Here is a 1,140,424-nt window from a genome sequence, read left to right on the forward strand (position 1 = left end):
TCACTGTGTATTGAGGATTCCCAAATGTATGTTTATAATTTGATCTTTATCCTGATTTGCAATATCTTTTTTTCTTTAAATGAGCAAATGACTAATTTACCTTTGATTGGCCAAAGCTGCTGCACATCTGAATGCACAGATTTTTAAAAATATTTTATTTATTCATGAGAGACACAGAGAGAAGCCAGAGAGAGACACAGGCAGAGGGAGAAGAAGGCTCCTCACAAGGAGCCCGATGTTGGACTCGATCCCAGAACTCCAGGATCACACCCTGAGTGGAAGGCTCAACTACTGAGCCACCCAGGCATCCCCTACACTGAGTTTTAATTTTATATTCCCAGCTTTTATCAAAGTTATTATAACAAATAGTCATATAATATTTGATATTGTTTTGTAGTAAGCAAAACTATGTCATTTCATTGTTCAATGAAGTCATTTTATTGCTCTTCATGTCTCTTGTCAGATATTGCTATTAGAATTTAAAATCTGGAAGAATGATGTATCTTGAGAAATAAGTATGCTTCTTTTTATCTGAAAGTTATGAGATCTGACTTAGTTTGATCCTGTTTTGGTTTGGTACTGGCTGCCAGGAAGTTAAAAAGCAAACCAAATGATCAATCACACTAAGTCCATTACCATTATGATCACTTTTTACCTTCTTTCATGATTGATTCTCTATTTCTATTTTATTGTATATAAACAGATGATAGATAGATAACAGATAGATCTCCCTTAGGATAAGCCACATAAAATCTGTTAAGGAAAGATTTTCTTTTCTTCTACTGTCTCATAAATTTTTTTAAAAGATTATTTATTTATTAATGAGAAAGACAGAGAGAGAGGCAGAGACACAGGCAGAGGGAGAAGCAGGCTCCATGCAGGGAGCCCGATGTGGGACTCGATCCCAGGACCCCAGGATCACGCCCTGGGCTGAAGGCAGAGCTAAACCACTGAGCCACCCGGGGGGGAAAAAAACATTTAATGTTAATGGAAATTTATCATTTCAGAGAGTCATTATAAATACATAAGAAATATTGGAATGAGGATTAAAGATTCAAGAAATTTAGTAAGATACTTAAAATTATGCTCTTAGAATTTGAATTTGCAATAACAAATATTTAAATGTATTCTAAATTTCAATTTAATAATTGTTTTAAATGATCAATGAATAGATTTAAATTGATTTGCAATTTAAATTGCATTTAAAATTAAATGATCCTGATTTGCATTACTAATTCACAAAGCATGAATTCTATTGAATAGGGTAGATTAGAATGGTTTTGCATATCGAAGACTTAGCAAAAACACAAATCTCTAAAGAGTATGAACTACTTTGTTTAAATTGCAAGATCTCTTCAGTATAGTTTTCTTCTCCCATGCTGCTTTATATTTTTCTTAGGAAATGCAATGCAAAAAAGTTCAAACTGCCATAAAAATTTCATGGACTTACAAAGCTAAAAAGTATTTTTTTTAAAGAGTGATTTCTTTAAAAATTTCTTAAATTAATTAGATTTACATTTTAAAGCAGTTTTTGGATTTACAGAAAAATTGAGCAAAAAGTAGAGCTCCTATATACTCCCTCTTCTCTCACCCACAGCAAAATTTCATTTTTAGAAAGAAGAGTTAAGGGCAGCCCAGGTGGCTCAACAGTTTGTCGCCGCCTTCAGCGCGGGATGTGTGATCCCGGAGATCTGGGATCGAGTCCCATGTTAGTCTCCCTGCATCGAGGCTGCTTCTCCCTCTGCCTGTGCCTCTGTGTGTGTGTGTGTGTGTGTGTGTGTGTCATGAATAAATAAATAAAATCTTAAAAAAAAGAAGAAGAGTTAAAAACAATTTAACCCAAGATTACTTTATTTCACCCTTAAATGTTCCCTCCAGGATCATGTACATTCAGTATTGGCCAAATAAATTAGATAAATTCAGCCAAGAGTTTCCTCAACATTATCAATATTATTTCCTTCTGGAGAGTTCTCTTTTCTAAGATTTTATTTTTAAGTAATCTCTATACCCAACATGGGCTGGAACTCACAACCCCGAGATCAAGAATCCCACAATCTACTAACTGAGCCAGCCAGGTGTACCTGTAGTTCTTTTCCTTGATGAATTGTTGCCCAAGGGCAATCTGGAGACTATCTGCCATTATATTATCTCTTCTTTATTCTTCTTCAGAGGATTTTATTTTTCCCAACTATTTTTTTCTACCATTATAACCATGTCTAAGTGTACAATTCAGTGGTACTAAGTACATTCACTTTGTTGTACAACCATTACTACTACCCTTCACCGTAACTCTTTTCATCTTGTAAAACTGAAAGTCTATATCCATTAAACCCTAACTCCCCATTCCCCCTCTCCCAGCTCCTGGCAACCACCACTATACTTTCTGTCTTTACAGTTTAACTATTCTAACCACTTCATTTAAATAGAACCACACTGTGTTTGTCTTCTTTTTAAAACAAAGATTTTAAAAAGATTTTATTTGGGATCCCTGGGTGGCGCAGTGGTTTAGCGCCTGCCTTTGGCCCAGGGCGCGATCCTGGAGACCCGGGATCGAATCCCACATCGGGCTCCCAGTGCACGGAGCCTGCTTCTCCCTCTGCCTGTGTCTCTGCCTCTCTCTCTCTCTCTGTGACTATCATAAATTAAAAAAAAAAAAAAAAAAAGATTTTATTTATGTGGGAGAGAGCAAGTGAGAGAGAGCCCGAGTAGGGTGAAGGGCAGGGGGAAAGTAGATTCTCCACCAAGCAGGGAGCCAGATGCAAAGGCTCCATCCAAGGACCCCAGGATCATGACCTAAGCCAAGGGCAGATGCTTAACCAATTGAGCTACCCAGGCGCTGCAAGTACCTGTCGTCTTATGACTGGCCTATTTTACTTTAGCATAATGTCCTCAAGTTTAATCTATATTATAGTATATGTTAGCATTTCCTCCCTTATTAAGGTCAAATTATATTCCTTTTTTTTTTTTCAAATTATATTCCATTGTATGTATGTACCACATTTTGCTTATCCATTCATCCATCAATGGACAGGGTTGCTTTCATGTTTTAGCTATTGTGAATAATGGTGCTATGAACATGAGTGTACTCCAAGTGTTTTTGAAAGAATGCTTATCAGGTGTCAGAGACAAACCCAGAATAATTCCTGCCTGAATTCTGACACTAATGACCACATGTGGTCTCCTGGCTTCCAATCTCAGGACCTAACATTGTGCCTGGGGAAGTCTGTGATCTTTGTCCATTTATATATAATGTGTGAGATTAACAATATGATGGACATCAGAGCTTGGGATTTATGAGGAATTACTTTGGAGTAATTGTGGACTCAGAAATTCCTGTGGGAAATCTCTAATTATTGGTATCTGCAAACGACTTTTTCTTTTTAAGCTGATCATTTATCCTAAAAAGAGAATAAACCAACTTCTTGGAGTTAGGGGAAAGATTCAGGGACAGGGAGTGAAATCTTGGCTGCCAGCTTTCTCAGAATCAAAGGAGGAAAGAAAGATGCGATTTCACTATTAGATACACAGACTTTCACTTAATAATTTTCCTAGTTTCAGTCCTGAGTCTCCTGCATTATGTAAAAAATAACAGAAAGAGCAGTTTTTAAAAGGACCTTTTTATTTTATTTTTATTTTTATTTTTATTTTTATTTTTTTAAGGACCTTTTTAAAACCAAAAGTTGAGGTGCCTGGGTGGCTCAGTCAGTTAAGTGTCTGCCTTTGGTTTCAGGTCATGATCCTGGAGTCATGAGATTGAGCCCCACTTTGGGCACTCTGCTAGAAGGAATCTGCTTCTCCCTCTGCCCCTCTCCTGCCTCCTTACCCTGCTCCTACTCTTTATCTCAAATAAATAAATTAATAAAATATTTTCTAAAAGTTCTGAAATTCTGCATATGAAAAACCAAATTCTGAGGGGTGCCTGGGTGCCTCAGTCAGTTAAGTAAACTGACTCGATTGCAGCTCAGGTCATGATCTCAGAGACATGAGATCAGTCTCTGTGCTCAGGGAGTCTGCTGGAGGTTCTCTCTCCCTCTTCCTCTGCCCTCTGCCCACCCCCATGTCTCTTGTTCTGTCTCTAAAATAAATAAATAAATCTTAAAAAATAAAACCAAGCAAAACACCCCCACAAATTCAGGCCATCCTACCCAAATCTTCTCATAGTTTGCCCATTTTGATAAATGGCGATGTTATCCTCCTGGTTGCTCAGAGTAAACTTGAGTGTCATCACTCACTCATCTTTTTTTTTTTTTCCTTTTCCCTCATATTTACATTTACCAATCAGTAAGTCCTCCGGGCTTTGCCCTCAAAATATATCCCCTTCTCATGGCCTGATGAAATGTGATGCAAGCCACCACAATCTCTAATCTACTACAGATTGTTTTACTAGCACTTATTTCTGGTCTATTGCCAACAAGAATGTATATTATCTTCTCAGACTAATAAGCCCCACTTGCCTTTGTCTTTTCCTGCCATAGCTTTCCGCTCCAGATGTGACCCCTGATACTCTGATTTATGGCACCTGTGAGACTCCTTCCAGTCTAATACATTAGGCCTACCCTACACCAAACCTAGGGAAGGAGGGCACTGAGGTAAGGAAAAAAGCAAAAGCAATGAACTATCTGCCTTGTAATTCCATCTCAGGCCATGCAAGCAATTCCTCAGAAAATAGCTGTGACTGTCACTGTGCTGGTCATTTGTCTATTTGTCCTCATATTTTTTCCCCTGCCCTTCCTCCATGCCACTTTGTATTGCTGGGTCTCCTGGCAAACTGCCTTTCCCAGGCTCTTGGTCAACTGGATTTGAGTTAAGATGAACCACTGAGAAGACAGTGATGGGAGATTGGAGGGTGGTAAATTGGAAAACCAGGGCATTTCTCCTTTCTCTGTCTGTTCTGTGTAGTATCTCAGGCAGGGCTCCATCTCCAGCGGGTTCCATCTTTCTCCAGGCTCCCTAAGCCCTGGTTCTACCTCCTTCTCCCTTTGTCACTCTAGTGGTGGAGGGAATAGCAAGTTTCCTGCCATCGGTAAACTCCCAATGTGTTGCCTCACTGACCTCTGATTGCCTTCTCAGCTCTCCCATCACTTTTGTGACTAGTTCCCCACATTAAATTTTCTCTGTTAAGATACCTTGGCTCTGTTTCTCTGCCTGGACCCTGATTAATATTGCCACCTTTCAATTCTTGCCATTTTCTGCTAATACCTGCTCTAGTTTTATGTTTATAAACAGACTTTCCCCCCTAATGCATTGTTAACATTTGTTTGCTTTCATACCTACTCTGAAGGTTTAAAATAAAATTGTCCACCTTCTATAAAAGGGAAATATGGGGGCACCTGAGTGGCTCAGTGGTTGAACATTTGTCTTTGGTTCAGGGTATGATCCTGGGGTCCTGGTATTGAGTCCTCATCAGGCTCCCGCATGAGCCTGCTTCTCCCTCTGCCTGTGTCTCTGCTTCTCTCTCTGTAGCTTTCATGAATAAATAAATAAATAAATAAATAAATAAATAAATAAATAAATAAATAAAATCTTAAAAAAAAAAACAAAAAACGAGGAAAGTATGTTTAGAATCATAGTCTAAGTGTTAGTTCTCAAGACCAGGGGCAGCAGCTTCCATTTTGGTGAATCCCTATCACATGTTGGATACTGAGCTAGTGACTTTGCAAATATTTTCTCAAATCTCCACAATCACCTGCCAGGTAGTTACTACTCCCTGTTTATCAAAGGAGAAAAATGAGGCACAGAAAAGTGAAGTTAACTTGACTTAACTTGATCAAGATTAGGTAGCTCATACGTGGTGAAGGTTGGCTTCGCACATCTCTCCCTAATAGAAGCACTTTCTACTACCCCGCTCTGCTTTTCTAACATGTTCCATGCCCACCTTCACATCAATCAGTGTTTGTTCATCCTTGTGATTTTAATAAGCACAAATAGAGACGTCTGGGTGGCTCAGTGGTTGAGCATCTATCTGCCTTTGGCTCAGGGCGTGATCCTGGAGTCTCAGGATCGAGTCCCACGTCGGGCTCCCTGCATGGAGCCTGCTTCTGTCTCTGCCTCTCTCTCTCTGTGTCTCTCAGGAATAAATAAATAAAATCTTAAAAATACTAACAAACACAAATAGGTTTTATTATATACTTACATAGTAATTTTAGGGTCACATGAAAGACATGAATTTAAGAAATATAAAGTACAAGTATAGGAAACTGTATTGATTAGGTAAAAAATTGTACATGGCTTCAAACATCATTCCAGTTACTATTCTTTACTCGAACCATGGAAACAATATCTAATCAATGAGTTAATTCTATCATATAAAACTAATGTATTTCAAGATCCATTGAGCTCCATAATGAAGTTAGCCCAGAACAGGCGCTTTCATTTATTTTACAAAAAATGGGGAAACAAAACTAAAACTGTTTTACCAGCTGTTTTAGCTAATTACTGAACCCCTGTTTTGAATGGAGGAAGCTACTTCCTAAGAGAAGCTGCCACATTTAACAAAGAAACAGAGGGTATAAGGAGCTCTTAAGCACTGCAAGATTTAAATCCAAAAAGCATAGGGCGGGGGGTGGGGGTGACTGGGTGGCGGGCACTGAGGGGGGCACTTGATGGGATGAGCACTGGGTGTTATTCTGTATGTTGGCAAATTGAACACCAATAAAAAATAAATTTATTATTAAAAAAAAAGCATCCTATTACTTCATTTGCTCACAAACTTGAGGGCGTGCACACATAAAGTTTTACCATATTTTTCAAGCATCATGTTCAATGAAACAAGAAAGGAGAGTATGATACAAAGAAGTGCCGAGGCCAGGATTTCAAATGAGAATTAAGAACAAATGAGGAAAGAATAGATTTTTCTACTTTTGAAATAGAATATGAGGGACGCCTGGGTGGCTCAGTTGGTTAAATGTCTGCCTTTGACTCAGGTCATGCTCCTGGGGTCCTGGGACCGAGACTGCATCAGGCCACTCACTCTGTGGGGAGTCTGCTGCTTCCTTGCCCTCTGCCCCTCCTCCCAGCCCTCCATCCCTCCAGCTCATGCTCGCTCTCTCTCACTTCCGCTCTCACTCTCAAATAAATAAAATCTTAAAAAAAAGAAAGAAATAGAAACTGAAACACAATCCTACCTTTCCTCTTTTTGCTGTTAAATCTTAAATCTCTGAGCCCTGACATTCACCTTCAGTAATTAGAAATCCTCAGAATTTGGCCTAATTTCACAGATAACACTTGGCTATAATCTGCATGTAGAATTGTACTTTGCGGGATTTTCTGTGACAAATTAACATCGCATACTGGATTCTTGGGGCTGCCTGGCACTATTGCCAATTCCTTTCAGCCCTGGCTGTTGTATATTAAAAAGTGACAAATGAATTATAATATACAGTTGAGTAAAACACAAGCGCCCTATGATTCTGTGCCCCTGGGGGGAAGAAAACACCTCAGAGTCCACAGTCTTACCATATATTTCTAAGACAAAGAGCAAAGATTTCTTGGACGATCTCCTCTTCTAAAAATGCTTGTGCCCCTAATCCCTTATATTAGCACAGGAGGTTAGAAGTTAATTCTATACCACTGTTTATCCCAATGCAAAACAAACGTACATGAAGTTTAGTTCTTACTAACGCATCAAAAATGTGATAAAAATAAAGGATCCTTTAAAAAAAAGAGGATTCTTAATTTGATTTTTTTTTAAGATTTTATTTATTTATTCATGAGAGACACAGAGAGAAAGAGAGAGAGAGGGAGAAGCAGGCTCCATGCAGGGAGCCCGACATGGGACTCGATCCCAGGTCTCCAGGATCACGCCCTGGGCTGAAGGCAGATGCCCAACTGCTGAGCCACCCAGGGATCCCCTTCATTTGATATTTATTTAACAACCCATAACACATTTTTACTTTCAAAGAAAATCTGATTTCTACCATTTAATGGAAGACACTCTGTTCACCGTTTTAGGCTATGCTTATAAAGTTTCTAATACTTTCATGTGGAACTTATCATGAGTTATTTTCTAGATTTCCACTGGCCTGTAACATATATTCGTTACAAAATAGATGGATTTATTTTATATCTTATTTTTAGAGACTTCTAGGGAAGACTTTTCCATAACTTCTTATGATTGAATATTGCCTCTAAGAGAGTAGCTAATCCTGTTTTATTTAACTCTAGGTCCTTTTTTGCTGAGATTTACTTTCTTTTCAACAGGCCATAGTGTTGAGGCATTTAGCATTCCAGGCAAGAGTTAACAATGCATCTTTTAAAGATCTAGCATTTGGTCAGGAGTCAGTAGACATGAGTTTAAGATCTGGCTCCACCACTAATTAAGCCATGTCACCTTGGGGAAGTGTTTTAACTTCTCTGAGGGTAAGATTCCACATCTGTACAATGGGATAATGATTACAGCTACATGTCATTCACAGGCTTCACGTGGAATAATGAAGTGTATGTTAGAGTACTCAGGGAATCTGCCCATTCTCTCTCTAATGCTTGAGAGTCTTACGCATGACCAACATGGTGCCAGCAAAGCAGGAAATACTCACCTAAGCCCTCAGCCCCAAATTTATTTTATTTTTTTAAGAGTTATTTATTTGAGAGAGAGAAAGAGTCGGCACATGAGTGGAGGTGGGGAGGGGCAGAGGGAGAGAGAGAATCTCAAGCAGACCCCCCCACAGTGAGTGTGGAGCCTGACTTGGGGCTTGATTTCATGACCCTGAGATCACGACCTAAGCCAAAATCAAGAGTTGGATGTTTAACCAGCTGAGCCGGCCAGGCGCCCCAGTTAGTTTCTAAGTGATGTTATCTAGCCTAGTTGCTCTAATGAAGAAGCACTTCTCATAGGCAATGCACACATTTATCATCAACAGGATCTGACACCCCAGGATTATATCACACAACTTGTATCAAATGAGAATGCTGAATAATATGGAATGCTGAATATGGAATGCTATGGAATCGTTGAATCACTACGTTGTACATTTGACCTAATATAACACTGTGTGTTCACTATACTGGAATTAAAAGTTTTTTTAAAAAATTAATAAATAAAAGTTTTTTAAAAAGTTGTGTCAGCGGCGCCTGGGTGGCTCAGTCAGTGAAGTGTCTGCCTTCAGGCTGGATCATGATGGAGCCCCAGCGCCCTCACTCCCTGAGGGCCCCCATCCCCTCCAGGCTCCCTGCTCCACAGGGAGCCTGCTTCTCCCTCTCCCTCTGCCATTCCCCCTGCTTGTTCTTTCTTTCTCTTTCTTTCAAATAAATAAAGTCTTTAAAAATAAAAAAAAAGTGGTGTCAGGGTGGATGGTCAGCCACCCACCATCCCTGGGTGGCTCAGCGGTTTACTGCCTGCCTTTGACCCGGGTGTGATCCTCAAGACCCAGGATCGAGTCCCACATCAGGGTCCCTGCTTGGAACCTGCTTCTCTCTCTGCCTCTCTCTCTGCCTCTCTCCTTGTGGTTTTCATGAATAAATAAATAAAATATTAAAAAAAAAGGTTTGTGAAATGAAATAATGTGAAATGCCAGATTTTAAAAATAAAAGCGGAAATACTAAAAGGCATGTTATTGGGGATCCCTGGGTGGCTCAGTGGTTTAGCAACTGCTTTCTACCCAGGGCATGATCCTGGGGTCCTGGGATGGAGTCCCACTTCTGGCTCCCTGCATGGGCCTGCTTCTCCCTCTGCTCGTGTCTCTGCCTCTCTCTCTCTCTCTGTCTCTCTCTCTCTGTGTCTCTCATGAGTAAATAAATAAAATCTCAAAAAAAAAAAAAAAGGCAAGTTATTGGGGCACATGGGTGGCTCAGTTGGTTGGATGTATGACTCTTGATTTCAGCTCAGGTCATGATCTTGGGGTCATGGGATGAAGCCCTGCTTCAGGCTTCACATCCAGCCCAGAGTCTGTTTGGAATTCTCTGCCCTGTCCCACTGCTCACTAGTGCTCTCTCTTTTTTTTTCTCTCTCTCTCTCTCTCTCTCTCAAAAAAAAAGGCAAGTTGTTAGAGAATTTCAGGATAATGGGAAACAAATAACTACAGGGATTCCTGAAACCAAGTATTTAATTCTTTTTTTTAAATATTAAAAGACATTTTATTATTATTTTGCTTTATAACATATTAGTGAAAATACTCAATTGCGTTTCTCAAATGGCAAATGAGACAAGATAACATCTTTCTGATTCCTGAAAACCTCAGTATCATCTGTCTTTTGGAGGATCCAGTTTCCTACAACGTCTGTGATCCTGTGCACGAGGACACCAACGGTGCTTCGTAGTGAAGAACATTTTGCTAAGTTGTTCTATCATGAGTCCTTGCTCAAAGTGTTCATTTTTTTTCCTTCTAGTCTGGTTTTCAGCACTTGGTCATGTGTTTCTTCATTATTATGCAGAGGATCTGGCCGAGGGGTAGGTTTTGTGTGCTCATAGGCAATGTCCACGGAAGGGTGGTAGCAGGGCAGCCCGGTGGCCCCGCGGTTTAGCGCTGCCTGCAGCCCAGGGCCTGATCCTGGAGACCCGGGATCGAGTCCCAGGTCGGGCTCCCTGCATGGACCTGCTTCTCCCTCTGCCTGTGTCTTTGCCTCTCTCTGTCTCTGTCTCTCTCTCTCTGTCTCTCATGAATAAATAAATAAAATCTTGAAAAGAAGAAGGGTGGTAGCATACAATCGTCCTCCCATCAGATGCTCCGCTTTGCAATCTGTCATCCGGTGGGGGAGATACCTGGACTGATGGCAAACACAATATAAAACTCCGCTTTGAATTGGAAATAAAGGTTTCCAGACAGCTGTTTGGTACTGCCCGTCTCGCTGCTGCCAGCGCCGCGGTGAATCAAGATGCTTCCTGGGGCTGCGAAAGGTGACTTGGAGAGAAGCGATTTTAGCTGCTGCCCCCGCGCCCGACCATAGTCATCCCCGCGCACCTTCCGCCGCTTTCCGCGCGGCCTGGGTGGCGCGAAAACCGCTCTCCTGACCCCGAACCAAGGAACCAAATATCCAGGGGGGCATTCGGTCCCCTCAATCCCGGGCACCACGCCCCGCTGAAAGACTCACTGCAGGGAGAGAAATTCAGACGGGAAATACCTCGGCCCAGAAATCAACCCCAAAGCAAAAGCTTCGGGGAACCTCGAAGGATCTGCGGGTTCAGCAGCGGCTGCACGAGCGTCGGCCCGAGCCCGAGCGCGGGAACCAAGAGCAGGGCTGGAGGGGTCCGCAGCCAGGGCGGCGCGGGCGGCACCGGGAGGGCAGGGGGAGGGCAGGGGGAGGGCAGGGGGAGGGCAGGGGGAGGGCACGGAGAGGGGGGACGGGAGGGCAGGGGAGGGCAGGGCAGGGGAGGGCAGGGGAGGGGACAGGAGGGCAGGGCAGGAGACAGGAGGGCAGGGGAGGGCCCGACAGGAGGGCAGGGGAGGGCCCGGGAAGGCCCGGGGAGGGGACGGAAGGCAGGGGAGGGGACGGGAGGGCAGGGCAGGAGACAGGAGGGCAGGGGAGGGCCCGGGAGGGGACGAGGAGGGACGCGGGGTGGGGGCGGCCGGGAGGGGACGGGAGGGCCCGGGAGGGCAGGGCAGGGCCGCAGCCAGCTCTCCCGCACTACGGACAGGGACTGGGGACACCAGGGGCTTTACCTTGCCGCCAACGGCAGGAGACACATAGAGACCTCCACATAAAGCTTCTGGACCTGCCAGCTTCTAGAAACTCCTTGGCCGGAGGAGGAGAGGGCGGCAGTTACCTGTTCTCTGTAGTTAAGAGTCTCTTATGGTTCGCCTCCCCCTCCGTTCTTACCTTATTTTTCCTTCCCTTCCCCTATGTTCATCTGTTTCTTAAATTCCACATGAATGAAATCATATGATAATTGTCTTTCCCTGACTTATTTTGCTCAGCGTGATAAGCTCTAGCTCCATCCACATCATTGCAAATGGCAAGATTTCCTTCTTTTTGATGGCTCAGTAATATTCCATTGTGCATGTATACCACATCTTCCTTTCCCATGCAGCAGGCAATGGACATTTGGGCATTTTCCATAACTTAGCTATTGTTGATAATGCTGCTATCAACGTGGGGGTGCACGTGCCCCAAAAGTAGGGAAATTCTAACAAATGCTACACTCCGGATATTATGTTTGAGGATATTATGCTAAGTGAAATAAGCCAGTCACAATAAGACAAATACTGTAGGATTCCAATTATTTGAGTTATCTAGAGTAGTCAAATTCGTACATACTGAAAATAGAAAGTTGTTGACAGGGGCTGGTGGGAGAATAAAATGAAAAGTTTGGTTAATATGTATAGTGTTACAGTTCTGCAAGATGAGAAAACTTCTGGAAATTCGTTGTATAGCATTAGGAATATACATAACAGTTCTAAACTATACACTTAAAAATGGCTAAGATGGTAAGTTTTATGTTAAATGTATTTCACTGGAATTTTTTAAAAATCTGAACTCCTTCAAATGTGTTATGTAGAACATCTGGAGATCATCAACAAATTCATACTTGTGCTGCCAGATAATTCACTTTTGTACAAACTTCAGAATAAAAGCTTCTTCTACTATTTGTTTAATTTAAGAGTATTTAGGAAGTCAAGCTATTGAACACCTGTCAGAACATGGGTGAATCAGAATGTTCTCCACATTTTATAGCCAAACAAATATAAATATAAATTACATGCTAGGGATGCCTGGCTGGCTCTGTGGGTGGAGCATGTGACTCTTGATCTCATGGTTGTGAGTTCCAGACTCATGTTGGGGATAGAGTTTACTTTAAAAAAAAATTAGGGACACCCGGGTGGCTGAGTGGTTGAGTGTCTGCCTTTGGCTTAGGTCATGATCCCAGAGTCTTAGGCTCAAGTCCTGCATCGAACTCCCTGTGAGGAGCCTACTTCTCCCTCTGCCTATGTCTCTGCCTTTCTCTCTGTCTCTCATGAATAAATAAATAAAATCATTAAAAGTTTTTTTAAAAATAAAAGAATAAATAAATAAAAATTAAATTATATGCTAATGCCATCTACAAACCCTGATTTCATATGTGGGCCAATTAAAACAGGCCCCTTGTTCTTGCTTATTGATTTGCTAAAAATAAATTCTATAATTTGACATTATAAATTAAATTCACACTGTAAAACAGCTCATCATAACATTTTGTTAGGGAAAAAGCAAACAATTCTGTGACTAAAGTATATGAAAAATGCCCCTCTTAGATGAATCATAGAAACATGTTTAGGATAACAAAAAAGGGAAGTCTATTCTATTGGAAGAGATTATTCATTGAGAAACAAAGGCATGAAAATGAATACTACCAGGAACATATGAATTGGTAGCATTGACAAAAATAAGAATTTTTTTAAAAGATTTTATTTATTTGTCCATGAGAGACACAGAGAGAGAGGCAGAGACATAGGCAAAGGGAGAAGCAGGCTCTGTGCAGGGAGCCCAGTGTGGGACTCGATCCCGGGACTCAGGGATCACGCCCTGGACTGAAGGCAGGTGCTCAACCACTGAGCCACCCAGGTGTCCCAAAAATAAGAATTTAATAAATATTACAGTTACATCATGGAAGAGAAATGTCTACAGGTCTCTCTATCATCTATCTATCTATCTATCTGATAGATCTACAAATAAAAAAACATGGAATGCTAACATTCAAATATGTCATATATGGGGTTCAAGACTTCTCTGTTCTTAAATCTATTCTGTTCAAATTTTATTCTTCACTGCAAGACGTTTATTTACTATAGGGTGAAAATATAGCCTTATGTGAAATAACTATTGATAACCTAATCTGACAACTGAGGGAAAAATTTTTATAACCAGACTGAAATGATTTGGAGTAAGAAAAAAATCATACTTTCTAATACACGCTTTTCTATCACAGTAGAGACAGAAAATATGAAACATCTCTTGAAGCCTTAAGAATCACAGTTGTCATGTCTATAATACCAAATTAAAGTTTGGTTTAGTAATAAATCTTGCAGAATTGAACCAAGAAAATGCAACAGGATATGCCTGGCATTCACTTTTACAATATTTTAAAAAAATCTATTGACTAGGCAAATGATTTCCCCAACAGCATGAAAAAATTTAAAGTTTAAGATTATTTTTTTTCGTATTTGCGGTCATCACAAAGTATTAAGTGGTTTAGAGATAGGGATTGTTCTTAAGACTAGCAAGCAGAGGGGGCAGGGAAATGAACCAGAATTCTGGGGACATGAAACAGCTTTACGATGTGGTTTTAGCACAGTAAGACTTGCCTGCTCAAACACTCATAAAGGGAGTAGATAGCTCTAAATATGAATTATAGCTTCGTATGCTTAACTACAGAAAGGGGTCTTGAGACTGATTTGGGCACCAAGCCTTATGCTTTGAAGTAAAACATAAGATACACAGCCATCAAAGTCAGCACACTATAACTTTCCACCCATAAATGTAAAATTATCATGTTCTTTGAGGAGAATTCTACAACGGATTAGAAGCAAGTCATACACTATTAAACTTTGCATATCCTTTCAGTCACAAGTCACTAGATATATATGATAAGCTCAGAAGCCAGGGATCATACTAAATTGAAAATTGCCTAGAAGAAAGGCATACACAACAGGATATTAATTAACACTAAAGAAGAGATTTTAGAGAAAAATAGTATTTAAAGCTTAGTTGCTTTTTTTTTTTTAAAGCTTAGTTGCTTTGAACAAGATTAAAACTCTGCTTTAAAATCTTTGCTCAAAAAAAATAAAATAAAATCTTTGCTCAGAATTATATATCCTACTATGAAAGATATCTAAGGGGCCCCAGGGTGGCTCAGTCAGTTAAGCATCTGCCTTCAGCTCAGGTCATGATCCTGGGGTCCTGGGATTGAGCCCCACGTTGGGCTCCCTGCTCAGTGGCAATCCTGCTTCTGCCTCTGCCTCTCAATTAATTTCTTTTTTTTCCCACTCAATTAATTTCTGAAGATTTTGCCATTAAATGAAAAGATTTTTTTTTCATTTTAACGGAGAAAAATGATGACATGATCTATCCCATCTCAAGACACCCAAATAATTTTCACAAATAGAAAGACATATCAATAGATGACATAAGTAATAAAAGTGCTTGAAAGTAAGTAAATACAATTTGCAAGTAATGCCTAGAAAATGAAAGTGTATTACAATCATCAAAGGAGAGCAGCCCTGGTGGCCCATTGCTTTAGCGCCGCCTTCAGCCTGGGGTGTGATCCTGGAGACCCGGGATCAAGTCCCACGTCGGAACTCGACGTGGAGCCTGCATGGAGCCTGCTTCTCCCTCTGCCTGTGCCTCTGCCTCTCTCTCTGTGTCTCTCATGAATAAATAAATAAAGTTGTTGACAATAAGTAAATAAAGTCATGAAAACTATCTTTGTACATTAGAGATGCATGACTAAGCAATTAAAGAATAAAACACAGTAAGCTAATAAATATTTTTAATAAAGAGATTACTATAGGATTATCACCTTTGTGGGCCTAGTTTCAAGTCGGACTAACATAAAATACCAGCACACTTAATTTCTAATCTGTCATAGCTGTAGAATTCATGATTATATAAATAAAAATAAATAATATTAAAATTCCGGTCAGATTTTTTCAAAGAAAAAAAGGGTGGGAAGGTACCCCTCAGTTTTTAAGACCACCACATCAGTTGGTCTGAATGATGAGAAAATACACCATTGGGGAAAGGGGTATTGCAGAAATGTGAAAGATGATCAAATGCAACAACTCTTGGGGATGAGAGTTGGGAATAAGAGGGAGAGCATTTAGAAAAGGTAGGGGCACTTGGCTAGCTCAGTCAGAACTGTATAACTCATGATCTCAGAGTCATGACTTTGAGCCCCAGGTTGGGTATAGAGATTTCTTGGATAAATAAACTTAAAAAAAAGAAAAAAGCAAGTTAGGAGGCTCCTGTTAGAAGGGGAGGGGCAAACAGAGTTGGCAGGTGCACTATTCTCAAAATGAACAGTGACTACCATATAAGGCAGTTACCATATAAGGAAGGTTTTATGAATTAATTCATTTCACATGCTTACCATAGTAGGCACTCAGTAAGAATTAACTATTATTACTATTGATGGTTATATTTCTTATTGTGAATTACCATTAGCACTCCTGCAGATACATTAGTCTCTTGTAATTCTGGTTAAGTGTGCATTGGTGCCCTCTAGCCCAATCTCATCTGTATGTTCTAATATACTGAATTTCTGAGGCTATAATACTAAGGACAGGATACTGGGCCATATTGATGTTCCATTCGATTGCTACAGTATGCAAATCAGAATTTTATAAAATAAGAAACAAAAACTTAGCAAATACAAAATTTATACTCATTGATTCTTTTGTTTGTTTGTTTTAAGAGAGGGAGAGAGGAGGAGAGCTCAGGAGGGCAGAGGGACAGAGAATCCCAAGGAGGCTCTAGGCCCAGTGCAGAGCCAGACATAAGGCTTGATCTCATGATCCTGAAATCATGGCCTGAGCCTAAATCAAGAGTTGGATGCTTAACTGACTGAGCCACGCAGGCACCCCACTCCTGATTCTTTTTTTTTTTTTTTCTGATTCTTAAATTTAGTGCCAAATATCTCAATGATAAGGATTTAATTCTGAAGTTGACAAAAAAAAAAAAAAACCTGCAGTAGTTTAGTAGACCTTTAGAAGTGTAATGATATCTGTTTCATATTTTGAGTAGGAGTTATAATAGAATTTCATTAAATATGTATAATAATGGGGAACAAATCTTTGAAATCAATGATTATTACTTTTGCCACCTAATGGCATAAGAGTTGAGAAAGAAACAAACAGCCCTTTACATCTGGGAGCTGGCTTGTACTCACAGTTACATCATGGTATTGTTCTCTTCTTCAACATAAACAATTTCACAGAATATCAACATCATATATTTTAAGGACATTCTGTGACTATGATGGATCTAGACAAAAACTAGACCTTTCCTTAATCATGTCTGAACATAAACAAAACATGAAATTGTCCAAACTTCAAAATGCCAAACATCTCCTATCCTGGTTAATATGAGTGACTGCTGCTTCTTTATCAATAAAAGCTTTGGCGTGGGTCTCATGTTCCCTTCTCCTAGACAAGAGTTGTTAAGATACCTAATCATTGAATTACACCCACTTCCTAACAGTCCCCAATTCAGAATAAATTCTCACTTGCTCCTCCCCCAACCCCCAAATCACCAAACACAGTCCAGATCCTATAAGTTTTTTCTAATATCCCTGCCCTGTGACATCCCTTAGTCTCCTGTCATATCTCTATTTTCATATTAGTCTCTCTTTTGCTGTAGCAATGAGCAATAAATCCAACTACAAATATATTCCTGGTGGTTTTTGGCTGAAAGTCATCGACATTGTAATATTTAAAATACACTTACTAATTTCTAATGTGCATTTCACTTTGGCTTTGACAAAACAATTAGAAAAAGGTACATTCAGGAACTCAGATTTTGACTTTTAGTCCTTTCATAGAAACAAAATGATAATCCTATGACAATCAAATAGGCCTTTCTTCCAAATTAGTTCACATAAAGTTTAACTATAAACTATAAATTTCTGAGAACAGCAATGTTCCAAAATAGAGCTACAGCAATTCCTACCTGTTGGTTACAGTCATCAGCTGCTTCTTCTTCTTTTTTTTTTTTTTAAGATTTTATTTATTTATGCATGAGAGACACACACACACAACAGAGGCAGAGACACAGGCAGAGGGAGAAGTAGGCTCCATGCAGGGAGCCTGATGTGGGACTCGATCCCAGGTCTCCAGGATCATACCTTGGATGGAAGGCAGGGGTTAATCCACTGAGCCACCCAGGGATCCCCAGTCATCAGCTTCATATGCAAAATTGCTCATACCAAGAGCCAATTCATCGCACTTCTTCCTGACTATGAAGAATCTGTCTTTAGCTATAACCCAAACTTACGTATCACTAATTTTTCATAGTGTTAAGATAGTTGTTGGTTAGGTAGGAAAGTAGTCACACAAGAATGCATAGCTGAGAGCCTACTGTCCTCTTATACCAAACACTATTATTTAGTATTGGTTCTTGTAAAAGCCTTTTCAGTGCTCTGAGGATAGTCACATTTGTAATGTCCACAATACAATCACTGAAGATCCTTAGGAAGAGTGATAAAGCCCTAGTACATGCAACATTCCAAAGATTCAAAAGGCAAATAACCAGGGGTTAGAGGCAATAAATAAGATGATATAAGATAAGCTTATGAGACTGAGTAAAGTTAATCAACAAGTTCTTGTGGTTATCAGAGCCATGGCTATTTTCCCTGTAGCTCTGTTCTAACCAATAGAACTGGCTCTAGACTAGATAATTTGTAGCAAGGGTGCTTTCTTCTAAGAAAATTATTTTAGCTGTTTTTCTTGAAATATAGTTGTTTTAAAAGATACATGTGCTACTTACAGAAAAATACTATTGAATCCTATGGTCAGCTGCAAATCTAAGAATTACAGATTATGTTATTTTTTTAGGCATTGAATTCCTTGTTTAAAATGTTTATTATAGGGGCTTCTGGCTGGCTCAGTCAGTAGAGCATGCAACTCTTGATCTTGGGGTGGTGAGTTCAAGGCCCACATTAAGCAGAGGGATCACTTTTTAAAAAGTGTTTATTATAGTAAAATCAATTAAGAAACACTGAACAGAGGGGATCCCTGGGTGGCTCAGCAGTTAAGCGCCTGCCTGCGGCCCAGGGAGTGATCCTGAAGACTGGGGATTGAGTCCCACGTTGGGCTCCCCGCATGGAGCCTGCTTCTCCCTCTGCCTGTATCTCTGCCTTTCTCTCTCTCTCTCTCTGTCTCTTATGAATAAATAAATAAAATCTTAAAAAAAAAGACACTGAACAGGGGCACTCATATGGCTTGGCCTGTAAGAGCTCGTGCTTCTTGATCTAGAGGTTATGAGTTCGAGCCCCACATTGAGTGTAGAGATTACCTAAAATCTTTAAAAGAAAGAAAGAATAAACATTGAGAAGAAAACTACAAATACTTCACGGTTACATGCTTCTGGTATTTTCTCCATGCAAGTTACGTATAAATGAAAAATAGTTTGTTCACAAATAATGTGGTGTTCAGTGTAAAATATTTGGAAATATGGAACAAACATGCCACTCTGTAATTTAAACTTCTTAAAATCCCAAGATTTGATTACCATCCAAAATAATGAAGCTGTAGGGACGCCTGGGTGGCTCAGTGGTTGAGCGTCTCCCTTTGGCTCAGAGTCCCGGGATCGAGTCCCACATCGGGCTCCCTGTGGGGAGCCTGCTTCCTGTCTCTGCCTCTCTCTCTGTCTCTCATGAGTAGATAAATAGAATCTTAAAAAAAAAATAATGAAGCTGTTGATGATTAAAGTGGTGACTAGTTTTGAAAGCGACCAATAAATTGGTCAAATACATTAGAACTAGAAGAAATTCCTTAAGTGCTCCAAACTTTCAGTTAGAAACATATGAGATTCTTCCTGGAATGATTTTTAGCAGTTATATCTCAAATTACACCAAAGATTACAAATATTAATGATTACACAATCATTAATATTCGATTTAGTATTATATCCAATGTACAAATTTCATTTAAATTACCACATAAAATAATAGAAATTTACATCTCTTCCAAAGAAAGATTCTTCCAAATATCTTCCAAAGAACCTGAAGTCATTTCTGAAGTCAGCCTATGCATGTTGGTCAGAAAAATAATCATTAATTCCAAACAATTGTCACAACATGATAATTCACTGAATCCTCTGTTCTTTCAGGGCAAAAATATCTATTGATTATCTTTCTGATTTTCACTGACTCAACCACAGTGCTTTTTACATAGCAGGTACTCACGAAGTGGTGAAGTAATAAATGAATAAAGAGTAATTTCACTTGTTTTGTGACGGGCATTTAAATTCTGGGTAGCCTAGTTACTTTCCTTATATTAACCCTATTTCTAGGCAAATATTAATTAATGTTAGACGTTAAGACCATGGCTTGTTATAAAAGAAAAGCTAAACTGTGATAAAGAATTTTTCTGTAGACAATCCATAAATTATACGTATTATACACAGGTAACCAAAAGTTGAATATACAGCACGATTACACCATGTAAAATAAAATCAACAGACAAAAAGCCTGGGAAAAATACACTCAATTTTTAATTATAGTTGCCTTGAATGATGGATATGTTGCTGAGCTTATGTTTACAGACTCTGGAATGAGGGATAGCTATATTTCTAGCATTTTTATAGTAGATATTACTTCAATATCATTATGTAAGCTCTGTGAGTCACCCATAACGTATTTCAAGAGACATGATGAAATAACATTTTTCTTCATTATCTTTCTCTAAAGCAGATTTTCCTTCTCAAGTAAATTAAATTATTCCTTTTTAAAGAGATTTTATTTATTTATTTCTTTGAGAGCAAGATAGCGCAAGTGGGGAAGGTCAGAGGAGGAGGGAGAAAGAATCTGAAGCAGACTCTGTGTTGAGTGCAGAGCCTGACTCGGGGCTCCATCCCATGACCCCTGAGATCATGACCGAGCAGAAACCAAGAGTTGGACACTTAATTGACTGAGCCACCGGGTACTTCTAAATTAAGTTATTCTGTTACAGTTTTTCTTTTTTCTTTTTTTTTTAAATTTTTTATTTATTTATGATAGTCACAGAGAGAGAGAGAGAGAGAGAGAGAGAGGCAGAGACACAGGCAGAGAGAGAAGCAGGCTCCATGCACCGGGAGCCCGATGTGGGACTCGATCCCGGGTCTCCAGGATCGCGCCCTGGGCCAAAGGCAGGTGCTAAACCGCTGCGCCACCCAGGGATCCCCTACAGTTTTTCACATAGTGTATTTTATGTAAATTTCTCCCCACTTGTATCATTTTTTAGGGTCACCCTGAATTCTAACTCAGTTCTCCGTGGTATCAGGTATCTGAGCTAATTTTGCTCCTTTAGTATGTCTAAGTATTTTCACAAGTTTTGGTCCAAATGTCTATTGTCTATAATAATTACAAGGAGTATCCATTGCCATGATCCCAGTTCAAAGTTGTGGTCACCATAAGTAAATAATGAAGTCAATAAAGTTCAAATATCAGTAGGATGTAGTTATAAATCTGTCAGGTTTCTATTTTTTTCCATTCACTAAGTGCTCAATACAAAAACTTTTTCAAAAATGTAAGTTTGTAAGGTACCTGGCTGGCTCAGTCAAGAGGAGCTGTGACTCTTGATCTCAGGGCTGTGAGTTCAAGCTCCACATTTGATATAGAGGTTACTGAAAACAAACAAACAAACAAATAAACAAACTAACTTTTAAAAATATAAGTTTGAAAAAATAAAAATATAAGTTTGTTTTCACATAAAAGATGGAATGCAATACAGATACGCCATCAAATCTCTCTCTATATAACCTTCCGTGTATAAATACATACACTAGATGTATATACTATACTTAACATACTTACAAAAAATACACTATCAAGCAAATATGTATTATTTTATGGAGTGCCTGAACTGAATGCTTGAAAGCTGAGTTCCAAGAAACTCTCATGAGGGCTCAAAAGGCCACAGATTCTAGCCGACTTAGAACAATAAATCTATGTAGAGCACCACCAACTGTTGGTGAACTAATTCTCCTGCCAGTCATCACTTACAATGGAACCAGAAAGAGAAGTGAAATTCAAAACAGTTATTCCGGGCAGCCCTGTGGCTCAGCGGTTTAGCCCCACCTTCAGCCCAGGGCCTGATCCTGGAGACCTGGGGTCGAGTACCACGTCAGGCTCCGCCTGCTTCTCCCTCTGCCTGTGTCTCTGCCTCTCTCTCTCTGTGTCTCTTATGAATAAATAAATAAAACCTTTAAAAAAACAAAAACAGTTATTCCCTCCTGCCCCTCCCCTCCCCTTCCTTCCCCCCACTAAGCTCTACACCCAACATGGGGCTTGAAGAGTACTACCCAAGATCAAGAACTGCATGCTCTTCTGACTGAGTCAGTCAGGTACCCCTCAGTTATCATTTCCTTGAAAAGATATTTTGTGAGAGAAAATGCTGATACAAAGAACTAAATTCTGAGTTATACAAATTATACTGGATAGGTTATTTTAAAAAATCAACTGGATGGAGATGTGGCTGTCTCAGCTGGTAAAGCATGTGGCTCTTAATCTCAGGGTCATGAGTTCAAGTCCCTTACTTGATATACAGCTCACTAAATGAAAAAAAGAAAGAAAGAAAAGAAAAATTCAAATGAAGTTAGCCTATTGTTTGCTCATCCTCACCACTGTAGAGACCAATCAAGTTTCTCAAAACTTTGAGAGCTTTTTAGAGTGCCTAGGTGGCTCAGTTGTTAAGTGTCTGCCTTTGGCTGAGGTCAAGATCCCAGGGTCCTAGATGGAGCCCTCAATTGGGCTCCCTGCTCAGCAGGGAGTTTGCTTCTGCCTCTCCCTCTCTCCCTAGCTTCTCCCTCCCCCCACCCCTTCCTCTCTCTCTCTCTCTTTCCCTCTGTTTCTGTCTCAAATAAATAAAATCTTAAAAGAAAAAAAGAGAGTCTCTCCCTTTCCCTTTGCCCCTCTTCGACCTCAGGCTCTTTCTCTTAAACAAACAAAAAACTGACTTAAAAATATGTATAGTATTTTACCGTTGAAGGAAATATAAAAAAAGAAAAACAATGAAAAATGATAAATAGTAATATTATAAAAATAATTATGTAAATATTATGTCCATTTATTTTTATTTTTTAAAGGTTTTATTTATTTATTTGAGAGTAAGAGTGAGAAAGAGTGTGTGCATGAGCAAGGGGAGGGGTAGAGGGAGAGGGAGAATCAGGCTCCCCACTGAGCAGGCAGTCCTGCACGGGGCTTGATCCCAGTACTCTGGGAATACAACCTTAGCTGAAGGCAGATGCTTAACCTGCTGAACCACTCAGGTGTCCCATTACTATATTCATTTAAAATACATAAGGCTTTAGGTGGTTAGTTTTGTTAAATTTCTGAATTTAAAGATCTTAGATTAGGGGTGCCTGGGTGGCTCAGTGGTTGAACATCTTTGGCTCGGGTTATGATCTTGGAGTCCTGGGATCGAGTCCCGCATTGGGCTCCTGGAATGAGCCTGCATCTCTCTCTGCCTATGTCTCTGCCTCTCTCTGTGTGTCTCTCATGAATAAATAAGTAAAATCTTAAAAAAAAATAAAGATCTTAGACTAGTAGGAAAATATACTTTTTTGATTAGGTATCATAATTGACATCAGTCAAAAGTTCTAACTAAAGATTTCAAAAGCCATCTCCCCATGCTCATACATATGCATTTAGTTCATTGTAATTTCTACATTATTACTTTTCATATACATATAGCCCAGTTTAGCCATTTTTTACTGATAGACATTAGGGCTTGTTTCCCACAGAATAGTAATATTACAAAGATTATTACTATATAGGTCTACTTCTCCTTGTGTACAAGAGTTTATAAGAAGTAAAATTCCCAGGGTCACCTGGGTGGCTCAGTTGGTTAGGTGCCCAACTTTTGGTTTCAGCTTAGGTCATGATCTCACACGTTGTGGGATTGAGCCTCAAGTCAGAGGGGAGGCTACTTGAAGATTCTTTTCTGCAGCCCCTCCCCCAATGTGTGCTTAAGCCCTCTCTCTCAAATAAATAAATAAATAAATAAATAAATAAATAAATAAATCTCTTTAAAAAAAAACAAAAAACAAAAAACCGGTAAAATTCCCAACTGTAGGTAAGTGTATTTTCTTTTATTTCTTAAAGATTTTTCCTATGAATATGTCAAACACACAAGGGATACCATATGATGCCTACATATCATGTAAAGAATAATACTTAACGTTATATCAGTGTGTCTACTTCTCTACTTAATAATGTTTGGGCTATAAAGAAAATAATTTTTTAAATTTTAAAATCATATTTTAAAATATTATTTGAACAATTAATTTTTAAAATTTAAAATATTTTTTAAATTTAGAATTAATAATAGTGAAATATTTACGATCCATATCCAAAGCAATATATGTTGGGACGGTTACAGGTTTTTTTGTTTTGTTTTGTTTCAGTTACAGGTTTTTTTTTTTTTTTTTTTTTTATTTATGATACTCACAGAGAGAGAGAGAGGCATAGACACAGGCGGAGGGAGAAGCAGGCTCCATGCACCGGGAGCCCGACGTGGGATTCGATCCCGTGTCTCCAGGATCGCGCCCCGGGCCAAAGGCAGGCGCCAAACCACTGCGCCACCCAGGGTTCCCAGTTACAGGTTTTTAATACATTTTTGAGGAAACAAGAAAAGTAGAAAACAGTAAGTGTTCAAGTCAAGAAATGGAAAAAGCACAACAAAACAACTGAAAAAAAAAGAAAATCAAAATAAGGACAAAAATCACTGAAATGGAATTCTAAAAATAATAAAGAATATTAACAAACTCAAATCCAGTTTTTAGAAAAGATTATTGCTTTTCTTTCACCAAGAAAAAAAGAAAAGATACAACTAAAAAAAAATATTTCCCCAGAACAGTCTAAGGAACACTAAACAGTACTTTTCTCTTAAAACTTAAAAAAATCTCTAAGGGGCACCTGGTTGGCTCAGTCAGTACAGCGTTAAGACTCTTGATATCGGGATTGTGAGTTCAAGCCCCTGCTGGGTGTAGAACTTACTCTAAAAAAAAAATCTTTAAGATCAAAACAGAATGCAAACATCAACACTAAGTTCCTTATAAAATGAAGTTTAAAAAAAAATAAGTTTCATAACAGATCAGTGCCTGTCAAAATGATGTACACTTCCCTGTGAGAGAAGATTTAATTAAGTATGGATTAGTGGTTAGTGGTTTCCTTTAGAAAACTGTGTAACTGGGGATCCCTGGGTGGCGCAGCGGTTTAGCGCCTGCCTTTGGCCCAGGGCGCGATCCTGGAGACCCAGGATCGAATCCCACGTCGGCCTCCCGGTGCATGGAGCCTGCTTCTCCCTCTGCCTGTGTCTCTGCCTCTCTCTCTCTCTCTCTGTGACTATCATAAATAAATAAAAATTAAAAAAAAAAAAAAAGAAAACTGTGTAACTGTTAGAAAACAGAACAAAATGAAACACTCAAGTGACCCTGACACTCCGATGATGGATGTTTGAGGCCTTTATTTATGGTAAGAAATATTTAAAAAATAATTTTGTTGGGGTGCCTCGCTGGCTCAGTCTATTGAGCATGAAACTCTTCATCTCAGGGTGGTGAGTTCAAGCCCAATGTTGGGTGAGGAGTCTATTTAAAACAAAATAATAATAATAATAATAATAATAGTAATTTTCTACATCAATCAATTTTGCGGAAGAACAAGATAATGATGATAATGTGATAATGATAGACCCACTTTTTTACTTCATTTTGATCTGGTAACTTTCACCTTTGTGTAACATCTTTCTTTTACTTTGAAAAATATCAGTGACCTTGTTGAATCACTATATTGTACAACTGAAACTAATATGTATGTTGACCATATTGGAGTTAAAATAGGGTAAAAAATATCAATGACCTCAACTTGTTATATTTCAAAAAATTTAAAAGATTTATTTATTTATTTTAGGGAGAGATAGCACAAGAGGGAAAGTAAGAGCTTGGAGGGGCAGAGGAAGAGGGAGAGAAAGTTTAGCAGACTGCACACAGCACAAAGCCCAAGGTGGGACTTGATCTCATTACCTTAGCTGAAACCACAAGTTGGTGGCTTAACTGACTATGCAGAAAGTTATAATTTATTTCAGCAACAATTTCTTTCTTGGCAATATGAACCACATATCTGGTAAAGTATGGAAAGGAACTGCATGTTTTATTAGTCAAGATGGCTGGAAAATAGAATAGTTTAGATAATAGTTTCCATTCAAAGGAAAGTCAAAGAACTATGATTCTTTTAGTACCTACTGTTCAACTGTAAATTTTTGAGTAGGAAGCAGTATTCCAATTTGTATATTCAGTACTTCCAACATATGAAAAATTTGTATGCCTTATACTTCATTCATAATAGAATATATGGTGGAGATTGTGATTGTCTTTGTGTGTTCTTCATATTCATTTTTATTTTATCCTGAATATACACATGAGATTTTTGGTTTGTTTTTTTTAAAGACTTTATTTATTTATTCATAGAGACACACACACAGAGGCAGAGAGGCAGGCAGAGGGAGAAGCAGGCACCATGCAGAGAGCCTGACATGGGACTCGATCCAGTGTCTCCAGGATCATGCCCTGGGCTGCAGGCGGCGCTAAACCGCTGCGCCACCCCACCGGGGCTGCCCCACATGAGATTTTTTTGGATCAGAGACAGATGATTATTACTTACCTAATAATAATTGTGCTGGTTCCCCTCCCTTCAATTCTTACCCCTGAAGAGATGCAATGAGAACCAGATGTCACCCTACATGCAAAGGGTCTGTACTGTAAGTGAGGAAATGAGTCTAGGTTTGTTTGTTTGTTTGTTTGTTTGTTTGTTTGTTTTTGAGTGTAGGTATTTTTGTAGGAAAGAAAGGCAGCTGTCCTCCTCTTCTTCTAAAAATAGGGAGAAAAAAATTCTTTGCTCCTCAAAGACAAGATAGAAAGAATCCTTATTTTCTCTCTTTTCTAATGTAAATAAATCTCTCCAGGGGCCAGAGTAGCCCAAGTCTCCAGCTTTATAACTCAGAGATATCTCCAGAGACCCAAGCTTCACCCTAACTTGAAGTGAAAATAGACATCTCAAAGTAGGTATATTTTTTGAGTTCTTTTTTTCTTTTTAAAGATTTTATTTATTTATTCATGAGAGACACAGAGACAGAGGCAGAGATCCAGGCAGAGGGAGAAGCAGGTTCCATGCAGCGAGCCCAAAGTGGGACTCGATCCTGGGTCTCCAGGATCAGGCCCTGGGCCAAAGGCCAAGCTAAACCACTGAGCCACCTGGGCTGCCCTCTTTTGAGTTCTAATTATCTATGCGGTTCTAAATTATCTCTATAGCTTGCTTTTAGTCCAAGATTTCAAGGTTCCATAAAACTTGCTCAGAAATCCCTAATGGTGTAGAAACTCAAAAATATTTTCTCAACACCTCACAGGGCTCCAAGATTAATTCTTCCTTCTGCCTGGGCAACGTGGCTGCCCAGATAAAAATCTCATTTCCCAATTGCTTTCAGATAGATGTGGCCTTGTAACAGATTCTTTCAGTTATCCTCGAGCTGAGAAGGTATTGATTTCACCTTCATTCCTAAAGGATATTTTCACTGGGTGAATAATTCTAGGTTTACCTTTCTTTCAGTTCTTGAAAAATGGTCATTTCCTTCTGGCCTCCATGGTTTCTGATAAGAAATTTGCTGTCATTTGGATAATTATTCCTTTATGCCAAATGAATTTTTTTTGAACTGCTTTCAAGATTTTTACTTTGTCTTTAGGTTTCAGAAATCTTATTTCAGTGCCTTGATCTTTGAGTTTATACAGTGAACTCCAATTTCTTGAATCTGTAGCTTTATGCCTTTCACTAAATTTGGGGAATTTTCAGTTATGTATTCATTGAATACTTTATCAGGCCACATGCTACCCCTTTTCGAGGATGACTCTGATGACACCAATGTTTGATCTTTTTTTACTGTTCCACAGATTCTTGAGACTGTTTTTTTCCCCCAGTCTATTTTCTTAATTATTCAAAGTGGGTAATTGTCTTATCCTCAATTTCACGGAATTTTTCCTCTGACATCAACATTCTATTTTTGAGCACACTCAGTGAGTTTTACAACTATTTCCATTTGTGTCTTCTTTATATTTTCTATTTATTTGCTGAGACTTTCTATTTTTTTCATTTGTTTCAAATGTGTTTGTAATTGCTCAGTGATGCATTTTTATAATGACAACTTTGAAATCCTTATCTGATAATTCATTTTTAAAAATATTTTATTTATTTTAATTATTTATTCATGAGAGACACACAGAGAGAGAGGCAGAGGGAGAAGCAGACTCAAGGCAGGGAGCCTGATGTGGGAATCGATCCTTGGACCCCAGGATCACACTCCGGGCTAAAGGCAGGTGCTAAACCGCTCAGCCACCCAGGGATCCTCTTATCTGATAATTCTAATATCTGGGTCATCCCATTGTTGGCATCTGTCATTGTTTCTCATTCAAGGTGAGATTTTAATGGTTCTTGGTAGGATGTATGATTTTTCTACATGGGTATTTTAGCATTATGTTATGAGGCCCTGGATCTTATTAAACTTTCTGTTTTAGCAGGCCTCCCCTGATGCTGTGCTAGCAAGAGAAAGGTATAAAAATCTAGGTCACCCATTAGGCCTCCATGACATTCCAATCTACTGGAGGAGGGGGTCAGGAAGGACCACCCTGTTACCCTCAAGTGGGGGTGGGACTTCAGAGTCCCCACTCTGCTTCTTCTGTAACATCCCAGAAGAAAAGGGGACGGAGTGCCTCATTACCACTAGGCAGAGGTGAAAGTCTAGGCTCACCACTCAGTGTTTGTTGGTGGGAGTGAGGGTGGAGGCATGGCATTTTTCATGCATGGCTAGAGTTGTCCCCTTCCTGTCCTTTACCTGTCTCTTTCCTCATCCTTTGCCAAGGGAGAGCAAGAGAAGGGGATTTTTTTTTTTTTTTTTTTTTGGTCTAAGTGCATTGGCATTTCTGGCATTTCTGGGTTGTGGACTCTTCCAACACTCTATCCAGGATATACAAGACAAAAAGAAAGCCCAGGGAACTTAACAGCATGCTGTTCCTGAAGTCTCAAGGTCTCTGGATAGTCCATCACATTCTCTCCATCTTTCAGGGTCTCCAGTTCATTTTATACATAACATCCAGGGTCTTTACCATACTTAATGGGAGGAATAGCAAGAAATGCATCTGCTGTGCTTTTTTCTGGAATCAGAAGTCTAGCTCCTTTTTTTTTTTTTTAAGATTTTATTTATTTATTCATGAGAAACACAGAGAGAGGCAGAGACACAGGCAGAGGGAGAAGCAGGCTCCCTGCGTAGAGCCAAACGTGGGACTCGATCCTGGGACCCCGGGATCATGCCCTGAGCTGAAGGCAGCCGGTCAACCACTGAGGCACCCAGGCATCCCAGAAGCCCAGCTCCCTTAATAGAAAATACTGCTTTTTCCCTTGGGTAACTCTACTATCCCCACTTGGAGGAATGGGAGGAATTTTGCCAACACAGAACAAAATCTAGATATACATCTATTCTTCTAAACCAACTGAAATATCCTTCCCCAAGGGCCTCTGCTGCTTGGTATGCCCTCTGTTCACTAGTGGAGGAGCAGGAGAGGAATATTATGAAAAATAGTACTTAGGGAATGGGAACACTTATGAGAAAAGAAAAACTGCTCTGGGTTGGTTTATCAGCATTTTTTTCTTCTTTACCTCACTACTTCCCACACTTCAGTAGATAACAGGAAAAGGAAACATGCATTTCAAACATGAGCTTTAAAGGTTCACAATAAAAGGATCATATACTTTTTCCTCCCAGAATTCCCCTTACCCAGTAAATGATTAAAGAAAACAAACTTTTCATTCTTATTCTAGTTTTTATTTAGATCTTTATTAATTGGACCTGTAACTTCTCCCTCTTGGTTACAGTGTCATAGGATAGGATAAATACAAAAAACAAGCAAATTGTACGACAGGTTATGAACTTGATACTGGCACTAATGGTCATGAAACACCAAACTTACATAACTACTGAGGTAATGAATAATCTAAGTGTTAATCTTCTTGTTCTATGGCTTACTCTTGTCAAACCAGCAGATCTATCCTAGGTTTGATGATTGATTATGCCTGGAGTTGATGTATTACAGTTTTTGAAGAATTGCCTTTTCTTCTACTTTTGGTATTTTCTAAGTTAGGCTGCTGGATGATTTTTCCACAGGAGCTCCTCTTGCAATATGAGTATTGAAGTGGTTATTAAGTGCTTTCTTGCTACCAGCATCCAGGCCTCTGTAGAATTTGTCTTTTTTCTGAAATGTACCCTCTTTTTCTTGCATTTTTGGCTTATGCTCTGCTGATAGCTTCTGTTTTTTCTTGTCCTTTTCACCGTTTTTCTGAATTGGCTTCTCTTGCAGAGTTCCCTCTTTTTGATGATGGAGTTCCTTGAGAAGCTCTATTCTCTGCTGTAAGATCTGACATTCATTTTCCAGCAAAGCTGAAATCAAATGCAATGAATATGTGTCATGTTCCAGTTTTTTCGCTTGTTCCTCCAGTTCATGCTGAGCTGACACCTTCTCATTTGATTGAGTTTGGAAATGTGCTCCATTATTTTTAAGAGTTTCTTGTATATCTTTCTGAGATTTCTGATATGTTCTTATTAATTCACTGAGCTCAGCATGTTGCACATTCCAGTGTTCTGCTTCCTGTAGCAACTGCTCCATGTTGTTCCTAAGTTTGATATTTTCTTCTTGAACATGAGGGAGTCTATATTTTGCTTTTTCCTTACTTAACTGAGTTTCATTAAGGTCTCTGTTTTCTTCTGAACAATTTACCAAATCGCTTCTAAAGACTTGTACCGTGTCCTTACAGTTCTGGTTTTCCACTATCATCTGTTTTTTTGCATTCTCTTCTTTCTCTAGGTCTGAGCAACCAAGCAGGTTGTTCAATAACACTTCATTTATCTTATCAAGTTCTCTGATTTTTTCTTTAAGTTCTGACACATCCTCAGAAATACTGATTTCCTCAGAAGAATCTTTGACTTCTGTGATCTTCTCTTCATTACTTGTCACATTTTTAATGATATCTTTAATATCTTTTAAGAGATTTTCAAACTTCTGTGCAGTCTGTTGTTCAGCTGCTTGATGGTCACTATTGTTTGGGGAAGGGAGAAAACACCAGGAGACAGGAGGTAGTGATCCAATTTCAAATAAGGCAATGATAATCCTAGGGCCCAAAGACTCTTGATTGAGACCAGGAGTTGGCTTAAGAGTTTTGGAGAGGGTGGACACTTCCATTTCAGCTGAGTTAGGAGGGGCTGGTGATTAGAGCATGTGGCAAGCAGAAAAGCCTTAGAGGCTCCAGGAAGAGAAGGTGGTAGTCCTCTGTGCAAAAGGGTAGAGAATGTGGAACTAAGCAGAAGTCGAGAGACCAGAGTTAAGGTCTGAAACCAAGGAGATGATGATTAGGTGAAAGGTGACATTTCAGATGACCTAGGGGGGAAGGAGGGTGAGAAAGGGGACCAGGAGCTAGGGCTCCATCTGTCCTTCTCCAAGCTTCTGGTGTCTATTCTCTGACCCTAGCAACCAGGTCTTTATTTTGTCACTGTACTATCATAGCCTATCTCCAGCTTCTGTTTCTTTTTGTCACAATAGAATCCCCTTAAACCCCTGCCCAGTGACTCATGAATCAAAGCCAACCTTGAACTATTCCTAGTCTTCTGCCCAGAAAGATCTTTATGCCTGTCCTTTCCCTCCCTACTTTTCTAGGTTTTTATTCAACTTGTTCTAACTGTATTCCGTGACCTCCCTATGTCATTTCCACTACTTACAAACCCAAACTCAACTGAAGTATGTTTTGTTTTGTTTTGTTTTACCACCGAAGTGCATGGTGTGAGAAATCTTCCCTGGACTTTCATAGCACCTGGAGCTTATTGGTCGCATTCTAGGAGAGATGTTACCATAAAAGAAAGCAGAACCCAAAAGTATTGCATGTTTTTGTGAGCTTAGAGAAATAATTTAAAAAATCACTCCATTTGAAAATATTTTATTGCAGGGGGATCCCTGCGTGGCTCAGCTGTTTGGCGCCTGCCTTTGGCCCAGGGCGCAATCCTGGAGTCCTGGGATCGAGTCCCGCATCGGGCTCCCTGCATGGAGCCTGCTTCTCCCTCTGCCTGTGTCTCTGCCTCTCTCTCTCTCTATGTCTATCATGAATAAATAAATAAATAAATCTTAAAAAAAAAAAAAGAAAATATTTTACTGCAGTAAAAAGAGAATATCTGAATGGTTTCTTAATGCAATCACAAACTGGGACTTTTCTTGGCTTCAAATACAAGCATCCTTTAAGACAGGTTAAGTAAAAGCTTGCTCCTGATTCATTTATAGGTGATATAAAATTGTAATCATTTAATCAATTTAATCAATTAAATCCTGTAGTGGGCTATGTCTTTTAGCCTAAGAGTCAGGACCTTGAGAATATTGAATTCAAAGAAAACATTCCTTAAGTGGGCCTTTTTCTTGGTCTTCAAAATCTTGTCAGCAAGTACTTTACTAACTACAATTTTGCTTCCAATATTAAGAGGAAACTCACACTCTAGTAGGTTTTGTGGATTTTTTTTTATTTGCCTTAGAGAAAACAAGCTTATGCTTTTTTCTTTCATAGCTACCAACTCACTCTGCCTTTAATTTCCCTGAGCCTCGTGCTCATCTTCCAGCCGGCTGGGCTCAGAGCTGTTGCCTCTTGGCTGTCTGCAGATAATAGCCATCTTTCTTTTCTACTTGAAGAAGGATCACCTTTTCTAATTCATAGAAGCTAGTAATTGCCCTTTTGCTTTCATTCTATGTCCTAAGTTCCAAATTTTGTTGCTATTTCACCTTTGGCTCAAACCATCATTTAAGATAATGTTTTAATCTTCACAATAAGGGAAGTTTTCTCCCTGATGTGGTAATTAATTTCTGCCTTTTGCATTGTAATCAGAAAATAAAATATTTCTACCTTTTGAAATTGATATTTTCTCTTAGATTAATTATCAGTGTTCATTTATGTTTCATGGGTACTTGAAAAATGTATTTTTTATTATTATGCTTGTGGCTTTTCATGCTTTTGGACATAAATCTGATATTACCTTTGTTTTAAATTTTTTTGGAAACTGGTTTTAAGGTGGCTTGCTCAAGATACTGAGATAATATTTTTTCAGCAAAGGAATATTTAAATATTTCCTTCCTCCTTACAGGTATAATGAATTTCAAATAATATTTCTGTTAATTTTGCTGAAATTTGAGTTCACTATAGATGCTGAAAGATATCTGGAGTGGTGTCTTTTTTTTATTGACCCATATTCTCGGTGGGTAACTATGAAAATTAAACAGATTTAGACTGTCTTACAATTGCTGACCACTAAGTTTCCAATAGCTTAATGACTTATAAAAAAGAAATGCTGAAATGAGTCAGAGAAAGACAAATACCACATGATTTCACTTATATGTGGAGTTTAAGAAACAAAACAAATGAGCAAGGGGAAAAAATGAGAGAGAGACAAACCAAGAAACAAACTCTCAACTGTAGAGGACAAACTGATAGTTACCAGAGGGAGGTGGGTGAGAACATGGGTGAAACAGGAGATGGGGTTTGCTTGCTGTGATGAGCGCTGGATGCTGTATGAAAATGTTGGATCCCTATATCATATACCTGAAACTAAAATTACAAATATGTTAACTCTACTGGAATTAAAATAAAATAAAAACTTTAAAAAAACGCAGAAAGCTGTTTTTAAAATGTTAGAAAAAAACTTGAATGGGATTTTCTCTCTTTAAAATCAGTTTGCCTTAACAAAAACATAAATCGTATCAATGTGTACATGATGTCAGAGGTCTTACTGCTGGTGATGTTAACCTTGGTCACTTTACTAAATGATATCTGCTGGATCTAACACTATAAAGTCACTCTTTCCCTTTGTAATTTTCAAACATCTTGGGAGAGATATTTTGACACTATGAAAGTATTCTGTTTCTCCTCAAACTTTTGCCCATGTGGCATAATTTTAGTGTATGGAGATGGGTTTTTCCTGCAACAATCATTACAGTGGTGATCTAATGGTGATTTTCTATTTCTTTTTTTTTTTTTTAAGATTTTATTTACTTATTTATTCATGAGAGACACAGAGAGAGAGAGAGGCAGAGGCACAGGCAGAGGGAGAAGCAGGCTCCATGCAGGGAGCCGGACGTGGGACTCGATTCTGGGTCTCCAGGATCAGACCCTGGGCTGAAGGCGGCGCTAAACCGCTGGGCCACTCAGGCGTCCCAAGATTTTCTATTTCTGTCATTCCTTTTATATTTGTTGATTGTAATTATTTTGTAAAGAAGAACTATCTTGGGACACCTGGGTGGCGCAGCGGTTTAGCGCCGCCTGCAGCCCAGGGCGTGATCCTGGAGGCCCTGGATCGAGTCCCACGTCCGGCTCCCTGCGTGGAGCCTGCTTCTCCCTCTGCCTGTGTCTCTATGAATAAATAAATAATATCTTTAAAAATAAATAAATAAATAAATAAATAAAATCTTAAAAAAAAAAGAGAGAGAAAGCTATCTCTTTTCAGTATTTACTTATTCCTTCATTTGAGCATGTGTTTATAGATACATGGATTCATGGATATTTATTTTATTTGGGGGGTTATAATTGAATACTATAATTCATTTTCTTGATCAGATATATAAGAATAATTTTAATTTGATGAAAATTTTTGTGTATAATTAAGTATATTTTCGTTTCGTGTAATTGTTCTAATTCTTCAGTAATTTCATTTTGTTTTGAATCCAAAGCAATAGCTGATTATGACTATTTAAAGATCTTTATAGTCACAAAGGAGTCTATGCCAGGTGTGATTTTAAACATAACGACTTGTATCATTGCTTTTATATGTAGTAATGTACTTGTGTGTAGCCAGTTAGAGGTAAAATTGCCTGAAAATGTGAAATTTTTATTTAAACAAGCAAAATACAGATAAAACTGGACACATTGATTAGCCAGTGTTCCTCTGCATGACCTCTTTTCTTGGACCACCAGGTGGTGCTGTTGGCTTTCAACATTATAGAAGTTGCTGAGGGGTTTTTGTTTGGTTTTTAAATATTCAATTCAGAATTAGTGATATATCACAGAGATAGTCTTGTCTAGAGCCATTTTTTCCCCCAGAGTTTGAGCTAAGTGACTTGCCCAGAGTCACTTAGCCCAGCTAGTTATGATGAGAGCACAGATTAGAGTTAAACTTGCAGGGGAGGCAGGTTCTGCAGATGAGGAGGCTGTGGAAGAATTTTTTAATATCTGTTAAGTGTTACATGAAAAAGGGGTTATGTGGAAAAGCAGGTTTTCAAAACTGATGAGACTGGCTTGTTTTACAAGATGTTGGCAAACAAACCTATATAACACAAACGGTATTTCTATGGGCAAAAATGTGACCAGAGACTCACAAGAATTTAACCTTGTATTTCCCTTGAAGCGATTATTTAGTATTTGCAAATTCAAAGTTGGCAGCAACTTTATAGAACATAACTGCAAAGAACAAGATTTGACTGTATATAGAAGTAACAACAAAAAGTGCAAACTTACATTCTGAAAACTACAAAGTATCATTGAAAGAAATTAAAGAAGATCTAAATAAATAGAAAAACATCTCATGTTCATGGATTTGAAGACTTGATATTGTTAAGATAGCAATATTTCCCAAATTGATCTACAGAGTCAATAAAATTTCTATCAAAATCCCAGTTCTCCAGGTTTGGCAGAACTGACAAGCTGATCCTAAAATTCATATGGAAAGTCAAGAGATCCAGAAATAGCCAAAACAATCATGAAAAAGAAAATAGTGGGATCCCTGGGTGGCTCAGCGGTTTAAGCGCCTGCCTTAGGCCCAGGGCCTGATCCTGGAGACAGGCTCCCTGCATGGAGCCTGCTTCTCCCTCTGCCTGTGTCTCTGCCTCTCTCTCTCTCTCTCTCTCTATCATGAATGGATGAATAAAATCTTTAAAAAACCAAAAACAGTGATGCACCATTGTTGGTTTCTCAGTTATAGCAAATGTATAAGATGTTAACAGTGGAGGAAACTGGATGAAGGATATACAGGAACTGAACTCTCCAAGCTATCTTTATAACTTGTCTTTTTCTTTCTTTCTTTCTTTCTTTCTTTCTTTCTTTCTTTCTTTCTTTCTTTCTTCCTTCCTTCCTTCCTTCCTTTCTTTCTTTCTTTCTTTCTTTCTTTCTTTCTTATTTCTTTCTTTCTTTCTTTCTTTCTTTCAGAGAAAGAGAGGAGGTGAGGAGGGGCAGAGGTAGAGGGAGAGAGAAAAAATCTTAAGCAGGGTCCACATCCAGGAGAGCTCAACATGGGGCTCAATTTCACAATCCCAAGATCATGACCCCTCAGGTCATGAGCTGAAATCGAGTCAGATGCTTAACTGACTGAGCCACCCATGTACCCTATAACTCTTCCATAAATCTAAAATTTCATTCAAAAATAAAAAAGGTTATTTTTTAAAAATTAGTTAAATTCCTTACTTGGCAACACTGAGATATATGGTAGAGTGTGATTTCAATTAGTTATGACAGTGAAGTTTTTGTGTTGCTTAAGATATTTATGTCTTCATCTCAGCCCTATATAATTGAAAGGTGTGGAGTAGATGTAGAAAGAACATAGAGCTTCCTTGAAGGAGTTAGCATTGTCAAATATGGGATGTTGAACATCAACATAAATAATGATATTAACAGAAATGACCGATAGACTAAAATGAGAATCCATGAGTCCATACAAATAAAAATAAATAGATGATAAGCGGTATAGGTAAGTGAAAGTGAAAAACAAACTCTCCCTTATGATAGAATGGCAACTGTAAATGCAAAAGTAATGATGGGATTGGAAAATCACCTTTTAGCAATCACCATAATAACAGTTGTTTCAACCAAAGATTGTCAATGCATGATTGAAACTAATGGGTGAGGGATCCCTGGGTGGTGCAGTGGTTTAGCGCCTGCCTTTGGACCAGGGGGTGATCCTGGAGTCCCGGGATTGGGTCCCATGTCGGGCTCCCTGCATGGAGCCTGCTTCTCCCTCTGCCTGTGTCTCTGCCTCTCTCTCTCTGTGTGTCTCTCGTGAATAAATGGATAAAATCTTAAAAAAAAAAAAAACTAACTAATGGGTGAAAATTTGATGAGAAACCCAACATTTACGTAATCTCTAAGCATCTTCCAAAGATAGTTAATTATCTTTCCAAAGATAGTTATTTTCAATATAGCAAAAGGACAAAGAATAACTTTACAGTGGAGAAACCAGGCAGTGACCACCTTAACCAAGTGATTCAAGTTAGCATCACCAGTAATGGGACAAATAAAATTTTCCAACCCCCTGAGTCACCTGGGTGGCTCAGTCACTTAAGTGTCTGCTTTCGGCTCAGGTCATGATCCCAGAATCCCAGGATCGAGTCCCACATGGGGCTCTCTGCTCACTGGGGAGCCTGCTTCTCCCTCTCCCACTCTCTTCTCCCTCATGCTCTCTCTCAAATAAATAAACCTTAAAAAAAATTACTGCCCCTCCAGAATGGACAGAGAAAGATACAATATTACTTCTGTGTAGTATTCATAGCCAAAAATGCATCATCTGAACCTAAACATGAGAGAACACCAGGAAAACAAAAATCGTGGGACATTCTATAAAATAACTGGACTTACTCTTCAGAAATTTAAGATCATAAAAGCAAAGACAGACTGAGGACCTCATCAAAAAAGTATGACAACTACGTACAATGTGTGATCCTTAATTTAAAAAAAAATACCTTTGAAAGACATGATTGGGACAATTAAATTTATTTTTTTTGAAGATTTTATTTATTTATTCATGAGACACACACACACACACACACACACACACACACACACACAGAGCGAGGCAGAGACACAGGCAGAGGGAGAAGCAGGCTCCATGCAGGGAGCCTGACATGGGACTCGTTCCCAGGACCCCAGGATCACGCCCTGAGCTGGAGGGCAGATGCCCAACCGCTGAGCCACCCAGGGATCCCCGGGACAATTAAATTTAAATACAGGCTATAGATTATGGATTAGAATCCAGACATCAGTACTTTTTAAAGCTCCCTAGTAGATTTCCATATGCAGCCAAATCTGAGAACCAGTAGTGTCCTTCTTCTGTTTTTTCTTTTCTTTTAAATGAATAGGCTTATTTTTCATTTATTTATATATTTTTAAATTAAAAAACTGTTTATATTTAAGGCATACAACAGAATTTTACATATATATATAAAATTTTATATATATATATACCTAATGAAATTATTACTAGTCAAGCCAATTAAAATATGTCCTCACATAGTTAGCATTTTGTGTGCAAGATTAGTTCAGCTGAAATGTATTCTCCTAGCATATTTTCAGGGCTCCATACAGTATTATTAAGTGTAGTCATCAAGCCTGTACAGTGAGTCTCTAGATTTCTTCATCCTGGCTTTTAGTTAGAACTCATTGCTTCCTCAGTAAGACCAAGCAGTTCCAATGCCTGCATAGTGTCTGAGGATCCCTAGAATGTTCTAAAGACAGATGGATTGTCAAGAAGACAAGCTATTAACCTAACATCGGCATGGTAATTAATAAGACTAATGATGATGTCACTGCATTAAAAGAATTGCAGAGCACTTGAATGATATAAGTAATTAATCTTCCTTCACTATCGTGTTTTTGGGGCATCAATCCTGCCTTGTTTCTTAATTTCTGAAGACAAGCTTCTATCTCTAAAATAAAAAGGGTAAGCGATGAACTCCATTGGAGAATAAGGTTAAGAAGAACTTAAGTAGCTTGTCTCTAGGAGTCAAATTTCAGTTCTCTTACCTAACAGGCCTAGCATCCTCACTGTCCTTTCTTCCCTATCTGCTCCGGGTCTTGGATGCCAGGACTTTTACCTCCTGAAAGACCAGGATTTTTACTGGCTACATTGTACTATGTACATATACTGAAATCTCTAAAAAATAAAAAAGAACATTGCTTCCTTACCCATCTTACAGCAAAAGCCCTCTCTTCTCTTTCCAAGCAAACAGCTGAAAACTACATCCATTTCCTTACTCCTGCTCACTCTTCAAACCACTAGAATCTGTCTGCCTTCTTGCCCCAGAACTTCAAGAAGTTCTGCAAAGACCTCCTTATGGAGAAATCTGAAAGACAAGTTTACATCTTTACTGACTAGTCCCCTCAGCAGCATTTTACACTCTTAGCCATTCTAGACATCCAGACCCAGAACAAACTTTGAAGTCAAACATCTGAGTTCAAAGGCAGGTTTAGCTACCTTCTAGTCCTGCAACCTTGGCTAGTTACCTAATCTCATAAAGCCCCAGTTTCCTCAACTGCTTCCGGGGGATTATGATTATATGGGCCCATGAGACAGGATATTGTAAGCCCTGAACACAGCATCTGGCTGGCACTCAATAAGCATTCAATGCATTGTGACTTTATTTTCCTTTTTGTTCTTCCATGGCCCCAACTTTCCTGAATTTCTGCTTCATTCTTGTCAGTTACTCAGACCTTCTATGTGCATGGCTTTCTAGATTCCCAGGATTATGCTTTACCTTTTCAAAGTCTCCTTTGAATATTTCATTCCCCAGTTTCTCCATTTAAATTTTTCGGTCAGCTTCTCATTAGCTTCAGCTGGTATAGCCAACTTAGGCAGCTGCAATATCAAACATTTGCTGCTGATAGTTTTATGGTAAGTGCTTTGAGGATAGGGCTGTTCTCACACTGTGAACTTTTAGGTGAAGCAGAGACAAGTATAGAGAAGGGAGCATTTCAGAAACTTCTAGATAAATCAAATAGTGATGATTCTTTTTTGGGAGCTATAAACCTATTTTGCCCCCTGTGGTGGCTGCTAGATTGCTGATTTTCACAGCTACTCAAGCTGTGAGGCTACTCCAGAGCAGGGGAGAGGAGGACAGGAGTTGGGCAACTTAACACATCATGAATCTCAATGTTCTTACTTAGATTCATTTGTTTTTCTCTTTTCTTTCCTTTTCTTTTCTTCTCTTTCTTTTCCTTTCTCCTTTTTTCATTTTAAAGATATTATTTGTTTATTTGAGAGAGAGAGAGAGAGAGAAAGAGAGAGCAGAAGAGAGGGACAGACTCTGCTGAGCACAGAACTTGGCATGGAGCTTGCTCCCACAACCCTGAGATCATGACCTGATCTTTAGACGAAGCTGAAATCAAGTGTCGGATAATTAACCGACAGAGCCACCCAGGTACCCCCAGTTGTTTTTCTTGAAAACACAGAAATACACCCACAACTATATGGTCAATTAATCTTTGACAAAGCTGGAAAGAATACCCAATGGGAAAAAGAATGTTTTTTTCGACAAATGGTGTTGAAATCTGGACAGCAACACGCAAAAGAAAGAAATTGGATTCCTTACTTTGTTTTGTTTTGTTTTTAAAGTAACCTCTATGTCCAATGTGAGGCTCAATTTTGCAATCCAGAGATAAAGAATCCCATGGTTCACTGACTGAACCAGCCAGGCTACTTTCTTACACCACACACAAAAATAAATTCAAAATTGTTTATGGCCTAAATACATGACCTGACACCATAGGAACCCTAGAAGAGAACACAGGCAGTAACTTTTTTGACATCAGCCATAGCAACTTCTTTCCAGATATGTCTCCTGAGGCAAGGAAAACAAAAACAAAAATAAACTGTAGGGTATACATAAGAATGTGCTTCTGTACAGCAAAGGAAATAATCAACAAAACTAAAAGGCAGCCTACAAAATGAGAGAAGATATTTACAAATGACATATCTGTTAAAGGGTTAATAACCAAAATCAATAAAGAACTTATAAAACTCAACATCCAGGGGTGCCCGGGTGGCTCTGTCTGTTAAGCATCTGCCTTTGGCTCAGGGCATGATCCTGGAGTCCTGGGCTTGAGCCCCACGTTGGGCTCCCTGCTCAGTAGGAAATCTGCCTCTCCCTCTGCTCCTCACCCTGCTCATGCTCTCTCTCAAATAAATAAATAAAACCTCTTGAAATACTAAGCCTCCTAAAAAAACCAACAACAGAAAGCTCAACACCTGCAAAGCAAATAATCCAATTAAAAACTGGGCAGAAGACATGAATAGACATTTCTCCAAGGAAGACAGACAGATGGCCAACAGACACATGAAAAGATGTTCTACATCACTAATTATCAGGGAAATGCAAATCGAAACTATAATGAGATATCACCTCATACATGTCAGAATGGCTAAAATCAATAACACAAGAAACAACAGGTGTTGGTGAGGATGTGAACTGGAACACTCCTTCACTGCTGGTGGGAACAAAAACTGGTGCTGCCACTGTGGAAAACAGTATGGAGGTTCCTCAGAAAGTTAAAAATAGAATTACCCTGTGATCCAATGATTGTACTTCTGGGTATTTACCCAAGGAATAAGAAAACACTAATTCAAAGGGATACACACACCTCTATGTTTATAGCAGCATTATTTACGATAGCCAAGATGTGGAGGCAGCCCAAGTGTCCACTGATAGATGAATGGATAAAGCAGGTATGGTATGTAAATATGGTACCCACAGAACCTCATGAACCAGCAATCTGGAAGTAATCTTTCACTCCTCTCTTCCTCCATTTCACTCTCTCTTTTGGGATTTCATCAAATACCAAATCCCAACCATTCCACTTCCTACATATCTCTCAATCTCCCGTCTTTTTCTTGTCAATCGCCCTCTCATTTACCAAGTTCCCACTACCATCCTCTCTCCCTTTAACTCCTGTCTCTAATGGGTTTCCTTCCCCTCTGTATCCTCCATTACACTCAGTCATAGGGAATCATTAAAAAATGCAGAATAGTGGAGGATAAGAGTTCAGGCTTGAGACTCAAGTTGACAGGGGGTCCTATGTCAACTTTGCTATATACCAGCTCTGGGTCCTTGGTTAAATTACTAATTCACTCTGTGACTCAAATTTCTCATCTATAAAACTGAAATTAGTTCATAGGATATTCATGAGGATCAAGTTAGAAAAGTTAAAAGTTTTTATTACATTGTTTGACAGGTAGTAAGGATTCAACATATGATATCAATATAATATTAGACTAAAGTCCCAACTCTTTAGCATGAGTTATAATGCACAATAGCATCCACTGGGGGTTTAACCCTCCAATAGCTTCTCCCAATCTTGGAGCCATTAGAATTTTCATTTCCTCATCTATATGAGAATATAGTATGTTCATTTTCAGTTCTCAGCTCTCAGCCTTCAAACATATTGTTCTCTGCCTGAAACATCTGCAGTTTCTGCAATATACCAGACATGATTCTGGCTCAGGGCCTTTGCACTGGCTATTTTCTCTGCCTCGGAGGATCTTTCTTAGATCATCACTCCCTTTCTCCTCTCATGTCTCTCTGCCCAAATACTATCTCCCTTAGTGCAGCCTTCTTTGATCACCATATGTAAAGTGGTGCTCCCATGATTACCCCTTTACATTGTTTAGTTGTCCTTTGTAATTCTTACCCCTGCCTGGTATTAAATGATCACTTTCTTTATTACTCGCCTGTTTTCTTTGTTAGAATATAAGGTGGGCAAAGGCAAGAATTTTGTCTTGTTCCTTGTTGTAACACTTGAAAATTCCTGGCTCATGAAAGACACAAATGTTTGTGGAATGTATGAATAAATGAGTGAGATCTTGGTGAGTTTGCCCGGTAAGATTTTTTTTTAAGACTTATTTATCTATTCATGAGAGACACAGACATAGGCAGAGGGAGAAGCAGGTGCCTGGCAGGGAGCCCGATGTCGGACTCGATCCCAGATTCTGGATTCACACCCTGAGCTGAAGGCAGACACTCAACCACTGAGCCACCCAGGTGTCCCACCTGGTAAGATATTTTGATGAAGCTATACCGAGATGCAGGTAAGAAATAGATATTATCTTATACACTTGAAAGGACCTCCTAGGACCAAATATAGGACCACTGACAGACCCACGTTCACTTTAACACGTCTACTCCATTAAGACAAGAGTAAGAGATTCCAGGTGGAATCAGTATCAGTAACAGTAGAGGCTTTCACTAGTTTCAAAGGATGGACCAAAAGACCTAATTAGAAAAAAAAAAAAACCTAATTAGAATTAATAAATCTCTCTTTGAAGGTTTCTATTATTATGGCCTTCCTGGCGTTGGTTGGACATTCTATGGCTATTGAAAAATTATTACCTTTTGATCCACACACATTAATATGTGTCTGGCCCTAGGCACTTGCATCTTCTCCTAAGAGCTCATTCTGCAGTACGTGCAGGTCGACTCTCATGACCTTTGTTATCATGAAGAGAAATCTGGGTTTCATAAGATCTTTGTTTTTTTTGTGTTTTATCCTCCATCTCCTGAATTTCCTGTTTGTAGAATTTTACTTACTGTATAGCTGATATTTCTGTTTCCTCTCTTCCCATTCTTAATCTTCCTGAAAAAGGCTTCTTTGGAAAAATGCTGCCTTTCTGCTCAAGAGTTTATTAAGTATATCAGCTTTCTAATGCAAAGTTTAGTATTCATTTTCCAGTAGAGTTTTGGCTTAAATCAGTGAATAAGATTTGTGTTCCAATTCCTCTGTTTTCCAGCCCTTGCTGAGCTTGCAATTCAGCACTCAGCTTGGATTGGAAATGGTCTTTATCTTTTTCAACTATCGTTAACAAAAGTTCCTTTTGTGAGCCATCTATCATCTGGTTTTTAACTTCTCAGTCTGGTCACCTGCCAGCTATTTCAGCTGCACAATGCCATTACTCAAAACTTGAATTTCATTTTCTTTGTGAGCAAGGGCACTTGCTATGTCTTTTGGAAGTTTCTGACAGTGTTTGATGAGATCACTGAGCTCATTTCAGCCCTTCTGCTGCTAGCTGCAAGTGTCCAAGTCTCTGAAGTTCAATGTGTTCTTTTTAACCCTTTGGAATTCAGGTTTTGTCCCTTTACTTAGACTAATTTCATTAAAGGCTCTTTTCATCTCTGAAAGTTTGCAAAAGCCCTTGTGAAAACTCATAATATTTTCACTGAGATTTCGCACTGTAATATTTTATCCTAGTTCTTAACATTCCTGTTTTGGGGCAACCTAAAATAACAAGTGGATTTCCCACTAGCATTTGATTTGTTCCATCAAGACTTTGATTGCGTCTTTAAACACACTTCCTTCAAGTGATTCTGATTTGTATCTTGGGTTCCTTCAAAAACTTCTTGGTCGCTTTCATGATCTATTGATAATCTGACAACTCTCTGGGATTTCTTTTTTCCCCCAAGATATTTTTAAATTTCTGCACAATGTGCTTCAGTCATTTCATATCTTTTTCTCACTAAGGACAGAAACATTCCTCCTAAAGAAAATGCCAAAGTGATTACTTCCTATTTGGTAGTGATAGATTTCCAAGGCATTTATTGAAAATTAGGTCATAGAGGGGCACTTGACTGGTTCAGTTGGTTGAATAAGCAAATCTTTTTTTTTTTTAAAGATTCTATTTATTTATTCATGAGAGACACACAGAGAGCGAGAGCAAGAGCGAGAGCGAGAGAGAGAGAGAGAGAGAGAGGCAGAGACACAGGCAGAGGGAGAAGCAGGCTCCATGCAGGGAGCCCGATGTGGGACTCAATCCCGGGTCTCCAAGATTAAGTGCTGTGCTGAAGGCGGCACTAAACTGCCAAGCCACTGGGCTGCCCAAGTATGCAACTCTTGATCTCAGGATCATGAGTTTGAGCCCCACATTGAAGGTAGAGTTTACTTAAAAAAAAAAAAAAAAAGGAAAGAAAGGAAGAAAGAAAGAAAGAAAAGAAAGAAAGGGAAAGGGAAAGAAAGAAAGAAAATTAGGCTATGGAGACTGCAGTGTGGGACAGTGGCGTGGCAGGGAGGACAGAAGGCACCAGAGCAAGGAGCCTGGGCCTGGGAACAGGGAGCGGGTATACTTGTTGAAGCCAATTCCTGCCAGAGCCTGGTGAGAAGAAAAGTACAGGAGAAGGAAGAGCTCACTATCCATTGGTCTACCAGAGCTTCCTGTAGTACCGCCTCTGGGCGTGCTCCCCAGCTTTTAATTACAGAGTTGGCCAGGGCTGGCCCCTCCCCAGATCTTATTCTAGCCCTGCTACAGTCAGACCCTCTCCTCACCAGGGCACCGAACTCAGTGGCACCTCTGTGGGACTTAGAAGCAGGCGCTCCTAGGGCTCCTGGCTGGCTCAGTTGCTAGAGCATATGACTCTTGATCTTGGGGTTGTGAGTTCAAGCCCCACACTGGGTATAGAGCTTACTTAAAAATAAGTAAAAAATTTCAAAAAGACACAGTCACTCCTTCCATGATGCTTTATAATATGTGTACAAATCTGGTGAGTATGATGTGACCTGGTGCCTCCTAAAGATATGCCATTTACAACTTATACATCAGATAATTCCTGCCCCCTGCAGTATGAACTCCCTACCCTAGAATGATCCTAAAAATAGATATTGACTTCCTTCTGAGAAAGTTTTCATTTTATCTAATCTCATTGGCCTTCCCCTCCCAACAGTCCCTTCCATACTATTATTCAAGATAGAAGGCAAATCCCCATCAGCATGAATAACCAGAAATTCCATATACGTATACATATATATGTTATATATATATACATAATATGTTATATATATATAATATATATAATATATGTTATATATAATATATATAATATATGTTATATATATAATATATATGATATATGTTATATATATATAATATTATATATATATATAACTGAACCCTGAGATCAAGTGACACATGCTCTGCAACAGAGCCACCCAGGCAACCCTAGAAGCCCAAAATATTTTAAAAAGATGGTTAAGGTCCATGAGAAGTTGAGAAGGATTTATTTTTGCTCATGAGAGGAAAGTGTGAAGAGAATGGGACTGGGTGTCAGGCCTGGTCCCAATTCCATTAGCTGAGCAAGCTGATCTCTTGCATTTTACTTTGCACATCCTGAGCTCCAGAGATGTCACTGTAAGAGAAGTAGACGGAGCTAGATGATCATGAGGGCTGCTTCTACATTTGGCATTCCATGGGTATCCAGCAATCAGGGGTTAGTGGCCAGACTGAAGGAACAGTGAGAAACCCAAAAGTAGGTTCACTGCTTTTCTGGGATGATGTGACTTGGGAGAAATTGCTCACTTGGGAGGAATGAATCATGCCATACTGCCTGGACCTGGACAAGCAACCTGACACTTTCCTGGTTTTTCTTTCATGTCAAAGTCAGAGCTGTAGGAGCCACTTTTTGGCAAACAAACTTGAGTAATAGAATATGGAGAAGGCCCATAGCAGCCCCCTGGTTGAGTACAGACAGGCCCATCAGGTGACCCCATCTCAAAACATCCACAGGCTCTAACCGACCAATGGACTACTTAAAACTAGGCACAGTTACCAAAAAGGGGAGAATTCCATACGTCCTCGTACCTCCTCATCTCCCCCCTCTAAAAACAGCCCTCACCCACTACCTCCTTGCTGAAGGTCTCTCATCTGCTGCCTTCTCTGCAGCAGCCTCATGGTGCATTCAATGAACTTCTATTTCCTCTTTTCTGCCTCAGGGTAATTCTTCCATCTCCTAAGCCACTGGCTTCCACTTGAGACTCACCCCACACTTGGGGGCCCCCCTCCAATCAGGATACACACCACGAGAACGACTTCTAGCTTCTCTATGCCGATTTTGCTCACAGTAGGAATGTGCGTTGGAAGTCTTAGGTAGAGTCCATTTGTTGGTTAAGGAAGTTTTCTTCTATTTCTAGGCTGTCAGGAACGAGTGTTGGCTTTTATCAAATGTGTTTTCTGCATCAGTAGAAAGGATCATATGATTTTCTCCTTAAATTTGCTACTCTGGCGAATTACATGGATAGATTTTCTCATATTAAAGCCTCCTCGAATTATTTTGAAATCATAGGGTTTTTTTTAAAGTACACTGTTGAATTGGACTTGCTTGTATTTTATTCAAGACTTTTTCATCTATGTTTATAAACAATGTTTTCTTTTTTTCTCTTTCTTTCTTTCTAGATTTTATTTATTTATTCATGAGACACACAGACTGAGAGAGAGGCAGAGACACAGGCAGAGGGAGAAGCAGGCTCCATGCAGGGAGCCCAACGGGGGACTTGATCCCGGGACCCCAGGATCACGCCCCAGGCTGAAGGCAGCATTAGACCGCTGGGCCACCAGGGCTGCCCAAAAATAAAATCCTTAAAAAAAAAAAAATTAAAGAAATAAATAAGCCATCCCTCGGTGGCTCAGCAGTTTAGTGCCTGCCTTTGGCCCCAGGGCATGATCCTGGAGTCCCAGGACCGAGCCCCACATCAGGTTCCCTGCATGGAGCCTGCTTCTCCCTCTGCCTCCCTCTCTCTCTCTCTCTCTCTCTCTCTCTCTGTGCCTCTCATGAATAAATAAATAAAATCTTAAAAAAATTATTTTTAATCTCTATGCCCAAATAGAGCTTGAACCCACAACCGTGAAATCAAGAGTTACAGGCTCTACTGACTACTGACTCAAGTCAGGTGCCCCTGTAAGCAATGTTTTAAGCATAAAAGAGAGTTTATTGGCTCATTTGACTGCAAATTCAGGGACAATTCTATTTATGCTTATACATGACAGTGATTTCTAATTTTCTTTTTTTATGTTGACCTTGCCTGGCTTGGGTGTCAGGATTACACAAGTCTTAAAAATGAGTTGTATAACTTTCCTTTTTTTCTGTTCTTTGAAATAGTTTGTATAAGATGAAGATTAGCCATCCTCTGAAGTTTTATTAAACAGACTTCTAAAAATATCAGAGTGATCTTCCACTTGGCCAGGATGGTGTCCAGAGACCCTGCACAAACTTCCCAGTAAAATAACTAGGCATGCCGGAGTAAACATTTAAAAAATTATGTAACTGTGTGGCTGAGCTGGCAAAAAAAAAAAAAAAATTCACAAGAGAAAGGAAAGGGGTGCCTGGGTGGCTTGGTCAACAGAGCATGTGATGCTTGCTCTTGGGGTTGTAAGTCTGAGCCCTATTTTGGGTGTAGAGATTACTTAAAAATAAAATATTTTGCAAACGAGAGAAAAAGGAAAGTGGACATTCAGAGGAAGCAAGAAGCCAGAGTTTTTCCCCTCAGAGCATCTCCAAATCTTGGTAAATTTGAATTCCAGTTTTGATGGTTAGGTATAATATAAGAGAATAGGGGACAAAACTCTCTCAGACTGTAATAGAAGATTGCTCTTAAAATCCAGGTCTGCAAATGGTAAGCTATTCATATAAGGGCAAACTAGAAATAATGCACATCACAGAAGGACACAGTAAGGAAACTTGTTTATCTAGACCTTGTGCTAGGGGAAGGGGAAATGAGTTCCTTGGGAATTTGAAATCACTTTTTATCTAGACACAGGCTGCCTGGAGTAAAGATTGTAATTTCCAGTCTTCTCTGCATCTAGGTGTGATCATGTGTTCTGGCCAATGGAATGTAAATGGAAGTGATGCTTACATATCATTTTTTTTTTATGCTTACATATCATTAAGGAATTTTCTTTTTTTAAATATTTTTTAAATATATTTTTAAAATTCATTCATGAGCAACACAGAGAGAGAAAGAGAGAGGCAGAGACACAGGCAGAGGGAGAAGCAGGCTCCATGCAGGGAGCCCGACATGGGACTCGATCCTGGGTCTCCAGGATCACACCCTGGGCTGCAGGTAGCGCTAAACCGCTGCGCCACTGGGGCTGCCCAAGGAATTTTCTATGTATGTTCATAAATGAGATAGAATTTTACTTTATTTATTTTTTGAAAGATTTTATTCATTCGTCTGAGAGAGAGAGAGAGAGACAGACCATGAGCATGAGTGGGGGTGGGGAGAAGGAGAGGGAGAAGCAGACTCCAGGCTGAGCAGAGAGCCTGATGTGGGGCTCCATCCCAGGACCCTGAGATCATGAGCTGAGCCAAAGGCAGATGCTTACCCAACTGAGTCACTCAGGTGCCCCAATGAGATAGAATTTTAAAGTTATTTTCTTGTGTTGGTTTTTGTCTGATTTGAGAGCTCTTAGGAAGGATGAAAGGTACTGGGATAGATGACTAGCAGTCCCTGCCACATTGGTGCAAGAAGTGAACGAGACCTGGAAAGAGGTGTCACAGAAACAGAAGGTTCACACTGACAGGGGGGATATTTTTTCTTTCTTTACTTTTTAAGATTTTATTTTTAAGTAATCTCTACATTAAACGTGGAACTCAAACTCACCATCTCAAGACTGGGAGTTATATTCTCTATGGACTGAGCCAGCCAGGAGCCTCAAGAGGGATTCTTATTCTTTAAAGAAGATCCCAGCCCTAGGATCTTCTAAGTTTCAGCCAAGATAACTGCCTTGAAAAAGAAGCCATAATTAATGATCAAACGTGGAGAAACATGAAGTGAATTATTTTTGTGTTCATTCCAAAGTAATCTGGAGCATTCTGTGGGCTGAAAGTGGGGAGGGTTTTGGGTTGAATTACTCAGAAAGGGAAAAAAAATCATATATTTGTGTATATGTTTATGAGAGAGGTCCAATGCAATTTAAAATATTTCTTGAATTATCTCTTTTCCTGTGTGTGCTTGTCAGAGCTCTTATTTCAAATAGGCCTCAATTCAACCTCAATCCAGCCTTCTGCATTCCTCAATCCCTCTTCCCTTTTGTCCTAAAAGGAGTCTCCTATTACCTGTGAGTCAGGGCCTTGCCCTGGAGCAGGCTGGCCTCTCCTACTCACAATCACTCTGGGCTGAAGGACTGCACTGGTCTGAGCCCGAGTTGGAGTGGTTAACAGAGTTTCTTTATCTGAGAGGTAACTGCTGACTTTAGGACTCTATTCCAGTTCCAGTAAAAAGTAAAAGATGAAATATTCTTGGAGCCCTTCCAAATCCATGAACTCTGCAATTTGAGATATACGCCCCTTTTTCCTAGCACTGGGTGGAATCCTACAAACATTTACATGCTTCTCTGTGTTCCAGATTAGCAGGCTTCAAATCTTTTTGCTAGTGTACTCTACAGAAAAGTTTCTGAAAAGTATGTCCTTCTTCGCGCATTTCTACTTTGACAAACTTTCTCAGCTAATTTCTTTTTTTTTTTAAGATTTTATTTATTTATTCATGAGAGACACACAGAGAGAGGCAGAGACACAGGCAGAGGGAGAAGCAGGCTCCATGCAGGGAGCCCGACATGGGACTTAATCCCTGGTCTCCAAGATCACATCCTGGGCTGAAGATGGCACTAAACCGCTGGGCCACCGGGGCTGCCCCTATTTTATGTTTTTAAAAACCTTTTAATGTTTGCTTAATAGATGTCAGCTAGACTCTTGTATCTTACCCGTTTCTGCTTTCAATATGTTGTGAAATACTGTTTCGGTTGAAGGATAGGAAGAAAATTTAGACTCCATGGATATGTACTTGGAAAAGGGAGGATTTCCTAGAGGGACTCCCAGGGTCCCTCAGACCACATTTTAGAACTATTGAACTAGAAAAATATTTGTACACGTGCACCAGAAAATACATACACACTTTATGAGCATGAATTTTTATAGCAGCATTGGTTCTATTTTTAAATTTTTTTTTAAAGATTTCATTTAATTATTTGACAGAGATTGAGAGAGAGAGAAAGAGAAAGAGAGAGAGAGCAAAAGCAGGGGGAGCAGGAGAGGGAGAAGCAGATTCCCTGTTGAGCAGGGACCCTGATATGGGGCTTGATCCCAGGACCCTGGGATCATGACCTGAGCTAAAGTCAGATGCTGAACCAACTAAGCCTTCCTGGTGCCCCTTGCAGCATTGTTTTAAATAACAAAAAGCTGGAAGCAAGACTTACAGGATTGATACTGAAATCATGCCCCATGGGGTTAACGAGGTTAAAACTGTCACCAGCAAGACCTCCACCGACCACCTCCCTCTCCTTTCCTTTACAGGAATGTTAACCTTATCTTTTAGAGGCAGACAATAGGAAGAGCTGCAGTTTGAGCTGGACCACTGACTCACACCTGCACAGATGGATCTTCAACCTCCACCTCATTATAATGTTAAAATCCTTGCCCAAGGAGGAGTACAAACCTCATTAATGCAACATAGCTTACATATATAGGCATATTTTCTAGGTAAGCCTGCACATCTGTCTTTATAAGCGGTGATAAATCTCCCCATTCTGAATATTCATCCTGACTCTAAATAAAAGAAATCCACTAACCCCCACTCAGGGAATGGGAATCGGGGAATTGCAGCTTTGGAAGTTGTTCCTCATGGTCTCCTTATTTGCTGCAAATAAAGTTTTCTTTGTCTGATAGCCACCTGGTGTGATCTCTCTCTATGTAACTCACCAAGGAGTGGACTTAGTTCAGTTACAATGTAAGTAGGATAGATAAGCAATCATAGTATAGTCATATAATGTAATACACATTGATGAAAATGAATGAAAATAGCCAGTTGTATTAAAATGGATGAATCTTACAAAATGGCAATGAATAAGAGAAGTCTATAACACATATAGTATGATGCCATTTATACAAGGTTCAAAAATAGGCTAAACTAAATTAGTTGGAGATACAAACAGTGGTAGTAAAGTTATACAGAACGATAGGAAATGTAATTATCTAGAGGGTGGAGGAAGAAGGATGTGATGGAGGACACAGGGGAGGCTTTTATAGTATTAACAAGGTTGTATTTTTTTCATCCAGATGGTGTTTACATGAGTGATGGCTTTACAATTATTCTTTAAACTGTACATATATGTTCATATACTCATTTTAGCTATTTTGTATTTCACAATTATTTTTTAAAAATATTTTATTTATTTATTCATGAGAGACACATAGAGATTGGCAGAGACATATGTAGAGGGAGAAGCAGGCTCCCTGCAGGGAGCCTGATATGGGACTCCATCCTGGGTTGAGGGCCCCAGGATCATGACCTGAGCCAAAGGCAGATGCTCAACCACTGAGCGACCCAGGTGTCCCTGTATTTCACAATTAAAAATAAAAATATATTGCTTGCAATAATAGTAAAAAATAAAGGAACCCAAGAATATGTTCAACAAAAACTGTGCAAAACCTGTGTGGAACAAATGATATATTTTAATGGAAGTTTGGGGTACCTGGGTGGCTCAGTGGTTGAGCATCTGCCTTTGGCTCAGGTCGTGGTCCCAGAGTCCTAGGATTGAGTTCCACATCGATCTTGCCGTGGGGAGTCTGCTTCTCCCTCTTCCTGTGTCTCTGCCTCTCTCTGTGTGTCTCTCATGAATAAATAAATAAAATCTTAAAAAAAAATTTAATGAAAGTTAGTAAGAGAGACTCAAATAGAGAAATATACATGGTGTCCTTGGATAGGAAAAGTCATTCTTACAAAGATGTCAATTCTTCACAATCTGTAGAGTCAATGAAATTCCAGTAAAAATTCCAACAGGCATTTTGTGAAGCTTTACAAAACGACTCTCAAATTTACATGGAAGAGCAAAAGACCATGAATAGTGAAGATACTCCTAAAGAATGTAGTAGGAGTTAATCTACCATATATCAAGACATTCAAATTTATGCTATAAAAGTTAAGAGTATATATAGTGCAGGGATAGACAATTAGATAAATGGAATGTAACAAAGAGCCCAGGAAACAGATCCAGGCATGTACAGACACTTGGTTCATGACTCGGTATTGCAGATGAGTAAGGAAAAAATATTACCTAACAACAAAATATCTCAAAAATAAATAAAGAGACCAGCCGCATTCACAAAAGCATCAGAAACAACAACATACTTAGGAGTAAATTTAACAAAGGAGGTAAAAGATTTGTACACTGAAAGCTATAAAACTTTGATGAAATAAAATTGAAGAAGACACTAATAAATGGAAAGATAATCTATGTTCAAGGACTGGAATAATTAATATTATTAAAATGTCCATATTACTGAAAGCCATTTATAGATTTGGTGTGAACCCTATCAAAATTCTAATGGTGGGTGCCTGAGTGGTTCCACGGTTAAGCTTCTGCCTTCGGCTCAGGGTGTGATCCTGGGTCCTGGGATTGAGTCCCCATGGGGAGCCTGCTTCTCCCTCTGCTTGTGTCTCTGCCTCTCTCTGTGTATCTCTCATGAATAAATGAATAAAATCTTTTTTTAAAAAAATTCTAATGGCATTTTTCCACAAAAATAGAAAAAAACAATCCTAAATTTCATATGGAACTATGAAAGACCTTAAAGAGTCAAAGCAATTCTTTTTTTTTTGTTGTTCTTTTTTTTTTTTTTTGAGTCAAAGCAATTCTGAGAAAGAAAAACAAGCCAAAAGGCATTGTACTTCCTCATTTCAAACTATATTGTAAGTCTACAGTAATTAAAACAGTATGGTACTGGCATAGATATAGACACACAGACCAATGGAACAACATCAAGAGCCCAGTAATAAACGGTCACATATGTAGTTGACTAATAGTTGACAAGCGAGCCAGAGATTCACTGGTGGAAAGATAGTCTCTTTAATAAATGGTGGTGAGAAAACTGGATAATCACATGCAGAAAAATGAAACTGGACCCCTCTCCTATACTGCCCACAAAAATTAACTCCAAATAGGTTAAAGACTTAAACATAATACCTGAAGCTATAAAACTCCTAGAAGAAAATAGGGAAAAATTCTCCCTGACATTGGTTTTATTATTTTATTAATTTATTTATTTTTATTTTTAAAGATTTTATTTATTTATTCATGAGAGACTCTAGAGACCCCTATGTGGGACTCGATCCTGGATCTCCAGAATCACGCCCTGGGCTAAAGGTGGCGCTAAACCGCTGAGCCACCCCGGCTGCCCTTGACATTGGTTTTAGTAATGATTTTTAGGATGTGACACCAAAAGCATAAGCAACAGAAGCAAAAATGAACAAGTGGAACCACATCAAACTAAAAAGTTCTGTATAGCAAAAGAAATGACTGACATAATGAAAAGGCAACCTATGAAATGGGAAAAAATACTTGCAAACCACATAGCTAGTGGTTAGTATCCAAAACTTACAGGGAACTCATAAACTCAAGAGGTAGAAATCAAGTTATCCAATAAAAAAAAAATGGACAAAGGACACGAATAGACATTTTTCCAAAGAAGATATTCAAGGGGCACCTGGGCGGCTCAGTCCGTTAAGTGGCTGCTTTGGGCTCAGGTCATGATCCCAGGGTCCTGGGCTCAGCAGGGAGCCTGTTTCTCTCTCTACTCCTTCCTCTCCTCATGCTCTCTCTTTCTCAAATAAATGAATTTTTTTTAAAAAAGAAGATACTCGATCAGCCCCGGTGGCTCAGCAGTTTAGCTGAGTTACCACCCTGAGTTACCACCTCACGCCTGTCAGTACGGCTATCATCAAGAAGACAAGAAAGAACAAGTGCTGGCAAGGATGTGAAGAATAGAATGCCCTTGCACACTTTTGGTAGAAATGTAAATTGGTGCAGCCAAAATGGAAAACAATATGGAAATTCCTCAGTATGGAGAAATCACCACCTGGAAGAGATGCTTGCACCCCCATTTCTACTGCACCATTACTTGCAATAGCCAAGACATGGAAACAGCTTAAGTATCTATCAGTGGAAGAATAAAGAAGGTGTAGTATATATAAAAAATGGAATATTATTCAGCCACAAAAAGAAGGAAAGCCTGCCATTTGTGACAATGTGTCTGGATCTTGAAGTCATTATGCTGAGTGGTATAAGTCAGGCAGAGAAACACAAATACTGGATGATCTCACTTACATATGAAATCAAATAAAACTGAACTTACAGAAAAAAGATAGATATTGAGAAAGAGAGGAGATGAATGTAATCATTGTCTGCCACTTTGAGCCCCAAATCTCCTCTGCCTTGTTTTAAAATTATTTCACCAGAATGAAAACACAAGGCAACCTTCACGGGGTGAACCATTCCCATTCTGAGGTACTCCTGCGATCCTTTGTTCTGCTTTGGGATTCAGACTGAAATAAGATAACATATAGAAATTTGGAAATTGGTGGGGCACAATGTGGTTGGTTCCCTTGCTCCAGCTTCCTGTCATCCAAAAGGTAGTAGTTTTTGACTAAGGCTTTTCCCTAAAATCTAGTGTTTCCAATATCTACTATGGTAAAATAGAGGGTACAGGGGTTCGCATCCTAAAATTTTGATCTTATGTGAACTAATCGATGTCCAAAGACCTGTTTGCCTGCAAGCACTCCCTGTTTGTGAAAGATCCCCAGAGTTAGAGAACTCTGATTAGATGAAGGTATTGTTTCCTTTTAGGGATTCCCAGGGAGCAAAGCTTGAAGGAAGACAGGCAAAGAGGGCCCAGGCTGACCTCTATGTGCATCTGGCTGCAGTGGGCGTATGGTTAGAGTCACCATTTGACTTAAAACATAAAAGCTAGAAGGTTTTACAGCTATTGGTACTTCTTCCTTCCACCCAAGCACTAGACCTTACATATTCCTATGGTGGAAGCTAAGCCATTCTGCTTGGTTTCCTACTTTTCCAAAAGCCTCTGTGTTCCAAAGGATTTAAAAAATTAGCGGCACAAGGAAAACTTCTATTTCTAAAAGAGAAACCTCCCAAAGTCATCTCGTTGATGAAGTCATCACCATTAGCCTTACCAGAGCAAGCTGATAAATCTGCAGGTTGACAACAGCAAGAACCTTTCACAATTTGATATCTAAGGTTTTCCTTGGGGGGGGGGGGGGGCTTGTTCAGTTCAGCCTTTCCTCCACTAAATAGCCAATCTTTTGCTTCCCTCCTATTCTCTTGTCTCTCCCCTCCACCCTCAAGTCTATAACATTGCTTTAACTCTGTGTTTTCTACTAATTGGTCCTAGGTCCCAGCCAAAAAGAAAAAATTGGTGTCTGTGTCCTACCTCAGTTTACTGTGGTTCAGATCACACATCCTCATTTCAGATTTCATACTTCGGCTGGTGGGCCAGAAATGAATATGCCTTTGCTTCTTCAGAAAATGTGGACGGGTTATGGAAGAGAACCCCACTGCTTTAAAAAATAAAACAAAATTTAAGAATGTGTAATTTTTCTTTCAACTTGTAGGAATGTCATAGGGAAAAATACAAAAAGAAAATATTCAAAGTGATTGATGTCAGTTCAGTAAATGCATACCTTTAAAAGTAAATGCATACTTGAAAAAATCTTAAAGCAGTCGCTTCTAAATTTTTTGAGAGTTTCAGGGTCATTAATTTTCCTATTTGGGTATTTTCCTCTTTTACATTAAAGAGGGAAACAAAAAGAAATAATTTTTAAATATTTTCTTACCATCTTTTCTTATGCATTTAAAATTCTATTTTCGAATCTTAAACATTCTTCTCTGAGATGTGATCACAAATAAATAAGCTGCATTGTCTTTCTGTGAAGCCTCAGGAAGATCCTTCCACTTTTCCATCCTTCACAGAACAATGTAAACATCTTTCAAGTGAAACCTCAATGAAAGCCTTTTCTTGATTTTCAAGAAACTAGCTAGTTTCACAGGCAGTTAGCACTCTGTGGCTCTTTTAAAACCAATCACCTCCTAAGAGGCTAACTTCAAAGGAAGCATCATATGGAGGGGATTTAAGAGAAACCAATAGGAAGAATCTCTTTAAATACGTATTAAAAAGATAATACAACACGAGGTGCTTTTTAAAATTATTATTTTATTTTTAAGTAATGTCTACACCCAACATGGGGCTCACATGTCACAAAATTTACAACTTTGAGATCAAGAATAGTATGCTCCACTGGCTGAGCAGGCCAGAAGCCCCCAGAGTGCTCTCGTGTGAAGAAGTGGGCTCACCTCTTGTTTCTTCCCCTCAGGAGATTAATTAGAATGGATTAACCAGGAAACCTGAAAAGGTTGCCTTGCTCTCTCTTTTGTCTCCCTCTGCCTTCTCCCTCTCCTCCACTTCAAGCCTCTGTTTACTTGAAATCAGGATATGGAAAGTTTTTGGATTGAGTTTTAAAACCAAAGAAGTCAGAATAATTTTCCTTGGTATGCAGAAGAACAGAAATGAACTGTTTTCAGCCATTTTTTTTTTAAAGTTCATAATAAAGTTGAATAGTGACTGCAATGTTGATTTGCCTGGTTTACACAAATTTTTATTTCTAAGAGAAGAAAATGGAGACTTGAAAAAATTTCCTCTGCCCTTCAAGGTCCTTTTAGCCGGACTAAGAATCAAATTGACATGAGACAGATTAACAGGAAAAAATCGAATTTAGTTTCTTATGTACTATGTAGTTTCCTAACCGGGAATCCACAAGAGACAGGACATTCCCTACTGGTGGAGTGTGAGGCTAATCCTGAGCTAAGGAGAGGGTGAGGGCCCTGGGGACGGGAAGGGGAGGAAGATTACTAGCCAGAAGGTGAGAGGAGATTTTTGGAAAACAAGGGTTGCCCTGTTATGGAGAGTGTTCCTTTGATAAAGAGATCTCTGTTAACAGCTCTCTTCCTGGTACAAGCTCTCTTTTCCAATGTAAATTAGGCAGTGGAAGGGGAGGTGAAGAGCTTTTCCTGAGTCTGGAGGGTTTTGATTGCTTTTAATGGAAAAAAAAAAAATCTTCAGGCCAAATGGTCCATCTTGGGGCAGTGTCCTTGGCCCCTACACATGGTATGTCAGAGGTGGGTGTAGAAATATGCAAACATATATAATATATATATTAATAATATATATATTACATATGTTTTCTCTCCACTGATATTAAGTGTATTGCCCTGAGGACTTAGAAAAATTTAATTTGTTCCCAGAAGGGTTGAGCAACGCTGAAAGACCCATTGAACAATCCTCTGCGCTCTTCATTAATTTGGAATTTGGGTTCCTTCTTGGGATGCTAAAGGGAGTACTTCCCTTTGTATTATCTATACTCAAAGGACTCATCAAGCAAATTAATAATGTAAAATGGGTTACTGGGAGAAGCTTTAAAATACTGAGGCAAATACCATTTGGTGAAGAATCATTAGCTTTCCATACTGACAAAATAACTGATGACAAATACAAAAGATTTCTTCAGTTCTCTAAAGCACCTAACCAAAGAATCCTGACCAGACAACGTATCTTTAAATTATTTAGTCATTACTTGAATTTGGAAAAACAAGAATATATTTTTTAAAAAAATCCTTTCAGGGGCACCTGGGTGGTTCAATTGGTTAAGCGGCTGCTCAGGTCCTGATCTCAGGGTTTTGGGGTCAAGCCCTGCTCAGCGGGAGTCTGTTTTTCCCTCTCCCCCACCCCCTCATGCTCTCTTTGTTGCTCTTGTTCACTCTCTCTTTCAAACAAACAAACAAATAAAGTCTTAAAAAAAAAGAAGATATGAAGGTAAATAGACGAAAACTGCTAACCTAATTGAAAGTGGTTGCCTCTGGAGAGGGGGGCTGAAAGATAGGGTGTAGCGAAGGGAGATGCTATTTTTCATTTGATGTTTTGTCATATTTCTGACATTTAAAAAAACATTGTGCATATGTTAATTTAGCAGGGGTTAAGGAGCCTGGAATTTCCAGGAGTAGGGTGAGGGTACCACAGGGCTCTGATTCGTTTTTGCTTGGGGTACTGAATTTGTAGCTCTTTGTTTCTAAATGAATACTTTGTTGTTTATTGTAATTGAAATTAATACAACTTCCACTGCTACTTTGAGGTCCCTAGAGAGTTTATAAAGTGAAGATTAGAGAAATTTCTTCTTTTATATTCAAAAACTAACTGAATGTACCACTAGTGGTTTTTTTTTGTTTTGTTTTTTTGTTTTTTTTCAAAGTTGAAAAAGCTTTAGGGAATCAGAACAATGGATTTTATTTGCTTTTAAACCATTATTGAAGTGGACATTAAATGTATAATGAAATTTTGTGGGTGTCTATGACTAGTGTTTTTCTTTAATAATATGTGTATACCACTGTTGTTTTCAGTTCAGGAATGGTGTTTTAAAAACTCAACATTGACTTCTACTTTCTAAAAAAGGAAAGACCCCAAAAAAGCACTTCAAATTCAGGAGGAGTAAAAAGCAAACTATAAACTGGTTATTTATGTCATATATACATATATAATTATATTGCATAAAAGGAGCTAGTTAATTTAGGAAAATTTTTGTGGGAGAAATATTTCACATGGTCCACCAAGAGCCAGTCTCATTAAGGCAGGGCTATTACTGCTTGTTCCCGAAAAATCCAAATCAAAAGAGACGGACTGTAAATGTATCTACATGTTAGGAACACCATGTACAACTGTCTTCCTTGAAAAGGTCTTCAGAGCACTTAAAATGAAGGTCCCACTGTTTTCTGTGATGTGTACTGACATCACCCTTATTCTTGTTACCTGACCACAGATGCAAAGGATGCTACCAACCAGACCTTAAATAGCGACTGCACAACCTCAGAACAAGGAAGGTGGTATGCTCTACACAAGGCCACATTCTTGTGAGTCTCCCAGTAGGGAGTTGGGGGAACCAACTTGCATAGATCATTTCTTAATATTCTTTAAGCTCCTTCATTAATACCAGCCAGGGCTGCTACTTGGTCAGGACTTAAGAAGGCCAGGCCCTGTTCGGCATGGTCTGTCGGGGTGAGTTTATCTAATCCTTGGAAAGTGAGTCCTGTTTTGCAGATGATGACACTGAGACCAAGAGGCGGTCCAGCCAGCTCTTGGTAGAGTTAAAACTTTCAACTTCCTGGCTCTGGAAGCTCAGACTTCCACTCTGCTTTTCCATACCTTGGGGCAGTGCTGACAAATCCCTGGGTTATTAATTCTTGCCTTAACTCTCTGGGAGGCTGGCATTGATTTAGTCACCGAACCCTCCCATGCTGGCATCCATTTGGCAAAATGAGCACAGTATTTAGAGTCAGGAGGCCTGATCCTTTTATGGTTGACTCTATCCCCTGGTCCCCTGGTGAGAATTCTCTGCCTTCTTGAGCCTCAGTTTCTCTAACTGTGTAGGAGGCCTGGATCCCAGACAGCTCAGACATATGTAACTGTCACACCTTCCCTTTCCCAGGAGCTGGTTGGCTCTTCCCAGCTGGACAGAAACTCTAGGTGTCCAACTAATCTCCCCAGGTGAGAAATGGGACCAAAGTGACCTCGGCTTTGGATGAGTCACAGGCCATCAAGGAGCAGGGTGCTGCCCTGGTCTGCTGTGTATGCTGTTGCAAAACTTTTTTGTTTTACTATTATGTCCAGATTTCAGTCAATTCTCATTACATTCCACGGCTCTGAGTAGGGCCTGCGCCATGACTTTTCTTCCTATAAACTCTGGCATTTGAGATACTAGGAGATCCTGCGCAGCTCATAAAACACTCAGGACCAGTTCCCATTCGACTGCCTTCCCCCCTCCAGCTTCTCGTCTGCGCAGCAACACCGTTCGCGGCCAAAGGCTGTGTCTTGGAGGCGAGTTCAGCTTGGGGCAAGCCTGGCATCAAGTGCAAGGGGGTCAGACAGGGGACTGCCAGTTCCAGGATTGCTTCTGCAGTTTTGCTGCGAAGCTTTGGGCAAGTTGTTGAGCGTGTCTGGGCTTCCGTGGCCTCACTTCTAAAATGGGTACTTTAAAGTTCTAATTTAAAGGGCTTGGCGCCAAGTTCTTACTAACAAACGCCCTGAAGTGGCCGCGAGGAGAGCAGATGTGGGTAGGGAGAACTAGGGGCGCTACCCTCTGCACGTCCTCTAGCGATTTTGGGGCCCCCTTTAAAGTGAGGTCGGGGGAACCCTGGGTGGCGCAGCGGTTTGGCGCCTGCCTTTGGCCCAGGGCACGATCCTGGAGACCCGGGATCGAATCCCACGTCGGGCTCCTGGTGCATGGGGCCTGCTTCTCCCTCTGCCTATGTCTCTGCTTCTCTCTCTCTCTCTCTGTGACTATCAGAAATAAATAAATAAATAAATAAATAAGTAAGTAAGTAAGTAAGTGAGGTCGGGGTGGAAGGCAGCAGGGCCGCGCCCGGAAGACAGATCAGCTTCCAGGGAAGCGCTGCAAGGGCGCTCGCGGGGCCCCCCGAGAGCAGAGGGAAGCAGGGCGGAACAGCCCGGTGCCCCGGGTCCCAGGGAGCCGAGGAGGGAGGTGAAGCGCCCGGTGCAGGTCGCCGAGCCCCCGCCCCGTACGGCTCTAGGCTCCCTGCAGCAGGCAGCCAGCCCGTGCATCCGGCCGCGGACAGGCGCGGCAGCACGGGAACGCGGGGCCCGCCCCCCGGTAAGAGAGCGCAGCCGCCGCGCCGCCTGACGCCAGCGGAAGGCCGGGCCCCGCGCGAGCCTGCTCGGCCGCCGGCGCCCGGGAGGAGGCGGGGCCTGCGGCGCGAGGGGCGGGGCCTGCGGCGCGAGGGGGCGGGGCTCGAGAGGGCGGGCGGGGCTCGAGGGGGCGGGCGGGGCCCGCGGCGGCGGGGCGGGGCTTGGCGGGGGTTGTTTGCTCCCAGGCGGCGGTGCCTGGCTTTCCGACCCGGCTGCTCGGCGTGGAGGAGCGGGCTGCTCCAGAAAGGGGAGATCGCGGCTGGAGGTGGCGCGAGGGCCGGAGGGCAGCGGGCAGCAGGCAGCGGGCGAGGACGCCGGTGGTCGTCGGCCGCCGCGATGTCAGCGCGGTGCTGCGCGGGCCAGGTGAGCGCGGGGCCGGGCGCCCAGCACCGCCGGCTCCCCCGCGTGCGCACCCCGCATCCTTGGCTCCGAGGGGCCGGGCGTGGGTGCCGCGGCTGCCGCTGCGCCGTCTGCGTGGCTGCCTCGGGCCGGAGCGCGGCGCGCAGCCGTCGGGGGAGCCCGGTGCCCTGGCTGGGAGGGACGGGCGGCTGGAAAGCGCCGAGGAGACCCCGGGGTCCTCGGTCCGGTCCTCGGGGTTCGCCCAGGGCGGGGCAGGCGGGGCTCGGGCTCGGGCTCCCCAGGCTGCCGGGGGGGTCTCGCCGGGGCGCTGAGCTCCGTGGTCCACCCGGCTCTGCCTCCCCGACGAGCCCGGAAAAGGACGTGCGTGCGGGCCGCGTCTCCTCTGTCGTGCGGTGGACGACACTCGGCTCCTCTGGCGCAGGCAGCTGCGCTGGGCGTCGTGCAGCCCCGAGTGTCGGCGCTGGGCCTGCGGGAGCGCCTGGAAACCCGGGTCGCGCGCCACGGGGGCGCCGGCGGGCGGGGGAGCCAGCCCCGCTTCCTGCGCTCGCGCTCGGAGCGTTGCGTCCCTCCGCGTCGGCTCCGCGGGCCGGGGCCGGCGAACACCTTGAACCGCGTCTGTCTCCTTGGGATGGGCGCCTCCTACTGGCGAGTAGCGCATCCGGGCGGAATTACTGGGCTTTAACTCTTTAGTGCTGATTGAACAGAGTAAGAAGCGACGAAAGGTAAAGCCTTCCCGACGTGGAGCCCCCTCCTCCCTATCCTCCCCACGCTGCACAGCGTCTCTTTTCTCTTTCTCTTTTTGTGTTTGCTTTTTTTTTTTCTTTTTGAAGATTTTATTTATTTGAGAGCGAGCACGGCGGGGTTAGGGGCAGAGAGGGGAAGAGGGCGTGCAGGCTCCCGGTTGGCGAGCCGCGGGGCTGCACCCGGGACTCTAAGTTCATGACCTGAGCCGACGCGGAGCGCGGACGCTTAAGGCACTGAGGCACCCAGTGCCCCTCTGCACAGCATTTCTGTACATAATTTTAATGGTGTGTTTTTTTTTTTTTCCCAGTAACTCTCCCTCGGGAGCAGTCAGGTACTGGGATGTCCCTGCTTTCTAATGCGTTCAGTCTTGCGGCAATCGAGGCCGGTCCCTGCGTGATGCGGAGGGTTAAACTCTGAGAGTCTCTAACTTGCCGATTGTGTTGGCAGATAATCCGCCCCCCCTGCAGCGGCTGTGTGAAGTTCTCCTGGTGTTTGAGGTCTAATACTGTACTTGGCTTGCGTTCACGTTGACCTTTTCATACACGAGGAAATTGAAGTTTTTGTGAGTTTTTTTTTTTTTTTAATTCGCAAGTGGTCTCCATGTCCAACCTGAAGTTCAAACTCACTACCCCGTGACCGAGAGTCGCGTGCTCCACGGACTGAGCCAGCCCCTGAAAATTGAGGTTTTTAACTTGAGGTGTAATGACCTGCATTAAGTCAGGCAAGGAGGGAGAGAGGATGCTTACCACTTTACCAGGGCTTTGGGTACTAAGATGGACTAGAAAGGCTGTTTTCCGAATGTTCCCGATCTCAAAGCTTTGCAGATCTTTCATTGTTGTTTGAGATGCTTTCCAATTTGGTGCAGCACTTCCCATTATTTAGTAATTATAGATATTTAGGGGCATCTGCCCTCCCCTAGTCCCTTGAGGCCTTCTGTGACTCCAAGCAGCTAATTTAGGGCTTTGAAAATGATTACCGGTACTCAAGTGGTCTTGTAAAAGAATTATTGGTATGGTTGATATTTTGGCAGGATTTAATGACTTGTTTCTAAAATCCCCCTCTCAGGACTTTGGAAAGAACCAAATCTGGCCATTCATCACAGGAAAGTTAACTTCTCCTTTCTCTGGGCTGCTTGAGGGAACACTGTGGTGGGTCTCAATGCAGTGAGGGGGTGATGACACTATGACGTCTTTCGGATGGGGCTACTAAGAAGTGTGTGTTAAAAACAACTCATAGCACCATCAGAAGCTAAGTCTGACAGTCCCTTTATTTAAACAATTTTAAAAAATTGGTAAGTAATTTTTCTATTCAACCAATCCTTTTTGTTTAATTTGAGCACCCATGAACTGTTTTATTCCCAGCATTTCTGAAATCAAATGTGTGGGTCCCCCCGCCCCCACACCAACCAATTTCCCCGAGACACTAACTGGATTTACAATTCAATTCAATTATGACGCCACCTGGATTTACTGTCCCATAGGTTAAGGGCTTAGTTGGATAAAACTGCCTCTCGCCACACACTTGAGATGCCAGTCACAAGTCTCATGGGCTTCCCATACTGAAGGAAAACCAAATCTCTATTTCTGGTATCATGATATCACAACCCCTACTATGTGCCAGGAGCTAGAGATAGGGCAATGAGCCAGACAGACATCATCTCTTTCCTCAGTGGTCCGTCCAATTGTGCTTGTGTTCACAAGCATGTAAACAGTGAACTAGTACTGTAACAAGACCTGGTAGCAGAGTGGCTTTGGGTGGGTTGCCGCGGAAGCCTGTCTGAGAAGATGCTCCTGGAATCGAGACTGGAAATGATCAGGAAGGAGAGGCATGTCAAGGCATGTCCATGTCAAGGTCTGGGTAAGGAGCCTTGCGGGGTTTTTGAGGAACAGAAGGGGGTCCAGGGTAGCCAGAGTGTCATCAGTGGAACAAATGAGGCAGAGAGGCAGGCAGGTCCAGATGTGGCCAGAGACGGACTGACAGCCACGGTTGGAGTTGGGGCTTTGTGTGGGTTCCAGGGCAAGCTGTGGTTTGCTCCACACTTAGATCACTTTGGGAGCTGTGAAGACTCCACCGTCTCCAGGACTACCGGAGGTAGGGAGAGCAGTCAGAGCTGTTCAGTCAGTGGAATATTTTTTAACTGCCTCCTGTATGTGCAAGCAGGCTGTAGCAGTCAACAAAGATGCCCCCTGATGGAGCTTAACGCTTGGCCATCCGCTGTTGCTGTAGTGTGAGGAGGAGAGCATGTTTTACCTTAATGTAGGCTATAGTGGTGTTCACAGTGGGAGGTTGTTGGCTTCTGGGGTAATTTTAGAGGTGAATTGGACTTTTGTGTGGATCGGAAGTGGGGTGTGGGAATGAGAGCTATGCCGGATTTGTCCCCAGCAACTGGATTGCTGATGGTGCCATTTACTAGGTGAGATGGGAGGCTTGAAGGGAGGAGGACATTTGGGAAATTAGTTTTCTTTAGGCTTTGTTACATTTGAGATGCCTATTATAAATTACATGCGTATGGAAAGTCACCAGTTGGATGTTTAAATGGGGAGAAACTAGGGGTGCCTGGCTGGCTCAGTTGGTAGGGCATGCGATTTTTGATCTCAGGATTGAGTTCCAACCCCACGTTGAATGTAGAGATTACTTAGAAATAAACTCTGAAGAGAGTTGGGAGAAGTTTTAGGTTGGAGATAGAACTTTTTGGGACTTGAAGGACCATCAGGAGCAATGTATAACCTAGAAAATAGCTCTGGACTCAGGTCTGGGTTTGAATTGGTAAATCTGGACGAGGGCTGGTGTGAATGTGCACATGTTACCTACCCTCTGTTAACCTCAGTTTTCCTTGACTGTAGAATGGGTGTGATAATACCTCCTGGGATTATTGTAAGGGTTATATGTGATCTAGACACACAGTCTCTAAGTACATAGTTTAGCACAGAGTAAGGAACCCCAAACTCTTAGTTTGTTACTAGCCAATACCCACCTGCACCTGGATAGTTCCCAGGTCATCTTATTTTTGCACTGACTCTGAAACACACTTAGATTTCACTTATGCTGTTGCTAATAGATGCTAATGGAAGGAGAGATAATAGGGGAGAGTGGTCACTCCACACTGTCTGTGCTGGGGCAGGTCCCTGAGGACTGGATGATGAGCAGAGCTGCCTTGCTCTCCTGGGAACTTACGACTTATTTAGGGGGGCAGTGTGGGGAAAGCTAGCTACAGAAAATGATAATACATAAAAAAGACGCTCCAGAGTTGTAGGAAATACATACACATCTCAAAGTGAAATTTCAGAAGTGAAATAAGATGTGTAATTGAAAAATCTAGACAGTGCTCACAGGGCAATTTGAGAATAAAGCTCGGCAGGGGTCACTCCAGGCAAGTATAGGCATTAATGATGGTAGTAACGATAGCTGAGGTGTATCTCATGCCCACGATGGGCTGCCTGTTTCTACCTGCATTAGAGCATACATTTTTCCACAACAACCTTAAGGGGTGATTAATGTTCTAATTGGCTTCCTTTTGCAGGGCAGACAACTGAGTACAGAGAAATAAATTAACTTGACTGATACTCCATGGTGGTGGAGCCAGGCCTCGATGCTGGTCCACCTGACTCAGGTTGGGCTTTTAACTACCAGGCTGCCATTCCTTATTATTCTTATTATGTAGAAGTAATGAATACCTGTTGCTCATTATTGTTGCGTATGATGGGCCTCAGGCAGTTTTGAATACACAGCTGTTTTGATAGATACTAGTAGTTGCCAGTGGTTGTGGGTGGATAAGGTTTAGCCTTTTCCAGACCAAATTCTGCCGCACATGCTGACATTTATTGGCCAGGCGGGTACATAGCAGTCAGGCAGCCTGATCTGGGGCTTCTCGATGTTCCGGCTCTTTGCTCTTCTTGGTGCACTGAGATGGAGCTTGCATGCTCACCCGAGGCAGAGGCAGCAGTGATCTAGTATGCGGGACCCTCACCCAGGCGGCCAAACCAGCGAGACCACATGGGTGGATCACAGCCACGGGGGCCATTCCTGGGATGCAGATTCACTATCCAGTGGTGGTTGGGCCAGTTCGTTTAAGAGCAAGAGTGCCCCGGCCAAGGTATTTCCAGCCAGTTCATAATAATTACTGTTTCCCCCAATGAAAGCCCATTTGTAATGTCTGTCCTGTTAACAAAGTCATGAACACCATCCGGAACTAGCTGTGGTCAGAGACATACAGCTAGATGTTTTTTTTTTTTTTTTTTTTTTATGATAGTCACACAGAGATTGAGAGGGAGAGAGGCAGAGACACAGGCAGAGGGAGAAGCAGGCTCCATGCACTGGGAGCCCGATGTGGGACTTGATCCCGGGTCTCCAGGATCGCGCCCTGGGCCAAAGGCAGACGCTAAACCACTGCGCCACTCAGGGATCCCCACAGCTAGATGTTGAAGCAGTGAAAACATTTTATTTTCTGTAACCACTGATACTAGGGGAAGAGCTGAGCTCTGTTCTCTTTTGCAGGTAGGTTTTTTTTTTTTTTAATATTTTATTTATTTATTCATGAGAGATGCAGAGGGAGAAGCAGGCTCCGTGCAGGAAGCCCGACGCGGGACTCGATCCAGGGACTCCAGGATCACACCCTGGGCAGAAGGCCTCCTCGCTTAACTGCTGAGCTACCCAGGGGTCCCTGCAGGGAGTTTTAAAGGGGGAATGAGGGAGTAGGGAGGAGTGAGCGGGGCCCAGTCGAGTTAGGAAAGGGAAAGTTACGGGAGGTGGTTAGTAGACTTGGGATTAGGCCCCTGTGTCTGCTAGTTGGCAAGTTAGGATTATCCTTCCACTGACCTGGGAAGACAGGCCCTGTCCTTCCTGTTAATTACATTTCCAAGGAATGGCTTTCGGGTCCTTGAGAAAGACACTATGGAGTTGTAGGAAATACACACACATCTCAAAGGGACAGGAAGGATTCACAATTGTAAGCTCTCTTTGTTAAGAAAGGAAGGCCAGGGCCTATCTCAGGTGTTGGCTAGGACAGTTAATTTCTTCTGACTGCCCAGAGCTTTTCTAGATGAGAACTGAAGGGCAAAAGGCAGCTGGGCCATCCTTGGGATGCAGCCTTAGGTTGCCAGAAGCCCGGTTAGAGCTTGCTCAGATCTGTCCTGTAGGAGTTTGTGCAGAGTTGCTTTGTGTTGAGATTTCTTGGAGTTTTCACCATTATTTAAGCTGGTTAACAAAATCTGGGTTCATTGGAGTTAGAGGTGACCAAAGTCCATACAGGAGACCTAGAGTGTGGCCTCTGAGGAAGTGTTAGCTGGAATGGGTGTTCCTCATCAGGGCATCTGAAGTCCATGAAGACTTCTACAAAAAGTAAATAAGCTCAAGAAGCATTTCCTTGGTAATGATCTTCCCCTTGCTTTGAGAGTTCTTTCCAAACGTGCACTTAGACCTGCCTAACCCCTAGTACTTGGTCATCTGATGGACAGGAATGGTTTCCTGGTTACTGTGTGTATGGGCTTCCTCTCTCCCCCTAGACAGAGCGAATACTATTACCTCGCTGAACCCCCTATTGAGTGCTTTTGGTTACAAAACTCTCTCTCCCTACAGCTCATTGTTTATAGTGATTGGAAATGTTAGGTCCTCATTGTATCACGTGTTGCTTCCACCCTTGGAAGGGATCCAGGCACAAAAGTTCATTTTATCCATGACTGGTGTGTGTTTTTTTTAACTTATTGGGTATATTTGTGAAACACAGGGGGGAAAAACATCACACCAGAGAACCATATTTTGATATTTTAACGTCCAGTCACCCATACTTAGTATATATGATTTTACTTTGTAAAATTCGATTATACTATAGTGCTGTGGAATTATTGGGTGATCAAGGGAGGTTTTTTTTTTTTTTTTAAGTAATCTCTACTCCCAAAGTGGGGCTCAAATTTACAACCCTGAGGTCAAGAATTGCAGGTTCTACCGACTGAGCCAGCCAGGTGCCCCCTTGGTCAGGGAAGTTGTGTTTTTTGTTTTAAGATTTTTAAAAATTTATTTATTCATGAAAGACACAGAGAGAGGCAGAGGAAGAAGCAGCTCCCTGCAGAGAGCCCGATGTGGGACTCCATCTCCAGGCCAGGATCACACCCTGAGCCGAAGACAGACGCTCAACCACCCAGGCGTCCTGGTCAGGGAAGTTTTTAACAGACACAAATCACTCATTTGTAGCCATTAATATTTTCTGGGTTAACATTCAGGTGTAAGTATTCTTTTGCTTTCAAACATGATGAATTCTCCAGAGGTATTAAATAAAGTTAAATGAGTGAAAGTTAGTTAATAAGCATGTGTGTTAATAGGCTTGTGTTTCTATTTCTAAAAGACCAAAAATAGCAAAGAAAATCTGAATTATGCCCCCTTTTAATGCCGTCATTGACAGTATATTTCAGTCATTTCCAACATTTTCTTTGAGCTTTTTCTTTGCCTTTATTTCTACAGATACTACCTCTCTCGATGGTGTTTGAGTCTTTTTCCCTGCTGTATGGAGGTGCCCATCTCTGTTTCAGTTACATTAAGTGTGACTCCTGTCTTCTCACTAGGGTCAGCACTTTTATTTTTCTGTTCATTTTTGTAAAATGCAGGCAGAATGCGGTAAAGTGCCACCTGGTTGGCGTCCCACACTGACAGGGTGCTGACTGCCTAAGGTCGAACCGGTAGCTTATATCTTCACTGCTGATCTCATACAGAAAGAGTGTTCGGAGATGTGCAGTTAGGCAAGCTTAGGTTGTTGGGGAGGGGTTGGGGGGTGGCCTGTTACCTGTCTTAAAGCAGGGAAGAGGGTTGCCCGGGAGCTCAGCAGTTGAGCGTCTGCCTTTGGCCCAGGGCATGATCCTGGGGTCCTGGGATCGAGTCCCATGTCTGGCTCCCTGCATGGGGCCTGCTTCTCCCTCTGCCTCTCTCTCTGTCTCTCTCTGTCTCTCTCTGTCTCTCATGAATAAATAAATAAAATGTTAAAAAAAAAATAAAAGAAACAGTAAAGAGGGTGAAGGTGGCCATGTTGGTTGGAGAGTTAGGGTGAGGGGTGTTCACTCAGCCTTGTTTTCTTGGGCTGCTTTATAACTGATGTGGGGGAGCTGACAAGTAGCTTCGGGCTATGTGGGATGCCTTGGCTGGGAGAGCCAGAGGGCCGACCTGTGGGGAGTGGAAGCAGTCTCACTGTCTCCACTAGAGAGACAATCTCTTCCCAGTGCTTGATTCGGACCGGTTTTCTGTATAAATAACACCTCTAGGTTTCCCACAGCTTATTCAAGATCTGGGACTGAGGCAAGTATGAGACTTGGCAGCTTATCTTCCAGTGTCCCAGGTGTTTTCATGTGAGCTGCAAGGGTAGAGCAGGGAGGATGGCATTGTCCACTTACATTTCAGTTCACCTATGGTAATTCGACATCAGAAAGGAGGACTTGGGTGCCTGGTGGCTCTGTCGGTTAAGCATCCAACTCTTTTTTTTTTTTTTTTAAGATTTTATTCATTTATTCATGAGAGACACACACAGAGGCAGAGACACAGGCAGAGGGAGAAGCAGGCTCCCTATGGGGAGCCTGATGTGGGACTTGATCCCCTTACCCGGGATCAAGCCTTGAGCCCAAGGCAGATGCTCACCGCTGAGCCACCCAGGTGCCCCTAAGCATCCAACTCTTGATCTCAGCTCAGGTCTTGATCTCAGGGTTGTGAATGTGAATTCCACACCGGGTGTGGAGCCTACCAAAAAAAGTCATCATATAAGGTGGCATGTCTGCAGCATTAACCACTGGACACAGTTCCATTTTAGCTTTTGAATTGTTCTCAATACCTGTAATTATAGCTATAACAATTGTTAAAAAAATTCAACTAAATTCTCAAGATCTAATTGGCTTTATTAATTGATTCATGAATCCAGCAGCATCCCGTCTAGCACGCAGAGGAATGGTTTTTAAAGGTAAGGAGGGGTGGTGGGAAAGGAATGGTTTTTAACGGTAGAGAAGGATGGGAAAAAATTACTAGCAAAGAATTCATTGTTTTAGGCAAGGTCACCCTCTTAAGGGGAGGAGGATGGATGTATCAGTAAATTTCCTAGTGCTGATCAGGATAGTCCCGGGTCAATTGGTTAAAGGTTACATTTTTGGAGGGTTGAAATTGCAGTTAAGTTAGGTATTAGGTCTTTGTTTACAAATTTGGGATCTTCACCTAAGTGACACCATTTGCATCTTGTGGTTTTCTTTTTAACACTGCTAATAAGACCTTGTGTTCTGTGTGAATCAAGCAGCTTTGTCAGTGAAGTTTCATTACATTTTGTGGTTGGGGTTGAGATTGGAGCCTGACAACATTGGTCAAGTTACTAATCTGAACCGCTCTGATTATCTTTGATAATCTTTGTTGATCAGGTTTTCCAAGTAGTCTAAAGTGAACCTTTGCAAGATTTCTGAACATAACATGGAAGTCAGCATAGCGTGTATAAGGAAATTCAAATAGTGGATTGATTTGATTACATAAAACATCTGTTTGAATTTTAAAGGAAACAGGGTTTTACTTTGGCTTTTCTTCTGTAGTTTGCCTTCTGAGATTAAAATTGAGCTGATGTTTAAGGAAAGCAGCTGTTATGGAAAAAGAGTGGGTTTTTATCACAGAATAAGTTTTGAAACAACTTGCAGGTTTGAAGTAGGGTTGCAGTTTACAGTGATTTAAACAGCATTTCCCTCCTCATGAAAACTGTCTAGTCAAAACAAAAGTAGGAAAAACACATGCATACAACCCTTAAATCTTTTATGCAGCGATAACTAGGAGAGCTGGAAAATCAGACTTCTGTTTAAGTATCATTTTTATAAACTGGCCAACTACACTTTGAAACAAAGCCCACAAGGTTTTCATAGGATTTATTTTCCAGTTTTTTGTCCTTGCATTATATCTCAGTAATTTCACAGAGGACTGAGTCCCCTAATGCTCTAATCCTTAGTGTGTGTGGTTCACCAAAAAAAAGGGAAGAATTCAGTCTTTTGTTGTTGACTCCATGCTCATTGAACTCCTCCAGTGGTGTTCTCAGAAACAATGGCAGTATTTTGTAACCATAGTAATGAAAATGTTCTCTGTAATAGGATTCTTTATCAGTATGAATTTTCTTCGGCTTTGGTAGCATTATTCCTGTTAAATAACAAAAGATTTAACCAAGTAAATTTTAAAGACCTAATTGGCTTTACTAATCGATTCATGAATTGGGCAGCATTCCAACTAGTAAGTAGAAGGGAGCTTCAAAGTTCTACAGAAAAGGAAGGGTTTTCTTTTCCCTTTTTTTTTTCTTGATGTTTATTTATTTGAGAGAGAGAGAGAAAACGCAGGGGGTAGGAGCAGAGAGAGAGTCTCAAGGAGACTCCACTTTGAGTGTGGAGCCCCATGTGGGGCTCAATCTCATGTCCCTGAGACCAGGACCTGAGTGGAAACCAAAGTCAGACCCCAACAAAATGCACCACCCAGACTCCCCCAAAAAGGAAGGGTTTTCAGAAGAGGGAGAGGAGGAAAAGGAAATTATTGGCACAGAATCCATTGTTTTAGGCAAGGTTGCCTTCCTAAGGGGAACAGAAGGGAGAGGAGTCTATCATAGTGTGGACCAGGAAATTCCATGTTGAATGGCTGAAAGTTCCATTTTCAGGGGTTGAAACTGCAGTTTGGTTAACCTAAGTGACACCATTTTGGGCCTGTGGTTTTCTTTTTAAAATTCCTAGGAATACTGGTGGCAACTTTGCTGTTTGAAAAAAAAAAAAAAAAAAAAAAAAAAAAAAAAAAAAAAGCTTACAACCCCCAAAGCAATATGTCAATTGATAAATACTCAAATACTCACTGGGTATCGAGCATATTATTAGTCCAAGGCGATAACTAGGTTTACTTTCATGCTTGGGAGCAACTAGTGAATTGATGCTGGATATTCTTAGGATAACATCTCTCCTGGGGCAGAACTTCCACAAAGACCTGAACTGAGGTTTTGTATCTCAGCTTTGGACCTTTTATGCCTGTGAAAGGGGAGGAAACATCAAGTTCACCAGGGGCAACACTTCCCTAGGAGTAAATGAACCAACCCAGAGGTGCACCCGGGGTACTAGGTCCTCAGAAATGGACTCTTGTGGTTTCTGTGCAGCCCTGCGGTCACACAGTTTTTCCTAGGACAGAATTCTTACCATTTTTCAGCTTCTCAGAGGAATTTTAAGACCTCAAAAAGTCCCAGTGCAGAATGATAATGGAAAGACCAACAATGGAGACAGCTCTATTTAAAAGGCAGACATTCCGGGTGGAGGTAAGGGGGACTCCCAGCTGGCTCAGTCTCCTCATGAAGAGCCTCCGACTCTTCATCTCTGGGTTGTAAATTCAAGCCCCAAGTAGGGTGTAGAGTTACTTAAAATCTCTAAAACCAAACCGAAAACATTAAAAGGCAGACACATTCCTGTAGCAAACCTAGAAAGAAAATGCAGTGATGGAGGGCACAGCCTTCTAATGGAGAGGGAAGAGTGTGGGGGTTTGGGGTGGGAGAGGTTTTGGCTTTGTCAGATGACACCCTACAGCCTAGAAGTTCGTAAGGGGGAATCCCAAGATTCCTGGGGGTGGGGGGCGGTTGACAGCCTTGGTTTGCAGGGAGCAGAAGCTATGGTGCTGTGGGTTAGAGAGTGTTGGGGAGCTAAGGAACTGAAGCCAGAGAGGGGAGGTCGGTGACTAGTGGGAGATGTGGGGTTTCAGCGGTGAAACCAATGTGGTTTGGGGGTAGTGAAAAACAAAATTCAGCTGAATAAAATTAAAGATCTAATTAGCCTTATTAAACGATTCACAAATACGGGGCACCTGGCTGGCTCTGGCGGCAGAGCATTTGACTCCATTTCAGATTGTGGGTCCAAGCCCCACTTTGGATGTAGAGATTATTTAAAAATAAACATTTTGAAAGCCCCCAATTCATGAATCGAGCAGCATCTCATCTAGCAAGTTGAAAGGAGCTTCAAGAAGTTTTAGGAAATGGGAGGTTTTTAAATGGAAGGAGAGTGGGGCAAGGAAGTTATTAGCCAAAAAAGGGGGGGGGGGCACCTGGGTGGCTCAGTGGTTGAGCTCTGCCTTTGGCTCAGGTTGTGATCCTGGGTCCTAGGATCTAGCCCTGTATTGGGCTCCTTGTGGGAAGCCTGCTTCTCCCTCTGCCTGTGTTTCTGCCTGTCTCTCTCTCTCTCTCTCATCTCTCATGAATAAATAAATAAATCTTAAAGAAAAAAAAAGGGATTGTTTCAGGCAAGGTCTCTTTCCCTTAGTGGGAAGAACAAGGAGTCTTTTTTTTTTTTTTTCAAGGAGTCTTAACATAGGTTTCTTCATCTTCCTTTGCAGGGGGTGGAGAGGGCCCATGTGACACATGACCTCAGTGGTGCTGACTGCAAAGTTCTTGACTGGTTAAGACTATGTTTCTTGAGGGAGATGGAGGGTGAGGAGAACTACATTTCAGGGAGAAAGCAGAGCTGCAATTAAGTCAGGCATTAAGTCCTGGGTTGCTTGCTTGGCCTGGCATCCATGACTCCCTTGTGGGCCTGTGGTTGATTTTAGAGAGGGATTTGAACAGGTTGCCCTTGTGAAGGAGGAGTAGGTTCCAACCTGAACCAACCTGGGGCTGGCCCTTGGTATGCATGGTGAAGAGGCTTGGACACCTTCTGTGTCCAGATTGCAGGATGCTGAAGTTCATTTACTCTACATTCTGTAAGCTGCCGAAATTTAGTCTCGCGGTTGCTTCCGTCCCCTTGATTTTTCTCTTCCTCCTCCTTTAACCCCTTTCCCCCATATTTTTCTGTTTATATTTGTTCGATCCTTTGGGATTTTATTCTTTGGAAAATCCTGGAGTCTGGCTCTGGAAAGATCAGATTTTTGCCTTTGTGGTGATTTTTGAGGTAGATCGTGGAATCAGAGAAACTTTTGCAAGAGACTTCAAAAGGCCTCCCTTTTAATTCTGCATGTGAAGCTTAGCTGTCTTTTTTTAAATGTCCCCTCTCAGTATACATCTGAACCCTTCTGGTGTTGGAGACTCACAACCATTACCAATTCTTAAATTTTCTGAGCCTTTGTTTCTTCATCAAATGAAGGAATTTCTGTCTTGCTTCCCTTATATAATTGTTGAAAAAGACCATATGAGAAGACAGCCTTGACTCTTTGTAAAGTGGTGATGCAGGGGTGTCATTTATAATGCAAAAAACTAAGACCCCTCGTGGTATTTTAAGCAAAAGGGGATTTAAGGTGGGGAAATTAGTTGTTTAAAAAATAAAACTAGAGGAGCAAGAATCAGGGACCATCCTTTGAACTCTTAGATTTGAGAACATAGTACCATAGCTGTAATCCAGAAGTCTGGAAGCTGAAGCTGTTGTTGTTACCAGCATGACTGCTTCTTGACACCCCGAAGCTGATGGCTTTAACACAGGACCTCCAAGTCTAGCTGATGCAACCCCCTGCCCTGTCCCAGGACCTTGCTTGGCAGCAGACATCACAGCAGGAGGGCGGCCCCCATTTTGTTTTCCTTCCAATTATGCGTGTTGCCAGTTGTCAGGCTCCTAAGAGCAAAGGAGTCTGAGTAATGTGGCTTTCCTTTCTAGGTTCTTCAGTACTGGAAGACCCGTAAAAGAAGGTAGGAATGGAGGCTGAGTGAGGCTGTTCATGTGGAGTACATGGCATGAGGAACTAGTATGATAAACTCTAGTCTTGTGAGCACGGTACTTCCCACTCATTGTGGTTTGACCAAAAAGCAAACGGCAACCTTGGAAGTAAGACCAGAATGTTGAGGGGGCTGACTTAGAGGTGGGAGGGTGGAAATGTGTGTTGTATAAACTGGTTTTTCTCCTCTACTCCCTTCATTGCATGACCATTTCTTTCATACCACCAGAAGGTTGATCCTTCTACTATAGTATAGTTTAATCTTGTCATCCCATGCTTAATTTTTCCAATCCATTGGGGTTAGTGCAGTGGGTTTTCTAATAGCAAATCCTTTGTAGAAATCTGTTACTTAGAATATATAATCTTCATATGACTAACAGTTAATACATGTTGTCTTAATCATTGCTGATACAGTGCTGATACAATACAATACAATCACTTTGTATTCTTTTTTTAATGACTTCGCCTAGGAGTTTAAACTTGTGAAAGAGGCTTACCTGAGCAGCTCAGTTGGTTAAGCATCCCACTCTTGATTTTGGCTCAGGTCTTGAACTCAGAGTTGTGAGATCCAGTCCTGTGTTAGGCTCTACGCTGGGCATCAAGCCTGCTTGAGGTTCTCTCTCTGTCTCCCTCTCTAAAAAACAAAAACAAAAACCAACCAAACAAAAAAACACCTTGTGAAACAGATAATTTTGTTCATTGTCAGTTGTTTTTTATTTTATTGATTTCTGCTTTTTATCTTTGTCTTAATAGTTACCTTGAGTTTAATCTGCTGTTTCATTGATTTTTTTAAAAAAAGATTTTATTTATTTATTCATGAGAGACACAGAAAGAGAGAGAGGCAGAGACACAGGCAGAGGGAGGAGCAGGCTCCATGCAGGGAGCCCGATAGGGGGCTTGATCCTGGGACTCCAGGATCACACCCTGGGCTGAAGGCTGGCGCTAAACCACTGAGCCACCCAGGCTGCCCCTGATTATTTTTTAAGGTAGAAGCTTAGACCATTATTTTAAGGATCTCATTTTTCATGAAAATAAATATTTAAAGCCATAATTTACATCCCACATATTTTGATGTTGTATTTTTGTTATTTTGTTTAAAGTATTTTTTTAATGAATTTTAATGATACATTTCTTTTCTTTTTTTTTTTTTAAGATTTAATTTATTTATTCATGAGAGACACACAGAGAGAAGCAGAGACACAGGCAGAGGGAGAAGCAGGCTCCATGCCGGGAATCTGATGTGGGACTTGATCCCAGGACTCCAGGATCACGCCCTGGGCTGAAGGCAGGCGCTAAACTGCTGAGCCACTCAGGGATCCCTGTTTAAAGTATTTTCTAACGTCTCTTATGACTTATTCTTTGGCCTATGAGTTATTTAGAAGTGTGTTGTTATTTTCCAAATATTTGAGGATACTTCAGGGTATTTTTGCTATTGATTTCAAATTTACTCTTGTGTGATCGAAGAACATATTCTGTACATCTTAATTCCTTTTAAAGGTATTGTTTTATGGCCAAGAATGTGATATATCTTGGTGACTATTCTATGTGCCCTTGAAAAGAACACATATTCTACAGTTATTGGGTATAGTGTTCAAGTTAATTGCTAGTGTTGGTCAAATCTCCTTTATTTTTTAGTGGCAGCGGTGGTGGTTGTAGTAATCCTCTAATTTTATTAGTCACGAGGAGAAGGGTAGTTTCCAATATGATTATGTTTTTGTCTCTCCCATTAGTTTTGTAATTTTTTGGTTTAATACATTTTGAAGCTATATTAGGTGCAAAAAAATTTGGGTTGTTATGTTTCTTTAATGAATTGCTCCTTTATTTTTAAAAAATTTATTTAATTATTTTAGAGAGAGAGTGCACATGTGCATGTGAGGGGAGAGGCAGGGGGAGAGAAAACATCTCAAGCAGACTCCTCACTCATCGAGATGCTGGACACGGGCTCAATCCCAGGATCCTGAGAGCATGACCTGACCAGAAATCAAGAGTCAGATGCTTAACTGACTGAGCCACCTAGGGCCCCTGAATGGATCCTTTAATAAATGATCTCTTGTATCTCTGGTAATGCTCTGTATCTTTAAGTCTTTGTCTGATGGCCATTCCACCCTTCTAACTTACAGTGTGTGTGTGTGTGTGTGTGTGTGTGTGTGTGTGTGTGTTAAAGTAAGCTCTGTGATCAATATGGGGCTTGAATTCATGACCCAGAGATCAAGAGTTGCATGCTCTACTGACTTAAGTCAGCCAAATTTCCCATCAACCCATTTGTGTTTTATATTTAAGAGTGTGTCTCTTATAAACTATATGTAGTTGGGACTTGCTTTTTGATCAGCCTGACAATCTTTGCCTTTTAATTGGATGTTTAGATCATTTACGTTTAATGTAATTATTCATGTTTGATATTAAGGCTAAGTAAGGCCATTTTCATTTCTCCTTTTTTTTTTATCTTTTTTTGAGGGGGGGATATTAGTTGAATATTTCAAGCATTCTATCCTCTTCTGAATTGCCTTTTTATTTCTTATAATGTTGTTGTAAGGATTCCAGTATTGTAGCATCTTGAAGAAGGGATATGAGTCAGAATTTCCCCATTAGTGATGGAAACTCTTATAACTGGGTCAATTTACTAGATGCTTACTGATTATTTATAGCAAATTAATTGAGTAACATTCATGAAATTTTAAAACTATATTTTCTGCTTTATAAAAATAACACAGTTACAGAAAATCTGGGAAATACAGGAAAGTTTAAAGAAGAAAGTGAATAATGTTTATAATCCCAGAGAGAACAACCTTGTTAGTGGTTTGTTTTATTTAATATTAAAATACAATAAATTTGACTGTACTTTATGTACTCTTTTATATCCTAACTTATCACATGATACTGTGAACATTTTTACATATCATAGGAATTCTTTTTGCATATTGTAGGAATTCTTAAATATTGTAATCACTGTATCACATTTAATTGATCATATCAACATATATTTCATTATTTTCCTTTTATTAGAACATTTAGTCTTTTCTTTCTTTCTAAGGTTTTATCTTTTTAAGTGATCTCTACACCCAGTATGGAGTTTAAATTTAGAACCCTGAGATCAAGAGTCACATGCTGTACAAACTTAGCCAGCCAGTTCCCCCTAGTGTATTATTTAAAAACAACAACAACAAAAGAACCCCAAACTAGTATAAATAATAGTTTTTCTCTATGCTCATTCCTCTTTAGGTTAGATACTGGAACACAATGTGAATATACATTCCTGAAAACCACACTATGTGAAATTGCACAATAAAAATCACAGGTCTTAAGGGAAAAATGAGGTTGGGGCATAGCATTTAAAACTTTGTCAGTGACACACTTAAAAAGAAAAAAGAAAAAGGAAACTAGTTAAAGTTGATACTACAATTTTACAAATGTTTAATGGTTAAGAAACACATAAATACTGTGAAAAGTTTGGCACTTGATTTGAAAAAGATTGAAATTTGCTTGTGGAAATGGGTATTGGAAGAGTTGCAGCTTATGAGTAACTGTGAAGTCACGGAAGGAAGGTTCTCTGAAATTGGATGGAAAGGTGTAATACCATGTATGTTTTAGAAGCTCATAAGTGCTGGTTCAGTTAGAGTGTGTGCATTCATGTATTCCTATGCAGCTCGGTAGAGCTGATTTTAGTTGTCGGCCTTCAGTGGGTGTCTCTCACAGACAAAATTACACATCCTGCGATGTTCAGATTGTTCCCTACTGTGCCAGGGGAGAAAAAAGTTTTCTTTGACCGTCCTAGCATCTCTGGTTGACACAGACAGGTTAACAGGAGAAAACCATACACATTTATTTAATATAAATTATATGTGACTTGGGAGCCCTCATCATGAAATGAAGATGTAAAGAAATGGTGAAACATATTGGCTTTTTTTTTCTTTTTTAAGGATTTTATTTATTCATTCATGAGTGACACAAAGACAGAGGTAGAGACACAGGCAGAGGGAGAAGCAGGCTCCATGCAGGGAACCTGACGTGGGACTTGATCCCTGGTCTCCAGGATCATGCCCTGGGCCAAAGGCGGTGCTAAACTGCTGAGCCACCTGGGCTGCCTGGAGGGCACCTTTCCTAAGGGAATTTATCTCTTTTTTTCAGGAAGAGAAAGTAAGGCCAGAGTGCCCTTCTTGCACCTGTTGTTTCTCAAGTGCCTTTAACTCAAAATGCTCAATATGCCAAAGTGTCATATATTAGGGTGACATGCTCTAAACTCTTTATTTTTAAAAGATTTTATTTATTCATAAGAGACACACACAGAGAGAGGCAGAGACATAGGTAGAGGGAGAAGCAGGCCCCCTGCAGGTCAAGAAAAAGAGGTCAAGAAAAAGTTATGGAGTTGTTAAGTGAGCTGAAGCATTTGGAAGGATTGGTGTGAGCAAGTGTGGCCTAAGCCTGATGTGGGACTCCATCCCAGGAGCCCGGGATCACGACCCGAACCAAAGGCAGACACTCAACCACTGAGCCACCCAGGTGTCCCTGAACTCTTTTAATATCAACGGTCAGTTGGTTGAGCGTCGGATCTTGGTTTCAGCTGAGGTCATGATCTCAGGGTTGTGGGGTCAAGTCCTGTGTCAGGTTCTGCGCTTAGTGCGGAATCTGCTTCAGATTATTTCTCTCTCTCCCTGCTCAGTCTCATGCTCTCTGTCTCTCTCTCAAGTAAATAAATCTTTGAAAAAATAATACCAATCCTGTTGGAACAAATTTATGTTTTTCTTTTTTAAAGATATATTTATTTCTTTGAGGAAGAGAAAGAGAAAGCGAGGGAGAGTGCAAGAGCAGGCACTGGGAGAAGCAGACTCTGGGCTTGATCCTGGGATGCAGAGATCATGACCTCAGCTGAAGGCAGATGCTTAACCTACTGAGCCACCCAGGTGCCCCAAGTTAGTGTTTTCAAAGCAAGTATAGCAGAACTGACTATAGGATGAATAGCTCAGAAGCCCTGGATGTTGGAGACCTTCTTTGTTAAGGCTGCCCAACCATTTCACACTCCTGTTAGCTGTGTGAGGGAGGAGCTGGCTCCCCTGCCTCCTTTTGGACCAACTCCCAAAAAGTTGGTGCTGGAAGTGGCTGCGAGGGTCTTCTGCTTCTCCAAGTACTCAGTTTTCTTGTACTATAATAAGCAAAGAACTCCAGAGACTTCCTCTCTTTGAAAGCAGCTCTCCTTAATTTTTGGGAGCTCTGGTTTAGTTCTTCCTGTGGGCCTCCCAAAGCTGAAATGACCTGCCATGCAAGGAGCCTGATGTGGGACTCAATTGCCGGACTCTAGGATCACGCCCTGAGCCAAAGGCAGACGCTCAACTGCTGAGCCACCCAGGTGTCCCGGCAATTGGTTTTTGTAGTAGTCAGAAGAGACAGGCAGTGTGGAAGGTGGACATGGACTATGGCTGCTGGGCCAGAAGAGGACCACAGTTGGGTTGATCCTGCTGGTTATGGGAATCCCCAATATTCACCCAAACCATAAACTGCAAATTGGGACATTCTGACAAAGGGGAATTGGGCCTTTGGGTATGAGAAATTTCAGTTGGAAGCCAAAATATTTGGAACTTCTAGGACACTCAGTTTTTAAGGATAATGGTCAGGCAGTTTGAAATGAGAACCATCTTGGGAAGTCCTTGATTGGCGGCAAGCCACCTAAAGTCTTACTCTTGGTCCTGGGTTACTATTTTCGGATAGCTTATGGCCTATGAGAATCTGGGAAGTCATAGGTGACCTCTGGAGATAGCAGGATCCCTAAGGGAGCGACATGCCCACCCTCTCTTGTTATTGAAGAGGAGGTAGGCCTCCAGAGCTCAGGGCCTTCCAAGACAAACACCAAATCGGCACGGGTGCTGCCACCTTGCTCCCAGGCCTTTGCCGTGCTCAGTGCCCAGTACACAGTTCACACTTAAATGACAAGAGAGGGGATAGGTGGGTTTTTTCTTTTCTTTTTTTTTTTTTTTTTTTGAGACATCTGGTGTCTTTGCAGAGCAACAAAGAGCTCATGGCTATAGATTTTAAGCATCTTATGGTGGGTGCCCCATATTGGTTTTTTTGTACCATGTTTTGCTGTAATAAAACTAGTGTACACCTTTGTCCTCTCTTTTCTTAAACCCCCAAACAATTGTTTAACATTTTCCCCTGGAAAGGTTTGCCCTGTGGGTTACAGGATTTAACAGCAGTTTTTTTTTTTTTTTAATAATAAATTTATTTTTTATTGGTGTTCAATTTGCCAACATACAGAATAACACCCAGTGCTCATCCCGTCAAGTGCCCCCCTCAGTGCCTGCCACCCAGTCACCCCCAACCCCCGCCCTCCTCCCCTTCCACCATCCCTAGTTTGTTTCCCAGAGTTAGGAGTCTTCCATGTTCTGTCTCCCTTTCTTAACAGCAGTTTTTAAGACTGTGCTTTCCTACCGAATGATGTCATTTGTGAAAGTTGCAGGTTGGTATTAGGCCATTTAGAGAGAGCTGGTTAACCGATGAGCTCCTCTGTGCAAAATATGATGCCTAGCAGTAGCTTCTGGTTGCAGGCTTTGGAAAGCATGAAGCAGTAAATTATTTCCTTATGATGGGGGGAGGAGAGAGCCATGAGGGTTGTCACGGGATTGCATTTTCTTGGAAGCAAGAGGTCCAGCAGAGCTGAGTCTCTGCTTTCTTTTTACTGTTGTGGTGTGGCAGAAAGAAAGCAGGGCTTGGAGTGCTGGAGAAGAAGGCTAATTAATGCTCATTCCATTTGCCCTCAATATGGAGAGTCTGAGAGTGTTCCCAGATTATTTGGGGGATGCGCCTTCCTCTCTCCCAGTCGGTAATAATTCTTCCATTCCCTCTTCCTAATGTTTGTAAGACTTTGAGAATTAAAAAATTAGTACTGTATATAAAGCCCAGAGCTCCTGATCACAAAATAGATATATAGAATATGTATAGATATGTAGAATGATCTATTCTATAAGGCTTTTATTAGAAGAGGTCAAGGAAAAGCTATGGACTTGTTAAGTGAGCTGAAGCACTTGGAAGGATTGGTGTGAGCAAGTGTGGCCTTAAGCAGTGCTGTTGGTGTTCTGGGTGCCACGACTCTTTCTCTTGGGAACTGTTGCACAGAGCTGGTGTAAAGCATGCTTGATAAACCCCAGATGTTAGTAGCACTCACCAGCCTTTGTGAAAACACTGCCTCCACCTTCATGACCTGTGAGCCGCAAAGCCCCAGGGAGATGGGATGCTGCCCACAAAAGAACCACACTGAGTGCTTTGGGCTTGAGAATTTTTTTTTTTTTTAAGATTTTGTTTATTCATGAGAGACACACAGAGAGGCAGAGTGTACACAGGCAGAGGGAGAAGCAGGCTCCATGCAGGGAGCCTGATGTGGGAGTCGATTCTGGGAACCCAGGATCACGCCCTGAACCAAAGGCAGGTGCTCAGCCGCTGAGCCACCCAGGGATCCCGGGCTTCAGAATTTTTTAGTACAGTTTAGAGTTCTTAGAAAACAGACTGAATCCTACTTCCAGTGTGGCACAGCTATAGAGATGAAAAAGGACACAAGCAAGTGGATGATTCTACTACAGTACCACCTCGAAGTACATGAGATACAATAAAGACTGGACATAATGATGCAGGCTGTACTTTGGATGTGGTTTACGCTAAATGTTGCTCAGATATATTAAGATATAGTGCTTTAGGCAAACCAGTTAAATGAACTTATGTTTGATAGGAAAAGGAAAAGCATACTTTATAGTGAGAGAATTCATTTAGATCTATTTCTGGTGTGCATTTGAGGCTGTTTTGTTGATAGTCCAGAGGTGGTATAACTTGATAGGTAAGAGCCAATTCTGATGATGGACAGCTTGAATTTAGATGTAGTCTCTGCCCCTTACCAGTGGTGTACTTTTCCTCTGCCCTTTAATTTACTTACCTGTAATATGGGGTAATCACTAGTAACTTTGTAAGATTTTCACTTCGAACAGTAGCTGGCTAAAAATCTGAGTTCATAAATGTTCCCTGTTATGGGGTGGACTGGCACTCTTTGTTGGAATAAGAGTACTGAAATTTTAAGTTGTAAATAAGCTTCAGAATAAATAATGTGTGACTCTAGTATTTAACTGTATTAAATGGGTTAAAAGAGGTCCATAAAAATATTAAGAGGAAATATTAGTGAACCTTTAAAATGATAATCTTGGAATGGCTATGGTTTTTCTGTTTGTGATGAAAGATACTTAAAAGAAATTGATGAATTTGACTGTAATAAAAATGAGGAACTTGTCCAGAGCAAAATATAAACAAAGTCAGACACAATTGATACACAGTGATTCATAGGATAAAGATCCATTTTCCCTAGTGTACCAAAAGTTTTTTTTCCCCCCTAAAGATTTTATTCATGAGAGACACACACACACACACACACACACACACACACACACACACAAGGAGAGAGAGAGAGAGAGAGGCAGAGACACAGGCAGAGGGAGAAGCAGGCTGCATGCAGGGAGCCTGATGCAGGACTCGATCCCAGGACTCCAGGATCACCCTGGGCTGAAGGCAGATGCTCAACCGCTGAACCACCCAGTGTCCCCCAAAAGAGTTTTTTTTTTTTAAGATTTTATTTATTTATTCATGGGAGACACACAGAGAGAGAGGCAGAGACACAGGCAGAGGGAGAAGCAGGCTCCATGCAGGGAGCCCGATGTGGGACTCGACCCCGGGACTCCAGGATCACGCCCTGGGCCAAAGGCAGGTGCCAAACCGCTGAGCCACCCAGGGATCCCCCCCAAAAGAGTTTTTATAAATCAATGAAAAAGACACACAATAGAAAAATGGACAAAGGTTAGAGATAGATACTTTGGGGAAAAACACACAATTTGCCAGTAAATATGTGAGAAGATGCTCAGTCTTACTCATATTTTAAAAATACAGTTAAAAACGGAGATTTTTTTTTTTTTCCACTAATCAGATTGGCAGTTAAGAAGTATAATACCCAGGGGCGCCTGGGTGGCTCAGGTGGTTAAGTATCTGCCTTCGGCTCAGGTCAAATCTCAGGCTTCTGGGATTGAGCTCTGTATAGGACTCCCTGCTAAGGGGGAGTCTGCTCCTCCCTTTCCCTCTGCCCCTCCTCCCTGCTCATGCTCTCTCTTTCTCTCTTTCCTCTCTCTCTCAGAAAAAAAAAAAAAAAAGGGATAATACCCAGAGTTGACAAGGTGATAGAAAAACCAACCTTTGTGGGTTCATGTTTATTCACTTCTGAAGGAATAAATTCTTCTGTTTTTTTTGTGTTGGAAGTAGGTGTGAAACATCTTAATTCATCATTGGTAGTGAAAACTAACTTAAAAGTTTATTAGTCTTCCATACAATGGAATATTAGGTTGCGACTAAAAAAAAAATGTGACAAATTTGTGCAGAGAGGGAGAGATGTCCAAGATGTGCTGTTAAATAGGGATTAAAGGAAAGTATGTATATGATGAAACCAATGTATATGGTTTTTACAAGGAATAGGCACATGAGTATGTATGTCAGGGCCTGTAAATGCATACAGATTTCTGACAGTTTTTGAGATGTATTGTCATATATAGAAACTGTCATATCTAGAAGACTATATACTGTAGAGGATATATATGGAAACTGTCAACAGTGATTACTGCGTTGGAGTAAGAATAGGAGGTTAGGAGGTAGGGGATAATGTAGGGAGCATTTGTTTCTCATTTGACATCTTGCTGTGTTGTTTGAATTTATCATGGACATGTGTTGGTTACTTTAAAAATTTTCAATCTTAGGTTTTAGCAAACCTAAATGTGTGAATTTCAACATGTATAATTGCATTTTCTGGCATTATTTTCGTTCTTGACACTACTCCTGCTGCTCAAGTAGATGATGGTGGTGGCGGTATGTGTGTTATATATTTAGGATATAGGTTTAGACATAATAAACTTAACCCATTTTTGCATGAAGACAGGAAACTGATGATTAATTTGACTGCACAACTGGTACTGGTATGTGGTGTATCTGTATTATTTGTAATTTATGTATGTAAATATCGATTTTTCATAACTGAAGTGTACTGAGGTGAACAGAACTGGGAAAAAAAAAAAGAATATGCCACCCATATTCTTTTTTGGAGGGTGCCAAGATTATAGTTAAACTGTCAAATCAGTTTTTGTAAGCGTCTCCAGCTGGCTGTGGATTATTAGGAGACATGTGAAAGGGTTGCTTTGGCCTAAGTAAGACAAGAAAATTGTGGAGAAATGGGAGCTCTGGTACCAAGATTCAACCGTTGCCAGTGTGCAGTCTCTTAAGAAAACCAAATGTGGAAAGATCCATGAAACGTTTTATGTAAACTTTACAAAGCTTTTTATAGCTGACCAATAACTTAGACACATGAAGCAATTTCAGCTTCTAAGTGCTAGAAATTTGTCCTTGGGGACACTTGATTCCTGTTCAAATTAACAGGTGTTCAAAAAACCTAGTAATTTTCTTTTCGTTCTTAAAGTGGAGTTGGAGAAATGCCTAAGCTTTTACTTTTGTTGAGGAGGAATAGCCAGCTTTAAAAAAAAAAAAAAATCATGATTTGAAGTTTTTCCTTTTTTTTTTTTACACTTCCCCATTTCTTTAAAAAAGTTTTAATTAAAGAAATTCTTTATAAAAATTAAAAGCGTTTTATTAAGATACAGTTCACATACCATACAGCTTACCCATTTAAACTGTATGATTCAGGGGATCCCTGGGTGGCTCAGTGGTTTAGCGCCACCTCTGGCCCAGGGTGTGATCCTGGGGTTCCAGGATCGAGTCCCATGTCAGGCTCCCTGCATGGAGCCTGCTTCTCCCTCTGCCTGGGTCTCTGCCTCTCTCTCTCTCTCTCTCTCTCTGTGTGTCTCTCATGAATAAATAAATAAAATCTTTAAAAAAAAAAAAGAAAAAAAATAAACTGTATGATTCAGTGGTTTTCAGTATATTCCCAGAGTTGTGCAGCCATGACTACTAAGTTTAGGACATTTTGTCACCTTCCATGGGTGTGAGGAGCCGTTCCCACTTTCTCCCCAAACTGCTTCAGAGCCCTGGCAACTGCTCACTCACTTGCTGGCCCTGGATTTACCTCTTCTCCATGTTTCATATGAATAGAACCACACAGTATGTGGTCTTCTGACGGGCTTCTCTCACTGAGCATATGTTCAGGGTTCATCCACGTTATAGTGTGTACCAGTATTTCGTTTTTTAAATGGAATATCCTGCATCTTATCTATGTGTTGATGGTTGTTTGGGGTTGGTTCTACATTTTGCCTTTTAATAATGCTTTTATCACCATCTGTGTACAAGTTTTTATGTGCCCATGTTTTCATTTCTCTTCAGTACATGTCTCGGAGTGGAACTACTGGATCAATCATATGGTAACTGTGTTTAACATTTTGAGGAACTGCCAAATCTTTTTCCAAAGAGCCTGCTACATCTTAACTGTTCCACCAGCACTGTATGAGGGCTCTAGATTTCTTCACATCCTCACTGACTCTCATTTTCTTCCTCCTCCTCCTCCTCCTCCTCCTCTTCTTCTTCTAATTCTTCTTCTTCTTCTTCTTCTTCTTCTTCTTCTTCTTCTTCTTCTTCTCCTTCTTCCTTCTTCTTTCTTCTTCTTCCTTCTTCTTCTTCCTTCTTCTTCCTTCTTATTCCTTCTTCCTTCTTCTTTCTTCTTCTTCTTCTTCAAGATTTTACTTATTTATTCATGAGAGACACAGAGAGGCTGAGACACAGGCCAAGGGAGAAGCAGGCCCCATGTAGGACCCGGGAATCACACCCTGAGCTGAACGTGGATGTTCAACCGTTGAGCCACCCAGGCGTCCCCTCACCAACTCTCATTGTTTTTTTGTTTTTTTTTAATAGCCATCCTACTGGATGTGAAGTGGCATCTCATTTTGGTTTTGATTTATATTTTCCTTTTTTTTTCTTTATTTATTTATGATAGAGAGAGAGAGAGAGAGAGGCAGAGACACAGGCAGAGGGAGAAGCAGGCTCCATGCACCAGGAGCCCGATGTGGGACTCGATCCTGGGTCTTCAGGATCGCGCCCTGGGCCAAAGGCAGGCGCCAAACCGCTGTGCCACCCAGGGATCCCTTGATTTATATTTTCCTAATGGCTGATGATGTTGAACATCTTTTCAAGTGCTTATTAACCATTTCTGTATCTTCTCTGGAGACTGTTCAGATCCTTTGTCCATTTCTTAGATTTCATTTATTTGAGAGAGAGAGCAAGAGCAAGCTTAAATGAGCAGGGGGAAGGAGAGGGGGAGAGAGGGGAGAGAGGGAGAGAATCTTAAGCAGACTCCCCTCTAAGTGCAGAGCACAACGCAGGACTCTTATCTCATGACCCTGAGACCTGAGCCCAAATCAAGAGTCAGTGCTTAACCAGCTGTGCCATCCAGGTGCCCCTATTACTGCATTTCATATATTCTGGATATTACCTCCTTATAAGATAGGTGATTTGCAGATATTTTCTCTTATTCTGTGAGTTATCTTTTCACTTTCTTGATGGTATCATTTGAAACATAAAAGCTTTTTTTAAAAAAATTTTTTTTTATTATTTATTTATGATAGTCATACAGAGAGAGAGGCAGAGACATAGGCAGAGGGAGAAGCAGGCTCCATGCACCGGGAGCCTGACATGGGATTCGATCCCGGGTCTCCAGGATCGCGCCCTGGGCCAAAGGCAGGCGCCAAACCGCTGCGCCACCCAGGGATCCCATGAAACATAAAAGCTTTTAATCTTGATGTAGTTCACTTGATTTTTTCTTTTGTTGGCTTGTGCTTTTGGTTTTGTAGTTAAGAAATTTTTGCCTAATCCAAGATGATGAAGATTTAGTGCTATGTTTTCTTCTAACAGTTTCATAGTTTTTGCTTATACATTTAGCTCTTTGATCCATCTTGAATTAATTTTTGTGTATGGCATAAAAAAGGGGTCCAACTTCATTCTTTTGCATTTGGATATCCAATTCCAACACCATTTTTTGAAAATGCCGTTCTTTCTCCATTGAATTATCTTGGCCCACTTCTCAAAAATTAATTGGACCATAAATACTAGGGTGTATTTCTGGGCTCTTGTTCTTAATTTCTAAAAATTGACTGTGTATTGGTTGAATTATTCATTAGAGATATAGACACAATGGGACAGACATTCAGTGAGCTGGAAATTGCAGCTTGATGACTGGTCACTAGTCATTCTTAGGCGGTTGACACATCTCTGTGTGATCATGAGATTAAATATTACAGTGGTTTAATTATAAGTAGCCCAGGGCTGTGGTAGATGTTAGAGGCATGAGAAATGATTTTGTTTGTATGGATCACAAAATATAAATGCTGTAGCAGTGGGAAGTGGAGCCATCCATATATCAGAGTTAAACTGCTCCTTGGTAGTGGAATTGTCAGGACTAACGTACACTTACTTGCCATATGGAGTAGTAGCCAGTTCTTTATTTAATATTTTCATTTATCAGGTAATAAGGTAATTGGAAAACGAATTTTGATTCAGTTTTCCGAAGTTATTTTTTTTTTAAATGCTATTTCCTTTTTCCTTTTCATCTTTTTTTTTTTTTTTTTTTTTTAAATAATCTCTACACCCAATGTGAGATTCAAAGTCATGACTCAGATCAAGAATTGCAGGCTCCACTGACTGAGCCAGCCAGGCATCCCCCCTTCCCTGCCCCCCCCCCCCCTTTTAAATCTTTTCTGTATTGGCTTGGTGGGGTGGTTAATAGGGCTGACTTTTTTTTTTTTAGTTGAGGAATGCTGCCTTTGAAGTCACACCTGGGTTTAGCTCTTATCCTTGCCCCTGATGAGTTGTGACCTTGGGTGACTTATTTTCTTGAGCCCAAGTGTATCATTGCTACTGTAGAGAGAATAATAAAAGTAACTGCCTCACGGGTTGGCAGAAATTGCCCATATGTACTGGAGCCCATCATGGCGCTTGCAGGTAGTGCTGCACAAATGGTTGTGGTTGCCTTTGTTGTTGTACTTTTTTTTTTTTTTTTTTTTTTTTAAGATTTACGTATTTGTAGAGAAAGCAAGAGGGACCAAGGGGGAGGGACAGAAGGAGAGGAGACAATCCCAAGCAGATTTCCCTGCAGGGCTCGATCCCATGACCCTGAGATCATGACCTAAGCTGAAACCAAGAATTGGATACTTAACCAGCTGTGCCATCCAGGCGCCCCTGTTGTTATAATTTTTTTGGATAGTTATAACCCACCACTGGGTTATATATATGTAACTGGGTTAGGTATGTATATACCCCCTCCCATCCTCCCCTCCCCACCCCCACCTCCACCTCCAAGCCCTCTTTGGGAAAATTTGGCAAACAAATACAAAGGGGAATAGCTTTTTGGTCAGATGTGAGGTTCAAGTGATGGGACTAAGAGGGTATAAGCTGCAAGTTCCTGGAGTCAATTAAACTGCCAGGAGGAAGGGAGCCCTTGGGAGTTTCCTTGAGTTTCCCCCAATGGAAGCAAGCTGGCAACCAGATGAAGTCTCCCAGGCATCACCTTTCAGGTGGAGTTTGAGGAAATGAAGTGATAACTGCTTTGGAGTAACTAGGTTCACATCGTGGTCCCTGTGAGTCTCCAAGCTTCTTCCTTTTTTTTTTTTTTTTTTTTAAAGATTTTATTTATTCATGAGAGACACACAGAGAGAGAGAGAGAGAGAGAGAGAGGCAGGGACACAGGCAGGGGGAGAAGCAGGCTCCATGCAAGGAGCCTGATGTGGGACTTGATCCTGGGTCCCCAGGATCACACCCTGGGCCGAAGGCGGCACTTAACCGCTGCGCCACTGGGACTGCCCCAAGCTTCTTCCTTTTGAGGGCACTAAGAATAGTACTGGTCACTAATGCTGTAAGTGCTTTCAGTACCTTTTCCATCCTGATAATCCCATGATGTGGGAACTACTAATATCTCATAAATGAGCAACCAAGGCACAGAGTAGGAAGTAACCTCGTATTGAATAGAATGGGCATTTAACACAAGCTACTGTAGGACACTGATTTATATGCCAGGCCCGTGCTAATAAACCAGCACTGTACATGGCTGATCTCTTGTAATCCTTACAGATGTTCATCATCATGACTTTGATAGGGGAACTGTGTTGCTTCCCTGGCTGCGATCCCTATTTACATTAAGGAGCAAGTTTCTGTTACTTGTTTGCTTTCACTCTTTTATAGTGTTGACCTAAATTATGCATGTTTAATGTAGGGGAGTTCAAATTCTTGTTCCTCTTAATAATTTTCAATTATTTGATAGCTTCGAAATTGGTCACAAAACCATTTTCTTATATACAGCCTGAAAAGGGATGATTCTAAGATGTTATATAGCAAAAATTTGCTTATATGTATGTAAAGTATTCAGGTGGCAAATATCTATATATGTATGGCATCTATGATCTTGGAAGATGGTATTTTAAGGGATAGAGAATTTTGTGAAGAACTTACCACTAAATGTGCTGTATAATTTTTGTTTTCTGTCTTTTGCGTTTGTATCTTCTTGTAATAATAGTTAACTTTGAAGAATTTGGAATGATTTTTTTATGTATCTTAGAAAGCGTGGGAGGAATTCTAATATTAGCAGTGGGAAAAATGAACCAAGGGACATTTTGGAAATGGATATTTTGTGCAGAATCATAATGAAAATGAACAACTTTAAAATTTTTTACTTAATATAATGGTAGACAGAAGGTAGCTAATGGTACAAGGAGATTTGGGTTATGGGTAGGATTTTAGATTTGCTACAGGAACCAAACTTTATTTTATGCTTAGTGTCTACATTAACTGGAGCCCCAAATAATTGCTAAAAACTTCTAAACATTCTCTCTCTCTCTCTGTAGACAGTAATATTATCATGTGTGTATATTACTAGCTCTTGACACTTGCCCCATTTTAGAGATGTTACTGTAGAAGTCTGGGTCAGTTTTAGGCTCAAGCTGACTGAGTTCACATCTCAGGACCCCAGGAAAGTTACTTCCCTTTTATCCACCTCATCTTTCTCATGTGTGAAAAAATGGAAGTGATCTCCTTTTTCTCTATGTCTTGTGTTAAATAATGAAAATTAAACCAAGTAAGTTTTGGAGATTTGGCTTTATTCGATTCATGAATCTGGCAGCGTCATGCACATCGAACAAGGAGGGCAGCTCCATAGGGCTATAGAAAAGGAAAGGTTTTGAAAGGTGGGCAGGGGAGCAGGAAATTACTAGCAGAGAATCCATTGTTTTAGGCAAGGTCGCACTCCTAAGGGGAGTGGAAGGGGCCTATCAGTAAGCTTTCTAGTGCTGATTAGGAAATTCCTTGTTGACTGGTTAAAGGATACATTTTTGGGGAGTTGACACAGTAGTTAGTTTAGGTATTAAGTCTTGGTTTACTGACTTGGGCTGTTAACCTAAGTGATGCCATTTTGGGCCTGTGATTTTCTTTTTAACACTTCTTATTTTGTCTTTCCAGCACTTTTTCAGAGTCAGTATAGCTTATGCAATTTTTTTCTGATTATAAAAATAGTACATTTTCATACCAAAAAATTCAATAACACTTTCTCATTTGTGAAAGAATGGCAAAAACACCAATGAAAAAATGGTATAATGAGTATTTACCTCGCAGAGTTGTGAGAAGGCAATGACTCTATGCCAAGAATTTAGGACCCTGCCTGGCACCTAGAAAATACACAATGTAGTTTTTTGTTACTCAAAAAGTTAAGTGTTACTACCACTGCCAGAACTTAATAGAATGAACAATGCCCTTCAGAAAGACTCTGGGCTGCCCAAGACTGTAGCTGTGTTCTCCCAGCAAGCCTTTGGAATGGTGCTGTCAGCGGGAGCGGGGTGAGGCAGTCGCAGGACCAGTGGCTCCTCAGACTTCCTCGAGCTGGGCCTGTACCTCCTTTACAGGGTCTTGATTTTATGTATCTCTGTGGGGGCAGGTGGAGGAAGCTTCAAAACTGTGTTATCAGAAACAGTTTTGGGAATCCTGATGGTCTTTGCAATCAGAAGGTCAAGTTTCCTCATATGTAAAATGGGGATTGCATTACTTATATCACATGGCTCTTTTGAAGATGAAATGAAAAGAATGTCACAGATACAGAGGAAGTTAAGAAATGGTAGGTGACTATTATTTATAATGAGTACTGGGTAGAAGGATCCTCCTGGTTGCCTAAGACACTCTCATCTTTAATTATCAGTGTTTTGATAGCAGCACAGCATATAATTCTCTGCCTTCTTAAATTGTGCTTCTTAAACTTGCTGCAAAGTTTGGCACTTGGAAGTAGTGCTGGGGTGCTGGGGCTTTGTCCTCGGATTCACACACACACACGTGCATGAGCACGCTGGTACATGTGATGGCATGGTACACCTGCACATAGAATAACCCTGCACTCTCAAGGCAGGATTGAAATATCAAGGTTACCTCAACTGTCTTTTCTAGTGTGAGCAGTCTCCACTCTCTACCCTTATCCGTGCATGGTACCATGTTAGAAAGATCAAGAATGAGTCCGAAAGTAATGTGACTTATCCAGGCTTTACATTTAATTCCATAGTGGGAATAATGCTGTTCTTGCTGTCCATCAGGAGTGGTCGCCAGGATAGAATAGGAAGTTGGTGAAGGCACAATCCAAGTGTTACTGATGGAAATGTGAGAATAGAAGAGTGTGGCCTCATGGGGGGATTACAAGCCTCAGCAAAGGGTTCAGCCCTTGTGAGTGAATGAAGTTAGGGTACAGGCCCCTGGAAGATAGGACTCACACAGTTCTGATGCGTGATGGCCCTGCCATTATAATCTTTACAATGGAAAGACCAGCCAGCAGCTGGCTGGCTCAGCTGGTGGAGCACGTGACTCTTGATCTCAAGGCTGTGAGTGCATGCCCCACGTCGGGCACAGAGCTTACTTTAAAAAATAAGTAAAAACAAAAACAAAAACAAAAAACGACCAAATAAATAAATAGTAAATAAAATGGAAGGAGAAAAATTTAAGAAGAAAGTGCCCCCTTTTAGATGGTTTCTCTATTTTAGATGGAAATATTTTTACATTTGACTTTAGTCCATGCCAGATATTTGGCGCTGATAAAAAATAAACAGGCAAAATGAAGCACAGCCTCTCCTGTGAGTGCCCCTGGATGACCTCAGCTAGAAGTGACATCTCCCTCTTGGGGGTGGCACCGTTTCTTTTAGCTCTCTGCCTGCCAGTTGGGTAAGAGTGCTATATCTCCTTGTAGATAGTGAGCTTTCAAAATATTCAACAGATATTTATGGAGCACCTGCTTTGTTGCAGGCATCAGGCTAGGCACTGGAGAGGTAGCTTAGAACAAGATGGGGAGTCTTTGCTTTAATGGAATACAGACGCTAGTGCAAGGGACAGATTTTAAATATATCATTCCCGAGAGACCTAATTCCAGTGAGATGAGTTTTATGAGGTTAAGACAGTTATAAAAACAACTTAATCCAGGCAGTAGTATTAAGCAGGTCAGGAAGCAGTTTGGGGGAAACAGTTAGCAGTGGGGCTGCCATATAAGGTTGCACAGTTTGTGTACTGCACAAAGGTAACCAACTGAGAGCGAAGGTGAGAGCTGGGATGCTGTCCCTGCTGGCTTGCTCATGCTGTGCCTTTTTCTAATTTGCAGAAAGGCATTGTGTAGACTACCAAGGAACAGTGTTTAGTTCCTCATACCCCTCTCCCCCGCCCCAAAGTATTACACTGATAATTAAACATTATAAAATGGTGGAAAGAAATGGACTTAGAAGGCATCCACCTGAGACAGAAATCCTAGTTCTTTCATTTACTAGGTGTGTCTTCATTTGATCAACTTTCTCACCTGTAATAGAGATGGAGAACAACATAGGGTCATGATGAACATTAAATTCTATAATGTATGTAAAGAATCGAGTAACGTATATGATGCACATAGTAGTTACTCAATATATTATGTTTGTACAAACTTGTCAGTCAGGCAAACTATGTTTGCCTATTTTGGCCTGTTTTATCTATATTTTCCCAATTTCTTCCTTGTCTTCTTTGGGAAGACTGGATATTGCCTAGAATATCTGTGCACCAAGTCGTCGTCGTCGTCTTCTTTTTTTTGCACCAAGCTTTCTTACTTTCTGGTTGGTGAATGGGAAGTTATATCATCAAAAGTTAAGTCTTCAGGTTTCCATTTATGCCTGACAATTACTTTTTGTTTTGTTTTTCTTGCTTTGAAATGCTTTATTTCAAGACATTTTTGGATGCTTAAGGGTAACCAGGAAAATTTAGTCTGTCAAATGATTTTTATTTATTCATGAGAGACACAGAGAGAGACAGAGACATAGGCAGAGGACTAAGCAGGCTCCTCACAGGGAGTACAATGCGGGACTTGATCTTGGACTAGGGATCACGACCTGAACTGAAGGCAGACGCTCCACTGCTGGGCCGCCTAGGCATCCCAATGTCAAATGAGTTTTAATTCAATTAGAACACTGACTCTCAAACTTGTTCTTGGAGTGGGATATCCTTTGTAAAGCATGGTGTTCCTTACTGACTACCATGAGAAAGCGATATGACCTAGATACGTTTTGACAGCAGAATGTGATTATTATAAATGTCTTATAAAATTCCAATGTGTTGGTTCATGAAAAAGCAAATATCACCTTTTGATTCCTGGTTTTCCATTAGTATTTGTGATGTCTTCTCTCTGTTTACCACCTGCCTACATAAGTGGGGGTAGGTGACATTTCCCTAGGGCTTCCCTTCTCACTGTCACCAACAAGTCCAAGTCCAGAAGGATTTCTCGGCTGCTTGCTACCTCGTTGCCGTCTTCCCCACCCCAGCCTCCTCCATGCTGTCTGATTCTTCTGTCTTCACCGAGGGTGGGTGTGCCCACTTCAGAGGCACCATTCACCAGCCGTGCCCAACCCCAACCTGTCCTGCCTTGTGGGGCTCCCTGAACACCAGGGCTTTGGATTGCCCTGGGGAAGGAAGGAGGGGTGAGACTGATCCAGAAATTTTCCAAAGAGCCCTGTCTTTGGTCCGTCATCCACTCTGCCCAGCAGACTCGAGAAATTCTAGGTTTGATTGAATAAATAACAGTAATTAAGGTCCATTTCCTGAACTACCCATCCCTAGAGCCTGTTTACCTTGCAGCCCAATAACCGTTCATCTGATGTGTGTGTTAGCGTAGTCCATTTGTTTGATTTTGATGCTGGGATATGGTTCTTCATCATCTAGGACTGATAGAAGAGCTCTGTCTTTATAGTTTTAAAAAAGCCAGGGAGCACCACTCCCAAGATGAGTAACTTATTTCATTAAGAGAATGCCCCAGGGGAAACCTCCCTTTTAGACTCCTTTCTCCCCACCTCCCTCTTGCTCACAAAACCAGTGCCCTGATGAGTAGAAAATAAAGTAAAGGTTGGGGTCCCCTATGTAAGAATGTTTACATTTCTGTTGGTCTTTGATAGAAAAAATATGATTCATAGGTTCCTTCATTTGGCCCTGGTTCCTTCTGAAAATGTATTTTAAGAACATCAGGAGGAAGTTTCTCAAGTTGTTGGTTGGCTGCGGGTTGGGGAGGGGGGAGTTGCCTGCGATGACCATTGCCTGCTAGTGGGTACCATCAAGGCAGCCGTACTTGAATAAGAGCATCCTCGTAAATGCTGTCCAGGCCTTGGTGCGGCTGGCTTTGTCACGAGGACCAGGTTCAGAGGAGTGTGGAGGGTGATGATGATGAGGTCCTCTGGGGGAAGCACACCTGTCCGTTCCTTCCTCTTGAAGCTGCAAGTGGGAGAAGGAGATAAATTTCGAAGAAGAAAGGAGAGCAGAGCTGATATGGCTTCCTGAAGTTTTAATGGCCCGACGGATGGAGAAATGAAGAGTGAGAAAGTTCTTTCAGCCTTGGATACTTGGATCTGAAGGAAAGAGTGCGGCTGTCCCTTCAGCTCCTCAGAAGAGTTGTTAAGCCAGGACCTCTCATGGGGCCACCAGGCTCTCCTCCTGAGGGTGGACTCAGCCAGCTACGCTGATCTGTGGGAGGGACGGGAGTTTTCCAGTGAGAAGTGAGGCGTCCAAGCCCATGGGGGCCTTTGCCCTGCTCCCCTTCCCGCTCAGGCCGAGGGCGACAGCCGTCCAGGTAGGCCCGAGTCTTCCAGACCCCAAGCCCCGCACCTCACGTTTCTTTCTCCGGTGTATGTGTTCCTGTATTTCGTGAAAAGAGGTTCAAGAAGTCACCCTGTATGGGGCTATTAGTGAATCCCAAAGAATAGGATCCAGCGAAATCCTGCCTGCTGGCAAACCCAGGGTAGGGGGTATGTGCAAGCTTTTCCTTGCCCAGCGCTGGTGGAGCAAGACTTAGCTGGACTGACCCTCGGGGGAGCATCTGGCCCACGCAGATACCTGCGTCACCTGGGTGATGGCTCCTCTGGGCGGCCTGCGGAGGGAGACTGGCCAGCACCTGGCCTGCACGCGGATTGTGTGTGGGATTAGGGGTGCTGGGGAGGGCTTGCCTGCTCTGCTTCTCAGACCTGGGGCGGTCGGGGTAGGGAGGTACAGCGGGGACTGCCTGCCGCTGTCCCACAGCATTCAGTTTTGTGACCATCATGGGCCAGCCTCTCATTTTTTTAAAAATGAATATTTATTTTTATTTTTAAAGATTTTATTCATGAGAGACACACACACACAGAGAAAGAGAGAGAGAGAGGCAGAGACACAGGCAGAAGGAGAAGCAGGCTCCATGCAGGGAGCCCGATGTGGGACTCGATCTCGGGTCTCCAGGCTCACACCCTGGGCTGAAGGCGGTGCTAAACCCCGCTGAGCCACCTGGGCTACCTCCAGCCTTTCATTTTAACGCTGTTGTGATGGAAACCTTTCAAAAATGTACAAGATGCTTAGAACACAGCCCGCTTACTGTGGGCAGTGGTGGCATTTAGATTTATTTATGGAGACTTCATTTAGCTGCTTTGAGTATTTGTTAGTCTTTGGGGCATCTGTTAGTTTTTTGTTTTTTTTGTTTTTTTTTAGATTTTATTTATTTATTCATGAGAGACACACAGAGAGAGGCAGAGACACAGGCAGAGGGAGAAGCAGACTTCCTGTGGGGAGCCTGGTGTGGGACTCGATCCCGCAACCCCGGGATCATGACCGGAGCCGAAGGCAGCTGCTCAACCACTGAGCCCCCCCGGTGTCCCTGGGTATCTGTTAGTCTGTTACTATAGGTACAGAGGTGTGGAACCCAGAGGGTGACTTACCTACCCTGTCCCTGCTCCAGATTTGCCTAGTTGTGTCACGCCGTGGGTCTTCCTGGTCCACTGATGCTTGTCACTGAAATTGTCCGTGAGCCACATCATCTAACATTTTTTTAAAAGATTTTATTTATTCATGAGAGGCAGAGACAGAGAGAGAGAGAGAGGCAGAGGCAGAGACATGGGCAGAGGGAGAAGCAGGCTCCATTCAGGGAGCCCGACATGGGACTCGATCTTGGGTCCCCAGGATCACACCCTGGGCCGAAGGTGGCACTAAACCACTGAGCCACCCGGGCTGCCCCTCACCTAACGTTTCTGGGCCGCAGATTGCATGGCAGGAGCACGAGAGGACTGGCTTCTCCAGGGGCTTCCCAGCTCAGTGCAGGTTGGACTTTCGGGGATGCTGAGTTCGATGTGAGCCCCTGGAGTGCAGGCTCCAGGGGGGCAGCAGCTCCTCGCTCAGCTCAGGTCGCCAGCAGGCATTCGGTTAGTTTGTTGTGTGAACCTGGAAGCACTTTGGTCGTATTACGGTGCGTCCGTGTGTCTTCTATGTTGGGGTTGCCCGTAGGCTTTGTCCGACGGGGAGAGAAGCGTGCTGGCCGCCCCCCACCCCTGGGCCGGTGGGCCCACCCGAGCTCTGAAGTGGTCACCACTGCAGCGAGCTCTCTGTGTCCTCTGTCCTGGGGCTGACCGGCCTGGCAGAGAGCACCCCTTGCAGGGGCTTTGGCAGGCTTTTCCATGGCAGCGTGACGTCCGTGAGACAATTGGGCAAATTCTGGGCTTTAGGCTCCATGAACTGCTTGTTGATAAGTAGAACATGCAGGATTTCTCCCCTGTTATTTTGATGAGAAGGTTTAAAACTTCTAAAAATGAGCACTTTTCTTCCCACCCTACGCCTTTCCATTTCAAACTTCAAGATTTCATTTTCCTCCACCCTGCCCCCCCAACTCTTCTCTCTTAGCCGGGTTTGCCAGTGCAGGTCCTGGTGGCTTCCGCCTCCTTGTGTGTTCCTTAATGGAAACAAAGTACAAAGATAGCCTTTGGCAGGTGGAAAGTGCTTGTGCATACAGGGAGGAACTTTTTCCCCAGGTTGCCAGAATGCTCTCCTGGGTTCAGATCTCAGGAGTTTTATTTCTAAAAACATTTTCCGTCAACAGATGAATTTATCAGCCATGTTAAAGTAGGAAATGAAAACATTGCTATGAATGAGGTTTTAATCATTTTGTCCCATTGCCTCCCATCCTTACCTCTTTCCATATGACCTGAAGGACCAAGGACAGTGGGCATCTAGGGAGGCCGGAGAGGACTGGTGATGTGTAGATGATGGGAACAGCTGGTTTCTTTCTTTCTTTCTTTCTTTCTTTCTTTCTTTCTTTCTTTCTTTCTTTCTTTTCTTTGTTTTCTTTCTTCCCTTTCTTTCTTCTTTCCTTTCCTTTCCTTAGCACCCTGTGCCAGCTTCCATGTGAAGAACTTTATCTGAATTGTTTCATTTAATCCTCATAAGGGTCCTGTGAAGTAGATGTTTTTATTCCTATTTTAAGAATGAGGACATTAATACCTAAAGAGGTAAAGAATTGGTCCAAGTCCACATCCAGGCAGTGTTCAAGCTTGGGTGTGAGCCCAAGTGGCCTGACCCCCTTGCTCTCTCTCTTACCCCCTCACGCAGGCAACAGAAGGGGGGAGGGGCAGGAAGGGTGCTCCTGACATCTGGAGGGTAGAGGCCCAGGATGCTGCTAACCATCCTCCAGTGCACAGGTCAGCACCCCTCCCAGCAGAGACTTCCACACTGAAGGTTCTAGTGCTGAGTTTGACGAACTGCTCTACGTTACCTACCTCCTGGGAATGTTTGTTTCCTGTTGAACGGCCGCAGAGTTAACCTTCTAATCTTAAACCCAATAGACTCTCTCCACCGACCTACTAAAATATATCAGGTGGTATTTTTTAGTTTTACTTAAAAATTTTTTTTAAAGGTTTTAATTTGAGTTAGAGATCGAGAGAGAGAGAGAGAGAGAGAGAACAAGAACACAAGCTGGGAGGGGGGCACAGGGAGAGGGAGAAGCAGGCTGTCCATGAGCAGGGAGCCCAATGCAGGGCTTGATCCCAGGACCTCAGGATCATGACCTGGGTTGAAGGCAGATGCTTAACCAGCTGAGCCACCCAGGCACCCCGATGAGGCCAAGATTGACACTTGCACCTGCCTCTCCATGTGGGTGTACATATGCACATCTTATAGGACTGCAGGAGTACTGAGGAGGGCCCCACTGCCTGCGAGCTGCAGCAGGCCGTGCCCGCGAGTGTGGTATTTTTTAAAAGAGACAGAAGTGGGGGTGCTCGGGTCGTGATCCCTGGGTCCTGGAATGGAGCCCTGCATTGACTGGGCTTCCTGCCCCGCGGGGAGCCTGCTTTTTCCTCTCCCTGTGCCAGCTGCTTCTCCTGCTTGTGCTCTTTCTCTCTGTCAAACAAATAAATAAAATCTTAAAACAAAAAATCTAGAAGTGGAGGCTGGTGTGATGGAATGAGTCAAAGACTTCAACTGCTAAGGATAGAGAACTCAATCGACTTTTTTGTGGCGGGGAGGGGTATTGCTGAAAGCAACCCTAACCTGGTAAGAAAGAGTCTGAGCAAGGAGAAGAGTTCGGGCCGGGCCCGTGGTAACCCAGCAGCTGGCGCTGGCTGCCTGTGTGTGTCACAGCCCGCCTGTTTCACATTTGGTCCCGAAAAGTCCCTGGGTGCCCAGGGCCACTTACGGAAGGACAGTGACCCCTGACAGTGCTTGGAAGCACCGTTGAGGGCGGAAGCCAGCATATTCTAGCGTGTTGAAACCTGCGTGAGAAACTACCTGTCAGAAACGCCTTCCTGGCAAATGCCCAGAATCTGGTTGCCACGGTTGTGGGAACGGTTGTGAGAACCTTGGAGCTCTAAGGGAGTCTCTGAACTTGCAAGGAAACCTTAAGAATTTTAGATGAAGGAAATACAAGAGCTCATTTCTGGGTTAGGCAAATGCATAGCTTCTTGTTCAGTACCTTGAACCTTTAGGTAGCTCTTTAATTTTTCCTCATTTTTTCTTTTTCTCTTTTCTTTTCTTTTCTCTTTTCTTTTCTTTTCTTTTCTTTTCTTTTCTTTTCTTTTCTTTTCTTTCTTTCCTCTTTTGCTTCAAATTCTACCAAGTAGAGGTTTGTTTATACCCCTTGAACACTAAAAAATATTACAAGGGTTAAGGAATTTTCTTTCTCTCTCTCTCTCTTTTTTTTTTTTTTTTACTGTGGTTAAAAAAAATAGAAATTTACCATCTTAACCAATTTTAAAGATGCAGTCCTATGGGAATTTCCTGTGTTTTTTGTTTTTGTTTTTTAAGATTTTATTTATTCATGAGAGAGACAGAGAGAGAGAGGCAGAGTCATAGGCAGAGGGAGAAGCAGGCTCCTGGGAGCCCCGATGTGGGACTCAATCCTGGGTCTCCAGGATCACGCCCTGGGCCGAAGGCAGATGCTCACCTGCTGAGCCACCCATGCATCCCGAATTTTCTGTTTTTATTCCTCCGTTTCAGAGATAGTTCACTCTGGCTGTTTTCTCCCAGTCATATCACTAGAGTAGGTTTCTTTTTTTTTTTAATTTTTTTTTTTATTCATGATAGTCACACAGAGAGAGAGAGAGGCAGAGACATAGGCAGAGGGAGAAGCAGGCTCCATGCACCGGGAGCCTGACGTGGGATTCGATCCCGGGTCTCCAGGATCGTGCCCTGGGCCAAAGGCAGGCGCTAAACCACTGGGCCACCCAGGGATCCCCAGATTTCATTTTTTAAAAAAAGATTTTATTTATTCATGATAGACATAGAGAGAGAGGCAGAGACACAGGCAGAGGGAGAAGCCGGCTCCATGCAGGGAACCCGACGTGGGACTCGATCCCGGGTCTCCAGGATCACACCCCCGGCCAAAGGCAGGCACTAAACCACTGAGCCACCCAGGGATCCCACTAGAGTAGATTTAATTTACTCACTGGTTGATTCAATTAACAAATATTTGAATGCTTACCACCTTTGAGATAAAACAGAAATATTGTTTTGTTTTCTTCCAAAATGGAAAGTTGTTGTCATGTTTTTCTAATTAGAAGCTATGTGCTTATTGCCAAGAGTTTAGAAAATATAAAAGCATAGTTATTCCTAACCCTGCAAGTTTATTAATTACCGTTGTCAAGTTGCTGTATCCTTCAGATTGTTTTTTATTATTCTTATTGCTGTTCTATGTCTTATTACATTGTTGTTACCTCAAATGCTGTTCTCCTCTATACTGTTGTGTTAACTATTTTCAGCAGTAAAGTTTTCTGTATCATCTGTATAATCAATGGGGGGGGGGTGCATTGTATTCAATGATGTGAGCGTACCATAATTTTCAGTGGTTAGTACTCTTTCATTGATTATCCAGGTTTCCTTTCTCCTAAAAAGCATGTGGATGGTCATTCTTTTTATTTTTTTTATTTTTTTTAAATTTACGATAGTCACACAGAGAGAGAGAGGGGCAGAGACACAGGCAGAGGGAGAAGCAGGCTCCATGCACCGGGAGCCCGACGTGGGATTCAATCCCGGGTCTCCAGGATCGCGCCCTGGGCCAAAGGCAGGCGCCAAACCGCTGCGCCACCCAAGGATCCCTGGATGGTCATTCTTGTGCATATCTTTGTATTCTTGCTTAGGTAGAAAAAGATGTCTTGTTTTTATTGCTACATTACTAGGAATTAACACCGTGCATAGTAGGTTTGTAGTATAATAAATACTAGTTGAATGAATGAATGGCCTGGTAATTTTCATAGGACTAGGAACAGGGCTGTTAATGCAGAATAGGACTTGGTGGTGATGTAGGGTCTTGGCGATTGGGGTGGTTGGGCTGCTTGGGATAGGGCTGTGGTTAGAAGAGGTCATCGAGATCGCTGAGGCCAGGCACTGGCTGGGAGAGAGAAAAGGGCGTGGAGAAGGAGATGCCTCCTTCAGATACTTGTTGAGTACTTACTGTACACCCAAGGTCAGGCAGGAAAATGTGCTTCCTTTCTTGCTTCCTCCTTCGCACACAGCCCATTTCCCTTTTGCAGGCAACCAAGGTTTTAGGCCCGTGTCGTCTGTCTTGCTCACCCCCTCTAGGCCAGCAGTGAGCAGGAGAGAAGGGCCAAGAGCCAACCAGATTGAAATTCTGGCTCTACCACTCATCAGGCTTCTGACTCTTAAGTTCCCGAATGTCTCTGAGCCTCTGTCTCAGCTCTGTTAACTTTGGGGTGATAAAGTAGCTAATCCTGATAGTTGTGCCTTGCAGAGACTGAGAGATTAATAAGCGGTAGCTATTGTTAGCTAGTATTGTGGATTAGATAGGCTTTAATAAGTTGCCCTTTATTCTTTTGCATGAGAGAAATCCACCATATGCCCCAATCAGTTTACTAACACGTGTGACTATGTGTTGAGTTTCCCACCACACGATCATTTTGTGTGTTAGGGACTACCTGCCACCTATATGTGTTGTTTGTGAAATAGGCCTTTATTGAGCAGAGGGAGTTGTGTTCTTGTCCTGCTTGCTTTCAGGTCTCCTCGTCCCCTTGCACAGCTCCCAGTCAAGGACAGCATGAGGCACTGTGATGGCGAGGGTTGCTATTTACCCTCACCTCTGCCTCCTGGTAGTAAAAAAAGGTCTGTACAAACTTGATGGGAGGCCATTTATGAGCTTGGAGCCAGAATGAGCTGCAAAATGTAGGTTGTGAGCTTCAGAGTTTAAATAAATACTGCTTGTCAAAGTAGAATCCATTGTTCATTACCTCTCTGCTGACCCCCAGTAATTCATAAGTAATCCTAAAACCTCAAAGGAGGGGGAAACAAAGTGGGCTGTGACATTCATGCGTAGTATTGTATGTCACTGAAAGATGTGGAAGTCTAAATATAGTTAAAGGTTAGAGAACTATTTACTTGGATAAAAAAATTTTGAACCCAGTTTTATGCTTTAACGTTTTGCTTCTATTTCTTTGATAATAGAAACCCTGCAGCATGCCCAGGAACCTGGGCTCTGCTTTTAACAGCTTCAACAACTTCAGTATTTGAGGAGCTTCCCTATTGCTGTCCCTTCTCCCCTCCCTTTATTAAAATAGGGACAATATTGGGACGCCTGGGTGGCTCAGTGGTTGAGCATCTGCCTTTGGCTCAGGTCGTGATCCTGGGGTCCTGGGATCAAGTCCCACATCGGGCTCCCCACATGGACAGCCTACTTCTCCCTCTGCCTATGTCTCTGTGTCTCTCATGAATAAATAAATAAATAAAATCTTAAAAACAGGGACAATATTACAACTTTTGTAGTTAATAGAAGTCTGTTATGTCTTCCCTCAGTTCTGCTAGGGCTCCTCTGTTTCCAAGGTGGGAAAAACAACTGAATGAAGGGTGGTGTCAGATTTGATAATTTCCTTCCTTCTGCAATTTGGACTTAACTTATACACATTAAAGCCAACTTGGCTATCCAGAACTCTTGAGGAATAAATCTTTTTGAATGAATGTTTTCTGCATTGCTGAGGGATTTGCATGCCCCAAACTAAAGCACTGAAAGTAAAAATAGTGGCTGTCTTTGGGATGGTTCTTGTGGCAGAAGTGTCCTTGTTTGCCTTCCTAAGTGGAACGAAGGGAATGTGATGGATAAGTTATCACCATGCCGCGTGTGAGCTAGACCACGAGAGCAGAGGCCAGAAGCAAGTGATGCTCACCTTACTTGTGGAGTGCTTGAACAGGGCTTTGAGTTGCTCCACTTTTTAGTTCTTGCTTCTCTTTATGACTGGTTTTTCTCTTTCTTTGAGGTTAACTCCGTGTGCTTGCCTCTTGCGGTTCATTTTTCAACATCTAAGTATTTATGGATGGTTGGGGACAACCTCTTGTAGGGATGACAAGAATGTAGCACAAGTGGCACTGTGCCTTTGGCAGGTGGTACTCATTTTTTCTGAGGAGACATTCAGCCTTAGGACGCACCTCATATAGCATTCCAGGCCAACACTGCTGATGGATTGTGTGATGTGAGATGAAACCTATTTCCTATTGTCTGTTGTCTCCAAGTCTCCTTCGATTTTCAAGTGAGGAAAACCAAGACCCAGAGAGGAAAAATGACTTAGGCAAAGTCACACAGAGTTAGATTCCAGGTCTTCTGGTTCTTGGGCCAGAGAACCTTCAGCAGTTTTTCCCTCCTAGCAGCTCTGGGCTTAGGCAAGCCCCTTGTAACTGTGATAATAAGACTTGAGGGAGGGCAGGGCAGCTGGGTGGCTCAGTGGTTGACTGTCTGCCTTTGGCTCAGGTCGTGATCCCAGAATCCTGGAATCCTGGGATCGAATCCCACATCAGGCTTCCCCTCAGGGAGCCTGCTTCTCTGTCTGCCTGTGTCTCTGCCTCTCTCTGTGTCTCTCATGAATAAATAAAAATAAAATCTTAAAAAAAAAATACTTGAGGAGGGAGAGAGGGACTGTCATAAGCAAGATACATGTTATTTGTGCGTGTGCCAGTTCTATGACATCTATTTGGCTTTCTTCCTGATTCTTTGCTTTCTAATTGATGGTGTTGCCAGCTGGGAATTCCAAGTAATAAAGGAACTGTGCTTTTTAATTTGACAGACGGAAGTTAAAACCAGCCCTAGCTCATGTCCTCACATGCTTAAGGTCAGTCCTTGGAAGAACTATCAATGCCCAAAGCCAGGGTGGGGGAGGGGAGACAGATATTTGTTTATTTGTTGCTGTGTGTGTGTGTCCTTAGATAGAAGAAAAGCTGAGCAGGCTCAGCTCCCGGTAGCAGCAAGTAGCTGGCTTATCCTTCCATTTTGACTCTGCCTAGCAAGGACAAAGTCCCTTCTATTTTGAAAAGCCTTTGCTATTCATACTGTTCCCTTTTTCTTTTCTTTTTTTTTTTTTTTTTAAGATTTTATTTTTAAGCAATCTTTACACCCAACATGGGGCTCAAACTCACACCCCAAGATCTAGAGTCGCACTCTCCAACCACTGAATCTGCCACGTGTTCCCATACAATTGCTATTTGAATGAAGTTAGATAAAGGGTATAAAGGGCTCTTTGAAGACTTTTCTCTTTGGCTATGTTTGGGGGAGGAAAGGTTCTTCAGAAAGGAAAAAAAAATCACAGAATTCAATACCACATTTGCACTTGCTCCTGTATCAATATCTTCAAACTTAGTTTTCTTAAGCAATTTTCTTTTCTTTCTTTAATCGTGATAGTGATATGAGAATAGGATAAGAACCCAAGCAGCGGAGTGCAGTGAGAGCTCCACTTGCCCTCCCATACCTAGACCCACTCTACAGATGGCGTCAGTGGTCACTTTGGGCACATGCACATTAGTGCCGTCACCCCTCATGGCCTGCCATGGCTATAATAAATACCAGGGCATGCCAGCTGTGTTTGCTGGCGCTGTCATCAAAAGGTACCACAGCCAGAGGGGCTTAAACAACAGAGATTTCAGTTCTCACAGTGCTGGAGTCTGGAATTCTGAGGTCAAGGAGTTGGCAGGTTGGTCTCTTTGGAGGCCTCTCTCTTTGGCTTCAGAATGGTGGTCTTCTCCACTATCTTCACATGGTCTTCTTTCTGTGCCTTTGTCCTGACCTCCTCTTCTTACAAGGACACTAGTCAAGTTGGATTAGTGCCCACTCCAATGACCTTATTTAACTTTAATTACCTCTTTAAGAACCCTATTTCCAATTACGGCCACATTCTGAGGTAGTGGGGGTAAAAAGTTGAACGTATGATTTTTGAGGCATAGGGAAGGGAGAAGAGAGCACAATTCAGTCTACAACACCGACTTACTCTTTTTAACTATACCGTTTTGTCTAGCTAGCCGGTTAGTCATTTTTCCAGTCCCCATGTAGCTGGAGAAAAAGACTGTTTTCATGCTTATAATGAACAGCCTTAAACTAAATCTCTGTACCCTTTTGCAAGTATATTAGCAGAATGAATTTATAGAAGAATTGTTGGCATTATCCTCCAAAGAGATTTCTTGGGTCTCTCTTGAGTGTATAATCATCTCTTGTGGAAAAGGAGAGTATGCAGATTCTACAAAATAAAGCTCTTTAAAAAAAATTTTTTTTTGTTTATTAATTTGAGAGAAAGAGATAGATCATGAGCGAGGGGCAGGGAAAGAGAGCCAGGAGGCTCTCCACTGAGCAGCGAGCCTGGCACAGGGCTCCATCACAGGACCATGGCATCAGGACTTGAGCCAAAGGCTGAACCGACTGAGCCACCCAGGTGCCCCCAAATTAAAGCTCCTAATGTTTTTCATAATGTAATGTTGATATGAGAGATTCAGAGTGTATCGTATGAAAGAAAGGATCAGTATGAGTGACATGCTCAAATAAACCTGTAAGTGGCAGGGGCTGGGTATGAGTGCATTTTATTCCAAATTAAGCTCTTCCTGAAAGAAGTGGTAAGTCAGTAGGGGCTATGAGATTTTCTAGATGATAGCATAACACTGCTTTTAAAAGTGCTATTTTGAATATATACTTGGTATATATGTCAATGTCTAGGTTAAGACAGTGCACTTGTATTGTTGGTTATTGGCATAGTTTGAGTTGACAAGTAACTCTTTGGCTAGTAGAGAATGGCTGTTGGTTTCTAATATTAGGTGTGGATATATATGCACACACACCTGTATATATGCACACACAGATACACACACTTAAACATGTGCATGTATATTTTTAAAATACCACAGTACAATATAGGGTGAAGGTGAAAAGTAAGGGAAGGTTGAAAAGTTAAATCCATACAATGATACATGACTTTAATGATAAGCTTATTCTGAGAAGCCCTATGATTTTCTTCTCACATTTTCCGTAATCACACTCCTTCTGTTACTATTTGCCTTTAAATAATAACAAATAATAATAAATAACATAATTTATATAAATATATAATAAAAATAAAAAATATAAAACCTGTTTATTTTTCCCCTCTGTGCAGATAGTTTAAATGTTGATTGTGCTATGGGAACGTTCTATCTTGGGAAACATTTACTGTTTAAAAATATTTCTTTTCCCAAATAGAATAAATCTTTTATTGGATTTGAGTTGCAATACAGTAAGACTGGTTATTTAAAGCCATAGAACTAAAAAAATTAGCAGCCAGCAAAGGAGAACGTTGGGCAAGAATTTGGGAGGTGAGGAGGAGGAAGGCAAGGGTCCAGAGAAGAGATCGCTGTGTGAGTGGAAGGAGAGAGTGTGTGTGTGGGGGGGGATTTGGATCTATGGGTGGAAAGGGGTCAGTCAAGTTGGGGATTGAGATTGTGTGAGTGGGTTATAAAGGAAGGTGACCTCTCAGAGCCACACACACCAGCAGTGGTAGGTTCTCACTTGTGTCATCTGTTAACCCAGCCCAAACAGACTGGCTTATCTTACAAAGAACCAGTCTAACCTTATGAGGCCAGAAGAGTCTTTTGAGGAAGACAGTTTGAAACCTGAACATAAGATGGAAAGAGTGCATTAGCAAACCTGTGAGGTGATGAAATAGTACACAAAGTGCTCAAACAATGATGTTATGGGATACGGGACAGAGAACCAGTTCTTTTTTTTTTTTTTTTTTTTTTAAACAGAGAACCAGTTCTGAACTCAAGCTCGGCTGCTTTAAAAATCAATACTTGGGAGACAAGTGATGGTCAGAAAGGAAAGGTTGCTTTATTCAGGAAGCTGGCAGCCTGGGACTATGGTGGACTAACGTCCCAAAGACCATCTTCCCTGTCCAGACAAAGCCAGAAGGTTTTATTTATTATTATTATTTTTTAAAAATTTTATTTATTTATTCATGAGAGACACACAGAGAGGCAGAGACACAGGCAGAGGGAGAAGCAGGCTCCATGCAGGGAGCCCGAGGTGGGACCCCAGGATCATGCCCTGGGCTGAAGGTGGCATTAAACCGCTGTGCCACCCGGGCTCCCCAACTCTGTTCTTTTTAAAGATTGACTGATTGATTGATTGATTTGAGACAGAGAGAGAGAGAGGGTAGAGAAGCAGGGAGAGAGAGAATCTCAAGTGGACACTGAACTAAGTGTGGAGCCTGATCCAGGGCTGGATCTCATGACTGGGAGACCATGACCTGAGTCAAAACCAAGAGGCTTAACCCACTGAGCCACTGAGTTGCCCCTTGAGCCTGAACTTTTAATAACACTGCCCCCATTGCCCTATGCTTTCCTGAAGATTGAGGTTGTTTTTGGGGCAGTGAAAATACTCTGTATGATATTATGGTGATGGATATATATCATATATATATTTGTTCAAACCCATTGAATATACAACACCGAGAGCGAACCCTTAGGTAACCTGTAGACTTTGGGTGATGATGATGTGCCATCATCGCCCTTGGTAAAAAACGTACCATTTTTGTGAGTGGTATTGCTAATGGGGAGACTATGCATGTGTGGCAGTAGGGGTATATGGCAAATCTCTTTGTCTTCCTCTCAATTTTATTGTAAACCTAAGCGTGGTCTAAAAAACATAGCCTTTACAAAGACAAAAAATTAGCAGAGTCTCACCCTTGAAAACTTAATCCCTATTTTATATAATATTCCCAAATTATGTCTAGTTGCATTGACCAGTGAATCTCAGTCAAAGATGGGAGGAAAAAAGATCTCATTTCCCCAAAGGAAAGGTGTGTGTGTTGCTACTGGTACAGCAGGATCTCTCAGCTCCTCGGTGCCCAGGCCTGCTCATGAGCCTAAAAGCTTACCCTTAGGGGCACGAAGCTCTGGTACACAATGCCTGGGTAAGAGGCACCTATTCCTTCGGAGCTTCACATTACACACTCGCATTCCTGCCTGCAAAGGGAGATGCATACCAGCACACCTCACCCTCCCCATCCAGCACGTCCCTAGGTGTTTATACAGTTCATTCTCTGCCTCATGGACTTTTGGCAAGGCCCTTTCTTGGGCCTAGCTTGTTTTCTCACATTCTTCCCACCTCACTTCATCCTTTTTCTGGTTCTTGGCTGCTTCTCCTACTCCCTAGCTGATCTCAGAAACCTTTGATCTCAGAGTAATGATTACAGTCCTGCGGGCGAGCCTTACACAGAAATGGTTGGGCATCTCCCCAGCCACATGCCTGCCTTTTACCGAAGACAATGTCAGAGCGATTCTGGTGACCACTCTGTGCACCCCCGCCACCATTCCTGCACCTTCTGTGGGCAGGTGGCTCGGAAAACCACAGCCCAGAGCGGGGGGGGGGGGGGGGGGGGGGGCTGCAGAGGTCTGGTGTTCATGGGTCTGTAAACGAGGGGCTCTAACAGGATGTTTGTGCTCCTTCCCTAGCTGGCCTGCTGCTGTGGTTCCGCTGGCTGCTCCCTCTGCTGCGGCTGCTGCCCCAAGATCCGACAGTCCCGGAGCACCCGCTTCATGTATGCGCTCTACTTCATCCTCGTCGTTCTTATCTGCTGCGTCATGATGTCAAAGACCGTGGCTAATGAGATGAAAGAGCGTGTAAGTCTGCCTCTTTCCAGCTCTTCCCATTTCCCACAGTTGATGGGGAGGTGGTGTGGGAAACCTTCAGTTAAGGGGATGGAGCCCAGCTGCCCTGGTGTGGTTTGGGGTATCCTTGTTTTCTCTGAACCTTCCTGAAGCCTCCTTGGTGCTTTGCTGCCAAGCAGGGGAGCCATTTAAGGCCTGGAACTTTAGTACAGATACAGTCCAGTGCTTTTGGTGTACTGTGTGTTTTGTCATAGCCTTGTTTTTAGCTGTTCCTCCTTGGATGTACAGTCTTGCCTTGTAGACTTCTGGACTTCCCCCTGTTGTAGCTGCCACGGTCTCAAGTAGCAGTTGTTGTAAACTCAGTTTGGTGACATGTCATTTGTAGGTTGGGTGTCTCCAAGGGTGAGTGATGAATTTCTAGCCACGTCTTAGGCAGCGCCTACAGAGATGGGCCTGGTTATGTGATGCTGAGGAATACACGTAGGACCTTATCCTGGACTTTCCCCATAGAAGGCCTTTTCATCAGCCAGGTGATGGGGGACATTTGGGGATTTTGAGGGAGCCCCCCAAAAAACATTTCCCCTCCTAGGTTCTAAACAAATTGACAAAAAAGACTATGGAGTCAGCAGATAGATGCCAGACGTCCTCTTTACGCTTCATAAAGCTGATGTGAGACAGTGTGGCTTGGATCTGCAGAGAAATGGGCTTCCCACTATCAGACCCCAAAACGAGTTAGACTTTTCCCCTGGGAGACCCCACTCAAGCACCAGTCTCACTGGGCTGGGCCAGACTTCCCCTACAGAGGTAGGCAGTTTACCAGGAAGAACAGCAGGCATGTTACAGCTCTTGTCCAAGGAAAGAGGGACAGGAAAGGCTAGCTGTCCAAACCCAGTTTTCCTGGGGCCCAGCAAAATGAGGATGGGAAGGAGGCCAGGAGCAGAGCTCTAATGGAGCCCCTCCACAGTGGAGGTGGCACCAGTAGGAACAGTTTCCGAGCAAGTGTCTGTTCTTCCAACCTTACGCTGATTCTACAGACTCTCTTAAGTACACTCTCAAGTGCTTCAAAACAACCAGTTCCTTAAAAGCACTTGATATATTCTTATCTGTTAGGCTCTTTGAAGTTTCCTGTTCGGTAATGCTTTTATAATTGTGGATGTATGGTCTGGAATATAGTGGGGCTACTGTCAAAGCTTTTAAAATTGTGATTCTTGGGCAGCCTGGGTGGCTGTGTGGTTTAACGCTGCCTTCAGCCCAGGGCGTAATCCTGGAGACCTGGGATCGAGTCCCACGTCAGGTTCCCTGCATGGAGCCTGCTTCTCCCTCTGCCTGTGTCTCTGCCTCTCTCTCTCTCTCTCTCTCTCTCTCTGTGTGTGTGTGTGTGTGTGTGTGTGTGTCTCACGAATAAATTAATAAAATTTAAAATAAAATAAAATTGTGATTTTCCTCTGACTGCTTTAAACATTGGCTTTCCTCAGTAAGACACTGCTGTGGGAGCTCCGGGGCAATCAAACTTGTGAAAGATGGGGCTTACCATGCAGAAGACAGGGTGCAGTCTTCTGAGGTATAAAACAAGGTAGAAATTACTAAGTGCCAAATGAGCAGATGCATGAAGTGCTTTGGAAATTTGGAGGCAGGGAGACCCAGAGCTAAGGCTGCCACACCAGGCTTCACTCCATGGTGGTGGTAATTAGTACCAGTTCTCTTCATTATACCATGGTTTGATCTTGTATGTTTGTAGCAGGAAGTTTGAGAGGAGGAATACTGAGAGGGCATTTAATCTCCCATTTAGTATCTTTGTTTTTCAGGTAACCTCATGTTCTCTTTCTAAATGCAGCAAGCATTGGTTTGAGTATCCACCGTGGTTGTGGCCGGAACTCTGAGTATGTATCAGATGTCTCTGGTGCAATTCCAGCCCGTAAGAGGTTTTCAGGGTAGGTAGAATTAAGCCTAGATCCAAGAAACAAAACCCAAGACTACAAATATGTAGTGGTGAACCCATCAGAAACATTGTTACTCAGGGGAGGGTTCATTTGGGAGCCCTAGGTAAACCTTTTAGGATATGACTTTAATAGTAGTAATTCCAACATTCAGTTGCCATCCAGATAACCTGCCCCTTGAAACAGTCCTTGACAAGTTCAGCCAGTGTCTGTGATTTCTGTCTTCATAGAACATTTAAGAAACAGAAGATGTTGAGTGGTGTCACTAAGGGTCACTTCATGGAAGTGACTTGTGTAATGATGATGACTATTTTAATTGCTAATATTTATTGGGTGAAACCATGTGCCAGGTTTTATTCTGAGCATCTTACCTGAATCCTCTCAGTTCATCACTGCTGCACTCAGCCGAGCAGTAGGTGCTGTCATTATTCCTGCCTTACAGATGAGGAGGCTGAGGCACTGAAGCATTGAAGCACCTTGAGTTGTCTCCAGCTCTAAGTGGTCCAGTTGGGATTTGCACCCAGGCTGACTGTGTTCTTAGTGCCTGGGCTGTGTACTGCGTAGGTCGACAGGAGGGAAAAAAAAACAAGGACCAGGCGCGTGTAGAAGGACAGAGATGAGATATACGTAGGTAAAAAGACTTTGCAGGAGTTCTGGTGCTAATGCTAGGCGTTTGGCTGTGGTCTGATGGCAAGTTGGCAGCCATGCCATCATCAATTCTTGAGCAAGAGTGTGTCCTTATAGAAACAGGTGTTTAGGGAGGTGAGCCCAGCAGTGGTGTGTGTGTACAGTGTGATTTGAGGTCGGAGCAGGGGGTGGGGGATTGAGCAGGGAGGGGAGAGGGGCAACTCTGACTCCTCACATTGGCTCTTGTACGTGTTTCTATGCCTGTCTTTTGAATGTACGCATTTAAAAATGGTTTGGCTGGACTTTCTGCATAAAGAATGAGGTCCCTATGGGCGAAACCAATCCTTTTCCATTTTTTTTTTTTTTTTAAGAATTTAGTTGCGTGTCATTATTTTTTTTATTTATTTTATTTATTTATGGTAGTCACAGAGAGAGAGAGAGAGAGAGAGGCAGAGACACAGGCATAGGGAGAAGCAGGCTCCACGCACCGGGAGCCCTATGTGGGATTCGATCCCGGGTCTCCGGGATCGCGCCCTGGGCCAAAGACAGGCGCCAAACCGTTGCGCCACCCAGGGATCCCTCCTTTTCCATTTTTAAGGCCTCATAGGGTGCAGGCCAGCTGGTCACAAAGTCATCTTGTTTGCAGCCTATAGAATGGAGGCTGACCTCATGCTCAGGCGATGCTCGAGGGTGGTGTTGAAAGATCCCCTTGTGGGGACACACTCTGGGCTTCTGCTGCAGTCCTCGCCCCCACTTTGTTGGACGTGGAAATGTCTGAGGCTGTGATGGGAAGAGGAGAAAGTGGGTGTGCTGGTAACTGCCCCGATGGGAGCATCTAATTGCCTCCCACCCAGCATTCTCACATTTGTATTCAGAGGATGGGGCTCCGTCCAGCGCCACATGGGTCTTTGGTGCGTGGGTTAAGAACACAAGGGCAGCCCTTTTTTCAGTTACTTTCAGTTTTTGCCTTGTTTTCAAAACGTGGCCTATGTTTAAATGTGAGCAGGAGGAAACTGCAGGGATCTGCAGAGCCAAACTTCATTCCGCCTCCTTTCTCTAGGGAAACTCCTTATTCCCATGAGAACTTTGGCTCAGAGCAAACTGTGCCAGTGCTGGTGGTGTGGGGTGGGATGCCTGTCTGCTCCTGGAGCACGGTTCTCATCCTGAAATGTAGAAGCCATTTTATGGCAGGTCATTCATGTCATTAAGCATGTAATTCATGCAGGTGTAGTCTTTTTTTTTTTTTTCTTTTTCTTTTTTAAGATTTATTTATGTATTTGAGAGAGAGAGAAAAAAAAGTCCCCAGGAGAATTCCCTCCACTACTGAGTGTGGGGGCTTGATCTCATGACCCCAAGATCATGACCTGAGCCAAAGTCAAGAGTTGGAGGCTGATGAACCACATAGGCACCCTAAGCAGGTATAGTCTTGATGTGGTTTTGGAATGTTGGTGAGATCCGGAGCCGACGGCCAAGAAAGAATTCTTCAGACCTCTTTGGTGCAAAAAGGTGGTTTTATTAAAGCCCAGGGACAGAAGCCCTGGGTAGGAAGAGCTGCTACAGCAAGATTGTGGGGAGTAGCTGATTACATACTTGGGAAGTGGGGGAGGTAAGGACCAAAGGAGGTGACCAAAAGGACTTTCGTATGGTAAAGAAGACTCTCAGGATGCTGGAGGCGTGGCTATTGTCAAGGTTATTTTTCCTTGTAGTAAGGCATTTTAAAAAAATTTAAAAATAAAAATAAAAATAAACACATTAAAAAAAGATTTTATTTATTTATTCATGAGATAGAGAGGCAGAGACACAGGCAGAGGGAGAAGCAGGCTCTATACAGGGAGCCTGATGCGAAACTTGATCCAGGGACCGGGGATCAGATTGGAGCCAAAAGCAGACGCTCAACCACTGAGCCACCCAGGTGTCCCTGGTAAGGCTTTTTTTTTTTTTTTTTTTTTAAAGGATTTTATTTATTTGAGAGAGAATAAGAGAGAGAGAGGGAGCTTGAGTGTACAAACTGGGGGAGGGGCAGAGGGAGAAGCAGGATCAGCAGACTCCTTGCTGAGCAGGGAGCCCAACCTGGGGCTCTGTCCCAGGACCTTGGGATCATGACCTGAGCCGAAGACAGACACCCAACTGACTGAGGCATCCAGGCGCCCTCTGGGAGGCCTTAAGACTGCTGGAGTTTCTGCAGGAATGCTGTATCCCGCCTGCCTCAGGTATTTGTCGGTGGGCTGCAGGTTATAAGGAATTTTTATTTATTTACATTCCCTTCTACCTTTGTTTCCCACATCAGTGTAGAAGGCAGGGTGATGTTAGGGCTCCAGGAAATGGAGTCTACCAGCTTCTGAAGGTTAGGCTTTTGGTTAAGAATGCTTTTTGCCTTGTAAATCACTAAGACATTGTAAACTGCTAGAGACTCAGGTCCTGCCAGACTTTGATCTGTATCACTTACCTGTTTGTTTGCCTTCCTCTTAGCTTGGAGCCCCGAGGAATGCCACACGTAGCCCACCTGGGGAGGGGCGCGGGGTGGGGGGTGGTGGGGATGGGGGGGTGGTGTCAGCTTGTGCTTTGTCCTCAACTTACCTTCTGCTCCCTCATCAGTCTTGAGATATCTGATGCCTAGGGGACTAAAAATTCATTTCAGAAGGTAGGATGGCCAGAAAGACTCCCCAAACCCCAGAGTGAGCTCAGGGTGTCAGGCCACCGTAGGAAGAGCCTAAACTGTCCCTGACCTGAAACGTCTTGGATCCATTTACTTCCCTCCCATCCCACGCTGTTCCCTGCTGCTCTGATTCATTGAGGTGGGTGGTAGGTTAGTGCCTGACCTGGCTAAATCTTTGCATTTTATTTTCCTCAGAACCCAGACACATGCTCCACGTCGTGGAAGACTGGTTTTTGTATGGTTACATGTTTTAAGTTTAAATTTTGAAGAATTATTTCTTGTATTGAGAGGAGTGGCTATAAAGGTCTTTGTTTTTGACCACAGCCTTTTTTTTTTGTTCCTTCATTTGTCTTATTTATTTAATGAATTTTTTAATGTTTTAATTAATTTAATTGATTAAAGTAAACTCTATACCCAACACGGGGCTCAAACTCAGGACCCCAAGATCAGGAGTCGCGTGTCTTCCGGCTGAGTCAGCCAGGCGTGTCCCTTCATTTGCTCTAGAAGACATTTGTTTCTTCTTACCTGGTCTCTTTGGCAAATATGTTTTACTTTATACAGTATTTTCTCCTCCTGGGTTTAGGTCTGTTTTCCTGTGGGTAAGTGAGAATGCAGAAACTGTGGTCCTGGGATTGGCTGTTCTTGTCCTGGATGCAGAGAGCTTGGTGGTTATTTTCAGCCCCTGCTGGTAATGCTGCAGGCAGAGCAGGCTTTAAAGGAATCGTGAACAAGGTCTGTAAGATGTGGACACGAGCAGGACTAGGCTGCAGTGCTTGCAGTGTGTTAAACGCAGTTCTTAAATTCCCTTCTCTCCCAGGACTTGCTCAGCCAGCCTAATGTTAGAATCCCGGCCCCAGCGGCAGCCAGTGCTGCACCCAGAGGTTGCAGGGGGAGCCCAGGACATGTGCATTGTCCTACAGGCTCTTGTTTGGCCACTGGTTTTTATTATTACTAAAGTTTAAACTTGGCGCCTCTAGGAGGGGCGAGCATGCTGTAGCTCCTCATGAGTCCCATCGCAGGATGTTTACCGACACCCTGTCTCACACATTTACCTTTACTTCTTGCCCCCTGAAGAAAGGCATTTGGATTTGCCACTCCTGAAATAGCTTAAACTCTCCGAGTTCACAAATTTCTGACAAAACTATACATTTGAAAATGGACACCAGGCTTCTCTCACCCCACCTGTTACAGTGAGCAACAGGGAGGTTGCTGAGTGGCATGTGCCAGAGTGGTCTGTGCAAATCTATGCATGTAGTCCCAGGATCCAAGAAGCCCTTCTCTACTAGTCTACCACTTGCTCACTGGAATCAGGCATTTTTATCCAAGTAACTATTTAGAAATTGTCTTGGTCGCTTTGCTTCACTCCACTCAGTTTCAGAACTAATGTGGGGTGGAGGTAGGACATTGAACCAGGTCTCGCCTTCTCCAAGTAACATTCATCACCCCACCTCTACCCCCACTTTTATTTATGTATTTTTAAAAGATTTATGAGAGAGAGAGAGAGAGAGAGAGGTGGGGAGGGCCAGAGGGAATGCAAGAGAGAGAGTTTTTAGTAGACTCCCTGCTGAACTCCAGCCAAGTGGTGGTGGTGGTGGGGTCATGTCCTGAGCTGAAATCAAGAGTTGGGACACTCAAGTGACTGAGCCACCCAGGTGCCCCCCACCCCTTCACTTTTAAAATTGTAAGTATGTACCGTAATCACAATTTCTACATTTCTTGTGAAGTCCAAAATTCACCAGGGGACGGGAAAGGAGACCAGTATTAAGGCTGCTAACTGTGGATTTCGACCCTTTGAACAAAGGTACAAGATAGGCTTAAAGAATTTTTCTCTATCTATTCGGAAAAATCTGGCCTCTCACAACACATTCCCTAGAGGTGTGATATATAAATTTTTGGATATGTATTTCTCAGTAATTTTCACTGTTCATTATTGTCTTCATCAGGAGGAGAAAGGAGAAGTTGTGGTAGTGGGAAATTCATGTGTATTACAGCATCAGTACAAGATTATGTGGACATAGATGAAAGGGAAATAGTTGACTTGTAGCCAGTCTGGTGCCAAGGCCACACCCAAATCTTGTAGTATCCTCAGCACCCGGAACAAAGTGATCATCTCCGCCTTGCCTGAGCCTGAACCGCTGCCTCCTGCCCTTCTCATTCGCTTCCCTTCTCCTTTCTCCTGGACAGCTCATTCGCTTCCAGCTTTGCTTATTTCCATAGGTCCATCTGCTCGTCAGGGCATGCTTTTCTCTGGACACTGCTCCGTCCGTACCCTGGCGATGCCTTTCCTCTCTTTTTTCTAGATTCGGTGCTGACCACATACTTTCCCCAGACACATCATAAAAGTATTGATTCCACTGTGCATCCCAGTCGGTTCTGATTTACCCCCACCAGGCTCCTTGATGTCACATTCCAGTTGTGTTCTTTGGATTTGAATTGTTCCTGAATGTCCCCAGCTTTACATGTTCCCTTCCCTTTGACTTCTCTTTCTCCAGATAAGCAAATCCCATGGGTGACTGCTTGCTACATGTATTTTTCCCAGATGATACCCCGTTTCCAAATTCTGGGGTCACTGCAGTGTATAGAGATGAACACAGGACCTACTTAGCAACACCTTAAGATTTCAAAAGGCTCTTCATAAGTACACCGTTTAGTCAGTTTGTTGACATTTAACACTTTGGTGGTTCCTAGTGTTGACAGCTTTGATCCAGCAAGTTTGAGGCTCTGAAGCTTGGTGGATGGGCTACCTTACTTTTGTAGTAATACGAGGAACGGAAAGGCATCAGAGTCTGTGTTATTTGTGGGAAAGCCCTCCCTGTGCTAGTCACAGGGGATTAAAAAAAAGAAGTAAAACAAAGTTTCTAGTTATAGGATCTAGTTAAACAGGTAAGAAATGGGGCAGCCCTGGTGGCGCAATGGTTTAGTGTCGCCTGCAGCCTGGGGTGTGATCCTCGGAGACTCGGGATCGAGTCCCACATCGGGCTCCCTGCAAGGAGCCTGCTTCTGCCTCTCTCTCTCTCTGTGTGTGTCTCTATGAATAAATAAATAAAATCTAAAAAAAAAAAAAACAGATACGAAATGGAAAAAAGATGCAGTTTACATTTATGATGTGTTCTGCCCTTTGAGGAGACAGCAAATACCTTATGGTGTGAAGGACTTTGCACAATTTTTTGCCTTATTTCCAAAAGAAATAATGATCTCTTTTAGAGAGTATGATTTAAATAGAAGGTTAGAAGGGTTTTGGGAATTTTTTTTCCAAAGATTTTATTTTTTAAAGATTTCATTTATTTATTAGTGTGTGTGCATGGGAGAGAGCAAGCCTGGGGGCAGGCAGCGAGGGAGCAGCAGAGGGAGACAAGCAGACTCTGTGCTGAGCTCAGAGCCCGATGGGCTAGATCCCACAAACCTGAGACCCAGGCACTCTCCAGGATGGTATTATTCAGTGATCTCTGTGTCCAGTGTGGGGCTCGAACCTACAACTCCAAGATCAAGGTCAAGGGGTCCAAGCCAGCTAGATGCCCGAAAGGTTAGAAGTTTTAATAGTGGGAGTACCTTAAGTCAGAATCCTAACTAAACTTAGCCTCATTTGACAGGTGAGAGGGTGGGGCCCTGGGAAGTGGCTGAGATTAGAACCCCAGGAGTGCTGGCCTCCTGGCTGCCTGGCCAGTGCCTTTCCTGCCTGCACCACTGGCTTTGGTGTCCCTTGGATATTTAAAGAAGTATAACAGGGAAGTTCAGCCTTAGCAAACTTATCCTTCCTCCTGAATGCTAATCTTTCTTCTGGAGCCAGTGGTGAAGGAGAAGTATTCGTTCTGGAAACAGCACCATCTCTGCCTGTAGCAGCTTTCTTAGTTTGTCTTCCCCACCTGCTGCTTCCCTGTGGTGAGGACCAGGAGCTGGGCTTGAAGGATGACTTTTGGTCTGAAGTAGAAAATAGGAACATCCACACATCTAGTCTTTGTTTGATGGCTTTTTTTTGCATGTAAAATAGAAACTGCCTTCAAGTTGTGTTTGGTGTAATTATATTTTAAAAGTAAACAAGTGTCAGCAATGAAGAAGATATTCCACCTTGATCCACAACATGGAGTAGTCTGTCCCAGCGCAGAATGGCAGGCCTTCACGCTGAAGCTGGAAAGTCCGGCTCTTGTTTTGATTTTGATGTTTACCAGTTGAATGTTAAGAAAACTGTGTATCTGAAACCTGGTGTCAGGTGTTCTTATGGAGCATTGAAGCTCTGTAAAGCGGAACTCCCCATTCTTAGCTGGCATTTTGCGTTTTTGTGTTAGAACAAGTGTCAGATTAGCAAAAATAAATAAGTAAATAAAATAAAGTAAGTAAATAGATAAATACATAAAATTGCTGACCTGACTAGTTCTTTGATTCTGGAGTATTTGTTGTATCCAGCAGGGCTACATGTTGTATCCGTGTTTTCCAGAAGTTCTCTTTCTAAACTGTTGTGCTTGTATGTGTCCAGTGTATCAGTGAGTATGTTTCTGAGGTTAAAGGTGGGTTTGGGCCATCGAATCTCAAGTCCTTTATAGGACTGTGGGGAGCTGGTGGTGAGGTTCCACCTCATAGTGCTCTGGGTCCCCTCCCTTCCAAGTGGGAGTGACTTTGAGGGAATATGTTTTCACACAGTTTTATCTTTAGTCTAAATTCCATCCAGACCTAACACCATGTGAGAGAAAACAGAGAGTCCCTGCAACCCTCCCGGCCCTCGCTCTTCCCCTTGCTCAGGCCTCTCTCTCCTGCACACAAGTGAATTCCAGGGGAAAATGATGGTGGGAAATAGTTCTGTGCTACAAGCAGCGATTTGAACTAATGGATACCCTGCTGAGAGTCTTTTTTTTGAATCTGAACCAAGGGCAGAGAAGTTTGATCCTTGTCCAGTAATAATGAGCTTGCCGGGAGCCAGAGAACAAGAAACAATAGTTATTGTCTTTGGACGGGAGGATCCATTACCCTAGAAACTTTTGGGGAGCATCAGGTGTTAAAGAGGATCTCTGTTTCAGGATGGATCTGGCTGTGGGAAGGGGAGAGTGATAGGTTGTGAGAACTGAAGTTTCCTAATCCCCTTTTCTGTCATCTTGCGAAAGCATCTCTTCATCCACTGTCTGCCGACAAGACCCTGGAGCTCTCTGCAGATAAATAGAACAGACAAGAGCTTCCAGTTGGAAATGAACAGCTCTGTCATTATAAAAATGGGCCCAAGGGAGCAGACAAATACCACAACACCAAACTCAGGAGTTGGTAGCCTCAAAACACCGGGAGCAGGAAACATAAATATTGTGAAAAGTTGAGTCTCTCGATGCTCTTCAGCATTTAAAGGGGTGATTGTCTGACTTGATTAAACTGTAACCTGAGTTTGTGCTTGAAAAAGTCTTTAAGGTCAAATGATTCCTTCCTTCCTCCTGTCTTTCCTTCTTTGTTGTGGGAGAGCCAAGCACTGTTCCAGACACAGGGGACGTAAGTGTGAGCAGAACAGTTGTTGTCCTTACAGAACCAGACCCCCGGGGGGTGGGGGGGGGGGAAGAGAGAAGGGTTTGGTAATCAAGTGCGGGAGGAGCCCCTTGATGTTAGGCTGCGTGTATGTATGGTCGGGGGCAGGTTTGAAAGCTAAGTACGTGCACTCCATTAGTGACTTGGAGACAGTGCTGTCAGCTTAGCCATCGTTTCTGTTGACCTTCGGGGTCACGTTAGCGCTGAGGAATGTTTTCCCTGTGTCCTTGTCTGGAGACAGGGTTGCTGAGGTGAGGTAGGAGGATTGAAAGGGAATGGAGTGTGTGGCCCTCTAAAGCAGTCTTGAGCTTAATCACTAGGGGGTCAGGCATTTTGGGGGTGTGGTTTTTAAATTTCAGTGAGACTGTTTCAACAGTCTTAAAAATAAGTCTCAAATTATCTTTTGAAATGCCAGCTTTCATCAGAGTGGGTTTTATTTTTGGTTGCACAGGGTGTGTTTGCGTAACAGATGTGAGGACTTTTTTCTGTGAGAGCTATTGAGGGCTTCTGGCCTGCAGAAAGGAGCACTGTGACTCCCAGGCATGTCCTCCTCCATGTCCTCCACCCTACAGAGAAATTAAAATGCTTAATTTGCTGCTCTAAAAATGACATATGGGAGATGTACAATTGGATTCATGTAAAGCACAAGTTCCATTTTGGGACAGCAGTGCCTTAGAGGAGGGCAGAGAGCCTCCGTGGAGGTGAGAAGGCAGGATAGAGTTCTGGGACACTCAGAAGGCACTGCAGATGGAACTCTGCTTCTCCTTTGGCTTTTGGTCTGGAGACCTCAAGTCCTCACCATTTGTCATCTGCCTTTGAGATGTTAATTTATATTCAGCAGTTGTCCTTCCTGGTAGTCTAGGCTGGTGAACTTTTCCTGTAGAGAGCCAGCTAGAAAACATTCTCTGGTCTGGGGGCTGGGTGGTGTCTAGCAACTACTCCAGCCCTGCCATTGTAGGGAAAAAGCAACCAAAATAATGTGCCAACAAATGGATGTGGCCGTGTTCCAATAAAACTTTATTTTCATGAATTGAAGCTTGCTGGTTTTGACCCACAGGCTGTGAGTGTTTGATTATTGTGTTAGATCGCCAGTGGCCCTATACATATCATATGCAGCTAATCTCTCCTCCCCCTGGGGGAGAACTTCAGTGGCTTCAACATTGCATTGAGGGCACCAGAGTCCTTGCTTACGTTGTAGATCATGGGGATGTGTCAACCACATGCTAGGTCGACCAGATAAGAATAGTGTAGCAATAAATTTAGTGTGACACATTTAACACTGTATCTGTCTTATTCTGCATGGCCTTTTGAAATGAATGGTAAATTATTCACAAATAAAAGTAATTTGTATTCTTTTCATGTAGCCAAACCCAAGCATCTTGGGGATCAGGAAAAAGTGTGGATGGAGAAAGTGAGTGTGAGGATACTTTGGTTCCCCTGCTGCTAAGGACTCCCCATTCCTTCCCATTCCAAGTCCAATAGATGGTAAAATGGGAAAGATACTGGGCCAGAAACCTAAATGTCTTCCCTGTCCTGGTCCTCAGCACAAGGACTGGGGACTAGGGCCTCCCAGGAACTTGAAGTTATACGTGTGGTAGAGTCTAGTCTTCTGGGGGATATTAGATTCTCATGTCCCACCTGAGGCAAAAATCACAAAGAGTCAAAATTAACCATGAAAATGTTTGGAATATCCACAAAGTAGAGCACACATGGTTCTGTGTATAAAGCATCTTGCTGGAACGTTAGCTTCTTGTCAGCTTGGATTTTTTTAAGACCATTTTATTCACTGCTTGTATCTCCATATTCTAGAACAATACTTGGACATAGTGGATGTGAATGAGTGAGTGAATGACTAACTCTGTACCATAATGTATATTTAATCATATAATGTAACGTGTAGTATGGAAAAAAGATTTCACATGCAAACTCTAGTTTTACTGGGTTTAAAAAGTTATAGAAGACAGTCATGCACACAGTTGAATTTGTGTATAATACAGCATCACTGTATTCCAAGTCTATTCACAAAGCGGATTTGGGACTCACTTAGGCCATAAACATGTCTTCCGTCTGGTAAGTGATCTGAATAGAAAGTTTTGCCTGTTGAGATGTTTAGTCCTCTTGTTATAGAAACCCCAGCACCTCTGTGTTCATGAATGATTCTTCACTGGCCTTGTTTCTCTCTGGGCATTACAGAGTCCTCCATCAGACCCTGTGTTCGGTGGGAGGGGTGGGGGGATAGTAAGCCAGCTAAAACAAAGTGTAGCCCTCCGTAGTGAGGCTACCCAGTGTCTCTGAGGTTAGGTGTAGATTTTTTTCTTGGACTCAGAGGGTCCCATTCCTACCCTACACCCTTTGCAGTGCTTGTGGGCAAAGAACCTCAAGAAAGAGCATTGAGATGCTGACCCTGAGGGGGCCAGTGGAGGATTTTCTGGCTCCGATGCATGTGTTTGGTAGCTCTCCTGACACTTTTCCTTCCTTTCTTCTACTCTCCCTCTTACTCCAACCCTGGAATTCTCAAAAATCATCCTTGGGGAGAGTTTGGCAATATTATTAAAATTTAAAACATTCTAACTTTATGATCCAAAATTACCTCCTTGGTATCTGTCCTTGATGTTTTTCATGTGTACACAGAGAGATGCACAATAGGGAAAATATCCATTATGCATTATTTATGAAATAATTATGAAAAATCAGAAACAATCTAAATGTCTACCATTTGGGTAGCAGAAGCTAAATTATGGCTGGTACGGACATGAAACAGTCTGCAAGACACAGTGAGTGTAGAGTGGTGCAGCAAAATGTCTAGAAGGGTATGCACGCAGCTGTGACTACGGGAAGCAGTCAAGTTAAAGTTGGGTAATAATGGTCAAGAGGATTGTATTTTCTCTATATCTTATATTTATTTAGTTATGTTGAAAGAGAGAATGTGCACATGCTTGAACGTGTGGAGGGTGGGGCAGCAGAAGGAGAAGGAATCTGGAGCAGGCTCACGCCCAGCGTGGAACCCAATGTGGGACTCGATCTCACAATCCTGACACCGTGACCTGAGCTGAAATCAAGATCAGCTGCTTAACTGACTGAGCCACCCAGGTGCCCCTTGTATTTTCTCTATCTTTATGGTAGTTTACATTTTCCTTGGCAACAAGAATATGATTATGTATTGCTGCGTAATCACAAATCTGTAAAATTTAGAAACAATCCTCATACTCCTGCGTTTGCCATTAAGTTTCTTGAAAACATGGGCAAAGGACCCACTGGGTTCACTTCCCTGGCCAGCTCCTCAGCCATCTGCATTCTGGCTTCTGCTTCCACTGGCTTTAGAGAATATTCTGATTCAGCGTCCCAGATGACTGTCGCTGCCAAACTCAGGGTGACTGACTGCTCAGCCCTCACCACATTGGCACTCTTTGACACTACTGACCATGCTCTGCTTCTTGAAAGGCCTCTCCTTCCAATTCTCTTCAGCTCTGCACCCTTTCAGTTTCTTTCTTGAGTGTTTTCCTTCTTCCCGGCCCCTGAATATGTGTACTCTCCAGGGTTCTGGGCTGTGTCCACCTGCAGCCCCCTCTGCTCCTTCACCCATTCCTCTCCAGGGGAATTTACTTACTGCCTTTGAATGCCTCCTTTGCCATTCCTGCTGGCCTACTAAACCTTTATCTCTAGTCAGCTGTCTTCTAGAGTACCACACCATTGCTTAGACACCTGCTCACACTTGCCCTTGATACAGGCACCTCCAGTGCAATTTGTTTTTAAGTGAAGTGTTGCCCACTTTGAAACTGCTCTTTTCTCTGATTCCTGTTCCCCGCTGGTCTGCCATTGGATCAGCTAAACCTGGGTTCCTATACCTGTGTTCCTCTGCCTTAATTCATAGACTTACACCAAATCACCACGTAGGACCTACCCATTCCATGGCTCCTGTTCCCCAAATGTTATTGTCTCATTGAAGAGTGTTTTAAGTTTTCACTGGGATTAAATTTTTTCTTATTCAAGACTGGTTACTGGTATGGTTTAGTTGGTACATCCCACAATGTACCATCATTTCACAATGATGTTACACCTAATTCTCTTACAGAGGTTGACATTAGTTTGATATTAGTTGATCTTTGTTCCCCTCCCCCCACTTTTAAAAGAGTTTATTTATTCATGAGAGACAGACAGAGAGAGGGAGAAGCAGGCTCCAGGCGGGGAGCCCGATGTGGGACTCGATCCCGGGACTCCAGGATCGCACCCTGGGCCGAAGGCAGACACTCAACCACTGAGCCACCTGGGTGCCCCCTTTGTTCCCGTCCTGTGGAAGATCTGTTCATTCCATCATAATTAGTCCTCTGGAAGTTGTCTTGTTTGGGTTGAAATCTTTGTGTTTACAGTTTGATCACAGTTCTTTTTTTTTTTTTTTTGTCTAATCAAATTTGTGGCTGTTTGATCCTGATGAAATGCTTGTGGTGAAGGAGCTGTGAGCAATAAGACTAGTCTCTGTCTCATGCTTCTGATATTTTGCAGTTACCCTTTGGGGTCATTGAGTTCCTGATTTCAGAGATGGCAGGATCAGATAAAGCTAGACTGTGTAAGTTTAGTTCCTCTTGTGGCTTTTTAATAATGACAAATGTAGATTTGCCTCTTAAAAATATTTAGAGATTCACACAAAAGAGAAGCGGTTGTTGGCCCTGACTTTAATTTGCCTCCCCCATCTCCCAAAGGCCCTCAAAGATAACCACGGGTCAAGGAACAAGCCTAGAGGTGATCCTCCCAGCCTAGAGGGGGCCCTCCCAGCCTAGAGGGGGTCCCTGGGAAGATGGAAGCTGATTGCAGCATTCCCTGTTTCACAGCGCCTGTCCGTTGGTCGGTAGCAGACAACATCACTGGTATGGACCTGGAATTATTCCACAGAGAAAAACAAATAGACTCAGAAAGTTTGAAGGTTAGTGGAATACCAGAAAGAGGAGAGGCAGACAGAAAGAGGCTCTGGTTCTGATATTCCTTTTCAAATAAGGGATATTAAATAGAACTTGCAGATCCAGTTCTTCTGGTTCTCATGCTGTTACTCATGCCAGCTTGCCCAAAGCTTTCATGGCACTTTGGATTCCGGCAGCGTTCTGATATAATGGAAGAATCCTTAGCTTTGCTAATATACCATTTTCTCATCTCTTCCAGACAACACTTTCATACTGGAGGGACCCCACTCTCATCTTTCTCCTGTTTCTGTAAGAACCCTTCCAAAGTCTGTACTCCCAGGTTGGCAACATCTGGGCCCCCTGCCAACCAGACCTGTATGTGGGCCTTTCTGTGGCTCTTACGTGGTTTCTTTATGTTTATTCATCCAAGGTAGTTGTTGTTGTCTCGGGGCGGGGGGAGGGGGAGGCAATAGCTAGCATCTCTCCCATGGAGGAAAAATTATGTGGATTTTCTTCTAATTTCCATCTCTTAGAGCTTAGTACTTACTTAGTACTTGTGTTGATGTTTTTGAAAATATCTTCCCTGATTTGGGAGTTCAGATTTCTTTTGAGTGTCTTTCTTTGAAAGACAGATGAATAAATGCTGTTTTTTGGAGCTCAGTTCTTATGTAAATATGCCAGGGATGGAGGCACCTTGTTAGAAGTTACCTTGTGTCTTGCTCTATGAGTCCTTGGTAAAATGAATAGAGCACCTATGGGATTCTAAGATGCTTATTTCCCCACTTTTAAATCAGAATGCAGGAACCCACAGTCGTTCCTGTAATGTGCAGATTCCCTCCCCCAAAAGTTCTTTTTGTAAAATAGTACCTTAGAATTTAGGGAAATTCACTGTGGGGTTTTGTTTTGTTTTGTTAAGTAGGCTTCATGCTCCGTGCAGTGTGAGGGCTTGAACTCTGAGATTGCGATGCGAATCACATGCCCTATGGACTGAGCCAGGCTGTCACCCCTGGAAGTTTACTTAATGGCTATCACAGATTAGGGACTATGGCAAGCACTTTACAAGGATTGACTGAATTAATTCTTGGGACATTGTGGTAAGGTGGATGGCAATATTATTTTTTTGTACAGATCGGGAAATTGAGGCTCAGAGAGAGTGTGGACTTGGCTCAAGTGAGTAGTGCAGTTAGGGTTGGAAGTCCACTGAGTCCTCGTTTATTCTTACTGATAATTTTATGGCTTTGAGTGGGGCTGCCTTGAAGGTTGAAAGGAAACCTCTTGCACGGGTCCCTACAGAACCAACGTAGACGTACTGTCCTTGGATGCCCAGAGCCAGCCTTAAAAGAGGCAACACTCTGAGCAGGCCTGTCGCCTTCACCCCACAGTGTGGAGTCTGTGTGTAATGTGTGTTTTCTTTTTCTAAAACTGGGATGGAGCTCGGGGCAGCAAATATTTAACCAGAGCAAATTTTCCTTGGTAAATTCTGTTGGTTTTTTCAATATAGAGACTCTTTGCCTAAAAATACTCACCACTTACTGAGGACTAAATGACTAAGTCACCCACAGAGCATAAGGCAGGTCTTAGTACATGGAGCACTGGGGGTTGTTTGGCTACTTTTTTTTTGGATGAAATAGTCAATGCCACATACTCACCCTTCGATGAGCCTAAGAACCTCTGGGAGTAAACATGGGAGGGTTTTTTTTCGGGGGAGGGGATGATAGAATGGGAGTTTAGGTCCTTCTGGCATTGGCATTCTCCTTGAGATGGAGCTGAATAGGTTGCATTTAAAGGGGTGATTTAAAGGGGGGAGAAGAGACTGCTGGTAAAAGATGGGCTGGTGGAGATGAAAGGAGTACTGACATGCATGTATTAAACTGAGGGGAGGGGGATGTCAGGAATTAGTTTCACTGAGTAGATGAGAGAAAGGAAGGAAGAAAAGAGTTCAATGAATATATTTATTTAAATTTTATTTATTTATTCAGGAGAGACAGAGAGAGAGGCAGAGACACAGGCAAAGGGAGAAGCAGGCTCCCCATGGGGAGCCCAATGTGGGCTCGATCTCAGGACCCCAGGATCACGACCCCAGGATCACGCCCTGAGCCAAAGGCAGATGCTCAACCACTGAGCCACCCAGGTACCCCTAGTTCAATGAATATTGTAGAGCAATAAATCCCATATAAATAAAACAGCCTAATAAGTGAGTTGTTATCCCACCTCCATGGATATAGCTTTTACAGATTTTTTTTTTAAGATTTTGTTTTTATTTATTAGAGCACAAGCAGGGGGAGTGGCAGGCAGAAGGAGAGGGCAAAGCAGGCTCCCCACCCAGAAGGACCTTAGGACCACCAGGGGCGGAAGGCAGACACTTAACCAACTGAACCACCCAGGGGTCCCGCTTTTACAGGTTTAAAGCAATATTACCTATTTGTTATAGTTCTACATAATATGGATATAGCTTTTGTTTCTTACTAGAGGCTCTGAAACATTCACTTTGTGTAGGATCTCCCATTATGTTGATATTTGAAGAATTTATTATTTATTTTTTAAAAGATTTATTTATTTGAGTGCATGGGCAGGCAGGGGGAGGGGCAGAAGGAGAGGGAGACAAGCAGACTCCCTGCTGAGTGGAGAGCCTGAGATCATGACCTAAGCTGAAACCAAGAGTCAGATGCTTAACTGACTGAGCGACCCAGGCACCTCTATCATTTATTTGTGAAAAAAAAAAATTAATTTTTTATTTTAATTCCAGTTAGTTAAGATACAGCATTACATTAGTTTCAGGAATACAATATAGTGACTCAACAGTTCCAGACATCACCCAGCACTCATTTCATGACAGGTGCACTCTTTAACCCCATCACCTGTTTAACCCAATGTTCACCCCTTTCCCTGCTGGTAGCCATCATTTTGTTCTTATAGTTAAGAGTCTGTTTCTCAGTTTATCTCTCTCTCCATTTTTTTCCCCTTTGCTTATTTGTTTTGTTTTTTAAAATCCACATATGGGTGAAGTCCTGTGGTATTTGTCTTTCTCTGACTGAGTTATTTCACTTAGCATTACACTCTATAGCTCCCTCCATGTTCTTGCAAATGGCAGGATTTCTTTCTTTTTTATGGAAAAATAATATTCCATTATATGTATGTGTATGTATATACCTATGTGTGTGTATACACATATATAGCATATCTATGTTTATATGTATTTACACCACCTCTTCTTTATCCATTCATCTATTGATGGACACTTGGGCTGCCTCCGTAATTTGGCTGTAGTAAACAATGCTGTGATAAACATAGAGGTGCATGTATCCCTTTGAATTAGTGTTTTTGTATTCTTTGGGTAAACACCCAGTAGTGTGATTACAAGATCATAGGGTAGCTCTTATTTTTAACTTTATGAAGAACCTGCATACTGTTTTCCAGAGTGGCTGCTTGAATTCCCACCATCAGTGTACAAAGGTTCCCCCTTCTCCACATCCTCACCAATGTGTTGTTTCTTGTGATTTTAGCCATTCTGAGAGGTGTGAGGTGATATCTCATTATAGCTTCCATATAGTCCTATGACCTCCACCTACAGAATTTCTGGCCTCCTTGCCATTGCTTTACATTCTTCATCCATTACGACTATTAAACCAGCGGCCTTTCAACTTACCCTCCTACCTGAAACTGGTCACCTTTCCAGTATGTCCTCTACTTTGTAGGTTAAAATGTTTTCTCTCACCTATAGGGTGGGGGCCAGACTTCATAGCATTAGAGTACATCTGGCCCTTCCCAAAGAGACCCTGACTTTTTTTGAGTCTTATCTTGTGCCAGATAATGCTTTTTTTTAAGCATAAGTATGTCTCATGCAATATTTTGTATAAGTATCTCCCAAATATTGTACAGGGTGTTGTTAGAAGGTAGAGGAGGAACAGTAAAGTATCCCCCAAACTAAGAAAGCAATTCTGAGAGTAGAAAATGAAGCAGGTGACTCCATACAATTTACAGTTTTATTCAAGGTACCCTACTGACTGTGGGGATGAGGCAGGAATGGGAGGGCACATCTGGCAGAGGATGATCCACAGCAGCTGCACAGTTATTCTCTGCAGAGTCCAGGCTTTAGTCCAGATTTTACAGAATGAGGGGACACACAGAAGGGCACTGTAGTGAGATCAGAAAGTTTGCATAGACCTAATTGACAGCTAACCTTTAATTAGATCTTATGGCACCACTTGTGCCTCAGGAAGATGAAAAACCATGTTGTATTTAACAGATTCATGGGAGGCCAAAACAAGCCTCCCCACCCCTCCCCCCATCCTAGGCTTGGCAGACATTTATAAAGTATGTATATTAATCTCCAGGGGATCCCAAGACAAATCACCCAGTGAACACAAACTAAATGGAGGGCCAGAGATGGCACCCTCTGCAGACATACTAAACAATTAGTCATTGTTAACTCAAAATTTAAATTTAACTACATAGTTTGTAGTTTATCTGGCAGTCCTACATGTCTGCTACTTTGTTTTGTAGCCTGTTAAAAATACAGTAGTGTCTCTGTGTATTTACATCTTGATGGGATCTAAAAAAATTTGCAGTTCTAAAAACTTTCTGACTACAAAATGTTTGACATTTCTTTATGAAATCTTTAGTATCTATCTGTTCACAGACAAGGAGCTGTACTAATTGGGTCTCAACAACAATGCATTTTTGCCTGAGGCACTAACTTGAATGTTTCCATGTTGTTTTGGAAAAACATGTTTCAGATTCTGGTGTAGTAATGACTGTGGACCTTTTCTGAGTGGTAGGAATCCTCATTCAGGAAAATGAACTCCAGTTAAATTTCGTCGTCTTTTTGCTTATGGAAATCTGAATAGCCTCAGTTATTATTGTTTCTTTAGGATCTTTTCTGGAGATAAAACTAAATTGCCATGCTTCAATTTTACTTCCGGCTTTGTGTCATTTTTTTCCCTCAACAATGTTTTTTGTCTTGTGAATAACAGTTACAGTGTAATTTTTCAACTTCTGTTTTGTTCTGAATAATGTTCAACTTTAGTGTTGATAAGAAGCAAGGTTTTTTTTTTTTTTTTTAAGATTATTTATTTATTCATGAGAGACAGAGGCAGAGACACACAGGCAGAGGGAGAAGCAGGCTCCATGCAGGAAGCCTGATGTGGGACTCGATCCTAGGTCTCCAGAATCAGGCCCCGGGCAGAAGGATCATGCCTCAGGCAGAAGGCAGGCGCCAAACCGCTGAGCCACCCAGGGATCCCCAGGTTTATTTTTTTTAAACCACTGACTAAGTCTTTATTTTCCAACAGTAGTAAAAATATCCTGCTTGTTCTCATGATGTAAAATTTTAATTATTCTGATAATATTGTAGGTTTTACATTGAAACCTTCTATTCCAGTTTAACTAGAATAAATGATTGTCAACCTTTATCAGAAGATTAAGACTCTTAAAGAATGCCAGTGAATAAAAAGAAAGCCCAGTTAATATCCAATTCACAGAGAAAAATATAGATAGCCATACATTTAATAGAAGATGTGAACCTGACTCATAATGAGGAAGATGGACATTGAAACAGGATAGTGTTTTTTATTGTTGGGAAGGAAAATTTTTCCTCTACCCTTCAAGAATCTTCTGGCTAGTCTAAAAATTAAATTGACAGGAGACAAATTAATCAGGGAAAGTCAAACTTGATTTCTTGCTTTCATGGAATCCGATACATGATCTCATAAGCATGAGATCCTGAAGATAGGCAAAATAAGGTATAAATGTCATCCTGAACTAAGGAGAAGGGGGCAGGGGCCTGAGACTTCAATAAGAAGGAAAACAATTCCCAGGAAGATGAAGAGGAGTGTGTGTTTGGTAAACAAATGTTTACTGGGCCACTACTGAAACCTCTCTCTGGGACAGAGAGAGGAATTTTCAAACAGTTTACTCAGTTCTTCCTATCTACCACACTGAGTTCATAGTATGCTGGACTTCTCTGTGGCGGTAGCTTTTTTCCTGGAGCTGGTCCTCTATTAAATTCATTCTGGCCCCCTCTCCCCCCCTTTCCCCCTGCATCTAAATTTTGTTGAGGCAATTAACAGGGAAGGTCAAAGTTTTTTTGAGTCTTCTGGAACTCAGTTGTTTTCAGTTCAAAATAATTCACATGCCAAAGTGGCACATCTTGGGGCCATTTGTTCTGAACCTTTACGTTAACTTTAAGTGAGATGCTTAGGTTGGGAATGTGAGCAGTCCCAGATATTACTGATGAGGTATAAATTGTTGCAGTCTTTGAAAGCGTGGTTTGACTTTACCTCTTGAAACTTTAAAATTTGATTCCATTTTTAAGTCAGGAGTCTATCCTATATATTTAATGACATGTTTACAATGAGGCATGCGTAACAGAGTTTACTGAGTCGGTGTTTGTAATAGCAAAAACAAATAACAGGAAACAAAAAATCAATTCTGGTCTACTAAAAAATATAAATAATGGTTAAAAAGTGGGCCAGGATTTTATGTATGATTAATAGGGAAAGATCTCCACAACTTATTGTTAATCGGGAAAGCACATATTGTAGAACAGTACATATAATCTTTTATTTAATAAAGTTGGTTTTATACATACTATATATGTGATGCCATACCAGTGTATGTATGTATGTAAGTTGGTATGCTGTGGATAAGTATGGGATGGGGACATACACATGTAAATTAATAAAACTACCCACCAAATTCTTATTTATTTATTTATTTTAAAGATTTATTGGGGGATCCCTGGGTGGCCCAGCGGTTTGGCGTCTGCCTTTGGCCCAGGGTGCGATCCTGGAATCCTGGGGTCGAGTCCCACGTTGGGCTCCCGGCATGGAGCCTGCTTCTCTCTCTGCCTGCGTCTCTGCCTCTCTCTCTCTCTCTCTCTCTCTCTCTCTCTCATGAATAAATAAATAAAATCTTTTAAAAAATAAAGATTTATTTATTTATTCATGAGAATCAGAGAGACAGAGAAAAAGGGGGAGTGGCAGAGACACAGGCAGAGGCAGAAGCAGGCTCCTTGCAGGAGCCCAATATAGGACTCAATCTTGGATCCCAGGATCATGTCCTGAGCTAAAGACAGATGCTCAACCGCTGAGCCACCCAGGCATCCCTACCCACCAAATTCTTAACTTTCGAGGGAGAGGATTTGATATTTTGGGGTGGGAGTGAAGGAAATCTTTCACCTTTTATTCTATATATGCATTTCAGGAAAAATATATCCATGTATTACAAGTACAATTTTTTAAAATTCTGATGCTAGATTGCAGAATTCATTTAGGATAAGTAAAGGTGACCTGAGGGGTTACAGCACTGTATCTTTAAAAAATGGTTTAGAGAAAATTAAGAAAAAGTCTTTGGAAGAAGGACTTTTATCTCAGTCTGTTTCTCTTTGCACAAGGTGCATTTTCACCTTGGATTTTGACCTGTAGGCCGAAGGAACACTTCATGACAGCCCTTCTTTACTCGGCTTTATGTTTCTTTTTTAGAAGTTTATTTATTTTTAAAGTAATCTCTACACCCAACCTGGGGCTTGAACCCACAGCGCCCAAATCAAAAATCACAAGCTCTTCTGACTGAGCCAGCCAGGCTCCTCTCTCTTGACCCAGTTTTAACAGATGACTTTTTTTCTCTCTTTGCTCAGATTCCTTTTTACGAGGATATTTGTAAAGGCATTAAAGCTGGTGACACGTGTGAGAAGCTGGTGGGATATTCTGCTGTGTATAGAGTCTGTTTCGGAATGGCCTGTTTCTTCTTCATCTTCTGCCTCCTGACCTTGAATATCAGCAGCAGCAAAGGTTGTAGAGCCCATATTCACAATGGGTAGGTCTTGGGTCTTCCGGGGTGAGGGGGTGGGGGGTAATTGGCTGTTTCCTGGTGTGTAGAACACTGTTCCTCAGCTTCCTGGACCCATCCGACCGTCCAACTGTTCAACTGCTCTTCCCCTAGTTGAGATTGTTGATGCCAATTTTAGGGGAGGTGGGACCTGTCACCCTCAGTGGCCTAAGAACCAGAATCTAAGTGTTTGTGACACTTAGTACCACAGTGAGAGCTGCAGCGGAGATGAGAGTTTTTATTTCTTGCACTGAGACCTGTCCCTACATCATCCCCACCTCGGCAACCAAGTGGTGTTTTGCACAGAGGCCACGCTGAGTTGGTCTAATTATGGGAAAAGGCAGTCTCCAGTCACTTAATTACTTCCCCTCGATTTGGAAGGAACAGTACCAACGGCAGAAACATGGACTGCCTGCCGTGCTTACCTTCTAAGAGGTCTTTTGTCCTGCCATGAATATCATTTAAATACATCCCCCCCCCCCCCCTCTCTTTTTTCTTTTTTCTAGCTTTTGGTTCTTTAAACTTCTGCTGCTGGGGGCCATGTGCTCAGGAGCTTTCTTCATTCCAGACCAGGAGACCTTTCTGAATGGTACAAATGGGGTATTTGGGGTACCTGTTTATTTTGTTCTTACCCATTTTGGAAAATCGTTCCAAACTGTAGTCCAGGATGCCTTTGATATTTTGAATTAGTGGTTTTCTTGTGTGTGTGTGTTTTTAAATTGTCACCTTACCTGCCCATCCACGTCATCCACCCTCTCCTCTCCCTCTCGCAGCCCCCCCCCCCCCAAGTCCTTCTCCCCCTCTCTCTGGCTGGGTGTTACTCTGCAGCCTGGAGAGCTCAAATGATAATTTTCAGGTTATTGACCTGCAGGGAAAATGGGGCACTTAAAATTTGTTTGAAAACCAGTTTAGCATGTCAGCATGACACCATCAGCCACATTTGAATAGGCCCATAGAGGCCTTGTTCTGTCTGACTGAGCACTGCCCAGGAAGCCTGCCTCTGCCCAGCACCCGGCTCCTTAGCGACTTCAAATCTCTTGCAGCTACAGCAGGATGGGAGAGGCTTCCTCTAGCCTTATTTCTAAACTTACCTTACTTACAGTTTCAACTGTATAGCATTGAATTGTTTCTTACAGAATTTACCAAAATTGATTTAATTTGAAGCCTTGACCCATACCTGAAACAGGGGCCTTTCTTCATAAGAACCCGGGAGGAAGAAAAAAACCTAAATTTCAATGGTTCAAAACCTTGTTTAACCCAAACGAATTCATTTTTCTAATTGACATTCACACTGTGCTGGTCCATAAGGAACAGCCCACAGTCCTTCAAATGGTGACTAGAGGGAAGCCTGGGTGGCTCAGTGGTTAAGCATCTGCCTTAGGTTCAGGGTATGATCCCGGAGTCCCAGGATTGAGTCCTGCATCGGGCTCCCTGCAGGGACCTGCTTCTCCCTCTGCCTGTGTCTCTGCCTCTCTCTGTGTCTCTCATGAATAAATAAATAAAATCTTAAAAAGTTTTAGGGTCATGCTAGGTTTTGTTTTCTTTTTTAAAAAATATTTTTATTTACTTGAGAGAGAGAGAGAGCACATGCACAAGAGTGGGATGGAGAGGGGCAGAGGGAGAGGGAGAAGCAGACTCCCTGCCAGGGGCTCGATCCCAGGACCCTGAGCTGAAGGCAGAGGCTTAACCGACAGAGCTACTCAGGTGCCCCTAGGGCCATACTAGTTTTATGTACTCCTTAAGGAAGTTATATCTAAGTCTTGTTTTTTCCTAAAATGCTGTTACTAGTTTTCTGTTCCCCACGGATATATTTTTATGTATTAAAATGATAGATTTAGAATGGGAAGGGGCCTAGCAGTCCTCTAGTAGAGCGTCGTCATTTTTATAGACAGGCTGTAACCCAGAGGAGTGACATGGCTCAGTCGAGGTTAGGGCTTCCTCATCGCAGAGAAATGGACCTGAGTCCTCAGCCCCTAATCTGAACCGCATCTCCCCACTAGCCTCTGGTGGCTCCCTAGGCAATAAAATTTGAACCCTTTTTTCCTCAGAATATGTGTTTTTACTTTTAAATTGTGGGTCATTGTTGATTTTATGGATGGCTGCATCTGTTAGGATATCTGGCAGTTGCAGTCTGGAGGTTAAGCCTAGGCGTTCCAGAGCCACATTACTTGTGCTCACACCCCAGCTGCACCCTTTGCTGGCTGCAGGACTTTGTCGATTTACATAGACTCTGAAGTTTTCTCATCTGTAAAGTGGGTATAATAGTAGCACCCACCTTATGGGATTGCCTGGAAATTAAATGTGTTGCAGGTATAGTAAGAACAGAATAAAGATGAACCGTAGTCATTATTCTCCTTTGAGCTCAACATGGGAACAATCCCCTCATCTCCTTTTGGGTGGTCTTATTTTATAGCCTGGCGCTACGTGGGAGCCATCGGAGGCTTCATCTTTATAGGCATCCAACTCATCCTGCTCGTGGAGTTTGCACATAAGTGGAATAAGAACTGGTATGTACATTTTTGGAAAGTTTCCAAGTGAACTCACCTGTTGCTCAGAGAAACTACCTGTGGTACAGTGTTGCTAGAGGCTCTGCTCCGAGATGTGGCAGCAAGGATCAAGCAGCCTGCTCCTGCCTGAGACAGTTTGCCAGCACTTTCCCTTCACTCCTGCTCTTCGAACCTTCCCATTCACTTCTTTCCTATGCTGTTTTTCTCTCCTTTCTACTTTTCCTTCTTCTTTTTTGTTTTTGGTTTTTTCACTTTTTGACTTTTTCCCATGCTCTCTCATTTGAGTTCTGAGTCAGCTGCTGTTGTGATTTAGTCAGAATCTGATCCATTGCTGGCACTTTCTGAGCCCTGGCTCCCTGGTTGTGATGGTTGGTGCCTGAAAACTTGGGCAGGCTTTATTGTAGGCTTCTATCCTTAGAAGATTAAAAAAAAAAAAAAGGTACTTTGGAGCTGAAAATACACTTTCTGCAAAAAATATGTGTTGGAATAGTTAAATTTTTTGGTTCCTTCTCAACTTGCCTAAAAGCTTAAGGACCCCTTCAATAGGAAGATCTGTTGTGCTACCTTAGAGAGCCACCCTGAATTTAAAAATGGAGTCTTTTATAAGTGCCTTGAACATGGAATTCACATCCTAGGATAAATGGGAAATGCCAAACGATTAATAGCTAATTTTATTTCTTGCTGAGCCACATCAAGGAAAGGGCAGCTAGATGAAGGTCAGCCCCTTGGGTATTAAGGCCAGGTGGCTTTGTGACTCCAGGCAAGGCACTTTGCTGCTTGCTGTCTTTATTTATAAAATATGAATGAAGGAGGGTGCCTGGGTGGCTCAGTCAGTTAAGCATCTGACTTTGGCTCAGGTCATGATCTCGGGCTCCTGGGATCGAGTGCTTGCACATCAGGTTCCCTGCTCAATGGGGAGTCTGCTGCTGCTTCTCCCCCTGCCCTGCAACCCACATGCCCTCCCCCCTAGTTCATGCTCTCCCTCTCTCTCTCTCTCTCAAGTAAAATCTTTAAAAAAAATATGAATGAAAATACCCATTGCACCTCATAAAACTTTTGTTATTTTGTAGACTTTATATGTACGTGTTATTTTATTCTGTTTTGGAAAAAATCAGAAAGTGGAGTATGAATTTGAAATTTATTTTTTATCTTGGACAAAACGAAATGTATGGTCCAAATTCTTTGAAAATACTTTTCATTTTGATTATATCCCTCAGCTTGGTAGTTGTAGTAGTTTCATTTTGGTTTTGGTTCTCTGGAGAACAAATTAAGAGGTGAAAGGCTAGTGTTTCATAATTTGGTAAATATCAAAGTAAGTACCCAAATATTTAAAGTCAGTATTTAAAATGTTTGCAGTACATTGACTGGTCACATAAGTAGCTCTACAGAAATTTGTCTAATAAAAAAATCATCCTATATTTTTCCTAAAATTTTTGCATATCTACTTGGAAATAGGGAACTTTTAAAATAACAACATTTTCGACACTGAGTGCCTGATTGGCCCATTAAGTACTATGTTCTCTTGAGAATACTTGTGCTTCTCCAACTCTGACTTGACTGTTTTGATTGATTCTGAAGCCATTTTCTGGGACTAATTATTGATGCCAAGTTTTAACAGGCATTTTGGAAGAATTTGGCTGCTGTAAAAACCTTCCAGAAACCACTCAGTAAGAATGGCTTAAGAGCTTTGCAACAAATGATGTTGCTGTTGTGTCAGCATTGAGGCTAATATCCCAACAAAATCCATTTTGTCAACATAATTCATAGTTGATTTGTCTGCCTAAATTTAGGATTAAGCTAGGAAGCTCACTAATAATGTATTTTAAGGTAAATTAATCTAATTTACTTTTTTTTTTTTTGTATATGTTTTAATGGAACAAGTCTAGAAAATATAATACATCACTGTTAATGGAACAACCAAAGTGTTTTTTCTTTTTTCTTTCTTTCTTTCTTTTTTTTTTTTTTAAGATTTTATTGTGCAAAAGCACAAGCAGGGGGAGAGACAGAGGGAGAAACAAACAGGCTCCCTGCAGGGAACCCAATGTGGGACTCGATCCCAGGACCCAGGATCATGACCTGAACTGAAGGCAGCTGCTTAACTACTGAGCCATCCAGGCACCCCTGTTTTGTCTTTTCTTTTTTTGTTTTGTCTTTTAAATGAACATCCTGAGAAGAAGATCCCAGAGGCCATGGGAAAGAGGCCATGAACCCAGAAACCAGGAGACTCTGGATGTTTATACCCTTGCCCCTTTAATTCACTGTTTCTCTTTAGGTGTATTACTTGGCCTCTCTGGCCTCAGTTTTCACACCTGCAAATGTTTTACGGTTGCATTATATGTTTAATTATATGTTTGTTTCCTTCTACCTCCAAATATTGTGATTTGAAGTGAATACTCTTTATCAAAATGAAATAGCAAAGAGTAGAAGGTACATTCAAGTGCTTCTAACAAAGACCCATCTTGTAAATGTGCTAGATTTGTAATTTCCATCGTGGTTGGGTTTTACTTCAGAGTCCAGGAAGCCAGCTGACTCTCCCAACCTGGTCCCAGCTTGCTACTCTGTGGGTGCACCTGCCCCCTTGTCTGATCCTTTTCTGATGTCCTTCTAAGTGCTTCTTCCCATTTAGCATTTATTCACAATTTCTGAAAGTCTTAACTGTGTGCCAATGTGGTAGGCACTGAGAGTATAAAGATACATAAGTCGTGGCACTTAATTTGGGATGTGTGCAAAAACAAGTTGTCATCAAGGAGAATGTCACAAATCTGGAGCAACAAGAATAGCAGCCATGCTGCTACCATTGCTGCACAAAGTTGTGTTTTAACAGTTGACAGTCTTCGTAGCAGTATTCATTAAGCACATATTATTTGCCAGGCATTTAACAATAGGAGAAGAGTGGTGAACACAGTGATGTCCTGCCCTGTGGAGCTTACCTTCTGTTGGGGACAGTGGGGGGCATAGATGGATAATCAGTTTATGATCAAGCAAATAAGTAACAGGTTCAATGGTGAAAAGAAATGAAGGAAAAGAAAGCAGGGTGTGGGCTGTGGGGAGAGCAGGGCAGGGAATGGCTTCATGATCATGTACGAAGTAGACAACCACGACCAGAAGGAAGAGGGAGAGCCTAAGGCAGGACTTCACTGGCCCCATGCCGGGCTTCTTCAGCGGCACATGGGCCTCCATGTGCTACACCCCACTGGTGAGGAATGGGCACCAGAGGTGAGATGGGAGATGGCGCTGGATCAGATCACGTTGGGCTTCTGGGGCCCTAGTGGGAGATGGAAGGCCATCAGCGGAGTTTGAAAGAAGAAGAACATGATACAATTTATATTTTAATTCCAGAAAAGATTAGAGGGGATCAGAGTTGAGTTACAGGTAAGGAGGCTTGTGGGAGAAAATCCAGGTGAGAGATGACTGTAGCTTGGACGATGGTAGCAGCAGTTAGGTTCTGGTATATTCCAAAGTTGGAACTTGTTGACTTTGCTGATGGTGATGAGGATATGGTGGGGAAGGAGGGAGCCAGGAGAGAGAGATTGCAGTTAGGAGTTGTTTTTTGTAAAAAAAATTCCCTTTCTTGGGGTGTCTGGGTGGCTCAGTTGGTTAAGCATCTGACTTGTGGTTTCAGCCACGAGTCCTGAGTTCGTGAGTCACGAACTTAAGGTCGTGAGTTTGGGCTGGATGCAGAGCATGGAGTCTGCTTCGAATTCACTCTCCCTCTTCTCCTCCCCCTGCTTGCTCGCGAGCTCTCTTTCTCTAAAATTAAAATTTTTTTTCCCTCCTCCTCCACAAAAGGGAAGAATAGAACTGCCATCTTCTGAGCTTGGGAAGATGAAGAAAAGCAGGAGTAGAGGGTGGATATGCAGATATTGGGAAGTCATTGTGCTCCCTCCTGTCAAACAGTTGGATAATAGGAGTCTGGAATGGAAGGGAGAGGTTAGGGTTAGAACTTTGACTTTGGGAGTACAGGCATACATTAACTGTAAGAAAATCCTCCAGGTTATGATCTCAGGGTCGTGGGATTGAGCCCCACCTTGGGCTCTGCGCTCTCCCCACCCCCACCCCCCAGAGTCTTGTCCCTTTCCCTCTGCTCCTCCCCTGCTCAACCTGTCCAGTGTTCTTTCTCTCTGTCTCTCAAAAACAAATAAATAGAATCTTAAACATACAAACAAAAGAAAGCCCTTCATATGCTAACAACAGCCCAAAAGACCATTGGAGAAACCATCCCCCCCCACCCACACAGTGGTCAGCTGTGTTCACCTTATCCAGAGCGCATTCTGTTTCTCTGTCATCGATTACCATTTGGCTTTCAGATTTCTCCCCCCTTTCTCAAGTCTCCTTTTCTGTCATTTCCTTTGTGTGGCTTTTATGTTAGACTAATTCCGTGGTCATTGAGCGCCTGGCTTGGTTTCAGGAATACGATGGTCATTATCATTGCTGTCTTTCCTCCCTGTTTGTCTCTGGCTGCAGTAACTTTTTCATAATTAAAATATTTTAGCTGAGTTGCCTGAATACTTTCCAGTTTTGGGAAAACATTAAGCAAGTTGTGAAGACTTGTTAGAATGTGGTTACAATGGGGCAGTTTCATCATAAGGCAGGTGACAGTGATTCACTTTGTGCTCCCTGTTGTTTTGTCCTCTTTGTTCGGTGGTTTTGAGCACTCTTTTTGTTGTTGTTGCTCTGAACAATTTCTATAGATTATTAGGCCACCACTTACTTCTCCCATCCCTTTATTAATATTTAAGCTAGAAAGCAAATTAGTCTCTTCTTTAAATTTCTTACTGTAAATCCCATTACAATTTTTACTCATTTCCCAGCTGGTTGTGTTCCTTCCAGCCCTCCCTTAATCCTACGTCATCCGTGGCACTGTTTGGAGGAGCAGTACACCGTAGACCCTCCTTGCAGCAGAGGGGTGAAGGGGCTGAGGTCAGCCAGGCTTCCTGTGCATGCAGTTCGTTTGCCCCTTCTCTCCCTGAGCAGCAGCTCTGGCATTGGCACCGGTAGCAGGAGGTGGTGGCACGTCCAGGCTCTGTGTTGAGAGGGAAAACGTGACGAGAACTCCATCTAAGAGCCACTTTTTTTTTCTTTTAAGATTTTATGTATTTATTCACGAGAGACAGAGACAGGGACACAGACAGAGGGAGAGGCTGTCAGGAGCCCCATGTGGGACTCGATCCCCAGACTTGGGATCATGACCTGAGCCGAAGGCAGACGCTCAACCACTGAGCCACCTGGGCGCCTCTAAGAGCCACTTTTTTTTTTTAAGACTTGCCAAAACCTACCAAGTCTTGGCACAACCTTGCCAAGTCTGTGGATGTGCATTTTAGTTGATGAAGAAACATTTAAAAATAGAATGTTTTAGGGACATCTGGGTGGCTCAGCAGTTGAGCATCTGCCTTTGGCTCAGGGTGTGATCTTGGGTTCCTGGGGCCCCAGGATCGAGTCCCACATCGGGCTCCCCCCAGGGAGCCTGCTTCTCCCTCTGCCTGTGTCTCTGCCTCTCTCTGTCTCTCTCATGAATAAATAAAGAAAATCTTAAAAAAATATATATAGAATTTTTTTAGTGTTTAATAAACATTCTAACCCTGAACCAAAGTTGTTTTGCATTTTTACATGTACCTTCTAGCTTTGATAGAGCCTGAGGGTGGTAAAAGGATAGATCTTCTGGACCCCTGGGTTTATAAGGGCTTTGGGCCTGAGAGCACTGCAAAGCCTGAGGGATGATGAATGTCGTCAGAGGGTGCAGGCTTCGTTGACCTGTCTTCTGTCTCCCTCTTATCCACCTCTGGAGAAACAGGACTGCAGGCACGGCTAGCAACAAGCTGTGGTACGCGGCGCTGGCCCTGGTAACACTCATCATGTACTCCATTGCCACTGGAGGCTTGATTTTGATGGCGGTGTTTTACACACAGAAGGATGGCTGCCTGGAAAACAAAATTCTCCTGGGGCTGAACGGAGGCCTGTGTCTGCTCATTTCAGTGGTAGCCATCTCGCCCTGCGTCCAAAATCGTAAGCACAGTGTTTTTCCAGTCCTCCTTATTTATACATTTTTTTGGTGTTAAATTGCACAAACCTAGTGTTTTTAGTTTTGTTTTTAAATTACAGTTATTCCTTAATTTACCATGGATGGGTCAGCCATAGGAAAGGCGGGACTACAGCCTCCTCCTCGTATCCCACACTTGGGCTGAATGTCAATAAATAGGAAGATAGATGCTACCATTATTACATAGTGAACTACAAGGAGCCTTTACATGGAAGATGCCCTGAGTGTGTATTAAGTTCTTCCCTATGATCTCTATGAATGAGAAGGCTCCAGAAGGAGCTCTTTCTGGGCTCATCTTTCACTCAAGGCCTTGAGTCAGAAATTAGGGACTGTGTGGTCTAGGAGTCAAGAAGCAGGAAATGTGACAACAACTGGTCCCACGTGCTAACCTTCCTCAGATCCAAGGCCCTTCTCAGCAAAGCCGACAGAAATCTATAAACCTTCCTGACTCAAGGTTGTTTCAAAGGCAAATGGAAGAGGGGCGCCTGGCTGACTCAGTCAGTAGACCGTAAAACTCTTGATCTCAGGGTCATGAGTAGAGCCCCATGTTGGGCACAGAGCTTACTTAAAAACCCGAAAAACCCACAAAGGCAAAGGGAAGAGATCATGGGATTTGGAAGTACTTTAGAAAGTACAGGCCTGAGTTGTCGTCTTCTTTTTTTTTTTTAAACATTTTATTTTATTTATTCATGAGAGACACACAGAGAGGAGAGAGAGAGAGAGGCAGAGACACAGGCAGAGGGAGAAGCAGGCTCCATGCAGGGAGTCTGATGTGGAACTCGATCCCGGGTCTCCAGGATCAGGCCCTGGACTGAAGGCTGCGCTAAACCGCTGAGCCACTGGGGCTGCCCCCTGAGTTGTCTTCTATAAACAACTCCTGATGTCTTAAGCCAGAATGCCATCTTTGGTTATAGAAAGAAATGTCTGTGATCTAATTTTCTTGAAGGTATCTTACTCTACAGGTGATGAAATGCAAATGATATTCAGGTTTCTAATAGGAAAAGGAAAAGGTGGCCAATAATTTGTAGTCCCTCAAATCATTTCTAAAATGGTGATTTAAAAAGTGAACTAGTCTTGGGGCACCTGACTGGCTCCATCCTGACTGGAAAAGCATGTGACTCTCAATCTCGAGGTCATGAGTTCAAGTCTCACATTGGGTATAGAGATTATTAAATTAAATTAATAAACTTAAAAAAAAAGTGACATAGTATTGAATAATTTAAAGGTTTTCTGGTCCTAAAAATTTCAAATACCTTATTGAAATTGAGAGTTCTAATCTCCCAGTCTCTTTAACTGATCAGTTAAGAATTTCCTAAAACATACTAGTGTTCAGATTAAAATACCATTTGGGTTAAATCCTACTTTTTTTTTTTAATTTTTATTTATTTATGATAGTCACACAGAGATAGAGGCAGAGACATAGGCAGAGGGAGAAGCAGGCTCCATGCACTGGGAGCCCGACGTGGGATTCGATCCCGGGTCTCCAGGATCGTGCCCTGGGCTAAAGGCACGTGCCAAACCACTGTGCCACCCAGGGATCCCTAAATCCTACTTTTTAAAATAGTTTTAATATTTTGAAATATTTGGCTTAATGCCATTAGTTGCTAAGGTGAATCTTATTCCCATGCCAAAGAGCAACATTATAAAAGACTCTATTTCTCTATTTTTATGGGTTCGTACAATTTAATAATTAGAACTTGAAACAAATTTAATCAGAGGGAAGTGATTAAATCCTTTCATGTATGTGGATAGTTGAAAATTCCACTAAAAAATGATAAATCCGGGATCCCTGGGTGGCGCAGCGGTTTGGCGCCTGCCTTTGGCCCAGGGCACGACCCTGGAGACCCGGGATCGAGTCCCACATCGGGCTCCCGGTGCATGGAGCCTGCTTCTCCCTCTGCCTGTGTCTCTGCCTCTCTCTCTCTCTGTGTGACTATCATAAATAAATAAAAATTTAAAAAAATGATAAATCCTTTTTGTCATATCCTGGTTACTCTCAATTATTAGTTTAATTTAAATATTATAACATACTGAAGCCCTTCTCTCAATGAACGCTGAGCCTCAGTTGCCTTCCTCGTCGACCTGAATTGGTATTCCCAAAGGTTTTTTGTTGTTATTGTTGTTTGTGTTTTTGTTGTTGTTTTGTTTTGTCTATTGACAGGTCAAACTTTTTTCCATTGTCGTGGACTTTGTCTGATGGCCTTGTAGAATCTGGAATCCATGCCCTATGAAGTCTCACTCACTTATCACATAAGCTGTGTGGTCTCACAAATAATGATGGTGAATTTTCTTCTGAGGTCTTAAGATTTAAAAGCTAGTGTTATGAACCTCAGGAGGACTAGGCAATATGTTTAAATACAGTTGTTATTAAAATACTGTGGTGGAGAACTCAGCAGAACACGGCATCTCTAAAATAACAAGTGTATCAGTTTTGTCCCCTTCACTGTCTTTTTAGTGTTTTTTTGGAAGACACATATTGACTTCTTGTTTCCTTTAAAGATAGGAGTCCAAGTTTGAGGAATGTCATTTGGGGATGGGGACCTTTTTTTTTTTTTTTTAGGCTTTCTTATTTTTGAAACTTAAAGCATTATGTTAAAACCTGTCACTTTCATTTTCCAGGACAGCCACATTCCGGGTTACTACAGTCAGGGCTCATCAGCTGCTATGTGACCTATCTCACTTTCTCGGCTCTGTCCAGCAAGCCTGTAGAAGTAGGTAAGCCAGCTTCTTAGGAGAAGTGTGCTTGTGGTATGAATATTTTCATTGTGGAGGAAGGGCTATGACTCTACTGTGCTGCTGTTGAGAATGTCAAAGATGTGATAAATTGAAATAGATGATCTAGATTTTTCGCTAAATAAAGTCCTTAATGTGGGATACCAAAATGAAAATTTCTTCTGAGTCTTCCCACTATGTAACAAAAACAGGAGCAATCATGGGCTGTTGAGTTTGCTTTGGGGCCTAATCTGCATTTTCCTGCTCTGCATTTTCAAGAAACATTACTGTTTTGCTTATTTTATGTTGTCTTTTTTGTTGGTTATTAATTTACATTTCTTCAGGTGGTCATCTCTTTGTAAGACAGAGTGGGAAGAGCGTGGGAGTGGGAAGCAGGAGACAGGATTTGAACCCAGCTCTTATCATTTGTTGACTGTGTGACCTTGAATTACTCATCTTAAATAATCTTTATGTATAGAGACAACAGAACATGCATGAGCTTGGGAGTTAGATCGCTGGGGTTTATAGCCTGGTTCTACCACTTTAGTAACTAAAAGTAGAAGGTTATTTACCTCTCTCTGCCTAGATACCTTGTCTTTAAAATAAAATGTGCTATCTTTTCTCTAGAATGAAAAATTGAAGTTAGTTTTCCTTTTTTTACTTTATTTTATTTTGTTTTTATTTTTATTTTTTATTTTTTTAAGATTTTATTTATCCATGAGAGATACAGAGACAGAGGCAGAGGGAGAAGCAGTCTCCATGCAGGGAGCCTGATGTGGGACTCAATCCTGGGACCCCAGGATCATGCCCTGGGCCAAAGGTGACACTAAACCACTGAGCCACCGGGGCTGCCCTGTTTTCCTTTTTTTAAATGTAGAAAGTAAATGCAAAGATAATTTTGAAAGTTTTATATACATGTACTGTGTACGAGTCTTGTCTTTAGAGCTATTTATAGTGCAAAAGTGATACAGTTGTAGGTCTTAAGTACAGTCTATCCTGGATTTAATTTTTTTTAATAGTTCTATCTTGAGTAAGTTTATTTAAGTCTAGTTTCTTTAAGACTTTCATTTATGACTTAATTTTTGGTTTTAACATGAGGTTTTTGGTTAGAGTATTTTTCTCTTAAATGGCAGGTATCACTTAAAAACAGAAAACTTACTTTTAATTTCAGGTGGTACTACTTAAATAGAAAAGTTCATATTTTGGTCAGTTAAAAAAAACTTTTCGTTGGCCTAAGAATAAAGATTCCTTACACCACCACACACACAGTTATTTTTGATGTCACAAATGTGAGTCTAGCTGCTAATACATAGAGTGTGTATGTTTGTAAAATGGTTTGTTTGTTTATTTAGAGAGGGGGAAAAGGGGAGAGGGAGAAAGAGAAGGAGAAGGAGAGGAAGAGAGAGTATCCCAAGCAGGCTCCTGCCCTGTGTGGAGCTCGGTATAGGGCTTGATCTCACAATCTGAAGATGATGACCTGAGGTGAAAATCAAGAGTTGGGTGTTTAACCAACTGAGCCACCCAGATACCTTGACTCTCAAAATTTTTAAGAAATCCAGGAAACATTAGAATATTCCCAGGTCACACGCTATTTTTAAAATTTTTTTTTAAAGATTTTATTTATTTATACATGAGAGACACAGAGAGAGAGGCAGAGGCACAGGCAGAGGGAGAAGTAGGCTCCATGCAGGGAGCCTGATGTGAGACTCGATCTCGGGTCTCCAGGATCACACCCTGGGCTGCAGGCGGCGCTAAACCGCTGAGCCACCGTGGCTGCCCTAAACCTTTTTTTTTTTTTTAAGAGATTTTATTTTTAAGTAATCTCTACCCAACATGGAGCTTGAACTCGTAACACTGAGATCAAGAGTTGCACGCTCCTCTGAGTCAGTCAGGTGCCCCAGGATGTGTTTGTGTTTAGAACTTGTTTTTATTTTTATTTTTTCTTAAAGTAGGCTCCACGCCCAACGTGGGGCTTGAACTCATGATCCTGAGATCAAGAGTCACATGTTCTACTGACTGAGCCAGCCAGGTGACCCACATACACTATTTTTTACCCCACCTTTGCACAGATAATTTTATTCTCTCCTGTGGGTGTCAGCAGTGTTCATAGACTATAATTTGAAACACTGAGAAAGCACATACGTGAGTGAATATTGTCACATTTCTTTACATCATGATTGAGTAACTATTAACCAGTTATGTCTATTAAATACAGTGAGCAAAAAATGACGTTTATACTGTTCCCTTGTAAACAAGGCTCTTGCGTACAATAGTAACAAATGGAATTAATGCATACCACGGTATTCTTGAGGGAAGAACTTCTCTTTAAATAAACTCTTGTTTATTTTTTTTAAAGCACTGTAGATTTAGCACATTTACAAACCTGATCAATAAAAAGAAACAAGATGTGTGTGTGTGTGTGTGTGTGTGTGTGTATTTATATTTAAAGAAAATGTAGAGGGGCGCCTGGCTGGCTCAGTTGGTAGAGCATGCAACTCTTGATCTCAGGGTTGTGAATTTAAGCCCTGTGCTGGGTACAGAGATTACTTAAAAATGAAATCTTAAAAAAGAGAAAAAAGAAAGAAAATGTAGAGAAGGGGACCATGATGGGAGACCTTTCCTGGAAAAGGAGGTAAGAAGTAAGCAAAGGATGATAGAATCATGACCATCCTATTACTGACTTCGTGTGGCTTTTGACGAGGTGGCTGTTGCACAGCTAATACATATTTGGTTCTGAATAGCTTCTACAGGCTTCCAGAGAGGATCAACATGGTGGGAACTCAAGAATGTCTACATGCTACTTCTGTTCAGAGTTTGCTAAGTCAACTGAAAAATGGATCTAGTTTTACTTCTTACTGTTTGAATAGTACTGAAAAGAGCAAGACTGTCACTACATCAGGACACAGAGGAACCCTTTGGCGCTCAGCTGGAATCTGAGGGTCTTGTTCTAGGAGGCTGCCTAGGTGGGAGGGGGGGCTTTGAAATCGCAACACTCTAATCTGAGTCGAACGAGACTGTGGAGTAGAAGTTTCCAGCAATAAGCCTTCGCTCTTCTAAGCTGCCCACATTTTCCCAGAGTGAATGTGTCTGTGAACTACACAGGCTTTTCTAATTAACTTTGATTACTTTGTTTTTTCCTTGCAAGCTCTGGATGAGCATGGGAAGAATGTTACAATCTGTGTGCCAGACTTTGGTCAGGACCTGTACAGAGATGAAAACTTGGTTACTGGACTGGGTACCACTCTCTTGTTCGTGTGCATCTTGTATTCATGGTAAGTCTTACACACTTGAGGCCATCTTTGCAAACTCTAAAAGCATGGAGAAGAATTTAAGTGAGCTTTAGCAACTGCGAGGCCGCAAAACAAATCCCATCTGAGGATGAGGGAAAATAGCTTGAAGTAAAAAGTTTGCATTACAGTGTGGAACCTCAGTGTTTGGGCTTCATTTTCCTTACTTCTATTTATATGGGTAAATATAATAGATATAGAGTACGTTGCAACCCTTGAGAAAACGGTTGAATATTAGTTGTTAAAGTATTATTGGAGGGCCAGGGAGTACAAAGTAGGGAAGAAATGGTATGTGCCAGAAGGTTTTGGCAGCTTTCTAATCCAAGGGAAATACCATTTGTTCTGCTGATGGAAAGAGTACAAAGCTCTACATACATGGTCATTTTGTGCTTGGCCCAAGAAAGACAGGAAACGTCTCTTTTCTTTTATGCTGAAACCCACAGTGCCATTAAAGCAGGCGGTGTTTCACATGCTCGTGGTGGGTTTGTGCCACCTTGATGTAGAATGTTCAAAAGATGGCCCCGGGGAGGAACGTAACCCATAGAAACAGCTTAGTTCCTGATGCTGAGTACATAATTCACTGATAATTAGGCTTCCCTTTGGCAGTGATCTTCTCAGGTGTGGGGTTTACTTCTGTGTTTTATGTTTTGTTACGTTTCAACATATAAAAATTTCATCCTGTCGAAGATGCACTGTCATCTTCCTCTGGCTGAAACTGAGGAATCCTGGTGGTGCTACCTTATATAAGTAAAATGTCTTTGTGTACACACGTGGGTGTTTTCTCTTACAGCTCTAAAACTCCCTACTGTTAGAAAGGAACCTGAAGGCAGACATTTTGGAGACACAGGAACTGAATTTTTAGAATACTTGTTCAGTCACGTGGTAGGCCATGAAACGCTTGCTCGTGTTGCAGGTGGCTGTTCCAGTGAAGATTCTATCACACTGATTCTCCTCCTGTCCCTGGCGTAGCCACAGATTCTGCTTGTAGCAGAAAGGCCCACGGTGACCATGTCTGGCCTTTCATTTTTATTGATTCCATAGTTGTTTGCTGTGTACCTGCTGTATCCAAAGCGGTGGTGGATGGGATTCGGGCCCGAGTCAGTGAATGCTGACGTAAAGCCACCCAAATTTCGAATGCTGATTCTCACCTCTTTTTCTGAGTAAGCTTTTTCTTCCTGAGTCTGTTTTTATTGGGCTTTGGGGGAGAAATGGCAGCAGCACGGCTAATTTCATCATTTATCCCTCAGGTTTTTTTCTGTATTGGCATGTCATAAATATTGGCAAATTATGTGAGGAGAAAGTAGATGACTAAATTGTAACGATATTTAAAAATAAAATATAGGGGTGCCTGGGTAGTTCAGTTGATAAAGCATCTGCCTTCGGCTCCGATCGTGGTGATCTCGGGGTCCCCCTCTGCCCCTCCCCATGCTCATGCTCATATTCTCTCTCTCTCTAATAAATAAATAAAATCTTTAAAAAACATGACAAAAATAAAATATAGTTGTGTTTACATATATAGAAAAAAAATCACCATACCTGTAATAGTGATGTTTATAGGGATAACTTTATTCTGTTGTGTTTGCTTATAGTAAGGTCGCATTTCTCCTGTTTTTGTATTACTAAAAAAAAAAACAAAAACAAAAAACTATAAAGATATTTGACAGAATAAAATTGTGTGTTTTTGCAGATTGCTGAATGCCTAATCACACATGTGTTTGCTGCTTAGGTAAAATAGGGCTTAGATTTGCTATAAATCCGTTAATGGAAAGATGACAACAATTCTACTTAGTGTTGATAGAACTGCCACATGGTATTATTTTGCAGGGTGGGATTTTTCACCCTGTAAAGATTTTCCCTGCTACTCTGGAGTGAGAGTTAATAAATAAAACCTCACCTCTTTTGGAATTTAGAGGCTCCCCAGTGGAGGCTGATATAACTGGTTTGATATTTGCAAAAGATAATTTTCAGAGCTGACCGCAGCTATTTAAAATCTGTGTAAATGCCAAAGCAAACATTACTGAATATTAGTAATTAAACTGCAATACAGTGGTGCCTGATGGAAGGAGGAGGCGGAAAGCAGCATCCACGCAAGGGGGGGGGCGCTGGAGTAACCAGGTGGCCTTGGGAGCTTGCGTGATACAGGACATCAGTGAAGCGCCAGGCTGGAGGGCTGGGAGATAAGTGCTGTAATGATGTGCTGCAGCGCCAGGAGGAGTCAGCTTTCAGGACCTGGTAACCAAACGTCTTGGAGCTCCCAGAGAAGGGAGTTCAGGCCCAGTAGGGCCTGGAGATAAGGGATGCTACTGGGAGGGGGAGGCATCTCAGGTTTTCAAACCTTGACTTCCTAGGGGTGGTGTTTCTTGCCAGACTCAAGATTGAAAGGCGGGAAGATGTCATAAAAAGAGGCTACATTGAGTGGAAACTGTCATTTAAAAATGACTACAGGGCTATCTAGAATCCCTTTTTTAAAAAAGATTTTATTTATCCCCGAGAGACACAGAGAGAGAAGCAGAGACACAGGCAAGGGGAGAAGCAGGCTCCATGCAGGAAGCCCGATGCGGGACTTGATCCCAGGACCCCAGGATCACCACCTGAGCTGAAGGCAGCTGCTCAATCACTGAGCCACCCAGGTGTCCCCCTCCCCCTGTTTGAGGTTCAATTAAAGTGAGCATGAGTGGGGGGAGGGCGGCAGCAGAGGGAGAGGGAGAAGCAGTCTCCCTGATGAGCAGGGAGTCCAACGCAATGTGGTCCCATACCAGGCCCCTGGGATCATGACTTGACCTATAGGTAGATGCTTATTAATCCACTGAGCCGTCTGGGCACCCGTCCTTTTTTTTTTTTTTTTTTTTTTTAAGATTTTATTTATTCATGAGAGAGAGAGGCAGAGAGGCAGAGACCCAGGCAGAGGGAGAAGCAGGTTCCATGTAGGGAGCCCGACGTGGGACTCGATCCCAGGTCTCCAGGATCAAACCCCGGGCTGAAGGCGGTGCTAAACCGCTGAGTCACCCACGCATCTCCCCCACCCCCCATCCTTTTTTTTAAAAGGTTTTATTTTTAAGTAATATCTACACCCAGTATGGGGCTCAAACTCACGTCCCCCAGATAAAGAGTTGCATGCTCTCCTGACTGATCAGCTGAGTGCCCCAGGAATATCTAGAGTCCTTGGTAAGGATTGTAGGAAGCCTCAAGATGCACAGTATGAGCTTCACACATTTTCACTATAAGTCCCAAGATTGCTTGGGATTGGGGTTAATTTTTTGGTAAGGTACTAGAAGGCTGATTGCACTACCTCCTCACCTAACCAGGAGCCAGCTGGCCCTACCCTCCCTGCCCCAACACATACTTGTTTAGGGTGCCCTCATGCTGGCCTCTACACTCAGTTTCTTGTTCTCTGTCCCAGGTCCTACATCTGGGGCACTCACTCTGAGTATGTTTTGTTTTTGCTGTCGTAGTTTGAAGGAAGGGCTCAAACATAACCTTTCCAACTGAGGCTCCTCTTTCTCCAGACGCCCCTTCTGTTGTACTCAGGCATTATTGCTGTGAAGAAGTGTCACAGCTTGGACCCCATGCATAGGTTCCCCACTGGCTCTTTGTATAGGTCCATCCCTATCCCTCCTGAGACTCCCTAAAGCCTGGTCTTTGGATAGGCCCACCATCTGACACCCCTTTAGCCGCAGCCTCCACAAACTATTCCTTAATTCCCTCCTTGATCTCTAGATTTTGGCTGAAATTGTTATTTTGTTGGCTTCAAGTCCAAACTGTCTAGTGAGGCAGGATCCTGGAGTTAATCAGCTTAAGTTCCCTTGTCATACATAAAAGGGAAACTGAGAGGCAGAGAGCCTGTTTTTGTGATTCCCCCTGCCCCCAATCTCAAGAACCCTCTCCTTGGGCTTTCGTTGCTAGAGTACTGGGAGAGGCAGGTTCATAATCATTTTTCCCCCTGGGATTGTTGAGAGTAAGGTCCTTCGGTGAGGTACAAGGATAAGCTGGATGACTTGCCTCATTATTAGGAAGTATTTGTGCTATAAAATGGTCCTGGCTATTTTGGTTTTAACTGTGCTTATGAGGAAAATATTATTTAAATGATTAGGAACTTGGGTATAAAATTGGAAAACCCAAGAATCTTTATTAAATGTCAAATAACTTGCTAATTTGAAATGAAATATTCATGGAATAGGGCAGACCGTGTGGAAATAAGTACAAGGCTGGTAGCCAGAAAACTTTTAAACTGGGAGTTGGGAGTTGGCAAATCAAGGTATCTGGGGGTTTTTTGTGTCTTCTTTGTCTGCTACCTTTATTTGAGAAAGGAGGACAAGTTAAAGTAAATGGAGGAGTATACAAGCTTTGGGAGTCTGGCCAATCTGTCACCTATCAGCTAGAAGTTTACATGGCTCTGCTTTGGAGGGTGTGTCAAGGCCTCCCCCCAGTTCATACGACTGTGGTCTCCTTTGGGAGCTATGAGTCACAAGTTACACTGTGCTTGGGAGCATAATTGAACTTCACACAAAGGGTGGGAATAGTCATGAGATCTCCCAAGGGCCCTGGGAGGGAGCAGAATCAGTCTCCAACAGGAATGTCTGTGCGTGTTCCCTAGAGATTTTCTTTGATCTAGGGGAGTTTGGCCAGTTCCCAAAGCAGCTGAAGCAGGTGTGGAGGGCCACCTGCATTTTGAATCATTCTGCCAATATGGAAGAGGCCCTGGGCATGGCAGTGATGGAGGGGAAGCATTTTTTTGTTTGTCACAGTAACAACCAGCCACTGCCGGCTTCTTTGGAGCGGGGAGTAGAGATAGTAAACAGGCTATGACTTGTCTATATGGTGACACCCCCAACCAAATGCCATCAGTCTTCCTTCCATGCCCTACAAGAAGCAGTGGGTGAAAGTTGCTTGCACTTTAGCTCTGGAAAGCACTCTAGTTCTGCGTAATCCAGGAATTGTTGAGCAACATGTCTTGCACTCACCAAACAGATGGGTCTGAGTAATAGAATGTGGACAAGAAGAATTTCCTAGGCTTTTAAGGAGTCTGGAAAAACAATGTTTCCTTGGTAATTCGAAGAAGAGTATTTTGTGGGCAAAGGCCATGACCGAATTATAACCATATTTGATAGTAGCATGTACTTCTAGAAGCCCTCTTTCATTAATGATGAACTGAATACAAAAATATATGTATTTTTTAATTAAATCCAATTAATTAACATATAGTGTATTATTAGTCTTAGAGGTAGAGTTCAGTGATTCATCAGCTGCATGTAACACCCAGTGCTCATTACATCCTGTGCCCCCCTCAATGTCCATCTCCCAACCCCCTCCCCCTCCATCAATCATCAGTTTCCTGTGATTAAGAGTCTTTTATGGTTTGTCTCCCTTTCTGATTTCGTCGCGTTTTATTTTTCCCTCCCTTTCCCTATGATCCTGTCTTGTTTGTTAAATTCCACAAATGAGTGAGATCATATAATTATCTTTTTCTGATTGACTTACTTTGCTTAGCATATTACCCTCTAGCTCCGCCCTCATAGTTGCAAATGGCAAGATCCCATTCTTTTTGATGGCTGAGTAATTGAATACAGGTGTTTAGAAATAAGAACAAAAGCTTCCCCATTTCATGCTCTGGTGATGGAAGTGAAGTGGCAGTGGCCAGAATCAAAAGCTTTTTTCTTGAAAACATTTTATTCCAAAGAATTTAGAAAAGTGCAGTATTTATTCTAACTCTTTTAAATAAGGAATATCATCTTTCAGGTAAAAATTGCAGATGATTGATCTCTAAAAGTTACACTTTCCTCCACAGATACGATACAGCATATTTTTATTTTATTTTAAAGATTTTATTTATTCATGAGAGACACACAGGCAGAGACACAGGCAGAGGGAGAAGCAGGCTCCCTGCAGGGAGCCCGATGTGGGACCCCATCCCAGGATCCCGCCCCGAGCCCTCCAGGCATCCCAGTACAGCATATTAAATCATAATTCACATGCAGAAAATACAGCATGTGCTTACATGGAGGAGCAAAGTGTATGTGTTTGGGAAGTAGCTCTAAAATTCCTCTGATGGGGCTCCAAGTCAGGAAGCGAGGGTGCTTGGGTCTCAGTCAGCATCCATCTGTTCAGAGCAGAAATGAAAGTGACGCTATTGGCTTGGAGTGGCCCACAAAAGAAGCAGTGCACTTGGATCCCAGAGGACCTTTTTGTGAGGAAGGCTTTTTATTGTTTATTTGCATTTTATTGATCTCTCCTCCTCCAGAAAGAGGATGAGAATAAGTGGAGAAGGCTGGGTCGCCTCATGGGGTTTTTTTGGTTGAAATGAGTCTGTTAATTCCTGCTTCTCCTGTGGCCACACCCCCGCCTCCAGGCTGGCACTTAGGATGCTAGAGGCTGGGGATTGTCCTCTTTTTCAGAGTGCTCCAGGGCTTAGAACAGGGCCTTGACACATGGCAGGCCTTCAGTAAATATTTGCTAAATGAATTTATAGGGTTAGCTGGAACCCTGAGTATTGTATATATTTGTTTGCTTAAAATGTCCCCCTTTTTCCCCCTAGAGGAAATACCTTTTTTACCCCCCTGTAAGCCAGATTTTATAATATTTTACCTCTCTGGGTATAAGGAGAATGGTGGGAAGAATTTTTTTTTTTCTGATCACACTGACAGCTACTCTTGAATTTCCAAACAGAAAACTTTGTTCTGCCAAAAGCCGATAACCATAGTAAATAATTGTGACCTTTGTTTTTCATGTCCTTCCTTTTTTTTTTTTTTTTTTTTTTTTTAAAGCTGTCTCTGGGTTCTTCTGTTGGTTTTGATTCCTTCCTTCTAAGTGAGACTCCTCAAAAGTTGGGGAAAGATAAAAGGGAAATCAGAAAATCCTTTCGGCCTGGTGTTTGAGGGAGGAGAGGTAAAAACCAAGATAATAGGACCAAACATATCTTACTTCTTTATCAACAAACTTCTCTTTGCTTAAAATGATCTAATGCAATCCACAGAAAAAGACATCAACTATAGAATTGGTCAATTTTGGAATTAAGTGGGATATTGACAGACTACTTTTAAGGAGCCAGAACTGGAGTGAGCCTCCCATTAGAGCACTGGCTAAGCTCCCAGCCTTTCCTTTGATAGGATGTAACGTGTGTGTTTATTCCTTAGCTTGACATCGACGACAAGGTCAAGTTCTGATGCTCTGCAAGGGCGATACGCAGCTCCTGAACTGGAAGTAAGTTCATTTCCTTCTCTTACCCTGCTTCATCTCTGAAGACCTATTTATATTTCAGGAAGGCTCTTTATGTGTGTTGCATCTTTATGGAGCTGCATTCCATGATCCCGTTTTTCTCCTCAGGAAAAGAATACAATTTTTGTGCAGAAAAAAACAATGTCCCAAGTATCTACAAGATACGATGGGATTAAAATGAATCTTTGCTTTTCCTCCAACAACATTAGCCTCTCGTGTGGCATTGCTGCCCATCTTCCACCAGAGACCTGGGTAGCTTTGTCAGGCTGCTGACTGCTCTTTTCTTCTGTCATAATGGAATGTGTGTGTGTGTGGGGGGGGGTTAACTTCTAGTCCATTCTTCTGTGTCCTTCATATATAGCATGACCATGAGATTATGTGTAATCGCTGTGCTGCAGAAGGAAAAGGGTGGACAAGGGAAGGAACAAGCATCTGCTCCGTGCCACACCACTGAGCATTGTCTATATATTAGCTTGCTTGCTTGCTTATTTAGAAATTATTTATTTATTTGAGAGAGAGCAGAGTGAGGGAGAGAGCATGAGCACGGGTAAGTGGCAGAGGGAGAAGCAGACTCCCCGCTAAGCAGGGACTCCCGGACATGGGACTCGATCCCAGGACACTGTGATCATGACCTGAGCTGGAGGCAGATGCTTAACCAACTAAGCCACCCAGGCGTCCTACACATTAGCTTATCTAAGTGCATCAGTACCGTCAGGTGGGCACTTCACTGGGTGAAGAATTGGGAACAGGAGGTGTTCAGAGAATCAGAGTGGTAAGCAGATGCCTATCGGTCAGCAGGATGTCTGTGATTTCCTTACTTGTGCAAGTCTTCTGCTGGGGCCCTCCGTGGGACATCCACCGAGGTCAGGCAAGGTCTAGTCACATAGAGGCAGCCAGGAAAAGACTGAGCCCTGACCCCAAGAACGGAAGGAACAGGAGATTCCAGTGATGACTGAGACTTAGAGCACTTGCCACATGCCAGGCACTGTTCAAAGCACTATTTTTGTGATTTCATTGCATCCTCATAAAAACCCAGTAAGGGTTTTATCTCTGTTTTACAGAGGAGGGAGACAGAAAAGTTAGTGATGCTTCTGATTTGCTGGCATGTGGACTGTGCACTCTGGCTCCAGAGTCCATGTGGCCCCAGTGCTGCTGCCTGAGAGCTGAGCTGCTGGCTCCTGGCCCTGCTGCGCACCCGGCCTGGCCCCCGGCCCCAGGCCGCATCCTCCAGCTCTCCCTGTGTCTGTCCAGATATGGGCACCCTTCTCTGCAGCTGGGTCTCTGGGCATGGCCTTTCTTGCACCTGAGCTGGAGATGGTGACGGCTATGAAGGGTTGTCAGTCTGCCAGCAGCATTCAACAACTCTTTCTGTCACTTAAAAAAGGAGAAAGCTCTGCTGAGGCTGAATAGGTTTACTGCCTCGCACACAGAAGAGGGGCTCTAGAAGGCAGGCGTTTGTTCTCCCCACGGCGGGTAGCCACCTGCTGAGGCCGTGTGCCATGGCTTCAATATCCCTATTGTGTCGAGTGCAGGCTCAAAGAACAGCAAGTCTCTAAGTTAGATTTGAGAGGATGTTTTCCTTCTCATTCTAAGGAAAATGTCCCAGTGTTTCCTTCTGAACTGGAGAGCATGTAAAACGGAAGTTGGTTTGCTCTCCTCGCATCAGGTTTCACAGGCTATACCTTTGAAAGAGTTAGTAGTTTTTATGCTAAGTTAGGCTTTAGGGGAACGAGGACCCCAGGATACGGTGTCTTGAGCCCACTGAATGGTTAGTGAGTCTTGGACTGTGTCACTTGGTCCAAGATCTGTCAAGGCCATTCCCTGTGTTACCAGTTTCCCTGATGTAGTAGGCAGACGGGCGTGGCCATGAGGTGTGCAAGTGGGATGAAGGCTTGAGCTCCTCTATCCTTGTCTCCAGTTCTGTGTACTTTCTGTGTACTTTCTGTCAGCCAGAAAGTGCCAAGGACCCAGTACTCCGCAGCTGGTCTTGCTACGTGTAATGTTTCTTACTCTGTTGACCAGAGCCCTTCTGGAGTCATGTATTAATTTTTCATAATCCAATTTTTATTAGTTGTTTTTTTAAAAAAGATTTATTTATTTATTTATTCATTCATTCATTCATTCATTCATTCATTCATGAGAGGCACACACAGAGAGGCAGAGACACAGGCAGAGGGAGAAGCAGGCTCCCTGCGGGGAGTCTGATGTGGGACTCGATCCCAGGACCTTGGAGTCATGACCTGATCCAAAGGCAGATGCTCAACCGCTGAGCCACCCAGGCGTCCCTAGTTAATTGTTTTGAGTAGATCAGAAACATGGTACAGAATTAAAAACTGCCAAAGACTCTTCAGAGGAAAGGATCCCATCCATCTATCCCAGACCCCGCCACCCCTGCCTCCATAGAGGCAGACAGTTCGGCAGCCTGATGTTATAGGAAATGTAGGTGGGCCGCCTGCTTCCAGAGCCCTTAGCTTTACCGTTTCTGATTCTGCTAGCTCCACTGTCTCCTAGACATCACGTGCTACCTGTTGCTGCTTGTGAATCATGGACCTTGGAGTTCCCATCCTGCATGTTTTTTAAAAGGTTTTATTTATTTGACAGAGAGAGAGAGAGGGAGCACAGCAGGGGGAGCGGCAGGAAGAGGGAGAAGGAGGCTCCCTGTGGAGCAGGGAGCCTGATGCAGAACTCGATCCCCGGACCCTGGGATCATGCCCTGAGCCCAAGGCAGATGCCTAACCCACTGAGCCACCCAGGCGTCCCCTCCTCCCCCAACTCCTGTATTTATGTTCCAGCTCTGTCACTAAACTAGTTTTGCACTTCAGGCCAGTTATTTATCCTGCCTGCCCTCAGCTTTCTCAATTGCAAAGAGGATGATAATCCAGCAAGTAGAGCAAGTCATCATCCAGAATGAGCTCATGAGAGTGAGGACCCGTCTCATTCCCCTTTTGTAATCAGGTTGTGTTTTCCAGAAGCAGCTGCCAAGGCAGAGTTGACTTGTGTGGTATCTATTAGGGAGAACACAGGTGGAGGGGAAGGAGGCAACTCTGGCCTGAGAGTGAAGTTGAAGGGTAACATAGGCTGGACAAAGCCTCTGTGGGTCCTTTTGGTGCTCCAGAGCAGTATGACCCATCAGAGCTGTCGCCAAGGGTCAGAGGCTGCACCTTCATCCCCCTGCCGTGAGCAGTCCTTCAGCGTGGGTGGCCCAGGAAGGCTTGCTGTCTGGCAGGGTGCAGTGTGTGGGAGGGAAAGGCTGGGGGCCGCTCCCCGCACTCCCAAGTAGCACCTTGAAGGGGATCTCGGCGGCCCACGTCCCTGTCGCAGCAGAGCACTTGGAAGGACAGATGCTTAGCGAAATCCTTTGGACCGGATAAGATGAGCGCAGTTCAGAGCCTGCCTACAGTCACACGGCAAGGCTTGGCACATCACCTGGGTGGCCACTGGGGCTTAACTGACGTGGAGGTAGAAAAGCCACCTGACGTTGTTGGGTTTGCTCTTCCAGGTAGCCCGGTGTTGTTTTTGCTTCGGCCCGGATGGAGAGGGTAAGTAGAGAACTTGAATGGTAAGAGGAAATTTTTATTCCAAAGGTGGTTTATTGTTGACCTCCTTTTCACGCTCTTCCTGAATGATTGCTGGGTTTTATCTGTTCGTGTTGGCTCTCTGTCTGGCAAGAATCAGTTTCTGTTTTGGCCTATATGTAAGTCGATTTATACAGTAAGATTTAGAGAAGGACAAAGTACAGTTTTCAAAAGAATGAAAATTTAGAAAATTTCTTGCAACTTTCTTTTCTTGGATTGGAGCGTCCCAGGGGCTTGAGAACTTTTGCCATGCTCGCTCACTTCCCTCTGAGCTTACCCTAGGTTTTCTGTGTATAAGGGCTCTCTTCTGCTCTGTTCAAAGGAATGTGATGTTACATAATTCATCCTGTTGAGGACATTTCTGTGGTTGGGTGGGGGTTTTATGCTGAGAGTGTAGATGAAGTTGTCCGAGAGTACAACTTTTCTACTCAACAGCTCCTGGGATGTAATGAGTGAGTGTGGCTTTGCTAAAGTGGCAGGCGTGCATATGTTCACTCACAGGGCTTATGTTCACTTTGTGCTTCACAGACACTGAGGAGCAGCAGAATGTGAAGGAAGGACCACGGGTCATTTATGATGAGAAGAGAGGCACCGTCTATAGCTATTCCTATTTCCACTTTGTGTTCTTTTTGGCTTCCCTCTATGTGATGATGACCGTCACCAGCTGGTTCAAGTGAGTGGCTCATTGTCTTAGACATTTTAGAGGGGACAGTCTTAAGAAAATCAAATTAAGTCCTATTCTTTAAGTGCTGAGACCCACTGGGTCGTAGATCCCATCTCCTGGAGTCAGTGAAACTCTTCTCCAAGTCCTGCTATGCTCACCTACACAGAAACAGTCCTGGGGTCTCAACAGTCTGTGGGCATGCTTTTAACCCTGGGACTTGGTAGTGCTCACTTGCTTAATGCAACTTTAATAAAATGAAAGGTTGGAAGTGGGGGGTGGGGTGCTGGCTGGCTCAGTCAGTGGGGTATATGACCCTTGACCTTAGGGTTAATTTGAACTCCTCGTTGGGTGTAAAGATTACTTAAAAATAAAGTCTTCTGGGAAACAAACAAAGGGTTGAGGAAGGGGAGGAGGGTGGTGGGTTGGGGTAACTGGGTGATGGGCACTGAGGAGGGCACTTGATGGGATGAGCACTGGGTGTTCTATTTGTTGGCAAATTGAATTTAAATAAAACATTTTTTAAATAAAATCTTGGAAAATAAAAGGTTAACTGCTTATGGGCGGTCTTGAGGAACATAGTATAAGTAATGGAGGGAGAACGTGGAATTCTTAAGCAGTCATCTGCTTTTAAGAGAAAATACCTTTTTTTCTATTTTGCATTTTGTTTGCCTTTTTATTTTACACTTTTATTACAAAAGCTTATTTTACACTTTTATTACAAAAGTTTAAGGTTTTGTTTATTTGAGAAAGAGAGAGAGAATACGAGCTGGTGGGGAGGGGCAGAAGGAGAAGCAGACTCCCTGCTGAGCAGGGAGCCCGATACAGGGCTCATTCCCAGGACCCAGGGATCCCGGGATCATGACCCGAGCTGAAGACAAATGCTTAAATGGCTGAGCCACGCAGGCACCCCTGAAACATCTTTTTAAACATTAAAATACTAATGTGGTAATAAGGGGTAAGTAGCCCCCCGCCCCCACCCCAAGCCCCGCAGCCGGTGCTAATGTGGTATGTAAAACTCCAAATACACACAGGATAGACATTTAGGCTCACTGTGCTTTGTTTTATCCATTCATGCAGCAACTATCTGAGGGGCTGCTGTGTGCCTCACTGCTGTAAATGGCAGGCTTATAATCTAATGGAGGAGACAGACCATGATCCAAATAAAATACCCTGTGGCAGATTGCACTATTGGGGAGAAAGATGAGGAAGAGGAATGCGGAGTACCAGGTGGGGTTTGGAGATGGTGGAGATAGCAGAAGGCTTCACTGGGGAGATTTTTCCAGAATATGATTTTTCCCTTCTTCTAAGGGAGAAGAGAGGAGGGAGCTTCTAATGTATCCGTAGTGGTTCTAATGCTTTGATGATTCCTGGAAAGTTTTGGTGTGGAAAACTTATAGGATGGAGGGAGCCATAATTAATAAGGCAGAAAATAACAGATGCTGTCGAGAATGTGGGAAAAATTAGAATCCTTGACAAAACCTCCTGCTAGGATTGTAAAATGGTGCAACCACTTTGGAAAAACATTTTGGCAATTCCTCAAAATGTTAAGCCACAGTTGTAGTATGATGTGGCTGTTCTAATCCTGGGTAAATACCCAACAGGGGCAAAAGTATGTCCACACACAAGCTTCTACACACATTCATAGCAGCATCACTTACAACAGCCAAAAAGTAGAAACCACCCAAATGTCTATTAGCTGATGAATGGATAAACAAAATATGCTGTCTCCACGCAATGGAATATTACTCAGCAATAAAAAGGAATCAAGTATTGAGCCATGCAACAACATGGCCTTAAAAACCTAAATAAACCTTAAAAACCAGTCATACGAGGCCACATGATTCCATTCCTATGGAATGCCTAGAATAGGCAAATCCACAGAGATAGAAAGTAGATTAGTGGATGCCAGGCTCTGGGAGGAAGTGGGCAAATGGCGTGAGCTGTATCTGAATCGAGCTGTTGGGAAAAAACAAAACCAAGAGAGGCTGGAGGGGACGGGAGCCAGGGAGACGCCTGCTGGAGGGGACCTTCTCCCCGCCTGTTCTCTTCTTGCTCTGACCACAGTTGGCTCTCGTTTCCACAGCTATGAAAGTGCCAACATTGAAACCTTCTTCAGTGGAAGCTGGTCCATCTTCTGGGTCAAGATGGCATCCTGCTGGATGTGTGTGCTGTTGTACCTGGGGACCCTGGTTGCTCCCCTCTGCTGTCCCTCTCGGCAGTTCTCCGTGTGATGGGGATCCAAGCAGGCCTGCAGCCTGGAAGTGATGTCATTTGAGCAAGTGTCCCAGGGGTCTGAGCAGGGACTGGTGCTTTGTGAAAAGCTGTCATCCTCTGGCTGGTTTGAGTGGGTCTGAAAAAGGCTTTCAGGGGGGGAAAAATGACCTGATTAGCTTTTGAATTTGGAAAATCAAAAAGAAATAACCATGTTAACCCAAAAGAATTGAGATTTTTCAACCAAGCGGATCCTGAATGATGATATAGTTTGTGTTGTTGTATCTTAGCCCTAAAAACTGGAATAGAAATTAGCTAGTATTTTCCTCCTGTATGTTTTCACCAAAACAGAGTTTGAGGCATGACAGGGATCAATCTTACCTTGTCATTCTTATCCTTCAAATAGAAAAACTTGCCAAAATCTTGAGCCCTCAGCCCGGGGCAGAATGCAGACCCCTCTCACACACCTCAGCCAGGAGCCTCATCCCCAGCGGGCTCTGCAGATGGCACTTGTCCTGCAGGCTCCTTGCTCATTTGGTATATTTATAGGGTACAAGAGGAAGCACCTGCTTTTAACTCCACCCTTGTGCTGTTTCCTCCTGGCCCCCACATATTTCCCTTTGGAGCTGTGATGCTGGGAATCATAGCTTCACTCTTCTGTCCTGGCCCTTCCCAGAGGTTCCCCTCATCCTTCCCAGGCTTGAACATCTTTGCTATAATGTGAAAAAGCACAATTTACCATCACTACCATGTGGTCCCCCATTGTATTATTACTGCCCGATCCGAGTTACTGCAATAATTGTGACTCCTTTTGTAGTGTTATTCATGTGATTATAGAACAGTATTCATGTTGTCTTTGCCTGAGCGACGGAGGGCTATAGTTCTTCCTTGTTTGTGCTATTAATATTAATAACACTCTAGGACCTTACCCAAAAGGCTTCTTCACGGAAGTCTACTGCACCCTTCTTTTAGTTATAAAAGTCAGCCGGCGTCTCTACCACCTTGAGGCCTTTGAAATTGTAAAAGCAAAAGGGCTCTTGTTTCCCGGATCTGGAGTGTGGCCACAGTGTTCATATCCACGGTGGTGTGCTGGAGTGGATCGGCCGGGGGAGGAGCCCAGGCAGCACTTCACCCTGGCTGACCAGATAAGGCCTATCGTACAAGTTGTAGAAGTGGCCAGATATACTCAGAAGAAACGGTGGGGGGGGGGGGGGAGGGTATTTAATTAAGCCATAAACAGCATCCATGGAGATTTCCAAAAGTATGTACTTGTAATAGGCATAAGAGATTTGTCTTGAGGCGGCTGCCCAAGAGATGACTGTGTTCAGTGGTGACGTGTCCTCGGTCAGTGAAGAGTTTTCTCGGTGGAAAGTCTGTTAGAGACCCCAGTTGAGACCCGCTGGGGATGCTCCTTTGAGTGTCTCCTGCAGGGTAGAAAGGGTCCTCTGGAGCTCGCTGGCACAGGGGTCTGTGTGTGCCCTACTGAGCTGGGCAGCACTGGCTTCCCATGTGCCAAAATGCTGGTGTAGGGAATTAGTCAAATTCTTCATTTCTACTCCTTTGCCCCCCTCCCGGGAAAATAAGCAGGGAAATAAATTCCGGGAACATATTACTCTAGAATCTTGCCTTATTTATAATGTTTGAGCTTCTGTTTTTAAAGGCACTCGTGTATAGGCGAGAGCCTTATTTTGTAACCTTTATTCAATTTCTTTTTTGAGGCCAAGAAGCTCTGAGCTTGGTGGTTGAAAGGTCCTCTGGTGTCACACAATGGATAGCCACCACGCGTGGCCCCCGTTAAGCCAGTGGGACTGGGAACTCTGTGGGTTGGGGACAGAAGCTGCCTCAGTGGCTGTGCAGTGACGCAGGGCTCCGGGTAAGCTGGGATGGGCTTCAGGAAAGACCATGAGAAGAGTAGATCGAGAGCTGGGCTGCTGGCTTCCTAGTGTTTTCTTCCTGCTAGGCTCTGGCTGGTCTGGGCAGCCAGCTCTGTGACTTTAGAAGTGGCCCCCAGGGCAGGTCACACAGGCCAGCTGACGAGGCTCCTGTTCCTTGGCTGGCCTCTGTTGGCAGGCTTCCCCTGCAGAAAGCAGCTCAGGGAAATGGAAAGGAAAGGACGTTCATTGCCAGTGACAGGGCCCTCAGAGCTTCTCTTCGGCTGGCCCAGCCGGCAGCTTAAAATTTGGTTTGTGTCCCAAAGTTCTTCTTGAAGTTTAGTCTGACTCAAGAGGAAGAGATGCGGTCACTCTGATTTTTATTCTCAACTGAGAATTTAAGAAAGTATCTGAATGAGGAGGGAGAGGTGGATATACTCTAACAGCTGAGGGCATAGAAATAAGTTGACTCTAATGATTATTAATTGTAATGAACAATTCTCAGGTGATGAGTCCATGTTTGTGGGTTTAAAGAACCTACATTCTTGTGCTATTGTGATTTAAGAAACTGGAAAAATTGTGCCAATTGCTTTGAGTTGCTGTAATGATGGTGTTCATTTGATAAATTCACTGATCTCTTTTTAAAATAATTTTGCTTCCTACAACTTTTTGTACATGATTTTGAAAAAGTACATTCCCAGTAGCTGCTGGTCAGACTCCTTTAGCAACGCAAGTGCAAGAAGTTTTTAAAGAACTCTATGTGTATGTTTCTTCTGTGCTATTCCTTCAGTGTGGAAATGTTTTCCCTTCTTGTTTTCATGAATAAAAACACTAAGTGGGGGAAGGGATTCTTCTGGGAATGTTGCTGTAGACCTAGATATGTCATCTGACTAGAGATTTGTCTGTCAAAAACTTTGGAAACCCGAATTTGTCCTTACTGGGTTGAGTTTTTGTGATACTGGTTGGTTGGGTTTGCTTTTGTCCTCTTGGCTTCTTGGGAAATGGCTTGAAAGAATTGTTCCCCAGAGGTGTTGGGGGTTCTTTCGTGGAGTAGATGGACTGTGTGCATGTGGGCTGTTGGAAGGTGGAGTTACTAGAGATTTGGGGTTCTGGTGCCTATCAGGAATAGCCAATGGTTGGGTCCCTACACCTCATTTTCTATTTCCAGTTCCTCAGAGGATCCTTCATTCCGGATGACCTTTGTGTAGTGCTAATCCATACCCCCACCCCATATCATCCCCCTCTGCCTATTTAAGATTGTATACTTATTTAATTTTAGCCAGAAGTTTATCATCATTGGTGCTTCATGTTACCCTGCAAAGGGAATTCCAGAGCCTGTGTTTAAGTCACCTTGGCTTTATTCTCCTTTGACTGCCTTTCTAAGTAGCATTTCATTTTGGTGTACATTTGTGTTCTATTCCTCTTGGAAATGAGAGCAGTTTTAACCTGTAACTAAGAAGGATGTGACCTTGGGCTAAGACCCTGCCTGTCTGGAGAGATCCCTGGGTCCTCCTCAATCAGGGACAGTGCAGTAGTCACTCAGCTCGTGGAATTCTTTGTAGGATACTCTCCTAATCGAAGTAATAACTCCCTCTGCTTTGTTCTTAAGGCCACCGTGTTTCCCGCCGTCTTTAAGATGCGTGTAAAGCCTTACACACTCAGCCAGTGCTGCATTTCTGGCCGAGCTGGGCTCTCTCATGCTGGACCTGCCTTCCAGAGCTAGGGAGCCACTTATACACATCCTTCAAACTAATGCTGGTCGCTCTAAGGATCTTTATCTTTTTAAGATTTTCTTCCTCAGTAAATCACTTACAGAGGCATTCATTTTGAAAGGGGGAAATATTTGGCTTTTACCAAAGGTATTTTGTTTCTGTTTAAGCAAAATGCCTTCGGAAGAACTTAATTGGGTAAGGTAGATAAAAAATGCGTATGTCCACATCCACTTCTGTAGGAGTTTAATCATAGTTATGTGAGTAAAATGATGAACAACTCTTTAAGGTAATCCTCTGGGTGAAGGATCCTGGGAAATTCTCTCAGGTAAAGAAAGTTTGCAACAGATGTATAATATATGTCTTGAGAGTTATTTATGAGAAATTTAAGAGGATTGTTTTGCTTTTCTATATTAAAGATTTAAGGTTTTTTTTTTTTTACTTTGCAAAAACAAATTCTACAAAAGTTTTATAATTGTAACATTGTTAATTCTTAGAACTTTTTCGAAACAATTACCTGTAGCCAAATTATGTGGTTATGTTTTGCTCTGCTAGGATTTGAAATGTAATATGTGTGGTAAATTTACTGTTTGAAATTTATAATAGTCTTGGATATGGTTAGAGTTTTGGTAACTTTTTAAAAAATTGTTCCTTCTTCTAGTCACAAAGGCAACTGTGGGTTTATATTTGTTTTTTGAATGCTAATTTTTCTATGAAGCGTCTGAAGTTGACCAGTCTTTTCCTATGTAGAAAACTCAAAACTTGTTAACTCTGTACTTTAATAAAATTTAAAATGGAAAACTCCGTTGCTGCTGCTGTTGTTGTTGCTGCTGCTGTTTTCATTTTTTGTTTTTTTTGTTTTGTTTTGTTTTGTTTTGTAATTTAAAGTCCTCCTGGTAGTGTTTTCCGAAGATTGGTTGCCTTCAGATGTTAATCATTTTTCTCTCAAGCTCGTAAAATCTTTTCTGATACTTGAGAATGAAAATATAAACATGAAAACTCAACTCTTGTTTCCTTCACCTCTGAAAGCTTCTGTGAACTGCTTCCTTTTTCTGATTCTTCAGCTAGTGTTACACTATCTTAAATATGAGAAATAGAGTAGGTCTCTAAGGAAAGTAGTAGAAGTCTTCCAAAGATTTGGCTTTCCTAGACCTTTTGTATTTTCCCTGAAAATGTAGGTTTGAGTGGGATGGCATTGTGTCATTAGACCAATTTGGGAAGAATGGACATTATAACATTAAGTCCTCTGATCTAGGGTTATTTTTCATTCATGTCGGTTTTTAAAATTTTCTTTAGTAGCCTGGTATAGTATTTCTACTTTTATTAAAATATCTTTGTGTGAAATTTAATCTTGATTCTTCTAGTCCTTTTATTATTAAACATCCAGTTTCCTGAATGTTTAAATTATGCATATCACATAATGTAAAATTGACATCTTAGCCATTTCAAAGAGTACGGTCAGTGGTGTTAAGGAAACTCCTGCTGTTGTGCAACCAAGCTGCAGAGCTCTACTCATCTTGCAAAGCTGAAGCACTGTACTCATTAGACCGCAACTTCCCACCAGCCTCGGAACACCACTATTCTACTTTCTGTCTCTGTGAATTTATCATTTGCTTCATTTTGACCCTTTTGCTTCTTCCCACATAGATGCTGATCCTGTTCAGGTCTTCTGGCTCACTTGTACTTTGGGGTTCACAACCCACTTTTTGTTGCAATGTTGTCCATGCGGTTTTGGTTGTGCTAATTATTCTGCTTTTATGGGGGGAATTCAGGAATATCTAAAATCTCTGCTTCTGTCATTGCCATCATTTCTTCCATTCACTCTTGAATTGAACCCATTGCACCGTGGCTTTACACACACCTTTTCCCTGAAACTGCTTTTTCAAGTCATTGATAACCTCCGCGTTGCAGAATCTGTTCTCATCTTACTTGGTTTATCAGAAGCACTTGAAAGTATTAACTAAATTACCTTCTTCACATTTCACTGGTATTTATACACATCCCATGTTTTGAAAGGAATTGTCTGGTATTGTTTTCTTGTCCCTGTTCCCATTGTACTTAAGATCAGAAAAGGCAGATAACTTCTCAGTTCCCAAGTCTCTGCACTCACAGATCCACACCCAAGGAACCACCCCCGGGAGCATTGTCTACAAGTGGACGTGACTCCATTCTTAACTCAGCACCACTTTCTGGATCATCCTTTCATCTTCCATAAGGCCTGATTTGCAGCTAAATAGTTTGCTGCTTCTAGTCCATAATGACTGGGAGTCAGTGACTTTAGTTTGAATGAAACTGTCTGAATGTAAACTGGTGGTGCTTTTACTGAGTTCTTTTAAAAACATTGTATTCTGTGTGACTCTTAATGGGATTCACTAGGTCAGATAAAAACTATCTCCATTAATCTTTTCCAGATATACCTTCTCTACTTTCAGCTGCAGGTCCGAGTGCTGTGTGAAAATACTCCTATTCCTGCAGAAGCCTTTTGTGTAGCCAGGAGGATGTAAGAATCACTCCCTTAAATCTTTCTGAGGTTTTAGCAGAGAGGGCTTTACCTTGACCCCACATTTTACTAGTTGCATCTGAGAAATGATAAGTAGCTAGCTAATAAAATAGTGCTGTTGAAAATATTTCATTGAATGTGTTCAGATGTGTTGTTAAATGAAAAATAATTTAGAGAACTGTTGCAGTGCAACGCAAGTCCTGTGTGTATCTGAACTGTTAAAGAAGAAAATTATCCTGACACTCGTTAAAACAGCAAGGAAGATTTTATTCGGGACTTTAGCCATTAGAGTTTTACAGCAGGACAGAGATCAGGCTGTTAAAAATGACTGTAGGCCTAGAATGGAGTTGTTCACGCTAGGCTCCACGTCACCAAACAGACACATAATTTTGGTTCTCTCTCCCAGAAATCCTACACCAGTTAATCAGGAATCATGAGCCAGTTCATCAGGAGTCCCCTTATGAGCAATAATTAGGTAATCTGCCTCACTGATGCCCGCCATCCCTGAAGGAAAATAATCTTACAATAACCAATCCATGTCTTTGCCTAGTATAACTTCCTTGTGCCCCCTCCCTTCTGTCTCTTTCCGATTTCCAATTTTGTACGGCTCCTTGGAGCTCCTTTCTGTCTGCTAGATTGGATACTGCTTGATTTGAATCCATTTTTTAAAAAAACTCTCAAATTTTTAAATATGCCTCAGTTTATCTTTTATAGACTGAACTCTGAATACACCAAGGACAAGTGGGGTTGTAGAGGCAAAAAGCAGAGGGAGGGGGTCAGTGGATGGACATTGTAAGAGGAGAGATCAAGGGTAGGAGATTCTTGCTAAACTGACCTAACCAGATTCTTGCTACAGGCAGCTGGGGATTTATACATCAAAGGTGAATGATGACGAATATGAACAGATACCAAGGGTGGGAGGATTCTTGCTAAGACTGGGCTCTGCGGGCCTGGCAAGGACAGGATGGACACAGACAGTCCAGGCCTACTCAAGAAGAGAGCCCAAAAGAGCCAGACTACAGTTTGGTCAGAGAGGAGAGAGACCTTGTCAGAACCTTGTGCACAAGCCTGCACATCCAGAAAATGTACCCATTGCTCATCTCCACATAGCATCACCCTTCTGGAAATTTGGGCTTGGAACTGTAGATACAGCTGTAGAGTGGCTGCTGTCTTAAACCAAGGAGGTGAGAAACTTTTTTTACAGATTTATTTATTTTGAGAGAGAGAGTTGGTGGGGTTGAGAGGGAGAGAGAATGTCAAGCAGACTCCTCGATGATTGCAGACCTGCTTGACCTCACTACTGTAAGATCATGACTTGAGCCAAAACCAAGAGGCAGACACCTAACTGACTGAGTCACTCAGGCATCCCAAGGGGGTAGGAAACTTAAAAGATATTTTTAGTGACTTTGTAGGTATTATGGACACCGGGAAGAAGCCAGCTTGCAGGAGAGCTACAGGATTGAAGCAGACCTGCAGAGGAGCTGTTGTGAAAGAGAAGGGGGAGGCAGAGAGAGAGAGAGAGAGAGACAATGGGCTTCTGCATGTCCTATGGTGTCCAGTCCCCGGCTCTAATCCATTCTGGAATTCCAGTTTAATACGATAATGGTAGTTCATGTTTCTGGAGCCCTTGATGTGTGCCTGGTGTAATCATCACAAAGATCCCATGGCCCTTTTCTTTCTTTCTTTTTTTAAATATGTACTATTTATTTATTATTTTTTTAAAGACTTTATTTATTCATGAGAGAGAGAGAGAGAGGCAGACACAGGCAGAGGGAGAAGCAGGCTCCATGCAGGGAGCCCGATATGGGACTCGATCCCGGGACTCCAGGCTCATGCCCTGGGCTGAAGGCGGTGCTAAACCACTGAGCCACCTGGGCTGCCCCCAATTTACCTTTTCAGGTCAATTTTTTCTCTTCATATGTAGAGCTTTCTCTTGGTGAGGATTTGCATATGAGTAATCCACTGGGCCTCAGTGTCTTAAACAACTGAGTTTTTGGTTCAGTTTCTCAAGGACTTTACACCACAGGCCACTGTGAATTTCTGGCTCTTCCTTTGTGGCCCTCAGAGGCTACTTTGTAGATCCATCTTCTATATATTCTAGGCAGAAGACCAGGATAGGGCTCAGGGCTCCCTGGAGAGAAGCACATTGCATAGTTTAGGGCAAGAAACATGAGGGTCTAGAATATTCTGTTACTGCCAATAAACAATACTTGCAAAGACTCTGATGACAAAGTAAGTTATATCTAGTAATGAATTTTATCTAGAAATAAGTTCTGTAATCATAATAGTATGTAATGTATTTTTCTTCTTTTTAGGGTGAAAAGGTGAATAAGGAGACTAATTTGACTTATAATAAGTCTAATAATAATTACATAATAACTAACAATCATAATTATATATAATTAATAATTATGATTAATTATATTAATATAATTAATAAGTCAATTCATAAGAAGATATAGATAATTAAGTTTGAAGTCACTGTTTAAATGTTTAAGTTACAATTTATTAAATTTATATGGTTAAACTTTTTAGATTTAGTGTGTTTTAAATGTTTAGAAAGAGTCCATAGAAATGTGAACCTATGTTTTTGGGATTTTGAAGGACTTGAAAAAATGAAATATATTAGATGATTTGAATTTTCTAAAACTTAATTTTAAAAATTTGATAAATATTTGGGTATACTTTATATCAAATTTATAAGCCTAATCAGTCAGGCTTATACATTTATTAATCTAAACGAAATAAAATTAGATAATAAAATATGAACACAAAGCCCATCAATTTGTAAACAAAATTACATGAGTTTAAAGGCTTAGAAATTCAGTTTTAAAATACATTATTTAAATATATAAAATGTAAGTTGAAACTCAACTTACTTATTTCAGTGCCTGAAAATTCTCTTTCAGACATAAAAACTCAGATGACACTTTGGGTGTATCAGTCAGTGTAGGGCTAAGTTCTCCCGTGGTAACAAACAACTCCAAAAGTCTCTCTCAGTGGTTTGCAGTGACTACAGTTCTGTTCTCCTTTTTTTTTTTTTTTTTTTTTTTACAGTTCTGTTCTCATTCATGTTTCATGTCAGCCATGGGCTGTCTGTAGTTCCGTTTAGTTCTGGTTGCTCTGGGAGCCAGGATGAGGCAGCAGCCTCTATTTGGGACTTTGCTGATGAAGGGTAGCAGAACATGTCACACCTAGATATGCCAGTTTGCATAAGGATTATTTTGAACTAAAGGTAATTGAGAAGAAACAGAAGAAAAGCTCTGCTTTCTCCCTATTTGCCTGAAAGCGGGGCATAAATACACAGCTATCACCCATCTTCTCTGTACAAGAAAGGAGAAATGTTAATCCCTGGAGACAACTTTGGACCCTTAGCAATAGAGGAGGCACTGACTTAAATCTGTATAAAAACGCTTACTCTTGTTTTTCATGCTCTTTCTGGTTACCTGTGGGAATAGGTCTCCCCTACACACACCCCCATCCACTTTTCTTTCTTGTATCTTTAGATGAAGATGTTATTTAAGCCTGAGATGTAACCCGTTTCTGAGAGTTACTTATTTTATCCTGGGCGTCTTCCATGTATACACAAGGTATATAGAATGATGAGTAGCAGACGTGTCACTTGGACATATTGATTTTTTTGAGCTGTAGGTACTTAAAAAAAAAAAGCAAAGCAGGGAGAAGCTTTCTCTGAACTCCCTTTGTCTGCCTAAAGACAGACCCCCTCCAAAGGGAACTTGGTTATTATAAATCCCCTCCCTGGGATTTTCACCAACTAGAGAGGATTGATTTTTATCACAGAAGAGACTAGAAGAGGAACTCTCCCAAACCATCATACCTCCCATCCATTCTCCTAAGGGCCCATTCAAGTTTCCTAAAAATCATTTACTTTCCCCTAAGAAGCCTACATCCCACCCCGCACACATCTTTTCCTATTAAGATGGTATTTAAGCCTGAATTCTAAGCTGCCTCAGGGAGTTACTCATTTTCCCCTGTGTATCTCCCATGTGTACGTGAGATACACATATTGATAAACTTTTGTTTGTTTTTCTCTTGCTAATCTATCATTAATACAGGAGTCTAAGACAAGAACTCAAGGGTAGAGTGAAAATTCTTTTTCCTTTCCTATGACACATCAACAAACTTCTGTTTGTTCCGTTTTTCTTTTTAATCTCTTTGCTATAGGGACTCCAGTCTAGAACCTGGAAGGGTAGAGGGAAATTATTTTTTCTCCCCTACACTGGTCTCATGGAAGAAAGAGAGAAGATGGCATAACCACATGGTGATTCCTAAGTCTTCTGTTTGGAGGTGGTGCACATTTTTGTTACCACCACATTGCTCAAAGCAAGTCCTAAGGTCACTCTTGAGGTCAACAGTGTGGGGATATATAATCCTCTCACACTGGGAGCCACACAAGTCACACACCCAGAGTTGATGCAATGAGTGTTACTTGTCCCAAGGGTGGGGTAGCAAATATTTAGAATAATAATACAATATATTATAATAGAGGAATAAGGAGATTTTTTAAAGTTTCTTAAAATTTCCTTTTTTTCCTGTCACTTATGTTGTCAGTATGTCCTAACGTATAGAATTGATTGCCTCTGAGTGTTAGAATTATATGACTTTAACATTTCTTCTTTGGAAATTTCTACAATGAACATAGCCAAATAATGTGGCCAGATTAAACATTTTAAATTAAAGTTTTTAATTAAAATTTTATTTAGTAGCTAGATTAAAATGTATGAATTTTATTTGGACAGAAAGGCAGTGGATAATTTGTTGTTTTTAATACAGAAAGGGTGGTATGTGTACAACTGTTTTAGAAATATGTGTCACAACATTGAAGGAAAAAATGTACATTGGAGAGCTTATGTTTTAGGTACATCTCTATTCAACCTGTCAGCATAATAAGAACATGACTATGAAATGGAATGTGTTTGTTAAATAAACAAATCAGTAAATGATGAATGTTGGTTAGCTAGTGGGGAGAGCATAGTCTCATGATGGCTTATAGACATCTTGTATTACAAGATACATTCTTTTGTGGTTATCTGGCTGATGTCATGAAAATCTGACTTTTGCCACCAGGGAAGATTATATTTCTCCTTGGCAGGAAATTTCATATTTAATACAGTTTGGATTTTACTGCATAACATCACAGCAGAACTTTTGTGCTTAATTGACTCTTCATTTGCTTCTGATTTTATAGCCAGTACTGATTTTACTGATGAGCTAGCTTTTTATAATCCAAATTGGATCTCTGCCTAGTTGGTCATTTTTGTTCCAGTTTTACTTGAGTTCAGAAATCAAATTTTCAGTTCTCCTCCCACCCCCACCAATTCGACTCTGCATTATATTTTACTGAATTTTCACAACAATGACCTTGAAGTGTTCTCTTCCTCTTTGTCCCGTGGAGTCAAGAAAATCCAGAAGACCATGTCGACAGGTAACCCATAAGCTCCTCCTTGCTCAAGTAGTCTCTGAACTGAACCAACTTTAGACTAGGTTTGCAGGAATGATCATGACCCAGCCTTGTGAGTCTGCTGAATGAATGCTGATAGAATCAATCTCTCCTTTTTCCCCTCTATTTCAAGTAATAGCTTTTTATGTGTCCTTCTCTCCCCACCCCACCTACTGTGTGGCCTTTTCTTGACCCATCCAATGACATCTCTGGAACCACTTTGCTCTTCTCCATCTCTAACGCTGCTGTCTTAGTTCACCTTGGCCACCCCAAGATTATTACAACTGCCCACCTCCGTCTTTCCATCTTTGGATATTCCCAATGCATTAGAAGCCATGGTGACATGTCAAGAAGGTAACTCAAGTTACCTAGGTCATCCCTGTGTAGGAAGCCCATTGCCATCATCATTGCTTATCGTTTCCAGGTCCTTTCAGATCTAATCTCTGTCCCCCATTCTAGTCTATCTCCCAGTACTCTCACCCCAATACCTCATGTTAACCTTTCTCTACTACTTTTTGGTTTCCCCAGATGCTCTTCCTTGGCGACGAAAGTTGCTGCTGCCTGGAACACTCTTCCCTTATTTCTACCAATCTCATTAATTTTCAAGATTCCTTTCAGGTATCATGTTCTTTAGGAAGCATTTCTTGACAACCTCCTCAGCCCCACCCTTGATCTGATTTGAGTTTTAAAGTAAGTATATAAAAAAAAAAGGTAAGTATAATATTTTTTACAGTATTATAATTTTCCATTTATGTGGTGGTATTGCCCTCTCCAAGAGGACAGAGATGATGATTTTTTCATCATTGTGTACCAAGTACCTAGCATAATGCTGGGAAGTGCAGTTGCTGTTTGCTAAGTGAATGGATGGGTGAATGGCTTCACAAGGAAATATGACTCTACCACGTTGGTCAGTGATCCTGAGGTAGTGGGAGACACAGAGTCTAGCACCGTATAACTGCTATCTCACCAGGCTATTAGAATTGGGGTGAACCCTTTTGCCTTGTCTGCTGCTCTACATTTTCTCTAGGAATTTTGCCCTCCCCAACCCTTCCTTCCAAAGGTCCCTTCCTTCCAATGGTTGCCACCTTCACAAATATGACTGCCCGCAGCCACTCACCACTTGAGTTAGGGGGCTGGGAACTCTGTTGGTGAGTTATTCTAGAATGGCACTTGACCTAAGGTAGTCCAGTTTGTGTCTCTTCCCCTGGAATTTGGAAGCAGGATAGGGGAGTGGCAAGGAGGGAGAATTGTCTCTCTGCCAATGGCCAGATAATTACCATTAAACACAGGCCATGTCCACGGTCACATTTTTTTTTTGTCATGTGGACTAGAGAGTAAGCCTATTTTCTGTAAGACAAGATAAAGATATCTGAGGCAAGATACAAGATAGGAAGAGAGCTCTGGTCACTTTCCCAGATTCTGGTTCTAGGATCTTCCTGTGGCCACATGCTTTCCTGTCCTTGAGGTTCCACAAAACACTTCTGTAGCCTCCTTTTTTTTTTTTTTTTTTAAATTTTATTTATGATAGTCACAGACAGATAGAGAGAGAGGCAGAGACACAGGCAGAGGGAGAAGCAGGCTCCATGCACCGGGAGCCCGACGTGGGATTCGATCCCGGGTCTCCAGGATCGCGCCCTGGGCCAAAGGCAGGAGCCAAACCGCTGTGCCACCCAGGGATCCCTTTCTGTAGCCTCCTTATGTAAAATTTCCCTTTTATTATTGGAATTAGTATGAATAATTTACATCACTAAAAACACCTAATATGTTGTTACTTTATCTCAGAGCCCTAAATCTATTTGAAAAATAATTGTGGTGGAAATAGATGAAGACCATCTAGGTGAGAACAGGCAAAGGCTATCCAGAGCTTGCTACATAGCAGGGAACTCAGGTACCATCAGGTGAGGACACTGGGCTTTGAAATCACTTTGCCCAACTTTATTTTTCTTTCCTGACAGCAATGCCACATCTAAGTTTTGTATCCAGGGGCTGGTGAAGCGGGGAGTGGATTGTCTCCACTCATAAAGCTGCAACTAACATCCAGACTCTGCTCTCATCAGATTACAAGTACCATAGGGCAAGAAGCTCCTGAGTATACAACCAAGCACTAGGAACTGCGCAAGTGAAAAGCTAAAAGGGTACTTGGATATCAACTATCTAGCTCCTTCTCTGCATTTAGAGAGTGTATTCTTTTTCTTTTGCTGCTATAACAAATTACCACAAATTTAGCAGCTTAAAACAACACAAATTAGTTCTGAAGGTCAGAAGTCTAAGTGGGCTTGGCTAAATTCTATGCCCAGGGTATCACAAAGTTGGGAATTGGATGTTGTCTAGACAGAGCTCTTATCTTCAGCTCTGCAAAGAATCTTCTTTCAAGTAATTGGTAGAATCCAATTCTTTGGGGCTATAGACCTGAAGGACTGTTTCCTTACTGGCTGCCAGCCACCAGCTGCCCCAGGCCCTTCTCACATGGCCCTCCACCTTCAAAGCAGCAAAGGCACCTGGATCCTTCTCACAGTTGAATCTCTCTGCCTTCCCCTTCTTCTTTTTTTTAATTTCTTTTTTAAAGATTTATTTTACTTTTTTTTTTTTTTTAGAGATTTTATTTGTTTATTCATGAGAGACACAGAAACAGAGGCAAAGGCAGAGGGAGAAGCAGGCTCCCTGCTGGGAGCCCTATGCAGGACTCGATCCCAGAACCCCAGGATCATGCCCTGAGCTGAAGGCAGATGCTCAACCACTGAGCCACCCAGGTGCCCCTAAAGATTTATTTTAGAAAGCACAGGGGAAGGGAGAAGGGCAGAGGGAGAGAGTCTCAAGCAGACTCTGTGTTGAGTGAGAGCCTGGCATGGGGCTCTATCTCATGACCCTGAGATCATGACCTGAGCCAAACCCGAAAGTCGACACTTAACTGACATCAACTGACATCGCCATCCAGGCATCCTCTTTGTTTTTTAAAGATTTGTTTATTTTAGAGATAGACCAGGGGGAAGGGGCAAAGGTAGAGAGAGAAACTTAAGCAGACTCTGCACTGAGCAGTGAGCCTGAGGCAGAGCTTGATCTCAAGACCCTGAGATCATGACCCTGAGATCAGGATTTGAGCAGAGTCCTAACCAATTGCACCACCCAGGTGCCCCTCCCTTTCTATCTTTTAAAGGAATTATGTGATTGAATCAGTTGCATTGAAATAATCTCATCTTGAGATCACTTGTCTTGGCCCTTTAATTACATCTGAAGAATTCCTTCACAAAGGTACTTTGTGTTTGGTTGATTGAATAACCAGTGGACAGGAATCTCCCGAGGGGCCATCTTCAGAGTTCAGGCTACCACAGAGAGATCATGCTCTATCCTCTAAAGGTATTTTGAGTAGAATAAAACTCTTGCACCAGTTCTAGGTTATGTGTAGCTATTATTTGGAGGTGCAGAAAGAAGATGAACATTTCCTGGGCACTTGGTTTCGGCTCAGGTCGTGATCTCAGGGCCATGAAATCAAGCCCCACATCACTCTCTGCGCTCAGTGTGGAGCCTCTTTGAGAGTCTTTCTCTCCCTCTTCCTCTGCCCCTTCCTCTCTGTTCGTGCACTGGCTCTCTCTCTCTCTGTCTCATAAATAAATAAATCCTTAAAAAGAAAAATAGATTCCAAAAGTATACAGGCTTAGTCCTCATTTGCAAAAAAAATTATGTGGCAGGTTTTCTTGTTTTGTTGGCTTTCCTCTGTCAGGTAGATCAGAGACCCAGGCTCCTTCCCTAACTCTAGCTCCCATCTTCCCTAGGGCCTGTCATCTACATCCAGTTGGTACAAGATGGAAAGAAACATGAAGGAGGTACGTCTCTTCCTTAAGCCTTTGTCTAGCACAAGCACATAACATCACCATTTCCTTGGTGAACACAGGTCACGTGGTCATACGAGACTATCAGGGGGGTTTGGAAATATAGTCTAGCTGTGTATCAGTGAAGAAGGGGGAAGGAATTGGTGAACCGTGGCAGTCTCTGCCTCAACCTATTGCTGGCATTCTATGTAATCATTTAAATAACACTGCACCCCTGGGAGGTATATAATTTCCACTTTACAGAACTGGAAGCTGAGATGCAGAGAAGTCAAGTAATTTGCCCAAGATCCACAGCTATTATGTGAAGGCCCTCAGTTTGGATCTCAATACTGTTTGACTCCCAACTTCTTACTCTTTCTAGTCTAACATACGGGGTCTTAGAAAGTTTGGAGACTGAGCCCATATCTATGGATGGGTTGGTTGGATTATAATTTCATTATCATGGCTGGTTTCCTCCAAGTGAATCAGAATTACCTAAGGCACTTGTGTGAAATGGTTAATTTTTATCTCTACTCTACAAATGCTTCATGCAGCCAGTCTAGGGGGTGCGGGCAGGAACCTGTATTAGCAAGCTCCCTGGGTCATTTGGATATGTCGTAATGTTTATAAAATATGCCGGTGCAGCTGGCCGTTTTGGAATGGGGGAAATGATTAGGTGAATTCCCATTTGAGGTCTGGAAAAGTGCCACCCTGGGAAATGAGGCTCATGAATTCCAAGGCTTCTCCAGAGTAGCTTCCCCTAGTCCACTCCAAGGAATGAGGTCATTAGGGAGGGATTCCAGAGGACGGTAAAGGGGCCAACTGAGTACAGTTTTGCCTGCCCTAGTGGCCCTATTCTCTGCCCAGAGCTCCTCTGCTGGGCCCTCTAGCATCTTCTTTCAGATCTCTGGAGAACTTGAACCCAACTTCCCTGTCACCTGCAGAATCTCATGGACTTGGGGAGGCTTGCTGTCTGCCCTGAGCATGGAATGCTTGCAGAGTTGTGTTACAGAGACCAGTGAAGGAAACAAGCAGGGCTGGCAGCATAGTAGGATCAACCTACCATTTAGGCCAGCTGGCGTTTAGGGAGATCTTCTTACGGTTGGCTTATTCAATTCTCACAAACGACCTTGAGCAATTGGCATTGTTGGCTCTTTTCCAAGAACTGAGGCTCAAAGATGTAAAGTCATTTCTTCAAAGTGATCTCATTAATTAGTGGTGGTGAAGTTGGTATTTGAGTCCTGCTCAGTGCGATTCTGAAGTCCATGTTCTTAGTTACCCTGAGTAGTGGGTAGAAAGGTGGCTCCCCTCAGATATGTCCACACTCTGATCCCCAGAAACTGTGCGTGTTACCTTTGCAGATGTGATGAAGTTAGGGAACTGGAGATGAGATGATCGTGGAGTATCCACATGAGTGATGAGGGTCCTAATAGGAGACACCCAGAGCAGAAAACACAGAAAGGGGCAGCCCAGGTGGCTCAGTGGTTTGGTGCCGCCTTCAGCCCAGGATGTAATCCTGGAGACCTGGGATCGAGTCCCGCCTTGGGCTCCCTGAATGGAGCCTGCTTCTCCCTCCGCCTGTGTCTCTGCCTCTCTCTCTCTTTCTCTCTCTCTCTCTCTCTGTGTCTCTCATGAATAAATAAAATCTTAAAAAAAAAAAAAAACACAGAAAGGAAGGTGGTGTGCCCCCTGGGCAGAGATTAGAGTGATGCAGCTACAAGCCAAGGAACGCCGAGCAATGCCAACAGTCACCACAAGCTGGAAGAGGCAAGGGGGGGATGCCCTAGAGCATGGAGCGAGTGTGACATCTTGATTTCAGACTTCTGGCTTCCAGAACTGTGAGAGAATAATTTTTGTGTTACGAGATACCAGTTTGTGGTAATGTTTCCCAGCGACCACAGGAAACTAATACAGCCTGTTGGCTTTAAGCAAAAACAATAGTGAACACTCAGGGCTGAGGGAATGTCCTGTGCTGACGGATTGGAAAAAAAAAAAAGCCCTGAAAATCAGAGAAAGGGATTGCTGAAACCGGGGAGTCGGGGTGCCCAGTGTAATACTGAGTCAGCATCTGCCCCTTCCTCCTGATTGTGTCACACTTAAGGCATCATCGTCATCACACTCCGCATTTCTAATGTTGGTGAGTGCTTAATACATGCTAGGCCCCAGGCACAGTGCTATCCTGGCACGCCTCAGTTAACCCTCCCCAGCCCCCCGAAATGGTTCCCAGGGAGGTACTAGTATTAGCCTAGTGTACAAATGAGGAAACTGAGTCAGTTCCCAGCACCATTTTCCCTGGGAGTTATTTTTCTGGCACGTGTGTAGTCACTGCTGTTCTGGGCTCCACGCCAGAGCCAGGGGGGCTGGGGGTGGGGGCAGACGAAGCCTGGTCTCTGTGAGCCGGTGTCCTCCAGTGTGTCCTCGAGGCCAGGGCAGGTCTGACTCTGCGAAGGGCTGCTAATGAGTGAATGGGTTGGGTGGGCTGGGATGCCAGCTGGGCTCAGGCTGCTTCAGGGCCCCTGGAGGAGTGTGGGACACCCTCCTGGAGGTAAGCCAGCAGACTTCTGAGCTGCTGCCCACAGTGGGGGAGAAAGCGGGGGAGGACTCCTGCCACAGCCCACCTCAGCCACAGGGCGTGGACATAGGCCATGCAGGTCCCAGAGAAGGAAATGGGGAACATGCACTGAAGTTCTCTGTATGGTTCGTAGTGACCTGGACTGACTCGGCCGGTCCCACCCCGTTCAGTGAGAGGAGGGACACAAGGCTAGATTTTCATTTCTATTTCTTTCCCAGAAACTATCAATGTTCTAGGACTTAAGGCCCAGGTAAAATCGTCCCCAGTGCAAGAGGCGGTGGAAAGTCTCTGGCCCTGACTATAACAGGAAAGCCTGGTTTTGGCATTTGTAAAAGAGATTGAATTTAGCTTGCTTGTCCAGGGAGGGGAGAGACAAGGTGGTGTGCCAGAGGGGCCAAGGGGAAGGGGCCTGACTGTACTGCTGCAGCCGGCAGGAGGCTTTCCACTCTGCCCCACACTGCCCTTAGCCCCAGGCTTCCCCAGCATGGGTTTTCCAGATGAGACCCGACTGTTGATTTCTTTTACATTTGTTGCTAATGATGCCTTCTAGCCATGTGACCAATCAAAGATTTCCTTCCTTTCTAGAATTTTCCCCATTGGTCAGCAGAGGCGGGAGTCTCACTGAAGGTTCATTAAAGAGCCATAGCAGAGTTCTAGGTGGCCTTGCTTGCAGAGGGTAATTGCCTTCGACCTCTGTTTATAGTTTTTGTCATACTCTTACTTAGCGTTCAGAGGTTCAAATGGAATTGAAATTAGCAAAAATGTATCCTCTTTTATGTGGTAAACAGTAAATTCAGGAAATTCTCATTTATTTCCCCAAATTTGGTTGAGTACCTACGGTTTGTCAAATTCTAGGAATATGAAAAGAACAGTCCTGGCCTCAGGTGGTTCAGAGTCTGGGGAAACTATTGGGGGGGGGGGGGCATTGAAAATCATGCTTTTGGGCATGGGGAGAAAAAAAAAGAAAAAGAAAAAATCGTGCTTTCATCGACCCGGGGCAGCCGAGCGGGGATCCGGATACGGCTACGCTTAAACCTCCAAGAGCGGAAGGACGTTTTTCAAAATGTTAAAACAGATTGTTTTCGAGTTGAAAAATTACAGGATTATTTCCTTCCTTATACTTTTCCACATTTTCTGCCTTTGCTGAAGTGAGTTGCACGATTTCGAGAATTAGGGGGTCGAAGGTGCCATTGGGGGGCGACGGGCCCAGAGGAGCTGTCTTCAGGGGACTTCAGGGCCCTCGTTTAAGGACTAACTGCGGGGCCGATGGATGGAGAGCCGGCTCAGCGCCCCCCGGCCCGTGCGCCCCGCTGCGCCCCCGGGAGGGCCGCGCACCCTCCCCCAGACAGCCGGGGGGGCTGCACCCCTCTGCGCCCCCGGGAGGGCCGCGCACCCTCCCCCAGACAGCCGGGGGGGCTGCACCCCTCTGCGCCCCCGGGAGGGCCGCGCACCCTCCCCCAGACAGCCGGGGGGGCTGCACCCCTCTGCGCCCCCGGGAGGGCCGCGCACCCTCCCCCAGACAGCCGGGGGGGCTGCACCCCTCTGCGCCCCCGGGAGGGCCGCGCACCCTCCCCCAGACAGCCGGGGGGGCTGCACCCCTCTGCGCCCCCGGGAGGGCCGCGCACCCTCCCCCAGACAGCCGGGGGGGCTGCACCCCTCTGCGCCCCCGGGAGGGCCGCGCATCCTCCTCCAGACAGGTGGGGGGGGCGCACCCTCCCCAGGCAGCCGGCTGGCCCCAGGGTCCGCAGAAAGCCCTGGAGACTCCGGGTCCCCTGCGCCCGTCGGGCTCTGGCCCACCCTGACCGCAGCGCGAGCGTCCCCAGGCCACTGCAGGGCTCGGGGCTGCGCCCTCCCGCCGGGGACCGGGCCGGCCCTCCCTGCAGGGGCTGGGTGCACCCCAGGGTGCCGCTGGGGGCGGAGGTTGCAGGCCGCCCGGTCCCGGCAAGCTTCACCGGCAACGTGGGGGCCTAGGGCTGACCCCTCCCCGCCCCTCACTCCGCCCCCGGAGCCGGGAAGGGAGCAGAAAGTATTCTTTTCATTTTCCAGACGGTTCTGGGGGTTGGCGGAGGGGGGCTGGCAGTTGCCCGCCCACCGAGGCCCTGGGTCCCGGGCCGGCTGCTCGGGGCCGCATGTGCAGGCTGTGTCCGGGCACCGTCGTCCCGACGTGCGGAGCGCGGCCTGCGGGCTGCTGGACCCTGTCGTCTCAGCAGAGACACTGCCCTGGGGCTACTCCGAGGTAGAGACCCGAGCCACTGTGAGATTTGAGGGGTAGCAGTGGTTTCCGACCTGCCAGGGCGCCTGGGTGGCTCAGTCGGTTAGGTGTCCAGCTCTGACCTCAGCTCAGGTCTTGGCCTCAGGGTTGTCAGTTCAGGCCCCGTGTTGGGCCTCTGGCTAGGAGTGGGATGGACCTAAGGACCCCAAAAATCTCAGAATAGATGAAAATGTGACCATCTTTTAATATTTACATTTAAAAATTAGTGTTGAGGGGATCCCTGGGTGGCTCAGCAGTTTAGCGCCTGCCTTTGGCCCGGGGCCTGATCCTGGAGTTCTGGGATGGAGTCCCGCATCGGGCTCCTGGCATGGAGCCTGCTTCTCCCTCCTCCTGTGTCTCTGCCTCTCCCTCTCTCTATCATGAATAAATAAATAAATAAATCTTAAAAAAAAAGATAAATAAAAATTAGTGTTGAAAGACACACAAAGTGTGAATTTGGTTTAACATCATATTAGTTCACTAGAACTACATCAACAAAGTACCACGGATTTGGTAGCATAAACAACAGAAATCGTCTCCCAGATCTGGAGGCTGGAAGTGTGACTCAAGCTTCCTGCTGGGTTGGCTTCTTTTCTCCTTGGCTCATAGATTTCTGTGTGTTCCCCATGTCATCCCATGGTCTTCTCTGTGTGTCTTTGTCCACTATAAAGACACCGATCCTGTTGGATCAGGGCTTACCCTAATAACCTCATTTTAACTTAATTACTCCTTTAAAAACCCTATCTTCAAGTACAGTTGCATTCTGAAGTCCTGGGGGTTAGGAAATTCAATACTTGAATTTTTGGAAGACACAGCTTGGCTCATTAACAAACACATTTGGAAATAACATCAAAAGTAAAACAAAGCCATTTCATGAATGTAAGGTTCAGGCTCAGTGGCTCTCTTTCCTCTACCTCTATGTCCTGGACCCAAACAGGATGTGGGGGGTTTCGTGTGTGTGTGTGTGTGTGTGTGTGTGTGTGTGTGTGTGTGTGTCTTTGTGTGTATGTGTTGGAGATAGGAAAAGGGTCCTCCTGCCCCATAGCCTACTCTGGCTGCTTGCTGCCTTCTGAACCAGTCGTCACTAGGGTCCTCATGTGGATCTCAGCAGATTTCCTCTTTGGTGGGAAAACCTGGGGACTTGGCTTTAGCCAATGTCTATGACTGGACACTGTCCTCAGGGGCCAGGATTCTGTTGTCCCCATGTGTGGGACATGCATAGAGAAGGCCTATGCAATGTGGTATCTTTTGGCTCTGAAGATGTTCCTATAGTTCCAAATCCTAGAATTTATTCAGTAATCACAAAGTGCAAGACCACCCAGTGCCTGCCTATCTGTGCCTAGAAACCTGCCCCTTCAAATGGGGAAATTGCAAGTCTTTGATGTCATCCTTCCTCCCTGAAGCCACCCATTATGAATTGAATCATGTACCCTAAGAAAGATAAGTTGGAGCCCTAACCTCTAGCACATCAGAATATGACCCTATTGGGAATAGGGTTTTTAACAGAGGTCACCAAGTTAAAGCAAGGTCATTGGGCCAGGTCCTGATCCAGTATGACTGGTATTTTGGTAGAAACAGGACATTTGGACACAGATGGGCACAGAGGGACAGCGATGTGAAGAGCCACAGGGAGAAGATAGCCATCAACAAGCCAAGGAGCGGGGCCTGGACAGATCCTTCCCTCCTGCCCCTCAGAAGGAACCTTGATTTCCAAGACCAATTCTCCGGAACGTCAAGACGGTAAATATCAGGCAGCCCCGGTGGCCCAGCGGTTTAGCGCTGCCTTCAGCCTGGGGTGTGATCCTGGAAACCCGGGATCAAGTCCCACATCGGGCTCCCTGTGTGGAGCCTGCTTCTCCTTCCTACATGTCCTGTGCCCATGGAAACTTCTAGTCGCAGATGCTCTTGGTATAGTTGCTCTCATGCTGGTAAAGCACTGGAGGCCTTGTCTGTTACTGCTCAGGAAGCAGGGCCAGCTATCTGGGGGCTCTCAAGACCACCCAAGTTTCTGCTTTGTCTGGCTTCCCAGCCAGGGAAGAGTAGAGGTGGCTGTTCCATAGTCTGAGCAAACCCCCCAGTATCCCCTGAGTGAGATGTGGGAAGAGGAAGGCTGGTGGTTGCCAGAGTTAGGGGGTGGGCAAAATCAGTGGGGGGGGGGGTCAAAAGATACATAATTCCAGTTATAAAATAAGTCCTGGGGACATTATGTGCACCATTGTGACTATAGTTAATAATATGTGTTATGTATTTGAAAGTTGCTAAGAGAGTCAATCTTAAAAATTCTCATCACAAGAAAACATTTCAAACTGGTAATATATGGTAACTGACTTAGTATGGTGATCATTTTGCAACATACACAAATATCAAATCATTATGTTGTACACTTGAAAATAATGTTACATGTCAGTTTTAAAAAGTGACAGAGAAGGTCTGTTGGCCCTCCTTGGGTGACAGAGAATCCTTGGGTCTCCCTGAGCTAAGGTGCTGAGCCATATGCTCCTGGTGCATGGCTGTACTGAGTTGTCATGGCTGCTTAATGACCCACCTGCAATCCCCTTTGGGGTCCTGAGTGTGGTGGGACATCTGGGTCTCAGCACTGGATAGAGTCCCACGTGTGGGTAAAGGGGGCTTGCCCCATGGTCAGATGAACTTGGTCCAGATCCTGGCTTTTCTCATTAGTTGGGTAGACTTGCTTTTTAATTTTTTTTCCTTTTTAATTTAATAAAAAAAATTTTTTTTTTAATTTAAAAAATTTAAAAGTAAGCTCCAGGCTCAACATGGGGCTTGAACTCATGACCCTCAGATCAAGAGTCTCATGGTCTACCGACTGAGCCAGCCAGATGCCCTGATGGTACTTTCTTCTTAACTTTTCTGGGCAGTAGTTCCCTCATCTGTAAAATGGGGATGTTAAGAATATATATATATACAAATAGCTGCTTTGTTGTAAGGCCTTCATGAGGGAGCCCAGGTGAAGCAACTGGCAGGTAGGACATACATGTGAAATCTTACCTATCTATGATGATACACAAAAGGTCTGTGGAGAGGGCGGGGGGGAGGGGAGGGCAGATTTCACATTTGATAGGATTCCAGGATCCTATTTAAGGTGTTCTATCAGTAGTTAGAGAAGAATGTTTGCCTACTAGGAGTCAGCGTATGTCCCTGAGCGGTGTGGCATTTGTAGTTTCTGGCCGTCCATCATTCCCCCTCATTTACAACAGCACCTGGTACTTTCCTGCCAGGGACCCTACTCCTGTGCATAGTCATCCTTGAGGCAGCACCCTTGTCCTCTAGAACCCAAAGAGGCCAGATCCTCGCCTCCCTACACAGCTGTGGGTGGAGCACTTGCCTTTGGCTTGGCCAGTGAAACTTTCTGTCCTGGAAGCTGTCTCTGATCTTTTCTGCAGGACCCCTGTTAGGTAGACACTGAGCCTTCTAGATTGGTCATCTTTTTCTCTTCCATTTTCTACCTCTTTATTTTGTTGCCTTGCCTGGATAGGTTTCCTTTTTACCCTTCACAGTTTCTGTTGATTTTGTTATTTTAGCTATTGTAATTCTCACTTGCAAGAGCTCTTTTCTGTTTTCTGATTATTCCTTTTCTTCCCTAGATGTAGCATTCTGTTCTTGTTTCATGGATGCATATTGACCTGGTCCTTTCAGGCAGCATAACAAAACACCATAGACTGGGAAGCTTTTGAAATACAGAATTAAAAAAAAAAAAAAAAAAAAAAAAAAAAAAAAAAAAAAGAAATACAGAATTATCCCAGCACCATTTATAGGAGAGACTGTCTTTGCTCCATTGAGTGTTCTTGGCTCCCTTGTCAAATATTAGTTGACCGTATATGCTTAGGCTTATATTTTTGGCACTAGATTTTGTCCCTTGGTCTATGTGTCTGTTTTTATGCCAATACCACATTGTTTTGACATATATAACTGTATAGTACAGCTTGAAATCAGGAAGTGTGCTTCCTCCTGCTTTGTTCTTCTTTTTCAGGATTTCTTTGGCTATTTGGGGTCTTCTTTGGTTTTATGTAAATTTTAGGAGTGTTGTTTTCTGCTTCTGTAAAACAATGCCATTGGAATCTTGATAGGGATTTGGCAGAAATTTTTAACCTGGGTGTTATGGGATGGGGTGGATTGACTCCTTGAAAATATATGCAAAATTTTGTGTCCATATGCACATTACCAAGGAGAGGGTCCTTGGCTTGCATCACAATCTCACAGGGATCTGGGCCTAAAAAGGCTAGGTTATATGGTGAAAGATTTCTGCCCCCAACGAGAAAAAGGCAATACAAGAAGACTCTGGAGTGAGTCCTTGGTTTGAAATCTCATTCTGCCACTTAGCCACTCTGTCATCTTAAGCAAGCTCTTACCTTCTCTGTGCTGTGATATGGGATGATAAATAGCAGCTATTTCATGGTATGGTTGTGATGAAGTAAGTTCACACATAAAGCACTTTTAATAGTGCCTGGCACATAGTAAATGTCTATTATTAAAAACTGTTAGGATCCCTGGGTGGCTCAGTGGTTTAGTGCCTGCCTTCAGCCCGGGGTGTGATTCTGGAGCCCCAGGATCAAGTCCCAGATTGGGCTCCCTGCATGGAGCCTGCTTCTTCCTCTGCCTGTGTCTCTGCCTCTCTCTCTCTCTCTCTCTCTCTCTCTCTGTGTTTCTCATGAATAAATTAAAAAAAGAGAGAAAAACTTAATAATTAGAATCCTCCAACCACAGATAGGCGATGGCATATAGTAGTGGGTTCCCTGTTATTTGAAGTATTCATGAAATAGTTAGATGACAGCTGTTGAGGAGGCTTTTGAGAGGATCTTTTGATTGGAAGGGAAGTTAAATTAGGCACTCTTAAGTTTCTGTGAATTAATTTTCCCTTTGGGCAGGTGGCAAGGGCGAGACCAGCAGGCCTCAGTAAGCCAGCGGGCCTCCAGCAGGAGTGACAGCTGGGCTTGCTAAAATGGAAATGTATTTGTGAATAAGCAGGCTGTTTGAATAGCATATTTCTGGCACGTTCTCCCGAGGATGCAGAAGAATAGTTTGAAAGACCAAGTGCTTCTGCACCATTATTTGCAGAGAGTGTAGGGGTGGGGAAATCCTCCTTAGTGCCCAGAAAGATAATATAGTGGAGGATTAGGAATGGAGCTTTGTGGAGCAGAGGCTGCCCACTTCTGTTGCTTGTCTGATTAACAGATGTTTTATGAGCGCTTACTCAGGTCTGTAAGCTGGGAGTCATGTGGATGGTGTGGTGTGGATGGATGGTGGGTAGGGTTAAAAAGACAAAGAGATCCAGTACCGTTATTCCTTCATTGTTCTAGTTTTCATTTCACTTACTGGTCTTCCGGGCTATTCATGGAGGGGCAGGAAGGCCCAGCCAAGTGGCTGAGGAATATGGATCTCTTTGGGATGGTTGGTTCAGAGAGAAGTTCTCCGTATGTATGTGTGTGTTTGTGCTCATGAGCACAGGGTGTCCACGCAAGCCTCCCCGACCTGGATTATGTATAATCTGAGTGGGCTAGTGCTGAGGGACATTTACTTCTCTTTGGTTTACCCAGAAGCCGACCCTGAGATAAGGATTCGAGTACAACTTGTTTATTTGGAGGTCAGGAAACCCTAGATGGGGAGGAGAGACAGAGGCAGGGGAATTAAGAGGCAATTACCACTTAATTCCCCTGCTCTTCTAGCCTGCTGCTTGGAGAAGGAAAAAAAAAGCCTGAGTTCCAGAGAATGCTCTGAAACAACTACAGGTGCTGGCAGTTAGACATCCGTGGGTGACCAGGGGTAAGAGAGATGGACAGGCCAGCAGACACGTCTGTCTGCCACAGTGTTTTTCGGGAGGAACACTGATGTGAGCAAGGCCTAGCGCGCTTTGAGAAGTAGGTTGAATCTCTATGAGCTCTTTCTCAAGCCCGACGTGGACCAGGGCCCCTGTATCGAGTTGCTGGGGCTGCGTGCTTCCTACAGGCAGCTGGCCATGAGGCTCGGGCGAGGCTGAAACAGCCCGGGCCCTGCTCTGCTTTGAACTCTGCGGGAAGATGAAGGCATGACATCAGGTAAGGGAAGGAAGGTGGGGAGAAGGGAAGTAAGGGCCTCTGAAGTCCCAGGATGTGCCTGTCTTCCACTGTTGGGTCTTCGCCAAGACAGGAAGTGGGGATGGCCTCCCCGGAGACCCTTGGACTTTTGTTACATATGCTCTATTAGCCCTTCAGGACACTCAAACATGAGTGTCCTGAAGGGAAACCACCTTTCATACCTGACCGCTAACCTGGCCCCTCTAAGGCAACTCCCAGAGTAGGAAGGAGCATGACTCTGCAAGTCCCCAAACCTAGAACCCAGTCCCAGCTCTGTTCCTAACTAGCCATGTGACCCTGGCAAACCAGAGGTGACCAGGCCTCAGTTTCTCCAACTGTAAAGTGAGGACGTTGGAAAAAAAATAGTCCCTAATGACCATTCAGATATAAAACCTGGTGATTCTATCATGTTGGATACCCTGACTATAAACAGCTGCTTATCTCGAATCTCTTCTTTTTAGGGATAATTAAATTCAACTGGGAGTAACAGAAAAGCTCCAAGTTCACAGATAAAAATGTCTCTCTCATTTAAAAAAAAAAGTCCAGGGCAGCCTGGGTGGCTCAGCAGTTTAGCACCGCTTTCAGCCCAGGGTGTGATCCTGGAGACCCAGGATCAAGTCCCATGTGGGGCTCCCTGCATGGAGCCTGCTTCTCCCTCTGCCTGTGTCTCTGCCTCTCTGTCTCTCAGGAATAAATAAAAATCTTAAAAATAAAGTCCAGATGTCAAAATTTTACTCCATAATGTCATGTCTGTCTTGTTCTCTCCTGTGACATTTCCATTCCCAAAGTTTCTCTTCAACCCAAGATCGTTTCTGGAGCCTGTATTCAGTTTAGGAGGAGGGAAAAGAGGAGGAAACATCAGCTATCTTTATTTTATTTATTTATTTATTTATTTTAAAGATTTTATTTATTCATTCATGTCAGAGAGAGAGAGAGAGAGAAAGGCAGAGACACAGGCAGAGGGAGAAGCAGGCTCCACGCAGCGAGCCCAACATGGGACTAGATCCCGGGACCTGAGGACCAACATCAGCTATCTTTAAAGGAAGATACTATGGTTTTTGTTTGTTTGTTTGTTTGTTTGTTTGTTTGTTTATTTATTTATTTATTTATTTATTTATTTATTTATTTATTTTAAAGACTTTATTTATTCATGAGAGACACAGAGAACCAGAGATACAGGCAGAGGGAGAAGCAGGCTCCATACAGGGAACCCGATGTGGGACTCGATCCTGGGACTTCAGGATCATGCCCTGAGCCTAAGGCAGACACTCAACCACTGAGCCACTCAGGCATCCCTGTTTGTTTGTTTGTTTAAATGCGCTTGACCAGAACTTAGTCATATGTCCACACTCAACTACAAGGAAATCTGGAAGATGTAGTCTTACTCTGGCCTCGGTGTTCTAGATGAAATTGTGGGCTCTGTGATGATGAAAGAAGGGTAGAGCAGAATTGAGAGGCAGTGCCCCTACCTTAAATTTCTCCCAGTGCAGGACTAGCCAAATAAGCCACTCATGGGCTCCTTGTTGGCTACGTGTGTCCATTCTCATGGTCTACATTTGGAGCCTGCTCCCTGGCTCTACAGGCAATTAGCCATTATTAGCCTCAGCGTTTGGGTCCTTATGTCCCTTTATGTCCTAATTAGTGATGCAGAACTAGCACTTTGTTTAGTCTTTGCACTTTATAGGCTCTGAGGCCTCTTTCAGTTGCTGGATAGAGGTGATGATGTTCCAGGGGTGCCCACAACCACACTCAGGTTCAGTGACTTGCTAGGAATCAGCCTACAGCTGAGCTCACGGTAGTGATTTATTACAGCAAAGGATACAAAGCAGAATCAGCAAAGGAAAAAGGTACATGGGGCAGAGTCTTGAGGAAACCAGGTGCGAGCTTCTATGATGGCTCTCCCAGAGGTTGGGTTTCACTCCCAGCACCCCCTCTCCCCTTGTCAAAGAGTTGCAACAATGTGTGCAGAAGGTCTACCAGGGAAGAACCTAGGGACTCCACACCCAGATTTTCACTGGGGCCTGGACGCGTACACACGCTCTGCCTAGTGTATACCAAAGTTCCAGACTCCCCGAAGGAGAGCAGGTGCTCAGGGTAAACCACAGTGTACAGCTCAGGCCCAGTGCGTCATATTTCAGTTTGGCGAATGCCAAGGGCCCTCCTGAAATTCAAGTTCTCTGATGCCAGCTGAAGGCTGACTTTGCAAGTAGGCTTTTTACAAATCTCAAGCCTGCTTTTGTTAACTCTTTCCTGCACAACTGATGAATGTTTTAGGTTTTGGAGCTAGTGACACCAAGTTTGAATCCTGCCCCTGCCATCTATAAAGTAGGTGTTCTTTGCCAAGTCCTTACCATCCTGTACCCCAATTTCTTTGGTTATAGACAGAAATTCCTTCCTTCTGCCCCTTTGTAGGGTTGTCAGGATTGGAGGTGATGTGTGCAAAGTGTCTGGAATGCTAAGCCAAGCTATTCCTGTTAATTTTTTCTCCTCCGTGTCTGTTGACAATCTGATGTTTTGGCCTGATGCTTGGGGCAGAGGACAGTGTTCCGGGGGCTAAATTAAGGTGGGGTAGGAGTATGGTCTTGGTAGGAGTTGAGGTCTTGTCTTTGTCCTGGAGAAAAAGTGGGGCCCACTCCCTACCTGCTTCTACCCTGGTTTCCATCTTAAGGGGCTGCCATGAACTTTGGCATCCATGGACCCCCTTGCACACCTGAGTGCTGAGTTTGAATAATTGGGGAGAGGGAGAATATTGGGGTTGGGCTACTTATTTCCTTCTCCCTCGAGTTCTGCAGGATTGCTGCACCCCTCTATCCCAGGCCATAGCTCTTGTCCACCAACCGTTATTGCACTCCTACCCTCTCTAGGAATGATAACTGTTCTTTCCACTTGCTCTGGGAAGGCTGGTGGGGAGGGGTGAGAGCAGCTCCCCACTCTTGCTTGGTGGGTGGAGGTGGAGGGGAACGTGGGAAGAGATACAGCACTCTCTCCTTCGGTTTCCTGAGACCTTCTCCAACTTTCATAAATGGTCCCTTTATTAAAATCTTCTTAATTACCCAATTTGAATGTGCCATCTGTTTCTACTGGAGCCCTGCTGGGACTAGGAGTTAGGACTCCTGGATTAGAGCCCAGGCCTTGCCATTCAGTGGCTGTGGGAATAGGGATAGGTCATCTAACAGGTGTCCTACATGGAAACACGCTCATGTTTTCCCTTTCTATAGAATTTTTAAATTTATTTCAAGGTAACTGTAATAAAAATTCAAAGCTCTGGCCACACTATCTACATTCCTGTTCAAGAATCTTAGGGCTGTCTCCTCCACACACCCTCTTCCTTCAATCCTCTTCACTCATCAAGCTCTTACCTGGTCCCTAGAGGTGACACTCAGAGACCCTCGACTTAGAATGTCCAAGGCACTTTGAGAGGCCAGTAGGGGGTACAGAGAAGGGTTAGACTCCGTCCTTCTGACACCTGTATCGTTGAATGTGGTTTGCTCATATATGTATATTTTTTTAGGGAGAGAGAGAGCATATGTGCATGGCATGGGGGAGGGGAGGGGATGGGCCAAGGGAGAGGGAGAGAATCCCAAGCAGGCTTGGTGCCCAGTGTGGTCACCGTCACAGGGCTCAATTTTATGACTCAAAGATCATGACCTGAGCCGAAATCAAGAGTTGGGTGTCCAACCAGCTGAGCCACCCAAGCATCCCTCGTTTGCTAATACTTTGCCGAGGATTCTTATATCTATGTTTATCAGGAATATTGGCCTGTGGTTTTCTTTTTTTGTAGTGTGTCGTCTGTCTAGTTTTGGTACCAGTAGTGCTGGCCTCATAGAATGTTTTTGGAAGCTTTCCTACCTCTTCAATTTTTTGAAACAGTTTGAGGAGAATAAATATTAACTCTTCTTTAAATATTTGGTATAATTTGCCACTTAGTTAATCCATCTGGTCCTGGACTTTTGTTCATTTGGCGGTTTTTGATTACCAATTCATTTTTGTTACTAGTAATCAGTCTGTTCAGATTTTCTATTTTTTCCTGATTCAGTTTTGGAAGATTATATGTTTCTAGGAATTTATTCATTTTTTTTCTAGATTGTCCAGTTTGTTGGTGTATAATTTTTGGTAGTAATCTCTTGTAATTCTTTGTACTTTCTAAAAAGATTTATTTATTTACTTGTGAGAGAGTATGAGCAGGGGGAGGGGCAGCAAGAGAAAGAGAGAGAGGATCCTCAAGCTGCCTGCCTGCTGAGTGTGGAGCCTGATGTGGGATTTAGTCCCAGGACTGTGAGATTGTGACCTGAGCTGAAATCAAGAGTTGCACGTTCTACTGACTGAGCCACCCAGACACCCTAAATCCCCTCTATTTTTGTGGTGTCTGTTACCTCTCTTTCATTTCTGACTTTATTTGTGTCATTTCTCTTTTTCTTGGTGAGTCTGGCTGAAGATTATCAATTCTGTTTATCTTTTCAAAGAACCAGCTTTTCATTTCATTCAGCTTACCTTTCTTTTCTTTTCTTTCTTTTCTTTTCTTTTCTTTTCTTTCCTTTCCTTTCCTTTCCTTTCCTTTCCTTTCCTTTCCTTTTCTCTTTTCTTTTCTTTCCTTTTCTTTTCTCTTTTCTTTCTTTCTTTCTTTCTTTCTTTCTTTCTATTTCATTTATTTCTGCTCTGATCTTTATTATTTTCTTCATTCTACTAATTTTGTGCTTTGTTCTTTTTCTAGTTCCTCTAGATGTAAGATCAGGTTGTTTGAGATTTTTCTTGTTTCTTGAGGTAGGCCTGTATCACTATAAATCTCCCCCTCAGAACTGCTTCTACTGCATCCCAAAGACTTTGAATTGTTGTGTATTATTTTTCACTTGTCTCCACATATATTTGGATTTCCTCTTTGATTTCCTCACTGACCCATTGGTTATTTAGTAGCATGTTGTTTAGTCTTTATGTGTTTGTGTTCTTTACAGTTTTTAAAAAAATAATTTCTAGTTTCATACTATTGTGGTCAGAAAAGATGCATGGTATGATTTCAATCTTCTTAAAATTATTGAGACCTGTTGTGTGGCCTAACATTGTGTTTTTTCTGTTTTTTTTTTTTTCTTGTGATTTCTGGTTTCATACTGTTATGGTTGGAAAAGATGTTTGATGTGATTTCCTTCTAAAATTAATGAGACTTGTTTTGTGGCCTAATGTGTGATCTATGCTGGGGACTGTTCCATGTGCACTGGAAAGAAACTGTGCAGTTGATTTTGGATGGAATATTCTGTACATATCTCTTAAACCCATCTGGTCTAATGTGTCATTCAAAAACATTGTTGGTGGGAGAGGGGAGGAAGAAAAAATCCCCACTGTTTCCTTATTGATTTTCTGCTTGGATGATCTATCCACTGATGAAGTGGGGTGTTAAGTACTAGTATTGTACTACTACTAGTATGGTACTACTCTCAACTTCTCCCTTCATGTCGGTTAGTATTTGCTTTATATATTCAGGTACTCAATGTTGGGTACATAGATATTAAAATTGTTATATCCTCTTGTTGGACTGATCCCATTGTCATTATGCAATGCCCTTCTTTGCTTCTTGTTACAGCCTTTGTTTGAGGGTCTATTTTGTCTGATACAGGTATTGCTACCCTGGTTCCCCTCCTCCCATTTGTGTGGGATCACTTTTCCATACCTTCACTTTTAGTTTGCATGTGTCTTTAGTCCTGAAGTCCATCTCTTGTAGGCAGCATATAGATGGGCCTCAGGTTTTTTTTTTTTTATCCATCTCATTATGTCTTTTGATTGGAGCATTTAGACTATTTACAAATTAAAGGAATTATTGATAAGTACTTATTGCCATTTTATTACTTGTTTTTTTGGTTACTTTTGTAGTTCTTCTGTTCCTCTCTTTCCTTATGGTTGATGACTTTTTTTTTTTTTGAGGCTTTCTTTCTCTTTATTTTCTGTGTATCTATTACAGGGTTTTGGTTTGTGGTTACCATGAGGTTTGTACATAACATCCTATGTATATAGCATTCTATGTATAACTTGAGTTTGAACACATTCTAAAAGAACTTCACTGTCATTCATCTACATTTTATGTATTTGTTTTAATATTTTACATCTTTTTGTTTTTTAAGTCCTCTTAACTAATTTTTAAAAGACTATTTGAGAGAGCAAAAGAGTGAGTGGGAAAGAGAGGGAGAGAGAATCTAAAGCAGACTCCACGCTGAGTGCAGAGCCCAACATGGGGCTCGATCCCATGACCCTGAGATCATGACCTGAGCTGAAACCAAGAGTCTGATGCTTAACTGACTGAGCCATCCAGGCACCCCAATTTTTAGTTAATTGTGTAGATATTATTGATTTTACTACTTTTGTCTTTTAACCTTCATACTAGTTTTATAAATGGTTGCTGTACTACCTTTACTGTATGTTTGATTTTACTCATGAAATTATTTCCTTTTTTTTTTTTTTAAGATTTTATTTTTAAGAAAGCTCTACACCCAGTGTGGGGCTTAAACTCATAACCCTGAGATCAAGAGTTGCACACTCTATTGACTGAGCCTGCCAGGTGCCCCCAAAGTTTTTCCTTTTTAAATTTTTTTCTAAGTATGGCCTTTTCTGTTCCATTTAAAGAAGGCTAGATTAGTGGTGATGAACTCTGATTTTGTTTGGGAATATTATTTTATACCTGAATAATATTCCTGTGGAAACTATTTATGCCATCCTCAATTCTGAATGCTTTTCTTGCTAAATAGAGTGTTCTTGGTTGTAAGTTGTTTTTTTCCTTTCAACATTTTGAATATATCATGTCACTCCATTTTGGCCTGTAAAATTTCTGCTGAAAAATCACCTGATAGCCTTTTGGGGTTTTCTTTGTGTATGACTAGTTGCTTCTCTCTTGCTGCTTTTAGAATTCTCTCTTTCATCTTTGACATTTTCATTATTATGTATCATAATGTGGACCTCCTTGGGTTCATGATGTGGGACTCTCTGTCTTTCTTGAACCTGGATGTCTGTTTCCTTCCCCAGGTTAGGGATTTTTTTCAGCTATTACTTTTCAAATAAGCTTTCTGCCCCCTTTTTTTCCTCTTCTCCTTCTGGGACCCTATAGTGCAAATGTGTGTTTGCTTGATGTTATTTATCTAAGAGATCCTGTACTCTATCCTCATTTTATTTTATTTTTGTTTGTTGTTGTTTTTAAGATTTTACTTATTTATTTATTTAGAGTGCATGTGAATGGCAGGAGGAGCCAAGGAAGAGGGAGAGAGAAAATCTCAAGCAGACTCCACACTGAGTGTGGGGCTCAACACGAGGCTGGATCTCACAACTGAGATCATGACCTGACCTGAAATCAAGAGTCAGATGCTTAACCAACTGAGCCACCTAGGTGCTTCTTGTTTATTAAGTTTTAATTGTAATTCTATTATAGTTAGTATACAATGTTATATTAGTTTCAGGTGTACAATATAAAAATTCAACAATTCCATATATCACCAGCATTCATGATGACAAGTACTCTTCTTAGTCCCCATCACCTATTTATCCCATCCTTTTACCCACCTCCCCTCTGGTAACCATCAGTTTGTTTTTTGTAGTAAAGAGTCTGTTTGTTGGTTTGTCTTTTTTTTTCCTTTGACCATTTGTTCTGTTTCTTAAATTCCACATACGTGTGAAATCATATGGTATTTGTTTGTGATTGACTTATTTCACTTAGCATTAGACTCTCTAGCTCTATCCATGTCATTGCAAATGATAAGATTTCATTCTTTTTTATACCTGAATAATATTCCTGTGTGCATGCATGTGTGTATGTGTGTGCATGTGTGCACATGCATGCATGAGTGTATCCCTTTGAATTACTGTTTTTGTATTTTTGGGAGCAAATACCCTGTATTCCCATTGCTCGATTATAGAGTAGTTCTATTTTTTAATTTTTGAGGAAACTCCATACTCTTTTCCACAGTGGCTGTATCAGTTTGCATTCCTGCCAATAGTGCAGGAAGGTTCCTTTTTCTCCACATCCTTGCCAATACCTGTTGTATCTTGTGTTTTTGATTTTAGCCATTCTGACAGGTATGAGGTGATAACTCATTGTAGTACTGATTTGCGTTTTGTGATACTAATTGAGGTTGAGCATCTTTTCATGTGTTTTTTGGCCATCTATGTGTCATCTTTGGAGAAATGTCTGTTTATGTATTCTGCTCATTTTCAGATTGGATTATTTGGGTTTTGGGTGTTGAGTTTTATAAGTTCTTTATATATTTTGGATACCAACCCTTTATCAGATATATCATTTGCAAACATCTTTTCCTCACTCAGGAGGCTGCCTTTCGGTTTTGTTAATTGTTTCCTTCACTGGACAGAAGCTTTTTATTTTAATGTAGTCCCAAAAGTTTATTTTTGCTTTTGTTTCCCTTGCCCTATGGGGCCTATCTAGAAAAACATTGCTATGGGTGATGTCAGAGAAATTACCGTCTATGCTCTTTTCTAAGATTTTTATGGTTTCAGGTCTCACAGTTAAATCTTTAATCCATTTTTAGTTTATTTTTGTGTATAGTGAAAATGGTTTAATTTCATTCTTTTGGGGATCCCTGGGTGGCGCAGTGGTTTGGCGCCTGTCTTTGGCCCAGGGTGCGATCCTGGAGACCCGGGATCGAGTCCCACGTCGGGCTCCCGGTGTATGGAGCCTGCTTCTCCCTCTGCCTGTGTCTCTGCCTCTCTCTCTCTGTGTGACTATCATAAATAAATAAAAAATTAATTTCATTCTTTTGTATGTAGCTATCCAGTTTTCCCAGCACCATTTGTTGGAAAGACTGCCTTTTTCCAATTGTATATTCATTTCTTCTTTGTTGAGGATAAATTAACCATATAACTGCAGGTTTATCTCTGGATTTTTTATTCTGTTCCATTGATCTGTTTTTCTGCCTGTACCATACTACAGTTTTGTAATATAACTTGAAGCCTGGAATTGTGATACCTCCAGTTTTGTTTGTCACTTTCAAGATTGTTTGGACTATTTGGAGTCTTTAGTTGTTTCATAGAAATTTTAGGATCGTTTGTTCTAGTTGTGTGAAAAATGCTATTAGCATTTATTTAAAAGATTTTATTTGTTTATTTTAGAGACAGAGAAAGCACAAATGTGGGGAGGAGCAGAAGGAGAAATACAAGCAGACTCCGCACTGAGCACTGACCCCTTTGGGAAGCTCAACCCAGGGCTCTATCCCATGACTCTTTTGAGACCATGACCTGAGCTCAGGTCAGGTCTGATTAAGACCTGATTAAGTCAGATGAAATCAAGAGTCAGATGCTCCAATGACTGACCCACCCAGGTGCCCCAATGTTGTTGGAATCTTGATAGGGATTGGACTAAATATGTAGATTGCTTTGGGTAGTGTAGACATTTTTATCAATATTTTATATCATGAGCATGGAACATCTTTCCATTTCTGTGTCTTGTCTTCAGTTTTTTTCATCAATGTATTGTAGTTTTCAGAGTATAAATCTTTCACCTCTTTGGTTAAGTTTATTCCTGGAAATTTTATTATTTTTGGTGCAATTATAAATGAAATTGGTTCCTTAATTTTTCTTTCTTCTAATTCATTATTAGTGTATAGAAATGCAATAGATTTCTGAACATTGATTTTGTAACTTGCAACTTTACTGAGTTCATTTATCAGTTCTAAAGTTTTTTGGTGGAGTCTTTAGGTTTTCTATAAATAGTATCATGTCATCTATAACTAGTAATGAAAGTTTTACTTATTCCTTAGCAATTTGGATGCCTTTTATTTATTTATGTTGCTATTTACTATGACTAGGGCTTCTAGTACCATGCAGAATAAAAGTAATGAGAGTGGATGTCCTTTTCATGTTCCTGATTTTAGGGGGAAAGCTCTCAGTTTCTTCCCATTGAGTATGATGTTCACTGTGGTTTTTCAAATATGGCCTTCTTTACATTGAGATATGTTTCCTTGACTTATTTTGTTGAGGGATTTTATCACAAATGGTCATTGTACTTTGTCAAATGCTTCTTCTGCATCTTTTGAAATGATCATATAGTTTTAAATCTTACTCTTATTCATATGATGTATCATGTTGATTGTTTTGTGAATACCGAATCACCCTGACATCCTGGGAATAAATTCCACTTGGTCATGATATATAATTTTTTAAATGTATTGTTAGATTCACTTTGCTAGTATTTTGTTGAGGATTTTTGCATTTATATTCATTGCATTCTGTAGTTTTGTTTGTTTTGGTGGTATCTTTATCTGGTTTTCTTATCAGGGTGACACTGGCCTCATAGAATGACTTTGGACATTTTCCTTACTCTCCAATTTTTGGAATAGTTTAAGATGGGTATTAACTCTTCAAATGTTTGGTAAAATTCACCTTTGAAGCCATCTGGTCGTGGGCTTTTGTTTGTCGGGAGTCTTTTGATTACTCATTCAGTTTCATTATTGGTACTCAATCTGTTCAAATTTTCTATTTCTTCCTGCTTCAATTTTGGTAGGTCATATATATCTGGGAATTTATCCATTTCTTCTAGGTTGTCCAATTTATTTGTATGTAGGTTTTCATAATATTCTCTTACAATTGTTTATATTTCTGTAGTGTTGATTGTTATTTCTCTTCCTTCATTTGTGATTTTGTTTATTTGGGTTCACTCTCTCAATCTGTTTTTTGTTTGTTTTTATGACTCCAGTCAGAAATAAATCAGCTTTGTTGATCTTTTCAAAGAATCACCTGCTGGTTTCATTGATCTGTTCTATTGTTTTTAGTTTCTGTATTATTTATTTCTGCTCTAATCTTTATTATTTCCTTCCTTCTGCTGGGTTTTGTTTTTTTCTATTATTTCTAGCTCCTTTAGGTGTTAGATTAAGTTGTTTGAGACTTTTCTTCTTTAGGTAGGCCTGTATTGATAGAAACTTACCTCTCAGAAGCACTTCCGCTGTATCCCTAATATTTTGGATCATTGTATTTTCATTTTCATTTATTTCCATGTACATTATGATTTATTTGATTTCTTGGTTGATCTATTCATTGTTTAGTAGCATGTTACTTAACTTTCATGTATTTAGCTCTTTCCAGATTTTTTCTTGTGGTTGATTTCTATTTTCATATTGTTGTGGTCAGAAAAGATGCATGGAATGACTTCAGTCTTTTTGGATTTCTTGAGGTCTGTGGCCTAATATGTGATCTGTTCTGGAAAATGTTCCATGTGTACTTGGAAAGAATGTGTATTCTGCTGTTTTAGAATGGAATGTACTGAATATATCTGTTAAATCCATCTGGTCCAGTGTGTCATTCAAAGCTACTATTTCCTTGATGATTTTCTGTTTGAATGATGTGTTCATCGATCTAAATGGGATGTTAAAGTCCCCTTCTATTATCGTGTTACTGTCCAATATTTACAATTGTTATGTCCTCTTGTTGGAATGTTCCCTTTATTAGTATATGGTATCTCTCTCTCTTTTTTAAAAGATTTTATTTGTTTATTCATGAGAGACACAGAGAGAGAGAAAGAGAGAATGAGAGAGAGAGAGAGAGAGAGAGAGAGAGAGAGGCAGAGACATAGGCAGAGGGAGAAGCAGGCTCCAGGCTGGAAGTCCGGTGTGGGACTCGATCTTGGGACTCCAGGATCATGCCCTGAGCCTAAGGCAGGCACATAACTGCTAAGCCACCCAGGCGTCCCCTCCTTTTGTCTCTTATTATAGTCTTTGTTTTAAAATCTATATTGCTCAATATAAGTTTTGCTACCCTGGCTATCTTTATGTTTCCATTTGCGCAATAAATGTTTCTCTATTCCCTCATTCTCAGTCTACACATGTCTTTAATCTGAAATGAGTGTTTTGTGGGCAGCATGTAGATGGGTCTTTTTTTTTTTTCCAACTCCATCACTCTATGCCTTTTGATTGTAGTATTGAGTCCATTTACATTCAAAGTTATTACTGATAGATACATATTTATTGCCATTTTTTACTTGTTTTGTGGTTCTTATATTTTTTCTCTGATCTTCTCTTGCTCTTTCATGGTTTGTTGGCTTTCGTTAGTGATATACTTGGGTTGCTTTCTGTTTATTCTTTGCATATCTATTACTGGTTTTTGATTTGTGGTTACCATTAGGTTTGTGTGTAATATCTTCTGTTTATAGCAGTCTATTTCAAGTTGATAGTTGCTTAAATTTGAACCCATTCTTTATTCCTCTCCCCCCACATTTTAGTTCTATGGTGTCCCATTTTACATACTTTTATTTTGTGAATCCCTTGTCTAATTTTTACAGAAATACTTATTTTTACTGCTTTTGTGTTTTTTACTTTTCATACTCTCACTTATGTTCTTTCCTTTCCACTCAGAGACTACCTTATAATAATTTTTGAAGTGGTGGTTTAGTGGTCATGCACTCCTTCATTTTTTGTTAGTATGAGAAACTCTTTATCTCTTCTTCTATTCTGAATGATAGCCTTGCTAGATAGAGAATTCTTGGCTGTAGATTTTTCTCTTTCAGCAATTTGAATATATCATACCATTTTATTCTGGCCTATAAGTTTCTGCTGAAAAATCTGCTGATGGCATTATTGTGTTTCTCCTTTTCTGTGTCCTTTTCTCTTGCTGTTTAAAATTTTTTCTCAATCACTACTTTATGCCATTTTAATTAGTATGTGTCTTGGTGCAGACCTCCTTGGATTGATTTTTCTGGGGGGATCTCCTTTTTGTTCCCAAACTGTGTCTTTGTCCTTTCTGTCTTCGTTGATGTAGACCCTTCCTAATCTTTGGTTGTGGAGTTTATTCTGACAGTCTTTGGATTATTTCTTGGGTTGTTTATGCTGGATGTGTTACTTAGTTGTATCCACGGGATGAGGCAAGCTTAGGGGCCATTTACTCTGCCATCTTCTCAGTCTCTCCCACCCTCATTTTAAAATATTGTTTTTCTTTTTGCTGTCCAGCTTGGGTGCTTTCTCTTATCCTGTCATCTATTTCATTTATTGTACTCTTCAAATCTGATTGATTCTCTTTTATATTTTCCATCTCTTTGTTGAAATTCTGAGTTTATCCACTCTTCTTTTCAGTCCTGTTAGCATCTTTATGACCATTACTTTAAACTCTTTATCAGGTAGATTGGTTATCTCTGTTTCACTTAGTTCTTTTTCTGAGGTTTTTGTTTTATTCTTTTGTTTGAAGCATATTTCTCTGTCTCCTCATTTTGCTTGACTTTCTGTGTTTGTATCTATGAATTTAGACGGAACATCTTCTAACCTTGAAGGAATGGTCTTGTGTGTATGGTCATCCCTTGTGAAGACTACTCATTCCTAGTGACTTTGGTTGATTGATTGAAGCTGTTGCTGTCATGGGGACACTCTGTGCTGGAATGCCCTATTGGGATGGCTAGAACTGAAGCAGGCATGGGCTAGGGTGGTCCTGGGATGCTCTCTGCAGAGGGTGCCTTGGCAGGATACCTAAATCTGAAGTGAGTACAAGGCCCAGGGTGTTTCAGGTTGTTTTGTGCAGGGAGCATCTGGGCATTATGACTGAAAGTGAGGTGGTCACAGGCCAGAAGATTCTAGGGTCTTTAGTATAGGTGGTACCTGGCTAGGGTGGCTGGAGCCAAGATCAGTGTGTCTCAGGGGGTCCTGAATTGCATTGTGTTTGGCATATCTTGGGAAGTCATCTGGAGCCAAAGTAATGTGGGTCTGGAGTGTTCTAGGGTGCTTCACACCTGTGTCAGCTTAGTAAAATGGCTGGAGCTATAGTGAATACTGACCAGGGGCATTTCAGTGTGCACCATCCTGAGGCTGCCTTCATGGGATGGCTGGGGATGGTATGGGCTGGGGGCCTGGGGCTCACTGTGGTGGCAGGCCAGCTGTGCCGGTGCCGACCCTGTTCCTGTCCACACTATCAAGGTAGAGGGGGTACATAAACTCTGATGTTTACCAATCCCTCTAACCTTGAGAGCATTCCAGCAGCTCCCACACAGTCTGGCAGAGTTCTGGGGCTCCTTTATATTCTAGTTGCCCTTTTTTATTTTTTAATAGAAAGCAAGCAGGTGGGTAGGGGCAGAGGGGAGATGAAGAGAGAGAATCTCAAGTCAGCTCCATATTCCGTGTGGAGCCTGATGCAGGCTCGATCTCACAATGCTGAGGTCGTGAGCTGAGCCAAAATCAAGAGTCAGACACTTAACCTACTGAGCCACCCAGGCACCCCTCTAATTGCCCTTTTAAGCTATAGCATTTTTTTTCTGTGCCTCAGGGCAGATAAATTTGCCCAGTGTCTGGGTACCATCCCTCTCCAGTGTGGTTAACGGCATCAGGGATGGGGGTTCCTCTTGTTACTGTGTCTCCATCTCTTGACATTCTCCGGGGGAGGGGGGTGTCTCTATCATTTGCAGAAGCTTCTCAGACAGCCCTCATTCCTTCTTCAGGGGGAATTGCTCTATAAATGGGGTAGATTTGATATGTCTGTGGAGGAGGGGAGTTCAGGGTCTTTTTACATTGCCACCTTGGACTATAAGTCCAACTTCTTCCAAGTTTTAAATGTTTGCATAAGTTAACCACCCAAACAAAAAACCCCAAGAACAATGAAAATACTATGCAGGCCAAATAGTTTTTGACTAAATCAGCTTTGGTCAAGCCACCCATCCCTGCCTGGAAAGCTGCCCTGTTCCCTGGAAAGCCACTCTTCCCGGTGGGATATTTAGGACGAGGCTCCTTTTGGCTGAGCTAAAAACTCTTAAGATTAAATAGCAGAGGTTCTTCCAGTAGACAGGTGCTTTACAAATAGAGTCAGAGAGCAAGGGAATCAAGAAAATTGCTTTAAGTTTCATCTAGCCCCAAATTATTCTTTTGCACTTATTGGTGTTAGAGAGAAGATGATTTTCACTCCTATCGAGACCTGGACTACAGCCAGGTAGTCCAAACTGGATTTGCCTACTTTTTTGTGTCCCGCACAGTGCCTGGCGCACAGCAGTTGCTCAGTAGGTATTTGGTAAGTGGGTGAGTGGTGAATGGAAAGGTGAAGGGCTCTTTGCTCCACTCACAGAGAAGATTGTCATGCGAATTTCGGCTGAGGGACAGGAAGGTCTTCTCTAGGCAGTTCTGGCAAGTAAAGACAATGAGGCTTCTGTGTTAATTCAGAGTGTAATTTGCAATATTTCACCTTTATTTGTTGCATGTGTGGTTGTCGTTTTTTAATTCAGTTGAATGTTTTGAACAGAGTTCTTAGGTATTGGACTATTAACAGTGCTGAGGCTAGGAGTAAAGTAAGTATTTAATAAATTGTAATTGTTGCTGTATTTTTAATGAACTTCAGGATTTTTTTTTTTTTTTTTTAGCTAGAACACAGCAGCTTGCTCAGAATAGGCCAATTTTTGGAGGATTGCTGCCCCCTCGTGGAGTCTATGGAGAAAGACAAGAATTTGAAGCCTGCTGTTGGGCTTGATGAGCCAACTGCCTTTTCCAACTCAACAAATACTTTATTGAGGGGCTGAGGGTAGGGTACAGAGATAAATATTGCACAGTGCTCACCCTCCAGCAGCTCACAGAAACTGCAGGGCTGGAAGGGACATTACTTCTCAACCTTTAATCCTCAGAAGTCTGGTGGAAGAAGAGTGGGAGCGAGATGGGCCCTTGTGAGGATAACGCATAAAAAAATAAACTAACGGAGAACATCTTGAATGAAAATTTTCCTTCCATAATTTTTTCTTAGACATTAGGTGTCTGCTACTGTTTTTTTTCTAGTGGGTGCTATAAAAGAAAAGCAATTAATGAACAGCTACTTAAAAGAAAACCCTCCAAACTGGTAAGAGATGTTCACACTTAGTTGGACAACTCTTTTTCATAGAGACATACGTTCCCGGCAGTGATTTCCTATTGTGTTTTATAATGTATGAATTTGATATTACTTAGCAAGGTGAACTTAGTGAAGGGGAAGCTTGTGTGCTAGACCATAGCTTGGGTAAGGCTTGAAGGGACTCCTTTCTTCAGGGTACTTTGTTGTTGTTTTTAAAAGATTTTATTTATTCAAGAGAGAGAGAGAGAGAGGCAGAGACCCAGGCAGAGGGAGAAGCGGGCTCCATGCAGGGAGCCTGACGTGGGACTGGATCCCGGGTCTCCAGGATCACGCCCTGGGCCGAAGGCAGATGCTCAACCTCTCAGCCACCCACGCACCCCTCTTCAGGGTACTTTGAACTGAAGCTGTGACTTCCGAGAGCTGCCTTTCGAGGGTGGGATCGACCCCCACCCACATGGAACAATCAGCTCAGGGGCTGTTTGTGAGATTTCTAGGTGGAGGAGGTGGCCTGGTCTAAACACAAGCATCTTTTAATTTTAGGAACAAATCCAAATAGTAGGAGCTGAATAATCCGGATCATTTTGTAGCCACTCAAGAAATTGAGTTGAGAGGTAAAGCCAAGGCTGTTTGATTTCCATTTTATGTTTTCTCATTCATATCATTTATTTATTTATTTTAAGAAGATTTTATTTATTCATGAGAGACACACAGAGAGAGAGGCAGAGACACAGGCAGAGGAGAAGCAGGCTCCATGCAGGGAGCCTGAGGTGGGACTCGATTCTGGGTCTCCAAGATCACGCCCTGGGCGGAAGGCAGGTGCTAAACCACTGAGCCACCCGGGCCGCCCTAGTCATATCATTTAACTCCCCCACTTCTCTTAGCCAATATCCTGCTGAATCACGTTAAACTTTTCAGTGGTTTCTCTGATACTTTCTAAACTTTAATTCGATTCCATTTCTTCTTAAAGAAACCACACACAGGCAGGAGTTTTAGAATCGTGACTATGCTTGGCAGCCTCCTGATTCCGCAGGGGGGTACGAGGCTGCGTGCCTTGGCCTCTGGTGACGGTGTCACCAGAAACCCCTTCTGGAGTTGGGAGTGTGGGGCCTGGAGGTGGGCCTGGCGCTGCCTGTGGACCCCTTCCTTCTCCTGGGCGCAGGTCTCTTTGGCCCTGGCCCTTGGGTCCTCCCTTTGTCACCTCTTCTTTTAGCTCCCGTGGGTCGGGGTGAGCAGAGCCCAGGCCCCGCTCTCGCTCCCCCGCATCTGCCCACCCCCCCCAGCCGGCCGGCATCGTCAGCTTCCTGGGGCTCCTTCCTCAACCCCATCTCCCAGGTTCCCTGGGCTTAGGCGGGGAAGGGGAGGGGGCGCTTTTCCTCGGGATGGCAAATGGGTGTTCCTCGTGATGGGCCTGCCTGCCATTGCGGGGTGCATCTGGAGGGGGCTCCCGGTGTGGGCTGAGCGTGCGGTCCACGGTCTCTCTCTCTCTTTCTTTTTCTTTCTTCTTTCTTTCTTTCTTTCTTTCTTTCTTTCTTTCTTTCTTTCTTTCTCTTTCCTTCCTTCCTTCCTTCCTTCCTTCCTTCCTTCCTTCCTTCCTTCCTTCCTTCCTTCCTTCCTTCCTTCCTTTCTTCCTTCCTTCCTTCCTTTCTTTCATCTGAGGTCGTTCCAAATGTGCTGGGGTAGCTCCCTGGGGCCCTGACCCCATCTCCCTTTCTCTTCTTCTTCTTCTTTTTTTTTTTTTTTTTAATTTTTAAGGGTTTTATTTATTTATTCATGAAAGACAGAGAGAGAGGCGATAGACATGCAGAGACATGCAGAGACACAGGCAGAGGGAGAAGCAGGCTCCATGCAGGGAGCCTGACGTGGGACTCGATCCCGGGTCTCCAGGATCAGGCCCTGGGCTGAAGGCAGGTGCTAAGCCGCTGAGCCACCGGGGCTGCCCCCCACGTCCCTTTCATAGTCCCCTTTCCCCGATTGTCCAGGCAGAGGGGGGCTCGGAGCCTGTGACGGCACCAGGGACGGCCTGCGGGCTGGGACGGGCAACATTCCTTGCCGAGACCTCCTGGCACCCGGCTGGCTGGTGGCTGCGTGTCTGCCTTGGCTCAGGGCGTGACCCCGGGGTCCCAGGATCGAGTCCCATGTCAGGCTCCCTGCGTGGAGCCTGCTTCTCCCTCTGCCTGTGTCTCTGCCTCTCTCTGTGTCTTATGAATAAATAAATAAAATCTGTAAAAAACAAACCAAAAAAAAAGAAACAAAAGCAAGGGGGAAGATGAGGCTTTCCGCCTTAGTCTCAGGATAGATCCCCTCATGCCAGGCGGAGGCCTGGAGGGGAGGCCTGGGGGGCTCCGTGGGCCCCACGTGGGGGTGGGGGAGGGAAGGGCCCGCGGGCCCAGGGGCTCAGCCTGGGGGGGTGGGCAGAGACCCAGGCCGGCGAGCAGCAGGCTGCACGCGGGGAGCCCGACGCGGGCCTCGATCCTGGGACCCCGGGGTCACGCGCTGCGCCGCTGAGCCCCCCGGGGACCCCGCCCGGGCCTTTGGGGGATGCGGCGGCCTGGCGGCACCCCTGGAACTACGGGGGCTGCACCAAGGTTCTTCTCCCCTCTGTGCAGTGACAGTCCCCTTTGGAGAAAAGGCGTGTGCTCTAGAACAGTCGTCACTACTAATCTGGGGTTGAGGATGTGTTTGCCCACACTAGCACTGGGCTGGTTTTTTTGTTGGTTTTGTTTTTTGCTTAGGAGGGCAGCTTCTGTACACAGAAAACACAATTTATGGCTACTTTGGTTTTGAAAATTAGTGTTTGATTAAAGATACAAATTGCAAAACCTTAAAGGTTATAAGCTCAACTTATTTTTATTACTCTTCTATACTCTATAAATATACAAATATATTTATACACGATAGCAAATTTTATCATCACTTTTAAGCTTTGTTTAGTCTCATTTGCAAACTTAAATTTCCAGAGACATTTTCAATTTCATTTATAAATTGAATATATTAATTTATAGCATCTAAAATGCTATATTAATTTGTAATAGATTATAAACGTAGTATGTTTAGATTTCATTTATAAATTTAACTTTTTTTTGACATTTGACAAAGCCTACATAGGTACTCAAGTAACTCTGATAACAAACTTATACATATTATGGATTTAAATTATCTTAACTATTTCTTATTTATATAGTCAATCAAATTCTTTCATACCTTTTAACCTAAAATCAGAAGTCTAAAGTCAAATAAACAATTATGCATTTTTTGATTGAATCACACGTTCAATTTATTAGATTCTCTAATATGCCGAATTCTTTAAAATATTTCAAATACTTTACTTGTATTTTCTTTTTATTTTTAAAAAGATTTTATTTATTTATCCATGAGAGACACAGACAGAGAGAGGCAGAGACACAGGCAGAGGGAATAGCAGCCTCCATGCAGGGAGCCTGATGTGGGACTTGATCCCAGGACCCTGGGATCATGCCCTGAGCCAAAGGCAGATGCTTAACTGCTGAACCACCCAGGTGTCCCTCTTTATTTTTATTTTTTAAAAAAGTTAACTTATTTAAGTAATCTCTGTACTCAGTGTGGGGTTTAAACTCAGAATCCCAAGATCAAGAGTAGCATACTGTTCCAACTGAGCCAGGCAGGCGCCCCTCAGGTACTTTGAATATCACATATTAAGGGACACCTGGGTGGCTCAGTCAATTAAGTGTCAGACTCTTGGGTTCATCTCAGTTTGTAACTTTATGGGTCATGAGATGGAGCTGCCCCTCTCCACATGCTCAGCAGTCTGTTGAGATTCTTGCCCTCTCCCCTTCCCCCAACACGTACTCACTGGCTCTAGCACTCTCTAGAATAATCTAAAAATCAATATCATATATACAAAGATAATTTTTAAACACTATACAAAAATATTAGGAAGGTGGGTTTAATATCTCTGTACTTAATTTTAAGTTTTCTCAGGAATAAAAAACCCTCAAGAAATTTAGGGTAAACTTCTCAGTGGATTGAGGTTATTTATTACCAAAGATTTGGGCAAAGATGTAAGATTTGGAGCTGTGGACAGTGCAGGGGATTTTTTCTCATAACTCTGGAAGAAAGGCTGAGTGCTCATAAACCCAATGATAAATGATATTAAGGAGCCCAAGTGTAGGCCCTCAAACAAGGGTACCTCATGCATCATTCCCATTGCTTCGTATCATTAATGACCTAGTTCTCATTTCTTCCAGACCAGATTCTTTTTTGTTGTATCACTATACTCCTAGTTATTTCCTAGTCTGGGCCATAAGAAATGCTTATAGGTACTTAAATAATGAGTAACTGGATTCTGTATCTTTCTCATTCTCTTTGACTCTGTAGCCCCACATTAAAATTAAGTGAAGGACAGTCCCCTGTAATAATTCTCAGATATAGGAATAATAACCTGGGAGAAGAGGAAGAAGAGCTTCCTTTTTGTTGGATGGAGGCAAAATGTGCTCTACTTCCCTCTTTGCCCCCTGCTTCCATCTCCCTGGGCCTTCTACCCATGGCCCCGAAGCCCTCCTCTGCCCCCAGGAACTCTCCTCACATCCTGTGGGAATACCCCGGTATGGTCTTTTTCCCCAGGGACGTCTCTCTTCCTTTTCCCAGTCACCTCAGGACCCTTGAGCTCAATGAACAGTCAGGAGGAAGATGGGCACTAGATGAATTCATCCTAGTTGGAGAGTGAGTGTTCCCACCCCTACAGGTGTTGATAAGATTCAAATGAAGACCTCACTAACATGACTAGGACTCTCGCAGAAACGTGAGTTTCTGCACTAGGGTTGAGTATAAACATTCGGAAATCCCAGGTTTCTGTTTGGGGCAGAGGGCACCACACCAGTTAGTCCAGCCCCATAGTGTGTTGCTACTCTCTGGCTAGACTGTCTCAAGTGTTTCCTGATTCTCACAACTCTTTCTACTTCTCCCTCTTTTTAAAATTGAATATATTTGACATGTAATGTGTAAATTTAAGCATTACAACTTGTTAATTTGATACATTTATATATTATAATATGATTGCCATCATAGTGATATTTAGCACCTCTATCATGTATAATTATTCTTTTAGCAGTTACGATAATTTTTAGTCTGTTAGTGGTTTGATGATTGTGGCACAATATTGTCTATATTCATTCTACTGAACCTCAGATCTCTGTGACTTATTTACTACTTGTGGCAAGTTTGTGCCCTTAAACACCATCAATCTTATCCCGCCCACCCCCATCCTCTGGTAACCACCATGTCACTCTGTTTTTTAAGGAATTTGACTTTTTTAGGTTCCACATATAAGTGATATCACACAGGAATGCTTATTGTTCTCTATCTGACTTATCTCACTTAGAATTATTATGCTCAGGGTCCATCATGTCATCACAAATGGCAGGATATTCTCTTTTCTTTCTCATGCTTGGACAATATTCCATTGTGTATATTTACCACCTCTTTTTTATCCTTTCATCCACGATGGGCACTCAGGTTGTTTGCATATCTTGGCTTTTGTGAATAATGCTACCATACACATAGGGGTGCAGATAACTGGTTGAGCTCCTGTTTTCCTTTCCTTTGGGTATATGCCCAGAAGTGGACTGGCTGGATGGAATGGTAGATCTATTTTTAATTTTTTGAGGAAAATCCATATTGGTTTTCATAGTGATTGGACCAATTTACTTTCTCACCGACAGTGCAAAAGGGTTCCCTTTTCACCAGATCCTCACTAGCACTTGTCCCTTGTCTTGCTGATAAGACAAGCCATTCTAACAGGTGGAAGGTGATAGCTCATTATGGCTTTGATTTACATTTTTGGTGATGTTGCATATCTTTCCATGTGTCTATTGGCCATTTTGACGTCCTTTTTGGAAAAATGTCTATTTAGTTCTATCCATTAAAAAAATGATTTTTTAAAATTTTATTTATTTTTATTTTATTATTATTTTTTAATTTATGATAGTCACACACACAGAGAGAGAGAGAGAGAGGCAGAGACAGAGGCAGAAGGAGAAGTAGGCTCCATGCACTGGGAGCCCGACGTGGGATTCGATCCCAGGTCTCCAGGATCGCACCCTGGGCCAAAGGCAGGCGCCAAACCGCTGCGCCACCCAGGGATCCCCAGATTTTTTTTTTAGTTACTGACTTGTGTGAATTCTTTATATATACCCCTTATCTAATGTATAGTTTGCAAAATTTTTCTCCCATTCTGTAGGTTATCTTTTCAATTAGTTTCTTTTCCTGTGCAGAAGTTTCTGAGACCGATGTAGTTCCGTTGCTGACTTTTGCTTTTGCTGTTTGTGCTTTTGGCATCATATAAAAAAAAAATCATTGCCAAGACCGATGTCAAGAAGCTTTTTCTCTACATTTTTTCCCAGTACTTCTCCATTTATTATTTACTATTTATTATTTATTTTAAAGAATTTCTTTTAAAGAGAGTGAGAGTACATGTGGGGCAAGGGACAGAGGCAGAGGAAGAGGAAGCAGACTCCCCACTGAGATCGGAGCCTGTGGCGGGGCTGGATTCTTAGGACCCTGAGATCACCATCTGAGCTGAAATCAAGAGTTGGCCACTTAACCAACTGAGCGCCTCAGGTACCCCAGTAATTCTCCATTTAAACAAGAAGTTTTCTGAAAGTTTCAAGTTTTCTACCCCAGTTCTCAAGATATTGAGGAAGGATGACTAGAAGTAAGACAAAATAGTGTACCCACTCAGTTGTGTGTCACTAAATGTCTGATTGGTTCTCCGGTGCCCTGCTTTGTAGTGTTTGCCGATTTCTATAGTGTAAATATTTCACCATGGTTGATTTCTAACTGTCAACATCTTGACAACTGTCTCTCAAAATTCCTCAAAATTTAATTGTTGGCTCTTCTGAGCTGGTACGTGCAGGCTTCAACACATCACTGGATCTATTTGCTCTCTGTATTTGATGACTTTTGTCTTCCCAGCAATATAATAAGTTCCCTAAGGGATGCAGTTATATTCCTGATCTCCAGTAAGCTGATGGTACGAGCATGGTTACACATGCAAAAGTATCGATTAAAGGAAATTTCCTGTGGATACGTTGCTTTCTTAACACAACGGCACAGCTAGTAGCAGGGAGACTTGGGGGTGGGGAGGGCACTGGAAGGCCGCCTCTCCTTTCCACCAGTCTCAAGAAGACTCCTGTGGGAGCCATAGGATGGTTTTGCTAAGGAAACCAGGCTCCCTGAAAGTCAGATCAAGATACGGTAAGAATTCATCTTAGAGTCACATCCAGATCTGATCAACACATTGGGAGATGAGTGTATTTCCTGTCCAGGATCTGGTATGTATTTCGACGATGAGAATGAAATCTCCCAAGATTTCACCACAGACTGCTTAGGAAAGTGCCAAAGACTTAGCAAAAAGGTCATTAAAATAGCTATAAAGGTATAACCTAAGGGCACTGTTGATACAGTGAGTGAAAGAGCTCCTAGAGTTCCTAAGGGATCAGGAAATAATCATCTTTCCGTGAGATATAGAAAGTTAGGAAAAGGAGTAAGATTGAAAGAGGACAATCTCTAACCAAATGAATTTGTCCTTCTGAGGGTTTTTTTTTTTTTTTGGAATTAGGGAAGACTTACAGATGTGGAACCACAAATCGGAAGAAGCCCATGACAGCACAATGGCCCAGAAATCCTTGGAAGGATCCTGGAAGAGAATCCCCCCGGGGGAACTCACAGTCCAGCAGAGGGAGTTGGTAGACTGGCCTGAGTTCTGGCCACTGAGCGAAGACCTGGATGCAGGAGATCAGATGTTGTGTTATGATGCAACATCTGTCTCTACACCTCACGTGTGCAGGCAGCTACCTTGAAGTCCTGTCCCGTGCTGGTCATGCCTAGGCCATGGGATTTTCCGAATACTGAAATCATGCTCAAACCGTGGTGACTGTGTTTATGCTTCACTTAGGATTTAAGATTCCTCTAGGAATTCTGGAACAGAATAGTTTACTACCCAGCAATATTCTTTAAAACAGAATTCTTTTTTTAAAAAAACAAAAAACAAAAAACAAAAACCAGAATTCTTAAGGAGTTTGTAAAAACTCGCCTGGATCTTTGCCTCACAGATGCAGTGGTCAAAAGGCTAGTGTAGCGGTGAGGCACCTCCCTGCCCCGCCCCAGGGTGATGTCACGGATACCATCGTCGTTGGAGAGTATGTCGTGAGGAGCCGTTTGAGTTGTAGGAGGGCCTGTATGATCCGTCTACACTACTGTCCATTCAGCCAGCCAGCAAACACATCCTGGGTATTTGGGTATTTACTATATTCCAGGTACTGTGTTGGGCGTGGGGGACATGGATTATAGGAAGAGGGAGGGGGCCTTTAGCTCGCTGAGCTGACATTCCACTAGGGGGAGCCAACGCTACAAACAAGCCTGTCGATGGGGCGGTTGGTGCTGGTCTGGAGGGTGGGTCTTGGGGGGGCGGGGGCAGAAAGCACTGCACACATCTGCTCCAGGCTTGGTCAGGAACCAAGGGGAAGGTTCTTCCGAGCATGTGCTTTTTTTTGTTTTTTTTTGAGTTTCCTTACCCAGAAGAGGGAGGCTGCTGAGGCGAGCACGGCACCGAGAGGCTTTGCTGTGAAGCTCAGCTAGAGTAACCAGAGATGGGAGCTCTGGCCTGAGCCTTCTGACTCACGCACTTGCCCAATCTCACTGACTCCCTGAGCAAGGAATACACAATACACAATACACAGACCTCAAGAACAATAGACTCACCCCCAAAGCCTGAGCCACACGTAAGCAATGTTTGAGCAACACGGTGTTTAGAAATTATCTCTTCTTTATTGTCACGTTCATATAAAAAGTCTGATATGGTTGGGTTGGTAAAAGGAAGCCACCGTGTATATAAAAAAAGTTGTAGAAGTTAAAAAATATATGGCTTTAGTGTTTGGAAAAGCAGTTACGGATTGCTCCCTTGGCTTAGCTATCCAGGCGATCGAAATTCTGCGTTTGAAACTCTTGGAAGTCCTCTGGGATGGTGTCTGCGGACAAGAACAGGCCCAGGGGTTAGTAAGGCTCCTGCCACCTGGAAGCCTGGCCCGGCTCGCGCCGTGCATGCATCCAGTAGGGGTCACTGTCAGCCCGAGCAACAGGCCCCAGAAGGCTCCACAGCCATTTTCTACCTCAGGCTGCTTTGCAAACTGTTGGCTTAAAGCCCAGGAGTGCTCATTCACGGGCCTAAAGGACATTAGCAGGCAGGAGGGATGGAGTCTGTGATTATGCTTGAGCCATAAGAAAATAAAGGCTGCCTGTAAATGAAATCTGACCGAATTTCTCACTGAACCCCCAAATCCTAAGTCAAGCAGTTAAGTTCTATGCATCTCAATTTCCTCATCCATCAAATAGGAAAAATGAGATCTACCATTTACTTTAGTTACGCAGGGACTGTTGCATTTTAATGAATACGTGGCATGAGCTTGGGGCTTCTGGGAGGAAAATGTGCTATAAGAATAAGGTAGTAGGATTTGATTAATTCTAGTAATATTGTATAATAACAAGAATAGTACGTTACCATTGCAGCGATACTTCAGGTTGGACCAAATGATGTTTTCTTGGGAGAAGCAGAACACACCAAGCCGGCCTCCACGCATGGTGGTGTCTATGGTGACCCCAGAGTCAGCCACCAACTCGGAGCCTTCATAAAATCGCACTCTGCAGACAACACAGCCCAGGCTGGTCACCATGAAGCTCAAACTGGAGTCAAGGTCAGACCCACCTCTTTGCTGTTTCATACTCCACTTCTCACAGCCCTGGCCTGGGTCCTCACTGTCCCCCCTTCCCTACTAGATTGGAAGCTCCATGTGGTCAGGGACTGGAGGTTCATGCCCTCCCCTATGCTGTCTCTCCAAAGGCCCAACACGATGTTGGGCACAGAGTCAAACCTGATGGGTACCAGCTGAGGAGTTCAAGAGAAATCACAAAACCCACTGCTTTTCCTGAGGTCCGACAGCATCTGGTCGAATCGCAGAATAGTGATCCCCGCTGGGGGCAACAGCATCCCTAAAGTGGGGACATTTCTGGCTGGTTGTTTGGCATTTTGTGACTGAAGCCAGGGATGCTGAACGGTTCACCTGGCCCTGGAGAGAAAGATCAAAACCTGTCCTGCATCCTCTACACTCTGGACTTGTCTCCGGACACTTGCGTAGGTGGAAAGGCCATTTGCAATTGACCTGGGACCAAACTTCCTTTTCCTTGTCGACAGTGAGTAGTTTTTGCACCGTTTGAATATATACTGAATTTTCTGTGGGTCAGCTGAGGAGCGATCGAGTACTTTCTTCGGCTTAACAAGAGCTGTTCTCCATTTTAGAAATGAAGTCAGCAGGAGAACAACCTGCATTAAAATGTCACTGCCACTATGTCATTTTGTGTTGTGGTGTAGTTGTGTCTAAGCATTTACGTGATTTTGTTATAAATTACTCTTCTTTCTCTATTAAAGTGTTAGGGATCAGATTGTTTTCCCAATTGTCTGCAGGCAGACTGTCTCTTCCATGATTTCATTTTGGGACGGAAAAGGAGGCATCAGGCTTCCTCGGGCTGAGAACGTGATCATCTTACTGTGTGACAAACAGTACACTGGACTTAATGTCCTCGGGAGAACAAAGCATGAATTAGCCCTCATGATTTTCTTTCTTCCAGCAGGCTGCTTGCCTGCCCCAGTCAGGAGATGGCAATTTGTACTCCTTTCTCAGTGAGCTACATAAACTGGCGTCAGTGTTGATCTGCAAGCTTGAGGAGTGAGAAAGGAAGTACCTGGTCTAAATTTCAAAGGTGCAGCCTAAGCCACTGTAGCTTCTGTGGACAGTTGTTTGCATCTGTTTTTCAAACAGTCTTCTAGGGAAATGAGGCAGCTTGCACTGGCTGTGTGAAGGTCAGTTCCTGCCACGTGTGGTACACACTGAGCAGCAAGGAGGCCAACATAAAATGAGATACGGGCACTGCCTCCATGGAGTTCACCATCCAGCCGGGAAGAGATGGTAAGGGACTCATTGCAGTGCAGTTTGGAATGTTCATGAAGGAGCCAGCACCCAGGCTGAGCCACATCTCCCTTCCCTTCACACTGGTGAGTGTGGCAGGCGCCCATCACCAGTCAAGCACCCCCCTCCTCCAATGCGGAGGCCTCCATGCAAAGAGTCCCTCTACCCCCCAGTTTGGTTAGTCTGAGCTGGGGGTCTTCCTCCCACTTCCTTCCTAGGAGCCAGAGCCTGATGTCTCGGAAGTCCTGGCATGCCCTGGGAGGGCCATGGTAGGCTGGGGCTGCTCAGGGCAGCAGAGGCTCTGTGAGGCTGAACGAGGGTGGGCCTAGCTTCAAGAGCAAGGTGAGGAGCTATGTCCTCCACATACCTGATGTAGCCCACCTGGGGCCGGTGCTGCAGGAACCAGCGGTAGGACACCTTGTCCTTCCAGCCCACGTTCCTGGAGTCCTTCCACAGCAGCCGGACCTGGTCACTGGTGTCCCCGGTATGCCACAGGGAGTTGCGGAGATGCTCTCCAGGACCTGTCTTAGACTTAACAGCCTGGAAGGGACATAAGCGAGGTTTTATTTTTTTATTTTTTTAAAGATTTTATTTATTTATTCATGAGAGAGGGAGAGAGACAGGCAGAGGGAGAAGCAGGCTCCATGCAGGGAGCCCGATGCAGGACTCGATCCCGGGTCTCCAGGATCGATCCCGGGTTTCCAGGATCATGCCCTGGGCCGAAGGCGGCACTAAACCACTGAGCCACCCAGGCTGCCCAATAAGCGAGGTTTTAGACCAGAATGCACAGGCCACCCTTCCTGCTTCCTGGGTCCCTGGGGTGGTGACTTCATGGTTATAATCTGGCTGCCTTTGGATATGCCCTTTCTATGGAGGTGACCCTCAGCCCTCAAATAATCAGCATTGGCCGATACCCCGCTGACCTCGCCCATTGCTTTCCTGCTGTAACTCCACCGCACCCCACACCTGTCCTCTGAGGACTCGGAAGTCTGCCTTTTCTCCCAGCAGAGAGCGAGTGCCCACTAGAGCGGGCCCCACTGAGGACACAGGTTAGCCCGTTTCTGGCACAGTGCACCTGCTGACGTGCCCCCAGGGCTCCCCCAACTCTTGATTCCCCACCTGAGCTGACCTGATGGGGAGGACATGAGTCACCCGAGGTCAGGAGGGAGCTTGTCCACAGGAACGTCCATATGTGAACTAAGTGCCGTAGGCGAGAACAGGCCTGAGAAGGAGGGTGAAGGGCCCGGAGGGGAGGTGAGTGACTTAGAACGGTCGCTACCTTGAGCTGGATGCCAGGCTCGGCGACAGCACGGAACGGCGTGGCCTGCCAGTACGTCTGCTCCGTCTGCTTCCACATGACCACGTAGAAGCTGGAGCTGTCTTGGTAGCCAAAGATGAAGCCGGCGTAGTCATCGTCCGTCTGGGTGTTTACGTGGAAGGTCCCTTCAAAGTCAACTCCGTTAAACGCCGTGTACCCTGCAGGGACCACAAGAAGATCAGAAAAGCTGACTGGCCCCGGGAGGAGCTGCGGAGAGCGGGTTCCATGCACGTGCTGTGGAAGCCCTGGACATACCCACTGCCAGGCCGGGGTCGCTGTTCATGGTCTGGACAATCTCCATGCCCTGCAGAGAAAGTTGAAGGAGTTAAGGGCAATCTGAGAGGGTGGAGAAGCTCAAGGAAGCCCCGAGCCTCCGTGGTGGGGAGCGCTCACGAGGCCTGGCCTCCACACAGCCTGCTTTATCTGAGGAACTGCTCTACCTCGCTGGGTGCTCGAACAAAGCACAGCCCTGGGAGGGGGAGAAAAGCTGAACAGAAATGATTTTGCTAAAATGGGAATTAAGGGTTCCTTGAATCAGCTTAATTCTGAGAGAGCATCACTTCTAACGCATGCGACTTGCCGGGTGAGGCTAAAGGCTCGAAGCCTCTCTGTGCCTGCTTTCCGTAGTTTCACAACGAGGGGGCAGGTGGGAGGCAGTCTGCTGGAGAGCTGGGGGGCATGGCTTTCGGGCCAGACTGCTTCTGCCTGGGTCTCCATTCCAGCCTCTCCCTGCGGAGCTCCCGTGAGCCACCACTGCAGACTGAGGGGGCTCCATCTCCTGTGTAGAACGGGCTCGCGGAAGCACTGGGCCAGAGGCCAAGGGCAGCGCGCCCTCTCCTGTGTGGAGAGCTGCCCACCACCGGGCACCTACTTGGTTCAGCACCACCCAGTTGGGATCGATCTGCGCGTCCCCTTCAGGGTCCAGGACCACCGTCTGGTAGGCTCTGAAGTCAGTCAGGGTGACCTCTGCATTCTCCGGGCAGACGTCGATCCGATCGATGACCTGGTCCTGGTCAAAGTCGGTCTCACAGATGTCTCCCACGCCGTCCCCTGAGTGGGGTGGGGTGGGGAGGAGGAGAGGATCTGGCTCCCGTCCACACTGCCTGCACCACCGCTCCTTCACAGAGACAGGGCTGGGCAAGGAGCCGAAGGGAGCCCCCCTCTTCAAGGCAACCATCTTCAGCCCATGCGGCCCCAGGCCCCACCCTGGAATCTTCAGGGTGGGTTGGTGAACCCCACTGTATGTGACCAAAAGAATTTCCTGGGGACAGACTGGAAGGCAGCTGTTCAAAATTGGTCTTATAAGAAACCCTGAATGCTCTCTGAGGACACTGGGGTTCACCAAGTGGTGGGGCTGAAGGCTGACCTTACAGAAGCAACATCCATAGTGCTTTTGCTGTAACATATGAAAAACCGGGAAATTGTCATCAGAGTGTCTCTAAGACCGTACTTTCTGGTGATCCGTAGGCTGAATCCGGCTCATGGTATGTTTTGTTCCGTTGATATGTTATTAAAGTATTTCAGCTAAATGCTACCTAGCTGTGGACGGCTGTGCCCTCACCGGCCCTCCATGGTCCTCATGGTTCTGTCTCCTTTCTGGCTGGTGCGCACTCTCCCTGTGGGCCTGGCCCCCGGCGGCCACTGAGGTGGTGAGCCCACTGAAGCCGTTCGTGGCTCTGCCCTTCCCTCTATCCTGCTCCTTTCCTGTGGCCCCTGGTGAAAGCCCCTTGGGCAGGAGCATGTAGCTGCTCCCTTGTTGCATGTGACCTCATCCGGGGCTGCTGAGAAGCTGCAAAGCAGCTCTTCTGTGACAGAGTTAGGGGGTTGTGTCTGCCAGCTGTCCACTGTCCACACAAGCTGTGGCTGCTCAGGGAAGTCCTGGGAGAAGCATCCCACTCCCACCCCAGGCGCCTGGTAGAAGGGAGCCTGGGAGCCGCACGCAGCCTGACGCTGAGCCCACTTACTGTTGCTGTCCTCCTGGGCTGGGTTTGGGACCAGCCGGCAGTTGTCTGGCCCAGGGGGCACCAGGTCTGGGATGCCATCATTGTCATCATCATCATCACACTCGTCACCAATCCCATCCTTATCAGTGTCCAGCTGGGCACTGTTAATGACAGTGGGACAGTTGTCTGTGCTGTCCTGATGCCCATCTCCGTCACTGCGGGAGAAAGAACAGGTGGTTTGTGGCACAGATAAGCAGAGAACAGGATAGGAATGAGAGCTGGGATTTGGGGGTTGGGCCAGAGAACATTTTCCCACTCCTGCGTCTTGTTGAAACAAGTAGATCATATCCTACACTCCAGAGGATAAAGGCTGATTCCCGATTTTGTGACCAGATGCTCCCAATCAGTCCTTGGGGACTATGATCACTCGCCCCCCCCCAACCCCCCACGCAACTGAGAACCTACAAAGGGAGCCAAGTGTAAGGGGCAGTGGAGCCAGGCCGCTTAGTGTGGATCCTGGCTCAGCACTCACCAGCAGCTGGCCCCTCTGCGGCTCAGTGTCCTCATCTGTAAAATGGGAATAACGGAGCCTACCTCATGGGGTTGTTATAAAGATTAAATGTTCACACGACTAGAATTTGGCACATTACATTTTAGTATGTGGTAAAGCACTTCTACATGCTGGCTCCTGGGAAGCCCTATAATGTTTCCTCTTCCTCTTCGCGTTCCCTGGCCCGCAGACCCAAGAAGGAAGAGAGGTGAATGCCCCGGGGAAAGTGGCAGAGAGGGCAGGGCCGCCTCTTCCCGAGAGCTGCGCATGGAGTCTGGGCTCAGTCCCGCTCTAAAGCATTCTCAGAACCCTCATTCTCTGCCCACGTGACAATTCTTTTTTCCAGGCCTAACGGCCACCAAGGATGAGACTGCCCTGTCCCCAGAGGCTTCCCTGAGCTGATGCAGGCCACCCACTTGGAGTCAGAACAGATGCTCCTTCCACCTCATCCACCCATGGCCTGTCCCAGGCTGGGATAGGACAGGGGAGGGGTCGGAGACCTGTCGACGCCCTTCAGGCCCCGCTTCCCAGAGGGGTCCCAGGGAAAATGAGGCCAACCCGGACAAGCAGAAGGGGACAGTGGAATGGCTGTGCCTGCAGCAGGGCTGGTGTTTAAATCCTAGGATCTTGGTATTCTGTTCTGTGCAGCCTTGAACATTCTTATGCAAAAACAAGCAGTTCCTGTCCTCCTCCCCAGGGTTCAAGTTTGTGGGAATTAAAATGTAGCAGGATGAGTCATTTATTTTAGGCAAATATCTAGAGGCTGACAGGATAGGATATTTCAGAGATTCCCGGGATGGCTGGCAGCGCAAGAGGATCCCAAACGGGGAACAGTCTCGATGTCCACCACTTAGGGAGGGTTCAGGGTGCCGGTCCCACCTTCCACGCAGAAATGGCGACCTCTCCTCAGCTGTGGCAACGGTAACGCAGGCCGCCATTGCTGGCGTCACCTGAGGGCCGGCATTCTGCCCCGAGCTCTGCCTAATTTCTCTTTCATTATTACCGGAACCTGCAAGGTACGTTTAATTCCCTCTACTTTGCAGAGAAAGACATCGAGAGTGCAGCCGCTAAGGGACATTGAGAGTGCAGCCCCTAAGGGTGTTTACGTTCACTTGGCCACAGGCACACAGAGGACCGAGCTGGGGCTTCCTAGGAGCTGTCCTTGCACAAAGTTTGGCTCCAGAGCCACTGTGTGCAGGGCGGCCTCGGAGAGGAGGTCGGGAAGGAGAGCCCTGTTTGCCCCTGCTCTGCCCTCCCAAGTCTCTTGATGCAGAGGAAAGGGGCCAGGGCCTGGACAGCAGGAGTCTCCCGGGCAGAGGTGATGCTGTCTATGTCCTGGGTGACGCTCCACAGCATCCCATCCAGGCCTGCGTCTTGTCTTTTCTGTTTTTAAAAGATTTTATTTATTTATTCATGAGAGAGAGAGAGAAGGGGGGGGGGGGGGAGAAGCAGGCCCCATGCAGGGAGCCCGACGTGGGACCCGATCCCAGGTCTCCAGGATTAGGCCCTGGGCCGAAGGTAGGTGCTAAACTGCTGAGCCACTGGGGCTGCCCTAGGCCTGCATCTTACTATAGGACTACCTCCATGTGGGGCTGGTGGGGGTGGGGGGAGGGGGAGAGGAGGTGACAAAACTCATTTGCCCAGAATAATCGACCAAAAATAAGGGACGCAGAATGAAAAAAATTCCAAGGACAATAAAACGACAGTGATCTCTCAAACTGACAGCTTTCTATTTTGGGATCGTGGTGAAGCTTTCCTGAGTTGAACGAACATAATGAAAGCGCTAAGGCCATCGAGCGCCTCTAGGTAAAGGCAGCTGTAACGTGCACTCTTCATAAATTAACTCAGTCTTCACAACAGACCTATGAGCTACATGGCACCGTCATCCCCATTTTTCAGATGAGAGACAACTGAATAACAGAGACTGGTGACTTGCCTAAGGTTAGGTATTTTGAAGTGAGGGGGCTGGGATGTGTAGCTGGCTGGGCATCCAGAGGCCAACTCTGAAGCACGATGCTCCGCTGCTTTTCCTGTAATAGAATCTCACTCACTAGAATGCTCGGTGGCCCCTGCTGACCCAATCACCTGAATATAGGGGGCTTTCGAGGAGGTGTGGTGACCCTGACCAGAGGCGGCCTACTGTCCCACCAGTAGCTCAATCTCTCTCCATCCATTCAGAGAGATCCTGAAGTAAGGTAGCGGCAGATTGCTCTCAAAGCTAAAATTCTCCCCAAATTTTTCATCTGGCCCTCACGCAGCTGGGAAAGGTGCCATACCTGTCCTGATTGGTGTCACAGGAGTCCCCAACCAGATCGTTATCCACATCAGACTGCAAAGAGAACAGAACAGGTTATTATTTATGCCTGGGCCTTCATGCACAGAATGTTCCAGAGAAGGCAGACCTGGCCCATCATCACTGCATCTCAGGAATTATTTCTCTGGAATTGGGTTGGTGCAGAACTGCAAAAGGACAACACCATATTGGTGTAGGCACAATGCTGAATTGTCAAAAAAGCCTTCCAAAATATCAAGCCACATGGCTGGGCTGCCTACACACCAGATGAGCTGATTGGAAAGGGCGCCGGGGCAGGAGGGTGGCAGGTGGAGACGTGCAACTCTGGCACGGGCCGGAGGGGAGGCAGCCAAAGGCCTGGGGACTAGGCAAACCGATTTTGCTTTCCCTCCGCATGTTGGAATTGAGCCAGAATGGGAGTGAGTCACAGAGGGCAACAGTGACGCCCCTCTCTTGGGGCTTTAAAAATACATGACACAATCTATCCAATTATCCAGACAGGAAGGAGGAGTGAGAAGGGAAACAACACGTCGCTGACTGAAGTGCATCTGAAATGTCCATACATAGGCTGTGTAGGGGTTTGGAGACTAAAAGGACACAAGGCGCCCAATGGTTAGATGCCATGTTACATTTTCCTTTCAGGAAAACATCATTGTTGTTTTGGGCATCACTAACTCCTGCCACTAATCTTACAGCAGTCTGCAGCCTCTGGGACCCACCCAGAGGGCCTCAGACTTCCTGTAGCAGTCCTCCTAGCACCCCCAGGCCTGGAGTGTGCAACCCCATCAGCTCCGCTCCAGGAGGCTGTGGCAATGACAAGGAGCTGGGCCAGTGCGCTCAGCTGGTTTTCTAGACAGTGTTCTTAAAGAATCTGCACAGGGCAGCTCGGCCTAGAGTCTGAATCCCCCGGATGGTACTCACCTGGTTAGGGTTGCTGACATCAGGACAACTGTCACAGGCATCCCCCACACCATCACCATCCTTATCCCGTTGGTCACGATTGGGAACTCTTGGGCAGTTGTCCAGAATGTTTTTTATTCCTACAAGAAAGGAACACTTGCCTGAGTCAAGTGAACATCTCAGATGGGTTAACAGACTTCTAGGCGATAAGAGATCAGGCCTAGATGCAGGCATGTAGTGAGTGACTTCTGCTAGGGCCATCCTCCCAGAGCCGCTACCTTTTGTCAGCAATTATCTGCAAGTGACATCAAAGCATGGATTCTGGGAGACTTAAAAATGAATGATGACCTGAGGCATTTCTCCATGGAGTTTTAAGTTGTCCAAGACATCTAGGGCAACCACTGCAACTAGATGAGAAGGTCACGAGGGTGAGATGGCCTGACCCTGGAGGAGGGCCTGGTGAACAAAGACTGGGACCTGAGGGTTGAGGCAGTGGTGTGCTGGAGCCAGGCCCACTGTGCCCCTCGTTTCTCAGCTTTTGTCTCATCAGGTCCTCTTATACCAACTGCTTGAAATCAGTCATGGTGGGAATGGGATTTATCCCACGGAAACTGGCCAACGCTACAACTTGGGGCTTTTTGGTTTTCTTGAGCTGGTTTACCAGCATACCACTGGCTCTGGTCGTCCATCAGGCTTGCAGAAGATGAGGTCATGCTTTAGGGAGGTGTAGATATTCTGGAGTGGGGTGTGTGTGGGGGGTGGGTGGTAGGATGGGGGGGAGGGGGTACACATCTGGGAAGGTTTTCCTTCAAGGCCCTTGTGATGTGAAATGTTTTTAGAAACTATCGGATCCAGTCTATACTTCGATGACAGTCATCTCTATGTCATGGAAGCTATACAGAAACAAATGTCCTTCAGCAGGGCCTGGGTGGCTCAGTCAGTTAAGCAGCTGACTCTTGATTTCAGCTCCAGTCATGATTTCAGGGTCGAGAGATCAAGCACCATGTGGAGCTCAGTAGGGAGTCTGCTTGAGATTCTCTCTCCCCCTTTCCTTCTGTTCTTCCCCGTCCCCTGCACTTTCTCTTTCTTTCAAATAAATAAATTTAAAAAAAAAAAAAAGGCCCCAAACATGTCCTTCTTCACATCGGGAGAGGCTCCAGAGCTCAAGCTGTGCTCTAGGGGGTGCCATTCACACAGCCCACACTAGAAGGCCCCTTCAGTGGAGCTAGGAGCTGGGCAACGTGGATCTCCTGCCTCCAGGCTCTTCCCAGAATAGGCAGGGCATGGACACGTTTCCCAGGAGACGTCTGATCCTCTGCTGGAAGAGCCTGACCCAGGTGTAGCCGGTGACCCTGCTCTTTTGAGGCCCCTCATTCAATTCTCTGCTTCCAGGACTCTTATGCGTGCAGAAGGATGGTGGTGGGGGTGGTGGGGAAAGACACACTTTTTCTAGGAAGACAGATGCCCTACAAAGACAAAGCCCTGACAAGACACAGCTTGAAATAATTCCTACAAAATTTCTGGCAATGATGTAGAATTCCAGAAACACTCGGGGTATTAAATAGCAGAGTAGGTTAGGGAGAAACAGGTGGGCCAGAGGCACCCAGATGGCTCATCCAGACTTGTGATTTCAGCTCAGGTCATGATCCCAGGCTTGTGAGATCAAGTCCCAAGTCGGGCTCTGCACTGGGTGTGGAGCCTGCTTAAGATGATATCTTTCCCTCTCCCTCTCTCCCTTGCCCCTCTGCACCTCTCCTTCTCTCTTAAAAAAAAAAAAAAAAAGAAAAGAAAAGAAAAGAAACAGATGGGCCAGACACCGGCCACAGGTAACCACGCAGTGTGGGAGCCCTTCTGAGTCAGCAGTTCTATTTGTGCTCCTAACAGAGAACGAGGGCAAAAGGACAAATGAGTCCCAAATGAACGACAAAATGAGACAAGCCCACCATCTCCATCCATGTCGTCGTCACAGGCATCTCCTTTCCCATCCCCATCGGTGTCTTTCTGGTCATTATTTAGGATATTCCGGCAGTTATCACAAGCGTCCCCAAAGATGTCTTTGTCACTGTTCCTTTGGTCCACGTTGTGAGTCAGGACACAATTATCCTAAAGGATTAGAAGGCCAAGCGCTTACTCAGGCTCATTGCTGGTCCTATAGTGGATGCCAGCCAGCCTCCACAACGCCCCAACCTCCCCCAAAATCCCCACCCCCAACCGGTCACATGCAGTCAGAAGTCAGGATAGAAGTCACAATGCCACAGGATCGCAGGCATAGAAACTAGTATTTGGGATGAGTAATAGAAACAGGTGACTTCGTGGGCTTCCTCCCACGATCCCTGGAATGGGGCACTTCACAGGTCCTCCTGGCAGGGCAAGTACCTGCTCATTCAGGATCCCGTCTCCATCAGCATCCTCATCACAAGCATCCCCAACGCCATCTCCGTCTGCATCTTCTTGGCCAGAATTTGGCACATACCTGCAGTTGTCCTAGGGAGAAGAAACAGCTCAGAGAGATGTCTCTGACCTTTTTTCAATTTTATTGATGCATAATTGACAAAACTGTAATATACTTGAGGTGTACAGTGTGATTATTTACCATGCACGTATATATGAAAGGGTTCCCATCATGGAGTCAGCACATCCAGCACCTTGCATACTGACCATTTTTTTTTTTCTGAGAACATCTAAGTTCTGGCCTTTTAGCAAATTTCAATTAGACAATACAGTATTATCAACAAAACTCACCATGTTTTACATGAAATCCTCAGACATTATCCATCTTATCACTGTAAGTCTGTGTCCTTCTATCCACTTCTCCCTGTTTCTCCACCTTTGTCTACATCTGTCTTAAGTCAGAAATGATTTCTAACCTCAAGACTGACGGCAGCCGCCTGACTTTATTGCTGATGGCTGTTTTGCTACGTTTGAGATGCAGCTACGTGAGAAATGCCATGGAGCCCATAGAGTCTCCCCGCCATGGGAGGTGCGGCTCTAGAAAGCCACAGCCTGTGTAGTTTCTTTCCTGTGTGTCGCCCTTACCTTCTTGCAGTTCCTGGCAGAGCAAGGCAGTTCTTCGTCAGGGTAACTGTCAATGTCCACGTCCTTCCCACAGATGTAGCCATCACCAGCCCAGCCGACGCCACACTGTGAAGGCAAAGCCCAGCAGGGGCTTGGGGAGCTGAGCCCCGTGGGAGGTGGGGGGAGGACAAGGGCCTCTGCGCTGTACCTGTGAATCCCTGCTCCCCTGTGCGCATTCCCAGAGGCAGTGCCCACAGCCACACAGCATTGTTGGGTAGGATTTTAAAACTATTACTTTTTTGAATAGTCTAGAGAATCAAAAGGTTAAAAGGGACACAGAATAAAAACTCCTTCCCATTCCTGTTCCCTTGATTTGGGCAATGCATTCTTCTGTCTTTCTCCCTCACTCCTTCGCTCCCTCCTTTCCTTCTTTCCTTCCTCCCTTTCTTTCATTTGACAGAGAGAGCATAAGCAGGGGGAGTTGCAGCCAGAGGGAGAGGGAGAAGCAGGCTCCCTGCCAAGCAGATAGATGGATGCAGGGCTTGAACCCAGGACCCTGGGATCATGACCTGAGCTGAAGGCAGACACTTAACCCACGGAGCCACCCAGGTGCCCCCATTCCTCCGTATACTTTAATTAAGAGATATGCCATGCACAGATAAGCAAACACACATTCTTTTTCTACCTCGTCTTCTGACACAACTGAGAGCACACATACCCACAGTTCTGCACTTTATTTAAAAAATTGATATCATACCTTGGAACTCTTTCCATATCACTGCATGTAGATTCATGTCATTCTTTTTAATGGTCACAGATCTATCATACATAAAGTGGTGTGTGTGCGCCTCCATGAATTTCAACCAGTCCTCTACTTGTGGGTGGCTGGTTTTTAAAACATTTTTTTTTCTCTTGCAAATAATGCTACAACAAGTAATTCTAGTATATTTGTCATTCTGCACCTGTACTGGTTTCTTAGTGTGAATTCCTGGTTCAAAGGTTATTTGTAATTTTGAGTTGCTGTGGAAATGTTCCCCATATGATTGTCTCATTTCTTCTCCCAGCAGAAACGAGTGCATGTGGCTTTAGTGGTACTTCCCTTATCGTTCTTGAACTACAGTCATATATTTGACTTTTACAGTCTTCTAGATCAATTTCCACCAAAAGAAAAGTGCTTTACCTCTACCTCTTCCAACATGCTTTACTCCTACTCATGCCCTTTTAACAGGAAAAGATTCCCACAGGTGCAGAGCTGGGCCTGCGTGGTCTCTTTGTCCCTGGAAAAGTCTACCCAAGTATCTTGCCACCATCAGCCACTGACTTCATTATCAGCAGAATAGGCATTAAGAGTTACCCTACATTGGAATGTATAACCATCATCTCCAATCCTTACAATGACACCGCAAGGTCATTGCTACCCACTGTACCAGAGACAACTGGGCTCCTGAGCCAGGATCAATGGCAAATCAGAGAGAAAAGAAATTAATTCCCTAAGTGGTGCCCGGGGCAGAAGGTGGGACCGGAGAGCTCAGTCCAGGAATGGGATAGGCACCTGCAAAGGGGGCAGACAGGAGAGCAGGAACACAGAGAAGGGGACCAGGGGAACCAGAAAGGCAGGCAGGGGGCAGAACGTCTGAGGAACAGAAGCAGGGCCAAGGGAAAGAAACTTTCCATGAACCAATGTTAAATTTCCTGGCCTTGCTAATCAAAATAAGGTGATTGAAGACCAATGACTTCCTAAGCGGCAGCCTGCCTGTTCTCAATCGTCCAGGCTCTCCTTCTGTAACCAGAGATTTAGAAGGCAGGAGGCCAACGACACCCCTCCCCTTAAGTGCCTCTATTTCCGCTCAATTGCTTCAGCGGGACTTCAGAAGGCCTGGAAAGCTCAGCCATGGGGTACGGTCCTTGACTCATTTTAATGAAGAAAAAATTTCCTCTAGGAACAAATACATTTTTAATGAGCCATTTGCTGGCAGATTAAATTATTTTAGTAGTCACACCAAGTATATTAATCCTTTACCATCTGTCGTTGTGCCTTATTACAAATTCAAAAACATATTAAGAGCCCCATCACCCACTATCCCAGGGAAGTCATTAATTTGTTCACAGAAAATTAGGATTTAAACATAGATCTACCCTCGCCTCTCAGTGGTAATAAACACGTCCAGCAACGGGAATTAGGAACATTGGGGGTGTTTCCCCTCTGACCCAACTTGCTCCTTTGTCAGGACCTCGTTATGGACTACCTGTGCTGCCAGAGAGGACGGATGTTATTACATTTCTTTCTCAAACTTAGTTCTCATTCTTCTTGTTTCTCCTATTTGAAAAGCGATAGGCTCACCGTAGAAAATTTTGCGAGCATGACGTTAGAGAGAAGTCTAAGTTTGGGGTATCAGGAGGAGAGGAAAGCCTGTCCTGCCACTCAGAGGTGATCCCCACGAACCCACAAATCCCACCATCTGCAGGGGCACCTGCCAAGGGCCTGGCCTGCTGGGAGGGAAGGAGGGGACAGCAGCTCAACGGCTGACTTCTCAGAGCCTAGAAGCCCTGAAGACTCTGGAGCCTGGGACTTGGGAGGGGGTGGCAGGGTCTCCTTCACCCACCTGGGAACCTGCCTGGCACCGTAGCCATGGCCGCCTGGGAACCCGCTCTCCTGCCGGCTACCTCCCCCTGATCGGCTCCAGGGTTGGGAAGTGCCCAGGCAGAGGAGGTGGCCATCCCTGCAGCTCTCCCTGAGCCCGGTGGGGATGGGCACAGAATCATGCCATGCCCCCTCCTGCTCACTGGCAGACACAGGGCCTCCCTGAGAGTTTACAGCTGCTTGCACTTCGCTGCCACCTGCTTCCTGGGATGCCAGGCCCCACTGAGCACAGCCACAGAGGACGGCAGGATGCCAGCCAGGTGCACAAACAGGGCGTGGATGCAAGGGAGGGGAGGAGCCTCCTTCTTGGCCCTTCACAGAGAGGGCTGGGTGCGGGGGCCCCACTGCTGACCACCCGAGGCGTAGAGGGGGAGCAGAGGTTAACTGGGCTTCGGAGTGCTCTCCAGGAACTCCACTCACCCTGCTGCTATTACATTCTGTGCTCTCTCAGGGGGAAGGTTTCCACTTGTGAGGACTTTTTACTGGGAAGCAAGGAGTACCCGAGGAGGGGTGGCATTTAAAATGGAAGAGGGTCGAGCAAGTGACAAACAACTCACCACACAGGTCACATCCCCCTGCCTCTCTTCGATGCACTGTGCATTCACACTGCAAGGATTCAGCTCGGGATTTCTGCAGCTTCTCTCAGTTCTGCATCCCCTTGTCTGATCGCCGGTGTACCCTGGCTTGCAAGGCCCACAGCGGTAAGATCCCTGCAAAGAGCCAAGATCAGAGGATGGGCCAGGGGCTCAGGACTGTGAGCAAAGCTATTGCAATCAGGTGTATTTTTATATGTACTCAATGATGCCTAGGGTTGTTTTTTTATTTTTTTATTATTTTTTAAAGATTTTACTTATTTATCAGAGAGAGCACATGTGGGGCTTGATCCCAGCACTCCGGGATCATGACCTGAGCCAAAGGCAGACACTTAACTGACTGGGCCACCCAGGCACCCTGACGATGCCAAAATTGAGTGAGACTCGTGCCTGCCTCTCTGCACCCATACATATCTTATAAGATTACGGGAATACCCAGGGAGACACCAGCAGCCTGGAGCCATGCTGACATGAGGGAAGAGCACCGAAGGCAGAAGAAGGCCAGAGTGAACCCCCATCACTGTGATCTGCCGGCTGCACTGTGGATGACACAAGGGAAAGGGCTGGTGGTGTCAGTGAAGCCCTGGGAGGTGGAGTGAGAATTTATTCTGGGGACAAGGGAGATGGTTTGATGGAGAAGCAGGTTAGGGTGAAAAAATGTTTTTTTAACCGTTCCATTGGCTTTTTAACAATTGAGTGACAGAGAACAGGTGTACAGGGAAGTGTCAGTGGCCTTGCCCCGAGAATTCTTGATGAGATGGCTGCTACGGAAGCAACCTGGCAAATGAGCCGTCAGCTCCACGGCAACAGCACTTCCAGGGCCAGCCATGACTTTTTTTTCAAACAGCTTTACCGAGTTAAAATTTACATTTCATGAAAGACACCCATGTAGAGTATACAGTTCAATGATTCTAGTCTCACAATCCCCTACTTGCCAAATCCAAAGGATGCTCTTCAGTGATTTTTATTTTTATTTTTATTTTTTTAAATTTCCTTGATCTATCAGCCTTACTGGACTGCTCCATTTGGCTGGCTCTCTTCTTTACTCCTGCTCTTTTTTTTCTCTGCCCATTTCTGAGGTTCCCTGGAGATCTACTTTCTAGGTCGTTTCAAGGTCTAGTTTCCTTCCCCCAGGGTGGCTTTAGGTATTCCCTTTATGCCAGCATCTCCCAAATCTGTATCTGCAGACTAGGTGAGCTAGCCCTGGTGAAAAGCAAAGAAATTAACAATTCCCCATTAGCTCCCCATCAGGCAGCAGAGTGTGTAGATAGGAACACAGGCTCTGTAGCCGGACCAGAAGCCTTAGGAGACCATGACTTGGCCTTGGCCCAATGGCCTTTTCCATAGCTCAATGTCTTCAACTGTAAAATGGCAATTAATAGTGCCTAGTGACAAACTTATTGGGAGGATTAAAATAAGTGACTTGTTATCTATAAAATGTTTTTACATACAAGGAAACTAGGAACCTAGAGATGGATTAACTTTCCCAGGGATGTGAAGCTGGAAGCCGTCATTCCATCATGTTGGTGGTTTTCTGAGTCACATCTCTATCTTGGAATCAGTGGACAAGAACTTTCAGAAATTAAACCATACCTAAAATATATACATTTTAGACACCCCGAGGGGTAAGCATTTTAATACAAATGACTTTTGAAAAGATTTATAAAAATAATGAACACTATTTGGGGATTGTGTCATCACCAATAAAATGCATATTCTCAACTATATAAACTCAGAAGCCCTTCACATTTTTAAAATATAAGAACAATGTTTTATTCAACAAATATTTTTCTGAAAGCCCAACATGGCAACTCTGGTTAAAGTCTGGCACTTATAAAGTTTTTCTTATATAAATATTACTTATTAAATTAGTCTTACATGAAAAACTATTTTTCAACGTAAACTTTTATCTTCATTTGCCAATCAAATATATTGTACCCATCTGTTTTATGTGTGTTTTGGGGGTTACGACTTATAAACATACATTTGTTTTAATAATTGGTCTGCTTTGATAACATCGTCCATGAAAAATACTTACCAAGGTGTTAATACAGATAGAATTGAGAACACATGCTCCATTGCGACACTCATCAATGTCAGTGCAGACCTAGTGCAGAAAAGTTTAAAGAGATAACTCTGTTTAAGCAGAAATGCAAATCAATTTTGCTTTGCTTTGATGCCTTTGTGTGAAGGTATGGAATTTCAGGTAAAATGATAATAGGAGCATCACTCTAGCCGCCTCCTTGTGTTTGTACCAGTCTATAGTTAACCTAATTTCAAGTGATAGTTGCTGACTTGGTATTTCAAGTTGTTCAGAAACACAACTTGTATGGTTACTCTGTTCTACAGCCTTTCTACTCGGGAAGGTTTGTTTGGTACTCCTGTTTGGTACTCCACGTACTTCTACCTGAGGATTCCTAGCTTTCTTCAATTCTGGAGGATTCTCAGCTTCGCTCTGCTCCTATTCTTTCAACTCTTTCTTTGGAACTACAATTAGACAAATATTAGACTTTCTCATTAATCTCTTCTTTTGCTGCTTAACTTCTTGTTCCTATTATCCATCTCTATTTCTTTGTGCTGCATTCTTTTTTAAAAAAGATTTTATCCATTTGAGACACAGAGAGAGAGCACAAGTGGGGAGGGGGGCAGAGGGAGACAGAGAAGCAGGCTCCCCATTGAGCAAGGAGCCTGAAGTGAGGCTCAATCCCAGGACCCTGTGATCATGACTTGAGCCAAAGGAAGATGCTTAACCAACTGAGCCACCTGGCTCCCCTCTGTGCTGCATTCTGCATGGTTTCCTTAAATCCACCTTCCCTTCTATACATTCTCTGATAGCTGTCTTGTCCATCTATTAAGTTTTGTGGGGTTCTTGTTTGTTTGCTTGCTTGTCTTAAATAGGTTCCATGTGCAGCTTGGAGCCCAACACCGAACTTGAACTAATGACCTTGAGATCAAGATCTGAGTTGAGATCAAAAGTCAGACACTGATCCCACTGAGCCACTGAGACGCCCCCCCCATCTATTGAGTTTTTAATGTCAATGATTACATTTTTCATTGAATAAATTTAACTTGACAATTTTTCAAAGTTTCTTTTATTTCCCACACTACGCTATTTTTAAATTATGGTATATTTTCCTTCCTTTTTCTCTTTATCCATTTGAATTGTTTTACATTGATCATATTTCCTCATGGTAGCTTCTTCAGGTAAATCCCCACTTTTGTTTATGAACATATGTTTAGTGGCCCCGTTTTCCCATGTTCTACTGGCACCTGAGTTTCAGAGTCTCTTTACCAGTGGTATGGCCTTGACATTAGCCAATCTCCTGGGGATTTTACTGCTCCAGAGCTGATTTTTATGTTAATTTTATGGCTTGTAGTCCCACATTATATGTGTAACATAGATTTGAAGCTCATAGCAGTATGCACTATAAACTTGGAACTTTGATTTGTGGTGGCCAATTTTCTTTTTTGTCAACCGTTCCCAGAGATGACATCAAGCTTCCTTGTTGCTTTTGGGAGCTAGTGGTTTTCTCACCATCTTGTAATGGGTAGGGTAGCTCTTGGAGGCTGTGTCTTTATGAAGGGGTATTAGGTCTTCCTAAAGGTCCACATAGGTGCTCAAACCTCAGATCCCGACTCCTAGGACCAACTCCCAGCTCCCATGAGTATTAATTTGCTAAGCTGTAGAAAGGTGGCTCTTTCTACTTCAGTTCAGTCTACCATATTACTGGAACTCTTACTAGCTCACATAAAGCACCCACTATTTCATTTTGTCTATTTTCCTTGGTTTAGTCTTGGAGATACTGTCTTCAGAGGAGAGGAAGCAAAACTTTGGGTCATTACTCTCATGGTTTCTTGTCACTCCTATATGTCCAGCTTGCCTCCTTTTTCTCATCTTAAAAAAAAAAAAAAAGATGCCCTCTAGAATCTTTTGATACGCAGCTAGAAAATAATGAACCCCTGCCCTTCTTCAAACCTGATAATTTCCTTAAGGTAGTAAAAGATATTTATAGACTAACCATTTTTAAGGGCTGAAAACATCAAAAAGAATTTCACAGTCAGTCAGTTAAATAATGGCCAGGATATAGTAGAACATTTGGAAATAAATGGAGACTGTCACAAAGTGCTCAAGTGCTTTATGACAATTTATAGCTTATATAAGAAGAAGGGGTTTTCCTCAGGGGATTATTTCGACTCCTGAAATCCTCTCATCTCTGAAACAGCTTCTTATCAGCAACAATGACTCTATAAAAGTGACCTAATTTTTCAAAGCTTTTATTTGTTTTCCGTATTCTCAAGTTATTCTGCAGGACAAAACGTTGAATGGCTAACAGAATAGGCCTGAAATCATGCCACACATTTAGTATTATCCCACTGATTGTTTTCCTAGTGATACTCTATTATCCTGATTTAACAGCTTCCTCCCTACTAGACGTTATGAACATATATGCTCAGAAATGAGTCGGAAAACTTCCTTTTTTTTGCCCACTATTATTCACCAAGACATTCCACACGACATTGGCTGTTCAAGGAGGTTATAATGAAGGGAGTGGGAACAAACCAAGATTTTTCTGTTGGTAATTAGGATAAAAAATGAATAGAAAGACCATAACTTCAGCCCACCTGCTTGTTTGACTTGGCAAAACTGATCCCGACACCCTGCACCACGGGCCCAGTGAAGCCCACGGGGCAGGCCTCACATCTGAAGCCAGGAGCCAAGTTCACACAGCGCACACCTGGGTAGCAGGGGTGATATTTGCACTGGAAAGGAAAAAAAAAAAAAACCCGAAGTCTTTAGCCACACAGGGAAAACAAACTTTCATTCATCTATTTATATATACTTATCTACTTAACTATTCATTTTTTGAAGACCAAGATGGTAAAAGGAAGTATTTTTTTGTATATTTTTTATTGGAGTTCGATTTGCCAACACATAGTATAACACCCAGTGCTCATCCCATCAAGTGCCCCCCTCAGTGCCCGTCACCCAGCCGCCCCATCTCCCCGCCCGCCTCCCCTTCCACTACCCCCTGTTTGTTTCCCAGAGTTAGGAGTCTCTCATGGTTTGTTTCCCTCTCTGATATTTCCCACTCATTTTCTCTCCTTTCCCCTATAATCCCTTTCACTATTTTTTATATTCCCCGTACTAGTGAAATGGGTAAAAGGAAATCAAAGCCTCTAATTTCGCAGTTGCCCACAGAATCCCAGACACACACAGTATGGCGTTGCCTTGTAGTGGGCTTTGCTCTATTACAGGATAACGGCACAACCAAGTGAAAAGGTCCTTAAGGATCATCAGTCTACCTCCCAATGTAAATTTCCTGATATTACACCTTGTAATTTAAAAATCACCATGAAAGGACAGTGCTCCCGGGCCACCTGTCAGCTGACTGTTAGATGAATCCAAGCGTATTACCAAAGCAACTTCTCAAAGAAGAGATCCAGAGGAGACAAAGCCAGGGCACTTGTGTTTTCAGTAAGCTGCGGTCTATTGCGGTCTGCATCTGCCTTCATGCCCTATCAACTCCACGGCTCTTCCAAAACTTAGAACCTAGGAGACTGCTTCTAACTTTTTTTTTTAAACCACCTGAACTAATGTAAAAAACATGACCACTTCCTGCCCTTTCAAAAGGAGGGAAATTCCAGCTCACAGATCAAAACCAGATGCAGTTCTGTGAAACACACATGATGGTTCTCCAACTGAGGAATTACTATAGACCATCTCAATTGCTTACCACCTGAGGAAGTAGTTAGTTGGGTGCTACCATGAGCCTGCAGGAGCTGTGTGTGTGTGTGTGTGTGTGTGTGTGTGTATGCATGCACACCTAAACTCCTAGTATGCAGCTTGCCACCTCCTTTCTCCCTCTAGCCCATCTCTGACCCCATGGGAAGGGAATGGCATATTTTAATGGCAGCCTTGCTACATACTGTGAACATTGCTTTGGGACTGGATTAATGACTGGCTAATCCCGCCCTTGAATCAGTCTCCTTCAAAGGCTTTGCAAGCTGGCCAAACAGCCTGCATTTGCTGTATGTGTCTTTCTGGCTCCATCCTCCAGCACTCTGGGTTACTCACGGTTTGGTTTATGGGACCTCCTCAACGGGTCTTGTTGGTTTGAGATTCCCCTCTGCACTTGCAATTTAGGAAGGCTGAAGAAATTGGTTGCAAGCCCTAAAATATACCCCTACACAGATCATCCCCCGCCCACATATGATGAAGTGCAGAAAAATCAAAGCTGTATTGCTGACTGCATATGAGAAGTAATCAATGGTGGAGTACAAATGTCGGCATTGTAGTAGCATGAGCCCTGCAGAGCAGCTGGAGACAGGAGACATTACAGACGCAGCCACAACAGTGTGTCAGGCCTTCTTCGTCCCCCTGCTCACGGTGGCTTGTGGTCTATAAGGATCCATGAGGGAGTAGTTTTTATGTCACTTGGACACCCCAAGTCATCCTTTAGTCATCCACCTAGCTTCCTTTTCCCTAAGCTGTAGGGTATCCAAGATACTTAGGAAGCTCTCACCCCACAGAGTTGAATTTTTACCTCATCAATGTCAGAACAGGTGATCCCATTTCCTGTGTAGCCCTCGGGGCAGGGCCCACACTGAAAGCCATCTCTGGTGTCCGTACACCGGACGCCGCGGAAACATGAGCTGGAATCACAGCGGCGCACTGGGGGTGTCGGGGATGTTGCGGGTGCTGGGGGCGCTGGAGGCACCAGTGTGTTTGGGGTAGGAGACTGAAAGCTGAGAGGACCTAGACAAAAACAATAATCCACACACCTACTAACCACCAGAAAAACATAGCTGATACAAAATGAAGTTTGGGTTCCCAACGAGCATCCCTTCCCTCCAACTCTGTGCCAAATGTCCAGAAACCACAGTCAATGTAGCCGACCCCAGGCCCCTCATCCCTCCTCATCTGCCCATCCAACTCAGAACGAAGCAGTTATTCGAGCAGCGCTTACCACAAGCCTGGCACTCAGCTATAGTGTTTCGCAAAAATGATGTTTCCTTGACCTTTAGAAATGGGAAGGGAAAAACAGGATGGAAAAGGAAGATCTGATATATAATCCAGGAGGGAAAGAATTCACGTGAAGCAATCCAGTAAACACTGCTTAAGGGAGTGCTCATGTAGCTCTTGATGGCTCCCTCTCTGCTTGGAACTATGGTGCGTTCATCACACACCTGCCCCCCATTTCCAGAGCCCTTTTAACAGACCTCCAGGGTGGTGGGCATGTGGGGCCACCTGAGGTCTGTCTCCAGGTCCGCCTCCCTGCCTCCACGGCCTCTGCAGCTCCACTAGCTTGTACAATAAGCTTCTCTGATGGGACTAGGGTTTTCCGATGCTGTGTCCTCATCGTTACCTGCTGTCTCAGAAGATCCTTCACCTCTCCCAGTAGCTGGTTTAGTTGTGTCATTTGCCCCAAGAACTGCCGATTAAAATCTCCTGTAGCAATAGCAAAAGGCAAGGAGCATTCAGCCAGTGACTGACATTCCTACAATGGCTCAAAAACGATTTCCCAGAGAACCATCGTGACAAATCCCTAGGGTACAGGAATTTAACTTGGGGTAATTCATCTAATACACCTAAAAAATGATAATGATGCCACTGGCTATTAGCCCAAATTCATGAGTTATACAAACACAAGTACAACGGAAATATTTCTTGGCCTGAACTTTGGCACTAGTGCCTGATTTCTGTAGACACATCCTATAGGGGTGCTCTGCTGAAGTCCACCTTTCAGTGAGGAGACCCAGTGCTCTTGGCGGCTGAGGGTATTTAACTGTATTGATGAAGGTGTGCAAACTGCCCAAGAGCCCACACCTGTGCTTGTGGTGGCCAGTGGCTCACTCTGCTGCAGGAAGCAGTCTTGCAGGCTGGCCACCTGGAACAGCGAGCCTCTCACCACCAGCTTCAGCTCTTCCAAGAAGTCCTGGAAGAAATCACATTCATACCACACATTGCTGACACTGCTCAAAAGCCCATGTGCTTGCATACTCACACAGTTTTTATAATATACTAAGTAGCCCTGTAGGCTTGGATTCTGACATCTTACATAATTTTGTGGGTTTGGTTTTCCCTAAAACCTGCCAGCCCTATCCTTTTGACTGGAGCAAATATGGAAGCAGCCAATAGGCTAGGAAAATGCTGGCATCCAACTTGGCCTGAGGGTTCATCAAGGTGGATCTGAGGAAAGGCTTTTGGTTTCATGGTAAACAAGTCATTTTGTGGCAGGAGCTTATTAAAAATTGTCTGGAATTTATTTACAGTGTTTGGATGGTAATAAATAAGATAATGATCTCAATTTTAAACACTATTGTTTTTATGATATCTTAGCTCCAGGTTTTTAGCAAAGTCCCTCATTGTCTGGGATAGGAGAATGAATAAACGGTATATTCTATGATTATTAGGTAGTTGGAATCGGATTTTTACATTATTGGTTGATATCAATCATTCATTTTTAGTCACAAGGTCAATTTCCTCGCCCCTTTATTTTTAAGTTTTAATTGTACCCGTTATTATATATTCACGACAAAAAGTTTATGTTAATTGCCAATGTAATGCCATCATCCTTATTTTAAAAATGAGGATGCTAAGGATTTTCAGATGAATTCTACTTCCTAATTTAGCTAAGTTAAGATGTACATAGCACCTATTATAAAGCAGATATTGTTTTGGACATCAGGCTATGAGATCAATAGGACAGGGCTATGACTATTTTGCCCACCATGCTTTCCCTGATGCCTAGAATTTGTTAATTAACTGAATAAATGAGATGACTATGAAGATAGACCATTGCCATCTCTGATAGTCTAAGGATTTAGAACTTTTGAAAAAATTCCACTAAGTATAGTTTCTTATGACCTTGCTGTGGCTGACACCTGGCTTTTAGAAACTGACTTATTTGGTGGTAGACACTAATTTCTGAAATGGTAGTGACACAATTTCTGTCATTCTAATTATCTGGGCTGCTTCGGGGATTCAGAAATAAAGTTCTACATATCTCTCTATTAACTATTTTTTTTCCTTTGTAAATCTATACTAAGTATATAAACATCTTTCTCCATTAACTATTTTTTCCTTTGTAAATCCATACTAAGTATATAAACATCTTTCTCTCTTTTTCTGTAAAAACAAAACAAAATCCTGGAATTTTAGCTTTCTTGCAATTTCTGCTTGAAAATACTTCCTATTTTCCAAGCACAAATTCTAATATCAGTTCATAGTTTTTATATTATTATATAAAACTTTTCAGCATGCCAGTGTTGTAATGGAAATTGTTACTTACACCCAGCCTCTTTGTACAAAGGGCTCAGAGCAGCTTGTAACTAAAGTACATAGAATAAAATAATAAAAAGGAAATGGAAAGTGACAATTGAGACACAGAAGATAACATTATGGGCCATAACAGATGAACACAGTTACTGATTTTGGCATTGACTTCCACATCAGATAAAATTCAGCAACTATGACCAGTTCTAGTTATAATTAATGGAAAGTACAAAGAATGCTAGTTCTTTATAGGAAACAAAATATTTTCCAACACAAAAGATTTTTTTAAACTATATGTGGCAATTTCTATGGTAGGTACCATGATATAATAAAAAATACCATCAACATGGCATAAAATAGATAATAGAAGTGATGGAACTTTTAAGCCTTGTGGAACTAAGTTGGCAATAGGGTCCTTTTTGTTAGGGATGCTCTAATAAGACCTATGAAAAATGTTGTTCCTAAGTGGATGGCAATTTCCAATCATTTTTTTTTTATCACTTTCATTACAAATAGTAAATAGTATCATCATAGAAAGATTAAAATAGATCATCCTATTGCCCTAAGATTTTATGTTTTTTTTTTTTGTTTGTTTTAAGTAATCTCCATGCCCAATGTGGGGCTTGAACTCATGACCCCATTATCAAGAGTTGTATGTTCTACCAACTGAGCCAGCCAGGTACCCCCCGTAAGACTGCTTTTTAGATTTTTGCTATTTCTTTCCAACCTCACAATTACATCCAGAAAGTCTTCATTTATCATCTAAAGCAGAAGCTCTCACTTAGCTTCCCATTAGAACCAGTATTTTAAAAAAATACCTGTTCCTAGGCACCACTTCTATAGGTTCTGATTCAATTTGTCCTGAGGGTGGGCCCTCTAGTTTTTTAAGTTCCACAGGTGCTTCTAATTACACAGCCTGAATTAGACCCACTCATGACCTTGACATATTACTCTGCATTCCCTGAGCCTGGGCAGTCCATCCTTCCACTTTGGGGAACAATTCCTACCTGTGCCTTCCTCTGGAAGGTTCTCAATTCAATGGAGTCAGGACTCTGGGAGGAGCCGGAAAAGGCTCTGGGAAGGTTGTGCACAGAATCCACTTGGGTGCAGTCCAGATAGAGCTCTACAGAGCCAGCCCCTCGCTGCAAGTTGGTCAGTCTCAGGAGGACCCTGTGCCGCCTGCCATCAGCCAGCTGCAAGTTGTTGAAAACCACCAAATGAATCTTCCCATCATTCTTCAGGTAACGGAGAATGGCTGGAACCAAGCACATATCAGTGAATGGGGAGTATGGGGAGGGGCAGGGCTCTGCTGAACAGCCTCCAGGTCACAAGGCTGGGTTACCAGAAAGAATCCAAGTGAGTTGGAACCATAAATATTCAACATCTTAAGTGCTGGGCATTGTTCTAGGCACTGGTAACCCACTCGGTTGCTGCAGATGCTTTGTGCTCATGGAAAGATAGACAATAAACAGCAAATCAGAAAACAAACAATTTCAGACAGTGTAAATACAATGAGCAAGGAGAACCCATAAAAGTCAACTGTAATCCAAGTAAGCTCCTCAATGCATTCATTCCTTGAACGAACATGTTCATGATGCAACGTTCATTAATTTACCAAACACTTACTGAGCACAACACTGTGGGCTGGATGCTGCCTGGAGTTGCTTTCAACGTTTAATTTCTACTTGTTGCAATATGAGCAAACTGGAGTAACTCCAGATGACAGAAGCAAAGCTCAGGTAAGTGAAGGAATTTACTCAAGCAAATCATAAGTGGCAGGACTAGAATTTGAAACTGAGTGTGGTTTATTCCATGACTAAAAGAATGTGACATACGGATAGGCCTTTGTAAGCACCTTTGTAAGCACCTACTGAATGGAGTATAATCTGTCATACTGTCCCTCGGCAACCTATCTTCAATTTAGCAATGTTCAGTTAGAGAACCAAAGATATCCATGGTTGCAAAAGAAGGACAAGCACAAAGTGGACTACCATCCACTATCCCATGTTCTGTTTGTTCTGTTTGCTTTTTTCTTTTTCTATGCAGGTAGCTATCTACTCACATATCTTTTTAAGCTCAAGCATTTTCACTTTTTGTTAAATAAAAAATCATACAAATTTTAGGATTCTGGTTTTCCATCTTGTTTTACTCCTTTATTGCCTTGAATTTACTGAGCCCTGATCTAAAATCTGTTCCTGGATGCTGAGCTTCTGGGAGTAAAGCCCAATGGTGACGTTTGCTGTAAAGACCAAGGTGATTTGCTTCCAAGGACTTAATGAGTCTACCAAGAACAACTCCAGATCCATTCATAGGTACCATTGCCAAACCCAAGTTCATTTTCAGAAATAATAATTTCATATAAGAAACATCTGCATCACATGTATGTATAAAAAGAAGGGGCCGGCTGGCTACATAAATTATGATGTAACCATGAAATGGAATACTATGGAATAGATGCATATTAAAAACACAAAAGCATTCCCAGTATTTTTTTGAGTGAAAAAAAAAGTTGAGTCACAGTGTAATTTCATACAGAAAAAAATATACAGAAAATCAGAAGGAAATATGTCAACATTAATAGGGTCATTGCTGGGTGCTTGGATGATGTGTTTTTCCTCTTGCTCATCTTCATTGTCTAATTTTTGCACAAGTGTATATTCCTTATATAATAAAAAAAGGGAAATGTGTAAAAGGGTATTTCACACAAATAACCAGACTGTGCTTCTGTCAAGTTGTACAATTTGTAGCGAGTAACTTGGACTATCTCTCCTCAGGTACCTTTTCAGTAGAGCGTAAATGCCAACTTGGTGCTGCCCCATGGAGTAACCAGCCTATTTATGTTGTAGCACTGCCAGAGAAAATAATCACTACTGTGAAACTTTAGGGTTTATTTGAAGACTTTCTCCAAATATATTACACTTTCTAGGCTGATATTCCCATGGCTTCTAAAATCTGACTAGGTCTGCTTTTTCTTTTGACCATGGTTGGAGAGGGCCAGATGGCTTTAGGTTCTGTGATAAGAGAGATTCCAGGAGGAGTAAGGAGATCTTTAATACCAACGTGGTCACCGCCACTTGTTTACCAAGAGAAAAGAATTGCGAAGACCTGGCAAGACAGACTGGCTACAAGGCCCTTCTAGGACTACAGTACAATACTATATTTCCTGAAATAAAGTACTGGTAAGACTTAAGTAGGTGTGATATGAAAAGAAAGAATGGGAAGGAAGAAAAGAGACATGAATTTAAGAGGTATCTTAAATATGGGATACCACAGAATTTTTACCCTTTTACTTAATATCGTTGAGAATATAAATAGTAACCACATAGCTGGAAATTGGAGGCATATATGGTACCCAAAAGGTGGAAAATTGACCAAAACTATGCACTAATTCAACTTTTTAAAAGATTTTATTTATTTATTTTGGTGGGGGTGGCCAGAGGGGGACAGATAAGCAGACATGGGGCTTGATCCCATCACCCTTGATACCCTGAAACCATGACCTGAGCTGAAACCAAGAGTCGGACATTTAACTGAGCCATCTAGGTGCCCCACCAATTCAACTCTTAAAAATTCTTATTTCTTCATTGTTTTAAACGGTTTTAAAAAATATCTGGAGTTTTTACAGGCCCAAGAAAATACCACTGGGATCACCGAGCTTCAGTTAGGTCATAGACACGTATGGTCAACATCTCCTTATTCTCTTTACAGCCGCAACCTGGGCTCCTCATATTAACAGCTGAGGAGATATACATAGTGGTTGAAAACAAATAGGCATGGTTTTCTTTCCCAAACAGAGATTTCTGTGGAATTCAAAGGAAACATACTTTCATGGGCATCCTGCTTGCTTTTTGACAGTCAGTCCTTCCAGAGTATGTGGGTCATGATTTATTTTCAGATCTGAAATCACCAAGTTTAATTTTATAAATAGTACCCAGTGGAGTACTTTACACGTAACAGGTACACATTAAATGTTGTGCACATGAACTTTCGATGAACAATAAAATGATCGCATTGAAACCATTTCACATATAAATTTAAAAGCCTAGAGAGTGGCAATTCAACATCTACTGCAGGTAGCAAAGCCTCCTTTGTGCTCATGCTGTCATTTAAGGGGTTTCTATACCTCTGCCTTGCTTCATGTTGCAATGCAACACTGAAATGACAAATTCCTCAGGCTCCCAGACCTTGTGACAATAGCAAGAGGAAAAAAAGGAAAAGAAGAATTATGGAAACTTCCATCTTCACAATCTCTGTTAGCAGAAAAATTATCAAGTGCTTTGACATTTACCATTCTTCATATTTGATTTGGTAATTCTCGTTTCTCTTATGGCTTTCATTTTTCTTTTTTATTGCAAACTCCTTACCTCAGTGCCTCAATACTTATTTTATCTTCAGAGCACTAAGACTACCCCAGAGGGCAGACAGGCACCTGCTCAGGAAACTCAATGTTTTCGCATCAGTCACAATGAGTCCAGAAACAGTCTAAAGCTCTGGCTCCAGGAGCCTACAGCCTGCTGGGTGGAAGTTTCTCTGACATTCTCCAGAGATAGTACCACTGGAGCAGGAGAGAACAGACATGTTTGCTTTCTTCTCTCTCTCCCTTTCTCAGTGCTCACTTAGCCCTCTCTCGGCCCAATGCATGCACACATGTGCGTGAACACACACACAGCAGAGAGACCAGAGGGGAAGTAGCACAGAGCTAGTAACACATCGTTCCCTCCTCCAGCAAGAGTGGGAGCCCTGAAGCTGGAGGGAGTGGTCTTCTGGGTCAACCACCCTCTGCCCATCACCACCTCCAGGAGTACGGCACTTGGAAACTTTTTGGTCACTGGGTACAACTTTCTTCAGCTGCCGCACGCTGAGTTCTCCTAGTCCGTCTTTACTCAGCCCTAGCTGACACCTGCTAGGTGCTGTCAGCCTGCTTCTTCCCGGCCTGTACAAAGACCTGGGCACACATGTGATTACATGGAAGGCTGCGGGTCTCCACGTGGCCTCTGGGCCTCTACTCCATTCTACCACTGAGTGTGGCCCCCAATTCCTGACTCACCTTCCTACTGAAGCTTTCTTGCTGCAGTTTTTCTGGACCGACAGCTTGAGCTCCTTACAGGACTCTTCTGACCAAGTTATTGCCTTCGCAAAGCCACACACAAGCAACTGAAATCTTTTAATAGCTCCCCAGTGGTCCCTAAGAACTGAACTCCTCATCCCAGGACTAGCTGCAACCTTCCCCCTCTGCATTCCCTCCATGCTGCCATGCCAGCCAAGCTGAACAGTTTGTCTTACTTTTTCACCTCTCTCTAGCTTTCTCTGGCTTCCCTCCTCCTTCCCTCTGTGTGGAACGTTCTCTTTTCCATCACTCTCTTTCGCGATCCATCACTGCTACATGTCTGAAGCCAAGACCCAGCTCAAATGTACCCTAATACTCCCCAAAGTCTTTCTTCTTCCCAATGGCTGGCAATTGTTCTCATTCCTGTTCCCATAACACTTTTCCAGGATGCAGAGTCCAGTTGTGGCTCAGACACCTAATAACTATGTGACCCTGGGCCTGTTATTTTTGCGAAATGTCCATTGCTTAAACTATTAAATGGAGCTAGTAAGATTTGCACCTTCTGTCCCATTTTGTTTTCAGTGGTAGTCAAACAAGAAAATGCAAAAACTATAAACTGCTTTACAACAGTAGGTATATCTATTTGTGTTTATTTCTTATCTTTCCTATTAGAACACAGCTCTTGGGACCAGCATTCTATTCTTATTTTCTCATATACCACAGCATCTGACAACACCAAATACAACTATTTATTGAATGAAAAACAGATAAAAGAGAATATTCAGGTATCCACTCTGATTTTTTTTTTTTTACCCACAATCTCTTAAATAATATGTGTGTGTGTGTGTGTGGGGGTTTCTATTGGCTTATTTTTACAAAGTTTTAGTCTTCTAAACTTCACATCTTTGTACATTGGACAATTTGGGGTCTGATTTTATACTTTTATTTCCATGCCCGGATACCAGCCTGACACCAGAACCACAGAGCCTAGCTTGATTAAAGACTGTCTCTATGACTGGCAGGAGATGAAAGAGCAAACCCAAGCAAGGAAGATTTGAAATATTGCTTTCTTGGAAAAGAATTTTCAAAGGTACTGTTTAAAAAGTGGACTTGGTAGTCAAAAATATTATGATGTACTGAATGTCAAAGCAATGAAGCAGGGTGCCAGCTTTCAAGGACTGGAAATGATAATATTTTGTCTGCTCGGGCAAAAGAGTTCAGAGTGACCTGGCCTGCAGGCAGCAAATGTGTGAAGGTAGTCCGTGGCTTTCTGCTTTGCTTGGCAAATGGCTTTGCTCTTTGGCACTTTTAAATATATGATGAAAGCCATTGCTGTCAACCTTTCCTCTTCTTTTAAATAATTGTACATTTAAAAAAAAAGCCTTCTTGCCATTAATGTCTCTGGTGATGGATATTCTTGTTTGCCTTTGCTTATTTATCTTTATGCCCTATACACTGGGTATTTGTTACTTTGTAACTCAGTGCTTTGGAAAGATATATAAAAGGTAAATCATCAAATTGCTTTTCCTGGAAGTACTCTGGTGACTCCCAGGTGTGATGGATGCAGTCTGGAGGTGAAACCTTCTTCTAGCAGTTTGAACAAATGTACAGTATAGAGAGTATATGTACGTACACCCACCCTCTCACCCCCGCCCTGCAAAGAAACCATCCAGTGAAAGGAAACACAGCAATTATATCAAACATCTGCAGAGGACTTTATACGTGAAGTTTTGAGATGCATGGTATACTCGACTATCTGGTGGACAACAAAGCTGGGAGGGTGCACAAAATCCCAAGGTCATGTTGTAGGAGAGAGTTGCAAAGCAATTCCTTAAGCGCCCATGGAACCTTCTGGCCGTTAGCAGAGCCACAGAACATGAGCCCTGTAAGTCATCTAGCGCAGTATCTCACTTCACAAATCCCTTCAATAAAAGTGCAGCCTCTACCAGCACATTTCCAGGAATAAGGAACTAATTATTTTTGACAAGTAGGAAGATGATAGATTTTTAAAAATATTTTATTTAAATTCAATTTTCTAATATATAGTATAACAACCAGTGCTCATCTCATCTTGTATTCTCCTTAATGCCCATCGGAACTAATTAAAGAGAAACTCATTTCACTTTTGGATTGCTCTCCAAGATTTTCCAAATACAGAGCCAGTATCTGCTCTCCCTGACTTCTACCAATGGGTCCTAACGATACTGTTCAGAGCTATAGACAGTAAATTTAGTCTTACCCTAATCTAAAGGCTATTCAAATATTTTAAGGCAACTTTCATCTATTATGTCTTCTATCCGGTTCCTTTATTTCTCCAAGTCCTTTAACATTGGTGATTTGTGATGTCATTAAAAATAGGCTGTTTTGGTGAGTCTCCTCAAGGTAATCTTGGACTTGAGAGTGTCCCTTTGAAATGTGTTCAGGATGAGACATAACATTCTACATGTGGCCTGGATGGTTACGAGTAAGGTAGGACTTATTAGCTCCCTTAATTTGGCCACATGAATGCATTAATAAAGCCTAAAACTTAAGATTTAAAAAACTGCTATATCACTGTATCTTTTCTTTCATTCATTCAGCAAACATTTCTAAATAGCTACTAAATGTTAGGCTCTGTGCCCAACACTACTTGGTTCTGAATGCTGTTGCCTAGAACTCTTAGGATATGTGTTCCATATCCTGTAGTCGCGCAATTTACTTTTCACTCCTAGATGATGAATTTACATTTCTTCTCGTTAAATTTCATCTGGCTGATTGTGGCATATATGTCAGACAGGTAGGACCTTGTTAATCTTCATGATGGCATCCAGTACGTTCAACTGTCTTTTCCAGCTATGTGCCATTTGCAAACATGATAAAATACTATTTATGTCTTCACCTAAGTCACTGATTTGTTGAATAGGTCAATGCCCAAGATAGAGCCTTGTCAAAAACCACTAGATACTTTGCTATAAAACAACTTATTAACCCCTAACAGTACTATTTATCTAGTTCATTCTTTTCTACAGTAACCAGAAAGGTATAATGAGCGACTTCATAAAATTCTTTTCTGATGTCAAGATACATTACGCTCACAGTATCTTTTTAATCTATCAGCTTAGAATCTTTACTTTAAAAAAGTTCAGCATGACTTCTTTTTAGTGAACCTATTTGCCTTCAAATAATCCCAGCTTCCTTTCCTAAGTAATCCCCAAATACAAGGATAATGATATAACCCTCCAGGAGTCTGTCCTAAAGTTCACTAAAATTCTTTCCATTTTCTGTATATGATCACTTTAAATGTGAGCCAATTCAAGGGCACCTCACAAGAATACTGTGAAGATTAAAAAAAGAAAATGAGTGTTGAGCCTTCAGTATAGTCCTGGTACATTATAAGAGCTCCATAAATTCACCTCACTTTCCCCCTTCAGTACTGGGTTCATAATTCTAATTTTGAAACTCTTCTAGCTCCCTCATGCTGGGTTTCTCTTTAGCCCACAGGCTTCTCTGTGGATCCTTACTCTGCACATTCTTATCCTTAGGCTAAGGGGCTGGATTATCTACAGTCATTACTGCAAATTTTGGGGTTCCCTTTGTTTCCACAGCACCAAGTTGATTTTCAGTGGCATTCAAATTAAGACTAAAGGAGTTCTTTTTTGCTTTTTCTAAAGGTGAAGGCCTCATCAAAGCAAGCCAAGAGTTCACCAAATCATCTTCAGAAGACAGTTCCTGAAAAGTAGAGATCTTTATCTCCCCTTCTTCGTTCTTTCTACCTACCCATCTTATAGAAGCTTATGGAAGAACCTCAAATTTTTATTGAGCTTCACGATCTAAAAAAATCATACTTTATATAATTCAGTTCTTGCAATCAACCTGTGAAGTAGTTATTATCACCCCCCCACTGTAGAGACAGTAAACCAAGGCTAAGCAATTTAGAGACATATTCATGGGGACACAGCTGTCAGGATTTTTACTGTGACTCAAACTCAAAATACTAACTGGAAAGTTGCCCTATGCTAGATACAAGAAAAGTATCAACCACATCTTCTGTCCAGCCAGGTGATTTCTGTAGAGTGCTCATTTCTAGCAAGATTGTACCACCTGTATTACTAACAATCTGATAGATCATTTATATCAGAAATACGACTGAATTTCCTTCATGACCTCATCCAAATGGTGTTCAAAATTCATTAATTCATGAATGAATTTGAATCAGACCTACTATGTGCCAGACATTGTGTACTTCCAGAATTTTCACAATAGTATATATCTTTTTCAAGAAACAAGGCTACTCTTCCCAGCCACCATTCAATTTGCTCATGAGCTACTTCCTTGTACGAGGCACTGTGCTAGGTGCTGCAGCAGCCACAACCATGAGTAAAGGGAGGCTCAGTGCCTGCTTTGAGGGAGCTTACAACCTACTGGAGAGGAGACCTAGAGTTAATTCATGTACAAGGCAAACTAAGAAACTAAGATTAGTACCTTCTAAGGAAGGACGAAGTCCTATAATGAAAGATGTCAGAAGGACCGCGACATGGGTCTTGCATCTGTATGATTTGGCATCTGTAGATGGTGCAGTAAACATACCAGTGGGGAGCAGAGGGCAACAGTAAAAGGACAGAGAAACACAGACAGCATGGGCACCCCAGGGAATGTAACTAGTCCATCAACTGAAGGGTAAGCTACAGAGAGGGCTGGAAGGAGGGATACATTGGAAAGGCTGGTTAGGGATCATGTAGCAGAAAGTCCTGACTGCCCAGCAGGGACATTTGTACCTATTCAGTCTGGAATGGGAAGACAGTAACTATCTGCTATCGGTGTAACTCATTTCAGGTTATGCTTGTGAACAGTAATGACTGGAAGGATGTCTTGGGAGCAAGACAGTAGAAGCAGAGAGCTCAGTGGCAAACTTGTGCATTGCAGTCTTCCTGGAATCCACTTCAGTTGATTATAGGAGCTCGTCTAGGGCCCTAGATAATGACTGGGGCTCACCTTCCAGGAAGAGGTTCTCCCCCACAAATTATGTCAGGCCTGCACGGCTACACCAAATACCTCAACGGGGAGTCACAACCACATGCCCATCTTTTCCAGGGAGCTAATGGACCCAGTGACTTCTCCTTGTTTGCATCACCATGGGCTGCTGCTGCTTAGAACCTCGAGATCCACCAATGTTGGCAAATTTCTGTGCTTTTTCCTATTGCTCCAGTGAAACGTCTCTTTGTCAAATTCTTTAACTCTCCAAACTCTGGTATAAATTGCTTTGTTTTCTGAGAATTTTCATTTCTGGAGTTTGTTAGAAAATATTCATAAAAAGAATCCTAAGAGCTATTTATCTTCTCTAATAGATTGGAGGGTGGAGAGGTGTTCAGCAACATGGAGATTAGCTGGTGTTTACATGACTGGTGGCTTTCCAAAGTAAATACATTTACAAATACCATTACTTCTCCACCGTCCTATCCAGCAGTACCTCTGCTCATATAGAGCAAACAGAAAGAATCAGTTCCCGGAAGTTGTGGCCTTATGTTTCCAGGCAACACAGATTTTCCACAATGGGCTCACACATACTGGCCAATTTTGAAATAGATGGGGAGATTCAGTGAGGAAGGACTGCTAGACACAGAGTTTTTCACTCCATAGAGGGCCCTCTAGCTACTAAGCTTAGTGAGCTAATCCAGAATCTTCCAATGCATCTAAAATACACAGTTCTGTGAGAAGCTCTGATCTCTGGATGAAGAAGGGTGGTTTTTATAGATCACAAACTAAAGCCTGGGTTATTAGAGCATGAGCAGTTCCTTCAGAGATGGGAGGCATATGGGGCTATATGATTCAAGGCAGAGAGATAGGTGAAGTTGTCTCCCATGAGGGCTACGGATGGGGCAAAGGGGGCAGGAATGGTTAGACCATCTGCTGAGCCATGTCCTCAGTCTCCCTTCACTCTCTGAGACCTCACCACAGTATCTGAGACAACTGGCTACAGACAGAGAGGGCACAAGTGAGTGGGGAGGGAAGTGGGAAGGTGGATGTTGGAACTTGACATAAAAGGAATTAAAATCCCATTCCCTCTTGCTTTTAATTCTGTTGTCTTATGAAAGCTAAGATTAGGAATTTCTTTTAGCTCCTAATATCTGAAAATTTCAGTGTTCAATCACAATTGGAATCTGATAGAGTCTTGAAGCAGTGCAACAAAAATAAATATAAAATCTAGCCAGAAGGACCAGTCCTCCTTTTTTTTTTAAACTATTATTATTAAAAGCATGCAGCAGCAAGAACATGTATCTGTCACATTCCTCAATAAGCAGGAACAGGTGTTGTCCTCAGGGCCCGGGTGGAAGGGAAAGAGATGAAAAAAATAGTGACCTTTTTCTTTGCAAGCCATTTCTTAGCATTTGTAGTAACTCATTCTGACAGTGAAACATTTGACAGCAAAGCAACCAAACAGATGTCAGACCTGTGTAAACTGGCACAAAACAGGCGAAAAAGAGAGCCATTCAGTTAGTTCTACTGACTGAGGCATATTCTCTTCATCAAGTCCAGGAAAGTGCTTGCAGAGCTGGGAGTTAGGTGTGTTAAGCCACATGCTTCCAAGGGAACATAAGAATGGTGCGGGTATCTGTCCCTCTCTCCCCGCAAATTCATATGTTGAGGCTCTAACCTCCCATGTGGTGGTAGTAGGAAGTGGGTCTTTAGGAAGCAATTAGGTTTAAATTAGGTCATAAAGGTAGGACCCTCATGATGGCTGAGGAAAGGTCCTGTGAGGACAGAGCAAGAAGGCAGTAGCACACAGGCTTTCTCCAGGAACAGAATCTGCTGGCACCTTGACCTTGGACTTCTCAGCCTCTAGTACCATGAGAAATAACTGTCTGCTGTTTGAAGCACCTGGTCTACAGTACTTGGTATAACAGCCCGAACTAAGACGGTGGCCTAATGGCCCTGGGTCCTGTTCCTTTCCAAACTGGACCCAGAATAACATGAGGTTGGGCCTTTTCGCCACAAGCAATTCTTTGTTCTCCTCCATATATCAACTCATCCTCCCCGTATAGGTCAATGTACAAGAAGAAGAGTTGGTCTTGAAAACAGAAATGAATGGTGGATGAGAATAGAATTGTAGGAGGGAACCATCTAAGTGGACCCCAAAAGCTGGGAGAGGGAAAGAAAATTCTTAAGAAAATGATTTCTGCAAATGTGCTTACCTTTGTTTAAGCGTCCCATCACAGTGAATTCAAAATATTTGCTGTTGTCGGTTGAAGAGTAAAGGCCAAAGATGGTGGCTGAGCTTTTAGTGTGCAGCTTGAAGGTGGAGATCACATAGACCTCATTCAGGGTGGGATCTGTCAGGATTGGCTTCAGAACAGCTGGGTTCAGTCTCTGGCTGGAGGATGGGAGAAGGTCAAAGACTGGGAATAACAGGGAGAAAAGGATCATCAGTGAAAAAAGTCTGAGACAACTAGATTTTTTGAGGGGCACAATTTGTTAGTAAGAACAAGGAATGTCAACTAACACTGTTATCACTTTCCACATTGCTAAAATCACCAGTTCATTCACTTTCTTTTTTCTTTCTTTCTTTCTTTCTTTCTTTCTTTCTTTCTTTCTTTCTTTCTTTCTTTCTTTGTTAGTTCACCAGTTCTTTCTTGTCACTCTTATAGTGGCTGGACATTTGAGCCAGAAAAAAAATACAGTACAATTTTCATCGCTGGATCATGGCCCCCAAGAGAAGGCTAAATTTGCAAACCCTAAATTGTATTTGGTCAAAGAAGTGGCTCTGAAAATGCCCACTAGGTAAAGTACTAATAGTTTAGAGTACAAAGGGAACATGTGAGAACACTCAAGTCACTGTTTCTCCTATGGGCCCAAGCAGTGAATTTCTGCCTTCAGCCTCTAAAACTTTAGATACAATGATCTGGTTATAAAAGGGTAATAGTACCCATAATTTATAAAGACCTCTTACATATCAATAAAATAAGCAATAGAAAAACGGCACAAAACATGAATGAAAAAGCAATTTACAGAAAAAGAGTTACAATGGCAAATAAGTGTGTGTGTGTGTGTGTGTGTGTGTGTGTATACATACACATATAAAAGTTCATGTTTAACTAAAGATTAAGGAATTGCTAAGTTGAAAAATAAGGTATTATTTTACACCATCTCATTGAAAATACAATAAATACGATAACACCCAAAGGCATTAATTACCAGTGGTAATTCTGTAATTTCTATTTAGGAAGGAATTATGAGAAAATCTGACTGGAAGAGGTGAAAAAACAAACCCCTGTTGGGATAACACTGTTATTAAAACATAAACTGTCCTTAGTAGAGAGAGAAGGCCTTGACAGAGATCAAGGGGATATTAGCTATCCCAAGCCCTCCTGTGCACCACAACTGTTCAACAAATTGTTTATAATATCAAGCCACTTGATGCAACTTAAGTGTCCTATATTAAAACCCTGGATAAATGAATTTTGGTCCTTCCAAAAAGTAGAATATTAGCTAACTAAAAGGGTAATACAGCTGACTACTTAGAGGTATATGAACTGGAAAAAAAATCATAAAACTTTGTATAACATAATCCCATTTGAAATAAATATTTGCACATGAAAGCTTTGAAAGATAACACAATGCTAACATGAATAACAGATATCTCCTGGTTGTATAATTATATATATATTTCCTTTTCTTTTGCTTATCCAGTTTTTTATTTTTATTTTTACAATGAACAGGTGTTGCTTTTGCAGTAGGAAAAAGTAAATAAAAGTTATAAAACCAACAGGCAAAACCTAGTTACTCAAGAATGTCTACTCTTTAAAAGACAATCTGCCTTAATACTGGTTTTGTATTGTTTCTTTCCCATGTGCTTAGGGCCTTACAAAATAATGAATTTGATACTAGAATTATTGGAAAGCAGAACATCTACTATGTTCCTTCTAGCACTCCACATTCCCCCAAAACATGAAGCTTGCTGCCTACCGTACTTCAAAAGGGAAATATAATTTTTTAATTTCCAGAGAATTGGAAGCTTTACATGTCCACCGGTAAGAGCAAAAGGTCTAGAAGTTCCATTCAGGACAGGGTATCTGCAGATGTGAGTTTAAGGTATGGGAATTGCATTCAAAATTAAACTCTTCCTGATTATTGCTCTAGGATTACGTTCATAATTTAACTTAAGCTAAATTTACTCTATTTCAATCTGCAAGGCTCATCTAATCCATTGGCTTCTCTCTCAAGGGGCAGAGTTGGGATTAGTTAGTAATGAGTTTGGAGTGTGTTTTGAAAAGGAAATGAGACACAATTTTCTATTACATTTTAGTAATAGTGCCAGGATCTAAGTACAACCTTCTAGTGTTAGAGGTGAAATTACTACCCATCAGCCCAACCACCATGGTATGAAAATTGAATACATACTAAGAAGACTAGCAAGGCAGCCCAGAGGAGAAAGGATATAAAAGCAAATTATTCAGTTGAGCTGATGATTAAAAGACTAATTAACTCACTAAAAGAATCTACCAGAAACTTGACTTAATCTGATAATCTACAGCAACTAAATTAACCAGGTAATTTAGGTAGTTCAGGCTGATTTCAAGTCCCATAAAACAGGCAGCTCTAAGAAGCAAAATTCAGACATGCAGCACATCATGAAGTTGTGTGTTCCACTGTCAAGAATTTATAAAACACAAAATATTAAACCCATAAATTTAAAACTGCCAAATAATGTCTGCAATCAGTAAACCTTTGAGTTGTGTTATAAAGCTTCCTTTCTAACATCAAAAAACAAAGGCAACAAAAGCAAAAATACACAAGTGAGACTACATCAACTCAAAAAACTTCTGCACAGCAAAAGAAACCATCAATAAAATGAAAAGACAACTTACAGGATGAGAGAAAGTATTTACAGATTATACGTGATAAGGGATTAATACCCAAAATATATAAAGAACTCATACAATTCAACAGCAAAAAAGAAGCAATCTGATTTTTAAGTGGGCAGAAGATCAAGTGGACATTTGTCCAAAGAAGACATACAGGGGGCAACTGGCACGCGAGAAGATGTTCAACATCAGCAATCACCAGGGAGATGCAAAGTAAAACCACAATGAGTTATCACCTGACACTTGTTAGAATGGTTATCATCAAAGAGAAATAGCAAGTGTCGGTGAGGATGTGGGGGTGGAGAAGGGACTCTTGTGCACTGTTGGTAGGAATTTAAATCGGCTCATTCACTATGGAAAACAGTATGGAGGATACTAAAAAAACTAAAAAATAGAACTATATATGATCCAGCAATTCCACTTCTGGATATTTATCCAAAAAAAAAAAAAAAAAAACCCAAAAACACTAATTCAGAAAGATACATGCACGTTCCCATTCACTGCAACATTATTTACAATAGCCAAGAGATGGAAATAACCCAAGTGTCCATTAATAATGAATGGATAAAGAAGATGTGGGGGATATATAGATGTATATAATAGAATATTAGCCATAAAAAAGGAAGAAATCTGGCCATTTGTGACAAAATGGATGCCTCTTGAGAGCATTATGGTAAGTGAAGTAAGTCAGACACAGAAAGACAAATACTGCACGATCTCCTTTTATATGTGAGCACCGGTGGCGCAGCGGTTTTGCGCCGCCTGCAGCTGGAGTGTGATCCTGGAGACCCTGGATCGAGTCCCACGTCAGGTTCCCTGCATGGAGCCTGCTTCTCCCTCTGCCTGTGTCTCTGCCTCTCTCTCTCTGTGTGTCTCAATAAATAAATAAAATCTTAAAAAAATAAAACAACAACGACCCGAGCTCCTAGACAGGCAGCAGATGAGGTGGGCAATGGGTGAAAAGTGACAAAAGGTACAAACTTCCATCTATAAAATAAGTCATGGGGATTTAAAGCACAGCACCCGACTGTAGTTAATAATAGGGTATTGCATATTTGAAAGTCGCTAAGAGGGAAGACCTCAAAAGTTCTCATCATAAGAAAGTAGTTTTTTGTAATGCTGCATGGTGGCGGGTGTTTAGACTTACTGTGGTGTCCGTTTCACAATGTGTATACTTAGGGAATCGAGGTTGTCACTTTCCTTTCAAATATTTCAAGGAAAACTAAATGCAGTACATTACCCCCTGAACCCGCTAGTTTGGTTGCCTGGTCAGAAATCCAAGGGAGTTAGCTGGTGAAAGGCAGAGTTCAAGTGGGGGATCCCTGCCCTGGGCGGGGAGGGAAGGGGAGAAGTCCCTGCCTGCGCCCCAGCCAGGGAGGACAGCCTGTACTGCAGCCTGTGGGCTCCTGCAGCTCTACTGCACCAGTCGGCCGCAGGGCAGCAGGTGAAGGTCATCCCTGGAGGCCAGAGAGCCCGAGGATCTTTCCTGGCTTAAATAATTTCCTCTTTTTGGGCTTCAAAAAAAAAAAAAAAAAAAAAATCAAAACAAAACCCACAAAAACCCAGTTGAAGTTTAAGTGCCTTCTGGCCAACGCTGTTGGCGCCCTGTGTACCCGGGGGTTTGGGGGGGCCACAGGGCCTTGGTGCTTCTAGGAGAGAAGCGCCCCCTCCTCCGTCCGTCCTGCTCCGCTGATCTCAGGAATCCGGGGGCTGGCGTCGGGGAATCTGCTCGTGTCAAGGAATCAAGCCGGCTCGCAAGGGAGGTTTTGGGGTCCCAACCAAGGGCAGAGCAGGGGAACGCCGTGCGCTTCTGGGGGGGCCGGGGAGGGTCGGGAGCGGAGGGCGGGGGGGGCCGGGGGCGCGGGGTCAGCAGCCGTCAGGCCGGGAGCCCCGCTGTGTGCACCGGCTGCAAAGCCGTCTGGCATCCCCGGGGCGGCTGTCGGGGAGCTGGTGTCCCCGCCGAATAAGGGCTTCGGGCAACGCGCTCCCCTGACCGCCCCCCCCTGCAGTCGCAGGCGCCGTGGCTCGGGCGCGGAGGGCCGGCGGGGCGCGAGCGCACTTACCCTGGGGGGGGCCCTGGGCGCCGGCGCGCAGCCACGGCTGCAGGACCAGGTGCAGCAGGACCAGGGCGGCGCCGCGCGGGCCCGGCATGTCGGCGGCGGGCGGAGGGGGCGCGCTCGCAGCTGGCCGCGCGGCCGCCGCCCGGCCCTTTATGGCCCGGCCCGGGGGCGGGGGGGGGGGGGGGGGGGCGGGGGGAGGGCCGAGTGCGGGCGCCCGGACGGGGCGGTGCAGGCGGAGAAGGGGCGGCGGGAGGGGGACAGCGACCCGGTCCCGCCGGCGTCGGCACCCCCAGCCCGCTCACCCCCCCACCCGGCTCACCCCGCGCACCCTCCCACCCCCCCACCCTGCTCACCCCGCTCACTCCCCCACCCGCTCACCCCCCCACCCCCACCCCCACCCCCCGCACCGCCCCAGAACAGCGCTTGCGGAGGCTCCCGAACCCCCGTCGCAGGCCCCCGGCCGAGGAGCCCTGAAGGCTCCCCAGGAACGCCTGCCCCCCAAAGCGGCCCCGGGAGTCCTCGGTTTCTGTCCTTTCTCCAAGCTTTTCTTGAATATTCCAAATGTTGAGTACTTTTCCCATCGACTTTTGAGACCTGAACAGCGAACGTTTGAAAACGTTGAGTTTTTAATGGAAATAAAACACATCCCGAGGAACCCATCGGCCCAGGACGGGGCTGCCTCGCGGGCAGGGTCTCTGCCTTGGGCTTCCAGGCCTCGGCCAGCCCACCCCCACCCCCACCCCCACCTCCGTCCTCCCGTTCAAAGGTCCGGAAGGAACCCAAGGAAGTTGTCTTTCTCCCAGGCGAAGCCCCCGGGAAATAAGGTGGTGTAACTACAAGAAAAACTATCTCGGAGCAATGGCAAAACGTTTGCCTGTTGAAAAAACTCGAGAACTGGAGAAAGTGCCCCAAAGCATTTCTGTCCCTGTCTTCATGTCCCAAAGAATTGCCTTTCGAAATTTAATCTGCCACAAGCTGGAAGATTGACTCATCATCTTATTTTCGAACTGTGCTGGGATAACCCCTCACCAATTATGATTCTGGCCGTAGCTAGTGACCTGGAGATTGGCCGGCTACCTTGAGGCCTCTCTTCTCTTTGAGGTCTACCTTAGCTCTAGGCTTCATTTGGTGTCCCCTCACACAGATGCCACTCTGTGGGATGGGTCATCGTTGATCTGTATATGACAGTGTACTGTAGCAATGTGACTGTAAGCTAATGGGATGGCTGAGTAATCTTCAAATCGACTGTGTCCCCAACAGTGACCTGAGTTAGAGGGAGCTCCAGGTTTCCAACTTCTGCTTTAAGCAGAAGAGCTTCGCTTACATATATCTTGTACGATGGACGTGAGGGTCATCAGGACTAAATTCTAAGTTCTTTTAGAATAACTAAAGGTGGATATTATTTTTTACTCATCTTTGCTAGGTAACGCCAATTCCTAGAAAATTCCCAGCAAAATAGCTTGCACAGGTAACGTTGGTTGACACTGGATGACTGCTAAGTGTAGCAGATCAACAGGAGAACCAAGCGACTTAGCCTAGCATACTTACAATCTCGTTTTGCTTCCAAAGAGTCTGGATTTTTATGAAACCATTCATTGGAGAATCTCGTCAGCTTTTTCTTTATGCCTTCAGAACCAAGAGGAAATTCGATTACAATAAAATCCATTACATTGGCTATGAAATCTATGATAACGGAGATGAAAATGTGTCTTTCCTGTGACACCTCATTAAAATATCTGTTGTTGCACTTATTATAGTGAATTTTAATTTATTTTAATAATGTATTATTTGATTTTTCCCCAATATCCGACTCTGACCTCCTTAGCACTATCTCTCATTTATTTTTGTAGACCCAAATCCTGGTGCCCAGCATATAGTAGTGAGTAGCTCATTGAATTGACTTTCCCTCTACCAGCAGCACTGTACGATAAGAGGTCGTGATATGTTAGTAATCCATTAGTGCAGTAGGTTGCAAAAATTGTCCTAATGCTTTGCTCTGCAGTCTACGCATCTGTTGCTTTCCCACTATGATTCTAGGCTTGGCCATGTAACTTCCTTGCACAATAGAGTTTAGAAAAAAAATGCCACATTCAGAAGCTTAAGAAGTATTTGTGTCATTGGACTTGCTTACTCTTTCACTTCTGCCTTTGCCATGATAGCATGGCTGTGCTAGCTTGTTGGAGGATGAGCGACATGGAGCGGAGCTGGGTCACCACGGTCCTCCTGGGCATAGCCACCTAAGATCAGCCGGCAGTTGATTCAGACAGGTGAGTGAGTTCAGGCAAGATCAGCAGAGCTGTCTAGCCAACTCCAGACATGGGAACAATAAAAGTTTATTTTGTATGTCATTACGATTTTAGGATTATTATGTAGTATTATTGTAGCAATAGATAACTGGTATACTAGGTGTCCTTCCACTTGTAACTATTTTGTACAGAGTATAACTCCATTTTTTCATGTTTGCTTACAGCTCTTGAGCTCTGGCATTCCCCTTCCCATTGACCCTACATCTCAGCGAGCCGATAAGAAAGCCTGGGTGTTCCTTCCTTTGGTGCTGGCAGGAAGTTCCAACTGTGCAAGCCCCACATCATACCCAGGAATCATCACCCTGGCGTCACCCTCTAACCACCATGAAAACCCCCAAACGACCTCCTTTCCCTACTCTTTCAAGCCATCTTCACATCAGCTTGGGAGCCCATCCTACTCTTGCCAGAAAGCCTCATTATGTGGGTGATAAACATTTTTGAACCCTTTTGCGCATGGGTGGCACTGTCATCACTCTTAACATCCAGACCACATTTTGTGTATGGGAATACCCTTCCCGCTCCTGCTCCTTCCGTTACTCAGAAGTGGGAGAAGTTACTCATATTATATACTGTTATTTGGCACAGCTAAGTAGCTTTACACATATTTGTTAATTGATATTTGAATAAGGTTATCATTAGTTATGTTAAGTTTTCCACTTGAATTCTTGAAGGGAGTGGAAATGGAAAATAATTATTAACATTTAAAGATGGCTTTAAGGGAATATGGTTTATACTCTAATGTGTGATAACATTTATGCCACAGCACTGGAAAATGTAGACTTTGGGCTACTATGTAATTTAATGAGAATAGCAAAGGAAGGCACTTGATTAACTGACAGGAAAATAGCTTCTCTAGAAACTAGTTAGCACAAATAAGGGCCTGGTAAATTAAGGAGAGGGCTTTTGATTAGTGTGCAGTTAAAAGTAAAAAGTTTTTTTTGGTGTTTTGTTTTTTTTTTTTTTTTTCCCAGAACTTAAAAGACAGCAGTTTAGGCACTGAAGATTAGTGAAGCAAAACACAAATGTATAAAATCACTCATTTTTCAATTTCACTAAGGGTCTAAGTAGACTATTTAAAAAAGCTTTCATTAAGCTTCTTTAACATACTTTACTAAATACTGCATAAAAATTCCTTAGAAAAATGCAGTTGTGAGGACCTTTACTACAAATAACAATGTCTACCCAACTTGAAGTCCAGAGTTTTGACAACTAGCATTTTGTTTTTCTTTTTTAAGATTTATTTATTTATTTAAGAGAGAAAGTATACACATGGGGGGAAAGGGAGAGAGTCTCAAGCAAACTCTGTGCTCAGCATGGAGCCTGACATGGGGCTAGATCTCATGACCCTAACATCATGACCTGAGCTAAAACCAAGAGTAGGATACTTAACCAATTGTGCCACCAAGCACCCTGCAACTAGCATTTCTTAAAGTAACTTCTCTACTTCATTAAACAATACATTAATCCACCCAGATGGTAGTTCCTGCAATATCAAGTGATAACAATGATTACTGTGCCAGGACAATACCAAATTTATATCAGATGTCTAAATATATTTGCTAAGAAAACACAATACAAAGTGTAATAAAATAATATGATATAAAGCAAACTTGCAAAAAATGCTATAATTCTATTCATTCGGATGTAAGGATTTTAGGGGTGAGGATAATTTGCTTTGAATTGAAGTTTTTCTGTGGAAAAAAAGTTTTGTAAGCAGGCAAATAGAATCACTTGGGTTCCTGGGTACATGTTTGACCTAACTAAGAGAATGAACATATCAAAGATCTTTGTTTACTATCAAGGGGAAAACTCATACTGCTAATTGAATGAGACTTAAATGAGTTCATAAAGGAGTAGCACTAGATATATACAACTTTTCCAACTCCAAATTCTAAAATTATATGGGTGTTGCTGAGTGAGAAAAGTGTTGAGTTAGAATATTTGCTTATTGGGTACAGAATCTTAGAGTTTCTTCTCATTCATGTGATCAGGTAAGCAACAAATAATTACTCTGTATCCATTATTTAATTCACTCAAAAAATATTTACTGAGAGTCTCCTAGAATGTTCCCAGCACTGTGTTAGATGATAGGCATACAAAGTCAAATAAGATAGTTCTTATTCTCCAGCTCATTGTCTATTCAGAAAAGATATAAAAAATATGTTCAGCAAATTATTTTAAGATTTGTGTGGAATCAGAAAAGACCCCGAATAGCCAGGGGAATTTTAAAAAAGAAAACCATAGCTGGGGGCATCACAATGCCAGATTTCAGGTTGTACTACAAAGCTGTGGTCATCAAGACAGTGTGGTACTGGCACAAAAACAGACACATAGATCAATGGGACAGAATAGAGAACCCAGAAGTGGACCCTGAAATGTATGGTCATCTAATATTCGATAAAGGAGGAAAGACTATCCATTGGAAGAAAGACAGTCTCTTCAATAAATGGTGCTGGGAAAATTGGACATCCACATGCAGAAGAATGAAACTGGACCACTCTCTTTCACCATATACAAAGATAAACTCAAAATGGATGAGAGATCTAAATGTGAGACAAGAGTCCATCAAAATCATAGAGGAGAACACAGGCAACACCCTTTTTGAACTTGGCCACAGTAACTTCTTGCAAGATACATCCACAAAGGCAAAAGAAACAAAAGCAAAAATGAACTATTGGGACTTCATCAAGATAAGAAGCTTTTGCACAGCAAAGGATACAGTCAACAAAACTAAAAGAAAACCTACAGAATGGGAGAAGATATTTGCAAATGACATATCAGATAAAGGGCTAGTTTCCAAAATCTATAAAGAACTTATTAAACTCAACACCAAAGAAACAAACAATCCAATCATGAAATGGGCAAAAGACATGAAGAGAAATCTCACAGAGGAAGACATGGACATGGCCAACATGCACATGAGAAAATGCTCTGCATCACTTGCCATCAGGGAAATACAAATCAAAACCACAATGAGATACCACCTCACACCAGTGAGAATGGGGAAAATTAACAAGGCAGGAAACCACAAATGTTGGAGAGGATGCGGAGAAAAGGGAACCCTCTTACACTGTTGGTGGGAATGTGAACTGGTGCAGCCACTCTGGAAAACTGTGTGGAGGTTCCTCAAAGAGTTAAAAATAGACCTGCCCTATGACCCAGCAATTGCACTGTTGGGGATTTACCCCAAAGATTCAGATGCAATGAAACGTCGGGACACCTGCACCCCGATGTTTCTATCAGCAATGGCCGCAATAGCCAAACTGTGGAAGGAGCCTCGGTGTCCATCAAAAGATGAATGGATAAAGAAGATGTGGTTTATGTATACAATGGAATATTACTCAGCAATTAGAAACGACAAATACCCACCATTTGCTTCAACGTGGATGGAACTGGAGGGTATTATGCTGAGTGAAATAAGTCAATCGGAGAAGGACAAACAGTGTATGTTCTCATTCATTTGGGGAATATGAATAATAGTGAAAGGGAATATAAAGGAAGGGAAAAGAAATGTTGGGAAATATCAGGAAGGGAGACAGAACATAAAGACTCCTAACTCTGGGAGACGAACTAGGGGTGGTGGAAGGGGAGGAGGGCGGGTGTTGGAGGGGAATGGGTGACGGGCACTGAGGTGGACACTTGACAGGATGAGCACTGGGTGTTTTTCTGTATGTTGGTAAATTGAACACCAATAAAAATTAATTAAAAAAATATGTTCAGGCTTATAATAGACATGTATCCTAAGAAATAAGGAAGTACTTAAGGGAAAATAACTTGTAGTTAGAATTTGAAAGGGCTTCCCAGAAGAGCTGGCTTTTCATTTGGGTCATAAAGGATAAGAAGGCATTTTCCATGTGACAGAAAGATTTTGGATTTTCCTCATGTTGCAGGATGCTGCTATAGCTCCAAATCTTATATGACATCATCCAAAGGTAGGTAGCAAGGAGATGAGGCTTCTGCTCTTGTCTCTCTCTCACACTTTGGCCGTCACTCTCTCTTTCTCTCTTTTTCTAGTGGAAAAAAGCTTTCTCAGGGGCACCCAAAGAGACTTCTCAGGTTTAATTGTCTCAGTGTGGCTCACAGACATACCCATGTCTTGTCTACCAGGAGGGGTGGGAAAGTGATGACTAGTGTTCAGCCTCTTTTGTGGGAGTAGAATGTACTAGGAAGGACGAGAAAGAGGATAATGGATAACTGACTGTGTCAACGTGGTTAGCCACAGACTCTGTGTCTTCCATCTTATTAGTGCTCTCTCCAATGCTGGGTGCTTTCAAGGGGGCCTTTGGCAAATTCTCTGAGGTTCATAGTACAAAATAGCAAATCAGAGTAGGAAGGAGGCTATGGGGAAAAATAACTGATGTAGGTAAAAGTGGAAGGGGAATAAAAGACAGAGTAACTTCTATTTTGACGAGTCTAATGGGAAGAATACTCTTAATATTTAAAAAGTTCTAGACCAGGAATTGGCAAACTGGCCTACAGTGGCCCCTTGTCTCTTTTTGTAGACTCAGCAAGCTAAGAAGAGTTTTTATATTTTTAAATGGATACGAAAAAACTGGAAGAGTATTATTTCTGACATGTGAAAATTAGGTACAATTTAAGCTATAAGTAAAGTTTTATTGGAACACAGCCATGTTCACTCATCTGAGTCTGCTTTTATTGCACAACTGCAAAGTTGAGCAGTTGCAACAGAATTCCTATGGAATGTAAAGGCCTCAAGTCTTTATTCCCTGACCCTCTACAGAAATGTTACCAAGCTCTGTTTCAGACCATAATTTTTCTGAAAATCCTATCCAGTAAGTTAGGCTTAATTACTAAGCAGAGAGGAAAAAAGGGTAGGAAGGAAGAAGCAAATATTAGTGGACTCCTCTTGCTGATACTCCATTCCTTACTCTACTATCTTCTGCTCAAACCTAGGTTTTGAGGGGCATGGGCATGAGTTACATCTTGCTGTCTAGCACCACAAACTAATATTAAATCCACTGTTTCTCTCCTTCCTCTTTCGAGGTACAGTTTTTTCCCAGTGGTATTCAAATGGACCAGCTTTCTATCCGTTTCAGGAGATGAAGAGTTGGTCACTGGACCTGAAAAATGTCTAATGAAAATGTGATTCCTTTTATGGGAAATGGGAACTGCAAACACATTTTAGCATTCTGTTGGAACAATGGCTTTCACTGGTATATAGCATGTGTTCCATCATACATGTCAGTTAAAAATGAAATTCTGACTTACGTAATTCTCAGAGATTTCCTTATGGGGTCTGGCGTGTTCCTTTCACAGAAGTAATCTGAGTATAGATCTAATTGCTAGTGATGATTATTCTGGCTGCTGCATTTAAAAATTGAACAGCAGGAAAGGAAAATAGATCTGGCCAATTCAGTCGCGTAAAAGTTGTGCCCAAAAAACCAGAACTGAGCAAAAGTAGAAGAGGAACTAGGGAATAAGAAAAAGTCTGGAGAGCAGGGGAAGGAGAGATGAGAAGGCAGCAAAGCATCCCTTAAGGACAAGCTTATTGTGTCCAGGGCTGTTAAATGCTGATTCTTTGTAAACTCCCTTCAGTGAGTCCCATGCCCCTTGTAATACCTTCCTGTTTCATCATCCCACATCCCTCCCTCTCTCACACCCCTGGCTTGAGAGCTCATTTCTGGTGCCCTCTGGGGGAACTAGGGTGTTCCATGGCAGCTCCCTGGAGTCCCCAGTGGAGGCAAAGCTTCATTCCAGTCCTTTGAGGACTATTATTCCTCTTGGTCACAGCAGCAATCTTTCAACACTCTTTGCATATCCCATAGTTAGCAGCTAAAATGAGGCCTGCAGGCTTGTCTTAGCACACTGTATCAGGGCTTTTCCTGTCATATTATGACTAATTTTTTTTTCACCTTCATCTGTACAACACAGCTTACTTGTACATCGTACGTGCATACGTGTTCATGCATGCATATCTGTGTGTGTGTGTGTGTATATTCGTAAGCACATACATACACCTCATCTTTTTCTTTTTTCTGTGGGGGAGTCGTAGTACCCCACACCATAATAGTAATCAACTTTAAATATCTCATTAATATCTCATTCAGTAGCTCATATATTTCATCTCAATCTTCACAACAAGATGTGATGGATAGGATGATTATAATTCCTACTATACAGACTAGAAAACTAAAAGTCTGGGAGGTTGAACAACCTTCCCAAGGAAATGACGGAGCTTGGACTCACATTCAGGTCTCTGATCCCAGGCCCAGCACCCCTTTGTTCTGCTGTAAAACAAAGGGGTGCCTCGGGAGAGTGAAAATCTGATCAATGCATAAAACCTTGCTTCCTAGGCAGATGAAGTGAAGTGAAGCCATAAGAATGACTTTCTTATTGTTAATTTTATATGAAAATGATATGTGAGGAACATCTGGGTGGCTCAGTGGTTGAGTGTCTGCCTTTGGCTCAGGTCATGATCTGCGGCTCCTGGGATTGAGTCCTGCATCAGGCTTCCTTCAGGGAGCCTGCTTCTCCGTTTGCCTATGTCTCTGACACTCTGTGTCTCTCATGAAAAAATAAATAAAATCTTTTTAAAAAATGGTATGTGAAACAAAAACTCAGTTTTCCAGTATTTATTTTTTTATATATATACCTTTTAAAGACCATTGCCAAAATGGCATGATCATTAACACAGTATATTACGACCTAGCCCTGACCTGTGAAGGAAATGCTATGACTAATCCAGGAAGTAGCATGGAGGAGCCACACCAGGCTCAGGCATTTATTAGGTGTCTGGCTTTGGGAATACCCTTAGGCTTTTGCTGTGGGAGGGATGGTATCTCCATTTCTTCAGCAGGAAGTGCAAATGACACCAACCTTGTGAGTTGTAGAAAGGCAGCTCTAGGATGGTACCTGACATATTGTGGCTTTCAATTAGTAGTGGTTGTTTATTCCTAGGTTGGGGCTCTGACTCCGGAGACCTGAAGCTGACATCCCAGATGTATGAATTCAAAACAATTCTGAGCAGATGGTGAAAACAAGCAGGAGTAGTGTCCTGGTTAGGACTGCAGGAGGCTCTGTGGCCATAATGCCTGGTTTTGTTCCTGACTCTGTTTCCATGTATCCTTAGGCAGCCATTAAATAGCTCTGTCTTGGAGACTGGAGTGTCACTCTAGGATAAAGATGCTCATGGTACCTGCTGTAAGGTGAATGGAGATGCTAGTAAAATATTTAAGATCAATTTGACCTAATTGCCTAGCACACAGTTGTTGATCATTATATTTTTTCTTTCTTCTTTCTTTCTTTCTTTCTTTCTTTCTTTCTTTCTTTCTTTCTTTTCTTTTCTTTCTTTTCTTTTCTTTCTTCTCCTTCTCCCTCTCCCTCTCCTCCTCCTCCTCCTCCTCCTCCTCCTCCTTCTTCTTCTTCTTCTTCTTCTTCTTCTTCTTCTTCTTCTTCATTCCTCTTCTTCTTCTTTGATGAGGTTCAGGTATTGTCATATGTCATTCAGTTAGTTAATCTATTATTATCCAGAGCCTAAATGAAAGGAAATGGAGAAGCAGTATCTTGCCTTGACAATCTTTAAACAAGTAGAGCATATTCTTTTTTTTTTTTTTTTTTAAAGATTTTATTTATTCATGAGAGACACAGAGAGAGAGAGAGAGAGAGAGGCAGAGACACAGGCAGAGGGAGAAGCAGGCTCCCCACAGGGAGCCCAATGCAAGACTCAATCCCCAGACCCGGGATCATGCCCTGAGCTAAAGGCAGATGCTCAACCACTGAGCCACCCAGGCGTCCCAAGTAGAGCATATTCTTGTAGGGAAAGGGTACCCACCCTCTTGTAAAAAGAAGAAAAGGACAGCAGGATTTAGAGGAAGTTTTAATTATCCTGACTACAAGCAAAAATTGATGCTTTTGACTGCTTTGGTAACCAAGGGCAAAAATTGAGCTCCCAAATCAAGGGGGGAGGTTATACTACTATAGACAGAAGCAGAATAATCTCACTCCTGAGTAACTATGTGTGTACAGGGACACCTAGATATGTTGGCCAACATACAGATCAGAAAAATAGAGTTTGAGTCTGGTTCAGGCCAAGGAAGGTCCTAGAGTGAAAATATCCTCCATCCACAACCCATAACTGACATTGGAGAACAATTATTCTACTGTAATCAGGGACTATGGAACATCATGGAAAATTATGATTCTGAAATTTGCTTGTTGCAGAATATATAATGATTCTTTTCTTTTTCCTTATTTTCTGTTCACCAATTGAGGCTGGTATTCACACAACTGAGGGAACTGATGATAGCCTACTCAGCTACTTGGGGGAAAGGCTCACCCTGGTTCTTAGCTGGAGGCTTGTGTTAAGGGAAGTGTGACATCCTAGGGAGTACCTTGATCCAGAGCATCCCAAGTCCACTACAATAAAAAAGAAGATGTGAGAGATAGTGGCTTTAGTAGTCTGCTCCTCACAGAGCCAAATAAATCAAGCATAAAAAAAGGGATGTTTTGCTCTTTTCAACAGCGCTGTTTTTACTGTTGTTATGAAAGGTGTTTATGACTTACTGAGAAGGTGTTCTTTCATGATCTAGGCTCTCATATATATATTTTTTGGGCACAGAATGTAGAATTGTGACTTTATAATAAATTTAATAAATGAGCTTCTTAATTAGGGGAAAAGATCGACTTAATGGAGTAATTTTTTTGTGTTGAGACAACTATATTTTCAATTGGATAGTTGAAAGGTAAATACACTGGATTTATGTATTAAGGCCAAGGGTTTATAATAATGATACGATAAGGAATGTTTTTCAAAATGTGCCTGTGGCTTTACCCGCTATTTAAATCTCTGCAGGAATCGGAAGAAAAACAATACCTTTCATTTAAAATGTTGTTGCATGAAGACTTCTGTTTCCACTAGTATAATAGGGCAAGATGCCCTAAATGATTCTCCTAGTAAAAACAATTAAAATTTTGGGGTGGAAAATATTTTACAAATTAGATGAATTGCTGAGCTGTAAGAAAGCAAGAAATCCATAGAAGTCAAATATAGAGCGTGAATCCTGGGAGGTAGATGAGCAGGAAAATCAGCTTTTACCCTGAAATTATCTGATAAACCCTGGGATATTGAACTTTTGTTTTACCAGTTTCCTAGGTTGAAGGGATTTTTAAAAAGCCTAAGGCTCTTCTAAGGTGAAGAGTCTAATACAGGACCTCCTCTTTCATATAAGGCTGAGACCTCAAGGGTTACATACTCAGTGTAAGAGAAGATTAGAAATAAACTTCTGTTCAGAAGGGGGAGAATGAGGAGACTTGCTTGTCTTCATCTTGGCTCTCCTGGAGGGGAGAAAGTCTTCCTCCTGAAAATTTGTAGCTACAGCTATCCCTCATGTGGTTTATTTCTTTGTCTTTGCCTTTTCCCACAAAATTTAAAAGTTTAAATGTTTAAAAACCTACAAAAAAAAGTCAAGAGAAAATAAAAATGAATAGTTTTCCTAGAATCACCAATTTCTCTACCTATACCTATACTTGTGTGTGTGTGTGTGTGTAAATAACCATCTGGGTTTTTTTTTTAAGATTTTATTTGTTTGTTCATGAGAGACAGAAAGAGAGAGAGAGAGAGAGGCAGAGACACAGGCAGAGGAAGAAGCAGGCTCCATGCAGGAAGCCCGACGTAGGACTCCTTCCCAGGACCCTGGGCTCACTCCCTGAGCCGGAAGGCAGATGCTCAACTGCTGAGCCACCCAAGGGCTCATTTTTGTTGTCCCTAGGGGATTTTTGTTTGAACCAGCTGAAATGAAGTTACAAGCACAGGACACAAACACAGCACCCTTAAATACTTGAATAGGCATCTCCTAGAACATATCTTACTTCAGAAAAGTAAGAATTCCAAAATACCATTTCGTATATGTTCAATATTTTAATATTCTTGTCTCCCAAATATGTTTAATGACTTTAAAAAGGGAAAACAAGCTGATTAAAGTGCATTGTATTGGATTGTTCTGTTTCTTTAGGTTTTTTTGTTGTTTTGTTTTTTAATTAAGAGTATCTTGCCCTTTCTTTTTGCCTATGTGACAATGACTTTTTTTTTTTTTTTAAGCATTCAGGCCAGTAGTCACGTAAAATGTCCTATATTCTGGGTTTGATCAATTTTTTTCTCATGACTAGATTCGGGTGAAATATTTTCATCAAGAATGCTTCATAGCTGATGTTGCTCCTTGTTGTTCTGTAGTCTCAAATTCATGCTCAAATATGGTGTGAAAAACCCAAATAGAGAACTGATAGTGACTCCAGGCAACTAAAGTCACAGAAAATCCTCTCTGGGGGCCAGGAACATTAGCCCAGTTCTCAAAAAATTCCTACAGATAATGTTCCAAAGAATATAGGCCCATAATGAAAAGAAAATTACAAAACACTCAAGGAAACACGGATCATAAGTGAGAACCAACAAAAATACAGAGAACAGAATTATATTTTCACAAACTTTCAAACTATACAATTAGTACATTTAATATGCCTCAAGAAATAAAAGAAAAGCCTGAAAGCAAGAACAAGAAACACACAAACAAGAAGTATTAAATAAAAAACCAAGTGTATTTGAAATAGATCTTTTAGAAATAAAAAATAGAATTGAAATTAAAAATAATGTATAAATTAAATAACAGATTGGACAAAATTAAGAGATAATTAGTGAAGCAGATGATAAAGCTAAAGAAATTATACAGAAGGTAGCACAGAAAAGCAGGTTAAAAAGAATATGAGTAATTACAAGTAAAGGAGGATAGAATGAGGAAGTCCATGTCTTACTGAAGTTCTAGATGGAGACAGTAGAAAGAATGAAAAAGTGACAGTATTTAAAGAGATAGTGGCTGAGAATTTTTCAGAATTGTTGAAAGACTGCAAACCACAGAATCCCTACAAATCCCAAACAAGATAAATAAGCAGAAAATCACTCCTAGACACATTGTAGCAAACGTTCAGAATACCAAGCTCAAAGAGAGGATCTTAAAAGCAGCCAAAGTCACCTGAAGTGAATAAAAATTAGAATTACAGCATTGTTTTCAGTAGCATTGTGGAAGTTGGAACATAAGGAATTACCTTTAATGTTCTGAGAGAAGATAATTATCAATCCCAAACTCTACAATTAGTGAAAATTTCTTTTAAGAATGAGAGGAAAATAAAGACATTTTAAGACAAATCAAACTGAGTATAAATCCTCACAAAATCAAATTCTAAAGGATTTACTTCAGACTCAGAAAGTGAACGCAAATTGAAAGTCTGGAATGCAACAAAAAATGGTGAGTAAAGCCATTCATAAATATAAATAAATTTAAACATTGGCCATATAAAATAACAACAATGTTTAATTTGTAGAATTATAAAGCAAGAAAAAAACCAAAGTACTATAAACTTATAGTAAGCTTATAAAGTTGGGAGGGAAAAAGAAAAAAAAATAAAGTTGGGAGGGAAGAAATTTGATACAATCTTAACATGTCCTTGTACTTCTCAGGAGCAGGTAAAAATATTGATTAAACTTAGATGTTATTAAAAATTAATATATTTATACTAACATTTGGAAGAATAGACAAAGGATGTATTGCTCCAGTAAAAGGAAGAAAATGAACAAGGAAAAAAAAAATCCCTCAAAATACACAGAATTCTTTTGGTTTGTAAGTTGCTAAACTATATTGTGGATGGCATCCATATTACTAAGTTTTTCTTATATAAAGAGGTAATACATCCATGAAGGCAAGAGAAACAAAAGCAAAAATGAATTATTGGGACTTCATCAAGATAAAAAGCTTCTGCACAGCAAAAGAAACCGTCAACAAAACTAAAAGACAACCTACAGAATGGGAGAAGATGCATGCAAATGACCTATCAGATAAAGGGCTAGTATCCAAGATCTATAAAGAACTTATTAAACTCGGGGATCCCTGGGTGGCTCAGCAGTTCAGTGCCTGCCTTTGGCCCAGGGCATGATCCTGGAGTCCTGGGATCGAGTCCCAAGTCAGGGTCCCTGCATGAAGCCTGCTTCTCCCTCTGCCTGTGTCTGCCTCTCTTTCGCTCTCTCTCTCTCTCTCTCTCTCTCTGTCTCTCTCTCTGTCTCTGTCTCTCTCTCTCTCTCTCTCTATATATATATATAATGAATAATGAATAAATAAAATCTAAAAAAAAAGAACTTATGAAACTCAACAGCAAAGAAACAAACAATCCAATCATGAAATGGAAAAAAGATATGAACAGAAATCTCACAGAGGAAGACACAGACATGGCCAACATGCACATGAGAAAATGCTCCGCCTCACTTGCCATCAGGGAAATACAAATCCAAACCACAATGAGATCCCACCTCATACCAGTGAGAATGGGGAAAATTAACAAGACAACTCTTGGAGAGGATGTGGAGAAAGTGGAACCCTCTTGCACTGTTGGTGGGAATGTGAACTGGTGCAGCCACTCTGGAAAACTGCGTGGAGTTTCCTCAAAGACTTAAAAATAGATCTTCCCTAGGACCCAGCAATTGCACTGCTGGGGATTTACCCCAAAGATACAGATGCAATGAAACGCCGGGACACCTGCACCCCGATGTTTCTAGCAGCAATGTCCACAATAGCCGAACTGTGGAAGGAGCCTCGGTGTCCATCGACAGATGATGGATAGAGAAGATGTGGTCTATGTATACAATGGAATATTACTCAGCCTGAAACGACAAATACCCACCATTTGCTTCGACATGGATGGAACTGGAGGGTATTATGCTGAGTGAAGTAAGTCAGTCAGAGAAGGACAAACATTATATGGTCTCATTCATTTGGAGAATATAAGAATTAGTGAAAGGGAATAAAGGGAAAGGAGAGAAAATCAGTGAAAATATCAGTGAGGGTGACAAAACATGAGAGACACCTAACTCTGGGAAATGAACAAAGGGTGGTGGAAGGGGAGGTGGGCGGGGGGGGGGGTTGGGGTGACTGGGTGACGGGCATTGAGGGGGGCACTTGGTGGGATGAGCAATGGGTGTTATGCTATATGTTGGCAAATTGAACTCCAATAAAAAAAATTTAAAAAAAAGAGGCAATAAGAAATTTCTTTCAGCTTCAATGCCAAAAAAAAAAAAAAAAAAGCTTTGTTTATTTGGAGGTTTTCTTTAGGGGTAGTAGGTAATTTCGTATCCATTATATTTTCATTTTTCCTTTTGCCGCCAGGAAGCCCAGCCCAAACACTGACCTCCACTTTAATAATCATGCAGGAACTACTATTATCCTATGTATCTTGTAACTCTTCCCTCTCACTTTATCTAACACTGATTTTTATTTTTTCTTTTTTTTTCTTTTTTTTAATTTTTTTTTTATTTATTTATGATAGGCACACAGTGAGAGAGAGAGAGAGAGAGAGAGAGAGAGAGGCAGAGACACAGGCAGAGGGAGAAGCAGGCTCCATGCACCGGGAGCCTGACGTGGGATTCGATCCCGGGCCTCCAGGATCGCGCCCTGGGCCAAAGGCAGGCGCTAAACCACTGCGCCACCCAGGGATCCCTGATTTTTATTTTTTCTGATCCTAAGTTTCATCTTGCGTTCTTGTCATCTGTCTTACGTGCTTTGTGGAACAAATCAGGTAAGAATAGATATACAATTGAGTGAATCAATAAATAAAAATAAAATGATTAAAGCAAACAGAAGATTGAAATCTAGAAAGCAGCAACTATGTCGCCTGCTCTGTAGAGTTCTTTGTTATTGGGAGTGAGGTATGCATTAATCTACCATGTTTGAATCTGCTCATCTAAGGTTGGAATCACAAGCAGTTTGTCTAGGCTTGGGGTTTTTAGGAGCTGCTAGTGTTTGCAAAACACCAACAAGACAAAGTCTTATGAAAAAGAGAAATAAAAACTGATTACCTCACATTGCCAGTAAGACCAACTTTCAGAGCCAACCGTAATTCTAAATGTGTTGATACATGTATACTCATTTCACTATTTTTTAAAAAGATTTTATTTATTTGTTTGAGGGAGAGAGCACAAGCAGTGGGAGCTACAGAAGGAGAGGGAGAAGCAGACTCCTCACTGATCAGGGAAGCCCGACACGGGGCTTGATCCCAAGACCCTGGCCAGGATCATGACCCGAGCTGAAGGCAGAGGCCCAACTCTCTGAGCCAAGCAGGTTCCATCATTTCACTGTTTATGAACATAGTTTTATCTCTCAAAGAGAAATTGTAACAGGGAAAGAACCTGCCCTCCCTTGATATAATGAAGTTGATTGTGGCAGTTGAATTTGTTGTAAGATTTCATCTCACTTGATTCAATTTATGCCAAAAATAATATCCTTTCTCAGAGTAATCCCACTCAAGAAAATCAGTAGAGACATTTAAAAGAACACAAAAAAATTAAATGAAATAAAACAAAATGACATTTTAAGACCATAGTGTAGGTGTTATATGGCAGGAGGGCAATAATGGGGTGACTCCAAGAATTAGGCTATGAAAGGAAATAGCCTTTTGCCAGCTGAGTATGTGTAATAGGTAAACCTAGTGTGCAGCCATACCTTAGAGTGTGACCTCTCCTGATGAAAGATTTTAACACATTTAAGGAAAGACTGTGTCAGTCAGAAAGGGAATTAGTCAGACACTGAAGTTTGGAAATGGGTGGCACGGGGAAGAGTCAGTGAGGCAAAAGTTGGCAGTGGACATAGGAGTACCCTTCATGGAAGGGTTGTCCTGGCCCCAAAGGCAGCCTTCCTGGTCCAGGAAGCAGGCAGGCCCCTGGTGGAAATGGATGCATCAGGTAATTGCAGACTGACCCCATTCAACAGCCGCTTTGCTGCTTGCCAGGCAACTTTCTGTTAAATTGGCTTCCTTGCAGTTTGCCAAAGAATGTACTTACCAGGCTGATGTGAATGTCAACCTCATAAAAGACACCTTGACTTTTAATGACAATACTGGCAGTCTGTGCATTAATCTCCAACCTCCCTCACACACTGACAAGAGAAGAGTTCCCCCGTATGCCTAAGACTGAATCCCAGAGCCTGGGCTCTGGCACTTTCCCCTTGGGAGCCTGTCTTCCAGTCTTCCCTGTGACACTTGGCCTCCCCAGGGATCTTCTCCATGAACCTCCACCATCAGCCATCATTTTATTAATGATGAGGATGGTGTTGTTCCAATGAAACACATGATTATCAGAGGGAGGTATGTGCCAGAAGGCATAAGGATGAGCTCCAGAACATGAATTCCCCTCTCCTATTACATCTCATAGACCTACTTGTTGTCTACCCTCCAGCCCCCAGGTGAGGCCAGCTTTAGCCCTTTAGAATGTGCCTTCCTATCTCCTCCAGAGACTCGTAGACCTCTATAGAAGTTCTCTTACTTTGGCCAAACATGCAAGCTCCAAGAGGACATCATTTGCCCTGGCTGCAAGGAAGCAGCCTAGATACCTGGATCATCTCAGGAAAATCCGTCTCTATTTAGCTTTTGCTGCCACCAACTTGGTTCTAAAGAAACTAAAACTTTCCCCACGCCTTAATTGAGTATTTGAACGTCCAAAAGAAAAAGTACGATAGGGTAACAACTTTTTCTTTGCTTCATCTTTTCTCATTTAAACTTGGATAATGTTCTAAGGTTGAGTACTGAGTGCTAGTTATTTTAAAGAATGTACTACTTCCATGAAAAGATTCCTTACCGGAATGGTAACATTTCCAAATTCTTGAGAGTTACACATTTCAACTGGAAAACACAGTTTGAGAGACCTCAGCTTTATCTGAACCTGCTGGTGATGAAATAAAACCATTACAGAAAGGGTCTCAGTTATCAAGACTCCTTTCCCTCCTTCCTGTACATGGATGAGCATGGAGGTTCAAAGAGGTGGGGCGCTTCTCCACAGAGAGTCAGCGGCAGGCTAGGATGAAAACCTAGTGCCCTGGGCTCCCGGCGCAGCGCTCACTCCACTTCCTCACTGAAATATGGTGCCTGAATGAAGCTCTTCATTTGACTCTTACAGGGATCCCAGGTAATAGAAGCATGCGCCATACCTCCTTGCCTATGTTCTTCACTACAGCTCACCTCAGAGTCTCTTTTCCACTTCCCTCCTACCCACATTTCTCTACCTGGGGCTATCCCTGCACATGTTCCTGAGTTAATACTAGCAGCTGCTCCCTGGTGTCAGCCATTTTCTTCCTCCCTCCCCACCCACCACTGGCCGATACCAGTCTTGGGGCCCAGGTCTCAACCAGCCTCATACTGTTGAGACTTCCAAGAGTCCTGCTGCATCCACGGAGCACCACTATGCTTCTTTCAGAGATACCACCATGTCTGCTAGGGACCATTGTCACGTCTGCTGGGCACTGCAATCATGTCTGCTGGAGATCATTGTTATGTCTGTTGGGAGCCATACTGATGCCTACTGGATACTGTCGTCCCATCAGTCTAGGGAATACAGTCATGTCTGCTGGAAAAATCGGTCACATTTGCTGGGGATCACCTCTGATGCTTCAGATCCTGTGAGATTCCAAAGCTGTGCAGCACGTTGCAGGTAAGTTTGGGGGATTACCTCTCCCCTTGCCCCCGCTCCCCAGTCAGGTGGAATATATATATATTTATGTGTATCTCGTAGGAGTTTGTGGTGGTGCCAAAGACACGCTGCCTTGTACCTCAAAGCCTTAATGAGTTTTTAATGAAACAGCTCTTTTCATAATTTACTTATAATCCTACCTCCACGTGGAATTTGATGATGAATTGCTGGGAAGGTGGGCCAGGAAACAGAGCTAAGAGCAGGACACACCAAACTGTATTCAGATTCACTCCTTTTGAGTGTTTTGGTTTTTTTTTTAACTGGGTCAAGTTGACTTTCTTCTTACTTTAAAGTAAATTTATGTCAAGGAATATTATTTATGGGATAGCTACTATTACAGCTGTCATTTTGGGGGTGCTCACTACATTCTAGGCCCTGTGCCAAGAGCTAATTTTACCCCACTTAATTCTTACAGGGGCCCTGTGAAGCAGATACTATCCTTACATCCTTATTTTGCAAACAAGGAAATGGAAGCTTAAACAGGATACATGACTTTTTCAAGGCCACATAGCAAATATGTGGCAAAAGTGAAGTTTAAACCCAGATCTGGGGCAGCCCGGGTGGCTCAGCGGTTTAGTGCTACCTTTAGCCCAGGGCCTATCCTGGAGACCCCGGATCGAGCCCCACATCAGGCTCACTGCATGGAGCCTGCTTCTCCCTCTGCCTGTGTCTCTGTCTCTGTCTCTGTCTGTCTGTCTCTCTCTCAAGAATAAATAAATAAAATATTAAAAAAAATAAACCCAGATCTGCAGAATTCTAGAGACTGCTTTCTTAATCTTTATCCTATACAGCCTGGTACAAATACACGTAGAGGAAGCCATCACTACCTCCTACCACATGTACTTGGCTAAGGCTAAATCCCAGAGGTGGACATAGATGGGGCTCAAAGTTGTGCCCTTTATGGCAATTATCACTTTATTCTTAAACTATTGGTATGCAGAATCCTGGCAACACCCCTCTGGATTTAAGAAATGAAAATTTTTTTGGTGGGGGCGAGCAGAAACTTGGCTCATTTTGAGGATTGCCATAGACCTGCCTGCATGCAGCTAAGAAGTGCCCTGAATTCCAGCCCTGGGTCTGTGGGAGAGGATGGGAATCAGGGCAGAGGGGAGAGGAGAGAGGAATACTTCCAGAAGTCATCAGCCATTTTGAAGTCAGACTTCGGGTCCCTCATACTCACTCTGTTTTGGTCTCCATAGTTGACTCCATGACTTTCCTGTTACTGCATACCGGCTCCTCCTTTGTCTTATTCCAACTGCACAAGGGGATCAGTCGGTTGTTTAGTCCCCTGCTATCTAATGCAGCTCTGTTACTGTGAGACTTTATTACTAGGCTTCTTTAGAGGTTGCTCATATCCTTATGTGCAGCCTATGGTGGCAGCTTTAATTTTGGATTCCAATCCTTGGTCCAATTAGTCACAGTAACCGGTCTGGCTACTTTGTTCAGAAAGGGCAGAAGGGGCGGACACTTGAGCTTTTCGTGGTCTCCTTCTTTTCCACACCATTATTATGTTAAAAATCCAAGTACCCTAGCAGAAAGTGGTACATTTATATTAGTACTATCTGATTTTTGCCTGATTTGGATCATGACAATTGCTAGATTCTTTGTAGAATCAGCACCGTATTTCAGAGTACTTTATCCTCTACATTAAGTGAGGTGTGTAGCAGGTCTTAGAAAAGGATCTAATCCCATAGGTGGCTCTATGTAGAGCCCAAAGTAGGGCCCTTCATGAAGATACTGCTTTATTTGGTTTTCCCTGGGGTTTGGGGAAATAGACCTGTGCCTCCAGGAATCTCTTCCTGCAGAGCTCTGGGGAATCTCTGGCTCATTCCAAAATCTAGCTAAGTTTGGTGTAGTCCTCACTATTTAAAGAACATCACTGGGTATAAGCAACCTCTGTTGTTCTTGCCCCATTTTTAGTTCTCTTTCTGCCTCTGTGCTTTGCAGGTAACTTCCTCCACGAAATAGTTTTTGATCTAAAATAGTCAATAAGCAGAACAAAACTCAAGCAGTGATTTCCTTTCCTCTTGTGATTGTTCTCCAATATCCATTCTTCCATTCTTCCTTTTAGTCATAACTAGGCACATGGCCTCTTAGCTAAAGGCTATATTTCCCAGCCTCTTTTGTAATTCTGGTGGCCCTTCTAGATAAAAGCTGCAAGTAGAAGGGATTTGTGCAACTCCTAGATCACACTATGTCCTGATGACTGCCCTGCCCTGCCATGGCTGTTGGCTGACAGGGCTCTTTAGGAATTGCCTCGACTTAAAAGAGCCATCTCATCCAAGGTCATGTCCTCTGCTTAAAGCAGCTCACAGCTGATAACTGGTCAAGCATACAAAGGCTCAAGTTTCCATTCCACCTCTGAAGGGCTGTCTCAGCTTCAGGACTCTCTAGAAGGTCAATTGAAACCTTGTTATGACTGTCCTGCAGCCTGATTTCTCTCTTGCTCAATTCTGCTTCCTTCCTCTCCTCCTACAGCTGTCCATCTCAGGAGTATTCCCTAACCAACCTCTTGCATGCTGATCTCCATCTCAGAATCTGTTTCCTAGGAAACCCACCTGCGACACATCTTTAAAAGAAAGCTTTTTACCTGACACTCTGCCCATCTTTCTATGGCTGAGAAGAAAGCATTCTCTTTCTACAGAGAGAGTGCTGGTGAGTGAGCTTTGGCCATGTGGGTGAGGAGAATGCCTTATAAGGTGGAGGAGCAACAAGATAAAGAATACCTGGTCACTGGATCACCTCATGGATCAAGATCCCCACGAACCTTGGGCCACTGAACACCTGTATGATTCTAATCCATTATGTGAGAGAATAATTAAATTTGATCTTATTTGAGCCACTCTACTTTGGGATCTCTATGTTAGAGCAGTTTAGCCTATACCCTAGGAGTTGGAGAAAGTGTGATCAACTCCAGTCCGATAATTTACGACCTTATAGACTGCAGGAAGGATTCAAGACTTCATCTTAAGGGCAATGGGTCTTTGCTGCACCTTCAGGCAATGTGTATATTGTTTATCTAAAGAAAGATCTGTAGACCAGAATTGAGGTGCTTCATACTTAGAGCAGAACTGCCTTGACCTAACTTTTTTAAAAAAAGAACATTATAGGGGGATATTTGTCCCCTAAATTTAGTTTGAATGACTCAATCAAAAGACACTTTTTGCACTATCCTCACAAAATATGAAACTGAAAATTTCAAATTAATAAAAGAATAAGAAGTTCATGTATTCTCTTTGGAATTTTGTTTGAACCACTGTGCTCTTGAGTCTCTCTTCACTGGAAGTTGATTTGATTTTTCACTCCAATCTGGCAATCCTGTAGAACTTGAGTGGAAAATAGGATTATGCTGAAAATTCTTTGGAGGAAGGAATGATTAGTGAATCTCTATGTACACCAAAGAACAGTAATTAGAGCCACAAAAGCTTGAAAGGTTAATTCTTTCAAAAATTCTCTATAATATGTGTAACCACATTACTTTCTTGGTTTAGCCAGCAAACTAAATTCATATGTTTTCTTGGGGGAAAACAGAAGCAACACCATAGCAAAATTCCCTCTCAAAATGTTTTCTGAAGATCAAACAGTAAATAGATTTCCCCACTTTGTTTCTCAACACATCTCTCGGTAATTTGATTTTTTTGGACACACACATAATTCAGCTAGGTGGTCTAGGTTGGAATTTCAATTATTGCTATCCAAATACAACACTCCTTTTCCAGAAATCAGCAGACTCAGTACTAACTGTTCTTTCAGAGCCTGGATGAAGGCTACATTGGGAAACTGAGCCCTCTCAGAAGTCCTTTCTGCTGCCTTTTTCTCTCAAAGAGGAAACAAGCTTCTCTCACAGAGCCTCAGATTGCAAAAAAATCCCACGTCTTACCAGCTCTTCAATTCCTCAACCACTTTCCATCAGTTCTCCATTAGTGTCTCTCCCCGGATGCTTTAGAATGAAAACTATATAAAATATGGCTTTTCTTTTCTTTCTTCAAGACCAGGACAGGCTAGTTCTCTACTAAAAAATACATGCGCCATACTTACTCATAAATAAGCTTCTTCCCTCAGAACAGTGGTCCTCTGCCAGAGACAATTTTGGGTCCCAGGGGACATTTAGCAATGTCTGGAAACATTTCTGGTTGTTACAGCTAGGGGATGTTATTGGCACCCAGGGGATAGAGGGCACAGATGCTGCTAAACATCCTACAATGCCAGGACAGCCCCTACTACAAAGAATTACCCAGCCTCAAATGTCAGTCGCGCCAATGTTGAGAAACCTTGCCTTCAGGAAGATTTGAAATTGTATTTAATTATTTTCCAAATTAATTTGCCATTGTATCCTTTGGTTTTATGCAGGAGAAATTTGCCCCTCAGATTATGGTTTCCATATTTATCAAATAAAAATACAGGAAGTGGAGTTAAATTTAAGGATTTTACTAATATAAACATTATTTGTTATTCACATGAAATTCAACTTTAACTGGGCGTCTAGTATTTTGCCTGACAACCCTACCTTCGATGGAGACATTTGCCTTAGTTTTTCACTGGGAGAACACTTTTATGTCTTAACTTAAATCACTGATTTTAGTTAGAAGATGCTCACTGGTCTGTAAGAATTGTTTTTAATATAATACATAAACAAGCTAATTATTGTTCACAAAGACTATATTACTCTGAACACAACTTGCATGTATCTTTAGTTTCTTCTCTGAAAATTATGGCAGTCTGATTTTTGTTGGCATATCTGTGATATGATAATCAATGCTTTAATGCTCTTAAACTCTGCTGCCACATGTACTCTGGACCTGGGTTCAGTTTGTAATGAGATCTTTCCTTAAATACACAAATCAGGGTCTTAGATTTTCTTTTCTTGCAAGTGCATCTATGGCCTTCTTCACTCTCAAAATAAAGCTAAGTAGCTATGAATTGAGAATATGAATAATTGATACTGTCAATCTCAGACAAAACTCAACATACCATCCACATCACCAGAAGAAAAATGACAGTAAGACCCAAAACAATAATATTTGTCTTCCATAACATATGTGAATATGTGATATGTGTATGGGCCCAGGGCTGGTATCAGAAGATCTGCATGCTGGATGAAGTTCTGCTATTGCCTTACTCTGAGCCTCTAATCAATTCTTGGGTTTCGATTTGATTCACAGACAAGTTGGGCCCCTGAAAGAAATGGACCCCAAGAGCTGTGTCAATTGACAGGATTCTAGTCTCGAGATAGAATCTGACTGAGGATCAGCATCTGGGTAACAGGTGTGTCCTACAGATAGGGCACACATAACAGACAGAGGAGGGATGCCTGCCTCGGGGCGGGGAGGGGGCTGACTTTGAACACTAGCCATCTGGCTTCATGGTACAAACTAATTTCAGGAGGCACAGGATGCCCCTGCACTCAGCTCTGGTTTTGCTGACTCAGAGCAGCATGAATGCTGATCTTTCAAGGTCCACAAAGCTACTATTGGGCATGGTTGGGACAAGTAAGACCTGACAGTAAATACCAGAAAGTTTGAAAAAGTTACTAGCATTAAATTAATTTAGTCCTTTTTAACCATGTCATTTTATATGCCTGGTAAATTCATAAGAAAGAATAAGCTTAATTACTCCCTGCTAGTATCCAATCACACATCCAGATCAAGTCTGGATCTGTGTATGTTTATGGGCTATGAAGTTATGAAAGAGGATGAACACCTCCTGTTGTTCACTGGGCATCACCCACTCACCCTCCTATCTGATCCTTCCAGGATTTTGATGTCTTGGGCCACATATTCAGGAATAGAAGCAGCACAGAAGAAGGAATTTTTGCCTCTTTTATTTATTTATGCACCTCAAGCACCCTGAAGAGTGCCCAGCACATAGCTGGTACCCACTAAATATTTGCTGAATGAATGATTGGCATGCCTCTTTTATTCTTAGGCAGCTCTTGTGACAATAGTGAGACTCCTTCCTTGGCCATTCCCACTTCAGACATTTGCCAGCAGATCCAGTGAGGGGAGCAGTGTCCAATCTGACCATGAGTGGACACAGAGAATCTGAGGAACAGGTCTCATTCCAAAAAGAATTGGAACAGAGGGAACCGACCAACTTGTGGAAGTGAAACCTCTTGATATTCTATAGCTATGAGAAAAAAAAAAGTTTCCCCAATTCCTTTTCTGAAACCAACACTTTTCAGGAAAACCAAAATGTATACATAACCCTTTACTTCAAGAACAATGCTACAAACAAAACATATACTTGTGCACAGTGTTCCAGGTCATAAACATCTCTACCATGCACTAGCCCTCTGGAGTCTTACAACGCTCTACCGGCCAGGTAGAGGAGCCATCAGTGCCTCCTCTACACAAATCAGGACCCTAGAACGCAGAGAAGTAAAGTCAACTGCTCAGGCCGACATGTGGCCAGCTCCAACTCGCTAGAATTCACAGCTAGTGTTCATCCGTCTAGGCCAGGCTCTTTCTTTCCTTCTTTTTTTTTTTTTTTTTTTAAGATTTTACCTGTTTATTCATCAGAGACACACAGAGAGGTGGAGACACAGGCAGAGGGAGAAGCAGGCTCCCTGCCGGACTCGATCCTGATACTCAGGATCATGCCCTGAGCCGAAGGCAGACGCTCCACCACTAAGCCACCCCGGCGTCCCAAGGCTCTTTCTATAATAAAGTTTAAGGTATTTAGTGGTTTAAAAGTACATTAAAATATATTATGAATGACTTAATTTAACCACAAAATTGTCATGTCTGGTAATTACATTTTAAAGGACAGTTAATTCAGATAACTGCAAATTCACTAATTAAATTAACCTCTAATGTTACTTATTTTTATTACACATGGAATTATATAAGCTGCTAAACTTTGAGAAATCCATAATCCATGACTTTTGCCAATAGTGGGAAAGCTAGAGAATATTACAGTAAAAGTGAAGACATTTACAGTACTTTCTGGATTTCCTAAAATAAATGTACACAAAAGGACCTAAGGAAATGAACAAGGAAAACCGGGATCCTGGGTGGCTCAGTGGTTTAGCACCTGCCTTCGGCTCAGGGCCTGATCCTGGAGACCCGGGATCGGGTCCCATGTCGGGCTCCCTGCATGGAGCCTGCTTCTCCCTCTGCCTGTGTCTCTGCCCCTCTCTCTCTCTCTTTCTCTCTCTGTGTGTGTTTCTCATGAATAAATAAATAAAATCTTTAACAACAACAACAACAACAAAAATAAGGAAAACCTACCTTACTCCAAAATATATCAAGTGCAACTTACCGAGATGAACTTTGTCTGGTTACTGTCATTTCTGTCCTCTAACCATTATTCTAATTTTAAATTGGTTTTTATTTTTTCACTTATCACACTTGCAAAATGCTAAGAGCTGAAGCTTTGCTTATGTGGGCAAACGCTTCTTTAAACTTTCATCTATTTGTTTATATCTAGATTTTTCTCAATTTCTAAATCAAATCTACAGGCTACAGAGAAGAGAAGACTCTCATAGATGAGAAGGAAGAAGGGTCCAACCCAATGTCCTGCAAAGATCTAGCCTGCATGATGCGCCTGGCAGGATCTCAGATCTGCACCTGGAGAGGGAACACCAAGAGAGTTTCCATTATCAACATTTGAAAGCACCTGCCCAGAAGGCAGAGTCCTGACTCTTAGGCCAGTCCAGTGCAGTGCCGATCCCATTTACTGAACTTGAACAATATCATTTACACATCTTAGTTATGGCTTTAAAATGGATCATCTAATAAAACCTTTCCATATTCTCCATTTGGGGAAAAAAATAAAACCTTACGGCAACCCTGAATGACCCTTCAGAAAACCTGGATTCCACTTTTAGCTGAGCCACTGTGGCTAGTGTTCCTTGTGAAAGCTCCCTGCCATATGTCGAAAATCAGGGAGCTGAACTGGAAGATTTTCAAAGTCCTTCTAGCTATAAAATTTAGTCCTCTTTATCTTCACCTCTCTACAAGGGTGTCCCCTACTTCCTATTACACATTGCCCTGTGCTCAGCTGCAGTTTTAACAATTAAGGGGATAGACTTATAGAGAAATGTTTAAAACCCACAATAGATGAAGAGCTTCTCCAGAATCTCCCCTGAATCTGTTTCTGATGATAAATACCAGATGCTACAGTGGAAGATTAACTATGCAGACAACTTGCACGTAAATTACACAGCAAAGGCAAGAAAAGGGTCTGGAGGGATATGGGATTTCATTTTGAACTTGGCTGAGGCATCTGTCTCTGTCCCCAAAGGGGTAAAGTGGCTTTAGGTTCGTTTACACACATGTGTTCATTGTTTTTTCTTTTCTTCTCGAAGGAGCTACATCTGCTGTCCTTTCCTTTCCTTTTTTCTTTCCCCCTTTCTTTTTCTTTTCTCTTTTTGCCTTTGGAAGAACTGCTTTTGTGCCTTGGTTGTAGAAATCAGGATGCCATGGGCAGGCACTGGAGCTCCTGTGGTGAGAATTGGTCAGAGACTTATTCCCTGAGGGCAGTAGTCAATAGGGCAAACCACCAGCAAACCGCACGGAGGCGAAGAGCTCTTGTAGGTTCAAATCCATCTCTTCAAGTCTCTTTTTTTATCTTTCCCTTACTTCTTCTCTTTGTCTCATCCTCTGCCCTTCTGATCCCTTTCTTGCTCCCTCTCTCCTCTCCCTAAATATTGCCTGAAGCTCTAGTCCACTTTTTAAATGTATATAAAATGCTCAGGCACAGACAGAGAAATAAAGAATAATACAACAAACATTTGGTCCCACTGCTCAGCTAAGTTGATTATTGCTAATTACTGAAGCCCCTTCCATATCCCTCTCCTGGTAATATCCACCCTGGGTTCTCTATCCCAGGAGTTAAACCCAATGCTTAACGTGCATTCGTATGGAAGTTTAAAACAACAAACATTCTTATTCTTACTGAAAAAAATTACATTCTCTGTTCTTATAATAAAAATTGAGACATTTAATAAAAAATTTTAAAGAGGAAAATGAAATAAACTGTTTGACATGAACTTTCATTGCACTAAATAGTCCCTCCACCCACCCCCTGTGGTAGGGGTATGTACTGGTTCAGCTTTCCAGCACCATCAATGCAATGCATCAGTGCAACTCCTTTGTTCAGGAGTCTTTCTAAATCTGTAAAGTCTTAATGTTCTTTCATGCAGTTCTTGAGCTTTCTTTTCTCTCCTGGAGTTTCCTCGACCGTCTGATGTTTTTCTCTCCTGTCTCGTTACAGGACTCACCCGAATGACATTTATTGCTTGGACAATTTATTCTTGAATATAAAATGTGCTCTCTGCTCTGCACTGAGCGATTATAGTTGACTTTCTCTGCACCCTCTATATTTAAGTGACTTGGCAAAAAAGGATAAAGACCATTCATATTAGGACAGAACATGAGGTCATCTAGAAGAGTTCTTCTCAGCCCTCCTGAGGCAGTACTACTGCTAAATATGACAGAGGGCATGGTTCTTGGGGCTCTGTTCCTCTTTGGGAAATGCTAATGGTTTAGGGGCAGCAGGGTCATCCTTAGCAACCGGGTTTCCCCTGACCTCCACCGAGGGGATGTCAGTCTGCTATGGCAGAATTGGGAAAGAACTCTGCTCCCACCAGTCCCAGCAGATTTACCTTGGTAGAAATGCCCTTGATGTGAAGGTCTGGTCTCAGAACCATACTATGTCAGGTAGTTACTGAAGCCAGTGGCTGGATGCTCAAAAAGTAGAGTGCCTGTTTTGGAGTACCCACCAGATGTAAGCCCAGTATCAAATATTGGTCAGTTTGCTATTTTAATATTAATGACAGTTAACAAAACCAAAATAGAGTGCATGGTATGGTACAAAATAGCAGAGTGTAAGATGTCTAATTAATAGACTCAAAGTTCATGGAATATATATTTTTAAAGATTTTATTAAAAAAAAAAAGATTTTATTCATATGAAAGAGAGCATGAGCAAGGGTAGGGGTGGGGGTAGGCAGAGGGAGAAGCAGACTCCTTGCTCAGCAGAGAGCCCAATGTCAGGCTTGATCCTAGGACCCTGGGATTATGACCTGAGCCAAAGGCAGACACTTAACCATCTGAGCCACCCAGGTGCCCCCCAAAATATTGAAAGTAGGATTATAACATGCACTTTTCAAATAATGTTATTCAAGTATTTCCCAAATTAATGTTATTTTTTCCTACTTATAATTTATTTTTATCTTTGGTAAACAGTTAACTTTAAGAATGTCTGTGGAGGGGATCCCTGGGTGGCTCAGCGGTTGAGTGCCTGCCTTCTGCCTGGGGCGTGATCCTGGAGACCTGGGATCAAGTCCCACATTGGGCTCCCTGCATGGAGCCTGCTTCTTCCTCTGCCTGTGTCTCTCCCTCTCTCTCTCTGTATCTCTCATGAATAAATAAATAAAATATTAAAAAAAAGAATGTGGAGTAAATATATAATATGTAAATAGGTAATAGTGTAAAAAACACAGGCCTTGGAGACAGACGGAACTGAGTAAAAGTCCTCATGTAATCACTTTTCAGGACAAGATATTTAACCCTTGGTGCTTCCAAGTCCAAATTCCTTAGTGTGGCTACATAGGCTTCTGACTATATCTGTAGTCTTATTTCTCATCATTATTCCACTGCTCAATTTACCCTCCTGAAAAGTTGAGTTATACATAAGTCTCAGGCCTCAACATAGTATTTCCCTATTCTTTCCCTATTCTTATTTTATTTTATTTTTAAGATTTTAATCCCAGCATAGATAGCATACAGCACTGTATTCATTTCAAAGATAGTGATTCAACAATTCCTTATATAATTCAGAGCTCATCATGATAAGTGTACTCTTCATCCCCTTCACCTCTTTCATCCATCCCTTCTTACCTCCTCTCTGGTAACCCTCTGTTTATTCTCTATAGTTAAGAGTCAGTTTAGGGGGTTGTTTCTTTCTTTTTTTTCTTTCTTTCTTTATCTTGTTTCTTAAATTCTACAAATGAATGAGATCACACGGTATTTGTCTTTCTCTGACTTATTTCCCTTACTTAGCTTTATACTCTCTAGCTCCGAACATGTTGTTGCAATTTGCAAGATTTCATTCTTTTTTATGGCTGAGTAATATTCTATTGTAATTTTGTGTGCGTGTGTATATATATATATATATATATATATATATATATATACAGTTTGCATTCCTACCAACAGTGCATGAGGGTTCCTATTTCTCCACATCCTTTCCAACATTTACTTCTTGTGTTTTTGATTTTAGCCATTCTGACAGGTGTGAAGTGATATCTCATTGTAGTTTTGATTTGCATTTTCCTGATGATGAGGGATGTTAAGCAACTTTTCATGTGTCTGTTTGCCATGTCTCTGTCTTCTTTGGAGAAATGTCTGTTCATGTCTTCTGTCTACTCTTAATTGAATTATTTGTTTTTTAGATGTTGAGTTGTATAAGTTCTTTATATTTTTGATACTAACTCTTTATCAAATATTTTATTTGCAAATATCTTCTCTTATTCAGTAGGTTCTAGTTCATGTCTTTACTGGAGCTGTTATCTCTGCTGGGAACTCCTTCCTGGCCAGCTGCCTCCAATGGGTGCTTGACTGACACTTCTTCATCTGCAAGACCTCTGCAGATGGGTGAATTATCCTTTCCCTATAGTCTCATAAATATCCTGAATTTATGAATTTGTGCTCCCAATAAGCACAAACTGCACAGAATGTATGTCATATGCTTACCTTCTCTGATGTAAGCCATTCAGTAGTAAAAATGACATCTTATTTATCTTGGTATTACCTGTGCCAGCATTTACTAGACTCTAAATGTTTGCTGGATTGAAAGGGATATAACTATAAAATGAGTATAATACTATGCCTAAAGTTATTGTGAGGAGAAATTCAAGAATGCTAATGCTAATTCTGTTACCCAACTTTCTCTTCAGGTATTTCTAAGATATAGAAACAAATACATAGCAATTGCAAGGAAAATATGTATTGACGGGCACCTCTAAGATGTTGTTTTTGTTCTCATAACATTTCCCATGAAAAAATATGTTCAACAGAATTGCAACTATATTTGCCAATTTGAAAACACCATTTGGTTTATGAAATCCAAATAGAGGGAAGATACTTATGGATCAGATAAACAGTCAACTGGTTTCTTTTAATTTTTGAAAACTGTTGGCCATATCTGCAAGTACAAATTATTTTAAAGATGAATGTATTTAAAATACACTATTTTAAAAACAAGTCCATATACATAATGAATACATCTACATGTAAAAAGATCAAAGAGAAGAGAATTTTTTTCTTCAAAGTGGAGACCCTCTGAGAATATTTTCTTTGCCTGAGGAAGCTTCTACCACAATTCCTGCCTTGTAACCCTTCTTCCACCCACCACTGCACACACATACATTTCTTGGAAGCACCACCCTGGATATTCATACTGAGTCACTGTTCCACACTGGAAATATGCCCAAGAGAATCCTCTCTAGACTTGCCTTGCTCACTTTCCTCTAACCTGTTAGTCTTCAGTATTTAGTTAGTTTTGCATGAGAGTTCAAAGTCAATTAATTATTTACTCCAACAAAGAAGGGGAAAGACACATAAACCACATTTATTCACATAACAGTCTTGCTCCCTCATTCTTATGATGGAATCAGAGGGGCAGAATGGAAGGCTGTGATGGCATTAATAGAAGGCATGAAGTACTGGGAAGCTGGCAGTGGGATATGCCTTGTAGAGACTGAGGCCAACAAAAGGAAAAGAGTTCCAGAAGTGGAGAGAAGACGCAGTGGAAAGACAGAACATCAGAAGAAACCACTACAAGAAGAGCTGGACATGGGAGCACCTGGGTGGTGCAGTTGGTTAAGCACCTGGCTTTTGGTTTCTGCTCAGGTCACGATTTCAGGGTTGTGAGATTGAGACCTGTACTGAGTTCCAAACCGGCCTCCACACTCAGTGTGAAGCCTGCTTAGGACTCTCTCTCCCTCTCCCACTACCTCCTTCCAAAATAAATAAATAAATCTTTAAAAAAAATAAAAACCAAGAAGGAGTGGACATTGTAATGAGATGCAGTGAATGAGTTTGAGACACTGGAAACTGAAGAAGAAATTTTTGCTCTTTCAAAGGTTGCTTCTTTTAATAGTCAAACATGTTTTGTGTTCTTCTCTCCCCTTTTGGGGAACTCCATCAACTATGAGTATCTATGATATGCTTCTTGGCTGTGGGGGATGTAAGACTTAGCCCCTGGATTTGAGGTAGAAGACCAGTTCAACTTTATGTCTGGGCAACCATATGGTGTGAGCAGATACAATAATACAAAGTTAATAAGAATTCACAATTATTTACATTAGAGACATTTTGTCAAGTAGTCAACATATATTCCGTTCTTCCATATACCTACTCAATATTACCTTTTAGTTTGGTTGTAATGTTGTTGCCTCAGCCCCCTGATGAATATGGGGAACAAAAATTTCAAGAGCTGTGGACAATACACACATGTAAAATTGTCCTGTGACACCATTTCAAATTCATTGTACTCTGTCCTTTCTTCTTCCTAATTCACTTCCATTACTCAGAATACACAGTAATTCCTTCTAGCCTGCAAATATAACATTTAAAACATTGATGTAAGTAACAGTTATTTCAAGAGGAGATTCCATGAAGTAGGGCATCAGACCAGGTATGTGTCATTTTATACAACTGATAGTGTTTATAGATAGAATTTATATACATGTACTATTTTTAAATGCTAGTGGGTTTGCTGTTTAAAACAACTTATGTCTAAAGAAAAGAATACTTCAAATGAACCCCTACTTATCCAGATGGCACCATTTTATAAGGTAAATTTATTTGTCCTTCACTGTGAAGGGTAGCCTATTAATCTGGAAAAGTTAATGCAGCTCCCTAAAGACTTCACAACATCATGAATGACTTAAGTTCTGGAAGTAACTAAGATTATTTTATGTATCATTTAAGACACTCATGAAGATGGTACTTTATAACTTTTAATTACTACTATAAAAAATGATGCATGTGAATTTAATGTGTTTTTTTTTTTTTTACCCCTAGTAAATTGGGCTAATTCAACGGAGGAAACAAAAAGGAGTTCGTATGCATATAAAAATTACACATATGGTTATATGTAATATAATTACAGGAAATATGTAATTATATTAAATGTAATTTTATTATTATAACAGTTATATTTAATATAATTATGTGTAACAATATAATGTATGTATACTTATATGTGCATATATAAATTTATATACATATATAAATTACTTTATATTTCCTCCATTGGATGGACTATGTCCAATTTTATATGTTGCTTTTTTTTTTAAAAAAAAAAAAGCTCTAAAATATATCTTTAGCCAAAATAGAGGCTGCTGGATTATTTGTATGTCATATAGAAGTTCCAATGATTACCAAAGTTGACTCAATCCCAGTGCTATAGGGGAGTTCATCTCGTGCTGAGATTGTGTCCTGCAAGGCTCCTTGTCCATCCTTATTCATCATTATCGATCATGGAGAGCCATGTGGTCAGCTGAACATAGCTCAACACCACTTCTGGGAAAACATTTAAAAGGCATCGCCCTGTTGATGAAAAGATGTCCTAAATATAAAGGTCCATGAAGGCAGATGGTCCACAGTTTTAGCTGCCATTTGGTTGAGGGTTCTGGATATTTTTTGTTCTAATTTTTTGCATCACACACCATTACATCATAAATCCTTAAAAAAACTTTTTATTTTCAGGTAAGTAAAGACTCATACAAAGTTGTGAAACAAATGTACAGGGAGCCTCTGTATACTCTTTACACTATTTTCCCTAAAGCTAACATCTTGCTTAACTACAATACAATATAAAACCCAGGAAATTAACATTGGTACAATCCATGAAGCCTTTCAGATTTCACTAGTTTTATATGCGCTCATTTGCACGTACCTGTTTGTATATAGTTCTATGTAATTTTATCACATGCAGATTTGAGGAACCACCACCACAATCAAAATACAAAGTCACTTCATCACTACAAGGTACTTGAGCTCTTTGTGGCCACACCCACCCCATAACCTGCAACCCTAACCTTTGGTAACCACTAATCTGTTTTTCATCTCTTGTTATTTCAAGAATATTATAGAAATGGGATCATACACTATTTGGCCTTTTGAAATTTTTTTTCCACTCAGCATAATTGCCTCTAGATTCACCCAATTTATGTATATCAATAGTTCATTTCTTTTTGTTGTTGAGTAAGGATGAGCCAGTTTGTTTACCTATTGAAGGATATTTGTTTTTTTTCTAATTTTTGGCAATAATGAGTAAAGTTGCTATGAACGTTTGTGCACAGTTTTTTTTTGCCTTAACATTTCTTAGAATTCTATTTAGGTTTATTTAGTGTTTTTGAGTATATCTCTTTGTATACTTTTCTTAGTAGTTGCTCTAGGTATTACAATATGCATATAATATCACAGTCTACTGGTATATGATGCTTTATCACTTTGAGTGAAGTATAAAAGTCTTATTTCCTTTTCAGACTCTTTACTATCTTCACTTTTAAAATGGAATTTTCCTGTTTGATTGCTATGTTGGATGACAGTACTACTATTGTTTCATTTAATTCTTCTTCATACAAAATAGACATCGGGTTCACTATGCTGGAAGAACAAAATGAATCCTTTTTAATATATACCACTGCCTGATACCCTCGATACCAAATGAATAAATTAAGCTGGACTCGATTTAAACTTCCGGGCAACAAAGACCATTGGAGGAAGCCACACAACTGTACTAACTTAATTAGACTTAAAGATGGGTAAGCCCCACTGCAGAAGCTATTGGTTCCATCTTTTTTCAATTTGTAGGATCCTCTTCTTCTTTTCTGTTATCCTCAGGACCAAACTTTAAGTGGTACCAGAACCCAGGTCTCCACATAGGACTTCAAGCAGAAGCAACTGGTAAAATTTAAACTGATCCTGTTATGCTCTCTGGCTAACTTCATTTCAATTAAAAAAAAAAAAGTTGAATATTTAAAGAATAATTGAAAGGACACCTAATTATTAGCCTGTCTATGGCTCTCACTTGATTTGTCTCATTCACACTAATTTATTTTTTTTCCTTCATACTAATTTAAATATGACCTTTGTCACTGTCAGCAACGCTTCCATTTTTTTAAAGTTTATTTATTTATTTATTTATTTATTTATTTATTTATTTATTTATGAGAGACAGAGTGTGTGTACACACAAGTGGGGGAAGGGGACAGGGAAGGATGGATAGAGGGGGAGGGCGAGAAGAGGGAAAGAATCCCAGGCAAACTCTGAGCTGAGTACAGAGGCTGATGCTGGGCTCTATCTCAAGACCCTGAGATCATGACCTGAGCCAAAACCAAGAGTTGGTCACTTAACCGACTGAGCCATCCAAGTGTCCCTCCATTCATTTATTATTAACTTCTCAGTACATGCTCTAAACTTTTCTCTTTCTTTTTGAAACCCCAATCTCTCTCTCAGGCTATTTGTTTTCTAATGTAACAGAGAAATTTGAAAGTAACTGGTTTAGGCTAACTTAGTGTTCCACACTCTCCTTGAATCTTCCTTTGGTGTCAGAGAGAAAGCCTCTCTCATTTTCAATGCCAGCTCCACTGCTCATGCACCTGATCGCAGCCTTTCAACTCCTTAGGGTAATTCTGAGAACCCTAGGAATAGGATACTAGACATTTTTCTTTCTGACATCTTCAGACTTTTGCTCAGTAGTGGCCAATTTTGTCTTCATATGTATGTAGATTCACTTTGTCATCTCCTTCAAAACATTGATCTTAAGTTTTCTGCTCCTGTTCCATTCCTTTCCTTCCTTTATCTGCCATATGCCTGAGGATCTTATAATTGTCCTTTTTCCAAATACCATGTCCTTCAGCAATGTCTTGCAATTTGATTTCTCACATGCTCAGTACAAGGGTGCCAGGTGATTTTCTTCTAATAATATTCACCAGCCACTGCTTGGCAAAGGCCTAATGGAAGAGGTGGGACTTTAGCTGACTTTGCAGGAAAGATGGGTGCATTGGATTTAGATTGGCACAGGGAAGGGATTCCACATGGGTTATGCTACATTAGTCAAGTCATAGAGATGAGAATGACTATGGCAAAGAATCTTAAATAAATGGATGATGAATTTGATAATAAGCTGGAAACTTATCAGGTAGAGTGTTGATTGACTCACTTGGGAATCAGAATTGGTGATATTGGATGGCATAGTGGTTAACCACATAGTGGTTAAGAGTATGAGCCCAGATGGCCTAGGTTTGAATCCTGCTTTTACCATCTACTGGCTAGGTGAGCTTGGGAAGGTTAATTAACATCTTTGTACCTTAATTTCTCTCTCTGAAAACAGTTGAACATAACAGTACGTACCTAATGGAGCATTATGAAGATAAAATGAATTTTGTCAGATACGTAAAATAATTTCTGGCATGTAGAAATTGCTCCATGAATGTTAACTATTATTAAATGCTTATTATATGACATAGCATAACAGTACCTCAGAGGTAAAAGAACTCTCTCTTCATGAGTGAATGAGTTGAGGAATAAATGTAAAATGGTTACCTCAAGGTCTTATGGTTAATTAGAGGCAAAATCAGAAACTAACTCTTCTGATTTCTGTTGAGTATTTGCTTTTCCTCTGAAAGGATTTTACATCTGAATGTGGAACTAAATTACCGAAGTTTAGAGTTGAAAGGGACCTTCAAGCATCTTTAATCCAACTTTCTCACAAATAATCTTACTAAGTGATCACTCACCATAAGGCTTTTATCTTTGTTGACAGCACCATTTCACAGATTCTTAATCACCCAGACAAAAAGATCCTACTAGAACTTGCACCATGGCTTTCAAGTTAGGAAATACATGAGGGATAGAAATTGATGCCTAAGTCAGGCCCCCTGAGTTCACATGACTGTCACTAGATGAGGCCATTTTTAGTGTCCATCTTTTAAAAAATAAAATTTCTTTTTCAGGGAAAACATTGTCTGGAATACTCATTAAAAAGCTGTGATTCAAGTCATCCCACACATGTGTGAATGTTTTGCAGATAATATGCTTCCTGGTAGGAATCTGAAATTATGATTTTGATGAACTCTGAACAACACACTTTAGCAGCCAGAAAAAGGCACAGGGGCCAACTACCCATACCAGGCATAATTCCTGAAGGTTTCAACTTTCTGTGTGGTTCTCTGGAACAACATTCAGCCTGGTTGTGCAATCAGCAGCACTGGGATTTTAAAATTCAATCTAGCAAATACAGACTCTCGGGAGGAACTGCAAAAATAAAAGATTGCTATTAAATAGACACAAATAAACCTGTGTGTAAGGATTCTCTCATCAGATGCAGTGGCATGCTATTTTCTGTCTCAATTCAGAAATGTTAGGAGGAGAGATTTAATTTCTCTTTAATGCAAATGAAATTGTCATATGTAACAGCAGCAATAAGGGAAAAGGCTGAACTAACTACATTACGTGTCCACAAAAAATGTTCATCCATTACCTACTCCTCCCCACCCTGCAAATAAGACTCAGGTAATCCATATTCTCTGTGTATGATTATTTTAAATATTTTATTTATTTGCATATGCACGAGAGAGCACGTGGGGCGAAGGAGGGAGAAGGACAAGCAGACTCTGCACTAAGTGCAGAGCCCCATGTGGGGGCTCTCGATATGGGACTTGATCTCATGGCCCTGAGATCATGACCTGAGTCAAAACCAAGAGTTAGATGCTTTACTGACTGAGCCACACATGTGCCCCAAGCTGTATATGATTATTTTAAATGCCTGATTGCAGTATACAGACTCCAAGCTTTATGGCTTAGGATTTTATTTAATTTATTTATTTATTTTAAGATTATTTATTTATTTATTCATGAGAGACACACACAGAGAGAGACAGAGAGAGAGAGGCATAGACACAGGCAGAGGGAGAAGCAGGCCCCATGCAGGGAGCCTGACATGGGACTCGATCCCTGGTCTCCAGGATCACGCCCTGGGCTGAAGGCAGGCGCCAAACCGCTGAGCCACCAGGGATCCCCTATGGCTTAGGATTTTAACCCTCAAAACAGGGAGGTCTGATTTTTTTTACCTGAAAGTTGAATTACTTTTACATTGAAGACTGAACAGAGAGCTTCTACTGCTCCCAGACAGGATGCATCATTCCTGGTTTGTGCTTCCAAAATATTTTATTTGCACCTCTAACTTTATTCAGGATAATCTGACTTCTAAACTCCGGAGCATAGAGTTTATGTCTTACTTATCTCTGTCCTCTCAGAGCCTTACAGTGTTTTGGATACAGTAGCTGCTCAATGAAGGTCTTAACATTTGGTTTCAATGGTACATATATTAATTTCCCATTTATAAAGTATTATTAACACATTCCCTTGGAGCCTTTGATATACTTTATCCTTCCCATTTCTGAGAACTCTTGCCTTTGAAACATGGAAAAAAAAAAAAAGACTTTAGCGTATGGATGCTATAATTTACCTAGAGAGTGCCTAGCAAGTATTTGTTGAATTGTAATTTTATGAAAATTTGCAGAGGAGGTTTCTTTCGAGCTTACTGTTGTTTAAGGGGTCCAACTACCCCTTAAAGGAAAGGAAAGAACTCAGAGAAATGACTGGGAGGCTGTCCTAGAAAGACTGCTGCACCTTGTAGAGGAAGGACCCAGCAACCAAGTCCTAGTTCCAGCATCCTGTAAGCACAATGGGATCGTGGCATTCTGAAGGCCTGTTTTTCCTCCTCGACAGTTTCTCTGAGAAACTGTCAGTGTGATGTTCAAAAAAACCCATTTGGTTCTTGCCCACAGATTCAGCTTGGCTATATGATCTGCAGAACCCAGCAGAAAATGAAATGGGGGCGCCTGGTGGCTCAGCCTTGAGCATCTGCCTTTGGCTCAGATCGCGATCCCGGGGTCTTGGGATCAAGTCTCACATCAGGTTCCCCTGCAGGGAGCCTGCTTCTCCCTCTGCCTGTCTCTGTGTGTCTCATGAATAAATAAAATTTATAAAGAAAGAAAATGAAAATGGAAGGCCCCTTGTTTGAAAGTTAAGAATTTCGAGACAATGGCCCCAGAACATTCAGGCAATTCTGGGTCCTTGTAAGGCAACTCATCTCCCTCTTTGTCATGATTTTAAACACTACGATCTGGGGTATTCTGCAAAAGGGTTTTGCAAATTTGCAAACGGGATTTTGCAAATCAAGCCCCAGGCAGTGATGCTCGGAGGCTCTGGGGCACGTCGGGCATCCACTAAAACACCTGAGGACTGCCCGGCGGGTCCAGCTCAAGGGCCGGGGCTCGTAAGCACAGGGCCCAGCCGGTCCCAAGCCGGCCCCTAACCTCCGCCCCTCCGCGGCGCAAAGGTGCTCGTCCCGCCCTCGCTCCGCCCCGTGGTTCAACGTGCCGGAAATTGAGCCGCTAAGTGCTTCCGGTGGTGCAAAGGTCGGTCCCGGCAAGATGGCGGCCCCCTTGGAGCTCAGTTGCTGGGGAGGTGGCTGGGGGCTCCCATCGGTGCACAGCGAGTCCCTGGTGGTGATGGTGAGGCCTCCCGGCGGGCCAGGGCGCAGGAAGGAGGGGCGGGGCCCGAGGCGCGAGGCCGGCCGGGCGGCGGTCCCCTGCGGCGCTGCAGGGCCGAGCCCGGCCGGGGCACCTCTCGCCGCGCTCTGCGGGCTCCTTCCCATGGAGCCCCAGCCTGGCCTGTGAGCCCGCCGACGCCCGGCGGGAGAGCCCGAGCTTCCCCGCTTGGCCCCGAGTCTCCTCGGCCATGCACAGCTCTTGGGGCGGTGCGCGCGCGCTCTGCACCCCCAGAGCTTTGGGGGGCCAGGTGCCCGAAGGCTGCGTGGCGGGCGCGCGTCCTCGGCAGGACCTGTGGAGGGTCCCAGCCCGCGGGTCCGGCCTCTCGGCTGTGGGGCCGCCGGGCTGTAAAATAAAGCTGCTCTGCGCGTTGGCACCGCGCGCTCACTCTAAATGTTCTATTGCAAACTTTGTTTCAGGCCTACGCCAAATTTTCTGGCGCACCCTTGAAAGTCAGTGTCGTAGATAACACCTGGAGAGGTTCGAGAGGTACAGTGTGAACATTTCATACACCTTGGGCTCTGTTAAATGACCCCCCGCCCCCGCCCCCGCCCTTGGAGCCAGGAGGCACGTGGCCGTGCAGTGCAGTACCTTGGGCTTTTCGTTTCTTCTTACCACGGCCCTGGCTGTGTGTTGCTTATGGTTTGCCCATTCGGGGTAATACTTTACAGGCCCGATCAATGGGAATTATGAGAAATGCCAGTGTTCTCCAGAGCTGCTCTGTGAAATTGCAAAAAAAACTAGGATGAGCTTGCTCATTCTTACCCCCTCCAAGTGTGCAACTGATACAGTTTTCTAGGGGATCAGAATCTCTTCGGAGGAAATAGAAACATTTCCTTGTATGTAAACTTTTTGATTTATAGGGGATGTACCAATTTTGACGACTGAAGACAACATTGTTTCTCAGCCTGCAAAAATATTAAACTTTTTAAGGAAACAGGTGGGTGGTTCCTTTTTAACATGTTCCTTGCATGTTACTTAAAAAAAAAAAAAACCCAAATATTCTAAAGTTTGGGTTTTTTTTCTTTAATTCTTTTTTTTACCAACTCAGTAGATAATTGGAGATACCTCGGGTTTCATATAAAAATAGACTTGAGAATTATTGCTCTGAATCATGAGTTATATTATGATTTGAAAGTCCTATAATGAGGTATACTCAATTTATATTTTCATGTACTTTTTTGGATTTTATTGAAATCGAGACATATGCAGATTCAATGAAGCCATCTTCACCATTCATTGATGTGATTGTCAATTTAGTCACAAAGCTGCTGTGCACCTTCTGCTACATATGCCATCTGAGTTCCACCAACTAGCAGCTATTTTATTTTTAAAGAACTCTCAAAGGGAGAGTTGCAATCAGATATTTCATTAAGTAATGTATTTAAATTGCATGAGTATGTAAAGATTTGTATGATGTATCCATAATATTTAAACATGTAAAGACTTTTATAAATACCAAAGTTATGGGTTTTTGTTAATACTTTCTTAAAAAAATAAATCCTATGTCAGCAAATTTTAGAATTTTTCTAAATTGGAAGGTTTTTTTTTTCTTTCTTTTTCCATGGGAAGAAATGCAAACAACTAGAACTTTTTGCTTATTGTTAAAAATAATAGCTTGTGTTTATTAATTTTGTAGTTTTTGCCATGCAATAAACTAAACTAGGTCATAATCACTGAATTATAGCAGTTAACCAAAGCGTAATACTTACTGACCTTTGTGTGTGAAGTTGTGCTAAGAACTGTATTTGCATTAAGCAGCATTTGTCACTGAGTTTGTATTTATTGTTCTGCCTTTTAATGTCATTTTTCCGTTTTTGAGGAAGAATAAGAATCTTGTTTTTCGGTTTTATATTTTTTAATAGAAATATAATGCTGATTATGAACTCTCAGCAAAGCAGGGGGCAGATACACTGGCTTATATTGCTCTCCTCGAAGAGAAGCTTCTTCCTGCAGTGGTGAGTATTGGTATTGGAGTGACCTACTAAAAATACACCTAGTTCTATTTAGAAGCAATGTAATGAAAAAGGTTCAAGAGCGGAAATTGCATTTATGTATTAACCTTGATTCGTTTATGTTACTGTGAAACTGGATTCTCTTAGTCATTCAACTAAGACATGAAACAATGAATGCATTTTGGAAATAAAAATTATTTGTGGAAGATGGAGTTGTTTGTTCCCGTGTATAACTATCATTCATTCATTCAGCAATTAATTATTGAGTGCATATGTGCCAGGCCTTGTCTGGGTGCCTGGGATATAGCAATCAACAAATCCATGTGTTTAAAATCTTGTTTTGTTCTTGAGTCATTCTAATTGGGAAAGTTGTATGAAGCCACTTTAGAAAAAAACTTTTACACTGGATGACTTCTTGAAATAAAAGAACATGCTTATAGTGGTGGTGGGTTTGTTTGTTTGTTTCTTGGTTTGTAGTTGTTTTGTTTGCTTTGCAGCTTCACACATTCTGGGTTGAGAGTGACAATTACTTTACTGTGACAAAGCCATGGTTTGCTTCACGAATTCCTTTTCCCTTGAGTTTGATCCTGCCTGGAAGGATGTCTAAGGGAGCACTGAATAGAATTATCCTGACCAGAGGAGAGCCTCCCCTCTACCACCTCCGAGAAGTGGAAGCTCAGGTATGGTTGGGATTACTTTCAAAACAAGGGGCATCCGGAGGAGGGACAAGAGAGACAACAGATATGAACATACCTAAATGCCTGCCTAACAGGAGTTCTAGAGTATCCTTCCTACTTTTGAGTTGTCATTTCATCCTTATTAGATATACAGAGATGCCAAGGAGTGCCTAAATCTTCTATCAAACAGATTGGGAACATCTCAGTTTTTCTTTGGAGATTCGTGAGTGCATGCCCTTAAAAACCATTTTGATGTTTTTGTATGCATATAATCCATGAGCAGTTATTTAAAGTAAGTCCTCTTGTCCCCCACCCCCCTTTATGAGTTTTTTACTTAAAAGATTTAATAGATTACTATAGTAAATTTTTTCTGTGCATGCTAATCAGGTAGTGACTCAGGATGCTATATATGTGAATTTAAAATATCTTAAGGCTATTCCCACCCTGTTTCCTACCTCTGTGCAACAATTGTGAGTAAAAATGAATCTTTAATTTATAACGTTTCTTCAAATAAAAGAAATGGTTAGGGTATCTTAAAAACTAATCAATAAAGCCCTCATTGCATCATTTTCATAAGCTAAAACATGTAGTAAATCTTTTAAAAGGCTGTATTATATAGTCCAGAATTGCCAAATGTATGAGAAAAAATATTTTTAAGTTAATATTTTCTTTGTGTTTTAAGAAAATCCTTAATTTATTTTTAGGCCATCTACCTTGGATGCCTATGTGTTTGGTTTCCTTGCACCTCTTTATAAAGTACGCTTTCCTAAAGTTCAGTTACAAGAACATTTGAAACAGCTGTCCAACCTGTGCCGTTTTTGTGACGACATCCTAAACAGTTATTTTAGGCTTAGTGTTGGAGGTAAGGTGGCTTCTCTTCAGCTAATCTGTGTTTGCATAGAATATCTGCATATTCTCAGGATGTATAAGCATAATTCATGACTTATTGAAGAAGCTTGTATATTGTCTTTAAATGTTGAATTATAACACTTGAAAAAGTTGCGTTTTTCCAATTTATTCCCGTGTGTTAGTTCCATGTTAAACAGAGAAATAGATACTTACCTTTTGTCTGTTCTTCAAAATTTTATACATTTCTTGCCTCTTGTTCTTTAAATATTGCCCCTTTGAAGTGGATCATTTTCTTTTAAAGTTAACCACAGGTATTTATTGAGTACCTGTTGAAAGGTAGCATTTATCCTAATGCAAATGGGCAGTTATTTTAAATGTTGCTTCTAGCATTTTCCTGCATGAACAGAAATCAGCAGCAGACTGATTTGGGTGAGGTACACTCTCATGATTCCACTACTTGAAAACTGATTGCATCAGACTGGAGGTATTGTAAATAGAGGGTACCTGTCACTTAGGATGTGATTCCTTGGGAGTGTGGGGCCTTGTGCTTAAGTGATTGGGATACAAAATTTGTATTGGGAGAATTGGCAGAAATTGTCCTTTTAAGAAAAACAGTCACAAGGATAACTGGCTTAGGGACAGTTTATTTTTCATTGTGGGTGATGTGTTTTATATAGAGGTAGGGGTTAGCAATTTGAGAGTCATGAAACTAACTTCCAACCTTGTTACTCTGGAGTAGTGATTAGCAAACGTGGCTAGAGGACAAACATGGACTCCTGGGTCCTATGCCAGATTTACTGAATTAGAATCTCATTGGGATAGAGCCCAGGAATCTGTATTTTTTGAGTCCCTCCAAATACTGTGGGTGCCTGGTTGATAGCTGTTTGGGAGTCGCTGCCTTAGAAAGCTATCCCAATCAGTTATGACTAAAGGCCTATTTGGTATGGGTGGGGAAAAGGTACAACTCAGATTCGAGAAGAAAATGAGAACTGCTGTGCTCTTTTACTAATTACTTTGGCTAGCTGCATAACACTTGGCTTCTACTTCTACTGAATAGACAAATTTAATCCTTTTGTTTAGTGTTTGGTTTTGGAGCATTACTATCCCTCTTAACTTTGCCTTCGAACCCAGAATGGTTTTTCTCTTTGCCTAATTTTATTTGTTTTTGGAGGGCGGCCTACTTGGGAGGGTACTTTCAGTCTGAATAGCTTTAAAGACTTTCAAAATTTTCTGTCTCTCTGATTTCTGTCCTGGCTTCTTAGGCATCTCTCCTGCTGGACAAGAAATGGTAGACGCAAATCTGCAGAAACTCACACAACTTGTAAATAAGGAATCCAACTTGATTGAAAAGGTCAAGTTTATTTCAATCATTTTTTTTCTAGTAGTTTAGTATTTTCCTTTCTAAAATTAATATCATAGCTTTAACTTTACCCTCTTAGTTTTTTTTTACCCTCTTAGTTTAAAAGTTTATTTTTTCATAAATCTGCTCAAATATACTTTTACTGCAGTTGTACATAGTATAGTGTTTTGAAGCCAGTAGTAGCCTGATTACTTTCTCTTTTTTTAAAAGATTTTATTTATTAATTTTGAGAGAGAGAGAGAGAGAGAGAGAAGCAGACTCCCCGCTGAGCAGGGAGCCTGATGCGTGGCTCCATATAGGGACTCTGGGATCATGACCCAAGCCAAAGGCAGATGCTTAACCAACTGAGGCACCCAGGCTGGGATCAGGCAAGGCCTGATTGCTTTGATAATGGTATCGGGTTTACTTTTACCACATAATTAGTATTTTTCAAATTAAGAGACCCAAGAGCCTGACCTAAAAAAAAAAACCAAAAAAACACTCTTTGCTTTTCTGTTTCTGTCTGTCTCTGAAGGTTAATGTTTCTTGAGATTGTAAGCACCTGTGCTTGTCCTTTCTTTTTTTTTTTTTTTGTCCTTTCTTATTAATGGCACTTGTGATGTCTTTTTCTTTCTTCTACATAAACTTTTATTTTTTTCCTCCTTCTGTTCCTTCTCTAAATGTTGCCTACAGTTTTTCATCATTGTGGATATTTTGCCACTTTAGGGTTGTTCATTTGGTAAGAGAGAGGGATATTGAAGAAGTGGGTAGGGGAGACGGCCAGTAATGGAAATTTCAAAAGTGAGTCTAATTGGAAAAATACAAGAGAGTTACACATTTTTCCCCCAAGTGTCTGATAAACTTTTTTTTTTCTTATACCAGTGAATGATACTTCATTTTTTCACTAACCAATGAGGCAAAGTGGCCTAATAACACTAGCTCGCAGTTTCTGAGGTCTGAGTAACCAGCAGTGTGTTGTATGAGCTTTATGATTTGTCTCGTTGAATCCTCACAGCAGGTCTACATACTGCAGCTACTCTATCAGCCCTATTTTACAGATGAGGATACTAAAGCTTCGAGAGTAGTGTATGTCACCTCCCCAAGGTCATTCAGCTGGCTAGCAGCAGAGAGGGAATTTGAACCCTGGAAATTGGATTCCAGCGTGGGCTTTGCAGTTAGCTGCAAATGAATGAAATACGTGAGATTCTGTATCCAGTACTGGTAGCACTACTAGCCAGGATACCTCTGCCACTCTCTGGAATGGCCATTCTCTTTCTTGTTATAGTATTTCATGTGTTGTTAGAACGTGAGAAGTGAGTACGGCTGAGCATAAAACTAAAAGACCAGTACTAAAGTTGATATGGGCTGGCTGAACACCAAGTGTGTCTTTTTAGCCCAACTCAGTCAGTCCCACGAGAGGAAATATATTGTGTTTTTTTGTTTTTTGTTTTTTTTTTTTAGATTTTATTTATTCATGAGACACACACACACACACACACAGAGAGAGAGAGAGAGAAAGAGAGAGAGGCAGAGACACAGGCAGAGGGAGAAGCAGGCTCCATGCAGGGAGCCCAAGGTGGGACTTGATCCCGGGTCTCCAGGATCACGCCCCGGGCCAAAGGTGGGTGCTAAACCTCTGAGCCACCCAGGGATCCCCTATATTGAGTATTAAATGTGGGTAGTAGAAGATAATACATATTGTGTTAGACACTTAACTGCTAGATGAAGGCCATGCAGTAGAATTTTCATTTTCTACATGTGGCAAATTCATGACAGACATGTAAAGGGAGCCAGGAAATACCTACTGGTGCAGAAAGGGAACCTAAGAGGCCCTGTCACCACTTTGTACACTTCATTCTTACATCATCATCAATATATGAAAGTTTCCTAACTCTGTCAGGTACTCCTTCCCACCCCTGTTTCATATCTGCTCTTCAGTATGGTTCAGTGTTAGCTATAAGACGTTAGAGCAACAAGTCCTATCGGCTACTATAGTTAACCATTTGGACAGAAGATCTAGAGCTTAAAAAAAGAGTAATGTTGGAGGAACTTAGTTCTTGCAAGAAAAAAACATGACAGCACTATTCAGGTAGTTCACTGGGAATACCTTTTTCCATTGGAAAATTAAGTTAATTTTTTATTCCCTTTGCTTTCCTATAAGTTCCATGTACCTCTGCTGAGACATTTCTTCTGTGCTTTATAAGAGCATCTGGAGAAGATAAGGGAGAGTTTTGCTCTGCACATGCTCATAACACTAGAAAAGCCTGCTTATCAAGTGGGTAATCAGATGCTGTCTGCTGTCAGGTTTGGGATCCTTGGTGGAAGCTGCTTTCCAGTCTTCTGAAGTTGAGCTGATAATGAGCTCAACACTAGGCCTTGAACTTTCACTCTATTTTGGGGCCCCTGCTTAAAGGTAGCTTTCTAAGCTCTGACTCAGTTCTAAATAATCCCACTCCTAGTGTTTCCAGGGATGCTGATGTCCTGCTAAGGGCAAGTCTGAAACTCTTGGACATTTTCTCAATATGCTCTATGGTAATTTGTTTCTCTAGAAGAGAGACTTAGTTTAGAAGAGAGACTTAGCTCTGTTTCTCTAGAGCAGACTTAGAACTGATGCGGTTGTTGTAGTATCTCTGGATTGGGTCTAAACAATTTATCCTTTAGTATATCTCTTCTCCTGGCTTCCCATGGTCTAAATACTTGCAACCTGAAAGAGCTGGTTTTTTTTGAGGGGAGTACAGGTCTTTTTCACTGAGACACTGAGGTATAGTTGAAAGAACAATAGTATTGGAATAAGAAGACTTGGGCTCTAATTTCAATTCATGATACTAGCTTTGCAACCTAATGCAAATTTCTTAACCTTTCTGAGCTTCGTTTTGCTAATATGTAAAATAGGGAATGATACCTTCCATTTTTTTTCTTCACAGTTGTGTTGGGAAGATCAAGGGAGATATTGGATATGAACATAATTTGTAAACTGGGAAGCTCAGTGTCAGAAGTATTGCTTTTTCACTTATTATTGGAAGACCTCTTAAGTTATGACATGGTTGGGTTCAATAGAATATTCATTTTATGGAGTTGTTATAATTTATGATGGCATCAAAGATGAGCAGTATTACTTTTATACATATACTGAGTTAGCTGGTATTTGAGGTACCACATCTTGAGTTCCTGAGAGATTGTAAGGAAAAGGTTCTCAAGCAGTCCTGGAACCCTATGGTTCTTTACTCTTCTAGGCTATAGTTTGGATGGGGAGACCACAGTCCACATAAGCGGTGCCACAGCCATCAGTCAGATTACCTTTTGTACTTTCCACAGATGGATGACAATCTTCGCCAAAGCCCTCAGCTTCCTCCTCGGAAACTGCCGACACTTAAATTGACTCCAGCAGAAGAAGAAAGTAATTCCTTACAACGACTATCACCGTGACAGTCATCATGCTTTGTGTCCACAGTCCTTTGATTGTTGCTGTAATGTCTTACACTACATGTGTGAGAGCAAAAAGAAAATACCACTAGTAGGTATACGGAAGGCTCTAAAAAGAAATTTTCTATGACATCTAGTTTCTCTTAATTAGGAAGCTTGTATTTTAGCTTGGCAATGCACTTTAGATAACATCAAAGTGAATACTAAATGAACTTGGGGAAAAAAGAAAACACACTGTACTGTACATTTAAAAAAAACAAAAACCCTGCCTTAATCTTGGCAGATTTTTGCCTTTAGTTCACGCTGCTGACCAAAAGCTACAATTCTGTTCTGAATGTGCACTCCTATTTATTCCAATTAATTTATTTAGTTTTCATAGAACAGTTTGAATGTCTAATATGTGGCTGTTTGAGGCTTTTTTCTTCTGTTTAGAAATTTGATGCCTATTTTAGACGTTAGGAAAAATGTAATATTCTCATATTCTATTTACTTCAGTAGAAAAGCCTGTATTTAAAAAGCAATGTTGGAATGTGCTTTTTAATTATGCTCTCAGAAGTGTAATCTTTTGGGTGATTAGTACTATATATATATATATGTATATATATATATATATATATATATATATATATATGGTATTATCCTATGGTGTGTGTGTGTATATATATATATATATGGTATTATCCTATGGTGTATATATATATATATATATATATATGTCTGAGATATATATATTTCAAAGGTGGTCACATATAATATTCATCTGACTATATGCACTTCTGTGTAACATTTGTATTTGCACATGTATTCATTATAAGGTTAGCAGGGACTCTTTAGTTTATTGGACCAATGGCAGCTTTAGACCTATATATTTATAGTCCATTTTTAACTCTAGTCCTCTCTTTCTTGGATTAATTTCAGGAGAATTGAGTGTGTTGGTCATCATTATTACGCCAGGCTGTGAAGTCTTACTGAAGCTTGCCCAGTTGTCAGTCACTTCTTGGTTAGAGTAATGGAATTACCTATTGTGTGCTTAGTCTGAGTTCACCATGCTTGGACCAGTGTTCAGACCAGGGTTCTTTCCTGAGGAGCCTGTCATGTAGTCAGAAGCTTTTATGGCAACTTATCTTTTCCCATATAGTTTAACTACAGTTGAAGGGTCTAATGGAATATTCAGAAATAGCAGTAGTTTTTAAAGAATATTTTCTCTCTATTCGTTGCTGAACTGTTAAAGGATTTGCTATGCAGGTTATTTTGCTTATAACAGAATTTCACTTATTTTAGTGGCTGGGGTGCTTCTGTTGTCCTGAAACCACTTCTGGGGTTTTTTAAATATAGAATCATGTTTTTGATTAGTGTCTCAAAAGATTACTATGGTGCTCAGCAAATCTTACCACGTCGTGCAGAAACCCCCATGTTAAGAAAACAGCTTTGTAGTCAAGAGACTCACCTAATTTGAGCTAAGTGGAGCTCAGCTGTGTTTGACCTAAATCCTCCCAATTTGTTCTGTATTTAGGTAGCTGTGTATACAGGAGTCTTTAAGTCATTGTAAATATTTCTTCTTGAAAGTCTTTATTAAATGAGAAACAAGGTAGTCTTCAAAATCTTGTTCATCTGTTTGGATGCATTTAGGGAAAGTAGCTAATGAGTTTCACATTACTTCTGCAACGGGTTTGTATGTTTTGTATTAATTTTCTACTAGATTCCAGCAATCCAAAATCCCTGTGAATATTCCATATTGAAAATCATGACCATAGGACTTTATCGTTCTCTAGATTGATACATATTGGAGAAGGGTGGTTAACACATTAATCAGGCATCTGTTTATGCTTTAGTTAGGGTTGGTCATTTTCAATTATGATTTATAGTAAGCCTTCCAGGAAGCACTTGAAGTGGCTTAAAATTGTCACAGTCATAAAACAGGACAATTAAAATTAGTTTGGGAAAAATTAAAAATAGGGAGAAAGAACTATACCAACCCTAACAGATTCTAAAATCAAACAGTAAGTTTAACTCCCAAGTTTCTCCATGGGCACAAATACTGGCTTATGTAAAGTTTTCTGTCAATGAAACTACTAATATCCATGCTAAGAAAAATGTGTTTAAAGTTCTATAAGAATGTAGAGATTGTGTTCTTATGACACAGCATTCAGCCAATAAGCATACTGTAATCTTTCATGTATTGAAAGTTTAATCAAAAGATAGCATTTTAGAATAACAAGTATTTGTCATTTTTTAGTAGAAAAGAAAACTGTAACTATGATTTATTTTCTTTTGGTCATTCCTGCTTTGAATTGCCTCTAGCCTTGCACTACATAGGCTAGGATGTTTCCAGACTACCTTTCTTAAGATGCAAAATATGATTTAGATAGTGAGAATTTATATGTTGGGCTACTTAGTTGAGCATTTTTGGGATAAGCCAACAAGATACTAGGAAGCTATAACTGAGCATAAACCACTCCAGGGATAAGCCATACATATAGGTAGTATAGGAAGCTTTTAGAAAGGAACAACTTTCCAGATTGGGCAGCGAGCTTGTGATCAGTCTATGAGGATATGCTTTGGATAAGTGTGATTTTGCTGAGATAAATGGTCCACAGTGTTAAACAAAAATACTGGGATCTACTGTCTTTAGGACGTGATGGTGGAATATGACCAAAGGGACTATATTTGTGTTTATATTTGTTGGTAGTATAGTATTAGAAAATCAGATAATTCCCATAAGGTAAAGATCCTCCATCAACAGACTACCATCACTTATGCATAAGGCTGGCCTCTTTTTTTTTAAACACTGAAGACGCTGAAGAGCACTGAGGATAGTCATCCCTTCACAGTATTTTTTTTTTCCCCTGCAAAGGTCAGCACTGAGAAATTTCAACTTAGGTATGTTTGTATTATTTGGGGGGGGGGGGGGCACTAGAGAATTCAAGATTTTTATAATCCAAAGCATCTTGATTCCCATTTGTAATTCCTATTCATTTAACATTGCTAGATATATTAACATGAAGGAATAAGGAAGCTTATTTCAATCACAGCTAAGGTACAACTTTCAGAAGTCTACAAAAATGGAAAAAAACTAGACATCAAAAGAGACAGAAATTGGTAACAGTGATAGAATCTCAGAAAAGCAATTTTTTAAGGTGCCTTCATGTGATAAAAGTGATATTTGAAGTCAGTGGTATGTTTTCGGGGGCCTCTTCCAAGAATATACATTCACCAGACCTATTAGATTTTTTGAGTTTTCTATAAACTATCAAAAATGTTAACACTTTAAAACCAAAACATAAATACTTAAAGACAAGAAGCTGAGGGATGGATACATAGTCTGTGTACTATTTTTGCAACTTCTTGTGAGTCTATAATTATTTCAAAATAAAACGGTTTTAAACTATATGTTTAATAATGCAAACATAGTAATTAGTATTCAGTTCCAGACAAAAACATAATATAAATTAAATATAATTTATTTCCCTCTTAAGTTTAAAGAAAGAAACACCTCAGGTTTGTAACGAATGATTATCTAAAGATCTGTGTTGCCTTATCAGAAAAGAAAAAACTACAACCTAAAACCTTTTCTGGTAAAATATTATATGATTTTGTATTTGTAATAGAATCTTCTTTCTCTGGTACCTGGGTTTACTTTTTAGGATAAACTATGTTGAAAAAAATTCTTCTGTGTCTTCATGTGGTGGTAGTTCTTCACTTCGCTGTGCTCTAATTACACAATGTGACAAGATGTACACTAGGATTATGTGTTAAAGAAGAAAGTGCAGCATGTGTTTTTTGTTCTAAGCTCATAGGGATTTAGTAATTGACTTTGTCTTGGTTTGGTTATTTATATAATTGAAATCCTGAGCAGAGCCACTAAGTATAATTTGGGTTATTTTTTTTAAGATTTTTTTTTTAAGATTTTATTTATTCATAGAGACAGAGAAGGAGGGGCGGGGACACAGGCAGAGGGAGAAGCAGGCTCCATATAGGAAGCCAGATGTGGGACTCGATCCCGGGTCTCCAGGATCACACCCTAGGCTGCAGGCGGCGCTAAACCGCTGCGCCACCGGGGCTGCCCTATAATTTTGGTTATGGTCTTTTATATATGTTGTTGGCATTAAGAATTATCTCTTGCCTTTCTTTCTTGTTCAGCTTTGTGGAATTTACATTTGCTTTTCAATGTTTTTGTAGTTTTTAAATAGATTATTAAGAAATTTGTTGTTAATTACATGAACTAAAGGTTTATAATCCTGTTACCCTCAAAGGTTTAACAGAAGTGTCATTAGATCTTCAGAATCCACATTTTCGCAGAGAGTAAAGATGAGGTTTTGGGTTTTTTTAAGGGCTTGCAAAATATTTTAGCCCCTGTTGGGATGTAGTTAGTGTTTGCTAGGAAGAGCCCAAAATCCTGTTGGGAGGTTATATTGGCTGGGAGCCCAGGTTACCAGCCCTTAAGTTAAAACCACTGTGATTGAGGTGGAGAGGTATTCTCAGAATCAAAAAGCATACAGAAATTATTTGTTCCAGATGAGAGGCCAGTGGTTACTGATGAGAGTTAACATTCTTGAATAATGATATAAGGAAGAGTAACTTCGAGCTGGACATTTGTAGAGAGGGGAGTGTTGTGATAGAAGCATATTCTAGCAAAACAAAGTAGATTCCTTTAAAAAAAATTACAGGAGAACAAGTCTTTTTGTATCCTGATTATTATTAATTTGAAATTATACTGTCAGATTTTTTTTTAAACCATCTTTTAGTTCCTTGGAGAAGAAGATGTGTTTTGGCAGCTTATATTATTATGTGAATAGAGGGTTCTGTGGCCAAATAAGCTTGGGGAATGCTTGGTTAGACAACGTTAAGTTACTCTAGGCTTTTCTGAACCTTTGTGTGGTTTCAGTCTCTGAGAAGGTACTGTATTGTATACACTATTTCCCTGATTTATTGTATATGGTTTTTTTGTTTTGTTTTTGTTGTATTTTTTATTTTGTTTTTTTAAAGTAGGTATCTTCTGGGATTTGTATTCTGAGACATATACTTAGGGAAATGCTGCCGTGGAATGTTTTTGCTTGTTTGTGCTAATTGCAAAGGTTTCCTGTTGTTAGGTGCCCCTCTAATGAGTGGTGCTAAAAAATGGGAAGATAGGTTAGGGTTCCCTTGGACCGTGCAGTTGAGAGAGGTGGCTGTGGGTTAAAACAAATTGGTTATTTAGGCCCCTGTGAGGCCCCTGGCCAGGCAGTCCCATTTCCCTAGAATCCCAGTTGGCTTGGAACAGCTCTACAGGAATATGACCTGGTGGCTCCAGAGAACTAAGCAGTCCTTAGGCATCTATGAGGCAGAGGGAACCAACTTGGAATTCTAGAATAATTTTCCAAATCATTTTTGGCTGTGCTTTAAAAGTGCCAAAAAGGTGATGAAATCAATAGCATTAGAGTTCACATACAAGCTGCTTATTTTATACATATATAAATATACATACATATGTGTGTATATATACACAGTGCTATAGAAAGTTTACAGTTGCTTTTGTGACAAAGCAAAAGAAATTTAATATTTTCAAGTTCTATTCTAGTACTGAAGACATGTTCTAAACAAGGATTGTATGTTCGTGTGTAAATTTTCTAGGATGAGGGTGTACAGTTTTCACTAAATTCTAGTGGTTACTATATCCTAGAAAATTTAAACATCACTAGCCCTCCAAATTTCAGAGGATTAAGTATATTTGATTTCATTTCAAAGTATAAAACAGGATCACTATTCAGGCATAAGGGTGCTCTTTGTTTCTTCTCTACATTGTGTACGGTTGTGTATTTGGAACTTTGCACTTTGGGTATATATTTGATAGAAAGCTTGCCTTTGGTTTTTGAGTTGTATAATATCTAGCCACAAGAAAAGCAGTTGGATCTTTATTCTGATTCTTTAGTTTTCCTTGTGCAAATTCAGAGAAATGCCTTTTAATCATTTACTCTATGTATCCCAGATTCTTGGAAATCAAGAAAAATGACTAGAGTTTGCATCAGTCCTTGGCAAGTCATGCACCATAGAGACAGTTGTGCTGGTCACTTGTTCTTTGGGCTGTTGGCTACTTCTCTTGCAATCCTGTGTGTGTTTCTTGGAGAAGGAAGGCTATACCCAGGCTTTTATGTTAAATGCATAAAGATGAGCTTTATTCCTCTTCTGACTCGATGTTTTATTTTGTATAATAAGAAATAACATGTTTCCATTTTTCTATTCATCTTGAAATGGAAATTTGAGGTGTTTGTAATTAACTGTAGCTTTCTAGAAGATTGACAGCAAAGATTAAAAAAATCTATGTGTACACGTATTGGTTTTGTTCTACCAAACCTATCTTTGGTAAATATTTTAAATATCTGTACCAGTGTACAAATACTATAGTTTTATTGTAAAGTAAACATCTTAAAGCAATGTTGGTCATAATTTAAATATTCTAATCATGCCTAGTGTGAATATATTTTACTCAGAGACTATATATAAATACCCAGAAGTGATAATGATGATCAATGTTGTAAAGAATTTATTCTGATAAGTGAGAAACTGGATATAATGTCAAAATAGCTATTTTCACAATAAAATCTCAAATTGCCTGAATGTTTATTAATTTCTAATTTGATGTTATTTATTCCTTGAGATAAATATTTGCATTGGGAAGAATTTTTGAGCGGTGAAAATGGTTATTCAGTGCTGGGCCTGAACTCAATAGGAGGCTGTTCTTTATAAAATGTTTATTCTTTCTATGAGTTAAGATCACCTGTGCTCTTTTTACCACATGCTGAGGCAGGTTAGAGGCCTGCTCCCTCAGCCTCTGGTATGCCAGTGACTCAGCTCACACAGTTTTTCAGGGCTACAGTTAACTCATCATCCCTTTGGCCCTATAAGTTTCTTTTAAATTTTTCCTCTTGCCCACCTAGACAGTCCAGTGATGTTTCATTGAACATTGAATGGAAGACATACGCTGAAAAATGCAGTTTTAGTGAGGGGCTGGGATGTGTTTGAGGGGGAAGATATTAATGTTTTTTTTTTTTTTGCTGCTCCCCCACCCCTTTTAAAAATGGGGTAGGATATATGGGCATAGAGAATCCTTTTAGAACTTTAGTCAAGTAAGGACAGCTTCCTTGAGGGGGTAAGCATCTTTGCTAGTAGAATCAATTTTTTTTTAACTGAGTCTAACTTACATCTGGAAAAATGCATTGATCTTCCACATAGAGCTATCAGGTATGTGTTTCTCTCATGTGACAAGCTGGCCACATCACTGTTGATACTTCTATCCCCAAAGAACACACATCTTAACTGCATATGAACTTTAGGTTCTAGGTGAAAGGTTCCTGGGTAGATTGGTGGTTAGTAACAATCACCTGCTTTCTGTAAGAGAGCAGGAAAGAAGAGTCGCTACTGTGGACTAATGGAATTCTTCTGAGGAAAGACAACTATTTGGAGTTATAAAGCTGAGAACCACACAGCAAAGAACTCCAGAAATTTTGCTTCCTAATTGCTCAGCTCAGAGGTTTGACTTTGGTCTGGAGTGGTTTCAGGTGCTCAAAAACTCCTGGATGACCATTCGGCATGATGCTCTTCAGTGGATGATAGGCTATGACATAAACCCTGCTCTCTTTTTCCTTTGCCATGAATAGCAGCTACTGGTAGGAAACTTTTACGTTTTGCCATATTGGGATCATGTCCTAAGTGAATCTCCACGGGAGAAACACTGAGATAAAGGGGAACCAGGAAGATCACTGAGTGTGGCAAAATATGATTGAGATGAGCATATATGCCAACAAGAAGGAAAGTGCTGCAGAGGAATAGGAGGATTTGTCTTAAAGCAAAAGCAAATTGTAATTAAGTTCCTAGGTGTAGAGCAGGGAAAAATTAGTCCCTTCTTGGTCCAACAAGAGCTTTGGGAGAAAGAATGAGAAACCAGGCTTCATTTCTCCAGGTACATTAGTCAGCCTCCTGGAATGCATGAGACATCTGTGATGAAGACATGGAGACAGCTGCGCATCATCAAAGACATTTCTAATTTCAAACGCAGCCAACTTGAGCCTCCAAAAGTTGTATTTTTCCAAATGAGACAGAGGCTATTCTATTTATCTTATTTTTTGAGTAAGCAAGTGAAAACAGTAGGAAGAATTTAACATTTATAAATACAATGAAGGATGGGTTCCTCAGATCCTACTTTGGGAAAGGTGGTTCTTTTAAGAATTCACGTTTTGAAAAAAATGAAATCTTTTGGTATAGAAGCAAGTATGGCATTGTCTAAAAATCACAATTAAGACCAGATTTCAGTTTTATGTTAAATGCACGATGCTAACTGACTTATCTGAAGACCCTCTGTTCCCATTATGTGGCCCAGTTTTCTCCAGGAGAAAACTTTTCATTTAGTGACCATGATTGTACAGTGTTTGTATTCCCTGTAACAGCCAATTCACAGGGGGACTACTGCTGAAACAGGTCAATAGGTTTAGTCAATAGGTTTAGAAAAAGGTGTGAAGGGATATAGTAGATGTAGAAATTAGGAGGGAAAAGAACCCAAGAGAAAGGAACTCTACATATGATATCCCAGGGGCTCTGGGGATGAAGCTGGATGGAATGTAGGAAGACAATGGATGTTAGCTTTAGAAAGCCCAGCTTACAAATTCGAACTCCAATAAAAAAATTAAAAATAAAAAAAAATAATAAAAAGCCCAGCATAACACAGTACACCACTTGGTGATGTTGAGCAAGTTTTTCGATTCTGAGTCTGCACTGCAATGCAGGGGAATAACTGGATCTGAGTCTATGAACAGTTTTATGTGTTTGATTTTTTCAAAAACTATTGAAATTTAAAAGCTACCCGAAAAAGCCCCCACCTCTTAGGAATAGCCTCTGTTAACATATTGATATATGTTTTTCCAGTCTTCTGTTTTCTATACACACATATATACAATCCTGAATATCTTGGAATCCCATAGTATGGACTGTTCTGTAATATGCTTTCTCATTTAATATTTAGAAAATCTTGTACATTACATATTCCACATGATTTTTAAAGGCTATGTGCAATTTCATTGTATGGATGTAGCACTGTTTGTCTCATTCCATCGCAATGGACATTAAGGTAAATTCCTCTTTAGTAGTCCTTGTTATATATTATCAAATTGTTTCTCAGGAAGACTGCAAGCTTCATCTATGCAGCCCTGTGTAGGGGAGCCTGCATTACTGCATGATTCTCTCAGCTTTCACCACGTGAGAGGTAAAAAAAAAAAAAAAAAAACACGTGAGAGGTAAAAAAAAAAAAAAAAAAGCCTGTTTATTTACTTAGTATGTATTCCTTTGTAACTAGTAAGGTTGAGTATTTCCCCATGTGTCCATAGTCCATTTGTACTTCTCCTGGAAGTAGTCTATTCATCCTCTGCATAAAAGGCAAATTATTTAACTTCTCAGAAGCCCTGTTTTCTTAGCTGTAAGATGGGGTTTCCATGTGGTCTAAATGGGATAACACGTTGCACATCCAGAATATGGCAGTTGCTCAACAGTATTATTTCCTTTCATGCTCTTTCCTGGATTAAGAGCTCCTGGAGGATGGAGACTCTTTTCTTTATTGTATCTTAGCACAGTGCTTGGAGCATAGAAGGAGCTCAGAAAGTTTTTGAGGAAGGAAGAATAGAATTTGAAACATTCTGAGTATATCAGGAAAAGGAGTGAGAGAAGTTGAAGCCAAGATCCAGTGAATCAGCAGTGAGAAAACTGGTGGGTTCCTCAGAAGCTTACTATTAAAATGGAAGAATTTAAATTTTATTCTTAAATCTCTACTAAGAATCAATTCCTTGTAGACTGACATGGCTAAACGACACTAAATACCTATATCCAAGGGCATAAGTAGCCTTGAAAAGTTGACTGATTTTTTTTTTTCCTTGTAAGCAAAAAGATTTTAAGTAGGCTAGGAAAGATGACTAAAGGAATTAATAATTTTATATACAGTGAATAGTGAATTTTAAAAAGGATTAATCCTAATTTTCACATACTAGATTCGCCTAGACTAGGAGTAAATGCAGTAATAATGTAATCATATTTTAGACTGGTTATAAGTAAAAGTAACTCAGAGTGGTGGTGCCTCAAATGGAAGGAAGAGATTGGTGTTAGGTCCTGTTTTATTCAACATGTCCTGTGACTGTGGGGGGAGAAGGAGTCAGTGGTTTGCTAATGAGATTTGCAGATGGCTTTAAATTGAGAGGTATTGTAAACAGCAGGAATGACAGAGAAATGATACAAAAGGAGCTGGAAAGGTTAGGAACATAGACAGGAAATCAAATGATTCAGGCTGTAGTAATGCAAGCCAATCTGACATGTGGGGCCAAATAAGAGGAAATACAGATATGCTGTGAGAGAGACAAACATGGAAAATAGTCATCTCAAAGGAGGTTGGGAGGTGGTACTGGAGGAGAACAAGAGAGGTAGGCAGCAGGAACCAATGGCTATTGAATGCCCTATTATGTGCCCTATGATTTGGTATTTTCTGTGTTGACTCCTTCCTTACACCCACCCGCCTTCCCTCCCTTCCTATTCTGTTACCCCATGCTCATGCACACCGGAAGTGTACTCTTCATCGCCTTTATCTGTGTCACCCATCCCCCACCCACCACCCCTCTGGCAATCACCCGCTGTTCTCTGAATTTATGAGTCTGTTTTTTGGTTTGTCTCTCTTTTTCTTTGTTTATTCATTTGTTTTGTTTCCTAAATTCCACATGAGTGAAATCACATGGTATTTGTCTTTCTCTGTCTTAGTTCACTTAGCATTATACCCTCTAGGTCTATCCATGTTGCAAAAGGCAAGATCTCATTTTTTTTCAATGGCTGAGTAATATTTTGTTATATATATATATATATATATATATATATATATATATATATTCTTTATCCATTCATTTTTGGATGGGCACTTGGGTTGTTTCCATAATTTGACTATTGTAAATACTGCTGCAATAAACATAGGGGAGCATGTATCTTCAAATTAGTGCTTTTGTTTCCTTTGGAAATGCTAATTGGTATAGCCACTAGCATTTCTCAAAAAATTGTGGAAAAAATATGGAAGTTCCTCAAAAAATTAAAAAAATAGAATTACTATGTGATCCAGTAATTCCACTACTGGGTACCCCAAGAAAATGAAAACATGAATGTGTTGATTTCTTTTTGACCAAGGTTAAGCAATTCGGTGTTTGCATGAGAAAAAGAGTTTTTGAGGATTACTTATGCACAAAAGCTCAGTACTTAAACAAAAACTCAGCCTAACTTGGTTGATCCCAATGATTGTTAGAGTGTTACCAGTATTGGAGAGCACTGTGGAAATGGCCTGGAATCTCCAAAAAAGCTCTAGTAGGAAAGGTCAGTATCGAGATTCCTACCCCAGGCATTTCTTATTCAGTGGGTATTTCTGAGAATTCTTGGCAGTTTTCTCCAGGCTATCCTAGTTGCCAGCAGCATGATGGAGGTACCACAAAAATCTTTGGTGAGTTAGCACAGGAGTCTAGCTTGGGCAAAAATAAGATGTGTGTCTCACAGTGGCTACCCCATGAGGTAGTCTGTTCCTATCGGCCATGCCCCTCTGCATCTCTCTCCCAGTACTCTATTAACATATAGCTCTCAGCTCAGCCCTTTGCTTGGATCTCCTGTTATTCTTTATCCTTCTCTCTTTTTGTAAAAATCTAGGAACTATTTATATTTCTTCTAGGTGTCAATAAACCAAAACAGATTTATTGGTGGTATTGGCTTAATTTAAGAATCTCCCCCTCCACCCACCCTTTTTTTTTTTTTTTTAATGGAGCTGCTACTTCTCATTTTTTTTCAGTTACAAGGGCTTGAGGAATTGGGTCACAGTGAGGATCCCATGGAGATGAGGAGAAAGAGAACCAAAATATTCCAGGGAAGACAAACCTTAATAACCCTTCAATGTATTCATCTACATCCTGAGGACAAGACCAGAACACAGCGCAAAGTATATGTTGAAGGTGTGAGCTGGAAAGGAAAGATGTCCAGGACATATTCATTTTTTTAGTCAACAAGTATTTACTGAGTGCCTCCTTTGTTCCAGACACTCTTCTTGGTACTGATGATATACCAGTGAATGCAACACTGCCCTTGTGTTACCTACATTCTAGCAGAGGAGACAATTAACAAGGAACTTAATGAATAAGCAGATTACGTAATATAATAGAGAGTGACATGTGCTACGGAAAATGAAAAAAAGTAAAGCAAGACAAAGAGGCTAGGAGTGTTGGGCTTGGGGGCACATGACAGTATTAAATATGTCAGGGTAGGCTTCATTTTGAAGATATCTGAATAAAGACTTGAAAGAAGTGTTAGGTTCGCCTTCCAGATATCTGACAGAAAGCATTTTAGATGTAAGGTACAGGTAGAGCAACAGTCCTAAGGTAGGGCTTATCTAGTGTGTCTGAGAAACAGCAAAGAGGCCAGGGTCTCTGGAGCAGAGTAAACAATGGGAAAATAAAAGAGCTGAGGTCAGGGAACTATGGGGTGGGAGCAGACCATGTAAGAGCTTGTAGGCATTTGCAAGCTTTTGGCTTTTACTCTGAGCCATTTCAAGATTTTGAGTAAAGAAGTGATGTCACTGATTATTTTTCAAAAGGATTATTTGAGCTATGGTACTGAAGATGGACAAGTGTGTAAACAGGAAGACAAGTTGGGAGTATGTTATAGTAACCTAGGCAAGAGGTGGTAGTGTCTCAGATGGATTAGGATGGTAACAGTGGAAATAGTAAGAAGAGATTGGAGTCTGGATTTAATCTGTGGGTCCTACCAACAAAGTTCCTTGGCTGATTAGATGTGGGTCGTAAGAGGAAGAGAGAAGTCAAGGGCAACTTTAAGATATTTGGCATGAACGCTGGATGGATTGAGTTGCCATCAACTGAATGGGGAAGGCTATGAGTAGAACAGCTTTTGAGGGGAGTTTAGGAGTTCTGTTTTTGACATGTCGAGTTTGTGATGTCTATTAAACACCCAGTGGAGACTTTGAGTAAGCACAAGTCTGGAGTTCAGAAGCTACAAAATGAAGCATCATAAAGACGATAGAGATGTTATTTAAAACCTTATAACTGAATGAAATCATCATAGGTTTAAGTTAGAGAAAAGGACTAAGAACAGAACCCAGGAACATTCTGAACACTATGAGATCATGGAGAGAAACAGCAAGGAAGCAACAAGAAGAAAATCCAAAGAATGTGGCATCCTTGAAGCCAAATGAAAAATGTGTGTGTGTAAAGGAAGAGGGAGTCATTGCAGTGAATATGTCTGATGGGCCATAGAAAATGGGGACTGAGAAGACCTGACCATTGAATTCAGCAAAATGAGGGCATGGGTGATCTTGAGGAGCAGTTTGGGTGAAGTGGTGAATGGGAGTAGGATCAAGAGAGACTAGGAGGAAAAGTACTGGGAAGAGTGAGAAGAAGCCAATGATGAATAGGATCATTGTAAAAGTGTGACAAGGCTGGGAAAGATCTCTAGAGGTCCGTGCGTTCCATCAAGGAGGCAGCCACCTATTTATTTATGTATATTTATGTATAGCTGCAAATCAAGTCAGCATGTAGCCGGCAGTGTTGAGCTAGGTCATTAAGAAATCTTCCCCATTAACAGAGATCCAAATGGGGTTACAGAGTTTGTCAAAGGACTTAACGATTACAAAAATATTGCTATTTGAAACATGGGCTCTTTCTCACAATGATGAGTTACATTATTTTCTTTTGTAAATAAAGTCTAGCGTCTTAATACATAAAGTATTAGTTAAGCCAGATAATATGGATAACCAAGTCAGTCACTGGAGTATTTTCTTTGGAGGCTTTCAGCTTCTGTGGTTTAGGTAATAGAATTTGTTTCTTCTGCCTAGGCCTGGAGCCCAGAGAACTGAGCCCAAATGAAGTAAATCTGCATCTCTATTTTCCATGTGAGCTACTTAATGACCGTGTGTATTCATCAGGGGACAGGAGGAAAATATAGTCGAAAATTAAAGGGTTATTGCTATAGAAAGCACCGAGAATGCTTTGTGAAGTATAAGTACATATTAGGAAAAATGTAATGTTTTAAAGGCACAGATGTGTCTGAAAACATCCCAGAAGCCTGGGTGTCATTTTCTCTCTTGCCTGCTCTATATAGCCAAGCACCTACTCCTCTCTATTCCTCCCTGTGATCATCACTCCAGTCTGAGTGGTTCTGCTCCCCCATGGCCGTCTCTGTTCTGGGTCACTGCTGCAGATACACCATGGGTCTCTGGGCTTCTGGGTTTGCTCCCTACCAAACTATTCTCCATATTGTTCAAGAGTGATCTTTCTAAAATGCAAAATAATCACACATCATTTTTGCTTGACACCTTTTATTGGCTCCTCCTCATTATCCAGCCTAAGCTTCTTAACTTCTAAGACATTGAATCATCTGGTTCAAGTTCAGCTGTGCCCTGCTCTCTGTCCTCACCTTGCTGAAGATCCAGCAACCAAAACCAGAGAAATCTTCCAAATTTATCCCATCCCCATACTTTCTTTTCAGTTTTTGGATGAGGAAGCTCCAATGAAGAATAGAAGAAGGCACAAAATCAATTGAACAAGACTAAGCAGAGAATTAGATCTTCAGGCTCCATTAAAATAGAAATGGAAGGGAAGTCCTTTGTTTCAGTATTCGTTACATTCAGATTACACTAGATGTTTCTATTTCCGCTAGTCTAAAGCGCATGTGTAACAGCACTGAACATAAATCATTTATTGGTTTCTTTTCTACTCGGCTTTGAGAACTCTTGTGGCTTAGTCCTTGGCCCTGTTTTTACACTTTACTCACTTACTTTACACATCCACTTTACACACTTTTCCTTGTTTGTCTTTTCCATTCCCCAGTCTATAAATACCGCCTATATTTTGAAGTTTCACAGATTGACATCTCTGGTCCAGGCCTTTCTTCTGAGATCTTCCTTTCTTTCTTTCTTTCTTTCTTTCTTTCTTTCTTTCTTTCTTTCTTTCTTTCTTTCATTTCTTTCTTCTTCTTTTTTTTTTAAAGATTTATTTATTTATGATAGACATAGAGGGGGGGTGCGGGGCAGGGACACAGGAGGAGGGAGAAACAGGCTCCATGCCGGGAGCCCGACGTGGGACTTGATCCCGGGACTCCAGAATCGCACCCTGGGCCAAAGATAGGTGCTAAACCGCTGAGCCACCCAGGGATCCCCTGAGATCAGATTTCTATCCAAAAGATGCCCAAAGGGTCTGCATCAATCTCAAGATTTTATCTAAAGCTGAACTCTGATCTTCACCCTGCCAAGATCTCTTCCTCTGCTAGTTTTCCCTAACTCATTGTCACCTAAATTACTCCACCACTGAGGTCAGAGACCTGGAAATTTACCTCCTTTTTGTTAGTAAGAAAACCTAGTAATATGCCAGACATTGTCTGGAATGTTTATATATAGTAACCTGTTTAATCCTTTTAACAAAACTGTCAGGTAGCTAGTGTTCTTGTCATCCACTTTGTAGATGAGGAAACCAAGGCACAGAAAGGTGAAGTAATTTGCCCAAGGTTACACAGTGGTAATGGTGGAATCGGGATTTAAACTCAGACGATCTGCCTTCACAGTCCTTGTGCTTAACCTCTGCACCAACTGTTATCCTTGGCGCCTCCCTCTGATTCACCCCTACACCCAGTTTATCAGAAGTACAATAAGTTTCACCTCCAAAAATATCCTGAATCCATCTACTTCTTTCCGTGACAGGTGCCTCCACCCTAGACTTTGGCAGAGACTGTCATAATGATTCCTTGGAGATCTCCAATTCTACTCCCTCCCTTTGCCTCACTTGGCCACCCTGTCATTCTTCCCCATGAAGCCAGGTCTTAAATTACATGTTGTTTTTTTCCGAGAAGGCTTCCTTGACCTCCATACTAGAATCACATCCCACCAATAATTCTTTCTCAAATCACCCTTTTCTATTATAGTACATTTCACAATTGATAATTATACATTTGTGTCTATATTTTTTTTAAAAAAAGTAAGCACTGTGAAAATAAGCACTTATTTTTCACTGTCTACCTAGTACCAACACAGAGCTTAGCCCTCAGTAGGTGGTTAGTAATATTTGTGAACGGGTGGATAAGTGAGTGACTGGCTAATATTGAATAAGAAGTGATTATATTATTCTTATTTTATGTGTTATAATGAAAGTACAGTTTTACTTCTTTATAATGGGCTAGTGGGAGGAGGCCTTATGAATTAGTGAAGAATGATTTTTAAAATAAAATGTACTTTTATTGTTTCAATGAAGGACACTATCATTCTAGTAAGCATGCTATCGATTCCCTTTACTCCTACACTCCTTTCAAAGAGATTCCATCCCTACCCTCATACCCTTTCCTCAGCTCATTGGACCAGGGGTAAAAACTAGCCCAAGCTACCCCCCTGTTCAGAATTTAGAATCAGGAAACTGAGAAACAGAGCTTTAAGGCAGGACAACATTCATTCATTCTTGAAATATTTATTGAGTGTCTGGAATGAACTGATCCTTGGGGATACAATGAACAAGACACATCTCTCCCTGAAAGCATTGATAGTTCATTGGAAAAAACTGATGAGTAAACCTGCCACCATAATTTAGCATGTTAAGTGCTGTGACTTGGAAATTACCAGAGAATACACAGCAGCACATAGGAGAGGTACCTTATGCACTCTTGGCAAGGTAGAGAAAGCTTCTTAGCAGAAATGATGTCTTGGCCAAAGGAGAGTTTAACAGATGGAGGAGAGTATAGGGATGAGGGGAAAGGATATTTTAAGCACAGGGAACAGAAAATGCAAACGTAGTACATTTCATCTTTGTGAATGGGGAGGGGAGATTATGCTGAGAGGTGAATGTGATCTCCATCATGAAAGCCCTTGTCAGCCTACAGAGTTGGATTAAAGGATTTTAACTGAGGGGATGAAATGTTCAAATTTGTACTTTAGCAAGGTCCCAGTGGCCTCAGTAGGGAGAATATACTGGAAGCAGAAGTCCCAGCTAATAGATTGTTCTAGAATCGATTTTTAGAATGGATTGCCGACAGCAGGGATAAGTTGGCAACTGTGGGAAGAAAGAGAGTGGATGTTGAAGGTGATATTTAGGATTGTGATGGATGAGGGAGAGAAGAATGAAGGATGTGTGTGGGTTTAAGGCACAGGCTAGCATTAGATTTGTGAGGTCATTTGCTGAGACAGGAGGCCCATGAGGGAGCTCAAGGAAGAAGTCGGGGCTGAAGACACACATATAATAAGCATTACCTCCCTAGAATTAGGAAACATTTTTGGGGTTATTACCCACTCAGTTTATGGAGAGTGAGAAAAAAAGAGGTCCATGGGTAGAATCCTAAGTAACTCCACCATTTAAATAGATGGGTGAGGAAGAGCCAACAGAAAGAATTTAAAATGTGTCCTGACAGCCAGTTGGAAATCCAAGGAAGGATGATGTCCGGGACACCAGTGGATGAGACCTTTTTCAGAAGGGTCTAATGACTGTCAGTGCTCTAACAAAGAGACCCAAACAAGGAGAACTTCAGAAAAACTCACTGCTTGGAATATCCAAGATACCGCGAAAATGTCTCTTAATTGTAAACATTATTCTTAATTATCTTATTTGTTGTATTCATCTGTCTGTCATTACGAATGCGGAAGTAAGCTTCCTTGTCATCTCCTAGCCTAAAACCTTAGAAATGCTCTAAGAGTGGAGTCTGGATTCATGAGGGTTTTCTGAATTTGGTTTTCAAATGCTATTACACATCAGCTCGTGAAGTGCACTTGAATGTCAGAGTTGAGAATGTGGAAAAAAGGAGACATAAGGAAAATTTATTTTAAAAATGTTTTTCAACTTTAAGAAAAGCATCTAACAACTCACTAAGTTTAGCATTTCATGTGTGTTTATGACCTGTCAAAAACTGCCAGAAATTTACTTGTGAGCAAGAAGAAAAAGATGTTGCCTGTTTGTCATCTCTCAGAGCATCCAACTTCTGAAGGCCACTTTGCAACCAAAAAAGAACTTTCCTTCATCAGTAGATGTATGTTGAAGAAGAGAAACATTAGTAATAGGATCCGGGCCATGTAATGTTCATTAAACAATTAGATGCTGGTGCCAGCGGGTAATCGCTTTTTTCCATTTTATTTTCAACAGCTTGAGTGTTCCTAAGAGACTTGCACGGGGCTAGATCTGGTATTTTAATCAGAATTTTAGTGTATTTTCAGTATTGGTAACATCTCCCTCCCTCCTACTTTTACTAAGCAATACACTCTCCAGAGTCTGATTTGTGCTCCTTCTTCTGAATGTTTAGTCAATTTAATATACGCACTGGACATATTCGGGGCGGGGGAGGAATGCTAGGCTCCTCAGTAGAGTCATTTTAAAGATTAGGTGTTGTTTAAAAACAAAGGCATACCATTCGTCACAATTACGAGGCAGGAAATATAGTGCTCTGCTCTGTAGAATTAGAACTTTTCTTGAAGGACTCTTGTTATTCGACCTTGCAAGCACCCAGCTTCTCTGCAGATGATTTTGTGACATCCCTCAGAAGTTCCAGGTCCTGGAAAAACTCAGCACAGTTTACTGAATGCTTTCCATTTAAAACTGTTTCACAGCATGATTATGGGAATGGAAAAGAAAGCACCGTATGAAGTCAGTTGTGGTCGGGGCTACCAGTTCTGGGGGGCAGGACAGAAGGTCTGAGTCTTGTCAGATGCCCCCGCCAGAGCACCAGCCCAGCCTTCTCCCACCTGGGGGAACACAAAGGGGCAGCGATGGGCGACGTGGCATGGGTCCCAGGCTGCCAGCTCAAGGTTTAGGAATAACTGCCTTCTCTTTGTGTAATAAGTTATTTTCCAATGCCAGGGTCTCATTTCTCCTGCTAACAGAAAACATGACAAAGAACGCACAGCCCAGGCCTTCCTGGGATGCCCTCCCTATGGCTGCGTATGCCAGTGTTTCTGGAGCTTATGCAGGGCCAAGGCCTCTGCAGTGGGACCCACCTGGTCCTCCCTCCCTGTCTACACAGGAGGTCCCGGACAGCCTCGCCCTGGCCTGGCCTGGCCTGCATGGCCCCCTCAGGCCCAAGCCCTCTCCCTCCCCACCGCCCCACCCCCACTCCCAAGCATCGCTGCCAGGGCACCTCTGTACCACGCTGACGTCACTCCAGAGAACGCGGGGCTTGCAAATCCTCTCACCTCCACGTTCACCTTCTAGCTGAACAGAATATCTTCCCGGTTTGGAAAAAATCACTTCTTTCCTCCCCAGTTTCTCCAGGACAATCTGTTTCTCTCTGTCTTTCTGTCTCTGCCTCTCTCTCTCTAATTGAATCCTGATCTGCTAAGGGCTTAGGCTTTGGTTTCCAAACCCTGGATGCCAAGTCTTTGCCTTGTGCTCAGTCGCAGTGAGGCAGGAGCACAGAGTCAGCTATTATCTGCTTGAATGCAGATAAGAAAGAAGGGAAAGGGGGGAAATGAATAAAAATCCTAATAGATAGATAGCTCAAAATCTTATCCAGCCTGAACACACACCTCTCCTGACTTGCTCTCCGGAGATTTGCACCCCCAGTGTTTGTTAGGAAATACTCCCTCACTCCCTCCAGCCACATTTACTGATTTTCGGGGACCTACAAGCCTATGTCTTCACCTACAGACATGCATACGAGGTACAGGGTAGGACCAGGGCCCTGGGAGAGAAACTGTCCTTTAACTGAGGAAGGAGCCCTGACCCACTCAGCTGAGCACAACACCCATAGGTGAACCATTCTGATGCAGCCAGGGTTCTTACAGGCCCTGGATGGGATGACCGTACGGAGAAACAGAACTGTAACCCCAGCGTGGGCCCAGGGGAGGCTGCTAGTGGCCTGCCTCTTCCCACCCCTTCCATAAACATGCAAAATGAAGTGCACAAAAGAGGGGACACAGAAGGTAGAGTCTTTCCCGCTCTGCTAGAGAGAGGCCCCAGGATCACGGAGACAAAGGGCCCCAGAACCACCTGGCCCAAGGTGGTTCGTGGATAGAGGAACGTGGGTAGATGGCCCAAAGTCTTCAGAGGTCACAGGAGCTTTGGCAGGTCATAGGAAATTATGGTCTGCATCACATGGCTGATTAAGAGGCCAGCAGGGAGGAATGAGACAGGAGCAAGCAGCGGCTGGGTTCTGTGGGCTGTAGCCTCCTGCGCGCCACTTGTGTATTCCCAGTGACAAGAGCAAAGGCTTTGTCATTATGCAGGCAGGAACAGGCTGGGGAGGTGGCTGCTGTTTTAGCAGAGTTAAGGACAAGCCTTTAAAGAACCTTAACCAGGATCTGTAAGCTAGAAGGAACCCAGGCAGTTACAGATACCCACACTCAGGCCTTTGGGTCACCATTTTAATGCACGCGCCACAGTAGAATTCGAACCTTCCTCCTAGGTGGACCTGGGTTTAAATTCCAGGTTATGTCTTAGCTATCACGTTCTTTGCAAACTACGTCTCTTTCCTCTCATCTGTAACTGGACATTACAGTTTTTGAAAGTACCTGGCATATCACTTGCCATGCAACAAGGAGCAAATCAATGGGAGTTGCTGTTTGATTACTAGCACTATTATCACCCAATCCCTTCGTTTCACTAGTGAAAAACCAGGGCTGAAACCTAGAAGGTTCTCGACTCTCTTTGGGTTTTTGCATGTCCGAGCCTGCAGTGGGCCGGCGAAGAGAAGAGAGAACATGATCAAATGTCCAATGGGAGAATTCTGTGAGAGCCTGGACGTGTGGTCACTCTTTGTTCACTCATCAAAGCCATACACTTGGGTTGTCATAACTTCTCTGGAGGTATTGGGACTGAATCAGCAAAAAATGATGCTATTTGCTGAACCCAAGCCGTGAACAGCTGTGCTGGGTTAGAAATAGCTTTTCAAACAATGACTTTCTTTGCCAAGTCAAAGGCACAGCTCGCAGTGGGCTTGGAACCACAGAAACATATAAGAGAAAAGCTGTCTTTTTCAGGGGGGCACTGAGCAATCTTTTACCTTCAAAATAGGGAAATGACCAAGGTCTAGAGCACATTCTTTGGCCTGTTTTGGAACAAAGACACAAGGAAAGATTCAAGGGAAAGAGGAGCCTCGGCAACGTATTAAGATGAAGCAGGTTCATCAAGTCAAAATCCCAGCAGGAACTGTCAGTTATAAAACTTCAAAACTTCTGGCTCCCACATCCTCTGTTGCCTGTTGTCAAGAGCACTTGTGGACATAATAGCCAAGTCTATGTCCCCAAAACCCAGGCCAATGAAAGAAAGCAATGCATTAGGTGGAAAAGTCATAAAAATAAAGACATCCTAATAAAGCGGTTGGACTATTCTCACAGTATTCTGACCAGAGAGAAAGGAGCTATGGAAAGATTCTTTCACCATCTATGATCCACTTGCCATAAAAGCATAAATCATAGGATGTTGGCAATGGAAGGACTGCAAAGGTACGCAGCACAGTCCCTCAGCCTTGCCCAAAGGCTTCAAGCTGACGTGAGACATCTTCAGTACTAGGACCCAGGCTTTTGCTCCCAGCTGGAGTCCTTTCCACCATCCCGGCAGATGTCCCAGAGGTGCCAAGAGCACACATTTCCAGAAAGCACTCTAAGCACATTAATCCAGAGGTGCCATCTAAGTACCAATCAGGACTAGCATCTGAGGACCAGGGATAAAAATAGCACTGCATGTTGAATTCGAAAGGACCAGGAGACAAACAAGAATAGAGGCTGCCTCCAGCTTTGATCAGACGTGCTTCAAGTTCACTTCCAAGTCCTTAGTTTGGAAACTATATATGCTTCCAGGTAGAAAAAATAGAACAACTGGTTAAAGTCCCAGGTCCATCTAGACAAGCTTATGTAATACACAACTTTACCTGAAGTCCTGGACAATTCCTGATATTCCAACTGTTACGAGACACCATTTATAAGTCTGTGTCATTCATAGAAAAAAAAAAATTCCAGACTCCAGCTCAGGAGGCAGCAACACACCTTCCTCTTCTTCTCATGGTAGTGGTTTCCTTTCCGGTTGCCTGGGACCCCGGGTCTTGGGGTCGGGGGAAGAGGCAGGAACTGTCCCCCAAACTCTAGGAAGTTGCTAACTGCTGGCTTTCACATCTGGCCCTTGGAAGGTGCTTGTCACTGGCAAAGGTCTCACTGGTTTAAGGTGAAATACAGCATGTAGACCCAGTACAGAAAGTCTCCGATGAAGCAAAGTATATTCAATTTAAAGAAGCACCCTTTACTCTTGAGATGACTTTCCTGGCCTTTTGGTGCTAAATTGTCTTTTTGGAAATGACTGTAGTCCATGGTACATGTTTTCTTAATCTTTTTTGAAAAAGTAACATATTGGCAGTCTTATGTTGTCAGTCCCCAGAACTGCATTCTTTGGTTTTGGGAACTCCAGTTCTGAGAGCCCCTGCTCAACACCTCCCCATTTCTCTGGTGAGTAGGGAAGGTTTTTTGCTATAGTGTTCATTCTTCAATGCTTCGCAAGGGGTGAATCAAAGGTGAAATATAAGACCAAGTGGGGACTGCGGGCCCCTAGGTTTTTTTTTTTTTTTTTTTTTTTTTTTTTTTTTTTGCCATTGGTGCCTAGGAGCCTGTGGCTCACTTATGAATTAAATATTACAAAGGAGTATTTACTTAATGGTTTATAAGAAAAATTCTGGGTGAGCCAAGGATACCTCAAATTGTATTAATTAGCACTAATTAGAAATGCATGATATTCCAGGTAGAGACTAATCATTCAGTTTGAAGCTACTGCCTCATGAGGTGTGGGGTGGAGGGAGCTGGAAGGGGAGGTGACTAAGCAAACCAAACACAATTCCAGAATTCCAGAGGAAGGTTTGATCTACCTAGGAATATGATCTTTCAAATGATATTAAAATATTAATTTTCATTAAAAACACAAATATTTTGGAGATAGATTTGGCTAGACCTTGTTTGGCATTCTGTTGTTTGTGTTATTCTGTTCTTGAAAGCAAAACAAGACAAAAACCAAAACCATATTCATATCCTGTCGGTTACCAGCTCCTTCCTGTGCTCTTAGAAATCTCTCTCAAATGGTCTTCTATTCCTCGTCTCCCATGGATGCTGCCTTAGGCAGGCCCTCACTGCCTCCTGCCTGAAGCATGGTTTTCAAGCTTTAAAAAAAAATCAGAAAAATATCTTCAAGCAAAATCTATATGGAAATCCCATTTATAAACAAAGCAGAGCAGAAGTAGGGGTAGGGGCTGAATCCCTGCTACCTCACCCTGGGCCTCCATCATTCATTCATTCAATGCTCATTGAAAACCACTGGCTTACTGTGTCAATGTAATTTCTTGACTGGGCCTCCTGGTTCCAGTCACCTGTCTCTACCATCTACTGTCCATCCTGGAAGCAGAACTAATTTTCTAAGACTCAGATCTGATCTTCTCACTACGCTCTTCAGAAACTTTCAATTGTCTCCTCATTGTCTGCTGATTGACATTCAACCTCCTTAGGCCCTTCAAAGTTGGCTTCATCATATTTTTCCCTCCTTCTCTTCTGTGTGCTGCGATCCATCTCCTGAGTCATTCCCCAACACACTGCGGACATTCGTGCCCACTTGTCTTTGATGGTGCTGCTCTGTCAGCTTGGACCGCCCTACTCCATCCTTCTCGCTCTGATGTCTTACTGTTTTTTATGGGAATATCACCTCCTCGGTTCAGCCTGCCCTAATTACCACAGCCCTCTTCCCTCAAAGTCTGTATTGATAGTTAGATGCCATGTGTCTGGCTACCCAGCTGTTGCTCAAAGGCAAGCATCTTATCTTTATTTATGTTGATATCTGCAGGATCAACTGTTGCCAAGGTGCAGCTGATTAGAAATAGCAAATTGGTTTTATTCCATAGGCCAATTCCTATTGATTGGTGATGATTTCCTGGAATGCAATTTTGAGAAAGATACTGCTTCATCTACAGTCTGTGGCAAAGTACTTAGTTGACTAGCAATGTCTGCCATGGGCTAGGGTGCAGGGTGTCAAGGCATGCTTGCTATATGCCTGGCCCCTCCGCAGTAAGTGCACAATGTTTGCTGGTAAATAGATGCATTAAAAGATTTCTTTAGGATTGTGACATTTAGGCTTTTTTAATAGTTCAAAGTTTCCCTTTAGTCCACTAAGCTTTTTTTTTAAAAAAAGATTTATGTATTTTATTTTAGAAAGAGAGAGTGGGGGGTGGGGAGCAGAGGAGAGGGAGAAGGGGAGAGAGAATTCTAAGCAGACAGGCCTCTGAGGGTGGAGCCCAGCACAGGGCTCAATCCCACGACCCTGAGATGGTGACCTGAGCCACAACCAAGAGTCAAACGCTCAACCACCTGAGCCACCCAGGCGCTCCACGGAGCCCTTGCTGTCTCATTCCCTGAGTGAGGAGGGCCTTCAGCCTTGGACTCAAGCTGATGTTCTGGTCTAGCTGGGTCCGGCTTGGAGCCTGCGTGGTGTCATTTCACCTGAGGCGGTTTGCGGGAAGGGCCTCTGCTGTTGGCCCCAGGGCGGGTTGGAGAGCCTTGGAGGATGAGGGGAGGGAGGGGATGGGACGGTGGGGGCTCGACCCCACGACCCCGCGGCATCTGCAGCCGCTGAGCTTTCGCGGAGACCAAGGCTGGAGCCAGGAGCTGGAGGAGCGGCCTTTACTAGGGGCCCGGCAGGACGCGGGGCGCGACGGCAGGAGGCGGGGGGCAGATTCGGAGGAGGGGCCGCCGGCCGTGCTGGAAGCCGTGGGCCCCCTCGGTGCTGGGCAAGCCCAGGCGGACGCATCCGGGCCCCGGGGCATCGCCGCAGATCCCGGGGGGCACTGCCTGGGTGCCGGGGGGCGCGAGCGGGGGCCGTCCGGGGGTGGGGGCGCCGGCGGCCCGGGGGAGGGGAGCAGGGCAGGGTGGGCGCGAGCCGGTGCCTTGGAGCCCCGCACCCCTACACTCTGAGGGGGTCGGAGGCACATCACGGGTCACAGAGGCTTCCAGAAGCCGTTTCCGGGGAGACCCAGCTCTGGATTTCAGGGCTGCAATCCCCCGTGGCTGTCCCCGCCTCAGACCTGCGCCGCGGGCGCGGACCATCCCTGCGCTCGGGACATCCCCGCGGGGCCGCGCACGGGGCCGCCGCCCGAGCCCCGCCACCCCCGCCCCAGCCTCGGCGGCCTGGGCTTTGCAGGCCCGCTGCGCCCCACGTGGTTTGCAGGGGTGGGGGGTGCGGACCAGAGGACGGTTCTTCGTGGGAGACGCCGGGAGCGGGATATGCTGTGGGGATCCCTGGGGACAGAGGGGCGGCCCGCGTCCCTATCTAGGCACCTGCGTCGCCTGTGGCCACAGCACCTGCCACATCATCCAGCCGAGAGCCGTCTGACATAAGGAAGGTTCACGGCATCCTGATGGGTTAGAGCAGGGCTACCGTCGCTTCACCTGTGAGATGGGCCTGTGTCTCACAGCCCTGTTCCCTGGGATCCCTCCCTGACGTTAGGGCCATCATATTAGGGTCCCCGCAGCCGTGCTGGGCCGGGGGTGGGGGGCGGAGAACAGTTTCCTCCATTAATGTGTCAGGGGCAGGAATTCTGCTCCTCACAGGTCTGCTCCTTAAACCTTGATCTTGAACCATCTGTTCCCAGGTTTGTCCCACCTTGCAAAGGAATCCAGGGAACATGGAGAGTTTTGCACACTCTGCACCTATTAGTCTCCCTGCTGATCACACTTCAGGGCGCTGGGACGTTTTTCTAATGGCAAACTCCCGTTAAGCTTGAGTCGCTTAAATTGTATGGTATCAGCAATGTTCAGGGGAAACATTACAGCTGACCAAGCAGAAAGGCCTCTGGAAACCTCTTCGCCTCTGCTGTTATCCCATTGTCCAATTCTCGTTTCACACAAAAAAAGAATTTACCCTTCAGGAAGGATGCTCTGGAAATTTCCTCTCTCTCATCAGTGATTTCACTAGATGCAGTTCTTGCCTCCCCCCTACTTGCTGGGCAGCAGGAGGTACATATTTTACATGCATCTGAGGTTGCCAAGGAGGGTCCTGGATACCGTGACTGCATGAAAAGGACAGGGCCTACCCCTCATTCCGGTGGGTGGGGAGGGGGGAGCTGTCTTAGGATGCTCTCATCACTGGTTTCATTTGCAGGCAGCAGCAGGCCACCTCCTGCTGTCCTAGAAGTACCTGAAGGCTTTCTGGGGCTGTGTCAGGGATAGAATTTGATCACAAACTTTCTGGTGACTTGAGATGGAGCTGTTTGTGTATTTGTTGGCCATTTGCACATTATTTTCTGTATATTGCCTGTTCAGACCTTGCCTATCTTTCTACTGCTTATGTCTGTCAGAGAGTGTCTTTGGGACAAGGGGCAGAGAGCTACAGCCTACTGGCTGGCTGCCTAATTTTGTAAATAATGTTTAATTGGAACATGCACATTAGCTTATGGGTGAATGTCTGGCTGCTTTCTATGCCACAGGGGCAGGGTTAAGCATGCAATAAAGGATGAATTGTCTAAAATATTTACTAGCTGGCCTTTTACATAGAAAGTTTATAGATGCCTGACTCAGTAGTTGAACTCCATCTAGCAACAAGACAATACAAATTGTAACAAGGAGATAGCACTTCATACTCCCATCCAACCGTCCTCATAAAGTACAAAGTGAGAAAAAAAACACACACATAGAAACAAAGATACACATATAAGTACGTTCACTGCAGCAATGTTTGTCAAAATTTTAAATTTGGGTACTTTTTCATGAGGAAAAAGAAGATACACATTTTGCCAAATGCATACTTTTTTGAGATTTAATATGGTTATAAACCTTCAAAACCTAAGGCTGAGCAAAAAAGAAAGGCAATTTGCAGAATGATACAAATAATAATAGCACATTATTTCTATAGTATTTGAAAATATGTAAACTTAATCTCCAATTGTGGATGAAAGATAAGGAACTAGACCAATTTCCAAAGGCTCATGGGGGCTGGTGGGTGGAAAGTGAGGCTGGGATGACCCCCATGGTGGTTTACTCTCAAGGTTGTGTGAAGGTGAGAGGGGAGCCCTCTCCACAGCCCTCAGAGAGTGAAGAAACCTCTGGATACTCTGCCTTTTATACCCTTTTAATCTGGGGGTCAGCATATCATCATTGGAGATTTCTTGCTCCCGCCCCCACCCCACCCCTTACAGATGCCCACATTATATTTATTTGCTGACGCATCAGGTCTCTTCAAGGTTCCAGTCCAATGATCTGACCACGTACAGGATAAATGCATGTAAAGCACATAAATACCAACTTCAGGAAGGTGGTCATGTTTGGTAGGGGTGGGGGGAGACAGAAGAGAAGGGTGTCCAGAAGACATCCTATGCTAACTAAACTCACTGTGGTCATCATTTCATAATACACACGAGCCAAACCAGCATGCTGTACACCTTCAAACTGGGCAGTGATGTATACCAATTATTTCTCAATAAAACTGGGGGGGGGGGGTTGAAGACATCCTAGGAGATGTAATGTCTGTAATGTCTTTCTTTCTGGCATAGAAAACAAGTGTGACAAAATGTTATCATTTGATTCAGCTGGGAGAGGGCAATGTGTAAATCCATAGGGTGGAAGGAAGTTGGGGGATAGAGGAGAACCAGAGCTTCTTGGTAGAAAATGAGAAAAATCTATTTTGAGGCAGAAGAGGCTGGTCAGAACTGGCATCCAATCAAGGCTGATATGCCTCCGGTTCTATATTCAGTGAATATTTTTTGAATGAACAAATCCAACACACTCTTATTGAGCAGTATGTGTTAGGCGCTGGGGTGAGATACTTAGTTCCTGCCTTGGAGGCACTTAGAATCCAGGGAGCGAGTTGATGCTGATGACTGATGTTCCTGCGAAGCAGACTGGGACCTGCACAACATACGCAGTAGCAAATTGCTGCAGGGAGCCGTAGGGGAGAGACACCTGTCTGGGGAGAAGAGGATGGGGGCAGGGAGTTCTTTAAGCAAGAAGTGTGAGCATTAAAGAATTTCTAAAGGACCAGTTGAGGGGAGGCTGAGAAGCACAGCTCAGGGAAGAGTGAGTGAGTGAGTGAGTATCTGGCCTCATCAAGTGGAAACTCATGTCATATATAAGGGGTTGGGGAGGCTCTGGCTGCAATTCTAAACTTTCTGTACTTCCATAGGTGTGGGAAGCTACTAACGGTTGGTAAGGGCAGTGTAACCTGATATATCCTTACAGTTATCTCCCAAAATGGATAGAGGGGGACAGGGAGGCCTGGTAGAAGGCTGTTGACACGTGTCCAGGTGAGAAACGACACGAGCATGACTCAGAGAGTGGCTTTGGGGTCAGAGAGGCAGGGACAAGTGAGGATCCTGTAGAGGTGAGGGGGAAAGGATGTCACAATCACCCTGAAAGTTTCACTTCCCGAGGTACCAGCCATCATGGCAGCCGGACTCCCACAGAGCATACTCCTGGACACAGGTTGAGGCCCAAGAGTTGGTCCTATGTCTCTGGGTATCGGGATAGCATTTTCCTCTGCCCTGTAACCCTCTCATTGCCCCCAGACTCTGGTGTAGAGCTATTTTCTTAGTAGATACTCAGCCACTCAGGCCCAAAGAACAAAAAGAAGACAATGGATTATATCAGAGACACTAAAGATTCTTCTTGGCTTTTAGCACCTGAGGTGCAGAGAAGATAAATTTCCAGAGCTGTGGGGCCAGCATCACCCAGTAACAGAGGGGCAGAGCTCCTGTGCCCTGCATGCTGCCTAAGTTCCCAAAGACACACAGTCAGCCTGTGGAGTCCGGAGAGCCCAGAGAGGAACCAAGGGGACCTGAGCTCTCTGTCTAGCTCTGTTCCCTTCTGCTGTGGGACTTCAGGTAAGATTTGCTCTGGTCCTCACTTTCTTCGTGAAATAAAGGGGTGGAATCACATAAATCCTTTGTTAAGATGCTTTGGTTGCAAACAACAAAAACGGACTTTAGCGAACAAAAGAAAAGAAAGAGAAGAAAGAAAAGAAAAGGAAGGAAGGGAAAGAAAGAAAAGAAAAAAAGAAAGAAAGAAAGAAAGAAAGAAAGAAAGAAAGAAAGAAAGAAAGAAAGAAAAAGAAAGAAAGAAAGAAAGAAAAAGAAAGGAAAAGAAAATATATTATGGGGATATCTAATAGCTTATAGAGTTGAAGGAAAACTGGAGACTCAGGTTTGAAAAATGAGAGGAACCAGGACAGCTCTGGAGGCTAACTCAGTGGCCTTGTCAGGCAGAGATGGTGGGGAGCATCTCCCCCATCCTTATTTCACTTGTCAATATTCACAGTATAAGTGGTTTCACTGAGTTCACTGCCCACCCCTAGGGGAAGGCAGATGAGGGCATACTGACATTTTTTCCACACCACACACTGTGGGAGAAACATAGTTTCATAAAGAAAATTGATTCTTACCAAGAAGGTAAGAAGGATGCCAACTGGCCAGAAGTGACTTTCAAGTTTAGTATTTCCAAGGAGATGCAAAATTCAATAACCTATAGCATGCAGCGCGGCATGGCTCATGAATAGAACCTCAGCAACAAGGGGCCATAGACCTTTCCCCTCTCCAATGGGGTAGAGGGGTGGTGAATGGTGAGGGTAGGTAGGAGTGTGGAGAGGGGCTACAAGAGGAATGGCCATAGTGTGGGAGGCTCTAAGGGCCCTTCTCTGCCTCTCCCGAAGGCACCTTTCTTTAATCAAGGCCATAGCCTCCCTGGCAGCACTGTGAAATTGCTTGCTGGATCCCTCTTCTGAGATCTGAGGATTAGAGGTAATTCCAAAAAGTTTCCAGGAAGTCCATGCATCTGACAGCCTAAACTAGGGCTTTATGGGGGAAAGGGGGCCAAGGAGCTAATGTTTTCAGAGGACTCTGGTAGAGATTCCCCCAGAAAAGAATTTCAAAATCTGGAAAAAAGTATTTAAAAAATAATGAAAATTAGAGCCTATGACACATCAAGAAATGGAAGCTGAGTTCTTGTGAGGACAACCATGAAATCGGGAACTATTCATTGTGAAAAGGAAGAGCCTTTGTAAAAGGTTTCCAAAGGAGCTCCAAGTCCAGGACTGAAATGCAGGTTGTGGTGCCAGGCGCAGCTGGGGACATGGAGAGGGTCATTTTAATCACCACAGGTCACTAGATCCAGGGCTACTGCTCCAAGGCTATGAGGCAGGGCAGTACCATAACCTGTGTCCCATCAAACTCTGTTTCTGAGGGGGTTCTGAAGGATGTAGACAGTCCAGGGCTACTCAAAACTAAAAGCAGACTCAAGCAAAGGCATGAATTGGGAAATATGGGAGAAGAGGCATCTAGGAGGTGGTGACCAAGGTAGCTAGGAAGGAGGGTGGGCAGGATGGGACTGAGGCGTTTTAGTGCATCTAAAACGTTGACCACCCCTACTCAGCAGGAGCAACAGGGGGAGCTGCCATGTGAGGTTAGCGTGGGGGAAAAGTTCTTTTCACCAGGCAAGAGGGAGATCTTCTCTACTCTCAACTGATAATCCTTACCCATCCCTTTATCTGACTTGGTCTAGAGGCACTTTAATTTGACCTACCACCCAGGGATGGCCCTAGGATGAAGAGAAAGTGTACAACGGGGGGGGGGGGGGGGGGGGGAGGGGGGGCTTGAAACCTGATCCAGAGGAGGGAAGTGGAGGTTAGGTTAATGTTGTGGAACGGCGAATACACCCTGGATGTGTAATAGCTTGGCGGGCCGAGAGCAGGAGCCCCATACTGCCAGCGGTACTCCTAGGTTAACCCTACCAGGGATGTTGATGTGAAAGCATGTTACAAAGTGGCAGGCTCACTATAAGCCTCTCTTCTTTCTTTTTTTCTACTGGTATTTAGTTATAATTTACTTGAGTCATTCCCCCTGTATTAGTGTCTGGGCCACTAGATTAATAAGGTCCTTGAGGCCAAGGATGGTGTCTCCTTCATTTTGGCATCCTAGACTTGGCACGGTCCTTCACGTATCATCAGACCTCAGTTGTCATGGTTGTGTTTAATGGAAAGCAGTATAGACGTGGGGGCTACTTCCAGAAGACATTGTGTTGTCCACCTGTGCCGACTGAGATCTAAGAAAGCCACAATAACCACTGAGGTTAACTATCAGCAATTCCTTACCCGATCCCCCGAGACACAGGTCATCAGAAATGTGTCTGTGTCTGAACACACTGGCTGGTTTCCATGACCATCCGGTGGCTGTCTATCTCCTGCAGAGGGAGGAGAGCCACTCGGCCCAACCACAGGCTAAACAGGCAATTCCAGTGTTGGCCTCAGTTCTGCCGCAATAATTGCCCATCCTCCCATCCTCCTTCTATGCTAACAAACACATTTATCTCTTGTTGACAAGCATCTGGCAAAAATAAAAAATAAAATAAAAATAAAAAGGCTTAGGAGTTATCAATGGGAATAAAGAAAAGCACTTTCCCATCCAAGTGTTTCAAATTCACTTGCCCTTGTTCTGTTGGCCAAGTACTTTGGAGAGAACTTTGTGAATAAAGCTGGAGGTCCAGGCTGGGCTCTTGTCCCGGTTAGTGATGCTGCCAGGAGACTCTTCAGGTGCCCTTTTGCTGATTGGAAATACAAACTTTAACAGGTCTTACCAAAGACCTCTTCTGTTATCTTGGTTTGATAAGGATAAGGCACCAGAAGGAAATTGAATAAGTGCTCCCTCTCCAGGATGAGATGGCAGGTGGAGAGGGACCCCATCATGCCATAAGTGCAAAATTGTGTTTCTCTAAAGCCTGTATGACTCAGAGCATGAGTTTGGGATGGATTTGTGGTTATCAGGATACAGATATCTGTGTGGAAACCTCCAGCTAGTCATTTGAACTGTGTCTTTAAACATGTCTCAATACTATTTTGAGCTCTCACATCTGAAGATAAAGCCATTTATGTTTTCAGCATGAATTCATTGAGCCTTGGAATTCCAATGGGGTCATCAACACAGCCAGACATCTTGTCATGGCTCAGCTACCTACCAGATGAGGGACTACATTTATTTTTACCTTTGCCTCTATTTGGATTTCCTACCACTTACTTCTCTTGTTTCCAAAGGCTTTCAAAATGTTCCTAGAAAAGAGATAAAAAGGTTTAAAAAAAAAGAGATAAACTTTCTTTGAGCATCAGTGTTCTAGCAGGATCTAGATAGACACTGTTAATATCTAACAATAGATATTTTGGGGTATGGCCATGTGCAGGGATACTTAATAGTGGTTATAGATACTAGATCTATATATACTGGTGTAGGCAAGGTTAATTAAAAAGAAAAACCATTCAAAAGAACATGTATCGTAGGAGTCCATTTTGTAGGAAAAAGCAACCCCCCTGAGTTAGTGTGTGTGTGTGTGTCATATACACATGCACGAGCAAATATGAATAAAAACCACCTCTGAGGATAAATACCAAACTGTAGCAATGTTGTTGTTGGGATTTTCAGGGTGGAGAGAGGAGTGGATCATGGGGGATATTTTACTTCTTGTTGGATACATTTCTGTATTATCTGGATTTTTAATAATAAGAATGTGCTTTTCCATAATGAGGAAAAATAAAGATTATTTAAAAATATTTTCGGCCGCTTTGAACTGTCACTATTTTTGGCACTCCCTAGGATCCAGAAATAGTAACTCACTCCTTGGCATACTCCTGCCTCATCTCGGACCTGGCTATTCTTGTACTTTCCATAGTTTCAAAGGATAGGAGTAAAAGAACTTATTATGAGACGTTAAATTAATATTATGTCATGTTTTTTAGCCCATAAAGAGGTTTTTTGTTGTTGTTGTTGTTTGTTTTTTTAAGGAGCACACGGAAATAGGCAATTTTCATGACTTCATGTTACAGATAGGGCTGCAGGCTGCCTGAGGCTAATCCTTGGCCAGTGTTAGAGTACACGTGGGATCTCGGTCCTGCTAACAGTGCCCCGGCCTTCTGGGAAGCTCACTGGGGCCACAGCAGCGTAGTTTGCCCCATGCTCCTGCCTTCTGGAGCAGGAGTTATCGCCCAGCCCAGGCTAAGCCAACCAGGTGTCATTGCCCAGGAAACTGAATTTGGGACTGTTAGTCACAGGCCACCCGTGGCTGGACATACAATGTGTAAACCCAGGAGCCGTGAGGCAGCCACCTCCTGCCTGCCTCGTGGGCACGAGCTGGTGAAGCAGGCCCGGAAAGAGGCAGGGAGGAAGAGCAAAGAGTGAACCTGTTCTTTGTTGTCAGCTTCTGATGAGTTTCCTTCCCGAGGCTCAGCTGCTGTCCCATCTTGGATCCCATGAGACACCCTGTACCTTAATCTTGCTTGAGCTTGGCTTCACCTACTTGAAATCAGGGAGTTTCTAGACCCTGAGCCAGGAAATGTCGGAACCAGAGATCAAACTCGAATCCCCATTGCCTGAGTCACTCACTCTCCATTCGGCCTTGTCCCCTCTGTGTTGTTCCCTCCACCACTGAAGTGACACGTCCATTTACAAACGCTGTCACCAAGCCTCAAGGCACTCAACTTCTCCTGAGGGTGGCTTGGAAGCACAAGAGGACTGCATTGCTACGTTGGCACAGCTGCATAATGTTCTGACCACAGATGTGCCGCTTGAATTGGATTAATCTGTCTGTAAACACTTCACAGGTTTTGGAGTGGGAAGCACACCTTCGTTCGTACAAACAGCAACACTAGGCTGCATCACCTCTCCATATCCGGAGGGATTCCCGAGAGGTACCTGTTGCTATTTATTAATAATTATCCACAAACACGCCCATCACCTTACGCAAGGTTCATGGGTCTGCCTGTTGAGGAACACTGTGTGGGAATGAAAGAAAGAAAAATGATGTTGTTTTGTTTTTAAGGTTTATTTATTTGAGAGAGAGAGAGAGTGAGGATGAGAGGGAGGGGCAGAGGGAGAGAGATTGCACTGAGCATGTGCCCGACATGGGCTCCACTTGGGGCTTGATCTCATGACCCTCAGATCACGACCTGGGCTGAAGCCAAGAGGCAGAGGCTTAACCAACTGTGCCACCCAGGCACCCAAAGAAAAGTGGTGTTTTGAAGACATATCCACCATCCCTTCTCTCTTTTCTCCAACTTCAGATTTGCTGTAAATAGAAACCTGACAACTGTAGGGCGGTAGACTCACTGCTTTCAGAGTCCCAATTTGCCCCCTGTCCTGTATCCACACCCTTTGGTAGGTGACTTTGCAGCTCCCCTCCCTCTGATTCCAGGCCAGGTTATGTGGCTTGCGTTAGCTAATGGAATGATGATAAATGTGAGGTCAGATGATAAATGTTCAAGCGTTTGTGCCTTTCCACTTACCCCTTGCTCCTCTGCAATTGCTATGAAAACATGCCAAAACTAGCCTAGGGTGACGTAGGGGCAGTGGAGCTGAGTGACCCCAGTCAAAGCCATCCTAGATCAGCCAACAGCCAGCTGAGCCCCAGACAAGTGAGTAAGCTCAGCCGAGACCAGAACTGCTCATCTCAGGGCAGTCTAGAGCAGCGACCTGCAGACTCTGAGCTAAATCAATACTTACTGTTGTGTGCGCCCTTGCGCACTGAACTTTCGTGATTGGTTGTTAGGCAGCATTACTGGGGCAAGAGATAACAGATTCCTATGACAGAAGCTGTATCTGCAAAGGCCAGTGTGGTAATCATCTGGTTGACCTGTACAACACTAGGTAAAAAAGCAAGTCCCTGATACACCTCATACCCTTATTCACCATCATTGCTCAAGAAAGGGAAATTGGCTGAATCTTCACTTTTCTCTGGTGTCATGTGCAGCAGGAATGGTCAGCTGTGGCTTTGTGGCTGAGAGCTGTCCATTTCCCTAGAGCTCAGCTACCCTTTGCATAAACTCCGATTGTGAAGAATGCCAAATGGCTGCCCTCCTCTGAAACAAAGGCAGAGATTTCATGGCCTTCTGATGAGTGAGTTTACACTTATGCACTGAACACTGAATGTACATTTTAGGTCAGTAAAGGGCTCTCTTGAGGCATGATCATTAAGAGAGTCCTTCTTGTTCAGCTTCTGGGTGGTCACTGGTCACTCATTCACTGGACCGACAGTAGCCTGGCTCTGTGCAGAGTGCACAATGTAGCTTCCTCGGGGTGGGGGGGGCAGCTCTCTATGGAGAGCAAGGAGGAGGTGCGGACAACAGGGGAGGGGGCTGGAAGAGCAGCTCTCCCAATATGCATCCTCTGCCAGGTCCCCAGGGTTAGGGATTTCTAACCTAGACTAGACATTGTGTCAGTCCTCAAGAGAGAGACCTGGGAGGTGGAAATTTCCCATGCCCAGAAGGGATCTCCTTGACTTTTTAATACTGTCTCTAGCTTGGAAGGAGACCGTGACAGAGTTGGAGAGGACCCCAAAGAAGAGGTTCACATGGAGCTGGCAAAGAGAGTAAGGGACACTAGACAAGATCCCACACCAACTGAGTCTTGGCTTTGAACTCAATGGGCTGAGTTCAAAGGCAGTGGGAGGCATGCCCTCCAAGCAAGCTGAGAGGGTGTCTGGGTGCTCACACCCATGGCAGGATGCAACGCTGGGCTTGGAGCTCAGGCCCAGTGGTTTCTCAGAACTGTAGTTTCCCAAATTGGTAAAGCCTTTTAAAAGAAGTAGGAGAGTAGGAGGCCTACATAGGCTGGTCAACTTTTCAGTTTGCCAAATGACAGATTAACCAAAACTAAACACAAAAGCCCTAGCATCTTCTTGACATACCTTTCTCATAATAGGACTTTTTGACTGCAGATGAGTGATAAAGGCATAATCTCAGTATAATGAATAGTCTTTCCCCAAAAATGAGTTCGTAATCTTATAGCATCACATATATATGATTATAATTATATATATATGTATATAATTATCCTTGTTTTTCTCATATCACTTCAGACTTGTGAAAACTTGATCACGAATGAGTCACTACTCCCGCCTTCCCTCTTTCCTAGGTGCCTCCCCCTGTAGGACTGGTGTTGAAAGGTCTATGACTTCATGAGCTCCCGGCAAGTCAGAAGACAGAGCACCCCCACCCCAAGGGAAGTCTAAAACCTCCCTAGAGTGGTGGGTGTGGTGGTGAGGGGTGTGGGCAAGAGGGAAGAGCTGTCAACTCCGCTCTCTGTGATGAAAAACCAGGGTGGTTTGAAAGGCACCCCATCCCAGGCACTTGCCTGAAACAGTCTGGAACAGCCCACGCATTCCTCTTTCTCTCCCACCTACTCCCCAGTTTCCTCTTATCCATCCCTCCTTTCTTCCTGCTCCTACCAGCACAATGATTCATGGAGCAGCACTTACACGAAATACGTTAAGTCATTAAAAAATTCTCCACCATCTTGGTCCTGGCTTTTAAAATTCAGATATTAGAGAATGTATAACCTGTTTGGAGACAAGGATAAGCCCAAATTCTTTTCTGTGGTTGTAAAGCCCGCAGCTTCTATTCATCATCTTGATGCGTCTGTTGTGTCAATGGAGTGTAGCCCTAATCCCGGAATGCTGCATACACAAAATAACTTGCTATCTGAAGGGATTACCTCAACCCTCAGCTCTGTTCTTATTAGCAGATGGGGGAAGCTGAAAATGCTAATGATGAGATAATTGGAATAGATTGGGACTCTCTGAGGTATTTGTAGGTGTTGAAACGTTCTTTAAATGGAAGGAACCCACTAAATAACATCTCTCCCCAGTTTCTGAGCTCCCGTGGATCAAGCTGAGGAAAGTTGTTGGAAGGTTGAATGGGTAAGTCTCTGGCTCTGGTGGCTGCAGGAGGCAATGGAGAGCACCTGGGCCTGGTAGCCAGGCCGTGGCTTGGAGTCCAGTGCAGATCAGGAGAAGGCCTCCCACTTGAGCAGCTCTGAGGGCTTGATTAAACACAACTCCTTGTTGAAATCAGAGTCGGAAAGCATCTCATTTCTTTCTCTCTCCCCTCCAACCACCTCCTCCCCTTTTTAGGTCAGAATTAACATCAAAGTTTCACTTTGTTTAAAAGTGGAAATAGTTCAAGCCTTAAATGCGAGCAACCTTGAATTAAGAGACGGTAATTGGCGGTCTTCCCACTCCCACTCAAACCTAGTTTGTCTTATTTTAAAACCTTAATTCGCTTCTTTGGAGACCAGGAGGCATGCAATGCAATGACTTGGTGCTGTTCCCTGTCTATCCCAAGGTGCCTCGTTAAAGGCAGATGACTGCAGGCTCACTTAGAGCCTGGAGTGGGAGAGACAGAGGAGCCACCAGTGGGGCCGCTGCTGGTGAGAGGGGGCGCACAGTGCAGATGAGGGGCTGTTTGAGGTGACATTTGGGTTAGGGGCTTGGCAACAGTTCATAGAAAATACCAAACATTCCTGGAAATGGAACAGGACAGAAAAAATTATATTTACCAGAACTCTTTCCGGGAAGAGAATCGGAAGGAATCACTTCATGAGCTGCTTAAGGATAAGTGTGGGAGACTATGGGGCCTGTTCAAGTAAGCCGTGCAGGGCTTCTGTTTACCTGAACAGAGCATGCAAGTTGGGGCCGGAGCTGAATTGCTTAGACCAATAGCAAAGAGGCAAGCTGCTGCCACCAAGAAGCCTCTGTATTAACCCTTCTGCCACATAAAGCTGCTAACTAACTAACTAACTAACAAATAAATAAATAAATAAATAAATAAATAAATAAATAAAGCTGCTAACTCTGCCTCTTCTCTAAATAGCTGTTGAGTATACCTTTCACCAGTTAGAGGTGATTTCACACTGCTTGGGACACCACAGGCCTAGGTGGCTGGCCTGGGCTCTGGGTTGTGGGGTGACAGCAGAGCCTGCTGAATCCCTGGAATGGCTACTAATCCATGGCAGGATCTGTAGGGAGGGGATTTGACTGCATCCCGTCAAGATGAGCCACAGAAGATGCTGTTCCAGGGGACAGACTAGTAGAATCAAAGTCACACGCCAGTGGCCAGGCCACGTGGGCATGAAAACTTTGCCCTCTTTCTATATTCCAAGCTCTTTAACTTGTGAATGGGCACCCCAGCAGCTTCTCCAAGGTTGTGCTGTTTGCGTTTGCTCACGCAGACTGTGATCATATTAGTTATTAGTCAGGGTTCTCCAGAGAAATAGGACCAACAGCAGATTAGAGAGATATAGATGAGATTTATCAGAGGAATTGGCTCGTGCAATTATGGAGTTGGAGAAGCCCCATAATCTGCCATCTTTGCACTGGAGAACCAGGAAAGCTCTAGGTATAATTCAGTCTGAGTCCAAAGGCCTGAGAATCAGGGGCACCAGTGTCCAAGGGCAGGGGAAGAAGGATGCCTCAGCTCCAGCAGAGAGAGCAACTTTGCCCTTACCTGCTTTTTGTTCTAGTAAGGCCCTCAGTGGGTTGGATGATGCCTGCTCACCCTGGTGCAGGTTACCTTCCTTACTCTGTCTACTGATTTAAATGCTACTCTTCTCCAGAAACACCCTTACAGATGCACCAGCTGTCTGGGCCTCCCTTCTCCCAAACTGCCACATAAAATTAACCATCACCATGATGACATTGAGCTGGAAACTCTGTTATTCCTCCAATGTGCTGGTCTGGATTCTCAGGGGTCGCTGCCAGGTAAAGGGAGTCCACATCCCATGAGGCGTTTTCCACAGACGATGAGACCTAAGGAGTAAGGGCTGTGACCCAGTCTGCTTGTTCAGCACAAACTCTGTGCGCCAGGGCTTGGCCAGGCACTAGGAAGGCAATGGTGGAGAGGACAGACTTGGTCACTGACTGAATTCACGGCTGGGCGACAAGGCAGACGGACTTCAGGACAATAGAGCCTGGTAGGCATGGTGGGACGGGGGAGAGAACACTCGGCCTATAGTCAGGGGCTCCTCCCCCCTCTCCTTCACCCTCACCAGGGATCAGGGGCAGGGTTTCAGAACCTTTTCAACAATTTGATAGAATAAATAGTCAAAGGACTTCATTTGTATTTACAAGTGGTTGTTATGGAGGGTGTGGCCCGGCTCCATTGGCAGGAACATGTTGGGGGGAGCGGAGAGGGAAAGTTTTTGGGGAAAGAGGAGAGGGCCAGAGTGTGGCGGGTCTTAAATGCCTGGCCTGAAGAACTAGTCTTTAACCTACACAGGAACCGTTACCGGCCAACCGTTGAGGGCAAAAAAGCTGTGTCCATTCTGTATCCCTTTTTACCCAGCCTGACATGGACAAGGCTGTCAGTCGTCCTCCGACACCCACTCTCTCCCACTCTCCAGGTGTCAGACGCCTGTGGAGACGACCTTTCCTGGCCTCCGTGACAGCTGCGTGTGGCTGTGTGACTAAGCTCCGGCTGCCTGTAAGATAAAATGGTATGTCTCACTTCCAGACCACATCCTGAAAGGGAAGCTTTCCTTCCTCTCTGTGGCCAGCACACACGGCGGACTCCGTCCATTTGCTTTCTGTGCCCCCCAAGGACAGTAGAGCACCAAGGAAAGGGGAATCTGGGCCCCTGAGCGGCCCGAGGGGCAGTTACCCACCAGGCCTTGCCCACGGCCTGCTGCAGCCAGGTACGTGGGAGAGAAAGGGATCTCTGTCATACTTAGGTCCTGACAGTACCACAGTGTTTTGGGGGCTGTGACAGCAGGTTACTTGGTACCGGCGCTGTTACACGAGGGCCCAGCATGGTTGTCCAAAAGTCCTAGCAGGTTATTTTTTGGAAATTCATAAATGGCTGCAGAAATAACCCAAGATCAAGCAGATGGAAGCAGCAAAGGCTGTTTTCCCCGAGCTTGCTAGAGCCGGGGAGTGAGCCACTGTCCCTCGCGTTTTGGCCGAGGCCCAAGGGCAGGCGGAGGGGTGGGAACGCGTCAGCGTTTTAAAACGATCCCCCTGGCTCGGAAAAGTGCGAGGGGAGAGGAGGTTCCCATGTGCCAGCGGCTACAGCCTGCAGGGGAGGCGCACGCGAGGACCAGGAGCTCCGTGACCCCGGCTGACCCGGGACAGGAGTGCTGTGGCGCCCGCAGCCAGAGGGCCTCAGGGCTTGGGCGACCGACACCTGCTTTAAAACACCTGCTGGGTGGGCTCACTGCTCTCCCGGCCACCCCCTCCCCCCCAGACCCCAGAAGCCCAGTGAGCCCCGGAGCACGCTTTGTGGATTACACCGGCTGGTGGTCACCGAAGAAATGTGCTTTTCTTAGCCCAAAGCCCTGCGCGAGCAGGCCGGGCCTCCGAGGAGGCCTGTGATTGCCTGCAGATGTCTGAACAGCGCCCAGCTGGCAGGCCCGCGCTCGCCTTCAGATCTGGTTTCCATTCCTGTGGCGTGTGGGACGAGGGGACCCTTCTCCGGGGATTCGTGGGCAGCAGGCCAAGAGTTCAGTGTGAGCGGCTTGCGGCCTGGGGAACACCTCTCCTCCTGTCACCGGCTGCAGACATTCGGGCTCCTGCGCCTTGGTGTCCAAGAACACGGAGGGTCGGTCACTGCCGGAGACACGCGCTGTTTTATGCCTTGTTCTCTCTGCGGTCACTCAGCCCCAGCACGGTGGGCCTCTTCTTCCCCAGGTTCCCTTGGGGGACCCCAAGAGTTTCAGGCAATCCCAGCAGAGTCTGGGCAAGGACTGCTGCTGGCTGTCCCCAGGTAGGCTCTTGGGGTTTCCAAAAGGGAACTGCGCAATTCCTCAAGGGAACTCGGGTCTCCTAAAATCCGGCTCACCTCCCTTGGTCTCCCTCATTCCTGTAACCATCCACTCAGTGGGTCAAGTTCCAGGCCTCAGAGCCACCCTTGGTTCTTCCCTTTCCCTCACCTGCTCATCATTCAGTCCTACCATGGCTCTTTTCAAAGTCTATTGGGAAGACATTTGCTTTTCTCCATCTCCACAGTCATCATGTCTTACGACGACCTCTACCGGCCCCTCCTACCCACACACTTGCTCTCCTGTAATCCATCCGTTCCACTGTTCCACCGGTGCCAAGAACGATTCTCTCCAAGTGTGTACTGTTCTGCGACAAACATCTAAGGTTCTGCTTGGACTGCCCTGCACCCCCTGACTCAGCCTCTGCACCCTCCCCACTGGTTCTCTCTCCTCCCTCAACATAGCCACCTCTTCCCCCTTTCAGTATCTTCCTTAAATATTCCTGCCTTTCTCACACCTAGGTTCTACTTATTTTTTTCAGGTCATCTTAAATCTCCTCTTCTCAGAAAAGTCTCCAGTCATTCCATCTAACCAAGGCCCCACTGCCCTTCTCTCTCTCTCTTTATTTACTCACAGCTGAAATTATGGTTGTTTCTTGTCCATTGCCTATCTCCCTGCTTGACTAGAAGATCTTGTCTGATACTCTGCCTCTAGTGCCTGGCATGGATTGGTGTTCTCTAAATGTTGACTGGATGGATGGATGGATGCATGGACTGGTAGATGGATGGTCTTTGGGGGCTTCATAAAGGTCACCTGGGTCTAAATCCCAGAGCTCAGCCAAACTGAGCCTTGCCTTAGTCTGTAAACTCAAGCACATGTCAATTCAATTCAGTTCAATTCAATTCAATAAATATTTATGAAATGCCTACAGTGTGCTAGTCCCTGGAGACATGAACAAGACAGACATAGAACTTATGGGGAAGAAGGGTAGGAAAAAATTAAATATGCCATTGTAATATAGAACAGTGCAATCTATAATTATAGGAGAAGTGGAGGCTGCTGTCAGAGCACATAAAGGAAGCATCTGAACGTAGTCTGAGGAGTTCAGGGAAAGGACGGACAGGCCGCCTGAGTGCTGTGATGCCACCTTTTCTACTCTTGACTGTTTGCAAAGGTGGAATAGTGCAAATCTGATTCTGATGGGGCTTACACTTTGAGCTCCTACTATTCACCAAGCATCACTCTAAGCACCTTAATGTCTCTTCTCCCTACTATAGTCTTGCCACATAGGTATAATTATTGCCACGTTACAAATGTGGAAACTGTAAAAGCAAGCACTATGCCCACAGTTGCTGTTTTAGGACAGATTCCCTGGGAAACTGAGCAAGAGATTTGCACATAGGGCATGAAACACTACTTGAAAGGGCGTGAAGACAACGGGGTTAGGCAGAGGGAGCAGAGCAGCAGAGCAGGTGCAACAATGACCTTGACTGACCCCACCAGCACTCCCCCCAGAGTTCTTTTCAGTTGAGATAAGGGGTTGGGCTTTTAACCTCTAAACTGGCCAGTCACCCGCCCCAGGTTTAACCTTGGGTGTAGTAGCCTCCTCCATCTAATGGTGATGCCGGGTGGGGCAGGGTGGGTGGGTTGGGGTGCATGGAGATGAGCTGTTAACTGCCAGCAGCTGGGGGAATGAGTGCCTTGGTCCGACCCTGGAGCTCCTGCAGCCACCTAGCTCCTCCACAGTAGCTTGTACTTTATTTATTTTTTTAAAGATTTATTTACTTATCTATTTGAGAGAGAGCATACGCGAGCAGGGGGAGAGGCAGAGCAAGACAATCTCAAGCAGACTCCCTACTAAGCACAGAGTCTGACATAGGGCTCCACCTCAGGACCCTGAGATCTTGACCGGAGCCGAAATTGAGACTCGGACACTCGACCGACTGAGGCACCCAGGGGCCCCAAGCTTACACTTTTAATGTCAGTGTGTCCCAGGGCTCAGTCCCAGAACGTCTTCTCTTTCCTGTCGACCATCACTCTTTGGTGATATCACTGATTCCCACAATTTTAAATACCACTTCTATGATCCCAAACTTATATCCTTAGTTGAGGTCTGTCTCATGTGCTTCAGACTCCTCTGCCACTGTTTATTCATCATCTTCACCCGACATTTCCAAAGTGAACTCCTGATTCTGCCCCTTGCTGAAATCAGCTCCTCCCACACCCTCCCCATCTCAGTTAATGGTGCCTCCACTCTTCCAGTTGCTCAAAAACCTTGACTCACTTTTGACTATTTTTTTTTTCACGGAGACTTCATTCAATCCATCAGGAAAGCCTTCAAAATATACCCCCAGCTCCTCCCCACTTTGCCAGGTAAGTGCTCACAATGGCCTCATCACCCCTGATGCCTCAGCAACTTATTTCCTCTGCTCCTATCCTACCCCATCCCATCCAGACAGGCTGGCCTCAGGCGTCCTCAAACATTCCAGGCGTGCTCTGACCTCAGGGCCTTCCCATGGGACCCCACTCCCTGCACACCTTTACAGCCCTCTCCTTCACCCCCTTCAAGTCTTTGCTCAGATGTCCCTGCTCAGCGGAGCTTCCCTAAACACACTAGATTGCACTCCCCTCCCCCATCCTACTTAACCTTCTCCTCAGCACCCATCACCTTCTACATACTGTGTCACTTAATTATTTATTGCCAGTCTCACCACTGCTCCCACTGCAATGTAGACTCTTCAAAAGCAAGGACTTTTCTGTTTTGTTCACCATTGTCTCCTTGGGGCCTAGAATAGTGCCTGCCACAGAGTAGGCACTCAGAGCATGTTTGTTGGCTGAAAAATGCAGCACTGGAGAGGGCATTCAGAAGCGGCTCTATCTTGTTCCAAAAGCATGTTCTTGCCGCCACACCACACTGCACCTTTCTTGCATAATCCAACTCATTTAAGACAGAAGTAATGCCATGGGGAGACCAAAAGCAAAGCTCGGCCCTGCACAAGGTCACACAGAGTAGTCAGCCAGGGTCTGTATGTCAGAAGTAGTTTCAGCCAGTGTTTGGTGACTGGGCCAAATTTCTCAGGATGCTTTGGAGGCAAAAATCTGGCCTCCAGCCACCTCGTGACAGGGAAATGACAGTGTCAGGGTTTCTGGAGCCCCTCTCTGGGTGAGGCAGGTGAGAAAGTCCGACTTGCTCAGTGATTTACAAGGCTTTCTGTGATTGTTTAGTTCACTGCTGAGGTGGAGAAACCAGAGCTGCCCAGTTGTCAGCGGTCTTCACATCTTCTCCTACAATAGGCTCAGCCCTGCTTGTCTGCTCAGGCTTTGACCAACTTATCAATGTATCGATACATTTAGATGCTATTTAGATTTTTTTTTTAAGATTTTATTTATTTATTCTTGAGAGACACAGAAAGAGAGAGAGAAGGAAAGACCCAGGCAGAGGGAAAAGCAGGCTCCATGGAGGGAGCCCAATAATACCGGGTATCCAGGATCAAGTCATGAGCCGAAGGCAGGCGCTCAACTGCTGAGCCACCCAGGGATCCTTAGAATTTGTTGTTAAAGGAAATCTGGGAACAAAAAAATTGGCCACATTTAATTTAGTGAGAACAACATGTAAGTGGGTCCTTCTCCATTTTAAAAGGGTATTTTAAGAGCCAGAGCCAAAACAGGGCAGGGGAAGAACCTGTAGTATTGGAATTAGAAATCTGAGGCCAGGAGTACCTGGCTGGCTCAGTCAGTAGAACATGTGTCTATTTGTCTCAGGGTCCTGAGCTCAAGCCCTACGTTGGGCATAGAGCCTATGGAAAAAAAAAAAAAAAAAAACCTGAAGCCCAGTGAGTGTTGACCAAGTAGTTACATGGCCTTGAGCAAATTCTCATTCTGTCTAAATTTCATTTCCCACTACAAAATTAAAAGTACTAATTAGCTCTGGTAAGCTGGTATGCTTTGGGTTGAATTCAGTCTATTCATGGTTTGTTTTGGACCTCAGTAGTTTTTACTTATTTTATTTTCTAGTTTTTGGACCTCAATGGTTGTTTATCTTTTTAATTTAAATTCAATTTGCCAACATATATTATAAAACCCAGGGATCATCCCATCACGTGGCCCTCAGTAGTTTTTAAAATGGAATCTGAATACATCTAGATGGAGCTTGAGGTCTTCCTTTTATTCCAGCCCGCATCCCCTGCTGGTGGCTTATTCCTGGTCAGAGTCAAGTATCTGTGTGAACTTCCTGGCCTTGAAGGCAGCAGAGTTCCCCTTCTGGTGACAAAAATCGAATGATTCTAAGTAGAATTCTTCTTGTAAATAAAGGGCGATGGTGGGATTGGTGGCCCCAATGGGCGATGGTGGGAGAGGAGATCAATGGCTTTTGAATTTGAGAATGAAAAAACCGGGTTTATAGGATCTGTATGATCCATATAAACTCATTCTGCTATACTTTAAGCAATATTAATTTTATTGTGTTCAGTCCTTAAAAAATCAGACATGACTCTTACAGGGCCTCTGAACTTAATACTTTCCCATGATACAGAGGAGATCCAGGGAACTTCCTGCAATAAGGACCTGAGCTGATGTAGATAGGACCCCTCCCATAACACGTTCAAGTGCCATTCCCTTCTAGGGTGCCAGAAATAGGAAAAAAAAAAAAAAACACAGTGCCATGCACATGGGCTAATGTGGAGGCAGCCCAAGGGAGTTTTGGACACAGACATAGATTGAGATGTAGGACACAAGGCTGGGGGTCTGTGCAAGGAAGGGTGCTAGATGGAACCTTCTGTTCCATCTTAAAGGGCCTCAAAGAGGAGCCCTTCTGTTTAAAAGCTTAAGGTAATGCAAGGAGAAATAGAAGCCATTAAAAAAAAAAAAGAACAGTATGTTTGAAACAGGCATGTTTGAAAAAGAACAGAGCTTTGCTTGCCTTAAACAACCTCCTCTACTACACGAATACTCACACTTCCCTGAGCCAGTACAAGAAGAGAAGAGTCTATTTTTATAGCCAATAGAGTACATTTTGATCATTCCAATCTTGAGATTTCAGGTCTCCACATTTATTGACCACCTACTTCGTGGTACGCACTAATAGTCCCTGTCCTCCGGCTCTTGCATGACCACCTGGCCTTGGGAAGTAACGTGGCCACGCTGGCCCCTCCGTGTGGTCCCTAATACTAGCCAGATGCCCAAAACGGTGCAACCAGGACTGGGCCATGAGAATCTCCCTCATTGTGACAAAGACGGACAACCCTTTCCACTTCCAGCCTAGCATGCCTGTGGCAAAGTCCAGATGGAAACATTATTGTCTTATTTAGTGGAAGAATTTTTTAAAAAGAGATTCTCTTTTTGTTTTTAAAGATTTTATGTATTTATTCATGAGAGACAGAGAGAAAGAGAGGCAGAGACATAGGCAGAGGGAGAAGCAGGCTCCATGCAGGGAGCCCGACACACAACTCCAACCTAGGACCCCGAGATCATGACCTAAGTCAAAGGCAGATGCTCAACCACGGAGTCACCCAGGTGCCCTTTTAAAGAGATTTGTAGTATCAAAAACTATTTTACTGGTGCCAGAAGAAGGGATTTTGGGAAGGCATTCTTAGCGTAATGGTTCTCAATGAATTTAAATTAAATTGTAACTCAGTGTTTGCGCTACCCTATCTCTGCTGTGTTATACCAAGATATTCTGACATTTGGGGTAAGAAGAGGTTTGGCAGGAACCAAGGTATTTATAATGGGAAAAACAGAACATTTTCTGTTCATGAAGGATAAAACTTCATCACATATTCTCCAAATCAGATTTTCTGACATGTGCCCTTTAACTGGATTCTAGTTCTTTTTTAAACCACGGCAAGGTTAAGGATGAGGGTGGATATACCTTTTAGTTCTAAGCAAAGATGATGGTCCCCTTGGAATTGACAACCTTTGTGCTTCAAACACGTATAAGACTATTGTCCCTCACAAGAATAGCACGTTTAATAATATGATCTTGGAAGTTCATCTCTCCAAGGGTTTCTGCTTTTTGAGTGGAGACCTGATATTTCCGGCACCCCCCTGAATTCCTCTGTTCTCCTGGAGAAAAGTAAGGGGAACAGGGTGGTTCCTACAGCCAGGAAAGTTCAGAATCTTCTGGGAAAGCATTGCACAGGTATCCAGGAATCTAGGATAAAGCTGTTTTATTCGTTTTAACTGCCTGTGTCACCACTGCCAACTGTCCCAGTCTACAGGATCTGTGTGGGGAGGTTAGGGGCCTGGAAGGCATGGGTTAGAGGGTCGAAGTTCGTCCCTTTGGCTGGCCCCGGTTTTCTTTTTCAGGGAACAGAGTGATCTTAACCTTGAGAACCACTCATGATCACTTTGATTTTTTGATGTGTACAAGTTACACATATTATTATGTATGAGTTCCTCAAGTTGATGTTATTTTTCTGACCCAGTTAAGACAACTGGACTTCACATCAATCACTCTTAGCATTTAACACGTGGAAAACACATCATCACTATCTTTTACGAAGCAAATGAGCTTCATTCCCCAATCTCCATTCCCCAACCCAGGACTCTGCCCCCACTTTGTTCTCTCACTCAGTTTAACTTTGTCCTGTCACTGTTTGGAATGGTAGTTAGGCTTGGGGAAATGCATTCCTCTCTCCAACTCACAAAGCATTAAAATAGAAGTTTCCTTTGCTCTTTGGGCCATTCTCAAAGGGAAACTTTTTAAATAGTCCTTCTACAGAAGTCACCAAAAAAATAGAAAACAGGAAATTAAATGAATTACCAAGAAAGTTTGCATATGATTCTAATTTTGTGCTTCCAATTAATGAAGATAATATACCCTGAATATAACAACACTATAAAACAATGAAGTAACAGCCATGGGTCACATTTCTGCCTGTAATTTAGTATCAGGATTTATATTGTAAATATTCTTTTTTTCTCTCAACACTTGAGGTAAAAGTGACACTTTTTTCCCTCATAAAGTAACTAGAAATTTGTATTTTGTTTCTTTCACTGGAATGAGCTTTTGAAAACTTCCTTGTAACTTTGTTGAATGGATTATAAGCGTCTTCGATTTTCAGAATAAAATGTGCAAAATACCAAAAACAAACAGAAATCCGTTTTGACCAAATCATATTTATTCAAATGCTGCTGTTTGATCAAAACAACTGTGCTTTTCAAAGCACACGCACACACACACACACACACACACAAATACCCACACGCTAGTAACGAAATCCCCAAATCCCACACAGATCTCAACTGCAAGGTTTTTGATTTGTGGTAAAAGAAAGTCCCCCCCCCCCCCCCCCATAAAATAAGCAATGATTCAAACCAGTATCTCAGGGAAAGGTAGTTCATCAATTCTGAGACTTCTGTTCCCAAGTGCAATGCAGGGGCTGTGGAGGACACTTCAGTCTCCACCATGGGATTGGGGCCCTTTAGACACTGGCATTTCTGTCCATATTAGGAATCCTTCCTTCAACTGTGGAGGCCCACAACAGTCTTTCCCATGCCTTTTCAAGCAGGCCCACTTATTACTTCCTGTTTATAGGCTGAGAGAGGCCCAGCACCAGCCTGGAGTCAGCAGACACGCACCTGCCTCCTGGTCATCGGCTGTGCGTGAACACCGAGTTAGGGGTGCACAGACAGCTAGGTTTGCTAATACTTAAGACACACACTAGGGAGGCTCCCTGAATGCACTGTTTTCCATTCCAAAAGTTCACCCTGTAAGGAGTCAAATCAGTGTTGCCCTAGTATGGCCAGCTGGAATTAAACATAACCGGCTTCATTAACGAGTTTCTAAAAGAGAAGCTAACTTGATTTTGCCAAGTATAGTCACTGGATCCTTGACTACAGCTGTGTGTGGGAGTCTACTCAGTGAAGATTTTTTTCCAATAAGGAGATGTTTTTTGAACTCAGGACTTAACACCAAAAATATTGACACTGAGTTGGCCTACTGATCGAAAGAAGAAATGTTCAGAGTTTTTCTAAACCATTAAAATAGCTCATGTGGTGGAATGCTATATAGTAAGGAAGAATCATATTTTAGAAGAGTTATTTGTTGACCTATAAAGATGTTTATGCTATATTATTGAATATAATATACAACAGAAGTACGGAATGATGCACTGTATAAAAAGTAAATTACTTACATTCCATAGCTCAGACCTCTTCTTAGCACCTTCCAGTTTCTAAGCTATCTGGCTCCCCTGACTCTTCTCTCTTCCAGCCTGGAGAACTTTCATTTAATCTGGGGAGGAAGGTCAGGAAACGCAACCTATTATTACTGAGCATTAGTCTTCCAGATATTTCATTTATGGTGTTAAAGAACAATTCTCAAACTGTTAAAAAAAAACACACACACACATCAAAAACAAAAAACTATAGTTCCCATAGAGCGCAAGTTCATGCCAAAATTTTGTTAAGTCACTAACAAAGGGACTAGCAGCAAGACAAAAGCTGGTGTGAAGAAAATTTGAGAAACGGAGATTACATAGTAAGAAAGGAACTCTGAAATAGGATTATTAAATAGATATTTAAAAAGCTAGTGCTCTATAGGAAGTGTTGTGTTTATTCTCTATCTTCCAGCCCTCCCCCCATCCACCTTAAACATATCATCACACCTTATCATTTTTCTACAAGTTAATCTTTAGCTTACCAGAGTTGTACAATGTCTGGGCCACAACCAAAGGGACATTCCCTGAGTGAGTCAGATAGCCCTTCACAGACTTTTTAGAAAGGTCACACAGTCATCATTTTTGTCTTATTTCCAAGTTTGAGTTTTTCCTACATGATGACATCAGCTAGGTCCCTTGGGGTTTAGACTTTAGAAATGTCAAAACTAATTTGATTCTTGTTCTCAGCTTTTCTGCCATAATAACCCTTCCTTCCTAGACCTAGGAAAGAATAATCTTAAACTAGTGCTGAAGAGAGCTAAGAACCAAACCTAATGTCTCAGGAACAAGCAGTACTAGCTTCTTCTGGAACTGGGGCTATTAATGGGTTGACAGACACAGTGAATACCTAAAACAGAGGGATTAAGTGTCTGTTATTTGCTGAATACTGAATGTAGACACGTCCAGCTCTTCCCTCCCTCTGTCCCATAGTATGACACTCAGTCCTTTGGCTCTTGGGAGAAAATAGGAAAAAAACTCTACTTTATCTGCTGGTCCAAAGTGGGGGTCTTTCCCAACAAATGGCCTACTCACACCACCCTACAGTAGAGCTTAGAACTGTCAAGCCCAACCTACACATTCAGAGCTTTCAAACAGACTTATAGCCCCCAACTCTGAATCATGAACATTCCAAGAATACCAGACATCTAAGGCAAGTCTCTACTTTGGAAGAGAAAGATGCAAACAAAGAGAAAGCAACTTGGGGGAAAGAGGAAGAATACTTAAATACTATATAAATATATAGTATATATATATATATATTTAAAGAAACCCATCACAAGTGCTTTATCAGACAGCTAAGATACTGTGTCCATGAAAAAAGAATGGAGCGTCATGTGCTCTTTCCTCTTTCATCCACAATTCTGTTCAGTGAACAAAAGGCCTCCTGGAATTAAGATTGTGATGGCAAAGTGAAGAAGAGATGGAAGATGTAGTTGAACTCTGGCCTTAGACAGTAAAGCAAGAATACAAAGGAAATAGAAAATTAAGAGGATTTGTCTAAGAGATAAATAACAAAAATTCAAATAACAGGCCCAAATGCCAAATAACAGAAATTCCAGAAAGAGAAAACAGAGAAAATGGAAGGAGGAAATTGCTCATGAAATAATTCAAGAAAACCTCCCAGACCAAAGCACAAGATTTTCCAGATTGGAAGGGCCTGCCATGTGCCAGCACTAGAAGCCAGAAGGTAATAAGCAACACCTTTAAAACTCTGAACCTGGAATTTTCAATCTATCCACACTATCATCAAATGTGGGCAAAGACTAATGGCATTTTTAAACTGTCAAGGTCTCAAAAAATTTACCTTCCATGCATCTTTTTTTCCAGAATCTACTGCAGAACAGGCTATACCAAAAAGAAGAGATTCAAATCAGAAAGGGGAAGACTAAAGAAAGATCAGAGAGACAAAAGAAATCAGAGATCCAACATGGAGAGAAACAGCGGATCTCCAGGATGACTGGGAAGCAAGATCCCCTGGGGACATCTCTGTGTCACAGGCCAAGTACCACCAGCCCAGAGTGCAGCAGTGTGGCTCAGCGGCCAGCCCATCACATCCTCTGAGCAAGGGACTACCGCAGGCAAGAAGATAAGACACTGGGGAAGTGGGAAACAGGATCACAAGAACAGCAAAAGGAATTCCCAGGATGGTAGCAGAGCAAAAGTTCAGGATGACAGCTAGGCAGGGGCCTCAAGAGAACTGGTTGACATTTAATATGGTTTTATTTTCATAAAAACAAACTTTTTAAAAATTGGAAGGTTGTAAAATATTTTTATTTTACAATTTTATTTTTAATAAAAATTTAAAATATATTTATTTTCAAATAAAAACGTTAACAGTGCCTATCTCTCAGTGGCAATATAACTAACTTCTTTGCTTTTTTATTTTTTCTGGATTTTGGGCTAGAGGGGGGGAATATAAGGTATTTATGTAATAAAAAAAGACATAAAAAGTATTTTCTTACTCAGTAAAACTTAAAAAAAAATTTAAGTGTTAAATCCAGCAAGTTTTAGTACATTTACAGGGTTGGACAACTATCATCACTGTCTAATTCCAGGACATTTATATCTCTCCAGAAAGAAACCCTTATCCCTTGGTAGTCACTCCTGACTCCTCCCCCCAACTACCAATCCTCTTTTTATCCCTTTAGATTTAGCTATTCTGGATAGTTCCTATCAATGAAATGATACAATGTATGGATTTTTGTATCTGGTTTCTTTCACTTAGCCTAATATTTTCAGGATTTCATCCACTTTCATCCATCCAGCAAGCACTGGCACTTTCCTTTATTAATGAAAATATCCCATTGTATGGATAGATCTTATTTTATCGAATCATCAGTTGATGGATATTTGGGTTGTTTATGTTTGGCTATGATGAATAATGCTGTTATCAACATTTGTGTCAAAGTTTTTATATGGGCAAACGTATTTCAATTCTCTAAGGTAAATACCTAGGAAATTTGCTAGACCATATGGATCTCTATGTTGCACTTTTTAAAAGATTTTATTTATTTATTTGAAAGAGAGAGTGAGAAAGGGAGCATGAGCAGGGGGAAAGGGCAGAGGGAGAAGGAGAAGCAGGCTCCCCACTGAGCAGGGAACCCAGTTCGGAACTCGATTCCAGGACCCTGGGATCATGACCTGAGCCAAAGGCAGATGCTTAGCTGACAGCCACCCACATGCACCACCATGTTTCACTTTTAAAGGAACTGCCAAACTGTTTTCCAAAGTAGGTGCAGTATTTCTCGTTCCTACCAGCAATGTTTGAGGGTTCCGTTTTCTCCACACTCTTCTTTACATTTATTATTATTATTGCCCGTCTTTTTAATTATAGCCACACTAGTGGATGAGAAGTAATATCCACTGAACAGCAATTTACTAAATTGGCTTCTGAACAGAAATTTACTAAAAACTAATGATGTTGAGCATCTTCTCATGTGCTTCTTGGTCATACGTAAATATTCCTGGACAAGTGTCTATTCAAATTATATTCCATTTTTAAATCGGGTTATTTGGTTTTAACAGGACAGTGTGATTTTGAGGTTAAATAAAACTCTTAGCTATGTGTTTAAGGAAATAGGAACTATTCTTATTTAGGCTTTTGCTATTCTGTATCATTCACTGATGCTTTTGGCTGTCTTTCTGTTTTTGGTTTTTGTGTGTGTGTGCCATATTAAATGGGATTGAAATGACAGTTTTTAAAATATCAATCTTTAAGAATAATTATGGAGAACTGTCTCTTATCCGTCTGAAATCTCTAAAAGTTTTCACTTTAAAAAAATTCCAAAATGAAATTAGCTATTGTTTCTGATTATGAACTAAGTCTGTTTCATAGTTTAAAAAAATTCAAGAACTTCTGATTTCCATATCTGCATGCAAGAAGCATGGAAGTCACCACTCTGTCCTAACAACAAACTGAAAAATCAGTAGCTCTTCTCGGATCTATAAGGGAAGAGAAGACACATGGCACACTGCTGCTCCTAAGATCGGAGAGATGGGAAAACAGGGAGTTATATCTTACTCAAGCAGAATCTCATAAATAGAAACCACTGAGGAAATTGGTGCCAGGATAAGAAAACTTGAACGATTATTGACAAGTTGCTGGAAGCTCAGTTTGAACAACTCTGAGAATTAAAAACTCCAGGGGTATCCAGTCATGGGGGGGCCTCCAAAACTTTGTGAGATTTACCTCTGGGTGCTTGACCAGATTCTCACAGTAAATATTGGAGAAAAATCTCCTTGTGCTTCTAGCAAGAGGAGGAGAAAAGAACTATTTGGAAATAGGCAAAGTTCTTTTCATAAGATCTGCCCTCGGGAGAAACTAACCAATGCCTAAACTGCTGGGATATAATCAGAGGCTGACTGACCTGGGGGAAGGGAAATACCTAACTCCAGCCCACACTAGCCATACTGTCCCACATAAGGAGAAAGAACCCTAAGAAACACATATAAAGTTCCCAGTCCAGAGGCAAAGACTCACTAAAAGTCTGGGACCTAATGCTAGGACTAATGCTTCCCCTACCCATACTTCACCCCATTACAAAAGCCTATTTGGAGCACTTCCACCTAGTACATCAATCCCAGTTATCAAGAAACAATTACAAGGCATATTAAAAAGCAAAAAGTACAATTTGAAGTGACAAAACAACTCTCAGAACCAGACATGGCAGAGAAGTTGGAATTATGAGATCAGGAATTTAAAATGACTACAATTTAATATGCTATAAGGTCTTCAATGATTAGAGAACATAAAAGAACAGACATGCAATGTAAACAGAGAGAGAAATCCTAAGAAAGAACCAAAAGGAATGTTAGAGGTAAAACAAACAAACACTAACAGAAATGAAGAATGCTTCTGGTAGGCTTATTAGAATAGTAAATGGACAAGCCTGAAGAAAGAATTTTTGAGCTTGGGGATATCTCCATAGTTTTGGAAAACTCCAAAACTAGAAAGTGAAGGGAACCCAAACTGAACAAAATAGAACAGGATATCCAAGAACAACTAGAAAAAAAGTATAACATATGCAAAATGGGAATAAGAAAGAAGGAAGAGGAAGAAGAAAGAGAGAAAAGAACAGAAAAAAAATCTGAAACAATAATTGAGAATTTCCTCAAATTAATGTTAGATACCAAGTCACAGATAGTGGAAGCTCAGAAAACACCAAGCAGCATTAATACAATAAACCAAAATCAGAAAAAAACAAAGCAAAACAAAACTATACGTAACCATGTCATTTTCAAACTGCAGAAAATCAAAGATAAAGAAAAAATCATCAAAGAAGCTAGAGGGGAAAATCAACATCTTATAGAGGATTTCATGCAAATAAGAAGAAAGTGGAGCAAAGTATTTAAAATATTGAGAGAGGGGCACCTGGGTGGCTCAGTTGGTAAAGTGTCCAACTCTTGATTTCAGCTCAGGTCATTCTCAGGGTCATGAGATCAAGCCCTGCATCAGGCTACAAGCTCAGCATGGAGTCCACTTGATATTCTCTCCCTCTGCCTCCCACTCCCCAACTCCCACTTAAGCTCATTCTCTCTTTCTCTAAAAGTAAATAAATAAAATAAAATAAAATAAAATAAAATATTGAGAGAAAATCCCCCCACCAACCTAGAATTTTGTATCTTGCAAAATTATCCTTCAAAAATGAAGGAGAAATAAAAACTTTTTCAGACAAAAATTGACAGAATCATTTGCCAGTAAACCTGCCTTGCAGGAAATGTTTTTCAGAGAAAAGAAACGAGGTAAGTCAAAACTGAGATCTACATAAAGAAAGGAAGAGCGCTGAAGACGGAACAAGTGAAGGTAAACTTTTACTTTCTTATTCTTAAATGATCTAATAGATAACAGTTTATTCAAAGTAAGAGCAACATATTCAATTATGTGTGCTTATGTAGATGTCTTAGGTACATGCATATAAAGGTGAAATGAATAATACCAATAATATAAGGGATGGAAGGGAGAAATTAGGATTATTTTGTCACTCTAAGGTGTTTATACTGCCCACAAAGCAGTGAAGTGTTATTTACAAGTGAACTTGGGTTAGTTGTAAATGTATATTGCAAACTCTAGAACAGCCACTTAAAAAGTAAGGGAAAAAAAGTTTGTAACTGATATGCTAAGAAAGGAAAGAAAATGGAATCATATAACATGCTCAATTAAAACCACAAAAGGGAGAAAAGGAGTGGAAGACAAAAATACTAACAGAGAACATGGAAAATGGTACTGCATATGGTAGATGCCAGCCCAACTATAACAGTATCACTTTGAATGTCGGTGGTCTAAATGCACCAATGAAAAGACAGAGACTGTCAGAGTGTATCAAAGAACAAGACCCAATTATATATTGTGTACAAGAAACCCCCTTTAAATATAACAACACGTATGAATAAAAACCAAATGGATGGAGGAAAATATACCATACTAACACTTCAAAATTTTAGAAGGTAGGAGCTAGCTGTATCAGTTTCAGAAAAAGATGACTTCAAAGCAAGCAAAATTCTTGGGGATAAAGAAGGGTGTTACATAATGATACAGGAGTAAATTCTTTAAGAACACTTAATAATCTTTAACATGTATGCATATAATAAGAAAGCAAGAGGCAAAACCTGATAGAACTGCAAAGAGAAACAGATGAATCCACTATCATAACTGAAGACATCAACACTCCTGTCCTCCACTCCTGTGAAGCAGGCAGAGAATTGGTAAGAACGTATTGAAATCAGTGACACCATCAATCAACTGGCTATAACTGACGTAGACTACTTCATCCAACAACAGCAGAAAACACACTCTTCTCAGGCTCACATGGAACATCTACCAAAATAGATTACATTATGGGGCCATCAAACATACTTTAACAAATTTCAAAAAAGGGAAATGATACAATGTCTGCTTTCAGACCACAATGGAATGAAATTAGAAATCAATGACAGAAAAAAAAGAAAGAAAGAAAGAAAGAAAGAAAGAAAGAAAGAAAGAAAGAAAGAAGAAAGAAAGAAGAAGAAAGAAAGAAGAAAGAAAGAAAGAAAGAAAGAAAGAAAGAAAGAAAGAAAGAAAGAAAAAAGAAATCAATGACAGAAAGATAACTGGAAAATCTCCTGAGTAGACAGTAAGCAACACACTTGTTTATGGGACAGAGAAGAAATTTCAAGAGAAATTTTAAAATATTTTGAACTAAAAGAAAATGAAAAGAACTCATCAAATTTTGTAGGATGCAACAAATGCAGTGCTTAAAGAGAAATGTATAGCACTGACTGTATCTATTTAAAAAAGGAGGGGCAGCCCCGGTGGCGCAGTGGTTTAGCGCCTGCCTTCCGCCCAGGGTGTGATCCTGGAGACCCCAGATCAAGTCCCACGTCGGGCTCCCTGCATGGAGCCTGCTTCTCCCTCTGCCTGTGCCTCTGCCTCTCTCTCTCTCTCTCTCTCTCTAATAAATAATACATAAATATTTAATATTTAATATAATAAAATCTAATAAAATATTTTTAAAAAGAAAAATGTAAATCAATAATCAAACTTTACACTTTCGAAAATTAAAAAGGAGGAGAAAATTATATCCAAAGTAAGTTGAAGGAAAAAAAATTAAAATTAGAGCAGAAACCAGTAAACTCAAAAATAGGAAATCAATGGAGAATCAACAAAACCCAAAATAGTTCTTGGCGGAAAAAAATCACTAAAATTGGTAAGCTCTAGCCAGACTAAGAAAAAAAGAGAGAGGACATTGGGCAGCCTGGGTGACTGCGGCTTAGCGCCACCTTCAACCCTGGGCATGATCCTGGAGACCCCAGATAGAGTCCCATATTGGGCTCCCTGCATGGAGCCTGCTTCTCCCTCTGCCTGTGTCTCTGCCTCTCCCTTTCTGTGTGTCTTTCATGAATAAATAAATAAAATCTTAAAAAGAGAGAGAGAGGACACAAACTATGAATATCAGAAATGAAAGAGGGGAGATTACTACAAATCCTGCAGATGTTTAAAAGACAATAAAATAGTACCTGAACAACTCTATGCCTTCAAATTTGAAGCCTAGATCAAATGGACTAATTCCTTGAGAGACACAATCTTCTAAAACTCACACACACAAAAAGAGACAATCTAAACTCTAAACAGGCTGGTATCTATTAAGTCTTGCCATTTGCAACAACATAGATATATCTAGAGGATCTAATGCTAAGTGAAATAAGTCAGAAAAAGACATATACCATATCATTGGGCTCATTTGTGGAATTTACAGAACAAAACAAATGAGCAAAGAAAAAAAGAGGCAAACAAAAAACCAAACTGACAGTCTCCAGAGGAGAGGCGGGTGAGCTGACAGGTGAAATTGGTGAAGGGGATCAAGGCTACACTTATTATTATAAGCACTGAGTAATATATAGAATTGTTGAATCACTGTATTTTATACCTGAAACTAAAATAACACTGTATGTTAGTTATACTGGAATTAAAATAAAAAATAATAATAAGCATTCACTGAAAGACATATCTCTTCTTTGCCTAAAATACTGGCAAAAAATAAAAAGACTGACAATGTCTAGTGTTGGGAAAGTGAACGAATACTCTTATTAACGGTGTTAGATGTATAAATTGGTATAACCTTTCTGGTGGGAAATTTGTCACTATGCATCAAAATGGTGCATGAACATTGCCTTTCACCCATTAATCTCATTTCTAGAAATTTATAATGTAATTAGACAAGTACACATATGCATACACATGCACACATACACATACATGGATGCAGTGTATCTATTTGTAGATGGTGAAAACAGATTATGGTACATTCCCCACATTTGGAGTCATATACGACAGTTTATTTTATTTTATTTTTTTTATATATATTTTTTTTATACGACAGTTTAAAATGAAGACATAGATCCATATTTGTGGCTACAAAGCTTTTTGAATAAAAAAGCAAGTATTGAAAAAGCATGCATAGCATATTCCCATTTTGATTGTGTGTGTGTGTGTGTGTGTTTATATGTGTACACATATATACACAGAAAAGCGGTCTGGGTAGTTTTCTGGCAAATGTTAGCAATTGTTCTCTTCGTGAGGTGGAATTACAGGTGATTTTCATTTATATGTTGTTTGAATTTTTAAAGACTATTTTTTTTTTTACTGTAGTTATAAGTTCATAGCAGAAGGAAAAGGAAAGTGTAGAGATTTCCCATATATCCCCGGCCCCCACACTGCCTCACCTTTCTATTATCACCATCCCACACAAAACTAGAACATCTGTTACAACTAATAAACCTACAGTGACACACTGTAATTTTGGATTGTCAAATACTTTTTATGCACCTATTGATAGGATCACATTATTTTTCTCCTTTAGCCTATTGACATGCTGGAGTATTTGATTTTTGACTATGGAACCAGTCTTACATACCTGGGATGAAGCCCACTTGGTTATGAGGTATAATTCTTTTTATACATTGTTGAATTTGATTTGCTAATACTTTGCTGAGGGCTTTTGTGTCTATGTTCATGAGAGATACTGGTCTGTAGTTCTCTTTTATTATAATGTGTTTGTCTGGTTTTGATATTAGGGCAGTGCTGACTTTGCTGACTGAGTGAGGAAATATTCCCTCTGCTTCTATCCTCTAAATGAGGTTGTAGAGAATGAGTATATTTTCTTCCTTAACTGTTTAGTTGAATTCTCTAGTGAACCTTCTGGTTTGGTACTTTCTGGTTCAGTAGGTGATTAATTATTATTCAACATCCTTAATCTCAATAGTTAAGAGTCTCTTATGGTTTGTTTTCCTCTCGCTCTTTTTTCCCTTCCTTTATGTTCATCTGTTTTGTCTCTTAAATTCCACTTATGAGTGAAATCATATGGTATGTCTTTCTCTGGCAGATTTATTTCACATGATGTAATACACTCTAGCTCCATTCATGTCGTTATAAATGTCAAGATTTCATTCTTTTTGATGGCTAAGTAATGTTCTATAGTATGTATGTATATATATGTGTATATGTATGTATATGTGATATACATCTTTATCCATTCACCTATTGATGGATATCTCAGCTCTTTCCATAATTTGGCTATTGTGGACATTGCTGCTATAAACATCGGGGGTGTAGGTGCCCCTCTGAATCACTATGTTTGTAACCTTTGGATAAATACCTAGTATTTATCCAATTACTCATTGCTGGGTCATTGGGTAGCTCTATTTTTAACTTTTTGAGGAACCTCCACACTGTTTTCCAGGGTGGCTGCACCAGTTTGCATTCCCATCAACAGTGTAAGAGAGGATTCCCCTCTCTCCACATTCTCCCCAACATTTGTTGTTTCTTGTGCTGTGAATTTTAACCATTCTGACAGGCGTGAGGTGGGATCTCACTGTGGTTTTGATTTCTATTTCCGTAATGATAAGTGATGTTTAGCAACTTTTCATGTGCCTATTAGCCATCTGGCTGTCTTCTTTGGAAAAATATCTGTTAATGTCTTCTTCCCATTTCTTAACTGGATTATTTGTTTTTTTGGGTGTTCAGTTTGAGAAGTTCTTTATAGATTTTGGATACTAAACCTTTATCAGATACGCCCTCGCAAATATCTTCACCCATTCCGTAGGCTGCTTTCAGTTTTGTTGATTATTTCCTTTGCTGTACAGAAGTTTTTATCTTGATGTAGTCCCAATAGTTCATTTTTGCTTTTGTTTCCCTTACCTCTGGCAACGTGTCTAGTAAGAAGTTGCTTGACTAAGGTCAAAGAGGTTGCTGCCTGTGTTCTCTAGGATTTCGATGGTTTCCTGCTTCACATTTATGTATTTCATCTGTTATGAATTTATTTTTGTGTACAGTGTGAGAAAGTGGTACACTTTCATTCTTTTGCTTCTTGTGGTCCAGTTCCCCAAAACCATTTGTTGAAGAGACATTCTTTTCCCCCTTGAATATTCTTTTCCGCTTTGTTGAAGATTAATTGACCATGTTGTTGTGGGATTATTACTGGATTTTCTATTCTGTGCTAGTGACCTGTATGTCTATTTTTGTGCCCATAACATACTATTTTGATTACTACAGCTTTGTAATATAACTTGAAGTTTGGAATTGTGATGCCTCTAGGTTTTTCTATTTCTAGGTTGTTTTGGCTATTCTATTTTGATTCCATACAAATTTTAGAATTGTTTGTTCTAGCTCTGTGAAAAATGCTGGTGTTATTTTGGTAAAGATTACATTAAATGTGTAGATTTTTTTTCTGGGTAGTATGGACTTTTTAACAATGTTGGTCTTTCCAATCCATGAGCATGGAATGTGTTTACATTTCTTTGTGTCACCTTCATTTTTTTCCATCAGTATAGGGCTTTCACATCTTTGGTTGGCTTTATTCCTAAGTATCTTATTATTCTCAGTACAATTGAAAACGGGATTCTTAATTTCTCTTTCTGCTGCTTCATTATTGGTGTATAGAAATGCAACAGGTTTCTGTACATTATTTTGTATGCTGTGGCTTTATGAATTCACTTATCAGTGCTAATAGTTTCTCAGTGGAGCCCTTAGGGCTTCTGTATATAGTATCATGTCATCTGCAAATAGGGAATGTTTGCTTATTTTTTTGCCAATTTGGATGCCTTTTCTTTCTTTTTGTTGTCTTATGGCTGTGGCTAGGACTTCCAGTACCATGTGGAATAAAAGGGGTGAGAGCGGATGTTCCTATCTTTTTCCTGACCATAAAAGAAAAGCTTTGTTTATTCCCATTGCAGATGATATTGATTTGGGGGGGGTCTTTTTTTAATTTAAATTCAATTAGCCAATATATAGTACATCTTAGTTTCAGATGTAGAGCTCAGTAATTCAACAGTTACATGTAACACCCAGTACTCATCACAGTACATGCCCTCCTCAATGCCCATCACCCAGTTACCCCATCCTCCCACTCAACTGTGGGTTTACCCATAGACGGCCTTTATTATGGTGAAGTTTGTTCCCTCTAACCCTACATTGTTGAGTGTTTTTATCGTGAATGGATGTTGTGCTTTGTCAAATGCTTTTCCTGCATTTATTGAAAGAATATGGTTCTTATTCTTTCTTACATTAATGTGACACATTGATTGATTTGTGAATACTGAACCACCCTTGCAACCCAGGAATAAATCCCACTTGATTGTGGAGAATGATTCTTTTATTGTACTGTTGGAGTCAGCTTGCTAGTATTTTGAGAAATTTTGCATCTATGTTTATCAGGGATTCTGACCAGTAGTTCTCTCTTTCAGTAATGTTTTTAATCTGGTTTTGGTATCAGCGTAATACTGGCCTCATGAACTTGGAAGTTTTTCTTCCTTTTCTATTTTTTGGAATAGTTTGAGAAGAATGGGCATTAACTCTTCTTTAAATGTTTGGTAGAATTTGCCTGTGGTCTGGTCCTGGACTTTGGTTTGTTGGAATTTTCTTGATTACTGATTCAACTTCATTGCTGGTTATTGGTCTGTTCAAGTTTTCTATTTCTTCCTGTTTCTATTTTGGTAATTCATACATTTCTAGGAATTTATTTATTTCTTTTAGGTTGTCCAATTTGCTGGCATATAATTTTTCATAATATTCTCTTATAGTTGTTTGTATTTCTGTGGTATTGGTTGTTATTTCTCCTCTCTTGTTTGTCATTTTATTAATTTGGGCCCCTTCTTTTTGGTAAGTCTGCCTATAGGTTTATCAATTTTATTAATTTTTTCAAAGAACCAGCTTCTTCTGGTTTCATTTATCTATTCTATTGTTTTTTTAAGTTTCTGTGCCATTTATTCCTGCTCTTATCCTTAGTATTTCCTTCCTTCTGCTGGCTTTGGGCTTTGTTTGTTCTATTTTAGTTTCTTTAGGGGTAAGGTTAGGTTGTTTTGTGAGATACTTCTTGCTTCTTGTAGTAGGCCTGTATTGGTATATATTTCCCTCTTAGGATCACTTTTGCTGCATCCCAAATGTTTTGACTGTTGTGTTTTCATTTTTATTTGTTTCCATGCATTTTTTTAAATGTAGGCTCCATACCCTGCATGGAGCCCAATATGGAGCTCAAGTTTATGACCCTGAGATCAAGACCTAAGCTGAGATCAAGACCTAAGCTGAGATCAAGAGTCAGATGCTTAATCAACTGAGCCACGCAGGTACCCCTCTGTGTATTTTTAAAATTCCTTCTTTGATTTCCTGGTTGACCCATTCGTTGTTTAGTAGCATGTTGTTTAACCTCTATGTATTTGTGGTCTTTCCAGATTTTTTCTTGTGGTTGACTTCTAGTTCATTATATTGTGGTCACAAAATTGCATGGTATGACTTCAATCACTTTGTATTTGTTGAGGTCTGTTTTGTGGCCTAATATGTGATCTATTCCAGAGAATGTTCCATGTGCACTTGAAAGAATGTGTATTCTGCTGTTTTTGAATGGAATGTTCTGAATATATCTGTTAAGTCCATCTGGTGCAGTGTGTCATTCAAAGCCATTGTTTCCTTTTTTATTTTCTGTTTAGATGATCTGTCCATTGATGTAAGTAGGGGGTTAAAGTCGCCTACCAATATCATATTATCAGTTAGTTCCTTTATGTTACTATTTTATATATTTTGGGTCATATTTACAATTGTCATATCTTCTTGTTGGATTGTCCACTTTATTATCATATTTATTATCATATAGGGCCGTCTTTGTCTCCTGTTACAGTCTTTGTTTTAAAGTCCAGTTTGTCTGGGTGCCTGGGTGGCTCAGTCAGTTGGGAGGGTGATCTTGATTTCAGCTCAGGTCATGATCTCATGGCCCTGTGTTGGGCTCCATGCTCAGTGGGGAGTCTGCTCAAGAATTCTTTCCTTCCTCTCTCTATGGCACCCCATCAAATAAATAAATCTTAAAAAAATAAAGTCTAGTTTGTCTAAGTATTGCTACTCTGGCTTTCTTTTGCCGTCCATTTGAATGACCAATATTTCTCCAACCCCTCACTTTCAATCTGCAGGTGTCTTTAGGCCTAAAATGAGTCTCTTGTAAGCAGCATATAGAGGAGTCTTTTTCTTTTTTCATCTACCCTGTTATCCTATGTATTTTGATTGGAGCACTGAGCCCATTTACATTCAAAGTAATTATTGATAGATATATATTTATTGATATTTTATTACTCATTTTGTGGCTGTTTCTGGACATTTTCTCTTTTGCTTTCTTGTCTATCTTTTTAAAAAGATTTTATTTATTTATTCATGAGAGACACACAGAGAGAGGCAGAGACACAGACAGAGGGAGCAACAGGCTTCTCACAGGGACCCCAATGTGGCACCCGATCTCAGGACCCCAGGATCACACCCTGAGCCGAAGGCAGACGCTCAACCATCCAGGTGTCCCGTGTCTTTCTCTTTCATGTTTTGCTGATTTTTTTTAATGCATATTTGGATTTCTCCGTATTCTTTGCATGTTTATTAGTGACTTTTGATATATTAGGTTTGTATATACTCTCTTCTGCAAATAACAGTCTATATGAAGTTGATGGTCATTCAAGTTTAAACTCATTCTTTTCTCCTCTCCTCCCCGTGTTTTAGGTAGTTACTATATTTTTATATCCTTTTTATGTGTGAATTCCTTTACTGAATTTTACGGGAATATTCATCTTTACTGCCTTTGTGTTTTTTGCCTTTATACTTCTTTCCACACAAAGAGTGCCCTTTAATATTTCTTGCAGGGCTGGTTTAGTGGTCATGAACTCCTTTAGTTTTTCTTTGTCTGGGAAACTCTACCTCTCCTTCTATTCTGAATGTCAGCTTTACTGGATAGAATATTCTTGCCTGCAGATTTTTCCCATTCAGCACTTTGAATATATCATGCCACTCCCTTCTGGCTTGCCAAGATTTTGTTGAAAAATCTCCAGCTAGCCTCATGGGTTTTCTCTTGTAAGTTAATGACTTCTTTTGTCTTGCTGCTTTTAAGATTTTTTAAAAATCAGTATATTTTGCAAATTTAATTACAATATGTCTTGGTGTGGCTTGCTTTTATTGATTTTTATGGGAGTTCTCTCTGCCTCCTGGATTTGGATGTCTGTTTCCTTTCCCATATTAGGGAAGTTTTCAGCTACTATTTCTTCAAGTAAATTTTCTTCCCTTTTTTCTCTGGGCCTCCTATGATATGGATGATATTATGTTTGATGGAGTCACAGAGTTCCCTGAGTCTATCTTCCTGTTGCATAATTCTTCTTTCTGTCTTTTGTTTGGCTTCATTGCTTTCCATTACTTTGTCTTCTAAGTCATTAATTCATTCCTCTGCTTCTAGCTTGCTGTTCATTGAATCAGGTATGTATCTAATCTCATTTAATGCACTCTATCTCTGATTCTTTTTCAATTCTTATCTCTGTGGTAAGGGTCTCACTATGTCTTCTATTGTTTTCTCAAGCACAGTGAGTATCTTTACAATTGTTTATTTAAATTCTCCATCAGACATATTACTTATATCTGTTTTGCTGAGATCTGTGGTTGTGGCCTTACCTTATTCTTTCATTTGGGATAAATTACAATACCTTTGTATTTTGTCTAAGTCTCTGCTTTCTTTTCTGTGTTAGAAAAGCCAGTTATGTTTCCTGGTCCTGAAAGAAATGGCCTTCTGAAGAAAAGGTCATAGAAGAGGTCATATAGTGTCCAGGGCCTGGTACTTCAGTGAGTGTCTCCAGTATGTGCTGTGTGTTCTGGATGTTCCATCCTTAGTGCCAGTTATCTGCAGAGGCTCTCTTTGCCTGCTGTGGGAAATGTTTGTTCCCTGGTATGAATGTAGCAGATTTTAGCTAGGTGCGCTCCTGTCTGCTTGCAAAATGACACCTATCACTACCTCCACCAACTGCGGCCCTGTAAGACAGGAGATGTGGTATGGGCAGGGGTCCTCTGCACTGGGACTGAAGTAAGCATGATTAAGAAGGGAAGTTCCACTGGGGCAGAGAGGCTTCGAGTAAGCAAGTTAGGAAGCCAATGTCACTTCCATGCTGCTTCCTGCAGGTGGCTTTGTGTTTATGCTGAGGGGTGGAGGAGGGAAACAACGCAGGCCAGCTTCTTTGTTCCTGAAGAGGTGTCTCCATGAGTGCTGCTTTCAGGGACGTGTCCTAGAAGAGGGAATATCTCCCCACTGTGTGCCCCAAGCACTATTCAGATTACTGTTGTCAGGCTGTCCTCCCCCAGGTTGTTTGCCAGGCTTCTTTTCAGGAGCAGGGCAGTAGACTCAGAGGTCTATCCCAGCCAAGCCTGCTGACCTTTACAACTCCATGCTTTAAGCCCCATTGGTTACAAGAACTCACAAAATTTAGTGCCTCTCTTTTCCCAAGCCAATGGCTTTGGAGAAACACTCTCCTTTCTGTGTTCCCATGTGCTCCCCTCGTCTCTCTCTCTCTCTCTCTCTCTTCACAACCATGGTTCCCTCCGCAGCAGTCATGATCTGTTTCTCTCCTAAACTATGTCTCTGGACTTTATACCTTCTTCCATGTGGCCTCTTCTCTCCCTTTAGTTGTAAAATTTGTTCTGTCAGTCTTCAAGTAGATTTCTAGTATTTAGGATGATTTTATAGTTATCTAGTGTTTGTGGGACAAAGTGAGCTTAGGGTACTCCTACTCTCCTGCCATTTTCCTGCTTTCTCTATGTTACCAATTTTTAAATTTGTCTATATTCCCCGCTTTGCCATTTTTTTCTAAGGAATCTTAACCTTTTCTTTTTGATTAGAATTTTTTGTATATTAGGAATATTGATTCTTTGTCTTACATAATGGAAAATGATCTCATTTAAATATAGTTTTCATCAAGTTGGCCTATAACTTTAATTTTTCTCTTCCTAGATTTGTGTGTGCATTCTGGCACATTCAATGCAGGCCTGTAAAATGCCTGTTGCTTTTCACCCTATACATATTTTCTTTATGTGTATAGTGTTGTGTTCTACATCCATAAGTTTGTTTACATCCTGAGATGCTCCTCAATGATAAGAAGGAATTTATGGATTTTGACTTTTTGGTGAAAAGAGAACAACTTCCATTTTTTTTAACTATCTGAAAAAATTTTCTATTCCCCACCTGTGCTCAAAGCCCTTATCTCTAATCAAATGATTAGACTTTGTGACACAGCCAGCCTCCACCCTGAGTCATCTTGTTAGTGCAAATTCAGTTATGGTCTGAGGGGCCCACCATGAATAATAAAGACACTTCTATCCTTGGAGAAATTCCAAGGATTTAGAGGTTACCTCTCACTAACTAGGGAGGTAACCTTTAAAAATATATGTATATATTTGTATATACATATATACATACATATATATGTACTTGTATATACATATATTTGTATATATACATATATATTTAAAGGTATATATTTATATATAATTAGGTATAGGTATAATAGATATAGGTATAATTATATACCTATAATATATTATATATATATATATACCTTTAAATATATATGTATATACATACACACACACACACACAACAATGGTGATGATGATGATGACAGTAACATAGTTTTTAGTGTACTCTTCTCCCACTTTAAAACCAAACTGCCTTAACTCAGTCAAACACTTATCTTTTAATAGAATGCTTAAGAAGTAAATCTCATGGGGAAATCTGAGTGAGGGTCTGTACTTTAAATTGAGTTTTGGTACAGATTCCTGGTTTCAGCTTCATGTATGAAACTTCCTGCTGGTTGATCCTCCCCAGCACACACTCTGAAATCTCATCAACCCATTAATTTCCTTCCTGTGAACCCCTCTCTCGTTAACCAGTCCTTGGGCATTTTCCAATGGAAAATGGAGTTGTTGGCTTTCCTGGCTCTTGTTTATAGTCCAGTGAATTGGAAGATGAATCAAGTAATTACCATATTCCATACTGATAGAACACAGGTGGAGGACTAAAAGCAGGAGAATGTCAAGTAGTCCATTCCGGTCCACCGAGACCAGTGGAGGGAAAGAAACCTGCAAAGGAGAAAGTTGCAGAGACCAAAACAACAGAAGACATAACATTAAATAGAAGCTGTCTTAATGAGAATGTGTCACCTCAGAGCCAACACGATGTCAGCAGATGGGATGCACCTGTCCCTAGAGAGGCTCACAAAGCAAAATCAAGCACCAGGGCCCAAAATGAAAACAGAAAAACCAAATCAGACTTCTTAGCTATTCTTCAGCAAATAAAGTCTTGGCTCCTCAAACAATGGGTGTTGCTCAGATGGGGGTGTACCTAACATTCCTTCACACCTCTACATTCTGAGGGAAGAACCTCAGAAGAATTTAGAGCCTCAGAGAATTTGAGAGTCTGGCCATTCTTGAAGTGATCAACTTTCACCATCAACCCTCACTCAATTGTTTAAATTAACTCAGATAACTTTGGCCATAAAGAACAGCTGGAGGGGCAGTCCAGGTGGCTCAGTGGTTTAGCGTCGCCTTCAGCCCAGGTTGTGATCCTGGAGACCCAGGAACCAGTCCCATGTCGGGCTCCCTGCATGGAGCCTGCTTCTCCCTCTGCCTGTGTCTCTGCCTCTCTCTCTCTCTCTCTCTCTGTGTGTGTGTGTGTCTCATGAATAAATAAATAAATAAATAAATAAATAAATAAATAAATAAATAAATAAAATTTAAAAAATAAAAGAACAGCTGGAGTTAGGATGGCCCAAGTATCTGGGGTCCACTTTGCAAGAGGATAATTTTAACTCAGGAGATGAATTCACTAGGATTTTGGAGGATGAGGAGAGGAAACATGGAAGAGTCTTTTTCCTAGGTGTTCTTAAAGTCAGAGCTCTTACTAGAGCTCTTAGAACAAAGCAGTTATGAGATGGGTTGGCTGATTTTTCATGTTAGCCATGTTAATCCAACTGAACCCTCAGTACATTGTGCAAATGTTTAGCGAACTTTTGCTATCTGGGGAAGGAAGCTAGAGGAAAGAAGCTGGTGAAGAGGTTTCAACTTGAGCCTATTAAACTGACCATTCAGAACTCCCCCTACCTGCCAAATATGTTTGTATTGATAATCTACTTGCACCAAGGAAGAATCTTTTGGAGGATTTCATGATATGGGTAATGGCCTCACTCTCAATTCCCCTCTTGTAGACCTGCTGCTCCCAGGACTGTACAAGACACATGGGGAAAAGTTATACTAGAAATATTCCATTTCTGCTTCTAAAGAAAGACATTCCAGGGACAGGTTTATGCTCTCTGAATTGCTGCTCCTCAAGACAAAAGCCAACAATGACTTAAGGAGAGAAGCAGTTAAAGTATAATAAGCCAAATGGCCAAAATCAGAGCGGAAGGTGGGGCAGTCTTCCCACCCAGGTTTTTAATTCCTTTCACTCCAACTGGGCTGAGAGGCTTTGGTAATATCTCTTAGCGGCAACAAAAGCTTTTCTTTCACTACCATTCCCCCATGTCCACACTCCCCACCCTGCAAATATGTGGCATCTCTTATAACCTCTGGGATCTTGATAGTCCCCTGAGAGGTTTCAGAATACTGTTGGAACAGGCATGCTGTTCCTTGGCTTTTCAAGTTGCTAAGTTATGAAGATCAATGCTGTGAAGAAATGAAAAAAAAAAATACGTGGAGGTGGTAGGCTGGACTTTAGACTATGTTGGTATTCCCAGGGGTTCCCAGAAGCACATTTCAAAGCAAGTAATGGAAAGGATGAGAGGGACTTTTGGTATACTTATGAGCACCCTCGGTGGAGGGATTCAGGCTTCTAAGCCAAATCAACCCCAGGAAAAGATGAGAAGGAAGCAGCCTGACCTTTGTGGCTCCCACTTTCCTCCATACTTGTTCCTCCTTTTCCCCAAATATTATTCCATCAGGGAATTGTGTGACTGATGGTGGTTGCTATACTACCTCTCCGGCAGAACTTGGAGGCAATCCTTTAATTAAAAAAAAAAAAAGGTACTTTAGCCTTTGCATTTTCAGTTTTATTAGGTGATGGGGATATATTTGAAACAGGCTATGGGGAACAAGGATAGTCATACATTTGTTCATTCAACAAATACTTACTGAGTACCTATTATACTCTGGACTTTGATGGGGACAGGATGGAGGGTCCTTCATGCCATTTTGATCTTTTAACATCAATGCTATGGCTGATTTCCTCCTAGATAACTTAAAGGCAATATTTACTGCTCCAAATGTAACTTTCTAGATCTCTTTCCTGAGTTCCATACACATTCCTCCGCTTGCTTGTTAATCAGTTCTATTCAGATGTTCTACAAGCATCTCAAATATTCAGAGTCAAACTCACTGTCTTCCTTGAAAACTTGCTCCTCCTCCTGTGTCCCATGCTACACCGAACAGCTTTTCCACCTACTTACGCAAGCCAGCAGCCTGAGCATCATTCCAGAAGATTCTTCCTTGCTTAATCTTTCAAATTAAACACCAAGTCCTGACCATTTTACCACCTACAGAAAAACAAGATTTGTCATGTATGTGTGTGGGTCAAAATTGGCAAGGTATGTTTTGATTGCAAGCACTCTGCAGGGAGAAAACTAGACTAAGCAATGAGGTACCTTCCATCTAATATAGTACATCAAATGGTGGATTAATTAATATAATTACTGAGTTCACTTACAACTTAAGCAGGTAAATTCACTTCCATAACAAACACATTTATGACTTAAGTAAACAATCTTTTAAAAGAATGTCTTTTCTATCCTCTGAGGTTATCAAAAGCCTTTGAATGTCATATTTCTGAAAGAATAAAAGCTTTACAAAAATTTTTATTATCTTTTTAAAAAGACTTATTTGATAGAGATAAAGAGTGTGCACTCTCATGCAAGTGGCGGGGGGTGGGGAAGGAGTAGAGGGAGAGAGAGAATCTCAAGTATACTCCTTGCTGAGCATGGAGCCTGAAGTGGGGCCTCATCTCATGACCCTGAAATCAGGGACCTGAGCTGAAATTAAGAGTCCGATGCTTAACTGACTGAGCCACCCAGGCATCCCAATAATTGTATTATCTTCATAAAATCTTTTCCTCTTTTCACTGAAAATCTCAACCATGGAAAGGAAAGGGCATCATGAGTCAAGATGCAAAGTATGTATACTTGAATCTTATTTGAGACCTTTATCCTACCTGGATTACTTTTTTATCTTACTCCTGTTGTTGCTAGACTATAATTATGGAATATTCAATAAGCTTTTCTTTCTTATTTTGATAAGGGCAATAAATAGCACCACACTTAATTTCTTAAAGTACTTATTAGTATGAATTTTTCTTGTCTTAGTCCATTCTGGGTGCCATAACAAACTACCATAGAGTTGGTGGCTCAAACAACAACCATTTCTTTCTCATGGTTTTGGGAAATCCAATATCAAGACACTGGCAGATCCAGTGTCTGGTGAGCCCCCACTCCCTGGTTCATAGACAGTCATATTTTTGTTGTGTTCTCACATGGTGAAAGGGATAAGGGAGCTCTCTAGGGTCTCTTTTGTAAAGGTACTAATCCCATTAATGAGGGCTCCACCCTCATGACATAATCACTTCCCAAAGTCACCATTTCCAAATGCATCTCCTTGGAGATTAGGTTTTCAACACGTGAATTTTGGGAATACACAAATGTTCAGTCTATTGCACTTCTCTTTATAGGACTTCCCACTGATGACCTCAATTCTTTAATTTTAACTGAAGTCAATCAGTTAAAATTTTTCTTAAAATTCTCTTGTATTTATCCTTTCCTTTCATCTCTACTGTCACTGCCCAAGTTTAGATCTCCTCATAATTTGCCCAGAGGACTGACCAACAAACTGTAATGGGTAAACCCTGTCCAGCCTGCTATATTCCCAACCATTCCCTGGATTGAATGATGTTTTTCAGATGTACAAATATGCTTTTGTAATTCTTCTTTTTTAAAAAATTTATTTATTTATGATAGAGAGAGAGAGAGAGAGAGAGGCAGAAACACAGGAGGAGGGAGAAGCAGGCTCCATGCTGGGAGCCTGACGGGATTCTCGATCCCGGGACTCCAGGATCGCGCCCTGGACCAAAGGCAGACCCAAACCGCTGAGCCACCCAGGAATTCCCATGTAATTCTTCTTTTTAAAACTAGTTATTGGTTTCCTTTTGCTCACAGATGAAACAAACTCTAGAGTGGCACAAGAAGCCTGTAAAGAAATGAAGTGCAGTGAAGACCTGTGATATTGTGACTTATAATAAGAAATACATATTTGCTTTGCCCCCATTTCTGGCACAAAGCTACTAAAACTCTTGGAATTTTGTAAGTGATAAAAGAGTTGTCTTTTTTTTTTTTTAAGATTTTTTGTATGTATTTGAGAGAAAGTGAGAGAGAGCACAAGCAGGATGAAGGGCAGAGGAAAAGGGAGAAGTAGACTCCCCACTGAGCAGGGAGCCTGATGCTAGATTCGATCCCAAGACCCCAAGATCATTACCCAAGCTGAAGGCAGACACTCAATGGACTGAGCTACCCAGGCGCCCCCCAAAGAGTTGTTTTGATACCAGAAACAAAACCTTTCAACCATCCCTGAGTTTAGGTTAATGAAGTGACTTTTGGAAAGCATAGAGGATGTGGGTTTGCTACCATAAGAACTAATCAAGTGACTGGATGGTTGGAACTTTGAGTCCCACCCCCCACCCCCAACCTCCCAGGAAGGGTGAGAGGCTAAAGGTTAAATCAATCACCAATTGCCAGTGATTTAACCAATTGTGCCTATGTAATAAAGACTCTATAAAAACCCAAAAGGATGAAATTGGGAGAGCCTCCAGGTTCACAAACATGTGAAAGTGTTAGGTCCAATGGATGGTGCACCTGGAGAAGGTATGGAAACCCCTGCTATTTTCCCATACCTTTCCCTATGCATCTCTTCCATTTGGCAATTCCTAATATCCACCCCGCACACTTTTTTTTTTTTAAGAGAGGGAGAGAGATAGAGACAGAGAGGGGCAGAGGGGAAGGGAGAAAGAGAATCTGAAGCAGGCTCCAAGCCCAGCATTGAGCCAACATGGGGCTCAATCTCACAACACTGAAATCATCATGTGAGCCAAAGTCAAGGGTTGGACACTCAACTGACTGAACCACCCAGGTGCCCCCAATATCTTTTTATAATAAATGGGTAAACTTAAGTAAATATTTCTCAGAGTTCAGTGAGCTACCCTAATGGGTTACTCAAACCTGAGGAGGGAGTGGTAGAAGTCTCTAACCTATAGCTTATCAGTCAGAGGCCCAGGTGACAACCTGGATTTGCCATTGCCATCCAAAGTTGGGGGACAGTCTTATAGGACTGAGCCCCTTACCTGTAGAATTTAACACTATGTCTGGTCAGATAGAGTCAGAATTGAGTTATTTGCTTGATGGTGTGGGAAAAGACACACATGCTGGATCCTTCTGTGAAGTATTTTTTTCATATCAGTCAGAATTCAAAAAGAGATTGTAGATATTTTAAGCAGAAGGGGATTTAATATAGAAATCAGGTGTTTATTAAAGTTGGAAGGGCTGGAGATGTAGCTATATCTCTAAGAATGACATCACAACTGGCCTGCCAGGGAAGATTGTGCCTTTGCCAAAGTTAGGAAGTTGGGGAATTAGAACACACTATTATGGCTACAAATTAAGTGTTAGGAAGCTGCTACTACCACCATAACAACTGAAGAGGCATGAAGCTAGCAACTAGATGAGGAATGTTATTGCAAAAAGGCTCCACAACTTCAATGGGAATTAGCCAAAAGTATCAGCCTTTGCCTCAGTTTCACCTTCTAAATCTTGAGTGGTATATGTAATTGGTAGAACCTAATTTGTGTCCAGACCGGCTGAAGACTACTTTTCCGAGATGCAAGTGAATCTCAAAATTAGCCTTCAGCCCTATAGGAAGATAAATAGAACAGAAGGGAGGAATGGATGCTAACTGCTCATCTACTATACTCAACATATCTTTCTCTTGCCTTCTATTATTGTACAATATTTTGCTTTTCTCTCTAACCTTGTGATACCTCACTCTCTATCTGTTCCTTACATTTGTTTTGTTTTGTTTTTTACTCAAGATTCACACCTATCTTTTTCTCACTCATTATTCTCTTTCAGGGCAATTTCATGCACTCAATGTATAAAAATTCCCAAATCATCATCTCCTGCCAGGCTTCTTTCACACCCAATACCCACATATCCGATTACCTACTGGATCTCTGTGTAAATGTGTAACAGGCACCTCAAGCTTAACATATCCCAAACCAAACTGGTCACATCCTCTCCTCAAAGCTGCTCTGTCTTCTGATTTCCCTGTCTTAATAAATGGTGATATAATCTCTTATTTTCCAAGCAAGGAAACTAGAAGTCATTCTGGAAACCTCCTTCTTCTTATCTCCCATGTCTAGTTTATCACCAAGTCTTGGGAACTGTACATATTAAATATCTCTCATATCCACCCATTCCTACTCTTATCTCGAACCTGAACCCTTGCAAGAACATCTCAACTGGTTTCTGTGTCTCCTATCTTTTTCCTTCAATATGTGCTAACCGTACTCAGCAAGCTTTGGTCAAAAACATACATCAGATCTCTTAAAACTTTTGTAGCTCTCCATACCCTTAGGATGGATTCCAGAGCCATTAATATGGTTTCCAAGGTCCCAAGATCAATATTCAACTTACGTTTACCTATACACCTAGTTATATTGGTTGTTTAAATATTGAAATTCTCCCATAGTTTGGAAATATCTTCCCTACCTCTATGAACTAAAGAGTTAATGCTGAATCTGGTCTTAGCAGTTGATGCTTATGCCAGTCTTCTCAAAAGTGTGTACTAGTGGACACTGCCATTGGCTTCTACTATGGTTGGCTCAGGCTTGTATATTGGTGCTCCCTTACCCCCAAGCCCAGGTGGGTGTTGCTTGGAAGTCATTCTGGTATTCTTCAGCACACCAGTCTAGTATGCTTCCCAAGTTCCAGTCCTTGTGCTGGTCAAGTCCCCTAACCAGAGCATTCTCCAACTCTGTGGTAGGGGGTGATATTGGCCCTGGTAGACATTTTGGGACTGTGGGGTCCTCTTAGGCTGTGGCCAACTATCACCACCCAGTGCTTTCTCGGGGTTCCCCCATCACCTAGCCACATGTAGAACTCCAATTTCCATTGGGCTTGGGTTCCCAGATAATGGGGTGAAAAGTAGGAGAGCAAATGGGTGGATGGTAAAAAGTGCCTACAGGTTGTGGCCAGGTTCCAGGTAGCATTTCCCCAGGAATTCTGGTCACTTCAAAGATAGATGGGCCCCCATAAGAATGGTTTGTGTGAAATTCATCCCTGTTGAATTGCTCCTTCATTTATTGAAGGCCTTGGTTAAAATCCACCTGATGCCCACCTGTATTGAGCAATTTTTTAAAAGATGTTATTTATTTATTCATGAGATACACACACACACACACACACACAGAGAGAGAGAGAGAGGGAGAGAGAGAGAGAGGCAGAGACATAGGCAGAGGGAGAAGCAGGCTCCATGCAGGGAGCCCGATGCGGAACTCGATCCCGGGTCTCCAGGATCACACCCTGGGCTGAAGGCGGCGCTAAACCGCTGAGCCACCCGAGCTGCCCTGTCTTGAGCATTTTTGAGCTCAAGACTTGAACAGTATCAATTTTATTACTTAAAGTGAGTGCTAATACTAAATGTATGTTAGCTCAGTTGAGGACTATAGATATCATAATTTCCATTTTATGAACAAGAAAATGTAAGTTAGGAGAGGTTATCTAACACCCAAGTGGCTGAGCCAGGATTCTAAATTCATTGCTCAGCATGTAACTGCCAATTAGGGCCTCTCATCTAGCCTAGAGGATTAGGTTAGATTGAAGTGTGTTATTCCAGTATACAATTTTCATTAGTTAGTCAATACAGGAATATTGAATAGATAAAATCCTAAGACAGTATTATAGAGGCTAAGAAATTTTGTTAACCTAATTGCTGTGCAGCAAATGCTGAGACAAAATTCAGCATCTTGAAAAATGTCATTGAAGTGAATTAATCCTCTTATGGAGTCTCCATGTTACTTAATGTCCTACAATTTAATGGGCCAAACCTTTGGAAAAGTTTTATCATGACTCTGGTGCATCATTTATCCAGTGGTAGGTATGGCAAACAAACAAACAAAAAATCACACACACACACCAAAATTTGTACTATTATTTAAATCTCTTAGCAAGCATAAGGTTGAATAATCTCTACAATTGAGCCTATTGAGAGAATGAAATGAAATGAAATGAAATGCTCCTTGGATGTGATTACTAACTTGCATTCCCATCTTGTTAAATATGTTCAAGTCACTCCTGCACAAGCCTGCACAGCCCTGCCCCCCACCCCCTTCTCTCAGGCCTCCAGCAATCCCAGAAACTTCAGCTCCTCAGAGTTCTCTGTTCTTGAAACATTCTTCTTACAGCCCCAATTCTGAACAACAGCTTAAGAATCACTTCCTCTGGGAGATCTTCCCAGCCCTCAGGGATAGAGCAAATCCTCTAATTAATTACCCATTAACAGAACTCCCTCAACTTCCCCCCAGGAAACCTCAGCAGCCATTACTGCTATTACTTATCCTGGCATGTCCTTCTTGCCAGGCGATAAACTCAGAGTGGTCAAACAACCTCAGCCCTGCTTGCTGCTACATCTCTTAGAGTCCAGCAAACAGCCCTGAACTTAATAGTTGCTCAGCAGCTATCTGTTGGGTGCACATCTGTATGTGGTCCCTCAAAGCACCCTGCATTTACCTTTATGTTAGACTGTGTAGATGTTTATTTTTAAATTGACTACTGAAATTTTGGAGAAGTTAAATTCAAATGGGTTTTGTAGGGGGTCAAAATTGGGATTGGAACCCCAGGTTCTTGCTAGTAGTCTTGCCAAGAGCCTTTCTCTAGGCCCGACTGTTAAATTGACAGAGGAGAACCCCTCATTATTCTTAGATTTTCTTTCATTGTCCAAGGCTGCTGCTCTCTTCCCTCTGTCCACAACTCACCATTTTCAGAGTCTCCATCTCTGAGTCTGGGCAGGTCCTCTTGTGTTGCTTTGACCTTGGCAGCATTTTGATCACCAGACCTTTGGCTTACTGTTTTGTCTTTTTTAAACATCCCAATGTTGTATCTGGTTGATCTTTGGCTAAACATTTTTTGAGAGTTAAAGACCTCAACTTCTTAGTGATCTCATAAAGTTTCCACAGACTGTGTGTCATTCACAACCTAAGGATATGGAAGGAAACCCAACTTTAAAATGCAGTTCCCAGTGATTTCAGCCTGAAAGGTGATATGTCTGTTTTTCTAACATCTCAAAGTCACTGGAATGTGCATTGGCAATATTTCTAGACCAGATTTCTGGGGAACTGGCTCACTTGTCTAAGAGACACAGTTAGGGTAAAGACACTAAAATCTCAACAAGCCTCTTGGCTACTCCACTGCAATTACACAGATGGCTTCTTTGGGGACTAGCATATACATTAGCTGAGATAAACAGGCATATGTCCTGGGAGAAGAGTATTGTCCAACCAATATTAGAAGCAAAACTTCTAAGAATATCATTAAGAATATCACAAATGCTGTTAAGTGCTCAAACCATTGGTTTATATAACTCAACATTCAGTCATTCATTCATTCAACACATTTCCTGCCTAGGGCCTGTGAGCCAGGTTCTGTGCTAAGCCCACAAGAATCAGACACAATCTCTGACCAGTTGGGCTGACAAACCATTACAGTGCTTTGGGGGAAGGGTTCCACTAGGGAAAAGAGTGATTAGCCTTGCCCTAGAGGAATCGTGGAGGGTGTATATCCTAGAAGAGGCTCCATTTAAACTGGGTCCTGAAGAATCCATGGTAGTTTACCAGCCTTAGGTAAAGGCATAGCTTTGAGAAAGAGCGCTTCCTCATTCCACCAGAACCTAAGTGCCTCCAGAGGGGACCTTTCTGTGGGCACATGACTTGGTTGTCACAGGTTGACCTTGACAACCATTACATTTAATATCCATGAATGTATCTGGCCTTTTCTTGGAATCATTCTTTTTTTTTTTTTTTTCATCTTGAATGCCTTAAGGGGTAATGAGTTCCACTTACATGCTACAGGCTGTGTAAAGATGTACTTCCTTTTATTTGTCCTAAAATACTTCCTTAAATGATCACCAGCAGGGTCATTTTTTCCTCTTGATAATTATAGCATTTTGGTACTCCTACCTAATCCCCAGGCATCACACAGATAAAGAATTAATTTGAAAGGCACCATTGAAATCCTGGCTGGAATAACTATGCCCACCTAAAAGCCAAAATCCACCCTCCCTTACACCCACAGGCTGCATGTTGCTTTTTTGTAACTCTTTCCCTCTCTCATGACCTCCCTTGATGTTAATGTTATTCTTTTGTTTTAAAAAAAAATCAGAAAATCAATTTATTAATATTCTAGGAGAAGTAGATCTGCTAAGTGACTCATGGTAGCCAGAACAAGACATTCTCCCCCAGGTAGCCAAGAAGCATCTGAGCCTGAGCTGCTGGTTAGAAGGATCTAGATGTTGAATAGTCCCAGGTGCTGAGAGCCTGGAGTGTCCATCTCCATAATAACGACACACCTGGCACCTGAACTAGACTGGCCATGTCTGAGGCCTACCTGGGACTCCCCCTAATAAGGCTTGGGATGGACCTTACCAAGGTGAGACTCTGGCGAGTCACCTGCTTCTGATTCCATAAAGATAAAGATGTTACAGGAAGAGAAAGTCCTTACAGGTGGAATAAAAGATGGCTTTCAGAACAATTCCAATCCTGCCCCAGAACCCTTCTGGACTCTGTCCTGAAACATGGTGCTTTTAGCCAGAGCCATTCTGGAATTTTCAAAGGAAGGGACAGAAGTCTAATCTTGAACATGCCTGGAGTAAATGGTCAGCACCTCATGTTTGACTTTTCCTCCTCCTGCTGAGAGAACAAAACCCGTGTGGCTCTGCCCTGGGCCCTTTCCTCTGTTTCTCCTTTCTTCTTGGCTCACCTCAACCTCAGCCAGCCTACCCTCCCTGGGCAATGTCACCCACTCTGCCTGGCAGGCTGCAGAATTGGGAGGCTAGACAGCGATCAGAGAGGCAAGTCCGACCCCAAGTGAAGGAGAGAGAGACGGAAGGTGGGTGGACACAACTAAGATCACCCAGCAATCTAAGGGTGCTTGATAGGCTGTAGGGCTATTCTTAAGCCAAGCTGTCATCAGAGGAGTCCTGGCCTCCAGTGAACAGGCTGCTATACTCAGTCGCTGGCTGGGAGTGCCTATGGGAAGCACTGGCCTCAACACCTGGGGATGGATTTCAGAGAGCAGAAACTGGGCCTGGGGCAATTAAATTCCCTGAACTTAGAGGCCTCTAAGGCCCATGCTTGTGGCTGCCATACCTGGAGTCCTCCTCGCCTCATCCCTACCTGGCCAGCTTCTACTCATTCTTCAAGTTTGAAGGTCACATCCTCAAAGTAGCTGTCCCAAACCTTGGGATTGACCCAGCTTTCCCGTTGTCATAACACAAGTTCTAGATCATCATCTGACTCCTTGAATGCACTCTGAACTCCAGGAGGGCTATGACTGTGCCTATATTGTCACCCACCAAATTCATACTACTTGGCAGTCCTAGTGCCTAGAAGACACTCAGTAAGCATTAGCTGAGTGAATAGAAGACTAGTCATCGGTGCAGGTGAGACAGCTCAAAGTGTGTGACAGTCTTGGTTTCAGAAAATATGCTTCTTCTGAGATGGATTGTTCTAGATATAGGCTTTATCTTTAGGAGGTATTTTTAATTTTCAGGCTGAGTTTTCAGAACAACTGAAGAAATGCTTTGAGGGAAACATATTGAGTCAGAGCAGTGTTCCTGAGTCACAGCGGCCATCTCTCTCTGACTGCACCATGGAATATAGTCTGGAGCGAGAGAGATGGAGACAAAAGGATCCAGTGGAAACGTAAGCCCGGGTTTTGCTTTGATCACTCATGGTCTTACACTTCTTCCCTGAAAACCTGTATTTGTACTACTTTTCCTTGTTCGGTTGAAAAGAGCCCTAATACATAATAGAAAAGCACGTGATGTGATGAGCACTGGATGTTATATACAAGCCATAAACCATTGAATACTACATCGGAAACTCAGTATGTACCTTATTTTAGCTAATTGAACTTAAAAAAAAAAAAAAAGGAAAAAGAAACCTAAAATATGTACTAGACATGGGAATGTGTTGGCTAGTTCTAGGACAGCCCCAAACCTGGACTGTACTGTGTTGCCATTGTTTGTGGACTACATGTTTCAGGGCTAGGAGCATATGCGGACAAGTGAAGGGAAGAGGTTCACTGGGACATTAAGACACCCCAAGATGTTTTGAGGGGAGGTTGTGCCTTAGAAAATAGCACAGGAGTTCCTAAAAGGAGACTAGAACTGTCCAACTAGTAAGGAGGGGTGTATAAGCCATAGAGGCCCACTCACATGATTCTGCATCAGGTGTAAAAAAGGACCCCAAGGTTGCCAGACTCTAAAATGATCACTTATTTCCAACTAATACTCTTCACTGGGAAAAATGGGGGCAGTTCTTTGGTCTGAAGCAGCACTTCCTGACACAAGTCAGTCTATCCATTTAAGATGCTCAGAACTGTGTCCCTCAAGACGTCTACAATGGCTCAGCCACGTTGGCCATGGTCCCAGGAAACATTGCATGTTGCTGAGAGCCATGTGTGCTGGCGGCAGCTGCCCCCCTGCTCTGTGCACAGACCCATTCAACCTCCGCCCACCGGAGCTGACCCTCTGGGACCCTTCTCTGCTCCTAGAGCACACCCTGGGAGCCCCTCGGGACGCGAGCACCTTCCTGGGTCCTTGAAATTGCATGGCGTGCTAGGAATGAGAGAACGCAGACAGAGCTGGCCTCGAGCCTTGACTTCCCAAGCCAGCCCTGTGACCTAGGGCTATTTCCTTAATGACCACTTGTTCATCTGCAAGGGGAGCTGCAGCCTCCTCACAGATCTGCTATGAGGATTCCAGATAATGTGTGTCATGTCTCTGGCGCACAGCAAAGGTCTAATGGATGAGAACCATTATTATTATTTACCTCCATGGGGAGAGGAAAGCAGACCTGGAATGGGACCCTAGTGCCGCCACTCACTAGCTATCTGAGGCTCATTTTCCTTCTTTGTAAATTGGGGGAAATCCTACTCAACCTTCAGTGGTGTTGCAAGAATTACTTCAGGAAAGGTGCTTCCTCGGGCTCCTGGCACACAGTGGCATGCAATAAAAGCTATCTTTGCTATAAAAGCTATCTGTTAGGATTCATTGTTGATCAAAAAAAGAATGAAAATTCTTGATGTTGGTTTGTACAGATCAAGTATGTGTAAGCATAACAAGCCAACTTGAATTGTTCTGTGAGAAATAAATCATCTTCTAAAACAGGTGGCCTTACTTCCCCAGGTTTGGCCAGCTGGGGCCCTGCTCGGGCCCTGGAAGGGTTGGCCCCTCCTCCGCACTCTTCCCCTCTACGGGGTCCTCCTCATCTGTCCATTAGCCAGGAGACATTTGCTCCTCCAGCTTCAGGTCCCCTGAGGAGAGCTGGAGCAATAGGTCACCATTATTTTAACTACCACAGAATTTTCAGACCATGAGACTCCCGTCTCTCTCCAGTCTGGGCTGGCCCATCCCCAAGAGGGAAGGAAGCCAGGAAGTGGAGGAGGTTATAAAACTGTTTTATATCCATCCTGTTTTTAATTGATTTCCCAGCAGGGGAAGAAAACTCGGAATCCTTTCTACATAACCTTTCAGTGTGGGAGTCCTCCTGCGGTCAGGACCCCGTGCGGACAGAGGTGCAGTAGGGCTGCGTGTCCTGTTTTCCTCCCCAGTCTTAGAGGCCTGGCAGGACGTGCCCTCAGGGCTGCTTCTGTGTACCCCAATTTCATGTTCACTCAAAAGAGGGGTAGCCCCATCTCTGCCCTGCTCCTCAAATGGGACCGATTCATCCCCGTCAGGTGTAAGCCTGTATGTCAGTGAGGGCCTCTAGTCCTTCAGACTGGGCCCATACCCTGTGGGAGCCAAGTCCTCCTGGGAGGTTTGTGGATTCCTGGGCGCGGTTAGGGGTGGCTAACATTATATGGTTATATTTGGTCTCTCCAGTTTTCTGCATCTTGTTTCAAAAGCATGGCCCCCAAGATAGTGTGTGAAATACTCTTTGTCAGGATTTGGTGGTTGTGAAGAGTGGCCACATAACGCTACAGAGGAAAGCAAGTCAACATGCATGTTTGAGACTTCCATTCTTAGAAGATGGTTCCGCCATCCAGCCATGGGTGTGTGTGTGTATGTGCGGGGGCGGGGGTGTCCTCTGTGTTTATTAAATATTTTAAAATCTAAGCTCTGCCTCTAGAACTAAGAGGCAGAAAGACTTTGTGTAGGTTTTTATCCTTTTGAATTTTATACCATTTACACGTATAATATACGTGCCCATCAGGCACCCATGGGCGTACACACATACCGTATACTCCACATACGTGTGTGTGTGTTTGTCTCCATATCCTACCCCTCATGCAATCTCTCTACTCCATTGTCCATTTGACAGTCCCTCAAAGGCTGATTTCAACAAGTCTTCTTTTCCCAAAGAATCAAGCCCTCGGCAGGCCCGTCCACCTGCACTAACCCCCACAGGATTTCACGTCAGTCTTAACTACGGTTGGGACCTGCTCACAAACCACCTCCGCGTAAACTCCTGGCATAACTGCCCGTCTCCCGAGAGTAGGCCTTGTCTCTCACCAGGTCCTTAAGGGTAGAGATTGGCAATCAATTTGTTTCTTTGGATGGCTCCCAGCACCTACCTGAATGAGAGAGCCAGAGACAAAGGCACAGCTAGGCCAGACTGAAGAACAAAGGCATGGCTAAGACAAAATGCCCTCTGGAACCTCGGGCAAGTACCCGGTTCAAGTTCTTGCCAATCCCAGAACCCGGGGTAGCAGCGAGAAGCTGCTTGTCAATGGACCATTACTTGCCTCTCTCTGTTGAAACATCAGTTGGGTCTTTTCCAGGGGATGCATTTTAGACAAACATCCTGATATAGGCACACATAACCCTATGGACAATTGTGGACTAGGTGTCTGAGGGTAAAACTTTGACAACTTTTTTTTCCCTTTAAATTTAAAAATGACTAAACAGAAAATATCTTGCGAAGTAAATGGTTTTAACCAAACCTTTCTTCTAAATAAGGACAAAGACAGCAAGTGAGAGGAGATGACCAAGGTGGTGAGGAGGCAGGTGAGAAGAGCCCAAGCGCAAAAGCCCTTCATTAAAAAGGCGTCTTTCCTGACCTCGTACAGGGAAACTACTCTTCTCTTTTGAAGATGGAACCAAACTGGGAAAAACCCTCCACCTATGGCTGACCTTTCCAGCAGGCACTAGGAGAGGTGGGGAGGCCCCACCCCCCAAAGACCCAGAGGCTCCCAGGATGCTCCCTCCGCTCACCTGTTTGGCTCCCTCAGCTTGTAATGCTACCACAGGGAACTCCAGCCCCAAGCCTAGGCCTGTGGGCCCTGCCCTAGTTCCAGGCCCACAAGGCCAATAAATGGCTGCATCCTCTTTGCCTCAGGCCTCCTCAAAATGCATCTTCCAGGGACAGAGATTCCACTTGGCTCCACAACTAAACATGTGAGAATCAGTGAGACCCCTGCTCCTCCATCAGCTCCTCTAGTCCCTCCATCTCTGAATCCTGAAATCCAGAGGTCTGCTTCAGGAGCCCCAAATCAAACCTCGGCCTCTTTTCATGTTCCAACCCACATCTGCCTGGGATTAGTGGAACAGCTGGTCTGCCCCTCCGGGGTCTCCCTCCTCCACTCCTGGGAACCCCCGAAAATGCAGTCAGGGTGAGTGTGTGTCACTGCTGCAGTCTGAGCTCCTGCTTCACTTCGTGCCCGTCCCATGCCTCGGCTAAGCAGGGGTGCTGTTCTCAGGGACTCGCTGCAAGTGGGAACGTGGCACCTCCTCCGCCCACAGCCATCACTAACTCCTCACAAATTAATTCCCAGTCCAGGATGGATGGCAGTGCTTCCTCAGTGTTTGGGGGATAAGAGACTGCGTCCCTGGGGCCCACAGGCTCTCAAATCCCAGCCTCAAGGCCATGGCTAGCTCTCCCATTTCAACAAGATTGTTTGGAATAAATCAGGCCAACACTGGATGGAGGCCCTCCCTCAACCCCTCTACCCGGAGAACAGGGAGCACCTGTCCCCTTCCTTCTCCTGCCCTGAGGCCTTCTCATGTTGCCCCAGCACAGCGGCCCCAAGAAATCCATTTCCTTCCAGAGAAGCCCCCTCTCAGGTTCCCCAGGACTCAGATAAGGCAAATGCACTACTCAGCTTCGTACCTCCTGCACGGTACTAATTTTATCATTGTGAGGGTGCGGTAGGCGGAATAATGCAAACCCCACCCCCACCCCAACAAGATACACGCATCTCAATCTCAGAACCTGTGAATGCATTAGGTTCCATGGCAAAGAAGAATTCAGGTTTCAGATGGAACGGAGTTTGCTCATCAGCTGACCTTGAGACAGGGAGATTACCTGGATTATCCACAGGGCTGGCTTTGAAGATGAAGGAAGGGGCCCTGCGCCAAGGAATGCCGGTGCCTCTGAAGTAGAGAAAAGAGCCTTACAGCCTCGAGGAAGGAACGCAGCCCTGCCAACTCCCTGATTTCAGCCCTGTGAGAACCATGTCAGACTCCAGACCTGCAGATGGGATACTAAATTTGTGCTGTTTTAAGCCACTAAGTGGTGACTTGTAATAGCAGCAAATGGGAAACCAATACATGGGGGATACAAATAACTTAGTCTAAGCCCTTACTTCAGGAAAGTTTTTCTCTGATTTCTTACCACTTAGTATCTCACTCTACAACTGCCACACTCAGATTTATGATGCCTTTATCATTTGTTCCAAGAACAACCTGCTTTGCTTTGGTGTGAATAAAGATTGCATCCTGGTGGTTTCCTGGAAAACAAGAGAATCTGCTCCAAAATTAATTAAAGTGCCCATCTCCAGAAACCCTTACTACAATAACACACACTTTAAGTCCCTCTTCTCCTGGCACCTGGATACAGAAATCACAGGCCACTCTCTAACCATCTTCCTGCTATCCCACTGCCACTAGTAGGGTTCAAGCCAGCTCTGTCTCCTGCCCAGGAAACTGAGACAACCTTGCTCGGCCTCCACTCCTTTTCCCAACATTACAGCTGCGAGAGCCTTTCTAGAGTTTGATCATCCTTCTATTGATAAGCATTCAGTGGCCCCCATGCTCACAGGATAAAGCACTGGGCTCTCCATGGTCTCTCAGGGCTCCGCATGCCCGGCCCTGCCCACGTGTCTGGCCTCATTTCCAGCACACACAGACCTAGCGCCAGAGTAGTTCTAGCAGATGTGTGGTTGCGGAGCTGTGCAAAGCGGGGCCCTCCACTTCTGTGGAATCAAGTCTGTAGGACACAGCTGTGGCTGTGACAAGTTGAGTTGTGTCCCCCAAAGTCGTATGTGGAAACAGTCACCTCTGGTACCCCAGAGTGCGACTTTCTGGAAATAGGGTTGTCGCAGATGTAATTAGCTAAGATGAGGCCATTTGAAGGAGGGTGGACCTCTAATCCAACGTGACTGGTATTCTTATAACAAGGGGAAATTTGGACGTTGATACGCACACAGGGAGCACGCTGCAGGAAGACTGGAGTCCTGCTGCCACAAACCAGGGAACCCCAGAAGCTAGGGGAGAGGCCTGGGACGCATCCTTCCCCAGTGCCTTCAGAGGAAGTGTCCCCCTGCTGACACCTCGCTTGTGGTTTTCTAACCTCTAGAACTCTGAGGTGATACACCTCCATTGTTCTAGCCCCCTCATCCCCACCCTTAGTGGCATTTTACCATGGCAGCCCTGGGAAACTCCTCAAGGGCCCTCCCAGTCATCATGCACTCGCCACTGGAACGCATGGCTCCACACGTGGCAAGGTGTACCCTGAAGAGGGACAGGTGAGTGGAGAGAAGCTTGCATTTTCCGAGGCCCACAAAATTTGTTGAAAGCGAAAATGCCCTCTACGCTCCCTCATGCTTTTTCTCCACTGCATGGAAACCAGTTGCTAAGAAGAATTCATTAAAGGAGACGGATTAGTCGGTTTGCCCTCAGCGACTTGGTTTTGTTGCCCCCTCCTTAGAGATAATGAGGAAGGCTCAGTAGCAGCTCCATCTTCTCAAACCATCACATGTTCCAGGGAGAACAAAGCGCGGCTTTCATCTCTTCCTTTGCCCCGGTGGCTTGCTTCCGCATGGTTTGCCCCAATCCTTGTGTTCTCTTAATTAAAACCAAAATTGACTTGACTCTTCAGCCCCAGTTAATAAGAGGTGAAGCCAGCTTGGCATGTCTGTGTTCTGAAAACTGCCCTGAGCAAAAAGTGCGTGCGAGGAAAGACTCTGTGCGGGAGGAACGGTAAACAGGAGCCGCCCTCCCAGGCTGGGTGGCTCTCTCCCGCGGGGCCCTCCGGACCACTGGGAGGGCTCACCCCAGGCCATTGCCACCCTCCCCTAGGAGGCAAAGAGGAGCTGGGCCCAGACCCTGTTGCTCTGGGGGGGTGAGGCTGGGGCCTGGAAGTGGGCCAGGGACCCATCAGACTTGACCTGGGCTGCACCCTGGGGATGATCTAGGTGGAGAAATACCTAGTGGTGAGGCTGATGAAGTGGAGGCCCTGCTTGCTGTGGAGGAGGAGAAATGGCTAAATGGAAGGAGGGAGAGGCTGATGGGAAGCAGAGTTAGGGCTGATGAGGGAAAGAGCCCTCCGCTGCCTGGTCCAGTGTCCCGTGGGCTGGCCTTGGACACCATCGTGGGATCCTCAGTCTAGCCCTTGTCCATTTGCCCAGCCAGAGACAGGCTTGCGCTCCAGACAAGGCTGGAGGAACAGGCAATACCGTGCAAAGGCTTTGGTAGCGGCCGACTTGTCCCCCAGACGTCTTCCCCACAAGCCTGATGTGTGACTCAACTTTGCCTTCTGTCCCTAGAGATTCCATCTTTGTCTTGGAGAAAATAATGAAAGCTAAGATTTCTTGAACGTTTACATATTCCAGGTGCAGTTCTAAATGTTGTTCATGGGTTGATTTAATCTGTACAATGGCTTTGTGAGGAAGGTGCCATTATCATCGTCATCCTCTCCATAGTCCCAATGAGGAAACTGAGGCATAGTGATGAAGGAACCCATCTGGTGCCATCAAACAGAGCCTGAACCCAGCCTGGCAGGCTCCAGAGTCCACATTTTTCCTTTTGAGTGATACTAATTCCCAAAATGAAAACCAGTACATCAGGAAATTTACCACCATGGCTTCCAAAGCCATGTGTTACTCCCTAATTGGGGCTTTTTTTAGGATGAGAGGTTGTTTTGAAGATAATTAATGAGAAACATTTGGAACCTTGGCCTCTGAGCACCTCCTTGGAGTCCTCCAATTGGGTTCACTAACAGTTACCGCTCGCACTCTCATGCCTGCCCACACACACCCCCCTGAGATGTGGCTGAAGGGCAAGAAGGCAGACTCCCAAATCCTGAGACTGAGTCTTGTTCCTTTGTAACACAGTATGTAAAGGCAGGTCCTATGACTGGCAAAGCTGTTACAGCAAGCACCAGCACTTAATTTTTTAGAAGGCAAATTGAAACACAGGCTGATAGAAAAACTAGTCTGCTCGTCATTTGAGGTTATTGGCACTTTTCTCAGGAAAAATACTATCTAAGCTACTAAAATCAGTGAGATTACATAATAGTATCATTACCAAAAACAAGGATGACCATCACAAACAGTCTTCTTGGGCAACTATTATGTGTTAACTGGAAATTACTTGCTTCATTTCGTAGTTGGGGGCACAGAGAAAACAAGGGTTAAAATGACTCACCCGAGGTTACATAATTAGGCCAATGTTCAGTCTTAATCATACATTAAATCACATAAGCTTCTAAATAAGCAGATATTTCAGACCCATTCCACCCTGCCAGTGAGGACCTCAGGTGGGTGGCTTCTGAAGGGCAGCTGGGCTTGAGAGCCCCTGGCTGGTTCGTTAATGACAAGTACCCGTAGCCAAGTGTCCGGATCCTTACAAGTACCCCCCTTCTCTCCTCCACCTCCTATTGCCTACTTTCCCACTGTTATATCTTTCCCAGATGGAAAAGAAAAAACCAGATAAATGATCCATCTCTGTTTTTAACTCATCCATAAAACCTTTAAGCAACATTTCGTGGCCAATGCACTGTCCCTATACCTCTATTTTAGTACTTACCATAGTGCATTAAAAGTACCCCTGACCCATGCCATTGAGTGATGCCTTATAAGGAGGTGACCTCACTTTATTAAGTTTTATATGCCAGATAACCAGCTCAGTTCCTGCACAAAATAGATGTTCAACAAATGTTTGTATATAAAATAGAGGGTGTGGGAGTAATTGCCGACTGCACAAATGAATAGGAACAATTGGAATCTTTTACTTCCAGGGGCCCAAGATATTCTGAGGATAAGTATTCCTCTCTGTAGCAGAAAGGGACATGTGTCAGAATTACTTAAAGGACCATGAGGAAATCCTGGTCAACAGCACAGATCGAACTAATGTAGGAAGTTTCTCATTATGCTCCAAGCCCATATAAATTCTAGATACAATATAATGACAGCACCAGCAACAACATTTGTTGTTGTTACTGTCATCACTATCATCATCATCATCATCATCCTTTCATAGCCAAACTTAAAACTAAGCAAAGAAAATTCCCAGGTCCCAGAAAAGAAGTAGGAATTCAAACCCAAAAAGTTGAGCAGGTGCTAAGAGCAAATGGTCTACAGGGATACCAGAAATAGGTGTTGGCATAGAAGATGAGTTTTAAGACCCAAAGAAGAGACAATTAGGCCTCAGGCTGGTTGGTGGTTAGAAGCAGAAACTGACCTCTTTGAATAAAGCTAAAAGCCAGATAAGGCTGTTTAATGTTCCATGAAATAAGGACTAGAAAGCTCAGCCCACTGGTCTAAGGATGCAGCAGGAAGCTGACCATCTGCCTAACGTTGTGGGTGGTAAAAAAGTAGACCTCTAGAAATCAAACTTCCAAAATTGTACCATGTGCGGGTGTTAGTCAAAATTTCTCCAAATCATAACTAAAGGAAGTTACAGTCAAAAAATAAAGATAAAAAGTATCCAAGAATGAACCCTGCAAAGGGACAATGAACCAAGTAACACAGATGCCTCTATAATATGGGTTCATCAGGCTCTACAGGAAATGCTCCTTACTGAAGATGAGCTCATGGTAGACATGTCTAATTACAGGAAGAAAGGAACTATCTTGAAATACAGTCAGAAGATGAATAGGGAAAAATTTATATCCCATAAACTACAGAAAACAGAACAATATAAAAGGGTTTTAAATCAATATATTCAAAATATTCAAAAAGTGAGGAAAACTAAAAGACACAAAGCACTATAAGGACATTATAAAAAAGGAATATACAAATGCAACAAAGCAGCACGTTCTGATACTAAATACACCTGGAAATGTAGGCATATGAGTAAGATGCAATAACGGAACACGTAAGGTGACTGGGACAGGATTAATATACGGAAATCTGTGGTCTTCCTATATAAAAGCAATAACCACCTAGAACCTATAATAACAGAGACCTCATTTGTAATAGACACTACAACAAAAAGATGAATGCCTAGAAAAAATATAATAAGAAATATTTAAGATTTCTATGAAGACAACCCTAACACACTACTTAGAGATACCAAAGAAGACCTGAAAAAATGCAAAGACAAACCCTACTCATGCACAGGAAGATGTGACATCAAAAAAAGGGGGGGAGTTAATTATCTCTAAGTTAACCTATTCTTGCTTATTTTTCAGAAATAGAATTTGTAAAAATGGCCAAAATTTTTCCAAACTTGATGAAAACTACATACCCACAGATCCAAGAAGTTCATCAAAACCCGAGCAACATAAAGACAAACCTCACAAAAATACATCAGAATAAAATTGCTGGAAATGAGTAACAAAGATAAAAAATCTTAAAGGCAGCCAGAACAAAACAAACACATTACACACAGAACAAAGATAAAAAAAATTCTACTGACCTCTCAATAGTAGTAACAGAAGACAAAAGAAAGTGAAACAACATTTTCAAAGTGCTGAAAGGGGAAAAAAAAAGCTATTAATCTAGAATCTATGTCCAGTAAAAATATTCTTCAAAAGTAAAGACAAAAATAAAAAACATGTTTTATTTCCGGGACACAAAAACTAGTTGAATTCATTGCCAGCAGACCCACACTAAAAGAAATGAAAGAAGTTATTTTTCAATCTGAAAGAAATAACACCAGATAGAAATCTAGATCTATACAAAAAAAGAAAACTAAAGGCGATAAATATTTAATTTATGGCTAAATAAATTACATGACTAAGTGGCTAAATATAATATAGTTATTTCTCATTTTTAAACTTATTTAATAGCACATTTGATTATTTTTTTAATATTTATTTATTTATTTATTTATTCATGAGAGACACAGAGAGAGAGAGGCAGAGACACAGGCAGAGGGAGAAGTAGGCTCCATGCAGGGAGCCCGACGTGGGACTCGATTCCTGGTCCCCAGGATCACACCCCAGGCTGAAGGCGGCGCTAAACCACTGGACCACCGGGGCTCCCCCATTTGATTGTTTGAAGCAAAATTAATAGCAGTGTATTGTGAGATTTATAGCAGATACAGAGGTAAAGTGTAGGACAATGATAATACAGAGGCTAGAAGGGAGAAGTAGAAATCTACAGGTGCAAAGTCGTATAACGTTTGAAGATAGGTTGTGCTGAGTTTAAGATGGATAGTGTTAACTTTTGAACAGGAAGTCAGTAAAAGAGCTATAGTCGATAAGCCAATAGAAGAGATACAATGGAATATGAAAAATCTTCAATAAAGGGCAGTCCCGGTGGCTCAGTGGTTTAGCGCCGCCTTCAGCCCAGGGCATGATCCTGGAGACTGGGGATTGAGTCCCACGTTGGGCTTCCTGCATGGAGCCTGCTTCTCCCTCTGCCTGTGTCTCTGCCTCTCTGCCTCTCTCTCTCTCTCTCTCTCTCTCTCTCTCTGTCTCTAATGAATAAATAAATAAAATCTTTTAAAAAATCTTCAATAAGTCCAAAAGAGAGTAAGAAAAGAGAAGAATGTTCATTCTTCCCAGAGATCAGTTGGGACAAATAGAAAACAAAGAGTAAAATAGTATATTTAAACCCAACTACATCAACAATTACATTAAATACACTTGTCAAATACTCAAAATCAAAGATTGTCAACTAGACAAACCCAACAAGTGTTATCTACAAGAAAACCCACTTTAAAAACAAAAACTCAGAAGTTAAAGGCGGAGATGGGAAAAGATCTACTAGGAAGATAATCATGAGAACTGGAATGGCTATATTTACAGCAGAGGAAATGGACTTCAAGGCAATGATTATTGTCAAAGACAGGAGACGTTTTGCAATAAAGTGGTCAATTCATCAAGAAGACATAATCCTACGTGTACATACATCCAGAAACAGAGCTTCAAAAATGTTTAAAGCAAAAACGAGCAAAACTGAAAGAATTACAAAATTTCAACATTTTGTCAGTAATTGATAGAACAGAAAATCAGGAGAGAGATAAGAGATCTAAACCACACTTGACCTAACATTTAGAAATCATCACACCCCAAAATAGAATAGTGCCTTTAAAAATATATTTTTTATTTATTTAGTCATGAAATAAATGAGAGAGAGACAGAGACACAGGCAGAGGGAGAAGCAGGTTCCCTGCGAGGAGCCCGATATAGGACTTGATCCCAAGACCTGGGGATCATGACCTGAGCCAAAGGCAGATGCTCAACCACTGAGCCACCCAGGTGCCCAGTCTTCTTTCCAAATACACATAAATATTCAATTTATGGACAATGACACGAGGCCACAAGACAAATCTCAATGCATTTAATTGAAATTATACTTACTATGTTCTGTGACCACATCAGAATTAAATTAGAAATAACAAAAAAGATACATGGAGAGCCTCTAAATATTTAGAAATTATACAATGCACTTCTATTTAGCCTATGGGCCAAAGAAGAAATCACAATGAAAAAGAGAAAATATTTTGAACTAACAGATCATCAAGATCAAACATACTAAAATTTGTGGGATACAGCCAATGCAATGTTTAGAGGGAAATTTATATCTTTAAATACCTTTTTTACATTAGAAAAAAAGTCTCCATGATCTAAGCTTTCATCTTAAGAAGGTAGAAAAAGGTAAGAATGCAACTAAACACAGGAGAACACAGACTTGAGCCAAGACAGATTAAGCCCCTCCAAATGATTGTGTGGATTATAACTAAAATACCGGACAGATTTAAAAGCAGCTACCTGGGGACTTTGAAAAAGAAAGAAAAACTGGCAGATTGAGAAGGGATGTCCAAATTTGAAGAAGCAACATTCATGGGTTTGAGTTTCCAGGATTTGCCCCCCTCTTTTTTCTCTAGTGCTTTCTACCAAGGGTAGGCACTAGTCATGGCCCATGGGGTCTGGAGACTTGAAGGAAAACCTCAAGTTCATTGCCAGCAGACTCGCTCTGAAACAAATGCCAGAGGAAGTTCTTCACGCTGAAGGGAGATGATATCAGAATAGAACCTGAAACTCAGGGAATGAAGAAGAGCAGCAGGAGAGGATAAATATCTGGGTTAACAAAAACTATTTCTCTCGGGCACCTGGGTGGCTCAGTCTGTTAAGCAGCTGACTCCTGATTTCGGCTCAGGTTATGATCTCAGGGTCCTGGGATGGAGCCCAGAGTCGGGCTCCATGCTCACTGGGGGAGTCTGCTTGAGGATTCTCTTTCTCTTCCTCTCCCCACCGCCCACGGGCTCTTTCTTTCGCTCAAATAAATCTTAAACAACTATTTCTCTCTCCTTCAGTTACTTATAGGTCTGAGCATTGAAAGCAAAAATCCTAAGAATGTATGGCTCACATTTCTATTATGTAGATGTACTGCATTTGGCAACCAGGACATGAAGATGGGAAAGTGAAACCAACATGGCTGTAAGGGTTCTACATTTTTCTTTAAGTGGTAAAATACTAACATTAAGTAGACTGTGAAAGTTCAGGTATATATTTCAAGCATTAGAGATGCTAAAAGTGTGTGTATGTATGTGTTTGTGTGGCCAAAAAGCCAGTAGATAAAATGAAGTGGAACACAAACAATTCAAATATAAATTAGTCAAATACACACTACAGTGGCTATATTTTTGGCAGACAAAGTGGATTTTGAGTAAGGAATATTTCAGAAATAAAGAGGGACACTTCATAACAACAAAGGGCTCAGTTCACCAAGAAGATAGCCGAATCTTAAATGTGTGTGCACCTACAAGCAGAAGTTCAAACTACATGAAGCAAGGAGAATTAGACAAATCCACAATTACAGTTGGAGATTTCCACGTTCTTCTCTCACCGATCAATAGAACACTTGGAAAGAAAATTGGCCAGGATGCAGAAGATGTGAACGACACTACCAATAAACTTGACCTGAAGAGTGTTTACACAGAACAGAATACATATTCTTTTTGTGTGCACAACAAACATTCACAAGACAGACCACATTCTGTGCCACAAACAAGGCTTAAGCGAATGTAAAATAGCTGAAAGCAAACTCTGGTCTCCAAACAGAATGGAATTAATCTAGAAGTCACTAAAGAAAGATATTTGGAACATGCTAAGATTTTTAATTCAGTTGTTGAGGCTTTATGTTTATATAATACTTTTCAATTGTGTATATTAAAAAAATTTCATGATAAAAATTAAAAGCTTGAACTAGCACAGAATGAAAGCTTGGTGAGAATTCACATAGTGATAGCCCCTCCTATGACCAGGTTGTTATTGGGGACTCTGATAAAACCCCATAAAATAGTGTGGGGTAGATGGGGGATGTGAAGAATCCTCATAAACTCTCAGAAGGGAAATCTGTAACAATTAAGAACATGATAGAATCGCCAAAGGTAAATAGAATCTGCAAAATAAATTGGTCAATTGTGCAATGTGCCCAAGGTTGACATGTTCTCCGGCGTTTGGTAAAGACAGAAGACAAGGACAAATGTTGAAAACCTTGCTGTCTCTCCACCAGCCTCCCTGCCACTCCTCCCTTTGTTGCCTGCCTTCTGTTTCACTGCCCTCCTTCTCCAATTCTAGAATTCCTGGCAGAGATTGGACAGAGTCACCAGGCCGCTGCTGAATGAGCAATGTTGACTCAGGCCATGGGTAGCGTCACCTGCTTCTGCTCTGGCGACCCCTCTCCCCTCACCAGAAAATATCTTGGTCAAGCTCCACCTACGCTGAGCAGCTGCCACTATTTCAAGGATCTGGCAATGAGAATACACTGAGCCCCAGCTTTGAAAATTTGGGCAAACGACCTGACAGCTTAGCCTTGGTGCTCTTATCTGGGAAATAAAGGAAGTTAGCCCACCTTGCAGGAGCTGGGAGGATTAAATGAGAAAACAAGTGTAAAAATGCTTTGTTGGTGGGAGTGGTGCCTCTCAAACAACTTCTTGCTAAAGACCCCAGTCTCAGGTCTCTCTGGTATTCACTGGGGTCCTGGTCACTCTCCTCCACCCTCCTTGAAAAGGTGCAGGTGCCCTGAGCCAGTGAGCCATGCCATCGTCCTCGCAGGAGGTCCAGGTGGCCAGCTGACCATGCAAATCCCTGCTCCCCTCCCCATGGGGTAGTGCTGGTGCTGTCAAGTGGCCGATTAGCCAGAGACCCCATTTCTTGGCCCCCTTGGCATCTGATGGCCAACAGTCTAGCTCTTGCCATCAGAATGTGAGCCACAGCTCTCAAGAAACGATGCTTTCTCTGCTCTTTTCTCATGCCTGCCTAGCCACGTATGAAAATGAGCAGACCCAGTTCATGGGAAGCCGCAAGCCAGAAGGTCTGACTCCCTGATCAGGGCCTGGGGAAAGGATGCCCCCACTCACAGCAAACCCCTGAATGTCACCAGCGCATGAGCACAAGACTAATATTGCTGATGTTCGAGCAAACTGTACATCTAAAAATATAAATGTGATGAAGCGGTTGACCGCATAATGGTTCTACATATAATTCCTAGCTCAGTCTGGGTTTTGCGACCTTGGCTAGGGTACCTATGGTCTATACCCCGGTTACCTCACCAGTAGAGTGTCCACGATAGCAGTTCCTGCCTCACTGGGCTGTTGTGAAAGCTAATTGCTGTAATGCGCACAAGCTGCCAATGACGCTCAATGAATGTTGGCCATTATTATTAACAGCACCGAATGACAAAACCTTTTTCAAAGTTCATGAATTCAGCCCTGGAAAAATTTCTACCTGGGTAGCTTATTTCTAGGCGACTGTGGCCATTAAGTGCCCAACAAAATATTTTCCAAAGAAATTTTTTCAGGTCCACAGTAGTTTTTCCTGGACAGTTTGTGTGGTTTGGGTTTTCTTTTTTATAGCTCAAGCTAACTGGAAGGTTTCCAAGTCTCAAGTGCCAGGCGCAGCTTTTACCTGAGAGTCATACGTGTGGACTGAGTGATGTTCTTTTTAATTTTTTTGTATATATTTTTATATTGGAGTTCTATTTGCCAACACATAGCATAACACCCAGTGCTCATCCCGTCCAGTGCCCCCCTCAGTGCCCTCACCCAGTCTCCGCATTCCCCCAAACACCTCCCCTTCCACTACCCCTTCTTCATTTCCCAGAGTTAGGAGTCTCTCATGTGCTGTCACCCTCACTGATATTTCCTACTCATTTTCTCTCCTTTCCCTTTATTCCCTTTCACTATTTCTTATACACCCCCCCACCCCCCCCCCCCCACCCCCGCCATGAATGAGACCATACAATCAATGTGTGTCCCTCTCCGATTGACTCGCTTGACTCGCTTCACTCAGCATAACACCTTCCAGGTCCCTCCACATGGAGGCAGATGGTGGGTGCTCGTCCTTTCTGAGGGCTGAGGAAGTCCCCCTGTGTACGTAGGCCACAGCTTCCCTACCCCCTCACGGGTGATGTTCTTGACTGGACTCGGGCTGCTCACCTGAGCCCCCCGAGGGGAGCCCCCCCCCGTCCCCACCCTCTCCGGTCACTTGACACCCAGCCGGGTTTGGCCCCCCATCCCATGCCATCTTCTCCTGCATCACAACAAATTCCAGGGCTCGGGCCTCCGTACCCCCGGGGTTCCCAGCCGTGTGTGGGGGTGCATTTCAGGGTGTCCCGCACGAGGTGTCCGGAAGCAGCCGCTGGGGTGCTGGGTGCTCAGAGAAGCCCCGGGGGAACGGGACCTGGGGGGCACCCGCACCCCAGGGTGGAGGGAGGCCCAGGGGAGCCACGCGCGCCCCGACAGGTGGCCTCGCTCTCTCTGGAGCGCACAGGTTAGAGCCCTGCAGCTGCTCCCTCCGCCCCCGGGGACGCCAAGGCTTCGGACCCACGTGCTCCCGTGGAGCCCGCGCGCCCCTGCCTCTGGGGGGTCCCCCGCGCCCTCCATCCCCGCCGCCCCCTGGCCTCTCCCTCTGCAGGGCCCATCCTCCTCCCCCAGCTCCCTCACCATCACGGTCTTCAAAGCTTGCGCTTTCTCCTCCGCACCCAAGAAGCACCCAGTTTTAGGAGCTCTCCCGGCCCTGGGTGATCATTTCACCCCGTCCCCTCTTCTGCGCCCCCGTCTTTGTACTGGACTTTGCCCCTCCTTCCCACTGCCACCAGCCCCTCCTCCGAGCTGGCGTGTCCGGCTCCCTGCGGCCCCCTCTCCAGAGGGAGATTCTGACTCCGAAGGGATTCTTGTAGTGGGTTGACCCGGCTGGGCGGCCCAGCACCCCCCGGGAAGCCTGCACCCCTCCACACCCACACCGGCTCTCCTCCCGCCCCGCTCTGTACCTCTCACTCCCACATTATGCAGCCCCTTGAGCCTCTTGGGGCACACTTGCCTTTGCCCAGCACCCCTTTCCCCATTTTGCTTCTTTTTTATTTTTAATTTATTTATTCATGATAGACAGAGAGAGAGAGAGAGGCAGAGACACAGGCAGAGGGAGAAGCAGGCTCCCTGCAGGGACCCGGACCCGGGTCTCCAGGATCGCGCCCTGGGCTGAAGGCGGTGCTCAACCGCTGAGCCACCCAGGGATCCCCCTCATTTTGCTTCTTAAAGCAAACTCCCATTCATCCCACAAAACCCGGTTCAGGCACCACCTCCCGGAGAAGCCCCCCCTCTAGTCTTGGCTAGGCTCCGTCCTCCTCCCCGTGGGGTAGCTCCCAGCTACCATCAGCTCCCCCCCCACACCCCTCCCCCGGGCTGCCTGCCACTCTGCAACCCTGGGGACATTGCATCTTCCTTCCGGCACCTGACTGGCCTTCTCTCTTGCTTTCCAAGCGCTGAGCACCTTGAGGACACAGGCGAGGAGTTACTCATCTCAGCCCTCCCAGCGCCCAGCACAGGGCCTCACCCCGCGATCGTGGGAATTGGGTTAGAGCTAGTGTCTCTGCTGCCTTCGGAGCCTTCTTTAAAATATCAAATCCCTGCCTTTACAGTGTTTCCACTCCCACTCCCTCCCTCACCCACGGAAGTCTGTTTTCCTCCCATGCTTCTGATCTTTCAAAGAAATGAAATGACTCAGCCACATGGCTGCAGTGCACTAGGGCCTCACTGCGCGCGTGCTCCCGCCTCTGGGTCATCTGACACCGCTGGCGCTCACCCTCCTTGACTTTCTTCTCTTGGTTTCTGTAGTGGACAGTCGAGCTTCGTGGTATCCATTCCACCTTCTTCTGGGAGCGGCTGCTCACTTGTCCTCTTCCCTAGAGGAAGGGAAGCATCCCTTCCTTATTCTCAGCCCTTGTGCTTTGGATGCCTCCATCACGTCTCCAGAGATGGGGGTTGATTTAATTCTAAACATCAGAGCATAAGAAGCCTTTGGCCCCAGATATGAGCTTAGCAATGGGCACAGAGTGGCAGCGATGCCAACCAATCAGTGAGATGATTTTGAAACCTTTATTGGGACTGTTTGGGGGAGAACTGCTCTGGAAACATAGAACTCCTGGCTTTTTTTTTTTTTTTTTTTTTTTTTTTTGTCACCATAAGACAAAGGTTCCTGAGCCAACATAAGGAAGCAGAATAAGGTGAAAGGATTAAGAGTAAGTCCTAAAGTCTTAGAGCCCTTGAATGCATTTTAGTCTAGACTACCTTGCACTTACCTGTTATGTGAGCCAAAATTCTCCTTTTTGTATTAAGCCAATTTGAGTCGAGTTTCTTATGACTTGCAAAAAATAATAATAATAAAGAATCCTGATTAATTATGGTTATTATGATCCACAGCATCTCAGGCCCTCTTCTAGAATCTCTTTCTTTTTCTCCGGCTTCTTGTTTTCCTCCTTTTTCATATATGTAATACTGATGCTACTATTAAAAATTTCCACTTGAAGAATGCTTTATGGCTCACAAGCCACCTGTCCAGAGCCTCCACCCACTCGCTTTTAAACGCTTTTCCGTGTTGAATACAACCAGTTTTGTAGCTCTAATTCTCATTTCTATAGAATAACCCGAATTTTCTCCCCTAATTTCAAGTTCTCCAGAAACTCCCACCCTAACTTTTCTTTTTTCAATTTTTATTTTTTTTAAAGATTTTATTTATTCATTCATGAGAGACACACACACAGAGAGAGAGGCAGAGACACAGGCAGAGGGAGAAGCAGGTTCCATGCAGGGAGCCCGACGTGGGACTCCATCCCGGTCTCCAGGATCAGTTCCTGGGCTGGAGGCGGTGCTAAACCGCTGAGTCACCTGGGCTGCCCTCAATTTTTATTTTTTGATTCAAGTATAATCAACATACTGTTATATTAGTTTCAGGTGTACGATATAATGACTCAACAATTCTGTACATTACTCAGGGCTCATCACGATAAATGCACTCTTAATCCCCATCACCTATTTCACCCATTCTCCCACGTACCTCCCCTCTGAAATCACCAGTTGGTTCTATGTATTTAAGAGTCTGGTGTTTTGTCTCTTCTTTTCTTTGTTTTGTTTCTTAAGTTCCACATAGGAGTGAAATCATATGGCATTTGTCTTTCTCTGTCTGGCTTAGTTCGCTTAGCATAATGCCCTCTAGCTCCATCCATGTTGTTGCAAATGGCAAGATTTCATTCTTTTTTATGGCTGAGTAATATTATACACACACATATATATATATATGTATATAAATGTTCCATGACTGGATCTCATGGTAATTCTATTTTCAACTTTTTGAGGAACCTCCACACTGTTTTCCAGAGTGGCTGCACCAAGTTTGCATTCCCACCAACAGTGCAAGAGGGTTTCTTTTTTCCTCCACATCCTCACCAACACCTATTGTTTCTTGCATTTTTTATTTTAGCCATTCTGACAGGTGTGAGGTGATACCTCATTGTGGTTTTGATTTGCATCTCCCTGATGGTGAGTGATGTTGAGCATCTTTTCATGTGTCTGTTGGCCATCTGGGTGTTTTCTTTGGGAAAACGTCTCTTTGGGTCTTCTGCCCATTTTAATTATATTATATTATTATAATAATTATATATATTATAATAATATAATTATATTATTTGTGGATTTTTTGGTATTGAGTTGCATAAGTTCTTTAGATCTTTTGGATATTAACCCCTTATTGGATATATCATTTGCAAACGTCTTCTCCCACTCAGCCCCACTGCCGCTTTTCTGACCACTTGCCATTCTTCATTAGAATCCCACCAATACTTTTGGTTTATCCAAAACCAAATTCTCCCTTTCCAATTTCTCTTCAAATCCAGTGCTCTTTTTAACTGCCTTAATTTTGGTCAAGGTATTAACATTCCAGTTTTCCCTAGCCGGAAACCCTGGAGTTTTCCTTAATTATTCCTTCTCAGTTCAGGGATTGGCCCTTACTCAACCTGGACCATCAAGAGTTTCCCAAGACTGGTAGTAAAGAGACGCTTTCTTCTTCCGGGGTTGCTAAGCTGATAGGAGCTTTGAGGTGCTGGTAACCATCTTGCCTGCTTGACAATGAAGCCAAGTCAGACAGAAGCAGAGCTGAGGAGAGAGCAGAAGACACCCCCTGGAGCCCTACATCCAGCCTTGCCTGAAGTCAGACCTCTATCCTGAATATTAGTTACGTGAGTTACTAACTTTCCTTTTTTGCTGCCACCAGGTTGTCAATTTTCTATTATAATCAAGGGAGTTGTGATTGATAATGGCTGACTTTGTTACTTGACTTAAGGATGCCAGAGGTGTCTGCCAATGGAAGAGCGCAAATATTTAAGGTCCTACAACCACTGATTGGTTAGGAATCCCATGAGGGACCCTGGATGGGATGGCCTTAGCTATCGTTTCAGACTCTGAGAACAAGAGTTCATTTGGGGATTCATTACTGAATGGGAACAGTTCTGTGGGGAACATGGCCCCTCCTTTCCCAAACTCCTTCCCTTGGGCATGTCTTCCATTCCACTCTTCATCAGAGCTGTTGTTGCATTCCCTATCTTCCCTATTAAATCCTGATCTCTTTGAGTGAATGTGAAGATTGTGAGCTTTTATTCTTAGCTCAATTAGTATTTATGGGAAAGAAAGAAGGGAGAGAGAAAGAAACAAATGGAAGGGAAAGGAAGGCAAGAAATCTACTCTTCATGGTATATAAAGCATTTAATTGTGAAGCTCCATCTAGTCTCTTAATCAATCCATAATCCCTTCTTGTTGTGTTTGCTACTCTTGAAAATCCAAAATGGTCTTCTATGCTTCTAGATTGATTTTTAAAATAGAACCTGTAGGGATCCCTGGGTGGCGCAGTGGTTTGGCGCCTGCCTTTGGCCCAGGGCGCGATCCTGGAGACCCAGGATCGAATCCCACGTCGGGCTCCCTGCGTGGAGCCTGCTTCTCCCTCTGCCTGTGTCTCTGCCTCTCTCTCTCTCTCTCTCTGTGACTATCATAAATAAATAAAAAAATTAAAAAAAAATAAAATAAAATAGAACCTGTAGACGGTAGTGTTATGTAGCAAAGGTGGCTGGTATGGGGGATGCCCATTCTAAAGTCTAGTCCTGCCCTCTCTTGACTTGTCTTCTTGTTTACCTCTCTGTTTTCTCATTTTCTCAGTTTCCTTCTTTATTAGAATGAAGTGCTCAGACGTACAGGACTTGAATCATAATAGTATATCAGGGGATGACTACAGAAGCTCCTTCCAATATATTTAGACAAGGGACACTACTGTCTTGTCTAACTTTTCTAAGGATAACTTGATAATGAAATAATTGTTTCCAGCAAGTTACAGAAACAATCTGGTTAAGATAAGGGAAACAGAGACAACTTACAAGATACTTGACCCCCAGACACCAGAGGAAAAAAAAAAGAGAGAGAGAGAGAGAGAACACTCTAAACACCTTCTACTTTTCATTGTCTGGGAGGTTTTTCTGTCTAGACATTTCCGAAGCAGTTGTAATGGTGCTGAGTGTAATTGTGGCAGGTCCCGCTGGGCCAGACTTCCCTAAAAGGGCTTCTACGTTAGAGCAGGTTTAAAATAGTAGCCACTGCCTCAAGAGGATGAGCTTTCTCAGGGAATGATGTTCGTCCATGTATCTAAGAATTCCTGTTTGAATACCTAGCTCAATTAGTATTGAGCTAGGTATTCAAACCCAGTGCGTACCACACGCTATTAAACTGTGAGGGAGAAGATGCCAAAACAGTGGTGTCTTCACTCTCCAGAAGCTTATAATCTAATCAGAGAGACAGGATACAGACACCCACCTACAAATTTCCTTTCAGCTGACAACCTGAAATTGGTTTCTCAACTCTGGCCACACATTAATATCACCTGAAGACCTTTAGGAACACTATCGATGCCTGAGTCTCATCTCACACAACTGAGTGAGAAATAGCTGAGCTGTGCCTAGGCATTAATAATTTCTAACCCTGCCATCCCTCTTGTCCCCTCCCATGCAGGTCTAAGGTGCAATCAGACTCCAGAAACTCTGGCCTAAATGTTACCTCTTCCTGAACACAGAGATCGGTGTGCCCTCCCTGATTCCCCCAACCAGAAGCAATGTATATTGATTAATTCTCAAAGGTTCCAAGTGTTTCCATCAAAGAAACACCCAGGAAACCTCAGATAATGTCTTGTTTTCCAGAAGACACAAGGACGAGGAGACGATGGCAGGAGAGTCAACACACTGCAGCCCTGGCCCTCATCTGGAAGGTTTCTTTACTCCGGTTCTACAAAAGGCAAGGTCCAATCAGCCGGGCCTAGGGGTTGATAGAGAAGTTAGAGGCCACGGTCAATGCAAATGCAGTCCAAGTCTTGGACTGAACATATATATTTCTTGGCAGCCACTTAACTGGCCTGAAAGTGCCTACCTTCATAAACTTGGGGTCCAGTAGTTATCTGGACCAACGGGAAGTACATTTCAAGTCACAAAACTGGAATCTTTGGGAAGCAACAGAAGTTGACCTAGATTTTTTCCTCCTAGGCTTCCATCTTTTGACTGTATTCCCGACTGGTGCAGGTGCAGAGTCCCATCTAGCAGACGCCAGCCAGGCCTTAGTGTCCCAGAACATTCTTAGGCACTGACGATGGCTGACTGGCTGGGAGATTTGGGTTAGTCTTGATTACAGTAGTCTTTTATTTCCCTTTGTCCAAGGAAGCCCATTCAGCCAACCCTAATCCATTTGTCCAACGGACTCCAACCTAATCACCAGGACTCACGGCCGCAACCTATCTCTGTAATTTCCCTGACCAATATATCTGCATCTCCTCACTGAAAGTTCAGGCCGGGCTGAGCTCCAGGCTCTACCTCAAAATGTGATTAATCCACATCAGAGCACGGGAGATGCACACTGGAAACTTTTAATATGCTGCAGGCAAAACAGGGAGACTGACCATAAACTTCCATGTAGTTATTTCCTAAGACTATATACAAGATGCTTTTGTTCAGAAGGTGGCAAGTTTTCCAAGGCTTCAGAGGAGTTCCAAGAGCTTACTCAGGACCTACTGATTTGGAGGAAACAGGAGCTTTTTCACCAATAGAAAAATCCAGCTCTCAAGCCCACTTGGACATCCAGTTTCAGAGTGACTCTGGCCTTCCAGAAAGGACCACAGCATCATAAACACTCACTTTATCACAGGCTGCGTTTTCTGGGAAGCACTGACACCTGGTGCTATGGTCCCTCAACTGCTCGAGGCTCTACCCTGAGGGGTGAGAACAGACCATTTCACTACCTCCTGCCCTCGACATTCCTGCTTCCTGGCAGTCTCAAGTGTCACAATCCAAAATGTCACTTCCAGGACATCTCTAATCCATTCTCTTCCCTGCCCGCATTCTGAATGAGGTTGGAAGTCCCTTGGACCTGTGTCCCCCAGGGAGCACCCCCATTTGCCTCTTAGCACCAGGACAGGGCACCTGCATTTCTGGGGGATGCATTTATGTTAGGCCATGGTGTTTCCCCTCCAACACTAGCCATATTCTGGTTGGTTTCTCCATCAAAATTCGCTCCGTTTCTATTACAGGCTGGGCACTGTACCCTTCCAAGGCTGCAGAGTCACATAAGAAGTAGCCCCTCGGGGAGTTTCTACTCCAACCAAGAGTGGGGAGGGTAATGACGCTAAGGGCTGCTGAGATGGGGTCGCCAGAGCAGTCTCTTCACTCCATTCAGATCATTTACAGAAGAAGAAAGTCCTCATCTGACTCCATCTCAGAAGGACTTTGAAAGCTGACTTTTGTTTTCTTTCTCCTTCTCATCACGTGTTCGCAGAGCCCCTCACCGACACACCACTGCCAACTTCCTGCTGCCTTCCCCTGCCACCCCCTCCACCCCCTCCACCGGTGAGGTGAGGTGGCTCTTCTTGTATGGCTGCTCTGTCCACGCCCGAACGTCCGCCTCTTTGGAGGAGGGCAGCCTTGGGAGTTGAACAGAGGAGCGAGTGTTCCCTCCGGTGAGAATTCCTCCCACACTGCTGCTGTGCGAGGCCCAGAACCAAACGAACCAGAGGATTTAGCACCCTTCTCCCAGCCCTCAAAGTGTTGCATTGGAATAAAGGTTAATTAAGGCAAAAGGAGAAAGATGTTCTTACACTAAACTTTCCAGTGAAGTCCCTGGGTGTCTGCCCTTGGGGGTTCAATCAGAGAGTGCGTCTTCAGCTGCCACTGCCACGGCCACCACCCTGTGTTCTGACCTCCTGAGTCACTTCTATCTGTCTTCTCCCTCTCTCTTCCAGAAGAAGGTTTTGCGAGGCCCTCTCCCAATCACATTTCAGTTATTCTGATATATTTTCCTCTGCTAAGTCAGCCTTTTGGGGGCAGATCCCTTGAACCAGGGTCCTCAACCTTGGCCACACCTACCTGCCACCCAGGACCCAGACCCAGCGGTCGGGATTGGTTTGGGCCGGGGGCCGGGCAGCACAGGGTTACAGCTTTCCAAGTGGTTCTAAAGTGCTATATGTTGGCAAATTGAACTCCAATAAAAAATAAATTAATTAAAAAAAAAAGCCACCACTCAGTTTCTCTCCTGCCCTGCTCTCTTGTTCTTTGTGCTCGTGGGTCATCATTGCTCATTATCATGAAGAAGGAGCCAAAGCAGGGCAATACCTTAGTTCTGGAAGGTAAACACTACCCCACGGAAGGAAATCGTCTCCCTCATTCTCAGCCACAGCTAAGAGCACTCTCATTCCTGGCCCAGATTTTATCCTCAACGTCACCAGTTCCCAGGAGAAGTATTGCCCATGTTTCTGCTTATCATTGTGAAAACATAACCACCCTTTTGTGTTCTAAAAAGTGACACTATGGAGCTGTTACTCCGTGTGAGTTGTGGGCATGTATAGCACTCTGAGTGTGCCTTTTTCTATTTCGTTTGGCCTCTACTTCCCCCTGCCCATCAGTTTTTCTACCTTAAGAAAATCTTTGAATATGTTATAAGCTATAACTCAAATATATTTTTTCATGTTCATTTGAGACTATTTTTGGTCCTCATTCTTATTTTTTTTTAAAGATACATTTTTGTCTGAAAGAAAACAGATTGCTACTTAGGTGGCCTACGTCCAGTTCATAGAGGCAGAGTGACACAGAAGAACACTGTCTAGGAGCAAGAAGAGGACTTGTGTCCTACAGCAATCATTTGCTACTCATGTGCCCTGAGATGCAAACCACTGACATTTTCTCTCTCCTCTCCAAACTGCAAAATGGAGAATAATGTTTTCATGGCCCGTATCCACAGCCCACGTTCATGGTTATAATGAGAATCAAATAAGCCAGTATTTGTGAACATATTTTGATTTAAAAAAAAAAAAAGGAAAAAGACTCCTTTTCATGGGCATACAGTGAGTTTGAATCTTTCTGTAAAGAAATTTTCCATGCTCATTCTCTAAACTCTCCTTTCAATTTCTTTGGAAACCTTGCTTGCATTTGTGTGATCAGAGCTCTTCTGGTCTAGAGGAGGCTTTTCTTTTTCTGGGAAGGCTGTTCTGCAGTCTGTCTGCCGCTCTCTGGAAGTTCCATTTCAGAAGGCAGCCCTGGGTAAGTTCCATCCCGACATCTGCAAATCACATCCACGGGGAAAATGTGACTCACTCAAGTTACTGTGTTAACTTTTCATGGATATTGTTCAGGGAGTAGGTGTTGTCTTTGGGCCAAATCACTTTAAATCATCATGACATCAGGCCTGTCACTGAAAAACTTACTCTGCCCCCACAGGAAGCAAGAAGGGTGGGTGCTGGGACACAGGGTTACTACGAGAAAGGCCACTTTAGTAGCCCTCCTGAAGTATTAGAGATAAGGCGGTCAAAGAACAGAGGAGAGTGCCTAGGACATAGTGGGAGGATAGTAAAGGGTGACCAACAACTTATGGCACGCTCGTAAATAACCCAGTACAAAATAAAACAAGTAAGGTGTCTCAACTCCTGTGGAATGAGTAGAGATGCAAATAAGCCATAGGTAACACTGCACGGATGGTGAGTATATGAAATTCTTGCTCCTCATTCCCTCTTTCAGTTATATCTGACATCACTAATTGGTCATCACGTTATCTGCTGATGATCCTGAATATAAACCCCAAATCCGATCCCACTCAGTTAAACCAGTGGCTATTGATTGGTAAATCAATCTAAGATGCCAATGGCTATGAAACTATTAGACATTCCCAGTATGAAGGTTTCAGTAACCAAATCAATTCATTCATGGCACTCGACCCAATACCCAGATCACATCATTACATTAGCATCTTCCTCCTCCTCATCATCTTCATCATTAATGTCATCATTGTACTTGTCATCATAATGCTACTTTGAGCTATTTTCATTGAAAGGCACTCTAGTCTTGATGTGGCACCTTACCAGGATGGGGGGGGGGGCTTTCTTTCTATCCTTTTATGCTTTAGTCATGATGGCCATACTCTCCTTCCTGTCCACCACTTCCAGTCATAGCTGAATATATTTCAAAAAGAGAAGGAAGCTATGTCCACTGTCTCTTTGGGCATAGGGTTTTCTCTCCCTTATAGTAGTAAGATGATACCATGAATCTAGATCTGAATAGTAATGACTTGTTGAATCCGTGAGAACAGACTATTGACATTGAAGTAGACTCTAGGAGAAACATGTGGTAGGAAGAAGTTCTACAATAAATTGCAGAGGAATTTAGCCAAAGAGCAGAGAAAAATTGAAGGGAGGCTCCTGTAGGGAAAGCAACATCCTCTACCAAAGGAGGAACATATTCGATGTAGGAGTTCATTATCTCTTGGTTTATATTTGGCCATTTGCACAGTTGCTTAGAAAGAAGCACTTACCAAGGTTCAAAGCCTGCCCACCCTCTCCCCACCCCCCACCCCACCCCGGTTTAGTGGCTTCAGTCCTGGGAAGCTGGGCTGCTCCAGAAGTTATCATCTAGGTGTACAGAGGAGAAGAAGAGGCTCCTAAGTGGCTTTCAGGATTTCTGGGCCTACAAAAACAGTGGACATAGTTCCCACCTTCTCTAGTGCAGGTTCTCCTAAGGCAGCTTAGAAGGTCCTAGACAACACAGCTGTCGAAGTTCATGGGACCAAGACATGGCCACTTGCCCTCCTGAAGAAGATTCTTGGGAATCCATCTGCCTCCATGGCAGCCAGATGAGGACTTCCTACCCAAGGTTCATAGCAAAGCTTCTCCAGTACATAAGTCAGAAGAGAATATGTTGTTAAGGTACAAGTGGGGAGTAGATGTAGGACAAGGTGAAATTTTTTTTAATTACTTTGTAAGTGAATGGAATAAGATCCTAAATCGATTCCAATTACCCCCTGAACTCAGTGCTAGAGAGAAATAATGGACCCAGTCAAATTAGAGAAGTCCAAGAGGCCTTGATCCATTAGTAAATACAGACTCCTATATGAAAATAGGAGCACTACCATAGTAGTGCACTACTGAGCACTCCAGCCACTCGACTGGACAGTGAAGTGAACATGGGCTGAACTACCAGGAATGTAGGATGTGCCATCGGTGTGTGTCCCACGGTGAGCAGCCCAGGGCAACGCAAACCTGGAGAAACAGTACAAGGCTCCGGTTCAGAGGCATCTGTCATCTCCTGGTCTCAGCCATCACTGTGGACAGCAGAGAGTCCCAGGGCAGTGAGTCACTAAAGCCAGAAAAACCAGAGAGACCAGAAGGTATCCAATTTCAAGAGTAGCATGAGAAGACCAACCCAAAGCAGGCTGTGAGTAGCCTCCCATCAAATACCTAAGACCCTTTCCCCAGTTTTGGAAAGATAGATGGTAAGGAGGCATTGGAAACCCTATGCTTGCTCAAGAGCTGCCCAAAAGGAGTTTGGAAATGCAGTCTCTGAAATCCTAGGCCAAAAGGCACTATGACCTCCAACTCCAGCTTCATCAGGCTCCGTGTTCCAGATGTAGTAGAAATCAAAGCTTGGGGTTCCAAAGAAAGGAATGGAAACAATCACCTGTCTTGCAATCGGGACAAGATCCTCACTTATATTTATGTTTTGGGTAAGGAGGAGAGGGAGGTCAGCTACAGAAGGGAGGGAGGACGCTGATGGTAAGGGGGTGGGGATGTGATAACAGTCTCACTCGGGAGCAAAGGGAATTTGGCTCTATAATTAGCTCTACTGCCTTGAGTAAAACCAGTAGACACATTCCGACACAGCGTGGGCCTGTGCTTCCCCAGCGTAATGGTGCTGCACCACGTCTGACACTGCCACCCTCTGTTCATCTCCTCCAATTCTGCAGGAACACTGTCGCACTGGGGTGGCTGGACACTCCCAACTTTTTTTTTTTTTTGTATGTTTTTTATTGGAATTCAATTTGCCAACATATAGCATAACACCCAAAGCTCATCCCAAGTGCCCCCCTCAGTGCCCATCACCCAGTCACCCCAACCCCCCGCCCACCTCCCCTTCTACTATCCCTTGTTCGTCTCCCAGAGTAAGGAGTCTCTCAGGCTCTGTTGCTGTCACTGATATTTCCCACTCATTTTATCTTCTTTCCCCTTTATTCCCTTTACTATTTTTTATATTCCCCAAATGAATGAGATGATATAATGTTTGTCCTTCTCGGATTGACTTACTTCACTCAGCATAATACCGTCCAGTTCCATCCACATCGAAGCAAATGGTGGGTATTTGTCATTTCTAATGGCTGAGGAATATTCTGTTGTATACATAGACCACAGCTTCTTTATCCATTCATCTTTCGATGGACACTGAGGCTCCTTCCACAGTTTGGCTATTGTGGACTTTGCTGCTAGAAACATCGGGGTGCAGGTGTCCCAGAGTTTCACTGCATCTGTATCTTCGGGGTAAATCCCCAGCAGCGCAATTGCTGGGTCGTAGGGCAGGTCTATTTTTAACTCTTTGAGGAACCTCCACACAGTTTTCCAGAGTGGCTGCACCAGTTCACATTCCCACCAACAGTGTAAGAGGGTTCCCTTTTCTCCGCATCCTCTCCAACATTTGTTATATCCTGTCTTGTTAATTTTCACCATTCTCACTGGTGTGAGGTGGGATCTCATTGTGGTTTTTATTTGTATTTCCCTGATGGCAAGTGTTGCAGAGCATTTTCTCATGTGCTTGTTGGCCATGTCTGTGTCTTCTTTGGTCAAATTTCTGTTCATGTCTTATGCCCATTTCATGGATTGTTTGTTTCTTTGCTGTTGAGTTTAATAAGTTCTTTATAGATCTTGGAAACTAGCCCTTTATCTGATATGTCATTTGCAAATATCTTCCCCCATTCTGTAGGTTGTCTTTTAGTTTTGTTGACTGTTTCTTTTGCTGTGCATTTTATCTTGATTAGGTCCCAATAGTTCATTTTTGCTTTTGTTTCCCTTGCCTTCCTAGATGTATCTTGCAAGAAGTTGCTGTGGCCAAGTTCAAAATGGGTGTTGCCTGTGTTCTCCTCTAGGATTTTGATGGATTATTGTCTCACATTTAGATCTCTCATCCATTTTATCTTTGTGTATGGTGAAAGAGAATGGTCTAGTTTCATTATTCTGCACATGGCTGTCCAATTTTCCCAGTGCCATTTATTGAAGAGACTAGACAGTTCTCCTGGGTCTTGAGGTCCAGGCCCAACTCCTTACGCTGGGGGCCAACAAATCCCTATCGCGGGCGTGGGATGCTAACAGTTTAGGGGGTTCCCTCTCCAAGGGGTGTTGGCAGTTTCCAAGGAGACTCTGGGAACCTTCAATGCCTCCAGGACCTAAAGGGCTGGAAGCGTAATGGTGCAACCTGAGGCACTGTTTAGGCTGTAGGGAAGGCAATGTGGGAGTACGAGATCAGCTCGAACCCTATCAGATAATACTCGGTTTGGTCCCTCCCCCATTCCCATGGGCTCTGCGGGGGCCCACAAGCCCCTCAGCTCGGGCTGGAAGAAGGGGGTCCCCCAAGGCAGAGGGCTGACCGCGTGGGGGACCCCTGGGACCGTGCCCAGCCCTCCCCCGACACTCCGAACTTGTAAGGACACTCAGTCTCCCTGACCAGGACTAGGTGCCTCTAAGCAATCATATTTTCTGATGCTTTTTGATGTCACATCCTGAAGGAAGCTTTCCCTAAGTTCACCTTATTCTTCCTCTCACCCTCCAGCCACTCTGCCTCTGCTTAGTACTTTATAACTTCTTGCCCATGTGTCTCCATCCCATTAGACGCTGAGATTGCTGAGGGCAGAAGCTTTGTCTTGTTCTTGATGTCCACAGGGTCTAGTTCAGGTCCATGCCCAAACTATGATTCATCGTATGTTTCTGGAAGGGAAAAGGAGAATGGAACGACCACCTGCCCAGATTTGCTGGGACTTGCCTGGTTTTAGCTTGAGAGAGGCCTCAGACTTGGGCAAGCTGAGATAGTTGGTCACCCTGCCAGAAAGGAAAGAGGAAGATAAGTAGAAAGAAAGGCAAGAAAGAGAGCGGAGTCCTGTGTGCTCTACTTGTCTGCCTAAGGGGCGGACTGCCTTGCTGCTGAGGTAGTGGCAGCTGAGTAGCAGGTTAGCTACTAGGGACTGCGGGGACATTCAGTGAACTCATCCCAATACAGAAGCAAAGAGATGAGGGGTCGGACTTGATCCGGTCATAACTGAATCCTGAAAATAGAATTATTATATTCACTCAGGGAGCATCTGTTGAGCACCTACACTTTGTCAGGTTCTGTGCCAAATACTGAGAGTACAGAAGTGAAAACAGGCCCTACCTACCAGGAGTCCAGAGAAAGCAGGGGATAAACTGAGGAAACGTCCCTCAGGCTTCCTGTTTCATCACGCAGGTACAGCTCTGAACACACAGTTGATGCGCATAAACAGAAGGAGCAGTTTGTCTGCCAGGTTGGCCTACACGCTGTTGGGCACCTCGGGGATCCTAGAGGACACAACCTCTATCATAGGACGTCACCACATCCTCTTTTGCCTGTAAAACCGATAGTGCAGGAGGGCTGTTGGTTGGTTGGTTTGTAAGCAATATGCGGGCCTTCTCAGAGGCGTGCTGAAGGGAGCACCAGGCCCACGGCTTAAATTAGACTTGAATCATGACCAGGCAGGTGTGAGGCTGGCAGGGCTTGCTGGGGGCTAGGCACGCACCAAGGGGATGTCCTGGGCAGACAGGGGGCCGGGTTTCCGCTGAGCTCAGGGCAGGCTTGAGCTCTCCCCCAGCTACCAGCCCCGCCGGCTCCTTCCGTGGCCCTCCAGTGCCAGCAGCCCAGGGACCAGGGGCCGGGCTGCTGCTTCCTAGGCCGGAGCGGTGGTACGTCCAGAGCTGTGCAACTGGATGCCAGGACGGTGCCCTGCCTTCTTTTTGCCTTACTCCCTATTTTCTATTCCCAACAACTGGTCGTGGCCCAACAAATACTGTTTTGGTGAGTTTTATCATGGCCCACAGAAGAGAGACACAACAAATGTTGAGTGGCATTGACTGTCTAGTCTTGGTTGGTCTCCAACCTGCCCTCAGATTCAGCTTCCATGGATCTGCCACTGTGTGTATTTGGCTCTTGCTAACTGCTGACTGATTCTCTTCCCTAAACTCCCACCCCACTCCTACCCCCTATGGCACATTTAGAGAATGGTTTCGTTAATAGAAAGAGAACTATCATTCTCCTGAGTTGTTTCAGAACTCAGAAACCTTGTAGGAGGCACTCTGTTTTACAGATCAGAGGGAAACAGACAAGGAATAGGTCTCAGAATTAAGATTAAGTCACCACGACTGTAAATGGTTTCTCTCGCCCCTCTCTTATCTGTTTATAGGATTTCTTCTCCCTTTTTCACCTCTCTTTCCCTCCCTTGTTTCTGGCCATGAGCTGGGGGGTATAACAGGGAACAAGCAGGACTTGTTTTTGCTTTTGTTTTACCTTCTGAGACTGCACAGGTAGTTGGAGTTTATTACTATCATAAGGCAAAGATTGAGAGTTCAGCTCCTTTACAAGCCAGGTCATAGATGAAGGCCTCCCTTCATCACTTGCCCACTGGGTCCTCTGTTTACAAAGTACTTAAACACGGTATGCTTAGCAAAGAGGGAAATGATGGGGGTGGGGGGCAGACAGGAAAGCAGGAATGATCAGAAAGGCTTCACAGAGGAGGCGATACTCAAATTGAGATTTGAAGAATAAATAGAAGTGTCCTATGTAGTTTTTTTTCAATTCATTTAATTTCAACAATCTGTCAAAAAATGCTAATAAACAAATATTGAATTACATTTTGTTGGGTTTTTCAAACCCTCCAACTGCAGACTATAAAAATATCTTGTGCGTCTCTCACTCTGACCACCCTGTTACTTTTCCATATACCACAGGCCACCCATAGTTACAAAGCCAGGGGCCAAAGCTGGTCTGGTCTACTTGGAGCCAGTAGACAGGAGGGCGATGAGGCCTGATGAAGTACTTATGGACAAAATATAGTTCACTGTTGGGTTGAAGTTCTTCAATATAAAGAAGGAGGCAACAATGACCAAGACCAGGAATAGGGTGTTGTTCTAGAAGATGGAAAATGTTGCAGCTTCATAATCAGCAACTTCATTCTTCTTCCACAAAATTCTTTCATCTTTTTCCTTTCGAGACATCTTTCTGTTATCAGCTTCAGAGAGTTTTGAGTCACTTCTTTGGAAACAGCATTCTCCCTCTTCTGTGCTACTTTGGGGCAAGATCCTATGTAGTTAAGATTTAAGAAAAATTCTCAGGAATTCATGATTAAGATAAACTAAAAACTTGAAAAAGCAAGTTTATACCAGAGATTTAGTGTTCAGGTTAAGCAGAGGGGTTCTGTATACATTCCGTCCAGGATGGGACCCTTCCTCCGCAGGTGCTCCCCCTCACACGGGGTATGCCCATCGTGACTGCTGCCCTGGAGCTGCCCTAAGATCCCAGGGGCCCCATCAGTAGTGGGCCTTAAGGAAGCGAACTAACATCATGTAAAAAGATTTTCTGGGGATCCCTGGGTGGCTCAGCAGTTTAGCACTGCCTTTGGCCCATGTTGTGATCCTGGAGACCCAGGATCGAGTTCCACGTCGGACTCCCTGCATGGAGCCTGCTTCTCCCTCTGCCTGTGTCTCTGCCTCTCTCTCTCTCTCTCTCTCTCTCTCATGAAAAAATAAATAAAAATAAAAATAAATTTTCTGAGCTAAATGTTAAGACAAAGGATTTGAGGTCCATTCACAGTTAACTAGAAACTTCCACTAACTGAGATGCCCATTCCCCAAGCCGGCTGGCTCATTGGGGTTTTGCTGCATCTGGCTCTTTGTTTTGCTCTCTTCCTTCTGTTTGCTCTGAGCCCCTTCCTTTTACTCTGGATTCTGTGCTCCTGTCTCTGCAGCTGCATTTTCTTCTCGTGCTCCCCTCTCTCCGCCCTCTCAGTTGTCAGTGCTTGACTCAGCCCGAGCTGTGTGGGAACGGGTGGGGAATGAATCCGTGAGGCCAGGCTCTGGACTCGTGTCTAGCTCCTCTTCCCTTGCCTGGATACACCTAGGTCCTCCCCGGCTGACCACTCTCACTGAAGCTGTGTTTGAGGGTGAGGCCATAACCCCATTACTCCAGACTGAGTGTTAAAAGCAATGCACATGGGGTGACGGTCAGAGAGATTTAAGGCTCTGAAGGAGGAGACTGGAACTTGGACAAGACACAGCTGGCTGGTGGTGTGAGCTGAAAGATTCAGCCCGGGGTGAGGAAGAAGGGGAGGGGGGGCCTTTAAATAGCAGGTGGCTTCACTGTTTCTATAAATGAAAATGGTATGTTTTCACCGAACACTGATTATGCAAATGGTCTTTTCTTAGACAGCAGCGTCCACCCATGGGGCCGCCCTCAAGGCTCTAGCTGGGCCTCGGCCTGCGGGTCATAGACCTGGTTGACTGCACCTCGCCACACAGTGCCAGGAGCACTTTCTGCTCAGGGACTGTGCACAGGCCAGGAAGGAGGGACCCGTGGAGAGGGAAGGACAGTCACAGGCCAGGAAGGAGGGACCCGTGGAGAGGGAAGGACAGTCACAGGCCAGGGCTTTATTTCGTGCACCACCAGATTTAATCATCCTTGCCATTTGTGTATTTATCTGAGAGTCATTCATTTTTCTCTTGAGGAGCTTGAAAAAGAGACACATGCGTTCTGCCTCGGGGGATGAGGGAGGGTAGGGAGGAGCATGCTGGGATGAGGCAAGCCTTTGAAAGATATCAGCAAGTCTTCTCTTTATAAGACAGAGCTGAATGGAATTGGTCTTTCTTCTCTTTAATTAACTCAAAAATCCCTTCTGGAATGGCAGAGTGAAATGGTGGGAGACGGAGGAGCATTTAACCTCTGAGTAAATCACCTCCTTCCAGCCTCCTTGCTCTTAGGAAGCCTAACCAAGCGTTTCACGGCAGGTTAGATGGTCCACTCCACTTGCCAACATCCCCAGGGAACCATGACAGCCAGAGCGCCTGAGACACCACCGTCAAGGGTGAATCAAAACCTCACTGGCAATAGCCAAACTGTGGAAGGAGTCTCGGTGCCCATCAAAAGATGAATGGATAAAGAAGATGTGGTCTATGTATACGATGGAATATGACTCAGCCATCAGAAATGACAAATACCCACCATTTGCTTCAACGTGGATGGACCTGGAGGGTATGATGCTGAGTGAAATCAGCCAATCAGAAAAGGACAAATGCTATATGGTCTCATTCATTTGGGGAATATAAAAATTAGTGAAAGGGAATAAAGGGAAAGGAGAGAAAATGAATGAAAATTTCAGTGAGGGTGACAAAACATGAGAGACACCTACTCTGGTAGTAGAAGGGGAGGTGGGTGGGGGGTTGGGGTGACTGGGTGATGGGCAATGAGGGGGGCACTGGATGGGATGAGCACTGGGTGTTATGCTATATGTTGGCAAACTGAACTCCAAAAAGAAAAATAATTTAAAATTTTAAAAAATAATAATTTAAAATTTAAATAAAAATTTAAAATAAAAATTTCTTAAATAAAATAATAAAATTTAAATTAAAAAAATAAAGAATCAAAAAAAAAAAAACCACCTCACTGGCTCAATCTCCACACTAAGCCAGGGGATCCACTATCACTTCCCAAGAAAGGGTGAATAATAATAGCTAATATTTATTGAGCACATACTCCTTGTCAGGCAGGGTGCTAAATGTTCTGTATCCATTAACTCATTTGATTCTAGCAACTCCATGAAGTAAGTGCTGTTCTCAGAGCCACCAAGAAGACAACCCGGACTTTGCTCACAGAGGCATGGCGGGGAAGGGGCACAGCCGGGATTCAAACCCAGGCTGCTCAAAGCCTGCTGCTCCGACCGCCACCCTGTGCCATCTCCCGGCACACTGCGTGTGAAAGGTTCGGAACACGCCACCTGAGGATCCTGCTCTACCATATTGACTCTTTTGAAGTAAAGGCATTTGAACAATAACAAATACAAGAAACAATCTAACTTTCTTTCTTTTCTGTAGAAACAGATGAGATTCTTTTTTTATGATTTTATTTATTTATTCATCAGAGATGCACACACACACAGAGGCAGAGACATAGGCAGAGGGAGAAGTAGGCTCCATGCAGGAAGACTGATGCAGGACTCCATCCTGGATCCCAGGATCACACCCTGGGCTGAAGGCGGGCGCTAAACCACTGAGCCACCCAGGGATCCCAGCAGATGAGATTCTCATAGGAAAGCTGTCTCCCCTGTGCTGGAAGCAAAGGAACATTCTTCTCATCACAGATAAGCTGGGATGGAGAGACTCCTACACAGACAGACCTTGTTAAAATAATTCTTATCTTCCTCTAGTCTCCCTATGCAGTTTCCACAACTGCCTCTCTTGGTTCAAACCGAAAATAAAAGCCAGTAGGTTTTGCCATTTCTTTGGCTCTCTATTCCTTGTGAAGGCTCTCGGGTTGCATAAAACTTGCATTAAATAAATGTGCATATTTTTTCCTGTTGGTCTGTGTCAGTTTAATTCTCAGGCCCCACCAAAAAGAACCCTAAGACGGTAAAGGTAAAAGTCTGTCTCTCCACAACTGCTCTCTTCCAAATTTACCCTGTTATCCCACCCAAATTTTATCTCCCCATCTGTCTTTTCAGACTTTCCTACAGACATGTGGCACTGCAGTGCTGCCTCTCGCTGCAAATGTCAGATTTGCTTGGTCAGATTTGCTCAGCACGGGACTTTCTGCTAAGATACATCAGGGATATTATTACTTTGAGAAAAATGCAAGCGGAAGTTGTCTGTGATCCATCTGCTAGGCAATGAGATACTCAAAGGCTACCTGGTACAATGGCCTTCTTTAGAAACCGGGGTGGTGGGATGGTGGACAAGGAGGCCATAAAAGGAGTCAAGACCCATCTAATCCAAGCCCCTCCAAGACAGAGCATGTGTCAAGAAAGCACGTCATTCAAGAAGTAGGCTATAGAATATAGCCTTCTCTCAAACGTAAGTTTTATAAAACCATTTCAGCCAAGTGAGGAAAATTGATTTCTCAACATGAAAAGATAGTTTTGACAGCAACCCTGGAAAAAACACTGGGCCTTGGACGCTCAGTCAAATAAATCAACCTGGAGGCTCAGCTGGATTTCCCAAGCAAAGAGTTTGCAGCTTCAAAACCTTCCTTCCCACCCCCACTCCCAGGGACAGTAGGCGGACAGACACCCAAGGGTTCTTCTGGGAGCAGGGCTTGCAGGCACCTCGCCATGTGTCCATTCCCCACTGGGAGCAGAGGCAGCCATACACTTCCCAGATGGTGGGTTTTGGAATACAGGGCCTGGCTGCCCCCCAAGCCCTTTCCTGATCACCTGGCTTTGGCTGGGGGACTGGGGTGGAGGCCACTGCTCTGAGAAATGCATTTGCCCTTTGGTTGCAAAACATCTCCAAATGATTGATGAACCAGTCCCAGCGAAGAAGAAATGTCACCGGCACCTGAAATACAGCCTCCTCTAGAAAATATTTCATCCTTTCAGGAAGCCCCATGCCACATGGACATTAATTACAACAGGAATAAGAGAGGATCAGATTCAGTTGTAGTCATAGACACTCGAGACTGGCTAACAAAGGAGTCATGGTTCCATGTAACAAGATGAGAAATTTACTCACCATAAACCATGACCTTTGTTTTCCCCTTTGGCTAAATGTCCTTAGTACCCAATCCAGCCCTCAGCAGGGGCCATAACTCCTTCTCAGCAGATGGTGTCCGCCAGCCTTAGGAAGTCTGGAAAGGTCACAGACCGGGTTGGCCCAGTGCACACTGCTGGCTGGGTGCAGAGCCAAGTTCAGAGCCAGCCTCTTGGGGAAGCTACTAGCCTCGTTCAGGCCAGATCCAACTCTGTGCCCTTATCTTGTGACCTTGTCACCTCTCTAGGCCTTTGCTTCTTCTTGTATAAAAGGGAGGGATCAGTCCAGCTATGTGTTTTCACACCTTTGTTAGCAGTGGAATCCATTTTATAATCTACATACTAGAAGGTGCCCAATAAGACCTAAGTCTAATGCAAGTGGAGCTTCTTCAAGGTTAGTATAGCGTGATGGGCAGGAGTTTCACTATTCAAATTCCAGCTCAGCCACTTACTAGTTGTGTGACCTTGGACAAGCAACGTATTTGCCCAGCCATAGCGGTCTCCTTATAGTAGGTCACCAATGCCTACTTCCTAGAGTGACAGTAAGGGTTAGTGAGAGAACACACACACGGGTCTTAGGGCAGGAGGGTTTTGCTCCTATTACTCACCATTATCAGACTGTAGAGCCGTAGGAGGCCTCAAGTTTTACAAATTCAGTCCTTCCCCGTCATTCTCACGGCATCCTTCTTGCAGCACTAAAGAAGCCTTGAGAGATGCCCAGGCTCTGTGGGGTCCGGCCTGAGAACCACTGGATAGGTGAGGGCTCCCCCGACTTTCTGATATCAAGATACCTAGGCAACCAAGGTGCTTATCAGATACCTAGGCAACCAAGGTGCTTATCAGATACCTAGGCAACCAAGACTCAGGACGCAGGGTTCAGGTCTGGGGCTCTGTGCTCAGCAAGTACCCAAAGCACTACTCACCTGCAGGCTCTCTGGGGGCGACTCTGCAAGAGGCTCCCGAAAGTCCCGGCAGCCCTATTGAGCCAGAATTCCGTCTCTTTCATGCCTCAATCAGAGCTTTGTGGGTCCGAGGCTGCTGGGGACACTCCAGGCGCCTGCAGGAGGAGCCAGTAGGGGCTCACCCCTCCCCGGGCCCCTGCACCCTGCAGCCCGGCCTCGTCCTCCACCCGGGGGCCCTTGCCTGCCCTCTCAGCCTCAGCTGACTTTCTCGACCCTCACGTGGGCCCTGCAGAGCTCAGGTCTCAGGTCCCTGGCTGGCCCTGCTCTGCTGCTGCCAGCATCCTGGTGGGACAAGGTCACGAGTGGGGTCAGCATGCATTCAAGTGAGAAATTTACGGAGACGCTATTTTCTGCCCAATCTGTTCTCTCCCCATGGGTCAGTTTGGCTGCACTTTTATTTTGAAATAAAAGGACCTAGAAACAAATGAGCAAACACCTTATCATTAAGAACCATCTGCAGAAATTCCCACGGAGCAGCTCCAAGGTCAAAGCTCATCTGTTCTGCTTCACACAGAGCAGCCAGCAGGCAAGCGGGATGGGAGATCACGGGATCAGAAGAAATTGAGGTAGAAGTGAGCACTTCTTTTCCATCAAATGCAAAAGTCAAAGATTCTCTCTGCAAGCCCAAGTCTTAAAACTAAGCACATTTGTGTATTTTGCAGAGACAACAATGACGGTGCTGAGTTGGCTGCGGTGGTCAGAAAAAATCAACAGCAGCCCTGGGACTCATGCTTGGCTCTTTCCTTCTCTTCGATCCCAGATTTTCATTTTTCAAAAAGCGCCATCTGTTCTTTTGGTGACTTTCATGGGGAAAAAGAATAATTTTAATTCTTGCAATGGTGTATTTTCTCTCCTTCCTTCCCCCAGCCTGAACCCCCCTCTCTGTGGAGGTAGAGGGGAGGGAGGGGGTCAAAACTGAGTTTCTGCCAATACTGCGTGGGCCTAACTCCCACCATGAGACGATGAGCCCTGTGATGCCAGGCTACTGAGCAGTGTGAGTATACCTGCTGGGGTTGGCTTTAGGGAGCCTGCCGCCCTGCCTGTCATGGTGGAGATGTTCTATATCTGCACTGCCCAGTGGAGGAGCCACTGGCCACATGCTTAGTGAGTCATCGAAATGTGGCCGGTGCAACTAAGGAACTGAATTTTTAAGTATATCTATTTAAATTAATTTAAACCTAAGTCTAAAGCTAAATAATTCAATATATGACCCAGTTTAGGGGATTAATCGTGTGTGGGTTGGGGTACGGTGCCAGGGAAGTGGGCAGTGCTAGCATCCTACGGCAGCAAGCTTTGACCCCCTCCTTCCTCTCTTGGTCTCCTCTTGGTCCGTGGTCCTCCCACATTCCACCAACAACTGCCCAAATGGCTCATGAAGCAGTTTCCTTCAACATATGGCCCTTTAGCTTTTTTTTTTTTTTTTAATTATTGTAGCTTCAAGCTACTGTTGTCATTATGTGGGCTATCCTGGTCTAACTATACTCTTTAAGATTTCTAGCATAAAAAATTAAAATTAAAATCAAAATTTTTCAAAGCGCTCCATCAAAAAAAATGTGAGGCCAACTTCCAGCCCAGATAGAGAAGGTGCCACCGTCCTTTGGAAACGTCTGCTGTGGCTACAGGCGCAGGAGAAGTGGTGGTTCTGCTTCTTGGGTTTGCCAGTCTCACAATTAGTCCCTGTTGTGGCCTTGCTTCACAAACCAGTGAGCCGATTAACTTGCACATACCCAGTGTATTCCATATGGGCGCTATAGGGGCTATATGGTTTGATTTATTTTATGAGGGAAGCCTCTTATTTTCTTCTTTTCCCCCTAGTGCTTGCCTACCTGTTCAACCCACCGTCATACACCCAACCTCAAGATCTGCGACATTTTAAGGTCTCTTGGCAAAACACTAGTAAAATATATAAATAATTCATATAAAGTTAATCTGTTATTTTAAAAGACTAAACTAGGCCAGACAGATTGAATTAGGGAAAGAAAACCAACCTTTCCTACAAGTCTGCCATTCTGGTCTTAAAGAAAACAAAGCAATGGACTCCTGGTGGTCTCCGACTCAGTATCATTATAGGGCTTTTAAAAAGTGCTCAGCGTTCAATGATGGCCTCGGATACTCACGGCCGACAGGAAAGGGGCAGGTCACATTTTACAGATGAAGAAATGAAGGTCCAGGGCAGATGCCTTGCCGATGGTCCTGGGTTACTTTGGTGCTTAGAGCATGTGGAGAATTCAGGAGCCCGTCTGGTTGAGGGGTAGGAGGGCCTTCTCGGAATTGACCTGCACCAGGGGCATTTTTACCGAGAAGACAGAGGAGAGCCCACATCCCTCTCAGAGAACATGATGTCTCTGTCACATTTTAGCCCCGGAGTCCACTTTCTCTCTACATCCGTTGGGGCCCTCTGGAGAGGGCATATAGACCACTGATGTGGGACCCAGTGGTAATGGCGCCGAGGCACAGTCCCCAGTGGATCCACAAGCAGGCAGCAAAGAAGGGCCCAGGGGAGAACTAAGGCCTCTAGTGGGATCACATGAGCCACCACAGTTGCTCCCCAAAATACAGAGGACCAGGAGGTGCATTTATTCAGTTAGAACTGGGCTACGATGTTTCATGGGACTTGTCTCTTACTGTTGGGCCAGTGAGGCTGAGGGGAACCAGACCACACAGTAACAAGCAGACACATGAAGCTCACCTGTAGATGTGGTGCAGGTCCCCAGGGGAGGGTCCTGTGTGCCCTGCTCCACGGCCGTCAGGCTCCCCGCACACCTGGTGCAGGGCAGGCTCAGTTGGGGAAGCGTGGGAAGGCCGCACTCCGTCGCAGCCCACTGATGGGAATGACGTGTTTTTCAAGAGAAGACCACATCTGGGTGTCTTACTAATGGGCCCAGAAAGACCCTGGAAGAGCAAGCGTGCCCCCAATACATTCCTTTTGGCTACCAGACTGATGAGAAGAAGGTCATGGCAATGAAACCAGCCCGGCCTGGGCCCCGTGCCCTTCCGGTGGGCAGTGAGGCCTGGAAGGCTGTCCCCGTCCTGCCAGGGAGGCTGAGAGGCCTCCCAGCTCAGGATACTCGACAAATACTTGTTAGCTGATTACCTAATTTTAAACTCTCACGCAGTTACATTTTTCAAGGAAATTTGGCAAAGGAAACCAAGTAACTATTTTTGGCTTCTCTTTAGGTTACACTTTATTCCACACAATTTTGAGCCAATACAGTACGAATATATAATTACATATGGGGTAGTTTTAGCAACTCCGCAGAAGATAAACTTCCTGCCACTGGTATTTATGTTCTGATGCAAAAGACATCGAAAGGAGGTATTAGTGAACGATTTACAGTTCTAGACGTTTTACCCTCAATCTATATTTGATTTTCTCTTTACCTCTTTTCATGTGTTCTCCTTTTCCTGTGAAAAGCAGGGGGGGGGCGGGGGAGGTGTGAGTGGCACAGCAGGATCTAGGGATGTTTCTTCTGCCCCAGGGCTGCAGTGGCTCTGGAAAATTCTTTCCTCGGGGCCCCTCATACAGCTACAGTGAATTAAGGAGCATGGAGAAATGCCATCAGGGTCAGAGGGAGCCAGGAGTCTATAGGGGCGGTGTCTAGGACAAGGGGTAAGGGGAGCTCTGGACCTTCAGACACCTGGCTCTTCACCCCCCAAGAATAAATGGCAGCCCTTGAGGTGGGAGCCACTGCCCAGGAGAAGCAGGTGCAGCCCCTGGAACCTGTGTCCATAGAAATTTATTGTCTGCTCTGTTTCCTCCCCATCTCCTTTGTCTTACACCTGACTCCAAACATAAAAACTTTGCATTTTCATGTTGTCCTACACATTCTTCCCTTTAATTTGATAGTTTACAAATACTATGTCATTGTTAGCTTCATTTACTAACAGGTTTTTAGCTTCTCACCTCATGGCTCTTGGGTTTTATTTTGATCATGTATAACTTCGTCTTTTATGGTTTTAATCTCTCACTGGAGTTCAGCCATTTCTCTGATTTTAAATCTCATCTAGCTGTAGCTTCTCTTAAAAAAAAAAAAAAAACCTCTTAATATTCTTTTACTGGAATTGTAATTTTTCTCCCTACTTCTCAGACACAAAATTTCTTGAATTTTATTTTAAATTGTATTTTTAAACCTAGTTTACTTTAGTTATTTTTTTTCCTCCTTTATTTTTATTGAAATTTCAAACAAAGTTGCTCATTTTAAGCTTACTTTGAAATGCCTTTCATGTTTAAGATGGCTGGTTTTTAAGCCCATCTTAATCTTCTCAACCTTTTTTATTATTGAAATGAAATCTTCTTTATTACCTTTCTGTTCTTCTTCTGTATTTTTTATTTTCCATGATTTGTTTTTCTTTTTTTTTTTTTTTTAATTTTTATTTATTTATGATAGGCACACAGTGAGAGAGAGAGAGAGAGAGGCAGAGACACAGGCAGAGGGAGAAGCAGGCTCCATGCACCGGGAGCCCGACGTGGGACTCGATCCCAGGTCTCCAGGATCGCGCCCTGGGCCAAAGGCAGGCGCCAAACCGCTGCGCCACCCAGGGATCCCCCATGATTTGTTTTTCAAATGGTCAGCAGAAGGTGTAGCCCCAGGAGTATTCATAGTGGAGAGCACCTCCCACCTCCCCACCCCCCACCTCAACACCTTCCCCATGGACAGGTTGGATGGAGGTCCCCTTCCCTCCTGCTGACCCTATGGGCTCCTCCCTATTCTCTTGATGAGACACAACCCAGTTGAAAGGTCATTTGAAAAGACCCTCTCCTCTATGGACAGGACAGATGCAAGAGTTAATCCCCATCCTGCCTCCAGGCAGTAAATCTCTTTGCACAGGTGGAACCTCAGACAAAATGACTGTGTGGGGCTGCATCTCTGCCCTCTCATGCTCCAAGGATCTTTGAGATCTAGCTGAGAGCTGTGCATCGAAGCTTCTCCAAGCTTCCCCTTTCTTTTCTGCTCTGCCAGGGGAACAGGATGCCATTCTGAGATCAGAGTGCCCAAGACTCCTGGATCAAACCTCAGAGCCCTACTGGCCTGATGAGAAGCCAACAGTACCCATTTTGCCTTCAAATCTCCTTCAAGTCCCTTTGGAACACCAGAGGGCACTGTCTTCCCCAAGATGGGTGTGTCCCACTATTACATAATCCAGCACTCCGCACTCCCACCTGTTTTGGGAAAGGGTATCTTTGTTACCAGTGAGCTCTACCCCAGTGCAGCTGACCTGGCTCAGAAATCCTAAGAGCCCGGTTAATTCTAGAAACTATTTAAACATAAACCGTTGTAGCTTAGAGGCACTTGGCACACCAGATCTGGTGAGTCATCTTATCAGGAAAAGCCCAACCAAGTTCTGCCCTACAAGCTTCACCCAAAGCCCCCAGTTAGTTTTGAGTAGGAAATAAGAGAATCTGCACCTCAGTGGAGTAACAGGCAAAGAATACAGTGTGGTTGGGGCATATTTAGGCCCTAGAATTCTCTCCTTAACCTGGGTAGACATCATCTCGCTGAGGAAGGTCCATAGAATCCACTTTGTTTTGGTACATTATTCTCCAGGGAACCAAGAACTTTTTCTTCCCAGTAAACATGCCATGTTTGCACTTGCCACAGTCCAATCTGCTTCTGTCTGTGGTTCTGAGGAGTGAGCACATGCTGTTCCTTTCCAGAAAACTCTCCTGCCTATACCCAAGGAGCAAGCAGATGGATTAGAGTGGGGTGGGGATCCATGGAACTGGTGCCATAAAAAGCTCTTGACAGAAATAAAACCTTGTCTTTCCTACAGCACTTAATACTGCCTTTCACACGGCAGATGCTGATTAAAATGTGTTGCATGGCATTGAACCCAGGCCAAAGCCTTCCCTTGCTGCCTCTGGGATGGCTATATGGAGATCAAGGTGAAGCATGGCATCCCCACCAGTGACACTTCCTGGCCTCCAGAGGAAGCTCAACGTTCTTTCAATCCTGAGCACTGGGATAGAGAGAGACGAGAAGGAGGTACCAGGAGGAACCTCAACCAGCAGTCTCTAGGCATCAAGACAAATGCTCAGCCGGCCAGCTTCCTGGGCACCGCTTTGCCATCGTGCCACCTCGCCACTGGGAGTTGAGTGTGGGCAGAGGGGAAAGGAGCCATGGATGGTCCCAGCCTACTGGGGCTCTAGGCCATTTAGGGGCACCTCTCTCCTCCATCAGTGAGCCTTACCAGTCAGGGCACTACATTGGGTTTGGCAGCAAAGGTCTGTAACAACGTTGAGCCTTGCCCTCTATACTTGTTCTCCAAGGAGAATGGACTGGACAAAGAGTGGCAGGAGAGGCGTAAAGGACAGATAATCCTCAAATTCAGAAGGTACCTTACCTTGTAATTCAGTTTTGGGCCTGTGCCGGGATGGGCACCCTCAGGTGTTCTTCGTGGTTCACTCCATTGAATTACTTTTTTTAGGAACAATATGGTCACATGACACTGACACTTTTAAAAAGTTAAAATCCTGGATTCAAAGGCCAGTTCTTAAAGGGGTGGAAATCATATGTGGAGCAAAGACTTAGGTACCAAGGAAGTACCTTGGTACTTAAGTACTTAAATATCACCACATTATCTATGATACTAAAAATCAAAACAAACGAAGAAACAGAAATGCCAAGAGCTAGAGATGAGTTAAATGCATTCTCCTTCACTTGGATGATGGACTATTTTGCAGTCCTTGTACATCAGGTTTTCACTACCTATTGATTTGAAAACATGTTCTAGAAGAATCCTTACTTTGTGAAACAATTGAAATTCACCACATTTCCTCATTTCTAAGATGCTGGCAACTGAGAGAGGCACCAGGGGCCTAACAAAAATCTTTTAGGAAAAAATAATATCACATTAAACACATATAAATTGTAAAATACATCCCAATTTGAATGAGAAACATTAAAGGGTGAGAATTATGTGCCTTAGAATAAAAACTATATATAGAGTATCTCTGGGATTGCTGATGATTTGCATGTTATTCTTTATGCATTTTCTGTATTTTTTCAGTCTTTAATAGCAATCATAATTGAGTTGGGGGACCTGGACATGTGTCTGCTGTCTCCTGCCATGTGAAGGTGAGTGCCACTGTGGTTTCGCTCTGTCCCTGACTCCCTCTGCACAGGGAGTCACCCGACTGGTGGGTTTAGAGAGACACTAGACTTGCTAGCCCCTGACATTCCCCTTTGCTACAGAGAGCCCACCATCTGGTCCGGAGCACAATTTCTAGATTGCCTCAACTAGTGGGCAGAAGATGGGAGGGCTGTCACTTGGAGGGGTTCGGTTTGGTTCTAGGATTCAGCATTAGGAAATGCTGTAGTTTGCAGATACAAGTCCCATCCTCCAATATCAACAGTATCCATGATATTTACCAAATGCCTACTTTTTGCCTTCACTTCTCAGTTCAAAACCCAGGCATGGAAGAGAGGTGCCATATTGGATCCTCCCAAAACAAACCTCCAACAAAGTCACTCTGAGGCTGAATTTTATAGTAAAAATAGTTGCAGAAAGAAGAAATCTAGCCCAGCAGGACCCCACCCCCTGGGGAATGACGCTCCCCGCTTGCAGGGAGCTCTGTGTGGGCTCTGGGGAGGGGAGAGGGGCTAGGGCACTCAGGACAGGATTTTCTGAGGACCATAGAACAGGTGAGAAGCCTAGGTCAGGTCTGCCCTCTGCTCTCCTCTTCTGTAGCAGCATCTCAGTTACAAGATGCCCCTGAGAGAAGAATCTGCTTTTCCTCCCCTGGCAGCATCTCTTGGTTGCTAAGCAGATCCCTTGGGTAACTATGTGGGCATAAAACCTTTGCAGAACTGCCAGGAATCTGCTTCACCCAATTGTCAAAGTGAAAAATGAAATCATTCCTCTCACCTGTCACTACTTTGCACAAAGCTTCCATTATTGAATGGTGATGGCCCAGAATGTGATTCTCACCTACTTGCGGGAATATAAATGAGTTTTGCATATTTTACCCCCAGGAGAGTGGGAAGGGAGAGAGTGTGGGGATCTCTCCAGCTGATACTCTTGTGAGTCAGTGATCAGGGAGTAGCAGGTATGACACACCAGCCATGTCTTCTGCCCTTGGAAAAATGGTGCTATAAGCAGGTGAAGACCTACCTGATTTAGAGGAGGCTCTCCTTGGGCCCAGAGATGTCCAGGAACTCCTCTGATGCGAGACCTACTGAATCAGAATCAGAAACAGGATCTCGAGGGGTGAGGCCAAGACATTTCTGCCTTTTAAAGAAAGTCCTTGGATGGTTCTTATGTGCATTCTGTGCTTTGAAGTCTGAAAACCGCTGATTTCTCTTGCTTATACAAATGAGTGCAATAAAATGTTATAGGCATTAGGATAAATGTACTCCCAGGACGGAATGAGCCACTAGTAGAGGGATGGTCACTTATAACTGAGAGTGCAAGGAAAGTGTTGCTTTGAGCCTTGAGGGATGAGTAGACAGATAGTAGGTAGAGGAGGAAGGGGAGAAGGACATCCTGGGCAGACGAGAACTGCTAGCAAAGATATAGCATCTGAAGCTGGTCTGATGAGTAACACAGGATCACTAAAGCTTGAGTGTACAGCGTTAGGAGGGGAACCATAAATGAGGGGGAAAAGCCAGGGAGGACCTAGAGGTTAAGGAGTTTAGAATCTAACCTGTGGTCATTGAGTTGCTACCAAGAGTATTTATCAAGAAAGTGGTATGATTGGATTTGCATTTTAGGAAAGTCACTCTGAGGGCTGGTGCAGAAAATGGTTTGGAAAAGGGCAAGAGAGAAGACTAGAAGCCCCCTGAAAGGCTGTTCTGGTAGCCAAACCTAGGCCCTGGGAAAGTATGAGGTAGTGGGAATGAAGACCATTGTCTTCCTTGGCCTCAACCAGCTTGGTCACCAGGTATACAGTGCTGAACTCCATACAGCAACCCTGTTCAAATGGCATACCTACTTATTAAAAGAATCAAAATGTACAAAACTATTGATTAAGCACCAAACATGTTGATGGTTTTTCTTTCCAAATACTTAAAAACAAAACTGAAAATAATCCCATGAACTCTATGGCTCTTAGGCAAATCAATTAATATGGTGTTTCTCAAAAGGGCTATGATGATGCTAAGCATGATGAAAAGCCACAAGAGAAAAAGAGTGTATATTCTAAGAGTACATGATTTCTTTGATACTGAAGGACATTATTTTTTATCAGTTCAAATTCAAACATATTATATTGTGGTGGACCAACTTGGACTCTGATGGCTCATTCTTCTAAACTCTTGGTCTATCTGTAAAATGCAAGGATTGGTTTCCATGACCTCTAAGGTCTTTTCATACTCCGATATGTGATGATTTTCTTTTTCCTAACTAGTTAACATCCTCATCTTTTCCTTCTAGATTTCAGAGAGAGGTCATTTTTTCTATTTCTGTAAGGTCACCTTCCTTAATTCATATTCTGGCTGCTGGCAGCTTTTCACCCCCTTCTCAGATCCTTTTAAGCACAAAATGGGCCCCTCCCCCTCCGCCCCTGCAGTTCCTGCTCAGCCAGCAGTTTCCTCTGCTCTCCCTCCACCTATGTTCTCTAGAGTTTGTCACCTTCCTCATCCCAAATTTAAAAAAGGAAAAGTGGAGGAGGCAACAAAGACAGAGTAGCCCTTTCTTCTGAGAAAGGAGACTCCCATCCTCCATTTGACTTTTCTCTCAATTACTGCTGGTTTGACATTTTTTTCCCTTCATTGTGAGAAGTCCCTCCTGAACTCTCTTCTCATTTGGAGTTTGAGTTATTTTGCATTCAATGACTTTTCAGCTTTTGATTTTAACATTTAACAACTTTGCCTGTCATCCTCCCTCCCTTTTCCTCCAAAATGCTGTAGGAGAGCCAAAAGGAGTTTCCTCTACTTAAAGTCATATCATCACTTAAAGTGGAATTTGCTGAAACTTGAACAGCAATCTGACTGGTTTTATCAAGCAAGAGAAGCAGGGATGTAAGCCTGATATTGCTGAGTTTATCATCAGAATTTTCTCGAACTTTTGAGCACTCTTAAAAATTGTATTTTTAGGAATTGGGTTGGGGTTGGAAAATTTATCAGGAATAGAACACTGGTTGGTATAAGATAGAAAACAAAAGATAGGCATAAGACAATTCACCTCCCTGGGTGGGAGGATGGAATACCTGGGTGATGGGCATTAAGGAGGGCACATGATGTGTTGAGCACTGGGTGTTGTACTATATGTTGGCAAAATTGAATTTAAATTAAAAAGAATTTTTTAAATAAAAGAAAAAAAAAGAACATTCATCTCTCAATGGAGAAGAAACCACAATGGACTTTCTAGGGATCACTGGAAGACAATTCTTATTTAAATTTTAAAAATTAAATGTAGACAAAAATACTCATGAAAACTCCAGTTTTCAGAAGGCTTTTCAGGCTATTAAGTGGTAATCTGATCAGGGCACAGCACAGAATAGTCTCTCAAAGACAAGTGAATGTGCAAGATCCTGAGAAAAAGATCAGTGTAAAAAAGTACTCAGTTATGTATTTAGGGAGAGAGAATTTAAATTATATTTATAAGTTAATAATATCTGCATTTTCTATTATGTTTCAGGAAGTGTACAGTCATAGGAAAAGGCAAATTAAAATCACAATGAGATACCTCAATACATTCACTAAAATAGCCAATATTGAACCACAGTGTCATGTAGGTTTATTAAAGAAATTAACCTGATTCAGTTCTTGGGCCCAAAACTAGAGTGACTGGTTTTATATATGTAGGAAGAATGTTGGAAACCAAAGTGTGTGTGCAATAATGATGACAAAAATAGCAGCAATACTGGTAATAACAGTAGGGAAAAAGCAGCTACTCCTTATGGTACCTACTCATGTGCCAAGCATGTGTGTCTGTGTGTGTGTGTGTGTGTACCCAAAGTAAGCACATTAGGAATGGAAGCAATGGGATAAAGAAAACTCACTAAAATAATTGTTATTGAGTTTCTGGATAGAGAAGAAAAAGAAAAAAATCAAGACTTCTCAGTTTAGAGAGACAAAGGCTATATGGGGATTTGATTAGTTTGTACAACTCTAAAAGATTTTGGTTGGCTTTAAATAAAATAATAATAATTAAAAGAACTAACTATAAAACATTACAAAGTAACTAAAAGAGAAATACATATAAAGTAAAAGTAATTATGATGGTGTGATATTGGCATAAAGGCAGACATGGATCAATAGAACAGAATAGAAAATTCACACATATATGATTCACTGATTTTTAACAGATACCCAGGCATCTCAATGTGGAAAGGATAACTGTTTTTTAACAAATGGTGCCAAAACAACTGGTTAGCTCTACGTAAAAAAAAATAAATCTTGACCCTTACCTCACACCATATACATAAATTAACTCAGAATGAATCATAAACTTAAATACAAAGGATAAAACTCCAAAATTTATAGAAGAAAGCATAAAAAATCTTAGTAACTTGGGTAGTTAAATGAAACACAAATAGGAACTATTAAAGAAAAAAATAATAAACTGGACTTCATCAAAATAAAATGTTTGCTTTTCAAAAGATACTGTTACGAAATGAAAAGGCCAAGCTACAGATTGGAAAACATATGTTGGATAAAATACTTGTTTGGAATATATTTTATTTTATTTTATTTTTGGAATATATTTTAAAAACCTGTTACAACTCAACAATGAAAAGTCAAACAATTCAAATTAAAAATGGACACTTCATTAAAAAATTTGTATATATATCTACATATTATAAAATTTTGTATATATATATATATACCAATAGCAAATTGCACATGAAAAAATAATATCATTAATCAACAAGGAAATGCAAATCAAAACCACAGTGAGATTCCCCTAGAATGCCTAAAATGAGAAAGACGGGCCAGGCTAAATATGGACTAGAAAGTGGAAGAATTAGAACTCTCATATGCCACTGGTAGGAATCTTAAATAGTTCAACGACTTTAGAAATTTTGACAGTTCCTTTAAAACTTTCAACTTACATCTATCACATGACCGAAACATTTTACTCCTAGGTATATGCCCAAGAGAAACGAAAGCATCTGCGTGTGCATAAATTTGTACGTGAATGTTGATAGTAGCTGTATTTGTAATAGTCCCAAACTAGAAACAACAACTAAATTTCCATCAACAGATAAATATATAGAATATATCCATACAATGAATGAAAGAAACAGGACCATTGATACATACAACAACATGGATGAATCTCAATACTGAGGCTGAGTGAATGAGTCAGACTGAAAAAAAAAAGTGTATTTTATGTGATTCCACTTATATGAAATTCTAGAAAATGCAAACCAACCTGTAGTGATAGAGGGCAGATCAGTGGTTGCTTGGGGATAGGGTCATGTAGGGAGTGGGATTGGATTACCGAGGGGTATAAGAAACTTCTAGGGTAATGGATATGGTCGCTATATTAAGTGAGGTGATGGTTTTATGCCTGTGAATATATGTCAAAACTCATCACCCTATACACTTTGAATATGTGCAGTTTATTGTATGTCAATTATACTGCAAAAAAAAAAAAATAAATGGGAACTTTAGAAGCTTCTACTGGATGGTCCTTTGGAAAAATTAAAGGATTACTCTATTTTACATAGTTGTTAGTAAACTAAGAAAATGCTTTACATCCCAGCAAAAACTGTAAAATCCTTCAGGGATGTGAATTAATGCATTCTTAATTATTAACGGGAGCTTAGGTATGTCACTTCTCCCACCCCAACCCCTCAATCGGACTAATGCCTGAAGGAAGAGATCCTCTGTGACAGTGCCTGCCACCAAAGACAGAGAATATTGAATGAAACAAAGATCTGCACACAAGAGGCATTTATTGTAGTTCTGTGGATTTTTTAGTTCATCAGGGCAGATGATATCTCTTGCATAAGGTTCATAGGCTAAAGACTTATTCTATGAATTATAACCCAAAGATGTTACAAATCAAAAAATATGCCACACTTGTCATATTGAATTGCTCCTGATCTCCCAGCAATTTGCTGTGTACTCTCAAAAGGCCATTTCCCTAAATCTTGTTCTAGACACAAGGATCAATGGTGTTAATGCAATCACTCCTGTTTGTGGGGTCAGCGTTTTCCAGGTCTACTCAGTTAAGGCAGCGGCAGCACAAGAGCAGGACACTCAGAGGAAGTGAGGAAATCCAGTTTCCAGGCCCAGCTGAACCCCCTTGACTTACTGAATCAGAAACTCTGGGCTTGGGATGCCTGAATGGCTCAGTGGTTGGGCATCTGCCTTTGGCTTGAGGCGTGATCCCGGGATTCTGGGATCGAGTCCTGCCTCGGGCTCCCCACAGGGAGCCTGCTTCTCCCTCTGCCTGTGTCTCTGCCTCTCTCTGTGTCTCTCATGAATAAATAAACAAAATATTGAAAGAAAGAAAGAGAAAGAAAGGAAGAAAGAAAGTAAGAAAGCAAGTAAGCAGGCTCTGGGCTTTAAGAAGCCCTTCATGTATTTCTGAGTTAATTCTGATACATTCAAGTATGAGAATCACTGATCTCCAGGGTCTTCAGTTTAGCGAATAGTCTCTTTTCTCAGCTCTTAGGGATACACAGCTTGCTCAAATGCATACGACTAAGTATCTTCTGCAGCAGAGACCCCAGGAACCATCTGTCTACACAATCAGCAAATGGCTCATTGTGCAAGTTCTATCTCCTGAGCCTAGCTCAGATTTCGAAGCACCTCGTAGGACCCTTATCCATGGATGTCTCCCTGAGATCTCAGACTCAGTGTTTCTCCTCCCCCAGCTATCAGCAACTCCTGAATACATGAGTGGTATTACTATTCCCCAGGCGAGGAACCTTGGGACTCTCTTTAAATCCTCCCATATCTTCATTTTTCACATCTAATCACCAAATCCTATTGATTCTAAATCTCTAATGTCCCTGCGTTTCTGCACATAAGGGCTTTCTAGGTGTACTGGGTTTTGCTAAACCCTCCATATAGGTTACTTCATTTAGTTTCCACAGCAAACAATGGAAGATGATGCTATTATCATCTCCTTCTTACATGGAGGAAACTGAGATTTGGAGGGCAGAGGAACGTGCTCAGTAGCATGTGGCTGTGGTATTTCAAAGGCAGATCTGGAACTTAAATTCTGGATTTTAACCACCCTCATCTTCTTTTTCCCAAATGAGCTCTAAAATCAGGCCTTCATCATTACTCTCCTAGTGACAGTTTCTAACTGGTGCTCGGCCTTCAATTCATCGTTTTATAATGCCCTCAGGGATCTTGGCAGGAAGAGTGTACATCCCAACACTCTGAAGTCTTCCATGAAACTTAACTGTCTAAAGAATAATTCTAAACCCTTATTGCCTAAGGCCCCCCCCCACACTGAAGCTCCCCTCTCTCCTCCAATCTTGACTTCCACTCCATTGCTCCAACCTAAGTTGGATTCAAACTACACTTTGAATCTGTTATTGCTCAGCAGCTCAGGCAACCTGAAGAATCCAATCACCAGAACATCGGTGTTATCACTCAGGTTCTCTCACTGTTTATAAGTTGGCAAATAAAAAGCCAATCAGCATGTGTCAGTTAAGGCAATTTTACAATGAAATTGAGGAATATCTCCCGTAGTAACCAAGTGTGGAAGAGGGTATTATTTTTTCACAAATATTCCATGCTGCTCTCAGAGGGAGGATTATCCCTTCCCTTACTCACTGACAGCACACTTGGTCATATGACTGACTTTGGCCAATGGAATTGGAGAAGAGTCTTATGTCACTTCCAAGTAGAAGTTTTAAGGGCTGAAGGGTGGGTTACCAATGAGCTCTCTGCCAAGAGATAAAGAGCAATGTTCCAGTTGGGGTCCACTCCTTCATCAGCCTGGCACCCAGAATAGAGATAAGATGGGACAGAGCCACAGCCAACCCACAATGGACATACGATGAAAGCAAGAAGTAAACTTTGGATCTATGGACCATTCCAGGGTTTTGGTGTTAAAACACTATCCAGATTAATAGGGATTGTTTCTACTTTAAATGGAACCAGCCAGCCCTAGGCTGCATCCTTGACATCAACAGCAATAGAGCTGGGCCAATAGGGTGGGTGTATTCTCTGTAATGAGAAGAAGCTTTCCATGATTAGTCTTGGCCCCTCCGTGGGGCAAGTTACTCGATGGGACCTCAGTCTAGCCAGGTCACAACCTAGTTGGGTAATCTCTATCCCCCTCACCAGAGCCACCGCCAGGAGATGAACACCATCTACGAAAATGTCCTACTAGTGGGGGAAGATAGAAGAGAGGAGTGCTCTGTCTGTGGTCCTTACTTCCCACAGATTCCTGTTTGAGGAGCCTCTGGGTCAAGAACTCAGTGCAATTGGCTCAGCTGGCTCAAGCAGTTGGGAAGAAGTTGGTATGTGCTGCTTCTTCGACCTGAGTAGGTACCCCCCAGAAAAGTCAGATTCAGAATGCTGACCAAGACTATAGCCAGGGGACTGAGAGGAACCTCCCCTCAACCCCTGCTCCCCCACCCCCACACACCTGTCCTGGTTTATGAGGCTCTATAACACAGACTGGGATTAACCTCAGAAAAGGCTGGAAGACTCCTGGCTTTGGGGCAGCTTACCTGCTGGCCTCCTCAGGGATGCCCGCACATGCTTTCGCCTCTGATCCTGATCTCCTCTGCACTTTCTGTAAGAACTTACCCAACAGGGCCCGCAGTAACCCTGGATCCTGAAGGTCGGCTCTAATGACACTTACTCCACAAAGCCTTTCTTCATCCAACTGTCAACTCTCTCCTCATTCTGGAGAGCGGAGGGTGCCGTGCCAGATTGATTGAAATATTCATCACAGCAATAGCCTTGAGTAGCCACAACATTTATCATCATGGAGTGAGAACATCCCACACTTTCTCTCTTCTTTTTTAAACCTAGCATTGATTGACCAAAGCCAATTTAACATACAATATCAAATGAAGCATGACATTAGCTTTCAGCTTAGTTGCTAAAAGATGACCTCATTATAATTTCAAAATCCAGAACCTCATATTAACCAGCTTGACTCATTGTAAACTTTGTTCCCTTAAGAGAGAGAATCAATCATCACTGAGACTCAGGCTTGTACTCAGTGTTTAAGAAGTGAAGAGTAAGAATAATTGTATGACAAACACTTTTCAAAATATAGTATTTTCCAATTCTAAAAAACTGTTCAGGTCCCACGATGATGTGAATATGTTTAACATTACTAAACCATACACTTAAAAATGGTAAAGGTGGTAAAATTTATGTTATGTGGGTTTTATTTTTTTTTACCACATTAAAAAAAAATTTAGGTCCAGCTAGTTCTATGTAATATGACTTGCAAGGCCTTCATGTCTCTGAATCCTCATAGATGGCCTGAGTAAGTGAAGCTATGAGGGAGCCACTCTGCAGCTAAGTGCAGCTCTCTTTGCTCCATCCGCATATCTGCTCAGATCTCCAGCTAGGACACTCACACCAGGGGGCTCTGAGTCCCACATCCTGTCAGGAATGCCCTGAGCTGCTGGAGCAGAGTCCCTGGGTGACGAAAAACAACAGAGATTTATTCTCTTACAGTTCTGGAGGCAGAGGTCCAAAATCAAGGTGTCAGCAGGGCTGCACTTCCTCCTAGGGGTGTATCCCTCCCTGCCTCTCCTGAGGCTGCCAGCAATCCTTGGCCTTCCTTGACTTACAGATGCCTCACTCCAAGCTCTGCCTGCACCTTCACCTTAGCTTCGTTCCCATGAGCGTATCCGTGTCTTCAAATCTCTCTCCCTCTAGGAGGATCCATTGATCCCCTCATTGGATTTAGGACCCATCCTAATCCGGTTGGTAACATCTGTGAAGACCCTATTCCCAAATAAGGTCATGTTCATACGTACCAGGCTTGACGACTTCACTGTGTCTTCTCATGAGACATAATTCAACCTGCAATAGTCTGAAGCATTTTTTTCTTCCGAATTCTTTCAGCTGAGACAAGTATCAGAGATATTCAATAGGAATCCTGGGAAGAAAGCAGACCGACAACAAGAGCAAGTACAAAACCATGAAAGCGGCGATGTTTATTTAAAGATGGCTGAAGTCTGGCCACAATTTGACTGACTGGACATCCAGAATTCATAAAGTTCCCGTGGGGAGCTTGTCCCCAAAGCATCCTTCTCTTCTGGTCTTCCCAGGGTTCCAGGTGCCTTCCTAGACACTCAGCAGCGGTGGAGGAGCCACCCAGGAAAGGGACACCAACCTCCATGGTCCAGGAGCTCTCTGTCTACCCTGTCTCCTTCCTCTCTCACCTAAGAAAACAATTTCCTCCCCTGTGCTTATAATTACTGCCCAAGTACTGAAGTTTTAGTGCAAACCACCTTGCTTTGGGCAGGGGCAGATTTCCCTGGGCCTGCCTGGGAGGCGGTGGCCAACCTGCGTGTGTTAGCCACCAGACTGTCACTGTGGCTGAGGTGCCATCCAGCCCTTCCAGGCACTTCAGATCTACTCACAAAGGCCCTTCTTCTACATTTTATGGGGTATAGTTTTGACTTTGCTCTGAAGAGTAAATCCCACCTTCATGAAGGTAAACCAGAGTCCTCCATGAAGCCCTGCATGGCCATAGCAACTGAGGGCCCCCATCTCTATCGCAGAAGGGTCTCTCTCCCCAAACTCTGCGGAGGAGCCCAGGTGGCAGCTCTGGCTCAGGCTACTCTGGCTTGGGAGAGGCAGCTCCGGTTGCTCTGCAGTCTTTCAGAGTAAAATCTTTAAGCTCTTTAGAGTGAAAATCCTACCTCCCCAATCCTGCTTCTAATTTTTCTCAATCTGTTTCTTCCTTCATTGGCTCTGCAAAAAACCATGAAGAATTGGAGGGTAGGTATTTAGGAGCAGTTCCCTACTTGCATCACCCCCTTCCACTCCCTCATCAATCAAGCCCTACCTTCCTCCAAAACATATTATTTTCACTTCATTCTTGGGTCCTCTATAGCTCACAAAAGAACAAATGGCAACAGCAAAATAAAGGAAAAAAAAGAATCCATGAACTAAAAGAGAAAGCAGAAATCATGTGTTGAATATAAGAAGTACCTGTCCCCACTGCTTGCATTCTTGGTTTGAAGTACAAGAAATAAATAGGCAGGCTTTTATGTTGAAATTTTTAAATGTCTCCCCAGATAGCCAATCTCACATTCATGTCAGATAAGTTCCAATCTGCTGAATTCTATTGTCCTTAGGAAAGTAAATGTTTTTTTCAAAAATCAACGAAATTTATTAGAAAAAAAGTTAAGTAAGTATATTTTATTTTAAAAGTCCTATTATTGGCTTCTCAACTGCAGAATTACAGTACTCTAAAAGACCCCCCCCCCAGTGTTTTTACAGGCTATGTTCAAAGCCTTTAAAAAATGTATACATTTTTACTCATAATTCTATTTCTAGGAGCTCACTTAAAGAAAATAATGAGGGCAGCCCCCGTGGCGCAACGGTTTGGCACCACCTGCAGCCCAGGGCGTGATCCTGGAGACCCTGGATCGAGTCCCACGTCAGGCTCTCTGTATGATGCCTGCTTCTCCTTCTGCCTGTGTCTCTGCCTCTCTCTGTCTCTATGAATAAAAAAAAATAAAAAATAAAAAAAATCTTTAAAAAAAGAAAATAATGAAATATCTGTGCAAATATTTATGGACAAAGATATTCATTTTAGAATCATTCATAATAACCAAAAGTTGGAAACAAATGTCCAGCCTCAGAGTATTGTACATCATGGTACAATCATGAAAACAGGGGCACCTGGGTGGCCCAGAGTCCTGGCATCAAGTCCTAAATCGGGGTCCCCACAGGGAACCTGCTTCTCTCTCTGCCTATGTCTCTGTCTCTCTCTCTGTGTTTCTCGTGAATAAATAAAATATTTGAAAAAAAATCATGAACATGGACTATTTAGCACATATTAAGAACTATATTTTTAATAGACATTTAAGGATATGAAGGAAAATTCATACACATACACAGTCATACACGTACACACACAGCAGATGTGATTCTGTGGTTGCTAGTAACAAAAAAAATTTTTTTGAGATGGCTTAAGCATTGTGACAAAGGTGACATTACAGTGCATTGGGGAAGCGGTGATCTTTTTTGTTTGAGAGAGAGAGAGAGAGAGCACATGATTGGGAGAGGCAGAGGGAGAGTGAGAGAGAATGTGAAGCAGACCCCGTGCTGAGCATAGAGCCCCATCTTAGGGCTCCATCTCATGACCCTGAGATCATGACCTGAGCCAAACCAAGACTCAGAGGCTCAACCGACTGCACCATCCAGGTGCCCTGGTGTGATCTTTAATAATTGGGGTTGAATTCATTTTTTTCCCATGAGGAAAAAAACTGCATTTTGAACCCTATACAAAAAAATCAATTAAATATATTTTATATATACCAATTATATGTCTGTGTATCTACACACACATACATATAAAACCTAACTATGAAAAGCCAAAATAAAACATTAAAACTTTTTAAAAGAACCATGAAGGGCAGCCCCGGTGGCGCAGTGGTTTAGCACCGCCTGCAGTCCGGGGTGTGATCCTGGAGACCGAGGATCGAGTCCCACATCGGGCTCCTTGCATGGAACCTGCTTTTCCCTCTGCCTGTGTCTCTGCCTCTCTCTCTCTCTCTCTCTCTCTCTCTCTCTCTGTGTGTGTATGTGTGTGTCTCATGAATAAATAAATAAAATCTTAAAATAAATAAATAAATAAATGAACCATGAAAGTATCTTCTTTAAATTGAACATAAAAACTAACCATAAAGAAAAAATGAGGAGCACCTGGATGGCTCAGTAGTTGAGTGTCTGCCTTTGGCTCAGGTCATGATCCCAGGGTCCCCACAGGGAGCCTGCTTCTCCCTCTGCCTATGTCTCTGCTTCTCTCTGTGTGTGTCTCTCATGAATGAGTAAATAAATAAATAATATGAATTCTACTAAAACAAAGAACTTATCAAAAAATAACATTGAGTGAAAATTAAGCTACAGAATGGGGAGAGGATGCTTGCAAAATATTATCCAACAAAGACCTCATATTCAGAATATATCTAGAAATCCTACAGAAAGAAAAAAGAAAAAAACAGAACACAGTAGAAGCATATGCAAAAGATGAGATCAGAAACTTAAAAAAAAAAAAAAAAAGATATCCAAGTGGCCAAAAAATATTCACGAAAGTGTTCAACTTTTAAAATTATCAGGGAAATACAAATGTAAGCCACAGTGTGGTACAGTGGTACCATTATGCACCCATTGGAATGGTTAAAATGAAATAGTACCAAGTGGCAGGAAGGATATGAAGCAACTGAATCTCTCATAGAGTGCTGGTGGGAGTATAAATTGGAACTTTTTACTTTGGAATTGACTTTATACCTTGGGAACACTTCGGCAATATCCACTGAAGCTGAACATACACACATCGAGGCTAGCAGTTCTCTTCCTAGGTATTTTCCCAACAGAAACTGTGTACATATTCGTTAAAAGATATGGACAAGAACACTCAGAGCAGCACCAAATTAGAAGCAACTCAAATGTCCATCAGTAGCGGAATGAATAAACAAATTACGATATATTCATAAATTATACCACTAGATAGCGAAGAGAATGAACCTACGACAGCATGGATAAATCTCACAAATATAATGTTGAGCAGAAGAAGCCAGAAAGAAAAAGAAGAAAGAAAAAAAATACTGTGTGAATCCACGTATATAAATTTCAAGACCAGGAAAAATTAATCTATGGTTACTTTCAGATACGGTTTACTTACAGAAGTGGGAGTAACTGAGAGTCGCTTATTATAATGTCCTTCTTCTTGATACACATATATTACATGTCTAGCCATATATCCACTCTGAAAAAAAATTCATCTTGCTATAAACTTGTGATGTACTTTCCTGAATGTGTGTTATACTTCAAAAGAAAGCTATTTTAATGATTTAAAAGGATAGAGGCTTATTTAACTCAAGCAACAAAAGGTTCAGAGGTAAGCAGTTAGAGACCCAGGATGGTGTCTCATCAATGGCGTTGAGAAGGAATCCAGGCTTCTGTCTTCATACTCCTTCATGCTTAGAATGTGAATTTCATCCTGAAGGTTGCAAGTTGCCTGTGACACTTCTATGCATTATACCTGCATTAGGGGAAAGCAGAAGGCAAGAGGCCCAAAGCCAAAGAACATACCAATGGGAGTCTAAGTCTGCAGAAATGCAGATACTTTTTTTTTTCTGTCATCATAATTTTCTACAGTTTCCAAAAGTTCCATAATCATATATATTAATGTTATTTTTAAAAGAAAGCTTGGCAAATTGGATGGGAAGAAAAGTAAAACCATGTTCTGATTTTGACTTCAAGCCCTCTAAAGGTAATTCACAGGGTTTCCCTGTTGGGCTGAATAATTCCAGAATCCCTTCTACGCCCATGGGGCAGAAAAGTAGCCCTGCACTTATTCTTGGGAGGGGGCGGAACAATGTATTTGCTCCTTGATTGTCATATTATACAGAGCATACAAAGACCTTGTGTGGGGGCCCCTAAAAGCTATTCTTTGGGAGCAGAGGTGTTTCTGACCTGAAATGACTTGAAGAAAATGGCAGCGTCCCACACAGCCAGGGTTTGGTGTGTAGGTGTCTGCCGCTGCTGTTCAACACTCTGATGCATATTTTATCCATTTTCTGGAGCTCTGCAGGGTAGAACTTAGCTCAGAATAATTAAGGAGAAATGCAAATTGAGAAAGAAGCTTGGTTATAGTTTAATTCACTGAAAGAAGACAAAAGTAAAAAGCAGCATAAATTATCATTTCAAGAGTTGATTTCCTGAAAGATACTATTGATCACCAGTTTTTCTTAAGAAAACCACCTTCAAATGGCATGGGTTGGAGGGTGTCAAGTTTATTCAACCTCTCTGAACGATAATCCTTGTCCTGGAGGCCCCAGTACCTCCCTCACCTTCAGTCATTGCTACCTGAGAAAGCTTGCTTACCAACAACTGCCACTGGAGCTTCTGCTCGAAGGATGCAAATGTTTTCCTCCCTCTGCCTTACAATCCAAGAACCATTTGGAGACAGCCCTCAAATTTTCCAGTGAAGTGAAGTGGGAAGTTGATGCGTGGTGGGGAAGGGGAATTCTGGTAAGGAACCAAAAACGTATATGACTTTCAGACTTTATTTTCAACAATATTTACTTGCTGCCCACTTTGTATGAGGCCTTAAACTAAAACCTGGGGTATTCAGAGAAGATCCCTCCCACTACAAGAACCTTCCACAGCTCCCCTCTTGCCTCCCACACAACTATATTGATCTTTGAATCCCTTTAAAGCATCGGGCTATTTCTTATCTCCTCACCTTTAAGCTACACCAGGAATACACTTCTCTTCCCTCCTTCTGCCCCAGAACCCACTCCCCTCAATCTGGCCAACTTCTACTCAATCATCGGGTCTTAGTTTGCACATTTCTGCTAAGAAAGCCCACCTAAATCCTCCAAAGGTCCTCTGCCTAAAATCACATTTAGAACCTCCTTCTACTGAGTGAACTCAAAAGGGCACAAGAAGACAAAAATAACATGTCGGTTATGACCCTGTCTCAGGAGTCTTGCTTGTTCAACACACGAGTGACATAAAGCTGACATTTATTATTACTTGGTCACAGCAAACAGATATGTTCTCTCCCTATCCTGTGATCCCATGACTCTTCCAACCTATGTGCTGATTACCGATTCCTGAGTTCCTTTCCTGGCGTCCTTGAGAGCAGGGACGGCATCCTACTCGTCTTGGTTCCCAGCAGGAATCAGCATGGTGTCCTGGCACGGCAGATGTTTAAAAATACATCTAAATTGAATATAGTTAAATGTAATTGCTTGCATTGACTCTAAATTAAACTGGGCACCAAGATTGCCCCATGAAGGAGTTTCTATTCAGTCTTCCCAGCTGGGTTTATGAACGGTGATTAGAGTTCATGGTGAATATGGAAATAACGCAGTTTCCCATGACACATCCATGGGAAACTCTAGCCCAAATAGTGAAATCGGTGCCTTTAAAACCAAACCATTTTTACAGAAAGGAAAATCTGGAAGTCAACTGAGTAACTATAACAAACTAGCTTAAGACTCATCTTTCCATTGGACTATAGTTGGGCATTAAAATAATGATGTGAATCTGTTTGTTGATGTCAGAAGACATTCATGACACAGCTTTAAGGGTTATGAAACAGTGATTTTATTTGCATTTAAAAAATATGTGTGTGTGTCCAAAGAAAACGAGACAAGCCTAGGAGGATACATACCAAATGTTAAATTGCTTCTGAGGATAATTTATCTTTTGTTCCAAATACTTTTTTTCTGAGTGTTTGTAATGAGTAAAAACCAGAAAATATTAAACTTTCACTGGAGATACAATGGTCACAGATAGCATAAGTACATGCCACATTGTGTGTGAGGACATGGTGCTATTCTGAGGGGTACAGTTACTTCTTTCCCGTGACGAGTCCCTGCATTACAGCAGAATTAGTAACAGCTCAAGTTTTTGCTATGGTTATATGCCAGGCATTTTAAGAGCTTTATATAGATCCTGTCATTTACTTGTTACAACAAGCCTTCCCTGCCTTCATTTTTTTTTACAGCCCTTATCACTTTCTGATACTAAACAGTTAATTTATTTATCTCCTTTATTGTGTGTCGTTCCTCTCACTAGAATGCAAGCTTCCAGAAGGCAGTGATGTTCGTTTTAATCACTGCTGGGCCCCTGGCACCTACAGCAGTGCCTGGCACCTTAGTACTTGAACGACTGACTGAGCAACCTCATGACATAATAACAGTACTATTCCTGTCTTACAACGAGGACTCTGAATGAGGCTCAACAATTTGCCCAATTTGCTATGAGGGAGCAGAGCCACGTCTCAAGCCAGATCTCCGTGATTCCACTGAGTTCCATAGTGTTCTGAACCACTCTCTCTTATCAATGGCAACAAATCCTTGAATGAATGTCCTCCTCCTCCCACATGCAGTCAATCCACGGGAGAGATAGTGAGATATCACCTAAGAATTTGCAAGTGTTGTTTCCTTCCAATTATTAAATTAGTAAGATCTTTATGTAGTAATGTTCTATCATCTGCATAAGTCATCCTAACAGGCGTGATATTTTTCGGATCAAAAACAGGAGGAACAGGGCCTAAAAATCAAATCGAGTATTTACTAAATTAAGAGAAAAAACTATAGACTGGGAAGTGATCTTATGGCAACTTTTTCTCCCTTAATGCTAATGTAAGCAGTTGGACTGAATAACCCTAGAAGGACAAGGATTTCTTAGGGAAGCCCAGAGCTGATGCAGAAGGAACGAACTTAGAGCAACAAACTCAAATGTTTGTTCGGGCCCATGGCAGTTTAACAATGCTAGTCATTAAGATCATCTACATAATTTTCCTTGAATACCAAACAATCTTTTGACTGTCACAGGGATTCCCAGGTGAAAATATGTTAATTCTCCTCAGGGACCTAGGGAGAGAATCCGCTGACCAACAGAATTGTGTTCTTTAGCCCCTTTGATAATTTGATTTCTCACTATAAATTAAGCAATTGGTGTTCTAAATTATTAATAAATCTTTGTGGACGAGATTAACGTGAGTCCCTGTAGACCTAACAACCCTTGGGAGCTCTGACAAATGCAGCTTCTAGATCTTTCATGGGAAAGCAAGCCCTGAATTGTAACAACACTTCTAGCCACACACCCACCCACCCACGCCAGCACACACACAGGCACACAGATGCGTATACACATATATACACCATCGCACGTATGAAATATGTACAACATACAGATGCACACACAAACACACTCACACACACACATACATACACACTTACGAGGCCCTGTTTAGCCAGGCAGTCTCCCTACATCACATCACTATCTCATCTTCCCTGAAACTGAAAAATCATGCCGTTGAAAAGATATGAAACATTTCCTTCAAATGTGCTTGTATTTCTCCATCTTTGGTGGTTGCCAACTTTTCATCAATGGCAAGCAGACTCTGCTTGGCCTAAGGTCAGCCCGGGCACAACAGCAATTTCCCCCCACGTCTCCGTACTAGGTGGTCCTAATGCAACCAGTCCGCAGGGGCTGCTCCCCTGAGGCAGGGAGTGAGCGGGGCCACAGGTTTCCCAGACCTGGAAGGAGACAAAAAACACCCTTTCTTCTCTCCCACCTACACCAAGGCCTCCTCCACATGAGCTGAGGCTGGCAAACATCAGCTCAGGGGGCCTTCATTAAATATTGTTTAATGATGAAAAATAAAATACCCAAGCATGTGAAGAGCCAGTTCTGTGAGATTGCCATTGTGTCTACTCTCCGTACCTGTTCCTTCTTGTAAACTCACCCAGAATAAAACCTGAAGTCCTTACTTTGCTGTTAAGGCCATTAGGGACCTGCTCCCCGGCACCTCTCTGTCTGCACTCACGGCACCCTCTCCTCTTGCTTATTCCACTCCATCTTCCTGGCCTCATGGTCCTCTAACGCCCTCATGCTGTTGCCTCAGGACCTTTACACTTGCTGTGCCTCTCCATGGAATACTCTCCCCTGAGGATATCCACATGGCTCACCCCCTCACTTCCTTTAGGTCTTTACTCAGATATTACCTTATCAGAGATAGTCTCATCATCCCTAAAATGTATAGTCCCTACCCCCTATTACTCTTTATTCTCTCTGATTTTTTTCCTCCTAGTTCTTATTCTCCACTGACATACTATGTATCTGTTTTTTGTGTCTTCTTCTACTAGAACATAAGCTTCTTGAAGCAGGGATTTAGTCTGATTTGATGGCTGTCATTTCCGTAGGGCCTAGAATAGTGCCCAGCCCATAGTAAGTGCTCAATAAGTATGTGTTGAATGAATTAATGAGTTGTGCTTCTCCTCCCCCATTTTCCTTTGTCCTAATTATTTTGCCCACTGCCTCTGAAGTTATAAAATCCTCAAAAGATATGCTGACTCTAGAAGGATGTCATTCGTCCTGAAGTGCCCAGCATGCAGTAACGTCCTCCACCGTGTCAGGGCAGTCCAACACAAGTCTGGGAGCTCCAGTTAGGGTGAGAAGGAACTTTCAGTCATTACCTAGTTCTACAGAAATCCAATAAAGGGAAGATACTTAGGGGATTCTAAAACCTTTCTATGGAGTAATGGCCAAATTCATCCTTGGGAGAGGAGTGTTCTTTGGTTTAGAGAATTGCTTTAATGGACCTTTTAGTCTGCCATGAAAGGCCTAGAATCTGGGCAGGATGGAAGAGGCTGAGACAGGAAGGTAGAATTTTGCTCTCATTCTATTATAAAAGACATCTGTATCAGTAAGAGAGGTTTTTGTATTTTGAAATTTTCTAGTTCTGCTAGCTGATCTGAAAAAAGAAAAGTTTGAGCAGAAGCTAGAAACTTGAAGAATATAGTAGAACAGAGAGGTTAATCTCTTCAATATGGCTGGAGTCTGAACTGAGAAGAGATCAGAAAGGGCTCCTAGCACTGTTGGATGCTTCACATTCAGCTTTATTTTGTTCCATGATCTCGAAAGAAATTTCCCTCACTAAACCCAACTCCTGAGCAAAAGCTGTATTAGCTACTACCAGTGTCAGACTGCTGTTAGCACTGCCTTCAGGAGTTGATGGAGGACTGTCCCAATGATTTGGAATGGTGATGACCAAATTGGACTAAGGAAGCATGAAAAAGAACAGTGAGGTGACTAGAGGTCATGGAGGAGAATTCAGAAGCATGTCAGAGATGTCAACCAGGAGAGTGCAATCATCTACAGATATTCTTGGAAATTTGGGGCAGGAAGCAGAATTTCTTACAGTCCACAGTACTGGATAGTGAAGGAAAAGGCACTCAAAGACTGGAAGGTTCGAGGGGATGGGGTGACTGGGTGACAGGCACTGAGGGGGGGTACTTGATGGGATGAGCACTGGCTGTTATACTGTATGTTGGCAAATCGAACTCCAATAAAAAATACATATATACAAAAAAAAATACTGGCAAAAAAAAAAAGACTGGAAGATTTAGGGACTTTTCGGTCACCCTGCATCACAGAATTCAGACTTGAGTCTGAATGGTTATCTGCTTTCAAACCTTACTTAATCATAAGAATCTTGTCATCAAAATAATTATTACATGGAACACAATGTGTAAAACAGATCAAAATTGAGCTGCTGGGATCAAATAGGATAGGGGTCAGAAGTTACACCCACTTGGCTTTCCCGTTGGATCCCACAGTGGCCATCAGACATCTCTGTGGAATCCCAGCATGTCAGGAACAGTTTTAAAACTGTGCATCTAGAACTCAAAGCAAGAATGTTCTCTTTAGTATCCCTGGCAGTCGACTCTGAGTGCTCATTACTGAGCCTCCGTATTCAGCTTGACTCTGAGTGCTCATTACTGCTAAGCAGGCATGTTCCTGGGCCAGCCATCACTGGTGGGTGTTCTTGCTTCTCTTGAAATGATATCTCAACCTTGGCACTGCCCACCAGTCCTGGGTATAAAAACTAAAGTAAGTCTAATTCCTTCCACAGAATGACTCTTTCCTATCTTTGAAGACCTCTTACCTCCTTCCCTAATTATCTTTGCTCCGAGTTAAACATTCTTAACCCCCCCCCCCCCCCCGGCCCATCTATTCCCACGCCATTCTCATAGCTCACATACTGTTGGGGGACCTGAAATTATCAATATTGATTGCAAAAAGCAGACTTAACATAGAAAGGGAGTTACCAAAAGAGAGGCACAAAGAGGGGCACCACCACCTACACTTTGAGGATAGTAAAGTTAAATGAGAGATGTTGAGCTCCTCGGGGAAAAAAAGCCCAAAAAATGTGCCTCTTCCTGCATTGGGAAGGGAGCTGGAGATCAGTGTCGGCTTCATTCAACTCAGAGATATGTGTGGGATCAGTCTCTAGCAGTCATCCTATCAGGGACATGAGGGGATGGCAGAGGCACTCAGCTCTTAATATTTTTACTCTTGAAATACTCCCCAGCAGTTGAGCTCAGAAACACAGGGCAGTAAGTGCCTAGCACAGGCTCATTTCTGCCGGTCTTAATTGATCACATGCATATCCACAGAGCTACTGACTCTTGGACAATGTCACAGAATCTATTAACTAAACATAAGTGACATTCTGTAACCATGGGTCCACCAGTTGTTTTGGTGCAGAACTACCAGTCTGTCGGGATCATTTAGTAATAATCATTGGATTTATGACTTGCATTGGTTTCGGTGGAACTTGTAGGAGTCAAAGAAGCGAGTTTCAAAGGTTAGGGCTAGTTGTACAGCTAGAAAGTGCACATGGCACCAGTTTACTACCCCAACACCCCCAGAAACAGAACCCGGGCTTCTGGTATCACCATGTCTCACACGCACACTGCTGGGGGTTTGAGGCCTGGAGATGACCTACATACTTTGCAACCCAACAGTGGGAGCACGAACAAAGCTGTACTTGAGATACCAGGACCCTCTCAATGCCTAACCTTCCCCTGTGCGGCTCTACTATAGCCTTTGCCTGTGATGAAGCCCTTCTGTGAATATAAAGTGTTGGAGTCCTGTGAGTTCTTTCAGCAACTGAACACTTGAGATCACTGGTGGGTACTTAACACGAGAAAGATGAGGAGTGGCTTCCAATACAGGCCACTCTGGAACTGAAGAAGGATGCTTCTGATGGGAGAGTGTTAGTGTTTGGTACTTAACACACACAATGTTGTAAGTGGATGTGATGCAGTACGATACTTCAGCTCTGTTGCATTTTATGGAAGCACCTCCAGAAAACCAGCAGGAATGCATTCTGGTTTGCTTCAGTAGAAAAATGCTTATACCTTTGAAAAAGACTGTTATCTGTCCAGGGTGGCCAGGTGTGTATGCAAACAGAGGACCATTGTATTAATCCTCATTTCTTCTTCTTTTTCCCACAAATTCCTTTATTTTGACCCTATATCGCATAGAGGAAGCACTGTGGTTTAATGTAGTAAAGTCTTTTCTTCACAAACAAAATGTTATTGACTTTCTCGAATCCTAATTAAGGTCACCGGTACTGAAGAAAGAATCAAAGGTAGACACAAGAGGGCATCGGCAACAAAACATGTTTGGGAAGGAAGTCAGTTCAGAAGGGAAGAAAAGAAGTATGTGTGAATGTATGTGTGCATATGTATGTGTGGGGGGGAGTGTGTACGTATACACACACACATGTAATTTTCACACATCACGAGCATAGGAAAAAAAAACAATCTGTGATACAAAATGAAGCATCATTTTATTCTCCTGGCTGAGGATTTGAACTGTATCTAAATCCACACTCTGCCACCTGCCGGCGTGAGTGTGAACTAGTTATTTAACTGCTCTGAGTCTAGTGGTTTCCTCATCTACAAAATGGCAACAATTTTTACTGTGCAAGGGTCTGATGCAGATTAAAGGAGGTCGCACACGTGCTACAGATGTTATTAAACTAATAAGCACCACTGACAGATTTCCAGAGGAGCAATTTTGACAAAATTTGCTGACTTCCTTTCCTCCCTCTGAGAGTTTGTGTTACGTGAGGCGGAAGAGCAAGAAGGAGGAAAAATAGACTCAGGAGAAGAGCCAAGGAGGAAGGAATTGCTTGAGGATGTAAGGAAAAAGCATGAGCTTCACTTCGCTTGTCTCCACTGGAATAATTCTCTAGAGACCAACCAGGAACTCCATCAGTCAATGGATAAAGGCCACTGAAACATGATCTCCTGACCCCAGAGTCCTATCTTCCACCATCTACTTGCCACGTACTCAGGGATAGGAGGACCATTCACTGGCTTGGCCTCAGAGGGTCTCTGGAGCCCCTTGCCTGGTGTTTTATAAATTACAAAATGCTGTGACATTTCACATGCTTATAAGTAACCTGATCTTTACAACTGTCCTGAGAGAAAGGCACAACTAAAAAATCTGAGTTGCCCAAAGTTATCACCTACAAAGAGCTGAATCCAGATTCAAACTTAGCTCTTCCCATTATTGTGCCTTTCCCCGTAACACCAGAGCTGCTTCCATTTGATGGCAGATGCTGCTGGTGCCCTGTCCCATTCACCCCCAACTCAGCCCTGGCTCACCTGAGTGCACCAGCTGTCCACTGACAACTCCGTGTCAGGTGCTTTTCTTTCTCATTTCCTTTGTCTCAGGGCTTTCTGAGGACCACAGGTGTTTGCAAGGGACACAGCCTGGAAAAGTAGGGGATGGGAACTTAATGCCCCCTCGGGCAACCCTCAACCAACAAGGGTTGGACAGCCACTGGCACGTTCTGAGTGGTTTCCAGGGTGCCCCCTGTACAAGTGAACCCCAGTTGCTCGCAGTAGCAATAACCCACTCATAAAACATGTCCTTTATTGGCTCTTCCCCCTTCCTGTCTTATTTCCCCCACTTCCCCCAGTATGCCTCCCAGAATCACTTCCTGTGTAAACAGCCAGCACCAAACCTTTATATCCAGGTCTACTTTTAGAGAAACCCAAACTGGCACAAATTCTAAAATTCATGAGGTTGCCACTACTGTTCCTGCTTTTAATTGCATGACATTCTCACCGAAAAAGTAATAGTGACCATGGGTTGCTGATGACTCAGAACCTGATGGTAACACTTTTAAGCCTTGACAAAAGTAAAGATAACGTTCTCAACAGAGCAGTAAATTGCTCCTCCTATTTCACTAAGTAGCTACCTTGCCAGTAGCTGCTCTCATTTTAAAGCAGAGTTATGATAGCTTTGAAGGGGCTCTACTAGGGTGATAGGCCCAATTTGTATTTTCCACCTGTTAGTCAATAGAAGTTAGAATAGATCTGAAAAGTAGGATACTATTTCTTGATTCGGGAAGAGAAATAAATGAATCCGTAGTGTTAAAAAAGTCTATAAATAAGATCAAAATATTTACATTATAGAAAATAAGAGCAATCATCTCAAAATGCCTTCTAGATGTATCAACTTTGCACACATATTTTAGGAAGATTCTGAGAGATTTCAATATAGTATCTAAAAATGACCAACCATTTCATTTTGGCAAAAAGAGATTCCCAGCTTCCTGTAGTTGACTGTAACTATGGGATTAAAGTGTTTGGATTTTTAAAAGATATATGTAAAATTCTTAGGTGAAAATTAGCCATAGCAGAAGCCCCTCAAGTAGGATGGTCATTTACTCTGCAGTGTGCCCCAATCCACAGATGCCCGGTTCGTAAGTTACAGAGAAGAAGTTCATACAACATGGTTTGTTTTATGGGATCTAAGCATTTATTTAACAAAATGGAAATTTCTAATGCCTAGCACTTGTCTACATCTAAAATTTCAGGGAAAAGAGACTCATGTCCTACGGTACATATTATTACAAAAGAGTTTGTTATCAACTTAGAACAATTAAAACACCTTCTCTAATGATTCGAAAACATGATACTTTAGTGGAGTGAGGTGACATCTCTCTTCTGCTAAAAGCACATGTTTCTCATCAGAGAGGGATGATGAACACAACCTTCCCTTTGCTCAGACCTGTCCCTCCGAGGATTTCTTTTGCCAATAAAACAGGTGGACGACTCCTTCTCTGTTGTGGTTCCCAACTCGGGAATAAATCCTTTTACTTTAGGGAAGAACTCAAACTTATAGGAAGCAAAGGGTGAAGGTTGTTTTTCCATCCTCTTGACTCACAAGCTACCTAGAAAGTCAAGGCTTCCTTGGTGGTTTTGTTCACGTGCTGATTGCTGCGCGTGTAGCTATCATTAGCGCGAATGTGTGGGAGACGTTTTGAATAATACATAGCACCCAAGGGAAAGAACAATAGACCCCCAAAGTGTGAATTATTGCCCTTGCGAACTCTGAAAGCCAGTGATCACTTGTGCCTTGCAGAATCTGGGGGCTCCATCCCCAGGTGCAAAGTACATTTGCCAGGTTTCTCCAGGGCAAAGGCAGGGTGAACACCCTCATTAAACCTGTGCCTGATGATGAAGAGCAGCTGCCCACTCTCAGCATTAATGAAGAGAAGCCTCTGGTTGTTGTAGTCCAGCAGAATGCCCACCCTGGTGGGACGCTCAGTCACGTGAACATCGCTCACGATGCCGCTGTAGAAGAACGTGTATCTGGAATGAAACAGAACAGGGAATTAAACTCTGGACATCTTGACGAAAATCACTTGGAGATAACCAATGTTTCAGTTATTAATTTCACTTCACAATAGTGAGTTGCAATAATGTTGTCCCAGATCCTTTAACCAGATCCCTCCTAGATGCCAAAATGCAGAGCTCATCCCAACAGACAAGCATTTTTAATAATTTTGCTCCTTCTACATTAGGAGGCGGTCCCAGAATAACCAGCATATGCCTCCCTTGTGATTTTTCTCAACATTCTAATTCTTTCCCAGCTGCCCACATGTTTTAACTACCGCATTCATGGTGTGTCATTCTTTTGAATAAAACTCCTCTGAGGCTGCCATGTATTTTAAAAAGTGCTGCAGGCTTGCCTTCCATAAAATGTATTAATTTTACAGCTTAAAAATTTATAAGTAACTTACATAAAGGCCTTTAAGAAGTTTAAGAAAAAAATTTCATTATTTTTGCCCAACTTCTTCCTTCGTATAGGCTCCCCCTACCCCAAACCTACTTTCCTTTTCATCTCCTGAATGTTTTCTGTGGCCTTGAAGCCCAGGGTGGGGGGTGGGGGTGGGGGGCTGCCTGTCATTTCTCTCTTCAATTCAAATAAATTTAACACAACAAGTATTCATTGGGCGTATCTGTGAGTCCAGCACTTTCCTTGGCCTCTGGGGGGATCTGAAGGGCCACAGAACGCTCTCCTTGTCCTTTGGGGACCCAGGCCCTCCCAACCAGCAAGGAAAACACTGTTGATCACTTAAACGTGAGCCAGCTGGGGCTCCATCGTAGGGCACTGACTGGGAAAGTGTTTATAAACACACTCAGAGGACCCATGTGGCTGTGAAAGGAAAGGTTCCAGACCAGGCTGGGAAGGGGGTATTGCCAAACAAAAGAAGCTAAATTGCTCGGTGCAAAAAGTAGCATTAAGTTTGGTGTTTCCTCTTGGCAGTCTCAGAAGCAGAGCTGGGGTCCTGAAAGCAGGGAGGGGAAGAAATGAAAAACGGAAGAGATGAGGGAAAGGTCTGTGAGGATGGTAAGTGTGAGGGGTGGAAGCACTGGGGCTGGCTGGGCCTCCAGCCTCGGGCGGGGCAAGTGAGTGACTCTGGTGTGCCAGAGAGCCAAGGACCTCTAAGGCCTATGGTGTCAGTCTCCAAGGCCCAGAAGCTTCAGCACAGGTGTGTTTAGGGAATGGCAAGTTGGCAACTTTGCTGTAGACTAAAAGCTCATGTGACAGGGCAGCGGTTCTGGGAGACGGGAAAGCAAGCAGGGCTCACACAACGCTAAAGGACCTTCGATGCCTTGCGCGGGGGAGGGGGGGGGGTAGCTGATGCACATCTGGAAGCTCTGGGGGCTACAGAGAACACAAGGTTGCAGGCGGCAGCGCCAGGGGGCAGCGGTGCAGGCGGGGGTGCTTTCAGAGGGCTGTGGGAGCACATGGGTCTGAACTGGCTGGTGGGAAAGAGGGAGGGCGAGATGTGCCAGCAGGGGCAGCAGGAGCAATGGCCAGGCGGCAAAATGAGCAAGCCCCTATGTCAGGGGCGATGTCACTAACTGCCTGACGGGCTTGGAGAGGACATGGGAGTGACTCTGAGGACGTGACCTGAATAGGTAAGTCAGCGGCCAGGATCTACACCTGCCTGTTCATCACAATTGCCACTGGCCACATGTGGCCACTTAAATTAAAATTAATCACAATTAAATAAAATTCACTGTCCAGTTCTTCAGTCCTACTGGCCACATTTCAAGTGTTCAACAGCCATCTGTGACACCATTTATCTACCTTCACAGAATGTTTGATTGCACAGCACTGTTCTAGAGGGTTCTGAATGCCCAAAAGAACCATTTCCTCAGCCTGTTTAGAAGGCTCTCAGTGCTCACAGGCCCAGCCCCAGTCAGTCCCTGAATCAATCCCCCCCACAGAGGCCAAAGAAGGAGAGACATCTCTTGAAGACCTGGCTCCACTACGAATGTGCCCTGCCCTTCTTCTGCCTCCATTTCCTATCCAGCACATCAGTTCTTCTCCAAACCCGCAGTCAGGCCTGAAACCAAGGCTGGCTGCCTGAGGCCAGTTTCCCTGCCCAGCTTTTACTGCCCCCTCTTGGACTGCCAGTGTCTGCTCAAAGATCATCTAGAAGCCTGACTCTAAACACCTGTGTGACCCTGAACTGCTGTACTGGGGTCCCCATGCTCAGGTGATCCAGTCCCATGAATCCCACTATTGGCCCAGACTGAGTCCAGATCCCTTTGAGCCCTGGTGGCTACTCCTCTGAGGGCTCCGCAGCCCCCTTTCTGGTCACCTTAGTCCTGGATTCCTCTCTTTACTGTGATCCCAGCTGAGTGCTGGCATCATTCTAGAGGTTTGTAGATTTGGGGGCAAAAAAAAGCAAGGGATATGATGAAAATGATGTTCTAGAAAAATCTGCCAGTTGTGACACGTAGGAGAGCATGAGGTGCAGGCCGCCCCCTGAAGGTACAGGCATGGTGGCTGGGGTGGAATAACAGAGGAGGTAAGGAGGCTGTGAACGAGGGGGGAATGGACAGAAAGAAGTCCAACTGATTCTGTGTCTTCAGACTCTTCCCATTTCTCCTTTCCCGTTGTGACATCTTAAAGCTTGGATTCTATGCAAACAGAATCAAGAGTCATACAATTTAGTTTAAAATCATGAAACCAGAAATGTGGAACACAGAGGCGGTGGTCTGCCACAGTGGCTCCCACGGTGCCTAAACCAGGGGTGCTGTATATGAAACATGCAGTAAAAGTACTTGAGGCCTGACGTCTCTGTGCCGTGACCACACCAGTGGGAACACTCTTCCTCTCTGAATCCACAGAGCCTACCCTGGGCCCGAAGGAGCCGAAGACCAAGCTTGTCGAACCTGTTGACAGGATATAATTCTGTTCTCCAGTGTATAGGAATTTGTTTCTGGAGGCTAGTCTTTGGTTTGGAGGTTTTAAAGGTTCAAGTGTCTAAGGAAATTTTCATAAAATCTATATCTGGTTCCAGCTCTAAATCTGCTCATTATAAATTCTGGAGTTGAGAGATTTTACACTCTGGGCAGGGGTTAGGTCCTTAAGCATTGTGCAGCAATGAACATCAATTATAATAATTGCTCTGACTTGATGAAATGTGACTTTGAATAGCTTCTGGATATAGTGTCCTTATGAACCATGTCAGAAAATCAAACTGTGTCAAGTAGGATGCAGGGAGAAATGTGCAGCCAGAGATATGCAAAATCCCAATCTGTGGGCCTTTTTCTGGGAACTGGTGAGCACCGGAGGCTTCCTTTTTAAAGCATTACATTTGAATAATGCCTCACATTTTTATGATACTTTACAATTTCAAGGCTCTTCCTTGTACCTGACTTCATGTGATCCTTAGCACCCAAAAATGTAGCAGATCAGGTGTCATTCTCCCCTGGCAAGATCGATGAGGCCTATGGGATATGTTCAAAAGCTTCATGAATTGTGGTGAGTAGCCACAAGGAGGCTAGTAGAGCACGAGGCCAGGACTAAAGTCACATTTCTAATGAAGACCACCCTGTGAGCATATTCAGATCATCCTGTCCTTGCCTTATTTCTCTGAGACTAACACAGGTTGGGGCTTCATCACATTAACCAACTACACAAAACTACTAGTACGGTTTAGCAAACTTTTTCTGTAAAAGGGCAGATAGTAAATATTTTTAGCCTTTGGGGGTCACTTGGTCTCCAATACAACTGGTCAGTTCTGCCATTGTACTGCAAAAGCAGTCATAGACAATACGTAAACAAATGAGTATAACTGTATTTCAATAAAACTATTAATAAAATTGTATAAAACCAGGAAGCAGTCGTGTATGGCCTGTGGGCTCCTATTGGCCAATTCCTGATATAGACCAGTAAGGGGAAGGTATTGGGGACTCACTTCTTTCCTCATTTTTGTTGACTCCTCTGTGGAGGGGGCTTTTTAGTATGACCCTCATCCCTTCCCCCCACGCTGGGGTGAGTCCAGAAGGAAAACTTGGCCATGCATGGCCTGGAGGTCCCTGTCTCTGGACTATGAGCTTCCCAATGAGACATACATCCTTCTTTGTTTCTTCAGGGACCAACTCTGTCCTGCAGGGCGCAGAAGCTGGCTTGGGTGCATACAAGTCTGTTAACAGAGTGCTCTGGGTGCGTACAAGTCTGTTAACAGCTCTGGGTGTATAGAAGTCTGTTAACAGCTCTGGGTGCGTACAAGTCTGTTAAGAGGGTTCAGTATAAGAAATGTCCTTGCCCCTGCATATGAACCACATTCACTAAAATGGGCTTCCTCAGTAATCAGAGCAATAGTTTGGTCTTCATATATTTGAGTCTTCTGTTTTCTTTCTTTGTTGGCTCAGACTTGGGCAGGGAACTAGGATGCTATTGTTAGTTGCCCCAGAGACCCCTGCCTACACATCGACTTGTGACCCTTTGACCAACAAGGGAGGACAGGGCTCCAGCGTACCTCTGTGGCTCAGAGCAGTGCATGTACCACGAAGTCTCCCCTTGTCCCAGGGTAGCAGCCTGCACAGCCGAGTGGGAGCAGATGCCAAGTCGGTAAGCCGGGCAGTCTGTGACTGTGGTTTCCCAGTAATGCTGGCCACAGGCAGGCAGCTCCTCGCCCAACACTGATGGGATTCTGCAGACGAAGCGGATCCAGTTAAGCCAGCACAGGATCACCAGCTTTCATCTCATAAACATCATCATTCACAAAGCCACGCACAGTTTAGGCAGGACTCTATCCTTGGAAACTGCTAGAATTTGACTAAAGACACCCGTTGTTCATTGCGCCCCCAAATTTGATCCGATAGCCACAGAACTCCAGAGACTCACAATGTGCATTTGACATACTCCCATTGCCACAGACAACATGTATGTAGAGTACACACTGCATCTCCTGAGGGAGCTAAGTACCAGGAAATAACCAGAATAGTGGTGGGACAAGAAGAAACGGCACATCTCTGCTTTCAAGTATTGTGTGGAAAGACGAGGGAGGCACTGGGGAGTTCCAAGAGAACATAACTTGCAACATTTTTCTTTAAAACTTGAAGATAAAGGGCAGCCCGGGTGGCTCAGCGGTTTAGCGCCACCTTCAGCCCAGGGTGTGATCCTGGAGACGCGGGATCGAGTCCCACATTGGGCTCCCTGCATGGAGCCTGCTTTTCCCTCTGCCTGTGTCCCTGCCTCTCTCTCTCTCTCTCTCTCTCTCTCTCTCTGTGTGTGTGTCTCATGAATGAATAAATAAAATCTTAAAAAAAAAAAAAAAACCTTGAAGGTAGGGAGGGGGTAGGGTGAGGAAGGAGTCTTCGAAATCTTCTTTACCAGTGAGCTCCCGTGTTTGCTGACCTTGCTGGGCACAGAGAGCAGCTCTTAGGAGGCAAGGCAGCCGGTGAGGTAGAGCTGACCAGGTGTGATGAGTATGCTTTGTACAAGTGGTGGTCAACAGTCTTTGGGACCTGGCCTCCTTGGATTGTAGCACCTGAGAGGTCGTTGAAAGGTCTTCTTTTGTCTCACCTTAGCTATTTTTAAAACAGGCACCATGAACCCAAGCACTTTCAACTGCTGATGGGCGACCTTGTCTGCATGAGTTGCTCAATTCTGCTTTGAAACGGCTGAGACAGCAAGGAAGCATTTTTAATTTAAACAGTGTTAATACTCAGTCAGCACCCTCTTCTTTCTAACAGATGAGAAAATGATTAATGCAAAGGAATGTATTTCACTTTCTCACGTCTTTATCCAACAACCTCCTTCCAAAGAGGTGGATAGCCACAGGCCCTTGCTCCCTGAGCACTGCCTGGCTGCCTAATATTTATGAGTGAATTTTGGGGTTACTAATAAATAAAATACTATGAAACACATTATTGTTATCATCAGTTATTATCTATGAATTCTTACCAACTTCCAGTCTATTTTTCTTTTTGATTTTTTGAAAAATCAAAAAAAGACAGAAAAGCCCAATATACTTCTTAAATCTTTTTCCCCCCTGAATTCACTTATTTGTATATTTTTTTGGCACCTACAATGTTCCAGGCCCCATGAGATTCAAAGACGCAGAAGACAGGGCTGCTGCTTGAGGATTATTCAAGAGGGGGATGGCTGACAAATGACTCTGCTTGTGCTCAGACTTTTTCACAGAAAAGATAAAAGGGGGCCAGGGCCTGGAGAAGACTTCCAGGAGCAGCTGGCACCTGAGCTGGGCCACACACAGGTGAATGGTAACCCAAGACCAGAACCATGCAACTCAGCGTGGTGTGGAGTGCTTGCTTGCTGGCAGCCACACCAGGACACCATCAGCACCCACTCCAGCCTGTACTCCCCCACATGTGTTACACTCTTCCAAAGCATTTCATGTGCTTTCTCCCCTGTGACCATTTTGATCCTTAAAATGGCCATGAGAGATTGCTTGACAAATCGTGAAACAGTCTTCCCATGATACCCTCAGCTTTTAGCTCATTAATAATCCTTTTCATGGCAGCTACTGGCTGGGAAGGGACAAAAAAGCCTGAAAATATGAAAGTCCTGCATGTGGCCAGAACCAGAAACTCAACAGAATGTCATTCTCCTCTATTCCTTTTAAAGTGGCCAGACATAAAACCTGGTTTGCTATTGAAGATAAAAGCAGAATTAGCCTGGACTTTTTTTTTTTTTCATTAAACAAGAGATGGTACCTGAAAACAGCCTATGTTTTAAACAAAACCATCTGTGCTTGTGTTTGCGATACGAATACTAACACTTGCTCCAACTTATGAACTACTGTCGCTTTTTTCCTAGTGGTGAACTGTAATTAACCGTATGGGAGTGCTCATGTGGATATTCCATACCGTACCTCCAGGCATGTCCCTGAAACCAAGAAATACGCTCAGCTGAGGCCACACTAGAGGGCAGCTCAGAAGACTCTACTGCTGAGGCCATCAGGGGCCTCCTCCTACTTACTCTGTCAGCCTTCTCCTCTCAGTGAAGCTGATCACTGTCCCATTTGACGAAATCTGCAGGGCAGGATGAGCCGTTTCTCTCAACAGAAGAAATCGGGTTCCTGTTGCAGTTAAGAAAAGAGGATTAGAGTGTTACCACGACAGTAAGTGCTGTCCCTGGGTCAAGCACCACATTTCAGACCTTACTCTCCCCTGGCATCAGTGTTTTCAGATCCACAAGCTGAAGATCTCATCCACGGTAAGGCATGCGTGAATGCCAGTGGCTACTTACCTCTTCCTGGCGCTGCTGGTGTGCCTTCTGGACAAGAGCTCCCTCTGCTATGCAAAGTGAGCTCCTTGGACCAGCAGTGTCTACATCATCTGGAAACTAGGTAGAAATGCAGAATCTCCAGCCCCATCCCAGACCTACTGAACCAGAATCTGCACTTTCACAAGCTCCTTCAGAGATTCATATGCACCTTCTAGTCTGAAGATGCACTGGGGTAAGCTAAAGGAGTGGTTCTAACAGGGGAAGGTGCAGGTGCCATATTGGGACTGGGGAAACATGTCTGGGCAGGTAGCCCTCATGTCTTCTTCTCTTATAAACATCAGGTGGGCCCTCACCACATCACAAACAAGGTATGTGCACAAGTTTTTACTGGCTAAGCAAGTCACTTAATGTACCACCCTCAATCTTCTCCCATCTTCGGGTTTAGGGTAAGATAATGATCACCTTTCCATTTCTCACTTCTTTTCACAATAATTGAGAACAGCCAGGCATTTTTCCTTGGCATCATTTGGCTATTTTCTCCAAAATGTCATTGAACAGCTTTATCACTTCCTTAAGTTATCCATTCATTTATTCAACAAACATTAATTGGCACAACCTATGTGCTAAGCACCAAAAATAAACAGTAGAATAATACTGGAAGCTTGTTCATGGAGTTTACAATGTAATAAAAGAATATTCCCATCTCACTGTCCGCAAAATACACTCAAAACATACCCACTAATTATAGCATATTGGCATTAGCCAAACAAGAATCAGTTGGGGGCATAAAAACCACTTCCAGATCAATTAGATCAGGGTCTCCAGGAGTGGGGCCTGGGTATCAGTATTTAAGTCTCCTGGCTGATTGCTAATGAATAGCCAAAGTTGAGAACCACTTGCACCAGAAAAAAAAAGAAAAGAAAAGAAAGAAACATCTTGGTCTTTGACTCATCTTGGATCCTCATGCCAAAAACCCAGCACTGCCAAGAGGTTGGAGCTTTAAGAAGAGGCTTCTAGTGTGTCTTCTCTAAGTGGTAAAAGAGAAGGAATGGAAAGGCTTGGAAATAGGTGTGTGTGTGTGTAAAGGAGAAAGTACCTCTGGTGGAAATGAGGGCCGCTTCACTCTGCTCGCTCGCCCCAAATGCATTGATGGCTTTCACGTAGAAAAAGTAATTGTCATTGGGTTGGAGGTTAACTTTCAGCTGAAGTCCTTTAATTCCAGAGAAGGATCTAAATACAAAAAATATAATTTTAAATATAAGATTATGGGGCCCCTGGGTGGCTCAGTGGTTGAGTGTCTGCCTTTGGCTCAGGTCATGATCCTGGGGTCCTGGGATCGAGTCCCACATCAGGCTCCCTGCAGGGAGCCTGCTTCTCCCTCTGCCTCTCTCTCTGCATCTCTCATGAATAAATAAATAAAATCTAAAAAATAAATATAAGACCACATGCGAAACAACTCATCATATTTCATCCTGTAGCAAATGATCTTTTATTATCAACAAATAACTTATTTTTCCCTTTTGGTGACCACTGAGTTAGCAAGGTAGGTTTACAAAATGATCATGGTCCACTAAGATTACTTTATCAAATTACTTCTATCTTTGTCAACTTTTCTCCAATATATGCCTTCCAGATTGCTCTTTGAAATAGATTAATTTTGTGGTTAGTGAGTCTCTAAGAATATATTATTTTCTTTATCAACTTTTGCCTAACAGGGCACATAAGGATTAAGATGATGTTAAACCAATCTATAGTACAAAGGATGCTAATTATCTAATTGGCAGATCGAGAAGAGCAGAAAACTTAAGGTGAGTGATGATTTTGGACATGGCCATCCTACAAAAGCCACTAAAGTTATAGAAACAGAAGACCCCTAAAAAAGACAGCATCTTTTGAGGCAAGCTTAATCCCAGCAAGTAAAGAGAATTCTAATTGCCAAATAAAGTTTCCAAAGTTGCTATTTCTAAATCTCCCGTGTATATTAAAATAAAAGTGCTTGTAGTAGTGTCTAAGTGCCAGTGGGTAACAGCCCAACCGTTTAACCACATCTAGACTTGCTGGATTTGAAGATGGAGCTCTCTCAACTTGCTGGGGAACTGAAGTAATTTTGTGCCTCTTTTCTATTCTCTTTAATCTGCTTGATATCATGGCCTAGAGCATTTACACGGGTAAATAACACAACCACTTATTTTTCCAGCCTCCATTTGGAGAGGCTTTGGGGATAGTTACAAGTTAGCCTCCTTACTAATGAAAGAATTCCTAATCTGAGTGCTAGTGCCAGGGCCCTGTTCTCAGGAGATGTGCACTGGATTATGGTCTGTGAGAACAATAGTACAGTACCCTTCCTGTTCATTCTCAGAAGGATAGGGGTTTTTTAATCCATTTATTTGCTTGTTTGTCTTCATTTTTCTTTGTGTTTGTTATTAACAAACGTACTGCAAAAGGGTTAGAATCAAAGATTTTCTTCAGGGCACTTCTACTTCTGGTGACTATTTCACTTCTCAATACCTGCCTTAGACAACATTATGGAGAATCAGAAAAAAGAAAAAACATCATTGATTCAGAAAACCAAGCAATTGAACAGTTGTTAAAAGCAGAAAATACATACAAAGTCACAGTGCCCTCCCCCATTATGTCTAAAAGTGAAAAACACCCAATGTGTTCCTCAGAAAGAAGAGGGCAGGGGCAGGGAGCAGATGGGGTCTATTTGCGCACATGCTATTTAATAGTGTCCTGGTGGAAGAGGCCTCTGGAAACTTGTCAAGCCTTACTGGTTGTTATTTTAGGACCTGCCACCTGACCAGGGCCCTCTGCAAGTACTATCTTTAGCCCCACCAGAATCATTAAGCCACATATTCACTGACAACTAATTATGCTTCAGTTAGTTAATGAAAAACCATGTCCCATGATTGAGAAAGTAATTCCCAACTGGTATCTAGAATATTATTCTGGGGTGGGTGTATATGCTTATCTTATTTGACTTGATGGCTGAATTGATGGTTTAGATGTACATTCATTATAACAAGCAGTAAAGTTATTGTCTCTGTAAGCATACTTGCACCTGAACTGAATTTACTTCATTCATCCATTAAACAAATGTCTATCAATCACTTATCATGTGCCCAGACCCTGTTACCCTGAAGCCTGAGTGGGGAGTGGCAAGTCTAGGTAAGAAAATTTCAGTTCCAAGAAGGAATAAAACATACTGGCTTCATTTTGTAATGATGAGGTTGTTAAATACCAAAAATACTGGTTTGAGGGTGTTTGCTTTTCAGTTTTATGAAGTTGGTCAAGGAAAGAATTCCACATATATAGTCAACTGCATCCTATGTCTTATCACTCATTTAAAGAGTAAAGGTTTCCATGGCACTGAGGTCAGAATATAGGATCAGATTCTGCTTTTAATATGTGAGCAGATCATGTAGACTTGAGAGATCTGCACAATGCCCTCAGTGAATCTGTGAAATAAAAGCACCAGGAATGAGAATCAAAGTAATATGAAATGTAGAGTTTTATTGTTGACAAGTTGCCATCGTTGCTCAGCATCAAGAACAAAGCAAAAAAGCTCACCTACGTATGTTTTTTTCTATGTCTTTTCATTGTCTGACCTCACTTTAATGTCATAGAAGTCCTCATATTAGCCACAGGAAAACCTTAAAAATTTTGGAATTTGAAACCTGAAGACTTGCACCCTTCCACAGATTATAATTTTAATCTCAAAAACAAAAATGTCAGAACTGTAACTGAATCCATATACATTATTCAAAGCATAGTTGGTAGTAGGACTAAGATTCAAAGAATATCCAAACTGAGGTAAGTGATTACGCCACAGATAGGACCACAACCAGTTGTTGGTGCTTAGATAAGAAGGGATTTTAGCCTCCTCAGTAATTTAACTGATCTGACCATGTTAGAAGGCTTAAGCTAATAGCAAAATTCAAAAGACAGTAAGAAATGTGACTCAAATGGTCTCACTTTGGGTCATTGGTATGGGAATTCTCCCTACAAGTGCTACAGTGCAGTGGAAAAGGATAGCTCTGTTTTCAGGAACATGAGGGCAAGGAAGCATCTAGAAACCCTAACACAACAGCAATTAGCTGATTGCCAGTGGAGGATAAGCGTACCAGGGAGTACAATCCCAGTGTTCTGTGCCCAACAGGTTTTTGAAAGACTCTCAACCTGCTCGTCTCTCTGTTGGTAAAACAAACAATGCTGGTGTTTGTTTGTTGGTAATGTTGGTAAACTCTAATGCTGTAAAGCAGAGAGAAACTATTTCAGGGAGACCCACTGTCTCCTCAGAAATCTGAAAGGCTATCATAAATGAGACATTCCCCCTTTTCTGTTGTTTCAAAAGGCTAATGAGTAGAAGCCACCAGGAGGCAATGTGTGCCCAATGTTATGAAGGCCTTTGTAGCTTGAGACCATTCATTCTTTAGTTTTTTCAAGGCACAACTGAAAAGTTTGACACAACTAGCCATGAACAGTGGGACAAGAATCATTTCACTTGGGAATTGAAAAGGGTCTTTATAAAGTAAAAAGCCATTAGGACCTAATGTTTAGTGGGAAAACACTAAAAGCATTTCCATAAGTTGAAGTCACAGACACAAGGTTAAAAATAAAAAGTCATAGGGGCACCTGGGTGGCCCAGTTGTTGAGCATCTCATCTTGGTTTCAGCTCAGGTCATGATCTTGTGATTGTGGGATGGAGCTCCATCTCGGGCTCCGTGCTTAGCGCAAAGTCTGCTTCACATCCTTTCTCCCTCTCCCTCTGCCCCTCCCCACTTGTGCTCTCTCTCTCAAGTATATACATATATATAAAGTCATGCAGTGGCAACTTCACCTACCAAGAATTCTAAATTATAAAGCTATGATAATGAAAGACTGCATGGCAGTGGGGCATAAATAGATGGATCTATAGAACAGATTATACATTCTAAAGATCAGAAATAGAGCAAAACACAGGCTCTTCGGTGTATAATAATGGAATTATTTCAAATCAGAAGGGAAAATGATGGGTTTTCTTACTGGGACAGCTGGATAGCCATACCAAAAAAATAAAATTGGATTACTAATTTCACACTTTCTACTGAAATAAATTTCAGATGATAAAAGATCGAGTTTTTAAAAATGGAATCACTGGATACTACAAAAAAACGGGAGAGAGGATTTTTAAATATAAGACAAAAAATAAAGCTATTTTTAAGAGATTGATAAATTCAACTAAATTAACATTTAAAAATATCCATAACATATGCAGCGTCACTTACCAGCAGCGAGATGTCAATCAAAACCATAGTGATCTATCACCTCCTACCTCTTAGAATCAGTATAATCAAAAGATAAGTAATAACAAGTGTTGGTGAGGATGTGTAGAAAGGGGACCCCTCTGACACTGTTGATGGGAAGGCAAAATGGTACAGTCACTATGGAAAACAGTATGGAGTTTCCTCAAAAAATTAAAAATAGAGCAACTGTACAATCCAGCAATTTCACTTCTGGGTATTTATCCAAAGAAAAATGAAAATGCTAACTTGAAAAGATATCTGCACCCCCATGTTCACTGCAACATTATTTACAATAGCTAGGATATAGAAACAACCTAAGTGTCCATCAAAGGATTAAAGATGTGAGATATATCTCTACACAGACCTAGACCTAGATATAGATGTACCTCACACTGGAATAGTACCCAGCCATAAAAAAGGAATGAGATCGTGCCATTTGTGACAACCTGGATAGAGCTAGAGGGTATAATGATAAGTGAAATAAGTCAGACAGAGAAAGACAAATACCACTATCTCACTGATATATGGAATCTGAAAAAAAAAAGAGCAAACAAAGAAAAACAGAAACATACTCATAAATACAGAGAACAATCTGGTGGTTGCCAGAGAAGGGGAGGTGGGGGAGAGGATGGGTGAGGTATGGGAAGGGGATGAAAAAGCATAAACTTCTACTTATAAAATAAGTAAGACATGAGGATACAATGTACAATATAGGGAATGTAGCTAATAGTATGTAATAACTTTGTATGCTAACAGATGATAGATTTACTGTGATCAATTCATGAGGCATGTAAATGTTGAATCACTATTTTATATACCTGAACCTAATATAATATTGTATGGCAACTACATATGAAAAAAAAGATGCATGGCTAAAAATTTTCAAAACAAATTTGCAACTCATGTTGTAGATGAGGGCTAATGTTCTTTCAAAAAAAAAAAAAAAAAAAGAGCTTCTACAAAGCAATAAGAAAAATACAGCCCAACAAGAAAAAAATGGGTAAAGGAAATGAACAGTTCACAGAAAAGGAAGTACATGGTTCTGAAACATATGAAATGATGTTCAACCCAATAATAGTAATGCACACTGGAACTATAATAAGATTCCATCTTCTAGCTATAAGTTGTCAAAGATCAAAAGTTTTATCATATCCTGTATAGCCAAGGGTATGAAGAACCAGACAGTCTTGTATGCTACTAGCCTGTGTAAAACAACTACAGCCTCAATGGAAACAGTTTGGTAATATCTATCAAAATCCAAAATGTACATGCTGTTATCCATTCTATTTCTAGGACTTTATCCTGCATACATCCTGGTACATGTGTGAAATGATATACAAAGTTTTTTCTGAAGCATGGTTTGTGTTAACAAGAAAATGGAAACAAGTACCTTTCAATTGGTCAAATAAATCAAATTATATCCTTAAAACACACTATAACAGAATTGTTTTTAAAATTGAGGCAGTTCTATATGCATTGGTATAGGATACTCACCAAGAAATATTTTTAAACAAGAAAAGCAAGGTGGTGGAAATACCTATAGCCTGCCACCATTTGTTGAAAAAACATAGATGTTTGTATATGCAGAGACTACCTGAAAGGATAAATGTGAATCAGGTAAGAGTAATTGTCTCTAGAGAGAAGAACCGAGTGGGTGACAGACGAATGGAAAGGAGTCTTAATTTTCACTGTATCCCTTTGGTATCTTTGAATCAGTGCCATATGTACATATTACCCAAAATCAATTAAATAATTTACCTTTAAGCTCAGGAGTTGGTTGAATGTGTTTGCAGGACACACATTAATTTGAATTTTGTAAAGTAGCTTCTCTAGGAATTCGATAAATCAACAATTTGTGTAGGATGGGAGGAAGGATGTACATGTGCTTAAGGTCACCTGAGGGGCTGGTAACCCTGAGGAGTGACCGCCTCTGCACTGGCATGTCTAGCGCCTAGACTGAAGCATGTTTTCTCTGCAGAGGAGGGGGGGGGCGGTGTGTGTACAAACAATATGGAGGAATCCAGTGCCATCACTCCTGGAAGCAGCCTACGGATGGTGCTGTCGCTGCAGTGCATGACAGATGGCTAAATACGAATTGTTTGTTAAAAACACAGTGGGTTCTTGCGAGCATTCCTGTTGGCCGCACCCACATTCAGCCAGTCAGTCAACGCTGTTTAACGTGAGCCGTGAACAGAGTAGAGTGCGGGCCCCTGGGCCCAGCCAGTGAAGTAGCATTTCCCAAGCCTGCGTGGACACCCTAGACCTTCTGCATCGGAAGCTCCAAAGGGGACCCGTGAATCTAAGCTTTTACAAGCAGCCCAGTTGACTTTTATGATCAGTTTTAGGCTTGGGAAACATACTCATAAATAGAGTGGGGTGAGAAGAGGTAGGAGGGAGAAAGTGGAGAAAGAAGAAAAATCCATGAGAACGTAAGCAACATCAAATGCAAGAACTAATTGTTGCTCATCATTACAAAATGAAGCCAGTATGTTGGGAGCCATTTAAAAAAACTTTAACTACCTGTAAACATGGAACCTTTTGGTTTAAGGTGAAACATTTTGGTTAAATCAGGATTAAGAAGGTAATTCTTTATATATTGATTTTTGGTTTTGAAACTTGGTAAATAAAAATTTTTGAATAAGACTTTTTCTTCTGATAAGTGAGGATACTATGGGATTCAGCGTTAACCAAACATCACTATTAGTTCGTGATAGCGTAGAAACACGAGGGCTGAATGCTGCCAACCATGGGACCTGGGCTTTCCTGTAATTAGACCTCTCACAAAATCCAAGTGAGCCAAAGGATTCCAGTAGAAGGATCCTGGATTTTTGTTTTCTCTGTAGTTCCCCCTCCAAAGCCTGAATGATACCATTTCTATTTCAGGCAGAGGATTCCAGGAGCCTAGTAACCATTCCTCTGGATTCTAAGCTTTCCTATACCACTCGGAGGCCACCTGTGTGGACAATTACTTGAGGTCCCCATACAACTGCCTGCCCAGAATGGTGATTTAACACGACACTTTCAGATCCAGTTTAAAAATGATTACATCAGGAATGTTTTTGCATCTTTTATAAAACTGCTCTTAAAGACAATCACTATTATCTTGTTCAATAGCCCTTATATAAAGATCTACATGAAAAATTCATCTTAGAGCTGAATGTCAAGAAATATAATTGTCTCTTAGTGAAATGTTATGCTTCCTTTTTATAAAAAGATGAGTTATGTAATCTCTTTCTTTCTCCCTCTTGCTGTCTCCCCCTCTCTCCCATTTTCACCTCAGCTACCAGGAAGTTCAGATTTAAATTTTATGTTCCATTGAGCTACTGTTCTTAACCTGTACTTTCTGATACAATCTCTTCACCCCAGCATGATCTGGCTCTTGTTTTCACAGGATTGTTTCCAGTGGTTCTATTATGTCTGGATTTTTTAATGTGAACAACTTGAATACTTTTGGAAATTGACAGAACATAAGTTAGAAGTGAAGGAACAGCCTAGGTTTCCATTGACTGAAGTTTTACTATACAACCAGAAGGTGTTTAAGATTGTAAATGATCACGGTCAAATCAGATTCATTTGGGAAGAAAGATTTCATTTAGGAAAAGTCGAATGTCAAGAATACCAGGGTGGGGTGGAGGGGTGGAAATCACCCCACAGTTCACTCGCCCAAGGGCTCCCTCCTGAGGAAGATTACCTGGGTCAGGAAAACAATACCATAAAAAGACTGCCTATTAGCTCTTAAATAATCCTGAATTTTTGCCCATTCACGTCAGTGATCCTCTTGTCACCCTGTGAAGCAAGCACGGGGCAGGAATAACTGCCTCCTTTGTCCCCAGGTTGTGAAGGTCAAATCATTTGCCCTTGACCATTGGTCATCACCTATCCAGCTGAAAACCTGGTACAAAGCTTTTTTTAAAAAGAAAGAAATACTGGGATTCTTCATCTCCTGTTTAGGTACAGAGTTCATTAGAAAACTTGCCCTTATCTGTCCTTATTATACAGACACAGCAGTGGGTGTCCCCAGCTAGAAAACCCAATTGTGACAGATATTTCTGTTCCTGCCCCACCACATGTGGCCCGGAATGCTGGAGGCAGGAAGAACATGAGCTGACAGGCCCAGCACCCAGAGCCCAGCCCACCCTGAGGATGTTTCGGGGAGGGGGGCCTAGAGAAGGTCTCTGTACCCCTACGGCCTCAGCCAGGGAGGGGAGCAGGAAGTTCACTACCAACTACTTTTGTGGTGTATTGAGTCTCACAGATTTGTCATTCAGTACACAGCTTCTCTCTGCACAGCCCACACAGCTAATCCCTGTACTATATTTCTCTCAGTTTTCCCTCCTCCACCCACAGTTCTGCTGACTTCTCTCCACACAGGAGAGACAGAACAGCTGAGGAAACAGCCGAGCGGTGGAAAATTTTTGAAAGTGTTTTGAGCCCACCCAACCTGAGGAGAGCATTCAAAGAAAAACAGGAAAGGGTGAGTAGGAGCTCCCTCAGCCCCCACACACAAGCCGTGGATTGTCACTCCCGCCTACCCCCAATCCCAACAGGGGCTGACTGCTGGGACCCAGCCATGGGGCCCACACACAAAAATATGCAAATGTGTTTTCTGTGAGGATTATGGAATGGAGGCAATTGCTTGGCTATTTCAGATACCACGTCATGGGACTTGGGGCTCAGGAGGCTCATTCCATTCAAACACTCACCACAAGAGTCCAACCAGTACCTTTGATCTTAAATCAGAATATTTAGAGGCCATCATACTGGGAGAATGAATGCAGGTCTGAAGATGAATGTATTTCTGTTCTGGCAACCAAAATCAGATTCCCCAGTCTAAAGGCTAATCAATGCCCTTCGTGTGTGTGTGTGTGTGTGTGTTCCTATTACTCATCCTTTTCTCCATTCTTTTCATTTCCTTTAAATTTCTCTCCCTACTTCAGACTAGAGTCTTTAAGGCTGTCTGTCTTTTCAGGGATTGGGGGTGAAAAAGAGTTGTGAACTCATCTGAGGATTACCTCAGCTCTCTTTTACCAGAGATTTCAGCCAGTTAGATAACTTGAGGGTGATAGGGCAAAGAGGAATTTGGCTACTCCTCTCATTTGTCCACTTATTCATTCATTAAACAGAACTTTATTGAATATCTACACAGGCACAGTCCCCATCCTCACCCAATTAACCTAGCCATATTTAAAAGAACTAATCTTTGATCACCCCTTACTCCCCAGTAGTGACCTCTGGATCAATTTTTAGATCTGGTTTAGCAAAGGAATTTTTTTAAAAGAACCCTGAACCAATAAAAGGGTTATGCAATCAATGGCTAAGAAGACTGTGGGTGCTGTTTTCTATTAGTGATCCATTAACCAGTTTCCAGCCCACAGACTAGGCTGGTCCTATCTCCTACCTAAGCATCCAAGCTCTAAAATTAACTCATTCACCATTCTTTCCTACTTTGTCAGCACAGGTTATTTTGTTCCCATTTTAAATAAGAGACCATCCTTAAATCCAGCCTACCTTTTCTTGTTGGTATCAGTGTTATGTGCTCAGTGCTAACTGAACACATATTTATTGAGTAGCTACAATATGCCAGGTACTGTCCAAGCCACCAGGACTACAAATTTTCATCATGATCCCTTCATGAAGTCAACAAGTGAGTGGGATCAGACAACTCTTGGCTTACTGTTTTTTTTTTAAAACGATTTTATTTACTTATTCATGAAAGACACACAGAGAGAAAGGCAGAGACGTAGGCAGAGGGAGAAGCAGGCTCCATGCAGGGAGCCTGATGTGGGTCTCGATTCTGAGACCGCAGATCACGCCCTGAGTCAGGGGCAGGTGCTCAACCACTGGGCCACCCAGGCGTCCCAACTTACTATTCTTTACAAGATACAAAACAACTCTAATTATGGACTGCTGTGCCAAAAAACCAAGGTGAAGAATGTGGTTCTAATACAATGGAATAGTAGGGATTGTTTGTACTTGTTGACTACAGGTGATAAACTTTTAAGTTTCTTTGTTTATCAATTCTATCTGTGTACAGTTGTTATGTTAGTGATAGAGCAATATAGATGATGGTTAAATAGTTAATAATGTTTTATAGAGTTTTGAACCATCCAATCCTGTAAGAAATGCTTTCAAGTTGGTTTTAAGAACCAGATAGTTGAAAGACTAAATAAAGCACGTGGCCACTCCCATAGAGCAGACTTTTCCTTCCTTCTGGAACTCTTAAATTAGAGAACCAAAAGAGATACAAATGAGTTTTGCAGCTCTGGGCCTCTGAGATAAAAGATGAATTATTCCAGTCTCTTGACATTAACCTGCAGTATGAGACACTGAGGCTACTTGTATTGATGAGGGATGGCTCCAGTGTGGTACATCAGCAATAGACTTAGCATATGAACAGAGTAGTGATTTGTGGCCAACATATTTGTGCTTGCTTCAAGAAATTATTTTTTTGTCAGACTTGGCAGGGATCCAGAGGCTGGAGAGTCATCCCTGGGTTGTGGATTGGACATACCATTCCACCTCCTGGAACTGAGGAGTCTTTTAGCACCTAATTGGAAAACAGCTCCATCTCCAACACAACTCCAAACTATCAACAAGGCTCTGCATGTGAATCTCCCTTCACTTTAAACTTGCTGGACTATATTCATTCAATAACAAAGGATCCTTACATTGTTCTATAACTACTAGGAACTTCGGCTTATCCAGCCTTTCAGATGCTCTCCTTTTACAAGAAAAAATAAAATGAACTGGCTTAAAGTCTCATATAAAATAATGACAAGCCTTATGTTTTAATTAGCTCACCTTTTGTCTTAATAAAATTAGTGGGTGGCCATTTTTTTTCTTACAAATGGAACTGTCATTGGTTTCTTTGGCTTTAATAGAAGGATTTGTTTGGAATATATTATTCATTGGTGAAACTAAAAGAACATTTTGTTTGTTTGTTTTGTTTTGAGGGCCCCAGGGTGATCAGGAAAAGGAAAAACATTGATTAAAGAGGTTTTGAATAATAGTACTGCATTCTCCCTTTATAATTTTCATGTGACAAAAGAACTATAACACATAATAACTCCGTGTTGTCAGGCTATTGAGGTATGCTAACTCAGTCTATGTTATAAAACAAGATTTAGAACTGATGGAGAGGGATGGCTGGGTGGCTCAGTGGTTGAGCGTCTGCCTTTGGCTCAGGTCATGGGATCGAGTCCTGCTTTGGGCTCCCCACAGGAAGCCTGCTTCTCCCTCTGCCTGTGTCTCCGCCTCTCTCTGTGTGTCTCTCATGAATAAATAAATAAAATCTAAAAAAATAAAAATAAAAAAAAAACTGGATGGAGAAAATAAGACCGATCTGAGTTTAAATCCTGACTCCAATTTCTCACTCCATCATTTAATACCTTGACCAAATTGTTTAACTTCCTTGAATCTCATTTAATGGAGATCATCACCTCACCTCCCTCCTAGGATTGCTGAGAGGGTTGAATGTGAGACTCAGCCCAGTTCCTGGCATGGTGAAGACCCTCAATGGATGACATTTCCTCATTCATCCCTCCTTTCCCTTCTCCCTGTAGCCACATTTATGAGAAGACATCACAGTTCCCCTAGTGAGAGGGCTACTAGGTCTCAGGGTTTCCAGATCTCTGCTGATTTAAGAATCCAATTGTGCTGATATTATTTATGCAAATGTCAGCCAGGGACCGATGCCATACCAAGAATGAGTCATTTCAGAGCTCTCCTTTAACAGTCTAATTTTGCCTCAGAAAAGAACTGGGTTTTCCTCACTGATGGTGGAGAACAGTGGGAGAGATTCCCAAGGACGCAGGCACTGCTGATACAGAGTTCTCATGACACTGAGGGCTTTTGTGGAGAAGGTCCAGAACTCCTCTAAGTGACAAGAAACAGGAATTAGCAGCTTGGGCTTTGAAATCTGACAAGATAGGGTTTGGATCCTGATTGTTACTCACTAGCTGAGTCCCCCTCTTTAAAGTGTCTGTTTTCTCTCAAGAGTTCTTATAAGAATTAAGGAAGGCAGGTGCATGAAGCATTTAGGACAGTGACCGGCACATAGTAAATGCTCAATAGAAGTCAGTTATACTCTCTTCTATCTCTATCTCCTTCTCTCTCTCCTTTCCACCTTCTCTCTCTTCTTCTCCCACCCTGTCCTGGTCAGACTTTACCTCTGCTCTGTTTGCTAATTATTGAAGGCTGCCTGCCATCCAGCAGTTGGCACATTAACGGAGATGTTGTTTTTTACACATTTACTATGTTCTCACTTCTGCTGAAATACTTACCTCCCACCCATACACACCCAGTCAACATTAATTCATTCTTTGATCATTATTTTATGAAGCTTGTCTTCACATACTTAAAAGAAACTATAATTATTGCTCAGTCATATGAAACTGCACATAACTAAGTAAATAGTTGTTGATTGATCCTGTAGATAATCAAGAGCTTAAATAATACTTTATTAAAAAGCTGTCTAATTTCACACCATTATTTCTAAGTTTCATATTCTACCAAAATAGTTTATCTCAGTAAACTGCTTTTTTAAAAAGCTACATATGTCTCTATTAAAATATGAGCATTAATAATAATGATCTGAATATGCTTCATGGAAAGTGAAGTTGCTCTATTGTCATGGATTGGAGGCTAAGAAATCACCACCTTGGTAAATAAGTTAATATTTACCAAATGCCCTCAGGATGCACAGCCCTTTATTGATAACTTTAAAGATTTATAAGTTTAGTGAGAGAGATTCCCATTTCTTTTTTTCCTGGAAAAATTCTTTATGCTTTCAGAGACACAGGTAGATTATAGATTATAGATTATGTATGTATGTATAGATTATAGATTACGTCTCTATAATCATATATATATACATATACATATAATTAGCTTCTTTATATTGGCTTTATATCACCAATACAACAAAGAGACATAGATTTACATTATATACAAGCTTACTATTATTTTCCCAAGTTAGGTGTATCTATTCTGATATAACCACTAAAAAGTGCATGAAATATGCATAAATCCTGTCTAACGACTCAAGTTAAATATACCTCAAAGAATGTTCTATCTTATTAAAATTTGCATACATTTTTCTTACAAGGGAGTCATTATTCTACATTGTAGCATGTGTTTTATTACAAACTTGGAGTTCATTGATGAATAGTGATGGAACTGCAAATCAAGTCAATAGCTTAATTAGCTCAGCAGGATTTTAGGAAGCTCTTCCTCTGTGAGCAGTTAGGTTAGGACCTTCAGCTGAGTTCCAGGCACCCTGTTCTCTCCCCATGGAGAGGTGAGGTCTCCTAAGGAGCAGATCCTTACCTGAGGCCCTCGCCCTCTGGAGAGTTCTGTCTGCAGTACTCCAGAGTGTAGGTTTCAGTGGCCTCTGGGTTGGCAGGGCGCCATCGGATGGTGGCCGTGTTCCAACACACTGTACAGTCCTCTGCGTGGATTACAGGGGTGGAAGGTGCTGCCAGAGAGAACCAAATCAATTATGGAACGGTCAACATCAGCTCTGCTTCCCTGGTACCGTGGGAAGAGTGCTTGGGCATTGTTTTAATTTTTTTTATTAAAAAAAAACATTATTGGCAGATCCCTGGGTGGCTCAGCAGTTTCATGCCTACCTTTGGCCCAGGGCACTATCCTGGAGTCCCAGGATCGAGTCCCGTGTCAAGCTCCCGGCATGGAGCCTGCTTCTCCCTCTGCCTGTGTCTCTGCCTCTCTCTCTCTCTATCATAAATAAATAAAAATAAATCTCTAAAAAAATAAAAAATACATTCTTGGGGTGCCTGGATGGCTCAGATAGTTAAGCATCTGCCTTTGGCTCAAGTCATGATCCCAGAGTCCTGGGATCAAGCCCTGCCTCCTTGCTTAGTGGGGAGTCTGCTTCTCCCTCTCCCTCTGTTCTTCCCTCAACTCATGCTCTCTCCCTCTATAGTGAGTAAAATATTTAAAAAATAAAATTAAATAAATAAAAAATACATTACTGGTTGAAAGCCCAAAAGATATGAAAATTTATATAATGAAAAGTCACCCTCCCACCTCTACCTTCCAAACTGCAGTTCCCACTCATCCCCAGAGAGCCTCTAATATTAGCTTCCTATAAATCCTACCAGTTTCTTTATACCTAAACAAGCAAATAAAAATAAAGAATCTTGTCTACCTCCCTTCACAGAAAAGTTAGCCATGATCTTGTCTTCAGTAGGTACGCAACAAATACTTGTTTTGGAAGGCAAGAAGAAAGGATAAAATGGTAGGAATGAGTCACTTCTTCCTCTGAGATAGTTAAAATTATCTTCAAGGCAACCTTGAAGGCAAAATGATCTTATGCCACACCTACTTCAGCCCCTGTGGAAAGGTTCCATGTGGAAATGTATTCCCAGTTGACTATCATTGCTGAAAAATATTCTGGGGCTCCTAGCACCCATGTAATGAAGCCTGGGCTTCTTACTTTGGCAAACATACCCCCTGCCCACCCACTAGCCTTTCTTACCTCATCTCATTCTTCTCCTTGTTTTTAAGTCAAAAGAAGTAATACCAAGTTTCTTATAGTGCCCTGCATACTCCATACTGTTTCTTACCTTGATGCCTCTGCTCATATGTTTTCTTCAAATGGAATACACTCCTTTAACGGATCCTTTAATGGCTTCCATTCAGGAATCAATTCTAAGAAGCCATTCCAGGTCCTCTCCCTCCCCAGGCTTTCTTAGAGAGAGGACACCCCTGTGAAGTGTTCTCGTAATAACTTGTAAATCATTAGATCATGGCTCTTGTCACAATTTTTTTATGATCTTCTGCTTTTGATCTCTCCCACTTGACTACAAGCTTCTTGAGAACAGGAACTCAGTTTTATTCATCACCATACACTCAGCATTCTACAACACCCAGCATACAACAGGTACTTAATACATGCACCTTAGTTGACCTTAGTAGTCTGCAAAGAAGTGAATATTGCCTCCCAACACCATTTTAACATCTCTTTACCTGTTCTAAAAATTGCCCTTTCGCTGGGAAGGCTACATCCGGTGAAGTTCACAGCCATTACCCACACTTGATAGCATCGGTCAGGTTCCAGATCTTCAAAAATGCAGTAGCTTTCTTTCACTGTCAATCTGTATTCTTCCACCAAGTCTAGCATCAAACACAATTATAAACTCTAGAGTGTCTTCCGAAGTTAATTGAAAACTATAGCTATTGGAGGTTGCTCTATTATTTTCAGTGGAAAATTCAAAGCGATAAATTTACAGATAACATTCATTCTGTGATAGCTAGCACTTTAGAATATATAAGAAAGCAATGGCATGGGAAAAAGAGATACTGAGAGTGATGCATTCTTACCTGTAAACACTTATCAGAAAATAATAGCATATTAGTAAGATTCTGAGCTTCAGCGACCACAATTAAAATAACTTATTTTAACAGCAAATACTAAAATCGCATAGAGTTTATGTTAGCTTAAATCTCAGTAATATAGTCTCAGAAAATTCTTAAGAAGCAATGCCAGTATTTCAGGAGAGAGTATGTAACAAAATATGGATAACCCCGTTTTTTCTAAATATATGATGCTATAAAGCACTTTCCCAAATTAGTAAACAATATTAGTATTCAGTACGATTTTCCAAGTTTCAGATCCTGGTTCCTTTTCATGAATTCCAGAATCTTTTCAACTACAGTGTTCCACAATTTATAGAAATACTTATATAATTTTGATAAGTCATAAACTATTCTATAAAGTAGTATAGTATAGTATAAAGTAACTTGTTCAATCAAGATATTTCCTAAAATGTCTTATTTTACTTTCAATATTGCAGTGGCATTATTACTCGCTACCATGATGAACAAATCTGATCACTCTTACTGAAATTTTTTCTCCTTTACAAAGAATTATTTTCATTTTTAAATTAGCCCATGGTCATTTTAGTTATCCTCCCTTATGTCTCTCAAAAGTCACATCTTCAAAACTCCAATTAAGAAGCCCAGATCATTTTCTTTTAAAGGGAATTTAGGAGCTCTTCAATATAGTTTCATTAATTGCATCTTTCCAGCCCAATGAAGCTCTATACTTTCTGGATGGAAAGTTTGGTTTAAAGAGTCTCATAAGAACTTATACACCGAAAAACATTTCCCATACATCCTCGAAACTATGGCTATAGTGGAATCATCCTCAGTGGAATCATCTTCTTCACCTGAGTCCTGTCACTCCAGCGCTTGTTACAACAGTGCACATAGAATGTGCTGGGGGGACCGTATACACAGCGTGGTATCACAGTATAGATCACCGGATTAGCTAACTGGCATCAGCAGATTTCAAGTTGTTGAATGAATGAGACACAGTACACATAAGTGTTTTGGGGGGCTGGGGTTGGAAGGAGGTGAAGCATTAAAAAAAAAAAAAAAAGCACTCCAGGCAATAAATTGGTGCTAAGAGGAGTTTTGGAGAGCCACAAAATTCCATGATATATACAGCTAGATAGAGAGGAAGAAGAAGCGTGGTATAAGAAAACGAACCCTGAAACAAGCAAACAAAAACATAAGCTTTGGAGTCTCAAAGGACTGTGGTTGAATCCTACCCCTGTCACGTAAAAGTTGTGTGGCCTTGGGCAAATTATTTAACGTCACATCAGTTTTCTTATTTGCAAATGGAGATAATAACACTTACCTTGTTGTGTTGTGACAGGTATATGGTCATAGATAGCCAGTAAAATAAGCAGTCCTTAATAGATAACTTAGCCAACGTTACACTATGCCTATGGTTGCTTTTTTGTTTTCTTTTTCCTAATTTAAATAAGTATGATATTTCAAAAAACTTAAATCTTGGTAACAGCGAAATATATAATAATTCGTTCCTTGTCACAAATTGGGCTTCTGAGTTTTGTAATAGCATGTCCATCCTGTCACATGCTCATCTGGTTTCCAAAATATGTGGATCTGTCTTCGACAAGCAATATACAATTGCCAGCACGCCAGCTCTGATTCATCAGGAAGTACAAACTCAAAGTATCTGGCTTCTAGGTCTTATTAGAAGTCCTACTGAGCAGAGAGACATTTACAGAGACTCAACTAAATATGTGTCATACATTTACTTTCACCTCTACATGCATATTAATTGGAGACACGAAGAGACTACACATATTGAGGCCTATGCCTTGAGAATTGTGAATCTTAAATTAACCTTAATGATTTGTTTGCAGCTTTTATCAAGGTGGATCTGAGAAACCACTAACCATGACATCTAATACTGCATTTGCATTAAAATTATTATTATGTCCTATATACAGCTCACTTCTCCTCTGCACATTGGTATGTGGTTTCTTTCTTTCTTTCTTTCTTTCTTTCTTTCTTTCTTTCTTTCTTTCTTTTTTTTTTTTTTTTTTTTTGTATCCTGTCTTTTAAACTCAAGTACTAATTGAAATTTGTTCTCCCAGAAGTGCTGGTCAGTCTGTTGCCTCCTTTCTGAAAATGAAAACTTTTACTTGCTCCTGTTATCCTGAGAACTCAAAGCCAAATTTGAATCTCAATTACAATATTCACCATTATGATATTTATCAATTTTCTTTTCCTTAATTCTGATTTCCAATTTTTGCCTATATGTTTTGTTTGCTTTATATGGTTGTTGGTTTGATGTTGCTTTTGTATGTGGCTATAAATGCTTTGTGGAATGAGTCCTAATACGGATATCTTTAAATTAAGCTGCAGAAATGTACATACACATGCATCTGTATTTGTGTTAGGAACCCTACCGTTTACTTCTTGGTCGTCTTGTGGCTCCTCCATGCAGTAAACCTGGAAGGAGTCAATGATATCTTCCTTGTTCATGCTCCAATAAACTGCAATTGTTGTACTAGTGGCAGAATTTGGTTCCTGAGGTTCTAATCTAGGAGGCTGTGGAACTGGAATATAATAAGTAAGATTTATTATCACTAATGCTGTTTTTCACTCCTTGATTGTTTTTCTTTTTGCAAAAGTCACTTATACTTGTTGAAAAAAATTCAAAGAATACAGAACAGAGAGCAAAAGTGGAAGGGCTCCCTTGTTCTCAGCAACACCCACCCAAGGATATTCATTGGAGGCAACAACTGTGACATTTGAATGTGTATCCTTCCAAAAGGTTTTTATGCATTTGTGTGTGCATCTGTATATACACAGAGAAATAAAAACAGACCCCAAAATATGATCACTTGATAATACTCTTCTGTAGTTTTATATTCTGAGTAATAAACTTATACAGGGTAGAGGATGCATCAAATGATTTGGTTTTCCTTTAAAATGAAAACTTGAGTTGCTTTGCCACATAACCACTGTTGTATTCCTTCTACATAGAGACTGTATTCACAACAGAGACAAATAAACCCCTTTCAGATCCAGTTGCCACATCACCAAAGCTGGAAAAAGACATATATGAATAAAATATAAAAATACACTTTCTGAAATTACTACCCCATTTTCTCTAATGTGGCTATATCTACAAATTTTTTAAAAAATTAAACAAAATATAAAAACTACATAGGAGAAAAAGTGCCGATTAATTGATTCAAAAATAAGGTTTAGATATCTAATATATCTCTATTATTCTGAATTGTAAATTCAGATAATATTCTCAAGTGTTTTCATAGAAATGTTTAAAGTTTACAGTATGCATATTGAATGTGAATGGTATGCGCAACACCATAAATCAAGCTCCTAGGCAACTCTCTTCTAAAATTTTTGAGATACAAAGGCATTGAACATATTTTACAAATTAAGGGTAAATGTTATGCCTATAGTTGAAAAGATGTCATGCTTTTAAATTTGTTTGTGGTTATTTTTTTTTTCAGTCAATACTTCCTGAGAGATAAGCTTACTGAAATACCGGGCCAGACTTTATGAGATTACTTTGTGAAAAGTCAACACCAAAGGAAAAGAAAACAAAGGTTAGTTCAACAAGATGGTAAAAAAATAATAATAATAATAAATAGGTCTAAAGAATGGAACAAAAAGAGGCAAATTGGAAAGATTCAATAAAGAGATAAAGAGCTGAGGAAATCCAAAGTTATGAAAAATGAGAAGCAGGAAAAGAGCATGGTCAAATTCATGGGCTTCTGAGCAGAGACACCAGCCTGAGGTTAAACACCAGATTCCCCCACTCACTAGCTGTGTTAGCTTAGCCTCAGCTTCCCCATCTTTGAAATGGGAAAACAACAATAATATAATAATAATATAGTAATACCACTTCCTCCCAGGTTTGCTGTAAGCAGCATATGTACATTAAGTGCTTAGCAGATTGTCTGACACATAACCAGTGCTAAAGTTTCACAAGACAAAATGGCTTTGGCAGGAGCACAAAAAATGGAAGGAAGAAGGTATAGGAAGCGGGTGAAGATGGGAGTTGATCTAGCGATCTGGCAAATCACAGAGGGAGTACAGAGGTAAGACATGCTGAGCCCGCTGCGAGATAAACTCAGAAGCCTGCCTGTCAAGCACCACCCCAACAAATGATAATGGTTCAGATCCCCTCACACAGTGTTTGACTTTCCTGTTTGTCTTCCCAGCAGGAAATCAGTGTCACATTCCAAAGGCGTCCATCCAGATAAGTGTAGTTCCATAAATTTTCATGCTGCCCAGGTTTACAGCAGAGCTAAGCAGATGCTTCAACTCTTGTCAATTGTCTTTGAAACAGCATAAAACTCCTTGAGGCATGAATCATGAAAATCTCCCTTTCTTTTTTCTTATGAATTTTACATTGAGCCATATCTGCTTTTAAAAATGGCAACATGTTTCAAAAATCTCTCTCTTCTCTCTCAGGTAGCTTAACAAACTTAAAAGTGTTATTTACTCACCCCTAAATCAACAAATTTTAAGAAAGAAGTAGTTGTAGCAAAGCATGTGGGCTAGGAATGATTTTGTATCTCATGTGCTCCTTCCCCCAAAATTATTACAGTGAAAACATCTTTTTTTTTTTCAAAAATAAGAAATGCTTTTACTTTTCAAAGTATTCTAAAATTAAAAAGAGATAAGAATATTCTATAGATGCCATCCAACGATAATGGCTAGATTAACAATTCCTGTGCAGCAGAATATCAGAGACTCAGATTTATGTGTTAGCAGCTTTGTTTACACTTCTATAGGAATAAACTTGCATGGGAGTAATGCCAAAAAAAATACAAAATCGGATTTGAAGGCTTCTTTATAGGAGACTAAGGAACTGGGCTGAGAAATCACACCACAGAGTCCCTCTACCTGGTGGAGTACGCCCATAAAGAGCTGTCACACTCCTTTAAGCATCAGATCAACTTGGACGTCAGGACTTGAGTGTCCAGATAGACTCCCACTCCAGCTATCTGTCCCTAGGAGAGCAGCATTATTCACAATAGCCCAAATGTGGAAGCAACCCAAGTAGACATCAATGTGTGAACAGATAAGCAAAATGCAGTACAGACATGCAATAAGATATTAATTTAGTCTTGAAAAGGAAGGGGGAGAAAAAGAAAAGAAAAGGTAGGACATTCTGACACATGCCACAACACGGATGAACCTAGGACATGACGCTAAGTGAAATGAGTCAGTCACAAAGAGACAAATACCGCATGACCCCACTTACACAAGGGACCAACAGTAGTTAAATTCATTGAGACAGGAAGTGGAGTGGTGGACACCAGAGGCTGGGGAACTGGAGGAATGGGGAGATGTTGTTCAACAGGTAGAGTCTTAAGTTGGCGAAATGAAAAGAATTTGGGAGACGGATACTGATAATGGTTGTACAAGGATGTGTAAATATTTAATATTTAATACAATATATTGTACACCTCCAAGTGGTTAAGACGGTAAATTTTATGTTATGTGTATTTTACCACAGTTTAAAACAAAACCAAAACCAAAAACCAAGTCCATAGGAGCCAAAGTCAAGGAAGCACTGGATATTATTAATCTCTGGTTACCCCTCCTCTCACGGCAATGCACTCCACTTTGTGTTGTGGAGCAGACTCCCTGGAGCCCAACTGCTCCCTACCACACAGGTAGCTGTGTACCTAGGACAATACTGGGAACATTTTTCTGTTGCCTGTATCCTCACCTGTCAAGTGGGATTAGTAACAAAACCTATCTCCTAGGGTTGTTGGGAATTTGTCTAAAAGGATTTACTGCAGTCTCCCCAGTGCTCAGCGCCATGTAAGTGTGGAATAGATGTGAGGGGCTGGTCCATTTTTCAGTAGAAGAGTCACATCCGGTCCTTGGAATTTCTGATTAGTTTTGGCAATGATCAGATTAACTTTTCAGATACCAGGTGAGGTTTTTATATCTGAGAGGCGTCACTGGCCAAAAATGAACCAAAACTATTTATCAGCAAGTCAACGCCCTGGGCTCCAATTCCATGAAGCAGACACAACCCTCTGTGGCATCTGCCTCACAGAATCAGTCTCCCTGTAAACAGCTCGGAACTCCTGGGAGTCCCAGGTACCCTGTTTCTGAATGAATCATTTAGACTTTGTGACAATTTAACCCCGTGGCCTCTTAAATAAATAAAATGTCCTCTCATTGCCTGTCAGATATTCAAAAGAATCCCATTCTAAATAAATCCTTTAAAAGCAAACAGCCTAGTCTGTTAATCAGAATTTCTTAGTTTCCAATTGCCTCTCTATTTAAATGCCTCTTAAAGACAGTACAAAAAAACACCCTTTGATTTTGACACATTGATAGAGAAAATCTCTAAGGATAAATGGCTGAATATTTTTACTTTGTAGAAGGCTGGTGGGTTTGAGGGGCCTAAAAAGACCCACAAAAAGCCTTTTACTAAACTAAAATTCTTCCTACAGGATTGAAGATTAATTGTCAATATAAAAATAGCAGCTGTCTTGAAGGTGGTTTGGAAAGAATATAGCATCTTTTAAGGAAGATATCTGAGTACATTTTACAGTAAGTGAAACTTGATAACTTCACTGAAACACAGCAGCTTTGAGAAATCTAAATAAGTATCATTGTCTTGTTTGTTAAAATAGCACATTAAAAAATATTTTGAAGAGACGGCAGGATGCTTCTGACAGCTGAGTAGGAGGCTCCCGGCCACAGAGCATGATGCTGAGCTGTTAGTTCTCTAAGCTAATCTGTTTAGTATGAAAAAAGGAGGGGGGCGGGGGGGAACTTAGTTGAAGAGGGAAAAACCACTCATAAGGAAAAATCTGTTCAACACATATGAAAATATTTGATTTATTTTTCCTTCTATATCTGACTGCTGGTGTGAAGCAAATAATCTCTAGAAGACAGAGAAAGAAATCCTAGTTTACAAAGAGAAAAAAAAAGACAAGACCCTTTGGTTTCACTGCTACTTCCTCCTATCTCCTTGATATCCCAGGACAGTTATAGAGCTTCAAATGAAAATACAGATTATAACTGAAATGGTATGCTAGTCTTATGCTGTGATTCAGAATCAAGCTTTAAATTTTTACAACTATGAGGTGTTTTTCCCAGTTATATCTCCTTATATACAAAAACTTTACAAGGGAAACAAAAGCAAAAATAAACTACTGGGATCATACCAAAATAAAAAGCCTTTGCCTGGTAAGGGAAACAAGCAACAAAACAAAACAACCATCTACAGAATGGGAGAAGATATTTGCAAATGATGTATCTAAGGGGTTATATAAAGAACTTACACAATTCAACACCAAAAAATACAGATCATTCCATTAAAAAAATGAGCAGAGGACATGAATAGTTTTTCCAAAGAAAACATCCAGATGGCCAACAGGCACATGAAAAGATGCTCAACATCACTCATCATCAGGGAAATGCAAATCAAACCAGAATGAGATATCACTTCACACCTGTCAGAATGGCTAAAATCAAAAACTCAAGAAACAACAAGTGTTGGCGAGGATGTAGAGAAAAAGGAACACTTCCCACTGCTGGTGGGAATGCAAACTGATGTAGCCACTGTGGAAGACAGTAGGGAGGTTCCTCAAAAAATTAAAAACAGAAATACCATACAATCCAGGAATGCCACCACTGGGTACTCAGCCATAAAAAAAGAATGAAATCTTTCTACTCACAAGCAACATGGATGGACCTAGGAGGTATTACGCTAAGTGAAATAAGTCAGAGAAAGACCAATACCAAATGATTTCACTTATGTGTGGAATCAAAAAAAACAGAACAAACAAGAAAACAAAAACAGAAACAGAATCATTAATACAGAGAACAAACTGGTGGTTGCAAGAGGGGGCTTGCGGATGGAGTATGTATAGGGGATTAAGAGGTACAGACTTCCAGTTATAAAATAAATAAGTCACAGAGGTAAGAAATACAGCATAGGGAATTTAGTAAATAATACTGTAATAACACTGTATGGTGACGGATGGTGACTACACTTCTCCTGGTGAGCAAAGTTTCATGTACAGAATTTTTGATTCATCATGTTATACACTTGAAACCTACATATTGTCAACTATACTTTAATTTAAAAACTTTCAAGACAAACAAGGAAAGCTGCCAAATTTCATTGAGGTAATTAATATATTAAAATTCCTACCAGCCACTTGCTTTAACATCTGGTCACTTCTTGCTGAGCTGTCATCATAATGTTCAAAAAGTGAAAACGCAGCAGGCATTTTCTCTAAAGAAGCAGTGCTCTCCATTGCAGAAAGCAACCTATCAGAGGGAAGACATTTCCAAGTAAGTCAAGAAATTATCAACATACAGAATGAAAACTAAAATGATTTGTTGGTGGTGGTGGTGGGTTTTGTGAGGCACTGTATCCAAATAGGAGATAAACTGTTTTGATGTGTAGAAAGATATGTCTAAAATTTATTTATTCTTAGGATCCTTTGGGGTAACTGGTTAATATTAGAAATTCCATGCCTATATTCTCAAATCTGAATAGACTCCATCGAATTACACAGTCTCAATATTACATCTGTAATCCTAAAAATTATTGTATTCTAATGATTATCTTTTCCTTATTTTCTGAAGAATATAAAGGTTGCAAGCCCATCTGGAAATTCATACACTGTATGATGCCCTTGCTGGTCTTCACCCTCCCAATTATGCTTCTAGTTATTTAGTCTTTCAAAAACTGTGTTCACCTCCTGTGTGCCAGGCACTGTTCTGGGTATTGGGGATACAGCAGTGATGGAGGATAATGTCTAAATTCTTAAAAGACTAAACAAACCGCAGTTTATAAGCCAACAGCATTTATATACTCAAGACCCTCCTGGGAGGGATGTTAAGTCTTTGTATCCAGGTGTAAACTGGGCTTTAAAACAAACGAACAAAACAAAACAAACAAACAAAAACAGGTTGATTCTGAAGAGGGAAAAAGGTAAGGAGAGATTGTAAAAGCATTTCACTTTAGCATGAGGGGCCTAAAATTTGGTTAGGAGCTCTCCTTTCTGCATCTCGCTCATAGGAGACGAGAATTATATTCCAGCAGTTAAGCCAGTTTTGGGGGAACTCCATCAGCTTCATTAACTGCACCTTTTATGGACTTCTTGGTTTGCACCTCTAAGCCTTTGCTCTTGCTGTTGGAACTTTCTTCTCCTACATACTGTATGGCTCTTTCTTCACTTAACCTAGATCTCTGTTCAAATGTCAGCTCCTCAGAGAGGCCAGCCCTGAGTATGCCACTAACACAGCACTAAGTGTCCCTGATATTCTTTATTCTATTAAATTTTACTTCCTCAACCCATTTCTTTCTTTCTACTTCACCAGAATATCATCTACGTGCAGAAAAAGACTCTTTTTTGTTCACTGCCACATTGCACTGTGTTACTTGGCACACAGTAGGTGTTTAACAAATTTTGAATGAGTAGAGGACACTTTCACTTAGGTAAGAATATCAGGATCTCAGGTCTGGTAAAACGTTTTCATCAGTGTGAGGGGAGAAGATTATAAAATATAACTGAAATATTTAAAGAGTGTCCACTATGCTCATTAGGAGTTAGGGGCCACAGGCCACCTTGATTGCTGGGGAATGGAGACAGAGAACAAACAGGAGGTTTGTGGCTTGACTGTGAAGAGCCTTTTGCGTCCACCAAGAGTTTCCATTTTATCTTGTAAGGCAAGGAGAGTCACAGAAATGTTTTCACAAGGGAAGAATTTCCTGGCATAAGTCTGAGAAAGGATCAAAGCAAACAGAGCAGAGGCGCAGTGAGGTCGGTTGGGAGAAGCCCACAATGCTCTGGGTGAGGGAAAACATCATGAGCCTAAAAGGAGGGCTTTGGGGGCGCAGAGGCCACATGGAGATGACAGATTCCAAATTAACAAACAAGGTTGACGAGTACATATACTAAGCCTAGTCAACACACATCACTGACTAGATGGGAGACTTCCTGAAACACAAAAGTTTGACTGTAGATACCACAAGTAAAATGTCTGCGTTTTCCCTTATGCCCTGACCTGTTCAATTTTAACATCCATATGTGAAAGGGTAAGTGAACATCTTTTTAAAAGCAGGTCCTACAGCGGTTGAGACTCTCCTTCTTTTTCATTATTATAACATAAAAAAGTAAACTGGAGAGGGGGAAAAATGCATCTTCTTAACAGGCCAGCATTTTCTAAGCAAATGTGTTTTTCAAAATATGCAAATATTGAGTCTAAATATGTTTGACAGCATTCCTTAATTTAAGCAGTTTTAGTGTTGAGAACAATCATTTAATAGACAAGCACTGCCTTTAGAGATATAATATGAAGGGAAGGAAAAGAAACAAAGTAAAACAAAAAAGTAGATAATAAGCACTTCTCATGGAAAGGAACACTAATAACATTGAGACTGTGAGGCAGAAATTGTCTTGAGCACATTAAAGCCTTCTTTTTAGTGAAACGATTAAGCTTTACCACTTTTACGCATGTGTGTCTATGTGTGTGTACATATGTGCATGTCTAATGAGGCTTTCATTAATTGCTCACATTTCATCACCAAATCTCAAATTTGCCTGTCTTTTTTCTTCACAGAAAAATAATGATTATCCCAAATCTACTCTCCTTTAGGGGGCATGGCATGCAGCTTTAGCAGAGATCATTCATTGTCAACTGGACAATGAAATAAAAATTAATTAAAAAGACACACAGATGAATAACGTCAAGCACAAAACCAAAGAAATGGTATTTAGAATTAAACGAATGACAATTCATATTAGCAAGTTAATATTCTAATGTTTAGAAAAATAAAAATGTACTATAGCATTTTTAAAAGTAAAAGCATTTGCAATTTTTTATTCACCAAGTTTTCTTGTCAATCAATATGTTCCATGGGTAGATGAAATGTTAAGTAAGCATATAATGCATCCAATATATATGAAATGACACTATGAATCTGTGTATTTTTAGATAAAAATAAAAATCAGTAATACTTAGAGAAATGTATCATTTTTTTAACCATAAAGAAAACTGGGAGCAAAGCCTGGGTCTGAGTTCCTAGACCTGCCTGATGTGCCTCAGACTCCTGTGTGATAACTGGTAAACATGCAGAGCTCTCGTCCCACCCTGGATTCTCCTCTCGTGGATCTGGGATGGGGCTCCAGGGGCTCTAGCTTAAGAAACTGCATTGGTAATTCAGGCACAGCCAGTTTGAGGAACTACTGGGCCATCACAGACCCATATAGACTGTTATAAACCAGAGGTTCTCAACCCTGTCTGCCCATTAAAATCACCTCAGAAGCTTTAAGAATGCCTAGCCCATACCCCCAGACCAATTAAACTGGAATCTCAAGAGGTAAGACTCAAGTGTCAGCACTTTTGAAAGCTCCCTGGGTAATTTAAGAGAGCCATTATAATAAAACCCTTATTGATTAATGCCAATATTAATATGCAAGTTATTTTCTTAAAAGTTATTAGCAATATTCTACTGAATAGATTGTTTTTAAAGGTAAACAGGATTTATCTGTGCAGTTTTCATTATCTAAAAAAAATCAGTTTTCTATATTTGAACATATCACAAATACAATTTTTTTTATTTTGCTGTATGCTCTCTCATGGTTTATCACTGAGTAAACTCACAATTTTACAATTTTTAAAATTTACATTAAAGGAGTAAAAATGATAAGAACATTAGGCTCAGCTAGTAGAAAGGGCCTTAGGTCTTGCTCTGGGGCAAAAGGGAAAATGTGTCAGATCACTACAAGCAGTTCAATATCAGATCCTCCAAAACGTAAATATAGATCTGATGGTATCTGTTTTTATAGACATTTCCTAGTTTCTTGTTGAGTGTTTTGCCTCTTAAAAGTAATGACAAATTTCCCTTAGATTGAGTGTTAACAACAGCCACAAAGACAAAACATAATCAAAAGAGGAAGATTCATTTAGATTAGCTGAGCAGAAAGATAAGTGCATGCCTATCTTTTGAAGAGAAAATGAGAACATTCCATTAAGATTACATAAATCATAAAACTACTCAAAGCAAAAATGAATGATTCTTTCAAATGCTCATATTTAACCAATAAGTCTAAGTATCTACACAATGTTCTATATGCAATGACAAGAAAGATGGTCCAGATTAGGCTGAAAACATAGAACACATCTCAAGGAAGCAGTTAAAAATCTACATTATGATAATTGTTATTTAACTAAAGCACATGCAATTTTCTTTCAAAGCTGTCGTTTAGCTTTTAAAAGCATAGTGTCTAAAAGTGAAACTTCAGTAGCTCAGTAAATGTATGTATTTTTTAATTGGCAGCTCATTTTCTAGAAAGCATCAAAATATTAAAAATAAAGCATACAGTCATGCTATTCTCAGTTGCCACTACATTGTGCCATGTTTTATATACCTTTCATTGATTTCCTCAAACGACTTATGAGGGAATGAGAACAGGAGAGAAAGAAAGAGAGAGAGAAAGAGAGAGAAACTAATTAACGATAAAAGGAAAAGCCAACCAAGAGCATTAAGATTATGCATGTTCTATAACTTTTTAGCTTTCCTGAGGTTATTTCTTTTGGGTGGCTACAGCTCCAACAGGAAGGAAATCAGTGCCCAGAAGGGGTGGCGGGATCTGGGCAGGGACAGAGGGCGCTTTAGTTTCCAGTTCTGCTCTACTCTCTGTGCTAAGGAAGGCCAGCAGTGAATTCAGCAGCAAGGCTGCTCCTCTCTACTCATTAACAAATGGCTTGGCTTCTAGAATAGAATTCTCCAAAGAAAAAGGACTTCCATTTGTTCAATGTGGGGTATATACCTAAAATGTAACCAGTAGTTATCTCTGAGTGACACCTTCTTCTGCTTTTCTGTATTTCCCAAATTTTCTAAAATGGATACATATCACTTCCATAAACAGGAAAAAAAATGCTTTCTTTTTTACAATTTGTTCTAGAGAAAAAATATTCTTATCAAACAAAGGTAAAGTTCTTAGGGACAGAAAGAACTTCATTAATGTTATACTTCACAAGAGGTGCCTAATTTTAAAAGATTAAAGCTTAGCTTGAAACATAAAGAAAACTGAATGATTTTCAGTCTCTCTTGAAGATGCCATGTCCACCTCACTCAAATTTGTCCTGGCTGGAAGTATCCCCAAGTCAAAAGCCTATCTCCAGACTTTACTAGAGAGCTGGGATGACTGGGGAACTTTGAAAGGGAGGTGCCTACCATCAGAAGATGGTGCTTTCTCCCAGTTTGACAGTTAGGTGCAGGACTGGCCTATACTACTCCTGGTTAATCCCAGTTCCGTGGAGAACCAGTACGTTACTGAATATTCTAGGGAATTCAGAAAGCAAAGAACTGCCTCTGCAGTGAAGTTTCAGGATCCCCCAGGGGAATTCCAGTCCACAGGATATTTGTTTGAATTAAGGAATCTGTTCCCCAGGAAGACCCTTGTAAAAACATCTACATGTTACATGAGAGAGGTATCACATTATGTCATCCTTTCTCTTGCTGCAAGTATACTGAAACGCTGCAAGTATACTCAGCCACTTGGTGAAGCCTGGAGGGAATGGTCCCTATGAGACATCTCTTCAGATTAGGGAGTAGGGGTGGAGGATGGGCCCAGAGGCCAGTATGAGGATGCCAGGCACTGGGAGGTCAGACCGGCACCCAAAGTGAAAGCACAGCATGAGGAAAGTTGTCAGGCTGTTTTCCTTCCCTCTTAGAAAGTGACCAATCCATGTAAAAGAATGAATGGATGATGCTGGGACCTGACTTCCATGTGTCCTTCAGCTGGATCTGGGTGTCAAGACTGTAAGGATTTTCTGGGCCTTTTCAATAGGTATCAGGCATGCCCTAATAATTTTTAAGCGTCAGAATTATATAAACCCCACACTTGGGGTTTATATAAAAATATAACTTGGGGATATATAAATAATCTTGGGGAACACTGAAAGATGAATTCTAAAAACTAGTCTTGCGTGAGTAGAGCAGATACAGGGTGTCTGGGCCTGTTTTAACGGGTGCTTACCGTCAGGAAAACAGTCTCATCAAGCTCCTCTGCTTCTCTCACAATGCTCTCCAACGTGTCCTTGGCCGTGTCCATGCTCTGTAGAAAGTGGACCATCTGGTCATGTAAGAACTCCATCTTCTTTTTCTTCACTTCCTCAAAGCTCTGGGCCTTCTCATCATACTGTGCTAAAACCTTCTTCATCATCTCCTCATTCTGTTCTTCTAGCCTTTTCTCATTTTTACTACAGTTCTCCTAAAATATAAACAAACAAAACCACTTCGGAATGAAATCAGAAGTCTTATTTTCATGTCTTAATCTTTTCTTTTGAGAGAAACACTGGCCTTTCAAATAATTGACCTCTTATGTCTTGTTAAGAGAATCACAGATTATGAGCACAGTCTAAGTTTCCAACCCACCAACCCCCTTTGCCATAGTTAGCTTTGCAATAAAGCTAATTGTAAGAGTATCATCAAGAAGGATTTAGTTAACCAAACACACAAAAAAGATACTTGTGTGACTTGCCCACTTGCATCTCCACAGGATAAAACATGAAAATGGCATCACAGTGAATGAAGATCCCTGGCCTTCAGGTAATAGAAAGGGCTTAGTGCCATTTTCACCACTCCATTGAAATCACAGAGTGAGGAAGTGAGCAGCAGGATATTGGACAGGGAGCTACATCCACAAATGCTCTCCAGGGGCCATGGGTGGGGGTCCAGTTTCCACCACAGTAAGAGAAACTTCATTGCCTATCTGGACAAATCCAGATGCCTAACTGTTCTCACTATAGGGCTAGTGATAAGATGATCATATAATTTATAGTCTAAAACAGACATTTGGTAGGGGGCACTAGAAATAATTAGCAGGTGTTAACTGATCTACAACAGGAATTAAGCAGACCCCTCTCAAGCAAACTAAGATGCATAGTTGGCCTAATGATAAGGAAACTATGCACCAGCCTTCTGCAGGGACCCTCCGCCTCTTCTGATTGACCAGGGAGGATGCCTGGGCCATCTCTGCATATGGATGGAGCATTGCCCCTTCTTCACTGTGGAGGGAGCAGGGGCCAACAGCTAGGAGGGCATGAACTCATCAAAGGCAATGGTACCATGAGCAACACTCATTTGTCCCGGGCATGGACATTGGGCAGTGGCTTTGAGCATTTCTGCAGAGCTAGTTGGTAAAGGAAAAGATGGTGGAACACATAAGAACTCAGACCAATTCAAATTTTGGCTCTCAAGTTACTATCAATTTACTATGACCTTGGATAACATACTTAACTCTTAATTTCTTATCTATAAAATGGGAACAATATTAATAACCCTTGTATAGTTATTATAAGGATTAAATTGGATAAAGCATGCAATGATTTGTCCTATCATAGTAAGCACCCAATAAATGTGTATACGTTTTTAAGGGCAAGTCATTTATTAGAAAGGAAATGGTTTCACTGATTACACACAGATGGAAGACTTTAAAAAATTTCACTATTAATGGAACAAAACCAACAACAGCAAACCATATATGCACACACAATCCCTAATTCAGATTGTTCTGGTTCAGAAGCATTTCCTTATGATGACATGAACAAACCAGGTCAAAGTAAAAGGGATATGGTAACTTACCTCAATGGTGTTAAAAAAAGATTCTATCTGACTAACAAAGGCTTCAATCCTCAATGACTTTTCTTGTAAATTGTCAAGAAACTCTGCTAATTGGACCTGAAGAAAAAAATTAAGATCTGCTTAGTATATGACATTTGAGAAAAGAACTGCAAGCAGTGAGTTCTAATTTCCTTACAAGTTTAGTATGTTTGGTAAAGATTTACCATATCATGTTCACTAACAAATAAATCTTTAAATTTTCTTTGCTGCTTCATCTAAATTGAGTGTAGATAATTCTGTATGATAAACAATTAGGAAGTTTGTGAGTACAAGCAATAGAAAGTTTATTTTCTTACACAAGAGGAAGGACTTCTTGTTGAGTAGGTAAGTTCAAAGCATACTTGTTTTAGTAAACTAGGGATTTGAATTCTTTCTCCTTAGTAAAGCCTCAATTTTTATATATTCTCTTCTTCTCAGATTGTAGACTTTTTGCTGAACTGGCCCAACATACCCAAGTAGTCTTCTCACATTTGTGCCAATGGCCTCAGATGTGCCTGGATCACCTGACTCTGAGAAGGTGATCAGAATGTCACCAGGCCAGAAGTTTAGCATAGCAAATGATGAAAATTGTCTACCACAGAGACCTAAAGGTTTTAGTAATCCTCAAAGAGTTAAAATACTCAAGGAATGACAGCCAAGTAGAAAAGGTATAGGTGATGGAGAAAGATGGTAGCTATCTTAGCCGTAGTTATAAACCCAGCTATACTACATCCTGCCTAACTTAACAAGGAACAACACAGAGGCACCTGGGTGGCTCAGTGGTTGAGTGTCTGTCTTTGGCTCAGGTCGTGATCCCGGGGTCCTGGGATCAAGTCCTGCATCAGGCTCCCTGCGAGGAGCCTACTTCTCCTTCTGCCTGTGTCTCTGCCTCTCTCTCTCTCTCTGTTGTCTCTCATGAATAAATAAACTATTAAAAAAAAAAAAAGAAACAACATAAGTAACAGAACTTCAGCTGCCTCATCCACTGTCCACAGAAAGATGGAGAAATTACACAGATGGAAGCCTCCTCAGGATCTGGTGTCTGCTCCCCTCTGTAGCCCTTGCCTGTTCTCCACAAGCCTCATCTTTCCTTGAACTCTTCTCACCTATGTGCTTTTTCATGTGGTATTCCCTATCTCTAGAATGTCCTCCTGATTGCTGGAAAAACTCTATCCTACTGATGGCTCACCCAAGCTTCACCTTCCCTAACTCTTCCAGTCCCACTGCACCATTCCACTCACTCTCAAAAGATTCCTTTCTCAGAACATTGTACTCCCACAATGCTGTACTGATTTTGGGGGGCCATAAGTCCGTCTTCTTTTATTTTTGTTTTCATTCTCAATGATTAGCACAGCTCCTGCCATGGAATGGGGGGTCAATAAATACTGAGAAAGAGAGAGAGAGTGAAGGAAGAAAATAAAAAATAAGTGACAAAAAATAAGCCACCACAGTGGGGATGGCAGAGGAGGTGAAGTAAGGACCTGGATGATCTGTAAATGCAGCCACCAGTTCCTGAATAATCACAAATGGCCTACTAGATGCTAGAGAATTCTCAAGTTTTAACCTTTTAAATTGACTTCTACTTTTTAAAAGTTGCCAACCTGCTCTTAATCTTCACAGTTGATTTAATGAAACAAAGCAGGTCTCTTTGGCTTTAGAGAACTAGTTTTCTACCTTTTTTTAGTCATACTGTGTAGAGAAGTTTAGGGGTAAAAACTTCAAAATGGTTTCAAAGCAGGAGATATATCTCCTTGCTTTTGAAATTTGTTTTAAATGGACAATATTTAGACAGAATTATTTTTTAATTTCTTAAACTCAGAGATGAATAAACCATAATTAAGAACGCTGAAAAACATCTAGCCTTCTTTCTGCTGACAGTGCCTGGTAGTTGTCAGTTAACAAAACCAAGTGTCATCACAGAATTGGGCACATTTCATTGCTAAAGCATCCAGAAGCCTGAGACTTCATTAAAAAAATTGCCACATCCTCTACCCCCAAACTTTATCTAGGTAAAGTTTCAACAAAATTTCACCTTGAAGAAACAGAACCAATGTTAGAGAATTGAGAAGTTTAAATTGGGGGGGTGGGGGGGAGATGCCAAGATTCTAACATGTCCTTTTTGAAATCAAAATGAGCCTAACAATCATTTAACAGTGACCTAATTGAATAATCATATTGAAAATTGCTATCATTAGCGAGGCACTGGGCCAAGCAATATGGATATACAGTCAAGAATATGAGGTCTGGCATCAGACAGACCTGGGTACCAATCCTAGTCTGTCTTCCATGACCTTGGGCAAATCATTGAAACTATCTGCACCCATTTCATTACCTGCAAATTGGTGATGATAACAGGGTTGTTATGAGGAGTAAAAGATACCTTGTGTATAAAAAACTTAACACAGTGCCTGGCACATAGTGAGTGCTCAATTCTTTTGATTACTTGCATTTTAAGATCATTCTGGCTAATGTAGGAGAGGACGGCTTGAAGAGAGAAGGGTGGGAATTCCCGGTAGAAGGATACTGAAAGTATGTAAGCATCTCAAAGACTAACTGCTTGATTTCCACTAATATCTCGGGAGAAACAGAGTATTTATAATCACATGCATAAGGATATGTATTGTGACAAACTTTTTAACATTGGGAGTCTATAGACACAGAAAGAATGCAAAAGCTCTCCATTTTTTATATTAACCTTATACCCAAAAAGGAAATACAGGGAAAACCAAAATTTAAAACTGTATTGAATATTTTATAAAACTTGCAATAAAATTGCTCAATGTAATATAAATCTGTATTTTTAAATAATGATAGTGTAGATAACAGAAAATGAATTGTATTTTATGCTTGAAAGTATATTTTTTCAATTTAAAATTATTTGGCTTTTTCAGATAATGTTAAGGGCTACCACCATAAGTCCCTCAGAGAGTGTGACCCTGTGTTATTTACACTGGTATTGCCAGAATCTAGAAAAATGACTGACACATGGTGTATGTCCAACAAACATAAGTCAAACTAATCTTAACTAGATGCCTAGGAAAAACTTCTTAGCTTTCTTTCAGACTATTTTGCCTAAATATGAATATATCAAATATTGGTCATTCTTTAAGTTGAGAAAATATGAAAAAAATTAAATGTAAATGTATTATTATGTACTTATATACTTTAAAATCTTTTTACCTTTACAGCACTTATAGCTGTATCAAGTGTTGCAACCTCATGGTCTTTGTGCATGCCAAACATCTGGTCAACCGCAGAAATTGGGCTTTTGCAAGTGTAACAGTATGTGTCAATCTGGGACTTTTTCAGTTCCTTTTGTTCCTTCTCAGTTGCTAACTCTGAGGATAATTGTTCTTGTTCTGTCTTCTCTCTGCCCAACTCCTTCTGTTCAGCAGACATACTTTGTTCCACCTCACTCACAAATTCATTTTCGCTGACGTGTTCAAAGGATTCCTTTCCTTGAGATAACACATCTTCAGGCGTGGGTTCTGAATACAGTTCCTCTGATAAAGTGTCTTGTGCAACCATTTCATAATTCGGGGATTCGGCAAATTCATACTCATCCTGAACAGGGCTGCTGTGAAGTCTGTCTTCACTTGGCTCCGGTGGGACCATTATTTTAGGTTCTTCTTGCAGTGTTTCTTGAACACAAGTTATGCCAGATGCAAATTCTTCCTCTGGGAAGGACACTTGCACTGGGACATTCAGATTGACTTCTGGACTTGCACTTGCTGCTTCATTATTCTGACTACTTGTTTCATCTGCTCTCTCCAGGACATGATGGGTGTCTTCAAATGGAACTGCATAGCTTACCATCTGGGTAACCACTGTGACTTCCTCAGTGATGGGAGTTTTCCCTTGCAGAGCTTCATTGTCAAGGGTCTCCACAAGGCCTACTGATTCTCCTTCCCCATAAGTAGCTTTCTGTTTCTCTTCCAGATTCTTCTCCCCCGAAATAGTTCCAGACCTCCCCCAAATGTCCCCTTCTACAGCTATTGATTGGTATGAATCATCCTTACCAAATGTTTTTTCTTCCAGACCTTGGCCTTGGTCCTTTTGAGTTACAGATGTGTCATGGAGAATGTCATCTTTGAGTATGTACTTCTCAAAATATATTCCTGTTCCATCATCAGTGTCAGAATTCCTGCTTGGAAATGATGCCTCAGATTTCACACTGTCACCTTCAGAAGCTGTCTCCTCTTCCTTGTTTTTCTCTCCAACTGCTTGTTCATATAGGTCCTTGTAAAAAAATGCAAGTGCAGGTGGCTCCTCCAGAAGTTCTGGATTAATGGCTTTAGGGGTGGTAGGAAATATCTGGGTTCGTGACAAAACTCCTTCTTCTGCACCAAATAAAGGCATTCCAGGTGACTTTAAGTCCACATCTCTATTTATGCTCTTTGCAGCATCTTTGTCAGCTGATTGCCGGGTATCCAAAGGCTTCTGGGTCTCTGGGTGAGATAACTTGCTGTAGTCCTTTTCCATCCCATAGAAGCTTTCATCTAATTTCACCAAGTCATATTCATGTTCCAGGGCACTTTCCTCTGAACTTTCTGGGAAAGAGACAGTCTCTTCCGTAACTGCCTTTGGGAGTTCCACTTCAACATTTGATTTCCATGGAGCTTTTTGTTTTTCTGGGTCTGGGGAGATGTTATAATCAATCAATGTGTATTTTTCAAAATAATCTTCTTCACTGGGAACTGTGGGCTGATTAAGGGTGAAATCATCAGTTTCTGAATCTGTGGGTATCTCCCCTTTCAGGGTAAGAGATTCCTTTTGTTTATCTTCTTGCAGTGATGTAACTTGATCAGAATCTTCTAACGTAGTCTTTAATGATTTATGGCAAGAAACTGCTTCACTACGGTCACGAAGGGATACAGTTTTAAAGGAAGCCTTCTCTTCCAAATATTCTAACTTATCTTGCATTTGTTCACTTTCTTCCTGATCAACTGAAGAAATAAATGCAGAGGCATGAATATTCAATATCTCGCAGCCTTCAGAAATAATACTGAAAGCACTCTTTTGATCTTCTGAAAGTCCTGCTGGCTTACTAGTCACTGCAAAGTCTTCATCTTTTGCATACGTGTCTCCAGGCTTCTCGGATATTTCTCTAGGAGGAGCCGTTCTACCAGCATTGATTGCTGATGCATTCTTTATAAACTGAGCATAGTTGCTGCTCGCTGAAGAGCCTGGTTCACTTACATGGGCGTTTTCCTCAGCCTCCATGTGGTGCTTTGAAACAAGAACCGATTGTTTAAACATTTCAGATGTTAGATCTTTAGATGTTTGAAGAGTATGGACTGTATGCCTATCTGGAGTCAATTCTGACAGTGACATTTCTTGTTTCTTCACTGTACTAATTTCTGGGGAAGTTCCTGAAACAAGTGTTTGTGATTTCACAGATGACAACAAATATGGTGGGGTTTCTAAGCTCTTTGTTTCATCAAAAGGATGATCTAAAATCCTTTCACACTCTTTAGATGGAGATCCTTGTTTCATACTTTCTTTTGTAATATCTATTGAACTACCTTCTGATGGCTCTGCCACTGTGACCTGGCCCTTTTCTTCATTGTGACTTGCCGTATCCCTGCTTGACTTTTCCAGTGTCAGATTTCCTTCCTGAGGTAAAGAGTGGCTATCTCTTTCATCATGATAAGGAAGATCCACTGGAAGGAAAGTCGTAGTTTTCTCCACCAAAACTTTACTTTCTTCTCTTGAATGTGGTTGAGTTCCTACTGCCTTTGTTTCCCTGATCTCCGGGTGAGCCTCTAAGAGCACTGTTTCTGATTTTTCAGTAACTGATACAGTTTTAACTAATGAAAATGGCTGAGTTTCATCCAAAGAAGGACATAAGGAGATATCGGATTCTTCAGGCACAGACCTAACTACATTCACAGAATAAGGCTGAATTTCCTGCTGCTGCTTTCCTTCTGAAAATACTTGTGACAGCTTTTGTTTTCCTTCTTTCTCCTGCTTCATTATTGTGGATCTTTCTTTGTGGTCTTCATTCTGAGAGACTTGCTGCAGCACGGCTGCAGCTTTTGATTCGTCCAATTTAATAGGGCTGGACCCATGTGCAATCTGTGCCTTCCCTATTTTATTGTCTCTAAATTCTAATGGGACCACAGTTTCTTGCTTTTCTGCCAGTACCTTCCTTTCTGCCAAGGAATATGATCTGGTTTCCAAGTCACCTTTCTCCTCAGTTGGGCTAACAGACCTGAGTTTTGTTTCCTCTTCAGAAATTTTCAAGGAAGTAGGTTTTAGCATTTCTTTCTGCAGCCTGTCTTCACCCAGATCAATTAAACTGCATTTAGATTCTTCTACTGGCAAAATTATTGTCTCTGGCTTCTCTGATTCCTTCGTGATATTTTTACTTGTGAAGCTAGATGAGGCTGATTTTGGCTGTTGTGGCACCTTATCTACTGTATCAAATGAAAAGAGTAATTTTTCTTTTTGATCACTTCTTGGCTCTTCCCTAAGAATAGAAATATTCCATTTAGATGGAGCAGAAATTTCTGGCTTCTGAGCTTTTTTACTATCAGTAATGTGAAGAGGAACAGCATTTTGCACTTCGTCCACATTGGATTTCTCACCCATGGGAGAGTAAGATTGAATTTCATGATGTTCCTCACCATCACCAGAAGCAGCTACCAAGTTTAGGTCCATTTCCTCTGAATAGTCTCGGATTTCTTTTTTCCCATAATCTTCACTAGACACCTCAAAGATGGATTTTGGCTGTTGTAAAACTTCCACATTTGATAAAAATGTGGGTTTTTCTTCAGAGTCTTGGCCTTCACCAGATTTAACTAAAGTACCTCTGGATTTTTCAGCAGGTTTAAGTTTTGCCTCTGGTAACAGATGATCAGCTGGTTTCTTGGTTGCATTAAAGTCAGCTGGAGCTGCTCCTTCAGACTCTGCCATAGGCACTGCTTTTTCTACAGATGGACTTGGCTGAGTTTCTAAATCTTTTTCAGCAACTTTCTTATCTGAAGTGCTTGATCCAAAGAACAAACTGGACATCCATGATGTGAAAGATAAAATTCCTTTCTTTCCCTTCTCCTCGGAAAGGACTGGCTCAACTGCCTTTGGCTGCTCAGGCAACTTTTGTGTCACCTCAGGTGGCTCTGTGGGCTGAGGTTCTTCACTGTCTTGGATTGAGGAGAGGGGTTTTATTGGTGTGGGTATTTTCACTTCAGATGCTGGCTTCCCACTTTCATTAACATTATCTACAGCCTTTGACTGAATCATTTTTGCTTCTTCTAATGGCTTCTCTCCAGGTAAAGGAGATATACTTCTGTGTGCTTCTTTTTCATTGCCTGAAGCAAGTTCTGCATCTTCTGCTAGGAAATGGGCTGCTTTGGCGGGAGAAGGAATAGTTTCTGATTTGATTTCTTCCATTGATGGGCCGGATGCTGGCTTCTGGAAGATTCTTTCAAAAGGCAGTTTGATTTCTTCCTGGCTGACTTCTTTGCAAGGCCTGGAAGATTCTGTGTTTACTTTCTCCAGTATCATACTTTCACTTCTGATAAAAGAGAAAATCTGCTTTCCCTCTGCTTCATTTATCTCTACATTTCCAATTGGAACTAAAGATTTTGGTTTGGGGGCCAACTTTATTTCTTCAGAAGAGTACATTTTAGTTGATAAGGCCTCCATGTCACCACTAGAGGTACTGAGTGTAGATACTGGCTCTTGTAATGATAAAGGAATTTCTTCAGAATGTGGCAGAGGCTGCTTTCCAGTCTCACATGTATGGTCTTTATCCAGCAGAGCAGCCTCGAGCTGTTTAACACCTAGATCTTGTTTATCTGCAAAAGACATGCTTACATCAGGTAATTTAACAGCTTGATCTGAATGAAGTGCTTTTCCGGGCTTCTGTTGTTCCTCAAGGAGGTCAGAAGAAACTACCTCTGATGGTTCTATTATACTCTGGGGCACACGGAATGAATTTGGTTGGTCTCTTTCTTCACTTAGTTTCATTTCAGTGTCTCCTATCACTTGTGTCTTTGGAATTCCTGTTGACAGTAATGGGCTTATTTCTTGCTTTTCTCCACTTTTAATGTCAGCCAAATGGATCAACTTCTCTGATAATCCTTTTAAAGAAAAAGTGTGTGGCTGAAGTTCTTTGAAGCTGTCTCCTTCAACTAGAGGGGTCAATGCTTCTTTTGACCCCAGGCTGACTACCTTGGGGGAGAAATATTTAACTTCTTGAATCTGAGGCTCCTCCTCTAGGCATGATAAAACCTCTGAAATTTTAGGGTTGACTATAGCTGGCACATGATGTTCCCTGTTTTCTTCTTTTCCTTCTCCTCTGCCCCCAAACTCAGCGAAGCCCTTTTCTAAGACAGAATCCTCTGTTTCAGTTATGGGAGATTTTATTTGTTTTGTATCTATGGATCCATCTTGCCCACCTAAACTACGAGTGAATTCTGACTCAGCGCTTGGTAATTCTGATACTTGGTGTGGCCTGTCTTTCTTTTCAAGTTCCAAAGAAAGCTCTGCCAGAGAAAGATCTTGTTTTTCTGACAGGAAATCTCCCTGAGCTGTGGAAGATGGCTCCACTGCCTGTCTGTTCTTATCATCTCTGGGGGTTGAAGTTAAGTCTGCTGACACTAAATTTTCCAGCTCAGGAGAAGAACTTTCCATTTCCTCATTTTTGTCTTTTGGAACTGTATGTTTGGGTACAGGTGACATGTTTTGTGAGGAAGGAAGTTCAATTTCTTTTTTCTTCACCTCACCACCTTCGTTGAGCAAAAGCACATGTTCAGGACCTGACACCTCTGAAGCAGACACAGAATTCTTTTTCTGTGATAAAACCAGTTGCTCAGAGTTGAGGACTGTAGCAAATGAAAGACCTTGTTCATTTTCTACCCTCTCATCCTTTGATACATCTGAACGCTGAGAAGACAATGCTTTGGTTATTGGCAACCCAGGTTTAACTTCCTCAGTTTCTACGTTGGACAAAGAATGCTCTGGTAGAGAGGATATTCTTGTAGGTGAATCAAATTTAATTTCTTTCTCTGCTTCTGACCAAGCTGGACGTTCGGATGCAGCAGTTTCAGTGGGAGAAGTAGTTTTCCTTGCTACCTTCTTTTCTTTAAAAAGTGAATCCTCATCTATAGATGTCACCAGTGGTGGCAAACCACTTCCTAATTCACTCTTTTCTACTTCTGTTACGACTGGATGTTCTATAGGCGTGGTAAAAGATAAATCTGTTGGGGTTTCTTCTCTTGCTAACTTGGTTAAGCTTGAATCATGCTGAGTTACAGAGGTTGTAGTTATTGAACAACTGGGTTCAATTTCTTCCTTTCTTTCTTCTGAAAATTCTGCTGCAGGCCGTCCAGGTTCCGCTTCCTCTTGCACTCTTGGTGGAGTTGAATGCAATGCTCTAGATGTATCAGCTATTTTAGGGTCGTGTTTCACTTGCATTTTTACAGCTGATAAAATCTCAGGTCCAGACAAAGACGTGTCCTTTAGACGTGAATATGGTTTTATTACTTCAGGCTCATTCTCTGACAACATCCTCGGTTCTAGTTCAGATGTCACATTTGGAGCTAAATTGGGTTTTACATCCTTCTTTGGCTCATCTACCGAGTCAGGCAGAACTGAATATTTCATTCCAGACCCTAGAACATTTGGAGGCTGAGGCTCCATTTCTTGATCCCGTGATATATGTGCTGTAGCTTCTTGAGAATCAGGCACAATTTCTTCCTTACTTTTAACTTTTAACAAAGCCATCTGTTCATTTGCAGCTTTCGGAGTGAGCGATGCTTTGGCTTCTTGTTCCTTAGGAAGTGCATGAACTGAATCAGGTGAAACTGAATATTGAGCAGAATGCAAAATAGGTTTGGTGTCTTCCTTTACTGGTAATGATTGTGCAGGTAAAGAAACAGGTGTTGCAACTACTGACGAGCTGGTCTGAATTTCTCCCTTCTCCGTTTCACTGGTTAAATATGGTGAAATCGAGTCTTCAGACTCAGATTCTGAGAATGCTCGCGTCACCTGCTGCTGTGTCCAAATGAGATATTCAGATACAGATGTTGAGGTTGTTTGAGCAACTGGCTGAACTCCCGTGATCTCCCTTTTATTTGTGGAAGGTCTCAAGTCTTCAGGTGCAGACATTGAAGGGGAAGGTTTGTCTTGTTGCTTCTGTGATGAACTCAGGGGCTCAGGCACGGGTGTGGCAGCCGTCGGCACAATGTCTTCCTCAGTTATTGCAGATATCGCAGTTACCAGAGAATCATGCTCAGATTCATTTTTCTTTGTTTCTGGGATCCTATATGGTGGGATTGAAACTTGTGATGCTGAGTCTGGTGAAAAAAGTTCAATTTCCTCAGTGTCTTCATCTGATAAAATAGTGTGCTCAGATGGTGATGTTAAACATATTGGAGAATCACACTCAAATTCTCTTTTCTCTGCTTCCTGAGTTGCATAGGGTGAAAATGAGAATTCTGACACAAATGCCGAGTCTGGAGAAAAAGGTCCAATGTCTTCTTGCTCTTCTTCTGAGAAATTCGTGGGTGAAGAGGCACCTTTTAGATTTAAAGGGGATCTGTGGACAATTTCTTCTTCCTGTGATTCCGGTGTTACATATGGTGGTACTGAAAATTCAGAAGTCGAGGTGGAAGAGGGTGTGTACTCCATTTCTACTGTCTCTTCTGATAGGACCACATGTTCAGATGAAGTGGCTGTAAATGGCAGGGCCTGGCATTCAGAAGTCTGCTTAGTTGTGGATGGTGGGAGGGAGTGTTCAGAGACAGAGGCCACATCTGGGGAATATAATCCAGTGTCTTCCTTCTTTTCTTCTGACAAAATCATGTGCTCAGAAATACCTTTTGATTTTAATGGGGACACATCATCAATTATTTTCTTAGAGGGTTCCTGTACTACACTTGGTGGAACTGCATTTTGGAAAGTCGATGTTGAATCTGGTATGAAGTGCTCACTTCCTAGGTCCTCTACTTCTGACAGGACCCCCTGTTCTAATGTAGCAGTTGAAAATAGTGGGGCCTGGCATTCAGAAGTCTGCTTAGTTGTGGATGGTGGGAGGGAGTGTTCAGAGACAGAGGCCACATCTGGGGAATATAATCCAGTGTCTTCCTTCTTTTCTTCTGACAAAATCATGTGCTCTGAAACACCTTTTGATTTTAATGGTGACACATCATCAATTATTTTCTTAGAGGGTTCCTGTACTGCACTTGGTGGAACTGCATTTTGGGAAGTCGATGTTGAGTCTGGTATGAAATGCTCACTTCCTAGGTCCTCTACTTCTGACAGGACCCCCTGTTCTAATGTACCAGTTGAAAATAGTGGGGCCTGGCATTCAAAGGTCTGCTCAGTTGTGGATGGTGAGAGAGAGCGTTCAGACACAGAGGCTAAAGTCTCAAATTCCTCATTCTCCTCTTCTGAAAAAATTGCATGTTCTGATACACCTTTTACAGTGGATGGAGAAACTGACTCTACTTCTTGCCTCTCCAGCTCATGGTTCAAATCCTGTGGGACTGAATATTCTGATACAAAAGCAGAATCAGTAGAAACAGACTCATTTTCCTCTCTTTCTTCCTCAGATGAAGCAACATGTTCAGGTATTGATGTTTTCAGTGATGGTAAAAAGATCTTCTCTTCTTTCTGCTCCACTTCAGGGGCCAAATATGGTGGGAAGGGCTTCTCAGAAATAGATGGACTCTCTGGGTATTCAAGTTCTATGATCTCCTCTTCCACTAAATTAGAATCTTCAGGTTCAGGGGTAGCAGCTATTGGTAGAGAAGTTTCTACTTCTTCTTTCCTTGGTTCCTCTAATACTGGAGGTTCAGAAAGAGAAATGGGTGGCTCAGGAATGTTTTCTTTCTGCATTCCTTTGACATCCAGATGAGGAGGGGTTTGTTGTTTAGAGACTGCTTCTGCCCTTTCTGGTGAAGTCAGGTCTTCTGTCTCTATGCCAAAATCTTCCTGGATGGATGCTGCCAAACCTAGTGCACCTGTTTCCAGAGAATCCTTTTCTGCTTCCAGTGAAATAGAATGGTCAGCAGAATACACATCTTCCTTCTTTACCTCATCCACTAAAGGTGGTAAGACTGAAAAGTCATGCTCTGAAGTCACAATTTCTTGTAAATCAGGCTCAAATTCTTCCTTTGCTGTTTCCAGGAACCCAGTTGTAGATGTATCAGGTATAGGAGAGGAAGGCTCCATTTCAAGGAGTTTTGCTTCATTGCCTGGCTGTTGTGGCACTGACTGAGGAGGGCTGAGCTGTACTTCTTGTTCTGCTGTGTCATTACTTGCATGAGAAGAAACTGTGTGCTTGGAGACAGATGTGGCCTTTAGGGGAGAATCAACGTAAATTTTCTTTTTATCTTCATGACTGAATATGGAGGTCAAGGACTCTGATCCTTTAGAGAGTGCAGCTTTCCAGGGTGAAGCAAGCTCTTTTACTTTTTCATCTTCTATGCTTTGGGCTACTAATTTGCCTGTTTGGGAAACTATATTAGAATCATGATTGCTCATATCTGGCTCTAGACTAATTGATGCATCTTTCCCCTTCCTATAATGAATTTCTTTAATTACATAACCCTTTGGCAATGTTCCATAAAATTGTAGAGGAATTAATTCTTCTTTAACTGAGTTAAACATCTTAATTTTATATTGTACTGTTCCTATGTAGACTGGCCTTAACACTAAGGGCTTGTGTTCTTTGTATATTGCCCCGGTAATAGGAGGTGTACTTGAGGTGGTCTTCTTTTTTCTCATTTTATCATAAATGCCAGTAGATGACTTCTCTTTCTGGGTCTTTAGTACCTGGATTTCTGAAATTAAAGAATTATCTTTTGTGTTTGCTGGAACATCTTGAGATTCAAGAGAATTTCTTTTTTTGTTGCCTTTCCGACGCAGTGATGGTGAGCCACGCTTTGACTTGGGTGCTCTTTTCCGAACCTTTTTAACTTCATCCACTATAAAGGAAACATTTCCTGGAGGGGAATTCAGAGTTGACCCCTCCAGACTACACACACCCGAAGTTTGACTCTCTTCTGAGGCCCAAGGAGTAGAAGACCTGCTTGAATTGGTCTCCCACGTTATTCCACTATCTTCCCGTTGAACCGTCACCATGGAAAACGAGGGGTCAGATATGATACACTTCTGCTTGGTCTTGCCCTCTTCATCTTGGTCTGATAAACTAAAGTAAGCATTAATATTATTAAAAATCATATATATTAGTAATAAAATAACAGCATATTAATTATACATGGAAACAAGTCAATATCCTATTTTTACTAGGTAATGGATTAATGTGAAATTTACAGTATACAAATATTGACATCCATATCAAAAATGGGTAAGTATGCAAACTAAAGTTTAAAACTTGAAGTCAGGACATGAAATATAATAACACATCCCAGCTGGAATGATTCAGTTCACTTCCTACCTTAATTGGGACTGTTCCCCAGACCTCCCGTGGCTCACCCAATCACTTAGGCTCACTCTGTGGTCACCAGAACCTTCATCACAGGCCTTCATCATCTGTGCCCTCTCTGTTACTACTACCACACCCTGACCTAGCTTTTTTATCATATCATTTCTAGTTTATTTCATTAGCTTCCTAATGTTTACCTCCTACCCTCTCCATCCTTAACCTACCCTACTCCTCCTTCCAGACCAACTTTACTAAAATTTTTCATCATCCCATTCCTTGCTTTTAAAATATCAGTAAATTCCTCATACTTGTAGAAACAAAAAGTTCAAAATACTTAACTTTATGATCCCTAGTTGACCTTATTTCCAAGACCCACTTTCACCCTATTCCTACCTTGTACATTTCTATTTTAACTATATAATTCACTGCCCAGTAAATATATCATGTGGACTCTGGATCAGAGCCATACAGGAAAAACATAGAGACATCCCCAAACAGCCTTCGGGCTGCGCATTTCCTCATTTGTAAGTCAGGGATCATAATAGAACCTACCTCTCCAGGTTGCTGTGAGGATTAAATTAGTTAATACACATGAAGCACCCAGGAAAAGGGCCTGGCATATAATTAGTGTTCACTGAACACTATCTGTAATCAGTTTTCCACACATCATTAGGAGTCTGGATATACCCATTTTCAACTGCTACAGGTGAAAAGATGGTTTCCTTGGGCTGCTCTCATATGCTCTCAAGAGACAGCTGGCTTTAATTAAAAAAAAAAAAAAAAAAGAGACATCTGGCTTTGGCTGCCCCTTCAATTGCCAAGGGGCCTCTGTCTCAGACTCTGCAGCACTCTTCTCTGAAATTTTCTTATACCTCTTCCTCCCAGGTGCTCATTTACAATATTACAGATTCTTCCAATTACAATATTTTTAGGATTTTATTTATTTACTTGAGAGAGACTGAGGGGTGGGAGCAGAGGGAGAAGCAGGAAGCCTGACAGTGGGGCTTGATCCCAAAACTCTGAGAACATGACATGAGCCGAAGCTGACACTTAACCGACTGAGCCACCCAGGCGCTCCCCTCCATTTATAATTCTTATCCCTCATCTCACTCCACCTTTTCTGCATATCTAAATTCTATCTCCTCTTCAAGGCTTAGTTTAAAAACCTCCAGTGTTACTATTCCTGATCAGTTCAGCAATCATGTTTGCCTTTACTTCATAAGCATTAAGTTGCAGATTAAAACTCCAAGGGCTATAGGCTTCTAAGAATATGGCTATAATTTATAATAAACAAACTACTTTTATTTATTTATTTATTTATTTATTTATTTATTTATTTATTTATTTTTACAAACTACTTTTAATAATAAAAAAAATACTGACTGGCATATACTTTTCTACAACAATAACAACAAAAACAAACAAAAAAAACTTTTCTATGCTAAAATACCACTAGGTGTAAGTATTAAATTAAGTATTAATTTTGATAATTATTAATATATAAGTATATATATATTTATACACACACATGTATATACTAATTACTAACTTTCTGAAATATACACAGTTAGAACTTAGGTTCCTTACTAATAATTTTTAATCATCAATCACTACTTATGTCAGTGGTTCTTAATTCTGGACATATTTTAGAATCAACAGTAGGAAACTTTTTAAAAATAATGATGCTATCCCATACCCCTCCCCACAAAGACTCTGATTTAACTACACTAGGGTAGGATCTCAGCTTCGCTGTGTTTTTATGTTTTAAAGTGACTCCAAGTGACTCCAATCTAAAGCAGAATAGAAAATCACTGGCCTAAACAATCCTAACTATGAAATTTAAGTACTATACACCTTTTCTCACTTACTTCAAACACTTCCTAGTTAGATTAGGCTGAGGGCCGAGGTCATAAATCCCTATAGTTACATTCTACTCCCCTTTCTTAAACCTCAGAGTTTCCCAACAGTCTGCTGAAAGAGCTTATGGACCACTGAAATCCTGATTTCCTTAACTTTCACCACAGCCAGGCAGAGCCCAGAGCAGCCAAAACCCCTGCCCAGCTGTCTTCAACAGCAAGCAGCCTCATCCATTTATCCCAGGGCACGATAAGTAATTTCACTTCCTACACATGCCATGAGTGCAAAGGGCTGGAAAGCAGTGGGAAGTAGTTTCTCCATTTCCTTGGCAACATTGCTCTCACTTATTTGCTTTGGTATTAAACCACTGAACTTAATTAGGAATTAATACTCTATCTTGATTCTGGACTGAATCTTATTTTAAAATTTTTTTCAGGTTATTTACATACCTAATTAAAGTTATTCCTCAGAATTTTCAATTCCTTCTATTCTTCTCCCTTTTGTTTAGTTTAAGAGAAGCAGGATGAAATTAAAAATTAAGGTTATGACATGCATCTGGGAAGTCAGCGTTTTGAAAGCCCATGATTGTAGTAGTATTATAAAAGCAATTATAAATTCAATTTAGAATTAATTATTGATTGTAAATTTAATGTACTCAACCAGAGAAGTTTTCATTACTAGCTAGAATGAGTTCATGAGTGCTTAGTAGAATACCCAAATGGTGATCCTAAGATAGAGGTGGGTTTATTCAATTGTTTGTTTATTCATCCACTAATTCATTTCTTCATTTAATAAACTTTTATTGGGCTCAAATACTAGGAATACAAATATAAAGACATAGAACTTTCTCTCAAGAAATTAAAAATATAATAGAACTAAATATTTTAACACAGTATGATTAGTACTATTTTAGAAGACAAGCAAGATACAGTAACAATGTAAAGAAGAAAGGACTTCACAGAGGAAAGATACTTGAGTTGGATTTTGAAGAATAAATAGGAGTTTGCCAAATAGATGAGGAGTGGAGGTGGAGTGAGGATGGAGAGGTTATTCCAGGAAAATGTCACAGAATATGCAAAATGTACATATGAATAAATCAGCCTGGCTCACTGAAAAACCCAAAGTATTTTAGGATGTCTGGATTTTTGGAGAGAAGCAAAGGAATAGAAGAATGACAGAGCCAACAGGAATCAGAGAATGACTATATTAGCATGTGTAAAACCACAGCCCAAGTATTCACATTACACTCATTACACTCAGTCTAAAAAAATAATTCCCTTAATAGAAGAGAAATAGTCTGCATAGAGTTCAGAAATACATTTCTTATTCAGGAACACAAGTGTTCTCATCTCTATAAAAATGTATACATCAGCTTCTCATAGTTAATGGATAATGGTTATGAACATCATCTCATTCACTCTCCTCTGATTCTCATAGAAAACTTCTCATTATTATTCGGCTTCCCATGTAGAAGATGATGCATCTTGATGACCTGTGTATGTAGCTCACTTTCAGAGTTGAGCAAGGAAAGGCTTAGCGGGTGTTACACCGAAAAAAATAGACTGATACCAGAGCTGATACTAGAGCTTCTTTTTGAGGATAACTTTCATCTGATTAAGGAAGTTAACTTCTATTCCTATCTACTAAGAGTTTTTAAAATACTGAATGTTAAATTTTATTAAACAATTTTTATACAACTATGGAGATGACCATATCCTTTAGTCTGTTAATGTGGTAAATTACAATGATTGATTTCCAGATGTCAAACCAACCTTGAATTCCTGAAACAAACTTGTATGGTTGTGATGTATTATACATTATATATAATGTTGGATTTTGATTACTAATACTTTGTTTAGGAATTTTGCTCCTGTGTTCATGAATAATTGGCTTACAATCTCTTTTCTTGCAATGTGCTCATCAGGTTTCATCATTTGCTGCCTCAAACAACAAATTGAGAAATGTTCTCTCCCTATTCTCTGGAAGAATTTATGGAAGATGGTATTGTTTCTCTCTTAAGTGTTTGGTGGACTTTATTGGTGAAGTCATCAAGACCTGGAGTCTTCTTTGGGGTAAGGTATTTAATTAGTAAGTTAATTTATTTAATAGTTATGCGTCTACCTGGAATTTCTATTTATTTTTGTGTCTGATTTGATATGTTGTATTTTTGCAAGAATTGGCCTATATAAACTAAATTTTAAAAAGTCATTGGATTGAGGCATTTGAGTGGCTCAGTCAATTAAGTGTCTGACTCTTATTTCAGCTCAGGTGATTATCTCAGGGTTGTGAAATTAAGCCCCACAGCGAGTTCTGTATTGGCTGTGGAGTCTGCTTAGGATTCTCTCTTTCCCTCTCCCTGTGCCCCACACTCCTGTCTCTCCCTCTCAAAAATAAAAAAAAGTAATTGAATTAAGATTATTCGTAATATCCTTTTAGGATCTTTTAAATTTTTGTTAGATCTAAAATGTTATCCATTTTTTCATTATTGATATTGGTTATTTGTATTTTCTTTTTTATAAGAACAGCTGAGGTTTATCATTTGGTAATCTTTTCAAACAAAGTTTGGCTTTATTGATGTTTCCTATCTCATAAATGTCTGCTTTTTATTATTTCCTTTCTTTAGGTGTCTTTGAGTTTAACTTGCAATTATTTTTTACCTTCCTGAGATAGATTCTCATATCATTAATTTCCACTTTCCTCTTTTCTAATGTATTGTTAATTTAAGGCCATGCATTTCTTCTTCAGAAAAGGTTTTGATGTATCACATAAAAGTTTGTATATATAATATGTTCATTATAATCAATCTCAAAATATTTTTGAATTTTCCACTGTGACCCAGAAATTATTTAAAAATGTATTTCTCACTTTGAAAATACAAGGGGATTTCCTAGATGTTTTCTTGTAGTGCTTTTTAATTTAATTACATTGTGGCCAAATAATTTATTTTATATTGTTAGACTTTGAAATTTGTTGAGATCTATTTTATGGTTATTTGACCAAATTTGGGAGGTTTTGGGGTTTTTAATATTTATGTGTTCTTGTAAAACACGTGTCCTGCAATCCTTCAGAAGCATTCTATATATGCCAAGTAAATCTGACTTAGTATTTTATTCAAATTTTTGTTTATCTTTACTAACATGATTTGTCTGGTTTTTTTTCTATCACCTGCTGAGAAAGATCTCTTTAAATATGATAATTATGAATTTGTCTCTCTTTATAGTCTGTTAATACCTGACATACATATTTTGAAGCTATGTGATTAGGTACAAGTAAATTTAGAATGACTATATCTTCCTGAAAATATTAACTTTTAAACATAGTGAAATGTACCTCTTATCTGTGAATAATAATTTTTGCCTAGATATGCTTTGATACTAATAAAATTGTTCTTTCTTATTCATAAAATTATACCAGCTTGGTTTTGATTAATGTTTGCATGCTATATCTTTCTACATTTTTACTTTTTAGCCTTTCTGTATCTTTATACTTATATTTTAGATTTTTTGAATCTAAAAATTTAAAAGTTTTTAAATCAACTTGATAATTAAGTGATGCACTTAGTTCATTTAAACTTAATAAAGGAGGAGGGGCAAGGTGGCGGAAGAGTAGGGTCCCCAAGTCACCTGTCCCCACCAAATTACCTAGATAACCTTCAAATCATCCTGAAAATCTACGAATTCAGCCTGAGATTTAAAGAGAGAACAGCTGGAATCCTACAGTGAGAAGAGTTTGCGCTTCTATCAAGGTAGGAAGGTGGGGAAAAATTAATAAAGAAACAAAAGGCCTCCAAGGGGGAGGCGCCCCGCGAGGAGCCGGGCTAAGGCCGGGGCGAGTGTCCCCAGGACAGGAGAGCCCCGTCCCGGAGAAGCAGGAGCTGCACCAACCTTCCCGGGCAGAAAGGGGCTCGCAGGGACTTAGAGCAGGACCCAGGAGGGCGGGGATGCCCTCGGGCTCCCGGGGACACTAACAGGCACCTGTGCCCCGGGGAGAGTGCGCCGAGCTCCCTGAGGGCTGAAGCCCGCACAGTGGGACCCCGGAGGGGCTCGGAGGGGCTCAGGCGGTGGCTCCGCGGAGGGGGCTGCGCGGCTGGGAGCAGCTCGGAGGGGCTCGGGCAGAGGAAGAGACTCCGTGCAGAGGGGGCTGCGCGGCTCTGGAAGCAGCTTGGAGGGGCTCAGGCGGTGGCTCCACGGAGGCGGCAGCAAAGCCGGGAGCGAATCCAACAGCGCAGGCTCCGGAGCACAGGGCGCTGGGACACAGCCCAGTATCCGGCCTCCCCCCGGGACAGGCAGAGGCCGGGAGGGCCCAGGACAGCGAGGACGCTCCTGCCCCGAGCTGAGCAGATCAGCAGCCCACCCTGGAGCCTCCAGGCCCTGCAGACGGAGAGCCCCGGAGTTACTGCAGGAGCTGACTCCAGGGCTCCAGACCTACCGCTGCCGCTGCGGTTGTTCCTCCTGGGGCCTCACGGGGTCAACAACCCCCACTGAGCACTGCACCAGGAAGAGGGCAGAGCAGCTCCCCCAAGTGCTAACACCTGAAAATCAGCACAACAGGCCCCTCCCCCAGAAGACCAGCTAGAAGGACAAGTTCCAGGGGAAGTCAGGGACTTAAAGTATACAGAATCAGAAGATACTCCCCCGTGTTTTTTTTTTTTTCTTTTTGATTTCTGATTGCTTCCCCCACCCCCTTTTTTCCCTTTCTTTTTCTTTCTCTTTTTCTTCTCTTTTTTCTTTTTCTTCCTTTTTTCTTTTTTCTTTTTCTCATTTCTTTCCTTCTTTCTCTCCTCTCTTTTTCTCCTTTTCCCAATACAACTTGTTTTTGGCCACTCTGCACTGAGCAAAATGACTAGAAGGAAAACCTCACCTCAAAAGAAAGAATCAGAAACAGTCCTCTCTCCCACAGAGTTACAAAATCTGGATTACAATTCAATGTCAGAAAGCCAATTCAGAAGCACTATTATACAGCTACTGGTGGCTCTAGAAAAAAGCATAAAGGACTCAAGAGACTTCATGACTGCAGAATTTAGATCCAATCAGGCAGAAATTAAAAATCAATTGAATGAGATGCAATCCAAACTAGAAGTCCTAACGACGAGGGTTAACGAGGTGGAAGAACGAGTGAGTGACATAGAAGACAAGTTGATGGCAAAGAGGGAAACTGAGGAAAAAAGAGACAAACAATTAAAAGACCATGAAGACAGATTAAGGGAAATAAACGACAGCCTGAGGAAGAAAAACTTACGTTTAATTGGGGTTCCCAAGGGCGCCGAAAGGTACAGAGGGCCAGAATATGTATTTGAACAAATCCTAGCTGAAAACTTTCCTAATCTGGGAAGGGAAACAGGCATTCAGATCCAGGAAATAGAGAGATCCCCCCCTAAAATCAATAAAAACCGTTCAACACCTCGACATTTAATAGTGAAGCTTGCAAATTCCAAAGATAAAGAAGATCCTTAAAGCAACATGAGACAAGAAATCCCTGACTTTTATGGGGAGGAATATTAGGGTAACAGCAGACCTCTCCACAGAGACCTGAAGGCCAGAAAGGGCTGGCAGGATATATTCAGGGTCCTAAATGAGAAGAACACGCAACCAAGAATACTTTATCCAGCAAGGCTCTCATTCATACTGGAAGGAGAGATAAAGAGCTTCCAAGACAGGCAGGAACTGAAAGAATATGTGACCTCCAAACCAGCTCTGCAAGAAATTTTAAGGGGGACTCTTAAAATTCCCCTTTAAGAAGAAGTTCAGTGGAATAATCCACAAAAACAAGGACTGAATAGATATCATGATGACACTAAACTCATATCTGTCAATAGTAACTCTTAACATGAACGGGCTTAATGACCCCATCAAATGGCGCAGGGTGTCAGACTGGATCAAAAAGCAGGACCCATCTATTTGCTGTCTACAAGAGACTCATTTTAGACAGAAGGACACCTACAACCTGAAAATAAAAGGTTGGAGAACCATTTACCATCCAAATGGTCCTCAAAAGAAAGCAGGGGTAGCCATCCTCATATCAGATAAACTAAAATTTACCCCGAAGACTGTAGTGAGAGATGAAGAGGGACACTATATCATACTTAAAGGATCTATCCAACAAGAGGACTTAACAATCCTCAATATATATGCCCCGAATGTGGGAGCTGCCAAATATTTAAACCAATTAATAACCAAACTGAAGAAATACTTAGATAATAATACACTTATACTTGGTGACTTCAATCTAGCTCTTTCTACCCTCGATAGGTCTTCTAAGCACAACATCTCCAAAGAAACGAGAGCTTTAAATGATACACTGGACCAGATGGATTTCACAGATATCTACAGAACTTTACATCCAAACTCAACTGAATACACATTCTTCTCAAGTGCACATGGAACTTTCTCCAGAATAGACCACATACTGGGTCACAAATCGGGTCTGAACCGATACCAAAAGATTGGGATCGTCCCCTGTATATTCTCAGACCATAATGCCTTGAAATTAGAACTAAATCACAACAAGAAGTTTGGAAGGACCTCAAACACATGGAGGTTAAGGATCATCCTGCTAAAAGATGAAAGGGTCTACCAGGAAATTAAGGAAGCATTAAAAAGATTCATGGAAACTAATGAGAATGAAGATACAACCGTTCAAAATCTTTGGGATGCAGCAAAAACAGTCCTAAGGGGGAAATACATCGCAATACAAGCATCCATTCAAAAACTGGAAAGAACCCAAATACAAAAGCTAACCTTACACATAAAGGAGCTAGAGAAAAAAACAGCAGATAGATCCTACACCCAGCAGAAGAAGAGAGTTAATTAAAATTCGAGCAGAACTCAACGAAATCGAGACCAGAAGAACTGTGGAACAGATCAACAGAACCAGGAGTTGGTTCTTTGAAAGAATTAATAAGATAGATAAACCATTAGCCAACCTTATTAAAAAGAAGAGAGAGAAGACTCAAATTAATAAAATCATGAATGAGAAAGGAGAGATCACTACCAACACCAAGGAAATACAAACGATTTTAAAAACATATTATGAACAGCTATACGCCAATAAATTAGGCAATCTAGAAGAAATGGACGCATTCCTGGAAAGCCACAAACTACCAAAACTGGTACAGGAAGAAACAGAAAACCTGAACAGGCCAATAACCAGGGAGGAAATTGAAGCAGTCAACAAAAACCTCCCAAGACACAAGAGTCCAGGGCCAGATGGCTTCCCAGGGGAATTCTAGCAAACGTTTAAAGAAGAAATCATACCTATTCTACTAAAGCTGTTTGGAAAGATAGAAAGAGATGGAGTACTTCCAAATTCGTTCTATGAGGCCAGCATCACCTTAATTCCAAAACCAGACTAAGACCCCACCAAAAAGGAGAATTACAGACCAATATCCCTGATGAACATGGATGCAAAAATTCTCAACAAGATACTAGCCAATAGGATCCAACAGTACATTAAGAAGATTATTCACCATGACCAAGTAGGATTTATCCCCAGGACACAAGGATGGTTCAACACTCGTAAAACAATCAATGTGATTCATCATATCAGCAAGAGAAAAACCAAGCACCATATGATCCTCTCATGAGATGCAGAGAAAGCATTTGACAAAATACAGCATCCATTCCTGATCAAATCTCTTCAGAGTGTAGGGATAGAGGGAACATTCCTCGACATCTTAAAAGCCATCTATGAAAAGCCCACAGCAAATATCATTCTCAATGGGGAAGCACTGGGAGCCTTTCCCCTAAGATCAGGAATAAGACAGGGATGTCCACTCTCACCACTGCTATTCAACATAGTACTGGAAGTCCTAGCCTCAGCAATCAGACAACAAAAAGACATTAAAGGCATTCGAACTGGCAAAGAAGAAGTCAAACTCTCCCTCTTTGCCATGATACTCTACATAGAACACCCAAAAGACTCCACCCCAAGATTGCTAGAACTCATACAGCAATTTGGTAGCGTGGCAGGATACAAAATCAATGCCCAGAAATCAATGGCATTTCTATACACTAACAATGAGACTGAAGAAAGAGAAATTAAGGAGTCAATCCCATTTACAATTGCACCCAAAAGCATAAGATACCTAGGAATAAACCTAACCAAAGAGGTAAAGGATCTATACCCTAAAAACTACAGACCACTTCTGAAAGAAATTGAGGAAGACACAAAGAGATGGAAAAATATACCATGCTCATGGATTGGCAGAATATTGTGAAAATGTCAATGTTACCCAGGGCAATTTGCACGTTTAATGCAATCCCTATCAAAATACCATGGACTTTCTTCAGAGAGTTAGAACAAATTATTTTAAGATTTGTGTGGAATCAGAAAAGACCCCGAATAGTCAGGGGAATTTTAAAAAAGAAAACCATATCTGGGGGCATCACAATGCCAGATTTCAGGTTGTACTACAAAGCTGTGGTCATCAAGACAGTGTGGTACTGGCACAAAAACAGACACATAGATCAATGGAACAGAATAGAGAACCCAGAAGTGGACCCTGAAATGTATGGTCATCTAATATTCGATAAAGGAGGAAAGACTATCCATTGGAAGAAAGACAGTCTCTTCAATAAATGGTGCTGGGAAAATTGGACATCCACATGCAGAAGAATGAAACTGGACCACTCTCTTTCACCATACACAAAGATAAACTCAAAATGGATGAGAGATCTAAATGTGAGACAAGAGTCCATCAAAATCCTAGAGGAGAACACAGGCAACACCCTTTTTGAACTTGGCCACAGTAACTTCTTGCAAGATACATCCACGAAGGCAAAAGAAACAAAAGCAAAAATGAACTATTAGGACTTCATCAAGATAAGAAGCTTTTGCACAGCAAAGGATACAGTCAACAGAACTAAAAGACAACTTACAGAATGGGAGAAGACATTTGCAAATGATGTATCAGATAAAGGGCTAGTATCCAAGATCTATAAAGAACTTCTTAAACTCAATACCAAAGAAACAAAAAATCCAATCATGAAATGGGCAAAAGACATGAAGAGAAATCTCACAGAGGAAGACATAGACATGGCCAACATGCACATGAGAAAATGCTCTGCATCACTTGCAATCAGGGAAATACAAATCAAAACCACAATGAGATATCATCTCATACCAGTGAGAATGGGGAAAATTAACAAGGCAGGAAACAACAAAAGTTGGAGAGGGTGTGGAGAAAAGGGAACCCTCTTACACTTGGTGGGAATGTGAACTGGTGCAGCCACTCTGGAAAACTGTGTGGAGGTTCCTCAAAGAGTTAAAAATAGACCTTCCCTACGACCCAGCAATTGCACTGTTGGAGATTTACCCCAAAGATTCATACGCCGGGACACCTGCACCCTGATGTTTCTAGTAGTAATGTCCACAATAGCCAAACTGTGGAAGGAGACTCGGTGTCCATCAAAAGATGAATGGATAAAGAAGATGTGGTTTATGTATACAATGGAATATTCCTCAGCCATTAGAAATGACAAATACCCACCATTTGCTTCAACGTGGATGGAACTGGAGGGTATTATGCTGAGTGAAGTAAGTCAATCGGAGAAGGACAAACAGTTAATGTTCTCATTCGTTGGGGGAATATAAATAATAGTGCAAGGGAATATAAGGAAAGGGAGAAGAAATGTGTGGGAAATATCAGAAAGGGAGACAGAACATAAAGACTCCTAACTCTGGGAAACGAACCAGGGGTGGTGGAAGGGGAGAAGGGCAGGGGGTGGGGGTGAATGGGTGATGGGCACTGAGGGGGGCACTTGACAGGATGAGCACTGAGTGTTATTCTGTATGTTGGTAAATTGAACACCAATAAAAAATTAATTTATTAAAAAAAATAAAATAAACTTAATATAATTACTAATATAGTCATATATTTGGGGTTAAGTCTTCCATCTTTGCTTTCTTTTTGTACTACCTATTCTATGTTTCTATATTCCTTTTTCTCTCCTTTCTTTCCTTATTTCTGATTGGATATTTCTTATTACCCTATTTTCCCTATCAGCTCGGTAGTTACATTTTACTATTCTTTAGTAATTACCCTAGAGATTACAACATGCATCTGTGGACTCATTAATGTCTAACACAAATTGTTATTTTTATTTTTTCAAAGACAACACAAAGACCCTAACCCACTTTAATTTCAATTTACATGCTTCTGTAATTATATTTTTAATTCTATAAGTTTTTAAATCCCATGGACATAACTTTATTAGTATTTTAAACTGTCATTATTCATTTAGATTTATCCAGATACTGAATCTTTTTATTGTGTTTCATTTCTTCCTACGTCTCCAACATTCCATGTGCAATCATTTTCCTCCTCCCTGAAGAATTCCATTTAGTATTTCCTTTAGTGTGAATCTAATGGTGATAAACTCTACTTTTTTTTTTAAGTCTTTTAACACTTCCATTCTTTAAAAGTATTTTTTCAGGGTATGAAATTCTAGATTGGCCAATATTTTCTCTCAATTCTTTAAAAATATCATTCCATTATTTTCTATTTTCCATTGTTTCATTGATAAATCAACTGTTAGTGTAATGTTGCTTCTCTGACTCTATTTTTAGAATTTTATTGTCTTTAGTTTTCAGAAGCTTTACTATCATGTGCTTAGAAACCTTACCCTCCTTGGAGTTTGTATGGTTTCCTGAATCTGTACATTGATGTCTTTCATCATCTTTGACAAATTCTCAGCCATGTTCTGTTCAAATATTGTTTCTGTCCCTTGTCCCTCTTCTCTTTTTATGAGGTTCCAACTTTTCATAAATTTGAATTTCTTACTGTGTCTTATCTGTGCTTCATTTGAATGTTACTTTCGATATATCATTCAGTACATTTATTCTATCTCCAGGTGTGTCTAAACTGCTGCTACAATCATCAAGTGTATCACTGTTATTGTGTTTTTCAGTTCTAGTATTTCTAGTATTATTTTAATTATTTCCAGTCCTCTGACAAAGTTTTCTTTTTTTTTTTCTGACAAAGTTTTCAAACTTCTTTTTTATGTCCATGTCCCCCTCTCCCTATAAGTTCAGCACTACATAAGCATCACTTTCCTCCAGGTGCCCTTCTCTTTACATAGCAATCCAGCTATGCCCTGAATAAGTAAGCTTTGTGGGATGAGAGCTTGAAGGATTCATGTGCTCTTCTACTTCTCCATTTCTACATTTCCCCCAATAAACCCTAATTTATATTTTTACCGTGTGACCTACAGACCCCTTTTTATAGTAAGAAGGGGATATGATAACCCCTGAATTGTGTTTTGATATGCTTGCTGATAATATTCTTATATCCCACTGTTAAGTTGACATATTTTCTAAATTTATATTTTGTGTTAGAGTTGTATTAGTATAAATCAGTTCTCAAGAGATGAATTCTATTAAATGTTCTAGAAAAGTCTAACTTCTTTAGTTCCAAAGTGACCATATCACAAAAATTCTTGTGTTTGCAATTTAGCAGTTATCAGCCTCATTAGACATAGCCTCTTTACATTTTGTTTTAGCTGAAACAGAAACTAGTAACTTGCTGAAAATTAAATTATTGGTCATGAATGGAAAGCCTTGTGCTTTTATAATATTTTTCATTTTACAAGCAAGAAAACCAAAGAAAGGGAATACTCATATATCCAAACTGAAATTTTTAAAGAGGAAACAGCTAGCCATTGAAGTAATGCTACCAAAATAATGATTTCCCTTATCCCATCATCATCTTTGTTTTAATTTCTTACTTAAAGAAAAAAGAATTATACTTCTAAAGAAGCAAAACAGGTCCTCGAATTTTGAGGCTAAGATAATTATTATATTTTGTTTCTATTGGGCTCAAGATTAATATTCTAGAAATGAGCAGTCCCTTCTGACCGACAGTTAAAGTGACATTCCTTATGGGACTATCATTATAAGCAATACCTTAGGTTTTCATGATGACGTATTCTACTCTCAAGTAATCACAGTGCACTAATAGTGTATCAAATGAAACAAAAGTAATAGATAGTATTTTTTCCTACTGTATCTGTTAAAATGCATTAAGTATCAACTGTTACAACACAGTAATAAAGTCACATTTGATCTTGCTTATTTGAAAACTTTGTTTTTAAACTATATTTTTAAAAACTTAGTTTTTAAACTATAAAATATCAAGCAAATTTGTAATCTTATATTACAAATTGTTAGTATTTTATGTAGGCCTTAAAAAAAAGAACGAAGAGTTCTTAAAAACATAATCACTAATCCTACAATTAATATTTTCACCAAAAATTAATTGAATATTCATTTCCTTAGCAGAAAACTAATCATACGCATTGCTGAACAAAAGTAATATAAAATAGCTTAGGCTAAGAAGAGTTTATAAGCTATTAGGCAGTTAAGGAAAAAATGCATGAAACCATGAATGAAAAAATTATTGTACAGTTTTATCATGCCCCAATATAAAGACCTCATTTTGTAGGTATACTATAGACCACTTGAGTTTATTGTGGATGAGAAAAATAAGTACCCTATTTTCACAATGACCAGACATTTCAGAGGCATGGAATTTAGGGCTCTTTATTATTTGAAAACCCATTTATCTTCCTACTATCATCTTCTACTCTTCTTCTTTATGAACCCTGTGCTCCAGCCAAACATCAGTTTTACCCCTCATGGCTTTGCTTACATCCTTCTTTTCACTTGGAATGAATCATCTCTGTACATTCTAATTTTATACTTTTCAGAGACCAACTCATATATCAACTTCTCCATGTACCTGTCAATGATTCTCGAAGCCAAAAGTAATTTTCCCCCTCTGAACTTCTGGAATCTTCATGTAATCTTCTATGGCATTTACCATCCTATATTAGAGCTGTTTTTACAACTGTAGCTACTCTACATGGCTATAAACTACCTATGAGCAGGAATCATGTCTTCAGTGGTTCCTTTGAGCTCTCCTCTTGTGAAGTCTTTCCAAAACACTCACCTTTGTTTTCAGAAGAATAACTCTTCTACTTTCTCACTCAGTTCATCAGCATCAGTAATATTTCATTAAATCATGTAATAACAAGTACAACTAGTATAAAAAGGGTTGGGGGACACCTTGGTGGCTCAGTCAGTTAGCAAACAACTCTTGATTTCAGCTCAGTTCTTGATCTCAGGGTTATCGTTCGAACCCCACACTGTGCTCCACACTGGGCATGGGGCCTACTTAAAAATCAATCAATCAATCAATTAATTGAAATAAAATAGGTTTGGGAATAATCACAAATGACCTTTAATAAAAATGCTACTCAAAAATGATGGGTAGCATCATTATTAGACAGTAGCCTGCTACAAGGAATGGTTAGCTTGCTGTGGGCATCAGCCTGTTTTAAGGAAAAAATGGGGATCTTTGTTACTCTAGTCAATTAGGTTTAGTAGAAAGTAATTAAAAGAGCTTATATTATTTTTTTCTTTCTTTCTTTCTTTTTCAGATTTTATTTATTCATGAGAGACACACACAGAGAGAGAGACATAAGCAGAGGGAGAAATAGGCTCCCTGCAGGAGATGCAGGGACTCAATTCCAGGACCCTGGGATCAAGACCTGAGCCAAAGGCAGATGGCCAACCACTGAGCCACCCAGGGGTCCCTTTTCTGTATACTTCTAATTTCCATGTATACCCACAGAATTTGTTTCAGATGAATTTCAAAACTATAAAATTTCTTCAATCATCATTGACTTTGAGCTGATTTCAAACTGAAGCCCAAAGTCCAGACTCACTCATTCAACAAGTATTTACTGAGCTCCAATTATGTAGTAGGCACTATGTTAGGCATGATTTTTCTTATAGTAAAATCACCATTTGGTGCAAATTTTCTTTTAAAAAATATTTTTTTTATTTATTTATTTATGAGAGACACAGAGAGAGAGGCAGAGACATAGAGGGAGAAAGAGGCTCCCCATGGGGAGCCCAATGCAGGACTCGATTCCAGGACCCCTTCTTGGGGATCACGCCCTGAGAAGCAGATGCTCAACCAATGAGCCGCTCAGGTGTCCCTGGTGCAAATTTTCTAAAAGATCATTATGGTTCACTTCAAATTAACCAATTTGGTCTGAGCTATGGTAGAGCTATAAATTAATTTTTCCTTATTTTATTCTTCTAAGATCTTTAGAAGGCATTTAATCAACTGAACCATCAAGGTACCCTAAATCTGTCTATTTCTGAGATTTGGTGTCAGAAATACATTGTTATCCTACACCTAAGCCACATCCTTTGATATCATTAGCTTTATTAGGAATAAAGTTGACATTTTGATCTCTATTTGCCATTCCTTTATTTATCAGTCATTTCAGAATTTAGGCAGGGAAAAGAGGGTGTTGTGTAATAATCTACTTGTCAAAGCCCAATATACACATATGACCACAAGTACAGCAGTTGGCAAAGCCTAAAGGACATCATCACTTGACAGCAAGAAGAGATATGATAACTAACCTACGTGCTTGTGAGTATCCACCATAAACTGATATGTGGACTAATCAGACCAAGAGAAATGTCAGTTAGAATTCAGTGATGCCCTGTTCTCATGTGAGTTTCTTTCACAAGTACATAGACCTGTGAACAACTTTATATGCACTGATTTTCATAACTCCAGAACTATAATCATTGACATGATACATTATAAGCAACATAGACCAACATTAACAGTGCATTACCCATGGTCAGTGATAAATAATATTATATCCATGGCAAAAATGTTCATGAGCTGGAAAGAATAAGGGTTGACAATTTGAGTCAGGTTGTACAGATAAAAATTGGTATTCTTGAAAGGCCCAGGCTACTTTAGTCTCAGGGCATGCCAACTCAGGCTGGTCCTACAGTGATCTGCTGACAGGAAGAAGGAAGCCTGGATTCTACTGCTTGCTCTGACACTCACCCAGTGTCTGTTTTTTGTTGTTGTTGTTGTTGTTGTTGTTGTTGTTGTTGTTGTTGTTTGTGGGGTTTTGGGTTTTTTTTTTAAAGATTTTATTTTTATTTATGAGAGAGAGAGAGAGAGAGAGAGAGAGAGAGAGCAGGGGAAGGAGCAGAAGGAAACGCAACAAGCAGACTCCAAACTGAGCTGAGAGCCTAACGTGGGGCTTGATCTAACGACACTGAGATCATGAACTGAGCAGAAATCAAGAGTTGGACACTTAATCAATTGAACCACCCAGGTGCCCCAGTATCTGTATTTTTTTCATGTAAACAAGACAAAGTTCCTGTTCTCATGTTGCTTAAATTCTAGTAGAGAGGAAGACAGAGGAAAAACAAAGCAAACGTACAAATGTTTGGTAGCATTTAGTGCTATGAATAAAATAAAACAGAATAAGTGGGATTAAGGGCAATGGTTTGGGGTGCTATACTGTACAGGGTGATCAATGAAGACCTCTAAGTTTTAAAGAGACATTTGAGCAGAGATTTGGAAAGAGTGAGGGACTAAGCATACAAATACTAGCAGAAAGAGCAGAGCAAACAATAGTAACATCACTCAGATGTTGGCACACGCAGCAAAGATATGAGTATGATGGAACAGGGCTAGATAGGAGAAAACAGGAGGTAAGGCCAGAGGGTAGCTGAGACCCAGTTCACCTGGGCATTGAAGCCATGGGAAATACTTAGACTTCACTCTGAATGGGACAGTAAGCCACTGCCATCTTCAGCCACTCAAAGATGGGTAGGTACTCAGGCTAAGCTTGCTGGCCCATTTCCACTCTGCCCTTCCCCAATCAGGAATTTGAATCTTAAGAAGCATCACTGGGAGTCTGAAAATCCACGGCACCCAGGCCAGACAACCAGATTTTCTTGTTCCCTGAACTCCACCTACTACTCCCCTGGTTCTTGCTCAGTTCCTCAGTCTACCATTTGTTCTGTGAGCTTTTCAAAGTTCTTCTAATAGATTCCATTTTCTATTTTGCATATAGAGAGTTGTTTCTTTGCTCACTATTAGAGATAGTTAGCTTATCACCAAGCTTGTTTCTCTTCTCTCCGGGCTTACAGATAGTCTATATTTCCTAGCCTCCCTTGAGTTGGGTGTGGCCAGACAGCAGCCAAGTAACAGAGTTCTAGCCAATGGAAAGTGAACACTAGTTACATTTGCCATTCCTAGGTAGGGATCATTAAAACCTCCAATATGTGACCCTCTGTATTTTTTCTCATGCACAGTTTGAAGGATGTCATCTTTAAATGCCGCATAATGAAAAGGGCAAAGCTGCAACAGGTAAGATGCCTCAGTCCCTGAGTCACTACTTGGAGGAGAGTTTAAGCAAGCTCAATAGAAACTTTTATTATGATAAGTCATTGAGATTTGCTTTGTTCTCTTCTCTAATACCAAACCTAACTATATCTCAGGCGTGAAATATCTCACTCCAACATTAAATATCTATACAACTTGGCCTAGAAAATACTTCTTTTGTGTTAAATATATGTATATAATTTTAATTTTGACTATGCAAGTAAAGGAAAACATTTTCATAAAACATTAATCTAATGTTGAAAATCTTCCCTTAACTACCACAAGCCCCATTTCAGTCCCATAATTAGAGCTAACCAAGTCACGTGATAATATTTTGCAAAGAAAAAAACAAAACAAAACAAAACTGGGCCTGGCAAAATAAATAATAGGAATTCTGTTTTTAAATTCTAACAAGTGGGGCTCCTGGCTGGCTCAGTCTGTTAAGCATCTGTCTTCAGCTCAGGTCATGATTCCTGGGTCCTGGGATCCAGCCCCACATTGGGTTCCCCTCTGCCGCTCACCATGCTTGTGCTCTCTGGCTCACCCCCTCTGTCAAATACATAAAATCTTTAAAAATAATTAATTAATTAATTAATTCTAACAAGTACTCATAATGCGGGAAGTAATGGGAATACTATGAGAAAAACACAGTGCCTTCTAGGAACATGAACTCTAGCATGTTGATATATCGACAAAGAGATCATTAAAATACAGTTGATACAGGTGATAACAGAAAGAGTATGCAAAAGGTATCAGATGTGGATGTACAGAGAAGGAAATTTTTTAACTTTGGAGTAGACTGAGGCAGGCTGTGCAAATATAAGTGTGACTAGGGGCCTGGGATATAATCAGAGAATATAAAAGGTTGATGATACAAGGCTTTGCAAAATAAAAATGAATTTCCCAGGAGGACCAGGTTAGGGATGGTTGAGGACAATTCAAGAAAAAGCAACAAGTACAAAAGGAGGGAAGTGTGAAACCATATGGTCTGTCTGAGTGTGCAAAACTCTAATTTTGAAAATTGAAAGACTCAGTGGCATATATGTTAGTATTATTTAGATGCTTTAAAATGCCACTGCAACCTCCAAGCAGATTAGAAAATATCCATCATTCAGGGCTTTAGACAGTCCTGATAATTAGTTAGTGATGAGCTACACATTGAGGTAACGTAGGTCACTGAGTACCTGAGACATGTGCTTGACCTTTCAACCAGGAGTTGATGAAGAAGTGATTCATCTGCAAGTACAATGTTTCAAAATAGTGACCATCTTTCTTCTTGCTGACTCCCACCCCTCTCCAACCAAAATATTACATGGGTCACATGCATAAACTTCTCCACTTATTTCAAGTAGGAAATGTCTACCTAGGCAGTGGGTAAAGGTGTTATATGACCCATCAGGACTCTGGAATTATAGGAGCCATTTATCTCCCCAGAGTTAAAAAGAGTAGTTTGGGTTTTGAAATGAGCAATCAATTTATAAATATTTAAGGAGGAGGAGATGCCTGGGTAGCTCAGTTGATTAGTCTCCGACTCTTGATTTCAGCTAATGTGGTAATCTTGGAGTCATGGAATTGAGCCCTATATACAGTCTCTCTCACACACACACATCATCATCATCACCATCATCATCATCATCATCATAAAAAATACTTAGGGGGTATCTTAGCTATTCAGGCCCTGGCCTAGAGTTGAGGGCTGAGATTCAATTAAGTAAACTGTAGAAAAATGTCTGAATCCACCAGATTCAGACTACTATAAAAACTCATCCACCAAATTCTTCACTATTAGAGGAAATTAAGGGCAGAAAGGTGTCAAGTCTAGAGAATCAAAATAAATGAACTATGGTGTGACAGGGTTGGTCCACAGTTTAGTGACTGCTTCAGAGGAAAACCTGGAGAAATCAATTATTTGTGACCTTGGGAGTTCCTCAACGGTGGCACTATTGACATTTGGGGCTACATAAATTCTCTGCTATGGTGGTGAGGGGCTGTCTTGTGTGCTAAGAATGTTAGTAGTCCCCCTGGCCTCTTTCCACCAGATGCTAACAGGACTTGGACCATAAAGCAAAAGTATCTTCAGAATTACCTGGTAGAGAGATACCACTAATATAGGCACACCCAAGAATGAGGGTAAAAAACAATCAACCAGAGGCAACATTAACCTTGGCTGAGCATGTAAATGAAAAACTGTGGAGGATAAGAACATTTGTGTTCTGGGATTCCCGGCTGAGGAGTTAAACACGGCCTTAGCTCTTTAGCACTGGAATTCTTCAACAGCTACTGAGTATTAGTGCAGAACAGAAACTGTGCCCCACCAGCCACTGCTGTCAAATTCCTATGCAGGTTGAGGGGTGGTTACCAAGAGACAGAGCACTTCATCTGAAGAGAATGTGTCAGGCTGGGATCTTTTTAAAATAAAACAGTGAGTCAGGATAGACTTCTCCCTTGCTGTTCCACTGATTTTTTTTTTTCTACAATTATAACTCCATAAAAGCATGGAGGATGAGGACTAATTGTTCTAAAAAGTAGGAAAAATTTAATTGGTTTTCCTCATTTCTTTAGTGACCCTCTAGTAATTTTTCTTAGGTTTACAACAAAGAAAAGAGCCCTTATGTTGTGGCCTTGAAAATAACAAAAATACATTGAAAGAGAAAACCCAGCTCCTCTATTAGCTCCCATTCTCCCCTATGAAATGAGGATTTGTCCATATGCCATTTGTCCATATGGCAACATTTTTCTTCTCTGTCATTTTTTTAAAGGAAAAAAAAAAAAACATCAAGACCTCACTCCAACAGGTGCTTCTGAGCTGAACAGGGATGGGTGAGAAACTTCCTGGCCAGGAGGATTCCAGATAGAGGACTTTCTACCTGTATCAGCAAAGAGGCTTAGGGGACAGGGGATTGGCTCTCCTGGGCCTGTCTGGATGAACTTCACAGAAATACCACTGGCTGCACGCACAATGAGGCCACCCTCTACCTAGCTAATGGTCCCCTCATCAGGTCTAAACACCATTGCAAGAAAGAAAACATTTTATCTACAACATAATGCAGACAGTAAAAGCAACATTATAAAAGGAAGTCTCTTGAATTCCAGAGAGAAAAAGAAACAAAGAGATTAAATAAAATTCCCATTAATACACTAGGAATAATTTGACAGTAGCTTGCTCTAGTCTTTTTGTTTCTGACTATAAAATCTCAAAATTGGAAGACAGCAAAAATAGATTCAATAGTTCAATTTGCCTTTATGGGGGACCATGTTGGTATAAATAGGATTAATGTAAAACTATGTATCCCCCAAATCATTTTTATAAGACTTTAAAGCACTTAGACATCTTTAGCAGTTCTAAAAATTAAGGTGAAGTTCACCTAACATTCTCTTATTCATCACCCAGAAGGGAAAAAGAAAAATCCAGGAAAAAAATTTATAAGATCTAGTATGATGCTTTAAAAAGCATAATAAAAGCAACACTTGCTAATACTTTTCTCCTATTCTTCATTTGAATTCAGGTGAAAAGTCAAGATTTTTTTTTAAAAAACTTATTTATCTGAATGAGAGAGAAGCAGGGGAAGGACAGAGTGAGAGGCAGCAGATTCCCCACTGAGACATGGGACCCAATCCCAGGACCCTGAGATCATGACCTAAGCTGAAATCAAGAGTTGGCCACTTAACGGATGAAGCCACTCAGGCACCCCAAAAATCAATATTTTGATGTTCTGTCTTTAAAAGGAAGAATTCTTCCTAATTGCTGGTTACGAATTTTACTGTGGAAAATATGGGGAAACAGAAAAGCACAGAAGAAAATTAATCAGTAATCCCAGTACTCAAAGATGACTACTTTTAATATACTGGTGTATTTCTTTCATTCTTGTTCTATCCTGACATTTGCTTTTTAAAACCTTTTTTTTACACAAATGGTATGTTTTGGAGTGCACTTTTTAAATTTAAAAATAATTCTGAACAGGGGCTCCTGGGTGGCTCAGTTAGGTGTCTGCCTTCAGCTCAGGTCATGATCCTAGAGTCCTGGTGTAGGGCCCCACATTGGGCTCCCAGCTCAGCTGGGAGTCTGCTTCTCCTGCTCCCTCTGTCCCTCTCCTCTCCCCTCATGCTTACTCTCTCTCTCCCTCAAATAAATAAAATCTTAAAAAAATAAAAAACTAGAAAAGCTTAACGTTTATATGCTTTTTGGAGTGCCTGGGTGGCTTGGTCAGTTAAGTGGCCGACTCTTGATTTTGGCTAAGTACACAAGGTTTATCAGTGTGCGTTCCTATCAGTCGCCTGTGCAAGAACCTTCCACCCTTACCCACACTTTTATCAACCCTGGGTACCATGTGAGCCCTGTCTTGAGAGTTGTTTTTAGAAAATCAAAATGTGACTAGGCTAGTTGTTAATGAGCTCCCTCTCTCAGATGAAATACAGTACTTGAGATTTACTGGGATTCTCTGCTCACTGAGTGTTTCCCTGATAATTTCACCACAGTCTTTATTTACTGCTATTTTGCATTATTACAATTAGTACTTACCATGTGTCTTCTATCTGACCTTAGGTTTCTTCCAACAGAAACCATTGTCTCCTCACCTTAGTATATACCACAGCACTGAGCCTATGGGGTAGAGACAGATGGGGTAATGGTGGAAATAAATTTTTTTTTACCTCAGAGAAATCTGCATTTAAATCCTGGCTTCACCACTGACTGGCCATGTGAGCTTGACCAAATTACTTCCCCTGCCTTTCCTGAGCTTGAAGGTCATCATCCATTAACAGGGAGACTAGTGTGTACTTCCTAAGGCAGCTGTGTTGCGATGATACGTGTAAGATACTGCGTACAATCCTTGGCAAAGTAAGTGTTCCAGATGTTTGTTCTCCGCCTTTTCCTTTCCAATGATGAATTAACCTCGTAAAGCCCAGACCTGAGGATCTACAAATCCACTTTGATTTACTCATAACCATAATTAATTACGACAGAAGGCATCTCTCTAACAATAATCACCTCTGGAATGTGTAGCCAAGTAAAATTGGTGAGTTTTCTGGTTATTGTTCTCTGTATCGCTCAATCGTTACTCATTCTCCCAGTCAACATCTAGGAGTATGTACTGTGTGTTCCAACAAATTACACACAGTCCCTAAACAAAAGAGAAAGAATGAAATCCTTTTTAGTGCCAGAATGCCACAATCATGTTGAAATCCGAATTCAGAGAAAAGCCCTTCACCAAACTGTGCTGAGAGCTATTCTACTGTACATCACAGGTACAGCATCCCTGACTCTGTTCCGGCTCAAAGCTCACGGTTAGGGTCGTGGAGCTTTAGGACTAGTGTATTTTAACGTGACCCTGAGATGTATTAAATACATTTCTAACAAAAAAGGTTTGACCTTTTCTGACCACTCAATCGAGGAAATGAGAGGAAGACACTAGTGAGATTGGTACAGTCCAGACTGACGTTCACTCCCAGTTTTAACTCAAAAGTAAAACAAAGCACCAATCAAGAAGAGTTATTTGTGCATCTGAGAGTACACTCCAATGCAGGTGTGGGTGAGTGGTCGGGGGAGAGCAGCATTGTTAGCTGGCAGCAAGGGTCCATAACACTGCTCAAGTCAGGAGGTCCTGACAGATGATACTGAAGGAAGGGGAGGGGAACTGACACCTATTCACACTCCCCTCTGTTCCAGGAGCACGTGATATCCTGGTGCGTTCATAGTTTCATCTACTCCCACAGACACCCACATCTTTCAGAGTCTGAGGCTCAAAGAGGTCATGCAGCTATCACCAGTATATTCTGGTGAACTCGAGTGCTAAGGCTTTAACAACTCCAGGAGAGATTCCAAGCAAGCCTGGAATCTTGAGGTCAAACCGAGATTGATCACAAATTTTGCTAGCAGTACCTGGATGGTATCTGCTAAAGTTGGTGTTAGGTCATTATAAACCTCTCTTAAGGTCCATAACTCTAAATTCAATAGAGTTTAAAATATTTCCAAAAGGGAGGCATGTGGATGGGAAGGATGAGTTGCTCCAGATCTGAAGCAGGCTTTTAAAATTTTGCTGGTAGTAAGTTGCGGTGATGAAGGTTGAGTGGCAGCTTTGGGTTTCAACACTGTAGCTACTGATGTCCAAAAGGTTCCTGATTGGGGGAGAAAAGTATTTTGGGAAATGTGGGACATGACTCCACCTTAAGGGAGTTCTTTTGGCTAGCCCTGAGGAAGGGCACATGTGTAGCCAAGGTCTATATGAGAAAAAAATGGCTGATAGAAATGATTAAAGCACTCAGTGCTAAGAACGAATGCCCTCAAGCTAGCTTAAATAGGGACGAGAGGGGGACTTATCTTAAGGGATAGAGATTTCTCATGGAATCCAAGGGCAGACGTATCTAGGCCTCACAGGGAAGAGGAAACAGTAAAACCATCAGGAATCTTCTGTCTCTGTCTCTCCTTTAGCATAGCTTCCTCAGTTTCTCTTGCACATGGCTCAACAGGTCTGCCACCAGATGACACCTTCAGTCCCAAAGTCTACACAATTGCTTGTAGTCTTTTTCTTTGAAACAAAGAATTATTTCCCAGGGAGATTAAGAGACAAATAAAAAACAAAACCAGAATCCTGGCTTTCTGGAAACGTATTGCTTCTCCCTGTTTCAACCTCTTTTAACCAGAGAACAAAGAGAAAGGAGTGGGAAAAGCAATACAACCTCACCTCTGGGGGTTTGGCATGAGCTGCATTGATGAAGGACAGGCACCTTCCCGAGTTACAGGATAGATCCAAATGGCTTTCACTCTCTTACCCTGTGTAGACAATAATACATGCTTGAAGGATTCTGGGACAGAGGCATTCCTTGTATGTGCTCTATTTTGGGTGGATTGTTTTACGGTTTTAGAAACTCACTTGAGTGATCCTACATTCCAAGTTTTATCCTTCCCATCTATATGGAATCTCCTCTCCACCCATCTTCTATATTCTGGGCTCCCTGCCTTGACAGATAGGCTTTATTTAGCTTTAAATAGCATTTTTTTTCTGGGTGCTAACTGAGAGATCAAGTTATATTCAGCAATTTTAGCTAATGTTCTTCTTGGACAGTTTACATAAGTAAATTTAGAATTTTTTTTTACTAATATAAAAATTAACTAATAATTTTTTAAAGAAAATAAAAACCAAAAAAAAAAAGAAAGAAAGAAAAACCAGTATTTGATCCAAAACATCATTGAAAAGATCAAAACAAAGAGGAATAGATCTCCAAAAAGTTGAGACCTGTCCCCAAAACCTTTTGTTTCTAAAACTATCTAAATATAATGTGTGTCTCCAAGTTACCAGAAAAGGCAATCTGATACTACTTGAGTCTCACTTCACCTCTTGACCAGGGTCATAGTAGCCCACTTGTGAGTTGGAGCATAAATCTCCAAAGGAGCACTGACCTATGTATATAGGACTATAAGAATTAAAAGGCAATTAACTTTCTAATAATGGCAAACAGATGGTTAAGAGATTTCAGAAGAGCTCTGAAACCTCAAAGCAGAGATACCAAAATGTGCAAGACAGGGCACGTTGAGGCCTAAATTAAAGACTTGTTTGTTTTTATTATAAAATGGAAAGTCAAAGCTAGAATAAACAGTGATAGTTAAGTTCAGGTGATATTTAATGGGAAAAGGTACTTCCACTTCATATGGCTGTATTTGGTCATTGCTCTGTATTTCCAATTAAATTCTTTATGGAAATATTAACTAGTTGATTTGTTCCACTGTTTAAATAAAGTGCTATATATCCATAGAAAAAGCAAAATCTACTGCACCATGTATTGAACATCTTGAGGATCAGGTAACAAACCTGAGGAAAGCCTAGTGCAGTGCCTCCTGCTGTTCCAGTAGACGTGTGACCTCTCTTCCCATTTGGTGAATCCTCCATCCTGTGGGGCCTAGAGGAGGCAATGCTAGCTATTCTCGCTGTGATGATCTTCACAGCCATTCCAGAGTGACTTGAGAGCCACTGATGAAGGAACTAGACGGGAGAGATCGTCATTCTGAGGGTAGCAGAGGCTGCAGTTGCAATCCTGACTTGCTGGTATGGGAGTGGCAACAGTACAGATAGTGACACTAGTGCCCAGTAGCAGTGGCAGCCATTTCCTTACCCAAGAACTTTTTCTAAAACACAGTTTTATTGAGATATAATTCACAAACCATACAACTCATCTACTTAAAAGTGTACAATTCATTAGTATATTCACAGAGTTGAGCAACCATCACCATAGTCAATTTTAGAACATTCTCATCATCCCCAAAATGTACCCTACGCTCCTTAAGCATCATTCTCCAATTCTCTCTTCATCTACCTTGCAGTTCTAGGCAACCACTAACCAACTTTCCATCTCTCAAATTTGCCTCTTCTGGACATTTCAAAAATGTGGAAACATACAACATACAAAATGTTGATCTTCTTTCTCTAAGTATATTCTCTTCAGGGTTCATCCGTGATACAGCATGAATCATTACTTCACTTCTTTTTATGGCCAAATAATATCCCATGTATGAATATATCATATTTTCTTTATCCATTCATTAGTTGGTGGACATTTCAGTCATTTCCACTTTTTGGCTATAATGAATACACTACTATGAACACTTGTGAACAAGCATTTATGTGGACAGATCTGTTCACTTCTCTTGGGTATATACCTAGGAGTGGAACTGCTGAGTCATATGGTAACTCTATGTTTAACTGCTATAGAAACTACCAGATTGTTTTCCAAAGCAGTTGTAACTGTTTTACATTCCTACCAGTGGTGTATGAGGGTTCTGATTTTTCTCCATCTTCACCGAAACTTACTATTGTCTTTTTTGGTTAGAGTCACCTTAGTAGCTGTGAAATGGTAACTTGTGGGTTTGATTTGCATTTCCCCGGTGGCTAATGATATTGAACAATTTTTTCATGTGCTCACTGGACATTTGTCTCTTTGACAAACTGTCTATTCAGATCCTTTGCTTTTTAATATTGGCTTGTCTTTTTATAATTGAGTTGTACAGTTCACCAGACCAGTTTTGAGGCAAGGTTTTAATGGTTGTTACTGGCTACCTAAACCCTCTTTTCCACACTTCTCATGATTCTTGGAACTACCAATATCTTGGGAATAGTCATTTTGTGTGTAAATTGATCACAGTTAGCTGCTATTACAACTCAAAACCTGACAGATGCAGATTCTGGAACCCAAGGCAGCTCCCTTCACCCAGAAAAAAATCACTTACATAAGACTTCACTGGCAAATGGGAAGCTGTTCAGAGGCAGTGTTGTTACTAAAGCCTGGGTTTCTGAATTTGTGATTCTCGACTCTTAAGCTATGCAAACTCAGTTCAATGGAACTTGTGGGATTGATAGGTGGAAACTCTGGGAGTTGGAGCAGCAGGAAAGAACTGGAGCAGAGAGAAATGGAAAGAAAAACTCGAGAGATGGTTGCCATTTCTTGTCATTCTACTCTGTGATTAAGTAGGCCTTTGATTCTTGAAAGTTATTCAGATGCTAAGGCCCTGATTTTCTGCCGTTGGCCATCCTCTCTCTACCTTGGTCCTACAGCTACAGAGGCTGTGTGACCCTGCATCTCCTGTCAACCTGGGTTGGTATCCAGGGATTTTCCTGCAAAGGGTGGAGTTCATAAATGGAGTAGGAGTCCTAATTCTACCCACTGATTTAACTACACATTTCGTTACCAGGCAATCTTAGTTCAAATCTCAACACTGCCAACTTTATATATGCTTTCTCCTCACCCTTCCTTTGTATCCTGGATTCTCTGAGTAAATAAGAATATCCTTCCCTCCCAGAGTTATGAGTGATATGAGGCCGAGAGCTCAGAGAAAGCTGTTTTCTGCAGCGTTCAAGGTAATATCCTTTGCTCACTCCTCTGAGCAGAACAGAGGAGGAACAGCTGAGCTCCAGTGGGCTGTTGGTATCCTCTCACTCCTAAGCACCTACTCCCCCCTTTCTGATGCCCCTTTCTCCCAGGAGAGTATCTTAGGTCCTATGTTTGAAGGGATTTTGTTCAAAAGGGAATCCAATCTAAAACAGATGCTGATAGGTTTCAATTTTTAACCCTCTCAAAGGCGTTAGCATTTCTGTCCTTAATTTCTCCCTTTGGCCTGCATTTTGCCAAATTCAAAGACCACTCGTGACCTCTCCTTCTCTGTGCTCTTGTCTTGGCACCCAAGAACAAAATAATTTTTTATTTAAGACTATGACAGTATGAGTGTTGATCTGAGGCCCTGGGATGACATGTTTTGGGGTGAGTGCCAACCACTTGTTCATTCGACAACCATTCTGAAGTACCTACTGTGTGCCAGCCCCTGTGTTGTAGCCACTAGAGATGCAGCACAGAATCGAAGCAAGGCCCCCGCCTTCAGGGAGTTTCCACTCTAGTGGTGGTAATAAACCATGAATAAACAAATAAACCCCCCCCCCCATCCATTTCAGACACTGATAAGTGCTCTGAAGAGCAATCTGAAATACTGAATAATGTGAGTGAAAGAAGAGAGCCTGAAGGGCAGAGTGGTTGAGGAAAGTCTCTTTAAGAAGTGACATTTGTACTGACACCTGCAGAGTAGGTGGGGAAGAAGCACCAGGGAGAGAAAACAGCAAGCCAAGGACATGGATGCAGGAACAGGCTGAGCATGATGCAGGTTCTGAAAGAAGCCAGCAGGGCCGGAATGTAGTGAACATAGCAGAATGGCGTGAGATGAGCTGCAAGGTGCAAGCAGGCCAGGTAGGGCCTGGAAACCCTATGCAGCACTTAGCACACAGGGGTTAAGTGTCTTGCACCAAGTCACAAGGCAGGTAAATGGCAGAGTTCAGGATGATAATCCAGGTCTTTCCAATCCTATCAGGTGTTTTTGCATTATAAACCTGGTTTAAGCCCAAAATGGTGCTGGATGAGGAGAGGATTTATTAAAGCTTTTCTTGTAGATCCAAAAACTCTAAGAGGAGACAAAGACCACAATGGTCTCACTCTTCTCCTCATTCTTTCTTGAAAACAAACAAACACTAGATATGAAAATTCCAAAGTGTACCATGCTAAATCCAATACAAATTCTTTTAAACAAAGGATCTGAATTTTATAGATATTATAGTAAATACCTATTGAACATTTATCATATGATCCCACAGAGCACGCAGAGAAGTTATTTTGGTGTTGCTGTGTTTGACCTTATGAAAACGCAATCACACAAGATTGCCTAACATCTATTTTTAAATGTAAGATCTACTCTCCTTATTACACACAAGGAAACCCAATATGCTAAGGTGCTGGTCAGGATTAGCTACTACGTAGATTCTCTGGGTCTTCTCTGCTTTGCTTTTAAAATTAGAAGCAAAGTGAAATAATTATTTTTTAAAGTACTTTCACACTCAAGAAAGAAAAATTGGCTAATAAAGACCAGATGTGTGTATACTGTTGAGGTGAGCACTGAACTCATGAGAGTTCTAGCACTGGCTGTTATTAGACTAGGGTTAGAAGCCCAGTGCACTTTCCAGCTGTCTGACATTAGATAAATTACTCAGTATTGCTAAGCCTCTCTTTTCTCTTCCATAAAACAGAGATGAAAACAATGCCTATATCACAGAGTTATTGTGAAAAATAACTCAAAATAACAAGTGACAGTGTAAGGAATAGGCTCGCTATTCTTTGAGTAAATATTGGTTTCTCTTCCTTTCTCTGGATCTCTGTTCACTCATCAGAAACAGAAGTCAGGGGAATGATGCTAAGGCCGCTTCCAGGATAAGTGCCATCAGCAGCCAGGCTTTCCTGCCAGACTTGGACCGCAGGACAGCGAAACCTTTTTCTGCAGGCAGAGAAAGGCTAATCAGATAGACCCAGAAAATGAGACAAAACTCACAGGGAAATGAGCAAGGAAGCTTCAGGGACTGACATTTGATGGGCTGGGGTCCTACTAGACTCCCCACCTCAGTCCCCCAGGCCCAATTCATTTTACCAATGAATTCACTTCAACTAATTACAGGTGAGATTGTTTACTTTCTGCCCTCCCCAGAAACTAAACTCTAAAGATTAGGAATTCTGTTTTGTTCACTCACTCTGTGTGGGTCCCCAATATATATGTGTTGAATGAGTGAGCCTCTTTTGTTATAGTAGATACATCTCTGAAGTTGAAGGTGTCATGAGCTTCTCCTAAGGCATTGCTGCCTCGGCATCCCTTTTGCTTGGCTAAGTGACCTGCAGGAGCCTTACACTGACACCAGTCTCCCTCATGCTAGCACATGCCCTGGGTAACAGTCTGAAGAGTCACATGCCATTAGAAGTTCCTGACATAACTTCCCTAACAGTTCTTGTGGTCAATCATCTCCCCCGCCCTCAATGCCTCTCCGTTGTGTCTTAGATAAGACCCCCATGGAGCTTACCAAAACTTCACTCACTCCACTCACTTTAGTTTGAATTGATTATCTAGCTTTAGCCCAGGAACCCCCAAAGTCCTCCACTCATGGACCCTAATAAAGGCTTGTGTCCCAGGTCTTGATGTCCTCTCTGTTCGCACTCTGCTTTGACCTCCCGGTGTGGCCCCCAGTGGCATGTCCTGTACTTCCTCTAGGACTTGTGAGTAATAAAGTGCTCTATGGTGGTTTCTCTTGTGGTCTTTTGTCAACCTATGGATCACTATCTGGCACCCTATGCTCCACTTAGCAAATGTTAATTTAACAAAGTTAAAGCAGAAGGAAATTAATTTTATTTTAAAAATCAACAATTTTAAGTGCCCTAGTGAAATCAGCCATTAAGAAGAAATTTGTGGTGAATGTAAATTTGTTTAGCATGTGAATTTTTTTAAAAGGAAGCATAATCAAAACAAACAAACAAACAAACAAAAAAACCCCGACATATTAATGGCTCCAAAAGAAGGTTTTGAGCATTCGGTTTGGTAGATGACCGTAGCATCAATTAATCTTCCTGCATATCTTGGACTTTATTAGATTAGGATGTGGAATTTTGGAACTGAATATACATTCCAGTTGCCTTAATAGAGGACTTTTCCCTGGACAAAAAAGCAAAGCCTATTCTGATCCTCCCATCTATGATCTGGCTCAAGGGTCAGTCTAGAGGAGGCTTTCCAACAAGTCACAGAAGGTGGGAATGATGACCGCAGACATCCTAATTGAACAATCCCTCAGTACTTATCACTGTCCCCTCCGAACTACTGTGTTTCCAGAGTCACTGGCCATTGTCAATTCCTGGTAAATGAATAGCACCCCAAATCTCCCTAATCTAACAGGCTCAACATCCCAACTAAATTTGCTTCTCACAGGAGTCTGGATGATTTGACATTCACTTGCTTATTCATTTATTCAGTTATTCATGCCATTCACTTATTCATTGGACAAATATTCTCAGTCCTGGCAATCTTGAGTGCTTCTAGAGGAGAAAAAGACAGCTTAGACAGACCGGCAATTAGCAGCACAAGAGCTGGAACAAGGAGCTAACTACATACTGTGCCTGAAATATCTTTCTGCCCAGCTGCTGTATTACCTCCGTAAAACCTTTCTAGATCTAAGTTTAAGAAGAATTTATGTCTTGGGCACCTGGGTGGCTCAGTCAGCTAAGTGTGTGCTTTGGCTCAGGTCATGATCCCGGGGTCCTGGGACTGAGCACCACACCAGGCTCCCTGCTCAGCGGGGAGTCTGCTTCTCCCTCTGCCTCCCCACCACTCATGCTTGCTCTCTCTCAAATGAGTAAGTAAAATCTTTTTTAAAAAGAAGAATTTATATCTTTACTCCTTTGTTAAAATCCTTGGTGTAGTGCTTATGACATTATGTTGAAACTAACTGCTTCCCTGTGCCAGACTGAGCTCCTTGGGAGAAGCAACTGTGTCACCCAGTCACCTTTATGCTCCTGGAGCCTAGCACATGGCCTGGCATAAACAACTTCGGGAGCAGTTCTATGGATTCCAGTGAAGCTAATGGATGACTAGGTATTTTCAGGCTTGCATTGTCTAATAATACAGTAGCCACTAGCCACATGTGGCTTTTGAAATGTATCTGCAACGGAGGAATCAAGACACACTGAACAGTAAAATACCCATCAAATTTCAAAGACTTAGCATAAAAACATTTTAAAAAATCCCATTAATATTTTTATGTTGATTACATATTGAAATGATAATACTTTGGGTTAAAGAAAATAAAATATTAAAATTAATTTCACCTGTATCTTTTTATTTCTTTTAATGTGGCTATTAGGAAATTTTAAATTACATATGTGGCTCACATTATTACATTTCTATTGGATAATGCTGGACTAAGCCAAAAATTACTCTTTCAGGTACAAACCACATCCAGTCTCTTATACCTGGTTCTCTAAGTTTTCTTGGTAGAAGAGGAGTTTGGTTAAATTGTCTGAATTGAGTCTTCATTAAACCTAGGTTCAGAATATACAGGAAATACAAGACACATTTCTTTTTGCAAAATTCTGTAGTCAATATATCCCACACATTAATAGGTACGTTGTTTAAAAAAAAAAATCCAACTCTTGCTGTATTACCTATATCAGTCAAACTCTATCCAAGGGCATGTAATACCCATGCAGCCAACATTTAAATAGCTCTTCAGTTTCTGGCTCTCCCTCAGTCTCTGGCATCCTGAGCAGTCACCCCTCCCATCTCAGCTCTTTCCAGTGACCTCAAAAGAGGGCTGGCTCAAATAACACACTTGTCAAAACACCTGGGTAAGCACAGCAGTGAGAGACAGCATATAAATAGATATATGGAAACAGAGTGCTCTGTACTAATAACAAAAACCCCTTACCAACTCCCTTCACCTTCCAGAAGTTTTGTTTCTTACAATGATTAGTTAAATGCACATGTCGCTAACCATTTCAATCCTATCAGCTTGGACAGACCTATTTTATACAGGCACTGGCGAACTGCAATTTAAGATGATTTTTAAGTCGTGGGTACTGCTGTGGCAAAAACCCTCTGTGCTTAAACAGAGAAATTAAAATTGAACAACAGAAAATGTTCCAAAGCAAAAATACTGAAAAATTGTCTAAGTGATCTGTCAGAAAGACTTAAAAGAGTCAGGCTTCACTGGTCTCCAGTCAGAAAAATGCAAAAATAATGAGCGCCTATTTACATATTTCCCTCCGCATAGACCATACCTTTGGAACATTTAGCACCGTGGTTGGCACCAGTCTGTGTTCAATAAATATGACTAATGAATGTATAGGCCCTTACTATTTAGTGAAATAGTGCAATCACCATGTTTTTCTTGTTTGTTTTAAACCTTGAGTGATATGTGGACCAAATACCACTTCCTGTTTTAATCAGAATAAAATGTGAAGTCTTTACAATGGCCTATAAAGCCCTACCCAATCTGCAACCCACCTACCTTCTAGATTCATCTCCCAACGCTCTCCCCCTTATCTACTCTGTACCAGCAAGCTGATCTTGTGTCCTCAAACAAGCCACACATATTCCTGCCTCCCTTCTCCTAGAACATTCACTCCTTCATTCTCTGCTCATATGTCACCTTATCAGAGAGGCCTTCTTCATCAACTTCTCCAAAACAGCATAACCCTGATCCTGCTGTATTTGTCCTCATATCACTTATTGTCATCTGGCATATTATATATTTATTTGTCTCCCCAAACTGGGAAGTCACTCCCAGGAAGGTAGAAACTTTGTCCTTTTGTTCACTGCTATATCCTATGTGCCTAGAAAGTGTCTGGCACACAGTAGTTCAATACATATCTGTTGAATGAATAAACTAATGAACATTAGATTGGAGCTCAGGCACCTGGGTTCCTAATTCCACCACTAAAAATTTGTGTGACTTTGAACAAATGTCCCCTGACATTCAGTTTCTGAATCTGCAAGAAAACTAGCTGGGAAAAGAGGTTTCTGAAGTTTCCCCCCAGCTCTGAAATCCTGTGGATTTTATAGAGCTGCTTTCTACATCTAACTTTTGTATGAAGTTTTAGCAACACAAAAATACTTTTCTGATATCCACTAATTATTTGCTCTCTAGGCACTTCATTACGATTGAATACCCTGCTCCAGAGACCCCTGATGAAATCTTCCCTAGTCCTTCCAGGCAGGATGGATCCCAGGACTTTATTCCTACTTTGAGGTACTTCACACAGACCTTTTTTTACTTTAATCTCTTATAACAGTTCATGACATAATTATATTTTTCTGTTTCTCCAATGAGAATGTGAACACCTTGGGACAGGAATCGATTCTTAGTAATTTTTGTATCCCTGGCACCTTGCATGGTCCATGGAAATTAGTAGGCATTCCATGAATATATAGGGAATGAATGAATATAGGAATGCGCAAGTGAAATAGGATCATTACTCGCATTAAAAACTGAGACAATCATTCTTACCTCATTGATGAAGGTAGGCAGAAGGTAAAGCTTGGCTGCCAATGATGGTTCATTCGAAGGGAGGTAAGAAACAAAAACCTATTGGGAATTTACTAAAGGGAAGTACTCTTACACATATTCACATAAGTTTATTTAATCCTGTGACAACCTTTTAAATTAGGAATTATTACTACCATCTAACAGATGGCAAAATTGAGGCTCAGAGGGGAATTTGCCTATGATAGAAAGGCTAATAGGATTCAAACTCAGCTTCTTCATGCCATGTATCATACTCATATCACTAAATGATATTATCGGAAAGATAGTTCTCTGATTCAGTATAAGCACTGGCATGTGTAATGGAAAGCTTTTCTGTACTAGAAAAGCATTTTTATAATTAAAGGGAATTTTTTCCGTGATTCAGAAAGGTGGCTATAGATAATTCCATATACTATCCCTGAAAGTGTAAAGAAAAGGTTTACAAGCAGATTACAGTTGTGTCTTTTGAATTTTTAAGTTTATTTTTCTTTTTTTATATAAAGATTTTATTTTATTCATGAAAGACACAGAGAGAGAGGCAGAGACATAGGCAGAGGGAGAAGCAGGCTCCATGCAGGGAGCCCAATGAGGAACTTGATCCCAGGACCCCGGGATCATGACCTGAGCCAAAGGCAGACACTCAACCACTGAGCCACTCATGTGCCCCAGTTTATTTTTTCTGACAATAAAATGCACTATCCACTATAGAAAAAACAAAAAATACATATAAATATTTTTTTAAATTTTAGTCATTCATTACCCCATCACTTAGAGACAACCACTATTAACCTTTTTTAACTGTAAGGTTAATAAAGGTTACCATACCTTTATTATATTCTTTATTATGTTAACCTTTATTAACCTTTTATGAAACTTTATTAACCTTTTAAGCCTTTTTCCAATATATATTTTATTTTACAGTGAGATTATTCTAAAGTATACAATGAACATTTTTTCATATTAATATACATAATTCCCATATTGTTAGAAATCTTAATTAGCATTTTAATAATGGCTTAGTAATATCATGTAAAGGAGATGCAATAATCAATCATCCTGTTACTATTAGGCCATATCCACTTATTTACTATTATGTGCCTCTTAGTTTAAAAAAAAATCAGTTTTGGGATGCCTTGGTGGCTCAGCGGTTGAGCATCTGCCTTCGGCTCAGGGCATGAACCCAGGTCTAGGGATCAAGTCCCACATCGGGCTCCCTGTGAGGAGCCTGCTTCTCCTTTTATGTCTCTGCCTCTCTCTCTGTGTGTCTCTCATGAATTTTTTTTTAATTCTAAAAAAAATTTTTTTAATCTATTTGTAATTTAACTTCTGAGAATGGTTCCAACCTCCAAGAAAATGCAAACAACTTTTCCATTAAAAATAGGGTAAAACTCCCAATATGATGCAAAGAGATGACGCTTAATAATTTTTTCAAGGTAGAAGCTAGTTGGGAGTTGCACCGCTTTCACCTACAGTTAGGATGTCTCCTGCAAAGTTAGGGAGGTGCTCAAAGTCCAGCAGTGGCTTGGAGGAAGCAGACCCAGGCTCACCTCCAGGTTCTTAACAATGACTTGCCTTATACCCTCAGTAAATTAAATAAAGCCTGTTTCCCCATCTATAACATAACCGTCATCACATAGTGTTCCTTGGAAGGTTTAAAATGAGAAACCATACATAAACACTCAGCACTAAGACTAGCAGAGAGTGAGTGGGCTCTCTTACAATTGTAAAACTTTGGTGGAAGAGCCAAGAGGAAGGGGCAAAGAATGATGAGACAGGATTCTTACCTCCCATCTTTTAGAGAAGATTCCAAGTTCTCATCTCTAGCCTCAGAAGAAAAAAGGAACTTTAGGCCATATTTGTAAACTTACAACAAAATGGTTTGATCTCTGACAACACCTTGGGGTAGCAAAAAAGTGGAGGACTCCCAGTTCCCCTAGGAGGTCCTGCCCACTGACATGGCTCTACTTCTAGCTATGGTTCCCACCTCCTTTCCCCTGGCCCTCACCATGGTCCGATCCCTAGACATCTTTCTCTTTGCTACTGTCTCTCTGATCTGAGTCCTCCCAAAACCAACTTTCCAATCTGTTGTCAGTAATCCTTCGATAACTCCAGTCTGTTTTCCTAAATCTTTCTCACAAGCTTACTGATTTATTTATTACCCATATCATCAAATCCAAATTTCAAAAGTGTGATAGTCTGTCCTACCCCATTCTCTCATTTCCCTCACTCTACTAATTCTGACTCTTGCTCTGATGTCTACTTACCATCTGTACTCAGGGCAGGCTGATATTTACTGCAGACAAATCCTATCTTTACCTGAAGATCTTGACCTCGTCAAGAGGCAATGCAACCCTGATGTGGTGCTTTGAATCACTGTCAGCTGCTCACATTTTAGAGTAAATGAGTTTTCAAATTCTCTAGGTGGTAAATTTTGGTCGGGCAAAGATACAAGGATCCTAAACACCACGAAGGGGGAAAGGTTTTATAACCTTTATAGGCTGGGATTGACAGATTCCCGTTCTCAGCATTGCCCAGGAATCACAGGTCACTACTCTCTGTTCCATTTCCCGGAGGTAGCTTCTCTCTTGCTTTTCCTTTCTGCATCTCCGACCTGCTCCTTAAAGCTGAGGTCATGCCCACTTGTCAAGGCTGTCACAGATCTACGGTCTCCTCCAAGCTTCCACAGTATGCGAGGCCTGGCCTCCCTGCCCCTCTCATTTATTTAGCACACCGACTCATACTCCCCGGATTGCTCTCTGACTTCTTCCATAAAGTCCTTGAGGGCAGGTGCTGTGCCTACTACTCCCCACTTGGCAGTTACTAGGTGAGTATGTGAGCAACGTTCCAGACTTCTAAACTGAGCGACCGCTCACCTTCATCAGTGCCACCCTAGGGGCTACTTCACCTTCAGCCCCCCTGGCTTTGGCTGGAGGCAGCTGTAGCTTCGAGCAAGGGGGGGGGGGGTCACTCTGAAATAGTGCACGGCCGCCGCCCACAGGGCCCGTCTACTGGTATTAATAGGTTGAGGGAAGGACATCACTGACAAAACAAAACAAAAAACCACCCCATATGCAAGGAGAATGTGTGAGAGTGGAAGCCGGCCCAGGCAGGAGGGGCCTCCTACTGTCGCTGTAGGGCCTGCAGGCGGGCAGGCAGGACGCGGAGGGCGGAGAGCCCAGTTTTTATACAGTATTACCTGATGGAATCACATTCCTTGAGGTGCTGGCATCTGGGGCCATGGGGGGAAAGGGAGGGTCTCTAAGGACAGGGGTTATGGAAACTGCTGCTCTTCCCCAGTAAGTGGAGCTGCAGCCGCGAACCGCAGCCCTCCTACAGCTACCGGCCCCGGGGCCGAGCGAGGTCCGCCGTCGGGGGCCCGAGTTGCCCGGGGCGCGCGGGGCGGGGGGCGCGCGGGGCTCCCCAGGCCCTGGGGCTGGGGCTGGGGCCGGGGCCCCGGGGAGGCGCGCGCACCTGGCGTCCGGCTCCTCCTCCTCCGACTCCTCCTCCGACTCGTCGCCCTCCGACCCCTCGAGGCTCGCGGGCCCGCGGGGGGCCTCCTCGTCGCGGTCCGCGCCGTCCGCGCCGTCCGCGCCGCCGCCGCTCGCCATCGCGCTCCGCCGGGCCGGGGCCGGGGCCGCGGCCGCCCGCGCCTGCTGTTGCCCTCCCCTCCGCCTGCGTCTGGGCCGCCGGGCGCGCGGGCAGCTCGGGTTCCCGCCGGGGGCGGGCGCGCCCGGGCCTTAAATGGACGGCGTCCAGGTGCGGCCGCGCGGCTCCCCTCGCCCGGCCTGCCCCGGGGGGGGTGCTCCAGCCGCCCCGGGGGAGAACGCGGCCGGCACCCCGCCCCTCCCCCCCCCAGGGCCCTGCCGGCTGCACGCCCGGTGCCAGGCTGCCTGGCGGACCCCCGCCCCGCCGCTGTGCACGCGCTCCGCCAGGGCTGTGGCTTTCATCACCCTCCCAGCCCTGCGGCGGCCCGCCGAAGTGCAAGGCCGACCTTCTAGATCGGAAACGGAGGCCCAGGAAAGCCTGGGACGCTGGCTGGCTCAAGGTCCCTGCCAAAACCAGATCTGCCACTTTCAAGGGCCCAGTTTTCAACCATTGCTCGTTCCCTACTGGCTTTTATGTTTGCAAATCAATTAACAGTGTATTCTCTTAATCAGTGGCCTGCTGACGGTTCAGCCAGGACATTTTTATCTCCCCTAAAAACCTTCAAAAGAAATAATTTCCCTCACGTTGGCCAAAGTCTAAGTTCTGTCTGAAATTCAGACCTTTGGTTGGATCATAGTATTGCCCCTGCTTAAAAACCCCTCAATGGCTTCTCTACGCTCAAGGATGCACACTGGAGAACAGCCTACATTTGTCTGGTTTCTTCTTTAGAAGTCAGAATTCCCAACATTCAAGTCACACCACTGTGCCTTAATTTACACAGTTCCTTCTGCCTGAAAGGTTTTTCCGACGTTTATCGACCTGATAACTCTCCATTCAAGATCACCACCTTTCTCTGAAATGCCTAGGTTAAGTTACTTACCCTCTTTCAAGTTCCATTATCCTATATTCAAATTATGTTTGTGTCTTTTTCCCTCAGTACACGTTGTAAATTTGTTACTCATCTTTTTCTCCACCATCCCCATCTCTTACAAGCCCAGAAGCAAAAAAAAAAAAAAAAAAAAAAACAAGCCCAGAAGCAAGCAAAGTACTTAGCGCATTAAGTATATTCTTTTCATGAGGATGATTTTTTGGCTAGAATAGCCAACATTTATTTTTAATTACAGCAAATTCTATTCATGGAGTTGTTAAATATGATGAACATAGGTAGTATTCACCAGTTATAGTAGCTTGGATGTGTTGAGTCTGTAAGCAAAGAACTGCAGATAGTTCAGATACAGTACAGAAGTATCAGGTGGTGTGTATGAGAAGGAGAGAGGGGCCCAGTTTTCCAGGGTTCATTAAACTAGGTTCACCAAGTTAATATCTTAACATGAGCTAGGCTTATCCAACTAGTAATCCCAAATGACTGCTCACCTAGGACAAGAATTCAATCACAGTTATGGGAATCTGTTAAACACTAACCAAAACTACAGGCAGCCACTGTATATTCCTTCCATTTAACTCAACATTTCTTGGGAACACTAATTTAAAGTCAACAAGATTTATTTGCAAAGATCCTAGTTCAGACTAATCCAAAATTTAGAACTGCAGTACAGATTACACATCTTTAGCTTTCTAACACTTTAACAATGCATGCAAATATATAGAAATGGCCAGATTAATAATAGAAAATAATTTATTATTCACCACACAAGCAATTCAAACTGAAAATAATTTTAAAGTCTAAAAAGTTCTCCATATATTAACAGCCCACTTATCTGACATACTTGGCTATCACAAGATAGGCTTCAGTGATTTAGAAATGGGTATATGTTTATTAAATTCTTAATCTATGTGTCAGAGCAAGATAGCTAAAAAGTAACCACAGTAAAATGGGGGGAAGGTGGCATGGCACTGAGCGCTGAGAAGACAGTGACAGAAGAGTCCATACCACGGTCCATGAATGCTAGAGCTTTCTTAGGAAATGTCCCAATACTGCAGAAGCACCTATACATCCCTGAGAGCTACCACAGTATTACCACAGAGCAGTAGTAGGACTATGTTTTGTTGTTTTTAATGATTGGCAGAGTCCTCACTAGAATATTACTTATACTCAATACGTTCTGATTAAAAAAAAAAAAAAGAGTTGCACAGTGTATATACCTTAGAAAAATTTCCAAGAACTGATGTGTGAGTTTAATTGCTTCAAAAGTGTTAAACATCAATAATCTAAAAAAAAATTTACCTATGTGGAAAGCTTCATTCCTAATAATACCAGAGAAATACAGTGTTGATGTGGTTAGCTGCCTCAACCAAGAATGAACTCAATTCTGTATAATCTGTATAGTCTGTATAATCTAAATTATCAAGCACAAAAGTTATATTCAGTTCAGCTCTAGCTGGGAACTACAGCCTCGATCTCATCTCAAAAGTAAAGACTAGCCGAGAAAAAAAACAAAACACATCAACAATTTCCATATATAAACTTTATTCCTTTTGACATCATACAAAAATTTAAACTTAGAGAAGAAAATGAAAATATGCACCTTTACAAGTCAAAGAAAGCAAAAGTCTTAGCATTTGAATTGGTCTGCAAAAAACCCGAAGACATTAGAGGTACAAACTGCTACAGCAGGTCTAAAAGAAATTGTACAGTCCTTCTGAAAAAGTTAAAATCGTTTTCAAGATTACTTTTCATATTTCAATGTACAGGCACTGACCAATTTACAAATATTTACATGAACCAAAACAACCTTTAATAAACACTGTAGCTTTTTTTTTTAGCAGCCACCACTACTTTTTCATATGGAAAAAAATACTAAAAAAGTTAGCTTTACAAACATTAAGCTTTTTATAATCATCTTATGTCTTACCTAAAACATTTTATAGTGGCTTACTGCCTAAAAATTCCAGTTTAGATTACAATCCTATAATTGTATACAGAAAAAAATCTGATACTAATCAATAGAATATAATCTCAACTTTGATCTTTCCATTTTGGTTGTTTCATGTCACAGGGAAAATAAAAGAAAACATGAAATAAAGTAAAAGTGCACAATGCACTAAACTATCATAAAGCACAGGAAACTTATAATCTTCTCAAAATGTCTACAATGAACTAATTCTTTAAAACAATTTACTAACTGCTGAACAATACAGTTAGTGCTCATATTACTACAGTGCAAAAATGTACTGTTTTCAACAAAAAATTTAAAGCTACCTCAAAAGTACATCAAAAGCATGTGAAGTACTAATGAAAAGCTAATTTAGACACACTCAAAGCCTCAGTCTATCCTGGTGAGTCAAGTGAAGACTTAAGGCAATTGTCCAGTATTTCATGCCTCTGCAGCAAGATTTCAGTGAAATAACAGATTTCATTTTGCTTCAAGTAACTGAATAACTGGCTTGAATCTTCACTTTACTAGAACAGACAGGCAATGAACTATTTACTGTACGTTCTACATTAAGTATGTATGGATCAGTCCCTTCCCCAAATTCCACACATCTCTTCAGTATTAGTATGTAGTATAATTGAAGTTATATCAAAAACCTTTTATTTGTTCAGATAATTCCCCAAAAAATATTTTATCTGATCTCCTGAAAATTCATGCCATAATATTACTAATCAATGTAAACATTTTCAAAAATACATCTTTAAATCAAAGGGTTTTATTAGGAAATGTCATAATAAAATATGTAATCTTTATATAAGTATGTTCTCTTAAAAATAAAACATGAAAACAAGAACAATTAAAAAGAAACCATGATGGAGGTAAACAAAAGCATTATGATGTTACTATTGTTCTTTATTTCTCAGAAGAATTTATTAAGAAATAGAGGCCAGTTATCTTTTCAGGATAGCAGCTCTTAAAGGTAGTATACTGTTCAAATCTCTTTTGTTTTTCAATCTGTGCCATGACTGGGAGAGAAAGAAAAATCATTCTTAAAACATAAAATATAAGTGCACTTTTTATCTCCCAAATTTTTAATATAGTAAAAGTATTGTTTCTGCCCTCAGAAAGAATTATTTTAAAACCCCATACCTACATGATTCCAATTCCTTAAAAAAGAAATGGACACAGAGGTGGTACAAAAAGATACAACTGACAACATTAACATTTATTCACAGATTTGAACAATTTCATCTAGGACAGCAAGGTAATTAAGACAAAACCTTTGAGTTTGAGAAGGTGTGAGAAGATTACTTCAATTACTTAGCTGAATAGTTTGCATCTAGTAAGCTTTTTCAATCAAAAATAGTATAGTATAATGAAGGAGAGAGTAAAATTTCTAATGAACCAGTTTATATGTACTTCCGAAAAAGAAGAGTAAATATAACTTGTAAAAAAGGGGGGGGGGGGGACTAAAATTCTTATTCACCGGCTAAAAATCTGGCTCACTACTTGGTAACTGCACATCTTTGTAGTTTATTCTCATGTCAGTTGTTTAACTGACAGAAAGTATTGGTTTTATAGCTAATCAATCCTAACTGAAAAGCTCATGTATCAACAATGTAGCAACCCTATTTTTGAGTTCTCAATTTAACGTGATAGACAAAAACAGTCCCTCTCGGATATTGGTTTTGCCCTGCAGAATTCCATTAATTTTAAATTTCTATTCTGGCTGACAAACTGAGAGGGCCTAATGTGAAGGACAGCTTGTAGTATGACACACTTGCATTTTAATTATCATCAAATAAAGTCCATTCTAATGAAAAAATATTCCTCTGAAATGACCTTCATAGTTCACGGATCTTTTTCATCAATGAAGCATTCTCTCCTAAATGTCTCATAGTTTATATTTCCATCAAAGTGTTTCTACACTGTACTGTGGAACTCCCTGAAGAAAGAGACCACACCTAACAAAATCACTGATGAATAAATTCATACTGTGGACTAAAGAACTAAATAATAAATGAGTTTATTATATATATTACATACCTATGTTTACATATGTATTTATATGTATGGCTGAAGTTTACATATACAAAATGTGTGTTTATACAAAGATACACACTGATTTTTTTTTTTAATTTCTCAAAATATAAGCAAAGATAAAAAGGCACTCTACAACGGGGTATGCAGAAGAAAAATCATGGAACTCAGCTTTCTTCTAAAGCTACACGAAGTTACTTGAAATTTTAAGGAGAGAAATGAGTCCATTAGGTTTTATTCATTTTGAGAGTTTAATTGGCTCACGAAGGAAATGCTTACTTCCATCAAAGTGAAAGCCATGTGAATGAAAAGTCAGACTTCTCAGAAGGAAAAGTGTATCTATCAAGTAATAAATTCCCTATTGTGCTGTATTCATGTCTTCATAACATAGGAACCAGGGCAATTCTGTCCCTATTATAAATATGTGTTTTCATTTTCAAAGCATACTATTTCACTAATGCTTCTAGAGTTAATCCAATGCATTGTTTACCTTTAAAAACTGATCCTTGATCATGTCAAATTTCTGCTTCTCATGCACAGCTCTGGCTGTATTTGTTCCATCAAAAGGTTCTGTAACATTAAATGTACATATAAACAAGAAATTACTAAAATTAGAACTTCAATTTTTATATTAGGTTGAACTATATGAAACTGCCAATATTTATGAGTTTTTAACCTATAAAATAGCAACTGCATATTGTGAAGCCTAATTTCTTATTTGATATATACATATAAAATATTTTATATAGCTGTGAACTCTTTAATAAGGTCGAATTCAAGTGAGAGGATAACTGAAAACAGTCATCAGCATACGTACATTAAATCTAAATCACAACAGTAAGATTTCTGAAAAATGACAGAGGGTCAAGGACCCATCCTTACCATAGGGAAATTTTTTAAAAAGTTAAAGAACAAAGAATTATTAAAAAAAAAAAAAAAACCTCACTATAAAGAAAAAAGGTGATCAATATCAAATATCACACAAAGGTCATTTTAAATTTAATTTAAACTTAAAAGACTACTGATTTATCCAGCAGGAGAAAAGTCACTACCTTTGAAAGTACAGGTTTAATACTCGTGAGTTAAGATGTGAGTAGATGGTTTAGAAAAAGATACAGAGAGTACAGTTACTGGTAGGAGAAATTTGGTAGTGAAAGGAGAAAGAGAAACAGGATAGCAAGTACAGAACACGGGGATTAAAAAAAAGGAAAAGTGTTCATGTGTGTGAGTCTCCAACACCACTTTCCACATATTCACCCCCACCCCACTAACCCTTCACCCACAAACCGAGAGAGGAGTCCATATAAGGAAATTGTCTATATGAGAGGACAAGGAAAGTGAAGATGCTAGTGAGAAAAACAAGATAACTAAAGGCATTAAAAATGAGATGAGATAGCTGAAATAAAGGCAAGCCTATGTAAAAATTACTAGACTTTAAGAATTTTGGCACTGGGGGTGCCTGGGTAGCTCAGTTAAGCATCTTACTCAATCTCAGCTCAGGTCTTGATCTCAGGGTCATAAGTACAAGCCCCGAGTTGGGCTCCACATTGGGCATGGAGCCTACTTAAAAAAAAAAAAATTTTGTCACTATAAAAGAGGGAAAAAAAAGGTACTTACAAGAGCCAGTAGAATCTAAGCAGGCATTTTATTTATTTTATAAGATTTCATTTATTCATGAGAGTTTACCGTCATATACTGGCGAACCTTGGTTTGCTGAGCTTCACTTCATTGCACTTCAGAGATATTGTGGGTTTACTTTTAACAAATTGAAGGTCTATGGCTAGTCTGTGTTGAGCAAGTCTACTGGTGCCATTTTTCCATCACCACTTGTTCACTTTGTTGTCTCCATCACATTTTGGTAATTCTCATAATATATGAGTTATAGTGACTTGTGATCAGTGCTCTTTGATGTTATTGTTACAATTATTCATGGGCACCACACCCACACAGTGGCTTAAGAAACTTAAGAAATGTGTGTGTTCTGACCACTCCACCCAGTGGCTGTTGCCTCATCTCTCTCCATCCCCTCGGGCCTCTCTTTTCCCTGAGATACATCAATATTGAAATTAGGCCAATTAATAACCCCACAATGGCCTTGAAGTATCCAAGTGAAGTGAAAGGAAGAGTTGCACATCTTTTACTTTCCATCAGAAGCTAGAAATGACTCAGCTTGGTGGAGGAGGCATGGTGAAGGCCAAGAGAGTCCAAAAGCTAGGCCTCTTGGACCAGTTGGCCAAGTTGTGAATGTAAAGGAAAAGTTCTTCCTAGAAATGAAAAGAGCATGGAGTTCACTCCAGTGAACACATGAATACGAAAGTGAAACAGTCTTATTGTTTCTATGGAGAAAGTTCCAGTGATCTGGACAGAAGACCAAGTAACCACCACATTCCCTTAAGCCAAAACCTAATTAGAACAAGGCCCTAACTCTCTTTAATTCTATGAAGGCTGAGAGAAGTGAAGGAGCTGCAGAAGAGAAGTCTGAAGCTAGCAGAGGTTGGTTCATGAGGCTTATGGAGAGTAGCCATCTCCATAACACAAAGTGAAGTAGCAAGTGCCGACGTAGAAACTCCAGAAATTTATTAAGATCTAGCTAAGATAACATTAAACAACAGATTCTCCATGTAAATGAAACAGCCTTATACTAGAAGAAGATGCCACCTAGGATTTTGAGAACTCTCTAGTTGCCCTGGCTTCAAAGTTTCAAAAGGCAAGATGACTCTCAGCTAATGACTTTAAGCTCAGGCCAATGTTCATTTACCATTCTAAAAATCCTAGGGCCCTTAAGAATTATGCTGTATTTACTATGCTTGTGCTCTACAAATGGAACAACAAAGCCTGGATGTCAGCCCATCTGTTTACAACATATTTTAAGTCCACTTTTAAGACCTACTATTCAGAAAAAAATTCCTTTCAAGATAGGACTGCTCATTGACAATGTACTTGGTCAACTCAAGAGCTCTGATGGAGATGTACAATGAGATTGTCATTTTCATGCCTGCTAACACAATATCCATTTTGTAGCCTGTGGATTAAGGAGTAATTTAGACTTTCAAGTCTCATTGCTTAAGGAATATATTTTGTAAGGCTGTAACTGCCATAATAGTGATTCCTCTACGGATCTGGGCATAAGCCATTGAAAACCTACCAGAAAGGATTCATCATTCTAGATGCCATTAAGGACATTTGTGATTCATAGGAAGAAGTCAAAATATCAGTAATAACAAAGTTAGGAAGAAGCTGAGTCCAACCCTAATGGATGACTTTGAGGAGTTCACAACTTTAGTAAAAAAGTAACTGCAGATGCGGTGAAAATAGCAAGAGAACTAGAATTAGAAGTGGAACTTGAAGATGTGGCTAAATTGCTATTATTTCATGATAAAACTTAAGCGGATAGCTCTTGTTTCTTATAAATGAGAAAAAAAAGTAGTTTCTTGAGATATAATCTACTGGTGACAATACTGAAAAGACACCAAAGGATTAAGAATATTACATAAACTTAGTTGATAAAGCAGGGGCATGGTTTGAGAGGATTGACACCAATTTTGAAAAAGTTCTACTATGTATAAAAATGCTCTCACATGCTACTGACATTATCTGTGAAAGGAAGAGTCAACTGATATAGCAAATTTCACTGCTGTCTCGTTTTAAGAAATCGCCATAGCTACCTCAACCTTCAGCAACCATCATCCCAATCAGACAGCAGCCATCAACATTGAGGCAAGACTCTCCATCACCCAAAAGATTATGACTTATTGAAAATTCAGATAATGGGTAGCATTTTTAAATAAGAGTCTTATTAAATTAAGGTATGTACATGATTCTTTTAGACATAATGCTACTGTACACTTAATAGACTACATTATAGGGTAAACATAATTTTCATATGCACTGGGAAACCAAGAAACTCACTTGACTTGTTTTATTGTGATATTTGCTTTATTGTGATGGTCTGGAACTGAACCCACAATATATCCAAGGTATGCCTGTGTTTTTTTAGTAGATGAATGCCATATGCCAAGCTATTGGATCACATCACACACAACACTTTACAAGTGGTTAATATTCAAAAGAACACAAGTAACTAAAATAATACACACCCACTGTGCAATTTAACAAACCAACCACCAAAGCAGGAAATTTAATTTCATATTCACAAAGTTTTAAGATGTTGCATATAATCCAAGATTAAAATATTCTAAACTTGATGTTTTCCTACAAACGCGGAACTTAACACTTTCTTTTTTACCTCAAGGTTTACAAAAGTCTTCAACTTAGCATCTGTGAGAATAATTTTGCTTCTTGAAGGCAATTTACCACCAACTCCAAGAAATATTTAACTACGTATAAATTAATCTTAGAGAACAGATTATCTTCAGAGACTTTAATTTTTAAAGTAAAATACATTTCTATTCATAAAAATCTAGCTTGCATTAAGTATCAATATTTTAATTTTAAAAGAACTCATTTTATCTCAAATGTAAGAATCATCACATGAAGATAGTATTTTCTTCCACCTTCAAGTCATGAAATTAAGCTTCAATCAATTACAAGCAGGACGGATGCATAAAGATTTCTCAAATATTATGAACTAGAAGATTAAATGCCTAAATTCATATTTATTATTTTTTTATAACTGAAGAATTAAATTACTTTTCCAAATTAAAATACTCAGCCATAAAAAAAGAATGAAATCTTGCCATTTGTAACAATGTGGATGGAACTAGGGAGTATTATGCTAAGTAGAATTAGGGAAAGACAACTACTATATGATTTTATTCATATGTAGAATTTAAGAAAACAAACGAACACAGAGGGGAGGAAAAAGAGAGAGGCCAACCATGAAACAGACTCCGAACTATAGAGAACAAATTGATGGTTACCAGCAAGGGGTGGAGGGATGGGTGAAACAGTGATGGGGATTAAGGAGGGTGCTTGTGATGAGCAGCACGTGTGGAAACACTGAATCACTAACTTCTACGCCTGAAACTGATATTACACTATATCTTAAGTGGAATTTAAATAAAAAATTGGAAGAAAAAAAAGGAAGGAAAATTTTTATCACTAAATGACTTGCAACAAAAATGAATGAATGAATGAATGAACGAATGACTTGCAAGCCAGAATGTAAATTTGTTACTTTTAACTGAAATACAAACTGGATTTAAGTAATTCTCAGTACCACAGTGATAACTGGATGGCAAATAAGTAGTTGTGGGAAATATACCTTCTACACAGATGTATTTATTTCTCCACTCAATACCATCAGGCCTGGGAATGGCTTTGGCTTCACGAACTGAAATCATTTGACTGTTCCAGCTACAAAAAGAAAACCATAATTGTGTTAACTCTTTTCTTAATTTTTCCTAGCCCCTCTAATTTTCTCACAAAATACTGAAACTTGCCTTGACTTTCAGTCCCACAATCCCCATTTCCCCTTCTCCTTTTTTCTCCAAAGCACGTCTTCTAATCATTTGCTTACTTAGTATGTTATTGTTTATTGTGTGTCTTCCTCAAGCAGAATTGAAGCTCCAAGATACTGGTGATTTATGTATTTTTTTCACTGTTCAAATAGTTGCTTAGTACAAAGTGGGCATTCAATATGTATTTACTGAATAAATGAAGTAATATGAAAAATAAGAAAGCGTAAGGCAAAAAATGTAAAAATTTTGTTCATTGTTAGCACCTCAGTAAGGACTTCTTATTTGTTAAGAGAAATGTAAATTGTGTTGCTTTCTGATATCATTAAATAATTTTTGTTTACTGTATATCCATTTGTGTGATTTGGGAGAAAATTTTATAATTATCCAAGAGAAGCCAGTAGATACTGTTTTAGGAAAAATTAATACTCTACAAAATAATGCTGTTATTGCTGTATGTCAAATGTAGCTATTAACAGTACATTTGTATTCAAGTAAAATAATTTTCTATCAGCATGTCTAAAGGTAAATTGTCCAGTCTTTAGTATGTACTAACCTTACATGCTGTTTTTTAAAAATTTCTTTACAATTATAATAATTCTGCACAAGTACAGTTTTCTTTTTCTCAAGGAACATTCTAAAACATATGACTATTCAGGTTGTATACAAGAGATAAATGAGTTTGGAAAATAGTTGATATCTTTTTTTTCCAAGCCATATTTAGCTTTGTCCACCATTTCAGTTACAATAGAAAAGACCAAGGTTTGGGACCTTCCAACTCTAGCACTATCCTATCCTTCTTCTATTTATCAGATAAAAACAATTCCTAAGAATATAAATGGGGGTCCAATATGGCATTTGTTGCTGGAAAACTGATTAATCTCTATGTTAAATATGCAAAAAAAATTGCATCTTGTGAAGTTTGATAACTGAAAGTATGACTTTCTATTTTTTTTCTTATGAGCACAATTTAGAAATACTTTGCAAAGACAGCTTTAAGTTCTTTAAGAATACATATCAGAATTTAAGCTTTTAAAAAACTAAGTGGGTTATCAAAGAGAAAAGGTATTAACTACAGTAACATGTTTTAGATATTTCATGTATAGCAGCTCCATTAGTATAAACTCCAAACAGAAAAGTAGTACAGTGTTCTGTTGGTCCAAATGTTTCCAAAATTTTTAAAAAATAACAATGTAGGGGCACCTGGCTAGCTGAGTGGATATGTAGAATATGCAACTCCTGACCTCAGAATCATGAGTTTAGGCCTCACCCTGGGGGGGAGAGATTACTTAAATTAATTAATAAATAAATAATAACAATAAAATAGCAATGTAAAGGGGAGAATTATATAACCACAAGCCTGAACCAAACATGATTACCGTAGAATTATACTTTATACCATATAAGATCTATTTCACTAATAAAATGAACTTTTTTCCTGAGACTACATGTTTCTCATTGAACTTACAGAACAGTTGAATCTGTAATAAAATTAAAATTAGAAACATTATGTTAAAAAAAGGACAGACTGAGGGGCTCCTGGGTGGTTCAGTCTGTTAAGCATCTACCTTTGACTTGGGTCATGATCCCAGGATCCTGGGATCAAGCCCCACATCGAGCTCCTGGCTCAGGCAGAGAGCCTGCTTCTCCCTTTCCCCACTAACTCATGCTCTCTCAAACAAATCTTTTTTTTAAAAAAAGATTTTACTTATTTATTCATGAGAGACGGAGAGGGAGAGAGAGAGACAGAGAGACAGAGAGAGAGAGAGAGGCAGAGACACAGGCAGAGGGAGAAGCAGGCTCCATGCAAGGAGCCTGACATGGGACTTGATCCTGGATCTTCAGGATCAAGCCCTGGGCTGAAGGCGGTGCTAAACCTCTGAGCCACCCACCCAGGCTGCCCACAAATCTTTAAAAAAAAAGGGGGGGGGGGATAGACTGGTTTTTTTTTTTACTTTCAGACAAGTCAAGAATATTGAAATACTGTATCCTGCTGTTAAATTACAATTTGTACTTTCTTAAATCAAAGGAACTCTCCTCACCAGCATACTTGTATGAAATCCAACCCTGAATTTACATCACATGCCAATACCTGGTTCTGAATTGGGTCAGAGAAACATATGTAATATACCAATATTCATTTTAACCAACCCAAATAATGCAGTTATTTAAGTGGCTGTATCATCTGAAGTACTCCATAAAGAAAAAAATATTTTAAATCACTATTATCTAGACTGATTCAATCTATTGCATTTTCAAAGCACTTTTAAATACTTAACTATTAAATATTTGAAATCATAAAACCTGATATATAACTTATATACTGTTTTTACTCTTAGAGGTGAATTTATTTTTTTTTTAGATTTATTTATTTATTTGTTTATGAAAGAGAGAGAGAGAGGCAGAGACACAGGTAGAGGAAGGAGCAGGCTCCATGTTTTGGAGCCCGATGCGGGACTTGATCCCGGGACTCCAGGATCACACCCTGGGCAGAAGGAAGGCACTAAACCACTGAGCCACCCAGGGATCCCCCTTAGAGGTGAATTTAAATGTAGAATTCAAATGGCAATTTAGAAACATTTTCCCTAAATCTTTCTTTAAAACAGACTCTAAATTAAGCCTTTTATCATACCTATTTTTCCTTTTTTTCTTTTAAAGATTTTATTTATTTATTCATGAGAAACACAGAGAGAGAGCAGAGACACAGACGGAGGGAGAAGCAAGTTCCCTCTGGGGAGCCTGATGCAGGACTCCATCCCAGGACCCTGGGATCACGCCTTGAGCCAAAGGCAAAACGCTCAACCACTGAGCCACCCAGGCTTCCCCATACCTATTTTTCTACCATAAATCAGTTGCCATGTAAAAATCTATCATTGTTGCTCAGTAATTGAAATGTAAAATAAGATACAGTCTAGGGACGCTTGGGTGGCTCAGTGGTTGATTGAGCCTTTGGCTCAGGTTTTGATCCCAGGGTCCTGAGATCGAGTTCTACAGCAGGCTCCCTGCCTGTTTCTCCCTCTGCCTGTGTCTCTGCCTATCTCTCATGAATAAATAAATCAAATCTTTAAAAATAAAAAAAGACACAGTCGATAGAAAAGGAATGTATCAGAAAAGTACAGAATAGCGGATACAGGGTTTAATTTAATCTAAAATAGATTTGATAATATATGATAATCTCTCGAATATAAAACTGAGTTTACCAACTCTACATTGGTAAGATGCTTGCTTCTTTTTGTCAGTAATGATAATGAACTACTGATCTATTAACTCTCTTCTAGCCATTCTTTCCGTGACAAAGTATTTTTTTCAAAATACTTCGCTTACTTTGGAACATTACAAACAAAAATTCACGTCCAACAAATAAAGTCAAAACTACAGGTCTGAATGGTGTGGCTATACAGATAGATACTGAGCAAGACTAGTAAAATTAAGTGAACAAATATATATAATTTTATTTTATTATTAAGGGCTGGGAAGCAAAAAGAAAATTTTGTTAGGGATTTCAAACCTTGTAAGCAAACAGAAAATTCTGCTTTAATTCCAGAGTTTTGTTTTGCTTTGTTTTTCTTCTGCCTGACCCGTTCTTCTCCCTAACCCCTTAAATACTAGCATTCATCAGGACCTTGCCTCTTCCGATCCTCTTCTAATGCTACATCAACCCTCCGAAACTCTTAACAATCTGCAGTTTCTTTCCCAATCCTTTTCTCCAGCTCTGACCTTGTTACTAAGCTCTAGGACAATTGTTGCAACAATTAGAAACTGCCACTTAGGGCAGCCCCGGTGGCCCAGCGGTTTGGCGCCACCTTGAGCCCAGGGCCTGATCCTGGAGACCTGGGATTGAGTCCCATGTCAGGCTCCCTGCATGGAGCCTGCTTTTCCCTCTGCCTGTGTCTCTGCCTCTCTCCCTCTGTCTCTCATGAATGAATGAATGAATGAATGAATGAATGAATGAATGAATAAATAAATAAATAAATAAATAAATCTAAAAAAGAAACTGCCACCTGGATGTCCTACATGCATCCCTGTGCCCACATTTTCAAGACTGAATTTAAGATATTCTGTCCATGGCCAGTTATTAATATCATTTGCTTACATATCTCCCTCTCCTCAACTCTCTTACCCTTCTTGGTGCACTGAACTTAGTTGGTTGAAATACATTCATAATTAAATTTTTGTCTACTTCAATCCTTTCCCCTCCAGCTCAACGTGGCATGGAGAAAAAGTAAGCAACCATGCTGACCTTTAAATTCACAATCTTACTAGTGTCTATGCACTACCCTATCTGTATTTAATTCTTCCCTGTCTGCTTCGGGGCCCACACCAATGATGCTTTTTATCCCTATTTTTTCACAGAAACTAGCTGGGTCCTGGACCCCGTGTGGGGTCCAGGGCCTCCATCCATGTGGACCAAAGTTCCAATGGTCAGCTTTCAGTTCTCATATTGTACTTGATCTATCAAAAAATGTGACATAGATAATCACTCCATCCCCTTTGAGACATTTTTCCCCCCTTTGGATTATAAGACAACACATTCTATTGGCTTTCCCTCTATCTCGATGATCCTTCCTTTTTGACATAAATTAGTTCCTTCTTACCCCTACCTCATTTTTATTTCATTTTTGTATTATGAAAAATTTTTTTAAAGATTTTATTTATTTATCTATGAGAAAGACAGATAGACAGGCAGAGACACAGGCAGAGAGAGAAGCAGGCTCCTTGTGAGGAGCCCGATGCAGAACTCGATCCCAGGACCAAGGGATAACGACCAGAGACGAGGGCAGACGCTCAACTGTTGAGCCACCCAGGCATCCCTGTATTATGAAATTTTTCAAAGAGAAAAACTGAAATGCATAAAACTCAAGAACAAATGAAGAGTTGTTAACATTTCACACATTTGCTTGTGTACATGTGCATGTTTTGAACCGAACTATTTGTTAAGCTGTGGATATCAGGAAACTTCATTTCTTTATTCTTTGGCATGTATCTCCTAAGAATAAGGCCATTTCCTTTATAACACCAACAGCATCTAGAAATTAACAGTAACTCAAATGCCTTTCATAATTCCTCCACCCTAATCAGATTACAATCAAGGTTCTTGTATTTGATTGTTTCAGCTCTTTAACCTGGAAAAGTACTCACACTTATTATTTTTTTTTTAATGGCATTGACGTTTTAAGAGAGTAGGATCATTTTTCAAAGAATATCTACATTTTGAATTTGTCTATCTCTCTTTACTGTGTCATTTAACATATTCCTGTATCTTCTGTATTTCCTATAATCCCTTAACATTGGGCCTTTTTCCTATCTACATTTCCTTGGTTTTCTCAAACAGTATCATAGCTTTAAACACCATTTACCTGTTGACAACTCCCAAATATATAACACTAACCATGCCTCTCTCCTGAACTCTAGATTTGTATATCCAACTATCTACTCAATACCTCCACCTAAATATTTTGTCAATCGTACAAAATCTTAAAATCAAGAACACCCCTCCTTTGCTCTCCCCATCACACCCAATGGCATCTCCATTGTTTCAGTTGCTTGGGCCAAAAACTTAGAAGTCATTTTTGACTCTCAGCTACATCTAATCTGTTGCAAATCAATATACAAGTGGAATCTGGCCACTTCTTATCCACTTCCACTGTAACCATCTTTATCCAAGCTACATCCTTTCTCTTAGATTATTGTAATATCCTGAGTAATCTCTTTCCTTCTGCTCTTGGCTCCCTTTAGTCTATTCTTACCTGTGATAAATCAAAGCAGATTACATCATTTCTCTACCAAAACCTCTCCAGGGTATCCCACGTCACCCAGAGGAAAAGCCAGTCACCCAAATTAACCAGATTAGATTAGATGGCCTACATGACATGGACTTTCTTAATTCTCTTTGACAGCATTTTCTTCCATTCTCTTCCAGTCACACTGGCCTCTGCTGTTCCTTGAAGATGTTAGGCAAACCCCCACATTAGGGTCTTTGTCTTTGCACCTCCTTTTCCCTTTGTTTAAAAAGTTCTTCTCCATAAATACATAACTCACACATTCCTCTCATACAGGTCTTTATTAAAAGGTCACCTTTCCAGGGGACTTTTCTCTCACCATGCTAAGTATTAAATTGCAATGCAGGTATTCTAATTGCAAAAACTGCATATATCAAAAAAAAAAAAAAAAACTGCATATATCAGAACCTTTTTTGCTTTTATTTTTCTCCACTTAATACTATCTAACATACTATACATTTTATTTGTTTATTGTCTATCTCTCCATACTACAATACATACTACAACGTAAGCTCCATGAAGACAAAGATTTGTGCCTATTTTGCTAACTGCCATATGCCCGGTGCACAGAGAAACAGCTTGATATGTAGTAGGAACTCACAGATCTATAAATTAAATGAGAGGAAAAAATGAGAGTAAGAAAGGAGACAGAAAATTTGGGCCTTTGTAATTTCCTTCTTAAAAAAATGTATTCAAAAAAATGTATTCAAGTATGTAGGTATGCATTTTTAACTCAAGAGATAAGACTAGTAGTAATGGATGTGATTAAATAAATATCCAGGGAATAAACAGGATTACAAAATAGGTAAACTTACAAGGTTCCCAGAATCTCTAGCACTTAGAGTCTGTAAGATATTTTAGTTTTATTTTGTTAAAATACAAAATTATTACATTCTGACTTTATTTTTTCCTAGATTCTCTGAGCAACCTGATCCTACTTTTTGGTCAGTTCCCTGTCCCAGGTACAGTTCTAGCAGCCTAGCTTCATTTTAAGAATTTTCAGCAGCGGGCAGCTCTGGTGGTGCAGCGGTTTAGCGCCACCTGCAGCCTGGGGTGTGATCTTGGAGACCCGGGATCGAGTCCCATGCCAGGCTCCCTGCATGGAGCCTGCTTCTCCCTCTGCCTGTATTCCTGCCTCTCTCTCTATGAATAAATAAAATATTTTTTAAAAAAATTTTCAGCAGCAAGGTTTAAGAGAAAGCTGTGAGTGAAGTAGATAAGAAAATCTTAGTAATTTTTAAATGGCCATACAAAATTTCTGCAACATTTATTCCACATACTCAAGCATCCCTCGATAGGCACTTAATTCTGTCTTCAGGTAAAGAGAATTTTTAATTGCATATCTCAAAGTTTAGAAGAAATCCTTACAAACATTTCTAACAGCTGCCAGAATTACTTTGCACAGCACCTAGTTCATTGCCATGACTACATTCCTGGCAGTGTTCCCTACAGTCAAATTTATGAAGATATCTGGTATGAAATAACAATACATTTGACAAATGCACTATATCATGAAAGATTTATGTCTCCTAAATCATGCATCATCGTGATAACAAATGTATCCAAAAGTTCAAAACCTCTTTCAAAGTCTCAGCATCCTAGCCAGTATCATTTGGCACAACCAGCTAGTTTCTGTTAACACGAAACTAACACAAAACTGTTCATCTACCATCTTGTTTCAGTCCAGCAAAACAGCTGACTTTCATCATTGGTATCTCGATGCTCTAATCCTAAACTATACATGGCAGAAAAATACCTTTTTTCTATGAATCATTTTCCCTCTCTGCAAACTTCACTAAATTTATGATTAAAAAAAAAAAAAAAAAGACGATGCCAATATATTCTAACAATTAAGAATGTGGTTTTCAAATCAGACCTGAGACTGTACTGCCATGGGGGGGAAGTTTCAAGGACACAAATTCCCTAGGCCTCACAAGGGGTTACTATGAGGATTAAATGAGGTAATACATAGGAATCACTCACAATAACTAAGTAAATACTTACTAAACAGCAGCTATTGTTATTGCAACATTTTATAAATCTTAACTCTAGAATAACCTTTATAGTCTGTTATGTTCCGTATCTCATATAGTCTTAAATCTTTTTTCATCTTATGAATGAAGGCTCCTTCCTTTTCATCCTTGTTCCCTGGACTTACACTCTGGTCCTAGTCATCTTTAATGCTGATTATTATAACTTCATTCTTATTGAACTACTTTGCACCAGCACTTTTCCTACTCCTTTTCTTAACTTGATTCAGTAATTTTTAAGTCATCTTAAGGATCTTTGCAACATGTCTATAATTTTACCCTCTGCTTCAAAATTATTTATAGCAGGAATTTTTCAAGTACCTACTCTCAGCACTAGGCTAGGTACTGGAGACCCAACTGTAAACAAAACAGACACAATCTGGTAAAAGCTTTGCTTTGAGGAATTACTTCTTTCATGCCCTATGTTTCAAAACATCTGAGTCAGGTTTCTTTAGAGCTACTCCATCATAGCAAGTAAGGCAATACCAACAGTGCAGTAAGGTATTATAGTTAAGAGTATGAATTTTGCAGCTGTGTGATCTTAGGGCAAGTTTCTTCACTTCTATATATGCTTCACTGGTAAAACGCACTTGATATAATACCATATCATACGGCTATTATGTAAATAAGATGACACATATAATCTCTTTGGAAGTTTTTCCCACCTAGTAATATTTATTTATCATAAATACTATTATTATTCCCCCTCCCCAAATCTTTTCAAAATGGTTACTGTACCCTCCTCCTCTAACTTTGTAAAACTCCTACGTCCTTTCTCTTCTCCCCCCATCCCCTTCAAGCTTTTCAAAATTGATCAGAAGACCAGCAATCCCTAACCTCACTCAATCTGGACTAAAAATTCTCTTAAACATTCAGTTAAGTCCAGCCTGATTATACACTTTAGTGTTCCTTGTTTATATAACACCCTCAGAAGAAAAAAGGAAAGGAGTTTTCCTTGGTTTTTGTATACAAACACAACTATTTAGGTATCAAGTAGATCTTCTTCAAGTTAATCTTAGCTGTAGTTTTTACTATAAATCTTAACTTCCTAAAAACAGATGTTTCAAACTATATAGCACCTACACAAGGCTCACACATTTATTCCAGTCCTAATATGGAAACAGGGAGCTAAACATAAAATGGGATCACTATTGAAATCAACTAAAACTGGGCTCACTGAACTATAATTTTTCATTAGATAGGAATATAAAATCTATTTAGTTTCTAATAATTAATTAGATACTAAGTTTTATAAACTACACATTTCTGCACAAGATCATAGCACTGAAATGAACAAATATAGCTTCTGACCCAAAGTGCAGCATTTACATATGTAAATGAATAAACACAATTTGAAGTTCACTTACTCAAATTCCGTAGCATAATATTTAAGAAAGCCCAGTAAGAGGTCCCCAAGATTTGATTCATTCTTCGAGAGGTAAGGAGGAACATTACATGGAGCTTGATGTACAAGGTGCAGCTGTATAGCCGGACTAAAAGATTCCTGTCAAAAAGAAAAAGGAGGAAATATAAAACACACACTAAAAACTTTACAAATCCTGATCTAATGCTCTCTTAAGAAGAGAGAAGAAATCTTTATGTTGGCAGTTTGGAAATTAGAAGATTTTCTTCCACTTAACATTTCACCAGTGTATGGAGTATGCCAGAAAGTATCCTAAAAACTACTGACATTCTAAACCACAGCTGAGGCATATCGCTCAATTTAATCAAGTGGATCCCTGCAGCACCAAAAAGATTTTCTAACTCATAAATAAATCCTTACTGTACATACCAAGATTTCATCACATAACATACAGATTTCTTTATAAATGTACCTCCTTCTTAATTGCTTCTACAAAAAGCAGTTGTACTTTATAAGGGCTGTATTAAGATCAAGGTAAGAGCATTTTCTACCTGCCACGTAAATTTCTCTTATAGGCCATAAAAGAGACTAATACATGAATAGTACTTAAACCAATTTTAAGATTATTAAAATTTTATTTCATTCTTGTATTTTGTATCTTAATGGGAAGAGAAGACAGACATTCAACATGAATTGAACTTGAAAAGACAAAGAGGGCAGGGGAAAGAAGAAAGATAGGAAACAAACCAGCAAGCGATATGCAGCAAACTTTTATCACAATATTCATAAAGGAGGGTTAACATTTGCTTGTAATCCACACCCAAACAACACACTTATTAGAAAGAATACTATTGGGTACTTAACTCTTTTTGCCTACACTATGCCATCCATCTTCGCATCTGATCCTTCCTCTATTAGCAGCAAGTTCTGGCTCTAAAACATACTAAATGAACTACAGAGATTCTCAGGTAATACATATTCAAATGTTAGAAAACATTCTCTTTAAGGTAATTTGCACAGTTGCCCTTATGACGTGTTTTCTACATTCCCCTTTGCCACCAGAGTAATAATAGATTTTTTTTTTTTTTTTAAAGCAACTAGGTAGGGCAGCCTGCGTGGCTCAGCAGTTTAGCGCCGCCTTCAGCCCAGGGTGTGACTGGAGTCAAAGAATCGAGTCCCACGTCGGGCTCCCTGCATGGAGCCTACTTCTCCCTCTGCCTGTGTCTCTGCCTCTCTCTCTCTGTGTCTCTCATGAATAAATAAATTTAAAAATAAATAAATAAAGCAACTAGGTAAGGCATGACAGTTCTTCTTAAGGTTCCCAAATACCTAACAAATTAACCTCGCATTTATGGATACCAATTCAATTAGTAATCCAACTTTAAAAAACAGAGGCTCCGGGAACCCTGGGTGGCGCAGCGGTTTAGCGCCTGCCTTTGGCCCAGGGCACGATCCTGGAGACCTGGGATCGAATCCCACGTCGGGCTCCCAGTGCATGGAGCCTGCTTCTCTCTCTGCCTATGTCTCTGCCTCTCTCTCTCTCTCTCTGTGACTATCATAAATAAAAATAAAAATAAAATAAAACAAAATAAAATAAAAAATAAAAAACAGAGGCTCCCCAAATAACTAAGTTGTAATACAGAGAAGCATAGTAGTGCATCTATTTAAAGGTAATCCTCAAAAATCATTAGTAAAAATAAAGGAGCAAGAAAATAAAAAATGCTCTCCCTTGTCCTATTACCTACAATTCTATCCATAATTTTTTTTTAAGATTTTATTTATTTATTCATGAGAGACACAGAGAGAGAGAGGCAGAGATGCAGGCAGAGGGAGAAACAGGCTTCATGCAGGGAGCCCAATGTGGGACTCGATTCCAGATCCTGGAATCATGCCCCGAGCCAAAGAGGCAGACGTTCAACCGCTGAGCCACCCAGGCATCCCTATCCATAATTTTTAACTACCAAGAAGTGATTACTTTTCTCTCAGAAGACAATTCTATTCCAACCACAGTTTGTAAAGCTGGCACTCCTAAACTTGGGTCTTTCCCTTATACTTCTAGCAGATTTAGTATTACTTTAGGAGACTCAAGTAGAAATCTAAATTGTCTCTAAGACTAGGGGGAGTTAGGAAAGAAGTCTCAATTTATAATAAAGACTGAAGGCAGACGGAAGAGCAAAGGTACTGCCTCTACTACCCTTTGTCTTTTACTTGCTAAGTGTAAAACTGGACTTAGGACAGTATTTTAAATAGTAGAATTTCAATCTTATTTTCTGGCTAAACAAAAATGTAGAACCTAAATTCAAATGAAAAGGAAAAGAAAAATGGGTCACTGTTGAATAGATTCCGCTCTGAAAGCTTACTAATTTTGTCGTCTATGACACAACACAGTAAGCATTCAGTTTATGAACTGATGCTGAAATAAAAGTCATCTTCTTACCTTAAGTTTAAAACTGAAACTTTAAAAATTTTTATTTTGTTCAATAATTAAAAGAAACAATTAGCAACTGTAGATTAACACTGAAGAGTTTTGATACCTACTCTACTAAAATAGTGAATTGTTTTTGGACCAACAATTTGACCAGTCTCCTCTTAGCTCCGCTATTCTTTTTTATAGTCATACAAAAAGGGCCATGTCATACATACTAGGGGAAAACTGAATGAGAAATCTAAACTAAAAAAAAAAAAAAAAAAAAAAAAAATTTAGGGTTCAAAAGACACTACAAATAAAAATTGCATTTAACCATCAAAAATCCCCATTTTTTATAATCATTAACATTACAGAAAACTCCTCTGCTTAAGAAAAATTTCATAGAATTTTTTTTTTAAAGGGAGTTCTCCCATGCATACATATTTAAGAATAATCTGTGTTACTTAGGACAGGATATGGGTGGGAAGAATTTAAGCTAACATATTAGAAAACACATAAAGACCAATCCAAAAGTCAAAGAAATTACAACCTAAATCCATGGAAAACCAATTTAACTGATACAATGTAACATCTAATTTTCAAAGCATTTGGGGAAGGTATTATCAATACTAACCGCTACTTGTTTTTAATATGAAGAAGACATCTTTATTACTTTTAAAGGTTGTATCTTATTTGGAGCCTCTAATAACCAAATCTGTAATGACATAATTCCTAAAAACATTTTCCAATTGATATTTGAATGCTAACATTTTTGAAGCTACACATCTTCCTTCAATCAATGCCAAGTTAAGAAAAATTTAATGGGCAACCCCTCAATAAACGTCTGTAAAGCTTTACTTTTTTGTTTGTGTAATTGCCTATCTAAGGACACCTGGGTGGCTTAGAGGTTGGGCATCTGCCTTCGGCTCAGGGTATATGATACCAGGGTCCTGGGATCGACTCCTGCATCAGGCTCCCCACAGGGGAGCTTCTCCCTTTGCCTATATCTCTGCCTCTCTGTCTCTCATGAATGAATAAATAACATCTTAAAAAATAATAATTGCCTACCAAAAATGGCAAAAACATCTTGTGCCAAATTCCATTATTTTCTGAGACTGTGCCATAATATCTTACCTTCAAAGTTTGGACAATTAAGCATTTTCTGGAATAAATTGGGCTGGCTAAACCTTTACTTGGTAACTGTTCTTTTAAAAAGATACAAGCCTTAGAGGTACCTGGGTAGCTCAATCTGTTGGATGCTGACTCTTGATTTTGGCTCAGGTCATGATCTCAGGGTCTGTGCTCAGCATAGAGTCTACTTGAGATTTTCTCCCTCCCTCTCCCTCCACCCCTCCCCCTGCTTGCACACACATGTGCTCCCTATCTCTTTCAATAAATTTATTCCCTAATCTATTTTTTTAAAGATTTTATTTTATTTCCTTTATAAATAGGGAGTGGGTGAGCAGCATGAGAGGTGGAGGGAGAGAGAGAGGGGAAGCAGACTCCTGGCATCAGGTTCCACACTCAGCTCAGAGTCTACTTGAGATTCTCTCTCTCCCTCTCCATCTGCCTCTCTCCCCATGTGTGCATGCATGGATGCATGCTCTCTCTCTCTAAACAAATAAAAAATATACTTTTAAAAAAGATACATGACTTAAATGAAGGATGACTGTTTTCTACCTCCAGGCAAACAAAGAAATTTAAGTTATATACTATTCTAACAATATGAATTATTAGAGCCTGGATATAAACACTGAGTAAGGTCTCAAAGAAAAAGATAACTGATATAGAGTACTTAAGCAGAGTTCTGCCTGAAGAGAGAAAGAACTAAATGATATTGAAGTTCTACCAAGCTTTTTCCTAGTTGTATGTAGATTACCACTAATTGGTGATAACATGTTAAAGACACGATCATTAAATTTCCTTTAAATTATATCTGCTTTTAGTAAAAAGTTTAAAGTTTTGAAATCAACATAAGTATCATAAAGAAATACTATGATGAAGTGGTTAAGAGCATGAGCTTGGGAGTCAGATCTAACTTTGAAACTATTAGCCATATGAATTTAATCAAAGTACTTAGCTTTCCAAAGGTTCAGCTTCTTCATCTACAATGTAAGAAAAATAACAGTACTCATAGAACAGTAACATGGATTAAATGATACAATGTATGTAAAGCACAGCAGCAAAAGAATTCCCTATATATTATTTAGTATATGCCAGGCATCATTATCGTTAGAACTACAATTCATACAATGCAGTATGGTTACCTACTAAAATAATGTATTATTTCAAAATTAACTTCCTTATAACTTTTAAAATTTTAGTAGTATCAACTTTAAGAAAATGTTTCTTATCATCAAAACAGACTTCACCAAAATTTTTAAATTTCTCTTTTTAAAGGAATTCATTTATAGCCTGTTTTACATAACTAAAATCCTTCATATTATATGCATTTTAAAATTGAAAAAAGTTGCTATATGTGTATACATATGCATATATGTAAAATTTAATATATTTTCAATATACAACTGCACAGAGGAATTCTACATTCTCAGAATTCCTAATCTCATAACTATAAAAGATGGCATTCTGGAATATGAAGATACCGTTAGAGAAAGAAACAAATATAAGTTGTCTTCTAAATGTAGGTAATCTCATAATGTGCATTAAAATAAAGATCCCCTCCAAAGCTTACCCTGAGTTTCTATATGTGAATTTTCTCAATTTCCTTGCTTTAACTCCATACTAAATATTCTGTCCTCTATGACTCATGTTGCCTTTTTAAATCAATAAGAATTAAGTAGTAATAAAACTATACTATATTAAGATACAGCTTTAAAAACAGAGACACGGTTATATATAGTCTTTCATCCTTTTCTTGCCTAATTTAGTATCCTAACTGAATTAAAACGCCAAATCCATTTTTAAAATAAATATATTACCATAAGTTTGAGAAAATATGAAAATAACTTTAAAAAAGCATAATACATTTAACATGTTATTCTATTCCAAAGTTTTTATCCTACTTTTAAAATTCTGTTTAACTATATTAGAGAAGCTCAAAATTTAAAAGAACCTTGTTCCTTTGCAAAATAACAAAGTTTGTTTTTGTTACTATAAAGTTTTAAGTCATTCTCAAACTTATTTATACAAGCTGAAATTGTCATACATGTTTTTCATAAAGAACGGTTTATCTGTATAGAAACAATCAGATATACACAAATGATATATTACTGAATACTACTATCATTTTGTCTTAGCACAGAAAAAGAGAAAAAATATCAGTTTCTGGATCCATAATTTGTGACTGTACAGCTTAAATGAGTAATATAACATTCCTAAGACTTAGTTTCTTCATCTGTGAATCAAGGATAATAATACTATAGAAGTTTACTTGTTTAGGATTAAGGATACTGTATATAAAATTTATAGAGTGCAGACATAAAATAGATACTAAATAAGCTGATTTGTTTGTTCCATTTGATGGACCACTGAGAAAAGCACTCTACTGATAAATCACCTTACAGATTTCAGATAAAATTTAAAATCTTGTTAGAGTTGACAGTAAGTCCTTAACCATGTAAGCATCAACCTTAAAGATAATGTACTTTAAATATTTATGATATGTGTGGGAAATATCAGGAAGGGAGACAGAACATAAAGACTCCTAACTCTGGGAAATGAACTAGGGGTGGTGGAAGGGGAGGAGGGCGGGGGGTGGGGCGAATGAGTGACGGGCACTGAGGGGGACACTTGACGGGATGAGCACTGGGTGTTATTCTGTATGTTGGTAAATTGAACACCAATAAAAATTAATTTATTAAAAAAAAAAATTTATGATAATGTAACCACACCTGAAAGCAAATTAAGACATTCTTAAATCTAGCAGGTCTTGCTATTTGTATTTTTAAGGACTTGGAGCTGAACTCCAAGTATTAATCTAGCTCCTTATTACAGGTACAGAAATAAGATTATTACCAAAACGGGTGGAGAGTGTAGGGTGAAGATGGTGTATGTGAAGAGAAGTCAAAACTCTGTCATGGGGGAAAGCCAGTAATTAGAAACATGAAAGAGAAGTAAAAAATGAGGCTCTTTAAACTAAGATATACCAGTTTAAACTAAGTATATTAAACTAAGTATAAGTATATTATTAAACTAAGATATACTAAGAACCTGGGTATCCAATAATAAAAACAGTAGGTCTATTCTGTTCTCCAGCATAGTGCATTAAACTGAGATTTCATTAGTGTTTTATATTAGTAAAAAAGAGCTCATGTAGCACAGGGTTTTAACTGAGATTTCTGTAGAAGAATCTGTTCCATACCAAATAAGAGACTAAAGGATAAGTTTAACCAGTAGATGCTTTGTATGTGAAAAATATACACAGCTCTTTCTATACTGAAACCTAGGTCTTAAAGAACAAAAAAATGAAACAGTAAACACCCAGTCATCATCTTTGACCTTTCAGTATAAGCTAAAGAGTCAATACTTTATTGGAGGGAGAAAACCATGCAAGGTTAAGGACAAAAGTTCAAGTTACTTTTATTTCTATACCTTCTGATGCTTTCATTTTCATAATGTTTATATGAAAGCATAAATACTGATCCCTAGCAATAACTGAAATTCATTACAATAGTTCTTCATCACAGTAGAAATTAGTTTTTAAAATGAGAAACACAGGATATCCAGATTCCAGAAGATTCTTATAGATGGTGTCTTTACCACATGACCCACCACAAACTGGTGGGTCCTCATTACAAGAAAACTCTATTACAATGAATCTTTTATTACCCAGCATTTTGCATGTGTGCATTACAATAACAACCCATGTTCAAAAACAGAACATCAGTTCTTCTCAATTATCAAAAATTAAGCTATATTTAATTTAGACTCCAGTCAAGTAGATTCACATTTTGTATGATACATACAGAGTAAGTATGTCCTTTGAAAATTGATCACTCAAACCAGATACTGTGTTTTGCAACTATTTAGTAAGTTTAGAAAACAGTTCTTTTTTTTTTAAGTTTATAAATCTGGTAGAAATTATATGGTTTCAGAAGGTTAAACAATCTAAACAGATAGTTACATATTTCCAAATAACCAGGAATAAGGAGGACTATGAAGGAAAACAGAAACAGTAGGACTATAAAACAAGAAAACAGAATTCTGGAAAAAAGAACACAAAAAACTGGAAAATAAATAATAGTAAATAGTATATAGATTGCGAGTATGTACATGACCTAGGTTTCTCTAAACTCAAAGGGAGTACATACCAAACTTTTCCTACTAAGCACACTTCACTTCTTTAATGTTTCCAATCAACATCAGGAGTCTTAATATTATGCACCCAAGGAGCATACTGATGTTACTTCTTTTGGGTATGACTTGGTGAAATCAAATGAAAGATAAAATGATTATCCAGTTGTTCAACTTTTTAATTTTTTCCCCTGCTTTCAAAGTATACATACATTGGGATGAAAAACTTCTGAGTTACTAACTAGAAAAATGCTATAAAACTATAATTGAAAATAGCATGAAGAAAACTAGAATGAGTTTAACTGGGCCTTGACCAATTGAGCATATTTAATTCCTATTTGGGAAAATCATGAGCATCATGCAAAAAATTCTACCACTAACATAAATGACCAGACTGTCTGACAATAACCAAATAAAATATCACAGTCTTCCAAAAAAGTACGTGAAATATTTTTAATGTGCTGGTGGCCAATGCCTCAGCCTGTATAGAAAATGTTATCATATAGTTAGAAGGTAACTATTACACCTTTTATATTCACATTAATACTGCATATAATAGTTCCACATATACTTGTCATAATATGTATTATAATAATTTATAAGAAACACTTACTGGGTAAATTTTTTGGATGGATGGAAGGATGGGTTCAGGTAGGGCTATAAAAAAAAAAGTTTAAAGCTTCCGTGATTCACATAATTCATTTTACAAAACAATAATTTGTAAGCTACACCCCAAGTATAAGACTATAAGGGTTTCTGCTTAAATTCAACAGTTTCTGTATATTTTGTGAATTAATTCTGATCCCTAAAAATTTAAATTTCAAATATATCTAAGTTGATAACTTAAGGTTTGTTAATAAACTATGTATGCTTCTATATAAACCAATGTTCTTTACATGGTTTTAGAAAAATAGGCCATAAATGGACACACATCATTTGGTCCAACATCAGACACAAACACGAAGTAAGCAAGACAAGGATTGTTCTACAGATATTGAATGGACACTGTTAAGATGGATGTAGCTACTAAAAAGAAAATTTTTAAATACAGTCCAATGATCTTGTATCATGAAAGAACAACATCTGTATCATAACTGCCCCCTTTATTTTTAATTTCTCAGTTTTAGGAAATTGATCTACTGGGGAAAAAAACTGAAAAACAATCTTCATCTTCACAAATTTTTATAAAGAAGGCCTCAACAAGTTTAGAAATATAAATCAGGATATTTATATACCACAATTGGCTATAAAAAAATAAAAATTTCATATAAAGGAATCATTATCTTCATAGATTACTTTTTTAATTGTCATTCTTCATTCTTCAATAGCTTTACCAAAATCCAACGTCATTAAATGCATTAACAGTAATTTCACATTATAGGATAAAGGGAATAACATGAAAGGCAAAATGCTTAATATTCACAATAAAAAAAATACAATATCTTGAGTACGGTAGGATACAAGTAATGTATTTTTCAAGATTTAAGATTAAAGACCAAATATAATACTGTATGATAAACTACGTATTTAAGAATTAGAGATACATTATATATAATTAAGTAAACTCAGTAACCATTATCTTTAATTTGCAACGTAGCAAAAACCTTTTTAAATGACTTCTAGAATACATTAGGTACACAAAACCAACCATTATTACCAACTTATCTCCAACTGTGATTATAAATGTATACATTTCTATCCCATAGTATTTATATCTCTCTTCTGTATCATGCTTCATATCCAAGTTGAAATTGGAATAAAATAAAATTCCATGATACTCTTGAATGTTCAGTGTGTGACTGAGGGAAAAACTCCTTACTTACCGGAACCACTCTTAGGAAGTAAAAATATTTTTCCCAGAGTCATTCAAATGCTCAAAAGTCTAGAAGATCCTACAAATAAACTCAAGCCCCAGTTACTTTAATCCTAAAAGTCTTTATATTCATATAATATTTTTAATGACTAATAATTTTTGCTATAATACAGAAGTCAAACTGGAAAATCTTATGAGAAGTGAGTTTACTTATTTAAAAACCTGAATTCCTTTCTCACTGAAAACTCCTAATAAAGTAAAAGTATAATTTAAAAACTGAAGAAAAGGTTATAGAGAATTAGAAAAAAAATTTTCTCACTCTAGAATAGTAACTAGAATGCTAGAAGAGAGAAACAAATACCAACCATTGCATTAGGGTCTTTCAATAGACAAAGAGCCTTTAGAACTAAGCAATTTGAGGGGCATCTGGGTGGCTGAGTCGGTTGATTTCAGCTCAGGTCATGATCTCAAGGTTGTGGGATCAAGCACCACATGAAGCGCCATGCTGAGTATGGAGCCTGCTTAAGATTCTCCTGATCTGGGATCCCTGGGTGGCTCAGCTGTTTAGCACCTGCCTTCTGCCCAGGGCGTGATCCTGGAGACCCGGAATCGAGTCCCACGTCAGGCTCCCTACATGGAGCCTGCTTCTCCTCTGCCTGTGTCTCTGCCTCTCTCTCTCTCCCTCATGAATAAATAAATAAAATTTTATTTATTTTTATAAATAAAATTTTAAAGAAAAAAAAAGCAACTGGTATACTATGGCAGTTATTTATTAACACTATCCTCATAGTAACCTCAAAGCCTTCAGTAGTTTTGCAAATGTTTATTTTACCCAAAGCAACATACATTCAGGAAGAATCTGGCTGTAACATCTATTTTTTCTTCAAAATTCGGGACTTAAAACTTCTAAATTTCTCAAAAGCAAAATAAAACTTAGATTGCAGCATCTGATCAATTGATAACGCCTTCAGAATAACTACTCTCTAAGATTTTACTTTGCTTACATTTCAGATGAGAGCTCTCTGGTCAAGCCCCCATAAATTTACACATAAAAACATTCCATTCTGATCAAAATTCAACTAAAAATAGATCTTCAACAGCACTAAGCAACAATTCTGAGAATTCAAGAGTAATTTTAAAATGCCTGAGATAGTTCCAGGTCTGGTAACATGGTAAATAGTCTATGAATATTTCATCTGTATTATTATTTCTAACCAGTTGATACTTTTGCCTTTTTATTATTAACCTTAGATTGCCATTAAAATTTCTTGTCATTGAGTTTCTGCCCGTCATACTTTCCTCAGTCACTTTCAAGCAAATGTAGTCTATTACTGACTGTGAAATTCATCATAGGAAATGTTTTCATCTTTTTCAACCTTTCTGCATACAAAAGTCTGTTTCCTTTCTCTATTCATGGCAAAAAAGATATTAAAAACATTTAAGAAATTAAATGAAACTTAAAGGTCCACCTAATCCAACTATTCCTGTTATAAGTAAGAATATTAAGATCAGAAAGATAGAACAGCTTTGCCAAAATCACAAATACTACTTCACTGTGGCGTGACTGGAACTGCCCAATACACCTTGCAGACTCTTGCATGATGAAAAAAATACAGCTACTTATTTCAACCTAATTTCTTCTAGTGAGGGGTAGCTTCTTAAAATTTGCCAAATAATTCAGTTATTCTTTAGTTCTGCATAGTTGAGGTCCTTTAACAAAGACCTAGAAACGGTGATTAGAGTGCCATTAATTACAAACTATCTCAGTAAATGGGACTGCTTTGTCAAAAATAAAAAACCTTTAACAAAATCTAAACAAAATTTTAACATGATTTCTTAACACTGGTAAAATACTAATGTCTGAACTTTCAACTTGCTTGCCAAACCACCTTGAGGGACCTGTAATTAAAGTATATTTTTTCCCCCAAGATTTATTTATTTGAGAGGAGAGGGGCAAGGACAAGAGGGAGAAGGCAAAAATCTCAAGCAGACTCCCTGCCAAGCAGAGAGCCTGACTTGGGGCTAAACTGCAGGACCCAGAGATCATGACCTGATCTGAAATCAAGAGTCTGATGATGCTTAACAGACTGAGCCACCCAGGCACCCCTAAAGTACACTTTCTCTAAAGATGACAATCAAATGTAATCCATAAAAATGGAAGGAAAGAGCATATATTATGGACGTTCATATATGTTAAATGCTGTAGTCAAATCTAATTTTTAAATCACAGTGTCTATTCATTTTTTAGTTTCAGTTGTGACTTATAAAGTACATTTGACTAAATCTAAATAATTGATAAATTTTTGACATAACTTTTCAATATCTGTATACATATGAATATATACAAACTCTAATAGATACTATTCTTAAAATTGGTATCACATATATTAGAGTATATCACGGGTATTTTCTTACATCATTAAATATTAGGGCATCATTTTTAGTGGCTAACATTATAATTATTTCAATTATTCCCCCATTCTTATAAATTTAGATTTCTAATCTTCTATTATTTCAACAAACACCATGAAAATCAGCCTTATATAAATCCGTGTATGCATCCCTGATTACCTTGGGATAAATTCCTAGAAATGGAATCACCAAATCACACTGAGCCAAAGGGTATGAACATAAATATCACTATGTTATATTTGCTTCCTAAACTATGGACGTAACATTAACCCAGAACAGATCAGACCCTAGACATCCTGATAAAGGGTCTATTATATTAACATGAAGTCTTCTGCCCATTCTCCATGCCTGCTCACAAGGAATAAAAACTTCTTTGACCAAAAAGAAAATCCTGCCTCAAGTGAAAAATTAAAAAAACATGATGAATGGTGCTTGAGCTTATTTTTATAGACCTTCTGAACATGCATGTGCCTCAACATAATGGGTCCACAATACAGCAGTAAAGTTCTTTGAATTCAAAAGTTAATACTGAAAAACTGTCATAAAATAAAAAACACAGTGAAACTTCCTTATGTTTTCCAGAAAATAACATTTCTTCTTTTGGAGGTGGCAGGGAGTTTACAGTCAGACGGAGAGAGAAAAATCTTAAGCAGGCACTATGCCCAGCCCAGCACAGAGCCCAGTACAGGCGCTTGATCCCATGATCCTGAGAGCATGATCTGAGCCAAAATCAAGAGTTGGATGCTTAATGGATTGAGCCACCCAGGTGCCCCCAGGGAGTAATATTTCTAAAACATTTGTTCAGAGCAATGAATTAAGAAATATGGTTTTATAGGCCTTAGAAAGAACTTTTTAAAACAATAACTGTTTGAAGATAGTCAAGAGAGAAGACATCATAATGAAGTTTAACTGTGTTTTCACTTTAAAAATTGGGAAAAACCCAAAATACTTACTTTGTAAATAGTGCAAAACCATCAATACAAGACTATAGCTGCTTAAAGTACCACGACTGGCATCATTTATTTCATGGTGACTCGCCCACTTCTTAATCACCAGTACTAACGGACGAACTCGATTTTCAACTGAAAGTAAAATTGAAACTTAAAAATGATAAGAAATTATGATTTCTTTGAAAGTTTATATCATTTCCCAACTCCAACAAAGAGTATTGCCTCCCTGTTTATTAAATACTGTGTTCACCATAAATATGCCTTACTTTTAAAAGGCATCTTAATCACCTTTAAAAATTATCAATTATTAAAATTTGTTTTATTAACCTATAACTCTGGTAGTATATAATTTTAGTGTAGCAATATATTATACATATAATAAAATGAGATACTATACATAAACATAATTAAACAGATGTCAATATTTATTACAAACACCTTTAAAAAAGAATAAAGAATGAAAGATATAGAGAAGATGACAATTATTTGGAAATAAACAACTTACGGTATGCATAAGTTCTGAGAAGGAATGTGTTTCTTATTCCAACAATATTGTTTACATTCAAGTCGAATTCCACACAACTGTGAAAAAGAGAGAAAAACACTTTAGCTCAAGTGTTTAAACAAACTCACTCCCTAAAATAATATCCACTACCCAATGATGTAAAAATATCATGAGCCCAAAGGCCCAATACTTTAAAATGAGGCATAAAGAAATAAGAATAAATATACTCAGTATATCAACTTTAATATGATTTGGTATATATTAAAAATATAAAACACAATTATAGTTGTAAGATCTACAATGTACTACTAACGCTCCAATTATTCTCAATAAAAGAAAATTTTTAAATTTTGCAGTCCTTTCTAGATAAAATTATGTGACCAAAACCATTCCTAACCAAGTTACACATCCTTAACTAATTTGGAACTAAAGCATCATTTGCTTTAAAAAAAAAATAGGAATAAATGCCAAATAAAATATAGGTTTAAAAAAAGAGAGTCTATACATCATATTCCCTCTAAAAAGGATAAGACATAAATAAGATACAAATTATAAAATTATGCCGAATTTAGCTACTGATATCTGAGAAGAACAAACACATAACAGAAGGGTTACTTCTTTGAAAGCAAAGATATCGTGCAATTCACAATTTAGAAAATAGGGCAATAATGATGAGATCTACAAAGAATACTTAAATCCAAAATGAAAGGAAAGATTATAAATATAAATATATTTATATTTATAAATAAATATATTATCAAGCCCAATTTCTGAAGAGTTTTTCTATGAAAAGACTGCCTAAAATAAAATTTAATAAAATTTCCTTCTATAAACTTTTAATTATAAAATTTGACATTTACCAATCCAGATTTTCTTGTTTTGTGAAATGAAATCCTATAATCTTTCCATTAACCATGCATATTACTAAAAGTGGATAGTAGTGTTAACACTTCAGATTGCCTTTGGGAAACTTAAAGCAACAAAGGAGTTATTAGATTCTTTAATTGCATCTGTGCAAAGGCTAATACCAAAACCAATTTGCACTTCCTTTATGTAACTCAATAAAGAGGAAAAAACAGAAGGAAACCAGTTTGCAATTAAAAACTTTTCCAAAAATATGATTTCAGAGCTTTATAAATATCCACAGTACTTGCTTCAAATTCTACTTCTGGAAATACTAAAGTAATCCTATAAATGGAAAAAAAAATTTTATTTACAAAATGCTTATTCTAACAGAGGAATAAGTAAATTAATCAAAATATATTCATTCAATGAAATACTAATGTAAAGCCATTAAAAACGAAACCAGGGCAACACAGGTGACTCAGCAGTTTAGCACCACCTTCAGCCCAGGACCTGATCCTGAAGAGGCAGGATCCAGTCCCATGTCAGGCTCCCTCCATGGAGCCTGCTTCTCTCTCTGCTTGTGTCTCTGCCTCTCTCTCTCTCTCTGTCTCTCATGAGTAAATAAATCTTTAAAAAAAAAAAAAAAACAGAAAAATATTCAATGATATAACCAAATACCCATGATAAATAAAAAATTATAATCTCAATCTTAATTCTAAAAACTCTTATGCACTCATATATATTCATAGAAGGACTGTAATTTTACACCAAAATGTTAACATCACTTATCTTTGGGTGTTAGAATAGACTTTTTTTTTTTTTTGTAATGGTCAGTATAGAGAAGAAATATAAACGGGTATTTATAAAGAACACTTAACAATGAAAAAAGTTTGCATAATTATCTTAAATACAAAAAGAAATACACCCAACACAGGAGCATCCAAATATTTTAAGCAGTTAATAACAAACATAAAGGAAATAATCAACAGTAATACAGTAACAGTGGGGGACTTTAACACCCCACTTAAATCCAAATAGAAAATCAACAAGGATACAGTGGCTATTGTATCCTTGACAATAGACACACTGGACTAGATGGATTTAACAGATATATTCAGAACATTCCAGGGGATGCCTGGGTGGCTCATTGGTTGGGCATCTGCCTTGGCCCAGGGCATGATCCTGGTGTCCCGGGATGGAGTCCCACATCGGGCTCCCTGCATGGATCCTGCTTCTCCCTCTGCTCGTGTCTCTGCCTCTCTCTCTCTCTGCATCTTTCATAAAAAAAAAAAAAAAAAAAAAAAAAAGAACATTCCATCCCTACACAGAATACACGTTCTTCTCAAGTGCACAACAACAGGGCATTCTCCAGAACAGATCGCATATTAGGCAACAAAACAAGTCTTAATAGAATTCAAAAAAATCGAAGTCATTCCATGCATCTTTTCTTGACAAGACTATGACGCTAGAAATCAACCCCAAGAAAAAAAACTGGAAAGAACACAAATACAGGGAGATTTAACATGCTACCAAACAATGAATGGGTCAACCCAAAAATCAAAAAGAAAATTTAAAAATATACGGAGACAAAAATACAATGACCAAAAATCTTGGGAAAGCAGCAAAAGTGGTTCTGAGGGGAAGTTTACAGCAAAATACAACTACCTCAAGAAGTAATAAAAATCTCAAATACACAACCTAAACTTACACCTAAATGAGCTAGAAAAAGAACAAAAGGGACGCCTGGATGGCTCAGCAGTAAGCACGCCTGCCTTTGGCTTAGGGCATGATCCGGGATAGAGTCCCACATCAGGCTCCCTGCATGGAGCCTGCTTCTCCCTCTGAGTATGTCTCTACCCCTCTCTTTCTCCGTCTTTCATGAATAAATAAATAAAATCTTTAAAAATAAAAAAAAGAGCAAAAACCCAAAACCAGTAGAAGGAAGGAATAGAGATTAGAGCAGAAATAAATGAAATAAAAACTAAAAATAACAATATAACACACCAGTAAAACGAGCAGCTGGTTCTTTAGATTGATAAACCTAAAAAAAAATAAAAAAATAAAAAATAAATTGATAAACCTTTAGTCAGACTCATCAAAAAAAAAAAAAAAGAGAGAGAGAGAATGAGAGAGAGGACTAAAACAAAATCACAAATGAAAGAGGAGAAATAACAACCAATATCACAGAAATACATGGGATATAAAAGGATATTATGAAAAATTATATGCCAACAAATTGGACAACCTAAAAGAAATGGGTAAATTCTCGGAAATATATAACCTCCCAAAACTGAAGCAGAAAGAAACAGAATATATGAACAGACTGAATACTAGCAATGAAATTAAATTAGTTTTCAAAAAACTTCCAGCAAATAAAAAAGTCCAGGACCAGAAGTCTTCACAGGTGAATTATACCAAATATTCAATGACGAATTAATACGCATTCTCCTCAAACTATTCAAAAAAATAGAAGAAAAGGAAAATTTCCAAATTATTCTATGAGTCTTGCACTACCCTGATAACAAAACCAGATAAAGATACACAAAAAAGAGAACTACAGGCCAGTATCTCTGATGAATACAGATGTAAAAATCCTCAACAAAATATTATCAAGCCAAATCCAATCCAACAACACATTACAAAAATCATGACAATCAAGTGGGATTTATTCCTGGGATGCAAGGGTGGGGTTCAATATTTGCAAATCAATCAACGTGACACATTACATCCATTAGAAAATGAATAAAAACCATATGATCATTTCAATAGATGCAGCAAAAGCACATGACAAAGTACAACATCTATTCACAATAGAAACCCTCAACAAAGTAGGGTTTAGAAGGAACTATCTCACCATAATAAAGGCTAAATATCGAAAAGCCCACAGCTAACATCATACTCAACAGTGAAAAACTGAGTGCTTTCCCCCTAAGAGCAAGACAAGGATGCCCACTCTCCCCATTTTTATTCAACAAGTACTGGAAGTCATAGCCTCAGCAATCAGACAAGAAAAAGGAATAAAAGGCAACCAAATCAGTAAAAAGAAATAAAACTTTTACTATTTGCAGATGACATGATACTACATACAGAAAACCCAAAGACTCCATCAAAAACTACCAGAACTGATAAATGAATTCAGTAAAGTTGCAGGATACAAAATCAATATACAGAAATCCATTACATTTCTTTTTTTTTTTTTTTAATTCATGAGAGAGAGGGAGGGAGAGAAGCAGGCTCCATGCAGGGAGCTCAACATAGGACTGGATCCCAGGCCTCCAGGATCATGCTGAGGGTGGCGCTAAACCCCTGAGCCACTGGGGCTGCCCCCATTAGTGTATCTAAGAGCAAAGGAAAAAAAAAGAAAAACCAGTAAACAGATTCTTATCTACAGAGAACTGATGGTTACCAGAAGGGAGATGGGTAGCAAATAGGTGAAATAGGTGATGGAGATTAAAGAGTACACTTATTGTGACGAGCACTGAGTAATGCACAGAATTGTTCAATCACTATATTCTACACTTCAAATAGAACTGTACGTTAACAATGTTATTAAAATATAAAACTAAAAAAAGAAAAGAGACAAGACGAGACGAGACAAAAAGAAAAGAAAGAAAAGAAAAGAAAAAAGAAAGAAAAGAAAAGAAAAGAAAGAAAAGAAAAGAAAAGAAAAGAAAAGAAAAGAAAAGAAAAGAAAAGAAAAGAAAAGAAAAGAAAAGAAAAGAGGTACACCTAGGTGGCTCAGCTCAGCTCATTAAACATCTGACTCTTGTTCTCAGCTCAGGTCTTGCTCTGAGGGTTGTGAGTTCAAACCCCACCCAGTGTGGAGTCTACTCAAAAAAAAAAAAATTTTTTTATGATTTTATTCATCTATTTATGAGAGAGAGAGAGAGAGAGAGAGACAGAGAGAGAGACAGAGAAAGAGGGAGGCAGAGATACAGGCAGAGGGAGAAGCAGGCTCCATGCAGAGAGCCCAATGTGGGACTTGATCCCAGAACCCTGGGATCACGCCCTGGGCCGAAGGCAGGTGCTAAAGCCGCTGAGCCACCCAGGGATCCCAAAAAAAACTTTTTGTTTTTTAATTTTTATTTATTTATGATAGTCACACAGAGAGAGAGAGAGAGGCAGAGACACAGGCAGAGGGAGAAGCAGGCTCCATGCACCGGGAGCCCGACGTGGGATTCGATCCCGGGTCTCCAGGATCGCGCCCTGGGCCAAAGGCAGGCGCCAAACCGCTGCGCCACCCAGGGATCCCAAAAACTTTTTTTAATTAAAAAAATTTTTAAACTACACAAAAAGGAATAAAATTTTTATATAATTACAACTACAACCATGTATTTTTAAATGATTATAATAAGCTAATAGTTTTATTTATATTTATCTTTCCTATAAAGTGCTTTAGAAGACTCTACCATTATTTTTTTGATGATAATTCAATAAATCATTATAGATTAGATGGATATTTGGATGAACGGAAGGGAAAGTGTGAGCCAGGCATATATCTAAGAATTTGCTTAAAATATATATTCAGTCAATTCTAATTATTTGCAGTAGTTATGCTTTATAAAGTCACTATAAACATTGAATTAGAGAATATAAAACCACTGCTCCTAAAGGAAACAAAGGATTAGGTTTCTACAAGATTTTAGTCAAAACATTTTCATCAATCCATCAAAACGTTACTTTTTTTTAATGTGTTTCCATTTAAAGACACCTTGTTCACTGACAATGAACTCATGGCCAGGAGTACTGTAACTCATGCCTGAACAAAGCATATCTAATACATGTATTTCCTCCATAAGGCACATCACAGCTTTGTACACAGAAACAATAGACAATAACTTAGTACTATGCTCTGGGGCCATTTTAAACAGCAAAGCTGTTCATAAAAAGGACCAAAATGTAAAAAACACAGCACTAACTGGACAGTGAAAAGAATAACTATTTACAGTATGAGAGGTGAAATAAGACAGAAGTGTCACATTGTTTAACATCAGCTAGAAACCTATGCATTGAGTGACTGAGAATTTTCTCCACTCTGCACATGTCTACAAATAACCATGAAAGTGCTGCTATATTAATTTGGGGGGTTACAAAATAAATTTCATCAAGTAGACAAATTCATAAGGAATCCATGAATAATGAGGATCAACTATTTATGTAAACAATTTCAGTATAACTTTTATAAAACTGAACATGAAAACCTAATTTTTCACAATCCCATCTATTCTTTAGAGAACAGTAAGTATTGTTTAACCATGAAACAGCCAATAATTATTTACATTTTATATTCAAAGATTATATAAAAGATTCCAATCTCAATGCCCATAAGAATTTCAGAACCCAGGCTGGTAGAGTGTACTGATAGATGTAATTACATTTATAATAACACCCTTGATATAAAGACACATCAAATTTCATCAAGATATATTCTGAAGAGTGATTACATTTCCAAAAGGCAAGAGATCACTTAAAAATGTGAAATGTAAATAAAATACATTCTTTAAAATGGATAGTTTCAAACACTTGAAATGTCAAGCAGAATAACTAAGTATAGTTAAGCGTAAAAAATTGCTCAGACTATTCCAACAAATCATCTCAAAGACCAAACCAAGCAGTTCTAAGAACTGATGAAAATAAGCTATTATGTTGTAGCATATATATTTCTTAATTATCTACCAAAAGAATATCTAAAAATGATCTAAAGCAACTGAAAAAGGGAAATTCAACAATGACTTACCTGACTTTATCCCTGAACTTCACAATTGGCACTTTTGCTCGAATCAGCTGAGGTCTCTCAATGTAGCCAGCTGAAGGATAAAAGATAATGTGAATATTCTCAAATTCATACTGTCCTAATGCACATTTTTAAAAAACAGTATTTTACTAAACTAAAATAATTTAAGAAAACAGTCTTTGATAAGAGAGCAAAGACATTATCAAAGTCTAAGACTCAAACTTCCAATACTATTTAGAGGGATTTATATTAAAATTCAGAAATGTGGTCTAATATCTAACAATATTCATAAAGAAATTCATCACAGGGGATCCCTGGCGCCTGCCTTTGGTCCAGGGTATGATCCTGGAGTCCTGGGATCAAGTCCCACACTGGGCTCCATGCATGGAGCCTGCTTCTCCCTCTGCCTGTGTCTCTGCCTCTCTCTCTCTCTCTCTCTCTCTCTCAGTCTGTGTCTCTCATGAATAAATAAATATTAAAAAAAAAAAAAGAAAGAAATTCATCACAGCATTATAAGCGTGAAAAATACCTAGGTTAGCATCAGTGGGACAGCTCAATTCTGGTACAGCACAAAGCAAAATATTATGGTAGCCATAAAAATGATATTTACAAAGAGTCTTAAATGTGGAAAGGCCTACAACATGATATATAGGGCAATGATATATATTTAAAGAAGTATGATCTCTAAATGAAAGAATACATGTATACATGTCTTTCATTCATTCCATCAAACTTTTAAAAAAAACTTTGAAAATAATACATGTTCATTATAGATAATTAGGAAAATACAGAAATATATAAAAAAAGAACTGCAAATTTTTTCCAAAGGAACAATTTCCTAATGTTGCAACTAAAGAAAAACTAATACCAGCCTTAAAAGTAAGAAATTTTCCTGTTAAAATGCTTTTACCACCCAAGTCATAATAGGATATGTCAAGCTTCAAATAGAATTTGTGTGCAGAAATTCAACGAGGTTCAATGAAAAATAAGATTAAAAGCTTCAAGTGCCAGATGCAGGTTCTGACAGCAACAAACTATACTCTTCAGGCAAATTACTAAACCCACTGATCATCATTCTCCTTAACTATGAAAAATAACAACCAGGATACCTTTGAATTAGACAATTTCTAACATCCCTTTCATTTTTAATATTTGATTATTCTAATAAATAGCTGTGGAAAATCCATTTAAGGTATGAATTAGTCTTTTGTTTTACAAATATGAAAACTTAAGTCCACTTAAATAAATCACTCATTTCTAACAAAAAATATAACTTATTCAAGGACAATTTGTCACTTGACTTTGTATTTTCCAGGTTAAAGCCTGACACATAAGGAGTATCTGTTGAATAAATAGGCATAGCTCTTTTCAACGTCATGTAGGTAGTGTGACTTCAACTGTCCACAATATTCTGTGGAAATTTAAAATAAATTATTTGAGATGGCTTAACAAATGGATTAAAATCCACTTAGCTTGCTTATTCAAAGAATAAAATCTTATAATAGCCTACGTCAATAATTTTGCTTTTGTTGGGAGTAATTCATTCATGGGCTTCATGTTCAGCGATATTTTTAAAATGTGATGTCATAAACTGCATGTCACTGCGAAACAGATGAAATTCTCATTTCCTCACATGAATCTGTATCACTCTTTCATCTTTCCCAAGATACTCTGTGCTACAGCTATTCATATTCAGGCTTTCCCTTCCCTAACAGCCCATTTAGAAAAAGAACTGAAGTTTATATATATTTAAATTCTGCAGTGCATGCAGTGGGATTATTTTACAAGTAAACTCAATAAAGAACTATTATCTTCCTAATCAAGAGTTAAAAAAGAATTCATTTGGAAAAAAATACATATTATACCTATCCTGACCAGAAAATTAACAATTCTTACCAGAAAATAAAGTGAGAGATATATTAAATAGTTACGTTGGATGTCATATGAACTTGAAGCAAATGAGACTTACAAAGTCTAGTACAGAAGTGTTTATGGACTAAGGTGAGGATATGCCGTGCTTCAGTCTTCTGATTTACCTGAAAAAAACACTGAAAAGTTAAAAATAGTTTTTTCATTATCTTTCTAAATTTAGTGTTTTATTCTCTTAATGTTTCTCAACAAAGAGAAACCATACAAAGTAAACTTTTCTTTGGAGTTATTTTTCAATATGCATTAAATTATATTATAGAAAACATTAACTTTTATGCTGTCTTTCCTATCAACATTCCTAAATCAATTCCTAATTAACGCTAAATTTTAAAATATTGGAACAGTTTTATATGCCATTTTTTTACTTTAGTATAAGTGTACATAAAGTGATCTTCTAGGGATCCCTGGGTGGCGCAGCAGTTTGGCGCCTGCCTTTGGCCCAGGGCGCGATCCTGGAGACCCGGGATCGAATCCCACGTCGGGCTCCCGGTGCATGGAGCCTGCTTCTCCCTCTGCCTGTGTCTCTGCCTCTCTCTCTCTCTCTCTGTGACTATCGTAAATAAATAATTAAAAAAAAAAATTTAAAAAAAAAAGTGATCTTCTAGAAAAACAAACAGAATTTTAACTTTCTGTAACATGTTATATTTCCCTATCCAGATTGTGAGCTTCTTAAGGATAAGGGTCAAATCTATGGTGTCTCAGTGTAAGTTCTGACAACATGATTCAAACATATGAACAAGAGAGAATTAGTGGAATGTGGCTAAGTAGACTCAAACTGTATGAGAGAAAGATTAAATTAAAACTAATATTCTTCGCTATTATTATTTCTGAGGCTTTTTTTTTTTTTTAAGTTTTCCTTTATGGGGATCCTTGGGTGGCGCAGCGGTTCGGCGCCTGCCTTTGGCCCAGGGCACGATCCTGGAGACCCAGGATCGAGTCCCACGTCGGGCTCCCTGCATGGAGCCTGCTTCTCCTTCTGCCTGTGTCTCTGTCTCTCTCTCTCTCTCTGTGACTATTATAAATAAATAAAAAATAAAAATAAAAAAATAAAAAGTTTTCCTTTATGTGATTTCAAAGCCTAGAATAATGGCAGAGTTTCTTTCCTGGAATAAATCTCTGATTTGCAGTAACTAGAAGCCAATTTTGTTAATGAAGTAATAAAAATAATAAAAATATATACTACCATTCAGTAGATTTTTTTGCATTTTTAAAGAGGTGGAATGTAATAAAGCATATTAAAATTATAGTAAATTTAATCTTTGGTAATTCAGAAGAGACCTCAGCATATTAAAGAGAATGCTTCAAGTCAACTTAATGAACACCCATTACTATGGTATTAAGGAAACACAAGAGTATCAGTTATCAGGAAATTCAAACAAACATAAATCTAAATAATTAAATTTGGTTGCGAAATAAAAAGAAACAAAGCCAAAAGATTACAAAAAATATATTCAATCACAATAGTCTTATTTTAAAAGTCAGTGCAATCTGTTTTTATATTCCCAAAATAAGAACTCCAAACCCCATAGCATTTTCAAGGGGAAAGATTAAAAAAACAGAATCACTGATAATTCAAATGGAAAGGAAATATATATCAAGATAATACTGACACATACTCTTCTTGTTGCATCCTGGCAATATTCCAATCCAATGATATTTCAAAATAGAGGCCAAACACAGTGAAGCCATCTTAATTTAACAACTCAAAAATAAATTAATGCTGTTATACATATGTGTGCATGTGCACATGCCGTAAAAGCAAAAGCAGCAGCATTTCCTGGCTTTCCTTGAATTACTATGAACAGAGAGTCCAAAGAATTAATTAAAACAAAACAAGTTTTTTTTCCAATGATTTTTTTTTTTAAGTAGGCTCCACACCCAGCATGGAGACCACGCAGGGCTTGAATTCAGGACCCAGCTTAAGCCAGGCATTCCTCTTCAATGATTTTTACATAAAATTTCTCTTGAAAGACTTAACATGAGAAGAACACTTGCAACAAATGTTTCATTACTTACTGGTTCTTCTTTTACAACTAGGCATAAATCACCATCACTGCTCCGGGTACCAAATCCATTTAAAGAGGACCCAACCAAAAAAAGTCTGCTTTCTAGAGAAACAGAACGAAATTATAAGGCATTATTTAAATTTTAAGGCAGGAATGCATATACAAAGGGCATCCAAAATACGGAAACATACGTGGAAATAACAGCTGAATTTCTCTCTGCAGCTGTGTTCGACACAATTCTTTCTTCTTTAAATCACTTACTTGCTGCTGACATGCTTCAAATAACTCCAGTATCTGCTGACTCAACTTGAATCCACCGCAAAAAAAAGTAAAAATTTTGTTCAGAAATGTAAAATTATTATACCAAGAAATGTAAAGTAACACTATCAACAGTATTTTAAATATATTATCTCCTTAACACTTTGCCAAAACTACTATCACTCAATAGTACTTAATAACTGAAATAGTTACTAATTTTTCCAAAGTAAAGTATCATTGATAAGTCACAATAAAGTACAGATGGTTACAGAAAATTCTTAATGAGTATAATCCATAGTATAGCAAACTACAATCTTCAGTTGCTGCCTGTTTTTGGAAGGCACATGAGCTAAGAACGGTTTTTACATTTTTAAAGGGTCATAAAAACAAATAAGATATGCAACAGAAACATACGAGGGGCCAAGTCTAAAATATTTACTACCTGTCTTTTTAACAAAGAAGTTAGCCAAATCCAATATTCATATCACCAATAACAAATATTAACAAACTTTGGAAGAAAAGCCCCTGGTTGTCTTTGCTTACACAAACCACTCTCTTTCCCCATTTTTACAACACTGGCCTGAATCCTGTCTTCTTGTTGCCATCTATAGACAGATCTCCTTGTTTATTGACCTATCTGGTTCACATTTTCCCCTCCAACTCAACTCTTAACCATCATCACAGGTAATTACCTCATCTGCAATGGGCTATCACAACATATGCCACCATTTCTGAACTCTTCTTACTCTAGTATTTTTCATCAGCATTACACTCCCACAGCCACAACGCGGTCTTTACGATAGAACAGAACTCTAGCTCTGAAATTTTAAATTCCAATATATTACCTTGGCTTCAATCTCCTGTCCAATTCTTACTTTCTTATTACTCCCTTCATATCTGCCTCAGAACCACACAGACCCAGAGTTCACTAAATTCTCCCTTTCCTGCCAGCTTATTAGCACCTGAATGGTATGACTTCCTTCCCTACCCAGTCTATACCACTAAGTGCATCCCTTGAACCACTCACTCTATTTTATCATGCCTTAAACATTATCCCCTTATCATGCTCAATCTAAAACCTGTCCTGCAAAACCCTAATCTTAGGTCTATACAACCATCTTCTAAGCTCTTTCATCAGAACATGAAACTGAAAAAAATTTTTAAATCACAAAACTAGCATTTTTCAACTTATTTTATTCACTCAGACTCCCATGCCTCTGGCTGATTTTGCTAACATTTTTCACCATCACCACTCTAAAATCTTTACTACTTTCCTCAAGTTCCCTATACTTACCTCATTTTCTTTAGCAAATAACTTTTTACAAAGTTTACTAAAAAAAAAAAAAACCCTGAAAATAGCAGATGTAACACTCCTCCCAGTTTCCTAACTATAAACTTGCAAACTAACATATCTGAATGAAATCTCATCTTTTTATCTCTTCTGTCAGATAAACTGTTCTCTTCCCCTGCTCAAGGTTAATCCCTCTACCAATACTTCTGTATTCCAGCCTTCTGATCACCTCCAGTTCACAAAATACTTCCATCAGTTTTTCCATCTCTCTCTTGCATTTCAACCTCTCCCTCTCTAAGCCTTCCCAGGGTCCATACCAGACATAAGTCTCACCCACATTTAAAATGTTTTCTTAAAACAGAAAAAACAAAAAAAGAAAAGCTCATAATACATACAGAGAAAAAACTAGCGGTTGTCAAAAGGAGAGGATGGAGGAATAGTGGAAATACATGAAGGGGATTAAGAGGCACAAACTTTGTTACGAAATAACTATGTTACAGGATTGAAAGGTTGGGCATAGGGAACATAGTCAATATGATAGTAACTTTATACCATGACAAAGTAAGTACACGTAATGTAATGAGTAATGTAATGAGCATTTCCTAACATACATAATTGTCAAATCACTGTTGTACACCTAAAACTAATATATAATTACATGTCAACTGTACTTCATTAGAAATAAATTTTTTATTTAAAAAAAGAAAAAATTTTAATAGACTGGCAAAAAGTAAACAAAATATTTTCCTTTGTCATGTTTAGAATACACATTTTAAGAAGGCAGAGGTAGTCTGGGCAAGTTGACAATGAAAGAGACATCATTTTTTAATATATCTTTGATAACAATATTAATATACTTAACATTAATATTTTAATAGTTTTTTAAAAACCCTCTCTCCAAAAAGGACCAACTAGAAGAATAAAACAAATATATAAAACCAAACCAAAATAAAACAAAACAGGGTCAACAAGTACAAAACAAATGACTAGGTCTTACTCATGAACCCCAAAATATGAGCAATTGGGACCAAATACCAATAGAATCAAGACCCACATGGTACTAGAAACATTAAGAAGGAAACAAAGAAAAAAATTTTGGAGAGTCCTGAAGCCAGACCATCCAGAAATCAAATTGCCTAAGGGGTACTACACTTCCTGACCCCTTCCTCAAATTGAGGAATCCAATTCAGAGTGGAACAGCAATCAAAACTGGGGGAGAGTTTCAAAGGCTACAGATGAGAGTTCACAGGTAAATGCATGGGTAAATGCCAAGTTCACAGGATCACAGAAAGATCAAAAATTTCAAAACCATGTAAAAGCTCCCTTCTAAAGCAACACAGCAGCAAATACTGCCAGAAGGAGAAATCTAACCTAAACAGTAGAGTCATAAGGGTCAAAGAAAACAGAGTCTAGAATAATTCTGACTCCCAGGTGACAGCTGACAATGCCTGGCAACATCCTAGTTTCATAACCAGGGGAAAGAGAGATGCCGTAGGGGTGGTCACTGGCATCTAGTAGGCCAGGATGCCACTAAACATTCTACACAATGAATAGGATGATCCCTCACAGCAAAGATTATCTGGCCCCAAAATGCTGATATTGCAGAGGGTGAAAAATCCTAGTCTAGATAAAAGAAAAAGGAGAGAAAAGATCTCGAAAGTATATTTCTGAATACTACATAATTAGAGAATAAGATTCCTAAAACCATAAACCCTAGGAAAGGTATAGTCTACCAACCATTCTAATTTAATAGTAGTACAGGAAAAGGCACCTCACTTTTATTTGTATTTATAAAATATGAAATGCAAATTTCTGGAATCTCAGAGAGATGAGAATTGGAGGACAGAAAAAATTTGAAGAAATAATGCCTTAAAAGGACTCTGGTCAACTCCCATACAAAGTTGTTTTTTTTTTTTTTTTTTAAGTTTTATTTATTTATTTATTTTATGATAGACATAGAGAGAGAGAGAGAGAGAATGAGAGAGAGAGAGAGAGAGAGAGAGAGAGGCAGAGACACAGGAGGAGGGAGAAGCAGGCTCCATGCCGGGAGCATGGATCGCGCCCTGGGCCAAAGGCAGGCACTAAACCGCTGAGCCACCCAGGGATCCCCACCATACAAAGTTTTTATAAGAAAACTAAGAATAGAGTAACACTGCTATAGATAATCAAACACACACCAGAAAAACATGTTCACAAAACTAATGGAAATTTTAACATACTATATCAAGCCAAGGCTTCTTCTCTTGTGTTTTCATTTTCTAAAAGGATAAGTGACTATCAAGTATATATACTAGTACTAACAAAAAACAATTGGAAATCTACATTTTAAAAACTTGTCAATATCAGTAAAAAATAAATATTTAGAAGTATATTTACCACAAAGTATATAGAACTTATATACTTAAGATTACAAGATAGTGATGTGAGAAATTAAAAACCTAAATAAATGGAGGGCTACACCATGTTCATGGATCAAGTAACTACTGTTAAGATGTTAATGCTCCTAAAATTAATCCATAGAGTCAATGCAATCAAAACAAAATAAGATACCCAGCAAGTTTGTTTCTAGAAATTGAGAAAATAACCTTAAATCTTATTTGAAAGGCAAAAGACCAAGATAAGCTGAAAAAAGGGATGGAAAAGTTGGAGAATTTACCTTGCCAGACTTCAAGACTGACTTACTGTAACAGTTATAGTAATCAAGAAAGCATGGCATAGGCAAAAGGATAGATTTAAAAGATAAAAATACTGAAGTATTTGTGAATATAATGATACACCTTTCATGTGCTTCAAACTAATGAGGGAGAGAGGTACAGATAAAATAAAATTGGCAGTACGCTGGTGGTTTTTAAATACAGCTCAGTGATACGAAGATTTATGATACTATATTCTATTTATATATTTGATATTTTCCATAATAAAGCTTTTTAAAAAGCATCCAAGTTAATAAAAGGTTTGAAAGAAGTTGCTGGTAAAGTGGTTAACATAAAATTTTAAATGACACTTGAACAATTAAGTTTTATTCATTTGCAGGATTGGCAAACTATGGCCTATAAGCCAAATACTGCCCCTAAACTGTTTTGCAGAGTCAGTAAAATAGAATAATTTTTACATTTTTTAAGCATTGTTTCAAAAAGAGAGAAAAGAAAAAATATTTAACAAAGGCCCCACATAGCCCACATATCTAAAATACTTACTAATTGGCCCTTATAGAAAAATTTTGCCAACCCCCTGATCTAGAGATTCAGGTAGATCAACACAATCCTAGAACTAATAATAAGTAGCATCCTACATATAACTATCTTTCTTGAGTAACAAAAAAGAAACTTCTTTATAACAATGCTCAAATGAAATTTTTTTCATATTTATAAAGTTCTTTCATCTGAAAAATCATATTCATATAGAAACATTCCTATACAAAAAAATTACGATTATGTGAAAAATATAAAATTATATATACTTGCTCCTTTCTCTTTTTTACATTCACGGAAACATTTCTTCTTTTTCAAGTACTGCTATAATGGAGAACTAATAGGTTTCTATACAAAAGAATTCTCCTCACTATCTAGCTATTTACTTAGGGATTCACATTATCAAATTATGTTCTCGAATTCTAGAACAGACACCATACAGAATATAGAGTACAAATAAAGCAAAACTCAAAACAAATGTACCAACATGCTAAAATAAGACTTCTACTTAAATTTAGAGAAATATTTCAGAAGATGGCTCAATGTTCTATAATTCTGGTGTGGGGCATGAAATGTATGATATGAATTCTCTTTGGCTGACGAATATCAGGCATTAAATATTCAAATCATATATGTAATACCAAGGTGACTATAAATAGCACTTCAGGAATTTTCTTTAATTGCTTTTATTTCACTCAGAAGCATATTTTTCTTCATCATTAGTTTAAAAACATTATTCCAACATAGTACCCATATAATAGATTATTCTTAAAGTTGTTTCAATCTCTACAATACTATCCGTTTAGGCTGCCCTCCCAAGATCTATTATTTTAATTAAAAGTAACTGTAGAAGATATTTATTTCTCACTATAAGTAAAACTTGTATCTGTTCAAAACTGTACAAAAGATTTACCTACATATAACATAAAATACTAAAAATAACGTTTCTTCCAAATATAAATGCTCATTTTTCCTAAAAAGTATTATAACCTGTCTTCAAAGTCAGTCCCAAACAAATTACCAATGAAGTTGTCTTAGGTCAACACAAGCCATCAAGTAAGATTGAGATTCAGAAAAGTTTTTAAATGTGTCGATAAATAAAGCTTAAGGTCTAACTTTCACGTGTCATTCTCAGCAGCTTCTTTTTTTTTTTTTTTTTATTCTCAGCAGCTTCTACATCTGTCCCCATTACCTGGGTCCCCATGTAAATAAAAATAAAAATAAAAATTGAGCTGGCATTACCAAGACATGATCATACGAAAATGGTAACAGGTTTTTTACTAAATATAAGTGCCATTTGAAAAAATAAACACAAGTTAGTAGAGAGCTTTCAAAGACAAGGGAAATAAAATTAAATATAGTACAGAAAACATTAGTTATTAAGTCATAAGCATTTCAACAAACATTGGCAATTCCTCAGGCTGTCTCTTGCTCTCTCCCCTTAGGCAACAAAAATTGCCATAATCCTTGTTACATCTGTAACTACAGAAAAGCTGGTACTAATTACTGAGTAAGATAAAGCTAGATATATAATAATGGTTTAAATTCATTATTGATGCTGAATTCTCTTTCTCTTAAACTAAACTAAACTAAAATAAAATCAGGAAAATCTCATGCCAAAAACGACATGTTCCTTGCTGGTGTGTTAAATTATGATGTTTCTATTAGGAGTAGAGTCTTCTTAATTTATAAGCTGGCACACTGATTAGGCAGTTTGAATTGCTGATTTCTTTCTCAAGTTTGACTGCTTCTAGGTATATATTACTGAACTTAACCAAGAAGTAAAAGGAGAATGGAAAAACAAAACAAGCTTTCACTTGAGGACTTTTTGTGCAGAGTCCTAGCCTTGATTTTCTACATAAAAATACATTTCAGTAGCTTTCAAAACTTTTCTGACACATACATTAGAAAGATAGAGCTCTAGGAATAAATTTAATAACCAAGGAGGTGGAAGATCTCTACAATGAAAACTATAAAATATTGACAAAAGAAACTGAAGACAACAAATAAATGGAAAGATATCCCGCATTCATGGATTGGAAGAATTAAAATTATTAAAAAAGTCCATAGTACCCAAATCAATCTATAGATTTAATGCAATCCCTACAAAACTCCAATGGCATTTTTCACAGAAATAAAAAAAAAAAGCACTGCTAAAAAGTCCTATGGAACCACAAATAACCCAGAATAGCTATAGCAATCTTGAGTAAGAACAAAGATGGAAGCATCACAATCCTAATTTCAAATTATATTACAAAGCTATAGTAATCAAAATAGTATAATACTGGCATAAAAACAGACACAGAGACCACTAGAGAGCCCAGAAATAAATCTTTACGTATACAGTTAACTCATCTTTGACAAAGGTGCCAAGAATACACAATGGAAAAAGGACAGTCTTCAACAATGTCAGGGAAACTGGACATCTATATGCAAAAGAATGAATTTAGACCCATATCTTACACCATGCACAAAAATCAATGCAAAGTGGATTAAAGTTTAAATATAAGACCTGAAACTGTAAAACTCTTTAGAAAACATAGGGTAAAAACTCCTTGAGAATGGTCTTGTAATGATTTTTTTGACCCGACACTAAAAGCACAGGCAACAAAAGCTAAAATCAACAAGTAGGACTACATCAAACTAAAAAGTTTCTGCACAGCTCAAGAAACAGCCAACAAAATGAAAAAGCCACTTACAGAATGGGAAAATATTTGCAAATGATATACTCAATAAGGGGTTAATATCCAAAATCTACAAGATACCCATATGATTCAATAGCAATCAATCAATCACCCAATTTAAAAACGGGTAAAGGACCTGAACAAACATTTTTCCAAAGAAGACACACAAAAGCCAACAGGTACCTGTAAAGATGCTCAACATTACTAATCATCAGGGAAATGCAAATCAAATCCACAATGAGATATCATCTCACACTGGTTAAAGGGCTACTATCAAAAAGTTCAAGGTAACAAGTATTGGCAAGGATGTAGAGAAAAGGAAATCCTTATACACTGTTGGTGAGAATGTAAATTGGTACAACCACACTGGAAAACAATATGGAGGCTCCTCAAAAATTAAAAATAGAATGACCATATCATCCAGCAATTCCACTTCTGGATATTCAAAAGAAATAAAATCACTATCTCAAAAAGATATCTGCACTTCCATGTTCACTGCAGCATTAAACATAGTAGCCAAGATATGGAAAGAACCTAAAAGTCTGTCAATGGATGAATGAATAAAGAAACATGATATACAGGCAGCCCAGGTGGCGCAGCGGTTTAGTGCCGCCTGTAGCCTGGGGTGTGATCTTGGAGACCCGGGATCGAGTCCCATATCGGGCTCCCTGCATGGAGCCTGCTTCTCCCTCTCTGCCTGTGTCTCTGCCTCTCTCTTCGCTCTCTCTGAATGAATAAATAAATAAATCTTAAAAAAAATAATAAAGCTCTAAAAAAAAGAAACCTGGTATACATACACATATACATACATAGCCACAACATATACACACACAATGGAATATTATTTGGCCTTACAAAGAAGGAAATTATGCCATTTGCAACATGGACAAACCTGGAGACATTATGCTAAATGAAATAAGCTAGACATAAAAAGAAAATATTGCATCTCACTTACATATGAAATCTAAAAAAGTCAAATTAATAAGCAGAGTAGAAAGGTGATTATCAGGAGCTGGAAGGTATGGGGAGAATGGGATGTTGGTCAAAGCATACAACTTGCAGCTATAAGATAGCTCTGGAAATATAAGGTACAATATAGTGACTTTAATTAATAATAATGCATTATATATTTGAAATTCGCTAAGAAAATAGATCTCAGTTGAGATCCCTGGGAGGCTCAGCATTTGAGCATCTGCCTTCAGCCCAGGGCGTGATCCTGGAGTCCTGGGATCGAGTTCCACCTCAGGCTCCCTGCATGGAGCCTGCTTCTCCCTCTGCCTATGTCTCTGCCTCTCTCTCTCTCTCTCTCTCTCTATCTCTGTGGCTCTCATGAATAAATAAATTAAATTAAAAAAAAAAAAGAATAGATCTCAGTTGTTCTCACCACAAAAAAATGCAGTTAACTGTGAGGTGAAGGACATTAGCTTGATTATGGTAATCATTTAACAATGTATAGACATTATAGTGTACACCTTAAATACATACAATTTTTGTCACTCATATATCAATAAAGCTAGAAAAAAGGAGGTAGGTAGGAGATGTGGGCATACACACATTTCAACTACAGCTGACCCTTGAATAACACAGGTTTGAACCACACAGGTCCACCTAGACTTTTTTCGATAAACGCAGTATAGTAATATAATCATATTTTCTCTTCCATATGATTTTAACATTTGTTCTCCAGTTTATTTAAGAACGCATTATATAATACATGTAACATACAGTAGGCCACCAGCAGAGAAGTTTTTTGGGTATCAAAAGTTATACAGGGATTTTCAACTACATAGGAGACTGGCACCCCTGTGATGTTCAAGGACCAACTATATTCAGTAAGCTAATGCTTTACAAACATTAACCTTTTTTAATTTGTTTATAAACAAAGGACAATAATGAAATTTTTAAAAATTTTTTAAAGATAGAGTCTCTAAGAGATCTGTAACTGTCCTGAAACTATTCCTCTAAGGGTACCAAGGGGATCCATAAAATTTTCTCCTTTCCAAAATTAAACATTATACAAGGTATCTTGAGTAATTCATTCATAATCATCTTTTTATTTTATAATCAATACCAAGAAAACCTCAGCCTAACCTCACCTCAACTAAAAATTCAAAATCAATTACTTCAATTCACATAATATCTTCAAACTAACCAGAATTTCCAAAGAAGAGTTATAATAGATAGAATTCAGGAGCTTGATTAACTCTCGATTCCTCTACAGCCTCTTTTTTGTCCAAGCAACCATATATTCACATAAAAGCTAGAGTGAAATAAAAGTTAACTCAAGAAAGGTAATTCAGATATTTTACTTAAAGAGTTGTTTGTTAATACAGCAACTTGAAAAACAGACAAAAGATTTTAAAAGAGTGAAAGAAGTAAACTCAGAGTATTCATTCTCAAAAACTTAAATCTTTAGGTTTCAAAATACAGAATATGAACTTTCAAAGTAATTAAAACTTCTAACAAAATCTTTCCTTGGAGGGGAATCCCTGGGTGGCTCAGCGGTTTAGCGCCTGGCTTCGGTCCAGGGTGTGATCCTGGTGACCTGGGATCGAGTCCCGCATCAGCGTCCCTGCATAGAGCCTGCTTCTCCCTCTGCCTGAGAGGCTCTCTGCCTCTCTCTCTCTCTGCGTCTCTCATGAATAAATAAATAAAATCTTTTAAAAAAAAAAATATTTCCTTGGAGCTGGCTGAAGCAGCTGACTGATTTATTATTAATTCCAATAAATTCATTTTTACCAATCCAAGGTGAGTCCCCTAAACTATTCAGCAAGGACTGTTTCAAGTCTTCTTCATTCTATTTCTCTGTCACAGCTTGATTTCCTGGACTCAATCAATACTATTTTAAACCTTCTCCACTATTCTCAAACCTTGGACATCCACATTCCACTTCATTCTCCTTACTCATAACAGATGACCTTGCATAATAACTCAGAAAGAAAACAGGAAGAAGCCACTCAACTATGGGAACTCCACATTAACTTCTCCATATCGTATCTACAACTTCCTGGTTATCTATACCTATTCCCCTCCTCCTATCATCCATTTCCAAAATTTTCTCTTATAAAGCCAGACACTCCACCTATATAAGGATCCATGCTCCTTCTACCTTCTGAGGAACCTTATTCATGATTGTTCTTTTCTTTGCAGAGTAGGTAGTCAATCTCCTCTCTCTCCACTAAATCTTTCCCATAAACATTTATAGTGGTTAAAGTTTCTCCAATCTTACAAATTAAAAAATAATAATAAAAATAAATTTAAAAACCACCTTTGTTCCAACTTCAAATCTTTAGCTCCTCACCTTCACAGGCAATTTTCCTAAAAACAGTTGCATATACTTTTAGTTTCCATTTCTCTTTTCTCATTCTCCCTACCAACTATTTCAGTCTTGAATCCAGGCTCTCTTCTCTCCCTGAACAATCATATCCACAGTTTTGGCTTCAATTACCATCTACAAAAATGATTACCAAATGTACATTTCTGGTCAATATCTTTCCTCTGAATTCCAGATCTATAATGTTAAACTATCATCTCTAATATCTAATTTGATGTTTCAAATGTCCGATAAAGACAACACGTCCACAGACTTCATGAGCCCCCTGCTTATCCTCCAATTCCTATCAAACACACACACACACACACCCAGGGAATTGCTCCTCTTCCATTTTGTTCCATCTCAGTGAATGGTCCTATCATGAATCCATCTAGAAAGCTGAAACTTGGAAAGTAAGCCTCAGTATCTTCATCTCTATATAATCCAGTGGTTCTCAACAAGCAACAGTTCTGCTCCCCACCCTCACCCCAAGGGGCATTTGGCAATGTCTGGAGACTTTTGTTTCTCGTAACAGGATTGGTGGCATCCGGGGAGCTGAAGCCAGGAATGGAGCTGGACATGCTAAGATGCACAAACCAGCATTAAAGAAAGTTAGTCTAAAATGTCAAGAATCCAGAGGCTTGTGACCTAATCTAATCACCAAATCCTAGCAATTCCAATTCCCAAATACAGCTTAAATCCATCAACTTCTCTTCATCTTAACTACCAACACTTCATAATTCAAGGCATCATTATTTCTCACCTTGAATAGAATACTACAATGACTTCCTACATCTACCCTTGTTCAAATTCATACACTGCAGTCAGAATAATTTTAACTGACCTTTCTTCACGGCCTAAGAAAACCCTGCCTGGTTTACCACTGTTCTTAGGCTGAACACCAAAATGACACTAGTCTTTGGCCCTCTCCCTACTTCTAGCCACTCTCCCCTAATCAACCAAACTCTAGCCAAGTTGGCCTTTCAGTTCCTTGCATATTCCATGCTCCTTTCTACAGAAGGACCTTCAAAGATGTTGTTCCTTCTTCCCACAGCATTGTCTCCAACCCCACCATTCTTTCAATAGTTCACCCCCAACTCATCTTTTAGATCTCAGCTCAAATATTATCTCCCCTAGACCATCCCTGACCTCAAAAAACATTCCCTCAGCACTGTAACTTCCTTTCATTGCACTTATAAATATATAAATAAAACTGTAATTTAAATGGTTGTTCTTTAATAGTTCTCCCTTTTACTATACTGTTACGTATGTACACGGTAAAGAGACCTAAAGAGACCGTGACCATGTATATTTAGCACAACACTGTGGTACAACATTGTAGCACACAAATAACAGCACTCACAAATATCTGTTTAATACTAAATAATTACAGAATCTAGTCTACTCCAAGAGTTTCAATTGTTACTTTTAATTGCAGGTGACTTCAGGATTCATATCTCTGGCCCTGTCTTGATTCTGAAATACATACTGCCAATTTAACTACAACGTATTTTTCTACAATACCAATGAACTTATAGACAGCTGATAAGTAGGTAAATGGTATCAATTCAATGTGTTAATTTATTTGCACACGGAGCTGAAATTATGCATCATAACCTTCCTGAGAAAGAAAAAGAATCTCTCAGTTTGACTGCCACACAGGTAGGAGTCCTTATAGATCTAACACAACTAAAAATAAGTCCCACCTATCTGGGTTCCCACTATATTGAGGGTTTCCACTCAATGAAGCATCCCCCCAGCCTCAAACAGCTCTCTGCTGATATATTTCCTTCTGTGTCTACTAACAACAGCCTCACGGACTCAGAGCTCCATTTTAAACTGCCTTGTCTCAATGCCCACAAGGCAATATCTCAACTCTATTTTGTATATTTTTAACATCCCCTGCAGCAGCATTAGCCATACTAAGCTGCCTACCTGGTCTGACCAAGTTATTTCCCAAGGTATTGATTATTACTCTTGATAGTGTTCTGGTTACAAAATTGTTTGGATTTTGAGTAACCTACTCCAGCCCTATTTTCCCATAGCCCTATATTCTTAGTGTGCAATTTGCAGAATACGAGCTTTCACAAGAGCACAAAAATTACAAATCTTCCCAGTTCCAAAAAGATCTTGACTAGTTGCTCAATTAATTTATACACCCCAAATCTATGTTCCTTATCTCTGTTAAGTAGTCCAAAATCAGGGATCCCTGGGTGGTGCAACAGTTTGGCGCCTGCCTTTGGCCCAGGGCGCGATCCTGGAGACCCGGGATCGAATCCCACATCAGGCTCCCGGTGCATGGAGCCTGCTTCTTCCTCAGCCTGTGTCTCTGCCTCTCTCTCTCTCTCTCTGTGACTATAATTAATAAATAAATAAATAAATAAATAATAAATAAATAAATAAATAAATGTAGTCCAAAATCAAATCACTAGAGTCACAAATGCCCCTTTCTTCCTCTCTTCCCTATATTCAATGATTCCACACATTCTACCAATTTTCTTTATGCATGGTCTCTCACATCTTTCCCACCACATGCCATAAATGGAAGTTTCAGCACCTTTCATCTGAATTAATTTAACAGCTTCCAAGGTTCTAATCATCCATGTTCTAGGCCCTCCTTATTCCAAGCTAAACTCTACTATACCACAAGAACTATCTTCCCCAAAATGCCAATCTGGTTGTGCTATTCCTCTACTCAAAAACCTTCATTGGCAGATTACCTGGTGTTATAGTTAGTTCTAAGACTGTCATCTCCCTATCCTTAATTTTAAGCATCTTAAGTTACTCCTCTTTGTATTATCAGAGACAAGGGTCAAATCTTGGTTGTGTCACTTACTAGCTGTGACCTTGAGCAAGTTATTTAGCTTTCTGAGCCTCAGTAAAATTAGGATAATATCCATGTCATGGGGTTGTTGAAAAGACTAAATGACATAACATATGTAGAATGCCTAGAAGAGAAAAGACAGCAATAAATGTTAGTTTTCTTTAAAAGTGTTCGCTTAAAAGAATGAACACAGAACTAACTGCTTGCCTTTTTTCTCCTACAACTAGGCAGGTAGAAAGTAGCACTCAAAGAAATTGGCTCAGGGATCCCTGGGTGGCTCAGCGGTTTGGCGCCTGCCTTTGGCCCAGGGCGCGATCCTGGAGACCCTGGATCGAGTCCCACATCGGGCTCCCGGAATGGAGCCTGCTTCTCCCTCTGCCTGTGTCTCTGCCTCTCTCTCTCTCTATCATAAATAAATAAATCTTTAAAAAAAAAAAAAAGAAATTGGCTCAACAACAAAATATATCTTTATCTTTCTGAAATAAATGCTTCTCTGAGAAACATGAGGTTTGAGAGAATCTTTTCCTATGCTATTAAGCAAAGAAAAAGTTACTCATACTTTACTGGATGGTATATACTGATTAATATAAATTATTATATTTACTGAGACTCAACATATGCCTAGTCTATATGCAGAACCAGCAGTTATTTAGTTAGTTCTAACAGTTAACTATTATAGACATAAAGATACATGCAAAAATATAGAAAAATTCAATACTTATAAATTCCACTAAAAATGAGCCTGCATATATACATTAAAAACCAAAAAATAGTAAAAGATCCTTATATATTCAAAGAGTTGGTCAGATTTGATTCATACCACAGGCTTTCACACTATAGCATTACAAGAGTTTCTTTAAAATGAGAAAGCAAAGAAAGGAGAATGAATGGGGCGGTGGGGAATGGGGGGAGGAGACGGTATGGAAACACTACCAAAACTTCTCAAGTCAGTCTTTTCCCATTTTACTTCATCTCTTCCTCCCTCCTGCTGGTTTTCCCTAACAGCTTTCCTACTTAATAATAACAAAAGAATGACAGAATCATTTTAATAGTGCTAGGACTACTGGACTAACAGTATAAGAATGAGGTTGGACCCTATTTCATATCATACAAAAATTAACTCAAAACAGACCAAAGACCTAAATCTAAAAGCTTAAACTATAAAACTCTTAGAATAACATAGACATTAATTTTTGTGATCTTGGATCAGGCAATGATTTCTTATATATATATCATCAAAAGCTCCAGCAACCAAAGAAAAACAGATATATTGGACTTCATTAAAATGAAAAGCTTTTGCGTTTCAAAGGACACCAACAAGAAAGGAAAAAGACAGACCACAGAATGGGAGAATATATTTGCAAATCATATATCTGACAGAAGTCTAATATTCAGAACATATAACGAACTCTTACAACTCAACAATAAAAAATAAATAACCCAATTAAAAAATGGGCAAAAGATCTGAATAGACAGTTATCCAAAGAAGATACACAATGGCCAACATGCAAATGAAAAGATGACCAACATCATTAGTCACTAGTGAAATGGAAATCAAAATCACAATAAGATACCATTTCATACCCACTAGGATGGCTATAATCAAAAACAAGACAATAACAAGTGTTGACAAGGATGTAGAGAAATTAGAACACTCATACACTGTTGGTGAGAATGTAAAATGGCATAGCCACTTTAGAAAACACGTTGGCAGTTCCTCAAAAACTTATAGTTACCACATTACGAATAATTTCACTAGGTATATACCCAAGAGAAATGAAAATACGTCCACACAAAAACTTGTACACAGATTTTCATAGTAGCATTACTGAAAATACTCAAAGAACAGAAACAGCCCCAGAGTTGATCAACTGATGAATGTACAAACAAAATAAGATAGATCTATAAAATGGAATATTATTTAGCTATAAAAAGACAAAAAACTGACACATGCCACATTCATGGATGAACCTTGAAAATATGCTAAATGAAAAAAGCAAGACAATATAATGTATGATTCCATTTATATGAAATGTCCAGAAAGTAAATCCTTGGGAGATAAAAAATCAATTGGTGGTTGCCAAAGGCAGGGGGAGCAGGTTGGGAAGGTCAGATATGGGAAGGGACTGCTACTGGATATAAGGTTTCTTCTGAGGATGACGCAAATATAATAGAATTAGATAGTGGTGATGATTGCAGCACTTTGCAAATACACTAAAAACCACTGAATCATATACTTAAAAGAGTGGGTTTTATGACAGTTATATCTTAAACACAGAAAGAATGATAAAGGAATAAAAAGCAGCACAACTGAAGAATGAAGCAAGCGTTCCTTTTTTGACCCAACACTTTCTGCAAACTTACTATGTTCCAGACCTATGCTGGTTTCTAGGAACCCAAAGATCAATAAAACAGTCACTATACTCTTCAGGATCATTCTCCTTAGCCTACAAATGTCATATTTCTTGAAAGTGGAGGAGCTTTGAAAATGCAAAAACAGGGCAGCCTGGGTGGCTCAGCAGTTTAGCGCCTCCTTCAGCCCGGGGCGTGATCCTAGAGACCTGGGATCGAGTCCCACATCAGGCTCCATGCATGGAGCCTGGTTCTCCCTCTACCTGTGTCTCTGCCTCTCTCTCTCTCTCTGTCTCTCATGAATAAATAAATAAAATCTTAAAAAAAAAAAAAAAAGAAAATGCAAAAACAGCAAATATTAGCTATAGACAAGCCAAGAGAACACAGATATTTACATTACAAACTCTTCTAAATAACCTAGAATTGGGGGGTGGGGAGTATTAATGTTATTAATTTAACATTAATTACTGTTATTAATTTAACATTAATATTAATGTTAAATAACTCATTGTTCCCTAAGCCTGATAATGTCATTTTCCAAAAATTTTTAAACAGCTTCATTTATTTGAAATGTTTTTCACAAATAATGTTTCTGATAAATCTTTCTTCATCATATCACTCTAAATATATTAGTCTTTCAGTGACACCTGGATTCTCTATTTTTGACATTCAAAAACCTCATGACAAACACAAAAATCCCAAAAGAAAATGCTTTTTGGCACTTTATTACAATAACCATATGAAAATGTGTTTCTCTATAATAAAAATAATAACAGAGTTTTCTAAACTAAGAAATCAAATGTTCTGAGCTCTAATCTAGATTTTTATAAATCAGAGAAAATATAATTTCCTGATATGAAAGCTACACTTCCATAAAAGAACAGCTAACAAAAATTTAAAAATCAAATTTAGACAGAAAACTGCTGAATAGTTTAAACAGAGCAAAAAAAAGGCATATTCTACTTAATCCAAAACATTAGGTATGTCCAGTGTTTTCAGTACATTATATTAATTTCCCAAAAGTTAAAACTAAAATCTACATTATTATTACCTTATCTTTGGCCTCAGGCAGTGTGATTTCTCTAGGTTCTAAAAATGGTATTTCTCGAAAAGGTGGAACACATCTGACTATATCTGGTACATAGTGTGTATGAAACAATGGCGGCATTGAGTATCTTCTTTCACCTGATAAAGGCACGATGTGGTTAACTATAGTTGGTTCTTGGTGGGGTGAATGGAAACGTTGCCGTTTACCGTCAAGAGGAAGGTTTTTTTCATCGCTTAATCTCCTGAAAACAAGCAATATACCTTAGTGATTAAAGATATAACTTTCTAATAACAAACAGAAAAAATTAAAAATATATAAGTAACAAATACCAATACTGACTCTTTCAGCAAGGCCACATTATTAGCTCTATAGGAATCTTAAAATATTCACTGTGAACATAAGAGATGCCTTAGAAAAAATACCCTAGGAAAAATGAGTAGTAATGTTTATTTTAAAAAACTACATATGTACATCAGGGTTAGTCTCCTACATTTGAACTACCCCAATGTTTTTATCTTCATAGAAACACTAATAATAAAGGTTCTTTAAGGGGCACCTGGCCGGTTCAGCTGTAGAGCGTGAGACTTAATCTTGGGGTTGTGAGTTCAAACCCACATTAGATGTAGAGATTACTTAAAAATAAAACTTAAAAAATAATAAGTAAATAAACAAATAGGCTCTTTAAATCCACCTGATGAGTTCTGGCTCATCAGTTGAAAAGATTATATTAAAAAGCTTAAAGACAATGAACTACTAATGAAATATGAAAATTAATTGCATTTCAGATAATGGTAATGTATTAATGTTAAATTCCTTGGCATGACAAAGTGTATTTTGGTTATTAGGAGAATATCCTTGTTCTTAGGAGGAACATACTAATGTGCTCTGGGATAAAATGAAGTGATATCTGCAACTTTTTCACATGATTTAGGAAAAAAGTAGGGGTAGAGAGAACAAGAGGCAAAAAAAAAAAAATGTAGCAAAACTTTCATGAATCTAGGTAAACTGCATACAGGGGATTATTGTACTGCTCTTTAAAGTTTTCTGGAGGTATAAAATTTTCAAAATAAAAAAACAAAAGGAAATAATTAAAAATTATACTTCAGACCACGGGAAATGGTCTGATCTCTTTTAAGCTATAAAATTCTATGGGTCATAGCTACCTGACGTTTTTATTATAAAACTCCTTTAGGATTACACTGATTCTTCCCTCCTTGACCCGTAAAATATGTGGAACTCTCACTTACAGGTAAAAATGTACAATGCCAAAAACATGAGAGCGTATTTACTACCTTTTAACATAAAAGTGATTTAATTTTAAATACCTTCTACTGAGAATCCCAATTTTAGTTTTTAAAATATGTCTAACTATGAGCCAATGGAATTTATTTTCATTTGTGATTCACAAGTTAGCTATCCACACGATCTCAAAAAAGTTAAAATCTGAATAAAGTCAATACTTTCAGCATCACTAGATAGTTTTCCACAACAACTTCGAAGAACTCACAGTGCGTCTAAGCAGAGAATGTAGAGCCAGACTGCCTACATCCGAGTTGTGCTTCCACCTGAATTAACTAGTTGCTTAACCTCTGTGTGCTTCATCTTTCTCAACAGAAGAGGGATAACATCTCAGTGTTGAGAAATTTAATCATTTGTAAAGTCCTAAGAACAACGCTGACTACATGAGTGATCAGTAATTCTCAGTGTTATTTTTAATTGGACATAGTTATGGAATGTTTATACAGGTTTAAACAGCAGTATTTTACAAGTACTGCCAAATTTTATTTTAATAATCATCTCTAAAGTTCTATTATAATTACTTTGTAATATATCCATTTCTTTTAATTGATTAAAACTAATTGGCTCTGACTTCTCTATAGAAAGCTTCAAGTTATGCAAGAATTTTTACTAAAATATTATGGAACCTCACCCATGTAAGATTTAGATAAATCATATAGCAAACTTTACTAGAAAGAAGGTATTATGTGCTGAACTGTATACCCTCAAAATTTTTATGGTTAAGCCCTAATACCCAGTACCTCAAAAATGTGGTTTTGGGCATTTGGCCTTTAAAGAAGTTATACTGGTGTCATTAAAGCAGGCCCTGGGGAATCCCTGGGTGGCTCAGCAATTTAGCACCTGCCTTCCGCCCAGGGCGTGATCCTGGAGTCCCGGGATCAAGTCCAGCGTCGGGCTCCCTGCATGGAGCCTGCTTCTCCCTCTGCCTGTGTCTCTGCCTCTCTCTCTTTCTCTCTCTGTGTCTTTCATGATTATATATATATATATATATATATATATATATATATTTTTTTTTTTTTTTAAAAGCAGGCCCTAATCCCATATGACTAGTATCCCTACAAGAGGCGATCAGGACACAGAAAACACAAAGGCATGACCATGTAGGAGACAGAGAAGGCAGCCATCTACAAGCCAAAGAGGGAAGCCTCAGAAGACACCAAACCTGCCAACACCTTGATCTTAGACTTCTGGCCTCCAGAATTATGAGAAAATAAAGTTCTGTTCTTTAAGTCACCCAGTGTGTTATACTTTGTTATAGTAGCCCTAGTAAACTAATACAGAAAACCATCTACTTTAGTTACTATCTCAATTAAAAGTAGTATTCTGAAAAAATAGAACTTCATTCCATCTAAAATTTGCAATGGCAGGAATAAATCAACAAAAATATCCCTAAAATTTTTTAAATATTTAAAATAATTAAGTAAGAAATACTTACTTCCTTCCTCGAAATAATGGAGAAGTTGAGGTCTGTATTGGACTGACATTTCCATATGTCAATTGCTGTAAAGACACAGCTCTTGACAAGCTACCAAAAACACATAAAGAACAGTAGTAATAAACATTTTTTCCTTAAAAACATAAAAAACAATTTCATAAAAACTAAATATTTCACCGATCAAAAGAAAACAAGACAATGACATTTTAACTTCAAATATTTCATATAAAAAGGGTTTTTGCCAAGTAGAAAAAAAAATTAAAATGATATGGACCAAAATATCACCACACTTACTCTGTATTCTGAAAATTGAACTGTGCATCTATAAGCTGCTGGTGTGAATAAAGAGTTGGCGACAGGGCAAAGAAGTTATTATGCTGTTGATGGTTTGGGGTGAAAGGCGGGCGACCCAAAATTGAGTTTGGGAACATGCTCTTGTTCACTAAAAGTGAACATGTATTCTTCTACCTAGAATAGATTTTAAAAACGAATTATTATATGTTAAAAATATTGAACTGCTTATTAACTACTGAACTCTTTATTAACAAGTAACTACTATTTAAAGCAATTAGTTATCAGTTATGAATTTTGTTTGCAGTTATTTCAAAAATTTAAACACATCGCTAAGTCCCACTATAGGTAACAAAGAACTTGCTAATAATGAGTTTTAAATCTAGATTAAGAATATTATTCAAAAAAAAGAATATTATTATTCAAATGATAGTAAAATACATACAAGTTTCTTATTTAGAGTAATGAATTTACTCTAATATCAACAGATCTTTTAGAAATCAAGTTATTACCACATACTGTGATAATACAAAAGAAACCACCCAATACAGACATTTTAAAAAGCCATACAGATTCTTATGTTTATACCCAATCTAATTTATTTAAAGGTAAAAGCCATAAAATGACAACCTGATTCCTAGGATATAGATCTTACAGATTTTCTTAAAGATATGCTCAAACCAGGGAAGGAATCTGTATTGCCTAACCCTAAAAATCTGAGATTCTCTTCAAAGTATGAAAAACTTATATAAAACACATATAATAAAAGAGACCTTGTTCCAGAGCAATGGGGAAATTTATACATAACAGTCCCCCGTTATCCACGATTTCATTTTATGTGGTTTCAGCTATCTGCAGTCAGCCACAGCCCAGAAGTAGATAATCCTCCTGACATATCCTTAAGTCAATAGTAGCCTAACACTATGTCACAATATACATATCATTCACCTCACTTCATCTCATCTACATCATCACATAAAGGATGAATATAGTAGAAGATATTCTGAGAGACAACATTCATAAAATTTTAATTGCAGCATATTGTTATAATTGTTCTACTTTATTATTAGTTGTTGCTAATCTTTTCTTATTAGTTGTTATGCGTAACTCACAAATTAAAATTTATTAAAGGTACATATGTATATGGAAAAACATTATATATAAGGCTAGGTAGTATCCACAGTTTTAGGCATCCCCTGGGGATCTTGGACTATCTCCCCTGTGGATAAGGGGGAGCTACTGTACAAAGCAATCAGAACTGTTCAATGACCAGGCAAGAGATAAGATATTTATACTTTGCAATGACTGATTCCAAAAGGCTATAAACTTACAAAGAATAGGTTAAGGTAACAAACTGAAAGCAAGAATTAAGTAAATTCAACAAAAGTGAAAACAGGATCCTTCCCAACACAGGCAATTAGAAAATCCATCTATGGAATAACTGAGAAAGAAACCACATAATACAGTAACCGAAGAACCTATAATATAGTAACAGTTTTCCACCAAGGAAAAGTTAAGCCCGCTAACAACCTACAGTGAAGCCTACTACTGAACTGCCCACTCATGCACACAGAATTTTCAATTAGATTTCTAGTACCTCTCACTTAATATAAACATCCATGATCACTATTAGAAAAAAAGATCAAGGAATAAACAAAAACAATGCCAAAAACAAATTAAAACCAAAAAAATTCACAATTAATTTAAAAAACACTGCATTCATATAACAAGAATATGCTATTTCAGGGTGCCTGGGTGGCTCAGTCAGTTGAGCATCCAAAAGACTCTTGATTTCAGCTCAGGTTGTGATCTCAGGGTCATAAACTAGTTGCCCATACTGGCCTCCACACTCAGCACAGAATCTGGAATCCCTCCCTCAGCCCCTCCCCCTGCTCACACATTTTCTCTCTCTCTCTCTCTCTCTCTCTCTCTCTAATAAATAAATCTTTAAAAGAAAAACAGGAATATATTATTTAAAAACCAGAAAAGCCTCTTGGAAATTACAAAATTGAAAGCAGAAGTACTGAATAAAAAAATAGAATATAGGGGATCCCTGGGTGGCACAGTGGTTTGGCGCTTGCCTTTGGCCCAGGGCGCGATCCTGGAGACCCGGGATTGAATCCCACATCAGGCTCCCGGTGCATGGAGCCTGTTTCTCCCTCTGCCTATGTCTCTGCCTCTCTCTCTGTCTCTCTGTGACTATCATAAATAAATAAAAATTTAAAAAAAAATTTTAAAAAAAAATAGAATATAACACTGAGGAAATCTCTTAGAAAAAAAAAAGGAAAAACAGGTGGAGGGCAGAAAGAAGGCAGGACAGTAAGATAATAAACATAAGAGAATCAAACTATATGGTCCAATATCCAACATAATGGGAGTTCCTGTAGAAGAGAGAAAGCAAAGAAAAGGAAACCAAAGAAAGCCAATCCTGAGAATTAAAGGACCTTATGAGCACAAAGTACATTAAAAAATATATATATATATATGTATGTGTGTGTGTGTGTATATACCAAGATACATACATACATACATATATATATATATATATATGTGTGTGTGTGTGTGTGTATACCAAGATATATTATGGTGAAATTTCAGAACGTTAGGAAAAAGAAGCTTATGAAACATTACAGAAAAGTAAAATGTTATAAATAAAAAGCTGACAATCAAAATGTCTTTAAACTCCTTATTAGCAACAGCAGAAACTGTAACCATAAGACAATGAAGTCTGTGCTTTCAAGTCTCTGAAGGAAATGCTCTCAAGCTCTAATTCCATACCCAACTATAATATCAAGGCAAGGGAGAAAAACAAACAAACAAACATGTTCAGACATGTAGGGTATCAAAAAAACAAAACAAAACCTGGGATCCACGAAAAGGGAGATGTGCTCTGTACAGCAGAGACAAAGTAAATTCCCCAGAATGATGGTGAAGGGAAGCTACCAGCTTAAGTTAGAGCCAATAGGATAAAGGGTTTCAAGAAGATAGCCAAGGGAAAAAAAACACTTAAAAACTTTACTGGCAGATTACTTGATGTATCTGACCACAAAGTTCTGCTAACAGAGCAGAAATACTCATAGGAACAGAAAAGTGGCAAGTTAAAAGGAAATGACTAAACAAACAAGAGCAACAAAAAACTCTCAAAAAGTCACATAAAAAAGGAAATATAATCATTACCTATCTGGTTCTCACAACAACTCATACTAGTTTTAAAAAAATGTTATATGTTCATTATATATCATTTATTACATATATTTAAGGATTATACATCCTATATATTACATGTATTTACATATTCATGTACATCACTTTTTTTTTTAAAGATTTTATTTATTTATTCATGAGAGACACAGAGAGAGGCAGAGACACAGGCAGAGGAGAAGCAGGCTCCATGCAGGGAGCCTGATGTGGGACTTGATCCCGGGTCTCCATGGCCTGGGCTGAAGGAGGTGCTAAACCGCTGAGCCACCAGAGCTGCCCTGTACATCACAATTTAATGATAAAAGAGGGCATATAAAGATGCTAATTCCTCATTTTTGGTAGATGTCAATTTTAAAAACAAGTAATAGAAGGTTTAAGTTTTTTTGTTTGTTTGGGGTTTTTTTAAGGACAAAAGAAGAAAATAACACTTAAGCAGCTAAAAGAAATGGTAGCTACCTCTAGGTATTGAGACCAGTTGGGTGGAAAAATTGAAGCAGGAGAAAACAAGAAAGAAGACAAAGATCTGGGAAGAAACTAATAAATCACTCATACAAATTTTGTTCTTCTTTCAATTTTTTAAGATTAAAATTCCTGAGGCTGGCCACAGATAATGAGATTCACCAGTCAAGGGTTCATAATGGATTGTGAACAAGAGTCTTGGGACACCATGAGATCTCATCCAAAGTGCCCAACTCCCTAATCTGAACAAGAGACAAGGTGTTACCTCCAGAAAAGAATTTATCAACTCTTTTCAACAACAGGTCTGTACTTCCTATTGCAGAGTTTAAAAAAAAAAAAAAAATCAATCCTATCATAATTGCTAAGCTGTACTCACTGATTTTCACTGCTCAGAGGAAACAAATTATCTTGAACCATGCAGGATTCCAGACAACCCCTTATTAAAAACTCAATCACAGAAAGCAAGATTCAAGACATGCAATCAAAGACTTGTTCTACCCTTGCCCAGGTTCACGCTCTTTTCTTTCCTGGCCTTCTTTTATTCTGCTTCCCTGACCCAAACTCTCATAAAACATAAACCTTATCATAAGATTCATGAGAAAATGACATTAAATATAATTCATTAAAATGAATTTTGCTTGATATTTCATTTTGTTGGAATATAAATACTATAGATCTCATCAAACAAGGGAAGGAATTTATATTCAGAAAAGCTAAAATTAAAATGTTCTACTTTCAGATTTATTTAAATCAGTTCACAGTTAAAATTCTAGACACTTTGTTTACATCTACAGATTATATGCTTGTGTTTTTCCTCTGGGCCCATATAAAGTCCTATCCACATATACTGAGACTTTTAGACCCAAAATGACATGTCAGCCCAGACTCCACCTTATTTCTTATTCCATGACATATTAAGATCCAAACTAAGTCAAAAGATGTATTGTGGCCCAGTAGTACTCTACAAAGCTAATGACCAAATTATCCAAGGCTTAAAAGCTTACAATGATTACACGGCCAAAAGTTTACCTTAAGACAGATATCTAGTTCAGCCTATCCCAAATTTCTAGATAAGCAATGAAGCTTTTGCAGTCCCTCCACAACCACGTATCTGTCAGGTTCTCCTCATTATGAATCTTGGCCCTCAAGTCTGGCTCTTAACTAGGCCAGCTTTCACAGTAGGATCATGCCTACGGAAATTAACCAACAGAATTCAATGCTCCACAGCCTAGGCATCCTGCATGACCATCCAGAGATAAGGAAGTAAGCTCAAAGTCCAGTAATTTCGACTCCTCCTTCTAATATTTTTTCTAATACCTTTCAACACTGATTTTGATGAATAATCTAAAATAACCCAAAAATAATAACCTGTCATACATTATAAGGGATCACTTCTAAACAGACTCTAGTTTTAGAGTATAAAATCCAGCAAACCTATTACCACAGCAGAATTAAGGAGACCTCCACAAAATCTTAATTTTTTTTCTTTATTCTGAATGAAAGGCTTCTTCACTAAGTCTCCATAATAATCTACATAAAACGCTAGTCCGTGTTAACTGTGGTAAATAGCAGATATAACTTCATGATAAATAAAATCCAGATATTGGTGGTATCCTGTTCTTCTTAGCTCAAGAGTTATCAGTTTCTCAATATGTATAGGACTATAAAATAGTATAATCTAAGAACTTCTGAAGTGTTTTAAAAACTGTTGGATTTGGTTCTTGTCTTAAGGAAAGAACCTTAAAAGTTGCTTCTTGACTAAGGCTGACCCAATGGGAAATTACACAGGTTTACTTGTAAATAATCATACATGAGAGCCACGGGCTGTTTAAGAGTAGTTTACAAAGTAATTCCTACTGACACAGTATTTGCTCCTGTAACTCACAACCTGGAATTTCTCTCCGAAACCTGACCTCTCCTCCACAATCAGAGAACTTTCAAGGTTACATAAATCCTTCATCCTAGGATTTCCCGGAAAGCAGAATCTCCTAGGATAAAAGTCAAAAGCCAGAACTGTGGCATCTAAACCAAGTCATCTGCCCACTGTGTCCAAACGCCTACGCCTCTGATCTCCTAAAGTCACTTTTCTCCACAATCCAAAAAGTCCCAATTCCTAAATCCTGCTCACCCGTTGCCAAAACTATCTGAAGGCTTTCAAAAGGACATTCCTTTTTATCAAGAATTAGAGCCGAACACCAAAAAATAAATTTATATATATATAAAAAAAAAAAGAATTAGATCCATCCAAGAGCTAAACATTAGTCTTGTCATGTGGTTTAAAACAGACACTTCTTAAATGACTGGTAAATGGCCTGTTTCATATAAAGCCAATATTATGGGGGCATTTCCGGACTAGACATCATTGGGGCTAACACATCAACAAAATTATGTCACTATTATTGGCCACTATGAGCCTCTTGGCTGTACAAATTAAGAGCGTGTAGGAGGGGGATCCCTGGGTGGCTCAGAGGTTTGGCGCCTGCCCTCGGCCCAGGGCGTGATCCCAGAGTCCCGGGATCGAGTCCCGCGTCGGGCTCCCTGAGTGGAGCCTGCTTCTCCCTCCTCCTGTGTCTCTGTCTCTGTCTCTCTCTCTCTCTCATAAATAAATAAATCTTTAAAAAAAAAAAAAAAAAGAGCGTGTAGGAGGGCATCTGGGGGCTGCCTTGGGCTCAGGTCACGATCCCGCATCGGGCTCCCTGCTCAGGGGGGAGTCCGCTTCTCCCTCTGCCTCTCTGCTCTCAAAAAAATAATAAAATCAAAAAAAAAATCAAAAAAAAAAAAAACAAACAAACACAACCTTGTAGCAAAACAGCATACAAGACACTATTCACAGAAATACTACGTTACCAGTAATACACACACAGATGTCGTGTTCAGTTATGATCTTCCCTCCCCAAAATCACTATCGCCGGTTAACAAGTTCCGATCCAGCCTAAGTTTTACAGCGCGTTTCCTTTCCGTTCACCCTACTGGCAAGAAGTGCCACTTTAGACAAAGGGCTGGACGGCGGAGAACCAGAGCGGGCCCTGGGCCGACGCACACGGGCCCCCGGGCTCGGCCCCCCGCCCCCCCTCGCTCGCCCCCCCCCCCCCCCCGGCGCGGGCCCCGGCTCGCCTCCGGACAGGGCGTCAACGCGAGGGGCGGCACGACGCCGAGAGCCCCCTCGCACCTACCGCCAGACCAAGAACCGAGGCCCCGCCGAACACACGTCTCAGATTTCGAGTCCTCGACGCAGACACTCACCTCGGCAGCTCAGCGCCCTCTGAAACACCGCGCAGGGGTCCCGGACACTCTTCCTCCCGAGGTCCTAGACCGAGAGCGGGGCGCGCGGAAGGGCAGCGAGCCGGCCGAGGCGGCGGCCCGCCTCTCCCTCGGAGCGCAGCAGCCCGGCGGCCGCGCGAGTCCGAGCCGTCCCGGGAGCCGCGCCGCGCGGCTGCAGGAGGAGCCCCCGCCCCGCCCCGCCCGGCCTCCCCGACTGCGTCCCGTTCCGAAGGCCGCTAACTCACAGGGGAGCCGGGGGAGGGCTGCCGGGCCGACCGGCGCTGCCCGCCCAGGGCCCACGGCCCACGGCCCACGGCCCGAGCAGCGAGGGCTCGGCGCGCGCGGCGGGCGCCCCCCACCAGCCGCAGCAGGCCCGGCCCGCGAGCTAAACCCCGCGCTCGGCGGCCGGGGAGGAGCGACTTCGGAGGAACTCAGGGCCGGCCAGCGTGTGGCGAGTGCGGGGCGGGAGCAAGAAGCGGAAGACCCGAAAGTCGCCGAGAAATCGGCGTAGGAAGCCCTGTCAGGAGCCCCCGGAAGGCCGCCACGACCCCGGATGCGAACCGCGCGCGGGGAGCCAGGAGTCACACTTCCGGCGGCCGCCTCGCCCCCTCCCGCGGCGCGGCTGCAGTGCGCAGGCGCCTGGCTGGGCAGCCCGCGGCGAAGGCGGGGGAGGCTCGGCGGCGGTGGGCGCCGGACGTGGGGCCGACGCCCGGGGCGGCGGGGTTGCGGAGGGCTCGGGCGCCGCCGCGATGCGCGCGTCTCCTCCTCCGACCGTCTGCGCCTGGGCGGCCCCGGCGGCCCCGCGATTTAGCGCCGCCTGCGGCCCAGGGCGTGACCCCCGGGTCGCAGGATCAAGACCCGCGTCGGGCTACCCGCGTGCAGCCTGCTGCTCCCTCGGCCTTTCTCTCCCTCTCTCTGGGTCTCTCATGGTTAAATAAATAAAATCTAAAAAAAAAAAAAAAAGTCTTTCCCTGACCCATTTTTCCGTGGCGTGTGAGCGCCGAGCTGTTAGGCTTTTCCACCGCGGCCGGGGGTGGGGGAGGGGAGGGGCCTGGGCTCGGCGCCCTGCTGGTAATAATAGCTGATACTCCTTCATTCAACAAATACCTAGTATTTGCTCTGGAAGGAGCTTTAAAAGTCGTGAAAATGACTTGTCGGGATTAGTCGATGTCAACCTTCTAACCATATTCCTTTATTTCCCTTGGACACCTACAGAAGAATTTCTCGTTTTTCTGAAACGGGTGATTGGTGTCATCTTTTCTCCTGATCGCCCTTATCAACTTGCCTGATCTCGCATCCCCACGTTGTCTTTCGCTTTCCTATTTTTTCCTTATTTTTGTGCCCTGTTTTCATTTCTGCTCCTAGGTTTATTTCCTTTCTTCTACTTTCTTTTATTTTTAAGGTGTATTTTCTTTATCTGCTGGTTTTTTAACTCGGAAACTGAGATCACTGATGGTAGATGTTTTCTTCTTTTGTGATATAAGCATTTGGTGGGATGTGTCCCCACAGTATCGCTTTAACTACATCTCACGCATTTTTTTTTTAATTTTTATTTATTTATGATAGTCACTCAGAGAGAGAGGCAGAGACACAGGCAGAGGGAGAAGCAGGCCCCATGCACCGGGAGCCCGACGTGGGATTCGATCCGGGGTCTCCAGGATCGCGCCCCGGGTCAAAGGCAGGCGCTAAACCGCTGCGCCACCCAGGGATCCCTATCTCACGCATTTTAATATGTTCTCCTTTTCCTTCATTTCAAAATACTTCCTAATTTCCCTGTATATTTCTTTCTTTGACCCATGGATTATTAGTGTGTTATGCAGTCTCCAAAAATTGAGAAATTTTTCGGACATCTTTCTGTTGCTGATTTCTAATTTAGTTCCATTCTAATCTGATAACATACTTTGCATAATTTGAATCATTTTCAATTTATTGAGACTTATTCTGTGACCCAGAATATGGTCTGTCTTGATAAATATTCAGTGTGCATTTAAGGTGAATGTGTATTCCACAGTTGCCGGGTGAAATGTCCTACAAATGTCAATCACATCAAGTTTGTTGATACCGTTCAAATCTTTTAAATCCTGGGGGATTTAAAATATACGGATTTTCTGTCTATTTATCCTATTAATTATTGAGAGGAGTATTGAACTCTATAATTATGGCTTCTTCTAATTCTGCGTGTTCTGTGAGTTTTGCTCCATGTATTTTAAATTCTGCTGTTAGTTGCCTAAGCTTTTTTGCATTTATAATTGTTCTGTTATCTAGATGAATTTATCCATAATGAAGCTGACCAAAAAGTATTTTATGAAATGATCCATTTTATAAGAATGGTCCACTTTATAAAACCTCTTTACTCCTAGTAATATTTTTTGCTCTAAAGTGTACTTTGATGTAAATATAGCCACTCAGCCTTTTCGTAGTTTTGACATATATATATCTTGATAAAAGAGGTAAAAGATAAAAGATATAAAATATACGTGTATTTTAAGACGTATTTATTTTAGAGAGAGAGAGAGGGAGGGAGAGGGCTTGTGCATACACAAGCAGGGGGAGGGGCGGAGGAAGAGGAAGAGAATTCCAAGCAGACTCCACACTGATCATGGAGCCAAGCAAGGCTCAATCTGACCACCCAGAGATCATGACCTGAGCCAAAACCAAGAGTCCCATGCTTAACTGACTAAACCATCCAGGCGCCCCACATGTTTGTGTCTTCCTAAATTTCTCTCAGCATATTTTGTATTTTCAGTGTACAGATATTCCAATGAATGTCTTTTATCAAATTTACCCTGATGTATTTCATATTTTTGATGCTATTTTAAATGGTATTTTAAATTTCAATTTCAGATTGCACAGTATTAATAGAAGACAAATACAGTTGGCTTCGTATATTGATTTTTATATCCTGCAGTCTTGATGAAGTTAGTGAGTCCTCCTCCACACTCAGCTGGGGAGTCGGCTTGAGGGTTCTCTCCCTCTGCCCCTCTTCCCACTCATGAATGTATGCACACTCTCACCCTAAAATAAATAAATCTTTTTGTTTGTTTGTTTGTTTGTTTAAATATTTTATTTATTCATGAGAGACACATAGAGAGGCAGAGACACAGGCAGAGGAAGAAGCAGGCTCCATTCAGGGAGCCCGATGTGGGACTCCATCCTGGGACCCCGAGGTCACGCCCTGAGCGGATGAAGGCAGACCCTCAACCACTGAGCCACCCAGACATCCCTAAATAAATCTTTTTTTAAGAAAAGACCACACAAACAGCAAGATATACCATGTTCATGGTTCAGAAGACTCAAAACTGTAAAAATGTCAGTTCTCCCACAAATTTGTAGATTCACACAATCTCAATCAAAATCCCAGCACGCTTTTTTGTTTTGTTTTGTTTTTGTTTTGTTTTGTTTTTAATTTTTATTTATTTATGATAGTCACAGAGAGAGAGAGAGAGGCAGAGACATAGGCAGAGGGGGAAGCAGGCTCCATGCACCGGAAGCCTGATGTGGGATTCGATCCTGGGTCTCCAGGATCACGCCCTGGGCCAAAGGCAGGTGCCAAACCGCTGCGCCACCCAGGGATCCCTTTTTTTTTTTTTTTTTGTAATTGACAAAAGAATTCTAAAATTTATATGGAGATGCAAAGGACCTAGAACAACCAAAACAACTTTGAGAGTGAAGAACAAACTTGGAGAACTTACACTACACTATCTGATCTCGATATTTACTATAAAGCTACATTAAGCCAGATTATATTGGTGTAAAGAAAAAAAGATTGACAAAACTGAATAGAGTTTTTTATAAAGTGCCAAAATTATTCATTTCAACAAAGGCACTCAGTGGGAAAAAAGAAAGATTTTTCACTAATACTCAAACATGTGAGTATTCATAGGCATAAGTGAGTGAATGAATGAATGAATAAAATAACACATGAAAACACAAAATGGATCATAGGTCTAAACATAAAATTTACAACTTCTAGAGGAAAAGTATCTGTGACCTTAGGCTAGACAGAGATTTCTTGGGTATGATACCTAAAGCACTCTTCTTAAATGACAAAGTAATGAACTGAACTTCATCAAAATTAAGCATTTATTTTCAGGACACTAAGTAAATGAAAAGACTAGCCAAAACTGAAAAAAGTATTTGCAAATCATATATCTAGTAAAGAGCTTGCACCCTGAATGTATATTTTTTAAATCTCTTGTACCTCAAAAAAGCACAGAAAAAAAAAAAAAACGAAAAACTCTCCTACCTCAATAAGAAGAAATTAAGTAACCCAATAAACAAATGGTCATAAAGTTTGAATAGACACTTCACCAAAGAAGTTATATGAATGAGAAATAAGCACATGAAAAGATATCCAATATTATGAGGCATTAGAGAAAATAAAACCACAATGAAATAGTACTACCTACCTACTTAATGGTAAAATTAAAAAGACCAGCCACACCAACTGTTGTTTAGAATGTGGAGTGATTGGAACTCTCATAACCACTAATGGGAATGTACAACCTCTTTGGAAAAGAGGCAATTTCTTAAAAAGTTAAATGTATATTTACATTTTCCAGACATTATACTCCTAGGTATTTATCCAAAAGAAACAAAAACATATGTTTACCCAAAGACTTGTGCACAAACGTTCATAGCAATTATGTTCATAATAGGCAAAAACTGGAAACAACACAAATGTTTGTCAGCAGATAAGTGAATGAACAATCACAATATCCATACAATGGAATATTACCGAGAATAAAAAGAAATTAACTATTGATATGTAAAGCAACGTGGATTAATCTCAATTATATCAGTGACAGAAATTGGGGAAAAAATAGTGCATACTGTATGATCTCCTTTATATGAAATTCTAGAACATGAAAACCAATCTTTAGGGAGAAAAAAGAAGTCCATGGTAGTCTGAAAAATGAGAGCTGGGGGCAGAGGGCTGAGAAGGCCAGAAGGGAGAGATTGCAAAGGAGTACAAGGAAACAGTTGAGAGTTCTACTCATGTTAACTATCTTGATTGTTGTAATAGTTTCATGTGTGTATGCATGTGTAAAAATGTGCAGCTGATTATGAGTCAATTATATCTTAAACAGGCTATTAAAAAATTTTTAAACAGAAAAATCTTTTGGTCCATGTTGCACTTTAAGTGAATCTTTTAAACTATGCACAATTTTAAAATCCCACAGGGGTCAATTGGAAATATCGGTTCATTGAGTTATGCAGATCTTCAAAATGTTGACATGTTTCATCCTACGCTATCAAAATATCCCATTTGTTAATATCACTTCCAATCTCATCAGAAGAATCTAAGTATTTGGAAGCTGTCAAGATCACAGTGATGAGGCAACTTTCACAGTTTATTTTCTTGAAAGCTCAATTATATCAATGACAACAAATATCGTTTGTTTTCCCTGAACTGATGGTTCCATTTCATTTATTTTTGAGAAAATATTTGTCAAATACCCAAGTCTAAATAACCAGTTTGTCTGTCAATAGATATTTTAATAAAAATGGCGTTCCATAATATTAAAAGAAGTTACTTCAGCTTGCAACTCAATCCCACAGTTTCTCTCCAAGAGACAATTATAGTTCTTTAGTTTGTAACAAAAGTAACTTATGAATACTTCTTATTTTTTTTAAGCAGAATATTTTTAAAATGTGAATTCAAGGGTCAGTAGCCATTAGAATTAATAATTTTTACAGCTTCATTAAGAACATTCTTAATTAAAGTTGTAATTTTTTTAAAAACAGCAAGAGAATGACAGTAAAGAATACAAGGACTATTGATTTGTGCAAAGGTGTTCAACTGAAGGTGATTTTGCCCCCAGAGGCTATTTAGCAATGTACAGAAACATCTTGGGTTGTCATAACTTGGGACTGGAGGTGGTTGCTACTGACATCTAATGACCAGAAGCCAGGGATGCTGCTCAACATTCTGTTGAGCATCTGCCTTTGGCTCAGGGTGTGATCCTGGAGTCCAGGGATCGAGTCCCACATCGGGCTCCCTGCATGGAGCCCGCTTCTCCCTCTGCCTAAGTCTCTGCTTCTCTACCTCTCTGTGTCTCTCATGAATAAATAAATAAAATATTTTTTTTAAAAGTATTAACCAGCACAATATTCCATTGTGTGGATATACCACATTTTGTTTATCCATTCATCAGATGATGGACATTTGATTGTTTCCACTTTTTGGCTATCATGAATAATGGTGCTATGAACATTCATGTTTTTGTTTAAACATACATCTTCAATCATCTTAGGTATATACTTAGAAGTGAAATTGCTAGGTCATATGGTAACTCTTGTGTTTAATTTTTTGAGGAACTGCCAACTCTTTTCCAAAGTGACTTCATCATTATATCCCCATCAGCAGTGTATGAGTATTCCAATCTTTCCACATACTTCCCAACATTTGTTATTTCCTATCTTTTTTATTATAGCCACCATAATGGGTGTGAATAGTATGTTGTGGTCTACAGCGATTTGCTTTTGAACTACCAAAGCAAATGATAAAACAATGAAAAAGAGAAATAAATCCTTACTGTTATTATAAAAATAATTTTGACCTCCTGGCTCCTCAAACTGTCTATGGTCACATTTGGAAAATGTCTGGAGCAGAGTAAGGCGGAAGTCCAGAGAATTGATAGTAGAGATTTATTGGGAGCTTGCTATAGGCCAGACACCTTGCTAAGCACTTTACAAAAATGATCCCTTATAATCTGATTAACAGGCCTCTAAGATTACTACTTTCATTATCTTCACTTTAGAGGTGAAAAAACTAAGTCTCAGTGAAATCAAGCAACTTGCTCAATGTCCCACAAATAATGCCAAAGATAAGCCCTGAGTCTAGATAGCCCGCTCCAGCATCCTAGGCCTCCTCCCCCCTGCCCCCTCCCCAACTCAACCGCCAGTTTTGGGAAGGAGTCAGGAACACCTTCCCAAGGTGTCTGGAACTCCTTCCCAAGGTCTGAGGGACTCAGGACTTTTTGATAGTGTGGTTCTGTACTTGTTAATTTGATATGATGGGTATCTTGAACTCTTCCGTGATGTGTGGTCAACTACAACTTCTAGGTTCCTTCATCTTTTGTATTACCTTACATCCCCATTCTTATCTCCCTAACACATTCTGCTAAATTTGATGAAAATTTTGCTTTCTGAAAAGGAGATAGGGGTGAGGAAGTAGGTCATTTTAGAGATAAGCTGACAATCACCAGTCTCCACAGATAGCTTTCTGGGCCCAGAAGAAAGATCTTCAGATTCCACCCCCTAAGGAAGTGAAGAGAATTTACAACTGGAAACTAAATGCTCCAATTTCCTTATGCGTGAATATACTTTAGTACATTCAAAAATCCATCTTCAACACCTCACCACTTTTGATTGCACTTCAATGTATGTTAAAAGTAAAAGTGGAACCTCTCCCCAAGACAAAATGAAATAAAGATGCTCCAAAGAAAACAACATTAAACTGAAATCTGCAATTTATATTGCAGTAGGAGACTGCAGTGCTTTGATTTGGATGTGGCTGTTGTGCAGAACAGAAGAGAGTGGGTAACAATAATGACTACTGTTGTACTTTGTAGCTGTTCTCTGCCATTACAACTGGTACCTCTCGGGATCCCTGGGTGGCGCAGCGGTTTGGCGCCTGCCTTTGGCCCAGGGCGCGATCCTGGAGACCCCGGATCGAATCCCACATCAGGCTCCCGGTGCATGGAGCCTGCTTCTTCCTCCGCCTGTGTCTCTGCCTCTCTCGCTCTCTCTCTCTGTGACTATCATAAATAAAAAAAAAAACAAAAACTGGTACCTCTTGTGCATCTGGGGGAAGCAATGGTAAGCAAGATTGATGCAGTCCCTACCCTCAAATAGCTGACAGTTCAGAGACAGTAACCTTCACAGACTTAGAAAACAAAATTTGATGTGTATGGTAGTAACAGAGAAAAGGAAAATACATGCTTCTGTAACAGCAACTGACTGGGGTTCCAACCCATATGGAAGTATGAGGGCTACTGACATGCACTCCTGAGATCTCCTGTGTGAGGAGCGTAGTTGACTGACAACTCCAACGACTGCCTCTCCAGATCCAGCACACCTGAAGCTGAACCTATGCCTCTCGTGAACCTCAACCAGCCAATAACTGAGCACAGCAGAGATGCTAGTGCCAGCCCATTCCTGCAGGACACAGGACTCCTCTAATGGGCAATTCTGGCTCAGAAACTCCCTGATGGCCAAACTAAAACTTTCTTAGACAGTACTGCAATCTTTTTCTACCCAATTCTCCTTCCTTCTCCCTCTCCTTCAACAGATGTCAGACTTGCATTGGAATCTGAGTCTCTCCCTGCTTCTTTCTTCCTTCTCTTTTTCTTTCACAGAAATCTCCTCTAATAAATCTCTTGCATGTCTAATCCTGTCTTGGCATTAGCTTCTTGGAGGATCTGAACTAACACAGAAGTTTTTTTTTGGTTTTTTTTTTTAATTTTTATTTATTTATGATAGTCACAGAGAGAAAGAGAGAGAGAGAGGCAGAGACATTGGCAGAGGGAGAAGCAGGCTCCATGCACCGGGAGCCCGATGTGGGATTCGATCCTGGGTCTCCAGGATCGCGCCCTGGGCCAAAGGCAGGCGCCAAACCGCTGCGCCACCCAGGGATCCCCAACACAGAAGTTTTTTATGAGAAAGTGCAATTTAAACTGAGACCCTTGTGTCTCTCGTGAATAAATAAATAAAGTCTTAAAAAAAATAAACTGAGACCTGATGGAATGGAAGTTAGATAAAAATTTGAGGGAAGAAAAAGAACAGTCCTGAGTTGGACAGGAGCTTGGCGGAGTGCCTGGCACATTTCTAGTGCTCAATAAGTATTGCTTGACTAAATGGAATGCAAAGCGCTTTGTATATGGCATGTAATTATTCCTCATAAACAATTATACGAAACGAGTTCTATTATTATCTCTGTTTTACTAATGACAAAGCTGAGGATCAGAGTTGGAAAGTAACTTGTCCAAGGGCAGGCAGAAGTTGAAAGTACAGCTGGGAGGCAAACAGGTTTGTTTGTTTCCAAGCCTGTTGTTTTTAACCACTTAACTACCAAGTTTCACTGACTCCCTTCAGCAGAATTGAAAATGGACTTGGACAAAAAAAAAAAAAAAAAAAAAGAAAAAGAAAAAAAGAAAATGGACTTGGAAAAGAAAATTCCTGTTACATATTTTTTTCTTAATTCATAATCGGTCCAAAGGCCACTACCTCTTCTAAAAACAGAGCAGAAACATCCTGAGTTCCCCTAGCGATGTGTATGAAAGTCATGAGGTAGCTGGATGGAATTTCATTAATGGAGACTAGGTTATAAACATGTTCTATAGTTAGAGAAATAAAAGATTGAACGAAATTCTAGAAAGTTCCTCTTCATTAGGTAATGTCACATGGAGATACACAGATGTCTTTTTAATTAGGAAGGAGTGACTGACACCAGAGATATAGGATAGAGTTAGATGAATATTATAGAATTAAACCCTTCAAACTTGTCTTTTCCTAAAGTTTTATTTATTTATTCATGAGAGATGCAGAGAGAGAGGCAGAGACACAGGCAGAGGGAGAAGCAGGCTCCCTGCAAGGAGCCCAATGCAGGCCCCGATCCCGGATCCTGGGATCACTCCCTGAGCTGAAAGCAGATGCTCAACCGCTGAGCCACCCAGGTGTCCCTCTACAAACTTATCAACTTCTCCCTATCCAGTGTGATTCCTTACAGGTCATGGGTATACTTTCAACGTGCATTCTTTTGTATACAATTTGAGAACATATCCTGGCTCAAATGATGAACAGTGTCCTTGGAATTCAGGATACAATACTCCATAATTCTACCTCTAATGAATTTATTGTAGAACAACCTTAGTGAAAGATTAGAGAGTATCAGAACTAAAACAAAGCTTAAGAATTATTTCTGATCCTTGTTTTACATGTAAGAAAACAATGGATATAATAAAGAAAAGGATATAAACTCATATGTTCTAAATCATTGTAAGTATATCGGCATACAATTTCAACTTGGATATTGAGAACAGACAGTACAATCAAAGAAGGCAATTGCAAATTCTCCATGGATACACTGTGAATGTAGTTCCCTATTCATTCTCTTGGAGAGAGCCCTTAGACATTTCAAGATGAAATTAGCGTTATAGTAATTCTCATGCCTTCAGAAATTACTACAAAAATGAACGCCTGGGTGGCTCAGTGGTTAAGCATCTGCCTCCAGCTGAGGGCGTGATCCCAGAGTTCCTGGATCAAGTCCCACATTTGGGGAGCAATCCGTGGAGATTGCTTCTCCCTCCGCCTATGTCTCTGCCTCTCTCTCTCTGTGTCTCTCGTGAATAAACAAATAAAATCTTTAAAAATAAAAAAAGAAATTTCTACAAAAAATATAAATTTGAGCAGCAATTTGTTCAGTGATAAATGGCTGATTTGGAGGGAGGGGGTGCTAATAGAATCTATTGCTTTCTATGATTAATAAAGATAATGAAGGTTTATTGGAGAAATTTTGGAAAATACAGGAATGTATTAAGAGGAAAATAAAAAATATCAATTCAAAGGATATGATAACAGCTAAAGTCTGTGAACCTGAAAATTACCTTTTGAAAGTTTAATTTTATGAAGACAAAAATAAGAATTGCAATAAATGCCAATCAGTATCTCAAATTTTGTTATCATGAATGTTTTTTAAACAGGTATGATTTAATATGAGAAAATATTCTAAAAGATTCAAAGTAAAAGACATATTCTGTGAATGAGAGTAATTTACTAGGCAATGAAGATCTAACACATGTTAGTGGAAGATTCCAAATCACTGGACAGAAAAACTGCAATTAAATGAATCAATTAGACCAAAAAAAAAAAAAACTAATCTTTTAAATTGATCCAAAAGTCATTTTTAGAATATCATTTGATTTTTCTAAGCTGAGCCCTAAAGTTACACGGATATGTGGACTTCTTAAGGTTAACAAATGCTAGGGAAATGTAAAAAGAATAAAGTCAATATCACCTACACTTCTTTACAAAGTTCATCAGTAATGATTCGTTTCAAGTGTACTCTCTTTGATCTTGTTTCTTTCCTTCCTGGAAAGGTCTTCACTCACTAATTCATTTGTTCATTCATGTAAGCAGTCATTCAGCTAGCCAACAAATATTTACTGAGCACCTATTATTTGCCAGATTCTCCTCTAGTTAAAGGGTAACAACAAAAATGTCCCTATTGGGGAGGTGAAGGATGGTGGTAATAAAAACCTATAGAAGAGACAGCTAATAGGAAAAGAGCCCACAGCTCAAAATCAAACAAGCAGTATGTGAACAAGATTAAACCTCAGCAAGAGCTAGAAAAGTGTTCTCAAGAAACAGAGTTTCATTCAAAAAAAAAAATCTTTCCTCAAAAGGAAAAGTGAAGAAAAGAGCTGGAAGAAAAGTGAATTTATGGTAGGGAAAGATAGTTCTCATAAGTATCAGAATGCAGGGCTTCAGTCTCTAGATGTTTCTATTTGTGTTCTGCCTGGCTTTCTACCACACTCTCCTCCTATAATTTCTTCTTAGGAAGCTCCACTCAGAGAAGAATTTTTCAGGGTAATGTTAACCAGATGGCTTTTTCAAATCTTCCCCAGAAAAAAAAAATGCAAAGTAGGGTTCGAAAGTAACACTACCACCTACAAATAAGTACTTTGAAAAAAAGTGACTGAAATTCCAATCATCTGGCTAGATGTCCAAGCTGCCAGAAATCTAAGAATAAGACTTTGGAGTGTGGCTTTTTACAGAAAATAGAAATGTGATTAAAATAAGAAAAGAAAAATAACTTCAAACTCTTGGCATCCTTCAAAAACAAAAAGTCTATTTGCCTATGTATTTTGTCTCTGTATTAGCTACATCTTTGCAGTTATACGAGATCCTTGGCCAAGTTGATTTAACATCTCTGCATCTCGGTTTCCTTACCTGCATAGGGATATTATGATAGCAGCTACTTCTTTGGTATGAGGATTAAACTCTGAGTATTTATTAAGAACAGTTAAACTTCAGTTTCGTCGTTGTCCGAGTATTCTCATGTTTCACCTTCACCATTACTAACAGCTTTGACTCCCTCCCTCCCGCCACTACCTGCCCCCAAACAAAGTTACCAATACCTTTGTTGTTTAGGTGAAAATGGAATATGCATTCCGTTCCAGGATAACGGAGTCAGAAGTATTCTCCGATTCACCCCGCAATGTGTGACCACCTTAGTTGCCACCATAAGGAAACATCTCTAAGTGGAACTTGAGCATTAATCATAATAAAGTAGATCTATAAGAAATACTGCATTGAGTTTTTAGATTTTAATTTTAGCAGTCATAGAATTCAGCAGATGGCTCCAAATTCTTCTTTTTTTTTAAGATTTTATTTCTTTATTTGAGAGAGACAGAGATAGTGAGAGAGAACATGAGCAGGGAGGAGAGGGAGAAGCAGGCTCCCCGCTGAGCAGGGAGCCCGATGTGGGGCTTGATCCCAGGACCCCGGGATCATGACCTGAGCTGAAGGCAGATGCTTAACGGAGAGCCCCCCAGGCACCTCAAGTGACTCCAAGTGCTAAACAGATACCAGAGGTATATACCTAGGCATTAAAAATTACACTTGTGAACTTTAGAGGCCAGTTTCTATTGCAGTGTAGAAGTCACATGAGCTCAATCCCAGGCAACAACTTGATGTTTTGGGGAGGAGGATGGATGGAACTGAGGGAAAGGAGATGGAAGAAATTCTGAATGTATCAAATTGTGCCAGTGCACTACCCAGATGGTGCCACTCTGGTAAGTTATCACTACTAGTCCTCAAGTCAATCTCAGTATCATCCAGCTCTTTTCTCAGCATCTGAAAAGTAGATTTATTTAAAATGATTGCTAAGAAATATGTGATACAGGGAGATGATGAAAGATACCTTCAGATAGAGGCTAAAGTTGAATTCAAAAATGAAAACTATAGAGATAAAAATATAAAGATATGTTCAGCCAACTACAGTAATATCCCTGGCAAAAATTTAAAATATGCCTATGGCAATTATTATTGATAAGGATATCAAACAATGAGAAATCTTGAACATTTTTGGTTTTTAAAACCACTTTAATATTATATGTCAACTGTACTTCAATAATAATAAAAAAATCTTTGTTTAAAACCACTTTGGAAAACACTATGGCATTTCAAATAAAGTAGAATATTTATATATCTTGCAATCCCGCAATTCTGCTCCTAAATATATACCCTAAAGAAATTCTTACCCAAGAGATATGTACAGTTATGTTAACACTGGCATTGTTTCAAACAGCAGAAAACTGGTGACTCAAGTAACAAGAAAGTGAATGAATAAATTGCAGTTGATTCATAAAATGGAATACAATATAGCAGGGAAAATATATTACAGCTGCATATGTCAACATAGATGAACTTCATGCACCTATATGTTGAAGAAAAATAAAAAGAACATGTTTCAGGAGAAAAGAACTATATGCTTGCATTCATATGAAGTTCAAAAACATGCAAAACTTAACAATCTGTTATTTAAGAATACATTTATATGTGGCAAAACCGTAAAGAAAAGCAAAGAAATGATAAATAAAGTCAGGGTAGAAAATAGCCATGGGGAAGGGGAGGAAAGGAGAAGGAAGGATGAGGTAGAGGCAGGATAGAGAGTAGGACATAGAGTGGTAATATTCTATTTCTTAAATTTGGTAGAGGGCATCTGGGTGTTCACTTATTGTTATCATTGTGGTTGTTATTTATACTTTATTCTGTTATGCATAATAATAAAGTAAAAAATTTAAAAATAAATTATACATTATAAGAGTTTTGATTAATGTGATATTTAAAAGTTTTCTAAATGTCAGAAATCTAGTCAAAGTATTCTGACCATAACCTCAGAGAGGCCTTACTGAATTGAAATGTTAAGAATATAATCAGTTAGGGACACCTGGGTGACTCAGCAGTTGGGTGGCTACCTTCAGCTCAGGTCATGATCCCAGGATCCGGGATCAAGTCCCACATCCGGCTCCTGTGAAGAGCCTGCTTCTCCCTCTGCCTATGTCTCTCCCTCTCTCTCTCTCTCTCTCTCTCTATGTCTCTCATGAATACATAAATAAATCTTTTAAAAAAAATAATATAATCAATTGCTTAGTAGCCCCTTGGTCTTGGAACAATTTGTTATTCCTTTGTGGTAAGAATTTTAATTTTACTTACATAAATTCTAGCTTTATAGAATTTCTGGCTATTGAATGAGACTATCTGATTGCTTGGAACACACCTAAAATTTTGATTTAATTTTGCACTTCTTATATTTATATACAGGAGCACACTTGTGAATTCATTTTTTTAAAAAGATTTTATCTTATTTAGAGAGAGAGAGAGCACATGCGTGCATGTGAGCAGGGTGGGGGGGTTAGGAGAGGGAGAGAGGGAGAGAGGGAGAGAGGGAGAGAGAAAAGTCTCCAGCAGATGCCATGCTGAGCATGGAGCCAAAGTGAGGGTTGATCTCATGACCCTGAGATCTTGACCTGAGCCAAAATTAAGAAGCAGTTGCTTAACCGACTGAACCATCCGGGTGCCCCAAATTCATTTTTATAAATTATCATTTCTTTGTGGCAATGCTCTCCACAAGAAAGCCAACTTTTGGTGCTGGTGGTTGGAACCGCAGAAAAAGAAAAAGAGCCTAGTTTAAAAGTGATTCCTAATTAGAAGTTTTATCCCCCAAAAAAATGCTATTATAAAATCTGTAATTTGAAGATTTCTGAAGGTGCCAAGATACACAGCCCAAGAACAAAGGATGAATGAACTATGGAAAGGAAGTTATAGCATGACTGTGCTAAGAAGCAATAATTCTGGGGGGAAATCTGAGAGAAGGCAAGTTATGTAAATATTATAAAAATTTGGTTGAAAACATTTATTTTATTTTATTTATTTTTTTTTTGAAAACATTTTTTTTAAATAAAAGTCTGGTTGAGAAAGATTGAAAAGCTGGCCCATGTGACCTGCTGTATATCACTACTTCTTGACTCCTTGTACTTAAATTCTTTCAATTAAATTCAGCAAGTAATTCATGAACATATTCTTATAATAAAAGTTTTCAACAGTATGAACTGGAAAGTCCACCCTGATTTATCATCCTTAGTAATTCTTGAATAGTCCTCTCAGGTAACTAATATGTATTAGAAATGTTTACGTATACAAATAAGAAGATAACCTGATCATCAGTGACCTAAACTAAATGGAGTTTATTTCAGAGGTAGTTGCTAGCCCTGGTTCAGTGATGCAGTGATACAAAGACTTTCCCGCATGATGTCGAGATGGCTGTGAAGCTTCAGGCATGGTATCTTTGAATACAAATTAGTGTGTAGCTGTAGATAATTAATTTTTACCACTGTGCAGAATTGCATTCTATGAATGTACTGCCGTGTATCCATTCTCCTGTCAATGGACACTTGGGTTCTTTTCAGTTTCCAGTCTCACATCTCAATCTAATTTTAGTTTATTGTATTCTTTATGTAAATGCTATCAGGGATCCCTGGGTGGCGCAGTGGTTTAGCGCCTGCCTTTGGCCCAGGGCGCGATCCTGGAGACCCCGGATCGAATCCCATGTCGGGCTCCCTGCACGGAGCCTGCTTCTCCCTCTGCCTGTGTCTCTGCCTCTCTCTCCCTCTCTGTGTGTGACTATCATGAATAAATAAATAAATAATATTTTAAAAAATGCTATCAAATAGTACCAATTATTCAGTATCCTACTGTAATTCATTATATAAACTCAAAGATTTTGTCTGGTTTTCTCACTACTTTATCCTCAGCACTATTTATTCATTTCACAAATATCTATTAAATATCAACTATGTACCAGGTGCAAGTTGGAAACTCTTACTTGAGTTTCCCTCTGAAGCCCCTTCCTTCCATATCTTCTAGCACAGCCCTCAGGTCTGATTCTGTAGTTTGGTACTTTACAAGCCAGTATCATCCCAAGAGCAGGGCTACTGCTAGACCATAGGCTGCTTTTAGGCTACTCGGAAGAGAGGCTGTCCCCCCACCGAACCCGATCACGTGCCAGGCCACACAGCCCGGCTGCACTGTGTTCGGTGAGCAGAGCTCAGCTTGAATTTCAGTCCTTGACTCCCCCGCCAAACATTCTTTTGCAGGTACAGCCTGTTCAACTCTGCAGAGCCTGCCCAGCCCAAGGAAACTAGCAGAGGGACGCCTGGGTGGCCCAGTGGGTGAGCCCAGGCTTCAGCTCAGGCCTGGTCCCGGGGTCCCGGGATCAAGTTCCGGAGAGGGCTCCCTGCATGGAGCCTGCTTCTCCCTCTGCCTGTGTCTCTGCCTCTCTGTCTCTCTCATGAATAAATAAATAAAATCTTTAAAAAAGGAAGAATAACAAGAAAACTAGCAGAGACACCAATTTCTCTTTAAGTTTTTTGAACTTGGCTATGGTCAAAAACATTTTTCCTTTACCCCTGCTATTCTCACTTTTACCATTTATACTAAACAGCTGTAGGAAGTATCCATAATATTAGCCACGAAGAAAATATTGGCTGTGAAGAAAAATAGCACCAATCAGTTCTTTCAAATATCAGTTCAGTGGCTCAGGGAGCATACTGGGTCAGTAAGATGAACCCAGATAGCCTGGCCATAAGAGTTTGACTAGCCAGAAATGACCTTCTCGGGCTACTCACGAGGGACATCAGGTGCCTGAGGTGGTATCACCCAGTTTCTGCCCAGTGGCCCAATTTCTGTTGATGCCAAGTAACACCAGACAAGCCAATTGAATTCTCTCTCTGAGACCCGTTAAGGGATAGATCCATACAGAAGGGACACGTTATTCTAGTTCAACTACCCTGAGTGATATTGAGCAATTCATGTTTTTTAGTGATACCTGAGGTTGCAAAGGTCACGCTGCAGGAAAATTTGGGACGTGAGGCCACTTCCCTGGTACAAAGCCTCCAACAGAAAATAAAATCTGTGTGACTCTTCCTGAAAGGTATCTGGCACACTTAATTGGTCATTCCCCCCACCACAGTTGATTATAAAAACTGTCTTGTATCATTTACCAAGTTCTGCTTTTCTCTCCAACCAGATGCAACTTCCTCAAGAGAGCTTCTTCTTGAGGTCTTTAACCACTGGCAGAGTGCTGAACACACATATAACAAAAATTCAATAAATATTTGCAAGGCTGAGTAACTTTTAAAAAATTCTGAATAACTCAACGTAAAACATTTAAGTGTAAGGTAACATATAACCATTATAAAACTGTAAACAATGTAACTGAGCCACCCAGGTACCCCCACAACTTGGGTTTTTAAAAATTAATTAATTAAGTAATTAATTATTTTAATTAAACAATTTTCGTGTCTATTCTTCATGTCACTGTGTGTTTGCTGTGTGTGTACACCTCATTGTTCTGGATGGCTTCTAAGTGTCCCTCCTATACTATGGATAAGGTCATAATTTTTTTTAAATTTTTTTTTTAGGTCATAATTTTTTAAAATAAACTTCCATGGTTGAATATTTAAGTTTTCTTCAGGTTTTCACTATTATGAATAATGCTACAAGGAACACTTGTACATGTACTCTTGCACAGTATTCTTGAGAGTGTTTCTCAAGTGTAGGCTAAAGACCCGGATATGGAATTTCTGGGTAAAGGTACAGAGATGTTTTGAAAAGGACACCCAGCATGCTGCCACTTCTGCTCCCGCTCAGTGGGGAGTCTGATTCTCCCTCTCCCTCTGCTTGGGCCCTCTTGCAAGCTCTCACACTCTCTCTCTCAAATAAATAAATTAAATCTTTAAAAAAGAAAAAAAAAAAGGAACTCTGCCTTCCACTCTTTTTTTTTTTTTTTTTTTAAGGATTTTATTTATTTATTCATGAGAGACACAGAGAGAGAGGCAGAGACATGGGCAGAGGGAGAGGCAGGCTCCATGTAGAGAGCCCGATGTGGGACTCAATCTGGGACTCTGGGATCACACCTTGAGCCAAAGGCAGACGCTCAACCAAGCGTCCCTGCCACTTCTAATCTGTGTTATTCTAAATATGTCACTTCAACTCCCTGAGATTCTATTTCATCTCTAAAACAAGGAAAAATCTCAGTTTGTTTCATAGGATTGTTGTGAAAATCAAATAACAAAGCTAAAGCTTCTTGGTTGATTAATATTAGGTTCCAGTTTAGTTTTCATAGAACGGTAGTATTTCCTGAGTTTCCACATAATATGCTAAATCTTACTAGATGCCCTGCCAATTTTTAGCAGTCAGCTAAAATGTTCCTCTTTTGAATAGAGAACAGGGAACCAAGTAGGAGAATATTATGGAAGTGAAATAGACCAAGCAATGCATTCTGTAGAAATAGGTCTTGCTCTATGGAAAGATGGATTCGAGATTCCAGATTTGATCATTCCTTGAAAAATATGAAAGTGACCCACAATAAAGAGTACCTGCAAAAGAGTACAAAGAAAGTTCTAGAGACCCATGAGGTCATAGGCAGAGAAGTCTATAAGATCTTTATAACCATAACACTTCGTTATAAAATATCTTAAACTGGTTAAGAAAGTACTTGCACCACTAATCTTGTTATCAGAAGACCTGACTTGAATTCTGACTTTCCCACTGACTAGTCTGTGAGTAAGTGATAAGCTTTCAGAATGTGGGTGTTTTTTGCAAAATGGAGGTAACAAAAATACCTACACGATTTTAAGGATTAGATAAGGTACTATATGTGAAGAAGCCCAGCAGAGATCCTTGCAAACTGGGACACTCAGTAGATACAATTGACATAAAGGGAGAAAAACGAAAATTCTTTCTTCCATTCCAAGGAAGAAATAGCTCTAAGTCCTGAACCAACAACCTCCATTTGCAAAATGAAGGGATTGAATGAGATCATCTTGAAGGTCCCTTTCTTTTAAACAATAATAAAAATTATAAGTTACATGTATGAAAACACTATATATAGTGTTTGTCAGGCACTATTCTAATTGCTTCATATTTTTTTTTTTGCCTCATATTTGTTGATTCATTTTTTTTTATTGAAGTATAATTGGCATGCAGTGTTATATTAGTTTCAGGTGCACAGCAGAGTGATTCAACAATTCTATCATTGGCACAGTGCTCACCATGATAAGGGTGGTCACCATCTGTCACAACACCAGGTAATGCTAAATGAAATAAGTCAGAGAAAGACAAATAACATGTGATTTCACTTATATGTAGAATCTAAAAACACAATTAAAAAAAACCAGAAACAAATTCATAAATACAGAAAACAGATTCATTTAATCTTCACAGCGAAGCAATGAGGCAGGTACTACTATTATTCTCATTCTACAGGTAAGGAAACTGAAGGTCAGAGAGGTTAGGTAACTTGCCCAAGGCCACAAAGCTAGTGAGGAAGAGAGGCAGGGCTTTAAGCCTAGGTTGTCTAGTTCCAGAGTTCCTGCTCTTAAGCTTCATTCTGTGACTCTATTATCTTCCAATCCTTGACTTCTCTGGTTTGTGCTGATATTTGTAGGAAATTCCTAATAGTTTCTGTCCTTTTTTCTTTTAAAGCTTTATTTACTTATAAATATATTTAGGGGAACTTTTTCCCTTTTTGAGAAAAAATATAAACACAGAGAACTTACATTAGTTATCTACTGCAATGTAACAACCCCACAGCTTAGCGGCTTTAAGCAATAAACACTTATGATCTCACATGATGTCTGAGGGTCGGAATGACTTAGGTGCGTGGTTCTTGGTCAGGGTCTCTTACACACTTGTAGTTGTGCTGTTGGCCAGGACCGCAGTCATCTGAAGGGGCTGAGAATCTGCTTCTGAGCTCACTCATATCACTGCTGATAGCAATTCTTCACCATGTGGGCCTCCCCCCATAAGGCTGCTCGTATGACTTAGCAGCTAGCCCCCCAGAGCGAGAAATCTGAGAGAGAGGTGAGGAGAGAATCCAGGATACCAGCCAGAGTCTTCTGGCCTAGCTACTGGCTTTATCTTAAAGGTGGCATTCCATCCTCTCTGCCACTTTCTATTTGCTAGAAGCAAGTCACCAAGTTCAGCCCAAACTCAAGGAGAGGGAAATTAAGCTCCATCTCTTGAGGGGAGGAATATCAAAGAATGTATGAACATATTTTTAAAACTACAATGAGAACAAAGAAGAATATAGTAAACAAGGGTGCGCTCATTGCCCCAAACTGGCAATTATTACCTTACCATATTTTTCTCAAAAACCTTTTCAACATGGGGATCCCTGGGTGGCTCAGCAGTTTAGTGCCTGCCTTTGGCCCAGGGTGCGATCCTGGACCCGGGATTGAGTCCTGCATCGGGCTCCCTGCATAGAGCCTGCTTCTCCCTCTGTCTGTGTCTCTGCCTCTCTCTCTCTATGTCTATCATTAATAAATAAATAAATAAAATCTTTAAAAAAAAACCTTTTCAATAAAAAAATTTGGAAATGAAATTTCCTTTTCCCATGTCCAATTGTATGGCGTTTCTTTCCAGTCTTTTTTATTCTTTTATGTAAATATAAATATAGTGAAAACAACGTATAGAGCCACTTTGTGGGTTTTTAAATTTTTTCATAACTGGTATCATATATTCTTCAGCTTGCTTTTTTTCACTTTTTAGATTGATGTATGCTGATGTAGTTGGACCTCGTTCAATATTGTATTGTAGGGGCAACTGGGTGGCTCAGCAGTTGAGCATCTGCTTTTGGCTCAGGGCGTGATCCCGGGGTCCTGGGATCGAGTCCCATGTCGGGCTCCCTGCATGGAGCCTGCTTCTCCCTCTGCCTGTGTCTCTGCCTCTCTCTGTGTGTCTCTCATGAATAAATAAAGAGAATCTTTAAAAAATATATTGCATTGTATAAACAGACCAGGTTCCATTTGTCTACTGACAGAGATCGTTTCCTAAATTATAAATCACTATTATAATCGATGCTGTGAGAAATAGCTATAATCCTGATTCCTTGTGTGCATGTGCCTGAGTCTCTCCAGAACACTGTTTTTCTACCTATTTCAACCCCATCCCACAATGGGAAATATCTTATTGGGACCAGCCCGTGTCTCCTCATAACCAGTTGCATATATGGGCTGAAATCACAGTTCCATGAGAAACAGTACTTATCCTTTCTATGACTAATGACCTCTGATATTACCCGTCTTTAGTCTACATTCTTTTCACTTGCTAGCTGAGAGCCTCTTAATTTCTGGACCTACTACAGGACCTCTATCTGCAGTTTTTGAAAAACAATCTTCTAAGGCTGTGTCTAGATGTTATGGAATTCACAGTTTATAGCAGTTTAAATTTTACAAGGCATCACAACCTTGCACCGTTGTGCCAATTTACACACCTACCACCTACCACCCCCAGCAGTGTAGAAGAATTCCTTTTTTGCCCATATTGACATCCATGCTCAGTCTTATCAGATTTCTAGTTTTTACCAGTATCATTATTGGGTCTCCTCGAAGAGTTAGATGAAAGCAGCCCTGCTTAAATATATCATCTTCTTGTTTAGGACAAATAGGTATAATGGGAGAATTCTGCTATGCTTGTCCTCCTGGCTGCTGTATTTCACTACTGAGTTCCTTGGAAAATATAACAATTAAAGGGAGAAAAAAGAGACTAAAGGGGTCATCCCTCAGAGGAATGACAGGAGCCTCTGGGACAGAGCTGGACCCACTTGCCATGACTCCCTCTGGTTTTCCAAGGAGGCCATTCCAATCCACTTGCATCAAGCCCTCTGCTCTGTAAGCTCTCTCTGACCTTTAGCAACCTCTTTTCCTACTGCACAAAGAATGTAAGACCCTCCCTGGAAAATTGCCATATCTTATTCTTCATCTATAAACCTATCAATACATGTTTCCATCCCCTCTCCCTCTAGTCTATCCTGGAGCGAAGGGTACCCTTCTTCCCGGCCAAGGCTAATGCTTCTACCCCAACACTGAGAACACCCTCTGAAGACTCTTGCTTCATAAGTGATCCCCTCTTTTGCCTCTCTCTTTACCCCCCGCCCCCTACAACCTCATCTGTCGCCGCAGCATGGACACATGTTCAACTCTCCTCTTCCCGAATAAGGTTCGCTCTTGTTCCTTTGCCTTAGTTTTATGTATCCTCAAGCCCAAGAGTCACATCAGAGAAGCATTTCTTTTCAGCCATAGGGCCTGTCCTTTCTCTGCCTTCATCGTCTTTACCCAAGTATGTATTTACATACTTATTTGAGGGCCTGCGTCCCCCTACCATGGGTCAGGCTGCCCAGCACCCAACATGAAACAGGCACCGAGCGCAGATTTGAGTGTACAAGTGATTCCTGGCTTGGAGCCTCACTCTTCCCGTGTCCATTCCTACACCGGACGGACATCCCAGAATGAAAGGCCTGCTGCACCCCTTGCCAGCTTGAACAGGGCTGCGGGCTCCTCAGCCTGCAGAGTCCATCCACTCCCCTAGCACAGTGAAAACCACCCTTCCCTTCCCCCAAAGCAAAACAGACATTGTCCCTTCTAACAGAGGAAGCCGAACAGGAAAAACTCAGATCAGCTAATTGTTAGTAGCTGACAGCTCTGATAAAAGAAGTCATGGAGGAAGAAGGGCTCAGAATACAGAAATAAAGGTGGTTACGTCATTATTTATAGACTTCATCCTACTGTTTTTCTTTCTGTTTTCCTCGTGCTCTTTTCCTGTGACAATAAAACATTTACCTATTGTTTCAAAGGGAAGGGAATCTAACATTGCACTGGGCACTTAACCACATGCCAGGCCTTAGGCTAAATGCTTTGATTACTTTGTCTGATTTAACGGAATTCTCAAATTCTCTTCAAAATCCAAAGTAGCTATTACTACCCCTTTCAAAAATTAAATGATCGAGGCCAGAAGTATCAACCACGCCAAGAAAAATGAAATGTTCTGGTGATTTCCACGTTACAAAAAAGTGCAAGAGGCCTGTATAATCCATATGCTTTTTATTAGTTAATAGTAGATGATGGGTCCTCTCTGGAATATGTGCTGCCCCCATCTCTGGCTTCCCTCTGCTGGTCTGCTCTTCCTCTCAGCTTGCTTCTCTTTCCCTTGCTCTCGCTTAATTCCATTACTTTCTACTTTTTCCATCTTTCTCTCTGCCTACCGCTTATGCCCACCAACAGCTGCATTGTTGCCTTTTAACCCAAAATAGTTATTGACCCCATGTCTCAGCCAAAAGCAAACAGAAAGAAAGGCTTTTTAAAGTCCTGGGCTAGAATGGCAACAGGCAATAATGATGCTGCAGGTCAATACGTGATCCCAAGAGATGTCATACTCTCTAGTCAGCCTTTCAGCTTCTACAGCACACGGGAAAGGGGCTCACTGAGCTTTTTGCGAGGTTCTCAATCATTACTGATAATAGTGAGGTTCTCACCTTGAGGTTCTCTCTCTCCCCCTGCCCCTCCCCCCATCTCCAAAATAAACAAAGATTTAGGGGCAGCAGAAGTCATGGAACCACTGGCAGTATCTAGTGTCCAGACACAGCAGTATCACCTGTGCAAAGCTACAGGGTTTCTCACTCAGCTGGGGCGTAGGACCCTCCCCAGACGATGCTGGAGTGCAGTCCTGTTGGCCATTCTATTGGATCTGCCTTTCCTATTCCCGCTTGTTTGCATACCCTGGTTCCCTGGTTTCTTGGGGATTGTGTGAGCTATCCCTATTCCTTCAGATATATTCCTTCATATACTACAGACAAGAAAAAAAAGGAAAAAAAAAGGAACGGAAGCAGAAGAAAGAAACATTTAAAGGACAGAGACTAGGCTGTGGACATCTGAAAGTAGCATCCCGTAGCAAATCCTGAAAGGGCAGAAGCTGCTTTAGAAAACCAAAACTATTTCTACTAATCCTAGAGATTTTATGCTCTGTTTGAGTGTTGAAGTCAAGGTTGGCACAACAGGTACCTTCCATTTTGATGCTTTTTGATTCCCCACTTGCAGGGAAACAAGAAGCAGCCAAGGGGATTAATCATTCCTTCGATTCAATTTCAGTGAAAGATATTCATTTATTTGCAAACTTCTCAAGTGCCTTCTGAATACCAGACTCCATGTTTAAACAAATCAAATCTTGGAGATCAAGCAGATGCCATAAATCATCAAAATAGCTCCCTGTTTCCCTACCTCACGGACAAACAAACAGGCATTAAAAGAAAATTAGTGAAGAACAGAACTAGTGGGTTGGTGGTTTAGAGCTTGTGGGTTGATGATCTGACAACATTTTAGCAGAGAACTTTGCTGCCTGGCAAAAAGCAGCGAGTTGCTAAACATTGAGAGGTTGTTATGAATACTCAAGGCAAATGTATTGTTTCCTGGAAATAGGGGCAGTGTTTGAAAGCCATAGCCCTGCAGCTACATGATCTGCACTTCATGAGGATGTATCTTCCCTTGACAAAAAGCATTTAAGATTCCTGGCAGGAACCACCCCCTCCTCTTCAACAGACTCCTACCTTCCTGAATTAATCACAGACCTTGTTGGCTCATTAAGTCTTGGTGTCATTTTGATGCTTATATTATTACAATGATACATATAAAGCTGCAATATTCAATTTCTGCTTAAAGGATTTTAAGGCTATACTTTGGAGATGAGAAATTTTGAATCATCCAATTGGTTCAGGAAATGAGTTTGTTAGCCTTTGGCAGGAAAGAAAAAGGGAAAGCAAATCTGCTGGGGCTTAAATCAAGGGCACTCTTAGGTCTCCACTAGACTTTTTGAAATAAAATAGTAATGGTAGTCATAGGAAGTTTTACAAATCGGCACACCAAAAATTTCTTTTTTGGCTAACTGCGTACAACTGGTCAATCGAATATGCTGAACTCAGTCAAGAGCAAAGAGCAAAAGAAAACAACTCTTTCTCCACCGCTCTTTCAAACTTCCTCTGTCAAATGATTCTCCTCCATCTCAGGCAGGGGTCCTAGTTTTTCTGGTCATATTCAGGTATTAAAAAGCTCAGGATTGGGGCACCTGGGTGGCTCAGTGGTTACACGTCTGCCTCCCGGGACCAAGTCCCTCATCAGGCTTCCCACACAGGGAGCCGGCTTTTCCCTTCGCCTGTGTCTCTGCCTCTCTCTCTGTGTCTCTCATGAATAGATAAATAAAATCTTTTACAAATAAATAAATAAGACTCAGGATTATCTAATGTTAAAATTTTATACTCTCATTTGATTCGAAGTTTCTCTTCCTGACCCCCGCCCCCACTTTCTTCATCCTCCGGCCTGCTTCAGGCTTGCAAGCCTAAAATGGGAAAGGCCAGGGTAGGTTTGTGTGGCAGGGAGGCAGGGAGGAGACAGGGATATTCTTTCTTTCTAGATCTATCTCTTTCTATACTTTCTAAGTGCTTCTTGTGGCTATTCTATGATCCTATCAGTGGAGGAGGTAGATTAGAGGACACAAGTACTGTTCTCCAGCTGGTGCAATAGACTCTTTGAGTTCCCACATCCGAGGATCCCTAAACTCCAGTTTCCTTTCATAAAATATGATTTTAGGCTGACTATGGCTTTCTCCACCATTTGCCACTCCAGGTACTGCATCTCAGCTTGAAGCTTCAGATGGTCCACCACCACCCTTTAGAAAGACTGTTTTGGTGGAGCCTCTTTTAAGATGACCAAAATCCAGTCCTTTTTTATGTAATCCACACACAGACCATAGGAAACTTGTATGTTTGCCCCTTCAGACCCTTATTTCCAGCTCTATTAACCAGGGTTCTCCAGAGGAACAGAACTTATAGGATATAGGATACAGAGATTTCAAGACAGACAGATACAGATACATAATGAAATCTATTATGAGGAATTGGTTCACATGATTACACAGGCTGACAAATTCCAAGATTTGCAGTCAACAAGCTGGAGGCCCAGGAGAGCTGATGGTGTAGCTCTATTCTGAAGGTCAGTCGGCTGGAAACCCAGGAAGAATTAGTGTTCCAATTCAATGTTTCAATCCTGAGTCTTAAGTCAGTAAAAAAGCAAAATTCCCAGCTCAAAGGCAGTCAGCAAGAGAAATTCCCCCTTAACTGGGGGAGGGCCAGCCTTTTTTTGCTCTTTTCAGGCCCTCAGCTGACTGATTGGAGCCCACCCACTTCAGAGAAGACTCTGCTTTCCTGTCTCCAGTTAGAAGTGTTAATCTTGGGGTGTCTATCTGGCTCATTTGGTGGAACATATGACTCTCGATCTTGGGGTTGTGACTTTGAGCTCCAGGTTGAGCGTGCAGATTATTAAAAAAAAAAAAAAAGGAAATGTTAATCTCACCCAGAAACACCCTCATAGACATACCCAGAATAATATGTGACCAGATGTCTGGGGATCCTATGGCCTAAGATCAACCATCATAGCAACTCTAGTCACTCTGCTATCATAGTTCCCTTTGCCATGCGTTTTCCCACTTAGATGTTTTCAGATGAGGGACAGGTACTAATTCCTTATTCCTCTGTGCCAGGCTCTTTCTTACATAAAACACCCCCATATCATCCCACTGTACAGGGGACAGGTGTAAGAACTCCATGGAGAATGTAGTTTAGCCTTGTACTAATGTGAAACCCCAAATCTATGGTAGAGTAACCAGAGTGTTGAAGAAGCATTGGGTCAACCCAATCTCTTCTATGTTTATATACCCAAGTATGAACTCAGGTTCTCCCAGAACTTCTCCTACTCCGCTTGCTACTTCCAGTCCTGCCATCAGAAACAGACCTTCTTAAATTCAAATCCAAAACTTCTGATCTGCTAAATAAAGACAGCTCCAGAATCTTACTGCTCTACAGAAAGCCTAACCCTCTACGCATGGATTTTTAGTCATTAGTACTATGGGAAGGAAATGGATTTTCATGCTTTACAAATCTCATGTTCATTTATTCATTTAACAAATATTTACTAAGGACTTAGTGTGTTCAATGTCAGGGTAATACAGGCTAAAAAAACTATGTTATCTGCCTTTAAAGAGTCATTTTCTAGTGAGTTACGGAGGTGATAATGCAAGTGTGTTCATGGGATAGGAATATAAGTTCCAAATGGCCAGGACACCTATGCAAAAACCCTTGAATGAGTAACAACTGGATGAGTTAGGATAGTTCTAGCTGACAGATTGCTTATTCCTATAAGACTGGAACAGCCAGGGAATGATCAGGTTTTGTGAGGCCATAAGCTTGCACAATTTGGGGAGCCTACTTTAAGAAAATGAATATAAAATTTAATTTATGCCTTCACATTTTACAAAATCAGGAGGCCAGATAAGGCATGTTGCGAGGGCCCTTCCACAGGACTTGAAAAGGACTTATGCAAGCAATTGGGGCCTGAAACTAAAGTTTCTGGACACCTGAGTGTTGGTCAGTTAAGTGTCGGACTCTTGATTGTGTCTCAGGTCATGATCTCAGGGTTGCGAGATCGAGAACCACGTTGGGCCCCGTGCTGGGCATGGAGCCTACTTAAGATTCTGTCTCTCTCTCTGCCCCTTGCTGCCCTCTCTAAAAAAAAGAAAAGCTAAAGATTCATTAGATGTAAAATTTCTCTCAATCTCAATTTTTTTCTTCATTTTTTTTTTAAGTAGGCTCTACAGCCACATGAGGCTTGAACTCACAATCCTGAAATCGAGAGTCATATGCTCTACCAACTGAGCCAGCCAGGTGCCCCAGTCTCAGTCCATTTATTATTAAAATATTGTATCTTTAAGGACTACTCTACATAGTATGATGATAAATTTGGGCTCCATGATCACACAGACAGGCCTACATTTGATGTAGCCTCTACCATATATTTCCTGTATTTTGGGAAAAGTTACTTAAATTTCCTAAGCCTCAATTTCATCTATTAGCAGACCTAGTTCATATGCTAGTTGCAAAGATTAAAATACATAAGCATGTAAAACATTGTAGTAGGGGCGCCTGGGGGGCTCAGTTGGTTAAGCATCTGCCTTGGGCTCAGGTCATGATCCCAGGGTCCTGGAAGCGAGTCCCCCTGGTCAGGCTTCCTGGTCAGCGGGGAGCCTGCTTCTCCCTCTCCCTCTGTCTGCTGTACCCCCTGCTTGTGCTCTCTCTCTCTATCAATGAATAAATAAAATCTTTAAAAATAAATAAATAAAACATTTTAGCATAACTCATAATTATTGCTTAATAAGTATTACTATTATTAGCTATTGCTAAAATCTGAAGTATCTGAACTCTGCTTTTTGTATTTGCTTTTTCAAAACTCACAATCCTTGGTTCCTCAAAACATAAAATTCCAGAGAGCAACTGTAAGAAAATGTAAGGATTATCTATAAGGAAATAAAATCTGGAAATCCCAAGTCTGGAACCATGGTGAATTTCCTGGTGAGGAAGGGCCGCTAGACCCGAAGTTCCGTTTGCAGTGGATTGCCTTGCCACCATTCAAGCTGGCTGAGAAGACATTGCTCCTTTTGCTGAGACCAAACTGGACTGTGAAAAAAAGAAGACTAAAAATGTAGGAGATTTTTTTTAAGAGGAGGTAAAAATCAAAATAAAGTATATCCAAGGAAGAGTCTGCTTTCTCACAGATATCTCTCTATTCCACATGAGGCCTTAGGAAAAAGAAATTTTGCTTGGACTCCTTTTAGCTTCCAATCTTCATAATGCAGTGTGCCATAGATGAGTACCCACCATATAGGTATACAATCCCAATCATAGAACTAATACAGGTATGCATATTGGGCACTGCACAAAGATATCATATCTAAGGAGGTATCATCCACATTGCAGACATCACATATTTTTATATTTATCAAGATAATTTTCTGGCAAATGGCAGCTAAGTGCCTTGTTAAATATTTAGTACATTATAATTTTATAATCATGGAAAATAGAATGTCTTGATGGAGACTTGGGGAGGTGGTACCTTTTCTCACTTTGTGCACATGTATCATATGAGCCATGGAGACTCTGACTAGATATCTAGAATATTCAAATTCAGATCCAGCTCCCTAGTCTATCACCCTCCCCCATCTCCACTGCCCTCTCAGTTCTGATTTCCCGCATAAGGTCCCATGTTTTCTCCTAAGAATTGACACACAGAATTGCTCTGCCCATCAGCCAAGAGTCTTTTACTTTTACAGAGCTTAACAATACAAGTAGGTATTCATATACCACAATAATCTACAATAATAAATACACACATTATAATAGGGAGTAATTTCCTTGTAATATTTCTAAAATACACACACACAGTTGTTTAAGGCCATGTTCATTTCAGCAGAAACACATTTCAGTTACCCAAATGGCTGAAGATACATTAAAGTGGATAATAGACTATATCTGCTGTTCTTTTTGACAGCTTCTGCTTTTACAATATCACATCTAAAACAAAAGGAAAAAATTACCAAGTGGATTTGGTTTTCAATATAAGGCTCACCAGATACGTCATATTTCTGGAAACATCAATGAAAAGAGGATGTTTGGTTTTTCAAATGTGTTGGCCCAACATAAATATAGCTATATCCAACAACATCAGACCTAGCCATATTTAGCCTACCCAGACTTAGTATAAGCCTATTTCTTAAAACATGGTCCTTATTGCAATATTTTGTACTATGTTTAATTCTCAATATGTTCTGAGATATAAGTTCAAACCAAACTTTAATTCTAAATGAAAAAGAAAACAGTTTTTAAGATGTGTCTTTGTAACTGTAATTTAGAATTTTCAAGTTAATTCAGAAAATATTAGCTTTTCCCATAAGAGATTCTTAACTATGGGAAACAAAGTGAGGGGAAGGGGTGTGGGATGGGGTAACCCGATGATGAGCATTAAGGAAGGCACATGATGTAATGAGCACTGGGTGTGGTATATAACTGATGAATCACTGACATCTACCTCTGAAAGTAACAATACTATATGTTAATTATTGAATTTGAATAAAATTTTTTAAAATGTAAAGAAAAGATTACCTTTTTATTGTTAAACTTTCTTATTGTGAAATACATCACACCTCCACAGGAGTGTATATGGATAGTTATATATGCTGTCAAAAGAAGAATGATAAAAGAATAACTCTACACCTACCATTCATCTTAAGAAATAGAACATTATCAGTATTCTAGAAGTTTCCTTTGTACCTCTCCCTGATAATGTCCTCCTCCCCATCCACCACTCCATAGCTAATCACATGCTTAGACTCTGTTAACCTTTCCTTGTTTCTGTTAATTGACTTATTAGTCCCTAAGCAATGTATGATTTAACTTTACCTGCTTTTGCAATTGATGCAAATGGCATCACACATATTTAGGCTGTGTGATTTGCTTTATATTCAACATATTTTTGACATTTATCATCCATTGATACCTGAAGTTGCAATTCATTCAGTTTTGTTATTCTGTATATTCCATTGCATGAACAGACTACAATTTTCTTACCCATTTTACTAACTACTGATGGGTATTTGGGCTGTTTCCTCTTTTTTGTCTCTTCATAAACGATGCTATTGTGAACATTTTTATTTACATCTCCTGGTATACATGTGCATAATCTTTTCTAGACTATAAATCTAGAAGTAGAGAGTTTTAGTATTTATTATATTTTGTTAGATTAAAGAATCAAAGTAATGCCAAACCACAATATTCACAGAACATGTATTTGATGATGATGATGATTTTCTTGCTGAATAATGATACAACAAGAGAGCTCACGCTTGGGTCACTGCTTCTGGCTTCAAAACATTACTCAATACCATCAATCTCACAGGAAGAAGTACCAAGAAACCTAACACATGTCTCCAGGTTTTTCCAGATAGGAAACAAGAGCTGAAAAGATGACGATTCAATGAAGTGCTTCACAAAGTGATGGTAAATGTTTGCCAAGTGATACAGAAAGAAGAACTGAAATTCAATTAGGAAAAATATGGGCTGGACAGGAGCAAGAAAGCTTGACTTCTAAGCCGCCTCTATTTATAGATGTCTGTGTGATCTTGGAAAAATCAGGTAATTTCACTGGGACTCAGTTTTCATGTCCATAAAATATGAAGTTTGGGTTTAATGACCTTTGGGTCACTTCCAGCTCTAAAATTCTGATTCAGTGATTGCAAAATACTTTTGGAAATGACAGCTTTGATCGCCCCCTAGTGGTTGCTTCTGGTAGAGAAGCCAACCTTAAATGGTTCTCTCCTCTCAAAAACTTCCCTGCTTAATATATTTTGGCGATTATAATTAAAATGTGTGAAAATTAAAGGAAGCATTTTGTGAAGTTATGAAAATATTTGGAAACACGCACGTAAATAGAAAGTTATTTTTCAAAAAAAATTCCAACGATTTGAAAACTTAAAAAAGTTATTTCACTGACAATGATTGATATTTGGTTTTAATAATCATGTCCTTGAGCTGTACCCTTATAATTTTTGCACATATTTTCTGTGAATGCAACTCACTTTAAATACAAAGTGATAAAAAAGTTCTGTTTTCTTCCCCCAAGTTGGAAAAAAATCAATTGATTCATTCCTCTTCTTCTTCTTCTTCTTCTTCTTCTTCTTCTTCTTCTTCTTCTTTTTATTCATTTCTCTTCTACTAAATTAATGCCCTTAATCATTACCTGAGTAGGTAAAAGACTGGAGCATTCCTAAGGATTAAACAAAATAACTTACACAGTAACCCATCCATAGTAGGCAATTGAATGTATTGAAACAGGTTATGTGAGTGTGAACATAAATCTAAAAACAACAATACATTTTTTTCTCAAGCTGGAGCCTGATGTGTCTAGTGGATTGAAAATAAAAGAGAATGGCATGATCTACTTTGGAAAACTTGTGAACAGACTTCACCATTTTAAGACTGAGTTTCTCTATTTGCAAGGACAGAATAAAATTCTTGATGCTTTTTGAAATGACAAGGACGTCATAAAGATTAGTGAGCCTAATGTTGGTAGAGAATATTGTACTCCTTAGAAGAGCAGTGTTACATAAAGACTCAGTGCAGTATCATCAGAAGCTGGCTCCCAGGGCACTGTGAATTGCACCACATGCCATTTTTGAAACAGAGTACAAAATCGCGACAAGAAAAATAACCCTGCTCACAAAACTATAAAATGTCATTTTTCTTCAAAGAGAGCAAAATAAGAAAAATGAAGATTCCTACTTCTGAGTTCAACCACAAAATCAATATATGAAAGAAAAGAATCAAACTTGGGTCCTGAATGTTTTAGTTCTTTGAGCATTTTAATGAATAAGTGAACAATTAGTTTAATTCTATAAAAATACTCTGATAGATGTTTAACATTTTGTCTTGTAGATTTTTCAACAGTAGAGCTACCTTGAGGAAGCTATTCCTGTGTTCTCTTGTCTGTTCATCTGATTTTCATCAACATGACTGGGTGAAGGGGGAAAGTCAGAGAAAGTCAATTTTAGCTCTGGCTCCGCCTCTTATAAAGTATAAGTGACCTTGAGCAAACCACTTCAGCTCTCAGAGACTTATTATTTTCCACAAAATGGGTTTTGATAATGACAGTAGCTCTCCCACACTGGGGTTCTGATGATTAAGGAAGGATGTATAAATTCTTTCTGGAGACAACAATGTTACTTCCAAATATTAATGATTGTTTTCAGCTTTTTTTGTTTGTCTAAACAAACCTATCAATCTCATCTTTGTCAATGGTTAAGTCTTGATGATTTTACCCCCAAACTCACATATCCAGATCTTCCTCTATATTTCCACCTCTTCTCGCCAGACCCCACAAGCATGATTCCCATTCACCACCTCACCACCCAGTAAATCCCACTTCTGACTACTGTAGGGCTCTGTTCAAACCACCCCACCACCAGAGCAAAATTTGTCAGGTGCAAATGTAATCATATCTTTCTAGCACTCGTAGTTCCCGAGGGCTTCTAGTTACAGAATAAAATCTCCTTTCCTTCACCATTTAGCTCTGCCTACCTATTCAACTTCGTCCTCTGTTGTCTTTTCTTGTACTTCATAGAATCATAATTCCATGAATGTGTTTTTTCCTGCCTTCATGCATTTGCACATTTCTTCCTCCTGCCTAAAATGCCTTCCTCCTCCCCCTCAGCAACTCGGGTACAAATTTTCTGCAGAATCTTCTCATTTATTGCTGGCAAAGTTCTATTGACTCTTCATGTCGGAGTTCAAAATGTCTCCCTTTCACATGCTCTCTTTCCACTTTGGATCTCCTTTAGAGTTTTCACTGTACTGGCTGCACTTTTTTTTAGACCGTTGATTCCTGAAGAGAGCTGAGCATGTCTCGTGTTGCTATCTCCTGGCTAGCACAATGCCAGCACCTGTTACACACTTAATGTTTGTGGCATGAATGTTTTTCAAGTATTCTTAGCCACTGGACTGATTTCATTTTATAAAGCTTATTTTTATATTTTTGCAAGTTTTTTAAAAAAGATTTTATTTATTTATTCATGAGAAACAGAGAGAGAGAGAGAGGGGCAGAGACACAGGCAGAGGGAGAAGCAGGCTCCATGCCAGGAGCCCGACGTGGGACTCGATCCTGGGACTCTGGGATCATGACCTGAGCCAAAGGCAGACGCTCAACCGCTGAACCACCTGGGCGTCCCTATTTTTGCAAGTTTTATTTATTTATTTTTTTTGCAAGTTTTAATTATTTCTGTTTGACAGCTTAGCATCCTTCTATTAGTATCATGTAAGTAGTTCTAATAACCTTATTTTGGGACATCACTACTGTAACAAATACAACATTATGGCTTAAGTTAGAGCCTTCATAATTACAAGGAGCAGAGAATTACTGAAGTTAACTCAAGGGATGGGGGAAGGAATTGTTTTTAAGACACTGAGGTGATATTTAGGGGCTCTAAGCACAGGAAGTCTTGCGGGATATGAGTTCACATGGGGTACAGAACAGCTTCTTGGCCTCCTGTAACATCTTTGCACCCTTCGATTCCTTCTCTCCCAGCACCATTTGTTTTTAATTTTCTGATAACTTGAGCATGAATTTGGCTACAATTCAAGTTTCCAACATCCTTTCACCTTTGGCCCCAATACTTCCTCTTTTTTCTCAAATTTCTGATCCACCAGAGAGGACTGTAATTGACACAGCTCGTCAAGCCACGTTCATTCATCAAATTTTTAAGGAATATGTAATATATGCCAGACATTCTTCCAGATTCTGGGGTAAAAGCAGTGGAAGAAACAAAGATGTCTGCTGTCACAAAGCTTATATTTTGTTAGCAATAGACAAGTCACTGAAATGGCAATCTCTCGACCAGATGCCACCTTTTGGCACCAGCACCTGTAGCTGGGCAGTGGGGAGGAAGGGTCCTGTGGCACAAAACCTGATAGGTCAGCAGAAGTGAGCAGGGCAACTTCCCCAGAAGGAGGTGTGGGTAGGGACCTCAGGGCAATTTTAGTTTGAGTCCTCCCTTTATTACTCATACTTTACTCTCTTTCGATTCCTATATATCTTACCTAGGGTTTGTTTGTTTATTTATTTATTTATGTATTTATGTATTTATTTATTTCTTACCTAGGGTTTAAAAAACATTCTTTTAATCTTTTCTTCTTTGGTCCATTCAAAACCACTCTGATATCTGAACAGATTCTTTTTTTTTTTTTAAGATTTTATTTATTTATTCACAAGAGACACACAGAGAGAGAGGCAGAGACACAGGCAGAGGGAGAAGCAGGCTCCATGCAGGGACTCAATCCCGGGTCTCCAGGATCATGCCCTGGGCCAAAGGCAGACGCTCAACCGCTGAGCCACCCAGGGATCCCCTGAGCATATTCTTATATCTTCTAAGTGACGTGTAATCTTGAAAGTTACTTGGAAAAATTTTAACTTAAAATCTGGGGTTTGTAAGGTTTTTATAATGCCTGAAGAGTATATCCCAAGACAGGAAAGATAAATGTTCACTCTTGATTTATGTGTATCAGCTCGCTTTGCAAGTACGAGGTGTTGTTATTCCCGTATATATATATCCATAGTTGGGGGGAGATATTATAGAAGACTTTGGTAATAAGGCCTAAACTTGAGTCTGTCTGTCACCATGATTCCCCTTGTCTTTCTGAGATCTCTGTGTGCACGGGCATAAGCATGTACGCTTGTGCACAAGAGTCTACCTGGCATATTGTTCTTGTCCCTTGATGGCTCATCTTGATTTCTTCACTGTTTATCTTTCTCCCTCTCCTGCCTCTCCGTTTTGTTCTCCTTTCTCTTCTCATAGCTCTTGAGTCTGTTTGTCTACCTTCACTAACTAGGATATAGAACTGAAGTCAATGGTTTTTGTTTTGTTTTGTTTTGTTTCAAGATTTTATTTTTAAGTAATCTCTATACCCAACGTGAGGCTCGAACTTAGAACCTTGAAATCAAGAGTCACACACTCGACCAAACTGAGCCAGCCAGGCACCCAACTGAAGTCAATGTTTTATTACCGGTGCTACCACTTCACTGGCCTGGGATTGGAGATGAGTACCCCAGGACCAGTTTACAATTTGGTAACAAGCCTAAAATTTAGTTAGCTGTCAACAGTCGAGAAGTAATGATTCAACCATGGGCCCGGCATTGAGGGCTTCTCACAAGAGTGAGTAACTATCACTCAGTGACACCATTTCATGTAAAACCTAGTTGCTGAAGTGTATAATGCATTATGCAAAATTCATAATGATGATGCTATGCTTTTATTAGAAAGTGATCACAATGGGGACACCTGGGTGGCTCAGTCAGTTAAGCCTCTGTCTCTTGGTTTTGGCTCAGGTCATGATCTCAGGGTCATGAGATGGAGCCCTGTATCTGCTTGGTCATGAAATGGAGCACAGTCGGCTTGTTTCTCTCCCTCTCTCAAATAAATAAATAAATAAATAAATAAATAAATAAATAAATAAATAATTTTTTTTTAAAAAAAGAAAGTGATTACAATGTATAATTGTGAGAAAATCTAACATTCTTCTACAACTAAGAACCTTGACCATTAGCCTTTGTTATAACTATAGTAAAGTACCTTCATCAATAATCCTCTAATTAAACTAACTCAGGTTAACTTTGGCCCATGCAGATTAAATTTGCCATAAATCTTCTCTTAAAATCACGATCTGCAGGCATGCCTTTGATCCAAGACCAATGGTCTTCAGAGCAACTTTTCATAAATAAATTGTTACAGGCAGTTTCTACTCTGCTTACAACTTAGAGAAAGAAAGCAGTTGCTTTAAGTCTCCCTATTTCAGACCTCACCTTTTTGGCCTCATAGCAAAAGAGGATAGAAAAGGTGTTTTAGCATGACCTAGACCAGAATGAAAATCCTAAAATGATCTTCTTTTAGTCAACAGGCAATTCTACAAATGCTGACCCATTTCGTCCAATCTTTCCCAGTCTCATAATTGATTTTATACTCACACTTGCCATCTATGTATTATTGACTCATTCCAAACAGCTTTAGTAGAATACCACTTTTTTAAAAAACTGCTTCTTAAAGAAACTCACTCTTAAAGTGGTATCAGACCTCCCCTCTTCCTCAAACATCTTTGCAACATGTTACAGTAACAAGCATTTTTAAGCAATTAATTCAATTTTTCAACATTTATGGAGCCTCTCCTAGGGCCAGGAGCTACATAGACAAAGATTGTTGTCTAACAATCTTTGCCACCACGTAGTTTATATTCTAGTGGAAATAGTTATGTAGTATAGAAAAAAGTAAAAAGCTATGGCCCCTCCTAGGGCCAGGAGCTGCATAGACAGACAACAATCTTTGCCACCACGTAGTTTATATTCTAGTGGAAATAGTTATGTAGTATAGAAAAAAGTGAAAAGCTATGTAGTATAGAAAATTTAAGGCAGGCAGGCAGCTAGGGAGCGGGGATTGCAATATTTAATGAGGCGGTCAGCTAAGCTGGCTCAGTCTCTCGAAATAATTTCATATTTCCTATTCTTGACTTAAAAAGCAAAGAGATGTCTATTGATAATCCTCCCACCGCAAAAAGATGAAATATTATTTAATTGCTTTTAAACTTGTACACCTTTGATTAAATATTTTTGTATGACTCTACCTTCAGTCAGAAATAAAAGGGGGGGGGGATGCCTGTGTGGCTCAGTGGTTGAGCATCTGCCTTTGACTCAGGGCATGATCCCAGGGTCCTGGGATCAAGTCCTGCATTGGGCTCCTGCATGAGCCTGCTTCTCCCTCTGTCTAGGTCTCTGCCTCTCTCTGTGTGTCTCTCATGAATAAATAAATTAAAATCTTAAAAAAAAAAAGAAAGAAAGAAGAAAGAAAGAATGAAAGAAAGAAAGAAAAAACCCTAAACCAGAACTTAGTGTTTGCTGATTGTCTGTAGCTGTGTTTAATTGATCACTTTATAGCAATATTCCCCTTTCTGAAGTGACTGGCAATGGGACATCAGAAGACATGTTCCAAAAAGTTGATGACCCCACAAAAACAGAGTACTCTGCAAAATCTAGCACCGATAACGTCTAGTGAAGCCATATGATTTTAGTTATTTCAGACAAATGCAGAGATTTCCTGCATGCTGGTACATTTTATATATAGCAAATGACAGTACTAACCAACTATAAATATTTGTGTATTAGTATAGCATGTAATTGCCATTGTTCTCTGTTTTGCCCTACCTGGCTTTTCTTGAGCATCTTCTTATCACCAAATAGTCATAAGGCATCACATCAGCTTCCAGCCAGCCAAAACTAGCAGTTCTGAACCGTGGCTGTGCACCAGAATCATCTTTTTAAGTCATTAATGCATAGGCCCCTGATTTCAATTAAATCAGAATCTCTAGAGGGATGGGGCTGGGGCATCAGTCATTTTTTTTTCTTATTCCAATTGCACAGGAGATTCTAGTGCATACATAGCCTGGGCCAAGAACCTTTGGACTTAGCCTTTCAGACCCAACTCAGCCTCTCGGAGGGTTCTCCTTTTTTGAGAGAGAGAGAGAGAATGCTGTGGGTGGGGGGCAGAGAAAGAGGGAGAGAGAGAAACTGAAGCAGACTCCATGCTCAGAGTGGAGCCTGCCTTGGGTTGGATCTCACGACCCTGAGATCATGATCAGAACTGAAACTAAGAGTCAGATGATCAACTGACTGAGCCACCCAGGCGCCCCTCACTGAGGGTCTCCTAAGGCAGTTAGCCATTTATTACCTCTAGGGGAACCTCAGCTTTCATCTCACTCTCCTTTTCTTTCAACTACTTTCCTCCCTTTCGTTTACTTCTTGTCCTTTTCTGTGTGCTTCTGCCTGAGGCCTGCCAACAGTACCTGTTAAGGTTGTTTGACCCTATGGGTGCTATGTCGGGCTAGGTTATCAGTCCTCTAATGTAAAATACACTGATCTAGTTACCCAGAGGTTGCCCACTCATTGCTCCTGCCGCTGCTTCTGTGCTTCTCCGGAGCTTCTCCACACTTGCCAGCCTGGCTGCCCTCCACAGGGCCTGCCCTCAAGGTGGTATACATGCCCCTCAGAATTCCCATCTTATCTATATTAATATGTGCTGTCATAGCATCTGCGTATGCTCTCAATATAGCATAGAGGACATTTCATTATCTGGCCCCTTTCATCTCTGCCCTCCCCTCCCACTATCACTACCACAGTCCCTCCTACCCCACCCCTATACTCACACATCCCCTTATGTGTCTTATCATATTTCCACAGATAAATGTGTATGGTTTAGGTCTGAAACTTCCCAACTCCTTCTTCAGGCTTCTAACTCAATTGCTGCTCCCTTACAAAGTCCTCTCTCATCCCCTTGGCTATGACATTACTCACACACTGTATCATGATGGCTTATGTGTTCATGCCCCTGGCTCCCCCTCTAGACTGAAGGTAGAGGATGAGTCCTTATATTACATATTTTATTTTATTTTATTTTATTTTTTTAAAAACTGTATATGATTCTTTTATTTAAATTTTTATTTATTTATGATAGTCACACAGAGAGAGAGAGAGAGAGAGAGAGGCAGAGACACAGGCAGAGGGAGAAGCAGGCTCCATGCACCAGGAGCCCGATGTGGGATTCGATCCCGGGCCTCCAGGATCGCGCCCTGGGCCAAAGGCAGGCGCCAAACCGCTGCGCCACCCAGGGATCCCATATTACATATTTTAAAATAATAATAGCTTCTCAGTGAGTGTTGAGTAGAAGAATGAACAGACTCGTAGAATGTAGGTGGCAAACTATAGCTAGCTTGTAGACCACATCTGGTCCACTGCCTGTTTTGTAACTACTGCTCTACTGAAACACAGCCACATCCATCTAAATGTATTCTATAAACGCATGTACGTATAAAGTTTTATTGAAACATAGCCACACTCATGGTCACTTTAGTGCTGCAAAGGCAGAATTAAGTAGTTGCAACAGAGACCATACAGTCCCCAAGGTCTAAAATATTTATGATCTGGACATTTTCAGAAAAAGTTCGTTGACCCCTGACCTAAGAGGAACATGAGAGAACTTCTATTGCAGCATGTCCAGTAGAAGGATAATGCAAACTATATATGTAATTTTAAACTTGCTGTAGCCACCATTAAAGAAAAAGGAAAAGAAACAGATAAAAATTTTAGTAATGTGTTTTCCTTAATTCAATATATTCAAAATGTCATCATTTCAATAAATAATTAATAGAAAAATTACTATGTAATGAGATATTTTACATTCTTGTTTTAGTACTAAGTCTTTGAAACTGTGCAGATATTTTATACTTAGAGAACATCTTAATTTAGACTAACCCCCTTTCAAGTGCTCACTAGCCATGTGAACAGCTAGTAGCTGTATTATTGGACAATTCTAAGATCCATGAGTTTATGATTGAAGGAATTGGTCAAAAGAGGGTAAGGGTCTAATCCAAAGTCACATAGTTAGTGGAAGAGTCAGGCTCTCTTCATCCCTAACCAAGTGCTCCTTTCATCATATCATACTGGCCTTGGCCGTGTTGTTTGTTCACCAGAAGAGATATGATAAGAAGACCTGGCTTCTAATTCAGTATAGGTATTAATAAGTTGTGTAACTTTAGTATATTTCTCAGCTTCTTGGGATTTCCATTTCCTCATCTCTAGAGTAAAAGCTTTGTGATCTTTAGGTACTAATGTTATATGACAATCAAACATTCATTTTGCCCCAGAGGTCTCTTTCTAAGAAGCTGTGTACAAAGATGAATTCTAGACTATGTTGGTCATCACCATAACTTTAAAAAAAGCTTTTAGAAACCAGAATTTCAAATAGTTCCTTCATCAAAACCTATATTTTAATAATAGGGACCGAGCCTAAAGCCATTGACCCTTTCAGAACATCAGTATCATATTCTCAAGGGATTTTGGAGCTGATCTGAGAAGGCCATTGCTGAGCAGTGAGAGAGCAAAGAGAGGGCATGTGTTCGGGCTCACTCAGGGCAGCAAACTGGTTTCCTGTCTCTGCTAAGCCCCGGGTCTGTAACCGGCAGCAGGAGCACAGCATGGTGTGAGGATATGGAGCTGACATAGTATCTATGGGAAATTCGGGGATAGACATCTGTGCCATGATTAGATAAGCAAATTGTATTTTGTATTAGCAAATTTTATCCTAGAATCGATAGTTCTATTAAATTTGTATTCCAGACCACAGAGGAAACATAACAATGTAGGAGGAAAGGTGAGGAAATGGAAGTGGGCAGGCACCACAGATGGATATATTTTTCCAAAACTTTTGCCTAAGACCAATGCGTTCACTTTCAAACACATTCACGTCTTGCCCATCCCTTACAACAGAGAAGCACTTCTTTCCTTCCAGAGACTGGAGAAGACTGCAGTGCAGGGTAAAAGCTATAGGCTTTGGAGTTAGACAGGCCTTAGTATGAGCCCCAGATACTCCTTTTAAAAATTACTAGGCCTCGGTACACCTGGGTGGCTCAGTCAGTTAAGCATCTGACTTTGGCTCAGGTCCTGATCTCAGGGTCTTGGAACAGAGCCCTGTGTCAGGATCCTTGCTCAGTGGGGAGGCTGCTTCTCCCCGTCTCTCCCCCTCACCCTGCTCGCTCTCTCTCTCAAATAAGTAAATGAAATCTTTAAAAAATAATAAAAATTCTACGGCCTTGGCACAGTTCGTGCCTTAGTTTTCTCCTCTGTAAAATGTGTATAATAACAATAAAAATAATAATACCTGGGATTGAAGATGAAATGAGGCAATACATGAAAGTTTTTAGCACAGAATCACATATTAAATTCCAAATTAATCTTAACTATTATTCTTATTGTGAAATGAGTAATCTTATTCTGAAAATAGGAATCAAGAAGCAAGAGAGGAATTATCAGGCTGCTGTACCCACAACAGTCTGTAGGTAACTCACAACTGGTCCACCATGTTTTTGGAAATATTAGTGGTGTGCATTAAATCGTGCACATGTAAATCAGTGCAACTCTAAAGTATTTTGCAGCAAATCTGACTCTGCTACCCAATCCTCCATTGTTAATGTCCTGAGATGACAGACAGGGCAGCTGGACACATGGTGAGGAGTCCTCCAGGGAATCCGCCGGGTATTTTGCTTTTGTCACTCGATAGGTAGGTTCTTCAGAAAACTGAGTTTCGTTTCTTTACAGCTCTTGCTTCTTTATTTTATTTTGATAAGCTCATGCACTGCTAACTGACTTTAAAATGGTTTTGTTAATCTTCCACCTTTCTGGAAAAAATGACATGAAAGTTTAAGTGGCTTCAAGTTTATGTCCTGTGTTGGAAAACTTACCCTCCGGTACCAAGTGACTCTAGGAAACAATCCTTCAGCGTTTGTTCAGCTAGCAGTGAGGAGGTGGGTTCCCGCCTAGCTGAGTCATTCACCACATTTCCTGAGGAATGGATTCGACTCAGGATATTTGGAATCACTGGCCAAAGACCAATGAGGCAGCCCTGGGATTTCCTTCCTGGACATTCCTCAATGAAAACTCTGTCCCTTAAGACAGGACCGGAGATTAGCTTTGAACTGATCATCGACTACAGTTGAACTATGAAACTACCATTTACATTTTAATTTAGAGTATTTAGAAGAACGTACTATAACAAAAACTTCTAACATTTACATAGCACTCATTAAGTGCAACAGTTCTGAATGCTATACTCTTATTTACTCATTTAAATTTAACAGCAACCTTATGAAGGAAGTACTGCTATTATTATCATCCCAATTTACAGATAAGGACACTGAGGGCAAGGAGGTTGAGTAACTTGCCCAAGACGACACAGCAAGTAAGAACCAGGGCCTGAGATCTGGTCTGGCACCAGATTCTGTGCCTTTATTTCCCTGTCCTACCTGTCTACAAATTAAGTGGTGTCTTTTCATTTTTGACCAATTTTTTCAATGGAATTCCAAATATGTAGACTTAAAAGTCTATTTTGTTTAACCCAGGCATCCCTAGTTTCTTGTAAAAAAAGTCATAGAATTATAATACATTTATTTTGTGAGTAAAGAATGAGAAAGATGATAGAAATTAATCTTTGTGGGTTGAAGCTTTTAAGAGTTAATAAGAAATCATTGTGATGAGATTTTTTTCTTATTACTTTACTATTGCATTTTAAACATTATTATTAAAAAATGTATCCTTTTTTATTTTGTTTTCTACATGCTATTGATTCTCATCATGATTCTATAAAGAGAATGTTATTGTACATGGTATCAAAAGTTAGCAAATGTGCAACCATCAGATTTTAGGTGAAGAAATAAAGAGCCCAGTGCTGCAGTTCAATTATACCTTTAGAAGCAAATACATTCACGTAATAGCTTACATTTGAACCTGTTTTTTACAAGAATAAAAGCAAAGTAATTACGTTGCATAATCTTTCATTAAAATTAGTTGAAAACCAAGATAGCTCTAACATATTATGTTGTAACTCACCCAGCAGTCAATATTATCAGTATTTTAAACTCTCAAATTCATGTAATTTCTGCTATTAAACACCATTTGTTTAGCTTGAATTGAAGTAAAATTTAAGCTTATGTTACCTTCTGACTAGTTTCTTAAGTTTATTATAAGAGTTCCTTTCACTTAAAATATTTTTGAATCAAGGTTTGGAATTTATTTGCACCATTCTAAAATTATTAAATATGGCTTCATGTGTTTTTTTTTTTTTTTTTTTTTTTTTTATTTATGATAGTCACAGAGAGAGAGAGAGGCAGAGACATAGGCAGAGGGAGAAGCAGGCTCCATGCCCCGGGAGCCCGACGTGGGACTTGATCCCGGGTCTCCAGGATCGCGCCCTGGGCCAAAGGCAAGCGCCAAACCACTGCGCCACCCAGGGATCCCTTTTTTTTTTTTTTTTTATGTGTTTATGTTATAAATATAACAGTGCTTGCAATGTTTTATTATAAGTATTATGGATCTAGGACCCCAGATTCCCTATGGATCTTTTAGGAATCTGTGGTAATGTAATAGAGCTTTCTTATTTTAAATTTTAATCTTTATTTTTCCAGAAAGGGATATTATTAATACATCCACATTTACTCTATATCCTTGTAAGAAAATGTCACGAGGGATAGAATGAACTTATGGAAGCTAACTTTCAAGTTCAAAAGGCTTTTGAATGTCTGCCTATAATGAGAGTCTGTTGAAAAAGCTGAAACAATTAGTCACAGGAAAACTAAAGAAAAATTTCCTTTCTTGTGCTACATTTACAACTAGCTTTGGAGAGTCTATCTGGAAACAAACTATTCTCACAAATATAGTATTGAATGATTTTTTTTTCACATGCATCCTTTGAGAAATAGGAAGTCATAATTTTCATGAAATCGTCTTTTTAAAAAAAACATATGGTTTGCTTTTAAATACGTGGCTTGCTTAACTTTAAAACAATAATAATAGGAAATTTTTTGGATCACCTACAACCTCATCATCCTTACAGATTAATATTTTATTATTCCATGTGTCTACAGAAGATTTGTTTTTTGTACTGCTAAAGAGCCTTCAGCTTTCTAATTTTACTGGCATTACAGTTTTTTCTCCATTCAGCCATCAGGTAGGTAGTTTAGCAGGCATAGGGATGGACAAAAGAAAGAAAATAAGCAAAAGTAATCATTCATCTCTAAAACGGCTGAATCTTTGAAATATCTCACTTCACCAACAGTCCACACTCTTCGCACTTTGCTTCTGATAGCAACAGCAAAGCTAACTTTGGTCATTATGGATACCTCCTCTTGTGCAAGTCCAAGTTGACCTCGTTCAACTTATGTTCAAACCATTTTAGTTGATTTCTCTCTGGGGCTTAGAGTGCATTCAACAAACATGTGGACCTTTGATTTATTGGTCACAAACAAAAGCTAAAAATCTTACAGGAGGATAAAACTCATCTTTGTTTCAGCTTATGTTAGTAGGAAGAGTTGTTTTAGCTCCATGGGGACTCTGAACTTTATTTTGAACTTATTGCCTGGTGCCTTGGAGCAGTGGGATCAATATTTTGAGGCATTTTTTTCCAGTCTCACAATTTGAAATGAGCCTCAGCAAGTTAAACTAAACTCTATTTGGCTTCAGCAATACGAGCCTTCAATATTTCTTTCAATATATGATTGTAGGTCAATCCTATCTACTCATTAATGTATTTAGGTTTTGTTTGAAGCCCAGGTATTTTATTCATTTGTAAAAGCCTTGACTTTTTATGCTCATGAAAGGAATACAAGCTCATTGTAGAAAAATCCTAACATTAAAAAATTATTGTAGGTACTCTCTTGTGATATGGACAGCCATTTTATTTTTATTTTATTTTTTAAAGATTTTATTTATCCAAGACCGAGACTGAGACAGAGATAAAGACAGAGAGTACGAGAGCACAAGTAGTGGGGAGGGGTAGAGAGAGAGTGAGAAGGACAAGCAGACTCCCTGCTGAGCATGGAGCTCAACGTGGGGCTCCATCTCAGGACCCGGAGATCATGACCTGAGCCAAAGGTAGAAGCTTAACCAACTGAGCCACCCAGGGGCCCCTGGACAGTCATTTCATTTTAACAGAAGACTAGCCAACATTCCTCAATAAGGTTTTCCTGTTTACGAGTACATATTACTATATAGAGATTTTTTTTCAGTAATTCCTTGATAATTACATAGCTCTCAGAAATGCTCTAAGTTATACAGTACATACTGCTTTGTACATTGTGTTTATCATTGAATATCTCTTGGACATTGTTCCATGTTAGAACTTATAAAATCTAGTTCATTCTTTTCTTTATATATAGCATAACATAAATGTACCATAATTTGTTCAAATAGATCCATAATGATGGACACATGAGTTGTTTCCAGGTTGGATTTGTTTGTTATGTTTTCCTTTGCCATGCCAGTGTTGCAGGGAATATCCTTTTAAACATAGCTGTATATACTTGGAACACAGTACCATAGAGCCTTAAAAAGAAGTAATGGAACAATACAGTTTTAATGTATTCATTTTTGTTAGTACTTCAGGTTATTGCAATCAGCATATCAAACTCTTAATAGATATTTCAAAAAATGTTTTAAATATTTCAAAAATTTTAATTTGATACCTTTAGTTCTTTGTTTTTAAAGATTTTATTTATTTTAAAGATTATTTATTTATTTATTCATGAGAGACACACAGAGAGAGAGAGAGAGAGAGAGGCAGAGAGAGAAGCAGGCTCCATGCAGAGAGCCCAACGTGGGACTCAATCCCAGGTCTCCAGGATCATGCCCTGGGCCAAAGGCAGCGCTAAACTGCTGCCCGATACCTTTAGTTCTTAAGAATAGTGCATTTTTCTAGAAATAGAAAATATTGATCTACATATGACCTTCCAATACGTTCTTTCAAGATTCATTGAATGATGGTAATAATGATTCCTTGACCATTATTTAGCTCTTCAGTTTACAAAGTACCTTCAGGTAATTATCTCCTCTGACTTCACATCAATGTGATGTATGCAGGACAGGTTTATGGAGAAAAATGGTGCTGACTTGGAAGTTGTTACTGCCTGAAATAATTATATAGAGTGTAAATTCTTCATTCTGCTAAATCAAGGAGTCAAGGCACTGTCATGATAGGAGTGCTGTATCATAATGGTAGCTTAATGTGAAAAAAAAAAACCCACGTATCACTTCAGTAACTGGTGTTACTAATTTACTATCCAGTTTTCAGTCATTTTTATTTAATTCTCTGATATCCAGAGATTAAACTCACCAGGTATTTATTAGCTAAGTGCTCCAATAATTGCTACTCCAGCACCAAGTGTTAAAAGGCATTTATGCAGCAGTTATTACTGGTGGGTGAGTTTTAGTGCCACTCTGTTCATTTGGAATGGGGAGGACAGAGGGGGATGACAGAAATGAAAAGTCCACAGAATGTAGTACTAACAAGACAGTGCTTGGTAAGACCTCAAAAATCCCCCCCCCCATTACTGTTTCTATTTCTATGACCCTTTCTTGACCCAGTGCCTATCATGGTATGGCTGGCAATACATGGTGCTGCCTCTCTCATTTCTCATTCTGCCTGTAGGAAGCAGGCTCCTGTGCAGGGAGAGGAAATCATTGTTCTGTTGCCTCCTGCTTTGGCAAAGGAAGCAATCTTGAATGATACTATTGTTGCCATGGCTGCAAACTTATGTTGCCTCATTAGTAGATCTATTCCCACTGTCAGTTTAGCTGCCAATGTACTTCTGAACTTCCTCCCTTCCTACATCTAATATCATAGGTAGGCACAGGACCTCAGAGCCAGTTTCCAGATCCGAAATTGCATGAGATCCTGCCCAATACAAGCCCTGCTTATTGAACAGTATAGCAACGTTTAGCCAACCGTGATTCTACAGAGTGGCTACATCCATACTTGGAAGCCAATTACATTACTTAAAGAGAAATCACATTGCTGATAAAACTTAGAAATATTCATGCTCTGTTTTTTTTTTTTTTTAATGATTTTATTTACTTGAGAAAGAGAGCACAAGCAGGGGGTGGGGAGCTGAGGGAGGGGGGAAGCAGACTCCCTGCTGTTCAGGGAGCGCCCCCCCACCCCATGGCTTGATCCCAGGACCCTGAGAGCATGACCTGAGCTGAAGGCAGTTGCTTAACCAGCTGAGCCACCCAGGCGCCCAGCTCTGTTCTCCTTCATCAGCATAGTTTCAGGAAGCTGACCTGCCCCTCCCGTCCGTCCAGTATGACTTTGTACCACTCAAGGTATATTTCATCATCAAATCAAGGCTTCCTCCGTGCCGTGTGTGTAACACCTCGCTCTTTCCTCCTTTCTCCCTACCCTCATTTTGTTTTTCTCTCTTTTAAGTCCATCTACTCTTGCCCATCTGAATTCTAATCATATATGAAAACAGGCCCCCAAGACCCACATCAAGTCTTTTCTATCTTGACAGAGGACCCCACTGGTGTCTGCACACAAGCAGAGAAACTAAATGTTCTATCTGGTGCCTTTCAACCCCTGTTTGAAATATCCAATTTGTACTCTTGACGTCCAAGTTGATAAAACTGTAACCTGTGTACTGAATTGCAATAATCACATTAGGCACCAGAGTGTAGTGTGTGCTTTTCCCATTCTCCCAACCCCAGAGCCTTCTCTCTGAACCAAGTAGGGAAACAGACTGATAGGCTAGGTTGGGTTTCAGTGCATGTCTCTGAGCTCAGAAGCTCCCATTGAAGTTCAGAGTCAGAGGCAGTTGATCAGCTTCTTACTCATGAAGTATATGGGAATGGTAGGTAGTTCCAGGCTGAATCAATGACGTATGGCCCACCCTTCTTCTCGTTTGGCTAACAAACTCTTCTTACACACACAAGAATGATCTCTTGGCCCTCATGACGTTTAGACAGTAGGTCACATTTCTCCTAGGATATTTCAAGAATGAGTATTCCATAGCTGGTTAAAATTTCATAAATTCTTTCTATACAGAACAACATATTTTGTAAGCCTGATGACTAAAAAAATTTTCCAATTCAGGAAATAAAAAGATATAAGAAGTGTGGCATATCTCAAGGGTGAGCATATCCTATGATAATTTTCCCTCCTATCACCTGAATAGTCCTATGAACTCTCTAATTTAAGACTTAAAGTCCTGTGTTACATATTAATTGTTTAGTATCTTGATCAGGAACTTTCTTAACTAGATTATAAACTTGTCAAGGGCAAGAATCATGCCACAAATAACTCTTGTACGTCTCATCGCACTCGGCATAATCCTGAGCTTCTCAAGATGCTCAATATACATTCATTGGTTGAAATCAATGTAATCTTTATTTTTTTAAATGTTTTTTTTTAAATTTTTATTTATTTATGATAGTCACAGAGAGAGAGAGAGGGGCAGAGACACAGGCAGAGGGAGAGGGAGAAGCAGGCTCCATGCACCGGGAGCCCGATGTGGGATTCGATCCTGGGTCTCCAGGATCGCTCCCTGGGCCAAAGGCAGGCGCTAAACCGCTGCGCCACCCAGGGATCCCCTCAATGTAATCTTTAGAAAGAGGTGATTAAATTCCAGTTCAGTGTTTTAGGTAAGGGATGGTGGCTTCTGGAAGAAAAAATTTACCCTAGATGGTTCAAATGAAGAGACTTTAATGAAAAGATCATTCAAAGATATATAGGCCAGGCAAAGAAAAGAGACAAAGTATGGTGAGGCATTAGCAACCAGCTATACAGGGAGAGTCATATTTTCCCCTGGGGCTGAAGAAACAAAGGAAACAGCAGAATCCAGTAAGAGCTGGAGCTGGGAAAGAAGACCAACCTTGTGGAAAATGTGGTTGGGGAGATGCAGCTACAGTGAGAGGTGGGGTGAAAAAGCAGGGGGATAAGGAAGAAACACCCCACTTTCCACTCTCAGATTTCCCATGTGTTCCAGTTCATGGAAGGTCATGGAGATGGATTTCAGTCCTCTGACTCAAGGAGCAGGGCAGAGCAAGTGCAGAGACGTGGGGAAACAAAATGGAAACCAACAAAAAAGGCTGAAATGCTCTGTTCAGAATAAGAAAAGCCTAGAAACACAAAAGCTACTTGGGAAAATAAACCGGAGTTAGCCAAATTCAGGCTCTGACACTGTTAATTTTCTTTATTAGATCACTCTGAATACAATCTGAATAAAGAGAATAAATACTTTCTTACATTCCAACTTTCAATGATCGCATTTTCTTTCTTTTTTAAAATTTTTTTATTTTTAAAGATTTTATTTATTTATTCATGAGAGACACAGAAAGAGACAGAAGCAGAGGGAGAAGCAGGCTCCCTGTGAAGCAGGAGGCCCGATGCAGGACTCGATCCCAAGACCTTGCTATCATGACCTAAGCAGAAGGCAGATGCTTAACTGACTGAACCATCCAGACGCCTCCCAATGATTACGTTGTCAAGTCAAGAAATGAACATGTATGTGCATCGCTCATGGCAATGAATAAAAAATTTACTTACAGACATAACCCCCGACACACCAAAAAATAGGGGCTTAAGGAGCCCTTGCGTTTTTGTGACTATAAAGTAAAACAACAGAACAGGGGTGCTCAGGTCATGATCCCCGGGTCCTGGGATGGACCCCACATCAGGCCCCCTGTTCAGCAGGGAGCCTGCTTCTCCCTCTCCCTCTGCTTCTCCCCCAGCTTGGGTTCTCTCTCTTTCAAATAAATAATGAAGATATTTTTTAAAAATCTTAAAAAAATAGGGAATCCCTGGGTGGCTCAGCGGTTTAGTGCCTGTCTTCAGCCCAGGGCGTGATCCTGGAGTCCCAGGATCGAGTCCTGCAACGGGCTCCCAGCATGGAGCCTGCTTCTCCCTCTGCCTGTGTCTCTGCCTCTCTCTCTCTCTCTCTGTCTATCATAAATAAATAAATCTTTTTAAAAAACTTAAAAAATAAAGTAAAACAACAGAACAAACATGTTCCTCTTATGTAGAGAAATTGCTATGAATAACATAAAATTGTTCTTTCAATTTATAAGAGGCATATTTGAACAATTCTTACTTTTGTTTGGTGTCCACTCCTGACCACATAGACATTAGTGAATATTTATATAAACAGATTCATAGGCCCGAAAGACATCAAGGTCTGGTGATCTATTACTGAATTTAACAAACGAAGAAATAGACTCCCCCAAGTTAAGTCACCTGCCCTCAATCAGGTAGTTGGTTGTGACAGAACTGGCCCAGAATGCAGATAACAAGATCCTAATCTAATCACCCATGGTTCTAAAAATGTTTGATTCAACTCCAATGAAATGGCAAAAAAGTACAGGGGTTAGGGGCAAAGGTTTGGAATTAGGCAGAGCTAGGTTCCAATCTTAACTGGAATTTAGGCAAACAACAAACTCCTGAGCTTCCATTTCCCCCTCTGTATGGTTGGAATAAACACAGAATACCACCCCATTAGAGTTGTTATGGGTTGACTGAAAAAATACATATAACACGCTCAGCACAGTGCTTGCCATGCAGTAGATACCAAATCAATAGAAGCTGTTGTATACAGTACTATTTATAAACATTTTCTAGCTTTCTTTGAAAATCAACTGATAATGTAGTCATAGATGATGGTCAATAAGAATTTGAGAAGCATTATGCAGGCGACTCTAAAGCAAGACAAAAAGGTTGAAATAAGCCAGAGAAATAAAGTAGAAAATAAGGGAAACTATATTGGAGTGGAAATGAATGCAAAAGCCCTAACAGAGCAAATGAATTGTTTTGTTTTATTTTTCCTCCAAGGAAACATTATCACGAATCCTACTTTTAAATTATGGCTTTTTTAATTAAATTTTTTAATAGTGTTAAGTTTACAGGAAAAAAATTCTCTTTTGATTCTCAAAGATCAATACTTTTGGACCCATTAAAAAGTTGAAAATAGTTGAAAAACACAAAGCACTATATAGATAGAAGGTGATATGAATAAATAATGAGAAGGGCCCAGGACCTAGTTAACACACCAGAAAGAGATAAATCAACAGACTTGCTCTACCTAGGTTTCTTTTTTTTTTTTTTTCTTAAATTGCAAAGTATGATAATTCTGAATGTTAATATTTTTGGATTGCATATTAATATTAATTCTGGCACTTATTCTGACGTTCTTAATTTTTTTTAAATTTATTTATGATAGTCACAGAGAGACAGAGAGGCAGAGACACAGGCAGAGGGAGAAGCAGGCTCCATGCACCGGGAGCCCGACGTGGGATTCGATCCCGGGTCTCCAGGATCGCGCCCCGGGCCAAAGGCAGGCGCCAAACCGCTGCGCCACCCAGGGATCCCTCTACCTAGGTTTCTAAAGAACATCAGGGGTAAAATTATGCAACTGCTGGCAAAGTTGTGTGCCCTGTTATGGCAAACTTTCCAGGGTTGCCTATCTGAATTCTTTCTAAAAGAAGAATTGCAGGCATAGCTGTGAAAACTTACTGATAGTAAGTATCACACTATCCAGGACAAACTAGTTGACTCTGTAATTAAAGAGAAGGACCAATGAAAAAGTGTATAAACAAATCCTGCTGGGGAAAAGGCACCATAGCTTGTAAAGGAAATTCATATAGAAATATCGTGGAGTGTTTAGAGAAATTATGACTATTATGCCAAAGGGAAAACTAGTGAATAAAATTTCTAAATATAAGATTTCCTACTATTTAATAAGAAATTTTGATTGGGTCATCACTGGATTGGCACTACTTTTTAGTATATTTTTATATATTTTTAAAAATAAGGAGCTGGCTTAAAATGAAGAAACAGGGTATATGAATCAGTAAACATGTCTTAATTTGGAGAAGCATGAACAGCATTTCAGAGATCCTTCTGTGCTGGGACAAATATACTTAAATTTTGTGTAAGTAATCTGGAAGAGAGACTACCAGGTTTACAGTTGATACTCATTTCTTCCAAGTAGAAAATGCCAGCAATAGCAATGGAGAGAATGGTATGAAAAACCTAAAAGTTTGGGTAAGTAGGCAGAAGGGTAACAGCTCTATTCTTTTCTACTTAACCCTCAGAGGTACTGAACCCACTTGTAGATCAGCAGGGTCACTGAGAGATGCTGTTAGTTAAGCAAGTGCCATGGACACGAGGAAGGTTCCACGCAGCCGAAGTCTCACTGTTCACTCCAAAGTAGGTTCTAAGCAAAACACAGAGTTGGTGCACTTTCTCTCTCGGGCCAAACTGGGATGTTCTGTTGTTCCAGAGAAGTCTTCCTGTAGGAGTGGGATGGGCAGAAGGACTATGAGGAGAGGCTTTCCGCTGAAGATAAAACGTCTTGTGGAGATTTAACTAAACACTGTAATTAGGTACCCTAATGTATTTGTCAGGGCTCAGTTAACTCAGGCAAGGTTTGAGGCCAACTTTGAGATATCTAAGGTACTTTGAGAGGTGACATGAGCCTTTGTGCGAGAAAGGCATTCTTAAAGAGCCAGGAGATTACTCTAGCGCCTATGGAATAAATCCAGAGTCCACAATAATTTGCAATTCATGGATGGAAGACGCTAAAATGCATCTTCAGAAGGATTCAGAAACCACTGGGCATGAAGTAGAAAGGATTGTGTATTTGTTTGCTAGGGTCTCCATTTTTGCTTTCCTTTTTTTACACTTCATAAGATCACCGGTTGGCATGCCTCTGTGGAAAACTCTCAAAGGTTTTAGATGGTTTAAAAAAGAATGCATTTTGGAAACAACTTTGGAGTCGGTTTCTCTAATTCCTAGATATTCTAAAAATTCTTTTCCATTTATATAGTTCCTTTTAAACAGTGATCAAAAAAGGAAAAATGCAATTAATTTTCACATCAGTAAAAGAAACAAAAACTAAGCATTTGCAATGCACCGGTATTTTATTTTGTTTTATTATTTTTTTAAAGATTTTATTTTTATTTATTCATGAGAGACACAGAGAGAGAGAGAGAGGCAGAGACACAGGCAGAGGGAGAAGCAGGCTCCATGCAGGGAGCCCGACGTGGGACTCAATCCCGGGACTCCAGGATCACTCCCTGGACCGAAGGCAGGGGCTAAACCGCTGAGCCACCCAGGGATCCCTACACCAGTATTTTATACTTCATTTAATTGTTACAGCAAGCCCTTCAAGTACTATTATTATTCACATTTTGGAGGCTGGGAAACTGAGGCTTAGAGATATTAAATAATGTATCCAATGCTATCTGGCTGGACCAAGAAAACTAGAAACTCAAGGTCTATCTGATTCCAGAATCCATGTTCTCAATATCCCTAACTATACAAGAACTTACTGAGAGTTTATGTTTATATTTGATTGTAATTTATATTAATATAACAAAAGGAAATTTCATTAAAATACTTTCTCATTTTTAATCCTAATCATCTTTAATCTCTATCTTAAAAATCTTTCCATTTTATTCTACATGCGGCTTACTCTGTTAGTAGAACATCCACCATCATAGATTATAAGAACTATTTTTCAAGAGGGGCATGTTGCCAAATGTCATGACTATTCATGTGCTGGTTCTAGTGCTTTCAAACAAATTTGCTTTGTGGTGCCCGCTCTATTGCATTTTTTAGTAAGCTGTAAATCTTGTTAAAACCAATAAAAATATAATTTCAGAATGTTCAAAAGCAATCTCTCATGTCACTAGAGTCTCAAATGTTGTTGTTTTTACTTCTTGTACAGTGCAAAAGAATTCTGATAAGAATAATTTTATCTTTAGATATAACATTTTTTCTAATTACAAAAAGGAATACATGATGACTTGGAAGAATTTAGAATATGTATAAAGGTATCAAGAAAAAATCCAAAATTTCATTACCCACAGATAAAAAATGTGATGAACATTTTAATGAACTTCCCTTAAATAAATATGAGATCAAAATTTAAGTGTGGCTTATTTTGGAAAATGGTTAAAGAATTTCAAGTAATTTAAAATTATACATATACATTTTAAAAATATATGTATTATATATGTATATATTCATCTAAGATATTCACTGAGGTTTTCAAATACTTTTTCTAAAGTTATCCCATTTCTTTATATAGTGACTATGAGATGTTATGATTATAAGCAAAGATTTGTCTTATTCGTGTAGCTGAGAATAGAAAAAAATTAATGTGATTTTTATATAATAGAAAATTTGAACTTTTGCATGTTTCAATTTTATTTTTTTTTCTGTTAAGAAAGATAATATGTGGTCACTACAAACAAATCAAATAACACATGTAAGTATTAAAAATAGGTAACATTTGTTGAGTGCCTTCTATATGCCAAGTATTGTTCTAAGGGTTTTATTTATATTAACTTATTTAATCCTTATAAGAACTCTGTACAGTAGGGACTATTATTTATTATTTCCATTTTACAAAGGAGAAAACCGAGTCTTCAAGAGGCTAATTTGCTTGAAGTTTTGGTTTACCAGGAAAACTGTTAAGCCAAACCAGCCTGGTTTTTATTTTTCATTCGAGTTGTTTGTTTTAATGGGAATATAAAGAGATGAAGAATTAGAGCCTGCTATGAACAGATTATATCTTCATTTCAGAAAAGAAAAGATAGCTCCACGTGATGTTTTTTTAGATTTAAAAAAAGGTGAAGATAAGGGTGTGAATGCACAGGCAAGAGGATCTGGACCTGCCTGAGCCTTTAGAGGAGAAGTTAATAATGGGTCACTATCAAGAACATGTAGTCATTTAGTGACTAAATGACAGAGGTGAGATCCAAACCCAGGCAGGATGTTCCCAGAGCTCACAATTAACCACTCCCTCAACTGCCTCTATAAAGTTTAATGAGGAAAGATTTCAAGAAAAAAGCCAAAAGTACTCTAATTCCATGAATCAAGGACAACAACTACCATCATTTTGTAAATATACTTCCAGACCCTTTTTGATGCAAAGCTTAACTGCAATTGATCTAAGTTTTGGCAGAATGTCCTGTGATCCTCTTGGAACATGAACCCATGTGAATCTTATGAGAAACTTCTTCAAGGCCATTTCTCATTTGTCTCCATATCTTTCCAGAAGAGTGTCATGAGACTGCTTCTCAATGCTGACTATGGGGAGTTAGGTCAAATTTCACAGCAGCAACAGCCCCCTCCTCCTCCCCTCACCCCCAACATACAAGACTACCCTCACTTCAGACACCAGCTGAAAGCTCAAAGTTCCCAGAGCCCCTCCCCACTTTTGACTAGCCACAAATTCAGGAGTTCCCACTATCCCCTCAATTTTTTTTTTAATTAATTTTTATTGGTGTTCAATTTACCAACATACAGAAAAACACCCAGTGCTCATCCCGTCAAGTGTCCACCTCAGTGCCCGTCACCCATTCCCCTCCAACACCCGCCCTCCTCCCCCCTTCCACCACCCCTAGTTCGTTTCCCCGAGTTAGGAGTCTTTATGTTCTGTCTCCCTTCCTGATATTTCCCAACATTTCTTCTCCCTTCCTTTATATTCCCTTTCACTATTATTTATATTCCCCAAATGAATGAGAACATACACTGCTTGTCCTTCTCCGATTGACTTATTTCACTCAGCATAATACCCTCCAGTTCCATCCACGTTGAAGCAAATGGTGGGTATTTGTCGTTTCTAATCGCTGAGTAATATTCCATTGTATACATAAACCACATCTTATCCCCTCAAATTTGATAAGTAGCTAGAACTCAGGTAAGCACTACACTTAATGATTGTGGTTTTATTATAAAGCATACAAAGCAGGACCAGCCATCTCAAGAAACCCATGGGACAAGTTCTGGAAGGGTCCTAAACGTGGAACTGTCAGGTCCTCAGCATGTATAACAGGCCCACACATCAATGTATAATCATACATTATTATACTAACCAGGGGAGGGCGGCCCGGTGGTGCAGAGGTTTAGTGCTGCCTGCAGCCCAGGGTGTGATCCTGGAGATCCGGGATCGAGTCCCATGTCGGGCTCCCTGCATGGAGCCTAATTCTCCCTCTCTGCCTGTGTCTCTGCCACCCCCTGCCCCCCCCCCCGTCACTCATAAATAAATGAATAAAATCTTCAAAAAAAAAAGATAGTATCATTATTATACTAACCAGGGGAGCTCACTCGAGCTTCTGTGTTCAGAGTTTTTACTGAGGTTTCTTGATGTAAGCATGATTGATTGAGTCATCAGCCAAGTGATAGAACTTAGTCTCTAGTCTCTCTCTCTCCTTCCTAGAGGCTGAGCTGTTACCACCTAGCTCAAAGCCCCAACTCTCTAATCACATGGTTTGTCTTTTTGGCATGGCCACCCTGCCTGGGTTGTTCATTAGCATAAACACTGTCAGATCCAAGGTGCCCACCATGCATAACAAATACATTCTTATCTCTTAGGAAATTTCAAGGATTTAGAGGTTAACTCTGATGCCATCAGCCACATTCTTCACTATACAACATCCCCACCCCCTTAGCTTACACCTGCAGGCTGTAAAAGTACTTAGACTCAGCTCATCAGCAACAGGGTACCCCACCTCTTCTGTGGCATTGTCACCCTTTTTGTTTCTGTGCTGTTCTGTGGAAAAAGGGACATGGAGAGCTGGCACCTTTGCTGTTCTTGCTTTTGTTACCTATATAAGTAATAAGCCGTCTGAATCTTTAAAAGCTTATATTTTTTGTTTTTGTTTTTGATTTTTTGTTGTTTTTACCAGCTGAATCTGTTAGGTTTGCTTGACCTGTCATGTACAGAAATAAGGAAATCGCAGGAGGACAATTATGGGTGATTAAGGTGTTTAATTTGTTTTTGCCATTTTGATTTATAAGAACACACAAATGGAGTTAGCTAGATGTGAGACTGGAACATGAAGGGAAGAGGAGAGAGGAAGCTGTGAGGTGGCAATGAATGACATTGGAGGAGAGGATGTGTTCTTTTAGAGAAGTTCTTTTAGAGAAAACAGTGTAGAGAAGTTAAGGGTGAAGGGCTACTTTGATGTGAGCTCAGACTTCAGCAGTCGCAAAATCTTAGAATAAAATATGGCTTTTGGGGTGTTACATCCAACCTCTTACCTGATACAAGTATTTTTTCTGCATCATCCCAACAAATGATCATACAGCTAGTGTCTGCTTCGATATACAAGAAGGAAGAGCTAGGCTAATGATTGTCAGGGCAATCATACAAATCTGAATGTTTTTGCATTCTTTCTCATAGTGAGCATGTATTTTTTAAAGATTTATTTATTCATGAGAGACACAGAGAGAGAGAGAGAGAGAGAGGGAGAGGGAGAGAAAGAGAGAGGCACAAAGAGATATAGGCAGAGGGAGAAGCAGGCTCCCTACAGGGAGCCCAATGTGGGACTTAATCCTGGATCCCAGGATCACACCCTGAGCCGAAGGCAGAAGCTCAACCATTGAGCCACCCAGGCGTCCCTCATATTGAGCTTAAACCTGCCTTTTACTATTTTACTGTCAATCCTTTATTACCTTTTAGAGTACATATTCATATAGTGAATTCTTAGTGACAGACATGCTATGAAGTCAGCCAGTGTATCTCCCCTGGGTTTTGTCATCAGAAAATTAGACATCTACCTTCACCAACAACTCACATGGCCTTGTCTTGGTTCTCACCATCTTGGTTATCTCGCTATCTCATCAGCATCTTTCTTAAAGTAGAATATCTGCATACAGTTGCATCAGTGGAGAGTACAATGGAATGACTATTCCCAATAAAATACCTTAATTTCTACCTTTTTATAATTTAAAAAAAATTTATTCATGAGAGACACAGATAGAGAGAGACAGAGACACAGGCAGAGGGAGAAGCAGGCTCCCTGCAGGGAGCCCCATGTGGGACTCGATCCTGGGACTTCAGGATTATGCCCCGGGTCCAAAGGCAGGTGCCAAACTGCTGAGCCACCCAGGGATCCCCTATAAATGTATTCTTAACTTTAAAATAGTCTTCTTTATAAAAGGAGCCGTGGGAGATAGGAAAATGAAATGTATGCTAATGCCTTATTCTGTTCTCCTGCAATGAAATTTTAAGTGTATTTGTGTGTTTAAAATAGTATTTTTAAATAATTTGATTTGGCATTTTGTATTATGAAAATACTGTATGTTTATGGTAAAAAATGCAAATGATACAAATAGTATAAAGAAATTAAAAAAATTCCCCTCTCTGTCATGTTTACAATCCCATTCTTTAAAGGTAACCACAATTTAATCTACTATGTTCATCCAGAATTCTTTTTCTATATTAGGCATCTTTCCAAATCAGCACCATGGATCTACCTCATTCTTTGTAATGATTGCCTAATATTTTATTACATGGCCATACCATATAATACTGTGGTCAGTTATTTACCAGTCCCCTATTGATGGGCATAGAGGTTCTTTCACTTTTTTTTTTTTTTTTTATGATAGTCACACACAGAGAGAGAGAGAGAGAGAGAGAGAGGCAGAGACACAGGCAGAGGGAGAAGCAGGCTCCATGCACCAGGAGCCCGATGTGGGATTCGATCCCGGGTCTCCAGGATCGCGCCCTGGGCCAAAGGCAGGCGCCAAACCGCTGCACCACCCAGGGATCCCGGTTCTTTCACTTTTTAAAAAAAATTTCATACCAATACAAACAAAAACAAACAACAACCCAAAACTTTGTGCATCTTTGAATACTCGAGAAAGCCTATTTGCAGAATAAATTCCTTATAATAGAACCTCTGTGTCAAAATCTGTGTATGTCTTCAAGGGTACACCAATTTACATGCCTACTAACAGTATGTGGTAGTGTTTGCTTTTCCATATGCTGAACTTTAAAATAATTGCTGATTTAAAATAATAGCTGATAAGTGAAATACGATTTGTGCTGGATATTTCCGTTTGCTCCATCATATCCACCCTGTACCCTTCTTTTCTCTGCTTTTGTCTCAGGAAGACAATCTGTATGGACTACATCACTGGCTCCTGTGCCCTCTTCCAGCTTCCTATATGTCAAGAATAGGAAGAGCACCAGCAGGAGATAGGGGCTTGGGTGGGGAGGAGAGTGCAGTTAAGGTATTTATTTATTTATGTGGGTTCCCGTCTTGTGGAGTCTCTGTGGGCTAGCTGTGATCCTTGGGGAGAGAAGCTGTGACTCTCCCCACAATCTTCTCTGCCTTCAAGTTCAAGCCTTTGCCCACTCCTCTTGCCCTTTCAAGCATGGAAGGGTCATCTGTTCTGCTAAGCCAGATATTGCCCTCTGTCTTACGGTTTTCCTATACTTTGCCTCACCTTTGTAAAGAGTAGTATCATTATTAAGCATTCCTCAAAGTACCTAATTTGAATGTTGTTTCCTGCCAGTTCTTGCTCTTGGGAGCTCAGCCTAAAGAGATTCTGTGAGTTACATGCACCACTCTGGTCAATTTCTTTGTTCTAGTGAGAGGAGGTTGTGTGGTTCACCCCAGCTAACTGGTTAAGAACGCTAATTACGTAATTTCTACATAAGGGTAACTGAAAGTCCAGCAATTCATTCATTCAATGAATACTTACTGAGTTCCTAGTTTGTGCTAGACATTGTCCTGCTATTGTAGATGTAAAAGTAGACAGAACTTTGTATAGACAAAGTTCCTCTTCATGGGAACTTCTCCTCTTAGAGTCTGTAAGAAAGGGATCCCTGGGTGGCGCAGTGGTTTGGCGCCTGCCTTTGGCCCAGGGCACGATCCTGGAGACCCAGGATCGAATTCCACGTCGGGCTCCCGGTGCATGGAGCCTGCTTCTCCCTCTGCCTGTGTCTCTGCCTCTCTCTCTATTTCTCTGTGACTATCATAAATAAGTAAAAATTAGAGTCTGTAAGAAAATTAATAAATATGTAATATTATTTTAGACAGTGTTGAATATACTGTGAAGAAAATAAAGTAAATCAAGTGGAGGGTAAGTGGCTATACACATTCTGATATATTTTTTTAAAAATTTTATTTATTCATTCATGACAGACACAGAGAGAGATGCAGGGACATAGGCAGAGGGAGAAGCAGGCTCCCTGCGGAGAGCCTGATGTCGGACTGGATCCTGGGACCCCGGGATCACACCCTGAGTGGAGGTAAACACTCAATCACTGAGTCACTTGGGCATCCCCATATTCTGATATTTTATAATGAATGTCTGGAGGTGTATGTATCTCAAGAGATGCAATTTGAGCTTAGAACGGAAGGACAAGGAGGAGTGTGGAGATCTTGGACATAGGTCTTCTAGGTGGCAAAGGCTTTGTATTTGAAACAGTCTTGCCATATTTGAAGAGCAGCAGGAACACCAGAGTGGCTTTAGGATGTGTGGCAAATATGTGTGGTCTGTTTGCCTAATAGCCATGCTTCCTTGCTGGGAGAGCTCTGATTTGGTTCAGACACAATATGCAGACTCAGGGTATGAACCACCACTTGTCTAAGTGAATCATGAAAATCCTGTTCCAAACTGTCAGTCATTGATTTAGACATAGACATATAACTCAGTTCTGGCCATCAAGACACAAGAGGGAATTTTCTGGGGGCCTCTTGAGAGTTTTTCTCCCTGGTAAGATACAGACTTAAAGGAGAAAATTGCTCAGTCTTTTACTTTTTCCTTCTCTTTTTGCTTTGAAAGGCTCTTTATGAGAATCTGATACCTAGAAATGCAACAATCAAACAAAAATGAGAAAACAAACCAGCTTTAAGAAACAACAGATTAAGATGGCAACATGAAAGGCTGGAAAGAACCTGGACCCTAATGATACTTTGAACTCTCTAAGCCAATTGTAGGACCTCCTACCTTCAGACTTAAGTAATAAAAACAACTTTAGGGCAGCCGGGTGGCTCAGCGGTTTAGCGCCGCCTTCAGTCCAGGGCGTGACCCTGGAGACCCCAGATCTAGTCCCACTTCGGGCTCCCTGCATGGAGCCTGCTTCTCCCTCTGCCTGTGTCTCTGCCCCTCTCTCTTTATCTCTGTGTATCTCATGAATAAATAAATAAAATCTTAAAAAAATTTTTTTTTGTAGCTTAGGTCACCATTAGGTGGGGCTTTTGTTCTTTGCAGTTAGTATACTAACACATACACATATGATAGGAGCATGGGGAGGTAAGGACACCAAAGCAAGAAAGATGGGCAGGGGCCCATTGTGCAGTGTCTCTTAGGTCAAGGTGTGGAGTCTGGATTTTACTTGAAGGATAAAACATTTTAGCAGATAACCAATTCAATGCAGGCATATGATACAGATCTATCTACATTTATACCTCTATGTGTATGTATATACTTATCATGTACAGATGAAAGATAATTTGTTACAAAAATAATATGCCTATAAATATATTTACCATTTCTCTTCTGATTTTTAGAGAAATTACTATTTAAAGCCAGGTTAAAAGAAATAAAAGGTCTTACAAATAACTCATGACTGAAAATCCTGAATGTTAAGAATCTTTATGTCTGACCTCTTTTTTTTTTTTAAGGATTTTATTTATTTATTCATGAGAGACATAGAGAGGCAGAGACACAGGCAGAGGGAGAAGCGGGCTCCATGCAGGGAGCCCGATGTGGGACTTGATCTTGGGACTCTAGGATCATGCCCTGAGCCTAAGGCAGATGCTTAACGGCTGGGCCATCCAGGTGTCCCTATGTCTGACCTCTTATGCTTGGGAGAACCTTAGAACAGTTTCTAGGTATTGCTTCTGCCCTCTTTAGTCATGTCAGAGTCTTTACCAATTATGTTCTGCTTCAGAGGCTTTCCAATTGCCATCTGAAGCCCTTATCTCCCTTTGAAATAGCCCCCAATTTCTGCTTCAGCCTTGTCTATTTGTGAAGAATGCAACTTCCTTTTTTTAAGCATGGCTAGCCTAAATACCTTGGGTGTTGTTTTTCTCCTAGCTAGCACCAGAAGAATCACAGAATAAGGTAGCTCATTTAAAACATTTTCCCCATGGTTGTCCTGTTCTCCCATTCAGGAAAAAGATTATTGGTTACCATGGCAATCAGCTTCCACAGCATTCCATTCTAAGTAACCACACAGGTATAGCACAAGCTTTTACTCAACGTTCTTTACTGTTGCTCTCTGCAGATCTGCATATTTTTCCAGCCTATTCTCTGTAATTGCTGCTTTGAACAATCAACCTGAATTTAAGCCAGGTAATTTTTTCAAAGGCACCATATCCCTATCTATTCTAAATATTTTAGAAATTCACATCTACAGTTGTACAGTGATTTTCTCACAGCACCAACCCAAACTTTCTGGTGCGTTCTTGAATAAGTCTGGGGTTATATTTGCATCTCTTCTCCCATATTTAGAAAACAAATAATGAATTTACAGTGAAAATCAGGGCAAAAATAATTTTATAAGATTATCTCTCTTATGTTCTATATCATATCATTCCTGAGGATAATTCCCTCATTTGTCTCCCTCTACCACTCCCAAGCCCTCTAATAAAATAGTGCACAAACTCAGAAGAGTAAAAATTGTCCTCCATCCATCACCTTGGAGATGCCAAACACTTATACATTTATATCCCTGAGATCATTAACTACTCTATTTTTTTTAAAGATTTTATTTATTTATTCATTTATGAGAGACAGAGAGAGGCAGAGACACAGGCAGATGGAGCCTGAAGTGGGATTCGATCCTGGGTCTCCAGGATCACACCCTGGGCTGAAAGGTGGCGCTAAACCGCTGGGCCACCCAGGGATCCCTAACTACTCTATTTTTGTTCAGAACATTATTAAAAATAATAAAATATGGTTTTAACAGGCCAAACACATTTTACTGCCACCTAATATCTGTTATATTGTGGGGGAGGTGGGATGACATTGGAGAATCAACTAGATAAATTGTTTCCCTACAACTCTTTCCTTCTTTTTGGTATTATTACTTCTAGTCGTTGCTGGTTATTTACTCTTTATAAGTACGTGGCATAAACTAGGAATCTTGAGATTTCTATTGTATGCTGAGATATCTTTTAATATATTATTTCTACCTACGATTTTATTTGAAGCAACAGTGGTATTTTGGTAATGAAAAAGAGGCAACTTGAAAGGGAGTTGCTATTACCTGATGTTAAGCAATTAAAAATAAAATCTGACTTTAAGCCTCTTTCTTGCAAAGTCTTTCAATCTTCTCGATGTCTTTTCATTGAAAAAGACAGATCTCATGACCAATCTATGAACATCCCATTGAATATTGCCATCTCCTATTAAGGGCATGGAAGTAAACTCTGTAACTAAAACAGATGCCTTCGCCCACAGGTTCTAAAATCAGAGGGTATTCATAAACCTCTCCACAAATTTTCAGAGTGTAGTAGGAAACAGGAACTGTTAAAAATTTGAAACTCTACTAAAGTACTTTCTACCTCTTCCGGGAAAAGAAAATATATTACTTTCTAGGAAGCTCACTACTTTAAAAAACATACAAAGCAATCAGGGTTGGAAATTCATGGTTAGCATTTGGGTTATCTCCGCTCAGTTTAAGGTGATATTTACTTTTAGATGGAAAGCCATAGAATGATTTTCTGACTCCTCTCAAAATTGTGTTGGAATTGTTTCAAGAGAGCAGAAAAAACACTTACTTTATTATTATTATTTTCTGAGCAGATATTCTATGATACCTAACATGTTTTACTTCTTCCCTTGGGTACACAGACGTATATGTTCTGTTACACTAATCCCATTCCAGCTAGAAAGAAAAACTGACCAACTATTGGTAGACTTTTCTAGGTTGAGAGCAGAGGCTGACGTTAAATAACCACAAAAACTTTGGGTAATTATATCATAATACACGATTCGACTCACATTGGAAAAATGTTGCCCTCAATTTCAAGGCGACAAAAGAAGAGACCCTGTAGCTTTGAAAAGTAGAATCTCTAATGAAGGGTCAGCATTATAAAAGCAAGGAGGGAGCTGACGTGCTGTTTTGACAGTTGGGTAAAGATGTGGGGGCGATAGGACTGTAAACCAGAGGAAGTTCTGATAAAAGGATAGAATGAAGTGTTTGAAAATAGTAAAGTGAGAGCTTAATTAACATGGACTAATAGAAAGAGCAGGAAAGGGAAGAGTGATTTAGTTCAGACAGTAAGTAGTTTGTGGAGAAATTTTATAGAGTAATAACTTAATTTGTATTTTAATTTGCAAGAGCCACGGGACGACATTATTTGAAGAATGACAGTTTTATTGTTTTAATATTTTATACCTAAGAAGCTCCCATTTATCTGAAATATAAGTTAGTACCCCTTCTATTAATGTGATGATAGGTTATCCGGCAAACTGGCAAGCAGGGGTTTGCTTTTATTAACCTTGTTATAACCTTAAAAAAACTATTCTCAATATTTCAAATTATAAGCAAGATCATGATTTTATAATGTGAAGATAGCTGAAAGTCAGACTTGGTTGCAAATCAGCCCTAACTTTTTTGGCTGGTGTCCTTTAAAACTGGGCAAAACCCTGGCAAACCAATCTCCTTAATTAGGAATCATGTGAGTAGTTTAACATTAAAAAAATAATAATAATAAAGAAATACATGATATAGGTTATATAGACTTTTGGCTTTTTATATTTAAACGAATGCACGGATATCCATTTATAGCTCTCTTCATAATCACTTAATAGGCTGGTAATCTTATGTCCTGGATTTTCCAGGTCACTTCAGATTTCCAATATTTTGCCTGTTGTTAAAAGCTTGTACAGATTTTAGTTTGGAAAATGTGGTCAATGAATTCCAAGACCAACCCTGAAATAGCAAGGGCCTTTAGCATTCTGTAGTAATCCCATTTCTGGGTCATGATCATCAAATTACCAAACCAAAGTTCATTATTTGAGACTACCCAATAATAAGCTATCAAAACAGGGCATTTGAAAACTTTGTAGTAATTACAGTTTGAAAAGCGTTCATAATACGCTTTATTATAGGCACAAGCACACCTAACTAGTAGGCCTATAGAGGACTACTCACTCTTGTCCTATAGGAAATGAAAAACAAGCCGTATTTATAATTTCGTGTTACATACTGTAAATAAATGCTCATATGTACGGTGCTCAGGGAGAACTAAAAAAATACAAAAATAATCTAAATGAACTTGCGTCGATAATCTAAAAAATTCCGGTGGTCTTCCTCGTTTCTGATTTTCACAGACTGGACCTCATACTCCTGATAAGCTGGAACTGCCAGGGCATACCGGCTTTTGCTATAAATAGGACAGTAATTAAGAGTGAACTTTTAAAGCGGAGACGGTCTCGCCGTCGTTCACGCCAAAATGTCGCTATTACGCAAATGGGACCATTCAGAGCACTTGCCGGCCTTCTCCCTCCAACCGGTGCCCCCGCACCCCTCGCCCGGAGCTCTGCCCGCTGCTCCCTCGCGATCTGGGGACACACTAAGAGGGGAGAGAAAAGTTTTCCGGTCCGCTGTGTGCAGAACGGCACCTAACAACCCTTCCGAAAATTAAGGTGGCTCTTCCCGAGAAGAACCTGGTGGGACACACGACCCGCAGCGGCGGTCGCGCTCCCGTCCCGCATCTCCGCGCCCCTGCGGCTCGGGAAGCCCGGGACGCGCGCCGCTGCGGGGGCGGGGGCGGGGGCGGGGACGAGGGACGCGGGGCGGCCGCCGGCGCTCGGCGCGGTTGCCACGGATGACTCACTGGCGCTCCGCACAGTCGCTGCCAGGCGCTCCCCGCCCGCCGCTTCCTTCCCGGGGCTGCTCTCGGGCGGTCCCGGCGCTCCGGCCTTCCAGGAGCGGGGAGCAGGTGGGCACACAGGCGCTCGCCGCGTCCTCCCCCCGCCCCCCCCCGCGGCTTCCCTAATTTAGCAGTACTTCCGGCCGCGTGACATCATCCCCCGCACCGGGTGACGAGAGCGGCGGGTGACGTGCGTGCGGAGAGGAGCGCGCTGACGTGGCTATTTAAAGGTCCTCCTGCGGGGAGGATGGAGACAGAGCGCGAGCACCTGGCGTGGGGCGCGGAGGAGGCTGCGGCGGCCGGGAGCGGGGCCGGGAGAGCGCGGAGGAGCCGAGCGCACGGGCCGTCCGCCGCCGGCCACTAGGGGAGGCGGGAAGGCCGGAAGGCAGGAAGGCAGGAAGGCAGGCCGGGCTGACGGCCCCGCGCGGCCGCGGCTTCCTCGCCTGCCGCCCCCCGCCGGCGGGGGGAGGGACCGCTCGCGCCCCCCGGTTCTCCCCGCCCCCTCCGCCCCCTCCGCCGCCCTCCGCAGCCCGCCTGGCCGCCGCGCTCGGCTGTAGCGGGCGGCGCTGACCCGGGAAGCGGCGCCCTCCGCCCCGCGAGCTGCCGGAGGAGGCGGCGGCGGGCAGCTCTGCCGGGCGGGCGCTGGAGGCCGGCGGCGGCGGGCGGTGATGGGAGTGTGAGGAGGCGGCGCGTGCGGCGGCGGCGGCGGCGGCGGCGGGGGCGCGCGGGGCGAGCAGCGCGGCGGCGGCGCTGGAGCAGCGGCTCTCCCCGGCCGCGAGCCCCGCTCCGCTGCCCCGACGCTCGGGGCCCTGCAGCTCGGCCCGCCCTGGCGCCGGGAGCGGGCGCCGGGGGCGGCGTGGGCTCGGCGCGGGCTCGGCGCGGGCTCGGCTCTCCGGCGCGCTCCCTCTCCGCCGCCGGCAGCCTCCGAGCCGCGGAGCCCCGAGGAGCCGAGGGACGCCGGCAGCGGCGGATGAAGGGCCGGGCGCGCGCCGGGCTCCATTGTGCTGGGCGGCGCGGGGCGGGCAGGGGCTGACGGGGGGGGATCGGGCCGCCGGCCCCAGCCTGCTGCCGGCCTGGAGATGGCTCCGCGGGTTCTCCTGGGGACAGTGAGTCGACCCTGCCCAGCCGCCTCGCCCTCCTCCCCCCCTCCTCTCCGCTCCGAGCCTTAGGAGGGGGAGACGCGGGGAGACCGGCGCCGATGTGGAGCGCCGTGCACGGCGCGAGCTCCGGGCTTGCACGTCGAGGAGGTTTTTCTACATAGCCTTTTTTCTAACGTGAGCGCAGGGAAGCAGTGGCATTGCTGCTTTTAGGATTTTTATTTTCTCGTAGGGATCTCTGTACAAAGTGCACGCACGTCGCATCGGGTTACACGCTCCACCCCCCAGGGGAGCCGGTGTGGTGGAGGAATTCGAACCCGCAGCCTTAGTCGCGCTGAGAGGCCGAGCTGCCTGGCGTTCCCGGAGTGTCGGGGAGGACGAGAGCGGAATGACCACCGAACTCATCTTTTATAGGACTCGGTGAAGCCGGATTCTGCGTTTTCCGACAGACACACGTTAGACTCATTTTTGTGGAATAGAGTTGACCGCCGTCTCCTCCGCGCAGCATTTTAGCTCTAATAAGCAGATGCCGCCTCTGTTTGAACGTTCCGGTGTTTACGAGAGAGATCGTTTCACCCAAGGGATCTAATCGAGTTATCAGCACCACTGAAATACCTCCAGAAAAAAGGATCTCGGGGGGTGGAAAAGCAACTGCGAAATAGCAGGACGGAGACATTCCTTTGGAAGTTATTCTGTAGCAGCACAGCAGAAACTTCAGAGCGAGTTTTCACTGGGCAAAATGGGGTAAGGATTTTTAGTGCCTAACACACCTTTGAGGCTGTCGGGGGGAGTGTGAGTGAGTGTGAGTGTGCGAGCGCGCGTGTGCGTGTGCGCGCGCTGAGCCGTGGCGGTGATGGTGTGGATGGGCCACTTGGCTACACTGGTCCTGGGTCAGAAGTGTAGGTGTGTCCTTTTAAACGAGTTCTTTTTGTAGGTTGACACCAGGGGTCACGATGAGGGAACATTATTAGAAACACAATTTGTAACCAGGATGTAGGTTTGTTGCTAATATTTGCGAAGACAGTGCGTCCTGCACTTCTCCGCTGAGCCTGCTGCAATCAGTTTGTCGTTAAAAATCCTCCTGTGTCTTAGGTGGTGTTGCCGGGGTCTTTGGGAGAGGAGTACTGCGTTCCCTCAGTACTTGGGGAAGAATCAGTCACACAAAGGAACGATTGTAAAGTAACGAGGGGTTGGACTTCAGCCCTTGAAAATGATCCAGTGTAAATTGTTGCCTCCCATGTGCCCTCTGTTTTGCCCTTGAATATCCAAAGCTAACGTGCAGGATTGATTTATTGGGGGCACCAAAACCTTGGTCTGAAATTCCTACTCATGTCGTCTCCACGGTGCTGGTGCACTTGGTGGATCAGAGCTTGAATTAGGAAGAAGCTTTTTCTTTGTTGAAGGAACTTGCACTTTCTCTGTATATCTGCTCTTAAGGTCAGGTCTTCGGGTTCTTAGTTAATGTCGGACCTAAACCGTTAACAGTACCAGAGTCAACCCAAGAGTGTCTTCCAACCTTTCATTAATTCTTCACACCGTGACTTGGGAAAATGCTAGTGACCCTCTGTAATGTAAGCCAGAAACCCCTAATGTATTAATGGAGCAATGAGGTAGTCATCTCATTGACAGATTACCCATGTTTTTTGTTGAAGGGGAACTTCGAGAATTTTCTCTCTCTCTCTCTCTCTCTTTCTCTTTCTGGTTGAACAAACAGACCTAAAGTGTAATTAATGGACAGGATTGAAAGGATAGATTAAAGCTTATCGTGACAGTTTAGGGGTATGCCGACCTCAGCTTTCTTCTTTGAAACTTTCAGAGGAAAGTTCTTGGATAGTACTATACCTTTTTTTTGTTGGAGTTAGAATTTGAGGTTGAAAATGTAGAGCATATGTTGTAGGAGGTCTTCATCAGGAATGATTGAGAAACTGATCATTGCTTTTAAAACTTAAATGACAAGTGATGAGAATGTATATAACTTGCATGATTTGGGGACTGCCTAAGCAATTAAAATACTTTATTCTATTTTAGTGCTGCTATTCATAGCCTGGTGATCTGAGGCAAATTATTTAACCTCTCTGGACTCTATTCTCTGTAAAATGAAGGAATCAAATGATAAGTTTTAAGTTTTTTCCAACCTGTAAAATTGAATTATTTTTTTTCTCCTGTTTTAATGATTACTAGTTGGTTTTCTTAAAGTAGATTTTTCAGATGGAGAGATTGTTTTCTCTAAGCAGTTTTTTTTTAACACATCAGCTGGAAAGTAATGGCATTTAAAAATGTTTTGGATGAATTGCACCAATTTTAATAAGCGAAAATACTGAAAAGTACTGCTATTTAAAACCTTTGAAATATGGCTTCCCTTGAGAATCTGCAGCTCTTCTGTTTAAAAATGTCAGAGAGGGAAAAAAAAAAAAACCCACAAGTGGCAGTTTTTCATGTTGAAGGCTGCGTTCTCTCCAGACTGTAGATTGGTAGCATCAGGAAAGAAAATCGGTTTTCCACAATCTTTAAGCTGCATGAATGCTCACTATTTTACCAAAGGAGGTCTGGGGTATACTTGCTACAAAGGGGGCTGGTAGTTAAAATATGAAAATAAGCCCCCACACATCGCAAACATTTTTGGTTCTTGAGCGTAATTAAATCTATAGATAAACTGATTTATTTGTCCTCTTCCCAATAAAGTTTCAGGGGTAGACTGGAGGGGAAGAGGAGTTTCTGGCATTAGTTTTCCAAAAGTGTGTGTTTATGGCTATGATTCTTGCTCACTGATAGTGACTTGTTTCACCTGAGTTATCAAGAGAGGCTGAATGGGAGAAAGTAGAAGAGCACAGAGAAGGCATTTGTGGAAGTTTGCACACTTGGTGGTGTTTATACCTGATAAGTGTTTGCGGAGCCTGATAAGTGTTTGCGGAGTAAGCGTAGCCTCCTGTACCTATTTGAACCAAAAGGAAATGGTGTGAACATAAAGGAAATCTTTCTTAAAGATTTTATTTATTTGAGGGAGCGCACACACATGCCAGCCTGTGTGCCAGTAGGGGAGGGGCAGAAGGAAAGGGAGGAGCAGGGAGCCGGATGTGGGGCTCGAACCCAGGACTCCAAGATCATGACCTGAGCCCAAGGCAGATGCCTACCCAACTGAGCTACCCAGGTGCCCCAAAAGGAAAGAGTGTTTTAAATTGCCTTTGAAGTTTTACCCAGCAATCCTAAATTACCCTACTTTGACAGGTATATAAAATTTAATATCGTGGGTGAAGAGTTTTCACATTTTATGAAATACATTTTTGACTGTTAGGTTATAATAAGAATTTATCTTAACAGTGGATATAATTGCAGATCTAGGGGCAAAGTTTAAGCAAAAGGAATTCTTTTCACGGGCAAGCTTGAGTGAGGGAGGGCCAGAGGCTGGGGGAGCGGGAAAGAGTCTCAGGTAGACCCCTGCTGAGCGGGGAGCTTGATCCAGTGTTGGATCCCGGGACCCTGAGGTCATGAACTGAGCCGAAGTCAGGGCTTGGGCGCCGAACCAGCTGAGCCACCCAGGCGCCCCTGGGTATTATTTTCATTTTTAAAGAAAACTGGTGATGAGTCTAGGCAGGAAACCAACCTGGCTCCAATAATAGTTTATGAACCATCGTGGAAATGGAAAAGAACAGCTGAAACGGACAGTTGGCAGAGTCTGTCAGGCTGTCTTGGGTGCTGCAGCCCTGTTCTTAGTGACAGGAAAGGCAGTTGAAGGGTCGGCGCGGGAAATAGGTGAATCCGACCCCTAAGAACGAGGGCATTCGTGTAGGTGCCATAAGGTGTGCAAGAGGCTGCGCAGCCCCGGCGAGGAGGGCCTGTTGGGTGCGACCCCCAGTCCGCCGCCTGCCAGCGGGGTCTCCAGGAGAGCAGGAGCCGCCTGCTGCTTCAGAGCCTTGGAGTAGGCAGCGGAAGTCAGGGAACTCCTGCAGGGACTTCCTGCTGCTTTCCGTTCTGCTGAGCCCCTATTGACAGCTTCGTGCCCTCCCTGGGGAATGGAGAACCTTCCTCCCTCCTCTGGCTGCCTCCTTGAAAGTTATTTGTAGAATGTGATTCTCCGTGCTAATAAGATCTAATACTGCTGTTCTGATTTATCTCCCCTGCCTGTGGGAACCTCTTAGAAACCCCCTTCTCTGCCTTTCCCCAGAGAACTTCCTGAAGCGTGGACATGGGTGCTGCGGCATTGCAACCTGACCTGGGTCCTTTCTTTGCAGAGAGAGGAAGCTGACACCTCTTTTCTGCCTCAGGCTTCCCTGTGCTGAGGCGCAAATGTGGAACTCCTGATCCAGCACTGGCATCTGAATGGGCTTTGTTGAAAAGGCAGTCACTCAGTCATTTCTGATCTCAGAGTATTTAGATCCAAGTCCTTATTTGTTCATTTGACTAATGTTGAACTCCTTTTCTGTGGCTTGTTCAGCAGCTCAGTGCTACTGATAGACTCGTAAGTGTGCTCTTTCCTTCAGAGAGTTTATAGTTCAGAAGTTAGGAAGACAGGCCTGAAATTAGAAAGTATGCTGAAATATCTGGGGGGCCATGGTACAGGGCATCAGAGAAATACAAAGTGTGTGTAGCCGTAGCTGCTGAGGGAAGGATAGAAAAGCTCCTGTGGAAGAGGTAATAGGTATTAAATAATGAAAGATGAGAACAGGTGGGCCTGGTGCACAAATGAGAGGGCATTCAGGGCAGAGGGAGCAGTGTGATTTACAGCACCGAGAGAAGGTACTTCCAAAAAGTTGGGCTTGACAAACTTGGCTCTGTGGGATGTGGTAAGAGACAGGCCTTGTAGATCAAATAAAAGCTGGTGCGTTTCAAGCTTTTTTTTGGGGGGGGATAATGACCCATTACAGTAAGATACGCATTTTTACCTCACAAGCAAGTGCACACATACATAAATGATAAAATGTCACAAAAGAATACCTTTTGTGTGATGCACTGTTATATTTTCTATTTTTAAGAAAGAATGACATTTGAGATCCAATAAGCTGATTTAACAACAACCCAGTGATAACTGGTAATTTGAAAAACACTGCTCTTGGCTGTGGGAGTCACTAAAGGGTTTAAATAAAGCAGAGAAATTACATGAAGGGCCAGGGAAGTAGGGTGAAAAAAATAGTTTTAAAAATCATTGACAATTTGGTTTTGTGTGTTGTGTCCTGTGGAAACACTAAGGTGGAGCAATGAACCCTAGCTCCTAGCTAGGTGGGGGAAATGGATAGCTGAACAGGACCTATTATAACATGCCAGGGTGAGGGCAGGGGAGGAGGGATTTTGGTGAGTTGTGTGTAGTTGTCTGAGTGGGACTTTTTCAGGATAAGACGTTTCTTGTGCAGGGGTAGAAATGTAGGAAATGGCATGATATGTTCCTGGTTGAGCTGCTCGCTTTGATGGGCCATGAAATAGTGAATGTGGGAGTTTATTTATTTATTTATTTTTTTATTTATTTATGATAGTCACAGAGAGAGAGAGAGAGGCAGAGACACAGGCAGAGGGAGAAGCAGGCTCCATGCACCGGGAGCCTGATGTGGGATTCGATCCCGGGTCTCCAGGATTGCGCCCTGGGCCAAAGGCAGGCGCCAAACCGCTGCGCCACCCAGGGATCCCTGAATGTGGGAGTTTAAAAAGGACTTTCTAGCTAACATACAAATTGCATGAGAAGTAAGAGTGAGAACACATTCCCCCAAGCAAGTAATTAAAGGATATTTGGAGTTGTTGGCAAGATTTGTCTCGTAAGCTGAAAAGTTACTTAACCTGTGACTAACAGAGTTATACTTTTAAATCTATCAATATATTTTAGATTATCAACCATAAAAGGAAGAGTTTGAAAAAAAAAAAAAAAGGAAGAGTTTGTGTATTTTGAGAAGTGTTTTTCCACCTCAGTTTATTAAAATACAATTGACATATAACATTGTATTAGTTTAAGGTGCACAATACAATGATTCAACATATCTGTAGTCTAAAATGACCCTGGTAGGTCTGTTACCTCCCTCATCTCACGTAGTTACAGATTTTTGTTTTTTGTGATGAGAACTTTCATCAGAATAGGTTTATTTTTTAATTTATTGATGGAATAATGGAGTTCCCCCCCTACTCTCACTGACATGTGAAAGGACTCATTTTTTGTTTTTAGGGATTTTTTCAAGGTAACATACATAGGCAAGGTCACCTTTGCTCTTTCCAAATGTACTTTTCCCTTGTTTATAACCTATTGTTCCATATAGTGAGGACTTTTAACTGGTTTCTTTCTGCTCTCTTTTTTTTTTTTTTTTTAACTCTCTGTGAGTTCATTCCTTTTTCTCTTGTCCAAGTGACATAGCAAGTACAGTAGCAGAGGACCCTCAGGGCTTTTCCCCTGGCTACAATGCATTTACCCATTTGAAGGTGCTAGAAATAATTTAAGCCTCTTCCTATTCCCAATCTCCCTTCTCCCTAAACTTTGCTTATGCAGTTTACCCCCTACTTCCCAGCTTCAGTGTGGGGATTGGCAATGCTCATCCAAGTACCTGCCTAACCACCTCCCCCAGCCCCCCCCCCCCCCCCCCGGAATAAAAAGGAAATTGGAGGAGGAGGACTTTTCCGAATTTGGTGGTAATTGCCACCAATTTGTTGATGGCCTACCCATCCATTCTCAACTGAAATGGAACAGCATCTCTATATGGAATAACAAGTTAGCATGCCAAAATGTAGGAATATTGTTATTTAGATTTACAAATAAGGTATTTTATAATGTCTTAAACAAACAAACAAACAAACCAGACTCCAGGAGCGTCTGGGTGGCTCAGTTGATTGGGCATCTGGATCTTGATTTCAGCCCAGATCATGATCTTGGGGTCCTGGGATCCAGCCTTATGATGGACTTTGCCCTCACAGTGGAGTCTGCTTGAACTTAGTTCATCCTCTACCCCTGTCCTTCCCTCTTGTTCTCTCTCTCAAATACGTAAATTTAAAAAACAAAAAAACAAACTGGATCTTATCCTACAGTTTTAAAAATGAAAACTGAAACTTTTTTGAATAATTACATATTTAACAGCATAAATTGAAAGGAGAATTAAGATTATGGTACTTGAGTATTTGGACAAAACTATTAGTTGTATAAACTAATCAAGGTCAGTTACTTCAAGTATCTGTAAATTTGGAGGAGGAGCAGATATTAGAGGTGGGATTATTTGGGAGACAGAATGGATGTAGTATATGATGATATTATATTGGCTCTGGCCTGAGGTTTTTATAAGAACTGTGAAGTAGTGATTTTGAGTAGCATGTAAGATATGATTATGTAATCCTTAAAAACAAAAGTGTATTATGTCACTTTGGTTGGTCACATTATGTGGATATGAATGTTTTTTAAAACATCCTTATTAATCCTATTTTATTTCACTTGTGATTTTATTTTCCTTATTTTGATTTCTTGTCTCTCTAATTACTAAACTTTCACAGCAAACTTGCAGACCTGTCATGAGCAAACAAATGTACATGCAAAAAAATCCCTCTCACAAAAGAAATATATAAAGGATGTGTTTAAGGGAAAATCTTAATTTTGGTTCAGCACAGTAATTTATTTAATAATTTTGAAATGAAGTCACAATATATCTGACTAGTGTGACTTTTCTTTTTTGGGATTAGAGATCATGAAAGTTGGTTTAGGCTAATTACCTGAAATATTATTCATGGCAGTTAAAGGATTAAAGTAATTAGTTGGTGAACTCAGTTTCATTTTTTTGTTTTTTTCAAAGATTTTATGTATTTGACAGAAAGCACAAGTGCATGAGCACACAAGCTTGGGGAGCAGGAGAGGGAGAAGAAGACTCCCCACTTGATGTCGGCCTTGATCCCAGGAGCCTGGGATCATGACTGGAGCTGAAGGCAGACTGAGCCACCCAGGCGCCCAAACTCAGTGTAGTTTTAAATGATTGAATATCTCAGAAGAAAAAAATGATTAAGTCTTAGAAGGTCTAACCTCCCTACTGCCATGTGATTTTTTTTTTTCCCCCAGACCTCTGGTGTTTAGTTGAAATATTTTTAGGTACTGGATTGTTCTGTTATTTAGGATTAATCCAATTTACTGGACAGAAGAGTAAGGAAAATGAGTTCCAGATACTTAATATTTCTTGATAAAATTTTGAAATGATTGAATATGACATTTTAAATAGCTTTATTTCTAAGTAAGAATTTCTTTTAAAAATGTGCAGTTTGTTACATATTTGTAAAGCCTTATGATCTGTGGCTTAGTAAAATGACTCTAGTTTATAAGATTCATTATGTTCGTGGAATAAATGAGATTTTTCTAGAGATTAAAAATGTTTCTAAAACATTGTAAGAGTTGGTAAAACTTTTTAAAAGCTAATTATACAGTGGTCTTCAACGTGCAAATAAAATCACAGTTAGAATCTTAATTTTTATAGCATACCTTTCTATATATTGTAAAATTAAGATATCTGTTATCTATCTCTGTTAAACAAATTTACTAATGAACTTCAGCTTGTAATTGTAGCTTGCTTCTCCTTTCCCCATTCATCATAAATCTAACCCATTGATCATTTCTCTGTTCCCTAATAATCTGAGTAAAATAGATGAAATCAGTAAGAATCAATCCTGCTTTTGTTAAGCAACATTTTTGAGGGGAGAGGTTGAAATTATACGTACACATACATATATTACACACATATATATATACATATATATATATAGTTTTTTTTCATATATTGTCTTTTTCATCTACTTTTATTTCTTGACCTCTAAACAACACGGGTTTGAGCTGCAGGGGTCTACTTACACACAGAATTTATATATATATATATATATAATATATATATATATATATATATATAGTGCAGTCCTGTAAATGTATTTTCTCTTATTACTTTATTTTTTAAAAAATTTATTTCTTTGAAAGAGAGAAAGAGCATGAGTGGGGTCTGAGGGGGCAGGCAGGGAGGAACAGAGTGAAGGGGAGAAGCGTACTCCCCTCTGAGCAGGGAGCCCAGTGGTGGTGGATCCCAGGAACTGGAGAACATGACCAGAGCTGAAGGCAGACATTCAACCAATTGAGCCACCCAGTGCACTTGTCCTGATTTTCTTAATAACATTTTCTCTAATGTTATTTTATAACTGTTATCAGAAAGGCTTTTGGTCAACAGTAAGTTAGTAGTTAAGTTTTAGGGGAGTCAAAAGTTAAAAGTTGAATTTTCCACAGTGCAGGGGATCAGTAGTTCTTAACCTGTATTGTTCAAGGATCAACTTTATTTCATTTATTTTCCCATCTTGTTTTAAAATGTTTTTAAAAATCTCATTTCTCTGGTAAGTATAGTTTATTTATTTAAGATTTATTTATTCATGAGAGAGAGAGAGAGAGAGGCAGAGATATAGGCAGAGGGAGAAGCAGGCTCCATGCAGGGAGCCCAATGTGGGACTCGATCCTGGGACTTCAGGATCGCGCCCTGAGTCAAAGGCAGACACTCAACTGCTGAGCCACCCAGGCGTCCCTCTGGTAAGGATAGTTTAGAATTAATTTTACAGGGGCATCTTTCTAGTGTCCCTGCAAAGGAAAAAAATCCAAATATTCTTTCTTGCGAGATTTTTTCCACCTAGTAATGGATTGTGAACCCACTATGACTTTGTGTAGCTGAAAGAATTTTAAGGGGGTAAAACTAACATTTGACTTAGTTAAGAACTGGATTTCATTTACATGCAGCTGTCCTTGCTCTTTGGAGGTAGGCTATTGGAGGAAAGCAAAAAAAATACTGTTTTCTTTCTTGTATCAGAAAATAAAGTTATTGGGATGCCTGGGTGGCTCAGTGATCGTCTCTGCCTTCAGTGTGATCCTGGAATCCTGGGCTCCCTGCAGGGAGCCTGCTTCTCCCTTTTCTGTGTCTCTGCCTTTCTCTCTGTCTCTCATGAATAAATAACATCTTTTTTAAAAAAAAAGTTATTTATGAAATACAAAATATTAAAAATCTAGTCAGTACTTTCCCTTCCTAATATATTTACCTTTATACTTTTCTAGCTTTTGAAAAGTCACCTTAATCTCTTTTAACAGCTAATATTAGCTTTAAAAAAAAGTTTTGCTCTATGACATTTTCTTTTAATGTTATTCCATAAAACATGAAACATTAACATGTTATTTTTGACAGGATTTGACAATAGTTCCTTAATGTTCCTTAATGGACAAAAATTAAACCCAAACAACTGTTGCTGAGGAACCATAGATACTATAGCAGCTTTCATTACAAGTCATGTTTATTATGTCATGTCTGTTGACCCATCTGGATCCATGTGTTGACATGCCTCACAGTCCAGAGGGCTGTCGAAGAGACTCCTTGACTTTTTTCTCCCCTCCTGTAAGGAAGGAAATTTGTCCCTGTGTTCAGTAGGAGAGCCTTCACAGAAATGTGCTGAGAGCCACAGCTCTGGTGTATATCTCTTCGAGTATTATATATTGTGTTTGCTAGCCATATAGTTCACAGCATAGCACCGTGTTCAGTACAAGTTGAGAGGATCTGGGGAATTAGAACCCATTTTTCATATATAGAAAGTCCCGGGGGATCCCTGGGTGGCTCAGTGGTTTGGCGCCTGCCTTTGGCCCAGGGCACGATCCTGGAGTCCCGGGATTGAGTCCTGCGTCGGGCTTCCAGCATGGAGCCTGCTTCTGCCTCCTCCTGTGTCTCTGCCTCTTTCTCTCTCTCTCTGTGTGTCTATCATAAATACAAATAAATAAATAAATCTTAAAGAAATAAAATCCTGATTCCCAGCAATTAGATATACAGTTGCATGTACCAGTTGTTTTTCTGATCACTTTTCTAGGTAGATCATTGGATCTTTTCACCGTTCCGATTAGGTATGCCCCAGTCTTACTGCAGTAGTTACTGCCTTCTTTCTGTTTCATTAAAGTGCCTCTAAGTAAGTTTAAGAGGGCTGCTCTGAATAAGGCTTTTTTTGTGAGTTGGCGTTTTCTGTCCTAGTTACTTTGAGTTTCTCCCATTAGACAGTCTCTAAGAAATTATGTTAAATGGACCTGACTCTCAAAGAGCTCAAAGTACTGTTAGAAAATTTCTGCCGGTCAGTCCTGCTTCATGGAAGGTAAGTCTGTACATTACTAGACTTCTAGTAGGACAGTTACTTTGAACCTATCAACATACTCGAGTGTGCTTAGCCTGCCCTGTTATTTGCTTCCCTTTTGCTTATTCTTTTATAAAACTGCCATTTTCTCTCCTACTCTGTTGTTAGGAATGTTTCTCACATGGATTTGAACATTAAAATTCATGTGCTTTGCGTAATCACCCTGCCAGCTCCTAAGATGTTTACAGAATGAAGATGCCACCTACGCTTGTTTACTCAGTACTGCCAGGGATCCGTATACACTGAGCTGAATGGGAAGACTCCCAAATCACCCTTAAACTCCTCTCTGTTGAGGTTCTCTTGATTTTTTTTTTTTTTAATCGTTTTAGATCTTGCAGGCTGCCTTTTTCCTTACTCAGCTGATAATCTATAGAATTTTAGTTGTCTACTTTCATTGTTGCTTTCATCAAATATTTTATTAATGGTGAATTGATATTTATTACTATGTCTATGTTAATAGGGGAAAGAGAAAAAGATATTAATGACAGTATTACTATTTACTTTTATTTGGTGACATATTAGTATATTGTGAGTCATCAGTATATGATTAGTAAACTATTCATGTGATAGAAAGCTAGCCTGAAGAATGTTTTGGAAGATGGTGCAGTGGTCATTTAACTATAATGCAAGATTGTATGTCTTCTATGACCTCAACTATCTAAAATACTTCTGTATATGCATAAAAATACTTGAAAAACATTTCCAGAAGTGCTACCATATTTATTTTGGGATGTATGATTGTGAAATGTTTCTTGAGTTTTTCTGAACCTTTGTTTTTCTATGATGAATATATTAAGTCTTAGAACTTCTCTTTTATTTTAAGGGTGGGGGGTATTTAAAAAATGCTAATATATAAATTATCAGAATCAGTATTCCTTTTTTTTTTTTTTATTCATAGAGACACAGCTAGAGAGAGAGGCAGAGACACACAGGCAGAGAGGGAAGCAGGCACCATGCAGGGAGCCCGATGTGGGACTTGATCCCGGGTCTCCAGGATCACGCCCTGGGCTGCAGGCGGCACTAAACTGCTGCGCCACCGGTGCTGCCCCAGTTAGTATTCCTAATACAGATACTTTTGTGTTTGACCCAGTGTTAGCTTGCTTTTATTTCATTTTTCTTTTCAAAATGGATTAAAGAAGTAATTAATGACAGCAAAAATGATTTCTTGTTTTTTAAGTGTAAGGAGTTATCAGACTGTTAGTATTAATCTACACTTTTTATGGATAAGGAGATAGAGCTCAAAGGGAACATGTGACTTACAGGAAGTTATGTCACTATGAAATGGCAGAGCATGTGCTAGATCCTCTAGCTCCTCAGGCTCTTAGCATTAGTTCATGCATCCTAAATGGTTGCTTACTGACACAGAACTCATTCTTGTTTTCAAGATTTTATTTATTTGAGAGAGAGAGAGCGAGAGAGAGCAAGAGATAGAGCACACACGAGTGGGGGGAGGGACAGAGGGAGAAGGAGAAGCCTACTCCCTGCTCAGCAGTGAACCCTATGCAGGGCTCCATGTGGGGCTCAATCCCAGGACCCTGGGATCACGACCTGAGCCAAAGGCAGGTCTTTAACTGACTGAGCCACTGAGGCACCCCATAGAGATTCATTTAGAGAAGGGTTTCTAACTCCTCATAGTTAAAAGAAACATTCTAATTTAGTGTAAGCTTGGTATCTTAGTGATGAGTTCATTAAATGTGTCTTGTTTTCCTTTTAAATAGTATGGAATGAAACTGCATTCTAATTTTAGTGTAATTAAATCTCTGCTCATGCATTAAATTTTGACTACATTGAAGTCTTTCTCAGAAATGATTTGATGTTATTACATATGCTTGGTATAAAGTTTCCAAAGTTAATATTAAATTGTGAATTCCATCAGTCAAAGCCCTGTTAACTGCCCTTATAGTTACTGGGCTCTGAGCCCCTGAAATACTTAAGTAGGGTCTACTTTTCTGAAGACTTTAGACCAGAAGCAGAAATCTTGAGATGTTATTTTGAGACATCTTTCCTAGGGCATAATGCTGGACTAGGAGAGCCTTGAATCATCATGGGATAGCTGTAAGTTACTTGATTTCCTAGAATTTGTAAGAAAAGGTTGGGCCATATTGTATCCAGATTGAAATATGGATTTGTTTTTTCTGAATTATTTTTCCTAGAGCTCTCAGTGGGCAGAAAAGTGTGTGAATGTATAAGGTAGAAGGCAGTAGGGATTGGTGGAGACTGGGAAAGTGAAGAGAATACAACCTGCCTAATGTCATTCATATCCAGTTCTAAAAACTAGTGAAAGATCACATCTGAGGCCTAAGACATTAATTATTTAGCAGACTTTTTTTTAAGCATCTGCCAAGCTGGTGGCTAATCTAGCTTGGGTGCAGTAATTTTGGAAATTCTTTAACTTGACTGAAGAAGGAAGACTAGAACATAGGACAGGGGCAGAAATTAACATTAGATTAATGGTTCTTGATTTTGAACCTGTATCAGAATTACCTAGAAGTTTTGTTAAAAACTGGGATTGCTGGCTTTACCTCCAATTTTTAATTCAATGAGTCTGAAAGTGGGTCCCACAAGTTTGTTGCTCTAACAAATTCCCAGATGATGCTGATGCTGTTGATCTTAGGACCTTACTCTGAGAGTTCTTGCATTTGAGAAATGAAGCTGACACATGTGAGGAACTTTTTTGTCCATTTGAAAACTCAGTGACCCCTGAAGCTTTTGTTTTTTCTTTGCTTGAAATTTGTAAGAATTATAATTCTGAACTTAGAGGAAAATCCCTGATTGAGACTGTCATCTATTTTTTATGAGCTAAAAGATCCAGGACAACTTGAATCTGATCTCTCTCTCTCTCTAAACCTGATTACTTTCAGCAGTACTGATCAGTTAAGCCCATTTCTAATTCTGCTTTCTGGTATTACTAACTTTATTATTATTATTTTTTTAAATTTTTTATTCATTTATGATAGTCACAGAGAGAGAGAGAGAGGCAGAGATACAGGCAGAGGGAGAAGCAGGCTCCATGCACCGGGAGCCTGACGTGGGATTCGATCCCGGGTCTCCAGGATCGCGCCCTGGGCCAAAGGCAGGCGCCAAACCGCTGCGCCACCCAGGGATCCCTAACTTTATTATTTTTAAAATTACTTGACACTGCTTTGACTCCTGAAGTCTTATGCATTTGGAGGAAGTATGACTTCATTTAGGGTTGTTTATTCTGCTTAGACAGCCTTAAGTTTGTCCACATGCCATAGTTTTAGATTTCTTTTTTTTTTTTTTTTAGTTTTAGATTTCTATTGCTGTGACAAATTACCTCAGTCTTAGTGGCTTAAAACAACATATGTTTATCTCACAGTTTCTGTGAGTCAAGAGTCGGCTACCTTAATTGGATCTTCTCAGGGTCTCACAAGACAGCAGTCAAAATGGCAGCTGGGACTGAATACGCATTTATGGATCTACATCATCTTCAAAGCTAATGTGGTTGTTGGCTGAATTCATTTCCTTGCATATGTAGAATTCAGAAGCTGTGTCTTTAAAGCCAACAGGAGGAGCCAAATGAAGGAGCTTCATCTTCTTTTATAGGACTCACCTAAGTAAGTCAAGGTCACCCAGGATAACTGGGCAATCTCCCTTTTGATTAACTGAAAGTCAGTGGATTAGTGACTCATCTACTCTGTATTATTAACAACTACTCAACAACTCTGTGTTATCCTATTCTACCCATACTCAAGGGAAGAGCTTTATGCAGAAAGTGTCCACCAGCAGGCAATAATCTTGGGGCCATCTTAGAATTATGTCTGCTAGACCACATCATGTATCCATGGATGTTATCCAAACGCTCAAATACCAACATTACCATTCCAATTTTTTCTTTACTTAAAAAAAAATCTATAGCCCTCTGCACTCCTGATGCAATATGGATTGGATACTCCTTAGGCATACTGGTAGTTCTTATCCTAAACGTTCCTCTTGTATATTCCCGTTTATTTGTTTGTTTTGTATCTTCTGTTTCCTGGACACTGTTTTCTTTCATGGTTTACCCCTTTATTTTACTGAAGCTCATTTTCCTGTAGTTACTGAAAATGGCTGGGTAGGAGATGACTTTTGACACCTAATATATGAAGGTGTCTCCTCTGCTCCCTCCTTTTTAAATTGAGTTTAGATCTCTAGACAGGAAATGACGTCCTCTCATTGTGAAGGCACTGACCTAATCTAGTTTCTTAACAGTGTTCCTGTTGAAGCCTACTTGTTTCTGATTCCTGTTCCTTCTTGTATGACTTTTCCCTTCTCTATGAAAGGTTTTAGGATTTTTTTTTTTCCTTAGCTGATCAAAGACTTCATGATGATATGGTGTGGGGTTTTTTTTTTTTGTGTGTGTGTTTTTTGATTTACCATTTGCACTCTCGGTCTGTTGGCCATTTCAATTTGATTAACTTCCCTAAATTTGGGAGATTTCCTTGTATTTTTTAAAAAAACTACTTAAACATTTGTCTTCTGTTTATGAATTTTCTTAGTTTTATCTTTCCTACTATCTTTTCCCTTTTATTCTAGCTTTTTTTTTTTTTTTTAAGATTTTATTTATTCATGAGAGAGAGAGAGAGAGGTGGAGACACAGGCAGAGAGAGAAACAGGCTCCATGCAGGAAGCCCAACGTGGGACTCGATCTTGGGTCCCCAGGATCAGGCTCTGGGCTGAAGGCAGCGCTAAACCACTGAGCCACCCGGGCTGCCCTTTATTCTGGCTCCTAAGGAAATTTCCTTGACTTCCATCTTCTAATGCTTCAAATGGATTTTTAATTTCCATGCAAATCCTCTTTCTCAATCTCTTATTTGAGGACATTTATAGTATTTTGAAGTTTTGTTTTCAATTTCCTAAATTTCCTTTTTTGTGTTCTTGTATTTTTTTTTTTTTAAGTACCTATCATGTTGGAAACGTTCTGGAATATCTGGTGATCCTCAGCTATGCATTAGAGTGGGATGCTGAAAAGCTGATTCAAAGCTCTTTGTGATTCAGTGAAGCCTGTCCTTAATGTACTTCATTTTAGGCATTTAAGTAGTGGTCTTTTTCTTGGGTGGTTCCTGAGTGTCAGTAAGTAGAGATCTCTTCTCTGAGATTGTTCATTTTATTTAGAGAATGATCTTCCAGTATGTATACCTCTTGGCATTCTGAGAGCAAGATCAGTATTTTCTTCCATGTGTACCTAAGAGTCATGTTACCTGCTGTAATGTGAAAAGCACAAAGGGAAGAGTGAAAGGCTGTGAAAAGCTGTGGTTTAGTTTGTAGCCTTTCTCTTAATGCTCTTACTTTAGGCCTTACCTTTGTCTTCTGCTGTTGGGCAAGTTTATTGCTGGATTGTGGGGAGGGGAGTCTTAATTTCTTTGTTATCTAAATTTTCAATCAATTCCCAGTTTTCAGCCCTGTGCCTTACACTCTTTTTCTGCAGCCCCATTGCCTGTAAATTCTCACTAGCAAGTTCACTTATTCTCTTTTTATAGGCAATTTAGTTTCCTTGGCTTGGCCAAGTCAAGTACTATTCCTTCTTTTAAAATCACATCTTTCAGAACTGTATTAGAATTACTTATGCACTGGTGTCACTTCTCCTTTGATGTTACAGAGTCATACCTTCTTTTTCCCTTCACTTACATTTTAGTGAAATTTCAGAAAAGGAAGATAAATGTATGCAATTAATTTGCTATGTTTGACCAGAGTCACTGAGCCATAACATTTGAACTTATATAAGGTGTCTTTCAGAATGTGTTGATGCTGTTGATGGTTAATTGATTAGAATTTGGTAAATGATAATGTGTTGGCTTTCTGAAAATCTGTGTTACCAACACCTGAAAATTCAATGCATGATGCAAGCGCATCTTAAAATTAAATAGTTAAAATTGATCATCAGCCCAAACCTCAGCAAAACAAAGCACTTACTCTCTCAACTGTTTTGGGTAACTAAGGTATTGCTGCAGTTTGTCCCCTAACACTGTGCCTCTTGAGCACTTGTAACAAACATTAAGCACTTAATTTGTGTCATGAGTCATGCTAGGTACTGGCAATACAAAGATGAGTAGACAACCATGTAAACACGAAATTACATTACTGCTGTAATAGAAATGCACGTTGTGTTTGAGAGCGCAGAGAAGGGAGTGCTCACCGCCACCTGGGAAGGTCAAATAAAGCTTCACGTAGCCAGTTAAGTTTGTTTTGAGACTTAAAGAAGAGGTGAATTGATAGGGTAGGTAATGGGAAGTCAAAACATACGTGAGTGGATATTAGGGCACTTCAGGCACAGATAAAGCCTCAAAAGAGGGGTGGCACAGGTAAAGCCTCAAAGATGATGTATGCCAGTTAAAAAGTTAAAGTAGTTTGGCATAATTCATATATAGTATAAAAGCAGATTTGATTAAAAGTCTAGTGCCGTATGATGACTTTCTAGAGGGTTATACTTTTCCTCTAAATTAATGGTCTCCATATTTTTCAAGTACTTATATCAGTAAAAGATTTGAAGCAGGTTTCTTCATATGTATACATTTATGTTGAATGTTCTACTGTGTGTGTATATATATATACACATAGAGTTATAAAACACAAAAATAGAAGTGAAAGAGGACAAAACTTTCTGTACCCCACTTTAGAGGTCATTGCTTTAAGTGGTCAGCAAAGGAACAATTTTAAGCTGGTAGAGTTATTACTATGCTTGTATTTTATATTAACTACTCAGTGTTGCAATATGGAGGAAGTTTTGGACTTGAAGGAGGGGAATGTGTATGAGAAATGAGTGGCAGTCTTGAAGACCCTCAAGTTTAATTGTGTGATAGGTTAAGTGTAGCAATTTAGTCAAGAATAATGGCTTGTGTTAACATAGAACAGGGGCTGAATTCAAAAGAGAGTTATGTAGTCTATAGAAGTTGACAATGAACTGTGTAGATAAAAAGGAATAAGGAAATTGGCTTGGTCAGCAATTAGTTGAGATAGGGAACCAGGAGAAGTTTGCAATGAGGTGAAATGACAAATTGGGTAAACGTTGATCTATTTATGGCTGTCCATATGGGAATGTCTTCTAGTTGGATATCCAGGTCTGGACTTTAGGTAAAAAAAACTGGGCTGAGGATAGAGTTTTGGGAGTCAATAGAATATGTAAGTATTGGTTGAAACTATGAATGTCGATGAGCTCATTCAGGGTATTTATAGAAAAGAGCAGATGAGGCCTCTCTAGGGGAACAGTCATTTAAGGGCCAGGCAAAAGAGAAAGCTGTCAGGCTAAAACAGAGAATAGTGCCAAAAAGTCAGGTAAGGAAATTTTAAGAAATGAGTGGCCAGGATCAAATGTAGCAGAAGCCTCAAACGAAGCTAAAGTAGCTCTTAGATTGGGGTAGGTAGCGGTCCTTTAATGAATGACCTTACCTTAAGCAGTTTGAGAAGTCTGGGATAGAAGCCAAATTGCCACAGGGTGATGGTACTAATGAAGGATGAGGAAGTAGAGACTAGAAGTGTATGTAGACTTCTTTAAGACCAAGCTTCTTTGAAATACTGTGACTTCAGTAAGCTGTAGGGTTCAGAATTTTTTTGGTTTTGTTTCAAAATGGGATTAGGCATTCCTTTAGGCCCTTGGAATGGAGTTCATAGCTGAGGGTATTTAAAAATTATAGCAGAGAGGATAATTACTGAGGAAAGAGATGGAAGAGCTTGTGATCTGAAACACAGGTAGTTGTGTACCCTAGTCAGCTTATCTTCCACATGGACTAGAGGGAGGGATGTAAGGAAGAAAATGACTAGATTGTTTGTAGGTTAATGGGCAGGGAGCTGGGAGAGAATTCCTTAGCTGAAGGACTCCGTTTCCTCAACTCATTAATTGATTTCATTTAACAAATATTTATTAAGAACCTGCTATGTGTCAGGCACTGTTCTATGTGTATGAGATACACCTACAAACAAAGAGCCCTGCCCTTATAGGTATATATTTTAGAAAATGATAGAAGACAAGGTTATCTACTAAGAATGTAGAAGATGAAGGTTGGTCAGAGCCTTGAGAAGAGAAGTGAAGAATGAGAGAGATTACCAACCATGAATAGCTGGGAGCTTGGAAGGCCCAACTGGGGTTAAAGCCATGAATTTTGGCGCTTTAATTGTTGAAGTCAAAATCTAGTTTGCTACTGTACCTGAGAAATCAAGCTGTGTATTAGAGGGGTTTTCCTCGTCTCCATTCTGCTAACAATGAAACATGAAAGAGGTATGTCCAATTTTTGTAGTATTATATTCAGAGTTATTTTAATATGCTACCCTTTCCTCTTCAACTGCCCTTCTATGGAGAACATTGTTATTTTAGGAAACAAACCTTCTAAGTATTAAGTTTGCCAGAGTCCCCTCAATTTCTTAACGTATGATGACTTTTCTATGGAAAACATCCTGAAATCTTGCTGTGGAAAGTATTGGCGCTCACTTGAAGTCTTAGACTACATTTAATATTTATCTTATTTCTCACTTGTGCCCTGCACACATACCACACACAACACACAGACATTCACTGGGGAACCAGAGTATAGAGGTGTTCGAGTTCTGTCTTCTTTCATACCTGGGAAAGGCACAGAAATTAATTGATTGGCATAAGCACTTGAACATTGCTCAGATTCCTACTAAGAGCTCAGTAGATTACTATTTTGAAAGCAGTTTTGCAGCTCTAACTTATCTTGTCTTTCTTACTCTTGATAAATGTAAATATTTTTAGTCGCTCTGGACAGGGTGGGCTTTTGTTCTCATTCTGGTTACTCAGAGTACCTGTATTCCTGTGCTGATCTTAATCTTATTATCAAGATAGCTTGGATAGCATATTATTTTACTTTTATTTTTTAGATTTTATTTATTTATGAGAGAGAGGGAGAGAGGCAGGGATACAGGCAAAGGGAGAAGCAGGCTCCCTGCAGGGAGCCCAATGTGGGACTTGATCCCGGGAATCCCAGGATCTGAGCCAAGGCAGATGCTCAACCATTGAGCTACCCAGGTGCCCTGGATAGCATTTTTTTTTTTTTTTTAAATAGAGACTTCCATGCTGAAGGAATATGTCTTAACTAGTGAATTGAGCAGTAATTAAGAAATAAATTTTACTTTATCCTTTGTTGTATAAAATGTAATTACATCATCAAACTCTAAATAGATGGCACTTGTAGCATTTTTAAAAGTTTTTTTGTTTTGGTTTAAATCTCAAGAGAGAGATTTTTGGCTGCAGATGCTATAGCTGTGGTAAAGCCTAGCATGGCACAGGATAGCACAATATAGGTTGGTTTAGCAATCAAGGTCTTTTGAGCCAGCTAGTGGCTGAATTTAAATTTTTGATTCTTTTTAGCTGTTATTGTTGGACAGGTTACTTAAGTTTTATATGTCTCAGTTCCTCATCTGTAAAATGGAGGTTGCAATTGTGAAGATTAGAGGATAAAATACAAGGAAGGTTGTTAAAACAGTGTAGCACGTAGTAACTACTGTCACCACTGTGATTACTATGGCTTTTACCCAGTTAAGTTTCTGGTACTCAACTGAATTTTTTAAAAACATCTAAATAGGGAACATGAAGAAAACTTTAAACTTTGGTACTATTGGAGGCCAAAAATAAGATTAGGGATTTATCCATCCTCTTCTAATCAAATACCCATTAAAATCCTCCCTCCACCACTATTTTATGTCCAAAGAACTTACCTGTTTAATGTTCTAATGTCACTGATTATTTTGAAATACTATTGCTGATTTAGGGGGCCTTGATGGAATCATGAAAATATTACTTCCTAGTAAAGAAGTTTGAATAATATATATGTGATAGGAATAATCATTCTAATTTTACTGTATTAAATTTTATAAGATACAATTAAATAAATTTAATTTTTTTTAACTCTGTACTTAAACCATCTTATTGATCATCTTATTAAGTCCACAGAAAAGTATTTAAATACCTGATTGGGCTATTTTATTTTATTTATTTATTTATTTATTTATTTATTTATTTATTTATTTTATTTATTTTTAAAGATTTTATTTTATTTTTTTCCACGAGAATACACACACAGAGAGAGAGAGAGAGAGAGAGAGAGGCAGAGACACAGGCAGAAGCAGGCTCCATGCAGGGAGCCCGACGTGAGACTCGATCCTGGGTCCCACCGGGCTGCCCTGATTGGGCCTTTTTAAAATAAATACTGTTCATCAGTTATGGGAATCTTAAAATCAGATATTGTTAAATAACTCAGTTTAATATATGAAATGCTAAGTAAAAAACCAGCAAAGATAAAACATCTCTTTGTGAAGGACATGTATAACAACATAGAGAAAGGCTCATGGTGAAAAGTTCACAATATTTTGGTGTGGTCGTTAGATCATGTTGTCTGGTCTTTTAAGTTCACTATTTAGGATGTTTGATTTGGGGCACTGTGGACTAATTTTACCCTATGAAAACAGAAGAGACTGATATATAAACTGGACTGATTAATGATTTATCAAGAAGTCATTAAAAATGCATCTTCTCCCATAGAAAAAATACCACCGTGGAAGCTATTGTAATCAGAAGGTTGCTTGGAGGTTGTACTTTGTTACATGTCCAGTGCTGCGCTTTGTGCATTGATCCCCACTTGCCAACCAGGTACATCAGGGCCCAGGAAAGTGCTAGAGGCACTGCCCGATCACCTCTCAGAAATCCCTTTTTCTAACTTCCATAGTTCTCTGCTTTCCTGTTATACCTTCTTGAAGAAAGTGAAACCCTTGAGGAGGTTTTATGCTTACTCATTAGCCCGATCATTCCTGCCTGAGTTTACAGCCTCATCTTGGTTGGATTTGAGAAGCTTAGATAGACTCCTACTAAATTTTTTGAATCTAAACTCTGTGTTATGGAAAGTTCTAAGCACATAAAAATCTAAAGAGAATTGTATAATTAACCCCTATGTATCTTTGTCACCATGCTTCAAGAGTTAACATACCTAAGGTGTATATTGTTTCATCTGTATTGCCTGTCCCTCTTCATATTATTTTAAAGTCTAGACATCATACAATTTTACCTATACAATTAGATTTGATTAATAGATTTCGTGAGTCTTTCAATCTGTAACAGCCAGCCGTCCCTTTTTTGTTGTTTATGGAATTTGTCATCTAGAAATTTTCCACATTCTGAATTTGGCAGGCTGTATTTTCACGGTGTCATTTAACATGTTCCTCTGTTCTCTTATTTCTGATAAACTTGTAGCTAAATCTAGGCTTGACTGAATTTAGGTTTGAATTCAACCCCCTGCCCCCAAGAATATGTCATAAGTGGTGTGATATTCTTCCAGTGTGTTGTATTATGACAGAAGGCACATAAGAATTTCTTGGCATTTCTTTTTTTGTATGTTAAAATTGATCAGTGTTAATCAGTTAATCAGCTTGATCTATCCATTATATTCTTTCCATGAAATTTTGTTTTCAAGGAGTACCTTGTTGTCAAACGTTGTTGCCTTTCTTCTAATCCATTCTTCACATGCAGCCACGATGATCTTTTATTTATTTATTTTTATTTTTATTTTTTTTTCACGATGATCTTTTAAATATAAATCAGATCACATACTACCCATAGTGTCCCATTACTCAAAGACTAATACCTTTCCTTTCTATACCTCATTTTATGCCATTCTGTCCTTTGAGAAGCAGTATGGCATTATTCATAGCATAGGCTTTTGCATTCGATTGCCTGATTGTGTAACTTTGGGCAAGTCATTCAACTATTTTGTGCTTCAGTTTTCCACATATAAAATCAGTATTTAAGAATACCTACCAACAGGATTGCAATGATTAAATAATACATATGAGTCACTTGGAACAATGCCTGTATAACATAAATACTGAGTGTTAGCTGTCAGTTGCTGCCAGTGTTCGTGCTGTCATTTCCAATATCTGTATCTAAGCCACACTGTACTTTATAATTTCTGGAATTGCCAAGCTCTTGCCAGCCTCAAGATCTTGCATGTTGTTCTGTCTCTTGGTATATAACAAACTGCCTAAAACTTAGTGTTTTAAAATAATAGCAGTCATTTAATTAGTTGATGAATTTGGAACATGGGATAGGGCTTAGTAGGAATGGCTTATCTCTGCTCTCTGTGGTTCTTGGCTGGGATGGTTTAACTAGAGTCTGTAATATCTACTTTTAAATGAGTCATTCATATGGTTGGTGAGGTAGTGTTCGCTTTTCACCAGAACTCAGCCAGGACTGGGCCTTGGTTTCTCTCCATAGGCTGATTGGCTTTACTCAAAGCATGGTGACCAAGTTCTAAAAGTGAGTGCCTGAAGAGAACCAGGCTGATGCTGAATGGCCTACTACAACTTAGCCTCCGAATTTACAGAGTGTCACTTTTGCCTCTTTATTTTAGTCCAGACAGTCATAAAGGTCCATTCAAGTTTAAAGAGAATGGACATAGACTCCACCTCCTAATAGGGGGATGACAGGGTCCTAGAAGAAGGACAGAGGTACTGTTGTAGCCATCTTTGGAAAACATGTTTTAATATACATGTGCTGTTGTCTGTGCCTGAAATGCGTTATACTCTGATTCTTACTCTTTAACCAGCTACCCAATTTAAATTAGTTCCATCTTCTTCCATTCCTCTTGTGCACTCTCTTTCTCATAGTTCTTTATTTTCTTTGGCAACACTGATAATAGTTTGTAATTCTCTCCTGAAGTCCATGAAGGCTAGAGCATGTTATATACCTTGTATTAGGCATAAAACGTGTTGAAACATTAAAATGTATGATCAGTAACTTAAAAATTTTAACCCTGGGGCATCTGAGTGGCTCAGTTGATTGAGTGTCCAACTCTTAATTCTGGCTTAGATCATAATCTCAGTGTCCTGAGATCGAGCACAAGTTGGGCTCTGTGCTCAGTAAGGAGTCTGCTTGAGATTCTCTTCCTCTCTCCCTTCCCCCTTTGATGTGCACCCACGTGTGCGCTCTCTCTTCCCTAAATCAATCAATCAATCAATCAGTCAATCTTAAAAAAAATCTTAACACCATGTGTCACATTTCCAATAGGAAAAGCATATTCTAAACTTTGCAGAAGGGAACAGAGATACAGAAACACCAAGAGTCAGTCCTTTAACTTCTCATATTTCATGTCCTACTGCCTAGCCTGGTGTGAGGATGGGATGGAGAGGAGAAATGTATGTGTATAAATTTTGTGGAGGAGAGGAGATAGATGGAGTAAGCAGTTTGAATAGCTAAATCATAAGTACGTTTTCTCTTCCCTTATTTCTCTAGTTCATGGCAAGAGGCTTTTAGCTGGTTTGACAAAGAAGAATGATAGCCTAGGAAATATTCAGTACTCTCAGAGCAGCCAGATAGATGTTCTTTACTCAAGGTAACCTAACCACACACACCCTCACTCAGAACCAGTGTTCTTTCATTTTTGACACTGATCTAACAAATCAGTTACTGGGTTTCTCAGCCTCTTGGTGGTTGGGTAGGGGAAAAAAGAACAGATAGTGGGGTACAGATAATAGTAAGAACAGCTGTTGATATCTCGGATATTGTAAGACTGGGAATAGTAATATGTGTTAAAAGTGTCTACAAGGGGGATCCCTGGGTGGCGCAGCGGTTTGGCGCCTGCCTTTGGCCCAGGGCGCGATCCTGGAGACCCGGGATCGAATCCCACATCAGGCTCCCGGTGCATGGAGCCTGCTTCTCCCTCCGCCTGTGTCTCTGCCTCTCTCTCTCTCTGTGACTATCATAAATAAATAAAAATTAAAAAATTTATAAAAAAAAAAGTGTCTACAAATTCTAAAGGCTCATTCACTTTAATGAATGAATTTCTCATTCACTTAAATACTTCCTTCATGCCACCTTGTTGGGCGTTGGAGACCTAAGAGTGAACAGAATGCACATGGCTCCTGCCCCCATGGAGCTTGCAATCTGGGGATGGGAGTAGACTTAAGATGAGTGTTTGCAAAGTATATATTTTTTATCCTATTTCTTTTAACCTATATGTGTCTATATTTTAAATGATTTAAAAAAATTTTTTTGTAAGTATACAGTTGGCTTTTGCTTAATATCCAATCTGATAAACTCTGCCTTTTATTTAATTTTATTTTTCTTTTTAAGGATTTTATTTGTTTATTTGAGAGAGAGCCAAGTACAAGTAGGGGGAGTGGCAGAGGGAGAGGGAGAAGCAGATTTCCCATGGAGCAGGAGCCCAATGCGGGGCTCAATCCCTGGACCCCAGAATTGTGACCCGAGTTGAAGGCAGACACCTGAGTCCCTGAGGTACCCCAAACTCTGCCTTTTAATTGGGGTGTTTAGAAAATGTACATTTGATATCATAATTGATATGATTGGGTTTAAGTCTGCCGTTTTACTTGTTTTCTGTTTTTTTCCATCTGGCTTTTTTTTGTTCTCCACCCTCATCTCTCTTTTGACTTATTTTAGCAGACTTACTTAAGTATCTTTTATGGTTCCTTTCATTTATTTTATAGATTTATTAACTATATTTTGAGTCTTTTTTTTTTTTTTAATGATTGTTTAGGGTTTATAGTATACAGCTGACCATTGAACAACACCAGTTTGAACTGCACAGGTTTACTTATATGCGGATTTTTTTCAATCACTACAGTACTATAAATGTGTCTTAACATTTTGATAACATTTTCTTGTTTCTAGCTTTATTGTAAGGATACAGTGTGTAATACATGTAACATACAAAATATGTGTTAATCAACTGTTTATGTTGTTAAGGCTTCTGGTCAGCAGTAAGCTGTTGGTTAACTTTTGGGGAAATCAAAAGTTATACATGGATTATTGACCACACAGGAGGTCAGCAGCCCTAACCTCTGTGTTGTTCAAGGGTCAGCTGTGTAACTTATCACAGACCTTCGGGTGGTATTGCATCACTTCACATATAATAAGAACCCTATAGTAGTATATATTGTATTATCCTCTACCTTTGTGCTATTGATAAACATTTTACTTCTAATATAAACCCCACAATACATTGTGATTACTTTTTGCTAAAACAGTCAATTGTTTTTTAAAGAGATTTTAAAATTAAGGAAAAAATAGTATATTTACCATTTTTGATGTTCTTCATTCCTTTAAGTAGATCCAAATATGTACATGTATCATTTTCTTTTACCTGACACTTCTTTAATATCATCATCTCATAGTACAGGTCAACTGATGATGAATTCTTTCAACTTCTGTGTGTCTGAGAAAATCATTTCACCTTCACTTTAAAAGGAAAATGTTTTTTGAGATAAAATTCACAATGCATGAAGTAACCATAAACCATTTTAAAGTGTGTAGCATTTGTTACATTCACAGTGTTTTGTAAACATCGTATCTGTCTAGTTCCAAGCTTTTTTCATTATTGTAAATCTGCTTTCATTTTTGCAGAAATTTTTCTGGGTAGAGAATTTTTTATGAGTTTTTTTTCCTTTCTTTATTTTTAAGATGTTTTTCTGTCTCCTGGTTGATAGTGTTTCTGATGAGAAGTCCTCTGTCATTCTTTGTTCCTCTGTATGTAATGTGCCCCACCACTCTGCTTAAGATTTTCTCTTATCATTGGTTTCAGTCAATTTAATTATGTCCTTTGGTATGGGTCTCTTCGTGTTTCTTGGTGCTTCAGATTTGTTGAGCTTCTTGGGTCTGTGGCTTTATGATACCAAATTTGGAAATTTTTCAACCATAATTTCTTCAAATATTTTTTCCATCCCTCCCATCTTTGAGGACTTCAGGTGCCATTTATGTGTCTGTTTCTATTGATTGATTTTTGCACTGATTGTATTTTTAAGTGTTAGATATTTAGAATTTGTTGATTAGGTGCTGAATTTTTGTATTTTTAAAATATTCATGTAGAGGATCTAATGAAAGAAGTAGGATTTTTTTCTAATATTTATATGGTGATAATTGCATATGGTGATAATGCTTGTCTTAGAGGAAGTGAGAAAATAGTGTATTAACATGACATAACAAAAGTCTATAACTTAAGAGATTTTGAGTTGGTTACTGTGTTATTCAGAAGTAAAGAAAAAGGAAATTTAAGTTTTCATTACAAACACCATTCACTTCTTTGGAAATAGTGAAAGTCATGGGCTTTGGATTTAGTCTTGCATTTGAATCCCAGCACTAGCTGTGACCTAGCTGTGCATTAAACTCCCCCCTCCTCCAATAAGTCTTTTTTTTTTTTTTACTCTTTTTTATCTCTTAATGTTGTCTTGAGATGAAAATGAGTGTGTATGTGTGTATACATATATATATATATATATATATATATATATGTTTATATAAGGTGTTTACATGTAATAGGAATTCAACAAAATGTTGTTTTTTCACTTCAGCCCATCCTTCAGCTGTTTCATTTTTGCAACAATACTACTTCTGGATAACACGTTGATTTGAAGTTTGGTGAAATGGGGAGAATAATAGTCACTACTCAACTATACTTGTTATTCTTAAGCAATTACTGTAACTCTTCCCATAGCAATAATTTGTTATTCCTGAGCTTTAATTTTTATCAAATTACACTCAGTTGAAGATACCCAGTTGGTAAACAAATTGCCCAAAAGTGCTTTAATATTTTCAAAATTGCTTCTATTAAGATTTTATGCTGTTTTTCAGGAATTCTTCCCATACTGAGTAAACCTATTATTTGAGGAATATAATCAGAAATTTATTTTTAATAGAATTTAGAATAAACTAATTCTGTAAATGGAGAGTTAATAGATTTTAACCAGATGAAGATTTGTACCATAGTCCTTAATACATGGTTTCACTTTCAGTGGTTTTAGTTACCAGCAATCAACTGCAGTCTTGAAGCAGATTTGATGAGATGAAGGTCCATAGTAGCCTAACACTATGCCATAGTACCTACAACATTCACCTCACTTCATCTCATCACATAGGATTCTATCATTTCACATCATTACAAAAAGGGTAAGTACAGTATATTTTTTAGTGACAGACAATACACGAAACTTTTTTACAGCATTTTCTCTCTTATTATTAGTTATTATTAATCTCTTACTGTGCCTAAGTTATAAATTAAACATACACACACACACAGACTCACACACACACATACACACACACACACACACACACACACGGAAAAACAATATATAGGATTTGGTACTATCTTTGGTTTCAGGCATCCAGTGAGGGTCTTGAAACATTTCTTGCAGATAAGGGGAGGACTACTGTGTCATCTGTTATCATGTTAGGTCTCCTATGTCTGCTGTAGCAAAACAAAGTTGGTGGCTTATAACAACACAGATTTATTTTCTTAAGGTTCTAGATGTCAGAAGTCCAAAGCCTGTTTTACTGAGGGTGAAATCAAGGTGTCAGCAGGGCTGTAGTCTTTCAGGAGGCTTTAGGAGAAAATGGTTTCCTCGCCTTTTTTACCCTCTAGAGTTAAACTCCTTGCATTCACAGTTCATGGCCTCTTCCTCCAACTATAAAACCAGCAGTGTACTCATCTTCCAGTCTCTCCCTCTCCTCCCTTTGTCACATAACCTTCTTCTGGAATTAAATCTCCTGCTGCCACTTTCTTATAAGGACACTTGTGATTACATTTAGGGCTCATCCAGATAATCCAGAAGTATCTTTCCATCTGAAGAGCCTTAACTTAATCATAGCTGCGAAGTTCCTTTTGCAAAATAAAGTAACATTCGCAGATTTTAGTGTTAGGACCTCCATATCATTGGGGGCATTATTCAGCCTTCCGCAGTCTTTGAAAGGGGATATCAGTAAATCCTATTTTTCAAACGTTAGTGTTTTTATGCCATCCTATATTTCAAAGCCTGTTGGCTTACTGAAGTCTGTTAACTTCTCCTTTTCTGTTGACTATTTTCAATTTTACCTGGTAAAGTATGTTTTTTCTGCCTATGTCAACAAATATTTAGTTGTGATGATTCACAAGAAAAACTGTCTTAAAAGTCACATCACTGGGGAGCCTACGTGTGGCGATTGAGCCTCCGATTCTTGGTTTCAGCTCAGGTCATGATGTCTCAGGGTTATGGGATCACATGGGCTCCCTGCTTAGTGGAGAGTTCGCTTCTCTCACCCTCTGCCTGTCCCCCTGCTCATGCTCTCTCTCTCAAATCCTTTTTTTTTTTTTTTAAATTCACATCATTTTTAGGGAATTTATAAGTGGTTTCTAAAGTAGTTCTTACAACCCATTTTGCAGAACTTGTTCTTAGGGAATTTAGCCTTTCTGATTATGTATGTGTGAATTCTGTAATAGCTCAGATGGCTCTTATTGGAAGTATACACAACTTCCCCACAGTACAACTAGCTAGGGACTTAATTTTTAAAACTGAAAGGGAACATTTCCCTGGAACAACACCTTTACCCAAGGTGAAATATTCAGTGAAATGCTAGAAGGATTAAATCTTTAGTAGATGTTTTTGCCAAAAAAAAGAAACCAAGGTAGGGAAAACAGTGGGAAGAAAGTAGAAAGTATTTTTGCACATGTACAGCTCCTAGTTTGTTAAAATATACATTTTCTTCCTATCATGTAATCCTTTTCAGAAATACCATATGTGATGAAATTTAGCCAGTGTCTGAAACAGATAGGAGATAATTTGGAGTTAATAACTTCTAGTCTCAAAGACCAGTGCTTTCCCCTCACACAGGCTAACATTATTATTGTTGTTGTTGTTGTTGTTACTGTGATCTGTTACAGAGGTGGAATCATTCTGTCAAAATACAGATTAGAGAGTTACGTTTCCTTGCAGAAGGAAAGCTCAAGAACTATGATAATTGACATGACTAAAAATAAGTTATTGAATCCTTCCAAACTACGCTGTCATTCCAATGATGTCTTAAAGTACAAATTGCTTTCAAAATACAAGTAAAACATAAATGATACCAGTGAACATACATGCATTCCATGAAAACACTTAAGTACTACCAACAGTGCTTAACATGCACAGTAACCATAGTTGTGTAGCATACTATCCCACTTCTGTCAACAAAATTAGAGGGAAGGGCCATGCAAACATTTGGTTACAGCGTGAACTCGTGACAAAATAATTATTTTCCCATCCAAGGAGTCACTATAGGGTAAAGTTGGGCACTCCAGAGCTAAATTATATTTGTGTGCCAGCTCTACCATGTGTTATCTTGAGCAAATACCACTCCATATACCTTAGGTTCCTCATCTTCAAGAGAGGAATAATAGTGAGTACCTCATAAAGGCTGAGAGGATTCAGTAACACAGGGATAGCAGTTACAACAGTGTCTGACCATATGGTTAGCCTTCAAAAATGTTAATTATAACCAAAGAATTTGCCATATACGCATTTATAAGTTTAAGCTTTTGCTTTCAGGTTTGAGTGGCATATCTGAATTTCTCATTTTGAATTATCCAATCTATGGCTTTCCGACTTTGGCATAAATGATGGAAGCTGTAATTTGTGTGCTCATTAATTGATACAAGAGAAATTGTTGAGACTTCACATCATACCAAGTGCAAAAGGTTAAAAACTGTCAACTTTTTTGTCACTGACTTTTTAAAATTCAAAAGCTAGTGTTTAAGCTACTCAGTTTTTATGATATTAAATCTGTAAGCTTTCGATTTATACAGAGAATTTCTACTAATTATCAAAAAAATCAAGAAAATGGTAAAGCAGGACAGTTGAAAATAGTGTTGAAAAGAAGCAGATGAATAGATAGATGATATCATTACTGAGTAAAAAACAGAACAGGCTGAGTTTCTTGGCAAATGAGCCGAGAAGTGTGTTGCGTTGTAGTCTTACTTGGATATAACAGCCATAGATGAATTTTTCCCTTGCATGGTCATAGGAGATACTGAGTAACATCAGGATTCAATGGGAGTTTCTTTTATCAATCTGTTAAGAGATCTAAGGAAGAACTACTTTTTTTTTTTTTAAGTTTTATTTATTTATTTGAGAGAAAGAGAACACTCAGGAGCTGGACGCTGGAGGGAGAGGGAGAGAGAATCCAAACCAGACTTCATACTGAGCGCAGAGATCCTACAACCGTGAGATCATGGCCTGAGCTGAAGCCAAGTGTTGGCCACTTACCTGACTGAGCCACTCAGGCGCCCCTCAAGGAAGGACTTTTTTTTTAACATTTTATTTATTCATAGAGACACAGAGAGAGGCAGAGACACAGGCAGAGGGAGAAGCAGGCTCCACACAGGAAGCCTGACGTGGGATTCGATCCCGGGACTCCAGGATCACACCCTGGGCCGAAGGCGGTGCTAAACCGCTGACCCACCCGGGCTGCCCAAGGAAGGACTTTAAATCTTAATTCAGTGAAGGCTTTTAAGATGAGAAGAAATTTGCCTTCTGGCTATGTTACTAGTGGGGTTTAATCTTATAGAATTTAGAATAGTTAACAGGTTCCTTAAGCAAATACTTTTGATATTTCTGCCAAAGTACCTTAATAGTAGAAAAGAGAATCATTTAGGATACTAAGGATAGGAAGGTATCTCTTTTGTGGTATGACTTAGCTTATAAATTCCTGTGAACTTTTCATTCTTTTCCATAGTCTAACCATATTTATTTCTGATGTGATTTTTATTACCATGATGTAAAATGTTGTGGGAGACCTGCTGTGCTCACGCTGCTGTTTGTAGTACTCTTGTTAATACCACTTCTCTCCCTTTTCTTGAGAAATAAGGCTACTTGTTTTTCTCAAATGTCTCAAAAGAGCATTCAGTTGAGACTCCGGAGCTCTTTCTCACATGGTGAGAAGCTCTTTCTGACTGGGAGAGATTTAACACTAGGTATTCTACTTTGCTCACTCTAGAGTATGGCTTTTATGGAATAACTGAGAACTGGTTCCAGATAGTTGCACAAGGCAACCTTAATTAGATTCCTGATATCATCCACTTAAAAATTGTGAAATGTCTGCCAAACACGAAGGCTTCAGTAGAATTGGTACTTTTTCTATTTGTCCATTGGTTCAGCTACTATTTGTATTTAGTTAATTGATCATGATATTCTCTTCTGTGTTGGCTGGGAGAACCAGTTAGGAAACTTTTCCAGTTTGAGATGAGTGGCTTTCTTAGAATTGGTACCTTACGTGATTTTGTAGGACAAGCTTGCTGGTTCAGAGTGACACAGGAAGTTGTATGTTATTTGTTGTGTAAGATAATTCTAGATATCATTACACATCATAAGAGAATTTTGAGCAGACCTAGTTAATGGAGAAACTTGTGTCAGTGGGGATTTGTGGCTGATTTGTAGGAAGTATTCTATGGGCAAAAGTATTCCCAAATCTATTATTTGCTGGATGAATCCATTATCAATAGGGCTATATTTTTAACTGTCATTTACGTTTTTTTTTTTTTAACTTAAGGCCTATATCTAGTAAAGGGTGCAAACGTAAAGTTCATTGAATGTTTACATATGTATTTATCTGTACAATCACCAAGATAATATTCTACTACTTACATTTTTTAAAGCAGGCAGATACATTGCATTACAATTGTTTGCTTAAATTTTTTTTCTTATTACAAATACAGTGCATGTTCACATATTGAAAAATTAAGATTAAAAAGTTGCTTATAAATCCCATAATCAAGAACTCTGTGTGTTTTAATATACATTCTTCATTCATTCACTCATTCATTCATTCTTATGTGCCTAATGTGTGCCAGGTATTTGGGTTGCTGGGGACATAGCAATAATCTAAAACGACATAATTCTTGCCCTTGAGGAGATAACATTCTTGCCGCAGGGGAGGGACAGTAAATAAGAAAACACATTGGATGTCACATGGTGACATGTCAGGGGGGAAGTCAAAAGAAGGGGTTGGGGGAATAGGGAAAGGAGCTGCAGTTTTTCATAGAGGAATCAGAATGGCCTCACTGAGAACATAATGTTTGAGCAAACAGCTGGAAGAGGCAAAGAAAAATACTAGACAGATTTGGAGGGAAAGATCACTTCCTTCAGGCAAAGGCCCTGTGGTAGGCAGTGGTGGACATGTTTGAGAAACCCCAGGAAGGCCAGTGTGGCTGGAATAAAAGACAAGTGGCAAATGAAGTTGGAGAGGCAGGAGCCACATCCTGTAGTGGTTCTTCCTCTTGGCTACACAGGAGAATCACCTTGGAGGCTGGGTGTTTCTAACGCAGCCAGGGTTGAGAAACATTGGTAGAAGGCCTTTAGACCATTTTAAGGACTTTGTTTTTTACCATGAGTGAAATGGGAAACCATTGGAGGGTTTTGAGGAATGACTCACCTGATTTAGGTTTTATTATTTTAAAATATTATGAAAATAAAACTTTCCTGAATCATCATCCCACCTGCTTCAGTAGCCATCTCCATTTTGCTTTAGTTAATATACCCTCACCCCTCCCACCCTTTTTTTCCCCCAGAGTATTTTAACACTAGCTTAGGTTTTTAGAAGGATAACTGGTTTCTGTGTTGAGAGGAGGACAAGCAGGATGAAGGCTGAATATAAGTATATCCTCTGTGGGTTTTTTTTCCTTTTATATTCCTTTTTTTTTTTTTTTTTTTTAAGATTTCATTTATTTATTTGACAGAGAATGAGAGAGCACAAGCAGAGGCAGCAGCAGAGGGATAGAGAGAAGGTGATTCCCTGCTGAGCAGGGAGCCAGTGCAGGACTCCATCCCAGGACCCTGAGACCATGACTGGAGCTGAAGGCAGATGCTTAACCAACCGAGCCAGCCTGGCGCCCCTTTCCTGGATACTCTTAAACAAAAATTAAATTATACTGGATTCACTGTTTTATAAACTATTTTCATTGACTATATTAGACATGTCACTGGATAGTCAATTACTTTGTTTTTAATGGCTACATCGAATTTTATTATATTGGCTGTACCTTAATTTATTTGGTCTTACATTATTGAACATTTTAATTTATAACCTTTGGTAATCAGACTATGTGGTAATACAGCCCTTTAGCTAAATCTCTGCGTGTACCCATGATTATTTCCTTAAGGTAAATTCCTAGAATGGAATTGCTGTGTCAAAGGATATGCACAAAAATTTAAAGGCTTTTGATATGCATTGTCAAAGTGTTTTTCAGAAAGGGTTTACTAATTTATACTTCCACCAGCTGCTTCTGAAAGTGTCAAGTTTTCTTAAACTCTCACTAACATTGAAATCTTTCATTAAAAAAAAAAAAAATTGGGATCCCTGGATGGCACAGTGGTTTAGCGCCTGCCTTTGGCCCAGGGCGTGATCCTGGAGACCCGGGATCGAATCCCATGTCGGGCTCCCGGCCGGTGCATGGAGCCTGCTTCTCCCTCTGCCTATGTCTCTGCCTCTCTCTCTCTCTCTCTCTCTGTGACTATCATAAATAAATAAAAATTAAAAAAAAATTCCTGTTTTGACAGGTGAGAAAATAACTCATGGTTTTAATTTGCAGTTCTTTGATTTCTAGTGAGGTTGAATTTTATTTCCATTTGCATTTAAAAAATGCTTATTCGTATCATTTGCTGATTGTGTTACTTGGGGTGAGTCACTTAGGACATGTTTTTGTACTATGAAATGGGTATTGTGTGCCAGCTTCTCAGAGTTTTCACGAACTTTAAACAAAAGCATTTTGTATGCCCAGGTTTATAAACTGTTTGACTATGATCCACAGTAAAAAACAAAAGGCATCTTACGTTGTAACAAGCATTGGTAAATAAGTAGCCAAAAGTTTTATGAATAATGCCTCTGCTGTTTCCAAGTGAGATGCACTCTGATACTTTACATCCTTGTTCTTTCTTAAAATGCCCACTGTTAACCTTTAATTGATCATGATCCTCTGGGTTGTGATGCAGTGTTTAAAAAAACACTGCTATAAGCTGTGTAGAGTACTGTATCTTGTTAGGTGCTTTTCTATCTACAGTGATTACCTCTGCCAAATACCCTGAACATCAGTCTGCCCTTTAGCTCTACCAAAATTCGCTTCAGAAAGGCTATAAGTAGGAGGTAAGACTCCAAACCTAGCTTATTATATTCCTATATCAGGTTTTTCATCAGTGAAAAATACTAAATTTATTCACACTCTGAAAATGTACTTGTTTGGACTTCTATAATGCCATAATGATGAATTATTAACATGGCTGTTTTGAAATAGATCTAATGCATTTGAACAAAAAAACCTACATCATTATGGGGATTGTATTTGCAAAACCCCCAATTGAGACATAGCATCTGACAGAAGTTTTGTCTATAATTTTTGGTACCTGAAAATCTGACAAAAGTGGGAAACACGAATCACATTTAGCTATATTTAATACAGCTCTTTTTCAGTAGAACAAATTAGTGTACGAAAGTTGGATAGTCCTGAGAGACTAAGAGTATGTGGCTTCCATATATAAAATCCAGATACTATTCTAGCTAACCTAAGTGAGGACCACTCAGAAAGGAATTAGCCAGGTGGAATTATTAGCTGTGACTGGAGAAAACTCCATTTGATGGGAGTGATTCTTTCAAGTCTGAGGAATGTTGGAATGGAAATTTCATAAACAGAGTGGGGATGGGGTGATGGTGTTTACTATTTGAAAAACACCCAGGAGTTTAACCTATTTGACAATAAAACCTTGTTGTTACTTTTGACTTCTAGTTTAACATTAAATTTTTTTTAAGATTTTATTTATTTATTCATAAGAGACACAGAGAGAAAGAAGAGGCTGAGGGAGAAGCAGGCTCCATGCAGGGAGACTGATGTGGGGCTTGATCCCAGGTCTCCGGGATCACGTCCTGGGCTGACGGCAGCGCTAAACCGCTGAGCCACCCGGGCTGCCTAACATTAAATATTCTGTTAAAAAAATATTTTTTGATGCTAAGCCAGGAAAACTTTAAAAGACTCTTAAGTTAAAAGTTTGACTAAAAAGCATTTACTACTCCTCTGTTCACCCCTCCACAAAGGAAAAATTTTAAGAAAGGTGAGAAACAATTTGGCATATAAAAATTAAAACTAAATTTAATACCAAGGAACTGTAATTTACCTTTGAAAAAGAGCAGAATATATATACTGTTTCTATACTCTGTTGATTTTCAAACATTAAATGTCATCACATTTAGAAAAATAAGCAACTCTGCTTTTCTGTACTTTAGTGGGTGTTGACCTTAATTAAGTGTGCATATGTGGTTAGAATTATGAGATTTCTCTTTGCATATGGTTTGAGTGCTGAATTTTGGATTCTGGTCTCTTCACTCTCTGAAGCTAAAATTAGGTTTTAAACAAGCTCAGAAATAAGTGTAGAAATCTACTGGGCTCAAATGGGCCAGAAATATATGAAGAGTTCCTCAGCCTCACTAGTAATCAGGGTTATGCAAATTAAAGCAACAATGAAATACCATTTCATGCCCATCAAGTTGGCAGAAATTAAAGCTGTTACTTGGACATTATCAAGTGTTGGGAGGAAATAATCTAAGACTATTAGAATATAAATTGGTACATGTGCTGTGAAGAACAATTTGGAAATATGCTATGGCGCATACTCTATGACCAGGAATTCTAGTGTATCTTCTTGCATGTGTGAACAAGTAAACACACAGGGGCATTCTTTGTAATAGTATGAAAATTAGAACCTATGTATGTCTATCAGTAAGGAAATGGCTACATAAAATAGTCCAATATTTTCCAGTTGAAATACAATGTGAACATCATGTGCAATTTAAAATTTACTCCTGGAGTGCCTGGGTGGCTTAGTTGGTTAAGTGTCTGCCTTCAGCTCAGTTCATGATCCCAGGGTCCTGGGATGGAGCCCTGCATATTGTCTCTCTGCTCAGTGGGGAGCCTGCCTCCTCTTCTGGACTCCACCCCCATGCTCTCTCCATTGCTTTCTCTCAAATAAATAAATTATATCTTTAAAAATAAATACATAAATAAATTTAAAGTTTTAAAAAGGTAGTATCAATTTTAATACATTTTGGCACATTATACCAAAATATTTATCTTTTAAACATGTGATTAATATAAAAATCATTGGACTATTTTACATTCTTTTTTCATACTAAGTCTTTGAAATCCCTTATGTATTTTGCACTGAGAGCATATCTCCATTTCGATGCTAAAGTTTATCAGAAATACTTGATCTGAATTTAAATTTCATCAAAAGTACAGTTGAAATAGTAGATTCATGTAACCAAGTTGTTCCATACATGCTTAAATGTATTTATTTATTTATTTATTTATTTTATTATTATTTATTTACGAGAGTCACACAGAGAGAGAGAGAGGCAGAGACACAGGCAGAGGGAGAAGCAGGCTCCATGCATGGGGAGCCCGATGTGGGATTCGATCCCGGGTCTCCAGGATTGCGCCCTGAGCCAAAGGCAGGCGCCAAACCGCTGCGCCACCCAGGGATCTCTTTAAATGTATTTAAATAACTGACGGGTATCAAAAATCTAAGCTGATTCACTTTCTCAATTGCATTAGCCATATTTCAGATAATCAGTAGTCATGTGACTAGTAGCTACCATATTGGACAGTGTAGCTCTAGTGATAGCATAAACTACTGCATAGCAGTTAAAATAAATGATATACATATGTATAAAACATGGCTGATGATTCAAATTTCACAGCATCAGTAAAAATTCTAGAGAAATGTGTGGTTTAATGGTTTGCTTTGAGCAATTTAAAATACTATTCACAATAATACATGGAATAATGTAATATTTATGCAACCACTATTCAAATATAGCAGACATTAACATTTTGCCACAGTACCTTCAAATCTTTCTGTTCAGTCCTGAATTTATTTTTTAAAATGTCCATTTCAGATATTGTATGAATTGAGTATCCACTTGATTAGTTTGTAGTAGGTATACAGGAGAAAAGTACCTAAGAGTAATACTGTTCCTTGAAATATTGGTGTTAGAATTCAAGTGGTCTTCTAACATTTAATGCATTTGAAAAGTTTTTAGGAATTGGATGTCTACTAGAAAATTATTTTAGATTTTTAGGAATGCACCGCCTGTTTTAACCAGAATTAAATTCTTAATAAGAGGCTATTCATTTTAGATTTCCCTAGTGTATGTTTTCAGTTCTTACAATTTAGCTTTATTTAGTGGAAATCATCTGGGAAGAGAAGAATGTTTAAAGTCTAATAGAATTGAAAACACTAATTTTTAAGGTAATGACTTATCAGGAATACCTACCTCTTGATATATATTTAAACATCCATTATTTTATCTGAAATGGATAGGGTTTAAAATGGGTAGAAGGAAGGGCAGAGATGATGTCACTTGGCAGTTACTTAATAAATAACAAGTCAGGTTCTTTGAGCATTGAAGGTGTTGCTAAAATATGTATTTTGAATGGGTTTGCTTTTATTGCTCTTTATTATGAGTTTTACTGTACCTCTTGGGTATCTCTTTGTGTTTTAAATGTAGCTACTATAGCTAAGTGCCCAAGGTAAATAAGTACTATAATAACTAGTGCTATGGCCTAAAGAAAGGACTAAGATTGATAAAAACCACTCTTAACATGAGGGATGGTATATAAAGACTATGTAAATAATATTGCTACTATTTAAAGTACAGTTTTATAATTTAATAATCTCGAATTCCAAATGGAAAAATTTTTTTTTTAATTTTATTTATTCATGAGAGAGAGAGAAGAATGAGGGGGCGGGGAGAGAGAGAGAGAGAGAGGCAGAGACACAGGCAGAGGGAGAAGCAGGCTCCATGCAGGGAGCCTGACGCGGAATTCGATCCTTGGTCCGCAGGATCAGGCCCTGGACTGAAGGGCAGTGCTAAACTGCTGAGCCACCCGGGCTGCCCCAAATGGAAAATTTTAATTTGATTCTATTTTCTTTAGATATGTCCAAAATCAAGTATTTGATGTCATGAAAGTTTCTGATGCTAAATTGTTGTGATGCAAACAATGATTTTCTAAACAAAACAAAACAAAAAACCCTTTAATTTGAATGCCTGTTTAACCAATTAAAAGACCAAGGAACTCAATTTTTAAAAACTATATAATTTAAAGGATCATACAGTTCTAAAAAATTATTCCAGAAGAGTTGTTTTGTAGTTTCTGGTGTCAGATTTTGATAACTGTGTTAAAGCAGTGTCAATTTACAATTCTGTGTTTGCTAAATAGTAACAATTGAAGTTCTAAAAAACATATGCCTGCTATGTTTCTGGTTCATCACTAGATGGAGTTGTTGTAGTGCAACTATGTGTTGGGTGGCCATTAGTAGAATAATCTTTGCTTCTCTCAAAGTAAGCACGTATTGTTTAAAAGATAACATTCTCAACATCTACACAATCAGCTGTTAAACACATAAGATGGCAATAGAAATACATAGTTGGTAATACGCAGTTATCTTTGAGCAGTATCAAAACAGCTATTTTAGTCAGTAAGTTTTTTCTTATGTGGGTGTGTAAGGAGGTGGAATTAAACCAGTCCTCTGATAATCCAGAGGAATTACAATTTTTAAAAAAGATTTTATTCATTTATTTATTCATGAGAGTCACAGAAAGAGAGGCAGAGACACAGGCAGAGGGAAAAGCAGGCTCCATGCAGGGAGCCCGATGTGGGACTCGATCCTGGGACTCCAGGACCATGCCCTGGGCTGAACGAAGGCAGGCACTAAACCGCTGAGCCACCCAGGAATCTCCAGGAATTACAATTTATATTATTACTTGTACTGGATAATTCTATTGAGGAAATTCGGGTGTTTGGGTTCTGACTTTTCTGAAGACATTTCGTGCCACCCCCACTGGCACTGAAACTAAGTTCTTCACTCATTACTTCTGAAGTTCAGTGATCATTGGTGTCTATTCTTATCCTTTCCCATGTCCTTTAGGCCTTAACACGTATTATCTAGCTTCTCAAATTCCAAAAAGTAAGCTGACGGAATGTTCTTTATCTTACTTTCCGTGTATTTACTTCTAATGAAGGGGAGAGTATTTTCACCAGGAAGTAGATGTACCTATAGCGCTTGAGTCCTGCGGTTAGGCATGTTTGGATTTCTGCTTCTCTCCTACTTTCTTTTTATTCCTTTTTATGAATAATAGGAATACGTTCATATCATGTACTATATAGTCAATTGAGTTGAAGCTCTTAAAATTTGTCACTCTGTGGTTCTTTGGCAGTCTTCACAGTGGCCCCTGAAACATTCTTTCTCAGTGTTAATTTTGATGTGTATGCCGTTTTTCCTCCACAGTGCCACTAAGAAAGTCTTTTTAGTACCTGTGCAAGGTTAAAAATTAAGTAATACTTATAGGTTTATTTAGACAAGTACTGTTTCCCTATCTCATTTTATCTTCATCTGGCCCCATCACTAGAGACAGCTACTTTTAAAACCTCAAACTTTTGTTTCTCTTGGTAATTACCTATCTCTGATCTGTGTTATACTGCTATTTCTTGATTAAAAGCTTTGTATATTAAAATCTTACAGCACAAATTCAATTGATAGTGAATTTTTGCCATTTTCACATTAATTCCTCCTACCTATCTCAATGTAGTTAGTCTTATGAATCTTATTGATTACCTCTAGAATTCTAGATGAGGCCCCCCAAATCAAATTGTGTGTGCTGTGGGCTTGTGTTTTAAAGTTAATAAATGACCAGCGTACAGCTAGCTATCCAGGAGTTCTGGAAGACATTCAGTTTCATTTTATTAGGGGGCCCTTTATTGTAAGGTTTATTTTAAGTAAACGTCTTTGATTATAATTTGTGTAATTTTTATTTTTATTTTTTTTAATTTGTGTAATTTTTAAAATGAAAACTGCTTGGAACAATTAGGAAACTTGTTTTATCCCATAGGAAGCCTGGAGGCTGATTCATTGATTCAATGACACAATCAAGGAAGCAGATTCTTTGTCTTTACATCTGCTATTCTTAGCAAACAATGTCAGCTTTGTTCTCAGGTTAGCTGCCTGATAGTAAGATGACTCCTTCAGGTCCAGTATCACCCCGTACATCCCTTCTTGTGTGTGAATCTCTTTGTGCATGTACCCAGAAGCTACCAGCAAACATTCCCTGGTTATCGGGTTGACCTGAATTGCTTCAGAGGTCCATTCCTAAATGGACTTCTGCAAAGAAGAGTGAGATTACTTTGATTATCCTGGTGACGTTCATAGTTGGGTAGAAGAGGGTTAGAATACTAGAACAAATCCAGGATATTTTAGGAGAGTGCGTGGAAGAATAGTTGGTGGGTAGTCAGGGAACAATGTAACAGTGTTAAACCTTCAGTGACAAGTGTTACTTTGTTTCCTAAGTTTCTACCTGGCTCCTTGTTTTTTGAAAAATTAATTAGAAACTCAGGGAAGGGGATCCCTGGGTGGCACAGCGGTTTGGCGCCTGCCTTTGGCCCAGGGCGCGATCCTGGAGACCCGGGATCGAGTCCCACGTCAGGCTCCCGGTGCATGGAGCCTGCTTCTCCCTCTGTCTGTGTCTCTGCCTCTCTCTCTCTCACTGTGTGCCTATCATAAATAAATAAATAAAATTAAAAAAAAAAAAAAGAATTGGACTGGTTAAGAAATTATTTCAAAAAAAAAAAAAAAGAAACTCAGGGAATTATTTGAAACCACAACCTTCTTCATATATCTTTGCTACAGTATTTATTGTACTTAAATATATGAAAAACATTTGTGGGCAGCCCAGGTGGCTCAGCAGTTTAGTGCCGCCTTCAGCCTGGGGTATGATCCTGGAGACCTGGGATCGAGTCCCACGTCGGGCTCCCTGCGTGGAGCTTGCTTCTCCCTCTGCCTGTCTGTGCCTCTCTCTCTCTGTGTTTCTCATAAATAAATAAAAATCTTTTTAAAAAATGAAAAACATTTGTAAGCAAAACGTTAAAAGAAGACTAAGAAGGGGGATCCCTGGGTGGCGCAGCGGTTTGGCACCTGCCTTTGGCCCAGGGCGCGATCCTGGAGACCCGGGATCGAATCCCATGTCAGGCTCCCGGTACATGGAGCCTGCTTCTCCCTCTGCCTGTATCTCTGCCTCTCTCTCTCTCTCTGTGTGACTGTCATAAATAAATAAAAATTAAAAAAAAAAATGACTAAGAAGGGGCACCTGGGTGGTTTAATTGGCTATGTGTCCAACTCTTGACCTCAGCTCAGGTCTTGCTCTCAGTCATGAGTTCAAGCCCTGCATTGGGCGCCAGGCTGTGTATGGAGCCTTAAAAAAACAAAACAAAACAAAACACTAAGGAATGTATTTACTTTTCTTCTCTTGAGCTTAGTAGTTACTATTGGACCCATACCTTTGCCCTTCCTTGGAACATAAATTTATTGCATGTTTGCAAAAATACAGACTTCAGTAATAATTTTTAAAAAGCATTATCATTGAGTTTTTCTTTTTCTTTTTTAAAAGATTTTATTTATTCATGAGAGAGACAGGCAGAGGGAGAAGCAGGCTTCATGCAGGGAGCCCGACGTGGGACTCAATCCTGAGTCTGCAGGATCAGGCCCTGGACTGAGGGCAGTGCTAAACAGCTGAGCCACCTGGGCTGTCCTCATCGAGTTTTGCTAAATCAAATCTATTTAGATGACAAATGTTAACTTTTTCCTCTTTTTTCCCCTGCATCTAGAGCTTATATGTCTTTAGCAAATAGTCGTACTGTTTTGCTTCCGTTTTCATGATTCTTGTTTCTTCCTTATTACAGAGATGCCTAAGTTAAATATAGTAATTCTTTATGTCAACTTTAATGAGGTTGCTTGTTTTTAAAACAAAATTCCGATTTTACTGTGTTTTTCTCAGGTCGTCTTATACTTTAATTCTTCCAATTATTCACATCCATATTAAGTTTTGGAGTTGATTACTACATATAGTACTTTTACTGAGTTTTAGCCCAAGATGAAGAACTTCAGAATTATTCTTACAACAGCTTCTTAGAATTATTTTATGAGCCAACTGGAAAATACTCCAGTAAGCTTTTCTTATAATAGGTCATTTGAATCACTCATGGTCCTGATTATTGATGTAAGAAATGACAAAGTAGATGATTCTCTAGGATTAAAGTGTATAGGTGTGGGTGTGGTGTATGCACGTGTTTAGTTTTGTTTCTTTAAGGTAGTTTAAAGCATTTCTTGCCAAAATCTATTTGCTTTTAAATTTGATTTTTAGATTAATTTCTTAGAAGAGTTATTTTTATTTTGAATGCCATTAACAAACATTAATACTAGTCATTACTAAATAAGGCTTCAATTTTTGTATTGGATTTTTACATATATATTTTTTCTAGTGACAATAATGTCAGTAAAAAAGGCAGAATTTCCAGACTATTGTGGTCATAAAATATAAGTCCTGGGAGATGTTAATGTGTTACATGGAAAAGAATTCTAGGGTCAGATGGTTTTGCCACATGCTGGTTATTCAGGCTTAAGTGGGTTTCTTTACTGCAGGACTTCTTAGGATCTTTAAAAATACTTAGGATCTTTAATATACTAACGTATATTGTAAGCATTTCAGAATGGGGCAATACAGTGTTTGCAGAACTTATTTAAACACGGAGCATTCATTTCTAGGACTGTTCTGTAGAACATACTTTGGGAAATAATGGTATTTGATGCAGTTAGTATTTGTGTGAACTGCCGTGAAGGAAGTAGTGTCTAACCTTTATTGATGAATGCCATGCAATTTATTTGAAAAAGTATTAACTTTAACACTTGGACCCTTGGGACAATAAGTTACAAATGCTTTACAGATCCTCTTAGGAAATTAGAGTTTGAAGTTTTCAAGTATAGCTTTCTTATTGCTGCTTCTACAGCTTTTCTTTAAAATGAAATTTATCCACATGCTTAGTGTTGTTGAAATCTATCTTAAACAGACTAGTGATATGATCTCTTGATGGCTCCCCTAACTTTTTACTCTGGCTGATGTTCTGTATTATGCTCCAAACTAATATTTTCAAGTTGCTGTGCTGACAGTTTTATATGCACACCCTTATATGCATCTGACCTTGATCAAAACTGAGTTCATCCTCTCCCATTTCATCCTCCCCCAATCCCAGACTTTGCTTTTTGTTCCCATCTGGATTAGTAGCATCATTAACATTTTGATCTGGATAATTCTTTCTCGTAGGGGACTGCTCTGTGCATTGTAGATGTTTAGCAACATCCCTGGCTTCTACCCACTAGATGCCAATTGCAGTCTCCTTCAGTTATGACAACTAAACAAGTCTCCAGATTTTGTGAAATACCCCATGGTGAACAAATCACTCCTGTTAGAGAAACACTGCCCTACAGACAATGTATTCCTTAATCTTACTGATTCTATTTTTTAAGTTTACCTTTAATCCCTCCTCACGTTTTTTATTCCCACTCCCTAACCTCCGTTCCTCTTTATTTCTAATACTTGAGTTTCTTTCATAAGGGTGTGACTAGCCTTCCTGTGTCAGATTTTGTTTCCCTCCCACCCACCCTCTTTAGTACTGCCAAGTTTATCTTTCTAACATGCGGAGCTGTTCTCTATATACAATCTCTCAGTAGTTTCTGGAGGAGACCCTCGTGAACTGGCCTCTCTTTAGTCTCATTCTTTAAAGGTGTTCATACTCACTACACACCCTAGTGTACTTGTGCCTTCTTCCCACCATAGCATACTGTGTTTCAAACTCCTATACAGTTTCTCCATGGTAGGAGCTCTTGGTCACTTGTTTTCAGAGAATGTATCATGCTGAAAAGCATTTTTTTTTTTTTTTTGGCATCTGTCCTCCCTCATCAAATTGAACTTTTCAGGGACAGGGACCATCTCTCTCTCTGTTTTGGGCAGGTAATAGATATCCAAGAGAAGTCTGAACCATTTATTAGTATGCCTTGATAGATGTGGTAACTTCCTTATTACTTCTAGGAATTCTTTTCCCTATGTCAGCAGTGAAATTATTTTTCTTTTTTTTTAAATTTTTTATTTATTTATGATAGTCACAGAGAGAGAGAGAGAGAGAGAGAGAGAGAGAGAGGCAGAGACATAGGCAGATGGAGAAGCAGGCTCCATGCACGGGAGCCCGATGTGGGATTCGATCCGGGGTCTCCAGGATCACGCCCTGGGCCAAAGGCAGGCGCTAAACTGCTGCGCCACCCAGGGATCCCCTGAAATTATTTTTCTAAGCTTTCTCATCTAGATTTTGATAGGCTTTTGACCACAAATCACCTATTCAGAAGAGAATTGACGAAAAGCAGTGTACCTACCTAGTTGATACTCAAATTCATAAGGCACACTTGTGAAACAGCTAGTTAATTCTAAAAGATTTTTATTCAGAAGGGAATTAAATGGTGTGGATTAATTGTGCAGATTAATATAATTGAATTAAAATGTGGAAAGTATTAGAATAATTGAAAACATTGTATTTCCATTGATAAGGATTTGTTAAAATACTTGCAAAAGTGTTATCATTGTCTTAACTATTTTAGTTTTTTATAAAACATATTACAACATCCTCAACTATTTAGAAATTAATTCCCTTTCAAATGAGGTAGAGGGGTTATTAGTAAAGACTAGAGTTCCTCCTTCCTTTCCTTCCAGGCCTTAATAAATACAGTTTTGTGTGATTAGGGTTTCCTGTGAATTGGAACTAGCTACAGTCAGGCTGACCAATTACACACTTATACCTAGAACTTTAATTAAAAGGTGAAGAAGAGAAAACTCAAAGTTTACATGGCTTTTTGGAAGATAACCCAAGTATAGCATCAGCCTCATTGAAAAAATGAAGGATTGAAGGTGGGGAAAAGGGGAATGAAAAGATCTAGTCCTGATTCAGAATTTTTCACCCAGGTGCAATGCCTTGCCAGATTGTTAATAATTATTTATTGGATGAATCCAATAATCCAATATACTCACTGTATATGACGTGAGTTAAGCCAGAAATGATGGCTTTCTGCTTCAGTTTTTAGGGAATGGCATAAAAAGGATCCATTCCTTTGGAAGAAATTCTTTTAATAAGAAAAGCTGTTATGGAGGTTTCCAGAAATAAAGCTGAGAAGAGGGAGGTTACCTATAGGGAAGGTACCTCCCTTTCATACCTGCTCTCCAAAAGCTGAAGCAGATCATAGGCATATGTGACACCCAGCCCATTATTATTAACCTAAAGAGTCATGTTGCCAAGGACCCAGATTTGCCTTGCTTGTTTTCCATTTTCTCCCTTTTCCATCCTTTCTTTTCTTTAAATTTAAAATTTGAAACATTAAATACTAATTAATATTCTCTTAGAATCTTAAGCAGCTTTAGAAATGATGTGTAATTGAAAGAAATGAGCTTTATTTGAGCTCAAAACAAAACAAAAGACTTTTCCAGAAGAATTTCTGCTCAGAACTTGGAAAATTTTGCATCATAATGCTTCTGTTACATATAGGTCATTGCATGCTTGTTTTCCAAACTCTAAAATAAGCTAATGATATTTTGAATATGCATTTTTAATAGCTTTGGTTCTTGAAATTAGTTTTAAAATCTATATATCTCTAAGGCCCTACTTAATCTCAGTAAAAGATACTATGATTGTGAGCTACTTTGTTTTCCATATATTTTCTAATGAAGTAGAAATTATAGTGAATACAAACTTTCTTAGTAGGTTATTTATAGGATATAGTACTCATTATTTGCAGTAGTTGTGTCCTGTAAAGGCACCACAAACACTGAATTATTGAATAGTGAATGATTGCTCCCAGGGGACATACAGGGTTAGTTTCCTACAAGCCTTGGTCATATTTTCATCAGTCAATATGTAACTTTGTTTTATGTGTATTTGTATTTAAATACACCTTATTTAATATGTATTACTGATTCATTACCATTGAACTCATGGCCAACAGCACTATAATTCACATCCAAGCAAAGCTTATGTAATATATTCTTTCCATACAACAAATCACAGCCTTCTTGCACCTAGGAACAGACAGCACTTCAGCACAATGCTTGGGAGCTGTTTTAAACAGAGCACCAACAAAAAGAGTAATGTGAAATACATGGTGTTAAATAGATCACAAGAAGGACACTTGTTTACAGAATGAGAGCTGAAACAAGAAGGCTAAGTGTTTCCTTGATCACCCTCAGATGCAAATGTGCATGTCAAGTGATTCACATCTTTCCATTGCAAAAAACTAAGAAGGTATCTCAAGTGCTGATTTGGGAGTTAGAAATATATTTTAGCGAATAGGAAGATTTGCATGTATAAAATCTACAGATAATGAGGATAGACTGTAATTATATTAAAATTTATGATTGAGTACTTACAATAGTCCAGATTTGAAACAGTGTTTCTCTTATTTTGGGGCATATGGATGTTTTGGGTTAAGTGGGGTATTTCTCACAGTTTTCATGGTCTGTTGTCCAGGGGAATAAAACTCTCAATCTGTCCTTTTTATTTTTTGCCCTATAGGGAACAACCCATCTTCAGCACTCGAGCTCATGTCTTCCAGATTGACCCAAACACGAAGAAGAACTGGGTCCCCACCAGCAAGCATGCAGTTACTGTGTCTTATTTCTATGACAGCACAAGGAATGTGTATAGGATAATCAGTTTAGATGGCTCAAAGGTAAGTTAAATTTACTTTAAATAATCTTGCTGTTTTATGCAGTAGAGCATTTTCTGTTTTATTTGGAAGACTTGTCTTTATTAAAATAAAATATTCTTTTGAGTTTTAAAAACTTAATTTTTTAAAAAGATCTTTTATTTATTTATTATTAGAGTAAGTGCACACATGCATACAAGCAGGGATAGCTGCAGGCAGAGGGAGAGGGAGAAGCAGACTTCCAGCTGACCAGAGAGCCCGATGCAGGGCTCTATCCCAGGATCATGACCTGAGCCAAAGTCAGATGCTTAACCAACAGCCATCAAAGCACCCTAAAAACTTAACTTTAAAAAAACCAAAATTGATCATTCTTAGGGTAGCAACATTTTTTTTGTCTACTAAATTACTAGGATTGACCACTTTATATTGAGTTACATATCAAAATATTCTACGAATTTTTAGTTAATTTGATAAATGTTCATTGCATATCTCTTACATGTCAGGCACTATGCTAGGTGCTACAAATATAGTGGTGAACAAAATGGACACAGTTTCTCCTCTTTGAGAGTATACAATCTAGTAAGGAACTAGATTTCTTTTCAGATAGACTTCTGTAGATTAGCAGGCAACTCAAAATCCCTAAATGGTATGAAGTCTGGTCAGTGTCACCATTAAAGCTGACATCCCTTATTCTGAAGAGAAGTTTATGGACAAGACCTAAGTTTTTATTTTTAAGAGAGACAGATGGTATAATGTTTAGGAGCACGGACTGCCTGGATTCATATCTCAGCTCTACCATCTACTAAGTGTTTGACTTTGGGCAGATTACTTCTCTGAACCTCATTGTTCTCACCTCATTAGTGGTGTTAGTAAGGATTAAGCGAGTTTATATCTGCAGAGCACTTTGATCAGTGTCTTGTAGATAGTATGCCTTTCAAAGGGGGGAAATTCCATTTTTTCATCAATGAATTTTGAATAACACAGAGAGATACAGAAATACCAGACATTGGGTTCTGGATATAATGTGTATAGAAAGATGAGGGCTCCATTCTTCTTCAAGCTGTTTTGAAGCCCTGAGGTATTTCAGCTTGAAATTTTAGCAGTTCAGGGCAGCCCCGTTGGCTCAGCGGTTTAGCGCCGCCTGCAGCCCAGGGTATAATCCTGGAGACCTGGGATTGAGTCCCACATTGGGCTCCCTGCATGGAGTCTACTTCTCCCTCTGCCAGTGTCTCTGCCTCTCTCTCTCTGTCTGTCATGAATAAATAAATAAAATCTTAAAAAAAAAATTTAGCAGTTCAGTGTAGGGGTTAAGACCACAGATTGTAGACATAGAGTGTCTGGCTTGAATTTTTTTTAACTGTTCACTAGCCATGTGACCTAGAACAAGATACTTAATATCTTCACACCTCAATTTTCTCATCTGTAAAAAGAAACTAATAAAAATGCCTACATCATTACCTCACAGGATTGTCGTGACGATTAAATAAATTAATTTAGGCAAAAGCATTTTAAGGATGTATAGTAATTAGTATGCAAACACTTACTACTTTTGTTACCATTAATAATATTTTCAGGCTATTAGTTACATACTGTCTGTGGTTTAGGGGGAACAAAAGATAATTTAGTGCTTGACTCTGAGTTCATTTTTTCACATGCTCACTCATCATCTCCTTAAATAGATTATAGAATTACAGGGGCTGTTTGTACCTTATCTTGTATTTAAGTCACTAATAGGTATTTATTAGAATGACTGATTCTTGGGGCACCTGGGTGGCTCAGTCAGTTGAGCGGGCAGCTCTTGATTTTGGCTCAGGTTATGCATGATCTTTGGTGCCCCAGTAAAGAAAACTTAAAAAAAAATATATATATATTATCTTTCATTTTTACTTAGAGGATTTAAAGGACTTGAGAAATAGTTAATTTCTATAAGACTTTTTTTTTTAAGATTACTTATTTATTAATTTGATAAGAGCACGCGCATGGGGTGGGAGCAGAAGGAGAGGGAGAAGCAGACTCCCAGCTGAGCATGGAGCCTGGACTCTGGGCACCATCCCAGGACCCGAGATCATGACCTGAGGCAAGGCAGACACTTAACTGGCTGATCCATCCAGGTGCCCCTGTAAAACTTTCTAATGAAGAATAATTTTGTCATATTTTGTAACTGTTTAGTGAAATCAACAGATTTTAATTGTTATGACCTCAGACACTAGAATATTAATTTATTTCTTTTCCTTGACTAGAACTTTCAGTTCTCTACAATTTGTTTCCCAGTTGGCCCAAACCACAGATAAAACATCGTTTTATTAGACGGGAAAGTTAAATAGAATCAAGTTCAACTGAAGTATTCCCTTGTCCCATGTGATTAAATAATTCTCATGTGTTCTTCGTTCTCAAGCAGTAGGAACTATTGCTGCTGGCATTTCCGTTTTTGAATATACTTTGCAGTTTGTAATCATCAGACTCTTAACTCTTGTGAACAAGTTTTTGTTTTGTTTATTTTTACAAAATCTACCCTCTGTGGCGGTTACATTTTCTAATTACTTTTTAAGACTGATGCTGGTAGCTACTGCAGTTCCTGCAGAAGTTGCTTTTTCTCGATAAGCAGTAGTGATTTACTTGTGGCTAAATGAGTGTTTTTCCCTTCTCCACCCCCACTTCTATTTCTGTACTGCATGATGAGTTGGAAAGCCCTTAGGTGCCCCTGATTATAAAATGTCTGTTTGTTCCATTTAGTACCCTTATTGTGCATGTAAAGTTTGCTTAACGGTTTTTCTAATCAAGCTGCAGAGACATCACCATGGCTGAGGGCCAGAATAAGAGCACACCACGATCTATAATGACACAGCATTTTTACCTCTTTTCCTTGAAAGGACAAGAACTCTGAGATTGAGAGACAGATTTATTTTAAAGAACTAAGATTTTTCTTCTAAGTAGATTCATATTCAAACAGTTCAAAGCATTCTAGTCAAAGTATTCTAACGAATAATTTTTTTAAAGTGCAGGATCATCTACAATTTTAAAGTTTTTCTTTAGTGATTGAAGAATCCCCAAACAAGTAATCCCAGAACAAGTGGAGGCAAGTAAATGTTCAAAATGGGGATTAAAATGGAACTCTTAAAAGCATAAAGAAGTTCACTTCCAATAGCTAAAACTGAAGATCTGTGACCAACACAAATGGGTCAGTTTTCTCGGATGCCTATAAAACCTCTTGGTACCTCACTTTTTGAGAGTTACTGGGATGACATGTAAAATGCCCTTCTGTCCTTGAAAGCACTCAGATTCCAGCTCTCAAAAGCACCCTCCTCGGGGAACACTTGAGGACCATCACATCTAACATAGTACCTGCCAGTCCTTGCCTTCTAGCCTCTCAGACTCTATCACATGCTGATCTTAGGGGCTTCATAGCACTTAACCACTCCATGAAATTGTATTAGTCTTTGTTCATGGACCAACTCTTCTTGCTTTAGAATGTAACCCACAGTTACATTGCCTCTGATTGTTACATTTCAAGTCTCTAGAATAATTGTGCTTGGCATTTAATAGGTACCTAGTTTAAAAAGCTAATCAAAAGCTAATAACCAAATGATTCCATAACCAAATTCCTTACCTTGTGTTACTCCATTCCTTACCATTTGTTAATATATTCGTTTCTATTCAGTTTTTCATTTTATGACAACCTGCAAGTTAGCACTTTTAGCTACATTTTACAGAATCTAAAATGACATGCTAGGAAAAGCAGCTTTTGAACTGAAGGGAAAGGAGTGTGAGTATATAAATTTTGTCAGTTAAAAATGCATAATCAAGGATAAGGGCTCTCCTAGAACAACAGCTAACTCATCTGTTATTTGTGATAGAAAGCAAAGGACCACTCTTTCTTTTGCTCTCCTCTTTAGTAGGACAAGTGTCCTACATTTATTATTGTAACATCATCAATCTGTGCAAAGCTTGTAAATATTTATATTTATACTATTCACATGATCAATAGATTAAGCTTTGTTCTGAAAATGCGTGATTTTCATTCCACATTTAGTAGTTCACCAAATGACTGCTTATCAATTTGGTAAGGTGTTTATGTTTATTATTACTGGAATCACTTTGTAATCTCAGTTTTGGAGGGCATTAAAACTAAAACTGATTCTATACTTTTCTAGTACTGTCAGAGGGAATGTACTTAAGTTATGTTAAAAATAATAGTTGGAATTTATTATAGTGACCACCAAAATTTATTATTATTACTACTTTTTTGTGAGAGAGAGAGAGAGAGAGAGAGAGTGCAAATGAGTAGGGGGAATGGCAGAGGGAGGGGGAGACTCTCAAGCAGACTCTGCACTGAGCACAGAGACCCACACCATGCTCCATCCCAGGACCCTTGAGATCGTGACCTGAGCTGAAACCAAGAGTCAGCCACTTAACCAGTTGAGCCACCCAGGCACTTCCCAAAATTAATATTTAGCTAACACACTAAAATACTAGTTTTCTAAGAAACTATGTGATAAACAGAAATGATAATGATTCTCTGTATCATGAATTTATACCACTTTATGAGAAAAGAAGTAAATTATGTATTTAGGGGTTTGTTTTTCCCTTGAGTAAAGGAAAAAGTACTAAGTGTACATCTTTTCTGTATCATGATATATTTTGAGTAAGTCAGCTTTAAGAAAACTCTTGATCATGGATTTTAGAAAATTAGTGTACAAATAGAAAATTTGTTCTTTTGATGTATTCATTTTTGAAAGATTATTTGGAGGATAGGGCCTTACTTTTAAAGAAGCAGCTATTAAAGCCTACTTGCTTCCGGGGAGTATTACTCAAAATTAATAGATACTGATCCTTATGTTCAAAGGAAAGAAACTGACTGCACTAAAAAGCTCTCCAAGATTTTTTACATTATTAGAAAATTAATTGTGATTGTAAAGTGTTAAAATTTTTGGTAGAGTATCCTGTATTTATAGTTCTGTTAGTTACCATATTTCTACACTGCCACTTATATTGTTAAAAATTATTTCTATATCTTCATATATTTAATATTGTGACTGGTTAGAAATCCTGAGTTTTTATGGAACTAACTGTCCTGTGTTTAAATGCCTGTTTGCTAAATTTTTGGCTAGTTACTCATACTTTTATTTTATTTTTCAGGCAATAATTAATAGCACCATCACCCCAAACATGACATTTACTAAAACATCTCAGAAGTTTGGCCAGTGGGCCGATAGCCGGGCAAACACTGTTTATGGACTGGGATTCTCCTCTGAGCACCATCTTTCTAAAGTAAGTTAACTCATAAGATTAAGTGGAAATCTTCAAGTCAGATGTCTTAAATAGATAATAACAAGTGGAGAGTATAAAATATGGGAGAAATTTTTTAATATTCTCAAAGCAAGAAGTGAGAGGGATCATTAGATTCCACTGTCAGTTGGAAAATTGCACACATTAAAAACAGTCACCATTGATAGAGAACTATTTGTGTGTTTAACTGTCTGTGTGACAGTTAACATAGAAGTTAGGGATTATCACTTCAGAATGGACTTTGCTCAGGGATTAGCACCCTTAGTAGAGACGGTCTGCAAGGAAGTCAACACAAACTCTTCTGAATTGTGAAAACAAGCTGCTAATGATAAAGATTTGAGGTTTTTGACATGATAGTAGGCACATACAGATTACTTTGTTTAAGAAAAATGGTGTTTTATTCGGGTGAGAATTACTTCAGACTCTCTGATGGAGTACAGGGTGAAATATAATAAACACATGAAGAGTTCTTGGAAGATACTGACCAAGTGAGTTACTGTGGCCAGAATGGCCAGTAAAATAACAGAACATCACTAGGCTAACCATTGAAAATAAAACAGTTGTCCTGTTTATAAGCAACAGCATGCAGTGTTCATACCACTAGTGTCTTGAAATCTTGTGGGTGTCACACAGAAAGAGTATGTAAGGAAAAAGAAACTGTCTCAGGATTGGATGATGATCAAAGAGAGGAGGATTACTCACTTTTGCTCTTCGGATTTTATGCTCACCAGACCCAAAGATTTATGCTTTAAACTTCTCTCTTTGAAGCCTTCCATAAAAGGATAGCACAACATTTGAAACATTTTACATATAATTTGGTATTCACAGGATCTGATTCCTTTTGGGAGTTGCAGTTGGTTCAAGGTCGGGCAGTCAGGCTCTTGAAGATACACACTGTTCGTGTTTACATTAAACAGTATGCTGTTTATTATAGAAATCATTGTTATCTTTTTTATATAAATTATAGTTTAGAGACCAGTTTTAAGGATATTTCAATTTTTGCCTTCTTGATTATAAATCTATCCCCAATAGGATGATGAAAATGAACAAGCGTTATCTTATTTGGTTTCTCTTATACCTGTTGTATTCTCTAAATACATTTCTTGAGCTGTGGTAAAGGTAAGAATTAGATTCAAAGTATTTCGATATAACAGGGACACAGGCATCCAGTTGAGCATTAGCACTCCATAAATAATCCCCTTAGGAAATTACATGTTTGTTCTAATACTTTTGCCATTACTCAAATGGCAGCTTTTTGGAATTACCTGTTAAAGTCTATAACAAAAAAAAAAAGCTAAAACTAGAATTATATTACTTCCTAAATTTCTTGACAACACAGGAACTAAATTGTGGATTAATTTCTCAGACTTGCATGCAATGATTTTTGAGTCTTAAGTAATTTGAACTAGACAAGGGTCTATCAAAATAAGGGAGAGTAGCAACCTTGAGAGAAACGTTTGGTCTCCTAAGGTTGATGTATGAGGAAAATTGAGACTATGCTTGAATTGTTAATTACTGTGTTGTATTTTGTTACCATGGAAACCAAAGCCTATAAAAATTAGCAATAGTGTGAGCCTTTATGAAATTTAAAAGGGTCTTAAACATTAATTACTTTGAAATGCTACCTGAGTGTAAGAAAAATTGTTCTACTTCAAAATACATAGAGAAATTAATCATGGTTTTATTTTTATTTCATTGACCCCGTGTAAGACCTTTTTAACTTTGTGTTCAGATTAATTGGACAGACTATCTCCTCAATATAAAAAAAAGAACAGCATACTAATAAAGATTCAATTCCTGATCTACAAGTTACACGTGGTAGTGGCAAGTTTAAAGTAAGAAGGAAAGTTGTAATGACAATTTTAATTTTGACCTTCATCTAAGTCCCCAATGCAGGTCAGAGTATCATGACCTCTCCTTCTAAAGTATCCCAAGAGAGAAATGAAATCAGGTTTACTTACGGGGGTTTGGAGAGGGAAATAGAATTTCATATTTTTATTACCAACTCTAGAAGATGTTATAAGTTGCATCTAGGTTTTTGATTTCTTAATTTGGTTATTCTGTAGCCTTAACTTACTCCCTCTGAGACTAGTGGTAGACTAGTTGCCACTTCCAAAACAATAATAGATACTCTTTGTGGCCCTAACACTTCTAGATTACTATGGGTTCATAAGAATTAGCATTTCATGTACTGTAGTTTTGTTGTTGTTTTTACCGGTCTTAAAGACCTTTGTGAAATTATGTTATTCCTCTCTGCGATACATTAGCTCTTTAGGAATCTTTGGAAATGAAGTTCTAGTAATGTCATTTAGTGGTAATAGTAAATGTTACTATTTATATTGTTGAAAATAAAAAACCTTACATAATCCGAGAGTTTATATTCTAGTAAAAGTTAAAAGTAAGCTCTAAATACTGAGATGTTTATGAGTAAATACTTAAAAGATTCTGTTTTCTTCATGATAAAGTATGCTAATCTTTACTGATTCCACTCACATCCTGTACTCTGCACCTTGGTCTTAGAAAATTATATCTGAACAACCAAGAAGGGACATAGATAAACTTGCTGACACCAAATTCAATGCAGTGGGTCAGAGTAGGTGATAGTCTACAAACAAGTGTTGGGTATTATGTTTCTTTAACCTTCATTTTTATATTACACCTGTAATTGATTTGAGGGCTAGGTTGTGTAAGAGTCAGTTATTCAGACAATGAAAGAAAACCAAGGTAAAAGTGGGCATTGAGACCTATTTTTATTTTATTTGGTTAATGTATATAGTCTTTATACATTCAGTTCGCAGAAAAGTTTCAGGAATTTAAAGAAGCTGCTCGACTAGCAAAGGAGAAATCACAGGAAAAGATGGAACTTACCAGTACACCTTCACAGGTGGGTATTTCATTTCTATTCTTATTCTTGAGCCTTGTTCATTTCAGATGGTGTCCTTTATGTCAGGGTTAAATTTGGGAAAATAATGGCAAAATTAAGGTAATTTCCAAGGTAGACATAGAAATGCACCCTTCAATTAATTTGTACTAGTGGAGAAAGGTTTTTTTTTTTTTTTTTCCCCCTCTATGCCAATGTCTGCAAGAATCTGGAGGGAAAATCAGTTTAGTAATTACAATTTAGATTCTTTCATGTGCACACAACTTAAAAGCAATCATATGTAAGAACATAGATTGGCCTATTTTGTGTTCTGTAATGGCCAGTCACAAGAGGTGACACAGGAGAGACTCAGGGATATAAAAGTTCTTATACTCACAAGTCCTAGAAATAGGACACATCTGAGGGGCACATAGAGAAGCCTCAGGGTGGTCAAGAGGCAGAAAGCAAGAGCATGGGAAAAGCAGAGGCTAGAGCTATATTGAAGTTTCCTTGGGAATTGCAGATCAGGTTAGACAATTTAGGATTTGGCTCACTGAATAATTTCTGTAGGCTCTAAACTTAAGGGGTTAGTCCCTTATTGCCTGGTATCTAGTCCTGGGATAATTAAGGCAGAAGAATTGCATCCTGGGGTGTGTGGGCCAGATGAAGGAGGTACAGCTCTGAATTGGTTAGTTTGCACATCAAAGGCATACCCCCACCTCACCCACCTTGCTCTAAGAATTGGCTAGCCAGAAAGGGTTTTTTGGAGACATCAAAGTGTCAAATTTATAAAAAATTTTAAAAATAATACAGTCTTTTACTTGATTTTAAGTGTACTTAAATCTGACAGTTGCGACGGACATCTTTCTTTACACTTAGTGCTGAGACCCAAAGACTATAGGATTTATACAGGTATTGCTTTTTCCTTTAACAGTTTAACCTGTGACTTGACCATCATAATCTTTCTTTAGTTGGAAATTAATTTAGATCTCCAAGTAAAGTTCATTAAATACTTATATTTCAGTACTTTTACAAAGGGTTTAATGTACATTGTGTGATTTAGCTTTTCTAAAAATAATGTTTATTTCAATCTTAAGGGTAGGGCTCAGCTTTGTGCTGAGTTCTTTATAGCATTTGAAGTGTACTCAAGGCTTATGTGAAAAGGAAGAATCAGATGTTACAAATGTTTCCCTGGAATAATGTCAACATGAGAGCAGATTTACCTAAAACTTTCTCGAGGAAGTGAATAGAAATTGCCTGGGAATTTAGTGACTAGCCATTTTTGAACATTGTTTGCTCTTTACTTTCTTCCTCACCCCAGACACCCAACTCTATTTGGTAAACCCTGCTGGTATAAAATGTTTGGGTGGGGTTTTTTTTTGTTTGTTTGTTTTTAATAGGAAAGGAGAGCTCTGTTAAGTATGCTTAAAGCGTGTGTTGCCTCATAGACCAAAGGTGCACTCTGGATTGAAGCCAAGGCTCCATTACACCTCCTCCACATTTGCAGTGGTCTGGAATAACATGAATGATCATTTTGAAACTTACCTTGACTCTGTCTTCCTTAAGTGCTATGGTAGTGTAGTGATGCTTTTTGTACAAACCTATTTAAAATTTAGTACCAGTGTGTGTTGAGAGCTCCAGCTCTTCAGGTGATTGATTCTAGCATTGTAAGAGGACATTGTAGCACATGCAGTAGAGAATATGCAAAGGACTCCAATAAAATTATAATGGATTACACTTGTCCATTGTACTTAGTTCCTGTTTCTCTGACTGTAACTTGTTTTTGTTTAATTGACCATGAACAAGTTGCTGGTGAGATACCTGCTCCTCTTCGGTGGATGGAATGTCTTTAAGCCTTGACTTTCATCAAAGGAATAAAAGGAATATATCCAAGATGTTTATATATGGAAAATACTGTGAAACATAAATAAAAGATATTCTAAGTTCATCAGTATTTGAGAGCCAAAGTATACAGACCCTAAGTTATCTTTTCAAAACATTTGAAGTCTGAGTGCTAATTTAATGTACAAAAGCCAGAGTAATACTTAAAAAAAAATTATTTTCATTTCTGTTTCCTCCTCCCCTCTCGTGGCAGTCCCTTATAGATATCATTAATATATCTGTTTGAAATGTATGACTGCTGGCCATTCTGAGTCTACTTAGCTAGAGAGCAGAACTTGATTCTCCCTGGTTTAACCCAATCTGCTAAATTAACCCTCTGCCTGAAGTATAGAATATTACTCAGGAATTCAGCAAGGGGATCAAGAGGTTAAATAGAATAATTGATAGTAGTAGGCATTTAGTCAGTCATAGATTTTATAGATTTTATCTTTATTTAGGAGAGATAACAGATTGGTTAAGAGTATGGGTTTTCAAATCAGACAAACTTAGATATATATTATCTTTTGCCGCTATATGATCTCAGGCAATGACTTAACCCAATTCTGTTTATACATCTGTAGCATGGGATTCAAATTGCTTAAGTTCTAGGATTGTTGGAGGGAATAAGAATGATAATGGTGATGTCATATGATAATGGCATTAGTATAGACTTTAGAGCCTGGCTTTGAATCTGGGCTCTAAACCCTTACTAGTTTTTTTGTTTTTAGGGTTTTTTTTTTTTTTTTAAGGCAAGTTACTGTTTTTTTTAATTTATAAAATGAGAATAAGAACAGTATCTCCTGAGGGATCCCTGGGTGGCGCAGCGGTTTAGCGCCTGCCTTTGGTCCAGGGCGCGATCCTGGAGACCCAGGATCGAATCCCACATCGGGCTCCCGGTGCATGGAGCCTGCTTTTCCCTCTGCCTATGTCTCTGCCTCTCTCTCTCTCTCTCTCTCTCTGTGTGTGTGTGTAACTATCATAAAAAAAAAAAAAAAGTGTCTCCTGAAACTGATATAACACTGTATGTTAACTACACTAGAAGTAAAATTAAAAACTTAATGTGAGAATTAAATGAGGATGACAAAGTGCTTAGCATAGAGTAAATTTATAAATGTTAACAGCTGTTATTGGTGTTGTAATGGTGAAGGTGATGATATAAAGCCTTGACATAGTATCTGGCACATAAGTGTTCCTTAGAAAGATACAGGTGCCTTAATTGAATAAAACTGCATCAGTACTCTGGAAAACTTGTTAAAACACAAAATATTGAGTTCTGTTCCTGGCATTTCTGATTTAGTAGGGCTGAAATGGGGTCTAAAACTTTGCAGGGTTCCGGGAGATGGCTGATGCTGTTGATCTAGGGGTAACACTTTGAGAAGTAGTGCTGTAGAAAAACTGTTCGATATCTCTAAAGGCATGTGATGAAGAGAGTCTGGCATTTAAAGCCTAGTTAGCCACTTCCCCATTCTTAAGCTCTTGATCTAAGTTTTTACTCTTGATAAAATGTGTGGTCATATCAGATAGTCTGTTGTCTTGATGGAGATAACATCTCTAGGAATAAGTTGAATCATGTATTGTTCTTTTGTTTCATGTTCTTCTTTAAATATTAGACATTAATTTAGAACTTTTTCTCTATTGGATTTTATGTTCTGTTTCCATGGGAATCTTTTATTTTTATTTTTATTTTTTTAAAGATTTTATTTATTCATTCATGAGTACACACAGAGAGGGAGAGAGAGGTGGGGGGGCAGAGACACAGGCAGAGGGGAAGCAGGCTCCACAGAGGGAGCCCGATGTGGGACTTGATCCCGGGTCTCCAGGATCACGCCCTGGGCCAAAGGCAGGCACCAAACCGCTGAGCTACCCAGGGATCCCCATGGGAATCTTTTAGTCAGTTTGACATAGAATCAAAAGTGATGACTGGCTTTAAATCTGAAATTTCTGGGATGCCTGCGTAGCTCAGGGGTTGAGCATTTGCCTTCAGCTGAGAACGTGGTCCTATAGTCCCAGGATAAAATCTGGCACAGGCTTCCCATGGGAAGCCTGCTTCTCCCTCTTCCTGTGTCTCTGCCTCTCTCTCTGTCTCTCATAAATGAATAAATAATATCTTTTTTTTTTAATTTGAAATTTCTTATGCAGTGCACAGTAAAAGAATACTGTATTTGAATTGGCTTGTTAAGTGCTTTCCTCAGAATACACATTGAAGAAAAAAGGGCTCTATGATTTTTTTTTTAATGTACAGAACCCAGAGTAATAGTTAAAAATATATATATTTATTTTCATTTCTATTTCCTCCTATTCCTCTTTTGTGGCAGTCCCTTATAAATGTCATTAATATTTCTGTTTTAGTTTAAAATATATAGAGTTTAGAAGAAAAATATGTGTGAGCTGTCATTTGACTAAGACTTTAATTTTTTTAAAGATTTCATTTATTCATGAGAGACAGAGGCATAGGCAGAGAAAGAAGCAGGCTCCCTGCAGGGTCATGATGTGGGACTCAATCCCAGGACTCCAGGATCACGCCCTGAGCCGAAGGCAGAGGCTCAACAGCTGAGCCATCCAGGCATCCCTGACTAAGACTTTTAAATTGAGTGAAGTATTTACTCCTTTAATTGTTTTAGTCAAATACAAGTTGCAGGGTTTTTTTTTTCCCCCATATAAATTGTCAGGTTGTAAAGCATTGGGATATATTGTAGCTTTCTTGATCTATATTTAGACTAGCTTTTATCTCAAGATTTTATTTTTTAAATTTATTTTTTAAAGATTTTTATTTATTCATGAGAGACACAGAGAGAGGTAGAGACATGGAGGGAGAAGCAGGCTCCCTGCAAGGAGCCTGATGTGGGATTGACCCTGGGATCACGCCCTCAGCTGAAGGCAGACACTCAACCACTGAGCCACTCAGGCATCCCTTTCTCAAGATTTTTAAAAATTCACTTTATAGAAAAAGTAGAATATATATGTGTGTGTGTCTGTATTTGAAGAACAAGTTTCTTTAAGGTTTGTTATAAATACCAAATTTTTTTAATGTTCAAATTAAAAACAAATTATATTTACTCAAATTATGTACTGGTTTATTTTAACTGATTATTAGTATCTCTTTGACTAGCTGTTTGATCTTCTACAAATGAGTTGACTTGCCTGGGTAGTAGTTCTTAAATCTATAGGGTCAGAGGTTTGAGGTATATGATCTCTTTGGGCATTCCAAATGTAATAAGTCTCAAATGTTTTAGATTTTCTCTAATAAGAGTGTCACTTGTTAAAAATGGATTTTTTTTGAAAGGTGGTCTATATTAGCCAAGTGTTAGTACCTTGAACTATATTAGTTATATATCTAACCCACAAATATACCATTAGAATTAGTTGAATGCCTATAAATTAATATGATACTTTCGTAGTATCACATAACAAATGTGGTTTTACTGAACCAGATACCTCATACAGTTTTTACAATCTCAGGAAAGGTTCACTAGACTTCTCTGGATATTATTGTTTGCTGTTCAAAGGAAGGACAGTGGACTTTAGAGTCTCTGATCCTGTTACTTGTCTTAGTGGTGTATTTACTCATTCCTTTATTGGGTTTGCCTACTAGGTATTGGCAGTGAGAATAGAGAGATGAGGGGGATAGACATTATTGATGGTGAAATTGAGCTTGGAGGAAATACAGGAGCTAGAGGATTGGTGAGGGATGCTGGTAAAGGAGGAGCTAGATGTTTTTGAGACTTCTGTTGTTGATTTGTAGCATGAACTTCAGAAGAGGATTTTCATTTCAGGTACTGAATACGGCATTAGGGAGATACGGCCTGTGGATAGTTAGAAATTTTGAATTGGAGCTAAGTCTCAGGAGTCATCAACAAATGAGTAGTACTTAAAGCTGTAGGAGAGAATAATATCATCCAGAAAGAAAATAGAAGGGAAGATAGGATCAGAAATTGTCACTTGAAGATTGTCACTTAAATTTGAGGGACATATAGGGAAAGACACTGAAAAGTGATAGGAAATGAGCAGCAGAAGATGTTAGCACAGAAGTCAAGAGAAGAGCATTTTAAGTTGGAGGCAATGATTTGGCAGTGTCAGAAGGGGCTTCCAGTAGGATGAGACTTAAGAGGACTTTAAATCTGGGTGTCTGGGTGGCTCAGCCTGTTAAGCGTCTGCCTTTGGCTCAAGTCCTGATCCAGGGTCCTACTCTGCAGGGAGCCTGCTTCTCTGTCTGTCCCTGCCTCCATCTCTATCTCTTTGCTCATGAATTAATAAAAAAAAATAATAACAATAAAAGAGGACTTTAAGCCTAACAAACCAGAGTTCACTGGTAATTTACAGGTGGACTGTTGGTATAGAAGGGCCATGTGAAGTAGTTACTTTTTTTTTTTTAAGATTTATTTGAGAGAGAAAGCACACGTACATGGACACACACACACACAAGTAGGAAGAGCAGGAGCAGGACAGGGAGAAGAAGCAGGATCGCCGCTGAGCAGGACCCTGGAATCTTGACCTGAGCTGAAGGCAGACACATAACCAACTGAGCCACCACGCCCCCAGTGTGAAGTAGTTTCTAGAATGAAAGGAAGTAGAGTTAGTGACTTTGGGCTATTCTTATGGCAGAAGTGTTTGGTAGTGGGAATAGGGTCACAAATATTATTTTCTTTTGTAGGAGGAGAATAAGAGTTTATTTATTTATTTATTTATTTATTTTTTTTTTTGAGAATAAGAGTTTAACATAATCTCAGGAAGATGTGACGCTGAGGATTTTTTTTTTTTTTTTTGTAGAATGTATGTATGGGAGTGATTTGCATATGTTTTTAAATGTAAGGGATGAGTAAAGGAGACAGAAAAATAGAAGGAAGGGGATCATTGATGGAGCATTGTGCAGCAGAAGGTAATATTGTGAGGGAGGAGGATGGAAACAAATGAGCCACTTCTTCATCTGAGACAGGAGGGAAGGATAAAAATAGATTCAGATACAGATAGGAGGAAGACTGAGGAAGTCCATGCCAGGTTATTTTCGCTGGAAGGAAGAGTTAGGTCATTCACTGAGAGAGAAGGCTGAACACAGGTTTGGAACAGCTGTTAGGTAAGGTAAAAAAAGAAGAGTCAAGTGGGAGTATAAGTAAAATTAAAGATTACTCAGCACTTAAAGAGCATAATTGAAGTCAGGGCTCAGAATTATTTTCATGACACTAACAAACCTATTTAATAGCATTTTCTCTCATTGTACTTGGTTAGCTTGGGCACACAAGAATGAGGAATGATGGTTTAGTTGATAGAAATTGTAAATTGGCAAGATAGTTGTTGTGGAAGGAAGCCTCTAAATGCTAGTGAGAATATAATGAAGGTGATTGGCTTTCTGGTATAGGCTGACCATGGAGGGGAATAAAGCTAGATTGCATCTGACAAAGTCAAATAATGGCAGAGGGCCGATAGATACCAGGTTGAAGAGCAAGTGAGAAGAGTGTGGGTTAGGTTGAGAGGATAGGAGGGTGTACAGTGCCTCTTACCTGTTAGAATTAAAACTAGTAGTTGATGAGTTAATCAAAAAAATTGGATGGGATTTCTGGGTGGCTCAGTGGTTGAGCATCTGCCTTTGGTTCAGGTTGTGATTTTAGGGTCCTGGGATCGAGTCCCACATTGGGCTCCCTGCTCAGTGGGGAGCCTGCTTCTCCCTCTGCCTGTGTCTCTGCCTCTCTCTGTGTCTCTCATGAATAAATAAATTTTTTTTTTAAAGGTTGGTTAATGGGGCACCTGGGTGGCTCAGTCAGTTAAGCACCATACTTTCAGCCCAGGTCACAATCTCAGAGGTCCTGGGATAGAGCCCCATATCTGGCTCCCTGCTCAGCAGGGAGTCTGCTTCTCCCTCTCCCTCTGTCTGCCACTCCCCCAGCTTGTGCTTTTTGTCTCTGTTAAATAAATAAAATCTTAAAAAAAAAAAAAAAGTCGGTTACTGTGAAGAAGCATTGAAAGATCTTTAAGTTTATAAATTAAAGTTCAATAATACTATGTTTTAGGGATTCACCAATATTTTTATTTAAAGCTGAATATGAATTTTTGAATATGAATCTGTTGATTGGAATTCCATGTTATCTTTTGTACATAAATCATAGTTAAAATTAGTTGTCTGCAATTTCCTGTTTTTCTTTTAAGTAGAGCTAACCCTTGTCACTTGGAAAGAAATCTGAGTGTGATAGTAGATTTTCCTGTCATTTTCTGTTACTGTAGATTTTATTTTACTTTTTAGTTTCTAAGAGTGTGTTTTGGTTTTTATCAAAATAACCACTCTAGCTTTGGATTTAGATTTTATTAGCTTGCGTAATATTTAATTCAGCTGTATAATAATATAAATGCAATTCGCATATGCTTGGGACAGATAGAGCTGATTCTGGGTAAGCATTTAATGTAACTAGTAGGTACAAAAATATACAGAAGAGAGATTAACCCACTAGCACTGTGATCCGTCAGCCATTACACTTTTACATGGGGAAAGAGCAGCATGAGTTAGTTTACAAAGAATTTCTATGGTTGTCAGAAAGTAGGATTTCAGAAGTGGTGACCAGGTATGGAGAATGGTTTATGACAGTAGTAGGCATATGATCTCAGCCTCATCTTCCTTAATGTATCCTTTTGTTCTTCTGTGTCTCTTCCCTGGCATTTCTTTCTGTATCTACAGCCATGGGAACTCAAAATTATAAGGTCCTTCCTGTTTGAGCTTCTGCCCAGAAAACAGTGTTTTCATCTTCATTTAAATAGAAAAGACTGAAATAGGATAAGTCTTCTTTGAATGTTTATCAAATGATAAAGAGAAGGAGCTCTGTTTTCCTTAAGTCAGAAAGGTTGGAACTGTAACAGGAATGTTAATTTTAGTCTTTACTGGAATTAAATGGAAGGTGTTGGTGGTATTTGGTCTAGAGAAGGGCAATGCTGCCCCGTCCTTCCTGCCCACTGTCCTACTACAGCATAGACACCAGAGGGGAGGTTAGTGGTACCACCCTGAAGGCCTGGAGAGGCCTGGGTCATTTCTTTTTCATGTGATTCAGAATATTTCCTACTGTGGGTTTTTTGTTGGTTTATTTTTGGCTTTCCTACAACTTCATAAATGAGTGGAGAGAAAGAATTCTTTTTTTCTCTAAAGATTTTATTTATTTTATTTGAGAGAGAGAGAGAGCACAAGCATGAGTGGGGCGAGAGGCAGAGGGAGGGAGGGAGCAGACTCCCCACTGAGCAGAGAGCCCAGTGTGGCTGGAATATGACCTGAGCCCAATGCAGGCAACATTTAACGGACTGAACCTCCCAGGTGCCCCAGAGAGAGAAAATTCTTAAGAAGCAGTTCCTAAGTCTTAGATCTGTGCTTATATTTTATGTTTCACACTTTTCATCTTTCTTATCAACTTTGGTATACATATACACATACACAGCCATGTGTCAAAAAGATATGTTTGATAATTTTTACCTTAAAATGGCTACTAGCCATATTAGCTTAAGAATGTCTTTTTTTTAAAAGATTTTATTTATTTATTCATGAGAGACAGAGAGAGGGGCAGAGAGAGGCAGAGACACAGGCAGAGGGAGAAGCAGGCTCCGTACAAGAAGTCCTATGTGGGACTAGATCCTGGGACTCTGGGATCACGCCCTGAGGCAAAGGCAGCCGCTCAACCACTGAGCCACCCAGGCGTCCCAAGAATGTCTTTCTAAAGACAGCCTATCCTTTTTTTTCCTTTCAAAAGTGTATAGTCCAGTATATCTCCAAGTTTTTAATTTTAATGTTTGAATTGAAGATATAAAATGTTGGCTTGATATAAGGTATGTTTTTTTATAGGAATAACGTAACTTGAATGTTTAAGAAATTACTCAAAATTTAGTATAAAAAAGAACTAGATGAAAAAAAAAAAAAAAAAAAAGAACTAGATGTTTGGAATACATTAAATAAAATAATTTCACTGTGTTATTTTTAATACAGATAAAATTCCCAGAAGGTTTCACAGATTACTTTTGACTACCTGTTGGGTAGTTTGAAAGTCAAAGGAGTTTGATTTTCCCTTTATGCTCTAATGTACTGTTGTAACTCTTATGAGCAAATACTGATTTTATTAATTTTTAGCCTGCTTTATTTAAAAAAAGTGCTCTGGCTTTTTGTTTTCATTTTATTTTATTTTATTTTATTTTATTTTTTTCATTTTAGATATAATGTCTTGGGTAACTGAGCATGCCTTTCATTAAATATAGCTAATATTCAAGCATTCTGATGGAAAGTTTGTTGAGTTGAGGTACTTGGGATTGTTGGAACCTCTATCTCTTTCTTCCTGTCCTTTTTGTCCTTCCTAGCCTGCCTCTGAAATGGTCTTTCTGCTTCAATAGCATCGACATTCTTGGCCTCCCCCAGCCCCATGTACCAAAACCCTCATTTCCCCCCAGAAGGCAGTGAGAACCAGAAATCAAACTACTATTTCTCTTTCCTCTCTCTTTTAATCCTAATCTACTTTTGTCCCTCACACTCTTTTCAATCAATTCTAGCAAATCTCCAAGTGAATCCTTAGTTGTTAACCCTTTCCGTTTAACACGGTAATTTGTTTCTGTTCTCATTTCCAGTGAATCAACTTACTGTTCAACTGACTGGACAGCGCACCTTCATTATTTTAGTTCGGTTTGGCCTTCTGGAAGAGAAATAGTCTTGATTTATTTCTTCATGCTTCTTGAACTTTTTCGCTAATTGATATGATCCATAATTGACCTAGAAGTAGTCACTTGGGATATCGTTCCCATTTTATGTTGTCACATTATACAATAAACCTTATTCATGCATTGACTGTCAGTTACTTGAAACAAAGAGGATTTAGGAGAAAGATTTTAAAAGAATGAAATTAAAGGTCAAAATAGAGGTTTCAATTAATAATTGAAAAATGGTTAAGTGATAAGGTGGAATCAAGCCTTTTGGGGATCCCTGGGTGGCTCAGCGGTTTAGCGCCTGCCTTTGGCCCAGGGTGCGATCCTGGAGTCCTGGGATCGAGTCCCACGTCGGGCTCCCGGCATGGAGCCTGCTTCTCCCTCCTCCTGTGTCTCTGCCTCTCTCTCTCTCTCTTTCTCTCTCTGTATATCATAAATAAATAAATAAATCTTTAAAAAATAAAAATAAAAAAGAAAGAAAGTAGCCTTTTGACCTTTAATAGCTTATATAATTTATAGCATTATGGTAGAATTTGTTAAAATACTTAAATGTGAAATAAAATACATTCAATCTAAAGCCAGAAGCTCCCGAAAGAAAGTTAGTTACTCACCACATTAATATTTTCTATATTTCTTCCTAGGATTTCTCCATGTGAAGTATTTTTATTTAACATATATAAATTATCATAATCTAAGATATCTCCTTGTATACTTATATTTTTTCTAATTATAAGCATTTTCCTGTATTACACACATTTTTCTTCTTGGTTGGGTTTTCTTTTAAGTAAGCTCTGCCCCTCGTGGGGCTCAAACTGACACCTGGAGATCAAGAGTCGCATGCTCTACCAGCTGAGCCAGCTATGTACCCCTCTTGTTTTTATTTGAAGAAATCCCATATTTTTTTAGCTTATGACCATACCTACCCGCTCTCCTATTGGACACTGATGCTTTCATTTTCTTCCTTAGCATAGCCTAATATTTCAGTCGTGAAGTTTTAGTGCCCAGAGATCACAAGGGGTCCACAAAGCTATACTTAAAATGATCTGGTACTAGGACCTCTCCTGGTTAACAGATTTATCCAATGACCCCTCAATTCTGATCTCTAATAATACCAAACTTAGAAAATCTTAAGATGGCAGTCACAATAATAAGTGTCAGCTTGAGCTTCATTTTAAATTCTACTTACTTTCCAGAGGAAGAATTAAATTTACCTTGATAGACAAAACTTAATTTAAAGTAGAAATAAGAAAAATTTTGTGAAGAAGAATAATTCCATTGTTCAGGCAAACTGAAATACACTCACTCTATATGTGTAGCAGAGGGATTTCTGGCTGCTTTTGTAGATAACTATGGAATTGAAAAGTAGGGCAGATAAAAAAAAATTAAAACTTGTTGAAGATTCCATTCTTCCCTTTGCCTTCCTACCTTCCCAAGGAAAATGACATTTTCTTGCATTTTTGTGCTGTCTTCTTTTTCATAATTAGTTCTCTGAACATCTTTTATTCTAACCAATTACTTGTTTATATAAACCCAGAAGTTCTTTAGTTCTTTGAAACTACATTTCTAAATTATATTGTTTTCTTATGAGTTGCTCTGCTTTTAAAAATTATTTCTCCTTTAAATTTTATTTTTTACATCTTTGACTCAAATTTCAATGGAAGTATAGTTTGTAAGTAAGCATACGTTGGAGTCACTTTGAACTTTAAGTTAATCTTGTATATTTTAATAAAAGTATAACACTTTTATCCCCTACCTCCCTTTTTTTAAAGGAATCAGCAGGCGGAGATCTTCAGTCTCCTTTAACACCAGAAAGTATCAATGGAACAGATGATGAAAGAACACCTGATGTGACACAGAACTCAGAGCCAAGGGCTGAACCAACTCAGAATGCATTGCCATTTTCACATAGGTACAGATTCAATTCAACCATCATGATTAAGTAAAATGTGTAAATATGGAAACTTACTGGTTTCAGATAAATTTTGAAAAGTTACAACCCTAAGTGAAAACCCAGGTCAATCTTTTTCTTTTCTTTTTTTAAACTATTACTTTTAACCTCAGAAAGGTTTTTAAATAGTTTATAGATGCCTATATGGACTGGAATGAACATTTCCTTTATGTAGAAAAAGAACTACTGAGTTAATTGCAGTACAAATCATTTTTCAGTGAAACACTTTATTATTGTAAATCTTTTCTACTTATTTTTTTAACATAGCCCCTAAAAGGCCACCTTTGTTAACCTGGTTTCATCTATGTTCTTGAGGGTTAAAAATTTTTTTTTGTTTTTTGATTTGTAAATCTACTTCCTACTCTGAAATTAAGCTTTACTGTGCTCTTAGAGGTGATCTCACCATAGGATTTCACAGAAGGAAAGAAGTTATTGTTGTAACTTCTATTAACGTTTATGTCAGATTGAGATTTTGTACCAACTAACAGGGGATAAATCTTGTAGTTCTGAACTGTAAAAGAATTTGATACTTCAAAAAGATAAAATTTATCTTAAATGTGTTCTAAACCAGTTAATTTGCCATACTGTGGTATTTTTTTTGGACACAGGTCTCTGGAAGTGCAGCATTGCAAATAAAAACGAATATCTATCAGTCATTGTCTTAAAGTTAAATTTTATCTTTCTTTGGAAATTTTTGACCAGGTAGTTTTAATGAAATTAAGAAAATAGTTTTCCTATATTGTGCATCTCTTTTGAGGACCAATTTCTAAAAAAATCAAATTCTTGAACATATTCAGAACAATTGTGAAGTGAGAAATTCCAGACTTTTTTTCATGAGAATTCTAATTTTGATTGAATTTGTTGAATATTAGGGGCAGCACGGAATATACACATTAGAGACTAACACTGAGAGACCTCATGATCAGGCTGAGGAAGAAATTAGTTGTGAGTTTTTTTAAGGAACGTGTGAGGAAAACTTTGTGACTGCAAGACTATTCTAATTTTGTACCTAAAAATGCTAATAATTTGGCATACAATAGTAGACCCATCTTAGAATTATCATGGTTAAAGCATTAATATGTTTTAACTATGGCAGTGTAAGCATATTCTCTTTTCTATTGTTATAAAAATAAAATGAATACATAAAAAATTTATTAGTTCCTCTGAATATCATGTACACATCAATAGGTAAAATATATAGGTTTTTTTAATATGCAATTACAACTGAAGAGCAATGTGATTAGTATGTAGTTTTTAAAAAATATGAGGGAAGGAAAAATTTTATTCCTATTAAATTTAACATACCCATTTAAAAGATGTAAATGCACTGAACATAATAAATTTGATTTCTTTGACTTACTTAAATGAGCCATGTGCATTGAATATTATAGCATTTGGAAATGAGAACTTTTGTATTTAACATTTGTAAAAACTATTTCTAGTTTACTTTATGCACCTAAAAGTCTCTGAATGTTTGTTGTTTTCCTGATCCTTAGTATTTGGAGTTGTGGACTGGGATTAGTCATCTTCTATTGATCTGCTCTGTACTTGGGAGTCTAATAGGAGTTAGTTATTTTTACTTGAAGGTACAGCTTCTTTGACTACTAGAATCTGTAGATTACTCATGGAGATACTTGAGTTCTGAAAAGAAAATTTAATAGGTCATTTAAAGCTTTTAATTATGTTAAAGGTATTATACAGTCTTACAGTTTTCTTGTTATATCATTTTAAAAATAGCTTACAGTATTTCAGGAGACTTACCTTCTGAACTAGTTTTGATTTCTACCTGAGATGGACGATTGAGTGTTTTATAACCAATGTTAGAATCCCAAAATAATAGGAGAGACCTTAAAGATGGTGTAATCTAGGATCTTCCAAACTTCGGTAGTTTGAAATCAATTTAGGTTATTCTTGGCATTCTAAAAAATTAAACATGAGATAGGAAATATTAGAGTAAAATTCACATTAAGAATAGAAACTTTGCTTCATTCAGTAATGCACAGATTTGTGTAGGTGCCTGATTATAATGTAAGAAACATCAGTTTGAAAGCGTGTGCCTTCAACACATGGGACTAAATCCCAGCGGTTAGGTCAGTTGTCCTAGGTCGCATAGTTCATGAAACTTGAGTAGGATTGCAGCTCACCTTTTGATCCCAATAGGGAATGCCAGTTAGAGTACATTTTAGTTGAACTCCTATCACAAGTACACCGTAGTGTTAGGAAGTTATTATCTTCCTATCCTAAAAGTACTCTGTAGAAATAAGATCAACGTTTCATGAATGAGAAACAGAAGATTAAAATAATTTTTATTTAAATCTGAAACTTGTGTTTAAATTTGATAATTTAAACACTATTTTTTTTTTTACAAAGGAAGACAAAAGTATGTTTTTTAAGGCTTATTTAGACAATGTTTGCTTTCTTCCTTAGTACTTACTTCAACAGAAAAGAATGAACAAATATATATATATATATTTTGCCAACATTTCTCTGTCCTGGTTGATGCCATTTTACTGTTAAGTAAGGAGCAAAGTCACTAAAATATCTGTGTTGTGATTTCATGAAGAAAGGATATGAAGAGCAATGACCTAGTTAGTCAAGTTAGTTAAGAGTTGATGGTAGTAATAGTACTTAGCAAGCCAATTTGTGCTCTTAAAATTCAAACCGTGTACCTAGTTTCATGAATTCATTAATTAACATACCAAAAGGTGGCCTTGATTTTCATTTGGTCCTGAAATTTTGGCAATTGTGATATGGTTGGTTCTTTACTCTTTGTTCGTTTTATGTACTTTTTAAAAATTACTAGCTTTAAAGACATAAGGAAGATTTTTTTTTTGTTATTCTTTAAACTTTTACAGATTTTCAAATATATTTGAAAGAGAGAGTACTATGATGAACTCCCATGAACACCCCCCCATCTTCAAGAGTTATGTAAAAATGGCCGGTCTTATTCCTACCCCTGCCCAGTCTTCCACTTTTGTATTACTTATTTTAATTTTTTTAAGATATTTATTTATTTATTCATGATAGACAGAGAGAAAGAGAGAGAGGCAGACACAGGAAGAGGGAGAAGCAGGCTCCATGCAGGGAGCCCCACGTGGGTCTTGATCCCGGACTCCAGGACCGCGCCCCGGGCCAAAGGCAGGCGCCAAACCGCCGAGCCACCCAGGGATCCCCCACTTTTGTATTATTTTAAAAGCAAATCCCAGACGTAAAATTTCATCCACAATACTTTCATTTTTTATTTTTATTTTTTTAAGATTTTATTTATTCATGATAGACACAGAGAGAGAGAGAGGGACAGAGACACAGACAGAGGGAGAAGCAGGCTCCATGCAGGGAGCCTGACGTGGGACTCGATCCTGGATCTCCAGGATCACGCCCTGGGCTGAAGGTGGCGCTAGACCACTGAGCCACCTGGGCTGCCCCACAATTTGTTTTAAAATTACTTTCGAGCTTTTTAAAAAACTTACTTACTAAGGTAGCACAGCTATTTATATTCTATCTCAGTGTCATTATACGGTCTACTTTGAATTATTTACTCTTTTCTTTGATTTTTAATTATACCGCTGAACTAAATTTTAGAATGTATGGGCTACTCAGTATTCCTTAGTCAAGTGCTATTTATGTCCTTACCTTATGCAAAAACATTCTCATTGAGTAAGTTCAATAAATTAATACATTTTTAGTGTATTTATATAAATGCTTTTTGAAGTTTAGGAGTGTATAAAAGGGGGAATTAGTGAGTTTGAAAACGTTTACTGATTTCTTTGGGGAGGATCACTTCTCAGCCTTTTGGCTAAGATCGAGTGTGATTTCTTTGGGAGAAATGGCATTATATTTTATCTAAATTGCTATTTTTCTTAAAAATTATTTTTTAACCTAAATGATAAAAATCATTTGAGGACTGAGCAGGTATATATTCCCCACCGAAGTGTTCAGGGTGTCCTTTGAGACCTTATCTTAGATTAGCTATGTACTAAATAAAGCAGATATATACTAATAGAACAGCATAAACAAATGGGGGAAGGTTTTGTTTTCTGTTTCCAGGGACTTACTGTTTGCTTTATAGCATCAGCTGTATGAATTCTGGAATTTACTTGTTCTTAATAAGAAATTCTAGGATATGTTTTTTAAGACTTAAAGCTATCTAAATTCCCTTTGGAAATAGTTAATTTTACACTATCCCAGTGCTGTTAGAATATAATACTAAAAACTAAAACTTTTTATTTTGTTCAGTGTAAATTTATGTTCCCCACATATACAGTAACATATTGATAAATAACTGCTATTATTTTATTTCTGAGGGTCCAGAACTAGTATATATACACTAGTAGTTTGTGAAGCTATTTTTGTACTGATAAATTTTAATAACCGTTTGATTATATTAAGGAAAATAGGCTGTTTTAAGCACTGATTATATTTAAATTCTTTTAATGTTTATATAGTATATTCTTATGGTGCTGCTAGTACTTACACATTTTGGGGGTGCTGCATGTGTCTTCTCTTCTGTTAAAGAGATTTTTCTGCCACTTTGTGTGTTTCCAGCAGATATTCATTAAAGGATGTATGCACAGATGTTACTCTTTAGTATATTGATTTTACTTTAAACCAGCAAACTACAGTTTTACTCAAATTTATGAAATCTGGGTTGGGTTCATTTAATTTTTATTTAATAGCGTAATTTCTTCATTATCAGAGTTTCAGAAAGCTACTGCTTTAAAACTGATCAGGGATATTTGCAGAGTTTGAAAAACTAAATTTTGTTAGAAAACTTATACACCGTTATAGTTACATGTTAAATTTTTTTAAAAAGTGCTTTATTTTGAATCAAATACAGTTTGTACTTACTTGAAAGATGATACAAACAAGAAAAAGATGAATGACTGTTAAGAGCTCTGGGGTACTCTACTTTTCTTAGCTATGCCCTGTGTCTCCCATTTTTATGAATAGTAGGCAAAACTTAAAGGGTCATAGGTAAGAATTAAAATAGAAATAATCTCTCTAGCTAACTTTTGTTTGGATAAAATTTTATCTGTAAACCTGGGATTTGATTTCACAAGAAGTGCTTTATCATTAATATAATTGCAGGTGAAAATTTAAGTTGTAGGATTCCCCTAATAGTTACAACGACTTAAATATTGTTATTCTTCCACCATTGAACTTCAGAAATTAGATTGGGTTTTTTAAAAATTAATTTGAAGCCTGAGACAGATTATGAGAGATTGTAATATAAGAATTTAGAGGTGTCAGAATTTCCTTTACCATAATTTTGAATAGATAGCATTTTATAAGAAGTGCTATAGTAATTTCATAATATATGCAGTTTACATTCTCTGGGAAGTGAAAAGCAGTTTTTACCTTTTAAATAAGATGCAGTAAAAAAAATAGAGTATAGTGATTGGGTGTTTACAGTATTATCTTTCTGAATAAGTATACTTAAATTTCCTGTCCTGCATTTTTAAGAATTGATCTTTATTCTTTCCTAATGTCTTCTAAAATATTTTGAAGAAAATGTATAAATTTGCTGAAGCATTTTTTTCAGGTATTACCACTTAATGTAGGATGTATGGAAGAAGAAAAATAACTATTCATATAAAATAAAAACATTAGTAACTCCCCTCCGTTGGGATTGGTCCCTTCCCCTTCTCCCTCTTTGCCTTATCATTGTAATTAATGGGAAAGAATGTTCATCAGTCTGTCCCCATTGATTGTCAGCTTCCATTTTCAAAATGACTAGCTGGAGTTAGACGTGGTCATTCATAATGGAACAGATTGATCCTAGATTATTTATGATCTCTTCCCTGTAGAGGGCTTTTAAAATTCATTTTAACCTTTCATTTTTTATTTTAAAAGACCATAGTGGGGATTCTACTGGGAGGGAGGTGTGTGATATAGATAGTTCTAGGACTTAGAGGAAAATGTTCTTCCTTTTAATTGGATTCCCATCTTTCTTACTAGAGGAGTAAGGGACAAGATCAAGATGTGAACATAAGAGGTCAAACAAGCCACATAAAGGTGTGACATTTGTGGTATGTATGGCAGTAAGGAGTGGTGAGGTCTGTGGTAAAGTAAAATGTGCAAGGTTCATCTGAAGATACTAAAGTTTTTTAAAATAATGCCATACAGAGGGATAGGGACTAGATGACCCATCTGGTTTCTAGTTTAGACTTTCAAAAGGAAACTGATTTACATATGGTTTAGCCCAGGGTAAAGATTTTAAGCATATTTTACTAGCAATATTCGTTGTTGTAATAACCTTATAAACTCTTGGTGGAGATGTTTGGGATAATATATACATGCAGATGAATCCTGGACATTTCCTCTTTTTTGACGTATTACTCTGACAGGTTTTTTCTCTCAAACACAAAAGTCTAACAATTGTGTCATGGTATGTATAGACCATTCCATGGTCACCGGATGAGGCCTCCTCGGCCTCATCACCTTATGCTTTTATAGCAGTTACTCCAAATTGCTGGTGGTTTTCCACGTATAATCAAGCAAGCATGCTTTCTTATCTGTAAGTCTTTGCTTCCTTGTTTTTAGAACATTTTCCCTTCTCTTTGCAGTGGCTGTGTACCCACACTCTGTATTTCCTCCCATCCACCTCTGGCCATAACTGGACCACCAGCTGGTCAACCTCTGTAATATCCTTTAAGCTCTAGCACCACTGCCTCTGTAAACTTACTCTCATGCTCTCAGACTGAAATAAATGTATTGAAAGTAGTCATGCTCCAGGGATTACACCTTCCTTGTAGGGATAAAAAAAAAAAAAATATAGATGTGACTAACCAATTAAAGTAAATGTATATCTTACTTCTATTTATTTCCATCAGTTTTCCATTTTCCACTGACAGTTTAGCTTGGTCATATGTCCAATGTAGAGAAAATAGTTGATTTTTATGACCCTGGCCTAAATTGAAGTTAAACTTCAATATTAGAACTTTGGAAATACAAGAAACTTTCTATTACATAGTCCATCCACTTCATGTTACAGAAGTACAAGCAAAACAACAACAACAAAACGAAGTACAAGCAAGGCCAGGGAAGAGGTGAGGTATTCAGCAGCAGTATTTGTTAATGGATTGATTAGAACAGAGATCTCCAAAGGCATTGATCCTTAGGGTCCTTCCTGATTGAGGCAGTGCTCCTTCCACTAAACTCCAAGAGGGTTTGTTTTCTTTATCATATACTTCAAGATACTTTTCATCCAGAGTTTTGTCATTGTTCAACATATATTTACCACTACTTGTTAAACTTCCCTACTAGATTCTTAGCTTATGGAGTGAGTTTTACTGATTTACATTTCTTGGTATACCATTTAGTTTCAAGCTATTTCGATATGTAAGAGATTATGAATAAATTTGTTAAGCAAATAAATATATATGTTTTTGCCATCACTGAAATGACAGAAAGAGGTAAATACATTAGTATATCTTGATCATTAGCGATAATAATATATTACTAGACAGGATCAACAAAAATATCAGTATGAAGAATAGTTTACATTTTTAATTCCAGTAGGGTCCACTTAGCAATTAATATTCCTGTTAGTAATTTTAGTAACTGCTTTCTTGAGATGTAATTCACATACTAAATAATTCACCTATTTAAAGTGTATAATTCAAGGGGACTTTGATATATTTATAGAGCTGTGCAGCCAACACCACAGTCAATTTTATTTTTTTATTTTTTATTATTTTTAAAGATTTTATTTATTCATGAGAGACACACACAGAGAGAGAGAGAGAGGCAGAGAGGCAGAGACACAGGCAGAGACAGAAGCAGGCTCCATGCAAGGAGCCCGATTCAGGACTCAATCCCGGGACTCCAGGATCATGCCCTGGGCCGAAGGCAGGTGCTAAACCGCTGAGCCACTAAGGCGTCCCTCCACAGTCAATTTTAAAACATTTTCTTCACCTCCCCCATTAGCAACTACTTTTTTTTTTTTTTCCTCCTACACACTACCTTCTTCCCCCAATCCAAGGTCACCACTAATCTTTCTGTCTATAGATTTGCCTGTTATGGACATTCTTTATAAATGGAACCATATAATATGTGGTCTTTTATGACTAAATTCTTTAACTTAGCATGAGTTTTCAAGGTTTATCCACATTGTAGAATACATCAGTACTTCATTTCCTTTTATTGCTGGATGATATTCCATTGTGTGGATATACTATTTTATTTTATTAATCCACTCATTAGATAATAGACATTTGTGTTGCTTCCACTTTCTGAAAATTCTACCATTGTTATGAATAATGCTGCTATGATTATTTGTGCACAGGTTTTTGTGTAATACGTATTCTCAGTTATCCACGTATATTCTAGGAGTAGAATTGCTGGGTCACTTGGTAATTTGATGTTTAACCTGTAGCTGCCAAACTACAGGTTAAACTTTGCAAAAGCAGCTGTACCATTTTACATTCACACCAGCATTGTATAAAGGTTACAGTTTCTTGACATCATCAGGACTTGCTATTTTCTCTTATATCTTTTTACTTATAGCCATCTTAGTAGGTGTTAAGGGCTATCTCATTGTTGTTTCAATTTGTACATATTTCCCTAATGGCTAATATTGTTGAGCATCTTTTCATGTGCTTGTTGGCCACTTTTATATGTTTTTCAGATGGCTACTAGATCCTTTATCCATTTTTAATTGGGTTGTAATTCTTTATATATTCTGGATATATAAACTCCTTATCAGATAATCATTTGCAGGTATTCTCTCCAATTCTGTAGGTTGTCTTTTCACCTTTTGATAGTGTCCTTTGCAATACAAAAGTTTTAAATTTTAATTAAGTCTAATTTATCTATTTTTTCTCCTTTGTTTCACATACTTTTGCTGTCATATCTAAGAAACCATTGCCTAATTCAAGGTCATGAAAATTTACATGTTTCTTCTGAGAGTTAAATAGTCTGAACTCTCATGATTAGGTCTGATCCATTTTGAGTCAATTTTTACATACACTGTGAGATAGAGGCCTTACTTCACTCTTTTGCCTGTGGATATACAGTTTTCCCAGCACCATTAATTGAACAGACTGTTCTTTTCTTACTGAATTGTCTTGACATCCCTGTCAAAAAAATCAGTTGACTGTACAGATGGGGGTTTGTTTCTGAACTCTCAATTCTAACATACTCTTCATGACTGTAGCTTTGCAGTATGTTTTGAAATTGGAAATTTAGGTCCTCCAACTTCATTCTTCCTTTTCAAGATTGTTTCAACTATTATGAGTCCCTAGAATTTCTACATAAATTTTAGGATCAGCCTATGAGTTTCTGTAAAGAAGTCCATTGAAATTCTGATAGGGATTGCATTGAATCTGTAGAACAATTTTCCTGGCCATCTTAGTAATGATAAGTCTGTCAATCAGTGGACATGGGATATTTTCCCATTTATTGAGCTCTTTAATTTCTTTCAATGGTGTTATTTACTTTTCAAAGTGTAAGTTTTGTGCTTCTTTTGTTAAATGTATTCCTTTATTATTTATTTTTGATGCTGTTATTTTGATGATTTATTTTTGATGCTCTTACTGGGATTGTTTTCTCTATTTCATTTTCTAATTGCTCATTGCTAAATACAGATGATTTTTGTTTAGTGATCTTATATCCCATTAATTTGCTTAGGATTTTCTATATACAAAATCATGTCATGTGCAAATAGAGATAACTTTATTTCTTCCTTTCTCATCTGAATGTCTTTTATTTCATTTTCTTGACTAATTGCCAAGTCTAGAACCTCTAGTACAATGCTGAATACAAGGGACAAGAGTGGACATTCTTGTCTTGTTCTTATCTTAGAGGGGAAGCTTTAAGTCTTCCACTGTTAATTATGACATTAACTGTGGGTTTTCATAGATGCTTTTTTTTTTAAGATTTTATTTCTTTATTCATGAGAGACATAAGGAGAGTGGCAGAGACATAGGCAGAGAGAGAAGCCGGCTCCCTCACAGGGAAGCCCCATGCGGGACTCGATCCCTGGACTGGAATGATGCCCTGAGCCTAAGGCAGACTCTCAACCCCTGAGCCACCTAGGCGTCCCTCATAGATGCTCTTTATATTCTTAGTTTTTTGATGTTTTTTTTCCCTTTGATACTCTAATTGTTTAGTGACTTCTTTCCCTCAGTTGGTAGCTTTAGAAATCTATGCTTTGACATATATAGCAATATATATAGCAACATAGCTTTCCCTATGTCTATTTCTTAAAAGTAAATTGATAGTCTGTTTTAAAGAATAGAAGAATTGACTGAGAGGTAGAATTCTTTTATAAAACTGTCACTATTTCTTTAAAGCACATCACTATGCCTTAGTTTTTATGTCTAAAATTATAAAACTTTGCAGTTTTCTAGCTTTTTATCTTTTCCAGAATATGTGGAATAGCTTTTATGGATGGTGGAAATGGGAGCAGATTTACTTCTTTATCTGATTTTTTTAAGTAATGATTTTTTTCTACTTTAATTCTTTTTAAAGATTTTATTTATTTGAGAGAGAGCAAGTGAGAGAGCGTGCAAGTAAGGAGGGAGGGGCAGAGGGAGAGGGAGAAGCAGACTCCCCACTGAGCTGAGCAGGAAGCCCGATGTGGGGCTCTTGGAGCTCATGGGGCTCAATGTGGGGCTCAATCCCAGGACCTTGGGATCATGACCTGAGCTGAAGGCAGACACTTAACCAACTGAGCCACCCAGGTGCTCCCTCTTTTTTAATTTTTTAAAATTACAATAACTAGTAAAAATACGTTCTTTAAAAAACAGAGTGAGAATATAAATATTTTTAAAGAAGATACTGGATAAATCATTTTATTTTAGTGAATATAAAGCATATTCTTATCAAATATGAATAGAAACAAACATATTAAAGTTACTCATTTCAAATAACTGATTTCTAGTATAATTATTACTCTAGAAGACTCTTCACATATTCCCTTATTGCATTATAGAAACATTAGCTTATGTTTTTTTTTTTAGAAACATTAGCTTATGATTATCTTAAATCAATTATGTGATCAATACTTGTTTTATGTCAGTAGTGTTCTAGTTTATCTCTAAGATCTTTTGTTTCTGGATGCATGTAGTCTAAGAGAGTTTTGGATTGTACATTAACCTTTAAGCAACATAGGGGTGTTAAAATTATATTGTGGGACATTTTAAAAGGTACCTATAAAGTAGAAAATTAAGTCACAAACTAAGTTAAGCCAGATTTTTTTCGTTTCCTTTACCTGGGCATTAAAGAGGTTTTTATTGTTTTGTTTTGGTTTGTTTTTTTTATTTTTTATTTTCAACACTTAAAGTTCTTCATGGTAATAAGAAAATTCTTGTGAATTTTCTTCATAACTGCCTTGGAGTCTATAACATGAGGTTAATGGAAAAACATGTTAATAAACGTGTCTTTGGAAAGTATATTCAATCCTTTGGTTTAATAGTTTTTTGTAATTAGATAGTTCTAGGATATGCTTAGTATACTCATAAACTAAGTTACTAAGGCCATTGTGGCTCTATGAAATAATAGATTTTTTTCTCTCAGTATTTAGAGATTGAATATTAGTATTTGATAAATTATGTAAAGAACCATATCACTGGATATTTTCTGAGTCCAGGGAACAGTGGGACTATCTACCTATTCAGTTTCTTTTAAAGGATGTAGCTAAATCATTCTGTCATTCATTTCCATAATAATGGTTGGAAAGTCTTAGTTTCCATAGCAAGGAAAGGAAATGTACCTTATCTTAGTGGTCTTGCCATCTCCAGGACCTCTTAGGTGCCAAGCCCTGAACTAATATTAGACATAGTTTATCCATTTTGGTTTTTTGGAGAGAGATGTATATCTTAGGCAGAAATAATAAAGAAGAAAAATTATATACCTACATAAACTCCCTTCCCTTTTCCCCACTTCTCACTTAAAAGAAAAATACTGCTTTGAATATTTTTCCTGGAAAAGCTGCCTTACTTCTTTAAATCCTGCTGCCTTACTTCGTTAAATCCTGATACCTGCTGGATAGGTTTTTTTGTAAAGTGAGAAAAGATCAGTTCTCCAAGTTGGATATTTTTTCTTCTGCGAAGAGATCCAGTTTTCCTTGGCTATCTGATCATTTCTGTGGCCATGAGTTTTGGAATTTAGCAGAGTCACCATTTCCTATGGAAGAAGAGGATCTGCCATTTGTCCTGATAGAGAAGATGCAAATAATCCCTGACTAAGAGAAGAGAGTGACTAACATGGAAGAAAGAAACATGACAGTTCTAAAATATCCAGTCTTCACAGTTTTAAGTTTGAAGAGTCCAAAGTAGAAAGAACCTTTAAAGAAGATAACTTCAGAGTTAAAATTCCTTTTTATTCCTAGATAGCACTTAAGGTATCTCCATGTAGCAGAAGAAAGAAATGTTTTGCTCCTTTGGCAAAATGATATTATACAGGCATAACTTGTTTTATCGTGCTTTGCTTTATTGCACTGACTAGATAATGTGCTTCTTACAAATTGAAGGTGTGTGGCAACTCTAATTGAACAAGTCTACTGGCACCATTTTTCCAAGAGCAAATGTTCACTTCAGGTCTCTGTCATATTTTGGTAATTCTCACATTATTTCAAACTTTTCATCATTATTATTTGAACTACTGCAATCTCATTGAATTTTAACAGATGAGGAGTTCTTTTTATGGATGAGCAAAGAAAGTGGTTTCTTGAGATGGAATCTACTCCTGGAGAAGATGCTGTGAAGATTATTAAAGTGACGACAAAGGATTTAGAGGATCACATAAACTTAGGTGATAAAGCAGAGACAGGGTTGGAGAGGACTGACTCCAATTTTGGAAGAAGGTCTGTGAATAAAATGCTATCAAATAGCATCACTAACTACAGAGAATTTGTTGATGAAAGGAAGAGCCAGTCAGTGCAGCACAGTCCTTGTTGTCTGCTTTTAGGGAATTGCCTCAGCCATCTCAACCTTCAGCAACCACCACCCTGATCTGTCCGCAGCCATCAACATCGAGGCGAGACCCTCTACCAGCAAAAAAGATTAAAATGCTGAAAACTCAGATGATGGTTAGAATTTTTTAACAATAAAGCATTTTTTAATTAAGGCATGTACATTTTTTTTTTTAGATAATGCTTTTACACACTTAACAGACTACAGTATAGTGTGAACATAAATTTTATATGCCCTGGGACACCAGAAAACTCATTTGCCTCACTTTACTGTGATACTCGCTCAGTTTTGCTGGTCTGGAACAGAACCCTTCAGTATCTCTTTGCTCCACTTAATTTTCGGAAGGCTTGAAAGTCCTTCATAAAGAAAAATTCCTATTTGAGAATCAAAATAGCTTTATTCCTGATTTAAAAATTGTGGAAAATAATCAGCCTAATTTGCAAAGTAGAACTGTTTATACCTGTCACTTCCTTTAAGACTTAATGAAGCCATTTTCCTACATGTAATCTGATACTCTTGTATTGGTCCACTTCTTTTGTTGTGATATATGAGAACACTTTACTCCCCACCTCACAGGGATGTTGTGAGGCAAATTTTAAATGTTTCTAAGAAAAGTATAGAATTAATAACTCGACTGTTTCTTGTTGGTAGTTTCTATAATCATAAGATTTTGCTTATTTCTAAATTTACAAGTGCTTTTTTTATAGCTATGAATGGATATTAGGTATATTCCAATGGAAGTAAGATAATGAAGTTGTAAGTGATTTATCAATGAACATCGTTGTATAAATTTAAATGCATGAAACATTGCACTGATTTTTTAACAAAGAGCTTTATATAATTACAATTAAAGAAAAGCTAAAGTAAGTGTCTGGTTTCCCCTTTTTTTTAAATTGAGATTTAATTATTCATACCTCTTAGAAAAAAGGCAATCCAATTCATTAAATTCTAGTTGAAAAGAAAATGAATATGACAAGGAAATAGATAAAATTGGGATCCCTGGGTGGCGCAGCGGTTTAGCGCCTGCCTTTGGCCCAGGGCGCGATCCTGGAGACCTGGGATCGAATCCCACATCGGGCTCCTGGTGCATGGAGCCTGCTTCTCCCTCTGCCTATGTCTCTGCCTCTCTCTCTCTCTCTCTGTGACTATCATTAAAAAAATAAAAATTAAAAAAAGGAAATAGATAAAATTAAAGAAAAAAAGTGAAAATCTCGAAACAAGGTTCAAGCATACAGAGATGCCCAGAATTTAGACTTCGATAAAAGCTGAGTTACTGTTAACACGGTTAACACAGATAAAACTCTGTGTTACTAGGTAGAGGTGAAATCTTAGTAATACTTGGATAAAAATAAGATTATTGGGGATGCCTGGGTGGCTCAGTGGTTGAGCACCTGCCTTTGGTTGAACGTTTGCCCCAGGATGTGATCCTGAGGTCCCAAGATTGAGTCTCACATCGGGCTCCCTGCATGGAGCCTGCTTCTTCCTCTGCTTCTGTCTCTGCCTTTCTCTCTGTGTGTCTCTTATTAATAAATAAATAAAATCTTTTAAAAAGTTTTAAAAAATAAGATTGTTGTAATAGAAATTTGATAAGCATTTGCTTCATATGATAGCAGAAGGATCCAAAAGAAAACTTGCATAAAGGAAAATTAGGTAAAATTCATGCATAGAAAATTCTTGATAGCCTACAGAATTTGGTTTCATTTGTACAGTTTTATTTTCATAACATATTTTGGGAAGTAATTATATAGCATTTTCTGTTCCACGTAAATCAACCCAATTTTTGCAAGTGAAAACATAGTTACAGCATGTGCATTATCGGATAATGACACCCAGAGTGAGGCTTTAAAATTGCTATAAAATATTCACTTCTGCTTTGTTCTCACTGTCATAGTATCAAAAGGCAAGTCAATTCAAAGTGAATTTAGGGAATCAAGCTTATAATCTGTATTTGAATTTAGAAAATATTTCCTACATTACCATATTATTTAAATATTTATTTTATAAATTATTCCAAATGCTGTAAAAAGGAGAATAGATATATAGTCCTAGGTTAAGTATGTTGAGATCAAGAAGCACTCAACCTCACAATGTTGTATTTTTGTATTCGTCACTTTTTCAAAATGTAATAGCTTTAGTTGAGCCTTACATATTTCTCTTTACCAGTCTGTTCCCTAATGTGATATGTACTACAGAGTTCACTCATGTTGTTTAATTTGTTATTTAACTTTAGTAGGAGTGGGAACTATACAAAGGGCTATTTATTCAGCTAACTCCGTTTGTCCCTGTAATCTCTCCCTCCTTTACTAATTTTATAATTTGCCCTCATTTAAGAGTTTTATGCATACATTCATATCCATTGATATGAATGATATAAATTGGTTCATAGTGTATTATTGATCCATAGGATACAGTGTGTCATTCTGTATTTAGTTTAGTGCTCATATACTTGATTACTGCAGCAAGAATAATCTTTGGAAATTCTAACCTCAGAATAATGAGAAAAACCCTATGTTAACAGCTAGTTTGAGGGTTGTAATGAAATTATTGATAAAATGTTATGTATAAGCATTTACAAAAATAGAGTTCCTTGGGAGCACCTGGGTGGTTCAGTTGGTAAAGTGACCAACTCATGATTTAAGCTCAGCATTGTCTTGAGATTGAGCCTTGCATTGGCCTCCGTGCTCAGCTGGGAATCTGCTTGAGATTCTTTCCCTCTGCTTCCACCCCTAGCCCCATCCCTACCCCATGCCACCAGCTCACGCTCTCTCTACCTCTCTAAAAATATATAAATATTAAAAAAAAGAAACTCCTCTAAAAATAATTCTGAACCTGGTTTCGGTTGCCCCTACTGATTTTTTTTAAACACCAAATATGGGGATCCCTGGGTGGCGCAGCGGTTTGGCGCCTGCCTTTGGCCCAGGGTGCAATCCTGGAGACCCGGGATCGAATCCCACATCGGGCTCCCGGTGCATGGAGCCTGCTTCTCCCTCTGCCTGTGTCTCTGCCTCTCTCTCTCTCTCTCTCTCTATCATAAATAAAAATTTTTAAAAAAAATGTTTTTTAAAAAAAATAAATAAACACCAAATATGGAATCTAATACTGAGAAGTTATTTTTTTACTAAAAATTTTAGAGAAAGTGTGCCTTTTTTTCTAAAGCAGTCCCAAAATATGATAGTATCTGATATATGTGCCCTTCTAAACAATCTGTCATAGGACAGATTAAAGTTGGTGAACATGTGCTTCAGAAATATGAAGAAGTATGACCATTATTAGTCATTAACAGTTACTTTTCTGATCTTTAAAATTTAGAAGGGCTATCTTGTATCAGTGCCCATTTAATATGGAAACAGTTTAGAAAATGAATGCATCCTGAACCTGATTTAATTCTAGAGAGAATAATTTCCTGGGAAGAAATGTGAATAATATAATGGTTCTATGATCATTGTATTGGTCTCTAAAAATAAAGCACATTCTTACCATAATATCCATCTCAAAAATAAAGGGATGAACTTGGGTTTTTGTGGCCATGCCACCAGTAGTATCCATTTTAGGCAAATTACTTCATCTCTGTAAGCTAGTTTCCTCATCTGTGAAATGAAAGAGAGAAGTAATGATTCCTAAGGCCCTTTCTTTTAATAATCTAAATGATCTTGCCATTAGTCAAGAAAATAAGATGTCCTCTTATGATCTCCTGTGGCTGGGCATGAGCTTTAGTACCAAGTTTATAGCGATTAAAAACATTGATAATATTACTATGCTACCTAAAATAATTATATATGAGTCAAATTAACCATATCTATCTTAAATAGAAATTTAGGAAAAAGCAGTATAAGTATAGTATCCTCCTATGCTTCTGCGTTATGTGCACACATAATTACAATCATTTAACTTCCTTCCAGATGTCACTATAGATTCAAAATATGTGATCAATCCATCAGTTAATACTTTCCAACCATAGATCCATTTCAAATTAGAGCACTAGCACTAAGAGAGATAACCATAACATCATAATGTCCGAGAATGGAATATTGTAATAGAATACATTTTTGAACTCTAATGCTATCTAATAACCAGACTTAGAGATTGAAACTCATAGTAATTAAATCTTTACTTGGGAATGGACTTTAGGAATATTAAGTCATAAACAATAAACTGAAAGAAACTTGCTGTATGTAGTCACACACTTTGAAACCTGGGACTTCACCACAGGAAAATAGTGAAGTCTGACATGCTGTCTTGGAAAAGTAGGATGTAAGAATTTATTAAGTAATATATTGCTATACCTGGAAGTAATAGTGTAGGCATTTAGCACTTCAAATAGTGTTGTTTAATGTCCTACCAGTGAGTCACACCTCACAAATACAAGTTGTAAGCTAATTTATAGAAAGAAAGCATTATGCCCCAAAAAGCCAGAGAAGACTACTCCTTGCTTTTAAATCACAAGGTCAGCAATACCAATTGAGAGAAAAATCATCTTTGTTCTTCTTTATTCATTCTTCTTCCTGAAGAGATTATCTTGTAATAGTCCATATATTTCAGTTCAGAACTTTGTGTGTTTTAAGATTTTTATTTATTCATGAGATATAAAAAGAGAGAGGCAGAGACACAAGCAGAGGAGAAGTAGGCTCCCCGCAGGGAGTCCAATGCAAGGACCTTGGGATCACGTCCTGAGCTGAAGGCAGAAACTCAACCACTGAGCTACCCAGGCGTCCCTCAGTTCAGAACTTTGAATGCTAGGCTCACCCTGCTATTCATAGTACTTCTAACGATTAGGTGGTATGGTATATATGGAAATTTATTCATTAAAGGTCCTACACGGGTTTCTATTTTTAAACCTTTGTGTTTATAATTTTTAATTTTTAATCTATTTTATAGGCATCGTATGAGAAGATGAATAGGTCTAATTTTGCCACTTTTTAGAGAACAGACTGGAATGTAAGGAGGTTAGAGAATTTTTCTAAGATCTATAGACACCAGAATTAGAATTTGACTCTAACCATTGGCTTTTCTGTCCCAGTCTTTCCCAAATCTATCTTGAAATTTTTAGTCTCTGTATGGAGACAAAACTTGGAAAAGATGGTAATTGACAAAATTCATTCATTATTTGGCACAAAAATAGCTTATGAATCTTTAAATACATGATTGAAATTCACCAATAAGTAGGTCTATAGGCATTTGATTTATTAGAGAACATACGATGTATTGAGGTTAAGTCAACAGGGTCATGTTGATACTCTGTTTTCATTGACAGGATTTAACAGGATTTAGTATGTATTCTTGGTGTGTGTAGTCATAGTATTCTTTAGAGCCTGCAAGCAGGGTAAAATATTTAGGTAATCTTAGATTTGAGTAATTTGTAATTTGTACAGTAATTATACAGTAGTTTGTATTGTATGTTTACTGTGTACACATACATAATATGCTTTCTTTGCTCGTTAGTCTTTTGATACAATGATAAGTTAAGAATGTAATCTAGGTGTTTACCAAGTAGCTGGCTAACAGTTTTAATTCTGCTTAGAGCAAAGCTTTATGTTTCCAAGACCATTGTGGCATGAGCAAACATTTGAAACACATGTCCTAGAGTTTTCAGACCTGCATATAATGATCTGACAACGTCTAGAAAGGGCTCCATAACAAAAGTCATTTCTTGGGAGCAGCAAGTTGAAATTTGTAAATAGCTTCAAAGGTAATCTGCAAAATATGGTCGTAGGCCCTAAATAGTTTAAAAGTAGGTTCTAGGGCAGCCCAGGTGGCTCAGTGGTTTAGCGCCGCCTTCAGCCCAGGGCGTGATCCTGGAGACCTGGGATCGAGTCCCACGTCAGGCTCCCTGCATGGAGCCTGCTTCTCCCTCTGCCTGTGTCTCTGCCTCTCTCTCTCTCTCTCTCTCTCGAATAAATAAATAAAATCTTAAAAAAATAAGAAAATAAAAATAAATAAAAGTAGGTTCTAAATTTTATTTGAAGATAAAGAGGTTAAAGGTAGTTCGATAAACCTGTAATCCTAAAACCACACATCCATAGGCTGGGAGCACCTGCAAGGTACTATTATTTTTGTGAAGTATCTTTATATGTATGTATATATACATGTGTAATCTCCTGGATTAAGAATCATTTAACTAAAAGTTATGTATGTAAAATTGCCATGAAGCACACACACAATCAGAGGTCAAACTAAGCATGACCAGTTATTTCTTGCAGTTATCCACATACAGGTTCATTTTAATACTCATTGTTCAAAATCTAGAATTTATTAAGCAGGTCTGTGAGCCAAGACAAAGTGAATAAGTTTGTCCTTGAAAAGTTTTGTGAGGCAGAATGTATAAGCAGTGTGATAGTGATCCATTGAGTGCTCTGGAAGCCATGAAGAGCCTCATCTCTCTCCCCATTGCTACTAAAAACACTGCAGATCTCAGTTTGCTTTACCCTTTTTTGACTTTGGAGTGTCAGGTACTGAATAAGAAAAAAGTCTCAGTTCTCATGGTATTTAAATAGGGGAGTTAGAAAAATAATTACATAACAATTACATAAATAACTGCATGATTACTGTTATGAAAAGTGTCATGAAAGAAAAGATCAAAGGGAGAGGAGAGAGCAGGTGTTGTTATGGCTGGATCAGAGGAAGAGGCCCCTTGAGGACTACACATCACTTTTACTTCCAGAGAAGAGATATTGGTCTAGGAGAGAGAGGAAGGAGCACCCAATAGAGGGAAGAGCATCTGCTTTGGCCTTCAAGCACTAAGGTGTTTAGTGATTTCATCTGAGGTCACGGTAATGACAGTGGAAAGAAATGGTAGAGAAAGACTGACCTGGAAGAAATAAGAGAATTGTTCACTTTGTAGCATTGAGAACAAAGGGCTAGAAATCAAGATGATTCAAGCCCACTAGCTTTTAAGCCTTTTGAGAACAATAGCTATGCTGGTTCGTCCTTACATTGTCTGATACATAGGTGTGCAATAAGCAATTATTGAATCAGGTGACTAGTTAATTGTTGCTTATATATTAGATTTTTTCTGACAGGGTAGAAATTCCTTTGATAAGAAAAATGTCATATACATCTATAACTCCCAAAATATTAGATCCATAAAAAGCAGTAAATACTTTTGATTTATCACTTTTTGCTTGAGTTGTTCAGAAATTGTTCAAACTGATAGCCTATTTAGTTCTCCAGTAACGGTTAAAATGCTAGCATCACATGACTAAGTAAATTAGAAATGCAAATCTTAATGCTTTGATAGAAAATGAACGAACACCTCTTTTTTTTTTTTTTTTTTTTTTTAAAGATTTTATTTATTTATTCATGATAGACATAGAGAGAGAGAGAGGCAGAGACACAGGCAGAGGGAGAAGCAGGCTCCATGCAGGGAGCCCGACACGGGACTCGATCCCAGGACTCCAGGATCGCACTCTGGGCCAAAGGCAGGCGCTAAACCACTGAGCCACCCAGGGATCCCCATGAACACCTCTTTAATTACTTTATCTTCTTCTCCAAATAGTGCCTAAGAGCCAAAATACATAAATGCCCAAATTTTATAAAATTTGGTTTTTGGTTCTTAGTTGCTAAGAATTTTAAGGAAGAAGTACTTCTGGCTGTGTTGTAAATCCACAGTATCACTTAGCACACTGTCGAATAAAGATCTTCCATGTAGTGTAGTGCTCAGGGTATCAGTATATAGAATCTGAAATTAGTTTTTCTTCCTTGAATTTATTTGATCACTTTTATAAAAATGCATCGGAAAGAGTTAACTATACTCTCAGAAAACCACCAGTTTTAAGTTACATATAGTTGCCACATGTCATGTCAGTGTAATATAATTCTTGAAAAACTCAATGTAAAAGCTAGCTTTCTAGATCTATATTTGCAGAGTAACTCCAAAGCATTTTTTTTTTCTGGTTTTGAGATACGATTACATACAAAATTGTGTAAGTTTAAGGTATACAGTGTATTACCTTGATACACATACATTGCAATATGACTGCCACCATAGCATTAGCTAACTTAACTGTGTCATGTCCTATTATTACCATTTCTTTTTCATGGTGAGAACATTTAAGATGTACTCTCAGCAACTTTCAAGTGTAGAGTACAATATTAGTAATTTTTAAAAAAGATTTTATTTATTTATTCATGAGAGACACAGAGAGCAGAGACACAGGCAGAGGGAGAAGCAGGCCCCATGCAGGGAGCCTGATGTGGGACTCAATCCTGGGACCCCAGGACCACACCCTGGGCCAAAGGCAGGCACTAAACCTCTGAGCCACCCAGGGATCCCCAATATTAGTAATTATAATCACCGTGCTGTATGCTAGATCCACAGAACTTACTCATCTAATAGCTGGAAGTTTGTACTCGTTGCCCAACATCTCAATCCCTTTTCCTGCAGCCTCTGATAACCACCATTCTAGTCTGTTTCTATGCTTTTTTAGGATTCCACATATATGTGGTATCATAACAGTATTTGTCTTTCTCTGACTTCACTTATCAAAACATGCTCGGTGTTCACCCGGGTTGTTGCAGTCAGCATTTCCTTCTTTCTCATGGCTGAATAATATTTCACTGTGTATATATACCATGTGTTTGTCCATTCATTCACTGATAGACACTTAGGTCATGAGAAAAAAAAAAATCACCAGTCATTACAAGCTCATAAACTGAAGCAGTTACATAAAGGATTCACTATACGGGCAAACACAATGTATATGATAAAAGCTCCTCTCAACATTGGCATATGTGCTTGTTTGAGGTGGTTTTCTGAAAGCTGTTAATAAATCAAGTAAACCTTAGAAGCATATTTTAGTGCTAAGAGCCTAGTTTTAGTAGAATGTGTGTTCATTTGTAGAAAACAGCTTAGCAGATATTAGTAGAAGGATGTGAAGTAGTTCCACAGGTATTCATGTTTATATGTGTTATAAAATTATTTGCTTTTCATGTAAATATAAGCAAAACATGAGGTCATGCATCTCTATAATATACAGTCTGATTTTGAGTAGTGACATGGGTGTCTATTTTCATATCCTCAAAAAGAAATATAGATATCCTACTTTATTCCATCTTCATTTGTAACCATTCTCTGCTTTGAAATTTGAAATATGTTTTGCATATTTTGTTGTGATGTCGAAGGCCTTTGGAGCAACACGTGAAATCTGTTTCATTCCATACTTTACCAGACTATCCAAGGATTTGAAGCCAACTTTGACATTTTCATTTCTGATTAGTATAATCTGATTATCACTGATTTTTATTCATATTCTGAGCTATTGAGAAGTAGTCACTTAGTTTTCAGTGATCTCTACATAGCATTCTCAATACTTTTATATATGACCACATATAGTCAATTGTAGATTATGTGTAAGGTAATAGTGCTGGGGAATAGCACATGTGAAAAAAAGATTGTATAGTGTAGTTGCAAAAATTTTGAAGAGGCAGGAATCTTAATTTGAGTCCTTACTATTGCCAATATAGGGAAGATAGGAAGTCCCCATCTGTTTCAGCATTTGGATTTAATAGTCTGGGTTATTCAGTTGCTTAAGCTTGGCTTAAATGAAGCCCAAGTCAGTGGTCTTGAATCATATATGATGACTTTACACAGAGAAAACTTCAAAAGTCACAGATTATAAAAGAGGATATTAGATTAAGGGGAACTAAGTTTATGGGATGGATATGCTCAAGTCTGTGACTGTTACTAGATGCAAACACAATGCAAATATACTGCTGACAGAGCTTTCAGTTGTATCATCCAGTGGTGACTCTTGGTACAGCCAGTCATCATCACTGTGGCCAGTAAAGTTGATTCCTAGAGTTAATAATAAACTTTCACTTCCATGCAGGCTAATCAATCAGGTTTTAGAGAGAAAACGAAAAAATCCTCTGTTGAGAATAGCCAGTCAATGGTGGATTAAGCTATTATTAATTCTGAGCTATATTCTTAAATACTTACATACCTATCACCATCTAACCCTCCCTAAAGTTCATTTGCATAATGCTTTTGATCAGGACCCTTTTGCAATTTATTTGCATAGCTCATATGCATTTAACTAAATGGAGTTTGGTAATGATGATTTTTTCAACTAATACAGAAATAGTTGCAAGTAAAATTTTGTTCATGCTGTTACCCAAACATACAAGTAATTTGAAGTTATATCTTTTGATTCTGGCCGTTCCCCCTGCTGGTGCTCTCTTGCACACTCTCTCTCTCTGTCAAATAATAAATAAAATCTTTTAAAAAAAAATTGGGGACTCCCTATGGCCTCTTCACCTTGTATTTTCATTCTGTGGTCACAGCTCCCTTAAGGCACATGGCAGGAACCACGGAAGTCTCTACGTCAGGCGAGGATTGCACATATGTTAGAGTACAGAGCCATCTCCAGAGAGTGCTGCTAAAGCATATAGATATGCTTCTGTTATGGTAGGAGCACAGTTATGGGAGCCAAGGGATTTCTAAGGGCCTGTTTTTAGTGGGTTTATGAGTCCTTCCATTTTAGTAAATAAAAATGGGGCAGAGCTAGACTTTTTATGCCCTTCAAAATCAAATGGGAATTTTGCACAGAAGTGCAGGATGTTTTACAAGGTAACCCTAATATAGTTCAGATTCAGATTTCATCTTCTCTTCTCTGCTCGCATAATCAGAAATCAACCTTATCACGTTATAAGTATCATTTCTGTGTTTCTCACTTCTCCATTAACTTGATAAATTTATCCTGAGCTCTACATCAAAGGTTTAATCTTATTATAATAATACATCATAGTACCTAAGGATAATGACAGATGTATTATAAATAATATCTCCATAGTACCTAAGGATGATGACAAAAATCATTGAATATGTGCCTGGTGCGTTTTGATTTAAATTACACCTCTTTAAGTTATTTACATCACTATTCAAAAACATCAACCTTAAAATATTTAATATTTAAATCTTTTAGCATTTTTATAGCTCACTGAACGATCTTTCAAGATTCCTTATTGCATGTACAAATACAGAAGGTACTAATATTTGAGTGTCTATTATGTTCTTTCTTTAAGGTTACTTTAATACACTCTTTATTCCTCAGAATCACCCAGTGAGGATAGTATTAATCATAATTTTATAGATGAGGAAACTGAGGCCAAAGGAGTTTGAATAACGTGCCCACAGTCCCATAACTAGCAAGTGGCTGGAGCCATCATTTCAACCAAGTCAACAGACTCCTCAGCTTGTGCTTTTTTTTTTTTTTTTAAAAGATTGTATTTCTTTACCCATGAGACACACAGAGAGGCAGAGAGAGACACAGGCAGAGAAGAAGCAGGCTCCATGCAGAGAGCCTGATATGGGACTTGATCCTGGGATTCCAGGATTATGCCCTGGGCCACTCAGGCATCCTGGCTTTTTTTGTTGTTGTTGTTTAATTGAGATACAGCACTATATTAGTTGTAGGTGTACCCGAGCCCATATTTTTAACCACTCTTTCACAGTTTGTTCTTGTTTAGTGTATACATTTAATGAAATTCTTTATTTCTATTCAAAGCAATTTCTGTTTAAAGACTGATAAAGGTATGGTTATACATTTTAAAATAATTTGTTTCAGATTAATTTTATAACTTAGAAAAATCACTGCTGTTTCTTTTTTAACTAAGTAAAATTCTACATTTTATCTGATCTCAGATGCCTTTGATAAGACATACCATTATTTTATGTACTAACAAGAATAAAACATTGTCAATTAAACTGTGACTATAACAGCTCTTTCCGACTTCTTAGACACATATCAATATACCTATAATACTTTTTTTTACTTTTTTTTTTCCTGTAACGCTTTTATACGTATGTAGTATATGTAGAATAAGTGGCTTAAGGTGTTCTGCTGCTTTCATTGTACTCAGAGTCCACCTCTTCTGATTCACTTTTGACTGTATGTCCACATTTTTCAACCCAGTGTTCTTTTTGGGGGCTGTTAATAATACTGGAGATACAGTCTTTCTTGTCTCTGAGATTTTTTTCTAAGCCATTGTTTATTAACAGCTTTAATACATAAATTCCATTTCAGTTCTAAACACCGTATTTTCCAGAGTGTGATTTCTGGTTCCCTGCAGGGACTGTTGTTTTTTGTTTTTGTTTTTTTTTATGATACTCACAGAGAGAGAGAGAGGCAGAGACAGAAGCAGGCTCCATGCACCGGGAGCCTGACGGGGGACTCGATCCTGGGTCTCCAGGATCGCGCCCTGGGCCAAAGGCAGGCGCTAAACCGCTGCGCCACCCAGGGATCCCGGGACTATTTTTAAAACTTAATCAGCAGTGTACCTTCATGTGTTTACCAGGAGCCATCAGTTTCTATATTGCGTGTCAGCAGGCATGCCAGGTTGTGTGCAAAGATGATGGATTCTGAGGAAGGAATCTGAGCTGGAAAGTAAGATTTGGGGGTGGTATCAAGGCGTACATTGACAGCAAGGATCAGAGGGGCAGCATTTAGAAGCAGGTCCCAATAGAACTATAAGGATCAGAACAGTGGGAACATCTGATAAGAAGATCCCAAGGATAAGGAAACTGATGAATTGCCAAATTTACAATAAGCTTTGAGGGAAACCTTGTTAAGCATTTAGGCACATTGAGATTTTCAGCTGTATCTCATAGAACGAGCCTTTAGTTTATAAGTGGAACTAGCTTGGGGCCAATAGGCCAACAGGGGAGCACCTAGCTCCGGAAGTGGCATGCATGTAGGTTGAAGTCCAGGTTAGTTGCTTCTGTGCTCACAGGTGCGAAGGAAGAGTAAGGAGACAAACTGCCAGGCTGTCTTTAGACAGGGCAGCGTTGGCAGCGCTTGAGTCACTCTCTGACTTTCATAGTGAGGGTGACCTCACTACCAATACGAAGAATCATGTCCAGAAGTAAGTCTATTGCAACCTATTTTTAAATCCCCCTTTAAGGGATGCCTGGGTGGCTCAGCGGTTGGGCGTCTGCCTTCGGCTCAGGGTGTGTGGTCCTGGGATCCGGGATCAAGTCCTGCTTCGAGCTCCTTTGTGGGGAACCTGCTTCTCCTTCTGCCTGTGTCTCTGCCTCTCTCTATGTCTCTCATGAATAAATAAATCTTTAAAAATAAATAAATCCCTCTTTAAAAGCTTATCTGGATATTTTTTTACAGTTCTACATAATTAGCATGCTTAGGAATTATATGCATGGGTCTACCATTCTGGAGACTGATGGTGGATCTGGGCCCTGGGGCATGAGAGAGAGGCAGCTTTTTAAAATTCTGTAACTGACCATTCACATAGAGGATTCACTTCGTAGGTTAAATAAGTAAGTGCATTGCTCATGCATTAGACTCTTTGTTACATTGTCTGTCTATTCGTTAGGCTATCCTTTTTCTTCTAGACTTTACATAACTAATTTAATGAAGTTTGCTACTTTTTTGTAGAACTCTGACTTTAGTTAAAGGAAACCTGTAAAATTCCAGTTTAAGGAACCTTTCAGATGATGTCTTGGGAATGTTTTGAATTGCCTCATCTGACTAGTAGATCTGAAGCCAACAGGAAACCGGCTGGTCCTTTCTGAAGGGAAACTTTACCAGTCACAAGTATAAAGAATTATTTTGCTCTTATTCCAGCAGAGAGACATGAGATCATAGTGGTATTTCAATATCTCTTCTGACTCACTGGTGTCTCCAACTAAACAAGTTACTGTATTCTTTGTGAACAATTTACGTAATGGGAAACTATCAAAACTGTACCTGTAACAAAGAACCAAATTAGCAGGCAAAGTTAGAAACCTAACATTTTTTTAAACAAATATCCCTGAACTGTATGGTGCTAATTTGAAACGTTGGTATCAGCTTTAATCCCAAGGTATTCACTGTTGTTAAAAAATCAATCAAATGGGGGGAGGAAAGGGCTATCTTAAAATGGTAAGAAAGGAACACTTTTTTCAAAATTGTAACAGTATGCAAAGTATTTAAAATTATATGTGAGGTTTGAGCACATCTGAGTTAACTGAGATAGGTCACATGTAAAACTTCCTTCAGGATACTTACTCTTTGGAATTCACCGTAAGTTGAAATTGTGTAGGGTATTCTAATATAATAGATGATGAGGGGAATACATTAAAAAAACTATAAAGAGGAAACAGGACAGGAATACATTAAAAAAACTATAAAGAGGAAACAGGACAGATTGACAAAAATAAAAAAATATTTCATTTCCTAAATTGTATTTCACGTGGTGCTCTAGATTATTAAAGGAGCAGCTCATAAAGTAGAAGATGCAAGCATGTTCTAAAAGATTCAAATTTACCAACAAAGTTAAAATTTTGGTTGATACTGCAAAATAGCCTTAAAAATGTATTTATTTACTTTGGAATCAAGTACAAGAAAATGCAGAAACACTAAACCATTGAACTGTTCTCTCCTCTAGTACTCCAAGATTATTAAGTCTCAAATTGTTATGTTTTATTGTGCTCTTGTACACTGTGCATAAATGTATTTGGTATGACCATTTTCTTCAGCATTCACCTGTTTGTTAAAATGCAATCAGCAGGACTTTGGGGCTCTGCAGAGTAAAGAAGAAAAAGGTTAATGGGAATCTACTGGACACCTTACCTGTGGCCAGATCTCACTACTTGATATATAGGGCCTCAAGACATGTTTAGGGAAATGAAGTAGACAAGTTCGTAGTATAATGAGATTTAATACCTTCACGTTTTTCTGTCCTATTCCAGAGTCATCATTTCAGTGGCTTCCTACCCAAAACTAATTTTTAATTTGCCTTATCTATAGCCCATTCCTTTCCTATATGTATCCCTGCCTCTATAATCCTACTTCTCCTGTCTACTTCTTATCACCATCTACAGATGCCCACTAACCTCCTTCCTTTTTTTGACTCTTTTATTATGTGTTTCCTGCCCACCCAGTCTCCTCCCATGCCAACAAATACAGGCATGAATGGAGCAGCTTAGAGTCCATTCTACCAGTCTAAGACCTTTCCAGCTCTTACCCTTTGTAATCCTACAGTCACAGAAAGTGTATTTAAGAGTGCTCAGAAAGGCTTTTTTTTTTTCCTTTTGGTAATGTGATAATTTTTTAATTGAAGTACAATTTATATATATAATAAAATTCACTCTTTCTGCTTACTGTACAGTTTTATCCATTTTGATATTTGTATAGTTGTGTAGACACCAACACAAAGTAAAGAAGAGCTCTGTTGTCCCCTAAAATTCTCTCCTGCTCTTTGGTGTAGTAGACTTCTATCTCTATCCCCCAGCCACTGGCAACCAAGGATTGCTTTTCTATCCCTATGGTTTTGTCTTTTCTGTAATGCCATAAATGGAAATCATATATTATGTAGACTTTTTTCCCCCTTTCTTAAAAGGGAAAGCACCTGAGTAGCTCAGTCAGTTAAGCGTCTGATTCTTGATTTTAGTCAGGTCATGATCTCAGGATTGTAAGATCAAGCCCTGTGTTGGGCTCCTGCTGAGCAAGGGAGACTGCTTAGGAGTCTCTCTTCCTCTGCCCCTCCTTGCCAACCCACTTCCCTACTCCCAGCTCATACATGTTCTCTCTCTCTCTCTCCCTCAAATAAATAAAATCTTAAAAAAAAAAATTTAAGTGATAAAATATGCATAGCCTAAAATTTATCATAACCAGTTTTACATGTACTGTTCAGTTAAGTATATTCACATTGTTGTAAGAACCAATCTGTAGAATTCTTTTCATCTTGCAAAACTAAAACTGTACCAATTAAACAACAACTTTCCATTCCTTTCTTCCCCCAGCACCTGGCAACCACCCTTCTACTTTCTGTCTCTCAATTTGACTACTCTAGGTAACTTTTTAAGTGGAATTGTATAGTATTCGTCTTTTCGTGACTGGCTTATTAGTTCAGTTAGCATGTTATCCTCAAGGTTCATTCATGTTGCAGCATGTGTCAGCATTTTCTTCCATTTTAAGGTTCAGTAATATCCCATGGCATGTATGTATAACATTTTGTTGGATATTTGAGTTGCCATTGGACATTTGGATTGCTTCTATATTTTGACTGTTGTGAGTAATGCTACTGTATGGATTATTTTGCAAATATCTTTTAGATGCATACTGAGAAATTGAATTACTAGATTACATGGTAATTTCATTCTTAATTTTTTGAGCAACTGCCATACTCTTTTCCACACTAGCTGCACCATTTTATATTCCCACCACCAGTGTACCAGGGTTCCAATTTCTCTGAATCCGCACCACTTGTTTTTTTTTTTTTTTTTTATAGTAACCATCCTAATGAATATGAAATGATTGGTATCTCACCATGGTTTTGACTTGCATTTCCCTAATGACTGGTGATGTTGAGCATCTTTGTTAGATCCTTTCTGGCCTCTTGGATATTTTTTGAGAAACATATTGAAGTCCTTTGCCCATTTTCTTTTTTTTTTTTTCTCTTTGCCCATATTCTAATCAGGATATTTGTTTTTTGTTGTTGAGTTATAAGAGTTCTTTATATATTCTGGATATTGACTCCTTATCAGATAAATAACTTGCAAATATTTTTTACTGTTATGTGGATTGTCTTTTCACTCCATCCTTTGATTCACAGAAGTTTTAAATTTTGCCATAGCCCAAATATATTGGGGGTTTTTTGTTTTTGTTTTTGCCTGTGCTTTTTATGTTCTATACAAAAAATCATTTCAAGTTCTCTGTCATGGAGCTTTTCCACCTATGTTTTCTTTTTAAGAGTTTTATAGTTTTAGCTCTTGCATTTAGGTCTCTGATCCATTTTTAATTTTTGCATATGGCATAAGACAGAGGCCCAACTTCATTCTTTTGTATGTAGGTATTCAGTTTTCCCAGCACCATTTGTTGAAAAGACCATCGTTTCCCTATTGAGTGATCCTGACAATCAGATCTGTGAAACTCAATCAACTCTATATGTGAGGGTTTATTCTGGCCTATCTGCTGTATTCCATTGGTTTGTATGTCTGTCTTTATGTCAGTACCATATTGTTTTGATTATTGTAGGTAGCTGTGTAATAAGTTTTGAAATCAGGAAATGTGAGAACTATGTTCTTTTTTTAAAGATTGCTTTGGCAGTTTGGAGTCCTTTGAGATGCCATGTGAATTTTAGGATGGATTTTTCTTTTTTCTGAGGTAACAATGTTGAGATTTTGATGGGGATTATATTGAATCTGTAGGTCACTTTGCTAGTATTGACGTCTTAAGTCTTCCATTCTGTGTGTATGGAATGTCTTTCTGTTTGTGTCTTTAATTTCTTTCAATCACCTTCTATAGTTTTCATTGTATAAGTTTTTTACCTCCTTGGTTAAGTTAATTACTAAGTATTTTATTCTAATGGATGCTTTTGCAAAGGGAATTGTTTTATTTCCTTTCAGCCTGTTCATGGTGTATTAGAATTAGAACTGGTTTTTTGTGTTGATTTTTGTGTCCCGCAGCTTTGCTGAAATCATTTGTTAGTTCTAATAGCCTTTTTGTGAAATCTTTAGGGTTTTCAACATATAAATCATGTCACCTGCCAACATATTTTTACTTCTTTCTTTTTAATTTAGACCTCTTTTATTCATTTTTATGCCGACTTATGCTGGCTAGGACTTTCAGTACCACTTTGAATTTGGAGTGGTGAAAGTGGACATCCTTGTCTTGTTTCTGATCCTAGAGGCAAAGGTTTCAGTCTTTCATTTTTTAGTCTGAGATTTAGCTGTGTGCTTTTCATATTTGGCCTTTATTACATTGAGGTAGTTTCCATCTAGTCCTCATTTATTTGAGGTGTTTTTTTTTTTTTTAAGATTTTATTTATTTGTTCATGAGAGACATAGAGAGTATGGGACATAGGCAGAGGGAGAAGCAGGCTTCTCACAGGGAGCCCAATGTGGGACTTGATCCCAGATCCTGGGATCATGCCCTGAGCTGAATGCAGATGCTCAACCACTGAGCCATCCAGGCATCCCTCAGTTAATTTTTATATGGGATATGAGATATGACTCAAGATTCTGTGGGAGGGGGGAGGGTAATCTAGTTGATTTAGCACCATTTGTTTAAAAGACTATTCTTTTGGATTTTATATAATAATCTTCATTTCAATCATTTCCAGATATTTTCATTTTTTTTGTGGGGATCCAATTTTCTGTCTGGTATAATATAAGAACTTACTTTAATATTTCCTGTAATATATTGTCTGGTGGTTATAAATTCCCTCACCTTTTGTTTGTCTGAAAAATTCTTGATTTCTAATTTTGATTGTTCAAATGATACTGATTTCTAAATTATACCAAAACAGGCATCCTGTTTAGGAATACTAACATTTTCCTGAACAGGTCCTTTGTAGATTCTCCAAGTTCGAGGTCTATATTTTGTACCTGAAATCTCTTGTATTTTGTATGCTGGATTGATTGATTTAGAGTAGAAATGAAGGAACGATAGATTCTTAATCAAGGCTAGTGTGAAATCCCATCCCAAATGTGAAATTCAGAATTCTTATATTTAAGAATTATATTAGTATTGAAAACTTAATTAAAATGTAATAGTTAAAGCATTTACTATTCATTATTTTAATTAAGTTAATCCTGAGTTGCTTTTGTGCTTCATAAAGGATACATTTTACCCTAATGAATACCTGTACTTTTTCATTTAGGTAGTCAGTGTGTTAGCTAAACTCACACAGATTGGCAAGCACTGGGCTGTCCTCATAGCGGAAGGATAGGTGGTGTAACTAGAAAATACTTGTTGGAGAAGACCTGGATCTGTGAAAGGGAAGAATGCGATCTTGTAAATTGATGCTGATGATAGAAAATTTAGGGCAAAAATTCATAGGAAGCAAAATGAAAATCTGATTGGGAGGAAGAAACCATCACCGGCAAGCTAGCTTGACTAGAACAGGAGATACACTGCATGCGCGGTGAAGATAGACAATCCAGGAAGATAGATTGATACCACCAAGCAATTAACTCACTTTCCATGGATGCTGATTGAGTGTCCCCCAAATTTAACTCAATTCTTACACTAACTACCTGGAGTTAGCTTCAGACTTTACAGACTAAGCATTCAATCCCATGATACTGCTTCTTCTTCAGATGCCAGTCTCAAGTCTGATTTGTTACCTATGCTTCTGATTGGCTATAAATTAGAGCATCTCACAACTCCCTCCCTAGTTTGATTAATTTGCTAGAGTTGGCTCACAGAACTTGGGAAACTAGTTTTACTTACTAGATAACCGGTTTATTATATAAGATATGAATGAACAGCCGGGTGAAATGATGCATGGGGCAAGATCCTGAAAGCAGGAGCTTTTTCCCTGTGGAGTTTGGGGCCTAGCACTTAAATGCTTTCTGGGTCACCAACATGGAAGCTCTTGGAAACCCATTCTTTTGCGGTTTTATGGAGGCTTTATGACACAGATATGATTGATAAACTCACGGGCCATTGGTGACTGATTGAACTTCCAGTCCCTTCCCCCTCCCTGGAGGCCAGGGGTTGGGACTGAAAGTTTTTAACCCTTTAATCAAGGTTGGTTCACCTGGCAGCCAGCCCCCACATCTTTGGGGGGATTCTAAAAGTCACCTCATTAATGTAAACTCAGTTGTAGTTGAAAAGGCTTTGTTTTGAGTAACAAGATATCCATTTAAACCTTTATAAAGTGATTTCTGGAACTGAGGACAAAAAAACAAATATAACAAAAGATGCCCCCAAGAGTTTGATATTTGCATATGTCAAGTGTTTAAATTAGTTCAATAAGGTTTTAGTTGTCAGGTTGAAGGGTCTATTTAAATAAAACTCATCTCTATAGGGGAAAAATGGTAGGTGGTTTTTAAAAAAATCTGTAAGTTAGAACAGGTGCATACTTTGCTCAGAAAAACTGAATTTGGAAAATCATTCCACACAAGACAGAATAGAAAAGAGTTTTCAAGAATAGAAGTGAGTTGTTAAATTAATAGCTTAGCTTATTGTTTGATTTTGTCCTTTCATGTTTGGATGAAATTTTCTCACTTAGTAAACTTTAGAAAATTTTTAAAACTTTTTATTTGAAACTAATAGATTTATAGAAAGTTACAAAAACTATGTAGAGAATTCCTCACCCCACTTCCCTTACTGTTAGCATCTTCCATAACCATAATAATTATCAAATTAATATCAATACAATACTACTAATAAACTGGAGACTTGTTTTCATCATTGTCCCTTTCTGTTCTAGGAACCTATCTGTTTGCATTTAATTATTTCTTCTTCTTCTCCACCATTCTGTTTCTGAGTTTTGTCTTCTCTTGACACTTTGGAAGAGTACCATCCAGTTATTTTGTAGAACGTCCCTCAGTTTGAGTTTATGTTTTCTCATGCTTAGAATGAGGTTATGCATTTTTGACAAGAATATCATAGAAATTATCTTGTGTTGGGCACCTGGATGGCTCACTTGGTTAAGCATCTGCCTTCAGCTCAATTCACAATCCCAGTGTCCTGGGATTGAGTCCTGCATGGGGCTCCCTGCTCAACGGGGAGTTTGCTTCTCCTTCTTCCTCTACTCCTCCCTCCTGCTCCTGCTTTCTCTTTCAAATAAATAAATAAAATCTTAAAAAGATTAAAAAATTAAAAAAATTAAATCTAAAAAAATTTATATCTTGTTTCTTTCCCTATGCATCATATTAGAGGGCTCATGATGCACATACATCTCATCATTAGTAATGAGCTTTAGAAATCTTGATGATAGGAGCTATGCTTTTTTTTTTTTTTTTTTTTTTTTTTTTGCTTTCTTTTATATAATACATATTAAAATTACTATGGGCAGCCCTGGTGGCTCAGCAGTTTAGCACCGCCTTCGGCCCAGGGTGTGATCCTGGAGACCTGGGATCGAGTCCCACGTCAGGCTCCCTGCATGGAGCCTGCTCCTCCCTCTGCCTGTGTCTCTGCCTCTCTTTCTGTGTGTGTGTCTCTCATGAATAAATAAATAAAATCTTTTTAAAAATAAATAAAATAAAATTACTATTAAAAATATCAGTCCAGAGCACCTGGGTGGCTCATTCAGTTAACTGTCCTACTCTTGATTTCAGCTCAGGTCCTGATCTCAGGGTCCTATAATCAAGCCCCATGCCCAGCTTCTTGGGATTCTCTCTTTCCTTCCCCCGCCCCTGCCATGTTTTCTCTCTCTCAAATAAATCTGGTTTGTTTGTTTAAGAAAAAAACATCTTTTTCTCTCAAATGAGGCAGTCCTTTCTTATAGGGACAGTTAGTGAAGGAATTATGAAGAGAGGAGTCTTCCCAATTAATAGAATTGTCTTTATAATAGAAAAATTGTCTTGGTTGAGGCAATTAACTTTGGATAGCTTATCAAGTAGAATAATAAATGAACCAATAGGCTATTGCTTTTAGTTCTTTTTTGTTCTATATGTGATACTGAAATTCTGTCAGAAATTAAGTCATAGGGAACTATTTCTAGGTGTAGCCTGTTATAATACCCAAAATAGAATTTATTTATTTATTTATTTATTTATTTATTTATTTATTTATTTTTTAGATTTTATTTTTTTATTATGAGAGACCCTGAGAGAAAGGCAGAGATATAGGGCAGAGAAGCAGGCTCCCCGTGAGGAGCCCAATGTGGGACTCAGTCCCAGGACCCTGGGATCATGCCACGAGCTAAAGGCAGATGTTCAACCACTAAGCCACCTAGGTGCCCCTGAAATAGATTCATTGTAACAATTTTTTAATATTTTGGGCATTTCAAAATTATGAGTAACGTGAAATAAATCAGTAGCAGTTTCAGAAGAAATACTACATTACATGTCCCAAACTTTCTGACATTGAAGCATCTTCATGTTTTACAAAGGAATGAAATTGTACTTTCTGGGTTTGATGCACTTAAAAAAATACAGTGCATTTGGTGCAGCCACTGTGGAAAACAAGTATGGATGTTCCTCAGAAATTAAAAATAGAAATACCATATGATCCATTAATTTCACTTCTGGTTATTTACCTAAAGAAAATAAAAATACTAATTCTAAAAGATACATGCACCCGTAGGTTTATTGCAGCAGTATTTGCAATAGCCAAGATAGGGAAGCAGCCCAACATCCATCAATAGATGAATGGATAAAGATGTGGTGTGTATATATATTACAATGGAATATTATTCAGCTGTAAAAACAAAAATGAAATCTTGCCGTTTGCAACAACATGGATGGGCCTAGAGGGTATTTTACATAGCAAAATACCCTCTTGAGAACAACAGAATACCATAGGATTTCAAGTATATGTGGAATCTAAAACAAAAACAAACAAATGGACTCATAAGTACAGAGAGCAAATTGGTCTCTCTGGTTACAAGAGAGAAGGGGAGTGAGGCAAAAATAGGTGATTAAAGGGATTTAGAGCAAACTTCTAATTAAAAAGTAAATAACAGGGATGAAAAGTACAGATTAGGAAATACAGTGAATAATATGATTATAACTTTGTATATTGACACGTAACTATACTTATCATAGTGAACATTTCGTGATTTATAATTATCAAATCACTTTGTTATATACCAAAACTAATATAGTATTATATGTCAACTATATTTTTATTAAAGATTAAAAATTTGGAAGAACGCATGGGTGGCTCAGTTGGTTAAGTGTCTGCCTTCGACCCAGGTCATGATCCCAGGGTCCTGAGATTGAGCCCCATGTTGGACTCTCTGCTCAGGGAGAAGCCTGCTTCTCCCTCTGCCCCTCCCCCTGCTTGTGTGCGCGTGCGCTCTCTCTCTCTCTCGCTCTCTCTCTCTCAAATAAATAAAATATTTTAAAAAGTAAATAAAAATAAATTTAAAAAAATAAATTTTGAATAATACCCACCTCAGATAAATACACAGTACATTATTAGGTTTTGCGTATAGATATTTTTCAGGATACAATGTTTATTCCTCAAAAGAGAATGGATAGAAACTCTTCCTTAGATATCTGTACCTGTCCTAATGAAGGTGGGAGCTAGTCTACATTAAGTCTACTACTTTGGTACTTTTTATATTTCTTCACTTGCTAGGTTTTCTTCAGCAGGAACCTTTCAGTGAAATATTTGTATTTATTCTTTTTGAGTTATCTTTGAAACATTTGTAGACTATAAAATCAGTAGAAGCAAGTACTGCTATACCTTCAAAGTGACAATATTCAGTGTAATTGATAGAATTTTCTTTTCTTTTAGTTCAGCAATCAGCAAACATTGGGAGGCTGAACTGGCTACCCTCAAAGGAAATAATGCCAAACTCACTGCAGCCCTGTTGGAGTCCACTGCCAATGTGAAACAATGGAAACAGCAACTTGCTGCGTATCAGGAGGAAGCAGAACGTCTGCACAAGCGAGTAAGTTCAGAGCTACTGCTGTCCATAGAAATTTATAGCTGACAGATTTCCCTGATCAGCAGAAACTCAGTAGATTCAGCACAAGGACATCTGGAGATACTCATTGATTGTTAGAACATATATATCGGGCAGCCCGGGTGGCTCAGTGGTTTAGCGCCGCCTTCTGCCCAGGGTGTGATCCTGGGGACCTGGGATCGAGTCCCACGTCGGACTGCCTGCAGGGAGCCTGCTTCTTCTCCCTCTGCCTGTGTCTCTGCTGCTTTGTCTGTCTCTCTCTCTCTTTCTTTGTGTCTCTCATGAATAAATAAATAAAATCTTTAAAATAAATAAATAAATAAATAAATAAATAAATAAATATTTTTCTATTCTGTCACTTACTGCCTGTGTGACCTTTGGTAAGGTATCCCTTTCTGCTCAGTATTCTCATCTATAAAATAGGAATAATAATATATAGTCTGTAGAATTGAGAAAATGAATCAACAAGTTTGCACTTAGTTGATGATAGATGCTTTTATTATTTTTATTGTTTGTTAAAGAAGGAACAACTTAAAAACATAGGTAAGAAATTCTTTATAAAAATTGCTTATACAAGGGAAGGGAGAAGAAATGGGTAGGAAATATCAGAAAGGGAGACAGAACATGAAGACTCTTAACTCTGGGAAACGAACTAGGGGTGGTGGAAGGGGAGGAGGGCAGGGGGTGGGGGTGAATGGGTGACGGGCACTGAGGGGGGCACTTAACGGGATGAGCACTGGGTGTTATTCTGTATGTTGGCAAATTGAACACCAATAAAAAATAAATTTATTATTAATAAATAAATAATAAATAAATAAATAATAAAATAAAAATTGTTTATACAATGAGGATAATGGATAGTGAGGTTTTCCTCACTATCCAAAAATAAAGCATTCTTGTGAAACCTTTCCTAAGCCGAAGTGGTATAAAGTGAAGAGTATTCCCTACTTTCCAGAAGTTCACATTATGTCAGTTTGTTTTTACAAAAGGCCTACATTAGTGTCTGTTTTTGCTAACTTACGAATCTGAGGATGATTTTTAGTTTTGCCCCGAAAAACTGTTACCATACTAATACAGATCCTTTATGAAGTGGCATAATGCAAACTTAAGAAAGTGGGGGGCACCTGTATTTGAAACTTCATACAGGAAAAGAAAATCAGAAATTCCAGTGTGAGTTATATTAGTAGCCCAAACAATTACTTGTGAAAAATTTTATTGTGTTTAAAGCATTTGCATTTACCCAAAAGGAAGTAGATGCCACTAATTTCCTTTTTTAGGAAGGATGCCAAAGAAATGAACTTCATAGACAATAAGAAATGGGCTTACTAACAAAGCACTATTTGAGGAAGTAGTAGGATAAGGATGACATGAGAAGTAATATAGAAATGAAATAGAGACAGGGAGGGAGAGTAAGAAACCTGAGTAAATGTCATCCTATTATATGTATAAAGGTTAACTTATGAGAAGGAAGAAGGAAGTTGTTTAATAGTATAGAGTTTCCATTTTGCAAGATGACAAAGTTCTGGAGATCTTTTTCACAACAGTGTAAAGCATACTTAACACTACTAAATTGTACATTTAAAAGTGGTTAAGGTGCTATATTTTATTATGTGTTCTTCACTACAATAAAAAAAAATTAATCCAGGCAGCCTGGGTGGCTCAGCGGTTTAGCGCCACCCTCAGCCCAGGGCGTGATCCTGGAGACCCGGGATCGAGTCCCACATCAGGCTCCTTGCATGGAGCCTGCTTCTCCCTCTGCCTGTGTCTCTGCCTCTCTCTCTCTCTCTCTCTCTCTCTCTCTCTCTCTGTCTCTCATGAATAAATAAATAAAATCTTTTAAAGAAAAACTTAATCCATGACAGTTAACTCATGAGCCAATAGTCACTGAAGAGCTAGTATAATCCCCTTATTCTGTAATTTTTGCCCTTAAGGAAATTTTGGTTTATAGAATGAATTGAATTTTAGAGGTTTGAGAAATGAAATCTATTTATTTACATATTTATAATTTTCAGTGCTCTTCTTTGCTTCTTGTAGATCTGAATTTCCATCAGTTATCATTTCCCTTTAGCCTGACTTCCTTTGCAGTTTGGGCCAGAGGGGTGTAGGGGCAGCTTTTGTGTTTTCCTGTTTTTTTCACATGTCTATTCATTTTCAGTTGTATGTTAGACATTTTAAATTAGACAATATACACCCATAGATTCTCTTATCTTACTCTGAATGAGGTTGATTTTGAGCAAGCAGTTAAATTTCCTTACAGATTTACTTGCAATTGTGAAAGTGTGGACTTAGCCTTCATGAAAGTCTATTTATATTAATTTTGCCCTTAATGGGCAGCCCGGGTGGCTCAGCGGGTTAGCGCCGCCTGCAGCCCAGGGCGTGACCCTGGGGACCCGGGATCGAGTCCCACATCAGGCTCCCTGCGTGGAGCCTGCTTCTCCCTCTGCCTGTGTCTCTGCCTCTCTCTCTTTCCGTGTCTTTCATGAATAAATAAATTAAAAAAAAAAAAAAATTTAAAAAAAAAAAAAAAATTTTGCCCTTAACCCTATGGTGAATTCCCTAGTCCTGGGAAATCTTTATTTCTAAGACATAATCCTTCTGGTGCTTTCAGTGGAAAGCTTGAGGTAATTACCAACGTCCTCTGATTTAGTGGGACTCGAGCATCACACTCTTCTCTCTGTGGTGAGCACTACCACAGCTTAGCTCTTGCAGCCTTCCACCTCCTCCCAACCCCACCATGCTGGACTCCTTGGATTCTTATCTGTGCATGTGTAGTTCAAGGGTCAGCTAAAGATTTGAAGGAAGTCTGTATGTTTATTTGGGGACTCTGTTCATACAGTTCTCTCAATTTCTAGCTGTTTCAGCTGTTCTAAGGAGTCCCCAGATCCTCAGGCTCCTCAGGGAAATAAGACCACAGGTTTCAGCTTAACTTCTAGTCAAGCAATGGAGCCAGACTAGAGTGCCTTCAAGCAAAATGATGTGTAAATGTGTATCTCACCCAATGTTACTGCTTTCTTTCTGTCTTTTGCTCTATTTGGTCACTTACCAGGGCATTCAAACAGTTGAATTTTACATTTTGGTCATGATTTGTAGTTTTTATCTATAGAAAAGTTTTTCCAGTAAAAAGTACTCCATCATTATCAGAAATGGAACTCTCCCCATAAGCAATTGATTGTCTAATTGAACAAGAAAACTTATATATATTGAATAATAAGGAAATAATTCCCAAGATTTTGAATATGTTTCATTTTGTGGACCACAGGACAGGAGAGCCTAGAGGGATTAAGTAGATTAAGGAATGATTTTCTGTTGAAAGTACATGCTGAGCTGAGAGCTGAAGGTTTGGTAATGTCTGATTGGCTTCAGCAGTAAGAGTGGACATTCTAGTGAAGTCAGCAAGATGGGTGTGAGAGTGGTTTATTCTTAGGATGAGGAGACTTGCCTACCTTTAGTTGGAAAAACCACATATTACATAGTGTGAGTGTCTTGGGTGATGAGGATGGTTAAATTGTTTAGGGCTGGTGTATGCAAGATGAGGAGACTTGCCTACCTTTAGTTGGAAAAACCACATATTACATAGTGTGAGTGTCTTGGGTGATGAGGATGGTTAAATTGTTTAGGGCTGGTGTATGCAAGGGTTGTAAGAAATGATCCTTTGAATGGCTTTGAATGGAGGAGTTACACAATGATAGATGAATGTTAGTTTACAGGAGAGGTAAAAATAGACAGAAATTATATAATTATGTCCTCTCGTGGTCCATTGCTATAATCTAGGCCTACATGATAAGGGTCTGCACAAGACTATTAGTGCATGAGTAGAAGGGAAGAAAGTGTTAGGAAAGGTAGAGTGACATTTATGGAGGATTAGTATATATTTGGAAAATGTGAAAGTGGATTTACTGTTTTCCTAATGGTCTAGAACTTACTGCATTCTAGTCAGCCAAAATGTATAAGATCCTAATGCATGTGAAGGGCTGTAATGGGGTATGTGTGTCTGTTTTTATGCTGACTTCTATTTTGACTGTTGGTCCAATAGTGTTTTGGATGGTATAACTTTTAGGGCTACTGCCCTTTGCTGTTCTCTTAAAGTGCTCATTACAAGTTACATAGCTCTTTGGGCCCTTAGTACATTCTTATTGACTAAAGAATGTTGTGGTTGGCTACAGAGACACTATTGATGTGAAGTCATTCTAGTATTGAATGATTTAAGTTGTATTTTAAGCGTATCTTTTCTTCCAGATTCTCTTACAATTTGGTAATATATTTAAAAAATTTCTCACTTCCGCAAGGCCAGTTTTCAGAATCCATGTTTAACTTGAAAGCTACAGATGGAAGGCAGATGGTTATAGCTGATTTTGAATATGTTTTGATAAGAAATTTTTAAAGAAGCCTTTCATAATAGGATTTCTTAACTGTCATTAATCAATTAAGTTTCCTAGCTCTTTCCATGAGCAAGCCATATGAATAATTATTTCCCCTAGTCTTTTTTCTTTGTTCTAAATTCATGTCCTTAAAGAATCTATTCATTCTACCTTAAGTGTCTTAATATATCTCAAAATTGATTTTTTTAAAAATATTTATTTATTTATTATTTATGATAGATATATATAGAGAGAGAGGGGCAGAGACACAGGAGAAGGAAGAAGCAGGCTCCATGCCAGGAGCCTGACGCGGGACTCGATCCCGGGACTCCAGGATCGCGCCCTGGGCCCAAAGGCAGGCGCCAAACCACTGAGCCACCCAGGGATCCCCTCAAAATTGATTTTCATGTGTTGTTTCAAATTTATGATTTACCTATCAGGGGTTTATTATATTTTTGGCAAGAAATCTTTTGACATAGTCGTATAACTTAACCTGTATTTACATTTCATTTCAGGTGACTGAGCTTGAATGTGTTAGTAGCCAAGCTAATGCAGTGCATACTCATAAGACAGAATTAAATCAAACAATACAAGAACTGGAAGAGACGCTGAAAGTGAAGGAAGAGGTATTTGCTACTTTTCACTCATCTGTGTAATCTGGCTAGCATATATGTACAGAATATTTGAGTCTCTGTCAGATTTACAGGTACTTGATGGAATAAAATAAGCTTGTGGGATGTTGTGGCGGGGGTGGGGGGAATGAAATTTTTTTTGATTGATATGTGTCCATATCTTCTCCATCCTTGTTTCTTCTCTTAGGAACTATGGTGAGGCAGTCAGCCTGAAGGTCTCTTGCCTTCTGTATGAAAGTTACATTCATAAAATCCAAAGAAAATCGTGAAAGGTTTAAATGAATTTTCCAAACTATTGCTTTCTCTGGTTTCCAGTCATAAGATTTAATATCCCAAGAAAGAATTATATCCACAAAGCTTGAAGCAGCCTTAAAATGTTGTGATTACGGTTTCTAAGCAGTGCTGTACCACAGCCACCAAGTAGACGTATTGCTGAAGATTACCATGTACTAGAAAACATTCCCAAAAAGACAAATTCATCTCTCAAAAAAATCAGCATAAAGGAATGTTTTTAAAAAAATTTTTTTCTAAGAACTTGGACAGTAATTTCAAGGAGAAGTAAGACCTTTTCTTTCCTTGATTTAGTTTAAATATTATTGCTAAAGACATTGCTCTACTTTTTCTAGGAAATAGAAAGATTAAAACAAGAAATTGATAATGCCAGAGAACTACAAGAACAGAGGGATTCTTTGACTCAGAAACTACAGGTGGGTTATAAAAACATTTTTATTTCATTTCTGCATAGAGTGGCATCAGTCATTCTTTCACATAGTAAAGACTTTCTGAAATTTCATTTTGTAGATTCTCAGTCATTTTCCCAGGAGTTCTGATTTATGTTTAATCTTTGATTCCTCAAAAATTATGATAACTTCATCTAGGTAGCATTTGATCATCATAGATGGTTGTTTATAAATTGTCTTTAGTAAATTATTTTAGAAATGTCTACACTTTAACATAAAAATACCCTGAATTTATTTTTAATTATTTTTTAAGATTTTATTTATTTATTCATGAGAGACACAGAGAGAGAGGCAGAGACATAGGCAGAGAGAGAAGCAGGCTCCCTGCAGGAAGCCCGATGTGACACTCGATCCCGGGACCCCGGGATCACACCCCAAGCCAAAGGCAGACGCCCAACTGCTGAGCCACCCAGGCTTCCCAAAATACCCTGAATTTAAAGAGAATTTCTCAGATGGATCTCATTCAATTGAAGAGTTCTCATTTTTTTTTTACACTGAACTAATTAGTATGAATTGCAGAAATAGTTGTGCCCTATTGGAAATTAAATTAGTGCCATTTTTCTTTCTTTATTCTAATTAATTTTATTCACTTTTTACATAAATAATATGTTTCCTGACTCTAATTTGCATACATATATCCTGTAATAGCAGTTAGGGAAGATTTTTAGAATTCATTTTCAAAGTCTCTTGGTGCTTTAGGCACTTGGCTTACACTCCAGTTCTCTATAAAGAAAGGTTAGGACCACTTTAAAGTTGGGAGTAGGGACTCCTGGGTGGCTCAGTGGTTGAGCGTCTGCCTTCAGCTTAGGGCATGATCCTGGCATCCTGGGATCAGGTCCCACTTTGGGCTCCCTGCATGGAACCTGCTTCTCCCTCTGCCTGTGTCTCTGCCTCTCTCTGTGTGTATGTCTCTCATGAATAAATGAATAAAATCTTTAAAAAAAATAAAGTTGGTAGTAGAAATAAATATATGTACAGAGTGAGGAATTTTGGAAAAGAGGTTGTAAGTGGGACCTGAAAGCCCAGAGATAGAAGGAGTACCTCAATTATAATGAGAATATCTTGTATTGAGTGCTTACTGTATGCCAGACACTGTGCTCAGTACTTTACTTATAATATGCATTTACTTCTTGTAATAGTCATCTGAGGAAACTGAAGCTTGTAAATGTTATTTTTATCCAGTCTCTGTTTATATAGGTAGTCAGAATTCTGCAACAGTAGAGACCCTTTTCATAAAGGAAATAGGTTCTTTATGTGGCATGAAACATTTCCCTCTCTCCTATCACTGACTTTCAGGAGACTGGAAAAAATAAGGTGGTTTGTTTTGGTTAGCCCTATTAAATGTTGTTCCCACATTTTAATGATCTCTGTAAATTACTGGTTCTCGAGGGGGAGTGCTACAGGGGACATTTAGCAATGTGCTGAGACAATTTTGATTTTCACAACTCAGGCAGTACTATTGACATCTAGTAGGTTGAAGTCAAGAATGCTGCTAGGCTTCCAGTTATCTGGCCCAAAATGTCAATGGTGCCAAGGTTGACAAAGCCTGGTGTAGAAGTAAGGATGAAGCATGTAATCAGGGCTAGAAGAAGTAGGGGAAATTTGATGTAGCTTGTTTTTTATTCCTTAGGTTTAGGCTACCCTTTCCTGAGTCCTTGTTATGATTCAGGCATTTGCCAAGCACTTGCATACTTGTGCTCAAATTCTCATGCTAACGGCGGTGGTATCCCCATTTTCAAAAAGAAGGCAGTTGGTTCAGAGGTGATCATGAGAGACACACAGAGAGAGGCGCTGATCTAGAAAGTGGTGAGGCCTAAATTTGTTTTAATTCCAAAGTTTCTATTCTTTCTGTATTACCATCACACTGCTTCAGGCGGCCAAGCTGTTGAGACATTCCTGAGGTTCTTTAAAACTTTTTTACTAGTTAGATACCCATAGTTCTTCCCCTCCTTGCAATTGGTTAGGTTATTCATTAAAACATACTTACGTTTATTTGTATCCTATTGTACTCCATTTTCATATTTTCTTTCCCATTCTTTTATATATGCATGCATTTACTGAGTATACGAAACCTCCTCACTGAGAAACCAAGGGGTGATTTTTTTAAATTAAATTTCTAAATGTATTTCATCATTAATTGATTGATAATTGAATTTTAAAGCTGGCTCCTATTCTTACCTCTTTTTTCACCAAATATCAAAAATGCTCGTCAGGGGACGGCTGGGTGGCTCAGCGGTTAAGCGCCTACATTTGTCTCAGGGTGTGATCCTGGAGTCCTGGGATTGAGTCCCACGTCGGGCTCCCTGCATGGAGCCTGCTTCTCCCTCTGCCTGTGTCTCTGCCTCTCTCTATGTGCCTCTTATGAATAAATAAATAAAATCTTAAAAGAAAATGCTTGTTTCAAAAACAACCTATGAAGGAGGGCGCTTGGGTGGCTCAGTCAGATGCTTTAGCATCTGCCTTTGGCTCACTCAGGTCATGATCTCAGGGTCCTGGGATCAAGTCCCATGTTGGGTTCCCTGCTCAGCAGAGATTCTGCTTCTTCCTCTGCCTCTGCCTCTCCCTCTGGCTCGTGTTCTCTCTCATTCTCTCTGTCAAATAAATAAATAATAATTAAAACACACACACAGGAAAACAACCTACCCAGAACAGGATAGGGAAGCTTTCAGACCTTCAGGTGGGTGGGCTCCCGCTTGTAATATAGGCCTAGGCTCATGTGTTAATTTCTCCAACTTCTCAATTTAAGCACTACTCTGCAAGGTCCCCCCCACTCCATCCCAGATACTCTTTGTAATATTACCATGTTTTATTTTCCTAATAGCAATTATCACTGTCCAAAGTGGTCCTGTTTATTTCATTTTTAAACTTTATTTTGAAATAGTTTCAGACTTAAAAGTTGCAAGAATAGGGACACTTGGGTGGCTCAGTGGTTGAGTGCCTGCCTTTGGCTCAGGGTGTGATCCCAGGACCCTGGGATCGGGTCCCACATCGGGCTCCACACAGGGAGCCTGCTTCTCCCTCTGCCTGTGTCTCTGCCTCTCTCTGTGTGTCTCTCATGAATAAATGTTTTTTTTTTTTTAAGTTGCAAGAAGGGGTCCCTGGGTGGCTCAGCGGTTTAGCGCCTGCCTCTGGCCTAGGGCGCAATCCTGGGGTCTTGGGATCGAGTCCCACATCAGGCTCCCAGCATGGAGCTAGGAGCTGTGTCTCTGCCCCCACCCCCCTCTATCGTGAATAAATAAATAAATCTTTAAAAATAAAATAAAAAGTTGCAAGAATAATACAAAGGCTTTTTATACACCTTTCACCTTTCCCAAATGTTACCATTTTTTGCCATATTTGTTTTACTATTCTGGAACTCTCTCTCTCCTCCACTCTCCCTCTGAATATATATTTTTTTCAATAAAATCTTTGAGAATAACTTGCAGATTACAGTATCTCTTTACCTCTAAACACTTTGGTGTGTATTTTCGAAAAGTAAGGCATTATTTTATGTGATCATCAAAATCAAGAAGTTACCTATCTACAGACCTTATTCAATTTCCCATAATTCTCTTAATAATATATATAATAATATAATAATCTCCTTTATAACAAAGTTTAAAAATTGATTTATTCCAGGATCCTGTGTCACATTTAGTTGTCATATATATTATTTTGATGTTGGAATTCCATATATACATGGCTATATACATATATAAAAAAAATGAATTCTTACTCATACCTCCCAGTACAGTGTAATACAATGGAGTTTATTCTGGCCACCTCCATATTCAGATTTGTAATTCCTTTACCCAATACCAAGATACCTGATTCTTATTATCTACAGTATGTTTACTTAATTTCTCAATCTTAGCAGAAAATGGCTTTTGAATTACTAATTCATACCACCACCAAAAAATGCAAACAAAACTTTACCAGCTAGAGATCACTATAATTCTTTCGTCCTCCGCCTATGCTCAAAAGTTTGTCAAGTTAGTTCTTCCCCTCCTTGCAATTGGTTAGGTTATTCATTAAAACATACTTATGTTTATTTGTATCCTATTGTACTCCGTTTTCATATATTCTTTCCCATTCTTTTATATATGCATGCATTTACTGAGTATACGAAACCTCCTTCCCTTTTTAAAATGGTAACATGATCTAGATTACTCTTCTGCATGTTGCTTCTTTAACCTAAAATATATTCCAGAAATCACTGTCAGTTCATTGAGATCTTGTTCATACTTTTTATAGCTGAAAAGTCCTTCATTTGTGTGTGTGATAGTTTATTCAGCCACTCCTTTATGTCGGTATTTAGGTTGTTTCCAGTGCTCTGCAACAATACTGCATAGGTATTTTGTTAATGATGGAGGTGTATCTTCAGGATAGATTTTTTTTTAGTTTTTTTTTTTTTTAAGTAATCCCTGCACCCAGTGTGAGACTCGAACTCACTACCCCAAGATGAAGAGTCTCATGTTATTCCGTCTGAGCTAGCCAGGCATCCCCCAAGATAGATTCTTAGAAGCAAGATTTCTAAGTGAAAAGATAAATACACATGTAGTTATGTTAAACATTGTCAGAGTCCCCTCCATAATGGATTCCCCTCCAAAACGCCAGGGCCCACTCATACCACTATCGTGAGTGCCTCTTTCTCCATAGCCTCACCATTAAAATGTGTTGTCATACTTTTTAATTATGTGATAGGTGAGAAATGATGGTTTTAATTTACATATCTCCTTATTATGAGTGACATGAACATCTTTCATAAGCTTAAAGGTCATTTCAGTATCTGTTTGTACATGTATGGATTGGGTGTTCATGCCTTTTGCCTTTTCCCTATAGGATTTTTGGTCCTTTTTCAAAAGTTCTTTATATATATATCTGATTACATGTTAAAAATATTTTCTCCCAGTATGTTGTTTTTTGACTTTGCCTAAGATGGTGGTTTATGTAGTAGTCCTATTTATTCCTTTTTTCATTTTTGGTTCTGGCTTGTGGATCATATAGTTAGATAGCTCTTTTCCAAACTCAGATGATATAGGGACTCATCTGTATATCCCCTCTAGTACTTAGAAGGTTTCATTTTTTACATGTGGCTCTCTGAGTATTTTGGGTTAATTCCTTTGTATGTGGTATGAGATGTGGATTCAGTCGTATCTTTCCAAGTGGCTGTCCAGCTATCTCATTACCGTTTATTTAAAACTTCATTCTTGGGCAGCCCTGGTGGCGCAGCGGTTTAGCGCTGCCTGCAGCCCAGGGCGTGATCCCGGAGACCCTGGATTGAGTCCCACGTCGGGCTCTCTGCGTGGAGCCTGCTTCTCCTTCTGCCTGTGTCTCTGCCTCTCTCTCTCTCTCTCTCTCTCTCTCTCTGTGTGTCTCTATGAATAAATAAATAAAATCTTTTAAAAAATAAAATAAAACTTAATTCTTTTCTCTAGAGATTGAAGATACTTGATTTCTCTGTGCATTTTGATCTATTCTGGACTTCCTATTCCAGCCTACTAGTCACTCTATTAATGCATCAGTACCACATTGCATTAGTGGTGAAGGCTTTAATATCTGATAGGGTCAGGTACTCCTCACAGAGTGTCTTTTTCATTGTTTTTCTCAATATTCTTACATAGTTATTTTATCATATGAAATTCAGTATTCAATACCATCTTTTGTGTCAACTAAAAATACAGCTCTATAAAAAAATTTTACTGGGACTGCTTAAAATTTATAATATGATTTCAGGAGAAGCAATATTTTTTTGAAGTTTTTCCATCCTATCCAAGAATAAGGGATGTCCTCCAATTTGTTTACATCTATTTTTGTGGTTTTCAGGAGTAGTGTTGTAAGGTTTCATCATGTCGTTTTGCATATTTCTTGCATATAAATATTTTATCGTTTTTTCTATTTCAAATAGGTTTTTCTCTATCATATCTTTTAATCAATTATTGTTTGTATATTTGAAAGCTGTTGAATTCTGTATGCTATTTTTATATCCTACTACAACTAAATTTTATTATTTGAGCTAGTTTTGTCACTTATTGCAGTTGATTCTGTAAGAATTTTTAGGTATAGTAGCATAATCTGTAAACAGAGATCATTTTACTTGTATTCCTCCAATTCTTTTTTTTTTTTTTTAAAGATTTTATTTATTTATTCATGAGAGAGACAGAGAGAGAGGCAGAGACGCAGGCAGAGGGAGAAACAGGCTTCCCTTAGGGAGCTTGATGCAGGATTCGATCCTAGGACCCTGGGATCATGACCTGAGCCAAAGGCAGACACTTAACCCCTGAGCCACCCAGGTGCCCCTTATTCCTCCAATTCTTAAGCCTCTGTTGATTTTTTTTTTTTTTTTTTTTTTTTTTGTCAAACTACATCTGTTAAAAACACCAGTACAATGTTAAACAGTAGTGGAGATGATGGGCTTATCTTGTCCCTCATTTTAGTGAAAATGCCCCTAGTATTTTTCCATTAAGTAAAATGCTGGCTATAACCTAAAGTACATTTTATCACGTTATCAGTGTGTCCTTCATTCCTATTTTCTTAAAGTGTTTTTACCAGGAATGAGTGTTGAATTTTGTTAACGGCTTTTTTTTGTTGTTAGTATTTATAGAGATAACATAATTTGCACACAGGTAATACTTCAGTCGTAACTCATACACTATATTCATTTTCTGTGCTCTGGAATAATGGCTGGCATATTGAAACTATCTAGTCTTTGAGTGTTGACAGCATCAGGTTTCTTTTGCAGACACTGAGCTTCCATCTAGGTTCACATAGTCAGCAAGAACTCTTATTTCTTACTTTATATGGTTGTCCATTGTCCTTTTCTTCTTGATTAAGTTAAGCAATGATACATCTAACCATTACCACTGTTTTTCTATCCACTACCTTATGCATTTCTTTTTATCTTTATTATTCCTGCCTAGTACTTTATCTTGGTTTTCCTCTTATTCATTCTCTTACCAGTGTAAGAGAATTTTACTCCTTTCTTTTATTTTTTTTTAAAGATTTTTTTAGTTATTTATTCATGAGAGACACGGAGAGACAGGCAGAGGGAGAAGCAGGCTCCTCGCAGGGAGCTGGATGTGGGACTTGATCCCAGGACTCCAGGATCACGCCCCGAGTCAAAGGCAGATGCTCAACTGCTGAGCCACTCAGGTGTCCCTACTCCTTTATTTTCATTCTTTCACTTTTATGTATAAGTGTTTAAAGCTATAGATTCTCCTCTGATCATTGCTTTAGGTGTATTTCATAGATTCTGATATTTAGTGTGTTCATTATCCTTATTTTGTGAAATTCTGTATTTTTGGTCTTATTTTCCTTGCATGATGAAATTTTTTTTTTTAATTTTTTTTATTTATTTATGATAGTAACAGAGAGAGAAAGGCAGAGAACAGGCAGAGGGAGAAGCAGGCTCCATGCACCGGGAGCCCGATGTGGGACTTGATCCCAGGTCTCCAGGATCACGCCCTGGGCCAAAGGCAGGCGCCAAACCGCTGCGCCACCCAGGGATCCCCACATGATGAAATTTTTAAACGAAGGCACTTTAGGGACGCCTGGGTGGCTCAGTTGGTTAAGTGTCTGCCTTCAGCTCAGGTCATGATCCAAGGTCCTAGGCTCAACCCCCACTTGGGGTTCTCTGCTTAGTGGGGAGCCAGCTACTCCCTCTGCCTCTCCCTCTGCCCTTCTCTTCTGCTCATTCTCTCTCTTTCTTAAAGAAGTAAAAAATAACAGAAGGTGCTTTAATTTCTTGGTGGCATAAGCTTTTTATTTTTTGGATTTAGTTCTCAAGTTCTAGTTTTACAGTCTTGTAATCACAAGGGTTTATATAATTTCTGCTTTACATAATTTACTGTGCTTTTTTGTGTGATCTTATATATGGTCAACTTTTATAATGTTCTTTGTTGGCTTTGTAATTTATGTCTTCTATATTGTTACCTCTCCTTTGTTCCACTTGATCTGTCCTGTATTGACATAGTGAAGTCTCTCATTTATCTGTTTTTATCTGTGTCTCCTTAAAACTCCTGTAATTTCTGCTTTATAAAGATGCTTGGTACCTAAATATAATTGTTATATCTCCATTGTGTGCTGTGGCTTTTAGCATTAATATGCCGTCCTTTGCTACTCTTTCTACCAGTATCACAATCCCTCATTATCTTACACCCATCCCCTTATTTTTGGCCTTCCTAAATGAATTGCTGGTTGGAAGGACCTTTCTATTTCACGATTTTGTTTTCAATTCCTAGTCTTACTGCATTGTGATCACAGAGTATTTTTTTATAATATTTATATTCAACGTAACTTAATACTGCTATTTTGTGACCTCATTTAAAACCAGTTTTTGTGACTGCTTCAGTGTTTACACATAGATAGTGTTTTGTGAGCCCAACTGAATTTTCTTCCTTTTACTTGGTAACTTATTCATATTTATCAATATGATTATTATGTTTTGATTCAGTTTATCATCATAATCCCTGTGTATTTTGTTAATTTGATTTTTTTTCTTTCTCTATATGATATGTTCTTGGCCCTTTTTTATATCTTTTGGTATTTGAGATGGTCTTAACTTTGCTGTAGTGGTTAACTTTAGACTTAAACCTTTTAAAAATACTCCAATTCACCTGAGTTCATATTTACCCTTTCACTGTCTGATTTGTTAGTTTTTATTTATTTATATTTAATATTTATTTACTTTAGAGAGCATGAGCAGGAGGGATGGAGGGAGAGGGAGGGAGAATCCAAGCAGGTTCCACACTAAGCCTGGAGTCTGACATGGGACTTGATGTCACGACCCTGAGATCACAACCTGAGCCAAAACAGTCAGATGCTTAACTAACTGCACCACCCAGGCGCCCTAGTTTGTTAGTTTTTAATGATAATTGACTTTGAACTCATTCTCAATAAATAGAAGCTTATTCTGCTTTTCTCTTTTCCTTCCCTTTTTTTTTTCTCCTGTTTTTTTAGTTGCATTATTTATGCCTTAGCAGACTAAGTAACATTCTGGAGGAGCTCCAGGGTGGCTCAGTTGGTTAAGTGTCCAGCTCGGTTTTGACTCAGGTCATGTGTGGGATCCAGCTCCGCACTGGATCTGTTGTACTCAGCTCTTGGAGTCGGCTTGAGTCGGCTTGACCTCCTTCCTCTGCTCCTCCATCTTCTCTTGCTCTCTGTCAAATCAATAAATACAATCTTTAAAAAAAAAAAGTAACATTTTATATTATTTTTTAACCATCATCCACCTTTGTTTTAGTCTTTTTTCTTACATATAGTACATGGTCACCATCAGTCCTTTCTCTAAAGTTTCCACAATGATCTGTTGGTTGGATGAAGCTTATCCTTTAGTAGACGGTTCCAGAAAAGCTCATGGTTTAAGTTGTTTTTTAAGACTTTGTACTTCAGTGACAGGTAGATATAAAATTACTGGTTTGTAATTTTCCTTCTTTGAGTTTCTTGAAAATGCCACTCCATTATTACCTTGTTTTAATGTTGCTTTTTTCCTTTTTTAAGATTTATTTATTTTGGAGAGAGAGCACCCTCTTTTTGGGAGATAGGGAGAGCCTACATGTCCTTCAGTGTTTTAATTGTCTCTTAAAAGATTCTAAATTTCTCTTTGTTGCTTCTGCCCCTTTGCGGTAGGATTCTAGCAGGTTCCTTTCTCTTTCTTCGTTTTGCCCATTTCTCCTCAGAAGTGTCACTTTTCCAAGATTGCCTCGGGTCTTGTGTACATGGATAAGTCCCTTCCTTGTAGTCTGCTCTGGGTCACCAGGACCTTGTTTGTTTATTTGATGATTTTTCCAGTATTTCGGCACTTCCAGCCATGTTCCTTAGGGTTATGAGAGTTCAGTCTTAAGCCTTTTGTTTTCCTCTTCCCTCTGCTCTCCTTGCCCCACGACCCTGCCTTGCCCTCTGCAGAGGGTTAGAGAGCGAGCTTGGGAAATGTCTTTGCTGGAAATTGGTTGGAGTTTGTATGGCTCTATTTCTGCTGGTTACTTTGAAGTCCTGGAATGTGTGTGACGTTACTCTTATTACTGATTTAGATAGTTTGGGAGGATGGCTGGGAGATCTCCGCGTATAGTCACCATTACCGCAGCATCTCGGAAGTGTTGTTTACTTTTTTGTTCCCAGCATCCTCATTCTAGAATGCATGCTGCATTAAAACAGGAACCATCTTTGTTTATTTTCTGCTCTATCTCTATTGCGAGTACATAGAAGATGCTTAGTAAATAATTGTTGAATGTCTCTTCAAAATTTGTGTGTGTCTGCTGCCCATTTTTCTGTTGAATAACTAATTCTAATTTTGATGATTTATATGTCATGTTACATATGAAGCTTGATGATATATTAGGGTAGTGTATCTTGTAACAGCTTAAGATGTGAATCGATGCCAAAGACACTTTTTCTGTAACTTTATTTAGATTAAAAATGCAGGATTTTAAATTTACAGAAAATGAGGCTGATCTGGTCCCGTTGATGATGGTAATAATTGTGTAAATTTTTTAAATCACTCTAGTGTTTTAGGTTCCATATCTAACAAACACAGAGCGTGACCTTCTACCCACTAAAATTTTATACTTGCCATTTTTGCCCTTTAAAGCACTCGAAAGAGAGTTAGCTTCTGGCTTCCATTTTTTATCAGGACTGAACTAGGTCTGTGGATACCCCTGGCACATGCTTACGTGTACTGACATGCAGTGCAAGTTTCCACCAGCCAGAGCCTCGTGGTGGCCTTGTGGTGGCCATTCTTGCTCTAGGATTATAGTCTCTGCCTCAAAATAGACCAGCACTGTATCGGACCCCTTTTGTTATCCGACTACTAAAATCCCTCCAATCAGAAAAAGGGCTGATAGTATGAAACTCTGTCTAGAGAGAACAATGCAATTTTAATAGCTGAGGAAATTTGGTGTTTTGCATGCTTCCATTGAAAATGTTTGCATGTTTCATTGATTGGCAAGGAGAACAACGAAGCCTTTCATTTCAAGGAAGGCTGTAGAGGGCATACTGGGTGGTGCCTGGTGAAGTGGGTGTTTTCTAGTAAATGACATTTGGTCTATTTTTATAGTTGGAAACATTCTACTCTTAAGCTTATTGTTTAAGCAGGCCAGGGAGCATGCTGTGCAATCATGAGTGGAATTTTTACATTTGATCCGAGGGTCTGTTTTTTGCCTCCTACTTTGGAGCCTCCATGAATGTGGCTTCTGAATTTATAAGTATTTTATTGGTTTCAGACCCTGCTCTCAGTTTATTTATTTTCACTTTGTAGATTATTCAAAGGGGAGAGATTAGAAACATACCTGGGAAACATCTAACAATAAATGCTTTAATATTAGATTGGGATTTCTAAAATTCTTCATTTATTACTCATTAGAGTTGGTGTATTCCTTATATTTTCCCAGGTACTTGCGGCTCCTCTGTGGCATTCTTGCTTAAGCCTCAGTCGAGTTATTTCTGTCAAAGCAAGTGAACATTTCTTTATGTTCAGAATCCTAGATCAGGATTACTTTCTTTTATGTATTCAAGCCACTTTCCTAATTATTTTTCTCAAAAGTGTAATATTTACAAGTATTGTAAGAAAAGTAAATTTTGGAAGAATATGCCCATAATCCTAACAACTCTTTCCTATTTGTACAGGAACTTCCAGTGTTTGTCCTCATGCACACCAATGTTTGCTCATTTGCACTGTGCTGCTTCATATTCATTTTTTTTTTATTTAACATTTACCAGATTGTCTTTCAAAAATTAAAAAAAAATATGTTCCACCACCCTTTAGACTTGATAGAATTTTTAAAGAGATTTACATTTAAACCATGTATTTAACCATGTATTTAAACCATGAAACATAATATTTTCTTTTTTTAATTTTTTAATTTATTTTTTTGAAACAATATTTTCTGAGGCTGATTTATATCATACCACTAACACCAAAATATTTTAATTGTCCCATATAATTTACATATATGAATGTAATTGGTGTCAATCACTTAAATATCCTTTCTGGAAAGCTCAATTTTATATCTGAGAGAAATTAACTTTCAATTAATTGCTTAGCTGAACAGCTTATTTAAAGTGTCATAGTTAATTTCTGCTCTTTTTCTCAATTTGAATATTTATTTTTTTAAGATTTTATTTATTTATTTGAGAGAGAGGGGAGGAGGGCACCAGTGGTAGGGAGGGGCAGAAGGAGAGGGAAAAGCAGGCTCCTTGGGGAGCAGGGAGCTGAATGAATGCGGGGCTCTATCCCAGGACCCTGGGATCATGACCTAAGCCAAAGGAGATGCCCAACTGACTGAGCCACCCAGGTACCCCTCAATTTGCATTTTTAACCAAAATTAAATCTCTAGGTCATTATATCATTTTATTTTTTTTAGAATCACTTGTATTTGTCATGTTTAGAAACATTTTTAGAGCAATAATACCTTGTAATGTTTAAGTATGCTAGACTTTATTTTTTTAATTAATATTTTTGTCATGAACTATTACTTCCTTTTTGTCATTTTTTCCTTTTCTTTCCACGATTTCCAGTACACTGGAATTGTCAGCTTTACAATTCTCTTATATATACACATGCTTATCATAAATCCGGACTCACTTTTAGCAGTCGAGCTATTCCCTCTGCCGCATGCACTCGCGTGCACTTGTTGACAGTGAGGCAAAACGAAGATTAACATATTCAGAGGATCCCGAAGCCTCGTGTTAGAGTAGTTGTCTTCTCACAGGTCTTTCTCCAGAATTGCCAGTAAGGAGAAAAAAACACTCTTTTTCTCTGACTGCTTTCACCTGAGGTGGCTACCAGTTGTGCATTAGGAAAAAGCAGTGGGCAGAAATTGAAATGAGATGTAGCTAATCCACAGAACGGATTGTTAATCCTCATCGGCATTCAAAGAGTCCAGAGTGTTGCCTGGCACAAAGTAAGCAGTCGGGAAGTTTCTTTTGGGTGGATAGATGGATTCATGAATAAGCCTGTGGGTAAACCATGGATTTCTCAGGCAACAGAATTCTAAGAATCTCCTTAAATTGTGTTAGCTTGAGATTCAGAAGCTCATCCTCCTGCTCATCACACTGCATTAACTACCACCATGTGAGTAATCACAAAGGTTACATTGTTTTCTGAGTCCTGAACTGACCTGTGTATCTATATCACACTTTTTGTCTCTAAAGGAAGTAGAGATTCGGAACAAAGACCTGGAGGGACAACTGTCTGACTTAGAGCAACGTCTGGAGAAAAGTCAGAATGAACAAGAAGCTTTTCGCAATAACCTGAAGACACTCTTAGAAATTCTTGATGGAAAAATATTTGAACTAACAGAATTACGAGATAACTTGGCCAAGCTACTAGAATGCAGCTAAGGAAAGTTAAATTTCAGTGCCAATTGATTAAAAAATATACTGTTTCTCTTCATAGGACTGTTTGGGCTCTGCATCAAGATCGCACATAAAATTTGAATATCACTCCTTCTCCAGGAGGATGATCTTTTGAAAATTGGAATTGTATATTTCAGTGTAAATTTTAGAATTCAGCTTGTAGCTAGTTGGGGAAAAAAGAGATGAAAAACTTGAACTACAAATTACCTCCATGTATATTATTGGCCATAGTTAACTAGAAAGTTATAAATAGACACTTAATGCAATCTTTTTTTTTTTTTTCTGATATTAGCTAATGGGAGAATTAACAGTGTCTGGGTCACATCCCCTTTTTGTGTTCAACACAGTGAAGGTTATCTGCTTTTTAAATTTATTTATTTATGATATCTAAAGCTGTGTTTTGTGCAAAAACTTAGTGATGAAAGCCCTGTCTTCTGTTGTAATCTGAATAATTTCTCAGGATATTTTTGCACTGCTGAGAAGCAGTGCCATTACCAATTAATTCTTGCCAGGAGTGAGAGAGAGCTGCATCTTTAATTGAAACATACTTACTAGAACTGGGTGTATAGAGTTCTTCCCTTTTTTTATACTGGAAGATATTTCACTCGGTGACCACTCTGGTACACTCTGGTGTTCTTTAATCTTGTCTGCTGTATAGTTTACTTTTCCATATTGATTCCATGTATTTACGAGAAGATATTGTCTCCCATTTTATTACACATTTTAAAGCCAACTAATGAAGGCAGCTGAGTCCCTCGGAAATTTTTCTTTTTAAATTTCTAATAAATTTGACACACAGTACTGAAATACAGCAGCCCGTCATTGACGGTCTGGTCTAGCAATGTTAAGTATATTTACAGAATATGCAGTTACATTTATTTATATATTTTGCAAGAAATCTTTTCTGAATGATCAATGCATTTCAATTTACAACTAATAATGGTAATTGGGGAACTGTTTATTACAGATCATTTTAAGGTGTATAGCAATTTTAAAGGGGATCCATTTCCATCAAACAGCCGATCAGAGGACTATGGGGATTGGAGCCGTGTACTCTGTCTGGGTCTTCACATCAACCACATCTCTAGTCAAACCTCACAAGGCAATATTCTGAACTGTTAACTAGGCATTTCAAACAGGAATTCAATTCAATAGGCTCTTCTCAATGAACAAGTTTTAATGTTGTTTTGATGTAATTTTAAAAGACTTTTAGCAAACATGCATTTCTTTATAGATTTCTTTTAAGAAGCTATTTTAAAAGTAAGCCAAGTGCTGTCTAGCCTGCTTATGGAGTTAGGGATTGCATCAGAGTCCATATATTCTTGCTGTACAATGCCTGTGATGTTGAGGAGGGTTCTTTTTTAAAGTGTATGCCTGAGTCTCTGACTCTGTGGAGTCTACAAATGCACTGACTTTGTTTGTACCCCCAAATGATGGAATTGTTAAGTACAAAATTAAGCTAATGAATCAATTTGTAACCATTTTTTCACTCACAAACAGCAAATTAACACTAGACAATTTTGTTTTATATATGTACGTGTATGTATGTAAGTACATACATATTAATTTATATTAGAGTGAAAAATAAATGGTTTGTTTCTAAAGTTAGTTTCTAAAGTGAGTTTTCAGGTGTCTCTGAAAGGTTTATATCAGACACTTAATCATCGTGTATTATATGTGCTATGACATCATGTAAGTTACCTCCATATATTTTATGATATTTCCTCACCTATTTATTATAGGGAGGGTAATTTAGGTACACAAGCTCAGAGTTGAGATATTTCTCTGATAAATCAGGTAATAAAATTTATTTGATTGATGGAATTTTGAAGTAGATGTGATTTTATCCATCAGTTCCTGAGTAACAGAGCACCAGATTTTAATTTAAATAGGGGATATAATACTAGGGATCAGGGAATTTAGTTACGAAGAGTTAAAAATTAAACAACAACAACAGTGTAAGCTGTTGAAATGGTAAGTGAATTATTTTAATGATGTAATAAGATATTTTTAAATTTTGACATAGTTGTCATTTAATGGGAAAATAACTCACCAAAATGTCTCCACTTGAATTGTATTGATATGTGAGACATGTGTGTAATTCAATATATACAATATATACATATACCCATATGTATATACAGAAAATTATTTTTAATATTTTCCTACTGATAAATTTAAAATTGGAAATTTTGTGAGTTTTTTCCTTGTTCAATAGGGCCTAAGTTTTTTCTTTTTTTTAGTGATTTAACAATTTGAGGGCTGCACCTTTAAATTCCCAGATTGTCATTAGACGTGTACAGTATATGGGATAAGGTGGACACAAGTGCACATATAAATAAAATCTTAAGACTATTTTATTCATTTATAGTAGGAGAGTATCTAGAAATCGTCATCTACAAATCATAATTAGGTTGTGTGTCTCTTGTAGTTTTCTCCATTTCTGTATTATATAAATAAAAGTTTGAATATTAAAATCTGATTTTTCCCAGAGACAAGTATTATATAATGTATCTATATTTAGATCAAACTGTGGTAATATATTTATCCAAAAATGATGCTGGGGACTGTAGCCTGAACATGTGGACTTGAAGTGACACAGGAAAGGAGAGCAGAGATCGATCCCATTGTGTATAAGTTATTATATGATAATTATGAATTCTTGTACAAAAAACAACTGAAAAAAGGAAAAACAAAAATACAGTTTTTATTTTGAAATACATTTGTTGTTCTCTGGAGAATGTACTTTATCCTTTTTTCCTTCAGTCTTTTACAGATATTTTTTAAAAAGCATTTAAGTGATGGCAGCAGTTGCTTAACTCTTACAGGTGCTACTGGATTTCGCATTAGTGTGTTATGTTGTGAAATCCTGACTTTGACATAAAAGGTTTTATAAGTATTTCCCTGCCTGGAAAATTAGTTTTTGTTTCTCTTCCCTCTCTACTCTCTCTCTCTTTCTCTCTCTCTCTCTCTTTTTTCTCTCTTTCTTTCAGCAGATTAAAAAAAGTGCATGAGGTTGCATCCCTCCTTGTCCCTCTAGCAGAACTTCCAGCACCACCATAGATTTAATGTTTTGCTGTCACTGAACTTTGGGAAGCAGTGAGAGGAAAAGCTTGCAGGTTTTTTTCAAGTAGAAATCAAAGGGACGTTCAAAATTAAACCACCACCTTTGAAAACTCATTTTTTGCACTGGTTAAAATTAAATGTATTCTTTCACACATGTGCTAGGGCCATGTTTTTGTTTTACTGTGGAGCGTGCAGCTCAGCTGCTCTCTCCCTGCAGACCTCATCTTCCCTCCAGTCTGGAATCGGAGGGAGGCCCTGGGGAAAATTTGTTTGGTGGCAGTGTTTGGTTTTGTTTTTTTTTTTAAGAAATCCTTTTGTTTCTTTGGTATCAAATGATTTTACCATTCCTGATGGTCTGTGCTTGAAGTCATGAAATAGTCTTCATTGAATGTTTGTCTTCTATATGTTCAGCATTGTTTCTTTATCATCCATGAGGTAAACTAATTTACATAAAATCTTAAGAAAACTTTCAGGTAAGAAGTAGTTAAGAATGATATGTTTCCAAAAATTTTCTCAGGTAGGATACTGTGCAATGATTATTAGGAAGATTGTTTCCAAGTGAGAGAATATTTTTTGAATTACTAGAAAAACGACCATTTTGGAAAGGAAAGAGATGAATCATTCACCTTACTTGAAATTGTGAAAGGGCATTTTTTCTGATTTAAAATTGGACTTTAAATTTAGATGACAGTTTTTCTTTATAGGAAACTGATATGTAGATGTCACAGAAATATAAGCATCATTATTGAATTAAAGAAATGTTTTTTTGTTGTTTTCTATATATTACCTAGTAAAATAGCTAACGATTTTATCCAAGAAAAACTCAGCACTACACTGCCTGGTGGCTTTTTTTTTTTTAAGATTTTATTTATTCATGAGAGAGAGAGAGAGAGAGAGAGAGAGAGAGAGGCAGAGACACGGGCAGAGGGAGAAGCAGGCTCTATGCAGGGAGCCCGACGTGGGACTCGATCCTGGGACTCCAGGATCATGCCCTGGGCCGAAGGCAGGCACTAAACCGCTGAGCCACCCAGGGATCCCTGCCTAGTGACTTCTGCTTAGTACACTGGAGAGAAAAGAAACACTTTATTTTTACCCAAAAACAGGAAGAGAAGTTGCATCTGGACTAGAATAGGAAACAGGCCACAAGCTTGTAGTACCTTTCCAGTCAATTCTGATCCCTCTGTCCTTTGGATGAAAGGACACATTCTAGTGGTGGCAAGAGTGACTCTGGAGGAGGAGAGGATATTTTTTTGGAAGCAGGGCCAGCAAAGAGTGGGAGCATCTCACCTCAGTCTTTACAGAAGGCACATCAGGCTAGCCAGAGACACCTGCTGCTTTTCACTCAACAAGTTGGGATTGCCTTAGCGAATTTTAAAGGCTTTCAGGAGATCCTGTCATTCGTCTTGTCAGGATTTATAACCTAATATAAGACACCTGACGTTCACAACTCCCCATTCTGTGGAATTCTGACCTACTTTTGCCAGTTACTTTCACATCAAATCTACCCAGGGGTAGAATTACTACTCTGCTTTCTCCTAATAGCACCAAATTAAGGTGATAATGAGTGCCTAATAAATGCAAAATTAAGCCCATTTCTGTACCACAGGAAAATGTCTTTTGTGGATATTTTTTCTATCAACATAAATGATTGTGTCTTGTTATCTGTGCTTTATAACTATGTTACTATATATGCATATTTAGGAAGTGTCCTGTCTCAGTGACTCATAGATAGGACTTAACTTGATTGTTACACCTTAAATGGAATGACTGATGAAACGTGGCCAGAAAGCAGACGTGCTTGGAGTTAATGCTTTTTCAGCAACTTCAGTATGAAATGGAACAGAAAGGAGTGTTTGTTGAATCTGTGCTATGTGACAGGCACTGTACTAACTGACATTTCATTTTCATATATAGGGGTCCTTGCAGGGGTGTTCCTTTGGAAGGGGGATGAGGGAAAGGAAGGGAAGAGGCTCAAGTGATTGCACCTGCTGTGTTGCTGTGTTGCCACAGTGATCAGTCTGGTCATCCAGTACACCAGTCAAAAGGTGGAGATCTTGCTCATGTGTCTGGTACAGTTTTTCCCTCTAGCTTAACTGCCTTGCTTCTAGAATATCTCTGTTAGGGCACTTTGTTTGTAGGTCATGTCTATGCGAAGTGTTTTAGGCTCGATTTTTTTTTTAAATTTTTATTTATTTATGATAGTCACACACACACACACACAGAGAGAGAGAGAGGCAGAAGCAGGCTCCATGCACCGGGAGCCCCATGTGGGACTCGATCCCGGGTCTCCACGATCGCGCCCTGGGCCAAAGGCAGGCGCCAAACCGCTGCGCCACCCAGGGATCCCTAGGCCCGATTTTTTAAATTTTAATTTACAAACTTCATATAATCCATGGACACTGTTTCTTAAACAGAATTCCAGTCAGTAAAATTAAAGTAGGAAACTATTTATAAAGGCCTTGGGAAGACCATTCATCTCTTAAATTCCCTAGTGAAATAAGCTGTAAACCTGTAAAACTCATCCCCCAAGACTAAACAGTAGTTCAGCAGGATGTGGGTTTTGCAGTCCGTGTTGGGTGACTTTGTGGTTCCACAGAAGTTAAGGCCTCTCCATGTTGATCAAGTCATTAGATCAGCTGCGGAAGTATCTCATGGCCTAATCCTTAGATAGGCGATAGCCCTTATATAGTTAGAATCATACAGTATTTGTTGTGCCTGGCATATTTCACTTAGCATAAAGTTTTCAACGTTTATCTATATCGCAGCACGCATCAGAATTGCATTCCTTCTCAGTGCTGAATGATATTCCATTGTGCGGATATACCACATTTATCAGTTCATCTGCTGATGGACTCTTGGGTCATTTCTCCCTTTTGGCACTTGTGAATAATTCTTCATTGATCCTTCATGTAAAGGTATTTGTATGGATCCCTGCTTTGATTTATTTAGGTATATATATAGGAGTGGAATTGCTGGATCACACGGTAATTTTATGTTTAACTTTTTGAGGAAGGATTGGGTTTCAATTGGGTTAATTTAAAAGACTCACAGAGCAGAATGCCATCTCACTAGAAATACAGTTGTGGGGCTAATGTCTGTTAATAGATCAATAAGCAATCCAAGGACATCTAACTTAGGCCTTTTACTCTCTTACCTAAAATATTTATTGAGTACAGGCTATGTCCCAGACCCCATTTTTGAACAGAGACCAGAGAAAGAAGCTTATAATCTACTGTAGGATACAGAGAGTTACGTCACAGTACCTAAGCACTGTCATCATATAAGAGAGCAACTAGAATGAGGGTGCCCAGAGGAAAGAGGAGTTGGTCTGGGTGGAGGTGAGGAGGCAAGGCAAAGCAAGATGAAGAGTTAATTTTGTTTTGAGCCTAAGATGCCTGTGGAATAGCCAAATGGAGATGTGAGCTGGAGGGAGCTTAGGAGAAAAATGTGAGCCAGAGATCGATATTTGGGACTTGTCAGCATATGTGATGGTAAGTGAGGGCATAAGAATGAAAACACAAGATGAAGATGTCTTTTTGGGGCAGGTGCACAGAGAAGGAGAAGGAATGGCCAAAAGATGAGTGGATAGCCAAAGAGCCGGGCTCATGGGGCCTAGAGTAGAGTTTCAAAAAGCCAGATTTCACACAAATAAATCAACAAATCATGTCTGAAGGCATTGGTACTCGAACCGTGTTGAGAACCTTTGTTAATATTTAATTTTTAAATCTATCTTAACTGAAAAAAATAAAAACCAACAAACTCACATATGCTGCTTGTAACATTTTAAAACATTGAAACCCAACTAACAGGAGTTCCAGGTAAACTGTTTGTACAGATGCCACAACAAGGCCATCTCTGGTAAATTGAAGAGCATCTTGCTATTTCAAGGTGAGTTATTAAAGAATTCCACTGCTTAGTGTGAATTAGGACTTTCTCAACACTCTGCAGCTGAAACAAAATACAGAAATCAAGTCTTGTACATAACCTAACTTCTTCTTAAATAAACCCAGACTCAAATGTTTGTTGTTTTCTAAAAATAATTTCACTTTTCTTACTTTACTGGTCAAATTAAGTGTCCTACACCATCCCTTCTGTTGATGTGTTGGTTTTCCATGTAGCTGTCATTCCTAAAAGGTTGCAGGGGCAGAGGGCCACAGATCAAAGGAGGTTGACACTTACCTCGTAGAACTTGGCTTGTTTCTCTGTGGCTCACCTCTCCTCAAAGTCAAGTTGTAGGGGCTTACATGTATTTCTTGTATCTTTTTAAATGTGTTTTTCGGATACTTAACTCACCACTAGGACCAGGTGGTTTTGTGTTTGCATTGCTGTGGGAAGTTTAGAGAGTTAACATTGATGTGATCTTAAATGATCTTTACTCTTTTTTTCGTATTGATTCGTAAATAATTGTATACAAATTATCTCTGGTAGAAGTGATCTTAATGACAACAACAGGAAAAAATGCTCTTTGTATTTGGTTTTAGATTGCTGTATGGTATTTGATTTTTATTTCTCGTTTAAGTTAAAATTAGCTTGAATTCCTTGAGTAGACAAAGCTTGCACTACTTAGGCAACAAATGAGAGCATGTTAGACATTCCAGGAAGAAAAGAGGAGCTACTGGTTTTCAAATTTGGCTCCAAATAACCCATAAAAATTTGCAAATCACTTGTGAATTGTCAAATAAACTCTACCTTTTAAACCATTTTTGTTTATATTTTTCTATTTAGTGATTAATCCTGGTCTCTTTTAGCAGAGCCTTTATTTTAGAGTATACTCTGTGCACTGAAATCCTGTGTTATATGTAAAAATATAAAATACAGAACTTCACGGTCTATGGCTCATGGCCATCTCAACAGTTGACAACAAATTTTCACAACAGTGTCATGACCTAAATGTTACTGTTATCCCCATGTTGTAGATTTTATAGAGCCTGAGATTGAGCAAGATTAAGTGATTGGCCAAGTCAAGGACCGCCAAGGAGGAGAAAACAGGCCACTTCATCCTGCCTAAACTGTGAACTGCAGACTTTTTTTAAGAAGAAAGGTACAAATATTTATCAGTTCCCAATATTTAACAGCCTATCACCTAGGAAAATTGTTTTCCATTTCACAATGGTATACATCTTTGAATATTTATCTCCCTGCTGTCCCTTATCAGGATAAAAAAACCTTTATGCTACTCCTTCATGTGTGCTTTCTTTTTGCAAACATTCTTAATAGTACAGATAGAAAAGTCACTCTTGATCTTTCAGTTCCATCCCTACAAATTATGCCCTTTGGGCACATTTATATGCTTTTATACATAATATGTGCTTATAGAAATATCTAGTTATTTTGGGGGGAGGAGTACATAAGTTCTCTTATCGGTGTGTCTTGTTCTATAGTTAGCTGGTTTTAGATCTCTTTGGAAGCTCTGTCCGAGTTAGTACTGTTTTTAACTCCTGCAGAGTGTTCCATTTTATGGATATATCACAGTTTGTTTAAGCATTTCCATATTTTCTTTCCTTTCTCATGCTACCCTCTTCCTGACTTGAGGCTCCTTTGCTAACCATAGTATTAGGGATATTCAAGGGAGATTAGTGCCCAGTTACCAAATGCCACCGCAGCGCCTCTTATATCCTCAATGAAAATGAACTCTAGATGGAAAAATTGTCCTGAAAACTAAAACACAAGGGAAAAAAAATGTTTTAACTGGTCCTGCTAAAACTCTTTCTAAATTACAAGCAACACCCAGAAAAAAAAAAAAAAAAAAAAAAAAAAAAGCAACACCCAGCACCGTGCTTTGAACGTGGTAGTCACTGAACGTGCTTCCTACCATAGGAACCAGGATGCCCAGTGTAGATGGTAGCCTTTGCCGAGGGACTGGGGCCACCGCTGTTGCACAGCGCCCCCATCTGCAGCCACCCAGAGCGCCGGCACAGCTGCAGGGGACCGCTGAAAATGCAAAGTGCTGTGCTTTGTAGCCCTCAAAGTGGGCGGGAAAGGACAAATAGATACTGAAACGAGTATTTCCAGACAGTGCCTCCCTCTTTGGCCAGCAGCCTTTTGTTACCTCGATGGTGGCTTTGCTTCTGCTAGTATCCCCTGCCAGTGGCTGTTTATTCAAACATCTGAGCACCTCCAGTGTCACAAGGGACTGAGCTAAGCACTGAGAACACCAACGTGATAATACACAGTCCCTACCCTCAAAAAGCTAAGGTTCAATGAAGGAGGCAGACACAGCCAACAGTCAGGAACAGTAAGACAGTGACACTATGAAAGGAGTCCTGGCTTCTGCTCAACAGGTAGAGGAGGGGGTTAGTGTCTTTGAGGAGGTGGCATTTGAGCTAAAATGAAAAGGATGAGTAGATGTCCACCTTGAAGATTCAGGTGGATGGGTGGAAAGCCCAGGGGAAAGGACATATCACGAAGAGCCACACACTGAAATTCAGCCTGACGCCCTGGCGGGCCCATCAGTGGTTTCGCTAGGGCTCCAGAGCACGTGGGATGGCCAGGTTCCAGACTGCGACCTTGCCTTGGGTCCTTGGCAGTTCTGACTTCAACTGAAGGTGGTGGATGCCACTGAAACCTTGCAGGACGGAAGTATCATGACTAGATTTACATTTGAGAGCAGGTAAATCACTGGCCACATTATCAAGAATCAATTGAAGACTACATGAGACGATGGGGGTGTTCACTGACCTTATTGTGGTGACCATTTTACAATGAGTACATGTATCAAATCGTCCCACTGCACACCTTAAACTTACATAATGTTCTTTTTTTTAATATTTTATTTATTTATGATAGACATAGAGAGGCAAAGACACAGGCAGAGGGAGAGAGAGGCTCCATGCTAGGAGCCTGACGTGGGACTCGATCCTGGGGCCCCAGGATTGCGCCCTGGGCCAAAGACAGGCGCTAAACCACTGAGCCACCCAGGGATCCCTACATAATGTTCTTTAAAAAAAAAGAAAAAGTATTTATTTATTTATGAGAGACAGAAAGGCAAAGACATAGGCAGAGGGAGAAGCAGGCTCCCCTCGGTAGACACTCCACCACTGAGCCACGGAGGCGTCCCAACTTACACAATGTTCTGTGTTAAATGTCAATAAAGCTGGGAGAAATGGATTAAAGAAAGGTTCTGCACACAGATTCAGAATTCAAGACTTTTTTTTTAAATTGTAGCAATCCAGGAAGAGACAAAAATGAAATGAAGCCAGAAAAAGCTGAACTTAATAGAGACTCAAGAGGTATCTGATGGCAAGATTCAAAATCTAAATTCCTGCTTCATTCGTGGCATTTATTGCTTCCTTTGCCTCCCTCCCACCCCCAATACAAGCCACAGCAAAAGCCTTCTATTCGCTGGCCCTCAGGATTGGGTGGTTACGGCAGTAATGAGTCAGTCCTCTACTTTTGATCAAATGAGATTAAAAAGGGAAAGACAAGAGGAGGTGCAGGGAAGCAAGATGACGAGAGGGTGACAAGTGTGACTAAGAAGGTGCCCTGAGTGCTGCTCCCTTCCTCCAATGCACTGACCTTAGATGAGAGGTTGTGTGACAAATAAGTGCCGCCCCTCCAGACAGGATGGGGGGTTGAAGACCCATGCCTCACTTTGCAGGTTTTGCCTATGGAAGAATTCCCCTGGGCCAGGAGGATGGAGCAGCTCCCAAGGAGAAATAGTGATGTGGTGTGTCCGCTAAGGGAGTCCCCAGCAAGTCCCCTGGAGCCCCACAGGGAACCCGTGGGGACATAGCTGAGAAGCCTCCCTGCCCCCGCCCCCAGCAGGTGGAGAAGCTGCTGACAAGCCAGTGAATTGGGATAGAGGGTCACCGCTGTGGATGTGGGACCAAGGACCAGATGGACATCTCTGGATGCTGGCTGCAGAAGGCTCTCAGCGAGTGCCAGCATCAGTAGAAGTGGACCAAGAACCCGAACCCCCCACTCTTTTTCCCAGGCCCCTAAGCGCTCTGACACCATATGGAGCGAACTTGTAACCCTCGAGGAGGTGTAGCCAGGAAACCTTAGCTGGCTGGTTTTGTCTTGAAATAACAAAAACCATGCTTCTGCTCTTGGGCAGAGAATATTTTAGAACAAAATTGAGAAGAACAAGATGATTTGCACATCCTACGTGCAGCCTGTGGACACGTGCCCACTACCAACAAACCTTGCAGGACGTGACAACTGTCTGGAGGACCTGTGGGCTTCCAGACTCAGCTTAAAGCAAGGGGAGGCCTGTGCTGGCTATGATGAGTTTGAGGTGCTTCCCCAGCTGGAGATCTAAATCTGGAAGTTACCAGAAAACAGACTGTTGGCGAAATCCTAGGCATGTGAACTCCTGGAGGGTGAAGAGGACAGGCTGGAGCTGTAGAAAGCCCTGACATTTAAAGGGATGCGCGGAGAAAATGGGGGTCGGGGAAAGCCCGTGATGACGGGTCCACGCGACCTAGACAAGAACCAGCAGGGGACACCAAATAATCAAACTGACGGCTAGGACTTCTACTGAATGGGCTCCAGTCCCAAGATAGTTCATGGTCATAAACTAAAATTCTCTGTGACACCTCTCCTTGACCAGAAAATCAGCTGCCTCATCCCCAGGCCGGAAGCCATGTCCGTGTTCAACCTTGCTTCCACGGTGTTCCTGCAAGGAGATCCGTTCCTGTGCTTGGGGGACACTCGCATGTTATGTCAATGTGCTGTCAGGGTCTTGGGGGGGTGGTTTTTTTGGTTTGGTTTTTGGTTTGGTTTGGGGCAACATTACCCACTTTTTCAAGAAAAGATCTCCATCACAATTTGTTTTCAGAGATTAAGACTAAATAAATTTGTTTTTTCGGGTCTAAGCTGCTTATTTCTGGGCAATGACAACTACATAAATCCATCATTCCCTTATCACCCTGGCTGCCAGGAAGCTCGAGACCAGGTTTTAGGCTTAATTTGCTATCACGTTGCTCAGCTAGGAGTTCTTTGTATTCTAGGTTTTTTCCTTGTTGATCCCTATTTGTTTTTTCCTGTTCCTATTTTGTTATCAGTAGTTTGGTCTTGTACTGGTCTGATAGTACCTATATTTTTATAATAAGTTACCTCAACTCTTTAGTGAGTTTGGCAAGAAGAATAGCTAATTAAAAAATAAGTGAAATGTCATCATTTTACAGTTTTTTTTTTTTTAACCTCTATCTCTAAGGCTGACCATTGGTCGGTCTATGGTAGTAACTGGTGTCTTCATTTTAGTTACAAAGTTCGTTCTGGGGCAGCCTGGGTGGCTCAGTGGTTGAGCGTCTGCCTTTGGCTCAGGGTGTGATCCTGGGGTCCCGGGATCGAGTCCCACGTCGGGCTCCCTGCGTGGAGCCTGTTTCTCCCTCTGCCTATGTCTCTGCCTCTCTGTGTGTCTCTCATGAATAAATAAAATCTTTTTAGAATTTTTTGTTTCATTTTTAAAAATTTAACAAAGTTCATTCTGACGAATAATTCAGAGAAAATCCCCCAACCCCACACCCCAGTAGCCAACCGTATATCCACAACAGTAGCAAAAATGAAACATTTGTTTGCTGACACAGGGCATTTAAGAGAACGAGGTAAGCCCAGTGAAGTGAGATCAGCAAGCTTTTCTCTCATCTCTTAGCTCTTCCCTATTGTGGCCACGTTGGTTAAGTCATTAGTATAAAATCTGCCTTCTCCAAATCCCCTGTGAGAGCTGATAACCTTCTTGCTCTATTGAAGGATCACTCAGCAAAAATTCTGTGTTCCCTGTACTGTGCCTGGTCCATCACTTTGGACGTGCTGTCACCAGCCACATCTTTGAGACAATCACATCTTTTTGAGGTGCCAAGATGTACTTTTGCTACCGCCAGTCAGGAGGACACAGGCTTCTCTCCAAGGCAGAGTGACCTACTGAAGGGCGCTGGGGTAAGACCAAACCTCCCCCCGCGGAGATTGGGCCAGGCCGGGCGCAGCCTCCTTCAGAGTGAAGCCCACACCTGTGAACACACCTGGGACCTTCCTTGCCTCACCTGGCTACAAACTCACCCTAGGTCTCCGTTTGCCGGGTTACAATGAGGGTACCAGTCGCCATTGCTTTACTCCTCCCACTTCAGATGGTCCCGCATCACCTGATTTGAAAGTTGGATGAAACCCTTTAAATAAAACCCACTGCAGGCCTTCCGGGCCTTGGTCCCCAGCCTCTGCCGACGAACCTTTTGTGATACGTCCTTGCCTTGCAGATGCAGTATTTTACCTTCTTCCCGATAGGAGTAATTTTCCTCCCCCAGTCTCTGAATTGCCTGTTTTCCGAGCATTACCTTCGTTCGGTTTTGGCCTCCCTTGGTTGTGCAGGCCTCCCCGGGCCTGTCGCTCGCGGGGGCCTCTCCACCCCGCCGTCTGCAAAGCCCATGGTGGGTGCTCGCTGCTCTGGGGCCGCGGGGGCTGGAGGGGGCTAGCCCGTTGACCCTCCCTCCCAGGATCGCCGTTGCCCCCTCCGCCTAAGCGACCGAGTCTTCTCTGGCTCGGCCATCCCCAGGAGGAACCTCTGGTGTCTCGGGGCAAGGAAGGCCCCAGGGTGGGGGGACCCGTTGCTCCCGTTGCAGGCCGCACCCCTGCAAGCCCAGGCCTGGCTCCCGGGCAGCGCTGCCGCAGACTCCCACGGGTGCCGCCACGGTTAAATCAGTAGTTCCTGCGCAGACCAGGGCATTTCTGCCCCAGGTTTTTTTCCTCTTTTGCTTTTTATTCCTTTAACTGCCATGTTAGGGAGAAGCAGGTTTCAATCCACCATATTTAACTTAAAGTCCTTTGTTGGCATTCTTTATATTTTTGGATATTTTGATTCTTTAGGACTGCGTTTCCATAGAACTTCAGAAAATAGAAATTCTGCACTTGTCAGTTGCACCCAATTCTCTACAAAAAGTAAACATGAAGGTAAGATTTTTTGGTCATTGTTAATATAGATGTTGCCTGTTGCATTTTCAATTTGACATGTGAATGAAATTCTGTTCTCTTAAAGAAGGAAATATGATCATTGCTGCCTTTCAGACTGTCCCGGAGCAATCTGTTCTAATCTTAGATGTCCCTGCTTGTAAATTACTCAATCTTTGGGAGAAATCCTGGTATCCTATTTCAGGAGAATAATATTTACTATGCACCAGGTACTCTTCTATTGGATCCGCCTAGCCACCATATGAACTTCACTGTCGTCTCCATCTTATGGAGGAACAAATTGAAACAGAGAAATTTGTCCAAATTCACACAACTCTACTAGGTGTCCGAGTCCTTGCTATGAGCCACATTGCCACGCTATGTTGCAACATCTTTTTATTTAGTGACCATTTTAAAGCTCTTCCCACCTACTTCCTCAAAGGAAACTCACCGTGTTAGGACACCAAGGAGAGTTTCACAGACACAGGGATGCATACACTCAGAGCAAACTGAAAGCTGAAAATGCTGCAGACCAGAAGTTTGAGATGAGTCGTTTTTTCCATTGGAGCACTTAATCTGCTCTGATTTGCTGGCAACTAAAAAAAAATTGAAATGTTAGATTATATGGTTTTTGTTGTGTAGAGCAAGCACGCAAATTATTTTGAAGACAAAAGTTTCTGGCAACTGAATTCTAGAAGCAATTTCTAGAATTGTAGTAAAAAACTATTATTAGGGTTTTAAAAAAATCTTTATTGTGAAAATGAATACTCAGAAAAATACATTAACATAAATGTACAGCTCACTGAATTGTTGTAAAGGGAGCCCCACTTAACCACACCCTGGTCAAGAAATAAAAGCTTCACAGACCCAAAGAACACAAACATGACCATTGTAATTTTTTTTTTTTAAGATTTTATTTATTTATTCATGAGAGACACACAGGCAGACACAGGCAGAGGGAGAAGCAGGCTCCGTGCAGGGAGCCTGATGTGGGACTCAATCCAGGGACCCCAGGATCACGCCCTGGGCTGAAGGCAGGCGCCAAACCGCTGAGCCACCCAGGTGTCCCTGTCTTCTTTTTTATTATTCTACAGTATTTTACTGAATGCCTGCACCACGTGTGAGGAATGGACCACAGTTTGTCCGTTCCTCATGAGATGCACATTTGGGGTATTCTGGGGGCGGGCTTTGAGAGCAGTCTCATCTAGGTCTCCTGACTGAAGTGTGTGCGTATTTTAGGTGAGTCACGGGGGAGCACAGATCCAACTTCTGTAGATGATGCCTAGCAATCTTCCAAAATAGTTACCATTTAAACCACCACTGGTAGTGTCTGAAAGCTCTTTTCTAAGTCCTTAAGAAGACTTGAAATTGTCCATCTTTTCCATCTTAACCATTGTTGAGGGCATAACGGCATCTGATTCTGGTTTAGTGCTCTCCTTATTACTAATGAGGTCGACCCTTTTTTTGTGTGCACCAACCATCTGAATCTCTTCTATGAATTAACCTCCTTAGTCAAGTCTCATGCCCAGTTTTCTACTGCATTGTCTGCTTTTCCTTGATTTATCAGGATTTTTTTTAAAGATTTATTGGGGATTCCTGGGTGGCTCAGTGGTTTAGCGCTGCCTTTCGCCCAGGGCGTAATCCTGGAGTCCCGGGATCGAGTCCCGCATCGGGCTTCCTGCATGGAGCCTGCTTCTCCCTCTGCCTGTGTCTCTGCCTCTCTCAGCAATATGTCTATCATGAATAACTAAAAAATTTAAAAAATCTCAAAAGATTTATTTACTCACGAGAGGTACATGGAGAGAGGCAGAGACACAGGCAGGGGGAGAAGCAGGCTCCCTGTGGGGACGGATGTGGGACTCGATCCCGGGACCCCAGGATCACGCCTTGAGCCGAAAGCAGACTTTCAATCACTGAGCCACCCAGACACCTGGTTTGTCAGTTTTTAAACAATGATAGCTTTTATAATTTTAACTTTTAGCTATTTGATATTAGCATACAGAAATTCTCAAAAACTGAGTATTATCAAGAAATTCTTACTAAAACTCTTAAATTCATTTAAATTTTCTCTACATACATAACTTACAGTATCTGCGAAACAGTATCATTTTCTATCCTTCACTTTTTCTTGCCTAACTGCGATGTTAGTACCTCTGATATACAGTGGCGAATGAAGTGGTGACAGAGGGATTCCTCATCTTCAGTCTCAAAGCTCCATGGTCTTGTAGTGCCTGACACCTCTATTTGCCACTAAAAAACAAATATTGGAGCAATTTTTATGGACTTTTCACTGCTTTGGGCTGCACATGAATGATGCTTATTATTACTGCTTCTTCCATTTCATTGGTCAGGACTAAGTGGTCATGCAGCTCTTCTAACTGCAGGGGTGCTGGCAGCTGGATTATGGGATTAGCAGGACTGATGGCAGGTGTGGTGGGACCTACTCCAGGGAGGGTGGGAGGCCTCCCGAGAGGCGACCTCAGTGGAAACCTGAAGGATGAGGTATTTGTTTCCTAGGACTGCTGTAGTAAACCACCACAGGCCGGGGGGCTTAACTGACCTTGATTTAGTCTCAGTCTATGGATGCTCGAAGTCCAAAATCAAGGCATCAGCAGGGTTGGCTCCTCTTGAGGACCCTGAAGGATCTGTCCAGGCCTCTCTCCTCGGTGTGTACACTGCCATCTTTCCTGTAGGTCTTTCCACAGGCTCTTCCCTCTATGCATATTCGTATCTAAACTCCCCCACTTATAAAGGTACAAGGCATAGTGGACTAGGGCCCACTCTAGTGACCTTACTTTAACCTGACTACTGCTCTAAATAGCTTGCCCAGGTAGGCCACCCTATTTCTAAAAAGAGGTATGTCACAAAGTGGCCTGTAAGAAGACCAAACAATTTTTTAAAAATAGATCTGAACCACTAGAACACTTGTATGTTTACTCAACGATTCTACAGATTTTGGTCTTTCTTTAAACATGAAGAGGGATGCCAGGGTCCTGGGATCAAGTCCTGTATCAGGCTCCCCACAGGGAGCCTGCTTCTCCCTCTTTGTCCTTGCCTCTCAGAAATAAATGTTTAAAAAAATATATGGAAAAAATTATTTTGGCCTACACCTGTCTGGGATGTTGTCCCCAACTGGACTACTTCCACCATAGAACCATGGTATGGCTTTTGCACAATGTAATTTTGAATTTTGAATAATTTTGAATTAAGATTATGTCATGATATGCCCATAGGAGGGAAGTTTATCTTCTTGCTCCTCTCCCGTCACTTAATGGTGGTTATTCTTCTAGCTTAAGTATATATTTATACTGCACACAAAAATTTACATTTATTCTAAATCTTTTATTATATTTTTTAAAAAGATTTTTATTTATTCATGAGAGACACAGAGAGAGAGAGGCAGAGACACAGGCAGAGGGAGAAACAGGCTCTACGCAGGGAGCCCGACGTGGGACTCGATCCTGGGGCTCCAGGATCACGTCCTGGGCTGAAGGCAGGCGCCAAACCACTGAGCCACCCAGGGATCCCTAAATCTTGTATTCTAAATCATAAGCAGTTTTAGGAGTAACTGTATGATTGATGGATTCCTGCCAGCTTTCATTCTTTCCTGAGCCTCCAGCCCAGGGCGTGACCCTGTTGTCCCTAGACAAGTCCCGCGTCGGGCTCCCTGCATGGAGCCTGCTTCCCCCTCTGAGTCTCTGCCTCACTCTCTCTCATGAATAAATTAAAAAATCTTTTTAAAAAGAATGTCGGTTATTTTTGCACCAAAGAATTCTAAACCTCTCCCAAACAGCTTCCTGTAGCAAAGAATTCCTGAGATTTTCAACCAGCATATGGAATTCAGCAAGGTCAGGATGAGTGACAGTGGTAAAGGACTGTGGAATTGTTGTCGGGCCTAGAGTTACCAGAGGTATTTTTTTTTTAATTTTTATTTATTTATGATAGTCACAGAGAGAGAGAGAGAGAGAGAGGCAGAGGGAGAAGCAGGCTCCACGCACCGGGAGCCCGACGTGGGATTAGATCCTGGGTCTCCAGGATCGCACCCTGGGCCAAAGGCAGGCGCCAAACCGCTGCGCCACCCAGGGATCCCCGGTGTTTTTGTTTTTTACCTGACTTGAGACTAGTCCAACCCAGGGAGGCTATCCCAAAGCAAACACACACACCAGGACTTCATATGGGTGAACTAGGTGCCAGGATTCCTCTGAAGCACTGTGTTAGGAGTTGTATTAATTCAAGAGGCAGAGATGATGTTGTCAGTTTGGCTAGATTTCCCTTTATTAAATCCATTCTCGGAATTTTCAGAGAAAACTCATCTAGTAATCAAAGCCTCCTGGCTAGTTTCAGATTTATTTACGGAGGGAATAGTTGGGAGAAATTTCTCCCTTAGTGTAGAATCCTAGAGCTGAAGTACCAAATCCCAGGATGTTCAGCCCATCATGTTATAAATGATGGCTTGGGAAGGAAAAGAAGAAATAAATCACGTACTGCCAGCTTAGGAACCTTTCCACCCAGCAACTAGCATAGCCCCAATAACAACACATCAGAAGAAAAAGTCTGTTATCTGCGGGAGCAAAAATGATCAGAACTGCACAAGGAGGAACTGGAACTGGAGCTCATATCAAAGACTGAGCAGCACCGGCTAAGCGATCTGTGGCTTCCAGTTACGCTAGTCCTATGTGTGTAACTGTAAAGCCAATAATCTCAAATAGTCACAGATGGGCTGCTAAAACGAAAGGCAATTAGAGACTTTCCTATTTTGAAAAGTCACCATCGGCCAACTATGTGGAGAGCTACAGACATGAATAAGCTTTTATCAGCATGAATCCGGCTACTTCATTTTAAACAGTAATTGGGAGGCAGAAGTTATAGATTAGTGGTGGCTGAAGCCTCTTCATAATGTTATAGCAAATTCACAACTCACTGTGCTCCTGTTTGAAATAAAGTGACCAATATCTACCACCAATGCTATTTTAAACAAACAAAATAAACTCAATAAATATCTTTTATTAAAGAAAAAAGGAGTATTGTTTGTTAAGCACCAAAACTGTATGTTGTTATTACATTGCATGTACAAGAGAAGGTGATTGCAATACTTGCTGTACAAGTACTTAGCTCCGAAGTCATGAGTGTAAAAAACATGAAATACAAAGCAAAACAATAATTACAATGCAATAAAGTTGCACTAAAGAGCAAAAGGCAATAGTCAAAACAATTATTGGAGATTTCAGAGTATTGCTATAAATGCCTTAGTTTTTTCTTTGTACTTTTAATACTTTAGAATATTAATGGAGCATATTTAAGTATTGTAAATTTGCAAGAGTTGGCATTTACAATACACTGTGCACACGTTCATTTAATGTACGGTGTTAAAGCCATCTTTAAAAGCCAAGCACGATGTGCTAGTGTTTTGCGTCTACCATTATAATATTGCACAAAGCTAGTAAATGGTGAATTGGTTTGCCATTTTAATTTTCACTTAACCATAAAGGCTTAAAAAAAAAAAAAAAAATGTCAGTTTCAGTGGCCCTAATGGGCTTTTAATCATGCAGAATGATCTGTAGCCTTCGATTTTTCATGAACTATGTATTATGGTTTCACACTTGGCAAGACATACAGTACAAGAAACTCAGCAAGACAGTGTGGATTCTTTCCTTCTTTCCGAGTCAAAGTAGTCAGAAGTCACTGTCTGGGTGGTATTGTCTATCCCTCTTGGTTCACAATTGAAGGGAAAATGCCATCTTGTGATCATGGATACTTCTTAAAATCAATGTAATTAGTACTGGGAAAAGCTAGAATAACTTGTTACACTCTTGGATAGTTAACCATATAGAACATGCAGGTTTAAAAAAAAAAAAAACCACCAATCCCTTGTTAAAATTCAACTATAACCAACACCCATACCCTCTGTGTATACATCTAAAAATCACTTTCCACGGTCTTTCCTCTCCACCCTTAACCCCCCCACACTGAGCCACTTGATGTTATAACTGACTTTTTATAAAAAGCAACAAAAACTTTCCCCTAAATCTCAAAACAAATGACTGCTTTGAGATTCAATGTGAAACAGCACTGATGAAATATTTATGTCAACCTCAGAGGTATTTTCTGCATGTGCACCTTACAGTGGCATCATAAAAGTGGAGAAGGGGAGAAACATTTATAAATCTGAATTCAATCAATTAAATTCCTGAAATACCAAGCTGTACATTTATACTTGTGGGCAAAACATTTTAGAATGAACACATCTTCAAAATAACCCAGTGGGAAAACATGGCGCATTCTCTCTCTCTCTCTCTCTCTCTTGCGCGCGCACACACACGATCCAGATCCCCACCCACCTTTAAAAAACCCTCTGTTTACATACATGATAGTTTAGGCAGCAATATAAACTCATTTTGTAGGAAAAACTTTTAAATTAGACTATTTATAGGATAAAAAATACCATTGCTTCAATTTACAAAGCAGTCAGGCAGAGATTCCTCATTATGTGCTTTAAAGCGCACTCTGCAGCAGAGTTCAGAAATAACTACTGAATTGTTCAGTAGCACTAAACAAATGCAACATGCTCCAACGGTAAGGTGCTTCCACTTTTTTAACTCTTCCATCTGAAATAAAGCTTGCTAGTCAATCCTCTAACACTAAGCATAGCTCTTCTTGGATGCTAAGAAATTGAAATAAAATCAATGTACACTTAACTTTATATTATTTAAATTCAGTGCAAGAATTATGTGAAACTTGTTAAGGTTTCTGCTCTCATCAACTGGCTGCATGTTAACAATGCATCTGCCAGGGTTTCTAAATGTTTTGCAGCTGTTCAAAGCGATCTTTTACAAATAACCTGGTAAGAATGTATATGAAATTTGAATTCCCTGATAAGGCCTTTAAGAAACCCCTTAGTACTTTCTGGGTTGGTATCTCATATTATGTGTATATACTAATTATAAAAGTTTAAAAACAAAAAAATCCCAAACCTTGTATTTATTAAAAGAAAAACCTTTCCTCAGGCTAAAGACAAGTTTATACACAAACTCAATAAATGGAATTTAAAAATGGAATCTTAGGGAATGTAGAGAACTAAATAAATTGTGTTAATTGTTCACTGGTCCCATTCCAAGCAGACGATGTTGCCCATTCAGTTTTGTTCCACTGATCCGAGTTTTAATTCTTAGTGGCTGCTACGGCCAAGGTATGCCTCAGAATTTAACAATATCTAATGGCAAAGCGGTCATGCTATGTGTTACCAAAGATTGCTACACAGTTTAGCTTTGTAGAAACAAGGATTTTTGCCCCCTTGCTTTACAGAGTAAATCAGAGTGCTGAAAATCTCTGTTTCATGTAATGAGGAAAACACCACATTCCAACTGTAGAAAATACTACACCTGGTCACTTCTTATGGCTGCATCTAAATTAGTTTAAAAACATATGTTAAGAAATCTTTCAGTTCCACAGTAAGAACTAGGGAATGATTGTTTTTATGCTGCTTCCAAACTCAGAACTTATAAAACACACATCAAGTAAGCAAGACAACTGCTCCTCTTTCAAAAATCCTCTTTAGCCAGGCATTTGGTCACACTGCTATGCCACAATACCCCCCATATTTGAGATCATTAGGAATACCTTTTCTATAAGTACCACATTGGTTATATACACAGCATTCTGACTATAACTGGGAGAACTATTTAAAATTGGCATTCAAGTGAGCAGTAGCATTAACCTTAAAATATCCTCAAGTTATCTAAAATATATTACAGTCGAGACTAGATTGGTAAATGGACTTCTAAAGTGATTCGGCACAAGCAAGCAGCTGTTTGTGGATTTTTATGACAGAAATGACACACTGAGATATATAACTATCAAATATTTTAAACCATATAAATAGTATGGGCAAGTTTGGAACTTGAAACATCATCTATAAATACCATCCTAACTAAATATATTAAAATTTAATATTGAGGGCATAGATGCTCTTTTTTGGGGCCGGGGGGGGGGGAGGGGAATTCAATCATGCTTACATAATTGTTGGGTCCGGAAACTGCTTTAAAATTAACATGAGGGGAAAAAATTAACATAAGGATTCAACTGGTAATCTCATCTTGGACAAGTGGACTGTAGTGATTTAAAATTTTAACACTGTGAGATACCAAAGGTGAATGATCTGCAGTAACTTGTAATTCTGTGGAAGTAGGAATGTTGGAGAACGTTATTCAGCAGAGTGTAAGCATAGCTGGTTATTAAGGAGGTTTTGCAAGTGAGATAACCTTCATGGAGTACCACCGTGAGATGTACTCAGAGCTGTGGATGCACCCCCAAAAGGATTCACAGGGGTCTGTACCCTGTCTAGCATTTGCTGAACACCTACCAGGACATGATTCTGAAAGACAAATCACAGGACCCATTTATAATTGAGCCCAACTCTCGATGGAATCCACACTCTAACATTAAATGGGGAGTAATTCTGACAACAGTTCTAGTGCTTTTGCTGTTCATTTAATGTTAAGTTCTCCTGTGTTTTTCTATGTATCAATGAATGGGAAAAAAAATGATTCATAAGCATCCAAAGGCTTAATATTGATACATGATTTTTTTAAGGTCTGAAAATTTGCCTTAACATTTTTTTGCCAAATTATATTCATCAAACCAATCATCCTTTCGATTGAAAAGCACGCTTAAATGCCTTACTAATTCCACCTCCCCATTGTAGGATAAAGTCTCTATACAAGATATATATTTTAATTTTCCAAGATAACATGTGGGAATAATGCAAGAAGAATGCTAAAGTACTATGAAAAAAACTGTGCAAAAAGCTCCTACTCTCCTCAATAAACAGAAAATTTTCTCCATAATTATTCTAAAGGAAATACATCTTAAAGTGACAAAGGTCTAAGCATTTTTTTCTCTCTTCTGGAAAACCAATTTATACATTGGAGCACTGCTACTCTGGGACTGCTTTCTGGTGCTAGGCCAGAGAAACTTTCAGGAGAAAGTTCTCTTTGGTACACCAGTCCTTACCTAACTCCCTTCATACAGAGGCTAACGTCTATCTGATGCAGAATTACACTCTATAGAAGATGGTGGACTGGGTCCAACATATCCACCCTTCATTCAAGCCCACAACAGTCCTGCTGAGAATCCACAGTGGCTCCACTCACAAAAAAATGCATCCTTTGGGACTCCAATACAGCAAAGTCAGCACCTAGAACTACATACATAGGTTTTAAAAAGTCTACTGATAGTAACAAAGGCTCTCTCCCAAAATTCCATTCAAAACATCGTGAAGATAGTGAAATGCCAGCCAAGGAAGCTTTTCTGCCTACTTTCTGCATGTTTGTAAGGGCACACTTCACTGCGGAGCATAAAAAACTTAAATGGTGCATGTTAAACAGACTTAAGATCTTCATCCCTATTATTGAATCCTCATTTTTGATTCTCAATAGGAAAGTCATGTTGAATTACACTAATCAAGCAATTGTTCAAACAAAGAGACTAAAAATAATTTGAAACATTATCAAGTTACAAAGTATTGCTTTTCATAAACAAAGCTGCACATGAAATCCAAACTATTATAAATTCACAATTATGAAGAGCTATTTAAAAGCATGGAAATTTTTACTTCAAAACCTTACAAAGTGTGAGAGTAGGTGTTCTTTTAAAAATATGCCATGTTAAATGTATCATGTTGTGGTAAACACATTAAGTGTATCTCCGTGGTTATCTTTCTTTTCAGATGTTGAACATCTTTATGAAATTTCCTCTGGAGATGAGTAAGATGGAAATTTTCAGGGCATTTCCATCTGATTCTTTCCAATTCCTATCCTATAGCTATCATGATAAACTTTTTCAGAGTGCTGCACTATTTATAAAAGCTGATATGGAAGCAGCTCTGTGTTTTCAAGCAGAGGACTATTCAGTGCGTGGAAAGATGGATTTCAAAGCAGTCCCAATACAGCTCACAGTAGATCTCTGTCAGCCCACTGTTCTTCCAACTCAGAACAACCCCTAGCTTTAGCGGCCACTACAAGGATGTACGTGGGTGGACAGGAGGGGAAGGTGCTTAAAAAAAAAAAAAACAGGCATCTCTGGAAGGCCTTTTCTTCATTGCATCAGGAGCATTGCACATCTAAAACTCATGTTAACCACCAACTACTGGAATGACTGGAAAAGCGTTAACTTGCCAATTGTGCTTCCATTTTTTCATACCACTGAGCCAACACACTTTTTGCATCTAATGGAATCCAGCTGGGAAATCACGTGTTTAAAATTTTGTTTTTCAAAAACAAATCCTTGATCTTCAACTGAAGGTTTTTTTTTTTCTGTTGAGTCACCTGTTTATAAACAAAAAAATAAAGTGTATTAAAAAATGTAGACTTATTGAAGATAGTGTGGTCTTTTAAAAATATGCCGTGTTAAATGTATCATGTTGTAAATGCATATATATCCCCATACAACTTGCAGTATCTGGATGAACACTGATTTTTCTTATAAATGACCATTTGTAGAGATCATATATAGGAGACAAAAGATGCGTTTGTATTCTTAAAGCAATAAAAATGAAAACAAAGTAACTTGAATATGATTTAGATCATTTCAAGATTGTATGTTAGATTCACTTTTATTCCTTTTACTCTAATTTTATGTCAAAACTATACAGTAAAAATGACCAAATACAACTGAACATATCAGCCTCATAAAATGCCAGTAGATTAGAATTAAATATTTTAAAAATTCACTAGAAAGTGAGTTTTTGTTGTACTGACGTTTAGAGGACAGGATTAGTACTAGTCTTTAAATGATGCTTTAGCAAAGTTTCAGAGTAGTTGTACTTGAGATCTATGGTGTACACATGTCACAGGAGCATTTATATGAAAGAGATACTAATCAGATAAAAAGGGACATGGACATAAATTGAGTCCTAACTTATTATAGTTCTGCATTAACTAATACTGTAGCTACATGTGGCTTTGGGGCACCTGAAACATGGCTGCTGTGAATGAGAAAATGAATTTTTAATTTGATTTAAATTAAAATCTGAAGCAGAAATATTAAAATATTTCTCTATTGAATGTAATTTTATTGTTTCGGTAGGACAATTCTTTTTTTTTTTAATTTTTATTTATTTATGATAGTCACAGAGAGAGAGAGAGAGAGAGAGAGAGAGAGAGAGAGAGAGAGAGAGAGGGGCAGAGACACAGGCAGAGGGAGAAGCAGGCTCCATGCACCGGGAGCCCAACGTGGGATTCGATCCCGGGTCTCCAGGATCATGCCTTGGGCCAAAGGCAGGCGCTAAACCGCTGCGCCACCCAGGGATCCCTGGTAGGACATTTCAACTTTAACCACTGAATGATTAGCATCGAAATTGAAATGTGCTACAAGTATAAAATACACACTAAATTTTGAAGACTACATTTAAAAAATGTAAACTACATCATGAATTTTTTATATTGATAGCATGTTGAAATATACTATTTTGGATATACCATATAAAATATTGAGATCAATTTCAAAAAAATTATTTTTTAAGGTAACTATGGTAACTTTACATCTGTGGCTCATACTGTTTTGTTTTTTTTTTTAAGATTTAAAAACAGAGCGCACAGCAGGGGGAGCAGCAGGGAGAGGGAGAAGCAGGCATCCTGCTGAGCAGGGAGCCCGACTGGGGTTTCATCCCAGGACCCGGGGAACGTGACCTGAGCCAAAGGCAGATGCTTAGGTGACCGAGCAAGCCACGCATGCCTCATATTTCTATCAGTGCCATCATAGTTACTTCATGACTTAAAAGGAGGAACTTGCAGAAAACCAATTGGAAACTCCATATGAAGCCTCTATAATAATATGTATTCCCTTACATTTAGGAAGTTCCTTCAAGGACACGCTTACCTACGACTAGTTCTTAAAAGAGTTTTAAAGGAAGACACAGCAGAACAGGAGATAATGACTATTTCATGAAGTTTTGAGAAATTACTTGTTTTTCTGAAGAGCTAATTAATGATTTCAGATCTGTAGGAAGCTGATCTGTAATAGGAAATACAAATTATAGTGTTTTTAGCCATCTGTAGAGAAGCTCTGGAAGTTCAGTCTTTAAAAACCATTTCCCAAGACCACACACGAGGTAGGAGTAATAGTTCCTTTATCACTGCCTGCTCAGACGGGCCTACAGTTTGCTTCTGGTACGGGATAGGTTGTTTTTTTTATAAATAACCGACTTTGCAGGTATCTGAACTCCTGTGTTGCTGGGGAGTATTTCATTGTTTCTCTCATTATACCACATATACCAGCCGTAAATAATCAGTCAAAACCAGGAAATTTTGGGCATTCATGGTGGACATACTCTTAACATTGGCTCTAAGGCTAAAGTAGTAACCTAAAGCTAAAAATAACTACCACGCATGGGCACGTCGGAAATGCTGCTGTTGTGCCTATGTGTTAGGATCTGGCAGGACTGGTGAAAACTGAGAAGAGCGGGACTGGCCCGAGCTCCTGCCACCGGGGAACCTACCCCACCTGCGCTACTGCCGGCAGCTGTGACCAAAAAAACAGAAACACTCATTTATTATGTGAAGGCCCCACTCTGAGGTTAGCCAGTTAGTGCCTAAGATGGTAGGTCCCGGCAGAGGCAGACACTGGGATGGGTAGGACACACCGCGAAGGGGGAGAGAATCTACACATCTCCAGTGTGGGAAGGCTTCCTGGTCAGACATCCTCTATCTCTGGATGTGCTCATACACTGAGCAGATGCAATACTGTATCTCTATGCTTCTGCAAAGCACGCATACAGCACAAATGGTTTGAAATTACTTGGCAATTCAAAAACACTGGTTCCGGGGATCCCTAGGTGGCTCAGTGGTTTAGTGCCCGCCTTTGGCCCAGGGCGCGATCCTGGAGTCCCGGGATCGAGTCCCGCATCGGGCTCCTGGAATGAAGCCTGCTTCTCCCTCTGCCTGTGTCTCTGCCTCTCTTTCTCTATGTCTATCAGGAATAAATAAATAAGATATTTAAAAACAAATAAACAAAAAACAAAAAAACCCAAAAACACTGGTTCCTACAAAATGGTAATTTTGTATAAATTCTCCTCTTCTATAAAGAGGAGAAAAGGCATGCCAGCGGCCTAATTGCCGTGGCAGCGTGTGACTGAATGCTGCCTGGAGGGCACTAACAAAGGTCATCTATACCCACTCATCAAGGAGAATGGGACGTTTTCAAACCCCCACCCCTTTTGTTAAAGCTACTGATTAGTGTAGAGGCTGATGGGCAGAGGAGGGATGGGGGTGCACAGCAGAAGAACATCTACATTTTCCTGATGGATCCATCCACGAATAAGCAGGTAAAATTGCTTTTGATAGTATCTGATATATCTCGCACTCTTTCAAATGTAATTAATATAAAGAATTCCTGACAGTTTACCTTTTTTGTATTAAGTGTTCAAAATCAGAAGTATGCCTTCATAGACATCAGATCTACTCAGAATCCACGTGAGTGAAAGCCAAGAATCTGCATTTTTAATAAGCTCCCCAGGTAATTCTTATAATCAAGCATGTTTAAGAATCACTTTGCTGACCAATAAGTTTATTATTCTTTCACCTACTTTCCTTCCAGGGCTAGGAGTCTTCCCTCCACTTTTGGTGAATGTTGTAAAGACCACAGAAATATAGTCCATCGAGAGAGCAATCAAGATACTTAATAGAATATGTGCATATTTGCATTGTAGTTTGCACAACTTATAATATTTCAGCTATCACTACTGTCAGTTCTCTATATACTATTTATAGCATATGTTACCTTTACTGACTCTATATTTAGCATAATTTGTGCCACAGGACTACATAATTATCTTACTAAGTGTGGTTCAGTAACAACTCTATTACTTTAGGAGAATGCCAAATGTATATATAACCAGAACCTACAGGGGTACTCAGTAAGAAACACTTATTACATATTTATTATATTAGCTGCAACTTTATCTGTAACATTCAACAATTATGACAAGCCTTAAAATGATAGACCTTCATTTTAAAGGCTTGGAAAGCTAGATAATCAGGCAATGCAATAATTTTTATAAACTGATCTCAGAAAATTCCTTTGTAGGAAGCTAAGAAGACATCCAAATTCAATATACCTAACAGGTTGTACCTGAAATGCTTCACTCAAAAAAGGCCTTTTCTATTTTTTTTTTAAGAATTTTATTTTATTTTATTTATGATAGTCACAGAGAGAGAGAGGGGGGCAGAGACACAGGCAGAGGGAGGAGAAGCAGGCTCCATGCACCGGGAGCCCGACGTGGGATTCGATCCCGGGTCTCCAGGATCGCGCCCTGGGCCAAAGGAAGGCGCCAAACTGCTGTGCCACCCAGGGATCCCCCTTTTCTATTTTTAAAGCAAGAAATAAGACTGCCACTTCACTGGAATGAAACTATCCTCTTTATTCGGGCTATATCTATACTGTAGAAATTATTAATGAGCAGGATATAAACAGCATTTACATACCAGGTATCTTCTTGAAAAGTGCTTTACTGTTAAGTTTCAAGAAACTACACAAAACCTAAAGTTTACAAATCCATGATCAATGCTATAAGTGAGCTGTATAATAAATAAACCCCAACCATAAAATTTAACAGATTTCATCATCTACTATGAAACCTATATTACCAAATGCTACTAAAGAAAGTAGGGACCATTTACTTGTTAGTTTTCCCAATCTGTGCAAGGCAAAGCCTCCTCTTCATCCTCCGACTCAGGGGACGCCTCTTTGATTCTTCTAAGAGCCTCATGGATGCTCCGTGTTAGAGGGTCTGTGTCAGGCAGAAGCGTGAAGGATTCTCTCAGAACTTCCTTCTGTACCTTCTTCAATTTTACCCCTTTCCTGATTTGTGCCAAGATATTATTACTATCATCCTCGTCAGGAAAAGGAGGCAGAGTTCGCTGTTCAACTTTTTTCAGGTGAAAACTACCACGCTTCAAGGAAGCTAGCACCTCATCCATGGGTGAACTCACTTTACAAACGAGAAAGAACAATTATAGTTAGGATCACGATTAGAGTCGAATGGGCAACCTCTAAGTCTTTAGGTCTGTGCTAGCCAAGGACACTAAAAACAAAATGGACCATAAAGTGTGGACTGAAGGTTTTCCCAGGAACACATGGGATCCCAGTTATGCTCTTTGAGAAAGCAAAGCCCCAACAGCCACACTTCAATTCCAAGTTATTATTTCTATTATTTTCCATGTGAGAGAAGCAAGCTAGAAGGTGGTCTTTGGGAATATCATGGGTGAGACTCCCAAAGGATTTCCATAATCCACCAACTCAATCTAAATTCAGACACTGAGTTATAAATGTACTTTTAAAGAACTAAGTTTTGATTCACTGTGTTAATTTTTTAAGAGGTTTTTTTTTTTTTTTTAACTTATTAAGTAAACTGCTCTCTATATGGGGCTTGAACTCAGGACACCAAGGTCAAGAGTTGCATGCTCTAATAACTGAGCCAGCCAGGTACCTGCACTATGGCGCTATTGATTTTTTCCACTTATTTTACATACAAAATTCTACTCCAGTTACAAGATAGAATTTACAGAATGGTTTCTTAGAATTTAATATCTAAATCATTTTTATGTAATGTTCTCCCAATGAAAGGTACAGACCAGGATTCCCTTTTCTTTTCAAAAACAGCTTTCTAAAGGCAAATCTGACATGCAATAAGTTATGTTCCTCTTCCATACTTCCTTGTTTTATACAGAGCATACCAAAGCCCTCAATAAACACGTGACCAAATGTTAAATGGTCCTATCAGTGTGATCCTAGTGTGATAGTCTTTCTTGCCCAGCTGTTTTTCTGATGTGAAAACCTTTCCTGTATCTCCTAGGTTTAAAATCAGATTTTCCCCTTAACACAGAAAGAGCCACTTACTATGTATTACCAGATACACCAAGCATCACTTCAAAATATATAGTTTTTAAAATATCCATAAGAGCTCAGGGTGGTACACGTCTGTGTATATACACATTTGCTGATGTGGGTTGGTAGGATTTCCACCAAGGTGTGACCCTGAAAACTGTTTGCTATCAAATAATGTCCAAAAATAAAATAACGTTTTAAGTTTTGTAGGGTCCTATGAAATATAAGTCCTTTGATTATGCCTCACTTTATTCAACAGATGAATAAAAAATGTCTGTTCAACTTACCTCTTCTCCTCTGCAAACCTTCTGCAGTCTTTTTGAGCTTCTTCCTGGCACTGACCAGCTGGCTGCTGTCAAAGAGATGTGCTGAGGGGGCACTCGCAGACTTCGGGATCCTCTTCTCATTCCCCTCTGTCCTAGGCAGACCTTTCTCCAGTGTCTCTAGGGAGTTGTCCTTAGCAACAGGCAAAGGTGGTGGGGGGGGAGGAGGTGGTGGCGGTGGCGGTGGTGGAGGTGGTGTAGGAGGAAGAGGTGGGGGAAGTGGAGCTATGGTAACAGAACCTGGTTCGAGGTCAATATTATTCAAAAGTGGAAGAGAAACAGTGGGTGGCAGTTCAGAGGTAACACCACTGAGAGGTAATGAAGTGGCTTCAAGTTGTGCTAATGAAGTATCTTCAAGTTGTGCGAAGCTTTGGGCTTCTGTTTTCTGTGATGACTCATGCTTGCCTCTTCCTTCCTCCACCTTTTCACTTTTATCTTCTACCTGTAGTGCCCCTGGCAGAGAGTCACACTGCTCCTCACAGGGCACAGGACTGGCTGTGCTTCTTCTTCTTGCATGAGCCAGTCGCAATCTGGTTGATTTAAGTATGACTTGGCCAGGGTATCTCTAAAAAATCAGAAGGTATTATAACTGGTCAGATTACATTAAAATATTTTATGAGCAAACATTTTTTCAAACAAGCATAACTGGGATCCCACGTGTTCCTGGGAAACCTTCAGTCCACATTTTATGATCCATTTTGTTTTTAGTGTCCTTGGCTAGCACAGTCCTAAAGTCTCACAATAATGGTCAGATTACATTAAAACATTTTATGGGGGATCCCTGGGTGGCGCAGTGGTTTGGCGCTTGCCTTTGGCCCAGGGCGCGATCCTGGAGACCCGGGATCGAATCCCACATCAGGCTCCCGGTGCATGGAGCCTGCTTCTCCCTCTGCATGTGTCTATGCCTCTCTCTCTCTCTCTGTGACTATCATAAATAAATAAAAAAAAAAAATTAAAAAAAAAAAAAAACATTTTATGAACATTTTATTTCCTCCTTTAGATGAAAGATGTTATTCTGAAGCTTTTGTGATTTTCGGAGAAGGTTTTTTAATAAAGTTATACAGATGACTAGAATACCAAAGCATAATACCTTTTGACAATTATCACTGAACTCTTTTGCTTATTAAATCCTGTCCCCTTTTATCCACTTAAGAAACCAACCGTTCAAAATTACCATGGGATTTAAAGAAGATTAAAGAACTTTAAAGAACTTTAAATTCATTTAAAGAACTTTAAAGAGTGACATTATTATTTTATGTATTCGACAGACTGAACCAGAGAGTACAACCAGGGGGAATGGCAGAGGGAGAAACAGACTCCCCACTGAGCAGGGAGTCTACCGTGGGGCTCAATCCCTGGACCTTAGGATCATGACCTGAACCAGAGGCAGACGCTTAACCAAATGAGCCACCGAGGTGCCCCTGAAATTATTAATTTAAATGAAAAATAATAGCAATGTAAAATATGAAACTGTTAGTTTCTTACATGTATTTTCAAATACTTACAAATAAAAAAATTAAAAATTAATGTTCTTTTTAAAAACCATCTTGTGGCATTTAAAAAACTCTTGAGGGGATCCCTGGGTGGCTTGGCAGTTTGGTGCCTGCCTTTGGCCCAGGGCACGATCGTGAGTCCCGGGATCGAGTCCCGTGTCGGGCTCCCGGCATGGAGCCTGCTTCTCTCCCCACCCCCCTCCTGTGTCTCTGCCTCTCTCTCTCTGTGTGTGTGTGTGTCTACCATAAATGAATGAATGAATGAATGAATCTTTAAAAATAAAAATAAAAAATAAAATACTCTTGAAATAATATGTACATTTTTATGATGGAGAGGGAAGAAGATTTTTTTTTGAGTAATGATATACAGAACTCTCAATCTATCTTTTACTATAGTAAAACCTAGCATTAATCCAGGGCCATGGGTTAGCCTGGCAAGAGAACTGCCAGACCCTTTCTCATGTAAGTTGATCCACTTTAATTATGCCAGGGTCACTTCTGTAGACTGATACTATAGGTTATTATACGTGGTATTAATAACAAGGTGATACCTGAAATGGATAGTCAATTGTGAATTTTATAAAACTCAAGAAGAATCCAGGCTTGCCAGAAGCCCTGACCATTACTTTTATGCTACTGAAGTGGTAGATCAATGGCATGAAAATATTAATGCTGTACACAAATGGATTACAGGTATGAGATGCCTGCATGGTGCAGTCAATTAAACGACTAACTCTTGGTTTCGGCTCAGGTCGTGATCTTAGGGTTGTGAAACTGAGCCCAGAGTCAGACTCCATACTCAGTGCACAGAGTCGGCTTAAGATTCTATCTCTCCGGGGATCCCTGGGTAGCTCAGCAGTTTAGCGCCTGGAGTCCCGGGATCAAGTCTCATGTCGGGCTCCCGGTATGGAGCCTGCTTCTCCCTCTGCCTGAGTCTCTGCCTCTTCTCTATGTCTATCATGAATAAATAAATAAAATCTAAAACAAACAAACAAAAAAAGATTCTCTCTCTCCCTCTTCTGCTTCTGCCCCCACTCTTTCTCCCAATAAATGATAAATCTTTAAAAAACAAAAACAAAAAAATAAAATAAAAAAATAAATTAAAAAAATAAAAATAAAAAACAAAAACAGAAACAAAAAATCCACAAGTGGAAGAAAGGTAGCCTTTTAATCAAACATTAAAACAAAAGGCAAATTATTTTAAGATTTTATTTGTGCGTGTGTGTAACAGAGAGAGAGAGAGAGGAGGAGGAGGAGGAGAGATTCTAGTGTAGACTGCCAACAGCAGAGCCAGACACAGGGCCCAGTCTCAACTCTGAGATAACATGAGACAAAATCAAGAGTCAGACGCTTAACCGATTGAGTCACCCAGGTACCCCTAAAATAATTTTCTTTTTGGTTTTATTTAAATTCAATTTCATTAACAAATAGTGTATTATTATTTTGGGGGTAGAACTGTGTTTCATCAGTTGCATATAACTCACAATGCTTATTATTACATCAAGTGCCCTACTTATTGCCCATCAACCCATTCCCACAAGAATTATATTTTCTAAATAATAGAGGAAAAAACAAAGTTTTTCTTAAAATCTTACAATAGGAGTGTATATGTAGCTATTTAAAAAGCAATGAAAAACAATAAATTGATCATACTTTTATATTACCTGTTTAAAATTTCGAAGTCTATCCAGTGTTCTTTGTCTCTCCTGGCTAACCCAAGCACTTTTTCTTTCTTCTTCATCGTGTAATTTTTCTCTCTTCTGGTAAAAAATTAATAGTAATTCCATTATGATGTGTCCCATTCATTTTTCTTAATTGGGGAAAAAAAGTTCCCCCAATAAGTAAAATGGGTAACTCCAAAGAATGATTCACTTTGCTTAACAAAGTGTTTTAATGGCATGAAACTACCAGTTTTTAATAGAAATCATAGTTTTAAAATTCACAATGATAGGAGAAAAACAATACTGTTTCATTTTTTGCATTTACCTACAATTAAAGATGTTTATTCTGACAAGTAAAATCAAATATCACTGAACTAAAAATGTTACATCTTTGGGTTTCTGGCTTAAACAATTTAAGTATAAAATACTTATAGCTGCTATATTTTACTAAATAAAAAAGTTGAACATAAAAATAAAATCAGCAACAACCTGGCCTGAATTCAGATACTGCACATTAGTTCAACCAATATTATCAGCAGTTGGGGGCGGGGGTGGGGGGGGTGGGGAGCATTTGAGATAAACCAGAGAAAGACAAATATCATATGATTTCACTCAAAAGTGCAATTTAAGAAACAAATGGGGAAAGGAAAAGATAGAGAATGGAAGAAAGAGTAACCAAGAAACAGATTCTTAACTTATAACAGAGAACAAACAGATGGTTGCCAGAGGGGAGGTGAGTGGGGGGAATGGGTGAAAGAGGTGATGTAGATGAAGAGTATACTTATCATGAAATGCACTGAGTAACGTAAAAGAATTGTTGAATGATTAGATTGTACACCTGAAACAAACAGGACACTGTACAGTAACTATACTGGAATTCCCTGTGCTGGTGAGTCACCTAAACGACATCTAATTAAATCTCATTTTGCAGACCAAGTATTAAATGAAAAGGCTTTCTAGCTTCATAAATAGTTAATGCCTTATTTCCTGCTTTGTTTTAAAAACCTGGAGATATCTCCTACAAGATCAGTTAATTTCGTGCAAAGAGGACAGTGGTCTCCGGTGTCATTAACTTGTCTCTCTTCCATTTGTCCTTTTCAAATTCAATCTTCCATTATTCTCTAATTCTATTACCTCTCTTCTTTCCCACCAGCTTTTCTCTGGACAATTTCTAGTGAGAGTTACTGCTTCATTTGTCTTGGATGATTATGTTGAAATCTAACGGATAACTTGAATCTTCATGCTGAAAGTGAACATCGAATTTCAGGAAACCCTAATGCACAATGATCACCTGGTAAAGTTACTAGACTTCCACAATAAACAAAAGACTCTGTAAGTATACAGGTTTTAAATGCAAGTCTCATGGAGAATGGCCTCTACAATGCAACATTCAATGCTACAAGAAAGAACAATGTGTCCAAAATTTTGATGGAGAGAAAACTTAACAGTTATGACCTAGACAGATGATCTCTTGCTTAGGAAATGGACAAGCATCCCCAAACATGCCACAACAGAGAATAGATAGTAACCATGAAACTTTCCTGAAATAGTACCTCAGTGAAATCTAACTCTAAGAGGAATCAAACTCAGGAACACAGTTGTGATAATCTATTCTGGTTTTGATTTTCTTTGTAACTTTTTCCTGTATTCATTTAATCTTTTATAGTGATCATTTATGTCTTTTTACAAACATAAGGATTTTTTAAATGTATGAGAATGGTTGAGAAGCAGTTTTGCAAGCCACTAATTAAAATTGCTTATAATAGAAGAATTTTCAAATACACAGTAAAGGAGTTTAGAATATGCTTTTTAAAATCTGGTACGTGATCAAAATTTTTACACATATCAAGATACTCTATATTTCAGGAAAAAACCTGCCTTGCTTATTTAGGTAACAGGACAAAATCAGAAAATACTAAGTAAAGCACAAGAAAACTTTTTAAAATTACAGAATACAAAAGATAACATGCTAAAATACCATCTAAGAGAGTAATATGGTAGAGGAGAAGCAGCTGGAAAAAGAAATTCCATTCTCACATCAAACACTAATTACCTGTCAGCCAGACCCTATATTAAACCCTAGGAAAGCAGGAATGTATATGTGGTAGTGAGAAGAGTAGGCATGTTCAACAGAGCTGGCGAGTTAGCTGTCAAGCACCAAGGAAGAAACTGACCCTGTTAGAGGTGGAGGTGCTGAAAAGGAGGAAAACTCCTAGAAGAGAGCACAGGCAGTAATCGCTTGGACTTTTCTATACAGGTCTCCTTGGGCAGAGGAAACAAAACCAAAAATCAACTATTGGGACTACCCCAATATAAAATAACTTCAGCACAGTGACGGAAACCATTAACACAACAAAAAGGTGAACTGCTAAATGGAAGAAGATACCTGCAAATAATATGTCCAGTAAGAATATCCAAAAAACTTAAGAACTCATACAACTCTACACCCCCCCCCCAAAAAAACAAAAAAATAAATAATAAATAACGATCTGCTTTAAAAATCGGCAGAGGATTTTTCCAAAGAAGATATGCAATTGGCTAACACACACAAGAAACAATGCTCAACATCACTCATCATTGGGGAAATGCAAAGCAAAACCTCAATGACATATCACCTTACACCCGTTAGAATGCCTAGAATTTAAAAAGACAAGAAATAACAAGTGTTGGTGAGGATGTGAACAAAAGGAACTCTTGTGCACTGTTGGTGGGAATGTAAATTCTGCAGCCACTGTGGACAACAATATGGAGGTTCCTCAAAACACTAAAACTAGAAATACCCAATGATCCAGTAATTTCACTTTTGGACATTTACCCAAAGAATATGAAAACACTAATTTGAAAAGATATATGCATCCCTATGTTTGTTGCGGCATTCATTATTCACAAGAGTCAACATATGTAAGCAACCTAAGTGTCCGTTGAAAGATGAGTGGATAAAGATGGATATGTACAATGGAGTATTCTTACTCAGCCAAAAAAAAAAGAATGAGATCTTGCCATCTGTAACAACATGAATATATAGCTAGGAGGTATTAGCTAAGTCAAGTAAGTCCAACAAATACTACATGATTTCACTTACATGTGGAACTTAAAACAAAATGAACAAACCAAAAAAAGCAGAAAACAGACCCGTCAGTACAAAGAACAAACTCGTGGTTTCTAGAGCAAAGGGAGGTGGGCAGGTGGGAAAAAGGGGGTGAAGGGCAATGGAAGATATAGGCTTCCACTCACGGGGATAAAAGGTACAGCACAGGGAACAGTCAGTGATGCTGTGATAGTGCTGTGTGGTGACAGATGCCAACTACATTTGTGATGAGTATAGCACAATATATAGAATTGTCAGAACACTATGTTGTACACCTGAAACTAATGTAACGTCAGCTACACTTCAATTTTAAAAAATCTTCAGTTAGGAAAAAAAAAACTATTATGAACACCAGTATAGCTAAGAGATTACATCTTAACTATAAGGAATTATGTGATACCAGAGATGTTAGCAATGGCAATCATACTGCAATAGGAATGTATCAAATCAGTACTCTGCATCTTAAATTGACACAATGTTATACGTAAAATATCTCAATTTTTGAAAACTGTCAAAAACAGTTTTTAGAAAACCATTTTAAGTAAAATAGTCTTAGAAGTCCTGATCAGTTTCCATACACTACAGCTTAAGTCTTCTGTTTGTACTTTCTTGAAGCGAAACCCTTCAGTTATTAGTAGGATCACATAAAACAAGAATGCACTTTTTTAATGAGGGAAAAAATGACTTGTTTCCCCACCACCATTCCTTCTCTTACTCAATGTCTCTCAGCTCTAAATGGGGGGGAGGGGGGCTTTACATTTCTTTATTCTGTTTTAGAGAGTTTACTGACAAATATTAAAATAGACTTCCTTAGTCTTCGTTAAATATTTAATTTGCAAGGATTTCCAGAAGAAATTTTTCAGACAATAATGTTAACATATAGGAATGTACATTTTAAACCACCCAAGAGATTTTAATAAAGGTGGTTCAAAGCTAACTTTAAAAAACAAGATTTAATGTAGGCCAAATATGCCTTTTCCTACAGTTAGGCATATTAAAGATGAGATGGTTAATGGGCTCATTCTTCCACACTTAGCATTTCCAAAGCTGGTATTAGGCAGAATTATAAGGCAGATGACAGGGCAGCCCCGGTGGCGCAGCGGTTTAGCGCCGCCTGCAGCCCAGGGCATGATCCTGGAGTCCCGGGATCGAGTCCCACGTCAGGCTCTCTGCATGGAGCCTGCTTCTCCCTCTGCCTGTGTCTCTGCCTCTCTCTCTCTCTCTCTCTGTCTGTCTCTCTCTCCATCTCTATGAATAAATAAAATCTTAAAAAAAAGATTAAAAAATATATAAGGCAGATGACATTTATCTTTGAGATCCCCTCAAATGTCAATTTCTTGATTTTTTTTTTTAAACTCTTCTTTGCCTTAAAAAAACTCCTGGAGAAAGGATTTGATACTCATTCTAAAAAAATAATTAGCTACTACATCTACCAAAGTAGTGGTATTTCATCAGAAGCCAACATCTTCCTAAAGCAAGTAACAACTAAGCATGGAATCTCAACAATCTGACAGCACAGGTACAGATGGTGATAGGGGGCATTCCTATTACTCTGTTAGGCTGGCCCATTATCCTTTACAAGGTAACTTATAATCTATGAAAAGGACATTTAAAAATAAAAGTACAGGGCACCTGGATGGCTCAGTGGTTGAGCATCTGCCTTTGGCTCAGGTTGTGATCCCAGGATCCTGGGTTTGAGCTCCACATCAGGATCCCCACAGGGAGCCTGCTTCTCCCTCTGCCTATGTCTCTATCTCTCTGTGTGTCTCTCATGAATAAATAAATAAAATATTTTTAAACATAAAAAATAAAAGTACAAGAAATAATTGTTATTTATAGTTTCTTGGAGAATGATGAATCTTACAGTTTTATGGGTAGTTTGGCTATTACTTTTATGTGTTTAAAATCAAGAGTAAGGAATGGCTTAAACATATGCCAAAATGAGCTTACAGGATTAATACATATTAAAGCCATTTGGCCTTTAGGGTGATACTAAAGCATATACAGTGATATTGTCATGTCAATATTTCTATTCAATGAAATCAAAATTAATGGTTGAGTAATCTAAGATACGTGTGTCTGAAAAGACTACTATCAGGATAATATACTGCAGACATAATGAGGTACAGCAATGCTGGGAGTAGATGAAAGCTAATACAATTTTTTAAAAAACGAACTAATGATCTCAGTACATCACATATAGAGAAGAACCTGCTCAATTTGATAAGGAATATCTACCGAAAAAACCTATAGCTAAGCATGGTAGTTAATAGTGAGATACTAGAAGCATTCTTATTAAGATCAGGAAAAGACAAAGATGTCCCCTTTCTCACCATTTCTTTTCAGCACCGTACTGGAAGTCCTATATAATGGAACAAGAAGAGTAAATAAAAGATACATAGATTGACTTCATTCACAGATGACAAGACTGTTCATGTAGAAAACCTAAAAGAACCAACAGAAAAACAAAAACTCCTGGAACTAGTAAGTAATTACAGCTCAGAGTAAAAGGCTGACATGTAAAAGTCAACTGCCTTTAATATAAGAGCAATGAACATCTCAAGTTTAATATTAAAAACTATTTATGTTACCACCAAAAAAGGAAAGAGTTAGGCACAAATCTACTAATTTAGATATAAATCTTAGGTATACATATAAATATATTTAGCATCTATATGAGGCAAACTATAAAACTTACAGAAGAAATCAAAGATCTAAATAAATGGAGAGCTATTCCTTGGTTAGATAGGAAGACTCAATATTGTTAAAGTATAATTATTTCCAAAATTAACCCAAAGATGTGATGTAATCTTAGTCAAAATCTCAGTTGTTTTTTTAAAGATCTTATTTACTTATTCATAAGAGACACACACACACACACACACACACACACACACACACACACACACACACAGAGACAGGCAGAGGGGGAAGCAGGCTCCACGCAGGGAGCCCGATATGGGACTTGATCCCAGGTCTCCAGGATCACACCCTGGGCCGAAGGCGGGTGCTAAAACTGATTGATTTTTGATTACTGACTAGCTTTGGAGAGGCAAAAGATCTAGTCAATATAAAAGAACACAGAGCACAAAACAGACCCAAACATATTTAATCAACTGATCTTTAACCCAAGAGCAAAGGCAATCCAATGGAGAAATGAAAGTTTTTTTGTTTTGTTTTTTAAAGAAACGGTGTTGGAACAACTAGACGTTCACATTTAAGGCTTGTGGCTTATAACCTTCACATACATTAACTCAAAACAGATCAAAGACTTAAATGTAAAATGCAACTTAAAGCTCTCACAACATAGGAGATATATAGATGACCTTACATTTGAGGTGGACTTTTAAGATATAATACCAGAAGTATAACCCATGAAGGAAAGAATTGCTAATCTGGACTTCATTAACATAAAAATTTAAATTAAAATAAAATTCTCTTCTTCAAGAGATTCTGTCAAGAGAATGAAAAGACAAGCCACACACTGGGAGAAAATATTTGCAAAAACCCTATGTGATAAAGGCTTGTTAACCAGAACAGATTTAAAAAATTCAATTAAAATATCAGCAAAAGATATGGACATAACCTTAGTAAAGAAGACAGAGATGACAAAAAAAGCATTATAAACAGAGGCTCATTATCATACAACATTAAGGAACTGCAAACTAAACAATCAATTACCACCACATGCCTAATTACAATGGCTGAAATTAAAAACAAAAACACTGACAATACCAAATGCTGGTAAAAATGTGGAGCAACAGGAACTCTCATTCACTGCTGGTAACACAAAATGATACAGCCACTCTGGAAGACAGTTTCAGTTTCCTACAAAATCAAATCAACTCTCACCTCATGATCCAACAATAGTGCCCCTTGATATAATTTATCCAAAACATGAAAACTCAAGTACACGCAAAAACCTTTATGAACGTTTATAGCAACTTTATTAATAATGGCCAAACGTTGGGAGTAACCAACCTATCTCTGTAGGTGAATCATAAACTGCAGCATACCAAGATGATGGAATATTATCCGGCACTAAAAAAGAAATGAACTATCAAGCCATGAACATGCATGGACAAAGAAAAACAAAATGCATGGAGGAATCTTAAATGCATATTAGTAAGTTATGCCAATCTGAAAAGACTACATAAATTCCAATTGAACATTTTAGAAAAGGCAAAACTGTAGAGACAGTAAAAAGATAGTGGTTGCCAGAGGATTCAAGAGGTGGGGGGGGGGGGGGGGGGATCAATAGGTAGAACACAGGACATTTTGAGGATGGTGAAAATATTCTGTGTGACATTATAATGGTGGATTCATATCACTATACATTTGCAAAACCAATAGAATATACACTACCAAGAATGAACTGCAATGTCAACTATGGACTTTGAGTGATAATGATGTATCAGTGCTGAGTCACTGACTGTAACAAAGGTAGCACTCTTTGGTTAGCAGACAGTGTGCATGTGTGGAGGTATACAGGAACTGTCTATACCATCTAAATTTGTGTAAAACTGTTCTAAGTAATGTATATATATGTATGGATATATATTGAACTACATAAGTTCACATATACACATATATGGAATAAACGCTAACATCTAGTTACTCACATTTTCTTATTCTCTATCAATCTTATTCACTTTGAGACATCTAAAAATCAAAGTTTTCTTCTAAGTCTTTAGAGTCCAAACTTACTAGTTGTACTGTGTGATGGGTTCTATACTCATCTTCACTCCGAAGGCGCTGTTGGAACTTTTCATTGTGTTTTGCAATACAAATTTCCTATAAATACATAAAACGTGTTTTAATAGAGTGAAACCTGGAAGACTCAAAACATCACACCAGAATTTATCTTATTGGGTTTAATTTTAATCTTAACATATACCTACATAGCAAAACATCAAGTAAGCCACCTCTGGCTTCTCATCTAGAGTACTAAAGCAGCATAAAACAAATCATTAGGATCTTTAAAAACAAAAAAATGGTATTAACCTCTCTAGAATCTTTTTTTTTTTTTAAATGGGGAGGGATGCAGCAAGACAGAGTGGAAGAGGGTATCCTTAGATAATCTCAAAGCTCTTTTTTTGGACTGAAGTCTGTGGATTCTAAGTCTTATTGTACCCTTTAAACTAGTCTGGGCAAGAAAGGATATATAACTCTTGGCTTAAAGTCTGTATTCTTAAACTTTGATGAGTTGAAGAACATGATTTGCCTGGAGTGGCTTAAATAGTATTATGAAATTTTTATCTTAAGGTCAGAGACTGAGTGAAAAGAGACCTTAAAAATAAAAAGTCAGAACTATATTTTAAAGCAACTGTTTCGGGATGCCCGGGTGGCTCAGCAGTTTATCGCCTGCCTTCGGTCCAGGGCATGATCCTGGAGTCCCAGGATCGAATCCCACATCGGGCTCCCTGCATGGAGCCTGCTTCTCCCTCTGCCTGTGTCTCTGCCTTTCTCTCTCATTCTGTCCCTCATGAATAAATAAAATCTTTTAAATATTAATAAATAAAGCAACTGTTAAAGGATAACAAAGATAATATTATATATAAGTAAAATGATAAAGTGATAACAATGGATCAGGTTTCTAAAAAAAAAAAAAAAAAAAAAATCACACAAACTAAGACAGAATCCTACCTTTGTGCCTAACTACCTGCCTTTCCTTGGGTGATTTACTTAACTACCAGGAGCCATAGTTCCTTTGATTATCAAATGAGAATATAGATCCCTTATTTTCAGATTTTACAGAGGTGGCATGGTGTGTATACATTACCCAGTAACTCCAGCAGGATCTGAAGCAGCACCCTATAAGTAATAGTACCATTTTTGCAGTGAAATACATGAAAAGTCAAAAGGACTATGAAAGGGACAACTTCCTCTCAGCTCAGGTCTGGGGTGTCACCACACCAAGCAGGAGAACGCTTTTGATTTTTGGAGCTTTTTCCGACTTCAGGTAAAAGATTATCATCTCATTTAATTACTGATATTATTAAAGAATATAAAAATGCATAAAGAATAATGCTATTTCTATTATTATTCTTAAAAAAAATCCAATCACAAAGCATAGACTTCAAGTCCTCATGGCATAGCCAGAGACTGTCTTTGTTTTTTCTTTTTTTTTTTTTTTTAAATGTTTATTTATTTATGATAGTCACACACAGAGAGAGAGAGAAGCAGAGACACAGGCAGAGGGAGAAGCAGGCTCCAAGCTCCGGGAGCCCGACGTGGGACTCAATCCTGGGTCTCCAGGATCGCGCCCTGGGCCAAAGGCAGGCGCCAAACCACTGCGCCACCCAGGGATCCCTGTCTTTGTTTTTGTTTTTTTTTTTAATTTTTATTTATTTATGATAGTCACAGAGAGAGAGAGAGAGAGAGAGAGAGAGAGAGAGAGAGAGAGGCAGAGACACAGGCGGAGGGAGAAGCAGGCTCCATGCACCGGGAGCCCGACGCGGGATTCGATCCCGGGTCTCCAGGATCGCGCCCTGGGCCAAAGGCAGGCGCTAAACCGCTGCGCCACCCAGGGATCCCCCCTGTCTTTGTTTTTTCAAGAGGAGAGGCAAGACATGATTTATTTACAATCAGAACTACACTTGGGCATGAAATTCTATGGTGGGTGCTTAATAAAACAAGCACCCATGAATGTATGTTGACATGGAGAAAAGGATTACAGAACGATGTTACATGGAGAGGCATAGTTTCATGTTCTCATTAGCTTTCTTTTTATGACTTAGTGTTTCTAATTTACACTCATTCCAACCATCTTTTGCCACTCCTTTCTGCAGACTTGTCACCCCAAGTGGTAGGCTTGGAGGTATGGGGGATAAGGATGGGGGAAGGCAAGACCATTCAGAACCCCCATTTCTATGCGATGTGATGGGTTGTGGCAGATCTGGGGCTGCTGGTATAAACCAGCAGATCCTCTGGGGGGGGACTTCTCCAACCTCAGATTTAGATTAATCTATACAATTCCTTCAAGACTGAGGTCAAAACCAAGACTTACTTGTTGAACAGCACTGAGCTTCTTAAATAGTGAGCCGGGGAGGGGGGTAGAGGGTTGCTGGGTGGCTCAGTGGGTTAAGTATCTGCCTTTGGCTCAGGTTGTGATCCCGGGATTCTGGGATCTAGCCCCACATCAGACTCTCCAAGTCAGTGGGTAGTCTGCTTCTTCCTCTCACTGTCCCCATTTGTGCTCTCTCTCTTAGGTAGATAAAGGAAATATTTTTTAAAATTAAAAAAATAAAATAATGAGCCAGGAGCTGCATTTACTTTCCTATAGTCATGTCCTTTAGCACAGTTACTTTCAGTACTTTTCAGAGTACCATAGGTAAACAGCTATCCTAATGTGTTTTCACTAGCTATCCTAATCACTAGCTATCCTAATGTGTTTTCTTCAGAAAACTACATGTTAATATAATGGCCTGAAGATTGAGAAGAGGTAACTCTTAGTTTTAAAAGATTCAAGTAGGGCAACCCCGGTGGCTTAGCGGTTTAGCACCGCCGTCAGCCAAGGGTGTGATCCTGGAAACCCGGGATCAAGTCCCGTCTAGGGCTCCCTGCATGGAGCCTGCTTCTCCCTCTGCCTGTGTCTCTGCCTCTCTCTCTCTCTCTCATTAATAAATATATAACCTTTAAAAATTAAAAAAATAAATTAAAAAAAACCATGCAAGTATTAGGGGCACTTGGTTGGCTCAGCCGATTAAGCATCTGCCTTCAGCTTAGGTCTTGATCCCAGGGTCCCGGGATCGAGCCCTGTGTCGGGCTCCCTGCTCAGTAGGAAGTCTGCTTCTCCCTCTTTCTCTGCCATTCCTGCTGCTTGTACTATCTGACTCTTTCTAGCTCTCTGTCAAATAATAGAATCTTAGACAAACATGCAAATTTTAGTGACAGATGGGTTAGAATTACTAGATAAGGGTCAAGGACTAAGTAATGACTAAAAGCAAGGTTTAAAATTAAGGCTGTCTATTCAATAAATACCTATTATACCTTTTTATTTCTGAGGTAGGCTTTCTTGGCTGAAACCCGTCCACGTCTTGCTTCCAGCTGGCGTGCTTTCTGCTGAAGTTTCTGTAGCTCTTCTCTCTGTAAGTGCACAGACGCTGCCATCTCTTCCTTCTCCAGCATGGCCTCCATGCTTTCGTAAGTGTCATAGTATACCACTTCATCTCTCTTTTCTGTAACAGAAGAACAACGAAGGGTAGAGTTAAGAGCATGGGCTACAAAGCCAGACAGAACACAGAACAAGATTCTGATTAACTTATTGGCTCTGTAACCTCTTTTTTTTTTTTTTTTTTTTTAAGGATTTTACTTATTTGACAGAGCACAAGCAGAGGGAGCTGCATGCAGGCAAAAGGATAGGGAACAGCAGAATCCCTGCTGAGCAAGGAGCCCAATGGGGCTCGATTCCAGGACCCTAGGATCAGGAAATGAGCTGAGGGCAGACCGTTAACCAACTGAGCCACCCAAGCACCCCAAACTTTTTTTAAAAGACTCAGTTTGATCCTGGTTAAGTACCTGATTCCTTTCCTGCCGCCCCCACCCCCAATAAGCTCTACAACCATCAAGGGGCTTGAATTCATGACCTCTTAACTTCTCTGTAAAATAGTGATTATTAGGAAATATACCTTCTCGGGTGAGAGTGTGTTTAGAAAGTACTTAACAGTGTCTGGCATGTATTTATTTAAGTGCTCAGTAACTGTTACGTATCATCCTCCAAATTCAAAAATTTTCTGGCTGTAACAACCTTACAAAGTGAGTATTTTACAAAGCTAATAATACTGCTCAGTCTACTAAATGACTGGAGTTTAAGAGCTCCTCTAAAATGTTCTATGTTAAAACTTTTTTAGTCTCAACAGTTTGAAGAAATATAGCTGACAAATCTATCTTCTCTATGTATTCAATTTTTTCTGGATTTACATAGTTGAATGCACACTGTACCTGATATAAGTCTTTTGATGCTTTCCAGTTGTGCTGTCAATAACAACTCTTCACACTTCAGGATTTCAAACTGTACTTCATACAACTGAAGTTGCAGATCATAATAATCAGCTTCTAACTGATCCAATCGGGCTATGGCTTCTGTACCACCCTGCAAACTCTGCATCTGCATGAAGAAAAAAAAAAAAACATTTTTAATTGGTGGGGACAAGAAATAATAAATTGGGGCACCTGGGTTGCTCAGACCATCTGCCTGTGGCTCACTTCAAGATCCTGGGGTCCTGGGATCAAGTCTTGCCATCAGGCTCCCCACAGAAAGCCTACTTCTCCCTCTGTGTCTTTGTGTGTTTCTTATGAATAAACTATTTTTTTTTAAATGGATGTTCTAAAGTTATTTAGTTTTGCTTTCCATAGATGAATGAGATTATATATGAATGAATAAGATTAAGCCAGACTGGGATGGTTACAGCCAAGGAATGAATAGAAAGTCTGGTTTCTCAACACATCCAGAGCTGTGTTGTTGTGCTCCATGGTCACAGCTTGGATAAGATCTAGAATCTGGTGAATGGAGAGCAAAGCAAGCGGGTGTGAGGAGAACAGCATGACATAACTGATTTTCTGGAAATCCCTGCGTCTTTGATAACTATTAGTATCTAAGTAAATGCACTCGGGATCCTACATTGAACCTAAGGTGGAATTCAGATTTCTAAGCATGTCTCATGAAGCGGTGGAGGGTCCTACAGGAAGTTTGCTTGGCTGGTTGACTGGGTTTTGGTCCTGAATAGTTGGAGTGAAGAGATTTTGCCAGGCATTAGAAGGAAATTACTACCAGCAAGGTATGCTTCAGGTATTAGTCCCCAACCTCATTATTTCCGTGGATTCCTACTTGGATCTACAGAGAAAGGTAGCTATGAGGAGCTAACAGAATGGCTTTTCAGTAGGCTATGAAGTACAAGCATGGGAGAGAGTAAAGCATTCCTTTGGGGACATTTCTTCTAAGAATACAGTGCTATCACTTTGGCAGTTTAAAGGTTCACACTTAGAAATTTCAAGACACTACAGGCACCAGTGTGCCCTGAGGGAACTAGCAGCCTTGGTGAAAAAGGCCCTGGCCTCAAGTGGCATCCCAGTAAATGACTACCAAAGAGATGGAGGAACAGAGGAAAATGAAAGAAATATTTTGTGACCTCATGTGAGAGGTGATCTGGGGTCCCAGAATACTAAGGGGATACTTGGCTAGTAGTTTTGGGACAGTTGTGGCAACAAAGTTCATATTGCTGCAAAATAATCCTGTCTTGTAAGGTTGGTGAAACATGTTAGCACACAGAGAGAGTATGGTTTTTTTTTTTTTTGAGAGAGAGTATGTTTTAAACAAGAGTCCAGCCTTTTCTTTACGTTCTAGATACTCAACACAGTCTTACCTAAAGACTATTTTTTTAGCACGTAATTTCAAGTTCCTTTTAAACTGCAAAGCAACATGGGGTACCTGAGTGGCTCAGTTGGTTAAGCGTGCTTTTAGCTCAGGTCATGATCTTAGGGTCCTAAGATTAAGGCCCATGTCATGCTCCACGCTCAGCAGGGATTCTGCTTCTCCCCCTTCTCCTGAGTCTCTCCCAACCACTTGTACTCACATGCTCACTCTCTCTCAAATAAATAAAATCTTAAAAGAAAACACTGCAAGGCAATAGTTGGGCTGTGATCTAAGTGTGCAATGGTACACATTAAAAAAATAATAATAATAATCTGGTTAATTAAATACAATGCAAGAAACGCTATACAGATATTATACATATTTAATGAATTATAAGTCAGCGATCCTGGTGCATTAGAATATATTTTTTTGACTCACACAATAAATACAGAACAAACCACAAAAGGCTTTCATTACAGTGGCTTCTAGAGGAGAATGTTTTTTTAAAGAAGAGAATGTTGACAAAATGAAATCCTGCTGTTTTTGTCCTAAGTCATAAAATTTCTTTCGAGACTTCCAGTCTCACTTTAAATTATAAATATCCCTTCACGCATGGTCTTGGGTCTCTTATCCAGCTTTGGAGACTAGCTCCAGAATGCATAATCTTTCATTATCAGCAGCACACTTTCTGTGAGCACAGCATACACATAAAATATGTAATGTCAGAAGGTTTTATTCTCTAGGGAATTATAATCAGTTAAGATGAAACCTTAGTATAAATCGGTCTAAAAACGTTCATGTAAGATCAGTTCCAGGGACACCGGTAGAAATCCAGGCTGTTAGTTGCACCTTCAATGTCTCTAGTTTTCTCTAGCTGTAAAGAACAATTTATGTGCCATGTTCATAATGCTGTGCTAAGGCTCCCCCCCCCCCCCGCCAGGACTCTCCAAATTTGACTCTCTTATCTAATACTTTGGCTAAGGAAGGAAGCTGAGACACCCCTGTTGACGTACCTTTACATTGTCAGCCAATATCAAATACCAAACTGAGAAAGGGTGTTTTCTTATTAAGAAGTGACCTTACTCCCCAACTTTCTGGTTTATTGAGTTCTATACAAAGCAAGGCTGTCCAGAGGTGGATCTACCATCACAAGGTTCAAGAAGGACAAAACCTTATCAAAGGCAGAAGTGCAGACAAAGGATCTTTTGAATCCCAACCTCGAGAAAGAAAACAAACAATAGGGGAGTGGTGGGCGTGGGGCAAGTAAAACTGTTCTAAGAATTTTATGGGCTATGCTAAGGAGAAAGAGATAAGAGACAAGTCAGGGAAACCTGGGAGGGCAAAACTGTCCTCTGAAGTTTATTTAGACTTTAAAATGGAGATGAAATCCTCAGTGAAAGATATGTAGAGGCAGGGGAAGGCTATGCTGCTCTAAATCTCTTCCCTACATTATCTGTAATTTTTCAAACTGATTTTTTCCATACCTACATTTCAGCTGACCACAGAATTTTAAGAGAAGAGGAATCCATAGTGAAAGGAGTACTGACTCTGGACAAAGGAGCAGTGCAGAGAACTTAGGTGACACAGTTGGGGAACCTTTTTTTATGCCTGAGGGCACTGCTTCCCTGGGCAAGAAGGAAGCCTATGAAGTAAGTTGAGTGCTTAAAGGAGATAATCAAATGCCAATGAAAACTCTGCTAGCTTGAAATTTTACTCAGCTCAACTTTTACCTTCTGCATAAACGTTTTTTAAAAATATTTATTTACTTGGGACACCTGGGTGGTTCAGCAGTTGAGGGTCTGCCTTCGGCTCAAGGCGTGATCCCAGGATTCGGGATCGAGTCCTGCATGGGGCTCCCTACGAGGAGCCTGCTTCTCCCTCTGCCTGTGTCTCTGCCTCTCTGTGTGTGTGTCTCATGAATAAAACAATAAACCTTTAAAATAAATATTTATTTACTAATTATGGGGGGGGGGGGGAGAACAGCCCGTGCACATATACACCAGGGGAGGGGCAGAGGATAATGGGGAGAGTGAGAAGCCCAGGCACACTCCCCACTGGGTGCAGAGCCCAACAAGAGGCTCACTTCCACAACACCAAAATCAAAACCTGAGCCAAAAACAAGAGCTGGATGCTCAACCTACTGAGCCACCCAGTCACCCTCTAAATAAATAAACTTTTGATACTACGATACCAAGATCCCAAAACAAAATGCCTTCCCACTATAACCCAGGTAATACCAACAATGTCAGAGCCTTATTCAATTCTCCCAATTCCTACAAGATGGCCTTTCCATCAGAAAAAGTAGGGAGCACTACAGTAAGTAAGTATGGAAAAGAAAACAAAATAAGTTTTTACAGTAAATCTAGCAAGGAAATGAAGTAAATATCCACACATCCATGTAAGTGCATCATTAACTGCTGACCCCAATGATGATCATTCCCACCATGCACAATAACAATATAAGAGCTTTCTTGTATACCTATCTGAATTACAGAATATCATGAAACCACACAGAAAACAAGTTACACAAACTAATGTCCCTGTCCTGCCTTTCACCCTAGTGTGCTAGAAAAACCTCATGACATGTAAGAGGCTATGAAAAATAAAGTTTTCAGAGTATCTGCAGGTGGAGTCATTCATTCAAGAAATACTCCCTGGGCATCTGCTGCTGTCTGAGTTACAGAGTATAGCAGTTAGCAATAAATAAAGTGAGCAAAGAGTCATCATGAAAACCTTGCACACTATAAGAGAAATAATAAAGGCAAGCTCGGCAAGTTCACAATCAACACTAGCCATTGTTATGGGTAAATGATAGAACATGAGAAATGGTACAGATAATATAAATAGAATATAAATAGAGTTTCCACAAATAAGAGCTGCACAAAAATGGGAGGATACATATAAACAGAAGGAATTATCTGGAATTCCACATTTCAGAAATTTTAGAAAACAGCCAGAATTTCTCATAATCCATCTGTAGGAAGGTATAATCTGAACTGATGTGAATCCCTATTTATTCCATTTAATATGTTTCATTAGTGGAATAATAACACTTGTCTGGAAGTTATATATCCTAAACTATCTTCTCTGAAATCTGAAAAACTTAGAATTCTAAAACAGACCTAACCTCAGGGATTTCAGATAATGACTTATAGGTTTACAGCATAAAGGGTTATGTTCGAAAATTAAATGAGACTATATAATGCACTAAAAACAAGGCATAAAACGTTTAAAACTTTCTTATTTTTTATGGCCAGTATCAAAATATAATTTAGATGGCTAAAACAGAATTTCATAAGTAATATAATTTAAAACTTTTAGAGTAGAACTTAGCTTTTTGTACTTAGACTTTGAAATTTCTAGCACAGAGATTACTATTTATTACAAATTAAAAACGAAAACCCAGCCTCTCTGCCTGGACAAGTATCCCAGCTGTTCCGATTGTGTCCACCACATCAAAGCTCCTCGCTGTTGAAAGTTTTCAGCAAGGCCCACTTGAAATGCAACTGTCTTATGCATGGGAATTACATTTTTCCCATCTTTGTTTTCCCTTGATACTTGCATAATATCTAACATAGATTAAGGTAATAATGTCTAATATTTATTAAGTTCTTACTCTTCATGCCAGGCATTATGCTAAATGCTTATACATTAACCAATGGAATCATAATGTTCCTAAAAGGTATATGCTAGTCATATTTTATACAGAGGTTAACTAATTCAATCAAGGTTATATAAGTAATAAGCTTGCAGACTCAGGATCAGGATCTACATTACTCTGTCCAGCATAATAGCCACAAGCTACACGTGGCTATTTAAATATAGATTAAATTAAAATTATAAAATTATATTCTTGTCACATAAATCACATTTCAAGAGCTCAACAGATATCTGGCTAATAAGTATAATACTAGAAAATACAAATATGAAACATTTCCATTGTTGTAGGAAGTTCTATTAAATAGCACTGTCTAGATACTATGCTTATTTCCTCTAAGGCATACTGTAAATGTTCAATAAAAGTAACATGGGGAAATATAACCTTAATCATACTACAGCTGTATGCTTTTAGGAGAAAGACAAAACTATGGATTGTAAGGAAGTAGCTGCCTCAGGATTGTTATATATTCAGCTCAATAGTCTAGCAGTTTATGTTCATAAAGATGACTTCAAAGAATTAAGGTTTTTTTTTAAGGGGGGCAGGGGTGCCTGGGTGGTTCAGTCAGTTAAGAGCCCAACTCTTGATCTCAGGGTCATGGAGTTCAAGCTACAGGTTGGACTTCACAAAGGTGTGGTGATACTTAAGAAATGAGTAGGGAATGGTTAAAATTCTCTACTAACATAAGAAAACACACTGATATATTTTTAGAACCTTCAACAAGGATTGTCAACGAAAAGGTTTTCTGGTTAATTCCCTGTTAACCAAATATGGTTAACCAGAAGATAACAGCAAACATATTAAATGAGATGTGATTGTATTTTCTGATTTCCTCCATGCTAGCACCTTAATTTTGATATCTCCTATTTTAGTAACAAAATCCCCTCATTCCATTAATAATCCTTATTTTTAATGATCCTTCTAATATATACATACTACTCCCTACCATGTGTGATGTTATGTATTCTCCTCTTGTTCAATGTTTTATTTTTATTTAAAGATTTTATTTGAGAGAGAAAATGAGCAGGGGAGGGGGAGGAGGAAGGGGAGGAAGAGCAGCAGACTCTCTGCTGAGCAAGGAACAAGATGTGGGGCTCAATTCCAGGATCATGACCTGAGCTGAAGGCAGAAACTAAATTGACTGAGCCACCCGGGTGCCGGGTTCAATGTTTTAAAATATATCTAATATAATCTGTAAATAATATAGATTTGAAAGTAAAATTGTACTTTCATACCCAGATTGTGTTATTTTTGAATATGGATTGAAGGGGAGGGAGTATAGTATTCAAAGGGTAGAGTGAAGCAACTGCAACTAATTAAACTTACTCAAGGTTCTTTCAAAGGTATTGAGGCAAAAATACATTGATATATTCAGGAGTCTTTGAGGATAAAATTTCAACACCAGTGGCAGTTTGAGATCAGAGGTTCAGGTATAGATGAACAAATTGTCTGTGCAGGGCTGTGTGTACATGCATATTTCTCTTAGTGCAGGGTTCTTAGTTTTTAAATTCTTTTTTTTTTTTAAAGATTTTATTTATTTATTCGAGAGAGAGAGAGAGAGAGAGAGAAGAGAGGCAGATACCCAGGGAGAGGTAGAAGCAGACTCCATGCACGGAACCCGACGTGGGACTTGATCCTGGGTCTCCAGGATCATGCCCTGGGCTGAAGGTGGTGCTAAACCACTGAGCTACCCAGGCTGCCCTCTAGTTTTTAAATTCTTAATGGGGCAGAAGCCTATACCTGAAAAGGGTAAGAATTACCACAATTAAGATCCAGGAAAATTTAAAAAAGGAGATAGATCAAAAAGGAATGTTACATACTCTTAAAGCACATTTAAAGTTTAAAGAATTTATTTTTTTAAAGTTTATTAGAGAGTGCGAGTGAGCAAGAACGCACACACACATACAGGGGAAGGGCAGAGGGAAAGGGAGAAAGAGTCTTAAGCATTAAGCAGACTTTGCACTGAGTACAGAACCCCCATTCAGGGCTCAATCTCACCACCCTGAGATCACAACCTGAGCTGAAACCAAGAGTCAGATACTTAACATACTGTGCCACCCAGGTACCCCATAGAAGTTAAAGAACTTAAAAGTCAAATAGATTTTTGCTTACACAGGTAAAATTTTGCTTACACGAGGTATTTCAGAATTAATCTGGCAGTTTTGTTTCAAATTTATTAGCACTACAGTCGTGGCGAGTACAATTTTTAAATTTAATTTTTAAAGTATTTTATACTATCACATCAGAAAGCAGCTTTCTTAAAAAAAAAAAAAGACACAACACACTGACGTTTATTTCAGAACAAAAGTTTGCCCATAATTTAAATCAGAGTAATACTGTATAATAAAGCCTTCACTGGGAAATCGTTCATTTGGGATGGGCCTAATAATGCTTATTTGCTATTTCACATGAGTAATGTGGTCACCTTAAATTAATGCTCATAAAACTGGTGCAGTACATCACAGATATACATAAAACACAATATGTACATTATATACACTCAAGCATAAACCTGGCAAGAATGACTGATAGGTTTACCAAACCCTATGATGAATTCAAACACAATCCAGAACATAAGAAGCAGACTATTAAGGTAATGGGGGCGCCCCAGGGAAAATGACCCCACAGATAATCATCTCAAACTCTTGGGGCCCATGTTAGCCCAGCCCTTCTTCTACCACCCTACACCAACTCCAGTAAGAAAAAAGTTCTTAAAATAGACAGAAATCTTAACCCTCAGCAGCTCTTTTAGGTACCATGTAACTCAACATCAGCCTGGTTAGAACAACAAAGCAAGTATGTGTGATGAAGACAAAGAATGGTACTCTACTTCACAGGCAATAAAATGCTAGCATTTTAAAAAAACAAAACAAAAATGTTATGAATTTAGTTTTCAAAAATCCTGGAACTTGGGGATCCCTGGGTGGCGCAGCGGTTTGGCGCCTGCCTTTGGCCCAGGGCGCGATCCTGGAGACCCGGGATCAAATCCCACATCGGGCTCCCAGTGCATGGAGCCTGCTTCTCCCTCCGCCTGCGTCTCTGCCTCTCTCTCTCTCTCTCTGTGACTATCATAAATAAATAAATAAAAATAAAAATAAATAAATAAATAAATAAAAATTGGAATAGCTTAATAAAAATACTTAAAAAAAAAAAATCCTGGAACTTAAAATTTCAGACAGCTAATCACATAAAGGAGAAAGCTAACCAGGAAAAGGAGATTGCAGTAGAAATGCTTCAGGGTTATACAAATGGGACTGAAGTCCCTGTAAAGAGATTCTGAATATACTATGAAAAAGTTCAAGGACAAGTTACAATTTTACTTTTAACACCAATAGCAAATAAAACCTAAGGGTAAAGTCACAATTTAAAATCATTAACAAAAGACTTCTTTCTAGATCATAGCCACAATGCATTTTAAGTTATCTCCTACTTTTTTTTTGTTTTTTTTTTTTACAGATTTTATGAGATAGACACAGAGAGAGAATGGGTACATGTGAGAGAGATGGGGGTGAGGACGGGAGGGGGGGGCGGGGGAGGAGAGGGGAAAAAGGCTCCCCGCTGAGCACGGAAGCCTGAAACAGTCTAGATAGATCCCAGAACCCTGGAATCAAGACCTGAGCCCAAGACAGACACTTAACCATCTGAGTCAGGCAGGCACCCCTATCTCATACTATTTTTTAATATAGTATAAACAAGATATGAGAATAAACAAGAGTTAATAAGCATGTGCACTTTTAAAATGTCAATAAGGACTAAGTATACCTTCTAAGCCAAAAAAATTTCATGCAGTGAAAAAGTGAAGGCAATCTGTTTTCCCTAGAGACTAAAATATGCTACTTTCACATAGAGACAATGTTCTAAAACTGTCAATCCACAGAAGAGAGCAAATATTTTCAAATCATATGTCCCATAAGATAATTGTATCTAGAACATATAAAGACTCAACTTAGTCATTATAAAAAAAAAAAAAAAAAAAACCCAAACTTTAAAATGGGTCAAATATCTGAGCAGACATTTCTCCGTAGGAGGAGGTAACTGGCCAATAAGCCCACAAAAAGATACAGGAGGTAAACGCAAATCAAAACTACAACATAACCACTTCACACTCACCAGGATGCTATAATTTAAAAAAAAAGGTTAATGGTAAGAGGAAGGTTTTGGAGAAATTTCTAACCATTGTACACTGCTGATGGGAATGTAAATGCTACAGTTGCTTAGGAAAACAATCTAGCAGTTCCTCAAAAAGTTAAAAACAGCACTTTGACTCCTAGGTATATATCAAGATATATGAAAACCTTATGCATGATGCATATTTAGAGTAGTATTGTTCATAACACTTTCCAAAGCAGAAAAACCCAAATGCCCATCAACTGATGAATGTGTATAAAATGTGCTAATAACCATAGGATACAGTATCATTCTACAAAAAAACTAAGTTGAACACTCATACATGCTACAGCATGGATGAACTGTGAAAACATGCGAAGGTTAAAAAAATGCATATTTTATTATTCCATTTATATGAAATGTCTAAGATAGCAAATTTATAGTACAATTAATGGCTGGCTAAGAATGCTGAAAGAGGAGATAGGGGACTCATGGCTAATGGGCTCAGGTTTATTTACCGGGTGATGAAAATGTGCTCAAGCTGATTGTGATGAAAACTTCATTAATTTCCTTAGTATACTAAATAGCACTGATTTTTTTTTAAGATTTTATTTATTCATGACAGACGCAGAGAGAGAGAGAGAGAGGCAGAGAGACACAGGCAGAAGGAGAAGTAGGCTCCATGCAGGGAGCCTGACGGGGGACTTGATCCCAGATCTCCAAGATTACACCCCAGGCTGAAGGCGGCGCCAAACCGCTGGGCCACGGGGCTGCCCAACAGCACTGGATCTGTACACTTTGCACTTGATCATGGCCAAAAGGCCAAGAGTCCATGAAGTTATACACATTAAATGAGTGAACTATAGGTATACAAATTTTTAAAATTAAAGTATAGCCAGTGATGTTACGTTAGTTTTCACAATTACATACAAATTGTGTACAAATGTATACAAATTATGTATTAATGTGGTTTTTAAAAAGCACTGTGGGGTACAAAATACAAGACAGGAATACATTCCAGGATCACCAGTGGATGCCTGAAACCACAGATATTACTGAAACCTAAATGTACTGTTTGTCCTATACATATATAACTATGATGAAGTATAATTTATAAATTAAGCACAATAAGAACTGAAGAATAGCAATAAACAATTATAGCAATATATTGTAATAATAGTTATATGAATATGGTCTCTCTCAAATTACCTTCTTGTATTGTCCTTACTCTTTACCCATTACCTGTGAGGCAAATGTCATATGCATTATGACATAGCGCTGGCTACTACTAACCTTTTGGCAATGTATCAGAAGGAGAATCCTTTGTTTCAGGGTCACGGTTGACTATGGAAAGTAAAACCATGGATAAAGAGGAACTGCACAACAAACATAATCAAATAATTTTATTCTTATCTAATCCTTGAGGTATAACTGTTTTTTTTAAATAACACAAATTCAGTTCATTCCCTGCTGCCCAATAAAAAGCCACACTTCTTGCCTCCTTTAACCAGCCTATTTAAGATGATTGCAGAACCATTTGAACAAAGGCACAGCCCATGTACACTCAGGAGCCAGGGCATGTGCAGTCTGGAATCTGACCATCACCAACCTGAGTTTACTCAATTCTTAACCACCCAGGAATACTGTGCAACCCTGAGTAGTTTTTAAAGCAGCATTTTCAAATTTCCAAAACATAACATAGATTTAACTTTTCCCAACTCCCAACAGCCTTCAGCTTAAACCTCTTTTGTTAATTGAGTAAAGGGTCTAAATTCCTGGTATTTACACTCATTTTTGAGAAATGCCTTGCTTTCTACTATCTGCAATGACACACAGTTTGAAAAGCACGTATGGAAAGATTTAAGAATGACTCTCCATTCTGACTGGTGCTCAGTGGTTGAGTAGACATCTGCCTTTGGCTCAGGTCATGATCCCAGGGTCCTGGGTTTGAATCCTGCATTGGGCTCCCCAGCAGGGAGCCTGCTTCTCCTTCTACCTACGTCTCTGCCTCTCTGTCTCTCACGAAAAAAAATAAAATCTTAAAAAAATTTTTTTAGAAAGAAAAGAAAGGAAAGAAAGAAAGAAAGAAAGAAAGAAAGAAAGAAAGAAAGAAAAAGAAAGAAAAAGAAAGAAAAAGAAAGAAAAAGAAAGAAAAAGAAAGAAAGAAAAGGCTCTCCAGTCAACTGTCTATGAACTGGCCAGAGTCATTATTTCATAAAAATAAATTTGATTTTGTTACTCTTCGATTTAAACTTATAGTGGCTCCATACTGTTTTCAGAATAAAAGCCAAATTCCCTGGTAGGATGTAGAAGGCTAGCCCCAAATTTTGCTTACTTTTTCAACCTCATATCTCACTACTCCTTGTCTAGATAAGTCTTTCTCCCTGCCCCTCCTTAGGGCTCCTGGAACATGCAGTTCTCTTCACCTATGACCCTCTGGTCAAAGCTGAGTACTCCTGCAATGGCCCACTTTATATATAATGATACCTACTTATATCTCACAGCTTATTTTCACACTGCATATCTTGCCCCACCATACTCTAAGAACTCTAAACACTTTGGCTACATCTTATTTAGGCTTTACAAAGCATTTGGGAGAGTGGAGGACATAAGCAGTATTAATCATGTCTTAATACCCATCGTGCATTAAAATTCTTGGCAAAAACAAATAAATAAAAGCAACACCACCTCATGTTTGTTAAATAAATAATTAAGCAGGAACATTTGAGTTGGGGGGAATTCCAAAAGGCAGAAAAAGAAGATAACTGAAAGGGAAGAGTTAAAGTTTTGAGCCTGGAGTATCTTGAAGATACTATGGACTTAACAGAAAGGAAGATTTAAGAAGACCTATCTGAGGATCCCGGGTGGTGCAACGGTTTAGCGCCTGCCTTTGGCCCAGGGCACGATCCTGGAGACCCGGGATCGAATCCCATGTCGGGCTCCCGGTGCATGGAGCCTGCTTCTCCCTCTGCCTATGTCTCTGCCCCTCTCTCTCTCTCTCTCTCTCTCTCTCTCTCTATCATAAATAAATAAAAATTAAAAAAAAAAAAAGAACACCTATCTGGACAAAATGAGGGAGTTTTGGCTTCAGAAATATCTTTTTTTTTTTTTAATTTTTATTTATTTATGATAGTCACAGAGAGAGAAAGAGAGAGAGGCAGAGACACAGGCAGAGGGAGAAGCAGGCTCCATGCACCGGGAGCCCGATGTGGGATTCAATCCCGGGTCTCCAGGATCGCGCCCTGGGCCAAAGGCAGGTGCCAAACCGCTGCGCCACCCAGGGATCCCGGCTTCAGAAATATCTTACACATAATGTATCAGCCAAAAAAGTGACTTCATATTTTTTCAAAAATGGCTTAATAATGTATGACACAATAAGTTGTTAATTATCCCGAAGGAGAGCAAGGGAAAACAATCCAAATTTTATATAATGATTCAAATACTTTTCATCTCTGAAATCTTTTTTAACTCTCAGTACAAAAGGCACAAACTGAATAGTTGTGCCTAAACCATGAAGTCTTATATATACCATCTAGAATACCCTCTACATTCATGCCTAACACCAGCTTTAATCTTCATTCGCTTTTAAAGCTAGAGATGACCCCTGAACAACGTGGAGATGCTTCTTCTAATACTTAAAAGACCAATGTACATATCTGAGGATCTACTCTTTCATATAAAGCAATCTATTCTGGCCCAATTTAATAGTAAAACGTAAAATGTTCAATTGCATTTAAAAATAACGGCCTGGGAGTTAATGAAAAAACAGTACACATCTAACGGTTTCAAGTATTTTCAAGCAAGATTTGTGCTTCAATGGTATATTCTGTGTTGCACTAGGCAGTACGAGCAATACTAAAATCATTGATGAAAAAAATAATAAAAATAAAAATAAAAAATAAAATCATTGATGAATAGGATAATAATGAAAATAAGTGGTTCAGTTTTTAAGATGTTGTTTATTTGAGAGAAAAAAAAAGAGTATGCATGCACATGAGTGGGGGGAGGCTGAGGAAGAATCCTGTGCAGGCTCCACACTGAGCCCAATGCAGGGCTCAACCCCACAACCACGAGACCATGACCTGAACCAAAATCCAGAGCTGAACACTCAACTGACTAAGCCATCCAGGCACCCTAAAAGTGGTTAACTTTTAATAGATAATTTTAGATATATTTTAAATATGTTTAAGCAACCTCTTCAAAGATTTCTAAAACCATTCTTTGGGCGGGGGGTGAGTCTTAATGATGCACAGTCAAAAAAAAATTGGACCTCTGCTGACCCTGTTTTGTGTTTCATTTTTTTTTTAAGATTTATTTATTTATGATAGACATGGGGGGAGGGGCAGAGACACAGGAGGAGGGAGAAGCAGGCTCCATGCCGGGAACCTGGCGTGGGACTCGATCCCGGGACTCCAGGATCGCACCCCCAGCCAAAGGCAGGCGCTAAACCGCTGAGCCACCCAGGGATCCCCTGTTTTGTGTTTCAGGAGGAAAAAAAAAGGGAAGCTCCAAGAGGTAATGGTTTGAGCATAATATAATCAATTCTAACAAAATTCTACTGCCTTAAGAATTTTCTTTATTTCTCTGGGCAGTTCAATTTTCTTAATAAAGCTATGAACCTTACAGTACAAAAAAGTTTAAAAACAACAAGGAAAGTCTAATGTCAGCCTCCTTTTTAATAGTGCACTGCTGCCTACAGCCACAGTGATGCTTTGAGAATACCTCTTAGGTCTAACGCCTCTATTAGTGGCAACTCAAATGGTAGGCCCCATCATGATTGTTACGCAGTCTCATGGAAACACTGAAAAATTAACAACTGCCTGCAGTGTCAGAAAAATGCCAGTCTTGTACAAAGATAAAAATCAAGTAGCAAAATCTTTTTAAATTTTATGTATTTTTTGATGGTTTTCATTACCTCTTCTTTTAGTGCATGTTTCCTCTGTTCCAAACAGATCTCTTTCGCTCTCATCATCTGTAGAGTCTCCTTAGAAACCGCATACTGGAGTTTTTCCATACGTTCTGCAGCTGCTGCCCATGATGCTTTACCAAATTTCTTCTGATCTGCTCGCATTCGATCATACACAGCTAGCAATAATTTTTTAAAGAGACATTAAGACACAAGACAACGTGATACTAAAGAATTTGAAAGTTTTAGATCTCACTGACCACAGTTAAATACAAACATATGAATCCTACTCCTTTAAGTTACCTACAGCAGCCATAAAATATAACAACATATTTTAGATTCTTTAATCTTCAATAGGTATCTTACATTATCATCCTCAGAAATAACTTCGTGAAGATAAAAACTGAGTTGTCAGATTTTAAAACTTTTAAAAATGTTCTTCCACATGTTCAGTGTTATTAAATTTCAATAGTTTTATACATACTATATTCTATAAAGGTTTATACTTTTTCCTGGATATGTTGATTGAAATCAGAGTCCTAACTATTTAAAATTATTTGAAATTATTTAAATGCCTGTGTTGAATCTTAACCTTCTGAGCTCCTTCAAAACTATTTTAACAGGGGATGCCCAAGTGGCTCAGAGGTTTAACGTCTGCCTTTGGCCCAGGGCGTGATCCTGGAGACCCGGGATCGAGTCCCACGTCAGGCTCCCTGCGTGGAGCCTGCTTCTCCCTCTGCCTGTGTCTCTGTCTCTCTCTCTGTGTCTCTCATGAATAAATAAATAAAATTTAAAAAAAAATATTTTAACAATCTGATGAAGGAATAAAATAAATCCTAGATGTTAGCATGGAGGCTTATTCTAAGGTTAGAGTTTGAGCAGTACAACCAAGTCCCAAGGAAAACACCCAACTTCCTCTCCTACGCCCCCCAAAGGAAAAGAAAAAAATAACTTTTTATTTGTCACAACAGCAATCTATCTCAAGAAACACTTCTTGACAATAAAATGGCTGCTATCTTTCTGAGTTAAAGAAGTTTATCACTGATTGTGGTACTGTAGTGACTTATCCTGGGACCTCTACAATTAAACCAACCATCCTAGGTCCAACCACTTTAATAGGTCAGAGACATACTTAACGTGAAGGGGGAAGGCAATCTGATTGGTATGGAATGTAATCTTTAAATCACTACACATGCACTAGTATCTTTTATATGTAAGAGATAATCTTCTACTGCTACTATTTCCTAATCATCTAATTCAAGAAAGGTATCTCAGCAAATCTTTGTCTTCAAATCTTAAATTTGTTTTTATAATAGTACATGTATATACTTAAAAAAATTAAACTATACAGGCAGGCTTCTACTGAAAAAGAGCAGTTTCTCAGGTCAGCTCGCCCCTACCCCTTAATCTCAGTGCCCAGATGCAATCAATTTTTAACTGTTTATGGTTGTTACTTCCATATAAAAATACTGCTGTTTCTCAATTTACAATCTTTAAAAACTGTACTTGAGTTCCTATTATAACAGATGAGGAACTGTACTGACTTATACTCTTCTCTCAATATGGTTAAATTAGTTCTTTCGGTTTTTCTGTGGCCTTTAAGTGCTAACATAAGGGAAGTAATTTTTCAATGCATAATCTTGCTCTGAATCTCAATTTTAGGTTTTCTAACAAAATCTACTCACTGGTTGAATATCAAATGACTTTGCCTTTATAAATTCTACCTATCTGGGCAGCCCTGGTGGCCCAGTGGTTAAGCACCGCCTTCAGCGCAGGGCATGATCCTGGAGTACTGAGATCGAGTTCCGCATCGGGCTCCCTGCACGGAGCCTGCTTCTCCCTCTGCCTGTGTCTCTGCCACTCTCTGTGTGTGTCTCTCATGAATAAATAAATAAAATCTTTAAAATTTTTTTTAAAAAAAACTCTACCTATCCTTGAAAACTGTATTATAATAGTTCTGCAACCTTAAGATCAATATAGTAGTACAATGTAGGAAAAAAATCAGAGGATTTGGAGTCACAGAGATAAACTGTCAATTCCACCTGTAACTGACATATAACTTGTGGCAAGAACCTTCATTGTTCTGGAGTGCATTTCCCTTGCATGCAAAAAAAGGAAATACAGCATCTAGCCCAAAAGCTTTTATGGAAATTAAATGAGAGAATGATAGTTATTCAAACGTCTCTTCCACTTCACATGGTACCACCATTCTCCTGCTCTCCACTAAGTGTCAGCAGTAGCTTCCTGTCCTAATTCAGTCTCATGTTGTTACCTGTCACAAGAGCTAGCCGACGCTGTCTTCTAATACCTTGGCTAGAACATAGTCTTACAGTGTTACTCTCTTCACATGGAATTATTTTCCCCAACAGTTCAATAATATGACAGTAATAAAGAAAACTTTGTGAATGTAAAATGCTTGGAATACCCCTAGAACACTACTGGGATATCTCTAGAAAGATTATTCTCTCCCTCTGCTAGCAAGAATAAAGATTCCTGCTAAGAGAACCGTTCACATTATAAGGATAACAACTCTATAATAGTGTATGATGATTAGTATATGTTAAAAAAAAAAAAAACTCTGAAGGCAGCACAGTTCTGGTGTTCACAAAGAATCATGTTAAATCTATTTTTTAAAAGCTTAATATGCTAACATGTATATTTGTCAGAAATGAGCCCATTTAAGATGTTTTTGAAAGCTAAGCAGGAATAGGGGCAGCTGGCTGTCACAGTCAGTTAAGCATGCATCTGACTCTTAATTTCAGCTCAGGTTGTGATCTCAGGGTCATGACATCGGGCCTTATGTCCAACTCCACATGCAGCACAGAGTCTGCTTGAGATTCTCTCTCCTCCTTTTACTCCTCCTCCTCATGCTCTCTCTGCCCACCCTCTAAAATGAATAAATAAATCTTTAAAATAAAAGCTAAGCAATAGTAGGTCAAAATTAGGTTACATCTGGCTCTGTTTAAGAAGAAACAAAATAATGGCATGCTTTACTCTTCCTAAAAAAAAGAAAGCAACCTTTTAATGGGAAAGATAATGGAGAGCTATTACTATCAGCAGCATAAAGCCACAGAGAGACCTTCATTCTGTTTCTTTGATATGTAGGGGAAGGTAAAAAGGAAAATTAAATGGCCAAGCAAGTATCTCTGAGTTCAAAAAGGCTCAGCGGTTTAGTGCCACCTTCAGTCCAGGGCTTGATTCCGAGGACCTGGGATCAAGTCCTATGTCGGGCTCCCTGCATGGAGCCTGCTTCTCCCTCTACCTGTGTCTCTGCCTCTCTCTCTGTATGAATAATAAATAAAATCTTTAAAAAAAAAAAAAAAAGCTTCTTGCTAAGATAAAGTCACCTGAAGTGAAATATAAAGAAGTCTACAGTGATTCTAATGAGGCATATGGAGCCCTATAATGATGGCTGTCATGTACAAAAAGGTGTTGCTTAAAATTGGAGAAGTATAAAATAAGAGCAATCATCAAAACTGTACACAGCCAGAAGTATGAACCATATAGAATACATACAAAATTAATGCAATTATGTAATAAGCCATATACTTAAAAATTGAAAGAAACACAAAGGGGTTGCGTAGGTAATAGGATTACAGATGACTATGTAGGGTTCCCCCCACTCGAATATTCTAAATTTTCTATAATGGTTATATTTTTTAATGATTTATTTGAGAAAGAGAGAACAAGGAGAGGGGCAGAGGTAAAGAATCTTAAGCAGACTTTCTATTAAGCAAGGATCCCGATGTGGGGTTCAATCTCTCAACCCTGAGATCATGATTTGAGAGGAAATCAAGAGTCAGATGCTTAACTGAGCCATTTAGATGCCCCTATAATGGTTATATATTTTTAACCATAATGCTATTTTTTTAAAACATTAAAGAATGCATCTAGAAAGTAGACATTAAACCAAATGCCTTACAGTTGGGAAAGTCATCTTTAAGCTATTATTTAATAGTTTAAGGAAACAATATTTTAATGCACTGGTTTTTTTCTTTTACATTTTTAAATTGTCACAATGCTCTAAGGTGAATACCCATGAGCGAGATTACTGGGTCATATGGTAAGCATATCTTTTAACTTACATAAGAAATTGCATTCATTTTTCCAGAGAGACTGTATAATTTTGCATTACCACCAGCAATACAAGGAGGGTTCTTGTTACTCAGCATCCTAGTCTGCCCTTGGTTTTGTATTTTTTTTAGTCATTCTAATAGGCATGTGTTGGTATTTCACTGTGGTTTTAATTTGCATACTAATGACTGATGGTCCTGAACATTTTTTTAGGTGCTTGTCACCTGTGTCAAAGAATAAATGGCCATGTATTGTGAACTTATTTCTTATTCTGTCCCTTCCATTATACTATACCACAGTGGCTCTATAATTTGTAAAGTAATTTGTAAAAGTCAGGCAATGTGATTCTGTTTTTCTTTCTTTCTAAACTGTTTCAGGTATTTTAGTTCCTTTGCCATTCCAAGTAAATTAGAATCAGCCTGTTTATATCTACATGGAAAAGCCGTGCTTTTGTACAGTGTTAAATCTATAGATCATTTTGGAGAGAACAGACATCATTACTTTGCTGGACATTCCAATACATGAACATAACATGTCTATCCATTTACTTATATCTGTGATTTTTTTTCATCATGGTATGTAACTGTAAGCATATAAATCCTGTACATGTTTTGTTAGACTTAATATAAATGGATTTTTTTTTGAATTGTTAAAAGATTTCTATTTCCAACTATTCATTGGTTATATAGATAAATAGAACTCATTTTTGGGTGCTGACCTTATTTCCTATTAACCTGAGAAAGTCACTTGTTAGTTGGAAGAGTTTTTAAAAATAAATTTACATAATTACAAATTTAATATAATGTTCAAAATAAACATCATCTAAAATAGGAACCATTTTATTTCCTTTCCGACTATATGCTTTGTTTTCTTGCCTTATTACCACTATGATTTATTTTATTATGTTGAACAGGATAAGTGCAAACATTCTTGACCTTTTAACCTATTTTAGGGGGAAAGCATTCAGTCTTTCACCATTAAATGTGATGCTGACTATGAGATTTTTGCAGATCTCCTTTATCAGATTAAGGAAGTTCTTTTCTAATCCTAGTTTGCTCACTGTTTGCATCACACACAGCATGTTGTATGTTGTCAAATGATTTTTCAGCATCTGTTTTTTTTTTTTTAAAGCTAAAGCTTCTCAAACTCAGCACTTTAGACATTCTGAGCCAGAAAATTCTTAGTCATAGGGTGGGCTGTCCTATGTGACATAGGATGCTTCATATAATCCATGGCCTCTATTAGATACTAGTAACACTCTCAGTAGACAGCCCAAAAGGTCTCAAGACAGCCAAATGTCTTTTTGTGTAGCACAATCACCTCTAGTTAAAAACCACTGTTGTAACCTTCAATGTGGTAGATTAGATTACATTGATTGGTGTTCAGATAACATGATTTTCTTCGATCAAGAAAAACCCCACTTGGTCACAGGTTTTTGTCAATATGTAGGTGGGATGCTGATCTGTAGGGTTTTTTAGTACTGTCTTTGTGGAATTTTGGATTTAGGATATTGCTGATGTCATTTAATAAATTCAGATTATTTCTTCCTCTTCTGTATTTTGGAGGAGAAGCTTGTAATACTATATAAAAGGATTTTGTAAAATTTGCCAGTGAAACCCTCTGGACCTGGAGAATTCATTTGTGTGAGATTTTTAACTACAAATCCAATTTCTTGAAAAGTTAAAGGAATATTCAGGTTATTGGTCTCATCTTGATTTGTTCATAGTTTTTTTTGTTTGTTTGTTTTAAGATTTTATTTAATGATTGATGAGAGATGCAGAGAGAGAGGCAGAGACATAGGCACAGAGCGAAGCAGGCTCCCTGTGGGGAGCCCGATGTGGGACTCTATCCCAGGACCCTGGGATCAAGACCTGAGCCAAAGGCAGACGCTTAACCACTGAGCTACCCAAGTGCACCTATTCATAGCTTTTTGTTTTGACAAAGATTTGTTGCATTCTATCAAGACTGTTGGATTCATATGCATATAGTTGTCTACAGTATCCCTTTTAATGTCTGCAACAGAATATCCCATCATCATATGTATTTTTATTTTTCAAAAATACTTTATTTATTTGAGATAGAAAGAGCACAGCAGGGGCAAGAGCAGAGGGAGAAGCAGGGTCTCCGCAAGCAGGGACCCCTAGGTGGGGCTCAATCCCAGAATGCCAAGATCATGACCTGAACCAAGGACAGATGGTTAACTGACTGAGCCACCCAAGCACCCCTTAATATGTTTTTAAAGATTTTATTTTGAGAGAAAGAAAAAGCATGAGTGCAAGTGAGGGAAGGAGCAGAGGGAGAGAGAGCAGCTCAAAGAGACTCCAGGCCCAGAGGGGAGCCCATGACAGGGCCAGATCTCAGGAACCTGAGATCATAACCTGAGCTGAAATCAAGAGTTGGACAGTCAACTGACTGAGCAACTCAGGTGCCCCTTAATATGGGTTTTCAAATAAATAAATACTTTTGTATTTAAATTGTACATTGAGGAATAGAGGATAAAAAATGGTGGCAGGGTAACAGATGATGTGATTTTCAAAATTCCTTAATGACAGGATACCATTGAACACCTGGGTGGCTCAGTCTGTTAAAATTCTGCCTTTGGCTCAGGTCATAATGATCCCAGGATCATAGGATTCAATCCCACATCAGGCTCCCTGCTTAGCAGGAAGTCGGCTTCTCCCTCTCCTTCTACCCTTCCCCGCCCCCCAACTCGTGCTCACGCTCTCTCTCTCAAATAAAATCTTTAAAAAGGATGGGATACCATCTTCCTAATAAAATAAAACTGGAGAAGCAAATAATGTGATTTACTCAAAACTTCCTAAGTTAATACTGCCTCATGTCTAGCCAAATATTTCAGGAACAGGAAAGATGGGATGCATTAAACTTGACTGATACTATGAGTTTTCAAAGTAGCAATGAGCATCATAAAAAGAAGCCTTTTCTACCTTCTGTGCACAAAATCACTCACATCAATATTAAAAAGTTATAACTGACTAGAATTAAAACAATTCAAGAAAGCGCTTACAAATATTAAATGCTAACCATAATTCTACCTATTTGAATCATTAAGTCCAAGAAACAAAAAACATTTACTCAACAAAAAGAAATCACATGATCACTAAAAAGTTAACTACTAAATTTCACTTTGTTCAGAAATGAAATATTTAAGCATCTCAACACATTCTATATCCTATTTATCACAAAACAGGAACAAAGGCTTGAAAATTAAAAAATAAAACCTATTAATAGGAGTACTATCCTTCTTATCACAAAAAGTAAACACAACACCCAGAAGAGAACTGAGAAATGTGTAGAACCTAGATGATTTTAAAAAACAAAACAAAAAAACCCTGCAAAACTTTCCGGAAGAAAACAAAAGACTTGGATAAAATGGCAAGATATATCAACTACATAATTTTTTCAATTATCATATTGACATACAACAAAACATTTACTCATCCCATGAATATGAAAATCCTCTTACCAAATTCTACAGTATTGTTCTGGTAAGAATTACATTACTTTGGGAAGAAATAATTTTTTAAGAATAGGATTATAGTACTCTCTTAGAGAGAATAATTGACTATACACCCAAAATTTCTGAAAAATAATGAGGAGGGGGTAATTAATAAGCTGGGTAGGGCAGCCCCGGTGGCGCAGCAGTTTAGCGCCGCCTGCAGCCCGGGGTTTGATCCTGGGGACCCTGGATCGAGTCTCATGTCGGGCTCCCTGCATGGAGCCTGCTTCTCCCTCTGCCTGTGCCTCTGCCTCTCTCTCTCTGTGTCTCTATGGATAAATAAAATCTTTAAAAAAAAAAAAACTTAAAAAAAACAAGCTGGGTAATACATTTCACTATGAAGCTATTGTCATTACTCAGAGCATAAGAAAAGGCTTATCCAAGTAGATGAAAGTATGTCCAAGTATATGAAAGGACTTTAGTTTTTTTTTTTTTTAAGATTTTATTTATTTATTCATGAGACAGAGAGCGAGAGCGAGAGACACAGGCAGAGGGCTCCATGTGGGGAGCCTGACGTGGGAATCGATCCCAGGTCTCCAGGATCATGCCCTGGACTGAAGGCAGCACTAAAACGCTGGGCCACTGGGGCTGCCCAGGATTTTAGTAGGTTTTAACTATTTGGAGGAATCCAGAAACTTCAAAAAATATAAGTAACAATTTAAAGATTTTTAGAAAATCATTCTTAGAAGCTAATGGTCTTTACAAGTAAATTTGTAAACAATAAAAAAAAAGTTAAAATTTAGGAACGGATATTTGCAATAGATGTACAAGTGTGATATAATAAAAATAAACCAATATGAGGATCTCTTATTAAGAGAAAAAGAACCTACCAAAAAAATATTAAGTGAAAAGGATATACAAATGTCAACTATTACATTTTAAAAAGCAGTAGTCAGTCATAATGAAGGAAATAAAAATTTAAAAACATGATACTTTCAAATTATTTTTATTTTTTTAATTTTTTAAATAACAATGTCAAATGATGCTAAAGAATCAAAGACCGCATTCTTCTTTGGTACACTGGCATTCTGAAGGAATAATCTGCTTCAAGTACAATTTCTAAGGAAATGTGGATTTGCTGAAGGAATAACCTAAATGCTATACTATGTTAATGTCAGGCAGATCATGAAAATAATAAATAGCAGTGACTTTAAACTGCTACTGAAGGATTTCTGTGGCCACGTGTGGAAGAAAATTGGAAGGAATGGACCTTCAGAGACCTTGCCCTAAATATCTCTTCATTTGGCTGATCTTGATTTGTATTGTTTATAAAACTGTAATTCTCCTAAGTATGTGCTTGTCTGAGTCCTGTGGATCATTGTAGCAAATGAACAAACCTAAAAAGGCTGTGGGAACCCCAAAACATGTCATTATTTGGTCTAAATGTGGGCAGTCTCATTGGGACCTGGGCCTTTAAGCTGTGGAATCTATAACGGGTTAGTATCAGAATTGAATTAAGCTACACTAACACTCCATTGCTAGTTTTTACAGGTGAAGAATATGTAAATACATGCCCAAAAAAGATTGAAAGGATCTACCATAATTTGCTAATAGGGATCTTTTAACTACTAGAACTATGAGTAATCTTTATATATTATTCTATAGAACTCCTGCAAACATGGAATACTTAACCCACTCACTTTCAAAAATATCTAACAAGGATAACTATACTAGGAAACTCACCTTTTTGTGCTTTTGCTGTTATTTCAAAATATTTGACAGTAAGGTCTTGAATAGACAGCACAGCCATGTGAGCTTTTCGCTGCCAATCAGCATCTTCTTTCTGTAGACTTTCAATTCTCCGGGGACCGAGATAATCATTCTCCATAGAAATCTTTAGAGAAAAAAAGAAAAATTAAGAAGCCCACTTCTTTCTTTCTTCATTCCTTAAATATTCACTGAATTTAGATATCAGGCATTATGCCTAAAACGAAGCATATTTTTCTCTTGCTCTAGAATAGAAGCTTTTAATTTACAAAATAAGTAAATTAACAATGTTAAAGCTATCAGATGCAAAAACTGGTTCCCAATTCCTCTTTTATCTTCTATCTTCTATCTTCTATCTTCTTTTTCATCATCCCCTCCTCCATATATAAACAAAGGACATACAGCAAAATGTTAGATGAGGAAATAGATTTCCTCCTTAGGATAATTATATTTTTAGATTAAGAATTATTTGTGCCATTAAAATACTTCTTTTACAACTGACATAAAATAATTGAAAACTCAAATTTTAAGACTGAGAATTTATGAAAATCAGCCCATCTATCAAAGACCTCTAAACAAAAGTAACAGACAAAAATAATTTATTTGCAAGAGGGCGCCTGCGTGGTTCAATCTGTTAATAAGCGTCTGCCTTCAGCTCAGGTCATGAACCTAGAATCCTGGGATCCAGGCCCACATTGGGCTCCCTACTTAGGCAGAAGTCCACTTCTCCCTCTGGCCTCCCCCCAACCCCCGGCTCGAGATCTCTTATCTCTCTCGCTCTAATAAATAAGTAAACTCATTTAAAAAACAAACAAAAAAAAACAAACAAACAAACACTATTTTGCGAGAGTTACAACTGAAACAAAAGGACAAAGGAGAGTTGAAAACCAAATGATGGACAGGGATGTACCAGGTGAACGCTGTAATAAAATTCACAGTACAGACAGTATTAATATAAAAGTATATAAAATTACTACACAGGTATGTTTAACATGGAAGAAAGGTGAAATCCATAAAGACTAGCAACAGATCCTTTGTGCCCTCTAGCCTGCTTTATCATATAGTAAGAAAAGACAGCCTAAAAATTCAATGAGAAGTGAGCATCTTATTAAGATGATGAAAAAAAACAAAGAAAGATATTAACCCATGCCTGGCATACTCCTAAAAAACTAAATAAACTATCATGAGCCACCAAAAAAAAAATTGTAAAAAAGCTTCACAAGTAGAAATAATACAGGCTGCATTTCTCTAAATGGTGCCATAAACAAATTAAAAGAACAGCCTTACCCCAAAATAACACGTTAATGTAGGAAATGTAACGTAGAGGAAGGTAACGTTTGGTTTTGACCTTAAAAAAACAATATACTGCTAGCTCCTTAAGCAAATGAAGAAGCTTCCAGATAGAGATGGAAATATATGCAAGATCACTTAATACAAACTCAGCTCACAATTGAGCAATTTATAAGAAGTGTTATAAATGGACAAAATAAGCAAAGCACAAGGAGGGATCAAGAATGACTACATAGGGATCCCTGTGTGGTTCAGTGGTTTAGCACCTGCCTTCGGCCCAGGGCCCAGGGTGTGATCCTTGTTTCTCCGAAACAAGGAGAAAATATGTACAATGTATTACTGAGGTCATTTTTCGTTAGATTATGGGTAATTATTTTTCTTCTGTTTAAAATCTGTACTTTCCAAATCCTCATTGTGTATGTATTGCTTATATTGCTTTTATAATCATGAACCAAAAAAATGTTCTCTCTCTTCTTTGGGTCACAAACTATACCAACTAGACAAAACTAAAACACATTATCCCAGAAGTTTCCCTCTTTCTAGTCAAGCAAACAATGAGCTCTTGTTTTCATATAGGAGGACCATCAAGAGGCAAAATTGTGAGACTTATTTTTTTCCCCTAGTGTGTGTGGGAGGGAGGGGAAGTTGAGATATGATCAGAACTTAAATGTCCTCCTTAATAGTTGGAAAACAGAATTACTTGAGCTCTACTTCTGGTACTATAAAAATAGTGCATAATTAAGTCAGTAAGAGCTTAGATTCTTGATATCATATTCCTTACTCACCGAGACTGGAATTTTTTTTAATTCTCACAAAACAATTACTGTATCTCCAGTCACATATTCCAAGACCCAAATTACATGATACTACTGAATACGGTAGCTTTTTTCTTCCTTTTTGATTTTACGACAGTTAACATTTGGAATCTTTCAATTATATAATTTGAATAAAGAGCCCACTGTACTAGGTGCTTCAGGGGATATAACGTAAGGTACACATCTTCCTCCTAAGAAATTTACAATCTAATTGGAGGATAGGGTAAGCAAAGATGATGTAGAAATCTGTCTTCAAATCAGGAGACCTAGCTGTGCTACATATTAAGTGTGAGCGCTATGACACAATCATTTATGATTTAATTATTCATTTCAGCATCAGTATTATACTAGGCTTAATATAGATCCCTAACTATTAGACTTCAAATACCTTTCTTTTGGAGGCACCTCAGTGGCTCAGTGGTGAAGCATCTGCCTTTGGCTCTGGTCATGATCCCAGAGTCCCAGGATCAAGTCACTTCCCCCTCAGGGAGACTGCTTCTCCCTCTGCCTTATGTCTCTGCCTCTCTGTGTCTCTCATGAATAAACAAGATATTAAAAAAAAAAAAAAAAGAATATACCTAAGATACCATGCGATGTACCAGCTATAGAGGCTGCAGTATTGAGTCTGGGAAGAAAATTTCTAATGGGAATGATAAGTAAATTCTTAATGAACAAGGAGAATTTTATCTAGGTTTTAAAAATAGTTAAGAGTGTCTCTATAGGGGGATCCCTGGATGGCTCGGCGGTTTGGCGCCTGCCTTCGGCCCGGGGCGTGATCCTGGAGTCCCAGGATTGAGTCCCACCTCAGGCTCCCTGCGTAGAGCCTGCTTTTCCCTCTGCCTGTGTCTCTGCTTCTGTCTCTATTTATCTCTCATGAATGAATGAATAAAATCTTTTAAAAAAAAAAGTGTCTCTATAAAAAGAAAAAAAAGTATTTTAAGACCTTCAAGGTAAATGACACGTTTGGTAAGAAAAGAACACATTTAGCTGTTTAGCTCAGGATGTACCTTATTGAGGTTCAAAGCTGTAGAGGGTTATAAAAAGGAGGGGTATGATTGATAGATACATATGGAATATAAATGGGGAAGTAGAACCACCCTAAAGGCCTACTGGAGGCAAGAATTAACCTGAGCAAAAGACTAGCCTAGAGGCAGCTAAGTTCAGTGTGGTAAGGGACAGAACAGTCCAGCATGTCTGGAGTTTAAGTAAAACAGATAAAGATAATGGAAGATAAGACTAGAAAAGGAGGTTGTGATCACTATTAGGAGGCCTTAAAATGTCAGGCTGAATTTATAGTTTGAGAGGCAATACGTAACCACTGTGAGATTCTAAGGAGTCAGTGACATATTTAGACTTTAGCTCAGATAGGAGGACTCTGAAGACTTGTTTGCTCTCTAACAAAACCATCGAGGTTTGTGCTTTGTTGTGATTACCTCTGTTTTTAAATATTCAAGTTAAAAGGTTTAAGACTAATATTCTTAAGTGAGGACCAAAAATTTAGTAAATTGAACACTACAGCTAAATTTTTAACTTATTCAACACATTATGATACACAACTTTTCAATGACATGATTAAATCTTGTACACTTTCAAGGACTTATTGTGCCTAAAATCTTAAACTAGGTTAGTAGGGTGTTTCTCCCCCCCTAACTTCAAAAGTCTAAAGATATATATGAATTTTTGTTCATCAGTTCAAGTTCATCCTTAAGCCTTCTAATGCTAGGGTTAGCGCTCTGTGAACCATATCTAGGCTTTGCTGATATAAAGGGCTAGAGGAAGGAAAAGAGATTTGCTTCTTCTTATGTGTATCACCTGACTTTCCTGTTCGATGTTCCAATGAGCATCATCGCAGACTTATTTCATCCCAGCGTATGCAGGCCCTTCCTGAAGCAGTTCACAGAATCCAGTTTACAGTTCATCGGCCTTAGCAGAAGTAGCCTCACTTTCTGCTCACCCTCCCCTGCAAGACAAACCAACACCAGCCTGCCCATTCCCAGAAATCTGGGTCTCTCCTTTGAGCTGAGACACACCAGCCCTTGACAAGCCATGTTGCTTTCCCTGGACTTCAGCTCCACACACAGTCCATCCTTCATGCTAACTAAAGCTTTAATAATTACCATCGCTTTCCCTGTGTGCCACTAATCCCAGAAGTGGTGGCTGTTTTTACAACTGTTAGCTCTGATATCTTAGAGCTGCCTTGTTAACCATCTGGTTAACAACTTTATATCAAGTTAACTCTTCTTTGTATTAAATTCCCCCTATTGAAATAACTGGTTTACTTTTCCAATCAAACCCCTACAGACACAACCATGGAATAGAAATTTAATAAACAGGGATCCCTGGGTGGCTCAGCGGTTTAGCCCCTGCCTTCCGCCTAGGGTGTGATCCTGTAGTCCCAGGATCAAGTCCCACATCAGACTCCCTGCATGGAATCTGCCTCTGCCCCTCTCTGTGTGTCTCTAATGAGTAAATAAAATAAAATTTAAAAAAAAGAAATTTAATAAACACCAAAACAGTGTTCAAACTTCAAAAATCTTAACTCGGATCATTAAATAGAAATCTTTTCTACTTGGATGCCTAACATTGTACCGATGTGAGGAAACTTGCATTATGGCTTTTTAAAGAGAACAAATTAAAATCTGCTTTTAATTATTTGAGGAAAACTTCTACTTTTTTATTGGATTATCTTTACCTTCACTGTAAAGGCACATTCAAATATACGCAACACAAACATGCTCTCTATGCTTTTTTTAAATGCCGTTTAAATGACCTCTGAAACTCAGTAACTAATGGTACAGCCAACTTATAAAAAAATGTTATTACAGTTTATTGTACCTAAGACATTGAGCCAGGATACTAAGTTCCTTTCCTAACTTGGCAAGTCTGAAAATGTACAGCATTGGTCAGCTGGATCGTGTGCTTAAAAACAATGACATCTCTGTTTTCAATTTCAGAGCTAGAAAGAAAACAGTGCCTGTTTTTAAAATGGAAAAAAGTATGTGTCAGTTTAGGTAGCTATAGTGAGACTAATAAATACAGATTTCTTGGCATCAATTACCTATTATGAAGTACATCACTTCCTTGGATACTGGGGGTTTTTTGGGTTTTTTTTTTTTTTTTTTTTTTGGATACTGGTTTTTATATGAGAAACCTAGGTGTTATTCCTGTCTACCGTCTGGTTACTGGGTGAAGAAGGAATTTAAAAAACCCTCCAATTCTCAGGTGAAAGAGATGGCAAGATAAATTTGTATATATACTGATGTAGTAGTACCTTTTGTGCAAATTTTCCAGGCCCAGGCATCACCCAAAGGTGACTATGATTAACAAAATGACATGATCAGATTTCGAAGTATCTATGTGTGCATTTTTTGTATTCAAAGTAAATCAATATTCTCAAAAAAAAGTGTGAAATGATATATTTTTTTAAAGATTAGAGAAATCTGGGGTGCCTGAGTGGGTCAGTCAGGCTGGGGGGGGTCTGACTCTTGATTTCAGCTTCGGTCATGATTCCAGGGTGATGAGATCAAGCCCTGTGTGAGGCTTCATACTTAGCAGGGAGTCTGCCTGAAATCCTCTCCTTCTCCCCACACTCTCATGCATGTTTTCTAAAAATTAATAAATCCTAAAAAAATAATAAATAAAAGTGAGAAATCTAAAGCCAAGGAATTCAATGAAAAAATGGCTCAGGTAAGAGAAAAGTAGCTTAATGTAAACTGACAGCACTATATAGTTCACAGTTGGCATGCAATAGTATATAGTGGTCCAATAATGTAGCAGTCACACTGTGTACAAAAGAGCCCGATGAAGGATACAGAGTGTAGAGACTGAAAAGCCCACGTTTTGCCACATCATGTGTACTGCTGCAGCTGCTCAGAAGAAGGCCCTTTTCTAATTTGTCTGCTAGAATAGGGGCTGGAGAGTATATATATTATATGTATAATATGGAGAGTTTTATATATATAATTATATATATATAATACACACTATTAATATAATAGTATTATATCTATTTCACCAGATACCTACAGATTTCTTGGTCCTGGGGAGAGGAAGGGTGGAAGAGCATATTTAAGATTCAATGAGGAGATGACTGGCAAAATGAGGCGCCTGGCTACAAAGGGGAGAGAAGAACTGAGGATGCCTTCTAGATTCTAGCTTATTTCTTTCAGCAAGTACTAAAAGCTGGCCAACGTGTTTGAACTGCTTTTAGCTAATAAACAAATTAGTGGGCCACTCAGTAACTAACCCTGACTCATTAATAGGCTGGGTTTAAAAATCTAGACAGAATCTAGTTTGTTTGTTTTTTTTTAATTTTTATTTTATTTTATTTATGATAGTCACAGAGAGAGAGGCAGAGACACAGGCAGAGGGAGAAGCAGGCTCCATGCACCGGGAGCCCGACGTGGGATTCGATCCCGGGTCTCCAGGATCGCGCCCTGGGCCAAAGGCAGGCGCCAAACCGCTGCGCCACCCAGGGATCCCCCAGAATCTAGTTTGAATCTCACTCTATAGTTGTGAAACCTGAGGCCCAGAGATCGTAACTTTGAGTTCAGTGTGTTCAATCCCTTAGTGGTTTTAAGTTCTTTTAAACTTGTGGTTCTCAAACTTAAGTATCCATCATGATCACCTGAAAGACTTGTTAAAAACGAAGACTGCTGACAGCTTTCCCCTACAGTTTCAGTAGAGATCTGAGGTAAGGACCAAGATTTAAAAAAAAGGGGGGGGGGGGGGGGGCCAAGATTCTGTACTTGTGACAAGGTTCCAACTGATATTGATGCTACTAGTCCAGTTTTTGAGAACCAATATATTAGACATAGAGTCTCCTAGTCCCTCAAGGGGTGTTTGTCTCAGAATTTCTAGGCCAAAAATTCTGGGTAGGGCTGCTTAATGCTTATAGATGAAACCAAGATTATTGAAATTATTGTAGATTATAGATTATTGAAAAATCTTTATTAATCACCATTTATAAAAATATAGACTATAATAAAGTACATTTAATATATACAGTAACTGTATCATATTAATATATGTATTATTTTATAAAATATAAAATATATTTCATATAAATTTTTATATATTTTATATCTATAAAATTTATATATTATAAATTGTTGCTTGGGTGTATATATAAATAAAAAATTATATAATTAAATGAATTATAATTTATATATGTTATGTATTATTTATTTTTATATATTATATATTTAAAATTATATATATTATAAAATATAAATGTATATTTACAAATACTTTATAAATACTTTAATTTTACAAATATAAAGAGATATTCAAGGTGCCAAGTTAACTTCTTTTCTATCATGCCTTAATATCGAGGTTAATCAAACCACTGGAAATAAAGTTCTTGAAAATCTAGAGTATAGGTAAAACTCCCAGGATGCCCGACCATCTCTCCTCTCATTTCCTACAAATCCTTATACCCAAGACGTATCAAACAATTTACATCCTATGGTTTAACTAAAACAGCAAGCTTTGCAGTCAAACACACATGTGTTTTGATCCCAGTCATGCTATTTACTGGCATCGACTAATGGTGCCAGATAGGACTTAAGATTTGGTTATTTGTTCAATAATTTGACTAAAAGCACAAGTATATGCCTATTCACTGTACCATTCCTGTTTTTATCTATTTATGGAGCATTCTCTATTCCAATCTCCAATGTAGACATTATGTATCCACATCCTATCGAATTCATCTTCATTCTTCAATGGTGAAACTCTTGATAATCTCTTTTTTTTTTATGTATCTTTAGACAGTGTTGATCACTCCAGTTTGTGTGCCTCTAATCAATTTTTACAAGATTTTTTTAAAATCAACTTTATTAAGTTATAATTTACATACAAAAAAATGTTCCCAAAGTAAGTGTAAGTTTGATGAATTCTGACATGTTTATATACCCATGTAAAAACCACTAACCAAAATTTACAGCCTGTCAATCACTCAAAGGATTGTTACATCTGTTCCCTCTCAATCTCCACTGCCCAACCTCAAGCAACAAATGCTAAGCTTTCTGTCAACATAGATCACAACCATAATCTCCAGATTTTCACGTAAATGAATTTATATAATTTACAGAGTCTATCGTCTTTTGTTCAGCATATTAAGGTATAATTTACATACAATCAAATGAATCCATTTAAAGTGCTCAATTTAATGACTTCTGATAGCTACATACACCCAAGCAACAACCACTACCATGGAGACACAAAATATTTCTATCACTTCCAGAAGGTTCCCCTGCCATCCATCCCTTCACACATGTATATACACTGCTCTACTTGGCATCTTTGATTTAGCAAAATTTAGGATTTATCCATGTTGTTGTGCCTATCAAAATTAATTCCTTTGCACTGCTGAGTATTTATACTATAAATATGGAAATATTACATTTTGCTTATCCATTCATCTGCTGATGGCTATCTGGGCTGTTCTAGTTAGGGCCTACTGTGAAGAAACATGGCATGAGTATTAGTGTTTAAGTCTTGTGAGCAGACGTTTTATTCTCTCTTTATAAAATAATTAGGATTTGAATAGGTGAGTAGTAAGTTATGTATATGTCTAACGTATGAAGAGCCAAACCATCTATCAAAGTGCTTACACCACTATAAAATATGCTAGCAATATTTTAGAATTCTAGTTACTCTCTATCCTCATCAGCCCTTGGAAGTGCCAGAATCTTAAATTATATTGATTCTAATGAGTATGTATCTCATTATAGTTTTAATTTGAATTTCTATGATGACTATTTTAAGCGATTCTGTGTGACCTCATTGGCCATTTGTCTTTTATTTATTATTTTTAAAGATTTTATTTATTCATGAGAGACACAGAGAGAGAGAGGGAGAGAGAGAGAGAGAGGCAGAGACACAGCAAGAGGAAGAAGCAGGCTCCCTGTGGGCAACCCAAATAGGAACTTGATCCCAAGACCCCGGAATCACGCCCTGAGCCAAAGGTAGATGCTCAATTACTGATCCACCCAGGCGTCTCTCTTTAAGTGCCTTTTAAATATTTAGCCTGTTTTTAAATCTTTTGGCTGTGTTATTGAGCTGTACAGTTCCTTTTTCAGATGTATTACAAGTATTTTTCCCAATCTATGGGCTTACCTTTTTACTTAATCTTTCAAAAAATAAGTGTTTAATTTTGGTAAAGTCCAATTTATCAATTTTTTTCTTTATGGGTCAAGTTTTGTTCATCATGTCAAAAAGCCCTTACTTTTTTCTTCCCCCCAAATTGTGAAAACATCCTGTGTTTTCTTATAATTTTTTTTGAAGAGAGAACTAGGGGGTGGTGGCAGGGAGAGGGGTAGAGGGAAAGATCTTAGAGCCAATGCAGGGCTCCGTCTCACAACCCTGAGATCATGTCTTGAGCCAAAAGAGTTGGATGCTTAACATACTGAGCCACCCAGGCACCCCTCTTATTTAAGTTTTAGAACATAAGAGATTCTATTTAAGTCTAAGATGGATTTCAAGTTAATTTTTGTAAATGGTCTAAGGACGTAGATCAATTTTTTATATGGGCATGCAATTGTAGTAGGTATGCATTTCTTGCAAAGATTATTCTATCTCCCCACTGAACTGCTCTATCACCTTCGTGAAAACCTTACTATGTAACCATGCATCTATTTCAGGATTCTATTCTCTTCCATTGATCTACAATTCCATCTAGGCTAATACTACAATGACTGGTTTTCTCTAGCTTTTTAGTAAATTTTGAAATCAGGTATTGTAAGTCCTCCAATTTCATCTTTTTCAAAGTTATTATAAAGCCATCCTTTGTTTTTCCATAAAAACTTATTAGCTTGTCAGTTTCTGAAGGGGAAAAACCTATTAGAATTTTAATTTGGGGGGCAGCCCAGGTGGCTCGGCAGTTTAGCACCGCCTTCAGCCCAGGCTGTGTTCCTGGAGGCCCGGGATTGAGTCCTGCGTCTAGCTCCCTGCATGGAGCCTGCTTCTGCCTGTGCCTCTCTCTCTGTCTCTCATGAACAAATAAATAAAATCTTAAAAAAAAAAAAAAAGGAATTTTAATTTGGGGATGCCTGGGTGGCTCAGCGGTTGAGTGTCTGCCTTTGGGTCAGGGTCGGGGATCGAGTCCCACATCGGACTCCCTGTATGGAGCCTGCTTCTCCCTCTGCCTGTGTCTCTGCATTCCTATCTCTCCCTGTGTCTCATGAATGAATGAAATCTTAAAAAAAAAAAAAAAAAAAATTTTAATTTGAATCTACAAAACTGTAAACTGACATCTAGACATTACTGAATCTTCCAAACTATTAACACGATTCCTCCATTTCTTAAGGTACACTCATTTAATGACTTTCAGCAAAGTTTTATAATTTTCAGTGTACAAAGCTTTCAAATATTTTATAAAATATATTCCTAAAGAGTTTGTGTTCAGAGAGAACTTAAAATGGTAATTTAAAGTTTTTGTATAATTGTTTCATTTAAAAATTTATTTGAGAGACACAGAAAAAGCATGAGCGGTGGGGAGGGAGTAAGGGAGAAGCAGACTCCCCACTGAGCAGGAGCCTGATACAGGGCTGCATCCCAGGACTGTGGAATCGTGACCTGATGAAGGCAGACCACGTAACCAACTGGACCAACCCAGTTGCCTCTTCAGTTTCATTTCTAAAAGAAAATGAAACTAAATTTTAATACTGATCTTGTAACTACATTTACCTATCATTTTCTTTTATTTTTTTTTTTTAACCTATCATTTTCAACAGGTTTTTTGTTTAAAATTCCTTAGGATATCTCATATGATCTCAAAGTACAGATGACTTTATTTTGTCCTTGTAATTTATATGCCATATATCTTTTTCTGGCTACAAACTCCAGAAAAAACACTGAATTAAAGTGGTGACAGCAGGGAACCTGGGTGGTTCACAGTTGGTTAAGCATCTGCCTTCAGCTCAGGTCATGCATGATCCAAGGGTCCTGGGATCGAGCCCCAAGTTGAGCTCCCTGCTAGATGGAGAATCTACTTCTCCCTTTCCCTTTTTGTTCATACTCCCTCCCTCTCTCAAATAAATAAATAAAATCGTTTTAAAAATAATAAAAATAGGGATCCCTGGGTGGCGCAGCAGTTTGGCGCCTGCCTTTGGCCCAGGGCGCGATCCTGGAGACCCGGGATCGAATCCCATGTCAGGCTCCCGGTGCATGGAGCCTGCTTCTCCCTCTGCCTGTGTCTCTGCCTCTCTCTCTCTCTCTCTCTCTCTCTCTCTGTGTGACTATAATAAATAAATAAAAAATAAAAATAATAAAAATAAAGTGGTCAGAGTAAATAATCTTGCCTTGTTCCCAAAGAGGGAAAGAATTTAATCATTCACCATCATATATGATGTTAGGTAGCCTTTTTATACATACCCTTTATCAGGTAGAGGAAATTCCCCTTTCCTCCTGTAGTATGCTAAATTTTTATCACGAATGGATACTGAACTTTGTTAAATGCTTTTCTGCATCCATAGACACATTGATTTTTTCCCCTTTAGTCAAATATGGTAAATTACACTGGTTTATTTCTGAATGTTAAAAGAACCTTGTATTTGAAATAAACCCTAATCATACACACTGTATGATCATTTTTATTGATCACTAGGATCCTATTTTTTAAGATCATATTAAGGATTACTGCATCTACATTCATGAGGGTCATGTGTCTCTAGTTCTTTTTTTGTGCAGTATCATTTGATTTTGACACCAGGATAATGCTAGACTAAAAAAAATGAGTTGGGAAGTATTCCTTCTTTATTTTTAAGATTTTATTTTATTTTTTAAGATTTTATTTATACATGAGAACACGGAGAGAGAGAGGCAGATACAGAGGCTGAGGGAGAAGTAGGCTCCATGCAAGGAGCCTGATGTGGGACTTGATTCCGGGACCACGGGATCATGTCCTGAGCCAAAGGCAGACGTTCAACCACTGAGCCACTCAGGCATCCCACCTCCTTTATTTTCTGAGCTTGTGTAGAATTGGCATAATTTTTTCCTTACATCTTTGATAAACCCAATGATGTCATCTGGACCTGTAGATTTCTCATTACGAAGGCTTTAAATTATGAACTGCCCAACATTGTTAATATAGGGCTCCTAACAGTCTTCTGTTTCTCTGTGAATCCTTTTTGATAATTTGCATTTTTTTCCAAATAATTTATCCATTTCATCTAAATTGCACAGCTTGGGGCGCCTGGGGGGCTCAGTGGTTGAGCATCTGCCTTCAGCCCAGGGCGTGATCCTGGGGTCCGGGTATCAAGTCCCACATCTCACTCTGCGCCTATGTCGCTGCCTCTCTGTCTGTCATGAATAAATAAATAAAATATTTTTTAAAATATATCCTTAAAAATAAATAAATAGGGCAGCCTGGGTGGCTCAGCGGTTTAGCGCCGACTTCAGCCCAGGGCATGATCCTGGAGACCCGGGATCAAGTCCCACGTCAGGTCCCCTGCAGGGAGCCTGCTTCTCCCTCTGCCTGTGTCTCGGCCTCTCTCTCTCTCTCTCTCATGAATAAGTAAATAAAAAACCTTTAAAAATAAATAAATAAATAATAGATAAATAAAACTTATTGGTACCAACTTGTCCATATTTCTTTATTAACTTTAACATCTGTAGAATCTGCAGTGATATATGCACTTTCAGTCCTACCAGATATGTGGCTCTTCTCTAAAAAAAAAAAAAAAAAAAATTCAGCTAGAGTTATAAAATATAGTGTTTTTGCTCCCAAACACAACCACATTTTGGTTTCACAGATTTTTTTTAAGTCTTTTTTTTTTTTAAAGATTTTATTTATTTATTCATGACAGACACAGATTGAGAGAGAGAGGCAGAGACACAGGCAGAGGGAGAAGCAGGCTCCATGCAGGGAGCCTGACATGGGACTCGATCCCGGGTCTCCAGGATCACACCCCAGACTGAAGGCGGTGCTAAACCACTGGGCCACTGGGGCTGTCCTGTTTCACAGATTTTTTTAAATGTTTTGTTTTTTTACTGACCCCACTCTTAATTTTAGGGGTTTAACCTGCTCTCTGTTTCTACCCTCTTAGGGTGAAAGTCTGGATGGTTGCTTTAAAACTTTATTCTTCTCTACTAACAATAAATTTCTCTATAAATACGGCTTTAGCTTCATTCCTTGATACCCTGCCAAAGCTTCAGGATGACATTTTACAGACCTAAGGTTGTATCTATGTCATTTCCCACAAAGACATAGATAGGAAAAAAAAAAAAAAAGTAGCTAAAAGAACACCATGAAAAAGAAAATGTAGTAACACTTGCCTCAAAAAGTGTAATGCATACTTTACCCATGAAAATTAAACATCATAGATTTTAAAGCTCTAAAGGGTTGCCCAGGTGACAGTCAAAGTGCCAACTCTTGGTTCCAGCTCAGATCACCATCTCAGAGTCCTGGGAAGGAGCCCTGCATCAGGATCCAACCTCAGCATGCAGTATACTTAAGATTCTCTCTCCATCTCCCTCTGTACTTCCCACACCCCTAAAATAAAGCTTCAAAAAACAATTTTTAAGCTCTAACATTAAATTCTTCCAGTCTTTGGGGTGCCTGGATGGCTCAGTGGTTGGGTGTCTGCTTTTGGCTCAGGTCATGATCCCTGGATCCTGGGATCAAGTCCTGTATCAGATTCCCTGCAGGGAGCTTGTTTCTCTCTCTGCCTGTGTCTGCCTCTCTCTCTGTGTCTTTCATGAGTAAATAAAAAAATCTTAAATAAATAAATAAATAAAATCTAACTTTCAAATAAGGTATTCCCAGAAGAAATGTTCTGAAAACTTCAGATAAAGAAATCTAAGACTAGACAATCCCCAAAACATTAAATGAGAGAGGAAGAGAAGTATAGGAAAAGGAGGGGGAGGAGGGAAATGGGGATTTCTCAATGTATCTTCAACTTTACTTTCTAGGCTCTTCTCATCCCTGGCTACTCAATAGAATCACCCTTGGGATACTTTAAAATGAGGTGCTCAGGTTCTGTGTAACCTGAACTGACCAGAATAGAATCTTTGGAGAGAAAGGACTAGGTATCTACATTTTTAAAAAGCTCACCCATGGCCAGCCAGCAACAAGCAGGCTACTATGGAGGTTAAAAAAAAAAAAAAAAAAAAAAAAAAAGGAAGGAAGGAAGGGAGGGAGGGAGGGAGGGAGGGAAAATAAGAGGGACGCCTGGGTGGCTCAGCGGTAGAGGGGAGGGGAGGGGAGGGAAGAAAGAAAGGATGCCTGGGTGGCTCAGCGGTAGAGCGTCTGCCTTTGGCTCAGGGCATGATCCTGGAGTCCCAGGATCGAATCTCGCATCGGGCTCCCTGCATGGAGTCTGCTTCTCCCCCTCTGTGTCTCTGCCTCCGTCTCTCATGAATAAATAAAATATTTTTTTTAAAAAAAGGTGACAAAAAAATACCTTAATCTGCTGTCTTCGTAGCATGGCAAGTTCTCTCATGTCTCTGAATGGCTGTAGTAAATACTGATATAGTTCAGTTGTGGCTTCTGCAAGGCTGCTATAGGCTTCATCCTCCATCTGATACAAGTCCAGAAGCTCAACCATGCTTTCTGTATTCTTATGCTTATCCAGGAGCTGTGGAAGGAGAAAGTTTTATTGCAAAGTATCTGATTATAATAGCCTATACTACTTGATTTAAACTCCCTCCCTTAACCTCTTAGGACCCTGAAATGCTGAAACACAGAAGGAACAAAAAGCACTGAATGTTTTTCATCACTTGTCTCCATACTGATGTGTCTTACTACCCAAGACCTGCCTGAATCATCCTTTTCAAACTGCTCTCATATTATTCCTATTCTGTGTATTTTCTGGGTCTCCATACTATCTACCTGCCTAGACTTAAGCCCTTAAAAATTTTTTCCCCACTTATCTGGTAGAAAAAAAATTCATTGCTAATATACAAAATAATTATCAACTCTTGCCAATATTATTTTACTAATTTTCCCAAATCTTCTCACCACTCTGCTCTTCCTCCCAATTTGGAACATTCCCACATTAACTTTCAACTCATGCCTATTACATCCCTCAAAATCTAGGTTAATAAAAACTGTACTAAAAAGTTTAAGACTGGGACGCCTGGATGGCTCAGTGGTTGAACATCTGCCTTTGGCTCAGGGCCTGATCCCAGGGTTCTGGGATCGAGTCCCGCATCAGGCCTCCTACATGGAGCTTCTCCCTCTGCCTAGGTCTCTGCCTAGGTCTCTCTCTGTGTGTGTCTCTCATGAATAAATAAATAAAATCTTTAAAAAGTTTAAGACTGAGTATAATAGATTTTTATAACTCTTACTTGCATTCCTTGGTACGTGTATATGCATGTGCACACACGTCTTCCTTCACTCCTCAACAAACATGAACATTACAAAAACACAGACACTCTCTTCAGGAAGCTTACAGTATAGTGAATAAACAGAAACTAAGTAAATGTTTAAAAATTACAAACTGTGATATTATAAAGATTATTTTTTAAAGTTTTAAAAGGAATAAAAATACAGTGAAACAATGAATACCATGAGAAAGAATGCGAGGGCAATAATGGCACACTGTGTGACCTGGAGAGAATAGGCAATCCTTTTCTAAGAATCCAAGGAAGCTTACGCTAAAATTTTAAAAGACTTTGAGAAAAACTATGTAGGCAAGACAATATTTTATGTATTTACTCTTGGTGCCTATTTACCTGGTGACGGTTTCATCTTCTCAAAGGCACAAAATTTTGCTTTTCATTGCATACCTAAAGTTTTCACTACTATTTTCCTCTCCAGCTTTTTGCTTTAGTAACCTTATTGCGCTATACATTTATACTCAATTTAGAATTCAAGTTCTCTTCCTGCCCAGGTTCTTAGCACTAAATGTACCAGCAACTACATGTTAGTGTCTGCCTAGTATATCATTAACAATCATGATGAATCAGATAATCTACCTTAATGTGTTTTTATGACAAAAAAAAAGTACCATATGAATGTTATTGTTTTAAGGGTATTGTAATTCCAACTTTCACTGCTAATATGAAGAATTGCCACTATCCAGTATCAGCTGAATAGTTTCTTAGACCAACTCTCTCACCAATAGTGCCTATAAAACGCTGAGCAAAGTATTACAAAACTACCTGAAGGCACTAAAGTGACCAGAAGTAAATAAAAACTGGAGAACATCAATACTTAGAAGATAGTAAGACCCTGAGTGAATTTTTACTCATGGCATTTTGCCTGAGGGCAAGCCCCAGTGGCTACCAGAGGAAAGAAGTTTGTATAAAACAAAACTAGTCTTGGTGCTTGAAGAATCAATCAGAGGGCAGAGTTTAAGGCAACCATAGCACACAGAAAAGGGTGGTTGTGGGAGGAATGCTGAAAAGGAGAAAGCCAAAGGAGGAAACCCCAAATTGGTATATAAACTCTCCTCAAGGAGTGCCTGGGTGACTCAGTTTAAGTGTCTGCCTTCGGCTCAGGCCAAGATCCCAGGATCTAAGAATCAAGCTCCATCTGCGGGCTTCTTGCTCACTGCCTCTCTTCTGTCCCTCATGCTCTCTCAAAAATCATTAAAAAAATACACTCTACTCATATTTCAAGATGATGACTGGAACTATGTATACATAGCATAGGCTATGGGCATAGCAGGTAAGGATATAAATGTAATATTTTAGCCACTGCTCTGTGTAATAAGAGTAGTAGAGTTTGCAGTTGAACCAATTAAATTAACTATCTGCTGAAACAAACCTGTTTAAAAAAACAAAAAATTCTCTGGGGGAATATAACACACAACAGAGGCTCTCTGTCCAGAATACAATCCAAATTTAGCAGACCTATAAAGAAATCGGAAAACAATGCTCAAAAGGCAATTAAATGGAGACCAAATTTAATATGAAATATTGTTGATTTAGCACAGATTTTAAAGCAATTATTATAAAAAGCTAATGGACACAATCTGCTCATGCAGAATAAACAAAATCTCAAAGGAGAAATAATTTTTTTTAAGATTTTACTTGAGGGAGTGAGTGAGCACAAGCAAGGGGGCTGGAGGACAAAGGGAGCAGAATACCTACTGAGCCCTAGGAGGGGCTTGATCCCAGGACCCTGAGGTCATCATGACTTGAACCGAAGTCAGATACTTAACTGAGCCACCCAGGTTTCCCTAAGGATATCATAGGACTAAAAAAGACTCAAAAATACAGTGTCTAAAATAGGCCCAGAGCAGACACACCAAGAGGTTAAAAGATTAAAAAGTAATCATAAATCTATGATTAGCACTTCTTATTCCCCTAATTCCGTACTGTTTCATCAGTGGAGCTCCTGTACAAAAGGAGAATGAAACAGAAAAAAAACATGTCTTAGGATTTTAAGAAGTAACCAGGGAAACCCAAAACACCACAGGAGACAAAACCAAAGACAACAGAGGAAATTTTAGCCTCTGACACCTAGAGCGATTGCCTGGAGTAACAGAGTCTATCTAGCCTCCTCTAGACAGATAAACAAAACCTCACTCTAAAGGCATATTTATCTCTGCTCCTTTTACCTAGTACCATCATGTCCAGCTTTCAAAAATAATTACAGGGCATATTAAAAGCAAAATTAGAAGAGATAGAGCAAGCATCAGAACCACACTCAGGTATAATAAGCAGGGATATGAGAATTATCAGACTGGAAACTTTAAACTATGATTAGTATGCTAGGCAATCTTGGGGTGCTTGGGTGCCTCAAGAAGGTTGAGCAACTGACTCTTGGTTTTGGCTCAGGTCATGCATGATCTCATGGTTAATGGCATCAAGCTCCGCACTCAGTAAGTTCTCTCCCTCTGCCTGTCCCCCCACTTGCATACTCTCTCTCTAAAATACATCAATTTTTTTTAAAAATATATGCTACGGAATCTAATAGAAAAAGTAGACAACATACAAGAACAAATGAATATAACATAAGCAAAAAGTTGGAAATAATAAGAATTAAAAGGAAATGCTATAAATCAAAACCACTAAAATGCAAAAATGCCTTTAATGGTCTTATTAGAATGGACACATCAACAAAACACAAGAAACCAATGACCTTGCAGAAATGTCAGTAGAAAATGTTTTTTGCATTATAGTTTTGGCAAACAAAATTTTGAAAGAATAGAACATTCAAGCATGGAACAATTACCTATAAAAGAGTAAGGCCAGATTTATATCAGACTTCTCTTGAGAAACCATGCCAAGAGAGAAGTCAAGTGAAATAAAGAGTTCGGGGGTCCCTGGATAGCTCAGTCAGAAAGCATACCACCATTGATCTTGGAGTTGTGCGTTCAATCCCCACACTGTGCAGAGATTAGTAAAAAATAAATAAGCCATAAAAAAAAAGTTAAAAAAATCCATATACCTAGAATTCTGTATTCAGTGAAATCAACTTCAAAATTGAAGGAGAAATAAAGACTTCCTCAGGTAAACAAACTGAGGGAACCAATCTTGCAAGAAATGTTAAAAGGTATTTGTCAGAAAGAATGAAAATTATAAAGGTCAGAAATTTGGATCTATATAAATAAAGACAGGAAATTAATAAAAGTAAGCAACATCTTTTCCTATTGTTATTCTTATCTAATAGGTAATAGTTTGCTCAAAGTAATAATCACAATATATCCAGTGATTACACCTTACAGATTAATAAATGACAGCAAGGTTAAAAGGGACAGGAAGTAAGTACTGGGAATACCTTGTTATAAGGTACTACATATATGTGAAATAAAACAGCATCATTTGAAAGAAAGCTTGGTTAGTACTGCATATGTGTTACAGAAAATTCACATACAACCACTAAAAACTTATAAGATTTCATTTATTTATTTGAGAGAGAAAGAGAGAAAGCATGAGCAGGGGGAGAGGGAGAAGCAGACTCCTGGCTGAGCCCCGAGCCTGATGTGGGGCTCAATCCCTCAACCCTGAGATAATGACCTAAGCCAAACGCAGATGTTCAATCAACTGAGCCACCTAGGCACCCCTTAAAAGTTTTTAAAGTATCACAAATATGGTAATTGAGGATCTACTAATTGAGAAAAAAAAACCAGAAATAATAAATGCTCAATTATTACCAGAAGGCCGAAAGAGTGGAAGACAAAAAAAAGGACAAAAACAAGGCAACCAACAGAAAATAGTAACAGATATGATAGGTATTACTCCAACTTTATCAATAATCACTTTAAACATCAATGGTTGAAATACACCAATTAGAAGAGACTGTCCGGGTGAACATAAAAACAATATCCAACTGTATGCTGTCTAAAAGAAACCCACTTTAAATACAGACACGAATGGGTTAAAGTGATAAAGACATAACAATGCTAACACTAATCAAAAGAAATCTGCAGGAGCTATATTACTTTCAAACAAAGCAGACTTCAGAGCAAGGAAAATTATAAGAGAAAATTACACATGAGTTAATTCCAAAACATAATACTTATTATGTGTATATCCAAAAACGGAACACCCCAAAACACCCAGAAAGAGATGGATACAACTACAAGGAGAAAAACATTAGTCAACTATAACAGTTTAAAACATCGAGATCCCTTATCAGTAATGGACAGATCCAAAAGACAGGAAATCAATAAGGATATAGCTGAATTCGACAGCACCATCAATCACCTGGACATAATTTACATCTATCAACTACTTCATCCAACTACAGCAAAATACATAATCTTCTTAAGTTCACATGGAAGATTCACCAAGACAGGCCACATTCTGGGCCTAAAACACAACAAGTTTAAAAGAACAGAAATCACACAAAGTATGCTCTCAGACTACAATGGAATTAAACTAGAAATCAGTAACAAAATTGCTGGAAATCCCCCAAATACTTGGGAGATTAAGCTACATAATTTTAAATAATGCATGGGGCAAAGAAAAAGAAATTTTAAAGTATTTTCAACTAAATGAAAACAACTTCTCAAAATTTTTGGACTGCAGTAAAAGTGCTCAGAAGAAAATTTGTAGCATGTTACAAAAGTCTAAAGTTAATAATCTAAACTGTCATCTGAGAAAAGAGCAAATTAAATTCAAAGACTGCAGAGAAAAAAGGAAATTTAGAGTATAAATCAGTGAAATTGATAAAGAAAAATCAATAGAGAAACATCAATGGAACAAAAACTCTGGTTCTTTGAAAATATCAATGAAATTGATAAATCTCTATATCAAGGTTAAAGAAAAAGAGAAGATACAAATTACTAATATTGGTAATGAAAAAGGAACATCACTACTAATGCCATGGACATTAAGAATATTAGGAACATCTCTGTGCATGCGAATTTAAAAACCTAGATCAAATGGATGAATTCCTTAAAAGATACACTCTAATAAAACATAAGAATAGATAATCTGAACAGGCCTTTATGAAACTTAAATAACCTTGCAAAATAGAAAAAAACACCAAGCCCAGATGGACTCACTGGTGAAGTTTATCAACAATTTAAGGAAGAAATTTTGCCAATTTTCTACAATTTCTCAAGAGAAAAAAAAAAAAAAAAAAAAAAAGAGGGAATACTTTCCGCAGAAGCCCAGCATTTGCCTAATACCAAAAACAGACATTACAAGAAAACTACAGATCAACATCTATCTCTCATGAACATAGACACAAAAATCCTCAACAAAATATTATGAAGTACATCCAACATTATATAAAAATTATATACTATGACCAAATGTGATTTTTTCCAGTTATGCAAGACTGATTCAATGTTTAAAAAAAAAAATCAATGTAATCCATCACATCACAGTCTAAAGAAGAAAAATCATATGGTATCAATAGATACAGGAAAAGCATCTGACAAAACCTAACACCATTAATGAAAAAAAACTATCAGCATATTAGGATATAGGGAAATTTTCTCAACTTGATAAACAAAAAAACTAGAGCTAACATCATATTTAACTGTGATAAATTAGATGCTTTCCCATAAGGTAAGGGATGAGGCAAAGATGTCGCCTCTTATCATTCCTATTTTACATCATATTGTAAGACTTAGCAAATGCAATATGAAATAAAAGGTATACAGATTGGGAAGAAACAGAACTGTCAAAAAAAAAAAAAAAAGAAACAGAACTGTCTTTATACAGATGACATCACTGTGTAGAAAATCCACAGGAATAGACAAAGCTCTCCAAATAGAACTATTAGCACACAAAAATCAAAATACTTCGGTATAAGTCAATGTACAAGATCCATAAGAGGAAAATTACACAATTCCAATGAAAGACATCAGAGATCTAAACAAATAAAGAAATATTCCATATATATATATATATAGATTGGAAGACTTACTGTCATGAGGTCAGTTCTTTTATGTTGATCTATACATTCAATGCAATGCAGGTTATTTTGTGGATATCAATAAATCACTTGTAAAGTTTATATGGAAAGGCAAAAGACCCAGAACAGCCAACACAATATTGAAAAACAAAGTCAGGGAATTGACACTATCCAACTTCATTAGTCACTTTCTAGAAAGCTACAGATAGTAGTCAAGACAGTGGGATACTGATGAAAGAATATATCAACAGAATAGAGTCCAAACCCCACACAAATACAGTCCAGTAATCTTTTGACAAAGGAGCAAAGGCAATTCAATGAATAGTCTTTCCAACAAATGGCCATCTATATGAAAAAAAAAAATCTAGACAGACCTTATACCTTTCACAAGAATTAACTCAAAATTGATCATGGACCCACATATAAATTGCAAAACTATAGAACTCTTAGAAAATAACATAAGAGAAAAATCTTGGTGAACTTCGGTTGACAGATATTTTAAACTCAGCACCAAAAGCACAATCCGTGAAGAAAAAAATGGATAAGCTGGGCTTTCTAATAATTAACTCCTATAAGACACTCAAAAGAAAAGGCTACAGACAAAACATGTGCAAAATACGTTTCTGACAAAAGACTGTTAACACTTAATATTAAAAAAAAAAAACTCAACATTAAGAAAACCCAATTTAAAAATGAGCAAAAATCTGAAGAGATCTCACCAATTAAGATATACTGATGCCAAGTAAACATATGAGGAAATATTCAACATCATACTGTCATCTGGGAAGTATAAACTAGAACAATGAGATATACCACTACATTTGAAAATACCAAATGCTGGCAAGGAATCAGAATTCCTTCACTGCTGGTGGTAATGTATTCTTATGATCTGTTGTTCCACATATGCACATCAAGAATTATGTCTTCCTAGAGAATTAACTCTTTTATTATTATATAATTCTCTTTATCCTTGATAATTTCCATTGGTCCAAAGTCTGCTTTGTCTCAATATAGCTACTCCCAGCCTTCTTTCAATTAGTCTTAGCATGGTATCTCTTTCTTACAAAACTAAATATATTCTCACCATACAATCCAGCAATCATGCTTCTTGAGATTTACCCAAATAAGGTGAAAACCTAAATCCAAACAAATTCTGCACATGAATGTCATAGGAGCTTTATTCATAAATGCCAAAACTTGGAAACAGATGACCTCCAATAAGTAAATGGATAAACTGACTGTGGTACATCTGTATAACAGAATATTCATTCAGCACTTTAAAAAAAAAAGGGAGGAACCTTAGCTGTATATTCAGAGGTAAAAAGAAGCCAATCTGGAAAGGCTATTTATTGTAGGATTCCAATTCCATGACATTCTGTAAAAAGCAAAATATGGAGACATATTTTTTTTTTGAAAAATCATTAGTTGTCAGTGGTTCAGAGAGATGTAGCACACGCCAATGAATAAGAGCAACGTGATTTTTCGAGCAGTGAAACTGTACTGTAGGATACTATAATGGTGGATAAAGACATTCTCCATTTGTCTGTCAGAGAATTGCCCAAACAATGACCCCTAATGTAAATTATGCCCCTTAATAATAGGGGAGAGTATGCACAGGAGGGGAGTAATGGGAAATCTATGTATTTTCTGTTCAATTTTTCTGTAAACCTAAAATTTATATAAAACAAAGTCTACTGAGGTGCCTGGGTGGTTCAGTTGATTAAGTGTCTGATTTTTTTTTTTTTAAGATTTTATTTATTTATTCATGAGAGACACAGAGAGGCAGAGACACAGGCAGAGGGATAAGCAGGCTCCCTGCAGGGAGCCTGATGAGAGACTCCCAGGATCCTGGGATGACGCCCTCCCTGAGCCAAAGGCAGATGCTCAACCAGAGCCACCTACGTGCCCCATAAATGTCTCATTCTTGATCTCAGCTCAGGTCTTAATTGCAGGGTCCTGAGTTCAATCCCAGCTCTGGCTCCACACTGGGCATCGAGCCTACTTAAAAAGTAATAAATATAGTCAATTTTTAAATGATGATATAAGCTTATAGACAATTTTATATTTCATTGTTTATGTGCTTAAATTATGTTTAAAGTAAAACAAAAGATTAAAAATAAATCCCAAATAACACTGATTTTTATCTCTGCTAAGCCCATTTTTTTTTTAAGATTTTATCTATTATTCATGAGAGACAGAGAGAGGGAGGGAGGGGGCGGGGGGCAAAGGGAGAAGCAGGCTCCATGCAGGGAGCCTGATGTGGGATTCGATCCCGGGTCTCCAGGATTACTACCTGGGCGGAAGGCAAGCGCCAAACTGCTAAGCCATCCAGGGATCCCCTAAGCGCATTATTTTATTAAGGTGACCAGATCAATGTCTTTCTGCTTTGTTAACAAGTGGTTTTTGTTTGGTTTTGTTCACTTAAGAGAAGTCAACTAGAACAAAAAAGAATCAACTCAAACATTGGTGATTTTAACTGATAAAATATAAATGAATTACAGATGTGGAAAGAAGCCAGGCCAAGAGAGGGATCTTGCTTTATACTGAAAGTAAAGAGACATCATTAAAGGTATTTTGTTTAATTTCCTTCAAAGACCTCTCTGGTTATAAGAAAACATCAGGGAATACATTCCAGAGTAAAAATCTGTGTTCTGAATGATGAAAAGGCATAAACTAGGTGAAGTGGGAAGGAAAGACTGGGTCAGATGGAGACCAAAAAAAATAAGGTTAAGTGAAGAACGTGGGGGGGGGGGGGGGGGGGAGGGGACGTAGTGAAAGACAATTCTGGAGACACTAAAAGACCCTACTGGCCCTGAGTTACAATAGCGGTGAGAAAAGATTGGAAGGGGCATCTGAGCACAGGCAGAGAGAGAAGAGTTCACAGGCTCCTAGTGAGTCCATGAAAGTTGACTAAAGTTTAAACTGGGGGAGAAAAGAACAAAGATTCAAGAAATGCTCTGGAGGTAAAAATCAACAGTACTTGGTAAAAGACTAGATTTTAGGACAGAGAGAATTAAGGATGGCTCCTAGGACTCTGGCACTAATTGAGACAAACAAGAAAGGACTAGAGACAGGTTTTTTTTTTTTTTTAATTAATTTTTATTGGTGTTCAATTTACCAAAATACAGAAAAACACCCAGTGCTCATCCTGTAGAGACAGGTTTTTAGTGACAAAGATTAACGGTTTCACAGGCACTGTCCATATTGCTTTTTAGATACCCAAGAGCAGAGTCATGCAGGGAATGCACAATGTAAAAGATAAAACTAAGAAGTCTATAATCTAACTAGGGAAACAAAGCAACAGATATAAAAGTAAAATTCTGATTATAAAAGACAGTAAAATGTTAGAGAAAAGATGAATCAGAGTAGGCTAATGCAGTTGGAAAAGGTATTCTAAAGCTAGGATTTGAACTGGTTCTTGAAGGATGGAAAGAGCTGAGTAGGTGAAGAGCAGCCAGACTTGACAAATCACATAAATATAACTATCTTGGATGTGAAATCTGGGTGGACTAATGAGTAGCAGAGTGTCTCTCATGAATAAATAAACAAAATCCTTAAAAAAAAAAAAAAAAAAGGAAATTAAAAGTACTGCTCCAGTAAACAAATGATTAAATAAAATCCACACAAATGTTTTTAAAAAAGTGATAGAGCCTTATTGTTGATACACAGTTAAGTTTTTAGTGGCCTGAACAGTTCAAACCAGCCACAATATTCTCTTAAGCCAGGGCCTAACATCCAGAGCAAGGACCTAACTCTCTTCAATTCTATGAAGGCTGAAAGAGGTGAGGTAGCTACACAAGAGAAGTGTGAAGCTAGCCAAGGTTGGTTCATTAGGTTTAAGAAGGAAGACGTCTCCATAACATAAAAGTGCAAGGTGAAGAATCAGAAAGTGCTAATGCAGAAACTACAGTAAGGTGCCCAGAAGATCCAACTCAATTCATGAAGGTGGCTACCCTGAAAAGCAGATTTTCAAGGCAGACCAACCACCTTACATTGTTATAGTGGAAGAAGATGCCATCTAGGACTTTTCACAGGTAGATAGGAGAACTCCGGGTCTAGCTTCAAAGGATAGACAGGGCTAATGCAGCTGGTGACCCTAAATTGAAGCCAATGCTCACTTACCATTCCCCAAATCCTAGGGCCCTTAAGAATTATGCTACATCTACTCTGTCTACACACTACAAATGTCAAAGCAAAGCCTGGATGACAGCACATCTATTTATAATATAGTTTACTGAATATTTTATTATTTTTTAAAAGATTTTATTTATTTATTCATGAAAGACACACACACAGAGAGAGGCAGAGACACAGGCAGAGGGAGAAGCAGGCTACATGCAGGGAGCCTGACGCGGGACTCAATTCCGGGTCTCCAGGATCATGCCTTGGACTGAAGGTGGCGCTAAACCGCTGAGCCACACAGGAATTCCCAGTTTACTGAATATTTTACCCTGTTTTATCTACTGCTCAGAAAAAAAAAACATTTCAAAATAGAACTGCAGGACAGCCCCGGTGGCACAGTGGTTTAGCGCCGCCTGCAGCCTGGGGTGTGATCCTGGAGACCTTGGATAGAGTCCCACATCGGGCTTCCTGCATGGAGCCTGCTTCTCCCTCTCCCTCTCCGAATAAAATATATATATATAACTGCACCCTGACAATGTACCTAGTCACCCAAGAGCAATCATGGAAATTAACAGGGAGATAAATGTGGTTTTCACAGCTGCTAACACACTATATCCCTTCTGCAGCCCACAGATCAAGAAGTAATTTTGACTTTCAAGTCTTATTCTTTAAAAACTACATTTCATAAGACTGTATCTGCCATGGATAGTGATTCCCCTGATGGATCTGGGCAAAGTCAACTGAAAACCTCTGGAAAGGATTCACCTTTCTAGACACTATTAACAACAATCAGGATTCATAGGAATCGATCAAAATACCAACATGCCAAGAGTTTGGAAGAAACTGATTCCAACTCTTATGAATGATTTTGAGGAGTTCAAGACTTCACTGGAGAAAGTAACAGCAGATGTAGTAGAAATAGTAAGAGAACTAGAATTAGAAGTGGAGCCTAAAGATGGGACTGAATTGCTGCAATGTCATGATAAAACTTGAATAGATGAGGAGGTGCTTCTTATGGATGCACAATTAAAGTGGTTTCTTGACACAGAATTTACTCCTGGTGAAGATGTTGTGATGCTTGTTGAAATTACAACAAAAGATTTAGAGTATCACATAAACTTCATTGATAAAGTAGAGGGAGGGTTTGAGAGGACTGACTCCCAATTATGCAAGAAATCCTACTGTGAGTAAAATGCAATCAGCATCACATGCTACAGAAAAATTGTTCATGAAAGGAAGTGTCAACTGATGTAATGAACTTTGTTGTCTCATTTTTAAAAATTGCCACAGCTACTGCAACCTTCAGCAACCATCACCGTGATCAGTCAGCAGCCATCAACAATGAGGCAAGACCCTTCATCTGCAAGACGATTATAATTCATTTAAAGCACAAAAAAAATTTCCACTTTTCAACAATCAAGTATTTATTTAAAGATATATTTATTTATTTATTTGGGGGAGGGGAGAGGGAGAGAGAATCTTAAGCAGAACCCACGCTGCCTGCAGAGCCTGACAGGAGGCTGGATTTTGACTGAGATCAAGACCTGAACCAAAACCAGAGCCAGACAATTGACTGCGCCACCCAGAGCCCTGAAAGTCTTTTTTCCCCCTAAAGTCTTTTTAAATTAAGGTATATATACTGTATTTTTCTTTCTTAAGATGTAACACTATTGCACACTCAAACTACGGTATACTGGAAACAACATGCACTGGAAAACAAAAATATTCAGTAAACTTGCTTTATTTGTGACCTTTGCTTTATTGTGGTGTCTGGAATCAAACTCACAGTATCTCTAAGGTATGCCCACGTTTAAACTAAAATTGAGTCAAACTCCGATTTCTCACAGTTCAGTTCTCTATTAAAGTACTTTGGGGGGGGGGACATTTTTAGCTTTTCTAAGCAAAAAAGCAAGTCAGTCACAGAATGATCTTTTTTTTTTTTTTTTTAAGATTTATTTCTTTATTCATGAGAGACACAGAGAGAGAGAGAGCCAAAGACATAGGCATAGGAAGAATCAGGCTCCTTGCAGAGAGCATGATGCAGGACTCAATCCTGGACTCCAGGATCATGACCTGAGCCAAAGGCAGCTTAATTGCTGAGCCACCGAGGTGTCCCAGAATGATCTTTATTAAAACAGGTATAGAGTAACAGACAAAAACAAAATCATAAAAGTAGAAGACATAAGGATTTTTGTTTGTTTTGCTTTAAATAATCTCATCATGGGGTACCTTTCCTTTTTAAAGCATGATGCAAAATCCAGAAACTATCAAAAAACTAATTTTGCTACAAAGTTTTAAACTGGCTACAAAGGCATACAAAATAATATCAAGAAGCAAATTATAAAGGGAATAGTACTTTCAACACAGATAATTTCCACAAGCAATTCAGTAAAAATATAGGTGAAGAATGTAATGGGTTCAAAGAAATAACTCCTGAACAAATGAAGGTTCACTCATAAAAGATTTGCAACATAAATTATAAACTAAAACTTTCCACAGATAAGACCAAAAAGGTTTGAAAATACAGTTTTGGGTTGAAAAGGATATAGAAACAAAAGGCAACCTCCTTTTGTCTGAGAGCCAGTAAACTGGTATACCTCTACAGAAAACAAAATGTACATTCTCTTTAACCTAGAAATTCCTTTTATAGAAATTTATCCTACAGGTACACTTGCACTTGAGAGAAAGATACACTATTTTAACAGCAAAACATCAGGGGAGTGGGACGCCTGAGTGACTCAGTGGTTGAGCGTCTGTCTTTGGCTCAGGGCATGATCCCAGGATCCAGGACTGGGTCCCACATTGGGCTCCCTGCATGGAGCCTGCTTCTCTCTCTGCCTGTCTATGCTTCTCTCATGAATAAATAAAATCTTTAAAATCTTTAAAACAAAACAAAAATCAGGAGAGAACAAGCAATGCACCAAAACAAATCCATTCAATAGAGTATTAGTTAGCCATTAAAAGAAATGCAGCCCATTAAGAGAAAAAAAAAACACAACACTAGAAATGTCTCCGGAAATAAGGGTAACAAAAGCAAAAATGAACTATTGGGACTTCATCAAGATAAAAAAGCTCTGCACAGCAAAGGAAACAATCAACAAAACTAAAAGCCAGTCTACAAAATGGGAAAAGTTGTTTGCCAATGACATGTCTGATGAATAATTAGTATCCAAAATATATAAAGAACTTATCAAACTCAACACCCAAAAAAATAAATAATCCTGTTAAGAAACAGGCAGAAGACACGAATAGATATTTTTCCAAAGAAGACATTCAAACAGAACAGACACATGAAAAGATGTCAACATCAATCATCAGGAAAATACAATCAAAACCACCATGAGATACCACCTCACTCACATCTGTCAAAATAGCTAAAATTAACAACTCAGGAAACAACAGATGTTGGTGAGGGTGCAGACATAGGGGAAACCCTCTCTTACACTGCTGATGGGAATGCAAAGTAGTGCAGCCGCTGTGGAAGACAGTGTGGAGGTTCCTCAAAAAGTTAAAAAGAGAACTACCTTATGATCCAGCAATTACACTACTAGATATTTATCCAAAGGATACAAAAATACTAATTTGAATGGGTACCTGTATCCTGATGTTCAGAGCATTATCAACAATAGCCAAAATACGAGCCCAAGGTTCCATCAACTGATGAGTAGATAAAGATGTGGTATAACTATGTGTATATACACACACACAAATACATACACAATTGAATATTACTTAGCCATAAAAAAGAAGGAATTTTTGCCATTTGCAATGATGTGGATGGAGCTGGAATATATTATGCTAAGGAAAGTAAGTTAGAGAAAAACAAATACCATAACTTCATTTATATGAGGAATTTAGACAACAAAACAGACGAACACAGGAGAAGGGGAAAAAACAATACATAAGCAAGGTATAAGAAACTCTTAACTACAGAGAACAAACTGAGGTTGATAGGAGGTGGATGGGGAGATGGGCTAAATGGGTGACAGAGATTAAGGAGAACTCTTGTTGTGATGAGCACTGGGTGTTGTATGTTAAGTGATGAATCACTAAATTCTAAACCTGAAGCCAATTTTATCATATATGTTAGCTAAAATGTCCTATGTTTCTTTGTATATGTGACTGAATCTGAAAAACATATAAGAAAGTCATGAGTGGTTACCTCTGAGAATGAGATCCACAGACAACAGAGGTTAGTGGGGGAGTAGGTCTACATTCTACTTACACTTTTTTCAATCGTGATCTATCAAATACATATACTTTTTTTTAAGGAAGGTTTTATACTCTATTCCTTCTCTGCTTCCCCATCTCAAAGTAATTTTGGCTTCACTTCAAAAAAGGAAAATTAAATTATCCCCTTTGCCACAATAAATGTGTACATGTAACTTTTCCAAAGGATGAGGCTTAAGAAATATGAAAATAATACACATTTCTCTTCTTGGGCCCACCTACCTATTATTCAGAAGTAGCTAGATACTGTGTTGAACCATCTATTTTAAGCTACACCTATTTAAGTAGAACTATGCAACTAACAGCAGCTCATCAATTTCTAATCTACAGCACTGAAGTCTGAGAAATCAGTTCTAACTGGTGGCAAAGATGCTCACCACCATCATGGCTTACCACTTCAAGGCTGCAGACATCTTAGAAATATAATAATCAGATTAAGGAAGGACAGGATAAGACAATTGGGGAAAAAAAGAATGTGTAATAGCAACAAAACAATGAATTAAAATTAATTTTTACAATGAATTATAAACTATCTTTTTATAAGGTTTTAAAGGTAGTAATTCTCTCCTTGCCAGAAAAATATATATTTACAGCCCTTTATCTTTTATTCCACTGGAAAATGGAGACTTTTGTAGCACCTGGGTGGCTCATTCGGTTAAGTATTTGAACTTGATTTTGGCCCAGTTCATGATCTCAGGGTCGTGAGACCAAGCCCTGAGTTGGACTCTGCACTGGCCACAGAGCCTGCTAAAGACTCTGGTCTCTCTCTTCTCCACTGCCCCCCCCCCCCCCCAATATCTGCCCCTTCCCTCTGGCTCCACATCCACATGCATGCTCTTTCTCTCTCTAAAAATAAATAAATAAAAATGGAAAATTTTCCTTGAGATAATGATTTTCTACCACATTTCAGGAATGTAAAACTACTGAAAGAATGAGAAAACAAAACTGTAGAACATCTCTCAATAATAAAGTTCCTGGAATCATTTACCAGTGATCAAATGCCACCATTCAACAGTAAGACAATCCTCAGACACTAGGCTTCTCTGAGCTCTTCTTACAGAGATACAAAAGTAAATGTAACGCACCAAACAGATACTATTTTCTGCCAACAACATCAGGTCACCATATGCTTATTAATTAAATCACAATACCAATCTACACAGGTATGTGCAATTCACAACACAGAAAATCAGTTATCCTATTCAAATGTTAATGTATTTGTATATATTTCCCACATGCTTTTTATCCTGAAACAGAACGGTACTTTACAAAGCTATTATGCAACAACTAAACTTAATACTCTTGCAGAGAAGCCCAAGGCATCTCACCTATCACTGCTAATTTATTAATTTGTTCTCTTTGCTATAAAGTTTCATGTTTTTCCAACATTAGAGTACCTTAAAACCAATCATAGCTTCAATTGGCAATCTATTTTAATCTAAGTATCTGAAAATAATCTTCAAGTAAATGCATTTAAACTTCAAATATGCAATTCACTATAAGCAGACTTTTTAGTCTAAACCATTTCCTATAATCTAGGACAAACGAATTTAACCAATAAAGAATATAATAACCTATTATAACAACCTAAGTTTCTATTCTGCTAACCAAAACTTAACAAAACCCAGGGAATAAATGAGCTGCAGACATCTACAAGTTATAAACTGTGAAATGTGCAAGGTGCTCTAAATAATACACACAAAAACAGAGTACAAAGAAATTGGAAGGAGAGTTGAGTTACTTAGGATGAAGGATATCTGGCATATATACAGAAGGTCTAAATTTAAAGTATGGAAAATGCAGGTTTGCTAAATTTGACAAAATTCACTGATGGGACACAGAATCAGAATGTCAATGGACCTGAATGAGAATTACAACACTCCTGACAGAAAGATGAAAGGGCTCAAGAGCAGCCAACATAATATAGAGATGCTCACAGCAGGATGCAGAGGAAATAAGGGACAGGCAGGGAACAGGGGCCTAGAAATAGCAAGTTGAGTTGAATTATTTCTACTTCAAGACCTGATGTCTCATGTAATTTTAGGAAGTTATTTTGCTCTGTTTGTTCAGTTAAAAGAAATGAAGCACAACTGCATACAGTATCAATTAAACGTATTAGCCTAATAAGAACACTTTCCTTCCCTTTTTTTTCCTCCCTTGATTGTGATAAGAAATAGGCTCTTAACCTCTGAGGTTTCACTTATCTGATATCTGAAACAAAACTGCTTTTTGCAAAATTTTTCTAGGGCAAGAACCAAGACTTTCTATCGGGTTCTTAAAGGAGTCAGTGACAAGAGTTTAAAAAATAATAAAAAAAAAAAAAATTTAAGACTCCCTATAGGACCCTTTCTTCTGGAAAACAGTGTGGAGGTTCCTCAATGAGTTAAAAATGGAGACTCCTGGGTGGCTCAGCAGTTAAGCATCTGCCTTCAGCTCAGGGTGTGATCCTGGGATCCCAGGTTCGAGTCCCACATCGGGCTCCTTGTATGGAGCCTGCTTCTCCCTCTGCCTATGTCTCTGCCTCACTCTTTCTGTGTCTCTCATGAATAAATAAAATCTGTAAAAAAAAAAAAAAAAAAAAAAAAAGTTAAAAATAGAGCTATGCTTAAGACCCAGCAGTTGTATACTACTGGGTATTTACCCAAAGATACAGATGTAGTGAAATGATGGGACACCTGCACCCCAGTGTTCAAAGCAGCAGTGTCCACAATAGCCAAACGGTGGAAGAAGCCACAATGTCCTTCAACAGATGAATTAATAAAGATGTGGTGTATGTATATGTGTGTGTGTGTGTGTGTGTGTGTGTATATATATATATACATACAAAGATACTGATACAGATATATATACACACACTGGAAAAGAATATTACTTAGCCATCAGAAAGTCTGAATACCTATCACACTGACATGGATGGAACAGGAGGATATGCCGAATGAAATAAGTCAATCAGAGAAAGGTAATTATCATCTGGTTTCACTTTTATGTGGAATATAAGAAATAGTAAAAGGGATCATAAGGGAAGGAGGGAAACTGAGTGGGGGAAAAATTAAGAGAGGAAGACAAACCATGAGAGACTCCTAACTCTGGGAAACAAAAGGTTGTAGAAGGGTAGGTAGTTGGGGGGGTGGGGTAACTAGGTGATGGGCATTATGGAGGGCACATGACAAATGAGCACTGGGTGTTATACTATATGCTGGCAAACTGAATTTAAATAAAATTTTTAAAAAAGAGAAGTCAGTCCTAGTTTAGACATTGTGAATATTAGTGAATTTTTAAAAAGGTAATGTTTTTCAATACTAAAGATAATACATTAAAAGTTAAAAAATAAAGATTCCCTACAATCACTGCACAGAGAAAACTGCAAAACAACCCCGTGCCATTTCTTTCCCCAATCTTTCAACTTCGTTTCTATGCCAGTGATCAACATAAGTAGGAGAAAAGATACCTCTTGTGCTTAATTATGGAGTCCCATCCTATACTTTCCCAGAGTTAGTTCAAGTTCAATCCTCTCTGACTTTAGGATTATAGGATGCTTACTATCCTTGAAGATCATGGAATAATTTTTAAAGCCCTAGATACAAAATTTAGAAACGAAACTCTCCTATGTATCATTTCATGACCTTTTTCCACATTCTAATGTATCAAACCCAAAACAAAGTGCCTTTTATTTTTTTACTTAATTAGATGTTTAAGAAGCAACATAATAAGATCTACAAATATCTTCATTACTAAATTATTTTTAAGACATGCAATTTACCTGCTTGTGAAAAGGAGTGACTCAGGACTAGCACTAGAGTGTCGAGATGGGAGAAGCCTAACCCAGCAATGAATAGGAACTGTGTGGCCCTTGGAACTTCCCTTTAAGTCTATCAAATCTATCAACTGTAAAGGACTAAAGACAAACCTATTTCCTGTATTCACAAAGCACACTGTTCAATTCTCTTCTTGATCTGTGACTGAAGTATTTTTATATTATTTTGTATATTAATCACTGATTACCCATTAATAACGGTGAAGGTGGAAACCCAGCTTTACAAAGTGTAAGGGCCACGACAGTAATAATTTTAAATTTTAAAATTAATTTCTAGATTCTTTACTCCATAGAGAAGTGGTACCTTTGATTTCATTTTGCTCCAGAGGAAACACATACCTTTAATCAAAATGTTAGCTACATGCATAGATGTCATGTAAAGAAGCTACTTTCTGAATATCAAAGAATATCTACTGAGCACTTACTATATACAGAGGCACTGGGGAATTTGAGGCATTAAAAATCGGTAGCATGAAAATCCATCTTTGTCTCCTAAGAGTACAATGCATTTTAAAGGGCAAGAGTGGTTCAAAGAGAGAAAAACACAGGGCAGCAGTTATGGATGATATGCGCCATATGTAACATAAGGCCTCTCTGATCTCTGGACTTATTGAGAGAAATTCCTCTGACAGTGGTCAGAAATGACTTTCTATGAGGGAGAATGTGATCTGGCCCTAGAAAAAAACCGTAGAAATTATACAAAAAAAGACATTAGAGGGTGGTCTCTTGTATAGTGGAAATGGGTACTGTAAGTTCAGCAAATAATCGGTAAAAGAGCTTGGCTAGAATAATGAAAAGTTCACGCAGAGAAGAGTTAAGGCTGGCAGGCTAAATATGAATGGCTCTGAATGCCAGGAATTTGAGCTCTGTCTACAGGATAATGGTAAGCAATAGAAGAGTCGTTTGTTCTGTGTTTAATTCTTTCGTTCTAAAATCAATATTTAATATTGCTGAATCAGCATGCATTTACAAATCATTGTGTACATGTAATAGTGTTTCTTCAATGCGGAAAAGCATTGAAGAAAACCTATTTTAAAATCAAACATGTGCCATAATCAGTGGGTTCTTAAAACCAACAAATACCAGGTTTGGAAGAAATGAATAAAAGTTCTGGAAGTTGGGGACACCTGGATGGCTCAGCGGTTGAGCATCTGCCTTCGGCTGAGGTCCTGATCCCAGGGTCTGGGGATCAAGTCTTGCATCAGGCTCCCCACTGGGAACTTGCTTCTCCCTCTACCAGTGTCTTTGCCCCTCTCTGTGTGTCTCTCATGAGTAAATAAAATCTTTTAAAAAATTAAAAGTTCTGGGAATTGAGGGGAGTGAGGCATTTTCAGGGAAATAGCAAAGACTCAGATTAAAGGCACTGCTCCAAAGAGATCCACGCACCAAGTGAGGGATGGCAGGGGGTAGGATGCACCAGATAAATGGAATAAACATAAGTTCAGCAGAGCATCCAGATTGAAGTGAAAGCTGGAAATGCTGGACTTAGAACTCTAGGATGAGATGACCACAGGGCAGAAAGAGTAAATTAAAACTCTACTTAGTGTTTTATAAGCCAGGTCACACACCAAAACATACACAGACATCAAATACCAGTCTTAGGGCAGCCCCAGTGGCACAGCGGTTTAGCGCCGCCTGCAGCCCAGGGTGTGATCCTGGGGACCCGGAATCAAGTCCCACATCAGGCTCCTTGCATGGAACCTGCTTCTCCCTCTGCTTGTGTGTGTGTGTGTGTGTGTGTGTGTGTGTGTGTGTGTCTCATGAATAAATAAAATAAAATCTTAAAAAAGAAACACCAGTCTTAAAAACAACCTATTCATATACTTCATGAGAAACTGATAAAAACCAAAACCAACGATTTATGAAGACTCAAGAGCTTTATCTCCAAAATCCCTGACCTGTGACTCAACAGTGATGTTCTGAATCCTCCCTTTGCCAATTTATTCCATCCCACTTCCCACGATGGCTACCTGATTCTAAAGGTATTGCAGTATGTCCACCTTGCTGTACTTTTCAAGTCATTAAGCTAGAAGAGACCAGAAAAAAAACATTTGTAGGGGCACCTGGATGCCTCAGGTGGTTAAGGTCTGCCTTTGGCTCAGGTCATCATCTCAGGGTCCTGGGATCAAGCCTCACATCTCTGCTCAGCGGAGAGCCTGCTTCTCCCTCTTCCTATCCCTCTGTGCTTTATCTCAATTTTTTTTTAAACTTGAAAAAAAAGAAAAAGAAAACACCAAAGGTATGCCGAAGTGTCTTAAGCCACATTAATTTTCCACTCCTCCTTAGCCAAAGGTGAATGGAAATTCTGAAGTAAATTGACTTGTTTAAAAATATATATATGGGGGCTTCCTGGGTGGCTTAGTCTATTGAGCACCCCCCAACTCTTGATCTCAGCTCATGTCTTCTCAAGATCATTAGTTCAAGCCCCAAGTTGGGCTCCATGCTAGGGATGGAGACTACTTAAGGTAAAAAAATATGAATATATTCAAATACCTACATGATCTTTATAAAAAATAATTCTTGGATCCTTTGACATACATAGTAAATAAATAAGTAAAGGTGGAGATAAGAGTCAACTACAGGTAGTTCTCAATTACTAAACCCATTGTACCTTGAAGGCACATTTATTTTTTCCCCACAAAGACAGTATTTTAAGTGGTGGTTGGACTTCTAACCACACAACCCACTATAAAATGACTACCTAAAATAGAGGTAAATTTGTACAAGTGCATGAAATATAACATTTTACAAGAACAAGTATTAAAATACTAGTCAGAGATGCCTGCACTTAAAAAATAAAGACAGTTCAATCAGAATGAACAGAATTTGTAGTGAAGCTCAAGGAAAGGGGCTGTTTTGTGGTTTTTTATTTTTTTCTATGGTAGGCTGAGCACCTGACATGAAAACAATATGCTGTATAGGGACAGATGTGGAGCCTTAAAGGCCTATTAAGGACTTCCAAAGGTTAATCCTTACTATTTTCTTAAATCATTATTACAGTTGGAATATCCACAAACCTGATCAGAGTTGTCTGGGATGCTTACAAACAAAAGTGAACGAAGTACTGAAAAAAATGGAAGAGCTACTGCAAGAGCAGACTCTAAAAAGGACCATCCTTTTCTGCAAAGTTGGCCAAAATAAGGACATTCACATGAAGCAGCAACAAGGGACATGGAACCACAGACTAGGAGTTTCTACTGAAGACACATTAAGAGGGGTTTAAAACAGGGACGCGTGGGGTGGCTCAGCAGTTGAGGGTCTACCTTCAGCTCTGGGCGTGATCCTGGAGTCCCAGGATCGAGTCCCACATCGGGCTCCCTGCATGGAGCGTCCTTCTCCCTCTGCCTGTGTTCTCTCATGAATAAATAAATAATCTTTTTTTTAAGAGGCTTAAAACAAAATCACTTTCTTACTGTTTTGGTTTAGAATTATTTTACCTGTATGGCATCGCTTCACTTAAAAGCATCCTGGTTTGCAAGAGAAACAAGTTTGAGTCTGGGAGGAATCCAGCAGTTATCAGTTTGCTTCAGGAAAAAGTGCGTATGATATTAGCTGGTATTTATTGAAGGTTTTGAGTACCAGATACTCTGGTATACAACCCTACACACATTCTCTGTTACTTTTTCCTAACAACTGTATGATATAGGTTTAAGTATTATGCCAATAACTTGCCTATAAAGTTAGGTAGAAGGTGAAAAAGAGAAGGTATGAATCTTCAGCAGCCAAATTCAAACTCTTAACCACTGCCCTTTATATCCCTACTCACAGTCTACTATTTTTCCTTTACAGGAAAGATGCCAATCTGTTGAGTTTTAAAAGACAAAGTACGATAAAATATTTCACAAGGGGAAACTGAAAAAGGTTAAGAGGGGAGTTGTGCAGTTGGACAAGATGAAAAGAGAATGAAATTGTAATTCAATTTTGGAATTCCTTCCAGTTTTCATTTAGCAAATCCACAAACATGCTGAATACTTAAGGCAAGAAAGTCTAATTTCTAATTCATTTACATAATCTCTACCAAGATACATAAAATAGTCTTATTTGAAATTTTAGGTCTCATAAGACGCAATGTATAGAATAAAACCTGCTCAAGACCCAATCCCAAGGCCCTCCCGAGGAGCCAGAGACCTTATAACAAATGATTTATAAAAGCAAGCATCTACACAGGTTTCTTTTTACTAAAATAAGGTTAATAAGGTTATCTATTCTAATTCTTCTATTTTAAATACTGCTCAAGTTAATTCTTACTCCTTTTCTTTTAAATTTTGTTGTTCTTAAGTAATCCCTACACCCATCATGAGGCTCAAACTTACAACCCCAAGATCAAGAGCTGCATACTCTACTGACGGAGACAGCCAGGGACCTCTCACCCCCCTTCTTAATTTTTCATTTCTTTAACCCAACTTGTCATAACCTTTTCATTTTCATTTAGCAACCCCAATACCAAAATTCACATCACGTAACAGAAAGAGGCAGAATTTCCAACTAAAAAAGAAGTTAACACACTTAACTGCCCTCCTCCCCTATCTAGCCAGAAAAATTTAGCTAATGAATTATTTATGTATTTTTAAAGATTTTATTTATTTATTCATGAGAGAGAGAGAGAGAGGCAGAGACACCGGCAGAGGGAGAGGCAGGCTCCATGCAGGGAGACCGATGTGGGACTTGATCCCGGGACTCCACGATCACACCCTGAGCCAAAGGCAGATGCTCAACCACTGAGCCACCGAGGCATCCCAAGGGAATTATTCAGTATTTTTAAAAGGAAAAGGAATATAATATTCACTATTATGGGCAAATTATTTAAATGTAAATAGAGGATGAAGGAGGTAGATTTCAGGTCTCAGCTAAGACCATACCAAATACCAAATTCTCTAGCTCTGACACAGAGAGGAAAAAGCATTAAAAAATGTTTTGAGGGAAGAAAAAAAGTTGTGAGGAGAAAACAAATCCTTTGAAGTAAAATACACATGTGAAAACTTTTGAGGAAAATAATCGCTTTCGAAACCAACTCACTCGTGGCAAACTCATACAGAATTTACAACAGAATATTTAAATATCAATATAACATTTATTCTTCCTGTGATTATAGAAAAATATTTTTATAAATGATTTTTTTAAGAGAGACTTTTTAAAGATTTATTTACTTGAGACAGCAGAGAGAGCACAAGCAAGGTAAGGGGCAGAGGGAGAGGGAGAAGCAGACTCCCCACTAAGCAGAGCCCGATGAGGGGCTCAATCCCACAACTCAGATCATAACTTGAACCGAAGGCAGGCAACCAAATGAGCTACCCAGGTGCCCCAGAGAGAAAGAATCTTAAGCAGGCTCCACACCCAGCACAGAGCCAACATGGGGTTGGATCTCAGGGTCATGAGATCACGACTTGAGCCAAAATCAAGAATAACAAGCTCAACCGAGTCTCCCAGAAGCCCCTATAAATGATTCTTTTAAGAATCATTGTATTAAATCATGTATTAAAAAGATGTATTAATCATGTATTAAAAAAAAAAGAAAGACATGTATTATGCCTCACATCAGAGCTTCACGTGTCATATGCAGGCACAGATTAATCTTGCCTCCTTTGGGATTACCATGTTCTCTAATTACAACACTGTTGTTAATTATAGTATATATCCATATAGTATATGTACATAATCAGGGTTTTCCAAGAAAAAAAGAATCAGCTTAACCAGCTTAATGCTTTTGTCCAGTGGTGAGACATTGACCAATTATTTCAATTTGCCAATATTTATTAGTTAGCTTCTCTCCATTTCTAGAGCAAAGATGGTCCCAATGGTTAAGAGCAGGACAGAATCAGTCAGCCTTGGATTTGAATCCACTTACATGCCAGATGTTATCTTACACAAACTTATCTGATCTCTTTGAACCTGTTTCCTCTACTGTAAAATCCCTACCTCTTAGTTTGATAAGGAGATTAATATTAAAAGTTCACATTTACCAAGTATTTCCTGGGTACACAGCACTGTTCTAAGTAGTGACATAAAACCTATTTCCAAAGGCAGCAGTATTCTCTCACTTTACAGAAGCAGCTGCTAAGGAAGTAAGAGAATTAGGTAGGCCCATATTCACAAAGCTATCAGGTGGAGCCAAGACTCAACACTCAAACACTACCTCTTAACTCCTATCTACACTCTAATTGAAATTATTTGAAGACTTCAGCACAGTGCTTGAGCCACAGGAAGCATTCAATAAAGGTTACTCTGATGACTGAAAATCAAAACCTCACATACTTAACTACACACAGGTCCCTCTAGTCATGGACCCAGTGGTGTCAATAAAGAGAAGAGACACACCTCGGTAAGAAGGTGAAGAGGAAGAAAAGCTTAAATAATTTTAGTAACTAACCATTTGCTTTGTAAATGTAACTTCAAGTTATCAAAAACTGATGGAAAAGCATTTTTAATACTAGAAACCATAGTGAAATATACCAAAGGTTGGGGGGAGGGAAACACCTTCCAGAACAGGTAATGAACAAAGCAAAGCCAAAAGAACAAATTTAACAACAAGAAGAAACACTTCTGTCCTCTTCTAATGCCCTCTGCAACCAAAAAATTAACTAGGACTTTTTCAAAGCCTAGAAAACTCTAGCAAAATTAGAAGTGCTGCAATCTGAACAGTCAGCTTACAGCAGGGACCTAAATCTAGATACAAGCACATTAAACAAATGGCTCAGGTCCCAACACTTGCCATATTGTAGCTGTGACCTACCCTAGGGATCCTTTTTTGTTTGTTTAAAGGTCTTATTTATTCATGAGAGACGCAGAGAGAGGTAGAGACATAGCAGGGGGGAGAAGCAGGCTCTCTGTGAGGAGCCTGATGTGGGACTTGATCTGGACCCAGGATCATGCCCTGAGCCACCCAAGGGTCCCTACCCTGGGGGATCCTTAACCTCTAACTTTGGTCTTACCTCGGACACTGAGACCAAGGACAGTTAATGACAGCGCTAAGGTCAAGCCACTAGTATCAGAATTTGGACAAAAATACAGATTTTTCTGAGCACATTCAGTAAATTTTCTTTCCCTAAGCACTAACCAACAATAGTGTAGTTAGAGCTTCTTAAAAAAAATACAGTGCCTCAAAAACAAAACAAAACAAAACGAAAAAAACAAAACCCTTACCTCAACTAATTCCTAGCTGCAGGCTGCTTTGGTAACCAATTGTATTTAAAACTACTCCTGAAGAAAATGACCAGTTTTGTTTATCACTGTAGTTTCCCTATACTTATGCTACCTGAATGCACTATATTTTTGAATAAACTAAGCCCTTAGCCATCACCCTCAAAGTTAAAAATAAAACCTCACATCATTAAATGAACTTCATACGTTTATCCTTAAAACCACCCTCCAGCCTATCAGCCTATTTTTATTTCACAGCCTATACTATAAAACCTTTACCACAGTATTTTTTTTTAATTTTTATTTATTTATGAGAGAGAGAGAGAGAGAGAGAGAGAGAGAGGGAGGGAGGGAGGGGCAGAGACACAGGCAGAGGGAGAAGCAGGCTCCATGCACCGGGAGCCCGATGTGGGATTCGATCCCGGGTCTCCAGGATCGCGCCCTGGGCCAAAGGCAGGCGCCAAACCGCTGCGCCACCCAGGGATCCTCCTTTACCACAGTATGAACAGTTTATCATATGCAATTATAACTACATAAAATTTAAAATTCAGCTGGGCATCCACTCTTCATTTCAACTTAGGTACTGGTCTTAGGGTTATGGGATGGAGCCCCGCCGCCTGCACCATGCTCAGCAGGAAGTCTGCTTGGAATTCTCTTACTCTCCCCCTGACCTACACACTCTTTTTCTAAAATAGTCTTTAAAAAAATAAAAATGAGGGATCCCTGGGTGGCGCCGCGGTTTGGCGCCTGCCTTTGGCCCAGGGCGCGATCCTAGAGACCCGGGATCGAATCCCATGTCGGGCTCCCGGTGCTTGGAGCCTGCTTCTCCCTCTGCCTGTGTCTCTGCCTCTCTCTCTCTCTCTCTATCACAAAATAAATAAATAAATAAATAAATAAATAAATAAATAAATAAATAAATAAATAAATAATAAAAAAATAAAAAAAATAAAAATGAAATTCAAGAACCAGCATAAAAAGGCAATTTTCTACATTTACGAAACATCACAAAATTTTCCAGCTTTTTGCTGAATGAATCGTTCTATGCTTCTGTGGAGCTTTAATAACTTACTCTGTGTTAAGGCTACTTACAGTCCAATACAAGAGGCTTGCAAGGCCAAGCTTCAACACTTCTATCAAAAAAAAAAAAAAATAGCACCAAGAACTATTAGTCTTCATTGCATTCTCTTAGCACTGCAACTTTAATTTTCTCCCATCAACAAGTGAGGGAACTGGACAGATTCAGAGGGAGCAGGGCCTATTAAAGAGTGAAAAGAGCCACAGGAAACTTTCCATTGCAAAAAAGTAAGCACACAGGCATTTAACCATCAGCGGAAGGCCACCTTTTGCTTTCACTTCCCGCTTCCAGCAGTATTCCATAGTCAATGAGGTCAAATAAAGCAATGGAGAACAGTGAGAGACTGATTATAAAGTTCATGTGAAGATTTGGAGGGTGAAGATTGCTAATTCAAACAATTGTTATGTTTGACAAACCAAACCTCACCTCCCACTCACATTGTCCCTTCTACCCGCCCCCCCCCAACACATACCCTTGAACTCCCATTGGTCAACTGTTTGTCCAAGTTGGCCTTGTTTTAGCAAAAAGGAAACATGCCTGATTTCAAGTCTGTGAACTATCTGGTGGATTTAAACAGCAAGCAGACAAAGCACCACACATAAATCAGCTATCGTGAAGGCTGCTGCTATCCTGCCACCAGCCTCCACATTTCTACATTATAGATGCGCTAACCTTAAAAGATTTATCTTTTCTATACTTCTCTTTCTTCAGTGATGTGAAAAACGGCCAAGTTTATTTGGGCACAGGAATGAAGAAGATGATTAGTACCTAAGTCACTGTTTTCACAGCCTCTACCTTTCAAGTCTTTGGTCCTAACTTTCAAGAATGCCACAAAATTCACTCAGCTTCGTTATTCCTCAACTGTGTTTACACTATTTTTATGGGAATATACAGGCATATCACCTCTCTCAACTGCAACTACATTACAGCCTTACTGAGTCTGCTTCTACTATTTATACCAAATCATGGGTCACGGCACATCGTCCAATCAAAGACAACCATCCTTGGGCTCACAAAAGACTGATTTCTCTAATATATATATTTGGGATGTCAGTGTTGCTCCAGAGTTTTATAATTTTAATTTTCCAGAAAAATTATGAAAATCATAATTGGGGGGAGAGATGGTAAGCATTCTTTCTAGAGCTTCCTGCCCCTTATGTTAAATAACCTCAGAAGTCAGCAGTCATTTACAGCCGAGTCTTTTTTTTTTTTTTTAATCTACGATAGTCACACACAGAGAGAGGTAGAGTGAGAAGCAGGCTCCATGCACTGGGAGCCCGACGTGGGATTCAATCCCGGGTCTCCAGGATCACGCCCTGGGCCAAAGGCATGCACCAAACCACTGCGCCACCCAGGGATCCCACAGCCAAGACATTTTAACAACACAAGGAAAATGGCAACTGGGCACTCTCGTCTAACATAAACTCATGCTTGCATACCTTGGCAATCTCTTCTGTAACACAACATGAGATTCTGTCCCAGACCATGCCTATCGTAACTAATTTGAAATTAAACAAACAGGTTATCTTAAAAGCCATTATTGAACTGACTCATTCTCAGGAGACTGACATCCCTTCTAATGTCTTCACAGAAACAAGGCAGGGCAGAAAAGGCACATGTTTGGATTCAGACAAATCTACATTTGAATCTGTTTGATTACCTCTTAGCTGGTCTTAGCTGTTTAAGGTTGGCCAAATCCAACATCTTTAAGTTTCAACTTATGTTTCAGTAACATAGGTATAAAATTTATCTGGGGGTATCTGAGTGGCTCAGCCAGTTGGTCAAGTGGCTGCCTCCGGCTCAGGTCACGATTCCAGGGTCCTGAGATGGAGCCCCATATCAGGCTCCCTACTCTGCAAGGCGCCTGCTTCTCCTTTTCCCTCTGCCTGCTGCTCCCCCTGCTTGTGCTTTGTCAAATAATAAAATCTCAAAAAAACACCCAAAACACCATTTATCTGAAAAGAGAGTGGGCGAAAGAAAAGAGATAGTAAACATAAAACACCAATACCTAAGTAGTGCCAATAAGTATTAGTTCCATTCCCTAAAAAAAAGAAAAAAAGAAAAAAAAATGTTGAGGTGAAAACTCTGGAGAATCCTCATTACAGGAAAGAAAAGAACACTTTCTGGAAACCGCCTTTTATACTCGCCACTTTGTTAAGCACTTTTTCATAATGTCCTACTTAAATCTCTATCTTAAGTTTCTTCCCCCTTTTCCCTGTTTCAAAAGGTTAAGCAGGCCGCTGAAGTGGTGAGTTCTATCTGGAAACCAGGTCTTTCTAACTCCAAACACTAGGTAGGCTGTGTCTACAGCATGCCTTACATGGCTACTTACAAACATACAAGCTGCTCTCAGTGTTTGTTTGTTGGCTGTTTGTTTTTTTACTAGACATAAGTTAAAACCAACTGGGAAGAAGTTAGCTTAACAGTTGTATAAATTCCAAGAACACTGTTTTAGATCTTAAGACTACCACCATAGTTAAGGTTTACTATCTAAAGGACCATAACCATTTCAACGATAGTTGTCCTTATACAGAAACCATTATTTACAAAATCCAGGTCATCAAAGTAAGTAAGCCATGGTATGGGTCACTCATGCACATACATTATATAATATAATCCTCAGTTCTGATCAACAACTAAGACTACTGCTGAAAACATTCGAAGAGGCCTTGGTGGCACTTGATTCATTCAGGGATGGATTGAGTACTTGGTAAATAAATAGCACTCCTTAGAGCAAATCCTTGTGAAAATCCAAAACAAACCTACCACGTAATAAATTCTAAGATTAAGGCCCAAAGTAGCACACAACCTTACAATTCCTATGTTATCTAAAAATTTATCAGTGGGGCACCTGGGTGGCTCAGGAGGTTAAGCACCTGACTTGCATTTCGGCTCATGTCACAATCTACTGGGTTGTGGGATCCAACCCCCTGTCAGGATCCTCCCTCAGCAGAGTTGGCTTGATTCTCTCCCCTTGCCCCTCCCTCCTCTCTCTCAAAATAAATAAATCATTAAAAATATTTAATAAACATAACAATATTTATAATAATATTTAAAATATTTAAATGTTTTAAAATAAAATTTCTCATTATTATTATATGAATTATAGCTCCTCAAACTATCATTTCCAGTCAGTTGACAAAATTTGTGAATCATTAACAAAAAATGTTTAGCAGAAAACTAAGTTTTATTCAATATTTCACAAAACAAAGATATAAAAGTACTTCTTATAACCCCATATTAAATCATAAGTGTATTCTAAAACTTAAGCTCCAATAGAGGTATGCCCAAAGTTTACAAAGCAAATGATACACAATTATGGTTTTAAAGTTCTTTTTGAAGAACATCTTAAAGAATCTGATAAAAGGCTCTCTCCAAAAACACATATAAAATTAGCATTTTAGTTTATGGCACCCCCATTAAAATCCAACTATAGCTCCCCTCAATTTATAAGGAATTCCCAAACCCAAATAAAGACCCTTTATTTAGGAACACCTGCGTAGCTCAGTGGTTGAGTGCCTGCCTTCGGCTCAGGGTGTGATCCTGGAGTCCCGGGATTGAGTCCCACATCGGCTCCCCACATGGAGCCCGCTTCTCCCTCTGCCTGTGTCTCTGCCTTTCTCTGTCTCTCATGAAGAAATAAATAAAATCTTAAAAAAAAAAAAAAAAAGACCCCTTATTTAGAAAGTTATTTACAGTTTTAAAAGATTTTACTCTCAGTTTCTAAATGCCATGGTCCCTTATGCAGAATTTACATTTATCAGTTTATAAAATTTTATGTACCCAAAACTTTAAATCAAAAAGACTCTTCTTCTGGTTAAATTCTTCTAACGCTGGGGGGCAGGGGAAGGTGCGTGGATGGTTCGGTCAATAAGTGTCTGACTTTAGCTAAATTCATGTTTGAGTCCTGAGATCTAGCTTCAAGTCAGGCTCCACACTCTACTGGGAGTCAGTCTACTTCTCCCTCTCACCCTCTGCTCACACCCCCACTGTAGCATGCTACCCGTGCTTAAGCGCTCGCGCTCTCTCTCTGATAAAATATTTTAAAAACTAAATACTTGTAACGCTAAAAGGCAACAACAAAAATAAAAACACTTCTGGCTTTGGTCTACAAATCCTAGAGTGCTGACAAGATGTATGGCCCTGAACTAGGGATGGCAAAGAGAATTCCAAGATACTGTCAAGGCCAGTGACCTTGAGAAGTTTAAAATCTAGTTGTACAGTCTGTTCTACTTTAAAAAAAAAAAAAAAAAAAAAGGGCAGCCTGGGTGGCTCAGCGGTTTAGCGCCACCTTTGGGCCACGGTGTGATCCTGGAGACCCAGGATCAAGTCCCACGTTGGGCTCCCTGCATGGAGCCTGCTTCTCCCTCTGCTTCTGTGTGTCTCTCATGAATAAATAAAACCTTTAAAAATAAATAACCTCCTTTCCACAACTGACTGACCATTTTTGAACAAAAACAGGTGTGGTCTTTAAGCTGAACTCTTTAGATAGGAAAAAGAATATGGGGGGGAGGGGCGAAAATAGAACGAGAGAAATTAAAGGAAAAACAATCAAAAGACTAAATTTTCTAAGTAACATATTCCTAAGAAATAAATTTTCTAAGTAACATATACCTAAGAAATACCTATAACATACCTAAGAATGTTTGATTTATCAGATACACCTGGCTTGAACACCTATAGCCACTTCCACAAATTAAGTCAACTGCAGAATTGGGAAAAAAAAACAGTAAATTACATATGACTACTAAATATAATAAACAGCACAAAAATGACACAATTTCTTAAATATCTTACCTAAAAAAAGTTACTGCAAACTCTTACAATAGTAAAAAAATTTAAGCAGCTAAGGAACAACAAAAAAACACGCTGGCATGCTCTTACACTCCAATTATCCTGCCTACAGCAGACATTACTAATTAATCATACCACCCTTTCTCCCCAGAGCTTCACTTCTTTCAATATAAACTTAACCTATTTGTTGTCTTGATATTTTTCAAAAACCATTCGAATCAACAAAATGAAGCACCAACAATTTATATATATAAAATTTCCAATGAATTTATAATAAACTTCATTTGAGTGATCTTTCAGAACACAAAATACTCCTTAAATTTTTCAATTTCTTTGTGTTAAAGAGAATGCAGTATCATGGTCAATATAACCTTAATTAGGAAAAGATCGTCTTTTTAAAAAAATGTAACCCTCCACCCCCATGAAAGAGTTCCAGAAACTGTAATTAACTATTCTTTGGCAACTTCCATTTTTTACCCTATTTGGACAGGTAAAAATTACTTTTTCTGAATGTCAATGAAATTAAAACTAAAAAAGTCTACATCATATATATAAGATATAAAGTTTAGGCGTGCCTGGGTGGCTCAGTAAGTTGGTTAAGCATCTGCCTTCCTCTAAGGGCTCCATCCCAGGGGGATGAAGCCCCGCCCTCCCCAGGAGTTCTGCTCTGCAGGGAATCTGTTTCTCTCCCTCTCCCACCGCCTCCTCCCAAACCCCAGCTTGTGTGCACCCGCTCTCTCAAGCAAGTAAAATCTTAAAAAAAAAAATAAAAGAAATATAAAGCTTAACAAACAAGTATAAGAGAAAGAAGTACTAGTTTTGTCCACGCAGTTAAAAAAGAAATACAGGTTGGAATGCCTGGGTGGCTCAGTGGTTGAGCGTCTGCCTCCAGCTCAGGAGCTTGCTTCTCCCTTTGCCTGTGTCTCTGCCTCTCATGAACAAATAAAATCATTTAAAAGAATTAAAAAAAAAAAAAAGAAAGGAAAGAAACACAGGTCAGTATTAACAAAACTCAAAAGAGAATGAGAATGTACATGACCATTTAAAATTTGTCATTTCCTTTCAAAATGAATTAAAGTAGAACACAGACTCCAGAAGTAGATAATAAAGAAGGAAATAAAAACCGATCCCTAGAACTCTCTGATCACATTACTTGGTGGGTGTTACTTGGTGGGTGGTGATACTTAGCACAAAGTAAACTGGAAGGAGTGAAAACCAGGAAATTGTCAGAGAGCACTGTAGGTAAGGGAGAAAATTTTTTTTTTCCTAAGCCCCCAAATTTAGCAATGAAAAATATGTACTATTCCATGTAGAAACCAGGAAGGTACTAACTTCCTAGCCTTTATAGCAGGATTCAAGTATTCAATAAACACAGGCAAGGCTAACAGATGACAACACAATGTCAGGAATATAAACACCATAAAAACGGGCATTTCCCCACCCCACCTCTAATCTCAACTGGTACTAGTACTAAAAATAGCTTTCAAGAAGTATCTGTAGTGCCCATTAGGGAAAACTAAAGTATATATTTTTCAAGATTTTTTTATTTTTAAGTAATCTCTACATCCAATGTGGGGCTCAAATTCACAACCCCAAAGTAAAGAGTTGCATGCTCTATCGACTGAGCCAGCCGGGTGACCCAAAAACTAAAATGTACTTTAAAATACTTTTTTATTTAGTACAGTTCCTTCATCAGAAGCTGTTAGGACTGACCTCAAATTATGCATATCCTACAAATTATAGCCGTCCTCATGCATACCCATGCAGACCTTTTCCATTATTTCCTGTAATTTTAAGTGTAAGATACTTTGAATAAGCTTTATATTACTTTTACAAGTACAAAAGTAAAAGCATTCCTGCCCAAGACCTTTTTCATCCCTAAAACAGGAGTTAAGCAGCCAGCTCTAAAGACTTGAGACTATGCATAAACCTTTAAAAATTTCAGCATCCCACTGAGAGTTGGTGCTTCTTCATTTCGACAAGGCGCTCATTTGAAGGAAAATGAATTTAAAATTTGCCTAAGTTGACAAACTACAAATGGAAATTAGGAAAAAAAAAAAAAAGACCGACTTCATTCTCTAGTACAAACTATTCTGAATAAATGAAGAGGACATCAAAAAAGTAGGATTACTATATGGGCAGTCATTGCTGGAAAAGAGGCAAAAAGAGAAAGGAACGCTGAATGTCTCTGGGACGCCTTTTTATCTGAGTGGCTTTAATCAACTTCCAGCACTGAGTAGTAAACACGTCCCCTGTGCTACAGAACCTATCTGATATATGGGAAGAGGAATTCCAAAGACTTATGCAAGTTCCTTTAGGGAATGTCACGGTTTTCCCACCACTCAAAGTAAGGGGTAGATCGGTAAGGAACCCGCCGTCTTCCTCTTGCCCGGTAGAACAAGTTTCCCAAACGCTCCGAGCCCGGGGCGAGGCGCCAGCCTCCAGCAGCGAGTAACCAGGAGCAGGGAGGTGCAGCCCAGCCTGGGTTCTTACCTCCTGGATGCGCTTCCGGGCCCGCTGAAGCACTTCTTCGTAGCCCTTCTGCCGCAGCTCGCTCAGGCTTTCATAATACTCCTCGGGATCGTCGGTCTCGGTGAAAAGCACCTGGGACAGGATCTTCCAGCCGCAGGTGTCCAGGCCGTGGCCCAGGTAGACCTGGAGCTGGTAACACAGAGTGTCGATCTCCTGCTCGGTCATCTCTGGGGCGCCCCCGAACAGCACGGTCCACATGCCAGAGGGCTCCTCGGGGAACACGGGCAGGCACTGCTCCAGCTGCGAGTTCACCGAGCACAGCTGCTGGTGCACAGCGCGCAGGTCCTGGAAGGAGAAGAGCCCGGCCCAGCTGCACTCCTCGGCCGGGGACTCCAGCTCGGCGCCGGAGGGCGGCTGCTCTGCGTCCGAGAGCGCCAGGGCCGCCGGGGCCACCTCGTCCTCCCTCACCATTTCCAGCACCTCTATCTCCTCGGAGACCGCCCCGCAGGCGCTCACGACTCGCACCGAGGACACCGGGGCCTCCCTGGGCGCCGGCGGGGCTGCCTCGGCCGCGTCCCTGCCTTCGGAGCCCCTGCGGGCCGGCCCGCTCTGGGCGCGCCCCGGGCTCCTGAGGGGGCTCTCCGCCCCTCTGCCCGCCGCACAGCGCAGCAACGGGTCGCCCCGAGGGCCGCGCGCGCTCCGCGGGGAGCCGCCGTCCGCCCAGGCCGGGCTCCTCCGGGGCCCGGGGCTCCTGCCCGGAGTCCCAGAGGCGGCGGCCTCGGGCCGGCCCCTGCCGGCTGGGCTGCCCGGCCCGCGGGCCCCGTCGGGCGCTGGCGCTGCGGGCTCGGCGCCCCCTCGCGCCCCCGCCTGCTCCCGGGAGCCGCTCCTCTGCCTCTGGGCCGTCCGGTTGTGGCAGGTTATGGCAAACTTGCCCTCAATCTCGTTCCAGGCCACAATGAAGACGAACTTGTGCTTCTCGCGCTCGTCGAACACATGCGGCCGCACGGCCACCCAGTCCGACTCGAGCGTCTCCTCCAGCGCGAACGACATGGTGGCCGCGGGGGAGGCGCCGCTGGCCTGCCCGCCCGAGGGCTCCCCGGCTGGCTGCACCGCGCCCCCCGCTCACCCGCGCCGGGCGCCTTCGGCCATCTTAGCGCGCCGGCCGGCTCCCTCGCCTCGCTCGCCCGGGGCTCCGCGCTCCAAGCCGCCGCGCTCCTTTGTGGCAGCGGCGCGCGGCGAAGACAATACGCGTCCCCGGAGCAGGTAGTTCACATGGTCACGTGCGGCTGGATCTGTTTACAAGCCCGGCGTTGCCGCAGCGCCTCGCGCGGGTCCCGGCCGCCCCCAGCGCGAGGCCGCGGCGCTGCGTCTGCGGCTCTTGGAAGGCGACGAGCGGCCCCGCGGGGCCGGGGCCGGCGATGTGCGCGCCTCCGCCGCTCGCCCGGGCCGAGCTCCCCGCCCCTCCTCCCACTCCTCCGCTGCCCGACCGCCGCGAGCCGGCCTGACGGAGAGACGCGTCTCCCAAACTCCGAGCCTCAGGAGCGCCACAATGTTGCCATTTGGCTGCTGACGTCGGCTGCTCCACGAGGGACGTAAACACGGGCACGTGCCGCACGCTGGTGACGCGGCGGCGCGGCGGCGGCGCGCACACCCCGCCCGCGCGCGCCGGCCCCGCCCCCGCCCCCGCGCCGGCCCCGCCCCCGCGCCGGCCCCGCCCCCGCCCCGGAGCGGCAGCGCCCTCCCGTCCTTCCTACCGCGCAGCCTCGTTGCGCAGCGGGTGCTCCGGGGACGGTGAGCGCGGGGCAGGTGTTTCTTGCGGTGCAGGTGGCCTCGAGCCTGGGGGGCGGGGGGGAATGGAAAAAAGCGTAGGAACCCCAGGCTTTTCGAACTCCGGTCATTCGAAGGGACCCTGACATGTAAATGTGCCTCGTTTCTCCCGGGGGAGTGGGCACAGGTAACTGTATTCAGAAAGCGCTCAGAAACACTACCCGGGCTGCGAGCTGGACTTTAGTGGCGTACCCCAGACTGTGAATTCTCCTGTAACACCTCCGGAACGCAATTTAAGATCTGAAGACAGCCCAGTGGAACAACAAAACAAAGTTAAATGAAAATTCAGTCGTGTCCTAATACAATGAATGTTTCCGTTTCAGCTCAGCGGGGCTTCATTGCTTCAGGTTTCATCACTGTGTGCTTGCTCTTTTGGGGACCTCGTTTCCAGGTCACCGGAGTAAGCCCTTCTCAAGTTGTATTCAATTACCAGAGACCCCAAAATGCACGTAGGAAAAAAAATCATGTGATTCTGAAGAATTATGCTGAACTATGATGAAACACATTTTTAAAAATTGCCTGGTGGATCTTATAATCTATACTATTGGCATTCTCTCCTATTAGCACCAAGTTCATAGTGCAGGTATTCTGCATCCATGGTAAAGTACAACGGGAATTTTACTTTTATCCATATTTCTCAGATTATGCAAAACCATTTGGGTTAAAGATGCATTGTCAGCTACACTTACTTCAGTACACTGACATCTGAACAAACAACCAAAAGTTTTAGCCCTTTTGCTCAGATGGACATTACACACCTACAGATCTGCTTAGAGAAAAAAAAAAAAAAAAATTTTTTTTTTTTTTTTACTTTGGGCAGGATGCACAAAAAGGGGAAAGGGCAGGTTTTGTTTTGTTTTGTTAAATATTTATTTATTTATTTATTTATGATAGAGAGGCAGAGACACGGGAGGAGGGAGAAGCAGGCTCCATGCCGGGAGCCTGATGTGGGACTCGATCCCGGGACCCTGGGACTCCAGGATCGTGCCCTGGGCCAAAGGCAGGTGCCAAACCGCTGAGCCACCCAGGGATCCAGGACAGGTTTTTTAAACTTTTTTTTACAAATTTTTTTTTAAGATTTTTATTTATTTATTGAGAGACTAGAGAGAGGCAGAGACACAGGCAGAGGGAGAAGCAGGCTCCATGCAGGGAGCCCAACATGGGACTCGATCCCGGGACTCCAGAATCATGCCCTGGGCTGAAGAAGGCAGGCACTAAACCGCTGAGCCATCCAGGGATCCCTTTTTTACAATTCTTGATGTGGAACCACAAATTTTGAAAGTTTATAACAGGGATCCCTGGGTGGCGCAGCGGTTTGGCGCCTGCCTTTGGCCCAGGGCGCGATCCTGGAGACTCGGGATCGAATCCCACGTCCGGCTCCCGGTGCATGGAGCCTGCTTCTCCCTCTGCCTATGTCTCTGCCTATGTCTCTGCCTCTCTCTGTGACTATCATAAATAAATAAATAAAAATTAAAAAAAAAAAAAAAAAAGAAGTGCCCCGTCGAGTAAGAATGATTAGGCCTTCCTCAGTCATTGATGGGGGACCGCCCTGAGAAAAGCACCCGATGATAATCTGAAGTTGACTATCAAGACAACAAAGCTGGAGACTCAGCTAATCACATTCCTTGCAGCTGGAGTGAGTCCTTTTTTTTTTTTAAGATTTATTTATTTATTTATTTGAGAAAGAGAGTGCGTGCATGCAAGTGGAAGAGGAAGAGAGAAACTCAAGCCGACTCCATACTGAGCCAATGACCCAATGACCCTGATCCAATGACCCTGAGATCATGACCTGAGCTGAAACCAAGAGTCAAACACTTAACGGACTGCACCACCCAGGCGCCCCAGAGTCCTTAAAGGATGACCTGATTGCCGCCTCTGCACGTCTGCCACAGTTTACCTTGTGCGCTCAGTGGATTCACTTCCTGACACATTGGGGGAGCACCTCCGTGGCTCTGGCGGGCTCCTCTTGAGGAGGGGAAAGTTAGAAGAGGGAGGTGAGGGATCCCTGGGTGGCGCAGCGGTTTGGCGCCTGCCTTTGGCCCAGGGTGCGATCCTGGAGACCCGGGATCGAATCCCACATCAGGCTCCTGGTGCATGGAGCCTGCTTCTCCCTCTGCCTATGTCTCTGTCTCTCTCTCTCTCTCTCTTTTTCTGTGACTATTATAAATAAATAAAAATTAAAAAAAAAAAAAGTCTTTACCTAGGAGAATTATCAATCAAGTATGATGATGGAACAAAAAGCTTTTAAAAAAAAAAAAAAAAAAAAGAAGAGGGAGGTGAAGAGACAAACTGTGGCCTCGCGGCTGTGGTTGATCTCATAGCCAAAACTGGTACTTGTCATCTCTCTCCTGCACTGTCTGTTCGAAAGTCCCTCACTCTGGCTCACGTGATGTTTCCCAAGCTCCTACTCCTGAGGGGTTCTGGACTCCTGGTGACCTTACCCATGGATAGCCTCCATTCCTACATCATTACATTTGTCACAATTAGGAAAGAGCGGTCCAAGAGGCATCCAATGGGCCACCTGAATTCAATGCGCATTCCTCCCTGCTCCCATCATGCAACACAGCCCTGCCTCCTCCTGCGGATCAGTGTTAATTACCCCTAACAAGGTGGTGATTCCTCTCCTTGCCTGCTACTTTCTGGCCATAAAGGGCCCAAATTGTCCAAGTGGCAGCTATAGCTTATAGTTCAATGCAATCTTTGCTATCTCATGATAAAAAACATACCATTTTGAAGATCAGGACCTCTAACCTTGCAAAATTCAGTTGGTCATCCAAAGTGATGGTGAGGCCACTCCTCCTTCCACTCCTTGGTTCCTGGACCCGTATATTCTTCCTCTTGGGACATAGTGCTACATAGAGTTCTGTAATTCAGTGTTTTTACATGTTTTGGAGGATAGTATCCCCATCCTTGCAAGGTGTTGCCACTGAGTTGGTGCTGCAGCCGTACCTTGGCCACTCTATTTAGCCAGCAGCCTCTAGATGACGCACTATATAGCATGACCAGTGGATCTGTAAAATGAGTTCCCTGATTAGATACTATGTTGATTCATGTTTGTAGATCAGACATTCTGTAAGTAGCTTGATAGTGCTGGCAGGAAAGGCAAACCCATACCCAGATTAAGTTTCTATTCCTATGAGAAAACCTGCTACCTCTTCCAAGATGAAAATGGCCCCATGTGGTCCATTTGCTGCCAAGTGACCAGTTAGTCTCCTTAAAGAATAGTGCCATATTCTGCCCTGACAGAGCTGGAATGCAGCTCAGTGGCTGGTGTCTGATGCTGGTGGGATGGTCATTCAAAGCAGGCAACCACCAGATTGGCCTTCATAGGTGGAAGTTGTGTTTTTTTGACCCATGCAAAGCCTCAGTGTTGGTGGCTCAGTGTTGGTGTCTGATGCTGGTGGGATGGTCATTCAAAGCAGGCAACCACCAGATTGGCCTTCATAGGTGGAAGTTGTGTTTTTTTGACCCATGCAAAGCCTCCATCTCTTTCACTGTGATCGTGTCATCTGAATGTCAACTAGTCCAGTTACTTTGTAGCTTGGTCACTTGGTTCCCAGACCATGTGGATACTTTCTGATGAGTATTAAAATACAATATAAAAATCTTTACACCTTGTTCCTACTCTTATGTCTGTCTACATGTCTCTTTTCCAGACTTTCTCATCTCTAATATTTAAATTTGTCTCCTTCCAGGCCCCAGACCATTCCCCATTGGCAAAAGCCCGTATATGTTTTGACTTTAGATCACTTTCTCTGTCATATGAAGTGGATGACCAGGTGCATCTCCTGAAGCTCTGCTCATTGGGAAGGTTTATCTTTCACAAAGTGTCTCATCATGATTTTTCACAGCCACTGAATGATTTATATAATGCAGACAGCACCCGCTTTTGGTTTTCACCTAATACCAAATCAACCGATCCATGAACCAAGCTGTCAAGGTGAAGGGGAGGTTCTCCTTCTTCAACTGATTGGATGGGAGATCCATATGGTCACTGGTGTGAGCTCAGAAGGGACACTGCTATATAGTGGATGCCATGATAGGACACAGTAGATGCTATGAAGTTCTAGACCCTCTCTTCATGCCCCTTGCAGTGTCGTTTCTTCCTGCTCATATTCAGTCTCAGATGTACCATTTCCATCTTATGATGGATTGCTACTGGGACCATCTTACTTTATGACTTATTCCCAACAGATGATGGACAACTCCAGAATTGTGGTTGCTTGGTATCCGAAGGTCATGCATTCCAGCTCTGTCAGGGCATCCTAGCATGCTAGGAGCTATTCTTTTTTTTTTTTTTTTTAAGATTTTATTTATTTATTTTCTTATAAATTAATTTTTATTGGTGTTCAATTTACCAACATACAGAAAAACACCCAGCGCTCATCCCGTCAAGTGTCCCCCTCAGTGCCCTTCACCCATTCCCCCCCACCCCCCGCCCTCCTCCCCTTCCACCACCCCTAGTTCGTTTCCCAGAGTTAGGAGTCTTTATGTTCTGTCACTAGGAGCTATTCTTGCTTCATAACCCCAGTAGGCTGTGTTGTGATTCTTTCCCTGGAACTTGTCCTAAACTTCGCACCACCTCCTTTTCTATTTCGTTAACAACTGAAATACCATAGAGTGTGCTGAGACCATTTGTTCTAAACAGCAGGGCTACTTGCTCTACAGCAAGAACTGTTGTCTCCAAAGCCCAAGAAGGCTTAACTGTCATTGTAGTAGTGGATTCATGATACAACGATTTGCCCTTTCCTTTGAAGGGAATGTCCTGGCATGACTATGGGATGTGCAGAAACTTTACTGAGTTGGCAAGTGCCTGAATTTTTGTAGAGTATGGTTCCCTCCCTTTGACATACATGTGTCTTACCAGTTCTGCACACACTAGTACCCTCTTACTCATCTGCCAAATCATCATGATGTCAGCAATGTAATGAATCAATATGATTTTCTGTGATATGTCCAGATGGTCCAGATGTCTTCAGGCTACATTATGACAGAATGTGGGAAAGTTAACACAGTCCTGGAGCAAACTGTTTCTTGATCTTCTTTCCTGACTAGGATAGAAGACTATACATTCACCAGCCCAATGGCTGCATACTACATGCCAGAGACCATATTATCTGCCCCCACAAAAAAGACATTTGGCTGGGTGGCTGTGATTAGGGCTATTTCTTGGTTGAACTGGCAATAATCTCCAGGGCTCATCTGGTTTCTGCAAGGACCAGCAAATTAAACAGAGATATGCTAGTGACCACCACACCTGCATCTTTAAGAGTGGCACTAATCTCTGCCATCCCTCTCCAAGGTTACATTGTTTTTGATTCACTATCTTGGTGGGAGTGAGGGCAATTTCAGAGGGTTCTGCTTGGCCTTCTGCACTATGATAGCTCTCACCAACAGGTCCAATGTGTGGGTCACTCCAATCACTGCATATGCCAATCCCAATTACAAATTAGAGAACTAGGAAAATGAGCACCAGGTGAGTTCATAGACCAAGGGGACCCAGATTTTGGCTGTTACTCTATTTACCACCTGTCCCTTGTATGTATGTCCTCACTATTATACAGAGCCTGGGATAAAGTTCTGGGTTGTTGCGTATCAGTGCCAACTTGACCCTGTCTCTGACAGTGCTTGAAATGTCTGAACGTTTTCCTTTCCCCTTGAATAGTCACTCTAGTACATGGCCTAGATCCCTTTGGGGAAGCACTGGGGAAATCATTATGTATTACAGGGTCCTTGTCCCTGAGATCCAATTATCTCTTCAGTCAATAAACACCAGGTCTGAAAACTGAAAAGTAGTTCAGGCCAGAAACTGGGCAAGAGACCTTCAGGGTAACTGAAGGAGGAGGTTGAACCTCCCACTCATCCACTCACTCTATTTTGACTATGTATATGAACAGTGTGTTTTGATCGCTTAACTATTTGTCCCTCCAGACGCGGTGTACTCTTAACCTCCCATAACGTGGGCACTGTGACGCTCTGGCTTCTGATGGTGAAATGCTACCACCAGGGCCTTTTTATCCTCTCGGCTATCAGGGAGCCAAATTCTATAACCACTTCTCCTGCCATTAACCCTGGCCTTCAGAGGAGAGCCACATTACACTTCATAGTGATGCTGGGACCCCACTTACCAGATCGTTTCTAACACCCTTATGAATGGTGAATCCTTTGGGCCTTCCTGGGGAACATATTCCTTCTCCTGGCCTCATGTAACATTTAAGTTGTCATCACTTACATCCTTGAGCTAATTCCTAATTCTTTTTTTTTTTTTTAAGATTTTATTTACTTATTCATGAGTGACACAGAAAGAGAGGCAGAGACACAGGCAGAGGAAGAAGCAGGCTCCATGCAGGGAGCTGTATGCAGGACTTGATCCTGGGACTCCAGGATCACACCCTGAGCCAAAGGCAGACACCCAATCACTGAGCCACTCAGGCATCCCAGTCCTAATTCTAAATATTTATGTCCTAATTCTTTGAGCACATAATTATTTTCTCTTTTCATTCTTAATGACCTATCTAGAGAACCCTTTCAAACCCATACACCTAATTACTGTGTTACTTAAGAGGCAATTGGATGTGCAAAAGATTTGGGGGAAAACACCCGTGAGGGAGAAAGGAGAGGAATCCAGAGCTAGGGGGAGAGATAGTGAGGGGGGGCGGGGGGGGGGGGGGGAAGAAGTTTCAATAGAAAGCATCCTAGAGTGCAAGGTAGTCCAAGAAAGTTTCACTAGGCCAGTGGGGAATCCTCAAGCCCATGTCACCTGCCAAAGGAGTTTCCTGTCTCTCTGCCTCACTGGGTCATTGGCTGGCTGTGAGCAGCCTGTGGGAACTGTGGTGGATTCATAACGTAGTAGTCTGGCCCATTAGTATTATGCCTGGAGATCTGAGAGGCACATTCTCATGGCTGCCACAAACACCATCTGTGCTTTAAAAAAAAACTTGGTACTATTTATTCATTGATTCATGACACATCGAGGGCACAAATATGATACGAAGTAGTGCTCACACTCCAGCAACTGGCTTCAGTTTGAGTGGATTATCATGAATAATTTTCAGAAATTAAGAATAGAAATAGATTTCCCGAATCTCCTGAGGCAGATCTTCAGGGTATAGCTTCATTTTTTTGTTTGAAATGATTTGAAATTCTAGAGTAAGTTCTAAGCTAAATACTAAATGGGATTTGGATTCTTCCCCACTGCTCTCAAGAAGCTACAACTGTACGTAAAAATTTTATTCCTTTGGAAAAGGTCTATATTAGTATGGCATTATGGCACAATGCTAATCTTTGGTGAAATTGATCTTAAATACATGAATTTTTTTCATTATTTTTTCTGTATTGTAAAAGTAGTGCCTAATAAAATTCACACTTAAAAAATACCATTCAGTCATTAAAATTATAGCTACACATATTAACATGGCTATATTTCTTTTTTAAAAAAATTTATTTATTTATTCATGAGAGACATGGAGAGAGAGGCAGAGACACAAGCAGAGAGAGAAGCAGACTTGATGCAGGGAGCCCAACGTGGGACTTGATCCCAGGACTCTAGGACCACACCCGCAGATGCTTAACCACTGAGCCATCCAGGGATCCCTAACGGGTATATTTCAAAAGCAATGTTGAATGAAAAAACAAGAAGTTGCACTCAGATATATATGTTATGAGGCCATTTCCATTTTTTTTAAGATTTTATTTTTTTATTCATGAGAGACGCAGGCAGAGGGAGAAGCAGGCTCCCTGTGGGGCACCCGATGTGGAACTCAATTCCAGGACTCCAGGATCACAACCTGAGCCAAAGGCAGACTCTCAACGACTGAGCCACCCAGGCGCCCCTTATTTCAATTTTTTAAATAAGCAAAGTGACATTCTATATTATTTATAGATCTATACTTATGTGGTAAAAATATTTTAAAATGCAAGGGCAAGACACACACCAAGATCCAAATGTTTTTCCTTGAAGGAAAGAGATAAATAGGACTGGAGAGGGATGCAAAAAGGACTTCCAAATATTCACATTGGCTAAATCTGGTTATTGAGTGCCTGGTATTATACTCCATACTTCTTGGTTATGTTTGAGATGGTTCAGAATTTGAAAGAAATCAAACATTCCATCCCATTTGATCTTCTCTTTGGTTATAACAAAAGTTACCATGTACGTATATGCCACTGCTTGTTTGGCGTGAAAAGGAAAGGGAAAGAATGTCTTCTACAAATCTGAACTTGGCATTTTTTCCCAATATATCCTTTGCTGCACCCATTTTTCTTTCTTTTTTTTTTTTTTAAGATTTTATTTATTTATTTATTCATGATAGACATAGAGAGAGAGAGAGAAAGAGGGAGAGGCAGAGACACAGGCAGAGGGAGAAGCAGGCTCCATGCCCCCGGAGCCCGACCGCAGGACCCGATCCCAGGTCTACCAGGATCGCTCCCTGGACCAAAGACAGGCGCTAAACCGCTGAGCCACCCAGGGATCCCCTGCACCCATTTTTCAAAACACTGGCTTGATATCACTGATTCAAAACTGTTCCTCCCTGCTTATGTGCCCAGTTATTTTGTGGGTGCTAAACTGCATTGCGCCAGTGGGAGAAAAATACTGGTCACAGAAAGTTCAAGAATAAGCTCGATGATGGTTAATTCTACTACAGGCAAGTCCTAGATTCTGTCTCTTGCTCTAGTTAAAAATCCAGGTTTTAAACTGATTTATGGAGAAAGAACAGTAAGTTATAACTATTTACCATCCCTTCATATTACATACTCTTTGATCTTTATTAATTCACACATCTCTGATTTGCATAGTTGCCATCCCTACATTGGGGTTTGTTGTCTTTTTGTTTCACTTCAGTTAACATTTCTGTGTTCCATCGTTTTCCACCTTGATAATGTACTTCAGTTTATTTGCCTTAACGCTATTGTTGAATTTTTGAGATTTTTCCAACTTCCCAGTATTATAAATATTGTTTCTATGACCATCTTTGTACAAACGACTTTTTTTTTCTTTCTGGTCATTTCCTTGAGGTGTAATCTTAAAGTAGAATTAGACCAAAGGGTATGAATAGGGTATGAATATGACCCTAAGTTCCTATGCCCTTAATATATCAATTTACTGTAGGCCCAATATTGGGTTTGTACACTTTAATCCATTTTAAGACTTTAAGTATCTATATATAATGATTGTTAAAAGTTATCTATTAGGGACACCTGGGTGGCTCAGTGGTTGAGCGTCTGCCTTTGGCTCAAGGTGTGATCCCAGAGTCCTAGGATCGAGTCCCACGTCGGGCTCCCTGCATGGAGCCTGCTTCTCTCTCTGCCTGTGTCTCTGCCTCTGTGTGTGTGTGTGTCTCTTGTGAAAAAATAAATAAAATCCTCGTTAAAAAGTTACCTATTAAAAATTATTTCAGGTGCTTTTTAATTTGGGGGGGTGGGATCTAAGTATTGTGGAAAAAATAAAATCAACAAGTGAAAGTGCCCTCTAAACCTCCCTAAAGGACTCCAAGTGCTGATTTGGTTTCTATTCTTTCGTGCTGTTTTAAATGCATGGCAATTGTGTCGTTCTTGAGGCTTCAGGCAACATTTTTAAGTTCTTTAGAAACCCACCCAACCAGTACATCCTATGTGTTTAGTACTTTTCCCTCTTGACTTTGCTGTTCTTTTGATGATTTCCTTTCTCTTCAAATTTACAGCACTATTCTTTTCACTAGCTTTTTCCTCTCAAGCTCACAATATAAGCCAATCTCCCAAAAGCTTCATTTCCTGGCCTTGGGCCTTTCAGCTACAGGCTTATTTTATTGCTTCACAATCTGTGGCTCTAATCCTTAGCAGTATCTAAAAACACTATTCTTGACCCCACCCCAGATGATTTATATCAAAACTTTAGAGGGTGGGACCCAGGAATCTGCACTTTCAAAGTGCCCCAGGTGATTCTAAAATAGATGCAGTGTTGAAAACTACTGTGTTGCTCTAATTTCAGGAATGACTAATCTATACCTGCATGTTTTTACTTTTTTCACTGATTACTTTCCCTTAATTCTCTATAAACTGTTTTCTGAGTCTTCTGCTTTACTGAAACTAAGAACTTTTTTCTTTTTAAAGATTTTATTTATTTATTTATTCATGAGAGACACAGAGAGAGGCAGAGACACAGGCAGAGGGAGAAACAGGTTCCACGCAGGCAGCCTGACGTGGGACTCGATCCCGGGTCTCCAGGATCAGGCCCTGGGCTGAAGACGGCGCTAAACCACTGAGGCCCCACCTCCCACTCCCCCACCCCCGTGCTGCCCTAATAACTTTCTTTTGATCAAATCCAACATGATTCAGTCATGAAAATAGGTGTTAAATCTAGAAATTGGCTCTTCTGCCTCAGGTATACTTTTCCCGTTACTTGAGGAGTTTCATATTTGTTTATTTTGAAATTTCATGTTTGTTAGTGTATGTTATCTATTGCTGCATTGAAAAGTGCCCTAAAGTTTACTGGCTTATGGCAACAAAAATCATGTCTTTGTTCTGCTTCTGCAATGTGGACAAGGCTGGCTAGCGACTGCTGCTCTCTGCTCCATGTGGTGTTGGCTGGGACAGCTTAACTGGAGCTGGAGGATCCAGGAAGCTTGATTCACAGGTCAGGTGCCTCAGCTGCTTCTTTTTATCCAACAGAGAGGTTGCACTTTTTTTATACAGTGGCTCAGGGCCCTCAAGAGAACAAAAGCTGAAGTTGCCAGATTTCTTAAGGCTCAGGCCTGTGACCAGGCCACATTCTGTTAGAGCAAGCCCCCAGCTGGCCAGATTCAAAGACAGAGGAAACCGACTCTATCCTGGATGCAGAGGAGCAGTGTGTGTCAAACCATGGGAGGTTTCAAGCAGGGGAAATATGCCAGGCATGTGGTAGATGATATCAGCTAGAATCACTGAGTGAACAAACAAAGGAATAAAATAGTAAAAAACATAGGACAAAATATTTTAAAATATACAAATAGCACATAAATAAATCTTCTATATGAATATATTCAATGGCAGAGACTGATTATATTCAATTTTGTTTCAAAAGAGAGGCTGAGGGAAGTGATGGATATCCTACATCAAAACATTATGTCAGGGACGCCTGGGTGGTTCAGCAGTTGAGCATCTGACTTTGGCCCAGGGTGTGACCCTGGAGTCCCAGGATCGGGTCCCACGTCGGGCTCCCTATAGGGAGCCTGCTTCTCCTTCTGCTTGTGTCTCTGCCTCTCTCTCTCTCTCTCATGAATAAATAAACAAAATCTTTAAAAATGAAAAAAATATTATGTCAGCCAGGCCAGAGTACATTAGGTGAGAAAAAGAGATATAAAAGGGCCCAGGCCAACAGGAGACAAGATTCCAGACATAAGCATTAGGGATGGTGCTCCACCTAACCAGTCTGGAGTGGAATGTAGGTCCATGGAGGCTGGCCTGGCACTAGGTTGGTCATGTTCTCTTTTCTGTTTCTTTACTGGATCATCTGTTCACTCTACCCTAATTTGCAGAAGCAGCAGCTTAGTACTGATGAAGGATAGTTGGAAGGCAGGTGGGCAAGGACAAGCCCCCACCCCCCCACCCCCACCCCCATCCCCCAAGGGGAAACCACTCTTAAAAGGATTTCACACTACCCTAGAAGGAGCCCTCCACTGTTTCCCATGTGATAGATAGGTGACAAAAACCTGACTGGATGACAGGCACCGGATGGTTAATCAGATTAAAACAGCCCACCAGCAAGTCCATTAAAAACCCCCTAGAAACTCTGATGGTAAGACTCTCAGATCCCTTCCCTTCTTGGGAGCTTTGTACTCTCACTTTGCTATCACTTATTAAGCCTTGCTTTGCTGCCCACCTCTCTGGTCTACACCTTCATTCTTCCAAGTGGTGTGGCCAAGAACCGCAGGCACTGACAGGAAAAAAATCCTGTAATAGTATGAGCTGATATTAATCATTTTTGCCAGAATTACTCAAAATATAATGTGGTAGCCAGCATCCAAGATGACCCCCGATGACCCACACTTCTTGGTATCACACCCTTGTCTAATCTCCTCCATATGAGGATTGGTCTGTGTGACCCATAGAACATGGTAAAAATAATGGTATGCCATTTTGGAGATTAGATTATTTAAAGACTGAAGGTTCCATTTTGAACACTCATCTCTTTTTCTAGTCATTCACTCTGGCGAAGTGTGTCATGTTGTGAGCAGTCCTAGGGAGAGGCTCACATGGCAAGGAAGTAAAGCCTCAGGCCAATAACCATACGAGTGAACTCGGAAAACATATTGTCCAACCTAGTTGAGCTATTAGCCCATGACTCCTAACAGCCTCTTAGGAGATCCCCAGGTACTTGAATCCACCTAAGTTGCTTCAGAATTCTGACCCTTAGGAATCAATGTGAGATAATCAATGGGTGTGGGTTTTTGTCTTTTTTTTTCTTTTACTTTTTTTGAGAGAGAGCCTATGTGTATGCACGTGAGCAAGGGTGAGGGGGTGACAGGGTCAGGGGGGTTAGGGGGTGGACAAAAGGGAGAGAGACCATCTTAAGCAGGTGCCACAGTCAGTGCTCAGAAGCAGAGCTCCATCTGATGACCCCGAGATCATGACCTGAGCCAGAATCAAGAGTCAGACGCTTAACCGTCTGAGCCACCTAGACACCCCAATGGGTGTAGTTTTAAATTGCTAAATTTGGGTGATTTGTTTTGCAGCAACAAATACTTAATACATGTGATCTGTTATCAGAATTATCTGGAAAGCTTATTTAACATGCAATTCCTAGGCCACATCTGAATGAAAAGTTCTTTTTTTTTTTTTAATTTTTATTTATTTATGATAGTCGCACAGAGAGAGAGAGAGAGAGGCAGAGACACAGGCAGAGGGAGAAGCAGGCTCCATGCACCGGGAGCCCGATGTGGGATTCGATCCCGGGTCTCCAGGATCGCGCCCTGGGCCAAAGGCAGGCGCCAAACCGCTGCGCCACCCAGGGATCCCTGAAAAGTTCTTTAGAATAGGAGCCAGCGATGTATATTTTTAAGGAGCTTCTGAAGTGATTCTTATGTATTCTTCAATTTGAGAACTGCTGCCTCATTCATTTAATCAATTAGTATTCCTTCTAAATGAACTTGCATTTAACTTGCATTTAAACTAATTTCTAAGACTTTAGGCAATAGGTATTATTCAAAGCTTAAACACTAAGCCTGGAGATTCTTGATGTCCTTAAGTTTAAAGCACTATTTCACTAATAAAACTTTTGGTGATATGTTTGAAGCAGTTAAAACACTAAATGAACATTAAACAAGACAGCAATGATTATAACCAATCACTGCTGTATAGCCTTGTGCGTGAAAGTATCCACACTAAATATATTACTCTGCTGGTCACCCTTCAGCCCTGTTGTTTGAGCAGCCCAATTGCCCAATTTATTGCTCTGATTGTGCTCATTTGTAAACTCAAGAAACCACAGTTTTCCAGATTCCAGCAAAAGTATGTCCAGTTTTGTGCTAGACATGTGTTAGGCCTCACCATTATTTTTGCACTACCTTTTATAGATACATTTATCTGTCATATATACAACTCAACTCAATGTCCCATGAGTGAAAGATTCATAACTGGTTCAGAACCATAGTCCAAACTCTTGATAATACTCAGCAATAGAGATGGTTGTTCTATTAGTTAGGATTCTAACATGAAAAGACTGAACATTCAAATTGTAATAATTCAAGGAAAGTTTAATGATTGGAGCAGAAACAAAGGTGTGAGCTGCATGCAGGGAACCCACAATGCATAGCACCTAGAGGCTAGTATCAGAGCTATCTCAAGGGCAAGGGCAAAGGCAAGGATTGATTGCTGGAACTGGAGACACAGAGAGGGCTGTGTGAGAGAACTGTCTTACAGGAGCTGACATCTTTTGTGGAGGAAGGAATCCAGCCCTCCACCACCACCACATGGAGGAAACAGGAGAATAATGCTCTGACCACACTTCCCTTCCTCTTATCTTTTGCCAGTGCTCTCCCAGTATTCACTTTGGTGGATACTGCTCTAGATACATTTTTCTTCATTAGTATTGTTTTGAAAATGTGGTATTCCAAACTGAGCCTGCTATCTTTCATGTAATAACCAGTTTTTAAAAATCCTGTTGTAAGATATAATTTCAGCTTTATTAAAACAAAATCCTTCAACACACTGACAGCTGAGATAAATCTTTACTTTTTTTTTGGTACCAGGAACCTCTGTCTGTAGCCAGCCTCTATTCTGATATTGGGAGGGGAAAAAACACACATGATATGATAGGTGTTAACATTTTTTGAGCACCCAAATTTCTTAGGAAAATACCCTGAATAAAAATAACAGTCTTTTTTAAAAAAGCACTTTATAGTTGATAGAAATAATAGGGATATGGGGATTAATCTAAAAAATGCTGAATCAAGTGTTTGTAGCATAATGCCAGGAAATTCTCTCTCCCTTTGTTTTACCTCTGAATAAAGTTGCAAGATTTTATCACTTAGCTTCCCACTGATTTAAGCTCAATTTGTTTAGGTTTCATATAGGCCTGTCTTTGTGGCTAGATTTAATATAAATACTGAGCCAAGATCCCTGAATGATAGACTATAGCACTCAGCTTCCTGAAAACTATGTTCCTTTATTTACATGTGTTATTTTGCTTTTCTCTTTCCTTGCCTTGTATTTCTTTAAATGGTCAGAAAACTCTAGTTGGAGATATTAAGTTAATAGCACAAAACGGAAGCTTAGGAGTTCAAAATTGTCTTGTTTTAAATGTTTCTGAAGAAATAATGGGTTTTCATGTCCAAATCTGTCATGTTAGAGAAGCTAGCTTAAACCTGTAATACACCTAATAATCACAAGCCTATTTCATAATACCAAGGAGTCAATTCTTAGCAGAAAGGGCATGTTTTAATACTTTACCTGCTTTTATCTTCTGGATTCCTCCTTTCCCACTTAGAAACTACATTGAGGTTCCTTCCTATGGGATAATAGAAAATATATGTATTGTTCTGTACCCCTGGTTCCTGGCACAAGGCCCTTGAAACTGCTATAATTTCCTAATTGACAAGAGTGCCACAAGCCTCTCTTGTTCTAATATTTGTCTTTTACCCCACCTGTGAACTGAGGGCTCTGAAAATTCTTATAAATTCCTAAGTGATAAGAGCATTAGGAGCATCTTTTGTTCTCCTGTGGTGACTCTGGGTAGGCTCCTGGATGGGGGCTGGTCACCAGAAAGACCAAACCCTGATCAGAAGCTAGGAATTTTCAGCCCCACCCCACATCCTCCTCCCTAGGAAAAGGGGCTGGAAATGGAGCTGATAATTGGTCATACCTACATGATGAAGCTTCCATAAAACCTAATAGTACAGGATTCAGAGAGGTTCCAGGTGGGTGACTGTATCTACCAGGAGGGTGATGCACCCCAACTCAATGGGGACAGAAGTTCCTGGACTTAGGACCTTCCCAGACTTCACCCTATGTTCCTCTCCATCTGGCTGTTCATCTGTATCCTTTATCATATCCTTTCCTAAAACTGGTAAACATAAGTGTTTCTCTGAGTTCTGTAAGTCACCTTAGCATATTAATGGAACCTAAGAAAGGGGTCATGGGAACCCCCTATTTGTAGCCAAACTGGATGGAAGTTGAAGGCAACCTGTGGACCTACTACTTTTGATTGGCACCTAAAATGGGGTCAGAGCAATCTTTAGGACTGAGCCCTTAGCCTGTGGGATTTTCCAGGTAGGTAGTGCTGGAATTGAGTTAAATTATAGACCCCAAGTTGGTGTCGCAGAGAATTGTTTGGGTGGGGAAAACCCCAAGATACTTTCGGTCATGTCAGAAATGTCAAAAGTGAAGCATTCTGAGTAGTAAAGGAGATACACAGGAGAGAAAGATAAGAGGCAAAACTGAGGTTTTTGAAAAACTCTTGCCAACAGTCTTTTATTAAGAGTGTAGAAAAAAGTGTCAAAGATGAAAAATGAGAGAAAATTCCTAGGAGTACCCACTCCTCTTCATCAAAAAGGAACACCCACAGAGATCCCTGGAAAAGACATTCCAGGTACTCTGGGGATACAGGGGGCCTCTGATGGCATGGCTTAAATACTTTGAGACCATACTGGTGTGGTCTTTGGAGTGCTGTGTTGTTGGGGTCCGGAGCCAGTGGCCACAAAAGAATGTCTCAAGAATTCTTGAGAAATCCATCATTGGTGCAAAAAGTTGGTTTTGTTAAAGCACAGGGACAGGACCTATGTGCAGAAAGAGCTGCTGCACTGGGGTTATAAGGCACGACTGATTATATCCTTGGGAGTTGAGGGAGGTAAGAACAGAGGGTGGTGTCCAAAAGGACTTTCATATGCTAAAGAGAACTCTCTGGATTCTGGAGGCCTGGCTATTGTCAAACTGAGGTTGTTTTTCTCCCTAGTAAGGCATTAACCTTAAGACAGTTGGGAGTTTCCTGGAGGAACTTTATATACTCTCTGTCTCAAGTCCTTGTCAATGGACTGCAAGTTTTAAAGACGTAAATTTATCTACATTTCCTTCTGTCTTTTCCCCCCACATCAATACCACTGGACTGAGTCAGGATTTCTAGAACTCCAGCGGAGAATCTGAAGGGTTCGTGAGGTTGTATTCCCAATATTGAGCAGAACAGGAGCAGTTACATAGAACTGACTGAACTGAGGAAGGATGATGATGGGTTTTGTTTGTAATACCATGTATACTGTCCTGTTTTTTGGATATAAGGAACTCTTTTCTCTTTTACTATCTATAACTCATAACAAATTAATAAATAATGTTTTTTGTAAACAAAACATTTGTTTTTTTCCCCCTTCCCTGAACCTTCCAGAATTTGGAAATTCTTATTAAGTATTCTTATTTTCATGGCAACAATTCTTATTAAGTATTCTTATTTTCATGGCAACATAATTATTTGCATAGGTTAATAAGAATCTTCCCTCCCCCCACCTTTTTAAAAAATATTTTATTTATTCATGAGAGACACAGAGAGAAAGGCAGAGACCTAGACCTAGAGGGAGAAGAAGGCTCCCTGCAGGGAGCCTGATGCGGGACTCAATCCCAGGACTCCAGGATCACGCCCTGAGCCAAGGCAGATGCTCAACCGCTGAGCCACCCAGCCCTCCCTCTTTCCCCTTTGTTAACAGTACATAATTGGATGGGGCACCTGGATGGCTCAGTCCTTTAAGCATCTGCTTTCAGCTCAGAGGAAGTCTGGAGTCAGGCTCCCTGCTCATCCGGGACCCGTTCTCCCTCTCTCTGGACCCCCTCCCACCACTTGTGCTCTCTCTCTCATTTGAGAGACTGAGAGAGAGCACAAACAGGGGGAATGGCAGAGGAAGAGGGAGAAGCAGACTCCCTGCCGAGCAAGGAGCCTGATGCAGGGCTCCATCCCAGGACTCTGAGATCACGACCTGAGTTGAAGGCAATTGCCCAACTGACTGAGCTACCCACGCGCTCCTAAGTAAATAAAATCTTTTTAAAAAAAGGAACAGTACACAGTTGGAAATATTGGGTATATATCCAAGACTTTGACTGAAATGTATTTGAGAATGATAGTTACAGAACCAGATATGACTAGCACTTAAAGGAGCTAAGATTAGTTTTATGAACAAATGTCTACAAAGGTCTCTTCGGAAAATCCAGCCTGGTACCTGGCTTAAAGAGTTTCTAGCTTTACATGAGAGTAAGAAGGTCACATCCTAGCAGGCCTAGGAAACTTGTGATATTTTGGGGACCTTGAAAAGAGAATGATTCATCCAAATCTAGAGATATTTCAGATAAAATCTGGTTGTGAGTTCTTGCTTGGCTTCCCAGTCTCGAGAGATAGTTAAAAGTTCAGTGTGAGATTCTTTATGAAAACTTCCAGCAAAACAAATTTAAAAAGGTCTATTAAAAAAAGGGTCTATCATGTTAAATTACCATTCTTGCTATGCCTCTTATGTACATAATCAAGCCAAATCTAATGAGATCTGCCCTATTTTATGATCAAAAATAATCCTTTGGGATTATCTCTGATCAAAGTGAGGAGTGAAGTGGAAACTGTTGAGAAAAATCTTGTTTCATTAGAAAACTATCATTCTTGTGGGTTATCGGATTCTAGTCCTATGTATAGTCTTTGAGCTATACTGAACCTTTTTATTAACTGAAACTAACTGATGGCTATGAAAAAATATATCTAAAACATGTTACCTACCTGTAAATTGAACTAGATCCTGTCATCTTTCATTCATTGCCAAATTTTACCAAATTTTCAATTCTTCCATTTTTCTTCAATATCTGGCCACAATCCTCCAAACATGTTTCTAATTTTTCCTCCTTTCTTTTTTCTTTTTAAATTTTATTTATTTATTCATGAGAGATACAGAGAGAGAGAGAGAGAGAGAGAGAGAGAGGGAGAGAGGCAGAGACACAGGCAGAGGGAGAAGCAGGCTCTATGTAGGGAGCCCCACGTGGGACTTGATCCCCCGTCTCCAGGATCACGCCCTGGACTGAAGGCGGCCCTAAACCACTGAGCCACCAAGGCTGCGCTTTCTCCCTCTTTTCTTGATTTGGTGTTGAGAATTAAAATCTGACTATTCAGGGTGCTCCTGGCTGGCTCAGTCAGTAGAGTATGTGACTCTGGATCTTGGGGCTGTGAGTTCAAGCCCCACATTGGGCCTAGAGCTTATTTAAAAAAATAAGACTAAATTAAAAATAAACTGAAAGGGGAGGGCACCTGGATGGCTCAATCAGTTAAGTGTTCAACTCTTGGTTTCAGCTCAGGTGGTTTCAGGATTATTGGATTGAGACCCACAGGCATGCAGCTTTGTACTGTGTGGGGAGTCTGCTTGAGATCAGCTCCCTTTCCCCCCTCCCCCTACAAGCAGGAGGTGGAGGGGGAAGGGGATGGGGAGGGTAGTGCACTCTCTTTCAAATAAATAAATAAATAAATAAATCTTTAGAAAATAATAAATGAAAAAGAGAGACCTGATTACTCAGGTCCTTATTAGAACTCTTACATCTAGCCTTTTCCTTCAAGATCTGAAGAAGCATTGAGAATTAAAGTCCTTCTGTTTCATATTTACTTGAAAGGACTCATCACAGTAGTAGTCTGTACATAAGGCTGGGTTTTTCTCTGGACAAGCCACTGTCTGGGTCACTAAGGAAGTCTGGCAAAATGCTCCAGTCATGCATGCCCTAATATGAAAAGTAATCCTGACAGCACTGCCAAGATCATCAACTTCTTAGCTTCAAGGAACTCAATGCCACTACATAATTGAAAGATTTTCATCTACCATTCTCAGACTGTAATACCACATTTTATATTCATATCTTTTTCACTTTAGGCATCCCTCTTTCAGGGATGCCTGGCCCTAAAACCACTGACCTTTACTACCACCTCCTAAGAGATGGTTCAACTGATTTTGCAGGAACAACACCAAGAGATGACTTCTGAGACACTGCTTCACCCAGTCAGGAGACTTATGATCCCTTTGAGTGTTTCTGATGCAAATGATCTGAATGTCCTGAGCAAAATGGGGGACTGAAAACGTTCAGCATTGCCTAAACCCAATGTTAATGAGGAAACCACGGGCACAAGATGGAGTCTCTTATGCTAGTCCAAGTCACCACACAGGCTTAATACCTAACCTAATTGCAGTTTCAACCTCCCCCAGAAATGTAGTCTTAACCGGTCAGTCAGGAATTTTCTGGTCAGCACCGATGAGGTCATCTGTCACGTGTGTCCCCCCCATCCCCCAAAGGAAGATGAGACAATCTGCAAAGTAAAACCCCCTGCTCATCCTTCCTCCCCCTCCAAGGGAAAGTAACCTGACCTGAAACAATAATTCCTTTTCTTTTGCTGATAAGTTCCTTGCCCCACCCTCCTTCCTGTAAGCAACTTTCTTTTTTGTACAACTCCCTAGAGCTCCCCTCTACTTGCTGGGTGGGATGCTACCCAATTCTTGAGCAGATTAATGAGCAAATTAGATCCTCAAATGGACTCTAATTGAATTTTTGTTCTTAAATGCTAGTGCTTCTGGAAATCAGGTTAAAGTTAAGAAATCCCTGTACTCTTTGTGTTGTGAAAATCTGCTTATTGCAAAGAACCAACCTTCCACACATGATTCTCTGATGCCCCCTAATAAGGCCAGACATAGACCTTTTGAGTTTCTTTGCTCTGTCTCATAAATGACTAGTTGAACTGCTTGTCCCATGGAATTAGAAAGGAAGTGCCTGTTAATCAAACTTCGGTTAAATTTCCCTTTTCCCCCAGGCTATTAAACTTTCACCCACCCTCAGTCTGAGCCAGCAAAACTCTGCCTTAAGGACCCAGCTGAAAATTGGCTGACCTCAGGGTAAGACATTCTGTGATTTACTATCCAATCACACCAGCCCACCCTTTCATCCCATTCTTGTTTTCTCCTCCCAATAAAAGAAAAATTCTTTGTCTAACCTTTGAGACACTTGTAGATCTTATTGTCAGAGTTTCTCCCAATTGCAGTGGTCCCTCCCAGCCTTCCCACCCTGTGTTCATCTTTTCGAATGAAGTCTTTCCTTACCTAAACCTGATGGTTTTTTTTTATTTGACACCATAAAACTATTTTATTCACTTGAAAGCAATGACTTACGTGGAAACATAACATTTTAGTGAAAATTATGTATGCAAGTGTGAGAAGTTTCACAAAGATCTGCTTAGTGATGGATGGTTGGAAGAAAGACAGGTAGGGACAAGGGGCCCTCCCACCCTAAGAGGAAACCACCTTAAAAAAAAAAAAGATTTTATTTGATAGAGAGAGAGAGAGAGAGGCTGCACACAAGCAGAACGAGCAAGCAGGCAGAGGGAGAGGGAGAAGCAGGTTCCATGCTGAGCAGGAAGCCCGATGCAGGACTAAAACCCTGAGATCATGACCTGAGCTGAAGACAGGTGTTTAACCCACTGAGCCACCCAGCTGCCTCAGAAACCACCCTTAAAAGGATTTTACATCCACCCTGGGAGGAGCCCTCCACCCTTTCCCACATGATAGATAGATGACAAAAACCTGATTGGATGACAGGCTTGTAGAGGGTTAATCAGATTAAAACAGCTTGCCAACAAGCCCATAATAACCCCTAGACCTATAAACTCTGGTAGCAACCCTCTTGGGTCCCCTCCCTCTTTGAGAGCTTTGTACCCTCAACAAACTGCTCTATACTCACTCAGTAAACCTTGCTTTTGCTGCCCACCACTCTTCATTCTTCCAAGTGGTGTGACTAAGAACCTTGGGCACCGAAGGAGAAGGAAATCCTCCAACAGTAATATTAAGTTACACCAAAAATAAACGGTATAGCAGAAGTCTATTGTAATAGGATTTACTGACAGAGTTGATAGTTCTAGTAATAGTATAAATAGTAATTTATTTTTAAAAAGCTATTTATTTGAAAGAGTAGGGGGGAGAAAAAGGGAGAGAGAATCTCTAGCAGACTCCCTGCAGAGGGGGGAGCCCATCAGGACAAGGAGCCCATCATAAGACTCAATCTTACCATCCTGAGATCATGACCTGAGCCAAAATCAAGAGTCGGACATCTAACAGACTGAGCCACCCAGGTGCCCCTAAATAGTGTTATTTTAAATTCAAGGATTTGAATTTCTAAATTTCTTTTTTTTTTTTAATTTTTATTTATTTATGATAGTCACACACACACAGAGAGAGAGAGAGGCAGAGACACAGGGAGAGGGAGAAGCAGGCTCCATGCACTGGGAGCCCGACGTGGGATTCGATCCCAGGTCTCCAGGATCGCGCCCTGGGCCAAAGGCAGATGCCAAACCGCTGCGCCACCCAGGGATCCCTGAATTTCTAAATTTCTAAAAAAATACCCTGGGAATATCTTAATTGAAATTGAAAACAATTTTGTATGGTATTAAATGGGGAGCATGTCATTAAATATTTGTCAAAACCCATAGAATGTACAACACCAAGAGCGTACTTCAGGGTATCCTATGGATTTTGGTTGATAATGTTGGTTCAAGGATTGTGTATAACCAATGTATGGTACCGGGGCAGGGTATTGATTGTCCTGAGAAGGCTTTGCATATACAGTGGAGGGTATATGTGGCAACTCTGTGCTTTCAGTTTAATTTTGTAGTAAACCTAAAACTGGCCTTAAAAAGTCTATTAATTAAAAAATAAATAAATTAGAACTGGAAAAAATCCAAAAAATTAATTTCTTTTTTTAAAATATTTTATTCATTTATTAATGAGAGACACAGAGAGAGAGAGAGAGAGAGGCAGAGACACAGGAGGAGGGAGAAGCAGGCTCCATGCAGGGAGCCTGATGTGGGACTAGATCTTGGAACTCCAGGATCATGCCCTGGGCAGAAGGCAGGTGCCCAACTGCTGAGCCACCCAGGTGTCCCTATAGACTGAGTTTTAAAAATTTGTTATTTAGGTAAAATAAATACACAAGGTCTTTTTTAAGATTTGAAACTATAGATAATACCCCACTTAACCAACTGGGGACCTATTCAAACTGAGACAATTACTTTGCTATGATTTTAAGCACAATATTGTTTTAGTCCAATCAGTCATTTCATCAAAAACTATAGATGATCTCTACATTATATAGGTAAATTTTATGAAAGATGGCAATTCTTTAAGAATTCAAACTTCTTGGGCAGCCCCGGTGGCGCAGCAATTTAGCGCCTCCTGCAGCCCGGGGTGTGATCCTGGAGACCCGGGATCGAGTCCCACGTTGGGCTCCCTGCAAGGAGCCTGCTTCTCCCTCTGTCTGTGCCTCTGCCTCTCTCTCTCTCTCTCTCATTCTGAATAAATAAATAAATAAATCGTAAAAAAAAAAATGAGTTCAAACTTCTTGAATCATACGATTTTTAAACATTTATGTTAGAAAATTGGTGAGGAAAAACTGACATATGTAACTGAAAATACAAATATATTTGTGTATGTATACATATATTTTTCTTTCATTTAATTTACTAATGGCGGGATCCCTGGGTGGCGCAGCGGTTTGGCGCCTGCCTTTGGCCCAGGGCGCGATCCTGGAGACCCGGGATCGAATCCCACGTCAGGCTCCCGGTGCATGGAGCCTGTTTCTCCCTCTGCCTGTGTCTCTGCCTCTCTCTCTCTCTCTGTATGACTATCATAAATAAATAAAAATTAAAAAAAATAATTTACTAATGGGTAAAGTGCTTTTTACAATTTTTCATTACAAATAATTTTTTAATTTTTCAAAAATTTCCAAAAAGGTGCACAGAGATAGTATGATGATTACTATATTAATTGAACAATTACTCTATATTTAATTGCTTGATTTCTATAATTAATTGATTACTATATCAATTAGTTGATTACTTGATAGAGCATGAGTGGGAGGGGCAGAGGGAAAAGGAGGGAGAGAGAATCTCAAGCAGGCTCTGAGCTGAGCACGGAGCCCTAAGAGGAGCTTGAATCCACAACTGTGAGATCATGACCTGAGCCAAAACCAAGAGTCAGATGCTTAACTGATTGTACCACCCAGGCACCCCTGATTACTATATTTATTAAATAACTATTACCACTTCACCATATTTTCATTTTCATTCTTTCTATATGTCCTGTGTGTACACAGGGGTGTCTGTGTATCTTAGTCATTTGAAATTAAGTTGTAAACGTTGTGAAACTCTATCTGAATACTTTAGTCTGTGGTACCCAAGAGCAAGGGCATTCATATACCAGTGTCTTAATCACCTATATTTAATCATACACCAGTATTGATGCAGGCTGGGAGCAAGGACCCAGAGGGGCTTCCACAGGAGCAGCCAAGAGGGTCCTTGGCTTTGCATAGGATGGAAATCATACTAGTATCAGCAGGAAATGAGAGCAGAGTATATTAAAAATATAGAGAAAGTGGATACAGATGTTAGAAGTTAGTTGGACAATTGGGTAGTCAGGGTTAGGGTCCCCAACAAGAAAACATGGAGTTGGAACAGCTTAGACAAAGACAAAACAGCAACAGCACTGACATCCTGTTTTGCAGCTTAGACAATACCATCAGCACCCATACATTATAACCTAATATGTAGATGGGTGCATGATCAAAGCCCTGATTGGCACACTTTAGCACACTCTGGCTGGTTAAGATAGTTCCATGTCACTATCAAGAGCTGAGGCAGTTAAAGCATAAGTCCCTAGATGTTAGCCCAAGAAGACCATCAGCCCATGAACATTAACCTGATAGATAGGTGGGTGCATGCTCAAAACCCTGATTGGCGCACCTTAGCAGCCAATCCTCAGGGGGCCCAGATGTGGTTGCTTAAGATAGTTCCACAAAAAAGTCCATAAAAACTGCTACATTTTTTAAAAGATTTTATTTATTTACTCATGAGAGACACAGAGAGAGAGAGAGAGAGGCAGAGACACAGGCAGAGGGAGAAGCAGGCTCCATGCAGGGAGCCCCACGTGGGACTTAATCCCTGGTCTCCAGGATCACGCCCTGGGCAGAAGGCAGTGCTAAACCACTGAGCCACCCAGGCTGCCCCAAACTGCTACATTTAAACGCCAAAATGGCAACCCTCTAGGGTCTCATCCCTCTTCTGGAACTTTGTACAATCACTCAATAAACTTTGCTTTGCTGCCCACCACTCTTCATCTGATCTACCTCTTTATTCTTTGAAGGGGTGTCATCAAGAACCATGGCCACTAAAGAAAAAGAAATCCTGAAACACAGACAATATCTGGGAGACTTGGAAAGGAAAAGAGCATGAATCTTGTCTTTGCTGGGGGGTCTGGAGTTTTTATATTGAGGAAGGTGGTCTGGGATACAAATCCTCTCAGGCATCTAGGAACTGGTTGAGCAAGAACGGGTACTCAGGTCCTCCATAAGTCACTTTGCCCTGGAGCCAGGGGTCTTGGTGTCAAGGTGTTGGTATCAGTGGTCTTAGAAAAGGTTCATGATGACTTTGCCTGGGCACTCCATAGATGTTATCTGTTGTGCTAGAAGACTCCAAAAAAACTTACGTTAAAGTATGTGTAAGGCAGAGGTGCAGGTCCTAGCAATAGAAGCAGAGAAAGGAACAAAGAAAAAAATAGTTTTTTTCTTCAGTTTCTCTGTCTCAGAATTGTGCTAATGTAACAGTGAGGAAGCAGGGTGGTCTGCCCTGGGTGCAGGCAGTGCACAGGATTAAAAAAAAAAAAAAAACCTACTATGCACTGGCAATTCTAAATAATGTCAGTGATAAAATATTTGTCCCTAAAATTTTTTGTTTAGTTGTAAACAATTGCTGGATACAATTGAATAATATATATTTAAGCTTCAGATTAGCACTTTTTACTACCTATTTTTATTATTTTTATAAAAAGGTTTTATTGATTGATCTGAGAGAGACAGAGAGCATAAGCAAAGGGTTGCAGAGGGAGAAGGTGAGGGACATGTAGACTCCTGCTTCAGGGAGCCCAACTTGGGACTCAATCCCAGGACCCTGAGATCATGACCTGAGACAAAGGCAGAAGCTTAACCGACTGAGCCACCCAGGCGCCCCTTTTTACTACCTATTTTTAAATAAAGATTGTGTAGTTAGAGAATTCTCAGTTACACAACTGGTCCCTGGCATTCCTAATGGTTTGGAATCATTGAGCTAGGTTGGGAGAGTTGGATGAAAAGGAAAGATAGCTTGTGTCTGAAACCCTTGGGAGATACTAATATTCTTGCACCTGTATTTGCATATGCAAATACAGATTTGAAATGAACATTGGCATAATCATTGTAAAGATGAAGAAAGAAAACATGAGTTACTTCAAATCTGCTGTTCTATGTGACCAGGTGAAGTCATTGTTTGGGTTTAAAATTAAAACAGCAAAATAGAGTTCATACTGCAAGGTGACTTTTTTTTTTTTTTTTTTTTTTTGGTAATTTTACAACATTTTCTAATATCTAAACAGCTTTCGTTGTGTGGACAGAAATCAGATATGAGCCAGTCTTTGTTTCATAAAGACTTGTTCTCATCAATGGTTTGGGGCAAACATTGAAACGTATGACTTGGTATAGGCTGGAACTCTAGAGCAGAAGGCTAATAAGTTTTAGTTCATACAGAAAACATCTCAGTTAAGTTGAATAATATCTTTATTTTAGTTAGAATTCTCATTTAATTGCAATTAAACTCTAATGTTATTTCTCAAATAACGTTGCATACAGTATATAGGTATAATTTTTTCCCTTACAAAAAAAATTTTTTTTTTAATTTTTATTTATTTATGATAGTCACAGAGAGAGAGAGAGAGAGGCAGAGACACAGGCAGAGGGAGAAGCAGGCTCCATGCACTGGGAGCCCGATGTGGGATTCGATCCCGGGTCTCCAGGATCGCGCCCTGGGCCAAAAGCAGGCGCCAAACCGCTGCGCCACCCAGGGATCCCCTAATTTTTTCCCTTACAAATTAAATAATGTCATTCATAGAAATAATCCATTACATTTTTTCCTTTTTAATGTAATCTTTGTTTCATTATTTTTATCTTACTGGCATGTTTTCTAAAAATTAACAAAATAAAAATTCACTATTTTTCTGGCCATTACTATTATCAGTTTGAAGTCATGATTATTACTGAAAATAATTTTGTTGGATAAGGATTTAGGGGCTTAAAAATGATCAGCTTCAGATGTCAAATGCAATAGGTAGGCCACTAGTCATGTCTAAAAAATTAGCAATAATTTCCTATTGTTATCAATATCCAACCAAGTAACAATTTTTAGGCTCTAGGTTTTGCAGAACTTGATCAGATTCAGGGGAAGTGTTAAAGATATTGGATATTTCTACCATCTTATTTGAAAATAAGGTAGAATGAGAGAGAAGAAACAAAATTACCAAAAGGTAGTAACATGATCATAATATCAGTAACAATGGCCACAATAACAATGTATTTAAAAATTTCTTGCTAGTTGGTCTAGCAGAAAATAAAACACAACAATTTTACAGAATTTTACAGCCTTGTTCTATCTAGAAATAAAGGACTGCCCAGAACAGAATGGGAAGACTCTGGGGGGAGGGGGGTCTCAATAAATTGGAAGTAAGGTAGGGGTTTTCCTGAATAGTAGGCAGTAACTCTGGGAAATCCATATTGGCTTTGTTTAACATTTCTTCCACTTTGTCCTTTTCCCCCCTACTTGGGGAGTGCAATAGACAGAAAATTTTGGGTGGGTTTGAATCTTTATTTACTGGGTAAATTGTAGAGGCTACTTTTATTTTATTTTTTAAAGATTGTATTTATTTGAGAAAGAGAGAGAGCCCGAGCAGGAGAAGGGGTAGAAGGAGAGGGAGAGAGACAAGCAGATTGACCCAGGGCTCCATCCCAGGACTGGGAGATCACAACCAGAGCCCAAGTCAGATGCTTAACCGACTGAGCCACCCAGGTGCCCCAAGGCTGCTTTTAGGCAATAGGTTTCAGCAACAGAAAACAGAGCAAGGCCAAAGGGCCAATGACCACTAAACTGAATGCGAATGGGCTCAGTAGGTGACCCACCTCAAGATAGCCATGGACCCTAACTAATGGATGGGTTATTTACAACCAGGCACAGCTCCTCAGACTACCAAAAAAGGAAAAATTCCTTACCTTCCCATATTGCCTCACTCTACCCTCTAACTATAGCCCCTTACCATTGCCTTGTGACAATTATAATTAACAATATAATTCAATTAATTCAATTCAATTAATTAATTAACATACATGTATTATTGGTTTCAGAAGTAGAGGTAACTCCTCAGTCTCATATAACACCCAGTGCTCATTACAACACATGCCCTCCTTAATGTCCATCACCCAGTTGCCCCATCCCATCCCCCACCCTGAGTTTGTCTTACGGGTACCCTCTTAACAATATATTTATGCAAGCAGAGATGTTGAAAGCATTTAATACAACGATGTATTTAAAACTCTTAGGTTTGTGCTGACAGTGTTGAATTTTACCTGAGTCCTATATTCTGGAAAACAGCAATGGGTAAAGAAATCCCCTACCCACTATGTTCTAGAAAATGGTTTACTGCAAAGAGCCATCCTTAACCTATAGGACTTACCTAACACTCATGAGCACTCTTTTGTTGACTTATGATAAAGTCCAGACACAGACCTTCCAAATTCCCATTCTTTGTCTTATAAATAATTAGCTGATCTATTGTCTCCCCACTAATCAATTGGAACAAAATGCTTGTTTAACAAACTTTGATTAGGATTGTGTCTTCCCCCACATCCTTGGACTTTTGACTCATCTTTGGCCTGGACTAGCATGCAGGCCTTCCTTAACAGCCTCTCCTGAAAACAGGTGGATCTCAAGGTAGGACATTCTCTGATTGGGATCCCTGGGTGGCTCAGCAGTTGAGCGTCTGCCTTTGGCTCAGGTCATGATCCTGGGGTCCTGGGATCAAGTCCCACATCAGGCTCCCTGGAGCCTGCTTCTCCCTCTGCCTAGGTTTCTGCCTCTCTCTCTGTGTCTCTCATGAATAAATAAAATAAAATAAAAAAGAACATTCTTTGATCTGCTATCAGATCAGTCACTTCACTCTTTTATTCCCCTTGTCCACTTCAGATTCCTTCTAGCCTGTTCATCCCCTCTATAAAAGAAAACCCATTTTGCATCATCCTTGAGAAACTTGCAAATCTTATGTCAGAGAGTTCTTTCCTCTATTGTAGGAATTCCTTTTGCCCCTACTTCCCATCTTTGCAGTAATCCTTGCAAATGAAGTCTTTCTTTGTCTAAGTGGATTTGTTTTTTATTTGACATTACTGGTACATATAATAAGCACTCAGTAAATATTAGCTACTATTACTCTTATGTCCTTGCCTCTGCTTCCTTTGTCCTGTGTTAAAACTTTGCTACTATAGGCCGGAAGCAATGGGGGACTTCAGCTTGCTCCTTACACCTGATGGGTATATATTAATCTTGATCCGGAAAGGAAATAGACGGTATGATCAAATCTGGATCATTTAAAGAGCATTTATTTATAAGGAAAGCTAGTTTAAAAGGTGTGGCCAAAAAAATAAAATAAAGGAAAGGTGTGGCTTATTAGAGGACCACAAGTGATAGTGGCAATAGGGTTTTCATCATCTCTAGGTTTGAGGGGACAAAAGGAGGCAGATGTTGCCAGAACTGAAAGGACAGAGTCATGTAGAATAGGCAAATTTGACAGCAGCATTGGCCTTCCAACAATGAAATGACCCACCCATCTTGGGTCAGAGATGACCCAGTAAATATCCAACATTACTCTTCTCCCTCCCTCAGATCTTCTGTAGCACTCCTTTGGCTAAATCCAACAGAAAGCCAGAGGGCAAGGCACCCTGTTGGTGTATTCCACACAAGTGAGCCTTCCAGGGCAGAAAGCCAGGTGGAAAGAGCAGAGATCTGAAAGGACAAGCAGAAAATACCTATTGCAGAGGGGTTCACAGATTTCTATGTGTCAGAGATTGAGATCCTTGGAAACAGACTCTGAGACAGAGTCACATGCAAAAGATTTATTAAGGAATACTCTCAGGGTTTATATCTGTAAGGAATGGAGGAGGAAGACCTGGGAAACAGGGAGAGGCTGACTCACAATGCATTTGCAATTCGAGCCCTCAGCCTATTCTGTGAGGGGCTTTGGAATTGGGATGGTCCTTTAGAAGAGTCTCCAAATTGAGGCCTTGGGGACACCCCTTTGCCCTCATCAGCCAGTCAGGGTACAGCCTTGGGCTAGGCCTGGGCAGTGTCTGTGACCAGAGAGTGAACCTGGCAGGTGGGTGAAGGGCTCTGAGTGGAGCACTGCCATGTCCACTACACTGTGTGAGAGTGAAGGCAACTGGCCGGTCAGATGGCCAAGGACAAGTGAAGCACCAAATACAGAAATGGTAAGATACATAGCTGGGTTGGCAAGAAGGGTTAAAAAGAGTGAAATCAGGGGATCCCTGGGTGGCGCAGCGGTTTGGCGCCTGCCTTTGGCCCAGGGCGTGATCCTGGAGACCCGGGATCGAATCCCACATCGGGCTCCCGGTGCGTGGAGCCTGCTCCTCCCTCTGCCTGTGTCTCTGCCTCTCTCTCTCTCTTTGTGTGACTATCATAAATAAATTAAAAAAAAAGTGAAATGCTCAAAGGCATTTGAAAAAATTCAAGTTCTATTACTAGAAAATATCTAAATAAAAATAAAGCTTTTAATAACATAAAAATACTGTAGTTACCTTTAAACATGGCAAATACCCTTATATATCAACCCAAGAACCGAAATCATGCTTCATAGGAAACACCAACCTCCTTCCCATGAAGGTCATCATGCTTATTTTCCATTGCTCTGGAGGTAGTGGCTATTGCACTACAAGAAAAGAAATACAATGTATAAAATAGGAAAGGAGGAATACAATTTTGGTTTAAACTGTAAAGATAAAGAATTTTTCACCTACCAAATTAGCAGAGACAAGTTTGATAACATACTTGATTGGTCAAAGAGTGGAGAAACAGGCATCCAGCCATAGTGGTAGTGGGATAGTGAATGGCTGTGCCCTCTGGGAGACAAGCTGGCAACAGTCATTAAAATTAAACACTGGCATGTTTTTTCAGTAGTGATTCCACTTCTAGAAATTGATGTCATGGTTGTATTCGCACATGCAGGCAAGAAAAAAAATGCAGGATATTAACCTCAGCTTGGTGTGTAATAGCAAAGGAAACAACTGAAATGTTAGATTCTAACCATGAGATGAAATGTTATGTAACTTATACTTATTTATTTATTTTAAAATATTTTATTTTATTTTTTAAAGATTTGATTTATTCACGAGAGGCACACAGAGAGAGAGCCAGAGACACAGGCAGAGGGAGAAGCAGGCTCCCTGCGGGGAGCCCAGGGCAGGACTCCATCCCAGGACCCTGGGATCACGCCCTGAGGGGAAGGCACACACTCAACCACTCAGCCACCTAGGCACCCCTAAAATATTTTATTTAAGAAATTTCTACACCCAATGTGGAGCTTGACTCACAACCCCTAAGACCAAGAGTCTCATGTTCTGTGACTTAGCCAGCCAGGTGCCCCAGTAAGTAACTTTTAAAATGAATGCAAATTTGTTTATATTAGTATGAAGTGATTGTCAAGGTATGCTGTTGAGACAAAAGAATCAAGAAGCAGAAAAATGGGGCAGCCCGGGTGGCCCAGCGGTTCAGCGCCGCCTTCGGCCCACACCGTGATCCTGGGGTCCCGGGATCTAGTCCCACGTTGGATTCCCTGCAGGGAGCCTGCTTCTCCCTCTGCCACCCCCTCTGCCCCCCCCCCCCATCTCTGTCTCTCATGAATAAATAAATCAAACCTTTAAAAAAAAAAAACTTTCTTTTGATGCCTTGTCAAAGTTTAAGAGAGCCAAGAGAAGGTTATGAGATCAAACAATCTCCTCCTAAGAGGCCACTTTTTGGTTACTAGAACACAGGGGTTTTTTTTGCCATAGCAGATCATGCAGCTATGCCTGTGTGATTAGGATCTAGTTTTAATAGCATGTATTATGGGCTTGGGGGAGGGGACCTCTATAGACCATTGTTTCCACTACCTAACTTCTTCCAGAAAGAATGGCTCTAAGCGTCGGTTGCTGCCTTCTGTAGTCATTCACCAGAATTCAAATAGCTTCATGAAGCAGGTCGTTATGCAGGTGCCCGGCCGTATACTTTGTAGCTGATTCATTCTGGCAGGCACCTCAGGAAATTATGCTGTTTGGAATCAAATGTTCCACAGGAACAGGACTGGACTTTTTTTGTGGCAAAATTGATGATACCTGCTCTGAAAAATTTCCAGGTCGAGCTTAGGTACGTCAGCTCTGCCCAGGCACCAGTGCCAGGAAGATGAGTCCCATGCAATTCTGCAGATTTGTGTGTTTCTTCAGGGGCCTCACCCATGTCCTGGAATGGAGGCAAAGATGTTTCTTGAAGAAAAATTCTGGCCTTGGCTCAGGTGTTCTGCAGTCCACCTTCTTTCTCTCTGAGCAGAAAGTTTGGGGAGGTGTTCTCAACTTGCTTAATAGAGTAACAACCTTGCCACCTGCTTGCTTGATGTACAAGATTTATGTATCCTCTGTCCTCTATCAGTCAGTAGCATAAAATCCGAATGCTATAATCTAGGTGGAGAATAACCTCAAATTATAATTATTTAACCCTTCTCAAAAACTTAGCAGAGATAAGTGACAATTACCAAGATTATTTAAGGGACTTGTTCTCCATCCACTTTTTGGCTACTTAAGATCTGTCCTTGTACCACATTAGATTACTGTAAAACTATGTATTTAGGCAACATTTACTTAGTCCTATCTGGAACCCCCATTACTGAGTATCTTTTTTTTTTTTTAAAGATTTTATTTGTTCCAGAGAGAGAGAGAGAGAGAGAGCCAGGGGAGGAGCAAAGGGAGAGGGACAAGCAAACTCCTTGCTGAGCTTGATCCCAAGACTCTGAGATCATGACCTGAGCTGAAACCAAGAGTCAGATGCTTAACTGCCTTGAGCCACCCAGTTGCCCTCTGAGTTTATCTCTTAGAGAGTGCAAGGACCAGATTTGCTATAAAACTATTGAAGTTACTAACATAGCTTACTATTTTTTTCCTTACGTGGGTTATCACATGATGGGTTTATTTTATCTTAGGAGTCAGTACTAGAGGAAAAATCCCTCTGAAAAACTGGTTTCCTCATTTCCCATTCTAAGAGCAATACATTGTATTACTTTTCCTTTTCTGGTTGGCAAAAATAGAATTAATAATCATGCACAGTTTCCATGCTAGCCTTTGGGGCTAGAGTATATGCTTCCTCTTTGTTTTCATGGTTTTGGAATTATATTTCTAACCCAATAAGTGTGTTTTTAGCTCTTATTGGAAGCTACTGTATGGCCTAAATTTGTTTTTAGAAAAAGTAAGCCTATTCATTTATACTAGCATAAAGTACTCCCATAAAAATAACACTAGGCTCATTAAAAAAAATAAATAATAACTACCAAAAATCCCTCAACAACAACAACAGACTGTACCCAGGGAAGGAACAGGATTTTAAAAATTTAAAAAGTCTGATAAAGAAAGAGGACAAATACTCATTATTTGTTTTGTTTTTTAATTCATTAATTCTTGAATTCATTCATAATAGTTAAATATTAGATAAATTTGTTGATTCTCTAAATGCAGTAGTAAATATTGGTTATGCCAAATTCCATGTTGGAGGCTGGTATCTACATCCTTTTGAGAGATCCCAGGAAAGCAAAAGAGTGGGGGAAAGGATGGAAGTGGGGAGGGTCTCAGTTGTCCTTGTTCATTAAATATGCATGCTCCACAATTTAAGCTGCCCTGGGTGGGTCAGTCCTGACTCCTGCCTTCCTGGCCTGGTTAAGCATGATGTAAGCTCTGTGAGGGCAAGGACTTTTTTTTTTTTTTTTTTTTAAGATTTTATTTATTTATTCATGAGACACACACACACACACTCACACACACACAGAGAGAGAGAGAGAGAGGCAGAGACACAGGCAGAGGGAGGAGCAGGCTCCATGCAGGGAGCCCAACATGGGACTCGATCCCAAGTCCCCAGGATCACGACCTGGGCCGAAGGCAGCACTAAACCACTGAGCCACCCGGCTGAGAGAGAGTGAGCAAGAGAGAGAGAAGGAGCAGGGGGAAAAAGGCAGAGGGAGAGAGAGAAGCAGATTCCCTGCTGAGCAAGGAGCCCGAGGTGGGACTTGATCCTGGGACTCTAGCATCATGACTTGAGCTGAGGACAGACACTTAACTGACTGAGCCATCAAGTGCCCCTTCCCCTAATTTTTTGTAATATGAACATTATCTTGGGTCCTTTGAAACTTTATTATAAAAACATCACACCATCCATTTAAAAAACATCATGACATTTGAGAATCAGTCTAATTCAATGGCTTTCAAATTTCAGTGTGTATCAAAATCAGCAGCAGGGCTGGTTAAAACTCAGGTTGCTGGGCCCCACTTCCAGTTTCTGATTCACTAGGTCTGGGGTGGGGCTCAAGAATTTGCATTTCTAACAAGTCTCATAAGATGCTGATGCGGCTTGTTCAGGGATCACACTTTGAGAACTACAGCTTTAAAACCAGCTTTTCTTTTTTCTTTTTAAGATTGTATTTATTTATTTGACAGAGAGAGAGAAAGAGAGAGAGTGCGCACACAGCAGGGGGAGGGGCAGAGGGAGAGGCAGGCTCCCCATTGAGCAGGGAGCCAGATGCTGGGCTCCATCCCAGGACCCTGGGATTGGGATCATGACCTGAGCTGAAGGCAGATGCTTAACCAACTGAGCCACTGAGGTGCCCCTAAAACCAGCTTTTCTTACCCAACCATCTCCCTATTGTGACCCTTTGGTGGCTTTGGTTCTGAACACTTGGCAAATGTGCAGAATGGTCTCAGGAAGGTGAGGCTGACTAATCTGGTGACTGTGACCTGCATTATCTGCAGCTGGTGGCCGATTACAAAATGGAGCAATTAAGCATTAAGACATAAATCACAGGAAATTAATATGAAGCACCACTGAGTATAAAACCCATAAGATCGCTAGCATTCCTCTGTTTTGGTCATACACGTGCATCCTGCTTTGCTCTGCTGTTTTCCCGAAATGGATGAGGCCACACCCAGAACAAACAAAAAACTGTCTCTGCTATCAGAATGATCAGGTCAGAGGCAGGCAAGACAACAGAAGCAAATTCAATGAAATAAGATTCTGGTGCGGAAGATAAAGAAAAAAATGCCATTACATTCATTTAATTTTATAAATATCCATACTCAATCTGTATCTATGGCAGAGTAGAAATCAGAAATTTTGTTGCCTCCAAAAAGTGGCTTCATTTTGTCTAAATAATTTCTCTGATTTTTTCTGAGTTAGAACTTCATATTAACTATTTCATATGGATTAATTACTGATTTTGATGATGTGACTTCTTAGAAATCTGAAGCATACTATAAAATAAATATGAATTTGAAGTGTCGGCTGAAGTTTCACAATACTGATTAATGATTTATTTAACTTCTTATATACCATTATTAAAAAAATAAAAGTTGATTAGCACCAAGTATATGAGTTGATATAATGTCTAGAAAATCTGGTAGGATTGATTTGAAAAAATTAGTTTGAAAACTTTTTCTATTATATCCCTTCTATGAGGTCAAAAAGTCACTTTTCATATCACAGACTTCTCCAAATAGGTACTTATTCTCTGATGTTTTCTTTGACTAATCAGAACAAAATGACAGGTGTTTTTTTTTTTTTTTAAACTCATCCTACTAAACTCTGAGTGCTATTTACCTAAATCTGTTCCATCTACAATTCATAATGATTGCATCAATTCACATACTTCAGGATGGAATTGATTTAAATAAAATTTATTTAAATTTAAATTACTACCCAGGAAGATGGAATGTAATAAGTTTGACTGCACCTTCCTATCTCTTATCTGATTTAACCATAATATGGTTCTCAACTCATAAATAGGTATAGTTTCATTTTTAGAAGACCTACATTCCAAGTGGTGATTGATTTTGATAATTTCTCAAGCTATTTTTGCTGTCTAATCAGAAGAGCGAAGCATTTGAAACAAATCAATGTGAATTAATTGAGAAAGCTAAACACCTCTGAGTTAACAGGTTTCTCGTGATTTTGTTTGGTAGACTTTACAATATGTCTACACACCAACCAATATGTCAACATGCCAACCAAAACAAAAATCAGTGTACACGTACATAAATGTTTTGATTAAAACAAAGCGTGCGGAAATTTTTCTAAAGACACAAACGTTGAAATTCACATTACCTGAAGAACAAATCTTTCACCCTCATCCCCTGACTTTTGGGCACTGGGTACAGCATAGGGAGTTATATAAACCCATACTTGCAATCACCCTTTTGCAGAAGTTCACATAGAAGATGAGGGATATTTTGTAGCAGAATCTAATCTTGCTTAAGGAAAAAGAAGCAAAAAAGGCTGCAATTTCAGCCTATGGGCCTGGTATGCACACAGGATAATGAGCTCGGTAAGTTTAGAAGCTTGGGTCTGACTCAACAAATAGATGCCAGCGTGGCTCAGCACTAAGTTGTCATGCCATCTCCCCCATGCAGCTGGGTCTCTGTAATCCTCATGTGCACAGAGGCTAGTTTGTTCTCTTAATATACTTCACTAGGAGTACACTACCTTTGAAAATTATTGTTTTTCCTTAGAAGTTAGTATGTGTGATTTTATTTTATTTTATTTATTTATTTTTTTTAATTTATGATAGTCACACAGAGAGAGAGAGAGGCAGAGACATAGGCAGAGGGAGAAGCAGGCTCCATGCACCGGGAGCCCGACGTGGGATTCGATCCCGGGTCTCCAGGATCGCGCCCTGGGCTAAAGGCAGGCACCAAACCGCTGCGCCACCCAGGGATCCCGATTTTATTTTATTTATGTGTTTTCATTTTAATACTTACCTCCAGGATGCTCAAGAAGAATGAAAATATATCTGTAGGTTACACTGAGAGAAAGACTTAATCTGGGAATTCCAAGATAGATCTTGGAATACTGAAGCTCATATTGGACTGTCTTGGACTATTTCAGACATATAATTCCCACACACTGATTGAATTTGAGAGATTTTTAACGTTTTCCTAGCAAGACATTTATAAGCCATCTCTCAGGGTGAGTTAATTTTGCAGAACAAATGCCGCCTGTAACGACAGCTAACATTAAATGCTTGATAAGTATTCATGCACAATAGGTCCTTGCAACTACCCTATGAGGTTGATTTTCATTTATCAGAGGAAGAAGCTGAGGCACAGAAGGGCTAAGTCACTTTTCTTTGTTGCCCCATTAGAAAGCAGTAGAGCTGGATTAGGCCTTTCTCAGTCTGGTCCAAGAGCCTACACACTGTGATGTGTGTGATTGTGAGATACTTTGAAAAAAGAGAAGCTCATCAGAGTTGAGGCAAGTTCTGCTCAGAGTGGCAGATAGTTTTATCCTTGAGGAGGAGTGGCTTTTTGGTTCTTTTTCAAAGTGGGTCAACTGTCTTAGGAAGGACAGTGGGCCTTGGCCTGGGCCCTGCTGAAGGAGATAGAGATACTCAGCCAGACTATAATTTGGGTGCCACATCTCAGGAAAGCCAGAACCTCCCAGAGCTGGGCAACAAAACTAGTGAGGACATGGAACAGCTTCTACATGAAGCAAGAATTAGAAACTCAAGACATGTCCCCTTCATGTCCTCAATGCCCAATCCTGTCTGAGTCAGCAAAAGATAGGAAAAGAATTACTATTGTAGAAGCTGGGAGTTCTAGGGTTTTCTATCTTCCTTTCCTTTTTATATTTTTAAAGATTTATTTGTTTGAGAGAGAGCAAGAGCAGAGAGAGAGGGAGAGTCTCAAGCAGACCCTGTGCCCAGTGCAGAGCCCAGTCTCAAGACCCTGAGGTCATGACGTCAGCCAAAACTAAGAGTCGGATGCTTAACTGACAGAGCCACCCAGATACCTCTTCAGGTTTTCTTGACAACTCCTTTAACAAGCTATATGGAGGGCGCCTGAGTGGCTCAGTTTTTAAGCATCTGCTCAGGTCATGATCCTGGGGTTCTAGGATTGAATCCCATATCAGGCTCCCCACTAAGCTTCTCCCTCTCTGGCTCCCCCTCTGCTACACCCCAACTCATGCTTTCTCTCATAAATAAATAAATAAATAAATAAATAAATAAATAAATAAATAAAATATATTTTTTTAAAAAGCTATATGGATTTTCACAAGCCTCTTAACATTGCTGGTCTCACTTTCCTTACCAATAAGATGGATTCTGGGTTTCCAGGGAAGTTTCTGTGCCAAGGGAGCATAAGGTCAAGTTAGGAGCATTGACTCTGGGACCAGACCACCTGCCTTTGTAACACAGTTCCTATTTAATTTCTCTGTGCCTAGATTCTTCACCTACAGAATAGGGATATTAGTTTCTATTTCACAGGGTTGGTGGGGGTAACAATGGGTTAGTACACATAAATGCTGTGCTTGGCACTTAGTAAGCTCTCAATAAATGTTAGCCATCAACTATGAGTATCTAGTACAGTATCAGCTTCCAATTTCATAGAACTGAGAATATTCAGAGATGTCATCATCTTGGATTACTTTTCTTGGTCTTTCCTAGCTCATCCTAGAGGCTCAAGAAATCAGACTCCTTTTTGCAACCTCATTCTGTCCCCATTCCTGTCCAAGCAGGGATTCCACCCAACTCTCAGCTATTGTCTAGGCAGCAGTGCAAGCATGTGGAGGCGTGAGTTGGAGCAAGAGAAGGAAGAAGTGGCGTTAAGGCCAGATGGCGGGTGTTAGCACAACTTGGGTCTAAATCGGGAACCACTTACACACTAATCTGTCTGAAGCTTGATTCCCTTATGCAAAGTCAATGTTGATCATGAATTTGGGCAGCTGGAGGTGTCACTCTGTCAGGTGGGTTCCACTCTCTCCTGTGCTGCCACCTGTCTCACTCCTATGTGTCTGCATTCCGCTATTCTCCATTTCCCATCCACACTGGTCATCACCACTACCTACATGTCATAATGTCAAGGGAGGTGTCCCCATGTCACAGCAGAAAGTGCCTGTCTGCTCAGGAGAGGAGCTTCATGAGTCCAAGCATTGTCAGAGCTGGACTCATCTTCTTGAAAAGAGTGAATGAAATGAGATCATTTTAAAGCTGAGGTTTTTGTTTTGTTTTGTTTTGTTTTGTTTTTTTAACCAAAATCCAATGTTTAAAGCCCACTATGAAGAACAAACACAAATCCTATGGGGTTTTCTTTAAGGTATGCTCAAGCTTAAACATGTCATTATAGACAAAGACATATAATTTAAACTATGACGTACTCCTTAATTTAAAATATATGCTCCTTAACTTGGAGAATATATTTTTTTCTTAAAACTTTGAATCTAGGAGTGAGAGGAATTTTTGAGACTATTCATTTCCATGTCAGCATTTTTTTTAGATTTGGGAAATGAGAGGAAATGAGGTAGAGACACTTGTCCTTGTTCACTGGGCTAATCAACAGAGCTGGGAAAAGAACAGAATATTCCATCAAGAATTATTTTCCTTATGTCACAGAGGACTCCTCCTCCCAAGTAATTATTGTTATTGCATTGCAGAGGGTTCTAGAATGGGAGGACAAATGAACCGAGTAGCAGCAACATCTCATGCAGAATGGTGGTTAAGAGCACGGTGCCTGGGGCCATAGCAACAGCTTGGAATCCTGTCTTCCCCACTTATTAGCAGTGTGATCTTGGACAAGTTCTCTGTGAAGTCACAATTAAATATTGTGAAGTTATGACTTAACCTCTCTGCATAGTGACAATTTATCTGATGGCACATGTTTCAGTGTGTTTGTGAAGTCTTTTGCTCTATATTAGGGACAGAGTCAGTATTAGATGCATGTAAATCCAGAACCATTTCCATATTTAAGTGTTTAATTATTGTTAAATATTTCTGAGAGGAAAAAATTATTTCTGAAAGGCCCAAGATGAGTATTTAGTACAGTTATAGTTTCTAGTCTTGCTAAATTGAGAATGTTTGGGCTGTCTATATCCTGGATCCTTTTCTAGGTCTTTCTCAATTTAAGAATCTTGAGAAATCAGGGGTGCCTGGGTGGCTCAGTTGGTTAAGCGTCCGCCTTTGGCTCAGGTCATGATCCCAGGGTTCTGGGATAGAGCCCTGCATGGGGCTTCTGCTCAGGGGGTAGTCTGCTTCTCCCTTTCCTGCTCCCCCCTGCTTGTTCTTGCTTGCTATCTCTCTCTTTCTGTCAAATTAATAAACAAAATATTTTTAAAAATAAAAAAAAAATTCATCATGAATCAGGGGCACCTGGGTGGCTTAGTGGGGTAAGCTTCTATCTGCCTTCAGCTCAGTTCATGATCTCGGGGTCCAGGGATGGAGTTCCGTGGCGGGCTCCCTGCTTAGAGGAGAGACTGCTTCTCCTCCTTCTGCCCCTCACCCCTGCTCATGTTCTCTATCTCTGAAATAAATAAATACATTCTTTTTTTTTTTCTTTGTTTTTAAGACTTTATTTGAGAGAGAAAAATAGAGAGAGGGGGAGGAATGGAGGGAGAGAGAGAGGAGGGGGAGGGAGAGAGAGAGGAAGGGAGAGGGGATTAAATACATTCTTTAAAAAAATTCATGAATTAGCATCCTAACAAGTAGAGGAGGTCTCTTAGATGTTGTACAAAATGTAAGGTTTTTATAGGAAGGTGGAGGGCTTACTAGCACAGAGAAAGGATTGTTCCAGGCAAGGTCAGTTTTCCTCTGTGGGAAAAGCAGGGAGTCTTATCACGCAGATTACTCCATCTATCCTTGGCGGATCGAGAGGGCCCCTGTGGCACACTCTTTGGTGATCAGTAAATTCCTAAGTGACTGGCTGGTTCAGACTGCAGTTCTGGGGGAGGTTGAAACTGCAATTAGACTTGGTATTAAGCCCTGGTTTGTGGATGTGGCCTAAGGGATACCATTTTGGGCCTGTTGTTTTCTTTTAACTGACTAACACCTGTAGCCTGGTTTATTTTAACTTCATCTTCTTTCATTTTATTTTATTACTGAAGTATAGTCTGTTCACATCACACAAGTTCAGGTGCACAATATAGTGATTTCAGCAAGTCTATGCATCATGCCATGCTCACCACCAGTGTAGCTACCATGTGCTGCAATATCACTGGCTACATTCCCTATGCTGTCCCTTTTGTCACGGTGACTTATTCATTCTGTAACTGGAAGCTCCCCTTCACCTATTTTGCCCGTTCCTTCTCCCCCTTCCCTTTGGTAACCATCAGTTTGTTCTCTGTATTCACTATGCCTGTGACCTAGTTTAGAAAACGACATTCTAGATTATGTGTTCTTACTGATGGGTCTGTCATCACTTTTTCAGTTTTCCTCACAGTAGTATGAGATTAATGAGATAACCATTCTACACTGTGATGTGAAAGAAACTCATATGTATATAAGCTATCTATTGCCATGTTTATAGTCCTTAGAATGATCTGACGAACTAGTATATTTAGATATCTAAATGATAATGGAGAGTTTGTGCTAGGTTTTTAGTTTATTTGATTGATTTGTTGACTTTTAAGTTAATTTGGGTTTGTAATTGGACCATGAGTTTTTAATTCACGTGAAACCAAAAATTATATGTCTTCTCTTTGTTGACAAACTCTCTTTTCCATGTAATCCCGGTCTCTACTTTTTTTTGCATTTATTTTTATTTCCATCTGGAAACTTGTCTGACTGGTCTTTGCTTCTGAAGATGTCAGGTTATGCAAAAGTCTTGGCATTCTTTACTTGATGATGACACAAACGACTAGTTAAGTGCAAGGCAAATTCTTGTCAGATAACTTACTCACATAATTCCAGGGAACCACTTGTACATATTAGTCACTAACTTTTTTTTTTTTTAATGACTACAAAAATTACTGAAATAGCAAAATGCTTTGTTCTTTTTCCTTTCTAAAGCTTTTCTTTTTTCTTTTTCTTTCTTTCTTTCTTTTTTTTTTTTTTTTGCTTTCATTTTTCTGCTTCAGTCTTCATGGCTAGACTTCCTGTAGAAGTTAGAAAATAATTTTTCTCTTGTTATCAGGTCCTTTTCGGCAAACTCTGGAGCTGAAACATGGCCTGATTTATTTTTATTGTTTCTGAGTTTATTTATCAACATAATTAATATTATCAAAACTGTTCTTGGAACACAGCTTAATCCCTTAGCTTTTGTTTCTGATGCTCGGACGATTAGCTATGGAGAAATAAATGTTTAAAAGTTGAACTCCAGGCATAAGAGCAGCAGTAGCATTCCTTGACCTTCCTGTTTCTGCCCACATGTGTTTCCATGCACATCTGGCTGTAATACATCCGAATTAATCCTGTTCCTCCAGTCTGGAGAAAATTGAGAGTCCTCTTTTCAGAGCCTTTACAAATGAACTTCTTCCTACAAAGGAGCCACAAGAACCACCCACTGACACAGATTCCCCTTTCTAAGAAAAGGAAGTCACTGTTTTTAACATGGCACTCCTTAGGTAATCTTGACCAGAATATTTTATTGAAATATTCAGTTTAACAATCTTGGGTTCTTTAGTAAAAATGAATTTCAGCAAATGCCATTTTCATTTCCCTATATCTCTTCTTTCTTTTTAATCCCACGCTTAACTTCTTTGTGATCCCGAGGGGTTTTGAAGTTCCTTAGTGAGAATATTCTGCTTGTACCAAGATCCTGGGACCAACAGGACCTCAAGTGTCGAACGTCCTGTGAGAACTTAGGCTTCATTGATGACAGATTGTGCAGTAAATAGTGCAATAGCGGGTTGTTGCTGTTTTACCAAAAGGGGGCATTTTTTTTTTGTCTTTAAGAGTGTCTGATTTGGGGGCACCTGGGTGGCTCAGCAGTTGAGTGTCTGCCTTTGGCTCAGGGTGCAGCCCAAGGTCCTGGATCGAGTCCCATGTGGGGCTCACTGTGGGGAGCCTGCTTCTCCCTCTGCCTGTGTCTCTGCCTCTCTTTTTTTTTTTCTGTCTCTCTTTCTCTCTCTCTCTTTCTCGTGAATAAATAAAATCTTAAAAAAAAAAAAAAGTACCTGATTTTAAGTTGCTAAGAGACCACAGTTCAGGCCATAAAGGTTATTCTATTATTTTGGCTCTTTCCTTAACTTTCCTACATTTCATTTATTTCATTGTCTGTCCTCCTATAAAAGTTACTGCTTTATCTCCACCTAACATCCTCTCCTTAACATTCTCCACTCTCGTTTCTTTCTTTCTTTCTTTCTTTCTTTCTTTCTTTCTTTCTTTCTTTCTTTCTTTCTTTCTTTCTTTAGATGTGGAACTCCATCCCTGAACTCCAGAATCACACCTGAGCCCAAAGCAGAGCCCAACTGCTGAGCCACCCAGGCCTCCCCCCACCCTGGTTTCTAAAGAAAACCTGGAAGAATCAGGGCAGAAGTTGGTGCAAAGAGCCTGCAGACAGGAACAAAGAGGAGGGCGAGGCTGGGGAGGGGGGTCAGACCTGTCGGGTCTGCCTTGACTTGGCCATTGCAGCTTCCTTTGGCTTCTACTCACTTCAAGGCCATCCCCAGGCACTGCCTTACCAGGCAATTGGGTATCCTTCCATTGGCCACGGGGTGATTCTGCACCACTGGCCTGGTATCATGGAAACCTGAGAAGCCCGCCTTGCAGAGACAGAACAGTCTTTATTACAGGAGAGAGAGAGAGAGAGGCCAGAGGAGGAGGAAACTGCTGCTGCAGAAGGTGCCCTCTAGAAGGGAGCGCTTGTGAAACTCAGTCCCTAGGGAAACCAATCCTGCGGGGGTGTCATTTTCAGTTGTGCTGTCACCCGCATGACAATTTAAACAGTATGTTTCCCTGATCCCCTTGGCCTTGGTTTCTGCTCGTGCATAATGCACACTAGGTTCTGGGCGCTGTGGGGAGCAGAGATCCCATGGACACTGAGCTTGGAGAGCTGCAGGGTTCTCTAGTTTAAAGGAGTCAAGTGAAATCCAAGATACATATTGTTTAAATCATGTGTTTTTATTGCTCAAACAATGTATCAACATTACAGATCAATTTGAATCATTATTATATATTTTGGTTGTAATAAAGAACACATCACTTCCCAACTCTCATTGAGTGGATGAGAACTGGGTGCTCCTTAGAATCTCCTGGGAACTTTTCAAATTTCAGCGGCCCACTGACTGACACTATAGTGGTGTGGCCCAGGCATCTGGTTCTTGTTTTTTTTTTTTTTTGTTTGTTTTGTTTTTTAGTTTACTTTAGAGAGAGAAAGCATAAGTGGGAAGGGCAGAGGGAGAGGGAGAGAGAATCTCCATGCTGAGCATGGAGCCTGATGCAGGACTCGATCTCCTGACCTTGAGATCACATCTGGAGCTGAAACCAAGAGTCAGTCGCTTAACTGTGCCACTCAAGCACCGCCTCCCCCCCCCCCCCCCCCAGGCATCTATATTTTTAATAAATTTCTCAGGGAAGTTGAGAACCACTGGTAGAAGGTAATATTGTTAAATAGCCTGTTTACTCTCTAGTCAGTTGAAGAAGTCATCTTTTCCTGGTCACATTTCCCTTTCTAGCTCTAAAACTAATCATTAGCCTCGGTTTGCTGGTTACTGTTTCCATTCAAATATTTAAACTTCTATCACATTTGTATGTATGTTTGCAACTCCAAATAATACATAGTGTGGTGTTTATAAGTTTTAAGGACTTAGTATAAATGGAATTATGCCATATATATCTTTCTGAAACATTTTATTGTCAAGATGTATTGATATTACACGTGCAATTTTAGTTCATTTTCAATGATATATAGAAGCATTCCTAATGTTATATTAGGATAAGCAGAAAAAAATTATTCTATTGAATAAGCAGAAAAAATTTTTTTTGAAGTGAGCCAGTGATTGTACCATTTTAAGAGAATTATTCATTTTGGGGGTATTTTCTCCCAATTTGTCTTCAAACACATGTTTTAGTAGTGATAATTTCCAGTATAACTCAATTTTGAGTTTTCTTTTTCCATTTAGTATCATATAATGAACTTCCTTTAATGTTTTCATATGTCATAATGGTTATTTAATTAGCTACATAATTTTCCTATCATAATTTACCTAACTATATCCTTAATTTTTATCCCTAATACATTTTTGTGGGATGGAGCTGATCATGCTATGAGAAAGATTTGCAGGTATATAGCTTTCTTGATTTGTTGAATTATTTCCCTAGAATAACTTTCCAGGAGTGGGATTATTGAATCAAAGTCTTTGAAAAATTTTATAATTTTTTAAAAGATTTTTAAAATTTATATATTCATGATAGAGAGAGAGAGAGAGAGGGAGAGAGAGAAGCAGAGACACAGGCAGAGGGAGAAACAGGCTCCATGCAGGGAGTCGGATGTGGGACTTGATCTTGGGTCCCCAGGATCACACCCTGGGCCAAAGGCAGTCACCCAACCGCTAAGCCACCCAGGCATCCCTAATTTTTGACATATTTTATAATTGTTTTCTAAACACACTTTTATTATCTCTGGGTTCATGCTGAATGATTTTGTTTCATAGAAGAATAGAACATTAGGAATGCTTCTTTTGGAGAAGCCATATTTTTGGCTCTAAACCTTTAGAAAAAATTGAACACTGACGAGTTCCCAGAATAGAATCTATGTAAGTAGACCAATACACAAAGCTAAATGGAATAGCAAATATACAAGAAACAGCAGATACACTGGATAGTCAATTCTAGATGTGATTTAACAATGATAATCCCATACTTATATTGCCTACCTCTTTCCTAAACTCCAGCCTCCTCATCTGTAAGATGAGGTTATGATAGAAATAATAGTAGCAGTGAGTAGCACAACAACATTTTTTTCAGTGTTTATCACATGCTAGGCACTGTTCTAAACACTTTACATTTATATTTACTAGCTTTTAATTTGAATAACAACCCTATCATGTAGGCATGATTACTATTATCCCTATTTTATAGTTGAGGAACCAAAGGCACCACAGAGAGGTTAAATGACTGTTCTAGTGTCTTAAAGCTAGTACATGGCAGAGCCAGAACTCTAACTCAGAAAATCTGACTCCAGAGTTGATGCTCATAATCACCAAATATGTTAGTTCATATAAATACTTACTTCAATGCTTGGCATATAGTAAGCACTCCAGAAGTGCTTGATATTTTTATTATTATTATGTATATTTAAATTTTTACTATTATTATGTATATTTAAATTTTTATTTATTTATTTTAGAGAGAAAGAGTGTGAGGGAAGGGGCAGAGGGAGAGAATATGCAAGCACACTGCCACTAAGCATGGAGCCCGACGTGGGGCTTGATCTTATGACGCATGCAATCAGGACCTGAACCGAAATCATGAGTTGATGCTCAATTGCCTGAGCCAGCCAGGCGCCCCTACTATAATATATTTTTAAAAACCAACTGAAGTAGTATAGGGAGCAACCAAATTGATTTAAAAGCTCTAGAAAACAGTCAACAAGTGGACATTTCAGAAAGGCAAATTTTGACTTAAAGGCAAATTTGGACACTGGACTTAAAGAAGGAAATGACCACGTGTCAAGAATGTTGTAGGGGATCCCTGGGTGGCACAGTGGTTTAGCGCCTGCCTTTGGCCCGGGGTGTGATCCTGGAGACCCGGGACCGAGTCCCACATCGGGCTCCCTGCATGGAGCCTGCTTCTCCCTCTGCCTGTGTCTCTGCCTCTCTACATATATATCTATCATGAATAAATAAATAAAATCTTTAAACAAAAAAAAAAAAAGAATGTTGTAGAAGAAATTTCTGTATCATGTGGGTGGCTGAATTAGATGAGCTCTAGGGCAGTTTCCAACTATAGGATTCTCTGATTCTAGGCCAGATTCTTATGTTCTTTTCCCACACAGTAAAGCTTCATTTGTTTCCTTTAATATTAGTTTCAGTTTGTGAAGCTTATTGATATTTTCATTGTCATTATCTGAATCATTCACCAACAAGAGCGTGGCTTTGTAGTTTGTGTAACCTTTGGCAGTCTCTGATGTTGTAATGCTTGATGTGTTATAATACTTGAACATTATAATAATGGGTGCTGGGGAAACTGACAAATAAACATGTCAGTTCCCGTGGTGGTCAGCCTTCCTAGGCAGGCATCTACAGGGTAGCCGTCCCTTGGCTAAATATCATTTGGAGTCGGTCATTTTTATCAAGAGAACATGCAGGCCCATGAACTGGGGCTTTAAAAGTTTACAGTGAAAAATTATGGGACTGTGATTGTGGATGTGAGTTGATGTCACATTTATAACAACACAGTTTGCAAGTGACTCAGGGGAGTGCCAATGATTTCCTGCTGGGAAGGGGAATTGGTCCCTTGATGGAAGTAATATTTCTGTTTAAACCATGGGGAAGCCACGCTGACCTTATGATTTGTGTTCCTTTTGGATTTCATTTTATGCAATTATTTTGTCTTTACCATTACATCTGAAGCAATTCTTCAGGAAAATGCATAATTTTGCATATCAGATTCATGTCATTTCTCCAAAAAGAGTCATTTAAAGGGAACAGTTGATTCCATTACAAAGATGATGATGGAGTCCGTAGTTAATACATTGGATTGGCTCTGAGATCTAGTACTTAGAGAACAATTTCTTATTGGCTATGTATTATTGTCTTTGGTCTAATGTTTTAGATTGTACTGAATGTATAGTTACTATGGAGACAGATGAAAATAGGCATACAGTTTTAGGTATCAAATTGTCAACAAATTTTCCATATAAAAATAGGACGTAGAGTCAGAAGGAAGGCGGATAAAGGCTTTTTTTAAATTTTAAGATTTTATTTATTTGAGAGAGAGGGAGAGAGAGCAAGCATGAGGAGAGGGGAGGGGCAGAAGCAGGCCTCCCATTGAGCAGGGAGCTCCATGTGGGGCTCTATCCCAGGCTCCAGGTTCATGACCTGAGCTGAAGGCAGATGCTTGACTAACTGAGCCACCCAGGTGTGTCGGACAAAGGCTTTCAAAACCGTTATGAGATTTGATCTATGATGTGGGGTGGGGGTGGGGATGAGAAAGCCAGAGAGCAGTCGGACTTTAGACAATAAATTCTTCAAAATCTTTTTTTTTTTTTTTTTTTTTAAGATTTCATTCATTTATTCACGAGAGACACACACAGAGAGGCAGAGACACAGGCAGAGGGAGAAGCAGGCTCCACGCAGGGAGCAGGATGTGGGACTCGATTCCCAGATCCCGGATCCTGGGAGCACACCCTGAGCCAAAGGCAGACACTCCACTGTTGAGCCACCCAGGTATCCCTAAATTCTCAAAATCTTAAGCCATTTGAAATGATCATTTTTGAATCATCACCACTGAAACACACAATTTGCCTTGTAAAGAAAAATCTTTCTATTTAGTGGGATTTTACTATTTTCAACGTTAGTAATAAAATAAAAGCTACAAGTTGATTTCATGCAAACAATTCATGTATTTATACAAATGAGGGGCAGCCGGGGTGGCTCAGCGGTTTAGCGCCGCCTTCAGCCCAGGGCCTGATCCTGAACACCCGGGATCGAGTCCCACATCGAGCTCCCTGCATGGAGCCTGCTTCTCCCTCTGCCATGTCTCTGCCTCTCTGTGTGTGGCATGAATAAATAAATAAAATCTTAAAAAAAAAATGAGTACCACTGATCTTTGAACAATGTAAGGATTCAGAATGCTGACCCCTATGCAGTCAAAAATCTGAAAATCCCTGTACAATTTTTGACTCCCCAAAAACTTTACTAATAGCTCACTGTTGACTGGCAGCCTTACTGATAACATGAATAGTTGATTAGTACATATTTTGTATGTTATATGTGTTATATACAGTATTCTTACAATAAAGTAAGCTAGAGAAAAGAAAATGTTACTAAGAAAATCACATTAAAAAAACACATGGAAGGGGATCCCTGGGTGGCTCAGCGGTTTGGCGCCTGCCTTTGGCCCAGGGCGTGATCCTGGAGTCCCGGGATCGAGTCCCTCATCCGGCTCCCGGCATGGAGTCTGCTTCTCCCTCCGCCTGTGTCTCTGCCTCTCTCTCTCTCTATGTCTATCATAAATAAATAAATTTTTTTTTTTTAAGATTTTATTTATTTATTCTTGAGAGATAGAAGGAGAGACAGAGCCAGAGACACAGGCAGAGGGAGAAGCAGGCTCCATGCACCGGGAGCCCGACGTGGGATTCGATCCCGGGTCTCCAGGATCGCGCCCTGGGCCAAAGGCAGGCGCCAAACCGCTGCGCCACCCAGGGATCCCAAATAAATAAATCTTAAAAAAAAAACACATGGAAGAAAAAATACATTTACTGTACCACATATATATAGAAAAAAGTCCATGGATGCATGGACCTGTGCAGTTCAAATCCCTGTTGTTCAAGGGTCACTTGTATTTGCACTCTGTGTTTCATTTGTAAACATTGTAACTCAAAAGAAAACAGTTTTAAAATGCCATTTTATTTTGAGGAAGCTAAGCTTTGCTTTGTAATCTGACCAACTAATAAGTAATTATGACCATACATTTGGGGCGTCTTGCTTTGGGGAACTCCAAAGACAGTAGCAAGCTGTCTGGCAGTAATTATAAGTGTCATTATCCTTGTGTTATTCATAATGAATCCAATAGGATGAGGGTGGTGTCTCCAGTCACCCCGGAACTTGAATTAGAACCTTTACCACCTGAATGACAGCAGTGGGCAGTCAGAGTCACTGCTGTTTTGGAATGTAAGTAGCATTTCTAAAAGGAACATGTGTTATTTACATACATAAAGTAAATATAGACTGTTTGGCTTAGGCTAAAAATACTCAAGGTAAGTTGCAGGACTGGATAGTAAAAGAATGAGTTCATATTGTGGACTTTTCAAAATATAAAAATTCTTTCTAACATATCTATTTAAGATGAAAGTCAGTTTTTGATTCAAAATTAACAGAAGGGAGTTCACGAGAAATGTTTGTATAAGAAATGACAAATGTATATTATAGATAAGTACAGATCTCAATTTACAAATTAGTCTTTTTATTTTTATTTTTATTTATTTATTTATGATAGTCACACACACACAGAGAGAGAGAGAGAGAGAGAGAGAGAGAGAGAGGCAGAGACACAGGCAAAGGGAGAAGCAGGCTCCATGCACTGGGAGCCCGACGTGGGATTCGATCCCAGGTCTCCAGGATCACGCGCCCTGGGCCAAAGGCAGGCGCCAAACCGCTGTGCCACCCAGGGATCCCCTCAATTTACAAATTAGTCTTAAGCAAATTATACTTTGACAACTTTTTAGAGATTGCAAGATTATAAATCTGAAATTTGAAAATTATAAAATATATTTTGTGTGTAACATTCTTTAAAAAGTATCCTGAGAAAGGCAGTATGTTATTAATCATTTATAAAACAAGGCAAAGAAATTGAATTTAGAATCTTCTTGTAGGTTAGTTGAACAAACAAGACTTTCTCATAGATCCAGAAGTTGGCATTGGTCTTCCTGCCTGTGGTAAAGCCTTGAAGAGGGGCAAGGCAGACAGTTTGAAAAAATAGAAAGGGGTCCCTCCTTTCTGTGGAGGAAGGAAGCACAAAGTGATTGGAGCAGATTGAACGTAGGCCTCCTATTTGAAGAAGTCCTTGTACAGGGACTTCTTGTACCATCTCTTATCAACAGGTATTTCTCTGCCCCGACACCCTCTGTTGCGGGATGACTGTCAGAGGGTTACTCAAGAGAATACTTTTTTTTTTTTTTTTTTTACTGCAAAGAGGGCTGCTGCATAAACATGACGAGTATGGCATGGAAAACATGATATATTCTTCAGTTGAATCCTGTGAGTCACGGCTGCAGATGAAGCATGTGAGGTCAAGGGCCTGCCTGCTGAGGCCAGAGCAGTGGTGGAGGGAAATCTGGTTAATACCATTTGGGGGAAAATTGCCTCCTCTTCGGCATGGGAACCTTGCCCTGCCTACTTTTTTTCTCCTGCCCCCTCCTTCTAGTCAGTCCAGCTCAGAAGCTGCTTCTGGCTCTGCCTGTGTGGATAAGACAGGTTTCTCCTCTGCTCAGCTTGAGGGCGGCACAAGTTACTGCTATGAATGGGCCCTTCCAAAGAGCAGGAACCCTCTGCACCTAGTGCTCCTGTGACTCTGCAGGCCAAGTTGGTGACTTGAGAGCCCAATCCACCTTCAAGGATTCAGGCACAAATCAAAGGATTTAGAACTGGAAGGGACTTCAAATATTTTATTTATTGATTTGAGAAAGAGAAAGCGTGTGAGAGAGAGCGAGAATGAGGAGGGGGGAGAGCAGAGGGAGAAGCAGCAGAGTCTGCGATGCGCTTAGCTCACCCGGGGCTTGATTCCAGGACCCTGAGATCATGACCCAAGTGGAAATCAAGAATCAGATGCCACATCTACTTAGCCACCTAGGCGCCCCTGGAAAGAACTTTAAAGACTTAAAAAGATAAAATCGCATCGTTTCACATGTGAAGAGCTGAGACCCTGTGAGAGCTGAAGAGCTAATTAATGCCAGAGAAATGGGACAAGAACCCGAGTGTCTTCAGCAGGATCCTCGTAAATGGAAGAGCACGTCGTTTTTTCGGGAGATCTGTGAGTGCCGTCTCCAGGCCAGTGCTCATTTGTTCGTGTAGTTACTAAGGGATATGGGTAAGAAGCATAATTATAGAAGGGGTGATTTGGGGCTTCGTATTTAAAGAAGTGAATTGTCATGAATCTGTCATGTGCAAACGACTGCCAAACAATGATCTTAACGCTGTTTTATAAAACAATCATAAGCCCCACAGCTTTTCCTTATTGGGATGTGTCCTTAACTGAACTTACGGAGATTAATACTTCATCTTCTAGCCCTCTGAGTGTCTCATGCACACACTGAAAAGGCTAAAGTTGAGATCCCGAATTCTCTGGCTTATATTTAGAGACGGCTCCTTTGCTAGTAGATATTCTTTATCTTGGGCCTTAACACTACACAGCTGGGCATTCATTTAATGGGAAGACTTAAATTTTGTCCCTTCCAGGCATCCTGCCCAACTTGCAAAGTGGAAACCCTTGCGACTTTTTCTTTCACTTCTCCTGATAATGTCTTGGGTAGTCAAATAAATTTACACAAAGCAAAGAATGTTCAGGAAGCACAAACAGACACAAAAACACTTCATCATTAGCATCCTGAAAGCAAGTTGTATTACTTTGGTCCTGGTCTCTGTAAATACAGCAGTTCCCCATTATGCGCAGTTTTGCTTTCTGTGGTTTCAGTTATCCTCCAGTAAACATGGTCTGGAAGCAGGTGATACTCCTGACGAGTCGTCAGGAGGTCAAGAGTAGGCTAGCTAGTAGGCTAGCTGCATCATCCTGTGGATGTCATCACCTTGCATCATCGTAGGTCATCCTATTGGGCAGGCATTTCACCATCTCTTATCATCAAAAGAAGAAAGGTGAGTACAGTAAGATATTTTGAGAGACGCAGAGACCACATTCACGTAGTGTTTATTATAGTATATTGTTATAATTGTTCTATTTTATTTTATTGTCATTAATCTCTTACTGTGCCTGATGTATAAATTAAACTTTATCATAGGTGTGTATAGGGAAAAAGTGTAGTATTTAGATGACTTGGTACTATCTGTAATTTCAGCTATCCACTGGGGGTCTTGGAGCATATTCCTGTGGATAATGGGGGCCTATGGCACGTAGAAGAACAATGCAGATACTGACTCTGTCAAGGTTTTTTTTGTTTTTTTTTTTTTAAGGTTTTATTTATTTATTTTTTTAAGCAATCTCTATACCCAGCGTGGGGCTCAGACTCACAACCTGGAGATCAAGAGTAGCTCTCTTGACTGAGCCAGCTAGCTGTCCCTCTATGAAAGTTTTAAAGCAGGTAATTTTTTACAAAAATGTACATCTACTATGTGTCATTTAAAAATATATATTCTTTAATTCACAAAAATGCTTTGTTCTCCTTCTGGTTGCTATCTGTCAAAGAAACGTATTTTTTGGGGAAAGGATTTGATGTTATTTACGTTTTAGTTTATGCATTTACTTACCCAGTAAATATTTTGTGAACTACTATGTACCAGATGCCATACTAGGTGCTGCATACAATAAGGAGAAAAATTAGACAAATCCATGCTTTAATGGTTTAGGCTAGTGAGGGACACAATATAATAACAAATCAGTGTAAAATAACTTGATGAGTACTGTGAAAGAGATGAACAAAGAGTTAGGTGATGGGGGGATTTGACCTGGTTATAAAGGCCAAGGAAATAAAGCTTCCCTATAAAATGATGCTTGAGCAGAAATATGAAGGAGTTGGAGTTATCAGGAAGAAACAATGAAGTCAAGAAAAGAGTATATGCAAAGGCTCTGTAATAATGGAGGGTTAAGGGGTGTAACTTGTATTAAAATTTTGCTTTCGCTGTAATATGGTGACTAGGTTTGACTGGGGCTGGAAGAAGTACAGGTTGACTGGCTAGGAAGTTATTAAAATAGAGAAAACTTGGCTAAAGAAGGTGGAGAAAAGGGAGGAAAACATAATTTTGCCAGGCTTGAGGAATGGTTTCGGCATGGAGGTGAGGAAGAGGGAGGTATCATGGATGACTCTGGCTTGTTCAGCTGGATGACTTGTTCACTGAGCTAAGGGGCCACGGAAGGAAACCAGGTTAGGAGTATTGGTGGATGTAGGGAGTCACGTAAGCATGACTTCTTTATGCTTGGGCACCTTTGGGAATCCCAAGAGGACGAGGTAAGCTGCCAGTCATATAATCAAGTTTGATGCTGAGGAGACAGAGGCTTAAGCTGGAGATATAAGCTTGTGAGTCCTCTTTGTGTGGATAGTAACAAAGATATTGAGTAGACAAGGGAGCACCTGGAAAGAGAATATTTTATAGTGGATTGTAAGTGCTTTGCTTTCCTCTGGGATGGGTCTTTTAAGGCTTGTCTAAGTATAGAATAAATGGCTTTGATTCTTGATCAAAGTCTTCCAGGTTTTAGTGCAAATGGACAAGCTTATGAATTGGTCAGAAATGTCCCTAAAATTATACCACACAGGTGGACCTTGTTGGGCTTGTTGAAAGTTTTTTTGTTATTGTTACCAAAAAGACATGAAAGATATTTTTTAAATCTTTAGGAAAAATAAACTCTTAGCTATCCGCTTGATGGGCAGATGGTACATATGGAGAGAAGATCAGGTAAGGTGCAGAGGTCTGCAAAGCAAATTAAATTCTGCGTTGGCAAATGAACTGATTAAAATGATCAAAGATGTCCTCAATCTAAAAGTAGCTTGAAGGTATTTTGTGTGTGTATGAAGAATGAATTAATCTAAAACCAGAATTACCTTAACACATCCCTACTGGTTTTTAGAGGGCTGAAAGTGTTTGGTTCATTCTTTGTCTGTGTTCACTTTCCTTCCAAATGTAACATGTGATAGCGGTCCCAGGTAGGGGGCTGTGCTCCTTCTTCAGATTCTTGCTCTTGCCGTATCTGCCAGTAAGTGGGGTTTAATATTCCTTCACTGATTTGTTCATTCTGGGTTGAGAAATTATCTTTTCAGACAAAAACAAACATTTGTTGATTATCTACTATGTGGTCGGCATTGTTCTGGATGTTCTCACCTCTGTCCTCTTATTTAAGAGCGGACCTACTTGTTAGGCATCCACTTCAGTACTACACACCGTGAAGAATACAAGTAAGTAGGAGCAAGAGTTTTAGCCTCATGGTGCATGTATTCTGGTTGGAATAAAGAGATGGGAAACCTGGAAACAATTAGGACACACTTTATTGCTGTATAGGCTACAATAATCTGAACAGTCTGCCTGAAGGAGGTAGGAGCTGAGCTGAGTTTTGCTTTTTTTTTTTTTTTAAATTTCATTTACTTATTCATGAGAGACAGAGAGAGAGGCAGAGACACAGGCAGAGGGAGAAGCAGGCTCCACGCAGGGTGCCTGACGCGGGACTCGATCCCGGGGCCCCAAGGACCACGACCTGGGCCGAAGGTGGTGCTAAACCGTTGAGCCACCCGGGTTGCCCCTGAGCTGGGGTTTGAAGGAGGAAGGAGATTTTAGGAAACAAAACGAAGGGGAAGGGACATCCCCAGTGGAAGAACAGTTGGAGAGGACCCCAAACTTAGTAAAGTCCAGGAAGAAGGTAAGCCCAACTACCAGCTGTGGATACCCCAATAGAGCACCTTCCTTAATGACTTTGGACCTAAAGCTGATATTTATTTATTTATTTATTTAAAATATTTTATTTATTTGAGAGCGAGAGAGAGTGTGTGTATGTGCGTGTGAGAGAGGGAGAGAGCACAGGCACAAGTAGGAGTGAGGGGTAGAAGGAGAAACCCGATGTGGGACTTGATCCCAGGACCCTGGGGTCATGACCCGAGCCGAAGGCAGACGTTTAACTGACTGAGCCACCCAGGCACCCTAAAGCTGATATTTAATGCCTCGAACTTTTTTAGTCAGCTAGGTAGCAAAAATAATAGCAAAAACTCATTAAATTTTTTCCTTTAATATAAAAGTATTAGAATCTTTCTGTAGACTATTTGGGAAAATACAACTGCATATAAGAAAGAAAAATTAAATTACCCCAGTATTATTTTTGGGGTATTATTAATTATTATTATTATTATTATTATTAACATTTTGGTGTATATGCTTCAAGAAACTCTTGTATGCATGCAGATGGATAGACTAACATGCACAGAATCAACCAACAGCTTCCTGAAAGTAGTGTTTTCCATGGTACCATTATAGTGTTACATCCATTCTATGGACTACTATAAATAAAAATATTGATCGATTTACAAAGTATGCAGTACATGCACACAATAAAATACTACAAAACTCTTAAAAAGGATGGAAGGTAGATATGGATAATCTATATGTATACTTTCATAGAAGGGATCCCATCATATGTTATTACGTGAAAACAAAGCTTGTTACAAAATATTATCGAGAAATAACCTATTTATTGGCATTATTTTAATTTTTAAAAAACATATCAGAAAAGCCAATAAATGGAGCACCTTGGTGGCTCAGTCAGTTAAGTGTCTGCCTTCAGCTCAGGTCATCATTCTAGGGTCTGGGATTAAGCCCTGCATCTTCCTGTTCCCTGCTCAGCACTGAGTCTACTTTCCCTCTCCCTTTCCCTTCTCCCCAGCTCATGTTCTCTTTCAAATAAATAAATAAATAAATAAAATCTTTTTTTTTTTTTTTTTTTTTTTTTTTAAGAAAACCCAATAAAGATCTTGGTTTGGGGTTGGACATTTTTCCATTTAAAAATATTTTTCCAGGATGCCTGAGTGGCTCAGTGCTTGAGCGTCTGCCTTCGGTTCAGGGCGTGATCCTGGGGTCCTGGGATCAAGTCCCGCATTAGGCTTTCCTTGGAAAGACTGTTTTTGCCTCTGCCTGTGTCTCTGGCTCTCTCTCTGTGTCGCTCATGAATAAAAAAAAAAAAAAAAAAACTTAAAAAATATTTTTCAAAAACATAGTTTTTATTGGCTACAGAATGCATACATGAGTGTGCAACAATTTAGCCTTTCCTTTGTTGTTCCAATTTTTCGTCATTATAAAATCACATGTACACACATACACACGTACCATTAATGTATAGATTCCTAGAACTATTGAGTCAGGGGAAATAAATGTGTTTGAGATTCTTGCCAAATTGCTTTTTCGAGAACCTGTCATGATTTCTCATTTCCACCAACAGTTGGAAATGAAAAAAATGAAATGAATGTACACTGTTCCAACAGTGTACAAAAATCCAGTCTTCATTGTCCTTAAAATACTTTAAAATACCTTTTCAAAGTTAATAGGAGCAAAAGTATTTCATTGTTATTTGTATTTGTCTCATTTGTATTACCAGTACCATTCTGGATTTTTTGTCTATCAGCCACTTATATTTGTATTTGAATAATTTACTTACTTAAAAAAAAAACAATTTTATAGGGACGCCTGGGTGGCTCAGTGGTTAAGCATCTGCCTTCCACTCAGGGTGTAATCCTAAGGTCCTGAGATTGAGTCCTGCATGGGGCTCTTTGCAGGGAGCCTGCTTCTCCATCTGCCTGTGTCTCTGCCTCTCTCTGTGTGTCTCTCATGAATAAATAAATAAAATCTTAAAAAAGAAAAAAGATTTTATTTATTTACTTGAGAGAGAGCACAAGCAGGGTGAGGGGCAGAGGGAAAAGGACAAGCAGACTGCCTGCTGGGCAGGGAGCCTGTCACAACAATGGATCCAAGGACCTTGAGATCATGACCTGAGCCAAAGGCAGACACTTAACCAACTGAGCTACCCAGGCACCTGCAATTTACTTCTTCCTTTCTTTTTTTTAAACGATTTTATTTATTTATTCATGAGAGACACAAAGAAGGAGAGGCAGAGACACAGGCAGAGGGAGAAGCAGGCTCCGTGCAGGGAGCCTGACGTGGGACTTGATCCTAGACCCCAGGATCATGCCCTAGGCCAAAGGCAGACGCTCAACTGCTGAGCCACCCAGGAGTCCCTACTACTTTTTTTTTTTTAAATAGTTCTTATCTTTTACCTATTTTTCTATTGTTAGGGTTATTAAAAAGTTAGTAGACTTTTTTAAGAGCAGTTTTATATTTATAGAAAAATTGAGCAAAAAGTACAGAGATTTTCCATATACTATCTCTACCCTTCCCTCGTATGGTATATTTGTTACAACTGATGAGCCAATATTGATATATTATTATTAACTAAACTCTATGGTGGGTTTACTCTTTGTGCTGTGCCTTCTATGGGTTTCAACAAATATATGACATGCATCGTCCATTACACTATTATACAAAATACTTTTACTGCCCTAAAAAATCTGTGCTTGTCTCTATTGATCCCTCTCTCCCCCATAGTCTCTGGCAACCACTGATCTTTTTAGTCACAATAGTTTTATCTTTTCCATGATGTTACATAGGCGGAATCATGTAGCACGTAGTCTTTTCACACTGGCTTCTTTGACTTAGTAATATGCATTTAAATTTCCTCTGTGTCATTTCATGGCTTGAGAGCTCTTTTCTTTTTAAAGCTAAATAATATTCAATTAATTGAATGGGTATTCCATGGTTTATTTATTCACCTATTGAAGAACATGTTGGTTGTTTCCAAGTTTTGGCAATTATGAATAAACCTGCTATAAACATTCATGTGTGAGTGTTTGTGTGGGCATAATTTTCAACTAATTTGGGTAAATACCAAGGAGTGCCACTGCTAGATCATATGGTTCAGAATATGCTTAGTTTTCTTAGAAACTGCCAAACTGTGTTCCAAAGTGGCTATACCATTTTGCGTTCCCATCATCAATGGATGAGCATTGTTGCTTATAGTACTTTTAAAAACGTATTAATAGTGATAACAATTAAAAAAAAAACCTGTGCATAAACTACTTGTTTATGAAGGAGAACCCTTAGTTTTTCACAGATGGAGCAGAGCTTCCCAGGTCCTCCCACACTCACACCGCTGGTTTATTGACTGCATTTTAATACTCCTTTTCAATAGATAGTTTTACTTCCCTGTGAAGACCTGCCTGTAGTTAAATTCCTCCAGAATTCTGTTTTTGATGTTAGATGCTTTGGATTTTTTATTGTAATAGTAAGTTAGGAATTATTTTCAGGGTGTTTGGTTGGCTTAGTTGGTTAAGCCTTTGCCTTCTGCTCAGGTCAGGAACTTAGAGTCCTGGCATCAAGCCTGGTATGGGGCTTTCTGCTCAGCAGGGCGTCTGCTTCTCCTTCTCCCTCTGACCCTCCTTCCTGCTTGTGCTCTCTCTCTCTCTGTCTCAAATAAATCAATAAAATCTTTTAAAAAAGGAATTATTTTCCAAGTTTAATACATTCATATACTATACTCAACAACACTACATAGAGCACACCTCAGCATTTTGCTATTTTGTTACACAACAGTAAAATCTTTCACCAATTTGGTAATAGGCACAATTAACAAGGGTAAAACAACTGCAAAGGCTTGAATATGCTCAGCTGAGTTATTTTTAGGTTCATAAAAAATATTTTGTTAATGTAATTTTCAGATTTCTTATCCAAACATTCAGAAGAACACAATGAGACCTTTAATATTATCTGTGCAGGGCTTGTCTATTCCCTCCTTGCCCCTAGGAACTTCCAGGACCGTCCTACAGAAATGAATTCATTTAATCGTAGACTCCTGAGCCACAAGGGCTCCCAAGGTTCTTTTTAGTTCAGTCATAAGTCTGACCCATTTTAAGTCGGATGCTTGTCCTAATCATCCACAATTCCAGATATCCTAGTCTACAGAAGCAGAAAGGTTCACAAGTTTTTCCTTCTTCTTCTTTCTCTCTCTCTCTCTCTCTTTTTTTTTTTTTTTAAGATTTATTTATTTAAGAGAGAGTATGGGGAGGGTAGAGGGAGAGGAAGAGAGATAGAGTCCCAAGCAGAATCCCTGCTTAGTGTGGAGCCTGGGGCAGGGCTTGATGTCATGACCCTGAGATCATGACCTGAGCTGAAATTAAGAGTTGGACACTCAACCGACTGAGCCACCCAGGTGCCCCCAATTTTCCCTTCTTCAGTATGTTCTTCATTAGGTCAAACTAGTCATCTTACCTGTAGTTAAAAAATCAGATCCTTGTGTTTTGTTTCCAAAGCATCCATGAGCATTTCTCTTAAAAGTTGCTGAGTAGAGTATAAATGTTCTCACTGTAACATTAAAAAAATGGTAATTCTGTGAAATGGAGGATGTGTTAACTAACCTTATTGTGGTAAACATTTGTGTTATATATGTATATCAAATGATCACATTGTAAACTTTGAACTTATATGATGTTACATGTCAATTATATCTCAATAAAGCTGGAAAAAAATGTAAATTCCTGATACATGAAGACAGGTTCCCTCCACCCCCCCACCCCACTTTTGTGTCATTATTTCTGAATATGCCTTTTTTTGTTTATTTCTGGCATTTTTCTCTTGTTCTTAAACATATAGATAACACAACAGAAAGAATAATTCATTTTTACCTGGGGCTGCTGAATAAGTTTTTATTTAGAGAGGTGACTTTTAGGATTTGAAGGATTCTAGGAAGAAGAAAAGGTTGCAAAGAAAGATTGTTAACTAGTGTGAGCCAAAAATGTGAGCGTGACAAAACATGTCATGTTGGGAAGTCTCAAGGTCTCCTTTTGTGGCTAAAGCACCGTGTATTTATAAGAAGATTTGGGGAAAGTTCTGGGGGAACCAGACAATGAAAGGCTCTGGGCTATCCAGGGGAACTGGATTTTCAGCTGTGGGCAAAGATTGGTACACAATCAACTCTGTTTAAAAGGGAATTCTGGAGGTCTACACCACAGGGGTGGGGTGGGGGTGGGCATTTTGGAATGGGAGAGTGTAGAGGCAGGGAAACAAGTTCTAAATGCATTTCCATTATCCAAGGGGAAGTGGCTAAGTGTTTGAAATGAAGCAGTTTCTTTGGGATTGAGAAAAGAGACCAATTTATTTTTTTTTTTTCTTTTTTTTTTTAATTTTTTTTTTTATTTATTTATGATAGTCACAGAGAGAGAGAGAGAGGCAGAGACATAGGCAGAGGGAGAAGCAGGCTCCATGCACCGGGAGCCTGATGTGGGATTTGATCCCGGGTCTCCAGGATCGCGCCCTGGGCCAAAGGCAGGCGCCAAACCGCTGCGCCACCCAGGGATCCCAAGAGACCAATTTAGAAGGATGAACTGACAGATGATAATGACAAAATCATCGTTTCCAGAATTCTGGGAGGGTCAAGTGGCTGGTCATGTGCCTGTTATTTCATGCTCAGATGTGCTCTCAGACCCCTTCCCTGCCCTTTGCTTGCTCTGCATTGCAGGGACCCACCGCACACTACGGTTCCCAGCTCCCCGGCCTACCGGCTTCTGGGTACACGCAGCCAAAGGGGAGGTGGGAAAAGGACAGAAGCTATTTCTTCCTTCTCTCCCTCCCATGGCATCAGCAGCAGTGCTGAGTCCACTTGCATATCTAGCTCCTGCTGTGCTCCAAGGTTCCAGATCCCCACCCAGTGGCCTTGGCTCTTGGGCACCATGACACCACCTCTTCTGTGTTCTTTCAGGCCTAGGGGTCATGGCTGCTTCCCGCCATTGCTAATTTCTGAGTTGTCTCAGTTCCCTCTTTGTTCTCTTTCTGCTTTTCTGACGTCTTTGTAACCAATTCCCCATGTTAAATTCATTCAATTGAACTGCCTAGTGTAGGCTCTATTTTTCTAACCAGATCCTTACTGATAGAGGTGTAATGATGTAAAGAGTTGGGCAGCACTAGAGATTAAGGTAGGAAAGGAAGACAACTCATTTTGCAGTCTGTTTCTTAGTTTGATACACTTCGTCTACTGAATCTGCTCCCTCTAGGCCATTTTTCACAAAGCTAGTTAGAGCAATTCTTTTAAAAAAGATTTTATTTATTTATTTGAGACAAAGAGCACTGAGGGAGAAGCAGACTCCCTGCTGAGCAGAGAGGGCTTGATCCCAGGATCCTGAGGTCATGACCTGAGCAGAAGATGGGAGCTTAACTGACTGAGCCACGCAGGCACCCCAGAGCAATTTTTTAAAAACCTAAATAATCAGGATACCTGGGTGGCTCAGTGGCTAAGCATCTGCCTCTGGCTCAGGGCCCAATCCTGGAGTCCCAGGATCGAGTCCCGCATGAGACTCCCTGCATGGAGCCTGCTTCTCCCTCTGCCTGTGTCTCTGCTTCTCTCTCTCTCTGGGTCTCTCATGAATAAATAAATAAAATATTTTTAAAAAACCTAAATAATCATATCTTTCCTTGCTTAAAACCTCTCTGTGCCTTTCCATTGTATCTAGAATAAAGGCTAAACTCCTTACCTAGGTATATAAACTTCTACCTGCACCTACTTATCTTTCCCTCCCCTTTACCCTTTCCAGCTACACAGGTCTCTTGCTGTTCCTCCAACTCACCAAATTAATTTCTGCCTCGGGCCCTTTGCACACACTGTTCCTACTGCTGATAATATTCTTTCTCTAGCTTTCCACATGTTGTCTCTGTTGTTGTGACACCTCTTCAGAGATATCACCACCACTGATCTCTTTATTCTGGTTTGTGTTCTTCATCACATGTATCAATCCATGAAATTATGTCCCTTTTATCCTTCTACTTGTTTAAAGTTTGAGGGCAGAAATTTTTTGCTTTGTTCCCTTTTCTACTCTCAGTGCCTAATATAGGGTCTGGCATATATTAAGGACTGTATAAATATTTGCTGATGAATAAATAAATATTTTACCTTTACAAATCATTATAGAGCAGAGGAGCTTTGTTTTTGCATGCTTTATTTTTATATCTATTTATGTTATTATTTTACTTACATGCTTTCTCTTCCTGAAATGCCCTCTCCTATTCCATCTTCACTATTCATCTTTCAGAATGGTTGGAACCCTTTCCTCTTTGAAACTATCTCTCCCTACTCCACACAGAGAATTGACTTCTCCTTCCTTTGGGTTCCATTGTACTCCAGCAAAATTGACATTTTATTGCACATATTTAATGTTTGTCTCCTTTTTCTTAGAAAAGGAGTAATCTCTTTTCTACAGGCAAAGAGAAATCATGAATCTCTTAAAGGAAGTAGAAATCATGAATCTTTATCTCTATAGCTTCAGTACCTGGAATAGTGCCTGACACATAGTTGCATTGGGAAAACATTTGTGGAATGAATGAATGAATGAATGAATGACAGATACAGGAGATTTGCCAGTTTCATGTTTCTATTGGTTTCCATAGACTATGGACCACTAGGAAAGGAAAATGAGGACGTTAGTACTAACCTCGTACTGTCTATGGTGAAGATTGAGATAATGAAGGAAAGCTCTTAGGAAATTATAACACAAACAAAACTCATCATTCATAAATATATATATATTTTAAAAGATTTTATTTATTGATGAGAGACATAGCGAGAGAGAGGCAGAGACACAGGCAGAGACACAGGCAAAGGGAGAAGCAGGCTCCCCACAAGGAGCCCCATCCCAGATCCTGGGATCAAGCCCTGAGCCGAAGGCAGACGCTCAACCACTGAGACACCCAGGCGTCCCTCGTCATTCATATATTACTGGGAAAGCACTTCTTCCACTGATAAGGATGCATTTGGATGTGAATATGGATTTTACCTGAGACTTGTCTCCAAGGAATCTAGAATGTTCAGGATGATTTGGGAAGAAGGCATCCTGATGGAAGTAGTGTTAAGACAGCCACAGAACAAGATGAAAGTGTCCTTAGCAGCAAGTGTTTGGCTTTTCTGGAGGTTTGATTAATCCTGGGAGGAAGACTTCATGCTAGAATTTCTAGGGATGAACCTACAAAGCCCATAGGTGGGAGAAGGTGCATGCTTCGGAAGGTTCTGTCCACAGCTAGATGTAAGTGCTGGTCCACGATGTGCAGAGTCGTGTATTTGTAGCTCCCTTTTGTCACATGAACTCAAGCCCCAGCCCAGCACCACAAAGCACTGATTGTCACCTGAGCACTGGGGTGTCGGGTCCTGACAGATGCCCTCTTGTTCTGGTGCTTTTAACTCCTTAGCTCCTGCTATCTATAATTTAGGTGAAAATGTGTGGCCCATTCTTTCTGCCAGCCACTTTTATCCTTTGTTAATCTGCTGTGCCATTTGGAAGCTGAGAGTTGTTTTGTCTCCAGTTCTATTTTACACTGAGTATTACTAAGTACTTAATTTACTATTAAGCAAAGACCAGAAGGGAGAAACAGATTTTAAAACATTTAAAAGCATGTAACTGCCAAAGTGCTTTTTCTAAGGATAAAACTAATGACAGAAAGTTGGTTTTCATCCAAGAGTTTCTGGAAGACAAAAACAATTCATTATAACATACCTTGATTGAACCTGGGGGACACTGTGAGTGGGGACATTGGGTTGAAAGGAGGGCTCTGTGTAAAATTGTGGCTCAGAATTTATGAAGTCATGTATGCCTTCCCCCACTGTGCCAACCACACCAACCTTTCAGGAAGGGGATTTTAACATAATTCCAGGCATATTTTTAATTTAAACATTAAAAAAGATCTCAGTTCTATTAAAAGCATTATGGATATTTTTGCCGATGCACAGAACTAAGTTTTTTAAAAAAACAACCAGGGGCTCCTGAGTGGCTCAGTCAGTTAGGCAACTGACTCTTGATTTTAGCTCAGGTCACAATCTCAGGGTCTCAAGATTGAGCTCAGCCGGGAGTCTCTTTGAGCTTTTTTCTCTCCTTTTCCCTCTGCCCCTCCCCAGTCTCACTCTTGCTCTCTTTCTCCTCTCAAGTGAAAAATCTTTAAAAAAATTTTTTTTCAAAAAAATCCCAAGTAAGGGCCTAAAAAAGTTAAAAAGAATGAGTCACCTGCTTCTCCCAATTCTCTGCATTTTAAAAGCTAAGTAGTCTAGGAAGATACATGTGAGTGGTAGCATATAAAGATTAGTTTTCTGTACTCTCATATTTCTGTGTTTCTTCCTCCCTTTTGTTTTTGTTTTTTGAATTGCGGATTGCATTTAATTGTATGTTTCCACATCCATTTCCCTCATTAAACTTGAGCTCATCTGGGACAGGACCAAGTCTCACCCATCTTAGATTCATTACTGTTTACGTTATGAGTGTGCCTAGTGCTGAGTTGTTTTTCAAAAACTATTTGTTGAATGAATGAAGCATCATTTAAATTATTTATTTTTTGAAAAGGTTTTATTTACTTATTCATGAGAGACACACAGAGAGAGGCAGAGACCCAGGCAGAGGGAGAAGCAGGCTCCATGCAGGGGGCCCGATGTGGGACTCGATCCCAGGACCCCGGGATCATACCCTGGGCCGAAGGCAGATGCTTAACTGCTGAGCCACCAGGCGTCCCTGAAGCATCATTATAGTTCCATGGCTTTGTTTTGCTCTTGGCCTAATTAGATAATTTTTAATTCATAACAAGCACTGGTTCTTAATCATATCAAAAGGTGCTCAAGCTCATTTTTATTATTTTTAAAAATTACTTTAAGATTTTTTTTTTTTTAGAGAGAGAGAGAGGTAGTGGGGAGGGGGAGGGGAAGGGAGAGGGAATCTTTTTCTTTAAATTTTTATTGATTTATGATAATCACAGAGAGAGAGAGAGAGAGAGAGAGGCAGAGACATAGGCAGAGGGAGAAGCAGGCTCCATGCACCGGGAGCCTGACGTGGGATTCGATCTTGGGTCTCCAGGATCGTGCCCTGGGCCAAAGGTAGGCGCCAAACCGCTGCACCACCCAGGGATCCTTGGGAGAGGGAATCTTAAGCAGGCTCCACACTCAGTGCAGAGCCCAAGGTGGGGCTTGATCTCACAGCACTGAGATCATGACCCCAGCTGAAATGAAGAATTGGTCACTTAACTGACTAAGCCACCCAGGCGCCCTGTTCCAGTTCATTCTTAATGAAAGAAGTACCAATTAAAACTCTACTGAGGTACCACTTGGTCACCTGTCATATATTTGTATATTGTACAACACTTTGCTAGTTGTATACACTAATATTATTTCTAGGGAAGGCCTTTGGCTTTATCTATCAAAATACCAAGTGTACGTGCTTTCTGACCCAGGTATTACACTTCCAGGAATTTGTCTGGCAGATACTCTTTCCCAGAAGGCAATGCTACATGTACCAACCTTCATTGCGGCTTTGCTTGCCATAGCAAAAGCCTGGAAATGAACTCAACGTACAGAATAGGGGACTAGTTAAATAAATAATGGTGCAGTCATACAACAGACAATCTAGTTCAGAGGAAAAGGAAAAGAGTGAGGCCGCTCGGTGTATACTGATATGGGATGATTGCTAAAATCTATTGTTAAGGTGACAAAAACAAGATTCAAGGCATTTTGCACTGTACGCTACCAGGTATTCCCTGATGGTAAGTACCGAGGTGTATTTGCACGTGTGTGCATAGCTACCTCTGCATGGACTTAGGAACCCTAGGGATACGGCTGCCGCTGGTTTAGGGAGCTGGGTGGGTCAGGAACAGGGAGCTACGGTTCCTGTCACGCACAACACAAAGAGCCCTATTTGACCCACCTTTTTAACCCTGTTAGGATTAAGGCCCAAATCCTCACAGCCTGCCAGGTGCTTCATGACAAAACACCTACCCACCTCTGCTGTCTTACCTTCAGCCCCTGGCCCTCCCTGCTTGGTCTTCTTTCGGTTCTTCAAACATCGTTTGCTTCCCCACCTCACAGCCTTTGCAGATGCTGTTCCTCTGCTTGTAACACTCCTCCCCTTCATCCTCCCCGGCCTGATTCCCAGTGGTCCTTAGGCCATCAACTTTGAGGCCAATTCATCAAAGTGAACTTTGCTCTCACCCCAGACTCATGTAGTCCCCCGGTAGATGCTCCCAGGACACCCCAAACTCTTTCAGTACCAGACACGACAATTACAATTAATGAATTATTTGCTCACTGTCTGTCTTCCTCACTGAGCCACAAGCAGATGTGTACCATGGTTACTTCCACACGTGTACCTAGCACGGAGCAGGTGCTCATCAACACTTGTGGAGAGAAGAGGCGAGGTGCAGAAGGATGGGGGGAATGAAGGCAGCAGGGAGGGAGGCGTAGGGAAGGCAGCCAGATAGGGCGAGGTGAGGGAAGGAAGAGAGAAGTAACCACCAGAGCATTACAGTCCATTGTAAAGAGCTATCCCCAGGTGTGTTCTTCATTAGTAATCAGCTTGTCACCTGGTGTTCTCAGGTCCACTGGAAAATTATACTGCTAACTCCGTGGCCTTAAAATTTATATTTTATAAAATTGGGTATTTTGGCTTATTGTTTAGTAAAAAAGAATTTATCATCGCTGATGGATTTTTGTTTTACTTTAGCTTACAAATCGTGTTATTCTGAACATTTCTTCTTTTACCACTGAGGGGCAGTAGTAACCTTTTTTCACACAAAAGGTTGTGATTTCAATTTTTTTGAAGGGGAAGATGTTTCTATATATACACGTTAGAGTTTAGGCTATTTTAAATATTCCACATATTTTTACACCGATGCTGCTATGTTTAAGTATGAATCAGATGGTCTTTTGGTTGTATTTAGAATGAGATCAAGCCGCTTTCCCAGCCTCCAAGGCGCTGAACAAGCTCTAGCCACACTGGCCCTCCCATGCCAAGGTCAGCCTCCTTGAAGCCTTGTCACTTCTTATCTCTCCCTGAGGTGGCTGTCCTCATTCAGGTCCTGCAATTCAGAAGGGCTTTCCAGAACCCTTCATTGGAAGTAGCTTTCCTCAGGGACCAGACAGATTTTATGAGGCCCAAAGCTTATGTAATTTGAGAAAAAGAATATGACATTATGAATACAAAAATTCACACAGAAGTGAACACTTATTTAGAATAAGAAAAGAAATCACAACAAAGGACAAAACGAAAAAGCTGACACCAATCAGGAAAGCTAGAAGGACAACATGTATTTTTTTTTTTTAAAGATTTTATTTATTTATTCATGAGACACACACACACACACACACACACAGAGGCAGAGACACAGACAGAGGGAGCAGAAGGCTCCATGCAGGGAGCCCGAAGTGGGGACTCGATCCCGGGTCTCCAGGATCACGCCCTGGGCCGAAGGTAGTGTTAAACCACTGAGCCACTGTGGCTCACCAACAACATGTATTTTTATTAATTAACTGCCTGGCATAACATTTTTTTTACTCTACAATTTTGGCCATGTACTCTTTGGTCACCTCTTCATATGACAATGATGGTGTGATAAGTATTTTCTATAAAATGAATATGAAGATAATCCAATCTTTGGAATAGTATCATTGATCAAAATGTGTTTTTTTAAATTAAAATGTATTTTTATGATTGAGAGTTTAAAATAGTTTTCCTTGGTTTTACTACTCATTTGTTTACTACTCAATGTCATGCAATTTTTAAGATTGTTGTCAAAATTTGAGAAATCTCTGTTGTTTTTTTTTTCATACACGGGCTCTAAGACTTTAGGGCATTTCAAGGACCGTGTTTTGTTTTGGGACGTGTGGGGGTGTGAGCCATGGGTGTGCACACGGCCGCCTCCACACGGCAGCTGCTTTTCCTTCAGGGGCCTCGGAAGGGGCCTGTGCAGATGAAGAGCTCCAGTAGTTTTGTGGTCCCTGGCCATCTATCTCCATTTCCCAATTACTTGTTATCACCTCACTTGGTTTTCATCGTCCTTTTTTTTTTTTTAAGATTTATTTATTTATTTGAGAGAGAGGACACGTGCATGTCAGTTCAGGGTGCTGGGGGGGCAGAGGGAGAGGGAGACAAGCAGACTCTGCACTGAGGACGGATTGTGGCTCCATCCCAGGACTCTGGGATCATGACCTGAGTGGAAATCAAGAGTCAGCCGCTTAACCGAGCCACCCAGGCGCCTCAATCCAAACTTATCTTAATTATACATTTGCCTGTTTACAGACTGCCTTCTCCCACTGCAGTGTAAGCTGGCAAGGAACAGAGCCCTGAACAGTTTTGTCCAAGCTGTGCTCCCAGAGCCTCCCACAGGCTTGGCCTAGGAGAGGGTCTCAGTCATTTGTTGAATGAACGAGTGAATGAATCAACGTGGGATTTAATATCAATCTCTAACATTTGTTTTTACAATTTATGAATGTTGATTTTTCATAAGAGCCATTTTAATGAGACTTAATTGCATATCAAGTGTTGTGAGCACTAGCTGTGCTAATTGGATAATTTTCTGAAATAGCAGTTTTTACTTGAAATCATCACAATGCGTTCATTTCTTTGACTAGAAGTTTTGAATTAGTAAAGCCACGGGATGAGAGTTTAGAATTTGTGTGGACCTCCTATATTTGATAGAGCAGCTTTCAAACTTTCTTACTCCCTCAGCCTCATCTAATCATTTAAAAACAAAACCAAAGAAGTGACACCCTCACACATTTTAAAGTTATTAATTTTTAAAAATAATAAGTTTAAATATTTGCAAAGGCTGTAATTTCTAACAGTGTCAATTGACATTTAATTGGATTAATTAGAAGCAAAATACCAAATCAATTCGATTCCTGCCTTCATCCATTTTAAAAATACATGAATGAACTCTTCTTTAATAGCAGAGAAAAATCCAGTATTCATTTTTCTCCCGTAAATCTGTGTTTTCATTCTACTCCTTCTCCTCCTTTTACTGTCAAATATTTTTATGGCTTAAAGTCTTCTATGGATAGGCCCACCAAACTTTTCTACAACAAAAATATGTATGTACATTTAAATTTAAATTTTTAAGGTTTTTGCGATCATAGGCTCAAAGTATTAAAAAATTCTCTGGATTGAGTTATTATAAGTATTATTAATGCATGGATTAAAAATATGAATATATGACAAATTTTTATATGTAATCATGAAAAGTAAAATTTTGTTAGAAATGCATTTCATAATCAGATGGGTGGAACTAATTTTTCAATAAGTTTATATATCCATGTTTGAATATTATTTACGGCTAGAATTACAGAGGTTAGCATCGATTGTATGCCTATCTGTTGTTTTATAGCTGTAAGTTCTGAGAAACCTTATTCACATAAATAAGCAGATGGCGAAGAGTGTTTCATCTATCACTCAGTTCTCTGAACTCCTTGCAAGTTTTACACCATAAGCTTTATGATAACATATCATCAAGAATTATTCTTAAAGCACTCTCAGCTAACATGTCCTGCTTTTATATTGATAACAAAGAATGAAGAACTATCTGACTTGCCAAAAGATTATGTAATCAATCATTAAAGTCATTCACTTTCTCAACACCAGGATTTAGGAATCTGTTTGGTGTTTCAGGATTTTCACATTTTTGGACAATCTTGGGTTTTACAATGAAAAGCCAGAGATAGATTTGGGATGAGTGACAAGTACAGTTTGAAAAATTTTTTGATGGGGAGTAGTTATTAAAGGAGAGGTGGTAAGGAGAACCTACAAACACCTGGACCAGAGGTATATTTTCAGGCAGACTAATGGCAGGAAACAGTCCTTTCAAATGCAAGTTGAGGATCTGAAATGGATGTCCTTAAAATGACCTCTGTGTGTGTACCAAAGTGGGAGGTCACAGAGTCACATTGCTGTTGGAAGACCATGTGTTCTGAACCCATTTCAGAACCAGGTGTCCCCCTCTCACACACCTTCCCTAATCCTTCACTCTTCTAGCAATTAATGATTTTCTTTTCTTTTCTTTTTTTTTTTAAGAGAGCTTTATTTATTTATTTATTCATGATAGTCACACAGAGAGAGAGGGGGACAGAGACACAGGCAGAGGGAGAAGCAGGCTCCATGCACTGGGAGCCCGACGTGGGATTCGATCCCGGGTCTCCAGGATCGCGCCCTGGGCCAAAGGCAGGTGCCAAACTGCTGTGCCACCCAGGGATCCCTTTCTTTTCTTTTCTTTCTTTTTTTTTTTTTTAAGATTTTACTAATTTATTCATGGGAGACACAGAGAGAGGCAGAAACGCAGGCAGAGGGAGAAGCAGGCTCCTCACAGGGAGCCCCATGCAGGACTCGATCCCCAGACCCTGGGATCACGCCCTGAGCCACAGGCAGATGCTCAATCACTGAGCCATGTAGGTCCCCCCAAATTAATGGTTTTCTTAAAAAAAAAAACTCAATTATAATTAGCTGAGAAAGTTCCAGCAATTGCAGTCAAGACTAAAATATGAATAAACTGTAGAGAAGGAAAAACGCATTAGGCTCTGGAAGTATACTGTGTCAACCTCTATGCAACTTCTTTGGATCTATTATTTATCTAGAAGCTTTACACTTGACAAACTGTAGTGAGAATATCAAGGGTGACCAACAATCTTTAAAGGCAATTGGTCAGATGATAATAATTTACAATCACATTCACCAGGGTAAGAAACACACTCTTTTAGAAAAATAAGTTGAAATTAAAATACAAATCTGCATTCAGTGATGAAGTTTCAATTCACTTAGCAAATATTTATTAAGAGCCTACCATGTGCCAAGAATGTACTGGTTGCTAGAGATTTTGAAATTAATTCTTAAACTAATTAGCTTATTGCAGAGAGGCATGCACAGGGTGATTAAGAGCAGCTGACGCTAGGGCCACCTCTGGCTTAACTCAGCTCCATTCTTTTGGTTTAGGGGGGCTTTAGGCAAGCCTCAGTTTCCTCTTCTTGAAAATGGAAACACAAAGTAGTTCCTAGTATTACTGTAGGGCTGGAGGAGATAGTCAAGTAATAACCACTCAGAAAATGCTGACTTCCCACTTGGTTATTATTATCAACATTGTTTTTATTCCTCCCTCCACTCCAGCACCTGGCATGATACCTGCACACAGGGGAAGACAGGCAATAAATGCTATTGAGTCCACAAATGAATGGACACATAACAACAAACACTTTAATATGCCACTCTATCCGGGTTTTTTAAAACTTTTTTTAAAAAAATATTTTATTTATTTATTCATGAAAGAGAGAGAGGGGGGCGCAGAGACACAGGCAGAGGGAGAAGCAGGCTCCATGCAGGGAGCCCAACGTGGGACTCGATCCTGGGACCCCGGGGTCACACCCTGGGCCAAAGGCAGGCGTGCTCAACCCTGAGTCCCCCGGGCATCCCCATGCCACTCTATCTGTAAACAAAGGAATTACATTGTGAGCAGAATAGGTTATTATCAAATGTACGGTTTTATTTAAGATATTCAGTCTACTCTGATGCTAAATAACTTTTATTTCTGCCCCCTGCTGTTCAATGAAGGCGTAAGTAAGTCTTACCTATAGTTAGCCTTATAGGTTTTCAAACATTCACCCATCATTTTTTTTTTAACCAGAAAATGATGGGGTAAGAATGATTGTAGGCTCTTTTAAAATTATACAAAATAGGGACACCTGGGTGGCTCAGTGGTTGGGTATCTGCCTTGGGCACAGGGCATGATCTTGGGGTCCTGGGATCAAGTCCCACTTGGGGCTCCCTGTGAGGACTCTGCTTCTCCCTCTGCCTGTGTCTCTGCCTCTCTCTGTGTGTCTCATGAGTAGATGAACAGAATCTTTAAAAAAAAAGTATACAAAATAGTTGCAGGAAATCCAAAAGTTTCCCAGAACTACATGGGTCAGGTGGGAACACGTTTCATGCTATTGAGACTTCTCAGGTGCAAGTGGGGAACTCATGCTACTGTGTCCTGTTGAGCGGAGAGTTTTAGAAGACCTTGGGCGGCATATTACTGGGGAGCATTTGTCTTGTGCCCACTGAAGCTGGCCTAGCAGCCAGCTAGGGGCAATTCTCCCCTTTCCGAGGTGCATGGTCCAAGTTCCAGGCCTCCGGGGGCTTCCTAAGGATCCCTTTCTGTTTGCCCCCCTCTCCCCGCCTCTACTCCCACTGCTTTGCTTGTCCAGCCCGGGGCCAGGGAGGCTGGGGTGGGCGCCTGTAGAGCCCACTGCGGGGAGCCCATATCCCAGGACACATAAGGCTTCAGCTTTGGTGACTTCAACATGCTTTTTACATTGACCTGGATCTTACTTCCTGCTCTTGGCCATTCAAAAGGGTCTTGGGTGATTAAAATTCGGAAACGTAAGTAAAGCCTAGGAACTAGACAGCAGGCTTCTCTTTGATCACTCCACCTGGCTCCATGAATCCAGTCCTGAGTATGCGTGAGGAAATATATTTTAAAGTTTCCCTTAAAATAAATATCATTATTTCGAATCACACTGCCTTTTGAGTACAGCACGAATTTAAAACTATTTGTTAGGTTACGTTAGGACTTGAGGTGATGTTGGTACTCCCCATCTCTTGTCCTATTTGAAAACTTAAAGCCTGGCTACTGAATTGTGCAAGCAGTTGGAAGAGGAGAATTAGTAATTTGTTTTGTTCTCCTCCCTAGCTCTGTTTTTCATTCTCCGCACGCCTACTCCTGCCCACAAATCCAGGGCTACAGTCATTCTCTCTAAAACATATTTGCGCCTACAATGTACTCACTGGTTAATTTACACAGCTCTGATTCATCCTGACAGTCATACGCTTCCGACAGGTGAATACCTCAGGGCAGTCACCTGGAAACACTTTTCTCTAATAACACGTATGTTCATGGGGGTGCTGAGTATCACCCTCATTCTCCAGGCATAAGATGCGCCAGAGTCCTGGGTTCTCGTCCTGTACCCTTAAGATATTTGTACTTTTTTTTCATGTTTCGTTTTATGAGTGTCTTAGCAATCATTTTTAGTTTTTCTAATCTTCTCAATGATCCTTTCATTGTCCCTGTGGTTTTTCTTTTCCCATCTAGTTTGTAATACAATACTTTGTTGTTCTGGTAATATATTAGTGGGAGATGATTTCTGTGGGGCCATATAAATAAATAAGTAATGAACCGTGGAACCTGCAGTGAAAAATGGGGACGTTGCAGGAAGAAAACTTTAACGGAAAGAATAAGCTGGCTGAAGGCTGGGTGTAGGGCCTGCTGTATCTAGGTAGGGAGGGTGCATCTTTCGGCTTCTCTTTCTCTCCTGCTTCCTCATTCCCTCCTCCCAACCTGCAGTTGCCCTTGGCTGCTCAGAAGCTCAGAATTCTCATGTTTCCCAGCTTCCAGTCAGAAGGAGAAGCCATCCCCTTGGAGGACAAGCTTCGGGGGGACGGCTATGCGCACCATATGTCTGCCTGTCTTTAAGCTACTCCCTCACTTACAGGAAGGCTACCCAATAGCCATTAGTGTATAAGATGACTCACCCCCAGCCATGGTTGATTGGACCAGGACAGAACATCTAATCCAGACTGCCAATCAGATTTCCTCTCCACAAATCCTGACTCATTTTAAAACCCCAACTGTGATCCAAAGCTCTTTCCTCCTTTTCAGCACATGAAGTCTTACGGCCCCAGTGACTTATGTGTGATCTTGTTTGTGCATATGAGTGATGGGGGAGTGCATTCTTCTCTCACAAAAGCTCTCCTTCCACGGTGGCCTGGCCCCTCTAGCATGGGAAGAAGGAAGAGAGAACAAGAAGACATGTCTCCTCAGGTGAAGTACTCTGCACTCCTCTTGAAGTTCATTGTTGCTGAGAGACATGGGTGGAGACTCTTCAGGGATGTGAGGCCAGCTGATACCAGAGGGAGGCCTTTGAGAGATCTGGTGACTCCAGACCTGAAGCCTCCTACCACATTCCTCTGGTACATGTCATGATGGTCCTTGACAAATCTGAAGCCTCCAATCTCACACACCTTCTGTGGTTTCAATCTGGGGTCTAGGAAAAGGTGAGCAGGCTCATTCTCTTCACCTCTGAGGAACTGAGAATTTGAGGGTTGTTCATTGGCTCCTCTCCTGATTATATCACCACATCTTTGGCCTCAATGCTCACTCCCCTGCTGGTAGTTTAAGATAGGCAGGCAAGGCCAGTCCCACAACCTAGGCCTGAAAGGTAAGGTTTCTCTTTCTCTCAGAATCCTACCAACTTGGAGTGCTTTCATGGAGTTCCCCTCCCTCAGCTTTGGAGAAGAGGCCAAACCAAACACCAGATTCTTTTTATCAAACTTTGTCTTTCTGCCTAAAAGGAGAAGTTCTCTTTTTAGGCCTTTTCATGATAGAACCCCACAAAACAGTCTAGTTTCTCTGGCTCCTGTGAATATTGGGAGGGGTGTCTATAGTTAGCAATTGTTCCTTCTTTATTTCAGCCCTGAGAATTTCCTCTTTTTTATTTTTAAGATTTAATTTTTAAACTTATTTATTTTAAAGATTTTATTTATTTATTCATGAGAGACACAGAGAAAAGGGCAGAGACACAGGCAGAGGGAGAAGCAGGCTCCACGTAGGGAACCCGACGTGGGACTTGATCCGGGTCTCCAGGATCATGCTCTGGCTCGAAGGCAGTGCTAAACTGCTGAGCCCCTGGGGATGCCCTCATTTTTAAATTTAAATTTAATTTGCCAACATGTAACACCCAGTGCTCATCCCATCAAGTACCCCCCTCAGTGCCTGTCACCCAGTTACCCATCCCCCCACCTGCCTTCCCTTCCACAACCCTTTGTTTCCCAGAGTTAGGAGTCTCCCATGGTTTGTCTCTGTCTCTAATTTTTCCCACTCAGTTCCTCTCCTTTCTCTTATAATCCCTTTCACTGTTTCTTATATTCCAAAAATATGGGACGCTTCACGAATTTGTGTGTCATCCTTGCGTGGGGGCCATGCTAATCTCTGTATCGTTCCAATTTTAGTATATATGCTGGTGAAGCGAGCACTAAGATTTCATTTTTTTAAGTAATCTTTAAGGCCAATGTGGGGCTCGAACCCACAACCTCAAGATCGAGTTGCATGTTCCACTGACTGAACAAGCCAGGTTCCCCTCCTAATTTTTCTTTTTCTTTTACGACTCCTTTATTTGTGTTAGAGAGAGAACAGGGGAAGGGGCAGTGGGATGGGAGAGTCCTTGAGCAGACTCCCGGCTGAACGAGGAGGCGGATTCAGGGCTTAGTCCTGCCACCCCGAGACGATGGCCTGCGCTGAACCCAGAAGTCAGTTGCTTAACTGATTGTGTCACCCAGGTGAACCCCCCCACAACTTTTCTAAATACAGCACTAACCCTGCTGTGATCCCTGCATCATTCTGCCAATTTGAGGGCCAGGGCGAGCTCTCCACCAGAAACTCACAACCATTCCACTGCTACAGCTCAAGGAGATTTCTGTTATTTGCAACTAGAGTCTCAGCCACTATGCCATCAGATAAATTAATTCTTTATTTTTTTAGGGTTTTATTTATTTATTAATGAGAAACATACAGAGAGATACACAGAGACACAGGCAGAGGAAGAAGCAGGCTCCCTGTGAGGAGCCTGGTGCGGGACTCCATCCCAAGATCTCAGGATCATGCCAGAGCCAAGGCAGGCGCTCAACCACTGAGCCACCCAAATACCCCATATAAATTAATTTTTATTCTATACTTATAGCTTTCCCCAGTGGCATGCATTTGGTAAGAGCATTGCCCATAGACGTGAACGGGTGCGCAGAGGAACGGCTCTTTCTTGCACCCTTCCAGTCTTCCTGAGCGTGTGTGTTGGGGGCGGGGGGTGCTGCAAGGCTGGCGTTTCAGGAGGCCTGGGGCGAGCAGAGCCCGCCGAGCTGGTGCCCCATGCCCTCCGCGGGGAGGCTCCTTGGGACGGGCGGGGCTGCAGCTCTGGGCTGCAGGTGGCGTCCTGCCCTCTGCTGCGGTGTCGCCAGCACGGGGCTCCTCAGCCCCAGCCGCGTCTCCCCAGGTGACCCTAATACTTGGTAAGGGTTGCAAGACTCCAAGTAAAGCAAATGAGGGGCGCCTGGGCCGCAGACAGAGGCCCAGGGCGGGACCCGGGTCCCGGGATCGAGTCCCGCGGGGGGCTCCCCGCATCCACCTGCTTCTCCCTCTGCCTGGGTGTCTCTCTCTCTCTCTCTGTGTGTGTCTGTCGTGAATAAATAAAGAAAATATTTTTAAAAAGCAAATGAAGGGCAGCCCCGGTGGCTCAGCGTTTGGCTCTGCCTTCAGCCCAGGGCGTGATCCTGAAGACCCGGGATCGAGTCCCGCGTCGGGCTCCCTGCATGGAGCCTGCTTCTCCCTCTGCCTGTGTCTCTGCCCCTCACTCTCTGTCTCTGTGTCTCTATGAATAAATAGAGATAAATAAATAAAAAATAAAATAAAAAACTTGAATAATATATTAAATTTTAAATAATATTTTAAATTTTATTTTTTAATAAAATTAAAAAATAAAGAAAAAATTTTAAAAATTAAAAAAAAGAAAAAGAAAAACCAAGTGAAGTCACGGAGGCGCTGGTGGATTGCAAATGCAAGGACAGGCAAGGTGTTGGAGATCCTGGGTGTCGGCTCTGGACAGACCCGGGGCGGGGCGGGGGGGGCTGCTCTGGCCGTGGCGTGAGGTGGCGGGGGCGGGCGGCTCCGGTGCGAGGCGTGCGCGGGGTGCGGGCCACGGGCGGAGGGCCCCGGGGCGGGGGGGGGCGGTGTTTGGGCGACGGGGGGCCGGGGCAGGCCGGGAGGGGGAGGGGGTGGTTGAGGTCACGCCCGCGCCCTGCACCCGGGCTCCTCCCCGGGTGTCTGCACTCCCGGGACCCCCGGCTGCGCGCCCCAGCGCTCCCCGCCGCCCAGTCCCGCAGGTGCGGCCGCCCGGTCCCGCAGGTGCGCACAGGTGCGCACACGTGCGGCTGGCGCGGCGGCGAAGCGCTCACCTGTGCGGCCACCTTGCGGGAGGCTGCGGTCAGGGACCCAGGTGAGCGGCCAGGCGAAGGGCGAGGCGCGCGGGGGCCCCGGAACCGGCCTCCTGGCCCAGGGAGTCGGGGCGCGTCACCTGGCGGCTCCGTGCACCTGTGCGGCGGGGCTTCCCGGGGCCGCTCCGCCCCCCTCTCGCCCAGGGAGGAGGGCGCCTGACGAGTCTCCAGAGTTCCCGCTCCTAACGTGGCTCGTCCTGGGGCGACCGTCACGTCGGGGAGCAGATATTCCTCGCGCTCTTGCCACTTGGGAGCTCTGTTCTACGACCTCAGGTAGAGCCGCCGCAGCCGGCAGCTGGGGTGGAAGTGAGGTCCTGGGAGAAGCCGGGTTCTTCAGTGTTCTTGAGGTTGGGCTTCTAGATGATTGAGGATTTCCGTGTAAACGCTTCCAGAATTGAGTGAATGGATTGTTTAGGATCTATGACAGCCTGTGCCACCCAAGGGTCACAAATTGGCCGAATTCAGGCTCATTTTATTTAGATACCAACAGGGTTGGGGGGGGGGGCGGAAACTGGATTTGAATGTCCTTGTGCAGTCTGCGGTCTCCGATTTACTCCAGATCCCACCATTAATCTATTATTATTATTATTATTATTATTATTATTATTATTATTTTATTTATTTACTCACAAGAGACACACAGAGGGAGAGGCAGAGACACAGGCAGAGGGAGAAGCAGGCTCCAGGCAGGGTCTCCAGGATCACGCCCTGGGCTGAATGCTGGTGCCAAATTGCTGAGCCACCAGGCATCCCTCTCCCCACTTTCTTTTTTTTTTTTTTTTTTAAGATGTTACTGATTTATTTGACACAGAGCAAGCACAAGCAGGGGGAGCAGCAGAAGGAGAGGGAGAAGCAAGCTCCCCAACAAGCAGGGAGCTCAACATGGGGCTGGATTCTGGGACCCCAGGATCATGACCTGAGCCCAAGGCAGGTGTTAAACCGTCTGAGCCACCCAGGTGCACCCCCCCCCCATTCACCATAAGTTTTAAACAAGCTCCTTCATACATATATATTAACTCCTTGGCCCCAAGATTTTTGCGTTTTTATTTATTTATTTATTTATTTAGGAAAAATTCCAGAATTAAAAGTAAAAAGAATGGTATAATGAATATACCTATACCACCCCCCAGCCCTGGAGACTGCTGTTGTGATCCTTGGTGAGAGCAACAGAGCTGCACAATCCGCTTTTTTACAAAAGCTTTTCTTTCCTTCGTTTGACATGCTTCACTCTCATTCTACCCTAGCTTTCTAGTCATTCTTTGCGTTTCTATGGAAGCAGCATCTTTTTATACACTTTCCCACATAATCACTCAATACATGTCTGTTGAGCCCCCTATATGTGCCACATCCCCTTATTGGTCCTGGAGCAAAACAGCAGGGAGCAAAACAAGTAACTCAGTGTCTATGACAGGAAGCATTCAGAAGGTTTTGAGTTGAGGAGGGAGATGATCTGCTTAGTTTTTAAAAGCATCACCCAGGGGCACCTGGGTGTCTCCGTTGGTTAAGCATCTGACTTCGACTCAGGTCATGATCTCAGGGTCCTAGGACTGAGCCTGGCGTGGAGCCCTGTGTGGAACCCTGTGCTCAACAGGCAGTCCGCTTGTCCCTCTCCCTTTGCCTCTTCCCCAACTCATGCTCTCAGTCTCTCAAATAAATAAATAAAATCTTTACCAAAAAAAAAAAAAAAAAAGCATCACCCAGGATACTCCATGCAGAATAGATCTGAGGAAGCAGGGAGACTGCTGGAGATGCTTGTGTGATAATGTAGGTAAGAGATGATGGTGGCTTGGTCCAGGGAGACAATGGGAGGAAGGACGTGAAAAGCAGTCAGATTTTGGATATATTTTGAGGGTAGATGTGCCAGATTTTGTTCATGGATTGAAAGTGAATGTGAGAGACAGAGAGGAGTGAAGGATGACTCCCAAGATTTTGGCTTGAGCAACTGGGAGATTGGAGCCGCCATATACTATGATGGAAGATGGTGTGGCAGGAGCAAGTTTAGGTGGACGAGGGGAGAACAGGGCTTTGTCTCAACAGTAAGCTGGGCTGCCCCTAGGGTGTGGGGGAGGCTCTGGGAAATATTCTTATGGAACACAAATTGCTGTCTATATAAGCAATTTGATTTGAACAATGTATTTGATATAAAATGTGTTTAAAAATTCATAAACTTGGGATCCCTGGGTGGCACAGCGGTTTAGAGCCTGCCTTTGGCCCAGGGCGCGAGCCTGGAGACCTGGGATCGAATCCCACATCAGGCTCCCGGTGCATGGAGCCTGCTTCTCCCTCTGCCTATGTCTCTGACTCTCTCTCTCTCTGTGTGACTATCATAAATAAAAAATAAAAAAACCAAAAATTATAAAAATAAAATAAAATAAAATAAAAATTCATAAACTTATTTGAGGTTTGGTGATTGGCCATGTGATTTAGAATAGTGAGTTGAAAAGAGGTACTTCTGTATTTGCTCCTTGTCTCACCAGTGTACGTGAAGATTACCATTTCTTCCTGTTGAGGAACAGGAACCAGCTCTTCCTGTTCAATATTGTCAAACGTGCCACCTATCATATTTTCCACCAAGAGCAAAAGATAGTCAACAGATAGTATGCTATTGCTGCTCTCAATGCCATGGTTCTTTGGAAACTGTTTGTATTGACACAATATAGATCTTGTGTCTGCCGTTGCCTAATACGATTTCCTTAACTAATGCTAATTACATGGGTCTTCCTGATGCTACATCATCCATAGTGAAGCCTGGGGCTACTGGCTTCCGCACTCTCAGAGGTGACTTCTGTGCTTTTTGAATGACCACAAGGGCATGTCTTACCCAGAATATGTGGTAATATATGAATGATAATTCATTTCATGATAAATGTACCCCTGGGAATTCTAAAGTGTAAATGTAGAGGATTGCATCTTCCGATCATGTTGTTAGGCCATAAACAGTGCCTTCCTAGGACGTGATTGACTGTGTTGACTAAGTTCCTGCTTTCAACACTCATGCACCAGTAGGCCCAGCTGGAAGAAAGGCTCCATTCACTCAAGGAATGCCCATCCCTCGTCTGGCATGCCTTAATCCTAAATTGGGAGACTAGAACAGTGCCATGTCCATAAGAAGCCAGAGGACATCGATGGGAATACCCTGTTGACATTGTGGAACAATGTTTGGAAAACCCTCAGAGGAGAAGCATGGTCACTCCTAGAGGAGGCCTGACACTGTGGCAGAACCTGTAGAGGGGTGGGGTGGGGGTGGTATTGTTGGCGGGGTGGTAGGAAGTGGCGATGTCTGGGGAAGGATGCACAGGGCGAAGAACACCCAGTGCCACCCCTGCTGCTCTGGACTGCTGTGGACTGTGGGTAACGCTGAAGTGGAAACCCCAACAGTTGAGAGCCATTTCGGGTCCCTGTAGGCTGCTCAAGTCAAGGGCTGACTGAGATCTTTGGTGGCCCTGAACCTGTCCTGTGTCTAACATGAGTCATATGAAAACAGGGTTGGCACTAGACTGGACACCTCATCTCTCTTGATTTTGGGACATTAACACTGTCCATCCCGTCCCTGGGTGCCCCTGCAGAAACTGGGGCCAAAAAAGAGTCTCAGGGATCCTTGGGGCATTGGGTTACTCCAGGAGTGGGGTGGAAGGGGGAGCCATAGGATCTCGGTATGGAGGGCCATTGGGCACCTAGAAGGGAAAAGATAGGGACCAGATCCCATGCTGACCTGTCCAGGCTCGGGGAACCGCTTCTAGATGGCTCAGCTGGCCCTGACCAGTCTTAGCCACTAGATAGGGACTTAGAAAATCTTGAGGAAGGCATTTCTGGTGAACAGGCCCATATTTAGGGCAACTCTGCTTGGACGACCGCCAGTAGGGGCTCAGGGCCCAAGGTCCAGGGGCTGGCTTGCATCTAATGGTCAGACCGATGTCAACACAAGTTCTTGGGGATGGTCCAGTCTGGAGATCTAAATCTGGGAGCCGTTAAGATTCTGGAAACGGCTTTACAGAAGAAGGAAAAAGTTCTGAGCCTTCTAGTTCCCACCCTCCACCACCTTATAAAATGTGAGAAGGTGGTTCTCTCCCTTCCCAGGTAGATGAAAAACCCCAAACAAGAATTACTGACTTGATGGTTTCTACGACTTCCATAGCTTACACAAAGCTACACAGAACTCCGAGTCCTGAAAACAGAAGCAGTTCATAATATGAAAAACCACAGACTCAAATCTCCCTACGAAGCAGTACCTGTGGGAAGGAATGACATTTTTCATTTCCCACTGCCAGACAGACTCTAGGCTAATAACATTTTCCCTACCCTCTGAACAGTGTTATTTGTTTTCTTCTGCTGTCTGTGTAGTCAGGGGAATAATTAATTAACAGTTAAGTCTGCTGGAAACATACCACCAAGTGGCACTCGGTAAATATTTGTTCACAACGAGGAGGCTATTGCGTATCTATACCATCAAATTAGAAACAGAAAATTGTGGAGTTTTTTTCAGCAAGGTATTAGAGGTTTGTCATTGTATGGATGAGAAAATCGAAGGTCAGAGAAGCGAGGTGATTTATTCAATGTTGTACAGCGCGGTTGGGGGAGAGCAAGCCTTATACCCCGAATTCCTGATTCTAAATTTATTCATTGCTTTTTCTGCTACATTGAGCCAGTGTTTTGGGGAAATGGCTGAATTCCACTAAGCAAATTCATATGTTGAGACATTAACCTTTCCAAAGAACAGGAAAATCTCATTAAGTCAGAATAATTGGAAGAATGGCCAGGGTGAATTGGGGGAAAAGTCTGAACTATTTTCAGAGATACTCAGCTTTTTCCTTTCAAGGCTGTAGAGTAAATCAGAACAAATAACCACAAAATGAGGCCAAGGAGCGGTCTCCCTGAACCTGTGTGAAGGAATAAACAGGAATAATTTAAAAATGGTACATTTACAGTTTGCATGTACGTGATGACTAAAAATACTATAGGCATTTGGGGAATTAAATTTTTGTTAAAAATAAACTAAATGTTTCCCCTTGAAAACTCCTCGCAAAAATTTACATATGGACTTTTACAAATATGTCAGTCAAGCCATGTGTTAAAATTATCCTGCCTCTGATTTGGTGGCGTGTAAATTAACCTGTTTGCTCTGCTGTACTCCAACTGGCATTATTTCTACAGCTCACAGCAGTACGAACGGTGGCACCTGTCTCTCACTTTCTATCCCTTTGATTTTTTTCACTCACCCAAGGCCCATAGAGCAGCCTCCAGCTGCTCAGAAACCGGAGGCGTTTTCTATCTATTCCTTCCTCCGCCCACACTCCCACCAGTTTTCACCAAGTGACCCTCCCCTTGCGTCACCATCTGTGAGAAGTCTTCCTGTTTGGCTGCCGGTCAGATTTTCCACTCACACACGAACATAAAGTTGTTCCTGACGATGTTTAGACATCCTAGGCCTTGCTGTCTCTGTGTGGAGCAGAACTGTCGCACATGCTACTCCTCAAGCGGTTGGTAGGCCTCTCCTGGTTTTCTCTCTTCAAACTGCCTTCTTCCTCCCTTACTGGGTAAGAACTAGGGTTGTTACCTGGCAGGTAGCCCATGGCGGGGGGGCCACACCGGGCAAGGGGAAGGCATTGATTAACAGGCTATTTGGGAAAACAGTCTGGGTGATGCTCACAGCGGAGCTAGGCACTCAAAGCAGGGAAAAAGGAAGATCTCTGGGGCAGATGGGTGCTTATAAGGCTTTGTTTGCCCGGTGAGTTGTCCTGGATAGGACTCAGAGGTCCATGATTCTTAGGAAGAAAAATGACCAAATCAGAAAGGAGGGCTACAGATATTTCTGCCTTGGACATTAGCCCTTCGGATGAGCTCGTTTAACTTCAAAGCAAGCTCCTCTGGCCTTCCCCGCCGGCGACCTGCTGCCCCCCTCTGGATGATTTGGAAACTGGAGCTTTGGTTTCTTGCTGGCCCAGTTCTGTCTCGAGTGGGTCTGTGTTCCCATGGCTTCTTTCCCACTTTGCTATAGTGCAGAGAAGTGTGGGCCATAAGGTGCCAACCATGTGTTCAGTGAGTTCGCACCTACTCTGAGTAATGCAAAGATCTCAATTTCCTGACTGGAGGATGAACTTCCTGGTTTTGTGAACCTGCGTCCCGGTCCCCCTCTCCTTCTACCCAGAGTCCAAGCTAAAGCCATCTTTCTTGGCAGTCTAGGACAAACAAGAAGCCCTTTCTGACTTGGCACCCTGCCTTAGGAATCTTAGCCTTAAAAGGGAGAGTTTGGACTCCTGATCTCTAGGGTCCTTCTGGCTGATTCTATAAAAATACCTTTGCCGGTGAGAATGTTTACTTACCTTGGAGAACCTCCTATGTATTAAGTGAGGCTTCCTTTTATTGAACAAGATTTCTGGGAATAAAGCGAATGCACTTGGTGAAAGGGCTGAATGTAAAAAAAAAAAAAAAAAAAAAAAAAAAAAGTTCAAAATAGGAAATATGCCACCAGGAGGCAGTGTTGACACAGTTTTATTAAAGCATAGCCAGTATAGTTCCTTTTGAGGGGAATGTTTTTTAAATCAAAGGATGTAAGAGTGATAGAAATAAAGTTTAGTGTGGCAATAAAGTTCTGAGAAGAGTATTAAAGGGGCATCCATCTTACTTAGTAATAGAACAGTTAAGTTGAATAAAAGTTTCTATCACCTGTGAATGAAATATGAAATACTGAAACTGAGAGTGAGAAATGGTTCTTATAGCAACTTTGTAAGAAAAAAAATGACACTCCTTTTATTGCACCTCAGCTGCATGCAGCTTCTGAAAGCCGTGCTGCTTTGGCTCTCTTTCTGTGCACTGCAGGGTGAGGGTGGATTACTAATTATCTTAGTAAGAAAATCCTGGAAATTTCTTTCCCCTCAAGTACTTCTAATACTGTTGCCTTCTCCTTTAAAAGCTCAAATAAAACTCAAATACTTACAAAGTACGACAGTTGTATTTTTCTAAATAGATAAACTGAAGCATAGAAATTCTATGGAAAACTTTAGCAAATTACAGAATGAAAATAATCAAATACAACCAAGGTAGTCTCACTGCTCTTCTTTTTTAATAGCTGAAGAAATTACAATTTGAAATTACAAAACAGCTAAACCAAAAATATGTAGGAAGCAGCACTAACTCTTCATACAGTAAGAGGAGCCATGTTTATGCTAATGTTTTGCATCTTTGGGCTTGAGCTCTCACTGGAGAGCAGATGTTATCAGGTAAAAATACCATAGTTTTCAATCTAGGAAACTTGGATAGAGCTTGGAGAATATTTTTTTCTTTATTACATTTTTTTAAAGCTTCCAAGGTAACACAAGCTCATTGTTTCTCAGCCTTACTGACAATGCCTTTACATGGATCCAATTTTTTTTTCTTTTTTTTTTTTTTTTAAGATCTTGAGAAAGAGAGCACGAGATGGGGGAGGGAGAGCGAGAAGCAGACTCCTCTGCTAAGCAGGGAGTCCCACGTGGGGCTCAATCCCAGGACCCCGGGATTATGACCTGAGCTGAAGGCAGACGCTTCACCGACTGAGTCACCCATGCACTCCAGGTGGGCCCAGTTTTAAGCAGGATGGGGAAAGTTTAGATACTGATACCTTTTTCCCTCCTCCCCATTGGTCTGTACCTTTCTTAGCAGTAGAAATGGGTCAGGAAAGAGCAAACAACTCTGGAACATGGAGAGCAGGACTCTCTGGTCTTTCAATACTTATTGATCAGGTCTCATATGACTGATTTTCTAAGAACAAACTTAAAGGATTAGCAAGATCCTCATGTCGGAAGTGTTCCGTAACAGTGGTTTTCAAACTGTTGTTCATAGAATCTGTTTGAAGGGTCTCAACCAGCATGTTTTATCAGTGACATAGGATGGAAAAGAATGGAAGAGAAAATATCAAAATGGATCACAAATTTTATTTCAGTGGGTATATGATATTTGCTTTACTGGGTTATCACCTAACTTTTGTTTCTTACTAAGGGTCAAGTTCAAAAGAACTTGGAAGTCACTTCCCTAGAGCACTTCTGTCGCTGTCTCATCAGCTCACATCTCATCCTCCTTACTAGCCTGCAAACTTTTGGAAGTGGGGATGAATATCTGAATTACTTTTCCCTGGCCACAGTGATTTCCCTAATACCTTATGCAGTAGAGGGGCCCTGTTTAAGATTTACTTCTTACTTATTTATACTTACTCTAAGTAAATTTCTAAAATATATTTTTAAAATTCTCAAGTGCTATTTGTAGTTCCATTTTGTTCAACTACTACCTATTTTATGTGAAGCCTGGCATGAAGATAAGCATTACTTTGAAACCATCTTTTCCTTATTTTGGGGAACTGTGGCCCAAACATAGAAGTTACTAAAAATGGGTTCCACTGAGGCTACTGTGCAGATTTAAATTTCTGTTTTTCAAAGAGCTCTTTCAGCTGCTGCTCAGTTGTGGCTTCCTTCTGCTGCATCAGCTCAGTTGTTCCTTTGGTCACTCCCCAGGCGTCAGGCTTTGACATTGAAGGGTTGTATGGCCTGCCAGAGGCTATCCGAAGATTTTCCCAGTATTCCCTCCTGGCCCTGGGTGAACAAAACACACAACATTACACTCCTTCCTGAGTATCACTGTCTATGTCACTGAGCTAGAAGACCTCCACAGAGTCGTATTCGGACTCTTGAGAGTATGTCTGTTAAAACACATTTATTACACTAGACTAAAACTTTTTTTTTCTTCAGAATCTATAGGACTAAAATAACTTTGAAATGATTTCATTTTTATTTTTTATTTTTTTAAAAGATTTTATTTATTTATTCATGAGAGAGAGAGAGGCAGAAACACAGGCAGAGGGAGAAGCAGGCTCCATGTAGGGAGCCCGACGTGGGCCTCCAGGATCATGCCCTGGACTGAAGGCGGCACCAAACTGCTGAACCACCCGGGCTGCCCTAATTTTTATTTTTTAAAGATTTATGTATTTATTTGAGAGAGAGAGCATGAGAGGGAGAGGGAGAGAGAATCTCAGGCAGATTCCATGCTGAGCACAGAGGCTGATGCGGGCCTCGATCTTACGACCTCGAGATCATGACCTAAACTGAAACCAAGAGTTGGATGTTCAACTGAGTATGCCACTCAGGCACCCTTGAAATTATTTTTTAAGATATATGCATAGAGGGGAGCTGGGTTAAGCATCTGTCTTTATTTTTATTTTTTTAAAGGTTTTATTTATTCATGAGAGACACAGAGAGAGAGAGAGAGAGGCAGAGACACAGGCAGCGGGAGAAGCAGGCTCCATGCAGGGAGCCCTATGTGGGACTCGATCCCGGGGCCTCTAGGATCACACCCCAGGCTGAAGGCAGGTGCTAAACCGCTGAGCCACCCAGGCATCCCCCAAGCATCTGTCTTTAGCTCAGGTCATGATCCTGGGGTCCTGATTCTCCTTCTCCCTCTGCCTGCTGTTCCCCTTGTTTACTCAAATAAGTAAATAAAATCTTTTAAAAAATATATGCATAGGGATCAAAAGCTAAGAATTTCGGATAGGGACATTTTCTGTTGCCTTTTGCTACCTCCTCATCCTAACTTTCTGGCACTCTACCTCATGAACCAGCTGAGCTCCCAGCTGCTGCTCTTCTTAAACCCACTATCTGCACATCTCACTCTGCAGATCCAGCCTCCTCCTCCTTTCTATTTAATTGTCTACTATTTCAGGCCTCCTCACATCCCATGCAGTCTAGCAAAGGCTTCCTCGCAGGTTTCCCTATCTCAAGGCTATTAAAACTCGCAAACCTAACCTTGGACCACCTGAGATGCTCCAATGGGATAAGGTCATACATAGCTCATGAGAATGAATAACAGTCTGTCTCCTAGTCCTCAGGTGTGTCCTCTCTTAATTTCTGTCTCAGATATCACCACACTTCTGGTTTCTCAGGACACCATTCTCTTTCCACCTCTCAGTGCTTCCAAGTAGGCTCTTCCCTTGTCTGACAGTGTAACTCATCCTTCCCAAGTCAGCTCAGGAATCAGCTCTACTAGAAATTCTTCATTAATCCTCCTCTGCCTTTTGCCCCCACAGCCATTAGCTCGACCCCTCAGCACCTGTGCGTATCTTCATAGTTGAACTTACTGTACCAGTTTGAACTTACCTGTTTCTCTCTCTGCCTACTAGACTGTTAAGTCCTTGGGGACAGGGCTATGCCTTGTTCTTGCCACCTTAGCAACCACAACATGTCTGATAGAGTTGTGCACCATCAATGTCAGATGCACAGAGTGAGACTGCTCCGTCTGCTTGGGTGCTCATCTTTCACCCCCTTCCTTATCTCGTGGCTGGTTAGCCCTTGGAAATACACCCCCCATATCCCTTCTTCTAAACTATCTATTACGCAGAGATAGTCATTCTCTTTTCTTGTTACTTTTTGAATCTATGCCTTTACCAAAGCAGTTACCATAGTATAATACATTGACTTTCTTATCCATTTCCCCCAGTAGACTATGAGATTCTCTAGACAGCTTTTCATTTATTCTGCCAGTGCTCTGCACATTGCCTGGTGTAAAGCCTATTTGTTTCTTGTTCATCTTCCCTACTGGAGTGTAAGCTCTGACAGCAAAGACCTATCTTACTCGCCACTGTCTTCCCAGCTCCAAGAATTGTGCTTGGCACAGAATAGGCACTTAATTGATATTTGTTGTATTTAACTTATACTTAAATCTTTTTTCTTTTCTTTTTTTTTTTAGATTTTATTTATTCATGAGAGACACACAGAGAGAGGCAGGGATGTAGACAGAGGGAGAAGCAGGTTTCCTGAGGGGAGCCTGATGTGGCACTCAATCCCAGGACCCCGGGATCATGACCTGAGCTGAAGGCAGACACTCAGCTACTGAGTCACCCAGGTTCCCCAACTTGTACTTAAATATTAATGACCAATTAGTTTAATGTTACTCAGTGTCCACCCCATGGTACTATCCCAGAGCATAAAATCACATTTGATTGCAACTTGCATTATTTATATGCCAAATCTTAAAGCCTTCTCCAGAAATCAGCACATAAGGTTATTCTATAAACAGCTCTGTGGGGATCCCTGGGTGGCGCAGCGGTTTGGCGCCTGCCTTTGGCCCGGGGCGCGATCCTGGAGACCCGGGATCGAATCCCACGTCGGGCTCCCGGTGCATGGAGCCTGCTTCTCCCTCTGCCTATGTCTCTGCTTCTTTCTCTCTCACTGTGTGCCTATCATAAATAAATAAAAAAAAAAAAATTAAAAAAAAAAAAAATAAACAGCTCTGTGAAAGAAGTTAAGGGGGATAACTGATTATTATCACACAGCAAATTAGCTATATTCTCCATTATGGCCTCACTTGGACATATTCATAATTTAAAAGAGTTGGTTTGGCAAATATAAAGGTTCTTACCTGGCTCTAATCCAGGGTTTGGTGTGCATGTCCAAACCACTTCCCCAGCTGCCGTGTTTTTCTGAAGCTGGAGGCAAAAACCCCCTTTCTGGGGCCAGCTCCTCAGCAATAGCCCTGATGTGATAGGGCTCAAATCCACAGCACCCGCCAATGTACCTGACCCCCAGGTTGTAGGCCTCTCTAGCGTATTTTTGAATATCCCATCTGGTTGCAACTCGGGGTTCCAGTCCTATAATAAATGGAGTGAATTCTTTTTTAATTTTTTATTTATTGTTATGTATTTATTTAAAGATTTATTTATTTATTTATTCATGAGAGACACAGAGGCAGAGACACAGGTAGAGGGAGAAGCAGGCTCCTTGTGGGGGATCCTAGGGACCCCGGGATCACGACCTAAGCCGAAGGCAGACATTCAACCGCTGAGCCACCCAGGCATCCCTGAATTCTTTTTTTCTTAAATATTCAAGACAAAATGGCCAACGTAAGTATGTAATTTTCAATAACTGAATTAAACAAATTGTCAGCCTCTGATTCGTAACTTGTAGGTAACTTACATTTATATACCCAGTTTTAAATGCTGTGGTAGGTAACCTTCAAAATGGTTCCCAGTGATCCCTGCCCTCTGCTGTTTTCACGCTGTGGAGTTCCCTCTCATACCACGTTGGTCGGGGACACCAATAGAGTATGTCAGAAGGGATGGTCAGTGACTTCTGAGGCCGGGTTATGCAAGTATTATGGCTTCTGCCTCGATCTCTCTTATTCTCTTAGAACAGCTGCCATGTTGTGAGACTCAAGTGTCCCAGTGGAAAGGCCCATAAACTAAGGGACTGAGGCCTCCAGTCAAAAGACAGTGAGAAACAAACATCTATTTCAACAGCCAACTAAGGGAGCTTGGGAGTGGATCCCTAACTCCCATCAGGCCTTCAGACGACTACAGACCTGACCAGTGTCTGAACTGCAATTTCATAAGGGACCCTAAGCAAAAACTCTCCAGCTGGGCTCCTCCCAAGTTCATGTCCCATAGCAACTCTGAGATAGAATAACTGTTTTTTAAAAGCACTAAATTTTGTAATAATTTGTTCTACGGCTAAAACACAGATGCCTTGCCATTCCTCCAGAGTTTTTCTAGATGAATTATTTTATGAGATCTTCCTTCTCTGGGGGTCCTTATAAAATATAGTACAGGTTTTAAGGATCCTAGAATGGAATAGGAGGCTGGTCAGGCTCTGGCGCTGCTGACCTCTCTGACTTGATTTTCAGGTAGACTCACCCCTGCTTCCCAAACATGCTTTCTCCCTTTTCCCAGACTGCAAGTACACCCTCACTTCATCCACTTAGTTTCTTCAATCAGAGTTGTTATACAGTAACCCAGTGATGGCATCCTCCCCTTCCCCCAAACTCTGCAGTAGCTCAGCGACATTTCAGAATAGGAGATAAGTGTCTTGGACATAAATTGGTCTATCCTTTTAATTTTTCTTTAAAAATATATTTTATTTATTTGAGAGAGAAGCAGAGAAAGAAAGAACACAATTGGGGGAAAGAGCAGAGGAAGAGGGAGAAGCAGACTCCCTACAGAGCAGGGAGCCAATGCAGGGCTTGATCCCAGGACCCTGAGATCATGAGCTTAGCCAAAGGCAGACGCTTAACTGACTGATCCACCCAGGTGGCTCCTATCCTTTTAATTTTTGTGATGAGAAAATTAAGATCTAGAAGAACTAAGGGGTTTTGCTAAGGTTCTATAACTTGGCAACAGAACTGGAACAAGAGCCGGTATCTTTGTGGATCCCACCCAAAAGGGCATCCTTTTCATCAGCCTACAGGTAAAAGGTTCAGAGGTCTTTTTTGCTTACTGGTTCCATCTTTTATTTCTACCGTGGTCCAAAATCAAGGGGTTTTTGGCTGCAGGGAAGGAAGCGGGGGGCAAGCAAGACATGTGACATGCAGGCATTTCCCTACTACAAGCAAGCTCTATGGCTATAGTTTGGGAAATTCGTCAAACATCAGGACATTGAGATGATTCATAAAATCTCTTACCAAAGGGGAATTCCGGTAGATCTATAAACCCCTGTTTGTTGCAGTCAGGAGTGTGGTAGGCCAACGGCTGACTCATCAGGTGGGCTTTCAGTCGGGCAGCATCCAAGCCTTCTTTCATGAGCTTCACTGTCTGCAAGCTAATCGTAGAGTCGAAATGGCAGTTCACGCCAACGATGGAAGCTCCTGCAAGTGGGAAGAACAGTTTGGCTTTCGGGATTCACCAGATGACTGGTAGGCTCAATTCTCCTCCCTTAATCAGGGAGCTTTTATTTGGAAGAGTGAATTACAAATACAGCCTTTGGTTCTTGCTTCCTTGCAAACCTCTTACCTTCAGGGTGGGAATGATTGCTAACAGGCAGCAAGGGCTTTCTGTTGTGTCTATTACAATTCAAGGGTCATTTATGCATACTTGGCTGTCCATATTTTTTCCAGAAACCCATTATTAGACTTTTTTTTAACTCCATATTTTAGAAGTCAATTTTTCAGGCTATGATACTGAATAATAATTTTTCAACACTCCCAGCTGCTTGATTGCACCTGTGGGTATCATACCACTCATTTGAGGAGCAATCTTTCCTTTCATCAGGCCAATTTAATAATATCACTAGTCCAGATTCCAGGAGCAGCTGAGCTGATGCCACAAGTCATGACATCCGGTGTTCAGTGGCAAGCATCTCAGCTGTCCTCACTGGGTTGAGTGTACAATTTGCTCTTTCATTCATGTTCTAATCCTGCGTCCTTTTCTTTTTTTTTTTTTTTAAGATTTTATTTATTTATTCATGAGAGAGACAGAGAGAGGCAGAGACACAGGCAGAGGGAGAAGCAGGCTCCATGCTGGGAGCCTGATGCAGGACTCAGTTCCAGGACCCCAGCATCATGCCCTGAATAGAAGGCAGACGCTCAAATGCTGAGCCACCCAGGCATCCCCAAATCCTGCCTCCTGTTACTCCTCTGCATCAGGTGTTTTTGTTTTGTTTTGTCAAGAGCACCAGTGCCCTCAAGCTTGCCAAAGCCAGTAGTTGCTTCTCTGTTCTCATCTTATTCGATGTCTGGGCAGAATTTAATCTACCGGACCACCCCCTTCTTCATTAACACTCCCCTTCTCTTGGCTTCTCACACTGAGTATTGCTCCCACCTTCTTGGCTGCTTTCTTTGGGTGTTAGGTGCTGAGTCCCCACTCACAGCTGAACCTTTCAATCCTGCAGTGTCCAGGATCCCCATGAGTCATCTTCTCTTCCTTTCCAGTCCCTGGTCTTTCAGTATGAACGATATCCAGAACTCTCCAAATTTCTCTCTCTAACCTGGACCTTTCTTTCCCTTGGGTTAGAGAGAGACTTGTCTATTCAACAGCTTACTTAACATCTTCGCTTGGATCTTGACTACCTTTTTCTTTCTTTCTTCTTCTTTTTTGTTTTTATAAATTTTTAAATTTTTTGGATGTTGTGCTGCCAGAGTTTTTCTTTCCTTGCTTGACTTCCTTACACTAATGAAGTAATCATAGCTTGACTATTTACCAGATGTCTATTAGGCATAAGGGTCCTTCTAAGGGGCTACAGAGAAATAAAAATAGAGAACATACTCCTTGACACCAAGGATTTCATAATTTAGCACAGGGATCCCAAAGTTTGCTCCATAAAAATAAGGCTGTATGATCAATTAGGTTAGGAAGTAGCTATTTACTTTGTCCCTTTCTTGGAGATTGCCACTAAACACAACATATCAAAGGCTCTGAGAAATTCTGGAGTAAAGAGACCTGCTTAACTTGGCTTAATGAAGCATTTTTTAAATGAAGATTTTATTTATTTATTCATGAGAGACACAGAGAGGCAGAGACACAGGCAGAGGGAGAAGCAGGCTCCCTGTGGGGAACCTGGTGTGGAACTCAATCCCAGGACCCTGGGATCATGGCCCGAGCCAAATGCAGACCAACCACTGAGCCACCCAGGTGCCCCTCTACTTTTTAAAAGATTTATTTATTTATTTTAGAGAGAGAGAAAGGGTGCATGAGCAGGAAGAGCAGAGGCAGAGGGAGAAAGAATCTCAGCCTGACGTGGGGCTCCATCTCATGATTCTGAGATCATGACCTGAGCTGAAACCAACAGTCAGTTGCTTAAGGGACTGTGCCACCCAGGTGGCATCCAGGTGCCCCTAACATGGCATTTTCTAAATGTGTTTCACTACAGAACTCTACTAATGTTCTCACAGATTAGAAAAAATTGACTGAGGATATTCCAAGAGTGGCATAAGTAGTTGGTGTTATGCTGGCTGAGAAGAGGGAGTGTTCATCTGGGGTAGGGATGATCATGTAAGGGATGTGGTGCTAGAATTTGAGCCAATTTTGGAAGATGGACTGGACTTATTAGCTGGATATTTATTGAGGATGTATTTTGTGACAAGTGCTGTGCTAGGAACAGGGAGCACCATGCTGAGCCAAACACATAGTCTCTGCCCTCTTTGATCTTACAGTCTAGGGAGTCAGACATTAGAGAGAGAAACAAATGAGATAAGTAGCAAGTGCCACAAAGGATATAAATAGGGTACAGTGCTGTCAAACGCTGTGACCACCTACCTTGAATGGAATGGCGAGGGAAGAATTAGATGCAGGCCAAGAATCTCTGCCAATTAACCGTGGGGTGATGAAAGCCTCCTCTGATCTTTGTGAAGCAAATTAACTTGCTTCTTCCCTTCTTCCCATTTTTATATTTCCAGTAAAAAGGTAGGATTATATGGTTTCATTCCTAAATCTAATTCTTATTGCTAATGACAAGTATGAAGTGACTTTCATGAAATATCAGGAATTGGATAAAAATCGGGAATTAAAACATAGCCAATGAAAATCTCCCTGTTCCACGGAATGAGTTGGACTCTTCCCTGACACCGAGCTACTCTTTGCATTTTAAACGAGGCAGCTCTGAAAACAATCTATGAGTTTTCCCTAATTGAAATGAAACCCAATGTTAGGGATGGAAATTATTTAAAAAGATAAATTACATGGTCCCTATTTCATACCAAAATTAAAAAAAATTATTATACCAATTACAAAAAGCAAAGCTTATTGGGAGTTTATGAAAAGGGGAAAAACTTTGGCAAAGAAGGCAACTGACTTAAAAGTTATTGTCTAAAGACCTCTACTTAGGTTTAAAATAAGACATGCTCTTTCCTAATGCTCCTTTTGATTTATTGAAATGCTTCTTCTTTCTAGGTGTTACACCTTCAGAACAGATCTAGTTGCCCCTTTCAAAAGGCTAGTGTGTGTGTAATTTCTTTCTTTACTTTTTTCCCTTTAGGAGTCAATAATGATATTCTCAACACTCCTAGGAAAACAAATGAATGTTTTTCCTTTTAACAAAAATAGTATATAATGGGCCTACATTTGTAGGTGGCTTTAAAAGACTTACTAAAAGGGCACCTGGGTGGCTCAGTTGGTTGGTTAAGTGTCTGCCTTTCAGCTCAGGTCATGATCTTAGCGTCCTGGGATTGAGTCCCTCGTCCTGCTCTCTCAGCAGGGAGTCTGCTTCTCCCTCACCCTCTCCCTCAGTGCTTTCCTTGTCTCTCTCTCTCTCTCTCTCAAATAAATTAATAAAATCTTAAAAAAAAAAAAGACTCACTAATTGCAAACTGGTCAAAATCCATCATCACCTGCTTTAACCAGGCGCACTGCACACTCGCCGGGGCTCACGCCGTGCAAGTCTCCCTCTGGGCCAATGCACATGGTTGCTGCTACAGGCTTCCCAGACGCTTTCAAGGTTTCAACTGCCCACACAGCTTCTTCAACGTGCTCAAAGTACTGAAATAAGGTCAGGGGAAGGTACTTTTAAATCTCATTTTTCCCCAAATCATCAGAAAACTTATTGTACTGGCTTAATGATTATCGCTAGATTGAGTCATCTTCAAACTTTGAGTTGTGACCCACTGGCATATTTAAAAAAATGGAATGGAAGGGTGATTACTATGAATGGCAGTCAGAAGGTCTGAACCACACTTCATTAGATTAACTGAATCAAATTAATCAGTTAATTAAGCCCTCAACTGGAAAAAGGTTTTATTTTTTTAAAGATTTATTTATTTATTTATTCATGATAGACATAGAGAGAGAGAGAGAGGTAGAGACACAGGCAGAGGGAGAAGCAGGCTCCATGCCAGGAGCCCGACGCGGGACTCGATCCCAGGACTCCAGGATCGCGCCCTGGGCCAAAGGCAGGCGCTAAACCGCTGAGCCACCCAGGGATTCCCGGAAAAGGGTTTTAAAATTAAATATTCCTATCCATGACTGGCACCTAATCTCACATGCTCCTCATGAACACACAGAGAAAATGTATGAAGTTCACGTGTCTCCGTCTTTGCTCATAACTTTGTTTACCTCGGCAATCAAGAAATCCACGTTCTTCTTCACAAAGACCTCCAACTGTTGCTGAAATACTTTTTTAACTTCAGTTTCACTCTTGCAACTAAGGTACGAGGGTGTCTGACTCACGCCTCCTGCCACCAAAGCATCTCCCTCGTCAGCCACTTGCCGGGCAATGTCACAAGCAGCTTCATTGACTTTCTGCCCCTAAGATGAGTGAAATACAATATATCTACATTTGCATGCAGAATTGAAATGGCCACATCTCAGTTGTATGTTACAACAGAGAGTTTATTTTAGAAAATGACAGTGATAGAATAGTTCAATTTACCAAGCTGAACAATTTGCAGTAACAATACCACCAATAATAGTAATGAAAACAATAAATCTAATGATGGTATCGAGGATATTACATACCAAAGCTCTGTGAAAGATTAAAAATCTTTACATAAAAGGATCTGGTATCTTCTAGCACCTAAGCTGCACTTTGAATACCTAGCAAATAGAGATGATGATGACAATGATTTGCTTTTCAGATCAACAAGAATAAAATGTAATTAAGATGACTACAGAATTCATGACGTTTTGTCGTGTATTTTCTTAATAGATAACTGTATCACAAGGTATTTTCTAATTACTTAGACATTAAAAATCGAAACTTGTCTTCAATAAACCCCAGTGCTGTAGCTCACAGAGACTCATGGAATTTTAGAACTACTTCTTTTGGGGCACCTGGATGGTTCAGTTGGCTAAGCATCTGACTCTTGATCTCAGTTCAGGTCTTGATCTCATGTCATGAGTTCAAGCCCCACACTGGGCTCCACGCTAAGTGTGGAGACTAATTTGAAAAAAAAAACTTCTTTTTCATTTTAGGGATCAAGAAATTGTCACCTTGATGGTGTAGGTAAATGGTTTGCCCATCATGACACAGTTGATCATAGCTGAGCCAGGAAGTTTCCAGGGTCACTGGCCCCTTCCTCATGCCTTTGACATTTCCCCTACACTGTCCCACAGTAAAAAACTGTAATGATGTGAGGATTTGTAAGGGTTCCAACTCAGCAACTTAGGAACTCATTAGCTGCATTTTCTTTGATGTGCTTCCTTTACGTCAACTTTGGGGACTCCAGCTAAAACAAAAGAGTTATTCACACATATCTCATTTCTGTATTATCTAAAAACTTTGAAGAGGCTCAACATTTTTCTCTGAAAACTTCGGTGATGGCATGTCTGTCTACTATGCCCTCCTAAGAATGCCCGGTATGGTTTTACTCACAGATATTTTCTCTGCAACATAGTTTCCTCTGTTCTCCAGCTTGTCTTCACTTGCATAAAAGGTGAAGGTCTGCATGACATTGGATCCAGCTCTGAGGAACTCCCGATGAAGCTGGCGAACTGGGAGATTGAGGAAAAGTATTAACTACGATCCATATAGAACCCATGATGTTTTCAAAAGGCTACCAGATAAACAGATATGAAAATATCTGCTTATGTTCCTTGCTCAGCATTCAGGCATCTTGAGACCTAATGAGAGGTAGGCAGATCTCGGATCTCTTGGCTATGAAGAAGAGATTATTTCTACCATGGACGAGGTGGGTAAAGGGAAGAGGGAAGGAATCATTTAACGTTTTTGCTGGGTAGAGAAGGTGGGGAAAGACATTCCCTACAGAGGGAAGGGCCTGAACCAAATGAAGGAAGCAGGAATAGGCTTGGCATCTGGGGTGCACAGGAAGTCTAAGCAGCTGGAGTTGAGAATATATCAGAGGAATAGTAGGAGGTGCCGTTGGAGAGGTGGAGTGGCCAGCAGAGTACAAATGGCCTAGCACATCATCCCAAGGAGTCTAGGCTTCAGGCCACAGCTGTGGGGAAACACCAGCAGTCTGTAAACAATTGAATGATGGGATTAGCTCAGTGTATTTGAAAGATAATTCTGGTAGTAAAGTGGAATAAGAATTGGAAGGAGGTTCCTTAGCATAGGTCCATGGATGAATGCCAAGTGGCAAAGCTTTCACAGGCTAAAGAAAATATGACGGGGCTTCCCCCCATATAGCCAATTATATTTAATTTAAGGAATTATTTTTTGCTCTAAACTAGTGGTCCTAAATTCTCTTTGCCTTTTAGATACTCTGTGACCTTTTTAAAAATAATGGATGCTGGGGTCAAATCCACACGTACTCAGATTTAATTGGTTTGGCGGAGGGCATAGATTTTTTTAAGTTTCTCCAACTGATTTTTATCTTCCATTTTGTTGAGAACCACTATTCTGAAGGACTTGGGAAAACGCTCTCTTTATAAAATGAGACTTAGCAGGTGTTCATTTTTGTTGGAGAAATAACTGCACCAAGTAAGAAATCAGCAATCCTGTATCAGCCCCTGAATTCTATTTTGAAATTTCAGTGACCTTTCAAAGCCTAAGATCTGGGAGTGACAACATTAGAAGCTAGGAAATTATTAGGACACTGGAGTTCCTAGCCCTTTAGTCTGGTACCTTTGTATCCCGGGGTGGGGGGGCCCAGTAGAGTGTAGAGAACATAGGGAGCTCTGTTTTTAAAGGAACAAATCCGTAAGGCCAAAAAGCTTTTGAATTTCAGAAAATGGGTTTCTAAGCATGAAAACCCTAGTTCTGGGTAGGAACTTAAAAGCATGCCTAAATGAGGAAGCTTTAAACTTGTTTTAATTGGCAAGAGAACCAATTAACACTTTATACAGAGTCTCTGTTCACTGATCAAACACAGAACTGCTGTGGTTGGAGCAGGGGTGAAGGACCTATGGATGAGGTCCCTGTACACTAGGGTGAAATGGTTACTAAACAGGAAGTCCACCCAGGTGTTCCTTGGGTGGGTTTCCAGGACTCTGTTAAAAAACCCTGGAATGATGTGCAAATTGTGCATATGTACATTTTTAAAAAAGATTTTATTTATTTATTCATGAGAGACACAGAGAGAGAGAGAGGCAGAGACGCAGGCAGAGGAGAAGCAGGCTCCACGGGGGAGCCCAAGGCAGGACTTGATCCCTGGTCTCCAGGATCATGCAGGCGCTCCAGCTCCACCGCTGGGCCACCCAGGTGCCCGGCTACCATGCCTCTTAAAGCTGCAGTGCCTCGCAAAGCGTAACCTAACTTCCGCTCACCTGGTAGCAATTAATATGAATTCAGATTCCCCAAGCCCCTCCGGATCCAGCAAACCTAATTCTTTGCTGAATTCTGTGCTGATTCCACTGGGTGCAAGAACCATAACTTTTGACAGACTTAATAGGAGAATTAGTCCACTTAAGCCAAAAATACTCAAGAAACAGATCAGCCAAAAGATAAATGTGCTGTTTCTGCATTAATAAAATAAAAATCAATATCAGAGCAGTTTCTCTTGACCTCCTCTAATGCATAACTTTTAAAAAAATGTGACTGGTAAAGTTGAAGCTTGTGTTTAAATAACTGTCTTCTTTTATTTACATGGTGGAGTGTCCGCCAAGCTAGCTTGTTGTTAATACCAGTTTGACCCAAGAAATATTTCATTGAGTTTAACCCAACAAGCAGACCTTAAGAAACAAACCATAGGTATATTTTAAATTCTCATTTTTGGGTCTCAAGTATTCTATTGTGTTCCTTAAAGCCCTTTAATGCAATGCTTCTCAAAGCACAGTTCACCTTGCTATCACTTGGGAATAGTTATAGATATGTAGGGTCCTGGGCTCACTCACAGACCTAATGAATCCAAATCTCTAAGTGGAGCCTGAGAATCTATAATTTTTAATAAACTGCTGGTGCAATGAAAATTTTAGGACTACCGCTATTTTAGCTTCCTAAGACAAGTGAATTCCCTTTTTTCCTTCCTTCCTTCTTTCCTTCCTTTCCTCCCCCCTTTCCTCCCTCCCTCTTTCCATTTCTACTTTTAATGTAGAACACAGTATTATTTCTACTATTATTTGGAAATATAAAAGTTGTGTATATTTGCCAGGCTACATGACTATAGTCTTTTACTTTTTTTTTTTTTTTTAAGATTTTATCCATTTATTCATGAGAGACACAGAGAAAGAGGCAGAGACACAGGCAGAGAGAGAAGCAGACTCCCCACAGGGAGCCCGATGTGGGACTTGATTCCAGGACCCTGGGATCACAACCTGAGCCAAAGACAGTTGCTCAGCCATTGAGCCACCCGGGCGTCCGTACTTTGAATATTATTTAGGGATAGTTCGATTTGATCAGAGAATTTCTATACTTCTCTAGCAGAAATAGATGAATACAACCAAGATACCAAGAAGAGAAAAAAAACAATGAATTTAATAATAGTTACTAGTGTTTAACATGCATCAGGCTATTTTAATGACTTTACATATAACTTATTTAATTCTCCTAACAATCTTGTGAGGTAGATGTTAATATTATTTCAGTTTTATACAAGAGGAAACTGAGTCCCAGAGAAGGTAAGTAATTTCCCCAGGGCCACACAGCCTGGTGGCTGTCAGGATTGAATTCAATTATTCTGGATCCAGAACCTGTATGCTTAATCTTAAAGCTGTCCTGTCAATTTATGTGCTTAGTTTCTATCCCTTATCACTGAGTTCACTGAAATGTGCTCTTTAATAATCATTAAAGACAACTGTTCAACTTGTATAATATTCACAAGAACTTTCTTCACTTTCCTCTGAAAGAATCAGCTTCTTTCAGTTTTGGCTACTGATGGCTCTCCGCTAAGACCTTATCTAAGAAGTGCTCTAGAGCAGAGGGAGCTTCCTTGCCCAGGGGTAAGCTCTCTGTTGGGAGAGGGAGAGTTGATAGTTTGCAATACTTGGTCTCACTTGCTTCAATTTGGGACCACTGTGAAAGGCCTGTCCAACTCCAGAGCTTCCTGAGGGACTGGCCAAGGCTTCTGTAACAACTGCATCACAGTGCAATTCCTCCCCTGCCCAATCCTGCTTCTCTGACTGCCTCAGAGGTGTTATCTCATAAATGCACTCCGCATTAAAACTCCTGAGCACAGGAGAGCGATGGGCATCTCTCGGGACAACTGGCACAAGCGCCGCAAGACCGGGGGCAAGAGGAAGCCCTACCACATGAAGCAGAAGTATGAGCTGGGACACCCTGCGGCCAACACTGAGGTTGGCCCCCACCGCATACACATAGTACGAGTCCGGGGAGGCAATAAGAGGTACTGAGCCTTGAGGCTAGACGTGGGGAACTTCTCCTGGGGCTCGGAGTGTTGTACGCACAAAACCAGGATTATCGATGTCTATAATGCATCCAACAATGAACTGGTCTGCACCAAGACCCCGATGAAGAACTGTATCGTGCTCATTGACAGCACACCAAACCGACAGTGCTACGAGTCCCACTATGCACTGCCCCTGGGACGCAAGAAGGAGGCCAAGCTGACGCCTGGGGAGGAAGAGATTTTAAATAAAAAAATGATCAAAGAAAATTCAGAAGAAGTATGATGAAAGGAAAAAGAATGCCAAAATCAGCAGTCTTCTGGAGGAGCAGTTCCAACAGGGCAAGCTTCTTGCATGCACCGCTTCGAGACCAGGCCAGTGTGGCTGGGCAGGTGGCTATGTGCTAGAGGGGAAGGAGCTGGAGTTCTATCTGAGGAAAATCAAAGCCTGGAAAGGCAAATAAATCTTCTGTCTTCGGTCATGTTAAAAAAAAATGACAAAAAACTCCCCAAAAAAACTCCTGAGCACAAATCTCCACTTCTGGCCAGCTGGTAATGAGCACCTAAGCTCATGATAGGTGATAGAGCTCCTGGCATGCTCTAGGGGTAGATTGTTTAAAAATTTTCATCTGTGGTGAACTGGAATGAGATGTTCTTACAAGGAAATGTATTAGCAGGTGCAATATCTCAGATGTTTGAGAGGTTTAGAGGAAGTAGTAATTATAAGGACTTTAGAATCAGATGGCTATTGTTGGGTACCACCAATGTATTGGAGAAAGACAGTGAAAGGTAAGGGGGATTCATCACCAATTTAAGGCAAAGTATGAAAGTCTGATGGTCTCCTGGGTGGCATGGAAAGAAACTCACGTCTTCTAGCTAGAGAGCAGAAAAAGCTGAGAATCTGGCCCAGGACTAATTTACACAGGGAGCAGAGAGTCAGAGAGGTTGAATTCTCAACCAGGCAAGCCTTCTATTGCCAAAGCCAGGGCCTGATTAAGAAGAAATGGGACCCTGTGACTGGGATGAAGATAGATGGGCGGAGTCACTCACGAACCTCAAAAATCTAGATTCCCCCTTGAACTCTCTGGGCCTGCAGAAGTGGCCCATTTCTCCCTTTTATTTTTTTTTTTAATTTTAATTTTTTCAATTTTTCCCTTTTAAAGATTAATGCTTCCTACTTGCTTTAGGCTGATACAGAAGCCCTGTAAGACAGCATTATCTCCCTCGTGTGCCATCCCAACACCCCTCTTGGCACTTCACCATGAAAGATTTGTGGTCCAAAAAGTAAAGTGAGAACAAGGTGTGTGGGTACAGGTGCAGGATAGGCAGATAATTAAATTTAAATAGGATGGGACTAGTATAATGGGTTTAACTAGTTGGTAAACATACAGTGGAGGAGGGCTCATCTACAAGACAGTGATCGATACTGTAGGTGAGGACGGACGATGACCATGTGGGGAGAGAATGGATAATAAATGCTAACACGGAAGGGATGAAGGACTGAAAATCTTGATGAAGTTGATGAGTGGGAGAATTAGAGTGAGCAGAAAAGATAGGAAGTGGTGGTCAGAAAGGGGGGTCCTTGTAATTGAGATTTCAGAAGTAGACAGTGGTGATGGCAAGGTCTAGGAGCAGGTTGCTGAGGTGGAGATTGGAGGACGAGTTCAGTTGGAAATGAGGAGGAGATCAAGGCACTGACAGGAAGAACCCTGGATAGATCATTTGCATGGACACTGAAGTCACCTAGAGAAGTGAGGGAGGGAAGGGAGTGAGCCCAGTTTTAGACTCATCTAGAAGAAAGGGCAGGAACCAAGAGGTAAATGTAGGTGACAGCAACAGGGATCATGCTCATCCAGTGTGAGTCTGTACATGCTGGGAAATGTGCCATAAACATATCTATTTGATGGTATGCTCCTCGACTGGTCATTGCAGGGCTCTTTATGAGAACTTAAAATAGAGCTATGCACCAACCTGCTTCTGGATGTTCCACAGCAGCTTCCGGGGTCCAAGGGCCCGCCTTCACATAGCCCCTCTTCTCCAGTGCAAAGACAAACCCTCCATCTCCAATCACAACTTCTCCAGAGTTTAAACGTTCTAGGATGCCCTAAAATTATAGATGAGGGGGAAGGAGAGGAGTTACTTGAGTCTTTAAGATGGTTTTCTATTTTTAGTACTTTTGCTATCATATCCTTGGGAAGTATGATTTCTTTAGAATTCTCAGGAGGTACATGTTTATAAATTCATGAATATAAGGCAAATAACCAGAATGCACACATAATGAAAATGTGTGTATACATGTGCTGGGAGTGAGGGTCTTCCAGAACGCATGAAGGGATTTTTAACTTTAATTTTTTAAATTTTTATTTATTTATGAGAGAGGCAGAGACATAGGCAGAGGGAGAAGCAGGCTCCATGCACCAGGAGCCCGATGTGGGATTTTTAACTTTAATTTTTTAAATTTTTATTTATTTATGAGAGAGAGAGGCAGAGACATAGGCAGAGGGAGAAGCAGGCTCCATGCACCAGGAGCCCGATGTGGGATTCGATCCCGGGTCTCCAGGATCGTGCCCTGGGCCAAAGGCAGGTGCTAAACCGCTGCGCCACCCAGGGTTCCCTTTAATTTTAATTTTTAAAAAAGATTTTATCTATTTATGTATTTAGAGAGAGCCTGAGCAGGGAGGAGCAGAGGAAGAAGGAAAGAAAGCATGCCAAGCAGGCTTCACGCTGAGCACAGAGCCCTTTTGGCCATGGATCTCTCCCCTGGGATCATGACCTGAGCAGGTGTCAAGAGTGGGAAGTTTAACCCACTCAGCCACCCAGGCACTGCAGAACACATGAAAGAATTTTGAAGAATATGGTGGGAGACTGTTACCTTTGAAGAAACGTCTACAGAAGGACTGAACGAAGAGGTTTTTTTGTAAAGTCTCAAACGCATGCTTAAGCACACTTTCCCAAAATGGTGAAAGCTAGTCTCCTCCAGCTTTCTCTAGTCTCCTCCAGCTTTCTCTAGTCTTCTCCAGCTTTCTCTAGTCTCCTCCAGCTTTCTCTAGTCTCCTCCAGCTTTCTCTAGTCTCCTCCAGCTTTCTCTAGACTTCTAGCTCTATCGGTAAACAGTCCTTACAACTGGCCTGGCCCTGGCCTCTCCCGGGCTTCGACGCCCAGGGGCCAGGTATATTTCCCCCTTCCCCCAGGCCTCTTTTCCAACCGGCCCAACCACAGGCCTGCAGAGTCCGACCGTCTGTCTGTCCCTCCATCTATCCATCCCTCCAAACACCCCCACCCTGGACGAAGGCCGCCTATCTGGGCTGGAACACTCATCCCGCTGTGGGGTTAACCCGGGGCTGGAGCGTCTGGGTCTCGGTGTTTGGACCCGCCAGCCCCTGTGCCCACCCCCAGCCCCCCTTACCATGGCCCGGGCGGCGCTAGCGGCGGGGCTGCGGCCCCGGGGGGGGGGGGGGGACGGCCGGTGGGGGCCGCGCGCCCTAAGGCGCTTCCCCCGCAGCTCCGACGTCGGGGTGCGGCCGCCCGGACCTAGGGCGCGCCCCGGGTGCGGGCCGGGAGCTGGGCCCGGCCCCGGGAGTGCGGGCACCTGCGGTGTCAGCCGGGCCCCCTCCCCCGTGCGCTCCCTGGGGCCGGGGTGCGGGCCCCGGGGTGGCGGGGGGACCGTGCGCTGCGGCTCCGGCCGCGCTTCCCGGGCAGCTCCGACGTCGGGGTGCGGGGGTCTCGGGGCTCCGGGCGTCCCCGGGTCTGCGGGCGCCCGGACCTAGGGCGCGCTCCGGGTGCGGGCCGGGGAGCTGGGGCCTGCCCCGGGAGTGCGGGCACCTGCGCTGGCAGCCGGGCCCCCCCTCCCCCGTGCGCTCCCTGGCCCCGGGGGGACGGCCGGGGGGGGCCGCGCACTCACCCTCCGGGCCTTCCTGCCGCCCACGGGCGCCATCCTCGGGCCGGGAGCGCGGCGGCGGCGGCGGCGGGGCCCTTTATAGGGCGGCGGGCTGGGCCCCAGGCCCCTCGGGCGGGGCCACCGCGGGACCGGACTGGTGCGGGGCGCGCAGGGACACGGGCTGGCGGCCCCTCCCGCCCCTCCGCGGCCCGGGGTCGCGCTCGTACCCCCGAGTCCGCGGGGGACGGGCCCCGAGAATCCCGTCCCAAATATTTGCCCAAGGCCGGGTACAGGGTCACTATCGAGCGAGGCGCTGATGCCCGAGGGACTTCAGTCTCCAGGGTGAGGAGCGAACGACCTGCGGGGCCTGCGCAGAACCCGAGCGGCCGCACAGGTGCGAGGCGAGGCGGCCCCGGGGGGGGGGGGGGGGGGGGGCGGGGCTGGGGGGGCAAGGATGCAAGACTTTCCAGCAAGAATATCTTTGCAACGGTTAACCCCGCCTGATCGCTGACATCTACGTATCACAGTGGAAATGCACCCCAGAGACTTCAAAATTCAATTCCACAATTATGTGTAAAAAAACCCCTAGGCGTCAGAAAAACTAGAAGGAAATAGAAATGTTGACACTAGTTGTCTGAGGACGGTGGAATTAGGGTTTGCTTATAGTTCATTCATTATACCTTACTGTATTTTCCAAAATACCTTTATAATGAGAACACATAGATTTTAAAGTAATAAAAACATTGCTTTAAAACATGCGCAGCCCGGCGGTAAATATTCTAGAGAACAACTAAAAATCCTGAAGCAGAGTTCAGAGCCTGTTACCCAGATAAGGAAGAGCACGCAAGAACATTTTGTATGTGGAACAACAGCTTCCATTTCAACAGAGGCAGAAAAGGAAATTACTGTAGCAAATGATGAATTAATAGAAATTTAGTTTTTGAAAATGATGTGCATTCGAGATATAACCGAGAAAGTAGAAAAGACCTTTTTGTGGTGATAACTGTCAAATTTAAAATGGGGAAAAAAAATCTAAGGATGGTAGGTGCATATATTGTGATTTCAATAATGTAATGTTTCGGCTGCCCGGCAAGAATGAGGAATGTTCCCCAATGCTTTTTCGACCATTAAAGCAACGGAGTGTCTGAGGAGCTGATAGTTTAGTGTATGCATCAGCTGTGCCCTGATAGAGTATTGGAGAGAAGAGCAGGTGCAGAGCGAGCGAGCGCGGCGGTGGCTGCAGGGGGTAGATGTAGTGGTGGGTACTAGGCGCTAGGGGGCGGTATCAGGGCCCTGAGGGTAAAAGCTCAAAGCAGACATTCTCAATTTCACCGGCCCAAATTTAGCAGAACTTACGATTTTAAACCATTAGCATTTAATTTAAAATGAGTTGTGAACTTTTAGTAGATAATGTAAACACATGGCAAATTTTAAAAAGTCTCCCCAGCTGATCAAGTCCTCACTGGAGGAAACCACTATTCCCTACTCTTCCAGAGGAAGAGTATGCCTATCTAGGCCTATCTAAGTGTATACATGTGTAGATACGGTATAAAATACAAATGTATACATTTGTATACAATACAAGTGTATACATGTATAGATACGGTATTAAATACAAATGTATTTAAATGTAGGAAATTTTAGTTATTTAAACACTTGTCTACCTCTGCCTTTTCCAAAATGATTTATGGGCAATTGTTGGAATATTTTTTGTTTTCTCCACAGCTTCCCTGTTATCCTACCTTCGCACCCCCATCCCAATTAGGGCCATTCAAAAGAATTCAGTCACCTAGTATTTCCAAAATAGATAATAATGACCCTATTTCATTGTTTACTATATGCCAGGCACTATATTAGGCCTTTTACATACATGGTATTATTTACCTCTCACAACTCTGTGAGGTAGGTACCTCCGCTTTGTACTCAAGAACTATGAAGTCAGAAAGCTAGCGCATACTGAAAAAAAAAAAAGCAAGCTAGAGCAGTTAGCAGTATGACTTCTAAGGTTCTTTTGCTCCATTCCCAAAGGACTAAGTTCACTGGCTACCACCTGGGGAGTGAGTTCTGGAATAGCTTGTTTGGGAGGCTGCCCATGTTCTCTGTTCTCTGCTAGAACAATGAGATGACAAGGGTCGTAACACAGAAATCTTTAGCCTCTTATGAAGCTGTTTGGGGTTAGAAATAAATCCTGAATGGAAGAGGGAGGGTTAGAGCTGGAGATCCATCCTGAATATTCAGTTCTATAACCTTCAAACGGAGGTTATCATTCTGTCTTCTGCTGGTGCTTTGCTCTTCTTAAAACTCCACTTATTCATTCAATAAACCTTTATTTATTTTTTTAAGATTTTCTTTATTTATTCATGAGAGACACACAGAGAGAGAGGCAGAGACACAGTCTCTTTATTCATGAGAGATACAGAGGGAGAAGCAGGCTCCATGCAGGGAGCCCGACATGGGACTCGATCCCGAGTCTCCAGGATCATGCCCTGGGCGGAAGGCAGTGCTAAACCTCTGAGCCATCCCTGCTGCCCTCAATAAACCTTTAAATGTTTCATCCATACAATGTTTCAAACACCATGCTTGCTGTAGGAGGTAAAAGTATTTCCTTCTTTTTTTTTTTTTTTTACAAGGGGGGATAGGCACCCTCTCATGCAAGAGTTAAAATGTCCCCTGTATCAATATGTAGATGGGAAAATGTCAGGACTTTTCATATTCCATTCAATTGGGATCATCTCTAAAATGAAACTGGTTTTTCACAGATTTTTTTTAGACTGAAAACGTTGCCTATAGCCTTGGAACCTTTCAAGATGTTTCGTGTTTTAACACCATGTGGAGCAGTGTTTATCAGCTGGTGGGAACCTCTGTGTTTCCTTTGGCAAGGCCAGTGTTTTTAGAAAATGCAAATTCCTTTATGTGGGGCCTTCCCATTTGCCAGTCTGCCCCACATCCAGTTGTCCCACACTCTTCGGGTTCACATAATTCCCTTGTCTTGAAGGTAGTTGAGTTTTCAACTCCTGCTGTAAATAGAAGGTAGAGTTGGGATTATCATTATTATTTTTTAAGATTTTATTTATTTATTCATGAGAGACACACAGAGAGAGGCTGAGACACAGGCAGAGGGAGAAGCAGGCTCCATTCAGGGAGCCCAATGCGGGACTCGATCCCAGGACCCCGGGATCACCTGAGCCGAAGGCAGACGCTCAACCACTGAGCCACCCAGGTGTCCCTAGAGTTGGGATAATTAAAGACACATGAGATGTTCTTGGGTTTGAATTCTCCCAAATCGCCCTCACATTGAAGATTTTACTTTCATTTATATTTTTCTGTTGCCAGGAACCCCAGCTATTTTTGGTTGCCGCTGCCCAGGATCAAAATAAAGGGATGGTGGTGGTGGGCTTTGCAAGCCTCTTCCCTGGGTGCCCGGCCTTTCCTCTTGATCATTTCGGGGAGTACTCTGTTCCCCCTGCCCATGCTCAGCATACAAATCACCTCACACAATTATACCCGCTCCGAAGAGCCTTGGTTTATTCATATGTAAAGTTCAAGTTGGAACTGGGTGACTTTTCAGATTTCTTTTTTAATTGGCTTGGCATAAACCTCGCCTGGCATGCACTACCGGGTAAAATGGCCTTTTCCCAGGGTGCTCACTTTGCCTTCCCCTAGGGGTCATCAAGCACCCAATGAGGTTGGCTGGGAGAGGGCCTCTGGCTCTTGTTCATGACTCCAGCTTTAGCCTATTCCTACGTCCTGGAGATGCAGCGCAATGTTTTGCTTGTTTTTTCCTAGATTCTTCTTCAGGGCTTCCTTCCACTGCAGGTAAAAATGTTCGTCTCCGAGCTCGCAGAGCTGCCAGCTTGTACAGAGTCTCCGGGTTCCACAGAAGGGTCCTCCAGCCAGGGCTCCGTGAACTGTGGGCATGCCCAGTTTCCCAGCTATCCTTCCAGCATCGTACTTGCAACCTGAATTTTCCTTCTAGCTCTGAAATGTTCTCTCTTCTCTTCAGTTTTTCCTTTAATACTTTCTGACAGGGTAATGAGCCTGTCCTCTGCAGTCATGGGTCCCCTTGCTGCTGCTTCTTCTTCTTTTTTTTTTTTTTTTTTTTTTTTAAGATTTATTTATTTGTGACAGAGAGAGAGAGAGAGAGAGAGAGAGAGACAGGCAGAGACACAGGCAGAGGGAGAAGCAGGCTCCATGCCGGGAGCCCGACGTGGGACTTGATCCCAGGACTCCAGGATCGTGCCCTGGGCCAAAGGCAGGCGCTAAACCACTGAGCCACCCAGGGATTCCCCCCCGCCCCTTTTTAGAAAGATTTATTTATTTGTGAGAGAGAGAGAGAGAGAGAGAGAATGAGAGAGCCCTTGCTTCTTTTCTTAAAAACAAAACCAAACCCCAAACCTGGATAACTCTAACTTGATGAGCACTTACCCTGTGGAGTAGCTGGGTTAAGTGCTTCAGAGGCATTACGTGACCTTTACAGTAACCCTAGGAGTTAGGACTTGCCCATCCCCATTTTACTGATGACCATATTGGGGCCCACAAAGTAAATGCTAACTTTCCCTGGATCATGTCAATAGGAAGCATGGGGGCTGGGAGGAGAATTTTGGCCGGGGCAGAATGAAGCCAAAGATCCCATTCTCCAGAGCGACTTTAAGCTTCCTTTTCAGTAAGTGAAATAATAAGCTATTTTTCTGAAAAACTTCCCAACTCTTTATAACCTCATCTAATTCATGCCTCCCCCAGCCTCCCACCAGTAGACACTGGCTTGGCCCAACAAAGAGGTCCTTCTCTTGGTCAGAAGTTCAGACTCACTGGATGCAGTTTGTTACCCACAGCAAACAGTCTGGCTGTGAAGGTCATCAGCCACAAAGACACCATGACTCTAGGATTGTGTGCAACCCCCGGGGTTGATCAGTCATTTGGAAACTTTGTTTTAAATGGGTATCAGAGCAGAAAAGCCATGATTGCCTGAGATGAACGAAGACATCTATTGCCTCCTTGAATGGGACAATGTGGAGTAAAGGCCACAGATCTCCTTTCCCGAGGAGCCGCCACATGATGTCAACTCTTGCATGTAGCTCCTCATTTCCATGCCATGTCCTGGTTGAGAACCTGAGGGGAAATCAGACCGGGTTGCAGGGTGTGTGTTATGAGAGCAGAAAAAAGAGACGCAGACATAGGGGAGGAAAAGATCATAGGGGCTCTGGGAACATCTGGGTGTGGTGCCGTGAGATGTGGCGCTCAGCCCAGGGAAGGTTAGACGTGAGCAGCACACTGAGGAGATTACACTGATGGGAAGCTCACTACTCGGCTGAAACCAAAGACTCCTCCTCCTCCCTTTTATTCTCGCGAAAAGCCTTGTTATTTTCTCATTTCTGTGTCCTTTTGGCTTGCACATAATTGCTTAACCAGTCAGCTACATCTTAAAGGGGATTTAGGAAGGGCTTTTAGGCTAGTGATGATCTTTATCCACGTAAAACATTTCTTTGCAGTCAGCTGGTACTTGACTTTGGTGTATGTTAAGATTATTACCAGTATACAGCCCTTAGTTGATTCAGAAAAATAATAACATTTTTCTAAATAGCAAAATTGGCATCACCCATCAGGTTCTGAACCTCAAGGATATTGGAACATATATATTTTTCAACCTAACATATGCATATATTAAGAACACCAAAGAGGGCATCCATAAAAAATAAGGTTCTAACTTCCACCTCTCCACTTCAACTTTTTAATAACTTACCAGTTTAAAGAATTTTTGACAAAATATGGTACTTCCAGAAATCTTCCAATGATGCCAGTATAGGTGCACCAGAATAGATGAAATGAAAAATATAGATGTTGGGAGGGCATAAGGAGAGACTAGAACTCTCATTGCTGTTGCCATTATCAAAGATACTGGCCAAACAACTACTTAGAAAAAAATGTTTGGCCGGTACCTTTTAGAGCTGCACTTACCTATATCAAGCATTTCCACTGCTGGGGGAAACGTGTAAGTTTTCCTCCAAAGACATGTACCTGTTCACAGCAGCTCATTCATAAACGGCTCAAACTGAAATGTACCCAAACACCCATGAGTGATAGAATAGTGAGTTGTGACATGGTTACACAATGGAATGCTGTACCCAATGCAAATAATTCACTTATAACTGACTACATGCAGCAATATGGTTGAAGCTCACAGTGTTGAGTTAGAGAAGCCAGACACAAAAGGGCAATACTGTAAGATTACATTAATATAATGTTCAAAACCAGGAAAAACTAAGGTATCCTCTTAGAAGGCATAGTTGATTACCCTTAGGGAAGGGGAGAGTGATGAGAAGGGAATGGGGTGCTTTTGGGATGCTGGTAATAGTCCATTTTTTAAATCTTAGTGCTATGCACATAAGTGTGTTCACTTGCGAATGTTCACTAAGCTGTACACTCATAGCATATGTACTGTGTTTTGTATGTACCTCACGCTCTAATAAAAAATTAAAAACAAAAGTAAAAACATAAAACAGCTTCTTGGGTTTTTGTGTATCCCACATAAAGTGGATAAACTAAAAAATCTAAAATAACCCAGTCTAGGTTTTGAATATAGTCATTTTACTGGTGGTAGGGAATGATTCGGCAGACAGAATGAACTCTAATCATTTTCTTATTATAAAAGTAATCCATTTTGAAAAATAAATTCAGTACTTAATATATATAAATGGTACCCAAAATTCAAAAAGTCATTAATTGTTAATGAGATGAACTATATTAGCATGATCTAGAATAAACAATAAAAAGAAAAATTAAAACGCTATTTCAGGGTGTCAGTTTCACTTTATTTTTAAATGATTGCTAGATCAGCATTGCATAATGTATAGAAGATCCATTTTCTAAGGTAATGTCATTTTAATTAATAGGTTAATTAAAATAGGTAAGAGATATTCACTTGGTCCAAAGTTCAAAAGGGCATCCTGTCCCTCAGGTACCGGATTCCAGTCTACCAATGTTCCTGCTCTGTTGTGGCCATTCAGAAATATTTTATGCACATACAACAAATACATATAAACATTTTTGCCCTTCATTTAACCAACTAGTCATGCACCATAGACAGTCTTTATTTTGCTTGCTTTTTTCCCCCTTAGCATAACTTCTCAATCATTTCACATTAATAGACAGGGAGCTCCCTCTTTTTTTAATGGCTTAATATTTTATTGTATAATGTAGCAGGATTTATTTAGCCTGTCTGTTTTGATGAGTAGTAACATTATTTCCATGCTTTACCACTTCGGATAAAACTGAAATGAACAGCTTTCTACCTATGTTATTTCATACATTTGAATAAATATCTATCTAGTAAATCTAGAAGACTAGTTAACTTTGTATCATCAATATTCGTTTGTTTTCTTCATGTAATCATTTTTGTTTTGAGCTTAAAACAATCAAAAGTGAGTTCCAGAGTTCTGAGTCATAAGAGTTTTCAGGTAGAAGAGATTTATTGACCCATGCACTCATTAATTCCATCAACAAATAATTATTGAGTCCTACTTTATTCTCTTGGGTGCACAAAAGAGACAACATTTCCTGCTGCCCTGGCATTTGCATCCTGGTGTGTGTGTGTGTGTGTGTGTGTGTGTGTGTGTGTGTGTGGGTGTGTGTGTGTGGCAGAGGGAGGGCGGGGAGAGGAGACAACACATAAAATGGCTCAGTTATATATATGTCAGGAAAGGTTAATAATGCTCTGGAGAAAATTACAGCAAGGATGGGGAGTTGGTCATTCCAGGAAGGGTGTCTCAGCTTTAAACAGGGCCAACAGGCCTCCGTTAGGACTTGGCATTTACCCCACCTGAGCTGGGAGCCGTTGGAGGAGTTTTCCTACCGTTATGTTTTTCCTTTCTTTTTGAAAAATATGATTTTTATTTTGAAATAGTTTTAGGTCTATAGAAAAGGTGCAAAGATAGCACAGATAGCTCATCTTCTCACCCTCATCAGAGAAGTCCTAACATAAGCACTCAGCCCTTGATAACTTAGCTGTGAGGATTTCTAAAAGAAGGCTGCCTCTCCCACTTTGTGTCTCCTGAAGGTATTACCTACATCACTGTGGTGCTTCTCTCAAGACTGGGAAACCAATATTAGGAAACTCCTGTTAACTAAACCTCAGACTAAAAAAAAGAGTTTTCTCTAGTTTTCCATGAATGTCCTTTCTCTGTCCCAGAACCTGATCCAGGATACCACATAGCATTTAGTTCTTAATGTCTCCTTTAGGTCCTCTCATCTGTGACTGTTTCTCCATGTTTCCATGTTTTTCATGACCTTGACAATTTGGGGGAGTATGGATCAGGTATTTTGTAGGATGTCCCTCAGGCTAGATTTTTCTGATGTTTTCTTTATGGCTAGACTAGGGCGATGGGTCTGGGGAAAGAATACTAAAGAAGTGAGGGCCCTTCTCCTTACATTGTGTCAGGGCTGCCTGATACCTGCTGACCTCACCTGCTGACGTGAGGCTAACCTGGTCGTTGGTTCATGTGGGTCTGCCAGATTTCTCCACTATCACTTCCTATTTTCCCCTTTCTATTCTTTATTCTCTGGAAGCCTGTCACCAAGTACTGCCCACACCTCAACTGACATTCATTTTAGAAGCCCTGCCCTTGCTCCTGGCTGGCGCTGGATTGTCAACAGGACAGGGGCAAAAGCAACTTACCAGGTAGAGTTGATGGGGTCACCATCAACTAGTGCACCACGGAGGAGGCAATGACTGGCTTCCATTCTAAACTTCTGAGCTGGGGAGCCCTGAGCCCTGTAGGGATATGAGAAAACATAAGGATGTAGCAATAGACCACCTGAAATCATTCCCTTCTTGCCTCTCAGGGCTGGGCTTGGGCTTTATGTTGTTCCCTTTGCATGCCACCCAAAAAAGATTTTGGCTGTAGATGGGAGAAAGGGAAGTTTGGTTTACTCACTGAATTAGATAATTTATATATAGTGCAGGGATATACGGGTTCCAAATACATGGTACTTTGGCACTTGCTATTATTTTCAGTTGTACAACAATTATTAATGGAAAGTCTATTATCTATTTCTAGATGTAAGTAAGTAATCATTGTTAGATGAAACCATAGCATAATACCTGGTTCTCAAATAAATACTTGTTGAATCAGCCAGAAGAAATTAGGCAGCAGGTGATAGAGAGAGGAATGGCCACTCTCACCTCTGACCTGGGCAGGGCCTCCAGAGCTCCTCCTCTCCTCCTTTCATGGCTGTCTCTTAGCATTTCCTCTCTTCCTTCTCTTTTTCCTTCAAACAGCTGCTTCCTAGGGATAATCCCTTCACCATCATCCCATGCTGGGTCAGGTGGTTCTGTGGTTAGTTTGTTATGCCACAGAGGGCCAAAAGCCCTCAAGAAGTTAAATCTAGAAACAGCTCACCCATCTAGTCTTATTTCCTTCTGATATAAAATGAATGTGATCTTGCTTCTTCACTTTTGAGTGTCCAATAGTAGTCTCCTGGAGGTGACAAAAGAGTTATTCTTTTTTTTAATTATTAATTTTTATTGGTGTTCAATTTACCAACATACAGAAAAACACCCAGTGCTCATCCCGTCAAGTGTCCACCTCAGTGCCCGTCACCCATTCCCCTCGAACACCCGCCCTCCTCCCCTTCCACCACCCCTAGTTCGTTTCCCCGAGTAAGAGTTATTCTTTTTTATCTTGCCAAGTCTGCTTTAAGAAATCCCCATGGTTAAGTTTTTTTCCCCCCTAGTTAAGTTTTAAAAAGCCAGTTGCTTGGGCACCTGGCTGGCTCAGTTAGTTAAACCTTTGAAAAATTTTTTTTTAATTTTTATTTATTTATGATAGTCACAGAGAGAGAGAGAGGCAGAGACACAGGCAGAGGGAGAAGCAGGCTCCATGCACTGGGAGCCTGACGTGGGATTCGACCCCGGGTCTCCAGGATTGCGTCCTGGGCCAAAGGCAGGCACTAAACCGCTGCGCCACCCAGGGATCCCCTAGTTAAACCTTTGACTCTTGATTTTAGCTCAAGTCATGACCTCAGGGGTGTGAGGTCGAGCCCTATGGTGGGCTCCATGCCCAACAGATATCCTGGATTCTGCTTAAGATTCTCTCTCTCTCTCCCTTCTTCTGCAACCTGCTCCCCCAGCACTCACTCTAAATACATAAATACATACATACATAAATAGCCAGGTGCTTGTATTAGGCCCTGTACAGTTGGCCCTGTACAGTTTCAAAGCTGAAACTGTGCTCTGCTCTGTTGTTCTCCTACCTGCAGTGGGCTTCTTGCCCTTGTATTGTTGGTTCTTCTTTAAGATTCAGATCACATTTTTCTTTGGTCAATCCTCCCCGACCGACCACTCCTTCCCACTTCACCCAGAGTAGGAACTTGGTGCTGGCTTAGGAGCCCAATCACATTCCCAAGTAGGAAAATGTGTTTCAAGTTTAAAAATATTTATAAATTTGTAAACATATTTTAGAACACAACTACAAATTGTTTATATCTTTAAAAATGGTAAGCTATAAAATATAAAAGAAATTAATATAAAATTAAGATCATAATGTTTTTTATTTGGTTTCTTGAAATATGGTTTTGGATTTAGGTATTTATCTGAGACATGACTTGAGGCAGCCTGAATGAAGAAGTGAGAAAAGTCGGGCAGCCTGCGTGGCTCAGTGGTTTAGTGCTGCCTTCGGCCCAGGGCGTGATCCTGGAGAGCCAGGATCGAGTCCCACATCGGGTTCCCTGCATGGAGCCTGCTTCTCCCTCTGTCTGTGTCTCTGCCTCTCTCTCTCTCTCTCTCTCGTGAATAAATAAATAAAATCTTAAAAAAAAGAAGTGGGAAGAGTAAGACAGGGAAGGAGTAAGGTCCATATGTGGTGTCCTATAAAGGCTGCTAGCTGTAAGTGATGGGGTTGCATTGCCTCTTCTGTAGGACCTTCTGAGAATCATCCAGAATATCTATTGGGATTATCTAATTGGAAGAACAAGATGCTGGAGCATTAATCCACTGGATCTGTTCTCCATTAATTGGGGGTTACTTTGAGAATGTCAACTCCCTTACATTTCTGGTCATTCACCTGCACAGGTGAAGGCTCTGGGCCACCAGCAGGATGACTGGGGCGGCTCTAGAGAAGGGTGCTACTGGTGCCCTGTGACTTTGAGCCGCAGGTGAATTTCGGTCAGAGGTGTGGAGGTAATGGGACATGGGGCCCTGGAGCTGCCTGTTGTAGTCATGTGAGGAATTGAGTACACAGCATGGTAGGCACTGCTGTGGCTTGAAATTCTGGTCTGGGGCTCCTTAAATAGGGGAACTGGTTCTGGGTGCTTATTACTATTAACTTATTGTACAAGTCCCCAAATTTGATTGCATAACAACTCTGTGAGCTACTCCAGGCAGATATTATTCTCTTGAGTCTTTTTAAAAATTGTGGTAAGATAAACATAGCACAAAATTTGCCATTTTAATCATTTCCATGTGTATAGTTCAGTGGCATTAAGTACACTTATATTATTATGTAACCATCACCACCCTCCATTTCTAGAAATTTTTTAGTCTTCCCAAACTGAAATTCTATACCCATTAAACAGTAACTCCCCATTCTGCTCTTCCTCCATTTCCTGTAATCACCCTTCTTTCTGTCTCTATGAATTTGACTACTTTGTGTACCCCATATAAGTAGAATCCTACAGTATTTGTCCTTTTCCAACTATGCTTATTTCATGTAGCATAATGTCTTCAAGGTTCATTCATGTGTTAGAATTCCCTTCCTTTTTCAAGCTGAATAGTATTCCATTGTGTGTACACACCACATTTTGCTTATCTACCCATCTGTTAATTTTTGCTTGGATTACTTTTTTTTTTTTTACTTTTACTTTTTGAATATTGTGAATAATGCTGCTATGAACACAAGTATACAAATATCTGAGTGTCTGCTTTCACTTTTTTTAGGCATACACTTAGAAGTGGAATCATATGATAATTCTATCTTTAATTTTGTAAGGAGCCACTATCCTGTTTTCCACAGTGGCTGTACCATTTTACTTTCCCACCAAGAGTGCTCAAGTATTTCAATTTCACCACATCCTTGTCAATACTTGTTATTTCTAATGGGTGTCAGTTGATATCTCCTTGTGGTTTTGATTTGCATTTCCCTAACGATTAGTGATGTTGGGCATCTTTCCATGTGCTTGTTGGCCATTTGTGTATCTTCTTTGGAGAAATATCTAATCAAGTCCTTTGTCCATTTTCTAAATTTGGTTGTTCTTTGTTGTTGTTTTGAGTTCTTTAAACTCTGCAGGATGGATGCCCACGTGGCTCAGTGGTTGAGCGTCTGCCTTTGGCTCAGGGTGACATCCTGGAGACCTGGGATCGAGTCCCATATCAGGCTCCCTGGATGGAGTCTGCTTCCCCCTCTGTCTATGTCTCTGCTTCTCTCTCTCCCTGTCTCTCATGAATAAATAAATAAAATCTTAAAAAAAAAACTCTGTAGCAGTTCTTTATATATTCTGGATATTAACCCTTAATCAGATATATAATTTAGAAATATTTTCTCCCATTCCATTGTTTACCTTTTTCCCTCTTTTGTTTCTTTTTAAGATGTTGGGGCTTAGAGTGATTTGGTGACTCGTAAGAAACACAATATCATTTTGGAGCCATGGGATTTGAACCTGGGTCTCGTACTTTTTATCTAGTCCCCTTTTTCACTGTCTCACTCCACTTTCTTTTTTTTTTTTTTTTAATTTTTATTTATTTATGGTAGTCACAGAGAGAGAGAGAGAGGCAGAGACACAGGCGGAGGGAGAAGCAGGCTCCATGCACCGGGAGCCCGATGTGGGATTCGATCCTGGGTCTCCAGGACCGCGCCCTGGGCCAAAGGCAGGCGCCAATCCGCTGCGCCACCCAGGGATCCCTCACTCCACTTTCTAACATTTGGTCACATCAACATAAAAAGTGGTTTGTCCTGTATAGGCAAAATACCAAGTAATAACATTTTAACTGGTCCTTTGGATGACCTCGGCTCTTGCTGTTCTCCCCAATTAGTCCTCCTCTCCCATCATCTAGTGCTGATGCTACAGAATGCACCTGCGTGACTTTAGTTATCTTAATTGGCTAATTAACTAATTAAATTTATTGTTTTCATCGTATCCACCTTAAAATGCTCTATTCTGCTCCTTAAAATGTTTTTAGGAATCAGAACATGTTTTCCAAAGGCTTTTTTTTTTTACTTCAATAACTGCTTGATGTTTTACAATGAAGACAGCTGATGGGTTTTTCAAGCACATTTTACAGAAGAGACTTTTATTAGATGGAGCAAGTTTCCATCTATTCCAAATTAGTCCTAAAGCATTGATGCTAATAAATGCAGGCCACTGCTGAGTAGAGTGCCTGACACAAAGTAGGTCTCCAATAAACATTTGTCAAATGAATGCCACGATGCCACAATGGGGGGGGGGAGGGGAGGATTTATAGGAAAAGCAAGCTCAATTGTTTGATTTAGCAAGGGAAAAGAAGCAATATTTTCCATGTTATGGCCTCTGTGGAAATTGGTTTTATTTGTCTCATTCTTCACGCCTGAGGCTTCAGTACACAGCATACTCGGGAGGGGGCAGGAATAAATCTCTGCAGAAAAACACAGCAAGCTGGAGTAGCCTGTCTGGCTGGATGTTGCAGGGAGCCTAGTAGCAGACCCTTTTGATCAAAGCATCCTGCTTCCCCACTGTATTGTGGGAGGCTCTGAAAAAGGATTCTTGAAAAAAACGAGGAAACTATTTGGACTTTCAACATGACTTCTTTTCAACAAAGACCTTTTGAATAAATCACTAAACTTTCTTGGGCCTCTGTGTCCTCTCAGAAGCAATAGTGGAATGAACTAGAAGGGCTACTTTCCTTGGTGCAGGAGAAGTCTGGAAAAATAGCTTGAGCAGGTCTGAGTTAAATGCACATCTTTTCTTTTCTTTTTTCTTTTTAGAATCCGTCCTTATAGAACTAGTTCATAGTTCATTTTTTTTAATTTAATTTCAATTAGCTAACATATAGTACATTATTAGTTTCAGATGAGGTTTTCAATAATTAAGTGTACATATTTTTTTTTTAATTTTTATTTATTTATGATAGTCACAGAGAGAGAGAGAGAGAGAGGGGCAGAGACACAGGCAGAGGGAGAAGCAGGCTCCAGGCACCGGGAGCCTGATGTGGGATTCGATCCCGGGTCTCCAGGATCACGCCCTGGACCAAAGGCAGGCGCCAAACCGCTGCACCACCCAGGGATCCCAAGTGTACATATTTTATTTATTTATTTTAAAAGATTTTATTTACTTATTCACAAGAGACACAGAGGCAGAGACAGGCAGAGGGAGAAGCAGGCTCCATGCAGGGAGCCCAATGTGGGACTCGATCTCGGGATCGAGTGGATGCTTTAGGATCCCACCCCGGGCTGAAGGTGGCGCTAAACCGTTGAGCCACCCAAGGATCCCCTGACTTCACTTTCTAAGATAAAAAGTAATCTTCCAATTATCTGTTCTTAAACTCAGTGTTTTATAACTAAAAAGTCAATAAAAAATATGACTGATGCTTTAGTAACTATTTTTTTCTTGTGTGTCAGTACTTTTAATGTGTACATCAAATTATAGTAAAAAGATGACTATAAACAACACGCACAAGAGTACAGTAAACCGAGTTTATATTTCACCATCAAGTGTGGTTCTCCCATTAGTTCACTTTGTGACAGGTCATTAAGATATCTTCAAATCCAATAGTCTCATCATTACCCCTCAAAATGTCCAGTGACAGGTTTGACCTGGGAAGAAATGTAAGACACTGAATCTGCTGCACTGCCTTGAATTCCATTTGTAATTTCAGTGGAGCAAACAGACCTTGGATGTTTCTTAGTGTAGAAAATTTCATTGTATCTTGGTTGAGCTGGAAATTTTTTTCTGATAATTCAAGAGGATGATTGAGCAAAAGTTCATTTTTCACACAAGGAAGACCTTTTCAAAGAAGATCATGCTATTCAAAAGGTCCACTTGCTGAAAGTTCAGTAACTGGAATACTGACTTCGGCTGAGATCTAAGTCCTCTGGCATTCATCTTCACTTGCTCTTTGAACAGCCTCTCTTTAGTAACAGTTATTTATTCATTCAATAAATCTTACACTCAGAGCTGAAAAGGATTTGATGATTAGTTGAAACACAAGCCCTATCTCTGAAAGCTCACCTCCGTTTTAAAGCTGAGCATCTATCCTTGTATAGCTTAATAATTATAATAATACTTAGCATTAATGAATATTTAACTTGCTCCAGGCACAAGTGTTAACTCATGAAACTGTTCTAACAGCTCTGAGGGTAGGGACAGCTATTGTCCTCAAGCTAAGTCACTTGTTTAAGGCCACATAGCTACCAAGCCACAGAACTGAGACACAGACTCAGGTGGTCTGGGCCCAGACTGCATATTCTTTTTTTTTTTTTAAGATTTATTTGAGAGAGAGAGAGAGTGAGCATGAGAGGAGGGGCAGAGGGAGGAGTGAGAGAACCTCCAGGCTCCCATGACCTTGAGATCATGGATGGAGCCGAAACCCAGAGTCAGATGCTTACCAGCTGAGCCACCCAGGCCCCTCCCAGGCTACACGTCCTTAACACCACTCTATGGAGGTACATTCATGCCATATGAGAGTTTTGAGTTAGATGACATCATTTATATCCTTCATGTTTGAAACTGTTTCTCTTTCATTATAAAATTAAGAATCAATAATCATCACTGAACCAGGAAAGAGTAGATTTCTCCTTTTTTTTAAGAGATAAAACTGAGGGCACCTGAGTAGCTCAGTTGGTTAAGCACCTGCCTTCAGCTCAGGTCATGATCTCTGGGTCCTGGGATGGAGCCCCATGTCGAGCCCCACGCTCAACGAGGTATCTGCTTGTTCTTCTTCCCCTGCCCCTTCCCCTGCTCATGCTCTCTCTCTCTTTTTCAAATAAATGAATAAAATGTTCAAAAATAAAAAGATAAAACTGAGCCCCCAAAAGGAGCGAAATCTTTCTGTCAGTTTCCTTGGGTACAGCTAAGAGAGATAGAACTTTCAAAAAGACAATTTAAGGGACTCCTGGCTGGCTCAGTCAGAAGAGCCAACTGTTCATCTCTGGGTTGTAACTTCTTGCCCCACGTTGGGTGTAGAGATTACTAAAAATAATAATAATAAAAAGACCATTTAAATGCTATTTCTCCCTGTCCTGTTGTTTCCTCTTTGTGGCTTATTAATACAGTAGCCAAAATGATCCTGTCCTTTCCTGGATCAAAAAACCCTCCCGCGCCCTCTCCTATCACTCTGGGAAAGCAGAAATTCTTGCTAGGACTGACATGTCCTCACATAATCCGAGTCTCCTTGTTTCTCAGATCTCATCTCCTGTGACTGTCCTCTCACTGTGTCCTCAGCAAGCTTGGCTTCTTGGCTGCTCCAAGTGCACATGGGGTCAGCTAGCTGCCTCCGGCTTTGACCTTTCTGAACTGCTCTTCTCCAAAAAATCTATTGTGATGATTGTTGTTATCTACTCCAGGGCTCTTCCTGAAAATAACCTCTTTTAGCAAAGGCTTCCTAGGGCCCTCTCTATTTAAATCTCAACTCTGTAGGCTCTGGAATGACTAACACTGGCCCAGGAGAGAGGGCTTTCCCAGCACACAGGACTTGCAGTGCTAAAACTGGATTTGTCTTGGGCAAACCAGGTTAGTTAGTCACCCTGTATAGTCCCAGTCCCTAGAACAGTGCCTGGTTTGGGACACCTGGGTGGCTCAGCAGTTTGGCACATGCCTGCGGCCCAGGGTATGATCCTGGGGTCCCGAGATCAAGTCCCACATCGGGCTCCCTGCATGGGGCCTGCTTCTCCCTCCACCTATGTCTCTGCCTCTCTATCTCTCTCTCTGTCTCTCATGAATAAAAATAAATAAAATCTTTAAAAACAAAAAACAAAAACAGTACCTGGCTCATAAGAGTCTTAATAAATATTTGTTGAATACAAGGAATGAATGAATAAATAAATGAGCAAGTAGGTAAAAGAGAGAAATATTTTTCGTGAGACTGAAGGGAAGGTATGTATTGCACCTAAAATAAGAATATATAGATGTTCATTATAGCAACTTGTAAGGCTTCTTCAGCATGGAAAGAAGCCCAACTTTCATGAACCAGGTACCAGTATTTTTAATTTCCTTTTTTTTTAATATTGTATTTATTTATTCATGAGAAACATGTGCTGGTCTTCAAGGCAGCTGACTGTACAGCCAAAATGAATTGCTTAACTTTGCTTACGGTTTTGCAGGAGGGAATCCAATCACATCTGTGCTCACTGGGAAGGGAACTGCTTTCCCAGCTGAACTCTGGCCCCTAGATTCCGCCCATCTCTCATCCCTTACAGCTGTTCGCTGGTGTGCACTGTTGATTCTACACGCAGCCCGGCAGGGTTTATCAGAGGGCCATCTCCCCTTCTGGGTAACTCCCTAGTACAGTAAACATCTGCTATGAAACTGGAAAGAGCTGGTTCAAGCCAGTTTTTCTCAGTTTCACTGAGCATTCTTAACTTTTGACAATTACCTTGTTCTTCATTCCCTCCCTACCAGATCAGAACCTGTAGAAATTCTGCTCTTCAAGAAAACCCTCACTTTTATCTGCTAAAACATTTAAAGTAAATTTTAAACAGTGCACATCAAAAAATTCATACACATCTTTACTTTTATTTTTTAATTTTTAAAATATTTTATTTATTCATGAGAAACATACAGAGACACAGGCAGAGGGAGAAGCAGGCTCCCCATGGAGAGCCTGATGTGGGACTCAATTCCAGGACCCCGGGATCACACCCTGAGCCGAAGGTGGACTCTCAACCACTGAGCCACCCAGGTGCCCCTCATGTGCATCTTTAAAAAGTGAGGACATTTTCCTACACAGTCAAAATGAATTCCAATTCCTAAATACTCAGTCTGTATCCAAATGTTCCCAGTTTGTACCTAAAAAGTCTTTTATGTCAGGTTTGTTGAAACTAGGATCCAATCCAAGACTGTATTGCATTGGTTTCTTTCTTTTTTTAAGATTTTATTTATTTATTTGAGAGAGAGAGAGAGAGAGAGCAAGTAGAAGGAGAGAAATGGAGAAGCAGAGTCTCCACTGAGTGCTGATAATCTGAGATCACAACATGGACCAAAACCCAGAGTCAGAGTGAGCAGCCCGTGCACCCCACATCGGTTTCCTACATATAGATGAGCAGTCCCAAGGTACTGACCTATGGAATAGACCCGACCAGCTCTCCTACAGAATATATGATTCTCTTGATTGCTTCCTTGTCGCGGTGTTTATTCCAGTATCACTTGTATTTCCTCAAAATTGGATTAGAGTTCACTCAGGTACTTTTGTCTGGTGTATATCATTGATGATACGGAGTTTCTAATTCTGTGTCACAACTGGGAGCTCCTGATGTGATGATTTCTCCTCTTGAAATTAGAAATCTTGGTATAAATTTTAAATCTATTTTTTTGTTGTTGAATAACTACCAATATTAAGAAACCAAAAAAGGTATCAGAGAAAAGGAAGTTTTCTTACTGTACCATAGTTGGGTTTTTTTTTAAGCTTTTATTTATTTGGCAGAAAGAGAGAGAGAATGAGAGAGAGCACGAGAGCATAAGCAGGGGGAGTGGCAGGCAGAGGGAGAGAGCCCAACATGGGGTTTGATGTGGGCGCTGGATGTGGGGCTTGATCCCTGGGACATTGGGGGCTGGATGTGGGGCTTGATCCCTGGGACATGGGGGCTGGATGTGGGGCTTGATCCCAGGACCCTGTGATCATGACCTGGACGGAAGGCAGATGCTTAACCAACTGAGCCACCCAGGCACCCCCTCTACCATAGTTTTGTTAAAGCAGGCAGTTAGGTTCTAACAGGACACCGGGAGGCCAGCACAAAGGAAGTCATGGGCAGCTTTCGGAAAGTCAGAGGCCTGTCATGGCAGCACTTCATGAAAAGCCAGATCAAACCAGACAGGCCCAAGATGAGGGGTGCCATGACAGGAAATCTCTGATATAAGGAAGAAAAGGCATGAAACCCTCCTAGGAAATCCCTGAGCCAAGTAATGAATGTTCCATCCCCTAGTTGAAGACTGTCAGTAAAAGATGGAAACTCGAACCCCAGGTCAGCATCTCTCTCTCTCTCTCTCTCTCTCTCTCTCTCTCGTTCACCAGCTCTCATATCTTCAGAGTGTACTTTTGCTTTCATAAACGTTCCCGCTTGTGAATTCAGATGTCCTTGAATTCTTTCTCGTGATGAGACCAAGAAACTTTGGTAAATTCTTTGGGATGGGTTGAGTCAAGGCCTCAGAACCTGGGATCTCTCAGTTCACCTGGCAACAGTTTCAGTTGCTAGTCTCATCTTAGGAGGGAAGCATTCCTCCTAGAAATATTCTACCCAGACACAATGGGACCACACTCTCATTCAACAACATATCTAGGAGCAACTTCCGTTCCAGTACCTGTTGACCTCAGGTATTCTTTTTAATGGCTCCGTGGTTTATCATCTTGTTGATGTTCCTTAATTCATTTAACTAATGTTTCATTATGGATATTTTGGTAATTTCCAGATATGGAAATAGTGTGGAATAGTGATTGTTGAGCAATGGTGACACTTCTACTGCTGATTCCAAGGGTTTGCTTGGTCCCCAGTTGCATACATTTCCCTCTCATAACACTTTTGAGCCCAAGAAGATTCGGTGAAATGGACTTCTGAATGCTAATCTTATAGGTGAGCACCTCCCCCCCCTCCCCATTTCTGCACAGAAAGTTGAGCTAAGACATATCAACAGAAAGTTGAGCTAAGACAGCTCAAGACTTGCTCTTGGAATAGCAGTTACTATTCCACATTATTACACATTATTCCCATTTGACTTCATCTTTCTTTAGAGTATTTTGAGTTTTTTTTTTTTAATTTTTTTTTTAATTTTTTTTTTTAATTTTATTTATTTATGATAGTCATACAGAGAGAAAGAGAGAGAGGCAGAGACACAGGCAGAGGGAGAAGCAGGCTCCATGCACCGGGAGCCTGACGTGGGATTCGATCCCGGGTCTCCAGGATCGCGCCCTGGGCCAAAGGCAGGCGCCAAACCGCTGCGCCACCCAGGGATCCCGAGTATTTTGAGTTTTGTGCATACATTTAAATGTTTTGTATGATAAATTTTATGTTTTTTTCTTTTATGTCTTTTTTCTTCTGGATTTATGTTTAAAACTTTGATCAATCTTGAACTTGAAAAAAAAATCTTGAACTTGTTCTAAGAGATCTAACTTTTTCTTTCCATATAATTGACCAAATGTCCATCATTATTAAACAATCCAGCTCTTCTTCACTGACCTGAAATGCCCCCTTTATCATACATTAATTTCATTGATCTTTCTTTTTTTTAAATGCAAATATCTAGTGGCTTTAATCACTCCAGCTATGTTACATATGGTGATTATTTGGCAAGGCTATACCTTCCTGACTATCTCTTTTTCCCATCACCCTTCTGGTTTTTCTCCTGGTATGAACCCAAGAGTTTGCCTATTTCCCCTCAATCCTGATGATAATTTCACTGTATATTACATTTATTAATAAATTTAGAATAACTTTACACCTTACAAAATTGTGTCTTTCTCTTTATAAGCATGTGTAGATTTAGTCGTCTTATTCTGTATCCTCAAACAGTAGCATCCTCAAACTTCCTTCAACAGCTCTTGTATATTTCTTTTTATTTTTTCAAAGATTCCATCTATTTATTCATGAGAGACAGAGAGAGAGACAGAAACACAGGCACAGGGAGAAGCAGGCTCCATGCAGGGAGCCCAATGCGGGACTCTATCCCAGGATCCTGGGGGTCATGACCTGAGCCAAAGGCCAACGCTAACTACTGAGTCACCCAGGTGTCCCGGCTCTTGTATATTTCTTATTAATTTTTTCCTAGACACTTAATCATTTTACTGAAAATATAAAAGAGATCTCTAATTCTGCTCTACTTTCAAAATACTTGTCAAATCTATGTAGAAAAGCAATGACTTTTATATACAAATTTTTTACCAGCCACTTTACCAAATTCTTCTATTGTCTATAATAGTCTTTCAGATGATCTTCTTGAGATTTCTAGTGGTATTTTATTTCTTCATAAAAAAATTTTTTTTAAGATTTTTATTTATTTATTCATGAGAAACACACAGAGAGAAAGAGGCACAGACAGAGGCAGAGGAAGAGGCAGGCTCCATGCAGGGAGCCTGATGTGGGACTTGATCCCGGGTCCCCAGGATCACACCCTGGGCTGAAGGTGGTGCTAAACCACTGAGCCACCTGGGATACCCCATAAAAAACAATTTAATCTTCAGTTTTCCAATATTTTTAGTTACCTAAATGTATTGTCTAGTATTGCCAAAACAAGACACATAAGAGTGGGGGACTGAGTATACTTTCATGACTTTCTTTTGGGGCATGATTATTACATCGGAGTTGGGACTGCATGGTGTGAAATACTTTTCCCATTACATTTTTATTATTATCCAAAATGTGATACAATCACCATATAAATTTTGGAGTCTTTCAATGCAGGAAAGCTATCTTTTGAAAACTTCTTTGGTTACCTGTTTGTCTCTTAAAATGCTATCAACTTCCCTCTCATCAACATCCTGTTCCACATGTTGCACTTACTAATGAAGCCTGTGTGTTTCACAAATATAGGAAGACTTTTGTGTTATTAATAATGCTGAGAACACAAGTCATCAGAGCAAGGCAGTACACAGTGATATTATGAAATACACTTCCTGAACACAATTTTCAGGAGCTGCACATGCTTTCATCAAGTGGGTGTAACCTATGTTATTGCTCAGGCCAATCATGATGCCACATCAGATCTTATTCAAATTCATTTTTCCTTATTACTTTCCCTATTCACATCTTTAAATCCATGTCACTTCTGTGACTAGGAAATTCTGAAGAATATATATATGTATGTATTTTGATACATAAATTACAGTTATTAATCTGAAAAGCAGATGAATGACTTCACTCTCTCAAAGAGTCTAAATGAACTGCTCTTAGCAGATATGGTCCTCAGGTGACTTTCATTTTTTATGGACTGAGGGACCTAGGTGAGCACTTCTTTACCACCTACCATATATAACTCATGTTTACTTGCTATATCACTTCTAGATTCTATGATGTGAAATAAGATGAAGGTTTTAGTTTGTACTGGTATAGACCCAAAGCTAGCTCCCCTTCTTGGATGTAGCCTCTTAGTTCTTGCTCTGCTCCCAATGCCATGCATTGCCCTTTTCACATAAACGTCATCTATCAAGCATGCTGTTGTGCAAGAAACCACTCCTGGAGTGCAGGGTTCTGGGCTAGGTACTAAACTTAAGCTGGAGTTGGCCAGAGGAGAGTCACCACAGGATAAGGGGATTGGGAACCAAGTCAGTTAATTATATTACACTACATAATGTTCAGTGAAGGCCTACTATATGCCAGACACTCTTCCTAAGTATCTTTTTATTATACCTAATCCTCATAATAATCCAATGAGGATGGTTCTATTGTTATTGTCATTTAACAGATGAGGAAATTAAGATTGAAAAGTTAATTGTCCAGTATGATGGTGCTAGTATGGTAAGGCACATCTTAAAAGTCTATGCCTTTGGTTGGGGGAAATGAGGAAGAGTCAGTACAGGGAAGCATGATACCTACCTTTAAATTTTTGAAGAGCTATCATATGGAAGAAACCATAAAATTTTTCTATGGATGCCCAAGACTAATATGTGGACAAACAGGCAAACTCTCATTCTTTAATCCCCAGAAGGGACAAATGAGTGTGGATGGATGGATGGATGGATGGATGGATGGATGGATGGATAGAGTGTGAGAATGAGAGAGAAGCAAGAGCCTGGAACCTAATAAATAGTAAATGTTTGTTATTATTTTCCCAAGAATGTTCATGATATTTTAAATATCCAAACACTATAACAGGTAAATCATTTTTAATTTTACCAATTGTCACAAATTGATACATTGTTTTGAAAAAAAAGAGAGATTACTGGCACATGGCAAATAGCACAAACAGTAAGTCAAGAACATATTAGATCAAGATAGATTAGAACTCTGACTTTTAAAAAGATCTTCTACAACTTGATCTATTTTTATTTAACAATCAAAAATAAGTGTTTCATTGAGCATCTATTACCAGGCCCAGCACAGTGCTAAATACTTTGAGGAAAAATATGAGAACATCATATTGTCCTTGTCCTTAAGTAGTTTACAATCTAGTTGTTTGTGACTTTTTAACATTTATTTTTTATTGGGGGTGAAGGGACAAAGGGAGAGGGAGAGAAAAAATGCCAAGCAGGCTCCATCCAGCGTGGACATAGGGCTCGATCTCACAACTCTGAGATCAGGACCTGAGTGGAAATCAAGATGTTTAACAGACTGAGCCACCCATGTGCTCCTTATAAGACACATTTAAAAAATTCTAGGACCCAACCGTTTTTTTTTTTTTTAAAGACCTAACACCTTTAGGTAAAATCATCTTTGAAAGTAATCACTTTGGAAAGTTATAAACTTATTTCAATGACCCTGCTATTGCTCAAAAACATTTTTTGCATCTCTTCCTTTGGGATTGCCCTTGGAGTCATTATACAAATCACATAAGAAAAGCAGACTCATTGCTCTTCCTTTTTCTGCAAGCACCTAGTTTAGTTGCCTGAATTAATCATTAGATTTGGTGTTCAGCAACTTGTGGTTATTTTAAAATCTCAGATTCACCCTCACCCTAAAAGACAAGTTTTGCTATTCTCAATGACCTTCAAAAGAATGTACCACAGCATTACTGGACAGTAAGCAGCTGGAGGACCAGGGGCCTTTCTCCTTATCTTTGCAGGATCCAGCTGGGTGCTCGTCTTCCACAAGAGTGCAAGGTGCTGGCTTGAACTGAAGGGCCAGCAGCACCTTAGCTGTTCAGTTAGAGATAGCAGGGCAGGCTGAGGGGAAAGGCGAGGAAGAGTTCCAGACGGGGCTGGGGCTCGAGGGGGGATTTCTTTCTGTTCTGTTCTTTCAGTGTTTTCTTTCACTACTCCTTAGGCATCCAGCTGTGATAGTGAAGGACAAAAAGGTCTGCCGGAAGCTGGTAGCAGATTTTCCCAATACTCCCTTCTGGCCCTGGGTTTAAAAAAAAATAATTAGTTTCAAAATGCATACCTATTTTATAAATCCAATATATTTTATATATATTTGTATGTATGTGCATGTGTATACATATTTGCCAAATACACAGAGGTGTGGTGGACAATCAGGCTAAAGTAGAACTTCAGTTTCCACATACAGACTGAAAAACTATGTCCGTTAATGCCTTTCTCACATTTCCGTCAAAAACAAGCATTGGGTGTCATCCCACCTTTCAGATAAAAACCATGTGTTTGAAATCTGGAGGTATTTAGAATTACCAGGAAGGACAGTTAGACCTCCCACATAGGGGATATTTGGAGTGACCTGCTGAAAAAGACAGGATCCGAAAGGGAAGTAGCAGGCAGAGGAGACTGTGATGCCCATGGCATGAGAAGCACAGACAAAAAGTTCCTAGTGGCAGCCTGGAGGGAACCATGGCAGCACCTGTGATGATGTACCAGGCCCAGAAGATGCGCTCTTCCTACTAGGCTGCCAGCCAAGGACAGACAGGTTACTCCCCTTTCCATCCTCTCTTCTCTCCCTTTGAATTGGAAGAGATCAGAAATGCTGGTTAGCAAGATGGGAAGGGAGGGTTGCAAGCATAAGACCGAGAAATAGAAGAATCAGCCTGGCCTTCCCTAGTTTCCTGCCTATTAAAGACAATTGCTGGAAAACCAGAGAAAAATGTAAGATTCATGGGTTCCAGTTTTGATTTTACATGGAACTGAACGTTTCCTTTTTCTTTTTTTTTTCTTTAAGCAGGCTCCATGCCCAGTGTGGAGCCCAATGTAGCACTTGAACTCACAATCCTGAGATTAAGAACTGAGCTAAGACCAAAAGTCAGATGCCTAACTGACTGAGCCACCCAGGTACCCCTGGAACTGAACACGATTAATTACTGAATTAAAATTGTGTTTGCTAAGTAAGGTGGTCATGGAGCTTTCTATGGACTAAGACTATCCAACAAAGTCCTGAGGCATGTAATATTTTCAAATACAGAGAGAGGAAACACTGTGCCCAATGAGCAGGCTTATTCTGACGACTATATTTCATGAATCCTGTTTGTTTAATATGACAAATTTATTTCATGAATCCTGTTTAATATGTTTGTAAATGTTATTTATTAGCTTTACATTTTTATAATAAATTTACAGACTAAGCTTGAAAGACTTAGTTATAATTACAGAGCAGAACACAATGGTTATACACCTTGATGATGAAAAAGTAATGGTCTAAGTTAAGAAGCCAAGAGGTGGGATCCCTGGGTGGCGCAGCGGTTTGGCGCCTGCCTTTGGCCCAGGGCGCGATCCTGGAGACCCGGGATCGAATCCCACGTCGGGCTCCCGGTGCATGGAGCCTGCTTCTCCCTCCGCCTGTGTCTCTGCCTCTCTCTCTCTCTGTGTGACTATCATAAATAAATAAAAATTAAAAATTAAAAAAAAAAAAAAAAAAGAAGCCAAGAGGTAGGTGAGGGAGGAAGAGGAGAGCAAAAAGTTCGTTCTTATTTTACAGAATGGAAGTAAGAGATAATATATGTTGGCAAATTGAATATAAGTTAAAAAAAGAAAAAATGAAAAAAATAAGAGATACTGCTTTACATCAATGAATGGTTAAATGGAAAATTCAAACTTAAAAGATAATCAACAGAAGAAATAAAAATGTAATAAATCAAAATTGGGAAAAATGGAGCTGGGAGAGAAGGGAAATATTACATGGTTTAAATGCCTCTGCTTTTGTAAAGGGTTACCAGTAATTACAGCTTAAAATTGATAAACCAGAAATGAGGTATAAGAAGAACACAAATGGCCAACCGGTCATTACCTTTGGGAATGGGACTGGTGTCAGGAGGGGGGAAACTTAAAGTTTTAATTTTATATACTCGAAGGATGCCTGGGTGGCTCAGTGGTTGAGCATCTGCCTTCGGCTCAGGTGTCATCCCAGGGTCCTGGGATCAAGTCCCACATCGGGCTCCCTGCATGGAGCCTGCTTCTCTCTCTGCCTCTGTCTCTGTGTCTCTCATGAATAAATGAATAAAATCTTTTAAAATAATAATAATTTTATATACTCGGATACTTTTTGAATTTTTATTGCATGCATAGTATTTCTGACAATAAATAAAATGAGATTAGACAAAAATAGTATGTTAATAAAAAAATTCCTACCTGGCTCTAATCCAGGGTTTGGTGTGCATATTAAGGCCCCTTCCCCAGCTGCCGTGTTTTTCTGAAGCTGGAGGCAAAAATCCCCTTTCTGGGGCCAGCTCCTCAGCAATAGCCCTGATGTGATAGGGCTCAAATCCACAGCACCCGCCAATGTACCTGACCCCCAGGTTGTAGGCCTCTCTGGCGTATTTTTGAATATCCCATCTGGTTGCAACTCGGGGTTCTAGTCCTGCAACACAATAATCACAGCGTTTCTATTACTGTCCCTATATTCAAAATCATAGGTGGGCAAATGATGAACTTTAGGTGACGCTCATTTCTCATTAGCATTGAATGTTTTTTGTCTTACATAGTCTCTTTCTGTAAGACGGGATCATAACCATTCATGATAGCCATTTCCATGTTGTCACCACAAGAAAACACAACCTCTAATACGCCCTAAGCTTACCAAAGGGATATTCTGGGAGATCCACAAACCCGCCTTTGCCACAGTCAGGGGTATGGAACCCCAGGGACTGCACCAGCAGGTGTGCCTGCAATCCTGCAGCCTGTAGGCCCTCCTTCATGAGCTTCATTGTCTTCAAGCTGGTGCTCGGCCCAAATCGGCAGTTCACACCCACGATTGCAGCTCCTGTGCAAAGAAATACAGAACTTTTATATTTTACTTATTCTATTTTTAAATTTTTTAAAAAGTTAACTTTTTTTTTTTAAGATTTTATTTATCCATGAGACACGCAGAGAGAGGCAGAGACACAGGCAGAGGGAGAAGCAGGCTCCCTATGTGGAGCCAGATGTGGGACTCGATTCCAGGACCCCAGGATTGCACCCTGAGCCAAAGGCAGAAGTTCAACCACTGAGCCACCCAGGCAACCTTTATTTTATTTTTTAATAGTTGGAAATTGCCTTAGAGATTAGGATTAGTCAATCCTTCTCCACCTCCCAAGTTTTACAAATAGGGAAACCAATTCCAGTTCTTCTTTTATTTCTGAACTGCTCTTGCAAGATTAAGGAACCTTTGTTAAATTTCATAAATGACAGCTGAACCGCTTATCCCATTATGGGTCCAAATTACCTGCCTTCACCAGCTTAACGGCACATTCTCCAGGTGTCACACCACACATGTCTCCGTCTGGGCCTATGCACATGGTAACTGCCACAGGCTTACCCGATTCTTTTAAGACTTCCACAGCCCATACAGCTTCTTCTGCATGCTCAAAATACTAAGAGAAATCTCACTTTTTCTATTGGTCCAAACATAAAGCAGATTTTGAAAGGTGGAATGCAAATGTTGCAAAACAGTTATAAAAATGACCAAGTATATGTAGTAAAACTTGCTGAGGAATAGGTCTTTAGCAGACTAAAGAATACTTTTCTGAGTAAACATTTCAATTCCTTTAAGAATAATATATAGATTTTCATTCAGAGATCATCAATTCAGCAAGATGATGAGTGTTACAAAAAAAAAAAAAAAAAAAAAAAACCGAAACCCACAAAGGCTTTTAACATAATTGAGTATTTAAAAATCATCATGATTTTGAAGGAATGAAAGTTGTAATAATAAATTTTATTTTGTTTTATTTTAAAGATTTATTTATTTATTTGAGAAAGAGTATGTGAGTGGGGAGAGGGGGAGTGGTAGAGAGAGAATCCCAAGCAGACTCCACACTGAGCACAGAGCCTGACTCAGGGCTTGACCCCATGATCCATGAGATCATGACCTGAGCCGAAACCAAGAGTCCCATGCTTAACCAACTGAGCCACTGAGGCACCCATGCTAACAGATTTTAGACCCTTCTTTTATGGAACTGGGGTAATCTCTGAAGAATAATGACTAGTTTATTATGTTTTATACTTCAAAGTGCTTTTTATTCACTTCTCATTAGATGTTCATAAGCACTCCATGCAGTAGGGAGAAATATGATGATTTCCCCCAATGAGACCACTAGGCTCAGAGCAAGGAGGAATAGCTACTGAGTTTCTTTGTTGAGGGTGGACATGACACCCTGTTTGGTAAACCCAGGTCATTTGCAGGAGTCTTCCCAGGAACCCCCTTAAGGGCCACAATTGAAAAGCTGACCTTAAGTAAGTAAGAGAGGAAAGGCCAGCTAAAGTCTCCCTGTGTTCTTCCTCCTTGACTTAGATTCTGTAGGAATGGCAGAGAGGGTCCACAGAGAGGTTCCTAAAAAAACAAACTTGTGTTCCCACCCATCCGAAGAAAACACTGGGTGGAGTTTGTGCCCATCCCTGCAGATGATTGTTGCCAGGTGTGTCTTACAGGCTTTGGTGTTCTTGAGCCTCGGGAAGGTTGACAAAGCAAACTTTTTGGTGGATTCAGAGAGTGCCAGGGGAACAGCAGCTGGGAAGTGGCTGTCCTTGCTAGGGGCAGAGACTTGGCCTGAGAGCTTGACTCCAGGTGGTAGCAAAGGTGGAACATAGGGGATGAGGGCTTTTTAATTTTTGGAATTGGAAGGAAGAGAATGTTCTGGGCCTTCATGTCCAGTCAACGACCAATTCTCATTGATTCTTTTTTCAAAGTGTCACTCACATTCTATAGCTTGAGTGGAAGCAGGGGGATGGGAGTGAGCAAAGAATGGACAGAGGAGGGCAAGGAAACTACTTGGCACCGAGTGTTATTAGTGGGGCCTACACGAGTCCAAGCAGCCACCTGGCTCCTAAGCTTTGCTCTCTCGCAGCCTCTGGCCCTTGCCCAGCAACTTCCTGCCCTGCCCCTCCACAGGAGAGGTTCCTCCAGGAAGCACTGTCCCCTTTCCACCCAACATTGCAGGGCTCCCTGCTGAGTCAGCTGCTACAACCACCCAGAAGAAAACCAAGGCCGCGGTCAGGCCTGTCCTGGGTCTGCCCTTTGGCTTCACTAGAACCTAGGTACAAGTGAGAGGATGTTTGCCTTGACTGCAGTGTGTGTACACAAACCTTTGACCCTGTACCCTGAGGAAATGAGGGCACAAGGCAACCCAATGCCCCTGTGAAAGCTGAAGACCATGCAGTGGGATTTGTCAGAAGAGAGCAAATCCTTTCCCTAAGATTCTAGGCTTACCTCTGCAATCAAGAAGTCCACATTTTTCCTTATGAAAACCTCTAGCTGGAGTTGAAAGAGTTTTTTAACTCTAGCTTCATCCTTGTGGTGTTTGTACATTGATGTCTGGGAGATCCCTCCTGCCACCAAAGCATCACCTTTGCCAGCCACCTCCCTGGCAAGGTCACAGGCAGCAGCGTTCACATCTTCCCACTGAGGTTAGAGAGCAGGGGTTCAGATGGTGAGCCCGGCATTGTAGAGGTAAAATGTAATAGATACCGAAGGGGGCAATAAGCAAGTAGGATGAGTTCAAGTCATGGTTTAAACTACAATTTGAGGAGGGATAGGGGAACCGGGTGACGGGCATTCAGGAGGACACAGGATGTAATGAGCACTGCGTGTTATATGCAACTGATGAATCATGAAATTTTACCTCTGAAACTAATAATATACTGTATCTTAATTGAATCTAAATAAAGATGAAATTTTAAAAATCTGAGAGGACCAAAAGAGTTGGGTACTTTTTCCTCTACTACCAGTGAGCTTCTAATTCCATTACTGTACTCACCACACGGGATTTTTGTAAATGTTTGTTTGTTTGCCTCCCTCACTTGACCATGAGCCTCTTCAGAATAGGGTCTTTGGCTTTCTTTAATCTTTGTTTTGAGCATAGATTGGACTATTACTGGTACTCAAAAAATGTTGGTTGGTGGCATGCATAAATGCGCATGAATGTTTACAACTTCTAACACTTTACCCGTACAGACTATCTCACAGTCCTTCCACATTCTTCCCCTTATCTACTTTTCTCAACAAGCCTATGCATTTAAGCATAAATTATCTGCATTTTGCAGAGAGAAACCCAGTGCTCCACGCAGTCAAGTGTCTTGCACAAAATCACACATCCCACAGGTGGCATCAAACCTAATTCTTTTCATTCCTAGGCCAGTGCTGTGTTCCCAAGGACCACCCTGTCTCCAGATGGGAAAGTCAGAAGAGAAGAAGGTAGAAGAAGGTGAAATAAGGCGAAATAAGGGGCATCTAGAAAGTGTTCTTTCTCTACAAAAAAGTAGCACAGAAGGATGACCATGTCCTTCTAATGGCCTATTCCTTCCTAATCCTATCTCCCCACCTCCCCGACCCCAGCTGAAGAGCAGAAAAAAGCTCATTTACATGGTACATATTCATTTACATAATAATTAGTTTCCTAATAGACATCTTATGTGGAGTTTTTAATAAACTATAGGAACACATCAGGTCAGTTTCATAGCCTGCAGTCAAGAGGTTAGTTTTATCATAAATCCCTAACACTCACCCCACCCTAAGATCCTCCCTCCCTGCCTCCACCTCCACCCCAACCAAAATTACAGTTACCTTGCTTCCCATATTGTCCTCACTGGCGGAAAAGGTGAAAGTCTGCATGACATTTGATCCTGCTCTCAAAAATTCCATGTGAAGTTGACGAACTACAAAGTAATTTTAAAAATTAAGATTAAAAAGATAAAAATTATAAGAGCTCTCATTTGTAGCAAAACAACTCTTTCAAGCACTAGTCCTTGTAAAAAAAATCGCAGATTAAGGTCAGTAGAGCTCAAGGACAGGACATGGGAGAGTCAGTACTAAATTGAGGCTGTTTGGAGTGGCCTCATATTGTTCTGTCAATGGGCCTCAATGGTCTTGTCAGTCATCGGCAGACATTAAGGCCTGGTTGGCCAATTGCTCCTTGGTCTTTTGGTATAGAGAGGGTTTATTCGTTTGTCTGTGTTGTGGAAGACTTAGTTGCTCCACTTACAGTCAAGAAATCCTTACACGAGGAAATTCTCATAGTGGACCAGGTAGGTGTGTGTGAGTGGTGCCCCCACCAAATTCATTCCACAGAAGGCGGCTCATGAGACACAGCCAGGGAGCTTCCTTTGGCCTATCAGGACACCCTTCCCTTCTCTCTCTTCATCTCTCCCCAACCCCAATCCTCATCCTTGCTATTTCAACACTTTCTTTCTGGCTTAGCAAAAAGATCTTCTAAAATTAAGAATAAGTTGGGACACCTGGGTAGCTCAGCGGTTGAGCGTCTGCCTTCGGCTCAGGGCATGATCCTGGGATCCGGGATAGAGTCCCACATTGGGCTCCTTGCATGGAGCCTGCTTCTCCCTCTGCCTGTGTCTCTCTCTCTCACTGTCTCTCATGAATAAATAAATAAAATCTTTAAAAAAAATTAAGAATAAGTTCTCCATGGGCCAGATGAAAACTTTGAGCTAAGTGCCAGAGAAACAAAACTTGGTCTTACCATATACCTCTGTGTGTCCAGTGAAACAATAAAACTGGCCAGTGGGTACAGTATGATGTGTTGGGCTTTTCGTGCAGGTTAACTCACAAGTTCTAACAACTAGCCCATGTCATCCTGTCCTGTGACATGAGTCAAGAACCTGATCCTGGGTGGCTCAGTCGGTTGAGTGACTGGCTCTTGGTTTTGGCTCAGGACATTATCTCAGGGTCATAATATTGGGCCCTGCATTGGGGTACTTGTCCTTCTCTATCTACTCCTGCCCCACTCACACACTCATTCTCAAAAATAAATAAATCTTAAAAAAAAAAAGACACTGATCCTTGGGAAAGTCAAATGACTTGTTGGTCGGTGGAAGAATCAAGACAGCATCCCAGGTTTCTTGGACACATGGTGCATAGATGAATACAATCAGAGCAAACCAAAATCCCATTCCCGGCTTCTATTCATTTCATTTGTTTGCTTTATTTTCCACTTTAATTTAGGAGATTGCCCTCAAAAAAAAAAAAAAAAAAGAGTAAAAACAGAGTTAAAGTTCCAGTTTGATGTTCCTTGCCAATCCCATCATAGTTGCTACCTCCAACTTTTATTGTTTTTTTTCTAGCTCGGGGATGAGGCAAAACTGCGTTGATTTCTTCACACCCCTCTCCCCCAACAAAGCCCAAATGTCTACTGTCTAAGCTCTGTTAATTTGGTGGTTACTATTAATCATCTTTACGAAACACATGGATACAGTATAATATGTAAATTAGTCAGGAAGATTAATGTGAAGCAATAACAGTTTTACTATGTTAAGGAAACTCTTGAATATCCACAGGGTGAATATTCATGGAACAAATATTAAGTTGCACATTTTAGCACTCCCTGTATATGAAGTGTGGAGGTGGGTGGCTGGGTACGGAGAGGCCATTTTCCTACATATGTTTCAGGCCATGCACTGTCACTGTCTCTACATCTTGGTGACTCTGGCAAGTGAAACAGTCCTTGGACAACACTCAAAATTATTTCTTAATCTTCCTTCAGTCAAATTTAAGCAAATTGTCACCCAGATAAACACTCTTGGGAGACGCCGGCACTGACCTGCATCGGGATGGTCTACTATGGCCTCTGGAGTCCAGAGCCCAGCCTTCACATAGCCCCTCTTCTCCAGAGTTATGAGAAAGCTGCCATCTCCAACCACAACCTCTCCACTATCCAGACGTTCCAAAATACCCTGAAGAAGAGAAAGAAAAAAATCACTTAAGATACCTCTTTTTTTCCTAAAAGCAGTCTCCAATTTTAGGAAAGGTGGTACCATGTTCTTATTGCTCCAGTTCTGTTAAAATCCTCAGTCTAATATTTCAGAAAGATTGAAAATTTTTATATTTCTTGGACCTTCCAGTTATTTTTGTGCATAGTGCTGTGAGTATTTTTTCCTCAAATAACATTTAATCTGAGTCAAATTATAGTGAAAGTGCTAATTCCATGATAGTTATTTTGGTTTTTCAACATGTCAGTGGCAGATGCTGATAGTAGCCTAATTAATATGTGTTTCCTCTCCTTTTCTTTGTTCATGTGTTTCGTTTGAGGAGACAATGTCCCCTACTTAAAAAAATATCCTTGGGCTCCCTTGAGGCTAGGAGTGGCTATACATATAACATGGTGCTGGCCAATGAGGCATAGGTGGAACTCAGTTAAAGATTTTGGGAAAAGTTTTGCTTTCCTGATATAGATGGGCACTCCCTTCCATCTAGGCATTTTTGTCCTCCTTCTATCTGTAATGTCACCATAAGTCCTGGAGGTATAGCAGTCATCTCTCAGCCATGCCATTGAAAGTCACACACTAAGGTTGGTGGAGCCAACTAACAGCTGGTATAACTTGCAGCTGGGTGTATTTATTTATTTATTTAAGATTTTATTTATTTATTTGACAGAAAGAGCGCACGCACAAGCAGCAGGAGTGGCAGGCAGAAAGAGAGGGAGAAGCAGGCTCCCCAAGGAGCAGGGAGCCCAATGCAGGGCTCCGCCTCAGGGCCCTGGGATCATGACTTGAGCCAAAGGCAGAAGCTTAACCAACTGAGCCACCTGGGCACCACTGGCGGGGTCTTATAATGACAACTTAGGCAGCTGCAGCAGCCATGGATTGCAAAACCTCATTTTAGGTGCAAAAAATAGCCCTTTTGTGTGTGTGTAAACCGCTACACACAATCCTAAGGGACACAAAGTTTCATAACTATGCCCTGCATTTTCCAAGCATGTTTACATACAGGTTTTCATTTGGTATTCTGGACAGCTCCGTAAGTTTGGCAGGCCAGACAGTTTTTATTCTCATTTTATAAATGAGGAAAGTGATGTTGAGAGAGGCTAAGTGATTTGTACAACACCACAGAGCTAAGTAAGTAAAAAAGCAGACTTTAGATCATCTAAATTCCTAATCTAGTCCCATTGTAGTCCCACTTCTCTATTCAGCCCACCTATACTTGAATAAGTAAATTTAGATGTTATAGAATTGTATCTCCCCTCCCTCTCCAATCTCTCACAGGGTTATGCCAAGGATAACTACTTAACACTTCTTAGAAATGTCCTCCCTCTTCCTTTTCCTTACTGAAAAGGCTTCCGAGCCACTCCAGCCCCCTCTGTTGTATCTTCCCTGGCTGCAGAGCAAGGCCTTGTCTGACCTACTCTGGGATCACTTCCACCTCTGTGTTCTGCCTAAGGTCAAACACCCTCCATTCCTGCCTCTACCTCTCTCGGGTATCTGGTTACTTCCCGGTCTCCTCCGGTTGGCTTTAAAATGCTTGAGGCTCAGGTGACAAATCTTATTTGCCTCTATCCCTACCATCTCAGCACCTAACAAAGAGCAGGCCCTTAATAAACTGTGCCAAGAGTTAGCAGACAGATAAGACTTTTGAAAATGTCACTTGTCTCATATAGCTACAAGTTTGGTCCTGAGGAGGGGAAAAAAATAGTCTTTAACAGAACATCAGTTAGGGTTTTAAGAAAATTATAGCACTTATTTCAATTGTATCTTCATGAAAACAAGTAAGGACATTTTGATCTGTTATCTAGATGTTTATCCAAAAGTATAAAATGTGCCAGTTTTCTAAACAGCCATTTGCAAACTAACTACATTATCAAGATTTGAATAAGCAGCACTGTAAATTAATCTGCAGTACATTTATATTTTCATTCCATCCTCCCTTCAGTGTGGCAGTGAATCTGCCTAGGATCTGGTCGTGAGCTCTGAGAGCCAGTGTGCTTCCTTTTTGCAGATCTCAGTATCTAGACTTCAGGTCTGGCTTCAGGGCACCTATGTTCGCACCTGGAGCAGGTCACATTTTCCCTCTGGCCAGAGATCTCTTCTGCCTGAAACTGCCACCAGGACTGGGCTTATGGATTAAGGAAGCTCCAGGAGGTGCCCCCTAAGGCAATTAGATGAATTCTTATAACGTACCTCTTAGCTGACAAGAGAGGTGAGAGTAGCTGTTTCCCACTAACTTATTAACTCAGAGGTACACACTGACATGGATTATCATAGGATAATCTTGGTGTTGCAAGAGCAGAGGCTGGGAAGGAATTGGACAGGGACAGCATATTTTAAAAACCTTTTTATTTATTTTTTATTTATTTATGATAGGCACACAGTGAGAGAGAGAGAGAGAGAGAGAGAGGCAGAGGGAGAAGCAGGCTCCATGCACCGGGAGCCCGATGTGGGATTCGATCCCAGGTCTCCAGGATCGCGCCCTGGACCAAAGGCAGGCGCCAAACCACTGCGCCACCCAGGGATCCCCTTAAAAACCTTTTTAAAAAACAAACTAAAGGTGAACACAGTATTACAGAAAGTTTACCGAAAGAAATCAGCACGTCTTTATCTTTTCATGAAGATCATTTTCTTCCATGCCCATATTTTTATAAGCAGAAAGACGTATCCAAAGATTTTTTTATGTTAAGCCCATATTCCACGTCCTATGTAATTACCATTATTATTTCCCTCCTTACGTGTATAAAGTATATAAATATTTTTACATAATCAGTGTGTGACAGGGTGTAACTCCTTTTGTAACTTTGCCAAAGCAGTTTGCTTGTTCCCATACTTGGCTTCGCCGTTGGCTGCCTAATAACGTATTAAGTGGGTGCACCTTTATTTAGGGAGCCCATCATCCGCGGCGTCTTGGTCGGTCCTAAGTTTTTAGCGTAAGTCGATCAGTGGTGCACATTTGCACGTCCCTGCAGCTTCTCCCTCCGCGCTCCCTCTGAACTTCCAGGCGCACGTGGGTTGCTTTGGGGGATCCCGGAGATGTCCTGCGTTCAGCTTCATACCTTTCCTAATTTCGTCACCCTTTCTCCATCACATACCCAGGGGAGAAGGGCGGGGGGGGGGGGGGGCGCAAAGCTGGCAGTCGGTGGGCAGATGGGGAAAGAGGCCTAGAGAAGGAGCCAGGGAGACCTGAGTGGTGGGGGGAGGCCGAGCCCCCGCACCGACCCTGCGCCTCCTCCCCGCGGCCTCCCCTCCCCACCCCTCCTCGGCAGCCTCACGTCTGGGAGTGTCTGCACCGACACCGGTTTCAGGCCAGCCCAGCACTTGCAGGGAAGGTGGGAACCGAGCCCTGCAGCCAGTTGAGGCGAAGGCCTGACGGTGTAGGTGGGCTGAGGGTAGAAGATGTGAGCCTGGCCCCCGAATCTGAAGCTAGACCCCAAATCTCCCCTTCACCCTGGACCAGCAAGGGCGACCCTGAGCTAGTCGCCTGCCTCTCTGGGCCTCAGTTTCCTCACCTGGAGAACGGGCATCATTGTGAAAAACGGGATAATGTGCGTTGCGCCGTCCGCGCAGCGCGGGGCACCGAGCCGCGCTCTGTAACGGGCCCCCCAACCCCCCAACCCTGCGCCGAGGCCGCGGTCACCCCGGCCCCCGCGGGCGCCTAAACCGCGGCACAGGGCCCTGCGGGTGCCGGCCGCCGCCCCGGGCCCCGCCGAGGGCCGAGGTGGGACTCGAACCCTGGCACCGGAGCCCCGCGGCCGGGGAGGCTGAGCACCTCGCGGGCGCCCAGTAACTCACCTTTTTGGCCCCGGGGCCTCCGACGGGTGCCATGGCGCGGCGACCTGTGGGGCCCGGCCTGCGAGCGCGCCGGCCCCGAGCCCGCCCCGAGCCCGCCCCGAGCCGGCCCCGAGCCGGCCCCGAGCCCGGGGGAGCGCCCCCCTGCGGACGCCCGCCCGCCGCAGCAGGTGCACGGGGCAGGTGACCGGGGCGGCAGGTGCACGGGGCAGGCTCCTCACCTAGGTTTAGCCTCGCCATGCTCCGTCTGGGCGCGCAGCGGCTGCGGGGCCTCCGGCTGCCGAGCCTCCCCCCGCGGGGCTCCCCGGGCCGCGCGCGCTCCGCCTGGGGCCGCCGAGGGTGAGTGGGGCCGGGGTGCGGGGGGCGGCGGGGCCGGGGGTCCGGAGAGGGGGCGGGGGGCGGGGGTCCGGGGGTCCGGAGAGGGGGCGGGGGGCGGGGGTCCGGGGGGTCCGGAGAGGGGGCGGGGTCGGGGGTCCGGGGAGGGGCGAGGGGCTGGGGTCCGGGGGGGTCCGGAGAGGGGGCGGGGTGCGGGGCGGCTGCGGGGCGGGGGCGCCGTGGCCTGGAGGGAGGGGCGATGGACTTGCGCGGGATCTCCGCACGCTCCCCCCACGTGCACGCAGGTCCGGGGGCGCCGGGTCGCGGGGTCCCAGCGCGAAGCCGCTCCTCGCGTCCTTCCCCGCAGTCGCCTGTTCATAGGGTCTTGTGTGTTTTGCGGAGACTGCGTGTGTGTGTGTGTTCCTGGGTATTCCTCTCTGCCTTCCTTACACCTTGCTTCTTACAGTGTGTCCGGGAGAAGCTCAGGATCCAGCAAGGGAGAAGGTCATGCCAATAAATATAGTAAACCCCGAGCAACACTTACAAAATTAGAGAAGAATGTTCGCGGTGAGACAGTTGAGGGAGGGAGTACATTTTGCTCTAGCTGGCTCTCTTCAGCCTGGGAAACATTGCAGGGAGGAGGTGACCCAAGGTTTATAGAGGCCAAACTTCATGATGATTGTGGCTTTTCATGGAATGAAATGATTGTGTTCTTTAGGTAGACTGGGAAAAGTTATTCTCTACATTGTTTGGAAATTAAAAAAAAAAAGTCATGTTCAATTCTTTAGTTTTTTAACTTCTTTTTTTTAAAGATTGTATTTATTATTCATGATAGACATAGAGAGGCTGAGACACAGGCAGAGGGAGAAGCAGGCTCCATGCAGGGAGCCCGTTGTGACTCGATCCTGGGTCTCCAGGATCCCACCCTGGGCGAAAGGCAGGCGCTCAACCGCTGAGCCACCCAGGGATCCCCCAATTCTTTAGTTTTATTAGTTATCTACAATGGAGCAGAATTACATGGAAGGGGCTCAAAGGCCTCCCCTTGCCTCCTGGAACCAGGTTGCAACAGTCAGGGTTTCTATGCTCCATATGATTAAAGCAGCACTATGCCGACCTCACAGCTACTATTAAGATATTAGAGAAACTAGGAGAAACCCATTAGTCAGAAAAGCTAGAGCTACCACAGCCAAGTAAAACTACCATTTAAAAAATTGTCTTCCAGAGAGGAAAACCCACCCACATCTGCGGAAACCAGATGGAAAGACAGAGCAGAAACCGTGGTCATTGGAGGCGGCTGCGTTGGAGTGAGTCTGGCTTATCACCTGGCCAAAGCTGGGATGAAAGATGTGGTCCTCCTGGAAAAATCAGAGCTCACTGCTGGATCTACGTGGCACGCAGTAAGAAAAGCACCTCAAAACCATGATACACTCTGATCTGTGCACTAGTGCAGCTACATCTCCCCACTTCGAGCCCTTTCGAGGGAGTTTTCCTTTCAGTAATGTTGGAAAGTGCAATTACAGTGTAGTTGCTGTACTTCCAGGATGGGATCTACATTTGTAATGTCTCCTCTGTCTTGGACATGTGGCTTCTGGATTCAACTCTGGCTCTGCCATTTTCTGGCCATCCGGCTTGTGGCCACGCACTGAAGTCCCATTCCTGCTGTGCAGATAGGGAGTATTAACAGCACCTACCTAATAGGGTTGTGACAAAGGTTGAGTTAATACGTGTAAAGTTATTAAACACATGATAAATGTTTAGCAAATGTCAGCTTTTGTGTGGAAGGATACTGGCCGGCTGATCTCAAACACAGTCAGAGACCTTTGCCTAAACTCTCCTCACCTAGGTTTCAAGATCCTTTGGTTTTTATTTATGATTTTAATTCTGCACTATGAGTCAACAGCATGGCTTCCTGAGGCTGAGAACTGTGAGGGCCAAGAACATGTGCCAGGGCTTTCGGGTTGTGGTGAATAGACTCATGACCCAGTCAGCTGGCTGTATTTAATGATACGCATAATTGTTCCAGTGCTACACGATAATTGGGCTGACATGGACATTGCTCGGGTGAATGAAGTGATGACACTCCTCTCGTACCTGTATGCTGTACCAATTTTCCTGAAGTCAGCTGAGGATGAATGAGGAAGCTCTTGTGACCGTCGGTACCCATTTCTTTTGGAGAAAGAGTTGGGCAGGGTTAGCCACTATTCATCCCTTTTGGTCATTAGTTTTCCTCTGCCCAGATAAGAGGGAACCCTGCCTTTTGGGAACTTCTGAATCTAGGACTCATTCTAGATTGGGGGGTTGTCAAGCACTGAAAGGGCTGCCCCACTCCTGCTGAGATTCAGAGAGAGTGCAGCCCAGACCTAAGCCCAGCTGGCCCCAGTATCCTGGGCCTCCCCCACTGGCTGGATGGAAGCTCCTAGAAAAGTCACACCAAACCCGGCTCCTCTCCCCTGTCTGCTTTCCCTTCAGTCCCCTTGTCCCTCAGTCTGAGGGGGAGGTGCAGGCCCCTGGTCTTCCCGGAGTGTAATTTCAGAGCCTTTACAGGCACACTCTCTCTTGTTTCCTCGCTTGTCCTTCGGCTGGCTTCCTTCTGTCTGGAGACAGGAGTCTGGGAAGCCACCAACACTCCTGGCTCTTCTCCCCTCCCCAGACTAGGCTTCCTTTCCAGGGAGGCTTCACATCATCACGCAAAAGGAAGTCTGCATTTCTCCCGTAGCTCTCCTGTAACTTCTCCTTCAGGAACATTTACTCGCCCTTCCACGAATATTCACTGAGAGCCTATATTGGGTCAGGCTGAGAGCTGGGGACACAGCAGTTACCAAAACTCTGTGCCTGGGGATCCCCGGGTGGCTCAGAGGTTTGGCACCACCTTCAGCCCAGGGCCTGATCCTGGAGACCCCAGATTGAGTCCCATGTTGGGCTCCCTGCATGGAGCCTGCTTCTCCCTCTGCCTGTGTCTCTGCCTCTCTCTCTCTTTTTGTGTCTGTCATGAATAAATAAATAAAATCTTAAAAAAAAAAAAAAAAAAACCTCTGTGCCTGCCCTCACAGAGCTACATCTGGTGCTGCAGGCAGAGACCACACAAGCAGTGCTTGAGAGTCATCAGCGCCACAAAGAAGAGTAAAGTGGGGCAAAGGGGTGAAGAATGGTGGGGCAGAGGAGGCAGGAGGCTACTTGGGGAGGTGACACCTCAGCAGAGACCACAAAGAAGTGAGCGCGGGTGGGCTGAGGCCACCTGGGTGAGGGGGCCACAAAGGCAGCGGGAGATTTAGGGCAGTGGAGATATCCTGAGAGAGAGGCTTACACCCTTCTAAATACTTTTGGATTGTTAAGGAGGGCATACATTTCAGCATTTTATTTACAGATTTGCTCATTTATTTTTTTTTAAAGATTTTATTTATTTATTCATGAGAAAGGCAGAAACATAGGCAGGGGGAGAAGCAGGCTCCATGCAGGGAACCCGATGTGGGACTCGATCCCAGGACCCCAGGATCACACCCTGAGCCGAAGGCAGACGCTCAACCACTGAGCCACCCAGATACCCTCACTTATATTTGATTGATTTGTTGTGGCCTACATTTTAGAATAGATTATGGGATTCCCTGTGTTATTACTTCTTAGACACCCCATGAATGAAAAAAACAAAAAAGCAACATACTCTTAACCTAATTTTTTTCAGGAAAAGTTGCCAGAGTTCTTAAGATGATAGCTTCTTGTTTAAATGTTAACCGTGCAAAAATAATTTTCCCTTAACTGGAGAGTTACCAGGGCGAGTGGGAAAGGCACTTTGCTTTGCGCATGAGGTATGATGCAATATGGTTTATAAAATGACATTTAGGCAGTGTGAGTTCAAGAGGGACTCTGGCATCAGGAGCCAGGTTATTTGAACCCCTGGGAATAAAGGATAAAGAAAGAGAGTGCTAGGAAGTGGACCCTAGGAACTTTTGCAAGTCAGGGAGGCCTCCCTCTGAGGAGCAACATGAAGAAATTCCACATATTAGGAGTTAACATGGAGAAGTATTGGGAGCAGATATGAGAATGTGGAGGGCTGGGGAGCCAGCTAAGGGGCAGACCACAAAAAATCTAGGCAGTCTCCCTGAAGTAAAACATGTGCTCAAGGTTAAACATATCTGTAAAGTGCAGGAATCAAGTACTTTTTTTTTTTTAAGATTTTATTTATTTATTCATGAGAGACCCAGAGAGAGGCAGAGACACAGGCAGAGGGAGAAGCTGGCTCCACGCAGGGAGCCCGACGTGGGCTTGATCCCAGGACCCCAGGCCTCCGCCCTGGGCTGAAGGCAGATGCTCAACCACTGAGCCACCCAGGTGTCCCGGGAATCAAGTACTTAAGGAGGAAGGCACAGCTTGCAAAGTGAATATTAAAAATGGAGTCAAAATCCAAAAATCCTGAGGTTTTGCTTTATTTTAAGAAGACTGCTTTGTCAGCATGAGCCACTACTACCAATATAGAACATCTCATGTAGGATGGAGGGAAAGGGGAGAAGATGGATCAAGAAGCAGCTTTGGAGCTGGGGTCCCCCAGGAGAAGCAGCCCCTGTGGTTGGGGCCAAAGTGAATGTTTTGGAGAATGGAGGACTAAAGATCTACAGACGCACAATGATCCACCTCAGGTGTAGGAAGACAATATTAGAACTGTCTATTTTTATTTAAAAATGTAACAAAGAAATTAAGCTTTACTGGTCTTTATAAAGAGCCTCTGCCTTTGATGCAACCATACTGGGTATGATTCCAAGGTTGACTAAAAGAGAGGTTGGCACACCACAAAGGAGGCAGCCTCGTACTTCCTTTGGTCTTTCGTCTACCATGACATATTACAGATCACATGCTACAGGTTATCATTGCTGTAATGAATTCTATAGAATAGGACTTTAAATAATACAATTTGTGATGAAAGGAAAAGAACTTGGAAATGTTATACCACATCTCATACAAATTTTGTGAAACAAAATTTTTCTTTTACAAAAAGACAAATATCCTAAATTTAGTGACCTTTGTAGTGTTGCAAATGGCTGCCAGTCATTTCTGCGAAGCAGATCCATATAAAAAAATAACTGCAATCTATCCTTTCAAAGTAAAGATGATGTTATAAGTGAGAAATAACTGCTTTTTGCAAAACAGTCCTGTTAGGAAGAGAACATTTTAAAAAGGGATGTTTGGAAATGTTGGCATCACTATTAGATTTTCTGGCCAAAATGATATGTATCATCAAGAAAAAAACTCATATATATATATAAACATATATATATACACATATATATAATAAAAGCAAAAATAATTTAAAAATAATTTTTTTCTTTTTTTGAGATAATTTTTTTAAAGATTTTATTTATTCATGAGACACACACAGAAAGGCAGAGACATAGGCAGAGGGAGAAGCAGGCTCCATAGACTCAGCCTGATGTGAGACTGGATCCAGGAACAGGATGTCCTTAGAATTCTTTTTTTGGTTACTATGTTGCATCTGCAAGAGTTAATAAAAGATGTTTTGGCGTGGGACTATTTAGATACTTTTCGTGAGAGTAATTAGTAAGTGTTTATTCAGCAATAATTTGTGGGGTACAACCTATGTGTTCATCAGATGGGTTAAGCTTTAACAAAAGTCTGTTCACCAATTAGCCTGACTGTATTTCTCAGGAATTTTCCGATTCTTGAATTTTGGAAATCTCAGGAAAGAGAGCAAGAGGTCTGTTCCATTTAAGAGAATGGTAGGGACTGGGTCAAGGAAAATTTTGCTAGTCCATGCTCCGTCTTCTTATGGGAACACATGATTTTCTGGTTTGGGTCCATGTCATATGCCACCCCCAACCCCAGAGTCTTCTTAATAGCAATTATTCATAAACTTCTCATCTAAATTGTCCCATTTATGAACCTACAAACACTCTTTCCTTTGTAACTTTTAGGGACTTAAAAGTATATGTTCATTGGCTGACTTTCACATTACTTACATGATTCAAATTGGTTCTCATAACCCTGCCATGAGTCTTATGCCCTGCTGTGCTCAAACTGGAGCTGATGTGTTCTCATCCCAGAAGAATGGCTGGTGCTTCTCAGTTTCTTGCCAGTAATGAATTATTGCTTAACAGATAAACTACTAAAACTTAGAGAATGTTTTTGGCAAGGACGTGGATGAAAAGGAACCCTTGTGCATGGTTGGAGGGCATGTAAATTAGTATAGCCACTCTAGAAAACAGTATGGAGGCTCCTCAAAAAATTAAAAATGGAAATACCATATGATCTAATAATTCCACACCTGGGTATTTATCCAAAGAAAGCAACCCCACTAACTTAGATATTATATGCACCTCTGTGTTAACTGCAGCATTATTTGCAATAGCCAAAATATGGAAGCAACCCAGGTAAATGGATACAGAAGAGTGGTACACACACGCGCACACACACACACACACACCATGGAATATTACTCAGCCATAAAAAAGGTCGAGATCTTGCCGTTTGTGAAAACATGAACGGACCTAGAGGGTATTATATTAAATAAAGTAGGTCTGATGGAGAAAGACAAATACCATATGATTTCACTTATATGGGAATTGAAAAAATAAAACAAATGAATAAACAAAAAGTAGAAACATGTCCATAAATACAAGAACAGACTTATGGTTGCCAGAGAGGAATGGAGTTGGGGGCAGATAGACAAAAGGGCTAAAAGAGAGTGAGAGCAACAAACTTCCAGATTATGGAATAAGAGTTCGGGATGAAAGGTCCAGCGCAAGGAATCTAGTCAGTGGTATTATAATAGTGTCATATGGTGACAGATGGTAGCTACACTTGTGGTGAGCACAGCATGATGTATAGAGTTGTTGAATCTCTATGGTGTACACCTGAGACTAATGTAACATTGTGGGTCAACCACACTCAAATAAGAAAAAGATATAGAGAATGTTATTTATTGACTTAGTATTTTCTTTCCTTTCCCCTTTTAAGGCAGGTTTAACAACTTACTTTCATCCTGGAATAAACTTGAAGAAGATACATTATACCAGCATCAAACTTTATGAGAAATTGGAAGAGGAAACTGGACAGGTAAGTGCATTTCACTTGAAATTGCCCAATTGGTCAATTTCTCAGAAATATGTAGGATTTCTGAGGAATTTTGACCTATCATCATTAAAGCCATGTGTAGTGACATTAATGGCATGTGAAATGTTTAACATGGTAGAGAAATCTGATGAGTATTTAAAGTAAGAACCCCTAATTCGCTTTACTACGAATTTAATTTCTTGAAGTACATTTCCCATGTAATTAACCACTCTTCTTGATTTTTTTAGATAAGGAAAGTAAAAAAGCAGCTTTCAAAAATATCTTTAGTCAGTTACCATATCTAGAAACCAAGAAATCAGAGCCTTTCAGCATCTGGATTACAAAGGATCTGACCACAGTGTCTGCCAGACTGTCAGTTTCGAAAAGTACGTCACTAAAAGCCCCTCACTTTTATTTTTATCTCTTCTCATACTTATTAGTACCCTCAGAGTGGCAGGCAAAAACTATCCACAGGTTTAGCTGAAAGTTTACTTAAATTTTTCATGCTATTTTCCTTGCCTGTAACTATAAGATGGCTCCCTGCAGTTTGTAGGCCGAAGGGCAAAGGAGGAGAGTCTTCATCAGTGGGCCTGCTTTCCCACATTTTGTCTTGACGCTCCTTTGCTATGCTCATATGCTTCAGCTGTTCTTAATTATATGTATTTCTGGAATGTGCTGGGCTCCGTGCCTGAAACAACATCGTCTCGGATCCCATCTCAGTAGTTACCCTCCACCTTTCCCTGAGGTCACCCTCTTTGAGAAATTGTCCTTGACTTTCCTCATCCACCATTCAGGCCAGTTGAGGGTACACCTCTTGGTTCAAACAACATACAACATTTTTTAAAAAGATTTATTTATTTATTTATTTATTTGAGAGAGAGAAAGAGAGAGAAAGCATGAGCAGTGGGGAGAGAATTAACTGGGAGCCCCACAAGGGGCTCAATCCCAGGACCCTGAGATTCTGACTTGACCCAAAGGCAGATGCTTAACTGACTGAGCCACCCAGGTGCCCCAACATATAACATTCTTATCACACGAATATCTCTCTCTCTCTCTCTCTCTCTCTTTCTCTCTCTTCCTCTCTTCTAGTAGTTGCTTTACTGGTTGGTCTTCCTAGGGACTATGAGAAACTTAAGGGCAAGAGATCTTTTATTTCTGTGACCCAGGGCTTAGCTGAGTGCTTGGCCAATGGAAGGACTTCAATAAATGCCAAATAAAGGTTTATTATCATTTACACTTAAGCTCATCACTGCAACATTCTGATGCTTTATATTCTTTCCTTGAATACTGTGTCTTCCTCTCTTTCACATAGTTTTCTTTTACTCTTATATTAACACTATCCCATTTTATTGTAATTATGCTCTCAGCTGTCTGCCTTCACCTGTTGACACTATAGGCTCCACACAGGCAGGGGCTTTGCTTCTCATTCATAGCAGTATCTCTGGGGCTTACCCTAGTGTTTGACTAGAGGTGGCAGTGAGTAAGTATTTGCTGAGTGAATGTCTTTTTGTAAGATGCAAATATTTTATATAGTTATCTTTTACACTGCATAGTAAATCTCTTTTCTGTATGCTCGCGTTTTCACTGTGCTGAAGAATCATGTTTGAACACCAAATGATTTATTTATGTGTTTTTATTGGCATTATTCTCACAGGTGGTGGGATTCCATCAGCCAGGTAGTATCAGAATTGCTACAACTCCTGTAAGGGTTGATGAATTTAAATATCAGATGACTCGGACTGGCTGGCATGCAACAGAACAGTATATTATTGGGCCTGAAAAAATTCAAGAAATGTTCCCTTTACTCAACATGGATAAGGTATTTATCTTAAGGGTATTTTCACCATTTGTTGACTTGAATTAGGATTAGAAAAAGTTACTTTAAGAAGTTTATTAATGTTAGAAAAACTTTGTGCACACATTTCCAATGGCAAAATCAGATTATTAATGCTGGAATCTAGGTGTGTAACAAGGTGGGCCATTATGTGTGCTAAATGAAATATAAAAGCATAGTGAAAAAATTTTACTGGTTTTCCACTTGTAACAATTGAGAAGGGATTTTCCCTCACATCCAGGGGTTTCCATACATAAACTTCTGCTTGAGAAATGCAGAGAAAATAATTATATGGTATGATAAATATGTATATAGAAGGGCTGTCTAATTAAAACTTTTTACCAAATCAAATTTAGAAGTACCATGCTGTGTTGCTCCACAAGTATTGTCTAGCTCATAACTGTATTTCCAACATGCTCTATACCAGGTATTGATCTGGTTTTAACCAAATTTGGCTTAGAAAATCCACTTGGGAATTTAGTGTCCCTTTTTTTTTGGCTGGGCAATAATCTCATTTGAATAATAAGAATGACTAACCACAATATAGCACAGATTTACATACCAGATACTATGCTGGGCCCTTTATATACAGAATTTTTTTCTATACATAATTTTTATTTAATCTTCACAATAATATCATATACTATATATTATTACTAAACAGGAAATTGCAGTTTAGATGGATTACATAATGGTCTCAAGCTCATCTAGCTGGAAAGAGATGAAGCCAGGCTCTCTGACCCCTTTGTGCACACTACTTAAGTACACCACCAGAAGGGGCTGGTGAGGAACGTGGGGGCTTCCGTTTCTCCCTAGGAACTACTGCAGTACCTGAAATGCCACAGCACCTTGTATCATTGATCTGAGTGCTGGGGTTATTTGCTGTCATGAGTCTTTACTGCTGCTGGCATTCTCCTGTCCCTAGTTCTGTGTGATGACTGTGTGGTGGCAGACTGGTGTTGCATTGTCTGCACTGAAATTCCATCACTGTAAGATTATGCTTATATCTGTTTGTATGTCACTCTTGGAATGCTTTGCTGGAAGTCCTTACCATCACAAAGTTTTCTCAAAGGCAATGGAAGTATGTGGGAAGAATATTCTCTGGATCTGGGGCAGGGTGCCAAAGCAAATAGACACAGGATTACTGTAATGAGGACATATCTATTATAAAACACCAATGTGACATTTGGAAGTCTACAGTAATATGAATTCCATTAAAATCAAAACAAGTCTCTTGTGCTAAAACTATAACAAGAGATTGAATTAGTAATCAAAATATGCCCACAAAGAAGACTGGGCTCATATGGCTTCACTGGTAAATCCTACCAGACATTTAAATAAGAATTAATAGTAATCCTTCACAAATTTTTCCAAAAATAGAAGAGAACACTTCCCAACTCATTCTGTGAGGTCAGTATTGCCCTGATAGCAAAACCAGACAAAGCCATCACAATAAAAGAAAGACAGGTATCCCTTGTGAATATTGGTGCAAAAATCCTTAACTAGCAAGCTGAATTTAGCAACTTATAAGGATAATGCAGTATGACCAAGTAGAATTTATGCCAGGGATGCAGGGTTAATTGAACATCTGAAAATCAATGCAATATGCCACATTAATAGAATAAAGGTAAAAAACACATGATCATTTTAGTAGATGCAGAAAAGACATTTGACAAAAGCTCCTTGCTCATATTTGGTGCTCAGTAGATTTCTACTGAATGCATGAGACCTAACTATAATACTGCACAGTGTTCCCTCCATCAACTTGGTTCATCAGACTGTTACTCCTGGTTTCCCCGTGGTACCTAGCCTGAAGTCCTAGCATGACACAGGTGTTCAAGCTTTAGCTGTTGAGTGATTGAGTCAAGTATACATCTTCTTGACCCCTATATACACATAACATGTGAAGTTGTTCATAGTATTGAACAACTGAATATAAATAATTGATCAATTAGTGTTAGATTGACTACAAACGTCAGAAACCAAAATGATAATGCTTAAACACAATACAGGTTTCTCTTTCATTTAGGCAGTCCAGGGTTTGAATAGTGGCTATTTTCCATGAATGGTGGCTAGAACCCAGTTGCCTTCTAGATCACTGCACTGTCAGTCCTAGGGCGTGACTCTTCTGTCCTTATTCCAAGTTGGCAGCAGCTAGAGCGGCAGCCATTGTGTCTGCATTCCAGACAATAGGAGGGAGGAAGGACAAAGATGAAGGGACAAAGGGCATATGCCAGTGGTTTGTTTTTTAAATAGGCTTCATGCCAATGTGGAGTCCAACTCAGGCCTTGAACTCAAGACCCTGAGACCTCAGCTGAGGGATGCCTGGGTGGCTCAGTTGGTTAAGTGTCTGTCTTCCACTCAGGTCATGATCTCAAAATTCTGGGATTGAGCCCCGCATCGAGCTCCCTGCTCAGTGAGGAGTCTGCTTCTCCCTCTCCTTTTGTGTTCTCCTCCTCTCTCAAATAAATAAATAAATAAATCTTAAAAAAAAAAAAACCACCCTAGCTGAGATCAAGAGTCAGACACTTACCTGACTGAGCCACCTACACACCCCATGCCAGTGGTTTTTACAAAACGATTCATGAAGGCTGCCACATGACACTTTAATTTGTATTTCACTGACCAAAACTTAGTAATATTTCTAGCAATCAGTGGGAACTCATAACTGCCAACTATTGGAAACTGTTCCTAGGGGCTCTGTGTCTGAATAAACATTCAGTTTCTAAATGGAAACATTCAGTTTTCATTGCTATGGGGGTAGAGGAGAGAATGGATATTGGAGACAGTTGCCTGGCTACTCAACACTCAGTGTGAGTCCTGCCCCCGCCTGAGCTTTGATAAAGGAATAAGAAGTACAGACTGATCAATTGATGCAATGATGCACTTTTAAAGTCCAGTTTTACTAAACATTCCCTGGCAGGATATAATTACACTGAATAATGGGTATGTTTTTGTCTAAACATTGACTCTTTTATGATCAATTTAGATTTTAGCTGGACTATATAATCCTGGAGATGGTCACATTGATCCTTACTCTCTAACCATGGCCCTAGCTGCTGGGGCTAGGAAATATGGTGCCCTTTTAAAATATCCCGCCCCGGTGACTTCTCTGAAACCCAGGTCAGATGGAACATGGGACGTTGAAACACCACAGGGATCAGTGAGAGCAAATAGAATTGTGAATGCTGCAGGTAAGCATCATTTATTAGTGAGTTTTTTCAAGTGGCCAAAAAATAAGACATTTGGCCATAGAGTAACGTCTTACACTGTGCACATTATTGTAATGTTCCCAAGATGAACATTTTGTCTGTTGCTAAGCTACAAAGTTATCACTTTGCTTTTGGTGTGTGATGCCACCTGCCCTTGGTTCTCATAGAAAGTTCATGTTCTTCTCCATTCTATTTTCTTTTACTCCAGATCATGTTTTGCTAATGATGCTTTTCCCCTTCCGTATCTACTTTCTTTATACTAGTAACCAAAGTCTAGTGTGCAGATTCGCAATCATCTTTTTTGTTCTCAGTTTGCTTAGGGGGCAGATTTAGTCATTTGTATTCTCTCTCACCCATTTCTGATTAGTTGACTCCAGTCTAAATATGTTTAACCCTTTTCCTTTCAGAATATTATTAAATATATCTCATAACCTGTTTTTTTTTTTTATTTCTCTGTTACAATGTAGAGTAGTGAAGTCAAAAGGGATATTTGAGATGATCTAACAAGCTACTCATTTTCCATTGTGAAGACCAAGGTCATGTTACTTGGCAAAGTGACACAGTTATGTTGGAGTTAGGACTTGAACCTGAGTCTTTTGACTCCGGAGTTAATACACTTTCTAACAGGTCATTTACCTGTGAAGTCATTTTCAACCATCACACATACAAAATTGAGTTCTCGTGCAACTGAAAATGCTTATGCAGTCTAAACTGGACTAATAATTTGTATTTACCTGTAGTTGGTAGTGGTTAATGTAAAACCCAAAGTAAGCAGGAGGCAGTAACTGATTTTCTTGAGGTCTGCTCTTTGAGTTATTGCTTAAATTATAAATGAAAACAATCCTTATTATTTATCAGGTCAAATGCTAAGTCACAAGGACAGGTCAGAACCATGGACCCTTAAGTTCTTTCCTCTAAATTGTAACTTTTGGTTGATTTTTTTTTTTAAGATTTTATTTATTTCAGAGAGAGAGAGAGAGAGAGAGAGAGAAAGCACAAGCCCTTGCTCACAAGGGGAGGATCAGAGGGAGAAGCAGACTCCCTGTTGAGGAGGGAGTGTGATGTGGGGCTCAATCCCCAAACTACAGGATCATGACCTGAGCCAAAGGCAGATGCTTAACCGACTGGGCCACCCGGGTGCCCCGATGTTATTAATTTTTTTTAATGAAACAGTTGGTGGTTCTAGAAAAGTCATGTCTTTAATTTTTAAGAGTTTAAATTAGTATTTCTGAATTTTTCTAATCGTTGTCCCCCATTCGAAAAGCATAGAAATCTCACACTTTCTTCAATATCTTTTGAAGTCCAAAAATAATGTAAAAGGGCTTGCCTAAAAAGTAAAAGCAAAGGCATAAAACACTGCTTTGTTTTATGCCTCATCCCCATTCCCCTAATCCCTATCTGATAACCCCACCCCACTCATCACCATCCTTAGGCACCACTGACCTAAATTCTGTTAGAAGATCGAAGACAATGAAATCTTTATCTATTTTTTTCCCATGTAGCAAGGATTTTTTGTAATCTTGCAACCTTCTGGTGTCACAAATTTATTTCCTAAAAATATTGGACTGTTTTTATAGTGATAGCAAACCAAACAAACTAAACAAACACACTCTGACCTCCAAAATCGGCACCTGGGCAGACATCACTAACTGATCACTTCCAGTGGGCTTGGGCTTTACCATTTCTCTCAACGTAGCGCTTCAGGCAACCACTCTCAACTGATACTTTGAGAAATAATGTAGAAGAACTTAATTTAACACATTTATTTATCATTTTCCTAAAATGGTAAGTTTTTATTTACATAATTCATTTTTTTCTAAACCACAAACAGGAATAAGGAATCACTGAAGATAAAGATAGGATAATTCTCAAAGAGATCTCACCTAAACCCAGGACAGTGGTTACCAGGTGCCGTTTTCTATGCAGCTATGAAATCTTATGGTCTGAATGCAGTAGGGGAGGCCAATGGCAAGAGGTCTTGGCAAACAGCTTTTCTGGTCCTGGCCTGAGAAAACAAATCGCTGGAATTAGGTTGACAGTGTGGTCTTCCATGTTTTTACCACTCCATGGAACTAGATTCCTGGGATTATTCTACACAGTGTCGTTCTTTGTGCTTTGTCCCTGAAGCCTTTTACCCAGCCACATCTACTCCCTTCACCATCCTCAGTTCTTGGTAATCCAAGCAGCTGCTTCTTGGAAACTGTGTGAAGAACTATGCTGTCTCAACGTTCAGTTCTTTATCTCATTCAGATCATATCTGTGGCCCATAGTCTTGTTTTTTCTTTTCTTCCTCCATCTCTTCTACTGGGTAAGAAGTTACTAGATGAAATCTAACTGATTGCATAGTTGTAGTCCATGTAAAGTGTAGAAATGTGTGTGTTTAATTATTTGTGAGTCTGTTTTCAAAAAAATCTGATTTAAAGGCAAGCCTCAGTAACTGAGGGCAAAGGTTTCAGTATACCAGCTTCTAGAATTGAAGCTAACATCAGTATTATGCATAGAGCAGCCATCAGCAGAAGGCATCGTGCTAACATGATTTGAGAATGTGTGGCTGATGGAATGTATCCCAGAGTTACTCTGTGAGACCAAGATGTCTCACAAATTCAGGCAAGGCCTTCAGGCTAGCTCTGAAATCTAATTAAAGAAACCAGGATATAGACTTGGAAATGTGATCACAATGTAAAAGCTACAGACACCACTATTATCTACTCAATTTTATCATAACCTGCTAGAACTTTCTTTATATGAAATCATAACAGAAAGCAGCTGAATCTTCAGGATATTCAAGAAAAGGAGAGTTTAAAAGTAAAAATGTGTCTGTTTGCTGATGTGTCTCCAGCATTAGCAAGGTCAGTAGGGCTCCCTGGCCTGGAGACACATAGTATTGCCAGTCCTATGACTTGGGCAAATTATTCAGTTGTAAAATGGAGATAGTAAGCCCATTTCAAAAAGTTGTTATAGCAAAAAAAACAAAAACAAAAACAAAAAACCCAAAAGTTGTTATGATCAGTAATAAGCTAATAATGTAGAGTACCCAGAACAGACCCAGTAGCACATAGTAAGGACTAAAAAATTAAGTATAATAATTATAATTATAATTATTTCTTTGAAAGCCTATCCACACCCTCCCCCACCTCCTATCCCAGGGCCACTAGGATCAATTTACTATAACTTCTTGGTACAGGCTTTAAGATTATTCCCCTCCTTTCACTTGCTCTATAGTCATACAGCACCCATTCTGCTGGTACATTTGGTTCTCAAGCTAATGTGCATGAGAATCACCATGGGCAGTATCCCAGACTTCAGAAAGATTCTACATGAAGTGGTCTGAGAGGGGACTCAGAGCTGTATTTTAAATAAGTACTCCAGGGGCTGTAATGTCTGCTCCACATGGTCCGCGAAACATCTTTAGAGGAATGCTACTACATGTTCCTACAGGAGAGAGAACACAGTAACCCTATCCTTGAGCAAGCGTTGCTGAACACCAGTGTCAGACACTCCTAACGTCTTGGGATGAAATAGACTAACTTGCCTTTGTTACCTGAAGCTTTTAAATTTTGTTTCATTGCACCACCACCCCCAACCTAATGTATAGTTCAGGCAGGGACATGGACGAAAGCTATTTATTAGGATGTAAGCTTTCTCTCTGCATGGTGAAGAATGTTTCTCTTGACCTCATTTCTAATCAACTCATTAAGCCTGAGATAACTCTGTAAACTTAAGAATTTTCCTAACGTGGTAAATGAGAAATATGATTGGATCATGCCAACATGAAGCCCACTGTTCAGCCAAAAAAGAATTTCTTAATTTTGCCTGGTACTCTGTATCAAAGAATGTCACTGTATAAACCATCGTGTACGAGTAAACTTGTCCATGAATCTTCACTCTTCATTTTAACTCCATTTCTATTAATCATTGCCTTTTTTTTTTTTTTTAACAGAAGCCATTTCCAGTAACATTGTTATTGACCATTCAGTTGCTTCTCAGGTCACAGTGGTAGATTTTAGTGATTCTTTCATATTTGTCTCTCTTACCTTTAAACATGGTGGGTGAGTGATGTAACAAGAGTTGAAGTATAATCCCTCCAGATTTAGGCTAACTTGCTTGACATATAGAGGAAGAAAATTCCAACAAACACCACCACCATAGGGTAAAACAGCAGGGAACTTGTTATGGAGTTTGAAATCATGTAGCTCTATAATACTTATGCATATGTTTCCACTGTATTTTAATGATCAAGTGCATTAATAAGCAAGCAATTAGACTCAGAAATTCATAAATATGTTTGAATAGGACAGAATTTACTTCTTCAATTTCTGTTTTTAATAGAAACAAGTGTATTGAGGATACTGTGGTGGTTTGAATTGCTAGGCTAAATATTTTGGATTTTTAAAAAATATTTTAAATCTGCTGTAGTTGCATATAACTAGAATATATGGCTTTCCTGTGTTTTTCTACAAAGTCCTGACATTAGAAATTCACATCTAACAAAAATAAATTAAATCTGTAAATTATTAAAAGGCCAACAAGAGACTCTAAAGCCCAGAGGTAAGATTTTTGGTTTGCAAATAGACACCCATTTCTGGAACTATTAAACAAGTATGGCCAGTTAGGCATCAGGCCAAAAGAAAACAACAGAACATAGGTGATGTTTAGATAGTTAAATAGAAAAAACTTGAACTTGGGTTCCCAGACTATATACTTTGTTATAATTGATGATTCTGGTTCTAGCTCTGAACCTTATAATTACAGAGGCTCCAGAAGTCTTTATTAGATTCCTAAAAAAGCAGAAACAGAAATGGTTGAAAATTAAGAGCCTAGCCTCTAAATAAATAACTTGAATAAGATTCTCTAATCATTTGAATGACTACTTAAAATTGTTATGAAGCAAACAAACAAATAGAACCTCTTCCTCTCAAATAATCCACCGATGGGTCAGGTGATAGCACTTCCCTGCCATTTAATCATTCTAGATTCTAAAATACGTTTACACAAGTAAAAGTGTCTTGGATTTTTAAAATGAAGTCTTTCCGTAGCAAGAAAACCAATAAGGTGTGATGATTCTGAGTTCTCCCAGTGAGTCCTTGGGCATGTCTCTTTCCTTTTCTGGACTTTAGCTCCACATCTGTATACTGAAGTCACATGGGGCAGAAGTGAGGGCACATTCAGCCACAGTGTGGTTCCTTCTTTTGCAAAGGTGAAGATAACATTCGTCCCCACCAATAAGAGAGTCTCAGGACATACTGTGAAGTGACACATTCTCATGTAGGAACCTGCACCTACTTATGAGCCCTTTCCTCTTCGCTGTGGCACCTCTTTCCTCTTGCTCTGGACTCCTGGTTCTCCATGCTCTTTGCAAGAAAGGATCTTGCAAACACATTCTAACTAAACTTTTACAATAACAGATAATACTGGCTGTGCTATCTCTCTCAAAATATACACATTTTCAAATTTTAAGTTAACAAAACAATTCTGTACTTGTAGAATCTTCGGCATCAGTAAGTGGGGGAAAGGAGGGCCTGGGAGATGCAGGGAGTGACTTGCAGGGCTTTCTTATACACAATTATTATGTTGATCACACGGGGAACCTTTATTGCTTCAGCATCTCTCTTTCAGGAGTAGTGTCAGTCCAGTACTGTCTTTCTTAGCAACATTTGTACCTTTTATATATTTGGGTTGTTTATTTTTTTCCTTCAAATAAATTTGTTGTTGTTGTTTTCCTGCCTGCATCTGCTTATGGGCAAAAAGGTTTTTCAGGAATGGAATGGAGTTTCCTTAGATTACAGGCATCTTCAGAACACTGGGGCAGGATAGAATATGGTCTTCTCTCCCTTCGTTCGGTTTTGCAATGACAAAAAATTTAAAGTCGTTGCAACATTCTTTTGACTTTGCCATGAGTACTAAAGTCTTTTAAATGTTTTGTTTTAAAACAAATTGCTGGAAACCTGGGTGGCTCAGCAGTTGAGTGCCTACCTTTGGGCCAGAGCATGATCCTGGGGTCCTGGGATCGAGTCCCGCATCGGGCTCCCTGCATGGAGCCTGCTTCTCCCTCGGCTTGTGTCTCTGCACCCGCCCCCCCCCCCGGGTGTCTCTCATGAATAAATAAATAAAATCTTTGAAAAATGAAAAATAAAAATAAAATAAATTGCCCTATCAATGCCAGTTGTGGTATGTTTACATATGTGGTAACATTTTTAAATGTCTTTTTTTTCCTTTAAGGATTTTGGGCTCGCGAAGTAGGTAAGATGGTAGGACTAGAGCATCCACTCATTCCCGTCCAGCATCAATATGTTGTCACATCGACTATACCTGAAGTGAAAGCTTTGAAACGAGAACTGCCAGTGCTCCGTGACCTGGAAGGATCCTATTATCTCCGACAGGAAAGGGATGGGCTTTTGTTTGGTCCATACGAAAGTCAGGAGAAAATGAAAGTGCAGGACTCGTGGGTCACCAGTGGCGTCCCTGCAGGTGGGTTCCACTAGTGCAAGTGTGTGTGGGTCAGGCCCATCCGTCTCGTCTTCTCTGTGATTGGGGGCTGGCTGTAGAGTCAGCCAGTGTCATAATACTAAAGTATCCAATATCTGGGACTTTGGAGGTGAGCAGTTTGAGCTAAGCTCTGTTTTCCTGTCCCTTTGAACAATCACATCAGGAAGTGAGGAAAGAGAAAAGAGGCAGTGGGTGATGGAGAAGCTGAAGAAACATACCTTCTGCTGGTTTGGAAGGCTTCAGGTTCATCTGCCCACTCCAACCTCCTGCCTACCCCCCCCCCCCACGTCCCCTCACTCCCCCACCTGTTGGTCTAGTTTCCAGATTCGGATGTAGCTGCTATTGTGCTTTGATGGTTGGAAATGTGGCAGGAATCAGAGACTGGACATCCAGCCTGCTAAGGATGAAAGCTTCAGAGTGTGTCACAGAGCAGGATAGGTTGGTCCTGCAAACTGAAGCCTTCCCCTAAACTACATAAATGGGTTAGAAGAGCCCTTTGCTGACATGGGAGGAACTATAGTGTCTCTTTCAGGTTCTGTAAGGGAGATGGACCTATTTTTGTTTTTCATGACATATTTCTACAGAACTAGATTAAAGATGGAGGTTACATAAGCAGGTAAACAAAGCAATCTATAGAAAGTACTAAAATGTCATTGGTGCACTAAAATATTATAAGGGATGTAAAGAAATAGAGGAAATCGTACTTTCTAGAATTACACTTGATACACTACTTGGGACAGGGAGTGAACCTGTACTCCTCAGTACACCTATGCCCATGTGACAGCAAATGATCACTAAACCACCTCCTACCGAAGTTCGGCCTCCCACCTAGTTCGGCTAGGCTTTTGTCTTGTTGAGTGGGCTCTGCATATTTGGGCCTGTGGAAATAGCTCCTGGTCTCCAAGGGATGGCTGTTCGTCACCTGAGAGCCTTCCTTTCTGCTCTTCCCTCATGCTGGCAGCTTCACTTTCAAATAAATGTTGAACAAATACTTAATTTCAGCTGGAGGGAGAGCCAGATTGTCCGCTAGCCCTGGGTGCACTCACGTCCTGGTCCAACCCTAGTGGTCTCCAGGTCTCTGTGCAACTGACCTAACATGCAGGTCACAGGAGGAACAGCACCTGGCTGGCTACTGTGTGGGAAAGTCACCAGCCCTGGTGGAGAAATTCCTTCAGAAACTCATCTGCAGGCCTGCCTTCCATCACAGTACCTCTGAGGACTGAGAGAAAGATTGTGTTCCAAGACCCTTCCCTTGGAATTCTAGCCCTCCCATATGTGTGTGAGCAGGCTTGAGGAAGGAGGCCCCAGGCCTTTCCTTCTCTGCTGAGAGCAGAGAGGCATCTAGAACCCATTATCCTAGATCCTGGAGTAGTTTTCATTTATCCCCTATGTCCTGACATGACTTTGTAAGCTCCCATTTGCCCTTACCTGGGAAGACAGAGCAGACTTTTATGGTTTATTGAAGGATAAAAACTCTCTTGACAAGCCAATCATTGTTTGTTTTTTAAAATTATGATTGGATTAAATGTTGGAAACTGTTAATATACCTAGATTTAAATTTATTACTAATGAAAAGGGTTAACTTTCATTATTTTATTGTTTCAACAAAAATAACATTATTGTTCTTAGTAATGTGATGGAGACCTATCTGTTGATAATGAATATGAAGTTTAGACTTTTTTTTAAAAAAAAAGAAGTACCTTCCTAAAGACCATCTTTAAATGTGAGCTGATTCACGGTTAAGTCACTTTAGAGTACATGACAGGGCAGCTGCAGCATCCTGACCACAGTGGTATGTCTCTTCAGGGTTTGGAAAGGAGCTCTTTGAGTCTGATCTTGACCGAATCATGGAACATGTTGAAGTTGCCATGGAAATGGTTCCAGTCTTGAAAAAGGCTGACATCATCAATATCGTCAATGGTCCTATCACCTATTCTCCTGACATTCTGCCTATGGTGGGACCCCATCAGGGAATCAGAAACTACTGGGTGGCAATAGGCTTTGGGTGAGTATCTCCATTTAGTTCAATATTTATTTAAAATTTTTCCCCTTATTTTAATAGAGCCAAGTATTTTAAGTAAGCCTTGTCTCATAATCTCAGGCCAAAATGGAGAATGGAGGGAGGGGCAGAGTTTTCTTCCTTTCATGACCACTGAGATATGAGGAATAAAATATTTTTTTTTAAAGATTTTATTTATTTATTTGAAAGAGAGAGAGAGAGAGAGAGAGAGAGAGAAAGAGAATGAGTGGTGGGGGGAGCAGGGAGAGGGAGAAGCAGCATGCTCCCCATGGAGCAGGGAGCCCATGGCTCCATCCCAGGACCCTGGGATCATGACCTCAACTGAAGGCAGATGCTTAACCAACTGAGCCACCCAGGTACCCTGAGGAATAAAATGTTTCAATTTTAAAATCCGTACTGTGGATTATTCATGGTTTAATCACCTATATAGATTTGAAAGCTTATCACACACAGGGCAGTGATTTCCTGGAAACTTCTCTTTGCATATTTCCTGCCATTTTCATTATTCATGTCTCTTTTTCATGTCTTATAGGTTCAGATTGGTCAATTTACCCCAATTTTACAAGGATGTTTTCATAACACAATGTGACAAACGTAATTTAAAATATCAAATGAGTAATGTATCTGATGCCTTTTTTACCATAGTTCGTGTTTGTCCAACATAATTTGCTTCTTTATCATTCCTCAGGTTGCTTACTATTTATGATTCTGTGACCCATTTCATGTTTCATCTTTAATATTTGTCCCATTAATTTGGTGACTATTAATGTCAAGCCCACTTTACTATCATGTCACAGCTTCTAATATTCTATTTTTCTTCTCCATTTTAGTTGGCCATTTATTCACTAATATTTAATTATCACTAGCTCAGTGCCAGGTCTCTTGGTAGGCATTGGGCTACAGCTGAAGACAAGGCAGTGAGGTCTGTCCAGAGGCACAGGGCTGATTAGGGTGCTGTCCTACCAACACAGCAGAAGCTGTGCTCTGAACTAAGGGGGCAGCAGTGTACTGAGAGATAGGAGGTAAAATTCTTTAGACTTGGTGATTGATTGTATTATGTCTTGAGGAAGAGATAAAAACAGCAAATGATGCCAAACTATCTAACTTGCCCCCTGGGTGGATGCCAGGGCCATCGGGAGAGAAAACCAGAAAAACAGTGAGTTACATTTTTGAAAGTTTGGGTTTGAAGTGGTTTTTTTTTTTTTAAGATTTTTAAAATTTATTATTCATGAGAGATACACAGAGAGAGGCAGAGACATAGGCAGAGGGAGAAGCAGGCTCCCTCCTGGGAGCCCGATGTGGGGCTCAGTCCCAGGACCCCGAGATCAAGACCTAAGCCGAAGGCAGACACTCAACCACTGAGCCCCCCACATGTGTCCCTGAAGTGTTAAGTGGGACATCTGTGGGACATCTAGAAGGAGAAAACCAGAAGGAGATAGAGGGCTGGAAGGTATAAAGTAAGTGAGGGTTTAGGTAGTCATATGCATATGCAGCCATATGCATGTAGGAGTGTTTCTGGTGTGTGTGGCTTGAATATCTTATTTGTAGGAATGCCTATTCATATTCTTTGCCCATTAAAAAAAAAAGATTATTTGTCAGGGCGCCTGAGTGGCTCAATCAGTTAAGCGTCTGACTCTTGGTTTTGGCTCAGGTTGTGATCTCAGGGTTTTGAGATCCAGCCTTTGTGGATCTCTGTGCTCAGTGCGGAGTCTGCTTAAGAATCTCTCTCCCTCTTCTTTTGTCTCTCACTGACACCCCCCCCCCCAACATGCTCTCTCTCTCTAATGAATAAATCTTTTAACAAATTATTTGTATTGTTATTGTTAGGTTGGGGAGTTCTTTATATACTCTAGATACAGGACCTTTATCAGATACATGATTTGCAAATTTTTTCTCCCATTCTATGGGTCATCTTTTCATTTTCTTGATAGTGTCCACTGAAGCATGAAAGTTTTAAATTTTGATGAAGTCTAGAATGTGTTTTTTTTCTTTTTTAGCATGTAGTTCTAGTACCATATCTAAGAAATCATTTTCTAATCCAATTTCATAAACTATGTTTTCTTCTAAGATTTTTATAATTTTAATTCCTACATTTAAATCTTTGATCAATTTTGAGTTAATTTTTGTATGTAGTGTGAGGTAGGGGTCCAACTTCATTCTCTTGGGCAAGCACCATTTGTGGAAGATTGTTCTTTCCTATTGCCTATTTCCTGCCAAGGAAATTAGGAAGTGCATTCTTTAGAATACCAGTTACTGATTACCTAGAAATTGTATCTACTTGCATGGGGCTGAGATTGCAATCCTGCTCTGATCATAGACATTGAAATGTAGATAGGAAAGATGACAGGTGGGGGACAGGCAAAGTGCCTCACTCTCTGACAGATTTGGTCTGAACCGAAAAGGACTTCTTGTTATCTAAAAGTTGAGATTGCTAAGACATTTCTTATGTAATATGGAATGCTCACCTTGGCTGCCTCTCCTGGCTTACATCAGTGATCCATTCCCTGGTTCTGGAGGCCAGTGGTTTTCATACCTGGCTGAGCAGCAGAATCATCCAATGGGCATGTTAAAAAAACAATCACAGGGACAACCTGGGTGGCTCAACGGTTTAGCGCCGCCTTCAGTCCAGGGCGTGATCCTGGAGACCCGGGATCGAGTCCCATGTCGGGCTCCCTGCATGGAGCCTGCTTCTCTCTCTGCCTGTGTCTCTGCCTCTCTCTCTCTCTCTCTGTATCTCTCATGAATAAATAAATAAATAAAAATCTTTTTAAAAAAACAATCACAGCCTTGTGATTAGTCACTTGCATGTGTTTCATCCTCCTTTACATCCTATCTGTGAAATTCCTATTTGTCAGGAGAACCCATGAAGTTGTGTTGAGTCAGAAAACCAATAAGCAAACAGATTCCCAGACATTTGGGAATAGCTATAGCTATTGATCCTATAGCTTCTGATTCAGTGGTCTGGATAGGGGCCTAGGATATGCATTTCATTGTTGTCTGTAATTCTAGTACAACCAGTTCAGAGAATTTGGGTAATTTGCAAACTGTCTACATATATGCCAGTGCTCTTTTACCTTACTTGCAGAGCACTCTCAGTCAAAGTTGTTTTACTTTTGTTTAGTCACAATTCTAATAAGGTTTTCTGCTTTTAGGTGACTAACCCATGCCCCCCAAATGTTTAATAGTTTGGATTATATATTTTTTTAAGACTTTTTTATTCATGAAAGACATAGAGAGGCAGAGAGATAGGCAGAGGGAGAAACAGGCTCCCCCATGGGGTAGCCTGATGCAGGACTCGATCCCAGGGCCCTGGGATCACACCCTGAACACACCATTTAATATGTTGGCAAAGGGAAGTGCCTCCTGTGGCGGCTGCCCACCGTGCGCTGAGCAGAGCCGGGCGTGGAGGTGGTCCTAGGAAGCTGCCCACAGCAGTGCTGGCTGATTCATTCTGTGTTCAAGTTTCCAGTTATTTCATTTGATTACATTGGGGTGTGTTTTATGAGACGGTTGCAGCTCGGCTAAGTTGTAAAACGAACATGTGCATTTCCATTACCAAAGTAAGTATCAAATCCTCGGCGGGTTGGAAGGCATTCTTTCCGGTACATTCCCAGGTGCCACTTTCCGACCATATGGGTAGTGTAGCCTGCTTCTTTTAGAAGCTGGGGAAGGAGTTTTTCATCCAGAGGCACACAGCTGGGCTGACAGGGCCAGATTATTTGGTGTTGTAAACCTGTGTGGATCTTAAAGAGATAAACATGAAATTATATATAGATGATCTGAAACATCCTGAACAAGCAGATAGAGTGGTTGTTTACTTTTCTTTTAAAAGATTTTATTTATTTATTCATGAGAGACATAGAGAGAGAGGCAGAGACCCAGGCAGAGGGAGAAGCAGGCTCCATGCAGGGAGCCCGACGTGGGGGACTCGATCCCGGGACCCCGGTGTCACGGCCTGAGCCAAAGGCAGGCGCTCAACCACTGAGCCACTCAGGCATCCCTAGATTGGATTATATTGAATTGTATGTAGTTTATCTTGGCTTCGAATAGATTGTAAACAGCAAATTTGAGAAGGAGAGAGTGCTATAAGATATAACATCTGACAGTTTAACAGAGCTATCATAAAAAGCAGACGCAAACACTCAAAAAGCATAGTAGCTGGGCCATTTAGAAGTAGTGGGCTTTGTAGATTAATGCTAGCAACAGCAGAACCTAATTCCCTTTCCTCATCAAGTTCCCTTCCACTTCCACTTCATACATTAGTTCCTTGTGAAAATCTTATCAATTGGGCTTAGGCATATTCTGTTGTTGGTTATACAAGAGCTCAACAGCCACCATGTATTGCTTGCCTACTATGAGCTTTTCAATGCCACGTCAATGAATTCACCACCAGCACCATAAAGAAAGTGTGCACAAAAGAAGACTAAAGCTCAGGGTGGTTACAAAATTTTCCCAAGGTCACACAGCTAATACCAGCAGAAGAAAAATCATACCCAGATCTCTCTTACTCCATGCTTATTTTTAGCTAGTAAGCCAGAGGCTCTCAATAGATGTTTCATAACACTCAGTTGTATGGCATTTTACATATAACTTGTTAATGGTTAGGGAACTGATGTTTGTAAAGGATTTGCTATTTGAAAATAAATTAGACTTGATTCAGAATTGTCTCCATTTGACAGCACTCTGCCCATTTGTTAGCTCATACACAGTAATAGGGAGAGAACATTATGGTGTAGCAGTGAGACCAAAGGAAACCAAAGCACAGTCCTGGCTTTGCTCAGAGTCTGTCAAGAATGAGAATACTGTCTGTCATGTATGTCTTGGTTGAAAAAAATTGAGAAGCACTGAAGAAGTAAAGTCCAGTAATAGGAAGTGTACACTGGGGTCAAATGTCTGAGTGTGTATCCTGAATCTGCTCTTCATTAATGTGTGACCTTATTCAACCCCTATGTGGGGGCTGACTTTCCCATTGGGAAAATAAAATTGTTAAATAATAAATCAGCTGGTACATATTAGATGGAAACAATGCCTGGCAAAGAGCAAGCACTCAATAAATGTCAATAGGACTTTACACAAATTCAGATCTTATAAAGAGTATATCTAGCTTTCAAAAATGACAGCTTTTTATATATCCTACCTGCACCTGGTAAAATGAATTTTAAGCATATATTTAATCATTTTTATTGCCTTCTTGAAATTTACTGAACTTGTTTATGGGTGATTTAGATGACCCATATCTCTTTTTTAGAAGATTCAGAGAAGTATAAATTGTTGCCTTTTTATTTTACTTGAGAAATATCCTCATAAGTTTAGTCATTTTTTTAAAGATTTTTTTTAATTTATTCATGGGAGACACACAGAGAAAGAGAGAGAGAGAGAGACAGAGACAGAGACAGAGACACAGGCAGAGGGAGAAGCAGGCTCCACGCAGGGAGCCCGACGTGGGACTTGATCTCGGGTCTTCAGGATCAGGCCCCGGGCTGAAGGTGACACTAAACCGCTGAGCCACCTGGGCTGCCTGGTTTAGTCATTTTTAAATAGATTTTATTTATTTATTTGAGAGAGAGAAAACATGAGAGAGCACAAGCAGTGGAGAGGGAGAAGCAGGCTGCCCACTGAGTGGGGAGCCTGATGTGGGGCTTGATCCCAGGACCCTGGGATCATGACCTGAGCCAAAGGCAGCCACTTAACCACTCAGCCACCCAGGCACCTCAATCATTCATTTTTTTATAAGATAGCAAAACTGGTATCTTGTGAGAAAAGTTAGTTAACATTTACAGTCTTTGCTAAGGTCCTCTCAAGCTCTTAGAGTGATTCCTGCTGTTAGATTGTGGTCATTCGGGGTACCGGAATTTCTTGTATCTTCAGATCTGCTCATGTAGCTTCTTTTCTTGGTCATCCCCCAATGACTTTCTGTTCGTCCAATTACTCAGAAGCTTCTCTTGACTTAAACCTCAGATAAACCTACAGGAGAGTCCTTCATTAGACAAGAGTGAGTGTGTAGAACTAACTGCATAGGGCCAATGGTAAACTGTGATTCCTGATTCCTTCATCTCATATCAAATTATTTGCCACAGTCATGTTCTTGGTTTTAAAGCATCTTCGTATAGAACTAGAAAACAAGCCTACCCTTGCCACCAAGTGACCTATTTGTTGCAAAACACAAGGGGACGTTCTTTTCCCTCCCTTCCCCACAAGTCCCTGGGTAAGTGCCTCTTCCTCTGAATGCTTCTAAGAGAAAGGTTCCAGGTTCCTGCCCAGAGGTCATAGCCCAAGGTTACCTGAGCTAAACTGAGGCTGAGAAGAGAAGGATGTGCCACTCTGCAGTGTACAGTTTCTCCTGCAAGGCTCCTATCAGTTAAGATAATCCTAGCTCCAGAGGGCTGATAAGATAACAACTAAGTTTTCCTCTTTTGTTCCTTTCTTCCATTTTCCTAAAGTGAGCATCTCTCCCAGCTGAGAATCGTAAGCTATTTTGCAGGTATGCATCTCTTGAAACTATGGGTGCAAACTAGCTTCTTTTATGCCTAAATATGTATTTTTAAGGAAAAAAACTATAGTATAAACATTATGTTGTTGAGGGTTCTAAGTAGCACAGAACACTCCAACTTGGCGGACCTGTAAAATAGTTGGACGGGTCCCATTATTTGAAAACTATGTATGTTAATAACAGTGTATTTATCTCTGTATTTGGAAGGTACGGCATAATCCACGCTGGTGGGGTAGGGAAATACCTCAGTGACTGGATCCTGCATGGAGAGCCTCCATTTGACCTCATAGAATTGGATCCCAATCGCTATGGCAAATGGACAACTACTCAGTACACTGAGGCCAAAGCAAGAGAGTCCTATGGATTCAACAATATTGGTAAAGTGCGGGTTCACCGCTGTCTACAAAGTGGGTACAGAATCGATTTGCAGTGCCTCTGAGTTTAGAAGCTTGTTATTCTGTGCGTCGTGGTAGGAGTACCTAGGGGTTCTCACAAGCATGATGGCTTTGGGGCGCCTGGTGGCTCAGATTGTTAAGCATCTGCCTTCTGCTCAGGGTGTGATCTCTAGGTCCTGGATGGAGCCCCAAGTTGGGCTCCCAGCTCGGCGGGGAGTCTGCTTCTCCTTTTCCCTCTGCCTCTACCACTGCTTGTGCTCTCTCTGTTTCTCAAATGAATTAAGTAAAAAAATCTTTAAGCATTATGACTTTAAGACATGACAAAGAATCTATATGAATGTGTATATTTGATTTGTAGAGTGCGTCAGTGATTTTAATTTCTAAACCTGCTTTTACTTTATCCTTGGACAGTAATATAAATGACCATTTGGCTTTTTTTACATAATTTTTAAAAAATATTTATTTATTTATTTTAGACAGAAGGAGAGAGAGACAAGTGGGGAGGGGCAGAAGGAGAGAGAACCCCAAGCAGACTGTGCACTAAGCCCAGAGCTGGACTTGGGGCTGAAACTCAGGACCCTGAGATCATGATCTGAGCTGATACTAGGAGTCCGTCGCTTGACTGACTGAGCTGCCCAAGCACTCTTTACATAATTTTTTAAATTGCAGTGTGGTTGACATATGATATTGTTACTTTCGGGTCTACAACATATTTGACATTTGTATACATTGTGAAATGGTCACGACAAAAGTGTAATTACTATCTTTTTTTTTTTCAAGTTAAGACTTCATTTATTTTTTAAAAACGATTTTATTTATTTATTCATGAGATAGAAAGAGAGAAAGAAGCAGAGACACAGGCAGAGGGAGAAGCAGGCTCCTCACAAGGAGCCCGATGTGGGACTCGATCCTGGGACTCTGGGATCACACCCTGAGCCAAAGGCCAACGCTCAACCGCTAAGCCACCCAGGAGACCCTGTAGTTACTATCTTTTACATAAATTTCATAAATAAATGCTGCTGGATGTTAAGAACTGAGTTTTCTATTTTCTGATTCCCTTCAAAGTTGTTTATAGTTTTGGTTATATGCTATTTAGGTACTAATTTTCCTCTTTCAGTTGGTTATCCTAAAGAAGAACGATTTGCGGGGAGACCAACTCAGCGAGTCAGTGGGCTTTATAAAACCCTGGAGTCTAAGTGTTCCATGGGGTTTCATGCAGGCTGGGAGCAGCCACACTGGTTCTACAAACCGGGTCAGGACACTCAGTACAGGTAAGCGAATGCCGTAACCTGCCTGTGGCTCTGAATGTAGAATGAAATTTTAGAGATAGAATGGAGGGACAAGAGAAATGCTACTCCCCCCTCCCAAGTCACTTCACCCCATTCCAAAGAGCATTGAGCCTTTCCTATAAAAATTATTTTCTGGCAGTGGAAGCATTAATCTTTCCCACGTGAAATTGGCTTGGATCTAGGCCCCATGTGGCTTTCAGAGTCCTACAGCCAGCTCAGGTGAAGCCTCCACTTGGCATTTTTCCAGGAGCTCAGGGGACCCTTCCCCATCCCCTCTAAACCCCCACATGGCTTCATTTGGCTCCTAAAGATGTGTCCTGGTTTGGGATGCTTGCTCAAATCACATCATATGGAAATAGTATGAAAACATGGATTTTTGGGCACCTGGGTGGTTCTGCAGTTGTGTGTCTGCCTTCGGCTCCGGGCGTGATCCTGTGGTCCTGGGATAGAGCCCCCTGTCAGGCTCCCCGCAGGGAGCCTGCTTCTCCCTTTGCCTGTCTCTGCCTCTCTCTGTGTCTCTCATGGATAAATAAAAAAATCTTTAAAAATATATGGATTTTCTGTTTATCAAGGAAGAGCTCATAGCAACATCTTTCAAATGTGTGTGCACTGAGTCATGCAAACTATACGTACTGTTGATAAATTAGGGGGAAAGATTGTTTACTTAGCATTTTACATTAAGCTAAACCATAAACCATGTCACTAAAACAATTCTCCAAATTCCTCTAAAGTTGTTGTCATTGTTGTATTTGGATTACATGCCATTGTTGTCATTTGGGATTAATAGTGATTATGTATTTTTTCTCATAAGAATTCATAAACCAAGAGAAAACAAATAGCAAATCTAGAAATTGTGGGGCTCCTGGGTGGCTCAATCAGTTAAGTGCCTTCAGCTTGGCTCGTGATCCCAGGGTCCTGGGATCGAGCCCTACATCAGGCTCCCTGCTCAGCGGGGATTGTGCTTCTCCCTCTGCCTCTGCTCCTCCCCCAGCTCCAGCTCTCTCTTTTGATCTCTCCTTCTCTCTCAAAAATAAATGAAAATCTTTTTTAAAAATCTAGAAATTGTTACCTCTTTTTTTTTTTTTTTTGGTCTTGTCATTTTGCTTATTTAAATAGGTTTTGATGTCTACTTTAAGACCAGATCCAAATGGTAGAAATGGTAGAAAGCATAGTAGAGGCTCAGTTGTTGATTAATGAATTTGGGCTCAGTAGACAGCCTAGAATATCTGGGGGCAAAACACTGGTTCGTTTTTTTCTAAATGACTCAGGTAGATGCCAGATCACCTTTGGTCTTTGGATCTGACCTGTTTCTTTTAATAATTAACAGCCAAAAACTCATTAGCAGACAATATTCTGCTCTGCAGTTAAAATACCACATTAGAAGATGACTTTGTCAGGTAGAAAGGACCCTAAATGAGCCAGTAGACTTTTGTTCCAGCCCAAGCTCTGTCATTTACTTAGGCAAAAGCCTTGTCAATCACCTTGTGCCTTTTCTCTAAAACATGAAGATGTTGGGACCAGGTCCTTGCTTATTCTAGGTGTGGACCAACAGCATAAGCATCACTTGGGATGCTGTTAGGATGCACAATATAGGGCCCCAACCCAGACCTGCTGTATTAGAATCTGCGTTTTAACAAGTGGAAGTGATTTGTAGTTGCATCAGTGTTTGAGAAGCACTGGACAAAATAGTTCTACCTCACTACATTCTGATTTAATTAGGTCCAAAAAAGATTTGGTATTTTTTAAATGCTCCCCAGGTGATTTTTTTTTTAAGATTTTATTTATTTATTCATGAGAGAGGCAGAGAGAGAGAGAGAGAGAGAGAGAAAGGCAGAGACACAGGCAGAGGGAGAAGCAGGCTCCATGCAAGGAGCCCGACGCAGGACTCGATCCTGGATCCTGGGATCAGGCCCTGAGCCAAAGGCAGGCGTTCAACTGCTGAGCCACCTAGGCGTCCCACCCAGGCAATTCTAATATGCATCAAGGTTGAAAACCTCAGGACTGGTAGATTTCTATGCTTTCTTCCAGATTTGAGAGCCCATATGTCCTATCTTAATTTCTAGTTAATTAATACTACTTTGTTCACTGTAAAATGGGTCAAAGGAATAGAAGAGTAACTTTAAAAAATCAGTTTCTAGGGCAGCCCCAGTGGCGCAGCAGCTTGGTGTTGCCTTCAGCCCAGGGTGTGATCCTGGGGACCTGGGATCGAGTCCCATGTTGGGCTCCCTGGATGGAGCCTGCTTCTCCCTCTGCCTGTGTCTCTGCCTCTCTCTCTATCTCCCTGTGTCTCTCATGAATGAATAAATAAAATCTTAAAAAAAAAAACAACAACAAAAATCAGTTTTTACCATATGTGTATGATTCACAGAACAGAACTTTAGATTGGTACCCCCCCCATGGGATTTCCTAATTAATAGCATTTAATAAATATTTTGTAATTTTTTGAAAATGAATGACAGTTATTTTATGACAAATATTGTGTTTCAGGCCCAGTTTTCGCCGCACAAACTGGTTTGAGCCTGTAGGATCTGAGTATAAACAGGTTATGCAAAAAGTAGGGGTTATTGACCTGTCACCCTTTGGCAAGTTTAACATCAAAGGCCAAGACTCTGTTAGATTGTTGGACCATCTCTTTGCAAATGTCATTCCAAAGGTAAATAACCTTATATGGGTACAAGGTTCAGGATTTTGGCCTGCTTAATTCTTTGTCCTCTTATTTTTTTTTTCAATTAGCATAATTAGCATGTTCCTTTAGTCCGCCTAATGATTCCTGTATGAATGCTGGAACTCCTCACCTGACCATGAATATTCTAACTAATTTTCTAATTTAAATTTTTGTTGAACAAATTATCATCCAAGGACCTTATGACTTTGCTAAATTGTGTCAATAGGGAACTGCAAAATTCACTGAAGTGTACTTTTTATGACGAATAGTTATAATGATCATTTAAACCAAGAACTTCAAAATTAATTTTGGGTTTAGGTTTAAAAATAGTTCACACAATTGATACAAATGATAAGATTCATTTTTTCATTGTTGACATGTTCTGTTAAAAGAATATGTAACATTTTTATTTCATCCTGAGGTAATTTTAAATTGTTTTGCATAGGTGGGTTTTACAAATATAAGTCACATGTTGACGCCGAAAGGTCGAGTGTATGCTGAGTTGACTGTTTCTCACCAAACTCCTGGGGAGTTCTTACTAATAACTGGTTCTGGATCAGAACTTCATGATCTTAGGTAAGTGCACACCTAATAAGAAAATTTTATATTGATTATGTATTGACTCAATCTTACAGTGAAATTTTCTTTTACCAAGAGTTGAATTTACAACTTTAATTCTTAAACCTTTTCGTTTCAAATAAACTTCATATCTTTTATAGGAAATTATTTGAAGTGGGGACCCTGTCCCCACTTCCTCAAAAGGTAGTCCATCCATAGGGTTTATTGGTTCTAATAATATTAATTCCCAATTATTAGATAACACCAATGTGTCAGAACTCTTTTTAGACATTATCTTAATTAATTCTAATAGATATATCTGCAAGGTCTATAATCCCACTTTCATATGAGAAAACTGAAGATTGAGTTAGAGTAACTTGCTTAAGCCAGTCCTTTTTATTCTGATGCCCATGTTCAGTCCATTTGAGTAAGCTGCCTACCTGGGGTTATCATCTTCCTTTTTGATGCTTTGTGCTCTCTGGCACACCGCAAGATTTAAATCGTTGACTTGCCAAGACAATCCTTCACGTGAATCTTTGGTCTATGATTTAGTCTACTATAAAATCTGTAGTCTTCAGCATTCCAAAAACATTTGGAATGCTATTGTTTAATAAATGTTGTACTCTGAAATTCTCACTATGGTTGTAAAATGATGCGAATTATATCCTCCAACCCAAGATGTATCTTAGTAGCTTAGCTTTGGTAAATCCAGATGATCATTTTATGTAGCTCCAGGGACTGCTCAGTAAATGATAAACAAACCCTAAAACTGGGTTCCAATAACTCATCAAGCCTTAGGAATTGAAACTAGTCTTTAGAGTTTTTATCGTTTCCTTGTGATTGTCAAAGCAATTAAGTGTCTGGTGGCAGGCACATTATTAACCTGTAGCAGCACAAATGTGCCTTCCGTGTATAGGTATTAGAGAAAATTTGAGTTTAAATTAATTTTTGAAGATTGAATCATTAGTTTAAATGCAATAGGGCTGTCACTGTTGGAAAGAATTATGTGGCAGAGCCTATTTAAATTGAAGGATCCTTCTGTACTATGAAAAATTATCCCCAAATTTATAAGTGAGTGGTTTAAAGAGAATCACTTAACATCTCTGGGACTCAGTTTCCTCAACTTAAAAAATTAGGTTATTATATGAGATGACACTCTTGGGGCTTCCTGGTAATTCTAGACACAGAGCATGTCTTCCGAGAATTAATATGTTACCACCATGCATTATTCAAGCAAGATTTAACACAATGTTTATGACTCAAATGCAGATGGATTGAAGAAGAGGCAGTCAACGGTGGATATGATGTTGAAATTAAAAACATAACCGATGAGCTTGGAGTCCTTGGTATTGCAGGGCCCCATGCAAGGAAGGTTCTGCAGAAACTGACTGCTGAAGATCTTAGTGATGATGTTTTCAAGTTTCTTCAAACCAAGTCTCTAAAGGTTTCAGACATTCCTGTCACTGCTATTAGGATATCTTATACTGGTAAGAACTGGAAAACAATTTTCTAAAATTTAAGAGAAAGTCTCTAAAATTTAAAAGAAGCTAGCACAAATGAACATGTGCACGTGCATATATGCCTGTGCACACACACACTCACAGGTGCATGCACACATACACACATGTGTGCGCACACAAATAGTCTTGTCAGGATAACTTTAGAGGAAGATTTCCTCCTGTCCAACTCTTACAATAATTCTGGCTCTTCCCTCCTAGTCTGGGAGGGTCATTTCCCAGATTTCCAGTTGTTGTTCTAATCCCATAGCTGCTTACTAGTTGGAAGGGTGGATTCAAAAGTTGGAAGAGGCCAGCTGTAGAATAGTTGGAAGGCTTGACAGCCTATTCAGGCCAGCCTGACTCTACCTAGCAACATTCAAGATGGTCTCTCATGGAATCTCTCATAATAATCTCTTAAATGTATCAGGCCCTTCTCTTAAAGCATTACCACTAAGGCTCTTTTAGGGAAGTCTTCATATAGCATCTAACCTTGTGCATAGAAGGTATTTGAAATAGAGATGAATGAATGCTTCTCAGTCCGCCTTGGTGCCGTGAGCTCACTTCCAACTTCCCTCTAGCCCTCCTTGTTCTTTCATAGAAAGAGTACTCGTTGCTCAGGCATCCCTTCAGGTACATGTGACTCAGGTTCTGGCAGTGTCCTGGAGAAACAGATCACCGTCAGCCCTCAACAAGGGAACGAGGAGAACGTACATAGAGTATGAAGGCTAAAGTTCCTCCCTGGGCTTCCGCTGTACACCTCCCTGTCCTTTCACCTGACCTTGGCAAAATGGTGACTAGAATAAAACATAAGCGGAATAAGTAATAAACCAACTATTTGAGTTAGGTTTCATTTCCTTTGGTTTTTGCCCACAGCTCTAATGGTGAATAAAAGTGGGGAAGAAGAGTATTAGAGATAAATGCTGTCCCACACTGAAGACCATTTGAATAATTGTCAGTTGCTTATATTTTTAAGCCTTGTGATTTGAGGGTAATGAGTGGGAATTGAGGTTTCTTTCTTTCTTCTTTTTTTAAAATAAAGATTTATTTGTTTATTCGAGACAGAGCATGGCCGGCGGGGGCGGGGGGGGGGTGCTAAGGGAGAGGGAGAGAATCCACAAGCAGACTCCCTGATGAGCACAGAGCCTGACATGGGGCTCCGTTCCAGGACCCTGAGATCAAGACCTGAGCTGAAGCTAAGAGGCCGCTTAACTGACTAAGCCACCCAGGTCTCTAAAAACCCTGACGGTGATTAACTATGCCATGCTGATGACTCGCTTAGCATCATGAAGCTGAGGTCAAGAGTGCAGGTTAATTCCTGTATTAACATCTTTCTGCGTGGTGAGAGGAGGGATCCTAGATACCACCCTGTGGGAGACAGGATGGGGCACGACCGACGGCACGTGGGATACAGCAGTGTCTTTGGAGTAGCAGGAGTTTGTTGCAACTTTTTTGTGAACTCATCTTTTAAAACTCGGCCGTGGGATCCCTGGGTGGTGCAGCAGTTTAGCGCCTGCTTTGGCCCAGGGCGGGATCCTGGAGACCCGGGATCCGATCCCACGTCGGGCTCCCAGTGCATGGGGCCTGCTTTTCCCTCTGCCTGTGTCTCTGCCTCTCTCTCTCTCTCTGTGTGACTATCATAAGTAAATAAAAATTAAAAAAAAAAAGATTTAAAACTCAGCCGTGTCCCTGTTTTGTAAGTGGACTCTCTCCATTCCTTTTTTTTTTTTTTTTTAATAGTCACACAGAGAGAGAGAGAGGCAGAGGGAGAAGCAGGCCCCATGCACCAGGAGCCCGACGTGGGATCCGATCCCGGGTCTCCAGGATTGCGCCCTGGGCCAAAGGCAGGTGCTAAACCGCTGCACCACCCAGGGATCCCCTCTCTTCGTTTCTTTAGGTGTCTTAGCTAATGCCCATTAGGCCTGGTAATCACTGGTCTTACCTAGTGTGGTCCTTGTGGGTTTGTTGCAGGTGAGCTGGGCTGGGAGCTGTACCATAGACGAGAAGATTCTGCGGCCCTTTATGACATTGTCATGGACGCAGGCCAGGAGGAGGGAATCGACAACTTCGGGACCTACGCCTTGAACGCCCTAAGACTGGAGAAGGCTTTCAGAGCCTGGGGGTCAGAGGTTTGAAACGCCAGCATCTTCACCCAAATTTTCTGTATTGTATCTGAGTTTTGCATAAGGGCTCGTTCTAAGCACGTTAACACCGGCTCTGGCTGTCAGAGAAATTCCGAGTTGGGAGATGACTCTTTCGTTAGGGGAAGATGTTTCCCCGCTTCATTCATTTCCCAGTTGAAAGTCGGGGAAACTACGACCCCGTTCACCCTGCTGGGCTCCCTCCCCCCCCCGGGACCCAGGGCCCCCGCGCAGCATCTCCGCAGGGGGGGCGGGGGGGCCCCCAAGTTGGCGGCTGTCCCTCAGGTTCTTCCCGCCTGTGCCGCCCAGCCCGCTTCCTTCTTGCACCTTTCGGGGGAAATCACAACCGAGCGGGTGTGGCTGAGGCCCGGAGCCCTGCGCCCAGGAACCCACCGCCGCGCGGGGACGGCGGGCACCGGGTGGGGCGGCCTCCTGGAGCCGCTGGGCCGCCTGGGCTCTGGGGCGGCGGCAGGCCTGGAGGGGCGCTCAGCCCCCCGGGGAGGGGGTGAGGGGTGGGGGGGGGCCGGCGGGGCCCGCAGGCCCGGGCCTGAGCTGCAGAGCTGGCCCCGGCCCCCCCACCCCGCCCAGCACCCCAGCACCCCTCGCCCCCCGCAGCCCTCCCGCGTCCCCCCCCCCCGCCCAGCACCCCTCGCCCCCCGCAGCCCTCCCGCGTCCCCCCCCGCCCAGCACCCCTCGCCCCCCGCAGCCCTCCCGCGTCCCCCGCCCAGCACCCCCAGCACCCCGCGTCCCCCCCACCCAGCACCCCCCGCCCAGCACCCCCAGCACCCCTGGCCCCACGCAGCCCTCCCGCGTCCCCCCCGCCCAGCACCCCCCGCCCAGCACCCCCAGCACCCCTCGCCCCACGCAGCCCTCCCGCGTCCCCCCCGCCCAGCACCCCCCGCCCAGCACCCCCAGCACCCCTCGCCCCACGCAGCCCTCCCGCGTCCCCCCCGCCCAGCACCCCCCGCCCAGCACCCCAGCACCCCTCGCCCCCCGCAGCGCTCCCGCGTCCCCCCGCCCCCGGCCCAGCACCCCCCGCCCAGCACCCTCCGCCTCCCGCAGCCCTCCCGCGTCGCCCCCGCCCAGCACCCCCAGCACCCCTCGCCCCCGCAGCACCCCCCGCCCCCCCGCAGCGCTCCCGTGTCGCCCCCGCCAGCACCCCCGCCCAGCACCCCAGCACCCCTCGCCCCCGCAGCACCCCCCGCCCCCCCGCAGCGCTCCCGTGTCGCCCCCGCCAGCATCCCCGCCCAGCACCCCAGCACCCCCAGCACCCCCTCGCCTCCCGCAGCACCCCCCGCCCCTCGCAGCCCTCCCGCGTTACCCGCCCCCGCCCCCGGCCCAGCTCCCCCAGCACCCCCGCACCCCCAGCTTCCCCGCTTTCCCGGCGGCGCCCGCGCGCCCTCTAGCGGTCGCTAGCAGTCTCGGTGCTTTCATTTCTTGCCTGGAGAAGATTCTGAAATTTTGAGCAGATAAAAGAAAAGTTTAGAGTTGCTCAAATTGATCAAATTTGACATCCTATGAAACAAGTTTATATTACTCATCTCGTTTATATGAGTGCTATGTTGTCGTCTTAAAAAGTTTGGCTACCTTTCATGGACTTGAGACTGTTCTCTTGGTACAAAAGGAAACAATGACAAAACAAACAAAACCCAGTGACTTGGGTCCCAAAGAGTGGCTTTAGCTTCCACTTAAAGTGTATTGTAATTACTCGACCACATATGACAAGGCTGAGAGTCAGTCTCGTTCCTGAACTCTACTGAAGCCACTTTGCTACCACCTGCTTTCTCTTCCACCTGTCCTGATTCCTGGCTAATTGTAAAATAAGTAAATTACCTAATAACTTTTCAAAATCTAGCTATGTAAAACGATTAAATAAAAGCATATTAAAGTCTTATTTCGGAGAGGAACAGCATGTTGTGGTGTCCTTCAGATAGTTTTGTCAGTAAAAGAGCCACAGGAACAAACTGAATTTTAGGGTCTAATATGCTACTCAAATGATAGATAATATTTGCTGACAGGCTACATTTCAATTTTAGATTAAAAAATTACTTTAAAGACCAGTTTATAAGTTTCCTTTCAGAATCTATGTTCAAAATCCAAAAGTGTTTCTCTTCCCTAAAAAAATAACATAGGGCCTCTCTCTCTCTCTCTCTCTATGTGCCTATCATAAATAAATAAAAAATTAAAAAAAAATAACATAGGAAGGTGATGTTACTGAAATGATTTTCACTCATCTAAGATTTAAAATGGATATTTTCGGGGGGCTCCTGGCTGGCTCAGTCAGTAGAACATGTGACTCTGGATCTCGTGGTTGTGAGTTCAAGCCCCACACTGGGTGTAGAGGTGATTGGAAAACAAAATCTTAAAAAAAAAAAATGTGTGCTTCCCTTTTAGATGAACTGTGATACAAACCCCTTGGAAGCTGGGCTGGATTATTTTATAAAGCTAAATAAGGTATGTTTACATTCCAAAGTGTACTTGCAGTGAATCTTAAAATTAGGGGCTATTTGAAAATTTCAAGCATGGACAGAGCCATGCTTGAAAATTTAACCAAGTGTGATTATAGGACAAATGAACATAAATACTAAGCATTGCTCAGGTGCTTTGTATTAAGCTTTTGTCAAAATTGGGTATCGGTTCAAAATATTGCAGTGTGCTTATAGATGTAAGATCGCAGAATCCAGCAACTTGAGGCTAAATGTAAATTTTGAGATAAAAATTACTAAGGGTAAGATGTCAGTAGACCTTGTAAATCCTGGTGATCTGTGGAGCCACACAGTAGCTAATCAAACATACAGCATTAATCGACTCTCCCTGCGTGCTCACAGTGTAGACAATCTCCCCTCAGCAGATCTATCCATCTGCTTATGAAGCCCTATTGTATGTTAGTGCAGCATTTCAAATGTGCTCCGCGTAAAATGGTTATTTGTTGAGAAGCCAGTACAAATATGATAACTGATAGTAACATTCCAGAAGGAATCCCTATATCAGCAGTTCTCAGAGTGTGGGCCTCACACAGATAAAGTCAGCATCGCCTGGGAGCTTGATAGAAATGCAGATTCTCAGATCCCACCCCAGACCTGCTAAGTCAGAATCTCTGGTGCTCAGGCCAAGAAACCTTTGTTATAAGAAGCTGCAGGGGATTCTGATGCACCGAAAGTTTGAGAAGCACCATCCTACATAATTATGGTGGAAAACCATATTTATCACAGCCCGGATCACCTATACACATCCTACAGCTATAAATGAAGTGATGTCATTGTTATGGACTGGATGATTGTATCTCTCCAAAATTCTTGTGTTGAAGCCCTAACCCCCATGTGTTGCTCTTTGGAGGTGGGGCCTCTGGGAGGTAATCAGGTGTAGGTGAGCTCATGAGGGTGGGATCTCCACGATGATGGAATTGGTATTTTTACAAGAACAGGAAGACACCAGGGCTCACTTTCTTTCTGGTTGTGAGGACATGGCAAGAAGGCAGCTGTCTGCAAGGCAGAAAGAGGACACTCACAGGTCAGCTGAGTTGCCGGCACCTTGATCTATGGCTTCCCAGGCTCCAGAACTGTGAAAAATAATTTCCTGTTGTTAAAGCCACCAAGTTTGTGAGATTTTGTTATAGCAGCCCGAGCTGACTCAGACACCCACCTACTAGTGTCTTAGTTACTGGAAAAGAACTTAATAGTGATGCAGTTAGTGGTAATATTGAAGGATAGGACAACAGCTGCGGCTGTGTAGGCTACTTGTTAGAATTCCAGAAATAAACTGCCCTGTTTAGGTGCTATTAAGCTAAAGGCCGTTTTCCCATTCTATGGAAACATGTGAATGCATGCATATGAATCAGGCTAAGGAAACTTTTTTTAATGCCCCTGCCTCAAGTTCCCAAATTCTAAGCTAAGATATTAACATAAACATGTATATTTATAGTATTAGATTTTAGGAAAAAGAACCTCCTTAAGGGTTTTAAAGGGAATATCTTTCTGTATGTTTTCCCTATGACTTTTATTTTTATGGTGTACCATCTGCCTCCAGACCAGAGAAAGCAGGTGCTTGGAATTTGGGCAGACCCTTGCAGCAGATTGCTCCTTCTGATAACAGAAGTCTTGGTTTAGCTGTTTAAAATAAGGATTAAAAATGGCCTGACTCTTGAAAGCACTAAAGTTCTGTGGTTGGTCACCAATAGGTAAATAGATAACGGACTCTCTTGCTTCACAGTGTTTGGGTATTATGGTTTGGGGAGAAGGCATAGATAAATGAGCTCTTTGTGTTGAAATTGGGTTTTTGAAACTCTCTTTATGATCATAAGCAGGTGTGGATTGTGTATTTATTAGTTCCTTTAAATTATTTCAATAACCAAAGCCCAGCTCAGAACTAAGTCGTTTAACAGATGATTTTGATTTGTGGTAGGCTTTTTATTGATTTCTGAATTGTTGGTTCTCATTTTGGTGTCATGGAGTTAATTTCTAATGCTTTCTTTGGGTGAGGGTCCATGTAGCAGGAGCTGGGCCTGAGCTAGTTAGTGGATATCCTAGTGATGCTAGCCTATTTCCAGGACCGGTGACTAGTTTGAATCAACTTTGTCCAGATCCTGTATGTGGTTTCACAACAACCTCATCTCTGTTTTTTAGCAGTCTATAGTATGAAACAGGTTTCTGAAAACCTGATTAACATTACAAGCTAAACTGTGTAACTTCATAATTCACATTCTGTGCCTAAAAACAAAAATGGTACCAATCTGGCCTCATATTACATTTTAAAGAATAGATCATGCCACTTGAAATTGCTTTGGAAAGTTGATGGTCTATGAAAACTGAAGCAGCTAAGACAGAGGAATGTTTACATTCCATAAATGTAGCAATAAAAACAAAATTTAAGAAAAAAATCCTGGTGTTTTACAATTGTTTAAAGACCTTTTCTTTCTTTCCCTTTGAAGCAAACATGTAAAATTCCCTGCTTGGCCCTTAAACATTTACACAGCAATTGTATAAGCCATAACACGAAGGGAAATATTTTAGGACGCAGGTTGTGTGGGAGCAGGGAGGGCCCCGGGGATGGCTCAGTACCCCCTGAGGGTGAGGAAACCAGCACAGAGTGGTGAAGGGGCTCTGACCTCACTGGGGGGCTTTCTCACCCACCAGTTCCCCCAACAAGCTCCTTTCCCTTCACGGGCTAATGAGCCCTGAATAATTCCCCGGGAAGGTTTTTCTGGCAACAGGACCCCAAGATATGCATGGACAATATTTTATTTATTGATGCTTCCCACAGACATGGTTTTTGTTGTAACTGATTTTGTACTGGATGGTAGGATCAGAAGAGCTGCTTTTAGCCATACTAAGAAGGAAAATGAGCAGCTGAGGAGATGGGCCATCAGGCCTCTTAGGAGAGAACTGTGTTCTCACCAAAAACTCGTAGGAAAGTAAGGAAAAGAAAAGTGGAGTATTGAGAGATCATAGACGGCAAAGGAAGAGCAGTGCATGGTAGTTGCCTCGCTGACTTCCTAGAGTTGTTTGAGCCTCCGGCGTTGGCTTCTGTGGAAGACAGAGCTGTGCACGGGGTCATTCTCCTCCTGGGCAACAGTAAGTACAATTTATCAAACACCTGGCTAGGCCACAGGTCTCCCAGTTAAAGACATAACTCCTGATGGTCTCTGATCTCATGAGGCTTGAAACAAAACTGTAGGAAACCTCAATATTCTGAAAATACCAGTCGGCTCCGGGAGGGTCTTGAGCAGTACACAACAGTGCCATCTCGTGGAGAATGAGCCTGGAGCCTGGAAAGGAACCATTAACCAGAGCGCTGATACAGGCAAAAATAATTAAATACAGACTTTAAAATCTCAACTAAAATTCCTTTATCTGAAACAACTTATATCACTGTTATTAATGGTATTATAAATTACAAAAGAAGTTACTTTTGGGGAAAAATTAATGGTTGTGTGTGTGTGTTTAGGTAGAAACAAAGTGCACTAACGACAAGCAAAAGGAAAATGAGCTGCCTTAGGGTGGAATCATAAGTAGTAGTGGAGTTTTCCTCTTGGAAATACTGAATCTTTGTCCATTTGGAGAGAACTAAGATTCAGAGACTGAAGTACAAATGTAACCATATTTAAGCAGATAAGGAGAATTTTTTAAGGATACTCCCAATTTCTTTCTTTCCCTCTCTTACTGTATCATGGGCTTCTAGCCAATAGAAGCAGAATAAAGTGATAATAACTACAAGGTAGAAGACAATGTTTCTTTTTGAGAAATTATTTAAAGCATAACTGGTAAGCAAAACAGGCAAAGAATCATCAGGCTTACTAGGTTCTAAGTATTCGATACACGTTAGCATTATTAAAACATCAAAGTGGAAATAAATCCTTGTTCACAGACAAGTTAGGAAGGGATTTTCAAGATGTATAAGTACCCACCTCTGGGGAAATTTTAAGTATTATGGTAATAGGGATTGAGGCATAAAATTGTCAATGACTCTCAGTCTTGGCTGTACATTAGAATCATCTGGATCATATGTTTGAAAATATGTTAAAAAAATCTGAGGTTCATGCTGCAATGTGGAGCAGTTTAAAAAGAATGTCTGGAGGTAGGGATTCAGGCAACAGTGGTGTTGTGTTGTGTTTTTGATTCCCCAGATGATTCCAAAAAAGGTTGAGAGTGATTGTATTAGACCAATGCTCTTCAACTGAGTGTATTTAACTGTCATGGAGAACTTTTTAAAAATTATCATACCCCCCCCCCCGTGGTTCTCAGGTGTAGTTCATAGAGTAGCAGCATCCATGTTACCTAGGGATTGGTTAGAAATGCAAGTTCTTGAGTACCATCCCCAAATCAGAAACTCTGGCGATGGGGCCCAATAACAATAACCTGTTTTAACAAGCCCTCCAGGTGGTTCTGGTGCTCACTCCAGTTTTAGAACAGTGATCTACCCCAAACCAATTGGGTTAACTCTGGGGGTAGGGTCTGGGTTTCATGGTTTTATTTCTTTCAGCCTTCTGTCTGCTGTGGTCTTGTCAGTAAACAGGAGAATGGAAAGACAAGTGGATGGGTCAGAGGAAGGTGTTATAGAGTCAGTAGTGAATCAATTGGAAGTAAACCTGTGACCTACTGTGGCTAGGGTAGAGTTAATATACTCTGCCTCAGATACCTCTCTCTCACGTGTGCACTCTTTTTTTATTTTTATTAATGGGCAGTAAATGAATTTTTTTTAAAAAGTTGCCAAATTCTAGCTGTGTGGCCTTGGGAAAGCCATTTAATTTAATTTTACTCCTGAGGCTGCTGGTCTATAAAACAAGGGCTCCCTTATAGGTCTAAAATCCTATGAAGTACCACCCAGCAGAGTAGTTAAGGAAAGACCGTGGTACTGTTATCCATATGAGCCACATAACTGTGACATTTTAATTAAGCCATCCTTATTCTCTTACCCATTTCCATTGCTAATGATAAAGGAAAAACAAAAGGAAATAGAAAAAGGGGAAGTAAAATCTAGGCTGAGAGAGAATTGATCATTCCTGAAACATTTGTCAGAGTATATTAAGCCAACAGCCATTGTATTGGTGTCCTATACACATCCAACTTCTGATAGAAACAACACTCTGGGGCAGCCCGGGTGGCTCAGCGGTTTAGCGCCGCCTTCGGCCCAGGGCCTGATCCTGGAGACCTTGGATTGAGTCCCACGTCGGGCTCCCTGCATGGAGCCTGCTTCTCCCTCTGTCTGTGTCTCTGCCTCTCTCTCTCTCTCTCTCTCTCTCTCTCTCTCTGTATCTCTCATGAATAAATAAATAAAATCTTAAAAAAAAAAAAAAAGGAAACAACAGTCTTTCTACCCTAAAAACTTAAATGTGCTATTTAGCTGCCTGCTTTAAACTTTGCAAGTCTATGGAAATCATCATCTAATAACAGAAGTAATTCTTTAGATTGCTTTTAATATATTTTAATTATTTATTTTGACAGCTTAACTAAACGTTGCAGTAAATGGACATAGTGAAAGTGCACCATTTGCTGCGGTTTAATGCAGATAGACACTTGTGAAAGAAACCCTGACCACCAAGAGGATGGTGAACCCATCCCTCATGCCCAGAAGTTGGTTCAAGTCTCTTTGCAGTCCCTACCTCCCAACACCTTACAGCCCACTTACTCCCCCAGGAACTTTTTGTCACGATACTCCATTTTGCATTTTCTAGAGTCTTCTATAAATGGAATCATACAATATATACTTCAGTTTTGGTCTTCATTCTTTCACTCAGCACAATTAGTTTGAGAGTCATCTATGGTATTATATGTATCAATAATTCATTCCTTTTAATACTAAGTGGGATCCCATTGTGTGTATATAGCACAATTTGTTTATGTACTCAATGAACTTTGGGGTTGTTTCTAGCTTCGACTTTTCTCTTGGGTAAGTATCCAGGAGTGGAGTGGCAGAGTTATGTCAACTTTTTAAGGAACTGTTTCACAGAGTGGTGTACCATTTTATATTTTATCTTACCACCAGCAGTCCATGAGAGTTTGAGTTCCTCTACCACATCCTTACCAAATACTGGTCATTTTAGTCTTTTTAACTTTAGTTACTCGATAAGTAGTGGTGTCCCTTGGTTTTGATTTCCTTAATGGTGCCTGGCCACCATTCCTGTTTCTTCATTTGTTGAGTGGTCAACTCTCTTACTCATTTTTTTAAAGATTTTATTTATTTATTCATGAGATACAGAGAGAGATACAGACAGACAGACAGACACAGGCAGAGGGAGAAGCAGGCTCCATGCAGGGAGCCCGACATGGGACTTGATCCTGGGTCTCCAGGATCAGGCCCTGGGCAGAAGGCGGCGCCAAACCGCTGAGCCACCCAGGCTGCCCTCTCTTACTCATTTCTAATAGAGTTGTTTTTGTTTTTCAAAGTTCTAATGTATCCTAGGTGCAAGTCCTTTATTAGATATATACTTTGCAAATATTTTTTCCCAGTCTGTCTTTTCATCTAATAATGTCTTTCCAAGAGCAGAAGTTTTAATTTTTCAATTTTTAAAGTTATAAACTTGTTCTTATGGATTATGCTTTTGGTGTTGTATTAAGAAATCTTTGCCTAATCCAGTCATAAAGATTTTTTGCTGTTTTCTCCTAGAGTTCTTACCAACTTTTTACATATAGGTCTATTTATTTTCAGTTAATTTTTATATCTAGAACTAGATAGGAATTGAAGTCATTTTTTAGCATATAGACATGCAGTCTCCAGTACCATTTGCTGAAAAGACTGCACATTCTGAACTACATCGCCTATGTAACTTTGTCAAAAATAAGTTGTCCATATGCATTGAGGTCTATTTCTGGACTCTTTTATTGGACTCTATTGAATTTTATACCATATTGTATTGATTACTGTAGTTTGAATCAGGTTGTGGTAGCTTTGCAAATATGTTCTTCTTTTTAGGTTGTTTTAGTTATCTGAGGTCCTTTGATCATGAATTTTAGAATCAGCTTGTTAATTTATGCAAAAAAAACCTGCTGGAATTTAGACTGGAATTGCATCTATACGTCAATTAAGGTCTTCCAACTGAGGAACAAGATATAGCTCTCCACTTACTTTGGTGGTTTTTAATTTTTTTTTAAAGATTTTATTTATTCATGAGAGAGAGAGGCAGAGACCTAAGCAGAGGGAGAAGCAGGGAGGCCAATGTGGGACTCGAGCCTAAGACTCCAGAATCACACCCTGAGCTGAAGGCAGATGCTCAACCACTGAGCCACCCAGGTGTCCTGGTGGTTTTTAATTTCAAGGAGATTTTGTAGTTTTCAGATTTTGCATATCTTCTTCTAGGCTTATCCTTAAGTATTTCATATTAATAACTTTTTACATAGTATTTTTAATTTTCAATTTACTAGTGTAAAGAAAACAGTTGGCTTTTTATTTATTTATTTATTTTTAACAGTTGGCTTTTGTATATTGATCTTGTACTTTGAAACTTCACTAAACTCTGTAGTAGTTCTAGTACTTTTTTGTATTTTTTTGTAGATTGCACTAAATTTTCTACATGGACAGTCATACTGTGCACAAAAAGTTATTCTTTGTCTTTCCTAACTTAGATGCCTTTTTTTTCCTGCATTTAGTACCTCCACTGGTTGAACATTGAACAATTAAATAGAATTGTTACTTGTTCCTGATCTTAGGTGGAAAGATTTGAGTCTTTTATTATTAAATATGATGTTAACTATAGTTTGTTCATAGATGTTCTTTATCAGATTGAGGCATCCCTTTCTATTCCTCATGCTAAGTTTATTTATTTATTTATTTATTTATTTATTTATTTATTTATTTATTTATTTATGAGAGAGAGAGAGAGAGAGAGAGAGAGAGCGCGCGCGCGCGCCAGCGCGTGAGTGCGCACACACTTGACCAGGAGGGAGGGGCAGAGGGAGAGGGAGAGGCCACGGAGCAGGAGCCCTGATTGGGGCCTCAATCTCAGGACCCTGGGATCGTGACCTAAGCTGAAGGCAGACTCTTAATTGACTGAGCCACCCAGATGCCCCCAAAAGTTTTGTTTTTAATTGGGATATTAGATTTTGGCAAACGCTTTTCCTACATCTGCAGAGACCATCGTATGGTTTTTATTTTTTTACTTTGTCAAATGATAAATTACATTTAATACTCAAATGTTAACCCAACTTTCATTTTAAGGGCAGAATCCATTTAGTAATGATGTGCTATCTTTTTCTATATTGTTGGACTTTATTTGATAATTTTTTAAGTAGGTGCCACACCTAGCACAGAGCCCAACATGGGGTTTGACGCCTGTTCCTGAGATCAAGACCTGAGCTGAGATCAAGAGTCAGACACTTGCCTGACTGAGCCACCCAGGCATGCACCATATTTGATAAATTTTAGAAGAAATTTTGCAGCTACATCATCCTTTTGGATGTGTCACAGCTTGCAATTATTTTTTTCATTTTCTTCTGAAAGGAATGGAAGCTTCTCGAGTACAAGTTTGGCAGTGTACAATAGATGTTTACTTTTTTATCCCTAACACCCAGCTCAGGCTGGCATGTAACAGATGCCCAGCAAATACTTTGCTGTTGAACATAGTATCAAGAGCTGATGTTGAGAAGTACTGACACTTCACCATGTGTCTGGTCTGCCAGGCTAGGGAGTCTGGAGTGTGTCCTCGGGGCACTGGGGAGCCACTGAAGAATTTTGAGAAAGGAGTGACACTCAGATGATTGAAAACAAATTGAAAGGAAATTAGCCTGCTGACTGGGAGAGCACTTTCCCAATTACTGAAGAAATCCAGTGGAGAGATGAGGGCTTCAACTGAGGCAGTGGCCAAATAGGATGGAGAATAAAGAGGTGTGAGTGATAGGAAGAAGGTAGGATGGAGACCACATGAGGGAGTGTCTGTGAAGGGAATGACGAGGAGGATCCAGGATCCTGATAATGAACAGGGAAACACAAAGGGTGTAATTGGCAGATTGGAAGGAGTTGTGGTGTTGAGGGGCTGTGGGGCAGACAAGTGACAGCTGAGTACATGGGTTTGAGGACCTCTGCTCCGAAAGCATGGATTTAGGTTAGGTCATTCGTATGTGGTAGTAATTAAAGCCAGGGGTGTGTTGGGAACCCCACTCCTCGACCACCCTGTACTTAGATCTACTGTGGTCCTTGGCACATTCCATAATACTGGCTGCCTCAGCTATAGCCTGTGAGCTCTTTGAGGACAGGTGGAGAATTCTTAGGGCTAGCACTGTGTCTGTTAACTAGTAGGATCTCAGTAAGTATTTGCTGAAGAATGTGAGTTATGGCTCTGCCACTTGTTCTAGAAGTAAACAAGGTGCTTAACTATCAACACTTCAGTTTTCTCATCTGTAAAAAGAAAATACCCACCTCCTAAGTTTTTTAGATGAGATAGAGAACATCTGGTACCTCATCAGTACAAGTTAGTCTCTTCCATCTTACTGAATTGAATTGAATCTAAAAGTACCTAGGGAAAAACAGCTATAGAAAAAAAACCCTTTGAGATTTTTGAAGACCCCAGAAAGATAGATCCTGGGTCCCTGCTGAACTGATGAAGCCTTCTTTTTTCTTTCTTTCTTTCTTTCTTTCTTTCTTTCTTTCTTTCTTTCTTTCTTTCTTTCTTTCTTTCTTGATTTGAGAGACAGCATGAGTGGTTGGGGCAGAGGGTGAGGAAGAGGGAATCCCAAGACAACTTCACGTTGAGCATGGAGTGTGATGTGGGGCTAGATCTCATGACTTATGAGATCCTGGCCTAGGCGGAAACCAAGAGTCAGATGCTCAATCAACTAAGCCACCCAGGTACCCCGTGAAGCCTCATTTCTTTATGATTGTCCTGTTTCCTTTTATAATTATTGACTTTGCATTTAGGCTTGAGTTGCTATACTTGAGACACCAAATGGGCATTTGTTCCTCACTCTAGTCTAGAGGTGAAAACTATTATGAAAAGTGTATTGTAATTATTGGTAATGCAGTTAAACATTGAGTACATCTAAAGCCACAGGTCTGTTCCAGTCCATGGCTTTCCATTAGATTTTAGACTCAAAAACTGAAAAGTAAATATTCTCTTTAAAACTGAATCTAGTAAAAATCATAACATACATGTAATGGAGGCTATTTTAGTTTTGAAAAATCTGGTTTGGTTTGAATACTAACCTAATTCTTGGCCTGACTTTGAAATAGTATGTTAAATATTTTCTCCAGGTTTCTGTTTATCCCCGGGATTCTTCTAGTTAAGAGGGTCACTTTTCTAGTTATATTAAAGACTTCTTTGAGAAATAATACTTAACTGATGAGTAATTTTGGTTAGAAAATGCTAGATGAATTGTTTCTTTGACATTGCTGAGAGCAGAGATTGAAAACCTGGTAGGTAGGAATATTGGTTTCCAGCCAATAATAACAGAGTTGAGTTGCTACACTAATCATTTAATATTTTGCTAATAAAAAGATATTGAAGTTGTGGTCATTATAAACATGTGGAATGTTCTAAGCTCTGCATAGTGGAAAAGGAATGGAGAATTGAGAAGCCTGGGCTCAAGGTTTGGTGCTAAACTCACTTCATCACTCCAGGCAAGGCCCTGAAGTTTCCTGCCTGCTGAAAAGCTGTGATCCTAATGATGTGAAGATAAAATGAATGATGGTCTACTCTGTCTTGGTGGGGTGGTGGGTCACTTGATTCACTCCCTAGATAAGTGAACCTCTGTACGGCTTTATCAGTTTGAGTGTAAGACAAGCACAGACGTACCTGGTATTCATCAACTGACCAAAGAAAGTTAAGATTTACATAGACTGTAGGTTACTATTGGCCACATGCTTACAGAAGCATTCCTCTCCCTGTTTTTAAATGATGATCCCTGAGCCCCATTTAAAATAAATGTTTTGGGGTACTGGGTGGCTCAGCCGGTTAAGGGTCCAACTCTTGATTTCAGCTCAGGTCATGATGGCAGGGTTGTGAGATGGAGCCTTGCATGGGCTCTGTGCTCAGCGGGAGTCTGCTTGAGACTCTGTCTCCCTTCTTCCTCTGCCCTCCACTCCTGTGTGTGCTCTAAAATAAACCTTATCTAAAAATGAAAAATAAGAAACATTTGAGTAAAGTATTGGGGAACAAGTGGCAGAAGTCTGTCACCTGGATTTCCATCTCCACTCTGCCAATAGTGACAGGTGACTAGCTGGTTTCTCAACTCTCTCCACATCTGTCAGCACAGAAGCATGATTCTCCCATTGGGGCTTACCTCGTTTCTAAGGGGACCCAGGATGTTACAATGATTGTCTTGTTTATGCCTTTGGAGACTTCTGATATTTAGGTTAAAAGGATTTTGGATAATTAAATTAAACTGATGACTTCCTTGAATTTTCTGTTGGGTTTTGACTCCAAATAAATGGTATAGAAAATGTTCCGAACTAGGTTTTTACAAGTCACACCTGGCCTATGAAAACCCACTACTCTGTGCATATCAGAACCTTCTTAACACTACTCCGGTTAAATTCAGCTCCGGTTAAATTAGCTTTGACCTAAGAGTCACAACCAAAAATAGACTGTTTATTTCATTTCTATGTGCTTTGAGGGAATATGAGTATCTTTTTTATGACCCAGATATGTTTATTTACTTAGTGGGGGAGAGACAGTGCACAAGTGGGGAGAGGGGGAAGAGGGGGGAGAAGAAGAATCCTAAGCGGACCCTCCTCCAAGGTGTAGGCCTCGATCCCACGACCCTGAGATCGCGGCCTGAGCCAAAACCAAGAACTGAAGGCTCAACTGAGTGAGGCACTCAGGTGCACCATGAGTGCTTCTAACAGAGCTAATAAGATGAGTAATTATATTTCACTTAAAATCTTAATTTATCATCTTTGTGGATGTTGTATTTAGAATATATTACAGATGGGGGATCCCTGGGTGGCGCAGTGGTTTGGCGCTTGCCTTTGGCCCAGGGCGCGATCCTGGAGACCCGGGATCGAATCCCACATCAGGCTCCCGGTGCATGGAGCCTGCTTCTCCCTCTGCCTATGTCTCTGCCTCTCTCTCTCTCTCTCTGTGACTATCATAAATAAATAAAAATTAAAAAAAAAATTTAAAAAAAATAATAATAATAAAAAAAGAATATATTACAGATGGCTATTTTAATGGCTCTTACTGCTTTTTAAAATTAATAAGCCAAGACTATTTTTCAGCTATAGTCTCAGTGCCCCAGAAATGTTTGTTTCTCAAATATATTAAAAGCTATTTTTGCAGTTAATTTGGCTGTGACTCATTAAATGTATTTGCTCTCAGGTCATCCTGATAGCACCAGTTTTAATCACAGCACTTAACTTTAGACATATTTTCAGCTGTCTCATTTATAATTAAAAGCTATGTAATAGATTAAAATCTACAATCTTGGAAGAAAAGCCGAGTAAAGGAGAGTGAAATGGCCTTGCCCCACTTGAAATCTTTCCATGTCAGGCACAAGGTTAGCTTGAGAAGGGAGAGCGGTCTCCAGGGGCAGGTGTTAGCTTTTATCGTTTTAAGTAGGTGTTCCTTACTTTTAATTAGGTTTTTGTTGTTGTTGGAGTGTTTTCATTCAGGCCTGAGGGCAGTAATGCTGACTGGATCACTTCCTAATTCTGGGACATGCAGATAGAGATGTCAGATTTCATTAATAGTAACCTTCAGAGTGTTTTTGAATCCTCCTTCATAGTACAAACATACTGTGTCATGAACATCATTCACAACAGGTTCAAAACAGGTTCAGAGTAGCCAGAAATAATTTAAAAGAAACACTCTTGAGAGTATTTATATAAACTGTGCCTTCCAATGATAGACTCTAGGTATAGTCACTTAAAAAAAATGTACAGATAAAATCTAAAGGTGGTGACTTGGTGTCTATGTAACTAAGGTTCTGGAGAGACCCTTAACTTGGTTGGGTCTTTCTCTTCCATAAACTCGGCAGAGAATTACTTATCTCCTAGCAATGTCATGAGGATTAAAGGAGGTCATGAATGTTTATCCCTCCACAGAGTGGCTGGCACACAGCAAGTGTCTAATAAGTTGTAAATAGTACTTTATATTTATTTTCCCTGAGTTTATTAATTTTTCTCTCCTGAAAAAATTTTCTGAGGTCCCTCCTCCACTTTTCCTATTTCTTATTCATAGCTGATATCTTATGTTCCTGCTTAGACTTGGGTTAAATTGTAATTTTTGGCAGAAGTGGAGTTAGGTCCTCCTTCTAGCACATCTTATTCCCCTCACCCCACAGCACATGCCCAGGTAGCTCTTGCCTAGGATCCCAAAGGGATTTCTTTTTTCTTTCTTTCTTTCTTTCTTTCTTCTCTTTCTTCTCTTTCTTCTCTTTCTTCTTTCTCTTTCTTTTCTTAAAACAGGGTGGAAAAACTTAGATTTAGCCAGCTGGACTCCGGTTAGATGATCCCAATATTGTTCACAATATCCAAAGCATTAAAGTCAGGAGCTTGTCAAACATATGCCTTCTTCTCTCCATCGGGCCTGATGGGGGTGTTGACTTCGCTTACATCAGAGTCATGGAGCTCCTTCATAGCTTACTCTGGTGCTTGTTGTCCTTGACATCCAGAGTAAGCACACGAGTGTTGCTTTCTATTTTCTTCACAGCTGACTCATGGTCAGGGGGAACTTGATGGCATCGTGATCAAGCTTGTTTCTTCTGGAGGGATCCATTTCTCCTCCTCCTCCTCCTCCTCCTCCTCCTCCTCCTCTTCTTCTTCTTCTTCTTCTTCTTCAAGATGTATTTATTTATTAGAGAAAGAGAGGGTGCAAGTGTGCACATTGTGGGGAGGGGCAGAGGGAGGGCGAGAGAATCTCAAACCAACTTTGAGAGGAGCATGGAGCCTGATATGAGGCTTGATTTCATGACCCTGATATGATGACTTGAGCTGAAATCAAGAGTAGGATGCTCAACCAACTGTGCCACCCAGGTTCCCCATGAAGGGACCCATTTCTGAAAGCTTTGGTCGTGGCCAGCTTTTGGCACAGGTGGAGCAGACACTGGCCTTAAGTGATTCAGGACTGGGCATGTTGTGATGTGGAGGGAAGGAGTCAAATCTCCTAGAAGCCATAAGAACATAGTCTACTTATCTCCAAATGTTTCCTGCCTAACACAGTTTTTGAACACAGCCAGGGGCATAACAATGGTTGAGTAGATAATTGAGTAGATAATTATAACGTTCTCTAATAGTTTTCAGAAAGACCCCAAACCTTCAAGATCTATATGGCTTTCTAATGGGGGAAGATCCAGATTCCATTCTGAAGCAATCTCCTCATCTCCTAGCACTCCACAAATCACACAAAATAGCCCATTGGCCGTTCAGTATAAAATGCTTTTCCACACAAAGTGTGAAACTTTTTTCATTTTCTATTGATTCCTATATAGATAACTCTAGAAAGCACCCCTCATCACCATTTCTCCATGATAGCAAGTTGTCTTTTAAAAAAGATAGCAAAATTTATTATTGTTAAAGTTCTTTCTGTATTTAGGCATACATGTTTTAACTATAATGAATTTTGTTTTTGTTATTAGAACTGGTTCTGCAGTCAGGTTTGGCTGCTTGCCACTGGAAAATTAATACTGGAGAGATAAGGGGTGATGGGAAAGGAAAATGCCTGCTTTATTTAAGAAGCCAGCAGCCTGGGATGATGGTGGACTAACATTATAAAGACCATCTCCCTGTTTTGGCAAAGGTAGACAGCTTAAAGGGGAGGGTGAGGGACCTGAGGGGGGGTGAGTGGGCTGCCTGTGGCTGATGCTGGTGCCCTGGTGGTTAATTGCACATTGACATGACCCTGAGGAGATCGGTTGGCATCAGTGGTGGCTGTTTATGAATGTGGTCAGGCCTTACCTTCTGGGAAAGTCTGGTCCTCAAGGCCGGGGATCTGCAGATCTCAGGTAGGTTAGTTTGGCTACAGACTAAGGGACGTAAGTCAGCAAGCAAGGAGTGTGTAAGCTTGAAGCCAATTAACCCTTAATACCTGTTGGAATACAGTTACAGCGTGTTAGTGACTTCTGTTATCATGAATTTATCCTACGTAGGAATTCCAATCAATCAGGCCTTTTCTATGGGTTGGTGGTTTTGTTTTTTCCCCAGCAGTCCTGTCTTAAATAACATCGAGTCCAGCTGTCTTTGAATTTTTATCTGGCTTCATAATAAAACTTTATAGATTGTTCTCACCATCTGGATCACACTGGGGAAGATAATCGGACTTTCATTTTGCAATTATTTTAACCTTGGCCAATGGAAACTTTCAGTTTCCTGTGAAGGTCAGTAATTTCAAGTTGTAATATCTGTAGAAATCATACTTCATTGTGGGCTTAGCCTAGGCAGTCTGAACCAGTAAAGGAGTGAACTGGGAGATGTCAAACAGAGGGTGAGGATCTCTCCCGCTGCTTCACTGAGAGGTTAGGAGGACTCACTGATCTCAATCCTAAATGTTTTGTGTGCAGAAAGAGCTGTATAACTCCTAAATGTTGGTGGCAGAGGACATTTTTGGCATGAGATACTGTTTCCTTTCTTCTTTGGCCAATAAGGAAATTAAAGTTGTTTCTTCTTTCATAAGAACTCTTCTGAGAATTTTCCTCCATCATACTGTAATCTCTTTTTTAAAATTATTTTATTTTTTCATATTGTAATCTCTAATTAAATCTCCTTTGTAGAGATGTGATTTGTATATCACAGATCCCCCATTTCCTGGGTAAGATGAGAGATGCTTGTTTGGCTCCTTTACGTAGAGCCTTACTCATACCCCTCTGGGGTCAGCCTTCCCTCCTACTCTAACTGTTCCTGGCCTCTGACTAGCTTCTCACACTTACCTAGCCCGTATCCTTGGCATCCTGGTTAGATAGATCTGTTGAGCCTCCTTTATTAGTTAAGTGTCTCCACTGAGGAGTCATCACTCACCTGTTTGTTGTAAAGTGTGTGACTAATAAATGTAGAAGTCCTGTAGTTTGCATGATTCCTACTTTTTTTTTAAACACATAAGAATGGACTCAAGGTTATCACTAGAGCAATGTCACTCTCACTTGTGTTGCGTTGGGAATAACTCTGAGTGTGCCTAGGGGAACATATTAGGAATAGGAACGTCATCCATCATGTGTTAGATAGAAGGAGGAAAAACAAGGTTGAAAACCGTAGTATTAGAGAATAAGCTCTTTGATCAAAATGTCTATATCTAATTTTGGAACCCACACAGGGCCTAGCATGATACCTTACACATAGTAGGGCAGTCAATACATTCCTGAGTGAATTGAGTGCAATCCAAGGTTCGACTCGTTTATTGGAGCACTATTCTGAAGAAGGGGGGAAATGTGCAACATTTTGGGCTTGTTTTGGCATCACATTTCAAAAACCCAGGTTTCCTTCTTGGAAGACGCTTACTAAAGGTAGAAATTGAGTAGTACGTTGCTCACTACCATCCAGTACTGCTGTCCAGAGCCATTAGATACAAGGGTCGCTTTTGTAATCCACCATCGCAATATCGTGCCTTCTGGTTTTCTGCCCAGGTGGTTCTGGTAAAATTGTTATCACAAGTTATTACCTTTAAGTCTAACCTGTTATGAAGGAAAGGGTGGCAGATATTGTCATTTGAGGACTAAGAAATATTTGTCTAGATGTTTGATCCAATCTGTATTTTTATTTGATGTGTAATTGGCGAGAAAATCACAAAGACAAATTTAAATGCTTGCATCTCTAACCTTGTCACAGTGTCTGAGCATTCATTCATCATCATTATCTTGGATTCCTGCAGCCAGCAGACTTCATAGGAAAGCAAGCACTGAAACAGATTAAAGCCAAGGGGCTGAAACGGAGACTGGTCTGCCTCACCTTGGCAACGGATGATGTTGATCCGGAGGGAAATGAAAGCATCTGGTTTGATGGCAAGGTGAGTGCTGAGGACCTCGTGGCCAGGGGCCAGCGCAGCTTTTCTGCACCAGAAGCCCTCCTTGTCCCTGTTTCCTTTTGGAGTCCTGTGTTTTGCGGGTTTGGGGTTTTGTTTTGTTTTGCTACTTATTTCTCTACTGGTTGGGTGACACACTTTGATTCCTGAGCTGACATTCAAGAAGCAGAAATCAGTTAACTGAAAGGAAAATGAAATGCTGCTCATTTTTAAAAACATAAACTTCTCTATGCCTTGATGAAAATAAAACCAAGGCTTAAAATACAATGGACAATGAGGAAGGTATAATTGAGAGGATCAAATGATCTCCTTTCCACCACCTTGATATCTGTGAAAGCAGGAGATGGATTTTATTTAAAAAATTGGCATTCTGGTTGTGCTTCTAAGGGATCTTTGAGAAGGAAGTAGTTCTAACCTTAGCACATCTTCAGAAAAAAAAAAATTCCAAATGAAAATCTCCATGACAACAGAAGGCAGAGCCTTAGAAAGTGGAGTGAAAGTGAACCATTTAGTTCTTCAGAAAGTAAATGTGCCTTCTTCCCCTTTGGGGATGTTGTGTCTTAGTCTGCCTGTCGGTGTCCAGTAAAACCAGATAACTCACCAGCAGAGCCTCAGGTGTTTGACTTTTTATGACTATTTGTGAGACCCAGTTTGGCTTACGATTTTGCTGTGTTTTGGTTGGTGTTGGAGACAGATGTGCACCCTCTGCCTAGGCTGGGGGTGAGCACGTGGCCTTCAGGTCTCATCTGAACAGCTGGTCCCTGTGGAACAGTCTGGCCACTACCCAAAGACTCAGAGATTCGGAGCCTGGGTTTTCTCTCCAACACTGCAGCCTACTTGATACTTGTTTCCATTGCCCTCTTCTCTTCAGTGGCAGAAAGAGCCCTGGACGTGGGGGAAGGCCAGTGGCATCACATCTCAGTCTTTGGATGACTAAAGAAATGGCTACATGGGCTGAGGCATGGATCTGCCCGACGTAGAACTAACATCTGCAGAGGCTCTACTATGTGCTGGATAGTTGTTATGTACCCATTTAATTTTATGACCCCCCTTCCCAGATAGGTATGATCATCCCATTTTAGAGATGAGGCTTTGGGGTTCAGAGAAGTGAAGTAACTTGCTTGAGGTTGTGCAGCTAGTGATGGACAGAACTGACTTCTGACCCAGGTATAGTTGGCCATTGAATTGCTTACCCTTCCTTCTAAGCCATGTTGTCTATCTTCCCTGTCTCTGTTCATGTCCCACTGTCTTCTCTTCAGCCACTAATCGTAGACCCACAGTTTTCTACATCCCAGAAGCAGGTGGATGTTATTAGACACCGTGATGGTAACAGACTTTTCTCAGATTTCAAGCTCTTTCTTAAGTATCTCACCCTTAATTGTGCTGAGTTCATTCTCTTTGAGCCATCCTGACTCTTACCCCACTGTCTCCCCTTCCTTTCTGTTCTAAATCCCTTCGTCAGACCTCTTTTCTTAATAGGCTTTTCCTCATACTTCACCTTTGCCCACAATTGCCATTGATAAGCACCTCTGTCAGTAACCAGCTGCTTGACTTGACCTGATCTTAGCCTCTCTGGGCCTTCATTTTCTCATCTACAAAATGATGAGATCATGTCTTAGGTTCTTTGCACCTCTAATTAATTTTTTCTGTAGTCAGCAAATTTCCCCATCTCCTCTTTCTACTAGTTCTCATTTTTTTTACTCTGTTCTCATCCTGCTTTCTAATATGGTCCACGCCAGCCCTTGCACTGGCTTTCTGTTCTGGCCGTGGGATGACACATTATGCTATTGTGTTTTGTTTTGTTTTCTTTTTCTTGAGAGTGGGGGGGTGGAATGTGTGAGCCAAGGGGCTACGGCGGGGGTAGGGGGGTGGGGAGGGGGTGGTGGTGGTGGTGGTGGAGGAGGGGGATGGGCAGGGGCAGAGGGAGAGAGAGAATCCTCAAGCACACTCCCCGCTGGGTGCAGAGCCTTACACAGGGCTCAATCCATGACCTCAAGTCACAATTGGAGCCAAAATTAAGAGTCTGATGCTTAATCGATGAACCACCCAGGCTCCCCTATGCTATCATGTTCTGTATGCAACCCCACACCAACCCTGATGAACACAGTATACACCTGACTCCCAAATTTAAGTGAAAAGCCTGGAACTTATATCTTAAACTTACAGAACATTCCATGCCAACTGTATCAAAGATGGGAAGGGATTTGCTGAAAACCCGAGTTCCACTTTTTCCTTCTTTTGCTGTATCAATGTGCTGAGTTTACCTGCTATATTTTTCATCTTTCCTCCCATATGCCATCTGCTTACAGAGCTGTTACTCCAGTTGTAGTTGCCTTTATAAATAAAATAACCCCTGAATTTCCTGATACCCGTTTGTCTGTTCTTTGATGCTTAGTAGGATCATCATCTTATGATGCAGATGAATTTTGTAGATCCTCTATATACTCTGGAATGATAGGAAATACTTTGTGCTTTTATTTCCTGACTTTGTTGGGATTTGTACTACCTTTGATATTCCATTCTTGCAAATACTCAGTGAGTGGCAGAGATACAGTACAAATTTATAAGGTACAAATTTGTTATTCAATAAATCTTACCACAACGTGACAAAGATACCCTAGGCACTGGAGGTGCGGCGTCAACCAAACAGATGAACATCTCTGCCTCCATGGATCTTACGTTCCAGGGGAGAGAGAGCTAGACCGTGAACATACTAAATAAGAGAAATGGCACATCTGAGGGTGGTGAGTGCCCTGAGGAAAAGGAAAGTCCAATGGAGAGATGGGCAGTGATTCCAGGGTAGATTACAATTTTAAATAAGGTTTAGTTCGTAAAAATCAAGGCATAAGGGTGGGTATGAAAAGGGCTTCTGTTAGAAAAGCAGCTTTGCTGGAAACTTTGAAAGATGTTTTGTGGGAATGTGTTTGGAGAGTTGAGAAAGCTCTCCTTTTTATTACTTAGAAACAAAAACACGGACAGCCAAAGAAACACAATGTATCATCCGACTTAAATTACATTCTCTCCTCCAAAGCCATCTACCCTCAGCTCCGAAAGTCAGAGGGGTCTTGAATTCTCATAAAGAGAGGAATGAGAAGAGGCTAAACACAAGTGAGGATTGCTTATATTGGTAAAGGGGAAAGCCAGCGTTTAACACAGGATCTGAAAACGTCTAGGCAGAGGATAGGCACAGGTTGTTCTTGTGATTCACAGAGCAAAAAAGAAGAAATGGATTTAATTGAATCTGGAAGATTTTAAGGTAGAATGATATAAGACTGCTGCTAGGGAAAACCTTTCTTTAGAAATTTAGTAATAAGATAAAAGGAAAGGCTGGCCTTCTAAAATACTCTGGGCTACTCAGCATTGGATTAGAGAGAAATCGAAGGAGAAATGAAAGTAATTTAGCAGAAAGCAACACATTAAATATATTAAAAATAACACTCCTAAAATAAATATGCTATTTCTTTACATTACTGATGCAAAAATAACTGCAAGATGAATCACTGCTAGGATTTTAAGAGATGGGAAGGCCTGGTGAAATGGTTCACACAATCTCTGAAGAGGGATGGTAGATTTTTGACCCAGTGAGTTAGGGGATTTAGCCAAGAGCCTTGCTTTGGCCTCTTCATGTTTTCTTAAGACGCTTGCCCAAGCAAATCGGGTTACCTCTCCAGGGCTCCAAACACAGACCTCAGGTTTACAGACGAAGGCATGAAACCAAGATTACCAAGAAAATCTTTCCAAAAGCTGTGATTAAAACTCCAACCTTCTGGGATCCCTGGGTGGCGCAGCGGTTTAGCGCCTGCCTTTCGCCCAGGGCGCGATCCTGGAGACCCGGGATCGAATCCCACGTCGGGCTCCTGGTGCATGGAGCCTGCTTCTCCCTCTGCCTATGTCTCTGCCTCTCTCTCTCTCTCTCTGTGTGACTATCATAAATAAATTAAAAAAAAATTAAAAAAAAACCTCCAACCTTCCTGACCCAAATCCCTGCTTTATGTTCCTTAACAATGATCTAGAGGAGATAAACCACTTTAAAGCACATGCCTTGTCTCAGCAACACTTTGGTAGTTAATCTGCTAGAGGAGAAGCCTCTACTAATGAATACATTTATGTGGTTGTTTTTTTTTTTTTTTTCACCAAACCCTCATAACAAGTTCAGAAATGATGGGGCACCTGGGTGGCTCAGGGGTTGAGCGTCTGCCTCCAGCTCCGGTCGGGATCCTGGGGTCCTGGGTTCGAGTTCTGCATCGGGCTCCCTAAATGGAGCCTGCTTCTCCCTCTGCCTGTGTCTCTACCTCTCTCTGTGTGTCTCTCATGAGTAAAAAATAAAATCTTAAAAAAAATGAGTTCAGAAATGATATGGAGAGCTTCTGATGTGGAGTTTCAATGAGATAATTACAAACTGAGGCTATAGAGCCAGGAGTCTATATTTACTGTTATAAACGTGTCGGCTTCTAAAAGATGAGAAATGCTGTAACAAAACTGTTGACTGTAGGGGACTCTTTGCTGAGGCAGCTGAAAGATCACCAGGCAGATTCATGCCCATGAATATTTTTGAACACCAGCTACAAGCTGCTTGCTGTGCGAAACAGTGCGGCTCTAAGGGTTAGTGCAGCGTTGTGTAGCCAGGAGAAGCCGACAGGAGTAGGGCTATATATCATATCTTGCTTTTATTGTCTTCCTTTTACAATTTTTAAGTACGGTGTTTTAACTTCACATTTTCTATCGCTTTTGTGTGTGTGTGTGTGTGTGTGTGTGTGTGGTTTTACTGTTTCTCTTTCATCTTTTCCTTTAGATCTGGTTTCAACTTGTCCTCTTATCTTTGTAACAAGACTGATTAGACTTTTTGCTGCCATAAAGCCTTTGTTTTGATCTCCTCGGTTTTGTTTCTTTGCTCAGTACTTTTCTCTAGTTGGCCATCCCATGTGATTCTGTTTCATCTTCCCTAATTTTGATTGCTCATGCCTGACTCCATGTCTCCACTCATCCTGGGAAGTTTCATCCCCCTTCTCCACCTCCCTAATTCCATCCACATTCCAAATGAAGAACAAATTCTGGCTTCCTGGTTCTATTTTCTTTTCTTTTTTTATATTTTTTAAATTGGAGTTCAATTTGCCAACATATAGCAGAACACCCAGTGCTCATCCCATCCAGTGCCCCCCACAGTACCCATCACCCAGTCACCCAACCTCCTCCCCACCTCCGTTTCCACCACCCCTTGTTCATTTCCCAGAGTTAGGAGTCTCTCATGTTCTGTCTCCCTCTCTGATATTTCCCACTCATTTTCTCTCCTTTTCCCTTTATTCCCTTTCACTATTTCTTATATTCTCCATATGAGTGAAACCATATAATTTTTGTCCTTCTCTGATTGACTTACTTCACTCAGCATAATACCCTCAAGGTCCATCCACATTGAAGCAAATGGTGGGTATTTGTCATTTCTGATGGCTGAGGAATATCCCATTGTATACATAGACCACATCTTCTTTATCCATTCATCTTTCGATGGACACCGAGGCTCCTTCCACAGTGTGGCTATTGTGGACATTGTTACTATAAACATCGGGGTGAGGGTATCCCGCCATTTCACTGCATCTGTATCTTTGGAGTAAATCCCCAGCAGTGCAATTGCTGGTCATAGGACAGTTCTATTTTTAACTCTTTGAGGAACCTCCACGCAGTTTTCCAGAGTGGCTGTACCAGTTCACATTCCCACCAACAGTGCAAGAGGGTTCCCCTTTCTCCGCATCCTCTCCAACATTTGTTGTTTCCTGCCTTGCTAATTTTCACCCTTCTCACTGGTGTGAGGTGGGATCTCATTGTGTTTTGATTTGTATTTCCCTGATGGCCAGTGATGCAGAGCATTTTCTCATGTTCTTGTTGGCCATGTCTGTGTCTTCCTCTGTGAGATTTCTGTTCATGTCTTCTGCCCATTTCATGATTGGATTTTTTTTTTAAGATTTATTTATTCATTCATTCAGAGAGAGCGAGAGAGAGGCAGAGACACAGGCAGAGGGAGAAGCAGGCTCCATGCAGGAAGCCCGATGTGGGACTCGATCCGGGTTCCCAGGATCACACCCCGGGCTGCAGGCGGCGCCAAATCGCTGCGCCACCGGGGCTGCCCCATGATTGGATTGTTTGTTTCTTTGCTGTTGAGTTTAATAAGTTCTTTATGGATCTTGGAAACCAGCCCTTTATCTGATAGGTCATTTGCAAATATCTCCTCCCATTCTGTAGGTTGTCTTTTAGTTTTTTTGACTGCTTATTTTGCTGTGCAGAAGCTGTTTATCTTGATTAAGTTCAATAGTTCATTTTTGCTTTTGTTTCCCTTGCCTTCATGGATGTATCTTGCAAGAAGTTGCTGTGGCCAAGGTCAAAAAGGGTGTTGCCTGTGTTCTCTAGGATTTTGATGGATTCTTGTCTCACATTTAGAGCTTTCATCCATTTTGAGTTTATCTTTGTGTGTGGTGTAAGAGAATGGTCTAGTTTCATTCTTCTGCACGTGGTGGTCCAATTTTCCCAGCACCATTTATTGAAGAGACTGTCCTTTTTCCAGTCTTTTCTGCTTTGTCGAATACTAGTTGACCATAGAGTTGAGGGCCCATTTCTGGGTTCTCTATTCTGTTCCATGGATCTATGTGTCTGTTTTTATGCCAGTACTACACTGTCTTGATGATCACAGCTTTATAGTACAACTTGAAATCCGGCGTTGTGATGCCCCCAGCTATGGTTTTCTTTTTCAATATTCCCCTGGTTATTTGTTTTTTTTTTTTTTTCTGATTCCACACAAAACTTAAGATGATTTGTTCCAACTCTCTGGAGAAAGTCCATGGTATTTCGATAGAGATTGCATTAAATGTGTAAATTGCCCTGGGTAGCATTGAGATTTTCACAATATTAATTCTTCCAATCCATGAGGATGGAATGTTTCCCCATCTCTTTGTGTCTTCCTCAATTTCTTTCAGAAGTGTTCTGTAGTTTTTAGGGTATAGATCCTTTACCTCTTTGGTTAAGTTTATTCCTAGGTATCTTATGCTCTTGGGTGCAATTGTAAATGGAATTGACTCCTTAATTTCTCTTTCTTCAGTCTCATTGTTAGTGTATAGAAATGCCACTGATTTCTGGGCATTGATTTTGTATTCTGCAACACTGCTGAATTGCTGTCTGAGTTCTAGCAATCTTGGGGTGGAGTCTTTTGGGTTTTCTCGGTACAGTATCATGTCACCTGCAAAGAGGGAGATTTTGACTTCTTCTTTGCCAATTTGAATGCCTTCTATTTCTTTTTGTTGCCTGATTGCTGAGGCTAGGACTTCTAGTACTATGTTGAATAGCAGTGGTGAGAGTGGACATCCCTGTCGTGTTCCTGATCTTAGGGGAAAGGCTCCCAGTGTTTCCCCATTGAGAATGATATTTGCTGTGGGCTTTTCATAGATGGCTTTTAAGGTGTTGAGGAATGTTCCCTCTATCCCTACACTCTGAAGAGTTTTGATCAGGAATGGATGCTGTATTTTGTTAAATGCTTTCTCTGCATCTATTGAGAGGATCATATGGTTCTTGTTTTTTCTCTTGTTGATATGATCTATCACATTGATTGTTTTACATGTGTTGAACCAGCCTTGCATCCCAGGGATAAATCCCACTTGGTTGTGGTAAATAATCTTCTTAATGTGCTGTTGGATCCTATTGGCTAGTATCTTGTTGAGAATTTTTGCATCTGTGTCCATCAGGGATATCGGTCTGTAATTCTCCTTTTTGGTGGGGTCTTTGTCTGGTTTTGGAATTATGGTGATGCTGGCCTCATAGAACGAGTTTGGAAGTATTCCATCCCTTTCTATCTTTGGAACAGCTTTAGTAGAATAGGTATTGTTTCTTCTTTAAATGTTTGATAGAATTACCCAGGGAAGCCATCTGGCCCTGGACTTTCGTGTCTTGGGAGGTTTTCGATGACTGCTTCAATTTCCTCCCTGGTTATCGGCCTGTTCAGGTTTTCTATTTCTTCCTGTTCCAGTTTTGGTAATTTGTGGTTTTCCAGAAATGTGTCCATTTCTTCTACCTAATTTATTGGCATATAGCTGCTCATAATATGTTTTTAAAATCGTTTGTATTTCCTTGGTATTGGTTGTGATCTGTCCTCTTTCATTTGTGATTTTAATTAGAGCCTTTTCTCTTTTGTTTTTAATAAGGCTGGCTACTGGTTTATCTATCTTAAGAATTCTTTCAAAGAACCAACTCCTGGTTTTGTTGATTTGTTCTACAGTTCTTCTGGTCTCTATTTCATTGAATTCTGCTTGAATCTTTATTAACTCTCTTCTGCTGGGTGTAGGTTTTATTTGCCTTTCTTTCTTTAGTTCCTTTAGGTGCAAGGTTAGTTTGTGTATTTGAGTTTTTTCCAATTTCTTGAGGGAGGCTTGTATTGTGATGTGTTTCCCTCTCAGGACTGCTTTTGCTGTATCCCAAAGATTTTGAATGGTTGTACCTTCATTCTCATTAGTTTCCATGAATCTTTTTAATTATTCTCTAATTTCCTGGTTGACCCTTTCATCTTTTAGCAGGATGGTCTTTAACCTCCACGTGTTTGAATTTCTTCCAACTTTCTTCTTGTGATTGAGTTCAAGTTTCAAAGCACTATGGTCTGAACATATGCAGGAGACAATCCCAATCTTTTGGTAGTGGTTAAGACCTGATTTGTGACCCAATATGTGGTTTATCCTGGCGAAAGCTCCATGTGCACTTGAGAAGAATGTGTATTCAGTTGCGTTGGATGTAAAGTTCTGTAAATATCTGTAAAACCCATCTGGTCCAGTGTATCATTTAAAGCTGTTGTTTCTTGGAGATGTTGTGCTCAGAAGATCTGTCATTTGCAGAAAGCGCCGTGTTGAAGTTTACTGGTGTAAGTGTATTATTATCTAAGTATGTTTACTGTGGTTATTAATTGATTGATATACTTGGCAGCTCCCACATTAGGGGCATAAATATTCATGATTGTTAGGTCATGTTGTTGGATAGATCCTTTAAGCGTGATACAGTGTCCCTCTTTGTCTCTTACTACAGTCTTTGGGATAAACTTCAATTTATCTGATACGAGGATTGCTACCCCTGCTTTCTTTTGAGGACCATTTGAATGGTAAATAGTTCTCCAAACTTCCATTTTCAGGCTGGAGGTGTCCTTAGGTCTAAAATGAATCTCTTGTAGACAGCAAATAGATGGGTCCTGCTTTTTTATCCAGTCTGAAACCCTGTGTCTTCTGATGGGATCATTTAGCCCATTCACGTTTAGAGTTAATATTGAAAGATATGAATTTAGTGTCATCATAATACCTCTTCAGTCCCTGTTTTTGTGGATTATTTGGACTTCCTGTTTCTTTTACAGAGTCCCCCTTAATATTTCTTGCAGAGCTGGTTTGGTGGTCACATATTCTTTCAGTTTCTGCCTATCTTGGAAGCTCTTTATCTCTCCTTCTATCCTGAATGAGAGCCTTGCTGGATAGACTATTCCTGGCTGCATGTTATTCTCATTTAGGACCCAGAATATATCCTGCCAGCCCTTTCTGGCCTGCCAGGTCTCTGTGGAGAGGGCTGCTGTTAATGTGATATTTCGCCCCATAGAAGTTAGGGATCTCTTGTCTCTCACTGCTTTAAGGATTTTTCTCTTTATCTTTGGAATTTGCAAGTTTCACTATTAAATGTCGAGGTGTTGAACAGTTTTTATTGATTTTAGGGGGGAACCTCTCTATCTCCTGGATCTGAATTCCTGTTTCCCTCCCCAAGTTAGGGAAGTTCTCAGCTATGATTTGTTCAAATATGCTTTCTGGTCCTCTGTTCCTTTTGGCGCCCTCTGGAACCCCAATTAAACGTAGATTTTTCCTTCTGAGGCTGTCATTTATTTCCCTTAACCTTTCCTCTTGGTCTTTTGTTTTTCTCTTTTTTTCCTCAGCTTCCTTCCTTGCCATCAACTTGTCTTTATGTCACTCACTCTTTCTTCTACCTCATTAACTCTCGTCATTAGGACCTCCACTTTGGATTGCATCTCATTTAATTGATTTTTAATTTCAGCCTGATTAGATCTAAATTCTGCAGTCATGAAGTCTCTTGAATCCTTTATGCTTTTTTCCAGAACCACCAGTAACTTCATAATTGTGCTTCTGAATTGGCCTTCTGACATTGAATTGTAACCCAAATTCTGTAACTCTGTGGCAGAGAGTACTGTTTCTGCTTCTTACTTTTGTGGTGAGTTCTTCTTTCTAGTCATTTTGCTCAGTGCAGAGTGGCTAAAAACAAGTAGTACTTGTTAGAAGCACAAATTCTTCTCTCTGTAGCGTTCCAGCTGTTCTCTCTCTAAATCTCAAGTCGAATTCATAGGTTTTCAGGATGATTTGGAAGTTATCTAGGTAAGTTGGTGGGCACAGGTGACTTGGGGACCCTACTCCTCTGCCATCTTGCCCCCACCCCCAGCTCTATTTTCTTGTATGTCTATGCTAATTCCTCAACCAGGTTGGAAGCTCCAGAGTGTAGGAACTAAACCTCGCTCGTTCTCTAGAATGTCCAGAGAGGTGTTTTGTATGAGGTAGATCTAGAGAGGGTAAAGTTAACATTAAGTGCCTAACAAATGCCAGGAATTGCTAAATGCTATATATTCATAGAATGTTCACTTCACACTGACTATTGATATGTCGATAGTTTCAGCACTCTTTTGGAAAGCCATTTTCTCAACCCCAGCAGGAACAGTTGACTACATTTACATTTGGATATTTAGAATTTTTTCCCCTGGTGTCTATTATTGCCATGATGGAAGAGGATTTTTTTTTTTAAGTTTAAAATGAAAATATTTGAGTCTTTTCCTCTCTGATCTCTTGGCATGAAAGTGAGCAAAATAGTGCCGGCTATTAAAAAAAAAATAGGTGCTATTTAAAACTGAGAAGTTTGAGGAGGTTGATATGTATTTTGAGAATTATTTTTCATAACTTTTAAACCTAATATTCGCAAAAGTAAAGTTTACTTCCTGGCGTTAGCCCCATGGGCAATAATCCCTAAAACTTGCAGATTGTAAATCAAACCTATGTTTTAAGTGTTTAATCTGGAGAGGAGGACCATAAAGCTGATGGCCAAGATGTTGAGGGTTACTGGCTCTTGTTTTTCAGGTGGTTGGCAACACGACATCTGGAACCTACAGTTACAGCATACAAAAGAGTCTGGCGTTTGCCTATGTCCCTATAGAACTAAGTAAAGTAGGACAACAGGTGGAGGTTGAACTGTTAGGCAGAAATTACCCAGCAAGCGTCATACAGGAGCCCTTGGTATTGACTGAACCAACCAGAAACCGACTTCAGAAGAAAAGCAGAAAGGACAAAATTTGAAAAGAGACCTTCAGGCAACTGAATTATGTTAGCTCTATGACTGTACTAAAAATCATAACTGCTTTTTGGGAGAATATAAGAAATCAAGAATTCATTCAACCCTTCAAAATCTTGATGAAACCTTTCTCAGCTCTTTCCTAAGCGAGAAACAATAATGGATTAGTGATTAACATTGTTCTTTAAAATGAAGACGTTGGAAATGAATGTTTTTATTAACCTATATTGTTAATGAAACCCAGCAAAACATTTAGGTGTTTGCTAGTATATAATCACTATTATAACTCAATTAGAGGACATTGTGTAATTTTAGGAATATATCCTTATATGGTTCTTGTGACCTGAAAACGAATTGTTTTACATAAAAACAAATGCAGTACTATTGATGGATTTGTTTCATTGAGAAGCAGTAGTTGAACAAGGGATAGTTTTAATATTTTATAATATATCTACAGTGAAAATAGTAAAATTTAATATTGATACATAAATTTTTATTCAGTTCTCCAAAATGCTTATTTTCCTAATGAATTCCCTGAATGCAGTATTATGGGGCATCATTATTGTCCTTTGAAAGGTTGTTTTAGGAGAGTCATTGCAAAAAAGAACAGTCTTCCAAAGGAAGCAGTGCTTGTAGACCTTTTGAAATGAAGCTGAAACATAGATTGTGCCAGTAAAAACACAGTTTGAATACTGAACACCTCTCTTTGGGAAAGAATTAATGCAAGTTGACATCACATGTGCTGTTCTGAATATCATTTCACAAAGCATTTGACAAAGCAGGTCAAACGAGCTTAAGAGCTGACAGGATTGCCCTTAGTACTGTGTACAGCAAGAAAAAAATTATTTAGAAATAATTCTCTGATAAATTTTTCAAAATTGAATTTAGTTGACTGAACAAATCAAATGTTTTTTTTTTCCTTTGGTAAAAGGTGGCTTATCACTTAAAATTTGTTATATACACATTTGTTAAACATTTATTGAATCTTTCCTAGGTATTAAAGTTGAATGTGAAACATAAAATGTATTCTAATTACAGAATTTTAAAATAATTTCTTGTATGTTTTACAAAGGTGCCAAGTTTATATTTAAAATACTTCATTAAAAAATAAAATACTTCATTAAAGCAATCATATATTAGAATTCCAGCAGGCCCTTCATTTCTCTTTAATGTATCTTTTTGTATGAGAAAAGAGCAAAATCTTGGTAATAAAATTTGATCATCTTGATAATTTCCTAATTATCAAGAATATTATCTTGGTGTAGTCACTATGGAAAACAGTATGGAGGTTCCTCAAAAAAGTAAAAATAGAAGTGCCATCTGATCCAGCAATTCCTTTTCTAGGTATTTATCTGAAGGAAACAAAAACATTAATTCAAAAATCATGCCATTTGTGACAATGTGGGTAGAACTAGAAGGCATTATACTAGGTGAAATTAGAGAAATACAAATGGCATATGATTTCACTTATATGTAGAATCAAAGAAACAAAATGAACAAACACTATAAAACTCAGATACAGAGAACAAATTGGTGATTGCCAGGGTGGAGCGGCATTGGTGGGTGGGCAAAATGGGTGAAGGAGGTGAAAACGTACAAACTTCCAGGTATAAATACACTTTGGGGACCTAATATATATCATGGTGAATATAGTTAATATAGTATGGAATATTTCAAAGTTTTTAAGCATAAATCTTAAGAGTTCTCAACACAAGGAAAAAAATGTAACTTCATATGGTAATGATTAGTAGCTAGACTGGTGGGATCATTTTACACCAGGGAATCATTAATTATATACCTGCAACTAATATAATGTTATAAATCAGTTCTACCTCCCTTAATAAAAGAATCCTCCATATCTACTATTTCATTTCAGGTAGGTGCTGGTTCAAGCCTTTGCCTGGAGGCTCCATTTCTCATTCTCTGCCTCTCTGTAGCCCTATAACTGTTGAGATACTTATTTACCATTTCTGAATTCTTTATCTGCAACATAGACAATTCCAGGTTTTTTGATACCGAAATCAATAATGAAAGCACAACATTGAATTAGTCTCCTCCATTTAATAGAGCACTACAACAGATCAATAAAACACATAGAACATTTAGATGACTATTAAAGAAGTCCTACCCGTAGTATGAAGGACATGTACTTCCTAATTTCTTTAAGAAGTTGTACTCATTCCTCCTTTTGTGCTTCGTTGGGTGCTATTAAGTCACCCTGGCATTCCCATGCCCTCCCAGCCAGTGAACCTGGCCTAGGTACGAAGTTTGGCATCTGCCAATGCAGAGGCTGACCAATGACCTATTATACAACTTAGCCAATAAAAGATGGACCAAGTTAACCAGACTTCATCCCATGGGAATGTGAACTGTGAAATATCAGAGAGTAAACTGACTGATGAGCCCTGAAAACTGAAGCTGAGAAGATGGACAAAAGATGGAAGAGAAGCCTTGGGGTAACAAGAACTCCTGACAAGTAGGGAGAAGCCTTGAGAGAAAGACCAGTTCTTGAAGCTTTCAGTTCCCCATGGCCTATAAGCCAGTTGTTAGCTGAAAAGCTTGACTCAAAAGAGCCTCCCTAAAACTACCAGGCTGGAGAGAGGCCACACAGGGATGGGGCTCAGGATTAGTGTTAGCCATGAAGAGCGAACAACCAGTATGTCTAGAAGTACTCTACTGAGGTGCAGAAGCCGTGTCTTTGGCTTAGGAAAAATGTTCTCAAGAATGTGATGGTGAATGCTGGGTACTTTCTTGAGTTAGGAAATCTTAGAACTGCAAAAACACTTTCTAGTCTACATTTTATTGAAACATTTATGTAATTATTTTGCTGATGTTCACCTCTAACCTGTATCTTACTCTTTCATCACATCAAGGTGAAAATCACCCTGCCTTTGCTTATCTGTCTGCCATTAATGAATCCCCAGGATAGTTCAGTAGTTTATAGAAGCAACCTTATGAATTATAAAAGGCTAACACATTACTCAATTATATTTCCTTCAAGTATACATTTTGGGAGTATTAGCATGAAGCATAGGAGTGACAGGGTAGTAAAAAGCTACCAGAAAGAAAGCCAGAAGACTTGCTTTTCCCAGCTCTGCTGCCAGCCAAGAATGGACTACATAATCATCCACTAAAGCCTTTCCTGTGTTTAAAGTTCTCTGAGTAATAGCTCTCCTTACTGAAATGTTTGTTAGTCTACACATGTTCCTTGAGTACTTCCAACAGTCTAGGCACTGGAAAAGCAGTGAACAGACATGTTCCCTGTCTTTGTGGAGTTTATAGACCAGAGAGATCAAGCTTTTTTTTTTTTAAAGACTTTATTTACTTATTCATGAAAAAGAGACACAGGCAGAGGGAGAAGCAGGCTCCCTGTGGGGAGCCAGAAGTGGGACTCGATCCCAGGACCCCAGGATCACGACCTGAGCCCAAGGCAGATGCTCAACCACTGAGCCACTCAGGGGTCCCAGAGTAGTCAAGCATTTAATGAAAAAAAAAAGTGGGGTATATTTCATTACAAACTGAAGTGTCATGTAAACCAAGGGGAGAGAATGTTCTTGAGAATGAGAGGATGGTAAACTGTGTCCAAAGTTAAGAGATGTCACGTAAGAGTAAGGGCTGAGCAGTGCCTCTGAGGTGAAGCACCTGAGTGTTGTGGGTGCGATGGGCACGGGCTCTTCCAGGGAACTGGAGAGGGCGCAAAGGCAGGCCACACTGAAAAAGAACTAGGAAGTAAGGAGTTGGAGAAAGGGAACGTAGACTCTAACTGTCCGGGAGCAGCTTCCTACTAAGCTAGAGGGTAGCAGTTAGGAAGGTTTCAGCTGCGGGTAAGAAAATATCCCATCAACAGCAGTTTAAGCAATTACTAAATCTGGAGGTAGATTCAATGATGCCATCAAGTATCTCTGTTCTCTTTATTTCATTATGTCAAATCCTCCTCTCCTGCCTGTAAAACACTTTGTTAGTTTAAATAATTTGTTGTTGCAATTGTTGATGTTTCGACCATCTATCTACTTCAAATTAGCACCATCTTTATTGCTAACCTTATTAAATATTGTGTTCCATATGGAAATCAATTTAGAGAGGCCCTGGGTGATACTGCCGGCCCTTACCACTAGCAGGCTCAGCTTTATGCATTCATTTCAAGAGCAAGTTCTTTAACTGCTGGAATCATTCAAGCTTACTTCATGCATAATTTGGGTCTTCAATCCCTGTGGAGCTAGTTAGCTCACACTGAAACAGTAGAGCAATTGTAAATACGAAGAAGCAGAAGTTGAGCTCAATCCTGTCATTCTATGTGATCACTTAGAGTTTCTATTGATGTTTATTATGAAACAGAGGGCAAATTTTGAGGTATAACATCGTGCTCAGTAAGTGCAGATTTTAGTTCATACATGAAATAGCTTACTGGTTTTGAACAGTATCTCTAAAATTCATATTTATTCTTTTTAAATGTTTGTTGAAACTGAAGAGTTAAGAAAATGTAATCATCAATGGCGTAGTTTAATCACTACCTAAGTTGTGACTTCTCAGTACCTTGTTAGTTACTGGACAAACTATTTACATAAAATATATCAGACTCCAATCAAAGGAGCAATACATAGAAATAGTGGAGGAGGTTATTAATCATGCAATAACAAAATATCAGGAAATGGTCATTTATTCAGAATGAACAATCCAACTTCAAAAACACCGGGAGATGCAACAAAATGTGCTGGTCTTACACTGCTGGAAGGAATCAGCAGAGCAGTATTTGCCTTGATATTTCTCACCAATGGTTGGGCACTTGTAAAGCAGTAGATCAAATATTGGCACACCGTTATCATTCATCCATTTTCTCTGATTTTAGCAGATGAAGAAAAACCCTATATAATAAAAATACACAACAAAAATCTTTTAAGATTTTATTTATTTGAGAGAGAGAGAGAGAACACTAGTGGGGGCAGGAGGGTGGGAGGGGCAGAGGGAGAGGGAGAAGCAGACTCCCCGCCAAGCAAGGAGCCTGATGTGGGGCTCCATCCCAGGACCCCTAGATTATGACTTGAGCCGAAGGCAGACACTTAACTGCTTAACCAACTTAGCCACCCAGGCCCCCCTGAAGAATTTTCTGATGAAGATATTTTAGTGGAAAATTTTCAACTGTGGAGATATTTGAAAGCCACTATACTTGTTCCCAAAGAAACAGTATTGCAATTTCTGTGGTTTATTATGAAGGGGATTTTTTATGAATCTCTGCCAAACTTATTATGTTAAAGTCTTTTCCTAATTATTTATACATCTGTTGCTCATGTAAAAACAAACTTTTGAAACTTAAGAGCTTAAAATATGTTCTTCAGTCAACTATGTGCAAAGGTAACTGGCCAAATCTGGCTACCCTGTCGATTAAACATTAATATGTGAAGAAAATTAATTTCAGTGAAGTCACTGCAAAGCTTAAGGTTTAAAACAGAAAAGATGACTTCATTATTCACAGACAACAGACCATTTTATTACAAGAGATCACTATTACAAGAGATCACATTTTGTTGCATCTCCCGGTGTTTTTGAAGTTGGATTGTTCATTCACGTATAAATACTTTCCTTTTTCTTTTTTTAAAATACTTTCCTTTTTCAAAGATACATTAATATAACTTAAAAATATGGACCTCTCTCCCATACAATTATGTTTATTTAATTTCTATTTTTCTTATTACTATTACTGGCATGAAACAAAGTTTAATAGGACATTTTCACTCTTTGTGCTTCTTTTCTAGTTATTCTTTATCTTGTGATTATTACCAAAAATAAATAAATAAATAATTGTGTCCTATAAAAAGAGGTAGGGTCTTTTAAAAAAAAATGATTCTCACTGGTTGGTTATTCAGGAGGGCTTCTTCACTGCCATGTCTAGCAGCTCTGCAAGGAGGACTGTCAAGCTGGGGCTGGCAGGGCATCTCCCTCCACGTGGCCTCTCCAGCTGAGTAACTTGCCCGGTAGTTCATAGGAGGGAACTTCATTTTTTTTTAAAGCTTTTATTTATTTATTCATGAGAGATGCACAGAGAGAGGCAGAGGGAGAAGCAGGCTCTATGCAGGGAGCCCGGTGAGGGACTCAATCCCGGGACCCCGGGGTCACCCCCTGAGCTGAAAGCAGACGCTCAACCACCGAGCCACCCAGGCGTCCCTACGAGGGAACTTCATGTGGAGAACTAGTATGGAATGCCCTGATGGGGGGCCGCCAAGCCAACACTAGGACCATTTGGGAAGGGGCTGCCAGCAGGAGCTGGAACCACAGAGACTCAACCATACTGTTGAAGATGCTACCCAAAGCCTAAAGAAGGGAAGAAACACCCAGGCTTCTCTCTTCCTCCCACATTCCAATTTTTCAGTGCCTCTCATTGGCTGAACCTACGTAGGTTCTTATTTTTTTGAAACATAATATGACTATTTTTATTTTCTAAAGCATTCACATTGGTTTGAGATATATAAGCCTGGTTGGAAAGCATTGCTTAAGAATGGTTTAAGAATTTAGTATACAGTGTAAAATGCTCAGTATGAAAAGGTGAATGCAATTCAGTTGCATATGGTAAATACTGCGCAAACACTAAGGACTGGGCTGTGTGAAAGGTAAAGGAAAGGAAAGAAGAAATGAGACAAAATGCAACACCAACATCCTGTTTCTTGATCTGGGTGGAATTTACATGGGTGTGTTCACTTTGTGAGAATTCATTGACCTGTATACTATCTTGTTTTTTTTAAAGATTAAAAAAAATTATTTTCATTATTTTTTTTTATTGGAGTTCAATTTGCCAACATATAGCATATCACCCAGTGCTCATACCATCAAGTGACCCCCTCAGTGCCCATCACCCCATCACTCCAACCCCCCACCCACCTCCCTTTCCATTACCCCTTGTTAAAAAAATATTTTTTAACTTATCTCTACACCCAACATGGGGCTCAAACTGACAACCCTGAGATCAAGAGTTACAGGCTCTATTGACCAAGCCAGCCAGGCACTCCTAGTTCAAAGAAATGCTATGCCAATATCTTTTTCAATGAAGGATGCTGTTTTCCACTCTCTACTTTCTCTAATCAGTTTTGAGGAGGTAGGAGGTGATAAGCGATGGGAAAGATGAGACAGGGGAGTTTCAATGTGAGGTGGCCATAGCTATTCTTATCTAGGCTATTAATTTCAGAGGTCTGGAGTATATTAGAGCTCAAATAAATCTTTCTTTTAAAAATCTGACCTTTTTTCTTTTCAACACACACACACATGTATTAACACATCAAACAAAATCAACAATAAACTGAAGATGCTTCTTAGGGAGAATTATCTTCCTACGTGCTTAATGATTCTTTTTTTTTTTTTTTTTAAGAATTTATTTATTTATTCATGAGAGACAGACAGGCAGAGACATAGGCAGAGGGAGACATAGGCAGAGGGAGACATGGGCAGAGGGACATCTCTCACAGGGAGCCTGATGCAGGGACTCGATCTCCAGACCTGGAATCAGGCCCTGAGCCAAAGACCGATATTCAACTGCTGAGCCACACAGGAGTCCCCATGCTTAATGATGCTTAATGCAGTGTTAGTTAGTAGTTAGCACTGATAGTAGTTAATATAACTTATGCATGTAAGTACTGGTGACTAGAAGAAGGTAAAAGAACATTAAGAACAGTCATATATAAATCTGGTATGTGACCTTACAGGCCTTCAAGAAGGCCCTCTCCCTGTCAGTTAGATATGGTAGAAACAAATCCATCCAGATCAGTTTCCAAAATTAAATGTATTGTGAAAATAATTTAATAGCTGATACCTAAAGTAACAAAGCTTGGATATTCTTTCTGACGTTCAAGTCTATCTCCTTTTGGACTATGCAGGGTGGTAATGGGGCAATGAGTAACACCAACCACAACTTACCCCATTTAGTTAGTGAATTTCAGGTTCTCTATTTGAAGAAAGACTTCTTGTCATTCTTATCTCTACCCCAACGGTTAAACATTTAGAGATAGTGTTTAAAATTGCTTAGACTTTTATGAAATAGTTGTCATATTCAAGTTATCATATCACTTTTATGAAATAGTTATCATATCATATTCACTGAGACAACACAGGTCGAGAGAAGCATTGAAACATGGGTATCTGACTTCTAAGTGTAGCTTATAGCCAGTTAGTACCGTGCCAAGAACCGAGGGGTCTGCAAACTGGAGAAACCAGGAGGCACAGCAAGGCACCTATGTGATTCTCTTAGTGCATGGCCTTGGCGCTTTAGAAACATGTTCATTCGGGGCTATTTGTCTTAGCACTCTGATCTCATAATGCATTCTACTTTTGTAGAATTACATTTGTTTAAATGTAAATTATGTTGTTACCATTACTGATATTAGAAATAGGTATTATATGTATAGAGTAAAAAATTTGCAGTGCATAAAGCATATATGGTGTAAAGTTAGTATCACTCTTATTCTTATCTGCAAATTGTCTACTCAGAGACAATAAATATTATTTCTTCTGTACCCTTCTTGAGATACTTTATAAATATGTAAGCATCTATGTCTCAAAATACGAAAATATATGAATATAGACGTATATGCACATATATACATATATTTTTAAGCAAACTAAGGTATACCAAGCATAATGTTTTTTGCCTAGCTTTTAAAAATCAATGATATGTTTTGGACACTATTCCATATCATCCTTTTGAATGACTGCTTAGTATTCCATTAATTAATTTGACCAGTCCCTGTTATTTGCCTTTTTCTAATAAAAATAAAACTAAAGTGATTATCTTGATACATATGCTATTTCTCACACTGAGTATATCTGGAGTATAAGTTCATACAACTGGAATTGCTGGATTAAAGTGTATGTGTATTTTGATAAACATGCAAAGTTGTTTCCTTTAGAGATTATGCCAAATTTCACTTTTGTGATTAATGTATGAGACAGTTTCTTTATACCATACCCAAAGCAGTGAGTTATCACCAGTATCAGTAGTATATTACTGAAAGTTCAATTTGTATTTTTCCTCTCGAGTGAGGTTGAATATCTTTTCATTTATTTAATAACCACTTGAATTTCCTTTTCTGATAAATATTAAGTTCCTAGATTTTTGCTTATGTAAAAATGGATTGTTGGCCTTTTTCTTACTGACTTAAGGAGTTAAGAGATTTTAACCTATGGGTTAAATAGGTTTTCTGTGGGTTAGATGCAAACCAGGTGTTATGTATAGTATCTTTTTTTTTTTTTAAGGTTATTTATTTATTTTAGAGCAAGAGCACAAGCAGGGGGAAGGGTAAAAGGAGAGGAAGAAGTAGACTCCTGCTGAGCAGGGAGCCTGATGTGGGGCTTGATCCCAGGGCTCCAGGATCATGACCTGAGCCAAAGGCAGGTGCTTAACTGACAGAGCCACCAGCTGGACTGAAATTATTGTTATTGATATGATTATGTACTGGAAAACCCTTAAAAATCAATAATTTAACTTAAACAGGGAAAATAATTCAGTATTTGGTAGAACATAAATTGTCCTGCAGAAATCAGTAACTTTTATGTCCACAAATAATAACCAGTTAAAGGATTTAAGAAAGCCCCGTTTCAATAGCAACAGAGAAGATTAAATACTTAGGAATAAACTTAACAAGAAAAGCCAAAACTGATATGAGGAATATTTTTAAAACTTCTAAAAGACACCAAAGTAGACTTAATGGATGATAACCTTTGGTTTTAGATAGGACAACTTAACATTACAAGTTTACTGTTGTCGCTCAATTAATTTATAAATTTAATGCAATTCTAATAAAATTTTTTCCCAACATTTTTATGGAACTGGACATGCTGCTGTTGGAGTTCATATGACAAAATAAACATGCAAAAAAAAAAAAACAAAAAACAAAAAAAATAAACATGCACAAATAACCAGGAAAACATTACAAATTAAGTTATGAGGAGTCACTATTCCTATCATACATCAAAACATATTGTAAAGCCTCTGTAACTAAAACGGTGTGGTACCAGTGCATGAATCAACAGACATGCCAGCGACATAGAACAGAAAGCCCAGAAATAGACTCAGTATATGAGAAAATTAACCATAAGCTTAATGTGGCATCTCATTGCAGTGGGGCAAAGATGGACTTCTTTCTTTACAAATGGTGCTAGGATAGCTGGGTAACCATTTGGAAAAAGGTAAAATTAGATTCAAATCTCACATTATACACAAAAATAAATGCCAATGGATCAGGGATCTAATGTGAAAGCTGAAACCTTACTAGAAGAAAAAATGGGTGAATTTTACTTTAACTTTAATATAAGAAAAGTCTAATCATGACTCAGGATCCAGGTGCAATAAAAAAATTGATAAATTTTACCAGGTTAAAAAAATCACTTTGGCATATCTAAAAACACCATAACAAAATATTTGATAGTTGACAAACTTAGAGAAACATTTTTCTGATACATATCACAGTTAAAGAGGTCACATCTCTAGTACCTAAAGAACTCTTAAAATTCAGGGAAAAGACCAAAACCAGTTGAAAATGACACAGTTCACAAGAATGATGTAAAAATGGCCCTTCCACATATCAAATGATGTTTTTAGTCTTATTCCTAAGAAAAATGAGAAACCCAAAACTATCCTGAGATACCACTTTTTTTTTTTTTTTTAAGATTTTATTTATTTATTCATGAGAGACACACACAGAGAGAGGCAGAGACCCAGGCGGAGGGAGAAGCAGGCTCCATGCAGGGAGCCGGATGTGGGACTCGATCCTGGGACCCTGGGGTCATGCCCTGAGCCAAAGGCAGACGCTCAACTGCTGAGTCACCCAGGCGTCCCAACCACTTCTCATATCAGATTGTCAAAAATTAAAAAGTATAGAACTTTAACGGCTGGTAACAATGAGAATTGGTACTAAGCATATACATTTGGAAAGGGGAAAGTAGAATTGGAGGTATTGACTATGAACTCATGGTTTTATACCTATTCACGTGTATCAATATGCTATATATACATACTTATGTATGACTACATACATCTAGTTGCTATCTTTGTCTGATAAGAGATCCTAGAAGTAATGACAGTCCAGTAGCAATGAGCACACCTATAGAACAGATACTGGGTTCTTGATGCCATCCTCCACTAAAAGCAATCAGGGTTTCTCATAGAAATGGTTAATTCCAGGGTTGGGGAAGGAAAAGTACAATATGGGCCTAGATATCTTGTACCAAAAAGCAAGGGAGTGCTCAAAGTTTAAAAAGGATATGCCAAAAGGATATGAGAGCCAGACTGAAGGGGTTCCCACTGGTCAAATCAAAGGAAATTTGAGGATTAAAATAATTAAAGCACATTGATTAAAACAAGAATTGGGGGCACCTGGGTGACTCACTCAGTTAAGCCTCTGCTTTCAGCTGGGGTCATGATCCCGGGGTCCTAAGATAGAGCCCTGTATTGGGCTCCCTGCTCAGCAGGGAGTCTGCTTGTCCCTCTCCCTTTGCTCTTCCCCCACCCCTTCCTTTCTCCCTCTAAAATAAATAAGTAAAATCTTCTTAAAAACTCTGAGAATCCATGAGTTCATAGTGATTTAAATAAACAAATTAATGGGAGAGAAGGCAAACTCTTCCTTACTTGACAAGTAATTAATATAGATGGAATGATGGAATTAGAAAATCATCATTCAGTAACCATCCTAATAATAATAGATCAAAACAAGAAGCATCAGTGGGTGCTAAAACTAATAAGCAAAAGTTTTAGAAAAAATAGAAAAAATTCTCAAAGTATCTCCCTATAAAATAATGATTAGTTACAAGGGGAAAATAGTAACTTAATAGTGGAGAAATGGCTGCCTTAAAAAAGTGATCAAATAATAAATCAACATCATGCCTTTTTTAATACAAAGCATCAAGGGGCACCTGGGTGGCTTGGTGGTTGAGCATCTGCCTTTGGCTTGGGTCATGATCCTGGGGTCCTGGGATGGAGTCACACACCAGACTCCGCAGAGAGCCTACTTCTTCCTCTGCCTATGTCTCTGCCTCTCTGTGTGTGTCTCTCATGAGTAAATAAATAAAATCTTTAAAAAGCATCAAAAAGATACATTGTTTGTATGATACTTATGCTCAAACCCACCACTGAATCTAGTCATCAAGAAACACCAAAATCCAAGTGAGAGATTTTACAATAACTAGCATGTATTGCATATCATGTGTTCAATAAATAGATACAAATAAATGAATTCTTTTTAATTAACTCATTTCACATTTCCAGGGCACAATTATCATACATTTTTGTTCAAAAATGCAAGATATGAGAAGTCTCAGTGCAAGTTTAGCTAGTTTCTGGAGCAGGTGGTCAAAGGAGGAACTGTTTCTGAAGATTAGCAGCTCAATTGGTTTGGGCAATTTGATTTCTATCAGGAAGGGTAGGGAGAAACATGCAAGGTTACGGAGAAGGACATGCAACGGCCATAGAGGAGAATACTCAAGCCTTTGTCATTTCTTTTTTTTGTAATTTTATTTATTTATTTATGATAGTCACAGAGAGAGAGAGAGAGAGAGAGAGAGAGAGAGGCAGAGACACAGGCAGAGGGAGAAGCAGGCTCCATGCACCGGGAGCCCGACGTGGGATTCGATCCCAGGTCTCCAGGATCGCGCCCTGGGTCAAAGGCAGGCGCCAAACCACTGCGCCACCCAGGGATTCCTTACAGGGTGTTTAAATGAAAATTTCAAGCTTTAACATAATAATCAAACAGCTCTTCAAAATTATCCTTTTGAATTTAATGATAAATTTAATTTTTTTTCGTGCTAAATTCCACCGAAATTCCACCGATTCCACCAGAGATTAAACGTGGATGTTGGGTAGCCTGGGTGGCTCAGCGGTTTAGCGCCGCCTTCAGCCCAGGGTGTGATCCGAGTCCTGGGATCGAGTCCCACGTCGAGGTCCCTGCATGGGGCCTGCTTCTCTGTCTGCCTGTGTCTCTGCCTCTCTCTCTCTGTCTCTCATGAATAAATAAATAAAATCTTAAAAAAAAAAAAGTGGATGTAACATAAACTAATCCACTTCATGCAAATAAAAATAAATATATGTAAGAGCAAAACTCTCCATGTTAATATTTTGCAAAAACAATAATGACCCTTTTACGAATATAGAAATGAATATATGTTAAAGATTTTAATTTACTAATGAGAAAGCTGGTAAGGTGTTAAAACTAGTTAAAACCCGAGGATCATATCATGAATATTAAAATAAATGTGCAAGTGGAGGCAAAACGTTTTTCCACGGTGGCAGTGGGGATTGTCACTCCACTGGATAGAATTCATTTGTGTTAGGTATAAACAAGAACTAGTTTCCACTCCTATCTGTTATCTACAGTTTATAAAGCTGTGAAATAGTTCCCAGGGCATCAGACTAGGCTAACCTGAGAGGATACAGCGCATAATCCACTCCCCCTATTGTAAATAGTTATAGTCTATCCCCAGGCATAGAAGAGGCAGAGCGTTTGGATGGCAGTGGGAATGTGCTGGTCCTCAGGCTAACTTCCCAATTCAATGAGCATGTGGTTAAGGAAATTTTTTCCTTCCATCCAGATGATTTCAGGCAAATTAGATACTATAGTTCCCTGGTTCACTACTTAAGCGTCAGAGCCAGGCCCTGAAAGGGCTCCTACCGGGACGAGCTAATTAATGAGCTGCTCAGTGGTCACACAACACCCCCAACAT

The 1,140,424-nt window shown here is 40.6% G+C and overlaps 11 protein-coding genes, 1 long non-coding RNA gene, 1 other non-coding gene and 2 pseudogenes across 28 annotated transcripts; 5 read left to right on the forward strand and 10 right to left on the reverse strand.

Moving 5' to 3' along the window:
- Nucleotides 1-29,775: 29,775 nt before the first annotated feature.
- On the reverse strand, nt 29,776-30,879 carry SPZ1 (spermatogenic leucine zipper 1). Its single transcript, XM_072735212.1, has one exon. It carries the CDS (start codon nt 30,877-30,879, stop codon nt 29,776-29,778), a length of 1,104 nt encoding a protein of 367 aa, XP_072591313.1.
- Nucleotides 30,880-60,929: 30,050 nt separating this feature from the next.
- On the forward strand, nt 60,930-165,176 carry SERINC5 (serine incorporator 5). 2 transcript variants are annotated; one of them, XM_025998040.2, is made up of 12 exons: nt 60,930-61,128; nt 109,000-109,167; nt 132,400-132,578; nt 133,097-133,179; nt 135,004-135,097; nt 140,889-141,100; nt 143,754-143,849; nt 146,992-147,118; nt 154,264-154,330; nt 157,845-157,884; nt 158,449-158,593; nt 160,668-165,176. In XM_025998040.2, exons 1-12 carry the CDS (start codon nt 61,102-61,104, stop codon nt 160,813-160,815), a joined length of 1,386 nt encoding a protein of 461 aa, XP_025853825.2. In that variant the 5' UTR covers nt 60,930-61,101; the 3' UTR covers nt 160,816-165,176. The 2 variants fall into 2 exon arrangements, with proteins under 2 accessions (XP_025853825.2, XP_072593020.1); XM_072736919.1 differs by lacking the exon at nt 60,930-61,128 and adding an exon at nt 61,659-61,847.
- A 46,398-nt stretch (nt 165,177-211,574) lies between these two features.
- On the reverse strand, nt 211,575-253,393 carry THBS4 (thrombospondin 4). The gene is made up of 22 exons (XM_072736920.1): nt 253,266-253,393; nt 248,533-248,736; nt 237,324-237,571; nt 234,868-234,976; nt 234,407-234,489; nt 234,008-234,059; nt 233,585-233,796; nt 231,663-231,800; nt 229,078-229,146; nt 227,004-227,156; nt 223,827-223,931; nt 223,167-223,274; nt 222,734-222,893; nt 220,812-220,930; nt 219,874-219,926; nt 217,069-217,262; nt 215,976-216,154; nt 215,360-215,408; nt 215,066-215,262; nt 214,154-214,326; nt 212,325-212,464; nt 211,575-211,794 (listed from the first exon to the last, which is right to left on the reverse strand). The coding sequence occupies exons 1-22, from the start codon at nt 253,351-253,353 to the stop codon at nt 211,733-211,735; spliced, it is 2,895 nt and encodes a 964-aa protein (XP_072593021.1). The 5' UTR covers nt 253,354-253,393; the 3' UTR covers nt 211,575-211,732.
- A 39,118-nt stretch (nt 253,394-292,511) lies between these two features.
- On the forward strand, nt 292,512-301,161 carry MTX3 (metaxin 3). 2 transcript variants are annotated; one of them, XM_025998252.2, is made up of 9 exons: nt 292,512-292,619; nt 293,075-293,144; nt 293,519-293,595; nt 294,521-294,613; nt 295,108-295,290; nt 295,434-295,510; nt 295,992-296,149; nt 297,399-297,487; nt 300,791-301,161. In XM_025998252.2, exons 1-9 carry the CDS (start codon nt 292,539-292,541, stop codon nt 300,899-300,901), a joined length of 939 nt encoding a protein of 312 aa, XP_025854037.1. In that variant the 5' UTR covers nt 292,512-292,538; the 3' UTR covers nt 300,902-301,161. The 2 variants fall into 2 exon arrangements, with proteins under 2 accessions (XP_025854037.1, XP_025854038.1); XM_025998253.2 differs by lacking the exon at nt 297,399-297,487 and having other exon boundaries at nt 300,791-300,919.
- A 110,368-nt stretch (nt 301,162-411,529) lies between these two features.
- On the reverse strand, nt 411,530-425,659 carry LOC140595445 (uncharacterized). Of its 2 annotated transcripts, none has more exons than XR_011997054.1 (3): nt 417,878-425,658; nt 417,088-417,270; nt 411,530-412,047 (listed from the first exon to the last, which is right to left on the reverse strand). It is a non-coding gene; the product is annotated as an uncharacterized lncRNA (long non-coding RNA). The 2 variants fall into 2 exon arrangements; XR_011997055.1 differs by lacking the exon at nt 411,530-412,047 and adding an exon at nt 414,893-415,064 and having other exon boundaries at nt 417,878-425,659.
- Nucleotides 425,660-448,629: 22,970 nt separating this feature from the next.
- CMYA5 (cardiomyopathy associated 5) lies at nt 448,630-540,444 on the reverse strand. Its single transcript, XM_072736921.1, has 13 exons — nt 540,241-540,444; nt 492,120-502,101; nt 488,922-489,017; nt 487,315-487,548; nt 485,701-485,723; nt 481,470-481,588; nt 475,711-475,860; nt 472,955-473,101; nt 471,293-471,440; nt 457,777-457,910; nt 456,432-456,531; nt 453,964-454,137; nt 448,630-449,488 (listed from the first exon to the last, which is right to left on the reverse strand). The coding sequence occupies exons 1-13, from the start codon at nt 540,375-540,377 to the stop codon at nt 449,242-449,244; spliced, it is 11,691 nt and encodes a 3,896-aa protein (XP_072593022.1). The 5' UTR covers nt 540,378-540,444; the 3' UTR covers nt 448,630-449,241.
- A 2,381-nt stretch (nt 540,445-542,825) lies between these two features.
- Nucleotides 542,826-676,079, reverse strand: TENT2 (terminal nucleotidyltransferase 2). Of its 4 annotated transcripts, none has more exons than XM_072736925.1 (15): nt 675,923-676,079; nt 603,726-603,899; nt 603,432-603,521; nt 600,701-600,938; nt 583,928-584,042; nt 583,747-583,838; nt 581,771-581,837; nt 579,805-579,874; nt 573,222-573,298; nt 572,720-572,848; nt 568,155-568,198; nt 559,883-560,019; nt 550,513-550,604; nt 545,779-545,858; nt 542,826-544,273 (listed from the first exon to the last, which is right to left on the reverse strand). In XM_072736925.1, the coding sequence occupies exons 2-15, from the start codon at nt 603,860-603,862 to the stop codon at nt 544,199-544,201; spliced, it is 1,443 nt and encodes a 480-aa protein (XP_072593026.1). In that variant the 5' UTR covers nt 603,863-603,899; nt 675,923-676,079; the 3' UTR covers nt 542,826-544,198. The 4 variants fall into 4 exon arrangements, with proteins under 4 accessions (XP_072593026.1, XP_072593025.1, XP_025854040.1 ...); XM_072736924.1 differs by having other exon boundaries at nt 581,771-581,849; XM_025998255.2 differs by lacking the exon at nt 675,923-676,079 and adding an exon at nt 610,626-610,763.
- Nucleotides 676,080-676,978: 899 nt separating this feature from the next.
- On the forward strand, nt 676,979-808,212 carry HOMER1 (homer scaffold protein 1). Its single transcript, XM_025998256.2, has 9 exons — nt 676,979-677,799; nt 724,410-724,566; nt 729,679-729,810; nt 732,620-732,712; nt 744,991-745,130; nt 781,216-781,372; nt 786,261-786,371; nt 787,004-787,084; nt 800,243-808,212. Exons 1-9 carry the CDS (start codon nt 677,795-677,797, stop codon nt 800,429-800,431), a joined length of 1,065 nt encoding a protein of 354 aa, XP_025854041.1. The 5' UTR covers nt 676,979-677,794; the 3' UTR covers nt 800,432-808,212.
- Nucleotides 808,213-819,377: 11,165 nt separating this feature from the next.
- JMY (junction mediating and regulatory protein, p53 cofactor) lies at nt 819,378-919,457 on the reverse strand. The gene is made up of 11 exons (XM_072736922.1): nt 918,198-919,457; nt 883,673-883,846; nt 869,137-869,287; nt 859,872-860,041; nt 845,781-845,946; nt 844,830-845,017; nt 841,545-841,631; nt 833,753-833,848; nt 830,560-831,160; nt 829,066-829,376; nt 819,378-824,715 (listed from the first exon to the last, which is right to left on the reverse strand). Exons 1-10 carry the CDS (start codon nt 919,224-919,226, stop codon nt 829,069-829,071), a joined length of 2,970 nt encoding a protein of 989 aa, XP_072593023.1. The 5' UTR covers nt 919,227-919,457; the 3' UTR covers nt 819,378-824,715; nt 829,066-829,068.
- A 75,034-nt stretch (nt 919,458-994,491) lies between these two features.
- On the reverse strand, nt 994,492-994,595 carry LOC112919763 (U6 spliceosomal RNA). The gene has a single exon (XR_003234960.1). It is a non-coding gene; the product is annotated as a U6 spliceosomal RNA (small nuclear RNA).
- Nucleotides 994,596-1,003,640: 9,045 nt separating this feature from the next.
- Nucleotides 1,003,641-1,023,532, reverse strand: BHMT (betaine--homocysteine S-methyltransferase). The gene is made up of 8 exons (XM_072736937.1): nt 1,023,400-1,023,532; nt 1,021,470-1,021,602; nt 1,015,631-1,015,749; nt 1,014,373-1,014,564; nt 1,013,652-1,013,799; nt 1,010,013-1,010,195; nt 1,007,979-1,008,207; nt 1,003,641-1,005,160 (listed from the first exon to the last, which is right to left on the reverse strand). The coding sequence occupies exons 1-8, from the start codon at nt 1,023,430-1,023,432 to the stop codon at nt 1,004,974-1,004,976; spliced, it is 1,224 nt and encodes a 407-aa protein (XP_072593038.1). The 5' UTR covers nt 1,023,433-1,023,532; the 3' UTR covers nt 1,003,641-1,004,973.
- Nucleotides 1,019,266-1,020,008, forward strand: LOC112919733 (small ribosomal subunit protein eS8 pseudogene; annotated as a pseudogene).
- DMGDH (dimethylglycine dehydrogenase) lies at nt 1,023,527-1,127,866 on the forward strand. Of its 5 annotated transcripts, none has more exons than XM_025998046.2 (16): nt 1,023,527-1,023,769; nt 1,061,592-1,061,766; nt 1,067,333-1,067,431; nt 1,069,083-1,069,247; nt 1,072,252-1,072,456; nt 1,078,694-1,078,942; nt 1,080,767-1,080,965; nt 1,087,678-1,087,847; nt 1,088,983-1,089,136; nt 1,091,642-1,091,807; nt 1,092,265-1,092,395; nt 1,093,647-1,093,864; nt 1,095,845-1,096,002; nt 1,098,409-1,098,468; nt 1,115,237-1,115,371; nt 1,126,522-1,127,866. In XM_025998046.2, the coding sequence occupies exons 2-16, from the start codon at nt 1,061,707-1,061,709 to the stop codon at nt 1,126,735-1,126,737; spliced, it is 2,385 nt and encodes a 794-aa protein (XP_025853831.2). In that variant the 5' UTR covers nt 1,023,527-1,023,769; nt 1,061,592-1,061,706; the 3' UTR covers nt 1,126,738-1,127,866. The 5 variants fall into 5 exon arrangements, with proteins under 5 accessions (XP_025853831.2, XP_072593030.1, XP_072593029.1 ...); XM_072736929.1 differs by lacking the exon at nt 1,126,522-1,127,866 and adding an exon at nt 1,116,258-1,117,754 and having other exon boundaries at nt 1,023,658-1,023,769; XM_072736928.1 differs by lacking the exon at nt 1,023,527-1,023,769 and adding an exon at nt 1,059,451-1,059,810.
- Nucleotides 1,027,105-1,038,441, reverse strand: LOC112919553 (proteasome maturation protein pseudogene; annotated as a pseudogene).
- Nucleotides 1,046,349-1,060,373, reverse strand: BHMT2 (betaine--homocysteine S-methyltransferase 2). Of its 6 annotated transcripts, none has more exons than XM_072736933.1 (9): nt 1,060,058-1,060,191; nt 1,056,103-1,056,235; nt 1,054,116-1,054,207; nt 1,052,763-1,052,954; nt 1,050,780-1,050,927; nt 1,050,156-1,050,338; nt 1,049,864-1,049,936; nt 1,047,990-1,048,086; nt 1,047,129-1,047,539 (listed from the first exon to the last, which is right to left on the reverse strand). In XM_072736933.1, exons 1-9 carry the CDS (start codon nt 1,060,088-1,060,090, stop codon nt 1,047,435-1,047,437), a joined length of 1,056 nt encoding a protein of 351 aa, XP_072593034.1. In that variant the 5' UTR covers nt 1,060,091-1,060,191; the 3' UTR covers nt 1,047,129-1,047,434. The 6 variants fall into 6 exon arrangements, with proteins under 6 accessions (XP_072593037.1, XP_072593035.1, XP_072593033.1 ...); XM_072736931.1 differs by having other exon boundaries at nt 1,049,708-1,049,936; XM_072736936.1 differs by lacking the exons at nt 1,047,990-1,048,086; nt 1,060,058-1,060,191 and adding an exon at nt 1,060,276-1,060,373 and having other exon boundaries at nt 1,046,349-1,047,539; nt 1,049,708-1,049,936.
- Nucleotides 1,127,867-1,140,424: the final 12,558 nt, after the last annotated feature.

Source organism: Vulpes vulpes, chromosome 14 (genome assembly GCF_048418805.1).
Source record: "Vulpes vulpes isolate BD-2025 chromosome 14, VulVul3, whole genome shotgun sequence".
NCBI classification, from domain to species: domain Eukaryota; kingdom Metazoa; phylum Chordata; class Mammalia; order Carnivora; family Canidae; genus Vulpes; species Vulpes vulpes.

Coding starts and splice junctions, on each gene's coding strand:
- SERINC5 (XM_025998040.2), top strand. CDS start 61,102: ATGTCAGCGCGGTGCTGCGCGGGCCAG. Junction 61,129..108,999: donor CGCGGTGCTGCGCGGGCCAG/GTGAGCGCGGGG, acceptor CTCCTTCCCTAG/CTGGCCTGCTGCTGTGGTTC. Junction 133,180..135,003: donor CCAGGAGACCTTTCTGAATG/GTACAAATGGGG, acceptor CTTATTTTATAG/CCTGGCGCTACGTGGGAGCC.
- MTX3 (XM_025998252.2), top strand. CDS start 292,539: ATGGCGGCCCCCTTGGAGCTCAGTTGCTGGGGAGGTGGCTGGGGGCTC. Junction 293,145..293,518: donor CACCTGGAGAGGTTCGAGAG/GTACAGTGTGAA, acceptor TTTGATTTATAG/GGGATGTACCAATTTTGACG. Junction 293,596..294,520: donor TAAACTTTTTAAGGAAACAG/GTGGGTGGTTCC, acceptor ATTTTTTAATAG/AAATATAATGCTGATTATGA.
- DMGDH (XM_072736926.1), top strand. CDS start 1,060,293: ATGCTCCGTCTGGGCGCGCAGCGGCTGCGGGGCCTCCGGCTGCCGAGC. Junction 1,060,394..1,061,591: donor TCCGCCTGGGGCCGCCGAGG/GTGAGTGGGGCC, acceptor ATTGTCTTCCAG/AGAGGAAAACCCACCCACAT. Junction 1,078,943..1,080,766: donor CACCAGTGGCGTCCCTGCAG/GTGGGTTCCACT, acceptor ATGTCTCTTCAG/GGTTTGGAAAGGAGCTCTTT.
- CMYA5 (XM_072736921.1), bottom strand. CDS start 540,377: ATGGCGAGCGGCGGCGGCGCGGACGGCGCGGACGGCGCGGACCGCGAC. Junction 475,861..481,469: donor GATGTTAAAGCAAGTGGCTG/GTAGGAATTTTA, acceptor ATTATATTCCAG/TTCCACAGCCTCCTAGATTA. Junction 457,911..471,292: donor CCAGAGGGCGAGGGCCTCAG/GTAAGGATCTGC, acceptor TTTTGTATTTAG/ATCCTTCTCTGGAATTAAAG.
- SPZ1 (XM_072735212.1), bottom strand. CDS start 30,879: ATGGAAGTGTCCACCCTCTCCAAAACTCTTAAGCCAACTCCTGGTCTC.
- JMY (XM_072736922.1), bottom strand. CDS start 919,226: ATGTCGTTCGCGCTGGAGGAGACGCTCGAGTCGGACTGGGTGGCCGTG. Junction 860,042..869,136: donor AACAGCAAAAGCACAAAAAG/GTGAGTTTCCTA, acceptor AATTATTGCTAG/CTGTGTATGATCGAATGCGA. Junction 845,947..859,871: donor AACATGCACTAAAAGAAGAG/GTAATGAAAACC, acceptor TTCTTCATGCAG/ATGCAGAGTTTGCAGGGTGG.
- HOMER1 (XM_025998256.2), top strand. Junction 745,131..781,215: donor GCATTGCCATTTTCACATAG/GTACAGATTCAA, acceptor CTTTTCTTTTAG/TTCAGCAATCAGCAAACATT. Junction 787,085..800,242: donor CTTTGACTCAGAAACTACAG/GTGGGTTATAAA, acceptor TTGTCTCTAAAG/GAAGTAGAGATTCGGAACAA.
- BHMT (XM_072736937.1), bottom strand. CDS start 1,023,432: ATGGCGCCCGTGGGCGGCAGGAAGGCCCGGAGG. Junction 1,021,603..1,023,399: donor GCGGCAGGAAGGCCCGGAGG/GTGAGTGCGCGG, acceptor CTATAATTTTAG/GGCATCCTAGAACGTTTAAA. Junction 1,010,196..1,013,651: donor AGTGCGCCTGGTTAAAGCAG/GTGATGATGGAT, acceptor TCCCACTTGCAG/GAGCTTCCATCGTTGGCGTG.
- BHMT2 (XM_072736931.1), bottom strand. CDS start 1,060,090: ATGGCACCCGTCGGAGGCCCCGGGGCCAAAAAG. Junction 1,056,236..1,060,057: donor GAGGCCCCGGGGCCAAAAAG/GTGAGTTACTGG, acceptor TCTCTTCTTCAG/GGTATTTTGGAACGTCTGGA. Junction 1,047,540..1,047,989: donor GGCCTGGTACATCATCACAG/GTGCTGCCATGG, acceptor TTTTAAACCCAG/GGCCAGAAGGGAGTATTGGG.
- TENT2 (XM_072736924.1), bottom strand. CDS start 603,862: ATGTTCCCAAACTCAATTTTGGGTCGCCCGCCTTTCACCCCAAACCAT. Junction 581,850..583,746: donor TAGTTGTAAAAGAAGAACCA/GTAAGTAATGAA, acceptor TTAACTTTTCAG/TGTTTTTTTCAGGTAAATCA. Junction 572,849..573,221: donor TCTCAGAACTTATGCATACC/GTAAGTTGTTTA, acceptor TTTTACTTTCAG/TTGAAAATCGAGTTCGTCCG.
- THBS4 (XM_072736920.1), bottom strand. CDS start 253,353: ATGCCGGGCCCGCGCGGCGCCGCCCTGGTCCTGCTGCACCTGGTCCTG. Junction 248,737..253,265: donor CGCCCAGGGCCCCCCCCAGG/GTAAGTGCGCTC, acceptor TGTTATTCCCAG/TCTTTGACCTTCTCCCATCC. Junction 223,275..223,826: donor CTGCCAGGAACTGCAAGAAG/GTAAGGGCGACA, acceptor TCTTCTCCCTAG/GACAACTGCAGGTATGTGCC.